The following is a 1,153,433-nucleotide window of genomic DNA, read 5'->3' as shown; positions in this document are numbered from 1 at the left end:
TCTGGGACAATTCGGTTTCATATTTGTGATATGATGCTTATGGTATAGTTTGGCTTTGCTTAGTTGCATAATCAGGGAACAGGATTTTCTGGAAGCCACAGAGTGGAAGATAATGTGTGCTCATCTTTGGCACAGTTCTAGGTGCCAGGTTGATTTTGTTCCACAGCTGCTCTGCTGGGCCTTCTCACTGGAGAACAGTGCAGCTGGCATTAAATATGAAACGCACTCAGAGTGCTTCCCTCCTGACACGCCTCGGGATTGACTTAATGTGCAACGGGGCACAGAGCTGACATTTTTAATGTTGAAGTATAGTCAATTTGCAATGCTGTGTTGATTTCTGAAACACAGCATAGCGATTCATACATATACATATTCTTTTTCATATTCTTTTCCATTATAGGCCATTGCAAGTTTTGAGTACAGTTCTCTGTGCTACACAGTAGGACCTTGTTGTTTATCTGTTTTACATATAATACTGCTTATCTACAAATCCTGAACTCCCAATTTATCCCTCCCCATCCCCTTTCCCTCCTGGAAACCGTAAGTTCGTTTTCTATGTCTGTGAGTCTGTTTCTGTCTTGTAAATAATTTCATTGATATTTCCTCTGTTCAACTGTGCAGAAGAGTAAAGTTGAGTCATTCTGGGGAATATTTACCAGATTAACTAAGAAGATTAACTAGCACCACAAGGCGATTCGAATCCTGTGTCAGCGGAAGGAGGTACTGGCTATTGAGGGATTTTATCCACTGATCAGCTGAGGACCTTTTCCCCCAAGAAGACTTGCCTTGTAGTTATTATTGTTGTCAATTAAACCCTCCAACTCTAGCGAGGTAGCTGTGGTAGGTACATCATGGTGGAGAAATTAGCCCGAGCAGGAGGTTTGGCGACAATTTTCCTCTAACTCTTGGAAGATGTGAAGCCTTTTGAAAAGTATATTCAAATACATATATTCACTAGAGAACGGAATTAATGTGATTCTGGAGAACCGTGTTAAAGATTAATTCTTATGTCTTCCTTAGAATAACTGGTCTGAATTTTTAATATTGTTCATTAATCTATAAGTAGTCTATAATGTTGCTGTGTTATTATACGTTATCATTTTTGCATTGCTGGGCTTAAATATGCCAGATAAGGAAAATCCAGTATAAATTCAAGTAATAGGCAAGAAATGTTGGCATATTGGACTTGCTGGCATGTGGCTCTTCATTTGAATATTGTTATAATGAGCAGAGTTCTTTCTGCCAATTAGGAAATTACACATATTTTAACTATCCTGCTGTAAAGTTCTTGAAAGTTGAGGACTTACCTATCTTTGCATTTTAAGGCAAACATTAGCCCATGACTAATGTTCAAGAAATGTTTCCTAATTGAATGAGTTAATGCGTGAATGGTAAATTGTTGAAGCAGAAATCTTAGCTTTCCATGAAGGCCCTATGAGGTCTGAATGTGCAGTTTTCTTCAGTTATTAATATCAGGGAATTAATCTGGAAGGTCCAGATACTGGCTAAGGACACCGGTTTTATTATCTTCTCCTCCTGAATGGGCTTGGAAATATGCATTCAAGGTTTTTATTTATTTGATAAATCCATTTTCTTTTGCAGAAAAAGTACATATCAAAGTATGTGTAATGTTAGACAATATTCTGTTCTCCAAAAATATTACATTTAAAACCAAAGACATTCTTACCAAGTGAAATGTCTCAAATGAGGCTCCTGCCTCTCCCCACCCTGCAAAGCACGTGACCAGATGAAGGGAGTCTCATGGATACATGCTGTGGATCTTCCCGTTTTATCTATTTTACTTCGAAAGTCAGAAAAATCCACACTGCCCTTCTATATTAAAATTTAAAACAGCTATATAAGAAGTAAAATGTACATTCGAAAAGTTGTTTGCTTGAAACACAGGACTTCAGATAAGTACTAAAATTAGAGTAGGCCAATTTTGGCCCTAAGGCTGAAGGCATCTAGAAAGTGCTTGTTCGTTTTCCCTCTCTTCGGATCTCTTCGCTAGATTGGTGGAAAAGCACTGACATGACACAAAAACTGGGGATCTAAAGGTTTGGTTTCAAATCGAACAAGAAAACCTTATCCATGGGCTTCTTGTAAATATTAAAATAAATACTTGTGAAACCCTTCACCCAGTGGGTGTCACACACTAGGAATCAAAAGAGTTGAAAGTCCAGTTGAAAGTCAAGTCAACTTTCGGACTAGGGTCCACCCTGAGTCTGCACCCTGGTTGACCAGAACACGGGGGCGAAGAGTCTTTCTCATTGTCCTTCGTCCACAGCACACAAATCCAATGCCCTTATGTTTTCCCAGGGAGCAATGAGCATTGCTTAAATACATATATTAATAAAATTGATAACTCTAGGTTCTCTCAACAGCACTGAATTGAGGGGTCTCTGAACTGTTGAAAAGTGATGAAGTTTTGGCTAACTGAGGAGAATATGTAATGGATATTGATGTTGCTTTATTATTCAGAAATTTTCAAAACCGTGCAGCACATACTTGGCAAAGTGGCCATTTCCAGTGCATCTGGGGGACTCTTAAACTTTAGTGGCAAAATAATAAGAGAAATTTAATCTACATGTTGATTTGACCTTCAATTAGAAATCCAATCCACCATTGGTATGCTGCCAACAATGTCATTTGTTGGGCAACTTTGGCATTCTTCTTGGTCATTTTCAATCTCTCAATGCTAAACATGTAGAAGCCTCAAGACAACCTACAGAATGGGAGAAGATTTTTGCAAATGAAACCGACAAAGCCTTGATCTCCAGAATATATGAGCAGCTCATATGACTTAATAAGAAACAACCAAACAACCCAATTCAAAAATGGGCAAAAGACCTAAACAAGAAATTCTCCAAGGAAGACATACAAATGATCAATAGACACATGAAAAAATGTTCAATATCACTAATTATCAGAGAAATGCAATTCAAAACTACAATGAGGTATCATCTCACACCAGTAAGAATGGCCATCATTCAAAAATCCACAAATGACAAATGCTGGAGAGGCTGTGGAGAAAAGGGACCCCTCCTTCACTGCTAGTGGGAATGCAGTTTGTTGCAGCCACTGCAGAAAACAGTATGGAGATTCCTCAAAAGACTAGGAATAGACTTAACATATGACCCAGGAATCCTGCTCCTGAGCATACATCCAGAAGGAGCCCTACTTCAGGATGACACGTGCACCCCAATGTTCATAGCAGCACTATTTACAATAGCCAAGACATGGAGACAGCCGAAATGTCCATCAACAGGTGACTGGATAAGGAAGTAGTGGTATATGTATACAATGGAATACTACTCGGCCATAAAAACCGACAACAGGACACCATTTGCAGCAACATGGATGCTCCTGGAAAATGTCATTCTAAGTGAAGTAAGCCAGAAAGAGAAAGAAAAATACCGTATGAGATCGCTCATATGTGGAATCTAAAAAAAAAAAAAAAAGAAGCATAAATACAAAACAGAAATAGACTCACAGAAATAGAATACAAACTTGTGACTTGTGGTTGCCAAGGGGGTGGGGGTTGGGAAGGGACAGACTGGGATTTCAAAAATGTAGAATAGATAAACAAGAGTATACTGTATAGCACAGGGAAATATATACAAGATCTTATGGTAGCTCACAGTGAAAAAAATGTGACAACGAATATATATATGTTCATGTATAACTGAAAAATTGTGCTCCACACTGGAATTTCATACAACATTGTAAAATGATTATAAATCAATAAAAAAAATGTTAAAAAACAAAAACAAAAACAAGAACAAAAACCGCGTAGAAGCCCTCAGCTCACTGGCTTGCTGCGTTCCTTGACGTAGTTGCCACTCAGTCAGGTCTGTTTCCGTCGTTGCATCCACTTTCCTAACTTTTGTCCTGGTCTTACGCTTCACCTCCTTCCCTTGTGTGCAGTGTGGTTTAACAGCTGTGAACGTGTGCAGGTGGCTGGAGGACACATCACCACGTCCGCATCCTGCCTGGGCGAGGCGTGGCCCCACGGACACGGTCAAGGATTGTTGGGGTTGGTGCACAGACTCCAAGACTTCTCATTGTCCTTCCCCATCCTTCCTGATTCTAGGAGATTCTTTCCTAATTTTTAATTACCTCTTTCTTAATTATTCCTAACTTATGCTCCCCTCCCTGCCTTCTTCCCCTCCCAGTTTCATGTCTTGCTCATTCCAGAGCATAATTTTAATCTTCTCCTTTTATACCGTTTTATTTTTCTTTTACTGATAATCAGCTTTAACTTCATTAACTGGTACATAATCTTTGTACTGACCTTCTTAAGTAGTGAAAAAAAAAAAAACCTGACAGGTACAGAGAGTTATATTTTAAAATTTCACAGAAAAGTTTAAATTCATAAGAAGACCTTTCTGAAACCTTAATTTGAACCTTAAAGTTTTGCTACTACCTACATGAGGAGTGGGCCAAAAACTGCTATTTTTTTAAGGGGAAATGAATTTGGCCTGTTGAGTGTCGTGGTGCGGCCTTCCTGAGAGAACTGAGCACAGCTTTGCGAGCGGGCTCCTTCTTCCAGTTAGTGCTGCAGCGTTAGCAGTGCAAGTGCCAAGAGCTTTAAAAAAGAGCCATGGACAGGAAATATAAATATCATTTTGTTTACATATTAGTCCCAGCTAAATATACGTGTGTGCAAATACATACGTGTAGCTATGTGATCTCCCTAATGGCAGCTGCCCTTAGGAATTAGGAGTGATGTGGCACTTTTAACCAAGCCATTTAAATACTTTATTCATTGATCCTTCACTCAGGCTGTAGAAACAAACAAACAAACACAAAGAAAGTGTCCGGGGGATCCTTATTTCACAGGTTGCCTTGTTCTCCTTTTGCATCCGCGCAGCCAGACGGTCTTGTCTTCAGCAGCATCCCTCAGGGCCCACCACCCTCTCTCCTGAGCTAGGGGCCAGCCGTCCCTGACGCAGCGGCTCTGCTTAGAGTCTGCGCAGACATAACCCTGGCAAGGCTGGATCAGGGGGTGGCGGCCCGAGGGACTTTGGTGCGAACGTGAGGGTCTCCTGCCTCACTCAGCCACATCCTTTATGTTAAGTCCACAGTTACTAGAATTATAAAGAAGACTATGCAGAGAGAGAAGAACTAAGGAAACACATTTAGTTGTCATCAGGCTGCCGCCTTCCACAATCATGAATCCGTGGAGTGCTTCGTAGTCACAGCGGTTTCTTTCTTGTTCCTCAGAAACTGCCCGTTACAGCTACACGTCTGATTTCACGGGAAATGGAGGTGAGCTGTGAGGGACGGAGGGGTCGTCATCTCGGTCTTTCTCTAAAGACCCGGTTTTCATCTAAGTAAAACAGCTCTTTCCTTTCTCAGCGTTCCCAGAGCACATTTCCCCCTTGACAAAGACGCCCTAACGTTCCCCTCAGCTTGAGCCAATCTTAGATGGGTTCCTTCCTGCAGACAACCCCCCAGCCTCCCTCTTCTTAAAGCGTTTCCTTTAGAAAACTTGCAGTTGTAAATTCTTTCTCTGCCGCTTTGAGACGTCAGACACCTCCCCGCATCCTGCCCGTTTTAAACCCTGGGTTGTTTTTCTCAAGGTCCTGGGAATTAGCCCCTTGCAAGAGCATCACTAAGGAGAGAGCCCTGTCTCCCAGTCTCTGTGGGAGGACGGGAGCCCCTTCCAGAAGAGCCACTTTGCAAACGTGGACATTGCCTCACGTTGGCCGCCTTGGTCCAAATGTCCCCAAGCACCTACTTTCCCGCTAGCTGGCCCGGCTGAAACCCTCCTCCTCTTTGTTTCGGTGAAGGTGCCTTTAATCTCACTCCCCTGTTGCAGCAGTCTTGAATAAAGTCTTCCCTGTGTGTTTAACTCTTCCCAGCTCAGTTTTTATAGGGCAGCCTTAGTGTTGAAGGCGGCTATTGGCTCATGTGTCTGTCTGTCCAAGCACAGTCTAAGTCCTGACGTCTGGGAGTCTGGCGTTCAGTGGTCACTGAATGGCTCTCTAGCAGTAAGTAAAGGAGAAACATGCAGCCAGCATCTCAGAGAGATCTAAACAACACAAACACGCGTGTACTACCCCCTAGGCCTGGGATTCCTCCCCTTCCTCTACGCACCAGCAAACTCAGGGCACTCTAGAGGGATCTCCAACTGCTGCATGGACTAGACATCAGAAATGAAACACTGAGAAAAGTTTCAAAAGCCACAGTCTTTTGAGAATGGCATCTTTGGTTCTAAACATGAGTGAGTCTTTGTTCTTTCCCCAATGAGAAAAGGTTAGCTGTCTCCTCAGACTAGTTTTACCACCCTAATCTGGAACCAGAGCCTGTAAGAAACTGAAGGCAGCCTGAAAATTGTGGACCCAGAGCCCCCAGAGGAGAAACTGGAACCCCGAGGTGCGTGTCCTTCCTCAGGGGCACAGACGCCGAGCTCCTGCCCTTGACTTGGAGTCTTTCCACCAAACTGTGCTCATCCACGCACAGCTCAGGGAAGGAAATACCATGAAATTAATTTTAAATATTACTAGTCCCCACCCTGTTGTTGGACATGCACAAAGTTATCATTGCCCAGTTCAAGGGCATTGTGTTTCTCCAAGTTTATCTGAGATCAAGGTAGTTTCATACAATACATTTTAATGCTTTCAGAATTCTACAAAACTTTCTTTCCAATCTGTGTATATAGCAATTCTATTTTTAATTTTATATTATTTTATAGAGTTTGAAATATCAAAATAAAATGATAACGGAATTAGGGGGAAAGCACCAACACAGTGGATCAAAACCTCTTCCGATCCAATGGGGACCGTTTGGAACTTGGGAATTTTACTTCCGTAACTTTTTTTTCTAAAGAAAAGTCGACGACTTCTCATAGCCCCCCAGCAATCATCTCTCGTGCCTGCGCCCTTTTGGAAACGCAGTCACCATCACTGGAGCACAGGGCCACCAGCACCAGAAAGACATTTCCATAGCTTTTAATTAACTCCCAGGATTTCTGTCTCACACCCGGCCTTGTTTTCAGAGCAGAAATTACAGCCTACTTCGGCTCCCCCGTCTGTGGCTGTGTTTCTGACTGCCTCTCGGGGATTTAGGAGAGGGAGCAATTAGGTTTGGAAAAGGGCAATGATAGGGTTCCTGCTTGTCAGCTCCAGCCCAGCCCTGGGCTGAGTCACCAGGGTCCTCGGAACAAAGGGAAGGGAGTGGGAGCGAGATTTCCACTGTGTTCTTTCCCTCACAATTTCAGGACGCTTATCTTTGACCCACGTCTGCCTCTTTCTTAGTTCGAAATGCCATCTTAGAGGCACAGCTGTGAAAAGTTTCTTCTCTAGAGCTGAAGATTTTTGATGGAAAAAAAATCAGAAAACTCTTCAGGGACGGTGACAGCCCAGTGTCCCTCTCCTAGTGAGCACTGAGGTAACACCATGCACTGGACTTTCAGTCAGGCTTTTGTGATGCTTTTCTTTGTTCCTATCGGAATTTTCTTTCTTTCTTCCTTAATTTTCCCCTCTCTCTCTCTCCCTCCAACACCCCCTACAACGCCGCCCAGGGCACTCCATCTATTACTCATATATGCACACACAACTAGAAGATGCTTTATTCTTCAGCTGCTGTTTTATCATGACATCTATAATATCATCATACCACGACTAAGTCATCCATTCGAAGTGTGCAATTCAATGTGTTTTGTGCAACCATCACCTCTACAACTTTTAGAATATCTTCATCACCCCAGAAAAGGAAATTCCGTACCTATTAGCAGTCACTCTCCATTTCCAGCCCGCCCAGCCCTAGGCAGCCACAAATCTACTTTTCTGTCTCCACAGATCTGCTTACCCTGGATAGTCCATAGAAACAGAATCACACGTGTGGTTGTCTATGACTGGCTTACTTCCCTTAACGTAACGTTTTCAAGCTTCATGGAGGTTTTAGCATGTAGCATGATCCATTTTTTCTTGTTGCCTGACGACCTATCCTTGTATAGATAAACCATATTTTATTTATCCATTTATCAATTGATGGACAAAAACATGTGTAAGTGTTGCAGCTTCCCACATCCTGGCCGACAGCTCTCAGTGCCTTTTAGATCGTAGTCACCCTGGTGGGTGTGAAGGGGCATCTCACTGGGTTGGGATTTGCATTTCGCTGGGAGCTGAAGCTGAGCAGCTTTCCATGTGCTTATTGCCCACGTGTCTATCTTTGTGGCATTCTTTTAATCAACTAATTTTGTAATTGTACCAGAAGATAGCTTTATTTTGCTCTTTAAAATGATTTCTTTCCTAAATTTGTCATTCCAGTTAACATACAACATCTTTGAATCCCATTTAAACATTACACCCTGCATTCTTGACAGTAAGATGCGTTCTTCATTTATAGCTAAGATCCCATCTTCAAGACGTTTTCAAATTGAGCTGTTGACAGTTTTTACTAATTCCATAACTTGCAATCCTACATGATCCAAGATTTTGGCTTGAATTTATTAATTATTGTTATTGCACATAAATGAGTCAGTCCAGAGTTTGCGTATTCTAGTCACTTGTCTGAATCACAGACCTGTGTGGTCCTGAGCAAGCAGGTGTGTGATCACAGCTGTGTCCTAGAATCTGCACCTGAAAAGGTCTGCAGGAAGAAGGTAAACTTGTGTGTCAAATTATCCTACAACTATTGATTATTGTCAAGGCTTAAAACTCAATATTTGAAAGTCAGTGGACCCAATCTCTATTTTCAGGCTAGGAGCTGAGTGCCCAGACCATTGCAGCCTGCAGAAAGGCTGCGTTACTAACAGTCTCAGGGACGAGCACCTGTGGAACTCGTGACCGTACTTCCTGTGAGGAGGGTGGATTTATTTCCCACTTTGCCAGGTAAACAAATGGAGAAGAATCATCCAGCTGGTCACAGGTCGTGGCACTGCTCGGGGCTTCGGGAGGATGTGGGGCCAGGGGACCACTGCTGTTTGGAGTCTCCTCTGTATCTCACTGTTTCTTTAGGCTTGAACAGATCACACTGGAAATTAGCCAAGCCAGAGGGTCTTTGAACATAAGCCTTTAAGCCTCAGCTCAAATGTTACATTTATAGAAACATTATAAAAATGTTATATTTATAAAACCTGCCTTCCGTGTAGTCAGAACATAGCACGTCTTTCCTTTGCCTACGAAGTGTTTTATTTGTGTCTCTTTTATATCACGCTCAACTGTCAGATCATGGTGAACGGAGCCACATTTCCCCGAGGGTGGAAACTGTCTTACTGACTTTGCTGTTTAATCTCTGGTGACCTGCCAGGAGCACAGCAGGTGTCCAATACAGGTTTGCTTAACTAAGTCAAACTGCAGATATGCAAATGTTTGTTCATTAAATGAAGGCCCATTTTCAAGAACTACAAGTTCTCATACATTGCAGTTGGAAACACATTTCAGTGTGGCTATTCCAAGAATCATTACTGTATTTAAACTGTTCTTGTATGTTCTTACTGACTGTGATTCTCTTTGCTCTGATGTGAAAAGTTTACAAGTGCTCAAGAGGGCCAGATATTTCAGTTCCATTCAGACTGAACTGAAATCCTAACCTTGATGCTAAGTAACTGTGAGACTCTGGGCAACACGTTACTCTCTTTAGATTTCATTTCTAAAACGAGAGTACAAATACTCATCTCATAGTGTTGCCGGATCTCAGAATGGTTGAAAACTACATAAAAAGATGTCACAACTTTTCTACCACACTTTGTCACTGAGCAGATGCTGTAAGTTAGGATCACCTTCATCATTTCTGTTTTATTAGAGAACTATGAGCAAAAGCTTAAAATTATTTTATATTAGTCAAATTTAGTATAAATATAAAAGCTTCTAGGCTTTATAACTCCAATTCCCAGCTGTCATATGCCCCAAAAGAAGAAAATGACTCAAAAAGTGTTACCCTTTGCCTTTTTTAACAGGAAAGAGCAGCTTCTAATCCTGGATGTAATAACTGTGATTTGGAATCCTCAGAATCCAAGGGCTGCATGGAATGACTCCGTCTCTCCAGGGAAGTAGAGATAAGATTGGGAAAGATGAGCTGTAATTTAATGTTATAGCCAGGAGAAAAGTGAGACTATATAGGGTTGAACATGTCACAGTGGTAAAATGCAGTAAAATTACAGAATGCAGCCAAATGCCGGGAAATACATAGACTGCACGCCCCTCACTCCGGTTAAACTCGCCCCCCTGTGCTACATGGTATTTCACATTTGGTAGCATGTTTTAATATAATTTTTATGGATTAGAGTGTAATTTTCTCTCTTACATTTCCTTTTATCATACCAAAAATGAACGTCCTGTAACATGAAAAACAAGCACCAAGTCTCCAGAGATGCGTCTGTTTCTCCACCACTCATGCAGGAGGCACGTGGGGGCGCGAGGAGAGAGCGCAGGCGGACACGCTGACCACACGCTGTTACTAGCACCCCCGCTCACCATTCCCTCATTAGTCTACGCAGCACTTGGCGTGATTTGAAACAATGCTTAAACTGTACGTCCTCTGTTTTCTTCTCTCAAGGAAGAGGAAAACATAATGATATGTTGGGTGAATCTGGAGGTTAGGAGACAAGCACAACATCTTTGCTTTTGTCCTTCTCATTTTAAACCAAAAAATAGTTTGCACGGTGTCAGCACTGAAAGACACATGGGTCTTCCGATTCTAACACTGTGTTTTTCAGATGAGCAAACCACAGTCCAGAGGAGCTAAGTGGCAGGACAAGTTCTCGCGGAGCGGTGGCAGGGCCAGGGCGGGAGGCACCGCCTCGGCTCTGAGGCAGGCGCTTCCATCACGTCTCCCTGCCTCGCGTTGCTGTTGGTGAGGGCAGGACCGGGAAGCGGTCATCTCCGGGCGGCACAGCGCGTCTGGGAGCCCCTCCAAAGGCCCACTGGAACAAGGTAGGTTTGAATTCGAAGGATGAGCGCTTCTTTGTGGGCACATTCCAAAATGTGAAACAATCATCTATTTATTTTAGTGTGCACACACACACACAGACACACATAAACACACACACAAACACACACTCAGGCACACCCGTACCAATACACAAAGACACACACACACACACACACAAATACACACACACACACACACATAAATACACCCAAATACACAGACACTCAGAAACACACAGACACACATACACACACACAAGACACAGACAACACACACAGACACACAGAGACACACAATACACACACATACTCACACATTCTCCTTGTGTTTGCAGCCACTTCTGTATTTGAATTTCTATTTATGATTTTGTTGTCACTTCCCTATTTAATACTTGAAATTCCAACAATTAAAAGAGAACATTTCATCCCTTAGGAAGACGAAAACTTACTTCTTAATGATGTGGCACAAATGCAGTATAATCCATACCATCGAGACTGCAGGAGGCTAGCTGGCCGGACTTTGGTGGATGTTCTCACTGAAGTTTCACTGGTAAAACCTTTGATCCAGCTGTCAGGCTCAGTCATCTGGGCTCCCCCCGCGTCCTGCTTGTGTATCGGGGGCACCTGTCTGACAGCGTAACAAGACCTGATTTGAAGCGTCTCAGTAGGAACCACGTTTAGAAGAATAACCTGTCTCTAGAAAGAGCTCCATTAAAAACGAAGAAAGGAAATACACCGAGGGCGGGGCACAGCTTGGGGCTGGTTTTACTTCCAGTCCTCCCCGCGCCTCTCAGCACCGGCCTGGGCCCTAGACCTCAGATAACTATTAACTGCAGAAACTGGAGACTCCGACGTCAGCAGCAAGCGGCAAGCATTTCGGCTTAACAGGCGTCGCCGGATGGGCCCTCCTCCTGCGGTGCGCGCTCCCCTGGCGGGCGAGCCCAAGTGGACTTCGGCGTTTCCTCTGCGCCCCTGTCCTCTCTCCAGCACGTGGCGGGGGGTGGGGGGGAGACCCGTCTCACCAGCCGACACAGCCCCTCGCTGACCGCCCGGAGCTGGCGCCCCGTCCCCGCCTCCTTTCTTTGCTGCGGTGCACGCTCCCCGTGCTGGCGGTGGCCTGGGGACTGTGCCTGTCGTCCTAAACTGGGCTTTAAGCTCCTTTGCTGAGAAGCTGCAGTAGTTACCACAGGGCTTTAATCACAGCAGCGGCTCCTTGGCCCCTTGGTACCTGTGCTTTTTATTTTGCATGTGGCCAGGGTCCTAACATTATCAAAGAGAAAAGCAGTGGAGCAGAGGGTTAGATTCCGTTTTTCTCAAAACACTGGCGCTTTGATGCATTGCCATCGCAGTTCAACAGAGTTCTCATTTTTAATTGGAAGTTCGGTATTCTGCATTAAATAACCCAAAATCCTTTTCTTGGGGGAAAGGAGGTTATGAATATACAACCTTGCACTCCTCACTGCAGTCACAGAAGGGTTCGTACAAGAGACGTTTTCTTCTGACTCTTCTTTGAAAAGTGAAGTGTGCTTATCAGTGATGAACCAGATGTACAAAGCAAGGGGGCTGCTAACACCATCGAAGCTGTTTTCCTGAGTTACTGCCCAGATCCGGGCTCGTCTGACTCGCCAAACCACGACACAGACAAGCGGATGGGACCTCATCGCCCCTATTTTGTTGCGTGTAAGAAAGAGACACGGGAAGTTTTCGCTAAGTGCTCTCGGCAATGGGAGTGTTCCAGAAGCCACGTGCATGATCCAGGTTTCTGTGAACCAAATTCCATTTCTGGTCAAATCGGTTAGCTCGCCTTTACAAGGATTTCTATTGGGGTTCCTTTGGTAGGAAAATTATCCTTCGTGAAAGTAAACGGTAATCCTATGACTAAAATGATCAGTAGCAAAGACATAAGTTGTCATGGAGGTTTTGCCTGAAGTGAGCGTGTGCGTTATCAATGCATTGCCTCTCGGCTTCCATGGATGGTCTGTGATCCTTAAAACTCCTGCAGGAATTTCTCCTTCAAAGTGAGCTGGGTGCCCATAGAGGGCGCCGGAGAGACAGTGGGGGCCGGGGCTGGGGGGCTGGTCCCGTGTGCAGCGCGCGCGGCGGGTGCGCGGGATCAGCCGGAGCCCGTCCGGCCGCAGCCCAGGCGCGATCCCCGAGCGACCCCTGAGCGAGCGGGGAAACCGGACCTCACGAGGCCTTCCCGCAGCTGCCCGGGCCCGGGGCTCCACCAACGGCTGTGCACCCCCCCCCCCCCCAACAAGGGCCCGCTTGCAGCCTGCCCGCTACCAAGGGCTCCGAAACCCTGAGAAGGCGACTGCCGCTGCGGGGAGGCGACCCAGGCCGCGGCGCTTCGCTACAACAGCCTGAAAGGCACCTTGTATCTCCCGGGCAGTGCAAATACTCAGACGCACCCGCTGATTCTTGTTCTTTCTGAATAATGTCCTCCAAATCATTTACAATTACCTTTTAATAGGAATCCAGTGCGGTTCCATTTCTCAAACTCGGCATGCTTATGTAACTTGCATGTTGGAAGGAAAATACCCGCCTTGGGTAACATCTGCGTATTCATACTCCAGGTTCTTCTCCTGGGCACAGATATTATTGAGATATTACTTCACTGTAATATCTATATCGGACTAGTACATTATTATGGCTTCAACTACACTCTGTTTTTAAATTTTTTAAAGAATGTTAAGTGTATTCTTTAAGTTTCACAGGGAAAAATCTGATGATAAAGAACAAATCTTGGGAAAAAATGATGTTTGCCTATATTTCAATAATATATTTCAACGTCTTTTAAACAAATATATTTGACATCTGAATTTTTAAATATTAGATGAATTAGTAATATCACTGTGAATGTCAATCTTTGTTATGTAAGGGAGTTTATAAAGTTTTAGAACCTTTATTTCAGATTCAAGGGCATCCGTTCTTAACTGGTAACTAATCTGCAAAATCTTGCAAGTTATCAAGCAGCGATGGCAAGGAAGGTAAGTACAAGTGTACGCAGTTCGGTGGTGGGGGATTCAGCGCTGTGTGTGGACAGCATGCTCGATTCCACGGGGAAGACGAGAAACAATCGTCCTCCCTCCAAAAGCCACCTCTCAAAATGAAGATCTTACAAAGCCGTTAAATCTCCCAGACCAGAACTGGCATGGCCAACTCAGCTCGTGGCCCGCTCCTTGAAGAATATTATCACCTACTGTGGTAGACTCTGTTTCCAAAATAAGGTAATACATCTGGAAAGCCACTATTTCGTCACTTTTGAAGCTACTGAAAGTTTCTCTCATGCTCATACAAATTTTATTTTTTATTTTTTTTGTAAAATGAGGAATGACCTTCAAGTTTCAAAGACCACAGGAAACAGTTAATACTAATATTAAAATTATTTTCACCGACTCTACTTGGAACCTAGAAGGCAGTTAATCTTACTGTTCCTCTTCTTGTATCACGATGGGGGTTCAGTAAAACACAGTTCCTGGTCAACTCTCTTCTCCCATGTTTCATTTTTTCCCATTTCTACTCTTCTCTGGGCTCTTCCTTCATGTTTCACCTTCTCACCTCTTACTTCCTCCAACCCTTTGAACTCCGCCCGTTGGACACCATTTGATATATAAACACACAAACGAAAAGCAAATAAACACACCCAGCCTTCTAAATTGTGAACCATCATTTGACTTTGGTCCCTGATTGTGTGACCATATTCTTGACCATCTCATAACCCAGAATGACAGCCTCTCTGAAGTCTTCGCCTGCAGGAGCTTCAGTGTCTCCCTCTAGGCCTGTGTTGCCCTCTGATGGTCCTCTCACCCCGCTGCCAGGTTCCCACTCTTCTTCCTCATCGTGGCGATTTCCAGTCTCCCCCTTCCGCCATCTTGATTCACCTGGCTTCACCTCCGTTCCTAATTCCTGATCAATTAGACATCAGGGTCAAGCACTTAAACCATATTCAGTATTTTTTTATTTCTGATAACCTCTTATCCTGTGTTATCTATGTCCATCAGCATCCCAGCCTGGTGTCTATCAAAAAAAAAAAAAAAATCCCTCTTTCCTCTCCTGTAACAAGGCTGCGTAACACTGAAAAATCACAGAGTGGAACCACTGTGGACTCATAGTCTTCAGTCTCTGGTGATTTCTTAAACCTGCATTGCTCTTCTTTGATGTGTTCCTAGTTGCTTACTTCTATCTCTCCTAAAACTCTCAGAAAGGATTGTCTCCTACCTCAGACAGAATAAGCCAGAGGTGGAGGAGGTGAAAACATTGCACTCCATTTTTCTCCCCTATCACTTCAAAAACCTGTCTCTATCCAGATCCTATTGAAATCTGTTTTTCTTCCCTTTCCTCTAGTTTCAGTGGAAGGTGCAATTTCTTCTAGTCATGAGATAATCTTTCCATGTGTTTAAAATGAGCCCCTCATGATTCCTCTAGGAGCTCACTAAAACGTTAGCTACTGTGGTAGCTTCTCCCCAGAACCTACAACCCATCTCTGTGGGCCCTTAGCCTGTCCCCCACCTTAAATAAACAGCCATGTCCATCCCGTCATGAAACAGAAAGCTTCTGCGGACTCTCCTCCTCCTTCCTCTAGTTAGTGGCCTTTTCCTCTCTCTCCTCAGGGAAGCTTTATAAATAAGAACCAGCACTTCCTTCCTGCATTTCCTCTGTGTAACCCTGCGACCTGTGTCTGCTTCGGCACTCCATGGCAACCGTCATTATCTGGTTCGTGATTGGTCAGACACCTTAATTCAGTGACCTTTTGTTTTGATTCTTACGCTACTCATTCTGTTTATAGTGTTTGAAATTAATTGCTTCTTACAGTTTTTAAGACTCTCTCTTCTCTCTGTCTTCATTGACAGCGTTCTCTCCAGCCTCATTTTCTCTTCCTCTAAGTTATTTGTGACACAAGTTCAGGATTCTCCCGTTGGCTGCCTTCATGGGGTTTTGCCACACGTTGGCAGGTGAGCATCTGAGCCGTCCTCTGATGTGGCAGGAATTCTTTATTATGTTAGTTTTGTTGGGAGGCAGAGAGTGCCTTTCTCCAAAGAGCCTAAAACCTTCAGAAACTTGCTTTCCAGCCTTCTTTTCAACCAGCACGAGCAAAGCCAGCAGGCGCCACACTAGCCTTCAGAGCCAGTGACTGAAAGGGACGGGAGTGGCGAGGACCCTTCTGGCGATGCTGATGGGGCAGTAGAAACTTCTGCAGAAGGCGGAGTTGGCAGGACTGAAAGTAGCAGTTCCAGCGCTAAGAAGATTGTCAAGATGAGACATAGAGTCCAGTCCTCAGGGCTGGTGACAGCAGATTCTAAACAGCAGTCAAGGAAACCGTGTTCTTTTCCTCATAGAATTGAAACAGTAAAAAATTAAACAAACACATACACAATGTAATTTCATGTAGCAACATTTGCTAAGAAAATACAAAACAAGGCCCTGGGATAGGAGGGGGCAAGTGTGGACATGGGGATGCTTTAACTAAATGATCAGAAATCCTGCGTTGGGGAATCAATTAGGTCAGATTGCTAAAAGAGCAAAGCAGAAACCATGACAATATTTTGGAAAGTGTTTTCCGGGCGGGGAGACGAGCCAATGCCAAAGCCCCTAATGCGTGGACAGCCTTGGCAACTTCCGAGCAAGGCTGCTGCAGCAGGCTGGAGAAACTCGCTCTGACAAGTGTTGTGGGAGACAACATCAGAGTGTGGACGAGGGCCAGGAACCCGGGGAGTCTGCATTTCATTTTATACGTGAGAGAAGTATTTTTTTCATCAGTGAAGAAACGTGGCCTGGTTTAATTTTTAGAAAGATTACTTTGTGTCCTGCATGAAGAAGAGATATTTGGAAAATCAGAATTGGAAACAAAAAGAGAAATTGCTGAGTTGAGAATCAAGGTGACCTGCAGTAAAGTGACAGTAATGAGATTGGCAGGATATGATCAGAGTCAGGGACTGATTTGGAGGAAGAGTTGATGACACGTGATGATTGATAGCAAATGAGGTGTGACTTCTAGGTTTTGGACCTTAGCAGTTAGTTAGATGTTTGGGGCATTTTTGAGATGAGGAAGATGGAGGAAAGGATGGTGCAATGAAGAATTCTTTTGTGGACGAGTTGTCTTGGACCGGGGAGCCTTGGGTAGGATAACTTGAGACGTAGTGGAGGTTGAGCTGGAAATGTAAACTTGGCACTTATTCTAGGCAGTAATTCTGTATACAAAATAGAGAAAGGTCAAGCAACTTCACATCCAGAAGCCAGGAAGAGGGTAATCCAATAAATAAGACTAAGAATAAAGAGAAGGGAAGGAAAACCATGATTGTGGTGACCGGGAAGCATGCCCGTGGATAAAGTGTTTCAGGAAAAAGAGAGTAATGAAGAGACGGCACAAATTGCTGACTGGGTGTGGAAGCTTGCAGGGTATTGGTGCCTTTGGCACAAGCAGGTTCCTAGAGCAGGAGAGCTGGCAGCCTGAGGGGCGGGTGAAGAGAGCTGAGGACGTGGACGCAGGGCTTGGAAGGAACCTTGCTGAGGAGCTGTGCTCCGACGAGGACCAGGAAGAGGAGGTGAAGCACGTGATGAGAGTGAAACGTCCACATGTATGCGTGCATGTGTATTGGTTTCTTTAGGAAGGACATGTTTGTTCACCAAACGTGATCTGGCACAGAGGGACAGAATAATGGCGCAGAAGGAAGAAGGGATATTTGCCAAAACAGAGTGCTAGGGACAGTGAGAAGAGGGGAACCCAGAGCAAACATAGGATCCTTGGAAATGCAGCTGAGTAGTCAGTCCATTTGAACAAGAGAGACAGTGGAGCCCTTCAGTGCCGAGGGAGACGGGCTTTTGACTTTCCTGTGGCTTCTATTTTCTAAGTAAAATGAGATGAGGCGTCATGAGCTAAAGGATGCTGGACAGTTGAGAGGGAAAGAGAAGATGTAAAACAGACGTCTCAGGGAGTAGGAATGTAGTTTATATAACTTTACAGGATTGCCTGGCAATGAGAAAGGCCCACGTGGGAATCGTGGTGATAAATTCAAAGTGAGGTGAAGTAACACTGCTGTGAGTTGTCACCTTCTTCCACAGCAGGGACCTATGTTTTATTTTCTCTTTCTCTCCTCAGCCTCCCACAGTAGGCACTAAATGAGCAATGGCAAATAAATGAGTTCACTGGACAATACTCTAGATTAGAAAATGCTTCTTTGTATGTAAATATGTCTCAGACTGTGTGATAAGTATATGTGTCTTACACAAGCCATCGCTGTCCTCAAGATCACCACCATTCTTTGTAATTCCATAACACTTTTCAGTTTGCAAAGTTCTCTTTGTGAAATTGCATTTTTTTGGAACTTTGCCTGGTAAGCGATTTGCATAGCGTGCTGCTCTGTCTTAGCTTATCATATCGCGGATGTTAACAACAAGCTTGTTTCGGGGTTAGACCGTCACACATTGGAATCCTGGCTCAAAAGCTTATTAGCTCTATGACCTAACGCATGTTAACCAAACTGTTTTTGCCTCAGTTCTTTATCAATAAAATACGAATGCCCGATTTCTATGCCAAGTGCACGAGGAGTACGTGCTCAGGAAATGTTCATTATAATTGCAAAGCCCATAGTAGAAGAAAAGAATCAATGTAGATATCACAAATCTGGACATGTCATGACAGGATAACTGGTATCTGAATGGTCATAAACAGCTAGAAAACTGGACAAAATATACAGAACAACCGCTTCAGATATTGGACCACAGATGGCAAAGGACTCAACCTTGAGAAAAAGGACAGCAGTGAGGCGAGCTTGGTCACCACCCTGGCTTCCTGCTGGGAGTGCTTTAAGACGGTGCTGCAGGGACCAGCCACCAAGACACAGCCTGGAGCTTTCCCTGACTTGGGGAGAATGTTCACGGAAGCTTTGATGGCTAGAATTTGTGGGACAGAGTTCTAGAGAGGAGGATGCGGCACAGAGGAAGCGCCCCGAGGTCTGCACAGCGGCCCTGTAAAGCCTTGGCTGAACACTAAGATGTGCGCTCGCAGGTGGAGCTCGTGAGGCCGGCTAAACAACACTGTCCCAGAGCTAATGGGGAAGCAGGTCGGGAATCACATGGGGACCTGAGATGTCTGAGTTCCCATCAGCCAGGGTGGGGGACCTCACGGACTGCGCCGACACTCTGCAGACACCCAGGTAGGCAGTCCTGTTGTATCAGACGCCACCAGCTCTAATGTAACAGCCAGTCTGGAAATGCCTTATCAAAGCATGAAAAGCACCTTGGAAAGGTTTAAGCTTTGTACTTCTGCTTCCTACTATAAAGAGAATCTGGCCCTGTGTTTGTGGTAACCTTCACACGGGATGAAAGACTGAAATAAGCAGATGCTCTGAACCAGCCGTGGGCAGCAGGCAGCACAGGACCCAGTCACTGAGACCGAGGAGACAAACGAGGGGGCATCCCACTTGCACAAAGACAGAGGAGCTGGGGAGACGAAGCAGCTGGAACGCCTGGTCTGACCCCCTGAGAGGAGGACGTTGCACCGAGAAAGGGCTTCGGAAGTCTGCACAGGCTTCGCCTCAGAACTACGACAGGTTGTTAAACTGTGCACAGCTAGGGCAGAACTCTAAAAACTCCAGGCGAAGAGCGACTGTCAGGACGTTACAGGCTGAGTGAGTCCCAGAGCGTACACAGGGTCTCAGCGATGTTTGAGATCCTGCCAACCAGAGCAGGGGCCTTGCTCCCCAGGCAGAGCATTCAGCAGAGCCTGCCTAGGCGCCCGCTAGTAGTCGGGCTGCACATCCCTAGAAGAAAACCTAATCAAGACTTAATCTAACAAAGTGTAAAAATAAACCTTCTATTAAAGAAAGTAACTTAATTGCCTGCCCACTCAGACTACAGCACAATTTGGAGGAAGACAACAAAAATGCAAACATTCAAAATTATAACACTTAGAATATCCAGAATCTATAAAAATACTTTGATATGCAAAGAAATAGAAAAATGTGACCCATAAACAGAAAATATCAGATAATGGGGGCCCAGAATTTTCAGAGACAATATAATGAGAGACAAGTACTTTAAAGCAGCGATCATAGCCAATTACAGCTACATTCAAGTTCTTAAATGAGAGAAATGAACGATATAAGAAAGAAACAAGTGGAACTTGTAGGGAAGAAAAATATATTTGAAAAGAAATTTTCACTAAATTGACTTAATAGAATATTAGAAGCTGTAGAGAAAAGAAACAGTGGATTTGAAGACATAGTAATCAAAATTATCCAAAATAAAGGACACTAAGAAAAAAGACTGAAATAACCAGATCCTCAGAGACTTGCAGGACAACACGAAGGGGTGCAAGGTGCTCTTTAGAAGAGAAAAGAGAAGAAGGAGCAGAAAAAATATGTGAAAGAACAATGACTGATAAGGTTCCTATTTTGATGAAAACTATAAAACCAGAGATACAAAAAGGCAGACAGATCCAAGCACAGTAAACAAAACTAACACAACACGAGCCGCATCGTAGTCAAGTTGACCCAAAGTGGCTAGAATTTATATAGTTTTAGCCATCTTAAGAAAAAAAAATCTGTGATCCATTTCAAGGTAAATATATGGCATGAGGTAAGGGTTAAGGTCCATTTATTTTCTCCCCATATGAGTATCTAATTGCTGCAACAGCATTTGTTAAGAAAACAAATTAAAAAATGTTAAAAACCCACTATCTTTCCTGATTGGGTTGCCTTAATACTTTTGGCAAAAATGTATTAACCAAAGTTGTGTTATGTATGTGTGGGACTATTTCTGTATTTAAGAAACTATTCTATAAACCAGTATGTGTATCTTTATACCAAGACCACACTTTCTTCATTATTACGGCTTTATATTAGATCTTGAAATGAGGTAGTGTAAGCCTAACAAATTTGTTTTAGTTGAAAATAATTTTGCATGTGCCACAATCAGCCCCTAAGCAGATACCTTTGTGCACCCGAGTAGGCTGCCTTGAGGGTCTACCACACTCTGAAGGAAGCTGAGAAGGTGGGCTTGACTTTTAAGAAGTCTCCCAGGGCAGGAAATCAAATTCTGTTACAAAGTCTAATCGGGTGTTCTGTACAGAGGTTGAGAGGTGCCAAAAGGAATATGCTGATCCACACATCAATAGTAGACCAGAACCACACCTGTGGATCCCCAGTTCATCATGCTCATCATTCAAGGGAAGATCCACCCCGAGCCAAGAAGTGTCATTTCTGCCAGAGCATCTTCCCACAGTGGCCTCGTGTCCCCTGAAGTTCGAGCAGACCCCTCGCTCATGGGAAAGCCAGCTTACTTCAGGAAGGAACAAGAGGTCCACATCCCTGCCCTGATCTCAGAGGCCAAGAATCAGGCCAGCATGGGTGGGGTTATTTTTTTGTGGTCGGGGAGGTTTAAGACACAGCCATCCTCAATCACCAAAGAATGATGAACGAGGAGTGAGCGGGCTCAGGGAAGTGGGCAGGTGTGAGTCTCAAGCAGACCTTCCTCCGCATCACCTCGTCTTCCTTCTTGGTGAGGAAGGGTGAGCAAAGGCGATTGCCCATTTCTCCTCCGAACCATGTGAACACTTCGTAGGGAATCCCCCAAGAGCTGCACCTGCCACCTGCTTGATCTCAGTGTCCAGCTTCTGGTTCACCAGCATTTTGGGTTCCAGGATGGGAAAGTGGCCTGAAGAGGGACGTTGTTTCCTTTTCAATAGGGATATATATTTTTAATGGAGGAAATTTTCAAATATTGAAGCATGAGTTAGTCATTCTGGCTCATACATGATTTGGTTTGAACTTTACGCTCACTAGGAGAGCCTGTCTCATGGCCTGCCAAACATGCATTGCACATCTGCTCTCACCATGAAAGAAAATAATGCATTGAAGAGTGAAAATGGAGTAGTTGTGGCTCAGACACTCAAAATGGAGCCGAGTAGCCACGTGGATGTGGTTTCAGACATGTTCCTGCATCCCTGGGGTCTTGAATTTTCTGAACTGTATCAGACTCAAGGACACCACCAGCCATTTTCAAGATAATATCTACTAGCAGCTGCCAATTGCATCCTGAAGGTCTCCAGGTCTCTCGTTGTAACTATGCAACCATTTCAGACCCCAACCAATCCTTGCTTAACAAACACTATTACTTTTTGCCACCTGCAGTCCTAATTCTTGACAAACAACATGTATAGTTTTGCAGTGTTTGTCTATATAAACTACCCCCATTTTTTTAGTTCAGGGGAGCACAATACAGGTGCTTCTTGAATCTGTGCTTCCCAGGCTATCATCCCCAGTTTGGCTTGAGTAAAACTCTTTTCTATTCCTATGATAGATTATTCATTGATTATTTGTGTCAACATTCTTGTGTGAGTGAAAAAAAATAAAGCTTGAAGCAAAACTGATGGACGCACAACAAAGCTGCTACATTTTGTGGGAGGGAACCTCTTCGAGGCAGGACATGGCTTTTTTCCACCTTGTCTCCTTCCAGAGCCTGGGACCCACCCCAAGCCACGGGGTGTGATGCAGATGGAGGGAGCACTGGGAGAGCAGCCGGCCATTGAGGTGGACCTGATTGTGAAAATACAGTGTGTTGGTATTTCTCCGGGTTCTACTAAGATTTTTTTTTAATTACAAACTTACTTCTGTGTTGAAAGAAAAATAACCAGAGGATCTTTGCCAAAAGATTTTGCACCAGGCTATAGGATCTGAAATGTAAGGTGGGAGGCCCCTCTTCTCAAAGTGGAGGTAGTGAAACATCTCTTTTTGGTGCCCCTTCTATCCTGTTTTTCATTTGAACCAGATCTTCTGTTCTATAGTCCTTCCCTTCTCTGCCCCTCCACAAAGTATCCCACATGTATACACGTTCTGTTCTTGGGGTGATGCCACCGCTCCTAAAGCCTCTGCAAAAATCTGAAGAAAGTAGAAACACTCCACTCTTCATTCCTCACACTCTTAGTTAAGACCATTCCTTGCTGTAGTTCATCCCGAAGACCAATATACTGGTTTGGACGGCACAATTCTAGTCTAATTCTAGGGAAAACAGAAGTAGTGGAAGCCCTTGCATGGGGAGTGAGGATGGAAGTTTATTCAAGTCACCCAGCAGCTTCTGTGTGACTGCAGATGGCTGTGTCAGGTGGCCACATGATTGTCCGACTGAAGGCGGACGAATGTAACTTCATGCTTACTGTTAGGAATCAAACGGTATGAAATCTCAAATTAGTGGCAGAGAAGAAGGGAAACATTTATTCCTGCTTCTTTTTAACTAAAGTTTGAATCTTTCCTAATGATTTTTTACGGCTTTCCTATCATGTAAGCACTTCCTTGCTTTATCTCTCCATTTTTTTCATGATCCTGTAAGCTTACCTAACTCTGGCCATTAGGGTAGAGTGTTTAAAAATCCTCTCCTTAGCACTCAACATCATCTAGCACAGCTTTTTTCCTCTTGATTCAACTATTTTCCGTCCATTTTGAGATTACTAGTATAAACACCAGCTGTTCTTTGCAACTTCATAATTACCTTTTCTTGTTCCTACTTGAAACCATATTAATTTGTATTGCCCTTGGGTTGGATTTTGAATTCAAAATCTACATAAAATAAAGTGCCATTTTTTAATGTGACATTTTCTGTTCTTGATTTTTGTGTGGCTTGTGTAAACTGGTGTCAAAGTTTTATTGTTAGAATTCAGAAAAGCTATACATTTCCTACCATAAAATATATTGCTTTGTACCTACTCAAGTATGTAAAACCTATTTTTGTTTGTTCTCTGGTGTACAAATAAAGCCAACTCTGACAGAGTTAGTCACTGTTAGGAAAGACAAAAAAGAATAAAAGTATATAGACAATAATAGCTTTTAGCTTATGAGTCTGTGTTTTCAATAAACACTGGTGCCAAGCTACTGAAAGCTGTAATTTCTATTTCTGAGTGGTTTAAAAGTAGGTAACAAATATACACACACATTTAACCTTGGATAAAACTGCAGAGTATACCACAAACAGAGAAGATGTATTGGAAGACTCAACATAGTTCACAATGAATGAATAACACATTATAACAAGCATGCAGTGCTATTAGAGCAAGCAACACATTCTTTCACTTGATTTATAGTCATGAATAAAACAATTTGTCACTTGACATTACTTCTGCCCAGATCATAAGGCTGGTATATCACTGAGGCATAGCAAAAAAAAAAAAAGGAAAAGAAAGGGAAAAAAAGAACCCTTAGAATGTTCCTTCCATGATAAAGATCACAGAATACTTCACTCTGAGAAATAAAGTAAGAAATGAACCTCAAGCACTTAAGAATACACTTTATGTTAAGCAGTTTTGTGCAGTAGAATTTGCCCTAGAAAAATTTCTAATTTTAAATTTGAAATAACAAATGATGAGACTAACTATGACATTTTCCTCTTTTTCTAAACACGAAATAAAACCCTCTTAGTTAAAATTTCTAATAACATATGGAAGAATATTTTAGTAAAGGGCTGCCCCAAGATAAAACAGGATTTTGTGAATAATCATAGTCAGTCAGAAGTAAGTCAGGAGAATGTTTCAGAGATGATATAAACAATGGGTATAAATGTTTAAGTAAGTAATACTTAAACCATCACTGATTCAAAATAAAAGCAAATAGGAAATTCCATGTCTGGGAAGATAGAGTAGCTGGACTTTTCTCTATTACGCCTTCTAAGTCTATACATAAGACAAACATCGGTTTCTGAAAGGCAGAAAAATGAAGGTAGACTTGCCAGGGACCTTGGAACACTTGGCACAACGATTAGTTACCTGAATTTTCTTTTTGCCTCAAATATCCCAGACTTGGAGCTGAAGAAGGTCAGAAACAGGATCACCAAGGCACCTAGACAAAAATAAGCTTCCCCCAAACCTGCAGGTCTGAGCGAGGCAGAAACCCAGGCAGTAGCCTTCCTACTCCAGACAAGCACCACAGAAGATAACGCGGCTGCAGCCCCATCCACGGCAGCAAAGGCCAGGCAAGGAGCCTAGACTGTCACTCTTGCCAGGCTGTGCTCAGGAATGAAACGGTGGATACCACTGCTGAACCTGTAGACATCAAAAAGATAATAAGGTGATACCTCTTTGTAGTTTTGATTTGCATTTCTCTGATAATTAGTGATAGTGAGCATTTTTTCATGTGCCTATTGGCCATCCGTATGTCTTCTTTGGAGAATTGCTTGTTTGGGTCTTCTGCCCATTTTTGGATTAGAATGTTCATTTTTCTGCTATTAAGTTGTATGACATGTTTATATATTATGGAAATTAAACCTTTGTCAGTTGCATCATTTGCAAATATTTTCTTCCATTCCATAGGTTGTGTTTTTGTTTTGCATATGGTTTCCTATAATGAAATATCACCTCACATCAGTCAGAATGGCCATCATTAAAAAAAGTCCACAAACTGTAAATACTGGAGAGGGTGTGGAGAAAAAGAAACCCTTCTCCAATGCAGGTGGGAATGTAGTTTGGTAGAGCCATTATAGAAAACAGTATGGAGATTCCTCAAAAAACTGAAAATAGACTTACCATATGATCTAGCAATCCCACTCCTGGGCATATATCTGGAGGGAACTCTTAATCAGAAAACTGACATGCACCTCAGTGTTCATAGCAGCACTCTATACAATGGCCAAGACATGAAGGAATCTAAATGTCCATCAACATATAACTGGATAAAGAAGCTGTGGTATATTTATACAATGGAATACTACTCAGCAATAAAAAAGAATAAAATAATGCCATTTGCAGCAATATGGATGGACATGGAGATCATCATTCTAAGTGAAGTAAGCCAGAAAGATAAAGAAAAATACCACAAGATATCACTCATATGTGGAATCTAAAAAAAAAAGAAAGAAAGAAAAAAGAGGACACTAGTGAACCCATCTACAAAACAGAAACAGACTTGCAGACATAATAAACAATCTTATCATTACCAGGGGAAAGGGGGTAAGAAGGGCTAAATTTGGGAGCTTGAGATTTTCAAATGATAACCACTATATATAAAAATAGATAAAAAACAAAATTCTTCTGTATAGCACAGGAAACTATATTCAATATCTTGTAATAACCTTTAATAAAAAAAGAATATGAAAATGAATGTGTGTATACATATGCACCACTGGAACATTATGCTGTGAACCAGAAATTGACACATTGTAACTGACTATACTTCAATTTTTAAAAAAGATAATAAGGAAATAGTATGAACAACTCTAAACACACAAATTTGACAACATAGACAAAATGGACTAAGTATTTGAAAAAATTAGCACAAATCACTCAATATAAAAAAAGATACTTTTATTATCCCTGTGAATATCAAGGAAATCGAATTTGTAATCTTAAAACTCTCCAAAAAAAAAGAGATCTTCAAGACCAGATGGTATCACTGAAGAATTTTACCAAATGTTTAACAAATTAACACAGTTCTGTACAATTTCTTCAAGAAATTAGAAGGAGAGAGAAAACTTCACAATTCATTTTACAAAGTGCCTATTTTCATCATACCACAACCAGACAAAGAAAGGGAAAACTATCTTAAGAAACCTTATGAATGTAGGTTAACAAAATATTGGCAAACAAAATTCCACAATATTTGAAATAAATTACACACCCTGACCAAGTAGGGTTTAGTTCAGGAATTCAAGGTCAGTTCAGTATTCAAAAATCAATCAATATATTTCACCATATTTACAGGCTACAAAAGAAAAATCAAACAATCATAACAATTCATGCAGAAGAAGCATTTGACAGAATTCAACATTCATTCATGGTAAAAGCACTCAAAAAATAGGAATAAAAGGAAACCTTTTCAACTGAAAAATTATCTACAAAAATCCAACAGTTAAGATTATACTTAAAGGTGAAAAATCTGAATGGTTTTTATCCTAAAATAGTGAACAAGTCAAAGATGTTTGTTTTCACTACTCTTAATTCAACATAGTGTTGGAAGATCAAATCAATGTAATATGGCTAAGAAAGGAAATTTTTTAAAAATCCATGTTGGAAATAAGAAATGTAACTTTCCTACTTGTACATAACATGATTGAGTATGTAAAAAAATTTCAAGGAATCTCTAAAAAACAAGTTATAAAATGATAAAGTAAGTTCAGCAGTTCAGCATGATTTCAAGACACAAGAAAATATTTAATACCACTTAATATCACTCAAAAATATACTACTTAGATGCAAATCTAACAACACATATGCAGATCTTATATGCGGAAAACCACACAATGCTGAGAAAAGAAACAAAAGATCTAAATATAGAGGGAAACATACCATGTTCATGGGTTGAAAGTCTCAACAAAATAAAAATGTAAATTCTACCAAAAATGATATGTAGATGTAACACAATTTGTATCAAAATACTAACAAATCTTTTATAGGTATAGACAATATTTTAGAAATTTATATGGAAAGTCAAATGAGCTAGAACAGTAAGAATCATTTTCAAAAGGAAGGAAAAAAATAGGAGATAACAGCCTACCATATTTCAAAACTTCATATATAGGTATGCTAGTCAAGGCTGTGTGCTACTGGAGGAGGCATAAACACAAAGACCGATGGAACATATCAGAAAACTCAGAAATGGAGCTACACAAAATGCGCAACTGATTCTGACAAAGTTAAAAGAAACTCAATGGAAGGAAAATGGCCTTCTTAAAAAATGGTTGTGTAGCAATTGTACACTTATAGTCAAAATAAATGAAACTTTACCTGAAAAATATCTGAAGTCACACATTATACAAAAACTAAGACAAAATTGATTGACTTAAATAGGAAACATAATATAACATTTTTGAAAACAATTATAGGAAAAAGCTTCCCAATATAGAGATGGGAAGATTTCTTAAACTTTTCACTTAAAGCACAATCCATGGAAGGAAAAAAATGATAAATTTGATTTCATCAAAATTAAAAAAATTTTGGTCTGTGAAATAACCTGTTAAGAGGATACAAATAATTATAGAGTAGAAGAAAATATTTGCAGACCACACATCTAACAAAGGACTAGCATATAGAATATACAAAGAACTCTCAAAACTCGAAAGTGAAAAAAAATAAACAAACAATCCAATAGGCAAAATATATGAAGAGACATTTCACTGCAGACAATATACAGATGACAATAAAAGCAGACTAAAATATGTTCAAAATCATTATTTACTGGGGAAATAAATTAAAATCAAAATTAGTTTCATTACTTAATTATAACAGTAGCTTAAATTAATCAGTTAAACAAAATAGTGACCATGTCAAATAGCAGAGAAAATAAGGAGGACCTGGATCACTGATACATTCCTGGTGGAAATATGACATCCTGCAGGCCCTCTGGAGAACAGAATGGCAATTTCTTCAAAAATTAACATGCAACTACCATACAACACAGCAATTGAATTCCTGGGCATTTATTCCAGAGAAATAAAAATTTAGGATTATTCAAAAACCTACATCTGAACATTTATAGCAACATTATTTGTAATAGTCAAATGCTGGAAATAACCCAGGTATCCTTCAGTGGGTGAAGAGCCATAATGAACTGTGGTACATTCATGCTGTTAAAAATTCTCATCAAAAACCAACAAACAAAACCATTGCTACATACATAATATGGATTAATCTTCTGAGACTTATGCTGATTGGAAAAGCAGATCTCCAAAGCTGATAATGTTGTATGATTCAATTTATTATAACATTTCTTAAAAATGAGAATATTTTGCAAACGGCAACAATTAGTGGTTGCCACGTTGTTAAGGAGGGGATGGAAGTGGAGGGAGGAAAGGATATAGCTACAAAATGGCTACATGAAGGATCCTTGCAGTGATGGAATGTTCTGCACCTTTACCACACCAATGCCTGTATCCTAACTGTGATTTTGCACTATAGTTTTGTAAGATGTTACCAGTGGGGGAAATTGGGTGAAGGGTACTCAGGCTATCGCTGCATTATTTCTTATAATTGTGTGTGAATTTACAATGACCTCAAAATAAAAAAGTTTGATTAAAAATATAGATTACTGACTGGGTGTGGTCAGGTTTTCAGAAGGAAGACTATTAAATCAACTGATTATAGATAGAATTAAACAATGAGTATAAACAGAATATTTGCTAAATTGAGAAGCAGTATTGCATCGTCAATAAAAATATGGGCTTTGGAGACAGAAGAAGATTGAGTCTTTGGATCTGTTAGTTATCAGTGTGTCAACTCGCACTAGACCTCATATTTGCCGACTTACATCTAGCATTCTGTCAGCAATACCACTGTACTGTGAAAGCTCACTGCTTCCATGTATTAACTTACAGTTTGTCCTAACTGATATCTAGGGTATAGGTTCAAAATTAACTTGAGGAAGAATGCCATCTACTGAATCAATTACTATATCAACCTCAAACAGCATTAGGTGGTGAACTAATTTCAAAGGACTAATGCCATGTAGACCATATCTTTTCTCTCAGTTTCAACATCCAGAAAATTCACATATGTTGTGAAACTAAGGAAAACATTTCTAAATAACTCATGAATTCGAGAAATAATTATGAAAATCAGAAATCTTGGGAACAGGACATTACCAAAAATACAACACAGAAGAACTCCCAGCATGTAGTTACAGTGTTATCTATTGACAAAATTATACTCTTAAGCCTTAAATGAGAAAGTGGTCAAATTTAATAAGCTAAGCATCAAATTGGGAAGGTGGTTACAGAAAGGCAAAATAAATGCAAAGAAGGAAGGAAGCAAGCAATAAGGCACTTTTAGAGAAACATTCGGAATGATACCTATTAAAAACATAAAAGAACGTGTTCTTCAAGACGTCATGTAAACAACACTCAGTGCTTGTTCCATCACTTCTGTTTCTCATTAACTTGTGCATTTTAGCAAGTGCAGTACGTCAGGGAGGGAGGAAAATTATAGGAATAGAAAGGACACAACCCCTCCCTTTTAAAGACAATACTGTTGTCTCTAAAAAATCCTGAATAATCTACAAGAAAGTTAATAGTATTAATAAGGGAAATTAGCAAAATTTCTGGATAGAAGCTTGAGATTCAAAAGTATGTATTTCTCTGTATCAATAATAAACAAGAAAATATTTAAGTGAATTATTTTAGTAACCATTTTATTAATATTAATTACTAGAAATAAATCTTCAACAGAAGAGATAGATGGTTAATCAGCATTGGAAAATATGTTCAAATTCATTAAGAAACAGAACAGTGCAAATTAACAATATAATGGACTTCCATTCCACGTGCTCCTGATTGGCAAAACATTTAAGATGTATTCAACATATCAAATGTTAGTGGGACTGTGGAATAAGAACTCACTGGCATTACTAGTTGGCATGTTAATGATACAAGGAAAGAGGAAAATGGTTGGGCATTAACATGCAAATATGAACATGTATCTACCCAACAACTCAGCAGTGAAATAGAGACGCTTTCCCATGTATATCAACAAGGCATACAATGATGTTCATAGCTGCATCTGTAAGAACAAAACTTGGGACATCCTACATCGTCTGTCTAATGAATAAATGATTGCAAAGTATCCATTCAACAGAATTCTATCAGTGAAAATAAAACTAGATTGACTGCTTATAACATGTACTAATCTCAAACATGCAAGGTTGAGTGAAAAGTCAAAAAAAATACAGAGCGTGGTTCCACATGCATGTAGTTCAAAATCAAAACTAAATTACATCTTTAAATCACACACACACACACACACACACACACACACTCAGCCATTAAAGTTGTAGAGAACCACAAAGGGATAATTAACACAAGGACCAGAAGAGCAGTTACTTCTGGGGAGAACTCTGTCAGTTGGGATTTGCAGGGGCAAGCAAGAGCTAGTAAGTTACTAATAATATTCTAATTTTATTATTTTGTTACTCTTCAACCATTCAAACAATTCTTCAGCATTTTTACCCTGTTCTGTTTCAATCATATGGTTCACAGTAAAAATAGAAATAATATTCAGGAAGAATGAAATTTATTAGAAAATACTTTATATAAAAATAAAAACGGGGCTGTGATAATTTAAAATGAACAATCAGTGTGCAATTTTGTGAACTATATTCAAGTGACAAGAAAAATCTAATTTCGAGCTAAGAGAATTCAATCAAGTGGAATATACTTAAGTATATAAAATGGATATAAACATGCTTGTACATATATTCATATCAAATAATTATTAAAATAGTTGAAAAATAAAAACTACTCATATCTAACATTTATTTTAAAACCTTCTATGTAACATGCAATGGATCTGGGCGATTCACATGTAACCTCTTAGTTAATGTAAAATCTCCATTGAGTCAATAGTATTGTGCTGTTATTGTCATAAGTTAGAACGTGTGTATATTCCTATTCTTAGGAGCTTTAATAGACACGTAAGAGTAAGTAATGCTTTTTGTAGTATTTTCTACTCATTTTTCATGAATGTATAATTTAAAGCTTTATTGAGGGATAAATTACACAGTATAAAATTCACCCATTTGATGTGTAGAATTAAATTATTTTAGTAAATTTGTAAGTGTGCAAACATTACAACAGTTTTAGGACATTTCAAAAATTCCTCGAATCTCTTTGCAGTTATCACCTGCTTTCAATCCAAGCCCAAGGCCACCATTGATCTGATTTCTGTCTCTCTATATTTGCATTTTTGATGTATTTTGTATAAATTGATTCATGTATTCCATTTATATATATATATATATATATATATATTTATATTTATTTCTGGTTTCTATTACTTTCACTTATAATAGTTTTGAGGTTGGTCCATGTTGGAGCATGTATTGGTACTTTTTTCCTTTTCGTGGCTGAATAATATGCCATTTTAGGAACATACTATATCTTGTGTGTCTATCTGATGGACATTTAGATTATTCCACTTTGGGGTTATTATGAATAACGTTGCTACATTTCTTTGTGTAGACATACATTTTCATTTCTCTTGGGTAGATTCCTAGGTGTGGGATTGCTTGGTCTTCTGGTAATGTATGTTTAAATTTTTAAGTAACTGCCACACTGTTTCCAAAGCAGCTGTAATATTTTATATTTTTACCTGGAATATGCAAGAGTTCCCGTGTCTCCTCATTCTCTGGAGCAGTAGGGGTCTTCTGTCTTTTTTATTATAGTCCTCCTAGCGGACGGACATGAAGTGGTAACTCTTTGATGTGCACTTCCCTGCAACACATTTGAGCACATTTTCATTCCTTATTAGCCAATACAATATCTTCTCTAGTGAAATATCCATTCACATCTTTTTTTTCCCATTCTAGTTGAATTATTTGTCTTTTTTATTGTTGAGTTGTCCTAAGTGCACTCTATAGTTTGAATATAAGTTATTTATCAGGTAAATGCCTTGTAAATGTTTTCTTCCTGTATGTGACTTATCCTCTCATTTCCTCGATAGTGCCTTTTGAAGTTATTTTATATGCTTTTTGTGTTCATGCTTTGGTGTTATATCTAATTCTTGACCAGTGCACAGTCTTGAAATTTTTCTCAGTGCCTTTGTTTGCTCTAATACTTACTCCTCCAGTAGCTGCTGTTATGATCCTCATTTACCGATGTGACAGCCCCAGGTCACACAGTGAGTAACTGATGGAGTCAGGACTTGAACCTCGCCTGCTGGCACAAGCTGCTACACTTTAAACACTGTGCAACAGGGCTTCACGCTTTTTGTAGATCTGCTGTGTACATGCAAATGACATCTTTGAGATTTAAAAATGACCGTCATCACGAAGAGATGCAGTTTAGAGATCGGCAGAATGAGCAACCGTGCTCTTCATGAGTGTGGAAATAGGGCCAGTTTAATATTTTTAAATTAAATAACCCCGAGCCTGCACTGAAGATTCACTGCTGCTTTTGCGCAGAATGAACGCCCCTTCTCTGATGGCCAGTGGCCTCACCCGTGTGCCCGTAGACTCCTGCCTCCTCCTCCAGCAGCCTTTTCATCCATGCCAGAGCATGAAGGCTGCTCTCAGCTGTGCCCTTCTCTCTTCTTTATCTGGTCTGCTTTTCTCACCTGGACCGTCTTATTCATTAATATTCTGTGATGAAGTGCTTGTTACAGAGGTAGTCGGGAGGACCAGGTTTAATATCTAGCAGCTACATTCTGCTGGGGGAGACAGGTGTTCTCACAAGGCCCCGTGCCTCTAATGAGCTTGTGTCGTTAGGTGTCACTTAATTGTAAGTGACTTCGCAGGCTTAACATTCTCTGATTATAGTCTATGACCTATAATTGAGGCCCAGGATGTAGAAAGGAGCAATCGATTGTAAATAGGAAGATCCCAGAAACCCTCACAGAGGTGACGGTTGAGCTGCGACAGATACTTGCAGCCCCTTCATTGCTTTTCAGGCCCATTTTCTTATAAAGACCTTGAAACATGCTTAAAGTTTATTGCTGAGCAGATCCTCTGAAGCCTCACCATGGTCTGTCCTCCTGATGTGCAGGCCTCTAATGAGATTAATGGCTTGATGGATCACTGCACTTTCATGATAAATAATCATAAAGTCCAGGGATGTGACAAGTACTGCATCACCCTCCACTCATAGAGGCGCTTTTTTATTCTTCCTTTTCCTCCCACTCAAGATAAAGTCCAGATCAGTAAAAGGTCAAGCTGGCTGGGATGGATTATTATAATGTTGTTCTCTACCTGTCCCCAAATCAATAGTGGACGTCATCATCCATTTTCCAGAAACACAGACACTAACTTCATTATCCTCATACATTGAAGAAGGCAGAGCCTGAAGCGATACCAAATCTGTACTTCTATTTTCACAACTAACATTCAAACCTTAAAAAAAAAATCTGAGCATTAAATGCTTTACAGTAATTTTTCACGAAGGCTGCCTTTGGATAGGATCTGATTCGAGCCCTCCCAGTTTACTTTGGTGGATGGGTGAGTTTCAGGTTTTCATCTTTAAGAAAAGCCAAATAGTGATGCCCTTGGCAGAGCCTCTAGAAACAGAGCAGTGACCACACACGTGCCTCCTCTAAGCCTTAGTTATAAACACGGATGCCGGTCATCATAATCCTTGTGACTGAGAAGCACCTGTAAACAGTCCCTTTTCTGATTGCATATCCTACAATTCTCAAGTAATTCTGGCAAGATGAGCAATTTTGGTAAGCATAAAAAAGGAAAATGTTATCTGAAAATATAAAACATTTAGCTCATGTCTGTCTGAAGTCACATCAGAATAGGATCTGGAACTTACTGGCTGTAAAATGACAAAGTCGGTGATTCAACACATCTACGATTTGACTACTTTTTCTGTAATATCGGGACTAATAATATCCACTTTGTAAACTTTTATGGGAAGAATAAATGTAAATCTACCTATCTGCATGTCTGGATACACTGTATCTCCCCAGTACAACTTGGTTTTGTTTGATTGGATTGTAGAAAATAAATTTCAAGGGCTCATTAGGACCAGTGCAAGTATCAGCATTGATAACTTCTCATTAACTGTGAAGTGAACGTACCATACAAAGTAGAATTTAGTATTTTTATACTAAATTTTCTATATTTAGCTTTATATATACTTACAGATTATGATTACAAAAATTTCAATATATAATCCAATATACCTTAAAAGATGTGTTCCCCTTTACAACAAAATGTCCAGCTTTAATAATTTACTACCAAATCAAAGAGAGCTTATTGCTTAAAAATATTTTATTGTATGTATAATATATACATATATAATCATTCAAACATTAAATTGAATAATAATCTTAACATAAGAGAATACAGCTGACTCCCACCTAGAAATAAGCTGTCGATGTCAGAACCCACGACACTCAACCTTAGGGAGTCAAGTTACACGAATTACGTTCTGCAGCAAACTCCCTACTTCCATAATATTCCTTATGTTTCTTAATGACTGTGATTCTTGGCACCAGGACTGATGACTGATTCTTCACTATGTATCTCATAAACCTTGCCTATAACTTTGTTACATTTCTAATGAATGAATAAATTGATGAGTGAATAAACTTATAAAGGAGTGAATGAACAACAATGTTAACATACGCCAAAGAAATGCAACATCTCACTCTGTAAAATCTATTCCTTCTCTCAGTTTTTCTGATTTTTCTACACAGGAAAGCATCTTAGGAGATGAACCACCAATTATCAGATCATTGAGGAGATTTAAAACAGAACTTGTGAATATTTCCTGCTAATTCTGGCATGCACAGTGATTGTTGTCACAGAACACACTTGCAGACGGAGGTAGGAAAATTGGAACATATTTTAAATACCAACACCAGAGTGATGAAGCAACACATTTGTCCTATGAGAAGCTGTTGAAATAAGTTTTGTTGGTAAAAAAGTTCACTTGGGAAGAATAAGAAATATGAAAGTCTGCCGTGCACAAGGGAATTAGCCTTCTGCATTGTCCTAAGAAGTAGGTCTGTTACCCGCAAGTGAGGGGTCACGTACAGGAAGGTGCACTTTGACTGAATTTAAGAACCTTCTTACAGACACAGCCATCCCGTGAGAAAATGTGTTGTTCCTAATACTCCTGGTATTAGATGCAGACGAGACACTCAGGGTAGAAGAAATCCAAGCTTAACAAGTGTAGTTCTAGGATTATTTCCAACCCAGTAATTCTGTGAATCTATGATTCATGGTAAGTTTTATATATATTTATGTTCTAGCACAAACTCCATGGAATTGAGCATTAGCAAAGTACATTTATTAAACAAAAAGTTGGTAAGGAAAAGAGACAAGGAGACCTCTCCCTGTGGCTAAATTCTCTAGGCTAAGTGCTTCTACCACAGTCTGGTTAGTAGACGCTTCTGTGTGTGTGTGTGTGTGTGTGTGTGTGTGTGTGTGTCTGTGTGTGTGTGTATGTGCTGCGTGTCTCTGTGTGTGCATGTTTGTGTGTGCATGTGTGTCTCTGTGTGTGTCTGTGTGTATGTGTGTGTATGTGTGTGTCTCTGTGTGTGTACATGTGTGTGTGTGTGTCTGTGTGTGTGTGTATGTGCTGCGTGTCTCTGTGTGTGCATGTTTGTGTGTGCATGTGTGTCTCTGTGTGTGTCTGTGTGTATGTGTGTGTATGTGTGTGTCTCTGTGTGTGTACATGTGTGTCTGTGTGTGTGCATGTGCGTGTGTGTGTGTGTGTGTGTGTGTGTGTGTGACATCTTCTTGTTTTGTTTTGGAGAGAAGAGTATTATGGGAGAGTGTCCTCATATTTTTTTCTAAGTGGTAAAAACGCATGCAACTCTGAGACATTCACTCAAATGGAAAAATCTGATGATTATGAAGTAGCTTTTATTATTCCATCTGGTGGCTTTTATGTTCCATCTTCTAAAAGTACTTACCCCCTGTTAACAGTGCTCTTAAGAAGATCTCAGAGGAAATGCAGCCATCCGCGGTGCCACCAACCAGCATTCTTGCTGCTTTTCTTTAGAGACCCACACCTTGTGTCACTGATGACACTGACAAGCGCTCAACCTTGTGCTGCGGCTTCCTGCTGAGTGTCGGGGTCTCTCTGGTCTAATCATCCGCCCTGGCTCAGCCCTGGCAGTAGGCACCTGTTATAAAACCCTATTTCACTTCTGCAAGATGCACAAGTTCTCACGTAAGCAGTGTTGCGGCATTTGCAGTCACCAGTTAAGATGTTATCTGAGGGTCAAAGACCCTTTAAGACCGATTTTTTTAATTTTTATGTGATTGTCAGTGATTCATGTAAATAAAACAGATGCAAACACAAACTCAATGAAAATTCAGTAAGCAATTATGCTGTAGGCAGGAAGCAGAGTCAACACACTGCTTCCTCTCCTGCCATGGGCAGCAGACTTGCTCATTTACTGCTCAACAAGAATTAAGTGCCACCCCAATTTCTCCAATAAGATATTCCATAAAATATCCATTAGAGCATCCAAATATGTTAATTAATTGAGCATAGGACAGTTTCAAAGGCACAATTTGAGAATGATAATGATTATTTTTCCCATTAAATGATATAAATCATTGCTTGATATTAATAGATTTTTGTTTTTAAAAAATTTACCAAAAAAGCTGTGGCATGAATGGCAAAGCCTGACATAGTCCGTTTAACTGGCCAAAATCACTAATATTGACACATACTCCCTCCACATACAATGCTGGATTTTAAAACCTTGGTTTATATGTTATATTGTGGGAAGATGATCTGAGAGAAAAAAATGGATACTGGGAAAAATAAACAAATTCTCAGGTAAGATTAAAGAACAAACGAAAATGACTAAGGTAACCACATGTTTGTTTTCTATGGTTACCAAGGGAGTAAGGGTTGCAGGTGGTGGAGGGATAATTTGGGAGTTTGGGATTTGCAGACACGCCCTAGTGTATATAAAACGAATAAACAACAAAGACCTACTGTGCAGCACAGGGAACTATATTCAATACCTTGTAATGGCCTATAGTGAAAAAGAATATAGCTGAATCACTATGCTGTCCACCGGAAATTAGCACAAGGTTGTAAACTGACTACACTTCAATTAAAAAAAAAAGAAAGAAAGAAAGAAAGAAATGACTAAGGTAACGATCAGTGTGTGTTAAGTGCGAATGCCATCAAGATATAAGGGGACTATTTTGGTGGCATTTTGTTTATTTAGATTCTTCATTTCCATCTTTACCATTAATAAAAGGACAAAATAAGGAGTATTTTAAAACATCTTTTATTCGTAAAGTATCACAACCTAGAAAGTAAAATACTTAGGATATGATGCATTCATAACTATCCTTTTAGAAAGAAAATGTCTTTCCAATATTATGCAAACTCTTTGAATATATCCTTACTGGTATCTTTAAAAATTTGGTAACATTAAAAGTATGGTATAAATTATGCCAAGCTATTTACATGCTGTTTCTTTTATGTCGACTTGCAAAGGTATCATCTTACAATCAACTAAATTAAGGAAAATTTAAACTGGAATATGACTTGGCCCTGTAAAAGCTTTGCTCCATTAATGGATAAAAAGAAACATCTCCCTTACTGATTTTCTGTAACCTAATTTAGAAAGAAGCACAAATATAAAAATTTTCCTTGGAGTATTATTATAGATAAAGGGCTGAATCATAATCACTGAACAGCTTAGTGACAATCTTTTCCAATGCCAACTTCAACTCTTCCTAAAAATATCACATAGCCTTCAAAAGTTCAGGTATTAACAAAATAAAACTTGCCTCCATTATATCTTGTAAGGAGAGTAGATTTGTACACAAAATTTCATAAGAATTTTGTGAATGAAATTTTGGAAATTCAGATCCTGTTGACATTGTAAAAGCTTATTAATCAAGATCAGATGACTCAAATTTCCTGGGCCTTTGGCTGAACCCAGAAGTCTTCCCTCACAGACTCTATTTCATTAAAAAGTCTGACCTTAACTAGGACACTTGGAGAAGACTTTCAACCTCCAAAAATGTCAAGGTAATTTCCAAACTATGGGCCACAGTTTATGTCAATTATCTTTAACTGGTTTTAGCTCCGTAAATATGGCCCAGTCTGATTAGCATGAAGGTGTAGCCTGTTCTCCTGCTGCTCAGACTAGTCCGCGGACTAGCATCACAGATACCCCGGAGGAACTTGTCAGAGAAATGAATCAGGCCACACCCCAGACCTACTGTTTCAGTATCTGCTTTTTGATAAGATCCTTGGAGATTTGTCTGCACATTGGAGAAACACTGACCTAGTCTGGGGGGCGGGGGGGGGGTGTATTTACATTACGTTGATTGAGGTACATTTCACATACAATACAATTTACCCTTTTCATGTTAATGGCTCCTGGAGACTTGACAACCATGACACAGACCAATAGCCACCAATATTTTAGATCCTTTACATAGTGAAGTTGTCCCAGGCGCCTCTCTAGTTAATCACCTCCCAGCCCCAGCCCCGGGCAGCAACCAAGTCTTGATTCTGCGCCTTTTGCTTTTCCAAAAAGCCGCACGTAAGTGAGACAACAGCATGCGGAGCCACTGCGGCAGGGCTCCTTCACTGAGCATCGTGCTTTCCAGACCCGCCCCTGCGCTCGGACATGCTGGGAGTCTCCCACGTCGTTGCTGAGCGGTGCTCCACCGCATACATGATCACAGGCCTCTTCCAGCCACTCCTTCCCCGAGAAAATCTGACTTGTTCACGTTTTATGGCAACCACGGACAAAGATTTTACAAACACTTGCACACAGATCCTTTATGCTTCTGTGTATCCTGGATAAATACTTAGGAGTGAGTCATTTGTTAACCACATGCTTAACTTTATTAAAAAAAAAAAAAAAACTGCCAAACTATTTTCTAGAGGGACTGTATCATTTTGCATCCTACACAAAATGTAAATGAGTTCTATTTGCTCCACATTCTCTCCAGTAATTGGTCCGATTTTTTAAATATTATGATAAATGTAATTTAAAATTTCATTTCCTTAATGACTAATGATACACACGAGCTCCTTGTGATACTTCGACTATACATGCCATTTGTTTCTTTTCGTTCAGGAAATGCCTGTCAAATTCTTTGACAATTTTAATGCTTTGCTTTTCTCTTTTTCCCCTTAATATTTAGTTCTGGACGTTCTTTATACATAACTGTTTTTATGGGTATGCCCTTACTCACATGTATTTACGCAGAGAATGTAAAGTGTGCATCCTGATGGTTCAAATTTAGAATGCAAACCCTGTCCCCTCATGTTGTCGCTGGAAACTGAGCTCAGTGACCCCTCCCCTCCGCGAGCGGACCTGCGCACTTCCTAACACCCACCCAAGCTGCTCATATTTCTTCCTGCTTGATTTGTGTTTTAAATGCAATCAATGGACAGAAGCAAACATGCCTAGATACCACAGAACATGCTTCTTCCCTTCGAAGTTACTTTGTGTTAACTTGGTGAGATGTGCTGACTTTCTGGAATCACTGCAGCGACTTGTAAATGATGCATGAAAATGCAACGAGAGATCCCCGCTCGGGGCGCGGGGCGACCGGAGCCGCGCGCCGCTGTGCCGTTGTGTGTACGCGCCGCCCCGAGTGCAAAGTGGCCTCCCGGTGCTTCCGTTGAGTTAAGGAAATCCCCAGCTGTAAACTAGCAAGACTGCTTAGACGTTCGCTCCCTCATCAGCCGCACGCTAGAAGCCATGCCATCCTAAAACGAGGGCAGTAACAGTGCGCCTGAAATGAGTCTTCCAATGCGTTAACTATGTTTCCGCATTTTAAATGGCATTTTTTAATCTGGAAGGAAGGCTTAGTAAAAGCAGTTCAATTATATGATCATCTGGCACTCAAACATTTCTTTAAAAATTGTGATATGGTTCATGATCAAGATGGTCCTGTGTAACCTGCTTCCTGGGGGATATGGGCTGATGCTCTGCTTGGTAACAAAGGGATCATAGTCCAGTTCAGATAAGGAAAGAAATCTGTGTGTTTCCTGAAAATATAAAAATTAAAAGCATAGACCCCATACAGCGATTTTACAGAAAAAGTGTCTCAAGATGACTTTTTGATTTTAAATATTAAGAAAGAAACCATTATTTTTAGGTGATAGAGCATAGAATTTAGGACTAGAAACTTGAATTAAATTATTGAACAAATGTAAATCTTTATATTGTGTTTGAATTATTCAGTGTCTATAATGAAAATAAAAAGAAGTCTTTTATAGATGGAAGTGCTTAAACTTTTTCGAGCTAGTCAATCTCTGTCCCTTACAGAAGAAATGATTATAATTTCTTCCTACTGAAAAACTGAAAAAGCCTCCCTCTGGACAGAGATGGACTGCTCCCTTGGACAATGCTTTTGTTCCTAAAATATAGAAATCTTCAGGTAGAACACATTTTGTTTCTTCACTAGGCTGCCCAGAGGTTTAACTGAATGCAGGACAGCATCACGCAAGCCATGGTACACACCACCCCCCCACCCCCCGCCAAGGCATTTTGCCTTATCATTTTCAGCCTGTTAGCTCTCTATCCACATAATCAGTCACAAAGTCAGGAAATATTTTTGTGACCTTTATACCTGTGATGTTGAGGAAGATCACTGAGCAGGTGACTTAACCAGGACTAATCCAGAAAGTACTTTTGTGCTTCATATTTAAATACACTGGTGAACTGGGGAAGGAGGGGGATCATGGTGATATTTTTACCATTGTGGACAAAAGAGAGGGAGAAAACTCTATTTTCATTAAGTCTCTTCCTTGGAAGACTCAGAGCAAGAGACAGAGTGAGCATTTTAATCTGAGGTCCTGCTCTGTGTCACTGTTGGGTTTTCAGGGCCCTTTACCAGCAGAGATTATTACAGACACTGGAGTCAGAAAATCATGATGTGCAGGATCAGATGAGGACTGAATTAAATGGGGACAAAAAAAAAAAAAAAAAGAACTCAACTGCATTTTCCTTCAAAAATACTAGAGACAGGGACCTTATGCTGCACACCAGAAACTGACACACTGCAACTGACTATACTTCAACAAAAATGAATAAATAAATGAAATACAGAGAAATGTTTTGGATATTAGTTCCTATTTATCATAGACAATCATTTACAGCCTAAAAATTAATCCTTAAAAATGTTTTAAAAACTTTGACTTCTGTATCCTTTCTTGAAATCATTTTGAGAAAAATCTATTTTTTTCCTAAAAGGTAGTTTTCCAATTACCCACTTCATCTCATCAGACATCTTGACTACTGACAGGAAGAACGTGTATAAATTTAGCGTTCTTGTACATCTGCTTTTAACAGTCACATTTAGCTTCTGACAACTTTATCTATTTTACTGCATTATCCATGATATATTCATATCTTGAAAACTACAGCAGACAGAAAGCCTGGATTCTCCTCAAGCCGCTGTGTCATCCTTAGAGACAAAGATATGTCCTGCACCCACACCTCTCTGTAGTTTCTGTCTCACATGGCCCTCAGAGAGAAAATCTGGTTAAATATACTGTTAATTGCAGTACAGCTCCTTAGTTTGGTATCTAGATTCTCCCGAGAAACTCGTTCCCTTTTAGTTATAGAAGTTTTGATGGAAACTTATTTGCCAGTGTCAGGAACATAGTTTCAGAACCTAATGTTACTTCCTTAAGGAACAAATTTTCCACAGAAATATTTTACATAATTAGAAAGCTTCTCTCCAGTGAGGTATTAAGTCTTTCTCTCTTGTTCCCATCTCCACCTCCTGGATTTAATGCATTTCCAGGTCAGTTCCCATATGGTTCCAATTATTTCTACTCCACTTGCTTAGGAAATTTAGCAAACACATCTCGCTCAGCCAACATTTCCTGGATTATAACTCAGTATGTTATCCACATCTGAATGGTATATTTCATGATTAATATATTAGACACATGTTGGTCTGCTAAAAATATGCTGGTCATTCCCTAATACTATTTTTCAGATATTTTCAGAAAGTAAAACTAATGTTTGATATAAATTTCAGTGTTTCTTCTAGCTCTCTTTAAAAATATTCTGTTCCTATTTTCCAAATAAAAAAATATTGCTATCTTTAATGATAATTTTTTAAAGAATGACTTAAAGCAATTTTATATATCAAAAAAACACAATTCAAAATAGATGAAGAAAAGAATAGTTTCAGAAAGATCTTTTGGATTTCCTTAGAAATGTGAGCTTGTATTTCTTTGGGAATTTATGGTACTGTTTTAAAATTCTTAGTTAATTTGCCTGTTTCTTACTCTGTACTGTGTTTTCTTTCAACATCTAGTTAGTAATACTGTTTCAAAATGTCTGCTTAATAGTGGAATGAAAGATGAATGAATAATACTAACATGTATTCTATTTTGAGGACGTATTTTATTATAATAAGAAATTTGGGGAAAACAGCAAAGAATGTACTCAAAGGATGTAAGAAATACTTTTGAGGCTAAATTTTCAACACAGCTTCCTCCTGGTTTTCTGCCAAATTCGCGCTGTATATTCACCCTGATTCTAAGGGACGTCAGGCTCTACACACTTGGATAACACAAAGGCGGACTTGGAATCTGGTGTGCAAACAGCTTGTTCCAGAGAAACATGCAAATCCCCGTGCAGCGTCTATATTGGCACCACCTGAATCTGAGCATCAAACACTGCCCTTAGAAAGCCAAGGAGTGCCCCACCCACTGGCTGGACGTTGCAAGACCAAGAGAGGAAAAGAAGAGGGGAACAAGTGGGACTTTCTCAGGATGCCTCACCAGTTTTGCCGGCCTTCTTGTTTCACCCTTTCAAGCTAGAAGGGTCCTACTCTTTTCCTTTACCACTGGTGAGACTCACTCTGAAAATTAGGTGGTTAGTCCATCAAAAAGATGTGAGCTCCAGTGAGTCGTCAAAGAAAACTAACACATCCAAAAGGATCCAATAACAGCAAGGGGAAAAATCCTGGAACAAACATAACAGGCAGCAGAATATGGCTGCTAGAGGAGCTGCATTAGTCAGGTTCTCCAGAAAAGCAGAACCAACAGCCGGCGCCCTGGGGAGGTCCAATACTGTGGTTCCAGCCCGAAGGCCAGCAGGCTAGCAGAAGTCCCTCTTGCTTGGGGGACATCAGTCTTGTTTTGGAGTCAAGCCTTCAGCTTGTTGGATGAGACCCACACACATATAAAGACCAACCTGCTTTACTCGAAGTCCACCAGTTTAAATGTTAATCTCATCAAAAGTATCTTCACAGAAACATCCACAATAAAGTTTGACTACATAGCCCGGCACCACAGTTTAGCCAAACTGACACAAAAAATTAATGAAAACAGAAACAATGCATTCAGCAGAGGAAAGAAAGGAAAAGGGGAGCAGGAGGATCATAAAAGAGGTATAATGAAGATAAAAACAAACACGATTCATGAACCAAAACTTCAGTAGGAGAAATAAAGACAGAGATGCCCGATTCATTGCACAGAGCAAATATATAAAGTGATGAAAATCATGAGATTGTTAGGAGACGTAAAGGATGGCAAGTAGTTGAAGTTCCAGGAAGATAAAAAGACACACAAGGAAGATAAACAAGAATTATACAAAGAACAGAGGAAACGTCCATGAGTTTAGAAAACATCTATATCTATAAACTTAAATGATCCGCCTAAATCTAAATTAAATTTATGAAAGAAACATAAACTTAGTTTCATCGTGGTTAAAAAAAGCACGCCAATTTTACAGATAAAGAATCATGGTTATTGTAAAGGATAAAATATCAGACTCTGCGTGAGGAATCTACTGACGAATGAACATCAGAAATCAAAACGACTAAAGCATCATCTACATAAGGATTGTGGATATAATTAAATGTAGAGTTACTTACAGAACCACAATTAAATGGAGGGGAAAAGTGGGAGATTATAGTGTGTAAAACTATATGATCTGAAAATATAGAGTACAAATTAAAAATGGGGAGCGTATGAAGATGGAATATAAAAAATAAGCTACTTCAGTTATCTAGATGAGCGATACAATGTTGGTGTTGTTATTCTGAGACATTTCTGTGTGTAATGATGGGACATTCTAGTTGTGTCATCTCCTGTGACACTGACAACTAGGATTCTCAGTAAATGAACTGGGACCCAGAGGTAACACAGAAAGTACAAAATAGAAACTGTATCGTTGTCCTGAGAATTAGAAATACAAGTATAAACTGACAGGAAATGAGGTAAGTATTGAGTAAATACATTTTGTGTGTGTGTATATATAGAAATTAGAGTACGAGATGATCAGACCCTAGAATTTTCCTGACGATTCTCACTTCCTGGAGTTCACATCCTGGTATAATTTCTACTCCTTGAGTTTGTATTGAACCTGTGTTATGCTCTTCACCAATAAAATATGACAAAGGAGATTGGATGTCACATCAAGGATTAAAGTTGCATTAGATAAGATTCCATTTTGATAGTAGATTTGCTTTTAGAACTCTCCTTGATGTCTTGAAGTAAGCAGCCAAGACTCTGGGCACATCTTGTACCTGAGGGCAGCCTGCAGCCCAAAGCCAGCAGGAGGCCAAGGAACTGAATGCTGCTGATGACCTGATGCTCTTGGAAGCAGAGACTCTCCCACCTGAGACTCCAGATGAGAACACAGCCCAGGTGACCTTCCCCCACATGTTGGAAGACCCTAAGTAGAAGACCCAGCTAAGCTTTGCCCCGAAGCTCAGTCCAATGAAGAGACCTAGAATTAATGAAAGCCCAAAGACATAGGCATATCTCATGCCCAGAGATTTTAGGTATGAGTCTTGAAATACCATTTTCTATTTAAAGAAACTAGAGTTTCTTGAAGAAACAGATTAACTTAAATCTTGAGAAAGAAATGTGCAAGAAGAACATGAGACAAGGAAATTATCAAGGATTAGGAAGTTATGTCAAGAGGAGTAAGGGGCCAGCTTGAAATCACTCACTGCCAAAGACAGGGGACTATCCGAAATGTAATCATGATAATATGTGTAAAGGATTTTATCACATTAAATATATTTAAATGATAAATGATATTAAATACAATGAATGTGTTACTTTCTAAAGATGCTAGAGAAACAATTCACTTGCATTAAAACTGGATATTTACCTTGCCTGTTCTATATGAACTGCATCAGTGGGCAGTCAAATAGATGGAGGAGAGAACCTCATTAGAAAATTATTCTAACTGACATATAAAAGGACCACAGTGTTGTCTATTTTTTATCGAGTTATAGTCAGTTTACAATATTGTATCAATTTCCAGTGTAGAGCACAATTTTTCAATTATATATGAACATACATATATTCATTGTCGCATTTTTTTTGCTGTGAGCTACTGCAAGATCTTGTATATATTTCCCCGTGCTATACAGTATAATCTTGTTTATCTATTCTACATATCGAATTCCCAGTCTGTCCCTTCTCACCCCCCTACACCCTGGCAACCACAAGTTTGTTCTATGTCTTTGAGTTTGTTTCTGTTTTGTATGTTATGTTCTTCTTTTTTTTTAGATTCTACATATGAGTGATCTCATATGGTATTTTTCTTTCTATTTCTGGCTTACTTAGAATGACATTCTCCAGGGACACCCATGTTGCTGCAAATGGCATTATGTTGTCAGTTTTTATGGCTGAATAGTATTCCATTGTATAAATATACCACACTTTCTTTATCCACTCATCTGTTGATGGACATTTAGGCTGTTTCCATGTCTTGGCTATTGTAAATAGTGCTGCTATGAGCATTGGAGTGCTGGTGTCTTTTTGAAGAAGAGTTCCTTCTGGATATATGCCCAGGAGCGGAATTCCTGGGTCATATGTTAAGTCTATTCCTAATCTTTTGAGGAATCTCCATGCTGTTTTCCCCAGTGGCTGCACCAAACTGCATTCCCACCAGCAGTGTAGGAAGGTTCCCTTTTCTCCACAGCCTCTCCAGCATTTGTCGTTTGTGGACAAAAAGACCATAATATAATTTTTTAAAAAAATAACTATTTTGTAAACTCCAATAAAGTGGAGATATAAAAATTAAGGAGAGATAGCTAGTAAGATCAAAAAAGCATGAAAACCAGAAATATTGCATCTATAAACTGTAGTCATAATTGTATTCATTTCATAAGGCCATTGTGTGCTTTAGGTAATGTGTAGAAGAGTTCCTGACACAAAGAAAGGCACACATATATGAAGAAATAGTCACTCTTTTATAAATATAAAATGTATTATTTAAAATACACGTACGTAAATCCTTAATTTTTTCCTCCACTCATTAAAAAAAGGCTTAAACCATCATTTAGCATTTGGCATTTGGGTGTCTAGCAAGAATTTAGCGCGGTATGTATGTTTAAGTGTATGTATCTATTCGGGCGTGTGTATGTGTTCATGCATGAACTTTTGAAAAAGAAAGATCTTACTTTAACCTTCAGAAATAGCTGCTGTAATCAAACTTTTACAAACCATATGGAATTCCCTCAAAGGACGCTCCTTTAATGCGGCATTGCTGTTTCGAACACAAGGTAATGTACTCTTTATGTTGGCTTAGTCCAGGGAGTATCAGAAACAAGTCTTTACTTTCAATTATTTTTTCCCAACCATGTCAAAATGGTAATTATAATTTCCAACTTATTGTAAGCAGGCTTTTGCTTAAGGTTAAGACAAGGCAAAGAAAAATAATGGATATTATCAGGGCATCTTTACATGTGCTTAAACTTAAAAGTCCCTCATGTCGGGCTCTGACTAGCCTCCCTGCATGCTCAGGACCGTCTCCTTTCCTTACTCCGCACGAGTGTAGGCTGATGCTTCGGATACGACCTTTGCCTGCCCCTTGGCTAGTTTAGTTGCTGTTTCTGATACCTGAAATGGTCTGGCCTCAACACTGTATTGTCACTGGTGAACTTCAGGAATGAAGAACATATTAGATAAACCAGTAGCTACCAGAGAGAGACAGTCAAGTAATATAAGGGAGCAGGAATTCTTGACTTTTGCAAGATTTTTCTATTGAGGTAAAGAGTACAAATAGTGCAGTGCACTTGTCTTAAGTGTACAATTTAATTAATTTTGACAAATACAGACACTTTAGCATCATACAAACCAGAGAATATGTCCCTCCCCTTAGACGTATTCCTTGTGCTCTTCCATACTTTTCTACTCACTGTTCAAATTTTTATTCTATAAATGCATGTTATTTGTTCTACAAATTCATGTAACGTTTTTACTGAACATTTTTGAGATTCACTCATGTTATTGCTATTGCATAAGCCAGTAGTTTATTTTTTACATTAGTGAATATTATTCCATTGTATGTTTGCTTTTTAAAAAAAAAAAACATTTTCTTGTTGATGAAAAGTTGGGTTGTTTCTAGTTTGGGGTTATTATAAACAGCATTGTTATGAATAACCTTGCATGAGTCCTCAGGCGAGCATATTTTCATTATTCTTGGACAGATACTTGGATACTTTCCCCGAAGTAAAACTCTTGGGTCATAACCTCAGTGGGTACTTAGCATGGTAGGGATGCTGCAGCTTGCTGTACCACTCCGCACTCCCACGGTAACGTATGCAAGTTGTACATGCTCCACACCTTGTCAACGTTTGGTTTAGTCATTAACTTTAACTCTGGCATTCTTTTGGACGTAAAATGGCATCTCATAATAGTTTTACTTGCTCTTTATCAGATGACCATTTATATCGAGCATCTTTTGATATGCTCATTGGGCTTTCCTATGTCATTTTTGTAAAGTTTCTGTTTGTTGCTATTTTCAATTAAATTTTTACTTCCATTACTGAGCAGTGGGGGTCATTTACATATTCCAAATGCAAGTTGTTTCACAGGTATATGTATTGCAAGCATTTTTCCCCAATCTCTGAAGCAAGTTTTGCTTTTAAAAATTCTCTGATAAGCTAAAAACGGAAAATAATTTCTTAAAGTTAGTAATGACCTTTCATTAAATTCATTGAAATAAATATTTTAATTAACTTAAAATATCATCAAATTAAAATTTATATTTTAGGAAACATTTATATTATGTTAAATAAAGATTTCCAAAATACAAGTATGACACTCTAACCTACAGTTCTTACAGTATTTTGAAACATTTAATTACATTAGTTGAGCTAAAAGAAATATTGAATTATTACCCAAAGTATTGTATACTGCTATTTATTATTATTACATTGTCATTCTTACTGTGGTTTTAAATAACTAGAGCAATATTTCTCAACATCATATGCATGTAAAAATTGGGACAGATTGCTTTAAACTATAAATATTTCTCACCATCACATTAGCAGTTCTAGATAGTCAGAAAAAATTTAAAAAGCCCTTAAGTAATCAAGTTAAGCATCTTCTACTGTACTTTTCTACTTCTACTGTATTTTTTAATATTTAGATGAGAGGAAACATCTCTTAATTTTAACCTAATCCAAAAATGTTATCCAAATTTTACTCTATGAAGAATCAAATTAGTCATTATTTTAGCATTAGTATTAATATTGTAATAATTAGTATATTAAGTCTATATTAATAAAAATCATATATTTGACACATAATTTCTTAATTTTCAGATCATTAGTTCTATAAGACATTTCTCAAGGTCTTTGTAAAACTGTCGTTTTGGAAGAATTTAAGTTATGTTCCTGGCATAGCTTAGTCTCTCCCAGCAGATTGAAATGATTGCCGATTAAACATCAAAATATTTTATTTTGTTTTTCGTATGTATTGGTGGTAGCTGTTAAGGGTTACTCACCAGTATTTCCTGTTCTTCTCTTTCCAGGCAAAGGCTGTGGAAGTTCTCCACCATCTCAAGATTAGTCATGGCTACATGACTTCACAGGTCAAGGAAATGTGGGCAAGCCTGACCTGTCACTGAATGCTAGTTCTGGTTTCCCAGGCACGCTCTCACCTTTGCCATGTGGGAGCATGTGTTAGCCCTGGGGTACCATAATATCAAAGCCGTCTGCGATGCTGAGCTTACAAATGGACAGAGAGTAGCCAACCTGCACCGACTTCCACCAACTCAGTGAGATCATACAGGTGTTGTTACACCTGTCCTTACAGGGTCCAAACACACACTTAGGAATCTTATTAATAGTATTTACAGTCCATAATGATGAAATAATTATAAGTGTTTGAAAAGTCATGCTGCAATTATCTATGATAAAATGCAGGTTTTGAAAAGCATAAGGGTCTTACCAGACGTGTTCTTGCGATAGGCTGAGAATGTCCACAATGTCCATAAATGCATCCATTTTTGTCTTTTTTAACTGAGAGAAAATTTACTTTGTGGATTTGTTTTCCTATCTTAAAATAGAAAATTTGAAAAAACTACATAAATATAAAACAATAAGAAGCCATACTGATCCTACTGATGTCTACATATTTTGATATCCTTCCTTATAGAATTTGCTTTTTAGTTTCATTTTTCACATATAAGTTAATTTTTTGATGACTACACAATGAAAACTAACTGCTCTGGAAATAACCACATATTTGTAAAGTACATTTCATTGTTCCCCAAAATATTAAACAATAAATATTATTTTATCTTCTAAGTTGCTATTTTAAGGAACATCTTTAGAACCACAGGTATTGTGCTGTGGTAGTCATGACTCCCACAGAATTGGAAGCGACCGTTCTCTCACACCAAAGGACCTTAAGCTGCTGTACTATTATTGAAGGGACTTTGTTTTGTGTCCAGGATTACAGTCCCTTCTTTACTGTCAGGATCACATAAGCTATTATTAAGTGTCCTTGGACAAGTTATTTCTCATCTAGGCTTCGGTTTTGTGTTTTCAAATATTCCTACTTCATGAACTCCAGGAGAAAATTACATGAGAGTAATGTAAGTAATGAGCTTCATAAGCAATAGGTGCATAATAATCAGTGGTTCTTATTACAAGTCTTGTGATGGGCATTATCCACATTTAAATTATAACTTCAGTTGTGCTCTGAGTTTTCAAACAGATGAGCAGAACCAGTAGAAGTGTATGAAAAAACCTGAAGAAAAATACAAGAAAATACTCTAGGAACTGGAGACTGTGAAATTTATTTTATGGCTCAGTGGTCATGGTTCTCATGAAAACTGTGTTTTGAATAGGCAAGTTTGATGATTGCATCCTGTTAATAGATGCAGGAGCTTTTATGAAATACAAAATTTACCAAAATTTAGACTCCTGGCTAAGTTACCTTTCAGATAATTCATGTCGGAATTTCACCTTTTCTTTTTATCCCTATATTATGTAATGTCAAAACAATATATGCCTTTATTAAGAACAATAATTTAAAAATAGCATTTATATTATATTAACTATAACAGTATTTGACGGCTGGATGAATAGACTGACAGATTCAAATCTAGAGAGTCCCCAAAGGCATCATCATTTATCTCAAAGGAACTTTATCTGAAAGATGGGAGGATAGAGTCTGGATGGCTGGGCCAGAAACTCAGAGCAACATTTCCTACTTCCTACAGATCCTGAGGAGTCAGAGACACACTAAGAAGACTCTTATATTATGGAGAGAACAATTCTCTCTTTTTTAATGAAATCACAAGATTTTGAGCTTGTGTGGTTCAGCAAGCAAAAAGCAAGCTTCAAACACTCTGAAGGAAAGAACTTTCAGGATGAAAAGACAGAGTCCTGCTAGGCTCTTTGCTAAAAACCAGGGCAACCCATGCTTGTGAATAAAGCAGAGCGAGAAAGCAGGTTTAACCCTTTCATCCACTTTGGGTCCTTAGGAGACAAAAGATTTATGTGGAGTGGTTTACCATAAACACACTACAGTTCTTTTCTACAGGACATTTGAGACTAGAGGTAGACTAAGTTTAAGTAAAACCCCACCCTAATTGTAGACAAGATGGATTACTAATTGGCTATAGGATCAGCTCCTCATCCTATCTGCTTAAATCTTAAAAACAGTATACCCTGTCTGGGAAAGAATAATAGCAGTTTCAATTAATAGATACTGTGAGGCAAAGGAAGAACTTTTGAGACAAAGAAGACAGTAAGAAAATAAAACCTATAATCAAGAGGAAAAATACATAATACAAGCAGATGCACAGACAATCTAACTGCTGAAGTTAATAGGTGATATCTTTACCTCAGATACCTAATTTTAATGAGAAGACAAGGAACTTACGACTCTTAAAAACTGGAAAATGCTAACAGATGACTGAAATCTCTTATACAAAAAGTAGATATTAAAAAAAATCAGAAAGTTAATAATCATGAAATTGATTTAATTAATACAACAGAAGACAGAATTAGTGAATTTGAAGACAGGTAAATGGAAATTATCAAAATCGAAGCCTATAGGTAACATTTTAAAAACCTAATCAGAGTACAGAAGTATATAAAAATGTCAAATTATTGATCAAACATATGAGTAATGGACTATAAGAGGGGAGCGAGATTGGGTTAAAATTAGTCTCAAGAGTATAAAGGGAGACACATTTCTAAAACTGATTAAAGAATCCAGTCATATGTTAAAGAAGCTTGGTGAACCCCAAACAAGATTAAGACAAAAGCACACCTAAACTGCTTCTAGTCAAACAGTTGAAATCAAAGAATCAGGAGATATTAAAAGCATCGGGGGATAAAGGCACATTTCCTCCCAAGGAGCAACCACAAAACATAAAGCTGACTGTCAATGACAAAAAAAGTATATGCAGTATATGGATACTGAAGATAATTCAGTGATGTATTTCAATACTTTAGGAGAAAACATACTAGCCAACCTAAACTTTGAGAGCCAATGAAAAGATTTAAAGTGAAAAATTATAGTGAAACTAGGATTTCTCAGGCAGACACTGAGAGAATTGATCAACAAGAGAATTACTCTACAAGAAAAAATAAAGGACAATTTTTCAGGCTGAAGGATGATCCCAGATGGAAACACAGAATTTTAGAAAAGATTAGATGTCACTATAAAGTGTAAATAGTTGCATTTGCCCAAATATGGTCAAGTCCTCCCCACCCCTTCTTGGAGCCAAGATAATTCACTTGTCTTGGAAAAAAGGAGGTCTCTTCAACATATAGTTCTTGGAAAACTGGATATTGATATACAAAAATTAAAAAGAAAATTTGGCTCTTATCACACATAATAAAATAAGCTCAATATTGATCACAGCTATGTAAAACTATAAAGATTTCAAAACAAAAATTTAATGTCTACTTTATGAGTAGAAAAAGAAGAGACAATTTAAAAAAAAAACAGAAGCAGTGGAATAAAACTATAAAAGCAGAAAACAAAATAAATTTTTAAATGAAGCATAAAGTCTCAAGAGCTCTGTAAAAACCAGTAAAATTGACAAATTTCTATTCAAACTGATTAGCAAAATAAGGGTAAAAAAGCCCATATCAGAAATCAAAGATGGGACGTCACTATAGACACTAATTAAAAATAAAATAGAGAATAGCATGAAAAAAATTATTACCACACATCCACTAGCTTAGATACAGTAGACAATTTCCTTGACAAACATAAGCTTTCCAATACCTACTAAAGCCTGACATTTATTAATAAGTAGCTATATTTCTATTAAAATTGTATATAATTTTTCCTACACAATAAACTTCAAGTTAAGATGTCAGTGAATTATACTAAATACCTAAGAGAAGAAAAAAATGTCAATCTATACGATCTTTTTTTAGAAAATAGAAGATGAGGAAACACTTCTCAACCCATTTCATGAGACAAATACAACCCTGTTTCCAAAACCAGATAAAAGTATTGCAAGAAAAATTCAGGCCAAGGTCACTCATTTTATAAAAGCAAAAATCTTTAACTAAATTTTAGAAAATTAAAGTCAATGATATATGAAATGGATATTATGTTTTAACTAAGCAAGCTTATCATTGAAATGCAAGGTTTGTTCAATAGTTTTTAAAAAACTCAATAAAAGTAATTCAACAAATTAAGAGTGTATAGGAGAAAAATATAATGTGTAGAAAGATTAAAAAATCTGACAAAAATTTAAATGAATTTATCATGAAGTTTCTCAATAAGGTGATAATATAAAGAAACACTCTTAACCTGATAAAAATAATCTTCAAAAGTCTGCGGGTAATACCATACTTATAAGCGAAAGACTGGATGTTTTCTTTTATGTTAAGACAAGGCAAGATGTCTCTGTTCACTACTTCTATTCAACATTGAACTTGAGTTCTTAGTGCAGTAAGAGAAGAAAAATACCTAAAGCCTTACAAATAGAAAGAAAGTGGTCAATTCTCTTTATTCACTTTATTCACCAGTACATGGTGATATGTACATATGTGTAGAATATTCTAAAATTTTAAAACAGCTACCAGAACTAAAAATGTGTATCTAGCAGAATCAGATGTTACAAATGCACTCTATAAAAATCTAATGTATTTCAGTATACTAACAATAAACAATAGGAAATTGGATTAAAGATAATTTAGCAAAACATCAAAATTAACATAAAAAGATACACTTAACAAATTATTACGTCTTGTACACTAAAAATTTTAAATATTGCCAAGATAAATTTGAAGAGAACTTTGTACATACAAGATATATCATATTCTCGTACTGGAAGACTCAAAATTGTTATGATGTAATTTATCCCAAATTGATCCCAAGATTCAAAGCGGTTTCAATCAAAATCCCAACAAGCAATTCACAACTGTCAGACACTGGTTACAAAATTCATATGAAACAGGCAAAACTATCCTGGATAAGTGCAACAAATTTGAAGATTTACACTATGAATTTCAAACTTATAATAATAATAATAAAGATAGTGTTATATTGACATAAGAATAGACAAGAAGTCCAATGGAACAAATTAGTGCATCCAGAAATAAACCTCACTGTAAAGAGTCAATTAATTTAGGGAAAATTACCCACATTTTGCCTAAATAAGCATGATCAAATCTTGTTTGGTTTCTTTAACCCAAGGAGATTTAATGGAGAAAGGAGCCAAGGAAATTTAATGGGCAAAAAGTCTTGTCAACCTATGTCTTTGAAAAACTGGATATTGATATATCAAAAATGAGACCTTAACACTTATCATGCCCTATACCATAAAACCAACTTAAAATTGATCACAGTTATGCCAAACTGTAATATGTTTAGAATAAAGCATAGAAGAAATATTTTCATCATTGATGTAGTCCAAGATTCCTTAGATATGTTACTGTAAGTACAACACATAAAGGAATCACTTGTTAAATTGGAATTCTTCAAAATTAAAAGCTTTTGCTCTTTGAAAGATATTATTAAGGAAATGAAAGTGCAAGAGATAAACTGAAAAATATTCACCATGTGTGTATATATATATATATATATATATATATATATATATATATGTCTGTGTGTGTGTATATATATATAGTATGTATACGAAATGTGTAAGAATTAGAATTCAATAATAATATAACAGATAGCACATGAAAAGATGCTCAATTTTACACCACTAGGAAAATGCCAATTAGAAGCAAGTTTTAAGTGAGATAACACTACGCAGGAATTATATAGCGAAGACCAACAACAGCAAATTAGGCTGTAGTAACCAGAAATGTCACACATTGCTGGTCAGAATGTAAAATTTTGCAAACACATTGGCATTGTCTATTGAATGTAATTGTACACTTACATAATGGCCAAGTGCTTTAACTCTAAGGCATTTACCCAAGAGATAGAAAATCACAGGTCCACACAAAGATTTATACATTAATGTTTATAGCTGCTTTGACTACGTGCCACACAGGAAACAAACCAAATACAAACCAACAGATGGGAGGATAATTAATTTTCTAAAATGTACAAAATAGAATTCTATTCAGCTATGCCAGTATACAATGTATCCACATGGAAAAATATGATACAGCTCAAACCAGGATAGTGATTTTTTAAAGTCAGATAAAAACAATTTATGCAGTGTGAATCAATTTATATGGACATTTACATAACATTTAAAATTTATAAATAATTTTAATTTATAATTTTAAATGTATTCTTTTTATTCATTTGAAACTCTAGAAAAGTTAAATTTTATTGTTAGTGATATGAAAGGAACAGCAGTTGCATGGAGCACAGGAATGGGTGGAGATTAACAGGCAAAAAAACTTTTTAGGAAAATGGAAATGTTTTATATCTTGATTATGGTGGCAGGTACATGGGTACAGACATTTCTTAAAAGTCAGTGAGCTATACAGTAATTTTATATACCATATTTGTATACACGGGTTTTATATAGTCAGTTAAAAATGAAAATAAAAAATATGTTTGCTGTTGAATATTCATCATTCTGCTTCCTTATCATAGAAATTTGGAAGTTCAGAGCCCCCATTTTATTACAAAATGACCCTTTTAGTCCAACTAGCTGTGGAGTTTTCTTTCATACAGCCTTCTTAAATCCTTTCTGGGTTTCCTGTGAATATAACTGGGACTTGTACCATGCTCCAAAAGACCCATCAGTGGATCCTTTTACAATGCACCCTTTTACGTGTTTGTCCCTCAGTGAGGCGGTTGTAGCACAACACACTAATGATTCTTAGAGTCAATTCTTTTGTCAGTTCTGGCTAATTCCATAACCCACTGACTTCAATCTTCCTGAGTCTTTGAAAGTGGATCTTACAGCCACAGCTTGATTTCATCTGACTCTGATGTCCTTTACTGCTTACAGAGTTTTCTAAGGACCCGTTTTTTTCATTCTCCAACCGTAAATCCTCTCTCCTGTATTGCCGTTAAATTCTTCTTACAGACCAAACACAACTGAAGAAAGGCATTTTTAAACAAACACAGTTGCGAATTTCAAAGAGGTCACAGGAATCGGAGTATGAATCCCCAAGGAGAAAGTTAACAGAAACGCATTTGTACACCTGCCCTGCTTTTACCATTGTGTCACTGCCTTCGCTGCAACTCTTTGAACGAGAGGGTAGCTCTTAAACTCGTAAATAGAAGGCACAATTCTTCTCCACGGAAAATCTGCTTCCATAAAGGAGAGTGACTTAGGCCATTTCAGAGAAGATTAATAGAACAAATACATACAGAAAGAAATACATTCTAAGCTGTAAATCCATGAACTTCTTGGGGACATTTTTGGTTTCTTAATTCTACCTCCTTTTTAGGCATTTCTCTTTCTCTTCTATCCTGTAACCTCTCATCCACTGAAATGTTTTCATGTAGGAACAGGGGATTATTTCACCAAAGGAAGGGTCTCCAAACAGAATGGAAAGTAACATAACACTGGAGTTTCTTGGTGACAGAGTGTGGACAATATTTTATACCTTCTGCCTACATGCTTTAGACTTGATATCATACCAGAAAAACTGCATTATCTCCGTTCTTTAATTGGTAAATTCTAAAGGATATGACACAAATACCAATTAAGCAATGCCAAACAAACTCACATACTTAGGACAGAGGAGAAATGAAGATACTAGTCGTTATTCTGGTTCTGGTATGAGAAAAGTGTGTGGTGAGGGGAATGGCTTGGTGCAGGGGAGTGACATGATGGTGGAAGTGCTTGGGAGCGGGAGGGATAAGTAAAGAAAGAAATATTTTAATCTTCCTTTTTTCTTTGTACCTCTCTTTTGCTCTTCTTTTTCTTCCTTCCAGGGAGAGGTCACTGTGATGAGATGGATGAGCAGAAATCGATGGCGGCTGGCTCCTTGGCGGTACGAGTCCATCCATCAGACAGACCGATGGCAGCCACTCCGCTGTCACAGTCCCCACCCCCCACGCTGGCACATGTCACATTTGGAATTCATCTGCATAGCTGGGTGGCACTCCCTGCGGAGTTACACTGAGCAATTTTGCAGCTGTGACAGCTTGAAATAGAAAAGCTAAATGCAACTAACCACTGGCTTCCTCAGTGCCTTCTTTTCCTAAACCCTAACTGGGAGTTCTTGACACAGAAAGGGTAAGGGTCACTTAAAATAGCAGGAAAAAATGTGTAAAGCTCTAGGGTATTTTGTGTGTAATTTTATCAGGAATCCTGCATTTCTAAGTTAACATGCCTTAGCCCCAGTTTCTGCGCTCACCCCGACTTTACTTCCCTTGCCCTATTGATTGAAAAGGAGAATTTACCATTGAGTCCATTAATAGTCCCTTTGCCTTGTGGGAAAACTGAGACTTACGTAACTTTCCTGAAGTTTGAAAATATGGAAAATGTTTTCTTACTTCTACCTATTTTTTGTTTCCCTCTATTTGTATCTGCCTCTTTATCTTTATGTCCCTGTCTCCATCTCTGTCTCTCTCATTTCCTCTCTCTCCACATACACAAAAATATGCACATCCACATACATATGGCACACTGCTTGTGAAACAGAGGCCTTTGATTGACTCTCCTGAATTAATTGAATTTTTAATGTATTTTAAGAATATTATGTAAAATAAAATAACTTTTTCATGGAGATCTCTGCATATTTGTATACTAAGTTGAACACTACATTGCAATTAAAGTGATTATTCTTCTAAAATATAAAAAATCATGTACTGAATTATCTCTCATTGGAATTTCTCTTTACATAAACAAAATAATGGATTACATGTTAGACATTTCCTTTTAAAATAAGAACTCAATGGCCATATATCCTTACTAGTTTAGAATATATTTTCATGACATAGGAACCTTGGAGTTGGGAGAAAGTCAAATTTTTTCATTAAAAACGAATTAGGATAAAAAGTATATTGGTTGGGGAAAACTGGGCTGGTGATGAATTAAAAATTTTGTTAAAAGTTTATTATTTTCTTATTTGTATCCGTAAAGATCTTCATTCAAATTTTTCGATTCAACTAATGAGTTTTATATCAGATGCATTGAATTTTCCAAAAGCTAATAGGATGCTTTAATTAACAAAGCAAAATCCAGTAACTCTGTTTCACTTTATGTCAAATGTCAGTTAAAACATCAGTATCTGAGAGGTTTCCATGTATCAGATTTTGCTAAACTTTCTAGGCTGTTCTGGAGGATCTGCTGTTTATTGATAAGTGTGTACCTTCACTGAGGCTGCTGGGGATGTGTGGTGAGTATAGCGGCATAAGCGGTGGTTGAATAAAGTTGTTGCAAAAGAAACCAGGGGTCTCATCCTGTTTTACACGCATGGAGGCAGGGTGCCATGACTGGGAAAGAGAGACCATTCAGGACTCACTTAAAGAGAATATTTCACTCTTTTGATGACTCCTACGAAGCTTCAAAATCCCACCATGGCTACGGTTTTATCACGGTCCAGATAAATTAGATACACACAGAGTTTCTTCTCCAATTACAGCTCCAGGCCAGTCTCTATGAAAGGTGCCATCTGCTTATGCTGGCCAAGAGCAGAGCAGAACATCTGAAGACTGGCCCCAGCAGAAGCACCCCTGACAGGTCATCGGAGATTATGTGGTAAGTCTTTGATGAGTTTTCCAAATTGGGTTTGTGTATCATCAGGTTTGGCTAAAACAAAGACAAGAATTAATTTCTAGGTCAATTAGTGGAGAAATATTTGTATGAAAAGGTAAATGTCAGAAATGTCCTACCAGAAACTCCCACATCATTACAAATACCACTTACGTTTTCCCAAGTGGACATTCTCTTCTTCAGTTATCTAATGACTTATGGATTGACTATCATCCACGCCACTTGTTGACTGCTTATTGTTTCATTTTTATGTATCATGGGTGTATTCATTATGTCAGCCCTGAGAACTAAGGAGTCCTGGGCAGCAAAGGGATATGCCCACCAGTGCTGTTACTCCCCACTACAGACCATGTCCGAGGACCCTGGACTCCTACCCAGTCACAGCTCACTTCCACCACCACTATGGCTCTTTTCTCCTCCCAAGGGTAAGCCATACCATTCAGGATTTTTACCCAGGTCCAAGAGTGGCTGTGCTGTCAGGGGACACAGCTTGGGTGTGCAGGTGGGGGTGTCCAGGCACAAGCATGTCACACTCTTCTTGATGAAGCAGAGATTTTGAAGCAGGCAGAGGGTCAGAAACTTGGAGAGGACTCTCAGGAGTCTCCATTCGGTCCCAGCCTTCCATATTGTTATGGAGACACATTTGTCAACGCAGGAGGAAAGAGCATATTTAACACCCTGGTGGCTTGATTTGCAATCCCTCAATACTTAGATACATTGCTCAGGGGCTCTTGGGGTTTCAGAAATGGTAAGGGTGGGACCTGGTGGAGGAAACAGTCTTCAAACTGCAATCTCTTAAATTCCAAGTTCTAAGCACTTTGCCAGTAAACCAGATCTGTCTCTGTCCTTTCCCTTTGTTTCATAGAAGTCCTATAGATTCCAATCAACACCTTTCTTGTTTTTATTTTTTTTACCTATTTTAAAGACAGGAATCCTTTTGATCCTGCTGTATATGGACTGAATATTTGTGTCCCTTCAAAATTCATATGTTGGAATTCTAACCCTTACTGTGATGGTTTTGGAGGTGGGGCCTTTGGGAGGTGTTAAATCGTGTTGGCAGCACCCTCATGAATGGGATTAGCATCCTTATAAAAGAGACCTCGGAGAGATCCTTCTCCCTCTGCTTTGTGAGGACGCAGCGAGGAGACAGCTGCCTCAGCCAGGAAGCCGGCGCTCAGCCGACGCCGACGCACCCGCACGTCGGGCTAGGACTTCCCAGGCCCAGACCCGTGAGCAGTCAGTCCCTGTTGTTGACAGGCCACCCGGCGTGTGATAGTTTGTTATAATGTCCTGGATGGACAAAGACTACATCTTGTTCTGGTTTCTGGTCATAGAAGAAAAGCTTTTAGAAGTTTTTCATTAATTATCATGTTAGCTGTGGAAAAAACCAGTGTTGTAAATTGACTATAATGCAATAAGAAAAATAACGTTAGCTACGCTTTGTTTTGTTTTGTTTTTTGATAGATCCTTTCATTGAACTGAGGAAATTTGCTTCTACTCCTAGTATTTTTTAGTACAGTTACCATAAGAGCATTTTGTCAAATGCTTCTCCTGTGTCTATTACAATGTGTGTTTATGTTTCCCTCTTATTAATATGGTATATTATATTGACTGATTTGTGCATGTTAAGCCATCCTTAGAGTCCTGTGGTAAACTCCACTTGGTCACGCTGTGTAATCTTTTTGACATGCTACGTTCACTGCTCTAGAAATCTTCTGGGGTATTTCACGTCAATATTCTTGTGATGTTTTGCTGTCAGATGAGACTGGTCTCATAAAATGGGTTAGGAAGTGCTTTATCCTCTTGGATTAGTGTTAAGTCTTTAAATCATAATTTACCAGCAAAGCCATGTGGAATTGGATTTTCCTTTGTGGGAAAATTTTTTTGAAAACTCAACCTGCACCCTTGTTACACATCCATTCAGTTTTTCTGTGTATTCAGAGTCAGTTTTGGTAGTTTATATATTTTTAGGAATTTGTTCATTTCATCTGTGTTACCTAATTTATTGACATACAGTGGTTCAGAGTATTCCTTTATGATCTTTATTTCTGTAAAAGCAGTTGTAGTTTTCCCTTTTTTTATTCTTAATTTAATAATTTGAATATTCTCCTTTTTTCTTTGATCACTCTTGCTAAAGACAGAATTTGGTTGGTTTTTTAAATTTTCTCTATTGTTTTCTTCTATTTTGTAGATGTGGTTTATATCTGCAATCAGTTGGCCTTGAGTAAAGGATATTGCCTTCGATATGGTTGATGGGCCTCATCCAGTCCGGGGGAGGCCCTGAGAGCAATGACTGAGGTTTACCTGAGAAGAAATTCCACCTCAAACCTGCAACACCAACTTCTGTCTAAGTTTCCAGCCTGTGGGCTGCCCTGCAGATTACAGACTTGGTAGCTTTCATAATCACGAGTCAAATTTAAATATTTTGTTTAATTTTTAAAAATTTTTTTAAAATTTAAAATTTGATTCATAATCATGAGTCAAAAAATTTTTTAATATTAAAATTATATATATGTATGTGTGCATATATGTGTGTGTGTGTGTGTGTGTGTGTATATACACACACACACACATACACAGTTATTCTGATGGGGTTTACTGAGTTTCCTAAATATGTCAGTCAGTATATTTAAACAAATCTGGAATGTTGTGAATCACCCTTCCTATTTGTCCCCCTTCCCTGTCCTATTATTTCTGACTGAGTGCTGATGTTACGTGTGCTGGGACTTCTCACACTGTCCTGTACATCTTTTTAACTAATGAGCTCAACTATAAAACAGAAACAGACTTGCAGACATACTAAACAAACTTATGGTTACCAGGGGAAAAGAGGTGGGAAGGGATAAATTTGGGTGTTTGAGATTTGCAAATAGTTAACCACTATACATAAAAATAAATAAAAAACACATTTCTTCTGTAGAGCACAAGGAACTATATTCAGTATCTTGTAATAACCTTTAATGAAAAAGAATATGAAAGCAAATATATGTGTACATGTGTGTGACTGGGACATTATGCTGTACATCATAAATTGATACATTGTACTTTATTTAAAAAAAAATAAACTTGATATAAACATTAATGTGAAGAAAAAATTTCTTTAAAATGTTTCCCCTCTCTCCTACAGAATATTTCTAATATAATTTCTTCAAACCATTTATAGAGGGAGGGTACAGCTCAGTGGTAGAGTGCCTGCTTAGCATGCACAAGGTCCTGGGTTCAATCCCCGGTACTCCCACTAAGAAATAAGTAAATAAAATAAATAAACCTAATTACCTACCCCCTACAAAGTTAAAAAAAAAAACCTATATAATTTTTCAGATCTTTCATTCTCTCTCATGTTTATTTTGGTGCACGGCCACTTAGTTTCCATTATAATTTTCATTCTAGAGTTGCTGTTTATTTCATATTTAAATTTATTGTCACAGATTATATCCTTTTGTCCTTAATTATATTTTTAGTCAATTTTGTTTCTTTCAATATACCAAGTATGTTTATTTTCTCTATTATACATGGCAGTTCTAATATCAATAGTCATTGTGCATCTACATTTGTGATTTCTTTCTGGTAAATCAAAATAATTGTGGCTTCTTTTATTTCATATTTCGAAGACTTGGTTTGAGAGCATTTAGCCTTTTCAGTAAGAAACCTTTGAGTCCTGGGTGTAAAGTGTGTTTCCTCTGAACGTGTGTGTGCCTCATTCCTCCCTGTGTGGCGTGTGCGCACAGTCTCTTTCGCTGTTTTTCTTCCTTAGGGAGCTAGGAGGCGATCCCAATCCAAGACTGACATAAACTAAACATTTGGCTCTCATGCGAGCTCCAGATTTTTCTTCTTTTATCTACTGAATGAGATGCCTATCAGAAGTCCTCAGATGAAACGGGTTTTCTTCAATGCAATTTCCTGCCATACTCAGGGATTCGTATCTGCCTCCTGTCTCTGGTAATGGCTTCTTAAATTTGTATTTTAAGTCCCCAGAAATTGGCATAAACTCCTGGAGAAACATCGGCTGCAGGGCTTTCTTGCCCTGTAAATTCACGACTCATTTTTGCTTCTGGCCAGTATATTATGCAAGGATCTTTCAGTCTTTGCTTTAAATGTTAACTCGTTAGGAATGAATTCAATCTGCCAAGCATTGACATCTAATATGTTCTTGATATTTATGGACTAGAAAGCAGTTTTATTCTCATAGAAGAATATATTTCTTATATTTAACAAAATAATTTTTATATCTTATGTATACACACATGACAATTGCAAGAGAAAGTTATATTAACATGTATTTCATAATGACTTTAAATGTTTAAATAGTGAGATGTGGAATGTGTATTTTAAGTTATGTTACTGTACCCCTGGGCTTAGTGACATAGGGTGCAACTGATAAACTGTATAATATGAATATTTATATACACACATATTTGAATATGGTGCTTCCTCTGATTATTCTAACTCTGGGTGAATTAGAATCCCTTACCATAATAAGAAACTTGATTTTTTTATGGACACTATAGTGAGAACTCATTATATTACTTGTGAAACACTCATGAGAAATTCTTTTTGTCCAGAATTTCACATCTATTCTAGTTACACATTCACCATGTTCAAACTAGAAACATTATTTCTCTGGAACAACATTTGAGAAGATGCCCCTGGGAAGTACAAAAGGCAAGTGATAAAGTTTAGGGAATTGCTTTAAAAAATTATGCAAGAGAAGGCTCAGTTCGACTGCCTAGTGTTTGTTGAAGCTCCATGCGCATTCGGTAGGAGGCACGGGTAGGATTTAGTTATGTTCTGAGTGAAATCTGAGGACAATTCGAAGACAGAACAAAAGATGAAATACAATAACCACAATCCAAATGCAGAATTGGTTTTCAGACCACCTCCCCGGGATTTTAGAATTGGCTTGAGTTGGAGTGCGCGTCTAAGCCACTCACCGGCCGCAAGCAGCCAGCAGTCACCGCACACACGTCTTGGCCGTCACTCGGGACTCTGCACCCCAGTCCCAGTCCAAAAAAAAAAACAAACAGGACTGTAAACATTTGTAACAGGGAGAAAGGAGGAAAAACCACCTTGGTTTTTAGGAAGGTAAGGGCTAGTCTACTGATGAAAAGCTCTTTAGAGGTGTTACATCTGATATCTGATTAAACTCAAGATAGTATGTTTTCAAAATGTAGTTGTCCTTTCTTTGTAATCCCATGAATTCTATGTATTAACACATGCTAAGACAAAAGACTGTTTGCATTTACTTTTGCTGTTCAATTTAGGATTTACCTTTCTATGACTGGGAAATTACATTGTAGGAAACATAACTTTATCTCCGCCCATAAAAAACACACACACTAAAGTCATTTCTAAGGCTCTCCTGCAGTCAAGGCAGGACGCATGACCTAGGGTTCTTCACCTGGACACACTGGCCCCACACCTTCGGTCATAAGCAGCGTGGACTGAGCAGAACCTATTCTTGTGGTAGGTGGTAATGGCAACAGCAGTTACTCCCAGGCACTAGAAGTGACAACCGGGTAGGTCAATTGTGTTGGCCATGGGTGGTGGGATGAATCTGGTAGCACAAGTTATGTCTCCGGCCAGTATTGCACTGACTTGATTTTGAGTATTACCTTTCCATATGTAGCCTCCAAATTTGGTTCATCAGATTTCCTAGAGGATCTGTGAATCACTTAATATCCTTTTAATATATTCTTCTTCAGAAATTATCCATACTTTATTGGTTGCCTTCAATTAAGTACCTAATATAAACAGTGAGAGGCAATACAGCTTACTTCGTTCTTTAGTATTCCATTTGAGAAAATGAGGTCTAACAGTATCAACATTCAGTAGCTCTGAGATCATGATTTTGCAGGATGATTATGATTTGGGCTACCTTTTCTGAAGGCAAGCTATGTTAAGCACTGCATGAAGACTTTCATTTGCAGTGTCTTATACAATATTCAAAATGACCACACAAGGTTCTTACTTTTATTACCTTATTCTTACAGGTGCAAAAATTGAGCCAAAGATAGACTTAATAACAACCAAAGCTACACAATATGACAGCTTTCACGTGTTTTCCGTTGTCGTAACTTCAGAGATTCTATTTAGATCGAGCTAAAGCTCAAATGTACAAACTACGGCAAAGTTGTAGAAAACACTGCCTTATATTCAGTTTGATGTTCTATTACTTGCCTAGTATATATTAGTTACTGTGCTTAGAGCTAGAAATAAAAAGTCAATTATGCAATATTCCTATCCTTGGTTCATCTTTTAGGTAAAAAAATAATGTAAATTAATAACTATTATACATTATGAAGTTTTCTATATTGGTGGGATACATACAGTACACGGAAACTCAAACAGGGGAACAATTGCTTCTCCACACCAGTGTCAGGAAAACTGTGCCCCAGAGAAGACAAGGGCTTCTCCCTTGTCGGTAGGGACTTGCTCTCAGGGACACTTTCATCAATGTTATCTGTAAGCTGAAAGGGTAAGACATGATGGCCCACCCAAACCTAAACCCTGAAGACCACCAGTGATGCCAGAGATGCTACAGGGACATGGCAAGTATCACTCCTGAGAGTTCCCTCCCTCGTGAGTCTGTGTCATCAGGAATTTCCCAAGATTTTGTTTTTGAAGATTGACTTTGGCAGACAAGAAAAAGAAAACAAATAAATATCAACTTTGCAATATTTAAATAACATATGAGAGGCAAGAAAACCTGTGCATTTATACTGGTCCTTGTTGACCTGACTACAAGATATTTTAATGGCATTATAGATAATGTAATTCAAATATTTTGATTTTAATCTAAACATTATAGACAATTAAATATTGTCTTTATATGTAAGCAAAAGCAACATTGTCAATAAGAATAAACTGCACTTTTAATGAAACTGTATTATAAATAAATACGTCCGGAAGAAATAATTTCCAACACCTCAAACACATTTCAGACGTGGAAAATTCAGGAAAGGTAGACCAGATAGATGCTGTCTTAGCTTCCTATTTACTGCAACAAGTTATGCAAATGTAGTGTCTTGAAAGAACACAATTTATTATCTTATGTTTTGGGGATGGCAGAAGTCCAAGGTGGGTCTCAGGAGGCCAAACTCAAGATGGGCGGCGTTTCCTGTAGAGGCTCTGGGGAGATCCCGTTTCCTTGCCTACTCCCCCTCTGCGACTACCGTGTTCCTTGGTTTATTGACTCCTGGCTGCTTTTCATCCTCAAAGCCAGTGGTAACAGCCTCCGACTGAATTCTGCTTCCCTCATCACATCTCCTGTGACGCTGCTTCTCCGGCCACCCTTTTCCTTATAAGGATCTTTATTACATTTTATCTACCTAGATAGTCTGGTATGATTGCAGCATCTCTAGGCCCTTTACCTAATTACCTTTGTCTGTAAGTAGCAGATCCACAGTGCCCAGGGCTGAGGGTGTGCCTGTCTCCGGGCCACTGTTCTGCCACCGCAGAGTCACAGTCCTGCTCCTTTGCTCCTGGTTCCTCTCCTACCTAGTGAAGCTGTTTTTCTTTTCTCATTTCTTTCCCTTGAATATGCAGACGTAGTTTAGAATGTCTCACGGAAGCAAAGAAGCCTCTTTTTTCTACTTTACGTCTCTCTCCGATTACTGTCCTACCAGTTTTTCTTTTTCTTTAACAACCAGACTTTTGAAAGCTTTTTCACTCGCTCGTTCCATTGCTACCTCCCTGAGTCAATCTCCAGTTCACGATGGCCTTGCTCCCTAGGGAGGCTTGCTAGCCGGTCATTCCAGCGATGTCTCTGCACTCGGGCCCAGTGACCGCCGCATCCCCTCAAGGTCTGAAAACTCAGCAGCAAGTGAAATAGCCTCCTTCTTGAACTGATCGCTGCTCTTGGGTTTCATGATACGTTTTCGCAGTTTTCCTCCCATCCTTGCAGGTTGCTCTCTGCCCAGTTCACTCATTAGTTTCTTACTTTCTGTCCAGCCCCGTCCTGAGCTTTTCTCCATTCCTACCAGATTGCTTATCTCTAGGTGATCGCATTCACTTGCTTTAAATACTGCCTGTATGTCTTTATTTTATTTCTTTCTGGAAAAAAATTAAAATGTATATATTCTTATTTACTTAGAGAAAATGAATGATAATTATTCACCTTTGTGCATCACTGAAATTACAGAATGGAAATTTTCTGTATCGGTACATGCTTTTCTATCTCATTTTTATGGCAATACAATATTCTAGATACGGCATCGTTAATATAGTTTAGTCTCCAATTGACTAGCTTCAATTATCTATTTTTTCTATTATAACAGCATTTTGATAAATATGTGTTTTAATAAATATTTTATCAATGAGGAATATCATAGAAGGATATTTAGTTCATTCCAAAAGAAAAATCATAGCTACCTTAATACTAACATTATTTTGATGGTGAGACCATTCTGTAAACAGAGTCCAGTAGCTTAGTACCTATTACTTCCCTATTATTAAAGGACCTGGAGGTCATTCATAAGATAAGGAGAGAGCAGTTACCGAATCGCACTTGGAAAGTAATCTGTTTTTAACTATGTTCTCCTCTTTTGGAGAGGACGTATTTCCCCCTTCTTTGCAAGTTTTCCATAAGAATGCCCCTTCAAAAAAAAGAGGCAATATTCCATAATATACATGTGTATAGTGAGACATTCCTTCTATATGTTTTGTTAGCCTGGTATAGGAGCAATGACAATTTCTTTGGGCCAAAAATCTGAGCTAAAACTCAGAATTTTCAATTGTCACACCTCTGATGATATCTGCACTTCTTACAGAAAACAGCTGCTGCAAGCATAGCAGTGGCTTTGTTAAAGGAAACATCCTCTGCCCCGTGACTTAGGAAAGCTCTAGGGACGCTGCCATGGTTACCTCGGACAGGCTGGAAACAGACCCTCTAAATACCTCACTTTTTGTTATAAATGATTAGCTGAACTGTTTGTCCCCACTGATACATGGGAAGAAAATGCTTGTGAGCTCAGCTTTGGTGAAGATTCCCTTGCACTTTGGCTGACTCAGCCCAGGCCGGCACAGCGCTGCTGCCTCGGTGGCCTCCTGGGAAGCAGGCTGACCTCACGCAAAACAGCCATCTTCCGAGAACACAAAAGTCGAAGGGATTTCTTAGCCTTTTCTCTTTTCCAGGATTACAAGGCTCAGGTAAAGTCCAATATCATCAAGAGTCAGAAATAGTTGAGCACAAATGACTTTTAAACCAAGTGGCAGAAGCTATTTAATGGAGAAATTAGTCTTAAACAAATCATGTTGGAAAAAATGGACATCTGTAGACAAAGCAAACAAACAATAATCCTCACTGAAGCTCACATTTTATTTTTAAAACTTAACCTATGGAATCACTATGCTGTACACCAGAAATTAACACAGCATTGTAAATCGACTGTACTTCAATAAAAAATAACCTATAGATCCAGACGTAAAGTGCATAATTATAATTCTGGAAAACACTGGAGAAAATCATTGTGACCTATGGTTAGGCAGAGTTCTTAGACATGACACCAAGAGCACAATCCATTAAAAGCACAATCAACAAATTGTACTTCGCCAAAATTAAAATCAGTGGCTTTGTGGAAGAACTTGTTAAAAGGAGAAAAGGCAAACCACAGCCTGGGACAGAAATAGCAGCAAATCATGTAACTGACAAAGGACTTGTTTCCATAATTATAAAGTATTTTTGAAATGTTCCAGTAAAAAAACAAACAATTCAGTTAGAACATGAGCAAAAGACTTGAAAGACACTTCAGGGAGGAGACTACACAATAGCAAATATTCACATGAAAGCTGTTAACATCATTGTCCATCAGGGAAAGGCAAATTGAGGCCACGATGAGATCCCACTCATTCTGGAAGAAGGATTAAAATTGTATATACATGTAGTGACAATACAAATTTATGATGGAGATGTGGGGCAACTGGATCTCCATGTACCACTTAGGAGAATGTAAAGTCACTGTGGTTACTATGGGAACAGTTTGGCAATTTCTTACAGGATTAAATATATACTGTGTGACCCAACAATTCCATCCCTGGGTATTTACAATAGAAGAATGAAAACATCTCAACACCCGCAGTGCAAAGCTGAGCAAGGTGTGACCTGTGCACATACACAGAGTTACCATGTGACACCACGGGGGCTAACGTACAGACAAATGTGACAACAGTGCCTCCCAGCAGCAGTATCCATGATAGTCAAAAACTAAACAACCCATTTCCACCAAATGATGAACCAATAAATAAAATATGGTATATCCATATAACAAAATATTATTCAGAAATACAAAGGAATGAAATTCTGCAGCATGCTAAAATATGAATTTTGATACATTATCTTAAGTGAAAGAAACCAGTCCCAGAAGATCACATACTGTATAATTCTGTGTGTATGAAATATCTAAAACCAAAAAGTCTCCAGAGACAGAAAGTAGCAGGTAGATTCTTTTTTTAAATTTTTTAATTTGATTTATTTTATTTTACTTTTTATTGAGGTACTTTCAATTACAATGTGTCAATCTCTGGTGTACAGCACAATGTCCCAGTCATGCATATATATACATATATTTGTTTTCATATTCTTTATCATTAAAGGTTATTACAAGATATTAAACATAGTTCCTTGTGCTATACAGAAGAAGCTTTTTTAAATCTATTTTTATATATATAGGGGCCAACATTTGTAAATCTCTAACTCCCAAATTTATCCCTCCCCACACCCTTTCCCCGGTAACCATAAGATTGTTTACTGTGTCTGCAGGTCTGTCTCTGCCTTGTAGATGACTTCATAGTATCCTTTTTATTTCTTATCTTAGATTCCACATGTGAGCGATACCATGTGGTCAGCAGGTAGACCCTTGACCATCTAATGCTGTGTGAGCTTTGAGGTTGGGGGAATGGGAAGTGAGTATAATGAGGATGGGTTTTTTGTGGGGGAGGTGAAAATGGTTCAAAATTAGATTGTGGGGATGGTTACACAACTCTGTGAAAATACTAAAATGCATTGAACAAATATACTCTTAAGTGAGTGGATTTGATGTGTCAATGTCTCTGTAAAGCTGATAACAGTAGTTACAGTTGATCACTTAATCTTTATAACATTCTTTAAATGACAAAATCACAATGATGGAGACAGTTCCAGAGCCCACAGTGTGCAGAGAGGAGACTATATGTTAGTGTTGTGTCCATGTCAAATTACCGCCTCTGACAATGTACCATGGTCTTGCACAACGTTATCATTGGAGGATGCTTGGTGGAAGGTATATGCGAAAGCTATTTTTTTCTTGCAACTTCTTTTGAATAAACTATTTCAAATTTAAAACTTTCTAAAAAAGCTAACTCTTCAAAAGAGCGAATCTTGTTTTTGAGAAACTTTCTGACATATTCTGCACCAAAATTGTTTTAAGTGAAAATCCAGTCGAACGGTTGTATTCCTGATGCTTCAGTCCGTCAGTTCTCTTCCTTCACAACTGGAGTCTTGTGGTTGGTTCAGCCACGTCCGCACATTGATCTGTTTGAACTTTTAAAGTTTTCAGCTTCAGAGAACGTCGCTTTCAACACTTAGAGAAATAGTGAGAAGTTATTCAGATTTAAGGGAAGAATACAACACATTTAGTCACACAATCTCGAGTTTAAAATTAATAAATAAATGAGGAAAGTTTGTAAGTCCTACCCCGGCCCCCATGACGAAGCAGAGCTCAAGCAGCGTGAGCAGCAACGAGCCGGAAGCGCTGTTTCTCCTGCGCTCTCCCCGCAGGACGCTGTCTACGACGACAAAACGGGCCGGCTCTCGCATGGCTTGCCTTCGTTAGAACTTTATGCTGATTTATTGATTAGTCCTTCACTGCCTCTGTGAGATCATGTGAGTTTGAAGAAGATAGAAGAAAAGAGACTGAAAAATGATCCCTGCTGAGCCTGCCAATACAGAAGCGTTGTTGACAGTTACAAGACCAAACTGCCTCCCTGTCAGAACGGCTCTGACGGAATTAAGTGAGCCCCACTGACAGGGTATCATGGCAGCATCTGGTGGGTCGTTGCAGATGAACGCTCTCACGTCCTTGTCAGTGTGCTTATGTGCGATGCGTTTCCCGGACTGCCTTGGTTTCTCACGGCTCCTTGAAAGCGGGGGATGTTACCTTGAGCAAAGCCACTGCCCTGCTTTATGTCAGCTGCTGGCGGTAGGAAACGTGGTCATTCAGAGATGTGACCATGGAAAATTCTGCGCGTTAGTGCAAATTGCTGGTCAAGAGAAATTTCCATTACTCTTATACCAGTTTAACAAAGCATGTGGAGGATTTTTTTCCCTCTACATAGGTATATTTTTGGAATATTGTCTTTTTTTTTTGAAGGAGCATTGTTATGGAAAGGCTCTTATCTCTGCTCCAAAAAAAGAACATAGTGAAACACCAATTACTTTCCAAGTGTGACTTTGTGACTACTCACCTCACTCCCTGCCTTCTGACTGACTTTCTGGTCCTTCAATACAGAGAGAAGTCAGAGTTTGTGACCCACTGGACGCTGCTTTATGGCATGGTCACAGGGTCAGAATAATATTTGATATTATAATTTTTGGAATAAATTAAATATTCTACAACATTCTTTGTTTCGAGTTTATTTTGTTATGCACTTTCTAGTTTCTTGAAGTGGGAGCTTAGATGATTAATTTGACGCACACCCGTTATTTTTTGAATGAATGTAAAATAAGAAGATAAGCCTTCCTTATTGCCCACATTTAGCATCCTAGTGCCCTCAGTTCCTTTGTAAAGATCCATGTACAATTTTCTTTTGATTGAATGATTTAATATTTCTTTGGTTGCTGGTGATGAATTTTTTCATCCTTTGTAAATCAAAAAATTAATTTTACTGTTATTAAAAAATAACTGGGTATAGAATTTCAATATTTGTCCTCTTATTTCACCAGCAATGTGTTCATCCACAGTCTTCTAACGAGCACTGGTTTTGGCGAGAAGTCTCCTGTGATACTTCCCTTTTTCTTCTGAGAGTGAGTATCTTTCTGGACTGTTTTTTAACAGTTCTTTTCCCATCGGCTTTATGCAGTTTGCTTGTGATCAGCCTTGTATTTTTCTTCATGTTTCTGCTCCTTATGGTTCATTGAACTTTTTGAATCTGTGTATTTATAGCTTTTATTAATTTTGAGAAAAATTGGCTATATTCCTTCACATACCTTTCTGCATCCTCCGTTTTCCAGAATTCCAGTTACAAATTCTGCTCCTTCACCTCCAGGAGGCCCCGAGGCCACGCACGGATGGTTCCCTTGCCCTGTCCTGCTGCCTGGAAGTTCTCCCCACGTAGTGAGCTGGGTCAGCTCTGGGACCGACCGCATTCACTTCCCTTCACTGTGGGGTCACTGACTTACAGTGTCTATTTCCAATCTCTGAAAATAATTTTAATATATACTGTGGTATCCTGCTTGTCCAAGACAGGAGTGTAAACCCAACCCCTGATACTCGCTCATGAACTGAAGGAAGCTGATGGCATCCCACTCTGAATCATTTGCACTGTGTCATTTTTTCTCTAGCTGATAGAGTCGTAGCATTACCCTCTATTAAACTTTATTTTTTTTTTAATTTCTCTATTGCCTACACACCTTTACTGAGGACTCAGAATCATCCTGTCAAGAATCCACTCCTGACCTCAACCCCCTTTTTAAACCAACAAAACAGGCACTTTCCACAGGGAGCTGATCAGCGGTGCAGGCGGCTTTTCCAGTGGTTTCAGGCCTTTCTTAATCATCATAAAAAGATCACTGCACGGCCAATCCCTGTGACCTTAAAGAGTTTTTCTTCTCCATCATGTTTCCAGTGTACTGTGCGAACTCTTACTATGTAAAGCAACCTTACACTCCTGGGCTTCCCCCGTCATATCCTCTTCATCGTATCATCAAGGAAAAGCCTATACATTCTGTTATTCACTGACTTTTAAAAAGAAGAATAAAGAGGAAATCCAAAACAGACTAGAGATTTCAACTGTCACAAATGAAAACCCAGGTGAGAAGGGACAGTGCTGAGCAGGTTTCACAGCTTCTTGATAGAAAAGATCTTCCCGGCTCACTCATGTCTGTGCCACACGAGTAATGTGATTACTCCCAATTTTTGGCAATAAAAACCACATTGCACCCCATGGGATTGCATAGAGTATTTATTTCCTCTCACTGCTTTTTCATAAAAAAAGTCCAACTTTAGTCCCATTTCCAAGGCCGATTCTTTATGTGCCCTTAACAATTACACAACCAAGTACAGTGACTGTGACAGCAAATCAGCATGCAGGTGGGTGTCAGCAGAGGTCAGAATGACACAGAGCAGGAAAAGGGAAGTGGACGAAACAGGTGTATTTTTCTCTCTTAGAGGGACCAGAAAGATCTGAGCACCATTCAGAAAACACACAGGGACAGAGACACAGCTCCGGCTGACTGTGATGGAGTCCGTCTCCCTAGCGTCCCTCCACACTGTGCAGTCATCTGTTGATGCATTTACGCACGCTAACGTGTTGCCCAGACAAAGTGAGAACACTGCGCTGCCACCACATTGTCTTCTGAAAATGGCATTTTAAATCATTTTTATGACCTGAACGTAAGTGTTCAAAAGGTCCTGAGGGAAATGTGTCAAAACAAACAGCTATTCTTTCAAACTTTTAACTGCATAGACCATAAATATACTTGGAAAAAAAATTTTTAGAATAAATTGAAATATATTATTGTGGTAGGAAAGTAAGACTAAAGGAAAACAGATTCCAATTTTTTAATTGAGGTATTGTTGATTTACAATGTTGTGTCAATTTCTGGTGTACAATATAGTGATTCATTTATATACATATATATATACACACACACATATATACACACCCACATACATATACACAGATGTATATTCTTTTTCAGATTCTTTTTAACTATAGGTTATTATAAGATATTGAATGCAGTACCCTGCACTATACAGTAGGTCCCTGTTGTCTATCTATTTTATATACAGTAGTGTGTATCTGTTAATCCCACTCAGAATTTATCCCTCATGCCCCCTTTCCCCTTTGGTAACCATAAGTTTGATTTCCATGTCTATGAGTCTGTTTCTGTTTTGTAAAGAAGTTAATTTGTATCATTTTTTAGATTCTACATGTAAATGGCATTATATATTTGTCCTTCTCTGTCTCACTTACTTTACTTAGTATGATAATCTCTTTTAAAATTTGTACGAAACCACAAAAGCCCCACAAGAGTCAAAGCAATTCTAAGAACTAAGAACAGAGATGGAAGCATCACACTTGCTAATTTCAAGCTATATTGCAAAGCTGTCGTAGTGGAAACCGTATGGTACTGGCATAAAAATAGACCATTAGAACAGAATTGAGAGCTCAGAAATAAAACTATGCCTGTACAATCAACTAATATTTGACACAGAAGCCAAGAATACACAATGTAGGAAAGACAGTATCTTTAATACATGGTACTGAGAAAACTGGATATTCACATGCAAAGGAATGAACCTGGACCCTTATCTTACACCACCCACAAAAATTAACAGAGAAAGGATTAAAGACTTAAACATAAGAATTGAAACTGTAAAATTCTTAGAAGAAAATACAGGGAAAATTTATTTGATATTGGTTCTTAGCAATGATTTTATGGAAATGACACCAAAAGCAAAGCCAACAAAACAAAAATAAACAAGTGTGACTACATCAACAAAAAATCTTCTGAACAGCAAAGAAAATGATCAACAAAACAAAAAGGGAACTTTTCAGGGAAATGCAAATCAAAACCACAATGAGGTCAACTGTTAGAATGATTTATCAAAAAATCAAGGGAAAACAAATGTGGCAAGAATGTAGAGAAAAGGGAACACTCATATTCTGTTTGTAAAAATGTAAATTAGTGCAGCCACTATGGAAAACAGTGTGACGGTTCCTCAAAAAATTAAAAATATAACTACAATGTAATCCACCAACTCCACTTCTGTGTGTATATTGAAAGGAAATGAAATCACCGTTTTGAAGAGATAGCTGCACCCCCCATGTTCACTGCAACATTAGTTACAATCATGAAGACATGGAAACAATCTAAATGTCCATCAACAGATGAGTGGGTGGATAAAGAAGATGTGACATAAAAACACACACAATGGAATATTATTCACCCATCACATGAAGAAAACTCTGCATTTACTACAACATGGATGGACTTTGGAGGCGTTATGCTAAGTGAAATGAATCAGAGAAAGACAAATACTGAATGATCTCACTTACATGTGGAATCTAAAAACCCAAACTCATATAAACAGAGAGTTGATTTTCAAGAGCAGGAGATGGAGGGGTGGGGAAAATGGGTGAAAATGTAACTATGAGAGATGATGGATGTGTTAACTAACCTTAATGGGATAATCAGTTTGCCATCTTTACATGTATCAAATCATCACTTTGTACACCTTCAACTTACACAATGTTATGTGTCAATAACATCAATAAACCTGGGAAAAAATCTGATGACAAAGTTGACAAATATCGGTGTTTTGACTCCATCTATCTACATGTGCCATGTGAGAGTTTATTTAGATTACATTGCAAATAAATGGGCTGTGTTGGTTGTTTTTTGGTTTGTTTTGCTTTGTGAAAAGAAGAATAGCAGGAGATAATGATAAGAAGGTCAAGCCTTGGATATTTGTGTAGGTATTTGATGATCTTAAAGCAAATAGCTGATAAAATATAAGATTTGTATGAAAATTATATTCAAGGTGAATTGAAAAAAATGAGGAGAGTTGCAGAGGAAGGGGTGACCAGTGAGGGTGTTATTCTTGCAGTCCACTCATGACGTGGTGAAGACCTAGGCTGAGGTCCTCAGTGGGTGGAATGCGAGAGAATGTATGCTTTGAGAGACAATATAAGGGTGTAATAATCTTAAACTTATGTTATTCTTTTAAAGAAATACAAAGTTTGCATTAGAAGCAAGGTATAATTTACTTTCTTATTCATCTGTTTATATGTTTATTTATTTGACATTTTCTGAACATCTACTTACATAACAGAAAGTGTGCTTATTTTCAGATATTGTTGTGAATTCTCATGAAAAGTCTTCAAAGTGCATGTTACTATCCTCCATTTATGGGCGAGAAATCGAAGTTTGGGAATGCTAATCAACTTACTTTAGGTCACATAACTAGAAGTGACAAGGAAACATTAAATATAATTGTGTTGGTTTCCAAATCCTATGCTCTTTCTGCTGAAGTGCACTGAGGAGAATGAAATTCAAAGCAATGAACTCAGCGCGCAGCACAGCGCGGGATCCGAAAGGTTCCAAACTGCATTGCTCTTATCTTCTCCACACCCATTGGTCATGACCCGTGAGTGAATTAAAATTAAACATGCCCACTTCTTATTTCCTATACGTTAATGGCAGGTTTCTTAAAGCAGTTCACTATTGTTTTCTCTATTTATACATCATTTTGAAGAAAGCAAACAGTCAGCAAACATTTTTGTCTAATGGCTAGAGAAAGATGGTAAGGGCTTAATCTGTTTCTCTCAATAATGGAGTCAAAGGTAGTACCGGCAAGGACAGTGTTCCAAAATCATGGATCATTATAGCAAAATTCAACTACTAGAAGGTGGAAGAGTAACCTTAGGATACACCTGGCCCCAGCCACCTGCACAGGTAAGAATGGATTTGTCAGTGCAAACAAAGCTGGATAATAAATGCATGCAGGTGAGAAAAGGCCAAATATGCCCTTTTGTGGAAGACTGGAAGAATAATAGTTTCAGATTAATCTAAAGGACCTTCCGAGCCTACGGACTCATGCATCTAGGGCTGGTGCCCACGGCACACTGTGAGCTTTAAAAGGATTCCAAAGTTCAAGCACCGATCTGCTGTATCCTTCAATATCCCAAATTCAAAAAGAAATTATCAACTTTAACATAAAAAAATTTACTTAAATGCAAGCATATATAGCTTCAATTCAATGTCTATGTTTTCTTGTTGAAGAATAAAGAAATGCCAGATCAAGGGAATATTTGCCTTGAATTTTTTCCCCTAATATTAATGATGAATTGTACTGTGTCATCTACATCCCTGAGACATATCACTTTTATAACCCTTAATGTGCAACTACAAGACAGAAGGTGAGAGGTGCAGGTGGTAGCTGTGCACAGGGCTGGTATTTTTTTTTACTGAGAAGCTAGCTGGCCCACACAGGGACTAAAACCAAACCTTGGCCTCAGAGTCACCTCGCTAAGCTCCAGAGCGAACTGACCCGGACAACAAAGACGACAGAAGATCCTTGCTGAGCTCTTAGAATGATGAATGGGAAGTATTTCAGAATATGGCATCTTGTGAAAAATACGACACTAATATAAGTAGTTGTCCATCCCGGTGATACCAATTTATAGCCAAGGCTAACTCAATAGTATCTTCTTACCCAGAGGCCAAGCTCTGCTGAGCTACTTCATCGCCAGAGAGACACAAAATAAACACTGCTAATATATAACATTTCTCTTCAGTAATGCTGTGTATATTCCATTGTATATTCTTGCCTTTCAGTAAGGCTAAAACAAAAGGGTATTTCAGGCAGAATTCCAGAACTAGCCACCGCCACGACCAAAAGTAAAAGAGAAAGAAAAAAGTGTATTGGAATGCTCTCTTAAATTGTCACTTTTATATATTATTCACTGAATCGATATAAATAAATATCTTTAAGGACATGGCATGTTACGTTGTCATAAGAAGAAAATTTTCTAGTGTATGTTAATAATAGAAAATAACATTTTCAACTGCATAGCAACTATCAGCTCACATAAAATATATCCAGTGTTATGCCTGGAGTTGTTGAAAAACAGACTTCCTGAGTAATACACGTATTGGCAATTACACTTGAACAACAATGAAGACCTTCAGTACAAAGTATCTGTTTGTTAAAAAAGCACATAAACTTTTCCATTTGAAAGAAAATTTAATAAAGAATATTATTTGTTAACTTGCTTGGATTTGGTTTTGCTCTGTTGATCTTACATAAGTTGATCAGCTCATAACAGAGAGAGGCTGGAATTTAGCAGGCTACCACCTAGTTAGCTGGAATCGCTGGTCACTAACCAGCTATATTTTCCAGAAAATTATGTAACTGAGAAAGAAGAAAATGAAACAAAATTATTTTTTAACACTTTTTATTGATTTATAATTATTTTACAATGTTATGTCAAATTTCAGTGTAGAGCACAATTTTTCAGTTATACATGAACATATATATATTCATTGTCACATTTTTTTCTCTGTGAGCTACCACAGGATCTTGTATATATTGCCCTGTGCTATACAGTATAATCTTGTTTATCTATTTTACATTTTGAAATCCCAGTCTGTCCCTTCCCACCCCCCACCTTGGCAACCACAAGTTTGTGTTCTATGTCTGTGAGTCTGTTTCTGTTTTGTATTTATGTTTTGTCTTTTTTTTTTTTTTTTTTTTTTTTAGATTCCACATATGAGTGATCTCATATGGTATTTTTCTTTCTCTTTCTGGCTTACTTCACTTAGAATGACATTCTCCATGTTGCTGCAATGGCGTTATGTTGTCGGTTTTTATGGCTGAGTAGTATTCCATTGTAGAAATATATCACTTCTTCTCTATCCAGTCATCTGTTGATGGACATTTGGGCTGTTTCCATGTCTTGGCTATTATAAATAGTGCTGCTATGAACATGGGGGTGCAGGTGTCATCCTGAAGTAGGGTTCATTCTGGTTATATGCCCAGGAGTGGGAATCCTGGGTCATATGGTAAGTCTATTCCTAGTCTTTTGAGGAATCTCCATACTGTTTTTCACAGTGGCAGCATCAAACTGCATTCCCACCAGCAGTGTGGAAGAGTTCCCTTTTCTCTACAGCCTCTCCAGCATTTGTCATTTGTGGACTTTTGAATGATGGCCATTCTGACTGGTGTGAGGTGATACCTCAACATAATTTGATTTGCATTTCTCTGATAATTAGTGATATTGAACATTTTTTCATGTGCCTATTGATCATTTGTATTTCTTCCTTGGAGAATTGCTTGTTTAGGTCTTCTGCCCATTTTGGGATTGGGTTGCTTGTTTTTTTCTTAGTAAGTCATATGAGCTGCTCATATATTCTGGAGATCAAGCCTTCGCCGGTTTCATCTGCAAAAATTTTCTCCCATTCCATAGGTTGTCTTTTTGTTTTACTTACAGTTTCCTTTGCTGTGCAGAAGCTTGTAAGTTTCATTAGGTCCCATTTGTTTATTCTTGATTTTATTTCTATTGCTTGGGTAGACTGTTCTAGGAGAACATTTTTGAGATATATGTCAGATAATGTTTTGCCTATGTTTTCTTCTAGGAGGTTTATCGTATCTTGTCTTATGTTTAAGTCTTTGATCCATTTTGAGTTGATTTTTGTGTATGGTGTAAGGGAGTGTTCTAGCTTCATTGTTTTACATGCTGCTGTCCAGTTTTCCCAACACCATTTGCTGAAGAGACTGTCTTTATTCTATTGTATATTCTTGCCTCCTTTGTCAAAGATGAGTTGACCAAAAGTTTGTGGGTTCATTTCTGGGCTCTCTATTCTGTTCCATTGGTCCATATGTCTGTTTTTGTACCAATACCATGCTGTCTTGATGACTGTAGCTCTGTAGTATTGTCTGAAGTCTGGGAGAGTTATCCCTCCAGCCCCTTTCTTTTTCTTCAGTAATGCTGTGGCATTTCTAGGTCTTTGAAGGTTCCATATGAATTTTATTATGATTTGTTCGAGTTCTGTGAAATATGTCCTGGATAATTTGATAGGGATTGCATTAAATCCATAGATTTCCTTGGGCAGTGTGACCATTTTAACAATATTGATTCTTCCAATCCAAGAGCATGGGACATCTTTCCATTTTTTTAAGTCTTAATTTCCTTCATCAACGGTTTATAGTTTTCTGTGTATAATTCTTTCACCTCCTTGGTTAGATTTATTCCTAGGTATTTTACTACTTTGGGTGCTATTTTAAAGGGGGTTGTTTTCTTCTTTTTCTGTTGATTCATCATTAGTGTAAAAAAATGCAACTGATTTTTGAATGTTGATTTTTTAATAATTCTTTCATTAATATTACCTAAATTACATATACTAAATATATATATAAAGTGTGTTTATATATTGTTTTATGTATTCTGAGTATATATATTGCCTCACAAATGTGCATATACAGAGAGACAAAATATGTTAACAAGATAGTTACATAGTCACAGATCACAAATATTTTCCAGTGAAAAGTTAATATTTTCCCTCCCTCAGATGTTGATAGAAAAGTAGACAAAACAAATAGAAAGGCATAATGTATTATTTGAACAACACTATCAAACACAGGAGCTGTTAATTATAGAACATCATACCCAACAACTGCCGAATATACGTTATTTTCAAATGCATGTGGTATTGTCACCAGGACAGAGCATATCCTTCACGTAAATGATGTCTCCATAAATTTAGTAGATTTCTGTCATATAGGGTATGTTCTGTCACTATAATGTGATTAACTGAGAAGTCAATAAAATAAGATATTTGGAAATTAAATGACACAGTCTTAATAAATGGGTCAAAGAAGAAAGCATAAAAATCTATGAAATATCTCAAATAAAATTAAAATGAAAAGACAAGATAACTAAAGGAGTGATCACAGGGAAATGTAGACTGTTAAATGCATCTATTTGAGAGGAATAAACATCTAAATTCAATGATCTAAATTTCTACTCTTAGAAGCTAGAAAATAGAAGGACAGCAAATAATGTAACTAGAGAGAAAAAATTCATCTAAGTTGAAAGAAGAAAATAATAAAGATGATAATAGAAACCAAAGACACAGAATACAGAGAAACAAGAGGAAAAACTTATCATAGCAAAAGTCATTTGGGGGGATAGATCATCAAAATTGATAAACGCCAAACTATTCTTAACAAGATAAAAAGAGAGGTACCTAAAGTGCAAATATTAGGGATAAAAGATTTACTATGTGCATCAAAAAATAAAAAGAAATTACTATGAATAACTTTCTTTCAGCATATTCAGCAATATAGATAAAAACAGGAAAGTTGCAAGAAAAGCGAAACTTACTAAAACAGACACAAAGAACAAACAGAAAATTTGAATCATTAAACATTTACATTTTCTATTAAAATTTTACTGTGAACTTCTGAGAAAGGAAACTGTATTTATTAATTTTGTACAGTAGCCAGTAGCGGGATTGGCAGGCATTGCAGTGATCATCTGAGAAGTCCTCTTTGCAACTCCATTCACTAAGCACCCAAAGTCAGTTTTTGTAAAAGTGGCTCTTTCATGATTAGAAAAAAATAATGGATTCTTATTTTTAGAATAAAGAAGAACAACCATGGGTTCTTCTCTAAACATGGGTGTTTATAGAAGCTTTTTTCATAATTGCCAAACTTGGAAGCAAAAAGAAGCCAATCCGAAAAGCCTTCATACTCTTGATTCCAATTATATGACATTATAGAAAATGCAAAACAATGGAAACAGGGGAAAAAAAAAAAGATGAGTAGTTGTTAGCGGTTGGGGGTGAGAGATAAATTGATAGAACATAGAAAAATCTTAGAGCAGTGAAAACGCTCTGTATGATAAGATAATGATGGACATATATTAGAATACATTTTTCCAAACCCATGGAAAGTACGACACTAAGAAGGAACCCTAAGGAATCAACAGACTTTTGGTAATTATGTTGCATCACTGTAGGTTCATCAGTTGTAACAAATGTGCCACCCTGCTGGGGGACACTGAAAACAGTGGAGGTTGAGCATGCTGTGGGGAGGGGTGTATGTGAAATTTCTGTACTTTCCTTTAATGTTGCTGTAAACCTAAAACTATTCTAAAAAACAGTCCTTAAAAGAAAAAGAATTCTTAAAATGGACTGAGTGTTTTTGTCCACGCCTCACCATCTAATCTCTGTTCTTGCTACTTTGACATTTTCTCAGTTCTTTAAATGATATTAAAAGATATTTGGAAGAACATCCTGTTTGGTTCCAAATTTTGGCAGTAATGTTATAAGCTGCTGTAACAACTGTATGCAGTTTTGTATGACATAAAATTTCAATTTCTCTGGGTAAATATCAAGGAGTATGATTGCTGGATCACATGAGAAGATTGTTTTGTTTCGTAAGAATCTATCAAACTGTCTCCTAAAGTGGCCGTGCTATCTTGCATTCCCACCAACAATTATTGTTTGATCTCCTCTCCAGCATTTAGAGTTGCCAGTGCTGTGGATTTCAGCTGTTCTGACAGATGTGTGTACGTATTTCATTGTTGTTTCATTTGCATTTGCCTGAAGACATAAGATGTGAAGCATCTTCATATTATAATTTGCCATTTATATATTATTTTGAACAAATTGCTATCTGTCCAATCAATTAAGAATAATTTTTAAAATTTTATCTTTATTCCTTCTTCAGTGCTCTTCTTTCTGCAGGTAAAAGTTCCTGATATACATTATTTTTCTTCTCTCTAAAGAGCATGTTCTAATATTTTTTGCAAAGCAGGTATACTGGTAATAAATTGCTTCAAATATTGTTTGTCTGAGAAAGTTTTTATTTCACCTTCACTTTTGAAGGACAATTTTGCATGGTGCAGAATTCTAGACTGATTTTTTTCTCATTTCAAATATTGTATTCCACTTTCTTCTTACTTCCATGATTTCTGAGAAGACAAATCTAATTCTAATCTTTGTTCCTCAATAAGGTGGTTTTTCTCTCTGATTTCTTTTAATATTCGCTCTTTTTCTTTGATATGATCTAATTTGAAAATAATATGCCTACTGGCATAACTGTGGTTGGATGTCTATCATTAATTTGGAGAAATTTTCAGTTATTATTAATTCAAGTATTTCTTCTATTCCTGTCTCTCTTTCTTCTCCTCCTGATAGTCTCATTACGTGTGTGCTACACTTATTGTTGCTGTCCCAAAGTCCTTGTATATTTTCTTCTTTTCTTAAGTCTTTGTTCTTTTTGCTTTTCAGTCTTTTAGAATTCTATCAATACATCCTCTGGTTTAGAGAATCTTTCCTCAGTTGTGCTCAGTCTACTAATAAGACAATGAAAGGCAGTCTTCATTTTTGTTAAGAGTTTTTTAATTGCTAGCATTTCCCGTTTGTTCTTTCTTAGAAATTTCCATCTTTCTGCTTAGATTGACCACCTGTTATTGAATGCTGTCCACTTTATCCCTTAGCACATTAATCCTAGTTGTATATTTGTTTTAAATTCTCAGTCTGATAATTCTACCATCTCGTCCACATCTGGTTCTGATGCTTGTTCTGTCTTTTCTAATGTTTAGCCTTTTGGTTTGCTTTGTCATGTGTTCTTGACAGCCATGTATGATGAACTGAGTAAAAGAGACACCATATATTCACCTTTAGTAAGATGGTAGCAAGGTGTTGGGTGGGGAAGGAGTCTATTTTCCTAAGATTTTGGCTTAGTCTTTCAGTGAGCCTGTATCTCTTGACGTAACTTCCCAAGTGTTTGTCCGTTTTCTCTCCCTCTGCCCGAGGCAGAGCAGCACGGCTGGAGTACGCTGGAGCTGGGTATTCTCCTCCTCCAGACTGGTTAGGCTCTTCCAGTACCGCAGCTGGTTAAGCTCAGGGAACTACTTTCCCCTGAGAGCACGCCTGGTTAAGAACAGAGAGCTCTGGGATTTTGCAAAATGGTTCCTTTTCTGCTTCTTCTCCTGGAAGGAGATGTTTTTCAGATATTTCTAGGGGAACGTGGTGGAGCCCCTGGAGGTAAATCTCACAGCACTGTAGGAGCTCCCCTGTAACTGGGTCCGCTGCAGCTTTTCACTCTCGCAGTTGTCGACGCTGAACTTCCAGCAAGCCCTCAGTTATGGCTCAGGTTTCCTCTCCTGGCACGGGTTCCCACCGCATTTCCTCTCCTGAGGCTCTGCTCTGGGAAACCTTGACTCCATGTATTCTGTCTGTCCTTCCAGTTTCCCTGTGTGCTCCCCTCTCTTAGGGAGCCTAAAAGAGCTGTAGACTTTTCAATTTGTTCAGCCTTTGACTTGTTTGAAAGGAGTGGCAGCTTCCAAGCTCCTTATGCGAAGTATCAGAAACCCCATTAACGTGTTTTTAAATGTTAAACCAGTATTGCATTTTTTGGGGAAAAAACACTCCATGTAGTCATGATATTGTTGGCGTCTGTTTGTTAAAATTATATTTAGGATATTTTAATAGTATTTTTAAAGACATTGGTCTGTAGTTTCTTTTTTTCTTTCTATCTTACTGGGTCCTTCATTTGCTCTTGCTGTAATACTGGCCTAAAAGATGAACTGAAATGTGTCTATTCATTTTATATTTTCTTAAAAATTTTGTTTATAACTTAAACTATTTTTTTCTTCAGTGTTCTGTATAATTTACCAGGGAGCCACTTGGTCCTTGAGTTTGCCCTGTGGGAAGGCTTCTTAACTACAATATTACATTTTCAGTAGGTATAAGGTATTCTGGTTAGCTTTCTATGTATAATTTTTTGAGTAGACTTTAAAAGTGTGTGTTTCTCAAAAAATTTGTCTCTTTCAAGTATGTATATAATTCACTTACATAAGGTTGTTTATAATTTTCTCATTTCATTCTTTTAATTTCTATACTGTCTGGAATGGTATTCCCTCTTTCCTTCCTAATATTTTTGATAGATTCTGTTTTCACTTCTATTCTAAATATTTAAATGTTTTGTAATTTTTCATTTGACCTCTGAGCTACTTAGAATTGAGTTGTATCATTTTCAAGTATTTAGAGATTATCTAGCTATCTTTTTATTACCGTTTTCTTCATGGAATTTCATTTTGGATAGAAATAGATACTTTATATTTTCTTTAAAAATTAAGTTGGTTGATAACATTCCTGCAGGCAATTAGCCCACTGGAGAGGTGTTTGCTTTTTGTTATAGTGTGAAAAAAAAGGAATAGTGCAACCCTGTCTCCTCAACGTGTCCTACCTGCCACTGTGTATCCAGTCTTCCTTTGTACGGCTACCTCATTAAATTAGTGGTCCTCAGTAGGGTTGTAGGGAAGCCAGAAAGAGAAGTGAGAGGGACTGAGGGAATAACCTCCAGAGCTTTTCCAAATGGGCCAGTTTACCTTGGCCTTGATTCCATGGTCAATAGAGGATGGGAGGTCTCATCTGGAAAACATGCTGCAGATAATTTTTGACTCCACTGCCCTCAGACTTTCATGAACAGCCATGTTGACCTACTTATTTAATTAAAGTAACCTCTCTGACTGGATAAAGAAGATGTGGTATATTTATACAATGGAATACTACTCAGCCATAAAAACCAACAACATAACACCATTTGCAGCAACATGGATGTTCCTGGAGAATGTCATTCTAAGTGAAGTAAGCCAGAAAGAGAAAAAAAATACCATATGAGATCGCTCATATGTGAAATCTGAAAAACAAAAACAAAAACAAAAAACAAACAACAACAACAAAAAAAGCGTAAATACAAAACAGAAATAGACTCACAGACATAGAATACAAACTTGTGGTTCCCAAGGGGGCGGAGGGTGGGAAGGGATAGACGGGATTTCAAAATTGTAGAATAGATAAACAAGATTATACTGTATAACACAGGGAAATATACACAAGATCTTATGGTAGCTCACAGAGAAAAAACATGGCAATGAATATATATATGTTCATGTATAACTGAAAAATTGTGCTGAATACTGGAATTTGACACAACATTGTAAAATGATTATAAATCAATAAAAGTTTTTAAAAAAATTAAAGTAACTTCTCTTCCCCCATTTCTCTTTTATTTACCTCTCCAACTCTTCCATTTCTTTTTGTTTTATCAAGAATGGTCTGCTCTGTACCTTGTAGGATCTACAACACACACTCAAAAAAAATTCTGAGAAGAGTAACTGTCCTCCATGTGAAGGGAACACCCACACACATGCACATACACACACACGCACGCTCCACATACACAAGCATTGACAAGAGAGAATAGAATTAAATGACAAGATAATTGGTACACAAATTAATTGCTGCTAAAACCATATATTTTTATTATATACAAATCAATGTATATAGGTTGATTTGCAAAAGAGATTGTGGATTAAGTTTTGAACATAAATGTCAATAGATAAAATTTGGAATTAGGCATAAATTTTAGGAAAGGGCATGCCAAACAGAAAGTGTTGAATAAATAATAGGGACAAATATATTAATGAGCGTGGTTGGGGGAATTGTAAAAAAAAAAAAAAAAGAAAGAAAGAAAAGGAAAACAACTTTCTGCTTTATATTTATATCAAACTGAATAATGTAAAATCTGCAAAGAATCAAGGAATTATATCAAAATATTTATCCTTTGTCACCAGTAGGGATATTTAGAAGCTCATTTTCTTTTTCTGTATTTACAAAGTATTTTTCTATTGACTTGTATCTGTGTTAGTTTTCACTCTCTTATATGTGTTCTTAATTACATGAAATATACCCAAAGACAACCTCATTGTTAACAAGTTATATAATATAGATGAAGTGAAACTGTTAACTTGCATCTGGACTTCTCAAGGCTAAGTTCACTCGTTTGAGGGATGTCTTATTCCAGACCTTTTCTCCATGCATCTATTTTCAATTTTATATTCAAATAAAAGTGTATGATTTTACATCAAAAAAGAAAGCCTAACAGAATTCCTACTATATTTATGGCCCTAAACTTAAGTTTTACCTCTTCTTAATTTTTTAGGTATGTTCATATGCTCATAGACATAAAATTATGAAACAATTAAAATCATACACATAATTTCTTATATTTGTTAGCTTTTGTTTTATGCACACACATCTTTACTCTCAATTGCTATAAAATCTGGTTTCTGCCCAGGGAGCTCTGCTGTTTCCCACATCTCTACCTAACAGCCGAAGGGCTGTCCCTCCTCCACAGCAGGGCTCTCCTTTTGCTGCCTTTTACTTTTCAGAAATTATTTATAATTGGGGGCCACAAATAGCAATTTATTTTTGCTTGTTACTGTGGATTTATTATACTAAAAATGCCCCTCCACCCCTCTTTAGAGATTATATATAACACTTGCAGATTCATGCACTCAGTCATCCATCTGATCAATCCATTTATTACTTTTTATGGAAAAAATTAACTGCTTTCCACAATTTAAAAAAGTTCCAACCTAGCTGTTATTTTTATAATCTATTTTTCCTCAGGCAGTAAATCCAATCAAATATTGAACACACAAGGAACAAATTTCAGTTTAAGAAATAAACTTAACGGCGGTTAAGAAAAGAAATGAGCCCAACTGCATCCCAGAGAGCAAGACAGGCATACATGAGCTTTATGTACAAGGCGTTCTCACTGCTATGTCGTTATGATTTCCCACTATCAGCTAATCTAATCTAGTCATCGTAATAAAAGACAAGTCAAAGGGAAAAACAGATCAACTACTCTCTTCTGTTTACTTACTTTGGAACAGCATTATCTTTGCCCTAATTCTCTACCGAACTATTTTGTTTTTATTTCATCTATCATTTACCCTAAATTTATTGTCTCTCCTTTAAATCAATATCCGTCATAAGGAAACTTTGTTATTCCCTTTCTCTCTCTATTTTAAGTGTATTATCTCTTTCCCTCTGGTCTCCCTTAAATATATTGTTTGTACATGATAAGAAAAGTTAGATTAGATGTGTACTGAAAAGGGAGAGGGAGGGGCTCTGGATTCATGTGATAGTTTAGATTATTGCCCAGTAGATAGTCACCGCCTTCTCCCTGGCCCATCATGTGACATGTGACCAGCCAGGTGCTTGGTCATGTCACTTGCTTTGGTCAATGAAATGTGAGGGGAAGTGATGTGAGCAGAGGCCCTGGATGCTGTGCAGTATGGCTTTGCTCTTGCACTGGTCCCTTAAATTGGGAAGACATACCCCAGGGAGATGGTGCATCTTCACTCCAGGCCCAGAGGCAAACACCTGGATAAAACACCTGAGCCAGTTACAGCCGAAACGAAGTGGAGGAAACCAGCCACCTGAAGTAGGGCTTAGCCGGAGGAGCACTTCCTAGGTCAGCCGAGCGACCTGCACATTCAGGAACAGGAGAAGAGGCGCTTACACATTACTGAGTTTGGAGCTGCTTCATTCTGAGGTACCTCTGTGGCAATTACGGGCCTTTACATTGTCAAATGCGTCAAATGCACTCAGAACGCAGACAGCTTCACACAGTATAGGTCTCTGGAGGGCAGCAGCCGCTCTCACAGGCCTAGGTGAGGCCTCAGTGATGTTTTTATTCCTTTCCTAACCTCCCACTTGTCACACTTGAAGCAAAAACGAAAAAGAAGGAGCAAGAGCATGCAACTTGCTGTTTGGTTCTTGGCCGGCTGCAATCGACAGGGAAGGCGAGCCCTCTGGATGGCAGGACAGGAGAAAGACATCTGGAGGTTATAGGCAGATAAGAGCAAGACATTTCAGAGAACCTGGGGGGGGCACGACTCCTGGGGGTGATCCACATGACATGGCATCCACAAACTTTGAGTTCAGCCAGCTCTTCTTACCAAGGAACAATGATGTGCAGATGCTGGCCACGCCCTTCACCCAGCATGGACATTGTTATCATCTGTCTGTCTTTTCAGATCCTCTCCCCATCTCCTCCCCTCATAAAAAGCAAGGAGGTTGCCCATTGACCCATTGATACCATTTCTAGGTACCTGATAGACTGGGTGTAAGGGAATGACCCATCCCAAGTGAGAGATAAGCTACCGACCCTACGGCAGGAGACACACAGCCTCAGTCGACCTCTTCACATTAATGTTAATATTAGCATGTTAATGGTTTGGAAAAGTTACTGTGTCGGTGTCGCGATATCATGTGCACATACACACCGTATGCGGAGAGAGCTGATGGCTACTCTGTTTATTGATTCTCATAAAAGGGTTTATATAGGACATGCAGGAAACCTCACATACCATCTAAGTTATAACAATGTTAATAATCTTAAGCCATTTCGGTTCCCAGGTGCCAGGTTCCCAGGCTCCTGCAGTAAGCACAGGATGTTACATGATCAAGGACAGATTGTTTTAAAGTTTGTCACAAAACTTCATTAAGCAGGCCATCTCTTATCCAGCCAGCTACGTGACATTTCTCACAGCTTATTTATCAGTTCAGCCCATGGCTTATTCTCTAGGGCCTTCAGGCGGGGGCCTGCATACTGTGGTAAAGAAATGTGTTAGCATCTCCTAATTCTACACTTATTTTACCATTTTATAATGGAATCCTTTGTTCACAACAATGGAATCCTTTAAACAACCACTAAAAGCCTTTGAAAAGGCTTGAGAGAGACCTGTGTGGGAATCTACACTATAATTAAGACTATATTAAACTTCTATACAGAATGCAATGTAGCTTGCATTTTTTTAATGAAAGTTAAATAATGGGTCTTTAAAATATTTGTCTAAAATACAAAGCATTAAAAAAGGTTTAACGAGGAGGTTTTCAATAGTCTGTGAATAACCAGCAATCCACAGGTTCTAATGGACCTTTCTAGAACACCACTCAGCCACAGCAGAAAATACATTTTTTTCAAACATCCCTGGAACATTCACCAAGATAGATCATATTCTGGTTTATAAAAACAAACCTCAACACATTTAACAGAAATCAAGCCACATAGAGTGTGTTCTCCTACCATAAAGGAATCAAACTGGAAACTGGTAACAGAGAGACAACATGAAAATCTCGGACACTTGGAAATTAAACACACACTTCTAAACAAGCCATTGGATCAAAGGGAAAGCCTCAAAATAAAAATGAAGTGATACGTGCAAATGGACAGAAATGAAAATACAATGATATGTGAATTGGAATTTTTCCTCTTTATTTGCATTAGGAAGATTAAGATCGTCTGCTTGGGGTGTCATAATCAAATTAATGTCATAACAATAATGAGATAGTCACTGCACCAGGATTCTGTGTACCTTTCTCATTTAATTGTCTCAGTTATTTTTAATGCATATCTCAATCCTGTCTTGATTTCAAGCCCTGTTCCCTCTATTTTTATCAGCATACCAGAATACACTCATTATAGCTATTAAAACACGCTAATATTATCTGCTCAAATTTGGAAATCAAATATTGGCAAAGTTGTCATATCTGTGTTTTCAGTAATTACAGGTCTAAATGCAGTTCTCAGAAGTGGTCTCTTTACTTTGTTTATTGAGCCAGACAAGCATCACCAATCTGTCATGTTCCAAGCTACAAAGTGTTTCATTGAAGTGCAATCAGGACCATCCTTTCATCTGTCGTGTAAAACTTGCAAAGATAGTATCTGTTTATTTTAACAGCTAAAAATTAAACAGAAAGAGAAGAAAGCTTAGAACCATTGATTAAGTATTAAAATAGAACTTATAGATAATTTTGTCTAATCACATAGCTAATGTCTGAGTCTGTTCTGAAATGAACCCAGCAAATGATGATAAATTGTATTTGAACATCTCAATTCATGAAAAGAGTGTTAATGCTGAGGAAATATATTACATTTTTAGAAAAGTTTTGATTGTTTCAAAGTCCTTCTTTTAATTAACCTGAAATCTGTTTCAATTTTATTTCTACTACTTGGTGCTTCCTTAGTTTGACTTCTCAGATTTGGGGAAAATCCTAGTAAATCTACATGCATTTTTCCCACTAAATTCTTTAGTAGTCTTATGACTCAATTATAACATTATCTTATTGCCTAAAGCCTCAACCACGGGCACAGTTGTTTAGTCCCCCTCTCCCTTCTCTAGGAAACTGCCTCTGCCTGTTGAGATCCTCATCTCATTCAAAGGAAGTATCCACCTGTCCCTTCATCCATCTTTTTGAATCCGCACAGCTGCTTGCTCCCTTGTGTGTCTCCGGAAGTATTTTCATGATAATCATTTCTGCTTACCTTCTCACATGTAAAAAAGAAGGAAGAAAAGGAGCTGGGATGGAGGACAGAGAAAGAGAGAGAGTACTAAGGAGACAGAGAATTTGTCTATTTTCATTTACAATTGTAGAACTCCTTATTTACTTTTGTCATCATCTCTTCAAGAAAAATGTCAAAAGCGTCCTCTTGTTTTTTCTCAGTCTCAAATCTGCACCAGTTTGTGTGTTACATAGCATGACTTTGATTAGTAATTTAAAATCCTTGACAGGAAGTTTCTTAGAAATGACTTCAAATACAAAATCTACAGGTTAAGAAATCAAAATGTAACAGAATAGAGTGAACTATATTCTAAATTGGTTCCTGGAAGCAGTACCAGCCAAGGACCGCAGCACCCGCAGTGTCCTGACTGCAGAGGAGAAAGCTGTTCCGAGTCACAATGGCTTTTTGCGAACAGCAAAGATATAAATTATTCCACTTATTAATTCTGTACACAGAACTTCATAAAGTCCCTCAAGTCAACAACACAAGTACCTAGGAGGGAAATAGTGAATGTGCGAGAGGTGATGAGCTAATTACATGATTATTGAAATAAATTAAAGTAAACAGCCAGCAAATCTAAAGGGGTTGAACTTTTCATCTGAATGCACCTTCTAGAAGGAAGTTACCGAAACAAAGAGAGCGCGCTGCTGTGTTGGGGAACGGAATATTTTATGCTTCATTGCTGGTCTCATTTAAATACATTCCTCTGAATAATGTTAAATATTTTAGAGTGGAAATACGATATTTCATTGCTATTTGCAAGAATTCTCTTTTTTTTTTTTTTTTTCAGTATAAGCACAAGAAGCATATTTCTCCCTAACCCATCATTTTAGGCTCAAGAAAAAAAAGATAAAAACTAGCACATAATCCGGTCGGTGTGGGAATGAAGAGTGCTTTTAACATTAAGTGCGTTTAGAATGTTAGACTGACCGCGTTTTCATTAATGTGAATGATACGAGCGGGTCGTTAACAACTTAGTATGCAGGGCTCGCACGTTAAAATCTGACTCACGATGTGGTCCGGCTTCCTTGTTTTCGTTAAATTGCTACCTCTCGGCAGGAACCCAGACAAACGGGGTGCCTGCATCACTCTGTGTGACTTTCCGTGGGAAGCTTCCAGAAAGGGTTGCATAATTGTGAATAAGCCTTTTGGCAGAAATGTGAAAGCTTCCATTGTGCTCGGACAAGGACAGAGGCCAGCGTTTGAGGGGAGGTTGCTACAGTTTTGCCAAATTGTGGAAGGGAAAATGCATGGGGCCAGTTGCAAGGCTCAGCTGCATCTTTCTAATCTAAACACATGGAGAAATAGGGGGTCCGTTTTTTTTAGATTTGACCACAGTTACAGCTCTACTAGGGTGAAGATTCAAAATATTTTTTAACTAAAGTTATAAATAGAAACAATGTATCAGGATTGGTGTAAGACACCATAAAATCAACCACGATTTTGCCAAACGTTTAAATGAAATGAGCCTTTCGATAAGTAGAACTAAACCTTTTGGACAGTGCGGCCTCCCTGATTATCCCAGCAACGACTCCCAGTGTCTGCTTATCTGCACTTGCCCCCTGTATTCTTTCCCAATTTTGTATCTACTGCACCCAGAACCCAGACCTCTGCTCCGTGGGGGCTGAGTCCTGAGCTCCTCATGGAGAACGTGGCACCGCCTTGAGTGAAAGCTCAGGTCTGCAGTGTTCTGAATTAGAATATCCTCTCCAACCTCTCTGTTTCTCCCAAGCCTGCGCCCGCACCCTCTTCTGAGTTCAGGTCCAAACTCCTTTTACAAAGTTGTGTTGCTTTGAGTCTCAGGAGACAGTAGTTCCTGCCCGACACGAGCTCAGTCCCACGGCTGGCTCTCTGCACGTGCCGCTTTGGGGGTGCACTGACCCCGCTGCCACGCAAATCCGGGGGCGGGGATGACCATCTACAAGCAACCGAAGCCCCCGCTCAGCCGCTTGCTGGTCTGCGCAGCTCTGAGACTCAGTTTCTCAGTCCCCTGGAGTGGAGGTTGTGGAACTCGCTGTCACTTACCTTCCCGAAGTTTTACGAGGCTCCTATGAGACTGATGTCCTTTGCAAACTATCAACTTCTGTACGATGTGAATTTTCATTATTAAAACTGCTTTATGTGCACATGGCTTGTTTCTTCAGGTAATTAAAATTATTGATGGGGTGTAACCATCCTTTATACTCCACTGAGTTACTGGAAGTTTCACAGAAGCACAAACGTCACAGGTTGTAGGTGCTCAGTAAGTACCGTCCCAGCAGCTGTCAGTTCACCGACTACCAGCGGGGAAGGCCGCCCCCTCCCCTCCCCTCCCCCTCCCCCTCCCCCTTCCCCCCTCCCCGTCCACCAGCCCTTCCCCAGCCACGCACACTGACTGCTGAAAGCGCTAACTGACCCTGCTGCCTGGGTACCAGGGACGTGACTGGAAACTGTCAGGAAGTCCCGGGCCCTTCCACGGCCCCAGCGGCAGATCCTGTCCCCGAGAAACTACCGGCAGAGCCAGGCCCCGCGTGACTCCCTCAGCAGCGCCGTTGCGCGCGAAGCCGGACCCAGGGGGGTGTTCAGCGAGGGCGAACTGCGCGTCAGCGCGTCTGCTCCTGACACGCTGCAGCGAGGGCGCGCACAAGCGGGGCGCGGGAGGCGCAGACGGCCGGTGAGGGAAGGGCCGGACGCCTTCAGCCTCCAGGAGAAAGGGCCAGGGAAGCGGGACTGAAAGGCCACAGCTGCTCTGCGAGGCTGGGTGCAGGAGGCGGCGGGAACAGCGCTTCCGTTTCTTTTAACGTAAACAAACCAGCCTCATGAATAAAACACGACTGCTTGGCTGAATGCCTCGTGATTGCAGAGTCCCTCTGGGGACAGTGGATTGAGAGTCCGCATTTACTAAAACATACAATAACAATAATAACAGTAATGAATCTCAGCGCTTGTTTTTTCACCTTGTCTCTGCTTCAGAGGTGCAGAATGTTCAGATGCTCTAACTGCAAAAAGTAAGTTAGTAAACAGATGGTCTCTTAAAATTACACCTAAGTGCTTAGGGTCCAAACCCCTTTCCTGGTACACCAGCAGGACCCTGGTTTGACCCCCCCCCCCCCCCGCACTGAGTCGTCACTGAACACGGAAAATTTGGCTCCTCCCAAGACACGGGTACTGGGTCAGGTCTCCATATATCTCTCAAGGCAGATGATAAAAATTCAGGTGTGATCACCATTCTATTTTCCTTGACATTTCTCAAATCCCATACTTTTCTTTTATTAATCATGATTTTTATTATTACCTTAATATTTTAAAAAATACTTTGCAGCTTTTTAAAGATTTTTTATAGACATTGCTTTTCAGAGCCTACATCAGTCCTCAAGATGGGCTGGATAAATAAAGCAGGTGAGAAACCTGCCTTACAAAAATTAGGTAACTTTTCTGGCAATTCACCAGTCTTTTGTATTAAATGCATTTTCTGACTTTTAAAGATTACAGATTCTCAACCTTATTCTTTCTGTTCAAACTCTCTTGAACCCTCACTTTATCTGGTGTCCACTCTACCCTCCCATTCCCCATTGATGATCTCCCCTTCCTTTATTGGGAATAGAGTAGTCAGTGGAACCATCTGGTTGGTCACCGACACATCTGTGCACCTGCCTGCTTGCACGGCTCCTCCTCCTCTTCCTGTTAGAGCACCGCCCCCAGCACACACAGCACCTGTGCCCCCCAACGCTTTTGCTTCCGAGGCCACCTCCAGATCCAAAACGCTCGAGGATCAGTGGTTGAGAAACCAAAGAGAAAGCTGCTGCTTAGAAGCTAGAAACCTGAGCAGAGCTTTCGTCCTTCTCGCAGGACTAGAGAGACAAAAAGCGGAGTTCAGAGCCATTGGAAGAGGAGGGGCCTTGTAAACACCCTAAGCTTTCTGTTGAGACCTCTGAGTGGCTTTTCCCTGACAGAAGGAGCCAAGTGAAAATACACTTGTGCTCACAAAGTCTGAAACTCCAATTCAAAACATCCCAATTCCTGGTAGCTGAAAGAAAACTAACCAATATCAGAGAAGATAACAATATGGTAAGGTACAGAAAGGGACAAAATAAACTGTCATTATTCGCACATGAAGTGTTTGTGGACAAAGATATCAAAACACTGCAGGTAAATTACAATAATTCATATGTGAATTTAATCATATCACTGGATACAAGTTCAATATAAAAATTAAGTATAATTCTATATAGTAGCAATGAGCAAATATAATGAAATACACAAATTTAAATAAATAAAAGTGAATAAAATTAATTGAAAAACTAATCAATACCATTAACAGTGTCACAAAAATCTGCAATGTCACAATGAATCTACAAATGATGTATGTAAAACTTCTATGAAATTTAAAAAACAATAACTACTAAGAATAACTGAAGAAGACTTAAATATATGAATGGACATATTTTATGCACTGAAGTTTCAATGTTGGAAAGATGTAATTGTTCCCAAAAGGATCTATAATTTCAAAGCAGCACAGAACAAAATTCCAGGAGGTTTTTTTAGGAAGGGTGTGGAAATTGACCAGCCAATTCCAACATTTTTATGGGAATGCGAAGGTCCAAGATAAGAAGGAGAAACGTAGAGGTCTTACACCACTAGAAATGAAGACTTACACAGCTATAGCCATTAAGAGAGTAACCTAGCACGCGGGTAGACAAATAGGACAGAGGAATGGAAGGACATTCAGACACAGTCATACATTAACATGGCCACCCGATCTGCAGCAATGGGGGGAAGGCCTGAAAGCAGGTGATAAAGCAGCCTTTTCAGTAAGATGTGGTGAGGCCCTTCACAACAGAATGTCTCCAATTGGACAATGAATACATGAAAGGGCATTCAACTTCATAATCCATCAGGAAAATACAGCTTAAAACTGTAACAAGAAACCTCTACACATCGTTTAGAATTGTTAAAATGGAAAAAAAAAAGATATTACCAAGTTGAAATCTTCCTACACTTAGTAGGACTGCAAGATGGTGTGACTTTTTGGAAATAAACTTTGGCAGTATCTATTAAAGCAGCACATATGCAAACTTTTGACCAGCTGCCCTGTACCTGGAAATTTAATTGATGAGAAATGAAAGCATTTTTCTACAAAAAAGATGTTAGAGAATAGTAAGCATCTTATTCTTTATTGAACAAAACCAGAAACAACCTAATGTCTACCAAAATAGAATGCACTAGTAAAACGTGGTCTATTGAAAAATATGTATACGGTATAGCAATGAAAGGGAATGAACTGTTACACTGAGTAACATGAAGAAGTTTCACAAATAAAATAATGTGAGAAAAAAGTCAGACATATATAAACTCATGCTGTACGGTGATTTCTCCTCTATAAAGTTCCAAAATATGCCAGACTAAGTGACGGTGATAGAAACTGGAAAAGCTGTCCTTTTTTGTAAGAGGTGATGACGCAGGAAGAAACTAGAAAGATGTTTCTGGGTTTTTCCGAAATGGTGTCTGCCTTCTTAAGAAGTGCTGTTTCCACAAGAGTTGTTTCTGATGCCTAACTTCATTAGAAATTTTCTACCTAGACCCTTACTATTTGTACATTTCTCTCAATGAACATTAAAATTTAATAAAAATCACTTAAAAACACAATCTATATTATTTCTCAAAAACAAAAATCTTCCGTCATCTCTCATGAACTCTTGGTGCCGTGTGACTTGGCTGTGTCTGTACAGCCAGACTCCCAAACTTCTAAAGAGCCTCGCCAGTGCACTTCTTTTTCACATCCTCACCTCTCATTTTTCTCCAGTTTTCTCATGTACTTTTCTCCTCAAATCCACAAAGAATGTCCTTTATAAAGATACAAAAGAACAGATCATTACTTCAAATCCAGCGGACCCTGTCCTGTTCTGTCCTTGTTCATCTCTCAGCAGAATTCAGCACTTCTGGAATCTCCTTCCTTCTTAAACACTCTCCTTTGTCAGCCACCGTGAGACTGCATTTTCCGACTTTTCTTCCCGGTCTCCCAGGTTCCTCATTCTCATTCTCCTCTGTTGGGCTTCTTCTTTGGATAGCCTCAAAATACTGCATTTCATCAAACTGTCTTAAAGGTTACCACAGTTCTCATTTTAACCAGCAAACTTACAAACTCCTAAATAGGTTTATTAATTAGGAGAATGATGTTTAATTTTCCAATGTGAAGTACATAGTTCATTTTCATTTAATATAATTATTCTTTCCTTTAATTTTTTCAGCTTACTATTGGTTTGACATTTGTCCTATTCAGTCTTTTGTCTTTAGTCCTCCTTTCCTGTGCTTTTTTGGAATAATCAAGAGTGTTTAATCATTTCATTATGTCTTTTCTATTAGTGTTGTTTTTATAACTTTTTTGTATTATTTTCTAATTAAGAGTCTAGGCAATGAAATCTGTACTTTACGTTATTCAGTTATTTCCTAAATAATTATCTTCCCCATATCCAGATTAGTACAATTGTCGTATAACAGTTTAAATATTTTTACCTGGTTTGGGTCTTTGTGTCAATGTTGTTGTGTGACTTATTTATACACCTATTATAAATCCAAATAGATACAGTTATTATTTTTGTTTAAAATCAGCATTCTTTAATGTTTATCCTCAAGTTTGCTTTTTCCACTCTTCATTTCTTCCTGAGTTTTAACTTTGACATTCAGCACTTTGACTATGATGTGCCTAGATAAGTTTTTCTTCATATTTATTCTATGTAGATTTAACATTGATATATTTGATCATTATTGGAAAATTCTCAACCTTTCGGTATTCAGTTTTTGCTTTTGTTTTAGTCTAGTTCTCAGCCTCCAAATGTACGTATGTGAGACCATTTAACCGTGTTTATCCATTTCTTATATGTTGTTCTATCTATAATTTTTATTTTTATTTCTCCTTTTGGTGCTTTGATTTGTATATTTTCTATTTGTCTTTCATTTTACTAATTTTGCTTAAAATTGTGTCCAGCCTGCTGTTAAAACCACCCAATGAAGTCTTAATTTTATATGTTTTATTATTTAGCTGTAGAGCGTTCTTTTGATCCTTTTGTGTAGATTCCAACTCCTCATTAAATTCTCTTTTCTGTATTTGTCTCTGTATTAAGACAAGTTTACATTAGCTACTTTAAAGTCATTGCCTGCTAACTTCTAAGTCAACAGTGGATTGGCTTCTATTACTTGTTTTTTGCTTAGTTACATGTTATGTTTTCCTACATCTTTGCATTTCTTGTAATTACTTAAAGTGAGCCTTATGTTTTAATAAACTGTAGAGAAGAAAATCAATATTATTTCTCCATAGATATGGTTTTTCTCATTTGTTTATTAGACAGATTGGATGAGGGGGCTGATCAACTCAATACAGTAATGACTTTTGTTGCGTTCGGACTGGATTTCAGTTTCAAATGTCTTGAAATTGAGCCTCTTTATTGAGACTTCGTTTTCTAAGCACTGTGAACACTGAAGATGATTTAATCTGTATTTTCAGTCCATTCTCAAGGTTTGCATTTGTCTCAGCTTCCATCAAACATTCCGCAAAGAAAACAAGAGCGTGCATTTGGAGTTCCTCTAATTTCAATCCATTATGTCAGCCCAGGCGTCCTTCAGAACTTCGTTGCTTTCTTCAGTGATCTTCTGCCCACCGCAAGCCTGGTTCTCAGCCTGCTCGCTGAGTCAAGAAATTTTCTGAAAGAAAATGAATTTCCACTGATTCAGTCTACTTAGAAAAAACATTTTTCTACTGGACATTATAGTCTTTCTGATCCTCTTAGTTAACGAGACCTCACATATCTTTTAAAATGTCTCCTTTTTTGACCGTGTTAATGTCACTAGTTGTCACAGGAGAAGGGAAAATGTGCCCCCACCTGCAACATCCTGTAACAGCAGGGAAAGCTCTGATACCAATTTATTTACCTTGACACTAAAATCCTCCTCAGAAACTATCTCTGTTTCCTTGTATCTTTCTGTCTGTGTGTGTGTGTGTGTGTGTGTGTGTGTGTTTGTGTGTTTCAAAGCTTCGTAGTACCAAGTGAGGATTACATTTTTATTTTATGTTAAAATAAAAATAACTTCTCCATCAGTACAAAATATGTAATATTTTCAAAAGTTTTGAGATATTTAATTTTGAAATATTTAAAGATTCTAAGTCATTTTATTTTAAATAGTAAATATAATTTGTTTAAAAGTCTAGTTTTTTGGAATTCAAGGCTGGCAATTTTCTACAAAATTTCAATAATTTCTGGAAAAATTATATTTATAATTTTTTTCCGCAGAGATAAAGTATAAGTTAAAAGCATAATTTTATATAAATAGGTATGTAACAATATTGCAAAAAAAAGGATGTAATACAATTGTAATATTTAATTTAATTTATATATCTGGTATCAAGTTAATGTTCAATCATAGCAAATATTATGTGTAATAATATAATCAAATTCATCTACTAGGTATATGACTTTTATTAGCTGCATCTAAACATTATTTGAAAAATAAACTATTTGTATAACATTTTTTTCATGATTCATTGCGTCCCACAGTTTGAGTGGAAGCGCAGAAGTTTAAAATTTAATAACACATAAAGAGGACCCAAAGAAATAATCCTTTTCCATAAAGTTTTGCTTCTATATTCCAATTCTATTTTTAAAATGCTTTCTTCAGTTTATCATTCACCAAGTAATTACAAGAGCCAGTATTTGAATTCTCACTCTACTTTCTGAAAGCACCATTAGGGGAAAAATAAAGGAAGAATCTGCAAATTCCCTTCATCTCGCCCACTCTCAATTCTTGATCTCTCCCTTTCCCTAAGAGGATCCAGGCTCCCGCTGTCGGAGCCACTGTTACATCATCGCTTTTCTCGTTGTTCTGCCGGGACAGGTGAGTAAATGAGGTCGGACAACTTTTATGGGCACTAGAGGCAGCCAGAGGGTAGAGGCTGCTGGTGACATGCTTTTGCTCAGTGATGACACCTCAGTGACTGGCAGTGATTCCCAGGGCCAGCCTGGAACGTTACGCAGCAGGACTAGTGACCATGTTAAATCACTGGCAGCAATGACAGTGAGAGATGTCACTCCACCGCTTCAGGGCCTGCTTAGGGCAACACCGTTTGGTTTGTCTTTGGTGGGTTCTCCCTTCTGCTCGTCCATCATCCTTACCCATTCCAAATTCCCCTGCCTCTATATTATCTGTGAAGTGCCTGGTTATCAAACACCTCTCTATGAACACTGTGATGTGTGTGCTCAGATTTAATCCATGCCACAGGACCACTGGCCAATGAAACGCTCTAGGCAGAAACCAGCTCCACCAAAATAACAAGCAGTGTTTCTTGTTTCCTTGCATGCCTTCTATTTTTTTTTTTTAACTAAACATTTAAATCTAACAATGTGGTACTTGGAAACCAGATTCTTCTGCTTTCCCAGGGATTGCTGGCTTTTGTTATTGGTTATGTTTATTGCTTTTGCTTTTTCTGCTTGTCTACACAGCAAGGATCAACCTGAGATGTAAACTTAAGGTCTTCTCAGGTGCTTTCTAAGCTAGTGAGTTCATGATTACTTTCTAATTTTCCTCGTATATACATAGCCTTTAATGTCTAGCTTCCAAAAGAGAAAATTTTGTGGGAGAAAATAAAGGTCACTGGCATGCTATTCAGGGGGCGGGGTCTTATTTGCCGACCCTGGGTGGGGGATGGGAATGGGTAGGGTGGCGGATGGGTAGCTGCTATTGTGCTAAGAGATAGAATTAAGCAAATCAACCACAATTTGCTGTCCAAGTCTTCCTCTGGAATTTGCAAGCCTTCAATAGACTTGCGTTCCAAAGTAGTTCCATCAGATTCTGCCAGTGTTAATTGCTGTGTAGATGGGGAGACTGGTTCGGGGTGCTCCTACCGCACCGTCTTCCCTAAGTCCTCCGTGAGGTGTGCTCTTACTGTGGAAAACCGAAGGGGAAGTCTGGTTACCTCAAAATCAAAAGAGAGATTTTACTGAAGATCCCTTCTGCTTCTCATCAATGTTCTTAAAGAAGTTTACCTAAGTGTGGGTTAAATAATCATAATTTTTAAATGCTTTAAAGGTGTTTTTATCTTTTCAAAAATGCTTGAATCTTTAAAGTATTCTTTCTCACCTTTTTGGCAAATTTTGTGATATATGTTAGTAATTATCGTGAGTGTTTCAGAATCATTTATTAACAAAATATGGCATTTCCCTGGCAAGAAAATCCCATTAGTGCTTTGCTATAAAAGCCCTGTAAGTGGAGTTCTAAGTACTTCATCAGCTTCCTGTCCTTTCTTTGAATGACAGCCTGAACCATTAAAAACAGTCAGCACTAAAATGATTTATTTTCATCTAACTAGAGATTACTTAATTTAATTAAATATGCTTTTGCTTTGCAATTGCCACAAAGTGGTTCCTGCAAACTTCCAGCTCATTATTTAATGCACCCACAGCCTCAGTGGAACACTAAGAGGATACAGATTTTAGACCTTTCAGTTCCACTTTGTAAACATCTTTAAAAATTCAAGAACTCTCCGGAAATTCTGTGTTGGCCTGTGAAACTTACATAATTCTTGGTCATTTTTTACTAAAGTTACTATACTTCCTTTTGCACCTTCTGTAATTCTGATTGGCTTCTTGTGCCTGTATTTACATCATAAAGGCTAAGGATTACTCCCACAAACATTAAGAATTGCATTTTTAATTTTTCATGGCTTTATTTAACTCACCCTGATTCCTTTTCATTGCTGTACACAGGAACAATTTTCCCACTTGAAAGCTTCATTTTCCAGGTTTGAAATTTTAAAATGTACCAGTTTCTCAATTTAAAATAAAATTCGCAGTTTTCAATCTATGAGTACCCCTCGTTTCGGAATTTCTTATATCACAAAGATACAACGGCATTCCTGAAAGTCTTTTTCCCTTGAGGATACACATAAGTTCCTCTCATCGTCTTACTGACGTTGAGATTATTGCCGTTTGAGACAAGGCGGGCACAAGCACAGCTGATGGACGCCAAGGAGCTGCTAGTACTGACCGCACTACCAAAGGCTGCAGACTGAGAACCGGTTTCGCCACCTTAGTTGCATAGTTACAGGAAAGTCCATCTTCTCTATGAATTTCTTCTTCTGTAAAATGACAATTGCTATAGCACCTGTGTGAGACGGTAACTGTGAGGAACAAGTAAGTAAGTGTTAATGAGTAACCACAGTAACCACCATGCAGGAAGCACTCAATAAATGATGCCTTTTTTTACATTTTATGTAGCATCACATTTGTCCTGGAATTTTACACTTCATGTACATTGTATCCCACCTTCAAAATATCTCTGCGGAGTGGACACTATGCACCCATTCTACATGAGCAGAACCCGGCAGCTCAATGCCTTGCCCAAGGCCATGGAAGAGATGAAGGTGACACCAGAGTCAACACAGATCTGGGCCGGACAGCCTCGCCCTCTCCTCTCTCACGTCCTCCCTCCAGAGCAGAGAAGTCAGAAAAGCAAATCTAAACGCACACATTAAAATCTTGCTTGGCACACTCCAAATATGTAGAAAAACCTGAAACGTGACATCTTTTCTAGGAGGAAAGGCAGAGCTGATTGAAAACCAAAGGGAAGCTGGAAAAAACTGCATACTCACCTGAGCTGGGAGTTTGAAGAAAGTTACTGATCACCCTCAGCTCAACACCCCTCCGCTACTTCTTACATCTTGCCTGAAAGGAGGATACGGAGCCATGCAGAGGGTCCCAGATTGGACTATAACATTTGCAAAGACAAGATGTAAATAGACTACAGGAGAGTGGAGCCCTGGGATCAAGCAAGCCCTTCCCAACCTGCACGGCTACACCTGCACGCTGGGGGCTGTCCACCCACTGGTGTCGGGAACCGCAGCCTCTGCCTCGAGATTAGAGGATAATGAGCCTGTTGCCTTCCTCAGGGACGAGATCAGATGGCTCGTGCTTGCAGTTCCTACAGCTCTCAATAGACCACCTGGAGTTGTAACTGCTTAGAGAGAGTCTGCTGGACTCTCATCTTTATTACCTTTCCCTCATCCTCGCTCTCAGCTGTTACATGACTTCCTGTTTCTCTGAGGAAACAGAAACAATCAAAAGAGACTTTCCTCAAACTTTATCCACCCACCTGAATAGAATCTCACTCACATACGTGCTTCCCAGACTGTGTCCATAAATAAAACTCCTTGCTTCTTCGTCTAAAGTCAGCCCCTAAGTTGTACACAGATATCGCTTGTCCAAGTTTGGCACATGTGCTCAGTGAACTGATTCACTAGATGCTGCTTCCTTAAATGAGAGGAAGACAGATGCGGAGAGCAAGAGTGAGAGAAGGATTGAGAGAGAGAGAGCAGGAGAGAGAGAGCGCCGGTGAGGATGGAGCTGGACTTCACTCCTACTGCTGTGCAGTCCGAGTCCCAGGGACCCTTAGTGCTACTTTAACCTCTTGAGGCAACTGCGTCTTGGTAAAAGCAAAAGACAAAGTTGCTAGCCTTCAAACTCTCTATCACCAAATCATGAAATAACTTCATGTTTTATTTCCTTACAAATATCTCAGTTGTAAGGGGAAGAAAACCCATACACGTGTAGCTTTACTATCTGGGGGCGCTCTAAGAAGCAGTTTTGTTAAGAAGCTTTCTCTTCTGTTTCATAATTCTCTTAACAAAAATTTTATTTTCTCACTAAAATTTCTCATCACACTTTTTTTCTAGGTATGTCTTAGTCTATCCATCTTCTCAACTGTTTTCTAATCTACTCGAAAGCAATGTAGTATGGCATGTGCACTCATAAATGGTTTATAAATGAATAAATATAGATGGATAGATAGATAGGTTGATAGATAGATAGATAGGCAGGCAGACAGACAGATATAGATGCACATATAGCTCTTCCACCTCTGATAGGAATATGATGTCAGCCGAGTACTGAATCTTTCCTTGTCTTCTCCTAGAAATCTTTGGAGAAATAAATTGCTCAAACTCTAAACTGTAATTGTGTCACGTATATGAGACCAGCACAAACTGTGGGGGGAGCTTTAAAGACATATCGCTGTGATGGGGAAGTTCAGGGGAATACGGTTGTTTAAGTAGCAGGAGCCAGGAGAAGATGTTCACTCCTAGGAGGGGGCTCCACTTAAACAGGAAGTGGTTTGTGAGTGAAATAGAGAAAGATGGCCAGGAAGCACTCAAGAGCAAGCCAAAGGAGACACACCTCAGGAAACAACACCTTCTAAGAAATATTCAAGGACAGACCTCCAGAAGTTTCCCCCTTTTTATTCAAGGTCATCCCAACTTCACTATCTACTGAGCATAGGGCAACTAAGAAAGATGGAAGAAAAATAATCCAAAAAAACTTTTAGTTAAAAAGTAGAACAACAAAATAAATTTTACATCTTCCAGGAGGATGACAAAACTGCATGAAAAGAGATGGAGATACAAAAAATAAAATCTCTTTTCAAAGAAAAATCTATAACCTAAAATAGTTATGTCTGTATGTAAGAAAGAATGAAAATACAATATTTAAATTCCTAACTCAAAACATTAGAAGAAGAAAAGTAAAATATAGAAAAGGATGAATGGCACAACTGAAAAATTTCTAAGGTTTAGGAACAAAAATTTTATAGGGAAGAAGTTCTTGTTATCAATACCACTCATAATAAGAGATAAGTAAATTTAAAATTACATCAAGATGCCATTTCTCTATTGTCATATTAGCAAAAATCCACAAACATTGACAAAATAGTTTTTTAATCAAGTTAACAGAAAATATACACTCTTAAACAATCCTGATAGGAACACAAATTGCTATCCCGTTATGGAGATCAATCAGCAACATACATTCAAACAAACAAAATTGCATTTTATGCTTCTCTCTAGGAATCTGATGTCTTGTCTTACATGTATGTATATCTCCCCTGCAAGAAAAAAAAGCCAGTCATCACACCAACATTCCAGCTACATGTGTTGTTACTGTAGCATTATTTTTCATGGCAAAAGATTAGAAACAAGGTGGTATGATTCATTAAAAAAAAAAAAAAGCTGCTAAATTCAAGTGAATTAAAATAGAAAAACACTTACTTTTCAAAATACACTGTTAAGAATTGAAAACTGCCACAGACTGGCAAAAAAATGTTTTAAAAACATATCTGAAAAAAAGACTTGTATCTATAATAAATAAAGAACAATTTCAACAGTTACAGTGCAACTGAAAGTTAGGCAAGAGATTTAAGCTGCTATTTCACAGAATAAAAGGATCATGTTGGAAATATAAAAATAACCAATAAATGCAAACAAAAACCACCACTACAGATACTGCTACACATCCACTGGAAGGGGTAACATTTAAAAACAAACAAACAAATAAACAAAAAACAATGCCGAGTGCTGGAGAGGATGCGGAGTAAATGGATCTGTAATAGACATGCAAAATGGCTCAGTCCCTTTTTAAAACAGTTCAGATTGGTTACAAAGAATCAGAGGGAATTGCTGATTGATGAAAATGTTCTATATATTGATTATTTTAAACCCTTTTAAAATAATTTTAATTGAGGTATGATTGACAAAAATACATGTTTAATGTATAAATCTTGATGAGTTTGGAGACAAGTATATGCCCATGAAAATGTCACCATATCTATGCTCTAAACTTGACCATCATCTCTAAGAATCTCCTTTCTCCCTCTTTTTTTTGATAAGAACATTTAACATAAATATTAAATCACTATGTCTTACATCTGAAGCTAAGATATTGTTGGGTGTCAATTATACCTTGTTTAAAAAAATTTAAAAACACAACAAAAAATAGCATAGGAATTTGATGCTTGTGAAATAAAATTATTTCCTTTCCTTCAAAAATTTTTAAAAGAGCATTTAACATAAGATACACCCTCTTAGCAAATGTTTCAGTATACAAGTGTACAATATTGTCGACTCTATGCACTGTGCTATTCAGATGTTTAGGACTGAGTCGTCTTGCATAAATGACCGGTAACCACCATTCTACATTCTGCTTATATGAGTTTGACTGTTTCAGATTCCTGATATTAAGGGAGATCATGTAGTATTTGTTCTTCTGTGTCTGGCTTATTTTACTCAGCATAATGTCTTTCAAGTTAAACATGTTGTAGTAAATGGCAGGATTTAATTATTTTTTAAGACTGAGTAATATTCTATTGTATGCATATACCACATTTTCTTTATCCATTCATCTGTTAATTTAGGTATTTCCATGTCTTGGATATTGTAAATAATGCTGCAATGAACATGAGAGTGCAGATATATCTTTGAGATCCTGACTTCAGTTTTGAGGGTATACACCCAAAAGCGGGGTTGCAGGGTCATCTGGTGGTTCTATTTTTAATTTTCTGAGGACTCTTTAAATTATTCTCCATAGTAACTGTACCAACTTCCATTTCCACCAACAGTGCACAGGGGTACCCTTTTCTCCACATCATCACCAACACTTTTTATCTTCTGTCTTTCTGATAATAACCATTTGAGGTATGAGGTGATATCTCATTGTGGTTTTTGATTTACATTTCCCTGATGATTAGTGATGTTGAGGGCTTTTTCATATGCCTTTAGTCTCTTGTATGAGTTTTTAGAAGAAATGTCTGTTCAAGTCCTTTGCCCATTATTTAATCTGATTCTTTTGGACTTCTGATACTGAATCACAGGAGTTCCTCACATATGTTGGATATTCACCCTGTATCAGACATACAACTTACAAAGATTTGTCTCTGTTTCTTAGGCTGCCATTTAACTTTGTTGATTGCTTCCTTTGCTGTGCAGAAGCTTTTTAATCTGATGCAATCCCATTTGTCTGTATTTGCTTTTGTCTTTGCTTTTGGTGTTATATCCAAGAGATCATTGCCAGGTTGTAACAGACCTTCGCATCGCACCCACCTCCTCTTCCTCCCAGGCCTTTTCTAATTGTAATGCTCCAGGCCTTGCTCTTCCTGTAGACAAAGGGGGGAAAGTACACTGTCCTTGTAAGACACATATCAATGAGGGCAGAGCTTCCCTGTGTCTGAACTTTGAAATTCCTGTATGGAACAGAGCTTCTCCTGCCCTTTTCTTTCCCCCAATCTTGGGCTTGGTACCACTCAACAGTGTTAGAAAGCAAGAGATAAGCTCATGTTCGGCCTGGTTATATATTCAGGGACCATTTCTTTAAGGTTAGTGACTATCGCGAATAGCCTGTTTTCTATCCATGGTGCCGTATCCACATCTGGCCTCTTGATAGTAACTCTCAGCGCCCTGTAACTTGCGCCAACGTTTACATACGACCTCCTCAGTTCTGGAAACCCAGATGGCCTCATGTTTCTCTCCATCATAAACAATGCCACAATGCACATTCCCATGTCTGCTTCTAAACCTGTGAGAACTTCCTATGGGGGGGGTGACTTATGCAAAATTGCTTTTGCTGGGCCATATGCCTTTAACTTAAGTATAGCCTGCTCTCTGGAGTGGCTTTAAAAGCCAAAATAATATAAATATAAGCAACAGATAAAATTTCCAAATATAGGATGAGCTTGGTAATAGGCAAAAGCAACTACTTGTCTCTACTTGGAATAGGAATAGACATGAAACAGAATTTTTTAAAAAATAGGTAAAGTTAAGCAAAACAAACTATTATAGGCAGTGAAGGAGGCTGAAAGAGGTGGGAGCCAGGTTTTTACTGTTTCCATAAACACGTCATGTCTTCACCTGCTTTTGCAGACTCTCCTCATTGCCCTATCCTAAACGTTTGAGTACCTCAGGGCTCAGTCTTCAAGCTTGTCTCTCTCTGCTCACCCCCAAGTAGATAGCATTCACTCTCCTGGCTTCAAACACCATCTATGTGCTGAAAAGATACACTCCAAAGATATGCTCCAGTCCAGAACTCTCCCTTGATTTTCTTGTTTCTATTTCCAACTCTCTACTCAATATCTCCTCTTGGTTTATAATAGGAATCTCAGTATGAATTGTCCAAAACCAAATTTTTCTTATGTTTCAGGCTTCGGTTCATTTCTGAATGAGAGAAAAATTAAGACAACATTTACTTAACCAAAATAAAAGGTGTTCTGCCTCATGAAAACCTGGGAGCCCATGGCTGGCATGACTGCTCCACATTAACCTTCCACCTTGCTGTCCTTCAAAACTCAGACACTGGCCATTGCTTCATGGGCCAAAATGACTTAACCAATGCCAGCTCCCAATACACATTCCAGGCTTTGGAATAAGAAAGAAGAGATGAAGAAATATACAAATTCCACTCCTGGAATTAGGGAGGTATGCCAGAGGTTTCTCGGGCTCTGCAGTCTCTGAGAAAATCCTAGTACATCATTCCATACCAAGGATCTGAATATTTTGATAAAATTATTTAAGGAGTTGAAAAGTGAAGCTCAAATATAACTTTAATGGCATAGAAAATTCTGGTTGTGTGTCTGCTGGTCAGGTGGTTATGGACAGCACTGAACCTGCACCCCAGACCAGCGGCAGACCCCCACAGGGGAGCAGCAGTCATTATCCCTGTGAGCATGTTATTCCGAACAGGAAGGATTATGTAATTGAGGCCAGTGTGCATAGCTATTCTACCTAAACTTACTGACCAATTAACCTTTCAAAGAGACAGAGAGAAGCCAGTAGTGTGCGCTGGAAAAATCTCTCCTCATAAAAGCCGGAAAGGTCTAAAGCATTCATTTTTAACACCCAATTCTCTCCTAATCTTATGAGCCATAATTTGGTCACAGAGTCACATTTCACTGCAAGGAATCCTAAGGAACATGATATTTATTCAAGGGGGTCTTGTGACCAGCTAAAACTCACAGCTTCTATTTATAAGGAAGATGAATTCATAGTTACTTATACACCAAGTACAACTTCACTGCAGTCTTTCTTCCTCTTTGGCCACCTAAACATGCTTGTGTGTATCTTTTGGATACAGTGTCTCCCCAAAAGACAGAAACTCAAGGTGCCACCCAATTACTTTGCACTTTATTCAAGTTCCAGGATGTCTGAGAGATGTGCAATCCTCATCATCAGATCTGGGTAGGAGTCCCTGTGATACACTACCTATATGATAAAAATATAGTAAACTGCCATGCATGCCCTATGTAAAGGGGGAGCAGGGAAAGGGTAAGGTCAGCAAAATCTGTACTCAGAAGGGAGGCGACGGGACACTCGTCAATCCTAGGCTACAGCAGTTTCAAGTCCTGCCGGCCGGGAGTATGCAGACCCCTGCCCCTCAGCGGGTTCAGTTCTTTGAGTTTCTGTTGGTCCCCATGCTGCTCTCCCAGAGTAGCCCTTCCTCCTTTCTTTCTCAGCTCCTGGTTGTATTCTTTGGAAAGTTTGTCCTCGCCCATCATTCTCCATGGCCGCATCTGAGATGAGCTTTGTGGAGCCCACTTTTGGGGGGATCTGTGCAGGCTGTATTTTACTGATAAGGTTGTTTCTTTTCTGTGGGGATGGAGGGTCCAGGAAGGCTACACTTTGTCATGTTCAGTGCTGGAACCTCAGGATGGGGAAGAGTGGTGCCTGCCTGGACCATGTGCTGAATGAGCATTGGTGGCACAGCGCCAAGCCTTGCTGGGTCATCGATCCGCTAGAAGGGAGAAAAGAGACCACTGCCTTCTAGTGTTGCAGAAAAGTGTGTTACAGCTCAATGTTACAGCTCAGGGTTACAGCTCAGTTGTGACAGCAACCTGGACCTGGGCGAGAGACCAAGCAGCACTCGGAGGGTTGGAGAACTCAGGTTTATTACACCAGTGGCCCCAGAGGAGTTAACACTCCAAGCTCTGGACCCCGTCTGTAGGTTTACACAAGCTTTTATAGGCTACCAGTCTAGACTTTGCAACATTTTGAAACATCATATACAAATAAGGTACAACAAAGGTGACTAATTAGGAACAAGCTTTGTAGACATGGACCAATCAGGAGTGAGGGAAATGGACCAATCAGGAGTGAGCTCCATGCAAATGAAGCACTACAAATGGGCCAATCAGGAGTTAGCTCAGGGAACCAATAGAATCTTAGGGGTAAGTTCTGTTTTCCTAGAAGTAAGTTGTTTCAGAGTTTAAAAAGTGAGATAACGCTGCTGGGCCAGGGAACCGAATGGTGCTGGCAGGAGGGTCGTGGCCCTGCCTGGGGGTCCTGCCGTCTTTTTCATGGGGCTTCCCACTTCACTAGCCCTGTTATTCTACTAATTTATGGTTTCTTCACACAGTAGTCAGCAGGTTCAGGAACCTGTTTTGTGCTTCTGAAATTCCAGTGTGAAGGAAAAGCCAAGCTGGGCTAACGAGCTAAGTCACAAATCTAAGGGTGGTAAGTGTCGGTTTACTGATCTAAGTTCTGCTGAGCTAACTCATAAATCTGAAGTTTAGTGTCAGTTTACTGGGCTAACAAGCTAACTCGTAAATCCAAGCTCAACAAGTGTCAGTAACGTGATCTGTTCCAAATTGATAAGCTCCAGTGTACTGATTCCTTGCTTTTTGTTGTTTGAACCTTATTGGCTAATAGCCCCATACTTGTAATTAACCCTATAAAACCTCATGTGCACGTCTTGGAGGTGCTCAGAGCTTCGGAGCAGAAGCCCCTCTGAGCCTGCCGGCGTAATACATCTGAGTACTCCAACCCTCCGAGTGGTGCCTGTTTCTTGGCTGGCCTGTCATTTCTGTAACACCAGGACTCCCTTCTTTCAGCAGACACTCCAGGTGTGATGGCCAGTTCACTTGTACTGTCTCTTTGCTGTAAAGGTCTGAATGCATGAAAAAGTATGATACAGTGTTTTTAGTAGCAAACCAGTACATGCTACTTTAAAAATCCTTCCTTCCTTCCTTTTTTGGAAAGTATACACTGAGCTCCTGCCATGTACTAATTACTATTAAGGTCACTGAGAATATGAAGACAGAAAAAAATGATTTTTTTCTTTAGAAGTAGTAGAACTCTGAAAACCTAGCAATGGAAGTAAATGAACTTAGAACAACGTATCATCTGATAGTAGAGGGATGTGCTGAGGAGCAAACTGGAGGGAAGGATGACTCTTCTAGGGAGGGTGAAGATAAGAGTTGGGAATCAGGAGCAAATGTCCAAGGGAAACAGTTATACCACAGACAACGCTACTCTTCCGACCCCAGGGCTCCCAGCTTAGTGCTCAAACCACCCCAGTTTCCTGGGCTGGAGGACACCTCCACTGCAAATGCTCCACCCCTGTTTCATCCAGTCTATCAAAATGCAATAAATTCCCACCCACTTTTCTTAAATTCTCCTCCACACAGATATAGCTGTCATTTCACAAGAAATCTTACAAACTAATTTTATTCCGGATAGTCATCATTAGGTTAGAAGTGGCTTTTCCCAAGGGCAATACGATTTTAGCACAGAAACAAAGGACAATTGAAGTTGGAAAATAATTTGATGCTGGGAATGAGTTGCTAAAGGTAGCAGGGACTTACTGGGGTCAGAGAAAGTTCCTTAGCATTCCTAAATTTATTCCAAGAAGCAGCTGTTTTCTCTGTTGTCAGTCAAGTCTGGGTCCTCAGGGTTTGTGGAATCCTCACCTGATGATGCCAAGTGATGCATCCACTTCAGAAGAATCTGGTAAAGATCTCTAGCGACCCCTTAGTCACACGGCCCCGAAATGTGCTTGGTTTATTTTAGGACAGAGATTTCCACCTGGGGAGTGATAATGATCTGAGCAAAATCAATTTCTCCCCTCTCTCCAATTGACAACACATGGTCTCCATTATCAACACTCATGAGTGTCTTTTCTAAATTCACACATATTTCTGCACAAAAACTAATGGTCCATTGAGTTAGGAGTTCTGCATGTGAGAGTAGTTGGTGCCAGATGTTCCAGAGGAAAAGCTGAAAACCCCCATGATGGAGCAAAACATAAAAAACTAAAGTACAGGGAGAACTCCTTGCTGACCCAAGGTGGAACTCAATCAGCCACAAGTCTTGAGGCAAAAAGATCATCACTGTTGGCAAAATTTCATACTGGCAAGCGCTGTTGCACACACCGCTTTTCCATACAAATGAAGCTAAACGCATTATGAACAGTTGGTAACTATTAACAGTTACTACACTTTTCAACAGTCTCTAACAATTTTCTCCAACTCTTACCATGTTAATAGACGTGTTAATCACCACACTAAACAAGGCATATAACGAGACAAGTTCATTTGCCACCAGACATGGAGAAAGGGGAATATTGAAAATATAACGACAACACACATTTTTAAAAGACGTTTTCTTAGATGTCACAACAATGAGAATTCTTAGAGGTTCAGGGAAAATTTCTAATGACATATTTAGAATATAAAAGAAATATATGCTGAAATGTGTCTATATTCCTTATAGTGTTACTTATAAAGTCAGATTGGGAAAAGGTGATGAATTGGCTGAATAAAACAGATTATATTCACAGGATTAACCTCTCTGTGGCTATTGAAAGTCATTTTACGAAATACGTTTATGAGAAAGTGACCACAAAAATTTGAGTACCATAATTCAGTCTATTATCAGTCTGCCTGCAAATCCACAAAAACAAGTACCCTCGTTCTCATAAGCACACAGTTGCCCTTGGGGGAAACACATATCACAGTACTAACCAGGCTCTTCTAGAGTGGAAGCATTATATATATTACTTTCATCTTATGTTTTGCTTGAGACACAGGTGTATTATACTGTAATATAGAAATACACATTGTTTACAAAAAAAAAAAAAAACACTACAGTTGTTTAAAACTAAAACTCCTCCCCAAATATAGGCAGACGCCATCTTTAACAGCACCCTTTAGAATTGAGACAGGTTAGAATTTTCCAAAAGATGTTTAACTAACTGCAAGGGAGAGAATAAAGGGGAAACAGCAAAGAAAAGGCAGGAAACATAAAAACAGCCACGATTCCAAAGTGCAGGTTTCGGACCCCATAATAACTGCTTTCTGAGCTCGCAGACTGTGTTTCAGTTGTCACCCTGTCTTGTTCCGGCCCGAAAGGTTTCCTACAATTCTGGTAACGCACTGTGATCCCTGCCCTCTCAGCTCTAGACAAAGAGCCTATCTTATTTTCAAACACACACAAAACATGTTCTTCAGGTCGTCCCAAACCCATCCCTGCACCCAGAAAAAAAAAGACCCATTTCAGGTAACGGACTGCTTCTACTTCTGGCTTTTGTTCTGAGGGATGTCAATCATCAAAAGCCCATCGAAAAGCCATGTGTTACTGATACGTGAACCTGTCACTCAAATGTAACTCTGCTTTTCTATTCTTAGCCTCCCCGCTGCAGTTTCTGGAATGATCCATCCACCTCCAAATCATCTCTATGTCTCTACGTGACTCCTTTACAGATTTTTGAGTTGGAGGTCCTAATTTGAAATCTCAAGTTTCCCCTGTCTTATTTCCGTGTTTTTGAACAAATGGATAATCTGTCTAATTTTCTTAACAGATTGTTACTGAAGGCAAGCTTGTGTTCCCACCACAGTCTGAGGCCAAGCAAACTGAAACACGAGTTTGGAGCAGTGAAAGATTTACTGCAGGGCCGAGCAAGGAGGATGGCATGGCTCGTGCCCAAGAAAACCCCGAACTCCTCTAATGGTTTCAGCACAGCAGGTCCATGATCAGCTTGTGTGCAGTCCTCTGATTGGTTGATGTGGAGGGAACAGGGTGTTCAACACAGTCCACCCCTAGGAGCCAGAAGGTCTGGGGCCAGGACATGCTCTCAGTCATCAAGTAGTTCATTCCTTCCCTTTGACAGTGGTTTTAGCATATGAAAAACTCAGGAAATCTACATGAGATACTCTGACCTGGGTGCTTCAGAGAAGAGCTACAGCAGAGGACGTGGGGAGGGGTCTGACCCCGGAAGGCCCCTCAGGGCTCTGCTCAGTTTCAAGATAACAGTCCCGCCTTTAAGGACATTTGCTGAACATCAGACAAGGGAGCCCCTGTCAAACGCTTACACCACGTCTGGCAGAGAGTGAACTCGGAGTGGAAGGGGTCTGTCGTGATGCTTGCCTACAGCAGTGGTTCACATGGACTCGGCTCTGACACTTTTCCAAAGTCTTTCAAATTCATTACTTGTAAGTTATTTATGACCACGTTTAGGAATTGATATAAGGCAGGAAACATGTCATGAGCTACTGCTGAGTGGGGGGAGCGAGATGACCATGCAGTTTTACTTTGAGCAAATAATGTCTAGGACGCAGAAATGCACGGCCTCTGGGGAGACCCTCCCACCACCCACACTGACTCCCCGTGAGGGCAGAAACCCCGGAAAACATGTTCGATCTCGCCTCATGCTGGACACTGTGGTGAAGGGGAGGAAACATTTTGCTCGTTAATAGGGTCAGCCTAAAATGCCTTGTTATCTTTCCCTTCTTCCTTTTCCTTTTGTAGGAGTTTGGAAGGCTTCCCAGATGATAATCTATAGGCCCTTCCAAATAGCACCTCGCGGCTGAAGAAACGGGGACGGGGTGGGAGGAAAAACCAAACTTGTTAATGGGGCGGATTTTTCTCCTTCTGTACGTGGGCAGATTCCTCTGTGTCTATTCAGAGGGTTAAAAAAAAAAAAAAGATCCTGCTTGTTATTCAGCTTCAGCAAACACACAGATCACACCTGTCTCTTGTCAGCAGCCTGAGGGGCAGGTCTGTGACTTTGCCACTGTGGACTCCCCATCTGGGGGAGTCAGGATCCCGGATTCCTTGGCAGCAGAGTTAAAGCAACCATTTTTCTCTTCCCATCACTGTATGCACTTTAGCTCCTCTCCAGATGTTGTCCCTCAACTGTGTTGGGGGAAGGTGATGGATTTAGAGGAGCAAGAAGACGAGAGAAATAAATGAATCGACTGGTCCAGGAGACATCCTCACACGGCACACAGTATGTACGTCCCTGGTCCGTGCGGTTCTATTTGCAGAACACGAGGGGTAGGAGGAGGTCTGATCCGAGAATCGGTGCCAGGACTGGAGACGCAGTGTCTCATCGTGGTGGCGGAGGAGGCGGGGACTGTCACTCACTGCAGAAACTTCTTGGGTTTTTTTCTCAAGTACAAAGGAGTGATTATTGCAGATGGGAAATGCGTTTGACTTCCTAAGTTAAATTTGCAGAGATTTGGAGGCACACAACTGCAGAAGGAGGGAGAGGGAAGGAATCCCAAGAAACTGACTTGTTTACGAGTGAAGGGAAATTGGGAGACGAGGAGCACATCCTACACACGTGCAAAGGGAGGGCGTGCCTTCGTACAGCGTGACGGTGTCCTTACGAGAGGAGGAGAGACACACGGCACTCTGCTCGCAGGCAGAACGTCACGTGGCCACAGCAGCAGGCGTTAGAGTGACACGTGACCGAGCAAACAACACCGAGGACCGGGCCGCCGGCAGGGACTAGGAGGCGGCAAGAGAGGACTCCCCCCGAGCTTCGGGGGGAACTCGGCCCCGCACACACCTGGCCGGGGGCTTCTGGCCCCCAGAGCGGCGATGGAATACACTTCTGTTGTTAAAACCACCCAGAACGTGGAGTGTTGTCACAGCAGGCCTTGGAGACTAATAAACACACTGAAGGAAACAGCACAAGAATGAGACTCGTTTCCCGTCTTAAAGGCTCTACGGCATAACCAGGCGGATGACCTTGGATGCTGCAAACAGCCCGCCACCGCTGCCGAGAGCAGGAGGAGGTCAGTGCTGCCGGGAGCGCTGTCGGTGAAGGGTTTGTGCTAAAATTTCTGATCAAGGCCTCATGCTTTCCTTTTATAATTTCACAACCGTAGTATTTTCAAGATAGAATGGACAAAAGAGAATATCCAAGGTGTTGCCAAATGTGCTGCTGAGTCAGGGTCCCGAAGAGTCAGTTCATCGCTGGCCCAGCCCTGCTGTTTCTTTCTCTGCAGCAGGAGCAGGTTAGCGGTGACCTGCCCCCGAACACAGCATCAGTCACCGCATCATCACAATGCTGTCATTTAACGTGAAGGTTTAAGGGCTCGCCTCCCTCCAGCCAGTAGGACAGGGCTTTCCAAGGCTCGAGTGGAGTCACCAATCCGTGTGCTCGTCTGCTTGGGTCTTGAAACATGTTTTGAAGTCTCTGCCACGGCACCCTGTTCACCACGGTTTTTTTTAAGAAGCGGAACTTGACTTTGATGAATTTAAGTAGAAAATGATTTTTTTGGAAGGATATTGCCTGGCTTATAGGATGCTAAGAAAGACTTGAGACCCGGGATTGTTCAATGAGCAGGACCAGGCAGCAAAAATCCCACCACAGGAGCCATCCAGGGGGGACAGCGGGCCACACCCTGCAGACTCTGGAGTCACCTGGCTGCCTCTCTCCTGCCGCTGGTGTCCTGGTGCCTGGAGACCCTGCGTGCTGCTTCCGTCTGCCGCCCTCACTCCCGGTTCTTAGTCTGTGACACGGCATCTGGGTGTCTGAGCCCGGCCACAGCTTGATCTCATACTGTTAGTTGTACAAGCAGCTTGCAATTGTGTAAATGAATGACAATCTCTTAATGTCTCAAAATTGTATTAGTAACTTTGTAGGACTAAGAAATCTGTCATGAAATAAGAAAATTATTAATAATTACTCCTTTCTAGGTGCAACATTCAATAATCCAGCATCACATGATGCCCTGCTTTGTAAGAGCAAGTTGGGAGTGAAAATAACGTGTAAATTACAAGATTATTTTAATTTTGCTGGTCTTCCAACTCCCAGAGGCAGAGATGGTTTTACGACTTTTCTTTCTCTCTCCATGGACCCCTGAGCCTGTCTGTGCATTTGTGCTATTGATGCTGGCTGTCCTCTGGGAACATCCTAGGACACACAAAGAGTGACAGGACACTGCGAGAGCCGGCAGTCACAGGGGGATGTCGCCCACCGATGGCCCAGCCGCCTGACCATCTCCTGTGAACAACTCCTGCCCAAGTGCTACCGAGTCCAAACTCATTCTGCTCACTGCATGACAGGTCAATAAATCAGGAGACCAAGTGTTGCGGCAAGGAATAATGACTTTATAAGGAAAGCCAGCAGGCAGGGAAGATGGGGGACTAATGGCTTAGCAAAGCATCCTCCCCAAGTCAGACTTCAGGCTCCTGTTATTCTAAAAAACGGGGGGGGTGGGGATGGCTGTGGGTGCTTGTTGCAGACTTCCTGGTGTCAGAATCTTTGTTCTTTCAGCTTTCCATGTTGGTCAGGTCATGGTGCTCTTGTCAACCTCCAACAAGACAAATGGTTTTCTCTGTTTTGCAACTTTTTTATCTTTATATGAATGGGAAAGTGTTATATCCTTGAAGGGCAGAGCCTTGAAAATGGGCTCTCCTGTATATTTCAGGCCCTAGGCAACATTCTTCTACAAAAAAAAAAAATGCAGAACCAGCATGGCTAAGCACAGGAAGAGAGCACAGGGGTAGCGCTAAAGGAACAGATCTGATGTGGATTCAGATTTGTTCTCTATTACACAAAGTATCCATTTGTTTCATTTCTCTTGCAAGAATATGGATACCTAGACAGAAGAAAAGAGTTTTAAATTTAGGTGCACTTCTGACTTGACTGTCTTCCTAGATTTTGAACTTCTTCAAGCATCCAGCCATCTTTTCCACTGCCGAAAGCTCCAAGTGCACCTGCCCACTGCCATTCACAAAAGGGGTGGACAGTTTACATTTAACGGGAAGAACAAAAGTCCATTATAAATAGCTCACAATAGCCACAGGTCTTATAGATACCTTTTAAAACCAGGCTTTCTGTCCGCAAGCATCACATGCCAGGGACCAATTTTAAATGCACTGTGCAGCATTCCTGGGTGGCAAGACTTTACTCAGAAAAATCATCACTGCTTTTGCTGTTATTCAAACCTTCTGAGTGCAGATCAGTTCTGGGTTGAATTCTGTGAAGTGCACTGCAGACGGGGCCGCTCTGATTCCAATGTGCCATCTCACAGAAACATGCCGACAGACGGCGGCAAAAAGCATTGAGAGTGGCTTACAAACTGAAAAACTATTAGCATCCGACGTGATGTTTGTGAGCTGTATCTGAGTGCAGGATGTCATAAGGAAAGGCTGGCATTTAAAGAAGAGCTGGTGCCACTTATGTGCCAGGACCATTTGTAAAGAGCCTCACCCTCGTTTTTTTTTGTCTTATCAAGCGATTATACAAGGCTCTAGGCTCAAACGCCTGGACCTGATCCTCAGAGATGTGCCCTGTCCAGGTGTCAGATGGGGGTCATACAAACATTTATAAAATGGGACATCCAAGGAAATTTAGGAAAACTGTGTCTCTGTAAGGCAAGCTTGTTTTTCTTTAAATTTATATATTTTTTCTTTAATTTTCTTATACAAAACTAACTGTAGAACAATTTAACATAGATAAGCAAATAAAATTCAAAAGTATTTTCAAATGTATTAATCACGGTTGACATTTAGTTCATTTCCTTCCATTATATATTAGTTCTATATTTACATATTTATTTATTGTTAATTAAGATCTTTGCATATGTACTTATATCTAACATTATATATTTATATTATTATATAATACAAATACTATTTTTATTATTTATACAAACAGTTTTATATATCTTTACACATATGTATATGGATATGATTATAATGTCCTTTTTAATGTGTCATAATCAGTGTCATATGCAACTGAAAATCTTAGAAGATATGATTTAGGATACTCATAATATTTCATAATTTGGTAATTCTGCTATGAAATGAACATTTGATAATTTGATAATTTGACTGCCCATGAATATTTCACTTTGCTTCTAAACTTTTAGTATTATATATAATTTTGGATGAACTTCCTTAATCAAAATCTTTGCCTGCATCAAGTTTTGCTAAAGTTACTTCCTAAGAGGTGATGAACATTTAAGAAAGGGAGAGAGGGAAGAGACAGAACGATCCCCAGACTGTCCGTTCCCCCAAAGGCCGACTTCTCAGAAAGTCTGTGAGAGAGCTCATTTTATTACAACCTTTCCAGAAGGTAGATATAATCAGTAAGTAATTTTACCAAACTCTCAAGCAAAAAGTTATATTTTTGTTTTAATTTTACTTTCTTTATTAAGCTGAACAATTTAGATAATTGTATCGATCATCTGTAATTCCTCTTCTCTAATGGTCATGTTTCAATTATCTTTCTACTAAATTTTGGCATTTTTCTCGTCTACTTATAATGGACTCTTTTGACAATGATTTATTGTCTTGTCTCAGTTTTATGTGTTGTAATTATTTTTCTTATTTTCGCTTTCTAAACTAGGTTTGGGACTGTTTTAATGTCCTCAAATTCAAAATCATATTTGCTCTCTATTTTCCTCTTTCACGTTTCCTGTTGATTCAAGTTCGGAACGTGACTTTGATTTCAAGATCAGATATATGTTCTCTTATAATTTTGTATTTATTCTCTGGTTTTTACTTTTTAATATAAATATTGAATGCCTTAGAATCTCAGTATTTCTTATGAGGCAGAGCTCTTAAGATCATTTTTCATTTCTATAATGTTAAAATTAACAGAGGAAGAGAACCCACACCCTCATTTCTGTGTGATTGTACTTCAAATCTTTAAGTGACTTCCCTTAAACACAGCTCTCCTCGTACTATCTTTTAAGTGGGGTGATGTTTTAAATACTGGCTTCACTTTGAACTGTAAGAAAAACAAATGAAAAGTATAAAAATTCCTTTCGAGAAGCAAGATTAAAGGTAGAGTGAGATTTAATACTGCTGGTAACCATTTCCTGTCTGTTAGCTGAGTGATGAGATCAGAGAGTAAATCTGGTTAACTTGATCTGAAAACACTCCCCTATCTGGTGAGGTTGTGATGTTTGTAAAATCTGCAAGATTAGAACAGCGAACCAGCACGAGTGGTGCTCATGCAGAGATGAACGCTGCTGCCACCCCTTCAGCTCGGCTGTCTCAACCACCCACGACATTTACGCGGGACTGGCTGCCGTGATGGATGGTCTGCAGTAACAACAGGTGGACTGAGCGAATCAAAATGGCCACACACATGACGGACATAATCCCCATGGGCTGTTTGACTGTTTGCATTTCTGAATATTCTGATAGACTTTTTTAGCCACCTTAGACATTAACACTCAATGCGAGAAAACCGGACAGAAGCAGAGAACAGGCTAAGAGCCGCATGGGTCTCTGAGAGCAGGACAGCTGTCTCAGTCAACAATGCCACTAACAGAGCCTGAAGCTAAATCACAAAACAGTGAAAGCTTATTGTCTCTTATTTGGTGTCCTATGGCTGGAAATGCACACTGTTTCTGATGGATATATTCAGGAGACGTTCTGGGATAAAGAGAACCGTGTACGTTGGGACTTTCCTGACATAAATATGATCTGGCATTGACTCACTGGGAGCATTTTGTGTCCGCACGTAACTCATGCCCAGGCCCCTGGAGGGCACATACGCTGTGGATCTTTCTGCCGGGCCCTCAGTGTTAGCAAGACAAATGGCTAATTCACTACAGCCGAATGTTGCACACTTCATGATCAAAGGCAAGCCTCCCAAGACTGGGCTTCACTTATTTCTCCTGCAGTGAAATATGTGTGGGTTTACATTTTTTCATTACTACATAAATACAAGCAGTTTATAAAATGCTGGAGGAATCATCAAAGTTAAATCTCCCCTTCCAAGACTATGAAAGGAATTTTCCTGTAATTTCTTCACCACATAATGATTTAATGAAAAAAAATCTATTTAATTTCATCATTTAAAAAGTGAAATGAGTAGAATTCAGCACATCCACTCATTAATTCAGATGGAGTGAAACCCTTGGCTTTTGAAAATTAAAGGATACTTAGAAACATACACCACTAGTTGCCCCGAGTTATTGATTATTAATACAGATGGCACTGGGTCATAATGCCAAGGTCATCGGTTTTGGTATGTATGATTATACTGTAAATTTTCCAGGTGATCAAATGATTAATTTTGTGTTCAGCCATCCCAGGAACACTTCAGCATCTCTGTTGTGCTCGCTGCCATTCAGGGACGGGGAGTTCAGAGTACATAAGACAAAGCCTTAGTCCCCTGGAGCTGACTGTGAGGGCAGCCTCTAACCCTGGCCCCCAGCGATACCTGCTGCTGGCGCTCATGCTCTCATGTACTGTCCCCTTCCTTAGAGTAGAATGGACCTGATGGCTCTTTTCCAGCAAATAGCAGTTGTGAAAGTGATGGGATGTCACTTCCAAGACTAGGTTACCAGGGGACTGTGGCTTCCACCTCTGGTACCGTGTCTCACTCTTTCTCTCACTCGCTTGAGGGAAAGACACCTGCCTTGCTGTGGGACTCTCCCATGGAGAGTCCACATGGGAGGAAGCTGCGGTTTCAGGCAAAGGGTCCTTAAGGACAACAGCCAGTGAGGAGGCAGGGGCGCAGGACTCCCCACGAGTGTGGCGTGGCTGCAGGACTTGGTCTGCGGTGACTTTAGTGCAGACAGACCCCGACCCACAGCAACTGTGAGATAGCAAGGGTTGCCGTCCAAGCTCACAGACTTTGGAGTCGTTTCCTATGTGGTAATAGATCATTTACACATTTACATGCTGGTGGCGGAATCAGATAATGAGCAAATATGTAAATGTACAACCTGACTGTGAGGTTCACTGACGGAATTCCCTTTGTGTTTCTTGCGTGTTGGCTTCCTTAGCCTCTTGGAAGTGTGGGTAAATAGCTTTCCTTAAACTTGGAAAAAAATTCACCCCAAAATTAAATTAAACAATTGAACTTGGAAACTTAAATATGAAAAGATTTCTTCATATTTTTCTTCCTCCCGTACCCTTTTGGGAGCTTTACCCATTTACTTGCTGCTCAGAGTTCTGCCCCACCTTGTACCTGCTTTGTTTATTTTTCAAAATTTATTTTCTGTGTGTTTCGTTTTGGATAGTTTCCAAGTCTTCACACTCCCTGATCTTTCTTTGCAGAGTCTAATCCCCTTTTCATTCCATGCAGGAAATTTTACATCTTGTACATTGTAAATTTCACCACTAAATGTTTGATGGCGGTCTTTTTATATCTTTCCTGTCTCAGCTTTTTGTACACATGGAAATACAGCTGTAATAACTGTTTTATGTAATTTTCTGCTAATTCTTGCATCTGTAGCAGTGGTAGGTCAGATCTGATTGAGTAATGTCCTCATTATGAGTCATTTTCCTATTTTTTGTATGTGTGATAATTTTTTAATTGAAGTATAGTTGATTTACTGTGTTGTGCTAATTTCTGGTGTACAGCATAGTGATTCAGTTATACATGCATATATTCTTTTTCATATTATTTTTCATTATAGGTTATTACAAGATATTAAATATAGTTACCTGTGCTGTGTCGTATGTGCTAATTTTTTTAATGAATACCAGCCTTGGTGAATTTTAACTTGTTATGTGCTTGATATTTCTATTTCTATAAATTCTTAAACTTGATTCTTTGATGCAGTTCAGTTGCTTGGAAAGCACCTGACTCTTCTGGGTGTGTAAGGCGTTCTCCAGCACCACGTCCGCAGTGCTCAGTGGAGAACTGCTTTTCCCAGCACTGTGCCAGCCCGTCTGCGTGCTCCACACGGACGCCCCAGGACACTGAGGTTTTCCAATCTGCTGATGGAAGGAGGCGCTCTTCTCAGTACTGTTGCCTCTAACGCTTCTGGGCGGTTCTTTCTTTGGCCCAGGTAGTTTCCTTTTGTGCAAGTGATGATACAAGACTCAGCTGAAGACTCCATGGGAAACGCTGCAGGTTTGTCTTCTCTGGGACTCCAGCTTGTCAGCTCAAGTGACATCAGTCTCCAGGACTCGCATCTCACTCTCCACAACTCAAAGACTCCGCAGGGCTCCTCCTGGCCACCCCCTTGCCCCCGGGCTTGGAAGCCCCCTCGAGGCAGTGGAACGTCCCCCTTCTCTCAGGGATCGCTCTCCTCTCTTGTGTGGTCCCCCTTGTCTTGCCATCATTGATAAAATTTTCTGCTAGAGATGGGAGGGTAAATCAGGTCCCTGTCACTCCATCCCAGTCAGAAGAGCAAGCATAACATATGTTTATTGATTATATTTTTAATTACAATTTTGTTGAGATGTAATTAGAGATTTACATTTAGTTGTAAGAAACAACGCCCGAGGCCCTGTGCAGCCTCTCCTCGCTTCTCCCCAGGGCAGCTCCTTGTACAGCACTGGCCAGCATCACAATAAGCTTGTGGGTGTTGATAACGTCAAGACGCAGAACATTTCCATCACCTCCGAGATCGTGCTTGCAGCTACATCCTCTTTCACCCACTTTCTTCCCACCCTCCCCATCTCCTCCTTAACCCTTGGCAGCCACAAAGATTCTTTGTATAATCCTGTCATTTAAGGAATGTTATAGAAATGGAATTATAAACTATATCAGCTTTGAAGATTTGCTTTTTCATTCAGCATCATTCTCAGGAGATTCGCACATGTGTATACCAATAATTTTTTTTGTTCTTTTTATTGGTCACTAGTATTGCATGATATGGCTGAATCATAGTTTGTTTAACTGTTCACCCATCAAAGGACATCCCAGTTGTTTTCAGTTTGGAGCTACTCTCAATAAATCTGCTGTGACATTCATGTGCAGGTGTACTAGGAAAGAACAAATCTGACTCCATATGAGCTCTGTTCCTTTGGCTCTAACCCTGTGCTCTGTTTCTGATTCTGCACTTTTTGTAAGAGAATGATGCCTATGGCCTGAAATACGCAGGATAGCACATCCTCCAGGCTCTCCCCTTTAAGGATATAACAGTTTTCCATTCATATAGACATAAAAAGTTGCAGGACGGAGAATAACATTTGCTGGAGGTTTACAGGCACATCATGACCTGACCTGTGTGGACAGCTGCAAGAACAAAAGACTCTGAAACCAAGAAGTTTGCAGCAACGACCAACCACAGCCCATCCCCTTGTTAGTATAAAAGGAGCCCGAATCCTGACTTGAGGAATAAGATTCTCCAGGACATAGTACCCCATCTTCTCAGTCTGCTGGCTTTCCGGATAAAGTCACTATTCCTTGCCCGAACACCTCGTCTCCCAATATATTGCCCTGTCACGTGGCGAGCAGAATGAGAGTGGAGTCTGTGACTCAGGTTTTTGTGTGGACGTGTTTTTTTAGAGTTGATGTCCAGGAGTGTTATTGTGGGAAAGTATTATGAACAGATGTTCACAGAGTGCCTGCATCATTTTACAAGCCCACTGGCAGTGTCTGCGTGATCCACCGCCTCCCATCCATGCCGGTATTTGGCGTGGTCATTATTTTTTATTTCAGTCCTCATACGTGTGAAACAACAACTCCTTGTGGTTTCATTTGCACCCCCTTAATGGCCAGTGATGACATGGTTCACGTGCTTACTTGTTTTCTGTGTGTCCTCCTGGGGGAGGCGTCTGGTTATGTCCTTTCCCCATTGTCTAATTAGACTGTTGCACTGAAGTTCATAATCCAGTTTTGAACTGACATTCTGTGTGAGGTGTGAGATTTGGGCTGAGGTTCTATTTTGACTTTTTTGTGCCCATCCAGCATCATTTACTGGAGGCCTGTCTTTCCTCCATCAAAATGCTTTTGTACCTTTATAAAAAGTCAGCAGGGCATATTTATGTGGTTCTGTTTCCAAACTCTTTATTCCGTTCTGTTGGTCTATGTGTCTGTCCCTTCATCAACGCCACACAATCCTGATTACAGCAGCTCTGCAAGAAGTCTTAAAATTAGGCGGAGTAATTCCTTCTCTTTATTCTTTTTCAATAGTTTTAGCTTAGGTTATTAATTTAACACTTTTTTCTTTCCTAATACATGCATTTAATATTATAAATGTTCCTCTTAGCATTGTTTTAACCATATGCCATGTATATTCTAATTTCCTTGACTTTCTATATAAGTATTAGAATAATCTTGTCTGTAGCTTTAAAATATTTTGCTAATGTATTCAAAGAAATATATTAAACTTGCATTTCAGTTTCAGGAAAATTGGCATCTTCATGACGTGAGTATTCCTATCAATGAACAAATGTGTCCCTCCAGTTATTTAGAAATTTGATCTCTTTAATTAGCGTTGTATAGTTTTTAGTACACAAGTTCTATGCATTTACTAGATTTACCCTTAATGATGCCATTTGATAAATGCTCATCAATGGTATTATGTCTTCAACTTTAATCAACATGGGCACTGCTAGCATGTAACCGTGCAACTGAATTCTGAATGTTTATCTTGTGCCGTACAGCCTTCCTAAAGTCTGTATTACTTCTAGTCATATTTTTTACACTTATTGGACTTATTTGACAAAGATAATCATGCAAACTGAAAATAAGAACGTTCATTTCCTCCTTTCAGCTCTGTATGCCTTTTATTTTCCTCACTGCTTTGTACCGGCTAGCACCTTTGGCTAGAATGGTGGTATTCTGAATGACAGTAGTAACAGCGGACATCTGTGCCTTCTTCCAGAGCTTAAGAGAAAATCATTCAATGTTTTATAATTAAGTATAATATCAATTATCACTATTTTGCAAATATTTTAAGTTGAAGAATTTTCCTTTTATTTTCCTAAGAGTTTTTATCATGAGTGGGTGTTTAATAGTGGATTTATCTTTTTTTTTCACTGTAATCAATTTTTGCTTTACATGTTTTTCAGCTCTCTTGTCTGGTGCATACATGTTCAGGGTTACTGTGTATTCCTTGTTGACTGACCCTTTCATTATTGTATAACATATACCCTTGTATTTTTTGTTTAGTGTGTTCTTTTTCCTTCCTGATGCTCCAATATTTTTAAATCACTTACTTGTATTTAGAAACTTCTTTTAGCTATTTTTTTGTGTCAGGTCTTCTGACCAGAAAAACAAACAAACAAAAACCTCTTTATTTTCTTTCATCTGGAATATCTTCATTTACTCTTCATTCCTTAAAGATATTTTTACTGAATATAAATTTATGGATTGATAGTTCTATTAGCATTTGAAAAACATTGTGCTACTTCCTTTTGGTCCTTATGGTTCCTGTTGAAAAATTCACTGTTATTTGATTTGCTTTCCCTCTAGACAGAGTGTTATTTCTTGCTCACTGACTTCAAGAATTTTTTTTCAGTTTCAGATACTTGACTACAATAAAACTCAGTGTGAATTTCTTTGAGTTTTGTCTGTTTGGGTTTCACTTAGCTTATTCAATCTATACTTTTGTGTCTTTCACTATATTTGAGAATCTTTCTGCCATTATTTTTTAAAGCACTTCTCCAGTCCCTCCTACCTTCTCTTCTATTGCTGTACTGTTGATGCAGGAATGTATGTTTTGTTACAGTCTCATGGGTCCCTAACGTGATGTTCCTCTTTTGGCCCATTTTTCCCCCTGTTGCTCAGATTTGGTAATTTTTAATAGTCTTTCTTCAAGCTCAGCAACTCTTTCCTCTCTCTCTTTGTTACAGTTTGAATGTGTGTGTCCCCTCAAAATTCTCATGTTGAAGCCCTAACCTCTAGGCTTGTATTTGGAGATTACGTCTGTAAGGAAATAATTAAAATTACACAAGGTCATAAGGATGGAGTTCTGATCCAAAGGGATTAGTGTCTTATGAGAAGAGACACCAGAGAGCACTCTCTTCCTCTCTCTCTTCTCCCCATCCTTGTGTTTATGTGCACAGAGGCCAGGCCATGTGAGAAGTCAGCAAGAAGGCAGCTTTCTCCAAGCTGAGGAGAGAGACCTCACCAGAAACAAAATCAGCTGAAATCTTGATCTTGAACTTCCAACCTCCACAACTGTGAGAAGTAAATTTCCGTTTTTTAAGCCACCCCATTTGTGATATTTGGTGTCGGCAGCCTGAGCAGCCTAAGACATCCATCCATTCTGCCACGGAGTGTTATATGTCAGTTTGGGCACTGAACGTGGTTATCGATGAAAGTAACACTCACTGAAGTAGTGAGGCAGACAATTCACAAGCAATGCAGACTCAGGTGAGCGCTGACCATCACGCGGGCTCAGCTAAGGCAGGAGAGTCCTGGGGCCCAAGACCTGAGCTTTGAGGTCTTTGGAAATTACTGAAAATTTTTCAGTTAAAGGCATGATACAGATATGTTTGATCAGCCAGTCATTTGAGGGGCCATCATTGTTATTCAGTATGCTCTCTTAAATACCTGTTATTTTAATAAGTTTCTGAATTATCTGCATGTATTCAGTAAATATTTACTGAAGGTGCCTTACTTCCCTAGGACCATGGTAAGTGTGAAAATTAGAGGAAAAATATAACACACTTAATAGTCTTTTTGACTGTGTTAGCTTTGTAGTCTTATAATACTGATTTCTGAATTATACCCAGAAAAGGAAAAGTCCTTCATATTTCACATGGATACTATGGCTACTGGCCTGGTGCTTAATTTTGTTTATTATCTGTCTTCTCCACTTCTAGGAGGAGCTGTTTCTCATACTTGTTTATCACTGAGAAAGAAATAAAGAGCATTAAATGCATCCAGTGTAAGGCTTCCCTTTGTCTCTATCTTTGCATGGAATTCATCCTGAAAAGTAACAGACTCAGAGGGCTTCCTGATCCCTGTGGGTGTTCGGAGGCCTCGGTGTGGCAGCTGGTAAACCCAGCCCACTGCTGTGGGGCAGCAGGAGAGCCACTAGAAAGAGCCAGTAACAAGGATTTATTTTCTGTTTGTCTTTTACCCTAAATCAACTGGGAAGAAAAAAAAAAAGCTGTATAAGCTTAGCCTGATTAGTAGAAAAAAGAAAATGCAAGATTTAAATTATTGGTTCATAAAATAAGGCACCAGACCATTCAGTTTCATTTTACAGCATGGATTGGTGGCAGTGGGCTGGCAGGTGGAAATGCTATGCACACAGACACTGAGATAACAGGAAAGGGCGACTCATTGGGAAACCAGTTCCTCTGCTCCAGTTATTTTCGTAACAGCGCGCTGTCTGCTGCCTTCCCAGATAATCCATACACAGAGTGAACCACCAACTCCAGCCTTTAGCTGCATTTGGCTTTACGTGTGTGGTAAAGTTTTCAACCATGTTGAGGCCAAAGTTTGAAGGTAAGTGTTATGTTGTCTCTGCATTTATAGGTTTGTCACAATATTGGGTAATTAGGCATGTTGGTAGTCTCATATCCAAGTTAGATACATTATGCTTTGGTAAAGAAATGAACCAAGAAGTGGTAAAGATACTATAAAATTTGTGAATCTGAAAAGCTTTTTAAATTTTGACTCCCTCACTCTCTCACTATATATATATATATATACACACACACACACACATTGTAATGTAAATATAGGGAAAGTAGCCAAAAGAGGCCAGTTCTCAAAATCTAGAGTCTTAATGAGACACAGACTCAGAGTCAGACTTCAGATTTTGAGGGCCTCACCCATCCAAAGATTGAGCTAATACTGTAGGGGCATTTATAGATTCATTCCACAAATATTTATTGACAACTTACAATGGGTCAGGGACTGTCTTGTTGTTAAGGGTCAGTGGATTTGGGGGCTAAATCTACAGGAATAATTTGTCCCCACAGAGCAACTAAAATATGAGAAACTAGTGATCTTGGGGCAACGGCCCTCTTGGCCCTCCCTCTCCTAGACTTTCAAACCTGTTTTGATACCTCAGTATTTATTAACAATGAGATTGCTTTTCCCTAAAGTTTTGGTCCCAGAGCCAGTCTAAGACACGCTTTCCTCATCAGAGATGTGGAGGAGAGGGCGTGAAAATGGCCGTCAGCGGTGGTGTTGCCAGTGGTTCACTAGGGGCTGGAAGCAGAAAGTGTCTCAGAAGCATGAATGAGGAGAAGACTAGCTGCGGACTCAGCGTGCAGCTGTGAGAGCAGACGGCCGCAGCTCGCCTGTCGTCCACAGCTGGACCGAAGACTGCCCCGAACCTGCGGGCTCGGCACGTGGCCCTTCTGCTGGTCCTCCCGGCCTCACTTACACGGCTGGGTCCGCCGGCGCCTGGGCTGTGGTCAGGGTCCTATGACACCCTCACCCCCGTGCTGCGGGGCTGGCTGCTCCCTGGGGCTCTCCTTCTCCCTCTGCCCAGCCGTCTCCACGTGGCGGCAGGAGGGCCCCGAGAGATGAAAGACAGAAGTTGTGAGGGGTCCTCACTGCTAGGCTCTGAAACTTCCAAAGTTTAACTCCTGTCACATTCTGTTCGCAAAAGCAAATCATAAGACCAGGTCAGATCAAATGGGCAGGGAGAGACCCTGCTTCTTAAAGGGAGTTTTGCAAAAAGTTGTGGCCCTATTCGATCTACAATATCTACAAAGAACGTCATGTCCTATTTATATTTTATATATATTTATGTGTGTGTGTGTGTGTATATATATGAATATATATATATATTCAAAATAACTCCTGTTGCATAAGAGATCCCTGAAGATGCATCATTTTAAAATAGATAATGGAAGAAAAAGTATAGGGAAGAAAAGGTTTTTTTTATTGTGTTGTAATAATTTAAAAACTATAGAAAATTTGTGAGAATGGTTCCATGTGCCATTTATCTAGATTTCCCAACTGCAAATATTTTTTCCATATTTGCTTCAACTCTAGGATAGCAATATGTAAACTCAGAAACGAGATCAGTCGTTGCCTAGCCTGGAGGCGGGAGGAAGAGTGTGGGGAGCGACTAGTAATGAGTGCGGGTCACTTGCGGGGCACAAAAATGTGCTAGAACCAAAATATGGTCACAGTTGCACAACTCTGCCAACACACTAGAAAAACACTAAATTCTACACTCAGTGAGTGAATGTTATGATGTGTGAATTATGTCTCAATAAAGTTGTTAAAAAATTCTACCTAAAAGATTTAAGTGAATTTTCCTTTTCAATGATATTGAATCAAAGTTTATGGGCCTTTATTTGTGCTAAGACATTGTTTAAAATTTCTCTAAACGTGTATAATCAGAGATCTAAACGTCAAAATAAGTGGGAGACATCTGTGAGTTCATGGTTTGATCTGGGAATTGATAACTCGGCCCCTGATTACGCCTGTTAAGCCTGAGCGTCAGGCAGAGTCAGTGATTTCACAGGCCCAGCACACACTCAGGACTCAGTGGAGCCGGAGAGGTCGAATGACCACCAGCGTCCACTGGGGGTGCTGGGCAGGAAGGTGTGTGGACCCGACCCTCACCCAGAGTTCGTGTAAGCGGCCCAGAGGCTCGCTAAGGCCACTTTGACTTGACACATTACACAGTATAAAGGTGGCGCAACTGCAGATTTATAAACATATAGAGAAAAGAGAAATCCGAGTATCTCCCAAAGTAGAAGAAAACTGAAACTAGGTCATTTCACATAAGCAGCTGCTCCACACTGGTTCACCCGAGCACTCTTCGTACCAGCAGCTTTCAGAAGGACCTGGTATTCCTTCCTTCAAAAATTTCTCCAATTTTTTTGGTGGGTGTGGTTGGTATTACATTTTATATTTTAATTCATTTTTGTGTGTCACCTTATCCAGAAAATCATTAATAAGAAATAGCCTTAGTGATTAAATAAGTGATGCCTTTTAGAAAGCTTTAAATAATTTTTGAATAACTTCCTGATTGCCACTATGGCCAATACATGTGTTTTGTGAAAAATACACATCGTATTATTGTCATGGTAAGACACTGAGATAACTTATAGTTAATTTCCATTTTTAGGATCCTTTCTATGGTTGTAGAAATGATGATAAATTACTTCAGAACACATTACCATGGTTATTTCAGGTAATTCTAGGTTTTTAATGGTTGTAAGATGAAAGCACATTTTTTTGGTGCTGGTTATTAAATAAAATTGTTCAAGTTGAGTAGAAAGACGTACCCTCCCTTGTCACCACAGAGTGTTTCACTCAGTGCCCCAGATGGGAGGCTGGAGGGAGGCACGGCGGAGCCACGGTTCCCTCTTCATTCCTCTCCCTCCCTCACTGACATCCTGAGAGCTGGGGATCTCGCACATCTACAGAGAAGCTGTCGTGCACAAAGACAGAAGCAGCAACAGATGGAAAATAAGCTCTAAATCCTAACATTCCCTCGGCTTCTGGACATAAAAAGAGTGACAGAACAATTAATGACTGCGAGCTCAGAACGGAAAGGGCTGGCCGGCTGCTTGATCGTTCCGTGTTGCTGCCATTGTTACTGTTTATTTATTTTTCTCACTTTTTCCACTGATGGGCACGCAGGCTGACAGAAGCTTGAGGGGCGGAGTGCTTAGGAGCAGATATCTGAAATAATATTTTAAGAGCTGATTCTGGGTGGGGAAGACGTCCAAGCCCGCTGGGGACAGGAGGAGGCGTGGACACCCAGGCCACGTGCTCGCTGGACTCTGCTTCTCGGCAGGACAGGGCTTCTCCCGACCACACGTGGGCTTTCGGCCAAGGGGCCCGATTTTCAGGCATCTGATCGTCACATCACTTGGCGATAGTCTGTAAAAATCTGAAACCAAACTTCTGGCCCCTCTACCTTGGAAGCCTGGAGCAGTGAGAGCAGTTGTAGGTACTGGAAGCTCAAACTCTCTGTGACTTTTTCTTAGTCTTCTTACTCCCTCACCTCCTCAGTCCTGCTTTCTTGCTCTCCCCAGCCATCAGATTTAAATTTTATAAATAACGGGGTACACGTATTTACATAAGCAGTAGTAAACCCTTTACGAAGCGGGTTGTGGTAGGAATTAATAAAAAATGATAGAAATCAGGACATACTGTAATGACAGCACAAAAGTAGAATAAAAACCACACATACCACACAAAGACACAAATGGGCACAGCTACACAGCACTGCCTCAGCTATCCATCTACATCTGTTTATAGAATGTGTGTCACTTGAAGATTTGTAAATTAAAGCTTAAAACTATCACATCCATAAATATTTATATACATAAACTTTAGTGAACTCATGTAAGGGTCAAGATTTTGCAGGAAAGCGTCACAGTCTAATGCAGCATCTTATTGGAGAACCCTCACACTCATCCTGCCTTTGCCGTCATGCCAACATTGTTGGAGGATGTATTCAAACAGACATAAATAATGCGGCCACGACAATGTAGCACATGCATCTTACTGCAAGTCCAAGCAGGGCTATGGATGGATAGTGGCTTGTTTCCTTTTTTTCAGCTCCCTATGGAGACAGGGAGAAATCTTAACGAGACAGAAAGAAACAGTACTCAGAGAAAAAGGAACCTGCTCAATTACAAGATGCGGACGTATCAGGGAAATTTAGCTGAAGTTTCTGCCTGTTTCCTCAAGTGCAAATAGCTCCTGTCCAAAGACCCCTCACCATCTACTGTGAAATTCAAAGCAAGAACGTAATTTTTCGTAACCTGTAAGTGCTCTATTAGCATAAACCACCAAATTAAAAATAAAAACTGACAATTCAAAGCTCATCACTTTCCTTACCAAATAAACGTAAAACACCCACACAAAACCAATTTCCATTTCATAAAAGGATCTAGTCAGAACATGTTTGAATTGTTCATTGGGATTGCCTTCTTACGCCACATTTTCTCCCTCCCTTCTCTCTCTCTCCCCCTCTTTCTCACTCTCTCTCTTTTTTCCTTTTTCCCCTCTTTGGATACTTTTCTGCTTTAGACCTGTCACTTTTCCAGGATGCTTACTGTACTGGACAAACTCCATCTTTGAACATGCTATTGAGTCAGCCTGTTTCAAAGAATTACACAGAGTATATCAAAGAAAAGACAATTCCAGCTCCATTTTAATGTTTTTATTTTAACTTTAAAATATTGTCAATGGAAGCTTCAGAATTAAATGAAGAATTGTAAAGACATTTTAGCAGCCAATGGATAATTGAAAAGGGAGTGTTGACTGAGTGGATTAGGTTATGAAAGCTAAAACGTCAAAAGAGTTTTGGTGAAAAAAATGTATTTTTATTTCAGAAAACAAAAAAATGTATTTTTATTTCAGGTAACGTAGGGCAGAAGATCATAGATCTGGAAAACTAGGAAGAGTAAAGAATCACCTAGCACAGCCCTCTAATACAGAAGACCTTTTTTAAAGGGGAGCTAATAGTTTCAGATTTTTAGGGACCACCACCAAGTAAAATGAAAATCAGATGCCTGATTAATTTCCAACTTGAACCTGAATAGGGTACTTTTGCATTTAGTCAGAATATCAATGAACAGAGAAACTTTCTCTTCAAATCAAGGTAAAAACATGAGACTCAGTTACAATATTGCTGCTTTTATTGTTCAAGGTATTTAAGTTTATTTGTTATACAGCACTTTGCGTGAGAGCCCTTTTACCCTCCCTAAGAACTGTGACATTCGGACCATGGTGTGGGTGTTAGTGATGTGACAGTGGAGGTTGACTCGAGTCACTTGACCTGTAAATAATAACGGCCAACCTCTCTTGAGCACTTGCTATGTGCCAAGCCCTCTGCCAAAAGCTACACATTTAACATCTCGTTCAAATCATCTCACCGCCCTTGGAAAAGTAGGTTTTATGAGATTTATTCTTTAAAAACAGGAATCAGATTTTGGAGTTTTGGTTAAAGAAGAACTGCACTGGATTTTCATATTACCAACAGAGTAAACCTCCTGAGATTTCCTTCTATGCATACCAAAATGTTTCAGCTAAGGCGATCAATTCAAAATAAAATAAATCAGCATATTCTTAGTGGTCATTTTCAAAGTAAAAGTCAAGCTTAATCTCTCTCTTTCTCTTTCTTTCCTTCCTTCTCTCTCTCTCTTTATATATATATATATTTCCATAATTCTTATTTTAAAAATATTTTTGTACATAAAGCAAAATACATCTTAAATATTTTCTAATTTCAAAACATTGATTATTATCAGAGACACAAAATGAGGGCTTAAAATGTGCCAAGGCCAAATATGTTACTTCATCTCATCATCATAATAAACCAACAAGACAGACTGTGTAAGCAAACAGTCAGAGAAGGTCTTTCCCTGTTCACACACATGGGAGAGACAAGGCCCAGGCAGAGCATAGCTTGTTTGCGTTTTCAGTTTATTTCTTCCGCTGTTGCTGTCTCTGGCATGAGTTCTCAACGGTTCTGATCTCTGGAGCATTGTTGTTGAGATGTAGTGAGTCTACTAAGAACTTCCGTTTATGTAAGAAATATCACTTGATTTTATCATGTCAAAATTTAAAACGGAAAAAAATATGTACTTAGCCTGTTAAAAATAACAATAAGTCCACTGCATATTAATAAAAATAATGTGTCTTCTGATGCCTGATAGTTTCCCCAGAGAAAATATTAGTGCAGAGGGGGCGTCGTTGGACATTTTTGCGAATTTCTTTAATCTCTGTCTTGAAAGAAGAGAGCTGGGTTCTCCCATCTGCCTGCTTCTGCATTCAGTGTACTGTAATGGATTGCTTGGCTTAACACATATATTAAATAAAATCTGGCCTCACACGGATCTGGTTTTAGAAAAAGAAGGTGTATTTTATTTTCCTTTCCAAATAATTGTAATACATATAAATAACCCAAAGTCAATAGTAGCTTCAATAAACATTGTACACTGTACACCAATGGGAAAACAAGAGTGAAAGTGAAACATGTTAATATTGTTATGAAAACAACTTGCCCATCTTTCTGTTGGATTGTTCATCTTACGCTAATTTATTTGTAAGAATTCTTTACATATGTTACTCATGAGGCCCTTGTCACATGTACATATTTAAAATAGTTTTCCCCATATGATGGTTGCCTTTTCAATATCTTAATCTCTTGATAATTTAAAAATATTTCTCAGGTTTTTTTTTTTCTCTTTTATGGTTAGTGTTTCTTATATTTCTTTAAGAAATCTGCTCCAACACCAAGGTCATGATAATGTTTGTTCTTTTATGTTTTCTGCTGAAAGATTTTTTTTATTTTAAATATCACATTTAAATTTGAATTAAATAGTATATTGTCTGAGACAGGATTCCAAATAAGAGAATACAGTTACACAGCAACACCCATTCCCCTGCACTATGCTTTATGATGGGTCTTCATTCTTAGAATGTATATTTCCCAGATTTATTCTTTAAGAACTTCCTTGCTAATATATTGCTTTTCCATCTTCATAATAATTTGAGTATCACTGTGTCCATTTCTAAAAAAAAAAATCTTGCTTGAATTTTGGTTGAGATTAAAATCAATTTATAGTTTAACTTTGAGATATATACCACTTCTGGGTATATATCCAGAAAAAACAAAAACACTAATTCTAAAAGATACATGTACTCCAATATTCATAGAATACTGTTTACTATAGCCAAGGTATGGAAACAACCCAAGTGACCATTAGTAGACAAATGGATAAAAAAATTTGGTGTATATATACAATGGAATACTACTCAGCCATAAAAAAGAATGAAATTCTGCCATTTGCAGCAACAAGGATGGAGCTACAGATTATTATGCTTAGTAAAATAAGTCAGAGATAAAGAAAAAATACTGTATGATACCACTTATATGTGGAATCTGAAAAATAATATGAATGAATATATATAGCAAAACAAACAGACACACAGGTACAAGTGGTTACCAGTGAGGGAAGAGGAGAGGGGCATGTTAGGAGTATGGGATTAAGAGACACAAACTACTATGTGTAAAAGAGTTAAGAAACAAGGATATATTGTATAGCACAGGGAATTATACCCATTATCTTATAATTACTTAAGTGGAGTATAAATTGTAAAAATACTGAATCACTATGCTGTACACTTGAAACTAACATAATATTGTAAATCAACCATACTTCAATTAAAAACATGCTTGAATTTTGATTGAGATTAAAATAAATTTATGGATCAGTTTGTAGATAATTGTCATATTTCCAATATTGAATCTTCTAATACATGAACATGTGATTGAAAAATATTACACATCTTTCATTAGATTTAGTCCCAATATTCGATACTGTTAATGCAATATTAATAGAATCTTTTAGAAATATGTATTTTCCAATTGTATATTGCTAATATATATAGTACAGCTGATTTTTTAGATGACCTTGTGTCCAATAGCCTTGTTAATTCTGCATACTTATTTAAAAGAATTTGTAGATTCTTTTGGATGTTCTAGATAAATAATTATTCTACTTTCAAATAATAACAGGTTTGTTTCCATCTTCAAATTCATATAGATTAAAAAATTTATTTTGCCTTGTAGCAGGGCCCAGGTACTTCAGTAAGTACATTGCAGATTGAGAAGAATAATGAGAATGCGTTGACTCCCTGATCACAGGAGTGGGAAATTTCATCATTGATCCTTTGAGAGTAATAATCTTTTAGTACGTATTCTTTTTCAAATAATAAACTACTCAGACTCCTGGTTAAATAATATTTTTAAATCAAGAAAGCACATTTAATCTCTTAAATACTTTCTCTGAATTTATCTAGCTAAGAATATGACTTTTCCTATTTTTATGTTTAATGTGGTAAAAGAAACATTAATCAATATTATATAATTTTAAAGACTTAGAACAAATCTTATTTAGTTGTGATGAACTATCTTTGATGTATATTATGGACTTTGATTTTAATATTTGTTAATTTTTGAGAGAAAATGGTTTGGAATTTTATTTTCTTAAGTGGTGTTTGTCATGCTTTAGAATAAATGTTATGCAAGAGTCATTAAAAAAGACATGAAAATATCACCACTATTTCTGTAGTAGTTCAGATCCAGTTACTTGATCGTGTTATTTGTTTTTTGCATTCATACTGATTTGTGCAGGTACAAACCAAAAACATAGTCTTTAACACATAGTCTGAGACAATTAAAAAATACCATGGAAGTGATTTTAAAAACCTAGACAACATAATCAGTACAATAGCTCTTATGCTGTATGTTGTACTCTGCGTCCAAATACTACAGAGAAAAACTTGCTCACGTGTCAGGTGATGACGTGACAGAGACTGTAGCTTCGGCCATTAAAAAGAAAACCTCAACAATAAACTAAATAAAATTCTGACTCCAAGGCAATAAAACTAAAAATAATAAATGCAAAAAGCACACTTCTATCTGGACAATTTATAACATAATTTAAACCAATTTTTGTTTTATGGGAAATATGGACAAATATCCAGAATTTATTAAAAATAGAAGATTTTTTAAAAGATAACTAAAGGTTTAGGATACAATTAAACCAGCTATCACAGGGAAGTGTATACTTTTAAATACTCCTGTTAATAAAATCAAATAAAACAAACAAACATCTGGTATAATAAAGGTTAAATAGTCTGTATCCGTGGTTTCTGTTCATAGCTCTTAAAACCAGTAGACTCTCTGGAATGAGAAGAGTGTCTTTCACGTGTTAATGGGAAGACCGGTGTTAGGAGAACGGCCGCCGCGAAGGCTGAGGCATCACTGCGGGGTCTGAGCCCGCAGCCGCACCTCCAGTCTCCGGCAAGGGGAGGGGCTGCGGGTGGAGCTCAATCACTGATGGCAGTTGATTTAATCCATCGCACCTATGTAATTAAACTTCCACAGAAACCCTGAGCGACTGTGTGTAGGAAACGTCCAGGGTGAAGAACACATCAAAGTGCTGGAGGAAGGCTCTGCACCCTGGCCCTACCCTGCCCCGCGCCTCCCTTCCACGTGGCTAGTCCTGGGTTACGTTCTCTATTCTAAACAGGGAACAGAAATAAAATGCTTTCCAGAGTTCTGCAAGTTTTTCTAGCAAATGAGGAAGGGGGTTGTGGGAACCCTTAACTTCATGGCCAAGTTGGTCAGAGTGTGGATAACCCGGGAGCCGACACTTGTCACTGGCCTTAGAAGTGGGGACAGTCTTGTGGCCTGAGCCCTTGACCTGTGTAGCTGGACATTAACTCTGGATAGTTACTGTCAAATGGAATTGACTTGTAGACACCCAGTTGGTAGCCACAGAATTGGAGAACTGGTTGGTGTCAGGAGTGAAGAAAAAAAGCACCTCTCAAAATTTAACCCTGAAATCTACAAAAAACACAAAAGAAATAACAAATACAAATAAAAACTAGTTCGTTAGAAAACAAAAAACACAAAATTCCAAAAGTGATTTATTTTTAACTCAACAAAACATAAACTTTAACTCAACTAATAAGAAGTGTGGAAGCACCACTACTAAATGTAAAAATAACAAAGGACAAATACCAAATGGAGAAAAATTTTAAATATCATGAGACTTCTTTATACAACAATGTGCAAATGCTTAAGAACCTGTGTTCCTGTGTAAATGTAGTTCACCCATATTGGTTCAAATGGAAAGAAAAAGTCTAAACTAAATCATTATTACAAAAGAAACAGAAAAAAGTAATTAAAGAGTGTTACTGAGCTTTAAAACAACAAAGATAATTTTTTTCAGTTCTATCACTTTTTGATCAATTTTTGCTTTATGTATTTTGAAGGCCTGTTATTAGGTGCCTGGACACCTAAGATGACGCTGATTTCTTTGCTCTCTAGTCCTTGTTTGAATGTGGGCTGTAGGGTAAAGGACAAGCTTTAAATAACCAAGAAAGGCTAGACTGATGTACATATTAGAGGCCCTGAATCAGCCCTGAGTCTGGCACTCACAGAGGCCACGTCTGGAAGGCAAAAATGAACGCCTGGGTTTGCCTGAGCTGAGTGGACTGTGGATTTTCTGAGGATGAAACTCAGGAACCGCTTTTGTCAGGACCCTGGGAGATTCAAATGAAGAAAGGTGAGTTTTGGGTCATTTCGTTGTAAGTCACGAGCTGCAGTTTTGTTCAGCCCTTCTTCGTAGAGCAGCATCAGCGTTTAAGTGCTGTTGGAGTCCTGTGTGTGTGGCCACGGTGTGTCCACTGACCGTCTTTTGGGTGCGCTCCCCTTCCGAGGGAGGCTACAAGGCAGCCCAGCTTTACTCAGGTTACAGGAAGTTCCTCCTGGATTCTGAGTCCAGGTTAAGGTTGGTCAAAGTTTAAGGAGTTTTTCTGAGTTCCTGTTGTGTGCTGTGTCCTCCTCCACCTCTTAGTGAGAACTGAAGAGAGGCTGTCTTAGAAAGTGCTGCTTTCCAAACACCATTTTAAAATATATTAGCTTGTTCTCTAACTTAAATTTTTCTTGCCATTTAAAACCATAATCACAAAAATCACAGCTCACAGTCTTTTGGCAAACATTGTTTATGGATTTCTTGGTTACAGGAAAAAATACTAAAGCTATTTTAAACAGAGATTTTGATCACTGTTTTCTCAAAGCAACTAAAATAAATCTCACCGAGATCTGAATGATCGTTTTTTGCAGATACCCCCTTTATAAATCACGGAGACTTGTTAATACTTACTCAAATCTGTCATTTGATCTCTGTGCTATATAGAACATGGCAACAAAGATGATTCTCCAAAGAGTAGAATATTCTCATCAAACGCTGTTTCCTATTATAGTATGTAATTTTTCAAATCAGCAAACTCTCCCTTCAACAAGTGGCTAATCCTTGAAAACAGCAGAAATGCCTTTTTCTGCCCTCCATCAGCCTCCATGCGAAGGGCAAACAAGTGTTTCATCATAAACCAATCCCAGGAGATGCCCGCTGTTAGGAAAACACTAACAGTTAGGCAATAATTCAGCGGTTTTGATTTTCAGTGCTCTGTGTGGAACAGATTAAAAGAATATTGTCTACGTATTCCAGCAGAAAACTAGTCAAGCCAACCATATGATGCGCGGTGGCGTTCTCTCACACCTGCCAGCAAACCCAATCAACTCAATCTGTTGTAGACTGTATGTTGTAGACAGATGCCTTAAAACAACAAATCTTGTGTGCATTACATACACGTGGTGATATATTTGTGAAGCAATAGTTCTCTGGACCAAAGTTCTTTCTAAGTCAAACTATCCATTGCCAGCACTCTAGATCTTGGGCCAAGCAGGAAGAAAGGACATTGCTAATATTCTGCATGCTCTGTTTTCTGGATCTGGAGTCTCATTTTACATTCCCCAAAGTATTTTTCAGTCAATCTGAGCAAATGTTATCACTTTAGAAAATCTAAATAAATTGAGCCTTGTTGATATTCACTGAGTTCTTTATTTTTCAAATGTTAGGTTTTTATTCTGAAAATTAAGATTGAAAGTATCAATGATTTGTCAATGGCTTTTCATGTAACTCAACTTCTTTTAATATTTATGCAATCTTGGGGTTATTTTCACTTAAATATTTGAAATGATTTATGGAAGAAGTTGCCATTTCTGAGTAAATTTTTGCAAATTTGGAGGGAGGTATGAAAACTGTATTAATCACCTAAATTATGATTCACAAAGAAGAGTCATTATTCTATCTTTAGGAACCAAAAATATATAAATCAGGGATATTTATAATTAATGTTTTAGATCCCTAGGGCCAGATGGAAAAATGAAAGATGAAATACACGTCATTCGGCCTTGGAGAGTTTTACCCATTAATGCTTTTGTTCCTTAGGGCTCCCTAGGATCTGAAGCAAATAAGCAGTTTTCCAACAACCCCAATGAGACAAATAAGGGCAAATGAAAATTATCAATCTCTTATTTGCACTTTCAACATATATTTATTGAGTGCCTTCTGTATGCTCAGCATAATTCTAAAATAATAGATAAATGTGCAATGTAATTAATAAGTTTTTAAGAAACTCTTCAACTTGCTGTATGATTTTGGCTCAGTCCGTTAATCTAAGCCTAAGTTTGACCAACAAACTTAATAGAGTTTTCACAAGAAGTGTGTGTGTGTCTGTGTGTGTGTGTGTGTGTGTGTGTGTGTGTAAAAGAGAGTCCAAAACGTAACAAGTATATAATAGATAGTGAATCATGATAAAGGTATATGAGCATCTTGGTCATGACCCTATTACAAACTTTAATTTCTATTTGAACTTTCTAATCACCTGATGTGTTATAGCAAATGGACTTACCAGCATCGTTCCTGTATCTGCCTATTTCACATTCTGACATGATGAAACTATTACTTTAAAAATATTATTCTTACTCCACTATTTGTTATGATTATGTTCTTACTTAAACATATTCATATCAGATTATCTTTTTATACATTCTTTCTCTTAAGATTTGTATCGCATGTCTAATTTCGCCCATCCAAACATTAATTAGCATTTTACTTACTAAAATAGTTATTACGTTTATATTTCAGACTTGTTAACTATATCTGCCCAATCTGTTAATATTCAAAAATACGAAACATTAACACACATGCTCCATTAGAACATTGCTTCTTCCTGCCATAGTAAGTCTATGCAACATAAAAAAGCATCAAATAAATTCAAAAGAATGAAAAGACCATTGTTACGGGATTTTTTTCTGTGAATTGGGGTGTATCAAATAGTTACCAATCAGATAAAAGCTGAGAACATTTGAAGTATGTGATATTTTGAGTAGTTACATTTTTAACTTTGAGAAAAATATCCAACGTTAAATAGTGTTTCATAGTATCCAAGACTTTTCCATAATCTCATTCTTTTGCAAACACTTGCCTAAAATAAATTAACTCTATAAGAAAAAACATTGACCAAATATTTATTTTAAAAATTACCATCACTGTTTTTTTGAGCTGAATTTCATTGCCTAATTGTTATGGGAAGGCACTTTATTGCAATACCTAATTCATTTGGGAAAATGGCATATCGAAGACATACGAGGCTTTGATAGAGTTCTAAAATCAATGGAATATTTAGTAACTTTTTCATTTGATAAATAATAAAAGCCTATTGCAGAGTGCTTGGAAATACTTTTCCCATAGGTGTATACTGCTAGTATGTTTCCATACCATATTCTACTATAACATTTTCAGTAGTCTCCTAATGTTTCGAAAACTATTATAATTGAATGCACAGGTTGTTTTCGTTTCTTTACTATTTCCAGCAGCGCTGCAGTAAGCACCCCCAGCACGGGCGTGTTTGCACGCGTCATCGCGTTTTCCTGAGGACGTATTTTTAAAAGCGTAATTGCAGGGCCAGATGTGCCTGCTGTGTCCGCACACTGCACGTGCTGCCTTGCGCATCCCTGTTTCCAAACTAGCACACCTTCCGCTCTAACATCCTCATAATCTCATTGATCTAGATGGCACGTCCTCGATTATCCCTGGGATGGAGATTCTTTCTACACTCGCTGGCTGTCTATATTTTTACATTATAGTTTTCCTATGAACTGTCTGTTCAAGTTTTCTTGTGGTTTTATTTATTAATTAATTTGCAAGCAACCTTTATAAATGAGTATTACCAATACTTCATCAAACATAGTGCACATATTCTCTAATAAATAATATCGTGTGACCACTCGTTACAGTTTCAAAATAAAAAATGAGCAGTATTTGAAATTATCTTGCCTATTATTGAGGTGTTAGTTAGCTAAAATCTTCCTAAAACATTTTCTAAATTTTGAGAATTAAGAACAATTCTATATTACATGATTGTTAATATTTTTATAGCTATGTTATTGCCTAATTTACATCATTTTCATATGCTATGTGTATATATTTTCAACACTGAAACCTGTTAAAATACTGACATAACTCATATTTTTATAATTTAATAACATAGCATTTTAAGCTGTAAGAAATGTTTGTATATAACAATTGTATGTCATGTTGCATGTTTCATTGTCACTATGTGCTTAGCAACATAACTAATGAATGAAGCTCTATTAACTAATTTTTATGGGCAGGAAAATTGGTTTACAGCAGTGTAAGTTTAATCCTTTTATTCCCATCCTTCATAGCGTGGGGATTGTCTACAGTGTGATACTTGGTAGCTACTTGGCACCAGTGATGGGTAGGATGAAAAGAGAAGGGGGGGTGGCAGACAACATTTCTTCATGAGGAGGAAGGAAGGAAAGGAAAAAGACAAGGAGGAACAGAAGCAGATGGCAGGCAACTAGCCAGAGTCGAGGGTCTAAGGAAGATGAGAGACAAGATGGCAGCCAAGAGGAATGTTCAAAAGTGGCATTTGCTGCAAAGAGGTCAGATGAAGTGGAGATGGAAGAGAATGCTTAGAATTGGCAAGAAAGGGGTTCATAAGCCACATGGGATGGTTCAGTGACAGGAAGAAGCTAAAGACACGTCAGATGCTTCTTGGAGAAGCATCCTAAAGAAAAGGAGGTGATACGGGGCCTAGGGGACATTGGGAGAGGGCAGGTGGTTCCAGACCATGGGCATGGAGAGAGGGGCAGTGGTGGGTGAATGTGTCTTGGGGTATATTTCCTGGGCCCTGAGAAGTGGCAGTGGCTCACAGAGAGCGGCCCTGGCGTTCTTCATCAGCTAGTTCAGCGGCGCCTAGGAGGCTTGAGAAGGATGCTGCCAGTTTGCTGGCCGCTGACCAGGGGGAAGGGGCCCTACGGCCACAGACACGCAGGGACTGGCGGGCACACAGTGGCTGTGAGCAGCGGGCCGATTTCTGTGGTTGTGGGATTTTGTTCAGCAGAACAGAGACCACAGGTGGCGACACGACGCTAAGCTGGAGTCTCGCACGGTAGTTACCGCATAAACTCAAGGAAGTGGAGGCTTAGGACAAATGGTCGTTCAGATGACAGTCATCGCATCTGGGGCTGGCAGGCCAGGAAGAGCCGGAGAGAACTGCTGGTCTGGGAGAAAGTGACGGCAGACACGGGGGCAACGCTGAGGACGCAGAGGACTAGAGGTGGTGGTCAGGAAATCACGGACGGGCGCTGTACAGACAAAATTCAAGCAACAACTCCGATTAAGGAGGATGACCTGGGCTGCAGTTTGCACAAACGCTTCCCAGAGCCCCCAGGGGCCTCCTGTCCGTCAGCTGCTGGCTGGCTTTATCCCACGTGCCCTCATTGTTTCCTCGGCGTTCTCATGCTTATTTCCATGTTCTCAAAGGCCTCTTTGCAGAAAGTATTCAAGAACTTTAAGAGAAGGATCATAACTGAAAAGTTCAAAAATACTAAATCAGTGTCCTGGTCCATTTGGGCCACTGTAACAGAATACAGACACTGTGTGGCTTTTCAGCAACAGGAAGTTATTTTTTCACAGTTCTGGGGGCGAGAAGTCTAAGGGCAAGGCACCTGCAAATCCGCTGTCTGGTGAGGGCCTGCTTCCCGGTTCATAGGCGGTCGTCGTCTGTGGCTTCACGTGGTGGAGGCGTGAGGGGCTGTGTGGGGTCTCTTTTATAAGGGTGCTAATCCCATTCATGAGGACTCCAGCCTTAGAAACTTGCAAAAGCCCCACCTCCAAATATCATCACCCCGAGGGTTATACTTCAACAGATTAATTTGGGGGGAGCACAAACACCTGCTCCACACCATTCAGGGAGGTTGAAAGAAAAACGATTCAAATGAAGTTACAAATCACACAGGTGCAACAGTGGACGCTACACTAAATCTTCACCAATTTCACTCTGAACTTACATTTAAATTTTTTTTCTGTGCAATGGTCAGTCTTCTTAACCAATCTTGATCAAATTATCAAAATATTGGATACATGGGGTCTGGACGCAGAAACCAGGACCCAAGCTCTAAGAATGTCAGCATAAAACAGGCATGAAATGCAGCCGCTGTCACCAGGACCATTTTGGCACACCTGTCCCATTACTGGCAATCAAATGAGAGTTAATGTTTCAGTCCTACTGTTGGGATTCAAAGGAAGCACAGAGAAATTACCCACTGCTACATTCTTAAGCCATTAGCCCATCTTTTAAAAGTACATGAGGCCACATCTTTTCCTTCCAGTTCCTCAGCCACTGATTTGACAGAAACACGGTGTCATTTTCCTGTAATGTGGACTCTGCATGAAAGCTGAAAATGAACTCGAGCCTGGAAAATGCTCTTCTGTCTGCACGCACACATCAGGGAGCACTCAGCAGCGTCTGACGGAACTGGTGGCCCTCCCTCTCGCTGTGGGAAGCAGCAGCCTCTGCAGAAGCCGATGGCCCCCCATCACTCCACTCCATCCAGTCACCTCCGAGGCTTTATTCCATTTGACGGGAAGGCCCGGTGCTCCTTGGTGCTAAAACCCCAAGTTCCGTGGCCAGCATCCTCTCGCGCTCAGGCGCTGAGTATAAACTGTCAGTGCTAGAAATGCAGTGACAGAAAACAGTCGAGACCCTCACACCAGCTGCCTCTGGACTCCTCTCAATATTCTTCTTCTATTTTTTTTTCCTCTACCATTCTCTTCTTTTAACTGGAATTCTCCTTCTAAGCTATTTTCTGTCAGACCTACTTAACTTCCCCTCTGTTTTACTGAAATGCAGACTGGCCAAGAGGGTCTTTTCAATCTGTTCTGTGTGTTTCTTCCTCTTTGCCAACATTAGGATTTGACAGAAATTTGGGAGCTGGCTCGAAGCTGGCAGGACAGAGCACTGCACACCATATTTCTTTGTTATTTGTGCTTAATATATTGTTGGCAGCCTTGCCTGTTTTAGCTTCTTGGCACTATTTGGTCTCTCTTCCCTTAGCTCTATTCCCTCATTTTTGGACACACAGGGAAATTTACGTAGAGAGTTTTTCAATAGTCCATTTTTAGACCAACGGATGTAAAATCACCAGCTGACCCTGTCCTGTCAGGCAGCCAAGAAGCGCAGCTTTTCTTGTAACCAACAGGCACTGAAGTGACTGACTATTCAAACAGATTTTGAATCTGAGAAACCCAATATAGATTTGCAATTTTTGTAACATATTAGTAAAAACCTTCAGAAGATAGTTCTGTGAGTGTGCAGGATCTCACTGGCATGTAGGTGGCCCCGATGAAGCGAACTGCATTTAACAAAATGAAAATGCATTGAAGGGAAGATCTTAGTGACAGGGAGCTGTGACCGGGAACTCTCTTCTTTGTTTCATTCACTCTTAGCTCATGAAAAAGAAACTAGACCAGCCTGCTCCCTTACAATCTAGCCATGACCATAACTGGGTGACCAGCTGCTTTACTGGGAATTCTTCATGCCGATGGCACAATTCAGTTCACACAGAACACAAGCTATGGCATCTTGCACTGAGTGAATTTAATTTAACCAAACTGTTACGCTTCACAAAAAGAGATTTCACCCTGAACACTGGTGTCAATTCATTCATTTGTCTGGCCCACATCTTATTTGATTAACGGAAATTTAGAGAAAAAAAATGAAAACTTGTGAAAAATCCATTAAAATGCACAGTCAATTACTGGTACACTACAGGGCAGGGTTACCGCACTGGATCTAAATTGCAGGGCCTTCTAAGCTGTACGTAGACCGTTCTTCCACAGTTATTACAGACACTGAGACCCTCAGGCGCACAGAGCAGGCACTGTCAAAGCCATCTATGTTAGCATTTAAAAAGTGCACTAGAAAGCTTTGCGAGAACTGTAACACATTGTTAAGAATATTTATCTCTGAATTGTGGATTTGTTTCCCTTTTTATTCTTTTATATGCAATCCTTTATAATTTGAAAAACAGTATGTAATTTTAAGAAAGTAGAGAAATATTTATGTCATTTTTGCAACTATAAGTCGAATGAACAACCATAAAAATTAGAATCAGTTATGTGTGTAAGCATTTTCCTAACACTTGAAAAATTTTTGAATCAGATCCTCAAGTTTCATGACCGAAGACATACTTAACAAGTATCTTGTTAGGGCTTGTCCCCAAAACTGCTACAATGTGTCAAGGGACAATCTCTCCACCAAAAGCTGGAGAGCTTTGACCTGTGGGCCCAATTCGGCTGGCCACCTCTTTCTTTAATGACGCAAGAGAGAAACCTGTCTTTAATGTTTTCACATGATTATAGTCTAAAAGCCCCTGAACAATAGCCTCAGTTTTCTTTTTCCAGCAAAACTGAAAACAGGTATTATCTGGTCCTTTAAGGAAAACATCTGCTGGCCTCTGATCTAAACAAAAAGCGGTCCGGCTTCAAAAGTGTAGAAAAATATAGGTTAAAATTGAAGAGGTTTGTTTCACGCAACCTCAGCACTTTGATGCTCTGTTAGTATTACAACTGTGCGGATGCTGTGACTTTATCCCTCTGCGGACCCTCCACACTATTTGACCATGCTAAAATTGCTTTCTGGTATAACTTTTGATACATCCAGGGTCTTGTTTTCACAGAACACTATTTGCTATAAAGTTGGTGCATTGGTGTCATTCAACTAGAAGTTTTCTCTGTACCTAGTGAGACTCCACAGAGCTTATTTCCCATGGTCAAGGCCTGCATGCAACTCTTGGTAGAAGATGAGTTCATGCAAAGTGTTGCCTCTGCCTGCTATACCGTGAAACCATCTTGAAAAATGTAAGAGAGCTGTTGTTTGGGAAATAGAGAATGGCTTCTTCTCAAAGACCTCACTAGTGGTGGGAGAGGTTGAGAATTAAATGTGGATTTATTATTGTTTCCTAGCATGCAGATTGTGAGGTGGGTGAGAGGTGGAGGAGAAGCCCCGCCCTTCCTTACAGCGAGAGGAAACAGGCATCTTGTTTGTAAGAACCGCTTGACTTCATCCTCGGGAGTAGTAAGCGGACTTTTCAGTGTGTTGATCACGTTGTTAACAGTCATAAAACTCTTTGTATCTTTTGTGTGTCGGGGTTTTCAGAGGGATGGAGGATGCAGAAAATTTGAAAAGGAAGAGGCAGGGAGAGAGAATGCTGAAAGCGGGTACCAAGGATGCTCGGGGTGCTGCGAGTGGCTAGAAGCGGGGCCAAGGGGCCGCAGAGGGGCTCGACCAACCAGGAGAGCACATGAGTGTGCAGGTACTGGTTGGATGAAGCCACAAATCCAGGTCCTGGCTGAGGGAAGATGGGTCCCCATGCCCTGAGGTGTCCTGGGTGCGGGGCAAGGGCTTGGCCTGGTCTTTAGAACTCCTCTGATCAACTGTGTTCACCACAGGAATAGAATGAAGTCTCATGCACGTACCTGAAACTGGAAGGGAACAGAAGACCTCACAGACCCAGGAATATTTTCAAGTTTCAAAGATCTGGACTCTCTGAAGCAGGTTTGATTGCACCCATTTGTCAGAAAGAAAACTGATATTTTAGAAGTCGTATTGCCTTGACCTAGAACATAAGCAAGTCATCTGACTCCAAGTACCCACATTTAGTTCTGTTTGCCCTGTGTGCCTGGAGGAGCAGCTGAGCCCCGGCTGGAGGCAGTCCACAGGTTCCTGGTCTGCCCGTTCAGGAATCCCCAAAACCCTGGTTTTCACCTTTAGGTAGTTCCCGGACAGGGGAATAACCCCATTTCCTAAGCATTAGTAACACAAGTCAGATTACAGAATTGGTTAGACGTTAGGATAACGCAACATGTCAGATGGTCAAATCAGACTCACAGGAACTGGAATTCGCAAGCAGTGTCAGAGTCCCTATGAATCAAAGGATGGGGACAGCCATGAGACCCAGTGGAGTATGAAGTCTCCCAGCAGCTCCCAAGGTGGGCCTTTCCACAGCAGGTGTTCTCTGACTCAAGATGAACCCATGAGATCTCGAAATGATGTTGGATGAGATACCGCCTACACAAAGGGTGCTGTTTGGGGCATAAAACACCCCCATTTTTGTACTCTCATAAATTCATACTGTCATTGATATTTTAGGAGGGTCATGCCCCATAAAGTCATAAAATCCATAATCCATAAATCCGTGATATTGGGTTACTATAGGAAATATAAGTAGGCCTGGAATAACCTGCTAAAAGCATTCTGTAGATGAGGACTCTCTACTGCCTGTCACTGGTAAGTGCTCTCAGGGATTCAGATTAGCCTGTAAACCTGCTAAAGGAGATTTCCTAGTCACTTTTTTCCCCTTTCACCCTGTTTGTTCCCTGATAGAAAGGGCGGGTTACAGACCAGCTTCTTTCCTGCCCTTCATTTGCAAATGCCATTTCATAAGCACTTCATTATGGCAGGTTTTGAAATTTAAAAATGGAGACTGGGAATCGGCACATGGGAGCAAATCCCGATGTGAGACAGTAACTTGGGAAATGAGGTTTAGGATCAGAAAGAGAAGTGAGTCTGGCTCCTGACCACACGCATTCTGTGATATGAAAGTTTCCCTGTCTCTGTAACGGAGTTTGTCTCAGGCCGGGACTCTGGTCTCATAGATTCACTTGAGTTAGTGACGTGATAAATCCGGAGTGGTTAGCACCGTGCCAGGCTCTCAGTAAAACCAGAATAAAAGCTAATTATTATTTGTTATGGTGTTGAAGGCCATGGGGCATGGTTACTGGTGAACTTGAGAGATGGAACAGTTCAGAAGAGAAGCAAAGACAGTAGGCAACTGCTGCTTGCTGTATTGAGTCCCCTCTTCACCTGGGTAGATGGGATGCTCAGGTACACCTGCCTTGCCCTGGCCGACGAGAAGTGTCCCATGTCCCTTCCAGCTGGCTGTTCTTCTAAGCGGCGTTCCCTCTCACAAGGCTCTTCCCAGTGGGCAGGGATCACAAAAGCACTTACTGCTTGGGGGGACCCTCTCAGTAAGTCGTCATCAAGGCAGCCTAGAACATCAAGCTAACACCTGGTGTCAGCTGTCTTGGAGACTTACACAGACCTGGGGCAAGCTGTCTCTGGAAGGGACAACCCTCTTTCTGTGGCTAATTCACGGCCATTGTTGATTGCAGGATGACACAGACCATAAGGCTGCGTTGAACTTGTATCTAGGTAAAGCTCAGCCCCTCGTCGTAACTGAGGTGGACTTGTTTGAACATTTGTGCAGATGCTTTACGGCCATTTACGTTTCATGCTTCCTAAAATACAACAGGGCGTTTAATGTACTGAAGAAGAAGGCTATACGTGCGTCCAGTAAAAAGCAGTTTCTTCTTGCATTCTGAGTTTTCTCTTAAGAAGAGGTGTGAATGCTGCATGGTGCTTAGTGCATCAGGTAGTTGCCTTTGCAGCCTACCTCTCAGCCACAGCATGCCGTCTGCACCCAGCACCCTGCTCAGAATGCGTACTGACAAATGCCTGGTTCTTTCCAGTCCTGATGAATAGAGCAGGTTGTCATAACAAATTGCTATCTTCTAGAACAGACTTTGAGAGAAAAAAAAGCCAGTAGCAAGAATGCCAACGATTCTTGGGCTTTTCAGCGCATGATAAGTGGAGATCAATACCATTCATTTAAATGGCCGTGTGCTACACCTGCTGTAATTCTTTCCACATTCACGTCAGCTTGGCGCTCGCCTAGAAGTGCTTCTACAAGAAAACCAGCAACAATGTAGGCTGCATGTGTGTGTGTGTGTGTGTGCTGCCCACGAATCTACGTACAAGGTGTTTCTATAGAAAGTCTTCAATAGCCTGTGACACAAATAAAAATTTGAATACAGAGAAAGTAATTTCTTGTTAATACATTATATTCTGTTATATTCCGGGTAAGAAACTTGATTAGAATACATATTATAATAGGTAAATTGTCTCAGGTCATTTCAGTATCTCACATGCGATAGTCGTGTTTTTCTTTAGTTCAGTAGAATTGTATAATTAACTGCAGGGAATGTAGAGTTACTTGGAGGAAATGATAGCTGATTTTATGGATTATTTAAATATATTGTAGCAATCCTAAAACCAAAAAGATATATATTACATTTTCTTTCATATCTTTGTTATTTACAGTTCTTATTAAGCTCACAATTTAACGGCTCTGGCTCTGTAAGTGGCACGTCTCAAAGTTTTCCTGGCACTGTTTCTCAAGGGTAAAAATCCGCACCCCCATGTCTGAGCTCAGGCACCTGCCAGCCTCACGTAGCCAGTGCTGGATTTTCCCCACCTTGCATGCTTTTACTCTCATGCTAAGTAATGTTTTGTTGACTCTAAAAAGCTCTTCCATTGCTCTCTCCTTCATTATCTCCTCATTTTTGATCAAGAAAAATAAAAGATTCATCTTCTGCTAAAGGATTCCTATAAGGGCAGGGTATACTCAGTGGTAGAGCGCATGCTTGGCATGCACGAGGTCCTTGGTTGAATCCCTCTTTCTTCCTCTAAAAAATTAAACTAATTACCTCCCCCAGCCAAAAAAAAGAAAACTTAATTTAAAAAAATTTTTTAAGGATTCCCTATAGCATGTGCTGGGGGGTCATGGATGGTTCTGAATTGTTCACCAATCATTCTGGTGGCAGTCTCAAGATGACGTAGTGTCCAGAAGGGCTGGACCACAAGAGGTGTCATCCTGTGGCTGCAGGGCTTGTCACTTGGAGAGGGGCTTTGCTGGGAACAAGAAGACTGGGGAGGGTCTCTCCTGAAAAGGGAGCTGTGGGCATCAGGATGGAAGTGAGTGGGTTAACCCAGGGGCCCTGGCAGACCCCTGGCTCTCATCCCTTTGGGTAAACCCTGGAAAATTACACCATGACTCCCATAAAAGGCTCAGAAGCAACCTAAGGATGTGGCCAACGTCACCACTCCATCATGTGATGAGTATTGTTACATAGACTCCCCAAAAGCCAAGAGAGCTGAGTAGGTGACAGTCGGTCCTCTGTTCCCCAGAGATGGAGGCAAGAGAGCGAATTAGCTCCTTCAAATCCTCAAGAGGCAATTCTCTCAGCTCTGTGTCTTGGTTACAGAGACGGAGGGAGAGGCTACTAACCTTCCAGCTCCTACACAGCAGATAACACGCACACTCATCCAGGGTAGGCTGAATGGCCAACTAGCTAGAGAGAGGGAGATCTGGCCAAAAACAGGATGCAGGTGCACTGAAGGGAAACACGGTCATGACTGAGATTGAGGTCTACAAAAGCCAGTACTGGAGTTTCAAAGTATAATGCGAAATACAAGGAAATGGGCATCTTGGAAATGTAAGAACATTGGAGGGTAGATTAGAATAAATAAAATGTACATAGTAGGAGCTTGATAGGGAGAATATAGACAGACAGAGAACTTATTCTCAATAATACTTAATTGATTCTCAGTAATTAATTGGCTACATAACGATGAGAGGGGTAGGTGTTTTAGGAAGGATGAGCTGACCCTGCAAGTTGGAGGGGGCACCCAGCTCCAGAGGAAACTGAAAAAGTGAGACACAGATAAAACCAAGGTGGGGCAAAACTCCTTAATTTTGAGGATACAGGAAAATTCTCAAAAGTTTTTAACTGAAAGTCCAGTTTCCTACAAGATAAAAATAGCAAACTTTTTCTTTGCAAAGAGAAAAAACAAAAACAGATGCACAAATGATCACATCTACAACTGTCAGAATAGAAAGAAAAAGCATTAACTTAATGGTATGCAAAAATTTAGAGGATATTGCCCATATAAAACTACTTGAAAGAAGACCTTGGCCAACAAACAAAAACAAAAATAAAAACAAAACAGTGAAGCAGAAAAGACAACAGTCTGTGAACGCAGAAGGGGAAACAGCAAGAGGAATGACAGCAGCATTTATACACAGTAAGATGGTTTAACTATGACACCAAAATGTGCATTTTACTGTTGTTGACGGAGCTGTTACAGAAACATCAATGTGGATGAGGTGGCCCTTCAGATCCACCGTATTCTCAATAAGAGTAAGAAAAAAATACATTGAAAAAATAGACCAAAACCCTTTACGGGATTTGGGGACGTATGTGATATAGCAACTGTCTTACTCTGGTTAAAGAAATACAGCTTAAGTGCTTTCTACTAATACAGTAAAAAAGCAATAAAGTGAAATCAATAAAGTGAAAACCTGAGACCTACTAAAAATGGCTTATCAGCCTTGCAGAAGAACCCAACAGAACCCCTATGAATGAAAAACTCCAGGAATGTGCTTCAGGAAACAGACACAGCAGAGAAAGACATTGGTAGGTAGGATAATATATCAAAAGAAATTATCCACAATGCAGCATACAGATAAAGGGTAAAAATAGGAAATAATAAATAAAATATATGGACGAGAAGATGAGAATATCAAACACAGTCTACTTGAATTTCCCAGAGGAACACTGAGGTAGAAAATGCGGTGCGGTCAGTAGGAGAGATAAGGACGGAGGCTTTTTTTAAACTGATGAAAGACACCAATCCGCAGAGTCACAGACACTAATGAAATCAGTCTGGCGCTTTTACCTGAGGGCAAATCTTACCGCTGTCCACACGTCCTCTGCTAACCCTCTGCCTCTCCATCCCCACCAGTCTTGAAGAAACATAGTCCTGTGACTTGCTTTGGATAATAAAATACAAACATGACATTAAGGTCAAATTAGTGTCATTTCTAGTGTCAGAAACACAAGAGAATGCTTAGTCATAGCTCCCTTCTTTTCCCTGTAAAATAGTGGAAGGGAGACTGCTTCACCCTGAATCTTGGAATAACTGCACTGGCCATGCACAATAAAAATAAGTATTTGTTGGTTTAAAACGTTGACATTTGGGGAATGTTTATAGTTCAGCATACATTAACTGATACTGATCATTACTGAAACATGAAATTAGAAAAATAAATCACTAGAACAAAAGTGGATATTAGAACATAGAAATAGTTGTTAGCATAATCCAACAAAAAATGGATTATTTAATAAATGGTATTGCCACAGCTGACTGTCTATATAGAAGACAGAAATAAAAGATTTACACTCACACATATCTTGGACCATGAACTAAATTAAATTTTAGATAGCTGAATGCTAATATATATATATATATATATTATATATATATATATAGATATAGATATAGAGATATATATATATATCTCCCAGAATTGTCAGTCTAAAGTCTGGGAAGCTCGATAATTTCTCCAGCATCTCCTGTCCCCAAGTGTTTGAGGGTCACCTTGCATTACCAGATAAATATCTCCTAAACAGGGAAAAAGAGAACAGAGACGCAGCTTATCCAGATATGATTCGGATCCCTTTTATTATAAAACTTGATTTTTAACTTCTAATAGTTAAGAGATATATGAAATCATAATAGTTATAAAATATTAAAATGATACAAATAAGGAATAGATGAAAATGATTTAAAAGATTTCTACTGTTCAGATTAAATTTTAATTAAAATACTTGTCTTATAAAGAAAGCAGTATTTTTTTTAATTATAGGAAACAAAAAATAAATGTAAAGAATCTGTTGTATATGTGTGAAGTTTTTCTATGTATATAATTATCCATTGCTTTATCCCCAGTACCTAGAAAAGACCCTGACACAAAGCAGATGCTGAATAAATATGAATTATGAAAGAATAGTATGTTTTTTATTCAACCTGATACATGTGGTTTAGTGGGTAAAGGATAAAGCTTTATAAGGAAGTATAAAGTTATTCAACTACTAAGCTAGTGTTTCACATTTAATTTTGTTTTCAAAGTTGTCACTGTTAGAAAAAATGCTGTTTATTCTTGGGGCTAATCTTGGCACAAAGCTCTTGATATTTCCTTGATTTAAATCTCTAGACGAGAGATTGATGGGTCAAAGTATATGCATAATTTAAGTATTTTCCTATACTTTGCCAAATTCAGATGTATAACCTTTTTTTCTCTTCTATCGGCTTCACGTGAGATTATCTTGAATCTCTGCCAACACTTTGCATTACCTACTGCAAGATGGAAAATTGCTTCCCATTTTGTTTATATTTGCATTTTGCAGGTAATTAACAAGTTTGGACTTCATCATAGGAATTTATGACTTACTTGTTCATATCTTTTGCTAGTTTTAATGGAGCCATTGTCTTTTTCTTACCAACTTCTTGGGGGCTTTCAAATCCTAAAAGCATTAATCATTAGCCTGTCATGTTATAAATATACTTCCCAGTTTTTAATTTGCCTCTTGTTCTGGCTGATAATTTTCTAATAATATTCAAACTTAGCTTTCCAATTTCTAGCACCTCAGTCAGCAGTTTATGGCAAGAAATCTCAAAGAATATTTTTGTAAAGTATTCCTTTTATTACCTGAATTTTTAGTGTATTTTTTGCATGTTCTTTTGAACTAAATTTCTTTTAAAAATACACTTAATAGCTGTGGATTTCCACATAGCATTTGAAAAACAATCACTCATGACACAGTCTTTGAACCTCACAAAGAGGTATTGACTGAGGATGATGTAGTTAGGTGGCCCTGCAGTTTAACTCATACGTAGGCTGTGTTGATTTATAGATCAGGCCAACTCAGAAGTGGTATGGATGGACCTACCACGTGGACTTTATCCCTGACCGCACCATTATCTTCCAACCTTTAAAGTGTCAATGACATGGAAGATCTGCATATAGATCTGTGGGTGAAACCAAACTGAGGGGGACAGTCATTTTACTTTGACAGTCAGATTTCAAATAGGTTTCCACAGACCATGTAATAAAATGACAAAATGACACCTTTCTGATTCAGCTCCAGTGAAACTGCATGTCCTCCTTGCTTGACGGCCCCCTCAGCAAGGAGCGCATCCTGCAGAAAAGGATGAAGAGGGATGGCAAGGGAGCCGGCAGAGAGGTGGAGCGGCATCCATCGGGGTCCAACTCCCACCTGAGAAGGGAGGAGGGGCGGAGGTGAGGGTGCCCACATGCTCTGAGAGCAGAGCCCCATGAGTGTGTGGAGTGCTCCTGAAAAAACCAATAAAATGCACCTACGCCATCAAAAAAGCAAAAACCACAAACGCTCATTTGTTAGCACTTCCTGCTTGCGAGATACAAGCCAAGTAGGAGAGAACTTCTTTCCATTCACCTCAGGTCCTGCCTGGGAGAGATGCTCGGAATGAAGGGTGATCCCAGTCAATGAGTGGACTGCAAACGGCTGAAGGAAACAGCAGACACAAACTACCTGAGTGAAGGACACTGAAGTTGAGAGCATGACAGCCAGGACAGGGTGGGTGGCACCTGAAAAGCTCACACACGTCTTAAAAGAATTTGTCTTTCTCTGACTGACTTCTTCCAAGAAAGACAAATATCACATGATATCACTTATATGTGGAATCTAAAATACGACACAAATGAATTTATTTGCAAAACAGAAACAGACAGACATAGAAAGCAAACTATGGTTACCAGCGGGGAATGAAGGGGAGGGATATATTGGGAGTTTGGGATTTGCAGACACAAACTACTATATATAAGATAGATAAACAACAAGGTCCTACTGTACAGCACAAGGAACTATATTCAATAGCTTGTAATAACTTATAATGAAAAAGAATATATATATGTACATATAACTGAATCACTTTGCTGTACACCAGAAACTAACACAACATTGCAAACCAGCTATACCTCAATAACACACACAAGCACACACACACACACGCACGCACGCACGCACGCACACACACGCCAGGAGAATCTGCAGGAGAGTGAAGATACCTTCTCTCTCACCGGGTCTGCTCCTCTGGCTTTTTCTCCTCCCCACCTGGGCAAACCGGCTCTCACTAAGGGAAGCAGCTGCCCGGCCTGCGGGGGCTTGGTGTAAGGCCAGCCAGCAATGCCCCAGGGATACAGAAGGAGCGAGGAAGCAGGGGGAGATGCCTGGGAGGGAGAGGGATGACCTTGGCTCAGTCTGTCTCCCACTGCTTTTGCTGAGCGGCTGACGGCAGGCACCAGGGCGGGACCTAGCGCTGGACCGGAGACCCGGGAGTGAGGGGCGGGGCCTGCGATTGGCTGGAGAGAACACTCCCGGAGTAAAGGGACAACTTCAAACCCCCTTGGCCGGATGCCACCACAAAGCAGTGAGGGTGCAACGTGCCACACGCGGTGAGTTTGCAGAGAGGCCGGAAGTCTGCATTTTCATACTTCTTAATGTTTGAGTATTGCCACCTAATTTAAAGGACTGTGTGGTCTACATTCTGTCCCAGGAAACACGCCCACAGGCCTAATTTGTCTGAGGGTGACCAGTCTATGATGGCAGAATGCTCAGACTTCACTTGATGGATCTAAGCAAGCCTGAACTGAGCTTGTGAAAGGTATTTGTGGTGTCAAAATAGAATATCTGAAAATTTAAGACTATGAACAGCATAGGCTGAAGTCTACCAAACTATTTCTTAAACCAGCGGTTCTCAAACGTCGTCTGTGGGCCCCTGAGAGTCGCTGAGACCCCGTCATGGTGTATTAATTTCTCTTCCTGAATTTTATATTCATGGGGAGCAAATTACCACAAACTTTTAGGCTTAAAACAGCTCACCTTTATTGTCTCACAGGCTCCCTGGGGCTAAACACGTGGCTGGACTCCGCCAGGTCTCCTGAGGGCACCGGCAGCGTGTCAGCAGGTGATGCTCCTTCGTGGGGGTTCAGGAGGTACGTACTTTTGGCCTGTTTAGCTAATGTCTCTGACATCCGCTACCCTCTGCTGCCAGAGGAAATTCTGTGCCTCTAAGGCCTCCTGCGATTAGACTAGCCACGCCCAGATAATCTGCCTTCTGAAGGTCTGCACAGCGCAGTCCTGGGAGTGGCACCTTGTCACCCTCCTTCACACGCCCTTTGGAGCTGGGGAGCCACATGTAGGGGCCCAGGAGTCAAATCAACTTTTATGATAATACTGCGACTAATAATAATACATCTGCAGTTTCATTTTCCTCCTCTTAGTTTTTCACCTGCCCACAGACCATCAGGAGCTTAGATACTGGAAGGGCAGTCTAAAGTCCTTAATAAGCAAATTACTCTTATCAAAGTTGTTGCAGTGACGTTAAGTGTCCCTTGTACAGACGACCACCTAGAAGCTGCCATCTCAAAGAATCCGCCCTTCACTGAGTGCTTGTGAAAAATGTCACTACACACAGCAGCTACTTAATAGAGCAGACACACGCCCTCTGGAGCACAGGGGAGCCTCAGCTCTGAGACCTGTCGTTTTCAGGGTTCTGCCTCTTGGACGGCTACCTTTCTTGCCCAAAATGAATCAGCCCGTCTCACGCTGCTGTTCAGCACACTGTTGGGTGCCTGCTGCTACAACTCTGAGGACTTGATTCTGTATGTCACCATGCCGGCTTTCAAGTTATGCTTCCTGGGGCGACCCTTCTTCATCTGGGATGCCCAGGAGTCGCCCACATGTCCTGCTGTCAGTCATCCTGTAGACATGCCGTGTTAGGATGCTTGGCTCCGCCGCTTCAGGACCTCCTGATTATTGATCTTCTGTTGCCATTTGCTATTAAGCTTCACATAAGTGACGCTGATACAACTTCTAAAGAAACTGAAGGTCACATCCAGACACAGTCAAGTCTTGTAGTCAAAGGGAAAAAAAAAAGGGTAAAAGGAGTCCTTATCTTTAGAGACTTGAGCCTGATGGTCCCTCTCAGCCTGGTCTCTCTTAGGTGTTGGAGATTCCTTGATGTGTGTTTTTCATTTCCTAGGTCATTTGTTAAAAGTCTCAAAGGAATAAAAGAAAAGCATAATTTTATAGTTGTTTTAAAACCAAATATCAAACCAGGTATCAAAAATATAGTTGTTCTAAAACCAACTATTAAAACCAGGTATCAAAAATCTCTAGCACTGGGAGAATTATGTCCTTGGCTCCAATCTCTAGCTTACACTCAGAGAGCGGGGAGGTGGCTGCAGCAGGGGAAGTATGAACAGAATAGCTGTAAGACTCCATGAGACGACTTGATTTCTGATTTGCAGTCTTGTGGGAAAATTTGCAGTTTTTATATTGTTCAAAAAGTGTGGCTCATATATTTCAAAATTTACATGGTACGTTTCATGAGGATATTTATAGTGTTTCTTCCCACAACACATTCATATTTCCTCTCGGATATTCGGACACTATATTAAGATATTCTGGGTTACTTTCCCTTGTTTAATTCCGTCTGTACTGGATGTGTGATTGTATGCACATGTGATAAACAGCATAGCTGAGAATCCGAAGTTTGAATCCATTCTGTTATGTTTAATAGGCTGTTTATCTGTTTAACCAGTCTCACTGTTTTCATATGTAAAATTGAGCTACGAATACCATGATATCTCTCTCCTGAAACTTTAGCATTCCTTTTAAAAAAAATTAACCTATAAATATATATATATATAATTTTTTATTTATAAAAATCACCCATAATAATGTATATAATAAATTTAAGAAGTTAATACTATCTCCAAATCTATGTCATAAGATTTACCACTTGGCTCAAAAGGTCCCTGTACAATGTAGTATAAATACTGGGACTTTATGTTTTAATGTAGCTTCTAGCAAATTCTATTGTGTTATCAACAGAGAGACCCTGATATGTACTCAAGTGTTTATATGGAAATAAACAGTGGGTTATAAAATTGCATTTTTATAATTCGAGGACTGATGACTCTGCAAATTTGTAAATCAGTGACTAATATTATAATTACGAAAGTCCAAGAGGTAAGCAGAGTATGTAGTTCGGATATATGCAAATCTAACAAGTACCGATCTCAAGTTCCTAATAAAATTCACAAACTGCAGAAATTCTTCTCTCTTCCCCAATAAAATACATGCAAAAGTCATATTTTAAGAACCATATATAAATGCTAGACATTAATTAAAATTTCAGAAGTGACCTTGTTAACTGTCTGAAGCGCCTCTTATCATTAGATACCATCATAAAACCTCATTAGTGCCCACAGTTACTACCAAAAATACAATTTAAATAACTGTGGCATGAATATTTTTAAAAAATTCTTCAAATTCCAGCTATCGGCGAGAAAATGGTTCATATGTTCGGTCATGACCTTTTCCAAGAACCAACTGGCTCCAAATGCCTCTTCCCTGAGGAGCCCCGACACAGCAGCTGAGCAACCAGCCCTTCAGCTCTGTGCTCGCCCCAGTGTTGGGTCCTCTCAGCATCTCTTACGTGTTGGGAGGGGTGGAAACAGACAAATAAACAAACCCAAACAAAACAAGCATGCGACATTCTACAGACGTGAAGTCTGGTAGGAAGAAGTAGCGTTCGTGGTCAATCGGTTCTAATGGATTTAGCCTCTCTTGGCTCCAGCCTCTCTTGGCTCCTTAGAAGCAACAAATACTTAAACTTACTTATTTGATTCTGGATCTTGGAATGATTTTTGTTTTAGACAGAATGCATGTGGACAAAGGGAATAATCAGGGAAAGGAGGAAAAGGGAGTGGCCCAAGGGAGAAAGCAGGGTGGCGAAGGGGCAGGCTTTCTGAGTCCAAGGCGAGGCGAGGCATCGTTTTCCATGTTCCACTCCCCAAAGCCTTGACACCAGGGCTCACTTTCTAACTCATTTACATGAACAAGCTCCTGTGACTACGACTACGTGCGGGGAGAAAGAGGTCACCTCCTTGGACACCAGTGCTAGTCTATCGTTCCCCATTTTGACAGCACCTAGATTTAGGTAGCGTTTATATGTAAGAATAGTGCAGTGCTGAGGGATGTCTTTGGAATCTGGATGCCCACAATACAACACTGTTTGTTTCACAGATCGTTTACTTGTACTTCGTCGTCCGTGAGGTCAAATGTCACTTGATTCATGCAGTCATTCGTTCACTCACCCAGCAAGTAAGTAACTTTATTCAGCAACATCAGAATGGCCACTGCCTGAAACAGTTGCTAGGAATTCACACAAGAAAGGACAGCCCTTTTCCTTAAGGACCAGTAAATACCATTTAATGACGCTGGTTGCAAAAACTGGGTGTTCAGGGATGCAATGAGGGTACACAGGGAAGGTGACCACACTGTGAAACACTGCTGATTGTCCCCTCCCAGGCACACTCAGTCCCATCTCCTTGTTTGCCTGCATCCTACTCATACCTCCAGGGAAGCATTTGCCAGGCTGTGTTTTAATCATCCATAAGATTATCTCCTTCACTGGACAATTAACTTCTGGAGAACACAAGCTGAGTTTGGCCATCTTTTTATCATCTCCACACTCAGTACAGCTCCTAAAATGTTCTGTAAATGTATGAATAAGGCAAAGGTTATTAGCTGGCCTCAGCTGCCTTCAGTTAACCTCGTACACCTCTTTAAAGCATTCCTCTTCAAATCTTGTTTCTCAAAATGATTATGCCTTTAACAAATAAGTAGTGCAATGTGTGATACAAAACTCTTCTTCCGATAGCCAAAATTAATTTGCCTGGACATCATTCATAATTTCCTCTCACCAGAGCACTGGAATCATTCCCCAGGAGAATTTGTTTGATTATAGCCCCTATCGCTTCTAAATCAGGAGAGCTGAAATTATGATAGAATTCAACATATGATGCAAACACATGCAGCCATGAAATATCTTTCTCTCTCACCGCTAAGTCACTGCTGCTAAATTTATCAACCTGCTGCTCTGAGTCGGCCACAATGCAAAAAATAAAACCCTACATTAATTTCCTATTGCTGCTGTAAATAATCATCCTTAGTGACTGGCAGGAATGCAATGTTATTATCATACAGTTCTCGAGGTCAGAAGTTTAAAATGGCTCTCACTGGGCTAAACCCAAGGTCTCAGCAGGGCGTGTGCCTTTCTGGAGGCTCTAGGAGTGAGTCCAGCCTTTTCCAGCTTCTAGAGACTGTCAGCATCCCGTGGCTGGTGGACTCTTTCCAGCTTCAAAGCCTCCAATGGCTGCTTGAGTCTCAAAACACATGATTCTGACACACTTCTGCCTCCTTCCTGTGAGATTACATTGGGTCTATCCAATAATCCACGATAATCTCCCCATTCAAAATTAGCTGATTTGCATATAAAATTCTGTCTACAATCTTAACTCACTTTACTTTAGGACATAGCAAATTCATAGGTTCCAAAGGTTCAGATGTGGACATTTTTGAGGAGCCATTGTTTTACCTACCACATCCCCCTAACGTTCCTCACTTGGTGCCCCCTCCTACGGAAGCCTGTCAGGGTACCCCTAGTGTGTGAATTCTCACCTGCTGGGCAATCATGCTGTCAAGAAGCAGAGGACAAGTTAGTTCTTGTCTTATGCCTAAAAGAAGGTAGATGTGTAATGGTATGATCCGATACATAGTCTTTTTATGTCAGAATTGTTTATCCTAAAAGGGAGGGATGAGTTTGCAAATGCTTCCACCTGCTTCCCACGATGGCCGCGCATTCCCTATGCTCTCCTTAGGCGATAGATGGAAAAGGTTGCCTGTACCTTGTGGTTTGGCCGTTATCTCGGTGTCACAACTGGATTGCTTGCATGAGAGTTCTTTGGTCTTTTTCAGTTCCCAGTAGAGCTTTCCATCCTGTTCTTATGGGGCTTGGGGCCGCCAGCTGCCTTCTGTCCTCACCACCCCGCTGCAGCTCTGTTAGACCTCTTCCCAGCACTGCTATCAGAACAAATGTGTCAGCTCTTCAGAACAGATGGCTGCCTTCAACAGTGAACACAGCGTCTTAATATATCACACAGGCTTCAAAAAATGCTGAGTGCACATCTCAGAGACAGGCTGGCTGCACAGTGAGGTGCAGGCTAGGGGGAGCTACCGCTGCTGTGGGACACCCAGGGCAGGAGTCGTGTAAGGCGGCAGCGAGGACCCCCGGCGTGCTGCTGTGTTTTCCCTTGCCCAGTTCTGCCAAGAGAATCCACGTGTCCTAATGTGGTAAAGAGCCACTGCGTATCAGGGGCTTAGATGGTTTAATTCAATAGCTTGTGATAACCTATAATGAAAAAGAATCTGATCAAAGAATACATATATGTGTGCGTATATATATATATATATATATATACATAAAACTGAATCATTATGCTGTACACCAGAAACTAACACAACACTGGCAATTGACTATACTTCAATTTAAAAAAACAAAAGAGAAGAAATGTAAAAAAAAATTTATAAACCCTTACAATTGAATAGACACCCTTACTTCTACGTTCTGGCTGTTTGACTTGGAACAAATCACTAAACCCTTTTAAGTTAAATCCATCTGAAAAGTAGAGATGACTACCTTTTATAGTTTTTGAGGAGAAGAGTTACATAGAATTTACTTTGAAAGTGGAAGAACAAATAAACATAAGGAACTCTTAGTCTATTTTTTAATTAAATATAATAATGCCAGACAATTAAGTTAATCTGAAGCTTGGTGTAAGTTAGATAGTGGTTCTCAACAGGGTCCTTAAAAATTCTTCGGAAATGTCTGAGCTGTTTTGTGTTGTCTCCAAGTGTAGCAATGCACTGCGGTTTTCGTGTGTTGGACCCACGTGAGTCAGATATTCACAGGGCAGTCCTGTACACTAAAAATTTGTGCGAAGTCCTTCCCATGTGACAGTCAAGTGTCCCACTAAGAGCCCTGTAGGAGGGTGAATGTCAAGCAATGCACTGCGGTTTTCGTGTGTTGGACCCACGTGAGTCAGATATTCACAGGGCAGTCCTGTACACTAAAAATTTGTGCGAAGTCCTTCCCATGTGACAGTCAAGTGTCCCACTAAGAGCCCTGTAGGAGGGTGAATGTCTGAACCTAAACCTAATAGTCTTTTGAGACATAAAGTATTTTTTGCTGGGCTTTAATAGCCATGGAATTTTCCAGAAACAATTACCATGTAAGTTGAGGAAGAGTGTACTTTGTTTTGTTCAGACTTTTACCAGAAGTTGTTTACAACTCCAGAAAATCAATATACTAAGAGCCACACTTCTCGTGGTATGTGTCACCCATCCAACATAGGTACCAGTCTGTATTTGTAACCGTAACATGCACAAGCACTTTATTATATGAGTATCCTTATTTATGCCTTATTTCACAACATCAAAACTATAGAAGTGTGAGCACTAGTTAACTGAGTTGTCATCCCTTGAATACAAATGTAAGTGGGTACAAGTATCCAACTGTGTCATGATCTAGTGTATTTGTGCTCCAATCATTTACCTAATAAAATGCATGTAATTTTATTATAAATTGCATTCTTCTCATTTTTTTCAGTTATTTTAAAGATGGAATGTTTGATTTTGTGTGTGTGTGAATGTACATATTATCCATGTATTGTTTTTCAAGATAGTTGGCTGATTATTAACATAACCATTTTAAGGAAGGAACAGATCATAACACTGAAAGCAAGAAATTTGGGATTAGTCAGACCTAAGATTAAATCTGATTTTCGAATCTTAGTAACTATTTGACATCAGCTAGTATTGACTACTGATTTTCTTTTCCTCAAAATTATTTTGGCAACTGTGGCGATGAGATAAAAATTGTGCTGTGCAGGGATTCTTGTTTTAATGTAGATGGAATTATCAGTATATTTACTTATGGTTTGCACTTGTTAAGTCTTATTTAAGAAAGTCCTTCCCACTCAAAAGAGAATAAAGATATATTCTTACATTGTTTTCAAAAAATATTATGTGTTGCTATTCACATTTCAATTCATGATTCATTTGTAACCTAATTTTTATTGACCACGTATTGTTTGTACTACTTTTTTAAAAACTTATTTTGAAAGAATTGTAGATTCATAGAACAGTTACAAAAATTGTACAGAACTCTCTTATTTCCTTCTCCCAACTTCTTCTAACGTTAGTAGCTTACATGTCCATAGTTAGAAGAAGCAGGAGATAGATGTCAATTCAACTCTAATGACTAAAGTAAGCATGGCATTCAAATTTTGCTAGTCATATGGAATGAGTTGTTATTCATTAATTAAAAGATCTGGTTTTTGTTTCTCACACAGATCACTGATTACTTCCCCTGGACTATGTGTTGATGATTTTCCCCAAGCATAGGAAATGACGGCTCTGATGGATTTCAGGTCTTCATATGTACATGGATCTGTTTCTGCAGATCTTTTTTCTTTTCTACTGGTCTATTTATCAATCCCTAAATCTGTACCACCCATAGAATGCAATATAGCTCTATAATCAGTATATATAATATACTTAATATATATAATATACTCAATATATAAGGTAAATCTATTCTTCTTTAAGAGCCTCTTAGCTATTGTTGGTACTTGATTCTTCTGTGTAATTTTGGAATGTGAAATGGTGTATATGGAATGTAAGAAACGTAGAAAGTATTCAATAATTTTCTAATCATTGAATGAGTGAATGAGCTAAGTACAAGAGTATCTTCAATATTTATTTTTCAGTAATTACAATTGTTACAAAATAGATAGTGGGGCTGATGCTTCTCTCCTTAATCTGGGGTTTAGGAAAACTGCCAGTAGTTTTCAGTTTGTAAAGGTTGATGGGTCTATTTACATTAACAGTGACTTTTATTTTCCAGGAAATAACACTACGGTGTTCTTTTTACTATCTAGATGTAGAAAAGGTATCTGCTTTTCATTTTTATAACAAGAATAATCAAAATATACATTTTTCTTTGTCTAGAGGACCAAACTTTCACAACAGAGGACCAAACAATAAGCGTTGCAGGCTTTCAGGGTCAAACGGTGCCTCTCACGACTGCTCGGCTCTGCTGTCGCAGAATAAAAGCATCCACAGATGATATTTAAACCAAAGAAAGCCTGTGTTCCAGTGAAACTTCATTTACAAAAGCAGGCAGTGGGTCAGGTGTGGACTGCAAATTTGCTTTGCAACCCTCGGTCCAGGGCTTGGTGTTTAAGAAGGCTGAGTGGGTGAAGACAGACCTGGCTTCTCAACAGTGCGCGTCTATTTGCATTTACATGGAGGCCAAAGATCCACTTGGGAGGAACAGAAGTGGAATCTTACCGTCCTGTTTGTGCACCTCACCTGCGCTGTGGTGTGGGGCGAACTAGTGACTGAGACCGGAGCCTGTCAGGCTGAGAAAAACGCTATGAAAATGTTATGGCAGATACTAAAGCATCTGAAAATGCAATGGCTGCGGCACGGTGGCTGTGTTTGGGGGAAAATACCTGATAGATGCGAAGTTTTGTTTGTGAAAAGTGGGTGGAATAACCGTGCAATTATTTTTCTTGTGTGTGTGTGTTGAATAGGTCACCCTTGTTTCCTGTGCTCTTTCTTCATTCCTGGATGTTTATCCAAGTTTCCATCAGCGCTAATTCCTCAAAGACTTCCCTTAGCATTTCCTGTAGGACAATCTGCTAGTGACGCTTTGTATGAATTTACCTCCATCTGAAATTTTCTCTTAATTCCTGCTAGACATGAAACACTGGACTGACAAGTCCAGTTTTCGTTTGTTTTTTTCTTTTGTTTGTTTGTTTGGAAGGGAGTTTTTTTGTCCACTGTCTTCCAGTCTCTAAACTTTCCAGTGAGCTATCTGCAGCCATGCAAATCATTGTCCTTCTGTGTGGAAAATATCATTTCTCCGGTCGTTTTCAACATGTTTTTTCATTCTCTTTGCTGTTCAGCAGTTTGATTATGATGTGTCTAGAGGTGGCTTCTTTGAATTTAACCTATTTGGGGCTTACTTAGTTTCCTGTGTCTTTCAGTTTATGTCTTTCGTAAATCTGGTAAATTTTTGGCCATTGAGAATTTTCCTTTTATTTGGCCCACCCACTACCCCTCCTTTCTGGCGCTGTGAATAAACGTATGTTAGAACTTCTGATGAACGTCTCGGATTTTCCTCACTTTATTTCTTCTTACTCTGCTCATTTTGTGTTCTTGCGCTTGGGCAATTCCTACTGAAATACCTCTAATGCTCTGACTCTCTTTTCTCCACCAACTCCATTCTGATGTTGGGCTCATTTTTACAGCTGCCATTTCTCTGCTGGGATTGTCTATAGTCGCACTCATGTTAAGTGTGTTTTCTCTTAACGCATGGAGCGTAACTAAAATAGATACTTGTATGGTCGTGAGTTGACGTAACAGATGACCGTGGACCAGGCAGCTTAAAGACAGAAGTGCATTCCTTACGGTTCTGAGGACCAGAAGTCCTCCAGCAGTTTCTGGTGAGGGCTCTCTTCCTAGCCTGCGGATGGCTGCCTTTTCACCATGTCCTCACGTGGCCTTTCTTGATACATGCTCTCAGGGAGAGAGCTCTCTTTTTCTCCCTCTTCTCATAAGGCCACCAATATTATAAGTTTAAGACCTCTTCCTTATGACCTCATTTAGCCTCAATTACACACTAGGAGTCCTGTCTCTAAGTATAGTTGTACCAGAATTTAAGGCTTCAACATATGAATTTGAAGGGGACACAAATAGCAGTACTTTAAACTCTTGTTTGCTAAATCCAGTATCTTGAGTGCTGGAAACTTGGAAAACAGAATTCACATGTCACTATCTTTGAGCAATTGTTTTTGCTAAATAACACTGAAGAATGACACTGAATTCTGACTCCAATCCTTCCTCAAAAAGTAATGTGATGTTGAAAATAAACTTTTAAAATAATATTGTAATAGGATCCCACTAATAGCGCTTATCAGGATTGGCTAGGGCTAAAGGGTACAGGATGCTATGAAGATAGTCACGTAAAAAGACCTTGTCAGACAAACAGCATTAATAACCAAATGTGTCAGGAAGTCTTCGGGCCCCACAGGGAGTTCTGCGGCGGAGGTGTCCCCCATCCCCCACGTGTGCCTTCCTTGATGCTGATCTAGAGAGGTCATCCCCTGACATGGGGTCGGGGGAATGAGTCCAACCACATCTTTAATGCAGCCTGTGTCCTCATTTCTACTGTGTCCAGACACCGTCGTGCTGAGAACACCAGGCATCGATGCCTTTGCAGCATTAGAGGCTAGGAAGGGCAGTTATGGGTATTTCTGAAACTATGACACAGAAACCTAATTTGCACCGAGTGTGGGGCTTTGGCTAGGGCGCATGTCTCTGAAGTGCTGGACCTGAAACCCAAAGGACGAGAAAACGCCATCTGACAGACTGGGGGAGTGTGACCCAGGCAAACGGACCAGGATACTCTGAGTCTTTGCTGGGAAGGTGTTTGGCATCATTGGAATTAAAGTGAAAGTCTGTCAGATTACTAGAGAGGAAAGACAGAATGTTATTAAGCAATTTTGGGAACAGAGTCAAGGGCTAGCTGAGGGATCATTTGGCCATATTTTGGACTTTGTATTTTAAAGAAAGTACCATATGCACACTTGGCATATTTACAGAAAGACCTACCATCAGTCAATCTAGATATTTAAAAATGACCCAGCTGTTGTGTAGACCAGGGACTGGAGGGGGACAGGATTCAAAGTTGGGATACTAGGTAGAGTGATTCTACAGTCTGTGAAGACCTCACGGTGACTTTAGCTAAGGTTTTTGCAATGAAGAAAGGGAGAAATGGATTTTTTAAAAATATCCTTAAAGTTGCATTGACAGGATTTGTAGTGGAGAAGGGAAGGTCAGAAGTAATTACCAGGTTTGGCCTGAGCAATTGGTTATACGGAGGTGCTATTTTTTTGAGGTGAGAAAGACTAGAGGATAAACAATGGGGCGAGATCAAAGTATGTCAGGAAAGTTAGACCTTGACATGATGGCTTCACCAGACGAAGAGAAAACACGTTCCTCAGATACTTCACCAGGCTCCCTCAACGCGTGTCACTCCTCTCATCCTCCCACGTGAGATCCAAGGGGAAAAGCTAACAGCATCGAGTGAACAGTCAGAGAACATCGTCACCCTCAGCTTGGGAAGGACTGGCCTCAATCACAGGCCTTTCTGCTCAATGATCAGTGAGCATGCAAACCAGCGTGAGGCCTGTGAAATTGCTTTACAATATGAAAAGAACCAAATTATCACTAGATTAAAAAAAGGAAGAAAAATTAAGTTTTTAAAAATTTTAATTGAAATAAATTCAATTTGAGGCAAAGTCTATTTTGAATTCTCTCAAAAATTAAATAAAACAAGATATAAACATTAGAAAAATGTGAATGCCACATGAAAAAAAAAATAAAATGACAAGTCATGCCACGACTATTTGCAATGGCACCAAAATAAGTAAAGGTAGTTTATTAATGCAGAAAAAAAAATCAGAATTGAAATTATAACATACGCCCGGAATTCAAAGGAGAGGGAGGAAGCGTGAACATTTAAAGATGATGGCTATGAAGGACACATAATAGAAAAAAATAAAAATATGTACAAAGACTACAATAGAAAGGAAAATGGTAAGAATGTCCACACAGCGATAGTCTGCTTATAATATTCAGGAGAATCAACTGAAAAACTACAGCTGAAAACAATGGCCTATGTAAGATCAAAATAGGAATGTCTCATACACCAACACACATCATTTACAAAGTGCTGAAGTGGAAATGTAAACTAGAATAAATAAAATACCTAGGAAATAATATTACAAATCAGGAGACATTCATGAAGACAAAAAGGTGGTTTGAATTACCAGAGGGGTTGTGTCCTTGGGCACAGATTCAATACGGCAAAGACATTCATTCGTCAAAATTAATCCACATATACAGTGAGATTACAGGCAAAACTTTAACAGGACTTTTCATAGGACCTGACAAATGCTGCTACAATGTATAAAATGTAATATGTTTACATGAAGATTATTGTGGAAAATAAATGTAGAGCTTTTCCTTCAAGATATCAAAACTGATTTTACATTTCAAGTTATGAAAACCGTGTAGGACTCACATTCAGCAAATAGAATGGAGGAGAACCCAAAGTGTAGAAATGAAGATGCATATTCACTGAAGTTGAAAAAGGGGTTTTATGGTCTGAACGTGACCCCCCAGGACTGACACACAGGAACCCGGATGCCCAGTGCGATGGCGCTAGGAGCTAGTTAGGTCATGAGGGAAGAGCCCTTATGAGTGAGATGCGTGTCTTTGTAAAAGGGAACCCAGAGACCTCCTTGCCCTTCCGCCGCGTGAGAATGAGACGTCTGCAACCCAGAAGAGAGCCTTCATCAGAATCTGACCATGCCGGCGCCATAATCTGGGACCGCCAGCCTCCGGAACTGTGAGAAATAAGTTCCTGTTGTTTCTAAGCCATCCAGGGTTGGTATTCAGTTACAGCTGCTTGAACCGACTAAGGCAAGAGGGAAGGGCTCAGAAGGAAGACCTTGAACCAAAGCCTAACAAACGCTGGTGGATGGTCTTCATCAAAGGTACTTGCATGTGTACTTAACAGGATAAAGACCCGCAGAATATATTTTTTTGCATATATAGCAAAGGAAGAATGTGGTAAAAATAATTTTAAAAAATTTTAAAGTAACAACCCCCAAAATAAGAAAAGGAACATAGTAACAATGAAATAAAATGCTCGGTAATGCAGGCATACCTGGCTTTATCGTGCTTCACTATTCTGCACTTCTCAGATAGTGTGTTGTTTACAAACTGAAGATTTCTGGCAACCCTGACTACAGATGATGGTTAGCATTTTTTAGGAATAAAGTATTTTTGACTAAAGTGTGTGCATTTTTTAGACATGATATTATTGTACACTGAATAGAGTGTTCCATAGTGTGCACATAACTCTTACATGCACTAGGAAACCACAAAGTTTGTGTGACTCCCTTTGTTGTGATAGTCACTTTATTGTGCTGATCTGGAACCCAACCCACAATCTCTCTGAGGTCTGCTGTAAAGAAAAGTTACTGAACTTCAGTAGCATTGCAAAACCACTGGTGATACAGGCAAAATTCACAGTTTTGTACCATTGTTGGCAAGTGTGAGGGGATGCACATCCCTGTGCACTCATGGTTGACTGTCATTTCATGTAGTCCTTGAAAGAAAGAAAAAAGGAAAAAAAACCCTGTCAATCTAGAATTCCACACCCCGAGTCTTCGTTAAGCAGGGGAGGCATACTTAGATTGCGTTACAAAAACCAAGGATAAAAACTGAATAATATTAGAGTGTTAACACAGATTATATTTGCTGCAGTTTATTTGAATTACCTAAATACAAGTTGAAACTATCCAATTCAAGTCAAAGTTAATTCTTTTTGGTCTTAAATGTGATGCAGTTGCCATAGAAACTGTTTTCAAGAACTTCTTTAAAAGAACACCTGTGTCAATAGCATACATCTGAAACATGTAAGCTCTCTCAACTCAGTGTGCTTTAATTTCTTCTCCTTTAATTCCTTCTCCTTTAATTCTCGTATCCCCCCTAAAGAATAACGTTTAGTAATTTATCTCATCACTGTACTGCTATAGGTCAAAATGGCTCCATTTATGCACAGTGACTTTTTTTTCAGTTTCCTGGGAAAGCAAAACAGAAATTCAGTGCAAATACTTTTGAAATGATGGTGATTTTCTTTTTTGTCTGAATACAAGGGAAGGAAAAGGAAAGAGACCAAGGATTTTGAGGAAGAAGGGAGACTGGAATGCAACTTTGATTAGTGGAAGTATTTCAAAGAAATTTGAGGTCCACCTGGCACTCAGACATAAAAGGCAATGAAGACTGAGCTGCGGCGCTGACACTCCCTTCTGGATGCAGAGGATGGGGATGACTCATTCCTCCTCGTTATGCTGGTCTGTCTTTCCAGCACAAGGCACAGTGCTGTTACAATAAATGTAAAAGCAAAATGCAAGGCCAGTGTCAGGGTGGGACTGGCAAGTCTCAGTGACCTGTCATGGTGACATAAACCCCAATGTGCCGGATGGAAGCTCCCAGGGCAAATGTGTCTCATGACAGGTACATCGGGGAAACTCTATATAGAAACGAAATTGAAAGTCATTCTAATGCCACCTGACAGCATGGAGTGCCCTTCACAGACACTAACAGGACATAAAGGATGCCTGGGTACCAAGCTCAGAGAAACATAATTGGCAAAGTAAGGGATCTTCGTAAAATGTATAAAAATACGTGTGGGGACAGACAGGTGCTGTCTCTTCTATGTAATTTTCTAATAATCGTAATTGTGTGTGTGTTAAGTGAAAGCATGGCTGAGTCCAATTCAGCCTTCAGAGAACAGCAGCAATATTAGACATGAGATGATCAGAAAATACTATTTTTGGGTGCTTTAAAGCGAATTTTTCACGATTGAAAGTTATCAGCTTGCAGGTCAAGACTTATCCTGAGGGCTGGAACAGACTCAGACTCACTGGAAATACATTCTAATTCTTCTGTATGGTGATATCCTCTGCAAAGGGGGTGCTACGTGTGTGTGCATGTGTGTGTGGCAGGGGGCGTCTGCATGTGCGTCGAGATGGTAAGAGATGGATGGATGAAGAATGAAAAAACAGAAACATCGTTCCACACTTTCCGTATCGCTCATTTGCAGTGGCTCCTAAATTCCTAAAGGGAACCAGCGAGAGGAAACCTTGTGGGTAGAACTCTCCTTGAAGTCCCACAGTCTGTGCCTTCCTTAGATTGCGTGTTTATTTAGGATGGTTTGAAGAGCTAATTGAGATCTCACATTAGAGAAGCCCTCCAAAGCTCTCCTCCGCATCCTCCTTTCTGTGACATCCGTCACAACTAAATCCTAACATACTGTAAACGACCATGATGTCACGACGACCACGGCAGGACATTTTGATCTTAAATTGTCAAAACTTTACATTTCAGAATCTCTAAACCTTCCGCTTTCCCACTCCAAGCTGAAAACAACGAGCATGACAGTCACACACTCATACTGTGTTATCCAACGTGTGCAAAAAGCATAACTGGAAAGATGACAGTGGCTGTATTATCTAGATTGCAAGCCGTCAGCAGGAGGAAATCCTGTTTTGCTGGGCTTTGCGAGTTTTGATTTTCTCCCAACAGGTACCTTGCGAATGGCCTGGACCGCGTGGAGGGCGGGTTCAGACTGCACGGCGGAGTCTCTGGTTCTGCGGCTGTCTGCTCCCATGGCCCTGGACTAGTTACTTAGCATCTTTGTGCCTCCGTTTCCTCACCTGTAAATCAGGGCTCTAGTAAGACGTCTCTTACAGGATTATTGTAAACATTAATTGAGAGTATAAAGGTGAAGTATGTAAGAGTTCCTGATAAAAAAGTAAGGACTTGATACATGTCAGCTGTTACTATTCATATTACAGAATAATGGCTTTAAAAGTCCACTAGAGCTACACATACACAGCACGACAGACGCTCACGTTAGTTGCTAAGGCATCCCCTTCCCTCAGGAGGCTAGAAGCTGACCCATGAGGTGCTGCTCTGTATTCCAATGAGACACCACTAAAGCACTTTGAATTCCTCATTTTGAACAGCTTTCCAAACCTACCGAGTTTGATGTGAACATTCTGACTCATAGGAAGCATGATTCAATAAGAAGCCTGATTTCTGATTTCACTTTTATTCCTTAAAAAATGACAAATAGATTGTACTAAGTGGCAGACACAGTGGGAGCAAATGGACGAAGAAGGAACTTTTCCAACCTGCCCTCATGGAGATCATAATGTAGATTCCAAGTGGATAAGTAAGAAGGTTAACTAAGTTGCCTCTTTTATGGTAAAAAATCAAATACTTGTATTTTATGGTTCATGTAGAGCCAATGGTGCACTTCTAAGAAAGCATTTCAAAAGTATGTTATTTACAAAAACACAGCCAATTAGAAGAATGCCTTTTATAAGTCCGTGATATGAATAAGAAACATGGGCTCACAGAAAAAGTTATCGGTAAGTGAACTTGGTGGTTAGAATGCCCCCGGTGGGTCTGCTTCTGTTTGCACCGAGGGGAATCCATAGCCTCACAGCAAAGCCTCATGTGTATCTGCTTTCACATCCTCAACCAGGGTAGCTTCAGATGGCCCGACAAGAGCCCTCTTATCACCCGTCGATCAATATCAGCGCACCTTTGTCACCGCTCTTCCCTCGTAAATTGATGTGCCTACTTCATTATCTTGCTTTAGAGCAAGTACTGTGTCCTGCTGGCCATTATACACAAAGGCTTAGCAAGGTGCTTGGCCAAAAAAAAAAAAAAAAAAAAATGGAAGGACAGTAGTCCCCACTCATCCTGAGGGGACATGCCTTCAGACCTCCAGCGGATGCCCAAAAACCTGGATGGTACAGACCCTGTATATACTATGTATTTCTTTCTATACATATCTACCTGTGATAAAGCTTAGCTTATAAATTAGGTACAGTAAGAGGTTAACAACAATAACTGATAACAAAATAATAAAAAGGAATAATTATAACAATATACTCTAATAAATGTTATGCAAAGATGCTCTCCTCCTCCCAAAATATATTGTAGGAATTTAAGGCCTCTTGCATCTTAACTAAGTACCTACACATCGTAGCCATGACTTCTGCAGTGTGAGGTGCGACCGCAAAGCTAGCATGAATTTCTCTTTCCTTCCTCACAATTTCATGGCTAAGAGAGTCATCCTTGCCAGAGATCTTAGCAACCTCAGCATACAATTTTTTTTCTTTCCTTGTGAAGTCTAGAACTTTCACCTTTTCACTTAAAAATAAATCAGGAATGAAGCCAGTCTCACAGGAGAAATATTTTACAGTTCTACTTAGATGTGGTAGAGTGATGGCGGAGGTTGCAAAGGGTCATGGGGAGCTACTGTTTAATGGGTGCAGAGCTTCAGTGCAGCAAGCTGAAAGGCATTTGGGAGACGGATGGTGGTGATGGCCACACAGCAATATAAACGTGCTTCACACCACTGAGCTGTAAATTTAAAATGATCAAAAGTTACCAAACTTACAGTTATGAAATCAATAAATACTAGGGATGCAACGTACAACATGACTAAGACAATTAACATGGCCATATGTTATAATGTTCTACATAAAAATTGTGAAGAGAGTAACTCCTTAGAGTTCTCATCACAAGGAAACTTTTTTTCCTTTTCTTGTATTTTGTATCAATATAAGATGATGGATGTTCACTGAACTTACTATGGTCATCAATTTATGATGTATATTAAGTCAAACATTATGCTGCCCACCTTAAACTTGTACAGTGCTGTAGGTCAACTATATCTCAATAAAACTAGAAGAAAATTTTTTAATTAAAAAATACATTTGCCACCCTACTTCAAAAAGACACCTGCACCCCAATGTTCATAGCAGCACTGTTTACAATAGCCAAGACATGGAAACAGACTAAATGTCCATCAACAGATGACTGGATAAAGAAGTTATGGTATATTTATACAATGGAATATTATTCATCCATAAAAAATGACAACATAATGCCATTTGCATCAACGTGGATGTCCCTGGAGAATGTCATTCTAAGTGAAGTAAACCAGAAAGAGAGAGAAAAATACCATGATATCACTCATATGTGGAATCTAAAAAAAAAAAAAAAAGAAGGCAAATGAACTTAAATATAAAACAGAAACAGACTCACAGACATAGAATATAAACTTGTGGTTGCCAGGGGTGAGGCGGATGGAAAGGGATAGACTGGGAGTTTGAGATTTGTAGATACTGACAGGTATATATAGAATAGATAAACAAGTTTATACTGTATAGCACAGGGAAGTATACACAAGATCTCATAGTAGCTCACAGTGAAAAAGAACATGAAAATGAATATATGTATATTCATGTATGACTGAAAAATTGTGCTGTACATCAAAAGTTGACACAACATTGTAAACTGACTATAACTCAATAAAAAAATACATTTGCAAGTTTTTTCCATGTTTCTTTTGAACTCCACAGAAATTAGAATAATTTATCTTCAATTATATTATGTAAGGGTCAAATTTATTTGAGAATATCATTACTTCTTTGCTAAGTGGCTTTTATAGATTATCAAACTCCTAATATTCCATCTATTTTACAAGCATTTATTATGTAACTTTTCTAAAACAGCCAGAATATTTGCAAAGGAAGATGTATTTTAAATTGTATTTAACACCAAGATCCAGAAACTTTTGTTAAATTGCTATTTGATCTAGAAAATCTGTTAAAATATATTAGCAAAACCTCTTTGTCTGATTTTCCCTCTAGGCACATTTTTGCATAGATTTAAAAATAGTTTTAAAATTATCTTTCTCTAATTAAAAAATTAAATTATATTAAAATTTTAAAAATGGTTAAAATGATAAATTTTATGTTATGTGTATTTAACCACAATTTAAAAACTTAAAGTAAATTAAGAAATTGCCACGTTGTTTCTCAAAATGGATATATTATTCATTCCTGTAAGAAATTTATGAGGTCAATTTTCTACACCTCATTGCTAGTATTCGGTATTATAAGATGTTCAATTTTTTTATTTTATTCGTTCAACTATTTAGAAGTATCTCACTGTAGTTTTAATTTGGATTTTCATGATGCCTAAATTTTAAATATCTTCAATGTGCTTATTTTCCATCCATATCTCTTCTGTGTCTGTGTATATGTTCATATTTTTGCCAATTTCTAAAATTTTTTTTATTATTAAATTGTAAGAATTCTTTATATTTTCTGGAGACCAGGCTTCCATAAAATACATGCTACGCAAATATTTTCTCCAGGTTTCTGGATTATTTTTGAAATTTCTTAACAATATTTCTCAAGGTATAGAAGTGTTAAATTTTGATAATGTACAATTTATCAATCTTTCTTTTATAGTTTGAGCATTTTGTGTCCTACCTAAAAAAAATCTTTACCTAAATTAGTTTTGCAAAGATTTGGTAGTAGTTTTTTTTTCCTTATTCCTTTTCTAAAATTCTGATGCTTTAAGTTTTACATTTAGGTCAATAATGTCCCTTGATTTCATTTTTGTAGATGGGGTAAAGTGGTGGTTATCCTTTTATAAGGATGTCCAATTTCTTCAGCATTAGTTTTTGTGAAATTTGACTGGTACATAATTATCGATGTATCTAAATCTACCATCTTGCAAATTATTTCCCCCTGTTCCATTCTTTTATTTCGTTTCTTCTCTTTTTCTGATTGCTTTTGGATCAGCTGAGTAGTTTTTGTTTCCATTTTATCTCCATAACGTGTTTATAAGTTATGCCTTTTTTTCTAATGCCTTCGTGTTGCCATAAGGTTTTTCAATATATTTTGTTTTATCATTTGTATTCATAAAACATTAACTAATTTATATAGCTTAAGAAACTTAGTGTACTTATATTTTCTCATTTATCCTATTTTTGTCATGCATTTTACCTTTATATATGCTGGTAAAGCCAAAGTTTTTTGTTAATTTTTTTTGCAGTATAATCAATGATTTATTACAGTCACTTGAAATAAGAAAAAAATCTTTATATTTACTTTCATATTTATCATTTCAAGAGTCCTTCATTTACTTTTGTGTATTCCCCCTTCCTGGCTGGGATTATATTTTTTCTGCCAGAAAAACTTCCTTTCACAGTTCTTTTAGTGAATGAGTTTCCTCAGGTTTAGTGTATCTGAAAATGTTTTTCCTTCAAGTTTATTTTTAAAAGAAATTTTGTTTAGTTTTTCTGAAAAGTATTTCAGTTATTTTTGGAAAAAATTGTTCTGTATAGAATTCGGGTCTGTGGCGTGCTTTTGTTTTTGTTCTTTCCCTTTAACTTCTTTAAAGACAGTTGTCATCCATGGTTTTGTAGTTTCTGATGAGACATGGCAAAGCCTTCATCTTTGCACTTTTGTGTGCGGCCTTCCCTTGGGGTTCCCAGGGAGCTGGTTCCAGGACCTCCCAAGGATAACAAAATTCATACACACTCCAGTCCCTTTTATAATAAGACGGTGTGGAGAAATCGGCCCTCATTGTCTGTGGGTTCCACATTTCAACCCACAGTCGGTTGAATCCACAGACGTGCAACCGCCCACACAAGGGGCTTTCTCTAATGTTTTACTCCCCCACTCTGGCTGCCTTCATGATTTCCTTCTTTTTCATCTGTTTTCAGTGGTTTTAATATAATGTGCCCATGTTGGTTCATTGATTGTGCCGAATACGCCACCCTGACAAGGGACGGGGAGGGGAGGGGAGGATATACGTGTGGGTGGGGAGGGCTATGTGTGCTCTATTTTCTGCTCAATTCTGCTGTAAACCTGAAACTGCTCTAAAAAATTAAGTCTATTAAAAATAAATTAAAATATATATAATAGGTTTATTTTTTATTGATATTTATCCTATTTGGAGTTCAGTGAACTTATTATATCTCATTGTTATTTTTTTATCTGTCATTATTTTTGGGAAACGACAGCCATTATCTCCTCAAATATTGCCTTTTACCCCATCTCTCTTTCAATCTCATTTCATTCAGTTTCTCTTACTTTTCTGGGATTCTGACTACTACATGTTAGACCCTTTGATATTGTCATACAGTCCTTGACTATTCTGCATTGTTTTATTTTTACTTTATTCCTTTATTTACTCTGTGTTTCAATTTATATACTGTCTTTTGATCCGTCTTTATATTCACTGAATTTTTACTTCACTGTGTTGAGTGGACTGCTGGGCCCATCTAAGACATTCTTCATCTCTCTAATTGTATTTTTTAATTTCTATTTTTTTAGTTTACCTTTTTCTTGTAGTTTGTTTTTTTTTTCCCTCTACTTAAACCCCCACCTGTTTGTTCATGCTGGCAACCTTTTCACCTAAATCCATTCACAAATCAATTGTAGTTATGTTACAATCCATACCTAGTGGTGGTAGAGATGGTGGTGAGAAATAATCTACTCTCATGCCTTTATCCAGTGTCACTCTTCGTAGGTCCCCTGTACCTGGGTTTTGCAGGTGTGCCTTTCTTAACATTTGCAACCTTCTTCTTCATGGCAGCCAAACTCTGCCTTGTGTCTGCGTGTGTCTCATATATTCATGAGCCACCGTTGGTGATGTTGTCATCTCAGCTGGTGAAGTAAGCAATGAAAACCAAGGATAACCTGACTGGTAAAGCTAATTCAACAAAGCACCTATTGGAAATTCATACGTCACTTTAGACAGAAATTGTACAAAATCGGCTGCACTGTTGATCTCTTTAGGGTAGAAACTTGTCATTTGTTTTTAGAGAGTCCCCAATGCCTTGTGAGGTAGCAAATTAATGTCTGTTTAACTGTGAGTCAAAAAATCCTTGCATCTTTGTAAACCAGGAGGGCAAACGTTTCTGTGTAGAGGCGAGTGAGGACTGATTCAAGAGTTGGTGTTGTCAGGTGTAGTGGAGCCAAGGAGCTTTTGCTGTCTCATTTCCAATGGTGTCCTTTTAACCACAACCACAATATCACTAACAACAGCAACAACAAAACAATGCTTTTTTTTCCCATTAGTTTGAAGGAAGAAATTGTCCCAAAATCTCTGTGAGAAATTCAGAAGAAAGTTTCCAATGTATTGCCCATAACTCCCTATTGTGTACCCTACTGAGGTTCATCTGTAGCGTTTCTAGAAATTGTGGTCCTCAAACTGGGTTAATCAAAGCCAAATAACGTGACAGATGCAATCAAACAGCTTTTCCTTCCTAGCAAGTCCTATTTCCCTCGACAGTCATCTAATAACCTGTGCCCCCTGTGAAAACACAGGCGAATGATGGAGGGTAATGAAGCCCACGATAACACGCCTGTTCACCTGTTATGCTTAATGAGGCTTAGGCTATATTCCTGCAGATTCTGCAGGGTCTAAAGCTAGCTGATGCATTTAATCAGGACCTTGATAATCAGGACACTGCTATTTTCTCCTGGTAACTGCCAGCCACGGATTTACCTTGATGAACTTCAGTGCCTCTAAACAATGAATAAAAGGGACAAAGAACCAGTTAAATGGTACCTTGAGTGTTCTTATAAGCTAGTTCACAGTCATTACAAGGGTTCATCCATAATGTACAGCAACCATTTGCCATCTTACAGTCCTTTGTCTTTCCAGCTGTTCACTCTGCTATAAGGACTGCTATACAAGTTAAGCTTGTTCTTAATTTAGAGCTCAGAATCAAGACAAGCATCTTATTTTGCTAGTTTTTTGTTTGCTGAGACTCAAACAATCAGGAAAATTCCTTACTTCAAACTTGATGCTTGCAACGTGGTTTGTACAAAACTTGTACAATTGTATCACCAGACAGGTAACCATGAATCTGAAAGAGGATGAGTCCTTATTTGTAAACAGCTGGAATTCTCTTTTCAGTAGGAACTGATTACTTCTGTCTTACGCAAACGTGAATTTAGCTCCAAGTTCGTCCCCTCACCCCACCAATAACACTGGTTCTTTTCACATTATTTGTAATCTTGCACTTTATACACCTTGAATTGAATTAAAATTCACCCTCCATATCCTCATACCTTCTTCCAAATATATCCACATTAGTTATACAGAAGATAAATACAGCAAAATAAAACTGAAACCATTTCTGCTTTCTCTTCTATCTCCTCTATCTTTTGGAGGAACACTTTCAGTACTAATGCTTCCCAACTCACCCAGATTGTTAAGGAAAGAACATCTCTTGTAAATCAAACCCATTTGGTGTCTGCTAGTTTAGTACTGATGGAGAGTGATGGTGGGTCTGCAGCCAGGATGTTAACCAGAATGATCTTCGTTTTTTTTTTTTTTCATACACTTATCCCACCAAGACTCTGATTGCCCTAGAGTCTCAAAATAAATTAGACCCCGGAGTTTAATAAGTAAGCAATTTAAAAGAACATGGCACCTTTCCTCAGCATCCTTATTCATGACTTCTTATACTTTAAAACTTTTGGCATCAAAGAAGAGTGTGTAAAAATGTGTGTGTGCGTGCATGTTGTGTGTGTGCGCACTCTTTTGAATATTTGCCACTAAATTAGTGAACATGATTTTCACTTCAGTGAATGATCATTTGGAATACTATTTACTTGTAGATATAAATATTTCAGCTCACCACTTAAATGGTATAAAAATGAAATATATTGCCCTTTATGAGTCAAACTGCCATATGATACATAATATAGTAGGGCTAATCCACAAACATACACACTAACAATCATTATCACTTTCACTCACAAAATGGTTTATCAAAGGATTTTCATAACTGAATTCAGTTGTCCTGCTAAGAGAAATTCTGGTATCAGTTAAAATAATTGAATTTGCACGTCATACATGGACTCAGACATCCTGGCTTAGGTGGCAACCCCTTCTGCCTTCATAGTTATGTTTTACTTTCACTGTGGCTAAGCCCAGACCTCATCTGACCTCTGCCCCCTACTCCTTCTCCCTTCCCCTTGCTTGGTTTGGAATCATCCTTCATCATCACAACCATATTTTCACTTCATCTCCAACTACTCTGCCCCATTATTCTATCATATGATTCACCTGGAAAGATTCATTTCTAGAACAATTGCAGCGAGACCAACCATTCTGGTTTCCCTAGAATGAAGAAAGTGCCAGGCAAATCAAGACGGCTGGCCACCCTAAAATCACCTGTCCAGCCACCCACCTTCTGTGTTCCTCATGCATTTCCTCTGCTGTCCCAGCTTGTTCCTGGGAATTCTTTCTGCTCTTCAGTCTCCATGGCAACCTGATGGGGTACCATTGATTCTGCCCTTCCTTGGTGCTGCAGTGCCCCGCAGTCTCCATGGCAACCTGATGGGCTACCACTGATTCTGCCCTTCCTTGGTGCTGCAGTGCCCCGCAGGTCTTCTCTTGATGCGGTTTGGGGGCCCAAGCATTGTTTTACACTTCTTAACACTATAATTTATTTTAAAATTTAGTAGGTTCCTGAGTTACTTGCCTCCAGTCAGCTCCGTGTACCAGTAATGACATTTTTCCCCCAATGTGACATAACTTTTAAGCCTGGCTTTTTTCCCCTGGATCCCAAAACTTTCTCTCTCAATTTAATGTCAATTATCTTGAAACTATCTGAAAATTAGGTAAAAAGCAGGGGAAGATTCTCAGGGATGAATCTCCATGAATAATTTATAAATTTTAATGAACATTTGTTTTCTCTTTTTTTTTCTTTCAGTTTTATCTCTTCCCACGGAGATGAGGAGGCTGCTGAATTTTCAAACCCTTCAAAGTACCAACGTTTTGGATTAACTTTATTTTACTTATTCTCTCAAGCAATGTTTGCCTAAGAGTGCCTCTTTCTTTTGATGTCTTGTCGAAAGCAGAAAGTGAAAGTTAATTACCCCATATTTTGACGCTTGCCATCTGCCCCCTAGACTATACTGCAGTAGGCATGTGGGTTGCTTTTCTTAATAGTGGATATTTTACCAAATGTCCTGCCACTGGATATTAAAGGTCCTCTTTTTCCGACCCATATCAGTTTCCTCAGAGTCTTCCTTCTGACCACTAAGATCATTTCCGTGATGCAGCATTTCACTTTAAAGTACCTGTTTTTGCACTCTTTGGTATAATTAAAGAGTTAATTAAATTGAGTGAAAGGAGATAATTAAGTTAAGAGTGATTAAGTGGAAGGGAATCTAGCATATAGATCACCTGAACTCCACGGTGGCCCTGGACATTTCACCCATCCAATAACAGAAGGAAAAGTGCAGGGGGCATAATTGCCCTCAAGTCCTTCGCCTGAGAGTAATTCACATCAATTCTGCGTATCCCCCGCTGCCGAGAAGTAGCCGCGTGGACACGCCTGCCTGCCTGGAGGCTGGAAAATGCCTCCCCCCAGTGGGCAGCCACTTGTGCGCAGCGGCTCTAGGCTCTAGAAGCCGAAGCACAGCCAGAAACCACCAAGCGGCTTGGATCAGGAGCGTGTGTCATGTTTCACATTAGCTTTATCATCCCTCAGAGAAGCAGTGCCCAGTCCTACTGAACTTACTTTCCACCCATCTCTGATTCATCATCTTCTCCCTGTTTCTAGTGCCACTACCCATGGTTCAGGCCTCTGAGATTTTGTTTGGGTCACAGCACAGAGGTCTGGCCATAGCCTTCTACTCTTTCCTCCATGCCTTGCACTGAGACTGTGTTTCTAAGCGAAAGCACAAATTGTTCAGTCATTCCCTTGTAAGAATTCTCCAAAAGTTGTCCACGGCCCTCAGTTACCTGCCGACTCCTCAGCCGCTCACACACTCTTCCCTCCAGATTTCCTGAATCACCTTCAGATCCCTGAGCCAAGAAGGCCACGCTCTTTTTCCGCATGTGTCCTCAGCGTGGCTTTCTTCTGCCCGGCACTCCCCTCTCTCTCTTTCCTCCCAAACATTTTGCTTGCATGACATTCACAGTCCATCTCTGATGGGTCTCACTTTAGCTGTCACCTCCTCAGGCCTGCTTTCCCGATCCCAGCCCCCAGTATCCAGTTGAAGATTCGTCTCATTCTGCCTCACAGCAGCTTTCCCTCCCCCAGATTAGCATTCATCCAAGTGCATGATAATTGCCCAATCACGGTTCAGTACGGCTTTCCCTGTGATGCTGGAAATTCGCTTCTTTCCCCTGTAGCTGTACCTGTGGCACCTTGTACCCTTTCACGTATATACTGGATGCTCAATGTTTCCTACCTTGACTTAAATTTAACTTATATGACCTAGAGCCTCAGAACAGTGGCTCAAATTATTTGCCAGTTATGGATAGAATAAAACGGCTAAACAAGGTCATGCTTTGCACATGCTTAAATTGGAGTCAGAGATTGAATTTCATATGAGAAATCTTTCAGTAACACTATCAAAATGAATCAAACACTTTTATAAGCAAATGCAAATTGAGAAAACCACATAAATAGTTTGTGAGGGGAATTTAAAGTTTACCTTGCGGTCAGAAAACTGAATCTGGTATGAAATGCATGGCTAATCACAAAACTGCAGTAAAATATATTTTAGATATAATTGACGCATATGTTTTGAAACCTTATCAATTTAAAAACAAAATTGTTCTTTTTGTTTTGCAATAATTACCATATCTATCCTCAGTAAGCGCAAGTGAATCTAATGTCACTTATTTTTGGAAGACTAAAGAATAAGGTAAATTGTACTAACTAAGATTACATTTTGGCCATGTGTAAAATATTTTATTAGAAAAATTAATAGCTGAGTTTAAAATGTGTTGCATATTTCATTCCCACTTACAAGATGACGAGATAATTCAAGGATAAACAGAGAACTTTTTAGATTGATTTTATTCTACTAGAAGTAAGAGACTTGTAGAGTTATGCACAATGAACAAAGAAAAACAGCCAATTTTTTTAAAAATCCAATTATTTGAAATTAGGAACATATTTTAATTTTAATTAAGTTCTTTTGCTCCTAAGATGTGTTTAAAATGACACTAGGAAATAAATCCTCTGCCTTCATGAAGTTGATTGAAAGGAAAATAAAAATAAAAACCAGTTTGGAGATCATTTACCTGCAACATGGGGAACACAGATGTGGAGCATTTAAGGTCTCTTGCCGGGGGAGCCCTGCCGCCAGGATGCGGTACCACGCAGCTGGGTTCCAGAGTCCCCGCTGGCATCCTTATGTGGGCAGGGCTGGCAAAACCGTCACACTTTCCTAACACGGGCAAGGCAGACTGTGAGCACGATGATTAACCTGAATGTTCATGAATTCTCGCACAACCTTTGACTATTCTCTACTGCGTTCTCTGTCTCATTCTATTTTTTTAAATCAAATTTTGTGTTCATTTGGAGATAGCTTTACGTTTTATTGAACTGTAGTCAGTTTACAATGTCGTGTCAATTTCCGGTGGGCAGCATAATGTGTCAGTCACACATGTACATTCATATCTTCATTTTCATATTCTCTTTCATTATCGGTTACTACAAGGTATTGAACACAGCTCCTTGTGTCCTACAGAAGGCCCTCGTGGTCTGTCCGTTTTATATACGTAGTGTGTCTGCGAATTCCAGGCTCCCAGTTTATCCCTTCCCACCCCTTTCCACCCTGGTAACTGCAAGTCTGTTTTCTGACAATAGCTTTAGAATCATATGCAGTTTAGAGAAAATGAAAAGAGACTCCACCTGCACTTTACCCAGTTTTCTCCGGCCGTGGCACCTTGAACACTGACAGTGAATTATTACAACCAAGACCCTGATGCCAGTTTAGTGAAGAGAGGCCCCCACAGCCTCCAGAATCACCGTGGGCGCTCTCTCATTCTGCTTCGGCTGAGAAGCGCCGGCTTTCCCGGTTGTGTGTGTGCGCGCCCCCGTCATTTCTGGGTGGCTGGCTCCAGATCTCGGGGACATGAGGGGAAAGGAAATTGCACAGAACTCACTACCTCATCATTTTGGGGCTCTGAGGTCTCCGGCCCGTTTTCCTGCTCTCCATCCTTCAAAGTCTCATGTTTGTTTGTTTGTTTTGATTTTTATTTTTTTTAACTGAAGTATAGTCAGTGTACAGTGCTGCATTAAGGTCTCCCTGTGTTTGCTGTATGCGTAGGCCTGCGGTGTTTGTTTGGACTTAGCAGAGAAGCAGGGGAAAGTACGTCCGCCTCATGGTCTCTGACACACTCCTCTCTTTCCCGGGCTCCAGCCCACTGCGCAGGGTGAGGTTGCTCAGCCTGCTGGAAGGAACAGCACAGCCCAGACGGCTCAGACAACGGAGATCCACCATGCCGGAGCTCGGGGGCGGCAAGTCCAGGACCACGGTGTTCCGAGGCTGCGAGGGGAGGGCTCGCTCCAGCCTCTCTCCGAGCTTCTGGGGGCCCTTGTCTAGTGGCAGGACAACCCCAGTTCCCACAGAGTGTACACGTCAGTGCCCAAACTCCCCCTTTTCATAAAAGCATCAACCGTATTGGAGTAGGGCCCCTCTCATCACCTCATTTGAATGTTGTTACCTCTTTAAAGACCCTCTCTCCAAATAAGGTCCCATGCTGAGTTACTGGAGGTTAGGATGTCAACGCAGGAATTCTTAAGGGACACAGTCCACCCCGTAATAAGGCCATGTATCTAAGAGCTTTATGTAATTTTACTGCCCTTAAAAATTGGCCACAAATTCCTCCCTAGATTATAACCCCTCGAGGGCAGGGGACAAGTGTACAGTGTCTCCCTCAGTTTCCTTCTTTGCTGTGAGTCACTACCGAAAAAGAAGCTTTTGGAACACTAAAGATTTAAGTAAAATTCGTTTACATTTCAATAGAAAACTTTCCACAAATTGCTTTGTTCTTCTCTCTTTCTAGCATTTTCAGTCTTGGCTTTTCACTGGCTCCCTTGAGAGGCAACGTTACACAATGACCCAGAGGATGGGATGGTGCCCGATGGCTTGAGGCCAATTCCAGAAGATACTTGTCGGCTGTGGGATGTGGACGAATTCTTTAAAAATCTGCCTCACTACTCGTCTGCAGGATGCAAAAGATGGCGGTGACTATAATGATACAGTTATTACAGGGACCATGGAACCTCTCCCCAGTTCCCAAGCTGTCAGCCCTGGGAAATCACATGCATCTGAAATACAACACAATATAAAAGATACATAATATGCAGGTTTAATAGAATAGTAGTATAAAATAATGGAAAAGTGAATGTGTTGTGTAATTAGACTCATGCATGTTACTTTTAGGCACAGTTATACACCACACCTGGCTTTTTCTTTGTTTTGGTGTCCGTTTGGCTCTCTTTTCCAGAGTGAGTAGAAACGTGTGGTTTGTATCCCACATGTTTTATGCTGTGAGATTCTGGGTCTTTTTCACATTCTGTGGAGAATGTTGCCATTTGGGGGGCTGCAGTTACCATGCCAGCTCTGTTTCCAAAGCCTCCGCAATGCTGCCCTGTTGTGTGCTGTCCAGCGGTCAGTCTGGGGCCTGGCCGCCATCAGCCGGTTCTCGGCATCTTTGGTCTAACTCAGCTGAGCTCCAGAGAGCGGGGCGAGCACAGGGTTCAGACAGCTACACACAGAACCACGTTCCAGAGCCTCTCCCTTCCCATCCTCTCCCAGGTGCGTCCCCTTCCTTGGGCTCTGTCTGCCGGGAACTACGCACTTGCAGGACCGCGCCGTGTCTGGCGCTGAGCAGCGAGACGTGAGAGGTCGTTTGGGGGAGGGATCTACGCCAAGGATCTGGTGCTTCCCTCTCAGAGCCGTAGACCCACCCAGCATGAGGGGTATTCTCACTCCTGCAGCTCTGTTTCTGGAAGCCCTTGCCCTGTTCTTGCCTCTGCCCGTGACAGCCTAGCAGCTGAGGCACAAGACAAGAGAGAAAAGGAAACAATCCTTCTGAGCTTTCGATGTCTCCGTTTCCACTCCATAAACAGCAACTGGAGTCTTCCCTGGCTCTCCCTGCCTGCACCACGTGGGCACGTCTGGGTCTGGAATCTGCTTGCTCAGGCTTGGGGCTCTGCGGAGACAGCAGCCACGTCGGCGGGAAGTGCCACGCGGCTTCCGGCGATCCTCCCCGGTCCGCCCGCCTCACGTGCTGCTCAGAACGCCGGGCAGCTGCGCGCGCGCTCTGCCGAGGCTTTGCCGGGAAGTTCGCTGAGAGTTAAAGGAGGTGTGTGTCTATTCCAGCTGCCCAGAATCACTCCAGATATTTTAATTTGTCATTTATTATTATTGTTGTTTACACAAAATGATACCATTTGCTATGTACATTCTTTTCTTTTGGAGATTGTGTGCCTTTGCATTTGCAACTTTCCCTATTTGGATATTTGCTCTCCCCTTATGGGTTCTTCCTGTTTTGCGTTAGCAATAACTGCACTCGGTCACATGTTGAACCAGAGGATTGTCTTTGCCCTTTTTAAAGACCAAGTCCTCCTAACTTTGCTTTGAGCCCTTTTCACTGTGGCTTTATGCATGAATTTCCATCTATAGTTATTACAATCTCTTCTCTTATCATCGATTTCACGTTCTCTCTCCGATCCTGTCCTTTGGTCTAAACGCACGCTGTAGTCTATTAACCCGCGGAATCTGCTCTTAAGTTCATTTCTCTCAAGAAATCTTCCCCCTCCACATTGCATCCCCTTGACGAACAGAGAGATGAAAAGAACCTGTGATTGTCCACTTCTTACCTTCCATTCACTCTTGTCACACTCAAATCTTCCTCCCGTGCCCGCCACTTCACGGAAACTGCTCTTGCTAAGGTTAAAAATCACCTCCCTGTTGCAAAATTCAGGATCACTTTTCATCTCACTCAACCTCTTTTAACACATCTCTTTGAGATTCCTTAACAACATTTACTTCAGTTGCTGCTCCGGCTATGATGCTTTGTTGCAAATTCTTCTCCATCTCTCACTGTTGGAGTACCTCTCAGCTCCGTCTTGGAAGTGCTCCTCTACCCTTTTTATATTAATGATTAAAATTCTCAGAAAACTGGGGCTAGAAAGGGACTTTCTCACCCTGATAAGAGCTATCTACAAAAATCCTACAGATGACGTCATATGTAATGGCAAAAGACTGAATGCTACATCCCTAAGAGTCAAAAAAAAGCACAATGTCCACTTATAATCCCTATTCAACAAATTATTGGAAGCGCGAGGTGGTGCAATAAGGCAAAAAGAAGAAACAAAAGGCAGGCTGATTGGAAAGAAGGAAACGGAAGTGTCTCAGTCGCAGACATGATTGTTGACATTCACAAGGAATCACAAAGAAGCTACTGGAACTAAGATGTGAGTTTACCATCACGTAAGTCATGAGTTAAATTCTCAAAAATCGTAACTAGCAACAAGCAACTTTAAATTAAAATGTTTAAATTGTCATCTAAGATAGACCAAACATCATGAAATCATCTTGTATAAACCTTTCAAAATGTATGAAAAAATCTGTATACTGAAAGCTACAAAATACTGATGGAATAAATCGAAGAAGATCTAAATAAATGGAGAGATATATCACATTAATTGATTAAAATTAATATATGTTATGATACTAAGTATCATAACAGCATCAATTCTTCAAAAACTTATAGCTTCAACTAAATTTGAGACAAATATTAGACATTTTTATAGAAATTACACAAAAAGATCCTAAAACTTATACAGAAGTAAAAAGAAGCTTGAATAGCCAATTTTGAAAAAGAACAAAGTTTGATAACTTATATCATCTGCTTTAAATATTATAAGGCTAAAATATTTAATACACAGTATATTTGAAGAAAATATTTACATGTGGTTTCAATAGGACACGATAGAGAGTCTAGAAATAGAACCACATAGAGGATCAATTTATTATAGAAAAATGTGCAAAGGCAATTTGACAGAGAAAGGATAGTCTTTTTCAAAAATGTTGCTAGAATTGGATATCTATAAGAAAAAGGAAAAAAACTTGACCCATTTTTGAATTCTATAAAAAAACTAACTCAAAATGAATCATAACTCTAAATGTCAAACTTTTCTATAAGAAAATATAGAAGAAAACATGTATGACTTTTAGTTGGGCAAAGATTTCTTAGGAACAGCACTAAAAATATGACCCATAAAATACGATGTTGGTAGATTAAACCTCATCAAAGTTAAGAACATATGTGTTTGAAAGGCACTTTTAGAAAATAAAAAATAGCCCACAGACTTGCAGAAAATGTTTGCAAAAAACATATTTGAAAAGGGGCTTGTGTCACAAATATATCAAAACATAATAATGAGCAAACAAACAACTCAATTTAAAAATGCCCCAAATATTTGAACAGACACTTTGACCAATATGACAAAGGGATGGAAAATAAATACATTAAAAAGTGTCCTACGTCTTTATCTATTATGAAAATGCAAATTAAAACAATGAGAAACCACTAAACATCAACTAGAATGACAGAAAACTGATGAAACTAAGTACTGATAAGGGCAAATAAAATTCTTAGATATTTCTGCTGGGAATTCAAGATGGTATACTTTGCTGGTGGAAAACAAAAGAATTTATAAGGTCAAGAGAGATGATGTATTTCAAAAAGGAAGAGTGAATCAACCAGTTCAAATGCTGCTAAGAAATCACGTGAGATAGAAGCGAAATGAAACTTGGATTTTTGCAAAATAGTATATTAGTCAGTACTCCCCGGAGAAACAGAATCAATAGGATCTTCCTCTCTCTCTCTCTCCCGTTCTCTCCCCCTCTCACTCTCACTCTCTTTGCTTTCCCTTTATTACTTTATTACAATGAATTGGTCCACGTGACTATGGACGCTGAGATGTGCCATGATCTAACATCAGCAAGCTGGAGACCCAGTCAGGCTGGTGGTGTAACTGCAGTCTGAGTCAAAATACCTGGGAACAAGGGGAGTCAAATGTGATCCCAGTCCAAGAGCAGAAGACAGATATCCCAGTCCAGCAGCAGGCAGGAAGGTAGGATGGCAGGGAGGGAAGACTCCTCCCCTCTTTTGCTTTTTCATTCAATTTAGACTCTCACTAGATTGGATGGTTACCACCCACACTGAGGAGGGCCATCCCTAAGTCCACTGATTCAAATGCTAATCTCATCCAGAAACATTATCACAGACACATTCAGAAATAATACTTAATCTAGACACTCCATGATCCAGTCAAATTGACACATAAATTCACAATAGAAAATATTAAAGACATTGACAATAAAATTTTTTGTAATTAAAATAAAAAGATACTCAACCATAACGGACTGATGAGAACACATAATTATGGGGATGATGATGGTGAGCAGAGATAATGCCTTCACTAAGTTTTATCATCTGGAAAAGAAGGAACAGGACTGTGGCTGGAGGATAAAAGTTTATCAGAAAGGTTTTTTTAAATGGAAGATACTGGATTATATTTGCATTTTCATTTGATTGATATACTAGAGGAAGAATTGATGATTATCTGACAGAAGAAATAACAGCAGTAGCAAAATCATGAATCAGCTGACATCAAGGAGTGGTGTAACAGGCATTAAACGTCTCCAAAATTAATTTTGCCATTGGTCAGTTGTAGAGAAACAATGGAGTCTGGTTGGGATTGGCTTACCTCCTGATTCAAGATGGAGGTTTATGGTGTAAGCTAAGCAGAAGAATCCCATTGACCAATTTCATGGTGATTGTTTCCGGAAGCCCAGGGCTAAACACATGGCGTTTTTCTCACATTGGTTGATTCAAGAGTCACCTAATCATCCCGAAGCTAAGGGGTAGGGTGTGGGTGATTACGGAAGGGGCCCCACGCTTGGAAGTGAACACAGACGTGGGAGCCCATGTTGCTGTAGACAGCCACCTCGCAGCCAGGAGGGAAGCCCTCCTAGGGGGAGGCAGTCAAAGCCAGAGGAGCTTAAGAGAGGAGCGCTGAGTCAAGGGAATCACAGAGGAATGGAGCCAGAGCTCTAGCACACCTTTCATGAAGTTTGCTCTCATCTGAAATATTAGAGATATGAGTCAATAATATATTATCTTTTAAGTTCAAGATGACTTTATTTGGTTGTTCTTTTACTTACTCTTTCCCCTACACACACACACACACACACACACACACACACACACACACACACACACACACGCTAACAGCACACATGGGGTTTGTCCTTTAGAGGATGCATTGTCAATAGGCTCAAAACGACCACCAATAGGTTGAAAAATGATTCTTAGGGGACAAAATATCTCATTCTTTTTATGCCTAAAACATAGATATTGTGCAGATATATGGTGTATCTTTTGTGCTAAAATTAGGAAAACTGGTCTAAAACGTTTTCTTGACTAAACGGCTGGGAAACGCTGCTCCACAGGAGCGTGAAGGTGCTCCTTCCTCCGGGACAAGAGTGCAGGCAGAGGACTGAGCACAGACGCACCATGACTGGTAGATGCGGGTAGGGAGTCCCGTATACTCACCTCTGCTTTCCTTGTGAAGAATGAGCTATGATCACACTCCAGGTGGTGGTGGCTTGGAGAAGACATTGGAGACCCAGGAGGAGATAACATCAGAGTCACCTCATGGCCAGCTAGGGGATGCAGTAACCTGCTGGGCAGTACTGAAGATGTCAAACTGGGACAAGTTTGTAGCTGCCGAGCCCCAGTTCCCACCTACTGACCCGGATCACTGTTCCACTGAGATCCACAGGACACAGGCTATAAGCAACATACACATTTTCCAGAGCCGCCATTTTTATAAAAGTGTTTACTGAGCTTGGCCCCCTACTGGGAAATTTACTGTAGTCTGTAGTTCATTTCCTTGTTAAATTTAAGTACCTAATTCTCATTGATAAGCAGTAATGACTATAATTAAAGGCGTCTCCATTTAGCAGCAGATGCCTTGGTTGACAATGGAGTTGTAAACACAATCCCAGGTAATGAATTCATTTTTAGGAGCTGGTATATAGCCCTATATTTATGTATATGTTAATGTGCAGATGCATAACTGAAAGGAAATGTAGTAAAAAATACCGAGTGATCTTTTCTGTCACAGGTGTACACAACATGCTTAGAAAAGTATAAGATTTTTTGAAGTTCATTGTCTTGGAGTCTGTACATTGTGGAGAACAAATATATCACTGAGAAAAGCCACATGTATTTGAAAAGTTATCTCATGGATGCTCTCTGTTTTCCATGGATAAATGGGATAAAGATCTAATCAGTATCTTTGTTATTCATTTTTATATTTTTCTTCTGGGAGAACAGACATGGTTTTGAGGCATTTTTTTTAATGTTACTCTTAAGAAAAAGCAAAAAATAAGCAAACAAAAATTAAAGTACCTAAGATAAATTAGCAAAGCAAGAGAGATTTGCAGGATTTCTAGTGGACACATTTTTCCTTATTTTAAAACTAAATTTTAAAGCAAAAATCTTAGTAAAATAAGTCCAATGCAATATTTAAATTTTGCAATATCTAGAAGTCCACAGAAAAACAAGCATATCATCATTTCTTTCCTGCAACTAACTAAAGAAAGAACTATTTTTAACCATTCACACAGGGCACTTGCTAACTTACCTTTCCCAAGGATTCATGTGTCAATGTCTACATCTCAGCAGATTCGTCCTTCTGTGCTTGTTCAGTATGTTTCCTTTGGCACAGAACGTAGCCCCCATTCTCATCAGCAAGCAGGTGGCAGGTGTGCAACTAACTTCCCAGGAAGCATATATTTTAGAATCGAATGTACTGTTCCACTTACTCAACAAATACAAGATTATACTAAAACCATAGACTTAGTTTCAGAGTCTTCAACAACATAGCAACTACCCAGTGAATTTCCTTTTTCTTCATTGTACAGCAGAGAAGAAAAGGCCAAGTTACGCCTACAGACAGAAGTGAGGTTCTATTGTCAATTCCCTCTCACGGCATCATTTATTACCTTCTTGTAGTTCATCTGGAAGTCAGATGGACTGGAAGCTAAAGACAAAATTCTTTGAAATTTTTCCTTAGTGGTCTTGGGAAAGAAAAAGTGAGCATTTAATACGCACTTACTGTGTACTGTGATCCTTCCACATATGCCATCTCAACGGACACGTGCAACATTGAGGCAGAGTTAGCATGTTGTTCTCGTCAGTAGAAAAGTGAGGCTCAGGGAGCCTCTGCTTCTCCTAGTAAATATTATAATCGTAAAGACCCTTCCTAAACCAAAAATGCTTATTTTTTTGATTTCCCTAAAAAGAAGCAATTTGAGGACATAGCACATTCAAAATTCTTATTCTGTAATTTCCCTTTAAAAAAGCAATTTGAGACTTTATCACATTATCTACGACAGGCAGGCAAATAAACATTTAATATCACCTCAAGATTTTGTATCAAGTTCTAAAATCTGCATGCTGTTTCCCCTACCCATACCCCAGAACATGTGTTTTCATCCTTGAAAATGATTGCTTCTCTGCTGATTTCCAGAATCAGAACCTCCAATGAAAAAAGAGTTACACTTTTATCATTTGACGTTGACTTTAGAAAAGACGTATATCGACAAACACAGAGTTATACCAAAATAATTATTTTTTTTGTTCTGTTGTCCTGGTAAATGACCAGAGATTTAAAGTAAGCTTTCTATATTATTTCTATGTTTTAATATGATGACATTTATTTCTTACTTACACTATTTAAAATTGAAATAAACTAAATATCCAATGATGGTAGATTGACTAAATGTATCATAGTACAGTTATAGGTAGAATAGGACACACTGGTTCCAAAATCTTGAGTATTTAAAGATTAGTAAATTACATGGGAAATATTCAAAATATTAATTTAAATTATAATTCAAATTTTACAGAAAATAAACTCTATTCAAGTGTGCATATGTGAATGCGTGTACACACACACAGTTATATACATGTATTTAAAGAAATACTGCCGTTTGTTCATGCTCTGAACAGCGGGACATCATCAGATGTTTTCATGCAAGAATAATCAAGATCGGATATATTAGCAAAAAATGTGAAATCGTGGGGAAGCATTATTGCAGGGAACATAGCTGGAGAAAAGAGAGCAATGAGGGCATGATTGAGGTAGACCAACTTTATTTGTTTGAGGGGAGGCATTTGAACTAAGGCACTAGGAGAATGGCAGAAACAGAACAGGAGTCACATGAGAAGGTGGCACATTCTGCATCAACACAGAGGGCGAGATGCTTGGCGTCTGTGTATTCTGTACACCTGCAGGTACGTACTACCTTGAGAGGCACGACTCTGGATAACTGTGTGATAGCTGACAGTTTTGCAGAAACAGCTCCTAGACTCCAGCTCATCAAAAGGAAGTGTCTAACGGCTCCTCCGAGCAAGCGCTTTGTTCCTTCAACCTCTGGTCCATAGTAAATAGTAAACGGTGATCGATGTGGTTGATTTATACTTGACAGAAGGATGCAGGTGAGGTGTTCCGCTCCTGTTCCTGACAAGCAGGTTATTGTTGTGTTTTCCCCAAAGTCAACTTCCTCAGGTGTCTTTTATACAGGTTCCTACACGTGTCACATCTGTGTTTGATTAACTACGGTTCAATATTTATGTTAAGATACATTGAACCAAAATCTAAGGCACCTCACGGCTTAGAGCACTTAAAATTGGGACAAATACACTGTGGAAGCAAGGGGAGCAAGGGATGTCCCCAAGGAACCTATTAGCGGCCAGGAATCCAGTACTGCTCGGAACGTCAGCCAGACGCGCCGCAGCTCCTCGGAGGGCGCGTCCCAGGGAGCGAGGCGTCCCGCGGGGGGAGGCGGTGACGCGGCCTCCCTGCCCGGCCAGCGCCGCTCGGGGAGTCCGCAGCGGTCAGGTCGGACCGAACACTGCACCTTGTCTGCCGTAACAGCTGTTTGATTTGATGTGTGCCCTGAGACACGCTATTTTAAATGCCTTAGTCGCTCTTGCTAAAAATAAAGAAGAAATCAGATGCTGGGATTAAGAAGTTGGAAGCGCGAGCACAGACCAGGCGAGCGGCTGGCCCGGCGGCCGCGGAGGGGAGGGCGGGGCCGCCCGGGTCCAACCGGACTTCCACGAAACCAGGAAGGAGTTCCAGTTTGATCAAATCCAGCGATCATGTCAATCAACGGCTTTATTATGGGCCTAAAGAAACACTTGTATAATGATTCTTTCATTAACTGTGAACAGCAGATATTAAGGGGAAAAAGCCACTTTTTTTGGTTTAATGATGGTCTCATTGCCCAGAAAAGCAATACATAGTCATTGCAGAAAATTTGAAAATATAAAAAAGTAATAGAAGATGCTGATAAAAATGGTCATAATGCCACAGCCTAACGACACATTGGAGTAGGTGTCGAAATAATTTTGCGTCGTGTGTACTTAAGTTTATTTATGCTTCGTGTTTGTATTTTGCTTGTTTTCGCTTGGCATTGTATTGAAAATATTTTTGGCAAAATTTTGAAGATTCATTTATTTTGACTCCATAAAATAAAATAATATGGCTCCTTATTATTTATTTAGTCAATCATTTTTGTATACTTGGATGACTTTTTAACATTCTGTTGTTTTAGAAAGTGAGACCAAACATGCTTAACAATAATTATTGGAAAACACCGATAATTATTTCTATAGTATTGAGATCTAGAAGTTAGAATTAGGGGGTGTCCGATGTTCACTTTAGAGTAGCAGGGTGGTGCCGAGGGTAGGCCCTGGGGTAGGCAGACACGGCTGCGCTGCACCCCTGCTGTGTGAGCGTGGGCAGCTTAAGTCGTATTTCTTCTCATCTGTGCAGCATTGGTGTGAAAATAGTTTTGCTTTATATGATTGTTAGACAAAATACGTAATACAATACATTATTTTTGATAAAAAGCCATAAATGGAATAATCACTCAATAATATATAATACTGTATTCATTATTTAAAAAATGATGTCTTTTGTGAAACGTGTTGTGATCCCCAAATTCCCCATGAGTTCTCAAGCTTTTTATTTCATATGAGATTCCTCTTGAGAGTTTAAAATGCTTAAATGACAGTGTGGGATGCAGCTAAGGATAAATTGATTTAGCTGACTTTAATTTGGTGTGTGTTCTGTTTTCTAAATTGGCTTAAAGACTCGGCTTAGTGGCTGAGAAGGTAAATGCACCGTATCTGCAATAATACTAGTGCTTCGCGTTTACATGAAGGGAATAAAGAATAGTTGTACTGAATTCTGTAAATACTGAGTACTTGATTCCAAACATTCCAAACTAAATGAACTTCTAACATTCACCATAGTGTTGTGTAAAGAGAGAGGAGGGAATCGTGGCGTAACAACCTCAAAGGTGCTTTCCGAGATTTGTCCTGGGAATATCGACAGGAGGAGCACAGGGCTCAGCTGTGCTTATCTCCAGCTGTCACTCAGGACTCCCTGAATCTGTGCTGCGCCACCTCTGTCACTGGGAGTGGCTTAGAGGTGCAGCTGCATGGATCTCTTATAATCAAGTATCAGCCTCATTCCAGAATATAAGAGGCATAGGGCAAGTTTACTCTTTCAAATTTTATAAAACTACTTGCACAAATGACAAATGGAAATAACAAGTTTATCTTCTCTTTTGCATGTGATTAAATCAGGGCTTTATTTGGGCCTCAATTTCCAACAGTAATATTACTAAGGGATTCTATTTATTAAGTGCCAAGCATGTGCCGGACAATTTAAATGTATCATTTTACTCAGTGATTGTTGCCAGTTAGACAATGCTGAGCACATTTAGCATTGTTAAGCTGTACCCAATAATTTGCATTTGAGGTTGAGATTAAGAGTTAAATGAAGAAAAGAAAGGGATGTCAATTTAACATATTTTGTTCTTTGTTAGGAACAATCATACTGGACTTTCCAGCTCAAACTGCAAGCATGCTCCGTGAGACACAAGGCTCAGGAGACCAACAGCCACACCCCTGAGAGGTGTCACTGGAAGCAGCCTGCAAAGTCTGTCTGTCTGGGATGCAGGGAACAGACCTCTGCACCCTTTCTGATGATGCCATCCGTGCCATTAGATTTTCACAGAAATGCTAGGGTTTAAAGAACACCTGCTGAAATTTTCAAGTCAGGAACTGGAAGTTCCTCTACAAGCCTCCACAACTAGACCTTTGCATAAATTGCACAGTATTCCAAGTTGCTAATGTTATAAAATAAAAGTGCATGTGCATAAAATATGCCTTTGCTTCTTCAAATTCTGTCTCTTCTCAGCTCTCCCCAGTAGACATCCATCCACCGGAAACGTGGGTAACGTCTGGGTACTGGGCCAGTACTGGGTGACGTCACCAGGGGCTTCGTGTGGATGAATCCAGTGGACACTTTTCAGTACTTATCTGACTGCCACGACTTCTTTCCTGAAACACTTCCTTCTCTTGACGCTTGCAATGCCCCTTCACAGTTGCTCCTTATTCCTCTGTCGCCACTGTTGTCCAGGCTTTAGTGTTAACTCACATTCAGTCTCTCTTCAACACCCCTTGCCCATTTCCAGACTCTGACGTTAGAGCTCGGTCCTGGTACGTCATCTTTCATCGCACAAGGTCTTGTGCCCTGATGGATCTAAATGTGCATCTCCGCCTCACTTTTCCAAATCCATCGACTTGCTTATGCATTGCCAGCGATCTTACCAGTGTCCCCCAGAGCAACCAAATCCTCACACTGTAACTATCAGTTGCTAATCAGCTACTTTAATAGTGTTTCCAGCAGAAATTATTATGGGTCCTCTGTCTCCCTCTTTCATGACTACCTCTAAAGGGTAACTGGATCTATCCACTCGGATTTATAAAAGCTAACAAGACAGGATCATCTTCTCGGTGGACTAATGAAATAGTCATTTCACTGGCTCCCTATTCCATCCTTCCTCCTGCCTAATCCATTCTCTGCAAAGCAGTCAGAATAATCTCTGTCATGTGCTGAACATAGTAAGTACAATGTCAAATTTCTCCAGCCTAAAACCACTACACTTAGGATAGAATCCGAAGCGCTTCTAACATCTACACACCGTCAAGGCTTTGCACAGTATCAGCCCTCACGCCTGGTCAGTGGTCCTGTCTCGTAGTCTGTCTCCAGCTCTGTCTCTGGTTCCGTCTGTCTCTCTCTCCTAGCTGGCTTCTGCAGTGCCGCCACTTCAGAATTTCATCTCTGATGGGCCTGTCCTTTTAAGAAAACTTCTGAAATATGCCGAACTCTCTGTTCTTCCAGGATGGTCACTCGTGCTATTTCCTCTCCCTAAACTGCAACAATGCAGCTCCTTTCACTGTTCAGTTAACGACATAAAGCAGCCACAGGAGAAGGCCGCCTGTAGCGAAGCCCTGAGACTCGGGAAGCCTCTGTTGCTGAACACAGGCTTTCCACGAGGCATCCTTACCAACCTTTCAGCAGTACAGAGGGGACCCCAAGAGCCCCTCGGCAGGGCTCCACTGAGCAGGGTGTCTGGCCCCAAGGAGGAAAACCGGAAGGAGTCACCACGTCATACTCTCAGCCAGCAAGACCACGAGTAGAGGCCTGCTTCTCAGTTTCCCGTGCGTGGGTGTCCCCCTTGTCATGCAGCTTCTGATGGAGCAGCTTTGGAACGAGCCTGGAGGCCTGGATTTCTGCTCTCCTAACAGCTTCCCAGGTGAAGCTGGCGATGCTAAATCGTGGACCAGACTCTGCGCAGCAGGCTGCGGAGGGCTCAGACGCTGTCCCAGAGCTCAAGTCATTCTCTTGTTAGCAGCTCTAAGGGAAAAATCGCCTTCAAAGAAAAGCCTTCAGATGAATCAGTAAATCCACAGGCAGAGCTGCTAACTGGGGTGGCGTCACCCAACAACCTGTTCTGCGACCATCAACGGCAGCGCTGAGGCCCCTCCATCAAGCTCCTGGCAAGGCTGATTTTCACGGCACCATTGTGAGCATCTTGAAATGCACAGGCACAGATAGATAAGACATCCCAGGATTATAATAGCCAATTTGAATTAAATCCAACTTCCAGTGAAAAGACCATTGGGTGGTGAGAGGGTCATGCATTCAGGAGAAAGCTCTGAGACAATAGAAAGTCCTCTAGAAATGCGAGGGTATAGTGTGTTGGGGAATCCATTGTGTATGCAGCCACTTGTAGAAACAACCACCTTGCAGGTGGTTTTGCAAAGAGTAATGGAGGTGTCGCCCCCACCTGCAGCTCGGACAAGAAAAGGAATGGGTGTGTGATGGGCAACAGCGGTGAAGAGCCACCAGAGAGGATGGAAAGCCAGGTTTTCTCTGTAACGATGCTACGCTTGATTTGAGGTGAGTTAAACTCACAAAGCCATGCTCTTGAGAAGTTTATAATCTAAGATCAGTGAGGGCAGAGATGCTGCCTTTGCTGTCTAAAGAAATAAAGAGGCTAAATTGTCTGTCACAGTGCACATCGATGACACAGCTTAGGGGAATTTACAAGGAAGCAGAGCAAGACGGAATTGCTGAATGAAGAGATCAGTAAATACAATTGTGTTCTTCTCTCCTGTCACTGAGAAACTCATTGCTCTCTTTAATCTCCATCACTGATTCTGACCAGCAAAACTGGAATACCTGGCAGGCAAATACTTTTCACCCACTAAGAGAAACCAGTTGTGCCTTGGGAATCTTGGGTGGGTCCATCAAACATCTGGATCTTATTACATTCAACTGCTTTAAAGATGGACTTGGGCGAAAACGTCAGGCAACCAACACAACTAACCATGACTCGGAAAGGAATAAATCCTTCCATGTGCACCTGAGGCTCTGCTCCAAAGAGCAAAGTGCAGAGGAGGTGGCGGCATCACTGATCCTTCAGCTACAGCACTTCACTGCATCACCTGAGCACAGAAGCTAGCTAGGAGAACAGGCTGAGTCACTTTTTAAACACTGCTATTAGACCATTTTACGGAGGACAAAATTATTTCCAATCTTCAGTCCCTCGAAACCATATTTAATAGGAAACAAATTGACAGCACAGGAGAAAGCACATCTTATTTGGCTGAATATGCAGATTTTACCCAAATACACTTCTTTGAAACAATTTTTACGGGGAGAAACATGTGATGGTCACGTTTCATTATAAACCAGTATCCGTCCCCCTTGAAACTGGCAGCTTTAACAAGTGGGAGAATTATTCATTAGAAAAGTAAAAGAAAATCTCTTAAGGAAAATAAATTGAATGGATCTCATCTGTGTAAGGGTATTTCTCTTACATTTCTCTTATCTCTCCATGCCCAGCTTGGACAGGCATTATCACCCAATTATGTCTCTTAAATTTCTCCCTTGACTCTCATAAAAGACTCCTAGTTTCAATGCAAACATTTTAATTCGAGATGTCTCTCTATATTTATTTCATATATTAAAAGGCTTTAGGCTTATAGCACAAATAATGCTTACGTAAGGTCTCATATCTAAGTGTCTATTACCCTTTCCGCGTCAAGTGAATGTGACATGGGAACCATTAGCGTGAAAACTGGCCTTCCCTCTCCTTAGACTCATGGTGATTAACATCATCACTTTGACTGAACCAGGATGCACAACGCTGTACGCGATTCCCAGCGTAACTTGACATTTTTATCTCTCCTTTAAGAAAACGGCATCCGACTGTGATGAGCTGGGCTACAGCTCTGAGCTGCGGATAATCTTTTAGGCATTAATCTCACAACTCGTCTGACTCCAGTGATGACAGAATTCCTTGCCTGGACATTAGATTTACTGCTTGTGTTGTCCCAGGTGCTTTCAGGCTCCTTGGTCCTCGACTGTCAGCGCACTTCCCGGGGGCTCATTCCACTCTGTCTAAGCCATGAATTTGAGAACTGTGCGTTTCTGGACTTTGGCTCCAGGGCTGGTGCTGGTTTATGGCCTCCTGGTGCCTTGCCTTGTTTTTGAATCATTGCTTTGCTTGACTTTGACTTCCACTGCTTGCACAGCTCAAGGACTCCTAATGGTCCACACCCTGGTTTGGCCATCAGCTTCTTCTGTTTCTGCCCAATCCATCTCCAACTTTGGCCTCATCGCCACATCAAGCCTCTTGTCCCTGTAACCCCCATTTAGCCATGGTGCTGACAAAAGAAGAACCTTGGAATATGCTTCTCAGCAAGGAAATCACATGACACAGAGTTTGTTACTAGAAGCAGCTGAACAGCATGTGCAGATTGTATCGGAGGCATGAAGTCTGGAAGCAGGAAGTCCACTCTTCATTTCATTTCTGCTTCTAAGAAGCCCAGTGTATCTATCTGCTTCTCAAATCTGAACCACCTTTTCTACTAACTCAAGGTGGTGAATGAAGTTTTCCTTCATACTCAAAAGACAATAATGCTAGAAAGATTTGTCTCACGCTAGTTCAGTAATTGTGGTCATATGAAGTCAAACAGTGGATTTCTGAATGTTAAATTAACATCAAGCATTCACAAATGTATTTGGTGGGCGCATTTATACAAAGCCTAACAGAGCTGCCTCCAATGCAGGGTACAGTGGGACTCGATCATGTTCTCTACCGGGAGAGTGTGCTCCCGCCGTGTCAAATTACTCCCCTTTGCAGAGAATGAACTTCTCCAGGAAGCTGGAGAAGCATTTCTAGTTCTGTATTATGCTGAATTTTTATCATAAAAAAGATAAGGAAAAAATTTTTTATCTCCTTTCAGAAAAGTCCATTACAGCACTCAGTGCTATGATTAGAGAGGAGGCGACTTAAATCCCTTGAATATAGGAAGAGAGGAAGACAGCCTCTGGCCATAATCACTGCTTAGCTGCTTTGGTTAAACAGGAAACTCAGACAGATTCCTCTCATTTTATTTCTTGGCATAGGAAAGAAAATCTTTGATCTTATACATACTTCCATCAGACTTCTGGGCGTAGTGTGGACAAGTTCACCTCACTGTATAAACCAGAGGGGAGGTTTTTGGAGACGCAGAAAGATAACAGGGAATATTAGAGGAACTTTGTATTTCACACCCAGGAAGGAGTTTGGCTAATAATGTAATTCTTGTGTTTCCATCAATGTCTCACGCACTTTCTCCCTCCTGCACGTTACCCAGGCGATATGTTGTATCTCCTGAGATCTGTTTATGAATGCTGTGACCACTTCCATTTAAAAATAGTAGCTTCAATTTCATTCCTTTGATGTTGATGTTTTTTATTCCATAATTTTTGAAAACGTACTCTGGTCCCACCATTCATAAATGCAGAAAATATAAAGATCATTCCAAGCAGTACGTAAGAGGCAAGAATTAAGGGTAACGTAAGTGTCCTGCAAAGGTTCCTCTTCATTAAGTGGGAAGATCTATAATAGTTTAATTACACGTATCATGGACACCCATTCATCAATAGTCTTTTAGAAGAGCTACTCTAAAAAAGATGCTAACCAAGGTAAGAAAGAGCACATTGGATGCAAGAACACTGCTAATTATTAGGGCAATTTTGAGGTTAACCCACTAAATGAAATCATAATTTAAAATATATTATTTATGTATTTTATTTGAAGTAATGTCAGTTACAATGTTGTGTTAATTTCTGGTGTATAGCATAGTGATTTAGCTACATATATATATATGTATACACACACACACACACACACACACACACACACACATATATATATACCTTTTCATATTCTTTTTCACTATAGGCCATTACAAGGTATGAATATGGTTCCCTGTGCTGTACCGTAGGACCTTGTTTTTTATTTATTTGTGTATAGTAGTTGGTATCTGCAAATCCAATTTTAATGGGTAGTCCAGACACATGAAAATGACCTGTGAGGATATACGAATGCCAAGTGTTCAGAGGACAGGCATCTTGTTATATTTCTCGTAAGCACCCCAAATGCCTAACACAACAGCAGAAACTCAACGAGCATTAGTCATATGCTGAATGGAAGAGTTAATTAGTAATCATTTATATTCTGATTGAAATAGGCAAATTATTTAACCCAAAACTGGGGAGAAATCATTTAGTTATCTAAGTTAGGCGGCAATAAGTTATCCAAGTGATGGAAAAAGCTTTTATGTTTTTAATGCATATGTTTTCAAAATCACAGCTCCAGATGGCTTTCCTGCTATTCCGGTTGGTGAGGAGACCACTGACAAAGACGATATTGTAACCCCAAGCTCTATTCCGTGCCAGTCTTTGTTTGTTTGTTTTTACTTCTGATTGTTTTCCCGATACAAAATTAATCCATTTACACCATATAAATGAGAACATACAGAAAGACAATAGTAAGAAACTAAAAATCACCCACAACACCATTAACAAGACTTTTCCTCTACAATTTATTATCATATGCCAAGTCCTTTCCCCATTTATTAGCATTTGATTTTTTTTCAAAAAGAGATCCTGCAGTATATAGTGCTTTGCAATGTGCCTTTTAGCTAGTAAAAAAATGCATGTTATAAAATATGACTCTACAACATTTTAACTCACCACATAATATTCATGGGTAACTGTGCTGTTATTTTTTTAAATTCCCCTTAGTAGACATTAAGGTTATCCCAGTTCTCTGATATAATAAATAGAAGTCAAATTCTTAAAATATATCTATTTCTTCAGGCTGTCTTTATATAAGTAGAGTTGCTTGTTAGAAAAATTTAATAAATATTACCAAATTGTTCTCCAGAAAGTTTGCATCAACTTGCCATCTTCTTGGAAGTTTGTAACATTGCATTTCTCACTTCACTGTCATCACTAATGTGTATTATCATTCATTTTTATTATTCTCAACTTGAGTCGTCATCTGTATTGCAGTGAACATCAACCATGTTCACATATGCTCTCCAGTGTTTCCATTTCTCCTACGGATAAACGATCATATCCTCAAGGCATTGCTTCTATAAATGTGTATTTCTTTTTCTTATTGATTTATAAAGCTGTTTTAAATAGTAAGTATATTGATATTTTGCTTGTCATATATACAGAAATAATTTTTAAACCTTAAAACATTTTTTCATTCCCAGTTTGTGTTAGGCACAGACTTTAGGACATTGTCTTGACATTGTCAGCCCCGCATCAATAAAACTTATGCTAATATTTGCAACATAATTTGAGATAACGAAAGGCCCATCACAAAATGCAAAGTGGTCTCTAGGGGCTGTCCACATAGGGACTTTGGCAGTGAGAATGACCAGTAATTCCTATATACGTATTCACGCACTCACTTAAGTAAATGCATTGGACCACTACTCTGTGCCAGGTACCAAATTAAACAGCTCTTACAGGGCTGACATTCTGCCAGGCAAGTCTTTATGATGGACATCTAAATTGCATGTATCAATAAGCTAGCAAGTAAATATGAGTGAAATTTTAAAAATGAATAGAATTCTTAGAATTCTAGAACTTAAGAGAATATTAAAGTAGATGCTAAATAGAGAGCAACAAAGCTACAGATTGCAGGCAACGTCACACAGAAATGGCACAGCACCTCTACAGGCTGGGAGGGAAATCTGTCACCCCGGAAACCTACAGAAAACATTTTTTTCAAAAACAAAGTGAAAATCAAGATATTTTCAGACATATTATAAATGCTATACTGACTAGTAAAATAGTGGAAAAAAATTTAGCTAATACACCAACAAGGAGATAAAGCAGAATCATACAGACACTCAAACCAAAAGAAGAGAGAAAGGAAGAAAATGAAAAAAAAGGGTAATTTAAAAACAGAAAAAAAATGATAGGCTTAACTGTAACTATATCAGTAGTCATGTAAAATATAAATGGTATAAATAATCCAGGAGCAGAGATTGTCAGATTGGATGAAAAAGCAAGATCAACTATAGGCTGTCTACAATAAATGCATTTTAAATACAAATAGAAATTGGTTAAAAGGAAAGGATGGAAGAAGGCCAGCCACAGTCAAAAAGAAATCTAACTGGCTGTATTAATACCAGACAAGGATTTCAGAATAAAGACTATTACCAGGAAGAAGGAAGACCATTTTATAATAATAATGGAGTCAGTTACTCAGGAAGACATAGCAGTCCTCAGTATTTATATGCACCTAGTAAGAGAATATATTCCACCAGATCTATTCCGGAAAATTAAAGAGGAAGAAATCTTCTCAAATCCTTCTGTGAAGCCAAAAACCAATGCCTGGTACCAAAACCAGCAAAAGACATCAAGATAAGAAAATTACAATCAAAGTCAATTATCCCTCAGAACATATATGTAAAATTTTAAAATAATTTTTAGCATATTAGTCCAACAATATGTAAAAAAGGAAATACATTTTAACTAAGCATGGTCCATCACAAGAATTTAGGATTGATTTAACATTCAGAAATCAATTAATGTAATCAGCATATTAAAAAACAACAACAACAACAACAACAAAAAGAAATATACACGATCATGTCAATAGGTACAGTAAAGCTATATGATGAAAATTCAGCATCTTTCCCTGTTAAGTCCTCTCAGCAAAATAAGAATAGAAGGGAACTTCCTCAACCTGCTAAGGGCCATCAAAGAACGCCTGTGCTAGCATCATGCTCAGTGGTGAAAGACTGACAAGCACGTTTCTCTTGCAACTTCTATTCCATGTTGTGCTGAGCTTCTGGCCACTGCAATCAGGCAAGAAAAAGAATAAAAGGCATTCACAAAAAGTAAAAAGAAATAAAGGGCATTAGCACCAGGAAGGAAGAGCAATCTTCGTATACAGATGAGAAGACCATCCACACAGTCAATCTGATGGAATCTACAAAGAAAGTGCTGGATCTAACAAGGGAGTTTACTAAGTTGCAGAGTAGAAAATTAACATAAAGCCTGATGTATGTCTATAGGCTAGCAGTTAACAAATGAGAATTTAAATAAGTAAAATACCACATATGTAGCATGAACATATAACTTACTAAGCCATAATTATGAAAAAAAAATAATGAAAGGTCTGAACACTGGAAACTACAAAACCTATCTGAGAGAAATTTTTAAAAGACCTAAATAGAATACCCTACATCTGTGGTTTGGGAGTCTAAATATTGTTAAGATGTCAGTTCTTCCCAAAATGATAGTAAAATCAATGTAAACTCAATGTAAAGAATCCCATAGGGATTTTTTTTGTCAAAACTGCCAAACAAACAAATGAAAGAACTGTAAAATAGTTTGGAACGCAAATGCTGGATACCTGCAAGCATAAAGAATGGAATCTCAGGGCTAGGTTCATTTTCTCTGTGGAGTCCAGTTGTAAACTGAAGAGAATACTCACATCTTAGTTACAAAAAGTTGAGTGATATGTGTAGTAATAAATGGGGCAATATTATTGAAGAAAATAATTTCCTAATGTAAAACCAGCATTTGAGGGAAGGTAGGAGAGAGAAAAAGCGGTAAGAAGTTAGAAAGCCAAACCATAAAAAAGAACAAACACACGGAATGTCTGTACATGAACAAGGGAACCCATGCATGAGCCCAGTGATTACTCTTAGATTTCAGATTTGGCACAAAGCCATTTCTTCTCCATTCTCACTGTGATCTTACCGTAGAATCAGCTAAACTAAATGCAGGTATTCATGATATCAACCATGTGCCAGTCACAAGTCAAAAGGAACCTAAAATTAGGAAGATAGAAGTAGTTCAAACTGATTCAGGGACAAGGGAGGGCTGTCAAAGGACAGTAAGCTGCTGTCCCCTTCACATGCCTGCCTCCTAGTTTCCCAAACCACTGCTCTTTTCGTCTAACTTTTAAATATTGCATCAAAGATCTCATTCATGTCACTGACTCTTTTTACACACTATATTTATGTCACTTCTTTTTTTTCCATTTTTAGTGTTTGTTTTAATCTGAGATAACATAGGTGCTCAATAAATATTGTCAACCATTCAGCTGAATTTCCCAAATGAGTAACAGGTTTGCCAAGTGATTAGATTCTTCAACTGAAGTTAAATAAGACTATTTGGCAGGAGGTGAATTTGATCAAAATAATTGTCTCCTCATTCTCAAAATCATGATTGGGAAAAGGGTTTGTATGATGAGCATCCTGGAAAACTGAAGGAGAGTTACTGACATGAGAGAGGTCAGCAAAAGTGTTTCAAATAATTCAAGTGACCCAGACTGTGGTATGAAACACAAGAAAATAAGGCCTCCAGAGATTTAAAAGCAAAAGGAACAAGAAGTGGTGGCTACTGTCTTCAGGGATGTACTCCTACATCTGGAGTGTAGACGGGATGTACTTAGGGATGTACCCTTACATCTGGAGTGTAGACGGGATATACATAGGGATGTACTCCTACATCTCGAGTGTAGATGGGATGTACTTAGGGATGTACTCCACGCAATCTTCTGGACGTGCTGTGGAGCCTGTGTTTCTGTCCTTGTCACAAGGGCTGGGTTCTGCAGCCCTCTACCTGCTCACCATGGGGAGGCAACTGCAGAACGACTACCTGGTTCTGAATCATCTCGGACAGGTAGTAGGTACCAAGTCTGCATATGGCTCTCAAGTGAGGACCGTGGAGTGTCCGCAGGGTGAAACCTGTGTCGATAAGTAGATTCAGGGAAAGGAAGCGGCTGTCTTCCTCCTATCCTCCCCTCCCCCAAAAACGTGTTTTCTTTTCTTCTCCAGTTTTGATCATTAAGTTAATCTACTGGAAAATTAATGTGTGTTCTATATTTCAAGTATAGAAAAATGCCCTTTTTTTTAGTTGTTCACAGCTGCAACTGTGAGAAAAATGAAATTAATATTGTTGCTAAATGTGGCTGTGAGCTGGAAAAATGCCCGTGCTTCCATATATGGGTACAAATCTTTCCTGGAGGAGAGCTTGGCAGTTGCTCTATCCATTTCCCAGAAGGACAAGTGAATTTTTTTAATGCCCCGACAAAATCTGAATACCAAAAGTTTTCACGTGGCTCTCAATCATCGTCAATATTTGTTGGTGCACCTTGAGGTAGGCAGTCCCTCCTGTATTCACTGTCCTTCCTGAGAATTGAATTGCCACCCAAGGCTCCACATGACTAGAAAAGAAAAACCATAACACACCTTGGAACATGCCCTTTCCCTCTTGATAAGGGTTTTGTGCCCCCTCTGCAGTGACCACCATGACAGCCTAGCTAAGTGCGGGGATTCACGGAGACTGAGTTCCCTCACTTCATGAAGGAGAAGCAGGTGTAGCCAGAAAAATGCATGACTGACCAAAGGTCTGCATCCATACACTTTTCTAGAATGTAAGGCATAGACCAGGAGTGGAGAAGGCATCAAACATCCCTTCTACCCCCAGAAAGGAACAGAGAAGAACTTGAGTCTCACCGAGCCCGTCATGTTAGGCGGCACAAAGCACGCAGTGCGTAGATATTCTGATTCCCAAGGGTGTTCTGATTTCATACCAGGATTTAAATCATTTGCATCACCATGTCCCTCTGCTGAGTTTAATTCCTTTCTCTTTTCTGCAAACATTCCTTCTCTGTAGACCCCACAACAGCCATGCCCTGACGCTACACACCTGCCGTCCCAGCCCCTTCTCAGTGCTGCACCGGCAAACACACCCCCGGGAGGGAAGAGCTGCCTGCACCCCGGCAGCTCTGCCAGCGTGGAGTCCAAATTATTTTTTAAACTATGTACACGTAAGGTTTATGTGTAAGTGCAAAGACAGACAGAACTGGGAGTCAGCAGGTATGAATTTGTGTGGTTCTAATGATATATAATTGTCATCCTGAGCCCTCACATCTCCTGCCACCCTGGCCTTTCTCCTCCTGAACCCAGACTGTTCCACAATCCAGCAATTGGAAAGGAAACTCCTGGACCAGCGCCGTATCTCTAGACTCTGCTCGAGTCACTGACCACATCTGTTGGGGTTTGTCTGAGTTGGTGCCCTTGTGGCTGCTCAATGTTTGTGTATGACCATCAGCACTGCCTCCTCGGCCACACCACCCACTTCATCCCCACCTCCACCTCCTCACGCCAATGAAACTGCTGTCAGAACCCTTCCACGCCCACCTTGGGGCCAGTTCTTTCCTCTGCATCTTCATTGACCACTGTGCACAATCCAAGGACCTCTTTCCCTTCCTCCTGCACTTTTCTTTCCCTTTGGCTTCTGTGACCTTGTTATGTTCAAGCTATTCAACCTCGGTGGCATTTCTCCTCTCTTGTTAGGGGCAGAGTCTTTTTGCTCCCCTTTAATATCAATGTGCCTCACAATTCTCTTCCTTCTCCACGGCTTCAACTCCATACTGTTAGCTCAGAAATATCAACCTGCACTTCAGAACCCCCTCGAAGCCCCGGTTTCATGAGGCTGGTTACGAACATCAACTTTGGATATCTCCAGGGCTCCTTGTTTTCCACAAATCCCAAATTAAATACCTGGTTTTTCTTTTCAACCTTGCTGTTCTTCCGATGGTCCACTCTTGGCGGTGATGCCATGACCTCAGTGATCCAAACCAGAAACTTGGATTTCATCTTGTCCTTTCACTTGACTTTAATGTCTGAATCCAAATGTCAGCTGTGACCCCTGGATCCTTTCTCTTTAAAGTTTGCCTCAGAAGTTCTCTTGCTGACTTCTTTACTGTTACAGATTCGGTTCCCCGAAGCAGACACTAAGAAAAACATTAAGTGTAGATGCTTTATTCCGGAGATGACCCCAGTCTAGCCAGTAGGGGGGTGGAAAGGGGAGGCAGGGACGAAAGGGGACCACTTAAGCATGAGTTTTCACACACGTCACCGTTGTCAGTAACTGGAGGTTACTCCAAAAAAGCTGAAAAGCCAAGCAAGCCAAACGCCTTTCAGCGGCCCTCTCTCCACCATGAAGGGAAGACCACCTTGCCAGCTGCGTGAAGCACCTCGATCTGCCCGCAGCGCCTCTCCTGCCACGCCCGGCGCCTGGTGCGAGCTCACGCGCTCAGCTCGCCCAGCCGGGAGGCGGCCCCGAGCCCGCGTGTCTTCCCGGACCGTCGCGCCTGCTCTGGCAGCGCACAGACAAGGCTCAGCGCAGCAGACGCTTCACGTGTAACGCCTTCCTCACCCTGCTGTAACGCTGCACAGACCCCAGGGACGCGCTCTGAGAGGCTAGGATGCTCTCCCCTTCCTTGTCAGTCTCTCGCTCTAGGCGGTGATTCTTTCAGTGAAGGACCAGGGGGGATTCACCTTGATCTACAGTCGGGTCCTCTCATGCCTGTGTGTTTGGGAGCATGCGGTGGGGTGGGGCTCAGGGGTGGAGATGAGCACGGTTTGATTTTAGTTGATTTTGAAGCTTCTAGTGATAGGTGTGTGCGTGTGTGTGCGTGTCTGTGTCTGTGTGTCTGTGTGTGTCTGTGTGCATCTGTGTGTCTCTGTGTGTCTGTGTGTCTGTGTGTGTCTGTGTGTGTGCGTCTGTGTGTCTCTGTGTCTGTGTGTGTCTGTGTGTCTCTGTGTGTCTGTGTGTCTGTGTGTGTCTGTGTGTCTGTGTGCATCTGTGTGTCTCTGTGTGTCTGTGTGTGTCTGTCTGTGTGCCTCTGTGTGTCTGTGTGTCTGTGTGTGTCTGTGTGCGTGGGTACAGGTACAGAAGGAGAATAGTTAAATGTCCGATGCAGTTTAGCACCATTCCTTTCCTTCCATTTTTCTCCTTTGCTCTCTGAATTGAAGTCTGCATTTGGCTGAAACCCTGTGTTAAGCATTTCTGATGGTTTTGGCAAGTTTCCTGACGAAGCACCAGATGTGCAGGTACCAGAGTAGGGGCTGCCAGCTTACACCCGTGGAGAAATTAGTGAGCTGATAAAATTCACACCTTTCAAATGATAAAAAATGTTTTTTTGTTTCTTATGAGAGGATGTTCAAGGCATGTGTATACTTTCAAAGGGACAGTGAAGGACCGCGTAAACGCCGGACACGCCGCACACGGTGATTACGCACTGAGATCGAGCGTCTTCGACTTGAAAGTGGATCTGGCTGCGGACTAGGTTTCTAACTGCCGCCGTCACCTCTGCCACTTCCTCCCAACACGTGCACCTTGGTCCCTCCTGACCAGAGCCGGGCCCGCCTCCCCTTGGATGAATCGCCCGTGAATTCTAATTATAGGAGAGGGGTAAGACCAGCAGGAAGGAGATACTTTATTTTTATATCTGCTGCCAGTCGATTGCTCTTCACATAGCTCTAGGAGGAAAAAAAAATGTGTTTACAAATGTATCGTCATACGGCAGGCCTTAAACTGCACAACCATTAGCCGTTACCGGTGACTATTGTCAGAGCCGCGCTGCCGCCGGGAAAGGTCAGGCCTTTTCATTTGTGTTTTTTCATGTGAGGAATGGCAAATAAGGAAGCACAGAGTTTATGGGCCGGTGAGATTTCTTTCTCCTATCTGCAGATTAGTTACCGGTTTTATACTTTCTTTGCTGGCATCAAATCAGTGCATAGTTATTTCATTTTTCTAATCCCAGAAAGGAGAGCTGATTGGGGAAATTACCGCTCAGAAGAGCAACTGCCAGCAAATTACGTGCCTTGGACAAGTCTTCCCATGCTGCTCCGTGCTTTCAGCCAAGACCTGAAGGCACGTCGGCTCTGCTCAGGGAAGTACAGGTGATCAATGGCTCCTGCAGGTGTCAGACCACAGCCTCTTTCTTTTCTTCACACATCAGGGGCTCAGGGTGGTCTGAAGTCTGAAAACAGAAACGTTGCACTTTCTCTGTTTAGCAGTTCGCTGGCTGAAGAACGGTGTTAGCCGTAAGCTGGGGGAGGAGGAAGAGTGGTCCCAGTGCACTGCGACGGCCTCCTCACGTCGCGGGGAGGCATTGCGGCGCCGTGGCACGTCCAGGTAAAAACATCGCCAGCAGGTAGCCCCCTGCTCGCTAGGCAAGTGCATGTGAGCCAGACCGGCACCTTCCGGGAGCCGCACCAGGACACTGAACCCTGCTCTCCGGCTCGCAGACGCGCTGTGATTTTGGGTGTGGGTAATCAGGCTACAAGAAGGTGTTAAGTCTTCATGAGCGTATGCGCTTCCACACAAAACAAAACACTTCAACCTAAGGTTTCAGCAGCAGAGATTTTGGAAGAAGAAAATATAGGTGCGAATAAAAGGATGTTGTTGCAAGGATTAAGTGCACACGCGTCACGTGCTAAGTGCTGACTGAACACTTCTCCACGTTGTTATCACTGGGAAGAGTGAGATCCACGCCGAATAGGATGTTTTGTTCAGTCAAAGCAAATGTTTTATTGTTCGCTCTGCAGCCACGCCTCCCAAGGCACCAGGTTCAGGGTGGAGGAGGTGAATTTTAAATAAGGGCGCCTGGAACTGTATGAGCCAATTTCCAAAATGTATTTTGTTTGGCACTCATAACCATCCAATGCGATAAAGTCACACTCACATTTAGTAGATGAAGAAAGTTGGCCACGGAGAAGCCACACACATTCCTGACACTCACAGGCTCCAAGATCTGGGGTCCACACACGGCCGGCTTCTAAGCGCAGCCTTGTTGGACCGCATCGTGCATCTACAAACTGCCCACATGAGAGGAAAAGAATTGCAGGAAAGGTTAAGAGGGTGAATAGAAAACACAAAATGAAATAGTGGAGTAAGTCTGAATAAGTGACTAATCACAACAAAAAAAGGAACTTAAGTTCTCCAATTCGGAGACAGAGATTATGCAGTTAAATTTTACAGTTCTAAAATGCTAGGCTAATTTTAAGAGATAGCTCTAAAACATTATGGAAATAGACAATATGAAAGTAAAAGGCTGAAACAGCACACATGAGGCAAATACATCACATAAATGTAATGTAAACATTAAGGAATAACATTCACCTCTACAGGAAAGGGTAATTATATAATGACATAAATACTCAATTCATCAGGAAAAACAAAGGAAGTCTAAACTTGAATGTACTCCTTAACATACCTCAAAATATATAATGTGAAAATGAACAGAAATACAAAGAGAAACTGATTAGTTCTCTATTACATGAAAGAATTGAGCATCTTACTCTAAAATAAAGGTGAAAAAATAAGATTAAAACAATAAACAAGCTTGAGCTAAAAACAGCAGGAATCTTATTAAAAAAAAACCACGCTGAGAATTTTAGAAAATTAATCATATAAAGGTCTTTGAGCCAAGTGACAACGGATTTCAAAGGAATAACCTACCATAAATGCAGTCCTCGACCTGAGTGCAGTTAAGATAGATCAAAATCTAAAAAGTTAACTCGAGAAAAAAAAAAAAAACCCTGACAACTGATAAGCAATTCGTATAACTCATAGGTAAGAGAGGTACATTAGGTTAAAATAAATAAATATATACACACTTGTATATTTAAGGCTATAGATTTACTGAAATCACTGTTTTAGCTGCAGGCATGGCTGAAAATTAATCTGCTTAAGAAGTCAGAAGGGGAAGTAACCAGTAAAATTAATTTACAACAAATAGAAAGAAAATAATATGGATAAAAGGAGAAATTAATGAGAGAAAATAAGTATTCTGTAAAAATGATCAACAAGGTTATAAATTATCATTTGAACCACTATGTCTCTAAGATATGAAAGACAGAGAGAGAAACGATTTTGAGGAATAAAAAGAGGTCAATCAAATAGGTGCTGTAGGCATCGGAACGCCAAGGAAAGATGTCATCAGCAATTGTACGTCAATGAATTTGAAAGCTGAGGTGAAAGGAGAAAATTTCTGTGGTAATACAGCTCTCCAAAATGATTCAAGAAGATATAGAAATCCAAATAGTCCTATATCTCTTAATCAAATTCAATTAATTTTTGGCACAAATGAAACAGCAAACCCAGACCGTTAAACAGAATTTAAAATTCAAGACAAAGTCAGTTTCAATGTATGCAAGCCTTTCCAGGGAACAAAAAAATTAGAAAAGCATTTCCAATTTGTGAGTTTAGAAAAACTATAATACTAAATCTAGCACAGACAGAAAGGAATAGGAAATTAAATCATAACCAGAATTATTGTCATAAAAGCAAAACTCAATATAATGCTATAAATCTAATTTAGGGATATCTGAAAATAATATATCATGCTCAAATCAGAAATGCAATTTTTGTTTCTAATTAGAAAATCAATTAATGTAATTCATAAATGAGTAGCATTGGATAAAATTCAACATTTACAGATAATAAATTATCTTAGCAAGCTAGGAGTAAATCCCCATCCTTTAACACTGGGAAAGATAACTACAAAAATGCAAACAAACAAAAAAACCAACCTCCAGCGAAGAAAACGCCCGTGCACCACGTGGCAAAGTCTGAAACGATTCCTCTAAGGCCAGAGAAAGGACAGCAGTGCACGTTAGCACCAAGTTTATTCAACGTGTCACTGAGTTTCTATTTGGCACACAACAGCAAGAAAAAGAAACAAGAGTTATCAAGACCGTCACATTCCCCTGCTTTATAATTTCTACATAGAAGATTAAACGCAGCTACAAACATATTATGGATTTTATCAAGTTGAATCTGAAATTTACACAGAACAAGAAATGTTTCAAGACAATCAAACATATTCTGAAGAAGAAAAATGTAAGAGGTTTGTCCTACCAGATATCAAGATTCTATAAAGTTATAAATGTAAAAAATTCACACGGACAGAAATAGAATCACAGGTTGGTATGCAAATGTGTGTCGATAACAATGCTAAGATAACTGGCTGTTATACAGTGGGAAAGAGTAAGCTGGATTTGCACACAGCACCCTGCACAAAAGGTTACACACTTAGAAAAAAATTTTAAGACATTGGAAGGAACTATAGAAAATGTCTATAATTTTGAGAATTATTGTAAATATTATGCAACAGATAAATTCAGTTTCATGAATACTAAAAAGTAGTTTTGTATCAAAATACACCATAAGAAAGTGAAAAGACAGCACTCACTTTTGGAGAAGATATTTACAGTGCAAATAAATGACAAAACAAACTAGATTCTACATAGTAAACAGCAGTCTAACAGCCCAATAAGAAAAGATAAACAATATAATAAAAAATTGGGTGGAAAAGATAAACAGGCAATGTACAGGAAAGGAAGCCAACCCAAGTATAAAGTCAACCAATGGAAAAAGTCAACATAAAAGTAACTATTTTTTAAATAATATTTTCACATAAACTAAAACGTTAAATTTTATCAAAAGTGGAGAGCAACATACAACTCTGGATAATTACACTGGAAATTAATTTGCTATATTTACTTAAGTTGAAGAGACAAATGCCATAGAGCTCAGGAATTTATTCCTTACTCGTAATCTTCCAGAGAAGTCGTTTTACAGTTTCCCAGACAGACAGGCACAGTGAATGTTCATTGTATTTTTCCCATGGAAATGACAGAAATACAATGAAAAGAGCGAGCCCATATTTTGTGATATTTTCACAAAACGGAATACTACACCACAGTGAAAGTTAAGAACAGCAGATACGTATATCAACACAGATTTACCTCAGTGACTGAATAAAAGTCTGTATCAATTATGTAGAGCTCAAAAATACACAAGACTATGTCGAACACTGGTTGCTTCTACATGCATTTTTAAGTAAAACTATAAAATAAGAGTATAAGCACGATGAACACCAAATTCGAAGTTATTTTTCTCAGGAACAAGAGATTGGAGAATCTGACTGGAAAAGCATATACTTGGGGAAGAGGCCATACTGATAATATTTAATTTCTGAAAGTAAACTTCTATTATTCTGTGCATAATTTTTTGTGTACGTTTTATAATAAAATTTTCCAAAATAATGAAACTTTACCCCAAACACAGATCTCTTGACATGTAAGAGCATAAATTAATGCAAAGCAGTCTGTCAAAATACACTGCCCAGGCTTGGAATCAGCCCTGCTCTATGGAAGAAAGCCAGGTCTCGGGAGAAAAAAAGGCCTTCATGACAAATGGCTCTCTTACCCCACTGTAACTACCGGGTGTTTGCTGTTTGTTTCTCGGATGTCCATCCGTCTGCCCCTAAACACCTTGTGTTTCCATTATTGTTCCATTAATGTTCAATTACATGTTGAAAGAAAAATGATTTTTCTTCATTTGGGAAAATCTTTTATATACGTTCTCTGACATATACAGACATATATATATCCACATGTATGTTGCAACTATATAAAATCTGATGTATGATGGGAATTTTTTGAAGGACAGTTGATTTACAGTGCTGTGATAGTTTCAGGTGTACAGCAAAGTGCTTCAGTTATATATATATATGTGTGTTATTTTTTCAGATTCTCATCCACTATAGGTTATTACAAGATATTGAAATAGTTCCCTGTGCTCTACAGTAGGTCCTTGTTGGTTCTCTATTTCACATACAGTAGTGTATGCCTGTTAATCCCAAACTCCTAAGTCATCCCTCCTCCCGTCTTTCCCCTTTGGTGACCGTACGTTTGTTTTCTGATACGGGACATTCCAAGTACCAAACTCAGTGCTTCGTAACGTTCGAGCCAATAGCAGGGACACATGCAGAGGTGAAGACGTGGGCTTTCAAAGCAGCCAGACTGTACATAACTGCCCCTGACGTTCCTCTATGTGGACAGAGCGTGACAGTCCAGCCAGATGCCCTCAGGGCTTCCTCTGGACACAGGGCTCTGCAAGCATTGCCTTTCATCCTTGCACGATTCCCACAGACAAGTCCCGCTGCCTGCTTCCCAGAGAAGGAAGGAAAGCATGGAAAGCAGCGTCCACCGGCCTGGGTGTGGGACACATGACCTCTGCCCAGAATGTCAGCGGAAGGGGTCCTCTCAGATGTTGCCCGTAAGCCCGTGGGCAGCGTGAACAATGAACCTGCCACGAGGGAGGATAACTGCGACGCACGTGCACGTCTCATCAGTGCAGCTACGAGTGCACCGCTGATTCCTGCTTGAGCATCTTGGCTAAAGGAACGCCCACCAAAGCCTGGTTGCAACACTGGTTTGGGGGAAAATAATGGGCAGGAGGTCACAGGCAGCCACAGCTAAGGTCCTGGATACTGCAAACATGGGTACCAGGATGTGGAAAACACAGGCTGCAAAGTCAGGGGGAGGCACGCGGGCTTTAGCACCCACGCCAGGTCTGCCGGCTGCGCCTTTTCCCCCGAACCCATCTGACTGACCCAGCCGTTCCTGTGAGCACCTCGCCTTCGGACCTGGCCAGCTTTTGGTTTTGGATTTGACCACAGACTCTCCTGTTCTCTGTCTCCCACAGTGAGGGAGTAACTGGTCTCTAAGAAATAAGTTTCCAAGAAATGATGGAGAGAGAAGCCAGACTGCACTCGGCTGAGTCGGGAAACAAAGGGAACAAATCAGAGTAGATTCGTCTTTAAAGAGTGTTCCTAGGGGCGTGAACGGGCCCTCTCTCCATGGACACTGGACACTGGGTATTGTGTCATAAGTCAACGTGACTTCCTCCCCAGGCTGTGGCTCCGGGAGAACCGTGACTGGCGCCAGCAGACACTCGGCAAGACTTTGATAAATGATTTACTGACGTTGATGAGCTGGTGGAAGAGGATGAAGGGCGCAGGATAGTATTCAGTTTGCTGGGTTTACATCGTTCTTTTTCATACGATACACTTAGGCCTCATAACACAGTCGTTACCACACCGGATTTTGAGTCAGACAGTCTGGATGATCATTTCTCTCTCTTCTTTGTCGTTTGGAGCCCTTAGCAAGTGGCTTAGCCTCTCAGAATCTCACCGTCTTCACTGGTAAAGTGGGGGTCATATCTTCTGAGGATTGATGTGTGGATTGAGTTTACGTCACTGCATGCAGAGCTTACAGGACGGGATCCGGTCCACGGTGTGAGCTCAGTGGCAGTCCGGGCACGTGTGTGTGTGTTTTGAAAAGAGGGGTGTTTGTTCTACGATAGTCGGGGGGGGATTAAGTTCTTTAAAAGTGTTGGAAATAATGAAGGTAAAACTTGCCATTGATGGAAGGTGAGTGGAGGGGAGGTGAACTGGAAATAATGGAGTCAAAGGCACGGAAAAGGAGTTTGCACAGCGCATCTCAAACGCCTGCTCCGACGCCGAGAAGAGGGCCACGGCCCGGCTCCCCAGCCAGCAGACGCGGGGCCGGAGGAGGGGGCCCCGCCCCAGGGGCCGCCGCAGGGCCGTCTGTGGGGAGGAACCTCCTTCTCCCTCTGCCTGAGCATCGCTGGAAACAGTCGCTTGCAATTTTCTTTCTAGTTCTGAACCAGCTTTCATTTTCCTCAGCTCACTATACCGCGACAGGAGGAAAGATGTTTTGAACGGCTTTGTTCTCAGGAAAGGCAACAGCACGATTTAGAAACTGCACGGCGTGCCTGAGGAAACCCGGCCCGGGCGTGTGGGCGGGTGTGTGCGCGCCTGCTCGGGCCGCCGGCGTCGCCCCACGCAGAGAGCCGCGCCTGCACGGAGAGGAGCCCGCGGCGCGCGCGGACGGACGCCTGCCCCGCAGCCCCGCAGCCCCGCAGCCCCGCAGCCCCGCAGCCCCGCAGCCCCGCAGCCCCGCACGCAGGGCGCCCGCCGCGCCCCCGCGGAGCGCGCTCCGCTCCCTCGCCCGCAGGCTTCGCGGGAAGCCCGCTCCCGCCCAGCGCAATTCATTACCGCTGCGTCCTCACACCGCTAAGACTTCTAGAACGTTCTGACTCAGCTGAAAATCGTTCTAGATGTGGGGCCTAGAGCTAAACACACGCGTGCACATCTAAACCGTCGTTCTCAGACCCTGCAGATTTCTGGTTGACTTACAGTGTTGTCTTTTTTTCTTTCTATGTGCTCCTTTCAATTTTTTTTCTGAAGTTAGCACCCCAGAGGCCCAAAAAAGTGGGAAAATAGAAGAACTGTAATAAAGGGAAATACCGAAAGCGCAGGGTGATTCTGCAGTACCACCTAGAGTCTTGGGAGACCATGACAATCGTCCACGTAAGCAGACGTGCTGTCACTCTCCCGGAAATTCAGAGAGTTTGAGGGAAAAAAAAACTGTCTTTTTCCCTCCTTACAGCTCATCAGTTTAGTGCTAACTGATTAACTGGCGGTGTCCGGGAGCCTTCCGTTTTATAACGTCTGGTCCCTTCTGAGAAACGCCTCTGCTGTGCTGTCATGGGACCAGGAAGGTCTCACAGGAGGGAGCTGAGCATCACGGGGCCTGTTTTTACCACGTGAAGTTCAGCCCAAGACGCCAGCTTCTCACTGTCTATGCTGGGAAAGGGCATTTTAACATCACTTCAGATGGGGTTTCCTTACACGCAGGGACGTGGTCAACGGGACATCTAAGCAAATGCGTCTTCAACCGAAAACCTACGCTTTGAATGAGTGAAACGAGTTAAAAAGCAAAGGAAGGAGAGAAATGCAAAGCGGATTATGTTCCCGCTTCGCCTTCTCCCTTCAGACCCGCTGCTTTATCTCAGACACGTTGTCTGCCTTCTATGAAGATTTCCTTTTTGCAGAGGGCGGCCAAAGGTATCAGTGGTCCCTGTTTCCTCTGAATTAATGCCATTGATAAGCGGCAAAAGGGAGAAACGTTGGCAATATATGATTATGGGTTAAATGATGTAACTTCAGGGACAGAAAGCACTTAGAAGAACCTGACAAGTGAAGATGAACGCAAGTGAAGGGGGCCGTTTACCACGGAGCCCAGGGCCCGGCGGACCCCGAGGCTCTGCTGCCACCTGCTGGCGGCGCGGAGAAGCGCGTCTGAGCATCCGCACGGGATCGTTTTGGCTGTGGTCTCATTAGAAGGACAGTTCCCCTTGTAGGTCACAGCTTACCTTCCGCCTCACAGACCTGTCAGTTAGCCTTCTCTTGCTATTCTGATTCATCTCCGGAAACAGGCATGCCAGAAGCTGGCAGAAACGCTGGGGAAGATATTCTGAGCCCAAGTGGTATGTGGTATGTTGAGTGTACCTTGGCATTTTATTTAAACTAATTAATAAATTTAAAAGATATACACATGGGAACAAGGCAGAACTAAAAGAGAGAACTGGAGACAAATTTGAGGTAGTGATTTAAATTGTCACTTTGTGATATTCTCTGCCCCCGTGCAGTCAATAAATGAACACTTTGCATTTTGCCAATACCATCATTTAGTTAAAATCCAAGGAATGCATTCAGTAACTCTGCGTGTGAGCGTGTGCGCACCCCCCTAGCCAGCAGGGGAGGGCTACTTCTCCCCTCACTCCCTGTCCAGTCTCAAAGGTGCTGAAAATAAATCTGCTGCAGGAGTTCTATATTTTTTCCCCAAATTGACTGGGTATTTGATTTCTCCCTAGAGTCTGACTGCTACCTCCAAGTCGAGATGAGATTTCTGCCGTGCATTAAGCTAATCTGGATTGTGAAAAAGTATAAGACCAGGAAGTCGATTCCAAGACCAGATATCCTGCGAGGGGCTGCGAGATAAGCAGGGAGAAATTAATTAACGCTGCCTTAAGCAATGTCACTGCTCAGGTGGGATGGCGGGGAGGGATGGCGGGGCGGGGGGGGGCGGGGGGAGGCGGCCAGGCGGGATGCTGAGCACCGGGGGCTGCGGTCCCAGCCTTTGAGGGCGTGTTTCTTGATCTGACTGCATGAAGAATGGAAACAACACATCTGTAAAGGGCACGGAAAACCTCAGGAAGGCTGAATCGCAGTGGACTAATTACATGGGAGGGGGGTGGCGGGGACGAGCTGCGATTCCCACAGCTAGCTGAGCTGCGTTCGCAGCTGTGGGGGGAGGAGAAGAGAACGCATCTGAGGTCTTTCAGTGGAACACACAGATATTTTACTGTGATGATACCACCCGGGGAGGTGAGCTGAGAAAACTAACCCTGAGGGGCTCCCGTATACAACACTGCTTTTCTCCGTGTGAAAGAGAAGCTAGCAGTAAGGCTTCCTCTGGGAAATAATGTTTCAAGAGTTTATAAATACCTGGAGGTACATCTTCCTTCTTTCCATGATTGCTCTGCATCATGCCAGCAATCTACTTAGCAGTCTCCCTTCTTTATTTTGCTTCTCTATCTTGGCTTGTAATTCCCTGGATTATTGGCCAATGAATATTTATTTCAGATCAGAATAAATATATTCTTTCCTGCGATCCTAATAAGATGAATTAAATGAAAGATAGCAAAATAAATTCACATATTTCTAAAATAAATGTCATTAAAAAATGTTACATCGGTGATATGTCTTTTGCATGGAAAAAGGATAAGACCAGATTACTAAACATCTCATCGGGCTGAGCAAGGAGACTCACAGACACCCCTGGATGGGAGACCACGGAGGAGAGCTAGCTGGCCAGAGCAGTCCAGCGAGGCAGTGCTGTGCAGAGTGAGTTACAGACATGAGGGACACCCTGAGCTCTCATCCAGCTGAAGAGTTAAAGAAGAAAATTTCAAAGGTCAAGGGCCAGGACTTAGTCACCATGCTACCCTCGCCTGATAGAATCACTCAGCGATGACATAGCTGCAGTTTGCAGGGGTGCACGCTGTGATGGGGGGACAGGAGCATAGTCCTACGTGCCTTTCAGCTGTTTGCAAAGAGCGGAGAGAGGCTGGGAGTGGCCCTGCTCCCGACTGTCCCCAGACATGGGCCATTTTGGCTGCAGAATTCCACAGTGCCATCTCCACCTTCTGGAAGATAACAGGCTCACTTTTCTTTCTTTATGCCCCCAAAGTTGTTGCCTAACCGTACACCCAGGATAAAACAAACCCATCCCCTCCCTTCTCCTGGGCTACGTGGTTAAAGGTGGCTGAGGGCAGGCAGGGTGGCTGGAGGGCCCCACTCAGGCATAGTTAAGAGTGCAGGCTCAGAAGGACACCTGCACCCAGTGTTCACAGCAGCCAAGACGTGGCAGCGACCTCAGTGCCCATCACAGGTGACTGGAGAGAGAAGTGTGGTGTATTTACACAGTGGAATAGTACTCAGCCATAAAAAAGAATGAAATAATGACATTTGCAGCAACATGGATGGACCTAGAGATCATCATTCTAAGCCAGAAAGAAAAAGAAAAATGCCATATGGTATCACTAGTATGTAGAATCATAAAAAAAAAAAAAAGACAAATGAACTAGTTTGAAGAACAGAAACAGACTCACAAACATAGAAAACAAATTTTTGGTTACTGGGGGGAAAAAGGTGGGAAGGGAAAAATCGGGAGTTCCAGATTTGTAGAGACTGACTATACGCACAAAATGAACCAGTGTCTTCTGTGCAGCCCAGGGGACTGTGTTCAGTGACTCATGGTAACCTGTGGAGAAGACTGTGAGATGGAATGTGTGCATGCACATGCATGACTGAACTATTGTGCGGGACACCAGAAACTGACACAATGTAAACAGACTGTGCTTCAATAAAAAACAAAAATGACAACAGAAGTGCAGCTCCAGCCCAGGCTCCATGTGAGGGAGCGGGCGCCGACCTGGCCGCAGCGCCGTGGGGCCGTGGGGCAGGCCCTCCGTCTCACGGTGCCGCAGCTTCCTCGTGTCCATGGCGGGGGACCTGCCCTCTCATCAGAGAGTTTTAAAGGTGAGACGAGTTAATCCACAGAAGGCACTTAGTAGTGCAGTCGATCAACACTGTAACTGCTACTTAACTCACACCTGTGAGCACCCACCACGTGCCTGGTACAAGGCAGTGTCCCTGTACTCCTAACACCAGTCCAGCAAGTCCCTCATTTTTCGGATGAGGAATCCGAGGCTGAGGGAGGTTGAAGTGCCCCGTGTAGGTTCACGCAGGATGAGGGACAAGGTCAACAAGCGGACTGAGGGCTCAGAAGCCGACTCAAGCCAGAAGGCTCCTGGCATCACAGGGCACGTCCTCCATCCACTCAGCCTCGAGCACCCTGCCTTGCTCCTTCCGGCTCTTAGAGGAAAAGCTCTGGGAGCTACGGAGGGCTGGGGGAGCGGGGCCACCTCAGCGCACACTCTAAACTGCAGGGCCTGGCCCAGCCACGGGAAAAAGTGAAACCATGCCATTTGCAGCAACATGGATGGACCTGGAGATGATCAAATTAAGTGAAGTAAGTCAGAGAGAGAAAGACAAATATCATATGATATCACATATATGGAATATAAAAAATGACACAAATGAACTTATTTTCAAAACAGAAACAGACTCACAGACATAGAAAACAAACTTACAGTTACCAGGGGGCCAAGGGGGTAGGGAGGAATAAATTGGGACTTCGGGATTTGCAGACACTCACTACTATGTATAAAATAGATAAACAACAAGGTCCTACTGTTCATTATCTTCTAGTAACCTATAATGAAAAAGAATATGAATATATATATATATATATATAACTGAATTACTATGATGTACACCAGAAATAACACATTGTACATCAACTATACTTCAACAAAAATAAAATAAAATAAATTTCTTATGTTGAATAAGGAAATAATAAAATAAAATAAAATGTGGTGTAAGAGCCCCAAAGAAGCCACCAGGAAGACTGGGCAGGCCCCCCGAGGAGCTCAGCCTGCACTTCCCTCTCCTCTGTCTCATTTCACTCAGACCATTTTTCACCTTTCTCACTACAAGTGAGAGCAATGATGTGTACCCTTCTACCTGATGTGTGGGAGATGCTAAATAAGCATTAAAATAATAACCCTAAAAATATACCAAAAACAAATCACAGGGTCTACAGCTCAAGTCCCAGCTCTTTAAGTTTCTGTTTCTGTTTTGTGTTTATCTTTTCTTTTTTTTTTTTAAGATTCCACATATGAGCGATCTCATATGGTATTTTTCTTTCTCTTTCTGGCTTACTTCACTTAGAATGATATTCTCCAGGGACATCCATGTTGCTGCAAATGGCATTATGTTGTCATTTTTATGGCTGAATAGTATTCCATTGTAAAAATATACCACTTCTTTATCCAGTCATCTGTTGATGGACATTTTGGCTTTTTCCATGCCTTGGCTATTGTAAATAGTGCTGCTATGAACATTGGGGTGCAGGTGTCATCCTGAAGTAGGGTTCCTTCTGGATATATGTGCAGGAGCAGGAATCCTGGGTCATATGGTAAGTCCATTCCTAGTCTTTTGAGGAATCTCCGTATTGTTTTCCACAGTGGCTGCACCAAACTGCATTCCCACCAGCAGTGTAGGATGGTTCCCTTTTCTCCACAGCCTCTCCAGCATTTGTCATTTGTGGGCTTTTGAATGATGGCCATTCTGACTGGTGTGAGGTGATACCTCATTGTAGTTTTGATTTGCATTTCTCTGATAATTAGTGATATTGAGCATTTTTTCATGTGCCTATTGATCATTTGTATTTCTTCCTTGAAGAATTGCTTGTTTAGGTCTTCTGCCCATTTTTGGATTGGGTTGTTTTTTTTTTCTTTTTATGTCATATGAGCTGCTTATATATTCTGGAGATCAAGCCTTTGTTGGTTTCATCATTTGCAAAAATTTTCTCCCATTCTGTAGATTGTCATTTTGTTTTACTTATGGTTTCCTTTGCTGTGCAGAAGCTTGTAAGTTGCATTAGGTCTCATTTGCTTATTCTTGCTTTTAATTCTATTGCTTGGATAGACTGTTCTAGGAGAACATTTTTGGGATGTATGTGAAATAATGTTTTTCCTATATTTTTTTCTAGGAGGTTTATTCTATCTTGTCTTATGTTTAAGTCTTTGATCCATTTTGAGTTGATTTTTGTGTATGGTGTAAGGGAGTGTTCTAGCTTCATTGCTTTACATGTTGCTGTCTAGTTTTCCCAACACCATTTGCTGAAGAGACTGTCTTTATTCCATTGTATATTCTTGCCTCATTTGTCAAAGATTAGTTGACCAAAAGTTTGTGGGTTCATTTCTGGGCTCTCTATTCTGTTCCATTGGTCCATATGTCTGTTTTTGTACCAATACCATGCTGTTTTGATGACTGTAGCTCTGTAGTATTGTCTGAAGTCTGGGAGAGTTATTCCTCCAGCCTATTTCTTTCTCTTCAGTAATGCTGTGGCAATTCTAGGTCTTTTGTGGTTCCATATATATTCTATTATGATTTGTTCAAGTTCTGTGAAATATGTTCTGGGTAATTTGATAGGGATTGCATTAAATCTGTAGATTGCCTTGGGCAATGTGACCATTTTAACAATATTGATTCTTCCAATCCAGGAGCATGGGATATCTTTCCATTTTTTTAATCTTCTTTAATTTCCTTCATCAGTGGTTTATAGTTTTCCATGTGTAAGCCTTTCACCTCCTTGGTTAGATTTATTCCTAGGTATTTTATTACTTTGGATGCTATTTTAAAGGTGATTGTTTCTTTACTTTCTTTTTCTGTTGATTCATCATTAGTGTAAAGAAATGCAACTGATTTTTGAACATTAATCTTGTAACCTGCTACCTTGCTGAATTCTTTGATTAGTTCTAGTAGTTTTTGTGTGGACCTTTTAGGTTTGTCTATATATAGTATCTTGTCATCTGCATATAGTGACACTTTTACCTCTTCCTTCCCAATTTGAGTCCCTTTTACTTCTTTCTCTTGCCTGATTGCTGTGTCTAGGACTTCCAAGACTACATTGAATAGGAGTGGTGATAGTGGGCATCCTTGTCTTGTCCCAGATTTTAGTGGGAAGATGTTGAGTTTTTCACTGTTGAGTTTAGATTTTTTATATAGATTTTATTATGTTGAGATATGTTCCCTCTAATACACTTTGGTGAGAGTTTTTATCACAAATGGGTGTTGAATTTTATCAAATGCTTTTTCTGCATCTATTGAGATGATCATGTGGTTTTTGTCCTTTCTCTTGTTGATATGATGTATTGCATTGATTGATTTGCATATGTTGAACCACCTTGTGTCCCTGGGATGAACCCCACTTGATCATGATGTATAATCTTTTTTATGTGCTGTTGGATTCTATTTGCTAATATTTTGGTAAGGATCTTTGCATCTATGTTCATCAGTGATATTGGTCTGTAATGGAAAATGATATTCCATGCAAATGGAAAAGCCAAAAAAAATAGGTGTAGCAGTACTGATTTCAGATAAAATAGACTTTAAAACAAAGTCCATAAAGAAAGATAAAGAAGGACATTTTATAATGATTAAAGGAGTGATACAAGATGAGGATATTACATTCGTCAATATATATATACCCAGTGTCAAAGCACCTAAGTACATAAACAATTACTAACAGAGATAAAGGGGGATACTGATGATAATACAATCATTGTTGGAGATTTTACAACCACATTAAAATCACTAGACAGATCTTCCAGGCAGAAAATAAATAAGGCAACAGAAAGATTTAATGATACAATAGAAAAATAAGATTTGGTGGATATTTTCAGAACATTACATCCCCAAAAAATAGGATACACATTCTTTTCAAGTGCACATGGAACATTTTCTAGGATTGATCATGTACTGGGCACAAAAGAAGCCTCAACAATTTTAAGAAAATAGAAATTATCTCAAGCATCTTTACTGACCACAATGCCATGAAACTAGAAGTCAACTACAGAGAAACAAAGGAGAAAAAAAGGAAAGTATGGAGATTAAACAACATGCTACTAAAAAAACAATCAGTCAATAATGAAATCAAAGTTGAAATTAAAAAATACCTTGAGACAAATGAAAATGAAAACACAACCACACAAAATTTATGGGACACAGCAAAGGCGGTGCTAAGAGGGAAGTTTATAGTGATACAGGCCTTCCTCAAAAAGAATAATAATCTCAAATAAACAGTTTAACCCACCAGCTAAAAGAATTAGAAAAAGAAGAGCAAAAAACCCCAAAAGTCAGCAGAAGGAAGGAAATAATAAAGATCAGGGAGAAAATAAGTAAAATAGAGATTAAAAAAACAATAGAAAAAAATCCATCAAACCAAAAGCTGGATTTTTGAAAAAGTAAATAATATTGACAAACTTCTGGCCAAACTTACAAAGAAGAAAAAAGAGAGAGCACAAATGATCAAAATAATAAAGGAAAATGGAGAAATTACAACAAATAACATAGAAATACAGAATAACATATGAGAATATTATGAAAAACTATATGGAACCAAAATGGATAACCTAGAGGAGATGGACAAGTTTCTGGAAACATACAGTCCACCAAGACTGAACCAAGAAGAAACTGACCACTTGAACAAACCGATCACTAGAAATGAAATTGAATTAGCAATAAAAATACCTCCCTACAAATAAAAGTAGGACCGGATGGCTTCACCAGGGAATTCTACCAAACATACAAAGAAGAACTCATACCAGTCCTTCCCAAACTCTTCCAGAAGATTGAAAAGGAGGGAATACTCCCAAACTCATTCTATGGAGCCACCATCGCCCTGATACCAAAACCAGGCAAAGACACTACCAAAAAAGAGAATTACAGACCAATATTTTTCTTATTCTTAATTTATTGAAAAGATAACAGTTTGTTCTAATAATAATAGCAACAATGTATTCAGTGATTATAACTTACAGATAAGTGAAATAAATGACAGCAATATTATAAGGCATGAGAGGGAGGAATTAAGAATGCTCTGTTATAAGGTACTTGCTCTAACCATGAAGCAATGTAGTGTTATTTGAAAGTGACTTGGATCAGTTGTAATTATATACTGCAAACACTAGGGTGACCACTAAACAAGTTAAAAAGAAAGTATAGCTGACATGCTAATAAAATAGAGAAAACTGAATCATATAAAATACTCAGTTAAAATCAGAGGAGGCAGAAAAAGAGTAGAAGTTTAAAAAAGAGACAAAAAAAAAGGTAATGAATAGAAAGCAGCTATAAATATGGAAGATATTCATCCAATTATACTAGTAATCTATTTTAAATCTGAATGGCCTAAATACATCAATTAAAACACAAAGACTTTCAGAAGGAATACAAAAACGAGAACCCCCTATATGTTGTCTATAAGAAACTCAATTTAAATATAAAGACCCAGACAGATTAAGAGTAAAGAGATGGAGAAGCCTTTACCATGCTAACACTAATCAAAAGAAAGATAGAAAAGTTATATTAATTTCTGACAAAGCAAACTTTAGGGCAAGGAAAATTATAAGAGATAAGTAAGAGCATTACTTAATGATGAGCAGATCAGTTCTCCAGGAGGACATAACAATCCTTAACATGTATGCACCTAACAACAGGTCATTAAAATAGGTTGAACAAAATTGCAAAGAGAAATATATGAAGCCACTGTTGTAGCTGGAGATTTCAACACCCCTGTTTCAATAACATGCAGATCCAGTAAGCAGAAAATCTGTAAGGATATAATTGAACTGAACAGCATCATCAATCAACTGGATCTAGTTGACGTTTATAGATTTCTTCATCCAACAACAATAGAATGTACACTCTTCTCAAGCACACAGAGAACATTCACCAACATAGAACACATTTTAGGTAATAAAATGCACCCTGACAGATTTAAAAGAATGGACGTCATGCAAAGCATGTTTTCACACAACAAAGGAATTAAGGTAAAAATCAATAACAGAAAGATGGCTGGAAAATCCAACATATTTAGAGATTAAATGACACACTTCTACAAAATAAGTGAGTCAAAGAAGAAGCCCCAATGATAATTTTAAAATATTTTGAAGTAAGTGAAAATGAAAGCACAACTTACTAAAACCTGAGAGATGCAGCGAAAGCAGTGCTGAGAGGGACATTTATAGCACCGACTGCATAGACGAGAGAAACAGAACAACATCAACTATGCTGTCTAAGCTTCCATCTTAGAAAGATACAAATAATAAATAAGATCTAAATAAATAAGGCTCAAAAATGGAAAGATATTCCATGTTTATCAATAGGAAGATTCAGTATTGTTAAATTGTCAGTTCTGCCCAAGTTGATCAATAGAGTCAGTGAAATCCAAATCAACTCTCAGTAAGTTACACTGTGAATAGCAACAAACTGACTTTGAAGTTCATACATAAAGGCACAAGGCTGGCTTGGCCAGCATAAGATTGAACGAGGAAAACAGAATCAGGGAACTGACATCATCCAACTGCAAGTCTTATCAAACGTCAAGCCTCAGTAATCAGGACAGAGAGGTACTGGTAAAGTGACAGACAGAAACAAAGGAACAGAATGGAGACATGAAATAGTTCCACACAAATATAGTCAACTGGTCTTTGGAAAAGGAGCACTGGAAATTCTCTGTAGAGAAAACAAGTCTTTCAACAAACAGAGCTGCAGCAACCGGGCATCCACACAGGAAAATGAACCTAGACGCCGACTTCACACTTTCCACAAAAGTTAGCTCAAAACGGATCATAGACCTAAACGTAAAACATAAAGCTATGAGACTCCTGGAAGATAATACAGGAAAATATTGATGGCTTTGAGTTTGGCACGAAGTTTTAATTTTTTTAATGTTTTTATTGAAGCGCCATCAGCTACAGCGTATTGATTTCTGGCTCAAAGAGCAATGCCCCCGTCACGCACGCGCACAGTGACTCGTGTCGTGCTCTCTTTCATTGAAGGTTATCACAAGATACTGAACATAGCTCCCTGTGCTGCACAGCAGAAACATTTTTCATCAGTTTTTACATATAGTGGCTAACTTTTACAAATCTCAGTGAGTTTTTAAATACAACAACCAAAGCTTGATCTACAAAAGAAATATTGATGAGTTGGACTTCGTTCAAATGAAAAACTTCTGTTCTGCGAGGATATTACTGAGAGAATGAAAAGACAAGCCACAGATTAGGAGAAAACATTAGCAGAAACATATCTAATGAAGGCTCCTGAACTATGATTCCAACTACATGACATTCTGCACAAGGTAAAGCTGCGGGGACGTTAAAACTATCAATGGTTCCAAGAGTTGGGGGGGAGGGGTGAACAGATGGAGCAGAAAAACTATTCTGTATGATACTGTCTTGGTGGATATGTGACACTGTGCATTTGGTCAAACCCATAGGTCGTACAACACAGAGTCAACCCTAATGCAAAGTGTGGGCTTTTGTTGATAATAATGTATCAACAGTGGTTCATCAGTCATAACAAATGTGCCACATCAATGCAGGGTGTTAATCAGAGTGAACTTGGGGACAGAAGGAGAGGGAGTATATAACTCTCTGTAATTTCTGCTCAATTTTTCTGTAAACCTAAGACTGCTATAAAAAATAAAGTCCATTATTATTTTTTTAATCCAGGCAGGTAAGCTAATAGGAACCCACCCACCCAGCCTTCTGTCCCTCCATCCTTCTCTTTCTTTGTCAAGCAGCAGCGATGTGCCTGTACTCATCTGGACTCAGTGCACACCTCAGTGACTAAGAGAGAGGACCCTATTCTCATAAAATTTGCATTCTAATGGGGCTAAGCAGACAGTAAACAAGAAAACAAAAATAACGATATAAATTCAGATAGGAAGGTACTGTTACAAAGAAATTGAAAAAAAAAATATGATGAAAAAGGGACTCTACCGGGGAAAGAGAATGGCATTTTTAGTGAAGACAAGAAAGACAAGGGAGAATCCTGTCATGCCAAGAAGGAGGAAGTGCATTTTAAGAGGAGGAGTCATAGGGGGGTTGGGGGCATAACTCAGTGGTAAAAGCGCGTGCTTGGCGTGCACAAGGTCCTGGGTTCAATCCCCAGTGCCTCCATTAAGGGAGAATAAATAATAATAAAAAAAAATTTTTTTTTGAAGAGCAGTCACAGGTGCAATGGGCCGTTCCTTGTTCCAAATTGAAAACGACCAAAGAGCTTTTGAGGTCGTTCGATGACGCAGGGAAATAGGTAAGGCAAATGCGTGCGCCCTTCCCTACGTCTCCAACATCAATTGCTATCACATCGAAGGGAAACATGTTTCTCATTTGGAGGCTGTCTTCCCAATCACATGATTTAAGTTTGAAGCTTGTTAAATACATATTGGTAAGCCAATGTCAATCATTAAATTAGCAATATAGAAAAATCCAAAACAATGATACCAAGAACCACACATTTGTGTTTTGATTTGAGATAATTATTCAGTATGATTTTTTTTACTGACTGAGCAAAATTAATGAGCATAGCTGAAGCTATAATTTTTGTAGAACTAGAATTCCTACTAAATATTTCTAAGAACCCAAGATATCATAAATGACACTAATTGAAAATGCAATAATCTCTAGGTTGTACCACTCAGATGTCCTCATGAGACTTCAGGTCATAGGAAAGACAACACATGATTGAGTGTCCATAAATCAATAGAGGATGTTCTGTAATTTCCTAGAGTTAAACCAAGGTTAAAAGGAAATAGAAAATACAATGCAAAAATCAAAAGCGTTGGGAGCGTTTACCCTGTATAGACTGATACCAGAATGAGTGTAAAGAATGCACCTTTGTTTTAAGTGGACAAAACAGGCACTGATTTGGTTACTGAACTATGTCCTTGACTGGACAGGCTTTTCCTTAAGTTCTTTAGGAAATGTTTTTTTTTTTTTTAAAGTTATTCCACCTACCAGAAGGAAAGCAATTTTGAAAGGTGTAATATAATTTTCAGTCACTCGTATCTCTTCATTAATTAATTCTAAAACAATTCTTTCTTGAGACAAAGGTTTGATATAAACAAAAGAATGTCCTAATTCCTTGAGGGTCACTGGTGTTCAAAAGGGAAGAAGGGTGGTAAGTTTATTGACTCTTTCTGCCCAAAGTCTAGCTTTCCTCTGGGAATAAATGAAAAATAAAGTTGCCAAACTCCGGATCACGCCAGCAAGGCCGGTGACTCTCTTGTGTGCGGAAGCGCTCTCCGTTAAACATACGATAATCGCGCCGCAAGTCGCCGTCATTATCCGGCGCCATCTCTCGCTTTGAGCGTGCTCTGTGAGGATATGCAATGATGACAGAGATTATCTTTAAAGGATGAAAGTAAGAAGATCATTTGGAGCTAAAAGATAATGTTCCAGCAATTCCATTTCCTCACGGATGAATTGATTTTCAGTTCCCGAGTTGCAGCGGAAGAGAGGGACTAACAGGGTTGTCAGCTCTGTCCCCGGAGACGTTCTCCCCGACGGCGGCCGGACGCGGTGCTGGTTCAGGCTGGTGTGCGTTCTGGAGACGTTTTTCTTCAATGTGAACACTGAGGAGAGCTCTGTTTCTGTCACCTGCTTCAAAGGGCTTCTCTTTTACATTCTGACTTTAGTAAATAATGAAACTGTGAATCAGCCTCATGGAAAAGAACACTCAGTTCAAAATTTTGTTTTTGGTTAATTCCTTTGTCATAATTATTAAAATCTATATTTTATTGGTTAATTGTAAAATGATCAATGGGTAATAAAATCTTCAATCAAACAATGCTTTACTGATGGGAAAATCACCACTGGCAAAATCACTGTGGGATGCCAAACACAGAAGTGAGCTGATGCCTCAGAGAATACGGACTCACAGCCGCCTTTGGCACAATAGTATGTGTGTCTTCTTTCTAATAGTTGTTTCAACCACCAATGCATATCTTCCGACAGGGCTGCCTTTGGATGCTACTGAGGATGAGAGTAGCAGGTGCGCCACAACAAAAACAGAGAGGAATCGTCACTTATCCCCCATGTAGCCTCAGAGAAACTCTAGGTGTATAAAAATTCAAAGCCAAATTATCCAAGAGAAAATGTTTCGTTGATTCTATATTTTGCCAAGTAATCCCAGGAGAAATAGCCCTCCAGCAGATTAATATTCAACGCCACATGGGGACATCTTTCTGGACCTCTCCTGGCATTGGCTCTGTGATTTCCCTTTCAACAGATGAGCCTCACAGTCCATTGTGATGATCGCCCTGTAGGCAGAGCATCAGACAGGGTATCTCTTAACGTCTCTCCCGTGTCTTCAGGACCCTACAGACATCAGCAAGCGCTGATTCCTTGGGATGGAGTATTAGACATTTAATACCATAATTAATACCAATAAGTTAAATTTACTATTTTTAACTTATTAGAATTGACTCTTGTGGACACATTGATGTTTTTCAGTGAGATATGTCAGAAGACTTTGGGGCAAGTTTCCGGTCCACTTTAAGAGGCTATGAATACAATGTCTCTCCTTGCAGCCTGAGATTGAAGAGAAACAAAGGTTGACTGTAATAGAAAAGTGTGTTCTAGTAGAAAGGATTCAGTTCTAGGATCAACCACTTGCCAATTTTGTGCCCCTGAATAAGTCACCTCATTTTTTTTAAAGCCTCAGTTTTCTCTATTTATTAAACGGAGGCTATTACTTGACTGGGGGCTCCTGGTAAAGTAACACTTACATAAAGTACCAAAGGCAGAACCCGACACGTAATGGAATTTGGTAAATACTGGCTTCCCACTTTTCACCACGACTTACGTTCCTGTTTGAAAACTCCTTCAGCTGATCAGGTAAATGGAGACTCACTCCCTGAGATGTGCAACTGGCAAACCACGTTCAGATGAGAATGCAGAGATATGACCCACATGGGAGAAGAGACGTTTGGTCAAGAATAGTTCACATGGGGGGGACTCTTCTAATGAGGGCAAGTTGTGAAGGAGCGTCTTCCATAAAAATTGCTCATCACCTGCAAGCATGAACTGGTCCGGGCCCTAGAATTCTTTCAGAAATCTGTCAACGCACTCTAATGTCAGATTGCTCTAATGAAAGGAAGACCCTGGACTCCCAGCTGCTCCAAGTAAAGACTAACCAGTCTGTTCCCAAGACATATTTTGCATATCCGCTCTTTGTGATAAATGGAAATGGCCCTGTGAAGTGAGCAGAAACGTTATGTCCAGCCACCCTCCCCTCAGTCCGGGTACTTAGACCAAGCTGGTGGCGCTGCAGCCCTTGCTCTGCGTGCTCTATTTGGTGGCATTGCAATCGTGAAAAGATGTACTCTGAAAGGTAGGTGCATTTTCTGTAGGCATTTTATATTTCTATTTTTAAAAAGTTTATAAAAGGGCCAGTAGCCAAATTGAAGAGGCTCTTATTGGCCAAAAAATGATCAAAATCTGAACAATAAGTATGATAAATCACAGTGGGTTTTATATAATAATGTTTAAATCTCTTCATTCTTAAAAGCACTAAAATAGATGAATAAGTGAACTTTTGGTCCCCTTTTCAGGAAAGTATGAAACAGACTCATTATTTTGCAAACTAATTTGTAAAAACGCTGAACAAAGTCAAACCTTTACTTGCCATTATTATTTGAGTATTATCATAGCATAGCCAAATATGATGAGAATTGAGTAATGATTAGATTCTCAGCATTTTATGACACCTAGTAAAGCTGTGGGCCAGGGCTATAAACATCCTTATGAACACTTCTCTTCACAAAAGAAGAACAGCCATTCATGTTCCCTGATGGAAGGAAGCAGACAACACGCTCTGAGGCGTATTCTCGCCAAAACTTGATTTCAGATTAAGGCTTTAGATCTCACTACTAATTCACAGGAAATTCAGGGAGAGATAAACACGAGAAAGGACACCACAGGGGTGCAATCAGTGATTTCTCCACAAGAGTCTATGAGACAAAGGACCCAGTTTCATCAAGAAATAAAGTCGCAAGGAGAAAAAATGAGTCAGGTGTGCTCGTAAATTAAAAGAGGCGTAAGAGTCACATCCACTAACGTCAGTGTGTGAATGTTATTTGAATACCAATTCCAAAAATAAATTTTTAAATTACGAGACAATTGAACACTGACTAGATGGTTATTAATATTAAAATTTATTTTTATTGTTTTAGGGGAGATAATGGTATTGTTATATCCTTTCAGAGTCCCTTCCTTTCAGAGGTACACACTGAAATATTTGTGGGTGCAACAAACTGATACCTTGCCTTTCTTTCAAAATAATCTTAGAGATGGACAAAATGTGTGTGCGTGCTGTTCTGTGTAGATAAAACAAGATTAACCATGAGCTGATGGTGTTTGAAGCTGTGTGACAAGTACGTAGTAACTTTCTCTCTGCTTTTGTGTGTTTGTAATTTTCTGTCATCATAAACACTATAGGTGGCTGTTAATTCCTTTGAAAAATAAGGAAATGAACCCTCAGTGGTACATATAGTACCCTCTGTAACTTGACTTTGATTGTCCTCTGGCTCATGAAGCTCACATCCAACCGTCCTTCTTCCAGTATCTCTCCCCCAACCCAGAAAGTAGTCATTGTTTGTGCCGTAAATTCACTTGGTGCTATCTTTAGGCACAGCATCTGCCTCATTGCCTCTTACTTTTACAGCCGTGTACCTGCCCTGTTTGACTCTGAGCTCTGCGGGAGCAGGCACTGGGTATCGCTGACTTTGTATTCCAAATTTCAAGTACACACTATAGCCATTCAAAAGTGTGCAGAATTTCTTATCAGCATGCCGTTTCCAGGCTCACTATGTCTCCTTCCCTCACAGCCACCCACGTGCTCTCCTGAAAGTACTAGAATGCCCTGCAGCATCCTTGTCAAGCGCCTTCTGGCTCTGAGGACATCCGGTCTTCATTATTAGCTAAATGACAGTACTCCTCATGTGACAGGTGATGTGTTTCTAAAAGCAGCCCTTGAGCTGAATTCTAAAGGACTTTGAATCCTCCAAGCACCCCTTCTTGGGTCAGAATCTTCTGATGCTTGCTTTATTCGGCTTGTAAGAAGCCCAGGTGAAGCAGTCGGCTTTTTGAGCAAGTGTTGGTGTGTCTGAAATGGGTCCAAAACTATTGTGGGCTGGCGTTCCTGAGTTCCAGTGTGTTTGTGACGAGACTTCTCTGACTGTTCCTTATAACCAAGACGTTTCTTGGTAGCTTCTCCTTTAATTCTCACAGTGCATAGGCATGTGCTCTCAAACGCGGGGGCTTTTTCTTGAGCCTAATATTAAATCTGATTCAGTCAAGGAGCAAAGTTAGAAAGCTTAGGTGTGGAATTCATGTCATCTAACCATACCTGAAACAGGAATCTAGAGACAGATGGCACAAATTCACTTTCAAAGTGTACAGTGTGGGAGAGAGGGGGAAATGGGTTAGCATGCTCTCACAGTTGTGTGACCATCACACTGTCTGAATCAAGAACATCCCACCACTCCCTCAATATGTCTCTACTTATTAGCAGTCACTCCCCTCCTAGTTCCTCCCATTACTAGCAACTGCTAATCTGCGTTCTGCTTCTACGGATACACGTATTATGAACATTCATATAAATGGAATCATACAGTATTTGCTGTTTTGTTTCTGACTTCTTTCACTTAGCAGAATGCTTTCAAGGTTCATCCATGTTGTAGCATGTGTCAGTACTTTGTTCACTTTTGTGGCTGAATAATATTCCATTTTATGGATATACCACACTTTATCTATTCATCAGTTGATGCATGTTTGAGTTGTTTCTCTTTTTTGTCTATTGTCATAATACATTCCCATACATGTATTCTGTGTGAATATATATTTTCAATTTTCTAGTGTGATTACCTAGGTGTAGGTTTGATGGATTGTATGGTAAATGTACATTCAACATTTTAGGGAACTCCCAAACCGTTTTCCAAAATGGCAGCACCATTCTACAATTCCATCAGCAGTTTGGAGGGTTCTAATTTCTCTACATCTTCACCAATTCTTGTCACTGTCTGTCTTTTTCTTATTATAGCCAGCCTAATGGATGTGAAGTGACACTTCATTGTGATTTTTGACTTGAATTTCTTAATAACTAAGTATGCTGAGTATCTTTTCTTGTGCTTATTGGTCATGTGTGTATCTTTTCTGAATATCTATTTAAAACCTTGGTCCATTTTTAAATGGATGATTTACCTTTATTGTTGAGTTGGAAGAGTTTTTTATGTTTTCGATAAATGTCCCTCATGTATCTGATCTGCAAATAGTTTCTGCCTTCATGTGTAGGATTTTCTCTTCATTTTCTTGATGGTGTCCTCTAACATTTTGAATTTTAAAGCAACACAATTTATTTTTATGTTGTTGCTTGTGCTTTTATTATCATAGATAAGAAATCTTGATTAATCCTAGGAATCCTATGTTTTCCCCTAACAGTTGTATAGATTAGCTCTTACATTTAGGTCTATGATCAATTTTGAGTTAATTTTTGTGTAAATTGTGAGGCAGGTGTTCAACTTTTCTCTATTTAGTTTAAGTAGATATCTAGTTGTCCTTCCAGTACCAGATGAAGATCATTATTTTCCCACTGAATTTTCTTGGTACTCTTACCAAAAATCAACTGATCATCAATGTATGGGATTGAGTCTAGAGTTTCAATTTTATTCAACCTATCTACTTGTCTAGCCTTATGCCAATACCATGCAGTCTTGATTACTGTAGGTTTTTAGTAGAGTTTGGAATTAAACAGTATGTTTCAACTTTGCTCTTCTATTCTAAGAAGGTTTTGGTTATTTGAGGTCCTTCATATATTCATATAATTTAAAGTAAGAATTTCTATTTTTATGAAAAGAGCTACTATGCTTTTGATAGAAATTACATTGAATCTCTACATGAGTTTGGGGCATACTACTATTTTAAAAATATGAAGTTCTTCTGATACGTGAACATGGATTGCATTTCCCTTCATTTAGGTCTTTAATTTAAACTTTATAGCTCTCATTACACAATCAGCCACAAGGTAACCATGATCTTAAATTAAGTGGTTAGCATTCATATGCATTTCTTAATATATTTATTTCCCACATTTGTAGATCATACAATTTATGGTGTATCTTTGGTGACTTAGAATATTAATTTATACAATTTTACTTTGTTGAGTATCTTGCTTTCTAATTCATTTTTCCAGTTCATAGCAAGTAGTAGGTATCTGATAAACATTTTTTAAATTGAATTTAGTATGTCATTTGTTGCTTAATTTAGAATTCACAAAGGTACTTAAAATATTTGTGAAAATTTCATCACATTATATCCCTTTCTCTATTATTTTTCTTTCACTTCTGAAGTTGACTTTCAACTTGCTGAAGTGTTGTATGTTTAGATCATAAAAAACAGCACCAATACTGTAAAACACTAGTACCAATAATGCAAAGTTTGATCAGTCAGTCCCCCCAGAAATTTACTTTTGAAAGGCCAAGTTTTCCTCTTTTATCTCTACTGCTCCTGTCTCTCCTCTCAGAGCACTTTCATGAGATAATGCTTAAAATGTAGTGGTAAAACGAGAGATTATAGAGTAAGTGATATCATATTACTTTATAATAGAAAGAGAGAAATATCAAGTAGTCTATTAACCCTCAGATAAAGGATGCTTTGTGAATTAATCTAAATGTAGAGTGAGGAAAAAGGAAATGGACATTAAATTGTCTCTTATATAATGATAAACTCTCCAAGTATTAACTTATACCTTATCAGGTAAAAAGACAAAAACAAGTTGATTTAGAAGAGAAAGTAAAGTCCAAAAGAGTGGAAGCTTTAACAGAAATATATGATAATACACGAATATCCTACAGACTTTAACTAAAGTTACTACTACTACTACTAATAATAAAGAAATTAGACTATTTAATTTGCAAATCGTACTGGGAAAAAATCTCTAAACATTGAGTTGTACCTAAATGTATAAGTGAAGTTTTCCTGAAAAAAAAAATGAGGCCAGCTCCTTATCTATAGTTTTTCTACAGAGTATGATGAATGGAGAGGAAATAATAAAATTCAACATGAGTATGAATTTGAATTAATGTATTTCTTTAATACTTTTAATAAAACTAATTTTAAATAAAACTAACTTTTCCTTGTAGATCTTCATATGTAAATTCTCATATAATTATTTAACTATGCAATACTGGGAAGATATTCTTTGTCAACATAAGCCAAAAAATTCGACATCAAATGCATCACTTGTAGGCTATTTGGTTGATCTGCCCAAGGCAACATTCATTTTCCTTTATGAAGTGAATAGTGGTTTTGCTTTGGGAGAACAAGTAAGTGTCCAGTTCCTCTCTGCAGTCACTGAGTGTGCGCTCCAACACCAGCCCAGGGACGGAGAATGTGGCACAGGTACAGCCAATGATACATTAAACTCCTCTCCCACAATTGAGTTAGTGATAGATACATGACCTAGGATCTGTCAAATAGTGCGATTCCATCCCCCTGGGTCCCATTTGATCTGAAAAGAACGCAGCTTGAGATTTTTCTGAGGCAACCAGGAAGAGACAAACTCTTCTTCGTCCAGCTTGAACTTTCGGCTCTGAGGCTTGAATAGAGTCAGAGAGCAAAGACAATGCAGCTGAAGGGAGGCTAAGACGTAGAAACAAGAGCTGGTAACATTTGAAACCCTGGGTCAAGCCATGCCTGTAGCCAGACCCTTGGGTTATTTGATCTAATGGATTTTGCTTTTACTTAAGCCAACCTGAATCGATGTTCTACCATTTACAACCCCATTTAAACTATTCATCAAAAAGGTTATGCACTTGATACAATGAAGCCGCCATTGTTCCAAGTGGTTTCGTTGTGTATCTGAGGAAATTGACTTCGGGAACAGTTTACAAAACACAGGTGAATAAATCTCATTATTTTATAAGCGCATCTCATTTCCAATCCCAGACAGTATTTACAGGTTGACCTCCAAGCACTTTTTGCTCTGGGTGATAATAGATAGTTAACACACACACACACACACACACACAGGACAAAAGTTTACCGCCACTTAGAATTTTCAGACAACTGTGTTCTAGGCTCCAAGATAATTTTGGAGGTGTTAATAAATATGCCCTGAACGATGGCACAAGGTTAATGGTTGCAGATAGCATCCTTAAAGAACAATATAGCAAGCGTATGTAGGAAACAACAATTATTTAGGAAATAATTTCTCATGTTTATTTAAAAAATCTGTCTTTTTTAAATAAGTCGATGCAACAGGATACGAGTTCATCTGGGAATTCATTACTTCTTTCTAGATTAGAAGATTTAGTATTTTAAAGGAATTTTCAGGTTTTCCGAAATGATTATGAGAAATAGGCTGCCAAGAAAGGTCAGAAGTTAGATTTTTACAAGAAGAAAATTAGATGAAAACCAAAGAAAAATGTCATTATAGCATAGTTCCATAGCAGGCAAATAAAATTATTCTTTGTTATTTTATTTGTTGAATATTTATAAGGAATCACTGATACAGAAAAAGCTACTCACTACCCAGAGGTTTGAAGATTGATGGCTGAATATTAACTCATAGAAGGATGCAACTACTGTTGTCGTAATTTAATAAAAAATACACCAAAATTCCTTGCAAGGGGATCATAAAATAGAAAATAAAAATAATCTCAGGATAAAACACATATGCAAGTTCTGCAGTGATTCACAGGAATGAGTTTTCCAATTGGCCATGGCTGAGAACAGTGATATTATTCAAAAATTTCATTCCAAATGTGAAACATTTTTTCACTTCTAATATTCATGTACAATGATAAAAATAGAAATGTGTGTATATAAATAGGTCAGTTTTGTTACTACATATGTTCAACTTGTGAATTTTTACTGGAATGATTTTTCGTAAGTTGGTCAATGGCGGTTGTTGGATTCCTATTGCCAACGGTGCCACTTCTATTTGATTTTTGAAAGAAGTTTTAAAATACATTTAATGACATTATAGTGTTAACCATCTTTTAGTATTTTTGTAATTCCATATTTATTAGATGTCTAGTGTAAAAGTTGGATGGATCTCTATTTACAAAAATGAAGGACACAGATAACTCACATTGGAGCTGATAAGACCTCTACTCAGATGCTGTTATTTTCAGATGAGGAAACAGATCCAGAGAAAGAGAAGAAACCAGCATGACATGATCTAGTAGTGGAAGGGACAATCCAAGCCCACTGTTTTTTCCCCTTTGTACAGAGTTTTTATTATTTATAAAATATAATACATGTCAATGCTAAATTGTATATTTGCAGTATATAAATATAAATTATCTATCCACCTGTGCAAATCTAACTTAGAGCTAAGGTCCATAAAATTAAAAGCAAATCCTAATGCTTCAAGAATAAAAGTGAAAACCAGGACTGAACACTGCAATAAACCTGAAGTCTTGCCTCATGTACACACTTAACTATTTTCGGATGAAAACAGGCATTCCCACAACTGTACTCGTTTATCTATAAAAATTATGAGCTTCATACATCACAAAAATTTTCCAAAAATAATACTGAAGTGATGTAACCAGACTAACATTAGGAAAATATGCTGCCTTTTCTAGTTGCTACTATACTATGCTTTAGAAGATGCTGCCCATGCAGTGTGTCTGAGAACACAGAGTCCTCCATCCAAGTCATCAATATGATAAAGCAGACACCTGCAGGTGGGGAGACACCACTGGGACTCCGCTCCCACCATGTCGCTTATGGTTTTCCATAAAGAATGCTACAGTTACATCCAGAACTGCAGCCTGAAAAGCTTTAAGCATTCTTTCTTGAAACAAAACATTCACTGGAAAATACACACAAAAAATTAACCGTTCAAATACACTTGCAATGTGAAATTCAAGTCCATGTTATTCAACAGAGCTGCTGTATGTGAAAGCCAGATGTAGCTTTTATTCTAATTGCAAATTGAAAATAACCACTAGCACAACAAAGTCCCACTCTGGTAACCCAACCACACATGAACTGACCCTGTGTACGTTTTAAGCTGAACTCACAGAGGAGGGTGATGCAGTTATAATGGCGTTGCAACTGTTGTCAGTTTTCAAAAAGAAACATTGAAGGAGAGAATGAAGCCACTCTGAAGGGATGAATAAAAGAAACACACACACACACATACAAATAAAACTTCAGAATGACATTTTTAAAAAAGTCTTATTTTAGAGTCAGCAGGATGGTTTGACCATAGGGAACCAAGTAGGGGAGATGAGAAGAAGAATGCGAAGGAAGTTTGGAAAGAATCCTACAGGCAAACGAGACTGCCGTTGTCTTGACAAAGGAGTGACAAAATGATTGTCCAAATGATGGGAGACCATGTTTTTCTGTCCACAGGCATGCAGAGAAGCTGGAGGTAGAGGATCAACGTGAAGACTGCTGCTGTCGCCGAGGGACAAGGGCCAGGTTATCTTAGGAGCTTCTGCGTTTTAACCTCCAGTTAGGGGATGCTGTCATCCACAAGGTGGCTTCGCTCCTCACGGTCAAGGCTGGCGTCTTTACCCTGTCTCAAGTGGGTCTTCTCAGTAAAAGGAGGTCTTCCCCCACATACTTTGTCCCAGTAGTGACGTTTATCTGTAGAACCCATTCTAATTCTCTCAAATGCAATTTCCAAATGTAAATAAGAGAACAAGGGATTAGTCAAAACCGAATACTGAGGGGACTCAGCACGGGGGCGTGGGTCACGGGCTGATACCCCTGCAACGCAGGAGGACGCCCTCGGCAGCTCCTTGACGACAGCTGTTCCCGCGGTCGGTTTCCATGCCCCGAACGTTGTGCGAGTTTCCTCTGCAGGAAGGCAGTTTCCATCCGACCCCGTCACTCATTGCTGCTGCACCCACAAGAGGCCCGGCTTCCCGGGGCTTCAAGAGTCGCAGGCAGGTGCCTGGGATGACGGAGGCACCCAGGGCTTCGGAGACCAATCAGCCACCTCCCAAGTGCAGCCTGCGGTTTTCAGAAATAGATTCCCTGGAAGAGACTCACGCCAAGTCCACTGAAATTCACAGATAAGCCACACAGCGAAACACGAGCTGTTTAAGAAACTTTCATTACTTAACCAAAGTAATAAAGTATTTATGAGAAAAAAGAACAGCCAGCCAGTCCATAAAGTAAACCAGCTGACAAATTAATTACTGTTTAATAACAGGAAATTTCTATCAATTGCCAAAAGCACCACAAATTACTTACAGAACAAACAGACTTGTTTTTTCATTTCTGTTCTAGTCTCAGTAACTACTTTTTGGCCATTATTCATATTTTTTTTCCTTTGGAGTGTACAGCAGGATTACTAGCCTGTAGCATTAATAATCTGGGAAATCAATTTCAGAATGTGATTTTCCACTTGGAATATAGGCCTAGTAACATGCTTTGATATGGAAAGAACAGTCAAGCAACTCAACCGACCTCTTTTGCTTCCCAAATATTAATTTAATAGATACGGACCTAGTACTAAAAATAAATAAATGCAAGCAGTGCTTATTTCACAAAGCCAGGGACTATGATTTAGGGGGTTGAATGATTGCTTCTTGAATTTCCAGGCTGACTAGATGCATAGTGCAGGAAGTACTCTGGGAAGGTACAGAATCGGGTTTTCAAACGCTAGCACTAATGTTTCTAATTCTCCGGGATCGTATGTGGAAAACCAGTGTACATCTGTGGAGTGTGTTGAACCTTATTAAATATACAATCTAATTAAATATAAGGTAATAAAAAAAACCCCAACAATTCAGAATTACAGAATTAAGTCCAAATATCTGTTAGATATCAATAAATGCATTTGGACTAAATCCACTTGTTAAAGTTGACTGAAAGACTGAGTTAAGAAATGAAATTTTATTGTACGTCAAACACAAAAAGTTGAAGCCCTCCCCAAAAATGAGCAGAAAATCTCCAGAAAAAAAAATGTTCACAAAAAGAAAGTGGAGTGAATGTTCCACAGGGAGAATGTGTTAAACGAGCTCAGGGAGGCATTGTTAGCAATGAGGGTCACAATGTTCAACGAGGTTTCAGACATAAATGTTTATGTAGCAGGTAGAAGCAATCTAACACACACACCGTATACTTCAGGAATTGTAGCAAGCAAGTTACAGTTCTTTTTTCCCTGGGAAAGCAAGGAGACAGAAGTAAAAAAAAAAAATGTGTAAGGATTCAAAATAGCATATTTTTAAAGATTGATAGACATTTAATAAAAGATACGCTGCTAAAAATCTATTTTCAAGTTGGATAAAACATTAAGTCAAAATTGTAAATACATGTAATTATAAAGAGAAGTCAAATAAATTCTGAAATGTAAAAAGAATATAAATGTTTTCTGACCATGGGGAATTAAACTGAAAAATGATAATAAAAATAGAAGAAAAATAAGAATAATTACCTGAAAGCTTTAAAACTCTAATAAACAACACTTAGATTAAAGAAGATACCTAAGTTATTATTACTTGATAATAAAAATATTTACAAACCAATGTTTGTTGAGTATGGCTAAAACTATATTTATAGGGAAATTCATAGTCTTAAATTATTACAGAAATAAGTAGCAGAGATTGTTTTTAAATTGTTTTTGTCATCTATCACATAAGTTGTTGTGTTTTTCAGGAGAAACAGTATTAAAACAAGGAAATCAGAATAATTTAGAAAACCAAAATGGGAAGAAAACCAAAACAGACCCCCCCAAAAATGCATGAATGGGATTAACCAGCAGCTGAGAATAATTATTTTTAAAAGGAGAAAGCTCAAATCCAACAACTCAAAACAGTAAAAGGAAATATAATTACAGCTACGAGCGAAATCTTAAAATAGGTGCATGCATTTAAAAGTTAATTTGAAATCTCCATGAAACAGATAATTTATGGGAAAATATTGTATCGAAATTGCTCCTAGGGGTACAAGAAAGCAAAAATAAATGAAATAATGTAAAGAACTGAAAAAGTGTTCAGCTATACATCTCTCTTCAAAGAATGAGATCCAAATGGTTTCATATAAAAATTATTTCAAACTTCCACCACTACATCATTTCATTACTAATTTGACTGTTTCATATCATAGGAAAAAAATTTTTTGATAATTCTTTAAGAAAAGAAGCCAGTTACTACTGATCTCAGAAAACTGCTGATCAACAGAATCCATCTCACTTAGGAGTATTTAGGGAAAAAATATAAATAAAATATGATGAAACAGCATAATTTTAAAATTAATTCACCAGGACTAAATGGGCTAGATTCCTAAAATTCAATGATGCTTTACTTTTGGAAAATTGATTAATATGATACTTTTATTACAAGGTTGAAAAATAAATGCAATGTAACAGCAGATACTGTAAAGGTATTTTAGAAAATTCTTACACAAGTCACACATCGATGACAAGAAAAAAGCAAATGAAATTAAAACAGATTAATAGTTTCATTTTTTTCTCGCTCTCTTCTACGCACACACTCATGTTCAAATACTTTTTATATTTACAAATCTTTAATGTCGTAACAATGGAGGCATTCCCAGTGACGCTTGAACCAGCACACAAATATCCATTATTACTAAATTCTTCAACTTAGTGCTAGCTGCACTAACCAAGGAAGTCAGCAACAGACAGAAATTGTTTTAAATAGAACAAAATCTCATTATATAAACAAACAGTATAACGAAGTACACTAATATATAAAATCGATAATATATTAATAAAATAAATTGACAATATATAAACTATTAATTTTGTGTGCATGTACAAATATGAAAAACTATTAAAGTTAGAGAACCAAGAAAGGTGTCAAATTCTACAATTGTATTGCAATGACCACTTTTCTCTATACCAGCAATAACCAATTAGAAATTTTATTAAAACCCAAAGAAAGATTTTGAAATAAATGTAAAAAACCTCAAGTAAGTAGGTGTAATAATCACAACCCTATTTATTCACCTGTAAACGCAGAGAGTCAATGGCGTCTCAAATAAGTGCCACTAGTTTATTTTCTAACTTGCCTGAACATATCTGAATAGGTATCATTACCGAGTGGACACCCCTACGCGTGGGTGGGTGAGTGAGCAAACTGGGCCAGGCTTCAGAGAGCACAGTTTGGCGATGTCAGCTGCAACACCCATTGCGGGTACTCTTCAATATGAGCATTCTATGGTAAATGGAACCTACTGATAAAATTCTAGATGTGCAGTGTATTCGATGACTATTCACTCATTTAAATCATAGCTGATAATAGTAAGACGGTTAAAAACCATGAAGGGTTCTTCAGAAAGAGATTATTCATTCCATTGTATGTGATGCGGGCCCCTGAAACCGTAGCTGCCCAAGAAAATTAGTGAGGCCTCTGCTCCAGGATGACACACATTTCTGTATTGTTTCACAGTTTGGTGCAACAATTTTTTTCATTTTGTTATTTTTTGCCTATACGTATTCTTACACGTGTGTGTGTGTGCACACAGACACCCATTTGTGGATTCAGATAAAGAAGACTAGGAGGGAGAATCTAAAACACTATTTTAATAAGTTACGTCCCATTGTTTCCCAAAAGGATCGGAGCTGATGTTGAAGACACCAGTGAAGAAGTAAGAGAATCACTCACTTTTCTCAAGTTTCACATGTAAACGGTTACATTGCTTTGGTAATATTTGCCAGGGGATTTTCATAACAAGCATGACTCTCCATGAAAATTCCTAAGATTCTGTTGATCAGAAAAGTATTCAGGGAAGCATTCACAAGCTAAGACGTCCGCATTTCATTTCCATCTGTGAATGGCAGCCCCTCCGCCTTTTCTGATCTGTGAGCACACAGCTGCAGGGATCCAGGCCACCCCCTGACCTTGCCTGACACACATGCACCTCCAGGGAATGAGCAGAAGCGCTGAGCAGCTGCAGTTTTCAACTAAGACAGCACATCAGTCCTGTGTGGGGTCCACATGGCACCACACAACTCATGCCATCTCGTAAAAAGCAGCCATCGAGAAGGATACAATCAAATTGTATGTAGCACCTGTTGAAAAGCGTAATTGAATCTCAGGAGGAAGAGGAAAAGAAAATTCTAGGAAAGAGGATTTTCAGTTGAAAATCAGAGCCTGCTGCTTCCGGGGTTTTGGAGTGGCTCCTCCCCGTTGCTTCCAGAACCAGCTTTAGAAACCGCCTGTGGAGCGCAGCCTCTCTATCCCGTACAACTTACTGTGAGCACATGTGTTACCCACCGCAACGGCCCTCGCCGACAGATACACAAGCCAGCAATGTGGAGAAAGGAGTATGGGATTCCCCCACAGAGAGGAAATTTATCCTTAGATACTTAATATGTACACACATCAAAATCTTCATTTTACGTATTAGGTGCTAAAACTGTGACCAAACACCTTGGTGCCAAGTAATAATGTTAATTGATACACAAGTATTTCATCTGAACAGGAGTCCACTTAGATGTAGAAAATAGAAGGTTTTCCCATTAAAAAAGAAAATTACAGCCAAAGTGTTTAAAGAAATTCCCACAAATCAAGTAAAGCTCAAGGAGGCTACTAATAACTCACGATGCTGAGAAGAAATGGTGCAGAGGCGACTATAATGCCATCAACATCCATTCATTTAACCAACAACCACCAAGTCAGGGCAGATAAAAATGTACCAGGAAAGTCATCCAGATCTATCAATCTGTCCATCTCTTTTAAACTTTCAAATTGACTGATACAATTGCACGTAATATCATCTGAAGATTGTTTTAACGTCTATAGACTCTGTGATGATATTCTCTTCACATTCTTTATGTTGGGATTATGTGTCTTTTCTCTTTTAGTATTGCTGGATATTCCACGTGCTTTTAAAAAAATACATATTCTTAATTTTTCAATAAATGGTAAATTTGTAGTGGGAAGATATAGCTCAGTGGTAGAGTGCATGCTTAGCATGCATGAGGTCCTGGGTTCAATCCCTAGTACCTCTGGTGAAAAAGAAAAAAAAAAGTAAAAATAAATAAATAAATGAGCCTAATTACCTACCCCCCAAAAATCAAAAGGCAAGTTAAATGGTAAATTTGTAAATATATAGGGAATAGATAATTTGATAGTTTGTTAATTTATCTGTTCAAATATTCTTTATTCCAGATTTTCTTAGTCTAGTATTTTATGTCTATTCACATAATTATCCATTTATTCCTTTTGTTTATTTGTTGATTTATCTTAACTTAAGCAATAAGAGAGTCTGTTGAAAAAAATCAGGTATCTACCAAAATTAATGGGAAACCTGACAAACAGGGCTCAGTTAAAAATTATGATGCCACCATAATGTCACTGACTTCTGACCGAGGAACCAGCCTCTAACCAATCATTACCCTTGATGCTTCCATCACTGGCCAGTCGCTGCTGCAAGAACTTGCTACAAGTTGTCTTGAAAGATCAAACTATGACTTATTGAGAGAAAGTGAATAAATAAGCTATTAAGTCTCTAGATTTGTAATTTTGTATGCATTTAAAATTCTTTTGATTAATTCTTTTAATCTAATGATTAACAATTTCATGATATCTGTACTTGGTTGATAATTTATCTTTATCATTATGAGCTGTCTCTCTTTATCCTTGTTCAAGATAGTTTTGCAGTAAGTAATATTTGTAATAATACTCATATTGCTATAATAACTTTCCTTTTCTTACTATTTTCCTATTATACCTTTTTCATCCCTTAATTTTCAACTTCTTAAAATCATTATTTTCCTACAATGAGTTTCTTCTAGACAGCATAGTTTTTTTAATAATGTTTGGAAAGCATCATATTTTGTCAGCTAAATAAAGAAAATGAAGTTTAATTTCCCAATACTTTACTAAAAATGTATTCTGTTATGAGATATTTTATGGCAAAGATGAAATCTCTCAACAGAGATTTACCATAATAACAAAGTTTGCTGTAATAACAAGCTTTAAACAAGTGTAAATTCTTTTGCACTTTCTTTTATTGGAAAAAGCATGCAACATAAAATTTGCCATCGTAACCATTTTTAAGTGTGCAGCGCAGTTATGTTAACTATACGCATGTTGCCAGGCACCGGATCTCAAGAACTTGTTTATCCTGCAAAACTGAAACTCTGTAACCATTGGACAACGCTTCATCTCCTCCTTCCTTGCCCCTGGTACCATCATTCTGCTTCTACTTTCTCAAAGGTTGACTACTCTAGAAACCAGATGTAAATGGAATCATGAAATATTCTTCTTTTTGTGGCTAACATATTTTACTTAATGTCCTCCAGTCTCATCCACTTTGTAGCATAAGACAGGGTTTCCTTCCGTCTAAATAATACTCCATTTGGTGTTTATACTACATTTTCTTTACTCATTCATCCATCAGTGGACATCTGGGTTGCTTCCACCTTTTGGCAATTGCAAATAATGATGCAATAAATATACTTATGCAAATATCTCTTTGTGAGGCTGATTTCAACTATTTTGAATATATACTCAGAAGTGAATTGTTGATTGCTCTATTTTTAATTTTTTGAGGAACCTTCACACTCTTTTCTTAGTGACTGCACAATTTAACACTCCAACCAGTGGTGCACAAGGGAATGGATTCCAATGTCTTCACATCCTCACCAATCTTTGTTACTTTTTTTTTAATAGCCATTGTAATGGGTGTGAGGTGATATCTCATTGTGGTTTTATTTTGCATTTCTCTAATGATTAGTGATATTAAGAATATTTTAATTTGCTTGTTGAGTATTTGTATATCTTTAGAGAACTATCTATTCAAGTCATTTGCCCATTTTTAATCAGGGAATTCTTCTTGTTAAGTTGTAGGAGTTCTTACATATTTTGGATATTAATCTTTCATCAATTATATGGTTTGCAAATATTCTCTCCCATTCTATGGGTTGCCATTTCACTCTGTTGATTGTCCCATTTCCTATACAGAAGTTTCTAAGTTTGATGTAGTCTCATTAGTTTAGTTTTGCTGTTAATTTATTGCCTTTAGTATCATTTCTAAGAAGTCATTGCCAACTCCAATATCATGAAGCTTTTCTACTCTTTTTTCTTCTAGGAATTTTAGTTTCAAGACTTGCATGGAGATCTTTAATTGATTTTGAGTTAATTTTTGTGGATGGTGGAAGATAAGGACCTAACTTCATTCTTTTGCATGCAGATATCCAGTTTTACAAACACTTTTGTTGAGGAGATTGTCCTTTCCCTATCCTGTAGTCTTAGCACTTGTCAAGAAGATCATTTGACCTTATCCACAAGGATTTATTTCTGGGCTCTTTATTCTGTTCCAGTGATCTGTACATCTGTCTTGATGTCAGTCCCATGCTCTTTCGATTACCGTAGCTTTGTAATGTGTTTTGAAATCCACAAGTGTGAGGCCCCTTGCTTGTCTGTAACCTCCTACCTTAGCAGTGAGACCCCTGGCTCCCACTATCTGCTACCAGTTACCTATCATCCAAACTCAGCACACCTGCATAATGGAACTGCTAACCTGTGGGGGTGGGAATACTTTATTAACTGGTATACTGTGCTTGTGTGCAGACGCTCTTGATTTCAGCTTTACAGACTCATTTCTAAGAGTGCCTGGGCGAGCCCTGTTTCACCCACCCCTTCAGAGATGTTCTATGATACATTTGTAATAGATTGTTTTGTCACATTCTGCATTCCATCCGAGAAATCTACTCACTTCATAAGTGGCTCTTTTACAATGTGCACACATTAAGATGCACTCCTCGTGCTGTAGAGCTCCATGTATTTTATAGTTGCGTGTGTCTACCACTGCAGTCTCATGTTTGCTTTGCCTCTAGACTATATTTTTCCTTACCATTTACTGTGCCTTGTAATGTTTCATTGAAATCCAGACACAATGTACCAGATAATAGGATCTGATGCAAGTAGTCACTAGGGTGAAGTTCTATGTTCTGTCTAGGAGTTTGGCTGTTTCACTTTTGCTGCAGTCGTAGGTGCCAATGGCCTCAGCTTCCTCTCATGTCCCTGCTTCTGCCTCCCTGTTAACTTTGGGGTTCCCCAAATACTCCTCCTCAGAGCCAGGCTGTGCCTTGCTGCTCCTGCAGCTGTAGCCCACTGTGGTTTCACTGGAGCTCTGTTGGTGCGGTGATGTGGTGTGGGAGGGGAGGCATTTCATAATATTATGAGTAAATCTCAGCCCTTCCCTGGGTCTGCCGCTCTGGGCTGTGACCTTCAGGTGTGTGTCTCAGCACCCACCTGCCTCAAGCATTCTATCAGTTCATGTCTCCAGAGGTTTCTGCTCCAGACAAATAAGTATATTTCAGCCTAACTCTGGGTTTTCCCGTCTCTCCAGACTTGGGGGTGGCAGTATGCCCTGTGACCTCAGTTCTCCGAGGAATCCAAAAAAAGTACTTGATACTCAGTTTGTTCAGGTTTTTCACATTATGAGGAAAGGAGTGACAATGCTTCAGCTCGTTACATGTCAGAGATGAAACAGAAAGTTCCAGGTGGTCCTGCTTTTTATCTAGAAATTAGCTCTGACGTTACCATGCAGTGAAGTCCTTTCTAAAGTCACTAGGTAATGCTACAGCAAGGGAGGTATGCCATGATATCACATAACTTCAATTCCTGACACTGCCCAAAAGACTTTGCCTTTCCTGCTGATGTAGGAACGCAATGTTCTCTTTATTATATTAGCCTTTATGGGGGGGAATAAAAACTGAAAACTCGATTTAAAATAGACATATTATAATGCAGAATCAGGCATAACAACACTAACTATGGCAGGGCAAGAAAGATGAGGAAGGGGGAAAACAAAGGACTAGAGATATTTACTGATGCACAACACACGTTGAAGAGAAAGGATGTAGGTCATGTTGAGGAAACAGCTCCAACAAAACAGTAATGGTAGCCTGGTCAGTGTTAAAGGCTCCATCATAATTTACTATTTAGTGAATGGCTGTTAGGCAGCACTTGTTTCTACCTGTTGCATCGGAAAGTCCAGCCACAGGGCCCCAGGCTGGCGTAGGTTCTGGCGGGGAATTTAGTCTGAGGTCGGGGGAAGAGGGGTCGTAAGAAGGACAGCATTTATTTAGACGAGGTAGAGCCAGATCACAGAAGTGCTTAGAGACCAGGCAACCGTCTAGGTCAGCTTGGGAAAGCAGACGCAAAATACTCGGAATTGGATAAATAGGAACAGCTCCACTCAAAGTAACTTGTTTGGTTGGACTTGATAGAATAAATGTCTCCCATATATGGTTAAAATTAGTCCTTGAAGTGGAGGTGAGACTCACCCCCTAAATGTAGAATGGGGTGGTCCCGGGGGTGAAAACAACACGGCTCTCTGAGGAGCAGCGCCTGGCGGCAGCCATGAGGGTGAGCTTGCAGCATCCTCCACGGCAGAGACGGAAAGGAAGAGACGCTTTTCCTAACATAATTTTGCCATTTACTGTGCCTTTTGGCTATTTATGCTAATATTCTAACATTACTCCGCAAGCTAATGTAGTAGAAAGACAACTTTTTTCCCCAAAGTCACAAGGCTCGTAAATCCATAGCTTCATATAATAAACAATTTTTTGTCTATGAAATGTGCAATGTCTTGTAAACAAACTCCAATAGCACAAAGCTTAAAAGTTAACAAGTTGAAACATTTTTCAATTTACGATGTTCTTTGACCCATTTTGCAGGAAAATGAAAGCAAAATGTTGAAATGTGTTGAAGAGTTTAAGTTAGAAAGTATTTACCTGAGGAAAACATCATGTTTTCCTTTAAGAACCACCTAATTTAAAATGATATCTAATTAACAACACTAAGTCCAAGTCCAAAAGCAAAATTTAATATTCAATAAAAGTGAGAGTAGGTGCCTTCTCAACTTAACAATAAATGGGTGATATTTTTAAAATGCATTTTGAGCCAATTAGCCAATTAAAAATGTATAAAATTATAGATTTTCCTGTTAGCTTTATTAGCATAATATTTATATGATTCATGATTAAACTGTATACAAAAAACAACATTTTGGAAGAAAATATAGATTAATGTTCATATAATCTTGAGGTTAAAGAAATTTTCCTGCTCTTTTTATTCTATTAACATCTAGAAAAAAATCTATTGTGGAATGTACGCAGCCATATTCTAGGAAACGTCTGAGTTAGCCCACCCCATAAGGGAAGCAGCTGGCCTCTGTGCAAAGTCACAACCACAGTATTTCACACTGATATCTGGGCACGTTCTAATTCTTGACCCCTAAAATTGGTCTAATCTTTGGAACTCACATCAATACTTAACATGGTTGGTTTACATGCATAGCGTTTTTGAAATCTTCTCACAAAAGCAGGTGTTCCCTGGAAATTCTAAATAAAAACAAAGCAAACCAGCAAATCTGAGTACATTCTGATTTCAACTAGAGAATGGAGAAGTGGAGAAATACTTTCCAACTCTGACCCCCAAAGGCAGAAATCTTGGCGAGAAAGACTAATAAATTCAATAACAGAAATAATTTAAAACCCTGTTTTTAAGTAAAGATGAAAAGTAAGTGAAAATCTGAAAAAAAAAATTACAACTTACATTACAAAAAGGGTTACAATTCTTACTACTCACAGAAAGTGTTATCAATAGAAAAACAGGCTGATGCATGAATAAACAAACCACTGAAGAAGAAATACAGATGCTGAGAAAACACACAAGTGCTGTTAAATGTGCGATCTCACTAGTAACCAAGGAAATGGAAGTTAATAATGAGACAACCTTGTACTAAATTTTTAATAAATGAAAATACCTAATATTTTGGAGAATAAGTGAAAATTTACATGTGAGCACACTGTTAGTGTGTAAATTGGTAAAAGCTTTCCGGCGTACAACTTAAGTGTGCATCAAATGATTTTCAAAAGTAAGACTCCTACGTCCAGAGATTTATTCCAAATAGTTAGACACACGCACAATTATACATTGAACTGGTGCATAATGATGACCGTTTACGTGTTTGCTGCATTCCAAGAACAGTGCGAAACACCTCACAAACAGTATTTAAGTTCATTGTCACAAAACCGTTCAAGTATTATCCCCATTTGCACATGAAGAAGCTACAGCTCAGAGGAGTTCTGCAACATGTCCACCTCTGACAGCCATCTACAGAGGGAAGCCGAGGTTTAAACCCAGCCTGCACGCATCGAATGCCTGCACTCGCCATGTCTCACATCGTGATCACCCTTTATGGATGTTTACTGCGCTCATATTGAAACAGCAAAATCACGAGGAAGAGGAAGAGGAGGAGGAGAAGGAAAAAGTAAAGCTGACCGTAACAGGACGTTTATAAAAATCACATGTGAATTCATACAATTTTGTAACGATGCACATTAAGAAGGATGATTAGATTAAATTCATTCATCAGAAATGCTGTTTCTAGTACACAAGGACCAATAAACAAAAATTTTATGTAACAGGAAAATATATACAAAGAAATGTCTGAAATTCTATACAGTAGAGATTAGAGAATTTTGTAGTTTCGTATTATCCTGTATATTTTCCCAAAGACTATGTATTCCTTATATAATAAATAAATTATCAAATTTTCAAAGTGAATCAAATGTTGAACTGTAGTGTGAAAGTTAAGGAGGCAGATCCCGGGGGTCTCAGGCCATCTGACATCTGTCTGAGCTTTCTGGGGACCCACCTGCTTAGGGAGACTGGAAGTCCATGTCACCAGTGAGTTGTAGCCACACTTCCTCTAAATATTCAGTTGGCAAGTTAAGAAGGAAAAGAGCTTCTTAGCTCTTAATTCTTCTTTCAAGCAAAAAATATAATTTTTTTTTGCTTCTAAAGATAAATATCCACCCAGTTATCTTTTATTTAGGAAAATCTAGTTTAAAATATAAGAAACTTGTACCCTTAAGTAGGAAAATATTGACACTAAATCAATGAGCAAAATTTCACTGACCAGCTCGTATGTCCACGTCGTGGAGGAGGAGGATGGCAGCCATGAGAACCCAAACCTAGCGGACCTCCACATCCCTCTGCTCATCTCTTGCCTTTGCCTCTGTGGACTTTTAATATCCACACCAAGGAGGGAAAGAACAGGTCACGGGTATCCTTGGTGTCTGTGTTTGTTCCTTGGAAAAGGATTCCAGGGCAGACAGGTGAAGGTGGTGATTTACTGTCCATTAAAAGGTGCTAATAAGCAGAAAGGAAAAAGCCTCCGTCCAGCGCCCACCCTGGCCCCTCAGCCCTGGCTCTCTGAACTGTGTAGGTGCAGGAAGCTAATGAACGTCTTTATATTGCCAGCCATAAAAAGGGCCAGTGGCTCCCCACGCAGTAATGGACTCCACAGTGGAACCTGCCTGACAGGCTTAGTAAGGAACTATGAAAAATTCAATTGCCTCACTGAGGACAGCCTCACATAGCTTTGCAGCAAAATAATCTAGCAGAGGTCAATCTGCTGCTGTTTCATGAAAATTAAAAAATAGATTTCGAACTGAGTGCTCCCCTCAATTTTAAAAGAAAAATACATTTTCCACTCACTCAGCCGCAGCTGTCTATATCACAAGTCAAAAACAACCAGAAAAAAACGACAACAAAAATGAACGAGGAACTGAATCACTGTTTGGTTCCTAACTGTATAAAAGAATAAGAAGTTATATTTGCACGGCGCTGTCAGGTTCATTGTTTTTTAACAGCCTTGTGAGGTAGGCATCACTACCCCTGATTTATGCATTAAAACTCCAAACCTAGGTTTACACTTGGCTCTGGTTCTCCCATTGCAGTGAGCTGTTTGTGTCTTTCCTCTCTATATTTCCCTCCCACCCATTTCAAGCAGATGGTCAGACAATATGCTTCTTTGTCTCAGGGAATTTTGGGAGTAGGCAGGAAAGACAATGTGCTTAGAGACAAGGCTTTCTCCCTCCCTCCGTCCCTCCCTCCCTTGCTCCCTTTCTCTCTTTTTTCTTTTTCTTTCTTTTCTTTCTTCCTTGTTTCCTCTTTTCTTTCTTTTTCTTTCTTTTCTTTTGGCAAAACTCAGGTCCCTTAAAAAATGATTATGTGCGTCCCAAGGGAAGGGTTCCTGAGAAAGCAGGAGGAGGAGGAAACAAGAGAGTCTCCTGAGGCTGGGAGGGGAGGATGTAGGGGAAACCTAGCACTGGTTGGATGCCAGTGCTTTGAGGTTAAAGCTATGGGTAAAAAGAAAAATGTTAGCAGCAGGTGTTACAGAGGCAGAGGGGAAAAGCAAACAAAAAACAAATAAAGAGGAGAAAACTATTAGAAGCAATGATGTTGAGGCTGAATAACCATCCTCCCAAAGCTGTCTGTGTCCTAGTCCCCAGAATGTGAGAATGTGACCCTGCATGGCAAAAAAAGAAAAAAAAAAAAAAGGCTCACCGATATGATTAAGCTAAGTATCTTGAGATGGGGTCACTGCCCTGGATTGTCAGGGTATACCCGAGCTGTAATCGCATATGTCCTTACAAGAGGGAGGCAGAGGAGGTCTGGTATAGAGGAGAAGATGTGATGACGAGAGCAAGAGGTCGGAGTTCCATGAGGAAGGGGCCACAAGGCAAGGGATGAAGCTGGAAAAGCCCTGACACCTCCGGAGGGAACACAGCCCTTTCAACACCTGGATTTTAGACTCTGACCTGCGGAACTGTCAGAGAACAATCGTGTGTGTGTGTTCTAAGCCACTATGTTCATGGTTATGTGTTACAGCAGCAATAGGAAACTGATACAAATGATAAATGAGAACGTTTATCAAATTCCAGGGAAAGAGAGATCAAAGCCCACAGATTACAGGAGGCCGTGGAGAGCTACATAAGATACACAGATTTTAAAAACCCGCATTAGACCTATTAGAATGAAATTTTAAAACATCAAAGACAACAAGAGAATATCAAGGCTTCCAAGAGAAAACTGAACACCTAAAAAGGAAGCCTTGTTAGGCTTCCCAAGAGAAATAGTAGTTGAAGGAAGACAATTAAATGGTGCTTTCAAAGAGATAAAGGAAACTAGAATTTTATATCCAGTTAAATATCACTTAAATGTTAGCATGAAATAAAAATACCTTCTCTAAAAACACCTATGAACAGAAATGGAAAATGCCAAGATGTTGTGGGATATCTGAGAATTAAGCATGAAAAAATAAAATGTGTAGCTTATAAATTGGTAAAGTTGAAATGACTTCCATAACAGCTTGTAGAAAACAGCAATGTGGTGGTGATGGTGATCGAGACATTGAGGAACAGGCAAAGATGAGAGAATGCTTGAGTATCAAAATGTGTGCTCAAACACTTGCATTCTGTATGAGACAAGTAAAAATACTTGTCTAAATTAACAGGAGATTAATTTGTTTTATAATTTATGGTTTCCTGGACAGCTGACCTCTTCATCATTATGCAGTGTCTGTCTTTACCCCTGCAAATATTCCTTATTCTGTAAACAATTTCATTGGAAATTAATATAGCTACTCTAGCATCTTCATTGTTTAGTTTTTCATTTTTGTTTTGTTTTTACTTTTGTTTTGTTTGTTTGTGGGGTTTTTTTTTTCAGCTTGTGTTCTTGGGTATGTGGTTTGATGTCTGTAAATAATTTCAAAAGTCCAAGTCTGCTATTTCTTCAAATATATAGTTAGGTTTATTTGCTCCTCTGAGATTCCAATTACACATATATTAGACCTCTTGAATATTTCAAATAAATTTAGAATACTCCCCTCCTCTTTTTCATTCTCTTTTTCTCTGTATGTTTTAGTTTGGGTAATTTCTATCAACTTCTGTTAAGATCATTGTTTTTTATTTAGATTTGTAAAGTCTATATTTAGCCTGAAAAAAGGAATTCTTCAACTCTGTTGTTTTTTCTTTTATTTATCACATTTCCATGTGATTATTTCTTACAGTTTCTATTCTCCTGAAATCATCTGTCCTATCTTATATATTACATACCTTTTCCTTTGGGGCTATAATATATTAATAATTGTTATCCTAAATTCCACATTTAATATTTCTACTTATGTCACTTCTGAGATTGGGTCTGACAATCCAATAATTGCTTTGTCTCTTCAGAGTGGGCATTTTCTTTATGACTTTTGTGATGCCTCTTAATATTGTGCTGCAAGATGGACATGTTGTATAGGACAACATCTACTGAAGCCTTTCTTTTTTAGTTCTTGGACATGAGCCTGTCTTTCCTTATGCCCAGCTTTCAGAGTCAGAGGGTGAGGGATCTGTGCAAATATAGTCAAAAGTTGGCTTGGAAGGAAGCCAACTCCTGACCTCCTCATGATTTGGGTCTCCCTGCTCAGCCAGGGTTAATGGTGGCCTGACTTCTCCTATCACCAGCGTGGAACTTCTGTTTCCTCTTCTCCTTCCCCATCAGCAGTGGGATTCCCATCAGTGCCCTTGGTCAAGAGTTTTATGGCTTTTCCCCTGCAGATCAGAGCTTCTGTTCCTCGAGAAGAAAAGGAGCTTTGTCTATGGATGCTGTCATTCCCTCCACAGTCAGCACTGCGGGGAAGCATTCTCAGACTCCCTGTGATGGGCTCTGCGTGTGTTGGGTGAGGTTCTGAGGAAAAGCCTGCAGAAGTGTGAGGCCACCCCCATGTCCGTGATCCACAGGAGCCTCACTCTCTCAGGCTAGTGCACAGTCGGCATGGGCAATGTCTAATAATTACATCCCATAATGCTAAATACTGGTAAAACTAATAGTAATGAATTGTTACCTTATCCTGATCATCGTATAAAGAGGAAATTGTTTCTTTTCTTATATTGAGTTTGGTCCTTCAAGAAATTCATTAAGAATTTCTGACTGACTTATTTCAGTGACACCTGTCCCAGGTAAGCAAAACTCGGGTTTGTTTCTCCCTGCAGGTCCCTGTCTCTCTCCAGGTTTGAAGTTAGTTGTTTTCCCTCTCATTTCAGATCCCTGATAACTTCAAGAAATTTCCTAACTTTCAGTTATCCAGTTATTTTTATTGCTGTATGGGTAAGAACAATGTTTTTAGCAGATAAGGACTTTCCCCCAACAAACATCACCCCCAAACTCCTGGCATGTTCCATGTTTGTAGATACATTTACTTGCCAGTATCACATACAAGCCTCCTAAAATGTCAACAAAATCTTTTAATTATAAATTCTTGTCTAAAGCAAAGGGATATCACATTTCTTAAAAATAATTAATTCAAAAGAGAAGGAAGAGGATTTTTTTTTAATTTGGAGTTTCATATCAAATTATAGCTATCCCACAGATTCAAGAAAGAGCAAAACCCATTTTATGATGTTTGGCACTACACCGTTAACTGCTCATTTGATGACAACTGTCATTAAAACTGCTTATATCTGATAACAATAGACACTTGCTACTTTATTCTGATCCTTGTGTAAAGAGAAAATTGTTTCTTTTTTTAATATTGAGTTTATTCTTTCAAGAAATTTGATGCTTTATGTTAATATAATGCCCCAGTTCACCAAACGGTGCCCTGAAGACTGAGACAAAGGAATTTATCTCCAAATAGAAACTAACAGGAAACAATGGATGTCTGCAAGTATACATAGGACAATGTGGAAAATATCAAATTAGGTTGAAATACATAAAATAAAATTCTCTGTTTAGTAAACATCGGCTTTGAATGCTCAAACAGGAACATTAACCGAAATACAATGGAGTGATGTCCATTCATTGCTGTATTCCCCCAAGGGTTTTAAATAAAATGTATGTATTAGGATAGTTTAAGATTTAAAGAAAATTATGAAAATATGCAAAGATTCTCCATACACCCCACACCCAGTTTCCCTGATTACTGACATCTGACATTAATGCAGTACATTTGTCACAGTTAATGAACTGATATTAACACATTACTGTCAATGACAACCCACACTGTGTTCAGATTCCCTTCATCCCATCTGATGTTCTTTTCCTGTCCCAGGATCCCATCCAGATCCACATCACAGTGAGCCATCATCTCTCCTTAGGCTACTCTTGGTCATGCCAGTTTCTCAGATTTCTTGGTTTTCATATTCTTGACACTTTTGAGGAGCACGGGTCAACTACTTTTAGAAGATCCCTCAACTGGGATTCCGCTGATGTTTCTCTCAACATCAGACCAGGGTTATGGGTTTGGAGGAGGAAGATCACAAGGATCGAAGCCATGCTCATGACATCACATCAGGGGTACACGCCTTCTACATGACTCCACTGCTGGTGTTGACCGTGGTCACCTGGCTGAGCTAGTCGCTGTCAGGTTACTCTGCTGTAAGGTTGCTCTGATCCCCCTTTTCATGCTGTCCTTTTTGGAAGACAATCACTGCATAGCCTGCACTGTTGAGGACTGAAGAGTTATGTTCATCTCCTGAGGTTGGATTCCCAAAGTCTAAATTCTAGGAGCAGTTGCAGTTTTTGGTGAGATGACTCCCACGCTCTCTCCTCTAAAATCAGTGTGATTTTCTACTGCTAATAGTGAACTGTCTCATTTCATCAGTAACATAAGCTTAGTTCTCCTGTTCTATTAACTTTTCAAGGCGCAATATGAAATCTGTGGATGTTTTAAAGGAGAAATAAGAGCCCCATGGTATAGAATTTTTTGCCCTCGTGAGAGGCTTCAGGAGAGAAGAAACCTGGTATCGTACTCCAGCCCTAGGAGGAAAGTACAGGCAGGGTCCATTTCAGTCTCCAGAAGCAAAGGCACCAAAACGATCTCTTCTCTGTCTCCAGAGTTACTTCAGTGGGTTTTCTGACATCAGTAATAGTCTGTTTTCTGAGGAGTAACAACACTATGCATAGTCAGGACAGCTCACTATTAATCTGATCTGGGGCTGGCCGTGCCTGCCAAATAGGACTCCTTGCCTGTGCTTTCAGAATGTGATCCAGATATTTGATAAAAGCTAATAAAAGCAAACTCAGTTTATAGGGCTTTTAATATTGGGGAGAAATGAATCAAAATAAACGTTCTGAGACAAAAAAAAAAAAGCTGCATCACATAGTGAATTGGTCATAAAAGGCCAACCCCAATGCTTACAGCGACAGATTTTTAAGTCGCTCTGCATTTCCAGAGTAATTAATTCAAAGTGCATTTAAAAGAGCCAAGATGCAGCATTTTATTCTTGAATTACTAGCTAGTTTCTTCATTTCTAAAGTGCTATAAATTATAAAAATCCATTGATTTAATAATAGTTTTATGAGGGAAGGAGGGAACTACCGTCTTAAAGGTACATATCTAGCTTTCATTTATTTTAAAGGAAAAATTGCTGGTGAAATTTGAGAAAATAGGAAAAACACTTTAGATTGTCACAATGTTATTACATTTTCTTTTATGCCTGCATGTGTCCTAATAAGAGTATTGGTTGTTTGATGGTGAATGTGTAACTTTCAGGGAATAGTCAATATCGTTATTAGTAAACTGTTTTAAAATTTACACTATGTCCTCATTAACATAGACAAGTCTGGACAAATCTTGAATAAATGATAACCAAGATAAAATAAAATTAATATTTTAATTAATAAAAATACTTTTTAAGATTTTACTATGTTTTGTTTTATAGCTTTTGAAATAACATTTTTTCCTACTAGAGTAGGATTTTTAAATGAGATTTACCATAGTATAATTTATACTTGGTAAAATATTCTCCTGTAAGGTGTTACAGTCTGAAATGCACTGACAAATGTACACAGTTTTGCAACAACCATTATAAATAAGATATAGAACCTCTCCATCACCCTGTGAACATTCACGTACAAGTCTTTGTGTGGACATAAGTTTTCATTTCTCCTAGGTCTGATGGGTCAATTTAATTTAATGTGATCATTAATATGGTTGGAATCAAATGCACCATTTTGCTATTTCTATTTCCTCATCTTTTCTTTGTTACTTTTTCCTCTTATCCAGCTTCTTTTTGGTTAACAAGTATTTTCTATGATTTTATTTTATCTCTAGTGGCTGATACAGGGTTTAAAAGGTACCTCTAAACATATCACATTCTAACTTCAAGTGATACCACAGCACTTCAGGTAGAGTCATAAGAATCTACACCACGTTACTTCCACATTCCCTTTCCATCCTTTATGATGTTGCTTTAATTATTTTACTTCTATGTACATCATAAACTCTACAATACATGGTCACACTTTTCCTTTAAAAAATATTTTTCTGAGGCAATTAAAAATAACACAAACTATCTTTTATGTTTATCCTCATTTTTACTCTTTCCAAGGATCTTCATTTCTGTTTAGGTCCAAATTTCTACCCCCTATCATAATTCTTTGGCTGAAGAATTTTCTTAACATTTCCTGTAGCGCGATCTGCTTGGTTATCCATCGTTTCTGATTAGAAGACTTCTGTAAGCTTCCTTTGCTCCTGTGGAGGCAATGCTCCTCTGTGCTTTGTCTTTTTATCTTTCCTGAAGTTTTCCTATGTTGTAACTAGCTGTGGAGTTTGGGGTTTTTTGGGGGGAGGAGGTGGTTAAGGGGTGTTCCTGGGCTTCTTTGATCTGTAGTTTAGTTTCTTTTATTAATTTTCACTCACTATCCCTTTTTCTTTTTCTTCTCTCTTCCTCTCCTTCTAGAATTCCAATTCCAATTATGTGAGACACTTTGATGTCCCACAGCCACTGAATGGTCTGTTTTTCATATTATTTTTCCCTTATAATTCAGTTTGAAAATTTCTATTACATCAAGTTCACTAATTCCTTTTAAGCGCCCAATCTGCTGATAAGTACAAGGAATGAGTTCTTCTCTGATATTGTGTGTCTTTTTTAATTTCTAGTATTTCTACTTAATTCCTTTTTCAGTTTCCAACTTTGCCCGGTAATTCCCCATCTATTCTTACATGTTGAACTTTCTGCTATCACTGTGTCTTTTCACATGATAAGCATCCTTATTTCAAAGCCTCTCTCTGATGGCTCTAACTTTTAAATCTTCTCTAAATCTTGCTCCTTTGCCTTCTTTAACTCAACACTCTGTCTTTGCTTTAATTGTGTTTCTCATTCTGTAATTGAGCATAGGATATTGTATACGATAAAGTGGTAGCAACCGGGCTAAGTTTCGTTTATGCCCCCCAAACTGGAACGTCCCTTCCCCTCTGAGGCCATCTGTGTGGCCGGTGGACTCAGCCCGGCTGGCTGAGCTGAGCGTGTTTCCGCTGCTAATCTCCTCGCGGGCCGGGCACCACAGGCTTCGGGTTCCTGCGCAGGGGCTGCCGCTGCTTTGTGCTTGGCGTTGGGCCGTGGGTGGCAGAGGGATTTTCTCGGTGTTTCTTCATCATCAGCTTTCAGAAGTCCCCTCTGACCCACTTGACTTGGGCAAGCCCTGTGCGCGCAGAGGGCGGGAACTGCGCTTTCTCAGGTGCATTCTGCTTGTACTCCTCTTCCAGAAGCAGGAGTCCTTGCACGGGCTGGAGGCTGGACGGTTATGTCTTTACCACAGGCATCTACTTCACAGAGAGCAGGGTCTGAGCAACTGGGTGTTTTCTAGCTGTCCCCAACAGTCGCCACTCATCATGGGACGCCTGCCCACCCTGGGAGGATTCTGCCCAGCCGCCTGCCCTGTCTCCCCAGGAGCACCCAGGGGAACCACGAGAAAGAGGGTGAGAGTGTGTCGACCCCTCTCACATCCTGGATCCCAGTTATTCTAAGCTGCTGTCGAGCCAACACCTGGCAATTAAGAATTTGTACCATATGATATCACTCATATGTGGAATCTAAAAAAACAAGAGAAGGAAAAGAAAAAGAAGACACTAATAAACTCATCTACAAAACAGAAACAGACTCCCAGACATAGTAAACAAATTCATGGTTACCAGGGGAAAGGGGGTGGGAAGGGGTGAATTGGGAGTTCGAGATTTGCAGATGCAAACAACTATACATAAAATAGATTAAAAAAACAAATTACTTCTGTACAGCACAGGGAACTATATTCAATATCTTGTAGTAATGAAATACTAATAAAAAATATGAAAATGAATATATATATATGTATGTGTATGGCTGAAACACTGTGCTGTACACAAGAAACTGACACACTGTAACTGACTATACTTTGATTAAAAATAAAAAGAATTTGTTAAAACTTTGGCTGCTTCTTCAAGGACCACCTCTTTCTCCCAGGCTCTGCTAAAGGTAACACAGTTCATATGTTCTTAGTCTCTTTAGGAGGTCTTGGCAGCCTTCTTCATTCAGAACACTTGGCCACTCTTTGATGGGTTCAAGGAAAGTTATCTTTTGCAGATTTTTCTGACATTTTCTCACTGTCAGGATTGAAGTGGGATTCCCTCGAAGCTTTCTGCACGCAAAGTGGAAGCACACCTCCTTATGTTTTGTCCTGATTTTAGCCGTTTTCACTGATGAAACACAGAAGCCTCAGTCTCGACCCAAACATTACTGTTTTAAGGCATCTCTCATTTTAAGGCTCTTAAGCCACAGACGCCTAGAGAAATGATCGTTTTGAGACTTCAAAGGGGAGCTACAGGGAGCATTTACTTCACAGAAGCTAAGGAGAACATAGTCCTCTGATCTATAAAATGATATTTAATCATGTAATTTCTAAGTCACAGAAATAGCAGAGCCAGTCTGACCCAGTTGCCATGAAACAGTCCCATCAAGTTGTAACCAGGTTAAAAAGGTGCATTTAATATAAAAATATGAGCTATGTTTATCTTTTAGTTACTATACGCACTAAACACTCCCTAACAGTTTCCTACCTTCTGCCCTGAAGAAAAGCTGCCAGATCTCTTGGCCTGTCAGGGTCCCTCCTAGTTTTCGTTAAGTTCAATAGCGCACAGTCAGTCCATAACTCCAAGCCCACTCACTGTGAAGTCTGCCTGCTGTCCCCGCCATGGGTCTACTTTGGGCTTAAAAGTCCCGTGTGACGTGTCCCTCCTTCCCACCCCACCTCTTCTCCAGTGTGCTCCTGGGCCCCGTCACGGCCGGGGTGAAGGAGGGACACACCTGAAGCAGCGATGTGCTGGGTTTTACAAAGCCCTGCTCTAGTGGCTGGGCTTGCTTCCTCTGGAGATGTCTAGGGCACTGCACGTGCGCAGACACACACACACGTGTGTGCATGCACAGATGTGCACACACACTCCACACACCCAAACGTGTGGGCACACATGAACCCACACAGTCTCTGTCTCGCTCGCGCACACACACACACACATTCACACTTGGCTGCTGAATCCTTGCGGAAATGAATTTCCTGTCTCTGGACACACTGTGAACTTAGCATTAACTCATCCCCCAACTGGCAGGAGCGCGCGAGCTTCGCTGGTGGCTGGCGCGCCCTGACGACAGACGCTGGGCGCTTGACTGCCAGACGCCAAGCGTTTGAAAGCAGCCTGAGGACTGACCACGAGGAAGAGGGCCCCCTCTCCCCGTGCGCGCCTGGGTGAGCCCTCCCGTAACCCCCGCTGCGGCTCAGGCGCCCACGCGGCTTGAGAGCGCGCGCGGCCCCCGCGCGTGCCGGCAGCCGTCGTCGGGCGCCGGAGCCCCCCCCCCCCCCCGCCTTCCACCGCGGCTTACGGCGTGGGCAGGGCCCGCCCCGGGCCCAGGCTGGCCCGCGCAGGGCTGCAGGCAGATCAGGGCGAGGCTCACTGGGTCAGCGGTTCCCGCCGCGGCCCCCCTGGCGCCCCAGGTCACAGGCGCCCTCGGGGCGGGGGGGGGGGGCGGGGGGGGGGGCGGGTTCTGCAGCGCTGGCCGCTCCTTGCCCGCCGCCGGCAGCGTCCCGGCCTCCGCGCGCTGAGTGCCAGCGGCCTCGCTCCAAGTATAAAAACCCAAAATTGTCTCCAGACATCACTGTTCCACACAGCTTTATTTTTTCTCTTCATGTGAATAATCAAAATAAACACATTTTCAGAAAGACGCAGTGTTGTGACCACAGACAGGACTCTCATATGAATCTAGACTGAACATCAATTACATTCCTTTTTTCTTTTTTTTTTGGCCTCACTCCCAGTACTTTTTCACAATGATTTTATAATTATTTTCTTATTTTCTCTTTACTGCAAACTGTATATCTTTCTTTTTTTAGTTTCAAGGGACTGAATTGGTAAACATGACAATCAAGAGCCGTGCTGTGTCTTTTCTAGATGTAAAATGAAGTCGCATTGTCTACCATGCTAGAGCGATCCTCAATGTCCTACTCAAATGGCATAAAACTTGAAGACTTAATTTGCAAAATGAATCTTATTTTATCAACCAGATCAAATCCTTTCAATAAAATGCATATTTCGACTCGAGGACTTAGTAAACAATCATATGGTAACCGGGGAAGGGGAGTGGGAGAGGATAAATTTGGAAGTTTGAGATTTACAAATGTTAGCCACTATATATAAAAATAGATTCTAAAAAAAAGTTTCTTTTGTACAGCACAGGGAACTACATTCAATATCTTGTAATAACCTTTAATGGAAAAAATATGAAAACGAATATATTTTATGTGTATGCATGACTGGGACACTGTGCTGAACACCAGAGATTGACACATCGTAACTGACTGTACTTCAATAAAAAAAATAAAAATGCATATTTCTAACATTAAATTCTCACATACATTCCAAAGTCAGAGGCTACCACCTACTGCCTCTAAACGTGATTTTATTTTTGCTAGGAACAGACCAGCAAATGATTGTTTCCCAACTCCCTCAGCAGAGCACTGAACTCCCATGATCGGGAGCCTCCGGCTGAAGTTCTGACGTTAGTTCTGTTTGTGGACACCTACGCACACAAACGTGGGTAAGTAAACCATGGCGTAGGCACTAGGGCTGAGCCACTGACAGTGAGGTTTCTGAGTCAAGGACATTGCAAGGCGTAAAAGAAAACCCACAGCATCACTGAGCTATCTCTGTCTCTGCCTCTATCCGTGTCATCTTACCTGTTTATCCTGTCCACATGTTTAGGGAAGCCCTGGATACAAATGAAACCCAGCGCTGCCCTTGCCAAGGCCCTCTGGCACACCGCTTCCTGCTCTCCACGTCACTGGCCACCGGTTCACCATACTCTCTTTGTGGTCTTGAAGAGTAACAGTGGTCAAGTCTGTCTTCATGATCCTTCTCCCCCACCCCTGTCTCCCAGTCCCTTCCCGTCCAGTGCAATCTCAGAAGAACTGAGCTACGTATAGGTCACGGTTACCGAAATGTAAAAATACAAAAACAACATCACAAAGAACATTTTTATATTTGCGATTGTCTCATAACAACAGAGCTGATGCCATCAACTACAATTTTACGTGTATATACGATTCAACCCCGTGTTTCTGAGACATGACATAGAGCATCGGTGCTGGGGATCACACTGTTTAGAGATCCCAGTGAAGACTGTTTGGCCATTGGCTCTGGTTCTATTTAGACACACAGAGGACGTCAGTAAGAGTCTGTGAGAGATTTCTTTTTAATTAATTTTGATTAACTATTCAGGGAAAGCCAGTTCTATTTCCCAGTGTACAACTTTTAATGACTCTGTCTAATGCTCATATGATTTCCTCTGTTAAACTATTTCCCTGTAGCATTTTCTCTTCTCAGTACATTAGGAAGAAAATGTTTTGGAGAAGAAGGTTTATTGTATTTTAAATTTGTGCTCGCTGCTGAGTGGATGCCCAAAGGGCATTTGATAAATGCCTCTTCATAAATCAAAAAATAAACCGGTGGACACAGATTGCCCAATAGCCCATCAGACTCGCGTGGACATAACTGCATCATTGTTCCTCCTCCATAATCTGCACCGCTCTGATGCTGAAGCTGGAACACAAGGACCATGCAGGGCTTACCTAGAGTACCTGTTTCACTGATTTTCCAGCCATGTCAGAGGGTTTTTACTAGGGATATTTGAAGATGAGACCCATGAAAGAACGTTGATATTTGCTTGGGTGGATGTATAGCTGGTTGAATATCATGCATTAGTTGGTATGAAATGAGGGCTTTCTGTTTTCTCAATTTTTGCCGATGATTTAGAAGACAGCAAATATGCACGTTGGGCAGGCAACTTAAAAGATGGCTGTTAGACAAATGACAGGTTCAGTATTCATAATGGTTCTAAAGCAAAATGGCTTCAAAATCAGACAGATCTCCAAATCCTAGTGCAGGCATTTAATATCCCTGTGACCTTGTCCTTTAACTCGGTCTCTCGATTCCAGAGCAATTTCACATGAAAACTGACATACCTGCTCCTACACAGAAGGGCTCGTGGGTGAGGGGGACGAAGTGTCAAGTTTCTCAGAAGGAGGTAGAGGTGGAGCCGCTCTGGCCAAACCTGACGGCATTTCTATTCCCAATACACAAATATACCACTTTTGGATAATCTCATTCATGAATATACAGATTGGAAAGGAAAAAAGTAAAACGGTCTTTATTCACAGATAATGTGTTCGTATAAGTAGGAAATCCAAAGGAATCTACAAAATAAAAATCTAGTCAGTGAATTATTCAAGGTAACAGGATACAAAATCAGTATACAAAAGTCAGTTGTCATTTTATGTGTAAGCAATGGAAAATTGGAAAATAAAATTTAAAAGCAATGTTATTTATGATAATATCAAACACTTAAAATGATTAAGCATAAATTCATCACAAGATATTTAAGATCTCTTCAAAAAGCTTACAAAACTTTGTTGAGAAAAATTAAAGAAATCCTAAATCCAGAGAGATACATACTATGTTTATAGGTTAGAAAATTTGTGTAGGGAGCAATTTACACTGATTTTGAGACATTATAAAGTGACAGATATCAAGACAGTGTGGAATTTGATATAGAAAAATATATTCTGAAACAGAATAAACAGCCCACAACTATACTAGCATTTAAATGGAAAATTGATTCTCAATAAAGACATCAAACAATTAAATAGGGAAATAAAAACTTCTTCAACAAAAGGTACCGAAACAACGTTATGTCCAAATTGGGGGGAGACGCCTCAAATGCTAATTTACACTATATTTCCTTCCGCCAAATAACTAAAGGAAGTACATTTGCAGAAAGAGATACAGTGTTGTGACTACAGGCAAGGCTTTTATGTGATTAAAGATGACATGTCAGCAACTTTCTTGTTTTCAGCACCACATACAGTGTTTTTCACTATGGTTTCATAGACACTTTCTTATCTTGTCTGCAAACCGTACGGTCTTTAATTTTTAGTCTCAGGGACTAATTTGACATGCTTGATGTGGACAGCAGCTGGGCCTCTTTTAAGTATAACTAGGTTGTATTCGCTACAACCGTAGATCAACCTAAATTTCCTATTAAAAGGATATTAAAATATGAAGCCTTAAAATATGACATAAATCTTATTTTATCAACCAAATCCAAGTCTTTTAGGTAAAGGACATATTTCTAACAATGAATTCCCCCATACTTTTCAAAGTCAGAGGCCACAGTCACTGCCTCCAAATGTGATTGTTTTTTGTTGGGTTGGGTTAGGAATTCACCAGTGAATGATCATTTTTGATATGTGAGAAAAATTGAGATTGAGGCTAAAACTACATATGTAAAAGCTGACTAAATTTATCTTTGTTGAACGCAGATTCACCCATACTCCCCCCGAACGTTTACAGAATGTCTTAGCACTACAAATACATACACATGAAGTGTTTTCCTTAGTCTGTTTTTAACTGCTTAAACTTAAGTATTATTAAAATTGTTTAAAACTGCACTAAATACTATCCAGCAATTGAAAGGGAATAAAATGTGGGCACCTGGTTGCTGTGCAGTGTTAGCAACACAGATGGACTCAGTGTGAGTGAAGGAAGCCGGGCACAAAGGACGATCTACCGAATTAGTTTCTGTTGTTCCAACAAGTGAGCACACACTCGGCCTGACACCACACGCCCAGCGGCTCACACTTTGGGGAGGAGCCTGGACACAGCCAGCGGGGTCTCCTACTAAGGAACCGAGTGTCGGCCACACGGAGCGCTTGTCTGGAGGTTCAGGGCAGAATCTGCCCTCAAGCTCTGTCGCGTTGCAGGTGGAACCCAGCTCCCTGCAGCTGCAGACAGACTGGCTGCCCGCCCCGGAGGCTGCTGTCCTGGCCTTGCACCGGGTCTCCTCCATTTCCAAAGCCAGCAAGTTCTCTGAGTGCTTCGAGCCATTTCTCTGGCTTTCCCTCTGCTCCCGACCAGAGAAAACTCGCTGTGTTTAAAGCACTAATGTGACTAGATTGGGCCCACGAGAATAATCTCTCTTCTATCATGGACAATAGCAAAGTCACCATTATAACACCAGGGGATACAGGTCATGAAGGGCACTTTAAATTCTGCCTATCACAGCGCTGGATGGCTCTATTTATATGACTGTCCAAAAAGATAATCTACAGATGCAGGAAGCAGATCATACTCACGTGGGGCTGGAGGTAGGACTGGGACGGACGGCCAGCGGGCACGAGGGATGGCTCTGGGTGGCGGGACTGCTCTGAAACTGGGCTGCGGTGATGGATGCACAACTCTAAAAATAAACAAAAAATCACTAAATCATACATTTAAAATGAGTAAATTTATGGTACATAAATTATACACCAACAGAGTCCTTTAAAACATTTAATGTATTGACTGCTCAGAGTAATATGTACAAACATGTAAATAAACATGTACGTTAGAAAACAGAAAAAGAAACAGCCATGAAATAAAATTGGTAAACTGGACTTCAACAACATTAAAAATGAAGATAAAAACACTTCTGCCCAATAAAAGGCACTGGTAAATAATTAATAAGAAAGCCATACCTACTGAAGGAAAGTATTCTCATTACCTGTACCTGACAAATGACTTACACCTAGAGTATTAAAAACTTCTATAACTCAACAATAAAAAGAAAGAAAGCCCAATTAAAAACTGGCAAATGATTCGAATACAAACTTAACAAAAGAAGAAATATGAGTGACCAGTAAGCATGTAAAAGGATCACATTATTCGTCACCAAAGAAATGCAAACTATGCACGCTGCATAAAAATTATGCCTGTAACACCATGTCATGCCCACTAGAACGGCTAAAATTAAAAAAAAAAAACAAAAACGTGACAATACCTTAGTTGACAAGCGTGTATAGAAGCAGAAACTTGCACACACTGTGTTCGCAGGAATTGAAAACGTCACAGCAACTTTGGAAAATTTAAACATGTACCTACTGTACGATCAGTGATGCCACATAGGTATCAGCACAGCAAATGTTGTTGATACCCTCGAGCATATGTGCAGCATCATTCTTCATAACTTTCTGCATAATAAAGAAACTCTGGAAGCAACCTAAGTGTCCAACAATGGGTAATTGGAAGTACTGTGTGTGCTACATTAGTACAAGGAAATGCAGCAGTGACAATAAATGAATTACCACACCAATCAAAATAAAGCCCATACGTATACTCCTGAGTAAAGAACCAGACACAGAATGGATCCATCTTTGTGAAGTTCTAATACAGGCAAAACTAGTTTGTGATAACAGAGCCCAGCACGGAGTTTACCTGGAGAGTAATGCTCGCAGGGGCATCAGGAGGACCCTGAGGTTACAAGACTGCAGTCACCAAGTGGTAATTTATTTGGGACTTTGGCACCTTTCTTAGTGTTTGTTAACCCTCAAGGAAGAATACTTTTTAAAAAATATAAGCGAAATTAATGAGAAACAATCCAGAGACTAGGAAAATAATGAAAAGGGGAAGTGGTTAGTCAAGGAACTGGAGCCAATAAGTGGATAATGGATAATGCAAAAGTATAATGATAATAAAACCATAAAACCAGTAACCAGTACCTACTGAGGGCCTGAGAGCCACTGAATGGTACCACTGTTTAGCTGTCTTACAGATGCCAGTAAGAGAGACGCTGTTTGTCCGCCAAGTCTTCCTTGTTCGTAGGTGAAGCTCAGGACAGAGTCCAGCACGTTGAGGGAGTGTTTCATCCGGATGTGCCTGGATGATGCCAGGAGCACCTTGTAGATGAACACTTACTTGGTATAATTGTAGAGTTCCTCTGTCTTTTAGTTCAGTTTCTAAAGCTGTGTGGAATTTGATAGAGATAGAAAAATATATTCTGAAACAGAATAAACAGCTTACAACTATACTAACATTTAAATGGTGTCTCTCATACAGGACCTGTCCCAGATTTAGCCGTACCTGGTGACAATCGCACTCTTTCTCTCATGCACAAACACACACGTACACACACACACACGTGCATTAGGCAAATATTTTAACACAAATTTTCAGACGACTTATGAGTTATTGCTGTATAATTAGTGTGTACCACTTAAAATATGAACATTGTCTCACTGAACCACAATGCTTTCATCACACTTAGCAAAAATAACTATAATTACCGGTAATATTTAGTATTCATTTCACAGTCAAGTTTCTCTGATTATCTCAGAAATCGGATTTTACAATTGGTTTATTTGAAGCAGAATTCAGAAAGTTCATGCACTACATGTGTTTGTTCAATCTGTTAGGTCTTTTTAAAATATAATACAACCACCCCATCATTTTTATATTCATGCCACTGACTTGAAGTAACTGGGTCAATTACCTTGTAGAAATTAACACTTTTTTGACTTATTGATAACGTCACGTAGTCATTTCACTTGATCTTCCATCTTCTGGATGGCCTGCAAACCCAAAACAAACTCTAAAGGACTGATTAGATTCAAAGTTAAATTTAACCTGGATAGTGCTGTGTTTTTGACAGCATCACAGCCTGCCTGGTGTCCCTCCCCTGCTGATGCAAAAATCGGCCGTTGGGTTCGGGGTGGCCGTCTAAATCCTCCATTGAAAAGTCTGCCTTCTTTCCTCAAGCGATGATCTTTGCCTGAATTGATTATTTTGTTTAGGTGTCGCAAAATGGTTAGCTCTTTATTCTCTTACTTCTATAGTTATTAGTTGGAATTTTTCTGTAAAAACATCCCTCATGAGCTAGAATTCTTTGTCACCTTGAGGTACATTTCAGACAAGAATGACAGAATATGTTTCATTCTTTTCCTTTATTTGCCGACTTTCAGAGTCAGAAGTTGGTCCTACGGCAGACGTTGACTCCTGCCCAGACGCCCTTAGGTCCAACATTTCAGCACAAGCTTCTCCTCCTCCTGCCGACGGAAACGGCAGCCCTTTGCCTGCCAGCTCTCTCTGACGACCAGGCTGTGCCTGCTCCACGGCGGACCCGAGACCCTCCCTCCCGGGTGGGATAACTGATGCGTTTGTGCTACACCGGCTTCCAGACTCCTCCATGAGAACCAAGCCCCAGGTAGTCACCGTGACAGCTAGTTTACCAGTGTGCACGCGACACATTTTTCTCCAGCTTCCCCCTTTCTCCGTCTCGCCTCCCCACTCTTTTGCTGGTGTTTCCAGGGATTATTTTCCAGATAAACTGTCTGCACACAAATCGCCGTCCCAGCGTCACTTAGAAGGGATTCGCTCCAGTTACCTTCAGACAGCGCTCCTGGTGCGTCCTGTACTGGCTTCCTTTTTCCTTTTGTCTGGTTCTTACTCTCCTTTAAGTATCTTTTTTTTTACACAGAGCCAAGGGATTACCTGATGGAAGACCTCAGATTTAGAAAGACGACCAACTCATAGAACTGGCAGCTATGTGAGTCTGGACGGTGTCACCATTTGTCTATTCCCAGTCACGTGGAGCAGGCTGGATACGTACAAGCCGTTAGGACTGTCCTGTATCCCAGGTAAGAAAGAGGCAGAAACGGTTAGGTACCACCCTCAGCTGAGGAGAAGGATTGCTGATTGATTAAAAACCCCTATGATTCAGTCTCTTGATCTCGTCCCCCTGTATCCACACAACTGACTGGTAATAAACAAGGATCCCCTTCTGATCCAAATAAACAGCTGTCCAGCTCCCTTCTTGTGTCATGTCCCTCGTCTCCTGCTTCGTGGGCCTGGCGGCCTGGAGACTTTATGCAGTTACTTCATTTTCCCAGAGCAGCCAGAGAGCAGCCAGGGCACTGCATCCCTGGCTGGCTTCCGTCTATCATGACCTCGCTCGCTCTCCGTGTAGATACTGCCCCGTCTCTGGACCCGTTAGCCTCCAGTTCTACTGATAAGTGGTATTATGCAGTATGTATGTTAATTAATTTAAAAAGCAGTATGCTAGGGGAGATTTTACTTTAAAAATTATCAAAATAGATTATAAACTTAAAAAGAGAACGAGCCTCAATTAAACGACCAAGTCAGCGTCACCAGTGACGCCACGCTGAGTCACTGTGAAGGACGGGGCTTTACCTCCATGCTCTTCCTCCCACAGGCACGTAGCTCCAGCCTGGTCATTGGGAAAGGGTGGTGTCAGTCCCCACTGAGGGACATGCTACAAGTGTCTGACCAGTGCTATTCAAGACACGGTCATCAGAAATATGGGAGGGCTGAGAAGTAGTCACAGCCAAGAGGATAAGGGGGTATCAGCTCCACAGAGTGTGAGTTTATGTTTAGTGTTGGTATTTTCAGTATAAGGATCCCAAATGCTAAACAAGATATATTTGTACTCAGTAATTGTTGTTTGTCTGAACTTCAGATCTACATAGGTACAGCCTGTACGTTTCTTTGCTAAATACGGCACCTCACGACACCGCTGCTCAACACGTCTCTGTCATCTAGACTCTGATCTCTCTCTGGCTCATACACAACTCCGCACCCAGTCACATTTCAACTATGACCTCTTGATAAATCGAGTGCTCTTAGATTATTAATTACCAGACGTGGGCCTTGGTAATAATTTTTTGGATATGACACCTAAACCACACGTAGCAAAATCAAAAATAAACAAATAGGATGATATCAAACTAAAAAGCTTCTGCACAAAGAAAGAATCCATCAATAAACTGAAAAGATAAAGTGGGAAAAACGTATTCAAACTATATATCTGATAAGAGGTTAATTTCAAAAAATATTTTCAAAACCTCATACAACTCAATAGCAAACAATTAGAAAAACCAAATTAAACTAATTAAATATGGGCAAAAGACTTGAATAGATATTTCTTGAAAGATATAGAAATGGCCAAAAGACACATAAAAGATGCTCAACATCACTAGTCACTAGGGAAATGCAACTCTCCCCGCAGCGAGACACCGCCTCACCCCTGTTAGGTGGGCATTACCAAAAAGACAAGCGATGACAGACTGGCATGGACGTGGAGAAAAGGGAGCCCTCCCGCGCTGCTGGCAGGAACATAAACTGGTGCAGCCACCACGGAGGACAGTATGGAGGTTCCTCGGAAAAATAAAACTAGAACTACCAGAAATTCCACTTTTGGAAAAACATCCGAAGGAAACAAAAACACTAACTTGAAAAGATATCTGCACCCCGTGTTCACAGCAGCGTTGTTTACAGTAGCCAAGACACAGAAACACTCCAAGTGCCCATCAGTGGGTTAATGAATAAAGAAGCTGCGGTGCATATATATGTATACAATGGAATGTTATTCAGCCATAAAAAATGAGGAAATCTTACCATTGTGACAACACCGTTGGACCTCGAAGGCATTACGCTAAGAAATAAGTCAGAGAAAGACAAATACTGTATGGTCTCATTTATAAGTGGAATCTAAAACGAAACAAAAAAATTAACAGAACAAATTCATAGAAAAATAGCTCAGATTTGTGATTACCAGGGACTCACGGGGGGAGGGAGGGAAATTGGAAGGAGGGAGTCAAACTTCCAGGTATAAGATAAATAAGTTCTAGTAATGCCATGGACAGCATGGTAACTGCAGCTCACGTTGCTCTGTGATATTTAGGAAGGTTGTTAAGAGAGTAAATCCTATGAGTTCTCATCATAGGGGTCTTTTTTCTCCCTTTTTTCTTTCTATTGAATCAGTGAGAATATGGAAGTTAGCTGAACCGATTGTGGCCATCATTTCACAGCATGTGTAAATCAAGTCATTGTGCAGAACACTTTAAATTTATCCTGTGACGTATGTCAATTATTTCTTAATACAACTGGAAAAATATTATATACTTTAGGTTAAAATCTGAAGAAAAGACTGAAGATGTAAAGTAACGTAACAGGGAGTCGGGGGGAACGGGAGCGAATGTACAGAGCAAACGGGGGTCGAGGGATCAGGATGTAAGTAAGATCTGCATACGGGATTATATATAGTGCTCTTTGAGTTGTTCCCCATCTTTTTGTTTAATTATAGTTTTTATTGTCCACACAAACTGGTGAAACAACTCAACTGAGAAGAATGACCTTCCTCTAAAAACTTTTAACCAATCCAATATGGTCTGTGTCATCTTAGAAAAAGAACGTGACTGTTGGACTTCACTTTGCACCCTGCATTTCTCTGTGGCAGAATTACGCTTAGACTGAAGGGGAAACTTTGCAAAAATGAACAGGAAGACAAGATGAAATCAGAAAAGAACCATTTTTCTGTGCAACTGCCTCGGGCTACTCACTTACATCTTTAAAATATGCATCAGCCGTTAACGAAAATGTAGGGTCCTCACGAAGGAAAATCAGAATTCAAGTGTGGGAGAAGCTGTCAGTTCCATGGCCCAAGAGCCCTATAATATTAACCTCTATGCAAGTTTAAATTGTACCTCTGGTACTGAGATTACGGAAAAATGTCTCACAGCATAAGCGTCAGAGAGAGGTTGAGAGTTTCTGCATTCAGAACACTTCTCAAATAGGCTAATATATTAGGAACTGAAAAATTCAGTCTTGCAAAAAAATATTAAGTGCCATATGATATTTAGGGTATTCCAAATTCAGAAACAGATGATGTATGTGACCAAATTATCAATAAATTTACTGTAAGAAGTTTGAGAAGTCAGTTGGGTGAAAATAAAGAGAAATGCAAAGAGACATTTGTGCATATTCTGACTTTGCTTTATTGTACCGATCAAACAGCATGTGCTTATTTAAAAAGGGTAAATTAAAAAGACCTCTAGCAAGACACTTTTTATGAGAGATTTCTATTTGTAGAATTCTAAAGACACTGTCCTGGAGGGAAGGGAGAGGAGAAAAACCTCTCACTGAACGTAGACTCAAAACTGTGATCTATAGTCATAGAAAAAAGCTTCCCACTGCCCATTAAAGATTTGAAAACATGAAATTTGATTCACAGAAAACCCTCCCATTCTCAGCGCTCTTAAATTAAACTTCAAATTGTATAAACTTGTAATGAAGCTATATTCAAATATTCAAGAATAAGTTTATGCATGCATATGATCCATGTAAGTACTATGTGGCTTTAAGATCGAAGTCAATTTTACTGAGTCAGGACAAATCAGAATAGCACTGGGGTATTACCTGCACTGGCTCTTTTTCTCAATCTCTTCCCTCGTTGTCTCTCACTTTCACTCTCTTACACACTCACACACACACACACACACACACACATATACGTGGGTCTGCACGCTCATTTATATCACATGTGTGTAACAGTTAACATACGCAAACGCAAGCACTGGATTTGGATGGTAGACTTGCTCCGTAGACCTGCGGCACACTCAGTTATCTGACCTTGCTGCTGCCTTTACTGGCAACGTTTTCATGGCTGCTCTACTAAGCGAAGGCCCTACGCAGAGTTAAAACGACAACATCCGGTCCCTGACATTCACGGAAGGGTCTGGTAGCGTATGTAAGGCAAGCGACCGTCTGGAGCACAGTCGGCGTTTTATGTAAAACGTGTTCCAGTAACGGTGCTGAGGGAGGGGAGGCGGCGAAGGGGGGAAGCCTGAGAATCCCCGGTGGAAATGAGAACCAGGCTTCCAGTTCACAGTAGTGGGTGGAACCCGGGGTCTTGCCCCGCCGCCTTCCACAGCTTTGCAAATATTACAGGAGCAAAGTCAGAGGTGTTAATCCGAACAGCGAAGAAAACTAGAGAGGAAACAGAGTGGTGCTCCATTTGCACACGGCGGCCAGCAGCGAAGGGCTGGAGCCCGGCGGAGACTTCCAGAATGTCTCGGGATGGGGGGGGAGGGGGGTGCTGGCGCCCAGAGGAGGACAGGGGTCTCCCCCCAGAGGTGCCGCGCGCTGGCTCCCTCTTCCACGCTCACCAGCACCACCAACCTCCAACCCACGAGCCAGGACGTTTCTGTCCTGTAAAAACGCAACCTGGGGGGAGTATGGGTTTGAGAAACAAGGTACAGCAGAGGCCTAGGATGACGGGAGAGGCTGAAAACAGGGGGATTCAATTCTGCAATTGGGGGGGGGGGGACTTCGACACCCTTCCCTGAGCAGCTCCCAGAGGCAGCTGCCTGAATGATGCCGCCGCCGACAGGATGCTGCGGGGCTCCTCCCCGGAGAAACCGCGCAGCCACCGCACAGGGCCCCCCGCCCCCGCCAGCCGCAGGGGCGCTTCATCACCCTGGCTCAGACCTCGCCTCCGCGCACAGAGCTTAAATAGGCATCTGAGGGGTCTACCCCTAAACACAGAGAGGGACACCGGAAATGAATGAAAACCACGACACGTGGAGTATTTAAAGCACTGCTGTGTCTCCTCACGGCCTCGGACAGACAGGGGGACAACAGCTCTGAGCCGACGCAGCAGCGTCAGGGGGGCTCTCTGGGCACTCGTGGCGGGACAGAGGCGCCCCGGAACGCCCACGATGCAGAGGGGCCAGGCTGGCGCAGTGCGGGTCTCACTGCGAAAGGAGGAAAGAAAAGGATGAGTGAAGAAGAGACTGGACTTGGGACGTTCTTGAGGCCGCGGGAGGGGAGCCCAGGGAGGTAATTAGCATGGGAGGGGCCCGACATCGGGTGGGGACGTGAGTTCCCGCACCTCACCCGCTCCGTGCTGGGTGGGGATGTCACAGCTCCGGCACCCTCGCCCCCCACCAGGTGGGAATATTGGGGTCCTTGCTCCCTGTCATCCTCGCCAAGTGAGAATGCTGCCCCCTCACCCCACAGTGGGTGGAAATGTTGGGGTGCCAGCCCCCTCGCTGCTCTCTGAGTGGGAATGTTTGAGTTCCAACTCCCTTCCTCACGCTGGGTACAAGACCGTCATCACCCCACACCATGCTAGCTCCCTCGCACCAGGCCAGGTGGGAGCGGTGGGGTTCCAGCCTCTAGACCCTACACCAGTGGGAATGTTGGGGCTATGGTATCATCACCCCAATTTAAGTGGGAATGTTGGGGTTCCAGCTTCCTCGCACCATATCAGGTGGCAGAGCCTCAGAGGTGGACGTGCCTGGCCTCTGAGTAACTCTCACCTCCACAGCGGGTGCAACGTGGGGGTTCCATCACCCTTCTCCCTGCGTTGGGTGGGGAGTCTTCTGGTTTCAGCACTGTTGCCCCACACCAGCTGGAAATGCTGGGGTTCCATCTCCCTGCCCCCATGTTGGGCGGGAAGGCTGTGGGTCCTGCACCCTCACCATGCCCACCCATCTACTGGGGCAGCCCAGGGAGAGTGTGGTCGGGTGTGAATGAGGCACTGATCCCAGAGGGTGGCAGCTGGAGTCTCCCGGCTCACTACCTTTCTCACGCCAGGTCGCCTCCTGCAGGGAGGTCCCAGCAGGCATCTCCCTGTCTCCAGTTCTTTCTCATGCTTTGGCTCTCCAGGCTCTTCTGTGGTTCCATACAAATTTTAGGCTTGTTTGTTCTATTTCTGTGAAAAAAAATCCCATTAAAAATTTTATAGGGATTGCATTGACTATGTTGATTGCTTTGTATGGACATTTTAAAAATATTAATCCTGCCAACCCGTGAGTGCAGAATATCTTTCCACTTATTTGGGTCTTCTTCAGTTTCTTCCATCAGTGTCTCATAGTTTTTAGTATACAAGTCTTCCACCTCCTTGGTTAAATTTATTCCTAGGTATTTTATTCTCTTTGATGTAATTGTAAATGGGATTGTTTTCTTAATTTCTCTTCTGATGGTTCACTGTTGGTGTATAGAAATGCAACAGTGTTTTTCTATATTGATTTTGTATTCGAAACGCTTACCGAATTCATTTATTAGTTCCAACAGCTTTTTGGTAGAACCTTTAGGGCTTCTACATATAATACCATGTCTTCAGCAAATAGCGAGCTTTACTTCTTCCTTTCCCATTTGAATGCCTTTATTTACTTTTATTGCCCAGTTTCTCTGGATGTAACTTCCAGTGCTGTGTGAAATAGATGCCAGAGTGAGAATTTTCCTTCCTGAGGAGGCAAAGCTTGTAGTTTTGAATCACTGGGCACAAGGCTACCTATGAGCTTGTCACATTGGCTTTGACCATGTTGAGGCAGGTCTCTCAGCCCCTCTACACCCACGATGTGGACCATAACCTTACTCTGTTTTACAGATAAGAAAATTGAGGGGTTAAGTAGCTGGTTCACAACTAGTAGGAGCAGAGCCAAGACTTGAATATGAACCGTTTGGCTCCATAACCCATCCTGTTCATCACTATGCGTTCTTTCCTTTTAATAAAGGCAGAAAGCTTTTTATAAGGTGTGACTCCGTTCCTTGTTTAAAAACCACATATACCTTAAGGAAATTAGAAATAAAGAGTCATCTCCCTACTGATGCACATTAAGAATTTCTAGCAAAAAATTTTAAATAGCAAAAGGGAAAATAGTTTCCTTTAATAAAAAGATAAAATAATGCATAACAGTACTAATTCTGTTCAAACCAAGGCCTACATCTGCAGTAAGACCAAAGTTTAAAAAGTGACAATATAGGTAATAAGTAGATAAATGTATAAAAATGGTGAAAAAACTCAAAAATATCTTTATATAACTTTCTCAGAAGAAAAAGCTATCTACAGACAAATTTCAAAATAATGTGAGTTCAGAAATCAATATAAAACCAAAACGTAAAACCTACTGGTTCCACACCCAGGCGTTAGGGAACAATTCTAGCAAGCTCATCCTCCTTTCATGAGCTCCCAAAAAGCTGTGTGAAATAAATGGTGCTTTTATTTGCAGACACTGAACAACATGAGCAGAGGACTGTGAACCCCAAGGAAACAGGGCAAGACCTTTTAGCCTTCAGGTATATTGTAAATCACGGGTGGTGCTCCCAAGCAGAGGACAATGGACTCAGTAAGTGGATGAGACATAAATCCAAATTTAAAAAGGTTGTGAATTTTGAATCTGTGGGGCAGAGTTCTGAAGAAGAAAGAGCTACACACAAATAGAGCTCCAGAAACCTGCATAATGATCCTCTAGCATCCTTCCTGCTAAGCTGCACATGCATAGGGAGAAATTCTGTAAGTCCAGGAAAAGAACTAGCAAGAAACTCAAATCTGAATAATACATACTGTTGGGAAGAAGTTCAAGAAACCAGCCAGAATGTTAAGTCCTAATCGAAAAACTAGGCACTTCTTAGAGACCCCCATTGATCACAACTTAGAATTAAGGGCAAGTTATACCAAAGGTAAAGGACACTCCGGATCCACCCCAACAAAATTTACAAACAATCCTCAAAAGGATAAAGCCAGTCCAACAAAAACTTAACTTCATGAAACTAAAGCTTTTATAAGAAGAAAAACATAATGTAGGCAATTGACCAAAAAAATCAGAATGTCCGAGAGCGAATCAAAAATTTCTAGGCAAAAGTCAAAGCAGGAAAGATGAGCCATAATTATAAAGGTGAAAAAAGTCAACAGTAATGGAAAGAGAAGTGCCAGATGTGTTACAATTTATAAAGGACTTTCAAATAGCTATTGTAAAATGCTTACCATACTAAAGCTTGTAAAGGAAAATATGAATTTAACAGAGAGAGAAAGGAAAGACATGAAAAGGAACCAAATAAAACTCCTAGAAAGAAAAATAGAAAACCTGAAATAACAAACTCACAGCATAGGCTTAAGAGCAGAGCAGACACGGACACAGAAAATACCAGTGCATTTAAAGAATGCAGTAGAAACTGTCCAACATGAAGAGAAAGAAAAAAAGCTTAAAACACTAACAATTATGTGTGAAGCACAATTACGTAGATGAAGAGGAACCCTATAAAGAGAGGAGACAGAAGAGCGGGGCACAGGAAATATTTCAAAGAATAATAGCCAAAAATATTGCTCATTTTATGAAAACTATAGACTTACAGATCTGAAGAGCTCGACAAAGCCTCAAGCAGAGTGAACATAAATCAGTGAAGAAAAAAAATGAAAAGCAGCCAGAGAACGTGATGCGCAGCTTCAGGGGAACAGGGATAAGGATGGATACAGAGTTTTCAGAAACAAGGCAAGTCAGAAACAATGGAATAAAAGCTTTAAAGTGCTGGGAAAAAAAATAACTGTAAACTTAAGTTTCCATACATGGGAAAACTACGTTACTAGAATAAAAATGAAGGCCTTTTCATACAAACAAAAGCTGGAAGAATTCATTGCCCACACACCTACACAACATGAAATATTAAGCAACTTCTGTAGGCAAGACGAAATTACACCAGACGCAAATCTGAACCAGCAGAGTGGAATAAAATATACTAGAAACAACAAACATGTGGGTAAATACAAAATGTACTTTTCTCAATTTTGGTTTATTAAAACATATATTGCTAATAACATACATACTATAAAATATATGACAACAAAGTGGAAGAGAGAAATGGAAATGCACAGTTGAATAGATATTATATTATGTGTGAAACTGTATAACATTATCTAAAGGTAAAACATGATTACTTAAGGATGCATATTCTAAACCTTAAAGCATGTACTACAATCATAAAGCAGTACAAAACAAAGACATATAACTAATAACAGTGGAAATAAAAATGAACTGTCAAGTAAACTCAATCCAAAAATAAAGCAAAAAAAAAGGGGGTGGGGGGGGGACAAAAACCAGGTCAGCTAATCGTGAAAAAAAAAATAGATAAAAATATATTGAGACAACCACGCTAAGCCCAATAATGTCAATAATTTTATTAAATATAAATAGTTTAAACAACACAATTAAAAGGAAATATTTTTAGACCAGATTAAAAAGCCAGACTCAATTCAGACAGTGATATGTTAAAAGCAAAAGTATAGGATAAGATAGCCTCTCACTCACATACAGGAACTTTTTCTGGATTCTCTATTCTTGATACTCATGATAAAAACTCTCGGTAAATGAGGAACTGGGAGCAGGGAGACTTCACCTGCTTACCGGTCCTTTCACCAGCCGCATGGTGTCTTACTATAGATTTTGACCACGTTCAAAATTAGGAATCTAAACACTACAGCGTTCCCACTTTTTACAATATAATTTCGTCTGTTTCAGGTCCATTGCATTTCCAAACACAGTATTAAAATAGGTTTGGTATAGTCTAGAAAGAAATACTGCAAAGATTTTGGTTTGTACTGTAATATATTCATAGATCAATATAGAAATAACGGATGTTGAAACAGTATTGAGTCTTCCAATCCACAAACATGGTGTAACTCTCCATTTATTTTTTTCCCTCAACAAATTTTTAAGTTTTTGGTATGGAGATCTTACATATCACTTGTAAAATTTATTCCTAAGTATTTGATGATTTTTATTCTTTTGTGAAAACTGTCTTATTTCCTTTTTAATTGTTTTTTGCTAGTCTATAGAAATACAGTTGGTTTCTGTATGTTGATGTTGTTTTCTGCCACATTGCTAAGTTAACATGTAGTTGGATGTTGCTTTTTTTTATCCAGTCTCTCACTCTCCAACATTCCACTGTGGTGTTTACTGCATTTACTTCGCCGTTAATTCTATATTTAAGTCTATCATCTTTGCGTTTGATTTCTACTTGGTTCATCTGCTCTTTGACCCTTTGTTTCCCCTTTCCTGATATTTTTTGGGTGATGGAACTATTTTTTGTATTCCAGTTAACTCCAGGATTAATTATTTCATGGTAATTTTGCATTCAGTTTATAGGGGTTGTTATAGAGTTTACAGCATGCATTATCAACTTAGTACAGTATATGTTCAAAAAATATCCTATTACTTCACAAGAAAGTTAAATTTCATGAGAAGCTGAAGAACTTTTTGACAGTATATATCTAGTAATAATGCTTCTGCCCTTGAACTCTTGTCATGTTGTTGCCATTGATGCTACAAATCTAACATTTCTTTGTGATTACTGGTTTTTTTTTTTCTTTTTTTGGCTTGGTAACAGTTTATTTCTCACAGTTCTGGAGACTGGAAGTCTAACATCAGGGTGCAGACCTGGCCGGGCTGTGGTGACAGCTCCCTTTCTGGCTTGTAGATGGCTGCCTTCTTGCTGTGTCTTCACAGGGCAGGGAGAGCTGATTACTGTTAATTTATACAGATAATAACTTTTTGGGATTTAAAACATATATGTAAAATAGAAAAACATGTCCTTTATATTTACTGACTTATTCAACTTTTCTGATGTTTTTCATTTTTTTTTTTTTTGGTGAACTGGGTTTCTTTCCAACAATATTTATATTCAGCCTGTAAAATTTCTTTTAGCATTTTTGTGGAGAATACCTGCTGAAGGTTATTGCTTACAGATTTTTTTTTCTGTATAAAGTGTTTTTATTTTACCTTGAGTTTTAAAGGATTTTTCTGCTGGATATAGGATTCTATGCTGACAGCAGGTTAGCTCTCAGTGATTTAAAGATATCCCATTGTTTACTGGCTTCCGTTGTTCCTGACAGCAAGACCACAGTCATTCTTACTGTTGTCGTTTTGCATGTAATACTTCCTTTTCCTCTGGCAGCTTCCATAATTTTCTCTTTACCTTTGGTTTTCAACAATTCAACTGTGATGTGCCAGACAGTTTTTTTTCTTCCTTCTTCTTTGTATTTAACCTGCTTGTAGTTATCCGAACTCCTTAGACTTGCATGTTATTATCTTTCATTCGTTTTGGAAACGTTTCTAATCACTGGCTCTCAAGTGTTATGCTCATCCCATTCTCTTCTCCTTTTAGGACTCCAATTCCATGTTTTTTTAGACACCCGATCCTGGATGCTCTGTTCTCTTTTTTTTAACTCTTTTTTTCCCTTTTGAACGATTTGATCATTTCTGTTGATCTGTCTAAATGACTTCTCTGCTGAATCTGGTCTGCTGCTAAGGCTATCTAAAACACTCTCATTTCTGATAGTTTTAATTTTTAGCATTCTTATTTGGAATTCTCTGCTGAAATTCCCAATCTGTTCACTTCTAGTATCCATGTTTTCTATGACATCCTTAAAATATTAATCAAAGTCATTTAAGGTCCCTGTCTGATAATTCCAATACATGAGTCATCGCTGCACCTGTACTCACTGACTGAGTTATACCTTAATGAACATCATATTTTCTTGCATTTCTGTTTTTTCACTTTTTGATTGAAAAACAGATACTGTCTAATTTCAGCTGTTTTCTTATTACCTATGTCAGTGTTCTCTTTCTCTTCCAGTCATGCTCTAAAAACATGAGAATCCTGCGCCCACCTCACCTCAGAGGGGCTCGTAACCATTTTTATTTTAGCCCAGTGGGTTATATTGTGATTTCAGCAATTTGATAGACTCAAAAATTATGATTTGATAGATTACAAGGCCTATTCTTTTTGTTAGGGTGGGAGTGACATCCCCTTATAAACTTCTACATCCTATGTGGAAGCTAAGGCCCCCATTCTGCTTTTAAGTGTGGCAGTAGCAAAGTTCACAGTGGCAAGCTGCTAAAGGTAGCTGTGTCACTAACCAACAATCTCAGGAATGGCCGTGGAACTGTGGGCTCCTGGAACCAGTTCAGTGACAGTAGCAGTAGAGACAGAAGAGACACACAGAGAGTCTGCGCCAAACCAATTTCCCTTCTTGTTCCTTCAGCCTGAGGGGAGGTAGTGGCTTTCTGCAGTTCCTTCTCTCTAGATGGAATACTATGTCTCTGACGGGAAACTTACTGCTAAGACATTTGGCCCAGCCAACAGAATTGTTGCCTCAAAGATGAGATCCTCATGGGTTCTGTGATGATACAGTTTGAAAGTGACAATGACCTCCTAGGCAGAATAAAAGGAGATCTTGTATGTCTAGGATCTGCACTGACAAAGCTGTCACTTAGATTATCACCAGTGGTTGTCTGGGCTGAAGGTCTAATGATGGCCTAATGAGAACAGTTGCTATCTTTTACCACGTTGGTGGGAGTAATGACTACAAACCGGCGGGTATAGAGTTTTGTCTTGCAAAATAAAAGGAGTTTTAGAGACTGAATGTACAACAACGTGAATGTACTTAACACTACTGAATTGTCTCCTTAAAAATGATTAAGATAATGAACTTTGTTATGTGTATTTTCCACAATTTAAAAAAAAGAAAAAAACCTGCAGACTGTGCTGCTGTTTCCAACTTAACTGCATGCTAACAGAAGGAGAGTAACAACCTCAGAGCTTTAAACCTTCAGATCAAGGTAGAGTCAGAGAATGAAGGAATTTCCCTGAGAAGCCTAAATAATGTCTTACCACTAGGGCTTCTATACATTCAAATCATGCTCAGCCTTTATTATTGAAAGAATAATAGTATGTGAATTTATACGGTAAACAGGATTCTCATATAAAAATTAGAGTGTTGATTGGGATGGAATGAGTGTCTGAGAACTGGAAAGGGACATTTGGTGTATCTGGCTGAATCTGGAACCTTGGAAGTCCCACATTCCTCTATCACCCTGACCTGCTGAAGGAAAGGGCTCTCTGATTGTAAAGGGGATGATGAGCTCCCGCAAGAGTAGAGGCCAGCTGGCCTCACTTATATGCCAGAAACAAGATAGCATCATTTGTCATATTAGACACCAGGGCTGGTAGAACAGCCAGAAGGCGTTGGTCAGGGGTCCCTGGCAGTGGGAAATTGCTCTTAGTATCCCTAGTGCTGAAATAGATGGTCACCATTTTAAAGCATGCCTTGATCTAGGTAACCAGAAAAACGCTAGGATCACAGGGCCAAAATGTGGCCTGAGAGCAACAGGAAGGATCAGAAGCTCTTGTGCCCCTCACAACCCAACGTCCCCTGAATGAAAAGGATATTAGCTTCCCTCATGGGAAAATCCTGCTTCACCGCAAGTGTACCCCATACCTCTTCCTTCAGGTGACATAAGCTCGTGAAATGGGGAAGAGGAATAACCAAACATTCTGAAGATTCTTAGGTCTAGGCCCCGAGGGACGCTGGGAGTCCACCCCGATTCCTGGTAATCCAGAATGTCACTCTGTTTCATCGTGGGAGTGTAAGGAAACCAGACAAGAACTGGGTTTGGCCAAGTCTTTCTCACAGTAGGCCCAGCGAGTACGTAGATCCACTCTGATTAAATGACCAGTTGTTGAAGCAGAGCTAACACAGACACGTTCGATAGCTGAAGGAGTCCCCACCTGGGCTCCCTGACCTGCGAAATGAAGGCTGTCACGGCAGCAAGAGCAAGCAGCAGCCCCGCAGCTAACTCCCCCGACCACGGCAGTGGAGCAAAGCGGCGCCCCACCCCGGGACACGCGCCCGTGTCGGCGTCACACTAGACGGCTGAAAGGCGCGGGGTCATGACTTCTGTCATATAACCCTGTAATTCACCATTACGTATTTGCAGTAGGAAAAAAAATCCATAAAATAACTGTGGATGGTTGGTACGTAGGAAGTAGCATTGGCGCTATACTGAGCACCTCCGGGAGACCACGGTGCCTCAGGGCACCGCGAAGGAGGCCTCGGAGACATGCAGGAGGAGGCGCCTGAGGAGGTAGCTCACCCTGGGATGGCGCCCTTCTTGCTTCATGCCTGGGTGGTCCATAATGTGAGCTTACTGAATTTGGGCCTCCTTCTGCTCAAGAGATTGGGATTTCTTGTCTTTTTTTAAGAAATAAGTTTCTTCATATTATTCTCATTAGTATAGAAGACTACTGAATTCTACTAAAATGCATAGTTCTCCAAGCCACATTCAGAGTCACATGAAACACCTATCCTACCGTAAATATTCATGCTTTACTGTAAAAGAATATTTTAATTTACTATAATTAAATTTACTAATATTTAAATTTACTGTAAAAGAATCAAAACTGGAATCCAAGAGCATAAAGGAAACAGAATAATGCAACAAGAAGAGATTTGGACACTTAAAAGTAAAATTACCTGGCAAGTTCCTTATATTTCACATCAAATGACAGAATTAATGCTAGATATTTATGTGTATAATCTATAGCTGTCCCTTTGTATTTCTGTATTGTTCTTAATTAAATGACTGGGGGTATCCCTGCACAAATTACACACAGGAAGTTTTTTCCAACACAGTACATAGTCCCAACTGTGCTGAGTGGAGCATGCCTACCTTAGCAGAATCCCTGAACAGTAACCTGGACAGGCCTCCATCGCAGGACTAGCTGTCATGAAGCTTTTATAATCACATACCATGCATTCTATTAAGGGCATTTATTTGTACGAGGAAGAAAGATATTGACAAAGAAACTTCTGCTCAATCTGAAACCAATGGTTCGTGAATCCAAAATTAGTGCAGTTCGTGGGGTCTTAAATATATCGGTTTTTATTTAAATAAAATACTTTTTCCTAAAAAAGTAAAGCTTGGGAATTTATATCATATCACTCTGGGAGTAAACAAAAAATAACTGCCAACTGGTAACAGAGTTAATCCAACAGACTGGCTTCCGTGGCTTTGACTGACTGTCTCACATTCTGTTACAATGTTGTCATCTCAGATGGAGATGACTGCTCTCCCGATCCACTGCAAGGCATACGCTTCTCGAATTCTCTCACAAGAAAAACAAAAACACCAAGGTCAGCAAAAGATTTCCCTTTTCTTGTTCTTCTCTGCCAGGAATGTCATGTCATCATTAAGAAAGTATCACATTTTCAGATCATCTCAAAAACAATGTACTCAGCCTTGACGAGTGAGTTGGAGTGGAAACTAAGCAAATCAAATGATGTAGGTCTTCGTAAATTAGCCCCGGGAATGAGAAAATAGAAGATTTTGATTCTACAACCAGGGCCTTCTAAGCCTCTGCCCTGCAAATTCTATTCACGTACTCTCCCAGGTTTCCTTATATGACATGCCAGCGAAATAGCATTTCCTCTCACACACGTGCTGTCTCCAGAGGTGAGTGCTACCAAAAGATGCCCAAAGGCAACATTTAGAATCAGAAATAAGCCACGGAATCAACCATGAAGCCTGAGTACAGAAACAGCGCCTTCATCTTAAAACAACGATGACTTTCCCAGACTAAATCACAGCCTTGTGAGGCAGATCCATTTTTGCCTTATCTTCTCAAGGGATATTTATTTCAAAGGAAACAACTGTGCTTTCCCTGGAGAGATTCAAATTTCTGATAAAATGCTCAAATCCTTCCGTATACATTTAGGAGTTTCCAAAGTCATTGAAAATGACCAGCACCAGTATAGAACCTCTACTTGACCCCTCTAGACCTAGCTATACACTGAACGAGCTCTGCTGACTGGACTTTTATTCTTAACCAGCTCCTAAAGTGGTCCCTGAAGTCGCTGTGGACCCGCAGACTTATACACTAACCAATCTGAATGTCTGAGTCTGCCAGCTGGACCACTCCCGCCTGCTGGCATGCAGGCAGCGTTACGATGGCTAAACATTCTTCCAGGACTCAGAGGAAGTCAGACCACCAGAGCTCCATAAATTAAAGACTGCTAGCACTCATTCTAGCTGGGCCTTGTCCAGCCCGGCATTTTGGTCTGCCCCTCTGCAGTTGGTTTGACTTGGTACATTTCCTAAAAACAAGGGCCAGGTGTCCAGCAGTGCCAAGCTAGAAATTATTTCCATTTTGAATGGAAATTAGAAAATCCAGTTTAATTCTACTTTAAATCTTTCAGAATCATTTATAAATATAACTTGATTTTCAGCTAGCAATAGTTCCCTGCTTTTTGTAGAAATTCAATATATATTGATTGATTTTTTTTAATTCATCAATTCTTTCTACTAATGGTGATTGGATGATCAATTTTAAATCTAACTGGAGAATATACCAATTTTATTAGGCTGAGTAAGATATTACCAAGGAGTCAATTACTGCAAGGCACAATTTCTCAAGACTCAAATTTTATCAGGCTAGACGGTCTCATATCATAGACTTGATGTCAGAAAAGCTTGTGTACGTGTGTTTAGCAATTCCATACACAGCCTGATCTTCTACCATTATCTTCTAAATTTCACGAAGAGAAAGCTCGGGGGTTTGGTTAGATTACTTAGCCCTTGCCGTCTTCAGTTTGAAAGCAGAACCTTGGGCTCTACTGTCTCTAGGGATTTTTGACTCTAAATGAACTACAGTTCCAAACCAGCATATTGACCATCGTTGTTTCAAGACTTGAAATCAATAAACTTTCTAAATAGAACAGTTTCATTAATAGAACTGTTCAACCATTCACTCACAGAAATAAGGATGCATATCGATACAGTGTGGAGGAGCTTAACAGATAATTAATTCAATACATTTATCTTATTGGCGATTGCCTGAAAAAGATGAAAGAAAGAAATATGAGGTTGAAGACAAACTCCAAACTTACTTCGTGAAACATTCTTTTTGTAGGATTTAACTGCACATTAATAGAACACAATCCACAATGATTCTCCAACACTTTCTCTTCCTTTTTACCCTCACAACACTGCCTGTGGCTTGCGGGAAGATAAAATTAATTGAACACCATTTCAATATATGCACACGTTTTATTTCTCACACAGGCCACAACATACACACAATCTCAGAGGTGCCACACCCTTTGAAGTCTCTTTAAAGGGTACCCCCACTTACATTTTGATACAGAAGTTGAAAAGAAGGAAATCACACTAAAACCAAGCTTCTCTTAGTTCAGTTTATAGCATTGCAAAATTTGCCTGAATTCTCCGAATATTAAGAAAACAAATGGGTCCTCTAAAAATTCTGACCAAATTAAAACATTTCAGTTAAATTCAAGGTAAAACAACAATGGGAGTTTACTCACACTTACCAGTGCCCAGTGGCCAAGACTAACGAGAGAATTTTCAAAATAAAAATAGTGATTCTCAGCTACTGAAAAAATTGCTAACAAATTACAATCCACAGTTCAGGTCTTCTAGGCTGAAGGTAAGATACTTAGGGATAAAATAAGTGTTTACAGACAACTTAAAATGCTCCAATTTGTTATCTTTATTATTTTAAGTAAATTGAATATAGATAACTTTAAAGTAATTACATAAAATTGACGGCAATGATATAAAAAATGAGAGGGAGTAATTGGGATTTTGTTATTATAAGGTAACTTGCACTACCTGTGAGGCAATATTGTGTTATTTGAAAATGAATTTCTTTCAGTTGTAAATGTGTATTGCAAACTCTAAAGCAATCACTAGAAAAAATTACAAAAGAAGCATAACTGATAAGCTAAGAAAGAAAGAGAAAACAGAATCATGTTAAAACATTCAATTAAAACCACAAAAGGCAAAAGAAAAAAAAAGTAGAAGATAAAAATAGTCTATAGATTATTTTATCCAGCAACAGCACAATATACATTCTACTCAAGCTCATATGGAACATTCACTAAGATAGACCACATTCTGGGTCACAAAACTTACCTTAAAAAATTTAAAAGAACAGAAATTACACCATGTCTGCTCTCAGACCACATTGGAATTAAACTAGAAATCAATAAGAGAAAGATAGTTGAGAAAGCCCAAAATATTTGCAGATTAAACAACACACTTCTACATAACATGCAGGTCAAAGGAGAAACCTCAAAAGAGATTAAAATATTTTTTAACTAAATGAAAGTGAAAATACAACTTCTCAAAGTGTGTGGTACACCACACAAGTGGTGCTTGGAGGGAAATTTATACTATTAAATGGATATATTAAAAAAGAAGAAAGATCTAAAATCAAAAGTCTAAGCTTCCACCTTATGCAACTAGATCCATAAAGCTGATTAGCCATGGCCAGGATGTTCTCCTAGGGCGGTCTACCCAGGCAACAGAAATAAAAGCAAAAATAAACAAGTGGGACTTAATTAAACTTACAGGCTTTTGTGCACAGCAAACGAAATCTTAAGCAAAGCAGAAAGACAACCTATAGAAAGGGAGAAAATATTTGCAAGTGATGAGACTGACAAGGGCTTAATTTCCAGAATATATAAATAGCTCACACAACTTAATAACAAAAAAACAACAACAACCCAATCCAAAAATGGGCAGGAGACCTAAACAACCAATTCTCCAACAAAGACATACAAATAGCCAATTGGCACATTTAAAAAATGCTCAATATCACTAGTCATCAGAGAAATGAAAATCAAAACTATAATTATGTATCATCTCACACCAGTCAGAATGTCCATCATTAAAAAATCCACAAACAATAAATGCTGGAGAGGGTGTGGAGAAAGAGGAACCTCCTACACTGTTGGTGGGAATGTAGTCTGGTGCAAACACTGTGGAAAACAGTATGGGGATTCCTCAAAAAGCTGAAAACAGACTTACCATATGATCCAGCAATCCCACTCCTGGGCATGTATCTGGAGGGAACTCTAATTCAAAAAGATACATGCACCCCAATGTTCATAGCAACACTATTTACAATATCTAAGACATGGAAACAACTTAAATGTCCATCAACACATGACTGGATAAAAAAGCTACGGTATATTTATACAATGAAATACTACTCAGCCATAAAAATGAATAAAATAATGCCATTTGTAGCCACATGGAGGGACCTGGAGACTATCATTCTAAGTGAAGGAAGCCAGAAAGAGAAAGAAAAATACCATATGGTATCACTTATATGTGGAATCTTAAAAAAAAAAAGAGACAAGTGAACTTATTTACAAAACAGAACAGATTCACAGACATAAAAAACAAACTTATGGTTACCAGAGGGGAAAGAGTGGAAAGGGATAATTCAGGAGTTTGAGATTTGCAGATACTAACTACTGTATATGAAATAGATAAACTAGAAATTTCTTCTGTATAGCACAGGGAACTATACTCAATATCTATAATGAAAAAGAGCATGAAAACGAATATATGTACATGTATGACTGAAACATTATGCTGCACACCCGAAATTGGCACAACGTTGTAAACTATAGTAATGTTAAAAATAAATTAAAAAGAAATAAAAACTGAAAATATGAAGGAAATAAAAGAAATTAAAGGAGAACAAATTCCAGACATCGGTGAGAAAAGTAAGGAAAAACAAAATAATAGGTCTTTTTGTCAAGAGTATTTGGTTGAGTGTGTTAAACCTGAATCTCTTACTCCTGGTAAAATTATAGTATCTATTGATATAAATACGATATTGATAAAAATAAAGCCTTCTGAGGGACAACCTGAAATAAGCCAGGCTCAGCAGTGTCTCTATTGAAAGAAACTCCCATGGCTCACCGTTACTAAAAACCTTGCAGGTGTATGGAGAGGGTGACCCCACCAGGACCTTGGCAGCAGCGAGTCCAACAGAAGACCTAATGGATTATAATTTTAGCAGAGATTTTTGCTCCCAGAGGCCCTTGCTTTCTGACTCAGTATAGCAGTATTACAACGTTAGAACTATGTTTTTTATCTACTTAGTTAGAGATTATCAAGTTCAGGCAAAACAATTCATTAGGCTCAAACGCCTGAGAGACTGATTTAGAAACCAGAATGCCAGTGTTACCAGCTCATAACGTGAGCTAGACCCGAAGAAATGGTGGGTGTGAGCTGCACTATCTAGAGAATTCTTTCCTAGAAGTCAGGTCATCTGCAATTTTGTTTCAGGCTACATTCTTTATTTCACGTAGGTCACCTGCTGTAATAGGCTCTTAGTTAATTTTCCCATAATTAAAGGCACTAAAATTATCTGGCATGTTTCTGTGATAGGAAGCAACTATTAGCAAGATCAAGGAAACTGTAGGCTAATTTAGACTGCAAAGTAAAAACAAATGAAAGTCAGTTTATAGTTGATATAAGTTCACAACAAATGCTACGGTCAATGGAAATATTCATTCTTTCCCATGAAAAATTATCCCTTTGTCTGATTCATGAATATATTTTTACAATAATTATTTCTTTTTTAAATAAATTATATTCTTCATAAATTATGAATCACATTGTCTTTCAAACCCAACACATGTAATTCTGCTAGCCATGTCCCACGTGTCAAGAAATTACTCAAGAAAATGGCACGCATTTATTTGAAAAGCCGAGTCATTAACTGCAGATGTCATTATCAATTAAAAGTGCAGTGCTGATGGGCATGGATTTCCTGATCTTAGCACTAAATTGATCTACCTTGTGATACAAAACCTGGTTTCGCTTAACACTAAGCATGTAAGTATTGATCTTTCTTCCTGAGTTATGTTTTCACTGAAGTCTAAAGTTGAATTTTTAATGCAGAACAAATTAAGATGTTATAAGCCAAGTAGATCTGATATGTCTGAAAGCAGAGAAGATTACTTTACCGGTGGTTCAGTGAACATCTGTAAATGACATATCTGAGTATTCTTTCCTGCACATCTCATGGAGCCTGCATATTAAGCCAGCTGGAGATTTACCAAAAGACAAAATGTTTGAGTTGTAATAGAATAAAAATGCTTTTAGTAATAAGTATTTATTGCAATTCTTAATGTTAGTTATCATTATATGCCATTGATTGTTTTAAGTGTTTATATGTAATATTTTAGTTTGGTATATAGATGTTATTAGACAATCATGGATATTATGGAGTGCATATATACAATAACAAAAACTATACAACAAAAATTAATAAATTGGACTTAAATATAAAACCTCTGTTACTTAAAATAAAAAATTAAAGCACAGAAGGAAAAGGTTCACAATAAATCTGTCAGATAAAATAATGTGATCTAGTATATACACAGACAGAGGGAAGAGAAGGAGAGAGAATTTTACAACATAATAATAAAACAACAATCCAGTGAAAATTGGCAAAATATTTGAAACCACTTAAGAACATGAAAAAATGCTTAATAAGCATATAAAAAATGCTTGACATATTTATTCATCAAGGAAATACAAATTAAAGCCTCAAAGATACAACACAACATAATACACACTCGAATGACTAAAATTAAGAAACTGACAACACCAAATGCTGATAAGGGTGTAGAGCAGCTGGACGCTTACCTGATGCTGCTGGGGGTAAAAAACGGTACGACCATTGTAGAAAACAGCTTAATAATATCAGTACACCCTGCAATCCAATCAGTACACTCCTCGGTATTTACCCAAGAGAAATGAAAATATATGTTCACACAAAGGCTTTTAAACAAATGTTTATAACAGATTTATTCACACATTGCAACCTGAAAACAAGCCAAAGGTCCATAATCAAGTGAATGGATAAACAATCTGTGGTATATCCACACGTATAGTATTTCTTAGCAATGAAAAAGAATAAACTAGATGCTCAATATCATAAAAATAAACTATACTATTGCCATTTTCACCTACCAGATTGTCAAAATTAGAAAGTATGACAAGACATTTTTTACTAAGGCTTTGGGGAAACAGGGATTTTCATGCACTGCTAGTTGAAATGCAAATTGATTCATGTAATATTTAGCAAACCTACTTAGCACTTATCTTTTGAGTTAGCAATTCTACGTCTAGCGATTTACCCTAAAGATGTGCCTAAACAATACGAACATGCAAATGCACAAGGTTATTCACTGCAACGCTGCTTATAAACACCAACACTTAGAAACAGCCAAACCCCAGATACAGGAGTTGAAAAAACCGATACATCCACACAAGCGTTACTATGCAGCTTCAAGGAAAAATGAGGAACCTCTCCATGAGCTGATAAGGAGTGATTTCCGAGACATACTGCTAGCTGAAAGTAAAGTACAAACACTTATAGGCTGTGATCTTTTATATTAGAAGGAAAACTAAGAAAATCAATATATATCTACTCACAAGTGCACAAAGAAGCACAGGATGTATAAGCCAAAAACAAATGGGAGGTAGTGCCTGAAAGTGTGGAAGGGTGAACAGGACGTCTGTCTGACTACACTCTTGTGCAGAGTCTGTCCATGTAACACACACACACACAAGTATATAAGAAAGTCAACAGCAACCCTAAAATAGAATACAAACGGAAATAAATCTTATTCCAAGTGACAGATGCAACCACACTGGAAAGGGGAATAGGAGCAGACCAAGAAACTTTTAGGCACTTTCTTTTTATTATACGTCCTCAGGCTGAACCAGAAAATCAATTTAAACAAATATTAAACTCTAGTCACTAGGAATTTCTTGTCTTTTTCAGAGGGCGTGCCTTAGCAATTCTAATGCTACTGTCTGAATTTTAGTATTGCACAAATAGGTAAATACGTGGTAGCCAGATGAAGCTAGAATTTTCAATGTGAGGTAGAGAAGGAAGAGGTGAGAATAAACCTGTATTGAACTGGAATTTGAGTTATGAACCCATAATTGGATGGATGGATGTAGATACAGATACATGTATTGACATATACATAAACAAATGGTGTATTGATAGGTAAACATGTGTGTGTGTGTTTCCTGGCTCTGTCTTTAAAAGGAACTAAAAGCAATAGTACCCAGGAGCAATGAGCATATCTAGTGCTCAAATCTTGGTTTCCAAACACCATTCTCCACTGAAAGAAATCAGGGCTTCTTAGAGAAAAGACTGATTCCAGAGCTAGGACTGAGAAACCACAAGATGAGACTAAAGCATATTGTTACACCAAAAATTAAGATAATGTTGGGAAAATGATGGGGACAAACAAAAGGACACAGAAGCCAGTTTGAAGGTGCTCCCACTGACCAAATGCATTTATTAAATTAAGAACGCATAACTCCTCGTGGAAATGAATACATTCATAGTAAAAAAGTAAAAGCTCCTCCCTAAAGGGTTCTAGTCCATTTCTAATACATTCTACTACGATCTTCTAGTACATTTAGAAGGGATGATAAAATCAGAAAAGCACCATTTGAAAATCATCCTGGCAATAATTTATTTAGACAATAATCATTGATGGGTACTAAAAATAGTGAATGAAAGATTTCAAGAGAAAAAGGATATTGATCTAGTCTCAAAGAATCCCCCAAGATACTTATTTATCACAAAGATAATGTAGTAACTTTATAGCAAGTAGACATGGAAGATATAACTTAATAAGAAAATGATTAAAATGAACCTTATTGGCAAAGGAACAAATCAACACCAGCTACCTCTTGATACAATGCCATAAAAACATCCACCCATGTCATTCCAGTTACAAATGCACACCTCAGATCTGTCCATTAGAAAACATCAAGCAATTCCAAATTAAAAGATACTGAACACGATAACCAGCCTGTGCTTGTCACATGTCAATGATGGATGAACTGTTCCAGGTGAAAAGCCAAAAGAGAAGTGAGAACTAAATGCAGTCAGTATTCCTTGGTTGGAGCCTGTATCAAAACTCTTTCTCTTCTACTACAAAAGACATTGCTGGGACAATTGATTAAATTTGAATAATGACTGGTGACTAGCAAACAGTATTATACAACTGATAATTGCACTGTAGACATGTAAGAGAATTTCCTCAAATTAAGGAAACGCACATTAAATCATTTGCCTGTATGGCGGAACACGTCTGCAACTTAACTTTAAAAAGTTCAAAAAAAATTTAAATAATATAATTAGATTAGTATATTAGTATATTATATATAAAATAAATTTGGTACGTATTAACATTTGAGGAATCTAAGTAAAGGGCATACGGAAATTACACTATTCGTTCAAGTTCTCTGTATGTCTGAAATTATTTCAAAATAAAAAGCTTTAAAAATTACTGTAATTAGGCACATCATAGTCAAACAAATGAAAACAAAAGATAAGAAGGCAATATTGAAAAAAGCTTTAAAAAAGGTAACATTAAAAACAGGAAAACAATGTTATAAATAACAGCTAAAAAGGAGGACCAGAGAAAAAGAATGGCCTCTTATGAAATGTGAAAAGAAATAAAAAAGAAGAAATGTCATTCTCCAATTCTATATCTAGTAATAATAATACACTAAAAAATTAGAAGATAAAAAAGGCATTTAAAAAACTAAAACTCAGGGAATTTATCACTAGCAGATATGCATCACAAGGAAAGAAAGTTCAGATTAAGAAGAAAACTTATCCAAGGGGAACTTCGATCTACAGAAATAGATAAAGATCACCAAAATACACACATGCAAGGAAATACAAAAGGAGATTGAACTCCTAATTCCATAATTTACCTTATAATGTATGTGCTTAATGTGGGGCTGGTAATCTACGTAAAAGTAAATTAGCAGATGGTATGTGTGATGAAACACTTCAACAAGAAGGCTGAAATTACTACAGTGCACAGAGGTGTGAAATCCTGCCAGACGCTGTCTACGAGAAATGCCCTTGAGAGACAGTTTGGAAGCAAAATGATAGAAAAAAGGTATACTATGAAAACTGGAGGCATAAAGAAGCTGGAATGCTGCTATTAACATGAGACAAACAACTTCAAGGCCGCACACAGTAAGTGTTAACTAAATAACTGGGACTACAGGTCAGCCAGGTTGACATACAGCACTCACACCACACTACGCACAGAGCTTCAAGACACTCGGAGCAAAATGGGACAGACATTCAGGAAGATACAGACGAACCCGTGACCGCGGCTGGAGATTTTAATAGCTCTCTCTCAGTAACAAAGGACAAGACCAAGAATTAATAAGGATAAGGAATATCTGGACAGCATTAATTATCTTAAGCCACATTTAAAGGTAAAATATACTTTAACGTAGGGCAAACTCTATGCTATGTAACATATTATGACAAATCTAGTGGCTTAAAATAAGACATATTTTATCATCCTGCAGTGTCTGTGGGTCAGGATTCTGGGCATGGTTTAGCTGGGTCCTCAGCTTTGGGGTCCTACCAGGCTGCAATGTGGGTGTTGACGGGGCTGCGGTCTCACCAGGGGCTAGACTGGGGAAGTATCAACCTCAAAGTTCTGCTAAATGCAGCAAGGGAGAGACAGACAGAGACAGAGAGAGACACATAGAGAGAAAGACTGCAGTCTTCAGGCAAGGCAGAGTCTTACACAAGACAGTCACATATTCACAGAAGCATCTGTCTCCTTTGCCACATTCTATTGATTATAAGCAAGTCGCGGGTCCCACCCCACCTCAAGGATAAGAAATTACATAAAAGCATAAACACCTGTAGTCAAAAGCTTGGAAGCCAGCTTCAAGCTTTTCTGTAACAATCCCTAAACCCAACAACTGAAGGGAACATTTTATTTTTCAAATATGCATGAAAGGATCACCAAGGTAGAACAGCTAGGAAAAAAGAATCTCAATAAATTCCATATGACTGAAATCATACACAGTATATTATCCGATTACAAGGAAATTAAATGAGAGATACATTAATGAAAATACCTAGAAAATTGCCAGACATTAGGGAACGGAGCCCCACACTTCCAAATTATCTGTGGGTCAACACAGAAGTCACAATGGAACCAAAAAATGTTTTAAACTAAACAAGAATAAAAATGCAACATGTCGTATTTGTGAAATGCCTCTAGAGCAGTGTTTAGAGGGAAAGTCACAGCTCGAAATAGTTCTATTAGAAAATAAGTTTCAAATCAAGAATTCAAGCTTCCATTTTAATAAGCTAGAAAAAGATGCACATATTAAACCCAAACTAAAGAGTAGAAAGGAAACCATGAAATAAAACCAGAAAAAATGAAATGAAAATAGACAATTGGAAAAATAACAAATCACAGTGCTTGAGAGATTAAATATGAAAAGTTTTTTTAAAAGCATACCAACTACCAAAATCATAATGAAAAATGAGATATCATTACAAACCTTGCAAGCATTAGAAGGTAAATGTGGAACAAAATGAAAATCTTTCTGCCAATAAATTTAATGACATAGACAGTCACATTTTTAAAAACAGAACTTTAAAAATTGACTGAAGATGAAGACAAAATCTGAATAACCTTTTACGTATTAAAGAAATTGAACTCATTTTCAGAATTTTTCCATGATTAAAATTTGAGGCTTTGCTGGCTTCACCAGTAAACTAATTCAAAGACTAAAAAATAAATACTGCTATCATTTCAGAAGTTAGAGGAGGGAAAAAAACAACAATTCATTTTTTATAACCAAAGCAAACCAGATAAGGGCTTTTTAAGAAATAACAACTACAGACAAATATCCCTGATGGACTTCCACAAAAATAAACCTAACAAGTATGAGCAAATCAATCCAGAAGTAAGTAAAAAGGACAATACATCATGACTAAATGTGTTTTGTATCAGAAATGTAAGGCTGATCGAAAAATTATGTATCAGTGCAATCAATAATACTAACAGAATAATGAGATTAGCTATATTTTATTATCAATTAACATGTAGAAAAAGGCTTGACAATATCCAACCCTTATTCTGATAAATTTCTCTGCAAACAAAGGAATAAAAGGAAACTTTTGCAAATAAATAAAAAACATTTATAAAATATAGTTAACATTATACATAATGGCAAAAGTACTGATTTTTCCCTAAAATGGGGAACAGGGAAAGAATATTTTCTCTCATCATTTCTATTGAACCTTGTTCTGGAGGTCCTAACCAATGAAGGAAAGCAAAAACTATAAAAACATATGTCTACAAAAAAATACATATGCATATATGAGTATCCACAGCACCTGTATTCAATACAGAAAAAATCTGGACACAACCCAAATGTCCATCACAGCAGAATGGATTAACAATGGTGCTTAAAGCAGGCAAACTGCGGATACACATGAATAAGTTTCAGAGCACTGTGCAGAGCCAGGCAGCTGGACACCTAGAAATACATATTACAAGTGCCATTTCCATGGAGTTCTTGACGGGAAAAACTAGTCTCTGGTGGTAAAAAGTCAGAGCACTGCCTCCTGGGGAGGAACTGAAGAGATAAGGCCACAGATGAACCTCGTGGAATAATGGAAATACTCTGTGCCTTGGAAAGGGTGTTGGTTACACTAGTGAACACATTTATCAAAAATTATCTAACTGTGCACTTAAGATCCGCACGTTTCATTTTGTGGAAATTTTCCTCAAATTTTTTTAAACTGCAGACAAAAAGTGAAGCCTAATTAATGGTATGAGTTATAAGTATGGGTTCTGAAACCACTTTTTAAGGATATAAGACTTGAACAACAAGTAACTATGTTAAGGATTAAAGAAATGAAACCACAGAATAATCACAATGGCAGCGTGTAAGCCGCGATGTGTCATGTGAATCACTGGATACTTAAGAGGGTATCAGCTGCCCACCCGATGACCTGGCTGTCCAGTTGCCCGTTGTTTCTAGCAATGGAAGAGATAGATTTGTCCAGTCAACACTGTGCCTGGCCTCCATCAGGAATGTTCCATCTCGTGAAACACTCTAAGCCTCTGTCATTCTCGTCCCAGTTCTCGTGATACGTGCACACCCCTCCATTCCTGAACATTCGGTTTCTGGGTGGCCAGCATGACAAGACAGAGCCTAGAAAAGAATAAATGCACGTTTTATGGGTTCAAGTGCCACCCGAAGATGAAGTGGTATAGAAATATTCATAGTGAGAATTTCCCTAAAGCCGTCAGGTCTAGTCAAAGCTGGATTCTGGTGAGACGGCGGTGAGGAGAGTAGAGATGAGGTCAACAAGGTTTGTCAGTAAAATGAAGAGAAGCAGTAAGGAATCTGAGATGACAAGAGTCAGGGTAGACAGTACAACGTCCCTGAGCTGGTTTCGTTCCATGTAACAAATACATCGGGGGAATGGAATGCCCCAATCTGACCAAACTTGGATGGGATGCAGAGGGATGCAAAATTTAAGGGCTTATTTTGGCAAGAAACTGGGACCTATGGGGCCTGAGGTTTTGTTTTGGCTTCATCAATGTACACTTCACTTTCTGTCACTTGACCTTCTTCTCTTCATTTTCCCAGCTGAAAAATGCTGAAGTAATAAATGCTTTTCCCACCTTTTCAATAATATAGATTAAGTTGTGGGGATAAATTTAATCAATACAAAATCACCCATGTTTGGCACTTGGTAAATGACCCTAAATTTGCTCTTCATTACATGAGAAATGAATTGAAGAATGGAGATTCATCTTTAGGGAAAAATATCAAGAATTAGATAGAAACGTGTTTATAATACACACCTCAAACACAGGAGAGTAAAAAAAAAAAAAAAGCCCTCTCATCTCTGGTATTTACTTGAAATACTTACTCACTAAAAATAATGAAGTGGAGCTTAATGTCCTCTGCCTTTATGTCAGCTGAATGCTTTTCTTTAGCAGGCATTCATGCCGTTCCGTTAGGAGCATCTGAAAGTACGAATGATGACAAAACGTGTCCTTTCCTCTGATTCGCTCCTTGTAGCTCATTGGTCCCCATTATCTCCATGGATGGGTTGTTTTAGCCCTGGTTCTTCCTAATTTTTTCCCTTCCCTGCCTCATAAACAAGAGAGAAATTTTTCTGGCTCTGTTCTCGAGAAACGAAGGAGATCTGTACTAGCCAATGAAGCAGACTCAGCAGTTTTCAAAGTGCCGAGTTCTTGGTGCGATCCTGGGCTCAGCGGTCTGAAAACGTTAATATTCTGAGAATTTCTGGTGCCAGTCTTAAAGTACCGTTGTCAAATGCAGATCATTGACTGGAAATCATTGCAGTACATTTTTTTCCAAGTTGCACTTTATAAAATTGTTATATTGGCAACCCCATTGTCTAATTCTCTAGTAGGGAAGTTCCTTCACACAGAGTTGCCTAGGTTATAACATATGCTCTACTATCCACAAAACAGATGAACAGCGAGATCCTACTGTACAGCACGGGGAACTACAGTCAATATCTTGCAATAACCTATAATGAAAGAGATTATGAAAAGGAATATATATGTATGTATATGTGTAACAGAATCACTTTGCTGTGTACCTGAAACCAACACAACATTGTAAATCAACTATACTTCAATAAAAAATAAGGAAAAATCAATTCTACATACTCAGACATCTACCTGAGCTCCCAGATGGCTTGGCAGTGCAGCAGGATGACAAGGCACATGGGTTTGCTTTCACACGTCCCAAGTCCTCAGTAATGCACTGTTCACTTCCTCCTCTTGTGCAGGCAGCACTAATTTACTGGGGTGCTTGAGTCCTGTCATGATCCCCAAGTCGGAGCCCACAGCATCAGTCAGCAACTGCTGGACGCTGAGTTACTAACGCTGCTCACTACGAGCTACAGAGACCCAAATGAAATATATCCAGAATTCTACAAAAATGACGGTACACAGTTCTTCACCAATGAAGACTCTGTTAACTAAATGTCTATGAGCTTTAACACAGGTGAAGCAAATACTGAGTGGTCAGGAGAGTAGCTGCTAACCCAGAGAGACGCAATCAGTGTGCAGAAATAGAGGAGGGTGACAGAGAAGGGACAGAAACTAGAAGAGAGCAGTGACTTTATCTTACAGCCTTTCTGAAGCATGTCCTCCTGAGCTGTGTAGCGAGCCCCTTGAATTATCTTACGCGGAAGGGCCGGGGGCAGGAAAAGGGTCCGTGCGACTCCTTCGTGTAACGGAAGACAGAAAGAAGATAAAGGACTTGAATCAATGATGTCGTAACTCCCTGCCTTTGGTTCCCCTCCTGCCCCTCTCTTGGCTGGGAAAACAGACCATCGGGATGGAAAATGGGCGAGAGTACAGGAGGAGCAGAGGTCGTCCAGGCAGCTGTTACTACATCCTGATGGGTCTGCATTTCGGAGGCACCATTTCACCCACATAATATCTCACATCTTTATTATCACTGCAACATTACATCATCTGAGGTCAAGTGTGCTGAGCAGGGCTAACGCTGCTAATTAAGGAACTATCAGTTGTGCCACGGGCATTACCTGCCCACATGATGTGGCGCCAGGGCCCTGGGGAGGTCCCCCAGCGCACAGATGCCCACCCAAAAGCTGGCTAATACCTCACAGTCAGAATGGTGAGTTAGTGATTTTACTTTACATTCTTGGCCCTTGTTGAAACTGAAACCCCCGGAGCAGACCTGCATACACTTCAGGCATCAGTCCTCGCATGTGAGTGAAGGTCTGGGTCCAGGTTTTGCAGATTCTGTTGGATTCTGCCCAATTATCTACCTGCGCCACCCTCCTTAGCAGAAGGCCAGCATCTCCCAGACTCTTCTACCACATGCCACAGCCTCTGAGATCTAAGTAAAAGTTCTTCTCAAGTTTTGGAAAGAAGGAGACAGCATTTAGTGGAAGGCTGCAAGAAAAACAGAAAGGTCTGGGGTCCTGGTGGTTCTGTTGGTGGGACAAGATCCAGGGGCTCCTCTGCATGGAAGCAGGAGACCAAGGAAGTGGACACGCATACCACAGGCACACACACCCCACACGCACACACGGGCGCACACACGGGTGCACACAGAAACTCAGGAATGCCCCCGCTCTGGGACGGGGCGGTGCCAGCACGGGGCACACACACACAGACGCAGGTGCAGCTCGCCTGGCACAGCTAGGACCCACGTCAGCAGTGAAGTAACTGCCCTAACGGAGACTGACTCCGCTCATGGTTCTACCGCGGAGCCTTTCCATGGTCTGCCTGGGCTAATGTTGGACTCATTTTGAATCTCAGGGTCCTGGGGGTCAACTTTATGTCCTAATAGGACCTCAAGATTCTCAAGAGAAAACATAAAAAGCATTCACAGAAGTACTGAAATATTTTTTCAATCTTGACATAAAATATTTAGATTTCATACACTCTTAGAGCTAAAACAGACATTGGCAATGATCAAATCTAGCCATTTTTATTTTACAGGCGAACAACCTACATCATAAAGTAGCGAAGTAAATTTCTAGCATCACTCCTGCTTAGCAGCCAAATTAGGGCTTTTTCCAGGACTGATCCACTGCCTTCGTGTTACTGCAAAGCCTCTCCCCAGTGTAACCTGCTCCGTAAAGAACGCAGCCTTAGAGCGACGGAATGCGTTGTGTCCACACCCAGCTATGGCCACGGGGGCCTCCTCACAGCTGCGTGTGGTCTGAAGGTTTAGGTCAAAGAAATGCATCCCCGAAAGCCTGGTCTCAGACCTTCTACAACTTCCAGAAACGGGCAGAGACCGTCGATCGTCATGACGGTAAGAGATCATGAGACACATTCTGCTGAATGTGAACTGTCTTCAAAAGCAGGTGGTTCTCACTCTCATTTAATGAATTTCTTTCTACTGAGTAATTTGGATTTTCCCCAAAGTCATTCTAACTCTACAGGTTGTCTGAGGACTTGACTTTTATGCCCTTTCTTAAAACTTGATATTCCATAATAACCATCATTCCTTTAAGTGCTAGAAAATCAAGATGGCATTAGCCTTCTCCCTTGAAAGAACAAAATGATCAAATTACTACCAAGAAAACGTTTTAAAAAAGACACCATCTTGCCCTTGGCTGAGTACCAGTTGAGAGGGTGCACTGTCCATAGACAATAAGAAATGTAAAGGGCCTGCCTCTGATTGTCACCATGCCTCTGCAATTGTAAACAACGTCAGTAATAAGATATCCCTCCCCAGTGTGACAGACCACTCCCCCCCCCCCCACCCGCCTTGGTCCATCTCTGCCTGAACTGTTGATTCTCAGGTCTGTCCATGCAGAGAGTCACCCTGAGGCTAATCTGATAGTCAGTGGTTATTTCAGAGTCCAAGGCTTGGGCACAGGATCCGAGCAGGGTGAATTATGACCCCTTTCTGGCAGGTGGTGTAGATGCTCTGGGCTGAAGTGTCTCGGTCGTGGGTCCCGTGGTGTGGGAACTATGTAAGCCAGGAGCTGTCGGGAACTGTCACACAGTGTGATGAGAAGCTGCTGGAGATGAAGTTACCGTGCAGGTAAGTAGAACCCAGACGCGGAGAGACAGATCCCTGATGCCATATCCGAAGCCAGGGATGTGGCCACTTCGGACACTGAGCTAAAACCTTCTATCAGTTCATCTGAACTTTTGAATTCTGTCATTTGCCACTGAAAGTATCCTAGCTAGTAAACCACCAAATACGTATATTCTGCCTTTCTCATTGCATTGTAAAATGCCAAACTCCTTCACCCCTCTAGCCTTTGACTTCAGTTCAATGTTACGGTCTCCTCAGGGACTTCTGGTAGGCGTGACTGGCCCTTTTCGGAGCATCCTTTGAACTGTGACTGCGCATTTTACTCACAGCATCACAGTCTGGTTTCCACTGTCATCTCTTCCTAATCTTCTCTGGAAGACAGTGGACATTAAGGGCTAAAACATCTATAAAATACATTTACATCTAAGCAGACGGCCACTGGCCACACAACTGCCCGGTTGTGCGCGCAGCAAGCACTTAACCCTTATGTTACACACGAGTGACAGCTGCCTTCCCTTGAGACGCTCCCCCCTCCGCCCCCAGGGCGCCTCTGCACCTTCCACACCGGAAGCGTGGCCAGCCTTTCTCTCTCTGAACGGCGGGCGTGGCGCCCCAGCGCGCCTCCCAGGACAGTGGAGGCCTCCCTCCCAGCGCGGGCCTCGGTGTGTGATCCTGGCTGCCGAGGGCTGTCGCTCTGGCCCCCGCCTTCGGCGCCACAGCTAGAGCGCAAGCAGGCACACAGGGACACAAGCAGGGCCGCGCAGGGTAGTCCCAGCTAACACAGCTAACTGTCTGGGCCGCGCCCAGCTCGGGACGCAGCTCCGACCAGAGCGAGCCTTAAACCTGGGGGCGCGAAGAGGGGGCGCGGGGAAGGAAGGAGCCATCCTCGGTGGAACTGCCGCGCAGTCGCTGCGCAAGCTCGGAAAATAGAGAAAGAAAGGAAAACGGATTTTTATTTTCCTCAGATTCAAAGGAAAACAGGAAGAAACAAATCATTGTTCTCACTTGGTGGCCGCTTTGGAAAAGTAAGACCTTTCTAAAAGGTAAAGCACTGGGAGGGGTAAGGCACGCGTGACAGCTTTTGCTCCTTCTTGTTTACTTCCTGCTGGTCAACAGGACCTTCACAGGGGGACGTGCAAGAGCGACGAGGACAGGCCAGCGGGGGCGCTCCCTGCGCTGACGCGTCTCCTGCAGAATGTCCCATCAGTGCCATCGTGTGCGGCAGAGCAATTGAAAAACTATCTTCTGTCAGCCTGTCATTCTCGAAGGCCACCCGAAAGGAAAGTGGCCGGCCCTTCTTCCCGGCCGTCACCGCGCGGCGCGGGCCAGGGCCGCGCTCACACTCACCGTGCGCGGCCAGCCCGCGCGCCGGGCTCGCAGAACGCGGGCGATGACCTGCTTTCGGCGGGGCGGGGACAGAGTACCGACCCGGCAGGAAGACGGAGAGAGGAGTCATCACAGGGCAGCGGTCATGCCAAAGTGCGTGATGAAGAGACTCCCTCCCGGGGGAGGCGAGTTCCGAGGACAGGACGAGCTGGGTTCGCACAGGCTTGTGGCCGAAATGAAAGGCTGATCAGACAACCAAATCCGCGCGTCGGGCCTGAAACGCCGCCCAGCGCCGCGCGCCGGGGCCGCCTTCGAGCGGGACGGTAACTACGGTTTGACTTACGCACGAGGGGCAGGTCGGCACAAGTCAGAGTCCTTCCTGTGCGCTGCCTGTGTGTGTGTGTGTGTGTGTGTGTGTGTGTGTGTGTGTGTGTGTGCGCATGCGTGTTCTCCTGCACCTGCGTGTGCCCGTAAATATATACTTTACATACATCGTGTACAGTGTAACTAAAATGGGTGGAGATGTTATACCCGGGATAGATTTTTTCCAGCCAGAGTTCAAGGTCACTCATTAGACAGCCTCCTGGCTGGTGGGGAAACAGACACTTAGCAATCACAAAAACAGATGAACAATTACCACAGACGTGAGGGCTAACATCAAAGAGGTGCCATCTACGTGCAGAGTAGACGTGTGTGACCTAATCGGGGATTCAACAAAGGCTTCTTTAAAGAAATTACTCCCCCCGGGGGGGGAGGGGAGGGGGAGGGATAAACTGGGAGTTCGGGATTTGCAGACGCTAAGTGCTGCGTGTAACATAGGTAAACAGCAAGGCCTTACTGTGCAGCACAGGGAACTTACTCAATACTTGGTAATGGCCTATGATGACAAGGAATATATACACATGTAAAACTGAGTCACTGTGCTGTACACCAGAAACTAACACAGCATTGCAAACCACCTACACTTTCATTTAAAAAGTTTTTTAAAAAAAGAAAAAGGAATTACTTGCGAGATAAAATCTGCAGGATGAAAAGAAAGTACCTTGGTGAAACTGAACAGGGGTGGGAGAAGGGGCTGGGGCCGGAGGCGCCTCCAGTGAGGGTCAGGGTGGGACCGTCAAGGTCGTGAAAGGTCACCGCAGCTCAGTACAGAGCACAAAGCCGAGGGCAGGGCAGGGTGAGACCACAGAAGCAGGGAGAGACCAGGCCAGCCAAGGCTGAGTGGGCTCTGTGAAAGATTCCGGAGGGCAGTCAGTGAAAACTTAAAGCAGAAGCCACCTCAGACAGGTTTGCTTTTTGAAAAGAATTCAGGTGCAGTGCAGGGAGCAAAGCCAATGCAGAGAGCAATGAGAGCATGCTGCGGTCGCCCGGGGAGAGGGGAGGGGAAGTTGTCCTGGGAGGAGGGTAAAGGGGTGGAAAGAAGGACACAGATTTGAATTCATTTAGAATTCAGTGTGACGGGGTAAGTTTCTTTCTCGTGGTATTTTGCTTTGAGCCCTGGATCAGTGGACAAGAACATACCCAAACCCCAGGCCCCAGGACGTGCTTTGGATGTTTAAACGTTATTAACAGGATTCATGCTACAGCTTCACTGGTGTGGATTCAGAGGCACTGACTGTTATGGACTAAATGTTTGTGTTCCCCAAAATTCACATGGTACAACCCTCCCCTGCGGCATGATGGTGTTACAAGGTGGAGCCTGGGCAGGTGAACAGAATTAGAAATTACGAGTCACATGGGGTTTACAAGTGCCCTTACAAGAGTCTGGCGAGAGCTGGCTGCCTCTCTCTGCTCCCTGCCAGGTGGGGAAGGAGAAGTCCACCTTCTGCAACCTGAAATAGATGTCTCACCAGGACCAGCCAGGACCCAGCCATGCTGGGACCTCCAGCCTCCAAGCGGGGAGGAAGAACCTTCTGTTGTTTGTAAGCTGCCTAGTCCACGGTGGCTTGCTTTCAGCAGCCTGAACTAAGACACAGACCTAATATCCAGCTCGGCGTCTTATCACCACTTTCCAAACTATGTTCCACCGAACAATCCTGCATCAAAAAGCACACGGTGCACAAACACCACTCAGGTTACGAAACTATCGGGAACCTCTGCCCACTGCGTCTTCTTTGTACAGGAGTGTCTCTGAGTGTCTTCTTTGTATAGAAGTGTCTTCTTTGTATAGGAGTGTCTCGGAAGAGTCTTCGGGAAAAGACATCCATGGAATGGCATTCAACTCAACATCTACAGAATGTATTTCGTCCAAAAACATTTATCACTTTTTGTTTTGGAAACCTATTAGCATTCTTTTGAAGCCCATTAATATACTTCTGAAAATAAGACCAAAATAAATTATTTCAGGTTCTGTGGTTTTGTGATTTAAAGACTTACCTGCCACCCACTCTTTCTTAGAACTTCTCCTATAACACAAAAAGGATTTCCAAATGACTCTCTAAACTGTGATAATTAGGGATTCACAGCTTCCCTTCAGGGTCCACTGGTAATGAACAGCCTTGAGTTTTACACTTTCTTCAGACACAGCAGTGGATTTCCTTTCTCTGAGCAAAATCCACGCCTCACCTTTACAGTAAGTACTTCTGATCGGTGACACTTGCTCTCTTACTGAGCTCAGCCCTCGTTAAGCCAATACTTGTAAACTAACTTACCCCACAGTGAATATCCCGCTAAAATAACGTTAAGAAACCATATTGTTGAATTTCCCCTTAATTTACATCTCCAACTTCTTAAACCATGTAAAAAAGTACTAAGAAGGAATAAGAAAACTTCAAGACAAAGTGAAACAACACAAATTTTTAAAATTTTTTCTCACCTTCTTTAAAAGGAGAAAAATTTTTTATATCATCTATTATTTTTAAGCAGTTTCTTCCAAGCAGCATAAATAGATCCACAGACATTATCTCTTTAATTTTCACAGACTTCTACTGGAAAAAAAAAATCTCCCTCCCACTCAAAGGAGATACATAAATACAGTATTTTTTTTAATATGGTTTAAAAAGATGTTTACAAAAAAATATTTTTTCTCCCAGCAGTATTATCTATTGATTATTTTTCCTTTGCAAGCAGAATTATTTTCTTCTTTGCATTTCAGAAAGAGCCAACGTAAGTGAGGGACTGAGCACATATAGAGCTGCCCTGCTCCTGCCCCTTCCCTGTCCAGCTGCTCGCTCCCCCGTCCTAGTGGTGCGCAGGCTCCCCAGAAACACCAGCGGAGGGGAGCAGTGGAGGGACGGCAGTGACCCCTGTGGACGGAGGGTCTTCTGGGGGGATGTGTTTCACGTACGTTATCTCATTTCATCGTTGCTACTGAGCTTCAGAATAGGCAGCTTTTATTATCTCCATGTGCGAGTCTGTTCGGCTGTTACAGACGGGGGCTCACTCACAACGGAAATGCATGTCTCCCAGGCCTGGAGGCTGGAAGGCCGGGCCAAGGGGCTGGCAGACCCGGTCTGGTGTGGCGCACTCCCTGGTTCACGGACGCCTCTTCTCTCTGTGTCCTCACGTCTGGGGGGGGGCCGGGGGGAGCTCTCTGGGGTCTCTTCCACAAGGGCACTAATCCCATTCATTAGGGCTCCACTCTTATGACCTACTCACCTCCCAAAGGTCCCGACTCCTAGTCTCCACACTGGCAGGTGGGTTTCAACGTGTGAATTTGGGGCTGACATTCCGTTGATGGCACTTCATCCCACAGACGTGGAAACTCAGATTAAGACAACATCAGTGTCATGTCCAGGCCACACATCTCAAAAGCGTCATCAAGATTACAGCCCGGATCTGCCGCCCGCAGGCTCTCCTCAGCCCTGACCGAGTGCTGATAAACCCCCCGAGGTGTGTTCGTATAAATCCATGTCTCTGGGTTTTGTTAGTTCGTGCTCAGTGGCCCTGCAGTCCCATCACCAGGCTTCTTAGCAAGTGATTTTACTACTTTTATCTTGTTTAAACTGGTTTAATTTGCAAGGTATTAATTAGCATGCGTCCTCCTGCCACTCGAGACACTGATCGCAGAGCCATGGAGTGCTTTACACACAATGATAAATGCACCTGCCCGCTCGGGACTGCTCTTCTCCAAAGGAGATACTTAATGAAATATATTTTTAAAAAGTAAAGGCTCATGGGGACTCAAGTAATCATAACACAATGGCAGGAGAGTAAGAATTAATCCAACAAATATTTAATAAATATCCATGCTTTCCAGACAATGTGCTGGACCTGCACGTAGAACAGTAAGCAAGACACACTTTTTGGCCTTTGGAACTTGCAGTATCACAGGAGATACAGACCAAGAAAGAGAATTTGCAGTATGAGAAGCGCTCAGGGGCTAGAGCGCTGAGGAATTAAAGACTCTGCTGTGGAGCTTCCGGACCAGCTTCCTGACATGATGTCTCAGCGAAGAAGAGGAGCAGAGCTGCACCAAAGTTAGAGAACAGTAAGTGTGTTAGACAGACAGACAGACAGACAGACATTCCATACATTGGCTTACAAGCACATGAGAGAAGTGTAGCCTGAATGCAGAGTATAAAGGTGGAAAGCCAATAAGAGTTTAGAGTTCTAGGAAGTTACTTTCTAAGCGAGAGAGTGATGCAAGCAGATTTGTACGGAGCAGTCAGTCTTTGCAGGGTGGAGAATACATGGGAGACAATAAAATCTGAGGCTGGAGTTTTGCAGTGCGAGTTAGAGGCCGTCACTGCAAGAGGTGAAGTGTAGCCGCCAAGTGTCGAAGGCGGTGGCTTCTCTGACCCACTACCTGTGTGTCATCCAAGTGGAGAAGTTCCGGAAACCAGGAACATCCAGGTCTGGGGAATCAGGATGAGAAGAAATAGAGACGTGAGGGAAGTCAGCTGGGAGACGGTCATTTGGGATAATGAAGTGGAGACTGACAAGGGACACGTGTATAGTAAAAGGAAGAGAGCGCAGGACAGGCAGAGACGGCGACTGCTGTAAGGAAGACGTGTGAGGACGGGAAGGAGAAAGGGGAAAGCCAGGACAATATGCCCTGAAAGCCAGGGTAGAAGGCACTTCCCCACGAGAGTGAGGGTTATTGTCAAACTCGGCCAAGGAAGGGAAGGACGAGATTTGGCATTTGGATGTGGTTTGAGAGTTGGAATGGGATGTGGACGCCAGAATTTGCTGGAACAAGGAAAGAGTAAGGGCTTTTGGATAAAACACAAACAAGTCTATAAAGGACTTTGACTAAAAAGGAAGGAGGTGGAGCAGCCAGTAACTGAGGTCCAAAGCTGAGAGGTTTGAAGATGCTGGAGGTGTGTTAATGACTGTGAATAACATGTTTACATTGGTTAATCTCTGGTGAGAGTTATTCAACAGCAAGGAAGAGACCGGGTAACACGGAGAGGAGAGCGGGAAGCCCCGAGTGAGTGATGTCCCTGAAGGAGGGCACAGTGGGCACTCAGAGCCAGAGACAAACAGGGGATGGGCTTCAGACAGGAGAGGGGATGCCTCTGCTGCTGTTCACACAGGAAGGAAAAAAATAGGGGAGGGTAAAAGCAGACTTTTAATTTGACAGCAAGAAATTAAAGGATTTATAGTATTAATAAGCTGTTGGATTTTCTTGGTGCAATGTGAGGCAGGTGGAGAAGGAGTCTGAGGAGATACACAAATTTGAAATAGGTGTAAAAGTTTACTAGGAAAGAAACAACCCTTGCTACAGTCCCCGCCCTGTTGAAAGTGGAGATCTCGTGATCAGGAGATCGGCTGCAGCAAAGCACCCTACCCTGGCACTGGAGAGGGACGGCTTAGTGCTGGGCCCGAGGCCCTACTGAGCAAAGGGAGTGAAGACACATGGGAGATGAACAGATGTGAAGAATGAACGAGGGACAGGGGAATGGAGGTCCTGAAAAGGTATGTGAGCAACTTCACTGGGAAGGACTGTGTGAGAGATCTGAAAACCTAAGTGGAAGCCAATTGAAGACAACACGTGTGAGGGAGTCTAGAAACCCAGACGACAGAACTGACTACGTTGGGTCATTGGTATGAAGATGGAGCCGCTGCCTTCTTTCAACCTGCCATTTAGCTATTGCCTATCACCGCCTTTTAAAAACAAGCAATTTTCATCACAGATTTAAAAACTGGAGGAATTTCAGAGATCATCTAACAGAACTTTACATTTTATTGATGAGAAGACTGACTTCAGGGGAGATTACATAAACTGCCAATGTCACAGCTCAGACACAGTCAAAATTAAAACCCATGTGTGCCAACTTCCAACACAGTGGTCCTTCCAAATGCAGTATCAATCAATACTCCATCAATTAAAAATGTTGAAATTTTTCTGCTGATAATTCAAAAGTCCCATTTAACTATAACTTTTAAAAATAAACATGAAGTCTATTTAATGCAAAGAAAAGCCATCAATTAGTGTTTCCAGAATCTTTGGTCAGTAATCAAGTTTTGAGAAATCATTGTCTATACACAAGGCACTGTTCTATATGTGCGTGCGTGCGTGCACACGCGTGTGTGTTGGGGAGAAGTGGAAGAAGAAATATGATTGGAAAAAGGAAATGTAGGTTATAAATACAAAAAATAGAGGGCAAACGTCCCTAACCTCAAAGAACTTAAAATATTTTCAGGGAAACGTAACATGAAATGACAGAACAATTACACAACGATTTATCAAAATCGCATTAGAGCACGGTGAGTACAGAAGCTTGACAATGATGAAAGGCCAGGAAGTGATTCTAAATAATATTGTTCCAAAAAGCAGTATAAAAACATAGCTGAGAAGCCATGCATCCAGTTAGCGGCAGCCACACATAAATTACTCATAGGAAAACTTCAATGAAATTCACTCAGTCCTGCTCATTCTGGCCTCACATATCACTCTCTCAGGCTTCGGGTCGGATCTGGACAGGAGAGCGATGTAGACCCTTTGCTGTTTTCAGAGTCGCATAGTCTGTCCTTAGATTCCATGGCCTTAGTGTTATTAATATGACTTCACCCGTCATTCTCTGTGGCCTGGCTGTGATTTGTCACGCCCCCAAGTAAAGAGTTTATTCAGTGTGAGTCTCCCCATCAAAACTTTATTTCCTATTTATATGTGTCATCCCTCCTGAATTGTTCTAAAGATTCACCCATTTTTTTCTTACACATATTTGTTTGACTTTCTTACTGAACTCATGGACTTTACAAAGCAGCCCTGTTTCTGCTGCCTACAGTCCCAAATCCGCCCTCACTTCTTTTGTTTACATTCATTAATTCCCTTTTCCCCTCATGCTCTGCTGTTACACCGGCCACAGCCTCCCTCATCAGTGCTCCTGGAATTTCACTCTTCTGACCTCATTTTGCCTCCCCCTTTCTCTTTCCCACAGTCAGACCTCAACTTTTAAGGAATAACATTTCACTTATGAGGATAACTCCCAAAAAGCCTAGAACACACCTCACACAGACATGCACGTGGGGGCAAGGCACACACACACCGTGATGAAGCACAACACAGGGTCACGGGGTCACTGACATGCATACTGGCAAGTCTGAGTTTAGATGAAGGGAAGATTGTTTGAAAACTCAAGGAGTGGGAACTCAGGGACGGAGAACCCTGTGGCTCACACCTTTTAAAGTAACCAGATTAGGCCCAAGATGGAGTCGCTCATGCTAAACCTCACGTCAGCAAACCAAAACCTACCTCGGCTTCTGCACTTGATCTCCGAGGGAAGGAGAAGCAACAACTCGTCGACCCACGAAACCGCAAGCAATCAGCTGAGCCAGCAAGTCGGCCAGCGCGCTCCTGCATGGCCCCCGTCACCCAGCCCGCCGCGGGGCTTCCTCCTGCCCCACGGGAGGAGCGGAATGATCCGGTTTTAAACAGTCAGCAAAGGCCCAGCGCGGCCCCGTCGTTTCCGCTCACCGCGGTCTGTGCGGGTCCCCCTGGTGCGGCGCCGCCACCGTCTCTGCTGGACCGAGTGCTGCCCGCGTCCTGAGTCACTGCGTACAAGCCTACCCGGTCAGCGAACTGGGGACACTTCCCTTTCAACGAGCTGCATCACAGGGGCTTTCAGAGGTGGGGCTGACACCTTCCCAGCTGTAACGTGACTTTTTCCCCTCCATGGGGCAAAAATAATAACAACAACAATAATAATAATGCAAAAGCACAAAATAAAAGACCTACATAACAGCTTGAAAGGCTGGTTACTGGATTACTGGACACTTTCTGAGAGACGCTTCTTGTTTTACTGCCCTTCAGTTGGCCCCACTTTTAAGCTCTCATCGGCTCTCACACCCCACGCACTTTTGAACTGAGACCCGCTGTGTGATCGGCCGCCCAGCTGGCCCCGCCACGGGCAGGGTAGGCCCAGGGCCCCTGACTTCCTAGGCCTTACCTTGTTCACAGAACTACACGAGCTTGTGAGTTCACTAACAGCACGCTGGTGTAAGTTACTTGGGGAAAAAATCGTACAATTATAACATGTCTAATGAGTCACTACAATGTCAACTTTGTTGATTTGGCTTTTCATGCATGACTACTTTTCAACCTCACTCCTTGTCCTACATTATACATCTTTTTCCTCTCAACTCTGACTGCCATATTTAAATATTTAATTTTCAAGATAAATTAATATATGTCTATAGTACATTACTAAAGGAAAGCATAAATATAAAATGAAAGTAACCCCTGCCTGACCCAGGTGACACCTAATTCCATTTCTAGAGGTAGAGCTTTTTAATGCAAACATGAACACACTTTGCACAGCATTTCCCATCATGTGTCTCGGAAATCTTTCAGAGCAGCACATGCACATCCACCTCAGACTCTTCCACATTGGAGAGCATCCTCTTACGCACATTCTCTGTGATATATTTAGCCAATGTCCTATATCAGTGAACACTTTTTTCTACATTTTGTTATAAAAAACGCTGGAGTAAGCATCCTTGAACACGTATCTTTGCACACTTGTATACACTGACCATCTAACAGTGGAAAGTGCACTTATTAATTTTTATTTTAAATTATTTTCGGAGTTTGAGTTACTGTTTAATTGACTGTGTAGACTTTGGTGGTAGAGAATGTATTCATAGTGCAAATGAAATCCCAAAGTACAGCGTGCCTGCAGCTTTACATTGTGAATAGCTCAAGCATGTGATGAAATATTCTCCTACTGTTAAAAAAATGTTACCCCTTCAGAAAAGAAGTCACTGACATCACTGATAAATGACTGAACTTTCAACATTTCTTTCCTGTTTCACTGTTTTCTTCTTAATGAAAATAGAACTACTAACCAACATGCAGTTAAAAACAGTCAAGATACGACTTCACATTTCACCAAAGAAGCGATGTGGGTTACAAATAAATAACGAAAAATTGCTCAGAATCATGGGTATTAAAGAAATACTAGTTAAACCCACAATGAAGTACCAATACATACCTATTAGAATGGAAATAGTTGAAAACAACTAGCATGGAAATTTTGAGTGAGGACATTCAAGAACAGCAACTGTCCCACACCAGTCTTTGAAACATAAAAATGGTACAAATGTTTCCAAACACAGTTTGGCAGTTCTTAAAAAGGCAAACACTCCTGTGTCTCTGACAAGGGCGTTAAGTCAAGAGCAGCAAAAGCACCTGTCCTCACAGAGTCCCGGCATTGGCGGTCACAGCGCGCTTCTCTGTAAAAGCCAAAACTCACATGTCCGTAAACAAAAGTAGATTAACCATGGTGCATTCGTCTTACAGAATACTGCTCAGCAACAGATTGAACGAACTATTCATACACACTGCGAGGGAGAATCTCAGGACAACTACGCTGTATGAAAGAAATCAGACAAAAAAGAGTAAACACTTGATAATTCTAGAAGACGTAAATGATTCAATAATAAAAGAAAAGAAATCAATGGTTCCTGATGTTGTGAAGCTGGAGAAGGAACGAAAGAGGCTGTAAAAGGGCAGGAGGTGACTGGCGGGGAGATGGATGTATTTGCCATCATGAGTCTGATGGTGACTTCTCCCATGAATGCGTATGTCAAAGGTTATGAGATTGTATGCATCGAGCATGTACAGTTTGTTGTGTATCAATTATACCTTAATAAAATATTAAACTATTGCCCACGAAAATCTGGATTTATGCCTTATTTTGGCAAAACAGAAGATCTGATAACCCCGTGTTCACTCGGCCGTCTGTGTCCTCAACCCTGACTACAAAGGCGAGTGCGCGGCGAGAGCGCTTTCCATCTGGGTCATCAGAGGTGCTGGGTCACAGCCACATCGCCAGGCTACGGATCTCCCTTCCCCCAGTCCCTGCGTTCCGGCCTCTGTGGCAGTGACCTTGAGATGATGAGGCCAGGGAGCCTGCAGTAAGCCCCGAAGGCTTTCGATGATTTGCTCTGCCAGTAACATTGAGCAAAGGAGAGACCCTGGGCAAACCCTCATCCTGCAGAGCCACGTTTACAGAAGCGTCTTAGATGTCCCTTGAGACCAGGCACCTTCTTTCTAGTTTGTTTCTCTGGGCATACTCCCCACTAACATCCGCAGTGCTCCTATAAAAATACAGATCCCACCTGAGCTTTGCAGCCAATGAGCTCAGGTACTCAGGATCCTTTCCAGGGACTGGAGAGAGGGGACGAGGTCTGCCTTCTCTCAGAACATTAAGTTGACTGCTGCATACTCGACACCTGCCCGCTGGTAGAGCTAAGATGACTTCAGCCACGGGAACCGACAGTCACAATACAGGTAAACCGCACCGACAGGCCAAAGCTGCAGCCCGGCTCGGGAAGGCCGATGCGGCCAGCGCCGCGGGCCGCTCGCGTGTGGACCGCGGGGTGAGCGGGGCTCGGCGTCGCCGGCAGCTCCGGCAAGGCTGCTCTCAGCGCGGCCCTCCGCTGTAAGCTGCCGGGTGGGAAGGAGAAGAGCCCACCGCCTGTAACACTAACGCCTCTCTCCGGCGTGAGCTTTCTGGTGCTGAAAGAGTTTAGATCTTTGTCTAAAAGTTCTTTCATCTGCTGCCGTAAAAAAGAAAGGAAGGAAGGAAGAAAAGACCTGGCGCGGGGCCATCCCTGCCGCTGCGCTCCGACCCCGTAAGGAGGGGCGATGACGACGCCCACCGGCGGCCCCAAAAAGGCACGCAGGTGACCCCATCTGCCCGCAGGGAGCCCGGCTCCTGGGTTCCCAGCGATGGGGGCGTGACCGGAAGTCCCGCCCCCACGGAGCCCCAAACGCCCCTTTCCGGTAGCACGTTTGCTATAATAAATGTTATTTGCCCGGTTGCTGCCACTGTCTGGTTGCAGGAAAGAGTAGGTATATTTAACAAAGTTCCTGTTTAAGCTAGACCAGCCTCAGCTTTCATAGGTTCTGTCGTAATTTGTGATTTTGATCTGTTTCAGTTTAATCCCTGTCTCTCGTTTATTTAAAGCATTATTCCAAGCATAGCCTACATAATAATCAGAATTAATCTTTTATTCACGTGGGGATTTTTCCAAGCTACTTCAGTGTTTTTATCTTTTCAGTGTTCTTACCCTCCGCCACCTACACATTGCAATTATTTTCTTTTTCCTTTCATAGGGGTTTAAAGAAAGGGAAAGAATCCAACATAGTGTTATTAACCCAACACGAATCAATAGTTGACCAAATTAAGATTTGTTTTATTTCACTGTTTCTGCAGTCAACTAATCTCCATAAAACATAGTTACTTAAGTTGTGGCAGTGGCTTTCACAAAACAGCACTCTTCAGAGAAGCAGTTTCATTCCAAAGTGGTTCAATCAGAGATGCTCAACATTTTTTTCCCTTCACGTCTTATGCTGGGGGAGGACGTCCTTCATCAGCAGCAGCGGTGACTCATGAACAACTCTTCCCCACGGGGCAGGGAGGTGGAGAACAGGACTCTCCACGGAGCATGCCCAACTTGAGCCCCAAACCTGGTTTTGACACAACTCTTCAAGTGATGTCTCTCACCATCCTGAGCTCAGTTTCCTGACCTTGAAATGGGCTAACAGTACCTACTGCATATGGCTGTACAGCCGGTGACATGAAGATGACATGAAGTTTTGCCATTTCTAGTAGAATGCTGTACTGATAAATGACAGCCACTGCTGCAAACAGCACTGCTGACACCCACAGAGCTAACTTCTGCACACTTCGCTTATTGCAGTTACTGAATAATAAGGTGGAGTAGTGTAAACACTGAAACATGAGTCACTTTGCTGCCCTCAAATTTATATAACTAGCAGGTTTTTTTAACTTTCCTATAAAACTAAGCAATCACTACTAAAAGTCAGGGCTTCTAGAAATCCTGTACTTCAGGTTCTCTGAGATAGCATTTTTGTGTTTTAACAGTAAATTATACACTCTAAGGGAAGAAGGACCTCTGTCTTATTATACTTTTACCCTTGCCCTCTGTATATCTTGTGCTTTGTAACTAGTCAAATTTGTATGTGAGTTAACTGAGATAACTAGAGCAAGAGGCCACATACATAGGTGAGAAGTGAAACTTTGTGAGTACTGCCTCCATACGCACCATCTCAAGTACAAGTCTCCACACCCGTTCACAGCCCCGCCCTGCATCTCCCTAACCTCATGCCCTCTCTTCCTCCCATGTGATTGAGTATTGCCAGGAAAAATACTCAGAAGGGCTCAGATTATCCATCACTATTCATCAGGTATAGTCAGGGTTTGCTTTCTCCACACTCCTTGGCATTTTATGAGCCTTTAATACAGCACTTGCCACAATGCATTGAACCTATCCGTGTACTTCTCCACCTCTCTCACTGTAAGTTCTCTGAGACCTGGGACTGGATTTGGTTTAAATTTTTATCCCTGGCAACTAGTACATTACCAACCCATCATAGGTATGAAATAAAAGGCAAACAAATAGATGAGCAAATGTACAAATGGTTGCTTAGTGAAACTTGAAAGTGTGCTCAAAACTTTAGATCCAAGAAACACGGGCCAACAGGTATTCAGATCCTCTGTGGGCAGAGGATCACCATGGCTCCATAAGGTTGGTAGCCTCCCGATACAAACAGCATGATCAGCCTCTTCCAGGTCAGATTTCATGATAAACTTGTGCACTATGGTCTGTTGAGCCCTGAGAAGTTGATTCTGAAATTAACTTTTGACTGACTCAGTTCCATTCAGTGGGAAGACTGAGAAGGACAGCCTCTGGCATCACTTCCTTGAGCACTAATTATCCACCTATTCCAGATTAAATTCAGAATAGAGTGGCCAGGTCAGGCAATCTCCTTAAACCTTAACAGAAGTTAATTATTCATTGATCAAACTCATTTATACCTAATTAAAGTTTTCCTGCAGTGGAAAATACAAGATAGCATGAGTTATATTTCTCTCCTTGGGGAGTGTAACTGATGCAGAAACAAATGGAGAAATTGTGACATTTGTGTCACATGAATACACATGTGACAACTGAATTGTCGACATAGGGCATAATGCTTTTACGTTATTTTACTATGTGAATGTAGTTTTGACTATAGTTCCAAATTTTGGTGGTCTCTGCAGCCAGAAGAATAAAACCTTACTGCAGACCAGCAACGATTTTGTATCAGCAGTGGTTAAACAAAATCAGAGTTTGACTTTTACGCAGGTAACCATTACTATTTTATGAAGCATAATCAGCTGTTCTTCATCATAAATATTTATAACAAAAAAAACTAAAGACTTGAGGCTTAGTATGGAACTGCCATTTTATAATCGATCTTTATGAGAGCCTCTCCAAAAGCCTCTGAAAAGGCAGAATTGTCTACGAAGTGGTAAAGATTCGATGCTGTGCCCTAGAAAAATAACATATGTTTATCCTAAAAAAAATTTTCACTTTTAACAGTCATCAGTTACAACATGCTGCTAGAAATATGTTGCTTTCTTTTATAGAGTGTTTTCTAATACTGAATACGTTTCACAGTTGTAGATTTTTGCTTTGGGGATATAATTTCTTTTCTAAAGGCATATCTTTGAACGTCTTGTTCTCTTATGATGGTGAAATTGACAGTTTTGTTTTCTGACGCCAGACATCTTCAATTAAAACCACTGTCTGGAGATGCCAATTACCATAAACAAACCATTATAAATAGATTTTATACAAAGTCTGAGTTTCTAAGGCTAAGTGTTAAATCTCTTTCTAAACCCATAAAGTGATTTACATCTTTGTTATTATTTTCATTTATGATAATAGCAGCGATCTAAGATTTGAATTAAAACCCTCATGTTGCTTCATGTTTGGGGTCCATAAAATGTCCCCCACCCCTGGATCTATAAGCACAGAAGTGGGTGCGTCCTACACAGACACTTAGATTTTTGGGGGTGGGGGAAAGAGATGATTTCTTTCAGTCATTTTTTGAAAAAGACTAGAGGGAAAGTAGGGTCTTTTCAAGATCACATGTTGCTGATTTGGGTACTGCCCATAATTTTCTAGAATTAAACTACACATTATAATTGTCTGTTTGTACATTTTTCTCCCCACCAAATTATGAGTGAAACATGTGTTTTATTTTTCTTTCCACCCAGAAACTAGCCCCAAAAATGTTCATAGGAAACTCTCACTAGATATTTGTGGAATACATAAAATAAGAAATGTGGATGGATGGATGGATGTAAGGATGAATGGATTGATGGATGGACAGATGGATGAATGCATGGATAGAAGGGTGAGAATGTGGGTGGAAATATGGATGGATGGATAGATGGATGGATGAATGGATGCATAGATGGATGGATGGGTGAGTGGGTGGATGGATGGATGGATGGATGGATGAGTACATGAAATCACCACAATATGCTGCCTAATGCAATTGGCATGTTGATTCTCACAGATATCAGGCCAACCAAACCTACTGCATTTTTGAAGATAAACAACAGCCTAAAATAAATGTCTAAAGGAGGTTGCTATATGTGCTAATTTAAAGATCTTGAGAGATCTTAGAAATCTTCATTGAGTCATACAAAACATTATCACTGAAGGAGGCAAACAGCCATCGTTGTTTCTCCTAATGAACTTTCAGAATCTTGAAAATATTTAAATACCTTGTCTGTGAGCACAAATTTCAATGCCAGAGGGTCATCAGCCCATATGTATTCATTTTAAATCTATTTTTACCAAGAAACTTAGAAAACAACTTAGAACTCAGTCTGAGCTGCTAGCCTGGAGAAGCCAAGCAGAAACAGTGTGTTTGCCTCCTTCTGAAAGACAGTAAACCTTATTTTGAGATAGCTGCAGCCTTATGCATGCAGCATTAGAGAACACATGTCACTTCAGACTGTTTCTAAAAATAATAATAATATGAATTTGTATTGATCTGCTAAAGAAAAGAAAAAGGGGTTTCTTTATTAGGAAAGGATGAGATACTTAGGTTTTAAGGAAAAGACACAAGTTGATAATGGCCTTAAAACGCCATGCTATCTTGAGAACTGGCAATCAGCGCCCCATTTTGGAAGAAGTAAAGGCACAATAATTGGCAGCTACTGCAGACGTTTTTCTCTGCCAGCCATCATCTCATCCATCTTTTGTTAATTGGATTAAAGCCAGCTGCTGTACATCCAAAAACAGAACGCTTTCACACAGGGGGGCGTGACGGTGAGAGTGACGTGTACTCAGTTATAAAGAGGGGCGCACACTGACATTTAAGAAATGGCATTGGCCTGTTATTTAAATTGACTGAGAGTCACCTTTAAGAATTTCCAAATAATTAAAATATAAACCAATACACTCTAATATGAAGTCCCACTTCACAGCTGTGGGAGGTGCCAAGAGTTGCATCAAGTTGTGTGCACAGGGGCGGAGGTGCTGGGTATGAGCCCTGCCTCCCTTTGGTCCACAGGCCACGTCCAAGCAGTGAATGAAGGGCTCCCTTCTCCACGTCTTTGAAGACACCCGCATCTTTCAGGACATCCCAGTTATCCCCAAACCATGACCATCTCCACTTTAGAAGGCATGAGTCTAGATTACGTTTTCACTAACTTCTTCCAAGATTGCTTTTTAAGAAGCTCTCTTACTTTTATTTAGCTTGTTTCCTGGTTTTAAATAAAAGTACTGTGTACATTCTCTATGATTGCCCCACTCCCTCCGTTACCACCCCAACCAGAGTCTTCTCCTCGTGACATTCTCTGCCGAGAACCCCTGGAAACAGGTGGGCACTTCTGAAATCGCTTTTAAGGGGAGGATTTCATGGACCTCATGGATGCTGCGGGCTGAGCTGAGACAAAAATCACTAAGTGTTTTGCTGGCCCAGGTCAGAAAGCCATTGGAACCGCGAGAAACCATCATCACTGCATTTGTCTGCTTTTTCTCTTATTTCAGGTCATGTCATACCAGGGAGGAAAAAAGACCCAAAGAAGGAAATAACCGTCTTATGTCTCAAATATGTCTTTTCAAAAAGCAGTACAATTGGGTAAATACAGCCTGATACTATCTGAAATGCCATCAAGGAAACGTAGGCTCAACTATCACTGTTAATTAGATAAAATAATACTGTTGATTTCTGATAAAGAACAAACCCGTTTTAAATGGTTATTACTTCTCACCTTATCCTCTCACAGCCCTGGTGTTTATGTTTCCTACTCTGAGTAATGATTCCGTTGTGCCGCAGTCTGTCCCAGCCTCGTCTCACCTTGGGCAGTTTTCCTAAACCAGGGATTCTTAACAGAGAATAAGTTTAAATGAACCTCAGGGATGGAGCAAGGCCATGTTTAAGAGGGATGGAGATCACTGAAATCCCCCCAAATCTCTCAGCAAAAATACGTGTGTTTGGGTGCTGATAACATTTCCAAGTTGGCATTTAATCTGATTCTCAAAAGCCTGTGGACTCTAAAAAGGCAACATTTATTATCTTAGATGCTCACTTGTCCTTCAAACTCCATGCCCAATAAATTAAACGTTACTTTAATGTGTATTCAAGTTATCCCTTCTGTTGCTATTACCAGTGTTCTGTATGTACAGAGTTCTAGGGGGAGAATATAGCTCAGTGGTGGAGTGTGTGCTTAGCACGCACAAGGTCCTGGGTTCAATCCCCAGGACCTCCATTAAAAAAAAAGTTTGTTTTAAGTTCTTATACCCTTTGCTTTATAAAAAGATTATCAGTCTCCAATATAACCCAATCTCCACATTACTAAACCACCCATCTTTCTAAATAACAAAACTGGTAACACTCTTTCCTTGCCCCAGACCTTTCAAAGGCCCACCATTACTTTCAGAAAAAGCTTCGGCATGGCAAACTGGGTCTTCGTGATTGCACTCTGCCAGACTCCCAGGTTGTTCCCTGCCTGACCCTTCCTCACGGACCTTCTCTTTACAGTCTCCAAATAACTCCTTTCTCAGCCATCTCCCACCATCCCCAGCATGCTTCCTGGGTCCCTCATGCCAAAGCACCTGCCATGGCTTCTAGTCAGCCAGCACAATGATATCCCAAACCTCCATGAACGATCATATCTAAGTAATTTCCCCAGGTTAAACGTCACTCCTCAGTCCCTGGCAAACTCCTCTCTGTCCCACAAACCCGCTTATAGAATCAGACGCTGTCTGACCATCAGCCTCTGACAACTCACATCTTTGAGGAGGCTCTTCTACGTTTCCTTTTCAGTTCCAGTCACACAGACCAACTCACTTTTTCAATAAGTAATTACTTACTGTATTAGCTTCTCTACGACCTTCTAAATTCCCTAACATCCTTATAGCTCAATATTTTCTGGAGCTTTTATTTTCTCAGAAACATTTGACCTGATAGAAACTGTGTTCACTCATTCATTAAGTAATTGTTTGTGGTGGGGAGGGGACAGCTCAGTGGTGGAGCCTGTGTTTAGTATGTACCAGGTCCTGGGTTCAACCCCCAGCACCTCCATTAAAACAAACAAACAAACTGAATTACACCCCCCCAAAAAACAAACAAAATAAATAATTATTTTTTTTAAAAAAGAAATTGCTGGATCAGCATGAGCAATCTGACAAGCTAGTGTTGAGGGTATGATCATACAGGGGAGAGACAGTTTTGTTCTCAGTTTGTAATCTGATCAGGTAATAAACAGTAGACCAATAAATACATAAATAATGATTTAATTATACTTGTCATACAAAATAGGAAGGGAAACAGCAAGCTACGTTTAGGGTACATCACTGAAGATCTACTTCAGTCAAAAAGTCAGGCATTATTTTTACCTTGTTCAGCTCAGTAAACTTCGTGCAGCCGCTCCCATCCACGTCCTTCCCGAATGGGATAGCAGTTGTGCGGGTGCATACATTAAAGCATCGGAAACAGTCCTCAGTTACCCGTCTGCAAAACTGAGAAGTATGCACTCTTCACCTAACGCCTTCCCCGCACAGATGGGCACAGCTCCTTCCTCACTCATATTTCCCTCTTTACAGCCTCCTAATACCTCTTTTTCCCCTGCCATTATTTTCAACTTTCCTTTTGACTGCTGTATTAATTTACTCACTGCCTTATGTGAAACCTGATCCATTTCATTCCAAAAAAAAGTGCCAAGGAGAGCAGGACCCTGAAAGATTCCTTCTACTTCTTCCCTTGATTGGCTATCTTCCTCGTTAGTGCGGTCCTCGTCAGAATTCGATTTTCCAGAAATCCCAAGTCCAGCCGCTTCTACTCATCGCGGTGCGAGTGGCCTGTGTGTGGCGCATCCCTCCAAGGCACTCGTTCGCTCACGTCGGTTCTCATGAGGTGACCGTGCCTTTCCCTGAGCCCCTGTCGGTGTATGCCGACCAGGTCAACTCTTCTGTTACTGCTCTTCAAACGGTGTTGCTGAGTAGTGACTGTCAATAACCCATCGTTACACAAAGCAAACATTAATGAATGGAAGGCCTTTGGGGCTCAAAACTTCACTAGGCCTCCAGAGCTCACTGCTTTCCACTTACTGTACCTCGTTCATGATGCATGAGGAAGTCAGAGGCTTCCGGCTACCTCTTCCCAGTGGTTTTTCATGCACCTTCTAGTTTGTGGTTCCAGAACCTTGTTTTATTCCAGGAGATTGTTTTTTGTCTTTCCTTGCTTGGCTGGTTGATTTTGTTTCCACGTGAAAGCACTGCAGCATTTTTATCAGCAGCATTTTCCCCTTTTCCTGGTATGAGTAACAATGATGCATCTTACAATAATTGGAGTATCGGATACAATGAAACACCTGAATGTCAGGCTTTTATAATGACTATTCTCTTGCTACCCTGAATTTGTCAGCATGCCTTCTTAAGGATAAGAATATTCTCCCATAATATTAGGGTATAATTACCATATCTTAGAAAATTAAGAACACTCTTTTAACGCCTTCATACCCAGTCCACATTTAAATGTCTCCAATTGTCCCAAGAATGTCTCATATAATTATTTTTATTTCTTCACCAGAATTTAATCAAGGCATACGTGCTGCATTGGGCTGAAGGTGATATCATTACTAACATTATGTACCACCTCTCTAGGAACAATATTTTTAAATAAAACTGTCTCAGACTTTGCTATTTATTTCATTTTCACTTTATTTTTGTATTTTGTGCCTCTTTTTTCTGAACAACTTCACTGAAGAACACTTTACATTATCATAAGGTTCACTCATTACAAAGGTCCGATTCAATGAGTTTTATTTACTTGGCTGGGTGATACCACCATCACCACAAATCAGTTCTAGAACTTTTGCAGCCCCCACTTATGCCCATTTACAGCTACTTTCCACCTCCAGCAGCAGGAAACACTAGTCTACCTTCTCTCTATATAAGTTTGCCTTTTCTGGACACATCATATAAATGGAATCATGCAATACATGGTCACTCTGTTACTTAGCAGAATGCTGTTGAGGACAGCTTTGTCTTAAAACCATACTTCAAGGACTTCTGAGCTCAGGTGGGAGCCCCACCAAGCCTGTCAGCATCTCGGAGGTGAGTCCAAAGCCCTGGTTCCCGTGAACCAGCTATTCCCACACCAATTATTTTATGTCTGGCAAAGCAAACAAGCATTTGGCGTTAAGTGACTTTCTCTCTACCTTGATGTCTTTTTGTCCTCTGCCAGATATTGACTTTTTAACACTTCTCTACAGTTTTCATTGTCATGATTTTGGAAGATTCTTTTTTCAACCCACTATCCACTCCCTCTTCCTCATCCCAACATGAGAGCACATTGTATTCACTGGGACTCTTCATTTTGGAAAGATCAAAATTCAACCTAAGTGGGGTCTAAATTTGCAGGGAGGTCCAGTAGAGCTAGATTCCAGGCAGCAGTCATGTTATCCAAATTTGGTCAATAGCTAGAGAGATAGATAGACAGACAGACAAACATGTATGTCTACAGATATAGTCCATTATAGCTCTGTCTCCATCTTTCCCAATTCATTGCCTGACCAACTTTCTTCTGATCAGCTTCATTCTTAGACAGACTCTCTCAACTTGGCAGTTGAGTTATCTCCTATAAACTCAGCAAACCAGGAAGAAAAAAGCCCTCTTTGTCTAACAAAATACCTTTGTCAAAGGTCCTGAGTTGGCCTGAAGCCCCCATCCCTGAACTAATCACCCTGACTTGGGTCAGCCAAGGTTGGGCCAGTGCCATTCCTGGAGCTGAAGACTTGGACCCTCAAAGAACACAGATTAAGAGTGTAGGAGGTTGGGAGGGAGTGTAGAGCTCAGCGGTGGATCCCATGCTTAACGTGTAAGAGATTCTGAGTTCAGTCTCTGGTACCTCCATTAAAAATAAATAAATAAAAGAATAAAATGAAGATTTTAAAAGAAAGAAAGAATGAAAAAAGAAAGAAACAAACAAACCTAATCCCCCACCCCGCAAAAAAAGAAAAAAAAAAAGAGGAAATGTTAAAGAGTGTGGGAGGTTGGGTGCGCCTAAGCCGTCACCAGAAAAAGGAGAGCTGGGTGCCGGGCAGCGGAAAGCAGCGCCTACTGCCCCACGCGCCCTCCAGCCGGAGCAGGCAAACTCTGTAACGGCCCGAGAGGAAGGGGCTTTGTGCGCCCCGAGGCATCGCTCACAGCTCCTCTATCCCGCCCACCACAGTGCAGAGGCCACCGCAGGCAACATGGTGGGCACGACTGTGTCCCCGAACAACTTCATCTGCGAGAATCGGCCCAGCGCGGTCTGCGGGCTGGAGCCTGCCAGCTGCTGTCCTACATCATCACCAGGAGGCACACCGGGGGCGACAGGCTGTGCTGTCCCTGCTTTCCGGCTACCGTGTGTGTCTCGGCAGCGTGTCATCCACATGCTGTTTTAAAGCCAACTCGAAGTTCTCCTCCAAACATTATCAGCGAACAGGACGCCCGCTGACGGACAATTACTGTGAAAATAATGATGAATCCCAAATTGTGTCCCACGCTCCGCGAGGCGTAAAGAAGCAGGAAGCACAGTCTTTGAAACTGCCAACTCAATTGTACACATAATATGAACAAATGCTGTAAAGCCCGGTAAATGGACGACGCCATGTGCGCCTCAGGACGGTTTTCCAAGCTGGGACCTGCGGCTCACGCATCCCATCACCATTTGTTGAAGCCAGGCCTGTGCTCGGCCCTCACCCCCGGGGCCCTCCCACCACAGATCAGGATGGTAAGAGCTCTGAGAAATCCCCTGGTAGAGAAATCCAATTAACTTCATTTAAATCAGCACCTCCCAAAGGTGTTTGACCATGTAACCTCGTTTTAATGAGGAGAAAAAAAAAAGATCAGAGTCCCAAGGAAGCAGTGGTTTTCAGGCCACGATCAGGAAAGGCTGCCCTAGAGGCTCCCCATAAAGAGAAGGGCTGGGGACACGGGGTCTGCAGGGGTCCTGGAGGCGGCATGACGGGGAGGAGTCAGAGGGGGGGAGAAAGGGCTTTTCAAGTTCGGGATCAGGAGTAGGTGGTGTGCCGTGAGCTCTTGAAAGGTGGAGGCAAGCCACGTAGGTACCCTTAGGCTAAGCACATCCCACTCTGGTGTCTTCGCTAGACCAGCTATTCAACGTCTGGTTACTTAAATTCACAGAATCAGGAAACTGGAACTCATTTTCAGAGGGCAGTGAGTAGACCAAGCACCGCGGAGAAGTGGGAGGTAAGGCTGGGAGGGGAAGGGGGGTGCTGGGGGGCGGCACAGTGGAAGGGCTGTGGAGCGTCCTGCACAGGCTGCCCCATCCCTCCTCTCACGTGACCCTGAAAACCATCCCTTGGGAGGTGAGTGAATGATTTCACTTAAGGAGCAAGGCAGAGAGGAAAGAAACTCTGAGGAACCAAGAGTCAAAGGAACATAAATTGTGAAGCAAGAGGTGGGAAGGGAAAGGGAATCCAACGTGGGTAAAAGGGCACAACTCAATGAGCAAGGGAAGCAGAACAACTCCTGGAAGAATTACCATCAGGCTTTTAAAACTGATGAACATTATTTTCAAATAGCACCACTAGACGCCAGACTCCTGAGCTATTTTATCTTACTATTTCCTATAAAATTAACAAGAATTACACATTTAGGATGATTACCAGAGTTATTCCTTCTCTTTTTAAAAGATGTAGCCTACTTCCTATTCTCTGATCTTCTGACGCCGTCCCAGTTCTCAACTTCTGTGCTCTAAAAATACTCTGCAGCGCTGGAGTGTATTTCGTCGTGAATTCAGCCGCAGCCCTGCATTCAGCGCCATCTGGAACCACTAACTGTATTTTGTTTGAATTATCCAGGTGTGCTCCCACCTGAATTCCAACAACAGCTACCTTTTACAAAGTCTTCATTATTTTCTAATTTTCCAGGACATGTTTCTTCTGTTTCCAGTATTTTAAAGGAAATGATGAAAGACATTAAAAAGAATTGAAGGTCTGCGAAATCTGCTACTTTGAGCTGTCTCATTTTAACAACAGATACCAGTAAGATCTGGTTGAAACAGTAGATTTTCACCTGTTAGTTTCCTATCACATGCTTAATTAAAAGCCTCTTCAAAGACTATTTTTAAAACCTTTATTTTCAAGTCAGCAGGATACTGATTTCATCTGCTTTGAAAGATATATAATAAAACTGAGTCATAAACAATTATTTCAACAACTACTGGAGCTCAGGTGAGCTTTGAAGACCGGACAGGGACATAAATGGTAAAGACATCGGTAAAGGAGTGGGTGCTCTCATGAGATATCTACACTTGTCAACACAGCCTGACGCTCTGCTGTGCTGCCCACTCCCTGCTCTGTCTGACCCCGGGTATTGGACCTGCATAGAAGGATCAACACAGCTCAGTCTCTACACCGTCCCTGACTCAGAGAAACCTGAGGCGCTTAACAGTCCAGCACTCAGCACCAAATCACGCTCGCCTCAGTCCTTCTCAGACCTGGGAGCAGTTTAGCTACCTGAGCGTCTGCCTTTTCCCTTGCGCCTGCATCCTTGTGTAAGCCAGCCTCGCGGTACACTGGCCCTCTGGGACTAGGACTCCCCTTGCTGTGAACATCTCCACCCACAGCGCTCCCTGCATCTAGCTGGTATCCACCTGACCCGGGCCCCTGCCAGAGACAGAGCTCCAGGGCTTGAGGACATACCTTGCAATGCCAACTGTCTACTTACCTTAACTTCTGCTTAACCCTCAACTGTGATCCTCCTCTGCCTTGTGCGCCTGCGGGTAGGACCTTCCCCTACCTCACACGGGACCACCACGCTAGCTTTCTGCCTGAGTTTTCATTCATCGCTGGCCAGAGCCTTTGATCTACGTGCCTTTGTTTTGAAGGGGACATGCATAGTCTCTTTATTCGGCCATGGTACAGATCTAATTTCTCTTGGCATTGATCTTTCTCTGTCTGATTAATTTTAATAACAACCAGATCAGGTCTGATATAATCTAAGCTTAAAAAAAAAATTATATCCGAATAAAAATATAACTGGCAAAAAGCAGCAAATTACAAAAAGTAAGTAATTACTCAAATTGCCATGGTGTTTTAAAAATTAATATAATACATAATAATGTGTGTGAAGAGAAGTTTGCAAAAGGTAGTAAAGAAGACATTCCAGGACCAGATCGTGGCAGATTCAAGGGCCCAGAGGCATAAGGCTCAGAGCAGTCTTGGCAGATGGAGGTGAGGCTGGCCAGCCACAGAAACCCGGCCAAGGGCTTGTCCACCATCACAGGGAGTATAACTTCCTACTGAGAAATGTTCTCCATAAAAATATTGAAGGAAGGAGTAAAAGAATCAGATCTGTAAGTGATGGAGACCCCGCTGGCAGCGATGTGTTGGTGATGGTGCGGAGGAGGTCAGACCCTGACACACTGCTACTGGTATTGTGAAATGGTTCAGCAGTGTGCAAACAGTGTGGTGGTCCCTCCGATGAGTAAAACATAGACTTATCATATGACCCAGAAATTCCACCCCTGGGTAAATATCTCCCAGTGCTGAAAACAGACACTTAAACAAAGAGATGCGTATGCATGTTGATAGCAGTGCTATTACAATAGCGAAAAGAAGGGGAAATCCCAAACGCCCTTCAGTGGTGGATATGTAAACAAACTGTGCCGTCTACGTACATGAAACATGAGCCACAGACAAGGAAGGATGTTCTGATACATGGTGCAACGTGGATGAACCTCAAAAACACTACTTTAAGTGAAAGAAGTTGGACACAATGTCACATGTTGCATGAATACGTCTATTTGTAATATCCAGAACAGGTGAATCCACAGACAGAGCACGGTTTGGTGGTCGGCAGGGCTGGGGAGCGAGGGTGGGGAGCGACTGCTGAACGGGCCCAAGCTTTCCTTCTGGGGTGATGCAAGTCAAGTAGGATTTGATGGGCAGATGCAGTGGTTGTATTTCATCGTGAATGTGCTAAGTACCACTGAACTGTTCGATTTAAAATGGTTAGTTTTAGGTTGTCATTTCATGTCAATAAAAAAAGAAAGAAAATACACAATTTTCTTCATTTCTGCTCCTGATCTGAGTCTCCGTTTCCACTTGACAGTGAAAAGATGAGATACACTCCACAGCCATCTCTGGTTTAAAAGTCAATGTCTTTTGGTAGATAGGCTCTCCAAGGTTTCAAGTCAATCTTCATTTTAACCAGAATCCTTCCCATGAGTGACCTCCTTCCACCTACTTTGGAGTAGTGACAACGGCTTGGAGCAGCCGGGGGCAGGGAGGGGAGTGGGGGTAGGGCTGCTTCCGCCCTGGTATCTCATGATCCTATTTGTTGTTGAGATCATGAGTCATGTGTCCTCCCAGGCTGGGCAGTGTTTGGCAATTCCTCTAGTGGGTGGTGATGGGCCAGTTGGCATTTTCATTCTCCATCTCTGTGAGGTTCCAGAGAACGTGTACCTCCGTTCTTATGCCACAGCTTTGGCTGGAAGGAGCCCCTTGCTTCACAGACCGTGAGGTCCACTTGGGCACAGGGACATTGGGCTATTGTACACGGGACTCTTGATCTGATGGAGAGTCAGAGACATGGCTGTGACCCTCGCAATCCTGGAAGCACCGAGCCGTTACCCCCTGCCCCGCACACGTCCCCAGTGCTACACATCTGCTGCTCTCAATTGTGGATAAGCATCTATGGAACTGGCTCATGCCACCCTGGGGGCTGGCAAGTCCAAAATCTGTGGTGTAAGTTGGCAGTCTGGAGAATCAGGTAAGTGTCTGTGAGGCAGTCTTGAGTCTGAAGGCAGGAAATCCAGGCAGAATTTCTGTGTTGCCGCCTGGATTTAAGATTCCTTCTTCTTTGGCAAACCCCTGTCTTTGCTCCTAAGGCCTTTATCTGATTGGATGAAGCCAACTCACTTTACAGAGGGCGATAATTTATGTAGTTTACTTAAAGTCAACCAGTTGTAAATGTTAATCACATCTAGAAAATACCTTCACAGAAACATCTTGACTAGTGTTTGATCAAACAACGGGTCCCTGCAGCCCAGCCAAGTTGTCAAATAAAGTTAACCTTCACAGTAACATAGAAGGAGCCTGGGTCCTGACCCTGCAAACCCACTGAACCAGCCCCCGGCAGTTTAGCTCCAGACTTTTTATATGAAGGAAAATAAAGTTCTGTTCAATGTAATTCACTTTTTGTCAAAACTAACCCTGACTGATACGTCTGCTCTTTTGTTCTCATTGAGTTAGTGGGTGTTGTGTCTTGCCTCCCTTTCTCTGGGATCTAAGGGTCATGGGTAGGAGGATTGGTTCCTAATTCTCCTTTCTTCTCCCAACTCTGTCTTCCGAAGCTTTTTTCTCCTTTCCACAGCCTGGAGTATATTTAGTTCTCAGGGTGTAAGTGAAAATCCTATTCTCCTCAGTCACAAAGAGCTGCCCCAGTCTCCTCAGTCTCCCACTGTCCAGAACAGACCACTTCTCCTTGGCTGATGTGAGAGCCAGCGGTCGAGGGGAAGGGGGATGGAACCCTGCATCTGACATCGCGGTAGGCCGGCTGCCGGGCCTGAGTGGGCTCCACGCCTTTCAATTCCAGCTGCGCTCACAGACAGCGCGGCCATTCCTGGGTCACAATCCCAAATTCCCGGAAGAGAAAATTTATGAAGCCAGATGGAGTTCTTGTCCACTCCTGGTCCGTGCAGCTGGGACAAGGGAGGAGGGTCGTGGAACGCCCTCCACCCGCAGTCAGGGTGGCGATTCTCGATGACCTACGCGGCGTGCAGACGCCTAAGCAGCGCTTTGCTGACGCATCTCCTTTCTCAAGTTAGACACAGGAGGGGACGTGAGAGGAGAGGGATGTGTATGAGCATGTGCGTAACCACAACTAGACGAGGTCCTGAAACTTTCTGAAGATGAAAAAATGATTTATTGGGAAGAGTTGAAAATGAAATTAGAAACAAGAAATGAAAGCTTGTGCTCATGTAAAATGATAAACTCTACAGGGGTTTCTTACAATCCTCTCCACTAATTCTTGACCAGTTTCTCCAAGAGAATAGACCTGTGATGACCCCTCTTTCCTCCCTCGGGCACTGGCTCTGTGCCCTCTCCTCTGACATGGGCATGGAAGTAACACAGGAAGTGGTTACCGAAACCTGGAGCGAGGCATCGTGGCTCTAAGGGATAGCGGTGTGGACAGACCGTGATGCAGCCACCCCCCCATTACCACCAGGGATGGAGGCAGGGCACTGAGCTCCAGTCCCTCCCAGTGAGCTTCATCAGTCAGAGGGAGGGGGCCGTTGGTTCAGTCCGAGCAGGGCAGCCTCCTTGCCAAACTTGATGCCACCTATTTCTTTTTCCCACCTGATTGCACTGGAGCAGGGATGCCTCACAGGAGCAAAGAGAAATTGCAAGGCACGTGCTCGAACAGCCCTGGCAGGAAAGGTGCTGGGCCTTCTGCCCCGCGCTGCCAAGCTGGAAGGCTCACGGGCTCCCTCGTCACCTCTCACAATCTGCGTGACTTGCGTATCGCGACTGCCGCTCAGATGTCTTCCTCAGACGGAAGAACCAGTGGGGACGAAAGGTCCAGATCAATAGGGTCTCCTGATTCCTTGCTCCCTTAAAGAGTCACTGTGAGCTTGGAGACCGGTTCTTGCTCATGGTTTCATCGTCAACTCCTTTTTCTAGTGTTTGATGACTATCACACAGTATAAAGTGCTTAATCAGTTAATAAACAAGTGAAAGAATGAGCGTGTTTTTTTTCTCCTCAAAATAGGCTTCAGCTCGAGTAACTGTAAGTCCTAGGACTTCTAGAGCATCTTCATTTTAAATATTCTCACCCAATGTTCCCACGTACGAACGCTAACCTTTGACAGACCCAGTGCCCTGATTTTCAGCTCTGAACACCACGGTTGTAGCTACTGAGACCTGGTTTTAACCTGTTAATGTAAGCACTGAGTACGAAGGTGGCAAATGAGAGCCGGCCGAGTGCGTGCACAGTAGTCACCAATATTCCTGCTCACTGGCTTGTTGTAATATGCCAGCCCTGAAACCAATATTGTGCACTCAAAGCACAAAAATCAATGATCAAAGAAGGATTATTTTTGTATCACAACCTCTTGCCTTCCGTGGTAATTCAGAAGTCATTAGAGACCACCCCGTTCACAGCAACACACTCTTCCTCTCTTTCTCAATAGATTTTTTTTCTTGAAAAACAGGAGAAGAGCATGACAACCTGTTTACTCAGAGGTAAGAAATGTCTTTGTTTCACTGTTATTTCCATTGGAATTGGCAGCGTTTCCCTATTTCACTCTTTACAAACTAAGCTGTCACATTTAGTCAGTTTAAAAGATAAGTTAAGAAGCAACTAGGATCCTCACACGGCCTGTTATAAAGCCGTTTTTCTATTTTATTAGTCATATTAGCATTCTGTTGCCCTTTAAATGTCACAAGTTCAAGAACATAGCTGTATGCACCCTGGGAATATTTCTTCTCATGGTAATAAAACATGAGGATGCAATTTCCTAGGATGTAGACAAGATGACAGAGAAACAGCAGAATAAGAATCAGAGCATGCAGGGTACTGGTGCAGATAAGAAGCCGGGCTATTTTTCAGTCAAAGCTTTGCCATTGTTGTAACACGGAGCTGGTCAAGAAGCAGTTTAATATGCTTATTGGTACACGTGATTGCCTTTTCCTTTGTCATCTAAGCCACGGTTAGAAAAATGGAGTTTGCTCCTTCTGAGATGTGCAGGAATATGCGATGCTGCCCGTTTCTAAACAGAAGGAAAGTCGTATCACGATGTGTAGTGTTCTTGCAGAACTGCTTGCAGCCTGCTGGCCGCCTGTGTTATCAAAAGGAAATGGAGACCGCATAATCCAGAGGCTCTATTTTTTTTATTTTAGGCACGTTTATTGCGATACAGCTTATATATTGTAAAATTTACGCATTTAAAATGTAGTTTCGTGAGTTTTCAGTATATTGACAAAGTGGTACACCCATCACCATGTCTTATTTTAAAGGATTTTCATCATCTCATCCCTCAAAAGTCTGCCCCCATTACCAGTCATTCCCCAGCTCTTCCCCACGCCAAGTCCCTGGAAACCACCAGTTTTCCTCCTCTGTATATTTGCCTTTTCTGGACATTTCACAAGTGGAATCATGCAATGTGTTATCTTCTGTGCCTGGCTTCTTTCGTTATACCTCTGAGTGGAATTGCAGGGTCATATGGTAACTCCATGTGTATCCTGAATTTTGCCAACTAGCTTTCCGAAGTGCTGCACCATTTTACATACTCATCGGCAAAGTATGGGGTTTGAATTTCTTCCAATCCTAGCCAACGGTGTTCTTGTTTATCGTTTTTTATTATAGCCATCCTAGCATGTATGAAGTGGTATCACATTGTGATTTTAACCTGCATTCTCCTAGTGACTAACGGTATTGTCTCGTGATCTTTTCATTTGCTTGCTAATAATTTGCATATTTCTTTGAAGAAGTATCTATTGAGATCACTCGCTCATTTTTAATTGCTTGACACATGCTGAACTCGTCAGTTCTTACAGTTTTATCGTGGAATCCTAGAGTTTTCCAGGTACAGGATCATACAGTCAGCAAACAGAGATAATCACACATCTTCCTAGCCAGACTTGATGCCACCCGCTTCTTTTTCCCACCCGCCTGCACTGGCTGGAACCTCCGACGCAGGGCTGACAGACGTGGTGAGAGCGGCATGCTTGGCTTGCTCCTGATCCCTGGAGGAAAGCATTCAGTGTTTTCCCACTGAGTGTATCAGCCATGGGACTTCCCCAGACACCATTTATCAGGTTAAGGACGTTTCTTTTATTCCTAGTTTGTCGAGTGCTTTTATCATAAAAGCACATGGGTTTTTGCCAAATGATTTTCTTGCATCTATTGAGATGTTCGAGTGGCTTTGTCCATTGTTCTATTAATACTTGTGTCACGGAGACTTTCAGATGCTGAGACAACCTTTCTACCCAGTGGCAAGTCCCACTTGGCCATGGTGTGTAAGCGTTTTAAACGTTGCTAGACTTGGTTTGCACTATATTGCTCAGGAATTTGTATATTTTGGGGTGATAGTGACCTCTTGTTTCCTTGTACTGTGGTGTCCGCCTGAATTTGACATCAGGGTAGCACTGGGCTCACAAGGCTTGTTTTCATTGTTGGCTTTATTTCTCCTTCTTGCAGTTACTTGTTTAGCTACTTTTCTGTACTCGTTCTATAGATCCTATACATTGAAATATGTGGCAACTGAGTTCTCTGCCAATTTTTTTAAAATTCTTGTTTTCATTTTTAGAACTGACTTCTATGTGTCACATCTGGGTCATTATAATTTGGTGGCCCATCAATAGTTGTTTGGAAGATTTCCTTTCATGCCTTTCCTGGGGTCTTGTACCCTTTGCTAAGTGGATCTGTGTAAGAACGCATGCTTTCAAGCCTGAGGCAGTTTACAAGACAGGTTTAACTTTTGCTTCTTGCTGTGTGTAGCCTCAAGGTCAATCAGAGGGGAATGACTCGTACTTTCCCTTTCTCAGTGCCTTCCTTAGTCATACACGCAGCCTTGCACATGCATTCAGCCTTTAGACCACAAGGAATGTTTCAGAGTTTTCAAATTCCTTTTAGTTGTGTAGGTTTCCTTTTAAATTCCACACAGGGTCTCGTTTGCCTCAAGTGAAATCACATCCCTGGGCAGGTGGGATGTGGCCAGCAGTTTGCCGTTATTTTAATAGTGAGCAATAAGTTTGAAGATTTAAACAAAGTTAACAAACCCCTAAAAAATAAAACTTTTCAGGACATATTCAAATAAAACTAGAAAATCTGAATAGCACTATTATGAATAAGATGAACTTAAAAACTCCCAGAAAGAAAATTCCAGTCCCAGGGAGCTTTACCAATAAATTCTTCAAATTTTTAAGGAAGAAATCATGATAATCTTATACAAACTTGTCTAGAGAATGGCAAAAGAGGTCAGAGCCTTGATAACAAAACCTAAGAACATCACAGCAAAGGTAAGTCAGACCAATATCTCATGAGCATAGATGCAAATATTCTGAACAACAAGCAAACCAAATCAAGCAGCAAATAAAAAGGCAGGACACTAAGATATATTGAATTGATTTCAAAGTCAAGTTCTTTGTAATCTCAATACTCAATGTAATTCTCAAAATCAATACAATAAATCGGTAAATTGATATAATTAAATTGACAAATACAGAAGACATTTTTATAATACATTTATTAATGATAAAAATCTTTCAGCAAAGTAGGAATAGAAGGGAATGAATTAATCTGAAAAGTATATATATAAAACGTATGGACGAAATACACGCAGCAGTGAGAGGCAGACAGCGTTCACTCTGAGACGGGGCACGTACAGGGACACCTGATACTGCTATTATACACAGACCCTGACCAGCGCAGTAAAGGAAGAAAGAGAAAGTCAAGTCTATGGATGGAAAGGAGGAATTAAATCTGACATTATTTGCAAGAGACATAACTATGTACTAGAAAACTTAAGAGAATCTATAAATATTTTATTGGAATTAATAGGTATATTTAGAAAGAGTGCTTTATCTGAAAATATTGCCACAAATACAAAAGTTATAAAGTAAAATTGCCAAATTTGAACAATTTTTTTAAAAATTGAAGTACATTTAGTTACAGTGTATGACTGGGACATGGTTCTGTTCACCAGAAACTGACACAATGTATTAAACACTATTTTTTAACCAACAACAAACAGGAAACAAAATACAGAGAGGTATATGTCTATATATACATATACATATACATATATGACTGTTTCTTTTTTCCTTTCCTTCTCTTCTTGGATAATTCATTCCTAAAGCCATCATGTAGAAAAGCAGCTCTCTGCTTAGGGGTGAGGGTGGCCCAGTGTGGAGTCTGGGAACCAGGGCAGTAGGACGAAGGCATCCACATGTGGGGAACACTCACCGCAGGGCCTCAGACCCAAGCAGAGGGGTAGGCTCTGTGTGCAGTGTTAGAGTACACACAGGGTGCGTGGGGTATCAGGAACTGGGGGGACACAGAGGGAAGTCAGAGCCTGAGGGGGTGAACCCACTTCGGAAACAGTCAGGCATTGTCTTCTAAATTTAAATGCATACTGGTTACCAGGGGGAAGAGGTGGGAAGGGATAAATTAGGAGTCTGAGATTTACAGATACTAACTAATATATATAAAATAGATAAGCAACAAGTTTCTATTGTATAGCACAGGGAATTATATTCAATATCTTGTAGTAACTTATGGTGAAAAAGAATATGAAAACGAATATATGTATGTTCCTACATGGCTGAAGCATTGTGCTGCACACCAGAAATTGACACAACATTGTAAACTGACTATACTTCAATAAAATATATACAATAAATTAAAAATAAATAAATACACACATACATACAAACCTTAGGAGGAACAATTCCACTCTAAAGGACATGCCCAACATAAACGCAAGCATGGGCACTGAGAGTCTTGGACAAGACATGCAGAACGCTCCTCAGTTTGGGCTTATGTGGTGTTTTCTCATGATAAATAAATTGTGATATGTGGGAAGGATTTGTGGAATACAATGGAGGGTTACAAAGCAATAGAAATGAGTGACCTACCTCTGCACATAACAACCAGAGTGGAACCTACAAGCATCATTATAAGGGAGAGAAGTAAGACACAGAGTACATATATACGATTCCTTTAGTGTTAGATTTAAAATGAGTAGTGCTAATGCATCATGCTAGACGTCAGAGTCGTGGTTACCCACTGGGAGGAGGTGGTGGTGACTGACAGCGTGAAGGGGCTGAGGCACGGATGGCGTTCAGTCTCGAGCCCTGGCTAGTGGGCATGTGGGTTTGTTCCCAAGTCATCACGCATTCTGTATGTTTATGACCTGTCACTATTTGGGGGGTGGCTATGTGGCAATGAAGAAATATAACATTATTACTAAGAATTTATAATCTTAGAAATGTATCAAATTAAGTAATTTCTTCCCACAGGCCAGCAGTTCCAAGCCTGCTTCTCTGACACTGCAACTCCTGCCCATCGTTTCAAGAGCGTGTTTGGGTATTTCAAAGACCCTCAAAATTAAATTAAATTAATCTCTTTGAAATCTAAAAAATAAACAATATTATAGTTTTAAGGAACAATAAGAATATCACACAATTCCACAGACTTTGACCTTTGTCCCCTAAAACAGTGGAACACACTGCTTTAAATTAATGGAATTCTTGTTCTAGCAAATATTGATGGAGTTCAACTTTCCAAGGTGAATTTTATGGCACTAACAACTTTTGTAAATGATTTCTGGGCTAAAGTATTGAATTAGTAGTATTATCCTTCAGTGTGTCATTAGGTGTTTAATGCATGTTTTTCACACAGACAACAATGGACATTGTTACCCTGGTAGACATATAAAAGAAACCATTATTTCACCACTTTAATATCCTTCTTTGCATTAGTTCTCTTAAAATCCTTCCGGAAGAAAAATGCATACACCTCTTTTCATCCTTTACGCCTCTCCAGGGCTTACATTAGTTGCTAATTGCAGTTCCCTGTTTTATCTACTTTGGTCCACAGAGATCAAAGACCTTTCTGTGACGTCCTTTCCGTAATACCAGGCATAAATTGCTATTTATTAGCAATATATATAATGAGCCAGCATTGTCAAGGGGAAATTTCTTTTAGATGAGAAAATTTGCATAAAGATAGATGTGCATTTTAATTGTAGGGTATATGGCCACTCTAATCTATGCCAGAGTTTAAAAGTAAAAACAGCAAAATAATGTGATGGGAAGAGGCTAGTCAATAAGTGAATACACCCTCTACCCTGGTCTAACCCCCTAAAACTACCACAGCATCAGAAATGAGCAGTAAGTTAGACACAAATAATATGTTCTGCTAACCCCGAACTCCTAACCTATCCCCGCCACCTGCCCCCTTTGATAACCATAGGTTTATTCTCTATGTCTGTGCGTCTGTTTCTGTATTGTAAACTTCACTTGTATCACTTTTTAAACCAACACAACATTGTAAATCAAACATACTTCAATAAAAAATAATAGTATTGTTCTACCATTAGGAGGTCAAAGTAGGCTTCACATAGAATCCAAAGACTTCAGTGTTTTCTGAATTGTGATATTCTGGAAAACTTTGCCTTACTGTTCATTTTGTGGTATTTTGAAATAGATTCCAATGAAGACTGTGAAGACCTGTATTTTCCACGCGTCCATCATTCCCAGCCATTCTCACTCTCTCTCACCCTACAACCCCCCTTTCCATTGTAAAATGGAATATTTCCTGAAAAATTGAGGTCTCTCTTCTCTGTCAAGGTATCTGACATAAAAGCTGAGACGGTATTTCCGCTAAACAGAGTATGACAAGCTAGTCTAATGAAGTATGCTGATTTTTGTCACACCTCTGTGACCCTACAAAGAGTTACCCATTCCTCTTACAGAAACAAATTACATTCTGCTTGATACACTTTCTACTTTCTGGAATAATAACAACAAAAACCCACAAATCACTCACTGGCAGAGTTACTCCCACATTGCGCCCTCTGGTACAATCCATTAATGCCATTTGAGAGCTGTCACAACCAGCACTTGTGTGGTGACGTGTGTGTATGCTTGCGTGTCGGTGTGTGCATTCGTGTGTGTTCATCCATGTGTGCGTATGTGTGGGTGCATGTAGTTCACATGTCTCTGCTGTTATGCACACATGTGTTTGTGCTCAGTTACATTTTAAAAGAGGAAGAGAAAAAGAATCTATCCTCTTTTAATCTGGAAAAAGTAAAATATATTTATATATGTAGTTAATATTCTTAATACCTTGTTCTACCACTAGAAACAAAGAGAAAAAAGAAATGTAGGGTATTTCTCTTGGCATTTTTTTTAATTGAAGTATAGTCAGTTACAATGTTTCAACTTCTGGTGTATAGCATAATGTCCCAGTCATGCATAGACATACATATATTTTCATTTTCATATTCTTTCTCATTAAAGGTTATTACAAGATATTGAGCTCATCTACAAAACAGACACAGACTTGCAGACATAGTAAACAATCTCATGGTTACCAGGGAGAAAGGGGGTGGGAAGGGATAAATTTAGGAGTTTGAGATTTGCAAATGTTAACCACTATATATAAAAATAGATCAAAAAACAAATTTCTTCTGTATAGCACAGGGAGCTATATTCAATATCTTGTAATAATCTTGTGACATTTTCAGATGGAGACAACAGCACCATTGTGATTTCTATATCCCACGGCTCCATGACAGTGTGCTCATCAATAGAAAAGCAACTTTTCATGCCTGCTTTTCTTCTCTGCCATGTCTTTACCTGTGTGAACGTTCATACTTGGTAAAGTTATAAAAGGAAAGAAAAACTGCACCTGGAAACAGTCTACCTCTTTGGTGAACTGCTTTAGTTATTATCTCAGGCACATGTGCTTTGAACACCTGTTTCCTACCCATGTGCAATGGCTTCTCCATCTGCTTGATGTTCTGGAGGTAACAGGCGATCGCCCTGCCATAGATTTAACATCAGAACTCGAGTGTGGGCTCCGTGGGACTCACATGTGTCCTAGGCTGGGAAATGATGAGGCCACTTCTGTTTGATTTTGTTTTTGTTGTTGCCGTTTTAGCACAATTGGATCGAAATTTAAAAATGGGGCAAAAAAAAAAAAAAAAAAAAAAAGGAAATACAAGTCAAGTTAATTGGAAGTTTGTTTTATGGGATGGCATATCTTTAAGCCCCTTTCCCAAGCCGGTGTCATTGTTGAGTATTTTGCCTGTCTGTTTAATTAAAAGGTGAAAAAACAGTTGAAATAACAAGAAAAAGGTGGCATTGATTTAAATTCTGGGCCCTTAGGTTGAAACTTCAGCAAGCATCCCAGGACTCTTTATTTACTAGAGATTCTTTACATTCCATTCGGTTGCCTATGGGTACACGTTATTTTACGAATTAATCTTTCTAGAACAGGACAGCTCTTAGCCATGCCAGGTTTTTCAGGCTACCACCAAAGGAATAAAACAAGGGTCAACAGAGAGGAAGCACAGAAACTGTGGAAAGGAGAAAATGTGCGTCACAATGAGGACTGTCTTACAGCCGAAGGGCCTGTTTTCCAGCTGGGACTCAGTTCTGCAATCAGAATTTTATCAACAAACTCAGCAATATTCAGGCTGCCACCAGAGAGATTCTGGAAGCCGAAGAAAACCAAAGTCTTGGGACGGGGCAGGGACCTAAACTCCAAAGTGAATTCTTAAACTGTATCAAGACACTTTAGCCTCCAGTTTGCTCCTTTCTTTTATGTGTGAGAAGGGGTCAGACAAGCAGGACTATGCATTCTCCCCTTAAAAGCATGAGACTTTCCATCGCCCGTCTCGGTGGGCGACTGCTGTCTGCCAAGTTCCTATAGGCAAGGCAGTTTGTCGTCATCCTGTGGATGAGGGGATGGAAAGAACATTTCTCAGTTAAAACCCAGACCGATCTGCCAGCACTTCAGCCACTTGTCACCTGCTTCTGCTCCTTAGCTTCCAGCCCTCTTGCTATGACTAGATTTGAAGGCAGAGAGGGAGAGACAGAGATGGACAGAGACCAAGGCAGAGAGGCAGGGAGAGACAGAGAGGCACCCAAGCATCTCGCTGGCTTTTGGTCTGTAGGAAATTTAAAGCTTTGGATTGTTACCTCCCTTAGAGTCAACTGGGGAAGGTCTTTTTAAAGTGTAGGATTGAAGAGATATTAATTCAGTCTGTAAACGCTGTGTGTGAGCACGCCATGTGGTAGCCATCAATCAGGGTGGAGATCACGACTCTTTGTAATAATAGAGTTTTCCTAATTTATTTTTTATTTTCAATATTATCTATTTATTTTTAATCAGTCTTTTGGGAGAGATTAATTCATTTTTTATTTAATTTGTTTATTTTAATGGAGGTACTGGGGATTGAACCCTGGACCTCCTGCATGCTAAGCACACACTTGACCACTGAGCTCTACCCTCCCTTTAGTAATAGAGTTTTAGAGGATTCAGAAGGGATTTTCATTGTCAGTCACACCATCATTTCTCCTATGCCTATGCAATTTGTATGATAGCTGTGTCTAAATCTACTTCATATCTGTATTGACAAATATGAGATGATATGAGCAATTTAGGAGTCAAAGTCACTCAGAAAAAAAAATCCTGGGGAAAGTATCCAAATTAAGTGGAGAGAAAACAGTATATTCAAAATTGTTTTAATATAGAACATTTAACATGAACTAAAATAAAAATAATAATAATATGAAGCTAACATTCTAATTTGTATGTAAGTTACATATTCACTGAATATTTATTTTATTCAAGACACTGTGAAAAATGTAACAGATAAAAGAGATAAATAAAACTTGCTTCCTGCCATCAGGAACTCACAGTTTAATAGGGAAAGTACAGCAAATATTTAAATAACCCTAACACGTGGTAGATTTAGTAACAGCAAGGAGTGTGGTGAGCATGTGGTGATGTGCACGAGGGGAGCTGAGTTAGAAACAGACTCTGAAGAATATTTTAAATCAGGACTTGAAAGGACATGGGCAGGCCTGTTACAGGGGCCAATAGTGAAAAAAAACAAACCCAAGAGTGTACAATTGCTGCCCCAAAGGAGCATCCTAATGGGATAGTTGGGTGAGTAACCTGTTTGGCTGAGTCACAGGAGGCCTTAGCATACCGACCTAAACATGCAAGGACAGGTTTCCTTCATGGAAAAATTTGAACATGATTTTTAATTTATTTTTAAGTAACATTTTAATGAATATTTTTTAATGCAAAAGACAGAGAAAATGGTATAAGGCGCTCTTAATCACCCAATCTCAAAAATGTCTAAATTTTTACCTTTAGTCTTTCATCAATACACCTTCCACTTCCCTTTTGTGGAGGGAGCACATTGAGGCTATTTTAAAGCAATGAGTATCATTTCATTCATATATCCTCAGTAACTGTTTTTATATGAAAATATTTCTATAAAAATAAAACCCCCATGAGTGCACTTAGCAAAATTAAATATCTTTTTAATACCCAGTCTGAATGTGATTTTTCTCCTGATTCACTCAAAAATGTATTCTTAGTGTTGATTTATTTAATTAGGATCTAGGAAGACCCATATCTTACATTGTGTCGATGTCTTTTCATCTGTAACAGGTTACCTTCCCCCTGCTCCTTTTCTTGGAATATTTGAAGACATTAGGGTATTTCTTCTGTTGAATTTTCCACTGTTTGAACTGAATTATGTTCCCCAAAAATTCATATGTTGAAGCTCTAGTCGCCTATACCTCAGAAGGTCACTGTGTTTGGAAACAGAGCCTTGAAAGAGGCAGATGAGTTAAAATGAGGTCCTAAGGGTAAATCCTAATCCAATCTGATTGATGTCTTTGTGGGGAGAGGAGATTAGGACACAGGTGCAGAGGGATAAGCCCACATGAGGACACAGGAAGAAGACAGAGGTCTACAGCCTAGGAAAGAGGCCCCAGCAGAAAGCAGGCTGGCTGACACCTCCCCTTGAGCTTGGACTTCCAGGCTCCAGAACTGTGAAAAAATGAGGTTCTGTGGTTTAGGTGCCCCATGGTGCCCTTTGGTGTAGCCATAGCAAATTAACCCGTCCACGTTCAAGATTTAACACGTTTCTCTGTGCCTCATACTTCTAGTTACCTGGTTGTGGATGACGCTCTGCTGGCCTGCTCAGGTCCCCTCTGCTGGTCCAGCAACCGCCCCCTACCCCAGGAACTGCAAGAAAAGACTGCTGAAGACTTGAAGCTGTTGCCCTTCTTCAGAGAACTCACAATAGAGCCGCCTTGCCTGGGAAATCCCACCATCTCACACCTGATGATCCACAGCCAATGACTGCATGACATGGGGACCTAGAAGACTGGCCCACTAGCCTTAGGTGGGTGGGCGCAAGTCCCTGGTGAGGGTTTTGCTCCTTCTGTGGGTCAGGCCAGCTCTAGACGTGACCTGAGACCAGCTTGCTCAGCTCTTCCCCTGCCTTCTCTTGCTTCACAACCTACAGCTGTTTCCCGAGGAGCGTTCTCTCCATAAGATGCCTGTACTGAGTATTGGATTGGGAACTGCTTTTAGAGAACTCAGTTTAAGGTGGTTGGTGACAGTCAGGGCCCCAAGAAACAGACTCTTGGGATGGGATTCTGGAATTGGATGCCTGGCAGACTTGAAGGCAACAAAGTTCCTGTGATTGGTGGCGGAGGAAGCATTAACGGCAGCTAGCAAGTAGAAGTGTGACTGCCAAGGCTGCCACCTGTGGTCAGCCGGATCAGGATAAACACAGGAGCAAATACACTCACTCCTGTGATGTCTCTAGCACTTGAAAAAAACGTGGGGGAGGGGGATTTTAAGGTCTGTAGACTTGGTGCCTTGCTAAGTGCCACAGATTCCTTGAAGAAAGAAAACAATAGGCTGAGACCTACTCATCACAACTTAAAGCAAAACATGTGGGTCAGTGAACTTCTTTGAAAACATCTGAATGGAGTCTTACATCCTGCAGCCAGAGGCAAGCCAAGCTGAAGTTCAAGCAGAGAATCAAATTTTGACAATGGAAAAACATCAGAGAAGTCTCCACTAGTGGTCTTTGACGGCTTCCTTGCTTTCTGGAACAACAACATCTCCAGAGTTTATACTGCCCCCCAGACCTGGAACCCACCATTTCTTTAAGCAGTCCTTATCCCTTTCAGTGTGAAATGGTATTTGAGTTCCTCAGCCTGGAGGTAAGGGTGCTCTGAATACGAATGGAAGTGTCAAACCCAATAAAGTCAGACTAAAATTAGTTTTGTTTTTTTTTTATGCATGTTAATGTAGAATTTAAGTTACAGGACATTTGAAGATTTGCAATTTCAATTTTTCACTTTTTCTAAAACACAATTTTCAGAGTCAAATAGTTTAATATGATGTCAAATGACTTCCAGTAACTAGATAAATTTTAAAATGTAATTAAATTGGAAAACCCAAAGAAATCTATCCCTTATTAATTCTTCATAAAATACTCAAGACTCTTATGTATCCATAGAAAATGACTTTCAAGAATGGACTAAAAAAGGTGTGAGACAGCAGTGATGTAAACTAAAGTAACAGAATGAAAACAGACAATCCTATTTATACTTGGTATGTGGTAAAGTAAAGTAGTTAATTCAAGTCTTTCTTCATTAACCAAGTACTACTTCTAGGCTTTTTTCTTTATAAATTTGTGCATAAAAAACATGGTGTTCAATATGTGAGGATCTAACCTCCCTAGGAAAGAGAAAGATTAAACATAAATAATTAAAATCTCTGAGTTAAAAAAAGGAAGCTTAGAATCAACTATCGCCATTAGTGTGCTGTCCATGGTCCTGATTACATATGGGCGATGTGATGGCGGGAACAGAGGGCACAATATTGTCCTCACTCCCCAACTTTCCACCACAGCAATTTAAAATTGCAAATTATCAGCACTTATTAAAAATATCACAGAACAAAAATATGACAGTATATGAAATCGGTTCTGTAAGTTGTAAGATACTCATGTGTATTTTTCCACTGATAGATGCCAGTGAGAGGGATGAAGATGAGGTCTGCTGTTTAAGAAAACTACACCATGAATGAACCACTTTGAGCCATCTACCATCTTTGAGTGGATAGCAGCACAGGAACAGGAAGATTCACATCATTTTTATTACTCTTGGCTTCATCACTCCGTTCTGTAATCATGATGCCTTCTTTACCCGATCTTAAACCTCCTCATCAAAAATTTGATAAAGCTCTGCTACATGGTTTACTGTACTAGGTGCTTCAAGGAAAATTCCTATGGAAAGTAGATCCCTTCCCTCAGGGAGGTTTTCACAAGTTACTATAATGTAAGGCAAAAGTAATGTGTGCTGTGGTGGAAGTACATGCAAAACTCTAAGAGTAAGAATGCAGAGAGAATTATTTCCTAGGCGTTCTGTGAGGGTAATTCAGACAGAGTCACCATGACAAGGGAATTAAGGAAGGTTTCCTGGTTGATTTTACATGTAAGCTAGATCTTCAAGCACAGGTAGAAGGAAGTAAAGGAAATTAAAGATAAAAAGCCAGAGAGCAAAACTGTAGGTCATGTTTTATCGACTCTATAATTTTTGTCATAAAATATCTCACTTTCTGAAAGTGTTCAGGAACTAGGGTCTGTGAATGAGGGTTTTAATAAGGAATGAAACAGCAGATGCCAAATTGGAAAAGGCAATGAAAGAAAACCAGATAAGAGAGCTTTGTTTGATCACATAAGAAGATGTAAGAAGATACCATGGGAGTTTTTAGAAAAGAGACTAAAAGAATCAAGTCTGCTCAGAAGCCGAGAGCAGAGACTGGAGTGGTGGAAGCTGCTCAAACACCATCACAGGAAAGCAACGTTGCTGAAATCCTTCCAACACCTAAACTGGTACTGTTGCCGGAGAATAGGTTCTTGCCTCATGCAGGAAAGAATTCAAGAGTGAGACCCAGTAAAGTGAAAGTAAGTTTATTCAGAGAGATGCACACTCCGCAGACAGGGTGCAGACTGTCTCACTCGAAGGGAGAGCTGCTTAGAACAGGCACATTCCGTAGGCAAAACGCAGGCCATCTCAGAAGCATGAGAGGTAGTGACCGCGAGGTGCAGGGTTGTTCGTTTTTATGGACTCAGTAATTTCATGTGCTAATGAGCAGGAGGATAATTCCAACTACTTTGGGGAAGGAGCAGGGATTTCCAGGAATTAGGCTCTGTCCACTTTTTGACCTTTTCCGTCACCTAGGAACTGCCATGGCGCCTGTGGGTGTGCCACGAGTCTCAGGATCTACTGGAAGTCGAATCTTCTGCCTTCTTAGCTCTAACCAGTTTGTCCTGCCCTCCTTCAGTGGTTGTGCCCTGCCCCCTTCCCTCCTGTCTTAGTACCAGGCCCTGCATTTAGCATAAGCATTTAGTATAATCACCCTTTTGATCCTCACAGCAGTCCTGTGATGTCAGTACGGCTATAATCTTCAACCTGGCTTCCCAGCTGAGAAGACTAAAGTGCCGAGGAGGATGCTGAGATGTAGAGAGAGCAAGTAAGGTGGGCATCCTACAGCTAGTCACATGGCTCACCGTGCTTCTGATGGGAGCACAGTGAATGGGCCAAGCACATCACTGCCGATGTGCTCTGCTCAAGGCTCTGACCCTAGTCCCTCGGATTCCCCTAACTTCCCTTAGAGTGCAGTTCCACCAGCAGCTTCACCAACCTCCAGTTAGTCTGCATTACAATAAAAATGACCTCAGCCCCTGGGTACCATGCTGTCCTCCCTGCAAATTTCCCAGTGGGAGGTGACGCCCATCACACCATGGCTGGAGTCAGATTCTCACCCCCTTGGTCTTTTTTCTTTGCCGCCAGTCAAGTCCACTTCCACTGATCTCTGTGAACATGAGCCTTCCTCTCTCTAAAAATCTGCAACAATCCTTGATGTCCTCCAATTGTCACTCAATCAACAGTTATTTATTTATTTACTCATTACTGACCGAATGCTCAAAATTGTGCTTACACAATAAAAAAAAGGAAAAACAAGTCAGGGACTGACTTGTTAATAGTTTTGATCTAGCTAGAAAGATGATTGCTATGCTTGTAAAATGAACCCAAGATGAGAGGCAAATAAATTTCAGAACGTCTGCCTTCATCCACACCTAAGTTTTAAAGTGCCACGCCCTTTCCCTTCCTTCACAAATGTCTAAACATTAATGGGAAGACTATGACCGGCAGACGGATACCGTGTAGCCTTGAGTAAGACTGTCAAAGGACAAAGTCAATGCCAGACAGTAGATTCTACCTAATCCTAGGGCCAAAACTACTAGGTGTTATGAAATAGTAAATTGAGAATAGGGGATGACGCTAGCTTTGAATTGTCTGAACAAGATATGAAACATATGGAATAATCTAACCTTTAGAGAAGCCAAGAGACAGGTGCTCCATATTGTTTGTGACAACAAAGAAAGAATTAAGAGCTGTCTGAGATATGTGTCCTCTGCAAAAACCATCATAATTTCCTGACTATTTTTAACTAGTTAATTTTAGCCTAAAATTTCATCTCTCCCAAAAGAAGAACTAAATTTTTTCTAAGGTAAAAATGAAATTTAGGATATGAAAAAATCTAAAGATTATTTTTCTAAGCTTTTATGTGGGTTTAAGTGGCTTCAGGATTGCAAACCCACTGCAGAGAGCAGACCCCGGATTTCCTCCGATTCACAGCGGGTATCTGATCTCTTCTGTGCGGTAGAACTTAATAACGGCTCACACAGCAGTCACGCAGCAGGGGAGGAACCACTTGTCTCAGAACAATCCAAAGACTGGCCTGCTGCTGACTAAGCACCTCTAAAAGTGTGCAGGATGGAAAAAAAGCAAATTTCTCTCCTAAAACTAGTTTTATCACCAAGCATCTCTTGTATTGCCAGAGTTATATATTGTCATGTGGGCTTTTCAAAAACCAAAATAAATACTTTTTATTCAGGGCAAAATTTCATAATGAATTTAGATAGCAGGTGTACCTCCTGGTCATCAGTCTTAGTTGCAAACAGTATCATGCATGTAGCTGGCTTAGCATGAGCTTTAGAAGATGCTGAGTAAAGCATGCAGGCTGACAGCACAGAACACGAGAGGCCAGGAACAGGCTCGTAGGTGTACAGTGTTTAACAATGTTTTCACAGTCATTCAGGGCGTAAAAGAAGATCTTTCAACAATCTGTGATGAAACATCTGGGTAAGTATATGCAAAAACAGAAGAAGGAAGGAAGGAAGGAAGGAGAGAAGGAAGGAAAGAAGGAAGGAAGGAAGAAAAGAAGGAAGGAGAAAGGAATAAAAGAAAGTGGAAAGGGGAAAGAAATAAACTCCATTTCTCACTTTACACTGCAAATAGAAGTAAAATTCAAATACAACAAAGAACTAAATACAAGAGCTAAATCTATAATGTTCTGAGAATAAAACAGATGAAAATAATTTGTGATTGTGGGTTAAAAATAGATTTCTAAGATAGAGCACAAAATGCACAAACAATAAAGCAACAATGAAAAATTCAACTTCCTCAAAATTAAACATTTTGCTCTTTAAGGGGCACTTAAAGAACTTTAAAAGCAATCCGCACACCAAAAGCAAATATTTTAAAAAGCATATCCAATTAAAAAACATATTCAGAATATTTAGAGAACCTTAAGACTTAGTGATGAGATGACAAAAAATCCAGCTAAAAAAAATGGGGAAAAAATCAGAGAGACATTTTACCAAAGAAGAAATACCCCTGGCTAATAAGTTCAAGAAAAGATGTTCCACATCAGTACTTACCGGGTACATGCAGAATAAAACCGCGATGAGACACCACCGCAGTGCGCTAGAGTGGTTAAAAGAAGACTGACTGGGCCATGTGTTGGCAAAGGCACGGGACAACTGGAACGCTCACATGTTGCCAATGGGAATGCAAAATGGTACAATCAACCACTTTGGAAAACAGTTTGGCAGTTTCTTATAATAATAAACATGCATTTACAATACAACCCAGCAATCCTCCTCCAATGTACCCAAAATAAATTTTTAAAATTATTTTCATAATATTCAAAAAAAGGTAACAAATCCAAATGTCCATCAACAGGTGAAAGAACAAAAAAAAATGGAGCCAACCCATACAATAGAGTATTACCTAATGATACTCAACAGTAAAACAGAACAAATTACTGATACAAACAACGAATGGATAAATCCCAAACCGTGACAATGAGATGTGTCAGACAACGAAGAACAGCAAAGGTATGAGAGGAAAGATATCGCTGCTGCCAAGGGCCAGGGGTGAGGGACACGGTAACTGCCAAGGTCACAAGAAAACTTTTTGTTGTGCCAGAAACGTCCCATACACGACCGTGGTGGGGATGGCGGTGGTGGTTCACAGCTGTAAACACTTAGCAAAACTCATTGAACTGTAACTAAAATTAGTGTACTTTGTTACATGTAAATTAGAACTCACTAGAGCTTACTTTAAAAAATGAAACATAAAGACACACACACACACACACACACACACACACACACACACACACAATCAACTCGTTGATTTGCAAGCAATTTACCTAGACATTCTTCCTGGAGATATTTGCCTAAGGCTCAAAAAGAAGAATATACTCATACATAAATTAAATAATCCTTTTCCTAGCACACTAAGACTAGTTATTATGATTTGCTCTATACACTGAATTTATCTAGTATCACACTGTCCAGTACGGTAGCCACTAGTACCCTGACTCTGCTTAAATTTATGTTGTTTAATGCTAAAAAGTGAAAGTTCCTCGGTTGCACCAACCACATGCCAAGTGTTCAGTGGTCACCGCAGGAAGTTCTGTTGGACAGCACTCTGTCAAATTACTCCCCAGGAAAACACTTTTCTTTTTCAGATTTAAATGGAAAAAAATGTTAATTCTCCATTCTTTCCAGACTTGTTCTGAATACAGCAGAAGTAGAAGAACTTAAAAGTAGCACAAGTGGAGGCTAGGTGACAGAAACGTCGAGATTTCAACGTTTTATTTTTTCAGTGAGAAAAGTGATTATTTCAGAAGGTTCTGGGTTAGAAGGCAAGGCAGGTTACCACGGGAGATAACCATTTCTGACGTGCAGTCCAACTACAGCTTGTTAATAAAGGTCTTTGAAGTTGTGACCCAGCCAGATATTGAGGGAGACATGTGAAAGCAGATGTAAGCTTCAAAAGAACCTCAAACATCAGCCTTTACTGTCCACATAGGCAAAGGATTCATTCCTCTCATCCGTTTTCTCTTTCTTTTCAAAATACGTATAACTGAGAGAGATGGTACGCTTCTGCCAGAAAAGATGTGTCTTTACTGATTCTCAATTTCAGTAAGTGTATGGATAGGAATATTAATGACATGAAAATAATATTTTATAAGGACCTTCCATGGATTAAACATAAAATCAGGCTCAGTTAATTAACAGCAATCTGTTGGGAGGGCTTCTAATAGCCACTGCCATATATATCATAAGCAAACAATATGCAGTTTTGCACATTAATGTCATTTTTTCATAACATCTGTTTTCCAAAGTTCTCATGATATAAAGACTAGCCATTCCGTGTTTTCTATTTTTATATGTTAGAACTTTTACTAAAAAGTGTGACACAGTTTTAATGCAGTTGTTTTGCTTCAAAGTGGCATATAAGACTATTATTGTGGAGAAATTCTGTGAGACAATAATATGTTATTGGGAAGAATTTAAATGAACTATTTTATGCCTTTTATTTCCCATCAGTTCCCACTTGTGGACTGGCCCTTCTCATCAGGCCTCCCCTCATTTACGAGATGAAGCGGCCCTGGGAAGACTGGCACTTCTCCAGAGGTGTTTATCAAGCTGTGGGATGAGTTTTCCATTTTCATTGCTGGTCATGCTCTAATGTGTTTGCAGAAGAGATAGTGAAATTGAAATTGGACCGGTCCTATCTCTCCAGGCCGGCTGAGAGCTGCAGGCTGGAAAAGTTGTGGTGTGGAGCGCTCACTCTTTTAAAGCGAAGACTGAAGGTCTCTGTAAGAAATGTTTCTTACCTTCTGGGAGAAGGCAGACTCCGTCATGTGTCTGCATATGTTAGAAGGGCCAAGTTTCTTAACATAACATTGAAGGCTCTCTGACTTCTGACATCAATGCAACTTTCTTGATTCAACTCCCACCATGGAACCTGCGATTCCTCACCATCTCCTTTTGTGTCCTGCACTTCTCTGCCTTTACGACCTCCTCCGTGCTGTGCTTTGACACATTCCTCCTCCAGCTCTGCTCTGCCCATTGCATCCCTTCAAGGAACATCTCCAGTAGATTAATCTCTCGTGAATTTAGCCAACAGATGATCATAAACTGTCATGTAGGAAGCGTTTCCTATTGACCCTATACTTGGTCTGTGCAAAGGAGATTATTAATTGACTAATGCTTTTCGAAAATGATTTCTCTGCCATATACTGCATTTGCATTCAGTTGTAAGTAATAGTAACAGCAATAACAAAAATCAAACAATAATTTTAAAAATAAATGATTTTTTTCTCTTCCACAAATGGCATCCCAGTGCCAGACTGATACAATAGTTCAACAGTATGAAAGATTTAGACTCTGTTTTGTTCTTGCTCTGCTGTCCTTCCTGTGGGACCATCGTGTTCACAGTAAGAAGACCCTGTTCTCTTCCAGACATGCCTTCCGTGTTCCTGGTAAGAAGAGAAAGGAGAGGGGGAGGCGACACCCAGAAGAAGAGAGTAAGGCCCCCTCACAGTAGTAAGGACCACTTTATGAAAATTGTGCCTCCATAAAATCCATGAGAACACTAGCAAAAATGGCAAACCAACTTTTTCAGAACTCTGGCTGAACAACAAAGGCTTGCAACAATCCAGGTAGAGTTTATTCAAGGAAAATGACAGGTCTGCAGTAAAAACAGTGAGGGTTTGGGTGTTTTAACTTGCCCTGTCGTCATCTTCCTCGCCCACGTTTGTGCAGCCTTGAGAACCCACAGCCTCTCAACTGCAGGAGCTCAGAACACCAGCACCCAGCCGTCTCAGGGTGGGGAGGGGCTGGGTCGGAGCTCCACCCTCAGTGAACGGTCACTGTCTGACTTGTCCGGAAGCTTCCTGGAAACCCTCACTTTCAGGGCTTCTCTTTATTTGACCTCAGTCTGGAGTCACATGCTCTGAACTCTTTCCCCCCTGACATATTTTGGAAACAATCAGTGGTAACTGTTTAACATGACAGCTGCCTGAGGAGGGGGTAATATCTGGATAAAACAAGAGGTTCACAAAAAAGTTAAAAAGAAAATTGGAGGAACGAGATATCCATAGAAACGACGAAAAACTCAAGCATGTTCCTGGAAATCTAAAAGTCAACACTTGTATGCAAGGCTGTATGCGTTCCCAGCAAAGACCTTAGAAGGTCCTAAACACTCACCTCCGCTGAGCCCTGCGACTTTGTGCAAGCATGAGAGGAAGACTGGGGCAGAGCTGGGAACCACAGAAGCATTGAAGGTGGATCCCCCACACAAGCACAGAGCACAGCAGCAAACACTGGAGGCTAATGGTATTAAAATAAATGGTTTTATTTCATGGTTTTAAAATAAATCTCTGTCCAATCATTACCTGACCACTAAGATAAGCAAGGCAGACACTTTAGTAGCTGCACACAAGAAAGAATACAGACTTTAAAGAATTTGTTCAAGGAAGTAATTAAAGGAAAGAAAGCAACAAAAACAAAAAGAAAATCAGGAATAACAAGCTCTGAAGTGGGCAGGTGAAGAATCCTATTTCCAGAGTTACACAATTTAAAATTCCAGTTTTCAACAAAAAATTACAAGACATTTAAAGAAGCAACAAGGTGTGGCCCATGTGTAGGAGAGAAAAATAAGTCAACAGAAACTATCTTTCAGTTAGCCTACGCGTTGCATTTACCAGGCAAGATGTTGAATCAACTATTATAAATATGTTCAAACATGAAAGAAATCATGTCTAAAGACTTAAAGGACATATGAAAACAAATAGAAAATATCAAAAAAGACATACAAATTAGAAAAAGTTACCAAATAGAATTAGAAGTTGAAAAGTAACGTAACTGAAGATTTCATTAAAGGAGCTGGCAGAAGAAAAAGTCAGAAAACTCTAAGATAAGTCAATTAACGTTGTCTAGTCCAAATCACAGAAATAAGAGAAAGAATAAGGAAACATGAGCAGAACCTCAGATTTATGGGACTGTCAGCGTACCAACATACCTATAATGAGAGTCCCAGAAAGAGAAGAGAGAAAGGGGCAGACAGATGTTTTTAAAAGTCTGAAAATTTCCCAAATTTGATCTTTAAAATATTCATGTACACTTCAAAATAAATCCTGTTGTGGATCTTTTAATTTAAAAGTATTGCAAGGTTTTGAAGTGCTACATTTTAAACATAATCTTTAAAAATATTTACTCAAAACATTTGCTTCTTTTTTTACTATTAAAGAGTAGACAGAAATTTTGTGCAAACTTACATTCTCTGTGATACGTTTGAATTTTTATCTTGTTCAAAATCTTGCATCACAAGCTCAGATTATCAATTCTTTTTCTTTTTAAAGTATGGAAGCCATTTTAAAATTATATTTTTATAAGTTTTATTTTATCAGCAAAATATTTGTTTTCTTCCCAATTAAAAATTCGGGATAATTAGGTGAATTTGAAAACAAACAGGACAGAAGAAAAGGAAGAACACCTCTAGTTCTTTAAAGAGTTAATTACTCCTAGTTTGTTTTGCAGTTTTTTCCAGCATTTTTGCCAGGGATGCTTGTTTAAATATAGTCAGAATAACAGCTTTCCTGCATAATCCCTAACAGATCATAGCTGGAAAAGAAACAAACGACAACTCAGACACAATACCTACTAAGAAGTGGTTTATTCGCATTTCCTAATTTAAAATCATGCAATGTATAGGTCATTCAAAGTGAGGTTTAAAGAAAAATAAAATGATTATTCATAATTTTTTTGTTTGCTTTTCACAACTTTGCTTTGAAACAGAAGGGAAGGTGGCAGGGCACAAACACTGAAGAAATGACACAGCCATTGAGGAAAACCTGGTTAGAACCAAGATGGTGGAGGATTCGACTTCCAGTAGACCTCGAGCCTCGTGGCGCACCCACAGGCGCCATGACAGTTCGCAGGCTGACCATAAAAGGCCACAAAGGGGGTGGGGGGCGTCTCCCAGGAATGCCTGCCCCTCCCCCAACATAGATGGAACACTACTACTGATTAGCATGTGAAATTACTGAGCCCATGAAAACTAACAACCCTGCACCTCCTGGTCACTCTCCCTCTTGCCTTCGGAGACGGACGGCACTCTGTCCATGGAGTGTGTGTTTCTCTGAACACACCTACCTTCACTTTACTGTGTCTTGCTCTTGAGTGCTTTCCTGTGTGAGACAAACCCCATCCTCCAGCAACATCTCCAAGAGGAGTTCAGATTAGGTTTATTTTTTAATAAGTAATTCTTCAATCTCAGAAATATTTTACCAAAATTGGTAAGTACTGGAAGAGAAAAGAGAGTAATTGTTTTCAGTGGACATGAAGTTGAGAGGGAGATTCTGTTTCCATGTGTGGGGGAAGAACATGCTATGAGAAGAGTAGCCAGGTGTGTGACTGAGGAAACTCCAGCGGGGCCCCACCTGCAGCACCTGTCAGAACGCGCAGCTCAACTAGATCGCACAGTCCATGGTGAAGCCCAGGATGGGAAGAGTTGCAAGCGCTTTCAAACCATCAGTGTTTTACTTTTAACATCGTAGCTTCAGTGCGTCTTGGTATGTTTCCAAGGTTTTTTTTAACCATAAGAATAGCAAATTTACAGTACACTTTCCTAGTTCTTGTATATCTAAAACTGTCTTTAATGCCTTTCTGCATAAAAGACAACTTCTCTGGGCTTATGTTTCTTGGGTGACAGGCATTTATCTCATAAATGTTGACTACGACACAATTTTCTTCTGAAACTAGGTGCAGAGGAAAAGGCAGAGGCCAACTTAAGTTTTTGCACCTTTGAATGTAAAATATTCATACTTCTTCAGTACTTCCAGAATCTTTCTAAGTTCTTGTAACTAAAAATAAAAATATCGCAGTGGGAAGACTGTGTATGTGGTGGGGGGGGCGGTATATGGGACCTCCCTGTACTTCCTGTTCAATTTTGCTATGAACCTAAATCTGCTCTAAGAAATAAAAGTCTATTTGTTAAAAAAAGGAAAAGAAAAATACTTAGTGGATTTAGGAATGACCCTCTTCTCACCTTTTACTTCAAAATACAGTCATCGTTTTGTAAATGAACCCTTCATATTGACTTAAATGTACTGTTAACGTTTTAAAAATCTCACTCCAGTCTTTTAACTCATGCATCTCCGTATTTATTCAACTCTGTTGAATCCTCTCTTCTCTTCTCTCTTCTCTTCTAATGTATTACAGCCTATTTCTTAGAGTTCATTCCGTCTTAAAACTTATTAAGAATGCTAAGCAGTTTTCTACATGTTTCTTCCTATTTATGGAATAAAGCAGTTGAAAGCTGTGTTGGATTCCTCCCTGACTCCAGGCATCACTCATTCGCCCGTGCGGTACACCACGGGACACCGTGTTTGGTGTTGGAACAAGGCAGGCTCTCAGCAGAACCACTCTCCGAGAGCTCGTTTGGAGGGTCTAGCAGGGAGCGCAGCTGCATGTACACCCTTGACAGAGAACGGTCCTCCTCTATTCGGGATGGTCGTCCTCTTCCACCGACTGCGCAGCTTCCAGAGGGACGCACATGGAGCGTGATGGAGGAAGGGCACACCCGCCTAGCCAGCCAGATCAGCCGAATCAACCCTGGCAATCAGAGGGGTGACAGATGTTGCAGCCAGATCGCCCTCACACCCAGCAGAACCATTCTTTACCAACAGGCAGGCCACGCGGATTACTTTTGCCCCATTCCGCAGCCACTTGGGTGACAATCAAACTTGCTCCTGGGGTATTCAGGGGCAGAGCAAGTTGGCAGGCATAGTTTCTCGCCCCCAGTCTTAGTGTTCGCTAGACAGTCACCCAGCTGGGCTCTGCGGGACCAGGGTGGGACCTCCCCGTACTCCCAGCCAAGGAAGCACAGGGCCGGTCACAGACCCCAGCGCGCACTGCTCCAGAGCGCTCCCCAACGCCCCCACTCCCTGCGCCGGGACTTGGGCCAGCCTTCTGCCGGCAGTTCCCCCCTTCACCCCACCCTTCTACCTCTCTGTTTTCTATGAGTATGTTTTCAAAATAGATCATAGTGACGAAAACGCAACAGGGAGGGGAGGAAGGGCACTATAATTGTGTCAATCAACACATGGAAATAACGGAACAGTCCTGTTTCCTTGCTGCGGTTCATCTAACCTCGCTGAAACCCGCCACATGCAGTGGGCGAAGGTCAAGGAAAGACAGCTCACGAAAGAAATACAAAAGCCTGGTAACAACGTGGGGGAGATTCCATCGTATCTGCAAGCACAGAAAGACAGCTTGAAACAACGATGCGTCATGGTCACCTCTAATCTTAGCAGAGAGTTAGAGCAAAAACAGTTCACAGCGAACGTGCGTTGTTGGTACGAGTGCAAGCCAGTGCAGAGTTCTTTTTTAAGGATTATTTGCTTTAAATCAGTAATCCTCCTTCCTGGAATGAATTATGAAGAAACTGTAATAATAAATATCACTCATGGCGCTATTTATAACAGAAAACCAAAGCACCAATAACAGGAAAATGATAAAAATGCAAATGTGAACTGTAGTTCTTTTAGGAAATATTTTTTAAAGGTGCTTAATAACTTAAGAATGCTCATTATATCATGTTAAGTCAAAAAAGGATTCATAACCCTATTATACACAATATGTCATGTACAGTTACTCCAGTTGTCCTCTCTGCATATATATTTGTATAAGCAAATTTTTTCACCACAAGCATAAGTTTATATTTGTGGATTTGCATGGGAAAAAAAACTACTAGAAATAAGTATAAAATATGTTAATAACTGTTTTATGTAACAACTTATAAATTTTTCTTTGTTTCTTTCCAATAGAAACAGGTGACATCATAAAAATATTTTTGTTACTGAGAAAGAAACTAATGAATTAACTGGTATTTCTGGCATGTTTTAATTGTTCCTTAGGCATCATAACATTATTGAGTGCATAGCACAGAATTGGACATAACCATGTTACCACGTTAACGTAAGAACAGCCCAGATAGTGACTGGAAAAGGGGGCACAGCAATTGATTTACTCCAATAATGAGTCATATTTAGAAACTGCCCTAAGCAAACTGTACTCAATATGATGTGAATAAACTTACAGAAGACACTCTGGAATCATTTATAGAACTGAAAGAAGTAATTTATCAAGCAGTCTCCAATATATGGGTTAGAAATGATTAATGTTTCCCATCATTTTTTTTTATTGAAGTACAGTCAGTTACAATGTGTCCATTTCTGGTGTACAGCATAATGTCCCAGTCATGCATATATATACATATATTCATTTTCATATTCTTTTTCATTAAAGGTTATTACAAGATAGTGAATATAGTGCCCTGTGTTATATAGAATTTTGTTATTTATCTATTTTTATATATAGTGGCTAACATTTGCAAATCTCAAACTCCCAAATTTATCCCTTTCCATCCCCGTACCACTGTAACCATAAGATTGTTTACTATCTCTGCCAGTCTGTTTCTATTTTGTAGATGAGTTCATTAGTGTCCTCTTTTTCCTTTCTTTCTTTTTTTTAGATTCCACATATAAGTGATATCATATGATATTTTTCTTTCTCTTTCTGACTTACTTCACTTAGAATGCTGATTTCCAGGTCCATCCATGTTGCTGCAAATGGCTTTATTTTTATTCTTTTTCATGGCTGAGTAGTATCCCATTGTATAAATGTTTCCCAACATTTACTAAAATAAAGGATATTTAGGTGATGATGATGATAATAGATAGGATACAGACATTTTTAAATAGCACAGCACAGGAAACAAGGTAGAAGGCTTATTTACTTGTTTTATTTTCTTACTTATCACTATTATTCTCCCTCTTCTGTGAAGAGAACCAGGAATCAGAAATTCTGAAAATTCCTTCTCTGCTAGTCTCCCATTGGCACACATCACAATAGGTTCTCCAGAAAAATTAGCACATTATTGATTACTAGAAATTCAGCCTCAAACCTTTATAAACGCTCGCAGTGTGGTAACATGAGTCCGAGCAGGAAATCTTGATTTTCCCTCCAGTCTGAGTCCCAGACAAAATGTAAGCTTACTTGGGATTAGCAAATACAAACTACTATGTGAATAATAGATAAACAACAGGGTCCTCCTGTACAGCGCAGGGAACCACATTCAACAGCTTGTAGTAACCTGCAATGAAAAAGAATCTACATAACATAAAATATATGTAACTGAATCACCTTACTGTACACCAGGAACTAACACAACATTGTAAATCAACTATACTTTAATTTAAAAGAAAAAAGAAGAAGAAATTATAAAAATTATTTTTTAAAGTTTAAAAAAAAGAGTCATCTCCCAGGCTCATTGTCTCCTGGCTCCCACCAGGTTGCAGCCACCTGGCTTTATAAATCAGAGTTAGAAGACAGAGAGATGAGAGAAGTACTGGGTGGTACATTTCATCACTACCCGCAATGTACAATAAAAGATGAAATCTAAATGGTAAAGAAACCAAAAGGGGCCATGGAAATCTCGGTTCTAACCTCTTGGATTTTCCACCCAAAAGCTCTATTTACTTCACTTACTAGAGTGTAAACGTCCCACGCGTGGCAGGGTTAATTTTTCTACCATATCGCTTCACATGGCTCTTCCTTGCGGGTGAAGGAGGGTGGGAAGCCTGGCAGCCCCGGAGTTCCTGCTCCAGCTACAGCCACCCACTGCTTGGACGCTTTCTTTAAAACTGAACAAAATGGCCATCATTGTATATTTTGCTTTGTCCTAGAAACTACGCTTATTGATCTCCATTTATTATGTTAACCAATCCCATCAAACCCCGTACAAAACAAGCACTAGGGTTGCTGCCCCCGTCTCAAGTGGGGGGAGCCTGAGATGCCGCGAGGGCTCCACGGCTGGGGAGACGCAGAGCCGCGGTTCCCGCCCAAAGCTGGCTGAACCCGAGCCCTTGTTCCCCACGCTCCGCCACACTGCCTGCTGATCTGGTCAGTGGAACTAAGTCAGCTCGCTTTACAGCCAGTGCATGCATAGCTTTAATGTGCTTAGGCTGCATTTCATTCCACAGTTTCAATGCAGTTTTAAGATCGGAGATGCTCTAGGCGTGAGTAACTGTCTACCGCCTGCTCTCTGCTTCACTGCACGAACCCGGTGTTTAAACGTGGCTCATGTCTAGATACACACACTCACAGACACAGACACACATGCACATATGTAACGTGCGTAGTATATTTCTCTGAAGATGTAAGTGGTGACAGGAGGATTTACAGTACCAAAGCGCAAAACCTGACCCTCCATCCTTAGAACTGTCACTTTCCTTGTTTCGTTCGTTGATTTATTTATTTATCACTTAATATGGCTGGTTCACATCCCACTAGAATAGCTTCTTTTCTTTTTTTGTTTTGAATTTATTTATTAATTTATTAATAACTTCTTTTCAATTTCATCTTTTCTTTCTTCTGATACTTATTCCTTAAGTGATAGTATTTCTCAAGATTCAATGTCTGTGGCAGATGGCTAGCTGACCATCAACCCTATTTGCTTGTATTTTAGGCCACCGTCAGGCTACACTTCCCAGCTTCACATACAACCAGTGGGAATGACTTGTGTATGTTCCAAGTCAGACCCATAAAAATACTCTATGCATAATCCCCCGTATTCTGTACTTGCGTGCTGGTGGAACACTGGCCAGCAATGTGAAGACGGCAGTGGTTTGGCAGCCTGAGTTCCTGAATAAAATATAAGGAACAGAACCTCCGACACTGAGCAACTCTAAGGTGGACACATATGGTCTAGTTAGACAAGCAGGAAATAAATGTTCTCTGTTACAGCAGTGGGGTTGGGCCCTTTATTTTCTACAGCAATTAGTCAACAGTAAAGCAATATAGAAATTAGTACTTTGAAGTGGGTGCTGCCCTAATGAAACCCTAAAATATGTGCATTGTTTTAGCAGGCAGCAGCAGGTAGGTGTCCAGGGACCCTAGACAGCCTCACGTGCTGTGCTGAGCTATTTGGCGAAACTGCTTCCTGTGCTGATGTGGTTGGCAGAGTCCCCGGTAAGGCAGACAGGGTCCAATCATCACTCCCTGTGTTTGGTCTGCTTTGGGCCGTCCTTAGCAACACGTGAAATAAGCTTAGGCAAAACTTCAATAGTTCTTAAGTAAAAATTACAGGAAATACAGAACATCCGAAAATAAGAAATTCCCTTGTTAGAGAAGCCAGTGCTTCTGGCCCCGAATAGAAGAGAACAAGACTGAGCAGAGCTTCGAGTGGCGAGAGCTTGTAAGGCTCCTCAGCTGGACAGAGTGGCCTGGAGCCGCGTCAGGTACCAGGCTCCACCCCCACGCCTGTTATTTAAGATGCTTCGATGGTGAAAGAAGCATGGGAGGGGCAAGAGACGGGGAAAAGCAGGTCCAGAAGTGAAGTTGGGATTGGTGAGCCCCCAGGCAACTGACCAGAAATAAACAGGTCAGAACCCTGCTGGCGCTGGAGGGGAGGGTATTGCCCAGGAAACCTTAATTCTTGTCTGAAAAAAATCCCATGATGGCTAGGTGGGCCTTGAAGAATCCTCTGGGAACTGAACTTAGCAAAAGCCAGAAGTAATCTGCAAGCTCAGCCATTAAGGAGACCGTATTCCCCATAACCTGCTTCAGGTACAGCCATAAAAGAGGCCCCAAACCTCCCAAATGAGAATCCATTTTGCTTGAGTGTGTAGCACGTTATCCCCCAAAATTAGCAGCTTAAAAAAGCAAACACTGATGAGCTCACACAGTTTCTGTGGGTCAGGAGTCTGGGGTCAGCAGTACCGGCCGGTCCAGCTTAGGCTCCCTGGGAGGTTGCAGTCCAGATGCCTGCTAGGGCTGCAGACATCTGAAGGCCATACTGGGGCTGGGACACCTGCTTCCTGTGCAGCCTGACCTCAGATCCAGCAAGTCAGTGCTGGTGGCTGGCCGAGGCCGCGGTCCCCCCCCCCCCCCCCGGGACCTCTCTGCTGAGCTGTCTGTGCGTCCTCAGACACAGTGGCCAGCTTTCCCCAGACAGAGCCCTCCAATAGAGAGCGAGGTGGATGCTGTGAGGTACCTTTCCAGCGACATTCACTGGTCAGGCAGGCCAGCACCATCCAATGTGACAGAGAATGGCACCGGACCCTGTGTTAGCTTCCTGGTGCCACTGTAACAAAGTACCACAAATCAGGTGGCCTACAGTAGCATTCTATCACAGCTCAGGGGGCAAGTCCAACATCACGGTGTCATCCAGGTTGCTTCCTTCTGGAAGGGAGAACCTCTTCCTTGCCTCTCTCTTAGCTTCTGGTGGTTGCTGGCGGTCCTTGGCCATTGTCAGCTTGTGGATGTATCACTGCCTCCATCATCCCGTGGTCTCTACACTGGGTCTGTGTCTACAAATCTCCCTCTTCTTAGAGGGACAACAGTCATTGGATTTACAGACACACCCAGCAGAGTGACCTCACCTTACCTTGACTACACCTGCAAAAACCTTATTTCCTCATAGTCTGAGGTTCCAGGGAGGGCGTGATTTTGGGTGGGGGTTAGGGGAGTCTATTCAACCAAGATGGACAGGACGCCAGGAGTTGAGAACCAATCAGGGCCACGTTGGAAGGTCACTGCCACAGACACTGAAGGTTGGGACTTAGTTGCTTTTGTCACTGCCATCACTGTTAGAGCTGCCACCTGCCTTAATATTCACTCTCTCCCCTCCTCACCCCACAGATTCTCCTTCGGCTGTGAGTTCTACCCTGGTGGCTTCAACCAGCACTACTGAGTTGTGAGGTACCAGCCCCTGCCTGGAGTTTGATCTGTCTTATGAGCCCCAAAACCACATTTTGATGTGCCGGATTAACATCTTGATACAAGATTTCCAAACCTTCAAAACAACATTTTCTAAACAGAATTTACCACGTACTCCCCACAGACACACGACAAACCATTCCTACTCAGACATACCATCAGCGCCTCTCTAATTCCACTCTAACAATCGTGAAAGCCACTTCCTTCCATCCACCCTTATCTTAGCGCTGTCACTGCCCAAGTTCATGACTGGAACTGATATCCCCTCTCCTGCCATCTAGCCTCTTCCAAACCTGTGCTATTTACAGCCACCAACATCAGGCTTGCTTCCATAAATACAGAGCAGAGAATGTCGCTCCTTTGTCATAAAATATTCAGTGGCTTTCTGTTTCAAACTTTTCATTCTGGTGTTTAAAAGCCCCCCACACTGGTGAAGTTCTGTTCTTCCTAATGTAATCAGCGCGTTGTCTTTCTTCATGCAGGTTGTTTCTTCTGCATGAATTGTCCTTCTGAATTCTGGCCATCTTGTGACTGATCTCTCCAGTTCTGGATCCATTTCCAAGCTATTTCACAGATTTTTTTTAAGGTATTCGTGGATAAAACTGGCCTCTCCCCTCCTTTACCCTCCGTATCATATTGTGCCTTATTTTATTGTATAACTGCAGCAGAATAAAATCCCTTTCAGATGCGCCTGGCTTCCCTGACCGGATGTTGGGATTCTAGAGAAAAGGGACGGAGTCTTGTGAACCCAAGGGCCTGACAGAGGGCACCTCCCCCATGGTAAGAGCTGGACAAGTGCTGACTGAATACGTATTGAATAAATTATCCCTGAGTGACTTCAGATTCCAAAGTCACATGTGTTGAGAACGAATATTCAATTAGGCACTTTTTTTGCGATCAAAGTCCAGTTAAGCCATGTTTTTCTATTTCTTTCATCATAAGGACCTTGAATGATCACCACTTATGTTTAAAATGTCACCAGCCAAGTCCATGATGTCAGAGAGAGAAAGAGAAAGGGAGGGGGAGAGAGAGTCCTGTAGTCTGAGGACGATGTTTATTCCAGTTGTTTAATTCCTTCCCAAAGAAGCTCAGAACAACTGGGCATGAGTTTGGTCCTTCTGTGATCCAGTTACTCGTCTTCCCAAAACGATGCAGGGGGAAGCCGTTTGGCAGCGGTGGCCAGTGGGAGTATTTCACTGGGTCTCTTGGAGATGTTCGCCCTTTCGGAGAGCACTCCCCGCGTCTCACTGCGTGGAAGTCCAGCCCACAAGGGCACCGCGGACAGCCCAGCTTGAACGGGTGTCAGACACTTGTCCAGAGCAGAATCAGAAAGGCTTGATCCAGTTTCCTTGCTATGTTTTTCCAGAAAATTACATTTTCGCCAGAGCTAGAAACCATCGGACTAAATTTGGACTCTGAATTAGAAAGCTCTCTATTTGTAACCTACAGGGTACCTTATGCTCCGAGATGGTAAGTACACACTTCATATGTGCTGAAGCCTTAAGAAGCAGTATCAGTTCACTGATTCATTCTCCTTTTCAGAGGACAGGACTCACCCAGTACAAACTCACTCTACAGAACAAGCAAAAAGCTCCCGGCATCGGTGGAGGGCTTCCTAAGACCCTGCGAGCCTCCTCTGAGACAGGCTCGTGGTTGCCTCGTCCGCACTTGACCTCTGGCTTCACCCTCCTGGGCGTGATTCTGGTTCTTACTCCTGGTGCACCCGACACCAGCGAGGCCCTGGGCAAGATGGGCGCCAGGCGGGAAGGTGGCGGTGGCTCAGCCCTGGCCGCCCCAGCCCTCCGCCCAGGACGTCACAGGCCCTCGCTCCTTCCCTTCCTTTGATGTCGCTCCCGGATCAGCTGCTCCAGGCTCTGCTCCGCACGGGGGATGTTTGGTCCCACTTTACAATTAAACCCTGTCAGGGCGGGGATCGTCGTCCATTTCCCAGAGGCAACCCTAGTCTTGGCGCGGTTTCGAGGCTACAGCAGGTGCGTGAATAAATCCTGCACGAAGGAAAGCAGGACACGCCAGGGGCCCCAGACCCCAGGGCGCGGCGCCCGCTGCGGGGAGGGGCTCCCGGCGGCGGCGCCCCGTGCAGCAGGGGACAGAGCAGCCCCGCAGAAGGGACGCGGGCGCAGCGCGCAGCCCAGCGTCCCCGCGCCCCCGGCCCCGGTGGCCCCGCGGCCGCCGCAGGTCCCGCCGCGCGGGATCCTCCGCGAGGCTTCGCGGCTGCGGCAGCCTTTGCCGTCCGAGGACGGCACTCAGGCCCCGGGGAAATGCAGAACAGCTTTCTCTCGGTGCTTTTCTAAAACAGAAAGGCTCCATGATCTTATTCTGAAGGAAAAGGAGTCAGTTTTTAAAGGAAGACCAGCTAATTTTTATCAGCAACGAGTCCGGAAGAGTCGCCATCAGTGAGTCCGCCAGCGTCTAGCGCTTCCTCTCGGAGAAGTTTTATACCCTGAAAAGGCGGGCATCCAGCTGGGAAAGAAAAGCTCCAACAGCTTTCTAACCTCTACCTCCCTCCCCTCAGCATTTCAACAGAAGCTGCCTTTGCTCTGGAAGATTTTCCTTCTTCCTTTTAAAAAATGTGGAAAATAATTTTCTTCTTTAAAAAGAAAAGTATTAAGACCCGTATCGTGAGGAAAGAAAAGCCACTGTGGAGTGGTGCCTTAGACCCCAACGCCATGCGAAGGCGCTGGGCGGAATGCACTCAGCCGCGTCTCATCAGCGTGGCCGTGACAGCGACGGCGAGACGGCGGCGCCCCGCGCGGAGGCCCGGCCTCCCGCCCCAGAGCCTGAGCTGCAGGGCGCGGCCCTGATGAAGAGCGGCACAGCCAGAAGTGCCGAAGTTCTCGCCCCCAAGACCTGCAATTCCAGACACGACGGACACCTGGAAAACGAGGTCTAGGAAGCCGGCGAATTCCCCAGCCCGTCTGAGAAGTATCTCCTGAAGATCACCCGACAGAAATCCACACGGGCTGGATAAGCGCAGAGGCGAACGTACTCAGCATGCGTGGCAATTAAGTCCTTTCCCGAGGACCGTGTGGTTCTCGTCTCGGGACACGTCGGCCTGTGAATCAACCATGCGATGTATTTCCTAAAGAGTCGCTGAACCACGTGCGCCTTGAGGGCATCACTTCGGCCTGCCCCCATCCACAGCAATCCCCGTACCCAGGACAACAAACAGGTGGCTTATTTAATTAAATATTTCTTGAATTAATAAATAGATTGCAAGTTGATTGGAAATCTGAACTCTAACCCACTGGGTTGTGAATTAAGTAGATGATTTTACAAAATATCCACTTCAAATAAATGTTGAAATACATTGGCTTAGATTCCACTGGACCCTAACTGTCATCCAACCCCACTTCTAAGCTGAGAAGAACGTCTGCTACAGCCAGATCCAGCCCCCTCTGCAGCAGAAGGTCCAGGAATAAAATAATCTGGACTCGGGGCTGGCAGCTGCCTGCTGCTTAGACGGCAAAGCTTCCTCCTAAATTTAAAAAGCTGCGTTTCAGACCTGGTCAAATATTCCAATAGAGATGTAGGATCAATTTCTATAAACCAGGGCTGAGGGTTTTCTTCTCATTTCTCCTCCTCCTTCCCTCTTCCTTTTTGCTTCCTAATTTCCATCATTGATTGACCTGGAAAAAAAAAAGTGAATTGTAAAAGCCTCACTTGAAAATCTTTTTCCTTTTCCTTTTCTGTCCTAAATGTGAACCTTACACAGTGAACCTGGGATGTCAACCCAAGAAAAAACAAATGCAACTTGCGTGAGAAAATGTACCCCGGCTGCCTCCGTCCGGAAACGCCCGCACGCAGAGCTGTGCGCGTCAGTGGGCCGCGCGGCCCGCCCGCGCTCCGCTGCAGGCACGTTCTTTGCCTGGAATCTCCTGGGCCCTTTTATGTGGCCTTCTTTGCTGAAAACACAAGGAGACCTATCAGGTGACGATATGAGAAAACTCAGGGAGCGGTAATTCCGCCCGTCAGTCCTCGCTGAGCGTCTGCAAGGCGCTGCGCTCCCTGTGATGTGTGATGCAAGGGCAGCATCGCTTGTCCTCAAGAAGAAAATAATCGGTAAAGGGGACAAGAGAAAGACGTTTGAAAGTGTCGTTTACAACACAGGGTATGGAAAAGACAAGGGAAAATTAGGAGAAGGGAATGAAAACAACGAGTCGGTGCCCTGGCCCTGGGCTGTCTTACCCCGCGGCGGGGTCCAGCCGGGACTTGACGGGATTCCCCTTGGCGGCTTCCAAACCCAGCCCAAGCTCAGCTCTGCCGTCAGCTCCGTGGCGACCACCGTCAGGCCTGATTGCCAGGAAGGATAGTTTCGAGTCCTGTGGTTGGCGGGGACTTCAAGGCAGGGTGGCGTTTCCAGAAAATTCCCTGTGATGTGGTGCCTGCTTCCTTGGCCGATCTGGGGAACTTGGAGCGGGAAACCCCAAGGCTGTGCGCTCCCCCGTCCGCCTTACATTCTGGGCCACTGGCACGTCATAGGAACTCAATAAATGTTTGTTGTTATCACCATTTAAATGTTTGAAGGAGAATTATGGTCATAGTTTATAAACTTTTTTTTAAGTTTGATACAAACTTTTCAGAGAGATTGTACAGGTTAAAATTCCAACCAGCAGCGGATGAGGATAAATTTTCATACCTGGACAACGCTGAGTATTAACAACTGCTCAAATGGCTTCCAACCTGATATTTGAGAATGTTGTTTTAATTTTTCATGTTTTTGAACACTAGTGGGGGTGACCTTTACTCTTAAGACGTGTTTACTAGTCGGTTGTAGTTCTGGCTTGAGTTATTTGTGCCTGTCCTCTGGCAGTTCATTCCTTGAGGTTTTTGCTCGGAATCTTTCTATACCTGAGGAAGACAAATTAGAGCGACACGCAAGAAATGACTCAGGGAGTGAAGGGACAGCCCCTTCTTCAGGAGGGAGCGCTGGATTAGGTGGTGTGACACGTGCTGAGGCCGCGGAAGGCTACCGATTACTGAGACCAAGAGCCCTGTGTGTCAGGCACCACGCACCCACACATTCATTCTGCGGATGGTAACTGAGGACTACGTGATGCGAGTCAAGTAACTTAAGGTCACAGCGAATCGGCCAGGTCTCCCCTTCTGCCTTCTGGGCCTGGATACACAAGCTCTGGGCCAGACTATCAGATTCTGATTCGTGGGCCTACCAGTTACCAGCTGTGTGCCTCTTAGCAAGTCACTTAACCACTCTGGGCTCCCAGTTTCCTCCACTGGAGGTAATAATCGCGTCTACCTTGTAGGATTACTGTGAGGACTGAATGAGGCAACACATTCAGGGGGAAATGCTCTGTCTCTGCTACCAGAGTAAATTTGTCAGTGAGTTTTATAATCCATCCCTTTTCTATTGGTTTAAATATTTTGAGGCCATGGGGTTAGGTGACTAAGGGACATGATTTTCATATCTTCTGGAGGGAATATTTGCTTTTATTAGAAATTTCCTTCATTACTCTTCTTAATGCCGTTCCCCATAACTGTGTTCTGCTAGAGCTAATCTGGCTTTCTTCAAGACAATAGCTTCGTGGTTTATCTTTCTCCCTTTTTACATTTTTGGCCCTTCCAAAGCCCTGTGTTTGAAGTACATAGATAGCTCTTGTCAGCAGCATTAGCTAGACTTTCTTTAATCCATTCTGAGAATATAATAGATGAATTTAATCCATTTAAATTATTAAATGTATTCCTAAGTATGTTATCTTCTTTTGTTGCTGTTGTAAATGGGGTTTTCTCCTCCATTATATTCTAATTGGTTATTTTTTTCTGTATATAAAGGTTATTGATTTTTGTGTGCAAAGTTTATATCCTGCTACCCTGAGGAATTCCTTTATGATGTGAGTTGGTCTTATTGTTGCTTCTCTAGGGCTTCGTATCAGCTATTAATAAGGGTTTGACTCTTCTTCTAAGCCTTGTGTCCCTAACTGTTCTTTCTTCATTGCATTGGCTTCCGTAACCTGCTTAATATTCTTGCCTTGTTCCTGACCATGAAGGGACTGCCTCTTGTCTCCCCACTAGTGGTCTGATGCTAAGAATGAGGTATTTTTATATTATGATGTTAAGAAAGGATCCATGCATACCTATATTCTTGAAAGTTTTTAGTAAGACAGGTGTTGAATTTTTCCAAAGCCTTTTTAACCACGTTTGAAGATAATAATGTGATTTTTCTTCCTAGGCTCATGAGTGTGGTATTAATAACATAGTATGAAAAACATTGCTCGATGTCCTAATACTAAATCGATTTGCATTCACGGTGTGCATCACTTTCTCATGGTGTGCTGTGCTTCAGATGTGGTTCTGAATCTGTTTATTGATATTAAAATTAGTATTTTTGCACCAATATTCTTAAGTAATATTGATCTGTATTTTCTTTTGGGTATATTTTGATTTATGAAATGAATTTAGAAGTTTTCATTCACTTTTCTACAAATTTTTTTAACTTTGAGATTATCTGGTCATGTAATGATTTGGTGGAATTCCCCTGCGATAGTGCCCAGGGTGCGGCTGGCTTGCAGTCTTGATAACTTTTTTATTTCTTCTATGGAAACAGATAGAAGCCTTTCATTTCTACTGGGATTAACTTGGATAAATTTTATTTCCCTAAGAAATCATTCATTTTACTGAGATTTTTAAATATATTTCCGTAGAGGTGTAAAAATCCTTTCTGTCGCTTCAAGGTCCTCTGTGTCCACAGATATTCTGTGTATTTGTGCTTCCTCCCATTTTTCTTGATGAATTTGGCCAGTGGATTTTCTTTTTTTTTTTTTTTTTTGATATCATCAAAGAACCAAGATTTTGAGTTATTAGTTTTATCCAGTATTTCTCTGTTCCATACTCCATGTTTTCTTTTATGTAATCATTTTCTTATTGTGTTTTTGTCCTGTTTACTTTGTGTGTTAAATAGCTTTTTACATTGTAAATACATCTATTTTCTCTCTTTTGTTTTCATCACTAGAGCTATTTGAGGCTATACATTTCCCTCTAGTCACCACTTTAAATGTATCCCATTGATTCTGATTTGTAATGTAAGTTCTTGTTTTTTCCAGAAATTCAGAAATTTCAATTCAGGGAAATTTTAGTTTCCCTTCTTCACTGAGTTACCTAATAGAAGGCTTTACATTTACAAATAGAAAGAATTCGAGGAGTTTTTATTTTAATTCCTTTTCAAATTTCTAGAATTGGGGGGGGTGATTAAAAAATGTTGTTTGCAATATAATTACTATGTAGAATTTACAAATGCTTCCTTGATGATCTAATATGTGATCTACGTATAATTTTTGTACCTGGTCTATCTGCAGTTATGAGGAAGATATATTCTCAATTTTCAGGATGTATTTATATACATATATACATATATATATATATATATTTATATAGTGAGCTATAGATACAATGTCTACTCATATTCCAGATGTCTCCTAGGTCCTTTGCATTCTTACTTGTGCACTCGCCCTGCCTTTTATCACATGGTCTGTGAAGTTCTCTCTTAGTCTCTATTATGTCTCTCTCTCCTCGCGTCTCCTGTAGTTCCTGCTTTGTGCAGGTAGTAGCTATTTGATGCATACATATTTATATCTTTGTTATGAATTTTGATTCTTGGCACTTAAAGTATCTTTAATGCTTTTTTTGCCTGAATTCTACTTTATCTGAAATCAGAATTGTAACACCAATCTTCTCATTGTTTCCACGCCTGATATATGGTCCCTCATCCATTTATGCTTAGCCTTTTGAATCAATGTGTCTTGGGTGTGTCTTTGTTTACAGCACAGAGTGGGGTTTTACTCTGTGTGCCATTGGCAAAACAGTTTTACTTTAACAGGTGAGTTCAGCCCATTCACCTTTTATTGATATGACTGGTATGTTTGGTCTCGGATCTGTCATATAATTTTATGTGACAGTAACGGAATGTATTATGTAATATTATTGTTTCTTTATATGGTGAGTCTTCCTTGCTCTTATTTTTTAAATCCCTTTGGTGTTTTTGGAAGGCTTAAGCTTTGTGCTAGTTGTTAAGTGGATGTCTGTACCTTTTATAGAGCAGAACCCTCTTTTGAATTTCTTACATAACCGTAAGCATCACTATTGGGCCTGTGAGGCTTAATGACTCACACTTCTTTTCTACACAATAGTCAAGGATTTAATTTACTTTCCCCTTTTCTCTTCCTCTGCTTGCTGTTATTTACACCTTTCTTCCTAATTTGTCAGGACATAGAGCATCCTTGCTCTGATCTTCGCTCATCAGTTAACAGGACAAAGTTTTCAGCATCAGCTCTGCTAAGGCCTACCACCTGGAAGACGGCCTTCCTCCAGGCAGTGTCCCCTGTGGACCATGCGTGCGTTCTGCTCCCTGAGTTCCTGCACCTTCAGTCCTTTCGTCCTGGGGCCTTATCCTTGGAGGACTGCTTGGTCTCAAGCTGGCCTAACTCACTTAGCAATATAAGTAACTTTTTTTCCAGAAGGTCCAATGAATCCTTTTAATAGGCTATGTCTCAGTTTAATCATTTCAGTTCAACTTTTCCAGGAAAACAATGGCCCCTTTCAATAAACAGATTTAAGTCTTTCCTCAATTTTCTGGAAAATTTAACCTGAATTGTTCTCTTAAATATTGGTTCTTTTCCTTTATTTTGTTTTACTTCTCCAAGGCTTCCAGTTATGTCTATTTGGGGCCATTTTTCCTGCCTTCCATTTCAACCACTTTTCCTCTGAACATTTTGCTTTTATTTATTTCATTTTCATCTTCTTTGCTATTTTTCTGTATTTCTGCAAAGTTTCATATTATATTTCAATTGATTCACTATAAGCCACCTAATTTTTTTTCACTTCTGACACGGTTTTTGTCTTTTCCTTTCATATTTTCCCTGACTTCTATTCAGGTCATTACTACTATTTCCCTAACAGAGTAGCTCCCCCATTCTGTCACTCTATGATGTTCATTTTCCTGAAGAGTAAACTTGACGATGGTCATTTTCTGGGAGACATTCTCTCTTTTCTATTTGGCAGCTGTTTAGATACTTATTTTCATATCTGATGGTCCACAGGCTTCCTATAACATGCCTATGAATACATTTGTTTTTATTTGTTATGACAGACATACTGTGCTTCTGGCATACTGAAGTTTCATGTCCTTTCTTTCAGTTCCAGAAAACCCCCTCCCCCATTCCTCACTGGCGCTTTCTGGAACCCTTATTTGGTATATGTTGGAACTTCAATTTCTATCCCACTGTCTATTCCACTTTCTTGCCTGTAATAAAGTGTCCTTTTTTTTTCCACTTTAAAACCATAGTATTTTTTTTTTTTTTTTGTCCCAAGAATCACTGCATCAGAGACCACTGGATGGGAAGACAGCCCTAGTCTAGCTCCCATTATAAAGCTTCCAATTCCCATTTCTATGGACTTTGCTCATCTCTGATCCTATCTATTCACCACACCGGAACCATGGCCGTGTCAGTAAATACCGACCAATAAGTGAGGAAGTTAGAAAACCATTTTATTTCTGTTATCCATTATACTGAAGCATTGTGGGAAGTTAATAGTGCGGACAAATTTAAATGATACCTGTTTCCAAAATAATCATTCTATAAAAGATAATTTCAAGCATCAGTATCCGAAGTTCCATCAGCATTTCTTCAAATTGTGCCAAATATTGCTTTCTATTTTGTGTGTAAAAATTGGTATAGCATTCATTAATGTCGTCATAATCTAGGTATAAATATTACGCCAAGTCAGAGAGTTGGGGAAGCAGCTTTGTTCCTGGAGACAGTGGATCTTAGGTCACATCTCGACTCTGCCCTTCACAGCTTGCGTGACCTTGACAAACTCAAATTCTCTTTCTCAGTTTCTTCAGTTGTTAAGTGGAGAGTGATTTTCATAGAATAACTAATGAAGTGCCTTGCATGCTTCCCAAAGCACAAGGTGTTTTAATCTGATGGATGACCTGGGACAAAACTAAACAATGTTCTGCGTGATTCCTCTCCCTTTGTTCATCAAGCTTTTAAAACCCCTGCACCTTAGTGACAACGTGCTGACAAGCAAACATCAGGTAGTGTTTGAACCCTGAGCGTTGTGACATCATCAGATTTAAATAGCCCAACACTCTCATTTTACCAATGAGGAAAAAGAGACAGCTGAAAACTGTCAGAAAAAACTACAAAAAGCCCCATCTCCTGACTTCTGTCCCCAGTGTTTTTCCATCACCCCACACGACCTCTGGCCAGGCTGCCTCAGAGCATGAGCTCATCCTAAAATTGCAGTATTCTGAAGCGGCTTCTCCATGGCTGTTGTGTTTTAAGTATCATATGGCTTTCATTCTTCAGTTACCTTGTTTTGCTTTGTGAAATTAATTTAGAAAACATCTATAAATGCTCAACTGATATATATATATATATACACATTAATAATACTTTATATATATATACATAAACAAAAGTAAAGAGTGTCATTCACATTAGCAAGAGGTGCTTATATAATTAGCTTCAAGAAAAGAGGGAAGCCAGCAGGCCTCCACGAGCATGTAAGGCTGAATATCTTCATTCTTTTATTTTCTCACATCAGGTTCAGTGCTGCTGCCAAACTTGTCCTTGACTTTGAAACATCAGCATCCTTTTGTAAATACCCCAGCTGCCGCGGGAGTCTTTAAGACAGACTGTGATGTAGACAAGAAAATGGAGTGGAAATGAAATGAGAGTGGCGTTATTCTTGTTTGGCAGAACATTTTCAGCTTTTATCATCATCCCTCCTCTGATGTTAGACTTTTGTGCAGATCTCCTCTCCTTCCAAAACAGACACATGACAAATGGAAAATCAGTGGGCAACAGACAAGGACTTGGTAATTACGGGCCTGCTAGGAGGTAAGATTAGGAGGCTGCAATTTAAAGCAATCACTGATGAAGCTTTCTAATTTATAAAGAACAGAAAAAGAGAGTGCATTTGTGCTGATGAAATTTTTTTCCAATCCTCGTTTGCCTTTATCCACAGAAAACATTTTTTCTGTTGCAAATGTATCTTGACTATTAATATATATATACAAGTGTATTTGGCTGAGAATTAGTCATGAGAATAAAACTGGAATATACAGAGAGAGAGCAAAACACTACAGTATTATAATGTAATAGTAATATTATAAACAAAGTTGTTGTGGAATCTTTGATTTTTCTGACCAAGGAAGTGAAAAGCTGCTCATTGCAACCTTCAGCTGCTCCACATGTGATTCACTGTGTAGGGTCTTATTTCTGTCCTCTGCTGTGAAATGTTCCTTTTATCTCAGTTCTGGAGGATAAAGGACATTTAACTGAAGCTCTAAGGAACTGATTTAAATGAACCTGGACTTCCAGAGGCCAGGCCAGCAGAATGCAACATGGAATGCTAGTATATCGGTTTATAATAATGAGAAAATAGACAATTTTGTATTAACTAGCATAGCTATGCTCAGTCTCCAAAGAACCTCCTGTCCCCGAAACAGGCTTGGAAGACAGAATGGAGTGAATTACAAGCACAAGTGATAAGTAACAAATGTTCTGAAGATGATAAGTACATTTAAACATATGTCTTTAAAGGACATTTTTACGTATGGCTAGCAAAACACTGCTGTATAAAAAAAAGAAACTGGAAAAGATATGAGTGTTTAAAATTTTATGATTAGACAGTCGTCTGCCTGGTAGTAAAATAGAAAATATCTAAAAATCAAATGAAAGGAAATTCTTTAGTCAATTTCATGGAATTCCAGTAAAACTTAAGATAAAACAAAAAATACGGTGTTTTTCTCACTCTCTTCTTTTTTTTTTTGTTCGTCAAGCTTTTGAAATCCCTACACTGTAGTGACAACGTGGGGGCCTACAAACATCTTCCTCTCCAACATCCATGCCACAGTCGTGTAGTTCTGAAAATTTGACAGAGAACTATAATAACATATTTTCCCTGAAACTTGTGTGTTCTTGGTATCTTCCTGCTGTATGACCATCAGAAGAGTCCCTGGGCCACCAGTAAGCCATGTTAAAAGTCATTTATATCATGAAATACAAATGATTGCTCCAGAGAAACGGCAAATGCCTAGAACACACTGAGATATAATTTGTGGAATAATTTACCTTTTCCTCACTGATTTCATCTGGCGTTGAGATGTATCTGTTAGGGGTTCATACATCCTGTGGAGGTGAGGAAGGACCGGGGGTGGAGGGGACCACGCTGCTTCCTCTGTCTTCACTTGTGTGTCCTGTGCACCCTGCGGGGTCTGTGAGTCCTTTCAGTCACCCCCTCCAGGGTAATCAATGCAGCGTCTCATTTATACGACAAAGGACCTCTTACCAATTTACAAAAACATCTGTATTTTCTTGCTCTTCTTCATTATGACCTTCAAAAACTGTCCTGTCTAGTTCTAAAAGAAAAGACACTGAAATTTTGCTTGGAAATTCACTAAACACGGATCAGCTTATGAGTCAACGTTAACAGCACTTTCAACCTCCTTTCACGCCTTTCGGTACGAGAGGGATGCGCACGCACACAGCAGCAGAGGCCGGACGCACGTGCGGGTGCGACAGTGGAGAGGGGACGCCTGGGGTCACGCTGAGAGGAGCCACGCTCCAGACACAGGCACCGCGCCCCAGGGCTGGAGTCCTCACCCACGACTCCAGACTTCTCAGCAAACAGCCCGCGGTCGGCTGGGACACAGCCAGGCTGGCGTGGAGCTCACCCCGCGTCTGTGGTGGCTGTGCGTCCACGGCGCTCACACTTGCCCTGGTTGGAGGGAGGAGCAAGGTGTCTGCAGGGGAGTATTTAACGTGGTCTCGCAGGCGGTGCCACCGGGCTCCCAGGCAGGGCCCGGTTTTCAGTCCACGTGCCCGTCCACCCCGCAGCCGCAGGTGGCAGAGGACTCAGCGCGGGAGGGCCCCTCGCACACCCCTGCCTGCAGGAGGCATCGTCGGGGCCCGCGCAGCTCGCCTTGCCGGCACATACTGGAAAACACGAGCCAGGACAGACACAGAAACCAGTTACTGAACCTGCATGTCAGAGGACCTCTGTGTCCCTGAGCGAAGACCGAGGACATCCTGCAAGTCTGTGAGGCTGCGACACGCAGCCCTGCAGCTCACTGCGCAAAAGCCCGGGACGGCGGCCGCTCAGCGGAACCCGACGGCGGCTGAACCTGGTGCGATGATTGCCTGATGCCAGGTGACGAGATGACACCAGGTGACACTGGGTGAGCATCACCGTCAAGGCGGGTAGGACCAGGGAAAAAGCAGGACCTCCGCCCCCTGTGGTCGGGAGCCGTGATTAGATCCAGGAGAATCTAGCATCTGGAAAGGAGCATCTCTACACTTCTTAATCCAGAAAGCAGGCTGCATCACGCTTAATGAATGCTTTCCTTTCTCCAGTGTTCTGAGAGGAAGTGGGCCTTCTCGCATTTTTAAAATGCTCTGGACGAGGTGGACCCCGTCTGAACAATTACAGTCTGACAATCCAAGTCCTGGTGCCCCCAGGGAATGAATCCAAATTTTTTGTAGACAGTTGTTCAGTTCAGGCCAGACTGAATATACTCAGCTAAAGCCTTTCTACTTGAGGATTTAAGCAAGCACCAGCCGCACGCAAACGTAAGCTGCTTTGTAACTCAGTAAACTGGTCCAAGGGTTCTCCTCTCTGCTTCCGGAATCCACATCTCTCAGGTTTAGAGAGGTCCTAATTAGCCAAAGTTAATAACATTTGCACAGATCTCCCTGCTGCCTAAGCCTCTTACAGCCCGAGGATGGGCTGTAATCTTACATAATCACTCATCCTAGCCTACAATGGGCCTCCATCTTGTTAGAAGCAATTGTCCTGTGTTGGCGACGTGGCAGAAGCGAGGCCCGGGCCAGGATGCCAGCCAGAGCGGGAATCATTAGAGCGGGTGAAAAGGAGCTTTGGGGAAACAACAGAAAGAACAGTCCCAGACTCACCCACACAAGTCAGAGTCCACTTTCCAAGGAGCGTGATGTGGACCCATTTGCTCCTTGACTCACCTGTAAACCCTCTAGAATTCTCTATCCAAGATTCCTTCTGTCCACACCTGCTTGGACCTCGCCCTTGCTTTGCTGCACCCTCCAGACTGTCCAGACTCAGCCCCACACAGGGAACGTGGTCTAGTCATTCCCAGGGCTCTGATCTCCCGCATCCCCTCTGCACAGGTGTTCTGGTCCCAGCCTCCCACTTCGAGGAACGCCTCTAGTTTCACCAAGCTCCAGCCCTGCGTGTTCAGTAGGTTAGAAGGGCCATAAGCGGAGACCGATATTTACAAAAGCGTGTTCTATTCCATTATGAGTGTTATAAATGGTTTTGGCTTATCACACTTACTACGTCCACCAATTATTACAAAAGAGAAATGTATTGGAACCTTCCTTGCTTCTGTTTAATGGAGCCAAATAGGAAAGCAGATTGCTCTCATTTTCTAAGTAAATTTGTGGATCAAACAGTCGGAGGACGAGAGGGAGTTCAGTCCTGTTCCGTCCACTCCCAGTCGCAGCAGCTCTAGGACGGCTCCAGGGACCCACATTTCCCAGGTACCAGGGCGGGTGCACATGACCGGCAGATGTGGTAGAAGTGATGGGGAGCCGCCTCTGGGACGATGGTATAATGATGTTCTCTTCCTGCCTCGTACGTTCCCTCTCTCTCTCTCTCTTTTTCTCGCTCACCATTTGTTCTGTGAGAAGCCAGTTGTCAGGTCCTGAGCACCCCCTCAGAAAGGCCCACATGGGGAGCAGCTGAGGCCTCCTGCCAGCAGCCATGGGAGTGACCTGCCAGCCCCGGTCAGGCCTTCGGGTGCCTGAAGCCCCAGCCAACAGACCGGCTGCAACCTCACGAGAAACTCTGAGCCCGAAGCACCCAGCTAAACCACTCCCGGAGCCCTGAGCCTCAGCAACTGTGCGAGGTGATGCATGCGTGCTGTCTTCAGCTGCGAGGGCTGGGAGTGATTCGCTGAGCAGCAGCGTGCCTCTGACACGCGCGGCTGCTGGGGGCAGGAACGCCGTCCCTGCACCAGGCGGCGGGATGCTCGTTCTGGTTCTCTGCCACCTGCGTCCCCTTCGCTCACTCTCCTGCCCACATCCAGGAGTTCTGGGGCTGAAAGCATTAAGAGATACTACAAATTCATGTTCTCCGGATGCCTATGGTTACCGCACAGAATGAATTGTTGTATTAAAATGCTCTTATAAAGAAATTATAAATATATATGTTTCTCTGAATAGGTTATCTAGCTTTTCAAAATAACCCAATTGGAAGAGGTTTTAATTAAACATGTCAGAACACAATCAATAATAATGAAAATATGCCATCTAAATTTAAGTCCAGATAATAAGAATCTTAGCTTCACTATGATGTGGACCTACATTAAAGTGAGGACCACTGGATTTCATTCTGGGTTGTTCCTCTTCTGTGGATAAGACTAGCTAAGGGACCCCTCTAGGGATCTGCATCCTGCCCAAACTACCATTTTTAAGCTTAGCCCTGCCTTTGATACACCAAGAGAGCTGAGGTTTGGAGATGCACTAAAACCAGGTTAAGTCTTTAGTCAAGAACTCTCCTTCCCTTTAAAAGAATAACATAAAATAAAATCCTGCCAAAATGCTTAGAGGTGACCCTGTGACATAAGATAAGGCAGCCCAGGAGAGTGGCCAGCACCGCCGTGATGTCACTGACGTTGAATCGTCTCTCCCAGGGTTGGCTTGTCTGTCTGTCTTTTCTTCCTGTTGCTGGTCTGTGCCACACAGACTTTCTAAATATAAAACCTATCTAGGTCAGTGTCCATCAAAACTCTTGCCCTTCTGGTTGACCAGAATTTTCATTCTGTCACAGAAGTGAGATCAGATTAATGTGACAAGACTTATTTTTCACAAAACCTCAAAGATTTTTCAGAGCCTTGTCAATTCAATACTGCTGTATATAGAAACAGAATTTCACCAATTTTAAAATATTACGAATATATGAATCTAAGGCACAGCAGTGACGGTGCTTTTACGGAGCTCACCTAGTGACCACATGCTTGTCAAGAACTTTACAATGTTATGCCAAGACTAGAAGCGAGAATTAATGTGTCATTCAGAGGTAGGGTTTCCTCCTCCAAATGTGATGGCCCACATCAGAATCGCATTCTGGGGCCACGTTCCAGCATAGAAGAGGGTCCTCCTTTGGGAGGGGACATTGGTGTTGGGGGAAATCACCATTTTCACAAGTTCGGGGGCTGTTAAGTTTGAAAATCAGTACCTAAAAGGTGAACTCCATGGTGGGAAGGAAGAAAGTACTTTTTCTGCACATTCTGGCATCATCTAAATATTTAAACACATTGAGTGGAAGAGGTAACGGGAGGTCTACGTTTTGTATTTTCAGACCATCCCTGGCTCTGAGCCTGGGTCTGGAGTCCAGCCTTCCCTTGCTCACTTTGGCCTCCCCAGAGCTCCTGAGGGAGCAACCAGATCTAGAAAATCCAGCGAGACGCAGCACCAACGTCCAATCTGTATTCCATAGAATTACTTACACTAAGTCGTGTTTTCTTTTTATGACATCAGCTTCCATTACCTTTAAAATAAATCACTCTGCGAAAATGACTGCATTTCTAGGGGTTGCACACATAAGTGAGCGAACGTCTCGTCCCCGCGTGAGAGCTGAGCCAACTGAGAAACAGCAAACGAGCAAACAGGTGGGAGAGCAGCACGCTATTTTTTTGACTGAAAAATTAATATTAAAGAACCTTCAGGCAATAGGATTACTTGCAGTGATTCGCAGAACCAGTCACAGACAGCACACACGTCAGGGGCGGGTCACTGAGCCCATTAACGTGGGTGAGGGAGTCCTTCCCTTGGTGAGCCTACTTGTCGTAATACTCACAACCCAACGCATGACTCAGCAGATCGGTGGGAAGCGTCTACAAAGGAAAAAGCACCCTCCTCCGCAAACGTCGCCAAGAGGCCACCACCCTGCTCGTCACCTGGAGACGTAACTGTCCTACGTCCCACCTCTTCTCTGGTCTAACAGCGACGTCTACCTGCTCTGACCCTGTGACACATGAACACCCCCTTTCCCACCAATTTGTGACCAAGAGCTGACACTGAATGTTTGAAGATCACAAGTTTTATTCAAATTCTCTCCCGGACTCTATATCCTATTTCTTCTTCCATGAATGAAAGCACGTGGGATGTGAACGGGAAGGCGGTTAACAGGATCTGCTTCTTGTTTTATTACTGAAGTCTAGTCAGTTTACAGCATTGTGTAAGTTTCTGGTGCACAGCATCGTGGGTCAGTTATACACGTATATATTCCTTTTCATATTCGTTTTCATTACAGGGTAGTGCGAGGCACTGAATATAGCTCCTTGCACTGTACAGGAGGACCCTGTTGTTAATCTATTTTATGATCTGTCTCACTGCAGCCAGCTTGAAACCATTTAACCTCTGTGAGAGAGAGAGGAAAAAAGGCAAGCACCCAGAACGTGTATTTCTGGCCCTTCCAGTCTCTATAATGGCTCCTAATTTGGTCTCCAGAACCTCCGTCTTTAATTAGCAATGTCTGTATAATGTGTTGGGGCCTCAGCATGAATTAATTATTCTGAAACAACTAGGCATCGTGCTGTTCGTGGCACAAAGCACATGCTCCAGACTCCGTCTCCGTCGGTGTTTCACCCAGTCTTTTGTTCCCAATGTTCCCAGTTTAAAAACGGACAACCCCAATCCTTTCCCAAATGCACATCAGAGTGAACTGTGCGATGCTGCTTTCTATTTTGACTTTTCTTATCTTTGAGGCCCTCGAGGTTACACGTCAACCCAGTTTGGTAAAGCTCACGTCACCAATATTTGCTGTGTGTCAGAAACCCACTGAGTCACTGGCATGAGTCTCACTTTTGATAAGTTGGTGGGGAAAGGATTTACAAGAAGGTAATGGGTGTGCTGCATAAATTACGAAACCATCAGAGAATATATACTTACGATACGACAGCTGAGAAATGAAAAAATGGGGCTTTCACGGAGGGAGCTGGAGACGGACAGGGAGAATGTTTCCCGTGACGGCTTCCACAATGTGAATGAGCCTGTATTTTTGGATCTGTTATCAGCTAGCTGTGTTATTTTGGAGAAATCACTTCACATCTCTGAAGGCCATATCCCTCATTTCTGCAGCGAAGCGATGTGAATAGATAAGCCATCCGGTCCGTTTCCTTTCTCAGAGAGCCCCTTGCGAATGAGCCTGGCAGCTGGCAATAGGCCATTAGTAATCTAGCTCTTGTCCTGCTGTGGACAAAAAATAAACAGCAGTGAGTCCCTTTTCTTCTCTCTTTTTGCTGCTCCCCACCCTGTACCCTGCCATTTCCATAAGATCTGCCTCATTGGCTCAGAAAACATCTTGGCCCACCATGATGTTATTAATACCCCGACAGTTCTCTGCAGACCAGCTCTGCGCACCGACAAAGCACATGTGGGGCTGCTCCCATCCAAAATCCTCTTTATGCAAATACGCAAACTGCAGACTGACATGATACTTTGTTTAAACGATTCCTTATTTGTGTCTAGGGCACTAGGCTGACAGGATGCGTTGTCAGAGCTGCACCCAGAGGCCACGGCTCCTAAGCGAGGGCAGCTTTGGTTCTTCCGTGAAGCACCAGGCACAGACGAGTAATGAGTGCTCTGAAGGGAGCCAGGCGGGGCCGTGCTCCCAGCGTCTCAGACCTGTCAGCTAGCCGCCAGAACCGTGGGTTGCATGTCGCTCCCAGCAACAAGCAAAGTGGACCGGTGTCCTGGCCCTGGTTCACCTGGACTCTTCAGTGAAGAACACAGTGCCGCGAGCTGCTGTGTGCAGCCTGCTCCAGGCACAATGCCACTGCTCAGTTTAGAAAATACTTTACAGAGAAACACGCATGTGAAGATGACACTAGGACTGGTGTGACAGGTGGAACACAAAGGGCATGTCATCCATTGGTTGGAAAGTTCAGGGAGTCATGGATCCTCAAGTGGAAAAGTCCTTCACTGCCTGAGCTGCTGATGGAATCCAGATTCAAGTATTGCACACAAGACTTTCTGGCCCAGGATCTTTGGACCACGACACAGGACAAGCTCTCAAGCAAGCATGGTGACTTTCAGGTTTGGGAAGCAGAGCCGTCGAGGAGCAGAAGTGTGAGTTTCCAAGCTGTTATCTGACTTGTCAAAACCATTTATCAGGGAGCAGAGGTAAATGCAGTAAAGGTCCTCTGCTTCCCAAACAAGTAGCTGTTCTGACTGTTTTCCTGCAAAGGAAACAAACTCACGGTCGTGCAGACCACGTCCTCTTTTCTAGGTATTCTAAAATGTATTTCTAGATCTAGAAAACCCAACAAAATACTGTACCAACATCAAATTTGTATACTATAGAATTACTTACACTAAGTTATGTTTTCTTTTTACGACATCAGCTTCCATTACCTTTAAAATAAATCACTCTGTGAAAATGACTGCATTTCTAGGGGTTGCACACGTAAGTGGGCGAACGTCTCGTCCCCGCGTGAGAGCTGAGCCAACTGAGAAACAGCAAACGAGCAAACAGGTGGGAGAGCAGCACGCTATTTTTTTTATAATAGACTTTATTTTTTTAGAGCAGTTTCAGGCTTACAGCAGAATTTTTTGACCAATAAATTAATATTAAAGAATCTTCAGGCAGTAGGTTTACTCGGGTTGATTCGCAGAACCAGGCATAGGCAATCATTTCGCGTTCTTTGGTGGCGGTAGGGATCTCCCTGTAACAGGTAGTGACTCAGAGGAGTAAAGGAAAGCCTGCTCCAGCAGACACCTCGCCCTCCCCCGGGGGGGGGGGGCAGCGGTGCTATTCATGCCAGGCTCTGCTTTGCACCAACTCACAAAGGAAACGAGAGGATGGAGAGAGGCCAGGAGCGCTTCTGTGATTAAGGATCTTCCACATGGAGGGCTGGGGGAAAAGCGTCCCTTGTAATAAAACGCAGAAACTACTGTAAAGACAGTATTGAGGGCTTTGCATGTTGCGTTACATAGACTGTAATTCCTTGTTAGAGTCTCTGATTCTTTACCTGATGTTAACCTCAGAGCTGTTCCCATTCTAAACAAGGGCTACGTTCAAATAGTATTTGTCACATGCACTCCCAGAGTGCCCGAGGACTCGGTCAGAGACTATACACAGGCCTTGAGAGCACACGTGTTTAACATTACCCTTGTCTACAGTTTGTGCCCATCACCCACTCCCCCCCTCCTCCTCCTTCTTCATGTTGTCATCAAGTCACTTAATAGTCACACATATTGTCCACCCTTGAAAGCCACCTGAGATGCTTTTAGTAACAAGGTGAGGTCCCAAATAAATAATTATTAGATTTGCCTCAAAAGGCAGCTCTACCCTGACAAATGTTCATTAAAGAGCATTTTCTACACACCACGGATGCATTTCACCTTAAAAATTCTGGTTTTCTGTCAAAATCAAAACAAAACACTGAACTTGCCTTTCCACATTGGGATCATCATTCCACAGAGCAATCGCTCTCTCTCTCCACTCCCAAGGTGCGTGAGTTTCAAATATAGTTTCTCCCACTCAGATACCTACTGGGGGTACCAAATACCTAAAAGGCGTTTGCACCTGGGCATCTCAAATACAACACATCCTCAACTGAACTGATAGCCTTTCTTACAGACATCTCCCGGTAAAATTCCCTTTTCAGTGGTCATGGAAGCACTCTGTCATGCATCAACCAAAAATTGTGAACATCATTCCAGAATGTTCAAGGTCCTCCACCCTTAAATGCCGTAAATAAGCGTAAGTAGACATGGTTATACCAACCTAACATAACCTGGGACTACAGAAAGCTTCTTCACCTCCAAACCTCAACACCACACTACTAAAGGCTCGCTTACAACAGTTCCTTTTACCCTGCACGTCATATCCAGCTGTGAAGGAAAAGTTGCAAAGCACGCCAAAGGCAGCAAACGCAACTGGAAGGGACAGAGCAAGCATCAGAAGCGGGCGTGGCAAAGGTAACGGACTTGTCAGACGGGGAGTTCGGTACAACTATAATTAACATGCCAAGGGCTCTAATGGAGTATAAACAGAGAGATGGAAATACTACGACAGAACCAAAAAGAAATGCTAGAGGCGAAAACACTGTAACAGAAATAAAAAATGCCGTTCGTGGGCTTATTAGCAGACCGGACACAGCTGAGGGAAGAATCTCTGAGCCTGGTGGTTCATCAAGAGAATCCTTGAAAACTGAAAGCAAAGAGAACAAAGGCTGAAATAAAATAGAATATTCACTGACTGTGGGGCAACTACAAAATGTGTAATGTATGCATAATGGGAATAGCATGAGAAGAAAGAAAGAAACAGAATAAAGACTTGAAACAATAATGACTGAGAATTTCCCCAAAACTCGTGTCACACAGCACACCATGGGGGCAGAATGCCTAGAAAGCAGCAAGCAGAACAAATGCCCCCGAAACTATCCTGAGGTGTGTCACGTTCAAAGTACAGAAAATCAAAGGTAAAGAAAAGGTTCTAAAAGAAGCCAGAGGAAGAAGTCACCTTACCTAGAGGGAAACAAAGAGAAGAATTATATCAGCTTTTCCACAGAAACCATGCAAGCAAGGAGAGAGTGCAGTGAAATATTTAAAGTGTTGAGAGAAAAAAGCACCAACCTGAAATTCTGTACCCTGAAAAATCATCCTTCAAAAGTGAAGGAAAATGAGACTCTCTCAGACAAACGAAAACTAGAGGAATTTGGTGCCGGTAGCCCTGCCGTGCAAAAAACGCTAGAAGTTCTTTAGGGAGAAGGAAACTCCAATCTATGTAAAGAAAGGACGACTATCAATGAAGGAAGGGATGAAGGTAGACGGACATTTGTGTTATTCTTAATTGTTCTAGCCAACAACCATTTTTTCAGCAGTAGATTCAATTTTGCATGCTTGTGTATAAGTCTTGTGTACAGATGTGCGCCTATGTGTTATTGGGATGGATGAGAACAATGAAACAAGGGACAGGACAGAGAAATTAGAATTATTTGGTTACTATCAAGTACTCACATTACACAAGAAGCTGTATAGTTTTATTTGGAAGTGAGCTTGGATTAGTTGTAAACATATTTCACAAACTCTAGAGTCACCACTAAAAAAAGAAATACGTAAGAGTATAACCAATTTGCTAAGAAAGGAGAGAAAATAGAATCATATATAAAATGCTTACTTAAAACCATAAAAGGCATTAAAAAGCGGAAGACAAGAGCAGAAACAAATAGGATAACAGAAAACAGTAACAAATATGGTAGATATTAATTCAACTAGATCAATAATCACTTTGAACATCAACTATCTAAATGTATCAACTGAAAGACAGAGATTGTGAGAATGAATTGAAAAACGAGACCCAAATATATGCTGTCTACAAAAAATATTTTAAATTTTAGACACATGTAGAGTAAAAGTAAATGGGTGGAGAAAAGTCTGCCATGGTAACACTGACCAAAAGAAAGCAGGTGTAACTGTATTAGTTTCAGACCAAGCAGGCTTCAAAGCAAGGAAAGTTACGGGAGCAAAGAAGGGGATTACGTAATGATAAAGGGGTTCTCCAAGAAGACATAACAAGAGACACTTTAAAGAAAATAAAAGGGCAAGCTGCGGGAAGATATTTCCAAAACGCATACCCAATAAAGGACTCATAATCAAAAAACTTTGTCTTCAGTTTTATAATAAAAATTTTAAACCCCAATTTAAAAAATAAACTAAAGATCCGAACAGATAGTTCAAGGAAGAGCTATATAAAGACAGAAAATAAGCACATGGAAAGATGCTCAACATCGCTAGCTGTTACGTAAATCTAACTTAAACTACAATTTGGTGCTACTACAGACCAGCAAGAATGACTGAAAATTTTAAACTCTCGATACCAAGTGCTAACGAGGATGGGGAGCAATAGGAAAATTGATCCATATCTTCCAAGAATGCAATAAGGTGCAGTCGCTTTGGAAAACAGCGCCACTCTTGGACATTTACTGAGGACAAATGGAAACACATGGCTGCAAAAGGAACTGTATAGAGTGTTTACTGTGGCTTTATTCAAATTCACCAAAAATCAGAACATCTCAATTGTTCACCAACTGGTGAATGAATAAGCAAATCGCAGCATGTTGACACAAAGGAACATAGTTTAACAATAAAATGGGGTGAACTCAGTATAAACTATATCATGAAAAGGTTTCGAATGTATAATGATGAGCAAAAGAATCCAGACATAAAAGTGTACATACTGTATAACACCATGTGTTTAAGACTCTAAAAAAGAAAAATCTAAGGGGGAGGGTATAGCTCAAGTGGTAGGGTGCTTGCTTCGCATCCACAAGGTCCTGGGTTCAATTCCCAGTACCTCCTCTAAACAAATAAATAAATAAGTAAACCTAATTACCTCCCCCCACAAAAAAAAGAAAGAAAAATCTGTAGTGACAGAAAGTAGACCAGTGGCTGCTGGGCTCACTGCCAGGGAGTTTCCCGGGGAGGGGCAGAGGGGTTGTGCTGCTGTGACATTGATACATTGATACAATTCAAAGTGACAGAAGCTCCACATCATTTGGGGACATAAGAGAACACAGAGCTTCCTCTCTCCCTACCTCCCAGTGGATGACTACGGAATCTCCCCAGGAGTGGAAAGCCACCAGCATTTTTCACCAAAGCCCTGGGTCCATGTTGTACAGGCTTCTTCCCAGACAGTGGCAGCAGAGGGATGGATCTGGGACTCTCTCTTCCCACTTCTCATGCGTAGAGCAGAAGCCTGGCCTTCAGTGTGGCAGGTGGAGGACATTGGGACCCCAGTTGCTCTCACTCCAGCCCAGTGCCATGCTTGTGAAGCAGGGTGTCCCAGAGACTTAGGGCACCCTGCTTGCCCCAGCTCCAGAGCAGTGGTAGAAAGATTGTGCCCAGAGGAGGAGGAAAGCCATAAAAACAGGTCTCTCTAAAGCTCTTTCCAATTGAACTAACTTTATTTGGAACAAAACATGGGGAAATTCAATCCTAAGGATGGTCTTAAAAACAATGGACAATTTAAAAATAATTAAGTTTTCCATAATACAGATGCTGCAAAAATACCCAAATAAGCTTATAATAAATGTAAACCACCTTATAAAAATATGCAGTATATCAAGAAAAAAGAACTGAAAAGAAAACAATGGAGACTGTGGTGGTAATCAAATAAGAGGAGGCTAGTAATTCCACAAGAACAACCAGCTAAGCCAGGTATCAGCAAGACGTATGCCAAAAAGAACCACAGAAAAAGAAAACAGGTAGGCGTTCTCTGAGGGTCAGAAGAATCCTCAAAGTCTGCTCTCAGAGACTACACCTGCAAAGAGGCCCGTGTTTGACTGGAACAGACTATGGCACAATTTATTTGTTGAAAATAATAGAACAAATTACACGATGATTAGTCCAGACTAACAGCTGGTTGTGATACCAGCAGAGTCAGCTTGACAGAGAGATGATGGAAAGAGAGTCAAGGGAAGTTCTGCTAAAACCACGATCACTCAGTGTGGTGCAAGGCTGTGCCCTGGGGACCAGCATCCAAGGCTGCACACTGCAGGGGAAATGGACTTCACTGAACTGGTCCAGCCGAGTCACTAAACAAGTAAACAAACAGCAAGAACAGCAACCATGGGGACGCAGTGAGGAACAGGGTCCACATGTGCCACAACATATTACATAAAATACCAGTTTTCAACGACAACAACAATTATGAGACTTGCGAAATCAGGAAAATGTGACTCATGCACAGAAAAAAAAAAAAAGGCAACTAAAATTGCTCTGAGAGAGCCCAGAGGTCAGAATTAGCAAAGACTTCAAAGCAGCAATTAAAATTTGTTCCAAAACCGGAAGACATCATGCCTAAAGAAGTAAAGCATGTTTAAAATGTTTTAAGTAAAGAATAGAACAGAATAGAAATAAAGAGCTATAAATTATAAAGATAAATGGAAATTCTAGAGTTGAAAAGTAAGGTAAATTAAATGAAAAATTAAGTAGAGGGGTTAGACAGTAGGTCAGAACTGGCAGAAGGAAGGATCAGCGAACTTGAAGACACGTCAGCAGACATCACACAATCTGATCAAAAGGGAGAATGAAATGGAAAGGAAAGAAGAGCACCTCAGAGAAACGTGGGGCATCATGAAGCTCCAACACACACATAATGGGAGTCCTGGAAGGATGTGAGAGAAAGGAGCAGAAAAATATGTGAAGGAAGAAAAGCTAAAACCAACCAAAAATTGAAGAGAACTTTTCATCTAAACCTCCAAGAAGTTTAATGAAGTCCAAGTAGGATAAACACAAAGAGACTGAGACCCAGACGAATGACAGTTAAAATGTTGAAAGCTGAAGACAAAGAGAAAAAATCTTGAAAGCAGAGAGAGAACTTATCACACACAAGGGACCAGACAAAGACGAGCACGTACACGTCCGTTAGAGACGAGGGGGGCTGGAAGGCAGCGGGGAACGCAGTCAGAGTGCTGCACAGCACCCAGAGGTGAGTGTGACAAGCTGTGCTGGAGTGAAGGGGTGGCATCAGGTGGCAACTCAGATTCGCAGTAGCCAATGAGAGTAACCAGAAATGGTCAATTAAAAAACGAATATAACAAACTGTAAATATATACTTGTTCTCTTTTCTTCTCTCAGCTTCTTTAAAAGGCATAAAAGTATATAAGGTAATGATTACGCTTTTGTTTTATAACATATATAAATGTAATAAAACAGCAATAACAGTGTGAAAAAAGAGCAGGGGGGATGAAGTGATAGAGGAATAACGCTTCTGCATCTCACTGCTGCTGAGTTAGTGCAAAGCTGAAGTGCATCCCAGTGACCAGACACGCACGGTGAGCCCCAGAGCACTAAGAAGACACCAAAAAGCACAGTGAAAGGAAACAGTAAAGGAATTTAAACGTTACACTAGAAAAGAGTCAACTGATGCAAAGAAAGTAGTAAAGGAAGAAAAGAGGGGCAAAAACATATGGGCAAATAGAAAACAAAAAGCAAAGTGTCCGATGTAAATCACACTAAACCAATAATAACACTGTATTTAAATAGAATAAACAATCCCATCAGAACGCTGGTCTCTCGGTGTCACAACATGAAAATCACAAAAACATGAAAATCCACAATGTCGGACGACATGCATTTGCTGAGGAAGAGCCAAATACTGTTAATAAAATGCTCTTTGCTAAGATGTGAATCCTTTCTTGTGAATTAAGTGAAGGATCTCAGAGGGGAGTCGATGGTTGTTATTTATTGTCTTATTTTATGAGCTTTCATTTTATTTTTAAAGCCTCATAGTCCCAACTGATGAAAATGATTTGTTCAAAATAAGCTGGACATTCAAAATGATTTTGCAAAGACTGCAGTGTATAGCGTCTATTAACAATTTATATTTATATAATTGTGATCAGTATCGGTTATGGTCACAGATCTAGACATTAAAAGTGCAGCATAAGAGATAATGAACACATTCTTAGTTCGGTCCAGTCTCCTCTAAATAGGTCACCTGTCTCCTTTAGAATGTGCTGTCCTTACCCAGGATGGTCCACAGCAAAAACTGAGAAACAGAGGTTCCTTGAACGAAGGTAACTAGGGTCTTCCAGCCCCTTCCCCTGGCCCCTCCACTGGAGCATGTGCTCAACACTTCCTCCTCAAATCTGGCCTCCAGAGTCTAAAAATGTCTCTGACTCCACCCTTCTTTTCACAATTTACTAATCTTCTGTTGGCATTTCCTGGGAACTTCTAAGACTATTTGGCTTTCCAAAGTGATGGCTACTTTATTTTTGAGTTAAGACATATATTTGAGAAGGAAAGCCCACTTGTTACAACAGGATCTATGGTTAAAACGTTAAACAGCAGTGTTACTTTCAACCAAAGAAGCGGTGGGAACAGTAGGCTGAAGCGTTGGTGCGTCCTGGTGTTCTTAAATCACATTCATCCTCCTTGCTTTTGGGCTGGTCCAGTGGCAAAAGCAGCAAGACAAGAAATAGAAAAAGACAAGGAGAAATACTCTTACAAGGACTGTCTGATACACTGTCGTGTGAACACGCTGTGACCCATGCAGTGGTGGCATTCTTCCTTCGTGTTTTACTTGCTTCATGTTGGGGGTGGCTGTAAGACGCTTTTTAATGTGTCTCAGACAACAGATATAAAGACAATGAGTCAAAATTATTATCTGAAATAAAGGCAGCTCAGGGCGAGGAGGGCCTTGCAGCTGGTGAGCACTGCAGCGGCTTCAGCAGGCACAGTGGTAGGAAGTTATTTTGGAGATTTCCTAAGACCCCTTCATCAGATACAGAGCATTTGTTCTCGTGACCAGATCCGTTTTTAGTTCAAGTCATTATATTTTGTAGACCTGGTATTCCTGACGCCATTTCAATTTTGGAATTCACCCTTGGCATCTTCACCTTGAGGAAGACTGAACAGACAGCTGTGCTGTACTGTTGACCTCAGCTGGCTTTCCGCCGTCACCGTGACGCGGTGGACCTTCGTGTAACATAGCTGACAAACAGTGACCATTTAGTGAGTCATATCTGCTGCTTTTTTTTTTTTTTTGCAAGTCGTGCACATGGGAAATATTAATAATCACCCCAAAGGAATTCATTTCTGTCTTATTCCTAGACCTAAAACATTTCCTGTGCCGTTATCTTTCAGTGTCCCTGTATTAGTATGCATTTAGTGTTTACCGTGTTCAAGTAGATGAGACAATGATGCGGGAGAAAATAAACTAATTGATAGAGATTTCAGCTTGGCTTCAAGCATCCCCCAAATCTTAACTCATACAGACATTTCATTTTTCTTAACTGGACATTCTGCAGAGATAAATGAAGACAGATGGCATCACCCAGAAGCTGGTTATCCTGATGAAAGATCTCACGGAATCGCAGCTGTAAGCAACTGTGACCCTCTGACACCCTCCGTGTAGACGGGTTTGGGGAGGGGGGAGACGGCGCGTCAGCACAGCTGCTTCTCTGACGTGAGCCTGACAGCACTGCTGTGATTATGCTTTGTTTAAATTCTGCATCCCGTTACTTCGGATATGAAAGGCTGATGCTGCGACTCTAACGTGCTCACCTCTCTCCCTCCAGGAGAAGTCGCAGTCGGGTTCAGCAGGGCTAGAACCCAGCAGCCTCCAGTCAGAACCATCAGAAACCTAAACCTCCAGCACGTCATGCCGTGTGGTTCCAGAGCCCAGGCAAGTCTGTCAAGCCGAGCAATACATGATCAGCAAGCGGTAAAGGCAATGAAAGCGAGGGTGTCTTAAAAACTAAAAGCCACGTGGGCACCTGCGTCTGTCAGGCTATTAAAGCTGAAAATGGATGCCTGGGTTGTTTCCCTGAGACCGGATAAACACTCCAGTGGGCAGTGATAAATTGGAAGGTGAGAAGAAAGTCTCTTATCTCTTACACAGACAAAGGACTTGACGATTATTCTTACATTCTCTGTGTGGGGCCGGATAAAGAGCGCGTGCCCGGTTCCCTTGGAATCTCACAGGGTGTTTTTGCCTCGTGCTGAATATCTGCTCAGAGAGCCTGGCCACCACAGATCAGCACCACAGAAGCAGACACACAGGAAATATGGCAGTGTTGGCAAGGTGGGGTCCTTTTAGAAGAATCTGGGAGAAGACTGGGAAAAACAGAGAGCACATGTGGCTGTTCCTATGAATTCTTAGTTTTAATGGCCCAGACTAGTAAAAATTTTAAATACAGCAGGATGGGAATTAATTCACTAGTGGCCAGTTCTCATCAGTACTGAAAGCCTGTGTCCGTCACCTGACAGATGAGAATTCAATGTGAAATGAAACATGAAAGGTAACGTAAGTGACCTATGGAGCGTTAACGTTAACTACCATTTTACTCAGTGGAGTGCAGATAATGAACGAAGCAGTGTAATTTAAGTTATTTATCAAATTGAACCCAGGAAATAAAATACATATTTACTGGGCGATAGTATTTTCATCAGTTACCAGTCAAAATATTTGTCCTCTCTTTTGCCTAGAAAACAGTAAAAATAATAAAACTCGCGTAAGTTTCTGCTGCTTCGTCTGCAAACAGTATCACAGATCACTGCTGTGAACACCAGGCCAGCCACACTTCTTCCTCTGCGTCGCCCCCACCGGCACGTTCTCCTCCCCACGTTCTGAGAACTTCACGTGGGGACCCTGCCCACCCCAGCCAGCTCAGGCCATCCTGTCAGACGCTCCTGACTCTGGTGTGCTCAGCCATCAGGGCTAAGCTACCTCTTAAGGAACTAAGTTATTAAACGTAAATTAGGCTTTTCCAGTCAGCATTTCTGCTGAGGACTGTAGGTTTCCCGTATCGCCATGTTCTAAAGAGACGCGCCAGCGGGCACAAGCAGGCCACGCCCAGGACTGCGGGAGCTGCGGGCAGCGCCCCCCAGCCGTGCCCGGGAGACCGATCGGTAACTGCCCGTGAGGATTTTCCTGGGAAGTGTTTTTAAGTGTATTGTGTGTCCCCCATCCCCACCCAGGCGAAGACTATATTTCCTCTCATTCAAGCCAGGTAAAGGGGAGCGTAACACTAACCCCATGAAGTTGAAAAGGCATAGAGACTGGGTGACCCCTTTGTTAACCCCCAAAAGGGAAAAGACCCCAGTCTTCGTCTTACTCGAAAGACAAGATTACAGAAGGGGGACGGAGAGCGTTGTGCAGCAAAACGATTTATTCAGGAAAAGAAAAGTGCCCTCCGAGAACGGGAGGCGGGCCGACCCAAGGGGGAGTGGCGCGGCCTTTGCGCGTTCTCGCGTACCCTAGCGCAGAGGGGTCTTGTGACTGCTTGATGGCCCTTGTCCCTGGAATGCTTAGGCGCGTTCGGTCCCTTTGCGCACGTCCCTACCCGCGGTGTACGCACGAAAACCACGGGGGCCTGAGCCGCAGCGCTAATCGTATCACAGTGAGCGCTGGGTCCTGTCCCGTCCAGTCCTTCTCACTACCCGGCGGCGGTGGCTTTTGGGTTTTAACGAGTGTTTTTTGCTGGCGCTCATTTGGAAGAAGTAAAGCCCCTTTGTGCTGGAGGCGGGCTTAACACCGTCTTCCGGACCCTCTTCCCTCTCCTCCATCTGTCTGCCTGGTGCCCCCACCTGTCTAACTACCTAACACCTTTATCTAGAAAAAGCCTAAAAGCCAGAGGTTGGCTGTAGTTCCCTGAGAAGGTGAGTGAGAAATGACAGCTACATGGAGGGTGGTCTTCCAGGAGCTTCCAGCGGCCAGAGTGGCCACATGGAAAGCAGCCGATGAACAGCCATGACGGAGCCCAGAACACGGCTTGTCGGGGACAGGCGGCACCACTGGACAGAGGCTGTGCGAGGCGCAGCCAAGACTGAAGAGCCTGCACTTCACAGCAGACACATGAGCACCAGCCTGCGAGGACCCCGCCCAGCGAGACCGTCCCAGTCCCGCATCCCCTCTCCAGCTCGCCCGGAGACGCGCAAGGAGCCAGAGCCAAGAGGCGGGAAGGGGCAGAGAGGAGGAGGGAGCCAACCACGCCCGCTGACACTTTGTTCAAGTCCGTCTTGGTTGGAAGCCTTTGCACAGCCTCCGGGCACCAGAGCGGTCACGGGTGGTTACCAGGCTCACGCTGCTTGGCTGAATCAGAGCCAAACCGCAAAGCTGCTTGAATCCATTTCAGAGCTGGTTCTCCACCAGTGGGTGCCACCAAACTGATTTTAAACAGACCTTCAGCACATCCCCATCCTCACGCGACTGCAATGATACGCGCTCACTTTTCAGCAGAACGACTGTGTCCACCCAACTCCCCGGAGCCCCCGTGTGTGGGCGGTGCTGGGCTGCGCTGTCTGAACACGCACCTGAGAACCTCTTCCGATGCAAAGCAGCCTGATTCCCTGACTTCCCTCCCTTCATTTCTTGGGTGAGGAGTTTCCAACCCTACTAAGAGATTTAAAGAAAAGGGGAAGATTTTCCCCTCGGAAGGTGGAGCACGAGGACTGAGGACACTGCATTTCATCTGCTGTGTGGCTCCATCACTGTCCCACCACTGAAGCACTTTGCATGTTATTTCGTATTGTTAATATTTGTTTTTTTCAACACAGTGCAAGGAAACCTCAGAGCAAAGTATATGCAGTTTAGGAAAGTCACTTTTATGGGATTTATTTCATCCTGGTGGAAGTTTAAACATAAGTAAGGCTCTTTTAAACATCTTCTTTTTCAAATCTATCAGTCAACTGTTATAGTGCTAAAGAACTCTAGGAAATTGAAAAGATATTAAGCATATATTTTTGTTGCCAAGTTTCACAATCTTGTTAAAAGAATAAAGCTTATTTTCATGAAAACTTACCTTTTTGTAATGCCATTTACAGCTGAACGGATGGCCCTGGAGATCATCATTCTAAGTGAATTAAGTCAGAAAGAGAAAGAAAATACCATATGATGCCACTTACATGTAGAATCTGGGAAAAAAAAGGGACACAAATGAACTTATTTACAAAATATAAAGAATCATAAACATAGAAAACAGACTTATGGTTACGGGCGGGGAGGAGGTGGGAAGGGATAAACTGGAGTTCAAGATTTGCAGATACTAACTACTATATATAAAATAGATAAATAACCATTTTCTACTCTATAGCACAGGGAACTATATTCAATAATCTTGTAGATGAAAATGAATATATGTATGTGTATGTATGACTGAAATGTGATGCTGTACACCAGAAATTGACACATTGTAAACTGACTATTCTTCAATAAAAGTTATCTTTTTTGTAAATAGTACAAGGTAATGTACTGTGACTCAGAGAAGAGGAGCGGTGACCTCAGTTTAAACTGATCAGGACTGGGGTCCTTTGAGCAGATGAGATGTGCTCTGTGCCTTAACAGTCAGCTCTCGCTAACCCAGAGGCAGGAAGAGGTACGAGTGTTCACAGAGTCACAGCAGGGCTCAGAGCGGGTGGCTGGTTGAGGTCATCGGGTTCATTAACTCAGCCGTTCCTTTGGTAATTCACTAGATCAATAAATTGTTTAGTGAGTTTGTTTAATAAACCAGAGACCCTGTTGAGTGGGTGCAGGGAATTCAAGTGTGAACCAAACAGAAATAACTCCTGCCGTCAGTGAGCTTACCTCTTACCGGAAGAGACAGATGCCACACGTTTGCTAATTAGCAAATTACATATTGTGTTAAGCACCAGGACAGAAAGCAGCAGGGTCTTCTAAGATTCGGGATGAGGAAGGGGAGCCCACAAGAAGAGCTGGGGTGACTGCAGGGGGTGAGCAAGAGAAGCAGCACAGAGGGCGGTCGGAGTGCCAGGCACAGCCAGACCTCCCATGGGAAAGCGTCTCTTGTAACATGGTAAGGAGCTTGGCTTTTATTCTAAGAGTAATTGGAACACACTGGAGTATTTTAAGCCAGAAACTGGCATAATGAACTTATGTTTAAAAGAAAACACTCGGGCAGATGTGTAGGGAACAGAATGGAGGGAACATCAGTGGAAATGCAGGAACCAATCATGTGGCTACTGCCAAACCCAGAGGAGGGGTGCTGACTTTTAGAGGGAGTTTCCAGAGAAAAGATCATTATTTTGGTATTAGAGGGGGGTCCTTGACAATGTTCCAGGGGAATGTTTACCCATTCGTATTCTTATGGGAAATATATCTGTGTATGCAGACAGAGAAGGAGCAGTGGGGAGGGAGGATGTTGAGGTCAAAGAAAGACAAAAGGAAAAATCAGAAAGAAACAATCCTGCAGGACACAGAGACGCCGGCTGAAGGGTTAGCCTTGGGAGTGAGGGGCCTTCTTACTCCAAGACGGAGGTAAAGGAAGACCAGCAGCTGGCTGAGGAGAGGCAGAACATCATGGCCACCGTGTTCCAGGACATCCACCCATTTCTCATTTGACATCAGCCTCTGACGAGGAGGAGAGACTGTCTGCTGTCTCTGAAGAATGTGTCTGGATAGGCTAAAGGTCAGTGGACCAGGACCATCAAAGGTTTGAAGAGGGTAATATATTCAGATGGGGAAGATTGAAAAAGGAAGCTATTGTTAAGAAATTGCGGTAGAAAAACTTCCTAGAAGCACAGAGGTGAGCAGAGAGCCTGAACGCTCCTCTCCTCTTCCAGTGTTTCCAGGAATATGGAAGGGACACCCCAGAAGTGAGTCGGGGTGGCCTGGCCAGGTCTGGATCAGGAGGGGAGCCCAGAACTAGCTAATCATAGACCTGAGTCAGAGCTTCTAACTCCGAGTCCAGACTCTTTTCACGAGGAGAACATTAGGGTCAGAGCTTTTGCCTAGAGCAAGAATTGTATGCACTGGGATTGAGTGAACTCCAAAATTTGCAAACAAAGTAGCATTAGCTTGAGGGGCCAAATGAGCAATAAAGAACTGAGCTGCTGGAGTTCGTGAAACTGACCAAGCCTGACTTCCCTTTGGAAATTCGCCATAGGCACTTCCCTGGGACTCTGGCTTGGTTAGTAGTTGGTCACTCTGGCAAGAGAAGAATAAACCGAACAAAACAGGGGCAAGATGGTGCTGCCCGGTGTGGGGCTGCGTACCTCAGCCACACCTGGATTTTCCTGCGTGCTCTCTCTCACTGATTCTTAAGCCCTATCTCGTACGTTTCTGTTACACAACTTTACTGTTGCCTAACAAAATGGAACTAACACATCTCTCTGGAAGGAAGCCAGATCCCCAAGTCCTAGTGGCTGGACCACTGTTTTAGAAAACAGCATACCTCTGGCTTGATGACATGTATTGCCCAGAAACAACAGCGATTTGGGGGGAAAGGGGTTTTACCACAGCTTTAACTGATGATCACTCTCAGTAAGGGGGAAACCAATTGGCTCAATAAAGATTTTTGAGCAAAAAAAAGTCTTGCCGGGGTAGTCCGGGCTCGGCACTGAGGAAACAGCAGCTTCGGAGGACAGCTCACCAGCCAGGGCATTGCCCACATCCCCCTGTGAGGCTCCACAGGGTCAGGGCACCATTTCGGTCCAGTTTATACTGTGTTTAAATCTTCTGCCGTCTCTTGGGAACTTAGTTATTCTTGTAATATTGCTATTTCCTTTCCATTGAATCTAAAAATGTGTCTTTTCTGAAATGTCACCAGATAGGCACAAATCAGAATGCTACACAGGCAGTGGTGGTTTTGGCCGCGTGTGGCTCTATTAAGTAGAGTCAATTTAGTCCTGGATAAAGGGAAGGACTAAATTAGAAGCGTGGTTGGCAGAAATGGTCTCCCATCTGGCACTGTAATTACACACTACCTTGCCCCGCTACAGCCCCTGCTGTCCCAGCACTGAGACCCTGCGGGGTGGGGGGTGGGGTCGGGGGCGCACTTTCAGAAGATATGCATTGTTTGGAACATCTTCTTTATCTTTCTGAGAAATAAGCTGTATTTAAAAGGTTTTAATATGACTCTCTTTTACAATGAAATGAAATGCCCAGTGGCATGTGAACATGATCACGTTACAGCCGGAATAAACAGCTGAGGTCTGTGTGTCTGTTCTCCCCCGTGACACGGACATCGTCTCAGCTGGGACACTCTTCCATGCCCTCTTCAGTGACCTCTCGTGCCTGAGCTTTTCTTCCCTAAAGGGTCAGTCTTAGCTGCTGCTGACTTGCAGCATTTTCAAAGACTCAAAGTGGTCTTTATTACAACCCTTGACTTCACTTTCCATGCCAACAGGAAATTTTATACAACCCTCATCTCCCTGTTAAAGCCACGCAGGGAGGTGATGCTCTGCCTGGTTTGATAATGCCACCTACTGGCAGAATACATTCTGTTCCCCTTCAAATTGGACAGTTTTTCTGTTCTAACACAGCATTTCCTGGAATCCATCTGGAATTAGATTTTAACTTTCTACCCAAAGCCGCAAGTTGGACTTATAACCAAATAAAATCACCATTGGAATCTCTGCTAGTCAACATCTGTAAGATCTTGCTACATGGGGTGAAGTCACCCAGGCAAAGCGTGAGCCCGTTTTTACTGTCCAGTGCAAGAGTGCATCACTGCTTGGTGTTTTCTCAGTCCCTGCCCTCACTGTCACCCACAGCAGCCAACACAGGGCCTTCCTCCTGCCCCAGGTCTCAGCCTCCACGTTGTCCGGCTGCAGCCAGACCCTGAACTAGGACATTGACACCCCCCCAACAGGCTCCTGCATTCACAGGCAACCAAATAAATGGATTGCTTTTAAACAGACAGTGACACTGATTGTCACTAAATCTAACAAGTGCCTTATGTACATTTCATTGGAACCACAAGCTCAAATTAGCCTGTCAGAATTTCACTGTTCCCGATGCCAGCGTGTCGAGTGACACAATTAGCTCACGAGAATAAAGAAAAGGCTTGTCAGAGCCCTCACTGCATCTCCTCTCTGAGTTCCGTCCCTGTGCGTGGTGCCTGATTTAATTCTAATTCTTTTCATGCTTGAAGTGTGTGTGTGTGTGTGTGTGTTACCCTTCAAACTTCAAAATGATTGCACAGGGAAGAGTCAAGAGAAAATCTTGTATTTTTTATAAGGGCCCAAGTGCTTTTCTTTCTCCTTTTACTTCCCTTCTGCAAATGAGAATTTATCAAAGGCTGAATCCTAGCCCTTTGTGAGAAAAACAAAGTAGGCTGAAAAGAAGATGTAAAATTCACATTGAAACGGGAAAGATCAAAGCTTTCGGAACATTGACCCAGCATGACAAATCACCACAGCATCTGAAGGCTTCAGGAAAACCAGGAGTCAGCTCTTCCCAGGCGGTGCGAAAAAAGAAGTAAGTCTGTATTTAATGTGGAATCAGAAGAAGAGTCCCTGTGGGGCCATGTCCTGCCTCCAGCGAAACTGAGTGTGCTATTGGCTCCTTTAGAGAAAAGCTTCAACACGTTCTTCCAACACTAATGGCCTGGAAGAGACCCACCCAACTGCTGGCAGGGAGGTGACTTCCCCAAAAGATGCACGACGTCCACTCCTGCCACGAGCTGGGCTGCTGCAGACCTAACCCCAAGGACTGCGAGGAGAGCTCTTTACATATGGGGGGTGGTGCCCCAGAGACGTGTGGCGGAATCACAGAGCACCTGGGCGGAGCCATGCTCACCAGTCCCGGGGCCGCGGCAGGTGAGCCCATGGCTTCCAGGAAGCCGGTCAATCCCACCCAAGCCGCTCAGGGACTGGCAGGAGGGGCCTCTGCCCCTGGAGTCGCATAAAGGATGTAAGTGCCCCCAGTGCTCAAAAAGTACATTTTCTGTCTGCGTATTATGAAAACTTCCCCTTTTGTCTTTAAAGCTTTTTCTCCCACACTGTATCGGTCAGGCTCTCCAGGGAAGCAGAACCAATAGGAAATGGAGAGGAAGAGACCATTTCAGGAATTGATCTGTGAGATCGTGGGGGCTGGCAAGTCCAAACTCCATGGGGCTGGCAGGCAGGCTGGACACACAGGCACGAAGTGACGTTGTGGCCCTGAGACCGAATTCCTTCCTCTCCCAGAAACCTCGGTTTCACTCCTCAGGCCTTCAACTGATGGGACGAGGCCCACCCACATAATGGAGGGTAAAGGGCCTTTCCTATCGCAGAGTGACTGTGAAATATTCATCACACCCCAGAGTACCCTCTCAGCGACACCTGGACCTGTGTGTGATGTGACAACCAGCACCACAGCCCTGCCATGCTGATGAACATCAGCCACTACACGTCACCCCAGGCCATGCCAGCCCCTGCGCCCTCTAGATACCAAGAGGTCACACACTAACTATGAAGCCAGGCTCCATCCTACCACTTACGATTCTATAATGTTTAGATCCCAGTTTAAAGTGTAACTAGATCCCTTCTGTCATTTTCTCTCCCTTGCCTCTCAACCTTCCTGCTCCGTCTGTCTTGGAAGAGTTGGCGCTCCGTCTGATGTCCGAGAGGTCAGCTGGCCTCCTTGTGAGGCCAAAAGTCTGCCTGTCCCCAGGGTAGCCACCGGGGGCACAGTGCAGGGGTTCCTGCAGGCTCTGTCCTGGGACAGATGTTCGCAGACATGTCCACAAGCCTGGCTCTCCCCCCACACAACCTTGCCAACCCCGTGGCAAATTAAGTAAACTGAATATAGAAAGTGAATAGAAATCAGCGAGTGTAACCTGATCAGCTTGGGTTTTTTGTTTGTTTGTTTTAATTCCTAAGAGAAAATAAATGTATTTATTCCCCCCGGACGTCTCTCACCAGCACTACAGAGAGCTCTATGCGTCTGGGATCGCTGGCTCTGGCAGCAGCATCCTGCCCTCCAGCCTCCTGATTCAACCTGACTCCGTGCGCAGACCACAGAGAGGTGCTCCACTGCAGACTTGCAAGCTCCTGGCCTCTCAGGACTGCCACGCCCCTGCAGGGGAGCAGGAAGTGGCAGAGGATTCATCGCACAAGGATGCAGAGCCCACGGGCAGGGACGAAGATAAGCAGAGGGACAGGCAGTGCAGTCCCCATCGCTCACACCCGAGAGGTGACACGCGGCACAGACTCACTCCCCCATCACTATCAGACTTGCCGCAGGGCATTGTGTCCGGGGGACAGGACGCCCCCCTCCCCAGCCCCCAGTCAGGACAGAGAGCAGTGCAATCACTCCCTCGCTGAAATTCCCACCCACACAGCAAGGACTTTTTAAAGGGTTTATGGGGTGTGGCACCACGAGACCAAAATCTAAGAGGTGTGGTCATGCAGATGGAGGCGAGAAAGACGGCAGGTGAGATGCTGTCATCCTTCCGGCTTAAAGATTGCCGTCTTCGGTCCTCTCTGGACACGGCCTGGCAGACAAAGAGCACTGCCCTGAGTGGCAAGAGCTGCTCAGAGCATTAATAAAATAAATAAACACTGAAATTAGGTATACACAAATGAGCTGTGCACAGCAGATAAAGAAAAAAGCAGAACCACGAGGGTGGCGTTTACACACAGGGAAACAAAGAATTCAGAATGACTGCCTTGGTTCTAGGAACAAAGTAACATAAGACCATGGCATACGCATCGCTGTCCGTGAGCAGTTGCTGGTCAGAACAATACATCACAAACTACAGCCACGCAGGCCGCTTAAGACTGGAGCCTAAGACTGAACAGACAGTGGGTCTAACGCCAAGACAGCAAATCACTCTAAGTTAGCAAAACAGGGCATCATGTCATAAGAGTTCTAAAGTAATTATTTTTTTATTTGGGGGTGGATAGAACATAATCTCTAGTGGATTAATTTTTTTGTATTTGTATTTCTAACAGCTTTGTTGAGGTATGTTTCATATAAGGTACACTGTGCCTATTGAAGTGTACAATTTGAGAATTTTGATGAGTTTCTCTACCAGTTCAATGCTATGAAACAAGAGCCATGTGCAAACTTTCCTTGTGCCCTTTGAAGTCCTTCCTTCCTGCCTTTCATTTCACCGCCAACCTCTAGAACTGCTAATCCACCCCCAGTCATTACAGATGAGTTTGCGTCTTCGGGAATTTTATGTAAGTTGAAATCATGCAACGTATCCTTTCTTTCTTCTGCTTCCTTCACTCAGCATCACGGTTTTGGGAGTCACCCATTTGTGGCCAGCATCAGTCGTGTATTCCTTTTAATTGTTGGATGCTGTTCCATTGTATGGATATATGGCATTTTGTTTATCCATTCATCTGTTGATGGACATCTAGGTTTTTTTTAAGTCTGGGACTATTGCAGATACAGCTGCTGTGAACATGTGTACAAATCTTTGCAGTGACGTGCTTTTGTTTCACTAGAGTAAGTACCTTGGAGTAGGATGCCTGGATCACGTGGAAGGTGTATGTTAAAGTTTTTGAGAAACTGCTGAACGTGTCTGTAAAGGGATGGTACCATCGTACAGTCACACCAGCGGTGCGTGCGAGTTCCAGGGCCTCCGTGTCCCGGGCAGCCCATGCATGGTCATTTCTTTTTAATGTAAGACGTTCTACAAGGTGTGTCTAATGGTGGCTTTAATTTTCATTTCCCTGAAATCCAGCAGTATTAAGCATCTTCTCATGTGCTTATTTCCCATGGTTTCATTGACTTTTCTCATTGATAAATGTTACAGTCAAGCATTAATAACTTTGGCTTTACCATCACAATTTGTCATTTATTTTGCATGCATGCCCAAGGTGCAGTTTTCGTCCAATCTCTGTTATTTCCTTGTGAAACACACAGCATGACATCAATAGTCTATCAAGTGTAAGACAACTCTTCAAGGTAAAAAATGAACTAGAATAAAATTTTAGAGTTTTATAGTCAAATCCATTTGAGAAGTAAACTTCCCATAGCTCAATTTATCAAATTAAAAAAAGTGCTTTCACTTAAGAAATATATTTATTTTCTCATTAAAGTCAATTTAAATGTAATAAGCATTAGTTTTAAATCATTTGGAAGAAGATTTGAACAACTTGTACATTGCTCCTAAATTCACATCTAATTTTCTGAGGTATAATTTCTAAGTTCAAAAGTTACCTATATGCGGGATCTAAAAAAATGCAACCAAGTGAATATAACAAAAAAAAAAAAACAGACTTGCAGATATAGAAAATAAAAAAGTGGTTACCAGTGGGGAGACGGAAAGGGGAGGGGCAGCTATGGGGAGGGGATTGAGAGGTACAAACTATTATGTATAAAATAAGCCACAAGGACACACTGCACAACACGGGAAATGTAGCCGATACTTTATAGTAACTGTAATTGGAGTATAACCTTTAAACATTTGTGAATCACTGTATCATACACCTGTAACATACAATATTGTACATCAATTATACTTTAATAAAATGTTTTCACTAAAAAATATTTTCAAGTTTTTAATACAGAGTTTTAAAATACTTTTTTGCCAACATTTATGCTTTATCTTACCATAGTTGCTACTTTCACAGCATTTAAATGCTTCATTCTTGCTATCCTTAGTAATTTCAGTTTTTCAAGGCTAATTTTAATTAGTAGATTAAATGCTTGAGGTGACACATTCTGAACTGCTTTGTGGGCATTTATGCCTGGTCTAGTTGAAGATATAAAAGACTTCCTTTTTTGTCATTGGGTTAAAAAATGAAAAGATATAATTAAAATATTGATAGAACAACACAAAATTCCTTTTAAAACACTAATAGTCTGTAATGATCATCAAAGATTTAAATCTCTTATGGTCTTTAAGCCATTTTTAAATTGCTGAAAGCAATTTTCTTGGACATATGTAATTTAATTATGTTTTTGTCTTTTAGATTCAGCTCAGACGAAAGCTTAAGTCTTGATTTTTTGACCTTGCAAGCTAAAGAACAAATTTTGTCTAATTCTGGTTGAGACTTTTGCCAAAGCCCTTTTTTAAAAATTGCAGCAACTTAGCAAAATATAGAAAAGTTACAAAGAAAAACTCAAGTGAAAAAAACTCAACTTTCTTCTCTGAAACATGACTTATAATTGCTTCCCAATATTCTATTGTATAAAAAGCAGGATTTATCTGATACATCTCTTTTTAAAAAAACTTTTCAAACATTATTTTTACAATATAAATATCCCCATTACCAATTATTTTCATAAGAGAAATTCCTAGAAGTGAACTTGTGCAGTTTAAGCTTTAGAGTTAAACATGTGCAGTTTAAGCTTTGATACACATAGCAAATTGTTCTCCAGAATATTTGTACTAATTTACATGGTTACTAGCAACACTTGGCCATGCTTTTTTTTAAATTGACATGTGGTTGATTTACAATGTTAGTTTCAGGTGTGCAGCAAAGCAATTCAATTATGTGTATATACACATATATATTTTTTCTTTTTAGATTCTTTTCCATTATTTGTTATTATAAGAAATTGAACATAGTTCCTTCCCTGTGCTCTATAGTAGGTCCTTGTTGTTTATCTATTTTATATATAGTCATGTGTGTCTGTTAATCCCAAACTCCTAGTTTATCCTTCCCCTGCCCTTTCCCTTTTGGTAACCATAGTTTATTTTCTATGTCTGTGAGTCTGTTTTGTGGTTGTAAATAGAATTTGTATCTTTTAAATTCCACACATAAGTGATATCATATATTTGTCTTTCTCTTTCTGACTTATTTTACTTAATATGATCATCTTTAGGTCCATCCCTGTTACTGCAAATGGCATTATTTCATTCTTTCTTAAGACTGAGTAGTATTCCATTGCGTATATATACTACATCTTCTTTATCCAGTCATCTGTGATGAACTTTTAGGTGGCTTCCATGTCTTGGCTGTTGTAAATACTGCTGCTGTGAACAGTAGGGTGCGTATGTGTTTTCAACTCAGAGTTTTCTGCGGATACACGGGCGCTGTCTTTATGCACCTTACTAGTTTGCTTTATATGTATATATATACATATGTGTGTGTGTGTGTGTGTGTGTGTGTGTGTAAAAGGAGCTTTGGGAACTGCAAGCCAATGATCCAAGGATTCCAAGATAGAGTTTCGATTATAATGCAGCTTCTTGACCCAGCTGCTGAAAACCTTGTAGTAACATAAGCTCAGTGTGTATCAAATCAAATTTTTATTGCATGCATCTCAAAACTTCTGACTTTATAAACATGAAGAACTGTCTGCTAAGCGCTGTGCAGCCGTGATGAGGTCTTCCTGGGTCTCCAGGGATGCTTCCTGAGCATCTGAGGTGAGTAAAAATGGAAGAGCACCTGAAGCCCTGTGTGCACAGCTCTTCAAAAGGACCAGGCGTGGCTGGGAGTCCCTGGTGGAAAGGACAGCCCTCTCCCTCAGCCTGCAGCCTCAGAGGGACGTGTGCTGTCCAAAATGCTAACTAATCGTTGTTAGAATCACAATATTCTGAACATTAGTCTGAATTTGGATGGAGAGGTTTAACATGTGTAAAGCAGACTGCCCTGACATCTTGTGGCTGATATGAAGAAAGTCTCCTGTTGGAAACTGACACACACAACTTGATCTTCATCGTTTGAGAGGATGGTGTCCATATTTAAAAATGGAATGTTCTAGAGAGCTGAACTAAGAAGAGGGGGTTGCCGGGGTCTTTAACGGAGCCTAATCTCAGCCATCCCTGTGCGGTTCATTGAACCCTTACTTGGAATCCTCGGTAAAAATTCATGAGCAATATTTTACCAATAAAATGTATTAGTTCACATATTTTGAGTGTTCAATGAGTTTTGACAAATGCAAACAAAAGTGTTCGCAAAACTATCACCCCCATAAATAAAAATTTCCATCACCCCCACAGCTTCCTTCATGCCCTTCTGCCGTATGGCACCTCTGCCCACCGCGGCCAGCCCTAACCACAGACCAGTCTTCCCTCTTGCACCAGGCCTAGAACTTTTGATACACTGAACCCTACAATGCATTCGCTTTGCTTCCTGACTTCCGTCACTCACCGTAATGACTCTGAGAATGACCAGTGCTGCATGTACGAGGAACTTTATCCTTTTTATTGCTGAGGGATTTTCTCTTGTATGGATGTACCCCAGTTTGTTTATTCATTCATCACCTGGTGGATGTCTTGGTTGTTTCAGTTTGGGGCAATTACACACAAGTCAGGCTGAACATCTGTATACAAGTCTTTGTGTGGACGTAAGCTTTTCACTTCTCGTGGAATGCCAAGGAGTAAATTCACATGGTCATAAGTGTATAGTGATGTTATAGGAGCTGCCTGATCTTCTTCGAAGGAAGTTATGTCATTTTATGTTCCCACCAGCCATGTATGGCCCTACCTGTTTCACCTCATCCATGCCAACCATGGGCCCCGTCAATCTACCTCATTTGGGGTGATGGAGCAGGTGTGCTGGAATGTCTTCCTATGGGTTGCACGTGCGTTGTCCAGGTCACTAATGATAAGCATCTCACTGCACATGCGCATGTGCAGAAAAGTACTTCACAAAGATCCAAAGCGTCCCGTAAGCAGACTTCTGGACTTTGTTCCCTGCATAGCAACCAGCATTTCTGTCCTCTGTCCTGCAGATGTCAGCCCCTTAGTCTCTCGCCCTCAGTCCGGTCACCCACCTGTGGCTCCCTCCTGCTCTAAGGCCCACCCACCTCATTTGTTCTCTTCCCTCAGGGAACGCAGTACTGCCCTGCTTGTTGTCCAACGTCTGAAAAAGTTCTTTCATTATTTTGCCCAGTTCTTTGAAGAGTAGGAAGGTAAATCTAATCCCAGATAACCAATCAAGTGATAGCAGTGAAAATTCGCAAGAAGTTATCCTTTGATATTCAGTGAAAACCATGGGGTATTGCTCCTTGTGGCTGCCATAACAAATCACCACCAAGGTGGTGGTTTTCAATGACAGAAAGTTATTTGCTTACAGTTCTGGAAGCTGGCATCTGAAATCAAGGTGTCGGTAGGACTATATTCTCTACAAAGGCGTTGGGAGAAAATCCATTCTTAGCCTCTTCCAGCTCCTGGTGGCTGTCAGCATTCCTTGGCTTGTGCCAGCATCACATAGGGAAAGTCTTGAAAAACAGATCCCAGTCTAATCCCCTGATTTTGAAATATGGAAATTGTGACTCATAAAGAGGAAGCAGACATTTCCACCCAGGAAGTGGATGAAATACACAGGTTCCAGCCCCACCCTCAGGGACTCCAAGTTAGTGCTTTTGTGTAACAGAGAAGAACGAATCTGACTCCATATTGGATCTGTTCCTTTAGTTTCAACCACTGTGCCCTGTTTTCTAGGCTTCGTCTTGCTAGCTCTGCACTCAGGTAAAGATAACAAGTTGCAGAATAGAGAACAACATTTGTTTTGTTGGAGGTTTTGCAGGAGCACCATGACCTGACCTACACGGACGGCTGCAGGAACAAAGAGTTCCTACACCAAGAAGTTTACAACAACCAACCACATCCCCTCCCCTGTTTTTCAATATAAAAGGAGCCTGTATTCTGACTGGAGCAGGATGGTTCTCCAAGACATTAGTCTGCCATCCTCTCGGTCTGCCAGTTTCCGAATAAAGTCACTATTCCTTGCTCCAACACTTCATCTCCCAATTTATTGGCCTGTCATGTGGCGAGCAGAACGAGTTTGGACTCGGTAACATTTGGACTAGGAGCAGGGAGTTTAAATTTTCCGAAATCCAGGAAGATTCTGACACAAGCACCAGTGGGAGACACCGAGAAGCAGCATTCAAAGGGCTCTCACCTGGCCAGGAAATAAGGTACCTGAGAAGGTCCACAGACTGAAGGGACAGGACACAGCATGAGAGCAGACAGCGCATTAGACCCGTAACCTCAGCACCAGTTCTCCTGGATTCTGCTACTTCTAAAACACTCAAGAGCTAGGACTGACAGAACATCCTCCATCATAATTAACACTAGCTTCCCTGTGGCGTTATCACCGGATGTTTCTGCTCAAATCCACGCTGAGATAGAGTCTCCTCCTCCCTGAAGCTCAACCCCCTAGCAAGCAGGTCATAATGGAAAACCACTGGCCACGTTTGAGGGTCTTAGAACCTGCAAATTCACAGGCAGTGACGAAGCCCTAGACTCAAAGTTCTCTTGGACTCTCCTGGTGCAAATTCCCATCTTAGGCTAAAAGATTTTCCCTAAAAATGAACAGGACCCTACGTTTCCCACTGATGAAACTCTAAAGTGCCCCCAAAACATATCCTGACCAGAGGCTTCCCAGCAAGTATTTGCAGATTTTTCTAATGGCTTTAAAGAGAGGACGCAAATGAAATGCACAATATACTTAATTTAGTGACTCGTCCTTGAAACCGTTTCAGTATTCCATGGATCAATAGGAAACAGAGGGAAAAATTAAATGATCTGTAACGACATTGTAAAAGGCTAGAGAATAACATCCACCTGAAAGCTTACGTGACTGACATGTTTAGCTAAAGATCAGAGGGGCAATGATTTTTGTCTGTGTTTTCAGAGCCAACACGACCAGTCAGCTCGATCAATCCAAATGAATTCAAAAGTCAAGCTGGTTAGAAGAAAAAGCCTGGTGACCAGGGAAAATATAAAAACACAAAGACATTTACATTGTAAGAATTAACACCCAGTGTCATAAGAACTCTTCTGTTTATCCATTGAAGGAAATGAAAAATGTATGAAAAAAATCTAGCTTGGACCCTTCTCATTTGCGTCAGACCACAATCCACTGACGGCACAGACTAAGCTTGGTTCACACAGTGTGCTGCACATAAAAGGGGCTTAACAAATGTTCAAACAAGGCCACAGGAGTGGACTTATGTTTTTCTGGAATAGAATGGAAAGATCATGAGCTTTTAACAAAATTGCTTTATTATTATTACAAAATAAATAGTGTAAAGGACCCATGGATTCTGAAATGAGCTGCTGAGTGAAATCTATTATTTCATTCTGCTGAATCCTCTAACTCCTAACCTGACAGAGTTAAATAGCAATAAATACCCCTACTCCTTCACGTGTCTGGGTACGATATTTCATTCGCCCATGAGACTTAAATAAAATAACCTTGCCTTTCAAAAGTAAGCAATTCCTTCAGGGAGAACTTTGATAACACATTTCATGCAGCTCGCAAACATTTCAATAACACCTCTACATACTCCATTAAAAAAACAAAAACCCTCCATTCTATTCCATCCTGCAGTGACTCCTGTTGCCCGCTCAGTCCATTCGCAGGGCTCCATTCAGCAATCACAAACGTATCCCACACAGTACTGAACAGAGGGAGGTTTGAGATGAGTAGTTCTCCCTTTCACTGCAAAGGCTTTTCTATGTCTTCAAGTCAAGTCTCCATAGAAAGGCTTGAGTGAAAAGCGCTAAGTGTAAATGGAATGCAAACTGGAAAGTGCTTTTGACTGTTTTAAATGACTTGATATGAGAAGAAAAACTTTGAACTGGAAGGAGGGGGAGGCAGCCTGGTGGCAGGGGGAGGCGGGGGATAATGATCAGGTTACAGAAGAGTGAGCGCAGGAAAGCCACTGCAGCACGGACTCCAAGCTACGTTCTCAACAGGGAGGATTTTCAGGAGCAGGTCAGCCCAGCCTGTCGCCTGGGACCCTGGCCTGCCTGCTTCCATGGGTAGCACCTGCCCCCCCCCAACTCCTGGGGGCTGTTACACAAACCTGAAAAGTGGGTCTGGAGGCTTGACATTCTTGGAGGTTGTCCTGCAAGTACAACCAAGTTTCAATAAAGCAGGCATCTCTAAGTCAATAGAATTCCAAAGCTGCGCAAGATAATATTTAGCCTCTTAGGAGATTCAAAAGGCCTGTCAAGACGTTCCCAGCACCTGTGGATTGTGTTTGTAAACATGAGTGACTCTGCTGGCACAGGGGGTCAGAAGCTGTCAGCACAGATTGACGACCAGAAATGTGACCGGGGAAGGCGTTTTCCTTGCGCCCAGGATGCGGAGGCTGGAAAGAGCACCCTCCTCCTCCAGCCGCAAGAAAAGCCGGAGAACTTCAACCACAGTAACCGTGCCGTCAGAGCGGAGAAGTCACAGAGCGAGCGAGTCACCGAACGCCCAAGGGAAAGCGTGACCCACCGTCTGAGGAGAGAGGAGAGGGACGCCCGCCCGCTTGCCGCAGAGCAGAGGCGGGACAGATGCCAGAGGCCACACGGCCACGCAGCAAACACAAAGATTTTAGCCAAAAATGTTAAAATTCCCAAGGGCCTGTGTGGGGAAGCCTGAGAGCGTAGAACGTCTGGAAGCCAGAGACGCCAGAGGAGGTCACAGCCCGCGCCGACTCCTTCCGCGCTCCTGCCCGAGGCGGCCTGGGGGGCAGCGTGGCTCACGGCGGCGCAAAGGCGCGGGATGAAAGGTGACAATTGACCCTGAAGCCACTGGTAGGACCCAGCCCCTCCCATTGTCTACAGGATGACCCAGTGCAGCTGGGGAAGGGTAAAAGGCGAAAACAAAACAAAGCAAAACAACCAAAACCTCTGTACTGGGGAAGGTGAAGGCGAGCTCTTGGGCCCAGGATCCTGGACCAGTACAGGGAGGCCTCTCACCAACGCGGGAGGAAGAGGACTCCGTCCCCAGGCGGGCCGGCAGGCAGCGGCCTGTGCCTTCAGATCTATTCTGACATTAAAGTAAGCAGAGGTACTTTCACCGGGGACCGTGATGTGCATTCTCTGTCACTGCTGCCTGGAGCTCTTGTCACAGCAGACGGGCCAAGGTGATGGGACAGCTCTAGACGCGAAAGCGTCCTTTGTCACGCCTTTCCTGTGTTTGCCGACTCAGGCGTTGAATCTCCGATTCTGCACACGCGGCTGACCTGCACGTCTGCACCCACCACATTACCGGTAAGTTCAGTCAAAGTTTAATTAGCTCATTTATATAGATTACAAAGTATTAATATTTCCTGAGAGTAGAGGGGCTTCAGAACGTGCACTGAGTCTGTAAGGTAAAAAAGCCCTTGAACAGGCAGGCTGGGACGGTCACAGACACCGCGCGCGAGGCGGCAGCAGACAGCCCTGGACCCTCGCCCGCACAGCAGCTACCCCGAAGCGGCCGTGTGTGACTCGTGGGGCTGTATCATCAGCCACGCATGTCTGATTTCGTTTCCTGATCTAGGCTTCGTATTCTCAATGACATGTACAGGAATGGGAGCGGCTGCAAAGTTACCAGTAATGTCAGAATTGACAACTCTCTTTGCTGCCTACGTCAGCAATTCACTTAAAAGACAGTCAATGTGCTTTAGGTTAGATAAATGGACAGTGTTTCTTCAAGAGGTAGCCGTGTCTGCAAAAGAGGAAAAAAGTCATCTTTCTTGCAGAAATTTAAGACTGTCTGGGGCTGTGATGGGGGAAAGGATAAAAACTCCCAACGTAGAATAATCCTCTTGGGCAGTTTCAAGGCTGCCCACCAGGATGCAGAAGGGTAACTCTGAGACCAGGAGGAGGGCAGGGCACCAGGAAACCTCCTTGCAGGGTGACAGAGGTGGTGTGGAAAGTCCAGCCCCCTCGCAAGCCGGCGACAAGCTCCGGCGACCCCACCAGATGAAGACAACCTAAACTCCCAGCGTGGTCCTCGCTGCCGAGCAGCAGTGCCTCTGTCCTCCAGGTGTCTCCTGTCTAAGAACCCTAATAAATACGTGAATTCCAAATGCATGTTAAAGTGAATCTTAGCATATTAATATCTCCTAGTTTTATTAGGAATAGTTGGTTTTAACTTAAACAGCTCCCCACAGTGTAAGCTACCCCAGACAACCCCCAGATTTTATTAACATTTGTCTCTGCAGAGCTGGCCGGCACACGGTCAGTTCTCAGTCAAGTTTTACGCATAAATGCTTGAATGCATCGGATCATACAAGTGTTCTGATCAGGGCGCTGGGGGTAAGGGACAGAAATCCACTCGAACTGGCAAAGGGGAGGTTTTATGAGGACACTACAGGCCAGGACACAGACACACTAGGCTGGTGTCCCTGGAGGAGTCAGGAAGACACCCTCAGCCCCCAGGGGCCACACGTCTCACCTCAGCTGCTGCCTGCGGGCTCTCACTGTGCCCTCTCTGTCCTGCTTGCCCTGGGCTTTCTGTCTCCCTGTAGCAGCATGTACTGTCCCCGCCTGCCCATCGTGCCTCTCTCTGCCCGGATGTCACCTGCAGCTTGGCGGCAAGTCCCCACGCACCCCGCCGAGCCCCTGTGCCGCTCTCCTGAGGTCCACCCCTGGCCACAGGGGTCTGCTGGCTCATACAGGGGCACCAGGGTGACGACTCAGCCCCACGAGCAGCCCTCAACTGATGCACCATGGAAGTTGGCGATAACTAGCCTGGCTTCCACACTCCTCGGTGGGAGCGTTCAGGGCTGGGTACAGTCTCCGAGAATCCCAGCTCAGCTGTCCATCCTGTGACCCTCAGGGCTGGTGCCCGGGAACCTGCTGCCCCTTCGAGGGGCGTGTGTGGGACTCCCACAGAAGGGGTGACTTCAATCACTGAATCTCCAAACCATGTTCTTGTGGGACTTGACCTTCACCATGTTGTCACAAGTTATTATTATCATCACCTCCCGTTTGGAAAGAGGGGAACTGGAGGGCATTAAAGCACCAACACAAGAGTGACATTCCACCGGCCTTCGTGACCCCGCCAGGGTGGAGATGGGCGGGCCACCTGCACTGGCCTCTGCTCAGCGGTAGGAAGTTCCCATCAAAGAGTCCGAGGTCTTCTTTGTAACATTCTGGACAACATGCCAATGAAAGTCCACTTAACTCCAAAAGCCGCAGCTCTGCACGAGCCGAGGAGACTGGAATGTGCCTGATTTAGATGGGGGAGCGGTGGAGGGGTGGGGGCAGCAGCCAAACAGGCTCATCACGAGTGTGACGAGTAATGTTCTCAGAAAGAACAAGCTCACAGTTACATTCCTGGAACAGTTAGATGCTGAATGTTCAGCCATTTGACAAGAGCATAAACCAACTGTATTTGTGTGTAAAATCCTTGAGATTTGAAAAAATCACAGGGGTCAGTTTCACGTTACTACCTGAAGAGAGTTTCACCACTATTTCGTCATTTCTGCCGGAACTCTGAGTTCAGTATTTTGAAAGTATAGGAAAGTGTCTAGCCAAGCATTGCCCGGAGAGAGGCAAAACCTGGACTGCTCCCAATGAACCGAGGGGATCTGAAATGGAAAATACACTGAAGCAAACAATTACTTTGAGATAGGTTTTAAAGCCTGACATAAATTCTTAGTAAAGAATAAGAAATCTAGGTAAAACTGAGGTTCAGAGATAGTTTTCTTAACTGAGAGTGAGGGGTCTCAATTCACAAGCAAAAAGTCACGCCCAGTATTTACATCCTCCTGGGCAGGGCGGTCTGGGTTTGAATCCCAGGACACAGCCCTGCACTGAGCTTGCCTCCCGCACCCTCTGTCCCCACCTGCCTGGGGGTCAGAGCTGGTGCCAGCGGCTGAGGCTGGCTTCCCTGCTCCCTGCTCCCTCGGCCGTCCGGCAGGGGTTCCTCACTGCTTCCTACGGCTGCTGTAACAGAACACCGCAGGCTGGGTGGATTCGACAACAGAAATTTATCCTCTCACAGTTCCGAGGCCAGAAGCCCAAATCCAGGTGTCAATAGAGCCACGTTCCCCCTGCCCCAGGCTGCTGGCCCTGCTCCCGACGGCCCGTTGGCTCATGGCATCGCCACTCCCACCTTCACGCGGCGTTCTCCCTGCGTGCCGGCCTCTCTGTCCCCGATCCCCTCCGGTAAGGACGTTGTCACACTGCGTGAGGGCTCACCCTAAGGCCTCATCTTGACAACCTGCCAAGGCTCTATTTTCAAGTAAGTTTGCATTCGGAGGTCCTGGGGCTAGGAATTCGACATCTTCTGCAAGGACACAGTACACCCCTTAACAGTCACAAAAACGCATCACCATCACACATGGTGAAGATACTGAAGACACAGGTGTGACTTGTGCAGCCCTCGCCTGAGCAGCAGCCTCTCGGGGGTGGGGGGACTCTGATCCGTGAACAGAAAACGACCACAGCTGTGACGGTCTGTGCACAGGAGGGACGGCGGGCCACTCTGAGAGAGTGAAGGAGGTTCCTAGACTGGTGACCATCGGAGCTGATTTTAAAGGTGGAACCTTCTTCACATGGCAGGAAGGAAAGGCTGAGAAACCTCCCCCGGGAGGCGAAGCAGCGGTCGTGTGGTGCTGCGCGTGGCCGGGAATGGGCTTGAGACGGAGGCAGCGGAACAGGATGAGCAGGGGACCAAGGAGAAGGACGCCGTTACCCACTTTGGCAAGAACGGTGCCGGGTGTCCCGGGTAGACGCCTGCCGGCAGCCCCTTAATAAACATGAGGAGGTCAGGGGACCGTGGCCCGAAACACCTCGAAGAGGAAAGCAGAGAGTGAAGAAGGCCGCAAGCAGCCCAGCCTGACTCAGCGTGGCTCAAATGAGAAGACACCCTGAGGAGACAGGTGGGTGGCCTTCGGGGGACTGTGGTCAAGGTCAGTTCACAATCCGCACGCCACTCTCCTCCCTGTGCCCACCTCTGTGTCTACACTGCTTTCTCAATGCCCTTCCTCATCGTTACCAGACAGTGGCCAGTAGCACCTGAGCAGCTGGCCTCCTGTTGACCTTCCGAGGACCAGAGGACACACTCCCAGCCGCACAGCGGCACCCTTCCCTTTCATCTGATTGGGCCAACTTGGGTCCTAGACAGTAAGAGTCACTGGGGAACACTGGCCCCCAGCTTCAGCCTGAGTTCCTGACCAAACACTGGGGAGGGATGACGTCGAAACCACCAGCTGCATCCACTAGAAGCACCAGGGGACTTGTGAAAATTTCTGATGCCCAGTCCCACCAGTCTGTCAACTTAATTGGTCCAGGCTGAGGCTCAGGCATCCTTTTTCTTTTTTTTTTTTTTCCTAAGTTCCCCTGAGATAAGTTGCACGTGCAGATTAAATGGAGAACTGCTGACTTGGTGGAATTTGAGATCCACTCTTGAGGCTCGACGGAAGGTCAGGTCTGCCACACTACAAGGGCTATGATGACTGTGAAAATTAAAAAAAAAAATTTTTTTTTAACATAAAGCAATTTAAAAACATGATTCTCTTAGGAAGGCAGAAGTGGGTACAGACGCTGGATAGACAGTCCACACTGTAGAAGAGTAAACTCGAGGGATGTTTGTTACTTTTCCTTGCTGACTGTTTGTCTGTAATGTGGATAACTTGGGCATGTTCACACGTTGAGGGAAAAGACCCAGGAAAGGGGAGATTGAAGAGTAAGGAGAGAGTTGACTGATGGGGCAGGGTTACAGAAGAGTCAGCAATGGGAATCTCCAGACACTGGGAGGGCACACAGTTAATGCTCAGAGAAGCACTGCCAGCGTGCTGCTGAGACTCTGAGGCCCAAAGGAGCCGCTGCTTAGCAACCGGAAGCTGTAAGTGAAGAGGCAGTGACTGGTGGGGAGCATTCTATGAAGACACCTGTAAAATCAACAGTTATCCCCTCCATCTTGGAAGGCAGTCCTCTTTCATTCTCTGTTTCCAGATCAGGACAGTCTTGCATCATTAGGACACGGGAAAACTCTTCGGGGTGCCCTGACTCCTCCTCTTCCGGGCAGGAAAGATACAAGAACAAATGTGCAACACACACGAACAGCAGAATCTGAAAACTCATCTTGGAATTAAAATTCTCCTGTTACACATTTCAAGAAGGAAACATTGCATGTCCATAGACCAAATTAAATAGTTCTTGAGGTCATACATTTTGAATGAATTAGATCCAAAGGATTTTGTATTGATTTGAGCATAAAACATAATATTCATTTAAATATAATAACCAGAAGGCTGAGCTGAGCGCCAAAGCCAAGCAAACTCGGATGATAAAGTAATCTGAGATCCAGTCTCCATGATAAGAATCAATGGAGACTGTGAAAAAGCAGTTTACTCTTGCGAAAAGTGTTCCTCTTTACAATCCATTTTGACATTTATGAATGGATCTAAGCAAATTAGAACATGTTACAACAAATCCAAGTTCAGATATTCAGCATTCTGAACAAAATGCTTTATTCAGCATTCTAAGGATAAAGACGTGTTGTAAATAAGTTTAAATGCGCTTACTAACTGCAAGTCCGAATTAAAATAGTTCACAAAAAAAGACAATGGTGTTTGATTAAAGTTACTGCTATTTCACTCACTCTGCTACTTTGGTCAATGTTTATTCATATTATGAATGGGACATATATTTCCATAAGTATATTTCAAAATTCTTTCATAAAAATACATAGTAATTGGGTATATTTGACCCAGTGGCGAATTATCCTTTGTGATAAAACATTATGAAGTGCGCAGTAATCTCCTCAGATTCCACGCAATTTTGCACATCGTCCAGAAATACTTTGGTGCTAAGACACTTCTGTTCGGGTGCTATGAATGCCTTGTCCTTGAAGATTTTCCCAGTTCCTTCCACTGCTTTTCTGGTCATGTTTTTTCCCACATCACAGAGGCAGGAGAGGAGCCTGCAGGATTCAGATCAAGGCTTCACCATGTTTGTATATGCACAAGTCCCAGTAGATGCTCAAAAAGGAAAATGAGTTATTTTTGGAAAATGCTGCAGGACACCATCTCCGTCTCAGAGACTGACAGTGTGCCGAAGGGGCAGTCTGAAAGAGTAGACGATGTCAGTCTTAGTTCTAATTATCCCCTGGACTTGCTGTGGAATCTTGGACAAATCCCTTCAACTAATTGCTTTTTTGTTCTTAATCTTTAAAATGAAGGCTTTGATTTAGAATCCGCAGTGGCAAAGAATTGAAATAGGAGACTGTCATCTGGTCTGATCAACCATATTTCTACTTTATGTGTGGGTGTGTGTGATGTTACAAATATTTTCATTCCTCTGAAATGAATGGTGCTAATCTGCTGCTTATTATTGAGAAGAAATAACGTAGGAAAACATATTAAACAATAATTTAAGTGAAAGGGCCAGATGATTTATTTTCATAAAGGAATGTGTTAAAAAAAAAAAAAGATTGGCAGGAAGAAGTAAACATGCCAAAACGTGAACACTGATAGCCTGTGGGTGTGCCTGATTATTGACATTCTTCTGCTTTTTAATATTGTTGACTATTTTCCAAAATTTCTAACAGAAGTGTTATTTTTATAACAGTAAAACTACTGAGAGCACATGCTTACAGAAAATAATGTATATATTCTGAAGTTTTACCCTTCTTGCCCCAGAAAAGCTCAAATTCCTAATTTCCAAAGTAAAGGAGCACCAAAGTAGGTGGAATTGTTTTAGTCGCTTAATGCATTTTTCAAAGATTTTCAAGATGCTTTAATTTTATGTTAAAGGTAAATAACTCTCAAGAGAATGAGAAGGCAAACCACGGACTGAGAGAAAATACTTGCAAAAGATGTACCTGGTGAAGGACTGTTATCCAAAATATACAAAGAAGAGCTTTTAAAGCTCAACAGTATGAAAATGAACAATCTAATTTAAAAGTGAGCGGAAAGTCTGAATAGACACTTCACCAAAGAAGATTGTACAGATGGCAAATAGTAAGGGATCAGACGCTGTACATCACTTGTCTTCAGGGAAATGCTAGTTTAAACAGCAGCGAGGCGCCACCACACGCCTGTTCGAGTGGCCAAAATGCAGAAGGCTGACGACACCCAGCGCTGGCAAGGACGTGGGGCAACAGGGCTCTTGCTTCTTGCTGGTGGGATGCAGATGCTGCCGCCACTGTGGAAGGAGTCTTGCATTTTCTTACAAACCTAAATATACTCTTTCCAAATGACCCAAAAGTGCATATGAACGTTTATAACAACTTTATTCATAATTGCCAAAAGTTGGAAGCAACCAAGATGTCCTTCAGCAGGTGATGGATACATGCTTTGTGATACCTCCAGACAAAGGGATAGTATTCAGGGCTAAAAAGCAGTGAGCTATTAAGCCATGAAAGGGCATAGAGGAAACTTAAATGCAATTACTAAGTGAAAAAAAGCCAGTCTGAAAAGTCTACATACTGTATGATTCTAGCTCTATGACATTCTACGGAAGAAGTAAACAGACCAGTGGTTGCCTGGGGTTAGGGAACGCAGGACTAGGGGGAGCACAGAGGCTCCGCAGGGCAGTGGAACTACTCTGTGTGGCACCACAGTGGTGGTGGGTGCCATTATACCCAGGGAGTGATCAACACCAAGAGCGAAACCTCATGTCAGCTATGGACTTGGGGCGATGATGGGTCAACATGGGTCCATCAATTATAATAAATCCACTACTCTGTTGGGGGATGTTGATGATGGAGGACGTTGTGCATGGGGAGGGGGTGTCTATGAGAAATCTCTGTACCTTCTCAATTTTGCTGTGAACCTCAAACTGCTCTAAGAAATAAAGTCTATTTAAAAAGCTGAGTAACTATATTTATAAATATAGATAAAACTTCCCTGCTCTTGGAATTTTACATAATTGGTTTTAATGCAAGGAATACCATGGAGACAGGGGAGAAGCCTGGAGAATAGTCTTGAGGACCTACAGAGAGAATACTGCGGGACCCCCTGAACCCCAAGCAGCCCCAGTGCCCCCACCACCCACCCCTGTCACCAGCCTGAGACCAAACACGCACCTGGACTTACCCACAAAACAGCCAATAAAAGAGTTAATTTTTTATGATACTAATTCAGGTTGCTTGCTATTCCTTGGAAAGATTTTCAGACTTTCAAGAGTCCTAATTGATTGTTCTGACAAACACAAATTCTCCTAAAATCTAAGTAAAGTAGGGTCAAAAGTCGCTGATGGATGCACGTTTACTTACTGCTTCAGCTTAGCGCTTGCTTCAGGTCCGCCCGGAGGGTGAGGGGACGCAGCGCTTCAGCTGTGCGGAAAAGCAGCAGCAGCGTTTCCTGAACTAGGTAAAAATGCTCAGAAAACAGGCCCTTGGAATACTTGCAACATTTATACCCACATTTATAGTTAGGGTTTGCATTTTTATGTAACTGATCTGTAAGCCTTGCTCTAATGTAAATAGAAAATAAATTTATTCCTTAGAAACTCCATTCTCCCCCGTTTTTTCCTTCAGTGCACGCGCGCGCGCGCACACACACACACACACACACACACACACACACACAGTTTTTGCACACAGACTGTCTTTTGCTGTGGGATTTTTTTTCCCACACCAAAACACGAAGCCTTCCGCGGGAGAGAGTGACGTTCCGGCGGGATGGGTGCCGTGCGCCCGGGTAAGAGCGGGTCAGTCTCAGGCTTCTCACGCAGTCGCTGCTACGAGGCTCCCCCAGCCTCTCCATCCGCCGCGCGAGGATGCTGGGATCGCGGTGGGACCAGCCCTCCGCACCGCGCCACCCCCGGATGCTAGCTCGTCGGGGTCGTCTCTCCCGAGCAGCATCAGGGCTGCGCGGGGATTCCTGACCACGTTCAGAGGCGGGTCTCATCACAGCACCGGTCGCCGCGCACCAGGGAACGCGCGCGCCAAAGCGGAGCCAGGTGCTGTCAGAGCACCGCCCCCACCCCACCCCCACCCCCAGCGCCAGTCCTGCCTGATCTGCACGCCAACCCCGGGAGACCCCCCACCCCCCACCCCCGGAGCTGATTAAACACCTCCACGTTTCTAATTCAATAGGTCTCAAGTCAGGCTGAGGATTCGCGTTTCTAACCAGTTCCCAGGGCTGCTGATGCTGCCGGCCAAGGGTCAGACTTGCAAACCGCGTCCGGCCTTACAGGTCGCCGTGGCACATCCTAAGGCAACGGTGATGCAGGCTGAGTGAGGGAAGAGGGAGATCTGGTTAAAGAAGCGACATGATAAAGTCACGCTCATACTGACTCTGAGTATTTACTGTAGTCCAAGCAGTACGCCAGCGCTTCGCCCTTACTTCCCCACTGCACCGCAAGGTAATTATACGAAGGAGTGACTGTCACCATTGCCCTTTCACAGGTAGAGAAGCTCATAAACAGGTGTGGAGCCGCCAGCGCCGCCACGTCGGGGAGTGTGGCAACCACCGCCAAGTGCCTGCAGACCAGGCTGCTTGCCGGCACGCCCCGACCCCCACTGTCCCGGCTGGTAATGCCAGATCTTTCTTTTCCTTGGAGATCGCCCTGCTCCTCTCACCGCACGTCTTCCTCGCAGACGCCCTCCTCTGGGGGTCCAGTGACTGTTCCCTCTGCCCATCCCTTTGGTCCAGGAATGTTCACCCTTCAAAAGTCCCAGCCCGGGGTTACTGCCTCAGCCTAGTGGGTCCCCCACCCCAGCTCCTCTGTAACTGAACTGTTCTCACATTATCTGTTGTGAGTGTGCCTCCTTCCTGTAGGGGCCCGGACTGCTGTCCCAGACCCTCTTGCAGCTGGAAGTCAAGCATCTGCCCAGATCTGTCCTGTCATTTCTGGTGGGAAATCTGCTGATAGCTCCTGGGGAGGGTTTTCCTCCTTGATAAAAGTGAGGAATAACATGGGTGTTCTCTCTCTTTGGCCAGTCTACCAAGAGGGAAGAAATCTAAATACTAAGCCAAAATCCTAGGACAGCAGAACCATGGAGAGGCTCTGGATACCTGAGGACTCCGTGGAAGCACAGGGCTGGCTCTGGAACCGCCTGCCTCTGGGCTTCTTGGCATTTAAACAATGCATTCTCTGGTGCTTATTAACGTTGTACTTTATAATAACTTTAGATTTCCTTGAAAGGTTTTTAAAATGTGCAGAGAGTTCCTAAAGTTCCTTCAGCCAGGTTCCCCTGTGGTTAATGCCTTATGTGACTGTGCTGCACTTGTGGAAACTACAAAATCAACTCTGGTCCGCTACCGACATCTGAACTACCAGCTTGGATGGGGTTTCACCAGCTTTTCCACTACTGCCCTCTTTTTGTTCCAGGATTCGATCCAGAATTCCACACTGCATTTTATTTTTTGTTTGATGCTTTCTGCGCCCTCACTACCCTCACTAAAAAAAAAAGGGGTTTTGCTGCCCAAGGTCGTGAAGGTGTTCTCTCGTGTTGCCTCCGGTGGCTTCACCCTTTGCTGTTTACGCGAAGGGCAGACCCGTCTCTAATGGGTTTTCATGGACGGTGTGAAGCAGGACTGGAGAGATCACTTTCGCTCTCACACGTCTGCAGTTGTTCTGACACCATCTGTTGGAGACACTTTTCCTTCCCCGTGGGGTTGCTTTGCACCCTTTTCAAAAATACTGTCCACGTCTGAGTGAGCCTGTGTCTGGACTTTCTAGTCCTGTCGTTTCACCAACACCACACCCGCTTGATGAACTTTATGGTAAGTTTTGATGTCAGGGAGAAGTCCTTAATTCTTGGTTCGTGGCCTTTCTAAAGACATTTTTAAATTTTACAATTTATAGATTTAAAAAAATTACCTCCAAGATTTTTATACCCACCCACGAAGGGCTGGATCTGAGAGGAACTCTAATCGTTGATAGGAGCTGTCTTTCCACCCGGTGGAGAAAGGATTCAGAGGCAAACAACGTGATTTAGAAATAAAGCAACATGGCCTTCTCTGTGCGCCGTGGGGCAAGCACCGCCCAGTACACGGCAAGCTCACCGGCCACGCGTCACCGGCCACGTGTCACCGGCCATGTGTCACCGGCCACGCGTCACCGGCCACGCAGGCTCAGGCTCCCTGGGCTCTGCCAGGAGCCCTCCGTCTGGCTCCCCGTGCGCCCCACGCATCCCGGACACACAGGGTGGAAAGTCTGCGGACAGACCAGCCGAGGGAAAGCAGACAGTCCTTTAAGGTGCTCGGCTCTGAAATGCAGATTTGCCCCTGTTTGGGGAGGGGGGGTATTGGGTAAAGAAGTTCTGTTACTTTTTATTTTTAACAGGAGAGATTTAGATGTTTTTACCCTGAGACGGAGGAACCGATGGAGACGCACTGCGTACTGAGGATATGCGGGAACGAGGCGCTGCTGAGTGGGGGCTGCAGGGAGGGGAGGGCAGGATGAGGCCTGGCCTCTGAAATTCCGTGCCCTGGCAAGAGCTTCCCCTCCGCTGCCTCGGTGTCCTCGTCTGTGGAGCTGGGGTGACAACAACCCTCCCATGGCGAGCACGGAACTGGCCTCTTCTTGCAATCCTGACACTTGGTAAATGCCACGACGGATACGGACAAGGGTGACTTCGTGGCGGATGAGCTGGAAATATGGGGCTCCAATCGGAAGGCCTCTAGTCTCGGTGGCCCTCTGCAAAGTGGGAACGCAGGTCAGCGGCAGAAAGTGAGGCCGCAAGGTGGGGTGGGGGCTGTGGAGGTGTCCCGTGGCTGAAGGAAAGTGAAAGGTCTTTATGAGTCTCTGGCCCACGCTGAGGTCCACTGTCTGTGAGAGACACAGGGCAGACCTCCACTGTGATATGTGTGACCTGATTCCCACAGCAGGTAAGGACGTGGATTCCCCTAAATGGACCACCTTTAATGCCACCTACAGCAGGGACTCAGTATTCTCATCTGTAAAATGGGAACAAAATGTGACTCTTTTTTTCACCTGAGAGGACTCACCAGATGCTTTCAAGAGGTTCTAATCAGCTCTGACATGTCACCAGCTCCTCTTTCAGAACGCTGCCACCTGCTTACGAGTAGATTGGCCCAAATTTCAGGTGGAACTGGTTGTGCTCCAGCTAAACAGGTGGGACACCCGACTGATCCCTACAGTCAAAACACACACATCCACACACACTTCACAGCCCCGCTCAGCAAGGCACGTGCCTTAAAAAAAATAATTGCAACTTTCTTGCTGTTTTAATTAAAGAAATAAAGTAGCACTAACAGTCTACAACTTGTGGACTGTTGACGGGTGAATAGATTCATTATTACTTAAGAAATTTGAATCCAGGTGTCTGAATTGCTCTTATTCCAAACAGAAATCAATGTCTTGTTCTTGCTGAGTGCTACACAAGGTACCATGCAAGCTCACAGAGCTCAGACAAAAAGCCCAGAAAACAAACAGGCGTGACACGAGTGGGCAGCCAGTGAGTGACTAAAAATAGTCCTCGAGCATCTACTAAATGCCAGACGACACACAGAAGGGGGAAAGGAAACAGCTGACACGCATGTTTTAAGATGCTTAATCTTGTTGATAAGAAGACATTTAAATGGTGAAATAAAATTTATTTTTAAAAGCTCAAGTAAGAATCTTAAATAAACTAAAACTCATCATTCCCTCCCACCCCACTGTCCCCACTGTCCCCGAAACCAGAGCCTCCCACTCTCTTCACTGTCCCTGAAACCAGTGCCTCCCACTGTCCGCACTGTCTGTTGCTCAGACTAAAAGCCTTAAAGTCCCCTTTGGTTCCTTGCCCTCCCCCCAGCCTTCCCCAAACCATCAGCAAATCCTGCCATTTCCACATCATCTCACTCCCCTCTATGCGCTGTCTCCCGTGCATCTGACTGCTTCCGGCCACTCCCAAGGTTTCTGGCTGGTTCAATATCACCTCTTGCTTGTATTCCTGGAAAACTCTCCTCCTGGGGTCCCTGCATAAAAGGTTTCTGCCCTCGGGTCTGTATCAGCCCAGGTTGTCCAGCAAAAAGTACCAATAGGACGTGTATTTCCAAATAAATCTTTAGAAGAATTGGTTCATGCAATGTGGGGGCTGGCAAGTCTGAAATCTATAGAACAGACCAGCAGGCTAGAACTCTGGTGGGAGTAGATGCTGCCATCCTGAGGCAGAATTTGTTTGCAGGGAAACTTCAGTTTTTGCTCTTAAGGCTTTCAACTGATTGGACGAGGCCCACCCCCATCCAGGAAGGTGCTCCCCTTTACTTAAAGTCAACTGATTGTCGATGTTGACCACGTCTACCACATACCGTTACACCAACAGCTTATAAGTATTTGATTAAATCCCTGGGCACTGCAGCCCGCCAGACTGACCCGTAAAACTCACCATCAAAGCCCCTTACACAGGAGACAGACTGGTCCTCTCTCCTCTACTCTAACCAACCCCCAGGGGCTGCCTGTTGCCCTCACAGGAGAAGCCGTGCCCTGACTCTGGGCATCCTTCCCCACTCCTTCCGCCTTGCCCCCTCCTTTCTGCTGCACTGCCATCCCCGCTGCGCCTTGATGTGCCACGTCCCTCTGCTCTTGGGGCCTTTGCACCTGCTCTCCTTCTGCCCGGAATGCTTCCACAGGACACGTGTATGATTCCCCCCTCTTCGGTTTACTGGTTTGTTTGTCTGCCCCAACTATAGTGCAGGCTCCATGATTCCAGGGGCCCCAATTTGGTGTCTCCTGCTTTGTCTCCATTACCCAAAGTAATGCCCAGCACACAGTAGGTCTTCAACAAGTATCTGTGAATGAGTGAGTGAGTGAATCAGAAATAACAACTCCAATAGCTGCTAGTCAGAGAGCAGTGAAATGTGTTCTCATCTACAGTGGGTGAGGGTTTAATCTTGGCCAGCTGAATTACAATTTCCAAATTTGGACATTTTGACAAATCTAGAAAAAAATTAAGGCATTGATCATCTTACACAGAGATCCTTCATTGAACAGTTTGTCTTAAGAAACTATTGCCTCAGATAAAGTTTGTTCATTGCAGATGCAAATGTTCACTGCACTGCAAAAAAGATTTGAGAACAAACTAAAAGTCAATCATCCACAAGAGGGTAGTTAAATAAATCAAGATAGATCCCCACCGTAGAACCCAAGGCAGCCGTTCAGAGATAAAGCAGGCTCTCCTGTTCTCGCTTAAAAAGAAGATGCTAAGATAAAGTCAAATAAGGACAAGTTTCAAAGCTATCAGAATCTGATCCAACTTTATTACTGTGTATGCACCTATTACTTAGTTATTGTTAATTTATAGTTATAATTAATGCATCATGAATGATTAATGTAAGCGCAGGTGGACATGCTGTGCGCCAAACACAAGCACACACAGAAAGACGCCCAGGAAGCCGGGCCTGTGAGCCGCTGTCATGACCGTCGCAGGCAGATGTGTGCGTGGGGTGAGAGCACGTGTAGGATTATTTCTATAAACAAGACAAAGGTTTAAAGCTCCCCGGACCAGATGAAAAGCCAAGATTCCTCTCAGTCCCAACATGCAGGTCAGCCCCGTGAGCAGACTGCGGTCTAGGGTTCTGCCTTTCATGAAAATGTGAACAGTGGCCGGGTTTGGCCTGCAAGGTTTTACCATCTCACGCAGAAGCACGGAAGCGACACCCTGAGGGTGCTTCTCTCACACAGAGCATGGAACGTGCAGGGGACGCCCTCCCCGGCTCCCCTTGGCCACGCATGCAGACTCCTGCTCCCTGAGCGCAGCGGGGTGCCGGCGGCAGGGCAGGGCGCACCCAGTGGAGACCTGGTGCCTGACCAGAGGGAACCCGCTCAGAAGCACACGTGAGACGCCTTCTCCTGCGCCCAGAAACACGTGGGGAGTGTGACAGGCTGCGACGCTCTGGCATCAGGAGCTGCACAGAGTAATTTGAAGGGTGACTGTGAGGTGACCTGTAGGCGACAAGGGATGTGGTTTTCATGTGTGGAAAGGAAAGCGTAACCCTGCTCTGTGTTCACGCACCCCGGGGCACCTGGCTCCTGTGTGGGACACCCCCACCCACTCCCAGGATGCTGGTAGACACATGCATCGCATAAGGCGGCTGGTTTGCCTATTTCCTGGTTCATCTCAGACCTAATGCGCCTCCTGTGTTAAGGCCCCGGCTTCTCTCTGCTGCGATGCTCCCTCCCTTTCAGAGCCAAGCATTCCTGCAACATCACGGGCAGACCTCCCGAACGAGACCTGGCACTTGGGGCGACCCCTGCGCCTCCTGTGGCGTAACAGATGGGACCTAGTAAATCTGTCACCCAACAGACTGTCTCCAAAATGCTATGAGATTTGTGGTAGAACCCAGTCTTCAGGGAGGGATGTCCGCATCACGGCTGAATAAGAAGGCTTCCTTGTGCCCCGCCCTCTCAGCAGAAACAACGCATCAGCCATCCACGGACACACATGCCTCCGTGGGTGCTGTGGGGTCCGGCACCAGACGTCCAGGGCCTCGGGAGGAGTCTCGCCCACCCACGCATCTGGTGGTTGGCTGACAGACCTTGGTCCCAACTGGGCGCCCCGCGGTGGCCCGTGAACCAGCACGAGCCCCTCCCAGCCATGGTCTGGGCGCCCTTGAAAAGCACCGTCTTAGACAATCACCCACAGGTAAGGGGGCCTTTGTGAAGTCCAGGTTCCCAGAGGGGAAGTTCTAGCACAAACTCCCAAGCAAAAAATACAAGTTTGGGAGAGACGGAGTAGATGGCGGAGTAGAAGGACGCTCGCAGGTCACCCTCTCCCACAAATACACCAAGACCCACATCTACAGACCCACTCAGCCAACCAGAGCACCTGTGGAACTCCGACAGAACATCGCCCTCTTCAAAAGATAAAGACGCCAAAAATCTGGTAGGAGAAAAGGAAAAAAGAAAGAACAAAAGGCAAAGCAGCGCGGGATGGGTCCCGCGGGGAGGGAGCGGCAAAGGAGGACTGGCGCTCGCTCGCTGGGTCTCCCCTCTCCAACTGAGAGGCCAGCGGGACGGAGGGGGAGCCTCCGAGGCTCGGATCTGTACAGAGCAGCCCTTGACTAACAGAACTAAGTTAAACGGGCACAGAGCGTCCCCCCGACACCCAGCCTGAGACGCGGCCAGCAGCGGCGGGCAGGGCCAGGCTGCCCAAGCCGGGCGGAGGACGGGGGCGGCTGCACGGAGGCAGCCCCCGGGGAACGCAAGGGGCTGCACGCCGTGGCTGTGGGTGCACAGGGCAGAACAACCTGGGCCCTCCATGAAACAGCACGGTTGATGTGCTCTCGGGGGAAGGGTGCGCACCCCCATCTCTGAAAACCCGCGGAAAGTTTTCGCGGGAAGAGAGGCGGGGCTCAGGCGCAGCCGCCATATCCTCCGCGCTGAGCACCCAGGCGGGGGCGGGGGCGAAACCTGCATCCGCACCGAAGGGCTTAGCAGCCTCAAAGGCCAGACTGAGACTGGCCTGCAGCCCGGGGCAGATAGGATCCTTCCATCCTGGTCCCTCAGAGAACTTGCTCCACAAAGACAAACAAGGAGCTGGGTTCTGGCTCGGAGCAGGGACAGGGCTGTCCCTCGGTCTTCCCCGAGCCCACCCGCGGAACGCCGACCAGGGCGGGGCGCCGACCAGGGCGGAGCGCAGCCGCACAGAGAGCGGAGCTACCGGCGGCGGCGCAGGTAGAGCGAGAGCGGCGCCCCGCCTTTCGGGCAGGAACACAGCCCCTGACCGAGGTGCTGGGAGGGGGCACGACCCGCCCTCCTATCTGGCCAGTCTGCAGCATCTAACTGTGACATCCGGAGGGGCAGTGACCTGCCCGCCCACAGCAGAGAGCTGCACCTGACCCAGTGTTGGGAGGAGGCGCGATCTGCTTGCCAACAGGTGCTGGGAGCAGCACAGAAGAGGTCGCCAACGGAGGGCCTCTGAAAACAGCAAGCTGAGCTTCCAAAACAGGACGAAGACAGAAAGACTTCACATTAAAAGCACACAGACTCCAGGAGAACACCGACCCCCTCCCTTTTTTTTTTTTAAATCTGTTTTTACCTGTTCTATTTTCTATTACTCTCTTAATCTTTACTTCTTAATTCATTTCTATTTCTCTTGGGTTTTGATGTCCTGCTATTGATTAGACACAGGTTTCAAATACATTTATTCATCCCCCCCCCTTTTTTTGTAAAGGTTTTAAAAGGACGTCTCAACCCGATTAATACTCTGCTTCAACTCACTCTTCTATTATTCATTATACACTGTTTTCAAACCCTCTTTCTCCCTTCTTTTAAAATTCTTTCTCTCTCTCTCTTATTTTTTTTTTCTTTTTTTCCTAAGTTCTATTCCTAAATAGGCATCAGATAGATAAAACCCTTAAGGACCAAAATAAACAACTGATACTCCATAAACCACAGTGCCAAAGAGGTATGAGCAAGATGAAGAAGCAGAGAAACCTTTCCCAATTAAAAGAACAAGAGAAATCCCCTGAAAGAAAGATCAACGAAATAGACATCGATAGCCTACTAGATCAAGATTTCAAAAAAGGAGTGATCGGATTGCTGAAGGAATTATGAGATAGTGTTTAGAGATATAAAATATGTCAAAAATGAAATTGAAGCTATAAAGAAGAGCCAAGTAGAATGGGTAAACTCATTGACAGAGATGAGGAATGATCTAATAGCTGTGCAAAGCCGACTAGATAATGCAGAGGAACGAATTAGTGATCTAGAAGACAGGGCAATAGAAAGCACCCATTCAGAAGAACTACAAGAGAAGCAAATAAAAAATAATGAAAATAGCATAAGGGACCTATGGGATAATATAAAGCATCCCAATCTTTGCATAATAGGGGTCCCAGAAGAAGAAGAAAGATCAAAGGGGATTGAAAAGGTTTTTGAAGAAATCATGACTGAAAACTTCCCAAACTTAAAGAAGGAATCAGATATCCAAGTACAGGAAGCTCAGAGGGTCCCAAACAGGAAGAACCCAAATAGACCCACACCAAGACATATCATAATCAAGATGGCCAGAGTCAAGGATAAAGAAAGGATTCTAAAGGCAGCAAGAGAAAAGCAAAGAGTAAGTTACAAGGGAACCCCCATAAGGCTCTCAGCTGATTTCTCTGCACAAACACTACAGGCCAGAAGGGAGTGGCAAGATATATTCAAACCCCTGAATGAAAAAAAGATGCAGCCTAGGATCCTTTATCCAGCAAGGCTATCCTTGAGGATAGAAGGAGAAATAAAGAGTTTCACAGACAAAAAAAAGCTGCAGGAGTTTAGCAACACTAAACCCATGCTAAAAGAAATATTGAAAGGGCTATTCTAAATAGAAAAGCAGCAGGATGCTACAGAAATGAGAAACACACAACTGGAAAGTTGATAACTCATGAATTACAAATAAAGTAAACATGAAATTATAAAAGAAGACATACAAATCACTGAGAGTGGGAGAGGGAGGCAGGGAAATATAGAATATTTTTTTCTTTCTTTTTTAAATTTTTTTAACAGTAGGATGGGTTTGAGATCATGTTACTATCAGTTTAATAAAAACAGTTATAGTAATGGGTTGATAGATTTACAAAAAAAGGGTAACCACAAGCCAAAAATTTACAAAGGAGTCACAAAAATTAAATAAAATCCATGATAATACAAAGGAAAATTACCAAACCACAAAAGGAAGAAGAAAGGAACAAAGAGGATATACTAATTCAACTGCAAAGATAAGTTCAAAATGGCAATAAACACACATCTATCATTAATTACTGTAAATGTTAATGGACTAAATGCTCCAGTCAAAAGACACAGAGTGGCAGACTGGATAATAAAGCAAGAACCTTCAATATGCTGCATACAAGAGACCCACTTTAGGGAGAAGGACACATATAGATTGAGAGTGAAAGGATGGAAAAGGATATTCCATGCAAATGGAAAAGCCAAAAAAGCAGGTGTTGCAGTACTGATCTCAGACAAAATAGACTTTAAAACAAAGGCCATAAAGAAAGATAAAGAAGGACATTTTATAATGATTAAAGGAGTGATACAAGATGAGGATATTACACTCGTTAGTATATATGCACCCAATATAGGAGCACCTAAGTACATACAAGAATTACTAACAGAGATAAAGGGGGATATTGATGGGAATACAATCATAGTTGGAGATTTTAACACTGCATTAACATCACTAGACAGATCTTCCAGACAGAAAATAAACAAGGCAACAGAGAAATTAAATACTACAATAGAAAAACTAGATTTGGTGGATATTTTCAGAGCATTACACCCCCAAAAAATAGGATATACATTCTTTTCAAGTGCACATGGAACATTTTCCAGGATCGATCATGTACTTGGGCACAAAAGAAACCTCAACAATTTTAAGAAGATAGAAATTATCTCAAGCATCTTTACTGACTGCAATGCCATGAAACTGGAAATCAACAACAGAGAAACAAAGGAGAAAAAAAGGAAAGCATGGAGATTAAACAATATGTTATTGAAAAAACAATGGATCAATGAGGAAATCAAAGCTGAAATTAAAAAATACCTTGAGACAAATGATAATGAAAGCACAACCACTCAAAACCTATGGGACACAGCAAAGGCAGTGCTAAGAGGGAAGTTTATAGCGATACAGGCCTTCCTCAAAAAAGAAGAACAATCTCAAATAAACAATTTAACCCACCACCTGAATGAATTAGAAAAAGAAGAACAAAAAGCCCCAAAAAGCAGCAGAAGGAAGGAAATAATAAAGATCAGAGAGGAATTAAATACAATAGAGATTAACAAGACCATAGAAAAAATCAACCAAACCAAAAGCTGGTTTTTTGAAAAAGTAAATAAAATCGACAAACCTCTGGCCAAACTCACAAAGAAGAAAAAAGAGAGAGCACAAATTAGCAAAATAAGAAAGGAAAATGGAGAAATTACAACAAACAAAATAGAAATACAGAATATCATACGAGAATATTATGGAAAACTATATGGAACCAAACTGGATAACCTAGAGGAGATGGACAAGTTTCTGGAAACATACTGTCCACCAAAACTGAATCAAGAAGAATCTGAACACTTGAACAATCCGATCACTAGAAAGGAAATAGAAATGGCAATTAAAAACCTCCCTACAAATAAAAGTCCAGGACCGGACAGCTTCACCGGGGAATTCTACCAAACATACAAAGAAGAACTCATACCAGTCCTTCTCAAACTCTTCCAGACGATTGAAAAGGAGGGAATACTCCCAAACTCATTCTAGGAAGCCACCATCACCCTGATACCAAAACCAGGCAAAGACACTACAAAAAAAGAGAATTATAGGCCAATATCACTGATGAACATAGACGCCAAAATCCTCACCAAAATTTTAGCAAATAGAATCCAACAACACATAAAAAAGATTATACATCATGACCAAGTGGGGTTCATCCCAGGGACACAAGGCTGGTTCAACATACGCAAATCAATCAATGTAATACATCACATCAACAAGAGAAAGGACAAAAACCACGTGATCATCTCAATCGATGCAGAAAAAGCATTTGATAAAATTCAGCACCCATTTATGATAAAAACTCTCGCCAAAGTGGGTATAGAGGGAACATATCTCAACATAATAAAAGCTATATATGACAAACCTACAGCCAGCATAGTACTCAACGGTGAAAAACTCAAAAGCTTCCCACTAAAATCTGGGACAAGACAAGGATGCCCACTATCACCACTCCTATTCAACATAGTCCTGGAAGTCCTAGCCACAGCAGTCAGGCAAGAGAAAGAAATAAAAGGGATCCAAATTGGAAAAGAAGAGGTAGAAGTGTTATTATATGCTGATGACATGTTACCATATATAGAAAACCCTAAAAGGTCCACACAAAAGCTACTAGAGCTGATTGAAGAATTCAGCAAGGTAGCAGGTTACAAAATTAACGTTCAAAAATCAGTTGCATTTCTTTACACTAACGATAAATCAACAGAAGAAGAAAGTAAAGAAACAATCCCCTTTAAAATAGCACCCAAAGTAATAAAATATCTGGGAATAAATCTAACCAAGGAGGTGAAAGAATTATACACAGAAAACTATAAACCATTGATGAAGGAAATTAAAGAAGACTTTAAAAAATGGAAAGATATTCCATGCTCTTGGATTGGAAGAATAAATATTGTTAAAATGGTCACACTTCCCAAGGCAATCTACAGATTTAATGCAATCCCTATCCAATTACCCAGGACATATTTCACAGAACTAGAACAAATCATAATAAAATTCATATGGAACCATCAAAGACCTAGAATTGCCAAAGCATTACTGAAGAGAAAGAAAGAGGCTGGAGGAATAACTCTCCCAGACTTCAGACAATACTATAGAGCTACAGTCATCAAGACAGCATGGTATTGGTACCAAAACAGACATATAGACCAATGGAATAGAATAGAGAGCCCAGAAATGAACCCACAAACTTTTGGTCAACTCATCTTTGACAAAGGAGGCAAGAATATACATTGGAATAAAGACAGTCTCTTCAGCAAATGGTGTTGGGAAAACCGGACAGCAGCATGTAAAACAATGAAGCTAGAACACTCCCTTACACCATATACAAAAATCAACTCAAAATGGATTAAAGACTTAAACATAAGACAAGATACAATAAACCTCCTAGAGGAAAACATAGGCAAAACATTATCTGACATACATTTAAAAAATTTTCTCCTAGAAGAAATAAAAGCAAGAATAAACAAATGGGACCTAATGAAACTTACAAGCTTCTGCACAGCAAAGGAAACCAGAAATAAAACAAGAAGAAAACCTACGGAATGGGAGAAAATTTTTGCAAGTGAAACCGACAAAGGCTTGATCTCCAGAATATATAAGCAGCTCATACGACTTAATAAGAAAAAAACAAACAACCCAATCCAAAAATGGGCAGAAGACCTAAACAAGCAATTCTTCAAGGAAGACATACAAATGATCAAAAAGCACATGAAAAAATGCTCACTATCACTAATTATCAGAGAAATGCACATCAAAACTACAATGAGGTATCACCTCACACCAGTCAGAATGGCCATCATTCAAACATCCACAAATGACAAATGCTGAAGAGGCTGTGGAGAAAGGGGAACCCTCCTACACTGCTGGTGGGAATGCAGTTTGGTGCAGCCACTATGGAAAACAGTGTGGAGATTCCTCAAAAGACTAGGAATAGACTTACCATATGACCCAGGAATCCCACTCCTGGGCTTGTATCCAGAAGGAAATCTACTTCAGGATGACACCTGCACCCCAATGTTCATAGCAGCACTATTTACAATAGCCAAAACATGGAAACAGCCTAAATGTCCATCAACAGGTGACTGGATAAAGAAGAGGTGGTATATTTATACAATGGAATACTACTCAGCCATAAAAACCGACAACATAATGCCATTTGCAGCAACATGGATGCTCCTGGAGAATGTCATTCTAAGTGAAGTAAGCCAGAAAGAGAAAGAAAAATACCATATGAGATCACTCATATGTGGAATCTAAAAAACAAAAACAAAAACAAACAAACAAACAAACAAAAACAAAGCGTAAATAAAGGACAGAAATAGACTCACAGACAGAGAATACAGACTTGTGGTTACCAGGGGGGTGGAGGGTGGGAAGGGATAGACTGGGATTTCAAAATTGTAGAATAGACTACACTGTATAGCACAGGGAAATATACACAAAATGTTATGATAACTCACAGAGAAAAAATGTGACAATGAGTGTGCATATGTCCATGAATAACTGAAAAATTGTGCTGAACACTGGAATTTGACACAACATTGTAAAATGATTATAAATCAATAAAAAATGTTAAAAAAAAAATACAAGTTTAGATGCACTGGAGTGGGCAAGAGGAGCAGTGTGACTGCGCCCACAGCACCCCTCTCCCGGGCAGCACAGCTTAGGGCCAAGACGGGTCGTCTCAGCACAGGGTCTCCCTCAGTGGGGGGGGGGGGCGAGAGCGAGTGAGCGCACGCGGCACACACCAGCTGAGACACGTGCAGGGCGCAGCACTGTGCTGGTGCTGTCACGCTGGTGCTGTCACGCTGGTCCAGCGCTGTGTCATTTACAACCGGCAAAGGTGATTTAATTAAATGGATGTTTACTACTACAGCTGATTAAACGCCCATATATAAACTTGCGTTGGCAAATAAAGAATAAGCTTCATCCGTATGGCAGCAGTGCTGAGTTTTATTCCTACCAAATATTTGCAAGTGTTTTTCCCTGGAAGAAGTTATTGAATGAAAGCAGAAAATACACTAAGAGGTACCATTGTTATGAATAAGCATACAATAGTAAAATTAATCACATACCTCCATGTATTTATTTCAATATCTTGAGCAGGACACATATACCATAGGGATCGTGCTGAAGATCCCAGCTGGCAAAATTAAAGGTGTCTTCGTTCATTTCTCCCTCTGCAACATCCACACTATGTACATGGCGGTTGTGAATTTTCATAGGTCATTTCCGTCATATAAGAGGTACCGTCTGTTTCCTTTAACTTAACAAATTCTTCAATGAATTCCCAAAGGTTCCTTAAAATACAAAACAAAGAATAAAACAGGTTAGAAAAAAGTACATTAAGCGTAAAAGAAAATTTGAAAATAAAATCTGTTTTAGGGCTCATTTATTCAAAAACTGAAAGTAAGATTTTGCAACCCGCCACTTCCATGTTCAGGGATATTTTTACTGGACTTTTGGCCCCAAATGTAGCGAAGATCCCCTCCCCGTATGTATGGGAACGTCCCCACAGCGCCTTCCAGGGGAGTGTGGCGGCAGGGGGAGGCTGACTTTGAGGACAGTGATGTTTAAACGTCAGCTCGGTTCACTCTCATTGCCGAGACCATGCAGGAATCGTCCCACTTGTGTTTGTATTTCTATGTTCTTTCCTTTGAGGACGCCCAGCATGACACAAGGCCTCACAGAACCCGGATCTACGTGTGGGGCCCAGTCAGCCCCTGTTCTAACGTCTTGTCTCCATGCCTTTCTCTACCATGTATGCTGCGCAGTGGAGTGTTCTATTTTCTGGACTCCTTTGCAGCTAAAGGTGGCCTTGGGATGTGGAGGGAGCCCCTGGGATCTCCTTCTTCTGGACATGGTCACACTGAGACCCCAGGCAGGACAGCCAGACCCAAGGGAAGCAGGGAAGGAAGACAGAGGAACCCTGGCTCCTGGTGTTATCAGTGAACCTACGCCACCGTATCTGACCCATCAGTGGTTTTTCTCAACCTTTCCAAATCCTAAGATTTGAACTGTGGTACAACTCAAAGAAAATAAAGTACAAAATTATTTCTGTTCAAAGTCTAAATTTATGTAACATAATATAAATCAGCCATTTTATATTCAAATTAAAATTTTCAGACTGATACATGTGTAGGGTTTTTCTCAAAGACCTAATATAAATAAAGGCCATATAATTTGAGAAAAGAAAGCCATGTTCACAGCTTTCTGATCCCTGCCCACGAGGATCACCCTCAACTCTTCAGCTTTTTCCAAAGAATTTATTTCTATTTTGCTAAATAACATGTACAGATTGAGACTGGAATCTTGGCCCAGGCATTCTTAAGCACAGGAAAGGATGTGGCAGGGAAATGCAAAGTTAACACTCCTGACTGTGAGCACTTCCGAGGCACCGTCTGGCCCAGCCCAGCTCTACGTGGACGGGGTTGAGAGCGGCCCCCGCCTGGGACGGCCCTTGGTCGCGGGTCAGTACTCACTGCTGCTCGCCTGCGCTCAGCCTGCTCTTCCCCATGGTCTGCCGCACGTGGTTTTCAATGATCTGCCAAGAATTAAAGATCACTTAGTCATGTACAAAGCCAATAATGTTGCCAACTACACCCAAATACGTGGCCACTTCCAGAGTCAGGCACAGCAAACTAACTCATTCTATGTATCATACAGAGAGATTACATACGAAACTGAAACAGAACTGTGATTTATTCAGCAGCAAGCTGTTAGCAGGTACTTCAGGGTTTATCCTGAGAGTCCTTAAAGGAGCTGGCTCATCAAGTTCCTTGTCACCAAATAAACTCGTTACAACCAACTGTTACGTGTGGGAGGGCTACAGAAATGGTCAGTTCTCACTGACACACTCAACTATTTAAAAAGAATGTTTTTTCTTTTCATTAACACATTAGCTTACACCCACCCAGTTTTAAGCCAATGTCTGCCTAGCAAGGTTTTCTTGGCATTACTGAACACCACCATTTAGAAAGATGCTGCATTTTCATATTTGGTTTATGACATAGTACAAGAAGGCACTAGAGGAAATACTTCTACTAAAAAACATTGCTTCACAAAGACTTACCTGTATTTTCTTCTTTAAAACTTTATTTGTTGTTTCCAATTTTATAGTTTCAGTCTGAAGAAAGAAATGGTTTTAAAAGAAAGATACTTGGTTAAGAATATTTGTTAAATATGTTCCCCCATTTATGGAACAAAATGTATGATATGAATGCTGTTATTTTAATTTCAACAGTATTCAATAGCACACCATTTAAAAACAACAGATACACAAAGCTTGACTTGAAGGACATGTTGTAAGACAGAAAATTCCTGGCCCTCTGAGTGAAAAACTAGAAGAGGTGGGGGTTGATGTTGCAAAAACTAGAGAATTTTAGGGAGATTCCAGAGTAGAAGAATTCCTCACTTTTCAGAGCTAATCGTTAAATTTTTTAAGATGGCTGAATACAATATAAAAATACAAATATCAACATGTCACATATACATCCGTGATTATAAACTGTAATGTTAAAAAATTTTGAGTTCGCATTCACAATAGTAACAGATGCCATGAAGTTACAAGAATAAACGTAACAAAAATTATTTAAGACCAGTGCATAAAAATAAATTAAATAAAGTGATCTTAGATGGACTGTTAACATTGTAAAGCTGTCACTTCTTCCCAGATGAGTCTGCAAAATTCACTGTAAGCACAATAGAAATACCAAGAGTGTTACTGTTGAAACTGAAAACTGAGTTAATGCCATGGATGAGAATATCCGAGATAACTGCGGAAACATAATGAGGAGGAGGACTGAAAGACTTGCGCTTCGAGGTGCCCAGCATACTGGCAGGGATTCGCGATTTTATCATCAGGCTGGAAAATGTGCAATTAAGAACTCGGGCTGACTTTAAATCCTAATTTTACCACTTGCTCGCTGTGACCTCAGTCAAGTTACTTAGCATATTTGTGGCTTGATTTCCTCACCTGAAAAAGGTTAATTATAGCATCTACCTCCTAGGGGTGTTGGGAATTAAATGACAGGATATTTTTGTATTGTTCATAGCAGAATCTGGAGCACTGCAAATCCTGTATAATATTTAGTTATTTTTTTCTTCTGGTTAGACATAGCATTTCAAATCCAGAACCAGAAATCAATTACTTAATAGGATAGTGTAATTCTATGGTACTCTCCAGTATTGGAATTAAGGAGCCAAATTTGAGTAATAAATAGTTAAAGCAACATAAATTTGGTGACATGAAATCATTACAGGGAATCTTCTGTTTCCTAGATTCAATCCACTTAAAGAGGTTTTCATTATGAAGGAAAAGCTTACATGATTTTGCATTAGATCATGTTCACAATACGTAAAACTGTAACTTGTTTTCATGCTTTAAAAATTCAACTATAAATTAGTGTTTCTTCTCAGGACATTATTTAGTTTTAAAAAAGAGGGGCAGGCTCTAAATAAAAACACAGAAAGAAATCTGAACATACTGTTTTAAAGGGGAGAGAAATTAGAGCAAGTTTGCACCACCACTACCACCTTTCTATACACTATAATGTGGCTTAAAATAAATAATGTTGGGGAAATATATGTAACTCTCTAACCACGAGAAAAAAAGAATGGTCACATATCACTTATAAACTCTCTAAGTAGAAGTTACATTGAGTCAGGTTTTATGCAAATAAAAATTAGGTTATAATATAAAAAGTAGGGCGTCATAGCGTATCAAAGCACAGATTATAATTTACATTTTGTTTATCACAAAAACAGTTAGCAACAATTGCTAAAGCCTAACACAGCAGACTTCGAACGGCAGTGACTAACCCTGCCTCCCGGCCTAATTGTACAGGTAACTGAACATCTAACTACGGAGTCAATGTGGCTCAATAGAAATCATACGGACTTTGGAGCCCAGAAGAATTAACCCTGAATCCCAGCTCTGCCCGCCATCTCTGTACTGTGCCATACTGAGCAGGTTACTCAGCCTCTCTGGGCTTCAGGTCAGACTACTTAGGATGTATTAGTCACTAATTAGAGATAGTAGTCATTATTTTCTATACAAAATTGTTAAATTTTAAGAGACGTCATTTGACCTGAAAGAGATCCAATTTGACCCTTAACAGAGCTCTACAGAATTTTTAATTACTTTCAGTTTTGTTGTTTTAGCTCGATCTATCAATTATTCTAATCATTTGCTACAAATGTTTTGAAATGAAAATATATTTGGACAAAATTTTGTTATTTTTTTACCCTATTGCAAAATCAAATCGCTACTTGTGTTTGCCAAGGTCTTTAAGCAAAAGAGCAAAGTAAACAAACATTCAAATAAACAATTCACATACCTCTAAGCTTTTAATCTTATTCTCGGTGATATGTGAAATTCCAGTATGAACCAAAGTTGCTTTCATTTCTCTTTCAAGAGCTTGAATTTCATCCCATTTATTAAGTATTTCACATCTCCTTTTCTCAACCTTCTCAATAGGAGTAAGGTGCTCCTCACCTGGTACGTTTTTCTCAGATGATTCTGAAATATTTTTATAAGCCAAGTATTACTATGTTTAACATCTTAGCCTTTATTAATAACATTATGTATTATTAACAGTATTATGTATGTTGTAAAGAGTTATAAAATATGATATAACTCAGATTTCAAGCACATCAATAAAAATTATTTGATCCAAACTTATGGTTATGTGGGGAGAGGGATAAATTGGGAGATCTGAATTTGCAGATGCTAACTATTATATGAAAAATAGATAAACAACAAAGTCCCACTGTACAGCACAGGGGACTACATTCAATATCTTATAATAACCTATAATGAAAAAGAATATGGAAAGGAATATACACATATGTATAACTGAATCACTATGCTGCACACCAGAAAGGAACACCACACTGTAAATTGACTACACGTCAATAAATGTGTATTTTTTAAAAACAGAATATAGGGATAGTGGCTGTTATTGAAATAGTGAATTATTTTGAATATCAAATAAAAATGGAATAAATTGCCTTTACTTATAAAAACCAAGTTAAGTATATGCATTTCATTGCCTTGGTCTCTGTACGTTTTCCTACACTGTGAGTCTTCTCCTATTCAAAATAAAAACAGTAAAGGCAAGGATAACAACAGAGATAAAAAAATATCCGATGCAAGAGTAGAGGTGTTCCTCCCTTAATGCATTTGTATAACTGGTAAGAATTTACTGAGTGCCTACCTGAGCACCTAACACAGAACGGGGAAGGTGCAAGGCTGAATTTTCTGGAGACGTGTGACCAAGTTGAGACCAGAGGATGAACAGGAGTCAGACAAGCGGAAGGGGGCAGGAGAGAAGAATCTGGCACACTCAGTACAAAAGAAAGTTACACAGTAGAGGGGGCCACCGAGAGCCCAGCGAGACGCGTGAAGAAATAATGCCAGAAAGGAAGCTGCGGCGGGTCTGAAAAGGTCTTCTAGTCTCTATTAAGAAATCAGGCAAGGCTGTTGAAGGCTTTTACACTGGGAAGAAACACAATCAGACAACGGTCACTCTGTCTACGTATCAAAAGTGAGAAAGGCAGGACTCCCATCAGGAGGACCGCTGAGGAAACTACCGCGATCATTCGAGCAAATCAGATCGCGACAGCGCCTGAGGCACAGAGGGCCGTGGAGACGCACATGAGGACTCAGGAAACAGGAAAGAGCAGGGCTGGTGTCTGGCATGGCCTGGATGTAGAGGAGAGGCAGACCTCACAGCCTGGCTGGAGCCAGGGACAGACCTGGTGGGAGGGGACGCTGGGCTCAGTGCAGCCGGGGAAGAAAGAGCTGGGTTTCAATCCCAGCTCGGCCACTCACTGCAAGTCAGAAGCAGCCAGGGGCAAAGACTAGGAAGTGTTTACTAGATTCCTAGAAAATTGGTAACTTCCTTTTGTTTACTATTTTTATTAGTCTCTGCCACTGTATTCTATTAGTGTTTAGCAATAAAGCCTTAAATTTAAAAGAAAAAAAAAAAAAAAAGGTGGCCAGTTTTGAAAGCCATCAGGAAACAGAAGAGCAGGGAGCTGCAGTCTCATCCCGTGACCTGTCCAGAGCGAGCGAGGCCGCAGGACCAGGAGGGACCCACCAACCTCCGAGCCCCGGAAGGGTCACAGACAAGGCAGCCCGGACAGAGACATGGCCTGGGACTCAGGCCACAAGAAACCCTTGAAAGATGCGCAGCAGGTAAATCACATAGGTGTCGCTCGTGGGAGAGAAAGAAGAGCCAGCAGAAGGAAAACCAAGTGCTCGGGTAAGAGCCTTTGTGGCCAAGTTCGGTTAAGAACTTGAAACAGGTTAGACGCCTGAGATCACCCACAAAGATGCCGAGAGGGAACAGTGGGCCCAGTGTGAGCGAGCGTGCAACACGCCTGGAGGGAAAGCGGCATTTGACTGAATCATTGTGTAAAGATTAATGAGCAAGATACTTAATTAAAATTACTTCGATTATTTAATCAGATTCTAAATTGTGTATCTCACTTTAAGACAATGTTTAATATTCTCCTAGTGCATAAATATTCACAAAATGCAATTATTTCCCATGAACCGTGTATTCCTCCTCACAAGTAAAAATGACACCGGGGGGACCAGCGGCAGGGCCCCCACAGTGTCAGGTCCTGCGTTCCCGCCTCTCGCGGGTTCACGTGTAACCCTCTTAACGACCGGAGAAGGACGAGCTATCACTGGTCCCACCTACCAGGCAAGCAGCTGGGATGAAAGCCGCTGAAATAACCGCCATGTGAGGAGGGTGCTGAAATGGGCAGAGGGAGGACCTGTCTGGCCGAGAGGGCACCCCAGCCGCGGGGCCTCGCTGTCCTGGAAGCTGACTCTCTGACGCAGGAGTAAAGACATGAAGGCCCTGAGAACCAGGCTGGACTGTCCGCACGGCTGTCACCCTGGAAACCCCGGGCCCAGCTCCGCTTCCTCCACGTCCGGCCCACATGGATGCGCGAAGCAGCGCTCGCAGTTCCCCCTACAGCCCATTATTCCAAGAGACTGTCTCTAGGACCAACAGCGTTTGGTCCCTCAGCGCTGCCCCTGCAGAGCTGCTGCCCGTATTTACATTTGGCCAATTTTCTTAGAATCTGTTCCAAGAGTCTGGGTCAAAGCTCGGCCTAATTCTCTCTACATAAGGCCCTGAATTAATTCAATGTTCCCCTGAAAACCACAAAGATCTTGGAGGATGACGAAAGGCACACGAGTTGCCTCTGGTTACAGAGACACGGAATGGCCAAACGCGCCCAAAGCGCGGAAACTGGGCTCAGCACCTTCGCCCTGACCAGCCTCTTAAAGAGTTCACCTGCTCCCTTGTACTTTTGAAGTATTTCATTTAAGCCACTTCAGGTGAAATGAAAACTTACGGTATTTCTAAAGAACTTGATGGGGGGAAAATGAATACAATCTAATAACCTCTCTAAAAAAAAACCCTCTCAAATAATGAACAGCGGCAGGCCACGATTTGAAGATTCTTCACCCAAAGGACACAGCGAAACACGTCAGAAGCCCGACGTCACTGGTAACTCACCTGCTCTGCTCTGAGCAGACTGCAGCAGCCCGTGTTCCTGCTCCAATTCGCTTCTGAGTCTGTGGTTTGATGATAAAACATAGTGATACATTAGAGCCCTGTTTGTACCTTTTTCCTTTGTCTCTTTCATACCAAGAGTCTTGCTTAAAAATTGAGAAACAAAAAACGATCTTCTTAGTTTCTAACGACAAAGGTGATTAGAAGCTGTATATAAAATGACAGCCTCAAATTCAGTGAACAAACAGAACGTCCTTGCCAAGATGGCCTGAGTCACTGGCAAAGCTGCTGGTTAGTGTAAAACGAATTATGTCCCGTAGAGCTCATTGATGCTACTTTGTGACTTGAATATTTAAGAAGCAAGAGGGCAGAGAAACTAGCATTCTACTCTCTGAGGCTGACAGGGGGTCCAGGGCGGTGGGCAGACCCGCTGATCAAGGCTGGAACACGTGTTGTGTTTTCCCTGTGGATCATGGTCGCATCCTGTAGGTACAATGTACAGATTCCAGTATATTTAAACTAAAAATAAACCACAGGAAATTTTAAAAGAAGGAAATAAACCTGAGTTATCACTTTGTTTTGTTCTTCCTGGTTCAAATAAACTACGTCGACTATCTTATTTCAAGTAGATTTAGAGAGAAAAAAGGAATCTGATAGCTGCTGCGTACACTGAGAGAAACCCTGTATTTGGTTAGGAACAGCGCCACCACAGAGGGTCGCTCGCTGCCTGCCTGCCTGCACGGGGCCGGGTATTTTAAGATTTTCATGCACATCAGCCCATTGTATCAGATTAAAACAAATAGAAATATATTATGGCTCCAATTTTAAGAAATTAAGTTTAAGTGGGTTAAGAATAATGGCAAAAGCCTTTTTAATGCATATTTCAGAGGGTTTGGTTTCCACAAACGTTTAATGTGTTAGCGTTTTAAAGGTTACTTAGATTTCTATTCATTCCTTTGTCTTTCTTTTGGGAACTTTAATTACATAAAAATTGGATCCTCTTTGCCTGTCTTCTATTTCAACGACTTTTTTCTCAGACTTTTTTTTTCTTTATCTCATTTTAATTACCTTGATTGTTCCCTGCTTTTTTCTAATGCCCTTGTCACCTTTTCATTCAAAACGCCCCCTCTCTGGGCATGTGCCAATTTCCTCTTGATCTATAACCTGATTCTGACTTTTTCACTCTCTTTCCTCAGTTGTCAGATCTAGTTTCATGTCCTCTTTTTGTTGTTGCTGATTTCCGTGCCTAGGTCTTAAATTTACGGCTCAGGGTTGGTGTGCCCTGAGATGCCCTTCTGAGGGCGTCTGGCTCAGTTTGCAGGGCGGCCACGCGGGTTTCTGCTCCGACTGTTAGTTGTTGTTATTGGCTGTCAGGGGTTTTCATCAGTGAAATTGTTTGGTTTCTTATTTTCTGTTTTCCTGTTTTCTGTCGTCTGTGCGGACAAAGATCTTTTCCATCCCTGCATGTTTGTGGGTGAGGTTCGTGGTCTGGGGCAGCGTGTGAGAGTCCCAATTCAAGAAGACACTTTTCTGTCGGAGAGGCAAGTCATCCTTGTGTTGTTTTTGTTGGGGGTTTGTTTTGTTTCCTTTTCTTTCTTGGAGGGAAGGAAGAACAGCGCTGGGAGAGGCCGTGTGCCTTTGGTTTTCTTCTCCAAAGGGATTCTAAACTTCCCTCCTTTGCTTATTTTTCTCTTCAAAGGATGCTGATCACCCCCTCACAACCCTCCCCTCACCCACAGCATTATCACTTCAGAGCTGTTTCCTCGCTCTCACACTCACTGTCCAGCCTGGTCTGGTGGGGGAACCACCAGTAACGTCCGCAGGATGCGCACTGCGGGTGGGTTCTCTCTCTCTCCAACGGTGGTTTTAGGACAATTTTAGGACTTCTGCTAACTCCGTCCTTCCCTCTGCCCTGAAATGACCTTGCTCTGCCCTGGGCATGCGGAAGGAGAGCGGATAATGGCTCACTGGCCCTGAGTGTTTGTTTTCTGTTTTCAAGTGTCTTGGGTTTGGGTACTTTCTGTTTAGTTATGCTGAAGGCAGAGGTTTGACTTTCTGTATTCATTTCTTGGTATTGTTTTCTTGAGGATATTTTGAATGTGTCAGAGTTGCTTTAATCTCTTTTTTAAAAAGAAGCATACCCTATCCGATTGTGGTTTCATCCTGAAAGACTCATTAGAGAGGTTTAAAGAGTTTTTAAGTTAAAAAAATAACAAAGGCATTCATAAAAGGTGTCTTTTCAGCACTTTGCCGGCAATAACCCTCAGGGGACAACTGAAGATGACCTGAGATTCCCTCAGAAACCTCCCCAGACTCCCCCCACAGAGTCACCAGCTCTAGCAGGACACCCTGGTCACACACGCGATGGCGAAGGCCTGCGGAAGAGGCTCAGGGACCCGCAGGACGGTGACAACGGCAGGATGTCAGGCCCAGCCATGCAGGAAAAACTGTCCACTATGCTTGGCACATGGTTTTAAGATAAAATAGGTGTAACCCCAGCAAAGGTCAGCCCAGACCGTTATCCCTCACGTGTCATTGTGGTCCAGGGCCGCTCTGATGGCTGTCACAAGGGCTCTGAGTTCCTCCCGGGCCTGGTTCACATCTGCTGTCTTCACGGTCCTCCTCTGCAGCCCCTCGAGGTGAGTCAGCAAAGCCTGGGCAGGAGAGGCCCCAGTGGGCGAGACAAACACACAGCCAGGGTGAGGATCCCCTCCCTTTGTTACTACAGTGTATTCCAGCTGAGTCACATTATAAATTCTAGTTAAAGTAACCAGGTAGGTGGGATGGAAGGGGGTGGGGGGAAGAATGTGACTAGTCAGGTGAAGATCTGGGTAAAATAGATCTTTTTAAGTTTTTATTTTCTTAAGAAACTTAAAAAGTAGCAGAGGGTTCACTGTTGGTTTGTGCGGGGAGAGAAAATGCTGAACAAAGTGCTGCAGGGGCACTGTTATCAGCACCGCCGTGACTTCCTCTAAACCAGGAAGCAACAATACTAAGTCAACTGCTGTACACGGATGTACAGCGACACTTCTCAGATGTGAGGGAGCAGTGGCCTCTGCCTCATTCGGTGATGGGCTGCCAAGTTTCCAGAAGCAGAAGAAGGATCTAGTGCCCTGTTGACCTGGGCGTGCGTTTCAGCCCCAGTGTCCGAGACACGGGCGTGCACGTCCCTTTGTGATTCAGCCTCCAGGTAAGGAACAGGGCAGACCCTGCCGGAGGCTTTGCTTATTCCTCTCATACAAAGCTCTTTTCTGTAACAGGAAAAGCTGGAAACAAAGAAAACAATGCCCACGTGTGATTCCGAATGAAGAAGTCACTGAGAACCGACCTCCCTGCGATTTTGCTGTGATTTTGTCCAGAGACAAAGGGAGACACTACACTTCCCAACGTGTAAGACAGGGGCTTTAAACTTCATTGACTCAAAATGTCCAAAGTCGTCCTAGCTACAGTGCCATATGCTCTTAGTTTGTAAGTGGTAACGTTATTCCTTCAGTCTGTTTCCCTTACTAAGGACCACAGGTGTGCCCTGGAGGGAGCACGGGGAAGTTGTCACAATGAGATGAGGTGACCACGGTTTACACGTCCTAAACACTCACCCTCACAGGGCATCCCTCGCACCCTGAGGATGGCAGCTGGACCTGCCCTCCGGTGCTCACTCGGACCTCCCTCTGTATCCCCACACCAGTTCCTCCTAGAGCTGTGTCAGTGGTTCAGGAATATAGTCCCATCTCCGCCCCCACCTTCCGCGCTGTGTCTGCATCCAAACATCTCCCTTCTCATCAGGACCCAGCCACTGAACCAGGACCCACCCTAAGGACCTCATCTGAGCGTGATCACGTCTGCACGGACCCCGTTTCCCAGCAAGGCCACGCCGCTTCCAGGTGGACACAAAGCTTCGGGGGACACTATTTCTCCTCATCAGGAAAATGCAGGAAACCATGTCCGGAAGGCGCTGAGGTGGCAGCAGGAGACCAGGACCACACACACACTATGCAAGCGGATGTTCAGTAAACGGCAGCTTGGAAACAGTGTTGGAAACTGTTTGGAGATGTCTGTGGGACATTTTCTCACTTTTATAATTGCTGTCATAACAAATCACCCCCCACTTAGTGCCTCACCACAAATTTACTATCTCATTTGAGTAGGTCAGACATCTGCGTGGGCTCGGCTGGCCTCTGCAGGGTCTCACGGGGCTGAAACCAAGCTGTGGGCGGGTGCCTTCCTTTCTGGAAGTCCCCGGGCAGAAGGTCCTCTCAGCATCATTCAGGTCATCAACAGGACACAGTTTCTTGCGGCTGTAGGACTGACGTCCCATTCCCTTGCTGGCTGCCCGCTGGGGCCACTCTTAGCTCCCAGACACCTCTCTCTGGTCCCTGCACCTGGGCCCTCCACTCAGAGCCCTCAAGGTTTTGAAATCCTTCGTACACTTGGAGCCAGACATCTCTGACCTCCCCTTCTGCCATCTCTCCTTTCTGACTCCAGTCAGGGAAAGTTCTCTGCTCTTAGGGACTAGCCTGGAGCCACCCAGACAATCCAGGATAATCTGGCTATTTTAAGGTTGGTAACCTGCCTAGTCAGGCACCAAAGTGTCCGCACCTGGTGGACGGCTGGGCACCGTGTAATCCAGAGCTCACAAGAAAGACCAGGGTGACGCTCACAAGGCTGGGGGTCGTCCCCATGCAGATGGAGAGAAGAGAGGGGCCGATTCTGGTCACAACAAACACGCGAGGACCCAGCTGCAGAGATCACGGAGGCCCTGGCCCAGAACCAGCACGTGTGTGCCCCCTCCTGCCCCTCACTGTCACCAAGAGCAGGGTCCTTCACGAGCATAAAAGCCTTTTTCTAATAAAAGTATCAGCTGCTCTAAATTATGGAGACACAAATGGGGTTCTTGGGTTCAGACAAAATGTGAAGAAAGGAAGAAATAGGCTTTATTTAGGACTTGCATGATTGTTACCTTATAGTGCGCTGTGGGCTGGGTCTTCAGAAGTAACACCATGTAGAATTCATATTCATCCTATAGGAAGGAGGGAAGGAAGGAAGGGAAAGGAAGGAAGGAAGGGAGGAAGGAGGAGAAAGTAATCCAGTGGAAATGTGTTATGAGATTACAGCACAATATAAAAGTTTTTTTGCAAAGTAAATAAAATGCAGGTTAAAGATGTCAGTTCAGATCATTTAAAAAGTATACGAATGTTCCTACAATATATTAAATAATATATACACTAAAATGTACAAAATCTCACCATCTTTAAAGCCTATTTGAGTATTAACTATTGATCACTTCAGGACAGAACCGCAGAAAACCTGACCCGCATACAACACATGGCCTCCTGACATTCAGAAGCTCCGTGGCTTTGGGCCCTCCTGACCCCCTGCTCTGCGTGGGGGGCTCTCCGGGGGCGGGGACACCCCTGGAGGACAGGCCGCCAGGCCTGCTGGTGAGCACTGCCCGCCTCTGGGGCTTCAACAGCACAGACTCTGTGCGCAACCTAAGTCCGGGTCCGCTTCCACATGAAGGTCACTTCACCATGAAATCACAACACACTTATTACTCCGTAAAGATTCATATAAAAGCACATAGCATAACCCTAGAAGTTTCTGCATTACCTACGTGCGGTTTATAAGAGTTTATGCATAGTTAGGAAGCTTTAGCAGAAGGACACGGACTTGAGGAGTGCGCGGGCCGGGGGCTGTTTCCCGCGGCCAGTTACGAGGTGCGTGGCTGCGGGCACGTTACCCCGGGTCTCCCCAGGTGCGTAGGACGGACACCAGGGGACTCGGCAGAACTTCCCTGAGGCCTGAGCTCAAGTGTGCAGAACGTCGTGCGTGGCTCTCAGTTGTTACCTGGGAAAAGTAGGTTTCTATTACCTTAATTTCTTTCAGGATATCACCAAATATCAAAGAACTATTGCAAATATCTTCAAAGACTTCTCCAAAGACCTGCAGTCTGTTGAACTCTTGAGGGCCACAGACACATACATTCTGGAGTTTCTGGTGGAAAAACAGAACCAGCCCATGTCAGGATGTCTCAGTTTCCCTTCCTGAATATCCCGCCCGCCAGGCACTCAGCAGCGCTGGGCGGCAGACCACCCGGCGCTGAGAACCAGTGACGGCCTGGGTTTTCTTTCTTTATCCCCTTCCATCCTGTATTCAGGGATCCACTCTCTGGCTCCACAACGCCCTTAAGGTCCTCTTCCCATCAGTCCTCTGGGCCAAAATCTCATCAAGGGCTGGTTATTTCGCGTGTGTTCTTTCCGGTGTCCTCACCCTCCCAACGCCACGACCCCAGGCACTGAGCCCCACTCTCAGCTCAGCACCCACAGAACCGTGACACCGGGCCACCTTGTGCGGGCCGCGTGGCTCCTACGCCGCGTCCTCCTGCGCTGTGCAACTCCCCCAGGCCTCCTCGCCCTCCCTCCACGTCCTTCCGCAGCGAGTCGGACACACGTTCTCTCCACGCTTCTGTGACGCAGGAACACTGTTCACTGTCCCTGCTGTTACTATCCAAAGGCTTCGATTACGAAATCACCTCTGATTTCCCAGTTTCCAAGCCTAACCTTCTTTTACTCCACCCTGGCTGTTGTCACCTACATCACGTGGGCCGGCCTCGGCCACCGGCAGCCCTTCCCTCGTCCACCTGGAAATGTACGCCAGGCGCTGGAGGGCGAGTCTCCGCCCACAAGACCTAGACCCCCACCCCCCGACGAGCGCGTGCGCAGACAGCGCTGCAAATCTGCCCTCCTTACCCGGTCCAGCTTCCTTTCGTGGCACGTGGCTGCCTTGCTCCCAGTGAAATCATTCTTCAGGAGATCTTGCTTTGCAAGAACTTCTTTTTGGAAACTTAAGAACTTCCTGTACTTGTCTGCTTTCGTGATGCCCGCGAAGTGCGCGCTGATGTACTGGTACTGGTCCTCGCCCGGGGGAGAGCGCACGCACTGACGGCTGGACTTCGCCACTCTGTGCTTCAGAACCTCCGTCTCGGGCAGTCTCAGCTCTTCTCTCTTTGGCCGCTCGGGAGAGCCCTCCTTTCCCGAAGCCCTCTTTAGAACCAAATCCTCCTCTGAAGCGTGGGGACCGTGTGTCAGAGGGTTCAGATACTTGAAGAGTGGCGTGTTCTCCGCATCGTTTGGGCCCAGAGCTGTGTTGAGGGTAAATCGAGCCAAAGCATCCTTCATCTGTTCAATCTTCCTGTCAGACGGCTTCCCCGCTCCCGAGACTTTTCCCTCCCTTGGCCTGTTGGCGTTGGGCCAGTGACACAAGATTGTCTCAGGAGGCCTGTAGAGCTTGCTGGGGTTCAGGTGTCCGGAGGTGTACAGAGAGACATGATCTCTGTGCTCTTTCTGGAGTTTGTTCAGAAGTTTCGTTAGATTGCACAAGGTCTTCACACCCGGCGTCTCACAGTGTTTCCACCGGAGGTAAACTGGTCAGAAAAGACAACAAGACTATCAAACACCGCCCTCAGTTCCACAGTTAGGCCACAAGCGGGCTGTGTGCGCCGGCTGGGCTGGCGCATCCCACGCCCGGAGGAGGCGCCCACAGGCACAGGGAGGGCGAGTGCGCGGCCAGCCTGGCTGCGGGCCCGGGCGAACCAACGGCGCGTGACGTGCGATCCCATCAGAAGGCCCGGGACCCTGCGGAGCCGGGAAGAAGCAAGACAGGGATTTGTGACCCAACAGAGAAAGGCTCTGGAAGAAAAGTCTAAAAGTGTAACCATAATTCCTGATGAAGTTGCTTAAAGACATCTCTGCTAGAGAAGAAGTGAGCTTGTTTTTCTTTCTCCCTTAAAAACAAACATCTCGAGAGTCCATGACCAAACCCTTCAATGACCCATGAGTCCTTCACCTGGTCCCCGCCTCCCCCACTCGTAGGAAGATAATAAGCCACAGAGCAAGAGCTGCGGGTATGTTGACAGGGACCCCAACTCCCTCCACAGAGGGTCTCGGAGTAGGAGTCCGTTTGGGCACTTGGGCCAAGACACAAGATAGGGAGAAAACCTGGCCTTCTGAATCAGTGTCCTAACTCTGTGAGCTTAAAGACCTTACACAGTCTCTCTGAGCCAGCTTCCTCTCTGCACAATCAGGACATGCCTCCTATGCAAAAAGGTGGATTGACAACCAGACAGAATAGCTTTTGGCAAAGAAGCACGTGGCATGGAATAGACATCCCATCGATGCTGCCAATTTTGATCAAAGGACCACAGGACAGGGAGCACCCTGCTAATGCTTCTGGGAAAACACCGGTAAGCCCATCTTCAACACGAGAGGGGCTCCTTCCTGGGCTGTGCGCGGTGGTGGGCACGGAGCCCCCCACGGAGCCCTGGGGGGAGAGACAGCAGGGGCTCTTCATGGGACACCTGATTGCTCTCCAAGCTGGGAAGGGCACTGGAAACAGGGTGGCAGACCAGGCCCATCTGAGCCCTCGGGGGCCTGTCCTGCGTTCCACAGGCTGACGGTTTACCCACGTCCACAGCCCATCCCACCCCTCATTCCTCACGACAACCCCCCTATAACCAGGCCCACTTGGTTCAAGGGACGCTGAGGGCAGTCGTGTGACCAACCCAGGTCCTGACACCTGACAAGCGGCAGCGTTGATTTCTGAATACAGCAGTTTTACCCTAAATATTGGATTCTTCCCTCATTCCACAACAGCCTAAGCAAAGGGGACCCGGGCAGGACTTTCTGGGACCCACACCACACCCACCCCTTCGGTCAATCTCTGCGACAGGAGGTCGGGACACAGCATCTTCTCTCTTTTCACCTGAGAGAAGAGGTGAAGGCTCAGAGAACACGGGGAAGGGACCGCATCTCCTGCTGCGGGAGGAACCACCCGCACCTAGCAGCTGCAGCCCCGCGTGCCGGCTCACTGCCCCGGGGCCGGCACTTCTGCCTGCAGGGCTGGGACCTCCGCTCCAGCTATCACGATGCGGAGGTCAGGGTGTGGGCTGGCTGGGCTCCTGGAGGCTTTGGGGGAGGGTGTTCCTGGGCTCAGCCTATTGTGACAGAACCCAGTTCCTTGCAGTTGTAGGACTGAGGTCCCCACTTCCTCCCTGGCTGTTGGCAGGGGTCACTCTTGGCTCTGAGGGGCCACCCACCTTCCTGGCCACACAGCTGCCTCCATCCCTGAGCCAGCAAGTGCACTTCACGTACTCCCTGTGCCCTGGACCTCTGACCCCAACTCTGGGACTTCCCTCGTGTGATTAGGTCAGGCCCACCCAACACTCACCCATAGGTGGGGTCACTGGTGCAACTGAACACGGCAGTGCTCTCTCCTCGTGTTCAGTCCTGGAGACTATGCTGGGCAAGTACGGCAGGGGGCAGGGGAACTTGGGCCACCTCAGAGTTCCGCCCACCCCAGGCCAGCACCAAGCCCAGAGCCCGGTCTCCGCTGACATTGCCCCACGTGGAAACAAACCATCCTTTCCCTCCCATGTGGTCAAATCCCGGAGCAAACGGTCCCAGCAGTGGGATTCTTGGGGATTTCCCCCGCTGACTAGTTTAGTACTTCAAGGAAATCGCTTATGAAATGTTAAAACATTAAGAGAACAAGTTTTCAAGACAGATGATCATCATAGCTCATCAAAGGCAGCGACACACACAGAAAGCTCTAAAAGCAACTAGGAGTTTGGGATTAACACATAGCAATTGCTGTATAAAAACAGATGAACCCCAAGGACCTACTGCAGAGCACAGGGAACTGCATCCAGTTTCTTGCAATACATACTGGAAAATAATCTGAAAAAATATGCATGCGTGTGTATATGTATAACTGATTCACTCTGTTGTACACCTGAAACTAATATTGTAAATCAACTGTCCTTCAATAAAAAAAAAAAATTAAGAAAAGCTCCACCCCGTGAGTTAGGCTTCTCCCAAGAAACAATCGGTGGGAGGAGTATACAGACACAGAGGTTTACTGTCAGGAGCTGGCTCACTCAGTTAATCACGTCACCTGGCCAATCCGGAGTCTACAGGGCGGTAGCCGACTGGGGACAGGGTTCACGTCCAAACCCTCTGCACGAGGAGTCTCTCTTGCCTGGGGGAGGTCAGTCTTTGTTCTGTTAAGGTCTTAAACTGATGAGACGAGGCCCACTCAACACAATGGAGGGGGATCTGCTAGACTCAAAGGCTCCTCATTTAAATGTTAAATCTCATTGAAATCTCGCCCTCCATAGAAACATCGAGAATGGTGTTTGACCAAATACCGGGCCCACCTCCGTGAACATATAAAATTCACTATCACACACACACGCATTACACCAACTCTCTTTGGAAAATAGGAGAAAAAGGTGACTTAACTGTCACATTATCCAACATTTATTCTATTTTCGTAAAGGATTTGGAGCCACCAGCAAATTAATTAGCACAATCACTTTCTGACTTAGAATTCATTTTCCTTAGGTCGCAGGAAGTCTTGCTTTACTAGTATTGAAGAACCCAGATTCCGTTTCTCTCTGCCAAGTTTTTATGATAAGTACCAGAAATCCCATCAAAGCAACGAATATTTTAATTACTTTTCTAAGTGTAAACACTATGATTTGCATATCCTGCCATCTCAACCTGACAGCAGGGGGGAAAAAGTTGAAATAATTCATTGAAAATATGTTTCTTTATAAAATGATCAGGGAATAAATTTGCTTTCAGTAAAACCAAACCAAATTTTAAATTGATACTGATAAGGAAGACACAATAACAGGTTTTTTGGACTAGATTTGTATTAATAAATATGTCAAATGCTGTCAGCAGTTGACATTTTTAAGCAGAGGGTATTTTTTGTTGCTGTTGGGATTTTTTGTTTGTTTGTATGTTTGCTTTTTACTAATTCATCTTTTCCAAGATAGAAACAACAGGTCTTTAAGGCCAAAATTGTTAGAAACCACTGCCCTGTGTCATCTGGTCTCTGGGAACCTTGGAATCCAAGAGAAATTTGTTGGTTCTTTCCAGAACACCCTGTACCACCTGTGTTTTCTGTGCTATGTCTTTCCCACCTCCACCCAGAAGTCAGCTAGTGTCCTGGACTATGTTGGTGGCAAGAATTCAGAGAACAGAGCAGGCAGATCCTGGTCCTTGGATTCATTGCCCTGGGGGAGGGAGGCGCAGGCATGGCCAGGGAGAGCCCCAGGGCCTCGAGGAACAGGCCAGTCGGGCAGGGACCAGGCTTCGGACAACCCTGTCCCTCCCTGTGTTCGATAGTGCCCCACCCACTGCTAACAGAACCTACGTGGGGCATCTTTCCATCCATGGGGGCCCTCTCTCTCCGGTTATTTGACCCATCTTAACCACCTGGAGGACCCTTAAAACTCCTCTCAAGATTGTAATCTCTCTTTCGGAACCCTGCAGGCAACACTGGTCCCGTTCCCTGCATGCACAGGGACACCACCACCGGCTACCACTCCTAAATTTCCTCAAGGGAAGGAACTATGTTGTATTCACACTAGCATCTTCGGAAAAAGATCAAGAGTAATTGTTTCGTTTAATTCATAAGTGTGGAAAAGAAGTAGCATTTTCAGAATTTTAAATATTAATTTGAAATTTTATTTTGTACAACATACTATGCTCTCTCTCTCAGGGAAAAAAGCAAATGCCCCACCAGGATCTTAAAGTCCAACAGGAAATAAGACATGAACACCTGTGGCCTGTGACAAAGGGGCTGTGGGTGCTGTGGGAGGAGTGCACACTACAGGGTTGTGGGTGAGAAAAGGCAGGTCTCATGTCAGTTACCCTCCTTTCGCTGGTTGGGCGTGGAAGACAGAATAATGGTGCCTCAGAGGTGTCCGGATAAATCCTAAATCCATGCTCCCGGCTGCAAAGGGACTTTGCAGATTTAATAGAAGTTATGACCTTAAAATAAAGAGACTTTCCTGGATGATCTGGGTCCAATCTAATCCTATAAATCTCTGGGAGCAGAGAACTTTCCCTGGCTGGAGTCAGAAGGGAGAGGTGGCAGAAGGGGAGGTCAGAGATGTCTGATTCCAAGTGTAAGAAGGATTTCAAAACCTTGGGAGCTCTGAGGGGAGGGCCCAGGTGCAGGGACCAGAGAGAGGCATCTGGGAGCTGAGAGTGGCCCCAGCTGACAGCCAGCAAGGGAATGGGACATCAGTCCTGCAACCACAAGGAACTGTGTCCTGTCAACGACCTGAATGATCCCAGGAGGACTTTCTGCCCCAGAACCTCCAGAAAGGAAGGCACCCAGCCCACACCTTGATTTCAGCCCCGTGAGACCCTGCAGAGGCCAGCCGAGCCCACCCAGAAGTCTGACCTACACAACTGAGATAGTAAATTCGTGTACCACTAATCTGCGGTGATCTGCCACAGCAGCAGCAGAAAACCAAGGCATGGGGACAGTGTGTGGGGCGCAGGTTTAGTTGCATCTGTGACTGGGGGGGAGCAGCAGTGACGGGGTGGGGGAGGCTAGTGGCAGCAGAAGGGGCAGGCACTGCAACGAGAGGGGGCGGGGACCACCCAGAGCACAGCATCAAGCCCCAGGGACCCCAAATGGAAGAAAGCAGTGACACTCCCAGCACGATGGAGCAGACAGGCTTCAGTTTCTCGACCGGTCTGTTAGAGAAAAGATAAGCTTGCGGGCTGGTGACTGTGACACTCCCACCGCTGTGGCGGCGGGGCTGGCATGCCGGCGCCTGCGCCCCGCTGGGACCCGACACGACTCCTGTCTTTTACCCAATTTACGATAGCCTGACAACTAATTTTTCTCCCTACCTTTTATTTACAGACTGTGTACTTATTAAGAAATACCTAAATCACAAAAAACACCAAAATCAGGTGAGAAGCTTTTCTACCTCCAACCACCAAGTTGTACGTCTCACACATGAAATGCAGTCACTTCATGAATTAAACCCTGTAGGGCAGTTCCTGAAAGTCCCTAACACAAATGTCCCGGGCCCAGTGGGGGCCGGTGTTCTATTTGAACCTCGTGGGCGCTAGACTGAGCGCGGGACATTCAGAAACAAGTATTTTGCACAAAGCAGTCTGAGTAATCGGAAGACGGAGCCAACACACCCGGAAGCAGACAGAAACTTGGGAAGTGCTGAAACAGCACAAATAAGTGACAATGTCAGTCCAGGGGGGTTGGGTGGGGGGGTGGAGAGGAGGGGAAGGGTGGGAAGGGGAGGGGAGAGGACAGTCCCCAGGGAGGGGGCTGACATTATTACTCTTAGTCTTTATAAAGAACAGAATTGTGTGTGTGTGTGTGTGTGTGTGTTTAAATACAATTAGTATGCTGAGTAAGTGCATTCGGTAAGGAAGAAAGTCACAGAACTTACAAAATCACTGTCCCAGCAGCAGCATCTCGGGAAGCCTCCCGCCCCCCGCCGGGCCGGCCAGGCCCGCGGCCGCAGCCGCAGCCCGACGCCCACCCCCCCCCCCCCCCCCCGCCCGGCTCAGGCGCGCGTCCGGCCCGGAAGTCGAGGAGGCGCTGGAGGCGGCCCAGGAACACGGCGCAGCCCCCCGGGAAGCACGCTCGCTGTCTTGCTGAAGGACCGGTAATAATGAGAGCAAACGCAATGCGCTATGCGGAGGGGGCAGCGCAGCGGTAGAGCGCGTGCTGAGCGTGCCCGAGGGCCTGGCTCCACCCCCAGGACCTCCTCCAAAAACAAATAAATAAACAAACCCAATCACCTCCCTCCCCCACGAAAATAAATAAATAAATAAATATGAAGAGTACTTGCGCGCAGTATTCGAACCGCTTTGCGGGTACGAACTCGTTTAGTCGTCACCGCGGCCCCGGGAGGTAGGCGCTCTTACCCGCCTCATTTCACAGAAGTGGAAACTGAGGCCCAGACGGTGAGGTCAGGTGCGCCCGGCCTGCTGGAAGGCCGGCCCCAGGCCCCGGCCTGCTCCTGCCCGCCCACCCGTGCGCGGACCACGGTCCAAATGCGCTCGGAGGTAGGAACATCCTGTTAAAATACTTTACAGTTCTGACTGTTTTGCTCAATCGAACAGGCTTTCTCTCTGTCCTAAATTCGTCGGAATCATCAGGCATTTTCAGGCTCGCTGTGGGTGAGAAAGCAACGGCTTCAGAGCCAAAAGCCTGGGGTGAAACCCCCGCCTCCCAGGTGTAAAATCACAGCAGTAACCCCGCCCCCGGAGACGGGACACTAACACGCTGTGGGGAAGCGCGTTGTGCGCGCTGGTGTGGCTGTCCTGTGCTCCTGGGTGTTTGGCGGGGGCTGTAGAAGAGCCATGTGCCCAAGAAAATGTCCCGAAATGCTTTAAAGAAAAAAAAAAAAAGACACATACACACAAACAGCATCTAGAAATCTCCCCCTCATCCCTGCTCCTCCCAGAGGACACACACACACACACACGTGCACACGCACACACACACACACACACACACAAAACCTCTTTATTTCTGTGTTATTACTGGATTTTCTGAGAAGGCTACAGTCCCCAAAGCCAGTCCTCACCCCTGGTGATCGGGAGCTAAGTTGCAGCCACCAGAGAGGTTGTCATTTTTCACACCAGGTTCAGAGGAGCTGGGCTCCTAGGCAATCAGACATCAGACAAACAGCGAACACCGCACACAAGGCGCTCCATGCCTACTCACACTCAGGCTCCCGGGCCTCGGCCATCGCCGCCTGCTCGCCAGCTGCCCGCGGGGCTGGGTTGCTGCGGAGACGGACAAACACTCCCAGCCCCTCCCCCAGGCCGCCTCTGCTGCTGGGCAACCGGGAGCCGCCCCTCTGACCCCGCCCCATGCCTCCCACCTTCCAGAACACGGAGGACGAGTCTGCGTGCCTGCTTTCCTTTTTAAAATAAAACACTTCTGTGACTTGAAAAACATCAAAATACCCTTGCCCTCCCTGATTCCTTTCCAAAGCCCAAGGAGCAAAAGGTAACTGGCCTTTGGTTGGGCATTTTCTAAGGAGATGTGTAGACAATGCAGTGCACATCCCTGCCAGCTATACCTGGAGATCCAGCACACAGCGGGTGTCAGTCTCTGAATTATCACGCAGCCATTTGAGTGTTATGATCAGCAAAGTTCCTAGTAGGGGACTGAGAGCCCGTGAGGCACAGTGATTTTCCCGCGATGGGTCAGCAGGGAGTGGCAGCATGGAAATGCACCTTCAGCTGCAGAGTCTACTTTTCCCTCCGGCTACCCCGTATGTCAGGGGAGGAAAAGCTAAAACCCTCTAAGTGTCCTGTCTTTGAAAACTGCAATTCTACTGAAATTTCTTCCAGCCAGAGAGAACTCAGTGCAGCGGAACCAGGGCTCCACTACCCTCAGGAGTGGTCACTTTGAGCCACGTGCGCTGCTCACAGCTCTAAATGCGAAAGGTGACAATACTCACCTCACAGGGTTGTGAGAGCCAAGTCAGAACCTGTGAAAGATTCAGGGCGTATCATATCTTTCTTTTCTCTCGCTGATGCTGGCGGGACACTTGAAATGTCAATGTTCCAGAAACCATGAAGTTGCCAGGATCCTAGCCTGTCTGGATGGGTTTGTAATTGGGTGTATTTGAAGTTAACCTGGAAAAAGATAACAAAAGTGTTTACTGGGCCTCTCTCTGCCACGTTCACAGTATTTAGGCATCTGAGCATAACTAGAAACGCTGGCAGGGAACTGCCCACAAGGATAGCTAAGCACTGATCCAGGAAAGAAAAGGATCCCTTCCCACCCTTGGTTAATTATTAATCAGGATCCCACATGTGGCCGTCCAGGCTTTTATACGACCAGCTATTGGAGATGGGATGATGAGCCTTCTGCCCATAACTGCTTAGTGATTCAGCTAAACTGCTGCTTATTTTACACAGAACATTCCTTCATTTCTACTCTGCACCAGCGGGCAGGCAGGTGACAGAGGTGCTCCCCTCTCCCTCCACAGGCGGGCTGAGGGGACAGGGCTCCGTGACTATGGTCAAGACAGGACAGCCGGGGAGGTGTGGCCCCGGGCAGGAGGTCTCCCCAGGGTTTAGCCAGTGCCACCCTCACCCTGCTCGTTGGCACAAGAACGGTTTTTGTTCATTATACCTGGAAACGCAGTCTTAGTTCGGATCAGAAAGAAAACAATGCATTTGTTCCCAAGACCCAAGTTCCTCCCAAGTCAATACTTACGGACACGTGTGCAGTAAATTAATCCACCCCTTACACACTAAAATCAGGAAGTCGATGGCCAAATCAATATCAAGAATTAAACGTCCACCTGCGGCTCTCCGATTGCTAAATAGTTCAACAAAGTGTTTGAGGCAGAAACATATTTAAGTGTTACGTTTTGAGCGCAGTGAATTGATCTGCCCAAACTACACGGCTCTTCCTGAAGATCAGACCTCTGCGTGGGACCCACAGAGAACCGCTCCCCCGCGAACTGCGTCTGCAGGTGTTTCCATTAACGCCGTGCTGTTCTGCTGTTCAGCTCTAGGTGGCGCTGGAGCACACCTTAACCCTCTCTCATCCCAGCTCCTCCTTTTGTCCGCGCATCCCTGCATCCTAGCCGCGTCCAGAAAGAAAAGGAAGGATCGCCTGCTCCTGTCACTTTGCCAAGACTGCAGAAAGGCACGATTTATTCCCTGAAGATGCTGAGTGGAGAGGAGACCGACAGTTTAGGGGTAAGATGCCGTGAGGTGAGCCGCCCGGAAACAGGACGACAGCGGCGCAGGGGAGGGGGTGGGTCGGCGGACCCCACGCTGAAGCGCCCCCGCTGCGTGAGCCCACGGTTGGTCAGAATAGCTAGTGGGTTGGAAAGGTCATGGTCAAAAATAAACATTTTCAGTTACCGCTTTTCCAGCTATTAGAATTTGTTGTGCAAAAGTGGACAAAGTTGAAAGACTTTTCAAGTATCTTCGTGCCTTTTCAGCTCTGGAGGCGTGAAACAGAGATGCGTTTAGGGAACTTCAGGTGGATGGAAATTACTTACCAGTCTGGGGGTAAGACCTGGAACTCGGAGATGCCGAGAGCCCGGGTGCGCAGGGTGGGCAGGCGGGAGTCTCGGTTCGGTCCTGCAGACAGCCAGGAGCTGTTGGAAGACGTTACAAGAGAGAGAGACACACATTTCCATCCGAGAAGGATAACTGTGCTCCTGGTATTGGAGACAGTGGACAGGGCAGTGGTGACTGTCAAGAGCGGCGTCTCCGGATCTACCCACCGCAACGACGGCCGTCTGTAACTCCGCTCCAGTTCGCAGCCCCTCCTGACGCAGCGGAAGCAGAGTCCCCGTCCATTAATGGTCAAAGGCCACGGTCGTGTGCTGCCTTGCCCGCTGACGTTTTCGGGGTCCGCGCCCCACTGGGGAGTCGCCCTCCATCCCTCTGTGCCCCCCTGTCCTCCCGCTTTCCCTCCCTCCATCTGATGGAACATTTCCATCAGGAAACAAACCTGCTGTCATTTTCCCAATCGTAGAAAAATATAAAAGCAGCCTTTGCTGTGACCCCACATCTCTCTGAGGCACAGGCACCCGCTCCGCACGTGCCTGACGCGCAGGTTGTCGTCAGGGAGCATCGCAGGGACAGCGCCCGGGCCCGCGGACCGCGCGGGAAGCGGCGGCGGCGGAGCGCGGCCTCAGCGGGGCCCCTGCGACGTGGGTCCGGGCGCAGCTGCCGCCACCACCCTCAGACCGCGCCACGCGGAGCCCTGACTTGGCCCTAACGGCGCTTTTTCCGCAGTGTCCCTTTATGTTTAAACGGTGTTTGAGGGCCAAGTAACTGCAAGACCCAACATGGTTGGAACATGGATGAAGAAAATGGTGCAGAGAGAACCCACCATCCCCAGGAGACACTTCACAGCCGCCCCCACCTCCTCCTCACGTGGCCTCTTCCTCTTCTGGAAAGTAAAATAAACCTTCATTACTTTCCCTTTGTACATAAAATGGCATTTCTTTACTTTCAAACCGTTGTTTACTACTTGTCTAAAATTGTTTCCAATGTTTCATTAAAATGTTTTTTCAACTGTGCAAATTGCTGTCTTGGTTCAGGATGGAGGAAGCTATGATTCCTCAGTAAAAATAATGAAAATAATTTTGATGTAACAGCTTTTAACCCAACACTGGTTTCCCAGAACTGAAGGCGTCAAGTGAGGGACAGTGGGCAGTGAAAACCTGGCACAACGGCCCCGGAGTCTCAAGGTGCTCTCATCAAAGACAAACCACGCCCCGTTTCACACGTCCCTCGGGCGGGTCTGCGCACAGACAGGGAGACACACGCGCGACGTCTCTGTGCTTTCTTTTCTGGGGCTGATAGCACACTGCCCACTTGTTCTCCCACCTGGGTTTCTCCTCATAAACACGCCATCTGGGTTTACTCTGTGATCCAGCAATCCCACTCCTGGGCGTATATCCAGAGGAAACTGTAATTCCAAAAGACACATGCACCACAATGTTCATAGCAGCAGTATTTACAACAGCCAAGACATGGAAACAACCTAAACGTCCATCAACAGATGACTGGAGAAGGAAGCTGCGGTGTATTTATACAATGGAACACTACTCAGCCATAAAAAGAATGAAATAATGCCATTTGCAGCAACGTGAATGGACCTGGAGATTGTCATTCTAAGTGAAGTAAGTCAGAGAAAGACAAATTGTGTATTCACAATTTGGTGGTTTATGGTGTGTTCACAGAGTTGTGCAGGCAGCCCCACTGTCCATTTTGAAGACCGTTTTTTGTTGTTGTTATCACAGAAGCCCCTCCACACTAGCAGTCACTCTCCATCCTCATCTCCCCCAGCCCCTGGCAACCACTAATCTGTTTTTCTGTGTCTATGAATTTGCCTGCTCTGAACATTTTATATAAATGAAGTCATACTATATGTGGTCTTTTATGACTGGCTTCTTTCACTTAACGTAATGTTCTCAAGGTCTCATCCGTGTGGTAGGTAGTCTGTGTTCCTGCCTCATTCCTTTTCACGACTGAGTAATATTCCACTGACGGTATGGACCACCTTTGGGTATCCACTCATCAGTTGAGAGACATGTGGTTTGTCTCCACTTTCTGAATATTATGGGCCATGCTGCTGTGAACACTTGTGTGCAAGGTATTGTGTGAATGTGTTTTTATTTTGAACATGGAACCAGGGGAGGAACAGCTGGGTTATGTGGAAACTCAAAGTTAAACTGTTATCCAAAGTGATGGCACTAATTCACAATCCCAAAAACAACATGTTGTAGCAGCAATTTCTCCACATCTTTGCCAAAAACTTGTTACCTGTCTCTTTTGTTTTAGCCATTGCAGTGATACGACTTGGTGTGCTGTTTGGGGTGTGGTTTGTGTTTCCCTAATGTCGAATGATGTTGAACACCTTTTCACATGCTCATTGGCCATTTGTGTATCTTCTTTGGAGAAATGTCTCTTCCATTCCTCTGTCTGTTTTTACATTGGATGGTCATCTTATTGTTTAGTTGTAAGGGGTTTTATCTATTTTTTTGGTCACTGATAGTTTTTGTGTCACATCTAAGAAATCATTACCTACCCCAAGGTCACTTTGATCTGGGACCTGCTAACATGCTGTCTCATTAGAGATGTCCACCTCTGTCTATCTCTTTGTCCCTTACCTCCTGCCCTGTTTCTCTTCATCCAGGTGTCCCCATCTGACAAGCGATGTACGTACTGGCTTGCTTTTCACCCCCTGTCTTTCCATACTTGACTATGCACTCCTTGAAAGCGGTATTTCTCCTGCTTTCATTTATGGCCGGATGCCTGGGGTCTGGAGCAGAGCCAGACCTGAGGAAACAACTCACCACAGCGAGGAAATGACCGCAAACTGGCCGAGCGCCCTGGCAGCAGCACCACTGGCCAGACCCTCTGGAGCAGGGTTGCCGGCAGCTGGAATTTGCAGAGCATCTTGGAGGAAGGCAGAAGAGCCCAACCAAAGCAGAAGGCAACGCAAATATAGACAGCAGATACCTAAGGGGGACTCGGTGAGCTGGAGAACTTTTTATGGATAACGGTCAGTGCCTGGACAGAAGGCAGCATCGTCCGAGTGTGACGGTGATGTTCTGTGTCAGTGACAGCGCTGCGGGCGCCAGGTGCTTGGCTGAACAGACAGCAGGCTCAGTGCGTGTGGGAGGGGCTGTCTCGATGAGATTCACACCTGTGAATCAGCAGAGTCAAGGGCTTAGCAAATAGGTGTTTTGACGCATGGCTCCTTTAGTTCATGCAAGGTTGAGCAGGTAAACGTTATTCTCTGGGCGTGTTAATGTCATAATGTATGTTAGAGTGTTTGACTCTTTTTCTAATGACAGAGCATTTACCATGCTGTAAGAATCTCACTCTGAGCGAGAGTTCTCCCTAGTTAATAACACAGACATCAAAGAGGCCGACGCTATCCGAATACATCCAATTAGCAAATATACATTTGGAAGTTGATGTTCAAATAAATGCCTGGTCTTAGGTTCCAGTCACTTTTCTTTCTCCCCTCAACACCAATCAAGGGAAACCCTAACCTGTTGTGCGTGGGCAGGGGGCTTCCTTTGTATTCTACGGGGTCAGGTGGGGGTGGCGGGTGTGTGTGTGTGTGTGTGTGTGTGTGTGTGTGTGTGTGTAGGAGAGGCGGAGACCCAGCCGGAACAAGCTTCTGTCGGTTTCTGTTCCATCATCTGGGACCCCTCTCGTGAGAACAGCATCAGCCGTGTACGATTTGGAAGATTTAAACAATGCTCTCGTTCAGCAGGTGTAGTTAAGTGTGTAGTTTCACCTTCATGGCCCCCGGAACTCTACCTCTGAAGACAGTCGTCACAGGAAGGAGCGAGGGCACAGGGAGTCAGGGCAAAGGGGCCGAAGGCGCCCGGGAGAGGAGCCGTCAGACCCCACCTGTGCCGACCCCCGTCCTGCCTGCAGCCCCAGCTGCCCGCCCTCCCCCCTCACGCGCCAGCAGCCCAGGCGCCCTTGCTGGGGAAATGTCTGTTTGCTAAGTGTCGCTTCTTTAGGGCTCCTTTTGCATCAGGAAACAGATGTGACGGGGAAGTGGTCCTCTCCTCACAGCTCTTGCTGACAGTTAAGGCTGATGGAAAACTGAAGATAAGGATTCAAATTTGGACCAGATGCACCCAACTGCCCCCCAGTTACCAAAGAAGTTTCTGGATCTATTAGCTCATGAAATTTATTTTTAACTCAGTGAACATTTTATCCAGTCGCACAGGAAATGAATATTTAATAAAAAATCCTGTCTACAGCAGGTGCTGGGCTGGGAATTCGGAGAGCGTTCATGAGTGAGGGTTTGGGGTGCAAAATTCCATTTTAAGGTCTCTCTACCCGTTCGTCTAGCTAAGAAGGCCACGGACGCCCGTCTTGAACAATCTAACAGATCCGCACTGCAGTAAACATTTATTGACTCCCACGTGCACCTCTGATACCTTTGCGGTCGGGGAGGGTCCCGGGATACAATTCGCCTTCAGCGCTCTGGCCCCCAGGATCTGTCGCTTGCCTGCCCACAGTATCGGCGAGCAGAGACAGCCCAATAATAGTTTCTTTTAGCAGTGCTTTGAAGATGAAGCCCTGGGGATACTCATCACAGTTTATTAAAGATTATGTGAAGGCCGGCCTAGAACGTCTTCTTCACCAGCAGAAAGCATCCCCACACTTACCCGTGAACAGGCCTGCCCGGGGGGCCCTTCCCGCCCTCAGCCGCGGGCACGTGGCCCGTTCCTGGGACCCTGCCGGCAGGGGGGCTGTTTCAGGGTTCTGAGCTGTGTTATCTGAAGCAGACTTTCTAAAAGACCACACTTGCCCCAGGTAGTCTTTCAACCTTTCAAATTATACAATGGCGTGAATAAATCACCTTCTAAAACTTAACATTTTATGTCATCTCATCTTCTCTGCTAGAAAATGGCTGCAGCAAACACATTGCATGGCCCCGATGTGAACTTGGGGTCTCGTGTGCAAACAAGGCCTGGAGCGTCTGTACATGAACTCTTACAAATCCGCTGTCCCTCCTTCCCGCACGAAATCTCTTCCCTTCCCCACAGATGAGAACAAATGATAAGCGTGAAAGGTGGTATTTTAAAAACTCTGTATTCAGTTACTCACACCAAAGGACAGCCTTTAAAATTATGAGCATCTCTAAATAGATTTCATGTATCATACATATATATATACTTTCAACGTATAGTTACATATCGACAAAAGGTTCCTTGCCGCTCTAAGCATGTACATAAAACAAAGACTGTGCAGTGTATCACCCACATGTGTATACAGACTGGCTGGATTCTGAATTTATTTACAACTTGCCTGGGTTATGATAAGTGATTACTGTTGTATTATACAAACGTAACGGTAAAGGTTTCTTTTAAATACAAAGACCACAAAAGAATACATGAAAAAATTACACACATGTACAATATTTATAATTTATAAATGCAAAGTTAAGACCCCTTTAAGTTATTGCACTTGTGCATTTTACAAAGTTTTTATATGTCATACCTGTAAAATATTTTTAAACTGATCGCGCATGAACTGTAATGAAGCTGGGTATCGTTAAACTTGAAATTCTTTCTCCTTCCAAGACAAAACCCATGAAAACTTTGGATACGGATCCAGGGACTCCACAAATCGGCTGCGGGTGAACCTTGTACTTCTGCCAGCTCGCCACCGTCTCTCACTGCGGCAGCTTCTGGGCAGTGAGGAGACGGTCACCAGCAAGCCCCCAGCCGCCTCAGCTAGGAGGGGTGGAGGCTCTCTCTCGTTCACGTGGACTCGTAAAATAAAGTCACCTTTTCTTCTCAGAAAGACTCAAGATGCTGCATTTCTACAAATTTTGGTAACTGTTTCACAGTGTTTGGGGCACACACTTTTTTTTTTTGCAAACCGGTCACTGGCTGGGTCTGGTGAGTGGGTAGGGACTTTGCACAGAAACCTTCTACAGTGCAATCTGCTCTACACTCAGTGTGTGCACGAGATGAACAGGGAGCAGATACACCATGCAGCAGACCGTACGGAAAACAGTCTTCCCATCCGTCACTCCCCGAGGCTGTCTGAGACCCGGCGCAGGACCGGTGACTAAAGGAAGAAAGAAAAGTTGCAGCGCAGGTGACCTGATGATATTCTGGTGGCCGAGAGGACCTGATAACACACTTTTAAAACTTAACTTGCAATAGGAATAAAACTTTCCATTTAAACTTCAGCAAATGTACAGTTCCTGAAAAATATTAGTTGAAACTTGATGGGTGTAAACCGACGTCTCTACTCGGCAAGCTTGATTCGGCTGTGAGCTTCCGCCTGGGTCCTTGGGTGACACAGATCTGCACCCAGCAGACACTCTGGGAGCGTCATGTCTGCAGGGAGGAAGCAGCGCTGGCGCCCACTGCTGGCTGGAGGAAGAAGCAGCTTGGGTTTGGGTGAAGGTAGCAATGCTGCTTTGGATTTCAAACGTGTTTCTTGGAAAACGTTGATCTCCTTCATTTTGTCCCATCTTTTTAATTTAGAACTGGGACCCCTTGGTAATGTTTTTCTTTCTTTTGCTGTTTTCAACATCACATAACTGCATCTAATGCTTGAAACAACCAAAACATCCAGGAAAAAAAAAAAAGACAAAAAACAAAAAGTGTAGGTACTGCATTGGGTATCACTAACTTAAACATGTGTTTAAATAAACTGGCAAAATGTGTATCAGGATAAAAGCTTTTGCGGAGGCAAAAATACTGCAGCCATGTGGTCCAGACGAGCAGGGCAAATGAGCCCTGACAGCACTCGGCTAATTTACATCTACAGTGATTTTAAAATCAGACTAACACTTGCAATAGAAGGGATGTACTAATGTGACTAAATGAATACATCTCTAAAGAATTAAACCCTGAATAAAATCAGCAAGGGTAGAAAGCAAATGCATTTGAAATACATAAAGACAGAAGGGATTTTCAAAATCTACATCATGCATCGGTACCTGAAAAACCCCACAGAATCACACCACAATCAGTGTCACAGTTCTTGGAAGGTCTTGCCAAAAAAAGACTGAGTCTGAACAGTTCCCGGGTTGTGGTCATGAGGGTGTATGTGAATGAGAGAAAATAGAAGGCAGAAACCTGACAAGGAGAGAATGGCCCCAATTCCTCCAACTTGATAAAAGTAACCATGGATGTGTCCCTTTAAATGTTTTTAATTACAGTTAAGCAAGAAAGCAAAACAAGGAAAATATGAAAGAATTAAAATTACAATTATTTAAAATAAAGGCTCAGGCCAAGGCATGGTGAATAATTTAGTCCTAATTATTAAAGCTCAAACCTTACTTTTGAGTTAAAAGACTGGAAACGTAATACTCAAAACTAAATCTACTAAGGAATTCAGGAAGCTAAGGATTTGTGCGTCTCTGTGCATCGCGTACAAGTGTGTGCGTGTGTGCTTGTGTGCTTGGATACACCAGCAAAGCAAAACTCACTGAGATTGAGTGCACCAAGTAAAGAGGACAAAAAATCTAAAAAGCATGCTAAAAGAGGAAACCTACACTGAGCAACTCTAGTTCTGAATGAGTCTGTTTTGTTGCTGTGAGAACAAGTCACTTCGTGCAGCACTGAACTCATCTGCACAGGGGCTTTTCCATCAAGAGGAGAGTCAGGATGGAGGGTAACTGTGTCTTAAATACTTCAAAACTTCACCTCTCTTCCAAGATTGGTTCCTCACGTGCTTCGCAGAAATAACTAAAGCTGGGAAATGGACCACAATTCCTGCCTTAGTAAAAGGGCCATTTTTGAGAATTACTTTCCACATCCATTGCATTTGTGTAAGATTTTCTGTGTAATTAATTCACAATCAACTATTAATTAATCAGATGCTTGCATTTTTTTTTTTTAGAATTTTATTCCACTGCCCAAATTCAATAGTTCATGTTGTTGTTAGCATGCATTTCCAAGAAAATTTCTAGTTAAAAAATATATTCGCTATCTCTGGAAAGATAATGGAAGAATTGCATTTGATGATAAAACTGTATCTATTATAAATCAGCACAACCAATTAAAAAAATACCGTCAATCAGACATTCTACACGTACTCACAGCTGGTTACCGAATTCAGATTGAACAGGGAAACTTTGGCCCAATATAAAATACCACCTTAATGAGAGACTCATCGAAACTTTTGGTGATAAAACCATCTGCCCTTTAAAGAGAAGATCTGGGGAGAAGACGAAACAGAACTCAAAAGTGTATCTGCTAAATAAATCTGCCAAGATACAAAATCCTCCCAACTGTGCGTTTTCCAAATCAGACTGTTGCCACACATCACTGCATGCTGGGCCCATTCATTTTAGCTGAATCTCTGCTTCCTAAGTCAGTCTCACACATGGTAAAAGCAGGATTAACAGTTTACATTAGAACACAGCTCTCTGTTCAAACTCTGCTTCTATTAAGGCAGTATTTCATGAGAAATCAACCGACCAATAAATCCATACACGTTTCTTTGCGAAACGACTGTTCAAAGCACAGGCCGCATAAAACACAGCTGGCTGTGTCAGAATCAGACAACTTTCCCCAAGAATCGTGTCAGAATAACCACCTTAAAATGCAAAAGTAGCCGTAGGATTCCCTCCCCTATGACAGTGTTCCAGATCAAGAAGCAGAATTCATGCATTCTTTTAAAATCCCTTTAATTAAACAACAGTCTTAAATGGTCTCCCCTCCCCCAGCAATTCAGGCTCCAGGTTCAGTTAAATGACTAAAGTAACTTTCGTAATTAGAGTTGAATTCAGTGGGTCCAGCGTCATAAATTTGGGTAGAAAGTTTGGTTGTACGCACTTTTTTAGAATCAATTCCATGAATACACTAACACCAAAAAAGGACATTTTCTGGTCAATTCTCCATTAAACGATATGTATTTGCCAACATGAAAAAATCAGCTTTTGAAGAATGGGGCTGATTTTTATCTTTCAAAGGTGTGTTCGGATCTCTCTCCCTTTCTCTCTCAGACACACATGCGTGTGTCTGTGTACATGTGTGTAGCTGCACGCACAGATAAGTGCACAGCCACAGTGGTATCCTGTCTTTTATTTCATTTTCCTTCATATCGTAAAATTACAATAGCAAACGGAGCTCCACGCAGGGAGAGATGCAGCTTTCAGAAGCCCTTAAGAAAACTGAACACATAGTGTTACTTTTAAAATAAGAACAATGTTTATGTAGAGCTAACTCTGCTATGACACAAATAAACCACATTGTAGAAGTATCTGATTTGATATTTTTAGCAAAAACCAAGCTCATATGAACAACCAGGTGTGCAGGATTGGCTACATAAAAGAATATGTTTAAGATTTTATTTAATTAAAAGCAATATTCCAGTTTCCTGCTACGAGAAAGTGGGGAAGCCTATATTCCTTCTTGAGACTCTAATTCCTCCAGGTTAGGACTGAGCACAGCTTCCGAGGTGAGCACGAGGTGAGCACGTCCTTGTGCTAAAAATCCTTGAAGTGTTAATATGCACCAGGAGCGACTGGCTTACAGCCCTTGCAGGGAGGGGCCCGGCTAGAACTCTGTATGCTCTTCTGAAACAGGTACATTGCGGAGTAGTGTCAGCCTACCGAAAATCACACGGAAGAAACTCTGCAGAAACAGGATTCTGCTCGGATGTCTGCTCTTGAGCAGAGACAAGAGGCGAGTGCGGACGCAATGGCACTGCCCCCCGCCCCGGCCCCGGCCCCGTCGTGGGCAGGGCGCTCTCGGATGATGGTCCCGCAGCACAAAGAAAGGGAACAACGGGAGCGAGCGCAGCCAGTCACGGTCAAAGTACCGACGGCTTCCGTGTTAGGGTTTACTCAGATTTTAAGAGAAACGTATGGACTTTTAATTAAGTAATTTGTAGAATAAACCTTTCATTTTGAATGTGAGCCTAAACTCTTACAAATGACATCAAGGGAACACATAAAGGAATCATTAATAAAACTCACAGTTTTACATCCATCTGACTTGACCATTGGAAAAAAAAAATTTGTATGCCTTGCTTTTATTTTGTTCTTTATGTAAAGGGTTTAGGAAATGCCAAGACGATGATCAAGAAAAAAAAAAATAAAAATCCATTCTGTGACATCTTTTGAACTGACACTCGGAGTTCTGAGAGATGTTATGATGAATGCTGCATCTCTTCTCAAGAGGATAGAAAATCTACTTCTTTTAGTGTTAAATTTATTCAGCTAAGCCCTTTAGGATAAACTTAAAGAATACACTGTAGCCCACCTGCTGTAAATTCACGAGGCTCTGAAACCAGAGTCTCCCTCCGTCACTGACTGCAGAGGGACCCCTCTCACTCTGTAACCTCGACGTCACCCGTCCGAGGCCGTCTGCGACAAGTCACACTAGTTACAAGTAGGTCACGCGTGAACACCCACAATAGCAATGTGTAAAAGTTCCTATTTATGACCAACAACATCAGAGCAACACTGGAGTCACAGCCAAAGTACAACATCATAATAGTACCGATTTACCCTCACGAGAAGGACACAGTGGGCAGCACCCCCCGAAGACCTGTTCGTCGCTTTACGGCCTCAGCACTCAGCCCGGGAGGGCAGGCCGGCGCTCGTGGCAGGCGGGCCGCGGGGACAGCGGGCCGCCGGCGGGCCGGTCCTGCCGATGGCTGCGCTGCGTCACAGGGCGGGCGGGGGCCGCTGCGGGGCACACTGACTCGGCGGTGCCTTCTGGTAGAGGTTTGCATCCCTGTCACCAGGTGTAGGTTCCCCCCTCCAAAAAAAATAAAAGGGCGAAAAGTCAGAGAAGCAGGATGAAGCCTCGAGGCGCAGCAGCTCACCGCGGCTGGGGAGCAGCGCCGTCCTCACAGGCAGCTCTCAGCGGTCCCCTGGGCCTCCTGGGGGTTCGAGATCCACACGGCGCTCTCCTCCCCTCGAATCACCTTCTCCCACTGGCTCAGGTTATTCCTGGGAAGAAAAGAGGCAGCGGCAGGTGCTGTTTACAGGAGGATTTCCGCCTCCACTGCTAGCCACGCCGTCCTGCGGCAAACCAAGCCCCGTGGCCTCTTGGTGTTGTTAGGGCTCTGGTGACAACAACCAGCCCGTCTCCCTGGCTCCGCCCGCACCGTATGAACCAAGAAGAGCCTCAAACCACCAAAGCCCTCATCCCCGCGGCTCCAGCTTCAAGGGCGAAGAGGAGCCCTCGCTCAGGACACGTCACTTCTTTATCGGGCAGGATGCACTTGAGAAGGGGCTGCCACCGAGGAGCCCGAGGTGATGCATGGAAAGGAAGGGAGGCCAGAGCAGCAAGAACGTCCAAAGCCGGTGCCAATAGCCGGGCCTCACCCCTGCGGGGAGACCGTGTGCCCCCCGGTCGGCATTAGTCCGGCCTTATTTTGAACACGGTGTCATCTATTAAAAAGTCACCCTAAGTTACACCTGGTACAAACCTCTGAAATGACCTTGTTACGGGACATTTCACACATGTATGTATTTGTGTTCGGTGACCTCTCGTCTCAAATGCAGCCCCTGCCGCCCCCCAGCCTTTCTCTCCCAGTATCCGCAGCTCAGATGTGGCAGCATCTTTGCCCTCCACGGGCTGGTAGCTCCGCTGCAGGACCACCACCTTGCCCCCTGCGGCAAACCAGGCGGAGTCCCGGTCAGCGTCTCCCACCTGGCCTGGGCTCTCTCACATGCAGAGTCAAGGTCACAAGGAAAACCTGACTTCGGCAAACACAGAATTCGTACGCAGCAGGCATGCTCAGACACCGCTGGGCAAAACCAGCCCCTGAAGTAGAACCTGAAACGTCCAGCACTTCCAGCTTTTGTGCTGTGTCATCCGGGATCATCTTCCCAGAACCTAAAGGGGTTTTTTGATAAGTTGGGAAAAGACACACCCTAACTGCTGTGTTTCCTTGGATACGGGTGATGCACGATGAATTTTCTAAGTGTTAATAAGATCAAAACGGCTGTTCGGGAACGATGCGGTTTAGCGTGGGAGCCGCTGAGACAGCCGAGGGACTATCCCGAGCCCGATCGCCACAGCCAGCGTTCGTTCTGCTCGTTCTAAACGTTCAGTGCGAAACACACAGCAGTTTTGGGCAGAAAAGGACTTTTCACTAATGCCTACAATTTTTTTTTTTTTTTTACAACAAGCTGTTCGGATTTCGATTGACATTCTCGCTTGTCTCTGGTGGAACGTCACTTTTCCAACCTGATTCCCTCCAGCCCGCGTCCTCGCTCACAGTCCACACTGTCCGCATGGCCCTGCCCATGGGGAGCAGAGCAATGTTTTAATAAACTAACCACTGATTAAGCTCAGTGATGGCGCAACAGCATAAGCTGGGCTGCTCCGTTCATCTCCGCAGGAGCAAAGATGGAAAATCAGTGAGATAGGAAAGAGCAGTATTTTTTTTACATCTTCTCACTGGTTAGTTTTATTTGTTTGTTTTCCTGAAAAATCAGTTTATAAGATGAGTTTCAACAGCAGAGGACAGGAGTGCACTAAAGCCTGTGATTTGTTCACAACTGTCCCGTCAAACGTCTGTCCTCCGCCCCTCAAGGATGTGCCCACGCCAGCCCCCAAGTGCGGTTCCAGCTGAGTGGTCAGAAAAATCGCCTTGACACCAATTCACCTGCAGAGAATTAACACACGGCTGTCTGCTCATCGCCCTTGGCCTTCCCCAGGGGGATTTCTTTTCAAAGTAAAATGAAAATCTTAAAAAATGTCCAACTTTCTTAGCTGAGTTTGGCTCTTAGAAAAGATGGTGGAAGGACACACAGAAATCTGAACTAGAACAAATCAACTGAGGTTCACATTTCCCTCGGGAAGAAAGTGACACTTAAGGTCCCACTCAAGATCCCCCTTCTTCCCTTATAACAATAAACTGTGTCATTTAAACTGAGACCCTTTCCACACAAGCAGCCCAGAACAGACCTCACTGTCTTTTTAAAAACAGCACTGGGCAGGGATCTCTAAGTCATTAAAAAAAAAAAACAAAAAAAACTCTTTCCTTTTTGGTGAGTGAATGACTTTGTGAGTAAATACTCTTGACATATGCCTGTTACACAGGCAAACACACAGCACATAAAATTACATTTATTATAAACTGTAGGTAAGACCCATGCACACGTTGATGGAATGAAAACTCCTGCACAGTCTTGGCAATCTTTTCAAACAACACACAGAGGCTGAAGCGCCGACGTACCTGCACGCCGTCAGGAGGGGCTCCGTCGGGGGGAAGATCTGCGTGAGGGTGGTGTAGCAGGGGATGGCCACGGCGTTGTAGAACCCGAGCTGCTCGGAGCCGACCGAGGGCGGGAAACACAAGCACACGTTAGCAGCCCAGTGGCCCCGCGCTCCACGCGCGAGCTTTCTGCCTCCCAAGCCTCCCCCCGAACACATGTCATTCTAAGTGAAGTCAGTCAGAAAGGGAAAGAAAAATACCCTATGTCACTTATATGTGGACTCTAAATAAGAGGACACAAACGAACTTCTCTACAAAACAGAAACAGACTCACAGGCATAGGGAACAAACTCACGGTTACCAGAGGGGAGAGGGGGTGGGAAGGGAGCACTGGGAACTGGAAGTCTGCACCTCCGGGGAGAGACAGAGGTGTCAGTGTCTCGCCTGTGGTGGTGGTTTCCCTGGTGTGCACATCTATCAAGTCATCAAAGTGTACGCCTGAAGGTTGTGGTTTACTGTACAGGGATCATGCAGTAAAGGTGTCAAACAAAACAAGACAATCCTGAAAGTTCTAGCTTTGCTGTGCGACATCTGGGCTCCGTGAACACTGCTGTAGGTCACCACAGATCACTGTAGTTAAAAATGCATTAAGTACATTCACAAAATGAAACACGTAAAATTTAAAAATAAAAAGAAGCTAATCCACAAGCCAAGCACAACACCGAACAGGACTCTGCTCACCCATCAGGTGAGCTGTAATTCAAGTCCTGCTGTCACCCCTGGTCAGAGCCAGCGCTTCCCGCGCTGGGCATCTGCTCTGCCCGGACGTTTTCTCCCCACCGTGATGTTCAGGGACCACCTGGCGGCTGTTTGCTCGCTACCCCCTCGGCTCTTGGTAATTTACTCGGTTTACTGAACTCTCCTCCATCTCCTCCCTCCCTGTTTTTGACCTACAGCAAATCTCACTGACTTTCTCATCATCCTCACAGTGAACGTTCCCTTAGTACGTCAGAATTCAGAGTTTTTTATCTGCGATACTTTAAAAAATATATTGAAGAACATTTTATTAGGAGTTCTGGGCCACTGTGCAAATAAATGATGTTGGATCCGATTGCAGGCCAGATGTCAAAGGCCTGCTGGACTACCAGCGAGAGAAGACAGATTGTCCGGCTATAAATAACCGCCAGGAGGCTGTCAACACGCACAAGATCAAACTGGCTCCATGGATCAAGTGACCGCCAAACCACGGCTTACCAATCTCTTTAAAAAACTGCACTTCAGTGAGACACACCAAAGAATACAGAAGAACCACATCTCCATGGCTCCTCTCTGCGCTTGCCTGCGGTAAAGTGCACCATCACGGCATTCTCACTAGAGTAACGCTCATGCATGTCCACCTCTAACTTTATAGTTCATGCAGACTTCCTTATTTTAATATTTAGCAGATGCCACAGAGCAGAAGATCTCAAGGAAGAGATTAATTATTGGAAGTTAGAGTCTTTTATTATTATCACGAAGAATAATTTCATAGTAATCACAAGTCAGAAGCAATGTATTTGGTCAAATACTAGCTGACCACAGAAATATTTCATTTAAAACTGAATGGATCTGGAATTTTAGGAAAAAACAAACTACTCTCTTGATGAAATAACACGAGAACAGAGCCCATGCCCTGATGAGAGCTCAGGTCTGCTCTGTAACCTGGCGGTGCTGGGGCAACTGCTTAACCGTCTACAAGGAAAAACACTGAGATCCCGGTCTGAAACTGCATAACAGGCTAAACTCCAAATGAATTAACAAATCAAATATAAAGGGATGAAACAAAGTCACTGTAGAAAATACAGGCAAATGTTTGTATACCCTCAGGGTCGGGCAGGACTTTCCCAACATGCCATGAAAAGCAGACACAAGACAAGAAACAACAGCTGCTGTGAACACACACTCGGGCGAGTCCCAGAAACAACAGGAAAATAAAACTAAACCGCGACACGCACGTGCAGCACGCACGACAGCACGTCCGCGTGCGGTCAGCAGGGCAGGGGCAGCGCGCCTCCCGCTGGAAGGACTGGTTAAGGTTAAGTTAACTGGTGAACAATCCCCGGGGCAGCGAAAACGAGAAAATCACGCCGCCCCTTTCTGAGCTGGTGCCCCTGGGAGCTGGGGACACATCTGTACTTCTGTGTTAACAGCCAGTAAATTAAGTCTAAATAAAGTGGGAAAATTTGAGAACTTACCTAAAACCATTATCTCGTGAATTTCCTGAGATGTTTTCTAAACCAAGTGCTATATAATGATTATTTGTCAATAACTAACATCCTTATTATGACGGGAAGAAGACTGACAGTTTACGAAGACTGACAGTTTACACAGACTGCGATCAAAGGAATTCGTCACTCCACACACACACACACACACACACACAACTTACAAAGCACAAGAGCTCTCAAAACATCAAACATTAACATAAATGAGGCAGTAAGACCTGAAAAGAGAGTAACAGATGCCACTTTGTGGTAAGACACAACTCACAATGTCCCAGAATGCTGTGCATTCTTTGTTAGGAAAACGAGACCGAATCCAGATCTACAGTGTCCCTCTCCCCAGAATACCTCTGCACATTCGACGACAAAATAGTTTCTGCTTGTTAGAAACGGTAACAATTCAAATTCACCACCCCCTCTGTTTCACGTCAGAAAAGAAAACCTAAAATTTACTGCAATTACGTCTGTAGAAAAATGCAATGAGAACAATAGTTGTGAAATCTTTAAATAAGCCCAGGATCTCCCAATCTGGCCACATTATCCCCAAACTCCATCTAAACGGAGCAGACCCAAGTGACTCCGGGTTCCCTAGGCGGTGGCCGCTTCCTATTCACACGCACTTGCGCGGCGGCCGTCAGTGACCGGACCTGGCGGCACGTCCATACCTGGCCTTGCGGGACCTCGTCCTTCTTGTCTCTGTCCATCATGGGAATCGGCTGTATCCCCAGCTTCTTCATCTCATCCCCCTGGGGAGACAGGGGGACCAGGCTCTCTCAATTTTGTAAACAGTGTACAACTTTGGTATTAATGAGTTCTTCCCTTCTTATTCATTGGTTTTCTTTGAAATGAAGAACGTTTCTGGTTATGGACCCAAATGAACGTCAGAATCATAAAAAGCATCATGCGCATTGTTGGCTTTCATCCTGATGGGTTTCTCCCCCTGCACGGGGCTACCAGACCTCAGCATCGCTGCTGGTTTCATTTTGTAGAAGTCAGGAAAGGTTAAAATAAGAGGAGACACAGTAAATGCATGAGGAGGAACAACAAGAAGAGAACTGAAATAACCTCCAGGCCTTCATCTGACTTTTCTGATGACTCTCATGTGCCCTGGCTGGTGAGCTGGGCCTTAGAGAGGAAGGCTGACACACCAGGAAACAGCAGTCCGCTAAGACGTGTCAGTAAAGGTACAGCGCAGTGGCTACGGGTCATCGGAAAGGTCACAAGTACAGACACTTATTAAAGGTTCACTGTACTGCAGGCTCTGGGCTGGGCAGCGTGTAAATACTTCATTTACCCTTCAGGAAACACTATGAGTTAGATATCATTATTCTCATTTTATAGATTTAAAAAATTATCTTATTCTTTTTATTTGTTTTTTAAGGTTAAAGACTGTTAACATCTCCTTCCTTAACATTCCCTAATTTTTTCCCTAAAACCCCACTCTCCCCTCACATTTCTTAATTATTTTATTATTTGGGTTACTTTAGTTAGGCTGGCTTTCAGAAATCAGAAGCACGGAACAACTAAAGCCCTCCTGGGTTTGCCGAGACCGCGTCTAGGAACAAGTCGCTGTGACCCTTGTTGAGAGTGTTCACGTGGAGGACAAGGGCGCTTGTCTTGGCAGCATAAAGGCACCTGAAGTCTAGCGTCTGCTCTGGTGTCACCGCTTCCGATGTGAACACCCATAGCTGTCAGACTTTTTTTCCCTTCTGTCCGATGTGAATGGAACTAACTGGGCGCCCTGCGCAAGGATCTTACAAGCCTAAAACATAGAAAGACTTAAAATAAGCAAGGATCTGACTGTGGACCTAGAAATAAGGATCAATGCCGAGGAGGACGGCCGGGCACCCTGCCCGAGCGTGCGGGAGGGCTGGCCGGCTGGGCCGAGGCAGGAGGGGTGCGGGGGCCGAGGGAGGGGCTCCCGGCAGATGGCCCTGGACGGCCGCGAGACGGACTCGAGTAAGAAGCCCAGGGGGGCCGAGACGCGCAACAGCTGGGAGAGGCAGTGAGGGGGCTTTAGGATCCAGTTCACAGCTTCCGTCTGTGTCACGACAGCACGGAGAGATGGACGTTGGAGGCAGGGCACCAATGTGACCAGAATTAAAGTCACCCCAAACTGGCCAGTGTGGCCCCCAGACACAGAGAGAGGCCAGAAAACTGGCCTGAGTTTTCATTCCAAGTACCAAAGCAGGATTTTAATGTCAAGCCACAGGACACTAAAGACCAGACTCTTAACCGTACTGTTCCGCTGACTCTGAGAGGCAAAGGCTGGGAGTCCAGTTAGGACGCTGCAGTGATGACCTGGGCGAGGCCTGAAGTGGGGCGAGACGGGGCATGAGGAGGGGAGTGTGCACTTCACGAACACCTAGACAATCTACTGGCCAGGCGTGGTGACGACATGGACCACCAGGTCCCTGAGGACGGCGTCTGTCGGGAGTTTGACTAACTTCTGAGGACTGTTCAACCGGAGAGGAACAGAGGGGGAGAAAAAACCCACACAACGTGCCTGCCACGCTTCGATTCATACTTCAGGACACAAATACAGGTAAAGCATGAAACATGCCATAGTTAAATAAGTGTCTGCAAAACAAGCGGCTTCAGCCAAGCTTTCTTATGTGATAGTCACAGAGTTTAGGTTACTGCTTTAGCACCACATGCCAGTTAAGCTGTGATAACAGAGTCAAATATCACAGCTCAGACGTGTACATCTGAAAACAATCTTCCTAACTGAGTCTGGTAGTCACTATATTTTGACACACGCACAAAATAAAATAAAGAAAAAAACACCACGCAAGAGCACACACATGCAATGCACGAGGCGTTCTGGAGAAATAACACCACGGGCATAACCAGCTCGAGGCCTCAGGGCCTCACCCAGCAAGAATTCTTTGGCTTTAGTATCAGGAAACAAATGAACATTATAAGACCGTTTCTACTAATCATTACCGGGGCGCTGTACTGTTGTTTTTTTTCCACTTTTTACATTCATTCTTCTGTATGGATGAGGCTTACAGTTTGAAGCATCAACTAAATGCCAAACTCTTTGTCCTCCAAATTTACCTTTACTTCTTCAAACCAAATGAGGTGCACCAGTGCTTTATAATTTTTTTCATGAAGTGCTCTCTGAATATGCCGGGACCTAGGTGTTCGTGATTCATTCGAACACAAGAATTGTCTTCTGCTCATTCATGGACAATTCAGAGGACAAATCGAGGAGTGGAACACATAATTTTGATAATTTAGACCACTCAGGCAGGAACAGGTGTTCAGGAGCGTAATTCACACGGCTGTTTCACGTCATGCACATCATGAACTAATTAATACCCCACGTGTCCTACAGGACTCATGATGTACAGGTGAGCTGACTGGTCATTTACATAATCTCATATTTCTAGGGTAAAAAATAATTGTTCTCTCAAATTTCTAGCTGCAGGGACATACAGCCCATAATAATGTGGGTCCCTCAGTACTTTTCCCAGTGGCTGACAAAGTAGATGACAGTAATGTTTGTTGAATGAATGACAAAAGATTGGCTATTAAATAAGGAAAACTGTTGCACTGTTGTTCAGTGAATCAGTTCCTGAATTACTTCAGTTGAGATCAGAGAATTTACACACATGTTCAAGTCAGATGTAACAGAATGATGGTTCTTACTTTCTATCTGTATAAATGCTAAACAATAGTTTTTTGAAGCAATGAGCTATCATGTGAGCAACTAAGACATTGTTACTAAGTTATCCATATATTTAATTTCTCCTCAAATTTTTTCTCATTTCTTGAAATTATCTGCATTCATATAAAAATCAAGGAACCTACCTCAGCCCAGAATTCTGCATATATATCATTTGCAGTCAGTCGTGTTACTGGCCACAGTTTTGTCACAGAACAAAGATCACAGGCAGTCATCATCAAACCAATGACACGGTCTCTAGAACACAGTAATATAAAACTGGTCACCGCAGCATTTGCACATTTATACTAACAACTAGAAAGGTGTCTGTATTTTCAGGAGTGAGTGGGGCTAACAGTGGGCATTGCTTCATGATGGGGGAAAGATAGCGTTAAGCAACTACAACAAACAGGCAAGAAAGTAAAGAATTGAAAAATAGTTCTGCTTTAATTGTAAGACCACCAGTCACTTCCATCACGAGTTGCATGACCAGTACAGCAAATGCTCCTGCCGCCTCAGTGCTACTGCTCAGGGTCACTGCTGGGATAAACTGCACTGTGGGCGCGGCTGCAAGGCCGCTGGGATCTCCGGGTATACGAGCCAGATTTTCATGTTCATGGAATTTTGGAAATTTAGCGTGGGAAGTAACCTTGAAAAAAAATCTATCCCAATCCTGTCATTTCATATAAGGGAAATCTGAGGTGCAAAGAAACGACATGATTCCTCCCAGGCGTAAGTAGCGCAAGACGAGGCCAGAGTAGGTGTAGATTTCCAGAACTCTCTCCCACCTCCCCATGGGCAGAGAACAGTGTCCCCAAACCCCGTGCAAACTCCAGCTTCTGGGTGAAAGGAGCCTTCTCTCCAGCTGCTCTGCACTCACAATGGTGTGTTGCGTGTCTGACTTTTCTTCCTATGTATGGTTTGGTTTAATCTTTCCTCTTGAGGAAAAATAAAAATCACGTAAAGGAATTCAAACAGACATCTCCCCTCTAATTTTACTGGATTTGGTCTAATGGCACGTGATTACCCCAAATGATTACCCCAAAAAAGTCTACCCTTAAGGGTAGCACTAAGCACTAGTTATTAAGAGATCTTAACATGCTGACTTTAACATTTACAAAGCAAATCACATAATGTTAAAAGGCAAATTATCAAAAAAGATACAAAACTGTGTAGCAAGTGACAAGCTGGTAATATTCCACCTCCTACCTAAATTTTATGAGTCTGAGGAATCCACGGCTGCTAAGGCTGCCTGACTTCCTGCAGGTGCATAAACACCCCCATCGTGGGCACAGTCTGGCTCCGGTCCTGAGCCTGTCCCACCAGGCAGGCAGAGTTTGGCAGAGTCTCTGATTTAGTGGCGTCCCCCAAGCAGAGATTCCTGGATATCTGGGGGCTCCAGCTTTGTCTATTATCCATGTCTTTGAAGCCAGTCACTAATAAGTTTCTTTTATTTTCCATCAGCCAATTTCCTTTAGCCCATTAGCCTAATTAAATATCTTCTATAACCTTCCTTTTCATCAGGACACATATCAAAAGGGCATCATGTCTCTAACAGAGCGGGCTAGGCAACTTCAGAAATGTCGATGAGACGTATGTGACCCATCCTGTGACCCCAAAGCAGACGCCATGGGAAAGGCACAAATCCCTTAAGGCGATCAGGAAACCCCATGTCATCTTGATGAGGTAGCTTCATAAACACTTTGTGGTTTAAAGAAAGAGTACTTATTTCTCGCTTTGGGCTTCTAAAGCAATGAGTGTATTTGTTTGCTCAACAGGTAAATTGATTTAAACAGAAATAGAAGATGAAAAAAACTATTATTCTGTTTGCAAATAATTATCTCATGAACTGAAAACAATTCAATCTCAATCTACGTTCACTAAAAAAAAATCAACATTTATTTCTCTTGGCTGAATATTCTAATAAGCTTTCTCTCAAAAAAGATTTCTTAGCTCATAAATTTCTTAACTCATAAATCTATGAAAAGAAGTTAAGAGGATGGGCACTGGAAGACAAGTGGAGCCAGTTTTCTCCCTGGACGGGATTTCACAGGTAGCGCTGCTTCCACCAGGGCTGAGAAGATCGTCGCCTACTTACCATCTAGATCTCATCGGCAAAATTACTCAGACAAAACCATTTTGCAGTACTTTACTGGTAACCAAACAAATAGAAATAAAACAAGTAAGAAAATGTGCATTAAATGCCTTTAGTAAATAAAAATTACTTGTTTTTAATCTCAGTGAGAAATCAGTTAGGTGGTCATGGTTGTCCGGAAATCCTAACCTGGACTGGAACCGGTTTCTTTCTTTCTGTGGATGGAATACGGACCTACTTCTTATGCATCCTGATAACCAGCTCTGCTAGGGGTGGAGTTCATGCTAAGTCTGCTCTTGGTGCGATCTTGTGTGTCTCGTCACCAACAACACTGCAGTCAGAGCCCAACACGGCGCCCATGCCACAGCGATTCCTGGGCGAGTCGCTTCGGGGGGCTGACTGCATTCATTTACTCCAAGAGTCCTGCACGCCTGTACGCATCAGGCACAGTTACAGTCGTGGACAAAACACACCAACGTTCCGAAGGGGAGAAGCAGAAAATGCAGGAGACGTTTTCACTTAACGAGTCTGTGTTGAAAAATACTTTGAAAGAGGCAAAAATACGAAGACGAGTGAGAGTTCCGGTGGAGATGACAGCACGTGGAGAAGCCCTGACACGTAGGTAGTGTGGTGTGTTCGAGAAACAGCAGGAAAGCCAGTCTGGCAGGAAGGGAGCAATGAGGGGGGGGCGTGGGGTGCTGCGAAGTCTCGAGACAAGAATGGAGTCTAACTCTTGTTCCCAGTCTGACGCTGAGGCTGTAGAAGAGTGACAGGAACCTCGTTTTAAAGCGATCACTCAGGTCTGCTCAGGGGGGAGCTAACTGTAGAACTGTGGCAGGGGCTGTGGAGGGAGCGCTTAAGAGAACACGCAGTGTCCAGCTGTGCGGAGCCAGCAGCCTGAACTGCGGTGACGGCAGTGGAAACAGAGGGTAGGATTCGAGACAGTGGAGGGAGGGCCAGGATGAAACCTGTCAGCCTCCACAGGATCCACGTCTGCATCCGCAGGAGTTACAATGGCAACACATCCCCCTCTCTGTCCTCCTCTCCCCTCTGGCTGCGCCCCACCCCCACGCATCATCCCCGACCAGGCAGCAGCTGGAAAGCACACAGATGGGCAGACTCCCGCCCTGAAGGCGAGCGCCTCTCACCCGTGCAGGCATTTGCCTTCCCAGTGTTGTCTGACTTTAAAGTTCTCTCCCACATCAGAAGATCACAGAATCACAGAACTTTACAAAAGGAAGAGGAACGAAACCACCCACCCCGCAGGATCTCAGGTGACGGTCTGGGGTCAAAATGGAAGTCCCGGGTCTCTCATTCCATCCTCTCCGCCTGCTCCCCCATCCGACACCACCCACTTTGTAAAGTCGATCAGCCAAGGACACGCTGTCCTACTGGAAGCAAAGTAGAAACATGCAGATGAAACTTACAAGTAACTTTATAAAAGGTCGCAGCGAGAAGACGGATAAAGAATGAAGTCTCGCATGGTTGCTATGACAATTGCTCACTTGTGTGAATGGCTGGAATTCGAGAAGACTGGAAGGCCGGCTTGATTTCCACAGAGAGCTGGGAAGATAGGATGCCGCACCTCGAATTCTCTGCCCTCACTCCAGCCTCCCAAATCTCAACTAACGCTGGAAGTGGGAAAAAATGAAGAGCCGCAGCCAGGTGTAAAACACAGTAACGCCACCTACTTCAGTACAAGGTTCTCGCGGCCGGGGTCCCGGCACAGGACCGATGAGCCTCCAGGGAGAACCGGAGGATGGGCGTGGGCAGGTGGCAGGGAAACTGAGGAATGACAGGCAGTGAGGGCCAGTGCCGGCGGGCAGGCCCCCAGCCTGGGCCTGGAGGGGCCAAGACAGGCAGCCAGGGCTGTACGTGTGGGGAGGGCTCCCCCCAGAAGCGCTGTTAAACCAGCGGCCCACGGGAGGAAGCCAAGGACGCAAACACCCCAACCTGTCTCCTCCCACCCTCTGACCTCATCACCGCCACCAGGGCTGAATCCAGCAAAGCCAAGCCGGAGGGAGGGCGGGGAGTGAATGACTTGCCCTAGAGGGCAAGGTGGAAAATGTGGTTGTGGATCTGGGGGCCCACAGATCCAGAGGCCACTGTGTATAGTTTAAATCAAGTGCAGCCATCAGCGATTTCACGTTAGAACTTAGCTTCCCCACACGTCAAGTTCCTCTGCTGAAACATCAAACACACCTAGTAGAGTGAGGCCCTCATGCGTTTAATGCTGCTGAAAAGGCTGATCACTGAGGGCACGCTCACAAAATGCTGCAGGAAACAGCATTATGGTCTAAGAAAAAAATAAGGCCCACAGACACGTGCTGTTCTCCAAAGTAAGAGCAGCAGCCGTGTGAAGGGACACACTCCTTCAGTTCTGATTCTGATTCTTCAAAGAATTGTTCAAAGTTCAGCACTGTACCCTTTCTGGTGTGCACTTAAATTAAGGAAAGATTTCAGAAGAAGTGTAGCATAGGGATGTCTCTGAAGGGCACAAAGATTCCCTGAAATTAAGGGAAGAAACATTTTCATCTGTTTGTTTCCTAACGCTTTTAGGGATAAACTTCTAAAATTAGTTGATTTTTAAAATACATGTTCGAGGAAGGCAATTCCAACATGAAATAAATGGAAATAAAGATTATAAAACATACTAACAACTCATATGCTTGTCATTTTTATATTTAAAATGATACTTTAACTCGACTTCATAACTTAAAAACGCATTGGGTCTTCTGTAATGTTGGCTAAACTGGTCCTTAGGCAAGACTATTTGCTCTTCTCCATTAAGAAAGATGCTGTAATTCAAGAATCATGCTCTGACATATGGCTGTTCTGTTTGGGTTTAGTCAAAAGGAGATGGTGACTGCTAGTTGTTTCAGTGAAACTATAAGCTGCCCTCTGCCTGCCATTGGTGTGAGTCCACAGCTGGTTTCCAACTGTGACATGCATGTTAGTTGTGGTTAACTGCGATTTAATTGTGGTTGGGGACGAGCTTTGAAGGGACTGTTCAGTAAAGAAATAAATCAGTTACAACTTCTGTTTCTCTCGTTGGTTCCCTCCTCATCTTTAGTGTCACCAGCAAGTCCCCCTTTTACAAGGTAGATTTAAACTGGTCTAATAATTCATTTCTGGGGCCCTAAAATCACTTGTCATGCTCTGCTATTTAAGCAGCTTAAAGAATATACTCATTATCAAGTGTGAGAGATCTTTAAAAATGAAACTGTATGTATAATGTGTAATGTCTAGTATAAAAGTGAATTATTCATCTGATTTTGAAAGACACGTGGCAAGGACTTTCATACATAAGTGATCTCTGGTTGTTTCATTTTCAAAATAAAAAACAATACAATTATCTAATATTTTTAAGCAGAGTTGTGGCCAAAATGTTGAGTCCATATGAGGTGAATGGTAAATGCCAAGGGCAGGTGGCAAGGACCAATGGTAAGGACACAAGATAGGAACAAGTGTCAAAGTATTAGGACTCCCAACAACGGTCAAGAGAATCCAGGTGGCCCTCAGCTCCAGCAGGAGGGGAATGAAGGGGAGAGCGAGCCACAGAAGGGCAGAGCGAGCCGCGGAAGGGGAGAACAACCTGGCGAGGTCCAGCTGACCAGGAATAAGACACGAGGAAGAGGCCCGCATGTCGAGGACACTGGAAAGCATCACTGGGCAGCTAAAGTTAAGCCAGCAATTGCCTATCATCAGACTATTTACAATGTGATAAAAAAAAAAACCCTGTATTTTAAGACACTGGTCATTTGGATTTATCTTTCATAAATTAAATGCTTTCCTAACTGATTAAACACTAAAAGCACATGAGGCCATCTGCCTTTATTCAGAATACATTCTCTGCTCTGACAAACCTGCTTACCTGTTACGCTCTTAAGAATGCTTGTGAAGAGAAGAGACTCCTGCGCTCTAGCAGCCAGGTGTCCGACAGGACGCAGCCCATCTCTAGGAAGGACTGGACACCAAGAACAGAGTTTCGGCTTCATCAGCACATGTCAAGTCTTGGCAAATTACCGGGACACAGAATGCCAAGAATCAAGGATATAATAAAGATATAAGATCACGTTATAAAACCTACACTCTTTAGTATTTGCCATTTTGGATTGTTTGTTTACATGACAAATACTGAACACCTGCTATGTGCAAGGCAGTGTCACAATTATCCGTAACTCTGGGCCCCACAAGTGGACAAAAGCCTAGAATGTAATTACTTCCACCACGTGACGTTCTGCCCTGATCACACACGAGGATATTATACCGTATCATTGGGCCAACAGAACTTTGAGAGCGAAAGTGAGCACTGATTTAATTACATCAGACAACAGGGGCTGAGGATGATCCAGACCAGCTAGGGAGGCTGGTCACCCTGATTTTAATACAAAATATCACAAATTAAATAAAGAGAATATCAGTAGTTTGAGAACTGTTATGAAAAATATTTGTATTAAATGTTAATTTTTTAACCAAACAATTGATAGTGAAGAAAAACTATCCATCTAAATATTTTAGGCTTAAAATAAATATTCATATATAATTGAATAAAATGCCTTTGTAAGTACTGCTTTAATCTCTCTACTTATGGTTAGAAGTATAATGATTCTCAATTTAAATAAAGGTTGCACTTCTCTAGATACTAGGTGACGTCATTCTTGGCCAGTCTGCCACTGGTTTCCTCAGACAAATGGTATCATCTTCCATGTTTTGGTATGAACTCCACGTGTAAAGGGAGAGGCCATGCCTGTCATTTACCAGCTATCCAATGGCGCACCTACAATGAGTATCTCCAAAATTATCTTCTAAGAAATAGCGTCATATATTTAACCACAAAAATTCAAGCAATATCAGATAAATTAATTTATTAAAAGCATAAAACAACCTAAATTAAATTGGATATTTACATAAGAGATGAAAAAATTAGTGGGCTGAAGTAAACGCCCGCATTGGAAACAGCAGCTGGAACAGAGCCCCAAAGGAGAAGAAAAATTCACAGTCAAAAGAAAGACACCACACTGATGAGCAAAGATGAACAGCAAAATAACAGGAACAGAGTGGAAGACAAAACCGGGCGCAAAGAGCAAGTGCAAAGAATAGAGAGCAGTGGCAAGCACCACAGATACTGATGCACCACAGGCGCTTTAAAGGTCCGTGGTCTACATACACCAGGCAAAAGACAGATCATCGGAGCGGGTCCAAAAACAAGGCTTAAATGTATGTTGTCTACAGGAAACACACCTTAAATACAAAGACACAGAGAGATTAGGAGTAAATGGGTGGAGAATGACATACTATGCTAACACTATTCACAAGAAGATGGGAGTGGCTACATTAATTTCAGGCAGAAAAGACTTCAGAGCAAAGAAAGATATGAGCAATGAGGAGAAGCACTTCATAATAATAAAGGGGCCGGTTCTCCAGGAAGAGGAACAACCCTTCAGCCCGTCCGCCCCCAGCAACAGAGCACAGACACGTGAGGCCAAACTGACGGAACTGCAAGGACAGCGAACCCAGCACCACAGCTGGAAGCTCCCAGCCCCCGTCAGAAACGGACAGATCCAGCAGGCAGAGATCAGCGAGGACGGATCTGGACTCCACAGCCTCATCAAACAACCGGCTACAGTTGACACCTGCACGTGACTTCACCAGCAGCAGCAGGAAGCACAGTCTCTTCAGACTCAAACGGAGCATTTACCAAGACAGACCAAGTAACAGACCATAAAATACACCTTTTAGCAAATATAAAAGAAGAAAAATCATAGTGATGTGCTCTTAGATAACAATGCAATTAACTAGATATCAAAAACAAAAAAGCAGCTGGAAAATCTTCAGCTACTTGGAGATTAAAAAATACTTGCAGGTGTGCGGAGCCGGCGGCGGCAGCGGGTGGCAGCACCTGGAACCTGGAGGTCAGCCCAGCCCCGCCTCAGAATGCACTGATTCCCCTCCTTCACTCTCCTCCCCTCTTTGCTCCCCTGCAGGAGGAAGGCACCCCCGAGTCTCCCTTTCTGCGAGAGGGGCCCGGCTGGGCTGGGCTGGGCCGGGCTGGAGCAGCGGTGGCCCAGGGAGCTAAACAAACAAACAAACACAACTTCTAAATAACACACAAGTCACAGAAGAAACCAAGAGAAAATTAAAAATATTTATAACTAAAGGAAAATGAGAACACAGCCGAAAATTTGTGGGATGCAGTGAAAGCACTGTTTAGAAGGAAACTTACAGCTTTAAACACATATAAGAGAAAAGAAGGAAGATATGAAATTAAGATCTAAGTTTCCACTTCAGGAAATCAGAAAAAAAGAAGAGTAAATTAAATCCAAAGTAAGCAGAAGAAAAGAAATAAGAATTAGAGCAGAAATCAATGAAATTGAAACCAGTAAATCAATAAACTCAACTAAGTCAAAAGCTGGTTCTTTTAAAGGATCAAGCAGCGCAATACACCTGTAGCTCGTCTAAGAAAAAAGGACACAAATCACTACTATAAGGAATGAAGAAGGGGACACCCCTGCAGATCACATGGACGTTAAAAGGATAATCAAGGAATCTTAAAAACAACCCCATGCCCAAAAATTTGATAATTTAGATGAAATGAACCAATTTCTTAAGGGTACCATCTTCCAAAACTTGCACAAGAAGAGATAGACAATCTAAACCAGCTTTTATCTATTTGAGAAATTAAATCAATAACTAATAACCTTCCAAACAGAAAGCACCAGGCTCAGATGGATTCAGACAGTAAATCCTACCAAATATTTAAGGAAGAAGTTATACCTCTTCCCTACAGTCTCTTCCAAAGGAGAATCAGGGGAGACACTCTTACCTCATTCTGTGAAGCTAGTTAGTGTTACCCTAGTAGCAAAACCAGACAGTGATATTACAAAAGAAGAAAACTACAGACTAGTATCTTTCATGAGTGTCCTCAACAAAACATTAGCAAATCACATCCAACACTGAATAAAAAGATACACACCATGACCAAGTGTGATTTATCCCAGGTATGCAAGGCTAGTTCAACCATCAATGATCAATTAATGTGATCATTCATACCAACAGGCTAAAAAGAAAATCACTTTATCCTATCAATATATACAGTAAAAGCATTTGTCAAAATGCAACACTCATTCATGATAAAAGTGAACTAGGCATAGGAAGAATTCCCTCAACTCGATAGATATTTACACAAAACCTATAGCTAACATCATACTTAATGGTGAGAAACCAGAAGCTTTCCCACTAAGCTCAGGAGTGGGAAGGGCAAGGGTGTCCCCTCTCACCACTCCTTTTCAACATCATACTGGAAGTCCTTATTAATGCAGTAAAAGAAGTAAAGGAAATAAAAGGTACACTTATTGGGAAAAAAAGACATTAAACAGTCTTTGTTCACAGATGACATGATTGTCTATGTAGAAAATTTAAAAGAACTGACAAAATCATTCCTCTCCTGGAACTAATAAGTGATTATAGCAAGGTTGCAGGACTCAAGGTTAACATATGCAAGTCAATCATTTTTAATATACCAACAATGACCAAGTGGAATTTGAAATTAAAAACACATCACCATTTACATTAGTACTTCCAAAAATGAAATACTTATTTATATATAGAGAAAAGATACATAGAATAATCAACACAATATTGAAGGAGAACAAAATGAGAGAACTGACACCCTCTGACTTCGAGACGTACCATAGAGCGATGGTAATCAGCACAGGATGGTGCTGGTGCAAGAACAGAGACGTAGATAAACGGAAAAGAAAGAGAGGCCCAGACAGACCCACATAAATGTAGTCAGATGATCTCCGACAAAGAGCAAAAGCAACACGAACGGAGCAAAGCGCCCTTCAACAGAAAGCGCTGGAACAAGAAAACATGAATCTAGACACAGACCTTAAACCCTTCACCAAAAAGTAACTCAAAATGGATCACAGACCTCAGTGTAAACCACAGACCTACAAAACTTCTAGCCAGCGTCACCAAAGAATCATCTCGTACTACTCTGAAGCTCTCCTCCGCTGGTGGCACTTCACTTTATAAACACTTGGTACTCAATAAATGCTAGCAGGCAGAGGAAAAGCCTGGAGTCAACCCCCTGGCCTGAAAGGTCTGAACGCTCAGCTGCAGAGCATCGGCTGACGGTGAGGTGTTCTCTCAGCATCCGATTCTTGGTGTGTTGCCTAAGCCCCTGGTTAAGCCTCAACCCCGGACTCGGCGTCCGTCGGTCTCCGGTCCTCCAGGATAGAATGTGCTTTTCTCCTTGTCCCTCTCACCCCACTCCCCCTTCTCTGAGATCTCCTCACTGCTGTGTGTCCAAGTCATTTCTGTCAGCAGTTTTCTCGGGCCCAGAATGGAATGGAAAACGATTCAGTTCCAGGCATGGCTGCAAATTCCTCACCTCCCCCACAGCCTGGAGCCTCTCCTTACCAGGTCAATAGTGAGTCGCATCCTCAGAATCTCTGACGTCTGTGCAGCTGAGGGCCCCTGCTCCCCTCTGGCTGGCACAGGCCAGCTCTGATGGCATCCCCGCCTAAGAGGCAGAGGGCCACGTGACGTCAAGGCTCCGAGGAACAGGAATGGTACAGAAGTGTGAGGGCGTCTTCTGGTCAAACTCCCTCCCTGGACACAGGCCCACGTGCTCCCATGTGCCCAGCCTGAGTCAGGACACTGGACTCGCCCTGCCCAGCTGGCCTAGGTGCTATTGCAGAGAAGCTGCGACTGCAAACAGGGTCAAATCATGCAGTTTTGGATTCTGTGTAATGCTGCAGTGGAAACGGCCCAACAGCTCTTCAGCGTGGTCACGACGACCCTCTTAACTTCCCTTCTCCACGAAACCTTGCACCGGTCATGGCTGGAGAATCTCATTTCACCCCATCACTTCGCCCCTTTGCTCCAAGAAGCAGAAACGTGGGACTCCTGGAGTTTCTCTTCCGGGCAGTGAACCCAGGCTTCCCTGCCGGGGCTGTTAGACCTGACCCGAGGTGGGACCATCAGGAGACCATAACCCGGCAGGGGTGAGGGAGGAGTCTCCTCACGCACTCGCTCTGCACCCAGGAGGGAAGACAGCGCCTGGTGCAGGCTTACCAGGGCAGCGGGGCGATGGGAGAGGACGATGAAGCCACGCAGGTACAGAGCGAACGCTGCCCCACATCCAGGAAGCCCCAGTGACGTCTCCAGGCCTGGCCAGGATCTTCGCTTCCCGAACTCCAGCCTGCCCGCTCCCCTGGTCATTCGGGTCCTTTGATTGCAGAAGACAGACCCCCTTAGGCCGCTGCATCAGGTTGCTAGGGTTGCTGCAGCGAAGCACAGCGCGCTAGGCGGCTGACACAATAGAAACTCACTGGCCTGGGTTTTGGAGGCCAGGGGTCCAAAATCAGGTATTGGCTGGGTTGGTTCGTCTGAGGGCCACGAGGGAAGGACACGTTCCAGGCGTCTCTCATTGGCTTGCAGATGCCAGCTTCTCCCCATGTCTTCACAGACATGTCTTCCATCATGCCTCTGTTCAAATTTCTTCCAAGGACATCAGTCACACTGGATTAGGGCTCGGCCATCATTTACTCATTTTACCTTAATTACCTCTCTAAAGGCCCTGTCTCCAAATACTGGGAATCAGGGCTTTAAAATGAATTTGTAGGGGGGCACAATTCACCCCTTAAGAGTTTTCTAGAATAAAGTCTATTTCAATGTGCTGTAAAGTTACTTAGTTGGCACGTCCACCCCCCTATTAGACTGGAAGCACAGCAGGGCCAGTGGCTGTCCTGTTCTTCGCTAAGTTCCCAGCACTCGGCCCAGGCTCGGCCCTTAAAGGTTCTCAACCCGCAGCTGCGGAATCACACGTCTCTCTCGGTGTCTGCACTCCCTGCTCGCCCTCCTTGCCGGCCAGTTCCTCTGGTCCCACAGGCTCACGTTTCAGACAGTCACCTTCAACATACTACTATATTTCACTTCACATCATTTGTACTTACTTCATCTCCTTTAAAGTGTATCACATTTTTTCTTAAATAAATTTAAAAGGAAATTTTTTCATGTAATTTTTACTTTGGTTATTTGTTTTATTATTAAGTTGTAAGAGTTACATAAGATCATTATTGAACATAAGTATTGAGAATATTTTCTCACATTCAGTGGCTTGTCTTTTCATTTCCTTAAAGGCTGTTTTGAAGATCATAAGTTTTTAATGTGATGAAGTCCAATTTATCACCTATTTGTTTCTTTGAAGGTGAGTGCTTTTTTTGGTTTTGTTTTTTCCAGGTTTGAGGTTTGATTGACCAAAGCAAGTTGTATATATTTAGGTTGTCCGTGTGGCTATCTGATATATGTGCACATCGTGAAATGATTACAGCAGTTAATTAACATATCCATAGAGTTACATTTCGTGTGTGTGTGTGTGTGTTAAGAATAATTAAGACCTCTCTTAGCAGATTTCAGGTGTACAGAACAGTGTTACGAACTGTAATCATCATTCTGTACATTAGATGCCCAGAACTTACTCATCTTACAACTGAAAGTTTGTACCCTGTGATGAATGTCTTGGCAGGTTAGTGCTTTTTGCGTGCTAAGGAATCTTTGCCTACTCAAGAGCATAAAGAGTTTCTCCTATGTTTTGTTCTAAAAATTTTATAACTTTAGCTTTTGCATTGAAGTCTATCATCCAACTGAAACCTCAGTAATTAAAAGGCTATTTGTTGAAAGACCATCCTGAATTATCTTGGCGCTTCGGCTGAAAATCAACAGGCTGCGTGGTGTGTGTCTTTTGTTCCACCAATCTGACTAGCCTGACACCAACACACAGACTTGATTACCATTATTTTATGGTGAGTCTTGAAATCAGACAGTGTAAGTCCTCCAATTTCACTTTTGCTTTGTCAAAATTGTTTTGACTATTCTGGATCTTCTGTATTTCTACATGAATTTCAGGTCAGTTTGTCAGTGTCTCCAAAAACTGTGCTAGGATCTCCATGAAGACTGTAATTTTGGAAGAACGCGGAGAATTGACAGCAATATTAAGTGTTACAATTTATAGTCATGATGTATTTCTCCATTCAATAGTCCTTATTTTTCTCAGGAAATGTTTTGTATTTTTAATATAGAAACTTTATATCATCTGTTAAATTTATTCCCAAGCATGTCATTTTTAAAATGACAATGCAGATCAAATTGTTTTGTTCATTTCAATTTCCAAATAATAGCTGTAATATATGAAATAATTTTCTAAAAAATGTTGACTCTCTATCCCGTGAACTTGCTAAGTTCACTTATTAATTCTAGTAGATGTTTTTGGAGATTCCTTAGGAAATTTTTAGTAGATGGCATGTGACTTTAAGACAGGTGTACTTTTTCCTTTCTAATTTTTATTCATTTATTTGTTTGTCTTCAGTATAACGCACTGGCTAGGACCTCCAGCCCAAAGTAGACTACAGGTGGTCACTGCAGGCATCCTGGATTTGTTTCCAGTCTTAGAGGCAAAGTCTTTAATATATCATCTATCTTCGTGGTGGCCACAGTATTTTCAAAGATGCTCTTCATGAAATTAAAGAAGTTCCCTTATATTCTTAGTTTACTGAGATATTTTCCCCTGTGAATGGAGGTTTTTTTCAGATCCTTCTTCTGCATCTACTGAAATGATTATGTTTCTTCTCTGTCCCATCACTAGGAATTAATGAGCAAATGTTAAACTTGTTTTCTATTCCTGAGACAAAGTCCACGTGTTATACTGTCTTTTGTACATGTGACTGAATTTGTTAAACTTTGTTAAGAATTTTGGATCTATGCCCATGAGGAATACAGATCTTTAACTTACTATTTTTGCAACGTCTGTTGGATTTTGGTATCAGGATTATGCAGGCTTCATAAAACAAAGTGGTAAGTGGTTCCCAGTCTCATTTTCAGAAGCATTTTGTGTAAGATTGATATTCTTTCTTCCATAAATGTTTGACAGAACTCACAAGTGAAACCACGAGGTCTTGGAGGGTTTTTTTTGTTTGTTTAAGAAAAACATTTCCTTAATGGGATATTCAGATTTTCTGTCTCATTTTGGCTCTTGTATATAGTAAGTTGTAATTTTCAAGGAATTAGTCCATTTTATGTTTCAAATTAGCATAAAACTATTGATAATAGTCTTTTATTGCCTCTTCAATGCCCACAATCCATAATGACATCCTCTCTTTGACTGTTAACATTGGTGACGCGTGAGGCTCCTCCTTTCTTACTCAGTCTTGCTGGGGTTTTTACATTTTAATTGTCTTTTCAAAGCTCCAGTTATTGGCATCATTAATTTTCTTTCTTGTTCGCTGCTCTCTGTTTTATTGTCTTGCTCCATTCTCAATTACTTAAGTTAGGATTTAATTTACTCTTCTTTTTCTAGATGCTGAAGGTGTTATCTTAAAACACTGACTAATATAGGCATTTAAAGTTACACGTTTCCCTTTCAGCATTGTTTAACTGAGTCCTACAAATTTTGACAGTTCGTTTTCATTATCATTCAGTTTGAAATACTCTCTTATTTTTCTTGTAACTTCTTCCTTGTTACATGAGTTATTTAGAAGTGGGCTCTTTGATGTTCATATCTTGTCTACATAGTTTATTGTTATTTTTATTTCCATCACAGTCAAAAACACTGTATGATTTCAATCTTTTGAAATTTACTGAGACTTACTTTAGTCAGTCTGTAGTCTGCCTTGTGAACGCCCCACGTGCAGCTGCAAAGAGACGGAGTGCTTTGGCATTGTTCAGTATACACAAAATAAGCTGTGTTGATGGTGTTGTTCACAGTTTCCTCAGCCTTAGATCTTTTATGTACTTGTTCTATAAGTTATTTAAAGAAGAATGTAAAACTCTTTAACTATGGTGTTGATTTGTTTATTTTCCTTTTCTGTACTGTGAGCTTTATTCTTTATGTGTTTTGAAGCTCTGTTACTAGGTGTGTGCACATTGTGGATTGTTGTCTTCCTGTGTATTGACCCCGTGGTCATAGTAAATTACCCCTTTTTATGTCTCACAATATTCTGCTTTTAAAACTACTTTGTTTGATATTTATACAGCCACACAGTTTTTAATGCTATTGGCATGGTATATCTCTTTCCAGCATTTTGCTTTCAACCTATTTGAGTCTTTCTAATTAAAGTGTCTATTTCTTACCCAACATATAATTAAGTATTGCTATTTTATCAAGTCTGATAATTTTTGGCTTCAGTTGAGGCCACTGGCATTAGTTTACAATTAATCCACTGACATTTAATTGTTAGTTATATTGGGTTCAAGTCTACCATCTTCAAATTTTTTTCCATCTGCTGCCTCTGTTCTTGTTCCTCTTGCCCTGCCCTCCTCTTTCTGTAAAAAAAGCTACAGTTTAATATTTTATGGTTTCTCTACAGATTAAAATATCCATACTTATAACATATACATAAAATTAATATTGGCCCAACTAACACTTCACTCTTCACCCTTCACAAACAAGAATCTTACAACAATGCAATTCTGTATACCTCTCATCATTTGTTATTGCTTTCATATATTTAATCTCTACATATTATATTAACCTCACTTTACAGTAATACTATTTTTGCTTTAATCACTCATCTACCTTAGAAAAATCAGACAATACATACGACAACTTACATGCCATTCTCCTAACAATGACCCAGAGCAGCGCCCTCAGGAACACGCAAACACTCCAAGTACCTGGGAAACTAACTCCTACATCAGTGAGCGAACAGAGCAGAAATGGCAAACAATCTAAAAACTCAAAAAAAAAAAAAAAAAAAAGATTGCTTCATCAAAAACCTGCAGGGTACAGCTCAATTAGTAGTCAAATAGTAATACACATATCTTATTTATTGTCCAATTGGAGAAATAAGAGAAGGAACAACAAAAGTACAAAGAAGGCATAAAGAAAAAGTTAAAATTAATGAAAGGGCAAACATAAGAAAGAAGTAATACATTTTTAAAAATCAAGTTTGTAAAAAAAAGAACAATTAAAATGAAAGGGTAAATCTGATTAAGAAACAAAGAGAGAAATAAAAATACAAACTATTGAAAATTGACAATTACAAAATAGTAAGATCAAATAAACTTTAAGTGAGAATAATTTGTGTAAATATTTTATACGAATTTGAAAATCTAAAGGAAAAACAATTTTCTAGCAAAATAATTGAACAATAGATGAAATAAAATGGAAAAAACAAAGCAAAACAAAAACCTCAAACTATAAAGAAATTAGAAAGTTTGTTAAGATCTTCCATTAAAAATATGTGCCAGACTAAAATGGTTTTACAAATTATTATTTAAACTTCCCCAAATGGATACCTTTACTTATTTAAGCTCTTCTAGATTAGAGAAAAGCTTAATTTCATAAACTATCATAATCTTAATAGCAAATTATGATAGCATACAAAAAAGTCAACTATATGTCAATTAATGGATTAGATGCAAACTTGCTAAAAATGAGAAAAATTAATCTTCTCAGCATCTCAAACAAGTAATTCCACAGGAAACTAGAATAGAGTACAAAGAACTCAGAGGTAGCACAAAATTAGGAAATTTAAAAATCTATTACTAAAATAAGAAATTAACAACACTAAGAAATTAGGAAAATCATATTATCACTGGAACATGAATAAGGATTTGATAAAATTCCTAATAAAAATATGAACAAGAAGAAAAAAACCCATACATGATGAAAATGATTTATCAAAAATATCAAACATCACATAAAAAATTAAAAATCTAAAATTCCTACAATTAAAATCGAGCACCTATTAGACATACTTGCTTTTTCCAGCATAATCCAACATTGTTTTGTAGGTGCTCGTTACAGTCAAATGAGAAAGCAAAACAGGTATTAATATCAGAAAAGTGGAACAAATGACATTATTTGTAGATGACAGGACTGTACGCCTAGAAAATACAAGAGATTAACCTTATCGACTGATAAGGAGAACATAATGAAATGGATAGATAGGAAACACATCTTTAGAATTCTGGCAATGAGAAAATACATAAATCATGAACAAAGTTTAAGAACAACTCTGAAGGCAATCTGAGTATCTAAAAATAGGCAGACATTGGAAGGGTTGGTTCAACCTTGGGTGTAGTCCACATTTATTAGCTTTTCTACCAAGAGTATGGCTCAGTCAGGGTATGAGATATTTAGAGCCAGGACAGGTCAGCATTTGGGGCTGCCAGAGCACATGGAAGTGGAGAAGAAAAATTATGAAAAGGGAAGGGCCACGAAGGAGGTAGTCCCAAAATCTGCATTCATATTCCTTTCAAATCCTTGGCTGAACCCAAGGACCAAGGCCAAAACAGAAACAGAATCACACACACAAAAATGCTTAAAGGCACATATCCATAAATTTAGGTTAATTCATGAGAAACTTAACTGGCCACTAAAATAAAAGTAAATTACGTTCAGAGAATGATGACAGAATCCAGAAAGATAACAGAGCATATTATCCACAAGGTAGTATATAAATTAAAAAATTACTAGACTCCTAAAGATATAGAAAAATGTATTCCATGACCCAGAGAAAATAGTCAACAAAAAAGACCTAAAGAGTACTCGGTGGAAATGCAGACAGGATTTTTAAGTAACTGATACATACATTAAAGAATCTCCAGGAAAATGCATACTTGGCTGCAATGAGTGAAGAGATAGGAATTTTAGGAGACACAGAAGCTATGAAAATGAATTCAAAATAAATTTCAGAACTGACAAACACAATATATAAAATAAAATAAATCACTGGATGGAATTAGCAACAGATTAGAGAGAACATTAGAAAGGGTTAGTGAAATTAGAAGGATTACACCAAATTACCGCAACTGAGACACAGGGAGGAAAGAAGACTGAAAAAACAATACAGAGCTCTAATAACCTGTGAGACAATATTAAGTGACCCATCACATGTGCAATTAGGGTTGCAGAAGAAAAATGACAGGTTGGCAGAAAAAAATGTTTGAAGAAAAATAATGGTCAAAATTTCACTACATTTCTTTGTAACCAGCAGCCCAGAGAACCGGGAACCTCAGAGGGGCTGAAGCAGGACAAGTATGAAGAAGACACTCAGGTACATTACAAACAAAGTGCTGGAAAAAAACCCAAACACAGAGAAAATCTTTAAAGCAGCCAGAAAAAAGACATGCTACATACAGGAGACTAACAGTAAAAATCAAAAATCATCAGAAAAACAAACCAAATGGAACAAAGCAAACAAACAAAAAAAGATGGAGGCCAGAAGACGAACAACATTTTAGAAATTCTGAAAGCCTGACAACTTAGAATCCTAAGTCCAGCAAGAATACCTTTGACACGTAAAGCCAAATAAAGGCATTTTCAGATAAACTGAGGCCGAGGGACTGTGTGGCCAGCATGCTAGAAATGGTACAGCCGGCTGTGGACCGAGGTAAAATGATGCCAGGAGCAGTGTGGCTCCACCCAAATGGATGCAAACCACTGGAAATGATGCAGATGTGAGAAACCAAGACAGGTTAGCTTTTTCTTTTCAAAAATTCTTTAATAATCAATTAACTTTTTAATGTAAAATACTAGCAACCTGTGTGGTATACACAACACACGCAGTAGCATAATATTCAACAACAACAGAAGAAAAGATAAAAAGGTGTATGAAGGAATTCTGTCTTCTTAAGGATTTTACATCCTACAGAAATGGAATAATATTAAACCAGGTGGACTGATGAAGACGCAGATTCACGTAAACTCAAGATCAACCACTTGAAAATGTAGAGGTAGCACGATAAACGCCAGTAGAAAATACAGAACAGAGCAGTAGAGGAAACAATTAAGTCAAGTGAAGACAGGAAAGGAGGGACAACGAACAAGGGTAAAAGAGAAAACAAACAAGGTAATGAGACAAACACAGGTATAATTACACTGAATGCAAACGAAGGACAGTCCTGAAGGAAGCAGTGATTGAGCCTCACCTACTGCTGACTACAAGCCACACTTTACATATACAGATGCAGATGGGGAGGCTGCAAAGGACTGAAAAGAACAGACATGCCAGCAGGAAGCGTAAGAAAGCTGGTGTGGCTGTTAGACACAGAGCACTTTAAGGCAAGCAGTATTACCAGAAAAAGAGAGAATTAGCTTCGTAGTGACAAGAGGATAAGTCACAAAGATACGACAAATACAAATGCATAAGCACCTAGTAACAAAGTTTCTAAACACATGAAGCAAAACAGAGAAGTAATAAAAATTCATTACTTTGTTTATATTGGAAACTGTATTTCTAGTTAAAAATGGGAAAAAATACATTCGTAAGTGATAAAATCTATACAACAATCAGTATAGTTTTACCAAAAGAGTAACAGAACCTGTGTAAACAAATTATATAAAACGTTATTCAAGGCTAAAAAGTAATGCCAATGTTTTTGGGTAAGAAGAAAATATACTTTGATTTACAAGCGAAGAAATAAATGCAATATAACTGCATCCAAAATCCCAGTGTGGATGTTTTGAATATGAAAACAAGCCTGATAGAACATTCTTTTTCTTTTTAAGTATTCACGATGAAGGAGACAAAGGGTCATGATGTCATAATTTATAAGGAAGCTACACAGTGGGGAAATAAAAGGTAAATAAAATGTATTGAAATGTTAAACATTCTTAAATATGGGTATGAGCAGATGTTTCAGTATAATTTCTACTTTGCCTAAGTTTGAAAATTTTCTTATAAAAATATAAAAAATATATTTACTAAGCAACAATTTCCATGAAATTTTTAGAAAGTAAATGACAGATGAAGGTTATCTAACCAGGTATGTATGATAAATTTCAATATACTTACAGTAATCAAAACAGTATGATCACAGTTGAGGGCCAGATAATTAGCATTTAAATTGCTTAAGGAGTCCAAAGAATTATTTGGGTTTATATGAACACTTCAATTCAGTGGAATAAATGGATTATTAGTTAAATGTTATTGATTCAACTCATAAGGAAGAAATAAAAGTTATGTTCATAAAAATATAACTCCAGAAGCATTAAGTTCTAACTATGAAAATTAAAACTATAGAAATACACACAAAAAATTTTAAGTACTATTTATATTACTTTGAGGATAGGGGAAGCCTTCATAAGCAAGACAGGAAACCAGATTTGATAAAAAAAAACAAGTAACAGATTTGACCTCACGAAATTAAATTTCTTTGTAGTTAAAATAAAATTTTTGGAAAGCACATAAAGAAAATGCTTGTAACATATAACACATAAAAATTTAATATCCTTAACAAAAATACAGAATGCAAACTGTTTTATTAGAAAAGTAAACAATTCAACAAAAAATACACAAAAGTTATGAATAGACGAATAAACAGAAGTAGGAGCAACAGTTAACAAGCATGGAAAGATCCTTAATGCAGTGGCTTATCATAGAACGGCATATTGAAAGAGAAACAGTTTCACTCCTGTGTTAGGAAAAGTGTGACTTTCTGTAGTTGTTTTAGAAAATTTAACATGTGTCTAAGTTTCTAGCACCATGCGTGATATGATATATATTTTTTAAAGGACTAGTAGGTAAGACTTTATGAGAGTTTACTGCAGAATTATTTACAGTGCAAAATTCTAGAAACATCTGATCAAAAAGGGAAAGGTTTAATTAGCCTTTCGCTAGTATCCACGCTACACGATGAGACAGAACTTAACAGAGCCAAGCGTCTGGTGCACAGTCTGCCCTCCTTGTCTGCGGTGCTGCGTCCGCAGACCCACCCAACCTTGGAAGGTGCCCTAGTTTACGATCGCTAGTGCTTGAACCCGCAGGCGCGGAACCCCCGGCACAAGGGCTGGCCGAGCGATCTAGGGACTTGCACCTCTGATTTTGTTACGGCGGTGGTGTCCTGGGAACCATCCCCTGCAGAGACTGAGGAAGGCCTCTAGTCACACTTTTGTTTTAAAAAAGGAAAGAGAAAAACATATATTTGTGCATATATACTATGTACAGACACACAGCTTTGAAAACACAGGAGAATGCATCGATGGTATGGCTCCTGACAGGCTGGGGTTCTGGGGTGTGGGGCCTGCTGGCAGTGTGTAAGTTTCTCACGGGCAGTGTGTGGACAGGAGAGTGGCCGCACCAACTGTCCTAGGCCATTTCGTAAAAGAGACGTCAACACTGCTGGACCCTTGTGTCTGCAGGGGCTGCTGGAATGCATCCTGCCCCCACCCTCATACTAATGGAAGACTGTATCACTATTTTTCTTGTTTATGCCTCTGCACTCTCAGAATTGTTAAAACAAATATGCATTACCTTTAAAATTATTAACTGTCAGATGATTTAGTCATACAGGCTGTACAGTGTGCATCACTAACAGGTCTATGTGCATTAAGCACCAAGTATATTATTTGCAATTAGATTAAACATTTTTCTGTTTTATAATAATTTTATTATTGTAATCATTTTGCTAAAAACATATGCATGAAACTCAATACTACTTACACAACTCATTTATAACCTAAAAAATAAAAAATGTATGCACATGGGTTCCAGCAAGCCACAGAACACTTTCATCCAGGGCATATTTCTCAAGTCTCATAATTGCCCTAAGAAAGAGAACTGGGCACAAACACCTGTCTCTACAGGTCTTAGTAAAAAACCTACACACAAAATGTGCCAGAGGCACAGCCCCACGAGGGCAGTAAGTCCCAGGCCCCCCCGGCAGGCTGGCGGAGCGGGCGTGCTGGGAAGGACATCTGCGGGCACTCACCCTTGCCCCATTCTGGGAGGGCCTGGGGATGTGTCCAGACTGCCCGACATGGAAGTGAGATTTGTTTGTTTTCCTCAAAGAGGGTTCTCCAAATTGTAGATGTTTCAAGCTCTGCCAAGTCTGGATCTGTCCCTGTTTGTAGGTGAACTGGGTCACCAACAATTGCTGTTTAATCACAGACACGGACACCCTTATATTCTGTGGAGATCATATTCCTGAAGATATAAACTTTGTGACACGTCTATGATCATTTGCAAACCTGATGTTTTGCATTTGAGTACCTGAGTGAATTGCCTTTAAGAACCTGAAAGCAGATTCCTCTGGAAAGAAATGTTACGATCCTACCTTAATGGATCACAGAGGAGGTACCCAAAGCACCTGAAGAAAGCGCACAAATTCAAGTTGGGCAGGACTAGAACAGAGCCAATGAGCAAGTGCTAAAGTGGCGTCGCTTAAGGTGGACTTGATCAGACGTGGAGACAGCAAAAGGGAAGTCCTGGAAAGAAAAGCTGGTGGTACCACCTACACACTGGTGAGGGGGACTGAGGTCTCATGGACAGATGGGTGGACAGGTTCACAACAAACACACCTGACACATTTCTGAATCCACCAGGCAAGTCACGCCTTCTCAGAACAAAAGGAATCAAACTAACTTAGCCTGATGCCACTAGAACATTTAAGTAATCTAATTCTCTTTGTTCTGACTCCACGTTCAAACAAACCGTGGATTGCCACCTGGCTTCCTAAATGATTATGACCACACTGAATGCCAATATTCTGATGCTTGTGACTAAAATATGTGTGTGTAGATAAATAAATGGAATTCCAGATTTAGGTATTAGTCACATTGGCTCAGTTAATAAGATGTGGATTCTGATGAATCCATTTTCATTTGCTTTTGAGTCTGTGAGGCCAATAACCAAACTCTGGACTGTGATAAATTCAAGGAGAGAACTCTGAGAAGATGATTTCCCTTTGAAAATACCCACCCCTATGTGACCAATTTAAATTCCAATTCATGTTTGAATTATCCTCACAGCACATAGTCAGCAATCATGTCAAATAATGAAATCTCTAAAGTAAACAGTAAGTGCACATCAAACAAAAACACATACTTTTTTTTTACATTACTTCTTTCAAACATAGAGTTATGCCAAATTACATTTCTGTTCTTAAATATAAATTTACTCCAGATAACACTTCCTGGGCTTCTAGGCTTTTAAAAATTATTTTTACCTATGTGATTGGTTATTAAGGTTTAGCGATCCGGTCTGGTACATCTCTTCCAACTGTTTCCTGTTTCCAAAGTACAAAGCAAGGTCTGTGGCAATGATGGCTTTGCGGATGATCTCAAGCACCTGCTCATATTCACTGGAGCTCAGGGTGGAGAAGATATTGTGCCCTTCCAACTACGGAAAAAATACAAATAAACACCACCAATAACAAGCACAAGCTCCAATCTTACGGCATTTTCAGTTACTTGAAACAATATAGTCAGGCAACGGCAACTGGTCATGACAGTTTTGGGGGGAACAAAGAGCAGTTCGAAACGATGAATGGAAATTACTGTTCTGGTTTCTCTTTAAGGTACAACAGCAAAGCTACCACTTAAATGAACTGTTTCAACCACATAACATTGTTTCCCACCACAAAATCCTCGCGACTTAAGTATCTCCCTGGTTTTTGGATATTTCTAGTAAGTAATTAAAGGACTGGAAAATGTAAATATTTCAGCACAAGATTTTTCCTTTTAAACTAATTAAAAGCGTCAGTAATTTTCACATTATACTGGAAATTAATGGGTTTAAAAAGCCACCTATATCCTTGTCCACTTCTGCAAACCTAATGAATAATAACATATTTTTTCTGTATCCCAGAAGAAAATGTCCCATGACCTGAAGATAAAATGAAGGCATATTAAAACCTCTCCCTACAGGCAAGAATGCTTTCACATAAAACATAAATCACTGAGGTGCAAAACCTGTACGGCTACTTTCTCTTCTTCTGTCCTCATGGGATGTGGACACAGCAGATCATCGCCCTGGACAAGACCAGACACTGGTCATGTGGACTCTACCATCTGAGAAGTTTTCTTCTATATGTGAATCTTTTAAAGACTTTTTACAATAATTTGTTTCTCAGAATTTGGTTTTTATTTGTAATTGAGATTAAAATGGGTCATTTTTGTTCAAACAGAAAAAGTGGAGATTCAATTTGTGGATTCATCAATTATTTTTAATGACTTATTAGTCAACATAGTCATACTAGAAATTGATTTTTAATTGTTTCCACTTTTCTTAGGCTACATTTATTGGCTGATTAAAGACATTAAAAACTTGAAATTATTAAAGTATTTTTCTTTACAAAACTGGACACCTCACTAAGATACTGTCTACTTCGTATTACTCTGACATGTCTGTATGTGCATCATTTATTTTCAATCATCAGAATCTTTGTGTTATCTACTTTTAAGGTATTATGTTTATATTTAAACTGTTCTATCATAAATGCAACAAATGGAGTTGGTTCTTTTCCTGACAATGGCAAGAGTAAGGACTTGAATTTGTAGAATGCTCTAAGGTTATAAATCACTTTCAAACACATGATTGCACTTTCAAATTATAAAATTTAAATAACTCTTTGATATCTAATTGAAACAAAGTATCTGCTCAAACATGGTCAAAAATTTTATTTGACTAAAGAGAAACTGCAGTGTTTATATAAAACTGGCTATTTCAGTAATTTTCAGTAATGCAATCCATTTGAAGCAGTCTTCAGAAATACAATAGAGTCAAAGACGTGGGCATGGTAAGGCCGGACTTCAGCTCAACACAAGGAAGAACCACTGAAACATTCCGAGTTACCAGGTGAACTCTGCGTGGGATGCTGTGGGGGGACATTCAGGCACAGGCTGGTTAGTAACCAGCGGAGACGAGGGAAAGGGATTAAGGCACCGGGAAGGTGGCCGAACTCAATCGACTGTCAAGCCCCTTTCAGCCTCAACTCTACACTCTTATTGTAGAAACTTACAGGAAAGAAATCTTCACACTGGCCCTCGCTACAAAGTGTGCTTCGCTTTGATCGTAACTCAGGCGCAGCAGCTGGCCTCACACCGGACGCCTGTGATCTGTGCGCCCCCACCTCATAAACATGGTTCAGACTGTGTGTTTGGCTGGCACTCAGGCACACGTCCACTACTGGCAGGTCGCCTGAAGCAGGATCACGTGTGACGTGTATTTACATGCTTCATTCTCTCTATCACCAATCAGCTGTTAAATTACAGTGTGAAAAATATTCGAGCATGCAGTTAAAAATTATGTTTTAATCTCCCTAAAATAGGGACTTCTTAGCCTGGGGCCACAGAGGGATGAGCTCAGTGCAACTACACATAATACGCTGAGGGTCTCATCCACAAGCACATGTTTTCATCAGATTCTCAAAAGTGTCCATGATCTAAGACAAATTAAGGCCCATTTTAAAGGATCTGTATATTCTGCTGGCTGTTGAAGTGTCATTATTTCTCTTACTACTTCACTTTTCAACGTTAAAGGAGAACTAAGAGGGAAAGTTCAGGAGTGAACCTTCGTAGTGAACGGCCGTATGAACCGGGACCCTCTCACTGCTTCCTTCAGCATTTCACAAGTGTGAAGGGAATAAACGATAAACAAACAGTAAACGGCTCCTTCCCTCATGAGACTATAGTCTGTATTTATCAGCGTCTGCTCCTACCAAAACGAAAGAAAACCAGGGGGATACAGCAGCCAACCACAGCAGGTAAAGAGCTGCAAATCTTTCGAAAGCTCCAATGTCACACTGGTGAACAACCTAAGAAAACCTTGTAAGATAATAAGATACTTCTATATACCAGCTGATGAGAGTATTATAGCTAATATCCTAGGTTACACTTTGAAGTTCGTATTAATTCAAGGCAGTTGATCCCATTTTGTATCAATCAAGCATAAAATAACAAGCATTTTATACTTAGAAATGTCTCTAAGACCCCAAGATGGGTGAACAGCATGCAACTCTCCTGTCTGAGAGCTGATGGATGGGCTCCGTGTGCAAACGCTCTAAGGAGCCGCGACGTGTGGGCTGTCAGAGAATGTAAACGATGCTGCAGTGGTCCTGATGCTGCGGTGCTCCTCGGGGGCTCGTTGTGAGTGGCTGGTCTTTGAGGCCCCTGCGGGCTCTCAGACACCATGATGCTCAGCACCCTAGTTCACTGCTGGGGCACCCCTTTCTTGCCGGGGCTGTGTCTTCCCCGTCACAAAAGGAAGAACATATGTCTCACCTCGCAGGTACTCAGTCTAGTGCTCCACTCTGTGTCAGGGTGTAAGCGGTTTAATGCCTAGCATACCCGAGACCCTGAACAGCATAAGCTCTTTTTCCTTAAGGAGCTCGCTGTTCAGTGGGAGAGACAAGCTATAAGCACACAAAACCGGAGCGGGATGGTCTGCACGAATGGGCTGAGCGCTAACGGTGCAAGAGTGCGGGAGGCTCTTCCTGGGGGCGCCGTGAGCTCCGACGGACCCGACGGAGAGCAGGCGGAGCAGCAGGAGGCCGCGCGCGTCTGGGTCTGGTGGGGACCACAAACATTCCAGTGTGACTAAGGCGAATTTAACAGAGAAATGGTGAGAACTAAAGTACAAGTTTTAAAAAAAAGGCTGGATGCAGAACTGAAGAACAGCGTGGAAAGTAACATGGAGCCACCGATGATTATGTAAGGTGGTGACGTGCAGAGCCCGTGGGTTACATGAGCCACTCCAGCAGCGGTGGGGACTGCAGGTCAGAACGAGGAAGCAGACAGACGATCAGTCCTCCTCAGCAAGCTCTTAAAATACGATTATTAATCATAAATAATGCTCCCCACAGCCCTATGCTGCTTAGAGATTAACAATGAAATAACTAGTGATAAATAATTAATAATAAATGATAATAAATAATAATAAGAGAGGTTTCTATGGAACGGCTTTGGAGCTCAGATTTCAGACCTGCACACCAACCCATCCAGGCCTCGCCCCCAGCAAGCCTGCCCCCACTGGGCTGTGAATCACTGTCACTGGAAGCAACAGGCAGAGGCTGAATCTTTCTGGGGCTTTGGGATGAAAAACGTCAGTGACGCAACTAACTGCATCAACACTGACGACGACAGTGCCTTGAGAAGATACACAACACTTACGTTGATTTTAATCTCCTACTGCATCAAACCACACACAGGAAACATGAGAGTGTTGTAACTAAGAACACAGGGTTTGGCGTCAACTCTAGTTTTCAGTATCCTTCTGCCACCTACTAGCTGTGTGACAACGAACAAGCTACTTAACCTCTTTCATGCACGTTCTCCTACTTGTAAAATGGAAATGAATAATAATACCTGCCTCACAGGACACCATAAAAATCAGATGCATTAACATGTGCAAAATTCTTACATTTCTGGTTTACGGTAAGTACCTGAGAAATGATGAAATGGTTGCTGTGATGATGGTGGTAAAAATGATGAGAAAATCTACCAGGATAACTTCCGCAGGCAGAGCTGGGGGAGCGGGGAGACACAAGCAAGCAAACAGACACGCCCAGAAATGAACTTACAGCCCAAGACCACTTCCACTCAGAGCACATCTGTAGAAAAGGGTGGATTTCAGCTGGCCTCCATAATCAACTAGAACATTGTAGTTTCTTAGTAGGGACAGTGCTGAGTAGAAGCGTAACGCCTCTGCTACGACTGCAGTACACACAGCCTGCTCTGCCTCCTGCGGCTGGCACTGCGCCGGCTACGTCACAGGAACGCTGCCGCCACAAAAGGCGATGGAAATGCCATGGGGTCCCAAAATGCTGGGTATAAAGATAACATTTAAAAAATCTAAAAACGTATTTCAAAAGCCCTAGATAATTCAGAATTAATGGAATGATGAGAACCTTTTCATAATAATTAAATCATCATTCCTAATTCCTCAAGTTTTGACTTTTGCTCATTGAACATGGGATATTCACAGAAGGCAAAAGACAGAAATAGGGGCACTTCAGTATTCAAAATATCATTAACATCTTACTAGGAAAGTGATTTGAATATTAAAATGAACAAATATGAATAGTAAAGTATTAAATCAGTATTAAAATGGATTTGCTGTTCCAACACTAATGGTTCCATCACCATTACTAAAAACACATGGCTAAGTTTTAGGTAAGAAAGTCCACCTACTTTCTGGCCACTGTCCACGTGCAATAATGTCCTTACCTGTAGCATTCCACTTACACTGCCCTCCTGAGCCACCCAAGCTCTGTCCTAAGGAGACGTATCTGCTCACTTTCCCCTAAATGAGACTTAGCACACGCACACACGCACACACGCACACACACACACACGCACGCACACAAGACTTCGAGGAAGCCTGATGGGGGCTATCTCTAACCATCACATACTAAACTTTGTATCTCCTATCCGGCCATGTTGTCAAAGGATGAACAGTTCCAAGAGCATGACCCTATGGTGGCCGCAGTGAATGAGTCTGTGCAGAGACCTGGGTGGCAGCAGGAAAGCCCGTCACCCCCGGGAGCGCGTGGACGGACAGGGCTGTCAGAGGTGCCCGTGAGGTGCAACAACATATTGTTCTGTCTCATATTTCAGTAACTGGACGTTGAAATTTTTACTGTTACCCAAGGAGACCACCCTCACTGGTCAAGTCCGGAGCTGTCCTGACAAAATATAAAACTGGCAGGTCTTGGCGACTGGGTGTGGGGGCGCTGGGGGTGGGGGGGTACTCTTCTAGGGTCACTGACCTGTGCGGTCGGTCGGGGGAATGAGGCACCACCACAGGAGGTAAAATGATCAGCACAATTCTGGCCACACCAGATGCCCAGTGTGAGCGTCTGGAAAAAGCGTCTTACTGCACCCTCGGCTGACACGCAGGTGTGAGGGCCAGGGCCTGCTAGGGTGAGGAGGAACCCCACCGGCAGGCCGGGAGAGCGGGGAGGGGCCCAGCGGGAGGGCAGAGCTCCGGCCCCGACCCCCTCGCTCCAGACCGGGCGCTGCAGGAGGGCAGGGCCTCGTGCTCTCGCTATGACTAGACCCCGGGCCCAAAGCGTGTGCCGGCCGCTGGGAGGCACTGGACAAGTGTGTTTGCTAGAGAAATGAATTTCAAAAGGCAGTTAGATGGAGCTGAGAAGAAACATTCAGGGGAGTCTCATGAGCATGTAACATCAGCAGAGTGCAGAACTTTCCAGAAAAGGAGGGAGCCCTTCCCGAATAACCCTACTCATGGAGGTGGGGCCACGAGCTTCTGGCCCCCACGGTCTCTCCCTGTCACAGCTCACCCGGGGGGGGCTTGGTCAGTCCAGGATACGGACTCAGGTTTTACCTGGTGGGCTCTTCGCCCGACTCTGTGGCCATGACCAGCCCTCCCATCCAGCCACCCATCCTAGTGATCTCTTGAGAACCGTCTCTTCTCTGAAGACAGAAGAACGACTGTGCCCCTCGTTCTGCCTCGCCAGTGACTGAAATCCCTTCTCTAATGCTTGGAATCTAACTGCGCTCCCACAGCTTTGTGGGTGCCAACAGCTTGCTTGGACTTAATTTACTGCCGTGAGCTCCAGTGACGATGTTCGATCTTTCTGGGAACCCCACACCAGGTGGCATGGCCCATGGCGCTAGGTAACGTGGCCCCCCACGCTGCTGAGGGTTTGCTGAAAATGAGCAGACCACTCAGAACCACCGCTGCTGTCGAGGGCAGCAAGCAGAGCGATCTTCCTGGCTGGAAGTCGGCCTCGGCTGGGTCCGACCGCCCCACTCCCGCCTGCTTTGTAACACTGCTAAGTCACACGGTTTGCTTTATTCCAACTGGCAGCAATGTACTCTGCAATCCTGGTCTTTTAAAAAACTAATTCTACTGTATTTAAAATAGGTTTTCCAAAGAAGCATTATGAAGGTTATTAAAGTTCACTTGCAGATTAAATTGTCAGAAATGTCACAGTCAAACGAACAAATTCATTTGGGGCAGAGGATGAGCATGGGACTCAGTGAGCCCTAATCATCCCTAAATGGAGGCGTCCTGATGTCATTTCTGGAATTTATCCTCCTTCCTGTTCAAATAAACAACCTCACATGATGAATAGGGGCAAAGTGCAGATATAAACTGTCACAAAGTTCTACAATGTTTGTCTGTCTGCCTGTTCTAATGTGAGTGTCATATGTATACAAGCACGCATCTATACTACACACATGTGTACAATCACAGACACACCGACACACATATATTCACCCACACCTTTTATTCTGCTTAACTTTCTAGGTATGTGGTTTGACTTTATCTAACCATCCATCCGTCCACATATCGTTTAAGGGAACATCAGGAATGGTGATTGCCCGTTGCTTCCAGGGACATAACCAGCCCACGAGCAGTGCAACATTCAGCTACCAGCTGGATGTGGCCCAGACTGAGTGAAACAGCTCTCTAGCCTCATCTAACAGTCCCCCCACTCTTAGCCAGCAGGTGACCACAGCACACATGCGCTTCAGTGACCTCATCACTGACCTTCTCGGTCTTGAGGAAGAGGGCCCGAGACAGGTAAATTTTGCTGGGTTTTGCAAAGATCCGAGCATGCAGGACTACCAGTCACTGGGCGGGCAGGACACGGGAGGAGCCACTCACAGCAACTGAGGAGAGGTGGTGGGAGGGAGGCCTGGGCTACACGAGGGAGGAAACTGGCACCAAGTGGCAAAGACCCTTCTGCTCCGCAAGGTGCCCAGAGCCGGCCACTGCCTAAGCTGCTGTGGGGCTCCCCTCCACAGCCTTGAACATCCAGAACCCCTCCTGCAGACACGTAATCAGAAGACCTACTGAGCTTTCCCTTCCTACTCTGAGGTGCTGCCAGTGAGAGGAAGAAACGGGAACCACTGTTCTTCAGTCAAAGACAGATCACATTTTTAAAAATTGCCTGTGAGAGCATTCAGACCATTAGGTAATAGCTACTTTGTTAAGACCAGTTTGAGGACAATGGTTTTAAGTAAAGAAGGAGCATATGCATCTTAGACAGTGAAGGTCTGTCAGCATCTAGATCAGTCACTAACATCATCTTAAAAGGAATACAATAAAATATAAAAACACACAAAAGAAAAAAATAAAGGAACTTCAATGCACTTAAAAGCTTATTAACTTTCAAGATTTGTTGTTCCAAACATTCTTGGTTCAAGAATATGACAATCCACATAAATTAAATTAACTGTACAAAACAAATTTTGCCTTAGGGTATAATGTACTTAAGAATCAAATATGATTGCAAAATACATACATAAATTTTCAAAAATGAGTCTTTATCCAAAGAACTCACAGGTATCTAAGGATGACTCTAAGCATAAGGTTCTACAACGAAACTCAGCTGCTGTTTGTAAGTAAAGCCACAGAGAGACCCCTCGTTTACTTACAGATGGCCAGTGTCTCTCAGAAGGTGACAGACATGGGGGCAGCAGGGCGCGGCTGGGCCGGCTCACCTGGAGGATGGACACGGTCTGGGAGAAGTGGTGCTGCTCCATCGTGGAGGTGGAGTAGAGGGCAGCCAGTGGGTGGTCGAATTTCTGCAAGTAGCTGTTGCTGAAGCCTCTGTGGTCCAGGTCATGACACAGACACGCGATGAGCAGTCCTTTGCGCTTCAAAAAACAATACAGTGCATGGATGTTCAAAACAAAGAAACGGGACATGGGGAAACTTACAGCTTGTCATTCCTATCACGTTGACTTCTGTCACTGATACAGCTGCCATCTTCATGAATCTCTGAAATTCCAGATGGCCTGACTTCTTTTTTAACCAGTTTCTTTGTTTTTGTTTTTGTTTTTTTGGTTATGAACTTGACAGTTGGATTATTCTTGAGTTTTCCCACTCAACTCTGGGAAAAAGTGTAGGTGGTATCAGATTAAAGCAAATGTTCTGAAGAATTACAGATAAGGCAAATCTGCACAAGGAGAGGCCAGTTTCAGTTTTTCATTCAAAATCCTCGTCAGTGTTAAATTCTAGCAATGTGACTGTTATTATAAAGAAGGACCGTAGCAAGTAAATCAGTCATAAGGCCTGTGAAATTGGCAAACTCTCTAGACAAAGAGCAGAGCAGCGAGGGCGCTGGTGGGAGGTGGGTGGGGTAGGAAGCAGGGCGGGAGGACGGTGGGGAGGGCAGGTGGGGCGGGGCTTCTGGGAGGAGAGCCCTGGGCTGGCGGGGAGCAGTGAGCAGCATCCTGGCAGGGGAACCCTACCCCATGGTCAGAGGACCAGGAAAGTGACCACCACTGTGGGGGCTGCAGGGAGACAAGGACACAGAAGAATGACAGACGGGGTTGGGTAAAGATCGTATGTGTGAACCAGGGACTGATTTCAGGGTTTTTAGTAAAGGAGTGACATCCTCCAAGTGACAATTTTAAAAGGTCTCCACGCTGGCCACTGTATTGAGAACTGACTTCAGGAGGGTGAGAGAGACCGGTGGGGCGGTTTCGTGGTGATTCAGGTGAAATATAATAGAGATTCAGACCAAGGTGACAGCGATGGAGGCTTCTGAGACGAGTTCAGTTGGAAGGTTCTGCAGGCAGAGTCAACAGGATTTTCTGATGGCCTGGCTGTGAGAGGAAAGGAGGGCGGGAAGAGGGGTGATGGGGGGAGGTGTCCAGTATGACAGCCAGGTTCTGTCATTGCTGTGATGGGAAGTCACAGAGGGAGCAGGTTGAGGAGAGCTCAGGAGTTTGGTTTTGGATGGAGGCGCGATGTCCAGTTGACAGGGAGAGTTAAACGTTTGGCTGTTTAAGTCTGACCTCAGAGGACCAGGTCTCAGCTGGAGAAGGTAAGTGTCAGTGTACATACGGCGTTTAGGGCCACAGGGCTGCCCACCAAGGTTGAGGGCAAAAGAGGTCAAAAGAGGTCAAAGGTCTGAGCCCTCACTCAAGTATTCCAACTTTAAAAAGTCAGAAGGAAGAGAAAAAGTCAGGGAAAAAAAAAAAAAAAACAGCACAAGGAGGAGCAGTCAGCGTGGTCAGAGGAATCGGAGAGCCCTGGGGTCCTGGGAGCCAGAGGAAGACAGTGGCTCAAAGAGGAAAGCCGAGCACTGACCGCCGGACCCGGCAAGGTGCCTAGACCAGGGCACTGTCTGCAGTGTGGGGGTCAGAGGCCTGATCAGAGCTGCTGTTAGAGAAAGAGGGAGGAGAGGCATGGGAGCCAGCCAGCACAGCCACTCCACCCAGGGTCTGCAGCAAAGAAGAGCCTAGAAGTCAGGAGGGAGCCAAGCGGAGGGGCAGGAGGAGGGGGCGTGCCGAGGTGGACATAACAGCACACGGTCCAGGGGAGCAGGATGAGCTAACGCAGGAGAGGCGGGGAACTGCCAGGGCGCCCTCCTCTGAGACAAGGTCAAGTGGAAGGCCGGCTCTGGAGAGGAGCCTGAGGAATCACTCTGGGTTGTGTCAAGTCAGAGCCCACTCGGGGCAGATGCTGATGGTGGTGGGGCCTGGGGGTCTGCAAAAGTCCCCACAGGTGTCTCTGTACCTGTGTGCCCTGCTCCTGCCCTCCCCCCGCTGAGCAGTACTGGTTTATCCTGCAGCCTAAATGGGCAGAGAGGTCTCCCCGGCCACCATCACCCCTAAACTGACGACCTTTGCAGGTGACCAACTCTACGTGCTCAGAGGTCTTAAGACGACTCAATAAGTTCCATTAGTTCTGCGCTGAGGGTCATTTTGTTCTGGGCTCTTCCCATATTTTATGCTGCTAGGTCAACCATGATGAGTCTAGTAAGAAATTTCAAGGTTTTAAAATCTCGCACAATAGAGAAAAGTTTTCTGATTTTGTAAACCTCTTTTATTTTTATTAATATAATGTTGAATGGTTTTATTAAATGTATGCCAGAATCAAGCATCTGAAAATAATTTATAAAATAATTATTTTGTTAACATTTTCCTTTAACAAGATCAAATAACAATTTCTAAAGCTGTCAGAAATTAAATCTCCTCCTTATAGAATATATTTTAAATATTGATGTATGTTATTTGGGGATGATTTTTAGCCAAAAAGACATGAGCTTTTGGAGAAACATAGTGAACATAATGAACTAGGAACTTAAATGCGAGTCAATGTGTAGTAACGAAATTTTTCTCACTTGTGTTAAAATTTTCCATTTTTGAAAATAAATGTTAATGTCATCTGAAAGTATAATCCACAGTTCTCAAACTTACAGGCTACCTTTTGGCAGAGAAGATAATGAAATCACTTTCTTGAGAAGAACTGAAGGAAGAAAATACTGAAATTCTCGAAATTACAGGATTCAATGGAAGGGAAAATTGTTTGGAAAAATTTATATGAAAAAATAACAAATTTTATCCTTTTTTGTGTATAATAAATAATAAATTATTTATTAGGCTAAGCCCCATCTAAACATTATTACTAAAAAAGGAACATTTTTGGCTTTCTTTAAAATGGTACTTTTTTCTAAAGTGCATCTTCCAAGATTCCTGCCCAAACTGTGAATCTGGTCTGACAGGATGGAGAAAGGACAGGACTGGACCTCAGAAGCCCTGGGTTCTGGTGTGAATGTGACCTTGGGAGAAGCACAGTTTCTTCATCACAGAGATGGTGGCCCCTTCCTCTGCATGGCCGCACGCCCTGGAGCGTGCCATCAGCTCCACCCAGGACGGGGGAGGGTGCCTGGGGTCCGGACTTTCATCAGCTCCATGGGGTGGAGGGATCAGGCGGAGGGAGCACATGCCTGGCCATCTGGGGGGGCCCACCTGGGACCACACGGCTGGGGCGAAGGCCCTCCCACCACCAGGCGGGGCTGGGCACGCAGGGAAGGGTTCGCCGGTGGTACGTGAGCGGATGGACAAGGCGGGCCCCAAGTCTCTGAGTGTGTCACCAGCTCTAAGCACAGAAAGTCTGGTAAATCAGTGAGACACCACAGAGCCGCTGTTTCCTTATGCTAGAGAAGATCAAATACGCTTTTATGTTTTAAATGTATTGGAGGCTCTTGTCCTCAGAGGAGTAAAGCATGACTACGTTATCCAGGGCACAGGGCAAAGAGAACACTTTGTTTACATCCCTTCAGAGGATTGAGCTTTAATAGGGAAGGAAGACTACAAAAACGAGTGTTTCCTTGAGGAATATTTTGGTGAAGTTGGAATTTCTGTATCTACATTTCTTATACAAAATAATAGGGGAAACGCTTGTCTATTGCAATTGGAAAAGCGTGATCTATGAATTTACTGAACCAAAATCTGTCCTGGGGTAACCCGTCACGTAACCGTATCGCACGTGTGCCCCTGACAGAGAGCATCTGTCTGCCACGCAAGAGGTGCGCGCGCGCGGACACGCACCTCCAGGTCGGTGAAGAGCCCGCGGTTGTTCTGCAGGATGGCGTACATGCAGTGTGCCACGGTGACCGCGTGCTTCCAGTTGTGATACGGGACCCGGCGGTAGTTTTTCTTCACAGACATGATAAAACGGCACAGCTTTTCAAGCTCAAAGCTGTGTGGAAAGGAAATGGTCATGACAGAAAGGGGTAAAGAACCAGTACATTCTAGGAGGTAAGCCTGGCTTAGAGACACATGTCTGTGCCCGCACACACTTGCGTCGGTGGAGATTTCTACGGTGACTGCATGCAGGAGCCCTGGGGCCTCGTCGCCACCTCCCTCGGTCTCTCCAGCCAGTTCAGAGAGGAAGACGCTTTCTTGCTTCTGCTCTGCTGCAGGAACTGGCCCACCAGGGAGCAGATCCCGGGTCAGCCGGCGGTCACCCAGCATCAACTCCCACCACCCGCTTATCTTTCAGGCATCTCCTACATCCCACGGTGCTCAGCAGACAACAACATATCACCATCCTGTTCCAGGGTATTTTGAGCTAATTTTTTCCAAGAAACATATTCAGATTCACAGACTGCAAAAATGCATACCATAAGAATTTTCTAGATGAGTGCACTCAAATTACCAAGTGTACCTGATCAAGACCCTGACTCGGCACAGGAAAGAACATGACATATACATTTTATTATACCATGAACTTATGAGTTTTTCTATTTAACATGTATTTAGACTTAGCGAAGGCCCTACCAACTCTCAATGGATTTAAGGCAGCTTAAAACAAAAGCATATCAGTATGAAACAGGGCTCTCTGAAACACCAGAGATAAGAGTTCATAAAACCTCTAACTATATGTAACCTTTATTTTTCCTCACCGAAAACTGTCAAATGTCCCGGAAGGTATGTCATTATTAAGAGTTTCAACTGGTCAAGCTCTCAACTGCTATCGAAGAAGTAAGTGGTGTTAGTTGTCCTGTGTGCATCCTTTGGAAACAGTAATTTATAAAAGTCACTGATAGAAGGGAAAACACAGAATTCCACAGGAAAGGAGCGACAGTTTAGTTCTAGCAATACTGAGAGCCTCTATAAGCCACTTCATGACTTAATTAGTAAAAAAGAGACAAAGAAAATTATTCTTTGCATTTTATGTATGTAAATGCTTACATATTTAAGCTGTAAAAACACAGATGCAAAGCCATGAAAGGCCTCTGGGACAGGCCACAGCGAGAGGAGAGAGATTTGCAATCAAAGGGCAACAGAACCTCATTACTAACAAAGCACTAGGCTTTGAATTAGGAGACCTGTTTCTTTCACACCTGTTTTAACTGATATGCTATGTAGGACGAAAGTTGATGCTAAATATATGTATATATTCCAAACACACCTAAAATAGTGCGTGATTATGTGGAAAAGTAACCTCATCTCTTTCGGTTGAATCTATATTCGTATAATCACCTGGTTCGACATGTGGTGGTTAACCGCGTGGCAGCCTCTGAGGGAGATCAAAAGAAGGCTGTACATTTGCCCAACATCGTAGTCTTTCCTAATTTCATGATTTAGAAGAGACAGTTTACATATGGCATTATTTTAAGGTAATTATCCACCAGGAGAGTGGCAAGGCATTTAGGCAGGGGGAGGAAGCGGTCTCACTACTCAGTATTTTAAAAAGGAAGTTTATAGGTCATTCATACCAGGATGTCCCACAGGACCGATGGATCATGTGGACAAAAATCCCAGGCCACATGTTCTCAAAAGGACCAATGTCAAAGTGGAACCTGAAATAAAAATAAAGAAGTTTACTAGGAAATGTAATTAATTAGGATAAACATAATAACAAGTAAAGAAAGTAGTTCAACTTTTCGTCTATCAAGAAACTCAAACAACACTGGGATCCAGCCGTCTCTCTTCCTGTCTCCTCAGTCACATCTCTGCTGTATCTAAGGGAGGAAATGCCACACATCCCCTTAGGAACTTGGTCCAAGATTCAAGCCATTGCTTAACTGTCTATTAAACAATCTGTAAAAAAGGAAGCTGCGGTTGTTATCAGAGCAATGAAAAGGTAAAAAATAATTATATTATTAATACTACACATACAGTATACAACTTGAGATAAGGGGGAAATCTTATCTGAGATTTTTTTTAGAGTTGAAAATGATTGTTTCCTATTTTAACTCAGAAAAATTTCATAAATAGTAACACCCAAAGTTACTACCTACTTTTTCATATGCTAATTTAGTTACTAACATTTAACCCAAATAAACAGAACAGTAAAGTATTTAAAAAAAAAACAAACTTCCTCTAGTTACAACACTTCTGACACCAAATGTGTGAGTTTTCCAAACCAAGCAATTGTCCAATTCTCAGCAGACATCAACTGATTTCGTTCAATTCAGTTCAATTCTGACGCTACCTGGAGTTCATGCAGACCCCACAGGGTAACAGGGCTCAGTCCCACAAGACAGACCCCCCCCCCACCCCGTGAATGCCAACTGCAAGTCCAGCCACCAACACTTCTCCTCAATGGGCTGTGAACTGGAGGCTCAGGTCAGATAATGCTCGAGAGCAGCTCCAGAACTCAGGGCAGCACTTGAGTTACTCCTCCTGGTTTATTATAGAGACACAACTCGGGAACAGCTGTGAAGGAAAAACCGGGCTGGTCCAACAAGATAACTCACAAGTCTAGGAATGTGAAGGAGAGGCCAAGCTGGGCTAACAAGATAACTCACAAATCTAAGTATTGGAATACTGATCTGAGTTCTGCTAGACTAACTTGCAAATCTAGGTTAATTAGTGTTGGTTTGCTGTTCATGTGTTTTGCTAGCCAGCTGGATTTTCAAAGATACATATCTGGCTTTGGAATGTTGGGTTTGCTGCCTCCCTGCCTCCACTTTTGTGATGATGCTGCTGCTAAAGCTGTTCCATGCCTATTGGCCGAATACCCCAAGCTTGTACTTTACCCTATAAAACCTCATGTGCACATCTTGAAGGTGCTCAGAGCTTCGGAGCAGAAGCCCCTCTGAGCCTGCCGGCGTAATACATCTGAGTACTCCAACCCTCCGAGTGGTGCTTGTTTCTTGACTGGCCTGTTGTTTCCGTAAGACAGCCACATGGAAGGGATACACATGTGGGAGAGGGCGTGGCGCCCCGCGCTCTCCAGGGGCACCCCCTGCCCAGCACCTGATGTGCTCACACCTGGATGTTCTCTGCACTCCTTGGTTAGGGTTTTTTTTTTTAAGAGATTCCATTACCAGTAAACCATTGGTCATCAGAGATTAACTTAATCGAAGCCCCTCTCCTAGGAAAGGAGTCCAAGGGTGGGGCTGAAATTCCAACCCTCTAGTCACAGGTTGGTTTCTCTGGCAAACAGCCCTCACCCTCCCAGAGTCATTCCTCAGACAAAGCTCACTTATGCTTGAATAACAAAAGACACCTCTCTTACGCTCATCACTCAGGAAACTTTAAGGGTAAAGGAGCTCTGTCCTGGGAGCTGGCTCCAAAGACTGCAGTCAGATATTCCCCATTGTGTCACAAATATGCACTGTATATATAAACTGCTAAAAGAGAAACAGAGACAAACTGAAAATCTTCAGAGTTTATTTGAGCAAAAGCCCACTTGAATAGGGCAGCACCAACTTACAGTGGTTGGGAGCACTTTGCTCACAGGAGCCAAGGAAACATCTCTGTAGAGAAGATGCAGAGAAGCTAACTGAGTGGCTACCGCTTAAAGCCTAATTGGCTGTTTGGGACTGGCTGCCTTTAGCATTACCATCTTGTGACCCTGAGGCATTTACAAGTTTAGATTCTGTTTGTTTATAGGACCACTTGGGTGTTAGTCACATCGGTCTAGTGGCCTCCTTGTATAATTAACTTAGCAATACTATATCTGTATTTCCAATTATAAACAAAAATCAGCTCTGGCTCACTTTTGAAGATTTGAAGATTTTTTTATGTCGTTAAACAGTGTTGGCTTGCACTTATAATGGGCAGGTCCCACTGAGACAGGAGGGAAGGGGACAGGGCACAATCATTAAAAGGATGACACAACAATCGAGGATACAGTGTAAACTGGTTAGAACCGAGAAGGCAGAAGATTTGACTTCCAGTAGACCCTGAGCCTCACGGCACACCTGAGGCACCACGACAGCTCCGAGGCGGTGGCCCAGGTCCTGGGAATTCCCAGCCCTTCCTCAGCACAGCTGGAGTCGTCCTTCTGCTCCTGAGCACATGAAGTTACGGAGCCCACAAGCCCTAACAGCCCCACATCTCGCGGCCTCTCTCTTGCCCTCTGAGAAGGCTCGCACCCTGTCTGTGGAGTGTGTGTCTACTTTCACTTTAAACTATTCACCCCCACACCTCACGGCCTCTCATCTTCTGAGATGGCCCACGTCCTGCCTATGGAATTGCACCTCCCAGGCCGCTCTCACTTTACAGGATGGCCCCTTCCCCCGGGCTGCCTCTTCTGCCTTCAGAGTGCGAGAGAACCCGTGCTCTGTTCACGGAGTATCTCCGAGTAAACCTGCTTTTACTCAGCTATGGCTCGCTCTTGAATTCTTTCCTGAGCAAAGCCAAGGACCCTCACTTGGGAGGGGGGCACATCCCAGGGATCCGCGCAAGACCTGGGACACGGCTATCCTCTCGCCCCGTTTTCCTACGACACTATCGCCCGTAGCAAATATGTTAGCATAGGATTAGAAACAAAGTGTGAAAGCTGAACTGTTTGTTACTAAATTCTCAAACTTAATTTGTAAACTTAAAATCAAATGGAAATGAAAACTTTTAGATAACTGATACCAAATGCCATTTTGAATATTAAATATGACATCATGTAAAGTATGCCAAAGACTAATGAGAAAAGCTAACATTCACGTTAACTCATTTCAAAATGGTGCTCAGACTTTTTTTTTTAAAGATGAAGAGATCTGGCCTTTCCTTCCTTAGAAGCGGAAAATGGCAACACGTGAACCCATGCGCGTCACATGGCACTTAACGATTCTAATTCTATAACCCATTCCACTTTAAACGCAACCATATTAAAAATCTGCTCCTGAAGAAACAGACAAAGCACTCACAGTTCAATCTCTTTGCAGAGGCGGCCGGGCAGGCTGAAGTGCATGAGGCCCTGCCACTCCTCGGCCGTGCAGATGCTGTGGTAGGACAGCTTCTCCATGGTGACCCGGTAGATGCACTCCGAGTGCCGGATCCTGTGATACATCTGCAGGGCACACCCAGGGCGCGAAAAGCAAAGAGCGTTTAAAAAGTTCTGCCATTAAAGTCCAGAGGTTGGTATAAAAGAATCAGAACAACACCTGAATTCACCATTACCATCCACTAACTACCCCTACTGTGTAATTCCATGTGCCCTGCGAAGATACCCACATATGTGGCTTTGAAGATACACACAGTGTCTTAAAAATTACATCTCCATTTTAAAAGACATATTGTCAAGCATCCTCTCTAAGTAGTGAGATTACCTGGTGTTTATCTAATGACACCTTATTCTTGGGCTCCAGACCCAGAATCGGAGAAATAAATGTCTGCTGTTTATAAGCCACCCAGTCTGCACTGTTTTATTACAGCAGCCCAAACGGATTAGGAAAGAAACCAAATGAGCCAAGAGTTAAGGTATTTTTCTATGACTCCTTTTAAAAATATTTAGCTTATTTCTTAGTGATCTCAAAGTCCTCTAGTCCAGGGAGTTTGAAAAATGTTTGATTGTAAAACTCTTTATTGGTAAAACAAATCTGGAGACAGATGTATAATAAACGTGGATTCCTTTAGCGACTGTGCGCACGTGGGATGTGCTGATATATTGCTTATATGATAACACATAAACTAAAATAGAAATTAAAAAAGAAGTATTTTTAAAATATTTAATTTTATTTAATGAACAAGACTTTTTGTTCTTACTAAACAATTATGTATTTTGAAATGAAGCACTGTAATTATGTGTTATCAATTTTCAAATTTTTTTCTTTAATACTTTGTGAAATGCTAACATTAAGTTCTGTTTCAGTTTACTTCAATACTTAGAAATAGTTGTACTATTTGAGAAGAATATGCCAAAAAGTATGTGGATCCAAGTGGAATAATTGTTCTTAAACATCACACTTCCAAGTTTTGTTCCCTAATCACTAATATTTTTGACTGAAATTCAGATAAATTTCCATTTTCTCTGATGTCAATCAGTTAACTTTGCAAACTATTCAGCTGCATCTTTATACATTATCAAATAAGTTCAAAAACAGTGAAAATGAAATTCTTCATGGGGAAGATTTTAATAAGTGAAAAGCTGCTTCATAAAATAAAATTTAAAAAAAAATCCCACTTTAAATGAAGACAGAGAACTAAAAGGAAATAAAGAACAGATGGAACAAATAGAAAACACATACCAAGACGGTGGATTTACACCTAAACATAACATATGCCTGGTCTCAATATCCCCACTGAAAGGAAAAAACTGTCTGATTGACTAGAAAAGCAAAACCCAACTTACGCTGTTTACAAGAAGCATCTTTAAACAGACTAAAAGTAAAACGCTGGAAAAGACATACCATTTAACACCAGTCTAGAGAAAGTTGGAATGGCTGTATAAATATCAAATAAGTAGATTTCAGAGCAAAGACTATAACCAGGGATAAAGATCATTTATCATTTCAAATGACAAAGGGTCAGGTCGTCAGGAGAACATCACACTCCTAAGCGTACACGGCTGGCTGGTTTGCAGCAGGGCTGCAGAGGGGAGGCGGAGGAGGGGGAGAGTCCGTGCACCCACAGGTGCTGGGGCAGGACAGCTGGATGCCCGTGTGTGAAATAAACACATGGATGTGGGGCCTTGCCTTGCACCACGTCTCAAAATTTTTTAGTAAATTGAGTCACAGACCTAAATGTAGAACCTGAAACTGTAAAACTTCTAAAAGACAACATAGGAGAAAATCTTTCTGACCTTAGGTTAGGCAAATATTTCTTTGATGCAATGTTGACAGCATGATCATAAACAGAAAAACTCATAAATTAGACTTTAAAATTAAGAACTGCTCTTAGAAAGAAACTGTTAAGAGAATGACAAGACAAGCCAAACACGGGGAGCAAATATTTGCAAATCACCAGTCTGACAGACGACTTGTATCAAGAATATATAAAGAACTATCAAAACTCAGAGATTTAAAAAAAAACATAAAGAAAATTAGGCAAACGATTTGACCTTTCACCCCAGAAGACACAGAGGCAGCAAAGGTGGAGGAGCGGGGACACATGCTGATGCTGGGAGCGAGCAAGGGCACAGTCACTCTGGAAAGCAGTTGGGCAGTTTCTTAAACACCCCCACCATCTGATCCCCAATCCCACATCTCGGTATCTACTCAGGGAAGGAACGCAGATGCCCAAAGGCTTGTGCATAGCTGTTCACCGCAGCTTTACTGTAACAGCCAAAACCTAGAAATAACTCAAATGCCCATCAACAGGTGACTAAATAAACAACTCGTAGTACATCGGTACAATGGAGTACTCAGCAATAAAGAATGAACTATTTACACGCGATGCCATGGACAAATCTCAAAATAATTATGCTAGGTGAAAGAAGCCAGACAAAAAGGAACAGAGATTTTATGATTCGACTTGTAAAAAATAATCCTAGAAAATGCAAAGTACGTATAGAAAGTAGATCGTGGCCACCTGAACCTGGGGGGTGAAGATGGGGTGGGGCAGGTGGGAGGGACCACAGAGGAGCACTCAGCAATCGTGTAGGTGGGTGGCTCCATCTGTCACCCTGTCTGCGGTGATGGTTTCCCTGAGTGGGGTTATACACCCTTGTCAATGATGCACTCTCTAAACATGTGCAGTTTAGTGTATTTACAAACCTCAGTAAAGCTTTGAAAAAAGTTTTGCTCCCAGTCTTCGTAAAGGTTTATGATAGTTTGTATATATGACACATACATTTCAGCAAAGAAGTCACATAACGGTGATGGAAATACCTGCAAACACCCATTTTCGAAATGCTCCGTGTGCAAAGCAGGCATTTATTCAGAAAAGCAATTATCTTTTTATTCAGTGTTAATGCCACCTGAAATCTGAAGGTTCAGATTAAATGCTGTTTATTTCTTTGAATACACCTTCTAAGTATCGAGACATTGTCATCTGCCATCAGAAAAGATCACCAAATCTTTCTGTAAAAGAAACAGGTGTAAATAATCAGTGGATTCCACAGCTATTCCAAGCACTTTGCCCCAAGCAGCAATCCTAGGGGGCTCGATGGAAATGAATGTCCAGAGCAGAGGGGTCCCGCTAACACAGCTGAGGAAGAGCCTGGACCGGGTTTAAAAGTGCAGACTGGACCCCACCATCACCTCTTCCTCCTTTTAGAAGCCCGTCTGTCTCAGGAGACCGCATCCTGGACAAGACACAACCACCGGTGCATGAACTTGATGAAAGCTCCATCCACGTATCAACAATCCGGGAAAAGCAGCTTCTCCAAGGTCATTTACCCAAAAACACATCTACACAGAGGTTCTCACTCCCCCACCCCCAGCGGAATGCAGCTTGCTCCCACTCACGCGGGTGCTGTAGGTTCTGGCAGGACGGGGAACAGTCCACAGGGTGAGAGACAGTTCTAGGAAAAGGAGCTACTCTGGGCAGCAAAGCAACGTTGCTGCTACGGTCATCAACACCGCTAAGCACCTCCTCTGGCAGGCAGTTTTCTAAGTGCCCTTCACACACCGTTTCATGTCATCCTCGCAAAAATACTCTACTTTTTAACATTGTACAAGCGTATGACCTCCAATTAGACTAAATTATACTTTTATTTATAAAATTAAATTTATAATTTTTATAAATGTTTGTAAATATATAAATTATGAAATTTAAATTTTATTTATATTTCATTTTGTCATCAGTGTAGGTAAGTAACAGGAATTTTTACTTTACAGCAAAAAATAATTATTTGGGAAAATTTTACAGATACTTTAGTCCTTGTTTTTAAATGACTTTCAATATGAATAGTAGAAAATCATATAATATTATTAGTAAATGATGTTACCTTGTTCATTGTACTGTGAATTACTAACGAGGGTAGAAAACTATGTTGTCTTTTTAAGTTGATTTGCATCATGATTTGTCTACGGGAACTGAGGAATCAGCCTTGGACTCACTGTCCAGTGGGAAGAGGTGCCGGCGGAGGCAGCTGCCTTTTATTCTGACGGTGTATCTTAGGCACGAACATATGGAAAAGGCACAGGAGACAGAAGAAAGATGACCTGGAATCAGGAATATAACTCGCATGTTTCTCCCACATGGTGAAAACACAACCACTGTAACTGCACAGAAGGGCGTCTCTACTTACTGGCAGACAAGGACATTCCGTTAGTGATGCTTCAGAGTGTCTTTCTTGGCCTATTTCTACAATAATCACCACCGTCTACAAACGGTGGTGTTGCGAGGACCCCCTGACACTGATGTTCACAGTGGGCGCAGTCACTTCAGGGTGAAGCGACGAAGGGCCCGACCCCGGCCCGGCCGCCCGGGCGGCGTCTCCTCTGCAGCACTCACCGCCTGCCCCCCTGGGGGCCGGGCGCTCAGTTCTCCGGGCCCCGGGGCTCCCGGTGCAGACGTGGACGCTGCGGGACCTCACCCCGGGGGGACACCACACGTGAGGGGCCGGAACGCACTCGGGCACGCGCTGGTTACGCTCTCAGTGCTGCCGGCAGTCACCGCGCACTCCTCTCTGCGGGACAGCAGCGCCGCGTCTCAGGGCGGTGAACGGCTCACGCGTGGCGGTGGCGCGCTGTCCTGCCCGGTGAGGGCCGGTCCGGCACTCGGCCTCCCCAGTCTGCGTCCAGGGTGTCACGTGGGGGCCTGAAAGTGTCCGTCGCGGGAGCCTGTGCATGCACCGCAGCAACCGGGCCGCGCAGCAAGTAAGGACTCTCCTCACTGGCAGCACACACGGGGCACAGCTAGTCCGCAAGACACACGCCGCCTCTCTTCCGGGAAGCTTGTCCCCTTCCTGCTCCACTCACCTTTCCGACCTGACTGACAGAATACTGGCTAAAGCGCAAGTTTCCAATATGATGTAGCATTGAATGGTGTTAATAAAATGAATCTGGTCCTGTAAACAAATCCAAAGACACACTGCACACAGGCAGGGAGAGTCCTGCACGAGAAGCCTTGTGCAGCATCGAACAGCGCTGCGGTGGACCACGGCAGATGAGACCCAGCGGAGCTGTGCGCGTGGCCACGGGACCTGCAGGCCCGTGGGGGGCGGGAGCCACGGCTGTGACAGGAGACACTGAGCCGAGAACTCTGCAAAGGGAAAGGGAGGCTGACTGGGCCAGGGGTGTGGAGGGGGTAACAGTCCACATCCACGAGGAAATAAAAACCCAAACTGTATCTTACGCAGCTGTAGTTTCCAATTTTATACTGCTGACAGACTGCCAGAATTTCAAGTTAAAAAAAAAAAAAACAAAAAAACCTAACACAAAAGTGGGCCCAGAACAATGAACACTTGGGTTACGTGGAGAAAGTTCCACAACCCTGGGCATGGGGGCCTCCCACGGGGGAGTGACTCCACATGAGTCTAAGAATGTAAGTGAAAATCAAGTAAATAAGTAAATGGATGGATGGATGAATCCAAGAAGGAAGAGACCAACACGAGGGAAAATCCACAAGTTTATGCCCCTTAAGAACTGAGCTGATAAAAAAACAACTGAATGATTGAAAATACACTGTTGCAAACATACAGCATTCGAGCTGTGACTTCCTTTGCCTGCACAGCTATTCTGGTTTCGGGAAATCACAGGACCAAAATGCAAAGAAATCCTTTTTTTTTCCTTAACCAAAGCCGAGGCCAAGTTCTTCATGATGCTCTTTCCTAAAGACAAGTGAAAGGCAGCAGGTCGAGAGCTCTGGGGTGAGCCCACATGCGTCTGGGCGCTGGCCGTGCGCACCTGCGGTGAGACCGGCCTCAAACCCCTTACACGCTGGGCGTCCATTCCTTCTTGTGTCAGGTGGAGCTAATACTAACCTCACTCGGGATGTGGTGGGACTAGGGGTGAGTGTTTATATGTAGCGCGTCCTGAACAGGGTCTGTCACTTAGTAAGTGCTATGTCAAACAGGGGCCCTTCGGACATTACAGTCATCATAGTTGCCGTCTGGCACAGAAAAGAGGCCCAATACTTGGTTGTTGAATTCAGGAATAAATAAAGGTTGAATCATTTATTAAATTTGTCCCTAGCCAATTGGTTTCATTTTAATAATGATTTTTTCCACCCCCTCTTTAATGTTAAATGTCTCTAACTCAAAATGTGCAAAGCCGATCTACCTTAAAGGACTCCTTTGTTCCAGGCCAAGGATACAGGCATGTATTACTCTGTTAGCTTTTTGTGTCATATCAAATTGTTTCTTTAAAATCACACAATGTACAGGTAAATCAACTGACGGTTTTAAAGAGTCTTTCAGTCTTTTAAAATGGGTATCGTTCTGCTGACAGCACTATCAGTTATCTGCTAAAAATAAAATGGAGATGTTGCCGCTCAGAAACTTGTCGCTTTAGTCCAATAAAAGGGGAATGATGTCGAAGAACTACAGACAAGCTACAGAAGAGCAGACGCAACGAGGGCCTGTGTGGCCCATGTGCCCTGCTTCTTGGACAAACCTTTTAACCAAACAAGACCGCTGAACAGCATCACCCCATTCAGTATCAGAAATATTTTGCATGTGGCAAAACACTCCTATTAAGGATATAAGAATTTGTCCAAGAGCAGAAACACTGCGAATTTCCCAGGACCAGCCCATTTCACCCGACAACAGCTAGCGGTCACCAGGACTGCACACTGCACAGACCTGCTTCAGGCCTGCGACTGCAATAAATATCCACATATATTCTCTAGAAACAAGGAGAACACGGAGGGAAGGCAGGGAGCCACAGACACGATCAATGGCCTGGGACAATATTTACCACAAGGTTTTTGCCTAATCTTCATATGATGCTTGGGGAAAAAGTGCTCAGGACCACGAAGCAAACTGGCTCAAAAAAAAAAAAAAAAAAAAATCACGTAAGTGCCGAGCGAGCGCTGGAACTCGGGTCTGTCTCTGAGGGGGAGGTCGGTGACCCGGCAGGCTTGGCTGGGGAAGTCTCTGGGGCTCCCTTGTGAGGAGACCAACTGCTGTCTCACTGAAGCTGGCACACACGGGGAATCATGGCCTCTTCCTTTTTCATTCAGAAGGACGTTTGCTTCAACGAAGCAAGTCATCACTTTAAAGCAGACATGTAAACTGGTCTTCTTACTGAACTGCAACAGTCCTGAAATAACCCCAGTACCAAGCCTTCCTCACACTGGAAGGCCAGCGAAGGCGGCGGGGAGGAGGAGGGACCCTGAAGCTGCAGGTCAGAAGGCTGTTTCTCTTTGTGAGTTGGAGAAACTATAGAAAATAATATAAATTTTACAAGCTTTTCTAGTGAGAATAAATATTATAGTTAAAAAAAGGTAATGAATTCCACAGAGAGTTGAAGCTGCATTACTTGGGTTTCAACAGGCACCTTCACGGTGACCAGCCCTGGGTCCACTAGCTCTGACTACGTCCAGAACGAGTCACCAGATGATGACTTACGACAACTGGGGCACGTACACTACCTGGCACTGCTGGAGAGCAGACATAGCTTTGTGGGTTTCAAAGTGTTTATAAAAACTACAATAAACTAACTCTACTAACTTTACCCTAAATAATTTACCTGAATGATCACGTAAAGACAGAGTGCCTGTTCACTTAGTCACGACTTTTCAGAAAGAGTGCTATTTTTCTCGGTTTCGTTTGGTATCCGTTTGTTTTAGTTTGGTATTCAGTTGGCATAATCATTTCATCACGATTGGTGCCATGTTTTACGATGCCACAATCAGTGGCTTAGAAGAGCTTTGAACCCACTGGGTGAGCTCCTTGAATAACGCAGTTGAATTAACTCCACAGTATTTAAACTGACATTTATGTATTCTTGGAAGTACACAGTGATTTTTCAAGGGATACATGGAAACATGGATAGATTTTAAGAGGATCAATTTCCACCTTCTTAACTTTACACACTCTTACCTACAAATGACTTTTCCCCACCTCCCATTTCAAATAACCCCTTTCTCAAATTGCTTTAATACCAAAACCTCTTAAAACAAAGAGACAATTTAAAATAGTGGTGCTAATAAAGTCTCACAGCATCTCCAGAACTCCACCAGATGCTGACAGATGCTGAGGGTGGACCTGTATGAGTTTTCAGCTGATAGATCATTAAAAATAACTTGTGATGAGAGAATTATCAGTACTTTTTGCCATCTTAGCTCAGGTGGAGATCAAATTAAGAGCAATTGTTATGGAAGAATTCTTAAGGCTTCCTTAAAAAATAAGAGCGACAAGTAGAAATAAAACTGATGCCGAACTGCGGGAGCCACAGTTCTCAGTGTCAAAGAACAAAGTTTCAAAGACAGAAGTGAAGTGGCTGGAAAGAACTCCGTGGTGTTAGAAGAAGGTATCAATATGCAGAGAGGAAGAGAGAGAGAGAAGATGGATATTGAGGCTTTTGCGTAAATTCTCTTCTAAAATAGTGAGGAAACGGGGGAAAGGATGAGCCAGTGGGAAACCTGGCAGACACCACCCTAACAGAGTGCAGAAGGTAGCATCACTAGTAATCAGGCGTGTGCCCGCCCACAGCGGACTCAGTGAGAACACAGCATTCTGTGCGATTCCTGTCCAAGTGATACCTTAGTATGATCATGAGAAGACACCAGACAAAATCAAATTCAGAAACACTCTACAAAAATAAAGGGCCTATACCCTTCAAAAACGCCCAGGTCATGAAACACAAGGAGCAAGGAATGGTTCCAGGCTACAGGAGACTGAAGAGGTCTGCCGATTAGGCAGCGGTGCAGCAGCTGTTGCGGGCGGAACGGTGGCCCCAAATCCACGTTGAAACCCTGATCCCCAAGACCCTCAGAATGGCACTGTCCTTGGAGATGGGGCCTTTCCAAAGGCAACTACGGTAAAATGAGGCCACTCAAGTGGGCCCTAATCCAACAAGAAGAGGTTAGAGGTTAGAGCACAGACACCCGCAGAGGGAGCCCCATGTGAGGACGTGGGGAGGGGAAGTCTCCTATAAGCCAAGAGACAGGCTTCCTACGAAGCCAAACCTACCGACACCTGACCTTTAACGTCCGACCGCCAGGGCTGCTGCTTGAGCAGCTCTGTAGTTTTGGTATGGCAGCCCTAACAAACGAATACAGTACCAACATGAACTTCCTTATTTTTAATTATGCAGCAGAAAAATAAGATGTCCTTGTTTTTAAAAATTATAGACTTATGAGACATACTGTCTGAAACATACTCTCAAATATATCAAAGAAAAATGGTATCTATGAATGAAAAAGACAGGAGAAAGTAAGAATATGAAAACAAAAATGGTAACAGTCTCACAGCAGAAAAGAATGCGACAATGAATACGTGTGTGTTCATGTGTAACTGAAAAACTGTGCTCCACACTGGAAACTGACACAACACTGTAAACTGACTATAACACAATAAAAGAAAGTTAAAAATAAGGTAACATGTTAACATCTGGGGAGCGTGAGCAAAGGTATAAGGGAATACTGTGTATTATTTTCACAATGTTGCTTTCTGTCTGAAATTATTTCAAAATAAAAGGGTAAAAAATTTATGTCAAGCCTAGTTTTACTCTAATAATAGGTAAATTTTATGAATGGGTATGGTAACTATTTTTAAACCACAGCCATCTCATTAAGAAAAATAGTTTCCAATAATGTGTACTTTAAATTTTTGATAATCGTTTGTCAAAATTTAATAACATGGTTGCTCTGGTCACATATATACTAATAATTACTACTACAGGTCAAAATTAATTTTTAATACTTATTATACATTTTTGTCTTAGAATATGATCTTAGGGTAAATAGCAAAACACTTCATAGCACAAAATATATTAGAATAAACTTCCATGGGATAATAAAAATACATGTTCAAAGAGAGAAAAGAATGATGCTAAAGTTTCCAATCATAAGAGCTTGTCACTATATTTTTTGATGCCAAGTTGTTCTAACACCTAGATTCCGTGGACTACATTATTAAATGATGAAAATCAGTATTTAGCATACACTGGAAATTACACTCTCTAAAACTTTTAAACGAAACAAAACAAAAGTAAGCTGTCAGTATTTTTATCTCTGAGGAGATACACAGGTACAGAAAATGCTTGAAGTAAAAAGCATTTGACAACTGCTCTAGTTTATTTCCCGTGAGCCAAGTAACAGCCACCGTCCCCACGACAGGGCACGTGGCGACGCAGAGAGAGGGCGGGAGCATACTGAACAGCACTGATTGGACTGCAGACGGCTATCCTGAGTCACCAAGGTTTTAGTCTTTTTTTTGTTCCTAGTCCTCTCTCAGCTGTTTCCATTAGTTACTCGGTTGCTCCTGTGGAACTGGGTTCTACTTCCCCAAAGGCAACTTCTCTAAACTACTAAGGTGATAATTCCCATTTATGCTGATTTGGCTTCATCAAAAGGTTAATAAAGTTCTCCCTAACTTCAAAATTCCAGTAATGTCGCTAAAAGATTCGAGTTTACAGAACACTAAATACTTAACTTATTTTAAATGCAAACGTGTAAAAGAAAGATGGGAAGTTCACCTACGGGAGAGGGAGACTTCACAGAGTAAACGGAACCTCAGCATGTCACTCAGTCAGGAGGGCAGGCCTGCGTGAGGATGAAATGAGGTCGCGCCTGGGAGGCATCCGACGGTCGTGCTGAGCGGCTGCCTCGCTTTCCTCACACAGGAAACCTTCCTGGCTGGTGCCAAGGCACTGCTTGCGTCTTTCGCTTGTACGAGAATCTCAGAGGCGGTACGAATGGCAAACGTAAGGGTCTGGATAACCCCCTTTGTGCGTCAGCAGACACCAGGAGGCAGAAACCTTGCGCTTCACCATTTTACCCTTACATCAACCGCGTCTTTCATCTTAACAAGTTCACGCCTTGAAATAAACGCCAAATATTAGGAGATTTTTTTTCTTCTAAGGCACTTTGAGGTGTTTCCTAAAATACGCTCCATCAGAAATCACTGTTGGCTTATGAAAGTGGAAAAAAAAAACTTAAACTACTTCATTTAAAAGTTAATAAAATTTAACTTTGAGTAGTAAAAAAAAAAAGGTATTTAAAAAAGTTATCACTTACATTGGCACAGTGTAAGGCTAAAGCACAAAAGACAGCAAACATTTTGAAGTTGTTTTCGTCCGTTTTCGAGAAGGCACTGCCACTGATTTTGTTCACCATCTGCACCACGCCGATCACGCTGCCCCGGCTGACGATGGGCATGCACAGGATGTTCCGGGTGGTGTAGCCCGTGTACAGGTCCACTTCTCTGCGGGACGTCAAGGAGCAAGACAACACCACCAAAGGAAAAGGCAAAAGGAAATAAAGCACACCTTCCAGCATGAATCTCGGCTCCATCTTGCTATCTACATGCTTCTACTACAGTTAACTGTAACGGAACTGTCAGCTTCTAAATTCAAAGACGGTGTGACATTTGCAAGTGTTTTGCTGAAACTTTTTCAAAAATATTCTAATCGATTTGTTTTGTTTTCAAGACAGATTTTCAGAACGGTCTCTAGGAAGCTTTATGCTCAGTATTTGCTTTTAAGCATTCAGCATTACACACACAGACAAACTGGATTCAGAGGAAAAATTTAAATACATTTGGTAAAATAACACATTCCTTTGAACTTGGTCATATTTATGAGAGGTACAACCTGCTGAACAAACTTAAGCGGGAGTTACCACCTTAGCAATTTCGAGGAGAGATCAGCACACTACAGACCATGGGCAAACCAGCCCTCTCCTGTGCTGTCCGCGGAGAATTCATGGAATACAACCAGCTCACTCCTTAACGCACTGCCACCACCTGACAACAGGGCTGAGGACTTGGGCCAGAGGTGCTACGGCCTATAAAGCCAAAAAGACTTACTATAGCATCCTCAAAAGAAGAGGTTGGCTGACTCCTAATTGAGAGGAAATCTTTTCTGGAAGTAGGACTCAGTTCCATAGAAGCAACCATATAACTAAAGGCAACTAGTTAGATGGTCGTCTTCTGCGTCTGGCTTCTTCTACTTCAAGCAACGTTCTTGAGATGCAGCCCTGCTGGTGCATCACGCCTCAGAGGCTCTGCCCTTTTGATTGCTGAGCGGTCTTCTATGGTATGAGTATATCACGCTTTATTTATCTATTCACCAGTTAATGGACATTATTACTTATTAAACATCAGTTTTTGGCAATTACGAATGCTGCTGCTCTCAAGATCTGTACACAAAGCTTTGTGTGGACAGGTGTTACTCTTCTTGGAGACGCACCTGGGAGTAGAGCTGAACAGTACAGGAAGCTGCGACTCCGTTTTCTGAAGTGGTTGTACCAATAAACACTCCCACCAGCAAAGTGTAAGGGTCCAAATGTCTCTATGTCCTTGCCAACCTTGCTATTACCAATTTTTAAAAGAATTAACCATTCAAGTTGGTATGTAGCAGGATCTCACTTAATTTTACTTCCCTCACGTCAAACATCTTTCGTATGTTTAGTGGCCATTTCACAGATCTCTTGTAAAGTGTCTGCTAAAATCGTGTATCCTATTTATTAAATCAGGTTATCTTGCAGCTGTGTGGGGAGAGTTTTTTATATTTGCTGGATACAAGTATTTTGCCAGATAGATGTTGTGCAACTATTTTCTCACAATCTGTTGCTTAATAGTTGCCCCAAAATTTTCATATAAAGGCTTTATATAAGGATATATAAATATTTTCAATATTTAAGCACTAAAATTACAAGTCTGGTTTTTTGAAGGAAAAAACTGTTATTTCCAGCATACTCCTGATTTACTGATGAAGCGTATTACTCAGACACAGCTGTGCTTACATACGAGGTACGTATATTTGACATTAATCAGACATCTGAAAAAACTTCCTATTGCTTACGTTACTGAATTGTCCCTTAAAGGAAAGCCAACGTTGCAATGAGCAGAACACTGCTGTCAAAATGTCCGGACCATTACCCCCAACAGTCGGAGCCGCAATCTTGAGACTTTCAATTTTGAGAGGTTTACTAAAATCAACTTACATAAACTGGTTTCTAGTTGTCCAAAGCAGCTCAAAACAAAACAAAAAACCTTCATAGGCAACCCTAATAGCCAACTTTAACAATATTCAATGAAGACAGCAACTGACTGAGCTCCTACTTGTGTGAGGTAAAGCTGCCAGACCTTCTATGAATATTTTCTCTAATTTAAAAAAAAACTATAAAATAGGTATTATCATGCCCACTTTAAAGATGAGAAAACTGGGGCTCAGAGAGGGAGACTAAGTAACTTAACTCCAGGTCTTTCTAGAGCTAATAAATGACAGAACCTGGACTCAAAAGTAGGTACTTTTATCTGTGTTACAGCCTTTTAAGGTTACGGTTTGACGGAGAGTGTGCTCAGGACAAAATGACGACATTGTAATGAAAAAAAGCAACTTCATAAATTTAAACGCTTGCTTTTCAGTTGTTTTTATAACATTTTAAACTCCTGTAACTGGAGATGATTAATGGTTCAGAATCCATCAATTATAAATATCTGAAAATCCTGACTACTGACAATAGAGTCGGTTCATACAAAGTGTTCAGCACCAAGGAGGGAAAAATCTAACTGAGCCGGGATGTGGAGAACCGGGCTCTGCTGCAGCCACGCGGGTCACGGAGGAGAAGCCGCTGGAGGAAGCAAACTCTTCCTCACCTGTTGAAGCGTGGGTCTGCGTAGGCATCGGGAATGTTCAGGACTTCCCCCGTTCTCGCTACTTGACCAGCAATTCCTTTCTCAATGGAAAATCTGCACATATAAAAGAGAAGGACATGCTGATTTAAACACAGATGCTGTAAATAACTTGAGACATTTCAGTACCAACAAATATTGAATAAAAAGATTGTTTTATTTTAAATGTTTGAGTTGGTTTTACATTTACATATTCTAAATCACCTTATTCTTATGAAATATGTAAAAGTAAAGCAGAAAAGCACTGCACAGTAATCTCTTGAGAACCTTGTTTTAGGATATAATTCACAATATATTAAATTATACTGGGTCACAAACTGAAAAATTAACTAGCATTCTCCTGCACTGACCAATAATAATCACTTATATTTGCAAAATGCCTTATAATTTACAAGATGCTTCAAAATAATTTTTTAAAGAGATCTGTTTATGTTTATTTATTTGTTTATTTAATGGAGGTGCTGGGGATTGAACCCAGGACCTCATGCATGCTAAGCATGTGCTCTACCACTGAGCTATACCCTCCCCCCTCAACAGAAATTTTCTTAATTAATTCTCATTGTGAACTGAGGCCCATATGGGTTCAGTAACTTGCCAACATTCTTAAAATATTAGTGACACAATAAAAACAAGAATGTTGGTCAACACCAGTGTACTTTGCACCACACGATAACCAAACCCACAGGTTGTATGTGATCTTGAGATACTACAGAGGACTTGATATTTAAGGCCATTTACAAAACAGGTACTATACCAAAATAACGCCAATTTACAACATCTAGTATGTTTACTTCTCTAATTTGTTAAATTTAATAATAGCCAAAATGCAGGAATTATCTGATTACACTTCAGTATGTTTTGATACCTCAAATCAGCATTTTCTTTTACATAAATATATTCTCATATTTATAAATAGCTTTCTCATTACAATATTATAATCATACATGCACTCATCTGAAATTTATTTAAGATGTCTTATAATCACAGTATCTACACATTTCAATAGCTTAAAAATTACTTTCATAATATTACATTTTCAACATTACAGAACATAGTCATTATTGAAGTAAAACTCCACCCTAAGGATTTTCCCTGAGGGAACTTCAAGAGAACTGACACTGAAGAGAACTAATTTTCTTAAAACACCAAAAAGTGAACCCAACACTGTATTGCAGAGTACAAGGCTGTCTTCCTCCTGGTTTTCTTATGCTGTGAACAGCATGAACACAACAAACTAGACTGCCCTCTATCAGAACCACTTCAGGTGTGATTTTCTTGGTCTCAGGGTAGCTCTCCACGGTCTGCCATCCCCGGTCAGTGGAAGGTGTAAGTGAGGGCACGCCTTCCATCAACCGCGGGCATCACCAGTCGGCAGCTGAGAGAGCCGCAGCCAGCCACATCCCCTCACCGTTTACTCACGCTTGTAAATATCCGAGTTAACAGCCTCAAAATGAGGGCAATGCCAGCCCTCAAAGCTAAAGCAAGAGAGAGAACTTTCCCTAACTGACCATATCCAGACTGATTTACTGAGCTCTAAATAAACAAAAATAAAATAATTTTTTTAGAAAACCTAAATAGTGCCTATAGTCAGAGCTATGTGAGTATGGAGTATAGATGGTGTCACCCCAGGACCACTGAATGGGAAGTGCCCAGTGGCCAGCAGCAGGGAGGCCCAGTGCGGGCCACAGTCCCTGTCCCCATCACACCTGCGAGTTCCCTTAGGACAGACAGCCCAAATACACAGCAGTTCTTATTAGTAAGAAACTAGGGTGTTACTAGAACGCTGTGACTACCAAAGCCCTTCAGAGGATGACACGGAAAAGCAGTTAAACAAGACACATGAAGCAAAAGAAATGCAAGTGACTTTAAAAGAAATTCAATTTCTGACTGTTAAGCTTGATTCTTAAAAGCTTTGTGACAGTACTCCTTGCAGGTGTTCAGACTGTGACGTGACAGCCACTACAGCTCCACCAGCCAAACGAACCATTCACTTAAGTGACAACAGCTGAAAGAACGAAGAAGGCTTTCGTTTCAAGATGCAGTGGAAGTGTGTGCTCTCTGACTGATTAAACCAACTGCTCAGTTACAGAATGAGCTGAAGTTCTCAAACCACCTGGGTCAGCTTCCACTGTGGCCTGGACTCAGACAGCCCTATAGGTTGGGGAGGGTGGGGACAGAACTGTTTAGGTACACCTGCTCCTAGACATAGGAGACCCTGCAGACTCCAGGCGGGGTGCACCTTTACCTACCTGGGAGCACTAGTAAGTTTTTCCAACATGATTTCCAAAAGGACCGCCTCCGGAAGACGGCATTTCCAGGAGTGACGCTAACGCTTCCTAGGCGCGGTTTCGCTGGCACTGCCATGTCATTCCCAGAAGCACTACCTTCAGGAGGCGGGTCCTGGTGGGAATGATACCACAGTGTGACAAGTGCTGTCAGCACACCTGTGCACAGCACAGAAGAGTGGGTGACAGGACACCTGCGCAGCTGCAGCCCCAGCACCGACGCGCTCCTCCGGGCTGTACCTGATCTCTTTGGTCTTCTTGAAGACAGGTTTCCCCTCCTTCTCCTCTCCAATATCAAACAGGTCTGAATATAACTCCTTGTTCTTATGGTCGACCTGGAAAAGGGCACAGCGATCGGCATTCACCAGGTTTTTTGCATATATCTAAAGACAAACAAGAAACAAGAGTAAGCCAATGAGCGGTTCAAAGAGTTTACAGGTAAACTTTATCAGAAATGCCCATTTCAGCTATTCTACACTGTAACTGAGTGGGAAATTCGCATTATAAAGAAATAAATGCGGGTATACAAATACAGAAGATGTAAGTCAGTCTCTGTACCGCGCCGTGTGCTGGGGATGGAACACTCAGCACGCCCGGGCGGGCTGGGGCAGCACTGGCCTGCCGCCGGGCTCCTCTCCCAGGGCCTCGCGGGCCTCCCCGGTGCCCTGGCCCGAGCTCCATCGGCTTATCTAAGGCCAGCACCCATTCCAACTGCTTGGTGTTCCCAACATTCCAGTTGTAAAAAATATGAAGCACAACCTCTAATGAGACTCACAGCGTTCCTACTGACATTCGTTGCATTTTATTTGCTGCACTAATAACAACATGTAACAATTCGTGTTTACTACGGCCAGGCACCTTTTATATAGTCCTCTCAGTAACGCCACTATTTCAGGGGAAAATTTTATCTCCATTTTACATATTAGAAAAATTGAGGCACAGAAAGGAAGCTTAACTTGTCCCCTAGCACACGCCTCGTAAATGGCGGTCTGGTGTTTGAACTCATACTAGGCGTTCCCATGGCCTACGCTCTTACAGCAAATAAGCTTTTCCATTTCTGAACGAAAAACTGTGTATTCATTTCATCACTCATTTGTGCAATTCCCTTCAACAAGTATTTCTTTAATGCCCAACATATCCCACTGTTCCCAGTGGGCTGGGATTACAAATATGTTGCAAATATTGTATTTACCTATACCGAGAATTCTGGCAATCTCAACCCTCCAGATGATAAACATGAAATTACTGCTCAGAGAAAAAGAATTCTGAGAAACAGAGCCACCACACAAGTCTATGCAAGAGGTGCATGGGCCACCTTGTGGCCAGAGGAAAACATATTATCTCATGTAAAAATAAGTTATAAATTTAATAAAAAGAAATCAGAGTGGTTTAGTACAGTGTATAATAGCAGTAAAGGCAAGGACGCAATCTGGGGATGAACCTGGGTTCAATCAGCAGCACCTCCTTTAAAAAAAAAACTAATAAATAAATAGACCTAATGACCCCACCCCCCAAAAAAACTCCTCTCTCTTTCCCTGCGTCTCTCTTTCACGTCAGACTTGCTTTGAGCTTATTTGTTAATCAGGACTCGGGTGTAAGTCAGAAAATATTCATTAATTGCATTACAGATGAGGAAGGGAATGCAAGCATAGATCAGAAGAATATTTAAAGCACCTACCACTTATAAAATTGGCTGGAAAGTCTCACTCACGAATTCTCAGCTTGCAGGGTGAACCGCCCCGCCACAGGGCGTTTGAGAGCAGGCGGAGGCGTTTCTGTTTATTCCATGGACTTGTGTAAAGAGGAGTGGTTCTGCCCCAAAAGCCAACATCACCCCAACGAAGAAACACTATTAAGATGAAATGATAACCTACGAATTTAAAGATTACCCCAAATTTGCTCATCTGGAAATAAGAAAATAAGAAACCTCATCTATATGATCAAAAACATTTTCAGAAAAAAATCTAACCTCAGTCTCCTCTTTGCCTCCTCTAATCCAGGGTTGTCTTTTCAAAACACAAATCTGATCTTACACCCTTTAGTTTAAAAGAACTCTCTACAAGGTCCAAGTGACTTGGCCCTTCCAAGGGCATCTGTACACGGAAGCACCCTGTTCCTTCCTCCTCCGAAGTGCACCCATCTCTCCTCTTTGCCTCCTTGGCCCTCCCACACCCCTCAGTCCCGGGAGGTTTCCTCGACTGGGTCAGATCTTATTGGGAGCTTTCACAGCACTGTGTTCTGCTCCTTGCAGTCCTTAATGTGACTGCAGTTTACACTTACGATGGCATTTGATAGAGGTCTGTCTCCGCCACTACACTAGGAGCTCTGTAAGGACAGAGCCTGCGAAGATTTTGCTCATCGTTTGGAACGCCAGCTGTGACTCACGTGCTCTAGGCAGTACAGGCGTTCCCAAGAAACATTACAGCAAAAAGGGACGAGGGAAAACCGGAAGTCAGTATCTCAGAGGAAACTGAAGGGACAATCCGAGATCTGTGCCCCAGCAGGACCAAAACGGTTTTGCAGCTGACGCCTACCAACTCTTGAAGGAACAAATCATTCACTTACTGCTTAGGCCATTTTAGTTTATAGAAAAGGCTGGAACATTTCTCAGGTCATTACATAAGTGTAGCATAGCCCCAGCACCAACACCCTCCAAAGACAGGAAAACAGAAAACCAGTGAGCAGTCTCACTTACGTACATAGATGAAAAAGTCAGAAACAGTGTAACCAATTGAGGAGTAAAGATTCCTCCCAAGGGTTATTCCAGGGATGCGAGAGTGGTTTAGCATTAAGTCACTAACACAATTTCCTGTCCTAGTTGATTAAAGGAAGCAAAACCACATCATTTTAAGAACAAGAAATGTGATAGTGCTTGACACCCGGTCTGATGCAAACTCAAAGCAAATTAAGAACAGAAGGGAAAGTCTTTACATTGATGAATAGTACCTGCTGGGGAAGCTTCGGCAAACACATGCAGCGATGGAACGTGAGAAGCAGGCGCAGTAAGGAAACTGCATCCACTCTCACTGGTTCCATTCAACAGGGTTCTTAAGTCCCAGCAAATGCATTAAGAACAACAACAACAAAAATAATGTAAACACTGGAAACACAGAACCACTGCTCTCCTTATATGGATTATAAATAACTTTCTTTCTTGAAAATCCAAGACTGCAAACTGAAAAAACTTACCAAACACGCAGGACCAAAGCCAATACACTCAAGTGCAAGAGATTTTTTAAAAACTGAAAATTAGACATTTTTGTAAGAGAAGACTCCATATGCTAAAAATATCAACTCTACCTATGATTTTATTAAACTTAAGGTCATTCCAATATAAATCATCACCATGATGAAGGATTCATCACAGGAATGCAAGGTTACTTTAACATCCAAAAAGGCCTCTATATAATATACTACATATCAATAGAATAAAAATCAAGAAACACACGATCATCTCAATAAATGCAGAGAAAATGGATGGTGACCAAAATCCAACATCAAATTATGATTTAAAACACTAAAAAAATACTAGGAATAGAAGGGTACTTCCTCACCCTGATAGAGGCTGCCTATGAAAAACCCACAGCAAATCCACCTACTTAATGCTGAAGGACTGGATGCTTCTCCTCTGAGATCAGGAACAAGACAAGGATGTCCACACTCCCATCCCCTAATTCAACACTGCCCTGGACAATCTAGCCAGGACAGTTATGCAAGGGGGAAAAAAGCATCCAGATGAGAAAGGAGGAAATAAAACCATCACTAATTGTAGATGAGATGATCATGCATATAGGAATCTCTAAAGAACCCACGAAGAAACTATTGGAAATTAGAGCTCATCAAGGTTGGAGGGTACAAGATCAAAATACAAAAACTAATTTTATTTCTATATATTTCTCAATGAAAAATCTGAAAATAAAATTGAGAAAACAGTTCCATTTATAATAGCATTAAAAAATAAAATATCTAGAAATAGCTTTACCAAAATGAGAGCATACTTATACTCTGAAAATTACAGAAAAGAAATTAAAAAGATTTAAATAAATGGAAAACACCCATGTTGACGTACTGGAAGATTTAATATTATTCAGATGGTAATATTCCCCCAAATTATCTACAGAGTCAAAAAAAAATCCCTGCCAGAATCCCCTCTGAATTATTTGTAGAAATTGACAAGCAGATTTCTAAAATTTATATGGAGTTGCAAGGGACCCAAAACAGCCAAAAAATACTGAACATGGAAAACAAATTTGGAAAACTCACACTTTCTGATTTCAAAACTTTCTACAAAGCAACAGTAATCAAAACAGGGTGAGACTGTCATTTAGCTAGACATATAAATCAATTCAGTAGAATTAAGAGCCTAAAAAGAAAACCATGTGTCTATGCTGAAATGGTTTTGACAAGACCATTTAAAGAGGAAAGAACAGTCTTCTCAACAAATGGTGCTGGAACACTAGATAGCCTCATGTGAAAGGATGAGGTGGACCCTTATACCATAAACAAAAATGAACTAATGTAAGTCCAAATACCAAATGTAAAAGCTAAAGCTAAAGAACTCTTAAAAGAAAATACTGGAGTAAATTTTCATGACGTCTGATTTGGCAATGGATTCTTAGATGTGACACAAAAAGCACAAGAAACAAATTAGGCTTCATCAAAATTAAAACCTTCTGTGCTTCAAAGATACTCTCAAGAAAGTGAAAAGACAATATACACAGATGGGAGAAAATACCTGCCGATCATGTATCAGGCAGGGGAGCCGTATCTGTACCTGGAACACATGAAGAACTCCCACAGCTCGACAGTAAAAGACTCAGCTAAAAAGCAGCCAGTGAAGCTGACGCCTTCATCACAGGAAAAGATGCTCAACATCGTCAATCACCAGAGAAATGCTAGTCAAACCGCACAGATAGCACTCCACACCCCCTACGAGGGCAATAACCAAGAAGCAAGATAATGGCCAGTGTTAGCGAGAATGTGGAGAGACTGGAACGTGTGTGCGCTGCTGGTAGGAGTGTGAAGTGGAGAACGGTTTGGCCGTCCCTCAGAAAGTCAGCCACAGAGCAACCATGCGACCCAGCAGCTTCACTCTTACTTAAAAACATCTGAAAACAGGTATTAGAATAAAAAATGTTACGCAAATGTCCTGAGCAGCACTATTCGCATTAGCCAAAACACAGAAACAATTCAAGTGCCTATCAGTCGATAAATGGAGTTTTTAAAGTTGTTGCATGTATATCCATGCAACAGAGTATCACTTGGCTATAAAAAGGAATGAAGTCCTGATACAGGCTACAAACATGGATGAACTTTGAAAACGTTATGCTAAGTGAAGGAAGCCAGACACAAAAGGCCACGTATTACATAATTCCTCTTACGTGAGCCGTCTAGAACAGGTAAACCCATGGAAAAAGAGCGTAAATCAGTAACTGCTTAGGACTGAGGCGTCAGGGGAATGGGCAGAGAGGTGAGAGCTAAAACGGTGTGAAGTTTCTTTCTGAGGTAATGAAAATGTTCTAAAATTGACTGGTGATGGCTGCAAATATCTGTGAATATACTAAAAACCACTGAATCAAACACTTTAAGTGCATTAATTGCATGGTACCTGAATTATATCTCGCTAAAACTTTTTTTAAAATACAATTTTAATAATACAAGAACTGGTTACTCAGAGCTTCTTGTACTCCTTGTACAGGCTCTACATTGGTCCATATTATATCTACGTATTTTGATATTTTTCTTATATTTATTGCTTTACCAATTCCTTAAATGTTGTCATAATCAAAGAGGTTATTCTTTCTGTGCAATCAATTACTCTCTTTTTTTATCCAAATACAGTTGACCCTTAAACAATGGAGAGGTTGGGGGGCTGACCCTATGTGCAGTTGAAAAATCCATGTATAACATATCATTGGCCTTCCACACATGCTGTTCCTCTGTGACCATGGTTCCACATCTGCAAATTCAACCAACTGCAGATTGTGTAGTACCACAGTATTTACTACTGAAAAAACCCATGTATAAGTGGACCCACACATTCAAACCCATGTTGTTCAAAGGTCAACTGTAAAATCATCAATGTCACTAATTACTTAAAGAATGTGCTGAAAGTAATAACCCCTAATATTACCTTCAGTAAACTTTCTATTTCTACAGGACACTGAGCAGATCACACTCCATATCTGCCCTGCCATGGCATCCAAGAGATAAGTTACACCTGAAGAAAAACCCTTACTGCACAGGATTACAGTAGTTTGAGAAAGACCAGGGAAATGAGAACGAGAAAGGACATTTATCAAAATATACAACAGGACATGGATACACCAAGCAGGCCAGCCTGGCCACCCACAGGGTCCCAAACACATCACTCTGACCACTGGGAGCCACTTCCTCAGTGGAGTCTCTCCATGGCACTAAAGCAGCAACACAGGGAAACATGGAAAAAAGACTCTGCTTCATAAGGCTTTCAGGCCCAAGCGCCTGCTAGTCTTCTGCAAGAGAGGAAAAATTAGGACTAAAACTAAGAAGAATGAACCTCAAGATCAGGAAGAATCCACTGGAAATTCCTAATACAGCCGACATGCAAAAGGTATTCTGATGAATCATAAAGAGAAATCAAGTGTTTTTTCAGATTAGCTCGCCACTAGATAATAAAAAACTCTCAGGTACTTTCAAAACATTGTTCAAAACCCCTCCAAGATGAACAGAAGGTGACAAATAAACCAAGGCAGTGCCTCCAGATCACTACGAGCTCCTTTCATCATATTTAAAATACTGGTGTGTCTCATTTACTAAAATGTTCAACCATCTAGCAGGACATGAATCTGAGGGTTAAATAAAATCATTTTCAAAACAGAAGGCAACGTACCATTATGTGTTCAAGTAGAGAATCTATTGCAACTATGTTATCAAAATATGTTCTGGAAAAAAAGGAACATAAAACCTGTAAGTAACATCATTAGCACACAGAACATACTAGACATTTCCCAGTTTTGCCTACATTTAAATAAAAAACATACAGGTATATGTTGTTTGATTTTTGTCCTTTTGTGGAAACAATCAATAATATTATTTTAAAGAGATAAATGAAACTTTATCATTGACTTTAGTATAAGGACTCTAATTCCAGAAGATGCATTAAATAATTATCTTACCAGTCAGTATTCAGCATAGAGAGAAAGTCCGTAGCATTTAACTAAAACTATGAAGGAATAAATTTGGTTTCACCGTATTTAAGATCTCATTAATAACTGTGATCTGAAATTAAAATATTTAAATTTGCTAAATCTCATCAATATGATAAAAATATAAATTATCACTGAAAAGCTCAAGAGTTAAAATGTAGTTTAACTGTACTAAGAAAGCACTGCAATTCATTTGAGAAGAAATATCAGAATACAGGTAGTGATAAGGACCTCACAGCTTCACTCAGGTAAAATACACATTCATCATTATCAACCGCAAGTGAATGTCCTGGAGGTACATGGCATACACACTAACACGTGGACCTGAGCAGCAGACAAGTCAGCCAGCGTGTATCACAGGGAGTATGCAAAGAAGAGTCTTGATACAGACTCCGCCGGCAAGGAGCGGCTTTCAGTTTAGGGGTGTGGAAACGTAGCAGTGTACTCAGCGTTAAGATAATTTACAGTCATACACACTGCCTTTCGTAGAAGACAAATCGTTTAGCTTGATGCCACTGATTCGCTTAGTTACAGCGTCTGCTGAGGAACACATGGCAAGGAACAGGGCGAAGCAAATGGTCTTCCCACTGGGGAAGAGACTTAAGGCGTCCCCGGAGGCACTTCGCTGGACGGCGGGAGACGAGCAAAACACTAAACACGTCGGCGCCCAGAGAAGGCGCACAGCGTGCTCTCCTGTGAGCTTTGCAGTAGGAACGCCCTGCGTCCCAGAGGCACTGTTCAGTTCTGTCTCAAAGAAGACAGCTGGCCCAGGGGACCGAGAGGGAACTCTCCCAGTCCCACGCGTCTCTAATTTCACACTTCAAGACACGAAGCAGCAACTTCAGGATCACTGGTGAGGGGATTACTTCTCGATGAGGGACTCAGGAAGCGCTGCCAAAGTGACGCGAGCGAGAACACGGCCAGGTCGCAGCTGGCGGCCGGGCAGGAGCGGGCACGTGGTCCTTCAGTTAACCTGTCAGAGGACGTGACCTGAAGTCGCCAGGTCCTGGGGCATTTTTTTAGATTTCAACAGTTAAGTAGATGGGTCAGATAGACACAGATCTTCCCCATAGCAAGCAAAACCGAGATGAGCCTGACATTAATAAATTCTTGTAAATGCTTCCGCTGCCAGCCCGAGGGGGTTTTTCTAGGTCAAACTTCAGGGAAATGGAACATTTTCTCAAAAATGATATCTGAGCTACTATACATGGAAAAATTAAAATAATAATATCAATACCATGTTTTAATTTATTGACATTTGTAGAAAATGCCAGAGAGGATTTTTTGGAAAATAATGAACTAGAGCGTTTCCTCCCCGGCTGCTACTGCAATTTCCTCCTGCAGAAGCAGAGACACATCGCGTGCTGCGCTCCAAAGTCTCCAACACGCTCTAGGGAGTCTGTTTAGAAAACACACACCAAACTGCAAAACAAGATCACCACATACGTACATCTGCACTCCTCCACTTGTAAAGTGAACATGGGTGAGAATGCAGTTATGATCCAAAATACGATCAGGCTTATTTACCAGGCTACCTCAGCGCCTCCCTCGTAAAGACCGGTCTTCTGCTGGCTGCTGACTGCAGAGGACGTCAGGCTGCCCCCGTCAGGGCCTGCACCTGGTTTAAACTGTTGACCAGCAAGAGCTACCACAGCCCTAGAAATGAACACTTACTTTGATACGTCGAGTAGAAAGTCATTCAATTCAGTCTGTTTGGCAAGACCTCTGCATACCTGCCATATAAAATAATGGCTATTAATTTTAACGGATTTATGCTTATTTAAGAAAAAATTCCAGAATGCTATTCACCTTATTTATTTAAAAAAAAAAAGCATAACACAATCAACACTTTAATGCTTTAAAAAACTGTACTTGGACACGTATTCCACTGACACTCAGTGATGTCAAATCCAACACGTCCTTGCTCCGCATACCACCGTCCTAAGTACATGTACATGGATCTATTTGTCCCTATCACACCGGTCCCCGTCAACCCGAGTCTGCTGAAATGGACTTAAAGAAACAAACAACAAAAAAGAAGACGTGGAAGATACGTAACAAAGTTCTTCAGAGGAGGAGGGTGTAGCTCAAGTGGTAGAGCATGTGCTTAGCATGCCCGAGGCCCTGGGTTCTATCAAAATAAATAAACCTAATTACCCCCTCCCCTCCCCAACCAAGAAATGCACAAAATTCTGTTGCCATCATGTTCCTGAGGCTTAAAGTCCAATTATCAGGAAAACCCGATGCAGTTTGTGATCTTTTAAATTAGATCATGTTTTCAAAATAACCAGTTGTCTTAAATTTAAAATTAATGTTTTCATATACTACTTAGTCTAATATTTTAATTTAGAGGATGGCATCATAAAAATATCAGTGTTACTGCCAGGAGGAGACTGTTCCTGGGATTTCAGTGGAAAACCAAAACCTAACAAGAGAGGACACATATCATTTACTACATAAATGATTTAAAATTCTATATACATATATATACACACATATATAATTGGAAGATATTTAAGGCAGGGCGTGAGTAAATATAAGTGAATAGATTAAACATTTTAAAAATAACAAAATACCTCATGTCCAAAAATAAAGCATTGGGTTACTCATTAACCTCCACTCCGCCCCCAGGGCTACACTCTAAACAAGCCTCCTCTCTTAGGAAGCCCCAAAGACACACCTGCACCTGATGTATTGCTACTGACGCCCAGGCAAGATTTGCTGTTGCAACCTGGAAAAAAGCATGAGACAAGCCTCCATCAGTCGCACGCAGGCATCCCGACAGAAGACTCGGCGCAAATACATACGGTGACTTTTCTGAGCTCATTGCGTTTTTGAATACTTTGCCAAACACAAATTGCCAAATACGTACAAAGTTTCTCTTTCACATGTCCCACTTCTTTTTAATTGAGTTTAACGCACTCTTATTCCTCTCAGTTTTGGAGAAAAAGGAAGACAAACTGATTAAGAGAGCTATCATCCGATGAGTTTAACATAAAACAATTATTTTTCAGTTCAACAACAGTACTATTAAAAAGCCCTTTAATGACCACTTTAAAATGAGGAAACAGCTCCAAAACTTTGCTGACAGGTTCTCAAGCCCCTAGCTATTTGGTTTCGCTTAATAGTCATTCATTTAACATTTGTTATTGACTGGGTGCCTCCTGGGGACCAGGCACTATTCTTGGTGCTAGAGACACAGCGTCAGCCAAAGAGCAGCATGCAGGGCGCTGTGGGCAGAGAGGAAGGAAGCCAGGGACGTGCGCGCCGCACTGGCTGTGACACGCACGTCACACTGGCTGTGACAGGGGCTCCAGAGAGAAGGGGTAGAGCCGGGGGAGGGGAGGACCCAACAGGGGCCACTCAAGTCTGTACGTGGTTCAGCGAGGGCTGCATGTATAGGATGACCTTGAGGACGTTCCTGAAGACCGAGTGGCTGGGGTTGGGGACGAAGACAAGCACAGTCCAAGCAAAGGGAGGATGGGGGAGCCAGCCAGGAGCCAGACAGACCGCTCAGGAGCCCGGCATGGCTGCAGGGAGGGAAGGGGCCGGCAGCGCAGCAGATGGGTCATCTCGGTAAGTGGACAGAGCACAGGCCGCTGAGGGCCTTGGGTGAACACCACGGGTGACAGACGACGTTATCCTATTTGGCTGCATTAATGAGCCGTTCTGAGTCAGGGAACAGTGAATGGAACATATGCTTCCCAAACGGATTTGGTGCTGAAAGCTTTACCCACGACATTCTCTAGGAAGGGGACATTTTTAAAGGGACAAAAAGACAACTAGATGTGAAATCGCTCCCAAGTCATCCTACTACTTTATGTGATTTACAATATGGAATTTTATTTTTCTTGTTAAAACGGATCCCTACTAAAATAAATTACTATATTTCTGTATCACTCTATTTAATCCGGAGTTTCCTCTCTAAATAACTGCAAAACAAAAAAAAGTTTTTAAAAATCATTAGTATCAAAATATTATTAGGAAAATTATGGTTTTAAATATTCACTTGTTACCTATTCATTCATTTATTAACTGAGCAGTATTAAGGAGGGCCTTCAGCGAAGGAGGTGCCGCTGCAGCCCAGCGAGCAGGGGGCTCACCTCCTGATGGCTCAGGCGGAAGGCCTCCTTGCCCCAGTGCCGGTAAAGCTCCAGGATGCCGATCAAGTCCCCGATCGCAGTGACAATTGGCAGACAAAGAACAGACTGGATACGTGTCCCTGACTCCAGTCCGGTACCTCTTGGAAATCGTTCATCCTGAAGACATAAAAGGGGAAGAAAAGCTATCAATTCAGTGAAAGAAATGGAATCCTTCAGTTAGGACTCCGAGAAATTTCCCAACACCTATAATCAACAGCACACAGTCCTTTTCAAAGGAAAGCCAACAATGATGGTCACTCTACACCTTGTCTAAGATCACGCTCATCTTTAGCAACATGGAACTTACGCCCAAAGACTGCTTTAATGTCTCTTTATCCTTGTACAGTAGAACTTGAGGAATGAATGGATATATATTAACTTCATGCAGTAATTAAAGTACTTCAGACGGCTAACGTTTATTTCCTCCTCACTGGCTGTGTGCCAGAACTCTCTGAGGGGCTTTGCAGGCATAATGTCACAAGTGAAAACTACTCCTAACGTGAATGCCACAGGAAGGAAATTATATAGAAACACTCTTTCTTTTCTAATTTTAAGGTTAGAATAACACAGAAGCATAAGTTAATCACAGTCATTGTAACTGAAACTCAAAGGCCCACATTCAGTATTTAGATAATCCAGTAATTATTGATTCCCTATCATGGCAAATAAAATTAGTTCTTCGACTTAAATACTTTTCTAGCTGAGCAAAATCACTCAAAGGAATACAGAGAAATCGAGTGAAATAATATCAAAACACCAATTCTATTTATCCAGTTCCTGCTGTCTATAGGAAGCTTTTCATGAGTCAAGAACAGTACAAATCTACACTTGCAATTTACAGATCTTTTGAAAGCATGCATATACGTACAATAGAAAATTTCCAAATGACAACTTATACAGCATCCACTTTTAACCGTTACTTTATAAAACTGAAACACACTTGGCATATAACACTGGAAGTTTAAGGTGCACAAACGTTGATTTGATGCGATGACACACTGTGGTGTGACTGTCTTTGTAGCACGTGTTAGTACCCCATCAAGCTGCATAATGATCCTTTCTTTCTTGTGGTGAGAATAATTAAGATCTAGCCTCTTAGCAAATTTGATGATTATAATGCAATGTTGTCATCTATATACACTGTACTGTGAATCATTTATTTTTAAGTACTTTTTCTTTTTAAGTTTTTGATAAAGTAGCTAATAACCTGATTTGTTCAAGGTCATACAGATAATCAGTGGCAAAACCAAAATTAAAAACCAGATTTTGTGACTCCAATGCAGCACTTTTTCAGAGCAAACTCATCACCCCACGTGTCTGTCTGTATGCTCGTCACTTTTGAAGTCTGAGCTTGTGCAGTGACATTGCATCGCCAGGCCACACGTACTCTGGAAGACCGCTCTGAGGGCTCCATTTTGCCACGTTCTCTGTACCCGTGGCCTTGGTCTGAGCCCACTGTGTGAATCTGAAGCAAGCAGACACGAAGACTCATCTGCGTGTGTCCACTTCTTCCCTCCACCCCCTGCCACCATCGTAAGGACATGCCAGGGCAGCCTCACTGGGAGGGGCAGTGAGACCCACGCAGAGCACGAAGGCCGTCTGAGCCTAACCAGCTCCTAAGTGACATCCGGCTCATCTCAGACACATGAACAGGCCCCACCAGAGATGGCCCAGATCAACAGAACGGCCCAGCCCAGAGTCTCAAGAGAGACAGAGAGTGGTTGCTGTGTGATGACACCACTCCAGTCTGGGGGGGTCTGTCACACTACCACACACTACACAGCAGTGGCCGACTCATTCACACGTATCCTGCTAGGACATGAAACCTGAAGCGCTCATCACTTGGTTCACATGAATATAAATACACACTTTACTTTATGTCTAACTATCCTGGCAAACCTTGAAAGAAGAACTACTGAAATCTAGACCCTAGGGGACGTGTAAGATGTAATTTCCGGAGTACAGAATTAGCTTACATACAAACACATTTATTGATCTGTATCTTGCTTTAATGCTGCTACAAAATGGCTTAAATTATAACATCAAGAATATATGCTATCTTTCTTGTCTTTAATTTTTTTTTTTTTTTGATGGAGGTGCTGGGTACTGAACCCAGGACCTTGTGCATGCCAGGCATGCGATCTACCACAGTATAAAAATATGCTATCTTTCTTGATTAAATACTTCAGGTTACAAATGTTGCAAAGACTAAAAGGCCACTCACCCCAAGGATGTCTTCTACCAGCAGCGTCTTTCTGGACTTGGCCACGTAGGCGGAGGTGGTGGTGCCCTGGGCGATGGGCCCGGCGGGGATGAGCCTGGGTTTTCCTTCCTTGATTCCGGGCGGGGTGAACACACAAAGGCTCTACGAAGAGGACAAGAGGGGGTTCACAGGCTGCCCTGCACTCCGGCACAGGACAGGGAGGATCCCGGGTGTGCCCGACAACAGAGGAAGCCGTGAGCCGGGAAAGCACACGACACCGGGAAAGGCGTTTGCAACGACCAAGCTGGAGAGTCTGAGGCGACATTCTCTCTCATATTTCCTGTTTCGTACTTGCACACAACATACAGGGTGGATGCAGGGCATGCATGAATGTACACACAGAAAAACTGTTCAAATCACCCCAGTTTTTACTCATAGAAAGTAATAAAATGAAAAAAATGCAAGCTGTCCCTGGGCTCAAGAAACCAGCACAGCCCCACCCCTGTGCGGGCCTGGCGCGCGGGTCTGGCGCGCGGGTCTGTAACCACAAGTCAGAGTGACTTGGTCACATTTCTTTCATTTTCATTAAAGATGTTTCTTTCTCAGAACATTATTTCTTTAAGTACTCAATCACTCCATTCCTTAAAGTGGCCCGCCCATGAAATTATAGATGCAGAACACTCCTGATAAAATCTTTGCTCTTCTTTGTACACACACACAAAAAAAGGGCCAAACCTGAGTGTATTTTTCCCTCAAAAGACTAGGTGGGAGGGTAACATTCTGAAACTATTTTAAAATACATGCTTTTAAAAATATGATTGGTTATTTTGACTAAACCCAATCATACTTTTAAATAAATTTCTCCTAAACAAGAATTGCTAATCAAAAAATCACCTGGGCAGGGGAGCATTATTTTGACATAACTGTATTCGAATTATCTACTCAATTTGAAAAAAATTAAGGTTCTGGTAAATTCTCCCAACACTATCCATTTTACTTTCATCTTAAAATGGATAGCTATCACTTAAAAGTTGAAGATCTTCTGAAGCAGTAAGTATCAGGCAATCCTCTTCCACTAAACATGGGCCTATTAAGGCTCGCTATTACCATTACTATGTCCAGATGAAGACAGAGAGGAGGATGTATTTATTACCTTACTAGACAATGTGGTTTTCAAGCTTCGTCATGTCAAAGAACCCTTTCTTCAAGTAAAATCTTATAATCCTAAGAGAGTCGGCCCTGTAAAGTTGAGCTACTTCAATCACTGGGAGCAGGGAAGAGGGAAACAGAGCCTGGGCTCACCTCCTTTGCTTTAAATAAGTCACCATTGTCTAAAGACTACAAGTTAAGTTCAGAATATTTTTATTCATTAGTATACCTACATCAGTTGGGACTGCGTTTAAGCAGTATTTGTTAAGTACAATGCCTATGAAAATCATTGTTTAAATGCTTCTTTTGAAAAAGATTAAGCTTAAAATGTTTAAATACAAGCTCTACACTTGAAAATGATTTTTAAAATTGAACTACATATAAGATCGTAAATGACAATTTCACCTTATTTATTTTTAAAGAGGCTAGAAATCAGCCACTGCTTTTCTAGTTACTCTAATTCTATGATGCACCAACATACATACGACACAGACGAAGTAAGACTTTCATTAGAGTTAGTGTTTAGCTTTGTCGCAATAGAATTCAGGCTGTCATCCTTAAGACCGAGACAAGAGCAGCAAAATGACCCAAGGACAGGAAGAGAGATGACTGCAAGAAAAAAAGGTAAAGGATGTGGTATATTTAGCCTGAATAAAAGTCAGAATTGACAACGATTTTTTCAAACTATGAGAAAGTTAAACGTAAGAAGGATGCTGAGTAATGTTTCTTTTCTCAAACTCAGAACTGCAGGAAATGAACTTAAACTGACCTGAGCCGTTCAGATAACTCTTAGAGAAGAACTTCCCCTGACAGCAATAGAAAGTAAACTCTGGAGCAAGATCCCAACAGAAGCTTTGGATTTGTTTTAAACAGTAATTGACTGTATTTGTTTGTTGTTTGAAGATTAACAGCAGATATCTTTTTTGGATGACTTTGCTACACACCCATTAAGGCTGAATTTAGTAATACCTTCAAGTTATACTTAGCTTCATAATTCAATAATGATAAAATTGCTTACACATTCTTATGTTATTAGAAGATCATTTATTTAATATATAAAATATTTACTGCCTCTATACGGGCTTTCTGTATGATGCACGAGAAACAGACAAGCACAGACCACACCTAGGATTTGTGGAAAGCGATTCTCTACATTAAGCTTGTTGAAAATAAATGATTCAGAAATCTTTCAATTATCTGAGTGAATATGGAAAACTCCCTGTGGAAAATAAATGATTATCAAAAAATTAAATAATTCTTTACAGTGGGAACTCTATACTTGTTTTACTAATTAGCTCGTGATTTTTGTTCATTTACCAAACAGAAATGCTTGCAAACGAGAGCTGAGGGCAAGCGCTAGCAAGACACTGAATAAGTCGTTGAACGGTGGCCAAACGCCGAGGTAGGAAGGGAGGACGAGGACCCACCCAAAGCAGACGTGTTTTTGATGTTTTTACAGCTTCAATTTCTCTCCTCTGTGTGAGTGGTTTCCTACTCTTTTTTGGTGGCTTTTTTTTTTTTTTTTTTTACTCCATACAATTCACCTGTGCGACAGCTCCCTTCATAACACCCATTTCCGGTCAGAGATCAGTCAGGGACGGAGCTGTGCGTCTGTACTGGCAGGTTCCGTGTGATCCCTGCCGAATGGGCTGCAGACAGGGCATGTCAACCCCAAACCCCCAAGTCAGACGCTAAATTTTACATGCATCCAGGAATGGAGAACACTGATCAAATCCACCTTTACTTACTCACAGAAATAATTAGACAGACAGTTGTGTACTGAACAGTCGTCTTTTTCCCACCGGCTGAAAGGACACTTGCATCATATACTGAAGCTTCACGTACACTTGGGCCTGAACTCTCAGTTCTGTACTGTTTGGTTCTTCGTCCACCACCCTCTTTTAATTACTGTAAGTTTACAGTACATTCTGTGACCTGGCAAGGCAGGTCCTGCTTTGGTTCGTCATGTTTTAAAACATCTTAACTTACAAGATGTATTTTGCTTTTTCCATTGGTGAAGGGCCTGCGTTAATGACTTAACACACGATGGGTGTAAATGAGTTCTAAAGAAACTTAAGAATGAAATGGGGACTTTATTTTTCAAAATCAACCATTATAAATTTTTTTAAAGATTTACTTTTTTAAAAAAAGTAGTAATTTTTAAGTTACTTTCCATTTACAATTATCACAAACCATTGGCTATATCCCCCATGTTGTACAACATCCTTGAGCCTGTCTTCCACCCAATAGTTTGTACCTCCCACTCCCCCACCCCTATATTGCCAATCATTATGAATTTTGACATAACAATGTTATGGGGATGTTCAGATTAGTAAAATAAAAATATTACACTCATTATTTATTTAGGAGGACGAAAACTTTTCAAACATCACTACATGATATTTTAGAATATTTTAAGACCATTTTGCATCCATTTACAATTTACAATGTCCACTGTTGAACTGAATCTCTAAAGTTAATTTCTGCTCAAATACTGTACAAATCGATAAAAACTTTAATTAGCACAAACATTTTTTAGAGGCTCGAGATGAAGGCTACAACTGAAAACAAGGAAAAGCTCAAAGTTTCAAACATCAACCACTACGCTTCGCAGAGAAGAGCGTCCCTGTGTTCAGGGCGTGCACCGATGACTCGACTGTTAGGCCCCCTCCCCTCTCAGCACCAGCAAGGAGACTGGCCAGAGAGCTGAAGTCAGTCCACGGGCCACGCAGTAACAGGGGGTGAATTAACTTTCTCAGTATTTCAAAGAAATTCATTATGAACTACCCGAAAGTTCTGCGATAACAGCAAACTTTCATACAAATTTCTAAAGTGGGCTCATTTAGAAGATTGGTAACAGTGGTCCTAATGTAAGTTGTCTCAACAAAGGAATAAAAAACCATTCAAATCGTTAGAAAATCAAATTTTGAGAAACAGATTTGGCGGAAAATGAACCATAGGGTAGACTATCACAAATTGTTTTTTAAAAAACAGGATTTTTTGGGTGATTGGGAAACTGATTCATTGACGTCAACTGAAAAGTCTACTTCACTTGGTAGACACTTGTTCTCGTATTTCCTTCCACACATCTTTCAAAGACCACCTTATTCATGAAACTTCATTTTTATGTTAAGGCTCAACTCACAAGCAGTTAAATTTTAGAAACACTGCTTAAGAAGAAAAATTATTCAGGCTTACTATTAAGTTATTTTTCTTAGAGACAGTAGGTGGCACTGCATAGTAAATGAATTTAGGTCTACGGAGAGGACCGCCGGCAGCTAGCCCCACTCTCTCCTGAAGTGGACCACTAACTTAGTTTGCATAATTCTTAAAAATAAACCTAGTAAGTTTCAATGTGCACTGAAAAAAAAAAAAGTCACACAATTACTCTCAATTGCTGGCTCTAATTTGGTTTCTAAAACCAACATATAAAAAGCTACCCATGAACTTTATGAATGATAAAAGTTAACATGTTAGAGTTCACAAGGGTTTCAGCTTTTATGAACTACTTGTATAGAAAACTTATATAAGAAAAACGAGAGTAATGACATTTAAAGTATGTTACTTATTAAGTGGAGAAGGTGAGCAGGTATGAAAGAGAAAAACTGTAGAAACATTAAAAGTTGAATTAAGCAAAGTCTGAATTATGGAAAAATCAGTTTTGTCCAACAAACATTTCAAGAGCAGCCTCCTTTCCTAGCTCCACACTTCTCACAAATTGCTTCTTCCTGTATCTGCCCTTCTTATGCACTAAGGGAGAGGTCCTCCGAGCCCTGCTCAAGCAGAGCTAATCATCCAAGCTCTTCTTAATGTCACTGATCCAGCACTCCCACTAACCCCATCAAATTCAGGATCCCAGAGTACCTGCGTTCCTCCCTGTTCACACATTAAGGTCATGTGCTATAATTAACTGTGAATGTCTTGATTTCCCCTACTGGTTGTACATTCTTTGAGAACAGGAATGATTTCTCATTTACCTTTGTATGCCCAGCAATTTGGCAGAGTTTTTGGTACATAGCAGGTATCTGAAATGGTTTGTTGAATAAATAGCATTCATGACATAACATCTAACCAATGGAGGTTAAATTAAGGTTTAGAAAGTTTCAGATTCTTGTCACAGTCCCAAAGTAGTGAATTGGAACTCACACAATCCAACTCCAGAATCAAAATTCTTTGGACTAAACTACCTACTGGGAAACTTTCCTTCTCTCCCCAAGCTCTGGAACAGCACAACCAGCACAGGAATTCTCTCTCCTGAAGAGGTGTCCCCCCCAGTGTAACATGAACACAAAGGTACAGGAACCAACTCTGGTTCATCACTAAACACCAGGGTTAGCAACTACCTGAATAAAGTTGCTGCTCAAAAAACAGTGTTAAATAAAAGATCTAAAGTTTTTTTTAAAAAACACTATTTCAACACTGCTGTTAATTTCTTCCATTTACTGGTCTATTAGTTTCCTATCATCATTTGCATTAAATGGAGCAATTTGTGTTTTCCTCCAAAACTGTCCATTTTATCTAGGTTTTCGCATTTATTAAGTATCCTCTTATAATTGGTCACTTTCACTGTATCTATTGTTTTATTATCTTTTAAATTATTAAACATATATAATTGTTTTCTCTTTGTTTGTAAACTAGGTTAGCAACTGCTTTATCTGCACAGCTGTCCTGTTGTAAAGATTTTCTTTTTCTACATCCATAGCTTACACTGGTTAAATTCCAAGAGGGCAGAGATTTTAGCTGATGACAGTGTCTCTGGTACCTAGAACACTAACTACCCTTTGGTAGTGTCCAATAAAATGTGCTGGATTAATGAATTAACTTATTTTTGTTCTCTTATTAATACTTCAAAAATGTACATAAAATGATTAATACTTTAAGGATGTGAATTTTCCTCTGTGAATACTTTTTCCAGAGGTTTAGCAGTAAAATAAAGTAATTCATTTTCATAAATATCCTTTCTGTAAATATTCTGTTAACTGAATTTGAGTTTTTTCCCTGCCCAAAGAGTTACTTGGCATATTGTTTATGTTTAACTTCCAAGGTTTAATTTCCTTGTTTTCAGCTGTTATGGGGATCCAAATTATTAAATGGGGGCTAAGTGTATCAAAGTAGGTTCTAACCCAAAGAAGACTTAAAGGGACCCCCAAGTGGGTAAATCCTAAAATAATATACTGAGTTAATAAATCTATATATTTTTGGATAAATCTAATTAATGATACTAAGATCCTCTAAATTATATTTCTGATCTGTCAATAACTAAAAATACTTTTGCATTTTTCTGTTCATCTTTTTTGGTATGATTGTCTTGCTTTATAAATTTCAGTGCACCGATTATTTACTGTATAAACCTCCTAACAGCCCTACCTTCATTGTCAATTAAACCCCTCATAAACCAGGTGACCTGCTTTTCCAATTTAATGCTTTTATTCTCTCAGTTCAACTTGATTATTGATCCTGTGGCCCTCGGTCCCCTTTCCCCGCATGTTCCCAGAATAGATGTTCTCCTCCTAAAGTTCCCTTTTTTATTTTCAATCATTCCTCAGTCACCTTGTTTTATGCACTTGTATGTAATAAAAGAAAGCTGTGGAGTTTCTGAACCCGATTTAAGACTTTTTTCTTCTAACAGCTGGGCCTAACCTACTTGTAATTTTGTTGGGACATATCTTCAAAATGAGCTCAATAATCAGTTTTATTTTTAGTACTCTAATTCCTTTTAGGCTGTGCTCCGTCATCTCCTAAACTTTCTATATTTTCTTTAAACTTTTCCTCTCTGGTAATATGACTATGGGTTTTAAACTCTACTTGTATAACTTTTGAATATAAAGTTATTAATATATTTATATGTAATACAAATATATAAAATATAAAGACTTTAAATATTTAAAGAATTTAAATATATTATTTAAATTATATTTCTCTGTGGATCAATTTCAGAAATTATTTCTACTGATTATCATTTATGAAAAAAGAAACTAATACTTTTATAAGTATGTGAACGTTACAGTTCCTTCCACATCTGTCTTAATCCTTGGTATTTATTGATACCGACAAAAAATTTTATCTCAGTCTATTTCGGTTTCATTGTTATAGTTTTGTCACTAAAGAATATACATTTTGGTTTGAAAGTGACTTATTAAGAAACACTTTCTAACTATGATTCAAAATCCAGAGTCAATTTTAAAAACATTAATACATATCTATCATATGCTAGCTTTCATGTACAAAGGAAGAAATATAAGAAATTATACATGTATGTGCTCATCTGTGCAAAAAATGTTTTACTTTATTTCGTACGATTAGCTTACATTTTAAAAGTATGTCAACATCTGTTGCAAGCAATATGGCAGATAAGATAATTTGACATTCCTGAAAAAAACAATTTTAAAATTATTTAAAGGCTGGATAAAGTATATTTCACAAACATTTATAATGCATTGCTGGGCTGAGAGGAATGGAAGGAGTCCACAGAAATCTAAAAGGAAGTACATAAAGGAAGCTTGTGTGGCAAGCAAATCCCAGACTGGTTTTTTTCTTGAAATTATCAGCTAAAGCCTAGGTATGGAGTTGGCCAAAGCCTAGAGTCACAGCTGACCCTTGAACAGCATGGGTTTCAACCATGTGGGTCCACTTACAGGCACATTTTCTTCAATAAATACCGCAGTAATTACTACACCATCTGCGGCTGATTGAGTCTGCAGATGTGGAACCTTAGATACTGAGGGCCAAATGTAAAGCTGTATGTGGATTTTCAGTTGCACGGAGGGTTAACGCCCCTAACCCTCTGTGTTGCTCAAGGGTCAGCGGTACTGACCCTCCCCCTCAGGAAAGCTGCATGGCTAACCGGGGACAAGAGATAAAATCTGAGCTCTCACTACGTGGGAATCTAACAGGAGACCCCCAGCCTGGGCCAGGACCAGCCAAGGGCTATGCTCTCATCTTAGTTTGAAGGGTGAATCACTTTCAGCTGCAAGGGGATTACAATGAAAGCAGAGTATCCTGACTTTATTGAGGGGGGTAGGAGGGAATAAAAATCTACTCTGAGTAATATTAACTGCACATCATGTGGATCTGAGCTCTGAATCCATACTACTCTGTAGTCTGAAAAAAAAAATCTCAATTAGAGAATGTAATTAAAATAGTCCTGGTTTGACAGTGCCTTGGGTGACCGGCAAAAACAAATACACATCCAGAGCAGGAAAGGAACTTCAGCAGCCTCGAGAACATCCATGTAAAAGGCTCCAGAATAACAGGATTCACAGTTAAATAAAAAGATAAATCAAAGGCATGAGCACTAAGTCACCATCTGTGAAAGGCGGACAAAGCAAATGCCAAGGAACTGTAAATTCAGAAAAAATATAAAACAATATAAAAGAGGTAGTTAATATATTTCAAGAAATAAAAGATAAACTTGAAAATATGTCCAGGGAATAAAAAAAATGGACTGACAAAAATCAAAAAACAACCAAAATGTAACTACATTATGGTCAATATATGGAGAGATAATATTGATAAACCTGAATTCTCTACCCAGCAAAAAATATCTTTCAAAAAAGCAGCAAAATAAAGATATATTCAGACAGACAAAAAAGAGTGTCCCATGAGCAGATCCTCACTAATGGCTAAGTTGTACAAGATCAAAGATAAATGATTCCAAATGTAAGACCTGAGATACAAGAAGAAACAAAGAGCAAGAAAACTGGCAACCGTGCAGACTTATCTCCGGGAGTGTTTCAGTGACTTTAAACTTCACACAATACGTGCTCTTCGGGCCACAGAAATCGCTCGGGTAAGGAAGGAACACGGGCTTTGCTACCTACGTGGAATGCATACAGGGAAAAGTACAGTGAACAAAACAAGTAATTATCCCCTAAAACTATCCTCTTAGGGAGACAAGGTCTCTGCCTTCGTGAAGCTTATATTCCAGTGAGAAAGCCAGATAAGCAAATAATCACACAAACCACAGATAAGTACACAGTTACAGATTCAGCCAAATTCCGTGGAGGAGAAGCATATGACATTAAGACAGCGTAACAGAGTGGAATCTGACTTAGGAAGGTTGGAAAAAGCTACAATTTCGCTGTGTACCCTGCTGCTCGCAGAGATACTCTGTTGAACAAGACAGACTTGGCCTCTGAGTTGGGGCAAGAAAGAGGGAGAAAGGCATGGATGGCCCTGGAGAGAACCGTGTAAAGTAAATCAATTGACCTCAGTTTAGAATAAGGAGCCCGACAGGACGAGATATCACCCCCCCACTTAAGTTACAAAAGCCGATGACAAGTGAAAGTGGAAGAATTAGAAGTGGCGGACACAGAACTACATTTTGGAAACTACAGACACAAGAGCTTGTTCTCAGTCCTAAGCACGCGGACGTCTGCAAGCAGCCAAGTGAAAAGCACGGCCCAGGGGTGAAGAGCAGGGGGCTTTGGGGATTGACATCCAGGCTCGAGAGCCGAGCACGGGCTGAAGCTCCCACGCGGCAGACCCAGGCTGCGGGTGACCTGCCGCTCTTCGACCTCTGCCCCCCATCTCCCCGCCCCTCCTCCATCTCCACACTCCCCTCACACAGAGCAGAAGAGGAGCCCCCACAGTGGCAGCCTCAGTTCCAGGGTTCACGTCATTTCTTTGCAGGTAAACAGCTAGGGTGCTGAGTCCCATGAGCCAGGTTTCAGCAGAGAATCTGACTGGTTCCAGTTTGGGTCACAAATAACTGAGACCGAAGGTCAAGGGTCACATGACATAAACACAGCTGCCATGACCAACCCCTGTGGGTGGTTTGAGATGTAAAGATGAGGAGTAATGAGATGTGGACCATCACAATTACAGGATAAGGTACATAGCAGAGTTCACAAAAATTACTGCAAATTATGTAATTATTTTCTAAAACAAATTCTTAAGGTTTTAAATTAAAATTTCAAAATTTTAGAAATAAATTTTTAGCATGAACAGAAATGAGGGAGATATATTTGTTATTTTAATAGCTTAGCCATTTGAAAATACTACCAGTGTGTAAAATATAAAGTATTTACAAGTAGGAATAATATCTGAATAACTCAGTTTAATAAACCGCCTTGTTGACTCTTTATGTGTTAGGTACCAGGAGAGATGCTGGGTGAATACAAAAATGAGCAAGACCCCGGCCCAAAAGAGCTTTTCATCCTGTAACACAGACGATCACAACACAAGGGGAACAAGGACTGTGCAAATGAAGGGGATTGGTTATGAGTTAAGTAATTCAGACAATAAGTATCTTTTGTGCAACTACTTTCCTGCTTTGCACTACTCTGTTACTCATGAATATTAGCAAAAGCCCAGAATACTGTCTCTATTCTTATTAACATTTTATATAATATAAACAGCACACATTTTTATCACTCACAAAACAAGTACCAGATTGCAAAACCACACCCCAAATTTCAAATTACAGTGGCTAACACACAAGAAATATACCATAGAAGTCTGCAAAATAATTTTATAACTGAGCTTTATATATTTAAGCTCAGAACGTTATTCTAAAATGTCACGTGTGTGTTGATACCATAACAAAAATTAAATGCAGGTGACTGGATGTCTCGAAATACTTTTGAAAGTGCCTCTGCATGCTGCGCTGGACACTGGGCTGTGCTTCAGGTAAGGTAAACCAGAAGCGCAGGGTCCAGACCGCACTGCTGAACTGCGACAGGCCCGCGCAAGCGGCCGCACACGGCGTGTCTGCACCAGGGCCGCCTCAGCCCAGGAGCCTGCACTCAACGACGCTGTCCTAGCACGTCTAGAGTCACCGTGAAAACATCTAAAAAGTCACATAAAACTTCTGCTCTCATTTTATTCTACTGCAGGTTGTGTGTAGAAAAGGGCACAGACTGTCCATGACACCGAGCCCACAGGGACGAAATAACCTCTGTGAAAGCAGTAAATCTGGAAATGCCATTCATAAGCTAGGACATCGCAAACCAAAACCTAAACAATAAAAAAAGCTGTAAGATTTTATGCCTCAATGTTGCTATGCTGGTAAAATTCCCAGTCGGTAATAATTACATATAGAAACAAAACAGAAAATGAGTTTTAAAGTACTTACAATATGTCTATCAAGTTATTTGTAATATAAGAGTCTATCTTTTTTAAAAGGCTTACAACACTCTCTTATCTAGAGACTGAAGTCTGAATCCAGGTACTCACAGTGTTGCACTCTCCGAGGAAGTACAGCGCGAACCCGTCAGCTTTTGTGGCTGCCGAAGGAACAGAAAAGGAGGAACTGGTCTCAGTGGACGAAGGAAACACGCACGCGCTCTCCAGGTGAGCCCTCAGACAAGGGTCTTTTGAGCGGACTCATTAGATAGTTAATGGTCATACAGTAAACAAACAAAATAATGCATGCCTTTACTCAATTACATAATTAGAATACTTTCCTTTTATGTTTCATGAGCTATTGCAAATTTTAAGATACGACATCCTCAAATGCATACAGAAATATATTATGTAAATACAGCTGTTAAAATTTAAACATCAGATTTATTAGAAAATGTTTTTAAAATTTGAGACGTTTAATTTTTAAACTATTTAAAAATAAAAGAAATGATATTCACAGTCCTGAAAAACATAAGCTTCAACCAAAAGGACGATGTACATGCATCTACGCGTCATCAGTGAAGTGGGCATAATTCAACTTTATCTTTGGCTTAATTTTTCTGCTGGGAGGAACATAAACCGTTTCTTACCAACTTTAATGATGCTGCTCAGTTCGTAGAGGAGTAGCTGGTTGTCTCCTCCTGTGTCCAGCCGTTGTTCTATGTAGCTGTTTAGTTCATACACAACTCCCTGCATATTTGTATCTTGATACTTTGAATAAAAAAAGAAAAGGTATAATTAAATATAATACACTAAAAATTCCTTCGTTTGTAAAACATACTATTAATATACATGATTTTATATTATATAATAGCTGTTTATTATGCTTTTATAGTGTGTGACTTAAATATTATGATCTACTATAAAAGTTGATTGAATATTGAAATTGCTACAACTTACAATTATCTATAGACTCCATGTATGTTTATTGATGCTAAAATATCAAATGCTACAAATTACAACTTTGTTTCTGAAGTTTTATATATAACGTACCAGGCAACTAGATCACTAAAAACGATGTGAAAGTTTGCAAACTGAATGAAACATCTTAAGACTCTAGAAAAGTCAACCTTATGCACTATACTGGGGAAACAAAGTTTGCTGATCACTCTCCGCTCGCTCCCCTCCGCGTAGCTACCGCTCTAGTCTGACCTCAACCCGGCCCTAGAACAAGAGCGCGAGGTTCTCCCCACAGCGGCCGCACAGCACGTCCACGGCACCAGGCTCCCTGCGGCACCAGGGGCAACAGCAGGTGGACAGAGGTCTGGGAAGAAGGAGGAGGAAGCTAACCCTTGGTGACCCCCAGCACGAGCTACCACTGTGTCTTCATAAAAGGACCGAAAAACAGTCTTCTAATGCGCTTCCCTGCTACCAGCTTGCCTTCCTAAGCCTCTTCTCCAAACAGCAGCCATGGTGAACTTTATAAATAAAATCAAGTTCTGTCACTCTCTGGCTCAAAATACTCCTGGGGCTTCCCACTGCACTTAGAATAACAGACTCCTCACAGGGTGGCCTCCGCTCTCTGCAAAATGTGGTTACTGTCTGCCTCGGAAACCGTCTCCAGCCACCTGTCTCTCTCCTGGCCCCGCAGCCACCTTTCACTCCGAAGGCCTGTGACGTGCTGTTCCTGCTGAGCCCTGTTCTCAATGAACATGAATAAATAAAAGAATGCATGAACCAGTCAGTCAGTGATTCCACAAATGTGTGCACCAGTCAGTCAATGATTCCACAAATGTGTGCACCAATCCTGACAATCTGCTCCATGTAGGCACTCTTCCAGACACAAGAAATGCTAGAGCACGACCAAAACAAAACTTCAGTCCTCAAGGAGCCGGCAGTCTAGCTGCGAGAGAATGAATCAGTAAAGTGTGCAGTGTGACAGAAGGTAACAGCGCTGTGCAGAGAGGGAGCTGGGAAGTAAGTGCATCTGGGGCGAGAGGGCTGCCTTCTAAACAGGACGGCCCGGAGAGGAAGGACTCAGTGGCGTGAGACACAGGGGGCTCCAGTAAAGCCTGATGCCTGCAAGGCCGGAAGCCTGCCTGGGCCCCCGGCTGCCTTGTAGGAGGTGCTGGTCACCCACCACCCCTCTGCTTCTGGTCTACACACAGACTCAAGTGCAGACAGGCCCCCAGAAAAATGAAGTATAAAGGATGACTTGTCAAGAGATGCAACACATACTAGAAAGAATGGATGAGGTTTAGCTAGTGGATATAAACTGGGAAACAAACGAGAAGGGGTCTCGGGGTGCTGGAAGAGTGCAGAAGAAAGACAATGTTGGTTCAGGCCAATTCTTTATCCAGGCGCACGAAGCAGAAGTGCTGGGTTCAGCGTCTAGTGCTGGGCTGGCTGAAATCTGTTCCCCAAAGTGGCTGACACTAAACGCAGCTGGAACACCAGAACTTCCCTGGCATCTGTTCTCCTCTTGGCAAGAGCGGAATGCTAGAGTGGGCTTACCCTGGGACACCGGCTTGCCCGCCCCCTACCTACATCCCTCGGACGCCCCCTTCATCAAGGCCATGGAGGCACACTCCTGAGGCGGCTCTGGCACAAGTGAAGAGCTCTTGGTTTGAGCCAGGAGTGACCTGAGAACCACTGCCACCCAGCAGGGTTCCCTGAATCCCCCGGGGAGATGGGTCTTGGCGTGGCAGGGGACAAAGGGGACACAGGACATCCAGAGACGAGGCAGCTGCTGTTAGCATAACGGACAGAGCAGAACCTGCGGTCGGAACGACGTGGCCAGCAGAGATCTTTAGCACTGGACCAAGCCCTTGATCACGGTGTCCCTGGAACTGAAATAGGGCAACCTTCTGTTTTTCCCACTTGTCTAAAGAGAAGTGTTCTGGGTTACACGAACAAAAATCTGACTTGATAACCACAACAGGAAAGTCAGAGTACCTCAGTGAATTCCAGACTTGAGCCACTTCACAGAACCTCTTGGATAAAGCCAGGCGGGACCAGGTCCCCTTGAGGAAGGATTTTGATTCACAGTCAAAGCCTTACAGTGCTTCTTCCTCCTCCCCCCAAAGAGGCCTGTGGCCATTTAGCTGCACACTGAGTAAAGGGGAAGTCACCAGTGTGACAGTGAAAACTGAATAAAAATCACAAACACTTGAAATTCTGATGCCTACAAAATGCAACAGCGTTCTATGGCGCTGCAAAGGCTTATGTTATCTCTTTATCATCTGTAAAAAGATCCTAGCTGAGCTACTGCAAGTTTGAAGAACTCCAGAGAAAATATTCTGCCCTAGAATCGCCCTCCTCACCACTGATCAGAACCACCAGCTCCACAGTCCCCACCCCAGTCGAAGTCGTGGGAAAGAGCCGATCTGACACTGACGCCGACAGACACAGACTCAGTCATGCGACCGATTTGGAACCCCTGGACTGAGCCATGCAAAAGCCTTCATGCCTAAATCTGCCTCTGGGCATTTCTTTTTCATGAATCCATCCATTCTTTGAATACATTCTCTTTCTTATTGGGAGGGTACATTAGCTAGTTTTAAGGCGGGTTTTTTAGTTACTCAATTAAGGAGTCTGTATAATAAAGTGATATGCAGACTGACTCTTTTGTCTCCCAGTGTAATTCTGAGGACAGACCCCTTGATAAGACCAGATGCAGCGCTGAGATTAACGCCCAGCTGTTCTCCATCTCTTTTGGACAGGAAATGGGTTGTCACACACAAGTGAGAACAAGAAGACATTTGGGGTTATGGACAGTTTATCATGAAATTTCCTTCCAAGTCTCTGGGCTTTAGTTTTCTCATTTATGCAACAAGAAGGCTGAGATACTGTCTTTAAAATACCTTTCAACAGTAACTTTCTATGTTAATCTATGATCTAGGATTTTTTTGTTCTTGTTCTTGTTCATACAAATCCTAATCTTTAACCTAACAGATGCGTTAGTACACCCTGTGTCCTTTAATTAGCGATGACAATTGCATAAATATCATAAAAACTAAATGTTTTATTATGATTACTAAACTATATTAATATAGTATTAACTCTCAAATATTGAAGACCTACCTTCACAGTAAATGGATCATTCAAATCATAAGATATTGAAAACTTAAAATTACATGTGAATGTGAATAATAGGCATAGTTACTATTTGATTTTTAGCCTACGGCCATTTTGTTACTCACGCCTACTATTAACAAAGGAACGGCAGAGGAAACAAACACTGACGAATATCAAATAATGCGCTTCTGAGATGCTCTCACGGAAACAACACGATGAAGAAAGTTTACTAAGGGATTAACTCAATCGAATGAACTTTCAATTCTATGCCTTGACTAACAGAAAATTACAACAGTATATTAATGAAGTTAAGAACTTGTATTTGCACAGCATTTTTAACTCCACAAAGTCCTTTCACCACTGCCTTTATTTTTAAGAACCCGTATAAAGTATATACTAAGCGTCGCTGAGACGCTCCTCGATCAAGATGGGTTAGAATGAGTTGTGACGTACAACTTCTCGAACCTTAGCATCAGACTGGACACAGCCACCCTCATTTTCTATTCCACACTGATTTTCATGCAGTACTTGCTTTCCATTAGTGCAACTGCTAAACACATGGATTTGCAAAGATATGACTTCACTGAAAGAATGGTAGTGTCTAACGTTAACACTGTGGACTGTGTCAACATTGAAAATGTGAACTCCATCAAGCTCCGTCTGACAGATGGCGTTGTTTCCCATGAAATTTTATCCCTGTGAGTTTGCTGTGGTACCTGTGAGCGTTTGGAACACAATCTGGGAACCAGGGTAACAGTGACTCTATCACCCAGAGGGAAATAATCTTCTATGAGACACAACGGTAATGAGTTGGGGAGTGTAAATCCTCGGTTCAGGAGGAAACCTGAGAGCTGATCTAGACAGAAGAGCAAACGTTCTCAGGTTTGTTAAAGTGACTTAGGTGCTTAAACACAGACTGGAAGATCACTTTGCCAGAAGAGTTCACAGGTGATTCAAGAATGGACTGGGAGCTCGAACGAGATGGGATCTGTGATGCCTCCAAGGGCCCGTGACTCCATGAGGCATCACTGATAGGCCCTGGAGCACCGCAACGGAACACTAGCACACAGGATGGGACGGGGGTAAGGATTTGCCACATAAATACTTAACAGCGTGAAAGACAGCTCTTAGTTTTCAGTGTAAAATACAACATCTGAATAATAACCTCTCATCATCATTCTTTAGATTTTTCCTGTTTCTTTTTTATAACTTTTTGTTTGGACATAATTTCAACCTTACAGAAAACTGCAAGAACAGTACCAGAAACTCCTGTGTGCCGTCAATTATTTACACTTTTGTCCTATTTGCTTTATCATCCTCTTAGTAAATTCTTTCCCCTGCTTCCTTCCTCCTTCCCTTCCTCCCTCCTTTCCTCCCCTTTCCTTCTTTCTCCCCTCCCTCCCTCTCACTCTCTGTTATCTGTCTGTCTATACACACACATACATACACACAATAGCAAAACATTTTTTTCTGAATATTTGAGAACAAGTCCTTTATCCAAAACTTTCAGTACGTATTTCCTAAGAAAAAGAGTATTAAGAGAATACACTGAATTTGTACATTGAATGTGAAACATAGTTACAATAGTTAGCATAATCAGAAAACTTAACATTGCTACAGCAATATTAGCTAATTAAAAACACACAGTCAAATTTCATACCTTATCCCAATAATGTCTTTTGTGATTGTCCCACCCTCATCGGTCCGGGTTCAAACTCCAGATCATATATGTCACTCAACTGCCATGTCTCTTTGGTACACTTTACTGTGGAACAATCCCAGAGCCTTTCTTTGTGTGTCTTGAGCTTGATGTTTGTGACGAGTACGGGCCAGTTTTGATTTGTCTGATATTTTCTTAAGATTAGACCTGGGTTCGGCAATTTTGGCAAGAATACAATGAAGTGAAGGGGCCAGCGCACCAGCGTCCCCCCCGTACCTGTGACCTGGCACCTGCTGGGAGGAAGAGCTTTCTCTTTCCCTTACTCATTCATTCGTATGAGTATGGACTCAGCTTATTTATTCAACAGGTTAATATTAATTAATAGTAATTAATATTATTATACATGCATTTTAATGCTCAAATTGTCCCAGATTTGACTAATGGGAACCCCTTCAAAATAGCTCCTAATTTAGTTTAGGGCAAAAGGCCCACAAGATGAAAGGGCTTTTCATAATAATAATTTAATTTAGGAAAAAGCAGTCCATGAGCTAAAATAGTTTTAAGTAATTGACTGACATTCCTGATAACTTTAAAATTGCTAGTAGAAAAAAATCATCAGGAGCAGATGAACAATGACAAAGTTAAGGAAACAGAAGATGCATCTGAGTGCCTTGCCCAGTGGATGTATTTCTGAATGTCAGTATGTAAATAAGTCTTGTTGAACTAATAGCTCCTCAGCAATGTGTCAAGCACTATAACAGGTTCCAGGTAAGGCTCTAACTCTCACGGAATTTACATTCTAGCTGGGGGAAAGTGATAAACAAGAAAAAAGCAGCTTGCGGCAACACCTATGGCAAAAAGAAAACACATTTATGACTTTGTTGCCGTCCTTAACTGAACAGCCTGCAATCTAGGAGAAACCCAGGAAGGAGCCTGGAGGGCCAAAACTAACATTATTCAAGGATAAATAAACGTTAAAAAAAATCTAAAAAATAACCCCTCAACATACATAGTGACATTAAAAAAGAAAAACTTACCCAAATACCCAAGGTATTAGCATTGTATTATACTAGCAGACCCAGGATAAAGCTATTTTTATATGTCTTAGAAGGAAGGATATATGCAAAGTGACTTTTAGGGCAGCATCTGCTTTGCACTCTCAAGAAAATGAAAGAATTAACAGTGAGAATTATCAGTAAGATCATAAGACAGACTGAAGTGGAGAGAAAGCCCCAAAGTACAGAAGTAACGTTCATGAGACAGAGCCATGAATTTAAGCAGAGTTGGAGACGGTGCAGAACAGCTGTGCTGCACACGCTCACGCCAGGGATGCACAGTTAGGCTGAGTGGTCCTTCCAGAATGCATGGTAAAAAAAAAAAAAAACTGACAGAGGATGAAGGATGTGGATACCTGATGATCTTGAAGAGAATGAAGCAAATGAGAGAGAGCTGACACACCAAGAAACAAATAGACAAAAGTATTTTGAACTAAAAAAAGACGTTAAAAATGGCTGAGAAAGCTCACTACATGCCAGGTTAGTCAGCAAGTTAAAACACTTACGTACACCCTGGGAAAAACAGTAACTCCCAAGGGCAGAAGACAGAGTTTTAGAGATATTCAGAGACGAAAAAAGCAACATTTACCAACAAAATTAAAAATACAACGAAACACATCTTACAGCATTTCGAGGGGCAAAGACGTTACCCAAGAATTCTAGACCTGGTTGAAGTCTGTCTAATTCTAGCACTCAGCCTCCACATAGGCTTCTTACCTGGATGCTTTCTCTCCCTTTCCTTGTCAGAACTCTTTGTGATTCATAAGCTGGACCCACTTTATCACCACCAATAATAGTAAAACAGAAGAAAGGACTACTTGTGCTGAGCAGATGGAAACAAATGACAGACCGACGACTGACGCCACGTCCCCCCAGCACTCGCCCGCCCCGAGCTCTCTGCCCAGGGCTCCTCCTTTCATTCATTCAGTTCATGCCCAGAAGACCTCCTTCTGTGCCTTGAACATTCCTGCCTACACCGTCTGCCTGGAATGCTTTTCCCGCAGTTCTCAGTGTGGCTCCCTCCTTCACCCCGCCTCGGTCTTTCCTCTGCTCCTGATAAACCGTCCCTGGCTGCACACTCGCACCCCAGCACCATATCCTCTGCCCTGCCTTGTCTCTACAGCACTCACTGCCACTGAACCCAGGGTGCGTGTTATTGATTTGCTGCTTATTGGCTCCACACTGATGCTGATGCTGTGAGGGCAGCATTTCTGTCTAGGTTCTTCCCTGATGAGCCTAGAAGAGCGGGGGCTTAACTACCATATGATGACTGAACGATGGTGTCTGACTGGAAAAACAACAGGCTGGCCAAGGTATGCTGATTTTAACAAGGCGTTGACACAGTACCTCGTATTATTCTTATAGGTGAAGTTTCTATGTATAGCATTGTCCTATTTATTTTTTAATAAATCACTGAAAAAAGGGCATAGGAAAACAACTTGGGAAAACTACTCAAATGTGTGGCCTCAAAACAGGGAACTAATGTGTTAGATGAGAGAAGTGAGACTGAGACTTCACTCAAGAGGTTGGGTTGGGTCAAAACAAGATGAAATGAAGCTTAAATAAATGTACAGGGGGAGGACACAGCTCAGTGGCAGAGTGTGTGCTTAGCATGCACGAGGTCCTGGGGTCAATTCCCAGCACCCCCATTAAAAACACATAAATAAACCTAATTACCACCCCCCAAAAAGACAAAAATAAAAAATAAATGAAGTAGCTATATAGTCCTGTAGGTAAAATTATAAATGAAAACCTGCTGACAAAGGAGCTTGCTCGGTTTTCCTCCCACTTCACCGATTTCTCCTCCTGAGTCTCCTCTGCTGCCTTGTCCACGTCCTCCCCACCGCTGGACAGCTGGGGAGCCCAGCGTTCGGTGTCTACATGCCACAGACCCCAGACACATCTGCTATATCTGTATCTCCAGTTCTCCCTTGGACTGTTCCACAGATGCACAGTTTCCAAGGGCTCTCTGGCCCACCTCATCTTATCAGGTTCAAGCCAAAGTTGGTCTATAATATTGTGTCACAGAGGTCACCTTCTAAAAATATATTGATAATGTATACTTTGTTCAGAGAATGTCAACCCAAATCCTAAGGAGGCATACAGGAAGAAATTATTTTGTGAGTATGTTTCACTGGGAAGACAGAACGCGATCTCCCCGTTCAAAGAGCTCTCACACGGAGTAGGTGGGTAGCTTTTTTGAGTTGCTACAAAAGTCAAAACAACGCTAGTAGACAGCAGTTAAAGAAAGGCTGCTTGGCTCTAAGTGAGAAAGTCCCCCACGATAATCAGAACTGCCTGGAGGTGTCACAGTCTGCCTCACTAAGAAGCACGCTTTTTTGACATTGGATGTGCCAGTCACCATCTACCAGAAGGTCACAATGGGTATTTCTAAATCTTAATTTTCACTTAAAACAATGGTATACTGTTTCATGAAGCAAATTCTGAGTGCCAGTTGAATGAGCATTGACCAAGGTATGGGGTATATTCACAAAAAAACAAAACAAAACAAAACTGTAAAAGGTCCTACCAACCGACCCTATTCTAGGCCATCAGCTCACGTACTGAGCATTTCTCAAATGGGGATGCACTTTCTCCAAATTTGGCATAAAATAAGAAAACCTTATAAAATAATAGCAGAGAAAAGTCATTATGTGCAGTTGATTATCCTTTCTCATGGCCTTAGAGACAGTATGTGGCGGTCGGAATCCAAGATGTGTCATGGCAACATTTTGTGTAACTAAAATATATGGAAATGCATCCAATTACAAAGCCTACTCTTTGTATGGTTCTTCTCCCCAAATAGAACTCAGCTTATATTTGAAGGGGTGGACAGCAAAAACAAAACCACTTATGACACTATGATACAAGATCTTTCCACTGGGGGACCCTGGTGGTGAGGAGAGCGTGTTCCACCAAACAGGTGAATAGAGTTAATGCTGATGTAAGCACGGTACCAGGGGTGTGGCTCTAATCTTTGTGGTCAACAGAACAGACTGTCAGGAAAACGCCCGGGTAGGCTGATGTCACCTCCTGGGGGCATCTCTTTCCCCACCTCCTTCAAAAACAACGTCTAAAATCTTTTGAGGGTTGTAAAGGTTAAACTGAGGTTAGGGATTCCCTACAAAGTTAGTCTGGGTTAAAGAAAAAAAAGCAGCGTACTGATGAGTAAGTTGTAGTTTTCCCTTCTTGTCTTTGGTTTACAGACACGTGGGGGAGGCCTGAGACAGCGGCTTTGCCGGTATCAACACCCCAGTGCTTCGGCCTCCACCCAAGTCCACTCGTGACAACCTTCTTGTCATCCTCAAACACTGCTTTGTAGCCACTTCTGCTGCTCCCAGCAGCTGTGAAAATTTCAGGCAGATCCTTCTGTCCCCAGTATACCCTGAAGATCTTAGACTTGGGAACTTTCTGTGAGCTCTGCAAATGCGAAGGTGACAGTGCAGGCACTCAGTAAAACCCTGAGACTTACAGAAACCTGAAGTGTCTGTCAGGCTGCTACGAACAGAGGAAATTCTGCCCAGTCTCCACCAGTGGTCCCGGCCATTCAGACCCTCCTCTCTTCAGGGGCATACATCTGTATACGTGACTTTGTTAACAGCGCTACAGTTTATATCTTATGATACATAAGGTTGCATCAGATACAATTCAGACTTGACTGAATTATTCAATAGATTTTTTTCAACATGTAACCCCTATTTTAAGGCCTTTGTCTGTGAGCAGGGCAGGTAACGCCGAGTCTTTTCCGCGTGTAATCACGTAGTCACAGGCTTGCGGCACTGAGCGCGCTGTGCTGCAACGCCTTCCACACTCGTGCCCCGCTGCCGTAAGCCACTGAACTTTACCACTAAGTGTCTCTCTTGGACGTGAACCCGTGCACTTAATATTTATAAACGTCCTAAAGGCTGTCATGCCCTCAGTTCATGAGTAGCCGCCTTCTGTTCTCCCACAAAGAAGGTGCAAGAAAGGAAAGGCAGGGCCCCAGGCAGCGCGGGTGCATGAAGGAACCAGGAAGCGGCTCCCGCCTGGGGAACCTGGTGTCGGTTTTTCCAGAGAAGCCAGAAATTCAATCTTAATATGCGCTCTCTCAATTTCTAAGTGCTGGCAACAAATTCAGAATACTCCAAAGGCACGTGCAGGCCAAATGGAATGTATCTGGGAGCTGAATTCGGAGTGAGGCCTCCAATTAGCATCCTTTCTCCCTACTGACTTTACTCCAGACTCGTAATGAGCAATCCTCTGGGGAGGGCACGGTTTTCGTCATGTTTTTTCTGACACTTTAACGTTAGAGGGCTGAAAATATACAGGAGAATTTATTTCCTGTGTTGTGGTCACAGAGATGATGTTCGCATTACTCACCCTGCTGACTTCCTTAGGAGCCGATTCATCTGGGGGATGGAGAAAGAAGGGAGAAAAAGAGTCAGAAACTCAGAGTAGTTTGTGAAACACAGAACATGTCATTCACTCTCAATAAACTAGAAATCTGTCTGTAATGATTCCTCTTGTGAAATCTCAGAACTCGGTTTTAAAATGCTGTATAGTAAAGTTAAACACAGTAAATTTCGAGCTAGACACACATTAATTCTGGAGGGACATGAAATTGCACAACAGCTTGCTGGTCATTTTCGAGATGACTTTTTTGGAGATCCTAAAATGGCAGTGCCTGCAAATAGGGATACAGTCTGATTTATCAAATACATGTACCGAGAAGAGGGCTTGTGATATTTGCAATATTCTACATGAGAAAACCCACACGGGTATCTCCAATGGTCACCAACACTTGTGCTGTGCTGTTGCCAGCATTCCCAGTTTGCTGAAATAAGACATGTGCCTGCATGGGACCCCAGGAAACACACCTATTCATAGTGCTGCTTTGTACCAGGGGTCCCAGGAGTTGGCGGGGGGGAGGTGCTGTTTGTACCAGCATGTCAGCATTGTTCACTGGCAAAATGAGATTGATGGACTGGTCAGGTCCAGGTGAGCCCCTCTGAAGTGCTCTCCCTGTGAGGCTGACTACGTGGCAAGAGGGAGCCTGTGTAACCAACAAGGTGTAAGAAACAAACCGGCCAAGACGCCGCTGCAGGTCCACCGGCTGTGACACGGGGAAGACGCGTTGATGCTGCCCCTCGTCTGGAGACCCGTGCAGCCCCTCAGCACGGGGCGGCCTTTCCCGTACTGCCGCTGCTGTCCCGCGTCTTGTTTAGCAATCACGCCCCGCCTCACCACTACCACCAGTGCACCACATGCCCCAAACCTAATGTATTCTGTGTGACGCCAAAGCACAGCCTGATCTTGACAGGGACAAAAACGTCCCACAAGTCCAGACAGGGTTGTGATTCTTCTTCCTCCTTCAATATTCTTAACTCAACCACTGAGATCTGTTGTTTCTTCTTTTTTTCTAATCTTTCCCAGATTTACTGCTTACCACTCATTTCCACAAGTAACACCAAGTCTAATCCCAAACCACACATCAACCAGCAGCCTCTGAGCCTCTAAGCCAGTCCTGGAGTCATGCCCACACACACGTGCATGCACACACATGCTCACTCACCCACTTTATCTTCCAAAAATACTCCACCCATCATGCCCCTTGGATGCTTCAGAACCCAAAGTAAACTAGGTTCCAAACCGCTGCATGCTGATTCTCCCCGGGAGCTTTTCAAAAATCACCAAGCTGGGGACTACCGGACGGCAGGTGATCAACAAACAGTACCTACTTCTTGCATTACTGTAGTATCACACACTTGCTTCAATATTTTTCTTATAATTGTTCCACCATGGTCTGGGTATTGCATCTGATTTCCCTAAGAATGTAAGCATCTTAGAAGAAAAACATTTATTTTATCTTCTACCCTGAAGTCATAACATAGAAACATTTCATTTACTCCTTTACTTCTAAATTCTCAACCTTTCATAAGCCTTTCTGGAAACTGAACTGTTTGATTTGATCATTACAACAAATTTATTAACAGATTATAAAGTTACAGAGGCTTATGTGTTTTTAATTTTTTAAAAAACTTTTATCTAAGGAATTCACTGAGCAGGGTTGAAAAGTAAGGGTGAATTAAAACGCACACAATGGGAAGCGGCAGCTGTGTGGACAAGTTTACAGTGGGACTGAATGGAGTTACCAAGCTGTGACCCTTCGGAACCATCCACTCCCCAAGCGTCACTATGATTTGAAAGTTACGTTTCCTCTTGATTCAGTTTTGGTGGATGTATGTTTCTAAAAACCTTTTTTCTATATAATTGTTCACAGTATCCTGTATGGATTTTTTGTATTTCTGTGGTATTGGCTGTAATTTCTCCTCTTTCATTTCTTATTTTGTGTATTTGAGTCCCCTCTTCTTTTTGGTGAGCTTGGCCAGAGATCTGTCAATTTTGCTCACTCTTTCAAAAAATGAGCTCTTGGTTTTATTAATTTTTTTGTTTTCTTCTTCTCTATTTATTTCCTACCTGATCTTTAAAAGGAATATGCACATATAAGTGTGTGTGTGTGTGGGTGTGTGTCACTATGCTGTACACCAGAAACTAGTTCAGCATTGTAAACTGATGGTGCTTCAATTATAAAAAAATTTTTTAAAGTTAATTCAAAGAAGAACTCAAATGTCCATACATCTGTGCATAAATGTTCCTTCTGCTTTTTCTTTTGTTTTGCCTAGTGCTTCTCAAACTTGAGAAGTTTGCATAAGATACTTTACTGACATTTATTTATTTAAAAAAAAAAAACTCCAGCTTTTTTGCTTTATGGAAAGTTTCTGAAAGAAAAATGTTACCTATAATGTATTTCTGGACTTTTTATCATATGTACAGATTTAGAAATGTAAGCTCTATCTCTTCCTCCAACTTAGAAGTCAAATGATTTCTGTTAAGGGAATGTCAGATGTCAAGCCCACTGCATGCAGGGAACGTGGTATTTTACTGAGGGAATTAATGACCCCAGTGAATTTGCTGGGATAAGGAAAACTTGCTTCCGATTTCCTCTACCTGGAATTTTCATTTAGTGGAACTCTTCTGCCAAGGAAAATTTAAGCATGTTGAGGACAATTCATTAATTTCTCTTCCATGGTGGGTGGCAGTGGAGGCGCCCACGCAAGGAATAGGGCAGCCAGTGGCTCGGAGCGTGGACTGTGGTTACAAGCCCAAACGGACAGTCACTTTGCTAGGTGTCTGACTTCTTTTGCACCTTATAAGTCTGAAGTGAAACAATATCCTAGCAATATAATTTGATATCAAAAAATAGTTCTTTCCAGAATGACATTTTCGAAGTAACAGGTTAAGAGTGCATGACTCAGAATGTCTAAGAACCCACAACTCTGGGACGTCTCTGTGCATTTCCAACACGCACTTGTGACTGAACTATTCAACGGCCTTTCAGGCGGGTCAGCACGAAGCTCACTCAAAACCGAAAGGGTAGGGAATCACGGGCAAGAGGGAAATCGCCGTGGTAGCCAGATTTGGAGTCATTCATGAGCATCGGGCTAGCAACAAAAGCGTTCATGACAGCCGACACTAACTTTTAGGTGGTGCTGGGGTTCTGTAAACATGTGTTTACTCAACGAACATGTCCTGCAGGTTCACCATACGCAAGGTATCTACCCCCGTTCTCAGGGAGCTTAAATTCTACGGGGACTAATAAACAAGAAAATTCAAAAAAAATTTCAGAAAGGGAATATTGATGCTTGTTAAAGAGAAATTAAAAAAAAAAGAAGAAAACCAACTTCAATCTAAACCTCATCTTAATAATTTTATTGAAGCTTTAGTAAAAATAGCTCATTGACAGAAATATCTCCTGGAAGATTCCCTAGTAAGCACACCTTTCACAGGAAGTACTTAATTTTGAGTATTTTATAAATCTTCATAACTGGGCATGTATTTGTACTTTGCTGTTTTGTGATCACTTTTGATATCTCTTTTATATGAAATGGGATTTCAGGAATGATACAAATTTATAAGACCTAAAGAAATTTGTATTCCGATGGCTGCTTTAGTTTTGTGGCTGCTTGTAGCAGACTTCTCTGCTCTGTTGTTCACTTTGAGGAAAGAGCTCCAGAAACAGAGAGCAGACGAGAACTCCACTAAAGCCTGTCTTCTTTAGAATCAAGAAGAAATTATTTTCTTACTACTTGATCCATGAAGACTATAGACAAAAGGGAAGCCCATTTAAGAAAAATGAAACATAGTAAAGAAAAATTGAAATTAGTTTAATAAGTTATTGTAGGAGATCTTAAAAAGATCCATTTAAAATTAAGCATTAAAGAAACAGCTAAAAGGGGTTTTGATTGATTCTTATAATCCTTAAGGATTTTTAGTCCTTGTTGATTTTTTAAAATTTTCCTAGTAAAAAAGAAGAATTTGAGGAGGCTTACAATAAAAAATACAGATGCCACATGGTCCAAAACTGCAGATGCTCAAAATGATGATGAATGTTCATACTTATTGACCTGAAAAATTGTCCATGATTTGGTTAAGTTAAAAAGAGTAAGAGAAAAGCAAAATTATCTATATTAGCTAAAAAGATAAGTGTATGTACATAATACACACTTTATAAATTATATACACACAAATTGGTTTCAATTATAAATTATTTTTTCTGCAGTATATCATATTACCTCACAAGTCTGAAATGAAAAAAAAAATAGGTTCACATATAATTTGCATCTCTGTAAATATGTATTAATATTGTTAAAAAGAAACAAGCAGCCCCAAATGAAGTCACTTCTACTCAGCTTCACCAAGGCTTAACACCTACTAACTGCAGTTCCAGCCGCCACCAGGAAATTTTAAAACAAAGCTGGAATTTCCTGGTGCACACTAGTGAGGCAACCCGTATGCTAGGACCCCCACCCTTCCCACTAAGGGAGGGTGACTTAGTCCGAAACAATCCTTTCTTCTGTTTTGCTAATAACTTCCTTGTCCCCTCCACCTCTGCCTACGAAACCCCTCCATCTTGTACAGCTCCTCAGAGCACCCTTCTATTTGCTAGTTGAGATGCGACCTGATTGTGAATTATTGAATGAAGCCAACGGATCTTCAAATTTGCTTGGCTGAAGTTGTTTTTTGAAAATAGTATCTTCAGATGATGAAATTATGTGATATTCTCTTTCTCCTGAATTTTCACAATCACAATAAACTGCAATAAATTGCAACTTCACCACGGAGGACTGCCCCCGACTTCTTCCAGATGGATACCAGAATACAGCCTTGCATGGGGAAGGGGCTAAATGGACTTTCAGAGCATGTGATGGGGCCGATGTCCTGAAGAAACTCCACCTTTCGGGAAGTCCTGCCGAGTTACTGCGCGCCACTGTGGCTGCACCCGAGGAAGTCCCCTTGCTGCTCCAGGATGCTCCCAAGTGCAGCTGACGGATCCTGTCCCTGCTCACTTGTTCCACTGGCCTCAGTGCTTGCCTGGGGGCGCGGTCCTGAGCTGCAGGCCGAGCATGGCTCCTTCCAGCACTCTGGCCCAGCCGCCTGTCTTCTAACAACAAGGTGTTCCTACAGCTCAGTCTACAAATATTTAATTAGTGTCAGATACTGAATAGATGTCTCAGTTGGCCCAGTCATACTAAAGGGGAGAACTTAAGTTCCATGGTTTTGAGAGAACTGCTTCTTCTCTAGAACATGTACATTTATGTTGGACGTATGTTTATTTATTATTGATTCCACCCAAAGAAATAAAACAAAGACGTCAGGCAAATACTTAGTATTCTTGAGATACTAACAAAAACTACTAAAACTGAAAAAAAGAATTTAATTGTCTGCAATTTTCAGCATGTTGGCTCTTTCCTGTTACCACAATCCTACTTCTTCAAGATTCCTAGTATCACTTAAGAAGTGAGGACTTGTAGATAATTCTGTATTAAGACTTTTTACTTAACTGAAAAGTAACAGCAGCTTATAGCTTATAGCAATGAATCACCGAACCTTCGTTTTCCCTTTGTCTGAAGTTCAATACGGGTGACATTAGTTATAGTATTAAAATAATAGTCCACTTTGCTTATGAAGGATTAACAGCAACTGAAATTGCCTTCCAGGCATAAACAACTAGAAAATCATACAAAATATATGAGGCAAAGGTTTTTAGACCCTGGTCAGCAGGCAGCACAAGACTGTAATCCTAGAGATAAATATTTGGAAAAAAGTCAATGCTGTCTCAGGACAAAAGCTCACAGCATACTAGGAATTTGAGGAGATTTCTTTAAGCTGATAAAGAGCATCTATGAAAAATCTACAGGTACCATCATACCTGGTGGTGAAAGACTGAGGGCTTCCTCTCTAAGGCGGGGAACAAGGCAAGAGTATCTGCCCTCACCTTTCCTATTAAACACGACACTGAAGGTTCTAGCCACAAAATAAAGCAAAAAAGTGGGTGTGCTATATAATTAATATTAAACGTAAGTATTATATATAGTATATAGATCAGACAGGAAAAAATAACAATCTTTATTCACAGATGACATGATAACCTAGGTAGACAGTCCTAAGGAATCTGTGAAACAAAACACCCAAAAAAACCCACTACTAGAATAAATAAATCAATTTAGTAAGGTCACAGGATGCGAGGTCAGAGAAGACTGTATCCTAAATAGAGAAATATACACTGTGACATGATAATGCAAACAACCCAGAGGAGCCAAGTCAGTTTTGAAAAATAAGGAAGTTGTAGAAATCACACTACAGTCCCTGGCGTCCCGCAAAGCTGCTTGATCAGAGCTGTGCGGCGCCGCCCCCCACGTCCTCGCCAGCACGCATCTCCTGCCTTTTTGGTAACAGACGTCTGAACAGGGGTGAGGAGGTTTCTCAGTGTAGTTTCTACTTGCACGTCCCTGACGGGCAGTGAAGGAGATGTTGTGCGCTTGAAATATATACAATTTTATGTGTCAATTACACCTCTGTAAAGCTGGAAACAAAAATCAAATAGTGTGATGGTATCAACCTAGTATCAGATACATAGATAATGAACCAAAAGAGAGTCTAGAAACAAACATATGGATATACGTGATTTTTCAACAAAGGTACCAAGGTTATTCACTGGAGAAAGAATAATCTTTTTCAACAAATGTTGCTGGAATAAATGCATATTCATATGGAAGAACAAAGCAAATACAAAAATCTTGATCCTTATCTCACACCACATAAAAAAAGTAACTTGAAAGGAATCATAGACCTATACATGCATGAAAACTATAAAACATAAAAGAAAATGTTGGGTTAAGCATATTTCTAAGATTAAGAAAAAATTATAAAAGAAACAGTTGATAAAACAGGCTTTATCAAAATTAAACATATTGGCTCTTCAAAACACACTGCAAAGAAAACAAAAAGAAAAGCCACCGACTGGGGGATGTGTAGTGTTACACACCCAGTAAAGGACTTGTATCTAGAACATATAAAGCAATATTACAACTCAATATTAAGATGACAAATAGCCTCAATTTAAACACTGGCAAAATATTTGAATTGATGCTTCACAAAAGCAAAAAGAGAAATGGCAAATAAACTCATGGGAAAAAATGCTCAACATACTTAGTTATTTGGGAGATGCAAACTATAACCGTGATGAGATACCACCATGTACCTGCTGGAAAAGGTAAAGTTAAAAGGAGAGGTTGTGAAGCAACTGGACATTGATGAATTGCTAAAAGTGCTGTGTACCCAAATTATGGGGCATCACTGAGCAACAGAAATGAACAGAGCGCTGATATACACCACAAGGCAGGCGAGCCTGAAAAGCATTAACCCAAGTGGCAGAAACCAGGCACAAATACTGCATTATTCCACTTACATGCAATTCCTAAACAGGAGAAAAGGCAGAGGAGAGACTGCCCCAGACAAGAGAGGGGTGAGGGAAGGAAGACTAGCTCCAAAGAGGCACATGGGAACCTTCTGGGATGACAGAAATGTTAATGTGGTGACAGTTACAAGACAGTATACATTCATCAACACCCATTGACCTATATACTCGAAATTGGTCAGATTAATTTACGTAATTGTACCTTAATAAAGCTCATTGAACAGAAAGTATGTCTTGCCTTTAGGCCTTAGTTCACTGTTAAGCAGGTGCCAGGCTTTCTTTGCTCTACTCTTGGCTTGTGTTTCCATTCAAGATACCATCTCGTCTAGAACTTCCTCCTGGCCCCAATGGCACCAACCTCCAAGTCAATCCTCCACATTTACTGAGAACCCTGCAGCCTGACCCACGTCATTCTTTTCCCTGAAACTGCCTCAAATCATTCTGCAGGGCTCCAGCATCCACACTGAAGAACACCGCGGGCAGAAGGCAAGCAAGCCAAGGGAATCTCACGGAAAGGACAGAGGTGCTCTAGCAATAGGTGGCTGGGAACTCAATGTGGGTTTCAGGCAAGACTTCAGGGACTGACAGCCACAGCAGGAGTCCACGGGGAGGCCTGGTAGGAAGACAGAGCCCCTGACCCCATCCATGGTGAGTGAACAGGCCCTGAGTCACGTTAGCCTTAGAAGCCTGATCAGCAGGCTCGACAGAACCCAGGAGGACAGTGTTACGAGGCCCAAGGTGCTCACCATCACTGCTGTGCTTCCTAAACTTCCACGTGAGCCCAGCTGCTTATGGAAGAAAGGAGTCAGGAAGAAGCTGCCCCAAACGGGAACTCTGACACAGCCGCTTTGGAAAACAGTTCGGCACCGTCTGAAATGCTAGTCCCAGGTATTTAAGTACGCAGAACATCAAGTGTCCAAAAGAGACGAAGCTAACGCAGAAGATGTAAGTTTTAAAGTAGAAGTAACTGAGAGCTTTAATTGCTGAGATTAAATGTTTTCTACCAGTAGGAAATGAAATTCATGATCAGGAAAAACACAGATAAAGAAAATAAAATTATGTCCTCTTGCGTATCCAAATCAATCTTGCTGCTGTACTTCCACAAAGGCTAAAATGTTGTCATGAAATTCATTAGTCTTCAGTATCCTTTAATTATAATCAATTATAAAGGTGAATTAAACATTTATTTGCAGAAAAGACTGCTGAATTAAAAATGCTGTGTCTGTAGTTCTCTGGAAATTGATAAAAGAACTGATAACAGAATAATTCTGGATCCTGTGATGGAGAAGTTGGTGGAACAAGTACAGTCCAGGGAGAAGTAATTTTTCAGAATATTATTTTGGAAAATTTGAGAAGACAACCACTGGAGACAAGAGGTGATATTCCTAAATTAAAATGCATTAAAGGTACAAACTATTAGGTATAAAGTAAGCTACAAGAATATATTTTACAACATGGGGAATAGTCAGTATTTTATAACTATAAATGGAGCATAAATCTAAAAAAATTGTGATTCACTGTATCAGACACATGTAGTTTACATAATATTGTCACACAACTATAATTGAAAAAAACACATGATAAAACACTGCATGAGAGACCAACACTATGGTATCTTTCTATTAACCTGTAAGTAACTAACTTAAGATAGCTATAATATTAAATATCTAGAATGTTAAAATAAATTATAGGATTATTTCTCTGAGATAAGTGACTGAATATTCTTCACCTCTACTATGATCTCAGTAAACCTGAGGTCTCTAAACAAACTGGCGGTGGTTCCACGGCACAGGTGCAGCCAGACGTGTTTCTAGGGGCTTCAAATCAAAGCGCTCACAGACAGGCAGGGCCATTTACTCGCTATCAGATCTGCAGGGTTTGGTACTAAATACTGCAACCTAAACTTTGGTGCATATATCACTCGTTTCCAAACATTTTCTAACAAAGCAGGTTTTAATTTCCGAAATAAAATCATATACGATATGGAATAACTCAATACGTTAAACAGATTTAAAAACTAGGGGCAGAGATCGTAATTCCAGCCTCCTTTGAGACCTCGTTCCTGTTTCGCACAGGCTAGAAGATAAAAAATGCATTTGTCAGATTTCCATGTACCGAATCAGACGTACTGCTAACGTGAGAAAGTGTTCAGAATGGAGCTGCGAGGGAGAAAGAAGGCTGTGAGGCTTTCCTTTCTCTGGGGGGAGGAAAGCAGAGACACCTCGATCTCCAGCCACCAGAGTCCTGCCTCTCTGGGCTTCCTGGAGCCAAGGGAGCAATTTCACAGGTCCAGCTGAGCAAGCGAAAGTCTGAGGCCTGATAGTCTTGGTCACCCCATCTAGAGTTGACCCCTCCAGCCCTTCCAATGATTTTTTAAGTTGTCCAATGCATTCCTTCTGTTTAAGCTAGCTTAGATTGGTTTCTGTGACCTACAGCCAAACCCTAATTGATGTGGTTTATTAGTAAAAATTTCTTGTTAATGTTAAAAATTATTGGATATCTGATTGTAACGTCAACAAATGAGAACAAAGAAGATATTCTGACTCACATAAACTTTTGAAACAGATGTTTACAGAGGACATCTATAGTCTTACATCCATCTGAGGATAGGATTTATTTCTGGATTTTTTTGGAGACCCGTAACGGTCCACTTAGATAACAAAATATAAAAGATAAAATATTGTTTGGGGAGGTTTATGGTTTCCTTGTTTTTTAACAGACTGCCTTACAAATTCACAAGTCTCTTGATTAAAATGACTCAGAGCCTTCAAAGATATATTTACAAATTTTTCTTTCAATGTTGAATCACTAAATATATAACAAATACAAACACAAATTTCTTATAGCAAGGAACACCCAAACACACAATAAGCCAACTCCTGAATATGTTCTTGTGATTAAATGTGCACTGAATTAATTTTCTTGAAAAAGATGAGGGCAGAGCCAAAACTTTACTAACATGACACATTTATAAGAAGTTCAAACAAATACACAGATAGGTCACTATAAGCTTAGGTCACTAAAGTTTTATCTGAGTTCTTCATAAAAACAGATTGAACCAGCAACACAAAGTTACTCCCTTGGTGGTCTCCGAAAGATTAAAACTTGGTACATGTAAATATTCCTATTACTTTATTATAGTATTAAATATTAAAATAAATTTAAGTCAAGCATTTCTGGAGTCTCTGGAGCACATCCCTAGATGTACAGAATTCTAAGGAACACAGCATGAAAACCACTGTTTCTGTGATTCTATTTCCTGTTACTTTCCTTTTTGTTTTATGCCACAATTAAAAAGATAAAAGAAGATTCCCAAACACAGGTCTGAGAACGATCTAGAAAATGAAACACATTCAAATAAAGCAAGCACAGAAAGTCCAGGCCTCAGCCACGTGCCCTAGATAACCATGTCTTATATCTAATTTCAGGCACACAACAAGATTTACATGAGTTCTGAGTGCACAAGCTTCAACTCCCCAAACATTTCCCTTGGGTTGAAATGTTAGCATTTTCTCTCTTTCATTTCTCATTGCATTTATTTAAATGTGTTTCTATTTTAGTTCTAAAATAATGTTCACTAGGGTTTCCCGTTATACAGAAGGACCGTCTGCCTAAGCATTTGTATCTCCGTCAGCAAAGTGAGCTTTATGGCTGTGAATTACAGCCTCTCACCTGTCCCTTACTCTGGCTTTTGTCTTCCTCATGCTACTTACAACCTCAAACATAATGGAAGATGTGTTCATTTGTTATTTAATTGTCTGTCATCCCTCCACCCACACTACAGTGAAAGTTCAATGAGAGCAAAAATATCTCCTGTAGAATTCTGTATCTTCAGAGCCTAGAACTATTTCTGATGCAAAGTAGATAATTCAGTAAGTATCTGTTAAATGAATTATTGGATAGATAATAACTACTTGATCACATTTATCCATGAATATAGAATAAATAATCATGAATAAATATTTATTCAATGCCTATGACATTCTCAGCCAGAACGTATCAGAAGATCCACCATCTTCCATCAACGAACTGAGCAGCTTTCATATCTATCACGTCACTGCAAGTATAGAACAGACAAAAACCTTGTCTAACCGTCCTGAAGCCACCATTCTAGTGAATATCCAATTTAAACCACTGTGTGATACAGGTCAAAGAATTTATGCATATGTGACATCACAATCTCTTCTAATTTACTAGAAAGTACGTTCATAAAATGTTGATAAAAATAATAATTAAAAACAAGTAAACAAATCAAATAAACACTGCAAAATATAAAACCACACAACCATACGTTTCAGAAGGTTCAAGACTCCAATGCCTCCACTTTCTTGATCTGAGAAAGCCTGGTAGTACAGTGGAAAGAGAAAGGATGCTGGAAACCAACAAACTTCCTGACTCTTCCACCTTATGAATGTTGTGAAGATTATGTAACAGAGGGATTGTAAATGAATGTTCATTTTCCACTTAAATGCACATGTCCTTAGACCCCCGCTGTTATGACGCTCCTGGCAGACAGACCCTGAGGGCAGCAGCGGCCATCACACTGTCCCAGCACACTGCCCTTCAACCTGGCCAGCCTGGAGGAGGAATGCGTCCCCATGCCCTTTGTGGGGCCATCTCACTGCTCGGTGGAGTTCTGACTACTAGTTTTCCAATCCCAGAACAGAAGCAAAACATAACAAAAATAGCAAACACTGTTCATGGAACAAAATATCTGTGGGAAACTGTCATCCTTGAGAAAATTTTGGATTAAGATGTAACATCATGGGAAAGAAAAAATGACACAAAGAAGCACAGCTGAACGGTTTCCATTCTCCTTCTCCTTCTCTTCTGTTAAGCACTTAGCCACATACTTCTCGGGAGCCAGCGAGTTCTACTAGTAAGCCCTATTATTTGGGGCTCTTCTAGGGTAAGACAAATATGTAAAATATTTTTGGTCCATTAAAAAAAGCTTTGAAAATTTTACACAAATTCTAAATTGTCTTATTAACAGATTCTGGACTATATCCAAAATGTCATCTTGAAATGTAACAATGTTTTATTTTTAATTTAAATAAACTATCTCAAAACAAATATATATATATATATGTCACAAACCACTTGAATAATCACGTCAAAGACTACAATACATGAAGCCCAGAAATAAGGAAGAGACTTTTTTCAAATTGGAAAATAGTAATAAAAGGTGTCATTACTTATATTTTTGTTATAAGCTCCAGGTCCCCCACATCCGCCCCAGTACTTGGTACGGCCAGTGTGTTTAACTGTGGCCACTCTGACAGGTGCGCAAGTGATGCTGTTTTCTCATTAGCAGCTTTCTTGAAGTCTAATTTACACACCATAAAATTCACTCACAATAAGTACACAATTTGGTGATTTCAGTGAATGTACAGAGGTGTGAAATCCTCACTACAGTCCGGTTTAGAACACTTCCATCGCCCCAGAAAGCTCCCTAATGTCCCTGTACATTCAATCCTTGTTCCCACCCACAGCCCAGCCACACCGCTGGTGTGCTCTGTCTCCACAGACTTGCCTTTTATGGGTATTTCATATAAGGGGAATCACACAATATGCTAGTTCCATCTGGCTTTTTTCATTTAGCACAGTGTTTTGAGGTTCATCTATGTTAGAATACTTATCAGCGCTTCATTTCTTTCTGTTGTCAAACAGTATTCCATTATACGATTACATCACCTTTGCTTTTACCCATCCCCCAGCTGATGGACACGTTCGTGGTTTTCAGTTTGGAGCGACTCCTTACAAAGTTCCTACGAACGCTCGTGCACGCGACTTTTGTAGGGACACCCTTTCCTTTCTCTTGGATGGATGCTCAGGAGTGGCTCTGATGAGCAATAAGGTGAGTTTAACCTTTTAAGAACCTGACAAACGCTTTTCCAGAGAACCATTACCATTTTACTTTCCCAGAAGTAACTCATACAGGCTCCAGTTCACCCAAATCCTCATCACCTTGATGCTGTCTGTTTTACTACACTGAGTTCAGAAGCGCAGAACCGCGTCTCATCGCCGTACTCTAGAGTTAATCATGTTGAACAGCCTTTACTGATCACCTGCATATCTTCTTGGGGATAATGCATATTCAAGTTTGTCATCCATTTTTAAATTGGATTGTTTACTTTCTTACTGAGTTTAAGAATTCTTTATATATTCTAGACATGAGTCTTTAATGTGGTCTAATTTACCAGTTTTTTTTAACTTTATGGATCATGCTTTAGGTATTATATAAAATAATTCTTTGCCCCACCCATGATCATGAATATTTTTTCCTGTTTTAATTTCAAAATTTTAGCTCTTACAGTTAGATATATGATCCATGTTAAATTACTTTTAGTTTACAATGTGAGGAAAGGATATTTTTTATTTTGCATGTGGATATCCATTTGTTCTGTAACTCCTTTCTCCCAATGAGTTGCTTTGGCATATTTGTTGAAAATCATTTGACCACGTAGGAATTTGTTTCTGGACTCTGAGTTTTGTTGCATTGATCTACATGCCTATCTTCACAGCAGTAACACAGAGTCTAAAATATTGTGTTTGTATAGTAAGTTTTAAAATCAAGTAACGTAACTCCTCAATGTTGAACTTCATTTTAAAATTATTATGGCTCTTCTAGGTCCTTTGCATTTTATAGTCAGCTCCTCATTTTCTACAAAAACAGACTTCATGGATTTTGACAGATACTGCACTGAATTTATAGATCAATTTGGAAACAACTTCTTCTTGACAATATTGAATCCTCCAACCTATGAACATGAATCTGCCCCCATTTATTTAGATTTTTCTTTCATTTCTCTGAGCATATTTTATTGATTTCAGTGTATGAATTTTATTTTGCTAAATTTATTCTTAAGCTTTTAAAACTTTTTGATGCTATAATGAATGAAATTTTCTAGATTTCTTTCTGATTGTTCCTTTCCAGTATAAAGAAATGGAATTGATTTTTGTATATTGATTTATGTTGGTGTCCCTGTATCCCGTGACACTGCTTATCATGCATTAGTTTTAGGAGTTTTCTGTGGAGTATCTGAAATTTTCCACATGTAGAACCATGTATCTGTGGACAAAAGATTTAGTTCTTCCATTCAAATCTGGATACTTTTTGTTTTGTATTGCTCAAGTTAACCATTTCCCTTCTCCTACTTTTCTGAGACTTTTTATTATGAATGGATGTAGAATTCCGTAAAATGCTTTTTCTGTATTAACTGCGATGATCATGTGTTTTTTTAACTTTAATAAATTTTAAAAATTGATTGACTGAAATTAAACCAATTGGCGTTCCCACTGGGTCATGCTATATCATCTTTTTTTACATGTTACTGCACTTGGCTTCCTAATTTTATGTTAAGGATTACTGAATCTATGCTCATGAGGGACTTATCTATGCTTTTCTTGTGGTATCTCTGTCTGGTTTCCACAGCAGAGTAGTACCAGGTACACAGAATGAGTTGGAAAGTTTTTTCTTCTCCTCTATTTTCTGCAAGAGTTTGAGAAGGACTGGTATTATTCCATTTTAAACATTTGACAGAATTTATCAGTACAGTCATTTGGGAACAAGCTTTTTGTTGTGGGAATACGTCTAATTACATCAGGCCTGTTCAGATTTTCTCCTTGTTGTTGGCTCAGTTTTGGTGATTTGCATCTTTCCTGGAATCTGTTTCATTCAGGCTGTCTAATCTCTGGCTTGAAGTTCTTCATCCTCCATCAACTGCTGATGGGTCTGTCCTTAAGAAGGGGAGTATATCCAAAATTCAAGCTGTTTTCAGGTCAGCTGGAGTTTTATGCTGTTTGTGCCCTTTACAAGGGTGACCAGCAGAAGCTGTGAAGAGACTGGGGTCCTCTCCAGTCTCTACTCACGTGTGCATGTCCTCGGCCAGGAACAAGTTTGCCTCAATCCTGACTGAAATCTCAGGCTGGTACAGCTGGACTACTGCCAACCTTCCCCAACTCCTGGGCCGCCAGATGCCAGTGAGCTGGGAGAGGAGACTGCCTGCCACCCCAGGTTGAGTGAGCCCTTCAACTGTGTCAAAGAAGCTGTCAGAACCTCTGCACCAACCAAGGGGGCAGAGGGTAAAGGAAGAAGCTCCAGGCCATAACGTGACAAATGCCCGTAGTTCTTAACCTGAATGTCACAGTTTTCAAATCATAAATGCCTCTCGAGTTTAGTATGTCTTTGACTGATATCCAGAGACTAAGATGGCTGTTTTTGCCCATTACTGTCCACTTTACAACTGCTTTTTAGGAGAGAATTTGCTGCTTTCTTCACTCAGCCATAGCTGGAAGCCCAGCTTTGCATCCAATCTCACCATTTTCCCTGAGTAGCAGCAACTCTAAACACGTGGTCCAAGACCTCTGGGCTCCCACAGACCATTCAGTGGGCTCACAGGTAAAAACTATTTTCATAATAATACTAAAATGTTATCTGCCTCGCTCTCCTTTTCTCCTAAGAGTATACTGTATTTTTCAGAGGCTACATAATGCTCTCTTGATTCATGGAACGCATTCTTTGTTTTCTAATATTTTCTAAAATGTTTTAAGGTCATAGCTTTAGCGTATAGGTATGTGAGTTTTCAGAGGCTAATTCATGTTCTCAACACCTGCACACTGCTTTTATTGGCCATCATTGGTTATACCTATTATAGTCTCTGTAATTTCATTAACATCCATTAAATAATTATTTTGAATTCCCAAGTTTTCTTTATACCTACATAGAAACAGAAAAAATACACTTTATCCAAACTATTATTATTTAGAATTTAATATTTTAATTTCATCCTAAAAATTGGTTCATAGTATATTTTCTTATATTTAAGGATAGATCATTGGCTTTAAAACAGGAGCTTAATAAACTCATTTTCTCAACCTACAGCTGCACTGTTTATGTCTAAAGATACTGAAAAAGATGAACTGACCTATCAGAAGGTTCTCTGACTCATGGAAGGGAGGAGTCTACTCCAAAGAAACAGGGTGAAACTGTAAATAAGAAACAAAAATATAATAAAATATCACTTTCTTGGCTTTAATAATTTACCTTATCCTCTCTTATGTGACAGAACATTCTCAAAAAGTATTGTGGTTAAGTTGCAAGGTTATTTTGAGACCAATCATTCAGTATACAAAGAAAATAATGGAATGTTTTAAATGTAGACATGATGCATTCTTTAAAAGCCCAAAATTGTTTGCAATAGCTTTTCAAACTAGGTACGTCAAAGCCACTGACTGCAGGGTAAGTTACTGTTGCTGTATTGACTAGAGAAGCGCACACAGTATCTGAGAAAGCAATCAAACGTACAGTCGACACCGAACGCTGGGAAGTCAGTCAGAGAATTTACCATGTTCTCATGTTTCCAGTGATAAAGTAACTCATCAAAGAGTTAGTTACAGACATAAAGGACTGAATCAGTATCTGCAAAATTGTAATTTTGCCTTGAAATGAACTTACAGATGTGGCTGTTGTCATCATTTTCATTATATTTGTCTAAAATCAACACATAAGAATCAACAAAGACCTTTTCTATGAATATTGGACAACAGATATAAGTGGCGCTTAAATATTCAAAGTGTTGAATAACTTTTTAAAGTGTCATAGCTTATCCTGGAACATCCGTGCTGACATTTGCTTTAGCAAAACTGCCTGTGGCTAGCACCAGTCCAGGCAAGCGCTCCACACTGTGCTAGCAGTCATTATCAATTTTTTCTATTTCATATACTAGCAAAAACTAAATAAAGTATTTTATATAAATATTAGGCAGTGAGCACAAGTGGTAATAAAATATTCTAAGTGTTAAATAGCTTTTTTAAACCTCTCACACAATTGCAGATAAAATATTGCCAGTTTCATTTAAGATGTCCTCGATGAAGCCGGCCCTTGTTGTGGAACTTGCTCACTGACCATCACCAAGAGGTGCCAAGTGGATGACCTCAGCACCAAGCATATCCTCCCCACCCCTCGGTGTAACTCAGTCCTTCTCATCAGATACATCTTACATCACAGGATATGCTGGGTCATATGGCAACAGAGGCAGAGTCTTTTGGATCATGGCCTGGATCTGCTACAGGCAAATAGTGCTTGCTCTGGGCACAATCAAAGCCCAGCCTTTCGTGTTATTCAGTACACAGGACAGAGAATGTTCTCACGTATGAAATACGCTCCTTCCAGAACTGGAGCAGACTCCCAGGAGTATGCTAACTGCTTTGTAGCAGGAGGTGCAAGACGCGGTAATTTTCATGTTACTTTGCAGGCAAGGACCCAGGATCACTGAACATCTAAAAACTGTGCTGATTTTAGGATGATGTCTGAATCACTGGAGGGTTTATCTCCAGTGGTAGGCAGGTGTTTTAACAAAATGACTCCCCGGGGAAAGTCTGCCCTGATTTGTATCATTTCCCAATCTCTGTGGTATAAATATTCCCATGATGGGCTGAAACCAGCTTGCACAGGCTCACAAGAGTCAATTATTAAACTCCCAAGAATTTCACGAGTTGGTTGTTAAAATAGACATTATTACCTAATAATATAAAATTAAAATTAAATAGAATATACTTAAAAGGTAACAAGTATTGAAAACTCATCAGTCCCTAATTATTTTATGAAATTTGACTGTTATCTATACCCTTGAGGTTGTTTACGTCTACTGTAGCTGAATGGCAGAGATCCCATGTAACACTGTGTTCCTGCGTATCTCTTCGGAACTCCCTGTTTGGTAACCTCACATTGGTCGCTTGATGTAGGCCCTGATCGCAGTAATTCAGTGCTCTGTTAGTAAGTGTTTACCAGCTCTACCAAAGGAAAATCAGCATTTTCTGATTTCTGTGGTGTAAATACTTCCACCATGGTTTATTTCAAGCTACCAACTTTGATATCAACTGGATCATAAAATTCCTGAAAATTTATCAACTGGCTGAGCCAAAACAAGCCACTTCAGCATGCTACTGGTTCTTTCTATTTATACTTGTCATTAATTTTGTTGTCATGTAAAATTTTGACTTTTAAACACATTATGTGAAAGTTCATGATTTCTAAATCTGTGTGAATCTAAAGCTATGTATATGAAACACTTTGTAATTATTTAAATTAAAAAAAAATTTGCTTCACAGATGTACTTTGAAGAGGTTTGGGAAATGACGGTGCAGCTCATAAGGGTCCAAACATCAGAACTTTAACTTGAGGGAAGAGCTGACTTATAGGAAAAGTAAGTGCTACTTTTACGTTTTTAAATTAATTTTTATATACTGTATTATAAATACATATGTGTGAATAGAATCAGATCAGGTAGCAAACTATTAACGATCTAGTTTTGTTGTAAGCAGTCTTTCAAAACAATAAAAATTATCAATGTGGACAAAATTTAAAAATTTAGAATATACAATACAACTGATGCTACATCATTTTATTGTGTCAAAGGATGTTTAATAAATGAGGGGTTTTCGTAAAACTTGTATCTTATAAAACAAAGAAATATAAACTAATGGGAGAAAATATACTACATTGCAAGGATGCGTGAGGGAAGGGAGAGAATTCTGAGATGGTGGAGTAGGAAGCACCAGGAACTGTGTCCTCAGCTAGACGATTGAATTAACTGGCAGAATCTGTTGGATGCAATTATTTTGGAACTCTGTGGAGTCTGTTGAAGGCTTGCAGCTTCCAGGAAAAGCTTGGATAGTAAATCGTCATTATTTTTGGCCAATTTCAGCTGGTAGCACAGTTCGGCTACCCACGCCGACCTCCACGTCAGGCAGCTCTACAGCGTTCCTGCAGCTGCCTGCACACAGCTTGTGGGAGTCAGGGTGTGCAAAAAGGGCCTTACTCTCCAAATATCAGGGACCTATGCACCAATCATTGCCTGCTGTTTCTGATGTAGAGGTGCAAACAAAAAGGCAGGCAGCCATTGTGCTTACACTTCCCCCACCTGTTACGAGGCCCTCCCTTCTGACTAAAGAGACTGTCAGGGGACATAAAATGCCAGTCCTTTTTACCCAACCACCATTTTTCTCTTTTTTCCCTCTGGGAACCAGGCATTAAAGACATTCTAAAGCAACTAAATATACCATGCATGCCCATGTAAAGACACAGGCTCAGAAAAGACCTGAGAACATTTTGAGCTTACACCTTAGACTGATCTTCAGCACAGAAACAGCCTACAACAATTGAAAAAACAAAACCAAAAAAACCACAAATTCTGGAGAAGAGAAGGAACCTGGCTTCCAGAGTTATGCATTACATTCAAATATCCAATTTTAAACAAACAAAATAAGGCATACAAAGAAACAGTAAAAGATAGCTCATTCAAAGGAAAAAAATAGATCAATACAAACTCTCCCTAAAGAAGAACTAATGACAGATTGACTGACAAAGACTTTAAAAGACTGTTTAAACATGCTCAAGTGAACAGAGCCTAAGGAGTCTGTGGGACAGCACTAAGTGAACACAGGCATTACGGGAATCCTGAAAGAGGAAAGCAAGGTATAGAGAATATTTAAAGAGATCTATGCAAATCAAAACTACAATGAGGTATCACCTCACACCAGTCAGAATGGCCATCATTCAAACATCCACAAATGACAAATGCTGGAGAGGCTGTGGAGAAAGGGGAACCCTCCTACACTGCTGGTGGGAATGCAGTTTGGTGCAGCCACCATGGAAAACAGTGTGGAGATTCCCCAAAAGACTAGGAATAGACTTACCGTATGACCCAGGAATCCCATTCCTGGGCTTGTATCCAGAAGGAACCCTACTTCAGGATGACACCTGCACCCCAATATTCATAGCAGCACTATTTACAATAGCCAAGACATGGAAACAGCCTAAATGTCCATCAATAGGTGACTGGATAAAGAAGATGTGGTATATTTATATAATGGAATACTACTCAGCCATAAAAACCGACAACATAATGCCATTTGCAGCAACATGGATGCTCCTGGAGAATGTCATTCTAAGTGAAGTAAGCCAGAAAGAGAAAGAAAAATACCATATGAGATCACTCATATGTGGAATCTAAAAAACAAAAACAAACAAACAAACAAAAATAAAGCATAAATACAGGACAGAAATAGACTCACAGACAGAGAATACAGACTTGTGGTTGCCAGGGGGGCAGAGGGTGGGAAGGGATAGACTGGGATTTCAAAATTGTAGAATAGATAAACAAGATTATACTGTATAGCACAGGGAAATATACACAAAATGTTATGGTAGCTCACAGAGAAAAAAATGTGACAATGAGTGTGTATATGTCCATGTATGACTGAAAAATTGTGCTGAACACTGGAATTTGACACCACATTGTAAAATGATTATAAATCAATAAAAAAATAAAAATAAAAATAAAGAGATCTATGAAAACTGCCCAAATTTAATGAAATATGAGTATAAATATCCAAGGTTAACAAATTCCAAGTAAGCTGTACTCAAAGAGACCCATACAAGATGTATTATAATCAAACTTTCAAAAGACAAAAAATCTTGAAAGCAGCAAAAGAGAAGCAATTCATCACATACAAGCGATCCTCAATAAGATTACCCAGACTTCTCATCAGAAAATGTGGCAGCCAACATAGTTAAAGTGCTGAAACAAAAATATTGTCAACCAAGTTCCTATATTCAGTAAAACTATCCTTCACAAGTGATAGAGAAATTAAGACATTCTGAGATTAATGTTGTAAGTTCAAATAAAAAGACATCAGATAGTAACTCAAAGCCATATGAAAAAATGAAGATCTCAGTAAAAGTAAATAGATGCACAATTATAAAAACTAGTATTATTTTAACAACAGTTTGAATTGGAGACCAATACAATTTTTAAAAACTTATTAGTCTATAAATTAGTATTACTGTAACTTTGGTTTGTAACTCCACATTCTGTTTTTTACATAATTTAAGAGACTAATGCATTTAAAAGAATTATTAGTTTATGTTTTGGGGCACACAGTGTATAAAGAAGTAATTTTTGTGACAAACAACTGAAAAGGGTAGAGCTAGAGCTTAAAAGAGTAAACTCTGTATATATTATTGAAGTTAAGCTAGTATAAATTCAAGTGTTGTAACTCTAGGATGTTAAATGTAATCTGAAAAGTAATGAGTACAAAGAAAATAGCTATAGAGTATACATGAAAGGAAATGAGAAGAGAATTTAAATGTGTCACAACAAAAAATTAACAAAACACAAAAGACAATAATGTAGGAAATTAGGGGCAAAATGTATACATGATGTGGAAAAACAAATAGCAAAATAGCAGTAAGTTCCTCTTTATCAGTAATTATTTTAAATGTAAGTGGTTTAAACTCTGTTATCAAAAGAGAGATTTGCAGAATAGTTTTAAAAAAAACCATGACACAAATACATGCTATCTATAAGAAATGGCTTTAGGTCCAAAGACACAAATAGATTAAAAGTGAAAGATCAGAAAAAGATATTCCATGCAAATAATAACCAAAAGAGAGCAGAGGTGGTTTCATTAATATCAGATAAAATAGACTTTAAATCAAAAAAGTTTACAAGAGACAAAGAACATTGTATGTTAATAAAATGTTTAATACAGCAACAAGATGTAACAATTACATTTATACAATCAGAAAAGGCCATCAAAACATATGAAACAAAAATTAATATAAGTGAAGAGAGAAACAGGCAGTTCCACAATAATAGTTGGAAAATTCAATACCACACTTCCAATAATGGACAAACCCATGAGACAGAAGACAAGCAAGGAAACAGGGGATTTGAACAACATACTAAATCAGCTAAATCTAACAGATATACACAGAACACTCTACCCAACAACAACAGCATACATCAAGTGCACATGGGACATTTTATAGGACAGACCAAATGCTAGTACACAAATTAAGTCTCAATATACTTAAAAAAATAGATACAAAGCATTTTCTTCAACCACAATGAGATGAAGTTAGAAATAAACAACAAAAGAAAGACTGAACAATTCACAAATTTGTGGAAATTAAGCAAACATACAATTATACAACCAATGGCCCCCCAAAAGAAATCACAACAGAAATTAGAAAACACTTAAAGAAAAGTGAATAAAAAACACCAAAGCTTATGGGACACAGTGAAAGTAGTGCTAGGGAGAAAATTTGAAACTATAAATGCTTACATTAAAAAATAAGAGATCTCCAAACAACAATGTAACTTTGCAACAAAAGCAATTAGAGGAAGATTAAGCCCAAAACCAGCAGAAGAAATAATATAATAAATATTTCTAGATAGATGGACTGAGGGAAAAAAGAAAAGATTTTAATTACTAAAATAAAAAAATTAAAGTGGGGTATCACTACAGATTCTACAGAAATAAAAAGGATTATACGAGAGTACTATGAACAACTGCACACCAATGGACTGAATTACCTAAATGAAACTGACAAATTCCTAGAAATACAAAATATACCAGTACTAAATCACAGGAGAAAAGAAAATCTGAAGAACCCTGTATCTAGTAGGAGAGTGAACCAATAATCGAAAAACTCCCAGTCAAGAGAAGTCCTGGACCTGATGGCTTCACTGGTGAACTCTATCAAACATATAAAGAAAAGCTAACCTCAATCCTTTTCAGACTTTTCCAAAAAATTGAAGAGAAGAAAACCCTTCCTAACTTTTTGCTTGAGGCCAGCATTACCTTGATACCAAAGCCGGACAAAAAGCTACAAGAAAAGAAAATTGCAGACCAGTATCTCCCATGAATATTGATGCAAAAATCCTCAACAAAATAGCTCAGAAATAAACCTTCACACATATGGTCAAATCAATTTGACAAGGGTGCTAAGATCATCCAAAGGTGAAAGGACAGTCTTTTCAACAAATGGTGTTGGGAAAACTGAATATCCACATGCAAAATAATGGAGTTGGAGCCTTAGGTAACACCATATAGGAAAACTAACTCAAAATGAATCAAAGATCTAAATGTAAGAGCAAATACTATAAAACTCTGAGAAGAAAACAAAGGGCAAAATCTTCATGATATCAGATTTACCAGTGATTTCTTGGATATGACACGGAAGGCATAGACAACAAAAGAAAAAAATTGAAAAACTGGACTTCATAAAACTTCATGCATCAAGAGACACTATCAACAGAGGAAAAATGCAACCCACAGAACTGGAGAAAATATTTGTAAGTAACATCTCTGATAAGGGATTAATATCCAGAATATATACAGAATTCCTAAGACTCAAAAACAAATAAGCAACCCAATTTAAAAATGGGCAAAGGACTTGAATAGACATTTCTCCAAAGAAGACAGAAAAATGGCTGAAAAACACATGAAAAGAAGCTCAGCCTCAGTAGCCATTAGGGAAATGCATCAGAGTTACACGATTCCACCTCATACTCATTACGATGGCTATCATCAAAAAAACAGACAGTAAGTGTTAGTGAGAATGTGGAGAAACTGGAACCTTGTGCACTGTTGGTGAAAATGTAGAATGGCGCTGTTGCTATGAAAAACAGTGTGGTGGCTCCTCAATTAAAAACAGAACTGCTATATGATCCAACAATTCCATTTTTGAGCATAGTCCCAAAAGAATCAAAAGCGGGGACTTGAAGAGCTATCTATATACCCATGTTCTCAGCAGCCTTGTTCACAACAGGTAAAACACAGAAGCAATCCAAGTGTTCATCAACAGACAAATGGATAAGCAAAATATGGTATATATGTACAATGGTATTCCATTATCCAGCTTTAGAAAGGGAGGAAATACTGACATACGGTAAAATATGGGTGAACCTTTAGAAGACTATGCTAAATTAGCCAGTCACAAAAAGATAAATACTGTATGATCCACTTACATGAGGTACTTAGAGGAGTCAGAATGACAGAAACAGAAAGTAGAATGGTGATTGCCAAGAGCAAGAGGAAAGGGGAGGGTGGAAGTTATTGTTTAACGGATACAGAAAACAGCTCTGGAGATGGATGGTGCTGATGGTAGCGTAACATTTTGAATGTATTTAATACCAATGAACTGTACACTTGAAAATGATTAAGATGGTAAATTTTATATGTATTTTGCCACTATCTAAAAAATTGGAAAAAAAGATGACATGAGGCAGGTCACTTAGATGAGCAAGTCTTTTAAATAAACATATTAACTATTTTATAGACTAGAATATTTTCATAAAAAGGCAATATGTAAATATACAGCATTTCCAGTCATATGACTGATACTAACTGCATGGTTTCTGTATAGTGATTTTTTCATGTTTTTATGAAAACAAATGCTAGAGCTTATTTGTTTTTTAAAAGCACAATACTTTTCCCAGATGTTACTTCTCCCTTTATCTACCCATATGCTTTTTAGATTTGCTTCTAATATATCAAATTTAATATGTGAGTGAAGATGGGAGCACTAATGAATCTGAGCAAATAAAAAATGTCACAATGTATTGAATCAGGTTTTATTAACAAAAAAGCCCTACCTATTAGTAAGAGAAACACATCATATTTTATATGCTCAACAATATCAGAAAATATGCTACTCCATTATAGAACTGAAGAAATTAAATAAATGCATGCATTCTGAACAACGTTACTACATAAAGTACTTACAAGGAGTATTTAGAATTCTTTTTTTTAGACTGTAATTTCTGGAAAGATTTTAGTCTTTCATTAAAAGTCAGCCATAGGAGATTGAGGAGACCCTTCTATTGAAGTAGTTCTCAATTTTTTAATCTCATCCTTTACACTCTTAGAAATTAATGAGGACCCCAGAGAGCTTTTAATTTGTGCATTATAAGCACTGATATTTGCTGTAATAGAAATAAAAACTGAGGCATTTAAAATGTGTATTTATTAATTTTAAAATAATAATAATCCCATTACATATAACATGCATATGTATCTTTATGAAAAACAACTATTTTCCAAAACAAAAAATAATTTACTGAGAAGAGGAACATAGTTTTATACTTTTATAAATCTTTTTAAAGTCTGGCTAATTAAAAAAGCTAGATTCTTTTTCAAATAGCTCCTGCATTTAACTTTTTGTGGTATGTTATTATGGTTAAAGTACACAAAGAAAATCTGACCTTATAAAGATACACAGTTAGAGAAGGAAGGAGAGTTTTATAAAGTCTTTTCAGATAACTGTACCTATTCTTCCTTGAAATGAAACAAAAGTTGGCAAGTAACATTTTCTTAAAGACTAGCTGAAATGAGACTTCTGAACCGTTCTGACATTTCTGCACTTGGCTTCTGTGGTGGATGCTGCGATGTACCACCCAGAGCCCCTGGGAACCCTGCTGGCACAGAACCCAGCGCTCCACCAGGACCGCCTCAACGGAATAAAGTCACCTCGCTCCAGGCCACTGCCTCTCCCAGGGGTGGTCTCTCCAGAGCCTCAGGGAGTGGGGATATTAAAGCCCAGACCCCTCGGCCCACCCAGGAAACCCTGAAGGGCCACCCCCGCTTCAGAAACACATGGAGGGCCAGCCAGGCTCATCCACTGCCTAGCCTCTCCCTCTGCCAGCTTCCTTGCTTTCTCACCTTCATTTCCCTCCCCGGTCCTCCCCATCCACAGGTGTGATCACAGGAAAATTCCCGGACAAACCTCCTCCACTAATCTCCATCGCAGAGTCGGCCTCCCAAGAAATCCCACCTGTGGCAAGAGGTCTAGGTGTGTCTCAGAGGGTGAGATGGTAGGGGTGCACTCAGAGGGTGCAGAGCCATCACCCTTTTCCAAAACTGTTTCAATATTTTGATATTAGTATGGCCACTACTGTGTTAATGATCTAACAGCCCTGCCTGTAATCCACAGACCGAGTCACCTCCCTGTCCCCGTCTGTCCTAACGTCCTCTCTAACTTACCCAGGTTGAATTACACAGATGAGCATAACCCCTCCCTTACTGCACTCTCAACAACCTTGACCCTCTGTATTCCACATCCACGTGGCAAAACCACAACCCTAACTGCATTCAGCTTTTCGTCTGCAGCTGAACACGTGCAAGTGAACGGGGCTGGAGAAAGCACGCAACCAAACTGACTGGTGTCAGTTTCAGTTTGTGACACTCTGTCCTCGGAGGGCCGTTAATGCTGCCGAACCATCGCATCATACACAGGGCACGTTCGCGGCCCCGATGGCCGTTCCCCACCTTCGGCTCTTTTCTCAAACTTCCGACACGTCCCCCATCTCGGCATTTTAGGATGGAGCCTTTGAAGGTGTCCAGGAAAACTCCCCCAGTCTTTCACCACCACAGGCGTCTGCCTGTCACCGTCAGTGTCGACACGTTCGACTTTTCTTCCTCCTACAACGAGCGCGCTGCCCTTGCCCCAGTCTGAGGCCAAGCCCTCCGCCTACGTGCTGTGTCCCGTCCTCTCACTGAGTCGAGGCGCGCGCCCCAGCAATCTCGCACACCCCAGCCCCTCTGCTGCGGCGAGAAAGCCTGTGCTCCTGGGGGTTCGCCCTGACGGCAGGCAAAGCCTCATGCTGCCCTCAGTTTTCCCCCCTTACTTCTTCTGAAGGATTGATTTCTCACGGTCCTTATCCTGATTGTTTTCATAGTGTTCAAACCTGTAGTTTTGTATGTAGAGGGAAATAATTTTCTCAAGACCTATCACTGATAAATATTGTATTAAATTGTTGTGAAGTTCTTGTTTAGTGAACGGATATGTAAAAAAACAGTAACTCTCCACTGAAACATTCCTTATCACCACAGAGTCTCTTACTCTACCCATGCACCCATGTTGAAAAAAACAAAAAGGCCCTCACCCTCGCGACACCACGCCCTCTCTCCTCCTTTACAGCAGATCTGTATGCGGGCAGGTATATGTCACCTCCAAGCCTCTGCTCCCATTCTCTCTAAAACCCAATCCAGTCAGCTCCACAGGTCCGCCAGAACTGTGCTCAGCGAAGTCACCGACACTCCCACGTCGCTAAAATTAGGGGGCAGTGCGTTCTTCATGCTCAGCCTGCCGGACTCACCAGCAGCGTCTGACACAGTTGTTCGCTCTGTCCCGCAGGGTTTCTGCCCTGGGCTCCCGGGACACCGTGCTCTCTTGGTTATCCTCCTAGTTCACTGGACATTTCCCTCCTGTTCTGTTGCCATGCTGAAGTTCTACAGGGCCCAGTCCTTGAGCCTCTGTCCACACTTACTTGCACAGCCTCACAGCTCTAAATGCCATCTATGTGCTCATATGCTCTTAATTCCCAAATTTATATCTTTAGTCCAAAGCATACTCTGAACTTCAGACTCAAATATCCAGCTGTCCATTCGACGCCACATTTGCATGTCTAATAAATAAAAGCTTAGCATGTCCACAACCGAACTCTGGATGTCTGCTCCCCTGCCAAAGGAAAGAAAAGCGGCAAGGGACCATACCCATGCTCCTCTCATCTTCAGAATTCTCCCTATTTCTAAAATTAGGATTAAAGAGATGCTTTCAAGTAAAAAATGCTATTTAAAAAATTGCTATTAAAATAAAAAATTGCTCAACATATCTGTTGCTCTAAAATAATTTATATGTCCATTAAGTTTGCTATGAAGTAATTACATGTCCGTTAAGTCATGAATTATTTGTGTGCATACATTCAAACATGGGGACATGGGAGTCCTCAACATAAGCCACCATTCTAAATTTAGGGAAACTATTCTGCTTCCATTTTGTAAATGATCTTGGGCAAAGCTAATTCAGCCTACACTCCCGCTGACATGGGGATATGCCACAGGATTTAAGCTTTATTTGATAACTAAGTTTAATACAACCTCAACTGCATCTGTCAAAAAGAGAAGAAAATATTACAAAACCCATTTCAGCAATATAAGTGAATAGGCTGAACTGAAAAAAGCCTGTCTTTCTCCACACAAATTTAATGTCATTAACAAATGAGCATTTCCAAAATTTGGCTGCAGTAGAACCTCTACCATAATTAGAATGTGAAGAGTCTGCCTGGGTAGTTTTGTTTGCTAAGAAAAGAAAATAAGAAAAGAATAAATGTATTTTTAAATGACAATAAATTAGGAAAGGTAACATACTTCAGCTTTTCATCTAACACTGCTGGGCTGACAGTCAGACCAGACAGCCTAACCGTATATCCAATCATCTGATTTAGTTAAAATCGGTTTGACTAGCAGGAAGTAAACATATGAGTGGAAGAATGAGTAAATGAATAAAAAATACACTAACCATGTGAGTATGTCAATTGATAGCTAACGTAAGCTACACCCCCTGAAGGCGGCGTGACCAGCACTTATTTAAGCCTTTGTGCTGGGGTGGGGCGCCAGGCAGGAAGTAACAGCCTAGTCTTTGTGTGTGGAAGCTGAGTCTACCTATGTGCTACTAAGAAATACGAGTGTAATTGCAGTATGATTACAGTAATATTGAAATTAAATGTAACTCCAGAACTTCTCCTGAAAAACAACCAAATGGTATCCCTATTAAGTTTTCTTTTTTAAATATACTCCCAACAGCACTACAGAAATATAAGTGCAGTCAAAATAACTCTTTGCGACTAAGTTTACCATCTCAAGAAGCATGAAAGCATAGTAAAAATGAAAAGGTGAATCCATGATCATTCTAATGTTACAAACACTCCAGAGAAACAGCAGAATTACAGCAAAGTATCTGAATACTGCTGTTTTAATTACATTTTCTGGCTGTAATTACCTATAATCCCCATCTGCTTCCCTATTCTAACCCTGATATTCAAAAGCATAAAACTCCTAAAAAGAGTCAAGTCAATGATTGCTTCATTTTGAGTTGCATCATTGCCAAAGGCCTACACACATTACAGAGAGGCTCTCCCCTCCCCCACCCCATTTTCACTGGCCCAGCTCCAGACCAAAGAGCCTTCCACGGCCATCACACATAAAGCCTCAGTGATAACACCTTTTCTGATGACAATGTGAAAGCACTTAGCGATGTGAAGCCACTTCACGGGGTAAGAATGCAAGGACAAATCATAAGGAACTTCCACTCTTCATGAATGGATGGACAGGTGATCTAACAAAGAGCTATGAGAGCTCCTGGGGCTTTACAACAGGGCACCGGCTTCTCCTCTACCACTTGTCCAAATGAAGTCATTAGAGGAAAACTTTGGCAACTGAAAAAATATTTTAAATAATCATAAATATCATATTTCACTTTGTACTACATATATATAATTACTCCCTTCACCATGGTCAACAACTACAAAGCCACAGTAGAATAAAGTAACAGCTACCTTTAGACACAGTGTCCTTGGGCACTAACATGGCTCATTTTCTCTGGTGAGCAATACATACATTACTCTGAAGACTCCAGTTTCCAATTAATATAAAGAACTATTTTAACATAATGCACTAAGATTAAAAACCGTATATCACTGTCTTACCATGGATCAAAATTAGTCTCATTTATACATTAGAGTACTTTTGAATTATTCATTCACTCATTCAATCTTTTATTCTTTAAGCGACTACTTAATATAGCCCATTTTGTCAAACATTGCCAAAGAGATTAGAGGCTTAGTCAATGCACGAAGAGCTCTGCCACCAATTGATTCCTTCTTAGAATTTGAAAACTAGTCGATACTGTAAATCTCGGTGAGACTGAAGCTAAGTAGGATCAGTATGAAATAGACGACATTTTCTACACATCTAAATACATCTTATGTCTTAAATACACTCAGAAGACTCAAAGATCCCTGTCAAAGAGATAAGATTCAAATATCACCAAAAAGGCAAAATCCTAAGTCAACACTTAAAAACACTCTAGTAAGAGCATTTCCCATGAAATTGCTCATTCTAGGTATTTAAAATTGCACTTAGTATTATTCATAATCCTTAAAATTGGAAATAACTAAATGTGCTTTAGCCGATAAATGAATAAACAAAGTGTGGTACAGCCATACACCAGAACATTACTCAGCAGTAACAAGAGGTGAAATGAGTAATCCATGCAATGACTTGGATGAGTCTCAAGGAAGTATGTTGAGTGACAGAAGACACTGCATGATTCCATTTACAGACATTCTGGAAGAGACAGAACTAGAATGATGGAGAACAGACCAGTTGTTGCCAGGGACTGAGTCGACAAAGGGTCTGATTATGAGACGATGGCACAAAATGAGGTTTTTTGGGTTGACGGACCTGCTCTGTATCCTGAATATGGTAGTGGTTACATGAACCCATCCATGTTTTAAAACTCACAGAACTGTCCATCAGAGAAATAAAAAGTCGATTTTTCTGAAAAAGAGTTAATTTAAAAGCAATCATCTTGTGAGTGATTAGCAAGTATCAGGTGCTAATCCCTTTTTAGCCCTGTGAAGTAGGTTTTATCCATTTTATTTACTCATTTACCTATTCATTTTTATTGAGGTATAAATGACATACAACATTGTAGCAGTTTCAGATGCACAACATAGTGATTCAATATCTGTTTATATTGTGAAATGATCATCACATAAATCCAGTTAACCTCCATCACCACACATACTTATAGAACTTTTTTTTAACCCCCATTTTAGATATGGGGAAACAGCAGGGTTAACGTATAGGAATTAAATGAGGTCATTCAGCTAAATATGAAGTGATAGACCCCAGATTTAAACTTAGAGTTGTTGTTTTCCAAAGTCTTCATGAAATACTTTTGCTGAAACTATGATGCTGCTAGAATACACTGTCTTGTAAAAATCACAGCTTCATTAAAATCCACAAATTATGAAAGGAGAAAAATTAACAAGAGTGAAAAAAACAAGAGGACACAAATTATAATGCCAAAAATAAGTAGCTGGAGTCAAATGAAGAAAAATATTTTCTTATTGAAATGGGAAGGGTTTCAAAAATAAAAAATGAGACATAATATTTAGTACATTTCTGTAATTTACCATGAAGCTACCATTTGGTTATGTGAAAATTTATAGAGAATGGTATTTTTATATTGGTGTTAGTGTCATTTAAGAACAAACTAGAAGTATTTCTGCATGTGATAGATAAAACTGGATTCTCAACTTCAATGGAGACATCAATGCATAATAATGAAACTTCAAACTTAAGATTTACTACTGATTGATGACCCATGAGGAAGAATAAATAGATTCATCAACTGCACAGCTCTGGATAAATACGAGTTCCCTAGCACTGGTTATGACATCTGCTAGAAATTATGATTATCTTCAGCTCTGTCTCTGATAAGTAGTTGTAACTGTGTAAGTGAAGAAAACATGTTTCCACTCACACTAATTCAAATTATTAAAAAATTAGTTTTTCTAAAGCAAAATCATAATGGAACACACACTTATTATATTTAAGGCTTCAGTAAAACTCCAGCAAATATGAAGAAAACCATTTTAAATGAGTACAATAAAATTAAGACATCACTAAACTAAGATGTGAAAAAGAAATTCGAGCAATTTGAAAATGGAGAGGAGTTACGGAAATCTTTAACTTCTAACACCAATGACATTACAAGTATCAAAACATCTACTTCATGTAAGATAATAACTGAGGAACCCCAGAGGAGACTGGGGAGAGGAGAAAACAAATGTCATTAGAGGAGAAATGAGGAGGCTGAGCAAAGGCTGGGGTCCTCTGTCCCCCTTTCACCTCCTCCAGACTGGGGCTGCCCGTCAGCTACGTGCTGCCGCTCAGTTTATCTTCCTGCTTCACAGAAAACGTGTTTGGCTTCATATTAAAGGTATCCCTGAATATAAGAGGCACTCCTGAAGTGCCTCTGTTGGGGCTGTGACCATTGTTGAAAATGTGCTTTTTTTCTTTAAGTTGAAGATAAAAAGTCATGTGACAATTTTTTCCTTTTTTCTTTTTAATATTCTCATCATTGCCTGGTGATAGTTCTGGCAGGGAAAAACTATCTAAGGACCATCTTAGGGTCACCTTTTTCAAACTGCTCATTTACTTCTTTTATTGGAAGCTCTACAGTGTTAAGTTGTCCTGAAAGTTTGGAAGGTCTATTTCATAAAATCAAAAAGGTGAACAAGAACTCAGGGTTTTTTTGTTTTTTTTTTTTTTCCTTTTCTTTGTTTCCCGAGTCTACACTCAAACCACAGGAGCACTATGCTGCCTTTTCAGTTATAAAAGTCTGTTCGATAAAAAATCCTGGAGTCCCCTGAGCCCATTATCAGTGCTGCATGATGACGTCTGTCAGGTTCTTTCTGAAGAGTAACTAAATACCTCTTTGTTCAAATACAATTCCTTTTGGTTCTCACAGGAAGTGAACAACAGTTTCAGGCATATTCTATTGAAAAATCGGAATAGATGGACTCATTGTCAATGTGATCTGAATTTGTTATAACTTCCAAGAATTAAGTCACACAATCAACTGCAGGTACCCCTACACGTTTAAAAAGACTCCTGATTATCACGAGGAATTTCAGACCACAGAGAAGGCTGCCTGAAGTGAGCGCTCTGCACAGCACCTGAGCAAGAGACGACCTCACGCGGGGCGCTGGCACGGGGTTCTAAGGGTCCCTGCGGACTCGCTGGAGCCCCGAGGGGACTGTGGCTGCAGACCTGTGAGACGCAGCACTGACAGCCCCCATCCCTCCGGCCCAGCGCCAGGCAGAGACCACACAGCGAGGCAGACGTGTGTATCTTTCGAAGTCGTCGCAGGGATTTGTTTTAGGTTAGTAGTCAGTCTGTCATTGGATTCATTAAACAAACGTTCACTGAGTGTCCCGGGCACTGAGAAGGAAGGTCAGCCGGGCACGCTCTGCCCCCAAGGGGCCGCTGCTCCCGAGATAAGAGGCTCAGCAAAGTCACCGTCGGGGGGCGGCCGGGGGCAGACGGCTGACTCCCAAACCTCAGGCTCTGGGCAGAGCTCTCAGCATGTGTTTTTGTGGTTAAATGTTTATGAAACTGGTAAAAGCCATGCATTTTAACCGCAGTTGATAAACACTACTCTCTCTTTTCACTCTGACCTCCTCTCTGACACACTTGTGTCATTTTGAGCAGCAATGGCGTGGCCATGGATTTATAGGATCCAACAGAAGGGAAACTGACTCGGCACATATTTAATTTGGATTTAGTGGGATATATTTATGAGTTTCCCAGTCACTACCTCTAACATACCCTGTGCCAACTCACCTAGGACACTGGGTATCAATGATACACTGGTTAACATGTGCTGTCAATACAAAAAATAAATAAATTAAAAAAAAAAAAAAAAAACAAGAACACTTGAAAAGCTCTTAACTATTATAGCTTATATATGAAGGAAGTTTGAGGCAGATTTTCCCAAATTTGACAACAATCTTAAAATATTTCATAGCATTACCTATAATGAGTTATAAAGCTAAAAGAAAATTTTCTAAATTACCAACATTTAAAAATATTATTTTTCCCAATCATGTTAACAGAAGACTGAATTATCTTTCATCCTCTCTATGGAAAACGATATTACAAAGTCATGATATAGAGATCCAGAAGTATGTATACAAAATACATGCAAAACCAGTACAAGAAGGATGGTCAGAAAGGTAGTTAATGTAGAGTTACGTTAAATTTCTGGATTTGCGTGATGTTTTCAACTTTTAAAGATTCTTAATTTAAGGTCACTTCTTTTCTTGATCCAAAGAAATAGTCACTTTTATACCTACTTTTCTTTACAGTCTCTCTCTCTCGAGCCTCACAAAACATGGACTTAGTCCTATGCAGGCAGGGATGCTGTGACAGAAATGGGCACATCTAAATCAACCCAGGAACGTCCCCTGAAGACTTCCAAAAACATGTAACAACTGAATTGAACTTAAAAAAAAAATCTTTTAATTAAAAAAACTGTGATAAAATTCACATAACATAAAATTTACCATTTTAACCATTTCTAAGCATACAGTTCAGAGGTATTTTGTATCGTGACATTATTGTGCAGTCAATCTCCAGAACGTTTTCATTTTGCTAAACTGAAACTCTGTACACATTAAATACTAATTCCCCATTCCTCCTTCCCCTCAGCCCCTGGCACCAACCATTCTACTTTCTGTCTCTAAGAATTTGTCTACTCTAGGTACCACATATAAGCAGAAACACACAGTACTTGTCCTTTCATGACTGGCTTGTTTCATTTAGCATAATGTCCTCAATGTCCTCAAGGTCCATCCATGTTGCAGCAGGTGTCAGGATTTCCTTCCTTTTTAAGGCTGAATAATACTCCATTGTATGTATGTACCACATTTTGCTTATCCATTCATCTGTCATTGGACACTTGGGTTGCTTCCAATATCTGGCCATTGCAGATGATGTGATGTTATGATGTAACAGATCTATTTCAGTTTCCCCACCTATAAACTGGGGATGATAATAATATCCTTCTCGTAATATTATTGTAAGAATCAGCTGAATTAATAAATGCAGAACACTTAGAATGTCAACACTTCGTTGACAAATAAGTAATACACTAGTATTTGCTATTATTATTTGAAAAATTAACCTTTTACACAAATTTGTAACTCTTTACTTCTTTTTATTATTTGAGTAAATCAACTTTTTTTATCCATAGGAACATCTGCTAAATTATTATTTTTTTCTTAATAGCATAAAAATTAGTTTTTTAAATTTTCTTTTTATAAAGAAGTATATGGTTTTTCTGCAATCTTATGGGCTTCACTATATTCATTCGTTCCTTCTTCCTATAAATGTTTACTAGCCAGGCACTAGTTTTATTTCATAAAACTTTGATCAATTTATATCAGTAATCTTCCGCTTTACTGAAACTTTGCACTGTTCATATTGTATTTTTTCATTCAATGATTAATTAGAGCAAGAATCCTACATAACAAGATACTGTTCTAGGAAATAGAATGCAATTCTTAAAAATAATTTAAATATATGCTATATGTTACATTTTTAAGTGTATATGGGGAATATATGTCTTTTTATGTGAAAAAATATAAGAAAAAATATTTTACATCTAAAATCATTCTTTTTCTAATTTTCTCTTTAGAGTTTCAAACAAACAAAAAAGAACTGAAGTCAAATATCTTAGAAATAGTCAGTAATTTAACTTATTTTAAGTTTCCTTTCTTCGTATGAGAATTTCATACAATTTATGGAGAAAGTTCCAATAGGACTTACCCTAGAACTTAAATTTTGTAGCCTCACAGTAAAAGGTTGTATAGAAAGCTGGATCAGCACTACAGTATGAGGACAATTATAAGCCAGACTGAAATCTGAGTGCCTCCACTGATGTCTAAAAGACATTTCAAGGCTTTGAGAAACATCATTAAGAAGACCATCTCAAATAACTCTCATACAGATAAAATTAGGAAAATAAATATGGCGTTTATAATACATATTTCAGATAAGGAGTTTTGAGTATGATTGATCTAAGGACCCTTGACTTCTAAAACCCTCAGCCTGAGATTAATTTCTAAAACATCCCTGGAATTAATGGTTCCTTTGCTGATTACAAGTTCTTCATGTTTACAGCTACTCCAAGATAAAGCATTCCCTTCCCCATTTTTATCATTTCCTGTTCAACTGTTTTGGAAGTTTGAGAACCATCCTTGTTTTGTTATGTCTCTACTCAATGTTCTGTGCTTTATGAGTCATTCTTGATAATGTTTCATGATTTACACAGATTAAAGAAACGAGCTCTTTCCTTCTTCGTCAATCTTGTTCACTCAATGCTCACTTTTCCCCAAATACATTCAGTGTTTTACCACTAGGTTTTAAATGGTGCCCAAGCCAAAAGGAGCATTTATTTACTCCACTTGAAAATATTAAAGTCATATAGGTTCTATAAAAAGTTTCCAACAAAGCTTTATTTCTTGATATTTCATAAACACTAGAAAGATACACACTTTTCGCCTCAATTTCAAAATACTGAGCTACTGCATTAAGACATCTGCAAGTAAGTTATCAGATACTTGATACTGGCACAACAAACCATCAAATAAATGTGCTGATGAGTTCTGAGAAGATGACAACTGACCAGAGGTCGAAACTTCACTGTACTGATTTTTTTTTCACACCAAAAAAGACATTCTAGATTGTGAAAATACATTCAAAACATGCTGCTCTCAAGATAAAGCCCAAAGCCCTTGACCATGACCAAAAAGGTCTTGCAAGAGCAATTCTCTGCTCACATCCACATCCTCTTCCTCCACAATGCTCTAAAAAACCCCCTTCCACCTCTGGAGTCTTCCAACTCTTTCTCGCTCTCTTCTATCTAGCAAATTCATCCTTCAGACCTCAGCTTACTTTCTACTGTCTCAGAGAACCCTTTCCAAGTCCCAGACAAAATGAGATCCTCTTGTCAAATGCACTAGTCAGACACCAACCTTCCTTTTTAGCACTTTCTAAAAAGAATTTTCTAGTTTTATTGATATAATTGACATACAGCACTGTGTAAGTTTAGGGTGCACAGCGTAATGATTTGACTTACATATACTGTGAAACGATTATCACAGTAAGTTCTGTTAGCATCCATCATCTCATATAGATACAGTTAAAAATTTTTTCCTTGTGATGAGAACTCTTAGGATCTAGTCTCTTAACTTGCATCGATATCACACATCAGTGCTAACTATAGTTATTATGTTGTACATTACATTCCTAGTACTTATTTATCTTATAACTGGAATTTTGTACCTTTTGACTAACTTCATCCAAATTCCCCCTCCCATCAGCTGACCCCTCACCTCCGGAAACCACAAATTTGATCTCTTTTTCAATTCATTTTTTTGATTCCACATCAAACTGAGATCATACAGCATTTGTCCTCTGTCTGACTTAGCAGAATGCCCTCAAAGTCCATGTTGTCGCAAGTGGCAGGATTTCCTCGTTTTTAATAGCTGAATGATATTCCATTGTATATATATACCACAATTTCCCTACTTAATTGTCTATCAATGGACATTTAGGTTGTCGTGATGTAACGTTAGACTATTGTAAATAATGCTACAGTGAACATGGCAGTGCAGACATTTCTTTGGCATAGTGTTTTCATTTCTTTGGATATATTCCCAGCAGTGGAATTACTGGATCACATGATAGCTGTATTTTTATTTTTATGAGGAACCTCCACATTGTTTTCCATTGTGACTGTATCAATTTACATTCCCACCTCCAGTGTACAAGGGTATCCTTTTCTCCACATCCTTGCTAACATTTGTTACCTTGTCTTTTTGACACTAGCCATTCTCACAGGCATAAGTTGGTTTTGATTTGCACTCCCCAAATGATTCTTGATTTTGAGCATCTTTTCATGTACTTGTTGGCTATTCAGGTATCTTTTTTGGAAAAATGTCTATTCATGTCCTTTGCCCATTTGTAAGCTGGATTATTTGCTTTGTTTTTATTTTTGTTTTTTGCTATTGAATTGTGTAGGTTCCACACATATTTTGTGTATCCATCCCTTATCAGATACTGTTTGCAAATACTTTTTCCCATTCCATAGGATGCCTTTGCATTTTGTTCATTGTTTCTTTTGCTGTGCAGAAGCTTTTAGTTTGATGTAGTCCCACTTGTTTATTTTTGTTGTTGCTCGTTCTTGGAGGTGTCATATCCAAAATATCACTGCCAACACCCATGTCAAGGAGGTATTTTTCCTTTGTTTTCTTCTACGAGTTTTATGGTTTCAGGTCTTATTGAGTCTTTAATCCATTTCAAGTTAACTTTTATGAATAGTATAAGATAGAGGTCTAGGTTTTATTCTTTCATGTGTGAAAATCCAATTTTCCCAGTCTCATTTATTGAAAACTGTTTATTCTCCAGTGAGTATTTTGGGTCCATTGTCCAATATTAGTTGACATATGTTTTGGTTTATCTCTAGGCTCTTGATTCTGTTTCCATCTGTCTGTTTTTGTGCCAGTACCATACAGTTTTCATATCTATAGCTTGAAATTAGAAAGTGTGATACCTACCATTTTGTTCTTTCTAAGGATTGCTTTGGCTATTTGGGGTCTTCTGTGGTTCCATATAAATTTTAAGATTGTTTTTTCTACTTCTATTAAAAAAAGCCACTGGAATCTTGACAGGGATTGTGTTGAATCTATAGATATTAATTTTTCTTATCCACTTATTTGTGTCTTCTTTGATTTCTTTCATCAATATCTTGTGGTTTTCAGAGTAGAGATATTTCACCTCCTTGGTTAAATTTATTCCTAAATAATTGTATTGTTTTTGATGCTACTGTAAATGGGATTGTTTTATTTCCTTTTAAAACAATATGCTGTTAGTGTATAGAAACACCACTGATTTTTGTATCCTTCCATTTTCCTGAATTAGCTGATTAGATCTAACAATTTTTTGGTGGTGTCTTTAGTATTTTCTATATATAAAATCATGTCATCTGCAAATAGAGACAATTTTGCATCTTCCTTTCCAATTCTGATACTTTTTATTTCTTTTTCTTGCCTGATTGCTCAGACTAGGACTTCTAGTACTGTGTTGAACAGGAATGGTGAGAATGGGCAGCTTGTCCTGTTTCTGAGAACAGGAGAAAAACTTTCAACCTCAATACTTTTCATAGCTGTTTTAAGATGAGGGGACTGAGCTGAAGGTGGTAGAAAGGTACAAACTTCCAGTTATTAGATAAGCTATTATATAAGTGAGGATTCAACGTACAGCAGGATGACTATAGTTAATACTCTATAGTATATTTGGAAGTTGCTAAGGGGGTAAACCCTAAAAACTATCATCACAAGGAAAAAAATATATAATTGATTTAAATAATTATAGTTAATTACATACTAGCTTTTGCCCCGTTTAGACAGTAAGTTTCATTACAACAAATTCATGTTCAATGCTTATTAGCAAATGCTAAGCACACAGGAGATATCTGGTAAGTTTGAATAAATTTATAAACCTAAAATGATGACTCTGGGACAAAAATTGGGCTGTATGCTTTGCTAGACTCCATTTTAGCCACCAACTGCCTATGTGATAGGAAGCTAACACATTAGGGCAGGGGGAAGGGAGAGGCAGGAAAAGCCAATAATAAAGGATTAGTGAATACAGAATAAATGTTTATTGTCCCTTGCCACAGAAAAGTGGCCAAACAAGCAGAGGTATTTGGTTTAAACTGAATTAGAATTATTGAAAACTGGGGCAAATCCCTCCATACAAGAAAAACTCCAGAAGTTTTCTTTTAATGTTTCTTCTATTTCTTTCTTAGTATAAAAGCAACATGTATAAGAATAATATAAACATACCTATGAATCCCCTAAATCAAAAAACAACCAGAAATATTTTACTAGCTCCCTGTCTATGCATTTACATGTAATTATTATCTTGTGAAAAGGTGATAATATAGTCTGTTTTGCACCTCACCATACTTTAGCAAAGCTGTCAATTAAACATCTATTTTGGATTTTCACATTGTTTCCACTTTTCCTATTACAGTCAACGCATAACGTGAATAAATAGCTAAAATGAAATGAGTAGAAAGACAAAAAATTTAACACCAATTTCTCCCATTCTTAAAATAAGAAAAAAATGTTTTCAAGATGTGAAATCTGTAGCAGCAAAATGACTCCACGGCATATCAAAATTGCCAGCCCTTCAAAAGCAAGCAAAAAAATCCAAAAACTTAAAAAAAAAAAAAAAAAGAGGGACTAAGCGTATCCATTTTAACCAAACATCTATTTGAACTGAACTGTTGTGTTAGCCAGCTTGCTTTCGACCACCCTACTGCTTCCTATCAAATTGCTTCTACCCAGAATTTTCTGTGCCAAATCCTCCCTCTTCAGGCCCTCCCAGGAGCAGGTCAGCAGGGCCTGCAGCCCTGCCTTGTTCCTGCCACTCCCCCAGCCAACAGCAGCTCCACTCGTGCTCTTCCACAGGCCCCCCAAGACCTGGGACAGCGGTTCTCGAAAAACACTAGCTTGCGTTAGAACTACCTGGAGGGCTTGTCAAAACACAGACTGCCGGTTCCTCCACAGGCACTTCTGACTCAGGAAGCCTGGGACGGGACCCGAGCTACGGCATTTCTGAGGGGATCCTAAGTGATGCTGACGTTAAACTAAGGATGACACTTTGAGAAGCAGTAGCCTAGATCGACAACCAAGTCCTGCAAAAGCCTTCTCCATTTCCATACCTCTTAACGACCCGCACTCTCACAAGTGATGTCTTGACAAACTGTACCACACAATTTAACCCTCAACTGTACACCCTCAGTTGCTGTACTCTCATGGTTTCATAGCTTTTTTCCACACCACAAGGTCCTGAGTCCCTCAAGGGCAGTAAACACAAGAAACAGTGCTCCTGTGACTTGCAAAGAGCCCAGAACACAGCAGATAGGCACACATGATTAATATAACACACAGGCCCCATCTGAATGGCTAAAAGCAAACTGTGTGGATTTTGGTGTGGACTCAAGCAAATCTAATTCTACTAAACATTTCTATTTGCTAGACATTATGCTAGGTATTTTCAAATACACACAATCAACAAGTACTGAATTAATCTTATTCTCAGATTATGTGGCCTTGAGGGAAGCAAGTTTACATTCCTTGTTCTCCAGTTACATTCCCATAGTAGGTACTACACAGTTACCTGTCAGCTGGCATACTGAGTAACTAGCTAGAGAAATGAGTAGTACCTGGTCACATTCCAGCTACAGCTCACCACTCAAATCAGTGTTTCTGGAAATGATTATTCAACCTCTGGTCAGATAATCCAGATTAATGTTAAATCTTCAGGAAGCTTTTAAGGGGTAAATTAAAACACATACACATACATGTGCACGTGCATGCACACACACACACTGAGAAATGGTTATACCACTTATCTTTCACAGGCTTTTATTTTATTTTTAAAAATCTGTGTCACATGAAACAAAATTTTAAATGCTGGAAAAAATTCTACTAAATAGATGCAATGACTTTTACTACACATCTTTTTCTATAACATGTTCAATTAACAAATACAATTTTCATAAAAAAAAACCAACAAAAACGAAGTATTTTCAAAATCTATTAGCTCATAACATTTTCATTAGTTAAAATCCCCTGCAAGCAAAATTTTTACTTAAGAAATGTAGTAACAATGTTGAATACACAAATAGTAGCTACCACTGATAGGAACTTTCCAGGCAGTATAAAAACTGCTTCAGAAACCAGTCTACCTGTAACTAATTTTATCTGAATTAGTTTCAATCACTAACAATATTTGTGATGATCTTAATCTTTTAAATGATCAAAGTCCCAGTCAGCTTGATTGAGTGCTAAGGAGCCTAAACACTCTCAAAAAGAATGTATCACAGAAACATCTTTAACAGTAACATGTGCAACTAACAGAAGTAATGAGACACGTCAAGTCAACTCTCTACAAATGAATGAATGTCAACTTTATCCTCCTTCTAGGTACCAGATGGCGAATTCATGTTTATTTATAGTTCCGATCAAGGCACTGAATGTGCAACACATTTTCTGGTTTCCAAAAAAAAAAAAAAAGAAGAAGAAGAAGAAGAAGGATATGAAAGTTCTATATGAAAATGTAGTTTCAATATTTGAGACAAAGTAATTTCAAGGAAAAGAGAGAAAGTGCCCAAAGTGAAGTTCCAAGGAAACCATTCCAATTATGTATTTTTTCTTATTCATGGTACGTGCTAATAGTTAACACATCATTTATTAGTCTCTTACTTACTGAAATCTAACATTGTATGCTTTGGCAACGTGATTCATGCCTTGTTAACTTAATGTCCTGCTACATTATATACACCATCACAGAAACCATATGCTATATACTAAGTAGGACAAATGCTACTTAGGTCCTATTTTAGGCTGTATATAGTTAAGTTTAGGGGCGTAATTTAAATCCCACTAATTCTAAGTATGAAATAACTAACAGTTTTATTTGAATGAAAATTAAATCTCATCTAGAGAATCATGGAGAGGTGAAAAACCTGGTGACTACATTGAGTGAAACAAGAAACCATTCATGTATTTGTTGCAGGCAGTTGACGGCACCAATATTTTCATTATCAAGTATTTGACATTTACAGGTATACTTGATATTCATATGCTCTGCTAATATATTTTAGACATAGAAATATGATAATAATAATTATTACTGGCCATAAAAGATGACACTGCTACTCATAATTCTTAAATTATTTGGGTTCAAACAATCACCCCATTGAATAAATAGCTTCTCCTTAGGAAATAAATATTAGTTAGACTCTGAGGGTTTTAAACAAAATCTACATATTTTAAATGTTATTCTATTACCAGAAGATGTCAGTCAGTTATGGTGACTTCCAGTGTTCTCACTTCTTCATGTACCCTTTCCTAATTCCACCAATATCGCCACCTAGTAATTGTTAATAAGAGGCCATTGCTGAGAGTCAAGGTAATGATTCTTCCTGCACTGAAATACTGGAATGGTGATACGGCTGTGAAATTGTTTTCCATCTTAATATGTTCTTACAAGAAATGCAAATGGTTGGATCTTCATCATATCCTAATGCTTATTTATTAATTTTAAATTCATAGTTTGATATGAATTTAAATAGTTAAATAGTTTAGTAATCTGAGTCTTGAGGAGTACCAGCTGAGACTGTCAAATTTACTCTGCATAAAAATTATCATAAAATATAACATTTAGTAAAACAATTCATGACTTTGATAACTTTCTTCCATTCCTAAGTTTTTCCCAAATGGAAGTATGGTTGTGTGAGTGTAGAGGCTTCAGTGCTTTCTGAGGAAATTTTTAAATATCCTCTAAATGAATACATGAGGTTATAAAAGAAATAAATGCTATCTCTTATTTCCAAACATCACTAAAAATCAATTGTTTGGAATTTAGGATCAGAGGTCAACCTTCAAAAGGTAGTTTGTCTCGGAACTATGACTGAACTTCACGCATTTGAAATGAAAATGGTATGAAAGTGAGAAAATTAAACTGAAAACAGTAACAGTAAAGACTTCTGAAATTTAAAATCTCTGAGGTCATGTGGTGGTGGCCACGTTTCCCAAATCCACTTCTCTTCAACACAGAACAGAAGACTCACTGTGTCCCATCCTTCACAAGACCACTCTGGCTCAGACAGAAAGCAGAAACTTCTGTCTTCTTGTATTTGTTGAACTGTGAATTCCTTAGAAAGTTAATAATCCCAGTACCCAAATGGTGCCTTTAATCCACTGATTAAACGAAAAATGTTTACAGAGCCACCTGTTATGCATCAAGTGTGCTGTGAGGTGAAGGATACAAAAATAACCATGAATCACCTAGTCCATGACCTCAGGTTGCTCAGAGAGTTACTGTCTGGTGATTCTATGAAGCACAAGGCTCTGGACCTTCGGTGATCCTTTAGCGTCCCTTGGCTCAGCTTCAACACCTACAAGTGAACCTGGGCTTACCTGCTCTTCACTAATTCAGCCAGATGTAAAACGGTGAATGTATGTGAAATGCTCTGGAAGTTACAGCTGCTCTATGGTCACACAGTACTGATCCGCAATAAACATCACTGCAGTCCAAGTAAAATATGCCAGGCATTCTCTACTTTTTAAGCATTTTGCCTTCTGAGCACCAAGCAAACAACAGTTGCTGAATAAAATACTAAATGAATGAAGAAAAACTAGCTTTTTTTGATAGCACAAAGTCATCATTAAAAACACTTAAAAATAAATAAATAAACATAAAAACACTTTCAAGCAGTATGAAAACTGGCCATTTTGAAGGCAAATATAATTTTGTAATTTAAATAACCATGCCTTTATTTGTTTATTTAAAACTTAACTTTTCACATACGATCTTTCTCTAAGCAGAATATACATTTACACGATTTTCTGTCTCCTCAGTGTAGATCATTTCCATGTGAGGCTGTTTATCAGTGGTTAAAAAAATAAATAAGATAAATATTTATAATGTACAAAGCTTTGTACAATTCCAGCACAGTTTTCCTTACTTCATTTTCTTTTTACTAAACTGACACAAAATGAAACAATTTGGATAGCCTTGTCTTATTTTTAACAAACTATGCTCCAAGACTTTCTACCATGCTTTCTGTTTCTGGGGCCATGCATGGAAATGGAAACACTCTCAAAAAATCCTCCCAACAAAAATTTTCTTCCTCAGGAAATTTTCAATGAAGCAATTTGGAAGTAGAATAAGGCCTATGTGAGAAGAACACAAAATTTTAAAAAATAATAAGAGGGTGAGGGAAAATAAACAAAATCCTTCAAAGAACCATTACTTTAATCCACACCTATATAAATAAAATAGAGATTTAACTGGCTTTCCATCTTTAAGAAGACTGGAAAAAGAAAAAAAAAAGGACACTATGAACTCTTCTACAAAACAGAATCAGACTCGCAGACGTAGTAAGCAATCTTATGGTTACTGGGGGAAGGGTTTGGAGGGGGTGGGAAGGGGTGGGGAGTTTGAGATTTGCAAATGTTAGCCACTATATGTAAAAATAGATTAAAAAAACAAGTTTCTTCTGTGTCACACAGGGAACTATGTTAAATACCTTGTAATAACCTTTAATGAAAAAAATATATGTGTGTATATGCATGACTGGGACATTGTGCTGAACACCAGAAATTGACACATTGTAACTGACTGTACTTCAGTAAGAAATAATTAATTTTTTAAAAAAGAAGAAGAGGACTGGGCAATGCTTTCATCACACAAGTTTAGTGCTAAACCTCATTTTTAAGCAGTCTGTGAGGGCCATGCTATAGAATCCCACTGAATACAAAGTGGATGTAATGAGATACATTCTTGTGATAAGCTCCCTTGAGGAGGTCCCAGACTGCACAGGCAGAATTAAAGGTTCCTTCTAATACCCTTCCACTGCAAACCGCTCACATCCTTACTACCGCTGGTGCATTCTGCAGTGTGGCTACCTCTGTGCCTGTCCCAACCACTAGCGGATGTGGACGAGCCCAGGTGGGCATCCCATTCAGGCTCTTCACTGTCAGTCTCATCAACAGTCTCCACCCTTCCACAGGGTTGCTGTCAAAATCATCTCCTTATAAGGACAAGTTGCTCCTTCAGCATAATTGAACATTATTTCAGTTACACATTACTATCCTTAATAATCATTTAACTCTTAAGCATATGTATTAAGCAGTTTAAAGTATTATTTGGTTAATTAATATAGAAAACCAATTTGGAAGCTATAGAATGTCATCCAAATATTTACAAAAATCTAAAAGTTATCTACTGCTGCAACACTAAAACAGTATGCAAATTTTTTTCATTTTCTAAGAACTATACTCAATTTCACATCTCACAGATATCATATATTCTTGCACTAAATTGCTGAAATTTGCATCTTTATATAATATTCCTTAAGAACAACTCAGTTAAACTTTTGAAAGTGTCAAACATCTCAAACTGTTTTCCAATGTGTAAGCTTGGTAATGGATGAAATACACCACGTCAGATTTTGTTCTCAGTATTACTGCCATGATTGTCTTGAACAGAATATGCCTCTCTGACTTGTGGGCAGTTCTCTCCCTCTCTCTCTCTAAATCCACATGTACATGCATACACATTTCACGCACACCCACACACAGGCACCTTAAAGACAATTTTGTTTCAATACCAAAAGCTCTCTTTTTAAAAAATTTACCTCTTTTTATTATAAAAATTACATAAGACAATTGCAGAAACTCTCAAATGTAGAGTGAGGAAGATCTGCTTCAAGCAGCACACTGGTGGCACAGCTCCACCAGCGTAACATTTTACTGATGGTCATTTTCCAATTTTAAATGTAGCATTTTTATTATACTGAATAAACTTCCAGAAAAATAGTGTATATATTTGTGTTTTTAATATAAAAGTTCTTCATATAGTTAAAATCACATATAAATTCTAATTTCTACTGTAAAAGCACATTCATAGAACTGAGAAGTCATATTTGGCCAACTATAAATTCATTTAAAGCCAAATCCAATATATTAACATAGATTCAACTTGAGGAGAAATTTATTTGACTTCACATTCATTTTGAGTCCACTTTTCTTTGTTTCATAATTATAACTGTATCTTAAGTTTGAGTGTAAATGAAATGTTTCATGCAAGTCAAGAGTTCTTTTCCTACTGTGAACATGTAAAAATTGTTTGCAAAACTCATTTTGCAAAATGTAATAATATAAACAATATTTGAAATATATAAAGAATATTTTATAATCATTAATAATAATCATAAAATAAAGTCTGATACTGATCTCTGCATTTTTAAACGTGGTCATGAGTAAATAAATTTTCAAGAATTCTTTGCCAAGATTTTTTTAGTTAAGGATCAGTCTTTTGTATTTATTTCTCCTCAATCTAATTTATTTTATCTTTTTAAACAGAATAAAACTCTTACAGAATTAAAGTACAAATATTTGTCTTTATTTTACTTTCTAGCATGTATTAAATATTTGTTTTTTGTTGCTATAAACTAGAAAATCATCCACACTCGATCTGAATGAGATCTTACCTTCTGGTTTGTTGTTTTTCCTCTTCAGCCATTTTTCTACAGTCTCTGCACTAACACTTTCAGATACAAATTCATCTAATACCTGGGGGTGAAGAGAAAGATACGCCTTCACTTTTTCATCTGTCAGACCTGTAAAAGAATTGAAAAGAATAGAATTAACCAATATGACATCTTCATTCACATCAAAGGTATAAAAAAAACTGACACATTATACAGACTGATTTAACATATAATTTTTAAAAAAAGATTTATATACATATAGTGGAATATTACTGATCCATGAGAAGGAATGAAGTTCTAACATACAAGAACCTTAAGAATATGGTCAATAAAATAAGCTAAACATTAAGGGCAAAAGTTATATGATTCTGCTTATATGAAATACCTAGAACAGATAAATTCATAGAGACAAATTAGATTAGGGGCTTCCAGGAGCTGAGGGAGAGGAGAACGAGGAATTATCTGTTTAGTGCATACAGAGTTTCTGTTTCGGGTAAAGGCAAAGTTCTGGAAGTAGGTGAGGTGATGGTTGCACACACTGAGTATAAATAATGACACTGGTTATACACTTGATATGATTAAAATGGCAAATTTTATGTGATTTATATTTTACACTATGAAAAAGTAGTAAAACAAAACAAAGTTGAACTTTAGCAATTTAAACCAAAGCCATTACATCATGTCACAAAGTTGTTTCCAACAACACATTTTAGTGTTATATTTGAACTGATGCTTGATTCTAGCGTTGTGCAATGAAGCCTTACAACGTACTTATATTTTTTGGTAAGTAATTATCATAGATTTAATACGTAAGGTAAGTGAAACTCAGGCAATAGTACCAAACAGGAGAATTAAGCCCTGGTGCATTTTAGGTGCTAATAAAACATGTGTAACAAGTTCTTCTCTTTTACTGTTTACAACACAGATTATCCTTTTTCTCAGGGCCACTAAATCCAATGATATAATTAGTGTTCAGTTCAAAATAATCTGAACATTTTGTACTGATGCTCTATAGACGTAGTCAGTTTCACTGAAATAACTTCCATAGTCAGATAACAACTGTTGAATATACACAGAATTTTCAAACAAAAAATTTTACATATTTTCAAGTAGAAAACATGAAATCATATGTGTTCAAACTGCTTCTTCATGTTGGTATGCGATTCCATCAAGCGCCTCCAAGCCACAATCTGGCTATCAATACTTACTGCTCAGTGGCTGTAATTATTTGGGCTACTATATCCTCTCTGTCAATTATTCAATAAATTACCATCCTTAGGCACCGTTAGATGAAAAAGGCAATGCAAAATTGTACTTTTAGACACAGAAAAGAAAAAAGCAAGCACATGAAACAATCTGGATAGGCTCGTCTCATTTTTAACAAACTGCGCTCCAAGACCTTCTACCACGCTTCTGCCAGAGCAAGTGTATCTTTATGACTTCACGGAACAGGCTGCATGTTTTCACCACCAGACAAGGCACAGATTTTATATGTTAATTTTTATGTTAATTAATTCTGCTGGATATTAAAATCACAGCTGTATGATTCCGCAGCTGGTATTATTGAGAAGGCAAGTGATTCCTTTCAACAAATTCAGTATTTAAATAGTTAATTTAAACTATACAGATACATACGTATCTCATATGTATAATACATAATTACACAGTTGTATCAAATAAAAGAAAAACAAGGCCCTGCCCGTGTTCACCCTGCAGAAGAGCAATGACATAAAATTCAATTTGAGAAATTCTACAAGTTGCTAAAAACAAGGGACTTACTCAAGTTAAGAGAGAGCTCTCTTGACAAAGCAAGTTACCATCCCCAGATACAAAAGGCATAGGATATAGGAATAAGCTGACAGCTAATTTGACCTCAAGAAGACAAAATAAATGTCATACTTTATGTCCTTCATAGTGGTACATACTCAACATCTGATTCCTTAAAACACAATGACACAACGCAGCTCCTATCCTAACTTCCCATTCTCTCTTTACTTCTGCTTTCTCTTCAATAATGTATGATAACAAAATCTGAGTCAGGAATATTAGTATATTTTTTATCTCTAGTCTTTGGAAATTCTTCCATCACCTCAAGCTCCATCTTGACTCAAAATCAAATAAGTCATCTCCTTCCTACTTATTCCCAAAGTGATTTTAACTCTCAACTTTCTTTCTCTGTTACTATTACTTCTCCATTTCCACCAAAATCCAGGCTGAAAACAGTCATAATTGATTCACTGTTACTTCACTTCATCTTAGTGCATATTACACGAGTCCTATTTGCCAAATTACATATTAGCTAAAGGAACTGTATCTAAAATATACAAAGAAAATAATGCCATTTGCAGCAACATGGATGGACCTACAGATCATCATTCTAAGTGAGCCAGAAAGAGGAAAAATACCATATGGTATCATTCATATGTGGAATCTTAAAAAAAAAAAAAGAAAAGAAAAGAAAAAGAAGGACACTATGAACTCATCTACAAAACAAAACAGACCCACAGACATAGTGAACAATCTTATGGTTACTGGGGAAAGAGGATGGGAAGGGATAAATTTGGGAGTTTGAGATTTACAAATGTTAGCCACTATATATAAAAATAAGTTTAAAAAAAGTTTCTTTTGTAGAGCACAGGAAACTATGTTCAATATCTTGTAATAACCTTTAATGAAAAAGAATATGAAAACAAATATATGTACGTATATGTATGACTAGGACGCTGTACTGTACACCAGAAATTGACACATTATAACTGACCGTACTTCAATAAAATAAATAAAATTAAATAAAATATACAAAGAATGATTAAAACTCAACAAGAAAAAAACCCAATTAAAAATGAGTTGACAAGATCAGACAGCAGCCAAGATGGCAGAGCAAAAAGACCCTGAGCTCACCTTCTCTCACAAGCACACCAAAATCACAACTCTCTGCATAACAATCATCAATGAAAAGGACTGGAACCTACCAGAGACATAAAGAAGGAACTACAATGAGACCAGTAAGAGGGCTAACTCGCGATGTAATCAAATCCCACATTCCCCGGCGCCCGGGGCGGGGGTTGACCCACAAAAAATTACGTTGCACAGATTCTCCCACAGAAATGAGTTCTGAGCCCCAGGTAAGGTGAGTCCTGTGTGATCTGCCTGGGAGAGGATTCTTGAAAGTTTGTGCCAGATCTTCATAGTCTTCACCCGGTGCCCCTTCCCACTTTGCTGACTTGACATTGCATCCTCTTTTGTGATAAGAGATCTTAACCATGAGCATGACTACACGCTGTGTCCCGGAGTCCTCCTAGCAAATCACCGAACTTAGAAGTAGTCCTGGGAATCCTCAACACAGCGACCCTCTTTGTTAAGTAAATTAATCACTGAGTCATTATTTGCCCTATGTGATTTTGCAGATGTAGAGATGTAGCGCTGCAAACTGTTCCCGGTCCTTAAAGATCAGAGATGTACCCAAGTCAGAAAGCAAGTGTCCAAGCAAGGGACCCCATCTTTCCATTCCCCATGGCTCCTCCTCAAAGTATCCGCCCTGAGACCAGATGAGATTCATTTCTTTGTTATATTACGTTCATGTCTCTTTTTCCATCTGAAGAGTTTGAATGTCTATATTCAGTTTTCTGAAAAATGACAATTTCTTTACTATTTGAATATGTTTTTCTAATTCTGACATCCTTCAATACACATATAATATAGCTCCAATTCTGGAACTAGATTCCTGTGTATACAATAATATGAAAGTCTTTATGTCAAAGTTCTTCCCCACAATGTGCTGGTGTACAAGAGTTTATAAGTATAAGGATTTATTTAGCAGTTCCTTTTAGCCATTTATCAAATAAGGGAAGCAATTAATGGGCTCTACAGTTAATTTCCTTTTTGGCTTCTATATTTAAAAAGGCAAAGTCCTTTATATGCAATGAATAGAGGTCATCATGTGAGAGAGGTAAATGATTTTCAAAATCATTAAAATGGCTCCAAAGTTACAAAACAAAAATGAATACATGAGATGCTTTTTTGGATTATGTCAAACCCCACAGCCAATGACACCATTCTTTTTAACCAAGGAGGACAAACAGGGAATAAAGTAAAAACAAATGCCATATTGTTTTTTCACAGAAATTTCTAAAAAATCTTAAAATTTGTTCAGCCCCACAAAAGATCCCAACAAGCCAAAGAAATACTGAGAAAGAACAACAAAGCTGAAGACATCACAACTCCCAATGTCAAACTTTATAACAAAGTTACAGTAATCAAGACAGCATGGTACTGGCACAAAAACAGACACACAGAATCAATGGAGCAGAACTGAGAGCCCAGAAATAAACTCTCAAATATACAGTCAACCAACATTTGACAAAGGAGTCTAGAAGACTCAATGGGGATAGATCATCTCTTAAATAAATGGTGTTGGGAAAACCAGATGACCCCATGCAGAAGGACGGAAGTGGACCCCTATCTTAGACCACTCACATAAATCAACCCAAAATGGATCAAAGCCTTAAACATAAAGACTGAAACCATAAAACTTCTAGAAGAACACATATGGAAAAGGCTCCTCGACATTGGTATTGGCAAAGATGTTCTGGCTATGACACCAAAAGCACAAGTAACCAAAAGTAAACAAGTGGGACTACATCTAACTAAAAAGCCTCTGCACAGCAGAAACAATCAGCAAAACAAAAGGCAATCTATAGAACTGGAGAGAATATGTGCAAACTGTCTACCTGCTAAATGGCTAATATCCAAAATATATAACGATTCACACAACTCAATAGCAAAAATAAATAAATAAATCCAATTAAAAATGAGCAAAGGACTTCAAGAGACATTTTTTCAAAGACATACAAACGGGTCAATAAATGAGGGCATAAAGGTACTAAACATCACTAATCATCAGGGAAATACAAGTCAAATGGCAGCGAGGTCACCTCACACCTGTTAGCATGTCGTCAAAAGGACAAGAGATAATAAGCGCTGGCAAGAATATGGAGAAAAGGGAACCCTTGTGCACTGCTGGTGGGAATGTAAACTGGTGCAGCCACTATGGAAAACAGTATGAAAGTTCCTCAAAAAATTAAAAATAGAACATGAGATCCAGCAATTCCATTCTGGATATATATATGAAGGAAATAAAATCACTGTCTTGAGAAGATATATCTATAACCCCATCTTCCTTGCAGCATTAATCATAATAGCCAAGTCATGGAAACAACTTTAGTGTCTATCAACAGCTGAGTGGATAAAGAAGTTGTGGTACACACACACACACACACACACACACACACACATGGAATATTATTCAGCCATAAAAAGGAAGGACGATCCTGCCTTTTGTGACAACATGGATGGACACTGAGGGCATTATGCTAAGTTAAATAAGCAAGACAGAGAAAGACAAATACTGTATGATTTCATTTTTATTTCATTGTATGTGGAATCTTAAAAAGTCAAACACGAAGAGAATAGAATGGTCATTGCCAGGGGCTCAGGGTTGGGGAATATGGGAGATGTTGATCAAAAGATAGAAACTTCCAACTATAAGATAAAGAAGTGAGTAAGTTCAGGGGTCTAACATACAGTGCTGTGACTGTAATTAACAAGACTATATTATACACTTAAAAGTTGTTGAGAGTAGGTCTTAAAAGTTATCACCATACATGCACAAATACACACACACACAGGTAATTATGTGAGAGGTATAGAGGTGTTAACTAACATTATTGTCATAATCATTTCTCAGTATCTACATATATGAACTTATCACGTTATATACCCTACAGATACATGAGTCAATAATACCTCAATAAAGCTAAAAAAACTAATGCCTTGTAGTAATTATCCTTACCTTCTAACTATCTATATAACCTAAATAGTTTCTTCTCACCCAAGTATAACCCTACTGACACGTTTGTCTATGACCTAAAAAGCAGTCATTTAATGAACCTTGGTTGAATATACTGATTATGACCTACATAACTGATTATTCATTCCAAGCGAATTAACAGCCTGAGGAGTGCATTGGCTTCAAGAGAAGACATTGTTTCCATGGTTTGTAATTTGCACTTATCAGAAGGCAAATCCCACACCAATGTACTTATTAACCAAAATGAAATTAATTATGTGTTTTCCCTTGGCAGAGGATATCAATGAAATTTTCCTTAACTGAGAAAACCAAATAAAAACTTAAACTGCTCAAAGCAACAAGAAAAAGATGAAAACAATAATTTTGGAGTAGAACTATAAAGGTAAGCTTAACCACACCAAATCTTACCCTTCCCATGCCTCAGAAAATGACACCACCAAAGTGCAGCCTGAAATGAAGGCAGACATTCAGGTACAGACTGCACAGTTGTAAAGAATTTAAAACTCTCACCTCTTTGACTCCAATTCAGTTGTAAATATAAAGTAAACTGGTGGGAGACAGCATATCTTGGCTCTCCCGGATCTGTGTCACCAGATGCATGCTCAGATATGGGCTTATGTTCCTTTAAAAAGTCACTTAAACTCCTAAACCTTGTTGTCCTCACAAACAAAAGATGAGGTCAACAATAGTACCTACTCCACAGGTACACAATACATGCAAAGATCTGCATGCACAGTAAGTGATTAATAAGTAATTATTTAATAACATCCACCTTCATCGAAACAGTGGGCATCTTTTTTATCAAGAAGTATTATGAGATTTAAGGTTTTTACAGAAATCTAATCATATTACTATTTAAACGTAATTTGACTTTACAAAACCCACATTTACCTATATTTAAGAAACATTTCACCTAGGTGTGTTTCAGAAGAGTAACACGGTTTACATATAACCATGAGCTTAAATTGAGAACTATCAAATCCAGAAATTGTCTAGCTAACCACCATAGTAACTAGAAACTGTATTTGAACACTAACCTCAAAGGAACCGAGGCAGGTCTAATTCGTGAGCTTCCAGGCAGGACCACACAGGGCTAAGTGTCAAAGGCTGGATTAAGTCAACCAATTACTGGGCAGAGCCAGAGGAATACAGAGGCCATGGGTAAGTATATCACACAATGCAGAGGGCAAAGTCAACCAAAGACAAATTTGTAAATGAGCTTGAGAGCTGTCTTGGAGGAAATGATCCCTGAATCAGAAAATGGGTAAAAATAGGAAAGGAGTAAGCAGCTTAGAGGTAAAGACAGAAGTAATCCTAGAAAGTTCAAGGCTTTTGCCTTGAAGACAGCTGGGAGGGAAAAAGCTCCTTTTTTTGGATGATGGTGACATGGTTTAAATGGCTCCAGATTCTGGACAGTTGATCTGGATTAAAGGCACAAAGGTTGAATAGTCACTGCTTTTGGAAAGTAGCAGGTAGAATATGTTATTAACACAACTCACATGGTGACATTAACCAACTGACTAAGACCAAACTCTGTTGCCTGAAAGGGAAAGTGGCTTCTCAAATGTGGGGCACTAGCCACCAAACGCCAATGAACTGAACACTAAATACGTCCTGCTCCTTACTCACGATACCCATGACAACGCTGGACACACACTTCAGCTACCAGAGACCAAGTACAACTACACATTTAAAGCAACAATAATAGGAAAAAATTAAAATCTACCACTATATACTGAGATTTTTCAGTAAACACTTGATAAAATGTTTTTTAAAAAGCAATGATAAATACTCCCACAGAAATAAACCTTGTAGAAGTATACTACGTTTTAAAAAGCTTTAAAATATTTGGAAAGGAAAGAAAACAGGTTTCATGTGATGTAGTTTAATCTCGTGAAATGTAAAGTAGAAAAATAGAGAAAAGAGAAACACGAAAAAAGAGATCATATAATAAATACACAGGCAGACTTTTAATGAATAACCTCAGTGTTCACTGCTTTAAAACTGGGATTTAGATAAGACAAGGAGAAAAACAACTGTAATTTCTTATAGCCACTTCACACCCTGGTGAAAAATTTTTTTAGGTATTCACATTAGCATTTCACTTATTCAAATTTAAATGAATTATATTCTAAAAGTGAAAATATACAAATCTATACGTTAAGGAATTCTATAAACCATTCCTTTTTACTTGCCTAAGGAGATTTTTTAAAATCATTGTATTCATATACAAATATGAAACAAAGAAAATCAAAAATAAAAGTTTTCTCAAAATGACAAAGTCATACTTTTTTTCTTTGCTAGAAAATTTACTAGGGGACTTGAGACCAGATATAGAGAAGCAAGATGGCGGAGTAGAAGGACGCTTGTAGCTCACCCTTTCCCATAAGTACACCAAAACTCACATCTACGGACTCATTCAGCCAACAAGAGCACCTACTGAACTCCGACAGAACATCACCCTCTGCGAAACACAAAGATGCCAAAAACCTGGCAGGAGAAAAGGAAAAAAGAAAGAAGAAAAAGCAAAACAGTGCAGGACTAGTCCTGCAGGGAGGGAGCAGCAAAGGAGGACCGGCGTTCGTTCGCTGGGTCTCCCCCTCTCCAACAGAGAGGCCAGCCGGACGGAGGGAGAGCCTCCAAGGCTCAGATCTGCCCCGAGCACCCCTTGACTGACAGAACTGAGTTAAACGGGCACAAAGGGTCCCTGCGACACCCAGCCCAAGATGCAAGCCGGCAGCTGGGGCCGGGACAAGCCGCCCAAGACGAGCAGAGGACTGGGGCAGCTGCACTGAGGCAGCCCCGGGGGACTGCAGGGTGCTGCACGCGTGGCTGGGAGGGGATACAAAGCAGAACCACCTGGGCCCCCCATAAATTATGGGAAAAAAAAAAAAAGCAAAGCAACATGGCTGGTGTGCGCTGGGGGGAGGGGCGCCATAGCCTTTCTTTCCTCAGACCTGCACCGCCATTACTGGCGCATCTCAAGAGAAGAGAGGCGGGGTGCAGCCACAGCCACCATCTCCTCCTATGCGCAGGCCTGGGCAGGGCGGGGCCGAGACGGGAATCCACACCCCAGAGCTCCGCAACCTCCTAGGCAGGACTGAGACTTTTTTTTTTACAGCCGGAGGCAGATACGGTCTTTCTGTCCTGGCACCTCAGAGAACTCAGGCCGCCAAGACAAACAAGGAGCTGAGATTTGGCACAGAGCAGGGGTGGGGCCATTCCATGGTCTTCCCCAAGCCTGCCTTAGGAGTGCTGACCCGAGGTGGAGTGGGCAGCTGCACAGAGCAGCGGAACAACCAGCGCCGGGAGAGGGCAGGCAGCCACCCACCTTCCTGGCAGGAATGCAAAACCTGACTGCGGTGCTGGGAGGGGGCGTGATCCGCCCACCTGCCTCCCCTAGAGTGCAGCATCTGACTGTGGCACAGGGAGGGGGAGTGACCTGCCCGCCCACCAGATTAAGAGCTCAGCTCCTGACCCAGTGTTAGGAGTGGGTGCGATCTGCCAGCCAACAGCCACTGGGAGCAGCACAGACATGGGCACCAACAAAGGGCCTTTGGAAACAGCAAGCTGAGTACGCGAAACAGGGTGAAGACACAAAGACCTCTCGATAAAATCATTAAGAGCACACCGTCTCCAGGAGAACTAGATAACTGATACTCCTTAAGCCACAGTGCCAGAGAGAGATGAGCAATATGAAGAAGCAGAGGAACCACTCCCAATTAAAACATCAAGAGAAATCCCCTGAAAGCACTATCAAGGAAATAGACATTGATGGCCTACTAGATCAAGAATTCAAAAAAGGAGTGATCAAAGTACTGAAGGAACTAAAAGAAATAGTGTTTAGAGATATAAAATATATCAAAAATGAAATAGAAGCTATAAAGAAGAACCAAGTAGAATCAGTAAACTCATTTGCTGAGATGAGAGCTGACCTAAAGGCTGTACAAAGCAGGCTAGCTAATGCAGAGGAACGAATAAGTGACCTAGAAGACAAGACAACAGAAAGCACCCAATCAGAACAACTGAGAGAAAACACAAATAAAAAAACAATGAAAACAATATAAGGGAACTATGGGATAATATAAAGCGTGCCAATCTACGCATAACAGGGGTTCCAGAAGGGGAAGAAAGAACGAAGGGGACTGAAACGGTATTTGAAGAAATCATGACTGATAACTTCCCAAACCTAAAGGAATCAGATATCCAAGTACAGGAGGCTCAGAGGGTCCCAAACAGGAAGAACCCAAACAGACCCACACCAAGACATAGCATAATCAAGACGGCCAGAGTCAAGGATAAAGAAATGATCCTAAAGGCAGCAAGAGAAAAACAAAGAGTGAGTTACAAGGGAACCCCTATAAGGCTCTCAGCTGATTTCTCTACACAAACACTACAGGCCAGAAGGGAGTGGCAAGATATATTCAAAGTCCTCAATGAAAAACACATGCAGCCTAAGATACTCTATCCAGCAAGGATACCCTTTAGAATAGAAGGAGAGACAAAGAACTTCACAGACAAGCAAAAACTAGAAGAGTTTAGCAACACTAAACCCATGCTAAAAGAAATACTGACAGGTCTACTCTAAACAGAAAAGAAGCAGGATGCTACAAAAATGAGAAACTCGTAACTGGAAAGGAGATAACTGCCATGAATTACAAAAAGAACAAACACAAAATTGTAAAAGAAGACATCTAAATCATTAAGAGTGGGAGAGGGAAGCAAGGAAAGCCACTATGGAAAACAGTACAGAGATTCCTCAAAAGACTAGGAATAGACTTACCATATGACCCAGGAATCCTGCTCCTAGGAATATATCCAGAAGGAACCCTACTTCAAATGACACCTGCACCCCAATGTTCATAGCAGCACTATTTATAATATCCAGGACATGGAGGCAGCCTGGATGTCCATCAGCAGATGACTGAATAAAGAAGAGGTGGTATATATATACGATGGAATACTATTCAGCCACAAAACCCGACAACATGATGCCACTTGCGGCAGCATGGATGTTCCTGGAGAGTGTCATTCTAAATGAAGTAAACCAGAAAGAGAAAGAAAAATAGCATATGAGATCACTTATGTGAGGAATCTAAAAAAAAGAAAGAAAAAACCATAAAACATAAATACAAAACAGAAACAGACTCATAGACACAGAACACAAACTTGTGGTTGCCAAGGGGGCAGGGGTGGGAAGGGACAGACTGGGATTTTAAAATGCAGAATAGATAAACAAGATTGTACTGTATAGCACAGGGAAAAATATACAAGATCTTGTGGTAGCTCATAGTGAAAAAAAAATGTGACAATGAATATATATATGTTCATGTATGACTGAAAAATTGTGCTCTACACTAGAATTTGACACAACATTGTAAAATAACTATTCTCAATAAAAAAAGTAAAAAAAAATTGAGACAAAAAAAAAGAAAATTTACTACCTTAAAATTGTTGTAAGTTGATCCAGAAATGGTATTTTTCTAAACTTCCTTTATAAAAGTATATTACTATTGATACACCTCTATTCAAAGTAAATCACTTAAAAATATTATTGAAGTCTTACTGTATCAGACATTATACTGTGTTGTAGGACGAATCAGCAAACTCAAAGAGGAGTAGTAAGATGACTAGTCAGACAGATAACCATGCTGCAAGGTTGGTAAGCTACACTAACTGAACACAGACTTTGGCTGACATGACTAATTCTACACACTGAGATTCATTTACTCACTCAGTAAATATTTAATGAGTAGACACTGTATGACCAGTGCCTGGTCATAGATACGACCCAAGCTTATCTATGTGGTTGATATACAATAAACAAACAATATCCTTAACCTCTTGGAGTTTTAAAATTCTCCTTAATGCTAGGTGAGGCTAGCCAACAGGAACTAGTGACAAATTTAAAAAGACATCAAACAGCAGGATATGTCAAAGATGACTCTGCCATTTCTAGCTTAGGTAACTGACAGTCCTACGAAATACAGGAGGTAGTGAAAGATACACGGAAAAGAAAATAGTTTTGGCTTGGAATCTGCTGTATTGCAGCTGCCTATAGGATTGTCTACACGGAAGGAAGTAGAAGCTAAGAGCTGTACAACTGGAAGGCATCCATATTGATAACAGATTTACAAATGGACTAGATTTCCCAGAAATACTGCATTGCATCATAGATGGCAAAAGAAAATGCTAATTCCCATCTCTGCCCTGCACTATTACTATTATGGAAGGAAACTGTATTATACACTGTCTCACTAGTAAGATTAGGTCATTCTAGAAAAATGCACAACACGTGTGTATGTTTTTGTCAATTGGATGGTACAGTAATACTTTGATCAATCACTATTTATTCAAATCATCAAGATTCAAAACCACAGAAGTACTCACTTTTATAGAAAAGCCTTTTGTGACAGGCCTAATTCTAAGATGCCCCCAGCGTCCTCCCCTGGTGTACACACCCTGCATAATGTGCAGGACTGTGAGTGTAACGGATTTTTACTCTCATGATTAGATTATGTTATATCATAGATTGGCCTTAAAATAGGAAGCTTACCCAGTGGGATCTGACCTAATCACATGAACCCTTGAAGAGCAAATAATTTTCTCTGCTGGTGGCATAAGAGGAAGTCCAAGATTCAAGTACAAGAAAGATTCAAAGCTCCACTGCTGGTTTGATGATGGAGAGCCGTGCCAAGGAAAGCAGTCAAACTCTTTTGGGGACTCCAAGCTGACAGCAAGGAAATGAGGGGTCTTAGTCCTACAACCACAAGGAACTGAATCCTGCCAATGATGTGGCTGAATTTGTCAGCTGAACTTTCCCCAGAGCCTCTAGATGAGAACTCAGTATGGTGAACACCTTAATTTTAGCCTTGTGATACCCTGAGCAAAAAATAGAAAGAAAGAAAGAAAGAAAGAAAGAAAGAAAGAAAGAAAGAAAGAAAGAAAGAAAGAAAGAAAGAAAGAAAGAAAGAAAGAAAAGAAGGAAGGAAGGAAGGAAGGAAGGAAGGAAGGAAGGAAGGAAGAAAGGAAGGAAGAAAGGAAGGAAGGAAGGAAGAAAGGAAGGAAGAAAGGAAGGAAGAAAGAAAGAAAGAAAGTCGCTCAGTGCCAGACTATTGGTCCACAGAACTGTAGTTAATAAATGGACAGTGCTTTAAATCACTGAATTAGTGGCTATTTGTTATGCAAAAATAGCAAATACACATTCGAAAGTTATATTATTTTTTCATATTAATCCACTGAACTAAAGAGGAGTATAGTACAGTCCCCAGTGTACATGACCTGTAACCAGTTTAACAGAAAGCGTAACTGCCAACTGTTGTTACAGTTGTAACTGTTGTTTGTTTGTTTAATGGAAATAGAATCTCAGAAAAGTAAATCTCTACTTTCTCCAACTCATATTAGCACCAAAAGGCACTGACAGTTCTGAAGGAATATCTGCATGATTCCGAGGGAGCACACCACACCGACTGGGAGTGGAAAATTCCTGAGAGGTTATAGTTTGTGAAAACAAGCATTCATTAAACTACCTCCTGTAACACTCCCCGCAGATGGTAACAAGCATCCAATCCAGGATTCCCTGAAAAGCAGATGCAGAAGGCCCTACTAGGCATTTGGTTACATGACAGCATAATTAGGAAAACACATTCAAAAGCAATGTATTAGCTTGGGCTGTCATAACAAAACGCCATACACTGGACAGCTTAAGTAACAGAAATTTATTTTCTCACAGTTCTGGAGACTGGGAAGTACAGGATTGAGCTCTGTCAGGGTTTGGTTCCTGGAGAGGCCTCTGCTGGCTGTCCTCACACGTGGGAGAGAGAACACTAGTTCTCCGGTACCTCCTCTTGCAAGGACACCGATCCCACAGGATTAGGGGGCCACTCTCATAACCTCATTTAACCTTAATTAGAAGATTTCCCAACTCATACTATGAGGCATTTTACCCTGATACCAAACATCAATATGACTCATGAATGTAGAGCAAAAATCCTTAGTAAAACATCAGCAAATTAAATCCAACAACTTTTTAAAAGGAACATGCACCACAATCAAGAGGGTCTCATCCTAGGAATGTACGGTTTGTGTGACATCGAAAAGTAAGTTAACATAACACACCAAGTTAATAAAGTACAAGAACCATGTGCTCATCTAGTTCAAAAGTTACATGACAAAATCCAACATCCAGCTCACGATACAAACTCTCAACAAAGCAGAAATAGAAGGAGACTTCCTCAACCAGATAAAAGTCATCTGTAAAAAATCTGTAGCAAAAATCATAGCTCATGGTGAAAACCTGAATGCTTCCCTAAGACAGGGAACAAGGCAAAGTTGTCTGCTCTCACCACTTGTATTCAGGATTGTACTAAAGGTTCTAGTCAATATAATAATGCAAGAAAAAAATGCAAGGAAGAAAAAGTTAAAGCATAAAGATTAGAAAGGAAGAAGTAAAACTGTCTTTGTTTACAAACATACGTAACCTTGTAGGTATAAAATCCTTAAGAATCTACAAGAAACTACTAGAACAAATAAGCATATTTAGCAATATCACAGGATAAAATATACAAAAATTATTTTTCTAAACACTAGTAAGAAATCATCAAAAATGAACTAAAACAATAGCATCAAAAAGAATAAAACATGTAGAAACAACTTTAACAAAACAAGTTTAATAAGCATACACTGAAAACTAAAAACATAGCAAATACAGATTAAAGAATGTTTAAATGGAGAGATATACCATGTACATGGATTAGAAAACTCAGTATCATGAAGGTTTCTATCCTCTCCAAACTCATCTACAGCCTTTTATAAGAAGTTGCTAAACTAACCTGAAAATTTATATGAATCTGAAAGACTTAGAATACCAGAACAATTTTGAAAATGAGAAAGAGAAAGACTTATCCCTGAGTTCGACACACTATAAAGTCATAGTAGTATATCTTACCAACTAATAATATACTCCTGTTATGACATTCTACCTAAAATTGCTTAATCCACATATTTCCAAAATAAGACTTCACCAAACCCTTCTCCTTAACAGTCCCCATCATCTCTGTAAATGAAAACTCCATTCTCTTGGCTGCTCAGGCCAAAGCCCCTGTAATCGTCCTTATCTCCCCCTCTCACCAAGTCCAGCTGGTTCTAAATCTAGAATCCAAACGCTCAGTACCTTTACTCCTGCTGACAGGTTCTAGCCACATCCTCACTCACCTGCACATTTCAGTACTTTCCTAAATCCTAAGTGGTTTCCCTGCCACTAATCCAGCCCTCCTTTATCCTATTCTTTATACAGCAAAGGAGAGATGCTATGAAAATACAAGTCAGATCATGTCACCCCTCAGCTCAAATGGCTTCTAAATATCCTCAGAGTAATAGCTCCTCCGCCAAATGACAGCTTTGACCCCCACTTCCTTACTTTCCCTCCTGTTTACCTCACTCCAGCCACTTAGACACACCAAGAATGCTGCCTCCGGGCATTTGCATGTTCATGTACTTGCCTGGGAAGCTCTTAGCCCAGTTGCCCCAGTGTCCCACTGCTTCACCTCCTTCAGGTTTTAACCCACTCAAGTGGTCATCTTCTCAACGAGGTCTCCCTGGCACCTCTTCTGAAACTGCCAATTATGCCACTCAAAACAAACACACAAGAAGTCTCGTCTCTGCTTATTTCTCCCCTTTGGAAACAAGCCTATTCATAATTAATATACCCATTTTCTTTTCTTTACTACTTTATTCCTAGCCTAGAACAGAGCCTGGCATATAGTAAATACCCAACAGATTATCTGTTGAAAGAATGAATGTGTAAATCTTTTGACAACTCCTAATTTAAAAAAAACCAGCAAGTTGGTTTTTATATAAATAAGTATACAGTTCGAAAAATAAGACTTGGTTACAATCACAGAAGACTTTGGAATTTGGACAGAAAGAAAACATCTGAAAAAGGAAATGACAACAAAACAGTATTTGTTGCCATAAAACAGTAGACTACATTTTTTCAGGCATGACAAATTAACGTGTTTCAGGTGTTTTAGAAGTCAATCTCTGAGAAGAATTATGACACATACCTTTAACTGTAAACCGAAATAACTGAGGGGGAAGGTATAGCTCAAGTGGTAGAGTGCATGCTTAGTATGCACAAGGTCCCAGGTTCAAACCCAAACACCTCCTCCAAAAAATAAATAAGTAAACCTAGTTACCTCCCCCAAAAGAACATTTTAAAAAAACTGCAATTGCTGCAATTTGTAAAAATTCATTTAACTTACATGTTTTATTCAAGAAAACTACATCATATTTTTGCATAATTTAAAGAACTATGGAGTCACAGAATTTTAGCATTATTTTTTAATAGTTGCCAAATTATAACCATTATTCACCAAATTCTGCCAAAGAGATTAAAGAAGCATTTTTTAAGTCAGTGAATTTTTAATGCTTCATTTAAGAAATAAATTTGACCTCCAAACAACTAATATTTCTGGGGGTAAAAATGAAATCTAAAAAAGTTGACAGGTTGCTCTTTGACAAATCAGAAATACATTTGGAGGGGAAAAAAAACCCTAAAGATTCACCTTACATTGCTGCACAATATGGTCTTTATAATAGCTCTTAAAATAGGGCGAGAGAGAAGAAGGTTCACATCCCCCATGGAGGGAGAAATTGTGAGCAATCTCTCTTTCAGGAAGTTGAAAGAAAGAAAGAAAAAAAAAAAACTCTATACAAAATCAAAGCTCTCAGTTTTTGTCTTCCAGAAGGATTGTTTAAAAAAAAAAAAAAACCTAAGAGGCATCATACACCAAAGGAGCTCACCTGAGACCACAATTTTTGAAAAGATTGTTTCTTTATCCTGTGTCTCCAAATCTTGCCTTTGTTGCTCAACAAGACTTCAACCAAATAACAAAATTTTGAGCCCCTCTGCATCACATATGACATGACGTTCCTCTGATCTGTAGGATGCTTATGTGTTTCAATACGTTCCATTTGCAAAACCAGAACTGGCACCTCATGAGCTCTAACACCACATCTGCAAAGCCAATAAAAAATCAAAACAAAAACCAATAGGACCACTCAGGGCAATTGAGGTCAAAAAGCCTCTGACTCACAGTGCTGAAAGCGCTTTTATTACTTATGAACAGTAAGGTCTTAAGTATTTTTAAACATTTGCTGACAACTGGTAAGTGAAATTAGGTCAATAATCACCAACATGAACTCAATAAAAGATTAATCATGTTAACTTCAATTCTGTATTTAAATCCAGTAAATCCCTCCCCTAAAATACAAAGTTTTATAACGAATTAAAATTAATTTTTACAAATCATGTATGAAGTCATTTGTTACTTTTTAGTGCCACCTTGTATTATTTCAAAATTTCATTAGAAATCTAAATGATTTTAATATTACAAGGCAATTAAATAATATCAGATAAAAAGATTTCCAAAATGAAAATCTATTTCCTAATGTAATTGCACTAAACACACACACACACACACACACACACACACACACACACACACACACACACACTGACATGATCTTTCTTTGAGGCTGCCAGGAAAACCAACTGTATTTTCTCTCTCAAAGCTCTTTGTCGGCAACAGAAGGACTAAGTTAGCATGGCAATTGTCATTTTACTAAACACACCATAGCTGTGTATTATCTTAACAATAAAAACAATTATAAGGCTAAAAATATTTCAAAAGGTAAAACCAAATGTACACTCACCATCAAACGCAGGGTGCAGAATCATGAAGAAATAGAATACAGTCTGCTATTAAACTTATATTCGTGAAGAAAAGGAGTGAATTTACCTTCTTAAATCAATGAAAGATCTCAATTCTCCAACTACTTTACATTAAAACATAGACACTGGCATTAGCTGCTCTTCCCCATAATTTTCAGATAAATATTTTTTAACCACAATTTAAGACAAAGATGAAAAATACTTAGTGAACATCAAAGAAAATTCTTAACCATTAAAAAGACAGTTAACATTTCTTCAAGATACATGTAAAAAAGCTGCCGAACTTTTAATTTAGTGTCTAGATTCCCTGGTTGTTCCCCTCCCTTCTCACCCTTGCTGCAACCTGAGTTTCCTAGACACACAGTTCCCTGCTGCGCTGCATGGCCTACGTTGTGTAACCAGCATCAGTGACCTGAGTCACTTGAGGACAGGAGTCTGCCACAGTCAAACCCTTGGATTTCCCAGTACCTGGCTGGGCACACAGTGAAGTTTAAATCAGCGCCTCTCCGCAGGAGGCACTCTTGTCCCCAGGAGGACATTTTCTGTTGTCACAGTGGGCAGGGTGGTGGGGAGGGGTGCTGCCCCGAGTGGTATGAGCCAGGGAAACTGCTAAACACCCTGCGATGCCCAGGCCAGCCCCGCCACAGAGAGCCGCCCACACAGCGTCCACAGCGCTGAGGCTGAGAAGTCCTGGTCTCAGCAAGTGTTTCCTGAAAGCACTAACACTGTAAGCTTTCCCACGTGTGCAAGTTTAAGAAGAACGTAAACAAACGAAAGGAGGGGAGGGAGGGAAAAAATTAAGAGAATGGAGAAGACTGAGGTTTTTTTAAAAACACCTGGTTACACTCACGGACGTGCTAACAGGGACGGAGCTGCAGATGTTGTACACTGCTGGCTGAAACGCCCTGACACGAGGACTTCACTTCCAGTAACCATCTCAAACAGAAGGCCTATGAGATGACGGCAATTAAAAATCACTTAGGGGATGTTACAGGTTGAACTGTATCCCCCCAAATTCATCTATTCAAGTCCTAATCCCCAGTAGGACCTCAGGATGTGACCTTATTTGGAAGTAGGGTCAAGGGAGATGTAACTGGTTGAGATGAGGTCCCGCTGGGGCTGAGTGCGTCCTAATGCAGTGTGAGCGGCATCCTTACAAACGTGATGCCATATGAAGAAACGGGCACACGCAGCGGGGAACAGCACGTGGAAAGGGAAGCAGAGGTCAGAGTGATGGTGCCACAAGCCAAGGGAGGCCGAAGATTGTCAGTAAAACCATCAGACGCGAGGAGAAAGGCCTGGAACGGAGCCCCCTCACAGCCTCAGAAGGAACCCACTCTGTCTCAGACTTCCAACAGTCAGGACTCTGAGAGAATAAACGTCCGCTGTTTAAGCCACACAGTTTGTGGTACTTCTTACAGCAGCCCTGGGGAACAGATAGAGAAGACGTTCTCTACGGAAAGGCCTCCAAGGTGGAAGCAACCTTCACGTGGGCTGGTCGGCCCAGGGGTTTATTGAACTTCCCTCTCTAACAAACAGCCTCCGCAGTGGAGGTGCTTCCTTCACACAGCAGTGTACATAAATGCCATGGGAAGTCTAACCCGGACCTATCTGTTGCTAAACTAATTTCTTTAATGCTCTGGTAATGAGCTCAAGATTATTTGTCTAAGACAGAAATATGAAATAGCCTAATTCAAATGATAATTTAAGTTAATTAAGCTTTCCTGAGAATATTTTCCACTTCAGGTAAACAAAGTATTATTTGTAATTTTATATTAAAGAAAACAAAAAAAAATCCCCCCAAAAAACAGAGTCACAGGGAAGTGGTCTAGATTGAGAAACGCTCCCAGAATTCTCCCAAAACCTGGAGCAGTTTCTCAACCCGGGGTCCATCAGCCCTGTGGAGACTCCAGTGTCCCAGAGCCCCCAGAGGTGTCTGTGGAATTCTGCATTCTTGAACAAATGTCCATGTTCCTGGGGAAGGGTCAACGTGCTTTCATCAGATTCTCAGGGAGTTCAATGGTCCCACCAACTAAACTGGAACCTAATCCTTTTGCTTCAATAATGTCCTAAAGTTCATATAGTTGCTTTGCTGAGCTGAGATTTTTGGATTAACTTTTTCAACCAAGGAAACCATTTTCCATGCAATGTGGTCACCAAACCAGAAAAGGTAAATTAAAGCATATTCTCACCGAAGATTGATTTACTTGTCTTTTTTTTTTTTTTAACATTTAAACCTTGTATTAGCTGACAGTTCTCTGAAAGATGTCTGTTTTCTTTCATGGTGTGATTATGGTATCATGCTATCTCCATCTGGCAACATCTGTAAACTACACATCGGGGAAAAAAACTAAATTTAAAATGCCTATTAGAGGAGTGTATAGCTTAGTGGCAGAGTGCATGCACGAGGTTCTGGGTTCAATCCCCAATAACTCCATTAAGCAAACAAAAAAAACCTAATTACCTCCCCCTGCTCACCCCAAAAAAGAATAAAAAAAGATTTTAAAAAATAAAATAAAATGCATGTTAAGGTACATTTCAGAAATTCAGGACTTTACTTTTAATTCATCAAAATACAGTGTTTCTCCTCACATAACTTGGACTTTAAAAGGACAACTGTATAAAATATTCCAGTCAGAGTAATTTCAAAACTTACTGTAGAAGCATGGTACATGGAAATTAAATACTCCAAAACAAAATACAAAGACAGTTTATTCATAAAATATCTGTGTATTCAGTAATGAGATCTAGACGCTAATTTCCGACGGCACTGTAGATAAACATAAGCAATGTGCCTCTAATTCCCAAGTATACTAGGAAACAAGGCACAAAAAAGCATCTGCGTCCAGCGTGAACAAGGGAAACCGAGTACGGACATCCACTTCGATCCCCTGAGCAGCAGACGCCTGCTGTGACCACTGGCAGAATCTGCTAGTCCTCAGGGAAACCCCCACATTCCCTTGGGCATCAACCCAAAAGGCAAAGATCCTGTCACCAGGCCCAGAGTGGGCGCTCACCCCCAGATGAGGCTGGAATGCCCAGCCACCATAGCAGAGGCAAAGAGAGGCGATGTCCCCCCAGCGCCCCAGCTCTAACTCAGAACGTGCTGCTGCACAGAAAAAACACGCTGTACCGAGTTACAGTGTAAATGTGAACTACTGGGATCCCTAGTCGAACAACACTGAACAGAGCTTGTCTAATCCCTGATGAGGTTTTCACAAACAGGGAGGACGAGGGACAGGAAGAAACAAATTAAAAGAAAGATAAGGAGCAGGACACAAATCTAAGAGTAAGAGAGGGTAAGCAAGACAACTCACAGCCGACGCGTTAATTATTTTAGAGTCAACTACAGCGCGTACTGAGATTCTAAGTGCAAACTTCACCCAGCTGTTCCAATGTGACAGGCACGGTGCTCTGCACTCTATGCAGTCATTACAAACATAACTTCCATTCATTTCCATCCTAGAGACAGGAAAACTGAGGCAGAGAGAGGTAAGTCTCATGGCTACCAGGTGGTTTAGCCTGACCCCAGAGTTCAGTTCTCAGCCACCATGCTAGACAACCATAGGCAATCGTGTGTTTCCTAGGAACCTAAAAACTATGGTTTATAAAGGAAAATTTGTATTTTTAGTTCTAAATATCATAATTAAAGGCTCAGTACTTACTTACTGTATGCACAACTATTGGGAGGAAAAAAATTATTAACTAGGATCCCTGTACCAAAGAAGCAATAATATATTCATGTACAAATTCTTATTATCCAGACTGTTTTTAAATTATAACCCTTATTTATGGTCACTACATCCGTCAAACATTTCCTTTCAAATCTGAAGAGGCTAAAAAGTGCGTAGAAAAGTATTTTTATTACATATTTCCTCACTGCAGCGAGCTCACATAAGCTCTGTTAAGCTGGCCGCCCTTCCCAGCCCTCTTCCTGCTCTGTAAGCGCCCAGGCACACCGAGGTGGCTCCCACCCACCGGCCCGGGGGCTTCTGCCCTCTCTTCTGCCGCCCGCCCCCTCTAGGTGGAACAAGGCTCCTTCCTCTCCACTTCTCAGGTTTCAGCTCAAACGCAGCCTCCGCAGAGCAGTCTGCCCTGACTGCCCACGGAAGCAGGTCCCACCAGACTCCAGTCATGCTCGATTCTTTAGCTGGTTTTATGTTCTTTTCAGCCCTTACACCACTGGAAACTGAATTATTTATATGATTATCTGTTCTCTGTCAGCCCCGAATGCAACATACGCTTCACAACAACAGACATTTTGTGGGTCTGACCCACTTCTACACAACACCTGAACGGTATGTCGGGGGTAAGAGGTGCTCAGTATTTGATGAATGAATGGCAGTTAAAATACCTTACAAACTGGTAATACTTCACTTCTCTTAACTAGTAATAAAGAGCAGCCTGAAGACTAAAGAATCCAACCCAATTGTTAACAGGCAGATTGGTTCCATTCCACATTTAGAGACTAGAATAGTGTGTGATTCTCAAAACAACCTCCAGGGGGGCACAAGAAGGTGTTCTGGGCCAAGATGGGGAATTCAGAGTCCCAACATCTACTTGGGGTTGGGCGTCGGGGAAGTAAAGAACTACCCGAACTACAGACACAAAGCCCAAGGAGGCGCGCTTACGCCTCTGATGTCAGGAGGTCTTGGGTAGAAACCCTGGAAGAAACACCATAAACATCTGGGCCATATGACAGATATAATAAAATAATGAGGCTTCTGTTCTTCGTCTTGAGTAAATTATATCTCTATTAAGTAGTTCTCGTGTCTCAGGTGAACTGCTCCACAGCAATACTCAGACCAAAGTCTCTTCCAGTTGGGCCAGTTTGTCTTCAACTTAACCTAAGCTATGGGAGATATTCTAAATTTGCAGGCTGCCTTGAAAATGAATGCTATTATTTACAAATCAGTGCAAGTCCATTATTACAGGAAATATAATCTTAAATATACAGCTTACTGCCAACAAGTCAAACACATCAGTTAAAACATGATACTATTTTTTTACAAAAATATGCCATGACGTGATTTCCTTATTCCAAAAAATTTAAATGATTATGCTAGTAGAGTATACTAATTTTATATCTAGCATACTAATTTTATATCTATATACATTTAAATATACACACATATATACATAAATATTTTCAAAGGTTTATATGTGCCTTTTTGACAGGCAAAACTTATTTCAAAATCTTGGTTCTGTCACCAACAGGCAGAATGACTTGGCAAGTTAGGTAGCCTTTCTGGCCTGCTTTCTGATCAATAAAATGATAATTATATATCTGTCTCATGGCTCTGATGAAAATTAAAATTAACATATGTAAAAGACATAAAACTTGGCTCAAAAAATAGCAACTATAAGATGACACTGATGAAGGCGCATATGCACATACAGACACAAACCCACTCCCGTGCCCTGGCCCTTGCCCTGCACCCCCTCGGCCCCAACCACAGGCTAGCCCTCCCTCTCTCCCGGACATTCAGAGCATTCAAACAGAAGGGGCTGTTCTTTGTGATTCTGCAAAAGAAATTTTAAAATCTCTTAGACGTCAAACCTTTGGTCTGAAATTTTCTCCCACAAAAACCCTTGAACAAAAATCCTCAACTCAAGCCCCTACTCTTCAGAACAAGTATTTACAGCCAAGATTATTAAATAGTGGATTTTCTAGCAAAGATTTCCTGAGAAGTCCAAGATTGTTCTCCAAAGCAGGGCTGTTGAGAGAACCAAGGTGCATGAGGTTCTGAGAAAACAGAGATTACTCAGAAATAAATTCATTTCAAAAATCTTTCTTCAAACAAATTCAGACTTAATCATTGAAAATCTCACCAGTGGCCACCTGTCTTGGCATATTCCGTACCCATATAAGCAAGGTATACCTACTGTAGACAGATTTTCTCCTTGCTTAGTACAAAAAATTATTGAATGTGATAATTCCATTTATAGAAAAAATATATATATTTGGTCTTCATCCACAGTTCCTGGCTCAGAGCTCCCCAAACCCTTAGAATTTCTTGAGTGATAAGAGCGATGGGATATTTGGTCTCTTGTCCTCAGTTCCTGTGAATACTTCAAAGAAGGTGACTTCAGGGTTCCACCCAAGGTAGGGGGCTGGTTGCAAGAGAACCAACCATGTGACCAGAGGGTTGGAACTTTCAGTCCCTGATTTCCAGGGAGGGGAGAGGGGCTGGAGGTTGCATCAACTGCCATTGGCCAATGATTCAGTCATGTACTGATGCCTCCAGAAAAATCCAAAAAGGACTGCTTTTGTCCCTTTTCCGAGAGCTTCCACAATGGTGAACCATACTTCTACTTGCCCTGTGCAAGGCCCGTGTGTGCCTTATCACAAGGAAGGAAGCTCCTTTGTTCGGGCTCTCGCCCTGTGTCTCTCTTCCTCTGGCTGTTGCTGTGATCCTTCTATAAGGAATCAGTAATCTAGTGAGTCAATGGTCTCCTGAGTTCTGCGAGCCCTTCGAGCAAATTAATCAAACCTGAGGAAGGGGTCATGGGAGCCTCTGATTCACAGCCAGTTGGTCAGAGGTACAGGTAACAACCTAGACATGTGACTAGCGTCCTGGGCTGGAGAAGGTCCTCGGAACCTCCAATTTGTGGTCTGCTTCGGTCAGAAGCGGAGGTGACCACCTGGGCTTGCGACTGGTGTCTACAGTGGAGGGTGGGCTTGTGGCACTGAGCCTCTACCTGTGCAATCGGATTCCACCCCTGGGTAGGTGAATGTCAACACTGAGCTGAATTCTCAGACACACGGCTGGCCCCTGGGAACTGCTTGCTGTGCCAGGAAGCCTACACACTTACACACAAGCTGCACTGGGTCCAGGAACTCTTTGCAGTGAGCCGCTCCCTCCAAGAAGTGGTCTACCATTCACCTTCACAGAACATCACATACTTCAATTTGTTAGGTTGTTGTTTCTGATTATTATTTTTTAAATTTCTGTATCTTTTTAAAATTTATTTTTATTTATTTCTGGCAGGGGGAGGGAGGTAATTAGGTCTATTTATTTATTTACTTTTAGAGGAGGTACTAGGGATTGACCCAGGACCCTGTGCATCCTAAGCATGTGCTCTACCACTTGAGCTACACCCTCCCCACTCTATTTATTTAATGAATGTGAGATTAAGTCTCTCTCATTTTCTGATATACACTCACCAATAACTATTAAGTAACTCGCTGACTAGGCGCTCATTTGACACCTAATATGACTTACTTTAATCTAAACACTTCACTCTGCACTTCTCCAATAGAAACTCAACAGATAAATCAGGGCTTCTTCGTGGGAGAGAAAAATGAACTATTCCTTCCCAACAACCTTAATTTAAATAGTGAAGCAAAGGACTGGGGAGAGATAGCTAGAATTAAGCTTGCATTGTAAATTTTCCCAAAATATGTCAAAAAATTATGATATTATCATAGCATTCTGAAACAAGAGGAGAGTTTACACTGTGACATATATTAAGAAGTTAGGAATTTCCTTCAAGAGATGAAATTTATAACAATATGACAATATATTGCATATAAAATATGAAAAAACATTAATAAAGACATACAAGAATATAGATAAAAACCTTTAGTGACAAGAATCATTTTATTGAATCAATCTTACTTCCAAGGTTTAAAAAGCAGTATATATAAAGACTCTGAGAATATTTTATCAGTATAATTTCACTTCTCAACAAGACACAAAAGTGGTATTGGTAAGAATCAATATGGAATATAAAACTGAAGTCTTAGAACTAGAACGCATTTGGGAAATCACCAAATTCCCCATTTCATAAATGAAGCCACGGCCAGGTTAAGTGACCAGGTAGGTGCGCTAGAGGAGTGAAGGCCAGATGTCCCACATCTTACTGTAATACCATTTCTCCTGAAGAATTAAGTCTTTGTTTTTCATTTAAACAAAAAAATCCCCTTGGCCCTTTTTAAATCTTTCAGTGGCTTTCAAATGGCATGCTGAGCTCGGAACTGTTATTGGTGATAAAAACATTTCCTGTCTCTGACACTGTCACACACCGCTAGGTTCTTTCAAACTTTTTAGTTCAAAAGATTGCCGAGAAAATATTTTTAACAGGGTCAAGGGTGTCTTTAAAAATAGCGAATCTTCACATCCTTTTGCTAATCTGAGTGCTTAGGGGAGAACAATTATAGTGATTCTTATTGCAATATATTCAAGTCTTAAGAGAATATAGAAACCCTCAAATCAATTTTTTCAGATAACTTTTTTGAAGAGTTTTAGGTTTCACAGCAATTTCACAGGATTTCCTATGTAACACCTGCCCCCCAGTATGTTCAGCCTCCTCCGTTATCAACATTCCCACCAGAGTGGGACATCTGTTACAATCCATAAACCTACCCCGAGACTTCACAATCACCCCAAGTCCACAGTTGATGTGAGGGTCCACTCGGTGTGCTTTCCATGGGTTGGGACAGATGTGCGATGACATGTGCCCACCGTGATGGTGTCACACACAGTACTCTCACTGCCCTAACATCCTCTGTGCTCTGCCTATTTACCCCTCCTCACACTCCCAACCCCTGGCCACCAATGGTTTTTTTTTACTGTCTCCGTAGTTTTGCTTTTTCCAGAATGTCATGTAGTTAAAATCATACAGTATCTAACCTTTTCAGATTGGCTTCTTTCACTCAGTAATATGCATTTAAAGTTCCTCCATATCTTATGATAGCTTAGTAGCTCATTTCTACTTAGTGATGAATAATAGTCTATTGTGTGGATGTACTAGTTTATTTATTCATTCACCTACTGAAGGACATCTTGGTTGCTACCCATTTGGAAATTAAACATAAACCTGCTATAAACATACATGTGTAGGCTTTTGGGTGGAGATAAGTTTTCAACTCATCTGAGTAACCAGAGTGCAACTGCTGGGTAGTACGGTAACATTATGTTTAGTTTTATAAGAAACCGCCAAACTGTCTTCCAAAGTGGCTATAGCATTTTGCATTCCCACCAGCAATGAATGAGAGTTCCTGTCGCTCCAAATCCTCACCAGCAGTTGGTGTTTTCAGTGTTCTGAATTTTGATCATTCTAATAGGTGTGTAGTGATAACTCTTTGTTGTTTCAGTTTGTATTTTCCTGATGACACATGATTTGGAACACCTTTTCATATGCTTCTTTGCCATCCATGTATCTTCTTTACCAAGGTGTTTGTTAAGATCTTTGGCATTTTTTAAAATCAAGTTATTTTCTTATTGTTGAGGTTGAAGAGCTTTTTGCATGTTATGAATAGTAACAGTCCTCCATCAGGTGAGTCATTAGCAATTATTTTCTACCATTCTGTAGCTTGCCTTCTCTTTCTCCTGATGCTGTCTTCCACAGAGCAAAAGGTTTTAATTTTCATAAAGTCTGCCTTATCAATTTTTTGATACTGAATTGTGCCTTTGAGGTTGTCAACTAGAAAGTCATGGCCCATAGTCATTCAAGGAAGCATGTTTCTGATAACCAAAGGTCATCTAGGTTCTCTCCTGTATCTTCCAGGAGTTTCACAGTTTTGCCTTTTCCACTTATGCCTACTACCCATTTGAAGTTAATTTTTGGTAAAGAGTTTAAAGTCTGTGAATAGATTTTTTTTTCATTTTTTTTGCATGTGGATGTCCAATTGTTCAAGCACCCATTGAAGAGACCATCTTTGCTCCACTGTATTTTCTTTGCTCCTTTGTCAAATGTGAGTTACTTATATATTATGTAAGTCTATTTCTGGACTCTATTCTATTCTATTGATCTGCTTTTTCACCAATACCACACTGTCTTGATTACTGCAGTTTTATAAGACAAGATGTCAGGTTGTGTCAGTCCTTCAACTTTGTTCTTCAAAGACGTGTTGGCTAGTCCAGCTTTTGCCACTCCATATAAACTTCAAAATCAGTTTGTTGATAGCCACAAAATAACTTGCTGGCATTTTTATTACAACTGACTTGAATCTATAGATCAAGTTGGAAAGAAATGCTATGTTGAATTTTCATGAATCTACAGATCAAGTTGGAAAGAAATGATACCTTGACAATATTGAGTCTTCCTATGCATGAACATGGAATGTTTCATTGATTTAGTTCTTTGATTTCATTCAGTTTTGTAGTTTTCCTCAGATACATTTGTATATATCTTCTTAGATTTATATGTAGGTGTTTCATTTTTGGAGGTGCTAATATGGTATTGTGTTTTTAATTTTAAATTCCACTTGTCTATGCCTAGTACATAGGAAAGCAACTGATTTTTATATATTACCTTTATATCCTGCAACCTTACTATAATCTATATCAGTTCCAGGATTCAGATTTTCTACATAGACAATCATGACTTGTGTGAAAAAAGACTATTTTCTTCTTCCCAATCTACATGCCTTTATTTCCTTTTCTTGCCTTACTGTGTCAGCTAGAACTTCCAGTACGATGTTGAAAAGTTACGGTGAGAGGGAACATCCTTGCCTTGTACTTCATCTTAGTTGGACAACATCAACTTTCTCATTATTGAGTATAATATTAGCCACAAGCTTTTTATAGATAGAGTAACCTTATCAAAAATGGCAAAGTAGGGAGCTCAGAGGGCCTGTCCCACCACAGAAATGCCAAAAAGAGCAAAAACTGTCAGAATCAACTTTGTCAGAACTCAGGAAAATAGTCAAATGTTTACAGCAACCAAAACATGCCAAGTCCAGGAAAATGGAGCTTATAAACAGAAGAGCTTTGACATTTTCACTTGCTATGGTCCCATCCTCTCCCTGCTGGGCAGTGGTCTTAAAGATGGCAGCCACGTTCCCAGTGTTGGAACCTGGCCCCTTGTCCCAGAGGATGCAGAACAGATGATGATCTCAAAGAATACTGATTGACTGCCTTTGTTGACCTGTCTGGGGGCTACTACCTGAACGACTTCATTTTGATAAAGAAAATGTTTGAGTAACTCTCATTATATAACGGTGTGTTAACAGAAAGAGAAACAACTATATGATGGATACACTGGCCTCTACGAAGAGATGTGGGTCAGGAATTATTCACTGGAATCTGGACAGGCCTAAAGAGCAATCCTTCCTAACCTTTCACATCTTTCAGTTCTTAACCTCTGCTTACCTAGCACCATCCTGTCACTGGTCTGACACTAGGCAGGGGTACTGCTTTAGTAAATATGAGCACCTGAGTAACTACAAAGCTTTATCTTCAGATGAAAATTAATAAATGAGCATTATCATTAGTGAATCAGAGATGTGTATAATTGGATAAGATTAGGGTGAATCAGAAATGCAATAATACTGCCCAGTCACCACCTATGGCACCTAGCTGATAGCCGGCTGGCCCCCAAAAGCATGAGCTAACTAAATATAAATACGTGACCAGCAAAGGGACAACAAGAGGCAAATAAAAGTAATAAACTAGTCATTTCATAAGAAGAATACACTGCCCTTTACAGAATGTTCTGAAAAGTTGCCTATAAACTGAGTAACTATTAATCGACTCTCTTTCTTAACCATCTCCTCCATAAAAATAGATTCATGTTTTCCTGCAAATATTCTGCAAAGAAAAAAAATCTAAAGCCACGTATTTAAACAGACTATGACTGTGTCATAAAATAATAACTATAATAAAGTCACACTGGAGAAATGCTAAATAAACACTGACATTTTTAATTCAAAAACCTGCATCTTAAAAGAAAAATGGTAGTTTAACTGGTCAGCAAACTGAAAAAAACATCACACACTTGCTATCAAACTTCTTCCCAGATCGTCTTTGGTTGCACAGCTCCTCCTGAAGATATTTTACAGATATTTTACAAACATAAGGGTGCTGATCTGAACTAAAAGGTAGGAAAGAGAAAGGTAAAAGTGATGTTAATTCAAAATGTAGCAGCATTTCTATCTCTGGAAGGCTACACCTACTGAAATAGGAGAAAGAGTGTTAGACCACACGTGCGCAGCCCCCTGCTAGGATCTGCAGGTGAGACTTAAGATACGTCTCTGTTCAACTTACACAGGAAGGAAGGGGACAGGGCACAGCCATTCAAGGAATTATCACAGCAGTTAACACCAAAATGGTGGGAGATTCAATTCCCAGTGGACCTTGAGGCTCAAGATGGCAGGAGGTTTGACTTCCAGTAAACCTTGAGCTTCATTACATGCTCACTGTAATATATTAGCATGATAAATAACATGTTCACAGGCACCCTGACAGTTTCAAGGCTAGCCACAAAAGGTCAAAAAGTGGGTGGTAGCCTGATTCCTGGGATTCCCAGCCCCTTCCCCGAAGTAGTTGGAATAACCTTCCCACTTGTTAGCATATGAAGCTACCAAGCCCATAAAAACTAACAACCCCACACCTCATGGCCACTCTCCCTTCTGAGTAATTCCAACTGCACTCTATGGAGCGTGTATCTACTGAGCACCCAACCCTCATACCTCGTGGCCTGATTCTCTTGCCTTCTGAAACAGCCTACACTCTATGCAATCTGCACCTCTCTACATAAATCTACATTTACCCAACTGTGGCTCGCTCTTGACTTCTTTCCTGTGCAAAGCCAAGGACCTACACTTGGCGAGGTGCATCCCAGGGGCTCAACCCAGACCTGGGACACGGCCATCCTCTCACCCCACATTCATTTTTCCTGTATCATTACCACCTTACAGATTTTTTTTCTTACAGTTCAAAAATACAAAACAGAAAACATTAAGTGCTAAATTCTATACGAGCACTCCTTGTTTTATTGTGCTTTGCAGATCTGTATTTCTTATAAACTGAGGAATCGCAGCAACCCTATGTCAAGCAAGTATATCAATGCCATTTTTCCAACAGTATTTGCTCATATCATGTCTCTCTGTCACATTTTGGTAATACTCAAATATTTCCAACTTTTTCATTACTATCATATTTGCTATAAACACAAAACTTCAATGGATGAGGAGTTGCTTCCTACAGGTGAGCAAAGAAAGTTGTTTCTTGAGATGAAATCTATTCCTGATGAAGATGCTGTGAAGATTGTTGAAATCGCAACACAGAATTTAGAATATTGAATACACTTAACTGCAGGGTTTGAGAGGACTGACTCCAAACAAGTTTTTGAAAGAAGTTCTACTGTGGGTAAAATACTATCAAATATCATTGCATGCTACAGAGAAATCTTTCATGAAAAGAAGAGTTAATCACTGTGGCAAACTTCATCGTTGCCTTAGTTTTTCTAGACATAATGCTACTGCACACTTAGTAGACTGCACTGTAGTGTAAACACAATTTATATGCACTGGGAAACCATGAAATTCACGTGACTCACTTTATTGTTATTTGCTGTGTTGTAATAGTCTGAAACAGAACCCGCAATATCTCCAAGCTCGGCCTGTATTAGCAAGTTTATGTGCAAAAGCACTTCAGTGCTAATAAATTAGAAGTTAACATTTGCAGAGCACTTATGAGGTGCCAGGTTCTAAGTGCTGTTCCATGTGTCAATCTTCACAACATCTAATCCTTGTCCTCCCCTCTGCCCTCCGTCTCTCCCATCTTCCCCACTCTGCCCTCCTTCCTCGTCCTCTCCCCTCTCCTTCATCTTCATTTTATACATTAGGAAGCTGAGGGTCAGACAGATTAAAAGATTTGCACAAGGTCAAACTAGTAAGTAGCAAAGGCAGAATTAAAATCTAGTGAGTTTGGCTTGAAATAAAACAATAATGTAGTCTTCGCTTTTTTTGTTTTTTGGGTTTTTTTTTTTCCCCACTCATGATTTCCAAATCTAGCAAGGGAACCACAAACATCTGTATGAGAAGTTCATTGACAGGGAGATCAGAGGTGGCTTCCAGGAAGAGACGACATCTAAACTAGGTAGTGAGGGATTAATGTGGGTAAGCCAAGAAGAGGAGAGAAGGCCTTCTGGCAAAGGGGACAGCATGGGTCAAAGTCTGGAAATGAGAGCAGGAACACTGCAAGTTAACTCCACTAGGCGGAGAAATACAATGCCAAGAGAAGAGTCTAGAGATAAAGGTGTAGAGCAAACCCAGTGTCAGATAACAAAAGGCCTTGTAAGCCAGAAATTGCTTTGTCCTGAAGTCAAAGACAGCTGCTAAAGGGCTTTTCTAAGGCATGGGAGAGACATGATCAAATCACTCTTTTAAAAAACAAACCTAGCTTTAGTAAGCAAAATCCAGCAAAATGGGCCAAAATTCCGTCCTCAGTCGCGTATACTGCTGGTGGGCGTGTAAACCGGCACAATCACACAGGAAAAGTGTGCAGCAGCGTCTGGTGCGACTGAACTCATATGCCGTGTGTGTGAGCAGCAATCCCACCGACAGCACTGCACACTTCCGGCCATCAGAGTCGCACACAGTACTAGAATATTCAAGGAAGCATGTTTCTGATAACCAAAACCTGGAAAGAACAAACATCCACCAACAGAAAAACAAGCCGGTGTGTTCACACAATGGAATACCGGGTAACAATGAGAACAAGCCAGTTACGGCTACACACAACACCACGGGTGAAGTGCACAGCGGAGCGCTGAATAAAAGACGCCAAAGACGAAGGTGTAAACGCTGCATGACTCCAGTAATACACGGTTTCTCGTTAACTACCAGCTGTAAGAAGTCAGAAAAGCAGTTATTCTAAGGAGTAGGAGCTGGAAGGGGACACAGAAGGGCTTTGGCATTATTTTTCCCATTTTTCAGTCAAAGAAGCCAAGATTCAGAGGTTAAATTACTTACAATTAGTAAGTGGTAGAAATGATTTTTGACCCCAGGTTTATGAAATTGTAAAAAATATACAGCCAGGGGTTAAACGCTGCTCAGAAAAGACGTCACGTTTTTAGGCAACGTTTCTCGTTCTCCTCACGCCCGCGTGCAGACTCCGCTGCTCACAGTGCCCTTCCTCCCCTCTGCAGCCCGTATAATTTATTAGGGGTTAAATGCCAGGCATTTATCAGCCTTTTCTCAATAAGGATGGGGGGGTTCAAGAGATTAATAAAAGGGTCACAAGGCTAAAATGTACTAAAACTAAGATACAAACCCAAGACTTTCTGAATCCAAATCCAGAATTCTACCTGTCACATCAGTTTCCACCTTTCACTTTATCTTGTTAACGATCTACTTATCTGTTTTGACCTCAAGATTCTAATTTCTCTGAACGTCAAGACACTCTGCCTTACTTACCTTTGTATCATCTGCTCTAAGTAGAAGAACTACCAGTAACAGATGCTCAATAAAGCTTTTTAAAAGAACTAAGAAATTAATAGGTATGATTTCCTCCAAGGATTAAAAATAAAGGATCTATTAAAATACATAGTTGCTTATTAGCTCACTCAATAAATATTCACCAAGCACCTCTTATACTCCCAGAAACTTGACATTTTCTGGGGAAAGAACTGACAACTCTTCTGTTAGGAAGGGCACAGGGCCAGGCTTGTCCAACATAGTAGCTGTTGGCCACGTGTGGCTACTGAGCACTTGAAAAGCTGCTACTCCAAAGGGAGACGTGCTGTGTCAAATATACACTGGATTTCAAAGACAACAGTACGAATGTAAGAGAGTAAAATATTAAGTAATTGGATTACCTATTAGGTTAATTAAATGTATTATTAAAATTAATATCAGTTGCTTACTTTTTTCAGGCGGCCACTAGGAAATCTGACTTCTATATATGGTTCAAATTATATTTCTACTGAACGCATTGCTCTGAGGACTTACTTTTTTCCTGTTTAAAGATCTTTTCCCCTTAATTTAGGTTATTAAAATGCACAGCAGAAACTGACAGCCCACTCAATTGCCATCCTTTGTCCAGGGTTCCACATGGAGAAGTAAATGTATTACGCTTGCTTATCTTGCAAGACTATTAGTGTTCAAAAACCATGCTCCGACTTTGCCAATCTACATAAATTTGATTTTGACTTTACTATTTTTAAGTGATAAACATGACATGTAAAACAAGTAACACTTTCGATTTCTATAAAGTAAAGCACATGGACATAACATTTCTGTAAAGCTTTGTAGCTTCCCTACTTCATTATCTCGTGTGATTATAACAGAAGCCTGGAGGTGGCTGGGCTATTATTCTCACCCCCTTTTGTGATGAAAAACGTGAAACAAGGACACGTCATTTGCCCAAGAATATACATCGAATCAACCAGTCGTTGGCAGGTGGACACTCAAGCCAGGTCTTCAGACCCACCTCAAGGGCATTTCAGGGTAAGAGACTGTTCTTTGTATTAGATTCCTGCGGATGCCACCACTAATCACCACAAACCGGGCAACTTCAAACCAGGGGGGTCATTCCCTTGCAGTTCTGGAGGCCAGACCTGGGACCAGGCAGGGCTGCACTCCCTTCAGGGGCCCAGGGGGCAGAATCTGTTCCTTGGCTGTCAGCATCTCTTGACCTGCAGTCCCGCCAGGGAAATCTCTGCCTCCCTGGTCACACTGCCTCCTCCTCTTTGGCTGTGAAATCTCCCTCCACCTCTCTCCTGTAACGACACTTGTCACTGCATTCAGTGTCCATCCAAGTAATCCGGGATGAACCCAACTCAAGATCCTTAATTACATCTGCAAGACTTTCTACATAAGGTAAAATCCACAGGTTCTGTGCTCGGTGGGTGGACGCGTGGGGGTGGTGGAAGGGGGACCGGTCAGCCCACTGCACTCTCCCTTGGCCCCCGAGCCACTGCTCTGTAAAGTAGCTTCGCTCTGTGCTCTGGCTTTTGTTCCTAGGATTGATACAAATAAAGCACTCTGATAACTGATTAAAGAAGTAAGGATTTGGAGTCAGACAGACCAGACCCTAACACTGGTTAACTGTGTGACTTTGGATGAATTATTTAGTCTCCCTGGGTCTCAGTTTTACCCTCTGTTTGACAGAATAACACCTGCCTTATGGGGCTTTATGATCATTACATTAAAAAAAAAAAAAGAAGTAAAGCATCCAGCACTATGCGCTTTGGCTCCCTTGCCTGACCTTCTTTTTTAGATTTATGCCTTCAGTCAAATTATATCTGGGCTTACCTTACAGAGTGAAGGCGCTTTAGAAAACCCAGCACGCACCTGTTTTACACAACCTTAAGAAAACCTCAGGTGTCTAACATCGGAATTCACTAAAAGGATGAGTTACTATGTGCATTACAAGAGGTTCCTCTGCTTTACAAAAGAATTCAACATCTATGTTTACCTTAAATACCAAATCAAATCTGCCAACCTCTGTTCAGGATTGGCTCACTCAACACACAGCCTGTGCCTAATAAATGTTTTATGGAAAAGATCACATCTGCATAAAGAGAGGCAAATTTGCAGTCTCTTATCAAAACCTTGTTTCCTACTGTAACAGGTGCCCCAGGTAAGAAAGAATATAATCCGACTTGCCAACCTGGAATCACCAACTTGCAACAGGCGCGAAGAGTTTCCTTCAAAGAGCTGAACTAAGCCTCGGGCACTTGTGGGCAATCTTTACTGCTAACCTGACAGGTGTACGTTCTCCATAATAAAGAACATCACAGCCTTTTCGTGCCTAAGAAGACTAAACCCCACGTCAGCACTGCTCTTGGAAGCCATTGTAAATGGCCAAGTCACCAATAAAAAGCACCAAAATGAGAAAAAGGACTTTTGCTTGCAGTGTGAGAGCAGAAGCAGTAAGGTAGAGCATGGCGTGGTGTGACCTCAAGCTGGGAACGTGTGTGAGGGATGACTCCTGTGTCCGCTGCTCTGTATAAACACATGTCCACGAAAAACATGAAAGCACTATGGGTACTGATCCTAGAGTTAACAAATAACTTTCAGTGAGTAGATGAATTTGCAAATATAGAATCCACAAATAATGAGATTCGACTCATTTTCACATAGTAGTCAATTTGATAAATGTCTTAGAATAAATGAAGGAAATCACTCTCATATGAGATGTTCCTCTTACTTCCAGTAATTCCACTATTTTGACCCCATCTAAGACACACCCATATGGCACTGAATCCGCCAGGGCAGAAAGCTGTGCACATCACAACCCAGGCCGTTTGTTGACAGTCAAGCTGACAACCTGACTCTGTGGGGATTTGCCCACCTAGCAGGCAGGTAACCTTCTTTGTTATTCCACTAGCTTTTTGCTGATAAACATGAATATACTGAAACAACACATGCCATGAAGCTATGTTGGGAAACCTAAGGAATCAAAACACTGGAACGAGAAATTACACAGCATTTATAATTGGCACTGACAGATGTTAAAAACATTCCTGTGCTTAAGAGTCAATATCACTGCTGCGGACAACATTATCTCTGAGGGGAAGTCAGGCCAGAATGCTGACGGACCAGAAGCGCTTTCCACACTTGGATCTTGGAAGCAATTCTCTAATTCCTGACCTTAGCCATTTTAAAACATTGGGCTGCCCTTTGGGAGCATCATACATCACCTCTTAGGCAAACTGATCTTGCTTTTTAACAAAAGTTCCCACTAAGTGTTCAGTCCCAGCTGATCTGCCCACCGAGTTTACCTTTGCACGATGAGTCCGCAGTCCCACTGTGCTGGCTAAAGATGTGCAGCGAACACAAGAATTTCAGGTCCTTTACACAGCCCCTAACTTGCTACCTTGCATCAAACATTTTGTCTTTCCAACAGAACAGCTGCTAATTCTTAACAATTGGTGACCCAGTTTCTCCCTGGTGACTAAGAAATGCCACAATTAGGAATATAAGCATCTAAACTCTGCACACCAATTTACACTTGCTGCACAGAAGAACTGTGTTCATTTATGACAGAGAAAAATTTAAACACATTTGTTTTCTTGAAAGTCTCAGGAATGTCACCTATTAGCTCTAAATTTAGCTCCAATTCCGTCCTCAATACTTAATCACTTATAATGATAGTAAGTTGGCAATTAAAGAAAAGGTGCATTATTTCTCTGGTTGCTATGTGACACCATTTAATTTACATCATAAAATTCTATTTGTTAAAGAAAGACTCCCAGGGTCCTTCTCAGAGTTCTACCAGTTACTGAGTTACTAGACAAGTTATTTAGCCTTTTTGTGCCTCAATTTCCTCACCTGTAAAATGGGAGACAGAAATAGTATTTATACCGCATAGGACTCTTTTAAGGATTAAATGAGGATATGAGATGAAAATTGCTTGAAACTGTAAATAAAACATACATGACATATAAAATATTAGTTTACATAATAATTAACAAGATACAATACTATGTTAGAAAAGTGGCCTCAGTAAAATATTATAGTTTAAAAGTGGAATTTTAGGAATTCAGTGACGCTTAAACTTCTCAAGCCACTTTTTTTTTTTCATTTTCTGGATGTCAAAAATGTTAGACTGTCATTATGCACAACTTTTCCATTTTCAACACGTTTTACCATTCTTCATTATTCTAGCTGGATGTACATGCTTGCTACTGTAATCTGGAGTTTTCACTGCTAAGTATTCAAAAGTGTGTATTTTGAAATATAAAATCTAGATAATGATGCAAAACTTGAATTTCACTAACCTGAGCTGATCTCTGAATTAATAACTAATAATTTTTTATATATAATGTGCTGTTTAGGTTTTCAGATCTCTCATTTTGCTGTAGGCACCTTGGGCCCCCCTGTTTAACAAGGCAGTCATAAAATCACAGGTTCGAAGTTGTATGAATTGTCAAGGATCTCATAGTGAGCCATTAGCAGAGTTAAACATTTCACCCAATGATAAGATGCTCAGATTTTATTACTGTAATAATTTGGCTCTAGAGTGTGATATCTGCATCTTTTTAATCAGTAGAGAGAATAGGTTTGGCATATTTACCAGTAGATTATCACCAGTTTGAAAATCCTATGAATTAACATTTCTCCATATTTCAGCATAAATGTCAGTATGTGGAAACAAGCGGCTGTCAGATGCTAAGCGCTGCTGAATTGATCCCAGTTTCCCCCCACCTCACAGGTTTATTAAGATGGAATGATACACAGGTATCATCAAATTTGCTACACTTATTTTTTCACAAAAAGAAAAATAAAACCAAAACCAAACGTGAAGCCTTGTAAGCAGTGACCAGTGTATCACAGAATATCATACACAATGAACTAAACATATTTTTGTTGGCCAAAATTTCTGCCAAACGACTCAGGAATAATACTAAACGGTTTAAACAGACAGGCAGCTGGCCAAGAGTCAAGCAAAGCCATAATACGTTGAAAAAAATACTTCCACAGAGCTGCTTGTTCAGACACGGCGCCTTTCCCCGACTCCGGCACGGAACGCGGGAAAGAAGCCAAGCAGCTATTATCAGCTGCCTGACATCAGGGGAGGCCTGCGTGCGTCACCGCCGGGAGGGACCCCGGGCTTATGGCAGTGGACCCTGGGCTTCTTATCTCAGTTCACAGGGCCTGGCGCTTCCACCACCACTGTGTGGACCTGGGAGGAAGGAAGGTGTGTGATCGTGAGGGTGTGGATTAAAGCTGGGAGCTAAGCAGGTTGGAGCCACTTACAAAACAAAAGGTCCAATGTATTACATTCACTATAAGAAAGTCTCTGCCCTCAAACCCCTCCTTAAGAGAAAGTGAGTTTTCTTTAAAAAGGTTCTCTAGCTGTATAGAACTACCACTTCTCTCATATGCAACTCAGTGTCAAAGCTGCAGTTTCAGAAGAACATTTCACTTAGAAGAGTAAAGAAAAAGCAATTTGTGAGAAAATGCACATGTAACTTACAGTAGCTCCATTAAAACAGGTGGTTGGGGGTTGGGAATAAGATTAAAACTGCTTTCAAGTGGTCGTGAGTGTTCACAACTCTGAACACAAGATCTGAATCTGAAAGGCAGAAAGAGGTCTGTTTGCTCAACCACCAGACAGGGCTGCACCATCACGGGAGCCAGGACTGAGAGCCAGGACTGAGAGCCTCCTGAAGAGAAAACTGACTTCTTAAAAACTACTCAAAAATTAATTTTAAAAAACCTGTAATTCATTTTTAAATTACTTTAAAACAAATTTTAAGCATTTGAGAAATAATATATTTGCTAATTAAAAATTAATTCTGCCAATGTAATGAACACTTTTATTTTGAACATCCAGAACAAAAGATTTTTATTTACTAGTTTCAACTCAGCCTGTGCATTAAGTGGTTCTCTGTTAAAAACGGACAGTGCATTTACATCATGATTTGTATCTCAAAATACTGTATTTCACAAACTACACTGTCGTCCTGGTTATACAGCTAATAAAACAATAGACATAAAATAAGTCCACTGCTTATTATTCCTTCAAGCTTGCCCGTTAAATTAGAATAAATATAATTAATTTGCACCCAAATCCCCCTCTATATGAGTTGGAGATCAAAAACCATGGATTGAAAAACTGTTCTCTCTCCCACGACAAAATTTCCCTGTCTGACTATGCTTTCTGTTATGGATAGAAGTGTGTCCCCACAAAATTCCATGTTGAAGCTCAAATTGCCAATATGATGATGTTTGGAGACGGGCCTTTGGGAGGTAAGTAGGTCATGGGAATGGGGCTCTCATGATGAAATTAGCGCCCTTAAAAGAAGAGATGCCAAGTCTGTCTGTCCCATGAGGACACAGCAAGAAGAGGGCCACCTGCAGGCCAGGAAAAGAGCTCCCACCAGCAACTGAGCCAGCCAGCACCCTGATCTTGGACTTCCCAGACTCCAGACAGTGGGAAGCAATGTCTGTGGTCAATTGTCAAAGCAGCCCTGGCAGACTCATACACCGTTTCCTAGCCTTACGCCTTATTCTTTCATCCTCTTGAGTCTGGTCTTTGCCCTCAACTGTACACTTTAGTCCCTGGTCACCTGGCTTCTTTGTCATTTGAATTAATCTTGCCTCACTACTGAGTTTGAAAACCTTTGCCAATTATTGCAATGGTGGCTTAGCTACCACCACAGAATCCCTGGCTTATCCCCAACACCAGGTAGAGCCACCATCCACTTCCCTTCATTGGTATTTCTCGTTGTTTAGAGAAAATGCACAGGTGTGACAATTCTTTGTACTCCCCCTAGATGACTCCCTGTCCCGACTGCACAGCAGCCAAACCAAGGCTGGTCCATTGCTCTTAAGCATCCAGACACATCATTATCTCCCTGACATATGACTTGACTTTTTTTTTTTTTTTTAATGAAAGGATCTCTTCCTCTTCAACATTTTTCTGAATCTTTACCCACTTTCTACTTTCTCTCTTATCTCCGCTAGCTCTCCCTCTTGGTTCTTGACAAATTCTTCGCCCAGTTCATTTAAGTACCTCCCCTCTACATCCCACATCTGTACACTCTTTATTCCCTTCTAGCAGATTTCTAATACACTCAGGCTCCCACTAACCTGGAAACAACAACAAAAACTTCCTTCAAACCTGGTAAATTCAACACACATTCTATTTTTCTTTCTTTCACCATCAAAGTCAAATCCGTAGTCCAGCACTTAACTTTAATGCCCTTAACTTTGATTCACACCTTAATCATCACACTGTGAGATCACCTCCCAGCATTGCACTGAAACCATCTGAAGTATAAGCCAAACTCCCCTGAGTAGTTTACTACGATTATCTCATTTTTCATCTTCCTCACTCTCAGCAATATCACAGATTGTTACCAATCTCTTATTTTCTTGAGAATTTCTCCTATGTAACCCAGCAAAGGTCAGTCAGCCAATACCAACTGGTCTAAAGCAAATACACTATCTTTAAACAGACAAGCCATCCTATGAAAAGTTAAACGAAAAACAATCAATTTCATAGAACTTGTTGAAAACTCTTAAAAACTAACCCATCCTATATAAAATGCTGTAAGCTTTTTAATAAGACCATGCCAACAATGCTGTGGGGGACTGCCTGAAAGTTGACGTCAAAAAAATTCAACATATGAAGGAGAAACAAGCTTTAGTCAATTGATAATTTTAGCAAACTGGCAGATGAAAACTCAGAGCTACAAAGGACGAGTTCACTCTATCTGAAAGGCCCTTCCAAGTTTCTTTGGCTGACTTAGAGACTACTCACCTGTTAAACGCTGTGATCTCCTCTCCTCTATCCTCATTCTACATTCTCTTCCTTCAAACTCTTCTCTACCCCCATGTCTTCAACTGTAACATCTCTGTAGGTGACTTCTATATCTACACCTTTAGCTTCTAAACAAACAAAAAAATTCAAATAACTGTAAGATCATTGATACCTGACCTTCTTGCATCTTTACGCCTCCCTTTTCTGTACCCCATCTCTTTAAGTGACCTCTTCCTCCCAGTCGCCTCAAGTATCCCAGACTCCTCCAATCCGCTCTCTCATTCTCCACCTTCAAACACGTAATTGCTGAGTCCTGTCCATGCTACCTCCACAATATTTCGGCATCCTTTTTTTTAGCCTTCTAGATTCCCACTGTTCCTGCCTTTGTTCAGGATACTGTTGGCCAATATTTTCCTCTCTTTGTCAGGGAAGGTAACTCTTCTCCAGCTCAGAATAAATCCTGATGAGATAAATTAATCGTGGTAATAACTTCACCCGTCCGAAAGCCACTTGCGTAGCGTCACACAGGAAAGGCCGCTCTCCTTCCAATTTTACACCAAGCCTAGAGTTAACGCACCTCCCGCGCCACCAGGAGAACAAAGCCAGTCGGCAGAGTGGAGCCAGGAAAGAAGCGTATCCTTAAGGACCTCGGTGAGGCACTGAACAGACCAACCCGGGAGCTGCCCGACCTCCGGGCTTCTTGTTTTATGACACAAGTTCTCCGGACCGTTTAAGCAATTTGGAGCTGGGTTTCTAGTACTTGCAGCCACAACGTCGCCAACTGACACAATCCTAACAGGCGCGACAGCCTCCTCCTTCGGCTGTTCCTTCTGATTCCAGGTCTCCAGGTTAATCTCTCCTCACACTTCTCTCCGAAATTCTTTTCTGGACGGGGGAAACCCTCGGCCCGCGAAGTCCCTGACCGGGGAGCCATGCAGAGCTCACGGGACAGACACCACGTCCAGCGGACCTTCCACAACGCACACTCGGGTCAGTCAGCGGACTCCTCCAGGGCGTCAGACGGCGGGCGGCCGCGACCACAGACGCGCAAGTCCTGGGGCCACAGCCGCCCCTACCCCGACCGCCCTGCACCTGAAAGGCCAGCAGAGGCCCCACACCTCTGCAGCCCCAGGCCCAGAGCGCCTGGCCATGGAGCCACCGCGCCTGCCTACGGGTTCCTCAAGCATCGCTCGCGGGCCCGCAGGGTTGCTCTCGGGGGGCGGAGCCGCGAGAGGCGCGGCCCGTGACGTCACGCACACGTCGGCGCGCAGCGCAGCTGCCTGCGCAGAGAAGCACTTCCGTTTCCGGCGGCGGGAGAGGGCTGCAGTCGCCCTTCTTCCCCGGGGTCCTGAGATCTCAAGTCCGGGACCAACAGCTGCAGGATAAGTCACACCCCCCAAACCCTGAGCTGTATTTAAACAAGCAACCTCCGCGGCTCTTTGCGCCGAGTCGGCCTCCTCCCAGCCTTCTGGCCGCTCCGCTCACCCTGGCTGAGGAAGAGCCTCCAGGACAGAACCGCGCACCGAATGCGTTTACCCTTCTTGGGCTCCGCTTTTTCTGCTTTCGTTCTTTCTGGCGTAATGTAACGTCACTGTCTCCAGGTGATTTCTGCCCATTTCTGCCGTAAAGCTCTAACTGCCTAAAAGTCAGCTGTGGATGCCTGGGCAGTGCTGGATGACGGTACCGCTCCTGCCCTTAGGGTGTCCAAAGTGTCAGGAGACCACGAACAGCGGGAGTCTTACAAGAGCTATGTGCCCGGCCTGTGGGAAAGCAAGAAAAGCGGCAGGCTCGGTGCAACAGTGAGGGCAAAGAAGGCTTTCGCCGACCGATGGCACCCAAGTGGGTCGTGTCATTCGCTCAGCAGACGAGATGAGAAGGATGTCCCAGACAAGAGGAATAGCACACAGCCTTGCAGGGAGCCATGAAGGCTTCACACCTTACGGCATTCAGAAATCACAGATGACAGGCACGGGAAAAGAGTGGAAGATGAGGCTCTCAAAGTAAGCACAGGGCAGTGTAAGAAGGGCGCAGCATGCCATGCTGAGGACTTCAGACTTTATCAGGAGGTGACTGGCGACACACTGAGTATTTACCCTCGAATGATATAATCAGATTTGCATTTCAGAATAATCGTTACTTTCACAGAGAGAACTGGCTGAAGCCAGAAAAGCCTATTAAGAACCCCCTGCAACAGTGCCGTGAGAAACAACAAGGGGAGGAAAGAGTGATGATGAGGTGGTAGGACTGGCAGGACTAGAGGACCAGTTAGAGGCCTGGAGCAAAGGAGAATGACAGGGAGAATTCCAGTCATTCTTGACTCCTCTTTCTTGCCTTACATACAGACCATTAGGCAGTCCTATTGTCTCAAACTTCCAAACAGATCCAAAATCTGACCACATTTCACCTTCCTAACAGTCGGCACTCTCAGTCAAGCCTTCCTTGTCTTCCATCTTGACAGTAGCCTCCTGACTGGTTAACCTGTGTCTGTCTATCCTCTGCTAATATAGCGGTCTGTCAAAACGTAAGTTAGACCATGTCACTCCTCTGCTCAAAACCCTCCAGTACCTCCCAAGCTCACACAGATTAAAAGCCAAAGTCCTCAAAGTGGTTTACAAGGCTCTCCATGATCTGACCCTCATGGCCCTCTGACCTTGCACAAACCAGACATGCCTCTGGATTGGGACCTTTGCCCTGGCCGTTGCCTCTGCCTGTAATAACATTTATCTCAGGTATCCACATAGTCGGTCCTTCACCTCCTTAAAGTCTGTTGAAAATGTCACCTTCTCAATTGAGGCTACAGTTGACCACTGTGTTTAATATTGCTGTGTCTCAGCCCCCACTGACCCAACTTCTGATCTTCCTCACTCTGCTATATTTATCCATTTTTCCACTGGCACATAGTTTATTTTTTATCTGCATTTTAGGGTGTCTCCTACTGGAATATATATGAGCCACAAACATGGCAATCTTTTGTTTTGTTGACGGTGATATCCCAAACACCTAGAAATGTGCCTGACCCCATAATAGGTGCTCAATAAATATTTAAATCAATGAATGTTTAAACAAATGAACCCATGGGGAGGAATCAGTCAAATATGTCTTCTGGAAATGATGCCTGAACTGAATCTTAATGAGAAGGAATTAAGCAAGCAAGTAGGTGGTTTGAGAATTTCCAGACAAGGATCACGCAGCATGAGAAAATATGGATGCAAGAAGTGCTTGGGGCATGCTGGGAACTACAAACACTTTGATGTTGATGGAGCAGAAATAAAAGGCAGGGAGGCAGAAACGAGGCTGCTGATTGTGTATTTGAGGCCAGATTACAGAATGCCTTATATTCTAACTCAAGGTTACTGTGCATTTTTGAAACATCTACCTTCCTTTAGTGAGGAAAATTAACTTTATGGAAAAGTGATGATGTCCGTGCAGGGCAGCAGGGATGCATCTGAGACACAGCTAAGAGCATCAGCGGCAGGATTCCTTCATTGGCTGCATGTGGTCAGCAGGTCAGTGGTGAGTGAGAATAAAGGTGAGGCCCAGTTTTCAAGCTTCAGAAGCTATGCTTATAGCACAAGTACCTAATGAGAAGATGGTAAGCCCAAATCTGGACATGTTAAATTTAGTATATTAACTTAGAAAAATAGGTGATGAAAATAAATATTAGTTTCCTTTTTAGATCTATTATGGTGACACTAAGGAGAGAAAACAGTAAGAAAACTTGTCAACTATTTCTGTTCTAACCTTCCATTTCTCTTACCACTCATAAAAATAAAAATATTAATTTGTCAACTGAAACCCTGTAACTGAGAAGAATGGTTTGGTCCACTTAATACTAACTGGAGAATCACCACCCTCTGATGGAGGGATAGTGCTATGGACTGAATATTTGTGCTCCCCCCAAATTCATATGTTAAAGCCCCAATTCTCTTCATTTTGGTATTTGGAGGTGGGGCCTTTGAGGAGTAATCAAGTCCTAAGAGTGGAATTAGTGCCCTAGAAGAGGCTGTGTGAGGACATGGCGGCCATCTGCAAACCAGAAAGAGGGTTCTCGCCAGGAACCAAAGTGGCCTGCACCTCCAGGGCTGTGAAAAATAAACATGTATTGTTTAAGCCGCCCAGTCTGTGGTATTTGTTACAGCAGCCCAAACTGGTAGAGACCGGAAGAAGCAAATCATTTGAAACCCATGATAAAACAGCATAAACAAAACTGAATTTCTCATAATGTGCTTCTGAGGCATTCAGGGTTTGGGAATTTCGCTTTAATTCTGATAAGCAAAAGTGCTAGAGATTAATTTACTCTGTTTGGTACAAAGCATTCAAACAGCCCTAAGCTGATCTCATATTTAAAGCAGAAAAAAGGGCTAAGTCAGTGAAGAACATTGACTAGAAGTCTAAGGACAGAGATTTTGTTCTGGTGATTTCCCTGACTTGCCACATAAGCTTAGGAAAATCACTAACAGTAATTTGATCGATTGTCCCTCTCTCTCCATCCAGCTAGCTATACACTTGTACATTTCAACAACCACTTTTGAACACTAACAATATGCTAGATGCTAGAAGTCTAGAGATGACAGAAACACGGTCTGTGTCTCTTACGGAAGCTGAAGAGACAGAAGGTAAACAATATATACCCGAGGATCAGTGACATCAGCTACGCCTGCCCCTCCTGCCTCCCAGGGCTGTTGTAAAGCTTAAGTAAACTAACCAACTAACCAGAAGGTGTTTTCAAAATATAAAGCTCCACACAAAATAAGGCACTAATATTTTGAGGCAGACGTTCACCAAAACAGCACATTTCTCTATGAGGGTTGCTTGAGTTATCATTACTGAGCTTAAGGCATCTAGAAATACACTGTGATGCTATCAAAAGTCCGTGAACTGCAAACAGAAGTGTCACTTTAAAGTTAATGCAAGGTTACAAAACAAAACCAATGGAAAAACAAATACTGTGTGGTGAGAGCTGCTTAAGTATGCAGAAGCATATGTTTTAAATTATACTTAAGTCTCTGTCAATTAAATAAGAAACTGATTAAAGGACTGGATTTCAAATTAAGTACATTTTTTTCCCAAAGGTAAATTTGTTCTTATCAGATGATCTAATTATCAAGTCTTAATAAATCTTTGTATGTTTAACAGCACAATAAAAAACAAACAATGAAATTTAAACAAAAGGCCATTGGGGAAGAATACTGAATATGAAAACTGAACTCAACTCAGAGGAGAAAAATCACCATATACCAAAGAAATAACATGAATTCATAAAACACACACACACAAAAATACACAAAACAAAACCTAAATTTTACTCTTTGGAGATTTTTTTTTTTAGCTATGCAGTCAACACAAGTAAAGATGACCCTCTATGAATTTGCATTTCTTGAATTTCCTTTATTTAGTTGTCCCTTTCAAATTGTTACACATTCAAAAATTAAAATAATACGAAAAAGTGTACACTGAGAAGTTTTATTCCCACCAGACATCCTCTCCCACAAACACAACTACGTTTTTCTGAGAAAAACTGTTTCTTCATGTGGCAAATAATGAACTTTCATAAGTACAAGCCACGCGCATCGAATGTATCCAGCACCAAGTGCCAACATTCACAACTGCTTGATTTATGCAAAGCTTTTCTGAGCCAACTGCTTTTCACAGTTACAGCCAGCATTTGTAGAGTGCCTACTATGTGCGAGTCACTATTCCAGTTTACATTTATTACATCATTTAATCTTCAGAAAAATCCTATGATAAATTTGCTATTATTATCCACATTTTACAGAAGAGAAAAAGAGGGCTAAGAGGTCAATTTGCCAAAGTTTAGACAGCAAGTAAGTAGCTGAGCCAGGATTTAAATAAAATTAGTGCACCTTCCACACTCTCTAAAACCTACTCTCTACTACCTCTCAACCTGCTGTCTCACCAGTTTATAAGTAAAAGAGTCAGATACTGTGGAGGCGAAAAGACATCCTCCCAAAAGACAGCCATGTCCCATCCCCAGAACCTGCAAGTGCAACCTTATACGGCAAAATTGAATTTAAATACTTTGAAAGTAAGAGTTTCGCCTGGATTATCCAGGGGGGCCCTACATGTTGTCCCTGTCATGACAGTTCACACACCATTACTTCTACGCAAGTAATTCACGTCCCAGGGGAAAATGGAAAGAAAGAGCTAGGAAGAGAAAAGCCCAAACCTTTTAAAAGTATGTACAGAAGAGGATGAAAACAAATATATGTATGTATATGTATGACCGAAACATTATGCTGTACACCAGAAATTGATACCTTGTAACTGACCATACTTCAATTTAAATAAGTTAATTAATTAAATAAAGACTACATGGGACATTAAGGAAAAGAAAGTATATACAGAGAGAAAGCAGTTAGAGCAATTTCAGAAGCTGCATACCAAGAACTCAACTCTCAAATCTAAACGTAATAGTTAAATTTCTCATCCTTAGCAGCCGTTAAAGGAAAACAAAATGGGTCATTTCCTTTGGCTCTCAGGTCTTAGATGGGGTAAGTTACCTTTGCTGTAAATTTTTACCATTTATCCCCTAAGAAGATGAAGAAACTTCTCATTTAATTCATTTTATTAACACTAGGAGGATGGATCAAAAAATTAATCAGTGCATGTTTCCTCAAGTGAATATTGGAAGTACACAGCAACTAGCAAATTCCAGGCCCACCCCTACTGACTGAGGGCTGTGTCAGAAGACTCCAGGCTAGTGCCTTAGAAGGGAAAAGACTTAACACGCAGGCTGGGGCAGGAGGGGGACCTCATTTTATTTTCATGGAGCACCTGAAAGCAGAGCTAGAAAAGATTCAAACGCATGCAGATTGCTTTACAATTTATGGGTTTTACAAACAGCACACAATGCTACTACAATGCCCAGTCATTCTTACAAGTAACAAAATTTAGTCAATCTTACAGCTTATAGCTGAATAGAATGCTATTTGTTAGGAATACATTTTGTCCCTAATAATACAAACATGTATTGAAATAAACACCTTCCCTGGAGGCTGGGAGAGTACATGCAGGCAAAACACACCACACAGAGAACACAGACACTGATGCTGATGAGACAGATTCTAGTCTCTGGGTTCGGAAGTTTGTCTCCACATCTACCACATTCTTCATTTTACCGCCAACCCCAGTGGAGTCCTTCCCTAACCGAACAAACTTTGGTTTGGAGGATGAAGCAGTACTACGGGCTGGAATGAGCAGCTGCCGTCCTCTGCAGTGAGGAAGTGCACAGGTCACAGTGATGAGTGTTTCATAAAACTAAGTCCTTTATGAAAGGATTGTCCTTTATGCCAAAACGATATCTTACTACTATTTGGGATATCAAACTCTTTTTGAAATTAAATGATAATTCACTTTCAACATTTTTAGCTGGCAAGTAAAAAGAGGGAAAACTATGTCATTCTCCTATTTTAAGAAAAATAATGTAACCATGAAATCCACAGAAGTGCGAATCAAGAGTTCAGTGGAGAAAACATGGGGTCTAGAATCAAGACAGGTCAAGCCTGAATCTCAACTCTAACACATGATTTCTTCAGGAACAACCTCCCCACCTATGTACAGCACAGACTTTCTAGAAATGTTAAAGGGGAAAGGCAGGTAAAGGTTCTCGCACACCCCTCGTACACAGGCAGCACTCAACAAATATTTAAAAAGAGCATTCATAAAAATGCAGCTACTTAAATTTTTTTTTAAATCCTATTATGCTATTAAATCATTAAGAAAGCATGAATAAATGTATACGAATCCTTTCAAATCAGCCATGGTCACAAAACTAACATACTTAGCACAGATTAATATACTGCCAACGTTTATGAACTCACTTTGTACATCTCTCTACAAATGGAAGTCCAAAAAATAAAAATTTAATCAACTGCAAACAGAGTGTAGCCATTAAAATATTACAGCCTTTATATAGCTTCTAATTCCCTTTACTGGACAAGTCACAGGAAAAGTGTTAATTTGGTAAAATTATTTCAAATGACAGTGAATTTCAGGTCACTCAAGGATCTGTCTGTCTGGCTCTGTGTTCCCTACAGCACCCAGCACACATGTCCTCCACATGCTTGTGGAGTAGGTAATAATACATTTTCCCATTTTCAACTATTGTCTTAGGGGCTTTATTACTTTACATTTAAAAATGTATTGGTTTAAAATTAAGAAAAATGTTTTATCTCCTTATTTTAGGTGTAAGTAAAACAAAGACAGTCAAAAACTTTAAAAATCAATGTTACAACGTTTTAACTTTAAAAATCAAGCTGGAATTTCTTACAATTGTCTGCGATTGCCTTGGTATTCATCTTATTTTCATGTTTTAAACTAATTACAGTTATCTTCAGATATGTAACAGTGCCGAACACAGACAACTGTTGTTACTGGATGGATGGACAGACAATGGATGGATAGACAGACAGAAAGACAAGTGGATGGGGAAAATTGTAAATTTGGAAAATAAAAGTCACAGACTATATGCTCAGGCTAACTTACCTGAAACGTGGTATGAATCGCAAGTTCAACAAACTAGAAATTGAGGGACTTGGTTTTCAGAAAGTCCAACCATACAGGTGTATCAAAAATTTTCAGTTATATTTGAAACTCTGCCTCAAAATATAAATTTAATTTAAAGAAAAATTAGAGTGTTAAGCAAAAGGAAAACACCTCAAAAGGCAAAATGTTAGGTTTAAATATGCATATTATTTCATTTTTATGACAAAGGTAAAAAAGTATAAAAGACAGTAGTTTCTTCTGAAAGTTAACCAAAAAACTTGGACTTTCAATTGTATATATTTGAGGATGAAATAAATTTTTGGATTACTGGTAAATATGTTTCAGAGTAATACGTTAAAGACTAGAAGAGGTTCAGATAGAAGCATATTGACTAAATACCCTAATTGTTGGCTTTTCATTTAAAATAACACCAATATTAATATCAAGAAAATTTTGGATTGGACTTTTTTCCCCCAATTTTACCAATCAAGATAGTACTGATTTACAGGAAAGTAGTCATCATAATAATATTTATTGAGCTAACATTTATTGAGTATTAACCATGGACTGAGCACTGTATTGTTTTAAATGTATTAACTCATTTACTCCTCACAACAGTTTTTTCAGGTAAGAGTTATTATCCCCTCCATCTTACAGATAAGGAAACAGAAGAAAGGTTCAACAGCTAGTCACACAACTAATCTGTGGCAAAACTGGATTAAAATCCAGGTGTCTGCTTCCAGAGTCACTTTTAACCTCAAGAATAGAAATAGTTATTGAATCAAACTGAACCATATGCAAATAGACGGCAACCAGAGAGTTTCATGTGCTTTTCATCTGTACCCTAACACTTCTTGAGCTTATGATGCGCCAGCTGCAGAACTCCAGCCTCCTCTGCCCTTCCTCTAATGCCTCCACTTACATGTGTTTGGGGAGACACCGTAAAACGATGTAAGTTAAAGAACCATCATTTTAAATGGGGTAGACATTTAACCAATTACAACAACAATGATGAAATTATAAATTTTTAGAGTTATTTCCCTTCAATTAACAAACTGTTTAGTTCAAAATAAGTTAGAAAATGAGACAGAGCTGTGTTGCCCAGATATTTTCTCAGTGAGTCTTATTAGTCATCTGGGTTTCAAAAGCAATAAAGCAACAGAAGAGGTATTTTTATTGGGAAGAAAAGGAGGAGCAGAGGGTGGAGTGAAAGGGGAAAATTTTTAAATTGTGCATAATTCATAAATTATCATGGTCAGAAAGGGAATCTTCCTGTCTGTAAGTCTTAATGGCTAGCAAAAAAGGGGGCTTTTCTTTCATAGCCCCCCAAAAACAGCTGAAAATTTTTAAGCATTTTCCATCAAGTCTTTTCAGTCACCCTTTGTTTGTTATTCTTTGAAGGCAGAACCTGAGATGAAGTTTAAGTTTTGCACTTGAAATAAAACTGGTATAACTGTAGCTGGTGTGTCAATATAGAAGTTATTTGTTTATTGTTTTATTTCACTTTGCTCTGCTCTACGATAGTACACTTGTCTCTCATTTAGACCAGGTTTTCCACTACCAAGAACCACAGCTGTACAGAATGGCTTGCCAGAAATCTGAACCACTACAAGCATGACTCATCTGGTCCTGCCCTGCTCTACAATCTTGGCCAAAAGGCAATGTCAAGTTCATTTCATACTTGGGACACGCAAACAAAGAGCTTAAACAGCTCTTCAAAAGATAAAAAATTGTTAAGTTGCAGCTGAATATGTATTAGCCTGACAATAAATTAAGAATATAATCTACCTGAGATTGCCTTCCGTGGATTTTATGCTGTTTGCCAGAAGAAAAGAATTTAATCCATAAAGGTGACCCATTTATTCATCAATGCTTTTTAATTTAAAAGACTGTAATACGTATTCATAACAAAAAAGGGAATCAAATATTTTAAAATATTAGACAAAAATGCTATACTAGCATAAAAAAATTTATTGCAGCATAATCAGTTTTAATTCAAATCCTTACGTAATATGATAAAGTTCAAAATGTTCTAGTTAGGATGCAGCAAAAGTGACACTAAGAGGGAAATTTATAGCAGTACAAGCCTACTTCAAGAAACAAGAAAAATCTCAAATAAACAATCTAACCTTATAGCTAAAAGAACAAGAAAAATAATAAATGAAGCCCAAAGGCAATAGAAAGAAGGAAATAGTAAAGATCAGAATGGAAATAAATTCATTAGAGACTACAAAGATAATAGAGAAGATCAATAAAACTAAGAGCTGGTTCTTTGAAAAGATAAAATTGACAAAGTTTTAGCTAGACTAAGAAAAATAAAAGACTCTGATAAATAAAATCAGAAATGAAAGAAGAAAAATAATAATGGATACCACAGAAATACAAAGGATTATAAGAGAATATTAAAAACAGCTAAATTCCAACAAAATGGACAATCCAGAAGAAATGCACAAATTCTTAGAATCATATGACCTCCCAAGACTGATTTATGAAGTAATAGAAAATCCAAATCTGTAGGACAGAGATTCAAATAGTAAGCAAAAAGCTCCCCCCAAAAAAAGTCCAAGACCGGAAGACTCCACAGATGAATGCTACCCAACATTCAGAGGAAATTTAATACCTGTTCTTGTTAAACTCTTCTAAAAATTCAAAAAGGAGGGAATGCTTCCTAACTCACTTTACAAGGCCAGTATCGTCCCGATACCAAAAATCAAACAAGGACAATATGAAAAAAAGATTACAGGCCAGTATCTCTGATGAACATAGATGCAAAAATTCTCAACACAATGATAGCAAACCAAATACAACAAAATGTTAAAATGATCATACACCATGATCAAGTGGGATTTATTCCAGGGATGCAAAGATGGTTGAACATCCATAAGCCAATCAATGTGACACATCACATAACAAAAACAAGGCTAAAACCCATATGATCATCTCACTAGATGCAGAAAAAGCATTTGACAAGATTCAACACCAATTTATGATAAAAACTCTCAATAAAGTGGGTATGGAAGGAATGTACAAAGGTCATCTATGACAAACCCACAGCTAACATCATACTCAGTGAAGAAAAACTAAAAGCTATTCTTCTAAAATCAGGAACAAAACAAGGATGCCCACTCTCACCAGTCACTTTGTTTATTAAAGTATAGTTGATTTACAATATTGTGTTAGTTTCAAGGGTACAGCAAAATGATTCACTTATCTATTAACTTTTTTTAATTTGAGTTTTTGTCTTTTCCAGATATATACCTAACAGTAGGATTGATGGGTCATACAGTAGCTCTATTTTTAGTTTTTTAAAAACACTCCATACTGTTTTCCATAGTGGCTGCACCAATTTACCTTTCTACCAACACTGTGGGAAGGTTCCCTTTTCTCGGCAACCTCTCAATTATTTATTATTTGCAGACTTTTTGATGATAGCCATTCTGACCAGTGTGAGATGATTGTGGTTTTGATTTGTATTTCTCTAATAATTAGCAATGTTGAGCATCTTTTAATGTGTCTATTTTGCCACTCTTATTAAACATAGTATGGGAAGTCCTAGTCAGAGCAATTAGGCAAGAAAAAGAAATAAAAGGTATTCAGGTAGGAAAGGAAAAAGTAAAACTTTCACTATTTGCAGATGACATGATTTTACATACAACCTAAAAGACAACCCTAAAGATTCCACTAAAAAACTATTAGAAAAAATTAATGAATACAGTAAAGTTTCAAGGAACAAAATCAACATACAAAAATCTGTTGCACTTCCTTATGCTAACAATGAACTAGCAATTAAGGAAAAATCCCACTTACAACAGCAAAAAAAAGAATACTTAGGAAAAATTTAACCAAGGAAGTACAGATCTGTATACTGAAAACTATAAGACATTGTTAAAAGAAACTGAAGAAGTCACAAATAAATGTAAAGATCTGTGCTCATGAACTGAAAGAATTAACATTGTGAAAATGTCCATATTACCTAAAGCAATCTACAGATTCAGTGCAACCCTGATCAAAATCCCAAGGACACTTTTCACAGAAATAGAACAAAAAAATTATATGGAACCACAAAAGGCCCTGAGTTGTCAAAGCAATCTTGAGAAATATGTTTAATAAAGCTGGAGGTAGTCAGGAGTCATTTCCTGACTTCAAACTATAATACAAAGCCAAAGTAATCAAAACTGCATGGTATTAGCAGAAACAGATACATAAATCAATGGAACAGAATTGAAAGTGCAGAAATAAATCCATGCATATTTGGACCATTAATATTCAACAAAGGAGCAATAAACATGTAATGGATAAAGGATAGTTTCTTGGATAGATGGTGTTGGGAACAATGGATAGCTGCATGCCAAAAAACAAACAAACAAACAAATAAAAAACAATGAAGCTAGACTACTATCTCATACTATATATAAAAATCAAAGCTTAAAAAACTCCTAGAAAAAAAACAGAGGCAGTACACTCTTTGACTTTGGTCTTAGCAGTATCTTTCCAAGTATGACTCCTCAGGCAAAGGAAACAAGGAAAAATAAACAAATGGGACTACATCAAACTAAAAAGCTTCTGTACAGCAAAGAAAACTATCAACAAAAATGAAAAGACGACCAAGAATTAGAGAAGGTATTTGTAAATGATATACCTGATATGGGATTCATATCCAAAATATATAAAGAACTCATACAACTCAACAACAAACTAACAAATAATCCGATCTAAAATGGGCAGAGGAGTTGAATAGACATTTCTCCAAGGAAGACATACAGATGGCCAGCAGGACATGAAAAGATGTTCGACGTCACTAATTATTAATGAAATGTAAATCAAAACCATAACGAGATAGTACTACACAACTGCGAGAATGGCTATTATCAAAAAGGCAAGGAATAATGAGTGTTAGTGAGAATGTAGACAAAAGGGAACCCTCAGGGAATGTAAACTGGTAAAGTCGCTATGGAAAACAGCATGGAGATGCCTCAAAAAATTAATAATAGAGCTACTGTATAATCCAGCTATCCCACTTCTGGGTATTTATCCAAAATAAAAACACTAATTTAAAAAGATATATGCACACCTATGTTCATTGCAGCATTACTTACAATAGCCAAGCTATAGAAACAACCTAAGTGCCTATCAGTGGATACAGGGATAACAAAGTTGTGATATATATACAACTGAGTACTAGTTGGTCATACAAAATAGATTAAATCTTGCCATTGGTGACAGTATGGATGGACCTGGAGGGTATTATGCTAAGTGAAACTGTCAGACAGAGAAAGACAAATATTGCATGATTCCATTCATGTAGAATGTACAAAACAAAATAAGTGAACAAATCAAACAAAAATAAACACATTAATTCAGAGAACAGACTAGTGGTTACAGAAGGGAAGAGGCAGCGGGGGAGGGAAAAGTGGATAAAAGAGATCAAGTGTACAAAGATGGATGAAAACTAAACTTGTGGTGGTGAGAATGCTGTAGGGTACATGGCTGTGTAAATATAATGCTACACATGAAACTTTCATAATGTTACGAACCAATGTTACCTCAATTTTTTAAATTAATTTTTAAAAATATTCTAACTAGGAGAGTTGATGATATGATTCCATTTTGTAAAATGAGCAAAAGCAGCACAAAAATTGGGTACTAAAATAAAATTTAAAAGTCAAAAATTCATATGTTGACTATTACATCAACAAAATCTATTGCTAGTATTAAGACATTACATTAGTCACATTTCAGTTTTTTCAAAGCCTTATTAGTAAACATTTATGCTTTAATAAAGATATTTTTATTATAACTTGAGAAATGTAAAAATGGTAAATGTACTCCTAAACTATCCATCTTATAAAGACACTAATATTATGAATCATGCAATCATTCTGAATATGTTAAGGATGCAAAAAGTATCAAGTCAAGATTCCAAAGACAACAAAAACTTTCCTCAGATTTTTCGTTCTATCATAGCCCACAAAATAAATGATTATTATAAGTGAGCTAAATCACCAGTATTAGTATCTGTAACATAAAGTGAGATTCTTATTGAATCATACCTGCCTGTAATGCGTCAGCTTTCTAATAATTGCTTTCTATGCTGATTACTTTATACAAAAAAATTTTAATTGCCTTTACTGTTGAGGAATAACCCTATGACATTGGATTTGAATTGGAGCTAGCATTTAAACATTTTATATACACACACACACACACACTTATACACACACACACTTATATATGCATATATTTCCTAGCTTTATCCAATGAAAGGGCCTAGAAGGAATAACACCCAAGCTTCAGTGAGCACACTTAGTGCTCTGGTCTTGGCTACTAAATACCATTCCCCATTAAACAGGACCAGGGCTCCTTGGAGAAATGGCTGATTCCAGGTCTGAGACAGAAAAGTATAAAGTAAATATAGAAAATTCCATGCTAGAAGGGCAAGTAAGTATCTAAGGCCAATGGAAACATGTGAAATGGACTAAGGAAATGTTTTGAAAGAACTGATACTGGCCCAATCTGGGGCAGTTTGAGGATCAGAAGTAATAAATACAATGGAGCATATCATGTTAAATATAAAAGGAAAAAGGAATAAGTATTGTAACGTGTTATTATAGCATTGAATATAGAAGGAATCCATGAGTCCATAATGCTACCCAAAGAAAAGCAACAAAAAAAAAAAGAGAGAGAGAGAGAGAGAGGGCAGAGCAGTTTGGGAGTAGGGGTGGGCTGATGAGGGGAGCTCTTTACAGGATAATTCAAGATTTAAATATACAACAAATAGTAGAATTTTTCAACTCTTCATTCTGTAAGCCCCTGAGTAATAATTCAGGCAAAAATAATCAATGAATGCTTAAAACCACTGAAGGAAAGGTTAGAAGCACATTCACACTGTCTCAAAGTATCATTTCACAGACTACTCACTACAAAGGAGAGAAGATACCTTTACAGCAGAGACTTCTGGCGGACACCATCTGAACCTAGTGAGCAAATTTAGCATCACCAAAAATAGAACTGACATTATGAGATGCAGTAAGAATCTGCGCTAAGCCAGAGAACCATATACTCTCCTGCACGGCTTGAGAGAGAAGCAGCACAGAAAAGGAAGGGAGGAGATGAAGCTGGTACAGTAAACAAGATCCAGGGCATGGAGCAAGATTATCTCCAATCTATTGATGAAGAAACTGAAATTCGGAGAAGTCAGATAACTTTCTCAAAGTCAAGTACCCAATGATTGGCAAAGCTGAAATTTAAATCAAGTCCACCTGATTCGAAAACCCAAATTCATTTGACTGTTGAGCCAGACACCCTCAACCACACCACTGGGTGCAAAGTCTCGGGCCAGTCAACTGTAGATTTCTCCCTGAAGCAGCGGCCCACTCCTTCAGCGCTAGCCCTGAAGTTCGCCTGCCCTAGTCTCGGTGCTTCCTTTTCCTAACCTACTTGTCTTCACATCAGCCCTTGAGATGCTTGCCTGGGGTCCATTACAGCAGCCTCAGAAGAAAATCAATGCCCATTTTAATCACCTTTAATACCCAGACTTCTATCATAACTTAGCCAAAAGCCTACTGAATAGCTCCAGTTAATGTGTCCAAATCAAACACCTGATTTCCCACCAACCTGATTCTCCATTCTTCCAAACTTTGAAAGATACTTGGCCAAAACTTTGATGCCATCATTCATGTCTTTCTCTCCCACCTCACACCAAATCCATAAGGAAATCCTGCTAGCCGTACCTTTAAAATATATCCACAACCTACCGCCTTCCACCCAGTCTACTGCCTCTGCCGCGGCCCAGCCACTGTCATTCCCTGCCAGATTGGGCACCGGCTTCCTAACCTGTCTACCTGTTTCCACCCTTCTCCTCCCAGTCTGTTCTCACGGCGGCAGCCAGGGCAATTTTAGCAAGTCAGACAGAGCACTCCTCTGCTTAAAGCCCTTCCATGGCTTCCTGTCTCACCTGGAGAACAGACAAAACCCTTAATGGGGGGGGGGGGGGGGTCTGAACACCCTACACAATCTTCGCATTTCTCCCCTACTCACACCAGCCTCCTTGCAGTGCCTTCAATTACACCAGCCAGGCTCTCAGATCAGGTTTTTGCACTTGCTATGTGTTCCCCCCGCTTGAAAATCTTGTCCCCAGCCATCTGCCTAGCTTGAAATCGTTGCTCGTATTTTACCTTCTGGGTGCAGCCTTCCCTGCTTACAACGACTAGAACTACAACTGCACTCTGTGCCGCCTCACGCTGCTGTGCTGCTCTCCGTAGCACTTACCACGGGCCTGACACTGCATATTCTACTTGGTTCTGCCTGCCTCCTCCCTTAATGTAGGTGTCCAGGAAGACAGACTTTTTAAAAAATCTGTCCACTGCTATAATCCCAATCCTTAAAACAGTAGGCACCTAATATCTGTTGTGTAAACGAATATCAAATAAATAAAGAGATGACAAACCCATACATACAGATCATGGACTATGACAATTATCCTTGTGAACTGTTGCTAGTTTTTTTTGTTTTTTTTTTCTTGTTGAGCCACTTTCTTCTAATACAGGGTACTAGATCCAAGCCAGGTTTTAATGTTGAACTAGTCAGAAAGTTATCTCAATTCCTGTATGTGGAAAAGTAAGCCAGTGAGTTTTTGGCTGTATTTGGACTCAAGCATTTTCTTATAAGGAATTCAGGTTTTTATCACAAGAATGTTTCTTCCTTTCAGAAGAAATATACAAAATAATGTTAAGGTAACTTGTGTTATGATCTTAAATGTGACCAATTAATAGGAAGAAAAAGTCCCTCAGTCCAAATGTAGCACATAAACAAAGACTTGGGAAATTTTTGTAGGACAGAAACAGATCTGCTTTAGAAATAGAATGTTTAAATTATGTGTTCCAGTTAATTCTTTTGTAGATAGCTTGACAGCTGTGGGCAAGATCTTAGCAATGTCAAACCGAAGCAGACGAGGGAAAACGTGAACGATACTAGATCTACTTACAGTTCTGGTTGTGTCCTTCGTACGCCTTTAAATCCGTTTTTATATACAATGGAGAGTAATTAGAAGCTAATAGAAGGCTGCAAGGCTAGCATAACGGCAAAGAAGAGAAAGGGCAGCTAAGAGCTGCAGTGTGTGACCACAGGCAAGAGCGGAACATCTGCCCCATAAGAACCGAACACCAGAAGCGACAAGAATGGCACCAGCGAAGTAACATCGGCTTGCTCCCTGGCCTCCGGCCTGCTCAGGGCCGTGAGCCAGGCTGACGAACCACCCGCAGTTTAATTTTAAAGGGCTTTTCCCCCACTTATTTTTGGTTGAGGAAAACCCCAAACCTGTCAATTTGCTAGGTAGATCTTCAAACACCAATACACACTTTAGCAACTATTTAATTGCATCTGAGAGTGGTAACATTATCACTGCAAGAGTCTGAAAGCAAATTTTACTACTCAGATTTAATTTCTGTTCTCCTTATTTCTAGATCTTGGAAAGAGCCTCAAAAGACTAACAATATGAAAGATCTAAAAATATACCTTTGAAGGATTATATGTGAATGCATTGGAAATTCATTGTCAAATTATCTTTTGAAAGAGGAAAAGTAAATGAAAAAATACTTTTTAGCAAAACTGCTTAAAGTTTTCCACACCTAAGTCATTGCTCCAACAGCTGTTCCATATCAGGCAAAAGGGAGTTCGTTCCTTCGTGGACAATCAGGGCACAAAGCGTCTCTACGAGGTGACGCTGGGCAAGAGACTTATGCTAAGGTTCGGATCCAGAAAATAGTGATAATCATATACCAGTCTTATAAGGATTTCTGTGAAGACAAATGAAGATCATGCACAGAAAATTCTCAGAATATTGTCTGGAACATGCTAACTGCTCAATTAATGGTTCCTTGGGTTCTTCTTTTTTTTTTTTTTTTTCTGTTAAGCTCATACAATGGGTAGAATCAAAATCTGTATCCCTATCTTTTTTTAAATAAATTAGGAGAAATTTAAACTACTAACCCTGAATTAGGAGTTAGAAACTTGCTCCTGTGCTCAGCTAGATGCATGGCTTTGCACCTTAATTTATGTAAAATAAAGTGACCAGACTGGTACGTTAAGACCACCTTTGCACAGCTTCCTCCCCTCCCGTCTCTGGACGAGGTCTCCAGCTGCGTCTGATGGAATGTTCTCCTTCCTGTCTTCTACCCTCCCCAACCCTTCCAAAGAGGTGAGGAACAGCCCTACCATAAGGTACTTCCAGGTCAGCCTTAACTCTAATCCAGACATTCTAATTTATTCTAATATCTGTGTCACTCTGGTAATCTTAGAAGAGCCATGTTGTAAGATAATTATGGATGAATTTTAAAGACCACAAGCCATCATAATCAATTTCATACCAATTCCTCCCTGACAGTGACTGCCAGTGTTTCTGGCAAGAAATAAATGCGCTGCCGAAAACAAAAGCAAACTAAAACAAGCAAACAAAAAGAAGCAGTTGCAATGCGTCAGCCCTCCTCTTCGTAAGGCAAACAACAAATCTGTGTGCACCGCCCTTGCTCAGTTTAGCTGCTCCCTTGCAACAGCGACGGATTTTCCTCTGTGCCCCACGTGCTCCGTGCCTTGCTATTTCTCCCATTTTTCCTCTTCTACCTCTTTCCAAGCTTCTCTCTGATCCATTGTCCTACAATCAGGTTTTGTTTTTGTTTCCTCATCAGAGAATAATGAGAAGTCAAGAGGAACCCGCTGAAACCACTACTTCAGTTTTAGATGTGCCCCCAGGACATCATGGTTTCGTCAAATAGCTACTTTGAGGGGGAGGGGGCTGTACTAGCTCAGTGGCAGAGCGCATGCTCAGTACGCACGAGGTCTTGGGGTCAATCCCCAGTGTTTCCATCAAAATAAATAAATAAATAAGTAAACCTATTTACCTCCCCCAGAAAATAAATAAATAAAAATAAACATTTGTAAAAAGCCAGCCACTTAGAGAAGTCAAGGGTCTTCAGCCGGCTTGGCACACTGGTCCACTGGGAAGGGCTTAATAAGCATTTGGGGCAGTATCACCTAAACAAGCCCCCTCCTCACCATAGAATCGTGCCATCCCACAGTTAGCCATTAGCTGCTGGGGTCCCGGGCGGGGGCAGGAACGAGCGCTTCTCTGGCCAACAGCACAGAGCTGCTAAGCCGGCCTCTCTGGCCTCTCCGGCCTCTCAGGCAGCCTGACTCCTGGTGCTGGCATCAGGCTTGCAGGCGGCCCTGGGAACAGGGACTTGGACGGGTCCTTAGATTCCTTCTAGTCCACTTGGAGTCACAGCTGACACACCGGCGGGGCTTCCACTGCCCAGCTCGCTCCAGCCAAGGGCTGACCAACCGCCCTCCAACAGATTCCAACTGCCGTGGGCTGAGTACAAGCTTGTTTCCTCTGGCGCCGGTGACATCACAGGCCGGCCCTGGAATCCTCCCCGCACCACACCTTGCTCAGCCATCCCCAGCAGGAGGCCTTAGTCTCACTGCACCAACTCTTCCCGCCCCAAAGGGGAAGCCGACACCTTCCCATCAATCACCATCACTTCTCCAGGGGTTCCAGGGAGACTCACTGGGTTTCCAGCGCTCCGTGCGGGGGACGAGTTGCCAAGGGGGCCTGTAGCCTTTCCAAGATGCTAACCACTTGGGCGAGAGAGAGTGGCCAGCCAGCGCACGGTTCTAAAGAACGATTGTTAGAAAATGGCAGTGAATGAGTTCTCTGTAAAGTGTGGTTTTAAGATCAAGGTAAAACTTAATCCGATGAGAAAGTGAGTTGCCTTTTGAAGGTCTTTGCTTCTGTTCAAGAAACCAAACTGTGTGTGTGAATGTGTGAGTGTGTACGCACACACACACGGGTCCAGATAACTGCTCTAATGCGCCCTTCAACTGACCATTTGGCAAGCACCTCCTCCTGGGCTCCTCACCGCAAACCCCAAGCCCCTTCCCTCTCACGTGGACCCCGCGTGCACCTCCCCTGGCATTAACTTCCTCACTGCGGCTCTCTGCCTCCCACTCATCTTCCCGCGGGCAGATTTACATCCACGTATTTCCTCATCAAACCTTTCACTCCCACGATGTGCGCTGCATAAAGGACTTGAGACCACTGTGCCCGCAGAGGTCCCCCAGGGCCTGGTTAGCTGCCTTTAACCTCTCTGCCAGGATCATTATCAAGTGCAACCACAAACTGGCATTTTCAAATATTGCTCCCATTCTATTCCCTCCACTCTTGTCTCACAAATAAGGAAATCATTCTTCACATGTCTGATGCTGAGAGCCTTATTCGCCAGATCTCGCACTCAGACATTTATACTAAGTATGATTTCAGTACTTTCTCTCTAGCTGCACACATGTGACGGTTCTTATTACACGTAAGCTATCACACGTCACTTGCTCACGTGTACGCAGTGCCTGCTGTGCACTGCGCGGTGCTTCTCGGGGCTCAGTGGTACTGCAACCTGTGGCATGCAACTGCTGCAGGAGGCAGAGGGGAGGCAGTGAGCACACATCTTCTTCATCCAGTGGAGCACTACTCAGCCATGAAAATGAATGAAATAATGCCATTTGCAGCAACACGGATGAAATTTAGAGATGATCATATCAAGTGAAGTAAGTCAGAGAAAGATAAATATCATATGATATCACTTATATGTGGAATCTAAAAACAAAATTACACCAATGAACTTATTTACAAAATAGAAAAAGACTCAGACATAGAAAACAAAGGGGAGGGGGGGTGATAAATTAGGAGTTTGGAATTAGCAGGTACAAACTACCACACATAAAACAGAAGAACAACAAGGACATACTGTACAGCACAGGGAACTATGTTCAGTACCTTGCCTATAATGAAGAGTATAAAAAGGAATATATGCATATGTGTATAACTGAATCACTATGCTGTGCACCAGAAACTAACCAGCACTGCAAATCAACTCTACTTCAATTTAAAAAAGAGGACAGTCTCCAATCCTTTAGATCCAGCTGCCGCATCCTTCAGATTCGTTCACAAGAGTAACTGCTGGCAAGACTTCCTAGTCTCTAGATGCCCCACCCCCTCCCCCTGGCATTTTCACCCTAAGACCTTGCTAACAGACAGCTTCCTAGTCCTTCTATGATTTTTTCATAGATTAGCCAAACAGGCTGTTTTCTGATATTTTTATTTGTTCTTAGTTGCATTAAATAATCAGCAGGGTCTCTCATGTCGGGCTGATTTTTAATGATAGTTTACGATGATCCTGTCTCTTCTTGAAGTCTCTGAGTGTAGAGAGTCCCACACTGAAAGTGGAACTTTCTACCACAGCATTTAAGCCAGTGCTATCCTGGTTGCATAAACACTGTTATATGACAGATGTCAGAAAACAAAAGGGAAAGCTGCTTTTATGATCAGCATTCTTAAAAACGGGCACTAAGATCAGGATACACTGAGCAGAACAGGCTGATAAGACAAGTGTGTCTCTGGTCTGAGCTTCCACTTTTGATCCAGCCCTTTACTTCCAGGTCTACTGCCCTCCTCCACTGTCCCAGGTGCCAGCATTCTCCACAGGCTTTTACGGGGACAGAGGAAAGTGTATCACAAGTCGATAGAGCAGCTCATGCTAAGCTGTCAGGCAACGGTAACAAATGGCAGAGACACTAACCAAGTCCCTGTGACCCACCACAGGCTCCCTAGCTCCCAGTCCTACGGCCAACTCTCCACCCTGCACTGCCCTAACCTCTCTCACACCCTTTCTCAACAGGACACTCCAGGATCCGGCTACCAACCCATGGAAGTTGGCCCTGGAGAATAAATCTCTGGTCTCTGTGGCTTACCTGTCTCGGTCTTTCTCAGAGATTTCAATTTTACTGGAAGAGTTCCAGAAAAACTGATGTACCACCGGCGTGCTCCTCCCAACACACACTTTCAGTCACGGTGGAAACTGACCAGACACAGTATTTCGGGGCAGGGGGAGATTTACCATAAAGTTCCATCTCAAGGCCTTACACTTGGACAGGCCCTTTCCAGGGTCCTGGGAAAGACCCTAAAGATGAGTTTTTGTGAAATTTTCCAAATTTTACATGATCACATATTTTTGTGAAATTTGCAAAAGTGAGATATTTGTGTTCCTTTTCATAAATAGGCACCCGACATAAACTTTAACCCCACAAAATCCCGTGCTCCTAAATTATGTCTTATCCAGGAGCAGGGCTCGAGGTAAAAGACAGACCCCATAAAGTCTAAACTAATTCATATTATATTTATTCATGTGACATGGGAAGTCATTTTTCCTCCAATATGAAAACAAAATTAACTTTCAAAAGAAGGGAAATGAGGGGAGGGTATCGCTCAGTGGTAGAGTGTGTGCTTATTAGCATGCACAAGTCCTGGGTTCAACCCGCAGTACCTCCACTAAAAATTAAATAAATAAGCCTAGTAACCTCCCCAACAAAATTTTAAAAAATAAAAATAAAGTTTAAAAAACAAAAGAAGGAAAATAAGTAAAAAAACAAATCTCATGTTAAAAAGAAAAAAATTACATGATAGTTACAAATGATGTGCCTCCTTTACAGAGATACCTTGAACCAACTTTGGAAACCCATGGGCATCTTTTTAAAAAATGTGCTGTCTGAAGAGTGTGCGTGAGTAAGCACAGGGCAGGCACCCGATGCTTTCCCCGAGGGTTCTGCTGTGCAGCCACATTGATGGAAAACAAACGTAGCCAAAGCTGTATGGGATTATACCCCATGGCAACTTCTTAAAAACTCAGATATTGATTATATTTTAACTTTGTACTTTAGTGACATATGGGCCAAGGCAACTGTAACCCACATGTTGTAGCAGGAAACAGTCAAAACAAAATCAGAGACGTTAACATCTAGCAGCAAAAAATGACACTTCTCACGCCCCATGTTGCAGCTGAAAGGCATTCCGGCGAAAACAGGATATACCCGTAGCAGGAAGGCTTTCGGGGAAGCGAGAGAGGTCTTCCTGCCAGGTACACTGCTCTCCTCTGATGCAGGAGGACTAGGTAAGCCCCTCCCACACTGTTCGAATCAAAGGCCTTTGCGGAGGGCGCAGGAGGACAGTCTGCTGGTGAGGATGGGCTGGGGTGGGGAGCACTCCTCCAGGCAAGGAGCAGTCGCTCCTGCAGTCACTGGCACCCTGGCACCAGGAAACAGAAACCACTAAACTAATGTAGAGGAAGAGGGCAAGTTCTGAAATAGCTTTTTTTTTTCTTTTTAAAATAATAACAGAGAGTTACACTTAAATGTTTATTCACTGGGGAATGAAAAAACTAAAAGGTGGTATAAGCAACAATGGAATACCATCCCCCAATTAGCTAAAGCAGGCATCCAAACTGCGAGTATTTCTACTGGTTTAAGCTAATTCTTACACAGTGTGCACCTTCTAGGGTACATGGGAGAACACAACGGTCAAGACATGTACATCCAGAAAATGTTACTTAGGATTAACCAAAGAGAAAGCAAAAAGCAAAGAATATGTGATAAACAAGGAGGGTTTCCCCACTGCCGAATTTAAAAATTAGGTTCCCTGTTAACACCCACTTCTTTTCTCTTCCGTAACCTTTATCACAATTTTTAGGTAAATACACAAGAGCATCCTTTATAGCACTGCTCATGAAAGCAACTACAAAGAAACGAACAGGAGCATTACAGTGGCATGGAATATGATTTATCCTTTTACACTAATAAATAAAGTAGACCCATCTCTCCGTACTTGAGTGGAAAGCTGGAAAGCTCCCTGTGCTATGCTATTAAATAACAAAGAAACCCTCAGTAGGTGCTACTTCTGTTTAAGATGACCATTACACACACATAGATCTTAAACAAATGGGGAAAAACTAACAGGGTCATCACATACGGGGAGTGGAATTTCTTTTACTTTGAACATTTTTCACATTGTTTGATTTTCTAAAGTGAATAATCCCTACACACACAAAAAAATTCAATAGCTAAAAATAAAAAAAAAAAACTCTTTCTGCATTTCCCATCTTTATTACAAATATCTCTTGAGTCACCAAATCCAGAACCCCAGGGCTCTGCTGGGCTCCTCTCCTCCCCCGCTCCTGAAATGTCATAAAGGAATCGGTCTTTTAGTGTTAATTCCCTGGCGTTGCTGGTATCTGTTCTCCCAGCCCATCCCTTCCACCTGCATTTAAGCCTCCATCATCTCGCTCTACAGCAGTCGACTGACTGGCTTTCTTTTCCTCATCTGTGCCCCCTCTAATCCATCTTGACATTGCTTCCACACTTCCTGCACCCACACTTAAAAAACAAAAAGCCACAGCATCATTTATCCCTTCCAGTGTTTCCTTACAGCCTGTGCAACGCAGTCACTTAGCTGGCCCAGGACGCCTGCCAGAATGCCACCCCCCCTCAATCTCCCCCACTGTGCTCCGTGTTCTTCTGATGATACATTTCTTGCAGTTCCCTGAATGTATTATAGCTTCATTCACGCTCTTCCACTTAGCCTGGAACTTCCCTTTCCTAACTCATGTAAGTAAAATCGCTTCTGTTTAAGAACTCAAGCCCAGCATCACCTCCTCCACAAAACGCTTCTGCCCCTTCTCTCTCAGACAGAGGGCCCCTTCTGTGGTCTCACTGAATCTTCTACTGAAACAGCAAAAGCAGAGGGGGACCTCCATGGACTGCAGGCTGCCCAGTGCCAGGGACTTGAAACCCTCTGTCTGTTCCACACTAATGCTATTTCAAGGTAGGTAGGCTTCTGCATTTTATAGCTTGTAAAATTTTGAAATGTCTCTCATCTCAAGAATGAGAAAATAGAAGTCTGAAAGGGGTGGGTGGGTGGCTAGCTTGGAGGAATTATCCAAGACCAGACCAGAAGAGACAGGCTTCCATGCCAGATCTTCGGAGAGCTCAGCACGCTCATGACATTCACTAAGACTTCGCTGTACTTCCTTGCTCACATCTCTCGCTCTCCCTGGAGGGGCCTCATCTTCCGGTGGACAGGGACTATTGCTAATGCATGCTTTCACCCCCAGACGCAGTCCAGAGCTGGGCCCACAGCAGGAGCTTGTGGGCACATGGGGGGTAATGCAGCCAAGGGAGGGCGAGAGATTAGAGACCCAAGCGCTAGCACGACCTTAAACAAATTACATCGCCAAGCCCTGTTTCCCTAAAAGTGCTGTAATGATAAAAGAACTTCGTATAGGGCCACTGAGCAGATTCAATGAGGCAACATAATAAAGCACCTTGCACAGAGTTTGGGACACAGCAAATTCTCAAAAATGCTATCAATGGTAACAGTAACAGTGAGGAAAGGAAGGCTCATGATGGGGCATGCATCAGTCAGCAGGAGCTGAAGTAACAAACTATTCCAGGATCTCAGTAATTTAAAACACCAAGGATCTCCTTTTACTTACTATCCCACCGAAGTTCTAGGGATTCACCTCTGCTTTGCTCTCACTCAGGAACTCAAAGTGAAACTCACCTGGAACGGCACCACGTACCCCGGCGGGGGGAAGGGAACACGGTACACTGTGCCCTGGCCATTAAAGATGTCCACTGCTACGTAACACACCTCACTCCCTTCCACATTTTATTTGCCAAAGCAAGTCACATGATTATAAGCTTGAAGGGGAGGGGAACCCAGGAGGAAAACTGGAAATGTCACATCACCAATGATGCAGAGTGTGAACAGAAGAGCGTTTCTTCCAGCAGTAAGTGTCCCAGGTACCGCAGGTGGGAGGCAGGCTCAGGGGAGGCACCAGGGGAAGCACACAGAGGCTGGCAGAAAGCAAACAGTAAGTCAAGCTCAAGGAGAAGCATCTTTGGTGCAGCGTGGCTGGAACTCGGGGTGTGGGGGTGCTTTGCAGGAGCTAAGGCTGAAGGAGGCAGGTTGAGTCAGATTGTTAAGGGATTTATGGTGAATTAGTGATCATGTCAGTGGTGCAAACCCAGGAGATCAGAATGTCAACATGTGTAATTTAACGCGATCACCCAGGGCTCTATATCCCAGTGGGAGGCACATCTGTTCTACTGTCACTCGTCATAAATTATACTCACATTTTACCCATTTTCTTGCTTCACAACTGGGAAATGGCAAAACAATTCTTTTCAAAATATTTTTCCCACGTAGGTGCAGAAAAAAATGTTCACTTTTGGAAATCCATTGACCACAGGATGTGGAAGAGCTAAGGTGCACACCCGTCTCCACAAGGACTGGCCTCTCCTCACTGGAAGGATGAGGCCAAGGCTGGACCGCACGTCCTCGGCTGAGCACGGAGGTCAAAGCTGTAGTGCAGTTATTCAGATGCCGACTCAGAGGACCGAAGATCAAAGCTGGGCGGGTGCAGTGCGAGGAGAGAGCCCCAGAGTCCCCGGTGCCGGCCGAGTTTACGGAGCAGGAGGGGAGGCTCCGTAGCATGACCTGTCAGGAGAGGATGCCAAAACGCCCGTCCCGGCAGAGACTCGCCCTCTGCTCTTCTAGAAAGAGCTCTAATTCAAGTATTGCCTTTGCTGCCATAAATGAGAACTTACAGGAATTTTAAATACCATTCACGACTTGTGGGCAATGGCGTGCTAACCTCATATACTTTTCCTTAGATGCTTTATGAGTCAGCCCTCAAAACTTTCCTACCTTGATTTGTGAGAGAGAGATTGTAACACGTTGAAAATCCCGTGCATGTGGACTGAGAAAACCTTTTTCCAGTTTAAGTCCCTGTCCTTCATTCCTATTTGACATTTAGCAAAGGCCCGAGTCACCTCCCCTCAGCTTTCCCTTCCTGAAGTAAGGAATACTCCTAGTTTAACTTTTGAGTTTTAACTGAAGAATCTTCCACCAGAAGCAGCTGAGAACCCAAAGCAACGTTAGAGTCAGTCCTAAGGCCGCTCCTAGCCCTCGGCTCTGCTTGAGTCTAAGAGGTGTTCCTTTCCACTGAACAAAATCCCAATATGTCTGTTTCTCAAAGGACCCTTTCAACTGCAAGAGACAGAATCCCAATTCATCCCAGCTAAGCAAACAAACAAACAAGCAAAAAGCATGATGCTATCACCCACTCCTGTGGCAAACTGTGCGAGAAAAAGAAATACATTATTGTTTTTTCTCTTTTGTTCTGTTTATAAATTTTGGGGTTTTTTTTTTTATAAATTTTGCTTTTTATTGAAGTGTGTTTGATTTACCATGTTAGTTTTGGGTGTACAGCAAAGCAATTCAGTTATACACATACAGACATTTTTTTCCAGACTCCTTTCCACTACACGTCACTGTTATACTAAGCCCCTGAGTTCTCCGGGGCACTTGTTACCACATGATAACCTCACCTATCCTCACTGTAGCACAGGCCTCTGTGACAGGACTGAGGGCGTATCTGCCACCGCGTACCAACCTCAGTAGGATGAGAGAACTGCTTCCCCAGGGTCCCCACCAGTTCCAAGGAAGGGCTCTGAGGAGCCCTGCTGTGGTCGAATCCCCGTGTGAGATGATGGGACACTTGGAAGTGCCAGCCCCAAGTCACATGTCCTGTAACACGGCAGGAGCACAGGGCCCGGCACCAGAGGCGGACAGATGAGCAAGAACTACCACTGTCCACAGAAGTGTCTCTCTAGAACCGCCTTGGTCCCTGACCAGTTACCAGCTAGCCTGTCAGCGTTGTTAGTGTCGCCGTTGCACATTTTTGTTTCCTTGGAAGCAACATGAAGAAAGTTCCCCATAAATATTAACACAACCTTCTCTAAGAAAGCCTGCCACAATGTTTGGATTAAACAAGTCATGTTTGTTTTGTACAAGCGTAAGTGAAACAAAGATCATGTACTGTTTGGATTATTTTATCTCCTTCATTCAGAATCAACTCTCTTTCCAGCCTATGAAGACCTGCCAAATTCCGTTTGAAAATTAAAATTACACTGTCATCAGTAACTACTGCAGATAACTTCAGCTGTTTGCTGTGATGGGTACAATCTTGCCTTGTGTCTTTTACACACCCCTGTATCCTCCCCTCCCTAGTACTGGAGACATACATGGTTGATACGCAGAAGACAGCTCATGTCACTTACGGTTTCAAAAATCACCATATACTAAACAGTATCATTATGAAAAAATACCTACACAAGAATACCCGCGCTAAATCACCTAGTATAAACAGAAAGGTGAGCCAAGCGACATTTACATTGCTCCGAGAACAGAAAGCAGGTTTTGATGGGAAGCATTTGTTACTCCGGTGTCCCTCCAAATGACGGCAACTTAGGAAAGGGTCTCTTCAATCCTGTCCCCACCCCCCGACACAGGTAAGCAAACACAAGTGTGTCTTCTTATCCGCATACACTTTTGAAACACTTAACATTAGAAAGTGAAGTGAAAAATATGGTTTTATCTGATGCCAAGAAGAATGCAGGTTGAAGTGTACTATGAGAAACTGCTGAAGGAGCCTGCGAGGCGTCTTTTCCAGCAAGAGACCCTCACCTCACCACATTTCCTTCATGAATAACTATACAAATATTTAGATGTCCACACATCAAAAACTAAAGGCTTACTATTTTAACCAACAGGGCACAAATTCAAGCAGAATGACATGAGAACTATCAGCAAAATCCTTTATTACGTTTGCAATCAGAGATGATGCTTAAAGATGAAAATTCATTCAAATCTGGCACCTAATGTATGTAAAAACTTCCACAGAAAAGAATACTTTCATTTAGGAGATAGTTTCCCTTCTGCACTTACTAATTTTCCTTCATTCATACTTTAAATGGAAAAACAAATGTCTCAGTTTGTTTCTGTATCATGTGGGGGAATAAAAGAGTAAGTCAGTTTCCCGACAGAAGCTGTCTTTTTTTGAACAGTGATGTTACACATTATCGTGCGTGTTTGGATGTATCTTTTTAACATATCCCACTCCATAACCCCAGGAGTCAATGAGCCAAACACTTATTTGATTACAGTCAAGAAATCGCTTATTTATGGGTACTGAGGAGGCCCTTATGACTGTAAAGCAGAAGCTGTAAAACTTATGATTAGTCACAACTCAGGGTGAAATTATTTGGCTTGGTATCTTGCACTGAATTCCTCTTCCAATCGCGACATAAAAGTTAAAAGCGCAGCAATGCTGTAATTGACAACCGCACTCCGGTCCCGTCTGTCTCTCTCCAGCCTCAGAGCCCTGCGTCAGCCACTAGTACCAGCCCGCCGTCTCCGCGTGTCCACCCAGCGAGTCCTCTAGGTGCGGCTGGCCCAAGCCGAACCGGTCATCATGCTCCCTCAGCTGACCGCTCCTCCAGGGTCTCGTTGCCCAGGCCTGAAACTGGAGATCCTGCTGGGACCCCGGCCAGCCTCCTCCCCTCTTGGCCACAGGCACCCATGGCCCCAAGGGGTGCTAATCACGCCATGCAGTCACTCAAAAATACTCCCACTTACTTTTACCCCTTTCATCAGTTACTGAGTCCTGAATACTGCTAACTAGTCTCTGCTTTAAACTGTGCCCCCTAAACCACCGTCCATAAATGCCAGAGTAATCCTTGTACATGCTAACTTAGCCATTACTCCCCACACTCCCTCCTTAAAAGCCTTGAGCTGTTCTTCATCACTTGCAGATAAAACCAAAACTGTGCATGTGGCTCATAAAACCTCTCCAAACCACCTCTGTGCTTCCCCCCCGCCACGCAGCTCCCTACCGGGACTCCAGGCACGTGAACTCTGACAGCTTCTCTCCTCATCCAGGACGCCCTCCCTGCCCGCCATCTGCCTCCAGCCCACCTGCCTAACGTCTGCTTACCTGTTAAGCTTGCCTTTGACGGGACTAATTCCAGGAAAGTTCCCCCCAGTACACCCACACTGGATTAGCTGGTTTCCCAGTATCTTTTTTCAAAACGGGAACTATTTTTTACTTTGCTCACTGTTGTATTTCCAGCCCCTAGCAGAGTCCTGGGCACCCTGGAGGCATTCAGTAAATATCTGAATGACTGATTAAGTGAACTGAAGTAGAGAAACATATGTTAAAATCCCTACACAGGCTCAGTGACTCTCCTGATCAAACAGAAATAAGGACTGGATGTGTGAATTGTTCACTGTGAAGAAAATGATAAAATAGGAATCCAAGCAAAGTGGTAAACTCATTGGACCGAACTTACAAAAATATGTATAAAATAGATAGTTTAATTCATTTCATTATGTTAAGACAAAACAAATTTGATAAGGTAGCTAATTAAATCATAACAATTATGTAAAACCTACCATTTTAAACGTGTTTTCAGATACTCTCAACAAACTGTGGAATGTTTCTGATACCAAAGTGATGAAGAAAAGTTTGGATTTCTCCCATGAGTTACAAACAGAAGCCAAAGGCAAAAATTACTAGGCTATGATGAAAGCAAGGAGATATTATCACTTTTTTGCTTTTTTAAAAGAAAATCTTGAAAGAAAACAGCGATAAAGCATTAGGTTTGTGAGTCTGAGGTTCTTTTAAATATGAGAGGTATCAAAATATTTAAAGCAAGTTTTATCTTAAAACTCCGTTTTGCTAAGTAATATTGCATAATAATAAGCTTTATCTGTTCAGCTCAGACTCATTTTATTAGGTTACTACTCAGTTTCTTTTATTAAAAATCAGGTATCTTTTCACACTTCTGCTGCCTTCCCGCAGCACCTCACACTCACACACCACTTCCCCTGTTCGTGGCCACTTTCATTTTCTGGTTCCTATGATCTAACCCCGCATTCCTGCTCCGTCTGCAGCACTGCAGGGGAATGTGTGGATCACACCCTGAGACCAAAATGGAGGGAAACAAAGCAAAATCTCTTTTCATTGATTCACAGTAAATACTTAAAAACCCAGATTTGGACCCACAAGTGAGTTTTCTTCCTTTAGTTTTATGCCTGATTTGCAGTCTGAAAATACTAGCTTTCTAGTAAGTTGCCTGAACTTAATTTCCTGTTACCCTTTCCAACTGAACATAGGGCATTTTGCAGGTCAGATGTGTTTGAGTCCCCATTTGGTCCTACGCACGGGACAAGAGCACAAGTTAGCAGGACTAAATGTGGGCAGTGGCGGCTGTATTTCCTACTCTTCTTGCTCAGAAACCTACCAGGAACCAATTTATAAAATTACTCTGAAAATCAGCGCTCTTTTTAGCACAAAGCCTCGCTTTAAAAAGGGGCAAATTCCCTAACCATATTTAGCAAAGAAAGAGCATAAGGTCCCAGGGAGCGACCTCTAGCAGCCGTCCCATGAGTTCATGAAGTAACTGCTCCTTGGCAGCCATTGTAAACACGTTTTAAAAAATAATTCCAGTTTTTCCCCAAGCAGCTTTCACTCCTTTAGAGAAACATTTCCTTTAGACAGACAGCCTAAGTGGAAGAGATCTTTCGTGGGCTTTGCTAAAGTTTCTTTGTGATAGTATCATAATACACGTGGAAGATATGCAACAAGGCACTGTAACAAGCTGCCACCACACTCAGGCAATGCACACGGACAAGCTACGTGCACTTGGCTTAGAGGCCAAATATATCCTACTAGCAAATTATTACACAGCCACTGAATTTCAAAGACTAGCTTCCTTCTGGCACGAGTTATTTTGTTAATAGACAACTTATTACAATCAGTTTCTCCTGAATCCAACAATTTAAAGTGCACTACTGTTTCCTGTGCAAATAAAAGAAAAAAGAGTTGATTTCTAAGCAAAGGAAAAGGTGCAGACGTTGTACACACCAGCATTTTCACACACAGACAAAAAATAAAACTCTACAAATATGAGAATAGATCATTTTCTCAATGAATCTTATTTAAAATAAATATTTTATCTGAGTTATACTGGCAGGCATCTCTTGAATGCATGCAGAACTAAACAATGCTATTCCTGTATTACATTCCCAGGATCAAAATTAAGAGCACAACTTCAAGAAAATGTATCTTACTACAAGAGATACTTGTAATGACAAAAGATTGACATTTTCCTATGTGCAGGAAGCTTTCTCAAGTGTGGCTCTGTTTCCATCCTTTAACTGAAATGCTGGGAGAAGTTCTGGGACAACAGGCTGAGCAAGTCTAAAAGCCAGTTTCTGAAGAGTTCCTTCCTGTCCCCTGACTCCAATAGGCAAGCTGATCCCTTGCAAAGGCAAAAATACCCACGGAAGCAGTGCCTAGATAGACATCAGGTCAGCTTTAGGAGTTACAGTATCACCTGCAGTGCCACGCCTTTTCAACTCTATGCAAACAACTTAAAATGAGCTGCTATATCCGATCTGCTGCCAACTGTCGGGACGAACACTGGAGGAGGCGGTGGCTAGCAGCCCGTAGCGGTGCGCTTCTTGCAAAGTCTGCTCCGAGGTGAGCAACCCTCTCAGCTTGCCCATGACTGAGGGCTTTCCCAGGATATGAGACATTCTGTGCTAAACTGAGAAAGTCCCAGGCCAGCCAGGACCAGTCAGTAGGTCGACCTACCTGGTACAGGTGTGACTACTGCCTGTGATGCAGCCAAAATAAAGGGCAGCCAAACACAAAATCAGTCTTATGACCGAATAAACCCCACTGGCTTCCTGCTTTAAGAATCCACCTTTAATCGCACAAATTCTCAGTACTGAAGTATAGTATCAACAGTGGAATAATCACACAGCAATGAAGGCTGCTTTTTGGCTGAAATAAATTACACATGTTAATTAAAGAAGAGAAAACTGACCAACGACATAATCAGAGAAGAATATAGTGGCCCTACTTTTCTGACAGCAAAAATAACTGGTGTACGGATGTGGACATGTAAATACAGGGATATAATACGTGTTGTTTAAATGTGCATCTGCTACATGGGTAAAACAGGTGCATGAGAAAATCACCTGGACTAACGTAATTGTCTAGTCTTCTGGGTTTTTTTTAATTCTATGTTCGTATAATAAAAATTTAACTTGCAGGTTACACAGATGGAAAAGAAACGGGCAGAATTCACCGTGACAGCAGTTCTTGGGGCTAAAACCTAGATGCTGCATCACGTGTGAAATCCACGCACCCTGAGAACACAGAAGGCACTGGGGACGGGGGGAGTGGCGCAACAGACGAGCTGTAATCCTGAGAATCAGGCAAGCTGGGCCCCAGCCCAGCCTGGAGTGCCCTGAATAAGGTGCCCGAACTCTCTGAGCACGTGTCAGAGTCTGTAAGCCAGCCCCCAGCAGACAGGCAGCAGCGAAGGTGCCATGCGATGACGTTCGGCAAGTGCCCAGCCAGTCTGAGCTTGCAACAATCGACCCTCAACTACTTTTCACCGTCTCAACCCACATGGAGCTGGAATTCCAAACCCAAGAATCTGCTTCAAAGAAGCTCGGAACACGCTTTAATCTCTCCCTACTCACATCCCTCTACTCTTCTCTATTAACTGTATTCTTTTCCTACCAATTCCTACTCTCCATCTAATTAAACAATTGACATACCACTCAATATTCTGGGCCGTAAGACTGATTTTTATACCAAGGATCAGTCTCTGTGCTGACAGAATAAAGACACCCGATAAAGCATTTTTTTGTTCTTTTTTGTGTTGCCACTCCCACCCTCACCCAACCCCAGCAATGCCTAAGCACTGGGAGGTGATGAAGGGCATGGAAGCAGAGAAACGGAAGAGGAGATGCGTCCTGTAAGAATTCAAATGAGTTATCCTGTGACTCATCAAAGCTGCAGCTTTGCCCTTACTGATGCCACAAAGCACACCTGACGGTCCGTAACCAGGTAACCGTGGAAAACCTGGCTGTTCCCTACGTTGCGAGCAGCCCAGGACCTGGTGAAGTGCGGAGCAGAGCTATTTAAGGCCAAAGGAAGAGGGGAAATGTCTAAATAAAGGATGAGATAAGGTGTGGTGTGGGGGTGGCCAAAGAAGGCAGAGGATGAGTAAGGAAAGACATTACCTCACGTGGTGGTGAGTTTCATGGAAGAACCTAGACCTCTCTGGACTCAATTTTTGGTTCCAAAGCAGATGTTGTGCCAGGACAAGAAGGGGAGAGAAAAGCACAGCTGCTCACACTTTGATTCTTACCTCCAAATTTCACTCCATATATTGTCCTGAGACTATCTGAGAAAAAAAAAATCTTTTAAGGCCCTGATCAAATGTATCTGTTGTGATGAAAAGTACACGTTGACGCAAACTGCCTATTTTAAAGATAATTTCATACAAGATAAAGAACTAAAAAATAAAAAGCTGGAACTGATGTTCAGTAAAGCCTCACACGCCAAATATAAGCTTCAAAAAATGACTAAACTCCTTAACGTATGAATTGCCTACAATGCTTACAATATAAAATTTAGAAAGTCAAAACTGATTCTGGAATTGAAAAAGCCTTTTCCCTTTCAAATTAGGATCCCTAACTGGTTGCGTATGATCCAAACCGTCAGTAACAGAGTACAAGAGACTGACACAGAAGATTAACTCCCTAACACCAAGAAGCTTCTCCCCTCACTTTCCATCATACTTCATGTTCTAACTTACAGATACCATCCTAAATTGTTTCCTTTCCTCCTGGGACGGTTCATTTCATGTGTCAACTTGGTATCCAGTTATCTGGTCAAACAGGAGTCTGGATGTTGCCATGAAGGTATTTTTTAGATGTGATTAACATTTGATCAGTAAAGAAGGTCACCCTCCATAGTATGGTGGGCCTCACCCAATCAGTCAAAGGCCTCAAGAGCAAAGACTGAGGTTCCCCTCAAGAAGAAGGAATTGTTCTCAATGCTGCCTATGTTTCCACTCTGCTGCCCTGCAGAATTCGGACTCAAGACTGCAACACCAACTCTTACCTGAATTTCCAGCCTGCCATACAAATTTCAGATTTGCAGCTTCTATGATTATTGAAGTCAACTTCTTAAAATCAATCCATAAATCAATCTCTGTCTCTGTCTCTCTCTTTCTCTCTACACCCACACAATTGGTTGTGATTGGGATTGGTTCTGTTTTCCTGGAGAACCATGACTAATACACTTCCTCTCCACTCAAAAATACCTAATAAAACCCTTACGGTAAAACATGCACACAGACACAGACACCACCACCCCAACACACACACAGACACACACATACACACACAGACATACACACACACAGACACACACATACACACAGACACACACAGACACACACATACACACACACACAGAGACACACACACAGAGACACACACACACAGAGACACACAGACACACACACAGTGGAGCTATTAGAAAACACTTTCAGTTGAAAAGTTCATGCTAGAAAGAAACCCTGTAAAGAAAGAAATGTCTTTATAATCAACTTAGATGCCAAGGGACTCTACCATGTCATGTGCTTTTTAACCTATGACACAAGAGCTGCAGAGAGGCAAGAGGGAGGGAGGCCGGGGAAGGGGGAGAGGGAGAGAAAAGAAACCAGAGAAACTGAAACACTCTCAAAACGCATCTGCCAAAGTGTCATCAGGGGAAGCACATTTGAAACGTAAAATTTTTTAAATGGTACAAAATAATTAATATATTTTAAACTTCAAGTAAGAAGGAATGGTATGTCAAGAAAATATCGCGGAAGACAAATTATTCAGACTTCATTGGCTCCAATTTACTAATAAGGTGGCCTCTCAATCTTTTACTTGGAAGTGGTTTATTCTTGCTTTTTACGTAATTCAAGACCATTTTATCTGGATTATAAACCAAGGCCAAAGTACATCAGCATAACCAACGAAAATGGCTGTAAATGATAAAATCCTTAGACCATCCGAGTTTGAGACTACTGTGGAGTGGTCATTTCTTTAAGCATCAGAAATGAAGAGAACAGTAGCCCCCTGGGGTCAGTGTGCCTGGGTTTTGAAACTGCTCACAGGCCAAGTTCCCTCACCTCTCTGACGTTCACTTGCCCTTATACATTCAACGAGGATAATCACCACCTCCTGCCAGGGACACGCTGGGGCTAGCACGCAGCAGTCCCGGCAAAAAGCTTCGCACGGTGCCTGACAGAGTGCGGAGGCACTGACTTCTGTTATTTCTGTCAAGAAAAGGTTAAGTGATATTAGTTCATCCTGACTTGGAAGTCAGAATAACACACATAGTTTTTAGGCAAAACTGAAAAGACTTCCATCCAAAATGGTAAGTTTTTCAAGTGTGGTGCTTCAAGAGGCGGTGAGTCACCAGTCACCAAGCCGGTCCAAACCTCCAGAATGACCGATAACCGGGGTTGTTGCATTTTCCTCACAGTAAAAGGCACTGTCACGCCCTGAATGTTCAAAGTGCTAGGTTGAAAAACAAAAAATAGTGAAAAGACCCCTCACTTTACAGAGGGCAGCAGACTTAAGTGTTTAAAAAGCCCAGACCTTTGTTCCCATGGTCAGAATCTCTGATACCACGATTTTCATGGTGTATATCATTTTTTTAATACAGAGATGAGTGACTTAGACTATTTCAGTATTTTTGATGTACAAGTGGGCAGATGGTGTGGGAGGATGTGATGACTAAGCGCTGAAAAGACTTGTGAAGAGTTCCTCAGAGCTGAAGTTAAGCTTGCAGTGAGGGTGAGAGGGGCCGGCTGAGCTGGAGGTCAGCCGGAGCGTGCTCGACGGAGAGGACCCCCAGTCCTCCGGATTCGAGAGGAAGCAGTTCCAGGAAGGATTCTTGGTTCTCCTGCCTGCCCACATGAAAGCTACCAGGGAAAGGAGAACTCCAGCAGGCTGTGTGTTAGAATGAGGTGTGACCCTAACGGCAGGTAGCTCAGGTTCCTTCCATAGGACAGCTTCCCCCAGGCTGGAGTTTCTAAATATCATCAACATTGAATTCAGAACGCCAGAGAACAAGTCATTTGAGTGACATTTTCAAATCCAAACTTTTTATTTTCTTAATTCAATATAACTTAATTTATAAACTTTCCAAGCAAATCATGAAGAAATGTTAGAAAGTACTTTTGATTAGCCTAGTTCGAGTTACGAGAATTTTTGGTAACTTAAAGCACGCTAGAGAATTTGAATCAGCTGAGGAGTAGCAATGGCTTTCAATTTAAAAACTAACAAGAATAAACTGTTATATTAAATCGTTTATACTGCACTAGTAGCATTTTGGTTTCAATTAAACACCTGTCAATATAAAGAACTCAACCACAATCAGGAAAATCAAACATGAGAACACTCATCTGAAGCAACACTTCAAGTTCCTCGAAAACTTCATCACTTCAGTACAAAACCAGAGGATCCAAGCTCGGTCACTTCAACACTGATTCAAACGTACATAAAGACTGTAACTGACTGTAATTACGTGGAAAATGGATTGTAGTTATTCCATACAACTTAATGTATAGTGACCTGAAGGAATTATGCAGACATGTTCTCTTTCTCTTTCTTCCTCCCTCCCTCTTAAATACATTATTAAGGGAGGCATGTTTGAATGGAACTGAAACGTCTCCAGGTTGATCTGCGAGGCCTTTATGTGTCTGCATGAGCATTCAGCAAAAGCGTGCCACCACCTGCGAGGCACAGGAGCAGGGCGGAGGGCAGCTGGATAAAGGCAGGGTCAGCGGGCGGAGCCGTGCACGACAGACCCTCGCACGCGGCAAGTTCTCCTTCATGACCGAGTGTCATCGAGTCCGCTAGGCTCCCTGAAACGTCAGTAGCACTGGGTTTGTTATAACAGCTATATTGAGCTATAATTCACAGCACACACAATTAACCCCTTTAAAATGTACAATTCAATGGCTTGGGTATATAACATTTTTTAAATTGGGGTAAAAAAATATGCAAAATAAAATTTGCGATTTTAACCACTTTTAAGCGTACAATAGCAGAAATTAGATTTGCAATGTTTTGCAACCATCACCATTGCCTAGGTCCAAAACTTTTTCATTCCCCCAAACAGAAACTCTGTAACCATTATGCAATAATCCTCATCCTGTGTGCCCCCAGCCCCCGGCACCTCCATTTCACTTTCTGTCTCAGTAAATTTGCCTGTGCTATGTAGCTCATGTAAGTGGAACCACAGTGTATTTATCCTGTTGTGTCCGACATAATGTCTTCAAGATTCATCCACATGGCAGCATGTGGCAAACTTTCCTTTCTTTTCAAAGCTGACTAATATTCCACTCTGTGTACAGATCAGTTTGTTTATTCATTCATCTGTCCGTGGACATCTGGGATGTTTCCACCTTTTGGCTGTTGTGAATAATGCTGCAATAAACATTATCGTACACGTGTCTGAGTCTCTGATTACATTTCCTTTGGACACACAGCTAAGACTGGACTGGCTAGCTCACATGGTAATTCTATGTGTAGCTTTTTGAGGAACCACCAAACTGTTTTCTCTTCTGACTGCACCATTTACATTCCCATCAGCAGTCCAGGAGGGTCCAAGTTGCTCCACAGCCTCGTAGACACTACCTTCCCATTTTTTACTACAGCTGTTGTGGTGGGTGCGGCTCTGGATTGCATTTCCCTAATGGCCAATAATGCTGAGTCCTTCTCATGCTCTTACTGGCCATTTGTACACCTGCTCTGGAGAAATACCTACTCAGGTCCTCTGACCATCTTTTAATGGAGTTATCTTTTTGTTCTTGACTTGTAGGAGTTCTTTATGTATTCTGGATATTAAACCCTTACCAAATATATGATTTCTAAGTATTTTCCCTCACTCCATAGATTATCTTTTCATTTTGATAGTGTCCCTTAATGCCCCAAAGGTTTTCATTTCGATGAAGTCCAGTTTGCCTGTTTTTTTATTTTGCTGCTCATGCTTTTAGCGTCGTATCTAGAATCCATTCCCCGTATTATCTGTTTTTGAAGTTAATTTTTCCTTTTCATTCTTTGTTCTATTTCTCATTCTGCCTTATACACTTAGAACACTTGGATTCTGACCACCATAACTAACACCGGTAGGACACATTTACAGAGCATATTTGGAAAAGAAAAACATTTCTACTGTAAATTATCAGGGAAAGGTACACCTGACAACCCTGGTGTTCCAGCTACAGATAGAGAAAAGGCAGAGTAAGCTCACAAAAAGCATGATGCTGACAGCCTAGAAAAAGACCTAAGGCCTTTCTACTCGCATTAAGTCTCCTGAATATAAAATGAGAAGAACCAGGGAATCCAGGCGAGACAGAGCACAAGGCACAGCTCTCCCACAGTCAGCTGGGCGGAGCCTCACCGCTCCAAATCCAAAGCACTTTCCAGCTCTCCCGCAAATCAGCCCAGTGCAATGAATTTTGTTTTAACAATAAAATAAACATAAGTATCAAAACAACTGGCATCACTGTTTTGCTGTGCAGTGTGTCTGAGGCCACCTGTTTTCTTTTGATTGCATGAAGGAAGGTTTGATTTCAGCTCAACCATCTGACATATCAGAAATTACACATCACCCTTAGCATCCACCTGGGAGTAGGGCTGGGGCATAAAGTCAGTCCCCTTAGGACAGCCTGAGTGAGACAGATTGGACCAAAGTAAACCTGTCATCCATAGTTTCCTTCCAAAAATGAATTCTGCATTACCTATATCATTACAAACTTATTAGTTACAGTCTGCCATCAATTACACATCTGAATTAAATAACTTTCTACATGTTTCTTATTATAAGATGAAATTTACTGTTACTAAACCATGGATAAACCAAACATTATACACATAAATAAGAACTGTTAGTGAGGGGAAGGGGGTGGGAAGGGATAAACTGAGAGTTCAAGATTTGCAGATACTACCTACTATATATAAGCCAGATAAACAACAAGTTTATACTGTACAGCACAGGGAACTATACTCAGTATCTTGCAGTAACCTATGGTGAAAAAGAAGATGAAAATGACTATATGTATGTTCATGTGTGACTGAAGCGTTATGCTGTGCACCAGAAATTGACACAACATTGTAAACTGACTGCACTGCAATAAAAATAAACACATGTATAAAAAAGAACTGTTGGTGATCGCCAGGAGTCAAGAGGGGGAAAAGAAACACCCCCTCCGAGCAGCGTGCAGCCCACGGAGGTCACAGGCGTCTTACAAACGTGCACCGGGTACTGTGCCCCACACAGAGCCTACGTTCAGCAGAAACACCCTCGCACACTTAGAGACAGACTATAAACAGCCGCCGAAGGGCAGTACCCAATACTCAAGGCAATGGTGATGTGACCAAACAGCTTTTTAGTAAGAAATCTTTTTAAGAGGCTGGTTCCAGGCCTGGGGACGCACAGCATCCTTCACGTAGCGGGGAGCCACGGGGGCCACGCTGCTTCAGAATCAAAGGAAGTGGAATTCAGTTTGTGCTGAAAGCTCGTAAGAAAACTCAGAGAGGAGACTGTGATGGCCAGTGTGAAATCACAGCCGCACAGAATGCCCCAGAGGACAATGAACAGTGGGGTAGCTCGTTCTCTCTCTCTCTACATAGAAATTTCTTCACACTGTAATTTTAACAAACTTCTAACACTTTAGAAAACTACTGTGAAATGCACCGCTTTGAGGAGACTCCTAAGGGAAACTGCACCGTGTTCTGAATCTTGCACGGAGATAAGGACCCCTCATCGTACGAGCTGTGAGTCACAGGCACCGAACCTGATGACTTCACATTAAGAACAAAAACAGACAGACTTACTATGACCGTGACCCTAGGGCCTTGGTGAATCTTGGCGGGAGGATTTCTGCCCAGATTCTCCAGCCCTTTGGGGTGAAGTGTCCTGCACGCGTCAGACACTCCCGAGCGAAACAGGCTGGCTGAACACAACTATGGTCACAAGTATGGGAATGAGGGTTCCTTCAGGCACATAAATGCAACTAGAAAGAGACGCGGGGGCTACGGGACACCAGCTCCAGGACGTCCCCACGCACATGCTGCGGTAACAACCCTTTTGCTCCTTAGGGCTGCACACCCAGGAACCACTCAGCTGTGCCAAGATGGGGTCCCAGTGACCACACAGGGCTCCCTCCCATCTGAGGCCAGAGAACGCGTGATGAAAACATCACAGCACCTTGTGTATGCTCCAGCCAGTCAGTATGCTGGAAGAGATTATTTCACAACTTCTGTAAAGAGCAAACCACACTGGTTTCTGAGAACACAGAAAGTCACTGTTTAGAGAAACACAGCTTTTCCTCTTGGTCTGATTTTCACACTGCGTAATAAAGTAAATGCCTGTGGTTTATAATTTAGGGGATGTAGGCTCACCGTCTCTAAATCAAAACAAAGCCACTATAGAGACGTGACTTTTTTTGAAGCCTCAAAGCACCAGGGAAAAATTAAAGAATTAATAATGACCACAAGTTGGCACCCTGCGTTCAGTCCATGTGCCTGGAATAGAGCTGAGAAGCGGCTCCCCACGCTGAGGACACCGCGGGCTCACAAAGGAGCAGACACTTCAGGAACTCGGGAGCCCCGCATCTTTTGTGCAGAAGACGATCAGTGACGTGGAAGCAGATTAAAGCTGCAGGGCCCCTTGTGGGAGGGGAAGGGGAGCCCCACAGGAGCATGTACTGACGTCAGCGAGCCTTACAACCAAAAGGTCGAGGGCAAAAGAGTCTCCTCATCTTCAGGAGATGCAGTTTACTTAATAAAGATTCTACAAAATCTTTAGTGAAAGGTGGACCTTTTCTTTATAGTGACAGAGATCACAGGCTGGAAAAAACTGAAAAATTCCCCTGGGAAGAGAGAAAGGCTGGAATAATTCAGAAAAGAAACAAATAAATATTTAAAAACCCTGCATTTATTTCTCCAAAGGAAATAGGGAACCATAGTTTGGAGAAGTCCCCATAAACAATCTAGATCATTTTTATTTCTAAAAATTCCTCTTTTTGCACAATAGATACTTCACTGAAGCAATGTATCAAAACCGAATTCTTAAAAATTGAATTCAAATGAAAGCAGACAGGAAGTGTCTGTTATTTAAGAAAATCCTATCCATGAAGCAATTATTTTTTCATAACAGAAAATACTCTGAGCAGTTCTCAAACCACGGAGCACATGAGCTGGCGCTGGGCCCCTCGCTCCGAGTTTCTGACGCAGAAGGTGCGGGGTGGGGTCCCCTGCACCCTGAGAACCCTTGCTGCAGGTCAGCTTTGTCACTCCGGATGTGTCTGTTGGGCTTGTGGTGTGGCGGTGCCCGCAGCCTCCCCAGTGAAGTTCAGTCGTGTTTGCGGGGCATCATGAGCTGTTACGTTTGCAGCTGTCGGTTTTCCTGCGAGAACACCGCCTGGTTGGAAGCCAGAGCTTGGGTTTTCCAGGAAAGGCACCTACAGCTGAAGCTTTGTCCTGCCACTCGCATGGCTAACTGTGTGACCATAAAGCTGCTGATTCCTCTTATGTAAAACAAACATAATATACTCTGCTGTCTCAGGATAGTCCTAAATAATGAATAAATGAAGATTATTTACCTTGCCTTGTCCCAGAGTATGCACTACAAGTATTCACAAAGAACAGTGAAAAAGCAAGATCACATTCATCAAACAAAGAAATAAGAAAAGAGAGAAAGAAAAAGAAGCAAGCAAAAAAATTGGGAAATAAAATAGCCAGGATGTGAATAAGACAAAAGATGTACCACACTGAGTAACACACACTAGAGATAAGTCAAAATTTGCCTGCAGACTCTCAGCAGCTGAGCTGAAGATGCGAAGTGCTCATTTACACAATTCAGTGTTTTTAGAATAAAAGCAGGCCACTTGTTCTGGAAAAAACAGAACAACGTTCCTGGTATTAAAAGAACGAGCACGTCCCCCACCTGCCGGTCTTTCATAACAAACTTCCTGTAGACACAACCTCACTGCAGCGTCCCCATGTTCACACTGGCTGGTCCAAAGTGACAGGGTCCAGGTGAGTCTGCCCCTCTGGCCTGTCTTAACTCCAGCTTTCACGTGGCGGTCAGTCATCTATTATATTTCCTGAAAAGTGGCTAGAGCACAGCTTCTCCAGGTGGTCAGCTCAACAAAGACTCACTTGCCTTAATCAAGAGTTCAGAGAGGGAAAAGGGAATACTCTTCCCATCAGCTAATGGGTAGGGAGACTGGCAGAAGTCCTCAGGTCTACATTTGGAGACAATTAACTAAGGAAGCCTCAGTCCATAGCACGTGTCATGCCAGATTTGGAATTACGCCACACACTAAAACAAGGGGATGCTTCAGAGTACACTTACATTTAAACTTACTTTAAAAGGGATTTGTGACATTTTCCTACCTAAGCATTTTGTAAAATTCTCTCAGAGATTTGGAATTACTTCTTAGAGAGAAGTAATTAAATCACGTTCAAATAAATGAATAGGTCTGTCCAAATAAAAAATGTGGAAAACCGCAGTCTTTGCTGAGATACACAGTTGGGGGCATTCAATAAAGAAGGTATCTTTAATAACCACCTGAGAAGTGACTGTGGACAAAAAACAAAGAGACAGGAATGTTATCCTTTAATTTAGTGAAAACCAAAGATTCTACTTTCTTAACAGAAAAATAGTCCTGTGTAATTACAGCAACCTGCCTGGATGCAATGTTTCAAACAGTAACATTCAAAATGACTGCAAGTACCACAAGCTAAGCATTACCATTACAGTAAGCATCTCAGTGTGATCTGAGTTGTCCCCATGACCTCTGGGAAGTCCTTTAGTGTTTGTTCTTTATTTTTTGTACAGATTTCAAATGTGTAAGTCTACCAGTAGACAGGCATTTACATTCACACAATAAATTAAAATCTCCTGTTCACCTAGGACATACGATGCATATCATGAGAAGAATCCCATATTTCTTTTCCTTGGTCTAAAATAAATCCTGGGAAATAAATCCCATATGCTTGTCCCCATGCATGGCATCATATTAGCAAACACATAAGCCAGTTCACTGGCTGCTTGCAAAGGAAATTTTGACACAGAATACCCACAACACAGAACACACACACAACACCCCTCAAAACAAAGTTCTAACAATTATTCAGAGGAGCCAAATTGAGGGCAAAAATATGGAAATATAATTTGATAAGTCAAATTTATGAAATCTATAGTCTTTCCACTGATAACAGAATTTTGAGGATTAAACCTCAGTCACTGAAAAAAAAAAAAGCACTCTAAGCTGATTACAATTTACAGCTTTTTGGAAAATTTTCACAGGAAGAATGCAGGCAAAAGCCGTCCTGACAGGAAACTTCACATTCCAGGCGTTCCATGGCCAGGCTCGAGTGAGTCCCAGGAACAGCAGCTGTCTGTGCCTGTCCACAGCCCACAGCAAACGCGACACTCACTATTCAAACCGAGAAATTTGCTACACGAGCAATTATTTTGCAAAAACTGGGTAGGCTGTTTATGCACCCACATGAAAATCGATGTGAAAAATTGACTTGAGGCACAGAAACGAGCCTCCTGCTGATGCCACGTGCTCACTTGTTTTAACCGGGCACATTCCATCTGCTGTACACACGCCTGCCCCCCAAACCAGCGCCGGCCCCACACATCCTTCACCTCGGAAGACAGGGCAGTCTATGGGGTGGGCACGGCAGTGCCAGAACTCAGCTGGGGCTGAGCGACCGCCACCAGGTCAAAACCAACTGTGTGATCTGCACAGCAGCAGCCTCTTGAGCAGGATGGCTGCGACCACACCTGACAGTCCTCAAAAAAGGAAAGAACAGATGATGTGGGGGGTGGGGTGTAGAGCTCAGTGGCAGGGCGCGTGCTTAGCATGCATGAGGTCCTGGGTTCAACGCCCAGTACCTCCATTAAAAAAAAAAAGTAAACCTAATTACCTCCTCCTCCTCCTCCCTGCCAAAAAAAAAAAAAAAGAATAGCTGATATGTACTCAGGGTACTGTCCTAACACCTATTATTTAACTCATTTAATCTCCAAACAGGTGCTATTCCTTTCATTCTACTTTCTAGAGGAGGTAAAGACGGCAAAAAGAAGTTACGCGACTAACCGCCACCAGCCGCTCGCAGACGGCGGGGGGCAGGCCAGGAGCGGGGCGTGCCGGTGCGGCCCGGGGCTGGGGCGCTTAACCGCCCAGCCACACACGGGCAGCAAGGCCAGGACCACAGCTGAGGCAGACGGACATCCGGAGAGTGGCCACTGCCTCCCACCAGCTTCCGCTCCTGCAGCCCCGGCCCACAGCTTCTGCCCACCCCACCTGCCCAAGCTTCGCGGTGTGTTGAGGACCAGATAAAACCATCCGTGAGGTGCACCAACTGTCCCCGACTCTCAAAGGCTGGGTGCGACCTGTCCCGTCCCCCTAGCTGAGCTTCACGGTGGACAGTGGTGACACACAGGCTTTGGAAAATCACCCACATCTGGCCGTGAGAAGATAGATGTTATGTCCAGGCGATATTCAGTAAATAATTCTGGAGCACCTGCGAAGTGTCAGGCAGCAGAACAGGAGCACAAAGACAAAGTCCTCATTTTTAACGGTATGTAAAAGGCTTTGCACTAACCAGACTACGAATTTCTTGTTACCCAAGTACAGGGAAAAGAATAGCAAGGGCCGGGCCCCCCCAGACCTGAGCGGGCGTCTCCGGGCACAGGCGGGAGGCCCTCCGGAGTCGCGGCAAAGCCTTTCCAGCGCTCTCGGTGAATCCTCCGGGCCATGCTCCTTACAGCAAAGCCAGGTACTAAAGCAGAAGGCAAAATCTCGCTGGAATTTCCCTAAAGCCAAAAAATAATTTATAAAACCGTGCCCTGTCTACCTCTTGATGTAAGAAAATGCTTTTTAGCAATTATCCTCCCTAATCCTATTTTCCGGTAGGTCTTTCTTCCAGTCCCCACCCCCTCATTTCCTCCACCCGGTACTTGCGGTTAGTAAACACCGTCAATAACATCTTTGCTACAAATGAGTCCGGTTTCTTTCTGCTGGGTGAAAAGGTCCAGCTCCGGCTCAAGGGCCCCCCAGCCCCACATCCCGCGGCCTGTCACAGTTCCTCTGGTCGTGGTAAAAAGCGGCCCCTCCACCAACCTTGGCTTCGGGGCCCAGATTCACTTCTTCAAAGTGCTCCTCACTGCTGGTGCGTTTGTGGGGTCTGGTCAGTGGAGGGGTCAGGGCTCCCAGCCCACCTGTCATGACCCGTGAGCACCTGCGGGGACGTGACAGGTGCTCAGTTTGGAGGAGTGTTAGAGCATGTGTCCTGAGCCCTCTGGAATTTCTATTCACACTTGGTCAGCAGTTTGGCGGGATACAGAATTCTGCGTGAGAGCTGTCTTTCCTCAGGACAGTGGAAGAGCTGCTCCTTTGACCTGTAGGATTCAGGTCTGATGCTCTGAGTCCTGTTCCGTGGCGGGGGGCCGGGGGGGGGACCTTTCCCCTGGAACTTGGGTCCTTCCTTGTACCATGAGGGTCTTGAGATTCAAGGACGTAATTGAATGTGGGTTGGCACGTGCACCCTTGCAGTCTGATGATTCTTCCAACTGGAGAAACACTTGAATAATTTTTTTTTACAAGTCTTGAAGAACGTCGAGAATGACATACAAATACCCATGTGCTTGTTAACCAACTTAAGAAGTAAAATATTAAATTGTGTTTCAAAGCTCCTTCTGTTTTCTTTTTCTGAAACACCTGTTAGTTGGATGTTGCATCTTTTATATTTCCTGTCTTTTTCGACCCTTTGGGAAGATTTTCACAATTTTATCATATCGTCCTACTGAATTTTTAATGTTGCCAGTGACATGGCTGACACTGCTGTGTAAGGAGATGGGTAATAACAAAATAAATAAGTGAATTGTAAGTTCAAAAAAAAGAAAAGGAAAAAGAAAAAAAGAAAAGGTCCAGCTCAAAGGAGATATCTAATCAGATTCTCAGATTATGTCTTTTGTGAAATGCCTCAGAGGAAAACTTCCTACTTCTTTGCCGACAGGAAGGAAGGAAGGAAGGAAGAAAAAACAATTTTAACCTTTTCCATTTGAAAATGATTCTAAAGCAGCACATCCACCCTTTCCTTTTATTTCCACTTTATAGTTCAGATTACTTTAAGCACAGGATGAGTCAAAAGTAAATGCAAATAAATGCAAAGGAATTTTAACAAAGAAAGAAGGAAAGAAGGAAGAGCTCAGTCATTTTTGTATCAAAGAAAATCTATTACTAAAAGACAAAGAATTTAATTTTCTTGTATGAATGACTGTCCCCCTGAGCTGCACGCTCAAAGGATGCATGTGATCCTGTCCCTCCGCTCAAAGTTGCCAATCTGCGCTGGCGTTTGGTACAGGACGCTCACCCTATAATCTATGCTGTTAGTATAACCACACTGAGAAATGCAAAGAAAATAAAATTTTTAAAAAGCACACACTATGAAATCTTAAAACTTGATTATTTAAACATATACTAGACAAACTGGTAAAAGCTAAGTTCATCCTCCCAAGGTGAAGTCACCCACACTGTGTAACAAGGTGTGAACGGAGCGGCCCAGCCAGCCAGCAATCCAAGCAAGCCATGCGGACAACAATGGCAAATTAACCGCTGTGCTGAGGGGCCAGACTCAGAACCAGAGCACAGACTGCAGCTCAACACCACGGAACAATGAGAACTGTGAACTTCCACATGTTCTGTCCCCCAGATTCTGGAACAATGCTCTAATGGTGCATTACATCTGTGCCAAAAGTTAACAGTTTACAAATCACTTTCACATTCATTATTTCATCTTTATCCTGACAAAGAAGGGAGGGAGGAGGCGAGGGGCAGACAGCAAGACTGCCACCATTTTACAGGTTAGGGGAAACACCCACAAATGCAGTGACTGCCGAGGCGTCCGCAACCAGAAGACGGAGGAACCAATGTTTAAACTACTCAACAGTCAGACTCCAGTCGTTTGACTCCAAGGCTTATACTTTTTACATTACACTCGGATACCTATACTGTATCGACTCTTCATTCATTACCTTAGTTTGTACCACTGAAAACACAGAAACAAACTAGTTTCTACAGGAAGTCACACCTACTGTAATTCTCAACTGCAATTAATCTAGATTAAAAATGAAGGGAGACATAAAACACAATTTACGTAACATCAAATGAAGCAAAGTTCTTTAAACTGCATGCATGTTAATCTTTTCCATTAGGATAAAGAAATGCAGACAACGTGAAATTTCTAGATGCTAAAAATGCATCTTCAATTGCCAAGAGATTTTCAAATCGTAAAAGTTATGATGGCTTTCATTTACCGGTTTTCTTTTTAATCCTTTAAAAATCACATGCCTTTCTGTATTATTTTATATGTAATATTAAGATTTTACACCACTTTTAAATCACAAACCATACAATATCATTTACTCAGTAAACACATGTTAAGCAAGTACATCTCTACTCTTCTTGGTCTGGAAAGGCTAAAAAATTGAAATTTCATGTTACTTTATCAATTAATTATATTGTCAAATTTAAACAAGCTTACTCATGTCACACCAGAACGGCAAGAAAAGCAGTTAATTAATTTAGCACAAAGAAAATGGAAAGAATGTGAAAACTAGTAAAAATAAAGGAGAACTTTCATGTACTAACATGTACATTATCATTAATTATCAGTAACTGCTGCGATGTTCCCCCACTTCCTGCTTTCCATACGTTATTGTTCCAAGAGCTGAAACCACACCAGATTCTTATCTGGATGTCAGATATATAAAATAAAATTTTGATAACCTATGCAATGTTGTTTGTTATGAGATGATACAAATTGAGATCAAACATGGATTATGTAAATAACAGACTATACATTTATTTATAAAACATACTTATCTAAAACAATTTTTAAGTATGGCAGAGCATAATATAATTTACCCACTAAGGACAATAACTTTATACTGACTGTTACTCTGCCCACCTGGAAATACTGAAAATGCACACATAAAATCAGCATCACTCATCCGAGGTCACCACGCCAGTGACCACTCTCCGTGCAGTCAAGAGTGATGTCACCTCGCAGCGGTGTAACTCCATCCACAAGCAGGCCCGCAGTTCCCACATTCAGGCTAGGACCTTACACACAAATGTGATCATCTGCTTTTCCTGATCGGAGCTGATGGATGAAGCAAGCTTCCCAGAGGAGGGGGAACAGCAAGCCTTTGTGAGCAGCATGTGGGGACCAGAAAAGAGTGCTGATGGATCCACAGAGGAAAAAAAGGGGGAAAAAAACCCTTAAAGGTTGCAAGGAAGGTAAATAAAAGCGCATGATTGCCTGAGGTTATCAATTACAGCAGCCTAGAACCATAAACCTTAAGAGTTTTTTAAAAGATTTTTCTGCCTTATAAAAGAATAACTTATGCTCATAAAGATAAAAGGGAAAATATTAGATTCACATTATACATCTAATAAGAAAGGCATCACACATTTTGGGGAGATTTCTATGTAACATAAATTATTAAAAGTAGATGCTTTAAAAGTTACACTTCAGTAATCTGGGAAACGTTTCGACCCAGAGAGGCTGGACCACGGAGGCAAAGGTGGTCCACTTCAGGGTGATACTGCAGGAGGAGGTCACCACACCAGCGCATCCCAGCAGAAGCCAGCGTGGACCAAGGTTCTCTGTGTTACAGGGCTACCCAGGCCCACGCTTCTGAGTCTTTGCTTACAATTTGTCCTCTTTGGACTATTTTAAGAACCAAATGAGCAAACTTCCCGATATAAAATGCATGACTCACGGGGATGAAATGTACAGCATAGAAAATATAGTCAATAACACTATAATAACTTTGTGTGGTGAGAGATGGAAACTGGACTTACTGAGCTGATCAGTTCATAATGTATAAAAATATTAAATCACTATGTTATACACCTGAAACTAATATAATATTGTAAGTCAATTATAAGTCAATTCAAAAAAAGAACCATGTGAGGGCATGAACGTAAAACCAGAGAATGGCTGCAGGCCGGGGGCGCGCCGTGACTGACCGGGTCGCGGGATGCCTCCGCGGCCGCAGCACCGGCGGCAGCTGCGCTCCGAGACGTCACTCCCCAGTTTCAGGGCGTGCCCTCCATTAATCTGGTTCCGCCGTCATGCATCATAAACTCGTGTTGTGTTTAACCTGTTCGTTCACTTTGTGGGGAATACAGCCTGTGGCTTTGGCCAGGACGAAGCTGCCCCACGACACTGGATCCAGACACGTGCACCTGGGCGAGAAGCGCCCTCTTCCCAGGTCTCTGCTCCTGCCGCTTCTCCACCCTCCCTCCCATCTCCGCCCCGCTCCCCTCCTTCCCTCCTCAGGAGCATCCACAGCAGTTAATCAGTCTTTTCCTTCTGTCTCTTCCTCAGAGGGGCAAATGCCCAGACTAGCACATGAGCCCAGCATGCTGCATTGTTAGGTCTGCCTGGACTGCTGGACTACGGCTGCCGGGCACGGATGCTGCCAGCTTTATTCCCCTCTGTATAAACAACACGTGGCCGTGGCCCTCAGAAAACACTCACTGGATTGAAGTGCATCCTACCGGGGGAGCCAGCACATCAACGTGGCAGGTAAAATAAACAAACATGACCCCCTGCTAAGGCATCGGAGGTGTCTGAGGGGGTGTGCTCCGCAAAGCACCAGGGGTGTGTGATCCCAGGCACCTGGTCACCGGTCGTGATGCTGGGCCTATGAGCCGGCTGACAGCAGGAAGACAATTCCTGGCGTCCTCTTTGCTCTCGCTGAGAAGACTTGCCAGCCAAACCTCAAGCACAGTCCCCATCTGTAATCTTTACCCTTTGGCTTCCCTCCCCCACCCTTAGAGTTCTGTGTACTCTCGGGTGGGGGGACACCATGGGACCAGGTAATTCACCCACGTGCAGTGGATTAATTCATTAACTCGCATCTCCTCTCTCCTTAGCAGCATATTTTACTTCCAGAAGAAGCTGTATCCTCATACACCTTAGGTTGACATATAGGAATTTTGACCACAGGTTTAAACAGATGTGCATGATGTGTGTTCCCACAGATTTTTTACAGCCAATCTGTCTTCTATGCACTTCCGTCAGAACCGGGAGCTGCGGAACAGTCCGGTCTAGGGAGTCCGTCCATCACACACCGTCACCGGAGAGCCAGCCTCCGGTGCCATCGAGTAACTAAGTCAGACCTCCCTTCCGTCTGAATAGGCCATTTTACAGTTTAGCTGCACATCCTGGCTGGCATCTCGCTTAGGCATTAGAGTTCGAGGGTGGGTGCTGGGTCCTGGGTGGGTGGGGGCACAGAGCTCTGTGGTGAGCAGTGAATATGAGAACCAGTCTCCACATCCACAAAGCTGGCCTGGTCCTGCTCCCCCTGGGCCGCCCTCAGAGCAGGGCCCCCCCAGACGGCACCTGGGCTCAGTGCCCTGCGTGCACACTCTGCGGCAACCGACCACAGTGACATTCTGTGTAGGAACGGGGGCAACCTTTCTTCCTGTGGAAATGGGACAAGCTCAGATCATGAAAGGGAAGCAGAAAACTAGGCGTGTCTTCAGGCAGGCAGACGTTGTCAGGCAAATTAATTTTTCAAAGAGTCTACACAAACAAACATCCAGGACATAGAAACTGATTTCTTTAAATCCTTCTCTTAATTCTTAAAACCTTTACCTCAGGTTCCCTCTTAGGAGTGGGTACCAGTCTGAAGACAGCTGGTAAAATAATTCCCATTTCGACAGCCCACAGACTTGAGGTCCTCCCGTCCTCTATCCGAGCGAGGGTGATCCCAGCATCCCCGCCTGCCCACTTTACCCCACATCACACGTACGAAAACCTGCCCAGGGGTCTCCCAGGGGCCTCACCTTCTGCAGTGTAGCCATTACATTGTTCACTCATTACCATTACACGTGTGTTATCAAAACACATCGTCATACATAATGTGCATATATATATATATATACACATTACTTTACATTATATATGTAACACACATTTAGCATGTAAACTTTTCTAAAACTTTCCTAATGTATCTAAATAATAATAAGGCTGCATTATCCAAATATTCCCTAGGATTAGTAATCAACATTTGAAGAAAGAAAGATTTGAGTATGTCTGTGACACGGGTTTCTTGACAAATTGGCCATTCTGAGTACTAGGTCATTGACCTCTGTGTAAATTTAATTTAGTTATCTACAAAAAGAGATATAGCAATAGCTTCTCTCCAAGATAGTTCAACTATATAAAAAAATGTAAAGCGTTCTGCCAAAAAAATTACACATACGTCATACAGTTCCAGAGATAAGTGCATATTTACACACGTGTCTCCTGATTTCTGTCTCACTCTCTGTGAAGTGATTTAGGACTACAAGATGCTAATAAAAAAAGAAAATTCCAGTGATCCAAATTGTAGGTGGAAAACACCAAAATTCCTGGTTCATGCAACCGTTGCCCTTTCGACTTCCCACAGAAGTTGTATTACTGGGACAGGGCGCCCCGCCTTCCACGAAGTGGGCCCCTGCAGCAAAGAGCCAGCCAGCCTCGCTACTTTGGGGTGGGTGTCCCTGTTCCCAAAGTATGAATGTGATTTCGGACACTCTTTCTGTTGAAGTAGAGTGCTTTCTAAACACCCCAACCGGGGAAATTTGTGTTCATCAAAAACAACGTATTTTCCTAACACGAGGGGTCGGCCAACTGCAGTCCACTGCCAGTTTTCGTAAATCAGCTCATTCACTTACGCACCGTCTGGGTTTTCCTGCTTCAGCGGCAGCGCTGGGGAGGGGCAACAGAGACTGCGTCCCGCAAAGTCTGGGACGGGTTGCTGTGTGGCCCTTCACACAGTTTGTCTCTGTCTAAGAAGGTCGTTTCATATACATGTCTTCATAGAATACGCTAGTTTTAGTGTGTATGTATGTGTGTATCTATTTATTTATTTTTATTGAAGTATCATCAATTTACGATGTTGTGTTGATTTCCGATAACACAGCACAGTGATTCAATTACACACATACATATTCCTTTTCATATTCTTTTTCACCATAGGTCATGACAAGGTTTCAAATATGGTTTCCTGTACTGTAGATACTACTATATATAAAATAGATAAATAAGAAGTATTTATTTTAAAATAGTCTGTCATTAGTCTTACGCAGTTACCATATTAATAATCCTGATTAATACCTGTTACTTTATATCACCTTCCAAATCAGAAACATGCAATAGTGAAGATAATTTTACTAAACTAGATCCCGTCTGTGCCAAAATTATAAGGAGAGCTACAATCCCTGTGCAGTTGTAGTATCTTATCTAGAAGAATCACTTTTAAAAGCTGAGGGGTGGGGGACACCAGAACAGTGGAAACTCGGTAAGTCGAATGCTCTCTGAATAGAATGTTCTGGTTTATTTAACATTCTCTGTAATTGAGGGTTAATCAGAAAACCTTTTTTGTTTTTAATTTCTTTGCTAAAACCCTTTCAAAACATGATATGTCCACATTCCTGCCTGACCATATAGGAGCATTTTTTTGATTAAATGCCTTGTCTCTGGACAAGCATAATTTCACCCTGAAATACACTGTACAAGCAGAATGACCACAGCTGCTTGGATTTACACAGATCTCAAGGAAAACCTTGGAACGTGAAACAGTAACACTTTTTAAAAAGCCACTGCTCAGGTGCGCACCCTGAGCCTCACTGCTTTCTGGAGAGACGGCACCGGTCCTCCGGCAAGTGCGGAAGAGCCTGGAAGCGCAGAGCTAGAGCCCTCAGAACAGCCCCCTCCAGGGGGAGGGGGCAGGGGCGTCAGTGCTGCTGGCCCCCACCCCAGCCTTCTTGGGGATACTCTTCCAGGGGGAGGCCCCTCAGGGACAGAGGAGCTCCAGCAGAGTGGAGCCCTGACTGCCTGCGTCCTCATGAGAATAACTCGCCCTCTATTGGCTCCAACTCCTGACCTGTGACCCTCACTTTGCGCCTTCCCTCCCATCTGCTGGAATCACTGCAAAGTGAACTACCGGTCTTCATTTCAGGCTCTGCTTTGGAGGAAAACCAAACTGAGAAAGTAGGGTTCTTTGAATCTTTCTTCAAGGGAAACTGAGTAATTAAGAGAATCACTGGAGTCAGAAGCGTGACCTCAGGGTAGTTTCACAGAAACGCAACCTCACTCGACTCTGGAAAAGCCCCGGGAGTGGGCAGCTGAGCTCTCCCTAACCTCTTACTGACTTCAGCCAGTCACTCGTCTCCACCCGGAACAGCTACTGAACAAAAGCCACAGTCTCACAGACTCTTACACTGGAGGACAGTATCCTTACAGACGGGAGGCAGGAGAACAAAGGAGGCAACATCATCCAGCAGTCGAAGCAGCAGCTCAAATCCCCAAACAGGAGCCTGTATCAGTCTCTTCAGGAAGACGGGCCAGACTGGCCAGGACCAGCTCTGCAGCCGGTAGGCAGGTGGGCAGGAGGGAGGCCCTGCAGCAGCCCGCCCCCTACACACCAGGGCTGCGGAACTGTCATCACAGACCTTTCCACGAAGTCACAGATTCTTTTAAAAATCAGAAGCAACATTTTAAGGATTTCTGAAAACTGCCCTGCATTTTCTTTTTTCTTTTAATGGTAAAAAAAAAACACCTAAGCTGAGCTTCTCAAACTTAATATAGAATCAAAGAGAAAACATTACCACTCTAAAATTGTTACAACTCAAGAAAATTCCAAAATGTGATGACTTAGAGCTCCTATTTCTTCTGAAGGGAAGCTAACATAGACTGAGCACCCATTTTACAGATAAGCAGAGCTTAGCTCAGAAATTAAGCAGAGCTGAAATGTGAACCCATATTTTTTTCCCCCAAAATACATGTTTCCAGTGCACCCTACTACTTCTTGGGAATTCTTCCTTCAATACATACTTATTGAGTGATTGATTCCTGTTGAAGATTTTGCTGGTCACCTGAGATCGAAGACAGCAAACCTCAGGCTCACAGTGTCAAGAAAAGACAGATGAGCAGGTGATCAGATCAATTTCGGTCTCATGACAGATTAATCACCCAGGTCTCCATACAAAAAGAAGAAGGATGGAGGGACCGCTGCCACCCTGCACAGCTGAATGCCCGTTTGAAATTTCTTTTAATTTTAATGAACTATTACCTACTGAAAAGGAGAAGCCAATTCAGTATTTTTCAAATACACATTTCTACTATACAGTATTAAAGAATTCCAAAAGATCCTGATAAGAGTGTAATTCCTCAAATTGTTTGTACAGTTTTAAATGAAAATAAGATAACCAATTGGTAGATTTGTTTCTGATAAATGCAAACCAGATGTAGAATGTTTTTTAAACAGTTTAAAGTGTAGCCTCAAAATCATAAGGGGATATTGTTCCGGGCATGGTCTCACCTTTCCAAGTTAGAGTGTATTAAATTAGGAAAGGAAAATGTGACATGTATACATAGGACTAAAACCACTCATGTGGCTAAGAATATAGAGCAACAACCTACAAAACTCTACAGAGCCAGTTGTGAAGGAAAAATTACACACACAAACCAAACCTGAGCGAGCGTGTCGTCTGGATAATGCGTACCCCTGCCCTGGGGCTGGCTCTGCGTCCAGGGCTGCCTTTTCCCCTCAACCCAAGCAGCAGGGACGCCTGACGCAAACGGCGCCTCCAGCCAGCCCAGGCGGCCGTGAACAGTTCAGACGCACAGGAGAACAGAGGTCAGACCCGCTGGATGTGCAGAGGCTCCAAAAATGGGGAAAACGACCAGAATAGCGGTTCAGAAAATAGATTCCCCTACATGGAAGAGGGCTAATCACAATCACTATTTTTTTTCTTAGTTCTTTCTCTTTCCAAAAATTCTTCCCTTTTATTTTCAACGCATTTTCCTTTAATTCCCTGCCAAGAAAGTGGAATTGCTCTTAAGACTCCAGCCATTTCCTGGTTTTAGGGTTTCCAGAAGCTGCACTTCCTGTAACCACAGAGAAACCCCTTTTCCAGCCAAGCGGGTGCTCTGGGGCAGCCTTTTTCCTCATTTCCCTTTGCTACCCAACCGCCTCCCTGCCACCGAGTCCCTCTCAGTAAAGACTGTCTCGTAGGGTTCGCTCAAGTCCAAGGACGTGGCAGTGGCGAACATGCCTTGGCACTTACTCTATTCATGGCACTATTGCCAGCACTTGACATGTGTGATCTCATTTCATTTGACCAACAACCTCACAACTGGCGGAGCAAGCACTCTGGCGTGGGCTAGCCTAACTCAACAGGCACCACGTCACACCACGTCCTCGGCATCTGCTTAACAGAGACACAGACCCACTCCTCAGCACTCGGACTATCCGCTGTTTCTCACTGAGAAGTTGGCAGTCCCAAGGCGCCAGGAAATACTGACCAGGGCCAGCAGTGAATCAACAAAGAAAGGAAAAATGAACGAGAGTAAACTTTTGTATCTCTTTCCACAACCCCTCCCCAGCCCTAGGCAGATCGCTGTCTAATCACCACACCTGCCCCACAACCTGGTCCTCAACACCTTCTGCATTAGCAATACGGGGCACTTCTCACCAGACTGTACCCCACATACAGGAAGTCACAGTAATTTTGAAGCTCAAAAATGTGACCAGGATACATCAAAAAATGTACCAACACGAAACAAAAAGAATTCAAAAATCACTTGGGGAAAAAATTGACAGATTTCCTAATGATAACCCATTAGACTAAAAAAAAAAAACAAACAGAACAGTTACAAACACAGAGGATGCCAAAACCCTACAGTGATGGTAGGATCTCATGAGAAATGAAATTCCACTGGAGCACTAGCATTAATAAAGAACAGGCTTTAACATAAAGGCATTCCCAGTGACCCGGCAAGCCTCTGCAAGCACTTGCAGTGCTGGGGGGAGTGACAGGACTGCGATTCCACCCCACCCCGACGCCCACGCCCCCCTCCGGGAAGAGCGAGCATCCACAGTCATCAGGGCTTTCCCTGAACCCTGGCTACTATGAGAAAATCGTGTCTTCAAGAAAGAGGCCTAAGGATGTACAAGCTGACAACTTCCACATCCCAGAGGCTAGAGCGTGTAACTTAAATTGCCTAAAGACCCGAGAAGCATGAATACAGGGTCAAAGAACTTCGTGAGGGTAGTGGAAGGCGGACATTTAAGGTTAGGAACCGGATTTCACAAAATCCAGTAACTAGGAAGGAAGTAGCAGCTAAAATAAAACCAATGGGTGGATTACGAGGAAATAATATTAAGTGATAAGACAAAGGAAGATGTCAACACCAGAAGCAGAACAGGAAAATAAGCAGGGTGACAGGCAAACTGAGGCAGGAGGAAAGAAGCCCCTGAGATACTTAGAGGAACAGTGAATATTAACTTTAAGCCCAAAATAAAATCAGAGAGGAGCTCAAATAAGAGGAGCTGAAGGATTCGGTTCCACTGCAAAGGCGCAGCTGGGGGGCGAGAGGGGGCACTGTCCTTGCTGGACAGCGGGGTCCCTAAGGTCTGGTCTGCCCAGAACGGCCCCCACACCGGCTCGGCAAACGTCTGCGGAGGAATGAATGAATGCAGAAATTCACGCTGTCCCTGCTCGACATGAAAAATCAAATCCCTGTGACAACAGAAGAAACTCTAACGAGCTGCCGTGGCCCCTGTGGCGGGGGATACCAAGTGGCAAGACGACCTGAGGCCACATCTCCACTCCCCGGGGAAGTGCGAGCGTGGAAAGCCCACGCGTTCACAGGGAAGACACTCCGCCTCTTGCCAAAATGCAGTGATTTCCACCAGATGAGGCTGGCTGGGCAGCTCTCCAGGAGTGTACACAACAGTTCAGATCTTCAGTGTGAAACCACAGACTCCATCAGAGTCAGAAATTATATTAAAATAGCACTGAGAGGGTTTTTTTTCCCATTTTCAAATCTATGCATGACGTAGAAAAGGAGTTGTTGGTACGTACGAGGAGTGTGGATGTGATGCCTGTGAGGTTTTTTTTTAATATTCATGGTTTGACATTTTGAGATCTTGTGTAGGAGAAGTAAGTGGGAGGACAGAGGAAGGCAGAAATCAAGTTAACAAACTTCAGGGGCTGAAAAACCAACTACGATCTCAATAGGACAGTGAAAACACAACAGCGAGAAAAGATTACGTCAACCACAAACCAGGGCGGCTGATGACGAAGAAAGGCATTTCAGTGAAATCTTGTTTGTTTTTTAATTGAATTTTTGAATAGGTAATAAGTTGTATTATTCAAAAATAAAAAAAACAAAAAGGTTAGAAAGTCTCTGTACAACCCCTGTCCCACTGTCCCCCAGTCCCCACTCCCCCGTCTCCACTCACACTGCCAAGAAAGTGCTGTCAGTGCTGTTTCTTTGTGCAACACAAACACACACAGGTCACACAGGTATATACTTTTATTGTCCTTCCTAACACAAAAGTGTGTGTATATTTTTTTCAGTATAATGTTTAATGTACTGTGCACCGTTTTACACTTTGCTTTTTCCACAGAGCAGTATATCTGGAAGATCTTTAGTACCTTCGTTTCACTGCTACAAATGTTATTTCACCAAGCCCCCACAGGCTGACCTTCACTTCTACTATTTCTTCCAAGGTTCTCTTTCAACCAACGCTGTAATGTATCAATACCATGTTAAGTCATCTTGCCTATATGTGAGCATATCTGAGTGATAAATTCTCGGAAGTAGGACTGTTGGTTCAGTGGGCACGTGCATGTTTAACACTGACGGACACTGCCAAACTGCCCACTTCCAGGGCTGTACCAACCGACGCTCCCGCCAGGAATGGACGCCAGTGCCTGCTTCCTTATAGGACTGCCAACGGTGTGTTATGAAGTGTATTCATTTTTGCAAATCTGACAGGTAAAAACGGTACTTCGGCATTATCTTAAATTGCATTTATCTTATGAATAAAGCTGAGCACCTTTCTGTTCAGATCCTCTATTTTTTATTGAGTTATCTTTTCTTAACCATTTCTAGGCGTTCTCTTACGTCAGGGACGCTGGACCTACGCTATGATACAAGTTACCAGTATTTTTTCCTAGGGCAGACAGTCAAGAACCACCAGCAGTTTTGTGCTGTGGGAACGCTGGACGCACCGCAGGAAGCAGGGTCTGCGGAGCAGGAAGGCAGAGGGAGTCAGCGCACAGGAGCTTTGCAGGAATGCATGCGGATTTTGCTTATGGTATTCAAAGCCATCTAAAGGGTTTTTTTGCCAATGTAGACTAATTTATCAATCTTTTCTTTGATTACTTCTAGATTTTGAGTCACATTTAAAAGCTCTCTCCATGCCAAGGCTAGAAAGGAATTTCTTCAAGTTCTTCTTTCTATGGTTTCTTTTTTTGATATCTATTTAAACACATGACCCATATGGAATTTATCCTGGAAGTACAGTAAAAGGGATGATCTAATTTTATTTTTTCCTACATGACTACCTAGTTGTCTCCAAATCATTTTCTCAACAGTCTATCTCTACTCCTCCTACATAAGATGACACTTTCAAAGTAGACTGAATTCCTTCACGTGTCTGGCTCTGTTTTAAGACTTTTTTCTTCCACTGTATTGATCAGATTCGTCTTTCCATGTTCCAGTACCACCTTTCTTTCATCATTGCTGTTTTATAACTAGGTCTTCAACCTGCCTTAAAAGAATTAGATGACATATTTAATCATGAGACCAAAAGAGTATTACTCTAAAAGGCACAATGACTCAGGAAACAAGAATGCTTTTTAGAAGTAAACTTCTGGTCCTGGGACAAAAAGACAATTTGAAAATGCATGTAATCCTAATAGCAAAGATCAAATAGATAATTACCGAATCTAGGAAAGCAGAGTAATCAAGCCCTTGTGGGTATCATTTTAGATGTTTATTTTGGAAGCTGCTAAAATAACAATACAGAAGCACAGACTCTCATGCACAAATAGGTACAGCCTGCATTCCACACACGTCTGATGCTTCCTCCCGCAGGGTGACCTCCCCTTCATGCAAAATTGCTTCTGACACAGTACTTACCAACTTTTAAAACTCCAAATATGCTTGTGTCTTATAAATAATTCATCATATGCATACACATGGCATTGTTTCAGCGCTTCGTAAGCAACACTTTCTCTTTCCCAGTGTGCAAAATGTTTTCGTCAAAGTAAAAAGCTTTTTATCACTGCCTCAGGAAATAAAAGAGGTGCCCAAAATGCTCTCAACACTTATCTGCCTCCTTCCATCGACTCCTGGAGCTGCCCGAGCTCACCATCCCTGCGGCTCAGGCAATGAACACACTGTGTTCTCAGTAACTCAGAAGCCCTGGTCACTGGTGCTAAACAGTATACATGGATCACGTGAAAAAACAAACCAAAAAAAGAACCAAATGAAGTTTCAAGATATGCTGGCAAAATTTAAAAACCATGTTATTTATTTCATTATTTCCTTCCTTTGGGAAAACTAATATTTTTAAAAGACCATTTTGATCATTTTCTCCCACTTAAACACCTTCACTTACTTCTTCATTAGACTCCCTGTGCATGGCATTGTGCTAGGCACTGAGGTTGAGAAAAAGGATCAAACCTGCTTCCTGTGCTCAAGGCACACACACAAAGGTGGACAAGTACAAGAGCCAGGCACCAGGGAGACGCAGCCGGGGACAGTGAGGAAGCTGGGAAGGAGGGTGGGATTCCAGGCAACCGCAGCTGGCAACGGGAAGAAGGGCTCCCCACAGGAGGAGAAGCCCTGACCCGGGCCCGAAGGTCAAGATCTACAAGCACCACGAGCAGCGTAGGGGCCGCGAGGCAGGAGGCAGCAGGGGCCACCGCACAGAGAGCCTCGTAGGAGAGCGGAGACGAGCTCAGGCCTCGTCCTGTGGGCGTGGATGCCATCAGGAGTGCTCCGTCCCACCCATGCACTCCTGCACCGTCACTGTGAAAGTGGACCACGACTGTCCTGATCTTGTCTGTTTCCCTGGGAAACTGTGGCTCCAGGAAGGCAAGGAACGGGTCTGGCCACAGTCATTACCAGTGATTCCGACGGCAACTGTTGCACAGCACAGTCCATAAACATCCACACGTTACAGCAGCTAGTCACGCCGTGACCCGCCGTGCCTCCACCCCTGCCCCGACAGAACACTCGAGTGACCTCCACGGGGGGATGTGACACTCTCCTTGCTCCGTCCTACAGCTGCATCTTCCCCTGGTCTTCTGCAGGAAGCCCTCACCACCTTCAAGTTGTTCTACTCCGTTTCCTGAACTGTGCCTGCAGCTCCCTGCCTTCAGGCCTCTGTCCTTCTCCTATGGCGAAGCGTCCCCTCCCTCAGCTCCAAAGCTCTTTCTCCCTGGAGACACCACTCACATTGCATCTTGCTGGGCAGTTTTCACGAAGCTGTGTATTGAGAGCTTGAAAGCGCTCCGCTTTCTGGTTTGGAGGCTCTGTAAATGCAGAGGAGTCTGTATGCCGGCTGGGTGCCAGCCTGCTCTGGTCCAAGTCCCTCTCCACAGCACTCAGGCTCAGCCCTGCCTGGATAAGCTTCCTCAACTATTACCTTTAACCACATAACTTTCCTTCTAAAAAGTGCTCAGTCGTTCCCGTCACTCAGCGAGTCATCTGGTTACCGGTGCCTCCTCTCCAGTCTGGGCGGGCCCTTCCGACCCGCGACAGTGACTCCCGCGTGGCGCTGGGCCGCTCACTCCCGCTGTCCACAGCGCCACTCGAGGCTTCCCCGGGGCTCACCCTCTCAGATGACCGTGGTGCTGCCCGATCAGGGGAACAGACAGACAGGCTCTTATGAAAGTGCTGTTAATTCCAACCCGCCCCCTCTCTCCACCTGCCGCTCCTCAGTCCCCTTGCTGTCCCCAGGCTTCTCTTGACCCCTGCACTCCACCCGCCCATCTCCTCTAAGGTTTTGTTCTGTTCTCTCCTTTCTTATTTCCTCAAACTCCTCTTCCTCAACAAAGAAACACCCTCAAGTCAATCCTACGTGGGGAAACAGCCAGCTCTTCTCGCCCTGCAGCTGTGGGCGACTTCTCACCTCTCCTTCCCGGAGAACTAAAGCTGCCAAATGTATCTGCCTCCACCGACCCTCCTCCCACTGAAAACAGACTTCCCCGCCGGCCACTCCTCTTGGAACCCCGGACAGAGGTGGCTGAGGGCACCCCAGCTGCGCTGACTGACTTGAAGTCTGGGGCATGTGGCTTCCTTGTCTTGAGGTTCTTCCGAATTCCATGCCACATCTGGTTCCATTCCAACTCCTCGCTCCCATATCACCCCTTCTCAGGGTTTCCATGCTTCCTGCATCAGATACGTCTCCTGTCCTCTTCTCACTCTCATTCTCATTTCAGTCTCCCTTCAGGCCTGTGGCTGCCACCACTCCCTGGAGAATCACAAAACTAGGTCCCTAATCAGTTCCCCCTGCAGGTTTCCAGGCCCTCCTCTCACTCATCAGACTTGGGTGGAGGACCTGCCCGACACCACACAACCGTTTATTAGCCGGCTCCACCTGACTCTTCCTCAGAGCCCTGGTGCTGACAGGAAGCATCTGTACACTCTCAAAGGGGGCACACAATCCCATGATTTTGAACACTGTGATTACAGTCTTTATTCTCCAGTCTTGGTGCCAGCCCTCTGATTTCCAGACTTATATATCCAACTGCCTTCTTATCAACTCCACTGAATTGTGCAGCGGGCGTCTCAGGCTTAACACGGCCCAACACAAGGCCCGATTCCTTGTCCCTCCCTTCTCCACCTTCCCCATCACAGCACAATCCACCACGCGCCCACCTGCTCCAGCTGAAAACCTCGGCCCCATTCTTGACCTCCATCTCTCCCTTACTCCAAATACCCAGTCCACATCTCACAGATTCTGTCTCCAAACACCTCCCGAAGCCACATTTCACTTCCATCACCATCACCCTAATCCCAGTCACCACCGGCTCTTGTCTTGACTACTGTGGTGGCCTTCAGGTCCTCCATTTCCATGGCAGCCCCTAGGTTCATTCAGTGAACCCCAGCCAGAATGCACTTCTAAGACCACAAATCACACATCACCCACTTGCTTCAGACCTTCCAGTAGCTTCCTTCCCCTTGCGCAGTTCCCTTACAAAGCCCTCACTGGGCCGGCTGCCTCCTGGGCTTCATTCCACATGATGGTCCTGGGGGCTCCAGGGCCCCAGCACAGCCCCTCCCCCAGTCTGGAGTCTGAGTCTCCTCTGCCCAGGGTGCTCCTCTCCAACACCCAGGGGACTGGCTGCTTTCAGCCCTTTACAGCCCCGTTTAGCTTCCTCCACCCAGAGAGACCTCTGCAGACCGCCCGAGCTGGAGCGGCCCTATGGCCAACACTCAGTCTTCACGCACTGCACACTCGTCGGATGCCTGATACTTCTGACATGTGACGTTGTCGCTTTGTCTGTCTGACTGCTTAGTGTCCGCACCACGGAGTGCAGGCTCCATACAAGCAGACACCCCTGGTCCCAAAGACAGTGCTCACACAGGAGTCATTCGAGGCTGACAGTTCTTTTCTCGGGACACAGAACCATGACACGCCCCCAACCTCCAACCACATGCCCCTCCAACTTCCCAGGCCAGAAACGGAGGAGCCATCTGCCTCTGACCTACAGTCACCCAGTCCTAGGTCCTTTTAACATCACCTGCCACCTATGGCTTCCACCGCCCCCTGCCTTTCACCTGAATGCACCCCGTCTGGCTCAGCCTCCACCTCTTTTCACCTGGCAGAGTGTCTGCCACAGATGTCAGCCCTCTGCCTCCAGCACCAAGAAGTCCAGCTCCACCCTCCAAGGCAGTCTTCTTACCTTTCAATCTCACCACTCTGCACAGCCCCTCAAAGGGTTTCGCAGTGACAGGTTAACTGCGAGGTCCTCAGCGTTAGCCCAGGGCATCCTCTCCCTGGCTCCCCAGCTCCCTCCCACACCTGCCCCAGCTCTGTCCTGGCAGCAGCTCTGGACCCCGCGCCAGCAAGGCGTTCCCAGACTCCTCCTCCTCCCAGCCCAGGGCAGGAAGAATCCCCTTTGCCTCAAGACCCAGACCAGCTCCTCAGGAAGCCCCCCAGGACCCTCCAGTGGGAGGATGCTCCGTTCTAGGCCCCGAGCAACCACACCGCCTCCGCCAGGTAAGCTCGCCTGCTCGGTGTGCAGCTGTGTGCTCCTGCAAGAAGGATCTTTCACACACATGGTTGACTCCTGGCTCCCAGGACACGGGCCAAGGCCAAGGACACTGTCCGCGAGTGGCCTTCAACTTCTGAGTTCCTTGAAGACAGACACCACGTTGTGTTTGTTTCCTTTCACTTCTGGATTTTCAACACAAGTATCTGAGCCCCATTACAGGCTCAGGGACGTGACCAAAAGGACCAGCCCCTGCCCTCAGGCTCTCAACAACCTTGCCTTCTGCCCAGGGAAGACGGGCAGTGAACAAGTAGGCCTGGAAAGGAGCATGAAAATTCCAGGAAGCGGTAAATGCTTCACGTAAAATCAGAGTGTGAGGCATCCTCTGTTCCCTTTATAAGATCTTGAACAATTCTATCACTGTGGAGCGCTCCCTTGGACATATTTAGATCAGCTGGAGGAAACTGATTTACATTTTAAAGAGAAATTAAAATGTTTTGAATAAAACTAAGAGTTTTCCCTTTTAAGAGAGAAATATTCCTCTTCCATGAAAATTATTTTTTCCTTCCTTCTCAGACCTCCTGAGCTGTTTTCAAGCAAACAAAAATTAACACTGCAATAACTGGTAAAACGTTCACATCATGTTTAACCTGCTTTATAGTAAACAAGATCCTAATAATTATCTAGCGCACTGCATTTCTTTTCTTGTGATGAGGATTTTTAAGATCTTCTCCCTTAGCAACGTTCAAATACACAACACAGTATTACTAACTACAGTCACCATGCTGCATATTACATCCCTGTTACTTATTTATTGTACTGCATTTATTTTTCTTAATGGGTAGAAAAAGTTTCATATGCAAAATTACCTGAAGTTACTATATGAGATTTATGTCGCGAAAGACACCATTTTCTACTGTTTCTACTGTTTCTCATTTAAAGTTTTAGGGTTTATCTTGGCTCATGGAAGTTTTTTGAAATTAAAAGGAATTTCATGAAATTAAAATTAATGAACCTAAATAGTTCTACCCAGTTTAAACAGCTTGCCCTTTGGATTTAAGCGCTGATGACTCCAGCCAAAACAGAAACAGACAGCTCCACTCCACCTGGGTGTTTCATGGCCTGCACCCTGGCCTCCCTTCGCTGGCTGTCCTGGTGGTATCCACGTCTGTATTTCAGGTCCTCTGAGGGACTGGTTTTTGTTAGTTGCAATTCCCTGAAACAACTGCACCAAACAGGTACTCGATCATCACCTGTTAGTCTCCTGTTGACTGATTTATGCCCAGTTCTATCACTGTGCTGCTGGATTTGCAATCTCTCTGCAATCCCAGTCTCATTGGGTCCATAAAAACAAGTTAAAAGTGAAGTCTAGCAAAGCTTCTATGTGTTAAACACACTTGCTCTTATAAGGGATCGTATTTATCTCAGCTTGTTCAAGTGTTGGCCACACAGTATCTTAAGTCTTGAGAAATAGAGCAAGAGTGGTTAGTGATGGCTGAAGAGCCTGTTTGAAATCCACGCTTCCTAGACACATACACACTTTGTTTGGAGTATTTGAGAAATACACCACAAACTGCAGTGTGAAGAACTGTCTGCCGCCTGCGCTAACACATCTTTCCCATCTCGTGTTCCTGTGTCTCTGCTCTCTCCCTGACCAACCAACATTTTCCTTTTCCACAGCTCTCTGCATCATTCAGAGCAGTCAACTGGTGAAACACATACATTAGAACAGAGACGTGGGAGCATTTGTGAGAGGGGGTGAAAGAAAATGACTCTCTCGACTTTAGAATGTGCTTAAGGCAGTGTTCTTAACTCAACTCAGCTCCAGAGTCCTTTTCCCGCAGGTGCATCTCCTGGACTTCCCACAGCAGCACCAAGTGTAAACAAGGTAAGTTGTTTTCTCCAGAAGACTAGTGCAGCTCCTACTGGCCCATCAAGGCATGACTTCTTCACTTTCCTTTCCTCTGTGTGTGTGAGCGTGCGCGCACACACACGCACCCCTGCAAAGTGGACTTCTCAATTCGCTCTGGGAGGACGTGGGCTCTCCCTGTGCAGGAGCTGCTTTCTATTCCAGTCAGCAACCACTTGGGGAACAGTGAGGTCCTGAAGCCCAGCGTCTGGGGACATGTTCAGAGGTCAGCAATTCAAGGTAGATGGTAGATGAGGCATGATAGTGATGGAGAGTGACCCCTGACCCTTCTAGCGCTGAGCATCAATGCTGGCCTGCTCTGGAAGGCTCACTTCTCCTGGTCGGTGAACTCCTCTTGGACTACAGCCCAGCTAGGGCAGTGCCTGGCAAGGGGCAGGAGCTTTTAATAAGTGTTTGCTCTCTGCATTACTGAGTGGACCGGTGACTGTGTGAACCAAATGCAGAGCCGGGATGGACAGGAATGGAACTAGGGTAGTATGCTTTCCCAACACAAGTCGCTTTTTGATGATGATAAAACAGGCAGTCCTACGAACAACAACTGGACACAGCAGCCTTTACATGACAACTTGCTTGTTAGACCCAAAGGCAATCAAACTGAAAGGGAAAGGGGGAAGAAACACGCAACAATTATGACACATTTGTATACACCTGGGCATTTTCAGTCTTACAAATTTTTTTTTCAAAAAGAGCCATTTTTAGTGACAAATATTCAAAAAAGTCTGCCAGGCTTCTGGTACCTCAGCAATTCACACAAACGTGGCTTGTCCTGCAGCAACAGACAGAAACGGGGTCTCCCAGAGCGAAGGATACAGTGTCAGAGCGGAAACTGACAACTGTCCTTAAAGCATCCATGGAGCCTCTTCGGACCTTTGCAGTGAGGTGGGTCTAATAATAGATTTTGCTTAAAAGAACCTTAGTCGTATCCCAAGGATTTTTACAACCTCTGGATCCTATTCAAACCCCAAGCAACTCCTCCTCACTGAGTTGGTTAGGGGAGAAGGAAAAACAAAAACCAACCACCAAACTAACAAAAAGCTCCAGACAACTCTTGAGTCTATTACCCCTGGGCTTCTCCCCATGGGAACTTCCTGCAGAGCTGAGGGTGGGAAGGGGGCGGGGCTGAGATGCCCTCTTCTCCTCCAGGTCCTGTCTTTCCAAAAGGAGTGCCTGGGGGGCTCCCCTAGGACACCTCCTTCCCACCTGAGCTGTCACTCTATTCTGCTCCACAACATCCCTCACCACCTGCCCCTCCCTAAACAGGAGGAGTAACAAGGAACAGAAACCTGATCATTTTTGGAAAAGGTGTTCCACCCAAATCCCTACATACCTGGTCTCCTTAGCACAGCTTTCTTCCCCAAAATATTCATATGCAAGGTGTGGCAGCCCCCCACCAACCCCAACCCACCCCGCCCCCACCCCGTCCCCACCTCCCCACCAGCTGCCAACTGTGAAAACTATGTTTATTTTTTAGAGGAGGAAATCATCAGTACACGAAAAAGGGGGCAAAACACCCAGTCCTAGGCCTGAGGCTAACCCAAGTCAGAGCGCGCTGGGAGCTCTGTGCTCTCCCCATCTTCAGTTCACGGCCAACCTGCATCTGTTTCAGCAAGTAAAATGTCCACACCTAACACATCTCAGGGCAGCCGGGGAGCCACCCTTGCCCAGACCACCACGTCCCTCCCCAACCGCATCTATCAATCAGTCAGCACCCTCAGGTGGGGTCCCGGGGAAGGCAGATACCTGGGAGCTCACGTTCCGGTCAGACTAGGGGAGGCCAACAGGATGAGGGGGTCAGCTGGGAGTCCAGTGTCCACGCCCCACCGTCCTATCAGGTCAACCTGCAGGCAGGGGCAGAGCCCGCCGCCATCGGCCGGAGCCCGCCAGAACGTGCGAGAGGCCGCTGGGCCACGCGGCCCGCGTGGACTGACCATGGCCCGGGAGGTGGGATCGCGGGTGGAGCAGCCAAACACAAAAGACACGATCGCACACCCAGGAGCTGTACCCTAAAGGCGCCCAGGCGAGCAGTGAGCCCGGACAAGTTCCGGCCTAGAGGAGGGGTTGGACCCCGGTACCCGGGAGGCGCAGGTTGGCCGGGGCTGGGGAGTGAGTGGCAGATGGGAGCAGGAAGCCGAAACAGCAGGGAAGAGTCTGCCGGGAGAAGGCGCGGCGGAAACGCTGTTCCCCGTCGAGAAGCAGACAAAGGCTCGGGTGCGCACGCGGTATACGGCGGCGCCGGAGACCCGTGCTTTGGGCCGCGGGAAGCCGCGCCCGAGCCGGCCGGCGCCGGAGTTGCTTGGTGCCCCGCGGGCGCGACCTCCCTCCCCGCCCCGCCCCGCCTCGGGTCTCCCGTCCTCACCTCGCTCGCCCTCCATCCAAGACAACGGCGACCCCCTCCTCTGTGCACCCGGCGCCTCTTCCCTTAACGTCTCCCGCCTCCTGCCTTCTAGCAAATCTATGCCTTGACGATTCTGCTCAGTCTAGTCCCCCTCCCCCGTGACACGCCTTCTGCCACCCCTGCTCCAGCGCGGTCTCAGCCCCGCTCCCAGAGCTGGGGAGGCGGAATGGTCGTGGTCCTCCCGGGGGTCCGGACCGGCGGCGCCTTTCTCCTCCGCCCTAAAGCCTCATTGTCCTTTCCTCTACCAACCTGAGTACGAGCTAAGCCCCAGAATCTAGAGAAAGTGGACCCTTCGCGGAGGCGCACCCATTTCCACACGGCTAGTCCACGCACTGGGGTTCGGCGGTGGAGCGGCCGGGCTCAGGCACCGAACCCGGGTAACAGCGAGTGCCTTCACTTTAGGGAGCGCGGGGTTCCGGGGCCCTGGCCTGCCCTCACCCAGCCAGAGGACTCAGCGGGCGGGACCCCCAAGGATGCGCGTTTACTCCAGCCGAGTGTTCCTAGGCTGAAGGGAGAGGAGCCTGGCGTAAGCGGTCACAGAGTTGAGAGTACAAAGACGTGCAGGGCAAGTGTGGCCAGAAACAGCACCGGGGCCCCAAAGCGGGCAGCAGGTCCCGTTCTAAACGCGCGGCTCCCACCGCTCTCCCAGATCACCCTTCCCCCACATGCACGCGAAGCCTGGGAAACCCCGGTGTCCCGGCGCTGGCCCAGGCTCCCGAGCCGCCAATGTGCTTCCAGTCCCCCGCCCTCCAGAGAAGCCCGCTGGCCAGCAAACGCCCCGGGCACACGCACCCTGCCCGCCGTCCACCGCGGGGAATGGGGAGCTAGACACTTACTGGGGCTCAGGAAACACTCCGTCAACCTTCGGAAGCAGCTCGCATTATTAGAAGATCCATCTTCCATGTCGGAGCCGAAGAGCAGCGGGGACGCGGCGGCGAGGGCGGCGCCGGCGTCTCGGGGCCGCAGCGGAGTTCGGCCGCCGCCGCCTGCGCTGGGGCCGGGGCAGCCCCCGCTAGCTCCTGGGAAGCCGTGGGAGCCCACGCGGCAGGCAGCCGGGCCGAGCGGGAGCCGGGGCGGCGGCGGCGGCCGGGGCCCGGCGCGTGCTGGGAGCAGCAATCCCTGGAGCGCAGGAGAGAGGAAGAGCCGCCGCCGCCCGCCGCCGCTGCCACCGCCGCCGCGGTGACTACTGCCGGGGGGAACGCTCAAGGGAGCTGCCTCTTGTCCTCCTCCTCCTCCTCCGCCAGCATCGCCGCCGCCTCCTCGAGCCGGCGCCGCCGCCGCCGCTGCGCCCTCCCTTCCTGGGAGACGCACGGGGAGGTGAAAGGCAGATGAGGAGGGGAGAAGAGAAGGAGGGGCCGGGGGGGGCGGCGGCCAGAAGTAAAAGGAAGATGGATTGGAGGAACGGACCGGGGAGAAGGCGAGCGCGAAGGGAGCGCGGGCTGCGACCCAGCCTTCGCCGCCGCGCGCAGACTGAGAGCCGGGGCCCCCAGCGGAGCTGGCGCGACCTGCGGAGGAGGGGGGCGGGCGTGGGGGTGCGACACTCTCGGCCCGACCACGGCTAGGCTGCTCGTGGGCCGGGCCCGGGCCCGCCCCGCCCCCCCCGCCGGCCGCCCTGCGCCCGGGCTCCGGGCGGAGTTTGCCGGGGCCGAAGCCGGGCTTGTCCCCAGCCGCAGGCAGGGGGGCCTGGGGGCGGGGAGCGAGCGGCTCTTCGGGGCCGGCCATGACCCTCCTCCTCTGGCCGCCGGTGGGGGCCGGCCACCGGCAGGAGGGGCGCGTCACGGGCCGGGACTCGGCGGGCTCCGCCCCCGCAGGACCAGCTCTCCCGGGCCGGTCGACCCGATCGTCAGTCTACTCAGTCCTTCGTTCTGGTCTTCCGCGCCCCTCTCGGCCCAATCTTCATATCGTGTTCCGCACTGGATGCGGGAGGACCTGGGGCCGGGGGCGAGTCCCGCGCGGCGGGGCCTGGCTGCAGGCTGGCGCGCGCAATCGGCGTGCTCCCGGCTGGGGCGAGGGGCTGCAGAAACGCTGCCTGCAAGCGTGGTGTGGTTTGTGTGCGCTCCGGTGGCTGAGCCTCAGCGACTGCTCGAAAGCAGCGGAGAAAAGCGCTGCAGTGCCGCGGCCCGTGGAGGCGGCGGCGGCGGCTGCAGAAGACGCCCACTGGCGGAGCGGGCGCTCCCCACGCCGCTGCCGCCCGCGCCCACGTAGCGCGCCCCGCAGCGACTCGGCCCCACGGCGCCAGGCCCCGCTCCCCGGCGGCCCTCTGCGGACAGTGTGCGCCACGGGCCAGGGCAGGAGGGCCGCGAAACGCCTGCGTTTCTATGAGGCGTCCTCACATCTGGGTCTGTTGTTCCGAATTCGAAACCCGCCGCCCGGCAGCTGCTCCAGCTGTACACTGCTGGGCGAGCCCCGGCGGCCTGTTCCTTGCCCGAGCCAGGCAACTCTCCTGATGGCGGGCCAGCAGTTCCAACTGAGCTGTGCTCAGAGCTTCCCGGAGAGTGCAAACTCAAAGACGTTTGATTGGAGTTTCCGTCAAGGCACAATATTTCCAAATAAACTAAGGCTTAAAAAGACGGTTCATCCCCAAGAATCCCTTTCCGATGCTCATTGTATAAGGAAGTTCGTGTGCACAACCCAGTTTGCCCCGGTGAGGTTAGAGAATGGAAAAGGCAAACTATGGCTAAAAAAATAAAAACTGGGAGATCATGGCCCCAAAGCCCTGAGGACCACCTCCTCACCTGTGGCTTTCTTGTACAACGACCCACTCCCTGTTTCCCCAGCCCTAATCCAGAGGGTTGCTACTGCAGGAAGATTTGCGGCTTCACGGGCGCTCAGAACACCGAGCCGCCAGAAGTTTGGAAAGTTGGGAGCGCGGAGCGCAAGGATGCGCAGGTGTCTGTGTTGGGCAGGCGCGCTGCAGAGCCACCACAGCGCGCAGGGTCCGAGTTGGGGCGGAGGCCTGCTGCACCCTGGGTGGGACGGATTATCCAGACTCCCTAGACTAGGTCACCTTCCCAAGACTGGAGACGCGCGCCGAAGCCCAGCTTCCGCGAAGGTCGAGGGGGTCACCAGAGCGCGAGGCGTGCGCGGCAGTAGAGACGATCCGCTGACGCAGGGCCCGGGGCCCCGGTGTGCGCTTGGCCGCGGGGTCTTTTCTCGCCCTCCGAGTTTTCTTCTCACCGTCCAGTTCTGGAGTGTTTTTCATTTTGAAGCGTACTCCAGATTCTCCCCAAGTCTGCTTTTCCCCACACCCATCCAAACACCCACAGTGGAAGAGAGCTTATTTGCATTTGCACCAAACTGGGCAGGTGGAGCGCCTGGGAGGCAGTGCGACTCCCCTCCCTCAGCGAAGTCCCCAGGCGTTTCCGCGACTGCGAGGCTGATTTGGAGCATCGCGCGTGACGGGCGCTAGTCCTGGCACTCACTGGATCAGACTCCCTAACTTTCCCGAACAAGAAAAAGATTCTGGTAGCTCTCACCTTACTAAGTGGGGTTTTGCCGTTGCCTTTGCAGTTTTTTCCCCCACTGTGAAGAAAAAATTAGCACGACTGAGCTGTGCTTCCTAGTCTGCTGCTGCATCCTCCAGGCTGACTTGTCCGGGCCGCGCAGCCCCGACACCTGTTACTTTCCTGGGAGTCTGGAATCCGCGCGGGCTGCGCACTTGGCCCCGCAGGGAGGGTCTCCGGGGCAGCTCACAGGTTTGGGGAGGACGTGTTTCTCCTTGGAGTGTTTACTCATCACTCATTTACAGGCAAAATGTTTCTACTTGTCGTTTAAGTTTCTTTAGTTGCCTTTTGGAGTCATTAAAGTGACTCCAGTTTCAAGAAAATTTACGTTTAACTTGAATATAAACCTCCATAGGAGCGCGGGGCGCCAGGAGCTGGGCAGAAAACGTCAAGTATGTGTTCCCCGGGTCTTTGTTAAATCAGGAGGCAAACTTTAGAATTCTCAGTAACCCTTTTCTGGAATCAACTTCTTTCTATTTTTCTTCCTTCTTTTCTCCAAATGTTTGCTGGGAGGCACACATTTCCTGGACAAATTAAAAATGACACAGCATGACAACGGAAAAGGACCACATTTAGGAGGAGTTTTACTGGCTATCGGTTATACTTGCTCAGTGTTCTCCTTACTTAATACTGGAGTCCACTTCCGTTAATACAAGCCTGATACGCACCCAGGCAGTGTTTCTTTCTTCATGAAATATTGTTTACTCGAAGATGTAAATTACAAACACATAGATATAAAGGCGCTGTCACTCACCCTGTGTTCAGGTGTCGCAACACCTGTAGAATGTGCTTCTTGCAGATTCTTTTCCTTCGCTTTGAGCTTCCTTACTGATGTATCAGAAGAGGGAGAAAACTGTCACTAAACGTTTGTTATTCCAAACCTTTTAGGAATAAACACATTGCCTCATGATTAAGTCAATTCTGCACTGATAGTCCCCATAAAACTTGCGATTTAGTTATATGTCCAAATGTGCTCAGATTTCAACACAGTTTAAGTACAACTGAAATTACCAGTTGTTAACTCCAGGAGCCTGGGAGGAGCAACAGCGCAAACTCACACCACCACTGTGGGCCCTCTGCGAAATGAACAGTTTTCCTCATTCTCATTGGAAGGACTGCCAGCCCACCCTGCAAAGACTAAAAACTAAAAGAATATGAAGAGGACGGCTCACACCGGGAAAGGTGCCAAAATTATGATGATCATTACTAGTAGTTCAACATTTTCAAAGAATAGAAAGCATTTGTCTCTGGCGTTTACCAAGGAAAATGACCAAGAAAGAATGTACTTTGGGAATGAAATCTTATGTTAGTGGACCTGTGCAACCATAACTATGTCTAAATTCTCCAAGTATTCTTCTACGTATTGTTATTTTAAATTAGCTGAATTCTATATTACTTGTAATATTTTATGCATAATAATTCACATATAGAGGAAACAATATCTGCCTGATTATTATGTAATCTGAAAGATACGTTCTTAAAAACATTTTAAAACATGGGTCAAGGAAGAGCCTAGGAAATTTTAAAATGTTGATCTCATAAAATCATAAAATTTCTTTATGACAATTTAATCATGCACCCCTTTTAATAGTCTAAGAGTTAGGTTTACAATACATACGGTTAATATTTTATGAATTCTTGGGTCAACATGTGGGCCTATGTCTTAATTGATTTTATTTTACAACTTCTAATATTAGTACTTATAGCTGTAAATTTTACATTGCTGGTTCTTGAATAATTCGTTTTCTCTTTTAAAACGCTAGCAACCTTTCTTTATAAAGATCTAAAATAAAGATTGATTAAATATTAAACTCATCTACTTATACAGATAAGGTCTATAAAAAGATGTTCTTTTTACCTTTGTTTTTAATGTTTGTGACTTTAAAATACATAGTTATTTGAGCAAAATAATTCATAAACAAGTGTCTGCTGCTCCCCAGCTCAAAAGAAACATGTGAGTTTTACATACCAGACTTTTCAATTTAATTGCTAGTAAATTAGCAACATATATTATATCACACAAACTCCCTGCATTCTAATAAAATAATTTAATCCTTGTCTAGTGTGTTAAAAATGAAGTTCAGCTGCCAGGCGCTAATTCATAGCCGTGAAGACTACTCGTCCTAGAGCTTCCTTTCCCAAAGCCTCCTTTAATTTTCCTCATCCCCAGTCGCATCACAGCTTTGTCATCTCAACTCCTGGAGCTGATGTATTTTACCTGCATATATGAGTGTGTTGCATTAAGCCTCCTAGAAAATGTAACGCACATGTAATTTGCATTGACAATTCTTTATATCGAGATCACGATCACCAGTCACAGCCTTTCATAAAGGCTAGCACACAAGAGCCAACGTTTCCTCCCCTAGTCACCTGCCTGCTAACTGGTTACAAATTTCTATCAGCATTGATGTTAACAAATCCTAACTAAAGTGAGGGATGCATTCTTACAGCAGTGCTGCACTCAGGCCTAAAAACAGGGGGCCTGATAAGAAGAAGAAAAATATCATAAAGTCAACAAGCTGAGTGGGACAGCCTTGGCAATAGACCAGAGCTGACAAAAACAGCTTCTTCAGCCCTAACATTCCTAAATCTGCAGTTTCAATTAAATTATTTTTATGAATTCAACAAATTCACTAAAACTACAATTTTCTTATTGCTTTATGTTGTTAAACAACTAAAAACCAGTACAGGTTATATTATGTTATTCTTCATTTAAAAAATATCAAAATCGTGTTTAGTGTTTAATGTTTAATGAGAATGTTTTTGATAATAGGCCAATTGTTAAAACACGAATATTCCAGACAAATACTTTTAAGCGTTCATAACTTCTGAAAAGGGGTTTGTGTGTTTCTTGATGAATAAGATCCAAGTAGAAAATTTCATTAATCAAAAGCAAACCAGTTAATTCCTTCATGAACACAAGCTTTGCCGAATGGCTGTTGAGGGTCCGGCCCCAGGATAGCGGTGTTACAAGGCCGGCCAAGGTTACACAGTCAGCACGAAGTCCTGTGACAACCCTGGGAGCATGTCCTCTCTTACAGAACACCACCATGTTATGATACAGAACTAAATTTTGAAGATGTTGCCATTTTTTAAATATTGAATTCACTTTATTTTTTATTTTATTTTATTTATTTGGGGGGAGAGGTAATTAGGTTTACTAATTTTTTTATTTTTGGAGGACGTACTGAGGATTGAACCCAGGACCTTTCTGCATGCTAAGCATGCGCTCTATCACTGAGCTACACCGTCCCCTCTCAGATTCACTTTAGAAGCTCACTGAAATGTGCAAAATGCTGAAGCAATTTTCATTTCTCAAACACACACAAATTAGACTACAGCCCTGAGTTCCAGTTAAACAGCCAACACCTTCGTCAAGCTTTTACAAGTCAGATGTACCCATTTCCTTTGAGGCTATTTTAAGAGTCAAACAGAAGCAGAATGAGAGAAATATTTATATATAATTCTATAAATAAAAGGCCTAAAGGAAAGAAATACTTTAAGAGAATCAAAGTCCATTCAAAGCATTTAAGTAGAAAGTGACCACAGGGGCATTCGGGATAAAAAGGACGAGCTAGGAAGGGCTCCAGACAACTTAGCCCGTGTCCACCTGCCATACAAAGAGGAGAGAGGCTCGTAAAAGATTGTCAAAATCCCCACTGCGTCTGTCCCCCCATGACGAATACCTTTAGTGCCCACACAAATTATTGTGTGATGCTTGAATTGTATGTTGTTAAAGTCATTTGAAACAAGCAGGTCTTCAACTGTAGCTTGGGAATCCTTTTCTTGCATACGTTATTTTAATAGCCATGGTTTTACCATGAGCCTTGACATCTACATGAAGGGGTCTGAAGCATTTACGGGAAAAAGCAGAACTGTTGACTTACAGATTTGTCTCAAACAAGGATTGAAATGGCTCATTTCATCCAGAGAATGCATTCCTTTCTTTCATAAGAAAGAAAGAAAGAAAGAGAGAAAGAGAGAAAGAGAGAAAGAGAGAAAGGGAGAAAGGGAGAAAGGGAGAAAGGGAGGAAGGGAGGAAGGGAGGAAGGGAGGAAGGGAGGAAGGGAGGAAGGGAGGAAGGGAGGAAGGGAGGAAGGGAGGAAGCACGGCCTGGCCTGGAAATGAGAGGCCTGGACCAGGCCTGGATGGACATTTGAGGTCGTGCAGCACAGGCCGTGATCATTCACACCAGTGAGTTGTTCTGACATCAGGTCCTGACTTAGAAAGACAGGTTCCCTGAGTTCCTCTCATGAAAGTGCCCAAAGGAGAACAGAGATGGAGAGAAAGCCCCGGGCTGCTGACGCGCCCCAGGGACAGGAGCCCCCCAGGCCCAGACAGCTCTTCCCAGGACTTGGGGTTCTGACACAAAAGGCCCTTGCCTAGACTGCGCCAGCCTCCTTGCTGGCGCGCACCACCCAGCCTGTCAAAGCAACACGTTGTGAGCCATTGCTAGAGCTTCGTGTATTAAACCTTCCGAAAAGACCCTTATCACAAAAAGTAGCTCACAAAAGTCAAAAGGTAGGCAGCCCTGTTCTTTCAGCCTCACTGGCTGTCTGTGTGCCTTGACAGACAGCCAGAGATGGGTAGTTGAGACAACATATCTTCCACAATCTCTGGACAAATTCATTTTGTTTCCTTGAGATGCTGGGGCTTGATACCTGTGTTTTATCTTCTGCACTAATTCATACTGTAGTCATCAACAAAAGCAAGGTTGAGAAGTGGAGTTTCCTCCCGGGGGCCCATCTGCACCCACATTATGCTCCTGATCTTTGAGCAGGGACATGGTAGGACTTCCTTGTTTCAGACAGGATCTTTTTAGGAGAGTGCTAGCCAAGCACCCGGAGGTCCCCTGAGTTCAAAGCTGCCTCTTCACTGATCCAGGTCTCCGGTTAGCTTTTTGCTCTCTACTGATGTGTGGGAAAATTCCCTTTTCTCCTTTGCTCTCCAGCACTCCATTCTGGTAGATGTTTCCATGGGAAGTTTCCAGTTTCTTCACCCAGGAGTCTTGTGTTCCTGGCAGATTATCCTGTACTATGCTCACTGGGCTTCAAAACAATCCCACATAACAATGCTTGTGCCATTCAAATGACCCACCATCACTGCTCAGTAACAAAAAACACCTATTGAGCATATCAACCCTAGCTGAAAAAACAGACTAAAAAGCCAGCATATCCTCTTGATTGGAAATCTCCACAGTAAATCTCCATTTTACTTTTCTTTCATCTGCTTGTACTGAGATCTTCCAGCTGACGACCATGACTATGACCAACAAGGCGAACGCCATCTTTCCAGAAGAACACACCAAGGCTAAGAGGTGCTAAATAATTTGTTGGTTTTGCTTTCCATGTCACATTGGTTGTTTTTCAAAGGACCCACCTGGCCAGAGCCCAAGTCTGTGGTTGAGCTGGGCAGGAAGGGAGTATCTGGAGGCTGCGTTTGCTCAAGCTGCGCCACCTGGCTGAGGGCCAGGAAAAGAATCCTGCAGCACGTGCATGGTTAGGGAGGCTCCTGGGGAATCAGAGACAGAGTGCTTCAGATGAGCAAGTCACCTGCACGTTCTGTGTAGGGTTTGTCCATCTTCTCCTTCCAAAGGGTCTGAGCGTGGGCCTCTGGTGCTGACCTGGGACTCTTGGTCCAACGACATGTGTAGACCAACATATATGGTGTATAGACTGACGTAAGGCCTATAGACCTACTACACTTCTTAACGTGAGTCACCAAAACATGCATTTGAATGAAATACAGAAAACAAAGGGTGGCTTTAAGGCAATCATATCATAGCTGCCGTTCAGCTGCTATGTTCCTATCCGTAGTGTAAACTCCTGACCACAAGTGCTCTGAGAATTATAATGGAACATCATCGACTCAGACACAACTCATTTGATAACAAACTTTTAGAAATGTTAATGTGCATTCTGAAAGATTCTCCAACTTGATTAAAAAATGGATTTGGACAATTAAAATCAAGTTAAAATGACTGTGACTTTTATCTGATAATCTTATATAATTGAGAAATAAACCATGACACAGTCACCTTAATTTAAATGTTTCCTACATTCCTTCCTTATTCTTTGTTTCTGGAGTGACCCAGAAGTAGTGGCATCATTTCTGGGGAGGCTGCTCAGGTTAGAGGTGGTAGAGAGGGCTTACAACTCCTGGGGTCTTAGACAACCCTAACTGCCAGCATTAAACACACCTTAGGTGAGAAACAAGAATGGGGATAAATGTAAGCAAACAAATTGAGAAGTTACAGTGGTGTGGAGACCTTTAGATGAATTATGGTAGAGCCCCAGTGGAAGAAGGAGACCTCAATCATATATTACCTTACAGCTGGGAGGTGTCTCTGCTGATCACAGCCCACAGCCTTCTTGCAAACTGTTAGAATCTTAACAACTGGACACTATATACCCATGACTCACGTTTATCTGGTCCACCTTTCACATTAGGCTACACTAGTAAAGAGATGGATTTCAGAGGTTTTCAATGTATCAATATTGAATCACCCTTTTTTGGCAAGAAGTTCGCTATTTTTGAGGAATAAAGAGTAAACAATCTTCGTTGTAAATTCCCAAAGTCTACTTGTTTTTTTGAATATCATCCAATGATTGGCTACAGTGAAACCCTCTTCTGTTTTTTAACTACTGTGATTAAGTTTTCCTAACCCATTTTTCCCAAGACTGGGAAAGTTGCAAATTTTATTTTTTAGGGATACAATGAGCATGATACCTCAGGAATGATCACGAAGAACACAGAGCCCCTGAAGAGTGTAAATTCAGCCCAGGTACTTGTGCTCACTCCCCCCAACTTGAGAACTGAGCACGTACCATTCACACAGCACCAGTGAATTATGTCAGCCCAGGGGGAGAGAACAGACTGCTCACTCTGCCGCCTTCATGTTGACTATTTTCTGTGTCTCTCCGTGAATGTGTTCATTATGGCCTCACGCAAAGACTCAGTTAATTTACTCCCATAACTGCTCACAGCTGACCTCAGACCTTTCATGGGCTAGGATTTAAGCCTGACAAAAAGCAGCTCCAGAAGGCAAATTAGGGCTTTTGATTTCCCCCTTAGGTGTGTGCTGTGTGCTTCCTTCTCTAAGGCAGGACGTCGCTCACACTCAGTACTTCCAGATTTTTGTGTTGATGAAGGCGAGGTTATTTTAAAGAGGGCTCAATTAAAATGCTCTTCTGATAGAAAAGCAAGCTTCAACATTAAACAGCCCAAGTTTATAGCTGGATCAGTATGTATACTATGAAACTCTATCTGTTTTCAGTCAAATCTTATTTCTTAAGTAATTATAAAATACAGATGAAATCCAATTTTATGTTCTGAACTCTGACTTAAACAAACCTAATGTAAAGTTTCCAGAAGAGAGATCAATACAAGGATAGATTTGTGACTCACTTAAAACACCCCTTTGAATCTTGCATTTAGTTTGATTTTAGTTATAAAAAAGATTTTCACAAAGCTTATCAGAAACTCATTCATTGCATAAAGCTATGCATTACTCATCTATTTGGGTCAATGTCCAAAGCAATGGCTTTTTCTTGACCAAAGCCTTTTAACATAACTCCAGCAATCCACTGTGGCCACTGGAGTTGCCAGTCTTCACTGGATACGAGAGAGTCTTCCCCCCACATCTCCCTTTACAAAGGATTAAAATAAGGTAACAGCACTGGGCCCACACTGCTCACAGCAGTTAAACCTGGAACTAAACACTTAACACACCCCAGAAGTGTCATTTCTAGGTGAATTCATCCAGAATATAGTCACCAAGCACTGTATAATTCTGAAGAAAGCAGAATTAGTGAAATTTTTAATAAATTTTTTCAAATCTTGTATTTACTTTATCAAATTCACATTTTACCAGAAAACATTACAGAGCAGAAGCACCCTCACGGCTCCTGGGCACCGGGATGGTGGCCCTGCGGCAGCCCTGCTGGCGGGCAGGATGGAGTGTGAAGTATGTGTGGTGGGGCAAATCTTAATGGGAAAGTGAGAGTGTAGATGCACAATCACAAAATACAAATGGAGAGTTTTGCAATAACAGAAAAATCCAAAATTAGCATAAGTGTTTCAAAAGTAGAGCAAATTCTATGACTGTCATAAAAGTTTGCCTCCAAAAAGCCCAAACCAATGGCGATACGTGAGGCTTCAGTGGCGAAGTATCCAAACAGGGTCTACAAATCATGGTCTATTTGTTGACTAAGGAGTCACCAAGCACAGCAAACTCTGAAGACAATGCACCTTTATCAGTACGTAAAGGAGACAGAAGGAAGGGGAAAGGATGTGCACCTTCACAAGTGGAAGTGAAATAGATTCCTGACTAGTTTGCAACCTCTCCCAGCGCATTTACACAGAATTTGATTTACAAAAGTCAGCATCGCAGATCAGGAATCTGGAACCCCATTGTGATGCAAACTATTCCAAAATAAGGAAAGCATAGCAGTTAAATATCTGTAATGGCTTCTCTCAAGCCAAAGCACGACTGGCTTTGTTAGACTACTGTAGCTTCTCTGTCAGTTCTGGAGAGACAAGGGTTAACACTCAGGTCCTCAAAGAGCAGGCGTTACTCTGTTGTGGTGGCAAGAGGGCCCCTCGGAGCGCTCAGACCTCCACCCCCAACTCCAGCCTCTTCAACCACCTCTGGCTCCAAAGAATCAGGCTCCGTGTTTACCTGACTTCCTCTTACTTTACACAGCATTAGTTTCAGCTGTTAGGAACTCTCTCTTCGCACTTCCATTTTTGTTTGTTTTCTTATGTTCTATGACGTGTTCCCAGTGCCTTTGTCTTCAGTCTTTCCTCTTTCATATTGAAGATGTGTCCTTCTACACATTCCCCCTGAATTGAGATTTGGGGGGTCCCACAGACTTCAAAATAAAACATTCCCCCTTTCATGCATTTCTACATTCCTACTTTTAGTTTTAATATCCTCTTTGATGCATCTGAGCAAATTCCAAGTAATGAAGAAGATTTCTAGCCACGTTATTACTACTTTATTGTTTTGGACTGTAGTAAAAGCATATGACCTGTAAAATATCTAATTTTACATTTTAATTCAAGTATTCTTTGTGTCCATGTGTATGCTCGACCTTTACAAAGGCCAGGCAGGGAAGGAGAACCTGAGCTGGGCAGGGTCACACAGAAGCAGACTCATGTCTTTGTTCTGGAGACAAACTGCCAGGTTCAAATCTTGCTTATCCCTCCTTCCAGATTCCAGATGTGTGTACAGACAAAATACAGAGCTTCTCTGAGTGTCGTCTTCCACCCTCTAAGTGGAAAGAATACTAGTACTCACCTCCTAATGCTGCTGTGAGAATCATGGAAGATTATGTGTGTAAAATGCTTAGCACAGTGCCTGGCATGTCGTAAGCACTCAACAGAAAGAAGGGAGGGAAAGCAGGGAGGGAGGAAGGAAAGAAAGAGAGGGAGGGAGGGAGGAAGGAAGGAAGGGAGGGAGGAAGGAAGGAAGGAAGGAAGGAGGGGAAAGAAAGAAGAGAAAGAAATAAAGAAATTGGCCTCTGGAGTCAGAACAGCCTGGTTTTGAGTCCTAGCTGTGCCACAACCTGGCAGGTCTTTCAACTCACATGAGACGTAACTGTGAGGATTCAGAGAGAAAATTCATGGAAACCCCTAGACTGATGGGTGCCTAGCACAGAGCCAACGTCCAGTAACCAGGGCCTGCTGTTTTTATTAGGGCTATAAAAGGAGACATCTTGGACTGCCCTCGTTTTCAGCTAACAAGGTTTCAGCTTAACTGATTATTCTTGAGGGCCTAACCAGGCCGAAGAAAATCAATGACCTTGTCACCAAAGAAGGACAGAAGCCACCAGGACTCAAAGTGCCCAGAGACTCCTCTTCCAAACAAGACCACGGAGCAAGCAGAGTGTAGCCAGCTGTCTATGAACATTGTAACGCTAACTTCCAACACCAGCTTCCAACTGGGGACTTTTCATGTGTTTTGTGGGCGTCTCCCATCCCCAATCTGCAAAGATGGGAGAAGCACGCTTTCTGAGTGCCTTTTCCTTACCCACTCAGACCTCAGCCTCCTCTCTGAGTTTCAGTATTCAACATCCAGATGCCCACAGCACACACCAACCCACCACACCTAGGACCTTTCCTTCTGGGAAAAAGGATCAAAGTTTTCAAGCCTGAGTTTTTAGAATAAGTTATCTTAATGATAAGAAGAGAGGTGAAAACATCAAGATAATTGGATATTAAAAAAAATCAATGGTTTTCTCTATTTCTCTGTCTGCCCTAAACATATGGCTATAGGTTTTAATATGAATTTCCTATTCTGCAAATAGGCAACTCTTTGTATGTGTTTGACGGTCTGAGATTTAAATATCTGCTTTGTTTGCTTGTTTTTGTTTTAGAAGACATGTATTAAGTCAAAGAACCAAACCATAAAACTTCACAGTTCAGCACTGGAAAGTGTAAATAAAATCAGACTGCACTGGCAAGGCGTTAACGGTGCTTATGCACGCCTGGGTCTAAATAAGGGTTTACTTTGATTTCGTAAGAGTAAAGCATATTATTCTCTAAGTATTTTCCATGTATGGAGAAGGGGAAATAAGCCTTTAATATATTTAATTCAAACTTTTCTTGAGTGATTTGCATATTTAGTTAAAACAAGGTAATTTAAAACCAGATGTACGAACACTCTTGGGGTGCCCACGTGTGTGGTCACCCCCAGAGAAGATTTGCAAACTGGAAGGGACTCCCACCTCTTCCCACATCACCTCTATCAGGCCAGTGAGGAAAACCCAGAAGTGCTGGGTGAGGGGTTTCGGGGCTGCTTGCCCGCTCTCACCCCGCAGTACTGGGAAATCACTCGTGTATTCATTCAGCGAGTATGAACTGGGGGTCTGCTACACACCAGGTGTCATTCTAGGCACATGGGATACACAAGTGAACCAAACAGTTAAAAATCCCTGCCCTTGTGAACCTTATACTCCAGCATGGAGAATAGAAAGGAATAAATACCCTAAGTAACTCGACTGCTTAACATGGTGGATGTGGTGAGTGCAGGGAGAGGGGTCGGACTGGGCTCCCTAGGCCCTGTCGGAGGTGAGGGTGAGCCTGCGGGGAGTGGAGGGAAGGATGCTCAGGGACGGCCCGTGTGACGGCCCCACCGGAGCACGTGTGGCTTCTCAGGAAGGAGCCAGAACGTCAGAGTGCCTGGAGAAGATGGGGAGGGGAGGGGAGGCGCCGCAAGGGCCAGGAGGCAGAAAGGGGATGGTGCCCAGCTCATGCCAGCCCTCTTATGCCACTGACCTTGGTTTTCTTTCTTCATGAAATGGGGAAACTTCGGTGGACTCACGTGATCTGACTTCTGTTTTTAAAAAACTCATCTACATTTCACGTGTACACTTTTCTCCTGAGTTGTTCTAGAAGGGAGGGGGTGCAGGGGGACTGGCAGAGCGGCGCTCCACATCGGTGCTTCCCTCCTGTGTGTCGGGACAGGCCTGTGCCCTCGGGGTGAGGGGAGGCAGGCCTTCGGAGAGCCTGGCAGGTGACCAGGGGACCTCCAGGGCCATCTCCTCTGACAGGACGGGGACTAACTTACTGCCAAGAAGTGGAACTGCTCTGATAACAACTTTCAGAGAAAAAGTACAAAATCTTGCTTAAATTATTGACATTCTTCCTTCCTGTGATGGTTCATTTTACATGTCAATTTGCTGAGCCCAAACGTTTGGTCTGGAAGTTGTAGGAACAGCATCTTTTAGATGAGATGAACATTTAAACTGGTAGACTGGGGTCTCCTCTCTCTCTCCCCTGTCCCCAAACGGCATTTTTGGTTCTGTTTCTCTGGAGGTCACTTCCCCACGACTCCTTCCCTGTGGTTAAGCCTCATAGTCAAATCTTGCTCTTCTATATTTTTAGAAAATGTACCTGTATTATCTCTTAAGAAGCAATAACCTTTGGGGATTTCTTTTTAAAATTTAAACTGGAAGGATGAAAGCACAAATCTTCATAACCATTCTATTTAGACTCCAAAATAAAGTTATCAAAAATTGTCTCCCCTTCCTGTTTTCTTTCCAGTTTTCTCTGAAGCACTATGGTCTGTGCCAGCCCCCAGCCCCCGCCAGTGTCGGCTGCACATTTATCTCAAACCCCCTTGCAGTGCTTAGAGCACAACCCTCACCCACCCACACTCAGCTTTTCCCTCTCTCTTTTTCCCTTTGTACTAACAGGTTTTGCATATTAGCTCTCACCAAAAAAGAAAAAAAAAATCCTCTTTGAATGATAAATTAGCAAGCACATTCTTTTTCACATGTGGCAGAAATTCTACCCTAGCAACAGCCACCAAATCAACGGTCATCCACAAGGCTCTGGCCTGTTTTCTTCCAGAAAGAGATTTAGAACAGTCTAGAGATTTAAAACAGTCAGCCAGACTGTTCCAGATTCTTTTATGTTAAGGAGTGCATTAGGAGGTGAAAGAAGATGGGAGGTTGTCTAGGAAAAAAACCCCACTGAAATGATCTGTTTGGAACTTCAAAATGTTCGTAATAACATTACGTATGAAAGACGTTTTAAATAGCAGCATGCGGTCACTTCAGGCAGCCGTGGACCGCGGTGTCCGGGTTAAAGCGGCCTCGCTGGCCTTCATCTCAGCTTAACTCTGGAACAAGCTCACCGCATGGGGGGGGCCTTGAGGAGAAGGGGTGGGAAGAAGGGTGAGGTAATAGCTCTACTGGAAAACGAATTTAGGCAGATAAATCTTGGCTTAAGCTCAGATAACTTGATCCTTACCTTAATGGTCTTTATGCTATAGTAGCCTTAGGCACTAGCCAAAAAAAATAAATAGAGAGAGAGAGAGAGAGAGAGAAAGCACATGTGAGCCCCAGAGTTGATATAGAAAAGTTGAGAAGAACCTTCTCTCAGCCTTCCCACCAATCCCAGAGAAGGATATGGGACCAGAAAGGCTACCTGGAGAGGGAAAGTCTGGATTCTGACACAGCTCTCACCTGTCCCAGCCCTTGAGTGGGCTGCCTCCTCTTTCTGACAAAAACCCTCTAGAGATGCTGTCAACAAGGCAAAGTTGGTCTCCCAAAGCTGCCAAAGCGCATGAACGCCAAGGAAGTGCTTCACAGTCTCCTTAAGTGTAAGGCTATCCTATTTCACAGTTTGGAGAAATATATGTAGTACAGTTGCACCTATGAAATGGCTGATATTCAACTGGTTTTGAACTATAGAAATGGGATTTTACATGGTTTAGCCTTATATGTAGCTCTGTCCTCTTTCACTTTCCTTTAAAGACATGGTGCCACAAGATTTCACGTGTCCAATTTAGGGACACAGAGAGAAAAGTTTGGAAAGCGGCACTTCTGGAATAGTCTCCATCACACGGTCACCGTGGGTGACCCTGGGTACCCCTGATGGCTACTGCTGGTTATCACTACCCACGGTGGGCACTTCTGAGTACTACGGCTTACCCAGCATGGACACTGTGGAGTACTGTGGGTACCAATGGTGAGTACTCGTGGGCTCTGCTGGGGTTGTCAGGTGCACCACCGGGTACTGGGATGGAAACAAAAACGATTATGGATCTTGTTCTTTGGTTCTTCTCTTAAGCAGGGTAACATCTAACTGGAAAAAGTGAAAAAAAAAAAAACTCCACCATAAAATTTCTGCTCTACAGTTTAGGGAACAATACAGTAAAGAGCAAGAGACTTAAGGCCTATTACAGTATTTTGCAAATTCCAAAATTTAAGTGCGTTGCTGCAAGAAAGCAGAAGGATCATAGCTGAGCTGCAGCAACCCCCACTGCACAAACGAGGTGAAAAATGACGTTTTCTCCATTTCACCAGAAGGCAAACTTCCAGCTACAACTTGAGGTGCCTTCCCGGGAGATGGAGACCTCTCGAGGACAAGGGGGAAAAAAAAGAAAATGGAGTCTTGTTTATATAAACTGACCTCGAACTTGAGTCATAATCTGCAGACAATTTTTAGATAAAGGTACCTTGAAAATTTCTACCACTGTGTAACACATACACCCCAAAATGCTTCCTTTTAAAAATACTCATTACCTTCTGCCTAAATACATCAATTTCTTCTTACATATTTTCATGTGACCAGCTTGAAGAAAATGCTATTCTGTGTTAATATCTTTACATTACGTTGGAACCTGTATTCTGAAGACTCTTAAATCACTTTGGAAACTGCGTTTGAAAACTCCTAGAGAGATAGGTATGTGAGTGCGGTGCAGACCAGCTTTTGAATCTCCCTTTGTTATAACAATTCCTGTATTGACAGAGCACAGCAGGATGTTAGTTTACCTCATCCCACCTGCCCATATGATAAACACTGGAGTTTGTAAGATTAAATCCATTTCCAAATGGACAATAGTGACATCTGCTACCCAAAAAAGGAATAAAAAGCTAGTCCTAACACTTCGGTCTGTGTGGCTATAGAAAAGGAGACAATTTTTTAAAATTCAAAATTATATTTTTAAGGCATCAATACTAACATAACTATTTTGGAAATGACTGTGTGTGTGTGTTTGGCGGGGTGGTTCCCTTAAAGCGGTGGTTCAGAATCATCTGGAAGATCTCTGACAAAGAGAACCAGCTTTGCAGTCACACTCGTCTGACAAGGTAGCATTCCTTGTCCTCCCATGAGGAGCCCTCTGGGGTCCCGAGATAGGACGTGTTTAGAGCCTCGACCTGCAACACTCTTGGGTCTTTTGTGCTGGGCACAGTGCCTGGTGAACAGTGACAGTAGACAGTTCCTGATGTGGTTCCCCCTTGAGTCTGACCCTCTGTAAACATCCCCTGCATCCCTTCTTTGCTGCCACGCCTGCTGTGTGAGGCCTCTTTTACCTCCAGGTAAACACCTCGTTTTGTTGGTGCTCGGAGGAGCCTCGGCCACTCCCAGAGTCTGGCTTATTGATTCTGTTTTGAACATTAGGGTGAGGACTGAATTCTTGTCGTGTCAGCATTTACAATGACTTCTGAAACAAAGGTCTGTAATATCATGCATGTGATAGGAAGAAAAATAGCCATTTTTCAGTCCAATCATAAATGATGTTTATATCTGTTCTCTTGTTTCCAACATGCTTTGGTAAGTGCTTTGCAGAGAACCCCCAGAGATGCGGTGGACGCTAGCCACCTGGACCAGAGCACAAACGCGAGCACAAGCACCCTCCACTCGCTTGCTGGCTCTCGCGGGCATTGCCGACGGGCCTCTGCAGCTCATCACGGATATTGCTCTTACTTACGCGCGCTGCAGAACCACCTTCTCCATTAAATGCTATTATGCGTGCTTTAGGAAGGCTTTGGAAAATGTAAAATAGTGTGATGTTAAGGAGAGTGACATGAATAACACTAGAACAAAAACAATAGTTCTTTTAAATGACTTTCAAAATTCTCCTTATTGGAAGTTTCAGCAAAAACAACTCAAAGGATGCTGTCCCCCACCCTCACCCCGCCTCTGCATCTTCCTTTAGTCCCACCCCCTCCTCCTGCCACTTGAAAGCACCTAACCCGCCCTGCCAGCGCCCAGACACTGCCCAGAGGCAGGCTGCTGCCTGCCAGAGGAGGCAGCTTTTTGTAAGGAAGATGTCTTTCAACCTGACTTATGAAGACGTCTTAATTATGGAATCAAAGTTGCCAAACTGAGGGACCCTGAAGTGGTTCTTTAAGATAAAGATGAGCATCGTTCCCCTGTATTTCACTCTGATAAGAATAGAGGAATTGCAAAATTGAGGAGTTCACGAAATAAAAGGTTTTACTTAGTGAGACAGGCTTTAACTATCATCTAAGCAGTTCAACTGTCCCCTAGCGCCGTTAGCAGGACGCGGTTTGCAACACTGACGCCCCCCGGTTCGGCAGCGGTGTCAGGGGCTGGCCTGAAAGTGCCTGTTTCTCCAGGTGGGAGCGCGGGGACCCGCTGACATCTGCATTGCTGCGTGCGCCGGGCACTCATCAGACAGCACGAGGCGATCGTGTCCCTCCCTAGTGAGTGATGCGGCTCACTCTGCCCCCTCTTTTTCAACCAGGTGCTTTTATATGCCTTACGTGATTTTCTCTGCTGGGCGTGTCAACCGTGGAGCTTTGAGTGCCCCCACTTGTGAGAGCCTATTGTCTTTGTTGGTCACACAGCAGAACTGGCAGGAGTCACATTTGAATACAGGCCTGTCTCAGCCAAGCTCAGAACTCTTCCTCCACTTGTCGCCTCCTATTTCATTCCAGTGTTAAAATAGTTTCAGCCCAAGACCCTCCGCTGCTCTGCAGGGATCATTACTCATTTCCAAGCAGCTTTTTGACATGATCCTAAAACCTCCTTTTACAAGGTCCCACCCCAACAGAAAACGAACAGCCTCTGGCTCCAGGCTGCCCAGCCAGTGTCCTTGCATGTTCCTCCACAGCTCTCACGTCAGGCGTTCGCACAGATGGCCGGCGCCCAGCCTGCCTGGTGCCCGGCCTCCCCACCTGCAGCCCTGCCTCCTCGGTTTGTCTCCTTCATCAAGCTGGCGCGAACCCCAGAAATGGCGAGTCTGATTTGGCCACCCCCCCCCCCCGGTTCCTGGGGGCAGGTCCAGACTTGGCGTAGCTGTAGGGCCTTCCCAGTGCCTTCCAGCCTCATCTCCCACCCCCTGCAGGTGCCGGGGGGGGGGGGGCGGCACAGAACTGCTTCCGGCTCCCTGAGTGCTCAACCCACCATGCCTCCCACACATTTGCACAAGCTCTTCCTCAAGTCTCCTTTCCTTCACGCCCATTCTTCCAGCCAACTCCGGCTCACGCCGCAGCCCAGGTGTCCTCAGGGGGCCTCCCCTGAGCCTCCCAGCCTCCATCAGGAGTCCCAGTAGGGGGGTCTTCCTAGCTCAACTCCCCAGGGGATCCCAGCGCTTGGCTCTTCATCCTGCCTCCTATGGGGCTATAAACTCTGAGTTGGTCCTGTTTACCATCTTATCTTGCATTTTCAAAACAAGCACTCATTACTTATTTGTGGAATTAATGGATTTTAATTATAGCCGTCACACGTTTTGAACGCACAGCAAATGAACTGGGAGGCAGGCAGTTTACGTCAGCCCTTGGAGTCCTGACAGTGAGTCATCCCTTGAATAGGTCCCCTTTGCTCAGTAATTTTAAGTTAAAAGATGTGATTTTTGAAAGCACCTAATTAGTGGCAGGACTAATCCTCGAATATAGATCTGGTTCCTAGACCAGTGTAGTGCTCTGGTCACTGGACGCCACTTACGCCAAAGTCAGGAAGGCGATGAGCTGTGAATGTGAGGGGGATTCAGACGCAGGGAGACACAGGTTCATTCCAGCCCCAACCACAGATCTGTGTGCCTTTACAGAGAGATGACATACAGCGCAGCCGCACAGGGTGTTGAGAGGTTGTAAAGGAGCTTGATGCTGGGAGGGTACCAGCTCCGTTCTTATATCCCACCCCTCAGTTCTGCTGAAAGCGGGTGGGACAAAGGGTTTAGCTTGTATTTTGGGGCATAACTTCGTAGCAGACTGTTGTGCTACGAAAAGCTAAAGACATTCCCGCCTCTTCCAGGTAGCCCAGAACGAGGATAAGATCCATGGTTAGGCTCTGGCATGCCCACATCATGATAATCTGGCCATTAAAAAAACTTCTGCTCCCTTGGGTAAGGCTGGGCTCAGGCTTCTGGGTCGCTGGCCCAGGAACCCTGTCTGTCCCCCGACCACAGTCACAGCATCTGCCCTCTGTCTTCTGCGGGTCTTTCTATCTGTTTTATGGCTAAAACACCAGGAGTCAAACATGTGGAGAAGTGCTTCTCTTTAACCCTTAGTCCAGAAAGCACTTTCTTGGAAGTAACACAGATAGTAAACAAACTTACACTGCTAACCTTAAACAGATTCTGCATTTAGGAGAAAATTTGTATTTAGAAATTATCTAGGCATTTTTGATCATCTAGTTTCAATCTTTCTTTCATTTTCTAATAGAATAAAAAGTGTTGTCTCCTACAAGAAGTGGAGCATTGTGTTTTACTTCCAAGTTCCAGCTGAACCCACAGGAGCTGCGCCGCAGAGCCCCGCCTGCAGTGTGTTTCTCTTCTGCAGGAAACCCGTGCCTCTCGTTAACGTCACAGAGGACAGACTTGGTCTAGATAGCATCAACAGCCTAAAAGATGTATCAGTTCTAGGTGTCACATTTTAATTTAAAAAAACCATATGTCCTCTAATTTGTTCTAAGTGTTGAATCTATGAATCAGGGGCTTACGAACACTGGTTTCATGAGTCAAGTTTCACTGTGGATCTCTATCCAGGGGTTAGTTCAGATTCTCATTTGGGAGAATATTGTGTGAAATCATAAGCTGGGGGAAACGTTTAAAACTGCAGTGACTTTTTTAGAATATGAGTAGCAGGCAAGATTATACTCCACATTACTATCATGGTTTCTCTTTTCACTATTATTTAAAAACCTGTAAGTACTGTAAGTCACTCAGTTTTAAGAATCTGATTTGTTTGATCAAGTCTCATCAATCTGAAAGGACAGCCTTGTATTTTCCATATCTTGGCACCAACCAAATTCATCTAAGGGGTTAATTTTTTGGTGGGGCCAATTAACTTCAGTCAAGAGGGTAAATTAATACATTCACAGGGCCTAGCTGAGAAATTTCAAAGAATGCCTGCTGTTTCCATAATGCCCATAAAAGTTCTTTTCCCTGCTAATACAGTTATATGAAATCAACTTGTTATTTTATTTTTCTAAAATGTATTCTGAATTTCATAAGTCTAATTGGAAGTGAACATTTTACTTTTGATGAATACAGGTTGAAACATCTCACAAAATCACACAACATCTGTGTGCAACAATATTAGATAATGTGGGCATAATTCAAGGCATTGTGAAGGTGACAGCAAAAGGAAAGGTGGCTATTATACAACAGACTTTTTGCCTTTGGGGCAAGGCACAGGTGTACCTCATTGTAAGTTAGCTACAGAGATAAACTTACAAAATCAGAGAATTAGGGAATCCTTTAAATTTTTTTTTAACATGACCCTCACCCTTATAATTAATTTTCAGGTCACTCTGCACCATGCTTAACTGTAGTAGCTACAAACAGCGTGAGGACGCCTACCTCCAGTAGCATATTGGGAAAGAAGGGGTCAGAGCAGAAACTGGAAAAAGTCAGGGGTAATTTGCCGTCACATGGATTGGCAGTCGGATGCATAAACAAACTGCTGAGTCACGTACTAGAGGCTGGAATTCACTGCTCTTCATCTCTACCCCCACAGGGTCCTGTAACTGCCACGCGTGGAGCAGAGAGCGGCGGGGCGGGGCTGAGAGATGGAGCTCTGTGCCTGCGGGACTCCGGGCCGCGGGACCAGCCACTTCCCCGCGCCGACGGCATTTCCTCACTTATAAGAAAGGAGACTGCACTCCACCATCTCTAAGTGCCTGCTCAGCTAGAAGCTTCTCTGAGTCAAAATACCACCCAGTAAGGTTTTGTGTCGTTTGGTTTTAACTATCTGGGACAAAGGATGGATGAGAAGGGAATGTTGGTGGTGAAGAGATGAGAAATCAGAACAAAATGAGGCTCTGTAGCAAAACAAAAACCTCACAGAGAATGTTAACTCCCTCAAAACACAATTTTAACAAGTTGGCAGTTTTCCCCTGTACTTGCCACGGCCTTCCATTCAATCAATTATGGGATTTTTTCCTCCCTAGGAGTAAATCTCTCATTGGAAAATGCTTATTTTACAGCCCCATTTCTGCCACACATTCTCCCCTGAGCGAACAACATTTCTATACAGAGACATCAATGAAGGTTTCTTCCCGTGAGACAAACAACGTGCATCATATTAAGAGCGGATCATTTAGAGACTGACTTTCCACATGGCAACGTGAAAAGCGCTGTGGGCTCCTTCCCCAGTGAAACAGTTGAAAAGTGTGGGAAAACCATACCGAAGCCTCGGCAAAGGATCTGAAGAGCACGCAGCAAACGGAGAAGCATCTATTCAAGAAAATCTACAGAAATACGTTAAGAACTGTGAGAGCTTGTGACATCTGAGCTGAGATGACGTCTTCATTCCCCCTCCCAGCTCAGTGAGGTGGAGACCCCACTCTGCACAGCTGCAGCCAGACATGCAGCTCCCTCTCCCCGGCTCCCAGCCAGAGCTTTCTCCCCGGACACCAGAGGGTTGACTTTAGTGCTTCTTATCCTCCCCCAGCTCCCGGGGCGAAGGCAAAGTCCCAGGTGAGTGCAGTGGAGAGGCAGGGCTTCCTCCTTCAGCACAGACTCCACTCATGCAATGGAAGCTCTGCATTGAGAGGGCACGTGGAGACTACTGGACCCCATCACCCTTCCCCAGCTGTGAGGTGCTGGTTGCAGGCCAGGAAAGGCAAGCTAAGAGGACCCCAGACTGCGGTCTGCCCTTCCTCCCCCACAAGCACTCAGCCCCTAGAGCAGAAGGTAGCCACCATCCCCACTCTCAGCGCCAGCCCTAATTCAGAGATTTTGCCTGGAGGGAGAAGCTGGCTGTGAAACAGACTGCTCCTATCTCTTCCCATAGGAATTGACTTCACTTGCAATGGAGCCCAGAGAAGTTTAAGCCTGAGGGCACTCTCAAGAACAGTGGAGGTTATGGTGAAAGGCAACTGGGAAGAGATCTGTGGTTGTAAGGAAGAGACAGCTTAGGCTGTAGACTGGCTAGCTTGCTAGAGAGAACCAGGGAATAAGATAGCTGGTGGGGGGCCTCTTAGGGTTAGAATATCAAACATGACCTTTCTTTCAAAGGAAACAGGACTTGATTGGATAAGTTTGTAAATCAGTTTATCCCCAGGGCATTGTTGAAAGCAACTGAACAATCAAATCAACCAACAAGGCAATTAGTGGAGTTAAACAACTGTGTTTAGTCCAAGAAAGCAGGCAGAGAGCCCCACCAGTACCACTGTCACCCCAGGATAACTGTGGGCACATCTGAAGCTGTGCCTCCCTAAGGAGTGACATCAGAGGTATATGCAGTGTGTGTGTATGTGTGTGTGTATGAATAGGCTTCACTAAAATAACCCAGCAGTAACTAAACAAACAGGCAAGCAAATACAACAAGCCCTGAGCAGAGGGAGGACAACTACCCCGAGTAGCTAGAATATATTATCCAAAATATCCAGTTTCCAACAAAAAATTATGAGGCATGTAGGTATGATCCACACCCTGGGGAAGGGACAGAGAGGGGCAGAGGGAGGGAAAACAAAAAATACACAACTGGTGAAAGCAACCAGATGTCAGATTTAGTAGAAGCTGTCGAAGCAGCCATTATACATATGCTCACAGAACTACAGGAAACTGTGATTAAAGAAGGAAAGAAAGGCATAAAGACAATGTTGCATCAAACAGTATCAGTAAAGAGAATTTATGAAAAAGAACCAGGTGGAAACTGTAGAACTGAAAAGCACAACAAAAATTCAACAAGAGGAGCTTGAGAGTGAATATGAACTGGAGGAAGAAAGAATTAGCAAACTTGAAGAGAGTCTGATGGAGATTACACAAGAAGGAAAAAAAGAATGAGGGAAAATGAACAGAGCCTCACAGGAAAGTGGGGAACCATTAAGCATACCAACATACACATAACGTAGTACCAGAAGGATAGAGAGAAAAGGCAAAAGAAATTCAAATAAATAATGGCTGAAGCCCCTCCAATTTACTGAAAAACTGTAACAAATAACCTATACACCTATGAAGCTCAATGAACTTCAAACTGGATGAACTCAAAAACACCCACAAATAGATATACTGCAGTAAAAGTAAAGAATGTCAAAGACAGGAGAAAACCTAGAAAAAAGCAAGAGGAAAATGATGTACATTCAAGGGAATCCCAACAAATTAAAAGCTGACTTCTCAGAAGAAACAATGGAGGCCAGAGGCAGCCAAACAACATATTCAAAGTGCTCAAAGAGGAAAAAACCTGTCAAGAAAGAATTCTATATCCAGCAAAGGTGTATTTCAAAAATAAAGGGAAAATAAAGAATTTTCCCAAAGCAAAAACTGAAATAATTTATTGCTAGCAGAACTGCTTTATGCGAAATACTGAAAGAATTCCTCAGCCTGAAGACCCTAATTCTAATCCACATGAGTAAAGACCCCAGTAGAAATAATTATAAAAGACACTGTAAATGCTTTTTTCCCTTTTTCTTAACTCACTTAAAAGCAATTGTATAAAATAACTATATAAAATAGTATGTATATTGTATATTTTGAGGCCTATAACATAAAAAATGCAATAGAACTATAATGTATTTACCAATAACAGCATAAAGGAAGTAGGTGGGGGCTAAGCTATAACTACTAAGGAAATGATGACAGATGGTAAAGTAATAATTATAAGAATATATTTGGGGGTTTGTAATATAATAAATGTAATATGTATAACAATAACACCATCAAAAGAGAGAAATGGAATAAGGCTATACAGGAGTAACATTTCTATATATCACTGGAATTAAGCTAGTATAAATTTGAAGCTGTTTTTGGTAAGTTAAGATGTATATGGTAAGCTTTATAGCAACCAGTAAAAACTAACTAAAAAATATAGTGACCAATTCACACTCATTCGGATGACTATTATCAAAAACCAAAATAAAAACCAAATACAAATAGAAAATAAGAAGTGTTGACAAGGATGTGAAGAAATCAGAATCTTTGTTTATTGCTGGTGGAAATGTAAAACAATGCAGCCACTACAGAAAAAGACATGGCAACTTCCCAAAACTTTAAACAGTTCTACCTCTGTGTTTATAGCCAGAAGAAGTGAAAGCAGGACTGAAAATTACTTTTACACCCATACTGCACAGCAGCATAAGGGCTACTACTAAGGAGAAAGCACACAACCTGAACTGGAGCCAGAGAGGGAACGCTATCTATAATCATAAGTGTGAGAAGTGGCCTAATATAGTAGACAGAGTGAGAGTTGTAATCAGAAAGAAAAAAATAATAGAATGAAAAAAATCACTAATGAAATTAAAATGCTATCTTAGAAATACCTTAGAAAATATTATGCAATGTCAATGAAAGAATTCAAGGAAAAACAGAGGGACAAAAGAGACATGAGATATATAGAAAAAAACTATTAAATGGCAGACTTAAGTCCAACTACATTAATAACAACATTAAATGTAAATGGATTAAACAATCCAGTCAAAAGGCAGAGATTGTCAGTCTGGATAAAAAAACCTATTTGTTGTCCACAGAAGACACACTTTAGATTCAAAGATATAAATAGGTTTAAAGTAAAAGGATGAAAATGATATATCAGGCAAATAGTGCTCACAGGAAAGCTGGAGTGACTAGACTAGTATCAGACAAAATAGACCTTAAAACAAAACAAAAAAGTGTAACCAGAAATAAAGAGGGATATTTTATAATGATAAAAAGGAGAATCCATCAGAAAGATATAACAATTACAAATATATATGTACATAACAACAGAGCACTAAAATACATGAAGCAAAATCTGACAGTACTGAAGAAAGAAACAATACTAGAGGCCTTAATATCCCAATTTCAATAATGGACATAACAATGAAACAGAAGATAAACAAAGAAATAGAAGACATGAATAACACTATAAACCACCTAGAGCTATAGAATACTTCACCTAACAGCAGCAGAACATACATTCTTCTCAAGAGCACACAGAACATTCTCCAGGATAGACAATATGGTAAGCCATAAAACAAACTTAATAAATTTAAAAAGATGAAAATAGTAGAAAGTATGTTCTCTGGGCAAGAGAGAGAAATAAAAGGGATCTAAATTGGAAAAAAAGAGGTAAATTGTGACTATATGCAGATGACATGATACTATATATAGAAAACCCTAAAAGGTCCACACAAAAACTACTAGTACTAATCCAAGAATTCAGCAAGGTTACAGGTTACAAGATTAACGTTGCATTTCTTTACACTAACAATGAATCAACAGGAAAAGAAACAATCCCCTTTAAAATAGCACTCAAAGCAATAAAATACCTAGGAATAAATCTAATCAAGGAGGTGAAAGACTTATACACAGAGAACTATAAAACATTGATTAAGGAAATTAAAGACTTAAAAAAATGGAAAGATATCCAATGCTCCTGTATTGGAAGAATCAATATTGTTAAAATGGTCATACTGCCCAAGGCAAACTACAGATTGAATGCAATCCCTATCAAATTACCCAAAACATATTTCACAGAACTATAACAAATCATAATAAAATTTATATAGAATCACAAAAGAGCTAGAATTGCCAAAGCATTACTGAAGAAAAAGAAAGAGGCTGGAGGAATAACTCTCCCAGACTTCAGACAATACTACAGAGCTACAGTCATCAAAACAGCATGGTATTAGTACAAAAACAGACATATGGACCAATGGAACAGAATAGAGGGCCCAGAAATGAACCCACAAACTTTTGGTCAACTAATCTTCGACAAAGGAGGCAAGAACATATAATGGAACAAAGACAGTCTCTTCAGTAAATGGTGTTGGGAAAACTGGACAGAAGCATGTAAATCAATGAAGCAACAACACTCCCTTACACCATGCACAAAAATAAACTCAAAATGGATCAAAGGCTTAAACATAAACAAGATACAATAAACCTCCTAGAAGAAAACATAGGCAAAACATTATCTCACATACATCTCAAAAATGTTCTCCTAGGGCAGTTTACCCAAGCAATAGAAATAAAAGCAACAATAAAGAAATGGGACCTAATTAAACTTACAAGCTTCTGCACAGCAAAGGAAACCATAAGTAAAACAAAATGACAACCTACGGAATGGGAGAAAATTTTTACAAAAGATGAAACTGACAAAGGCTCGGTCTCCAGAATATATAAGCAGCTCATACGACTTAATAAGAAAAAAACAAACAACCCAATACAAAAATGGGCAGAAGAACTAAACAAGCAATTCTCCAGTGAAGACATACGAATGATCAATAGGCACATGAAAAAATGCTCACTATCACTAATTATCAGAGAAATGCACATCAAAACTACAATGAGGTATCACCTCACACCAGTCAGAATGGCCATCATTCAAAAGTCCACAAATGACAAATGCTGGAGAGGCTGTGGAGAAAGGGGAACCCTCCTACACTGCTGGTGGGAATGCAGTTTGGTGCAGCCACTGTGGAAAACAGTGTGGAGATTCCTCAAAAGACTAGGAATAGACTTACCGTATGACCCAGGAATCCCGCTCCTGAGCTTATATCCAGAAGGAACCCTACTTCAGGATGACACCTGCACCCCCATGTTCATAGCAGCACTATTTACAATAGCCAAGACATGGAGACAGCCAAAATGTCCATCGACAGATGACTGGATAAAGAAGATGTGTATGTGTATATACTATTCAGCCATTAAAAATGACAACATAATGTCATTTGCAGCAACATGGATGTCCCTGGAGAATGTCATTCTAAGTGAAGTAAGCCAGAATGAGAAAGAAAAATACCATGAGATCGCTCATATGTGGAATCTAAAAGAAAAGAAAAGAAAAAGACAATAGACATAAATACAGAACAGATACAGACTCACAGACATAGAATACAAACTTGTGGTTGCCAGCGGGGAGAAGGGTGGGAAGGGACAGACTGGGAGTTCAAAATTTGTAGATACTGACAGGTATATATAGAATAGATAAACAAGATTATACTGTATAGCATGGGGAGATATACACACAAGATCCTGTGGTAGCTCACGGTGAAAAAGAATGTTGACAATGAATATACGTATGTTCACGTATAACTGAAAAATTGTGCTCTACACTGGAAATTGACACAACATTGTAAACTAAATATAACTCAATAAAATAAAATAAGAAAAAAAAAAGAAAGTATGTTCTCTGACCACAATTAGAAATAACAACATGGAGAAATTTGGGAAACTCACAAATAGATGAAAATTAAACAACACTCTTAAACAACCAATGGGTCAAAGGAGACTAAAAAGGATATCAGAAAATACTTTGAGATGAATGAAAATGAATACACAACATATCAAAACTTACGGGATACAGCTAAAGCAGTGCTTAGAGGGAAATATATGGCTGTAAATGCCTATATTAATAAAGCAGAAAGATCTCAAATCAACAACCTACCCTTCTACCTTAAGATACTGGAAAGGAGCAAACTAACCCTAAAACAAGCAGAAGGAAACAAACTATAAAGATCAGAGTGGACATTAATGAAAAGGAAAACTGGAAGAAAAAAGAAAATCAACAAAGCACAAACTGGCATACAAATGTTTACAACAGCATTATTTACAATAGCCAAAAGGTAGAAATAACCCAAATGTCCATCAGTTAATAAGTGCAGAGACAAAATGTGGTATATCCATCAAATAGATTATTATTTGTCCATAAAAAGAAGTGAAGCACTGACTTATGCTACAACATGGATAAATCTTGAAAAGATTATGCTGAGTGAAAGAAGACAGTCACAAAAGGCCATATACTATGTGATCCCACTCGTATGAAAGTCCAGAACAGCACGATTGTCAGAGACAGACAGTAGGTTTGTGGCTGCTTAGGGATGTCGGAGGGTGATGGGGCCAGGGTTAGGGAGTGAGAGCTAAAGGGCTGTGGCTTCTTTCTGAAGTGATGAAGATGTTCCAAAATCGACTGTGGTGACATATCTGTGAATAAATCCCAAACCATTTAATTGTATGCTTCAGCTAGGCAAATTATACCTCAATAAAGCTGTTTTTTTAAAAAAATCACCTTTCTTACAGGTTCGCAACATAAGCACATAGCATGTCCTTTTCCTTTACCTTTTGCAGCTAACATCATATGGAATAGTAGAGAATTTAGGGGCAAGAAAACTAAAATGTCATTCATTACCGAATATATTGTGTAGACTGGGGATTAGAAAGAATTAGAAAGTCAGATTTGAATTTAAATTAATTTTCATTGCAGATTACATGGTTCATCCTATGCAATTTTACACCTACTTTTATAAAGATAATCTTTAGAGTTTATTGTGACTGGAATGAAATCCCATCTCCTAAGTGCCAGTGGTGAGAGTGTTTACCAAGCACACCATCACAGGAAGTAGTTCATCATTAGCTTATCTCAGTTTTCAAAACAACATTTACATTATGCAACTTACTAGGTTTCGTGTACTCTTAGGAGGACCTCTGAGGATAAAGGTACAGTTTAATATATACATGATTTTTCTCTCTTAGCTAAAGTAATGCTGATGATTTTATAGGTAGGTACCAATGAGAGAAAGTAAGACATTTGAAGGGTTTATCTAAGCAAGTTCTCTGGCATCACTGGTGGGAAACTGTAGGATATTCAACTTATGTCTGTACCTGCATTCTGCCAGGATTACAAACAGGAGGACAAAGGCAGACATTCTACTTGTAATATCAGATTCTTCCGTGCCTCATAGCTAATAGTATCTCAGTTAAATGCATTGCCTATACAGAATAAACAGATCAGTTACAAAGCATCCCAGGGCTCTGCAGACAGACAGAAGGATGGATATTTTGTTCCAACCAAAGGCCCTGACTTCAGATGCCTGGGCATGAATTCCTGGGAAAACAGGAAAGCTCACAGAAAAGCCAGGTGTCCAGCACTGCTAAGAGAAACCGCGCAGCTCGGTCTCAGGGGCTCCACGCCTTCCGCCCGCGTGTCTCCTTTGTCCTCTTGATCACGGGCAAAACCACAAAACCAACACTATGGGCCACGTTGCTGTTCTTTGAGCTTTTTCAGGAAGGTTCTGTGAAGGCTACCCACTTGGCAGCTCTGAGCCAACCCCAGCTTGAATTATGCCAACTCTGATTCCACAAAAACTGTTCTGTGGAGTTTCTAACATGCTCCTACTCTGTGTTGGGTGCCGGGGATACAGAAGTAAATAGGATGGTTTCTGCTACCAGGGAAGTCACAGTCTGGAGAGGGGGAGATGTAAGTAGTGGCAGGATATCAAGAGATGGAGGAACAAGACACGTTGGTATCTGGAGGGGAGGACAGTCAATGCGTCATGCTGAGCGTGTGTGCGCAGTGGGGGTTAGGGAAGACTTCCAGGCTTGAGATGAGTCTTGAGGAATGACTGCTTGATAAACAAAGGGAGGAAAAATTCTACATATGGAAGGACCCTCTCGTGCCATAAAGAAGATATGCAGGGGAACCTTGGGCAGTCTGGCCCTGGGTGCTACAGCCTGGGGGGCGAGCAGGGAGGGCAGGAGGCAGGCAAGGCCACCCCAGCCATGTTACAGTATATCCATCCTTCCCTCCAGAGGCAAACAATGTTTGAGCCCCTGAAGGACAGAGCCACCTCAAGGTCAGAGTCAGGGTTGGGTTAGTGCAGAACAGGCTCTGAGACAGCGTCTGCTTAAGGATGAGCTCCGTGTGCAATGAAGCGCAAGGCAAAAACCATGCACAGCAGGTTCAGTTTTTAAACACAATTTTCTAAGAACACCCTACCCTTTCTCTATTTCCTTCTGACAGTGACCACTTTTAACTTCTAATGAAGCCAGACCATGTTCCCCGGTTGCTGACGTCAATGGGCTTTTTGCCTGAGTCAGGACCTCACAGCCGACCCTAAGGGCTTGATTCTAATCTCGGGCACACGGGGCCAGCAGTGTCCCTCCTCAGCCTGGAGACCAGTGACCACACGCTGAAATGGGACAGCGCTGCCGCCTGGGGGACGCGTGTACACACAAGCCCTGCAAAGAAATTTTCAGGAACATTTCAGAAACCTATTTGAGGTCAAGAAGTAGACTGCTACGGTCAACTAGCTCGCCGTGGGAGAGGGCAGCACGTGGCGCCCTTATGGACGTGCTAAGCTGACAAGCATTGCACAACCCGGGAGCGAGGAGTGGAACGAGACAAAAGGCGCTGCTGGTTCTGCACTGAGTGACCCGGGCTGGCAGCCGGCCTGCGGCCCTCAAGATAGCTGGACTCTCCACGTCATCTGAGGAGTGAACAGGGCTCATTACAATAACGCGCTCTCATTACCTAATCTGCACTAGAACCAAATGAACACAGGCCTCTGATACTCTCGTTACACAAGATTAAAACTCTCAGAACCAGGACTGTTCTGGGAAAGGTCAAATACTGAAAATAAAAAGACAGATGAGAGCCCATGGCAGCGATCTGTGGTCACCCACTGAGTCTGGAAGCCTGCTGCTCTGCAACTGGCCCACGCAACCTGAAGTACATCTGAATAAAAACTGGATAGCATCTCTTAGAGGTCAAGAGCACGTATTTCACTCAAAACACAACTCGGGCGAAGGGAAGGTTGTGTTGTGTTGCAAAGGTCAGGTCCTCGAGTTGTCTGTAAACCTGCAAATAATGATTTTTCATCAGACAGAACTGTAACCACTCCCTACACCTGACAGAGCAGCTCAGACTTTGCTCATGGTCTTACATCTAGTGTAAGAAAGCCTTTCTACAGAAGAGCTTTTGCGCAGGAGTTCTGTGGTTGGGACGTTGTGCTGATGAAATGATCATATTAGCTTCATCCAGGGAGGCAAGTGGGACAAAAAGCTGGGTGTCATCTTGCCAGGTCTGAGGGCTAGAAGAGGGCCTTGTGGGTAAGGCCACACAAAGCAAAGACACGCCGGGGCTCCTTTTGTGCTCACTTGCTGTTAACTCGCTTTCCCCCTCCATGAGTTCTAAAGACAGACAAGGCAGAGCAGAGACTATCAGCTCAAGGCTTTCAAAAGTAAGTTCAAAAGTTGCTGTAGAGACGAAGTTAAAGGAACATGGAGAGTGGTCTGATGCTCTCTTTTGAGAACACAGATAAGGCACATTACATATTTGAAAGCTCAGAAACTCTATCCAATTTGCTGAATTGCTCCAAAGATCATGCTGTACCTTGCTCTTTGCTCTGTAAATCTTGGTCTTAGGCCAAAAGCAACAAAATGCGCCCTGACCACTACTTGGGACCTCCCATCTCCCTGTCTCCAGCCTGCCTCATCACCACGTCCTAACCATCACCCCTTCCCAGCAGCTGGCCCCCTCCTCCCCGACCCTCACCCACGGTTGTGGGATGGCTGAGGGCCGCCCAGGGGGCCAGCCCATCTCTCCTTGTTTTCAAATCCCTTGAGATTCTCTAGGAAGCTGTGTAAATGGCTAGTCCCTCAGCAGTAAGGATGTGACTTCTCAAGTCACAGAGTCAGATCACCAAGAAGAATGGAGGAAACAATCAGCTACCAGGATAGTCAAGTCACGGAAAACACAGCTTCTAGCTTTTTCTTTTCCCACATGTTTTTCAAGGCTGCCGTGCACACACCCAAACATATGCACACACATTCACCAAGGAGGGAGTAAACTCAGCTGCAGCAGAGTCACACACAACAATATGTTGTCCCTAGCAGAGAAAGTCTGTACACATTTTGGAATGGGCTCAAGTTCTCAGGCTCCAGGCCAGCAAACCCCGTGGGTGTTGCTGGCTGTGGTCCTTGAATAACACCTACCACTAGATGAACAGATGCACCCAGTGCCTAACTGTCCACCCAGCTCTGGGGGGACCTGCCCATGCTCCTTCAAAGAAAGGCAGGGTAGCATGATGAGGAAAGAAAAGGAGAAGAAAGCCAGGAGTATTCACTTCAAATATCAGTCAGCCAGCACCACACTGCCCAGTCCGACGGCAGTGGGTGTGTGTGGCCAAGATAACTTCAAGGAAAGCTGGCAGCAGAAACAACAGGGACACAAACTTCCCAGCGACCTTGGCTTTCTTTGTACAGCACCCATTCTAAGAAGAGTTCACACAGAGTTTACATATGTTATCCTATTTGTCACCACTAATACCCCTCAGAGGCATTTCTGTCCTTTCCATCACATCTGCAAATTCATCAATGTACTGACCATTAAGAGAGGGGGAAAAAATCAATGAGATTTGAGCAACAGCAAAATAAACCTGTTGATAAAGTTTTGTGAACAGGATTCACAGAACAGGAAATATCCCTCTTTGTAGATCTGGAGAAGAGCAAGAGATTCAAATAAACACATGAAAAGATGCAAAGCCAAACAGGCAAACAAAACCATCTTTGACCACCTCATGGTTTTGGTCAAGGGGGAAAAAGGCACAGTATAGGAAAACATTACAAATTCCCTCTATTATCAGCTGATGAAAGTCCAGAGCCAAAGATACAAGCATAGTGTCCATTCCTGGTTTCCCCTCATTCTCATCTCTGGCTCTGCCCTTTAGGTCGTCTCCTGCCCACAGTCACCCCCTTTTCACCGCAGACCCTACCGTCCACACGTGCAACGTGCAGACTTGCTCCTACAGCAGCTGTTTTTCCCCACTGCCAGCGAGCAGCACTCCAGCTCTTAATGCTCCGCCCACCTGTCAGCTACCCAGATCCCAGGGGCCACCTCACAGCTCCTGAGGCAGCACCATGCGCGGGACTCGGGAATTCTTGTAAAGATCTCCAACACAAAACCTTTCACAATCGAGAGATTGTTCTAGGTTTCATTATGTTCCCCACAGCACCTAGCGTGGTGCCAAAGGCAGAGGGGGGGTCTTCCAAAAACACTTCTTGGGGTGGTAAGGCAGATTCCATGAATTTAAGAGCTTGTTCAAATGGTTTGTTGTTATAGAATTGTTACGTCAAATACAATAATAAGTCAAACTTAAGCTGGAAAATTATTCATACACAGCTTTTGGTTGTCAATCTTTTGATATATAAGATGGCTATTATAATTTTGGTACTAGATAGTTTTGATAAAAGGCAAAATATGGAGTCTGTTTTTTAAAAGGTGCCATAACTTTAAAAATATTACAATTGTCTGTGGATTATTAGGACAATAAGTAAAGCAATCATTTGCTAAAAATGAAACCTTCATTTAAATATTGAAATTTTAACTTATTTGCATTTAAAATGTGAATCCCCCTCCCCCCACGCCCAAAGAGTTGAGACTGACTACAATAATAACACAGTCTAGCATGAGAGGGGAGCGTGGGCAGGGCAACGCTCCTCCAGGAACTTGGAGGCAATGGGAATGCCCATCCTCAAGTGGGAGGCATTTCCACTTGTACAGCACACTAATAACACTGGGGAGAGGAACACTTCTAGAAAAATGCAAAGGGAGGGCAAACATGGTGCAGTGGTTTCAGAAAAGCACATTTTAGTAGTGCTTAGCTTTGTAGAGAAGGGAAAAGATAACGTCTGAGAAGTGAAAACATCCCTGCCACCAGAAAACTGGTCTCAACCGGGCAGCAACGGTATCGCAGTGAGCACCCCAGTGCTCACAGCAGCACTGTTTACAACAGCCAAGACATGGAAACAACCTAAATGTCCATCCACAGATGACTGCATAAAGAAGTTGTGGTATATTTATACGATGGAATACTACTAAGCCATAAAAAATGATAAAGTAATTCCATTTGCAGCAACATGGATGGCCCTGGAGATCGTCATTCTAAGTAAAGTAAGCCAGAAAGAGAAAGACAAAAACCATATGATATCATTTATATGCCGAATCGAAAAAAAAGACAAATGAAATTAGTTACAAAACAGAAACAGACTGACAAACATAGAAAACAAACTTATGGTTACCAGGGGGGAAAAGGGTGAGAAGGGATAAACTGGGAGCTCGAGATATACAGATACTGACTAACATATATAAAATAGATAAACAAGTTTATGCTATATATCACAGGGAACTATATTCAATATCTTGTAGTAGCTTATGGTGAAAAAGAATATGAAAACAAATACATGTATATTCATGTATGACTGAAGCATTATGCTGTACACCAGAAATTGACACAACATTGTAAACTGACTATATCTCAATGAAAAAAAAAAAAAGAGTATCGCAGTGATACTACTAAGGTCTGGATGAAACACCCTTCAAGATGTTATTTCCCTTTGCCTTGATTCTATGTTCCCTAAGCAAACTCCTAATTACTGTTGTGGCTACCTAGTATCTCAAAATCAGGAAAAGGGTTTCCACAGATTACAGACAGGAACATGCTGGTTCCTAGAAAGGGATTATTACCATTATAAGTCAACAAATTAGTGTTCTGATAAATACTTAAGATAGCAGTCAATTACCCTACATAAATACTCAACACATAAGTATTACTTATATATTAATACATCTACTTACATAATATGTAAGTATTTATGTAGGGTAATCAATAAAGTCCAGTTTCTAATCCTTCTTAGCTAAGAATAGAGATGGAACCAGAGTCAAACTCCAGAGTCACTGTCCCTTCCCTCTACCCTGCTCTCTCACTATCCCAATAACTCTTTGGCCTCGGTGTTAAACCTTCCTCCCCATTAAAACTTCAAAGAGTATGATTAAACCAATTCATTTTTCTAGGAGCTTCCTGGTAGTGAAGACAAAAAGGGAAAGAAACTTCAGAGGACAATTAATTCTTATTACCTGATAAAAGGATCCTTTGGAAACCAGTTATTAGGAGATATTAAAATCCTATTTTCATTTACCTTTTAGACTTTTGGGAGAAAAAGACTTATGAATAGCAATCTTACACAATTTCACTCAAGGAAAGCTGATTTTTCAAAAGAGTTTTTAAAAGATGAAACACTATCCTTAGTCTTAACCCCAGGGCTATTTCTATCAGAGTAAATAGTTTAGAATTTATTTAAGTCTTTGAAAAATGTTAATCCTGTAATCCTGTCTAGGAATGTTAACATAAGAAAGTTGAGATTCAAAAGTTTGTTTCAAGTCAGTTGTTTAAAACACAAAGTATTTCCCCATGAAAACAGCAGTCTTAAAATTATGGGAATGACTCCGGGGAAGCCCAGGAAATCCTATTTGACTCTGAATACGTATAGCTGAAATGGTGCCAATAGTAACTGTGATCAGATACCATGTTTTGTTCCCCGGACCTGGAGCCAGGTTGCTCCAGGCTATCCAGTGGCTCCCCCAGCTCTGAAACAGGGCTGGCATGGACCCCTCCTCTCTGCTCAGAACCAAGTCTCCGGGTGCCCAGACTCTAGTCAGGGCCCTGCCCATGGAGGCCCCCTGAGAAAGCACTGAGCCAGGACTCAAAGGACCACCTTCCACATTTCCTTCCATCTTTAGGAAACTAGCCTCTCTAAGCCTTAGAAGTCACACCTAAATGTGCTATAAGCCCAGGGTTCAAGGATGCCTGGGGTAGGGGATAGAACGTTCACTGTGAATCCTTAAACAGTCTCAGTTTCAAGAGAACCTTGTTCTGAGTTGCAAAGAATTGAATTATAAATAAAAATTTGAAATATAATTGTTGGAGCTGCCTTTACTGTATTTTTACTGTTTTTTGGTGTTCGTTTTTTTTCTCTTACAGTAAGCTGGTTAGGAGCTGTTGGTTTGGCATTTACCTCTTCGGTTCTCATGGATGACCTATGATTTAGTGCCTCCTAATTTTTCAAATGCATGGTCTCGTTTTTACCATGTTTCTCTCATATTTCATTTAGGATTGCCAAGTCTCTTCTCAGTTTGCTTTGCTCCCTTCTCCAACAAATATTCCTCTTCTACGCTAATTTTTCTTTAAAAATAGCCTATCCCCTCAGATTCACAGCAGCACATCCCATGGAATGTGACGGTGGAAGTAACCCACTTCTATGCTCTTCTGTAAGTAGCCACTCACCATATGTGGCTATTGAACCCCTGAAGTGTGGTGGTGTGATTGAGAAAACTGACTTTTCAACTTCACTGAATCTTAATGAATTTAAAGTTAAATTACAATAGCCACACAGGGCAAGTGGCTACCCAATACTGTAAAGATGCTGTTATTGGTTTCTGAATTGGAATCGAACTTGACATTGAAATTGAATTTGCATGTGAGTATGGTGGGGGTGTGTCTGTCTGTCTGTCTGCAGCTTCCCAGTAGAGTTTTTCCTTTAAGGTCTGTTGAATGGAGGGAAAAGCAGCCTATTTCCTATGATTAAGCTGAAAAAAAAGGTTCTGATTTTGCTCTGGAAGCTTCTACAGATGAGAGAGTCTCCATCTGGAGGTGGGACGATCACCTTTGCTACTAGTAACAGTTCGGTCAGTCAATCTTCCCCGCCTCATATTGTATTTTTTAAAAACTCCGAAATAAACAAACTCGTTTCAGCCCCCACCTCCCCACAGCTCATCAGCCTACTTCTTTGTTCTGTAACACAGAACTCACTGCACGAGTTCCCCACACTTGCTGCCTCCCCCTTCTCCTCCCTACCCTGCACCGAGCGGCTCTCACCGAGGACCCCAATGAACCCTGCCAAGTCCTACCATCCATTCTCCAGGGCCTTTGTCACCAGTGCTCACTTTCTCCTTGAAATACTTCCCCGTCTTGGTCCCTGGGCCACCCTATGCCTGGCCTCCCTCCTTCTCTTGGCCTTTGTTGATGGCTTCTCCACTCCCTGAATTCAAGGGACCGCAGGGCTCACTTCTCAGCTATTCACAGGCACCTCTCTCTCTGGGAGACTCAGCTAGTGCCGGGAGCTCACACACCCTCATCTTCTCAGGACTCCAGCCAGTCCCCTCAGCACTGGAGTCAAACATCTCACTGTCTACTCAGTCAAAATGGTGCCTGATCCAACGTCAAAAAGTAAAAGAGATTAAAAAAAAAAAAAAACAAGCATATTGGTCAAATAAATTCTCAAACATACAAAAAATAAAGAGAATAAAGCCATACAGGTATTCTAGAAAACTCATGTAACATTGCCTCTCTATTCCTGGGAACTCTTCTAACACTGAGAACCCCCATATCTTTCCCAATAATGGACAGGTTTCTGGCCACTGTCCATGAGGCCCCCACACAGATGAAGAGGGAACATCGGGGAAGACAAGGCAGCCTTCAGGGAGGGGGCATGGCGTGGGGGCCCTCGTTGTACCTGTTGCATTGCGTGAGTCCAGGCTGCCTTCTGCTGGGTCATTGCTCATCTGCTCCTGGGTGTCTGTCCTGCTTCTCAATGTCAGCAAAGCGGGCCCTCTGCTCCCACTTTTAAGTGTGAAGGGCAGGCAGCTGGCTGGAGAGAACAAGACACAGAATTAACATCAACTCCGACGGTAACACGTCATCACAATCGGGAGCGTGGTCTCCCTGGGAGCCTCCCGTCACGGACAGACTGTTCATGGAGACAAGCACAGAGCGACCTGGGCTGCAGCCGCCCCTCCGGGTGGGAGCACACACACAAACACAGCTCCAAACTACGGATTCAGAGCTGCAATGGTTGGAAACCTACATCGGCTAGAGCATCCTGCTCCTGGTCTTGTCTGGTGGACTCTGAGAGGGAGCAATTTGGAGGTGGCTTTCAGAGTTAAACATGACTTGGCAGATTTTCTGAAGGGGATTTCAGGTCAATCTGGCACCTCCCACAGGACCTGCAATGTCGGAAATGCGAGTATGTGAACATGTGTCCTGATGGGTCGGGAGGTGAGATGAGGGCGAGAGGGCATGTGCAGACTGAAGGGCTGGACTAACGTGCGTGTTTAATACATCACTGACCAGTGTAGCTGTAAACATCTTAACAACAACCCAGGAATTGTGCTGGTTCCCTCATCTGACCTAGGTCTCAAATGCATTTGTGTGACACAGTGATGTCTGTAATTCGCTTTAACATTCTCTATCCTAAACAGTGTGATGTGGGAGTTGTTAATCAGTTTTAGTCTACAGCTTAGGGGTAAGTAGTTAGCATTTGAGCCCACTGATCAATGACACACTTCAGAAGTGTTCAGTATGTGCAAGAAACATCAAAATCTACTCTGCAATTCTTCAACTGTCTTTGTGGCTGATCACACCGGAGAGTTTATAATGAGAATAACGCGTATAGATACGGTGTTTCTGTGGCGAAACAAGTGGAGTTCAAAAAGGATGGACCAGCTAGAAAACTGGGGGCTCTGCATGGCGACCTGAAGAAGGTAAAAGACTCCAGCGATCCTCTCCAGTCCTGGGAGCAGCACGTGGAGGGACCTAACATCCGGCAGGACTCACAGGTCAGCCGAATGCTGCTGCCAGAGCAGTGCTGACCTTCCTGGAGGGACTGTCTCCTAAGAGGCACTGGCAGAATGCCAACAACAACGCTGAGCAGGGCGTTCACCGCCAGAAGCAAGGTGCTCCCTCGAGTCTCCAGTCACAAGCACATGATTTGTCTTTGTGTGTCTTTTGTGCCCACTCTCTGACCAAAAAGTCTCTGCTGCCAGATCTGGTCTGAGACCGACTTCACCTACAAGGGACTTACAAGATGCCTTGTACCTTTCACCCAGCTCGAACTACTGGGGCCTGCAGGAGTCTTCCGTTAAGAACCGCTGGTAGCTAAAAATACCAGAGTGGCTTGGGTCACTTTGCAACTTCAGCTCTTTTGCATTGAAAATAATTTGTTACAGTAAACATGATTCTAAATAATAAAGGTTTTACCTTTTCTTGAAAATATCTTAGACTGAGTAGATTCCTCTCTTATCTGCAGTCTGAAAAGCTTTCTCGAGAGAGGGAGGGACAGGGCAGAGTCCCAGTCACCCAGCAGAAGCCGCCCACGGCCCTGGGTATTTCCAGGGGAGGGGGCTGGGCCAGTGAGCACCGTCACAGTTGACAAGGCTTGAGACCACTTTTCTAGATCCACATCCACAGGCGCCAGTGAAGGAGCAACTCAAGAGTGCCCTTTGTGCCCAGATTCTGGGAACTATGGCTTCCTAGCAGATCTTCTGCTCCCAAAGCACCGACCGAGATGTGAATTCAGAACCAGCAGTGCTGATCTGTCAGCTGCGGGGGAATGGCTGGGAGCATCTTCCCAGTTACTGACGCGCATCGAGAGCTCACTCGTTCTCACTGGGAGAAACGGCAGTGTGCTGAGGTTTTAGATATAAGTGGGGTTTAATTCAGAAGTGCGTCAGTGGGGTGGGGAGCTCACCCCACCCTCCCTTCCTAGGGCCATGGAAGTTTGCGCTCACTAAGGAGGGTTCTTGGTCTAGGGACCACTGAACACCACTGGCAGAAGAGCTGGGTGCTGTGAGTCCGGGCGAAGGCAAGGACTGAGGAGAGGAACAGAGGGTGGCTGAAGACAAAGATCATCAGAGCAGACAAGACCAGAACTATGACAAACATCAGTCCTTTTAAATGTGTAATCCAGTCCTCTCCACGCCATTAACAGGGTGGGGTGTGGGGGTGGGGACCAGGACTTCTGGGCACATTTGTGTGGATGTAACTATAAAGGTTTTGTGGGTTTCTTTGTTGCTATTCGTACCTTTTGTGTATCAATAACTAACAAGAAAGCCAAGGTCACGGATGACTTTTGATACGTAATAAACATTTTGGATTAAAATGTCCCATAACATTATGAATTAAGACAGCTTAATGAAGGTGTAACTGACATGTAAACTGCCCATATTTAAACACAGCACTTGGATAAATTGTGCTGTGTGTGCCCACCCATGAAAACATCAGCATAACATTTTGAGTAATTAGAGTTGTGTGTAAGCAAAAGCACACATGCTGGAGTCGGGTGACTTGTACCCTAGCCGTCGGTACTCCTCGGGTGGCGCTGAAGCAATCACATCACGTGCTTCACGTCAAAGCCAGGCTGTGGACGCGACAGGGGGCCGCCCCCCCAGCCTGCCGAGAGCCGGCGGGGTGGGAGGGCCAGGAATCACCGCGCAGGGAATGCAGGGCGGGGCATCACGGGCTTGTCTTTCCTGAGCCCTCCAGCCCCCCGCCCTGTGTGCCAATCACACACATTTCTTTAAGACTTCAGGACATTCTAATGACACTTGTGTCTAAAAGACCAGAGCCAGAGCTTCCTTCTAAAACAAGAAAATGCATAGTGGTTGAAATTCAGCCACAAAGACTGCATCTGAAGGACGTTAAAGGGCAGTAGGAAGTGGAGCTCCCCTGAAATGCTGGGGCAGGTGGGCAGGTGATACCTTCCTGCGCGGACAGGACTCTCCCAGCACGGAACCGGAGAGTGTCCAGGACTGGGTCTCAGGCACAAACGAGCCAATTTGCAGATGTAGGGAAACAGGAAATGAATCACAAGGGGGACCTCTGGGACTCCTGAGAGAAATCCATTAATTAACTCAACAACGAAACAGGAGTCCAGCGTGACTAGCTGGATTCAGCCCAGGATGTAGGGCTGGAGGGAGCTACTGTTCTGCAAACAAAGTGATGGGCACAGGACAAGCATCTGTGTGAATCCCGAGGGGAGGGGCGCTCTGGGGCCTCAGCGTCTCCGTGGTCCCACAAGCAGGCCGGCAGAGCCCCTGCGCCCTTGTCCTCCTTCCCTCAGAGCTCTGATGAGCAGAGAGCTGTGTGAACCAGGAGCCCTGGGGCGGGACCAGCAGGATGCCCTGCCCTTGGCAGGAGCCCAGGCCCACCAGAAGCTGGGGCAGCGGAGGGGCTCCGCGCGCCCAAGGCTGGCAGCCCTGAGGACAGTGGAGAGAGAACGAGGTAGAGCAAAATGCCACTTCGGCAAGTGCAGGGGGCTGGGGACTGGTGACTTGTGTGCGTTCATGTTCCATAACCAGTACCGTGCCCTCATTCCCACTCAAAACTGGTGAGGCTTAGGGACTCACAGATGACAAAGGTTTCTGAGACAAGTGACCAGGATTTAAAGATTTTCAATCTTTATAAAGATTTTCAAAATCATGAATCCTAGACCACATGCTGCACACACGAAAACCAGCCAGCAGAAGCTGCATGTGCGTCGATAAACATCACCCAAATCTGAGCCAGTCCTGAATTTAGACCCTCCCCCACCGCCCTACCAAGTCCACCATTCAGCAGATTCCAGGAGGGCTGTGCTTTGGGCCTCAGGGAAGACCACAGCTTCTTGAAGGGAAGGCGACCCATAGGGAAGTAACAGACCCTGAGGGAATGAAGGAGTGAAGGCAGGGGAGGGGTCAAAAGAGGGGGGACACACACACAAGCATACACACACACAAGCATGCACACACGTGCACCCCCCCACACACACATACTAAACCTCTCCCAGAGTCGAGGGGCTGGAGAGGGGCTGGAGGCGTGGAAGACCACCAGTGGACCGAGGCTCAGGAAAGAAGACAGTGCGCAGCTGCCTGACAGAAGGCAGGTGAGACCGGCGAGCTCTGACCGGTGGGGAGCTTCCTCCTCTGGGAGCTGTGCTCCGCAGTTTGAAAAGCATGGGGCTCAGACCCAATTTCCCAGCATCTGTGTCCCCCGCTGCGGACCCACGCAAGTACTGCTGCAAACTGCTTTCTCCCCAGTGGAGCAGCCAGTTTCCCTTTCTTCTACGCCCCATTCCTGGGAGTCAGTGTGACATGAAATGCAGGCTTGTTGACCAGGGAGGGCCTCCCGCCTGGAGCCCAGACCACAGAGTAACATCACACGCTGAGGAGAGGCAGTGCGGAAGGCGGAGTTCTAACAGAAAGACCTCCAGGACGTTCTCTGGTCCAGCCCGAAGCCGAGCCACGGTGCCAGCCCTACGTCCTGCACTTACCAGGAGTCAGGGAGTCCTAACAGCTGGGCACTGAGGCCTGAGTTGCAAGTTTCCACAACTGTAAAATTCACAAATTATTTATAATTGATTTGGTTTGTGAAATTCATAGTGTGGCTGCTTTACAACAGCTCCCTCTTATGTTGTGAGCGCTCTCAGGCACGCTGCGGGCACAGGGGCGGGAGAGCGGGTGCTTCAGGGTGGGGCTCGAGCCCCTGGAGCCTAACCCTTTATGAGGAAGTAGGGCTGCTAGGTGCTGTAAGCAGGTTTATAGGATCAGGCCTGAGAAAAAGACACTGGTTTGGAGATGTTAGTGATCTGTGAAGACTGTTTCAGCAGTGCGCGGGGTGGGGAGGGGGGGTGAGGAGCCATTTTGAGGAGAGGGACATGTGAGCAGAGGGGCCAGGACAGTGGCTGTATGGAGACTGCGCCGGAGGAGGAGAGCTCCCTCAGGCTCAGAGAGCCTGGAGCCCAACTGTAATAAAAGAAGAAGAAGCTGATGGTGACGGGGACTCAAGTTCATGGACAAGACAACCAGAGCTCAGGGCCCAGCCACTGTGGGACGGGATCGGATGAAGGAGTGCATGTTTGCCTCAGGGAAGGAGGAGAGACAGTTCCCTTCCTCTGCATTTAGGAAAAGGAGGAGATGGGTGAAAGCAGAGGATTCTGTCATGAAGACAAGAGAGAGGAGGCCCCCAAGATGGTTTTGAACATTTGAGTGAAGTATCTATGAACACAAATCTTGTCTTTTGGATGACTATCCCTGATTTAAAATTTTTTTAAATCATGTCAAATATACATTAACAAAAAATTTACTATCTTAACCACTTTACAGAGTTTGGTTCTGTGGTATTAAGTACAGTCGCGCTGTGGTGCAGACATCGCCACCATCCATCTCCAAAACTCTTTTCATCCTCCCAAACTGAAGCTCTGTGCCCCTGAAAAACCACTTTGCCATTCTTCCCTCCTCAGGCCCTGGAAACCACCATCCCACTCCCTGTCTCTGTGAATCTGACTGCTCTAGGAACTTTATGTAAGTGGAATCATACAGTATTTGTCTTTTTGCAACTTGCTTATTCACTTCACATAATGCCCAAGTTTCATCCATGTTGTAGTATGTGTCAGAATTCCTTTCCTCTTTCAGGCTGCATAATATTCCGCCATTCCACCATAAGGACGTACCAAATTTGTTTATCCACGCATTCCTGGATGGACACTTTGGTTGATTCCACCTTTTGGCAATTGTGAATAATGCTGCTGTGAAAGTGGGTATACAACTATCTCTTTGAACTCTTAAGTTCATGTCTTTTGGGTGTATTTCCAGAAGTGGCTTTGCTAGATCATATGATAGTCCTACATTTAATTTTTTGAGGACTCACCATACCATTTTCCACAGCTGCTGCATCATTTTTACATTCCCATCAACAATGCACAGGAGACCAATATTTCCACATCCTCACCAGCACCTGTTCTTTTCTTTTCCTTTTATTTTTTATAATAACCATCTTAATGGGTATGAAGTGGTATCTCATTGTGGTTTTGATTTATAGTTCCCTAACGCTTAGTGATAAGCATCCTTTCACGTGCTCATTGAATATTTGTATGTCTTCTTTCGAGAAATGTCTATTCAGCTCTTTTGCCCATTTTTAAAATCAGGCTGTTTTTTGTTGTTTTTGTTGAGTGGTAGAAGTGGATTATCAGCCCATTATCAGATATATGATTTGCAAATATTTTGTCCCATTCTGTGGGTTGCCTTTTCACTCTGCTTTTTGTGCCCAAAATTAAAATTAAAAGCTTTAATTTTGATGAAGTCCAACTTATCCCTTTGTTGTTACTGTTGTCTGTGCCCTTGGTGTCATATTCAGGAAATCATTGCAAATCTAATGTCATAAAGATTTTCCTCTTCATTTTCTCATAAGAGTTTTATAGTTTTAAGCTCATATGTTTAGGTCTTTGCTCAATTTTGAAATAATGTTTTAAAAATGTGAAACCACACAAATTTCCTTGTCCTCCGCTCACAGGGGCCATGCTAATCTTCGGTGTGTAGTCTCAATTTTAGCCCATGTCCAGCCAAACCAAGCACTGGAACAAAACCCTTGAAAGAAATGCATTGGCATAAATATATGAAAATAAAACTGTTCATGATATGCTAGAAATGAGTGCTCTCACTTTGTCACTTGGGGATTCAGTGTATTTATCCAGTGTCCACCAGATGTTTTAACTGTCCCTATTTAAGCCCATCTCTGCCTCCTGCGCTCCCAGCGAAGCTTTTCCTTAGGGTTCTGACCTTGACTCTCACATATTTTATAGTTACTCTCCATGACTGACTATCTTTCCTACTCGCAATGCCAAACCACCAGGGACACAGCAAGATTTCCAGGTCCCCTTGTCAATTTTTCATTACTTACAAATGTCAGCTTTGATAAGGACATATTTCAAAGAATTTAGAGACTGATTTAAACAAGGGAGGTTGGTTTGAAAGATGGTACATTCAGTGTCTAGACCCCCAGGCACTTTCCGAGAAGAAGCAAAGGATTTAGTCTTGCAAGAAACAAAACCAGAGAGACTCTGGACTCACCCACACTGTCTGGATAGAGGATTCAGAAGACTGCATAGGTGAGGGCAGAGCTGAAGCTCTAGACCAACAGGAACACAATGAGAATCAGCACTTCAGGCTGCAAGGTGCCCCAAACACCTCCTCCCATCTGGCTGCTCTAGCGTGTGCTTCTAGGCACGCACTCCTGCCCTATCCCTGCCCTATCCCATCCGGCTGCTCTAGCGTCTGCTTCTAGGGACGCACTCCTGCCCTATCCCTGCCCTAACAAGAGATGGGAAAGCTTTTCCCTGGAGAAGCTGAACTGTATGAAAGAACAGACTTACAGGCACTGACTTTTGCAGGGGTCTCCCCATGCAGTCACTGTACAGCAAGCTCTCCAGGCCACAATCCCTGACTTCTCTCCACTTCACTGGAGCTTCCAATTTGCTTTTAGTGCCTCATTCTTAAATAGGAAAGGATGACGAAGGATAATACAACAGTCAAGGAAAGCTTCCAACATGGAAGACTGAGGCCAAAATAATAAACAGCAAGAACAACTCTGGAAAGAGATCACACAGGAAAAACGTTCTTACCACTATAATATTCTCAGAGATGGAAGAAAATTTATTACAATCATGGTAAAAGGAATGCTATAAGAGGAACAACTGGAGAATAGTAGAGTTTTGGGAAATTAAAAACAGAATATTAAGAACTGTAAAACTCAGTAGAGAATTTCAGGGATAAAATGGAAGAACTCTCCCAGAAAGTAGAGCAAAAATACAAAAACAGCAAAAAAGAAGAGAACAGATAAGAAAATATAAGGATTAACTCAACACAGAAAACAACAACAATAGAGAAGAAATTATCAAAGAAATAATACCGGAAAACAACCCAGGTCTGAAGCATATGTCCATATACTATGTGGCATATCATATGCCTGAGACAATACATTTAAAGAGACCAAGACACATAATTGTGAAATTTACTATCAGTGGAGATCCAGAGCACAGCCCAAGATTGCCCAAAGAAGGAAAGAGATCACAAAGGAAAGGGAAGGAGAATGGTGTTCCCCTGCTCAAGAACATTACTGGACACTAGAATAGAGCGGAGCAAAGTGTCCAGAACTCAGATGAAAAAGGATTTTCAACCTGGAATTCTGTATCTGTTGAAAGTATCAGAGAGAGAAGAATAAAGTATTCTTTAGACACATACAGTCTCAAAGTATTTACTCCTCAGCTACCCTCTGTCAGCAAGTTACCAGATGATGGGCCCTGACAAAGTGAAGGAGCAAACCAAGGAAAAAAGCAGCGTGAGACAGTGGGCGCTTCAAAGGGATGTCCCAGGTTGATGATGTTAGGGGCTCCGGGGACAACAGGTGTGCAACAGATGTAGCCCTTCAGGTGGAGCAGAGCTGAAGGTGGTGGGAAGTGTGCCAAGGGAAAAGACCATGGAGCTGACAGAGTGCTCTAAATGTGTTTGGAATAAATCTGGAAACCGTATGGTTAGCTGTGACAAATCTGTTAGAGCATTTAGGGGAAAAAAAAAAGATATAGCAAAAAAAAAAAAAAAAGGCTATTATTAATTGAAGGGAAAATAAAAGTTATGCAAGAGAAAAAATGGAATCCAGGCACCTATTTGGCTCAGGCATGAGGAATATTTACATGGACCAAATACCGCAAATGCTGTCGCTTTAACTAGAACTGTGATCTCTACACACTGAGCTCACAGGGGTGAGCAAAGTCTGTGTATGGTGGGAGTTAATCCTCAGTTCCATCACAGAAACTCAGTATATGATGCCTGAAAACAAAGAAATCATTAAGAAATAGTGATATATTATTTAGTAAAAAGGAAAGAAATACCTAAAAAGTAGAAATAAGAGGTTGAAAGTTGTTTCTTGAAAGCAAGACAGAGAGGAGACTGGATGATGCTTCTGTATTTTGTTCTGAGCATTTCAGTATAGTTTGATTTTTTTTAAAATGGTCATATATACTTTAGGGTTATTTTTGGACTCATCTATACTTTTCTGAATTTCAGTGTGCCCATAATCAGGGTCTCCACAAGCTTATAAAAACTCTAATGTGAAAATTAGGAGAAGGCGCCCCTTTTTGAGGCAGAGCAGCTCCAGGCCAGCACACCTGAGTTGAGGGCAGAATGGGCTGGGTTTCAGCCCCACCAGCCTCCTTAACCTGAGCAACTTACACAGAGCAACCGGAGACCACACAGCTGCCCTGCTCTAGGAAGTACACACGAACTATTAAAACAGTGGGGGAAAAGAATAAAAATAGGACTAAAAAAAACCTTCCTGAATGTCTCCTAAGATCAAGTCTCATACAATAAAATGTCCCATAAGGCTTTTTAAACTTCTGGTTTGAATGTAAACACCAATAATAAATAATACACAGTGACTGAAATCAATGCCCATCAATCTAACACTCTGAGAGATGCCCTTGGGTAATGTGGGACTTGGCTGACCTGGACTAACAGTTATTCTCATGAAGGGAGGTGTGGTTAGGCATGGTTATCTGTAACTACAGATCTCCCTCAACTTACAACGGGGCTACATGCCAAGAAACCCATCATAAGCTGGCAATACCATAATTCAAAAATGTATTTAATACACCTAACCTACCAAACATCACGGCTTAGCCTAGTCTGCCGTAAACGTGCTCAGTTCAGAACACCTGCATTAGCCTACAGTTGGGCTAAATCATCTAATATAAAGCCTGTTTGATAATGAGTGTTGAACAGGTCACGTAATTCACTGAATACTGAAAGTGAGAAACAGAACGGCTGAGTTGGTACAGAATGGTTTTAAAGAGTATTGGTTTTTCACCCTCGTGATGGTGGGGCTGACAGAGCGGCAGCTCGCTGCCAGCATCCAGCATCACGAGAGAGGATAGTGTCACTAGCCTGGAAAAGATCAAAATTAAAAATCTGGAGTACTGACTCTACTGAAGGCACACTGCTTCGGCAGGATTGTAAAGATAAAAAACTGTAAGTTGAACCATCATAGACCAGGGACCGTCTGTAGTCTTAGAAATTAAGAACATTGTTTTCAGTGAGTGTGAAGCTAGAGAGATCCTGGCCGGATGAGGACGTCAGATCTAATTGTCCTCCCAGCCCTTCGACCCTCCTCAATAAAATGGCTTGACCCCCCACCTCAAAAAAAGAACATCGTACAGAACAGAAATATATTAGACATTTTTAAACACACACTACAGGATTAAAAAGAGTTAAATGGAGAGAGATATTGAATCATTATAAAGGAACTTCCAATTCAAACCGAGTTATTCAAAAACTAAAATGTGTTGCCTTGAACTGTTGGGATTAAAACTGGGCCCCCACTGGGTGGGACGGGGTGGGGGTGGGGAAGACAGAGTTACAACGGCTTTTTTGCTCTGGCTGAGACCAGCCTCTAGTGTGAAGGGTTTATGCTTTAATGCATTTCCTCACTCCCCCTGACCGTTGAGCTAGGAGAGGTTCAAAAAACATTTGATTTAACTGTTTGGTAAAAAGTGATTTCATCCCCAATCCAATTTGTTCCTCTTAACTTGAAAACATTGTATTGCTTTTTATTTGCTTTAAGGTAAGTGAAACTTTGGAGTAAGAATTAAGACCCAAGAGAATTTTCTAGGAAGGATGGTGAATTTGAACTCCTCAACTGCTCCGAGAGGCTTTTTTTTTTTTTATCATTCTTATTTCCTGTCCATACTCTCAGTGCCACTTATGGACTCTGACATCATAAGTGGTTCCAGACTCCATCAGTGGTCCACAATGAATTAAAAAGCAATAGAATCCAGATGCTACTTCTGGTAAACAGTTCCTTTGTAGGAAAAGTAAACAGAACAAGAAGGTATTCACTGACGTCCCCTACCACATTCATTCACATGGGAGAGGTCTTTTCGCCTTTGCACCCAGTAAGCACGTAAGTCCCATTTGTAGATTCACTGGTCCACAAATATCACCCATCTTATACTTTTGTGCTCCTTCTTTTATTAATTCATTGACTGTAATGTTTTAAATAATATCAAGTGAGTGTAGTCTATACAAGGATACTGATATATAAATTAAAAGGCCCGGTGAGTATTATTGCTTCCCATTTTCAACCAGTAAATAGTTGCCATTGATAAATAGACATCCAGCAGTCTGCCAAGAATGCTCAACATATGTGATGTAATACAATATGCCTGCTCACAGGGGGAGAAAAACTAGGAAATAACTTATAATAAAAATAAAAATAAAATTCCTCCAATAAAATTCCTAGAGCTGCTAAAAATCCCCTGAGGACCAGTGCTTACATCCAGCTGCAAACCGCTGGTGCTGAGTAGAGAGCCAGGGCAGCGCGCGCTTCTAAACCTAGGGACGCCAAGGTGACTCCTCACAGGGGTACTAAACCACAGATTTTTGTTTCATCAAATATATCTTCTACCAGCTTTTCAGTGGTACAGAATTACTTACATGCTCATGTCAGATAACTCTACCTTTACTCTCATCTTGAGATCAGATGAATTTTATGGAAATCGATTTCCAAGCTAACGTCCAGTGCTGTGACGTAAAGCAAATGTGACAGGTTTCTGGCTGCATTTACTACTGTCTGTGAAAAACAGAAGGTGGCTCCCTTTAACCTAATCCTGCTCCACTGGTTTACAACTGTGACACCAGAGTTAGAGGACTCACTTTGACTCATATTCACGCCAGAACACCACCAGGTCAGGTAAGACATCTGTGAAATGCGGTCTGCACAGAGCGCAGGGTCTTCACGTCTGCTGAGGGTGCTGCCATCGGAGTTAACATCGTGTCACACCTCTGCAGGTAAAACACCATGGCCACTGATATTATGGATCCTTTGATAACATTTGCTCCAAAATAAGTTTATCTATATTTTGCACCCAAACGCTTCATTTGAACAGCATTTTTGCTTGAATTCAACATAATAATAATTCCTCTCAATTCAGTATAAACAAAATGTGAACACAGCTCTGGGCACTCTCTGCTTCAGAGAATAAGGTGAATGATTAGTCTTTGCCCTCCCATCTCTGGTTACAGACAGTCCGGCTGAGACATGAGATAAATCCACCACTACAACTTCACGGTAAGCGTGGCCACAGCCACAGTCACACGGGCTGTGGAAGTCAGGCGAGGCAAGCGTCCTCAGCGGGCGAGGCCGTGGAACTCTGAGCTGGATGACAACTAGCGTTTGGCGATTCATTCTAGACAATCCCCCGACCTCTTCCTCTCCTCCTTTGCCCGCTTCCCCGGCGCCTGCTCTCTGCTTTGCTTTCTCAGGGGATCGGGGGGAATGCTTGCTAGCTAGGGTACAAAGATCTCAAGTCCTTTAACATGACATATCCTGCAACAACAGTGAGGTCTCATTGTCCTCTTTCACATCAAATTCCACCTGCTTATCCTCGGCAGAGGGACTCACTCTCCAGGGCACAGGCAGGGAGCTGTGAGGCTGGAAACCCAAGTCACGTCTGTCACGCTCCCAAGCCCCTGGTGGGCTGTGTGGATTCTGAGTCTCCTAGTGATCAAAACAGAGCATATTTTGCTGTAGCTGTTAACAATTCTATACTTTAAACTCTACATTTTAGAGACAGCCGGGAAGTGAATAACCCCTAGCCTTTTCCAAAGAAGTAAGGTAGGACCTGAATTTCAACTTATTTTGAGCTCTGTTTACAACTCAGATGCTATTTCTGATTAGCTGCCTCAAATTGATTACATAAACATCTGTAAGCCAATTCTGACGGTGTACGAACAAACAAGGAATACAATAAGGGTTTGATTATTTTTTTACTTTCCCTCGGAGGTCAGTCTGTGAATTTTATTCAGATAATAAAGTTCTTCTGAGAGATGCTAAAAAAAAAAAAGAATTTTGTTTCACTGAGAAATGCATGCCATGAATTATGCAAGCTATTCCAGAATCAGAAGTATTCAGGTTTTTCAGTGTATGCTACAGGCCTAATGTTTGTAGCATGTAGTCGTCAAAATTAAGATAAAAGGGCTGAAGGTTAGTTAGTAAGCCACTACCTATAAAATGATCTTAACTTGTGTACACACACAGGGCCACACTAGGACGATTTAATGCTGGCAGACTCTGCCATACACTAATCACGCAGAATTGGAGACTTTAAGCGGATAGAATCATGACGGTAGGACTGATAAAGACAGCAGAAGTCTCTAAGTCTAATCTCCAGGGGCTCAGATTTTTCACCAATAAAATGAGGTTATACCATCTTTCCTGCTGTCCTCAGGGCCATTTTGAGACCAAGAGTGTCACGGATGTGAAAGGGTGGTGAGAAGAGTTTCACAGACGCCAAATTAAACTACCATTCCTATTATCATCCTGATAGACCAACAGGTGGACAACCCGACTGCCAGACTGGCTAAAACCAGGCCTGTGCTCCTGTCTTGGCAGGGCTTCTTTTTGATACCCCTGTGAGATCCGTCTAGGCATTTAGCCTTTGGATATGCCAAGCGTAATTTCAAAGTTTCCTTTCTCACGCCTACCAGGTCCTTATAATTCCTCTAAGCTACACTTACAAGGGTAATCAGCGGAAGTTTAAGTTTCCACACTCACTGGGAAACGGCTGCAATCAGATGAGGTTTACGTATATCGCCGATATTTTAAGTAAGAGGAACGCAGAGTGAAAATCACACGGTGCAGCCGAGCAGGTCAGGCAGCTGGAAGTCAGGAGACCGCCGACCATCCTGGAGACATCGGATTCCAGGGTCGTCTTTCTCACTAAAGCAGATGCAGGTTCTCTCTTTAGGGACATAGAGGACCGAACCCTGAAGGTTGTTCATTTAAGATCATCTCCTTGTGGTGAGTAATTTTCTGAATCCATAAGACTCAGGCTGTCAGGTGTGAAGAACTGGTGACAGTGAACCTTAAAGCTCCCGGCTGCTTCTTGCTTCTCATTCTTCTTAAAGTTGCCATTGCCTCGTACTTACTGGAAAAAAGCAGCCATTTTAATTTACCCCTCCCTCATAGTGCTTGACTGAAGGCCTCCCGGCCACCACCTTGTTGCCTCCACGCTCTTCCCTCTGCTGCTTCCCATAAAGACGCACGTATTCTGCCACGACTGACCATCAACATGTCTGATTTGTCACCTCCAGCTCCACGCTGTTGTCTGCAAATGATGCGTCTTCTGCAAAACTGAATGTGGCAGTTTCTTTATCCGTCAGAGGAAGGAGCTTACTCTGAGCTCAACGACTTTGAAGGATCCTGCCCACTTGGTACAAGCTACGGAAGCTGGGCTAAATCTGCACAGGCCATCTCCTTCAGAGGCTCACACTCGCTGCTAAGAGAATATAGTCTTAGAAATAACAGCCCTACTTCTACTTCATTTACTACAGAAAGTATATAATACATTCTGTTACTGTATACATGCAAAGTGGAGGAAGAACCAAGGAGTCACACAGTTTATAGAATAAACTTTCAGGGTTTCAAAGAGCAAAGGCAACTCATCCCATCAGAAAGCCCACGTCTTGCAAAGTCCCAGCTCTTGGAAGAAACGAGGGCGGTAGACTACATGGAACCCCAGCTGTCCCCTAGTCTCTGAAGCGATCAAACATACAGATTGGGAAATACTTTACAGAATTGGAAAATATTTTAAAGAATTGGAAAATATTATAATGTGGGGGAAAATATACTGAGGAAGCATCAATTTCTTCCCCCCTGGGGAAAAGAATTATCCTCAATAGTTAGATCAAAATCTTCAAAGTTTTACCTTAGTGATAACCATAGCTGGTCTTGTAAGCAAGCAAAATAAATGACTACTCAGATGATATAATTCAAGCAATGTCAGCAAAAACCCAAAGGGATGAACACGGGGCTGAGCATGAGGCGAAAGAGGGAGGGAGGAGGGCTGCAGATGCTCAGAGCTTCCAAGTTAGAGTCATGTTGGGCCAGTCATCCTTGCTGTGAGCGCGGGGGTGGGGTGTCAGGTGGCTGGGTCCCACACAACCCTGAGAACCAGCTTCCCTGAGGAAACTCGTCCCTCCCGATATCAGGACAAAGGGTTACAGAGGATATCCCTTGCCGAGCCGAACACGCAGTACAGTACTTTAAAGAACAACTGCCTAGTAAAGGAAAACACCTGAGATTTCCCTTTGGGAAAAGTTCTCCACTTCATGACCAACCTGGAGATTACAGAGAAGCCCAAATGAGTTCCAAACCAGCAAAGCAGAGAGCAGCCCCAAGGGCAGATGGGCACGTCTAGCAAGGAGGAAATGTGAACGCGCCATCGGGTTGCTGGACAGTGCAAAGGGAACGGCTCCTCTGCGGGCACTGGAGGGGAGAGCGCGTGGAGGCTCTTCTTCCACCCCCTGCCTCCGGGCCAGAGTTCCCGGACAGGGAACGTCTTTCCAGCTGCGGTGACTACACACTGGGCCCCATCACGGACGAGCTGAGGGCTGACTTCAGACAGAAGCACTGACCGCACGAGCTCAGTGACTAACAGAGAGAGAGGAGTTCTTGAGAACTGGCACTATTCTCCTCCTCAGAATCACATGCTAATGTAGCAGCCAAATTTTACTTAACTGTGTGTCATGATCCTTACCCGGGAGCTTACCTCGAGGTCAGCATACAGAGCTCGTCAGGGAAACCAAACCATCATCAGGGAATCGTGTGGATCTCATGCCTGCTGAAGACAGGGGCCCTCTCCAGGAGCCCAGGGACTTTTTTAAAAAGGTAATTCTAGATGCCTACTCCTCTTCCTACCTCTCCTGAAAAGAGCTCAGGGTCCAGGAAGGAATCACTACCAGAAAACCGGCCCCACATTGACAGATGGCCCTGGGAGTGTCTCATGAACGGGCCAGCTCACTGGTTGTTTTCCTAAGGCTGAAGCCACAGTGTTACACTCAAGAATTCAAAATGTGTATGAAGATTTGGAGAGACAGATAGGGGGAAGAGGGCCAGGAGATAAAAAATTATAAAGGAAATGAATAAATCATTTGCTTTCTTGTCCAATCACTCGATTCACTCAAGGAAAAATCTTAGTCTGTTTATTTACTTAATGAAACATAACCTGAATAATCCACGTTTCCAAAGAAAGATGAAGACATTTTATTTTGTCCAGCTGCTTTTCATCTTATGCTGTTTCAGACCAAAATTCAAAGCTGCTTTATACCTTTGCAAAAATGAGAGAGGGGAAGGAAAAAGCAAAAGGGATTTTAAAATTTTGTCTCAGACAACTAGGCCTTAGTGTTTAGCAGAAAACCAGGCAAAAATCCAACAGTTCAAGGAATGCCCACCCACCCGCAACGCGCACCCACGGTCCTCGGGGCATGTAGCAGTGATGGCACAGGGCAGTTAGCGGAAAGCCTGCCGGTGCATGATTTCTTGTGCTGCCCTGCCCAGAAGTAAAAATTACTCCCTGGCAGAGCCTCTGCAAGCCTGTCGGAGCAGCTGGCACTCCCCCACGGCCCTTTGCATCAGTGTCCACCGTCACTTTCATTTTATTCTGCTACTCTTCTGAGCACCTTTGGAGCAGCCCCTGAGGCACAACAAGAACCCTGGGATCCCCGCCACTGCTGGGAGAGGAGGGCACGAACCCGAGTCCGCTCCCAGTGGGGCCCAACCCTCCCTTCAGCAGGCACACGTGGGTGCGTGGCACTGGCCCAGTGCAAAGATTAGCTTTCCGGCTTCCACTTGGAGCTTGCCAGAAACAACACACATTTTGAGAAATGTGATGGTTTGAAGACAAAGAATCCATCTGCAATTCCAACATGCAACTTTCAAAACACAACTGCCCCTCAAGATGGTAACATGGCCATGAGCGCCCTGGAAGAGCCGAATGGCAAAAAAGAGGGCTGCTGCTGTGTGACGGGTGCAGGCAAAGTGCGTTTTTATGCCATCCAAAGTGTAGGCAGGATACATAAAAAGTGTGAAATGCCTGGAAGAAGAACAGAGAATGGTGGCCTCGGCCCGGAGAGACGATGTACCACATCCACAGGCACGGATATCCCCGAGTGAAACTAAGCCACCTCCTGGGCCAGGCAGAGCAGGCCCGCAGGGCACGAGCTGACCTCTGAGTCCTTCATTTCGAGACGCTGCTTTCTTTCTTGGCTGTTATATTATGTAAGTTATAAACACGTATCATAAAAGGAAGAACTATCATTTGGAATGAAGGTAATTAAAGACAGAGTAGGAAAAGTGGATATATTTAAAGCTTTCCAGGTGGAAATTTAATTTCAATGAAATTGGATACCAACCTTCTTCAGATGGAAAATACCCAAAATGTAACTGATTTTCTTCATTCTGATTTTATTTTCTAACTTACAGACATGAAGAGATAAAAGAAAATATCAGAACATTTGGATAAATTACTTGAAGTAATCTTTTCAAATATGGAGAGTTGGAAATCTATTTTAAAAAAAGGATTGTGTTAGGAGACATTAAAAGATAAAGATAATAATAAAATAATAAATAATCACCACCACTCCTACCACTGGGGGGCAGTAACCCAATACTCACCTAACTGGAGTACTCAATGGGTAAGCTTGGGGCCTGCCCATATGCAACCAAAGTTCCTGAGAGTCACTGCATTAAAGAATCTTAATAAACCTCTGACTTAAGTATTTTAAAACCGTATGCTCAATGAGGCCTACAATAAAGCTTCCTTCAGAGGTGAGCCTTTTGAAAAAATCATAAAGGGTAGAGCAAATATTAAAAGTGTTCATATCTGTCTCAAATAAGCACACCTGCAGTGTATTATTAGGCAGAAAAAAGCCTCAGGTTATTTTGAAGGACAAACCCGACTAGCTTCAGGCTTCCAGGAAACATCACAAACTGGAGACTGTGGGGCAATTTCTGTTCTTGATGCTAGAAGAATGATATATGCAGCCACGCTGTGTTCTGAAGGCAATTGATAGACCTTCATATATATGTTTATGAATACATATATGAAAGTCTTATTATGTGTATATATTTTCAGTAAATATGCCACCTGTATGTTTTTTGAAAAAATTACTAAAAGATGCACTCTGATTAAAAGATGACAAAAAACCCCAAAACCATCCAAAATTAAAGACTTTGTTAAAAAAAAAAAAAGGTAGGGAATCCCAAAACCAAGCAAAGATACAGCTGAATGGAAATCACCCCTTTCCCAGCACTTCCACACCCCTCCTCTATTTCTACCGGAGTATTCCACTAATTCTACAGGGCTAACCCACAGCCACACTGAAAAAAAATCCCTCTGTATTCTCAGATCTCCTTGTCAGATAAGTCACTTCCTCTGATCCCAGTTTTCTGCATTATCCTAACTATAGCATGCATACAAAAATGTAAGTAAATTATTCAGGACTCAGGTACCCCAGTCAGCGACAGAATACCCCAGAAGCTGCTGGAGTCCCCTCCTTATATCCCTGCACCCCCAGAGGGAACCGTCATCCTGTGGGTCCTAGAGACATGATAGAGAACATGACAGGCAAGCTCACTCCCAGGGAAAGATGGACAGTAAAGAAATACAGGAGTCAAGCAGGCAGGATGTGATAACAGCAGTAAGTGCATGGAGGCGAGTCATGTAGAGAAGGGGCTCGCAGTGTCAGGAGAGGGGTCTGGACCCTCCTTTGCCAAGTAAGTATGAGTAGAGACATGAAGGGGTTGAAGGAGGGTGCCTTGTGAGTATCTGGGGAAGAGGGTTCAGGGCAGAAGCATCAAGTACAAGGCCCAGAGGCAGGAGTGTGCCTGGCACGTTGGAGGAGCAGCAAAGACTAGCAGGGCTGGAGAACTAGCAGAGAGAAGAGTGACTCTAGGGTTTTGCATTAGTAGCTGGAGGAGTGGAAAAATGAACTGCTACCATCAATAGTGTTAATTGTATAGAATGAAAACCTAGTAGTTACTTTCAAATGGTAACAGCAAACCCATAAAATGTGTCACATGGGATCGGAATTTGAGTGTGTCTCAGTGATAATTCTCTAAGCTCCATTCAAGCTTGATCGATCCGGGAAATACTGCAGAGCAGTAAAACGCCCACCCTTTAAGCCAAGACTTCGGTTTGAACCCTAACTTTATCATTATTAACAGTGAAGCAATGGGCGAGTTATTCAACCTTCCTGTGCCTCAGTTTCCTTACCCGCAAGGTGGACACAATGTACCAGGTTACTGTGAGGACTGCATGAATTCAGGCATCAAAACACTTACTCTATGCTTAGTACATAGGAAGTGCTCAAAAAGAGTTCGTGATCATCTTTTCAGTTAAGTTAGATTTGCAGTATTTCACCCGGTATCAAGGGTCAAGGTAAGAAGTTGACAATCAACATACCGCTATATTTTTGGTAAAACTGCTACTGAACACATGCCCATGGCTTTCAGATTCCTTTATGTGAAACTCACAAAACTAACTTTTCTGGATTTAGTTTTGGCAGGGAAATTAGTGTTCTTCTATTAGAAAGTCACAGTTGCACCAGCCCTAGTACAGGACGGACCACAGAGTGAGACCCTCTCATTCTGAATGAATTCTCATCCTTTTCTCTTTTTTGCTGCAGCTTTCAGGAAAAACGAAGGTGAAGAGTTTATTCAGCTGAAGCAACTAGACCAGGCTTCTGACGCTTACTGCCTTATCTCTTCTCTTACCCTGTGCTCTCCCCCTTCCTTTGCTTTGTAGGTTTTCCATGGTATTAAGCCAACTCCACATGATATCCTGGCAGTCTTTCATATTTTGACAACTCTCTTACAGGAGTCTGGTGGTATATGAGCTTCCAGGCCCCTAGTTACAATGACAGTTCTCTGGGATGCCAGCTGCCTGTCTGGATGACTAACCACCACCTGCTCCAAATTCCAAAGGTTCTCACTGCCAGTGAGGCTGCACTGTTCCAGAAATGGCACGCCCCTCCATGCCCAACACACTGCCAGCCAGCGCTTTCGATGTGCTGGGCTCCTTCCTGCTCCAGCGATCCCAGCAAGCCCTGCTCTCATCCTGCTGAAAACCTCACCAGCCACGCCCCGTGGAGATGCAAGATACAAAGCAGTGCGAGCAAGGAGCTGTCATACTAAGCTCTTCCCTGGGTAATAATACCCAGGATGCTGACTTATTTTCTTGTATATTTAGGTTAGAAACAGCTTCCTTGAGCTGGGAAAAGGGGGAAAGACTCTTTCCTGGTTTCTGGTTGTACTTGTGTGAACTTCTTCATGGTATAATCTGATACTCTGTTTTCAATGTTGTAGCATTAGGCTACCTGGTCCTAATTTTCCATTAAACAGACTCTTCTACTAACCAACTAGCTTCCGCAGTATGCAAAGGTGTTGTCAGGATAAATGGCAACGTCTATAAAGTGCTTGGAATTCTCTGAATAAAAAGCACAGTAGAAGAATAGAGCGTTAGCACGTTATTATGCTCATAAAGTGTGGGTGGAATTGCAAAGAGAAATCGTGTCAAAGATGTAAGGAAACTTAAAAGTCTGAGACTTTAAAAGGCTGGGATTATTAAAACACCCAGTTGTTTGACAGGAAAAATTAAACTGTTCTCCTGTCTCAAAAGATCTAATGCCAGTTTCTTATTACTTACTGTACCCTACAATATCTTCTTCCTGCACCAAGCTTCCAGGGAAGTTTAAGAAAGCTCCATATGTGAAAAACTGTTGTACGGATGCACCCATAAAATGACAATCTGATCAGGAAGGAAAAAATGATGCCTTTTTGTCCATTATGGCACCAATGGTCATGATTCTATATAGGATCCAAAATGCAATATCCAGATACCCAGGCAATTTTCAGCTCTTGCTCATGGACACGGCATGAGGCTTCAGCCCACGCAAGCTGGGGAGACAAAGCTGAGATATCAGCTTAGACCTGGGACTTTGCAGGGGCTCCGTCCCCATGGAAAAAGGAAACTCGAAGGATCTATTCACTGGAAGGGAGAGACTACAAGGAGCACAAGTCTTCTGGTCCCTTGGTGAAAAGAAAGGTCTCTGAGGAATAAAAACGCTAGTTGCTTGGATTTAGAATCTAAACTTACGCTGTGTCTGCACGGTGTGGGGACCCACCCGCTGGGGTAAGGAAAAAAAAAAAAGCCTAAGGATGGTTCACAAGAGGGCGATACTCCCGGGCCACCTGCCAAAAACAAAAGCAAATCCATCTGGAGGGACATGGCTGCCACCTAAGCCACACATGTTTCCCACAGAAAAAGGTGTCAAAGTGGAAAATGATAAAGTGGGAGGGAAAACACACACGAGAGGCTCTGTACACACAGCAAACACAGAGACTAGCATTCCCGAAATTTCAGTTACAACAAGACAATAACTACAGGTCTACTGGAAATTCTTAGACAGGAAAGGATTGAGAACCACAAAGAAAAAAAAATTATGAAGGCAGGAAGAGGCAGGTTTGAAAAATAATCAAATAATAGCTTCTGGAAATACAAAGATAGTCACTGAAAATAAAGAAAGGAACAAACAGCATATTGGGCGATGCAAATGAGAGACAACCGGTGAACCAGAAGGTGGAACTGAGGATTACAAAGAACACAGCTGGACTAATGAGCTAGGAAATATGAAAGGAACCGCACGAGATGAGGCGCACAGAAGGAAAACATCCAGCACATTCCCAGTTGGAGCATCTGAAGGAGGAAATAAAGACGATGACAGAGAAGATGTTCTCAGAGGTCATGGCAGAGAATTCTCAAGATTGCTGTAAGTCAAGAACCCTCAAACTGGAGAAGCACGAGAGTTCTAGGCAGGAGAAATACCCACACACGTGAATTCAGTATTAACCAGGCTCTCCAGAGAAACAGAACCCCTAATATATATAAAGAGATTTATTATAAGGAGTTGGCTCCTGTGATTACGGCTGTCCCAGTCTGAACACGAGCCTGGAAGCTGCTAAAGAAGCAGAAACTGCTGATGTTCCAGCTCCAAGGCCGCCAGGCAGAGTTCTCTCCTGCTCAGGGCCTTCACCTGACTGGGTGGGGAGCCCCAGGCACATTACAAAGGGCAATCTGATTTACTCAGTCTACCAATTTAAATGCTACTCCCATCGAAAAATACCCTCACGGAAACACTCCGAATAGTCTTCTACCAAATATCTGGGCACTCCATAGCCCAGTCAAGTGGACACACAAAATTAACCAGCACAGATTTCTTACTAGTGAAATTACAGAACACTAAAGACAAAAGAAAAAATTAAAATAACCAGAGAAGAATGATATTTGACCTATGAAGGAATGAAATGGGCCTACAGGAACTTCTTCACAGATCAAAAAATATTTGAATAATATCTTCAAAGTGCTAAGGAAAAGTAAATGTTAACAAGAATTTTTATTCAACAATTATTCAATAGTATGGGCAAAATAAAGGCTATTACAGCAAAGCAAGGACAAGAGAGTTTGCAACAACTAGCTGAGAATGCTTCTCAGGAGATGGGAACTGCACTCAGAAGCAGTGGCCAGAGAAACAGCAGCCAGGAAGATGGCAAAAATACAGGTACATTTGAAAAAGAACCACTGTAACAAAATTATCACTCCAGTTTCATTATTTGTTGTTGGTATTGGTGGTGGTGGTTAAAAGGAAAGCCAGGATAGCTTTTTATATTTACTAGATGGTAACACCTAAAACATCCAACAAATCCAAATGTTGACAAAGATTTAGATCAACCAAAACTGTTGATGGAAGTTTAGTACCAATACAATTAATTTCAAGAGGGATTTGACAGTAAGTAGTGAAGTACAGGTGTATCTTATTACCCCGCAACTTTACTCCATGGAAGATAAATTTTTCTTAAAAATGATGTCATTTTAGGACATTTAAAAGTATGCACAGCAATACTATGTATTACATAGGAATGTACATGCATATATAGTAAAAGTGTTAAAATGTGCATGTGAACAAAAGCTGCTAAACTTAGGTGAATGGATTCTTACGAAGAGGGAGGGAAGGAAATGGGGTTGATCATGGGTACGCAGGAAAGTTTATTTATATCTTTTATGATTTACTTTTTAGAACATCTGAAGAGCACGAATTCTAAATTTACAAGACCACAAACTATAGGCAAAAGAGTTTTCTCTAGAGATTTTATTTCAATTTTCCCGGTATTTCATTTGCAAAGATGACATATTGAGACCATAATGCACTTAAATGTCGGCAGCGAGGTGTGAAAGGGCAGTGGGACTTAATGTAAGCACGTGTGTCCGGTCCAGGCCACGACAACCCTCACAGAGGGGGCACTGACTGATGCCTAGGACCCCTGTGCACTGTCTTATTCACTTACCACGCTGGCCTTGGAAGTGTCATTTCTTTCAGTACTAGAGAAGATTAAACTAAGGCTCAGATAATTAAGTGACAAAACTTAATTTAGATCGGTCTGCACGTCTTCCAAATCCGTGCTGACTTCTGTGTGTTATCACAGAGCTGAAGGCAGTCCTCCTTGCAGCCCTTGTGCTAATGACAGCTGACATCAAATGACTCTCTGTTCCAGTTCTTTCCATCTCTAATGTCTCAATCATTACGATGGCAGTCGCTCAAATGGGGCACTGGTATCTACCCCATTTCACTGATGAAGAATGAAGCACAAAACTAGGTAATGTGCCCCTGAGGGGGGCATCCTGACCCAAACCCTGCCCATCTGATTCTAGAACCTCCCCCACTTAGCCACGTCTGCAGAGCCAAATTGAGGGGTCCTCACACAGCAACAAGCCCCCTGCCCCTTGCCTTTGGCTGCTGACCACATTTTATAGACATACTTAGGAGAATATGGAATCAGTGTGGATCTAACAATGATGAACGCAGACGACTAGGCTTAGATCTCTGACTGCTGACTTGCAATCAGGTCAGCAAGACAGTTCTCTAGGGACAGGGCTCCTGGTGGGGATGGATGCCTGGCTCCCAGCTACTCTGCTTCCAGCATTGCCTGTCCCTCTTCTCTGTGCCGTCCCACCTCTGGACACACACAGCATGCCCCACTGTGGAAGTACGGGCTTACCTTCCTAGTTTACGGACAGAACTGAAACTCAGCTACGGCCTGCTTGGGTTAACTGAGAATAAATTATACAGTTTACCCCAAGTGTCCAACGCTTGCCGGGAGGTGTTAAATTAATGCCTGCTCTGATGTTCCCTTGTCTTTTTAGAGAGGGAGAAGAAAGTTCCTACCAAGCTATTTCAGAGTCTGGTGATGTTCATTATTAACGGAATGAGCAAGTCATTCATTCGTTTAATAGTTACTGTGTACTTATGATGTGCTAATTACTACCCTATGCACTAGGGATAAAGTCCCTCATAGTCAACTTTACAAATGTTCCCAGATATGTCACTTTTTAAAACTTTTATTATTTTGCATAATATTAAATCCATTTAAGCAAAATATTTTTTTCCTTAAGTTTGAACTCAAAATTCACTGGCATTCATTATCTCGCTTGTATGTTCCACAGGAGAGATGTCAATGTGTTTCAGTGCAAGATGTCACCTCAGGCCCCTGGGGTGTTACATGACATAGAGTAGATGCATATCATCTTTAAAAAAAAAAATTCTGAATTTTGAAATACATTCAGCCCAGGGTTTGGATAAGGGATTGTGGATGAGTATTGCCTTCTTAAGAGTGTGAGTTATTTATTTTTGGTAAGTTATAGTAGTGAGATTTCTGGCCTAAAGAGTACAAATGTTTTTATTTAAAAGCATTATTCTGATTTACATTATTATTGGTACTTTTTCAGGATAGCCTGTCCAGCATTCAATTTTATGTTTAGGATTGCTTTTGCTAGTTTTACAGGATTAAAATGATAACTCATTGGTGTTTTAATTCTCTTTTATTTAGATACTAGCTAATTTAATCATTTTCTAAAAGATGAGTTTAATAAAAATAATCTCTTTACATCAGGCACCCAGAGTTGTGGGAAAGTTCTTGTCACAGTTTCTTTACGTAAAGTATCTCAATTTTCTTTACACATTTATACACAATCCTTAATTATTTTTAGCTACTTGTATCATGTGCTGTATATATTGACCCCTGATCATCATATTTATCACAAATACCTTTCCATGATTTTTTTTTCATTTGTAGTTGTACTTTAATTGTATTAGTTTTCATGGAACAAACTTTAGGCCTTTCCACTTTTAATCTGCAATCTCTTAAATTGCTCCCATTATTCAAAAATTATCAGTTTTAAACAGTCAACTAATATCCTTTCAAAACTAATAAAAATTAGTGTCTTTACAAATTTCTTGACTTAAAAGTAAACTCCTCACCCAGATATGACTGGAATACTCAACTCATTCCCAGTAAGCCACTACTTTGCCATAAATGCATCGAATTCATTCAGATTTATCTTCTAAATGTTGTTTTTTAAACATGATTTAAAAACCCCAGCAAAACAGGCCAGGATAAATTAATAGAAAAGAAATTGAGACCTTAGGAAGTAAATTTAAGAACATTAAATTAAAACCAGGGCCCACAACACCAAACTATTTGCTATTCTTTCTAGGAAAGTGGCTACAGGACCACCACACATTTGAGCTTTCATGCAAATGAGGTCATGAAGGAAATGAAAACCAAGCTCACAGTGCGGACATGAGCAAAAAAAGAACATTTTCTAGAAGAAAACAGATAGGCCCAACACTTGTGTTCAAAACCCAAACTTACACTCAGTAACATCCCCAAAATACACAGGATGGCAATCACATGACTTGAGTGCAATCCATAAAAGAAATGTTATGAGGAACGAAGTTACGTAGGGGCCTAAAAGCCAAATTTCTGCTCCATTAGCTTAATTTCAGGACAATACTTAGAATAGTTAATACGTTGAAAATAACTATGCATAAGAACTAAACATGATCACGACTGCCTGAAGTGGTTACAAGTTAGATTTTCTAAGGTTTTTTTTTTAATTAGCAGTGAATAAAATTTACTGAATACTTTCTTGCATCCATTCAGACGCTCACTGGGCTTTTCTCCGTCACTAGACAGGTGTGGTAGATTATGTCAACAGCATGTTAAACTGTCCATGAAGCTTGGTCATAATCTTTTAAAAATTCAGTTAGATTCAATTTGCTATTTTTTAAAGAACTATTGTTTACATATTCACAGGAGGGATTGGCTTATAATTTATTTTTCCCTATGTCCTTATATGGCATTTCATTTAATATCAGAAATGCCCACAGATGTCCACTAGTACTGTCAACACTCAATACAGTACCAGAGACAAGCAAAAGAAGTCATCTGAATTACTGGAAAGGAAGATATAAAATTGTCATATTTACAGATCATTTTACTAACTACAAAGAACCTAAGGAAATATAAAGATAGATTGTTAGGATGAATTCAAGTTTGTTAATGTGCTTTAAATAATACGCTGTTTTGATAGCAACTACAGAGTAACTGTACTAAATCTAATAAAAGGTGTTAATTATCTTTAAGCCAAAAACCATGATCGTATTATTCAAAAACATTCTTAAAAGATCTACAAATGTGGAGCAATAGCATAGTCGTGCGATGGGAAGGCTCGTTATTATAAAGACACTAATTCTCCCCACACTAAGCAGAAAGCTCTATGCAATTCCAACCTGATTCTCAACAGGGTTTTTCTGATAAGATGACCCTGAAATTACTGGGGAAGGGCAAAGGGCCAAAAACAGCCAAGATCATTTTGAGGAAGGAAAAGTTGAGGGCATATCCCATATCAAGGTTTATTTTAATCTCCAGCGAACAAGACAATGACGTAATTGTGCAGAAATGACAAACAGGCTAAGGAATAAGAGACAGAACCTAGAAACAAACTCATACATCAATGAAAATTTAAATATGACAAATGAACATTTTTAAATAAACAGTGTGTAGACAATCATTTTTTCATACTGAGGAAAATTATCTCCCTATCTTGTACCATATACAAAAATCAGTTCAGATGGGAAAAAACCTCTTAATACAAAAAGAAAACTTCAAAACACTTAGAATAAAATTTGGGAGAGTACCTCAAGGTTCTACAAAAACAAACCATAAAAATAATGGTTACAAAAGTGAAAACTTTAAAAACTTCTGTTCACCAAAAGGAACAATAAATAATTAAAACAAAATTAGATATAAACAGCAAGAAGATGCTTTTGAAAATAAAGATAAATAGAAAAGGACAAGTATCCAGAATATTAAAGAACCACAAATCTATTAGGAAAGATATGAAAAACCCAGTGGAAAATGAGCAAAAGAAATGCCAGACACCAGAAAAAATATTCTAGGTCATCGTTTTTAAATACAAATCTTTTCGCTCCAAAAGGGCCCACTAGCATTCAATTGTCAGTTCTGCTTTTATTATTTATACTGGTCAGGTACTTGGAATACAGAAGTGTTGAGATGGCTCTTGCCCTGAAAACGGATACACAAACCATTAGAAAATATTAAGTGCTAAGCTATCATAAGGCTTTAGAGGAAAGGCGGAGTGTGGTTTGGGTTCTGAACTCGTACTTTGTTATGTGGTTTCTAACAGTGAAGCATGAACGCACCCTCTCTCCTTGCTGGAACTGAAAGGGTTGCATTTTTTTCCCTTTCAAATATTTTCCTCCCAATGTACTTGAGAGTCTCTGGTTCCGCTAACACCATCACTGTTATTTCAAAGTCAAGGATATAATAGAAATATTTATGTTTTCTTGTCTGTGCCAAAGGAAGTAGTTAAATATGTGGATTGTAGAAGCAAACTGTTCACAGTAACAACTAGTAATGATTCTACAAAGGCAAAGATGAAGGGAAGGGTAGTTATCTAGAAAGGGTCAAACCTCACAGTGGAAAACAGGCATAGAGAAATGACACCGTGCTCAGAGGTTCAAGAATGCCAGTTTTGAAATCTGAGTGCCCACTTCACTTTCGGGAAGGGTGTGTGTGCGTGCATGAGTGTATTCATGAGTGTGCGTGATGTAACCCCTCAGAGAAGAGGTACCACGATTAGGAAATAGAATTACATTATTCCGAGGGACCAGGTGTAGCAGCAGCAGACTGTGGCTCAACTCATGGTTAGGACTTCTAATATACACCATTGCCATTGTGTGCTTTGGGCAAGTTACTTAGCTTCCTCTGCCTCAGTTTTCTTGTATGTGAAGTGAGGATAATAATGGTACTAATCTTGTAAAGCTGCTATGAGGATTAAGTGAGTTAACGCACATTAGAGTTAATACACATGAGAACTGAATTTGGCACATACAAAGTGCTCAATTAAGACATAACTATCATCATCACCATCACCAAACACCATCACTAACACCACCACTATCTCTACTACCCTCATAATCATCAGCACCATCACCATCGTCATTACCATTGTAATCACGACCATCACCACCTCACCATCGTGATCATCACCACAATCTTTACCCACCGAATCACCATCATCATCATCATCAAAGGATTATTTCTTCAAGTGAAGAAATCACGAAATTCTTAAATTATTTAGAAACAACAAATCCAAAATAGGTAACTAAAAGCTCCTAAAATATTGGTCAGACCTCAAATATTTCCAGTGGGATGCACCTTTTTACCCACTTCCCTACTGGTACACTTACAAACCAACTCTGGCCACCTCTCAGATCTAGTTTCTTTACACTTTTATTGATGTATGAAAAACATTTCCTCTTCTAAATTTCTGCTTTTCAGTATTTACCTTTTCTGATACTAAGTGGGCAAAGAGAAATACCACCTATTGATTCTGAAATGCCTTTCTTTTCCAACTCAAATCCTGACTTACTCTTTCTCTGGCATTTATTAGTCACTCACGTTTCCTGACGTTACCTGGAATAACTCAAGGATGGCGTTTAGGGAGAGAATCTGAGACGCGGGGTTGCGGGGGTGTCGATTCCTGGTCCTCACTGACGGCCTTAGGCTCCTCCGGGTGCCGTCGGAATGGGGAGCAGGCGCTGCCCTGACAGATGAAATGATGAAGGCCCCGGGTAGGCGGGAGGGAGGCTGCATGGGGACGCGTGCAGAGGAGGAAGCGGGCGGGAACAAGCTCTCGTTCCCTGACAGAAAGTCGCTGACAGAGGAGGTGGAGGATGAGAGCCGCAGTTCACGTAGAGGCCGATGAGCTCACTGGAATCATTAGCAGGAATTTTCTGAATTCAAATTGAGAAGTCGAAGTGGTCAAACACTGGCAAGTGAAGAGCAAGAAAGGCTGGGGGTCCTGAGGAATTTTCATGGGCTCTGCGAAGCGGCAGTTCAGGGAGGCGGCGGCTGCGTGGAGGAACGCGTGCAGGGGCTCCGAGGGGGCGGGGGCGGCCTCGCGGGCTCTCACCCGCCGCCTCTGGGCCCGAGGTGGTCGCCAGTAGTTCCCTTTCCGCACATGGGGGCCCAGACGGCTGACTCCTTCCCCGAACCCGCTGTGACGACAGCGTCAGAAACGGGGCAGACGGAGCGGGTGGACCGTGTGCACCGCAGCTCCCACTTCCGGCCGGGCGGGCCCTGCCTTCCGCTTCCGGTGGGGCCCTCGTGCCTGGAGTTACCGCCTGTCTTCCGGCTTCTGTCGGTTCCCTTTCAGGCGTGCCCTTCCATCTCCTTTCTGAGGCTCAGTCTTTCACTTTATTTCACCTCTGCCTCCCTGTACACACACTCCCAGGGAGAACGGCACACAGTTAGCCCGCTGGCTCACAGAGGCGCACCTGGCCGTCCAGCTGCTGCCGGAAGCTGTGGCCCCTGCAGGTGTCCGCAGCAGGCTGAGGGCCCTCTGCTAGCCGCTGGGGGCTAGGAGGAGCAGAGAAGGAGCGTGCAGGAGACAGCGAAGGGCAGTGCCAGCTGCAGTTTCCTCTGGCCAGTGGCAGGAAGATGCAGCTGTGATGGGCGGGCAGGAGCCATCCACTGAGCACTAGGTGCTCACCACCTGCCTCTCTTCCTGGCTGCCTGCCCCTCTGCCCACAGCCCTGTCTTCAGGCCCACAGCCCTGTCTTCAGGCCCAGAGCCCACCAGGGGCCCTAAGTCTTCTTAACACATTCACCTTTTCTGCTTTTACACTTTCCAGAGTGGGTGTGGTGGGTGTTTCCACCATGGTTCCCTGGTGCCCTCCTCCTTGTGGAAACACGGCCTCCACACCCCACTTACACAATTGATAATCGAGGACAGAGTTTGGATGAAGTAGAAAAGGCAGCTTTATTTCTTTGTAGACAAAGGAGGTCACAGTGGGCTAATGCCTCCAAGACCTTGAGCCTGCAGGGGGAGAGAAGGCAGGGGGTTTTATAGTAAAAGTTCAAGAGTTCAAGGGGCGGAACTAGTTTCCATGGAGATCACATACAGGGTAATAAACTGTTGCAAAGTTCTTATTTTTGCAGATGCAGTGGTTCCCTTCCCTCTACTGAGTATGAAGTTTACCTCTGGCTTTGGGACTCTCAATATTCTTGTACCCAGAACAAAGGTGCATAGGGAGGGGCTCTGTGGAAAAGAGCTCTAGAGAGAAATTTGTGAAGTTTAAATCAGATCAGTAAATGTGTTTAGCTTTTTAAGCAGACTGAGGCCGGAGACCTCTTGCTTCAGGCTGAGGGCTGGAGCTCCAACAACAGGACACAAGGAAACCACAAGGGGTCAAGAGGAGGGCACGATGGTCAGGAGAAGGGCACTGGGGTCGGGAGCAGGGCACTGAGCATGACCCCTACACACAGTACCATGAGGGAGTTGGGCAAACCACCCAAGCCTCCCTCCTCTCCAGCCTAACCCTGGTCAGCAAGGGCATGAGAAAACTTTCTAAACTATTATACATTTAAGCAGTTACAAACACCATTGAAGATGTCAGGTGGTCACTGACAACAATAGGGTCCTGCTCAGTTACATCCTGGGGGTCTCACCTGTGCTACCACCCCCCTCAAATGTGGGCTGGACTCAGTGACTGGCTTCTGATGGATGGAATCCAGTAGAAGTGATGGGATGCCACCCCTGGGCTGAGTTCAGCCTCGAGAGCACTCCCTCTCCTCTCTCTCCTTAAACAAGCTGCCACACTGGGCCCTGCCCTGTGGAGAGGCCAGCCTGGCAATGCACCCGGGAGGCACTGGCTTCCTGGGAGGCCTGGAGCCAGAGGACCCAGCTGAGCTGTGCCCCAACTCCTCACTCACAGGAACCCAGAGACAGGAAGTATGTGTGTGCTCTTTTAAACTGCCAGGACTTGGGGTCTTTTGTTACACAGCAATGGATAACCAATATAACTGGTTCTGTCATTGGCACCCAAAAGAGTCAATTAATACACTGACCAGGAGGAGTATTTAAAATTCTCAAAGACTCATGCCTTCAGATTACACTGGAGGGCCTCTGAGCATACCACTTCTAATGTCAGTATCTGTAAAGAAGGAGCCTTTAAAGAGATGCTACTTAAAATATGAGCTACATTACCTAGAGTTATAGGTCCTCTTTTTCTTTCATTCTTGTGGAAAAGTCAACACCAGAATTACACTATATTAAGAAATCCCCATTCATTTGCTATATAGTACATACCCAAATGTATGTATGTATCCATGTATAACTGAAAATTCTCTTAACCTGTAAGTCATATTTTAAAGAAAAAAAAGACCTATTGTTAGCATTTGAGAGAAATTTTCATAGCATTTAAATTGATTATCAATGAAATGTTTTTGTGAACAATATGTGAATGTAGATACCCTTAATTTTAGCTAACCAAAATAAATTGGTCATTAGAAACTTATCCACTAAGTCAATGCCACCTTGTAGTGATTCTTTTAACAAGTCAAATAATGTACTCTAGATATCAGTTCCCAAGGAGTCTGTAGATTAAGTTGAAGGAACAGGCTTCACCATGGTTTAGGGTAGGTAGATGGGCAGAGTCCACCTTTGGATTCTGTTCAGGTACATTTGCCACTAACAAGGTGAGGGGGCCAGATCCTCGATGGGAGGGGCTCCTGATAGGCCTGTCTCACCAGACAACTTCTAAAGGAGCAATTTTATTTCATATACTGTAGCCAAGTGTAGAATTTTGGATTTGTGTGTGTGTGTGTGTGTGTGTGTGTGTGTTTAATGGAGGTACTGAGGATTGAACCCAGGACCTCCTGCATGCTAAGCATGCGCTCTACCACTGAGCTATACCCTTCCCCACTAGGTTTTGTTTTAAGTAAGAATGTAAAAACTCCAAGATTTTACTTCTTAAAGGATAAACATAATTTTAAACTTAGTGTTTAGGGGTTTTTTTTCCTGCCAGAGATGCTAATTTGTTTAAATTTTAACTGAATGAATTTCAATAGTTTATTATAAGCTTATTAAAGTTTTGGGTAACTTCTCAGTGACAAGATCTCACCTAATCCACAGCAGGAAAGAACCCCTCAAAGTTTACAGTGCTGCTGCACTTAGAAATGCAGAAATGCTAATGGTTACGCACAGGTTTTTCCATATGGAGATAAGCATAGTTATAATTGACTAAAAATAAGAAAACATAGACTAATTATTCTACAATCATTTGCTTCATTTTTATAAATTAGCAAAGCCCAAACATGTCCAATTAATGAGACGCATAGTTTAAGGTACATGCCAGGCTGCTGGAGGCATTTGCGCTCGCTGGTATTGTAACCCAGTGCCTGGAACACAGTGATTAATACGTGACTGTGGAATCAAACCTATGTTTTTGAAACACACATTGGAAACATTTTCCAAGAGAACAAACTAGAACAAATCATTTTCCTGGAACCAAGAAAAGAAGACCTAGAACTCCTGATACTAACATTGCTAATACTAATCAGTGTGCTGTTGGAGACACACATTGCTTTAGGAGTAGTTTTTGGAAAAAATATATTTAAACTTTAACATAATAGTTCTTATAGGTATAGACAACCAAAACATAATTTATATCATCTATCTATCTATGTGTACATGTATATATTATTATTATTTTTGGTGGCTAAGCACATGGATTTTGGATTTAGAGAGTTGCAAGTCCACTCCACTTACAACGTGAGCTTGGGGAAGAAACGTAACCTCTTAATGCTTCAGTTTCCTCATCTATGGAATGGCAATAACAATAATACTGTATTCACTATGTTGTTTTAAGAATTAATTAGATAAAATATGTAAAGCACTTAGCTGGTCACTATTTTGCAGTCAAGAATAGAAATATGTCACTCCCATCTGAACATCTGTCTTACATGAAATCATTTAATCAATCTAGAATTAGGATTTCTGGGGCACAATAAATAAGCTTCTGTCAGATGGCCTGTATCTTGAATTTTATGTAGAAATATTACAAAAAGTAGATTTTTACTTCAATAATGAATGTTTATTTTTAAAATTGAGCAAAAGCCCCAAGTAGTAAAATAGAGTTCACATAGACAGACATGCTTAGTAATTTGAATATTTGAACACTATGTGAAGTTCTATAAAGAACCATGTCCTAACAAAAACTATTGGGCAGTTTGTGACAAGTTTAAGCGGCAACTGAAATTCACAGCTGTCTGGAAGGCTTGTTTCCTTAGAGACATTATCAATGGTTATCAGTTTCAGGAGGAGGAAAAAAAGAAGGTCTTGAAAGTGATGTAAATTATACATCCAAGCTGCACTACAGCAGAAAGCCATGACTGTCAGTGTCTTTGGTCTCCAAGAACAGTGGGCATCTGATAAGCAGTGTTGGTTTTTCCATCTCTAAGTCAGTGAGAGATTCAGTAGCTATATTATGTATTTCGATAAAAACAGAATGTATCAATGGTCAATTAGTAAAAAGAAATCCTCTTTATTTTCTTACAAAACATTTTTAATATGAAATCATCATGATGTACACTTTAAATATCTTATAATTTTACTTGTCAACTATATTACAATAAAGCTAAAATTAAGAAAATAGAAATCTCCCCTTTGCAAAAAGAAAAAAAATCTCACTGAAAAGACTTGTATTTTTTCGTCAGTTTTAATGTTAATCCATAAGTTAGGAGTGTTAAAAGAAAAAGTCCAGATCCATGTCTTGGAAATGTCCTGCCTCGATGTTAGATACTAAACAACAAGCAGAAAGACACAGTCATCCCCTGCCCCCTCCACCCTCTACTCTGGGTGTGAGTTTGCCAAAGATATGGCGAAGCAGGAACACATTCCCGGTTTTCCTTCTCTGCTGAACTTCTCTTAAGAGGTACTCGTGTGCTCTGTTCACAGAAACCAGATGGCATTGATGGGATATGGACCTGAGATTGGCAGGAGAGTCAGAGTCCTGAATCCTTCTGTGCTTTGCTGAAAGAGGTTTGCATTCTCATGAAACAGCAGCACTTTAATGAAATCACTTAGTAGCAATTATTCTTTCACGCTAATAGGGTCCTGATTTTCATTATATCGCGAAATAATAAGTGATCAGCTTTAAAGTGTTTAATGAAACTTATGAGAATTGTAAAATAAACAGTTGCCCTGGAGAAATCAGGTCTCTGAAACAGTCACAAATCTGGGCATCTGAAGAAAAAAGCTCTGTATGTTTAAACAAGTCTTGCTCAAAAGACTTCTCTCTATAAATGTCATTCTACTATCACTCAAAAACATTGCTATTAGAATCACTCTTTTCCTTAAAACAGCACAAAAAGCTAGAGTGTCTAGTCTTCATTATCAAATCAGCTTCAAAGCTGTTCTTTACCTAGTAATTTGGAAGAATGGCTGATAAACAGTGATTTAAACCAAGGAATGATAGGGTTTAACATTTCGAGAGACTGTAAACGGAGAGAACTGGGGCGAGGGAGGATTGTGGAGGATGATACAGGAAAGAGGAAAGCACAGTGCCTTAGGAAGAGGGGCAGGACCGCAAACCGCCGTCCCGGCCAGAGGCAGAGAATCCAGTGATTGCCTCGCTCAGTCATGACTTACGATGAGACTGCGTGCTGCCTTTGTCTTTCTGCCACTTAGCTTGCTCCACGCACGCTAAGGCTGATTTTCCACAGTGTGTAAGTTCCTGTCGAGAGGAACATTTGGCATGAGATAGGATTGGTCATGCCAGGATCCGCTCATTTTGGGGGCCAAATCATCCCTCCACGGAGCCCAGGATGCGGAAACTTGTTTTTCTCTCAAGGAGAGAAAGGATGGGATCTCTGAGACCTCAGTTTACCTCCCTCCACTGAAAATGTAGCTCCAAAGATGCAAACCCATGCTCAATGTAAAAAAGAGACTATGAAGGGTCAGTCGGCCACACCAAGAACCTCATTCATAGGTTTCTGAGGACAATTTCCAATGAATGGCACCTTCTCACCTATAGGGTAGATCAGGAAATACCATATGCAAAAGACTTTTTCCTACTGGTGAGCAGGTCCAATCTCCTCATTGAAAACATGTGGAAAAACAGATCCAAAGTAGTTTACAGAGCTGCCCAGATCTTCCAGGTCTCTGGGCCTTGTCAACTGAAATAAAAATGCACAATGTAAAACTTGAGAGTTATGTACTAGTCGGCAGGCTTCTGAGGACTTGAGCCAGGACACAGCCTCTCAGATCATTCTAAGAGGCTGTTCCAAAGTGGAAAGGGGAGAAGCCAGGATATATGAGTTTTTGCAACAAAGACCAGGTATTCGGAACATCAAAAGACCACTGTTAATTAAGGAAAACTAGACATCTCACATTAAGGAATTTAGTGCTTTTCTATGCATGGGAAGATGCAAAGTCCGGGCTCACTGAAATCACTCCTTTGATGTGCACCTGGCTGTCTAGGGCCAGCGCCCTGTACTTCCCCATCCTGAGTCCCCTCAGGGGGCACCGCAGGGGGCGCTGCAGAGCCGGCTGCCTGCTGGTCTGCGGCCTGAGTTCCCTCCACTGGCTGTTGGTGGGGGCAAGTGCAGCTCATGACGCGTCGGCGGCAGCGCCCTTGTTCATTGATGCGGCTGCAGTATTTTTCATCTACAGCCTGTATGTTGGGCTTCGTCTTTCCCCCGCTTTCACGTTTTCTCATATTTATTAACTATACGTGCAGTGGGCTAAACAGGGAGTTCTACTGTTGTCTCCCAAGTGGTATTATTTTTGTTTTTCTTCTACTTCATCCGTGTAAAATTATTTTGTACCTAATTGCATATATTGGTTACACAATGTTGTACTGAACCAATTCTGGTATTAGTTTTATAATTTTGCACATAAAGTGATTCTGATTCTAGGATAGAATATATGGAATTTAATCCCCTGATTCTTCTCCAGAAATTATTTTTTTCAAAAGAGCAAAAACATCTCCTAAGTTATTTCAGTATCTTCTCTTTTTGTGTACAGTTAATACAGCAAGGATGCCCTGTCACAGAGGTTTTCCATCTTTTGTAAAATTTTGAGTGAAACTGTGATTTAATTTATTCTTCCTAGACCATCTCACAGCCTAGAATTAAGAGCAATCTAAAGGCTGGGCCAATCTTCCACCTGGTTCCTGGGCCATTCACTGCAGCCACTGAAAGACTACACTCATGCATTCTACGCATTGGGGATTACCTAAAACTCATTTCCAAGCTAATTTTTCCTAAGCATGGAATAGGCTGCTCAGCTAATGGCAACATTGAAGAAAAAGCATACATGATTATTGCCTCTCCCCCCAGGTGTTTACCACTGTCTTCAGCTTCAGATTACTCCACCAGATCTGCTACTTACTGTACAAAATTTTAACTTATTTCTTTGCTTTTTTGGTAGACATTTTTCATCCAATTCTTTGCTGTCAAATTCTAAGCTTCTTGTAAGTCTTGTTCTCCAAATCAAACTTTATTTCCAGAAGGAGTCTTATTATGTATAAAGAGGCAACTTATAGTGCAATGTATTTTCCACTTCTTTTTGCATATTTATTTAACAGCAGAATGACCGTGTTGGTGTACCCCGGCTGGTAGGCAGCGATGCTAAAGATACTCACAATAGCTGACTTCTAATTATGACTACTATTGTCATACAGCTTGCAGCTTACTCTGTCAGTGGTCACTAGAGCTTTAGACTCAGAAACATTATGAAAAAAAAAAAGATGATGAGAGTGGAGAGGACACAAGGAGGCCAATTTCTAATTTTGGACACCTATTCTATAATTATATTTTACACTCATAATATACCACTGATCATTACAAATTGAGGGAATTAGAACACAAATACATAACACTTGCAAATCAAGTAAGTATAGTTCTATAAAAATTTCGCTACACTTTTTTTTTCTGATGTCACCATAAAGCAGAAACAACTTTGTCACAGTGGTTCTGAGGCAAATACTAGGCACCACTGTCCTCTGGAAATATGTTTAGGTTGCTCTGGCCCAGCTTTGGGAAGCTTTCACTGTGGCTTCCACCAAAACAGCAGGTGCCTGCTTCAGATGTTTTCAGACAGGTCAACTCTCCAAACATAGACACACACACAAGAAAGAGGAGGGAGGAAGGAAGGAAGAAAAGAAATAAGAATAAAAAGGGAGAAAAAAGAAAACGAAAGAAAAAAAAAAACAATTCAACAACAACAAAACTTTCAAAAGATCTAGGATGAGGAAAAGGGAAATTATTGATGCCGAAAATTGGCCCCTGCCTAATACAAGTCTGGGTGGTGCACCTCGCTGATTTGCGTGTGAAGAGGACTTACCAGGCGGTCTGTGCTCAGGGGCAGCTGCAAGTTCTCCATCACTCCTGATGGGCGGACCCCAGACTCTATGACGGCCCTGCACACAAACCTCCCCTCACTGGCATTTTCACCACCTGTTCATCAACCCCCTGCAGTGCCCGCAGTTTATCTAATTTTCTCTTTTCCTTAAAGACATCACCATCCTGTCTTTCTTTCCTGTCAATCCCACCATGATATTCCTTGGATATTTGGAATTCTGTTTAAATACTTTATATCACTTGGCATTTCATATGTTTCTGTCCTATCTGTCTGGCTTTTAAACCGTGGCACGTGGTCATGCTTCATGGCTTTCTTTACTCGCTAACTTGATGGCACAAGGATTTCAGGATCTCTGCATCCGACTTAGTCGGCCTACGAGCTGCAGGCGTTAAAGCCTGCGCTTACTACACCGCCTCTTACTGCGCGCTCACTGCGTTCCGGGTGCTGTTCTCAGCAAGGCACCTGCATTCACTCATTTCATCGTGACAACCTTTATTACGCCCTGGGAAGACACTGAGGTCCAAGACCCCTCGGCCAGCAAATGTGGAGTGAGTAGCATTCTCATCTAGCACACGAAAGGCTGCCTTCACATGACAAAATTCTATTCAGCACAGACAGTGGGCGTAAACCCAGGAGAACCCCAAGGTCTGACTGGACTCAGCAGAGGAGTTAAATGTTTAGGCTCTGCTGTAGAAAGACCCGGATCTGAATCCCTGCTCTGGATACTTCGCTGTTTCCCTTGGGCGTGTCAGCTGTATTTTTGAATCTTAGGTCTACCACCTAGAAAGTAAGGATAATATTAGTACATCCTTCAATATACTCAAGAAAGGAGAGTGAGTGTTAGAAGCCAATTTAGAAGATCGCACTGGTTTTCATATATTCTAGTGTAAAAAAATCTGTTTGCAAAGGAACAAAAGGTAGATGGGGCAACACTACTGATTATCATTCCTTTTGGGATAATCTACCAAAGAGGTGGAGAAACCTGCAAAGTTTAGATACAGAGTTTGTCCTATTCTATAGCAATTAATTTAAACAATGAAGAAATTCATTGAAAACGTGCCATTTTTAAAAAATCGATTGCATTTTCTAATAAAATATTTCCTCTAAAACTGCCAGAAAACATGTGTCAGGACAGAGTCGCTAAAATGTCAGCAGGCAAACAACAACAACGCATCCTTTCCCAGGCCCTCGCTGCCGGCGCCTTCTCTCCACCCAGCTTACTCCACCGACCTCTGGGCTGCTGCCTCCACAAGAGTCCTGCGTGAACTGTAAAGAGACGTGTGCCAGGAAGCAGCGAGGAGCAGCCATGGACACGCTATGATGGCTGGGCCCGTGAGGAAGGGCTTCATTTCTGGCTGCTTCTGTACATTCCTTGAGTGGTGCGACATTCACCGATGTTTACCTGAAGTGAAACCTGTAGCCTAGAAAGAGCTAGCATTTCTTGATTAGGAAAGATTCATTCCTACACGTGATTATCTTATGTAGTTAAACATTGCTTAAGGTATTAGCAAGAATTTTATTTTATTATTTTGTGTATGTGGGGGGCGAAGTAACTAGATTTATTTGTTTATTTATTATTTTTAGAGGAGGTGCTGGGGATTGAACCTCGGACCTTGTTGCATGCTAAGCATGTGCTCTACCACTTGAGCTGTATCTCCCCCAAGAATTTTATTTTGAAGTTCAATTTTTCTAGTCCTCACTCTTAATTTGGTGCTGAGACCACGGGTGAGCGCCCAGTTGAAGAGCTCTGTATAAAGTTCAGACAACAAACTGGAAACCCTAGCAGATTGCCTGCAGGCTTTTGCAAATTAAGGTCAGTTCTCCGTGCAATTGTTTTGTTCTGAAAACTAGCTGGATTTTTTTATTTCTTGCGCCTCTATTTTTATTGTTTGTTTGTTATGTGGAAAACTTTCCCTGCAGGCAGTTTGTCCAGGCTGGGGTTTTATACAACCCAGGAAGCGGTCACCAGGCCTGCAGGCTCTGCAACATTTCTGTCTCCCGTTCCCGAGAGAAGCAGGCACTTCGGAGATTTAAATCCAAATGCAAAGGTAGCGACAAATAAGTGGCAATAAATGTGTTTAATACTCTGCCAGTGCACTCAGAATCATCCCATTTATTTACAACTTTAGAGACGTGCGAAAATCCTATGTGGTTCGGACCTTTTTTATATAGCCGTTGAAAAGATTATGCAACATACAATTTTGACTAAAAAACATGCTAACTATCTGAGTCTTTCAAATTTTTCATTGTTTTACAATTGAATTTTCTGGCTCACAAATAACACACTCCACTTATAATTTATACTTTTAACTCCAGTGAAAGGAGATGCTTTCTTGTGTTTCTACATAAAAATGTGGACTTGACTTTGCCATCACCATTTAACTCTAATACTGGCTCTTGTCGATTCTTTCCCCAGTTTCCCTAAAAGACTGAATCAGATAGCACTGAAAACTCTTACATATTATTAGACTAAGTGTTAAAAAGAGAAACCAAGATTTATTTATTTATTTTAAACGATTTTCTTGAGACATAATACATATACCGTAAAATTCGTCCTTTAAAAGCGCACAATTCAGTGGTGTGTAGAATATTCACAAAGCTGCACAACCCCACCACTGTCTAATTAAAGAACATCTCATAACCCCCAAGGCAAGTTCCATCCCCATTAGAAGTCACCCTCCAACCGTGCCATCCCCCAGCTCCTGGCAACCAGCTGGCTCTTTTCTGTCTCTGTGGATTTGCCTATTCTGGACATTTCGTATAAATGGACCATGTAATAGATAGTTCTCTGTGACTGGCTTCCTTCACCTAGCATAATGTTTTCAAGATTCATCTGTGTTTTAGCATGTGTTAGGACTGCATTCTTTTTATGGCTGAGTAATATTCCATGCTATAGACATACTTTATTTTGTTCATCTGTCCTTCAGTTGATGTACATGTGGATTGTTTCCACTTTGGGGCTATTATGATATTGCTCCTATGAACATTCAAATACAAGTTTTTATGTGAATAGACAATTTCAGTTATCTTAGATATACAGTTAGTAGTAGCATTACTGGGTTGCATGGTATCTCTATGTTTAGCTTTTTGAGGAACAAACTTTTTTCCACAGCAGCTGCACCATTTTAACATTCCCACCAGCAATGTACAGGGTTCTAATTCCCTATGTCCTTGTCAACATTTGAGATGTTTCTGTTTTTTATTTTAGGGTCCTAGTGGGTGTGAAGGGGTGTCTCGTGGCAATTTTAATTTGACCTCCCTAATGACTAATGATGTTGGCCATAGTCCCATGTGTTAATTGACCATTTGTATATCTTCTTTAGAGGCATATCTATTCAAATCCTTTACCCATTTAAAAACTGGATTATTTGTCTTTTTATTACTGAGTTGCAAAAGCCCTCTATATGTCTCGGACATTAGATCCTCACCAGGTACGCGATTTGCAAGCATGCTCTCCTATCTGGTGGGTTGGTCTTTTCATTTTCTTGATAGTATTCTTCGAAGCACAGTTTTCCCTTTTGATGAAGTACAATTTATCCATTTTTTTCTTTGTCTGCTTGTGCTTCAAGTGTCACATGTAAGAAACCACTGCTCACTTCAGATCATAAAGATAAACATTTACATTTTCTTCTAAGAGGTTTATAGTTTGAGCTTTTACATTTAGGCCTTGGATCTATTTTCAGTTGATATGCATATATAGTGTAAGGTAGTAATTTATTTTAAATGTCCTTCACTTAGCTCACCAAACTTTCCCATATCTACAGGGAAACAGAAGATTATCCAACATCATTAATGGCATTAGAACGCCAACAGATAGAATCCTACTGTGTAATATTTCTAAGCACTTAGAAGCTCGACATATCTTGTGTGTGTATATATATATATATATAGAGAGAGAGAGAGAGGGAGAGGGAGAGAGAGAGAGTTGACCCTTGGGTAACGCTGATGTCAGGGGTGCTGACCCTCCACAGAGATGAAAATCTTAGTATAACTTACGGCTGGCCCTCTCAAGATGTGGTTCCTCTGTGTCTGTGGATTCAACCACATGCAGATCACACAGTACTGTAGTATTTACTGTCGAAAAAAATCCACATATAAGTGGAACCACCCAGTTCAAACTTACATGTTCAAGCGAGGGTCAAATATGTATGTGTACATATTTGATATACATACAAAAGTTATGATAATCTAGGGTTAGAAATCCAAAGAATACTAGGAAGAAATGGTAGGAAATCAAGATTGGCCTCTTAAATCATTTTTCCTTCCATGTCAGTTCAGGGCAGTTAATGCCAGAACTCCACCCAAAGCAGCGCTGTGTCTGAGCTTGAATCAGATCTTGCAGTATTAAACCAGAGAAACACTGTGACCACAATCAACCTTGTTATTCTCACCCTTCCCCTCTTTGTCTAAAAAGGCAAAACGTACCAAGCACAGAGCTTCACAAACTCACATATGTTACACTCCACGTGAAAACAGTACAGAGCAAACTGTAAAGTATTTGTGTGTACTTTATGTTCTGTTCTGCAAAGAATTTACATGAAACTGCGTCTTTTCCTTCATTAGCCTTCACAAATTATTACAGAAACATGTCCATTTTGACTCTGTTTATGCAATATGGTTATTCTAGACTAGTGCTTCCCTGAGATGATGGAATATTCTATATCTGTGCTGTCCCATTTAGTGGCCATTAGCCATCTGTGGTGACTGAGTGCTGGAGATGTGGCTAGGCTGTCTGAAGAATTAAATTTTTAATGGTACTTAATTTTAATTGAGTTAAATCTAAATAACCACAAGTAGTTGGTGGCTGCTCTGTTAATACCACACTTTTATCATCCAGTAGCTATAATCTTAAAAAAACAAAAGTTTTAGAGTAGATGAGAGAGTCTACTGAAATTGTAACCTATTTCAAAAAAAAAAAAAAAAAGGAAAAAGTTAAGATATAGCTCCTGTGGAAATTTGTATTGGCTAATTTAAACAGTGATGCATATATCCAGAATCACTTCCTCTCTCTCTGCCAAAGAAGAGAATACATGCAGACTTCTGGCTGAATATATCCTATATGCTGCCAAGCATGTAACTAAAATTAAGCAAAAGTTTAATTGCTAATAGTTTTTTTATGCCTTGTGAGAATCCTGGAAAGCACATAATCATGGAAATCACAGTCAGACAGAAAAGTAAAGCATTAGCAAGTTTGTGAGCAAAGACACAGTACAGTGTCTGAAATCTAAACAAAGGATACTAAGCCTTTGTAACATGGACCAGAGCGGAGAAAAGTGGCCTCAGTGCTCTGTTTTAAAAACCATCTTGCTCACTTAACACTTTAGCCTTCATGAGTTTGTGTATAAAATACAAATATTATAAATTATTTATGTGACATGCTACTTAAGAATTGGAAGGGACTTTATAGACATAAATTCCTATGTCTTAATCTATTCTTAATCAATTATGTGAATTTTTTCTTATAGTATAATTCCAGAAAGTATTGACAGATATACTAGCATCTAAAGAAAATAGTTTCTTTACTCAAAAAGGAGTCCTGGCTATTGAATCATTATGTTGTATACCTGAAACAAATATATGTCAATTATATCTCAATTTTTTTTTTTTAAAAGGAGTCCTGGCAAGATCCTAGTTCCCATCTCCGTTCCTGAGTAACACATAGGGCAGGAAACATTGCAATAGAAGTATTACCAAATGAAAAGAAACAAAAGCCAACCTAAATGCAGAAGTATGGGGGGAAAACGGTAGGTCCTTTGTTCGCAGGACTAGAACAGGGTCCCTGAGGGCTCACCAGTAGTGCTCAGGGACTAGAAGTTGTCAACTAACATGCTCTGTAACGCAGAAAGCAAACATACAGAAAGGTGTCAGATGGGAAAGCAAGCCCCTCTACCAACTCCCAATCTCCATATCCACTGCCAAGATAAAACATTATCCTTGTATCCCTCCAGAATGTGCAGATATTCACATGTAATAGGCAGTCTTCTATCTCAAGAAATGACAAGTTTCAAGAGCCTGAAGACGTGCTCTGTGCTTCCACCCTAGAAACAGCGGGCTCCTGTTCCCGTCCTGTTCACACAACACACAGCCCCTGCTGGGGGCAGGGGTAGGGGTGGGGAAAGACATCGCAGGCTTGGGTTCAGCCTCCCTGCTCTAAAAATGCTTATCAGCCTTCAACCCGGACTCTGTACCATCCTCCACATCCCTGCACAGTGAGGGCTCTAAAACACAGGTGTGCCACTTCATCTCTAACCATGCGATGTCCTGACGTCACCTATAGGAGAAAATGCCAAGTTCAGGAGCAGAGCATTGGGACCCTGGCTGCCATTTCCCCAGACTTATCCATCGCGGCTTCCAACGCGCCATTCCTTGGCTTGGCCTAGACAGTCCTCCTCACCCATCCTGCGGATGGTCCTGCTGGCCTGCAGTCACCGTTCCCGGATAGGCACACCCCCACTCCTTGCCCTACTTGCGTCGTAGGTGACTACTTGCGTTGTGGGATCTGACTGATAGATTGAGGTTTTCAGGGCAAGACTTGTGTTTTGTTAACATTTTAATCTATCGTGCTCGGTACAATCTATGGCTGAATGACCAGGCCTCTGTATTTGTTAAACAGTAGGAGACCCAGAGAGCCGACAAGGGACGGCTCTGGAATAACAGAATAAAATCCCTGGGGAGCCGAGCCGACTCCATGCTGCGGTGTCTGCAGAGCCCCGGGGCCCAGAACCAGCTCTGGCAGGACTGCGTCCCCTCCGGCAGGACACCAACCGCTAGCCCGCACGTGCGGCCTCTCCCAGCCGTCAGTGTTCTCCCAGCTCGTTCTCCTATTGGCCCCACAGACTTGTGAGTTATTCCAGTAGAACCAGCACCTTTTTTGGATGCTTCTGGGCCCAGGAGTATAGCCCTGGTCCAACAACCAGGGTCTGATACGCTGCAGGGACCTGAAAGATTTCCATTTACTCCTACGAAGTCAACAGAAAATAAAACTTACTCTCTCAAAGTGTCTGTGCCTCAACAACTCTAACTAAAACAAATAATGCACTTGTGAAAACGGCAAATGTCCATTCAAGATCCCGATCTCACCTCTGTTAAATCTCCAGCTTCAAAAAAAAAGCAGCAGCGGCAAGCCAATCAAAAGGAAAAACTTCGAAGCCCCGCTTCTGCGTCCCCCCCTCACTGGGCCCCAGGCCCGAAGCCGGCGGCGCTGCTGGGAAGTCGGGCACCGCCTAACCGCTGCTCTAGAACCCCGCGAGGGCCTGACCACAGCCGCGCCCGGTCAGCGCCAGTGGCCGCACGGCTGCCGGGCTGCGGCCTGGAGACTGGCCGCTGGGCTGGGGCTGCAGGCCCCGCCGGGGAGCGTGGCTGCGGGTCCGCCTGACGCCAGGGGCGCATGCAGGGTTTGTCTCCAGAGCCGCCTTGCTCCCCCACCTGAACTGTAATAGTGGCACCACCGTGTACATTTTGTTGTGTTTAAGAATACGTCTTTAAGAGATCCACCTTAACTATTCATTTTTCTGTGCAACTAGAATAATGTTTAACCCTGATAGTATCTTATTTAAACAATACAGACTGCTTTTAGTCCCAAGACTAAGAATGAAGCATTGTGTGGTTTGAAAAAGTCTGACAAGGAAACTACCAAATATTTTCACAGGGATTATTCTTCGTGTTCAGATAGGACGCACTTTGGTTATTAACTGCCTCACAGCTACGCTAAATGTGTCTTTTGTGCTCCTCGACATTTTTTTTTAACATTTTTTATTGATTTATAATCATTTTACAATGTGGTGTCAAATTCCAGTGTAAAGCACTATATTCATTGTCACATTTTTTTCCTCTGTGAGCTACCGTAAGATCTTGTGTATACTTCCCTGTGCTCTACAGCATAATCTTGTTTATCTATTCTACAATTTTGAAATCCCGTCTATCCCTTCCCACCCTCCGCCCCCCTGGCAACCACAAGTCTGCATTCTATGTCCATGAGTCTATTTCTGTTCTGCATTTATGCTTTGTTTTTTTGTTTTTTAGTTTTTCAGATTCCACATATGAGCAATTTCATACGGTATTTTTCTTTCTCTTTCTGGCTTACTTCACTTAGAATGACATTCTCCAGGAGCATCCATGCTGCAAATGGCGTTATGTTGTCGGGTTTCATGGCTGAATAGTATTCCATTGTATAAATATACCACCTCTTCTTTATCCAGTCATCCGTTGATGGACATTTAGGCTGTTTCCATGTCTTGGCTATTGTAAATAGTGCTGCTATGAACATGGGGGTGCAGGTGTCATCCTGAAGTAGGGTTCCTTCTGGATATAAGCCCAGAAGCGGGATTCCTGGGTCATACGGTAAGTCTATTTCTAGTCTTTTGAGGAATCTCCATACTGTTTTCCATGGTGGCTGCACCAAACTGCATTCCCACCAGCAGTGTAGGAGGGTTCCCTTCTCCACAGCCTTTCCAGCATTTGTCATTTGTGGATTTTTGAATGATGGCCATTCTGACTGGTGTGAGGTGATACCTCATTGTAGTTTTGATTTGCATTTCTCTGATAATTAGTGATATTAAGCATTTTTTCATGTGATTATTGATCATTTGTATGTCTTCCTTGGAGAATTGCTTCTTCAGGTCTTTTGCCCATCTTTGGATTGGGTTGTTTGGTTGTTTCTTATTAAGCATATGAGCTACTTATATATTCTGGAGATCAAGCCTTTGTCGTTTCATTTGCAAAGATTTTCTCCCATTCCGTAGGTTGTCTTTTTGTTTTACTTATGGTTTCCTTTGCTGTGCAGAAGCTTGTAAGTTTCATTAGGTCCCATTTGTTTATTCTTGCTTTTATTTCTTCTAGGAGAAAATTTTTGAGATGTATGTCAGATAATGTTTTGCCTATATTTTTCCTCTAGGAGGCTTATTGTATCTTGTCTTATGTTTAAGTCTTTGATCCATTTTGAGTTGATTTTTGTGTATGCTGTAAAGGAGTGTTCCCATCTTTCTCCTATGGTAAAGCCCTAACAAAGAGAAGGAAGACACTCAACCCTTTCAACTTGAACTCCTTTTTTAAAACCCTGCTGCTTCCCGGTGCCTGTTTAACATCACATCTGAAGTTCCAAGCACCCCTCCTCTGCGGGTTTGGTCCACGCAGGTGGTGGGGAAACTGCATTGCCTGGGACCCCGAGCGTATCCTCCCAGGGCTGCTTTCTGACTCTGACTCCAGGGCGCATCACCTCATCTGTAAAAATAGGGGTAAAAAAAGGGACCCTCTAGGGTCTCTTTCTACCTCTATGATCGAATGAGTATGGCCATTTCCTAATGCATATTCTAATTAATACTTTACTTTCTAAATGAATCTTGCTGGGAAAACAAATGGTGGGGCATGGGGGGGGAGGGTTCTGACTCCTTTGTTTTGTGTAGTAAGTGAGGAAAGATTGTGCTTGCTGATTTTGGCGGGGAGCAAAGACATGGGTAGAGTGAAGAGTCTGAAGGACACATTATTTCAGAAGCAGCCGTGTTGGGACATTTGGAGGCGCACATGGGGACAGGCCCCCAGCCCTGCAAAGCACACACATTCCCAGACTTGCCTGTGAACGAACCATCATTTCCTCAGGACTCAGTTAAGTGAGTTCTTCATCCATAGATAAATGCTTCTTTCAACAAACTCATTTTTATCACTTCCTGAGGCCAAATCATTTTTTAATAGGCAGAACGACCGGTGAGAGCACGCAGCCCTCTGAATTTTCACTTTTTTTTATTACTTCAGGTTCACATTAATGAGCTTTTACTCATTTCTACTCAAACAGCAGAAATTATTATTTTAAAATATGCACATGCATAACTGATCTCTTTCATCTTTGGCAGAAAAAATCATCATTTTTCTCTGGAAAATATTTCTTTTTTATTTATTTGAGAAATGCACGTTGACATTATGAGTTCTCTTACAAGTTTCCACATCTGAAATAACGCTCAACAGAAAGTTTGCCTCATCCTGCTATGATAGGCAACATTTGAAAAGTTATTCTTATATTTTGCAATGACAACTTGTTCCTTATTGCTTCATTATTTTTTTCATATTCTCAAATAAAAGTATTAACTTAAAAAGCAAAAAATACTTCTCATTTTCAAATATTTATTTTTCTTCCTATAAATCAAACTTCAGATCTTCAAGTTTAGTTATTTTGACCAGGACATAGTCAAGAACCAAAAATAAGAAAGAAAAGAGGTCCCTGACTCAAAATTTATGCACTAAATGAGTTCCCCACTAGCTTGGGTTAGTTTATAGTTGAAATATCCAAATAATGGCTATTAAGAAGCAGGAAAGAGAAGGAAGGAGAGGGTTTCTAGAATCTTAACCAAGGATAAAAGCAAAAAATGATCTTGTCAGTGTGACAATAAGTAAATGGACAGAAACACCATAAAATCTAGATGTAGGGGAAAACCACATAGGACCATTAGTGAAACAGGAAAGACAGCTTTCAGCCCCGGAAAATCTGAAATCATACGATTCAACAGGCATGTTCAACATGTTTGGGGTTTGTTTGTTTCTTTCTTTCTTTATTTTTAAGGCTGAGATGTGTGTTACACATTATTTCAGAAAGACTTCCATCAAAACTTTTTGATTAAAAAAAGATTTGGCATTTCAGTTCTCTAGGAAATTCACTTACATATAACTAACCTCTTCAAGAACCACCCCCAATCAATTTAAACCTTTCAAATTTAAACACTTTCTCCCTCTGAAAGGCAGATAGAAAAAAATAAAGTAAAAAGTCAGTGTAAAGTGAAAGAACTTCTACAAGTGCGAAGGCAGACGGACGTGACGTGGACATGATTGTCTTTAACTTCCATTCTTTCTTTTCTTCTCAGTTTCACTCTGAAAATAACAATTAAATAGCAAGATCCTTAGGAATAAATTTGCAACAAGATAAATTAGAAATATCTATCTTTTAGACAGTAACTAATCTACATAAAATAGATAAACAACAAGTTCATACTGTACAGCACAGGGAACTATATTCAATATCTTGTAGTAACTTACGGTGGAAAAGAATATGAAAACGAATATATATATGTTTATGTATGACTGAAGCATTATGCTGTACACCAGAAATTGACACAACATTGTAAATTGACTATACTTCAATAAATATATATATAATAAAAAAAAAAAGAGGAAATTTGGGGTGGTAGAATTCATTATCTTGATGTGGTCATAGTTTCAAAGGTGCATACATATGTCAAAAATTCATCAAATTGTGCACAGTAAATAAAAAAAGAAATATCTATCTTTTAAGAGAATGTTGAAGGGAGAAAGAAAAATTGCAGGGACACATAGAAATAAGTATGTATTTTTAAAACACACAAAGAAGGACAACATATTATGTGCTCTTGGAAATGTATGTAAAGGTTTAATACAGTGGCCTGGAAAAGAACACACCAAATTCCTGAGGCACTGGTTCTGGAGAGTTATGAGGGACTGGGCCTCAGAATCGCAATGTTCTGATAATCTTTCCTTTACTTGAAAGAAAATGATCATTATTGGATGTTAAGGTGACAAAATTAGAACCCTCAATTCTGGATGGCTGGAATACACCTCTATATCTTATTATTTTCTTTACTTTTTTTTTCTTAGTTTTTTGTGTCTTTAATAGTTCCAAAAAATAAGAATTCCCAAAGGGCTCACCAGCACAAAAGCACTAGCTTTGGGCATAACATAGGATGGCCATGATTCTGAGGATTGTCAGGGTCTCAGAACTTAACGTTTGGCATCTTTCCATATCACCATTTAGAAAAGAAAAACTCAGACAGACCACAAACAGCCTGTGAAATGCTGTTTGGCGGAGTGACAAGGAAGCTGGTGTGGCTGATTGGGGGTCTTTGGAAACAATTCACATCCTTCCAAGTACAAATGTGAATATTCCCAGCTGGCCAAGTGGAAGTTTTTTCTAGTTTATCTCAGTAATGTTATCAAGAAAGGAGTCAAAGGGGAAAACCAGAGCAAACCATTCAAAACCATTTCAGAGGACTGGCTTGTTGCTACAACCAGCATGGTGATCGTGGCTGTGAGCGGATGCCAGGCAGAACTCCAACCTCTGTGGGGTAACTGACGTCTCCCTAAGGCGTGGAGCCGCCACGACTACCCTCGGAGGCCGGTATCATCCACCGCAACACTTCCTTAGCAACCATTTAACACCCGACTTTGAAATCATCCATTATTTTGGCAACAGGACGAGTATTTGCTGTTTATGAACTTTTAAAAGGTCATCAGCTGAAGACAAGCTGCTTCCTGTGACTCACCCTCCCCTATTCGTGAAACCTCCCCACTACTCTGAAGACGTAAAAGCTAATTTGTTGAGGAAACAGTAGTGTACTTTTTGTACCTTTAATGGGAAGAAAATGAAATCTTATTTGGGAGCTATTAGAAAAAAGTCCTAGTGTTGATGGCCCATGTTTTATTACTCTTCTACTGATTAATAGAAAGGATGAAACTGATCGAAAACAAATCATTCCTTGGGAGCAATTTTAAGCATTTGGTTTATCTTTTAAGGTCAATTATTAAAGTACCCGGGGGAGCGACGGTAGTAGCTCACTGGTAGAGCGCCTGCTTAACATGCCTGATGTCCTGGGTTCAATCCCCAGTACCTCCATCAAAAATAAATAAACCTAATTAACTCCCCCACCCCTAAACAAAACAAAAGTACCTGTAAAGCTCATAGTTAGCAAAAACGCAAAATTAATTGATACTCAATGTTTAACTAGTATTACAGTTTGATTTATACTTAATTTTCAGCAAGAAAAAAAAAAATGGCCAATGATTCTATTACTTCCAGGAAGGGATGGTTTCACAGTCTGACAAAACTCATCTGAATAATAAATATGATCAGTTTCTACATTGCCAATGTGCTCAAATAACTTTACCAGGTTAGTATATTTGAGAAGAATTTGAAGAAATATGCCAATAGTATTGAAGTGCTTTTATTTATTAACTAATTTCAAAACATTTTACAGTTAAAGATTTTTAACTGTAAAATTCACACTAATTAAAATAAACTTATTTTTAGAATGATCCTTATTAATTTTATAAACCAAATAGCTTTTTCTTACTAATTATGCATATGCATATCACACATTTAAATTTTTCTAAAGGCTAAAAAGTAAGAAAATTTGAGAACATCCATGCGAAGTCTCTGCTTCCCTTTCCTCCTGGTGAATTACAGTGGTGTCCAGATAAATTCAACAAGTTCAAAAGTTGATACAGTCATTGGCCATTTTTGCTCATTTCTGTAAACTCAAACCACTGCAGTAAAATATACAAGGCAAATGAACGCTTTATAAACATAAAAGAATTGATTTCACCCAAAGTGTTTACAAAGCAGGGAGTTATTTTTTATATACATATGATAATTACTAGTGGTAACTGACCTTGATACTGGCATTGCTTGCTTTAAGTTAACTTCTGTGGACCCTTGTAAAGTTCACAGAGCCTTTCCATGCACTGTTGCCCTTTGCGGTGCTGCGGCTGCACAGCCCCGCGCCCTGCTCCCCTCCCTCCTTCCCTCTGCCCCAGGAGGGCCTTGTTTTCGCTCTGAAAGCATCCTCCAGGAGGTCCTGGCCCTGATCCTTGAGCAACTCACAGACAAGTCAGCAGAGTGCAGGGGGTGATTAGAAGGGCAGGCGACTTCCCATTTAGAGATGGGGAAACTGAGGCTCTGAGAGGGGGAGCAACCACCTCAGGTTTGATCAGATCAGCCTGGGACCTAAATCTCCTGGCTGTTTTTCCAGTAAGATTTTTCTCTCCATGTACGGAAGCATGTAACAGAATTAACCATATGTGTGTGTGGGCTTTTCCCTCTCATTCTCTTCACTCTAAAAATAAAGAGAAGCGGGTATGAAGGAGGGAGGTGGGTGCTGCTCCCCTGTTATCTTCCAGACGTTGATTACGACCTGGGGATCTCCGCTTTCCCCAAGAACAGCGTTTACGCGGCGTCAGAGTCCAGCTGAATGTCAGCTTTCCCCCGGGGCCTGGGCTTCGGGGCTGGGGGCTGGAGGCGGGCCGGCACTATGGCCGGGGTGGCCGCCTTGCTGGGGAGTGGGATTGAGTAGCAAGAACACTTTTTTCTTAGAATGTATATTGATTTGAGGTAACGTGGAGGGAGAACAAAGATTATGACGTTTCAAGGGATGCAGCGGACTGATGTCTCCCCTGAGGAGTGAGCCAGCGGTTTCCCTCTGCTGTCCTCAGAGTTCTCACGACCAATGGCAGGCTGTGTCTGGGAAGGCCACATTCTATGATTCTGAGCTATTCTAAGCGAGAAGGTAAATCTGGTGAAGTTTCTGTTAAATACCGGTAAGTGCTCTCCTGGTAGTGTCAAACCCCAGTCTAGGGAAAGTGCCGGCCATGCCGACCTACTTGGAAGACAGACAGGATGGAGAGGGTTCCTTCCCCGGGCATTTTCAGTTCTCATTACTTGGTATTTAATGCATACAAAAGAATATGTGCATAAAACATGCAGTAAGTTACGGAACATGAGGGTAAACTGGGCACTGTGCCTCAGGCTCCAAGCGCAGATGGGAGCCAGGTTTCCAACCTCACTGCAGCCGTGGGCCTGTATCTCCCTGCACCATCTCCACCTCCTTCCAGAGGGCCTCCGTTTCTGAAATTTAGGTCAATCACTACCTTATTAAAAATAAAGGAAAAGGTTTTATCACATACGCATGTATGTCTTGAAGGATACGCGTTAAGCTTTGCTTGGTTTGAAGTTCAAACAGGAAATGTCACATATTTATAATATGCCAGTGTTTACTTAGCCAGTGTTTCTAAGATTCATCCACTTTAGGGCGTGTAGAAGATACAGCCATCTTTCGCTTCTGTGCAATGTTCCAGTTTGTGAACAGAATAACTTTTACTCCTCCCTCCTCCTGGTCATGGACTTTTGGGTTTTCTCCAAAGCCACTGTGCACATTCCGGGGCCCCCAGCAGATCTGAATTCACTTTTAACTGCCACCAAGCAGCGTGGGTGCCTGTCCCACAGGGGCCTTTCATCTCCCACCTTCCCGTGGCCACAGCGAGCTTCTTCTCCCCCGTCCTCCTCCTTCTCTGATTTGCTGAGAAAGGGGCGTTTGCTGCTCTCTGATGCACTGCTGCCTCTGCACTCTACCAGTGCACACAGTCACAGAGCACGCGCCCGGCTCTGCTGCTCTCCTAAAGGATGCAGAGCTGAACAAGGCCACTTCCCACCACCCCCTCCGTGTAACCCCCTGTATGCATCCCCATGATTCCTTCTCCCCACACCTCTCCCATTCTCTGCATCATCTGTGACACTCCCACTCCCTACAGTGTCCCTCCATGTCCCCACCTACCTCCAGGATGAGGTTTTCCACTCCACCCTTTTGGCTGACATCTCTCTGGCCCTCAGTACCACTTCACTTACCCACTGATGAATCATCAAATGCTCTAACTTTGAATAAGTGATTTTTTTAAAACTCATATGACCTTCATCCAAATATCCTGCCTTGGAAGACCTTATAAGCACTTGAGGCAGCAGCAATCCCAGCATCCAGAACTCAGCAGATTCAGAATGCAGCCATCTCTCCTGCTACTTCATATAGTTTCACACATACCAAAGCTGCTCTTGTATTTAGTCAACAAACACACACGCAGAGATCTATATTTTAAGTGATGTTGACATACAACTGACCAAGGCACGATCCTTGCCCACAGGGGCTTGCAGGTAAGCAGAGCATCCAGGAACATAGACAGACAAGCATAAACTGCTCCAGTGAGGACAGAGACAGGGAGACACATGTTCTACGAAGGGGCACACCTGGGAGGGACACCCGACCTCTTCAGGGATAACTTCCTGGAAGTGGGTGGGCTCTGGCAGGGAGAAGAGGAAGAGACTATTATACAGAGACGGTAGAACACGAGCAAAGGAAGTAAGAGAAAGATATTGTGGTGAGTGTGGGGAACTTCAAATTATTCCAGAACTTTTCCACCATCTCCTCCGAAACTGCTCCTTCTATGGTCCCCCTCCTGTCAACACCTCTCTTCCTCTGGCTCATTCTTTTCAGTCTAAGAGAGTTTCTAGGTCTGCACTGTTCTAAGCAAGCCTCCCTCTGCCCTGTGGCGGCTGGGAGGACGGTCCTCCGCAGGTGCTCACCACAGCTACCTGTGACGGAGCGCTGATCCAGAGTGGGGCAGGCTTCCGCCACCCTTTTCTCCTTCCATCCTCCTGTTGCTCGGCCCAGGACATGGGGTGCAGCGTGCAGGCCACAATCCAAAATGACTCAGCACACAAAACCCAGGAAAATCCCAGCTTGTGCGGGAAAGGATGGTCACCGACACCAAAGCAGAACAGATGTCGCCATTCAAATCATCAAAGCGGCTCTTCTGCAGACGGGATCTGGGAGACCATGGGGACTTAACATCCGCCTCGTACGAGAGATTCCATGCTGTTTGGAGTAAGTTCCCTTTCTCGGGACAGATGCCTGTTCTTGCCTCAAGTCTGACTGTTTTATTGACTTTTACCTCCTCTCCTTATATTTAATTTTTTCCTTCTCAGATGATTCGCATTTGTATCTTTAAGTGGCACAAGCTTGAATTCAATTGCAACTTGCCTTGAGTTTGTCTGAGGAAACTGAAATTTAACAAATAATAAAAATAATTATGTCCAGTAAGGATTTTTTTGCCTAAATATTTGGTGTGAAAATGCAATAAAATAGAATCGTTTTTAATATTCAGAAGGGCCAGTCATTTTCTTTCAAAATGTAATTGAATATTTTCATGCTTAATGAATCCCAACATGGAAAGTAATTAACAGAGATGCTGGATCCGGTAAAGTGACAAAAACAAGTTTGTAACATTATCTTTGCACCAAAGCAAAATGGTGGATCATAAGAGAACAGTTAGTAACCCCTAATGCGATTAATTTGAAATGCTGTGTTTTCCAGATGATACATTAGAGCTTGTGTTACAGAAAAAAAAAAAAAAAAAAAAAGAACACCTGTAAAAGTTATCAGTGACCATGGCGCAGTAAAGCAGCCAGTCCTGCAGGTGCCCAACGACTGCTGTCCGACCCTAGGTCCGCAGGATGGCGGGGGCAAGCACAGAGCCCAGGACGCGGGGCCCAGGGGTTCAACGAAGCCCACGCTACGAGGGCGCGTCGTCCGTGGGGATCTGTCTGGACCGTCTCTGTGCTCTTTGTAGCCACCAAATCCTCACCATAGATACGTGCTGAGACTGCTGTACACCAGGCACAGCACTGGGCTCCACCTTCCTGCGCTGGTGTCGGCTGTTGACCTTGAACGTGCCCGAGGCCTCTGACTCTCATCTCTTCTGTTGTATTTAACATAACGTCTGACACTAACTGTGTCTCAGCCCAGCGTTTGCGTCACAGTTGTTAAACTTTCTGTGTTTGCTTGGTGTCTGACCGTGGGCTGGTTCAGCTCTGGCTGATGCTCTGCTGTTCTTTATTTGGTGCACTCAGCCCCAAGGCTGGGTATCAGTGTAAATGCACCAAAAGGAATTCAAAGAGATACAAAGGCAATAATAATATTACCCTTTCAGGGGTTATGTGGTAGAGAAAATGAGATGCACAAAAACATTAACCATCACATTTTGGTGAGAGCCTGTGGTCAGCAGAATAACACCGCCCCCCTGCCCCCAAAAGATGTCCACATCCTATTTTCTGGGAACTGTGAATGTTACCTTACGTTGCAAAAGGGCTTGTGAAGATGTGATTAAGTTCCTGATTGTGAGATGGGGACATTATCCTGGGTTTGCAGGTGGGCCCAATGCAATCACAGGGGCTCTTAAAAGTGGAAGTTGGAGCAGAAGGAGAGGCAGAGGGAGACCTGACGATGGAAGGCTGAGATTCCACGGGGAATGTCTCCACCAGATGTTGCTGGCTTTGAAGATGGAGGAAGAGGCCACAAGCCCATGAATGCAGGCAATCTTCTGAAACTGGAAGAGCCAAGGAAACAGATTCTCCCCTAGAGGCCCCAGAAGGAATGCCTCCAGCTAACACCTTGAGTTTTAGCCCAATGGGGACTTTGTAGAACTTGTAACTCACAGAACTGTAAGATAATACATGTATACCATCTGAGGCCACTACATGTTTGGTTATTTGTTACATCAGCCACAGAAAATAATACAGTGTCTCCAAATTAAGGGCAAAAATGTCCACAGAAGGGAGAAATACTTAAGAATACGGGAATCAAGGAAGTTGATTTGCTGTCTAAACTAAGTGCAATCTGAAAGTCCTAATTAAAGTATGTTCACCTTGAATTCCTTAAATCAAAAGTTTCTTAATAATTCAAAATTAAATCACGAAGTCAGCATGCAGCTCAGTGAAAAGACTAAGTCATGAGCACCACTGACAAGTTAATTGTCCTCCGGGATTTTGCCGACATCCTCCTCGTGGATTTGATTTCTTGCTTCGGAGAAAGCATATCACTAATTTAAGGCTGCCTCACAGGCACTGCCAGAGAGACCCCACCTTACTTGAATTTACAGAAGTTTGTTTGGCCATCCTAACTGAAAATCACTCTATAATCTAGTCAGAGGGTCTAAAGCAGGGCCAGGGCGCAGTAAATCTGACTAGGTGTATTACAGACTGCCCCCAAAATAGATCAAGCCCAGCGGCAGGTCTGACACGTACAACCATTGCGCTCAGAGTTAGAGATCAGTGTGGTCCACTGGTTTTCACTTGACCTTCAGAGAGGAACACTGGACTCGATTACCCAACCCTCCCCGGACAGCTCCTGTGGGACTTGGAACTCTGCTAACTCAATTCATCATACATCTCTGGGTCCACCTATGACGTAGCATCCATCATAAACTAATTCTGAAATGAAGACGCCTATTCAGGAAAACATCATGAAACACATCTTACTGTGTGCCCGGTGGCGTGCTTACTGGTTCAGCAGAGGGGCTCCTACAGACGCATCATGACTTAACTGATACCCACTGTTCAGGGCAGGAAATCATACAAATTCCAACAGCCAAGTTCAGTTTTTGTGTGTGAATTACGTACAGTTTTTAAGTGCTGCTGAATACAAAGAGAAGAACAAGATGATCTATATAAATATAGATTTCAGTGTGCTATTTTCATACTGCTGCAGTTTTTTAACACTTACTTTGTAATACTCTCTGATCTTTCACAAACACTTTCTTGCCTTATAAATTAATAGTAAATGACTTACATACACTATGAAATTACGTAGTCCTTGAAGGCAGTAGCCGTCTTATGGCCACCTGGCAACCTGAAATAGTGTACTTCATCAGCCAGGGCTCAGTGAGAAGCTGCTGTGCCTAAATCCTTTACCAGAGATCTGAAAACCCTTATCACGCTGGTCCAGCCGCACAGACCCAGGGCGCCGTTGCAGAACATCATGTAAGTTACTATCAATCATAGCCATAATTCTACTCATGATTTTTTTAACACGTGTCTCACCAGTCCTACTAGGATATACTCTCTTTAAGGTTCAGGACCAGATGGTTTAGATCTCCGTCGCAAGCAAAGAGGCACAGCTGTTCTCACTCACACCGTTTCTGAGAATGAATGAGTAACACCAAGAGACAGCTATCTGCACGTGAAAAAAAGAGGCCATCTCTCCACACTGAGGCTTTTTAGTAGTCTGATGATTCAATTTTAAGCCTGGTTTCAAGAGTGGTGGTAGGCATTGATTACAGAAGAGAGAGAAGGCGATCCTTTTCAAAGAGGAAGATTTCCTTCCCAGAAGCACAGAAGGAAAGCACTGGGGCACGGTGAGGTTACTGGTTTAGAGAAATCTCACACTCGGAACTAAAGTATCTTAGAGCAGGTGCTCTACAAACTCTCAGCTGGCTGTTAGACCAGCGTGAAGGGTCTGAAAAATACACTGTTTGAGAACCAGGCGTGATGGGAGATCCTGTCTAATTCCACCCCATTCATTTTCGAGAAGAGGGAGTTAGAAGAGTTATACAACAGAAAAGGTAAGGGTTCCAAGTGCCAGTTAACTTGAAAGCCAGGAGCAGCCCAGGCTGATGGTATGACAGGAATGAACTGCTGTCGGGACAAAGTGCGAAAAGGCTACGAAAGTGGGAGAGCACGTTTCCCGTCCCCCTGACTAGCTATGCTCTGCTTCAGTTTTGGGTAAAACTCACTTCATTGGCCCTCCGGGCTGTCTATCAAGCAACCCACCTCCCCGCCCGCCTTCCTGGGGCTGCCCTCTCCCTTCAGCTTTTCCACTTTGACTTCCTGCTTCCCTGCTTACTCCACTAGCCTTTCTATTGGACAATTAAATCCTTTCTTCTCTTTTCAGTTTTCACCCATTCTGCAAAGGTTAGGGAATTAGAACAATTGAATAAAATTAAGTAATTCAAGCTTTGAACTTCTAATGTGGTAGAAAATAGAATAAGAGACAAAACAAAAGACATCGTTTCTGTTCTTAATAAGGATTAAATGTAAAAAATGGCAAGTGATGCCAAGCCACATACTTACATGTGCGCTAGAAACTCGCCATCCAGACAGCAGCCTTCTAATGGAGTTCAAATGTCCCCAATAATTTTGTATTTTTTTTTTTCATGCAGGTCAAGTCAGCTGGTCAGAGGGTGGGGAACTGATGGATATTGGGATAGACAAGGTGCACTGGGTTTGAGGGACCATAACTGTAAACAGGATTTAAGTGGGAACTGTGTGCAGGCAAGATGGGGTGAAGTCAAGTAAAGGTGATTGTTGGAGCATGATTGTTTTAGTCAGTTGGGTTCCATTTGGACAAGATCAAACAAGGTTGGGTAGAGCTGGGCCTGGGACCCTTCAGTACCAGGGAGAGTTCCTGGTGGACTGGTTGCTGTGGGAAGACCCGGAGCAAACGCTGACCTTTAACCTCCAATTGTCTCCCAGGTCTTCTACAGGACAAGTCCCAATGCCAAAAGGAGGGCAGGTTACCATCCATTTACAATCCAAGATTTAAAACATAGTGGGAGAATTCAACCTCTTTGTAAACTTCACCCCTACATTGCTTGGCCCTGGTTCAGGATGCTACACTGAGGTGGTTCTCTGCCCATAACATAGTGTTTCCTTCCCAGTCCACAGTCAGAGCTGAGGAAAGTATTCTCTCCTCTCTCCCTTGCAGGGAGACAGTGAGCAGAATCTCTCTGACCAGACTCCAGTGAGAAGTGTTTTCGGGGACTTCCTAGTTTGGGTCTCCATCTAACTCTTACTCTGCCACTTGTGCTGGGGTCTGCAGCCAGTTCTGTGGGCACAGGTCTAAGGCTCCCATCATCTGGTACAAAACCCTCAGTGATTTCCTGCTGTTTAGGATGAAATGGGAGCACCTTGGCCTGACGCCACAGCCCTCACCATGGAGCCCCGCCTGTCTGCGGAAGGTGGGCTCCTCTCTCACCCTCCACTGCCCACATCAGTGCCAAAGAAAAGCCATCTTCATCCATGTGCCCAGACGTGGCATGCAGTGTCTCTCAGGCATGGAATGCTGTCCCCTTCCCACTGGCCCTGATCCACTGAAGACAAATGTGGCCACTTTTAGGAGTCATCAACTCATCAGGGCAGGGTTTCAACCTTTAAGATGAATTCCTCAGTCAAACAGAAAGACATCACTGAAGACCATCCTTTGCGTTCTGCCTTGTGCTAGGGTCAAAAGGAGACAGAGAATCTCCTAAAATTGTGCAGAGAGGGAGCAAACACAAACGGGCACTGCCCTCGCCCCAGCGAAGTGCCCTTGCCCAGGCCAGTGGTGACCCTTGTAGCCACTGCCAGTCATCAGTGCTCCTCCTGCTCCACCAGAGCCCTTGGCTCGGTGGTGTACTCTCTCCTCGAGATGCTTGTTTGCGTCCAGGATGCCACTTCCCCTGGCTCTTCTCAGAAACTGGAGCCTCTCCCTCAGTCTCCACTGCTGGGTTCCTCTCACTGTCCCCAATTCCACAAGGCTCAGTCCTGGGGCCACGGTGCTTCTCTATATGATTCTCCATCTCAGGGACCCCACCTAGTGTCAGGCCTTAATATTGTCTCTCTGCTGACCATGCCCAAGTCTCTATCTCCAGCCCAGACCTCTCCCTGAACTGCAAACTCGAGTATCCAACCGTTCATGCCATTTCCACTTGGCGAAACACCCACAGCAGATTAACAGTCCAAAACGACCTCTTGATAACCCCAGCACGCCTCCTCTTCGCCGCGTCTGCTCCATCTCAGTGGATGGTAACTCCGTCCTTCCAGCAGCTTGACTCCTCCCCTGCTTCGCCCTTCTTCTAATCTAGCAACAGACTTGATTGGCTTTGCCTGCGAAATGGGTTAAAAATGCATCATCTCTCACCTGAATCTTTACAATAACCTCCCTTGAGGTCTCTCTGCTTTTTCCTTGCCTTCCTATAGTCTATTATCTAAACAGTATCTGTAATAATATTTTTAAAATACAGATTATTTCATGTCACTCCTCTGTTCTAACCCTGCAATGGCTTTTCTCCAACACCCAAAGCAAAATCCAAGTCTTCATTCTGGCCAAGGCCCTGCACCATCTGCTTCTCTGCCGCCCCCTCCACGCCCCTCTCGCTCCCTCCCCTGCAGCCCTGCTGCCCCCCATGCTAACTCCCAGGCACGGGCAGCATGCTCCCATCCCTGAGTCCCTACACTCGCCGCTCTTCTGCCTGGAGCACTTGTCCCCAGATGATCATTGGGCTGATCTCCTCATATTTGAGCGTCTCTTCGAAGGTCGCCTCCCCTGGCTACCCTCTGTACAGGGGCATGGCCCTCCCACGGCGACCTTGCTCCCTGATAGTTACTACTTACAGGTGCCTGTTGTTGGTTTTTGGTTTACTGACTGCCAACTCTAACTAGAAAGCTGGGTCCTTAAGTGCAGGGACTTTGTTTGTTCACAGGCACAGACAGAGAAGTAAAATCGATGGAAATGTGTTTTCCTTCAAGACAGTGGAGGCCCACCAATGTGTGAAGGCATCAGAGAGTAGGGGACTTGATGTGACTGGAAAAGGATGCTGGTGCTAAAGCAACTTCCTTCCAGAACTGGAAGAGAAATACTCAGACACTTAGGGGAAGGGGTTGGCTTTGGGCAGGAAGTGGGGTATCTCTCATTAACTAGGTCTTAGATTAAGGCTAAGCCAAATTGACAGAGGTGGAACTAAGAATCCAGGGAGCCCAGAGCCGTGTGAGAGTGGTGAGCCCAACCACTGATACAGTACTGAAGGAGAAGAGAGAAGAACAAGGACTGGCTGACTCCAGGAGCCACTACAAAGCTCCAGGAACCCAGTCAGTGCGGTATTGGCAAAAGAACAAATACAGATCAATGGAGCAGAATAGAGAGCCCAGAAATAGACCCACACAAATGTAGTTGATTGATCTTTGACAAAGGAGTAAAGGTAATTCAGTGGAGAAAAGACAGTGTTTTCCAAAATGGGGCTGGAGTAAGTGGATTTCCACACCCAAAAATATGAAAAATAAGATGTTGACCTTACACCCTTCATAAAAATTAACTCACAATGGATCATAGACCTAAAGGTAAGATGCAAAACTACAAAAATTCTAGAAGATAACATAGGGAAAAAACCTAGGTGACCTTCGGTTTGAGGATAACTTTTAGATACAACACCAAAGACATTTTCCGTGAAAGAAATAACTGATAGGCTGGACTTCATTCAATTACCAACTTCTGCTCTCTGGACGACACTATCGAGAGAACGAGAAGACATGTCACAGACTGGGAGAAAAAATTTAGAGAGCACATGTCTGATAAATGACTTTTCCCCAAATATGCACAACACACTTAAAACTCAGCAATAAGAAAACAAACAACCCAATTTTAAAATAGGCAAAAGAACTGAACAGACACCTCATCAGACAAGGCATACAGACTGAGTTGTAGGTGTTCCCAAGAGGGTGAGCAGGACCATGCTGATCTCACCTCCTCTCATGTGCACACCCAAACTACAACAGTTTTTTTAGGTTTTTTTTGGGGGGGTGGGTAATTAGGTTTATTTTTCTTAAATTCTCATTTTTTTTTAATGAAGGTACTGGTGATTGAACAAAAGTTATATCAGACAGAAAGGACTTTAAAACAAAGACTATTGCAAGAAACACAGAAGGACACTATGTAATGATCAAGGGATCAATCCAAGAAAAAGGTATAACAATTGTAAATATATTTGCACCCAACATAGGAGTACCTCAATATGTAAGGCAAATATTAATAAAATAAAACTCCCAACAAACAAAAGTCCCGGACAAGATAGCTTCACAGGTGAATTCTACCAAATATTTGGAGAAGAGTTAGTACTTGTTCTTCTCAAGCCATTCCAAAAAATTGCAGAAGAAGGAATGCTTCCAAACTCACTCTATGAGGCCAGCATCACCCTGACACCAAAACCAGACAAAGATATCATGAAGAAAAGAAAATTATAGGCCAATATCACTAATGAACATAGATGCAAAAATCCTCAAAAAAATATTAGCAAACCAAATCCAACAATGCATTACAAGGATCATACACCATGATCAGGCGGGATTTGTCCCAGGGATGCAAGGATTGTTCAATATCCACAAATCAATCAATGTGATACAGCACATTAACACACTGAAGTATAAAAACCAGATGACCATCTCAACAGATGCAGAAGAAGCTTTTGATAAAATTCAACATCCATTTACGATAACAACTCTCTAGAAAATGGGCACAAAGGGAACATGCCTCAACATAATAAAGGCCATCTATGACAAACCCACAGCTAACACCACACTCAGTGGTGAAAAGCTGAAAGCTTCCCCTCTAAGATCAAGAACAAAACAAGAAGTCCACTCTCACCGCTTTTATTCAACATAATGTTGTAAGTCTTAGTCACAACAATCAGACAAGAAAAAGAAATAAGAGGCGTCCATATCGGAAAGGAAGAAATAAAACTGTCAATGTTTGTAGATGCATGATACTATATTCAGAAAACCCCAAAGATACCACCAAAAAACTACCAGGGCTCATCAAACCAGTAGTTACTAGAAGGGAGAAGGAAGAGAACACGGGCAAGACAGTAAGAGGCACAAACCACCAGGTATAAAATAAACAAGCTACTGTTAAGTAAGGAGCCGCTGAACAGCACAGGGGATGGAGCTGATACTCCATCATGATGACAAAGGAAGTATAATTATAAAAGATTTGAATCACTAAGTTGTATACCTGAAACTAATATAATACTGTAAATCAAATACACCTCCATAAAAATGTATGCATATTGAAAATAAACATTTGAAATAGGTTCAGTATCATGTCACTAGGGAAATGCAAATTAAAACAATGGGATGCTAAATGTGTCACTACACACCTATTAGAATAACCAAAATGCAGAACACTGGCAACACCTAATGCTGGCAAGGAGGAGAAGCAACAGGATCTCTCGTTCATTGCTGCTGGGAATGCAAAATGGTACAGCTACTTTGGTAAATAGTTTGATGGTTTCTTACAAAACTAAACATAATCTTACTGTAGGATCCAGCAGTCATACTCCTTGGCGTGAACCCAAGTCAGTCGAAAACTCACATTCTCACAAAAACCTGCACACAGACATTTACAGCAGCTTTACTCGTAATTGCCAAAACTTGGAACCAGCCAAATGTAAACTAGTACCTCCAGACAATGGAACACTATTCAGCACTAAAAAGAAGTGAGCTACCAAACTGCAAAATGACAGGGAGAAACCTTAAATACACATTACTAAGTGGAAGAAGCCAATCTGTAAAGATGATGTACTGTATTGTTCCAACCATAAGACATTCTGGAAAAGGCAAAACTATGGCGACAATACAAAGATCGTGGTTGCCAGGGGTTAGAAGAAGAAATGGGTGACTTTTAGGGCAGTAAAACTATTCTGTATGATATTGTAATGGTGGGTACATGACCTTACCTTATGCATTTGCCAAAACCCATAGAATGTATACCAAAAGTGACCCCTGATATAAACTATAGACTTCAACTAGTAATAAAGTATCAATATTTGTTCGCCAATGGTAGGACACGTGCCACCTCAACACAAGATGCTAACAGTAAGGGGAACTGTTGTGGGGAAGGAGTGGAAGGGAAGGCATAGGGAGATACACGGAACGCTCTGACCTTTCTGCTCAACTTTTCTGTAAACCTAAAACTGTTTTGAAAAATAATATCTATCAAAAAAAAAAAATAGGGGCACTTACAGGAATGATCTACCGTAGGGCTTGGCAGCCATGGTTGACAGTTTGAATCAATGTTGTCTTTCTACGGTAATTTGAAGACTAAGAACTATTGCAGTTTGTACCTCTACCCCTTCTCATTCTTTCTTTCGTCTGTATCTTGCTCTTCCTTCTCAGCTACGGACGCTATGGCACAGGAGAAAGACCAGCCACCGCGTTCTGGAGCTCACCCAGCACCGGGCACCCCTCACTGCTAGCGAGGTGGACCCCCAGAATCCTATCTGCTCAGCTTCACCAATGAGAAGACTGAGACTCACAGCAATTTAAGCAACTACGAAACATTGGTACCAAGTAAAAGCTGCTCGAATCCGGCCCTGGGTGGATCTCGAGTGTCCCCATCCACCCCATCCATCCATTTTAAGGGAAGTGGGAAGCTACTTCTGCACTAGCCAACAGCTTCACCAACCTGCAAACAGGGCAAACGATAGGCATTTAGACAGATGGGCCAAAGGCGGGCATTTTGCATTTTAACTTCTGTATATAGCTCCCCAATGCGAAAAGAGAATAAAGGCCTGTTTGAAAGATTTCCACATCAAAATAGACCAAATGAAAAAGAAGTATGCACAAAGTAATAGGACCTTGCATTTATTACAGGTTTATTATGGGCCAGGTACTGGAATTGACATCTTGCCTCATCTCATTTTATTTTCAAAAAATCGTATAAAATAGGTATGATTTTTGTTTTCCAGATCCTGAAACAGTCTCACCAAAACTAAAACCTGCTCAGCGTTTCCCACTAGTAAGAGGCAGAGAGCCAGGATCCAAAACTTGAGATGCCTCCACATCCCAGTGTCTGATGACAATGCAATTCCACTCTGCACACTCACACGTTACACTTGCGCATTTACACACTCACGTACACCCACATTCACACCTCACCCTCGCCTTCACACAGGCACATGCACGCACACTTTCACCCTCAGGCACACTCACACTCACTCACACACATTCAAACAATAACACGAATGAATTTCTCGTTTAACCAAAAGGTACCCTAATACTGAAACAATTAGATCCCCTGAGAGTTGAGGATTGATCTCTCCCAAACATCACTGTCCTTTAAAGGGCAGGTCTAAAGTGAAGTAATGATTGTATCATTGAATTGTATAAATAACTGGGAGTAAGTGGAACCTTCTGGAATAAGGAACTTAGAGTGCTGGTGAAAATGGTCCACAAAATTATTAATGAATAAACATGAATATGCCTGTTTTGTGCTGCACACAATCCTATAATAGGAAAAATGAGAATTATATAGATACTCTATTATAAAAGACAACCTTATGCGACACGAGCTTCTTTCAGAGCTCTGTCAAAACAGACCTGTCACTCTGATGTCAAAAAGGGAGTTAATTTTTGTGCATCGCCGTGCCCAGCCTTTCCCGGTACTGTCACCTGCGCTGCCCTGAACTGACTTTCCCGGAGGTGGTTCTGAAGACACTGGCGAGAGGCACCCCCTCTGGGGGCGGCTGCCCGCCCCCCTTCTCTGCTCGCTCCGCTCTGCTTTTCTCTGGAAACCCTCTAACACTTTCCCTGTCCTTCCCGCAGTTGCTTGGCCATCAAGTTGTCTGGATAAACACACGTCCAGCAGTGACCCTCAGCTGCCACACCCAGGAGGGGCTGTGCAGGCCTCCCGGGGCTTCGTGGGGTATCACCTGGGGCAAGTTTGCTGGGAGTGCAAATGGGCCAGCACCTCAGCTGATCTGCACCCCTGATGTTCATCCTTCCTTGCCCGGGAAATGGCCCTGCTGACAGTACCCTGCGCACACGGAGGAGCTCAAAAGGAAACCTACCATGTTGTCCCCCGCCCCCCACACGCATCGGATTGCCCTTTGGATTAGGCTGCAGCAACAACAGGCATTTGGGTTTTGGGGGGTTTGGTGTTTTTTAGTTTTTATTCTCTCCATGTTCATCGGAAGCCCTGGCTCATATAAAGCTGCTGAATTCAATAGTTAAAACAAGCATCTTAACTGGGAAAATTCTACAACTAGATTGCGTTTACACACCTCTCCCCAGCTCATCCAAAATTTGGAGAAGAGATTTCCTCATGTCTTCTTGGCCATTTGTTTGCCCACTGGGGCCAATGGAGCTTTTTCCCCAAATGGTAGAGCCAAGCAGGAATCTATCCTGCAGTCCTGGCCAGTGTTTGCAATGGCTGAATGGGGGACGGGTCATATGTGACAGTCAACTAGCAAATTACTAGCAGAGCAGTCAACAGTCTCACCCTTTCACATAAAGTTCACAAAATAATAGTAATTATTATTACTCTCTAATATCATCTAGAATCAAATCTCCCCAGCGATTCCCTAATGTCTTCTACTGCAGATTTTATCTGTTCTTAAACCAAGCTCCAATCAAGGTTCACAGTTCATTTTGGTTGTTACGTGTCTTGAGTCCCTTTAATCAATAAAGCCTCACGCCCTGGTTCCCAGCCCCACCTGCACCTCCACAACATTGAAGCTGTGAAGAAACCAGGCCACTCTTCTGCGGAATGTTCTGCTTTCTGGATTTTACTGATTGTTTCCTCATGGTGTCATTTAACTGATTCTCCTGTCCCTTGCATTTCCTGTTCACTCTAAGTAAGATTTAAATAGGGTAACCATATAGTGTATCATCCAGACTGGAATACTTTTGAGAGTAAAAAGGGCCCTTATTAATAACTGCACTGGATAACAAGCAGGAAATAGGTGCAAATAGATGACTCTTTTTTTTTGTATGTATATATATATATATATATATATATTTTTTTTTTTATTGAAGTATAGTCAGTTTACAGTGTTGTGTTAATTTCTGGTGTACAGCAAAACACTTCAGTCACACATGAACATACATGTATTTGTTTTCAGATTCTTCTTCACCATAAGTTACTACAAGATGTTGAATATAGTTCCCTGTGCAAATAGGTGGCTCTTGATTGAGTTTGGGAGAACCGTTCAGGCAAGGACACATCTTAGGTGATGCTGTTCGCTTCACATTACCTCGATGCTCAGTCTGATGACTTGGTTAAGTGGTGGGACCCTTAACCATGGGACCCTCCTTGTATGGGTTCACTTTTACTATCTGCAATTATAAGTAATTTGTGGAGTCATTACTTTGTGGGGAACCCAGAGAATAGCTTCATCTTCACCAGCTATCGTCTGATCGTTTTGAACCCATTGGTGATCCTTGTCAAACCTATGATTTCCTTGGCAGTTGCAAAATGGTTCTTTGCTAAATCCATCATTTCTCCTACATTTATTAGACCTTGCATTTTTCATGATGGAGCACTTTTTCTCATTAGCCAGGGTGAACTACAGTCCCTCCCATAAAGTCATGGTAAATCCTTTGCCTTTATAATGTTTAGAATGAGGACTTGCAATGACTGTCACCTCAAAAGGGGAAGCAATGCGTTTTCTCTCTTTTGAGTATTTCTATTGCTTGAGGATGTTTTATTTATTCAATATTTTATAATTATTTATAATAATATTCTTTTTTACAGTAAATTTTGAATATGATCATGTTTAGGTACATTATAGTCTAAAAATGTAGCAAATGACTAAAGCATTGCAGTCAATTTTAAAATAAAAATAGGTATATTTGGAATATATTCTTAATCTTTAATCTTGAAATAATGAAAGACAAATATAATATTTACACACCAAATGCCTCCTCTTTCTGAGCAGAACACAGCAGTGTGCTCGTTCATTATGGTTTTCTGTGTGTTTTGTTTTCTCTACTTTATGTCGTAGGATATAATCTAGTTATTCCGAAATACAGCAGACTAGGCAGGCAAGGGTGTCAGTAAATTCAGGTCACATTCTATTATTGGGCAAAGCCTGAAGTTAACGGCTCCGAGAGTAAGTCTGTCTTCTGTCTGCACCCAGCTGAAGCAGCCACTGCGGCCCAGCGGCGCGTCAGGCCGCACGCTCTTCCATACGTACCTGAACACGTATAATTTTAAAATGTCCGCGCTTAGTTGGAAAATCCGGTAGCTTTAAAGATTTTGTTAACATTACATTTCTCAAAACTATAATCATCACGACCAATATAGATTCACAGTGAGGTTCCTGACTGTGTTCTGCCTACTTGCTTCAAAGACACGTGAATAAGGTGGGTTTTGTGACATCAGGTCTTCGTAATGGAAAAATCAGGATAAACACCGTAACAGAGATAAGTGTGGGGAAACAAGGTACCAAGTCGGTAGAGCCTTTTGAATGTTTGATGTTTCTGCTGCCCAGATCCAGTGGGTCCCAGAGTTAAGGCATCCTGTCCCGTGTGTGTCAGAACGGCCACTGTGGCCCCTTCCGGACCTCACAAGAAGATAGAATCCACTCATGTTTTTGCAGAACCCACACCATTGTCCAAAGTCTCAAAATAGTAGCCATCTCTCTAAGTGGGGACTAAGGAGAGGTCTGTGGTTGGGAGAAAAGAACCTGGAATCGCCACCAACTGTGAAGCTGCATAATTCATGGGAAGAGTTGAAAATCTTCACATGGAAATATAATATCATTAAAATATTGATAATGATCGTTCAAGTTAAATTTACACCAGTAGCATGTTCAGAGGTGCTTAATGAATTTCAGTGAGGCTATAAATATTAATAATAAAAACTAGTGACAGCAGACTCCATAAGGACATTAACCATTCCAATTTAAATTTTGCCCCCCCCCCAAAAAAAAACCCCAAAGCTAGAATCCTTTGGCAGCCCACAAAGCCTGTCTCCGACTCAGAGTTCAGATCTGGCTTCTGCAGTGGATGCAGATCTGTGAGAGCAAAGCTGCCGGGAACAGAAAACCAGAGAAAGAGGGCAGGTCTGTCACCCCTGCCTCCTGCCGGCTGCCGGGGCCTTTTGGTTCTTTGTTTTGGCGGTGGTTTCAAATCCTACGAAATGAATGACTACCTGGGTAGGATTTCTAATCTGCGTAGAGCAGAGGTTCGAGGTAAACATTCCTTTTTAAAACTTTTAAAATACGTTTTTAAGGGCAAAATTTTTGTCTGCTTCTTGGAGACAGCTTATTTCATTTCATTTCCTCCTTTTCACCAAAAAGGCAAATAACAGTTTTGTTCTTCCACTGGGGAGGAACTTCCCTAGAAGACGTGGGAAAAGCGTTTCCTGCTTTGGATTGTCTGTTACCTGGACGTTATTGCGTCTCAGTCCACAGAGCAGTGTTTCACCCCTCTGTTAATTAGTTCCTCCATCCAGTAAGCACATACAGAGCATCTGTGTGCAGTGTTCACACCAGACTTTACCTTTCCCCCACAGTCTTAACTAGATTTTCCACTTAATCTTTAGCCATCATCAAGAAATTGATGATGATTTTCTTTTTAGACCTGTGTCAGACGAGATTAGCACCCGCCGAAGCCCGACGCCTCCTGCCCTCCTCACAGGTATTACTGTCCTTACTGAACAGTTCCGTGCTCTTGGGAACATTGGCACTGAACCCGACAGGGGTGGGCCTTCCGAAGCATCGCTGTTTGTTCCTGGACTGCAGCCCGTGCTTCACGTCCTTAACCAGGTCACCTGGTTGGCATGACAGCAGCTCCCCGGGCTCTGTCGGGCTCCTCCTGTTCCTTCTCATGAGAGCGTATTAAAGACACACGGCAGAGGGCCTGGAATTCACCTTTCCCCGGAGTAGATTTCAGTCGCTCCTTGTCTGAGAGTGAGATCCCTGGGGCTTTCTTTATGAGCAGCTGTGCTCGGAATCCAGGATTAACAGTTCCGTAAAACTAGGCTAAGGAGCGTTTTTAAAAGCAACTTGCTCACGTGATTCCCCAAGCAGGACAGTGTCATTCTGGGAGCCCTGAACGAGAGCAGGAGGGGAGAGCGCTTCGATTGTCTTTTCTGGTATTTGTCAGGGGCTGAGAGTGGCATGAGCCAGGCTCCATCTTCTCATAATGGGCTGTATTATGTCACACAGGAGACTGGGAACCGCCTGCCTGTAAAGGTGTAAGGAAACTGGGAAATTGCACCCTGTGGGTTGGAAACTGCCATGGGAAGTGGACACAGACAGGCAGGAGGCCAAAGACTGGGCACATCTACAGGAAGCAGCCACGCTGCCCGTGGGATTCTGGAGGAGCAGAAGCCCCTCTGACTGCAAAGGAAGCCCCATGCAGCGTGCCCAGCAAAGCCTCAGAGCCTTTCCCAGAATCCAGTGCAGTGCTGCGTGACCCACGGACTGCAGTCCCCCCTGCCACTTCAAGGTTGGGGTTTATGGTCTACATACCGTGCTGGCAGCTTAATGTGATTCAGGGAAGTGAAAGGACTAGTCCGCAGTCAGTGTCAGTTAGTGGTCCATGCTGGTCTTGACGGTTCTCCACACCTGTAGACTGCATCACTATTTTAAATCCAGTTGTAAAGCAGCATCCAGCCAGAGTGGACACAGAGGAGTCACCCCTGCTCTGATGCTAATAATGAGGCAACTGGCCTCTGAGAAGCGGACATACCATCGGGACAAATCTGGGATTAGTCTCTGTGTCTAGGGTCCTGGTCTAGAACTGCAGCTACCACACCAGGTCGGAGGCTCCTACAAAGGCATTAATTTTTCACAGTTAGCTGCTCTGCTTTGATCTCTGTATCGCCAGGGCCTCCTGGACTGTTCCCTGGAGTCCCTAAACCCGGCAGGTCCTCTGCAGAGACCTTCCTCTCGCAGGGGCTGCAGTGGAGCCCTGTGTGCGTCAGCATCGCTGGCATGACGGCATTTCAGAACCATCCCCCTCCCCTCCTTTTACATTCCTTGTTTCACTACGACTTGGCTAAGGAACTTTAAAGCAGTATTTCGTTTTGATATAAAGAAATCACTAAATTACTAGGACATAGTAATTGTCCTGATATAAAAAGATGCAAGTACAAGTGTAAACTCATTTTCAAGCCAAAGCAACACTATATTTCCACTAGTTAATTCTTGGTGTGTACTTTGTTATAGAACTATGGGGACAAATGTCTCTAGGGCTGAAGGTTTGAGCTTTTCACGGTTTCCCCCGTTAACGATAAAAATGAAAGCTTGTCTAAAAGACAGTTATTTCTGGTTTTGGCATTCCTTAGGGTCTTGAATAAGGTGGCCTCTCCCACAGGTGCCCAATTGTGGTACTCGAGGTGGGTGGTTTATGAGTAAAAACATTGGTTTAAAAAGTTAAATACTAAGAAATCAGGAACTAGGTGTGTTTGGAGGGTAGGCTGATGGGGCAGATTGTTAGGAAAGCTTTAATGGGAAATATTTTATCAAAACAATGACTCATTGTGTATTCAAAGGTCCTCAAATTGTAATATTTTCGTCTAAATCCACGTTAAAATGTTGACAGCTGCTGCAGGAATGTGCTTCAAATTCCATCCTGATATTACAATTTTTCCACTTTCAATTATTCATTTGCTTTCAGCTGTTCTGTTTTGTTTCATTTTTTGGTCCCCGAGCTGACAAAGAAAACAGGAATGTTCATGCCGTTTTATCAAACACTGAGTGGGGTGGCGGTGGGGGGTGATCTGCCCATTAGAAGAGGAATCCAATGAGGGAGCCCAGCACAGAAAGCTTGCCAAGGAAGACGGGGTCGCTGGCAACGTGGTCAAGGTCGATTTCCTCTGAAAAGCCAAGAAGCTGTTGACAGCTTGGGGCGCGCAGATGGGGGCGTGGGGCGGGGGTGCTGGCAGATGGGACGCCTAGTGAGGGGCGGAAGGGTGGGGAGGAGGAAGCCGGGTGCACTGCTGGGCACTCTTTAGAGGGGTGTCGGATGAGAGTTGAGAGGATGCCTTAGGTGGACACTCAGGCTCCACGCAATGCGCGAGGGCGGGGTGTGCAGCCGCTTGCGGGCTCCTGCACTACATGGAGAGCTGAGGGCAAGCCAGATGCAGACACCCCGTCCTGCCTGTTAAAGCGGGAGGGAGCGCTGAAGAGCAGAGCACCTCCAGTGCACCCAGAGCAAAGAAGACCCGGCTGTCCTGAGGGAGAAAGTTCCTAAGGGAAGCGCAGCGGCTGTGAGGGCCTGGGCCACCTTTGCCAGATGCTGGGGTCCAGGGGGTGAGACCCAGCCAGAGCCACCATCCCCGCGGTTCTCTCCTCCAGACCACACTTCGGAGCTTCGGCAGAATCACTGCTGCTCCCCGTGGGCGCCGGAGGGCGGTGGCGAGGTGACAGGGACAAAGGACAAATTAAAGTAAATAAATGTTAGAAAGTGGGAAAGCCCTCAGCAGGGGGTGACAGGGACACTCCCCCACCCCCCAAGGACCACCCCACAGCAGGAGCCCTTTCCTCTGGGTCTCCCTCCCTTCCGAGGTTCACTCCGCTTTTCCAAACCCTGTGCTTCCTCAGCGGTCCTGGCGCCAACCATCCTCCAGCTCTGAATCTCCTTAATTCTATTTACAAGTATATGGAAATGTGTTTTAAGGTGGCAGGAGAGAAGGGGCCTTAAATGGCCTGAAATGGAAACTGCACCAGAGGCATCACTTTCTGGATCTCTCCTCTAGACCTTAGTTCCTTGACGTGAACTCTCAGGGCAAGTGAACAATGCATCTTTATATTCTTCCTATCCAGTTAGGTATTATTTGGCAAAGTTAATTTTGTCCTTTCTGGAATGCGCTTAAACTTAATTGTTTACAGAATCTACTTAAATGGTAGGGTCTGTGAAGTGGCATCCAGGCAGTGAGGAGCTGGGGCCTGGGTCTCCACAGGGACTGTACGGTGGAGGCGCTGGGGCTCCTAGCCAGCACGCTGGGCGGGAACCCTGGCCCCAGGTCCTGAGCCCTGCACATGCTACTCACGCGATTTAATCTCTCTTGGCCTAGTCCCTCATCCAAAGAAAGATAATAGTCTTGTACAGCTTAGGCTTCTTAAAAGAGACCAATGAAAAAGCGTATTTCTAACTACTCAGACACAAAAAAGAATAATATAATGTCATTTGCAGCAGCATGGATGGATCTGGAGATTGTCATACTAAGTGAATAAGTCAGAGAGAGAAAGAAAAATACCATATAATATTAATTATGTGTGGAATCTTAAAAAAAAGCCGACACCAATGAACTTACTTACAAAACAGAGACAGACTCACAGACATAGAAAACAAACTTATGCTTACCAGGGGGAGATGGCGTGGGAATGGCTAGCTCAGGAGTTCAGGATTTGCAGATAGTATTACATATAAAACAGATAAACAACAAGGTCCTACTGTACAGTACAAGGAACCATGTTTGATACCTTGTAATGGTGTATAGTGAAAAAAAATGAAAAGGAATATATATATGTATACTTGAATCACTATGCTGTACACCTAAAACTAACACAACATTGTAAATAACCTATATCTCAATTGAAAAAACAGCATATTTCCAGTGTTCACTATGGAATTTAACACCTCTTATGATCCACAGTGCTAGCTGTGCCTCTGCTCCCTCCAGCCCCAAGGCAGTCTGTGGTTGACAGCCTGACAAAAATGGACCACACTTTCCACACTTTCCAAGAGTCCATTAAACACAGGAAATCTCACATACCCACCCTTGTTGGACTTCTCTGGAATGCATGCAACCATTGGTCCCATATGTTTACCATCTGAGAGATGAATGACACTGCTTCCATCTTAAGAGGTGTCAGCCTACTTCCTGGATGCCGAGAGGTAATGAAAAGAAAACCCGTGGTCCACCTCTGAGAGCCTGGGTTGCTTTCAAATGTTGCTTCTACCTCATTTAGCTTGTTCTGTCTCCAGGGCAAGGCACCCATGGCTTGAGTATGTCCAGCGTGGAAGCCTTGTCCCTTTTTTGGTCATTTCATTTGTTCATCTGTTGGGAACATTGTGCTAACACATCTAAAGATCTGCGAAAGGATGAGCCAGTCGACCCTTCCTGCTGTCCAGGTGCCTCCCGAGGGGGTCTGGGTCCCTTCTTAGGGTCACAGGGCCAGAAAGGGGGCAGTAGTGTGTAAGGACAGCTGTGGTCCTTGTCCCCAGGGATCCTCTCTTCTGGATGCCCACACGGGCTCTCCTGTTGCTGTTTTCAAGCTTAGTCTCCGGGGTCACCCTTCACTACATACTCATGGGTTGGGGGTTAGCATGTGCTGATGTCAGCACGTCCACAGTCATCCAGGGGCCTAGTGACCCCTCTCATCCAGTGCCCCTGGATTTGGGAACCATGTCTATTAAACTTGGAAAATCGGTCAGCATATTTATGTTCATTCTTTTGATCTGGAAATAAATTTTAGGAATTTTTCAGGTCTTCAAATCTCTTCAGTGGTTAGTAAACATCACTAAAATAAACACTTCCCATTTTAGGATATACATGTCATCATGGGCCTAATTAATTAGTTGATTTCCACCAGATGACAGATTTCACGCATCCTCTACAGATGGCCATCCTTCACCCCCCACCCTCCGGGGGGGGGGGTGTGTGGTTACTTCTTGCCATGCTCCACGGTCGGCAAAACCCAGGCCACTAAGCATAGAGGATCACAAAAAATAATGTGTCAGAGAAAAATAATAAAAATAGCACCAAGGGTATTTTTTGAAAAGCAAATTGTATTTCCAGAGGCACCTATTTCCAAAATAAAACAGATTTTTCAGTGGTGAAAACTGACCCCAGGAAGTAAGCTTTCTATGGAGGCTGATCCCCGCCCCCCACATCGCATGCTAGGCTGCATTTGACTCAGCCACTGTTGGACTGAAATTTAACGTCCTTAGCATTTTCCTTCTCCCCTGTTAAAGGGTTAAAGGCTTGTCAAAATGATTGTGTAACTGCTTGGCCTTTTAAAAGAGGATCAAATGGATAAGAACGTCTTTTTCTGGGCTTGCCTTCCATCTGTGTATTCCAGCACCAGAGTATAAACAGGCAAGGTTTAAACCGCCTCACAGACGTACTCACGCGTCTACTGGAGCTGGGAGCAGGGGGTGTTGCGCTCTCTTGTGTAAGGAGTTCCTGGTGCGCAACTGTGACAAACCCACCGGCGACGAGGGACTCCCGCAAAGGACCTGGGTGTCACTTGATAATAATGGAGCGCCCGTGTCCAAGGGCCCGCCCTTCCTGTCCGCGCTGCAGGTGACCGAGGGTCTCAGCACCCAGTACCCACTCATCCTGACCTCTTCCACGCTCTGCCACCCCGACCACTCCAGGTCTTTCTGGAACACGGGTCCAAACTGATCCTATGTTCCTTTCCTGTTTGCAGACTCGCCTCCCTCGGGAGACGGACCCCTCCAGGGGCTTCCCGACACAGCCCAGACTCTGCTCTTGATGCTTCCTCAGCCACTCGATGGGCGTGGCGTGTGGCGCAGTGAGACCACAGGACTCTCCTCAGTGGCGCTTCCTGCCCCCAAGGCCTTCCCTTAAACACCGTGAGCCGCAGCCTGCTAGGACCTCCTACGCTGACGGCGAGGCACCTTCTGAAACAGAATCAGCTGCTTTAGATGCTCGGTTTTATTCAGTAAATTCAAAAGGCATGTTGATTATAAAACGACAGGCATCCTTATCATTGAATTGCTCAGATTGTCTCCTTATAATCTTATTTCTTTGCACTCAGTAAGTATGCCTGCATGGTGCACCATATACCATGGTAAGGCCCATTTTCCAATATACTTTGCAAGTTCCCAGTCTCTTCACCACACAGAGTGGCATGGCTGGCCAAATGTAAGAGAAAACTGGAGGTGAGGAACTGGGAAGACAGTCCTTGGACTGGCTATTCACTTTTTTTAACGTGTGCATTTGATTCTCTCAAAAAGAAAACAACATCCACAGTACGAGTAAGTTGAACACGCAGAGGTGGGTGTCCCCGCCTATGGTCCTTGTTGATATTAGCAGGACGCGTGCCGAGGGCACAGGAGGCTGATTCATTTGTTGGGCTTTTCACTTAGAAAGCAGAGAAAATCACTTGCTGTCTCTCGCCAAGCCTCTCCGTTTGCACAAAGCTAACGTGTCCTGCACACACTCCTGTTCCACACGTCACTCCTTATTTCACTCCATCAGCAGCCTTTCTGCCACACCCACAGCCCAGCAGGCCTGGATTCCAACCTGTTCTCTTGGCAGGAAAGTAGTGACAACAGCAGATCCAAGGGACGGGAGAAAGGGAGGTTTGGAGAGGGGACTCGGGGCCAAGGCTTGAGGAAGGCTGGGGGCCAGGATGGCATGAGGTCAAGTGAGTGCTGTGGTCATGGAAACATTGACCATAAATTGGAAAGAAGAAAAGGGCAAGTTCAACGTCAACCTCCAGTTATTTGGAGCTTTAAAAATTTTGAAAAGAACATGGTTTTACTCCCCAAAGTCCTCTTAGAAATTCAGGTGCAAGTGGAAGAAACAAAAGCGACTGCATCGCTGGATGGGGCGGAGGGTGCACTGCGCAGGAGGTGCCCCCCTCAGGCAGTGGAAGTCGGTGATGCTCACGTTTTCAGTTTGGCCCGATCTGGAATGTTTTTGGAGTTCGGTTTCCATATGCGTCTGGAAAGCTATGTTCCCATTCTTCCCTGGCGCTGACTCCAGTGCCCTGTGTGCCGAGAGCTGAGACTTTCCACAGGACTGAGAGAGCACTAAGGCCACAACGTAAAGAAAATGGTTCATATTTTGAAAGCTGTTTGTGAAGCCTCTCGAGCTGGGCCGGGGGCCACGCCGCGCCTGCCCCGTGCTGCCCGCTTCAGTGTCACGCGGGAAGCATTCGCATCGCTTCCCATAGCTTAACATTGTTCGCAGCGTGTTACTACGTACAAATCTGGATAAATACAGGTACTCAGATTTCCTGGCAAAACACACACCCCTTTCATATTTACTTGCCTGGGGTGATCAAAGCATGAAGCCATCACTTCAGGCAGTTGATTTATACCACGGCCTTTGCATGGGTCAACATGGAAAGTATGCTTTGAATCCAGTTGAGTTGAAAGCACTCGTCTCCATTTAAAATGATGAAGGCTGTGCATTAAATGACAGGCTGCAATTTTCTTTCATGTGAAGTGGAAGACATCACCGCTCGCTAATGTTCTTTGACATAATGCTGGCAACGTGGACATGAAATACAGTTAGAGCATTTGGCATCAAACAGTTTGCCAACACTGGGCGCAGGTAAGGAGGTAAATAACTCCCGTCAGCAAATCACCCTCCGTTTGAGCACACTGCAGACTTTTGAGACAAATGATTCCACCCTAAGCATTGTTGGCTGCAGGACTAAAACGTGAGTGTCACAGCTCACGCAGCAGAAAGCCGTGTGCTCGGAGCCATCAGCCTTCCGTAGGAAAACGAAGCTCTGTCCTTCCCGGGACAGAGGCTGAAACGTCAGTGAGGGTGGGCTCTTCGTGCTCCGCCTGCGGGGCTGACGGGCAGCCACGGCCTCCGCTGTGCCCTTGTCCCGCCTCGTCCAGTCAGCTCCCAGCCTGCTGTTCTCCTGCTTATCCCCCTTTGGTAATTCCCGGACCTTCCACGGTCAGGTACACCTGCCGGGTTTAGGAAGCAAGGCTCCTCCTTCACTGGTCTCTGACCCTCTCCGGCTCCTACACGCCCCACAGCCCAGGCCCTGAGCTCTGAGCTGCTGCAGGGCCCCGCCAAGCCCCGCAGCCCATTGCCTGCACTTCCAGGGCCGGCACGCACCTCCCCGCAGTGCTCCTGCCACTCACGCCGCGAGGACAGTGCCATCACACACTCCCCACTGACCGGCACGCACTCAGGAGTTCCCAGCTGGCACACGCAGACCCATCGCCACATCTGGCTCCTGTTGGTGCTTAATAGACAAACCTAACAAATGAAACATGATGCCCTGGGTCCGCTTTCTAACATCTGAAGGAAACAAGGCTGAACTGCTTGGTTCCTGCAGGGCTCTGCCAGCAGGTGAAAAGCACAAGAGTGTGCATGCCGGGTCAGCCCTGAAACGGGGTGCAGGCGGGAAGCAGGGGACCCCATGTGAAGAGCGAGGGATGCAACTTGTGAAGTGAGTTCTCCAAGTCAGCTAAAAGCACAAAAATACCTCCCCCCAAAAACAGACTTGATTTTTTTCTCCTGGACGATAAATAAATTCACTCTGTGCGACGTGATGGATGTTGTCTGCAGGCCATGTAAATGGCTTGGCAGGCAGACTCCTCCCCTGAGGCTCTTGGAAGGCTCCTCTCTGGACCAGGGTGTGTCTAGCACCCTCCACCCCACCCCTCAAGGATGAAGATTTCTCCCTTCACACTTTCTGGCCTCAGACTCGGCAGGGCAGGTGGTTCAGGGGAAGTGAGCTAGAATTATTCCCTCTGGACCTATCTGCTTTGAAAATGTCAAACTGTGACAGACTAGCAGGGAGAGTGCGGACTTGCTCCGGAACCAGCATCTAACTGTCCCGTAGATTCTGTCCACTGACATTTCTTTTTGCAACTTTGTACAAGCAAAATGTCCCAAGTCTACTTGAATCTGACTAAGTAGCTTGAGGTGAGATAACTCGTTGAGTATTTTACTGGGGGACGTGGGAATGAGGCCCCCCTTCCCTTACAGGCATCTGCTCCTGCTGGTCTTGGTCACACGCATGCCCTGAAGTCTTGTGTTTGCCCCATTTTATTCACTCCAGACTTACTTCCTCGGAATGCTTAACTGTCATTGACCAACTATAATTTCCACATTGATAATTCCTGAAATACACCATCCGTCACTGTCCACGGCCCTGCACAGCTACGTTCTGCCTCTAGGGTTCTGCTGGACGACTGACCACCATCCCTTCAATATCAGTCTCTTTAAAACAAAACTCTTTCCCGTCCTCAAAACACTAACTCCCCCTTCCTCTCATTCGGCAGAAGGATGGCCTGCTGTGTGCCCTCCTCTTGCTGGCTGCCTTGCTCCCACACCCGCCCTCCGCCTTCTCTTTCCTCTGAAACGCCTCTCGCAGGCCACCCCTCCCTCCGCCGGACGGGAGCCGGGCTTTCTGCTCAGGTGCCTTCCTAGCACCACCTTGGAACTGCTACTGGATTAATCTTTTTAAGAAATTTTCTTTATTTAACATTTTTCTGGTTAAAAAAAAAAAAAAAGGCAACACGGAATGACCGAGAAGCTCCAGCCCACGCTGCTTAGACTGGATTCGAAGATCACTGACAACTGCGCTAAACTGTCTTTTCAACCCTGCCTTTCACTCCATCACTAACCTCCATTCAGGACAAGCTGGCTCACCTAGAATCTCAGTAAGAACCCTCGTCTGTCCGCGGCCAGCACCGGGACGAACTGGGGTGCTAGCAGGCCCACTTGAATCCTCCCAACCTCTGGGTTCACCTCCCAGGCCCGTCTCTGTGGCCTCCCTCTCCTTGGCCTCCCGTCACGGCCCCCTGTCTGGGTCTGGTGTGTGCGTCAGGCTGGGGTCTGACTCCCTGAGGACAAGAACCGTGTCCCGCCTTCTCACAGGACAGCCTACTGACAACGGCAGGGTGCTGGCAGCCCACTGACCCCTGCACTTGGCTCTCTGCTCCGGCTGCTGGAGCTCCAGACGGAGTGTGCTCAGCTGCCAAGTCTGTTCTGAATTGAAATGTCTTGACAAACTGCTCCCTTTGCCATGTCTATGTATTTGTTCATTTTTTAGTTTTGTCTTAAGCTGATGATCTTTGATCTTATTGAGTCAATATTTTTATTATAAACAACCTCAAGTTCTTCTGGGAACCAGGAAAGGGATAAATCCATCTTCTGGCACAGACTTGTTTTCTGTCCATCTAGATATTTTATTACCTCTGCAGTAGGTAGCAGACAAGTATTTTTTCAGAAGATAATACATCATGCAGACAAAATTTGTCATTTCTAAGCTCAGGTTCAGTGTTTTAAAGAAAAAATATTTTCAGTAACTTCAGCAAAATTGATTAGTGGTCAAGCAAAGAACACGGAAGGTCCTGAAAGGAAAAAAAAGTGTCCTCTTGTCCTTTCACTAAATGGATGCCCTACAACCATAGGTGAAACAGGAAGACTGACTTTCTTTCCGCACCGTTTCTGGAGTTCAAGATCGTAGTTAATCAGCTGAGCTACTTTTAACACGCGTAGTGGCTTTTTCAAAAGTTTCAGGTTGTTTTAATAAAGTTGAAGGTAACAATATCATAATTAATGATCAGTGAAGTACAAGTTGGAGATTGAAAATTTTAAAAAGAGGAACATTTGAAACCATGTATTTTCTCCAAATATGACTGCCATATGGTGTGATTTACTGATCACTTTGAGATCCTTTGTATTCATTTCTACTCTCCACATAACAACCTGCCAAGAGGGTACAATGATTTTTTGTCTTGCAAAATAAAAATTGAACCTGAGAGAAGTTAAATAAGTTTTTACTAAGATTAATTCTTAGATGCTTTAAAAGAGTCAGCTTGCCATAATGACGGTCTATATAAATGTAATTTTAAAACGACGCCCACATGAAATACTTAGGCGTGTCTGACAAAGTATGTACAAGATTCACATGAGGAAAACTACAAAACTGTGATGAATGAAATCAGAGAAGAGCTAAATCAATGGATAGATATTCTATGTTCATGAATAAGAAGATTCAATACTGTCAATAGACCTATAGATTTCATGCAATCCCAATCAAAATTCCAGCAAGTTATTTTTGTGGATGTCAACAAACTGATTCTAAAATTCATACAGAGAGGCCGAAGACCCAAAATAATATTGAAGAAGAACAAATTTGGAGAACTGACACTTCCTGACTTTAAGACTTACTATAAAACTAAAATAATTAAGACAGTGTGGTACTGGTGAAATAACAGACAAATCGACCAATGGTACAAAATAAAGTGCCCAGAAATAGACCCACATGAAAACAGTCAACTGGTCTCCAACAAAGAAGTAAAGGCAGCACAATAAAGCAAAAACATTCTTTTCAATAGATGGTTAAGACACCTGGAAATTCACGTGCAAAAAATAAAAAATAAACTTAGACAGAGACCTTCCAACCTTCACAAAAATTAACTCAAAATGGATCACAGACCTAAGGGTAAATTATAGAACATAACATGGGAGAAAACCTAGCAGACTTTCACTTTGAGATACAACACCAAAGACACGGTCCATGAAAGAAATAATTGATAAGCTAGACTTCATCAAAATTAAAAACTTCTGCTCTCTGGACGATACTGTCAAGAAAATGAGAAGATAAGCCACAGACTGGGAGGAGATAGTTGCAAAACATATAACTGGTGAAGGACTTTTTCCAAAATATACAAAGAACACTTAACACTCAACAATAAGAAAACAAATAATCCAATTTTTTAAGAGGCAAAAGAATTGAACAGACAACTCACCAGGGAAGATAAACAGATTGAAAATGAGCATATGAAAACATGGTCAATATCACACATCATTAGGAAAATGCAAATTAATGCAATGAGTTGATAAGCGTGTCACTATACACCTATTAGAATGGCCAAAATCAAGAACACTGTCAACAGCAAATGTTGGCGAGGATGTGGAGCAACAGGGACTCATTCACTTCTGGCCGGGATGTAAAATGATACAGCCACTCTGGAAGGCAGTTTGACAGTTTCCCACAAAATGAAAAATAAACTTACTAAACAATGCAGTAGTCACACTCCTTGCTATTTACCCAGATGAGTTGAAAACTTGTGTTCACACAAAAACCTGCTCATGTTTATAGCAGCTTTATTCATAATTGCCAAAACTCAGAAGCAACCAAGATGTCCTGCGGCAGGTGAATGGATAAATAAACTATGATACACCCAGACAAAGGAATATTACTCAGCACTAAAAAGAAATGAGCTCTCTCACCATGAGGAGACATGGAGGAGCCTCAGATGCACATTGCTAAGTGGAAGAAGCCAGTCTGTAAAGACTACATGCTCTCTGATGTGCATGAATGTAGCAGATTGACCTGAATGCATACAAAGGAGCCAAGGGTGTTATGAAAAATATATGGTATATTTATTGCCTTTTAAAAATCTAAAAAGTTCTCAGTTTGGAAGTATGTGGGGCCCTGAGGGGTTTTGGGTATGGGACTGTGGGCCTGTAGCAGTAGGAATCTGATCTGGTTTCAGAAAGAGCACTAGACAGGTGGTCAGGCTACCTGGTTCTCATTGTATTTCCTGCTACGTGGCTTCTCAGGCCACCTAGCAGCTGCAAACGTCCTTCCACTGACCGTGTAATAGGATGAAATGCCCCCAGCCTTGCCTTCCATGCAGGATTATTACAAATGTCAAATGAAAGAATACATAAAAGCCTATAAGATGATTCATACATTTTTGAAAAGAGTTTATCCTAAAGTTAAATTATTGCACCAATGGAGAAAAACAACAAGTCGTATTTATTTTTGATAAATTATTTCAGAGCCATTTCCCCCATGATTTCCATATTCTTTAAATTCTGATTCACTTAATATGATTTTAAGTCCTAACTCATTTATGTAAGGATACAGTACAGGAGAAATCAACACCAGAATTTCCAGAAAACTGTTCATATAGGCACATTCCTCGGTTTGGTGTTCTTTTGCTATAACCAAAAAAAAAAAAAAAAAATCCCCAATAAGCTGGCCCGTGACAAACAGAAAGTATGCAAAGATCTTTAATTCCTCTGTTGTATGTTCAAGGCTAGCTTGCTGTCAGTGCTGTTCCTGCTTGTGCCCCAGTAAATCTAGTATTAACATGGCAACTGACAAATCAAATACTGAGGCTCATCGTGCTACTTCTGCAGAGGATCCTTGGCACCGGAAAGAAGAATGAATCACACAATGAAAATAATATGAAAATGAACCCTCTGTGTGCACCTATGATTCTGAAAGGAGATTCAGAGTTTTAAAAATGCGTATGATTTTATCTCCAGTTGCCTGTTCAAACAAAAGAATAAACGCAGTAGGTCGGGGTCAACGTTTACATGCAGAAACAGATAAAATAAACCAGGAATGAATCTTCCTCGTCATTGCATCCTCCAGTGCCCAGCGCCCAGCGCCTTAAACACTGAATGTGCTTGTAAATATCAGTGGCTGAGGGAATCCATCACTTGACAACAGCAAAAAAAAGTCTCTTCCCTGCTGTTCTGCCCCAAATCATGGGAGTCAGGGTGCCTTCATTCTTAAGGGGGCAGGCATTTTAGCTGGGGTTGGAACTCTTGTTACAAAAATCTAGGTCTCACACTTGGCAGAGGTCAAGGAGAATAATTTAGTAGCCAATGAACTCATCAGTGACATTGCTGTAGGAAAAGTGCCCAGAGAGGAGAGAATACAAGATCAGTTGTGTCTGGTGGGGGCGGGACGGGCGGGAGGGGGACATCAGGAGGCCTGAGTCATCCAGCTTGGGGTCGAGGGCGTCGTGACAGTGTTGAACTCGAGTGGAGAAGCAGACGTGCACGGGTGGGAAAGGGGTGCCAGAAAGAAGGGCAAAGATGAAAAACAGTGCTGAGGTCCGGGCTGTGTGATGTCACCGAAGCCGGGTCTTCTCTGAGGACAGCATTTGGCTTTCCAACTTCAAGTTTTATTTCCTTTGATCACAGAATGCTAGGCGTATGGTACTTAAAATATCTGTCGTCGTTTCTACCAGCCCATTCTGTTCCCTTTCACAGTGGACCTGGGGGGCTGCTCTGGTCCACAGGGTGTGAAGGATGGTTCAGCTGGGGCATCTGACACCCCATCTGTGGCCTGAGCTTATTTAGCCAAGTTGCCTCATTACACACCACAGTCCTCTTCCTGCCTCACCCCTCCGGGTTCCACCCTCCCGATCCCAAAGGAGAGCCAGCCCCTGAGAAAGAAACATGAGGATGCCTTCAGTTTAATATTCCTCAACTGATCATTTATTACATCTTCACTCTTCTGGTTCTCACAGGGGGTTTTATTAAAGGAGCCGATTCAGTCACTGGGCTTCTGAAGCCTTCCAGCTGCTGAGAGAGGAGCAGCGTGTGATCCAGAGTCAGCCTGCTTGGGCTTGAAATTCATCACTTTCACTTTCTGGCCATGGGAACTTGGGCTCTGCTTCTGTTTTCTTCTCTGTACAACAGGAATGTTGTGAGGGTTAAGTGAAATAATGCTTATAAAGTTCTTAGAACACTGCCTGGCAAGCATTAGGCACTATGTAAGGTTTTATTAAGTAACTACATGTAAGACAAATAATTGCAAGCAGCACAGAATCTAGTGACAAGGCTGTGACTATAAGCCAACACCAGACTGTGGTACAGAGCGCTGTGGGCGCTCTGAAAGTAGAGAGAGGGGGACGTACAGCCCAGGGGAAGGATGCATGGAGGAAACGGGACTGTAGCTTTCCTACTGGTGGAGATGTGCTGGGTGTGGGGCGTAGGAAGCAGAGTGCTGATGAGAAGGAAGTCCCTAAGGGGAGTGATGGGTGAAGGAAACTGCAGGGCAGTGTGGGGAGGAGGAGGAGGGATGCTGGGACAGTGAAGATAGTTCTGGATGCAAATGGTAGGAACACAGCCTAAGCTCGTGACACAGAAAAAAAGAAAAGAAAAGAAGACAAGAATCCTAGAAGGAAAGTTCAATGCCCAAGCTACAGGAAGAGCAAATACTTGGAAATCAGAACTCAGAAAATAAATAAATAAATCCATCTCTCAAGATGCTTTCCCTGCCTCTTGCTTCGGCTTTGATCTGCTTGACGGCTGCAACCTTCTCACAGCAGACTAGAGTGTTTCACGTAGAAGAATACAGAGCAACTAGCAGCTGTAAGGTCAGACCTAACTATCCCAGCCACGGAAGAGGTTATCCTGGGGACAAAAACCCCAGGAAGATATTCACTGGCCCCTGGGGTCAAGAGCTCACCCCTGGACTGAGGCACCGGGAATGGGAGGTTCACGCTTCTCAGTGAGGAAGAGGCAGTGGGATGGGGGAGGACATTTCCCAGAAGAGACAACTAGGGGACAGCCAGTCCAGCCCCCTGCCCACCTCTGGATGTGACAAGCTGGAGACGATCCCGGATATGAAGGTTCAGTCAGAGTGAAGATGGGGGAACTGCCAGGTCGAGCAGTGGCCATGCAGTGTGCTGTCTGGGGGCCACGGGTGTCTTTCTCACAGCAGTGTAATTAAGTGTAGGCCGAACCAAGCACTCAGGATCTACTCGTCCTTCAGCTGAGCCCTCCCCAGTCCCTGCCATCCCCCAGGCACTGGGAGAGAGGAGAGCAAGGCATACTGGACTTGGAAATAGGAGAGAGAATTGGGTTCAAGTTTTGACTTTGCCATTGAGTTTAGAAAAATAGCCTCAACTCTGAATGTCAGCTTCCTGATCTGTAAAATAATATCTGCTCTGCTATTTATCTCATGGGAATCTGAGGCAAATGAGACTGTACATGTGAGATTAAAACGTCACCCTAGAATTCTGACATTTGCAGGATGAACAGTAGAACCAGGCCATCTGACCCTAGCTGTCCACATGTGAGGAGAGCGCCTCCCTGCTGTCGACCACGTGCCAGGTCCCACGTTGATGTCATTTAGTTCTCATACCTGCTCTGAGAGGTGGACATCCCCAACCCCATTTCACAGACAGGAAGCTCAGCTGCAAGGAGCCATCACTGGCTGGCGGAGGGACAAGGCTCTGCCTCTGCTGCCCTCTGTCACTCATTTGCAAGCTTTTCAAGGATTTGGCTCACTCACCTGTCACTTCCGCCCCATCCCTACTCTCATTCCATCTCCTCATACAAAACCACCTATCCTTCCAGATTCCTCTCTAAGTAAGAAACAAAAGGGGGAAATAACAAAGAAGGAGAAGGGGTAAAAGAAACTTAAAACAATGTTACTCATTTGGAAGTCTGGCTGCCTACGTTTGTTTCCTTTCTGTCCCTTGGACATCACAGCAATGGAATGAAATGCATCTCTTTGGGGACTTGTAAAGAGAATCAAAGTTAAAGTCTTTGAGTGCAAGCATTTTTCAACCCGTGGGGAAGGCTGGATAAATAAATACTAAAAGCAAAATGTAAGCTAATTTATGAAGAAAAACTGTACAAATCTGTTAGCTGTGCTTTGCCTTTAGATTAGAGGTGTGAAGCGGTCTCATCCAATCAGTTTGCCCGTGGGAAATGTGAGAATGAGATTCAAATATTTAAAAGCAAGAATCATTGTCTTATAAATGATTATTTCAGAAATAGAGCATATTTTATATGAACCTGTTCTTTTAATAATGGGCAGCAAAATCTGAAGGACTTCCAAAGATTGCTGCTAAAAGTTCTCAATCATTTATTTGGAGCAATCTATAGTAAATGTTGGAAACTTCTTTCCAAGTGATAGAAGATGAACTCCTGGTTTCACTTCAGCTCTGCTGAACAGTATTAATTTATGTTTAGCCAATGCTGAGTTTCAAATCAAACTACACACTTGAAAATTTTCATGGTTTCTTTATTCCTAGGTTTAAAAGTGTCATTTAAATATGTATGAAATGGAGAGAAGCAAGATGGCAGAGTAGAAGGATGCTTGTAGCTCACCCTCTCCCACAAATGCACCAAAACTCACATCTACGGACCTACTCAGCCAACCAGAGCACCTGCCGAACTCCGACAGAACATCGCCCTCTTCGAAAGAAAAAGACGCCAAAAATCTGAGAACTCCAAGACAAACAAGGAGCTGAGATTTGGCACAGAGCAGGGGCAGGGCCGTTTCATGGTCTTCCCTGAGCTGAAAGCCTTCAAAGCGCTGACCAGAGGTGGAGCGGGCAGCTGCACAGAGCAGCGGAGCGACCAGCACTGGGAGAGGGCAGGCGGACCCCCACCATCCTGGCAGGAATGCAGCACCTGACCATGTTGCTGCTCGCCCGAGTGCAGCATCTGACTGTGGCATCGGGAGGGGGAGTGACCTGCCCGCCCACTGGGTAAGAGCTCAGCACCTGACCCAGTGTTGGGAGAGGGCATGATCTGCTAGCCAACAGGCACTGGGAGCAGCACAGACAAGGGCACCAACAGAGGGTCTCTGGAAACAGCAAGCTGAGTACGCAAAACAGGGTGAAGACACAAAGACCTCTTCATAAAATCATTAAGAGCACACCGTCTCCAGGAAAACTAGATAAATGATACTCCTTAAGCCACAGTGCCAGAGAGATATGAGCAATATGAAGAAGCAGAGGAACCACTCCCAATTAAAAGATCAAGAGAAATCCCCTGAAAGCACAATCAAGGAAATAGACATTGATGGCCTACTAGATCAAGATTTCAAAAAAGGAGTGATCAAAGTACTGAAGAAACTAAAAGAAATAGTGTTTAGAGATAAAAAAAAAATCAAAAATGAAATAGAAACTATAAAGAAGAACCAAGTAGAATCAGTAAACTCATTGGCTGAGATGAGAGCTGACCTAAAGGCTGTACAAAGCAGGCTAGCTAATGCAGAGGAACGAATAAGTGACCTAGAAGACAGGACAACAGAAAGCACCCAATCAGAACAGCTGAGAGAAAAACAAATAAAAAACAGTAAAAACAATATAAGGGAACTATGGGATAATATAAAGCGTGCCAACCTATGCATAATAGGGTTCCAGAGGGGAAGAAAGAACAAAGGGGATTGAAAAGATATTTGAAGAAATCATGACTGAAAACTTCCCAAACCTAAAGGAATCAGATATCCAAGTACAGAAGGCTCAGAGGGTCCCAAACAGGAAGAACCCAAACAGACCCACACCAAGACATAGCATAATCAAGACGGCCAGAGTCAAGGATAAAGAAATGATCCTAAAGGCAGCAAGAGAAAAACAAAGAGTGAGTTACAAGGGAACCCCTATAAGGCTCTCAGCTGATTTCTCTACACAAACACTACAGGCCAGAAGGGAGTGGCAAGATACATTCAAAGTCCTCAATGAAAAACACATGCAGCCTAGGATACTCTATCCAGCAAGGCTATCCTTTAGAATAGAAGGAGAGATAAAGAACTTCACAGACAACCGAGAACTAAAAGAGTTTAGCAACACTAAACCCGTGCTAAAAGAAATACTGACAGTTCTACTCTAAACAGAAAAGAAGCAGGATGCTACAAAAATGAGAAACTCGTAACTGGAAAGGGGATAACTGCCATGAATTACAAAAAGAACAAACACGAAATTGTAAAAGGAGACATCTAAATCATTAAGAGTGGGAGAGGGAAGCAAGGAAAGCCACTATGGAAAACAGTACGGAGATTCCTCAAAAGACTAGGAATAGACTTACCATATGACCCAGGAATCCCGCTCCTGGGCATATATCCAGAAGGAACCCTACTTCAAATGACACCTGCACCCCAATGTTCATAGCAGCACTATTTATAATATCCAGGACATGGAGGCAGCCTGGATGTCCATCAGCAGATGACTGAATAAAGAAGAGGTGGTATATTTATACGATGGAATACTATTCAGCCGCAAAAACCAACAACATAACACCATTTGCAGCAACATAGATGTTTCTGGAGAATGTCATTCTAAGTGAAGTAAGCCAGAAAGAGGAAGAAAAATACCATATGAGATCACTCATATGAGGAATCTAAAAAAAAGAAAACAAAACAGAAACAGACTCATAGACATAGAATACAAACTTGTGGTTGCCAGGGGGGTGGTGGATGGGAAGGGACAGACTGGGATTTTAAAATGCAGAATAGATAAACAGGATTATACTGCATAGCAAAGGGAAATATATACAAGATCTTGTGGTAGCTCATAGCAAAAAAACCAAAAAGTGACAATGAATATATATATGTTCATGTATAACTGAAAAATTGTGCTCTACACTAGAATTTGACACAACATTGTAAAATGTCTATCACTCAATAAAAAATGTAAAATAAAATAAAATAAAATAAAGGAAGAAAAAGAAATAAAGAAATAAATATGTATGAAATGCAAGAGGCTGTACAAGAAGCTTAATGTGTGGCTGAAAAATATGTGCATTTTCCTAGCATGTCTATGCAGCCTCCGGCTAAGCCTGAGTCCTGCATTCCCACTGGCTGTGTGACGTCCTGCAGGTATCTCGAAGTCAACATTTCCAAAAGCAAGTCCATCTTCTCTAAGCCTGCTCCCCACCTGTGCTCCCTTTCGTCCTGTGTGCGCCCCACCACACCCCCTGCTGTGATTTTGGACTCCTCTTCCCACTGTCCACATTTCATCAGTTGCCAGTCTCAGTTTTTCTACCCCTAAGCTCTCACCAGTGGCCCCATCCGTGCTTCTCCTGCCCCTGGTTTCCATCATCCACATCTGTCCTCCACAATGCCAGCAGCACAGTCCCTCTCGGAGACATTCCTACATCCTGTGCACGTCCCAACTGACTGCAGATGACCGGCAGTCACCTTAGTCCTCCAAAGAGTGGTCCTCCACTCGTGCCCCAAGCCTCATCAGGTGCCACAGCCCCCACCCCAGTTGTCCTGAACCCTTCAGGCAGGTCCAGTTGCTCCTCCTCTGGTTTCCAAAGTATTTGACCCAAACCTTTCCTGATGTTCTCACTATGCTGGCTCTGCCCTTCGGGCTTCTCGCCCTGCCGTGAGCCCATCCAGGCAAAGCTCTCACAGGGCCCCTCCCACCTCCTCAGGGACCACAATAGCGGGGTTCAGGCGAAGCTTCTTTAAGTGAATAGCTGGATGGATAACAGGCTGAAATACTTTCAGAGACATTTACTAGGTTGTCACAATGTTATTCAGAGACTGCTTGACAATGGCTAAAAGCTATTTATTAAGTGCTAATCAACTCAACCAGTTAAAACCAAATACTTAATGCATATGGCAGATAAATCTATTCCTGCTTTTGACAACTGAAAAGTAGCTAAGAGTATCTAATTCCCCCAGGCAGCATTACGCTCAAGTCTTGTGGCTCAAGAAAATATTGTATAAGTGGATTTTGTACAGAATGGAACCTTAGAACCAGTCTTTTCAGAGGGAAAAATACTTTACTGTTGAAGAGAAAATATTTAATTTATAACTACACGTTAGAAATAAACACCCAGAAAATAATCTCCGTCTCACGGTAATTCCTAAAACTTTCACCCAACTTCGGGGGGGTGTGCTTATTAAATTATCAATTTCTACAATAAAGCCAGCTGCCCCCAAGTGATTATAAACATCCTCATGTGAAACACAAGTATCTGACCACATCTAGCAAAACTGCAGGGGGATAAATTGAAAAGGAACTTCTGGTTCCATTGATTCTGCTGAACTTTAGTTAGTAACCTAGATGGTACCAGGGAGGCCCCCTGCAACATTCTTCCCTGGATCAGCGCTGCTTTTCTGCTTGTCCTGCTCCCCCACCCCATCTGCACCCCTAACTGTAAGCCCCCTCAGGAAGGGCTTGGGTGTTACCTGACAGCAGAGAAGAAACAGTTTGCAAAGTGCCAGGCACAGAGTAGATGGTCAATAAATTTTGAATAAATAAACGTAGCACTGGGAATTATTTTTTTAAAGATCTGATGTCCCATGCAGACTTTACCAACTAGTGAATATGTGAACCACCCAGAATAACGTCTTGTTCACCTCAACTTGCCCACCACTCCACTACAAAGAAAGATTTTTTTTTCTTTTTAATGCATTTGCAGTAAGTCTGTTCAGAGAGGCAGACATATACCTGGAATGAAGACAGGCACTTCCTTTCCCTCAGAAACAAAACAGAATTTCAAAACAGAAATTTAAAATTCAAAGCAGAAACCCAATACAAAATTCAAAACCTGAGGAAGGCTACTGCCAGGCTTACTAATCTGTTCTCAAAAAAGATAAATCAGGACCTCAGTTTTACACATCGTAAGTGCAGAACTAAGCATGGTACAAACTGTCACCAGCTCGGTGGAAACACCTAGAAGAGCACGTGGCAGATAGTAGGTGCCCAGCGAACACTTGGTGAAGGAGTGAGTGCTGCTGTGGATGTAGACAGATTGAGGTGTGATCTACCTTCCAACCTCATAACAAATTTCCCCATCCTCTCTCTGCCTTCAAAATGTAAATCGCTGGTGGATAGAAGGAAAGAAACAGTCGGGGATCAGGTGTTTGGGGCAGGTGGTAGCTCACAGCCAATGCTATTCAGCAAATAAAAGATGCAGCAGCTGCTACCTGTTCAATCAGTTCCCAGACTTGAAAGGAGGGACACAGAGCAGCAACAACTAACTTTAGACTCAGAAGCTTTAGGCTCTAACCGCAGACCCTGAGCCGTATTCCTGACCCAGGCTAACGGGGCTTTGATGATGCCAAATTAGCCTCTCACAGGTACACACTCACCTTCAATTTCCCTACCTGCTTCTTCTCAACAAGCCCTTTCCTTCCCTTTGTCCCCTTCAGAACAAAAGTGAAAAATCATTATCCTGACAGCCCAGAGAAAGAATGGAAACCACTTCAGTGATGAAGCATTTAACATTTTAATTACTGATAATTATGATACTGCAGAAGAACATAGAAGATGGCATTATTTAAATGTGGAAGATGAGTTTAAATTATGCTAACGTGTTCTAGCTTGTCTATAAATTTTTTCTGACAGAGTATAAAGGTAGGAGTCAGCTACCTGACTTCAGTGAGTTGCTATTTATGCGTAACTGACACGTTCACATTCCAGGATGTCCTAATTCATGGACAGAGATCCTTTTTCCTGCTGCCTAAAATTTTTTGCTGTTTAAAAGTTCCATGGGTTTTGAATTTAGAAATTTCTGGGTTAAACCCATGCTTCTGCTATTTACGTTCCTTGGATCCTTAGAAAGTTGTTCAATCTCCTATTGCCTCAAATACTTCCTTAGAGGACTGTGGGCAACATCATGAGAGGACAGAGAGAGGGCCTAGCACTAAGAGAGTGTTTGGAAATTGTAGCCGTCTTCGCCTATGACTAATTCTTTTTGGTAAAATTTAATTTTGGATAGCTAGTCAATTTTCCAAAAGGTCTAAGTCTCTCCCTAGGGGGTGACAAGTTTGGTAAAGGTAAAACCAAGAGAAAAAAAATTGCTTGCAAAAGAAAAATATCAAACTCAAAATATCAGCTCTCCTGACCGAATTATCCATAAACTTTTGATTGAGGTTCTATGGATTTGAGGCATTTGCTTTGGGCAAAATTGCCTAGTTGTTCTATCATTCATAGATACAACAATTGACAATGCACTTTCCTTACAACCTACGTTTATCTCAACACAATCTTCTCGTCCAGATCTTCCAAGGGCCTATTCATCTTATTTACCAAAGCCGAGTGATTCTGACGTTGGGCAAGTCACTCTACCTCAATGCTCACCTCTGAACAAAGAATGTACTGTTCTTTGTATCTGCAGATAATCTGGCTCAGAGACTGTTCTCACCATGCCAACATCACAAAGTCCTTGGGCCATCGTGATGTTTCTGGAAGGAGGTTTTCAGCAGCTTTATGTCTTGATTTTTTTTTTCTTCAGGACACTCTAGTCTTCTATTTTGTGCAGAAAAAAAGTTGATTCACTTTACTCTCACCCATTGAATTTTTGAACAGTTGCATTCATTAGTTTTAAACTACTCAGCCTAAATCTACTGAATCACAGATTTGCTTACCGCAGCAGTTAGACACTTCTTTACATTAGCCCCTCTGTGGACACTCCTGGAACAACAAAATATCTGGGCTGGTCTGTCAGGCCCCTGGAAATGAGATCGGTGAACGAGAGGGAAAAACAGAGACCTGGGCAGCTCCGTTTATGCTGCACCTTCGCTTGGTACAAAGAACAAGGAATAGCATCCCGGTGCTGAGCTGGTCGCACAACGCCCGCAGGTGCACGTCGATGGATCGAGAAGGTGTCCATGAGCAACGTGCACATTCCTGTAACAAACTAAACCCACTCTTAGTTTTGCCACAGTGCAGATTAGCATCGGTGGTACACTATGTAGCTCCTTGTTCTGATTTTCACCGCGTGTGCCCTCGCTTGGAGAGCAGGGGCTTGGCCTGGTGTGTCTACAGCTGTCCCCTGGAGTCCCGCATGCTCCCAGAGCAGGCCTCAGAGCCCGCGGGCAGGGGCTGGAGCCAACCAGTCAGCAGCAGACGCACCTCTGCTCCAGTTTCTGACGACGCAGGCAGGGAGGTGGGCCTGATGGAGGAACCCGCCCTCCTGACGGGACGCAGGGGACGGGATCCAAGAGGAGGCCTCCACTGCCTCCTTAACCACTCCCTGCTCTCGTTCCTTCCGGAGAGTTCCAGGCTCTCCCCCAGCGGGAGGCCAGGCCAGTTCGAGGCTGACTTAGGGCAGCTCTGGTTGCCCATCAGCATCTCAGGACCACAAACCTCAGGTAGCTGGGCCGTGTTCCACTGTCCCCAGTAGCCGAGGCTCCTGGGGTGAAGGAGCGGTAGACACACAGCACACGCCTGGGCACTGGCAGGTGTCAAACACCCACTTAGTCACCTGAAACCAGGTGCAGTCTGCTGGAGTCGCGAGCTCCGGTAGACCTGTGACCCCACTCCAGCTGGATGTCCCATCAGGGTGCGAACTGAGTCCCTCACCGCTGCTGAGCTCGGGCGTGGACAGCCAGCCAGGGTACAGAGCCGTGGTGACTAAGAGGCTCGCGTTGCTTCTCAGGGTGGAGTGGTTCTTGGAGACTCAAGAAAGATGAGCGATCTGAGGGCCACACTTGGGGAGGGGGCTGAAAGCTGTGAGGCCGCCACAGCCCGACTTGGGCCAGCTGGGGGCAGCCCGGCCCCACTGTGGCTCCCTGACGTTCGAGGAGGGGAGCCTGGAGCCGGGGCTTTGGCGCCCATCCCCTGCAGGAAGGCTGGAGAAGACCCCAGCTGGGCTCCTCAGGCCGTCTACGGGGCCACAGTCAAGAGCCACAGACAGCGCCAGAGGCCCACAGGGAGTGCAGCAAGGCCAGGGGTCCGCCTCGTCTCCCACCCGCTGACCCCAGGGCCCTCGGTCAGCTCCTCTGGCCTGGCCCCTGGGCTTGGGCAGCCCCAAGCTGGTGTCTGCTCTTCAGGGGACCCTGCAGGAGTCTGAGCGTGGGGGTCCTCTGCACCCACCTCAGTGGGGAGACTCACCCTCCAGACCTGGAGATCCAAGTCAAACCTCAAACCCAAAGTGACAGAACCGTCACAGTGTTCTCATGAGGACCAGGCCTTAAAACTTAACATCAAGAAACTCCTTTTCTCCTCAGAAATTATAAAATACTATAGACCTCATTTTGACCAAAATACAGTTGCAAAAGAAAGAGAATTCTCAGGCTTCTTAGAAATGAGCCTACACATCTAAGTTCCAACTCCCTATTGTCACAAAGTCACAAAAGAACGGTTTTCCTTTGTGTCAGCCTTGGAAATTTCGTTTTCCTCCCCATGTTTTCAAATTGGATTTCTTTATTCATTGAGCTGATAAAATGTCCTCACCCTCTGTTTTCCTCCAAAACAAAACACGCTACTGCAGACCTCCAGGCGCTGGGCACAGAACTGCGCGCAGGCACAGGAGGGCTGGCGTTCCCGGTCCCCACACACCGCCTGTGACGCCCTCCAGGTGTGCCAGCCCCACCGGCCTGCGGGCTCCGGGCGACGCGAGGTCGCAGGGCGCATCTGACATTCAACTCAGAGAAACCCACCCCGGCGCATGCTGAGTGAACCCCGAGCCGCCGTGGGGGAGGCTTGGTCGGGGGGGCACCGAGGGGCCACGCTGAGAGAAGTGACCGGGCGAGGTGGGGGCGGTGCTAAGGATTGGAGACAGAGGCAACACAGGGGTCCGGGAGATGGAGGAAGCCCGGCAGGGAGATAGGGAGGGGGCTGGGAGGGGACGCGGGCTCCTGCTCACAGCCCCGGGGCCTGCGCGTCCGGGCCCGGGGCGGTGCCACCTGCCTCCGGGCCGTCGGTCCGCCCAGGAGGTGGCCCGACCGGCGGGTGAGAGATGCGCGCGAAGCCATGCCCGAGGCCCAGCGGACCGCGCTCGCCTCCGCCCGGTCCCGGTGGTGGCCCAGCCCGGGAGGGCGCAGGGACTGCGTGCGTCCCCGCCCCGACCACGCGTCCCGCAAGCACGGGACAGGCTGGGCGCGCACGTCGCACCGCGGCCACCATCACCGCGTCCACGATCACCCGCGCCAGGCCGATCCCAACGGGAGAAACGCAGGAGTGACAGCGAGAGCCGCGCCTGCGTCTCAGACCCGCGCAGCGCGGTCCAAACCCACAGTGCGGGGCTGGGTCTGCACCCCACGCTCCCCTACAAACGTTTCTCTCTAACCCACAGAAACGCCATCCTGGCTTCCCACGCCGCCTCCCCCAAAACACAACGACCATTAAATCCAACAACCTACAGAAAAATGTAAATTTAGGAATGGCTTTTCAGTCACTAAGTGGATCCAAGGATAAAAGTCTTTCAATGGTTGCTGAAATTTGAGATATTATTAAACACACATTACTTACGTTGATACATGGCTTTAAGTCTATTTTCTTTCTAATGCATTTTAAAGATTAATCAGAAAGAAACTGATTGTCCATTAACTCTCAGCAGTAAGGAATCTGGTCCCGACTAGCACAGAAAGATACAGATACCATTGAAATATGCCAGGATACTTACTCCCTCAGTGAATCCGAGCCTGCTGGGAGCGACGGTTTGTAGAAGAGAAAAGACCAAAATTAGACTTAAGTGGAACCCTAACAAGACAGAAACAATTCTACCTAGAGAAAACGGTTTGTTCTAAGGCACACTCCCTCGTTAGAAATGTAATTAGAAGCAGCATCGTTCCTCAGTGTACGGAGCACCTACTATTATGGGCTGGACTCTGCAGTAGGGGTGGGATATAAACAGGTAAAGAGTAAACTCCTTGCTGGGAAGAATTTCAAAGTCTAGGGCATGACAATCATTCCCTACCAACCTGAGAGCAAGTTAGATCTGAAAAAGAAGTATGTTATCTGAGGATTTTTACGGAAGATTTTTTTTTTAAGTGAAATTCAGGTAAATATATACGTAACATTTTGTAAGTATATGCACACATTTATGATTGCATCTATAATTACAATTATATATATAATTACAACTATATATATATTGATATATTCCCACTTTATAAAGAGATTGAAGTTCTGGGGTAAAATGCACAAGATTGCACAGCCAGAAAAACTGCAGTTTGAGGATCTGAACGCAGTTTTGTCTGTTCCTTAGAGCTGTGCTCTTTTCACCAGACTAGGCAAAGCTGGAACTAAACCTCCAGCAGTTTTAACTAACATCCCGAGAGAAGGGGGCCAGCTTGGGGCAGGGGTGCCTATAACCCTGACACTGGCTCACTTTTCTATTCAGGGCTGGGTAAGGCGTCCAGCTCCCTCCCACAAGCCTTTTGGTACTTGCTAATACCTGACATTTCTTTAACAAAGAAAAGAACTTTCGCAAGGCAAAGAGACAAAGGCTTATTTAAGGTAACGCATCAATGTTAATGAGTTCACGTTAGTCAATCAAGGAGATCTTGTAAAAATAGCAGGTACAGGAGATTCTACCTCTGCTGGATTTTAATTGGGTTAGTGCGGGCCAGGAGGGGGGCGAGGGCTGAGAAGGGAAGGAAGGTGGTGAGGTCCCCACCTGAAGAGAAAAGGTAAGGATGAGAGACAGAGGGCAGGAAAATGTCTTCAGCATCATTCCTAGGCTGCTGGGGCACCTCCACTGTCCTTGTGGCTGGGACAGCCCATGGAAGCTCTATGGTGCTGTCAGGGTCCCGCTCACAGGGCACGCTGGCCCCTGTTGTCACTGCTCTCCCAGTCAAGCCCCTTTTAAGGGGCTAGCGGTTTCGTCAGACAGCTAGTCCCACTGTAAATGCAAGTAGTTGCAGCTTGCAGAGGTCAGAACTGATACTCTGTATTTACTCTCTAAGTGAAATGATAACCTTGTTGGCATTAATTAGTTTCAGCCTTGGCCACCAGGCATGTCCTTCCTGCTCGAAACAGAGGCTCCCCTCCATGATGATTTCCTAAGATGCAGTCCTACTGTCCCAGGGGAGGAGCGCGTTTCAGAAACGCTGAGCGTGAAATTTGATACCTGCGTCAGACACACAACTCACAAAGCAGCCAGGCTTGCTAACTCCCTGAGAGTACAAAATGGCACTTTTTTCCCATCAGGATTGTGATCAAAATCAGAGATAAACTATGGCTTTCACCTTGTGGAGAGATCCTACGCTAAGACTTCTGAACATTTCTTTCCCCCAGATGCTGCCTTTGTTGGTATACCTGGTCCTACTTTATACCAGTAGCTACCACGGAGGGGGTGTTTCCTTGTCAGGTCACCCTTGTCTGACATTTGTGGATGCTCCAACCTCCCAACAGGAATGAGCAGAAGCCCCCGCTCTTCACTCTGGGCCTCAGGGCAACAGTCCCAAGAAAGAGGCCATCCTTGCTACCTTAGCAGGTAAGCACTCTTGTGGAAGAAGTTCTGCACAGGCAATAGGAAACACGAACATTTAAACGTAGGGTCTGCTTCCCTGGCAGTGGTCGTGAGCTGAAACTCCAGACCCCTTCCTTGCAGATATTCTGGAAATCTTATTTAGCAGATGAGTAGATGAGACATGGAGATTCATATCCTGCATGTAGCTAGAAAACTGGTGAGCATTTTGTGGATCTGAAGGAGGATTAATCAGATGGCCGCATTTAGGCTAACAGCTTGCTTATTCTTATGCTCACCCTTAAAACGGTCAACTGACCTGACTGACCAGTTGCTACTCACAGCTCCAGGCCCACTGTTCAAACTTAAGCTGTTGATCTCACTGTTTCTACTTTATTCCAGTGTCAGAAGCTATAATCATGCCTGGTCTCTGGGGCGATCTCCAGGGAGAAGGGCACAGAACTGTAACCTTACAAAGTAGGCTAAATACCAAGAAGACCACAGCCTGAGTGCTTACAAGATAAAGGGACTGAAAAAGTGACAGCCGCTGGCCTCTACAGAACTGGTCGCCTGGAGGCATCCTGACGTCATTCTAAGTCTTCTGATTCAGAAAATGATTCTGTTGCTTGTTATCGATGCTTTATTGATCGAGCTATGGCTACATAACCACCCGCCCCATCCCAAGGGGGTTCACAGTTTTGAAGGCTCTAGCATGCTGTGAGTCCCCTTTGTCCGGCAAAGCAATAAAGCTGCCTCATTTCTTCTAAGCTCCAAGACCTTGTCTCTGGGTTATATGGCTCGTCAGGGACAGGGGCCGATCTTTCAGCAACAGATCAGAAACGCTTTTTAAAACTGGAGGTGATACTGAGCAGGACTCTGTGGGGACCTTCCTGGTACAAATCTTTCCTTGTCCCCTGTTTCTTGTTTGTAGGAAATAGGCTTCAATCAGCCTCCTAGACCTTCCCTGAGCACCAAAGGGCAGATTCAAATATTTGCTAATTAGGGAAGGGAGGGGTACAGAGACAAGGGAGGAAGAGTTGGGAAACAATAGTGCAGCCTTGGGGCAGAGTCCTGGCTCCTCAAGGAATATACATGACAATATCTGTAAGTTGCTCTGCAGGAGCTAAGACCACCCCCCCCAACCCCTTCCTCTTGTTTACGGCCACCGGCGGCGAGGCTTTTAGAGGGGGATAGTGGGCCCACCAGATTGCCAGCATTCTGTTAAAAACAACATTCCTTTTTGTTACCAAGGCTGTTGCCCTCAGGATCATGCCCCTGCCCCTCTCTCAAATAGAAACCAGTTACTCTTATCTAAGTCTCAGGAGGCAACTGCAAAGAGAAGAAACAAGAACTGGTTATAGCCAACTAAGCCCAAGATGGTGGAAGATTTGCCTTCCAATGGAACTTGAGCCTCATTATGTGCTCATTGTAATGTATTAGCTGCTAAATGACACACCCACCAGCACCATGACGGTTGATGGTTGCCATGACAACCAGAAAAGCCCCTACAAGTGTAATACAGGAGAGCCTATTCTCAGGGCTCTGACCTTTAAGGATGTTAGCACTTCTGCACTTATGTGGAGATGGCAAGTTGCAAAATAGAGAACAACTTTTGTTTTGTTGGAAGTTTACAGGGACACCGTGACCTGGCCCACATGGATGGCTGCAAGAACAAACAATGCCTGCAGCAAGAAGTCTGCACCAACCAACCACGCCCCCTCCCTTGTTTCTTGTACAAAAGGAGCCTGTATTCTGACTGGAGCAGGATGGTTCTCCAAGACATTAGTCTGCCATCCTCTTGGTCTGTGGCTTTCTGAATAAAGTCACTGTTTCTTGCCTCAACACCTCGTCTCCTGACTTATTGGCCTGTTGTGCGGCAAGCAGAACGGGTTTGGACTTGGCAACACAAGGACAGGAAAGAAACGCGATTGGCTTCAGCATACCCAGAATGAGGACGGGATGGTGAAAGTGCACGTGGCCCGACCCCGGCCAGAGCTGTCTCCACCGGCCATCCTGGCTGACGGGAGGCTCCCCGCTTCAGCGCCATTTCCTCTTCTGAGCGATAAAGCAGCTGTCCACTTTGTCCCACTGCCTCTGCTGGGAATTCTTTCACAGCCAATGGCAAGGACCTATGCTTTGTGGGGCCTCCTAATTTAGGGGTCCCTCTATCCACTAACAGGGGTGTGAAGTAACGTTTATTGACAAGTTACAATGAAACCAGAATCATCACTTTGTCGCGTTCCTTGTTTTGCTTTTGCTCGGAAATGCTTTGGGAAATCCTCTGCAAGCCTCCTTCCTCCAGCTCTCACTTGGTCTCCAGAGTCTCACCCTGCCACCCACCCCTCTCCCTGGAGTGGGAGCCATGCTACCTAAACATTGGAGAAACAAGCAAAAATAGTTACAGCCCTCCACAGTAAACAATGAGTAATGCTCTCCTCTAGAATACATTCAAAACCCAGCTTTCTGGTCCTTTCCAAAAATAACTCTGACGGACGTCAGTGCAGATGCCTCCACACCGTACAACATGAAGCCACGGTGAGCCGTGTAACCATCACCCCCTTCATACGTTCAGGTGTGAGGGGAGGCCTCCTTCTGTGTACCCCAAGAACTGTCCATGCGACACTAGAACTTGGTGTCTCAGAGAGTAGGACCAGCATCCTGGTTGTCTCTAATGACCCAGCCTTCTGTGTGGGTGATAAAGACAAGGCGTCCAGTCTCCTCTGTGAAGCAGGGTCTGAGCACCTGAGATCATTAAAGCAAATAACGAAGAGCTGATACAACTGCGCTCCTCTGTCCCTCGTGCCAGTAATACACTGATTCCCACAGGGTCAAACCAATATGAACGGATGCCCCTCACGAAATCCAGGAGCTGATTTTAAAGTGTTTATCCTTGGCAGGTTGAAGCTGACAGACGTTAACATCCATTTTTCTATCCAAACCTAAATAACCAGCTTTAAACTTTGAAAGGAGCCACAAAAAAGCACCTTCCCTCTTCTCTGAAAACCTTCAGTCGCTCATCCTACCTGGTAACCAGATGGCATTTTATCCACATAAAATGCTTGCATAATATTTGAAAAACAGGTTCCCATCTCTCAAACACTACAGTAGTCCTTTCTGGTAAGAAACAACTGCCCAGGAGAAGAATTCAAACTTAAATTTACTATTTTACAAGTTTCTGCATATTTAAAAGTTGCAGGAATCTTTTTTTTTCTAAATCTTTTTTTTTTTTTTTTTTTTACTGGTTTCTAGGCTACTTACTGACATTCCATACTATGCACTTCTCTTGTACCTCACAAATTTTTCTCTCTCTCTCACTTGTCAAGACGTCAAACTGATTTGTTCTGGTTTGTACTTTAAGGCAAAAGCTAGCAAACAGTTAAACACTCAGGGACATCCAATGCCGGGCCAACTGGGTGTCAGACGAGACATCACAGAACTATGCTTGTTTTGTCTTAGGATGAAACATTGTGGAACTTTAGGAAAGTGTAGGAAAATGTAAGATTTTGTTTTAAAAGAGTTATATGTGTACATCTAGGGCCGAGTGGGAAATCCCTGGTTCCTGTCGCAGACAACCCCACGGTCTTCCTGATGGACAGAGCACAGGGCAGAGGGGTAGGGAGGTGGAGTGGGGGAATGAGCCCCTCCGTGGTGGCTTCCTACTGAGACCCAAGGGAAACTTTCATGCAAAGGTGTGAGCCCACTTGCCCAGTTTTACTAAGTGACATTTATAGAACTGGATTTAGAATCCTGATTTTTTTTTAAATCTTTGGGTTTATGGCCTCTCTTTCACGTGAGATGATTTCTAGAAGCGCATGGAGCAGGAGTCTCTTGGACAAAACTGCAGAATATATTTGCCAGGAGGAGACCTCCTAACCCACTGCCTTCCCAGCTGCCCGGGACCCCCAGGCACTCAGCCCCAAGCCCCACGTACTTGGCCGTGGTCCCAACAACTGCAGGTGTCAGCCTTCTCACCCTCAATCTGGGTTTCCCTGAGTCTAATCTGCAGAGTGTGTTGGAGATGTTTTCTCATGAGAAAATGGTGTCTGCATCTCTTTCATATTCTGCGTTACCTCCTCCCACACAATTTAAAATCTGAAAGCTGAGGTGACCATGGCTCTTATGGGGGGGGGGGGGGTCGGGCCCTAATAGGCCAGGTCTAACATGTGCAGTGCTACGCATCCATTACCTGTGGGCCCCATCTGGGCTGAAAATGACTCACACCATCAATAATCAGAAACAGTATTAAGCTATCACCTTGTTCTGACTCTCCTCTTCATAGATCATCTTTCTGCTGTTTAGTTACAGGATTTTCAATTTATAAAATGACATAAATGGATCTCCCTATGGATCCTCTTCTTGGGACGTTAAGCAACAAAATTCAAGTTATCTTTGAAAGAGACACAAGAGATTTTTCTCCCCACGTGGGGCTCGGGGGGCCTTGACTCGGGGCACCAGCCCATGTGAGTTGTCGCAGACAAATGCGAAGTTATCCATCTCACCAACTCCCCGACGTTCCAGCCTGAGAAGTGGGGAAGAAGGGAGGACAGATCCCCTCAGGTGTGGGGTGAGACCCCTGGGCCACCCCCCAGACAGAAGGCAAGGCAGGACACAGGCTGCGTGAAGCCTAGGAAACACCGGGCCCTGCAGGTGCTGGGAAAACAGCCCTTCCCGGTGCTGGCGCCGACTCAGCCGGAGGAGCACTGCCCGAGCGCGGGACAAGCAGGGCTGCCCAGCTCCCCTAGCCAGGGCGGGGGCGGGGGGAGGCAGCTCCCCGGCCCCGCGTCCACTGCAGCTGCTCTGCCCCCCACCTGAGCTGACAGAGCCCTGGAGACTTCCTTCAGCTTAGTTCATCACACAGGTGTCAGTCAGCAGCGGATGAAAAGGCCAGACCCGTGAAGGTTCTGATTTCCATTCCAAGTAAGAGCCAGTGAAGGGCGGGGGTCAGGACCCAGTCCGCTATCCCAGGGAAGATGCAGACAAGACAAAGTGGGCCCCTGACCAGGAGCTGAGGAGGGAGGGACACAGGCTGGTGTGCAGGAGCAGAGAGGCTTACACCGGACTCAAGATTCTGAGGTTGTCCTGCCAAGATCAGGTCGCTTAGCGCAACCTACGGGGCAGACAAGCAGTGGAGACGCACGTCACGCGGGCACCGGGTGGTCTGGACAGGGACCAGGGCAGGCAGCTTGGCCCCCGGAGTGGCTGGAGAGAGAGAGCAGGAAACACAGCACCAAGAGAGGAGCCACGCAGGGGGCCCCTCCCCGGGCCCCGGGGCCCCGGGGTCCCGTGAGCCCTCCCCTGCCCCCCGCACAGCGCCCGACTACGCGGCAGCCCGGCCAGGTATGCAGGTGCAGCCCAGGCCCCGTGGCGGGTGCGGGGGCGGGGGCGGTCCTGCCCAGGAACGGGGAGAAGCTCAACAAACGTGCAGCTCTCGGTTCACGGGGTTCACGGCCCGGGGGGAAGCCTGACTCCTAACCCAACCGTCACAGCTCCGCCCCTTGCAAAGTGTCCACCCTCCCAGTAGCCGCAGAGGAGAAAGGTGGGTCCGGGCGCTGCAGAAGGTCCAGCAAAGCCCTGACCGCCCGGTGGGCGAGTCCCTGGGCAGTGCCTTGTCCCTCCATCATGGGGCTGGGGTCAGAGCCCCGCCTGGCCAGGTCAGGTGGCAGCACTGAGAACGGGAGGGAGGGAGCAGCAGGGACACGCCAGCCACACTTCTGAGTCTGGTTCTGTTCTTGCTCACAGACGACACCACTGTGGGCAAGCAGCTTCCCCTCCCTCAGCCTCAAAACTGCTCTTGATGGCACAACACCCCTCACTCCCCGAGTGCTCTGTGGCCTTGCCCTGGGGCTGCAGGGAAGCAAGATGTAGCTGCGCCCCCCTAGGACTCACCTGCAGAGAGGGAGGGTGTGCTGGTGTCCGGGGAGTGCGGAGGGGGACCTGCCAGCTGGGCTCCCTCCTAGCAGGGAAATGTGGCCTGGAGTGGGCTCTGACCTTGATCAGTACGAACGCCTACCCAGCCCCGGGATGCAGGAAGCAGTGAGACGTTGGTCCCTTTGGAGCCCACTTGCAAAGTCAGAAGTTAGGGCTACGAAGGTGGACCCAGGGCTTAGAGCATGCAGTCCGCGAGGGCAGACAGATGCCTGACAAGTCAGCTCCAGAACCAAACGTGGGGGCTGCAGACAGAATTCAGAGGGGGCCTGAGATGGGAGTGAACCCAGAGGTGGGGGGGATGTCCTCAGCCTCAAAGATTCTAGGGTGCAGCCAAGCGGGTCATGTCAGTGTCACGCGCTGGCAGCTGAGTCCCGTACCAGCATCCCCAGAGACCTCAAGCTATCACACTTGAGCAATTATGAGACTGAAACTATTTTTTAACTCTCATTTTTCTTTGCTAATCCTCTTCTGGATGTCCTAGGATGTCCCTTTATAAAAACAGAGCTTTGCGGATGTGACTAGTCTACAAAGCCCTGGTCACCACTCCACTGACCACCATTCAGCAATTTCCCTTTATATCCTGATCTCCTTTCTCTCTAAGACACTGTGCATCAAAGGCACATCTGCTACTGCAGCAAAGGCAAGGACGGGGATAGTTGGAACCAACTCTCTTCATCCTCCACGGGTCTAAGTGCTTGGACACCGCAAAGCCTTGTAGAAGTCTTACTAGGTACGGAATCTGGGGCTGGCTCCCCACGGCCCTTCCAGGGAGGGCTTCCTTGCTCTCAGCTTACTGACCCAGGGTGAGAGGGCTCTGTGAGGCTGCAGAGAGCACCTGGGTGCATCAGCCGTGCTCCTGGAGCAGAGAGCACCTGGGGAGGAGGAGAGCCGCAGCAGGCAGGTGTGTGCAGGAGGGGGAGGAGGGCTGGGGAGCTGGGAGGAGGAAGAGAAGCGGGAGAGTTTCACAGGTAAGGGCAGCATGAACAGGAAGAAGGAAGGGTAGGTCCCAGGTGACTTCCCGAGGACAAAGACCCCTAGACCATCCAAAGAATAAAGACCTTCAACAGCTCCCCTCACAAGAAAGAGAAAACAAGTAAAACCCAACCTTTGGCCTGTTCTACATACTTAGTTGAACTCAATATGAAATTGCAATTTTGTAGGCAAAAAAGAGTCAAATATTAGTGATTCCACCTAGTTCAGCCTAAGGCAGCGCCCAGCCCATGGTCTGGACCAGCAAGTCTCTCACCACCGGAACGTTCCTCTTCTGACATGTCGTCTTGCCCCTATCAGGGAAAATATTAGTTTTGTGACATTGCCCAATCTAAGTGTCTTCTCCCTTTTTGCTGTCTGTCCAAAGCCTCCACATTCTAAGTGGCAGGAGCCGTGTTATGTGGAGAGCTGGGGGTCACAGGATTAAGAGCCATGGGGATTAACCAGGATCCTACCAGACCATACCCCACTCCAGGTCTCATTAGTTTCTGAGGAATTTCAGGGTCCTCTCCTCCAAATGTCAAGAATCTAGCACCCACCACATCCATTTCATAATGCTCTGACCAGGTGGGAAGTCCTGAGTCCGTGCATCACCTCTCCGGGGTCTTTCACAGCTGCTGGAAACTTGCGATAAACCCTTGGATCTCTGGACTGTGTGTGGCTAGATACTCAAGCTACGTCGCAGCTCTTCTTGACAACAGTGCTCCTTCTGCTGCTGGTTATTCCTTGTTAACAGCCACCCATGTATCAGTCTTCCAGATGGGTCACTGAGATAATCAGGCCACTGGACAGTGACTGTGTACTGCCACCCATACCCAAGCCCAAGATTTGAAATGGGATTTTCTGAGTTGCTGGATCCTTTGGAACCACGGCCTTCTGGAAGTTCCTGGGGCGGTGGTGGTGCGGGGGGTGGGGGTGGCAGGAAGGTGGGAGGGCGTGGAAACTCATATTCAGGAGGATCTTAAAATCCTTCCAGAGCCTCAGAGTAATAAAACACCAAATAAGGAAGGCCAGAAGAAATGAAATACTGTAAGGACAGGTGAGGTCTATTGCTTACTAAGAATATAACTAACAAACGACACTGCGGTCCTGAGACGCTCGTACGTGCACAGCCATGAACGGCCACAGAGTTCAAGTGGTATGTTTTCTCACTTTGTGATGTTTTCCCATTTTGTGTATTATTCTTCCTACTCTCTCTGCTTTCAAACATTCCTTCGCTTGCTGCATCATAAACTATGTGGGTTCCATGTTTCATCTTTTGCCCAAGTTTTTCCTTTGAAAATGTAAGGAAACATTTGCTGCCAGAGGTTATTTTAGAAAATCAGACAGATTCAGTTCCCTCACCAGCTGCAAATAATGTTTAAGTCAGGGAGTCCTAGGTTCCGCTAAGAAACCTACTGATTTAGGCCTAACCTATACCTCTTCGTTTTTAAAAGCAGAGCAGAGCCAGTAACTCAGAGAGGAAGCTCAGTACAGAACACCTTCCTCTGCCTGCGGACGACCTCAACCTCCTGTAATCCTGGGGTTCAAATAACACCATGAAACGATGCCTTCCCCTTCCCAGGACTTACAACCTCACTGAAACCCTTTAGGGGAGTAACTTTAACATCATACCAACCCGTTCACCATTTCCTATAGTTACTAAAAAGCCCACATGAATGGAATGCCTTTTGGCAGAAGGGAAACTAAGCCACAATATGATGAATACAAATGAGGGTTTTCCAAGATTTTTTTTGACCTTTGTTATTCTTTACGTAACATAATTTTTGACATAGTATTTTTTCACCTTTTTATTGAGATATAGTTCTCACACCGAGAAATTCAAGGCTGTAAAGAGCACAGTTGTGTGGGTTTAGGATGTTGACGAGGCTGTGCGAGGATCACCCTCCTCACCGCACGTCTGCGTCAGCCCCCAGAGAAACGCCGAGCCCCTCTGCAGTCACTCCCGGCCCCCTCCTCCCTCCGCCCTGGGCAGTTTGCTTTAATTCAGCACGTGTTTCTCAGGAACACGTGGCTGCTTTAGCTCCCACGTGGTACCAGGAGAGGGCACTCGGTGGGTTTAGAAACCCTGGGTCCCGATTTCAGCAGTGTTACTGCTGCCTGAGTGAGGTCAGGTGGGTCTCCGGACTCTGTCCTCTGTCTCCTCATCTGCCCGTCAAGGGTCACAACGCCAGCTACGTGGGCTGTTCTGAGCACCAGATGAGGAAGTTCGTGCCAAAGCCCCCAGCACATCCTTTATAGAGCACAACGTGCCCCTGTTCTCAGGTAGAACACCTCCTGTGAGATGACCCCCCCCCCCGGGGCTGTGCGAACATGTGTTCTGGTGGGGCTGCTCCCCGAGGGGCCCCTTGATTAGAAGGAGGAACTGCCCTAGGCTCTGGACTTGGGCGATGGGCAGGTTCCCTCTTCCTTCAGACTCTGCTCATGGTTCTGAGGGCTGGAGCTTCTGCAGCCATTGGGCAGCAAAGCCAAGGACAGATCTGCTCGGAAAGAACAAACGGAGCGTCAGGGAAGGGGCGTGCCTGCTCTAACAAAGCTACTCAGAAGCGCACACTTGGCGGTCTGCGAGCCAGTGACTGACTGCATGCAGCTTTTCAAGCCAGTTTGGGTTGGTGTCCACGTGGGGAGGCCACCCTGCGGTCCCAGTTAGTCCATCAGACACTAACCCCGGGGTTACTATGAAGGGCTTTCCCACGTGTAACTAAAGCCCCTACCTGTTGACGTGAAGTTGATCAAAACCAAAACGGAGAGGATCCTGAGTGGGCCTGGCCTAATCAGGTGAACCTGTGGGAAGAGGGCTCAGGCCTTCTCTGAGTCAGAGCCTCCAGCTCCCTTGAACAGCGTCCCAGCCTCCCTGACCTCCAGCCTGCGGATGCTGGACCTGCTCATCCAGCCCCTGCAGTCCCACAGCCCAAGTTCCAGAACAAACCCCTGAATGTAGACACGTGCACACATTTATGTAAATACTCTCCTCCTGTTTCCCAGGCTGCCCCTGACTGACACCATGGTTGCCTGTCACTTGCTCCCAGGCACGCTCTGTGTGGTTCCAAGGCACAACACAGGCCCCCTGTGAGAGGGACACACAGGCCGGCCCCAGGGCGCCCCTCCACCTGCACCCCGTGACCTGGCACTTTCTTTCAACCGGGGTCTCAGCCTGTCCGGAGAGAAACAGGGAGCTGTGCCTCACTAAAGGGTGGGGTGGCTTCCACACTGCAGTAAGCCCTGAAGGGCACAGCAGAGAAGGGAGCGCGCGCACTGTGTGCGGCCTGGGCCCCGGCGGGTAACGGAGCTCAGGCTTCCCAGCACTCATGTCAGAGGGCCCCTGGGACGGTGCCAGAATAAACCAGAACTAGGGCCGTGGTCAGGCCCATGTCCCCCCAACCCCGAATCTGGTGATTTATGAAGAGGCCCCACGCCCCTCAAGAAGGGAGCAGTAACACTGGGCTCTGCTGACGTGTCTCAATGAGCAAGGTCACGTCAGTCGCAGGACTGGCCCTGCCCAGCCCCACTTCCGGGCCTGGAGAGCTGACCCCAACCCTCGCCTGCAGTCAGGAGCTGGTCAGCTAAGGCTCTGACCCTGACACCCACGGCCGTGCAGGCTCCTTCCCCCAGGAACCATAGGGGTTCCTCTTTTTTGTTCCGTCCTAATCCACCCACCCTCCCTGTTCCTCACTTTCCTTCTTACTCAGCTTGGAGCCATTGACAGGGCCCTTCAGCTCTGCCCCTCCCCACTTTTGTGACATCAACTGCAAAACCCCTCCTCAAAATAACCCCTCAACAGCTGCTTGCTCCGATGAGCCTGGGGCTGCACAGGGCTGACGGAAAGACACTGGAGACCCTGGCATCAGCCTCTCCTTACAACCGATCACGACCTAAAGCAGGCCGTCCAACCTCTGGTTTGACTGCAGTTTCTCCGTCTGCGAGCTCACTGCCTGCAAATCCAGCTGTCTCCATCCTCCTCACGTCTACCCTCTTTGCTCTAAGATGATGCTACCGCCCACGCCCAGCCCCAGCTTCCCCCTCTATTAAAGCAGAGGACAGAGTATTTTCCTCATGTCAAGCTAACCCTGCAGCTTGAACCTCCTGCTTTTCCTCTACCCCAAAACCCAGTGCCAGCAGTTACTCTGCCCCTCGCTACCCAACAGCTCCTTCTGCAGGGGACGCTTCGGGCTGGGAGCTTTGCTCAAGCTCTTTCATAATCAGCAGCAGCAAGCCTCCCCCAGGGCCCCACACGCCCTCCAGCCCGCCCCCTGCTGCTGGCCTCCCAGCACCCCAGTGAACAGAGATGTGTCCAGCTGCTTTCCCACCTTCCATGCACAGTTTGGCCCACGCTGGCTGGCTCTGCCCCCTGCCTCCACAGCCTCAGCTCTTGCTCCTAAATGTAACTGACATTTCAAGTCCTTCTCTCACCGGGCCTCTCAGGTGATCCCTGCCTCCTGACCACTCCCTTCCGGCTGCTTCCAGGTCACTTGCTCCCCCATCATCTTCCCCCCGGGCTACCTGGTCCCCCACCCAACCCCAGTGCTCAGTCCCAGCCTCTCCCAGCCTCAGTTTCAGCTCTGGTCCAGGCCTCTCCTCTGAATGCCAAACTCATTCCATGTCCCCTGGCATCTCCACTGGGATGTCTCAAAGGCACCTCAGGTTTAAGAAACCAAGCCTGGTGCCTGCCCCCTGCCCTCCAATGTCCCCTCTCTCAGGTGCCATTATCCATTTAGATGAGCTAGACCTGCTCTGCGTCACCCCGCCCCCTACAATAATTTCTGTTGATTCCACTCCCTAAATGTCTCAAGTCTGTCCACTTCTAACCCCCACAGGCACTGGACCAGGGCACTGTGCCCACCACCTGCTGCTGCAAATGGCGCCCCCCACAGTTGCGCAGGTGTCAGCCTTGGGAGGGGATAAGACCACCAAGCACCTTGCAGGAAACGTAATAATCCAAGTGAACTAGGTCCTGGGTTGTAGGTTGCAGAGAGGGAACTGAGCTGAGGAGTGTTTAGAAGGTAAAAATGAATAAAACAACGCTATGAGATACCACTTCACACGCATTAGGAGGGCCATTATTAAAAAAGAAAAGAAAGAAAGAAAGAAAAGAAAAAGTGTTGGTGAGGGTGTGGAGAAATTGGAACTCTGTGCATAGCTGGTGGGAAGGTAAAATGGTGCAGCCGCTGTGGAAAGCAGTGCGGTGGTTCCTTAAGAAATTAAACATAAAACTATCACATGGGCCAGCAATCCTGCTTCTGGTTACATACCCCAAAGGAGTGAAAGCAGGGAGTTCAAGTCACTGCAGGGTTGGAAATTTAGTTCACAAAACACTTGAGATTTAACATTGATATTTTGCTTAGTCAAAGTTCAAGAGAACAGCCTAGGGGGTTCAAAATTCAGTTATCGAGTTGAGTAAGAGGCTGTGAATTTGTTCTTGAAATTTTGGTTCTCCTCTTTTTCTTAAAACTTCATACTGTGGGAATATTCATGCCTTCATTTGAAGAACATTCATTAAGTCTGTGCTGCGAGCTCGGCATCACACCGGGCGGAAGGAAGACGTCGTGCCTTCCCGCAGCGGCTTCCGCACGCACGGCGCGCGGCCCCTCCCCTCCTGGACAGCAGACCCACAGAAGCCAGGCACCGAGAAGGAAGGGTGTCTCAGAAGGAAGGAACAGCGCATGCAAAGGCTCCAGTCCAGCCAGAACGTGGTGAACTTGAAGAGCAGGGGTCGGCCCTCCCCGACACTTCGCCACAGGGTCCTCGGGAGACCTTCAGAAACCCCATCAAACCCTTACTGCAGAACTCCCTCAGCTCCCAGGAGAAGTCTGAGGTCTCCGGCACAGCCGACAGGGTGCTCGCCTCTGCCACCTTCTCCTGTCACCTAGTCTATGGATCACGAATCAGTCACAGAGCAAAGCTCACCTGTTCGCCTTTTTATTTGTGCCGTTGGCCTTGCCATTTCTTCAGTCTGAAGGAATTCCTTCAGCTCCTCCCTCCTCTCCTGCATGGCAAAAAGTCATTTGTCCTTCGAGATCTATGTCAGATCTCTCCTCCTCTGGGAAGCCCACCCGGGCCCCTCCCAACCCAGCATTCTGTCTCTCACTCCTGCTGTGGACACTACAGCCACATGCTCTGTTCTCCTCTCACTCACCTCCTTCCCGTGTGTCTGAACCCCCGGGGAACACAACCTGTAACTTCCTCACTGCGGCACACCAGCTACTCAGCGCCTGGTACATGGGAGACGGGTAACCCTTTCCAAATAATGTCTTTTGTTGTTTTGCTTTTTTGTTATCTGAAACCCAGTAAGCAGCATGTAAACTCAGTCAGTTGGATTTTTCTTCTGGGACTTTGGATGACTGATGCACAAAAGCAGAGTGTCTAGGATTTACTCCACACCATCCAAGGTGTGCAAGGTCCAGACTGGCCCTCGCTGTGGTCCAGACGCCCAGCCGCCTTCTGCCTCTGTCCCTTACCTGGACCTGGTTCCCCAGATGCCTCGTGAAACTGTGAGCAACCCGATGTCCTTCCAAATAAGTTCCTTCTCTGCTTCTCAATAGGTTTGTATTGTTTGCAAATGAGAACCCTGACTGGCTCATGGAATGAATGAAAGTATGTAACATCCGTGGCTGTCCATGGGTTTTCCAGCCTGGTAACACCTTCCTAGTTGACAGGACTAATTCAGTGAAAAGAACACTTCAAAAAGTCTAGAAACTTTTCTTCCACATGACAAACTCCACCGCTGACTTACTAATGTGGCCTTGAGTGAGTCATTTTGCCACCTACTTTCCCCACAAGGGTGTCGTTAGGATTAATGAGTTAATATTCAAAAGTACTTTGTGCTTTAAATAGTGCCTTTCAGCAGAGGAGCTCAAAGAATTATAATCACTACAGCTGTGCAGTAAATTATAAAGAAGTTCTTTAAGAACTATCATATTTATCTCAAACTTTTAATGAGAAATTGACTACAATTGCAAATTTTCCCTTCAAGCAGTGGTCAAGACTCTCTGAGTATGAGAAATTGGGGTGGGGGGGAAACTTACACAAAAATGTAAATTAGATTTGTTGTCTTCCAAGCCTGTTCTCAATAGGTTGACTAACCACACAAGATCTCTATGATTCCAGTATACTTCCAGTCTCTAATTCATGGGGTTGAACGATTCTGCAAAGTTGAGAGGACACTCTCTGCTTAAGTACACAGTGTGAACCCATAAGGGCTCTCAGCCTCTGCTTCTCTAACTCCTCCCTCTTCTTCTTCATCCTCTCCACCCTCACCTTCATCCTCCTCTCCACCCTCTCCGCCCTCACCTTCATCCTCCACTCCAGCCTTGTTCCCATCCTCCTCTCCACCCTCTCCGCCCTCACCTTCATCCTCCTCTCCACCCTCTCTGCCCTCACCTTCATCCTCCTCTCCACCCTCTCCACCCTCACCTTCATCCTCCTCTCCACCCTCTCCACCCTCACCTTCATCCTCCTCTCCAGCCTTGTTCCCATCCTCCTCTCCACCCTCTCCGCCCTCACCTTCATCCTCCTCTCCACCCTCTCCGCCCTCACCTTCATCCTCCTCTCCAGCCTTGTTCCCATCCTCCTCTCCACCCTCTCTGCCCTCACCTTCATCCTCCTCTCCACCCTCTCCACCCTCACCTTCATCCTCCTCTCCACCCTCTCCGCCCTCACCTTCATCCTCCTCTCCAGCCTTGTTCCCATCCTCCTCTCCACCCTCTCCGCCCTCACCTTCATCCTCCTCTCCACCCTCTCCACCCTCACCTTCATCCTCCTCTCCATCTTCTCTATTCTCACCTTCATCTTCCTCCCCATCCTTTCCACCCTCATCTCCCAGCAGCCTCTCATGGATGCCTCCAGTCAGAGTGGGCGCCCTGGAGTTGCTTGTGCTATCTGTAGCCTAAGAGCCACCTTTCACCATTAGCGGAGCATTGGAAGGCACGGACCTTTCATATTGCTTAGTAGGAATTTCCTTTGGCATCTTTCTAGAGCTGACCTTTCTTTCCCTGAGACACCACTTGCTTACCCTTCTCTCAGCAATTACGTCCAGTCATTAACCCAACAGCAAAAGCAGATGTCCACCCAAGCACGCAGCTGAGCCTGACTGAGCCAGGTGAAGGCGCTGGCTCGCCTCATTAATTGCACAATCTCACAAGTCACTGGAGCTGCAGGAGAGGAATGTGGGAAGACACAGGAGGCTCTATGAGTCTTAGGGGAGCACATTTGCATTTCTAGCATATTCTAATACAGAGCACTCTAAATGGCTTTGATTACCATTCCTACCAGTAAAAGAAGTTTAATGCACTCCTGTTTCTGGGCTACTTTTTAACAAATTCTATGCAGAGGAAAGGACCTATACACTAACATATCATGTGCATCATAAAATACACACTAAAATTAAAAATTCAACCGGAGCGCCCAGGCTGCCCTTCTGGAAGTTAATTTGGAGAACCTCTGTCTGTACTTTTCGTACTAGGGGATTCAAAATTCAGTTATGTTCGGCTGTGTTAAAACCACCAGGTTTTGTTCACATGTGTGGATCTGGCACCAGAGCGTAGTACTTTGTGAAACAGTAGGTGTCCATCAGCGAATTTAATTTAAGGACTTTGAATAGCTGTTTCTCCGATTTACTTTTGGGCCTCAGTTTCCCCTCAGATGGCCATCACTGCAAGACCCAGTCTCATCTGGTTTTCTAGCTCACTAGTGAAAATCCGTTTATTGAGTAAGGCCTGAGCAGGGAACAGGGCAGGCCCTGCAAAGAGTCCCTGGTGCCCACCCCTCCTCATCACAGCCTCAGAGGGCTTGGATGATGCTGGCCAGGGCTGGTTATTGTTACTACTGACTTCTGAGTGTCCTTGGTGGGCCTCAGGTCGTCTTGAACACACAGACACCTCCTCAGTGCTTCTGAGCAGAAGGCACTAGAGTGGTCACCGTGCAAGGTGGCCTTGCTGCCTGCTCTCTGAACCACAGAGCAGTGTGGTGGGAAGGCCTGCACCTCCCCCCTGGGCGCCCAGCGGCCTGAGCGGTCCCTGTGGTTGATGGGCACTAGCTGGGGTCCTCCTCCCTCTGGTGCAGAGGAAGAACAGCCCAGAAGGGAGACCTCTGCAGAGTTCCTTCTGTGGGATGGAGCCCCAGTAAACAGCTGTGAATACGCGAGTGACTTTGCTCTCACAGGCTGATAACCAGCTGCTTCATCAGTATTTCAATGGCCCCAGCAGAGCTCGGCTCCAGTTAATGTTTGTTGAGAGAGCTTGCTTATTCTCATGTGAAAGGGACTGGAACAGAAAACAAAAACTATTTTAACTATAAATACGATGTAAATTATACCCATGGTTCTGCGGCTCTGTCGTGAGCCTTACTCAGCCTGAATTGTTAAGTGATACCATCGTGGTTTCACAACTTTTCTCACTTCCATGGAGCTACATTAAACAAACTGATAGGACAGGAAAAAAGAAAGACAAAATATATGAACAATTTGTAAAAGATTTTATAGATGTGCTTAAAAAAGTAAACTTGTGTAATATAAGGATGGTCTTTTTCCTCTTGAAATTATATACGCTTAACTTAATCTAACCAAAATCTTAACGTGCTTGTCTTTGACATATTAAAAACTTGAAAGATAATGTTAGATACTTTTTAAAACGTTAAGATTGTCACAATCCATCAACCAGACAAAAGCCGGGTAATTCAGAGGCAGAGATGACAACCTTGATTTCTCTATTTTCACCCAGCCTGGTGATGTAACTGCATGACTTCCATTAAATGAGCCATTTACTGCCACAAATGTACCCATTAGAATCCCTCAACAGTTCTGTAATTACTATTATGAGGGCTTGGTGGTTAAATCTTTGCATATGCTAAAGAAACGTAGGCATTCGTATTTAAATCCAACTCCCTTGCATGAGCCCAGGAAACATCCACCTACTTTAACTCTCCAAGTGAGTTAAAATGAGTAACGGAGTGTATGCAAGTTTACTTTGGAAATTCATAAAGTCCTTCTCCCAGTAGGCACTGTGGACAGTTGATGATTTTGATTTTAACTTCATTGAGGTTAGCTTAACTATATCCAGCATGTACTGTGGGCCAAGGACTGCGCCAAGCACTTTGCTGAATCATTTCTTTTTATCCTTATCACTATCTCATATGGCACAGAGAGGTGAGGTAAGTGGCCCACAGTCACACAGCAAGCTAGTGGTAGAAGAGGCAAGATTCCAGCCCCTGAGGTCAGGCATGAGAACAGGAAGAACGTCCACCTCTTCTTGTTCTCACTTGGACGCTTATCGGCCCGGGCCAACCTCCCACAGCTCAGCCCACTTCTCCCAGGTCGGGCTGCTTCCTCAGCGGAGCTGGGTCACGTCTGCCCATCTGCCTGAAGGCTGCAGTGCAGACTGGTGAGATCTTTGAAAGCAGAGACCAGGCACCAGCGTAGGTTGTTCCTGCCAATGGATAAGGTGTGGACACGCAGCAAAAAGCAAACGTGTTTGGACACAATAATAAATATAAAAGCAGACCTCGGACACTTGGGCTTTCTCCCCAATCCCTCACCTCCTGGTCCTTACTACTCTTCTATCATAAAATTCCATCAGCGCTGTGACGTCGTCAAACATTTTACGTCCCCGCTGCCCCTGGCCCATGTGGGAGACAAGCTGGGTGAGGGACCACCCCCAGAAGCACACTCGAGTTAGGGTGAAAAGACAGGATCACACACAGGATTTAGAAAAACCCCAGCGCTGAATGAGGGGGAGGGACAGTCTAAGCTAAAGGAATTTGCAGCAGGAAGAGATGCTTGTGGGCTCAAGAGGTGACCCTGAGAAGATGCAGCGGCTCTGAGTCAGAAGGCAAGGCCAGCCTAGGACACTGCAGACCAAGATGCAAAGAGCCAGGACTCACAGCCAGAGATGGCAAATGGACCCCCCAGGAGAATGGGGGGGTTGTCGCAAGGCCAGCGAGGGGGAATGAATAAACTTCACCTGAGCTGTATCCCTGGGGGGCAGGGTGGTCACTGACGGGCTTAGCAAGGGAGTAGACAGTCAAACTGGAGCTTGAGCAGAACTGCCCCAGCGGCACTAGGTCGGTAAAGAGACATCAAAGAGAGAGAGATGAGGACCTGCACCCAGAGGTGCGGCAGGTGTGTGTCAGAGGCAGATCTGAGCGTCTCCACAGGAGAGGGCCCCAGGCCTCCAGGGCGAGCTGCCCAGAAGGTCCTGAAGTGAGGAGTGTCCAGTAAAAAGCAGAGAGGAGGCTTGTGTGGGTCATGGGTCACAGTGCTGGAGGGGACAAGAGCAGAGCTTCATTTCAGTGTGATTTTGATTTCCTCACACTAGCTCATTCCTGTGGAAAAAGCCAACAGGCCACACATCCTGGGGCGTGGCGTGCTGGAGTGGCCGAGACTGAACTGGGGAGCTGAAAGTCATTCATGCCAAGGTCATGGTTAAGGTCTCCAGGCCTCAGGACATGGGGAGCACGGTGAACCAAACAGGACTGAGGGAAGCTGACCAGTTCTGGGTGCAGATTCAAGTTCTGTGAGCACAGGAGGTGCACCTGCCTTACGAAAGCTTGTCCCAAAGACTCCACAAGACACGGGTTGCATAATATGCAAATTGCCAACTGGTGAGGTTTCACCAGGAGCAGCTAAGGTGTTCCAAGTCACATCATTATCCATCTTCAAAAATGAAACTATGATGTCTAACACCCTCTGATTGAGCCTGAGTTTGGAAATGTCTCATGAGTTACCATAAGGTGAGAATTTGAAGTCCTTTATATAAAAGCTAATTTAGAAGTTCAGTATGTTTTAAAACCACAAGGCAAGACATGAGAGAGGTTTTAAACCTTGTTTATCTGACCTAATACATTTCATCCCATTTTTCAGGACTATCCCCAATTCTCGTTTTTACTCTTTAATTAAGATTTAAGGAGACTGAAAGAATTGTATTAGAGAAATAGCAGTGTGGTAAGACCAGCATCACTGAGTTGAGCGAGGAGCCCCAAACCACAGAATAAAAACTGCCTGGGAGTTTGTTAAGACGCTGGCTCAGGGGGCCCCGCTCCTCATGGGTGTGGCTGGGCTGTGGCCAGTGCCTCTCTTTTGTGAAAAAATACGAAAGGCGATTCCCATCAAGCCGCCACAGATGCACATCTTGGCTGAGCTTTCCTGGCTTTACATTTATGGAAGCGTTAGCTGCTGTGTTTATTTACACCAGGACAGCTAACTAAAGAACTACATCAAATAGGAACAGATAACACAGTTCTGACCTTAACAACTTCTGCCGATTTAAAGCATTCTTGTCATCTACTTGCTGGGCTGTGCTGTCTCTTTGAGAGTCACTGTGTTGTGCTCAGTCAAACCTTCTTTCTGTGATAAAGTGTATAATGAGAAATGGTTTGACTCTTACAGGGTCTGAGCTACAAAGTTCCCAGTGAACTGGAGATGCCAAAGTGGGAGGTACAAACTTCAATATACCTGGTGTGATGTGGAGTTGGCAACAGCATTTTTATGTTTAAAATTTATCACAGAAGGCGTTCCAATCTAAACTAAAAGAAAGAAAAGGAAAAAAAACAGCGTTCTGTACGTTTTCCTACAATTTACACCAAAATGACAAAAGTCATGGTTTTTGAGGTTATGACGGTTACAGTGCTGAATTCTAAATGGGGGCACCTCACAGGAGGGACCTGAACAAACCACATTCTCAGAGAAAAAAAAGATAAAATTCGAGTGAATATGAGAAAGGATTGAGAAGAAATAAAATCGGGATAATTAAAAACAAGGGTGATGAAATGGGAGAAGTTTAACACTAAGCACCAAAAAACATCCCACCCACACCCACACCCACGCGGTGAATCAGACCCCAAGAAAGCAGAGACGCACACCAGCCCCGGCACATGTCTTACTGGACTCGTGTGATCCTTGCTGGGGCAAACCACTTAACTCATGTATTTGGAAAAATCATGCTAGAGCTGATCAGGATGGTCAGGGTCCCCTAAACAGGCTCCAGACAGCCACGGTCAGTTCAGCAATGGGTGTAAGCATAAAGGCTGCTGGTGGACATGATTTAGGTGCTGTTAAACCTCATAAGGAAAGTATTAAAGCTCTCTGGAGTCAAACCAACTTACGAAACAAGCACTAAATTGCATCACTTGACGTACAACTTCCTACAGTGCATAAATCCGCCAATATCTGCTAAATACATAAGTGAGGTATGCTATTCTCTTTGGTGTGTTTAGTAAGAGGACAGTAAATCTGACCAGTGACTATGCATGAGAACGCCAAACTTTCATTAATTAGTCACACAGGAATGTCTCAATGCAAAAAAATAAATAAATAAAAATAAAAGAAAGAAAAAAAGAAACGCCCTACCGTGGCTGCCTATGGAATGCTGTGAGTCTTAACAGTGAGTAAAGAAATAAAAGAGGTGTCTGATTTGGGGGATGAAATCTGGGGGAGGGCTGATCCTTCAGGGAAATTTCCAGAATTTCGGGAACCAGTCTTTGCCGTCTTCTGGCAGGGCTTATGGGACCTAACAGATGGCGGGCTCTCTGCGCCTCCCTGGCCGTGAGAGGCGGGGCCCCTGAGCAGACCGGGCTTGCTAGAATGAGTGCTACCTCTGCTCCAAGAGCCTGGGGAGAGCAGAGCCCTGCGGGACCGGGGTCCCGAGCTCCACCCCGTGCTTTGTGGGTTAGTCAGTGTTGCCAGGGTCTGAGGGAAGCCTGGACTGCCACTCCTCCCCTTGCATCAGAAGCACCAAGGCGCCATGTACTTACAGGTAACTAAAGTTGTGTCACCCGAGGAAATTGTCCTTAACAGGGAACTCCTCCCAAGTGGAGAAGTAATTACTCTTTCTGCAAACAGGCAAACACAGCTGGCGTTGACAGCCCGTCACCTGGCGCCAGGGCAGGTGCTAGCCTGTCCGGGGGACACGATGGATGTCGGGGAGGTAAGTGCTTTGTTTCGTCAGGCATCAGAGGTTCATTCTCCCGGGTGCCTCCCTCCCCCGCTCCTCTCGCAACCACTGTCCACGGACGGGGTTTGGCTGACCCCAGTTTCCATTCAAACCTGAGGGACAGACAGTCCCCTGAGGAATTCTCAAACAGAGTTGTTTCTCCTTTAAGTAGTTTGTGGAGGGAGGAAACATGAGCCATCGAGATGCACTATTTGGAAACCAAATAAAAGCAAATCCGGAGAAGCAGTGAATGCCACCAACCCTGTGGGAGTAAAGCAAAACCACGCATTCCTTCCTCCCTTCCTTTCCCTGGGAAGAGAGCCCTGCAGCCTGAAACCTCTGTCCTGTTGTAATAGCACTGGGTTTTGTGAGAGGGGCTGGGCCATCTCCCGCTAACAGTGCCGTAAGTGGTGCTTCTGCCTGAGTGACTTTTCCAGCCAGGCACCTGGTGGGAGACACCTGGCCTTGTCCTGGATGGACTGTTTTGGGTGTAGTCATTTTCAGAGGGTGGCAGAGTGCTTGCTAATGTCAGGACTCCCTGTTTTGACAGCATCTTCCCAAATAAGTAATTGTTTTCTTATTCTACCCTATAAATCTAATCCTTGCAGGTAAAGCCAGATGTGCTAACGTTCACTTCCTGCCCTTGAGGATTTACACAAACACAGCGGGAACTCCTGAGCAGGGGACTCCAGAAAAACGGCCGGTCAAGCGGAAGCACTGGGCACGCTCGGCACTGGGCGGGACCACCCTGTGGAAGCATCGTCCTTCATGCTGACACAGGAGCTGCAATTAAGCCGAAGCAAGTGGCTATAAACTATTAGAGGCTGCTGGCTTCTGATTTATTAGCTACGTCTTTATAATCGTTACGAACATTTCTCTGGCATGGTTATGACACATAATGCAAACAACACTTGGGATAGCACAAAAAGATGGCCAAGTCCCTGCCTTATATAAAAACAACCTGACGGAAGGTCATCAACAAGTTAAAAGGTGCATGAAAAACAGGTTGGAAGACAAATCTGTGATCAAGCAAGGGGGCAGAAATCTTAAGAGCCTAAAAACACCCCAGTGCAAATTAGCTGACTTCTTCAGGAACAGAGCCTGCTTCTGACATCATTTCGATAAGTGTCTTTGTCTGAAGCAAGGCAACTCCCATACAGTAAGCCACTGGGTTTTGAGTTGTTCGGTTTTTTGGTGTTTTTTGGGCAGCAGTTAAGGGGGAAAAAAGATGATTTTTTTTTTTTTAATCTATCAAGAGAAGAGAGTTAACTTAAACCTGAAGCATTAAGATGTGAACGCCATACTTCTTTGAACCTGCACACACTTGCCTGAGTCTCCATCTTGATTTCATTTCACTGGGTCTTTTGATGACAAGTTATTATAGTCAATCTAAATTTTGTTTTCAGCATAGGTCAAGTTTGTTGAAGTCTCGTGGACCTTTGAGAAGAGACGCAGTATCAATTAGAGAAGCATTTCTCTACATTTTTTTATATTCCACCAGCCAACAACACATTGTCTGTTGAGTTTCACCCAGAACTGCTGATGAAATGTCTATATGACGCTTTATTCCTTTTTTCTCAAGTTCAAGCTGGGGGCATAAATGCCCCAGAGAGAGCTCAACCTGGGGGACAGCTCGCCCCCCCCCGTCTTTGCTGCACGCCTCCTACAGGATTTGGGACTGTGACAGAAAACAACGTGGGCCAGGCGCCCTATCCCCGGGCAGCTTCCACGTGGGGTAACGTCGAGGGTGTGTCCCATGGGGTGAGGACATCAGGGCTGTCTGTGTGCCTGGAAGGAGGATGTTAACCTGGGTCATTGGGGAGGGTCTTCCAGAGAAGATAACCTCTGAACAGAGAGCCAAAGGACATGGGGGACGAAGAGCAGGCGGGTGTGCCCAGGGACCGCAAGCAGGCCGGGGACTGGAGGGGCTGGATATGAGCTCAGAGGTATGCAGGGGGAGTGGGGTCTACCTCGGGAGCCTCTGTAGGAACTTGGCCTTTCCTCTGACTGAGATGGGTTTTGAACAGATGACTGATACAGCCTGTCTTATATTCAGAGGCTCACTGAGAATAGACTGCAGGGGTCAAGGTCTTTGGGGCCAGAGGCAGTTACTTAACTTCCCTGAGCCCTGCTTTCCTCTTCTGCACAATGAGAGGTGCGTGACTTCGTGTCTGCTCCACCAGTGCCCCTGTCATCACCATTGTTTGCTGTTACCTACAACATGCCCTCAACAAGCACTCAGTACAATGATTCTGAATACCTTACACACACAGAGTCACCCTCTGCTGTTTCCTGGTAGCACGCTTTGCACCCCTAAAGCAGGAGGAAGCCACAGAAGCTCACAAGGACACTTCCCTGAGATGGAGGAGGATGGGGAGGTCACTAAAAACCCTTGGTGTGGTCGCAAGCATTGTTCCCTTGAGTCCTAAACTAAACACACCAGGCGCAGTGGCGGGTAGAATAATGGCCCTGAAGATGTCTGCATCCTAAGTGCTGGCACTTGTGGACATGCTGCCTCACCTGACAAAAGGAGTTAAGGCAGCGGGCGGAGTGAGAAGCGACTGTGAATCAGCTGACTTCGACACGGAGAATACCCTGCACTGTCCCGAGGGTCCACGTGCATGTAGGGGAGGGAGGCAGGCCGGCCCCTGTGATGGGAGGGGACTGAGCTGGCCCCTGTGCGACACTCACTTTGAAGATGGAGGGAGGAACCTGTGTAGAGGAATGCAGGCACCTCTGGAAGCCGAGAACGGCGAGGAGCCTCCAGGAGGAGCTTGACCCTGCTGCACTTGATTTTAGCCCAGTGAGACCCATGTGGATTTCTGACCTCCAGAAGTGTAAGATAATGATTCTGTTGTGTAAACCTCTACCTTTGTGCTCATTTGTTACAGCTGCAATAGGAAATTAATCCAGGAACTATTGCCTTTATCCACTCCACGCTATCATGAAAACACTACGTTATGATGCACAAAAGAGCTTCCTGACGTTACCTGAGAAGTCACAATCCACGGTCTCCATTTCCATGCTCTCCCGGTATTGCCCTGCCGGGTGATACTGTTACCTGCTAACGGTGCTGCCTGGTGGCACTGGCTGCTCTTGTGGTGGACACACAGGAAGGGAATACGGAGGACACCACCCTCGGGACCAGTCCTCACGCCTGGAGGGCAGCCTGTGGAGGGAACAGCTTGGATCTATGCTGCAGAGGTTTAAAGCTGCCTTTCTCTGTTCACCGTGGTCCCACCTGACCCTCTTTTGAGGTGCTTGGACTCAGGATGGCAATTGAAGTGCCTCCTACGTCCAGACAGGTGTTGAGGACGAGAGGGAGCAGGAGGGGAGCCACGCCAGGAACAATGTCCTTCTACAGGGACCTGTTCTCTCTCTGCTCTTTAACTTGAGCTCCTCCCGGTCCAGCCTTTCCCAGTTTTGACAAAAACATACCCCAATCACCCCCTGCCTGACCAAACCAACCCAATGTCTTTCACATCCCAGTGACAGAGAAGCTGCCTCACAGGACCCCAGTGCCAGGGAACCAAGAGGAAGGGGGACTGTGAGAGTCAGGGTCCCCAGGGGTCCAGGGATCAACCCCTGGATGAGTCAAGCTACTGGTGGCCAGAGCTTCTGATTTTTTTCCCTTTTTTTTTTAAGTTGAAGTATAATCAGTTTATAATGTCATGTCAATTTCTGGTGGATAGCATAATGTTTCAGTCATACATATACATACATGTGTTCCTTTTATACTCTTTTTCATTATAGGTTACTACAAGGTATTGACTATAGCTCCCTGTGCTAGACCAAAGAAACTTACTGTTTATTATTTTATACACAGTAGTTAGTATCTGCAAGTCTGGAGCTCCCAACATGAAACGTCCTGGTTTGTAACTAATGGCAACTAATCTAAAATCCAGTTGAGCCTTAAAGCAGGTTTGAACATCTCCAGTCCACTTGTCTGTATTTTTTCCGTGTAAATGCTACAACACAACATGGGCCTGGGGTTGTTGAATCCGGGGATGCAGAACTGAGAATAAGGAGGAGGGCAGGTACTAGCTACGCGTGGTTTTCAACCGCGAGGAGGATGGCCGCCCCCAATCCTCTCTTGATCAAGGGTCAACTCTGAAAACCGCTCAGCCCATAGTGATTGCCCCAGATGTGCCCAGCTTGGCCAGCAATCTGATGGGAGCGTCTCCCTACGATTTCAGCAGCAGGACTTCTCTCTGATAAGGAAGGAGAATACGCCGCAGCGTCACCCGCCCCGCCGGGCTCTCCCGGTTCCGTGCACGTGCGCCCTCTGCTCAGGCAGGTGGCCCGCAGTTCTCGGTGAAAGTCGTGGACTGTCCAGCGCCTCGTGTGAAGGCAGGAGCATTGGTGAAGGGGCGAGACGGCTCCCCCTCGCGCGGTGCGGAGACATCTGGAGGGGATTCCTTCCTTGATTTTGGTCCAAGTGCGCTTCTCCAGCTGGCCCCTGAACACCCATGCCAATCGAAGCACACGAAACCAAACAACTCGGGCGAGGAAATTCCTTCCGGCCTTGCCTGGGTTGAACTCTGTCGTCAAGTCCATGTACTGAAGTTCTGGCCCCCAGTTCCTAGAACGTGGCCTTATTTGGAAACAGGACCTGACCGATGTAATTAGTTAAGATGAGGTCCAGCTTGAGGTGAGTGGGCCCTAATCCAGTATCACTGTAGTCCTTATTAAAGGCGGAAATTCGGCCGCAGTGTGCGCAGGGAAAGTGCCGGGTGCTGATAAGGCGGAGATGGAGGCGCTGCTCGAGTTCCAAGGAACACCAGGCTTGCCCGCAACCTCCGGAAGCCAGGAGGGGGCCTGGGACGGCTTCTCACGGATGCAGAAGGGAACACCTGTGCCGACACCTGGATCTGGAATGTCCAGCCTCCAGAACTCGGGGGAATACATTTCGGCTGTTTAGGGCCCCGTCTGCCGTGTTTTGTTGTGATCCCAGTACACAACTGCAGGATTTTCCCCTGTGCACTGCTGACCCCCGCGGCCCTACCGGCTCAGCGTCCCAGCCGGGCTGTCTCCTCCTGGCCCCTGTGGGGTTTTGGAGCCTGGGTTTCCATCATTTGTTTCTGTTCTGACTTGGGATTCCCAGCCACTCCGTTTGGTGCCAACACGCTGTAGCAAACTTACGTCATCTCTGGAAAAGTCCCGGCTTTGCTGTGCCCTCAGGTAGAGCCGGCCGACCTCTCCTTCCGCTCCACCCCTTCCTGTGGCCCACCCCGCTGTTTTCACACTTGTTTTGGTCTCAGGACCTGTTTTACACATACTTTAATCCAAGCCACATATCCCAACAGACTGAATGCAGAGGCATTTTTGAAGATCCACTGTCTTCTATAAGCCAGACATTTTAAGAGATTTGCAAAAGGTAAACCAAAGCCACTCTAATTTTTTTGTTTTTGAAAACACATAGTTGTTTTCCATGTTTATATTTACATATAATGTGTTTCTTACTGTTCTTTTAAATGAAATCATGAATGGTTTTAAATTTTTGCAGCGTTAATTTTGAATAGAGTTAATATTAGTATCAAGAAATAAAATCCACACAAGCAAAAGTTCTTTGGAGTCCTCAATAAGCATCACGGTTTAACAAAATTAATTACTTTTTCTGCCTCTTCACGGGCATTCTTAAGCTAATCTTTGAGTTTGTTTTCTTTACAATGACAGCAGAGAGGTGAAGACCCTGATTCACACCAGGGCACCTACATCTCCCTCCACCTATTAGTGCAAATGGCAACCTACTAGAAGATCAGATAATGTCATAGCATTTTTAGGAGAAGACTTTGACCTCCCAAGCCCCTGAAAGTGTGTTGGGATCCCTGGGAGTCCCTGGACCACATCTGCAGGAAATTTTTTCTCCAGGAAGTCTTTTTTCCAGGAATTCTTCAGTTTCTTATTGCTAATAGCTGGAAGTCTGTTATATGCCTCACATACTGTAAAACCATAGTAAAATTAATTAATTTTAGTTATATGCGCCTTCCTATAAATACATGTTCTCAAAAGTTACTGGTGGTGGAATCAGTTCTGCTCTCCCTTGGGCTTGGTGGAAATCGGAGACGCCGGCACCTGGGGGTGGGGGCCCCCTGCTGGTCAGCCTGGGAAATGACTATCTGGTAGTTAAAGGTTAGGCTCCTTTTATAAGATCCCTTTAAGAAGCAGATTCAAGGTATTCAAGTTTTTTCACTACATACTTTATTTATTTTCAATAGTTAAAATGTTTTTTTTAAAAGTCAATATTATTTTGTATGAATCCAACATGATCAAAAATATTTGGTGACTTCCAGGCATCTCTAGGTAACAAAGCGAAAACCAGATGTCTCCTTATTGCTTATTTTCATGAGCCATTGCAGTTTGGATTAAGTGAATATTTTTACACCAGTTTTTTTTTTTTAATGGAGGAACTGGGGATTGAATTCTGTGCCCTACCACTGAGCTATACCCACTCCTCCCCGGATTAAGCAAACATTTTGATCAGTCAGTGCTACTGTGTTTGAGAGGGGTGTGTGTGTGTGTGTGTTCATGTGTGTAAAGGGAGAGAAAGAAGGTGAATAGGTAGATTGAAGTAAGAGAAAAGAGTTTATGGAAAGAAAACTTTCTATTTACACTTAAGAGACAACCTTCTACCTATAAACATAATTATCTTTACCCTAATATACATAATTATCATCATCACACATGCGGGAGGGTTATGATCATGTAAATGCCTTGTTAGTATGAAAATTCTTTTAAGAGTTATTCAGGTTTTGGTTAGATTTACATTGACAATCCCTTAAGAAACAGAGGAAAGCAACCGAACTATTTCATACTCAGTAAGAATCATCTTGGTTCTGTCAGGTATGAGCTAATATTTTGAATGGTTTTGAGTAGCGCCCAGGGGTTCTGCCCACTTGAGAAAGGCCATTCCTGATCTGCTACCCACCACAGACTCTTACACTGGGAGTGTGTCATGTGTTAGCTGAGCACCTGCTGTGTGCTGGGCACTGTGCTAGGCTTTGGGGAAGGTCAAAGGTTAATAAGGTGTATTTCTAGCCCTGCTAGAACTTTACGATCTAGTAATGCCCAGAGTGCCAGTCCAGGTGGGCTATGGAAGGCCCTCTGAGTGGGTTGCTGTGGGGGTCGGGGTGGCGGGAGGAGGCTTCACCCTGCCGGAGGCAGAATTTGAGTTGGTTTCGCAGAACTGCTGTGACTGTATCAGGCACAAACAGGAGGGTGGTGTATTCCAGGTTGACAGAACATGTGAGCAAAAGCCTTAAGTCCAAGATGTTCTGGACGTATTGTGAAAACAAGAATAATGAAACCTCACATTTAAAATCTATGACCCCAACTGAGCAGCGGTGGTTTATGTTGATAAGAGAAGCAATGACATCAGAGCATTTCCCCAGAGCATCTACATGCAGCTGGTGAAGGGCGGCCCCAGCCACAGACGGGTTCTTGCAGTGACCCTTTCCTCTGTGTCTGTTTCTACTGAAATGGAAAGTCCTTCTTCACTAGTCACGTCCTGGCAGCGGCAGCGGTGCTGGGAAGTGCTGCTGGGTGGTTCCAGGTGTCAAGCTTGGACCAGGACCACGTGTCCTCTTGCACTAAAGCAGCCGATCAGAACTGAGAACCGGAAGTTGGGTGACTCAGCTTGGAAACTGGCCAGGTGACTCCTTATCTGACCCTGCAGAGTACACCTAAGCTTATACAGCCTGTGGATACGGTTTAAAAACATACTCAAGATGTCCTCTGTTCTGATGGGGAAGGAAATCATCTCATCTTAAATAGCTCTGATGCCTTGACCCCAACGTGAAAAGTCATGTTGTTCCATCCCTGACAGGTTTAAGACATTCAAGATACTGAATGTGTTACTGAGATAAACCACTTGAAATCATAGAAATGGTCCTTTCCAGCACTATTTGTGTCATGAAAACAATGTTTAAATCTTCTCCTTTAAAATACTCTTAGGGTCGCTTTCCCACTGCTGGCCAGCACACACCAGGGTGGAGAACGTGGGCTCCCTTTCCTCATGGACAGTGCTGAAGAGATGCCCTCTCTGCAGGGTCACCTGACCGTGCCCGACATCTCTCAGCCTGATGAGGTTGGGAATCACCTGGATGCGCTGTAGCTGTTCTCCATCTGCCCTCCTCCTCCCTGGGGGGTAAGCAGGTGCAGCTGCTGATTCCCGTGGCGAACCTCTCTGTGCACCAGAGCTGGTCCTTGGTCACACACTTTTTCCAGGTGACATCATAGCTCACACCCCATTAATCAACTTCAAAACCTCTTTCCCTGAGACACAGGCATGCAATTACAGAAGAACAGGGGTGGTGGTGCACTTGGCCCTCGGGTGTGAGCTGATTTATTCTCTGGCATCAGTGGCATCACCAGATGCATCTCACGTGCCCTAGGACAGCACCCCCTTTTCCACTGTCACTTCCTTGATACTGTACGATATTCACAGAGCCATTAGATAAAGATTTCTCCCAGGAGCTCATTCTGCTTCTTCTCTGAATATAGATTTATCATTAAGGTACAGGCTGCTGTTACAAACTTTCCCACAATACTGCAGCCTGAGGCTCTTGCTGAGTGTGACTTTGAGTGACGTGTCTGTAGTTTTAGTAGCTTCTTTTCCTATAGTGTAAAAGTGATCATTTCACAATGAAAAGCATCATTAGCTGTGTGTCCATTTGCTTTATCTGAAGAGGCACTGTGTTTAGATGAAAATTACATGAAGGGTTTGATGGTGTTACAGCGCTAATAAAATCTCATAATAGAAAAATATTAAGGACTAGGAATTAATGTATTATGAAGAAGAAAGCCTGTGTCAGAAACTTATTATTGTATTTCCTATCCAAACATGTCCGTTTTTAGCTACTTGTCCAAAACCATCCTATTTGCAGAGGCCATTCACTTTTACACTGGAGTCATACTCCCTACATTATTTCCGCTCAGGAAATTATTTGGAGTTGCAGTGTTCACAGAGGTCTTTTTAAGACTGCTTTCATGTTGCAAGAAATCAAGTTGGTGCCAAAATTCATTTTTTTGTGAATTAGCAATACATAAAAAAACAGCAATGCCAATGACATATGCAAATTTAATAAGTGATAGACATAACAAAGAAACGATGTAAAAAATTTCCCTTTGTAGGGAGGGTGTAGCTCAGTGGTAGAGCGTGTGCTAAGCATGCACAAGGTCCTGGGTTCAACCCCTTGTCCCTCTGTTAAATAAATAAATAAACAAAACTAGTTACCTCTCCCACAAAAAATAAATCTAAAAAATTTTTTAAAAATTTCCCTTTGTCAACCATGTTCTATCAAACCAATGACTGTAATTGTTGCTGCCCTCCTGTAATTTGTAGAAATGCAACGATTATTCAGAATGTGATTGGATTCCTGTGACTAAGACCATCCAGTCTTACATTTCAAATTGTGAATTGTCTGTGACCCCAAACACTTCATAACCTGAGTTCTGAAACCACTGATCCACTTGGGAGAAGACCAGGGACCTCAGATGACTCATAGACCACACTCGGGAAACGCTATTTGGAAACACACTGTCAGGACAAGCTGGGGCCTGGCATGCACCTAGGGCTCGAGGCTGAGGAAGCAGAGCCGTGAATGCGGAGACATGGGAGGAGCTGTGCTGGGGGGGGGGGGGGGCGCGTGCAGGCGTCCAGATGCCCTTGTAGCCCTTCCCAGGCCCAAGGACCGAAGCACAGCGCTCCACATGTTGTGGACCCAGATGTCACTGAGTGAAGCCGTGAGTGAACGGCAGAGACGCGGGGAGGGAGGCTGGGCTGAGACGCAGCAGCTGCCTGGAGGTGGAGCTGAAGTCGTGGGGGACCAGGCCCCTGAACATGCAAAAGAGCAGAGGCCATTCTGTCCCAGTGTGGGCTCAGCAGACAGGAGTGCCTGACCCAAGGACTTGGTGCAGGTCATTTACTTGGAAAGTGACCCCAGAGTAAGGGGCAGGGAGCAAGGTAGAGAGAAGGGGAAGCCAAGGAGAGGGTGCAGCCTGGAAGTTACTGCGGGAAGCCCCAGTCGGGTGTCCCTCTGCTGGCCCGGTGCCTCAAGTGCGGGTCGGAGGCTGGTGCCCCCAGGCGGGCACTGCAGGACAGCCCGTCTGCAGGGCGGGGGAGCTGATGGCAGGTGCACAGCGTGGCCACAGCGTCAGGTGTGGCCCTCAGCACTTGGCACCTGTCATGTGTGATCTGCCTACCAGGCTTTCTGGAGCTACGTCGGCATCTCTGGAGCTTCTGCTCCTGCTGCTCTCTTCCCTCAAATGCCTCCTCCAGGTGTGCCATGGGTGGCTGTGTGTCATGGAGGGACAAAGGTAGCCCCTCCAGGGCTCTCCCACTGGCAAGTCAAGTATGAAACAACTGAACTACAAGAAAGTGGGTCCAAAGGAGACACAACGGGGGAGCCGCGCCTCGCTGGACGGTCGGGAGAGGTTTCATGAGGTGGTAGCATGTGGTCTGGGCCTTGAAGGGGAGATAAGACTGTGGTGAGAAAGGGCTTAGGTCGGCAAGTGTCTTTAAGCCCCTGAGACACGCCAGCATTTAATGGGAGCCAAGCCAACAGAGAGACAGGACGAGTTTAGAATCAGCAGGACCATGTGGAGCCGTGCATGCTGGGAGAACCCACCCCCAGCCCAGGACCCATCTGGAACCCGCATTTGACTCCGTGGACAGCCAGCCACAGAAACTCAGGTCTCACCCTGGTGTCACTCTGCTGCCAAGCGCTTTGCTGATCCTCAAAAACTGCTCAAACTGCAGGAAGTTGGGATTTTCAGAGTTCAGTGGCTTGTACTCCATTAGCCATTTTCAAAAACTTTACCACTTTAAAGATACAACTGAAAGAATAAATTTGTACCCTTGGATGAATAAATACTACTTTTAAGTACCTAGTGTGATACTCCTAGGATTGAGTCAAATGATACACAACGCAATCTTGTCTTCCTCATTCACCAGGTGACGCCAGGCCTCTGCAGGACCGGAGACGCTCTGCCCAGGTCCCTTTCACCCCTCAGCTCCAAGCTGGCATCTGTAGTAGTTCCCCGTTGCTAGTGTAACAAACTGCTGGGGGGGTAGAACAACACAAATTTACGATCTTAATAGTTCTGGAGGTGAGATGTCCAAAATGTGTCTTAGGTGGGGGCAGAGGGAGCTAAAATCAAGGTGTTGGCAGGCCTGCATTCCCTCTGGAGTCTCTGGGGGAGAATGTTTCCTTCCCTTTTCCACCTTCTAGAGGTGCCCTCATTCCTTGGCTCATGGCTCCTTCCACATCCTCAGAGCTCATCACTCTAACCTCTGTCTCCATCACCACATCGCCTTCCTGACTCTGACCTCCTGTCTCCCTCTTACAAGGACGCTTATGATCGCATTGGACCTGCAGGATAATCCAGGCCCATGTCTGCAGCGTCCCTGTCGCCATGTGGAGTACCATCTCCACATGTCCTGGGGACTAGGATGCGGATGTCCCTGGGAAGCCACTACTCTGCCTACCACGACTTCTCTTCCAACTAGGAGAAAACAAGTCCCACAGTTTAGTCAAGATTTATGAGTATGTTGCATCTGTGCTCCTTGTTCACACCCTGGAAGCTTCTGCAGTATTTCTGGAAGGTCGTCCAGAGCGATGGGGATGACCAACCAGGTAGCAGGAAGTGGCTGATGCCTCTGAGCTGGTTTACTTGTTTGCAGACCCTATAAATAGTGGCATCCAGAAAAATTCCCTTGACAATAGCTTGTTTCCCCTCTTCCTTTGAGTGCAGCTGAATAAAACTGACGACTATGGGTCACTTCCGAAGTCCAGTGATCCGAAGGGGAAAAGCTCAACCAAGACCCAGACATTAGGCTATGGATTGTTGCTGAACGGGTAACAATGGGGCATCTCTGGTTTGGTTTCTAATTTTGTTCTAAAAAATCTAGCAGACACTGTGCAGTGACCAGGGCGATGGTACCTGGTAGACGCTGCCCAATTACCAGTCAGGTTCCCTCTGTGCAAGATAAAGTGCAGCGGGACCTCATCTATGGGAAGACATCAAATCCTGGCTCTGCCGCCAACTAAGTGTGTGCTTTCAGGCAAGTCATTTGTTTCTCTGAGCTTTTGCTGCGCTTCTCCCATGGCACAGGGCTAATGCCCCTGCCTTCCTCAGAAGGCCGCCGTGTGAAGACAGAACGAGGTAATGCATGGAGGATTTGGCTCAGTGCCTGCAGAAGAGAAAACTCTCAGAGCAGGTGAAGGAGTAGTATATTCAACTTTACTGATATGAATGTGAAGAGGTTGGCTGGGTAGAATTTTCAATCCTTTCACTAAAAGGATTCTAATTTCAAAAGTGATTTTTTAAAACAATCATGTTAGAATATTTAAAGGAGAGAAGAGGACTTCAGGGCCTCTCATGGGCCAAGTACCCCCTGGACCTGCGGTCACTAATCTGCCAAGAGTGACCATGCGGGTAGGATGTGGTACAAAAGACCTGGAGGAGGCAGACTGGGGAAGTATCTGAATAAGAATGAGGATGGAGGAAGGCTGAACAAGTCTAAGAAAAAAACCCTATAATTCACAATGAGGGTCAAGGTAGGTCAGGAAGTAATGCATCATTTCTGAGAGGAGACTGAACAAAGGGGATTGCCAGTGGGCCCTAAGTCTTGAGAGCCCCACATGGGTCAAAAAAGTTATTCAATTAGAAAGCAGATAGTGCCTTAAGAAACAAAAGCAATCGTTTTAAAGTTATTTTCCTTGAACTGAAAACATCAGGCGTGCTTGCTACAGAATCCAGGCCATCCTCGTTCTAAATGCAGGTACTTCAACTATAAACTTCACATCTGCAGGACGAGATGGTCACACACTGACTTTCAGTGTGCACTGGTCAGAGATTGTGCGGATGGTGTTTCTTGGAATTATTTTCTTTCATGGCTGTGTCTACCCCACCCCACCCGCCACCCCCCGTTCCTTGCCCTTTTCCTGGTCTGGGACTGCAGCCGAACCTCAGAGCAAAGCGAGCTCGCACTGATTTCTGAAGGCATGCAGAGAGATTGAAGCTCTGAGTTTAGTCTGCAGACTCTTCCCCGCGGGATGTTACGATCACTCGCAGCCTTTTCTGCTCCATGACGCACAGAGGTTTGGCAGCAGCTCCTGGAGGGAGCCGGATGGCTGATGGGTTTAACCATTGAGGGTCCCAAATAAATAGTATCTCGTGCAGCAGTGGCTTCTAACTTTGGGGAAAGAAATAATCTAATAGGAAATATTTGGGGATGGTATCTTTTTTTACTTTGCTACCCCAAATTCTGTGTTTTTCAGCTTTCAGATAGAGTGAAAAGACATTCCAAAGAATTTTTCCCTGATTTTTGCTTGTTTTCTCAAGTGCCTTCAGTTTAAGCATTTAATTCATTACATTAGGTTTCCTTTGGATAAACAGAGATGAACTAGTCTTCAAGCGAGAATGACACGCTCCTTTATTTTAAACGCCAGCATCTGAATTAAGTAATGTTTTGATTTTCCTCTTTCCTCATTTGACAATATCTATAATGAGTTAGTGGGTTCATCACAGGTTGTTTTTTGCCTTTTTTGTGGCATATACATATTTATTCCTAAGCAGAGCCCCCTCCTTGCCCCTCTGTGTCCTGGCCCTCAGGCTGGCCTCCTGCCCCGGGGGGAGGCCGGCGGTGTTTAATTTGTTCAGAAGCCGCAGCGCCTCTGCCAGCACTCAGCACGTATCAGACACATAATGAACGCTGGTGGTACTAATTCCTTCAAGAGTTCCTCAACAACTTTCAAATACGTGAGAGTCATTTTAAACTCTGATCGTGGCTGCCAGCACCAAGAACCTACCTCACGTTATCCATAAAAGCTTCTCCAAAAAGCCACTTTCTGCAAGTAAGTTGTTGTAGGAAGAATCTTGGGCTACTTATCAGAGACATCCCATTCCAGTTCCTCCTCTGCCCTTTACAGCTTCACCATAAACCAGCCACTTAATATCTCCAAAGTCCAAACTCTACTCTTAAAAACCAATAAAGGAAGCCATCTGAGCAGTTATAATGCATTTGGTAAGACTGAATATCTCTGGATTAAAACAAAAGAAAACAGCAGAACAAAACAGATCAGAAATCAACCGTACTCCCTCTCCCAACTGTAATGAATTACCCTGGTTCCAGTGATGACAGGAGAAAAGAACAAAGCGTGTGCTCTCAGGAAGGACTGGAAGTTAGGGATTGTGCCAATTTCTAGGATTCAAGTGCTTTCCTGAGAAAAAACTTCTAATGTTAACGGCTTCATCTTGTGTCGATCAACAGGCATTTAAACTTAATTCTTTGGAGGCTAGTAAGGTGACTCCCTGTGACTCACTTAAGTCATCCCTCATGGCTGTCAAATATCTCTGCATGAAGCTGAGCAGTAATATAAACTACTGGACACCTGCTGTATACCAGCATTAGTCTACAACCTGACAGAACAGGCCATGACAGATGACAGAGAAACAGAACCAATGCCGTATTTCTGTGAGACTCTGTGGTGCGTTCTAAAGAGATCCCAGTTACTACAGGGATTAAACAACCGGGGCACAGCACTGTAGTCCAGTTGTTTCACCTCTGCCGTGGACTCAGGGAAAAAAGACACAGGGTAACTCCCCACGTAACATGGAGAGCTACTGGCCAGTATTTCAGAAACCAATCATTTGGGAAGAATTAGAGAAGATACTGATTTGTTTACTAAATACAGGGTGAGGGCCGGACCCAACCTCCCCCAACCATCAGTCCCCTAAACATGTCAGGATTGCATCACTCACTTTTTGTATCAGGCTTAAGAACGATGCACATTTCTTTGTTTCAAATAAATTTTTTTCTGCTTCCTGTTCCCCTCTAGGACACCGATTACCATTTTAATAATAACCCATGTCCCTACTGACCCTGACCAGTGTCCTGTATTGGCCTAAATTACTTGTCTACTTCTGAGCTCTGAGGAGATGAGGAAGCAAACCGGGTCATAGTTGCCTTTGGGAATTTGGGGTCTTCCACTGGGAGGAATTCTGAACGTCCCAGTGCAGACTATGTGCGTCATACTGAGTCTCAGATATGCCACTGAGAATTTGATGGAATGTTTTAGTGGATTTGAGGTATGTTTTCAGTTTTTCCTCCACTTCTTAATTTCAACTGCAAATACTGTGGACTGTGCAGACTTTTGCAAAATAATATTGAGAGAACATATAAAAATATATGCTATTTAACTTTCATCACCAGCACCATAATTTACATAAAGTGTATTGATTTTAAATTTTGTAGTCACTGAATGATCATTTCTGATAATATTATTTTGAACAAACCCAGTAATAATATCTTTCTTATCTTGCACAAAAGCAGCAATGAATTCACAGAACAAATTTGCACCACAGAGTGTCTTAGGAACTGAACCTTGGATCTGAGAACCAGGGAGAGGCACCCTGCTCACTCTGTCTGAACTTTTTTTCTAACGCAAAATACGTTCCCTTTTACCATGTGAGTAAGTTTGCAACCGAGGGAAAGACTGCATTTTTCTCAGAAGCAAGTAGGTTCATTAGCAGTAGCTCCCAACTTTGAATCCCAATTTCTACATTCGAAAAATGGGGTTTGATAAAGACAAAATGAGAAAACACGACGCTCTGTAAGTTGTAAAACCTGAAGTCTTACATATGAGGGACAATTATTGCTGCAGTCTTACTGATCTTTTAGTGATCCGTCTCCCTGACCACTCTCCAGTGGGTAGACCTGGCTGTATTTTCTGGCCAGTTTGCTGATACAGTAACACTCTGCTATGCTTCACCTTCTCACAGAACGCTGTTTGCCAGGGCTCCAAGAACAAAGCTTCTGTCTCAGCCCCGTGGGGAAGGCTGATAATAACAGAAACCTATATTTGTGCGATGTTTTCCATTTATGGGAGAAGCAGAATTTTCATCATAATTCTTAACAGAGTCTTAAAACAAGTACACACTTTGAATTCTTAATTGCTCTTGTTTTTTTCAGAAAAATCCAACAGTGAAACAATAGTTTATTTTCAGGTATTTACCCTTTCCCTTCATAGTCTGTGTTTCAGTGGACTGGTGAGCAAAACAAAAAGGAAAAAGCCTACTTTATTTTTATCATCTTAATTAAGGAGAAAAAAATTTTTTGCATCTAAGTTTTAAAACCCTTCCTTCACATGTCCTCTAAAAATGCACATTATCAAGATGATACCTTGGTAGCAAGAATTTTTATGATTAATCCCAAGTGTGTGCATGTGTTTTTTTAAGTTAAAGAAAGTTCTTTCTTTTAAAACCTAAAGTAAATGCTAGCTTTTAAGACAAATCTGTTTTAAAAATGAGACCAGCAAATGTTTGCTCTCTCTTGAGGGGACGGTTGAATTTAAGAAAACTTTACTTTCAACTTCTGAATGTACAATACCAAGTGATAAATTATCCCCATTTTGCAGATGTTAAAAGAACAGGGGGGGGGGTGCACTGGCCCTCCCCGCAGAGCACGGCCCCATGAGAGTCAGAAACCAAGCTAGAGCCAACTCCTCACTGCTGTCAGGGTTTTGTCCTTATTCCCAGAAACACTCCAGGAGTATTATGCTTGTTTGGGGTTGTGCTGAGAACTCACCATTTAAGGAGTTCAAAGAGAGTCGGTGGTTGGAGAGATTTTAAGCAAAGAACATTATTTTGACGTAATCCTTCCTGAGCATGCAGTTCAAACTGAAGATTTATTCTGAAGGCAGAAATCCTGGGCAGGCGTCCCTGGAGGACACCCCCTCCTCTGCGGGCCTCTGCTTCCCCCTCAGGGCAGGCGCGAGGCCAAGGAGCAAGCCTTGCCCAATAATGGTGGAAAAATCTCCATTTTCCAACCTACGGAGGGTTTGACCTCGTCTGCTTCCTCTGCTGGGCGTTTCCTGCAGCAAACACAATCCCTTCTTTGGTGCTGAGACACGGCAGAGGTCTGGCTCCTGAATCATCTCAGGTAAATGCCACAGGGCCAGGTCTAGCTCCAGAGCGGTGTTGCTGGTGGTTACTGGTCCCCTTGGCTGCAAGGTCCCAGGACAGCCTTGGTCCCAGTGGAGGCGGCTACTGAACACGGGTGGAGTTTAAATGCATTCCTCTCCTTCCTAGCAGGACCCCCCCCCACACCCCCTTAAACACCCTGGCTTGTTGTGAAGGAAAACACAGTCCCCTCATTTCTTCCCGTGATGACTCACCTGCCCACCTGAGCCAGTCACTGTGAACGAGGGAGTGAAATGCACTGGTTGGCTTCAGGTAAGTGGGGAGGGGCGCAGCGCCTGGAGCTCCCCTGAGGGCAAGCTCACCCATGCCACGTGGGTGGGAAGGGCGGGGTCCTATCTGAGAAGAAGGGGGATCTCGCTGGAGGAGCAGGTCCCTGGCCCTTACTAACATGCCCAGTGAACCTTGGAGCACTGATGTCACATGTCAGTAGGGTCCAAAACCTTCCAGTGCAGAAAACTGAGGGATCTCCTTGCTGCAAGGTTCATGGAAGCAGGACTTCTCAATAGGTTTTCTAGTTACTAGTTTTAAAAAAAAAGAATAAAATGTTTTTATTTGCTTTCATGTACTTTATTTTTTAAATTTTTTATTGATTGATTGATTTTGCTAACTTTCTTTTGGGATGGGAAAGGTAATTAGGTTTATTATTTTTATAACAGAGGTACTGGGGATGGAATCCAGGACCTCGTGCATGCTAAGCACACACTCTACTGCTGAGCTACACCCTCCCCTTATTTGCTTGCCTTTATTAAACAGAAATGAAAACAGACTATGCAAATGCAGGTGTTCGAGGTGTGATACGATTGACAAATCTAAGGGAATAACAAGTGCAGGAATGTCACTGTACTAAGTGCACACAATGTGAAGTGAGCGCACGTGCACACTAAGTACACACACTCAGTCATTTTGCGAAGGCGCCGTCCAGCCTGCTTTGGGGCTGTCCTCTGCCAGGAGTGCAGGGCACCGAACAGGGCCCCTAGTGAGTATCAGGCAGTCAGTCATTTCTGATATCCAAGCCCTCCGACATCTTGGCCCAGCTGAATTTTCCAGATTTTCTGCTAACAAGAACCTTCGCCCAACTTTGACATTTTGTTGACAACTCCTCGATTTCCACCTTTGACTGTGCCCTACCCTCCTCCCTGGGAGGCGTCCCTTTCTCCCACCCGCACAGGCTCCTGGATCAAATCTCGCTCCAGGCAGCTCTCCCTGGGGGCTGCAGCCCAGGGTCCTCGCCCCCCACGCCTCTGCATTCTCTTCCAGACGTGTACCGCGCCCAGGGGATGCCCTCACACCTGCCTCCACCTGCTGACGTCTCACCAGCGCCCCCAGTTCAGCGTTTCCCACATTGACCATACTCTATGCAGTCCCCCAAAACATCTGCTGAATTTTTTCTGGGTGGTTGTCGGCCGTGTGAGGAACCTGAGTTTCTCCCCCCTTGACCCATCCCCTTCATGTCCCATTGGTCACAGGACCAGGTAATGCCAGGTGGGCTTCCTCAACACCACTGAGGGCTCTCTTCCTTGCACCCCACAGCATCCGTTTACGGTGTTGTTCTAGCTTAGAAAGCAAAGCCCACACACTAAAGAACACTAAGAGTACACCAAGAAATTGTTTAAAAGTAAAATGATGAATCCATGTCACAACTGCTAGGTAATCCCCACTAACAGCTTAACCTGCCCGGGCCATGCTGTGCAGATGGTGCTGCATGCTGCGGTTTTCTTCTTCCACACAATATTCTTTCTTCTATGTTACTGAAATTCCTTCATTTGACATTTTTATGGTCACATAGCATTCTATCATAATTTAACTACTTCCCTACATTTGGACATTTAATTTTTTTGCTATTATAAAATAATATTCCATGTACAACTTTATAATTAACTATTTGTCCACGTCTTTATTTGGGGGGGAGCTAGATTCCTAGAAATAATTAACAGATTGAAATGAGTAAATATCCCTACGGTTCTCAATACTTGCCAAGGAAGGTGGGAGTACTTTTTATTCCCACCACGAGTATGAGTTCATTCATCGCTCACTCTGAATCATTTAAAATTCTCTGTTAATTTGCTAGGTGGGAAAGCTAGTTCTTTCACGTTTCAGTCCCTGACTAAGGAAGTGGAACCTTTATCGGTTGCTTTAGTCAGAATCTCTTCTCCTGGCTCTGTTCCTGCCCTTTGTCCTCTCTGGTGGGGAGGGGGCAGGTAGATCATAGTGTAAGAGCTTTTTCACATCAACCCTTTGTTCTGTTTACAGTAAACACATTTTCCCAGGTAGGTATTCGCCTTTTAGTCTTGTTGATTTTCTGCTGTACAGTAGCAGGTAATTCTGTTGAAGTCTTTCACTTCTCACGACAAACCTGAAGGACAAGAGGAAGGCTCTGAAGCCTTTTAAGCTGAGAGTCCAGATCGCTTCCTTTTGCAGAGGGTCATTCTGGCTGCCATGGAGGGGACGGGGTGGAGAGGTGATGGTGCAGATTGGGGGACACAGCGGGAGGGCCACTTAGTGTAACGGAGCAGGCGCACAGCTGTCCACGTGCCCATAGCACAGCCCCTGCCCGCTCCTAACGCCTTGGTGGTCCCATTTCCTGTCAGACAAGCATCACCATCCATGCCTCAGTGACACTACAGGCTCTCACACAGCCACATGTTCAACCGCTTACGCTCTGGCCGCTTGGCTGGGGATCCTTTGGTCACCGTTCATTCATACTTCAAGTTTATCTTCAGTAACTGCATTCACAAAGCTTCATTTTATTTCTGGATTCTGGAGGAACCGTGCCCTAAGGACATGCATATTTATAGCATGTCTGTATCTGTATTTTGTTTTAGGACCTACTGTAGTATGTATGTGTTCATTTTGTTTATTTATTGATCGGTGGTGAGGTGATGTATGACTAACTCCCATGAGATGAAGTAATTGTGAGATATAAATAAGAATTTTAAAGTCAGCAGCAGAGGAACTATAAATAAGAAAATGCCAAGACAAGGAGAGAAAGGAAATAAATGTGCTAAACTGCCTCATGCTAGGCAGCTGGTATATTTCACCTCAAATCAGGCTCTGAACCTCCTGCTAACGGTAAAAGGCAGAGAGAGGCAGTTATCTGGTTTGTCTTGTCCAAGGGGACCCAACGTCCCTTCTTTGCAGGGACCTAAAGCCTGTTCTCTAGCCGTTTGCTCCGAAAGTCAATTTTCACTCGGGCCTGCTCTCCACCACAGCGAGCAAGCTGAGGGTGAGCTCCTGACCAAAGCTAAAGCACCAAAACCCAAAAGAGAACAAAGGCAGGAGAGACCTCAAGCCTGCAGCCCCTCTGGAGGGGACACAAACCGCTCCCACACTCAGACAACTTCAAGTTTCTGTGATGGGTGCCCTGCATGCGATCCGCGGCATTTCAATCTGCCTGCTGCTCAAGGCGTCTCAGAGCCATTAAGGGTCGTGGAAACGTGTGACTTGTGGACCAAGGCTGAGTGTGCACGATGAGTTTGCTGAGGTTCTGGTTCAGGGCTCATGGAGCCAGTGCTGCGCACACAAGGGGAAGAGACACTTGGCGATTTCGGGCAGGACACTGTCGTCAGCACGTCCCTTGGTGCTGTCCTGAGTTCATGAGGACTTTGGTCACTGTGCTCCTGGCTTCTTCATTATAAATTTCTGTGGCTTAAACTTCATCGTCATCCTTTAGTTTGTCAGGGTGGCTGGGTGGTCATCCATGATCATCTGGAAACCCACGGTTTCCCAACCTGTAAGCCAGTCTTCGGCACAGGCTGCAGCTCCAGCAAGAATCGGCCTTGCCAAGGTTGTTACAGCCTTCCTGTGCTCACCTCAGACGGGCTCACTCAGCGATTCTTCCCTGGCCTGCTGCCGTCTGTGAACTGGCATCGCTTAACCACTTACTACATGTAAAGTAAGTGGAGGGATGTCGTGGGATCATTTCTAAATGCCCTAGGCAATTGTTTTCATAATGTGAAACCATGCAAGCAAGCTCGTAAGAAAAGCGTACTTACTTGGTAATTCTCTCTCTTCTTTAATCACAAATGCCTCTTCCCACGGGAACTCAGGAATGGAAGCAGTAGAGGAATCGCCGTGCCTTTTCCCTTCACTGTAGTGTCTGCCACCAGGAGCCTGCGCCCCACAGACCTAACGACATCACTGCACCACACGTGTCCACACGTGCAAACCGCAGGAGCCTCCGGGATAAGTGGAGGTGTGTCCTTCAGTAAGAAGGGCAGGAATCGCAGGTGGAAGGAAGGCCGCTAGTTTCCCTTTGATCCTTTTATATGTGAGTTCTGCTCTCACCTGTCACTTTGGAAATGTCCTGTTTCTGGAACCTCCGGAACCTCCACCCTCAAAATTGATCCAGTTCTGGAGATGGATGGTGGTGATGGTCCACAACAGTGAGTGTTCTCAGGGGTCAGTTTTATTATACATAATTTACCACCATTTTTAAAGGTCCCCAAGTCTAGTGTTCTTCAGCGCGAGAAGGCTGCGATACGCCTCATTAATTCTGAAGCCACTGCGCTTACAATTAAACAACAGTATTCATGGACAAAAGTGTCGAGCAAGACGCTTAAGACAAAGATGCCTTCCATTCTGTTTTCTTTCTCCATTCCTCTTTCCAAAAACAGTGCAAATATACTTCTGTGTGTGCGTAAGAAATGAGGCTGGAGAAAGCAGTCTCTGTGGACGTGGTGGCGCTGCCGGCCCCCGACCACCGGACAGTCCGCTCCAGTGACACAGCTGACCCCTCTCCAACTTGGCAAGAGATACGCAGAGGTTGTCCTAATCTGGTTTTGTTGCCCTGAAAAACACAATCATTCTTTACACTCACTCACACACACACACACACACACACACACACACACACACACGTAAAGCTGTTGAAACCACATTGCAGAGGCAAGAACCGGGCTGCAAATATGCAATTTCCTCCCAAGGTTCCACGTCCTCAGCAAGTCCTTTGGTCATTTCCCTCCCCTGGCATCTCCTCTGCAGACTTAGGGGGAGGCAACTTTCATGATGGGGACCAGTTACTAGGGACAGACTCACATTTCCCTTCACTTAGCAGGTTCTTGGGGAGAAAACAGTGGAGCAAAATGTTGTACAACCGTGCAGGGCCTCTTCTTCCTCTCCTTGACCTGCTTGGAGAGATGGGTGGGAGGAACGCAAACCTGAAATGAAATGTTGGCTGGCTGGGAAGGTGGCTGAAAGGCCATTGTTTGCTGTAATGAATGCTGGTCCTCTTGGGGTTCAGGTCCTGGTCAAAACTCTGGACAACATGGAGAGCAGGACAGCTGAGACGGAGCCCTAGAGTCAGCGCCAGGGTTTCAGGTGCTGGGTGTCCTCTCAGTGGGCGAGTGTCTGCTTAACACTTGGGAGGCTTGGAGTTAAATGACAGGGTGATTGAAGTTCCATTGTCCCAACACTGAGAGTTAACTTCAGGAACCATCTCTGCGTATCTTTGTTAGATAATTCGGTAAGTTGGACACTGAGGGATGAGCCTTGTGTTTCTTTCCATTGAGCAATTTATTTTAAATTATGAGTGTGATTTTTAGGGGGAAGGTCTAAAAAGTTCCAAGCATTAACAGGACTAGGGATTCCCATATCCATGAGTCACATGTGCTGATTCACCACAGTCATTTCAAGTTCTCCTCGGCTCACAGCATCCACAGCTGCAGGGGGCATGTCACCCCTGACAGCACAAGTCCTCCCCCATGAGGAGGAGGAAGAACATGGCCCCTATTTCCAAATGAGGCCCCATTCACAGGTTCCGGGTGGACGTGAGGTTTGAGGGGACCCGATCCCACCCAGGACAGCTGGGAAATGCATCACAACAAGCTTGTCTCCCTTAAGATCCGTGAAGTCCGTAAACATCAACAGCTGGAGAAAGATATTACTTCCTGGAAAATTGAAAATACAACTACTAGATGATCCAATGGTCCCACCTCTGGGTATTTACCCCAAAGAACTGAAGTCAGGATCTTAACGTGATCCCCACACCCCTGTGTTCACTGCAGCCCTGCCCATAGCAGCAGAGATACGGACAGGACCTTTGGAGGAATCCCTCAGGCAAAGAAAGGGACACTGATAGCTCTATTGTTCTCTACTGCGCTCTGAATTGCATATCAAATCATGGCATGTGTCATGTTGTTTAATCCTCACAATAAGCTTATTAGGTAGAAATTTGTCCCCTGTTCACCGAGGAGAAAATCTCAGGTCAGACAAATTAAGTAATTTGCTCAGGCTTAGAGGTTTGGGAGGTGAAGCCAGAGTTTGAATTAAAGTCTGTCACTTTTCTCTAAGTCACGTGACTGCCCAGTTTCCTTCTTGCTTCTCCAGGGAAAAGGGTGGGAGGAAATCATGTTTGACAATATTCACTGCACACTTCATCCTTGGTTACATTAGTTGATGCAATGTGCTACCCACGCTAGTTTTATTACAAAACCCAAGGATTATGTGTGTGAGGTGAAGACAATTTGGTTCACGAGGATTCCGACATGCAAGTCTGGGGGGAGAGGTGGGGCCAGTGGGGCAGCTCTGCACCACGGAGGGGAGGGGCTGTGCTTGCCTTTCTGGAAGGTGGAAGGTGGTCTGTCTGGAGGTGCACACGTGGGACTGGGTTTCTACAGGAAGCGGCAGGTGACAGCCAAGGGTGTACGCTGCTGCAGCATTTCAAACTGGTTTGTGCAAAGACCCAAGAATGGGGTTTGGAAGCGATCATTGCTGGGGGTTGAGGAACAGGAAGGGGTTGGTCAAGAACTTCACTGGGGTTCTGAACTCCAGAGGCAGAGAAATCTAAGTAATACCTGAGTTACAGATAATGAATCCTAGGTAGACAGGCAGAACTGTTTAAAACCCCAAAAACCCCAGGCAGAGAAATTCCATGTGATCCATGTAAATGCGCCCCAGTTCTTTAGGAAATCTGTCATGATCGGCAATTCCCCAAACCAAGTTCAATGTTCAAACTGAGGCTGCTTCAAGCCGCTGTCCCGGAGACACGTTTTCCATGCCTTTAGCGGGTCAGCTTGGGCCCCACGTTGATTCACTCAGATTCACGCCCACGTGAACAGGCGCTAATGACAAAACCCAGGTCTCTTCCTTTGGTTGGGGATGGGCTTCTTTCCAACTGTCCTTTGAAAATAACAATGGTGCTGAATCTTTGGAATTCTTCACTTTTCCTAATGATATTTGAAGGGAACAAAGTAAAAAGCTGACACACTGTCCCCCGCCACTACTCAGACAGCTGGACAATGTTATCATTGTCTGAGTGACTTTCCCAGAGCCAGTCCTTAACAGAATTGCGAGTCAGTGTCACTACTCACGCGTATCCTCCGTATCTACCTTTATAAGCCTCTTCCTCCACCACCACCCTCCCACACAGATGTCTGAGCCCAGGTTTTGCTTCACAACCGTGGAAGGCTTTCAAATGTAATGATCTACACCAGGGACCACACGTGACAAGTTACTTGAGATGCACGCCCCAGGAAGGTGTTTGCTTCTTATTTTCATTTTGAAGAATAAAATCATTTCTATTTTTTAAACACGTTAGTACTTGCCTCTGAAAAACACAGTGGGAAAGGCAAGATTTAGAGACAAAGACTAAAGTAACTTTAAAAGTGGGCAGGAGAGTGGGGAAACACTTTTAAATCTGTCACCTCAGATTATATGAGGTGGGAAGAAGGGACTCTGCCTGCAAGTAAAGTCAGCCCTGGCGGGTCCAGTTCTCATCAAGGTGGGCTCCTGGTTTAGTCGGGGACATGCTGGAAACTGAGAAAAAGTGGCAGTAGGGACATTTACTAAGCACCTATTGGAACCAGGTACTTTCCTACACACTTCAAATAGGCTGTCACGATAATGCAATAAGGTAGGTATGATCATTTACATCTAGACAGAAGGGAGTAACATCAAAGGGGCTTCTTCTGGTGGCTGGGCTGTGGACTCAGGCACCTAATCACCGTGTCATATGGCATCCTCAGGCCACTTAACCCCCTGGGAGTCCTTCTTTGGAAGTAGGTGTACAGTCAATACTGTGCATTGTCTTCACCATTCCAGCCAACGGTGAACTGAATGAGATCTTAGAAAGTGTTGCTGTGGCCTAAATTTCCCTTGTTCAACTTACTGTGTGGTTTGTCTTGCCTGATTAGACCCTGACTGATACAGAACTGGTACCGGAAGTGAGGTTTGACTCTATGTAGACATACACCCCTGTTCCTGGTGGGAAGTATCTGTTTTCAGAGTTCAAAATGAGATGCTGGGGCGCCTCGCTGGATGCATGGAACTGTCTTCTCAGCTCGTCCTGGACACCTCCACTTTCAGTGAGATTCCTAACGTGAATGCTCCTTTCCTGACCGTGTGTATTTCTACCTGGTGAGTCCTCTGACACTTCTGGAAGTTTGGGGTCCTGCCTATCTTCCTCTCCTTCCACTCCAAAGCTCCCCTGCCCCAGCTGGACCCAGGCTGCTGACGTGTAGTGATGCCCTCTCTCCCTGGCACTGTTTCAGTTTCCAATCATAAAATCATACCACAAGAAGACTTTCCATTGGGAACAGGCTCCATTGGCAGCTGGATAGTTCAGCAAAATACTACTAGTCATTTATTAAACTTTCTGGGCCCAGGAAAATCCTAAGGACCCTTTGCCAAGGATTTTTCCCTCTTAATTTTTTAAATCCATGTGCATTTCAAGGGAAATTTAATCCGTATGTTTCTCATTCATCCACACTTAACTCATCATTTTGTCATTTCATAAGAGCTTTTGATGTTCAGGAGGCCTTCTGTGTAGTTTCATAAGCCTTTGTTTTTTAGATCATGAAAGCCACATTTTTTTTTTTTTTTAGTGGAAAAGAAAAAGAGCAAACAAAAACCAGAATTTTAAAAAAGACTCAAGATTGGTTGTATATTCAGAAAATGTGAGAGCCCAGATGGCTTCTAGGCTGTCAGGGCATTTTTTTTACCTTCTTTACTAAACCAGAACGTTGGGCAGTTCTCTGGCTAATGGCAATGGAAAATCTCAACTAATGTCAAAAAAAGCAATCCTTCAAAACCAGAAATGTTTAAATAAATAATATCTAAACTCCATCCAGCAAGACAGTAAAACACTCTCTAAATACAAGCAAATCACATCCTTTAGAAATAAGTTTCCGAGCGGAGGAAGGAGCAACGGCAGCTTCCGGGTTTGGGGAGATGCAGCTGGTGTGAGGGAAAAACAACGACTTTCGTCCAGGCAGCCGTAAGTGAATCACTTTTTCTCTCTCCCTGCCTATTCAGCTGCCCCCCAACCCCATCATACATCTTCACAGCTTTCCTTGTTGTTGCAAACATACAAGCAGTGGGAAAACACTGCCCGGTGATATGATTTGTACCATATGCAAAATACAGCACAGGGGCAGGAGGGTTTACACGTGGCTGGTGGTAGACCTGAAACACTGCTGACCCATCAGCCCCCCACTCACCCGCTCCATCTCACCACCAGACTCCCGAGACTCATCAAGTAGGAGCCAGCTCTTTGGCCAAAACACCCGCTGATCTTAGTGACACCATTCAAGCATTAAATAAACCAGGACATGTGGTGGATTTCCACTCCTGCTGTCACTGACCGTGTCAGAGAAGTAACCCTTGACCCCGATCTTTCATAGAACCTCTTCAGTTTGATTACACTGGCTTGTTGAGGAGTCTGTCTCAGCCACTAGACTGTGGGGTCGTCGAGAGCATCTCTGCTCCTCACCCCAACACTGGTTCCCCGACGATATTAGTCTTGTATGAACGAATGCATGACATCAGACATGAATCCAGGTGAATTGTAAAACCAAGCATAACGGTAGTTACTACTATGTCTAAGGTAAGAGCATCTAACCTGGGCACGCGTCAAGGGCTCCTGCCTCTGGTCTGGAGGGATAACACGTTTCTCCGCTGAGTCTGCCCATGATTTCCTCCAGGGTCCGGGGAAGCAGGGCCAAAGCGTACCAGGGTGCTGGGTGGGTGCTGGGAGCCGCCACATCCTTTCCCAGAGGCTGATGGGCCTGAGAGGAGGGGAAGGTGGTGTGGGGCCCAGAATCACCCAGCTTTGGTTCTGAGCTATCAGCGTTGCCATCAACCCTCTGGGAGGCCTTGCTGCCTCATTGATGGAACCCCGGTGGGTGGGGGTCCTGGTGTTTACTGTGGTGAGTATGTGGAAAGGGTTAATCCAGTGAAAAGCTAACAGCATGACCTGGGCTTCAACCTCAATCTAAACACAGGTCATGTGACTTGGGTTTAAAAGGCCCAGGCCTGTATATCCAGAGAAAACTGTAATTTGAAAAGATACATGCAACCCAGTGTTCATGGCAGCACTATTTATAATAGCCAAAACATGGGAACAACCTAAATATCCAACAGAAGACTGGATAAAGAAGCTGTGATATATTTAAACAATAGAATACTACTCAGCCATAAAAAAGAATGAAATAGTGCCATTTGCAGCAACATGGATGGACCTAGAGATTATCATATTGAGTGAAGTAAGTCAAAGACAAATATTTCATGACATAACTTATATGTGGAATCTAAAATAAATGATACAAATTTTATTTACAAACCAAAAATAGACTCACAGACACAGACATACTTACCAAAGGGGAAAGGGCAGGGGAGGGATAAATTAGGAGTTTGGGATTAACAGATACACACTACTATATATAAAATAGATAAATGACAAGGATCTATGATACCATAAGGAACTATATTCAATTTCTTGTAATAACCTATAATGGAGAAGAATCTGAAAAAAAAATATGTATGTATATGTATAAGTGAATTGCTTTGCTGTACACCTGAAACTAACATTGAAAATCAACTACACTTAAATTGGGAAAAAAAAAAAAAGGCCCACACCTGAAAAAGAGGCCAGCCCGGCTGTGTCGCTGCACCACTTCCAATCCCAGGTCTCCTGGACCAGTTTGTTAGTCCGGAAGAGGAGGCTGCAGGACACACCCGGAGAGCAGACCAGGCAGGAAAGGCAATGGGAACCCAGAGCAACCCCCAGCACCACTGGTGCCAGCGGGTGTGAACACAGACTCGCTGACCTGGCCACACCACGATGGGGCCCCGGGGGTGGTGGAAGCACCCACTCAGAGATGCCACTTTCCCCAGAAGTGACAGCCATGCTCTGTGTCACTAAGGCATCCTCTGGGAGACATCAAGGGGGTGGGGCAGAAGGACTTGAGGGTGTGCATTTAAAAATTACGTTTCTTCCCCCAAAGTTTCATAAACTTGGATTGAAAAAGCCTCTTTCACCCATTTTTGACTCTCATATCTGACTGCCAACTTAGTCACTGCTTGGAGAACCATAGGAACAGGCGGTCAAGGGTCTGGAGACCATGCAGTTGAAAACCCTGTTTGAGACACAGCACTCTAAGCTTTGCTCAGCACAGGGCTGGCTGCCGCAGGGTCAGAGCCGAGAGCCAGGCATCTGGTATTTCCCACCTTTCCCATGATGTCTCCCCTCTGAAAGTTTCAACTATGCTATTTTTTAAAAAATATACACCACACACCTAATTTCAATTTGACTCTTGGGTTTGTCTGAATCTCACAAAGAAAACTAAAGTTGATATAAACTACTTAACGTTACTGAAATGAATTTTATGTAAAATTTCCTTTCAAACAGTTAAGAGAAACACAGGAATTAACCCGCGTCCAGTGTAACTGGTCTCCTTCCGATAACAACCACAGTAATGAACGGATCGGATTAACTGAACAAGACAACGTGCTAGGTTTTGTTTAAGAAAATTACTACAAACACGTTTGGGAGTGGGGGCTCAGGGGATAATTGGAAAGAACACAGAGGAAGGATACAAACACAGAGGGAGGGAAGATGGTGGCAGAGACGGCATCGTAATTACAAGGTTTATATACACTGCTGCACAGGGTATAATTACAGGATTCTGTGGGGACTGTGGAGCAGGGGCTCTAATCTGCATGTTCATGCAGCTGCTGACCACTAGGTGGAAGTATTCCCCAGATAAAGAGGCCAGACCAGCCCCATGGCTGGAAATTCTAGCGGTGTATGTTGTGATATCCCAGATTTATTAAGATCCCAAAATGCATGTTAATATCTCTAAAAAAAAAAATCCATTGGAAAGACAGGTGAAGTTAAGGTGGGGGCTGCAGCAAAGAAAGGTAGGGATCACCACCTGGCTGTTAAGCACCCACAATGAACAGGTGCATACCTGTGGGTGTGGTGGTTGTGATGCTGGGGTTTTGGGGGAGGGTGGCCTCTCAGAATCATCTGGAAGCCCCTTAGAGGGAATGGAGACTAGCTTCCAGTTACAGAGGTAGACTTCCTGGGTGGAAGGGCCACAGTGACAGTTTACAAAGATCCCTGATTGTCCTAACACACCCTCTCAAGACACATGTGTGTGCTGTATGTGCTGGGGAGGACAGGAGGGCTAAGTGAAACAGCCTGTTATGCCCTTCGGTCTGATGTCTGCTTCTACACCTGCATCTACATGTTGCCAGTTGTCCCTCATTATCCACGGTGGGTACGTTCCAAGACCTCAGTGGGTCCCTGAAACCTGAGCTGGCACAAGACCTCATATATACTATGTTTTTCCCTGTACACACATACCTATTTAATTTATAGATTAGGCACAGTAAGAGATTGGCTACAACTAATAATAAAATAGAACCATTATTACAACATACTGTAATAAAAGTTATGTGAATGTGGTCTCTCCCTCTCAAAATATCTTATTATACAAATTTAATGCCCTTCCATCTTAACCAAGGACATATTAAGGACTAAGGCCATAACTTTTGCAGTTTGAGCAAAACAAGCACAGATTTCTCTTTCCTTCTCCACAATTTCACGGATAGAAGATTCACTCTTACCACAGATCTTAGCAACCTCAGTATGTGTTTTTTTTCTTTCCTTAAGAAGTTGAGAACTTTCACCTTTTCACTAAAGGAAGCACTTTACGGCTTCTCTTTGGCATATCTAAATTGTCAGCTTCCCTCTTCTTGTGCTTTGGGGCCATTACTAAGTAAAAGAAGGGTCACTTGAACGCAAGCACCATGCTGCCTCCACAGTCAGTCTGACCACTGAGGGCTACCAAGTGACTGACCAGTGGGCACGCTGGACAAAGGGCTGAGTTACGTCCCAAGTGGGGTGGAGAGAACAGCGCAAGATGTCATCATGCTGCCCAGAACAGATCATTTAAAACCTATGAATCTACAGGGAACTATATTCAATATCTTGTAGTAACCTATGGTAAAAAGAATATGAAAACGAATATATGTATGTTCATGTATGATTGAAGTACTGTGCTGTACACCAGAAATTGACACATTGCAAATTTACTATACTTCAGTTAAAAAATATACACACACACACAAACACACACACAGACACATACATACATTAAAAAATAAAATAAAACCTATGAATCATTTCTGGAATTTTCCATTTAATATTTCGCACCAAGGTTGACGGTGGGTAACTTTCAAAAAGTGAAAGCACGGAAAAGGGGGCACAACAGTATCGGATCTACGCAGAGGATGGTAGAGGTTACTAAGTTTAACTGTGAGAGTTTGTATATTTCACATAACTTTATGTGTGTGTTTATTCATCTCCTCAAATATTTATTGGATGTTGATAATGAGCTACACACTCTGCCAAGGAAACTGTAAAGATGAGTAAACTGCACTCGTCTCTGTCAATAATTGTAGTGTAGATGGCTTGACAACCCTTTTGCCACAAACAAACTAAAAATATTAGATAAATGTTTTTAATCCTTTTATGTGCACAGCTGGGTTTATAAGCGAAGCCCTGGGTGGGAGCAGGGACCCAGCAGGCCCTGGAGATGCAGCAGCCCCAACGCTGTTTGCTGCCCCTGATGGTTGAATGACCACCCGGGAAGTCCGGAGACAGGCTCTGGGCCCACCTCTGCAAAGTGAGTTGAGGAATAGAGGCCCCCACGGAACCCAGAACCCAGAAGGTGTTCAGTAAGAGTGTGAACAAGAAAGAATCAGACCCACAAAAGGACACAAAGGGAAACACTCCACTGTGCCCTTGGTTCCTTAAGGGGAAACTATGTTTCCAGTAAGAATCTGTAATAATGGGCTGGTCTGCCTTGGGGTTCAAGTTTACACCGTGAGCACAAAGTGAACAAGAAAATTGCTTTAAAGCACTGCCTGATTGGTCTCTTATTGGAGTCTCAGACACACAGGGGAGAAGGCCGCATGAAATGGAGGCAGGAAGTGAAGGGATGCAGCCAAAACCAAAGGAGCACCTGGAGCCGCCAGCAGCAGGAAGAGGCAGAAAGCATCCTCACCTGGAGCCGTGGGAGGGTGTGTGGCCCTAGGACACCTTGATTTTGGACTTCTGGCCTCCAGAGCTCTGGCAGCTTAAGTGTCTGTTGTTTTAAGTCACCAAGTTTGTGGTGCTTTGTTACAGTCACTCCAGGACACTAATGCAACAAGAGAGAGGTAACAGTTCCCGATTTTCGACCCCACCCACCCTCCAAGCCAAGGAAAGAAGGCTGTGTGTCTCTCCTTCGCAGCTGGATGGATTCTCTCCCTAACCATGTCACAATTTCCTCTCTGAGATGTCGTGTCAGGATGAAGGCCCCCTCTGGCTCACTTTTTAAGGCACAAAACAACGCTAGTGACTGAATGATTAGGAAAGCCTATGAGATGGACCAAAGAGAGGAATGGTAATATTTATGAAATCAAAATTTGTAAAAAAACAAAACGAAACAAAAAATCTCTTTTATTTGTCCAAATTAAACAAAGGAGAATCTGGAAGTAGATACACTGGAGGTTCAAATGGTAACAAGTTGTGTTTGTTAATGTCCGTGGTAGGGCGACCCAAGACCCTACAGGACCTCTGAATCCTGCCAAAAGGCAGTTTCAAACTCCAAATATTCATGGTGGGATCTGACTGCAGGAAACCAGAAGGTTTTAATTTGAGAATATGGTATCTCCCCATCATAGTCCTTTTGAGGTGACTGTATGAGACTTCTGTGAATGTCTTTATAATTAGCTTCTATTTGAATTTTAAGAAATTAGTTTGATGGGCTGCTTGATGATCATCATTCTGTGATACAAATTAGACCAGCCTTTAATGTCTGTGGAATGTCGTGTGCTAATAATGGTACATGCAGGTTAGAAGATACAGATTTGGAACACCAGGATTTACTTGAAATTATCATACTGACTGACAGAGTCCTGGACTGACTCAAAAGAGCAAGTTTCATGTGAAGTTGTCTTATTCTCTTTGAAAGTGCCTTGATCTCTGTGCAGGCATCTGTTATTATACTATAGCTAAGGTAATTAAGATGGTTACAGTATGGAAAAAAGTCATGGAGGATAGAATGAAAGTTCTAACATGTCTTTAATTGGAATTTCTGAAGGAGAGGGACGCTATTTAAAGACAAACTAGTTGAGTATTTGAGAGGCATCAATCCTCAGATTCAGGAAATAGAATGAACCTCAGGTAGAATATATAAATACTGGAAACATCCACACTTATAAACGTGGCAGAGATTAAGCAATAAATCCAAAGTCCCCCCTGACAGCCAGGTCTTCCTCTACCGCAGTGATGGAGCCCTGCCCTTGCGTGCCTCTTGTGTGTCTTCCACGAATGCAGTGTAGCGCCACCTGTGTGGTACCCAAGAAAACCCAACCGAGAGAGGAAACCCTGAGGAATGAGATTTTGTGGGGCAGGGTTCCACAAACCATGGTAATATTGTAACAGTTTTTGCCGCTCTTGCCCCTTTGGGGTGGGTATCGCCCCTGCAGAGATGCACGACCTGTGGTGCACATCACGGCACCACGGCCTCCTGAGAAGTGAGGGCTACGGGCAGCACAAGGTGTCCGTCCTGTGCAGCACGTACCTGGGCGGGGGGCTTCCACTTCTTGGTAAAAGACACTGGTGACCATGGGAGAAAAACAAACGGTTCTGGACACCCCAGTTTGTCTCTCCTGTGTATGTGGACCGGGAGGGCCTTCGAGCCTGGAGGGAGGGCCCTGGTTCCTGTGGTAGTTTTGAACTGCGACCCTTCAAGGCACACGTTAGGAGATCTAGATAAAACCAGAACTTCCCTAGACTTTTCCTGCCTTCACCACTGGGAAACTATCTCAGAAGTTCTGTTTTCCTGCCCCATGTCCTCCACGTCAGGACAATGTCAGCTATGGAGAAACTCTAAGGATCCCCTAGACCTACGGACCAGGAACTCTCTCTCACGGGGACCCAAGAAGCAGCCTATTCCTTCCACTCACGCAGTCCCTCCCACCTTCCCTCCCCACAAGCATCTGCTGAGCGCACTCCGTGCAGGTGCTGGGGATTCCGTGGATACCCTGGGAGATGCTGGCACAACGCAGGTGACACTCCTTCCAATGGCAAGCTCAACCAGTCTCCCGTGACTTTAGCTGAATGTAAGCTAAGAAATCATTTACACTTGAGGGGCTCTGTGTTGTTACTATACAAATTAAAATATGCAAAATATACAATTTATGCAAATAAAACACCATCTTCCCACTCAACCCAGCAGAGTACAAAGAGTGCTGTTCTGTTTTTCCACTGGGTGGCAGCAAACACTGGAAAAGGGACCCTTCAGGAGAGGAAGACAGGAGATGGCCTGGTTGTCTGTCAATGGCATTTACTTTTTTGGCAGGAAAATTGTAGACAGACAGATGGGGGAGAGAGGAAGAAATGACCAATACTCTTCAGCTATTTAACTTAAGTTCTAAATCCTCAACTTTTGACTCTACAGGACTATTTGGGCCTCATGAGACGTTGATGAGTTTTATCAGGAACCACTTTCCTTTCTTCTCCTTATACAGGAGCATTAAAATCACCATTAATGATGTGCCACAGGCATCGATTGTAACAAACATACTAGACAGCGGGGGAGTCTGCGTGTGGTGGGGGCCTGGGGTTCCATGGGGACCCTGCTTTCTGCTCAATTTTGTTGCTCTCAAAAATAAAGTTTAATAATTACTTCAAGAACGAACACAGTTACAGGTTATTGGTTTTCCTCTATAATACTCCTGCGTTCTTCAGTGGGTCCCTGGGTGTACCCAGAACCTTCCTGCTGTGCTCTGAGAAACAGCGTGAGAAAGGCAGACAAGGCCCCAAGTGAGGAAGTTAAAAGAACGACTGGGGTGTGAGTCGTGATAGACGTGATGACATTCTATTACTCAGATATAACTCCATCCAAAACTGAAGAGTTGTCATTATTTTCGAATTAAGAAAGAAACAAGGGCTCTAACTGGTGTATTTCTGAGGGAATCCCCACCCTGGTACCAGTCAGGCAGGTCTAAATATTTCAGTTTTGTTCACTCTCCCCTGACCCAGACTGCTGTATCCCCTTTCATACTTTAGAAGGAATCAAGAAACTACACTCCCACCACCATCATTTCCTTTCTATTAAATTGTCTTTTAAAACGATCTTCAATATGTTGTAAGACTAGTGGATTAAGCCATGGATAATTTTTTTAGCCCTTCTAATGTTCTTAAAATGTGCCATCCATTCTGCTCATAAAGGGTTTTGATTTTCTGTCCCTTTTAAGGATGTTTCAAAGGGCTTTTGCAAACAATATGAAAGTAGCTTTACGTTATGGCAATTTGACATTTGAAGCACTTTTGTTTTGTTTTTTATGTTCTGTATTTGTATCTCTTTTGAGATGTACTGGCTCACATCAACCACAGGTTCACGTCAGGGCTTCAGGTGTGGATGGATCTGGGGCTCAAAGGTGTCACAGGATCCAGGTGCTCAGTGTTCCTCAGCCCTTGTCCAAGTGATGGTGTCAGGAGTGAGGCCTCTGAGAGTTGAGCAGGTCATGAGGGTGGAGCCCACAACCTCTTGCATAAAACTTCTCCAGAGCTACTTCCCTATGCTTCTGTGGTGAAAAGGGCCCGGGCAAATAGCGCAGATGCCCATGTGAGCCCTTGGCCGCCCCAGTAAGAGAAGAGAAGAGAAGATGCTGGTGCAGTTGGCCATGGCCTGGCCAGCTCCACCCTGCGGTCCAGCGCTCACGTCATCTCGGACTCTGGCCCCAGCTCCCGTATGCTCCGGGTTTAGTGCTCCTGGCCCCTGGTCCCAGCCTCTTCCATTCCCCATGGGCAGCCATATCTGCACCCCTACCTGACATCTGTAACCGCTCACAGGACACCCTCAAGCACACCCCTTGTCCTCCTATCTTGTGAGTGTCCAGCCTCACCCTTCCCAGGAATGTCCAGGGGAATGGCACTGCTGTCCCCCTCATGTCCAAACTGTCGACCTGTCCCCATGGCAGGGCAATGACTCTGGCCAAGGGAAGGCTGACCATGAACTTGGGGAGACTCTCCAGGCACCTGACACAGGGCTCTAGGTGTGTGAGTTACACTCTGATTGTCTCCAGCCTTTTTTGTGTGCACTGAATCATCTGTAACAAACACGTGTTGTCCTACAGTGGTCTCTTTTTATACTTGTCTTCCCACTCAGGTTGGAAATGCTCAAAAAGTGGGGAAGACACACACACTAAGGACTTGACATTTACACTTCTTTAACTTCTCTTTGAAATAATCACACACACGAGGGTTGCAGAAAGAATACAGAGCATTGCCATGTGCCCGTCAGCCTCTCCAAACATTACACAGGCACAGCGCAATGCTGGAAATCAGAAAATAAACACTAACACAACTACCATGACTCCTCTACAGTCACTATTCAAAACTTTCTAATTCTTCTACTAATGTACTTTTTCTGGTTCAGGATCACATATGACCTTTACTTGTCAATCCTTCATAGAGAAGTCAACGTTTTTGACTACTATGTGCTGGGCACATGCCTCAGTCAGAATCTTTCCACACATCTCATTTCATCTTCACAGTCTTGTTGGTTAGGCTTCCATTATGGTCAACACTTGACTAATGGCCAGAATGAGGCTCAGAGAAGCTAATTAACTCGATGGAGGTCACACAGCAATAAACTGCAGCACTAGTGTTTGAACCAGATCTGTCCTTCTCGGGAGCCTGAACTCTTCACTTGATGCATCCATACAGCTGAGCAGCCAGATCTCCTCTAACCTCCCCCACCCTATCTTCCTTAATGTCTTTCCCTCGTCCCAGGAAGCCACACGTTACTGTACTCCAGGTCACGCGGCACCTTGTCAAATGCACAGCAGGAGTTCAATAAAGGATCTCTGAGTGGAGAGGAACAGTCCATGTATTTTTTAGAACTTAAACAGGGTTTGGAATTGCAGCAACCTTAATACCACACTCTAGCCCCTAGCTTCAAAAATTACGCCATGTGGACTCTGAATTTGCTTCTCAGCATAGAGACACTGGGTGCTTCGTTGACTCACTGACTGCTTTCAGTTCAAAGTTGACAATGAAAAATTATTTGTTTGTGGCTTGAGTTCTCTTAGTGCAGCCCAGCTGATGCATTCACAGCCCTGGCCACCCTTGCCTGCCACCTTTTGGTCTTCTCGTCCTGGACTTCAAGGACTATAAATCTGCAGCAGTTCCTGGATGACTGAAGTGTCAAAGAATTCTCTGAGAATAAAATACAGCCTGACCAGAGTTGGTTCAATACAAGAGCTGATTTAGGAACTATGTCCTGAAAGACTATTTGCCATTGGAGGTCAGTCTCTGGAGAAACAGCATAGGTCTCTCTCTGTAACATGTTCAACTTGTTTTACAGCAAGTTGGGGGGAAGCCAGGAAAGACATGTTTATCAAACCTGCAGATGACAGAGTTACGAGATATAGCTAACATGATAAATGACAGGCTCGAACTACAAAGGCCTCAGCAGGTTGAAACACTTGACGAAAACCACAAGATGAAATTAAACGGAGATACATGTCACGGCCTGCATTTAGGATCCAAAAATCAATTGCACACTACTGGATAGGGAAAACTTGGATTTATAGCCGTTCATGTGGAAAAGATGAGGGAAGTGTTTCAACAGACAAGAAGCTCGATATGGAGCCAGGAGCAGATGAGCCTTCCGTGAAAAGGACCACCTTCAGTACCACCTTCATGGAGGAGGAATGCACAGGACAAAGTAGTGGTCCCACTGTGCTCAGGCTGGCCACACCAATGTCGTGAGGACTAGGTTCCATTTGAAGGACCACGTTTTAGGATGGAAACACTAGAAAACACTTAGGATGGCTGCTAAAGGCTTTGAGGTGCCCTAAAACTGACATCGTAAGAAAGGAAACCTTTCAACAGGTCCTCATCAGTCAGATGAGTGGCTCTAAGCCCGGTTAAGTACAAGAAACGCCTGGGGAGCTTTACCAGTTTCACATCTAGGAAGATTCTGATGTAAGTTTTGTGTGGAATCTGGACATCTGCATTTTTTAAAGATTTCCAGGTGTTTCTGATGAATAACTGGGACTTAGAGCCACTGGCCTGAGGAATAAAGCCTGAATTCCTTGGCCTGGATTTCAGCACACATCCTGCCAGGGCCCTTCCTGCCTTTGCCCCCATGGTCTCTCAGCCTTCCCAGCCCCCATGCGTCAGTTCTAGCCACCCTCCACACTGCTGCGCCAACGCGCTTCCTCCATGAAACCACACAGACAACCACCAACTAGACATCCCTGCACCAGCGCCACATCTGGTTGGAGCCCTTACAACTGGGGTCTCCACCGCAGCACGTTCACCATGTCTTAGCCAATACAGGACAAACCCTGTCAACCCTACCCAACTGTGAGATGCCAGAGGATGGACTCCATGACCACCATTTCAGTAACCAAAGCACCTAGCATCATGATCTGTGCATAACACACATACAGTAAATATTCACTAAATGCCTGGAAATGCGGGAGAATTTGCGAAGAGGAAACAACTAAAAAGACACACAACAGCTATCTTGAGATGTTTTACCATCAGCTGGACAAGAATGTGGACATCTTTGTGGTTCCAGAACTGAAAGGGATTCAGAGAAGCAAGATGAATCTCCTTAACAATTCAGAGAGTCCAAGAATTAAACAAACTGCCTAGAAAAAAGATGAGCCCTCTGTGTCTGGAAGCTTAATGCAGAAATAGTTAATGTTTGGCCAGGGCTCCTGGCAGATGGATTTATAAGCTGAAGTTTGGAGGCAAGTTCCAAAAAGATAACACACATTTAGGAGACATCTGTGTGTGGATGGTATTTTAAAACTTGAGCCTGGGTGAAACCACCTAGAGAGAAAGGTGTGTGTGCAGACAAGGGGAGAGAGAAAGCCTCCATCAGAGGGCACGGCTGGGAGCGGAAGGTGAGGAGCCGGGAGGTGACTCAGGAGGAGGGCGCTGTTGGCGGGCGGTCTACACCCAGCCTCCCTCGCCCCCTAGGTCTCCTGGTCCAGAGGCCTCCCTGGACCACACTGGTACCGCATCCCACTGGTGGGCACCGCTGGCCCTTCACCTGTTCTGCTGTTCTGCACAGACAACCTGGCAGCACCCAGGTGCATTGTTAATGTTCTCTTTTCCACGCGCGCTCCAAGGTCACGTAGCACAATCTCTGCTATGAATCCAAGCACAGTGGCTAATTTGGGGGATAGCACTTGGGTAGTAGTCACCAGAATTTAGGTATCTTATTGTTGAAAAACACTTCTGTTAGCAACTTGATGAAAAACCTTTGAGACCATGAGACTCTTCCACATTTTGACTAGAGCTGACATTCAGTGATGATCAGCTTCAATACACTAGTATCAGTCTGATTTTCACTTGTTCGTTAATTCATTCTACAAAGATGGAGACCCCCCTGTGAACCAGTTAGTGTAATGTGAGCTGGGGTTCAACAGTGTTAACCAGAAGCAGGGCCTGCTCCTATCCTCAGTCAGCTTCTGGTCCAGTGCATAGAGAGATCTCATAAAAACAAATGCCTTTATAATTACAAATTCTGACATGCGCGATGCAGAGAAAGCACAGGGCACTCTGAGGGACATAATTAATGTGGAGTCCTTCCTAAAGAGGTCCCATTTCATCTGAGACCCACCGGAGGGCCCTCTGTGCACATCTGCTGGGCCATGGGGCTCCTTCCGAGACCTTCAGGAGCTCATCCCACTGGTGAGGTCCAGGAGTTTGCTACCAAATCAACTGCAGCCACCTTCTTGGAGTAAAAATAGCATCTCCCTCTGCTTACGGAGTCTGGTTGCTCAGCAACCTGGTTTTTCCCTATTTCTTTTTGAATCTCTTTGTACACTAATTTTTCATTGGCCTTTTGGGTAATTTAGTCCAGGTGGCTGATTGGTCAGAGCAATCTGATGAGTCATGCTGGCAGGGGAAGGGGACTGTGATGCCTGGGGTGGGGAGGGAAGCAGACCATTCTCCCGCCGATGCTGACCACCTGGGCCGACTCTGCGGGCTCCCACCAGCCTCAGCGGGAAAGGCGGAGGCTGAAGGAAACCACAGAGTGGTCTTTAGAGACATGTGGAGGGTCTTTCCAGTTACCACTCAAAAGTAAGGACATCCAGCCAGTGAGCTAAGGTTACCTCTCTCTCCTACACACACACACCTCACTGGAAAGGATGAGAGACTGAAGTTGGAGACCTTCCTTCCAAGCCAGGTGAGCACCGGCTGGTAACAGAAAAAAGCAAACAGGACAAATCAGTGACAAAATTTAGTCCCCCTTCTCAAACTCCATTCTCAAGGCCAAATTCAATCTTTGATCTGTAAAGCTGAACTGCAAACTCTACTTTCTTCATCCTTTTCATACTGGCAGTTGGTTACCAGATAACACGGCTGATATTACATGGAGTAAAACATACGATATTCCCTGGACTAACCAGAATATTGACAACAGGGCCTGATTGAAGTTCTGGAAAGCTAATGGTTAAAACCAGGCGTTGGCCCCTCTCTTACTTGATGGAGCCACCCTGTAGCAGGCCACTGCCCCTGGGTGTGGTGGACAACAGAGTGGGAAGCCCAGGCTGTATGAGATCTAGAGTGTAAGAAGCCCCAGCATGTTTGGCACCTGCACACATGCTGAATTGTGAACCTAATTCTTGATGGGCAGGGCAGGTTCTGGAGATTCCACGAGGGAAGCATTGACCTGGTTGGAAGCGCCTTCTCCATAGGGACAGGGCACCATCTTCTACTGCATCCTCAGCTCCTGCCAGCTTCTCAGCGTGGCCCTGATGCTCCCTAAATACTGGTCAGGTGAACTGATGCATGTACGATGAACAGATCCCCACGCTGAGCAGCAAAGGATGGGGCTTCCTCCTTGTCATTCCTGACTCCATACCAGGTTCCTCATCAAATTCACTTTGCAGAGCAATTCACCGAAAATACAACAAATGACCATGTTCTCCTCCGTTTTAAGACACTCAGTGGCTCCTGTGCAAACAGAGTAAAGCCCAAGGTCCTGAGCGAAGCTACAGACCTGGCCCAGTCTGCCTCCACCTCCCTGCGCCCCTGCCCGCCCACCCTTTGCTGTCTACCCCGCATCCCTACAGAATGGCCCTCTGCTCCCACAGGATTGGTGCAGCTGTGTCTTGACTTGGGCTCTCTTCTCTGCCTGGGACGGCCTTCTCCCTTAGCTGTTCCTTTAAGACTCAATCTAGAACCCCATCTGCCAGGGGTCTGCCCCTTTCTGTCTGTGTGGTTCTGCTCAGGCCTTCCTCCTTAGCCTCAGAACTCACCAGGGACATTAAGATCATCCACTTCTGTTGCTGTCTCTCTGCCACACGGTTTGATTCCCCAGAGCGGACATGTTTTTCTCGTTCTCTTTGTCCACACCACTAAGCACAATCCTCTTACAGGAAACTGTCCAAAGACACTAGCTGATCTGATATTTGTTGTTGAAGTCAGAGCATCTAGAGATATTTGTACGTTCCATTGTCAAAGTTGCTTTCCAAACAGTCTGTCTGTTACTAACAATTGATCACCTTTCTTCTAAAATCATTTGTGTAAGCAGTAGGAGACAGTGATCAATATTTATCTCAAAACTGAATAAAACAAACTAAGTCTCTTTTTTTCCAATATCCACATTGACTGCATATGCAAACTACACTTCAGTCTTGTAAGCTCATGGTCTTCCCAGAATCTTTGTCCAGAGAACTCCACCCCATCTAATCACACGTCCCTCCCTCTGACCGCTGCCCTGGTTTCCCAGAGATCCATAATATTACATCATGATTTGAATCCGTGCTTCAGTGGCTGAATTATGTGATGCTGAAATAGGTAAGAAGTAAAACAGCTTCTGGAAAATGAATATTTTCCTTTGATTTGTGTTCCTGGCTTCAAAGACTCAAATCATTAGTTGACTAGTTTTTATTCAGGTTGATTGGTGGGTTTGGGCATCATATGCATCGACAGTTCACCCTGAAGTATTTTCTTTTCTTTGCAACTTGCTTGATGTCATGTGAACTCATGATGTTTCCTCAGCAAACCAGCTCCCGGCAGTGCTCCGTGTTCCCTATGTTCAAGGCAATTATCTGGAGCAGAGCTGGCTAGATGACTGCTGGAATCTGTGCTCCCCGCCCACAGAAGAGAGTTCGAGAATGTGGCTTCCCCTCAGGGATGATATTCTCCAGGCTTACTTTGCATCCAGAGGGGCCTAGGCTGCAAAGGGCCAGTGAAATGTGAACGGAAGCACCAGGGGTCCTCTCTGGACCAGGCCCCATGAGCAGACATGCCTTGTCCACACTCTTTCTTCTTCCACAGTTGGAGTGCAGATGTTCAAGTACCTGGGGTGGCAGGCTGGCAGGAGAGGAGCCTGGGTCCCTGGATATGAGTGGGGGAAATCTGCCAGGATCAGGAACACACTGTTTTGTACTGTTATGTGAACCAGAAATAAACTGTTGTATTTGAGCTGTTCTGTATTTCTTATAGCAACAAGCTCAGTGTCACTAATACCCTTTTATATTGAGCAAGGCAGAAACCTAGGTCATTCTTGACTTCTTTCTTCAGGTCTTACATTTAATTCATTACCACGTCCTATTGTTTTACTTCTTAAGTAAAATTGAGGTAGGGTGAAAGAGAGTCATAAGGTGTTGATGAATTAGGTGCAGTTCAGTCTTTAAAGAATTTTGTAAGAAGTAGTAAGGTAGAGAGTCTGAATATCCAACCTTGCGCATTGGGGCCCCGTCGGACAACATTAATCAATGGAGTTTCATACGGTTTCAATCTCTAAAAAAATATCTCTGACTGTTCTGACCATGCTGTAGCAGGACAAGAGAAAAAGGACAGAAACCAGAAGGAAGGCTAATTCAGATAGAAGTTGGACAAGGCTAGTAATAGTGGAGATATGGATTTAGGATTGATTTTGGAAGCAAAGACAATAGGATTTCTTTAAGGTTTGAATGTTACAGGTAAAGGAAGGAGAGAGATCGAAGATGGCTGTTAGATTTGGTTGGAGGTTAGTGCCATTTATTGAGATATACAAGACTGGAGGAGAAAAAAGCAGTTGGAGTACAAAGCAAGATTCTCCATTGGATGTGTGAGGTGTGTGACTTCAGTTAGACCTCCATATGGAAAGATCCAGAAAACTTTGCACGTCATAGTCAGGTACTCATTGAGAAGACGAAGGGTGGAGGTAAACTTTCAGAGATTATTTTCATAAAGATAATATTTAAAACCATGATTTTGGATGAGATCACTTGGGGAGAAAGTATAGATACAGAAAAGGGTGGGGTGCCCAACATTTAGCAAAGAGAGAAGACTGAGGACAACCACTAGGAAACAGGAGGAACCAGGAGGGGAGAAGTCCCAGGAGCCACAAGAAGAGCTCCCTTCAAGGAAGAGGAAGTGGTCCCCTCTACTGAAATGCTGTTCAGGTGTTGAGGCGAGGACAGAGAAATGAGCCCTGAACTTGGAAGACAGAGTCACGAGGGAGCTTCATAAGGGAAGTTTTGCTGGAGTGTAGACATGAAGGGCTGATGCAACGGGTCAGGAGACTTTGCAGGCTGAGGAAGTGGGGCAGGAAATGTCTGCTGCTGGGGAGTAGAAAAGGAGGGCCGTAGCTGCAGGTGATTCAGGACGGTTGTTTTATGACAGATGCAAGACAGGAGAGCAATGTTCTATGCTGAAGGCAAGGATCAAGCACGGGGACTAAGTGACGGTAAAGAGGGGAGTGACTGCAAGACAAAGTCCTTGAGAAGAGAAGGGATGGGTCCTGAACGCAAGAGGAGCAGCGAGGGGATGGGAACAGAGACCTCTGTGGTGTGGATGTGCACAAGTTGGGAAAAAAATAAGGAAGTCTCTGTGATCGGTGCTATTTTTGTGATAAACTATGAAGGGAGGTCATTGGTCAAGAGTAAGGAACACTAAGAATTAATTCATCATTGAAATTAATACCCAATGATGTAAGATATAATGATCTGCTTTAATTTTTCAAAATAAAATCCCACTCAGTATTTTCCCGTATTTCTGATGTCATTTTGGTCCCTGATTCAGGGAGAATCTAAGAGAATTCCCCAGGTCCAACGTTTCCTTGGATGGCAAGGACCTCCTATACTCTAGATTATTAAACAAACAAAGGTACATGTATGTTAAAAAGGTATTATTTTTACACTTTATCTTTTCTCAAAGTGAGAACATTTCCATTTCCATTAATTTCACTTTTTTTAAAATTAGTACTTCATTTGTGCATAACCATGGAATCTTACCCCAAAATAATTTAACCCCATTAGTCATGTTCTAGCTTTCTTCCCTTTTCCATCAGCATGAAATTTGTCCCATTCAAAGACTTCCATGGAACAATGACTGCCAAAGAATAATTTATGTCAGCTAATTAATTAGTTGGTTTTTGTTTTTTAGATCTTCCTTCACATATGTAGCTAACTTTTTTAAATCATTTTTAGATACAGATATTTCATATCTTTCATTATTTTATTCACCACCCTCATAAACTTCTGTGTAATAGAATATGTCTATTTACTGTATGAAAGGTAACACAACCACCACCAACCAATTTCCAAACTACCATGAGGCTGATGCTTGTGAAGAACGTTAAGCCTTTTATCCAAAGCCGACACCTTCACTCCATAAAGTAATTTCTTTTACTTTATAAGAGTAATAATAATTTCATAACAAAATCTTACTAATTTCAACCTATAGAGTCATCTGAAATGTTGAAAAGATTAAATTTTAAAATATTTGTTTAAAAATAGTATTTTATTGTACTCGTGTCTACAAAATCTATGCAGAGGCTGTTTTAATTACTACACAGAATTAAATGGTTATTCCTAAGCAACTCAGTCCTTAACAGTTCCAATATTTGATACATATTAATCTTTCTTTAAGAAACATAGGAGTCTTGCCAATACCTACTGATTTTATCAACACATTTTATCAGCTGCCAATGCCATGGCTATACCTGTAAGAAGTCTAAAACACATATGTGTATATCATAATCCAAGTTTGCAACTTTTCCATGCCACTCCCTCCCCCCATCAATAAATCCAATGGTGCCATCAGGTGATCAGTCGTGACACAGGCACTTTCCTTGTGGCCTCCCCCACAGAGGCCTATTCCAGACCCCACACCCACCTCAGCCTCCACTACCCCATCTGCAGTGAGCGTCCCAGGCCCCGCTGGACTGCTGCTGACACACCGTATGTGAATGAAACACTGCAGTAGATTATCTGACGGCGGGTAATCTGGTTGAGTTGTATGAACCAGGAGGCCTCGGACTCTTGGCTGAGCCCAGGCTGCACACACCTGGAATAAGCCCCATTTTCTGCAACCCTTAGATCCAGTCACACACCATCCTGCAATGACTTCCAGATGAGATTTTTACCCAAGCCCCAGAGGACAAGGAGCAGACCAGCCGCACATACATTCTATAAGAAAGGAGTTGTGCTCTTAGAACAAATCCAATCATACAATGCTTTGAATTCATCAACCAATAAATGAATCACTTTTAGACATCCACAGCACAAATACTTTCACCTCAGTCTTTCTGAGATCTCTTAAAATATTTTTGGAATTTATTTAATCACGGGGAGGGTTGGTCACACATTCTTCATCAGATAATGAGGTCCTGGAAGGCAGTGACAATGTCTTGCACCTCCTGCAAACATACCCAGTGCCTAGTGCAGACAGTTTTATGCTCCACAAACATTATATTTCCTCCCTCAGGACCAGGATGCTCCAGAAAACACCCACAGAGCCCCATCCTCTCAGTTTACAATGAAGTAACCATGCTTGGAAGAGGTGAAGTAATTTGACCAGAGTCACACAGTAGCTTAGAGTCCAAGTAAATAAATTTAGTTTATTTGGCAAAGAAGGGTCTGGAAACTACTGCTGTAAGTCCTGACCCACTGGTGGGACTTTATTAATCCTTAGCTGATTATCCAAATATTTGTTCTATTAAAGCTCCACCACACAGCTCCAACTTTAACATTGTCATATGCATTTATCTTCTCTCCCCTAAAGAGTACTGTTCCTGGGACATGAGCCTCACTCCAGATTCTGTGCTAACTGGCCCAGGGTCTGGAGAGCCTGGCTCTGCTGGGCATCTGACTGAGCGGTCCTGGGGCAGAAAGCCAGCTAAGGGGCATCTGGAGCCCGGAGTGGACAGAGGCCACATGTCCGTCAGACCTGAGTTTGGTGTCCAGTGCTGACCGAGGAGCTGAGTGGGGAGGAGGCTGAGCACTGACTGCTCATGTTAAGACCTAGGAGAGTGCATGTCTATTCCTAACTGCTCCCTTCAACCCTGGAAACAAGCTTGAGACCAAGGTGGGCTGCAGAGGTCGGGGTGGAGGCTGCAAGGATGAAGGGGAAAAGGTCCATCTCTCTCATGGAAGGCCCTTGTTGAGTAGATCCGTCCTTTGGGACTGGGGCTGCCTCTTTACAGGACAATCACCCATCTCAGGTCTCGTGTGAAGATGGGTCTTCCACACATCAAATAAGGTTTTAGGCTTAACAGTATGAGGAGTCTTCCTGGCACATACTTAGTGGGACACCTTGGTGATGGGGCCCAAACCTGGTGATCACACACGGTCCCTACTGCCTGAAGTGTCCCCAGGCATGGCAGACTAGTGGCCCAGCGACTGCTGGGGTCTGCTGATCGTGGATGGAAGACTCAGGATCTCAGCCATCACATGTCTGTTTCATGAGAGGTGTCATATGGTCCCAGGTGTGGCAGACCAAGAAGGAGTAGGTGCTGGCAGCTAGGACTGAGGCAGGTCTGCCTGAGAAACTCGGTAGCTAACAGCAGCTGAATTTCCCACGGAACTAGACTTTAGGGCAAATAACTTTAGAGGGATTCTCTTTAGGGTCAGCCCTGCTCTTTCCTAACAGTACCCTGCCCATCCCAGACTCGCGGTGTGAAGACAAAATGGGTATTGCAGGTGGACTCAGTTTCTCAGCTGGGAAACTTGCACAAAAGGAGGTGACGCTCTGACATCTGGACTCATGGACTGTCAGCGAGACTGGGCTCCCTATCTCAGTTTCTTTCCTTCTTCATCCTATTTCTCAATCAGTAACTCGAGTTTGCTGTTAAGACTGGAGAGTAGGCATGGTCATGGGTCCAGCATGGAGGTTCCAGCCCAGAACGGTGGTGCTCACCAGCGAGGTGTGGACGCCCTCATCCATAGCTGATACTCGTCTTCTGGGCAGAGGTGAAGGAAAAGCCCAGTGAAGGGTTCTAGATCAAGAGACTAAGGAACTAAACAGGCTGTGCCTGGAAATCTGACTCTGGAACGGAGCCTGCTCAGAGGCAGAGAGAAAGCCAGTCATCTGGTTGAAGAAAAGCCTTCAGCTCTTGCCCCTTAAACTAACAAACAAACAAAAGTACCTGTCAGGCTTTGGGACAACATGAGGAACCCTCAGAAGAGTAGGGTCAACTTTCCACCAAGTTTTGTTCTAACAAGGGGAGGAATCCGGGAGAGGGGGAACAGGTACCAGGGGAAAGTGAGACGCAAGCTTGCAGCCCCAGGCAATCTTCATGGAAATTACTGGGAGGAAATAATGGGGGTGGGATGAAGATGTTGTTGGGAGGGTCTGTGCCGGTGGGAGGAGATGAGGGGGCCATTATGTGCAGGACTTGAAGGACTAGGTGAAGTGGTAATGTTCTGTCTTTCTCAGGTGGAGCATTCGGCAGGCACCTGCAGGGCTCTCTCTGGACCTCAGAGAAAATAGATAATACATCATCGTCAGCATCAGCTTCACAGCTTGGGTGAAGAAACAGGAGGGAAGAGGTAGATTCTCCATTTGCAGCAGATGAAGAAACCAAGAGGCACTCTTTTCTGAGGAGACATCAAAGGCAACCACATGGCAGACCTCAAATGTCTTGGGCCATTTTGGAGAAACACAGGGTAAAGAGCAATGATTATAAGGAAAGCGGAGTCCTTACTTTCGCTTAGGAATTACTTATTATAAATGTGGATCCCATCGCCAGCTGGGGTGCAGGAACCCTCAAGAACAGGCAAGGGTAATTAGGAGTTTTAACTCACAGCCTACACATGATAAATAAACAGTGAAACCTGGAGGTGCCCCCAGTGCAAGTTACACACTTGTTAGTCGACAGTGGGGGGTTGGATGCCGTTTTTCTAGTGAAAAGCAGTCTGCCTGAAAGGTAGAAAATGTCATCCCCAGACCACGGGAATGCCAGTGTTGCAATCCATTGTTGGGAGACAGCTTTTAATCCAGCAGGGAATTTTCAGAGTAGAGTCTTGCTCAATTGTACATGTTTTACGGCAACTTGGAGGAGCTGAACCAGAACGCTGCTCTTTTCTCTCTTCTGGTTCCTCACCTACCACCTTCCGCTACATACCACACACCATCTGTGACAACAGAGCAGGTTTAAACTGCAGGAGATGCACCAGATTCTGTAAACTCCGTGTTTCCTTAGGAGAATAGCTGTTTGGACTGTAAGCTGATCAAGGGGACGCATTTGGGATCCAGGGTCGTGTTTCCCAGAAGGAAACCAGGGTCTGGAAAAAGCAGCTTCTGTATCTGGATACAAAGCCTTGTCTTGATAATTCACTGGAGTGTTGAGAAAGAGGCTCATAAAAGTCTCAGAGTTGGCTCATCCCGGTTGGGAAGCAGTTGAAGGATCCAATTCCGTCCCAGAGAAAATGAATTTTGCCACAGGTGCTGAAGAAGAGCCTGGCTTTACCCCGAGGCTCTTGCACCAGGACCCTTCGGTCAGGGTCAGCCAGAGTGGGGAGAAGAAGGGAGGGAGAAAAGACGCTTCTCAGTTTCCTGGCATTTTACTTACTCCACGATTGGGCCTTGAGTTCATGATGGGAGGGAGTTGGGTGAGAAGTCTCAGAGTTATAATCAGTTTTTACAGACACTCACCTGGTCGGCTGCTGTCTCCTGGACATTGACACCATACCTTCAGGCAAAGAGGAAATTAACAGAAAATAGCTTCCAAACTGTGTGCATATTACAGCTTTAAGATAAAATTAACTGAAGCAGAGGCCTGATACTTTACAGAGGTGTCTGGGGACAAATTAACAAAGGCATTTGTAACTGGCCACCTCTCTGGTTCCTGGTGGAAGCTGATGGAAGTGTCCCTCTGGACCTGCACGAGGCTCCCAAGGCTAGGGCAGATCCCTGGGGATGGATCCACCCTGAGGCGCTGTGCTAGAGCTCTCCTGATACCCTGAAGACCTCCTTGAGGAGGCCAGCAGAGCCCACGACTGACCACAGTCTGGCCAACAACCCAGGGTTCATGGGAAGAGGCCAAAGGGAACTTAAAGCTTCGCCCCTCCCAGCATTCTGAAAGAGGGGGTCCCACATGCTGCTTCCAAGTGCTGGTAGTGGTGGTGGCGGTGCTGGTGGCGGCGGTGGAGGTGGTGGATGGAGGGGCCCTGCTGCTGGCAGTCCCCGAGTGCCTTCCTCTTCCAAGGCTCCCTGTGCTCCTCCCCCTCCTCCCTGCACCCTGCTGCTGGACGCTGGGATGAAACTCCCCCTTGGGGGCCCCCAGCATCCACCTGGGGTTCCGCCAGCCCGGGGGGAGTCAGGAAGGGGAGCCCAGCCAGCTCCTCTCAGCCCAGGGGCTTTTGCAAGAGTCAGTCCCCCTGTGGCGGCTCTTGGCTTCCCAGGCATGAGCCGTGGGGACCCCCCCTGGGAATACAGGTTAAAGAGTCACAGCATGGACAGGCACCTCAGGGCGGAGTCTAATCAGGGGTTTGGAGACAGAGAGGAGGCGGGTGGGAAGCTGGTCCTGCTCCTCCTCACCCGGTGGGCTGCAGACCCTGGAGCCCCCTGCCCACCACGAGCTGCACCAACTTGGACGGGTTACTTTGTACACTCTTCGGGCCTCAGTTCCCCACCCAGAAAATGGGCAGGAAAACCCTAGACATTGCTGTCCTGAGTGGCTGTGGGGAGGCATTCACGTCCACGACGGAGCCAAGCGGAGCCCAGCACGGCGGTGGAAGGGTGGCGACTGTCACCACAATGTCAGTAAATACAACGGCCCCTCTGCTCCTGTCCTCTCCTGAGCAGCTTCTCAAATCAAGCAGGTCCCAGTCCCTCCGAGTCACCCCATGGAAGCCCCGTCGTTCCCGCAGGGCTTACTCTTTCAAATACGACCCCTGTCCAGATGCCAGATGCCAGTGCTGGGTGGCGACCAGCTCTCACTCCCGGCGCCTCAGTCGGTCCCTCCTCCTCACCCTCCCGCCCGCCATCCCCTGCTCTCGCCACACCGGGGACACCTCCGTCCACCTCGGGCCTCAGGCCCCTCCTGACCAGCTCGACGGTCACCAGCGAAGCCCACTCACAATCACCGGGAAATAACACAGAACGTGGGTAATAAAATAAAGTCCAACCTTTTTTTTCCCTTTGGGCTCAGTCTCGTTTCACTGGCTCACGGGCGACGACGCTGAAGGCCTCCCAGCAGGCCCTTCAGATGAGAGCTCCGGGGCGGGAAGCGGCCGCGCGGAGCCTCAGCTCCGGGCCGTGTGCAGAAGCCCCGCCCCCCGCGCGGGGCTCCAGGCGGAGGCTGGCGCGTGCAGAGGCTGGAGGGAGCACCGCGCCTGCGCGGCCCCGCCCGCGCCTCCTCCGCCCCCCGCTGACCGGCTCCCTGTAAAACAGCCCCGCCCCGGCCGGTCCAGAGAGCCGAGCTGTAGAGGGGAGGCCGCCTCTGCATTCTGCCATCAGAGAACACACTTTCCTTTGCTTCTGAACCAAACTGATTCTTGTTCTGTTGGCTCCAGCAACACTAGGCAGGGCAGCGTCAGTAACGCAGCCTCCATGCGGTCTCTGCCGTCCATGCGGTCACCGCCGGGAGCCCTCATGTCCAGCTCCCTCTCCCCATCCCTGGTCCTGCTCTCCAGTGGTTATCAGGCCCCTGCGTCAGGCTGCTGGATGGGTCTCTCAGTGAGTCCAGGCCACTAGCCCTGGGGGCACCCTGCCACTCACCGTCCCTCCCACTCCTGGCCTCCTCCAGGCCTCTTCCATCCGGTCCTCTTTCTCCCCACGGCCAGCAGTGTCCCCACAGGCTCCCTCACGGGCACCTGGCTCCCTGCACCCTGGGGGCCTCGTCCTCTCAGGCGTTCTCTCTTCCTTCTACTCCCTCCCGTGGCCCCACACGGCCAGATCTGCCCTCCGCACTGTCCCCATCCCCCTAGCAGCCAGCAGTAGTGGGCACAGCTCAGCACACCCCACTGAAGCGTCTCCTCACCTGCGGTGCAGGGTTGCACGCTCTCCTGTCCTGTCTCCTTCACTGTGGTCACCCCTTTCCCCATCTCCTTTGCTGCCTCCCCTTCCAGACCTGTAAACTCAGGGCCCTGACCTCGAGCCACTTACCTTTCCTGTCTACACCACTCCCTGTCCCACGACTTCAAATAGCATTGGTGCCGGTGACCCCACATTTAAGTTCCAGCCTGAGCCTCACTGGGGACCCCAGACCCAGACCTCGCCCAGCAAGCCCAGCCGTGCTCAGACCGCATCCCTGACACCTCTTTGTTCAGGCCTCCCACCCAGTGAAGGGGAGATGCTGTTTCCTAGCTGCCCTGGACTTCAGCCCCACAGTCCTCCTGACGTGTCCTCTCTCTCCCACAGCCAGCCCCCCGCACACCTGGTGCCTGCTGGCTTCGCTGTGTGTTCAGCATCCGACCTTCCCTGCGCCCATTGCCGCTCTGGGGGAGAAACCAGCTCCGCAAAGCCAGGAGCCTGACAACAGCCTTCAAGGCACCGCGAGCTCAGCTCTGACAACTCTTCCCTCACTGTCTTCTCCCCTTTGCAGCGTCCCTCAGCTAGGGGTCCACACAGTTTGTTCTCACCAGACCCAATTTTGAACAATTGTCCCTTGCCCCCATACTCCTGTGAACACATACACTTCTTAGCTCATTTCCCGGCTTTATTTTTTTCTTAGCATACATCAGTGTTTTAAAAATGTTCTTGTCTTATTTATTTTCTCTCTGCTCCACCAGAATGTAAGCCCCCAGCAGGATTTTACCCTGGTTCCCTCTTCGCTGTGTCCCCAGTGCCTCGCTTAGTGTCTGGAATGAACTGGATGCTCCTTAATCGTGTGTTGAGTGAAAGCTGTGATGTGAAGTGAAGTGATGTGATAGGACAATCTCCTCTTGGATTTGGAGATGGAGAGACAAAGGTGACCAACAATAGGCAGTACTCAAGAAAGTGCTGAACCGTTAATGGGTGAGATGTTGGTGAGAAGGTAATCAACTTGGGCAGAAGACACAGGAAGTCAGAGACGGTGCTGGGGAGCTGAACGGCCAGGACAAGATGTTTACATTCAGACTCTCCCTGATGAGCAGATGGAAATGTTTTCATGGCTCATCAGATAATCAAACGGTGTCTAAATAAATTGCTGACGAATTTGCTAAGTACAGTGCTTTCTGTTTGGAAGACTCACAAGGCAACTAACATATATAGTGTCTACCAGCTTAAAAGCAATGCTGCCAGAGTAAAAACTATTTTTGAAAGTTTCTTTTAATAACATTTTGGGTTTTTTTGAAGTCTAATTTGGTTCTGCAAAAGGGATGAAGCTTTAGTTCCTAGTAAAATGAATTTAATTCCTCAATTTCTTTGTCTCCAGATACTAGAAGACCCTATTACCACGCTGGAGCTAAAAACTGCAAAAAATAATTTCCAAATTTTGTGAATAAAATCTAACTTGCACTTAGAGTGTTACACTTTGCAAAGCCAAAGAAAAAGAGTGTAGATTTTGGGACCAAGACACTTGGATTTGAAAGGCTGTTCAGACATTCTAGCTCTTCTGAGCCTTGGTTTCACCACCTGAAGAACGGAAACTGAGCTGTGCACTTGGGAAGCCTACTGCCAGGCTAGAACTGGCCGAGTGCCCTGGGTGCAGTGCGTGCCCCAGGGTGCTGCTCACAGTGTACACTTCCTTGGTGACTAAAACCCCAGACAAAACAGCCTATCTACTCTTGAGGCTATGAAAGGATTTTTAAGAGTCACAATGCTATCGCAACTCAAACATTCTTGTAACTCTAAAAACCCAAAACACCAACAAAAGCCATCCACAAATCCTTCTTCCAAAACAATACTTTTTATTCAAATGAGTCAGCTTTTTAACACACTGATCGCCCACTGTGGCTCGAGTGCCCCTGAGGAAACACAACTGTCACCCAGATTTGGGTGACGTGGCGATCAACGCCTGATGGAGAACACAGACAGGACGGATCGCATTATTCCCTGGACACATTCACAAAGAGCAGGGCTCCTAAAACAACATGCGAGGGCCACGTTACCTAACCCCATCTGGGTTTCTCAGAATTACATGATTAAAACGTTTTTTTTTCTTTCGGAAAGAACTTTCGAGCCATAAAATTTCCATACGCAAGAGGTCTTGTCCTGCAGCTGAGGGTTTGAAGAGCAACTGCTGTCTGGCTGCACAGGCAAGGCCTGCATGGTCTCCGGACCGCGAGTGCCGTCCTCTGCCTTCGTCTCTAGGTCTGGGGCAGCTGGTAAACCAGATGAGACATGGAAAGCAGGACAGACACAGGCTGATAACATCCTTCCAGATGAGGCCCTGCCGACCTCCTGGCCTCCAGCTTGCGTGTTCCTGTACTTCAGCTCACTCACCAGGTGCAGAGAACTGCACTGGACATGGGGCCCCGGGTCCCCTCCACCTCTGCACAGCCTGGACGGGATGACAGCTCACCTACCTGGAGACAGCACCACACCAGACGTGCTTGGAAGCACCACATGAGGAGGGTAAGAGCCAGTGCTTGAAGGGCCCAGGAAGGGGAGCTCGTCTGCAGGGCACTTAGAGGTCACTTTCAAGGGACAGGAAGTGTGCGGCGTTCTCTCAGGGAGGGGTCAGCTATGCCCCACATGGCTCACCCCTGGGTCTCCCAGCGGGCGTGCAGACTTTGTATGTGTAGAGACACAGTCGGTCGGCATCAGTCATGGAATCCGTGTCTGTGAATTTACTACTCGATAAAATTTATATGTAACCCCAAGTCTGCACTCACCTGCGGACACACTTGAAGAGGAGAAAAATTTGAACTCCCTGATGACACCCGAGTTCCCAGCTGAGGTCGAACAAGGCAACATTGGGTCTTGGTTCAGCTCATACTGTAAACAAGGGCCCCTTCTGTGGTCTGTTTAGTGCCGTGTTTCCCACATTTTTGTGTTTGGTGTGTGCACGTGGTTTCACTCTTTAAAATGGCCCCCAAGTCCAGTGCTGACATGCTGTCTAGTGCTTAACAGAGGAAACACACTTATTGGAAAGGCCTCATTCGGGCCTGACTTACAGCGCGGTCGGCGGTGAGTTCAAGTAAGTGAAACCACACTTTGTGTTAAATAAGGCGTCTTTAAACAGAAGCACACATGAAATAAGGCTTTGTGTTTACCCATGGATGAAGTGTGTGACCAGGGTCTGGCAGGAACCTAACCCACTTTTCCCGCAGGAGCTGTGGTTCAGGGCTCGCTGATCCCGCATTTGCCGTGACCCAGGAGAGGGCCGCCGTGACAATGAGTGCGTGTGCGTGAATGCATACACACGCGCACGCAGACACAGGTGCGCCCGTATACAGACGTGTGACGGGACAAACACGTGGGCGAGGATATGGCATGTGGTTCGGGTCACGGTTTAATGAAAGGACTGTTATGATCCAATAACCTGTACCATGAAACCCAGAAATCTCAGAAGATGGGAAGTGAAATCTGAAATAAATACATCAAGTCTGTGCACAAACCAGTCATCCGTGGCCCAAATCCAGGGTAAGATGTGAGTGAGATGTACCATTCAACACGTCTGTGTTTCTTTTAGCTTTGCAAGGAGGTTTTATATCTTCCTTATAACAACTCTGACTTCCTCAGGCCTTTGAGTGTACCAGCAAGAATCTCTTTTAATGTAGCTGAATGGTAACGCTTTCCCCCAAATTTCAATATTCTAAATAGTTTATATTAACCAACTTCAAATGTTACTGTTTTAAACTAAACACCCTTCCCCCTGTACACGCATCCTTATTGGCATGAGCACAGGAAAAAAGAGGCTTTTCCAACTGTCAACGTTTTGAAGCAGTTTTATCAGCTTTGAGGTTCCCATAGCAACATGTTCCATTGCCTAGGTGACAGTGGTCTTATGACATCACCAGTGAGCTAAACTAACTTGGAAAACAAACGGACACTTCCTCCTAGTGTCCCCACACCTCAAAGCTGCCTCCAAGTCTTAGAGCCTCGATGTACCAAGTGCAGCTTTGTGAAGAGTTATGAGAACATTTCATAAACAAGATTCCAGGATTTGGCCTGTTAAAGCATCTTTCATTTTCAAGCGGTTTATAACACTAACCAAGTTGCCGGTCACGTTATCCCACGGAGATTTTTCCCAGCTGCAGAACAGATGCCAAAACGAAGACGCGGCATCTTGGGAGAAGATGCAGCAGCTGCACAGAGACACTGAGGGAGAGGGTGAAACAGGGGATGTCCGGGGACACTGCCACCAGCTCAGCAGGAGCCACCTCAGAAAAAGCCGATGAGATGCATGAACTGCCTGTGGCCAGTTTCTCCTTTCTCAAACCAAGTGATGGCCAAGACGCAGGCAGATACCCCCATCTCAGTTTCATTCTGGTAATATTTCCATGAGTGTGTCATCTCATAAGGAAGGCATCCTATACGCACAAGGGTGTAGAAGAAAAAGTTATATGAATGGGGAATATTTTAAAATACATTTAAGACCAGAAACCTAGACTTCCAAAGGATTCCATGCTGTTTTCCAATTTGTCTCTCAAGTGGTTTGTTCAAATGACAGATGTGGCCAGGATGCTTCTAGAGAAAAAGTGAAATGTAGAGACTGGGATGCCAGCTGATTTTAGGGCACAGAAAGATTGTCTCATTGCATATTTTTCTTCCAAAATAATCAAATATAATTTAGGCACTTTAACCTAAAAAGAGTTTGAACAAACAGCATGGAGCTCTAAGTTGAAAAAGTACAACTGCAGAGTGTGTCCAAGGCCAACTTTCTTCTGCAAAAGGAGGATGTGTCCTCTGACTGCTTCTATTCAACTAGAAGTATGAGCACCAGGCTTAGATGAGGAGGCCTGGCCTCTCAGGTCGTCCCATCATTAGGTTGGACAAGTGTGAGGCTGAGTGCTAAGGGAGAAGGCAGGGTCTCTCCTCTCAAATTAGAGAAATTAGAGGGAAAAGAAAAACCAACCAGTGGCTTTTAAAAAATTATAAAATAAAATGAGAAATAATTGGAGATTAAGACAAGAAAATATAATGAAATCCTAAAACCTGATGCAGACCATGTATTCCATGTGAAGGCTAGAACAGATACCAAACACAGAGGGAGGCAAGGCCTTCCCACAACCTCCTGGAACTGATCCCACTTCAGGCCATGTTTTCTATATGGCAGAGGAGTAGCAACACCACAGGACATTGGAAGGTGTAAGGCACGTCCCCTGCCTGCTACAGAGCACCACTGTCTTTTCCTCATTCTCTGTCCAGGGACCCGGCCAGCCTCCGTGAGCCCCCAGGGCGCTGCATGTGCAATCAGATATGTATGTGTGTATGCACGAGGTTGAATCATGGGACCCCGTGGTCCAACATGCTCTTCATTTACTTTCCTGACAACCAAGGTTATGGCTACAAGCCTAGATCACGGCCATGGCCATACTGCAAGCATCTTGAGCTCCCCTGCTTCTCCAGTACATCACTCAGTATGCTCAGACACTGGGACCAGAGACAGGAGAGCCTCCCACGTGCTGATGGTCATTGGTTTTCATTCCTAGGTTTGGTTGTACTTCTGAAATGAGCCAAAGTCTGAGACGATCTGGATTTAAAATTTATGAGTCCACCAGAAAAAAAAGACATTTTGGTGTGAAGGTAATCCTAAAACTGCTTAGTCCAGCCATGGCATGTGGTTCGGGTCACGGTTTAATGAAAGGACTGTTATGATCCAATAACCTGTACCATGTTATTCAGATCTTGTTGACAAGATCTGAACACTAGTCTTTAAGATGCAAACAATAACAATCGGTGAGTAATTACTTTTGCACAAGGTGGCTGCATTAGCATTGCCATGGGAACGTTAATTTGGCAACGTGTGATGATGCTGCTTTAAATATTCTTTAAAAATGTTGTTGGCGACTGTGGGAACTAATGCCGGTTTCTGATTTGCAATTTGTTGATCCAAACACATTTCTGTGCAATCTGCCAGTACCAAAAAGATAAAGTGTCTGTCAAGCGTCTAAGACTCCGTGACCTGATTCCAAGTTTGATCCCCACGTGTTCTCTCCCACTATAACTGGGTCAGTAAGTACGCAGATTCAAAACTGGAATTTAAGGCCAAGCCTTCTTACTGGCTCCACCCTCTATGAAACACAGTGGCCAAAGCTAACAACAGAGAGAAAACAAGCACTCAGAGCCTTCCTTCTGCTGCCTCTCTCTCCTGCTTTGCACCAGATCCATGCAGGCACTAAACTCTCACCTAGTCTACACTGAGCATGCTGTCGCGGGGCTCTGGGTTAAAAGATTGTCGAAACAATAAAACAAAACAAAAAAATGGATTCCCTTTGATCTTCGGCAGTTACTAACAACTCTGTCTCTTCTACATGGTTGTCAAGCAAATTAGATATTAACTTGCTCTGTGGGATGTGGACCAATCATGCTGTCATAAAAATTAAAACCATGTCCTCTGTTAACTGACACTGGCTCTTCTGTCTTTACCATATGGGGATCTTCAAAGAGTCATCTCTCTTGTCCAAGTTCAGTGTTGATGGGAGATTCGCAGTTACAGGCAGCAGAATAGCCCATGAAAAAGAGTTTAAATAGTTGGAATTTAGTATTTCATATAAGAAGTCTCAGGGTTGGGTGGTACTCCACAGCTCGAATTCAGGGCTTTGCTGAAGTTCCTTTGGATTTCCTTCCACTGCAACAAGATGGCGGCAATAACTCCCAGCTCTGTACTCAGCCCAGGGAAGGAGAGGGTTGTGGCTCCCACCCCGAACTTTGTTCTATTTTTGGAAAAACTTATTTTCCCATCAGCCATCTCCTGCCACAGAGGCTGGGACTGGGTTCCACGGCAGATGTTAAACTACCACTGACAGGGGGACCTGAATTACCATGATTTTCTTAGCTCAACTGTGATTCACCCCTGAACTAGAAGGTGTCCATGGTCCCAGGACACTCAGGTAAAAACAGGGACAAAGTGAGATTCTGCGAAGAGTGTCAGCCAACCACCCTGATTCAATCTTTGCACCTAAGAGATGTTGAAATCTAATGCTGAGTTCTAAGTCAGAACCAGAGCAAATTTGGGAATAAGACTCTGGCCTCTACAATTGTACATCTGTGTGCTACCTATTCACGGAGTAAAATAAAGGGAGGAAACCAGTCAGACGTTTTGTGTATCATTTCAGCGGAGCCCACGAGAAATTGGAATTTGATACAAGGACTGCCCAGCCAGGGCATCCAGACAAGTCCCCTACATCCTCCCCAAGTTTCAGGACCATCAGACTCTCCCCATCTTTCAAGATCAGCTTAGACACCGCTTCTATCTCTGGAGCCTGAGAGCCCGACACACCTGCTTGCTCTGAGGTCTGTGATCTGTGCCTTGATATGGGTTCCTTCTAACTTGCGTTTTCTTACCAAGGCGCCCTACCCTCTGTCCCCAGTGAGGGACCAGGTCTGTGTGCCTCACTGTCCCCACCCCCAATAAATGCTCAGTAAATACAGGAAGCCCACTGAAATTAATTCACTTACTGCTCCAAAAGGGAAAATGACTTTGTACTCCAACAATTCCAGGGTACTGTACAAAAATACAGACTGAACGAAGTAAATTTGAATTCCACGTGTCAGAAGCTATAGAAATTTTTAACCTCAATGGTCTCATCATGTATAGAATTCTCTGGAAGAGGGGCTCAAACGTGGGTGTAGTTTTTCTTTAATAAACTTTACTTTTTAGAGCAGTTTTAGATTCACAAAAAACGAGCACAAAGTACAGACTTTTCACATATGCTCTGCCCTCACCCACAAGCTATATATTCTTAAATTGCCAATAGGGTTTGAAAATATGGGTAATTAAAATATAATACACATTTTCAGGTTTAAAACAAGTGAATAGAATGCATTGGCTTATTCTCATTCAGAACATACCTCAAAGCACCATCAACTTCTGTTGAATTGAGATTTAATGTCATTGATACTTAAATGATTATAAATTCCATTATCTGCCCACAGGAGTACCAGAAATTCTTGCTGCCAGACAATAATTATTTTACTTGCCAATGGGTCAATGGAGATTTACAACTTTTTTTTCATAGAATTGCCTGAATGGCAAACTGATTTTTACACTTAAACTATGTGCGTTTGAAAATAGGTTTAAATATCCCATTTGTATCTATGTACCTAGAGTAAAAACAGGAAGTGTGTTAGTTTACGTCTTTTGAGCCAATTTGGCTGTACTCTCATTCCGCAGATGTGGGCTGAGCCGCCCCCATTCTCCTCCCAGGCTTTGCACGTGAAGGGGTGGCAGTGGGGGCACCTGGGGAGTGACATTACTCATGAGTGACACAGACGCCAGTTCTCTCCACAGATGTGTTTGCAACATTGTGGTAAGTGACAGAGAGCTGTTTTCAATGACAGATGACGGAAAATCTGCTCCTACCAAATGGCAGAAGCACAGATGTAAATCATACTCTTCTGCGAAGCACTTGGTACCCACAGACAGGCCACACTGTCCAGGTTTAAGAACCTGACTCTGTTCTTGAACCAACATGGGAGGATAAGGGACTTCCTTCCCTAAAAGGCCATCTGAATGATTAAACTTTATGCTCTGTCAGGAAGCACAGCAGGTCTGACTTCTGCCTTCTCTGACTGACCAAGTTTGGGTTTTTTTGATTTGCATTTAATTTGATAGCCAAGAGTTTGAAGATACTTCCAAATTTCATCTGTGCTTAGTATTTTTTTGGATTGTATATTCCTATCCTTTGCCCATTTTCCCTTTTTTTTAAAAAATGGAGACACTGGGAATTGAACCCAGGACTTCATGTATGCTAAGCATGTGTTCTATCACTGAGCTATGCCCTACCCCTGACCAGGTTCTTTAGAGAGGAAAACAGAGCCAGAGCCTTGTCCCTTTCCCCGTTTCCACTCCAACAGTGACATCTGCCCACCTGGGATATGGACACGTACCACCCCTCAGGGCAGGGGAGCCGTGCAGCCATGCTGGGGCCTACCCCAGGCGTGGGGAGTGCAGGCAGCTCTCTTCTTATCTCCTCCCCCTCCTCCTCCCCTCCCCCTCCTCTTCGCCCTCCTCCTCTTCCCTCTCCCCCTCCCCGTCCTGGTCCTACTGGTGACCTTCTCCAGTGCAGAAGCCATTCTCCGTTGGTGGGCTGTAAGAAACAGGCCATGGGCTGGACCAGCCTCCGTCTGTGGTCTGCCAACCCAGGCCAACCCTCCAAAGCTACCTCTACAATCCTATTTTTAGAACTATAATCATTCAGTGGCTCTTCAATCTGATCTTTCCAACACTCCCTGAACTTTATCATGCAGATGGAAGCCAGGGTAATGCTCCCATCAAAGTCCAGCCAAGGCAGGAATCCTGCTCTGGATAACTTTCAGAAGCCTCGTGGTAACAGCATGCTTCACCATGACCCATTCTCTACACGCCTGGGGGTCTCGGAGGTCTTCATCCGTCTGGCTTCTAACATCACACATCATTAGATACTCTCAATCACCCCAGAAAACGACCATAATCTAAACACACTTCAGCCTGCACTCTGCCTGTTCGGTGAACAGTTTTTGGGGACACAGCCAGACTCATTGGTCACATGTTGTCTGTGGTGACTTTCATGCTACAATGGCAGAGTTGAGTAGTTTTGATGGAGACCATATGGGCCATAAAACCTAAAATGCTTCCTGCTGGCCCTTTGCAGAGAAAGTTTTCTGACCTAGACTACAGCAGGACCAAGCTCATTCATTTATCTGTTTTCCACTTGGCGATGCGTGCCTTGGTGCCGTCCCGCCCTCCCGCGCCCTTGCACGCATTGCCTCCTTCAGGACTCCTGCTGGTGCTCTCTGCACGCGGCCCTGTGTTGGTCAGGTGTGGGGTGTCTTTTAGTGCCAGGACTCCTCTGTAAGAATGAGGCCGCCGGTCTAACCCTGGTATAGCTGTGCTGAGCCACGATCGAGTATTTACCTTCTGACCTTAGGTTCGCTCTTAGACACACACACATACACACACACGGACACTCGTACGCCTGCTTACTATAAATTCCAGGACAAAAATCAAAGTCAGCAGTGGGCATGACCAGCCTCTGTTATATTTTGAAATTGAATAAAAAATTGTTTTTGATGTTTCCCCCCGTTCTTTCCTCCCTGCCCATACCCCCTCGGGAGCCTCTCACCTCACTATTTCTGCCGTCATCAGAAAGGTCATTATTTGGGTCTGTGACCTCGTTTCACACGGCGTCCCCTTGCCTGTGGGCAGGGGTTTTATCTTACACCACCATACTCCTACCATTTGGGGAGTGCCTGCACCAGCTACTGCTCAACCAATATTAGTTAAATAAATACGTTTTCAAGACATCCTTCGTGCCTTCTCCAGCCTCTCTGTGATCCAAGTCTCCTTGGAGCAAAGGCCCAAACACTCACAGAATAACCTGAAGGCTTGTTCTGTCACTGCCCTCGGCCCTGATCCGATGCCTGCATCTTCCCACACGCGCTGTCAGGCACTGGAAACCAGCCCCTGGGGGCAGCGGGGCCAAGTGTGGGCCTGCCGGCGCCGCGGCGTGCTGCCCACGCAGCCACTGCTCCATGGGACGGCTCTGCACCACGGACTCCCCGCCAGGCCTCCCCGGCTCCTGCTCACACGCCTTGCCGTGACTCCGGAGTATTGCCAACCGCTGAGAGGTAAGAGCCAAGGTCAGGGGGTCTCAGGTGCCAGGAGGCAGAGCTCAAAAATAGACTTAAATTCCGACAGACGTTGATACTTGACGGTCAGTTTAGAGAAAGCAGGGAAAGAACAACCTGCTTTTTATTTCTTTCATGCACATTTTAAATTAAATTCTCCCAATGCCTTAGTAGGTGAGTCAGATGTTGGTGGCTTATTTACTTGACAAGCATTCTTTGAGCAAACAGGAGCTGGGGTTACCAGGCACACGTTACTCTACATATAAAACAGATGAACAACAAGGACCTACAGTATAGCACAGGGAACTGTATTCAATGTCTCGTAATGAGCCAGAACAGAAAAGAAAAACATATATGTACGTATGTATACGGATAATTGCTGTACACCTGAAACTAACATGATAAATCAACTACACATCAATAAAAAATAAGAAAAAAAATTTAAAGGGATATCGTGGGGAACAAAAATGACCCTGTTCCCTGCCCTCAGGGAACTGACATTGCAGAAGCTGAGGGGGAGGTCAGCTGATAAGAGTAACATAATGAGTATGAAAGCCCCTGGGTGTGTGAGAAGGCAATCATGCTGTGGCGGGAGGAGCAGGGTAAGAGGATGAGAAGGCAGGGGTGCAGGGGAAATCTCTGGGAGGGACTCAGGGGCAGACAAGACATCAAAGGAGTCACTGCAGGAAGAGGACAGATGGTCCAGGAGGACCATCTGGGGGACGAGGTCAAGAGAAAGCTGACGACATGAGAAACACCAGTATATCCGTGTGCTAATGTGAAGGACGCAACTCGGAGAGGGACATGTGTGACGCGGGGAAGGTGGAGGGAGCCACACGGAGCCCGGGCCGCGTGCAGGGGGAGCGGGACACGGTCCCCGGTGGTCAGCATCCTCAGAGCGGAGGGAAGCGGGGTTTCCACTGAGTGGGGGTCGTAGAGGGAGGGGGGCTTGCCGTCCAGCGCCAGGAGGTGCACACACCGGCCATCTGGGAATGTGGGAGTCGAGTGGACTTGGGGCTGCTACCCTGAGGCTGTGCTCAAGGGTTTAAAGTGAGGCCATGTGTGTGGGGGGGTGTATGGGTTGTATGGTGTGCGTGTAGTGTGGTTGTGAGTTGTGTGTGTTGTGTGTAGTGTGCATGTGTGGTCTGTGGTGTGTGTAGTGTGGTTGTGTGGGTGGTGGGGATGTGTTATGAGGTGTGATTGGATGGTGTGTGTATTGTGTGTAGTGCGGTTATGTGTTTGTGTATGGTGCACGTGTGTGATTGTGTGTTGTGTGTGTGGTGTGGGTGTATTATGTATGTGGTGTGGTTGGGTGGTGCGTGTATTATATGTTTGCAGTGTGGTTGTATGCTGTGCGTGTAGTGTGGTTGTGAGTTGTGTGTGTAGTGTGCATGTGTGGTCTGTGGTGTGTGTAGTGAGGTTGTCTGGTGTGTGTATAGTGTGGTTGCATGCATAATCGTGTGGTGTGTGTGTTTTCGCCAGCCACCTTCAGCTGTTTGGGTGGAGGTGGAGAGACTTGGATTTCAATATTCTCTGGACCACAATCTGGTTTAGATCTGGTTCTGCTAAAGCGAAGCAAGGTGGGGCAGGGCGGTCAGGCGTGTGAGCAAGGAGTGGCACAGGGGTGGACACTGGGACTTCAGCTGGGGAGGAGCCCGGCAGCCTCAGAGAGGGTGGGGAGCGGCATGGGACCAGCACAAGCCACAGTGCTGCCAGGGACTGGAGGCCGGTGGAGTTGGGGCAGCTGGAAAGAGTGGCCTGGAATGATAACAGTTGTTGTTTCAATTTAAAAAAGAATTTTCTGTCAAAACAGTGGAGAACATTTCTTAACTTTACTAAGAGTTTGATGCCATGAAGTTGGAATAACTATGTTATTTCCCGTTTATCCATTTATGTGTATAGAGAGAATTAAACCTTTGAGTGTTTCTGTATTTTTACCTTCTGTCTGTCTGGAGATGAGTCATATCATCTCATAGAAAAACATCAATGATACTTTACTTTCTGGCCTTGGAATGTATAAACCCATGAAGAAACAAATAACAAAACTAGCATTTTCCAAGTTTCTATGATATCGTAGTTATAACAGTGAAAGGAAATTTTATGTTCTAATCCTACTCTGCTGGGGGCAAAATCTCAATGACCAGGGAAAGCATATTGATGGAAGATGAAATCAGTGTCACTGCAGATACAGACTTGCCACTGTTAGGGACATTCCATCCTGAGTCCAAGACAGCAGTAATGATGTGGTCAAGCCTCCCCATGTCTGATTAGTGGTCAGACCTGCCCTCGTCATCAGTTTCTCTGAGACCATGCGGTGCAAACACACATGAGTGGCCAATAGACCACCCCAGACAGGGCTATTCGGCTGTGTTTGCACGTCTTTTTCTGCCCAGACACCATGAAGAGCCTGCATGTCTTAAAATTAAAATACAAAGCAATAAATGTAAGGTGTCTTCAATATTTGATAGCTAGACATTCCTATTGGAAGTGACCTACTTTTCTCTCTTTTTTTTTTTCAAAAGGACTAGGACAATCTACTTGCTTCCAGCTGGTCAAGCAATGACCCGAATTTTCAAGAAGAACCAAATCCCCTGAGATTATGAACATGTGAGGATGAACCAAAAGCAGCTCAGGCCATTCCCGTGGGCCTCACACCGGCTCAGAGTCAGGAAGGTCAAACACCGGCCCCGAGCTGTCGGGGGGAGTAGATCTGCCCGCAGGGATGTTCTCCTCCCAGAAGCATTGGTGAGTCTCGGGCATGGGCACCGCAAGGTTCAGTCATTGGTTCTGTGCAGAGCCCCGTAGTCCAAATTCTAGGGCTGGTCTGTGTGGACAAGCCCTGGTGTCTACACAGGTGGAGCAGATAACCTGCAGGGAGCGAAATGTGGAAATACCCTCCCCCAGTGAAACAGGGCAAACCAGCCCAAGGAGAGAAAAGAAACCAGCGTGTGACACTAAATCTTGGTGGCGCAGGAGCAGACAGGAGCTACCCCAGGAAAAACTGCTCCTACGCTAATCATGACGTCACAAAGGAGCTGCTGCTTTTTATTTTCCTGGGAGAGAAGCATTTCACAAAATGCTTCTTTTTTGCCTTTATGGAGCTGCTTACCAACTTAGAGCCTTCTCTTGAAAACAGGCCTTTCTAAGGCTGGGCGGTTTCTCAGCATAAACTCTGTGCACGCCTGCCCGAAAGGGAACTACGCTTATCCCAGACGTTCCAGCCCCTGCGCGCGTAACGGCAGGCGGCAGAGCCCTGCGAAGGAGGCCCTCACAGGCCGGGCCCGGCGTGACGCAGGGGTGGCCTGGAGCCAGTGTCCGCCCTTCCCACTGCAGCCGGGAGGGCTTCCGGCTCCGTCTGAGACCGCAGAACAGCGGGAGCACGTACATCCTTGGCACCAAGCGCCCTCGCTGCGGCCTTCTTTCAGCGCGATGGCCAGTTACCGGGTGGAATTCCTTCACATAGTCTTGGCATACTTGGAAAGAGATTCAGGAAATAGTGGCCCAATTTGGGATTTTAATTGTCATCCACTGCTAGTTGAAATGAACCGTTTTGAGAACAAAGATAATTGCATAAATGTAACCAGAAATTTGTGTCAGTTCTCTTTTCGGAGAAAGCAGACAGTGCTCTCTACACTCAAAGGTGATTTTCAGCTCCCGAACTTCGGTTTCAGAGTAAGACCAGAACGTGGAGGGAGTAGGCTACCAGGCAGGGAGCATCCCGGTTTGGAGGAGGGCGCCCTCTGCAGGCATCATGCGTGCTTTACATGCGCTCAGTCCGGGGGTGCACGGGCCCCAGACTCCCACTCGGAGCACCCGGTCACTCTGTTCACCGGGCCTTCCACACGTGGGGACTGAGGACACCTCGCCTCCCAGGGAGACCAAAGAAGCAAAGCATCCTCGAGGCCCCTTTCCTCAAACTGTGCCCGATCTTGTCAGTGAGACGGCTTAAACCTGGGACATAAAGACCTGGAGGAGCACGTAGCATCCCGTGGGCGCAGAGATGCTATGGGTTTTCTGAAGGGAGAAGGATCAGCAGAGGTGAGAGGATCCCAGGGCCTGTGGTGGGGAGGGGGCCCTTGACCTGACCCTAGGAGCTGCGGGAGCCCCAGCAAGGCAGAGAAAGGGGCTGCTGTGCCTGCAGAAAGGGCGGCAGAAGCAGAAGAGAGCACAACCATCCAGTGTTTTGCCTGGTGATCCAGGTGGGTCTAAGATGTGCCTTTGCATTGACTTGTGAAAATATATAAGCATTACGTAGCATTTAATGGGGAGGTCAGGGTGGGGGAAAAACCAAGCCAGTTAATAGAGCAGATGACAGTAAACTATCACACGGAGAAGGAGAGGCTTATGTGAATGAATAAATCATGGCTATTTCATCCAGAATGAAGATGCTGAGGAAAGAATTGTCCCCCACCAGGCCATGGGACACTCCTGCTGTCACAGCCATCAGGACACTGAGACAGGGGTGGTGCCCACAAAAAGCCATCCCAGCCTGGGGGCAGTGCCACGCAGACAGATCCCCTTCCCTCAGCCGAAGGGTATGCCTGCGGTCAAAGGGGACCTGGTCTCCACTCTGCACATTTAGACATGCTCAGAATTCCAGGGTCATCGACTCTGATTCTGTGAATGGGTGTCAGGGCAGCTTGGGACATGAGCTCCCATAGCTTCTCCAACGGCCTGGAAGGAAGATTCTGAAACCCCAAATACAGACCCTCACTGTGTATAATGACTAAGTTACCTGCATCCAGGTAACCAGAGATAGGATGGGACAGTTCCTGACACAGGCAGTGTTTTTTGGCCTTTTCATATCTGCAGCATAATTTGCTCTTTACAGGCTGTCTTTAGGGAGGTTTGGCAGGTATCTGAATTCCTGTTTCACACACAGTGTGTGGGTGGTGGGGACAGGGTGGGCCAGAGCCTAGGAGTGAGGTGGTAAAGATGCCCTAATGTAGAAGTCTTATCTTGAGCTAAAAAAACCAACAACATAACAAACAAACAAAAAACAAACTTAGACCCAAAGATCATACCTTATACCAAAATTAACTCAAAGTGGATCACAAACTGACATGTAAAACACACAACTTTTAGACAAAAACAGGAGAAAATCTTTGGGATGTAGGACCAGGCAAAGAGTTAGTTCTTAGACTTGACACCAAAAGCATTACCTATAAATGGGAAAATGGATAAGACGGGTCTCATCAAGATCAAAAATTTTTGCTGGACAGGAGACCCCGTGAATAGGATGAAATATAAGTCACGGACTGGGAGGGAATATTGGCAAACCACATGTCCGGCAAGGGTCTCATGGCGAGAATATATAGGAATTCTCAAAATTCAACAGTAAAAAAAAAAAGAATTATCAAATCAGAAAACGGACAAAGGACACGAACAGAGATTTCATTCAGCGGGATATACAGATGGCAAATAAGCCATGAAAAGATGGTCAGCATCATTAACCATGAGACAAAGGCAAAGCAAAACCACGATGAGCTATCATTACACACCTGTCAGATGGGTACAGTTTTATAAACTAGTGAAAACATCACATACTGGCGAGGCTGCAGAGAACCCAGATCCTTCTTACATGGCTGTGGGAATGCAAATGGCACAGCCACTCTAGAAAACAGTTTGGCAGCTTCTTTCAAAACCAAACGTTCCTTTACCACGTGACCCAGCACTGGTACTCCTGAGTATTTATCCCAGAGAAACGAAGACTTGATATTCACCCAAAAGCCTGTGCTCAAATGTCCAATAAAAACACTGGAAAGAACTCAGACGTCCTCCAGTGGGTGAAACAGTGGTGGTCCATCCCTACCACGGGACCCTGCTCACCAACAAACACACGTGGATGAGCCACCAGATACTGTACGTGGTGGAAAGAGCCAGCTTCAGAAGACTGCATTCTGTAAGATTCCATTTACAGAATGCTCTCGAAATGACAAGACTGTGGGAAGGGAAAGCAGACCGGCAGTTGTCAGAAGGTGATGAGCTTAGAAAGGGTGGGGCTGTGGCTATAAAAGCGGAGACCCCAGTGGTGGAGTGGCTCTGTACCCGCATGATGATGGTGGTCAAACTGTTCTCCACGTGGGATAGAGGTGCATAAACCTAAACATGCAGACGAGTGAAAGGAAGCCTGTGAAAGCTGCGATGGGCTCATTACACAATGTCAGCCTCCCGCGGAGATGCTGCCCCACAGGCATGCGGGCTGATATGTTGGAGGGACTGGGTGAAGGGTCCAGGAGACCCTTCTGTATTGTTTTTCTCAAGCGCATGAAAATCTACATTTATCTCCGAATAAAAGTTTTTAAAAATTGTATCCCTCGGCCAATGTGCAGAGACTTGCTTCCCTGGGAGGGTCGGCTCCTGGGACACGAGTTTCCCAGATGTGTTCTGCCCGCGGTTGCCACCTGAGGCGCTCCCTGGCAGAGGGCGGTGAGGCAAGGACCAGCAACACGTGCTGATGTGCAGCCCTTGAGCTCCTCTGCGGGCGGGGCTCGAAGCCACGGCAAGGCCGGAGCTTCTGGCTAACAGAGCCCATCCTGCTGAGAAGTCACCAAGCTCTTGCGTGGAGCTAAATCCACCCCTTCTTGTCTGGCCAAAGACCCCCTTGAGCCTCATCCATCTGTAATTAAATGTGCTTGTGTCCTTTAGTATCGAGAAGGCACTGCTGTTTGGACTTCTTCCCTAGTGTTTGTATCAGTGTCTAAATTCTTCTCAAATGCAAATGTTTCATTTTAGATGGAAAAGTCAAACAACAACAACAAAAATTCAACTGACCTTTAAAAAATCCACAGTTTGCAGTTAATTTGGAAATCCTGCCTGTGAGATCGGGCACACCCTGTGTTCACACTCTCCCTGCCTGTGCCTGCACTGGACAACAGGAAAGAGAAAAACAAGCCAGGCTCTTCCAAACATTGACAGTTAGAGCACAGCATCCCGGCCAAGGAGGATCAGACATTCCACGTCATCCCACCCAGAGCCAAACATCGGGAACCCCAGGACTGTCTTGGCTTCGCTTATTCTCAAATGACTTCACGGGCCGTGGCAAAATCTTGAAACCTCAGAGCTACTGCAAATAACTGTTTTCCAATGAAGATATTCAACTTCACATCAAAAAGGATATACTGTGTTAATAGAAATAGGTTGCATTTCTACAGATTTTGCCATTGCAGACAAAGGCTTGCTCGGGGTGGGAGAAACGTGGCTGGATTTTTCTCCAACTACTAACTACGAAACTAACTTATTGAAAGGATACAAACAGCCTTCAAAAGGCTCAAGCCAGCACTTAAACTGCCAGGGATTCAGCCTAAGCAAGTAATTAAGGATGCAACTGAAGATTGGACAGTAAGGATTTTTGCTACGCTGCTGTTAGAAATAGCCTAAAAGCCAACCTCAGAAGGTTGGTTAAATAAATTATTACATTTCTACATTGAAAGGATAGCGTAAAAGTATGTTATTGACATGGAAAGGTAATTGTAGTATAGTAAGTATTTTTAAGGCAGTTTATAAATAGTAACCGCAAGAAAACATTATTTTTGGAAAAAATATGAATATATAAATGACTATATGCAGAAGGTTTAAAGAATATACACTAATGTGTTGGTCTGTGGGTAGAATTCAAGAGGCCTTATATTTTCTCCTAGTTGTGTCTGCATTTTCTCATTTTTCCTTTGTTTATATTATTAAGGAGGAAGATATGTATTTATTAATTATACTTTAATATGTATAAAATATGCATATACCCATAAATTATACATATTTAAATGCATATTATATGGTTAATACTTACATATACTTTATAGAGTTTATATATCATTAAATACGTGCTGTATATACTACATATCAGCAGTAAGAATATTAAGGCTCCACCTTCATCACGCTCAGACCCAGGTAGGAAAGCGGAGCGCTGGGCGTGTGTGGGCATCTCACAGACACGGGTTTAAGGGTCTTCACTGGAGTCAGGACTGAGATCTCAGAGGAACTCTGCGTTCTTATTTACCTCTTGTGCAGATCGATTGAAGAATGAGGCTAAAATAGGGTTCAAGGAACCCTGCAGAATCAGAGAGAGTTATCAGGCCCGCAAGCACTCAGACACCCTCCTTCTGGCTGGTGGAGCCCGGGGCAGCGAACTGCTCAACCCCTCCAAGCCTGCTCTTCTGCTGCAACTAAAGAACAGCGTGTTTCAAGAGTGACAGGGATGGGGCAAAGCGGGACATCTCTCACTGGGCACATGCCCACGGGGAGAAGGAGGTGCGCTGCCTTCATCTGGGGAAGCTAGCGGTGCCAGCGGCCTGGGGTTGGTCCCAAGGTCCTGGCCGTCATGGACTTGCTCATGTTCACTCTAACAGACATTCATTTGTTGGACAACTTCTTCTTTTTCTTTTTAAAAAATTTTTTATTCAAGTGAGGTTGATTTACAATGTTAGTTTCAGGTGTACAGCAAAGTGATGCAGTTACACATATGCATACATGTATATATTTTCTTTTCAAATTCTTCTCCATTATAGGTTATTTCAAGAAATTGAATATAGTTTCCTGTGCTCTACAGTAGGTCCTTGCTGTGTATCTATTTTATCTTCTAAGTGTTAGGAACTCTGGTAGGCGCTGCGACTTCAAGGAGGAATGTAGTCTTTCCTCAAGAGCAGTTACTCAGACGTTGGACGCCGAGCACCCAAAAGCTATACTGGGGATGGAGAAGTGTCAGCTCTGGACCTTCCAATTGAGAAACCACTGTCCAGGCTTGCCAGGACGACAGAAGGAGAATTAAGCAGTGGGGTGAAGGCACCGTGGAGCCATAGGTTCTAATTTCCAGTCCAGAATCTCCCCTGACAGTTACTGTGTCCTTCAACAGGTGAATTTCCTCTTTGAGCTCCTGATTTTTTCTTTTTTAAAAATTTATTAAAAAAATTTTAAACAACTTTATTGTGGTATAATTTCTGTACAGTAAACAGCACCTATTTCAGATGTACAATTTGATGAATTTTGATAGATGTATATACACCCATGAAACCACCACCACAATCAAGATACCTACCTAACATTTCCATCACTCTCCAGGAGGTGCAAATTCCAAACTCCCGATTTATCCTGATTCCTCATCCAGTGTCGTTGGGAGGACGGCCTTAAGTCCTGTGTGCCAAGTCCAGGCACACAACGGTCCTTCACTAAGAAATGGATTCTAGCCGCAGCCTTGCTCATCGCAGGCATTCAACAACTGACTCTTGGACGCAGAAAACAAGCTTATGGTTACCAGGAGGGGATGGGGTGGGAAGGGATAAATTGGGAGTTCGAGATTTGCAGATACTAACTACTATATAAAACATAGATAAACAACAAGTTTATACTGTACAGCACAGGGAACTATATTCAATATCTTGTAGTAACTTATGGTGAAAAAGACTATGAAAACGAACATATGTATGTTCATGTACAACTGAAGCATTATGCTGTGCACTAGAAACTGATACAACATTGCAAACTGACTGTACTTCAATAAAAATATATATAAAATCTCCTCCCACCAAAAAAATTTAAAAAACCTGACTCTCGGTAAAGTGATTGGTGTAGAAAGCAAAACAAAACAAAAAAAAGAAGACGTTTGTCTGTAGCTGAGATTCTGTGCTGATGTGGGAAGTGTGTGGAAACTCGGAAGGATTCAGGATGGCCCCAAGGCCTCCTCCCTCCTCAGGTGTGTGTTTGTTTCTGGGAAGTACAGAGCTGATACTGAGCCAAGCAATACTCTTTCTCTCGCCCAGGTGTTCTGGATAATTTCTGCCTTTTTCACGGAATTATGCTGACACTCCTGTGATGGGCCATCAGAAACACTCCAATCACTCACATTAAGCCAGAAATGGCTCCTGACATGTGGAGTGACCTGGACCCACGCCAGGGCAGCCGCCCTCCCGTCAGAGGGAGGTGGGCCTGCGCCTTGAGTTTGCTTTTAGAAAATCATGAAAAAATACCTGTTCTTGGCAGGATCCCTTCCTGCCAGATTTGGATCAATACGTGTAACCTCACGGTCCCCACACCAGGACCGGGACCTGCTCACGGGAATGGCTGCTCTAACACACCTGGCGCCCTGTCCTGGAGCATGGGCCTGGGGAGAGGGGCCGAGGCACAGGTGGGAGGAAGCAGCGCTCCGAAGTCTGGGAAACCACGTTCACTCTGGGCACGAAGGTGGCCAACGGGGAGGTGCCAGCTCCATGAAACAGCGTTCTCTCCTCCTGCGCCCTCCAGGAAGCCAAGAGACTTCTTGAAGAAGGAGCATCCATGCCCTCTCCACTCAGGGAGCTGCATAGGGATGTCAGCAGGGGGCCTTCCCAGAAAAAGAAGTCAGGGACCATCAGTGAGAGACAAGGGGGGGTGTGTACAGGGCCCCCACATGTTCAGGAAAGAAACATTTCCCAAACTTGTTGCCTTCTGCACAGGTTGTTGGTGGCTATTGGTGGAGCCAACAGGATCAAAGGAGGAAACAGGAGAAATAAGGAGAGGCGATTAATAAGTAGTGTGCTGTCTCCACCCCTCAATGCACGTGTCACAGAGCTGCTTGGGCTTCACAAGTCAGATTTTTTTTTCCTTAATCACTTTTCTTTCTCTCAAAAGAGACTCCAGATTTACTTTTCATCAATATTCAAATAAGCACATGTTTCATCAACAGATAACTGGATAAAGAAGCTGTGGTACACATATACAGTGGAATATTACTCAGCCATAAAAAAGAATAAAATAATGTCATTTGCAGCAATGTGGACAGACCTAGAGATGATCATATTAAGTGAAGTAAGCCAAAGAAAGATATCATATGATGTCACTTATATGTGGAATCTAAAAAAATAATGATAGAAATTTTATTTACAAACCAAAAATAGACTCATGGACATAGAAAACAAACTATGGTTACCAAAGGGTAAAACACAGGGGAGGGATAAATTAGGAGTTTGGGATTAGCAGATACACACTACTATATATAAAATAGATAAACAACAAGGACCTACTGTACAGCACAGGGAACTATATTCAATTTCTTGTAATAATATATAATGGAAAAGAGTCTGAAAAGAAAAAAGTATGTATGTATGTATATGTATGACTGAATCACTTTGCTGTACACCTGAAACTAACATTGTAAGTCAACTACACTTCAATAAAAAATAAAATTAAAAAAAGTAGGTACATGCTGAGCACTTCTTATCCAAATACTGTTGATAAAAATGACTGCAGTCCATGGAAGCAAGTGGCAGAAAGAAACAGATGCCCTAGCTTTCAAAAAGCCTCCTTTCAGAACATTACAGCTGAAAAATGCGGAGCCCTGGGTGACCTGTGGGGCTCTCAGCCTCTGCTCCTCTGGGAGGACCCTGCGGGAGTCGTGGGAGGGCTCACACCGCTCACCTGCTCACCAGGACGGCTCCACAACCCGGAATCGGGAGCCGGTTTCAGCCTGACCCTGCGCGGAGGCTGGCACCAGTCGCAGTGCTGCAGGAGCCGCACGGGGCCACCGCAGCCTCCCTAAAGCCGACGCGGCTGGCACAGCGGGCTCAGTGACGTCATCTGCCGTGACCCACGCTCTGGCACCGTGCCAGCAGTACCGGGGGGCTAGCCCATACGCTGAAGACATGGCTTGCTTTTACAAAATAACTTGCTCATGCCCTCTTCCCCCAGCTTTCTACTGGCCGCCTCCTTCTTTCCTTCAGGCCTTAGCTCAAAGGTCACCCCCTAGGGGTCTTTCTTGACCACGTGAGCTAAGGACCCCGTGCAGCAGCTCTGACCCAGGCCCTGTTTATCACCTTGCGTAGTCCCTTCATCACACTGTTGCCGACTGGATGTTATCTTGTTTATTCATTTGTCTGTGTTCATCGTCCATTCACAAGAGTTCGTACTGCTTCTGTCTGGACTGGTAACTGGCATTCAGTAGGTGTTTCAGGCATATTGATTGAAAGAGAAGAGGGACAGGAGTACAGTGCTGATGAAAATGAGTTGTCCCTGGTGGTTGTGCTTGCTTACCTGCGTACACGACTACGCTTATCCCCAAAGGGGGACCAGGGAGAAAGCATTACATCATCTGTCATGAAGTCTCCGGGCCTGTTACTTGCAGACGTGAACATAAAACAAGCTGGGAAACATGGTGGGGGGCTCATGTGTTTATAGAAGTCTCCCACAACCTTTAAGACTTGCAGCTTATATTTTCATTCCTTGTCCTGAGGCCCCGGGGGGAAAGGAATCTCCCATATGGAAAAGATCATCATAAAAGGCTTTACTGTTTCCAAAAAACAAACAAACAAATCCCACTCGCCGACAGACCGTTTTGCCAACAGCCGTCTCTTCTTTTCAGAAACTGTGGGATCGTGCAGTACAGAGGGCCCTCCTCCCATGTCCAGAAACTCTGAACGGAAGGAATGGGCTCTAGAGGCTGTTGAGAAGCAGAAGTGAGGGAGAAAGGAAAGGGAGGACTGTCCAGGTGAGCCGACGCCAGGAGGCTACAGAGACCCGGGGCTCTGATCAATGGCAGTAGGGTGGAAGACAGAAAGATCCGAGTCTCCTTACGTGGCAGGTGAGCGGAGACACAGGTGAGTACAGTGCAGCCTCGACAAGGGCAGGTGAGCAGTCAAGCTGGTACGGGTCACTGAAAAGGCAGCCCAGCCCAGATAATGACCTCAGAGCTTGTTCAGTGATCAGATCTGGTGAGAGGATGCCTCGTGGCCTGTCTCTTTGCTGGAAATTCCCCAGGTACATCAACCCACTGAAGACAAAGGTTCAGGACAGCTGGAGTAAAGAGGAAGCAGCCCTCGTAATCTGACCGCAGCTAAACCTCCATTAGTCACTCAACGAATGTTTGTGAGCATCTGCTTTGTGCCAGGCACTGAGCTGAGTATTTTGAAGGGCATGATGGGGGATTCTGATAAGTAAACAGCAATTACACAACAATGTGTTAAATGCTTCTTTAGAGAAACTGTGGCTTTTACAGAACACAGAGAAAGGCCAGTTTCATTTCTGCCTCTCGCAGAAACTTCCTCTGTATTCCAGCAGTGCTTAACCTCCGCCTGTCACCAGACAAGCCACTCTTCTTTGATGCCTCCAGCTGTGACTTTGCATGTTATTTCTCCATCTGAAATCCCTTCCTGTTCCCACTCTCCCTTCAAAATTCCCTTGAAATGCCACCTCTTTTATGAAGCCTTCCCTGATTCCATCATGGAAACTTAGTTGCTTCTTCCTCCCTGTTCCTGTATATGCTGACATGTGTGTATTAAAATGTTTCTTATGCCGCAATAATTATACATGTATATGCCTGCTTCATACCAGACGGTGAGTTCCTTTAAGACAGAAACTAAATGCTACTTATCTTTTCGAGCTTAATGTCTAGCACATAGCACGTGTCCATTATATAATGAATTTGGGCATTACCGCAGAATCTTAGTTTTTTGTGTGTCAGCATTCCAGATGTGAGGGCAAAGGAACTGAGAGCAAGCAGACCTTTGATATTAGTTCCTGAAAATATTCAAATTAAAATATCACCACCCATTTATTATGTACATTCATACAAACTCACATGGGAGGCAGGGACCTGGAACTTCATTTTAAAACATAAATCATTAAAGACATGGACCCAAGGAACATCTCCCTGGTTAAAGAATTATCAACAGAGTGCATCTCTGTTTTTACAACCCAAATGTCACAGATCTTTCATTACAAAACTTTTAGGCAAGTGTTTATATAGGAAGAACGTGTACACAACAAAAATTCAACCCGACGTTCTAGACTAGGTCAGCACGCAGGGAGAGATCGCGGGTGACGTTCCCAGTCTGAGCGGTGGACGGTCAGGAGTTCGATAGCGGCTCGTGCACGCAGGACATCACACAGGTACAGCCCAGCACCAGGGAAATTATGGACGTGAATTCTAGGACGTAAGCAAAGCTCCAGTCGGCAGTTTTTCTTGCCTTTCTGAATAATTACTGTCTCCTTCGTGCTCGGGCATCTTGAGCTGCACCAAAACGGTGAAGATTTAACACCCATTTGAGTTTGAATTTCATACTTTTCCTGAAATCATGGCTTCCTCCCCCAACTTGTCTACACCATTAATTTTCACAACAAATGACAAAAACCCACATGACTCTGGATCTGTCTTTCTCAATAATCTTTTCTTCCCCTTTGCCTCACTTTTCTAATTAATTCTGCATGTGTTGTACCTTGCTGTGTTGTATGCATCTCTGACGACCATAAATAAGTGACCACAGAAACAAAGGCTTTCAAAAAACCAAGGAAACATACCCTACACTTAGCCAGATCCTAGGAACACAGGACTTCCGTGCGGGACTTGCACTCCGCCCCAGCCCACCCTTCGCTACAGCAACATGCTTGCCTGGCAACAGTTTTCAGTCCAAAACCAATAAAGTGGTATATTATAATAATAATAATAATAATAATAATAATAATAATAATAATAATAATAATAATAATAATAATAATATCATGCTTTGGGTAAAAACTTCAGTTTGAGCAACATTTTCACACTTTGGGGCCCCATAACCCCATGAGGTGGATGATAGGTAGAGTCTCTCCATCACGTTGAAGAGGAAAGTATGTAACCAGGTGGCTTCCCCAAGGTACAGCATGGAAGAAGGTGGCAAATTTGGGACTCAGAAAGATTCCCATGCATCAGCTACTGCTTCCATGAAGCTACAAAGATGGATAAGATGTTACTCTTTCCTTGAAGAAGCTCATTGTCTAGCGGTGGATGCAGACGGGTAAACTGACAGGTGAAAAGGGCCTGAGATATGGAGAAGGTTGCTCAGGAAATGAGAAGCTGGCCACCAGCACGAGAGGACGGAGGCCACATGTGGGCTGCTTCCTCGAAGAATGAGAAGATGGTAGACAGACAGGGAACAGGGAAAGGATGGGAGGAAGTGATTTCAAAGGAAGAAAAAGTGTGGGCAGACGTCCAGAGACACCAAAGTGCTGAAGGTCTGTGTGCATATGAAGGATGTAGGGGAAAATTTCTGAGAGAGAGGTGGCGCCAGGTGACAAAGGGTGTCATGAGCACTTGGAGGAGTTCGACTTTATCTGACGGCCAGTGGGCAGCTGCTGACAGGTCCAACCGGGAAAAGACAGGCTCACGTTTGACTTTGGAACTATTTTGACAGCAGAGAGGAGATGGACTTCAGAGGAAGGAGATTGTTGGCAAGAAGTCCAGGCAGGAGGTGACTGTGGTATAAGCTAAGGCAGGGACAGTGGAAATTGAGGAGAGGGATCTTTCTAGGGCAGAAACTAGGGGGTCTGGTGATCATTTGGATATGGGTGATGAGTGAGAGAAAGAAATCAGAAAGGATTTGAGGTTTTCAGCTCATAAATATTGGAAGGTGGTAATAAATTTAATGTAAGAGGAAAAAAAATAAAAGCAGATGGACCAGGGAGTGGAGATGAGGAGGAACTGGGAAGCAGAGGGAACACATCTGGTTTTGAACAATTCTTTTGGGCTGAGCCTTTGGCATATTCAGGTGAAACCGGTGGAGTTTGAGCTGAGGATACAGAATCGAGATTAACTAAAGCATATCCAGAAGAACGGATATGACAAATCAGGGAGAAAATGGAGAGTAAGAGATAGCAGATGGTAAAGGGCCCTGGTAGTCACCGTCATTAAAGAGACGGGCAGAAATATGAATGAATTCGGAGAAGGAGGAAGAGAACAGGTGATGTCGAGTAATCCACAAGAGATTTCTGAGAAGGAAGGAGAGATGGTCATGAGGACCAGCACCACTCACACCTGTTAGACAACCAGATGTGGCACCAGAGTCTTTGCTGTGGGCTGTGTCCAGCACCGTGGGGCTGGGAGGGAGCAAATGCAAATAATTGGAGATGAGGAGACTCTTGGCTGTGGAAGAAAGGAGAGAGAAAGATGCGACCCAGGAAAAACGAGCCTCTTAAATGCTCCCGTAGGAGCGAGATTCGACCATGTGGGTGGGCAAACAGGAAAAGCAGCCAATGGCGATGGAGAAGGGGTAGAGCCCGATGAGCAAGGGTCTGACGAGGGACCTCCCTCGTCCCCAGTAGCCTCTCTTTTCAGCCCAACAGTGCTGTGCATCCCTACTCTTCTGAGGTGTGTTCCTTCAGTCCCTTCCCGCGGGGCCTGAGGCGGGAACGGCGGGGGCGCGAGACCCCCGCCATGACCTGAGAGATGGTTTGCTTGGGGCCACAATAGGCTGTGTTGATGGGGGGCCGTTTGCGTACATTTCCGAAGGCCGCTTACTTACACCAGGACGAAGCTCTCCTGTGAGGGGCGACCGACACCGCTTCTTCCGCCCTGTAGGGGGCAGCCCTGCTGGGGACCTGTGAGCACCCCTGAGGTCTCAGAACCCCCCAGGAGGCTCAAGAACAGCCCAGCCCCCAGCCCCCAGCCCCCTGCCCCTTGTCTTCCCTCAGTGTGGAAAGGCCGGGTGGCAGCTACTCCTGCTTTAATAAGACTTTTGTCTTTTTTGTTGTTGTTGCCATTTTACAAGAAGACGTAAGTCAACGTGCAGATTTAAGTGTCTCTATTCATCTTCTGTTTAGCTTCTGTTAATTTACAGGATAATTTTCTTCCCGAGTTACTCAAATGGTGAGATTTTCACATTCTCTTGAAACAACTTTGCACTGGACTTCATTCTCATACCACACCCAAAGTCAACTGACGTATTTTAAAAGAACAGTCTGTCCTTAATAGACCCCTTCTTTTCTATGTCTGTGAATAATATTTTTTACAACTTATGAAAGACATATTTATTGGAAAAGAGGGCACAGTACATGGCCGGACATTGTTACAGTGCCCAGCACATAACTGGACTCAATAAATATTTGTTGAATGGACAGAGAGTCAACAGTGATTATTCAATGAAAGAATAGTGAGCAGTCATTTTTGGCAAGCAGATAAAGACCAGCTGAGAATGAGCTGCTGTCAGTTACACGAATCTTCTTGTCAAGAGCAACAAATCACAATTTTAAGAAGTTACCCAAGTTGTGGAAACAGGATGTAACCAAGGATTTGCTTGCTCTAAGCCAAACTGGCCTCTTACTAAATGCTAATAGATATAGTCTTGACAATTTCAGAGATTCTTACCTGTCAAGTCTTAAATCCAGGACCCTATAAACCAGCTCTCGCTGTATGAAGTCAGATGATAAATGTTTAAAGATTCAGACGTCTGCACAGACCCCATAAGTCAGTCTCTCCCCCTTTTCGTCTCTCCATAAAGATTTCAGAAGTCAAAAATTGCCCTATAAATATCAAAAGTCTAAGTTTAGTACATTCTCCCCTCCCCACCAAGTCAAGAACATTTGCAAACTGAGCAGAGAGCTTTGGCATTCTCGAAGCACAGCTGTGAACGTATCAGTAAGTCAAGGTAAAACACTCAGACGAGGCCAGCCGGAAGTCAGGACAGCCTGATGACACGACCAGAGCAGCTATGTCATCAAAAGGTAACACTGTTTCATAAAGCTCTAGGATAGGATTTATTGGCAGTTTTGGGCGCCCCTGAATAAACTGTTGGAATATTAAGCCCTTGACTCAAAGTGGACATTGGCTCATATCTCTTGCTGTTTTCATTAAAATGGCTAATCTGTATATACTTTACGTATTTAATTGAAATGCAGTATGTCTTTTAATAAAACAATGCCAGAAAGCGGACTTTAGGTTAACATGTTACTAAGCTTGGAAGAGTTTGAGGTGAGGGCACCCCGATCCCTAGTGCTCAACCAGACATTGGAACGCTCATCCCTTGGCTACAATTCCAGGTCCCAGAGAACCGACCTGGGCTCTCTGCAGGGAGGGAGCCTTGATGTTTCACAAAACACTCATCTCTGAATCCTTTGTAAGCCTGTACTCAAGAAACAGATACAAAGACGTCCAGAAATATTCAGGGTGTGACCACCACAACAACACTTACCATGAATAACCAGGTTAACTGAGCTGCCTGTGTGTGGAAGGGCAGACTGGATAAAATGAGAAATAAAATTCTGTTTTGAGATTGGAAATGAAATTTTATTTGGAGAAGTAAAATCTTGGATGTATACACAAGAATATTTATCACAGCTTTGTTTGCAGCCTCAGAAAACTGGAAACAAAGTAAATGCCCATTGATAGAAAAAAGAGTAAAATATAGTACATCTACACCACAGAATATTACGCAGCCAGGATGAAGAATTAGCGCATACTGGCTGACATAGTGAGATTGCTAGCAAGCCCTGTAGCTTGAGCCAAGTTATAAAAAATATGTGTAACATAAAAGCTATGTATACTAAATACAAACATCCCTTTCTCTCCAGATCCTCCTCTTGAGTTCAGATAATGGGATTTCACATAGTGAAGGATACCTGCATACGCGTAAGTATATGTGTCTATATTTATATCTATAAATCAACAAACAGCACCGTGAGATCCCACATTTTTGCATTTATAAAAGTATCTGTGTAAGTACATACAATAAATTTCTATATGCAGTTTTTTAGAAGAAGATGAATTGTTTTATCTTGTATTATTTGTTTTCTTCTGGTATTTTTATTCCTATAAAATAAGCTGTATCTATACTTTGTATAGATAATGTTTGAAATACTACATGTATTGCATTGTCCTCATAATAACCTTCAGAAGGAGGCTAGGTGAGAAATGGTCCTCCTGGAGGTTGTCACTTGCTGAAATTGCCATAACTCAGAACCCACAGGACTGGACTTGTAACCTGAGTCTGCCAGACTCCAAAATCTGCTTTACTACCCACAGGAGCCGTAAGACCTCCATGGAGAATCACACAAAATCGGCTCCAACAATGGAAGCATTCTTAGCCGCTAAATACTTCGATTACTCCAATTACCACCCACTCCAAGTTCTTGGGCCCTGGGATTGAGGCCCCGGGAACAAGAAGGTCATAGAATTCTCAGCTCTCAACAATCCCACGTCTGTGCCATGGAGCCAACTGGTCAACCGCACCATGCCAACAGCCAACCTTTATGTTGGAGAACGCCAAAGCTGAGCATATGGGCTCCAGCTGCTTTATTATTCAAGAGGATTTACCAGGTGTCTCCTTCACACTCAGAATAAAGGCCCTTTCAGCAATATGTTGTAGCGTCTTTAGTATGTTTCCAGTCTGTAGCGCCTAGACTCAAATTTTTATTAGACTGAGTCTTTGCGGACAGGGTTGGCCGGAATCAGTGTGGAAAAAGGAAGATTGTATTGAAACACATGCAGTGGAAACTGATCCAGGGAGCACAGCCGTACTGGCAGTGACTTGCCTACGACCAGGCCAAGGATAAAGTATAATCAGGGAAAATCAACCAAGTCCGTTTCAGAGAGGAAGACGGAGCCAACAGGAAACAACAGCCCCGCCTCTTACACGTCTGCTCTTGGGCAGTTCACGCGAGGCCCTGGTGTGGCTCTCCACGGCGACGCGTCTGCAGGTGCGTGGCCTGGTGCTCGGCTGCTTGCACCCCGGTCCTCACTCATAGCGCTGGCAGGTTTCAGGGAGCAGTGTCAGGACTCACTTCATCACTTTCTGCAGACACACCCCACAGAGCACTCCTCCCCAACCCTGATTCTCTTTCTTGAGGACCCTCTCTAGCCTGTGCCTCCCTGTGGGTTCTCCCTAGAGCTCCGAACCGTTCCGCCCATTAGCCCATTAGCCTCCACTTTTTCAAAGGTCTTGAATGAAGTGAAATGTGATTAGTTATTGGGAATGAACTAATGACATGTACGATTCAGTAACTCTTGTCGTTTATGAAATACAGGAATAAAGGTAATTTTCTCCAAGTTTTGATGCAATAATAGCCCTTCTTTTCTATGAAAAACAGATAGAACTTAAATTGTTTCATCTTCAGAGTGTCTTTTCAAGAAACATCCACCATCAGCTTCGGGGCCAACTGCAGGCACGTTCCAGTATGACCTTGGTGCAGATCATAGCAGGGGAGGCAGCGGAGTGAGAAGGTTAGGAGCCCAGATGGGGATTTGCACCCAGATCTGAAACTCAGAAGCCGTGCGATTGCAGGCAAGTTACTGAGCTCTTCCTGCCTCTGTTTCCTCATATGAAAGAAGGGTAGTAATAGTACCTACATCATAGGGTTGTTGTAAGGATTAAATGAGATGATGATCATTTGGAATGAGAGCTATTAATAATTCACTGATAGTAAACCTGTAATAAGGAAACTGACACAAGTCAGTCTGAAACCAACAGAAATCTCCCCATCTGCACAGCCATTAAGGTCTTGCAGGAGGTGCAGAGATACTGCTTTATGAAATCTCTGCCCAAACCAAACTCATTCCAGTCCTTCGAGAAGCTGCATGCTTTGCTGCTCTTCCACGGGGGGCAGGGGGGTCTGTCTCCCACCTGCAATTTCGCTTCTTCCTCAGGACCAGACTCAAACACCACATCATATGTGATGCCTTCTCGGAGACTCCAGGCAGAGGGGTCTCTTCTGACTCTCATGGCCTTTGCTTTCTTCTGCATCCTTGTGGCCTTTATGTTACCAGGCTGCTTTCACGATGATTATGAGTTAGATTTTACTCCTCATGTGGATGGCAAGCACCTTAAAAACACACCCATGTTGGTTTTCCTCATAAAAAGTTTGCTCAACGATGTCTGCTACTGCCTCCTTTATGAAGTGTCCCATGTAGGCTTGCCAACAAGCATGTGTAGTAAAACCCTATATGCACTGGGAGTTGGTAGAAGAGTTAAAAAGGCCAAATTATGATTTAAAAAAAAGTACCTTCACAAAATGATTAAAGTCTCACTGGAGCTTATTATCATTCCCTGTTTTGTTTCCACCTTGAAAATAATTACAAAAGTTACTAAGAATTTGTGACACATTATCTTCAGTAGCTCTTTGCACCGGCAGGGGATGGTAGAAGTTGGATGTGTTTTGGAAGTTACTGTTCCCCTGTCTGTCTGCAGCGGGGCCCCACACATCTGCTCACCTGTGCTGGCCATGTGGCTCCAGCTCTGGGCATCTGCCTTGCCTTGTCTACTTCTAGTTTTGTGACTTCCACTTGACTACCACCTGGGAAAAGTGCATTAATTCTGACCATTTACTAGGCACTTGGCATATGTCAATCACCACCTTCAGTGTTTTACACTCAGCAGTGTGCTGGTAAGTATTTAACAGGTGCTCTGTGGGGAGGGGAGGTGGGGTCCCTGACTTAAAGGATTTGACAGTTTCAACGGTGTAAATGCAGCCGGTTCTGCTGAAATGACGATGCTTGTTGAGACGATGAGGATTTGTCCCAGCATGACTGATACATTAGGGAACGCTTGAGCATAAGGTGAATTTCAGTCTGCTCACAGTGTTTCATCCCTGAGAACCCAGGTGACTGTGGCAGAAACACGTGAATCGCACGTGCGCTCACTTCACCAGGACGATGAGTCCCACCTGCCCCACTGGTGTTAAACCTCCTGTCAGATTTAGGAGACTCTCCTGCCAGCCCTTCTCTGGAACACGAGCTGCACCCCTTCCACTGTGGAGCTCTGGGCCCCCCGCCTCAGTGTCCCCTTTACTCTCCCCTATTTGGTATTGAGTCATTTCAATTAGGGTTTACACCCACGCTCCACACCCTCCAGCTCATGAGCTGTAGGACCATGTGCAGATCATTGAACCTCTCCTAGCCTCAAGCTTTTTCATCTGTAGAATGGGGATAATTGTATTTTGCTTGAAGTATTGTGTGAAAATAAAATGGGATGATAGGTAGAAACTTGGGGGAGGGTAGCAGTCAGTGTTTCACAAACCCTCCAGGTGATTCTGATGCAGGCGCACGTCTGAGGACCGTGGGCCTGGCCACACGTTAGTTGGACAGGTGATGCCCAAGAGCAGGAAGAAGAGGCGCGCTCTACAGTGTTGCTCCTGCAGGTGTGACGCACAGACCAGGACCTGCCGCACCAGGGGGCGCTAGTTGGAAATCCAGAATCCCAGGCCCACCCGAACCAGCTGAATCAGACCCTGCATTTAACAGTCTCTAGCTGACTCTTGGACACAGCGATGTTTGATATGCCCTGGTCCAGTAGGCATTTCCACAGACAGAAAAGGACTCAGTGCAGAGAGAAAGTATAAAGGAATCAGTACATGGAAAGAGAAATGAAACTCCTGGTCTCAGGCTCAAATGCACTGACCCCAAGCCCCATCCCACCCCAGCCTGTCCTGGGAAAAGGGGGAAAGGACTCCTTAGGGCTCTACGTAGATTTCGGCCCCTTTAAGCCAGGAAAAAGATCTTGGGCTCAACTCTCCCCCAGCATAATGACATTAACTCATTTACTGCTGACGTCACCAAGCTGACATTTATTCCTTTCAAATTCATTTCAGGGGAAATGTTTTGAGAATTCAGTATCTGGTCCCCTAGTTACAAGGTTTAGGGAAACAAAAGTCATTGTAAAGCATTTTCCCTAAGGAATTGAGTCCCCACTCAAACCTCCCCCACTGAACAGGAACGAGTGTCCCAGACCAGCTCATCAGGACCTCTGATCATCAGTCTTTGCTACTTTGGCCAATGAACACATTAAGACAAAATTCAGTATCAAGTGATTGCAAAATGAAAGTGCAACTTTTTCAAGGGCTGGAAGAGTTCAGGAAGCCTATGAGAGTCATGTGAGAGATGTGCCCTGATCATATGTCCCGTGGACAGAGGAAGAGCTGAAGGTCAGACCAGACAAAGGAAGAGAGAACCAAGGGCGAGGATGGGGCGGGGTCCTCACACGCAGTGATCTGAATATCCAAGTATGATGAACAGTCCTTAAGAAAATTGATAAAACGTATTTTTACCAAAATGACCCTATAGGAATGCTTAGAAAGTTAAATGTCATAAAATGTTATTTTTTGTAGTTATCTGTGGAGTTCCAACATGATTCTGGCTGTTTTTGTTGTTGATAGGAAGTTAAAAAAATGACCTAGGGGAAAAAATATATAAAACATTATGTAATTATATTATAATAATAAGGGCTAAAATAGGAGGAAGAACAAGATTGTTGGTGCAAGAGATTTCTTTTTTAAAAAATTATAATTTTCCATGAATCGAATTAGTCTAATCTCATGTTTTTCCTTTATCCTTGTTAAATTGGACTCCTGATTGTTGCTATATTATTGTTCTTAAAAAGTGAAGTTAGGCTGACTTGGAAAATGTGGTCAATTTATTTTATATATTTTAAATTTCCAGAAATTAATATATGCTCTATGATCTGAGTCAGATCCCTACACACACAAAAGTACAATCTTTGCTAAATGTTTTAACAGGCATACGTAGTTTGACAGTAGTCAGTTTTTAAGCCAACGTAATTCACTAACAGCAACGTGGTTTATGGTCTCGTTTACCATTTTCAGTTTGCGCACTGAGCGCTTCTGCAGTCTGTCGTAGCATTTCTGTCGAGAGGATGAGAGTCGGGCGTGCTTGCTTCCAGCTCTGTCTCAGGTGGGAGCACCATCTACCTGCTTTGTGTTTGTCAGCGCCCTGGAAAGAGCAGGAGCTCCGGTTCATAAGAGGCCTTCCCGAAGGGGGGGTTCTTCCTTCCTAGAACCTTCTTCTGTGGCACACAGAGCTCTTTCTGCAGGTGGGCATTCGCAGGAGACTCCCAGCACCTAGGAGGAGCAGGTACATCTGGAGAGCAGGAAGGGGTCCTCTGAGTCAGGAAGAAAGCACCCAACCTGGAACTGGGGACCAGTGGGCCGTGGGAACAAGTTTAAACTCTACCCATCTCCAGCGAAACCTTGGAAGTCCAAAGCACTGGGAAAAGGGAAATCCATATTGAAGGATGATTTCACAGCCTGACCTACTTGAATCCCCTGACGTGAAACAGACTACAATGGTAAATGAAACCGATGGCAGGAATTCAATGAAATAATGTAAAACTGGAGAACAAGTTGGGAGAGCTGGTGTCTTATCCGGATTTAATAAAATATTTGTGTCCTCTTTGGAAAGTTACTGATTACTTTGCACTTTATTCTCTCACTTAGGTTCAAATGATGTAAAATGTGGATTAATCTTGGCTCTAATGTGTCATAACATTGTAGTACTTTCAAGCTCTAAAGGTCAGTTCATGGGATGAGCCAAAGCCCAAGAGGCCTTTCTCAAGATGGACACAAGCAACACTCACTGTCCAGTGGAGTCCCACTGGCTGGGGAAGGATCTGAAGAACCACTTCTGAGCCGACACGAAATCACACTAGACTCACCGGCTCTGTAAAGTAACACATTGGACCAAAAGCAGCAGAACAAATGCAGCTACACTGACTCCATTTCTGAACCGACAGTGTCTTCTAGGAGGGCGTTAAGGCTCCTCCCAACACTCCTCCTCCCCTTTACAGGGTCTGATCGCCACCCGTCAGCATGTCTTCTGCCTGCTGTTCCTTCCGATTTAACCCTCAATTCCCCTCTCTGTACCACTGAATCTTCCAAATCCAGGTCACGGCACGCCTTCTCCATGCAAGTGGTGACTTCACTTTCCTTTAATAAAGGACACTCGGTCCATTTATTCATTCAACAAACTTTCATTGCAGACCTACAAAGGGCCAGGCACTGCTCCAGCTAGCAGTCAAGACTCCTCCGTTGGCGTTTTATAGCACACTTGCTTTGATAATTTATAACAAATAGTTAACATTTGTCAACAAATTGATACTCCAGGCAATGTTTTAAATACCTTGAAATATGTATTTTTCCATTTTCCCAGTTACTTTCTGAAGCAAGGACCGGTAGCCTCAATTTCTCAAGTGAAGCAATGAAGCACAGAGAAATTAAATTTCCCCAGCCAGGATCTGAAGTCGGGGTCCTGGTGCTGGAGCACCCCTCCGAGCCCCTACACCGCGCTGCCTCACCACGTGGCCACCTCTGCCTCCGCTGTGGACTGTTCTCCACCGCTTTCGGTTTTCCCTCTGTGTGTGTCCTGACCCCACAGCTTTGATCTCTGGATCTCTCACTGAGCCTAACTCCACAGCTTCTGGTGAAACTGGGTTCCCCGAGTCATGAGGAGATTTTGCCAGCATGTAATGTTCGAATCATGGTAATAAGCTTATGACACGGACTGGCTCTGTTCTCTAGCACGTGCGGAAAACGCTGGAAAAGCAGCCAGCGCCTCAGTTCTGCGCACACTTGCAGCCTCACCTGAAAACTCTATTGGGGTGCTTCTGCAATACTGCTGTCATAAAAACAAACCGCAGGCATGTTCGCCTTAGGTTTCCATTCTGTCTTCTTACAGAAATAGGGAAAAGTCAGCAGAAGCCTAAGAACCGTGGGAGAGCAGGACCGCGCGCCCCGCCCGCTCGGCCTGGAGCCGCCTCCCCGGGCCGCCCGGCGCGGGCACGTGCGCTTCCCACTTGGCTCCATTCACTTCGCTAAGTAAACCTTTTATGTGTGTTTCCTGGGCCACTTTTTGTTTTTGTAAGAGCAGAAAGTGGCCACAGCGCATTCCTAACCAAGAGTTGTGGCTCTTCCAGCCTCTCCCGACTGCGAGCCGGCCGGGCAGCGTCGCCGCCGTGCGCTCAGCGGTGAACGGCAGCCCCAGCCCCGCGGCGATCGGCAGCTGAGGCGCGGGGGCCCGGAAGCGGAAAGCCTGCTTTTCCAAACGTGTTGCTGAGTTACCCTTTTTGGGTTAATTGAAACTTTCCTTTTTGTTTTGTGTTGTTCTGTTTTTGATTTTTTTGGGGGGCAGGGAGAGGTAATTAGGTTTGTTCATTTTTACTGGAGGCACTGGGGATTGAGAATTGAAACTTCTAATGAAACTCCATGTGTTAGGCTTGGCTCCACGGCTTGCTCTGTGACTTGGGCCTTTATTCTCTCCGTTCTTAGAGAAGGGCTGTTAAACCATTTACTTAATAGCAGTACCTACTTGTCCCTTACAATATTCAATGACTGTATTAATTTCTAAAATCCTTACTCCTTCAAAGGGTAAGAGAAGGAAATTTATTTCCTTGTTAGCTGCTTTTTAAAACTTTTAAAAAATTAAGACACTTTTTTTTTTTAAGCAGTTTTAGGGTTTACAGAAAATTGAGCAGAAAGTACAGAGAGTTCCCAAACATCCCCTCCTGCCCTGCCCTCAGGTCTTCTGTCACTAGCACGGCATTGATGCGAGACATTTGTCACAACTGACGAACCAGCGCTCACACGTGTTAACTGAGCTCCACGGTTCACATCAGCCTTGACTGCGTATATTCCACGGGTTCTGCCAAACACGTCTGTCACGTATCCAGCCCTACAGTATCATACAGAGTAGCTTTACTGCCCTAAAAATCCTGCGTCCTTCTGTCCATCCCTCCCTCGCTCTTAACCCCTGGCCACCTCTGACCTCGGTGCTGACTCCACGGTTTTGCCGCTTCCACAGTGTCGTGTGGCTGATACCAGACAGAACGTGGCCTTTCAGACTGCCTTCTTTCACTTAGTCACACGCATTTAAGTTTCCTCCATGTCTTTTCTGACTTGATGGCTCATTTATTTTTAGTGCTGCTTTGCCTGGATAAACCACAGTTTATTTATACAATCTCCTATTAAAGCATATCCTGGTTGCTTCTGTAACGTTTGGGGCCACCATGAGTAAAACTGCTATAAATATCCTTGTGTGGGTTTTTATATGAAGAGAAGGAAATTAGGAAGTTAAATTTTTAAAAATAAAAGTATGACAGCAGACGCCACTTTGGACATGATGACTATGGTGATGACTGAGGTTATTAAGATCGTGTTACCAAACCTGGAGATGAAGCAGGGGTAATGTGACAACGAAGCACATTTGCTAGGACATCCACTGCCACAGGGATGCTGGATTCGATCCTAGATACTCAGGGCTGAACATCTACCTGTTAGGAAGACCTCGGCTCTGAGGAAGGAGGACAGAAGCCCCAGTGCATCGGGTCGGAACAGAAATCCAGCTCACAGAGCCTGAAAACAGGGCTTTGTTTCTCTCAGGTGACAAATGCAGAGGGGCACCTGCAGCTGTGGCCCCCAGACCCAGGGTCTCCCCACCGTTCCTCCTGCCATCAGCGTTGACTCCATCTCTGCCACCTCTGTCCTCGTCCACTCACAGTTGCCAGGTGGGTGGCAGCATTCAGGCCAGGCGGTATGTATATGCATGACTGGGACGTTGGCTTACACCGGAAATTGGCACCTTGTAACTGACTATACTTCAATTAAAAAAAAAATGCCAGGTAGGCAGGAAGGGGCAGAGCTGGCACCCCCCTTACTAGGAAGCACAAGGTTTCCCCGAAGCCCCTACGTGGGCTTCCTTGGCTTGGGTTTCCCTGGCCAGGCAGTGCCCGCGGCCACCTGAGGACTCAAGAGCAGCTCCAGGCAAGCACTTGGCTCCCCACAGTTCTGTGGGGGAGGCGCTGCGGATGGCCGTCGGATTGGCTAAACTCGCAGGTTTTGCCTTTGCCTGAAATTGACAGCAACAACAGCAGCAGTTGCTCCAGGGGGGCTCGTTCTAAGCACCTGACAACCCCCAAGATCTCCCTGCTGCTCATGGGGAGACCTGGTTGGAAAGAGCTGCTAAGATGTTCCAAAAGTGACATCTCCTGGCTGCCGGCACAGTCCTGGTTTCCATCACTGCTCAGCAGTACATGCACAGCACGAGCCCGGCAGCCTCCTGTTTCCCTAGTCGTGTCGGGGGTACCAGACCCCGGTTTCCCCACCTCCTGGCGATGCAGGTCTGGCTCTGAATATAGGGGTGGAAGCAGAGAGCATGCAGAAGGGGCAAAAAGTCCATTTTCGTGGCATTCCCCACTTCTCTTCCACTTGCATTGCCTTGATTTAGGCTTCTCTGACTTAAGTCTTTGTGATAACCCCAGAATTCTCCCCCTCTGCCAGTCTCCCCATATTCAATTCATTTCTCCCAGTACTTCCAGCTGAGCCTTCTTGAGACGCAGGGCAGATTGGCCCCTTACGTGCTCATACATCTTTGCTGCCTCCCCACTGCCGCTGCATACAGCCCCTGATGCCTTAGCCTGACGTCCAGCATCCTCCACAGTGTGTCCTCCATCTCGCCACTCCCAGCCTGGCCACATGTCCTGCCTCTGAGCCTTGGCCCATGCTGTTCCCTCTGCCTGGAGTCTGTTCTTCTCATAAAATCCCAACATTTCAATGCACAAAGCATAGAGAACTAGACATTAACCCACATTAGAAAGTTCTCACATGAGACACATATTAAAGCATATTAAATGTTAAATGTGAGTACAAATTTCTTAGTATAGATGTGCTTTTAAAAGTACTGACAAGGGAAAAAAAAACTACACAAGACCAGAGAATTTAAAGACTTTATATCCTGGTAAAATAATAATGAGTATAAACAAGGGACTGAAAGAAATAAAAGTGGAAAAGCTGCCAGTCCTGCAGCTGCATGCTGACAGGTGACGACTCACACTCTCACTCACGTGAAAATTTCTGCAGCTACAGAGAAAAGTGCATGATGTTCATTCTCTCTTCTTACAGCTTCTGAACATGTTCCTTAATCTTTTGGTCCTCAACCGTCACATCTATAAAGTGGTCATATTCATAAACTGAACAGAAGATAGGTAGAGAGATTGGAAAAATTGTTGTGGAGTTTTCCAACTTTAAAATGTCTGATACTATTAGATATTTAGAAACAAAATAAAATAATGCTGCAAAATTATTAAATTATTTCATAATAGTAGCCTCTTATTTTCAGCCATCTCTCCCCAGCTCGGGTAAGCACATGACGGATATACAAGCAAACCTGGAGTCTGGCAGGAGAGACACTGCATTACCATAAGAAATATCTCAATTGCTGTTGTTTCTCCACATTTTTTTTCAAGAGTTCAAGAGAAGGACTTGATACCCCTGGCAGTTTCTCTCCATTTCGCTTAGTCCTTTTCTAAAATTCCTGTTTATGTGACTTGACTCTGGTTTCTTGCCATTTAATTATTTGAAGTGGTTCTACCCAGCTCCAAATTTTACTAGTGTTTCTAGAAACTGACAAGACTGATGAAAGTCGCACAAGAAGGGCGGTCCCTGTGGAAATTCAGCACGTTCAGAATTGCAAGTCCTATGATAGTCAGTTGTAGGGTCCTTCTGGCTTCTGTGGGCAAAGACATTGACCCTTCATCCAATGTGAGGAATATTTTAAATCTTTCTATTTAAACTTGGGCCCAGTTCACCAGATTCCACCTCGTCCTGTGGTTGTCACTCGATTTTAAAAACATAACTGTTCTTACAAGGAAGCCATGAATTACAGGATTTTCTCTTTACATCTTTCTATGTTCATTGAGCCCGTGAGAAGGCATGTCTGCCGTGGTTCAGAATTCAAGCATGTCACAGAATCAAAGGGTGGGCGGGGTCTTAAGGTTCTGCCATAGAGAAACGGTGGTGCATTTTCAAATGTATCTTTTCCTAAAGAGAGATGAACTGAATGCGTCATGATTCAACCTCCACCCACCTGGAGCCTTTGATGGAAGGACAACCAGCCGGAGGTTGATGAGTAAGTCACAGCCAGCCACGGAGTGGGGCCAGGAGCAAATGCAACAGCTGCCCAGCCCTGCCTTCCACGGAGGGAGCATTTGCCAGAGCAGCTGGAAGTGCAGAAGGTGTTCAGAGGGCAGGATGCACTCAGCAGGACGTCAGGGGTGTGCTGGGGTTTACCCTTAACACCTTGACCCGAAGAACTGCCTGAAGGACTCACTCAAGGAACATATATTCTTACTAACAATTAAAACTAACATTTTTCAGGTGTTCCCTCTGTCAATCAGTACTTATTTTTTTTTTTTAATTGAAGTACAGTCAGTTACAACATGTCAATTTCTGGTGTGCAGCACAATGTCCCAGTCACGCATATACATACATATATTTGTTTTCATATTCTTTTTCATTAAGGGTTATTACAAGATATCGAATATAGCTCCCTGTGCTATACCAAAAAAATTTGTTTTTTTTATCTATTTTTACATATAGTGGTTAACATTTGCAAATCTCAAGCTCCCAAATTTATCTCTTCCCACCCCTTTTCCCCCAGTAAACATTAGTTTGTTTACTATGTCTGCGAGTCTGTTTCTGTTTTGTAGATGAGTTCGTTAGTGTCCTCTTTTTTCTTTTCTTTTCTTTTCTTTATATTCCACACATGAGTGATATCATATGGTATTTTTCTTTCTCTTTCTGACTTACTTCACTTAGTATGACGATCTCCAGGTCTATTCATGTTGCTACAAATGGCATTATTTTATTCTTTTTTTCAGTCTCCTGAACACAGGACAGTGTTTCAGGCTCCACACCTCTGCCTCTGGCTGGTCTCGGCAAGCATCGCCCGTACATGACAGGGTGAAAGGTTTACGATACGCTCAGTAGAGCGGGAAGCCAAGGTGAGGACATTCTTAAAAAATGTTCCTCCCACCGGTGGTTTCTGTATTGGCCAGCAAGAAACTGTGTTCGCTGGAGCTGGGCGGAGTGGGGTCAGGGGGAGGGAGAGTGGGGTCAGGGGGGAGGGAGGATTGGGGTCGGAGGGGAGAATGGGGTCGTGGGGAGGGAGAATGGGGCCGGGGGGGAGGGAGGATGGGGTGGGGGGTGGGAGGGCATTTCAAAGTTGTGGGCTTTTCCCTGTTTCTAATGGTTTGGTGAAGGTAGAAGAAAAATTCCAGTATTTTGCCATAGGAGTGTAGTGAGCTGCTTTTCCAGTGTCTTCCCTATGAAAAATATCACACACTGTTCTCCGTGGATCAAACCAAAGAAACACGGTAATTTACATCTGGTTTTTGCGTTCACACAGAGAGATCGGCTGTCTTTGGATGATTTGTGGCAATCAGCCTAGAAAATTGACTCCCTGGGTAATATTCCACCCAGACCCTCTATTTTTTGGAGAAAAGACGGTGCAGAGGGAAATGACAGCTGTGGGAGGGAAGGGGAACTGGGCCGGCCCAGGCCGCTCTCTGCACCTGCCTGCCCCTTCTACTCGCGGCTCCTGCAGGTGCCGGCCTCCTAGCTGAGAGGCCAGGCCTGGGGATGGACAACCGAGGGGACCCCCAGAAGCAGTGGCCCTGAGAGTTCAGCCGCCAGGATTTCCTCTGAGGCAGCTCAGTGGTTGAAATCGGTGAGGACACATGCCAGCCAGGTCACTGCGCCGGCCACCCTACCCCGCTCCCCGGAGGGCAGCCTGCACATGCAAAAGCAAGGAGCAATCGAGCAAGGACGCCCAGCCCTTGGGATGGAAGGGAGGCAACCAGCTCAACACGCAGGACGGAGCACAATCCAACATTAAAATGGGGCCGCTCTGTACGTATGAATAGGCTCCTTAGAGAGCAAGCAGCTGTACCTCCAAAACCACTAAAGGGGGTAATAAAACAGGGACAGGTGAAAGAAACAAGGAGCAATGAAGACATAGAAAAGAAAAATAGAATTCTCCAAATGAAAAAATATTATGAAGACCAAACAGCATACAAAGTCCAAATTAAGGAGGTGAAAAGGATTGCAAAGTAATTTACCCAGATCATGGCCCAGAGTTTGCAAAAAGCACACTAGTGAGGGGCGAGGAGGACCACAAGGAGCTCTAGGAGGAGAAAGAAGAGAGACCCAGCATCGAACAAGTAGCAGACACCGCCCGGAGCTGGGAGAGTCCGAGGGTCGTCTTCCACAGAAGCCCACACACCATCAAACGCCGAGCCCACACCAAGACATGGCATCACTCAGTTTCGGAACATGAAGGACAAAGAAGCTGGCTGTCATGAGAGGGGCAGGTGGGGAATGTCTAGAAAGCCAGGGGAGATGTTTAGAAGAAACCAGCAAGGAAGCAGATTTACACCCAGAGGAGAGGGAGTCAGGAGACGGGGAGAAAATGAAGATGTGAGAGAGAAGGACCCACCAGCGGCCCCAGGTTGCTGGGGAGGTGGAGGTGTGTGCAGGGGACAGGTGGAGCCCTGGCAGTGAAGGAAGAAGGGGACACAGCGGTCCTGGAAGACAAGACAGAGCCCACTCCTGTGCCCCCAGGGAGGAAGGCTGTTGTCACTTTATGTAGCTTGATGGCTGCTGCCAAGCCCTGCCTGAGGCACTTCACACGTGTGACTGCAAATCCTGACAACAGCCCTGGGCTCCAGGATCCTCCCCACAGTGGCACTGGAGATATGGACATGTGAAGAAACCAAGGCTCAGAGCTGATGTTGCCCGAGGTTTCGTAGCTGGACGTGATGCACTGGACGTTCGAACCCAGTTCATTTGCCCCCAGAGCCTGTCCACGGGGCAAGGCCACCTCTGCCAACGGCAACCAGCACGAAGAAACTGACCAGGAATTGGTGCATCCTTGGGGCCGGACATTTTACCCATGATAAAAGATATTAGGAGCCACACCATGGGAGAGCAGGTGTCTTCTTGGACCCAGTGACCAGAGTAGGTGGGAAGGCCAGTGCCCTGAGCAGAAGGGCTCCCTGTCATCCGGGCCACATTCCCACCTGGTCACACATCCTCCTGCGGGAACGTGGACGCCCACCACTGAATCAACCCTCATCAGTTGGCTACATTCAGCTTTGCTGAGACCTAGAATTCAGGTGGGAATGAACAGTCTGACACAATCATGGAGAAATGTTTTCCATCGGGCTCTAAGGACAAGGTGGTGAGGGCCAAGTTTGTTTTCCCGACTCTGATCACCTGCTCCAGGATGTCGGCCACACAGGGTGCACCAGGTGTCTGGAAGACAGCAGTCAGAAGTCGGGCTCCCAGAGGGGCCGTGGGTGCTGGCGCATCTGGTCCTACGCCAGCCAGTCGAGGCCAAAGATCAACCGTCTTCATTGTTATTTGTACGACTAACCAGATGCTCTAGTCACTGAGTATCAAGACCATGATCGTGCTCCCTGGTGATTAAAATCCACGTGCTTCTGGCCAAGCCTTTGCCCACTCACCAGAGGCACGTTTCTGACCAGTGAACTCGCTGTCCACCATGCCCCACTGCTTATGCTGTTCTGTATGTTGACCCTGATATTTTGTGAGTCAAAACAGAAAACAAGCACGTGTGCACACGCACGCACGTGCGCGCACACACACAACTAAGCTGTAATTACTATTCTAGCTACTCGATCTAGAAATACAGCAATGTGCCAGGGACAGAAATGTTTCAGGTGTTGGTATGAATACAGCCAACCTTTCCACCCTTTAAAATGGAAGTTCTCGTGTAATTAACCAAGCCTTGTGTTAGTTTCCTCCCTCCGCCTCCCTGTCTCTCGCTTTTACACACACACACTTGTGTACGTGTTAATATATATACACACACACAAGAGCAAAAGCATTCTTAACTCTAACACAGGGCAGCTCAAAACCTCTGGCTGTAAAATAAATCTGTCTCATTACTAACACCTTACATTGGAAAAGTGCGCCGACCTCTCGTCAGCACGTGTGCCGGTCTGGTGTGTAGCACCGTCTTCATTGTCACTGAGGACGAGTCGACTGTACAAAATAGCTGAAACCAAATGGCTCCAGGTTCAAAGCCCAGCTTCCCTTCCTCTTTGCTGTGTGACCTGTCAGAGAGATTTAACATCTCTGGGTCATGATTCCCTCATCTAACACGGGAGGATAAAGCCAATCCCAGGGACTGTGGTGAAAGTTTTATTGAAAGTGTCCAGCATGAAAATGGACAAATGGTTTTACCAAAAAAGAAAGAGGCCCAGGGAGGGTCAATGGTGGGCCCATCGACAAGGCCAGACCCGTGGTCTCAGCCAGCGGGCACCTCCGTCCTGCTTTTCTGCCTCCACACTTCCTTCTCGGCTGAGATGCCCCTTCCCCATTTTCCAAATGTGGTCACTCCCCCTGCCCCTCTTCACCCAGTCCAGACATCCCGTCCTTGAACACCTGGACCACAGAAAACCGCCTCTTCCACCGGCCACCTTCCCTCTGGGCTCTCTCTGCCAGGGCCCTGCAGGTGCCTCACGGCCTGCACTTTAAAGGCAGGTGCTGGTCCTTGAGCTCTGGACCCACAACCCCTGGGTCCCAGCAGGTCATCAGGTTGGAAGGAAGTGGGGCAGGGACAGCCACGGCGTCAGCCACCCTGCAGTCCCTTGGTTTCCCAGCAGCGGAAAACCCCAGCGACCCAAGGCAGTGATCTCTTTGTCTGGAATCTACAGGCAAAGCTATCTCATTATGTGGCTCTGGTATTGCCAAGAAGTTTTTTCATTTTATCTATAAACCCTCCCTACAGATGTAACCCACCTCCTCATGATCAAACCTGCAGCGACAGCGAGCAATCTGTCTGAGTCTTCCCAGAGTAGCTCTAGCCGGCTGCACTGAGAATCAGAGCCCCCCGACCTGGGGGAGGCCTCGGACAGTACACGGCCACCTCCTCCCTTCAGGGAGGAGGGACGTAACATCCAGGGAAACAAGGAACCCATACCTTAGCTCCTTTGTCCTTTTCTCACGGGACCAAGCCTCTCTCGCCCCTCGCCACTTTTTTCTTATTCTCTTGGTATCATTATCAGTGCACCACTTTCCTTTTTCAGAGGTAGAGAGAAAACGTAGGCATAATACATCTGAAATACTCATAATTTTTAAAAATCTCCAGCCAGTTCCACTTGAGTGCCTTTAGTGGAGCTTCCCACCAGTCTAGCTGTGGTCCACACTCCCCCGTCATGATGGAAAACAGACAGAGCCCTGACCGCGTGCAGGCTGCTGCCCGAGCCCGGGACGCACACTCGGTATGACTTGATGAGCCCCTATCACCAAGCAGTGCCCAGGCTTGAAGGGGACCACCCCGTAAACAAGGAATTACCCGGCAGATGTGTGAACAGAATAACAGCTGGAATATTCCATAAACAAAGACTTTGTTTTGCACACAGATCGACTGGTGCAGTCATGAGAGAATGGATCGGGCGCAGCAGTGACTGGCAGCGAGAGGGGTGGAGATCTCTGCCTGAGAAGCTCAGAAAGGAGAGGATGCCACCGCGGTCACTGAAGGAGAGAAGCCAGCAGGCCGGGGAGCAGGGGAGCGTGGCCTGGCGGCCAGGGCCCAGGGACAGGAAGCGCGTGCGTGCTTGGGCCCGAGGGGGTGTGGGTGAGGGAGCAAATGAAGAGCCCTGGAGAGCAGCCACTGGCAGAGAACGGGCGTGTTTTGTTTTAGAAAGCTCTCTAGTAGAACGGCAGAGGTGGTGGTGTGGGGCCTGTGGCCCGAAGCTGGAAGGAAGGAAATCAGCCTTCAGAGTGAAACGATAAGGGACTGAGCCAGGACCCGGCACGGGGAAGATGCTGGTGTTCAGAGGAGAGAGATGACACAGAGGCGTGACTGACACAGCTCTCAAGAGGAGGGCAGGCCCAGGATTTTAGTGGGAGACATGTGAAGGGTGTGGCTGTGCGTTGGGGTAGAGTTCGGCAGGAGAAGCTGACCTGAGCTCACACAAAATAAATCGTGCTTCGCCTGAATCTGGCTTATAAATGCAGGTACAGACGCAGCAGGGTATTGCGCACAGTGATGCGGGGCTGAAGCCCTCTGCAGGCAGAACCCCCAGCTCTGTCCAGAGGGGATGGGGGTGCTTTCTGGTCCAGATGCTAACCTTCCTCTGGGTGTGACACCCTAGGACATGGCACTTCTGCCCAGCACTGCTGGACTTGATGCTGGTGCTCACAGGGGGGTGCTCTCAGCTACACTGTGTGTGTCTCTGCAGAAAAGTGTCTGGGCCCAGGCCAGCCTGAGTTTGACCTTAGACCGTAATCTGGCAATACGTGCTGACTTTGGGATGCTGTCCACAGCCCAGTGTGCGGCTGGGCTCCGTCAGAAGACAGTGGTCAGCAGAAGGCCAAGGCAGCTGGCTAAGCAGATTAGGACGGACCATGGGAGAGGACGTGGCGGTGGTTCCTGAGTCCTGGGGGTTTGGCCCTAACCACACAGAACTTTCAGTGACCTGTGTCGTCTGTTACCCATCACCAGCCCTGCTTCACACCACCTGCTACAAGCACTTAGGGGAGTCACAGTTGTCAAAAACATCGTCAAACACCTGCATGCACATCTGAGTCCCCCAGACCAGAGAATTACAGAGATGGGTCTTTATCTTCCAAGTGATCTGACATCCTATTTTTTACGAAGTGGAGCCAGTTTACAATGTTGCGTCAGTTTCTGGTGTACAGCATAATGCTTCAGTCACACAGGAACATGCATATATTCGTTTTCATATTCTTTTTCACTGTAAGTTACACCATCCACTATTCTGCTGTCAGACAGCAGGAAGTCCACTGCTTCACCCCACGGACTCAGAAACAACTCTTCACAACTTAACAGACATTTATTAAGTCTCTGGCGCGATTTTGCAAGGCATCGTGGCCATGGGAAGGGAGGAAGGTAAAATGCAAGTATGGTCCCGGGCGTGAGCTGCAGGAATTAGACAAAGGGGTGTGCTGTGGACCACATGACAGTGTACTCACCGGTGTCACTGTGACTACTCCTGCTCTCGTGATTTTATGCCCAAAATTTATGCTTACAGAAATGCACACTGCAAAGCAAAAGAAAATAAAATATAAAATAAACGCATGAGAAAGACTAAACGGGAGGAGGAGGAGAGAGAAGAGGGAGACGGGCAGTGTGGGCCGGGCACGGAATGTTCACCATGAGGTCTTCTGCAGCCCTCAGAGAAGAGATGGAGACCGGGCTCCGGAGTTTCCAGAGCTAAATGAGCCCACGGGCCGGGTTGGGGTGATAAAGTGCTCACTGTCCACCGAGGGGCCTGACTGATGCTCAGACATGCTCTGGACTTTGAATCTTGCTCCGATGGCTGTTTTGCAGCTGCAAGATGGGAGGGAAAAGGAATCTGGACGCAGAGAAAGAGGAAGAAATTATTTTGCTGCCATAAATTCTGAAATCCATGACTCTTCTTTCCTAAACAATGAAAAGCATCTTAAAAACAAACATGAGGGAAAGGGTGATTTAAATTAAGAAATGACATCTGCACAGGAGACAAAGGGCAGAAGGAAGAAACATCTGGGGCATTTTCCCAGATGATCTTCCTTTAATTCTGGGACCTGGGCGCCACCTTTGCCTGGGAGATGGCCCAATGACTGCCCAGGTGTGGCTTCCCCCGTCCACAGTCTGTGTGTATGCATTTGTAGCCCACGTTTTATTAAATGGGTGAATAGGCAGGCAGCTGTTTTCCCCACAGACTCACAGAATGTGGATGTGAGCATTAAATGTACACACAGGAATCCTGGTGCAGACACTTCGCCTCTAGAGCATTCAGAGATACCCAAGATGAGGAGACAATGCGGGTGAAACACACTGACAATCATCCAAAAATTACAGGAAAGTGGCCCAGACGGTTGAAGTCAAGTGCGTTGATCTGTGACAGTGTCCTTGCTCCGCTGGAAACGATGGAGAAGGAAGAGTGGGTGACGGCGCTGAGAAACCGTCAGAGAAGCGCGCGATCGAAGATGACTCATCGGGAAGCCCGCTGCCAGTGAGGGGTTTTACAGCATGTAGTGTACCTGCACCCAAATCAGCTAGCTATACACAAAACAAATGCATGGCCATTGTTGTATTTTATAAAGCACCTGGATCCAAACCTACCGGCCTGTGTGGGGTGGGGTCACTCACACTGACGAAGCATGAGCAGAAAGCCTTACTAACACGCCAAAACGGCTCTGTACGGCCCAGCACAACAGGAGTCCCCTACCCAAATGCATTTCTAGAAGATGGGCCAGAGACCCTGGCTATTTTTCAGTCAAGGAGAAGCAGAATCAGGCATGCAACTCTAAGACGTTAACCACGGTGAGCTGTCATGACAGAGAGGGAGGAAGGGAGAGAGAGCGAGGAGGAAACGAGGAGGGAAATGTACTCAGGTCCGTGTCGTTCTTTAGGTCCCCTACCCTGACCAAGTGACACGGGAAAGCTCAGTCGGATCTAACCAAGAGCTTCCTTGTGAACCAGGAACTTTAAAATGTTTTGAAAACAATCAATAGATCAAAAGTGAAAATTGTATGATTATATCTGTAGGAGCCAGAAAGTCATTTGATAAAAAGTTCTACACCCAGTGTCCACTTTTGATGAAGAAGAAAACGATTCACTAGAGACCGGAGGCGAGGCTGGAGACGGGCAGAGGTCGTAGCCCTCGGGGCCTCACAGACCACGTTGGGCGATTTATGATCAAAGGGAATCTGTCTAAAGGTCTGATATAAAGGTGTGATGTGATCAGATTTGCATTTAAGAAAGATCATCTTGGTAAAATGTCCCTGTCTTCACCTGAAAGCCAGTAAGTCCTATGATAAGTGAGAAAGCGGAAGCAGCTTTCCCACAAAGTCTATTTTTTTTTTCTTTTGACTCTTTAGTCCCAGTGGTTTATTTGGACCATTCTGGAAAAACAACAACATCGACAACAGTAATAGTAAACATTAAGTGCTTCTGAAATACCAGGCACTGTTCTCACTGTTTATGTGCGTTGACGCAGTTATTCCTCAGAACAACTCTGTAAGGTAATATCATTCATTCATTATTAACCAGTTAATCACCATTTGAGCTTCTTTTTCTGTATATCAAACATTAAGCTGTAGGATTTAAAATCTCACTTATTCAGGGAAATTCCTATACAATATTCTATCAAAATGACATCTGTAATGGAGATACTGCCTTTTTAGCTATGTGTAGGCAAGACCATAACGTCTTTATCATGGTCAATGCTTAGTGACTTCCTGGAAGTAGCGAGCAGTACAAACAGGGGAGAAGAAAGGAGGTGCAGAATTTGGAAAGGGGATGTGTAATTGACATTATTTGTAACTGACTCCCTGAGGTACTGGGAAAAATGATCTGGAAAATAGATATAAATGACAGAAGTGAGTAAGGTATGTGGGCACGAAATCAGAATCGAATATCCTTTGCCCGCCTCCTCTTTCCCATCCTCTTCCTCGTCCCACTCCTTCCCTGAACACTTCAGTCCCCAAGCTGTTAGCTGAGGACAGACAAGATGAGCAGCTTGGCCAAGGCGAAGAGTCGGGGAAGCTGTGGTGCTGGGACCTGGGTGTCAGAGCCTGGATGGAGGAGGAGAGCGTCCACACAGCAGACGGGGTGGCAGCAGTGTTGGGGCATCAGCCGCACACCGAAAAATTGATCAAACAACGCACAGGTGTAGACAGAGCCAGGTTTCTCACTATCAGAGAAGAGAGTTACAAATATGGAAAAGGAGACGATGTAGAATGAACCTTGTGACACTGGGTTGGAATGAAGGTGTTGGTAGAACTTCCTGATTTTGAGCAGAGATAAATACAGAAAGAAACACAGATGTCAGTGTGTTTATACGTGTGTGGGCATCCTTGGGCCTCTCTATGCAGATGAATAGAGAGACCAAGACTGAGATAGAGATGTATGTGTCAAAAGATGCAGAAGCCACCTTGAAGGGGCTCCCACCAGCCAAATATGGGACAATTTGAGGTTCACAATAAATAGTGTAGTAATGTATTGTAACCCCCTGGAAAACATAGGAAACCAAGAGTCCAAACTCATATAAATCAACAAATAAATAATTGATAGTTTGAAAAGGAAAAGAATATTTACATGGATCAAAGTCCCCTCCCACGAATTTCTGGCTATTCCCAAGGGGGAAAGTGTCGCTTACAATGGGGAAACTGGGAAGACACTCCCTTAATCAACTGGCTGAGTGATCAGAGTGGACCTCTTCACTAAGGGGACAAATTCAGCTCATAGGCCTCCGGTTAAGGTGCGCAGGAACACATCGTTTCTATGACAGTCCTCTGCACTGGCACAGCGGAGTCTACAAACTCAAGCTAAGAGAAACGCTGCAAAATGACTTGCTCGTCATCTTCCAAAACACGAAGGTCACGAACGTCCGTGAAAGGTTGAGAAACTGCTCCAGACTGAAGGAAACCAAAGAGACAAACGCTGTGTGTGGTTCTGGACCCGCTCCTTTGGTTATTAAAGGTGTTGCTAGAACAAGTGGCAAAACACGAATGGAGTGGAAGGTTAGATGGCATCTGGCTGTATCGATGTTCATTTCTGAACTCGGTGGGTTGTACTGTGTTCGTGTAAAGGATGCCCTAGCTCGCAGCACGCTAAAATATTCAGGGTGATGGCCCAAGGGAAAAAGGTCTTTCTAGTGTACTTGCAACTTTTCTGTAGGTTTAAGATTATTTCAATCTTTTAAACTGATTTTTTAAATATCCATAGCATTCACCATATACAAGAAACCACTCCAAAATATTTCGTGGAAAAAATGATTCCATTTATAATGACAATGAAAAAAAAAGGATAAATATACCTAAGAATGAAAGTAGAGGAAATGGGCGATATCTGTAAGAAGAAAACTCTGAAACAGTACTAAACAACTCAGAAGGAGGCATCTTTCATTACACAGCTCTTGTATCTTTTGAATTTTTACTAAAGCATTTGTTTTTTATTCAAGAATAAGTGAATGAAATCACAGCAAAGAATGCATTGGAGAAAAGATGATCAGAACATGAATCAGACAGACCCCTTTTTGAATCTAGTGAAAATTGTTATGAAGAAATCTCTTAAATGAAGAAAGAAAATTGCGCAAAAGTGGACGCTGGTTGTTAGACCCAACGTGCTTAGACACAAGGAATGTGTTCCTCAGTATCCAATGAGCACGTCAAGCGGGAAGTCCAAGGTCCTCCGTGATCCAACGCGCGCAAGGCTGGGGGAAACGGATCTCTCCCTCCAAGAAACCTCGGCAACCCTCTGGATGGCTTCCATGAAGTTGTTCATCTAATGGCTCTTGTAACATACTCCCATCTTCCCATAAAGATTGAAAATTCCTTGAGGGCTAAGAAGATAACTTCTGGCCCATCACCTAACTTCTGCCCATCACCCACTGCAATTCTCTGGTGCTTTGCACAGAGTAAACATGTGATTGTGTGACTGTCAAGTTTTCATTTTCTTTTCTTTCTCCCTTGATCCAAAGTCAGACCCAAATTGTTAATGGTGTCTCACCTATTAAGAACCAAGTTTTACATAAAGGTTTTACTGCCGATGGGAGGCAAGGGAGTAAAACAATAGTAATTTATTGCCTCTAATTTTTAAAAAGAGAAATGGAAAGTTTAAATCATCAGACCTGGGGGTTGAAGCAGTACTGACAACCACAGCTGTTCCAGACACTTGCAGAGATAACTTGGCATTAATTTTCGCAAATTGGCATGTAGGCAGCCACAAAGCTTTTATTTATTTATCTCATTATTTCACCCCTTTACCTCTCAAATATAGAGTGGTAAGATTTCATACTTGAGGAGAAAACTAAAGAACTATATGTACCCATCACATTGGCTCTGATTTAACTTTAAAACATTTTAAAGTACGAAATAGCAAGTGATACCTGGCAAAGTAGCAATCAAGGCATAAATATCAGAAGCTAAGCCCAGCCTCCTGGGGTGTGAGGGGGTGAAGGGAAAAGGTACGCTCTGCAACAAAGGGAGCCTGGAAGAACCTCACTTAAAGAAACACACACAGATAATTACTCCCCGAGCAGAGAAAGACTGCGAATTAGGCGTGAAAAGGTTTTCAAGAACATAAAAATGATTTTAGAAAGGAGAGTGTGTCTTTCATTATATCACAGAAGACAGAGCACATTCCAGTCTACTCACTAGGTGGAGCCCTTGAGAAACAAGGGTCTGCGTTACTGGTGGGGCTGGCCACTGGCAAAGCGAAGGTGAAGGTGGGGAGGGGTTCGCATGGCTGCCTCCAAGCGGCTCTCAGGCTCCCTGCACTGCCTTCTGATCTGCCCCGACAGGAGCACCCAAGTGTGGACCTTCTCTCCTGCCCTCCAGTTCTTTCCTCTCCTGGCCCCTCATCGCTCGGGGACCCATGGCTCAGGTGTGTTCCAGGCTCTCGGTCACTAACATCAAATCACCTGTTGAACACCTACTCTGTGCTCATTATGGGAAGAATAGCTGGAGTAAAGACTTGGTCATGCCCTTACAAGTTTTCCTCCTAGCCAGGGAGCCAAAGCTCCCACAAGCAGTGTTAGGTGGCCGTAAGCGGAGAGGGGACCATGGCTGTCAGAGCAGGGATGTGATAAACTACGTGGGATGGAGGCCCGGCAGGTGCGCCTATGTTAGTGGGTTTTGCCTGCAATTAACAAAGGCAATCTAGAGCCCTCTTACAGACAAACTTCAGTCCACAGAGATTTGCATTCATTCATTCAAATTATGTATTATTTTTCACCAAGGGGTCCTAACAATTCTGGCATTGTGGGCTATCCATTGTCTCCAAAGCATCTGTAAAATATGATCTAGACCAGGGCTTTTATAATTTTTTCAACTCAAAATAAGAAAATTATTTCACAATAGGACCAAACACGCGCGCACACACACAAGTCACTATATAACACCTGCCCCTTGCTGGCCTCTTCCCGACACTCTGTCCCCTGGTCTCCCTTCCTCCCCCTCCCCTCTGCCCCTCCCTCATTCTCAGCTCTCTTTCCCTCCTGCTTCCTCTCCGCTCTCTCCCTCCTCTCCTCCCCTCTTCTGCCTTCCCCCTCATCTTCTCACTCATGATCTCCCCCGTTCTATTCAGTTTTTAGAAATATGGGTTAGATTTAGTAAAAACAGATTTCATGACTCACAGATAGGTTGCTACTCACAGTTTGAAAGATGTTGGTTGAGACCATTCCAAAATGTTATGGAACTGAGGTCTCTAAGGGTCCCCGCGTATGTTTTGTGAGTGAAAGTTACAAAGAAGGCTTATTGAGGTCAGCTGCGTTGTTAAGGAGGGTATTATATTAACGAAAGCTTAAAGTCTGAAAAACAAACATTCTGAATAAATACCCAACAGTGCTTGGCAGTCTAAAGATGTAAGGTGACCCTGAAAGATTAAAGTTGTTCTGACAACAGCATGAGTCCAAGACCACCATCCAAGGATGGGTGAGGACAGAACTTTTACAGAGATAGCCAAGTAAACATAGAATGACTGGGCACTACTAGTCTTAATTTATAAATATAGTAACAGTTTTCCAGGTAAGTTTTTTTCTTTATCACAATTCATCTTCTTGGGTATCTGGGCAATTTCCTTCTTCAATAACATGACAGGATTTCTTAGCAAAACTTAAGCATTTTTGTTTATGAATTAGTCACCTTGTAAACCAGTCAATGAAGCAAAAAATTTTTACCCTTCTACCTTCTACTATCTACAAAACTCCACTTGAATCAGTCTATTGCATTATTAAGTAATTCTTAAGTAATGCTACGAGAATTCAGAATAATTTTAGAATTGCTTTCCCACAGCATCTACAGACTGCCACTAGTAATCAATGCTGAGCTTCTTACTGATGCAAATATGGGTGGTTTTCTTTCCTCCACTTTCATGTACATTTTTGACACGAGCTAACTAATTATTCTAATCAGCGCAGGAACGTGTGTGAAACAGCCCCTCTTCTCTGGAGTCTTTCAGGCCAGAGAGAGAACGAGGGAGCCCAAACCTATAAAAATGATCCTCATGCCACAGGGAATATGGTGAATGCCTAAAACCAAGACCACCCAGAGCTCTAGACTCTGGAGGAAAAGGCAACCCCCCCGCCCCCCCGCCAATGGAGATGGAGGTGGAAATTCAGAAGGACCTCCAAGGAAGTGGAAGGCTTCCACAAAGAAAGACTGACTGAGTGGAGGATAGCGGTTCTGGGAAGAGGAAACTTGATAAGCACGCACCAAAAGTGAGTATCATTTTTGCTGGATGGGAGGGTACCTGTAGGGGGAGGGATGGGAGGAACACACAAGATACCAAGGCTTCAGCCTTGTGTCGCTGTTTTCAGTTGACAATGCACCAGCACATCCATTATCACATGGAAATCTCCTGGGGACCACAGCGTGGCTGAGCTTCGTGCCCAAGGAGAGCGTTTGTACTTGACCAGAGCGTAAAGGAAGCCTTGGTGAAGGGGCCGTGACGGGGCTTCCTGCACTTGGGAGGGAGGGGCAGGGCTGGCTGTGTGTTTGATGCACACAATTCCTTCTTTCTTCTGGAGGTAGAGCCGGCCCCATCTGTCAGAACGAGAAGCCCTGTCTGGGATATCTGGGCCAGGCTGGCAGGGTTAGGGTTTTCTTTCCTCTCTGCTCCGAGGTCCTAAGGCCTGACTTTGAGCTGCCATTCACCTTGTTAACTGGGGGACAGGGAGGCAGGTGAAGCAGCCACGTCCAAGGCCAGAGGCCCCCAGTGCTCTGTGACTCTACCCCAGGTCCCTGCACTGCCCGGGGACTCCAAGAAAACTCCTTCCCACTGAAGATGGTTCTTTTGTATTCTGCCCCTTGTCACTGAGAGAGCCTTCAGCACACAGACGGACTGAAGCAGGAGAGTTGGGGGCACAGAGTCCATTTAGAGGGGCTTCTGAGAGTCTGCCTCAGCCTTTTTCTACAGAACATCCTGTGCATCCTAGGTCTACAGAAAGGTTCCATTAAAAAGGGAGTTCAATCATTCATTCATGTATTTATTCAACAAACATTTACAGAACACTTAATATTTGCCAGGCTTTACTCTACCTGCAAAAGGTACACCAGAAAAAAGGACCGAAGAGGTTCCCGTCTTTATCAAGAACATATTCTTGTGTGGAAAGGCAGACTATGAAAAAGTAAGCACACTAAGAAAATCGCAGGTAGCATTTTGTCCTGCACGGAACATCATGTCTCCACAGCGACCCAAGGCTGTGCTCCAGGACCTTGTGGGGCCAGCACTGAGCACGGACCACAGGCTACTTACTCAGAAGATGCTTGACAAATAGAACAGAATGGGGCAGAATATACCTTAGTGGGAACACAGGATAATCCTCGCTGATTCTCTTTCTTCAGATAAAAGTCTAACTAATTTCTAATGATTTAGCACATAAATGAAGCTATTCCCAGCATCACTCTCACCAACTTCATGAAATTCTGGAATTGCAACATCTCAGCCCCACTTTGCAACTCTTTTGCACTGGAGACCATCAGAAAACAGTGACCTCAAGTCTGACAATCGAAGAGACTGAACAACAAAAACTGAAGGGAATGGATGGGAAAGTAGCTTAATATGAAGCAGAGAGATGGACCGAGGAAATGAACACACTATCAGCTGACCATTGATTTTTCTTGTACATTAAGACAAAGTGTTCTTCCCTGTATACTTTGGACATTCATAATGAGGTGAAAGAAAACTCCTCATGCTCTGTAAGTTAGTGTTATTTTTACATGTTACTTATTGTTTCAATCGTTTAAGATAGGCAGCTAGTTTGGACTCGATCCCAGCAATTTTAGACTGGGTCACTGAGATCCACTGGGTTGGAGTGAAACCAGGGTTCTAACAATGCCTTGTAATCTTTAGCTAAATGTCAAGCCAGAGGTGACACCATATTAAAAACAGGAGACAAGGCTGTGACTACAACCCAAATGTTTCAATTAACTTCAAGTTAAGGGGGAAATATGACTAAATACAGCCCAAAGTCAGGGCTTGAGACTGAGAGATGTGCCATGAACAGCATGATATTACAGCCTGGAGACACCCAGAGCCTTACCAACAGTCCTAAAGACACTCCAGGACCACGAGCTCCGCTGTGTCTGGCTGCCGCTTCCACACACGCTCGCTCAGGTCTACTCCTCTTCATCCCAGACATGAGGCTCAGGTCCTTCGTCGGTTTTCGTTTACAAATGAGATGTTTAAGAATTTGGTAGACTTGCCAAGAATTGAGGACACCCAGAGGTATAGCCTACACCACCCACCAAACTAACACACAGTCACTAACAGTCACTCCTGGGTTCTGAGTCCTTGTCACTGCACCCCTGGTAGGGGTCCTCCTCTGAGCTGGCGCCCGTGCCCTCCTCCTCTCTTGTCTCTCTCACATTCTCTTTTCTTTACACTCAGGACTCTGCCTTTTGCTGGAGCAACCAAAACCCTTGCACCTGACTTCCCAGGGTCTCATCTTCCGCTATCCGTGTGCATCAAAGTATTTTTCCAAACAAAGACAGTTTCCTCCTGAGAGGTATTCTGGAGCCAAACGTTAGGATGACTGAAACATCCTCCGTCTACCAGCAGCAGCACCTGTTAATTAAACATGGGTTTTATCATCGCAGGGCAGGGGTGGGGTCAAGGCACACGTGGCCCTTTTCCCTTCTGCTTCACAGTTAGCCCAGGCAAGCCTCAGAAAAGGCAGGCGAGTGATGCAAAAAAATGGAAAGAGGCAGAAAGGGAAATCATGACGGTGCTCAAGGGTAGCCTGGGAAGGAGAACAAAGAGAACAGAGCCCTCCTGATTACACGTCCCTTCCTGGAATGAAGTTACGGACCTTCACAGGCAGAGACTCCTAAGTTGGGTGAGCTTTCCCCAAACAGAAGTCAAGGGGTCTACCTTATGAGCAACTTCACCTCAGGACTTCATACTTGGTTGAAATTCCATCTTCCTTCTCAACACCTCCTCCTTCAGAGCCAGCAGGGCAAGCCCCATATACTACTTAAATGAATGAGAATCAAATTCAGCATCCATGGTAGAGAGGAATAACTAGATTCATGAATCGAAATTACACACAGACTTTTACTCTTAAGAATAAGACCTAGCTCACTTCTCAGGATCATGTATCTGGACTGTAAGTGTTGCCATGTTAAAGTGCATGGACTGCATCAGGGATTTTCTCAATAACGTAAGGTTTGTAATATCCAGACATATTTATAGAAAACACCTTCATTGATGGGCTCCAATGACTGATAAAGAACATTTTATAAATGCCTACAAAAACTAGTGCGTAGTATATCTATTTAAAATAAACGAGTTTTATGCCCACCAAAAGGCATGTACACAAGTTGTTTCATGGCAGTTTTATCTGTAATGACCCCTAAACTGAAGTAACCCAAATACCCATCATTAGTACAAAGAACAAGTAAATTGTAGAACATTAATGCAGCATTACGCAGCACTCAGAAAGAACAAACCACTGGAACAACATAGGTGAGTCCACAGGCAGGATGTTGAAGAAAAGAATCTAGACGCAACAGCATGTGCTGTTTGAGTCCATAAATGTGAGTCCAAAAGCAGGGAAAATGAATGCATGGCTGTCGGGTTCAGAATAGTGAGTGGCGGTTACATCTGAGAAGGGATTTTATTGGGACAGAGCACAGGGAACTTTCGGGAATGCAGGAAATGTCCTGTATCTTCATCTGGGTGTGTATATGTTAACACTGACGAAGCTGTTCACCTAAGACTTACCTAGGCTGTTCACATAAGAAAGTGAACATTCTAAAAATGTTATAGCACAATTAAAAAGAAAAATTGGTACGTAAGCAAAATCTAAATTTATGTAATTATGAATTGACTTTTCCTCTAGACTTTAGTGTTCAACACTTTGTACTTGTAGGCGGGTATTTTGCTAGGCGTAAGTAGTGAATTATAATCATTTGCTTCTACTTTTCAATATAGAAAGAAGCCTGGCAGGTATAACTTGAACCAAGTGATCAAACTTAACATCATTAATAATAGGACCAACTGACATCTTGTATCTTCTGATGTGACACGTTGAGAGGATACACTGTCTCCGAGATAGTATCCTTGTCCAAAATGTTCAGCCTGAATCTGATCTTTAGGGAACATCAGATGAATCCAAATTGGGAACTTCTAAAAGAGAACTGGCCTAGACTCTCCAAAAATGTCAACGCCATACAGCATTTCTCGATTAAAGAAAATGTGACAACTAAATGTCACATGTGATTCTTGACTGGATCCTAGACTGAAGAAGAAGAAAAAAGCTGTCATTGGGGAAATTTGAACATGTGCTCGCACTAAACAATATTACATCAATGTCCAATGTCCTCCGTGGGGTGGTTGGATTTTGGTCATGGAGGAGAATGTCTGGCTCTTCAGAAAATAAATCTGAAGCCTCTAGATCATCATAATGTCTGCAAATAACTTTCCAGGGGTTCAGCCAAAAATAATAATAGTTATGAGAGAAGAAAGAAGGGGAGGAGGGAGGAGGAGGAGGAAATTTGGCCAGTTTGTCACAGTCACTTAGGAGCAAGGGGGAACTCTCATCCAAAATTTGGTTCAGAAGTCGAGACAGGTGAGCCCACATGTGCTTCAAGAGGGTATGGGAAAGTCCATTGCTCCCATAATGAGGCTTTCCTAGGGGAGCAGGGCAGACCCCCAGGCGTGTCTGAAAATGCCTTAGAGCCAACAGGTGTGAGTTTCCCTGTGGCCCCTGGGGGTGCTGAGTTGGGGGGGGTGGTTCTCATGTAGGGGTCAGGCCTTGTGCGGACTGAGTTCCCACTGGCACCGAGGGAAGGACCACGTGGGCTCTCCGATCACCCTGCCCAGGTTTGGAGCAGACGGGAAGCTGGGGGGTGGGATCTGGAAATCGTCAGCAGCCAAACATCAGAAATGGAGTCAGACTGCGTCACATCGTCATGCTGGTGACTTGGGCGACGAGGACATCAGCACACGCTGTCTGCCTCCTGCAGCTTCGCTATAGATGTGACACTTTCGAGATAAAAAGTGGGAGAAGGGAAGATGTCCCTACTTTCTCTCACATTAGTACCAGGCATTAATACCTTACAATTCATTTAGTCGCAAGGAAAACTATTTTTATAAATACACGACGCTATGTTTTCATCATCCGTGTGGGCTTCATCTCACAGCCAGTGTTCTTTCACAAATGAAAGGGCTTTTTCAGCTCAATGTAAATACCCCCCTTTCTCTCTCGCCATTTATAAGCAGAATTATCCCAGTCATTACTAAATAAAATACTCAATACTTCAAGTTGCCTTAGTTGCAGAAACACTGATCATTTCACTCAAAGAGAAATCACTGAGTGCCTACGATGTACCAGGCACTGTCCTCGGGGCAGGGCTGAAGCAGTGAGCGCGACGGGAACCCTCAGTTCTAGCTGAAGCCCTATGGAAACACACCAGTGAAGACGTTCCTCCTGCGCTTTGTGAGTTCATAGTCTGACTGACAACTTTTAAGAATCTCCAAGTAAATAAAATGTAAAAGAGCCACACAACCCAGACATAGCACTGCAGTTACGTGAGATTTCAGAATTAATACTCGTACCAATTATAGTCTCTGTGGGTCCTCCCAGAAAGTGTCCTCGTATCCTATTTTGTAATAATATGCATTTGAAATAACACAATTCTTTCTATGTTATCACATAAATTACTGCAAAATCACAAATCCGCGCCCATTTATAGTAACTGAGATGGACTGAACACAATGCTGTTCCTCCAAGTCTGCTGTAAGCGGAGATGGAGAAGGAAAACTGTCCCGTAAGTCCTCAAATGCATCATAGCTACGCTCCCCGCAACAGCACCGTTCAGCCTCCATGAGCTCTATTCCATTGTCTTGAGGAGCACGCATATCTTTGCAAAACACTCCAATGTTACGTCCCCGAAGGGTAGAACCCATAGGGATAGCAGGTCAAACTGCTTGAGAAAATTGGGGCAGGTGTGGCAAATAAGCCTTTGGTGGAGTTTAAACCATTGTCACCTCTTTGATTCAACTTCTATATCCAGAAATTTACCGACAGATAAATTTATACATCTGCTCAAAAATGACTGTGTGGTTGCTTATTACAGCTTTATTTAGGAAAATGAAAGACTGATAATTCAATAAGAATTAAACCAATTGTGCTACATTGTGCCGTGGATACTACACAGACAATGAAAGTGAAGCAGAGATCCATACTGGCTGGTAAATTTCCGAACTCTGGGGAAGTCAATAAAGAAAGGGACAGGAGGAAAGCACGCGCAGGATGCTTGTGTTTGTGTCGGAACGGGAGACTGCACGGGCGACTCCGCACAGGTGACCCTTGGGCACCAGGGCTGGCACTGCACGAGTCCCCTCACATCCAGACTTTTCCCAGTGGGAACATACAGAGCTACCCAAGCACAGCTTCTTGACTCTGCATATGCAGAATCAAAGATGGGGAGGGTCAGCCGTGGGACTTGAGCATCCTCGGATTTTAGTATCCACGGTGGGTCTTGGAACCAATTCGTCACGGATACTGAGGGACGACTGTAAACATCCAGAATATTTCTGGTTGGTGTCATAAGAACCTCGTACCACTGGTGACCTTTGGAAAGGTGCACGGGGTAGGAGGACACACTCTGCGTCCTTTCTGTACATCCCCAGGCGATGTGTAGGTTTCACCATGTGCGTGTGAGCACTGCATACGTGTGTATAATATGTGTGTGTGTATAATACAGCGCTGATCACTGCGATCGCTATCTTGTATTCATCAGAGAAGAAAAGAGAAAGTTACAGAGCTCCCAACAAGGATCTCACATCACAGCTGAGCTGCTCTTACACGGAAGATCCTCCATCGGCTAGCAAAGTGAAGGGAGTGCCTGCTTACCTGAGAAGCAAAGGCTGCACTCGCACTGCTGGGCGCAGTCACGGCTGCGCTTGGAGGAAGCATTGCTGCATGCCCCTCACCTCTGTTTGTTCACAATCCTGTTTCTCCACGGGTGGGAGGAGGGGGGGTGCCTGTGGGTAGCAGGGAGAAGGCTGGCAAATCAGAGGATAGACAGAACTGCTTGCAACACAGAGTTGCAGCCAAACTGTAGATCAGAAGGTGCCCCGTGTCAACACCCGGCCGCACTCAGAGCTTCGGGTGGTTCTGGGAAGAAAGCACTGCCCCGGCCACCGGCCTGCTCGAACTCTGCCCTTTCTAAGTGCCTTGAGGTCCCCACCCCTCCAGGTCAGTAAGGACTGCTGCTCTTCCACTTCCTTTGTGAGTCACCATTTAGTTTGGAGTCTGGCTATGGTTTCTCCATTTTTTCCACACAATCCTAATCAAAGTCTTAGAAATTCGGCCGTCCGGGTCATCTGATTCTACCTTCTGATGTTACAGACAAGGAAGCAGACAACACGCCTGTCTTTCATCCTTCAGACACGTGTGACTTTCTTCCTGGTCCAAGTGTGAGGACTCACTCCCGCATGCCTCTCTGAGTTCCTGAACTTCTTTTTCCCCGAACTCTCCTTTTTCCACAACCATCTTTGGGGCACCAGAGGGCAAAATGGCCGTTCTGGCCGGGGCTGGAGAAACTAAGGTGAGAAGTGAAAAATATCTGAACTGTAACTCTCTCTGCCATCAAGTTTCTGTAGAATGTGAGCTTGTGAGGTTTTGTTTACCATCAATTCCTTCTTCCCAGGGCCATGCTCATTCTTTTATACTAGTGATTATAAATAATCCTATAAAAGATTATTTCTTAATAACTTAAAAATCTGGTCAACTATTCTAAGAAACATTAATCTGTTAGGAAACAAAATCGTTCCAACTGGTTTTAGGGGGTCATGTAGATGTGGGTCAGCTAACAGTCCAGATGTTTACCTTCAACTAGTTTTAGAGGCACAGAATCCATGCTACTTCCCCCGCCCCCATTTCCAGATGCCTCAAAAGCCGACGACCTGTTAATAGCACAGGGAAGCCACAAAGTGCAAAAGCCAGTGTGATGTCAAAGAGGAACACGATTGTAAGAAACCATTGTTGACTTGAGTCATTAGCTCGTCAGATGAAGGCATAACCACCCGGACAGTTTCGCTGCAGCTCGAGAAATCTGAGATGCGTGAAGCACGAGAAGGTGGTGGGTTCTGTTCACACCTGCCCTAAACTCCTTCGCTGCAGAGGCTCCCCTCTGGGTGACTTTACAGCCGACAGCGGCAGGAGCCCAGAAAACTGGCCTGGATAGGATCTTAACCAATCTCCTCAAAAATAGAAACTACTTGTTTTTCAAATACTCATGAGATTAACTGAATGTAATAGCACACAGTTGACATCACTTTAGATCTGAAAATCATCTTAAAAGACATGCGAGTAAAAACCAGAAGACAAAAAAATATAGAACAAGGAGGGTGTGAGTTGGGAAGGGAAAGAATGGAGATGGATTTTAGAGAAACTAAAGAATCTTCAGGGGCTAAGAGAATAGGTTTCTAACTAGAGAGTAAGTGATGGAAAATAGGGTTTAATGTGATATCTCAGTGCAGAGTAACTAACAAAATATCCTGTGATTAAGCCTAAGTTTCTAAGTAAATAATAATCCTTGGAAAGGAACCAATGTGAAGGGAAAATGTGAAGAGAGTGAAAAAAAGATGTGTCTACTTATGGGATCAGATCAGCAAGTATAATTACTTAGCGTTTTCATCAGAGGCTCTTCCCATTTGGTCTTCGACACAACCGTCACCTTCACAGCTAGCTGAACACTGTAACACACCCTCAAGGCTGAGTTCAAAGCCATGAAGAACAGGAGAAGCAAAGCAAAACAAAAACTGTGACCAGCATTGTGCACCTGCACAGGAAATTTCTCTGAGTTGTAAAGACAAAGTCTTTGTATGTTTAACCTTTTATGCAAATATCTCCCATCAGTATTGCCTGAGCACATGTTGGACACGGAGCCAGCTGGGGGCCCCAAGAGGATCGTATTCTGATCATGGTTTTACACACACACACACGCACGCACACATGTTGAATAACTTTGACGGACATCCAAAGAAATGTTCAGCCAGACTAGGACAGTGGACTGCATTTCCCCTTGACTCAGCTAAACAAATAGGTCAGGGAGAAAAAGGAAACCATTCATGTGTGTTCATAATGGCCCATTCACCGTCTTACCTCATCCCATAAGAGATCTCCTGAAGAGGACTATTAACAAGATAGAAGCCATCACAGGAAATACCCACACGGGGCCTGAGGGGACACCAGCCCCGTGACTGCGGCCTACATCAGTAACAGGTGAGGCCGTCAAAAGGAGAAGCGGTTTTCTGTTCTGACGTTCAGAGTTCCCACCACACCCCCTCCAGGCCACCTGCACTCCTAACGGCTGTTTAAAACTTTAGACCAAGCCAACCTGCTGACAGACAGTCTTGAAACCAGTGACTCCCGCTGAAACTTAATTTCCAATTGCCTTAATCTAATCCACGCTGTAATGTACTTTCAATGGTTGAAATGAACAAATACGTCGGCCTTCCAAGTTGTTGAGGCTTCAGCCTCTTTTCACATTCAGCGTCAGCAAGCCTGACGTCAACGCTTTTCTCTGTTCTCCAGCACACGCATTGTTAAGTTTGGCTAAGAGACCCGAAGGAGAAACAACAGCCTCGAGTTGGAGACGTGGTGAGATCCAGTTCCTTAACCATGTGGAGGGGTCCTTGTGCATGTCGGCGCAGGTGCATGACCACCAGTCACCCAAACCCCGGTTTCCACTTGGCCTCCCACCTCCAGTGTATGTAGAGACCTTCCCACCATGTTAGGCATGTGCCCTGGCTGTGATTTCCCAATGAAAGGCATTCACAGTCATCTGAGTTGAGTGCTTACACATGCACTGGCTTCTGCAGTTACATATTCACAGGCAATTACCCAGCAGCGTTGTTATTTGCCAAATGCAAAGGATACAGTAAAATCATTAGATATTTTTAAGCTCTAACAAAAGCAATTTGTACAAGTCACTTCAAAATTATGATAATCTCTGAGTGAAGCAGGCACAGCACTTGCCTGTGGTCCAGTCAGGCCCTGTCACACGAGAGAAAGTGGGGATTTTCTTGCTGTCAGGGCAGGACCTCAAGCCTAGCTTTTGAAATTCTCATACCACATGTTTCCAACAAAAGGGAGATAAATGTTTGTTCAAATAGAATTCTTATTTCTTTTTATAACTGGCAGCCATGCATTCCCTAATTATTTTTAAAAATGGCATAAAATGTATCCAGATTGTTGTTTTCCATGGCGTCAGGTCCCATAGACTTCGCTGGCTGCTTAACGGAAAAGAGATGGTGTGCACCTTTGAGAGCAACCCTCAGGTCAAAACCAGACGCAGAGGACGGAGCTGATGACTTTGTCAGACACCCACAGTGATATCGGATTACTCTCCCCAAAGATGGAAAAATACCAACCATTCAGATAGTCGTTTGCAGTATCTGAAATTCTTACCAAATGCCATTTTTTTCCAGTAAAAATGAATTGAAGAAATGCACTGACTTTTGCTCTAAGATCATAACTGAGCAAAGAAAGTCCAAACACGGGCAGTCCCTGAAATCAGCCGCTCTGGAGGTGAGCGAGGCAGCACCACTGCCACCCAGCTCTGTGAGATCCAGAACGCACTGCCCAGGGACAGCCAGATCCAGACTGCGCCCTAACACACACACAGGCCACGCAGAGGGTTCCAAGTGGACACAGACAGTCATGTTGTCTGTGCAGGAAGGACTTTTGTGACTTTGTGTTTCTCATGACGTCAAGGGAGAAGAGCCACGGACTCCATTTTGGAGACACACGCCTGGTCCCCAAGTGCCCTGCCCAGACCTGCGCCTGCCGACACCACCACACGGCTCCACTCAGGAAAGAGAAGCGACCCCAAAACACAATTTCCCCACCCACCTGGGTTCAGATCACTCCCCTTCGTGCTCTCTCACCTCCTCTGCAATAATCAATAACAAAACATTTGCATCTGGTTCATTTTTCCTTTGGATTTTAGCTACAGCCCAGAAGAAGCTTGACTGGCTCCTTTGGGCCTACTGTGGACCCAGTTCAGAATGCTTTAAGTGAAATAAAATGTGTCTGTTTGGGTTTCTTTGATGTGGAAATCAGCTACCCCAGTATCACTTTTGTTTCCATAGGAAATTTTCCATCTTCACTTTTTTCTGGGTACGATTCTAGGCAGAGGAGTCCCCAGCTGCCTTGACCACAACATCCCCCCGAGATGACAGCACATCACCAGATTTGCTTCAGACCTCACCTCCAACTTCAGGGGGAGCCAAGGGCTGCCTGTGCAGGGGATGAGGATTCAACATGACGCAACCCTGAGCATCCTTGGATGGGAGAAGCATGGGGGCAGCAGCCTTCCTCCTGCTGCCCCCACCGGCAACAGACACTAGGGGACAGTCCGGCACCCCACCCTCCAGACACAGGTGTCCTGCACACAGACGTCAATACAGGCCACACATCCACAGGACAGTTTGTCACCCCCACGATGTGACAGCAAGGCCGGCAATCTCCCATCCATAGCCTGGCCTCTTCCGGCCTCCACTCCCATCTCAACCCTCCTCCCCACAGAGTTGCAAGTTCATCCAAATTTGGGTCTCCAACGTCAGCCTAATCAGCTCGTTCCCGCCCCACCCCCAATTTCCTGGAGACACATGTAAAATCCCATTTGTGGGGGGAAGAGTCTACTCAAGTTGCCCTGACACAGGGACCTAGGAGGCTGGCTGGCATTCCTGCAGAGGAGCTCAACTCCAAAACCTCCCCTGCCGGCGGCTCTTCCCTCTCCCTCCTCCCCCGCCCCCTACCTTGCTCCTCGCTGCTGCCCTCAAACCAGGCAGTGGGTTCCTCCTCTGGGAGCGGGGACTCTCCTCCACCTCCTACACCCTCCAGGGCTTTGCGTTTCTTCGACATCTCTGCCGGGGCTGGGGCTCTGGGATGCTCTTTCCCCACCCCCAGCCTCCCCCCTCGGAGAGGAGAGTGAAGGTGGGGTTAGGTGGAGGGGGAAAGGCAGGCGAAAGGGGTGGGGAAGAGAGACCAGGGAGGGAGACTGATGGAGAGGAGCTGCTGCTTAAGGAGGGAAGGCACTTTGGAGAGGCAGGAAAGGCAGGAGGAGGCAGGGGCCGGCAGCTCAGAGATCCTACAGTCAGTTCACCAGTGTGGCCGACGTCTAGGGTGCTGTCTGCTCTCCCTCTCCCTCTCTCTCTCTTTCTCTCTCTCTTCCCTCCTTCCTCCTTTTCTTCCCACTAGAAGGGTGAGCCCAGAGGGAGAGACCCCAAAACCCAGGAAGGAGAGCCTCCTTGGCCGCTGAGATGATTTCCTTCTAGTTTAGGAGGGGGCTAGGCTGGGTGCTGTGCCAGGACCTCTGCATGTCCCTGAAGGATTGGTGGCCTGGGGTGGGGTGGGTGGCAGTAGTTCTGGTGTTTGGGAGGGGGCGTTTTCCATGGATTGCAAGGAAAATGGGTGAAAGGAAGAAAATAAAATGCTGCAGGATGCAATGGGGTGATGCCCTCAGGTGCTAGGGGGACAGGACCCCCTCCTCCTCCTCTGTGACATCACATGAGCTTTGGCAAAGGGGGCTGGGGGAGGTGAGGAGAGGATGGAGGAGAGTGGCAGCAGAGGCCAGAGGTGGGAAGAGTGGGGAGGGGGTCTTGTCCCCATTCAGAACTGAGGAAGGAAGCCCCGGAAGGAGGAAGGAGGGTGGGGGCACAGCTGCAGCGCCTCTTGGCCACCTCCTGAGGCCCCCTTTGGGTCTAGCAAAGCAACCGCATCCGTTTGCAGCTGGAGGGCAGCCTTCGCAAGGAGCTGGGAAACTTGGTCCAAGCAGTGGCCAGAGGCAATCACTCAGGCGCTAGAGTGGGCTGCGGTCCCTCTCAGCTCCTCTGCCCCCCCTTGAATCTTCTTCTAGCTTTATCCATTCAGGTCTCTTTTTTCTCCCCTCCACTCATCACTCCTCCTCCAAAACAGTGTTGTCCCCAAACTACACACATGCATATACACACACACACACATACACACACTTACTGCCAAAAAGGATGAAGGAAAATGATAGTAAGTTTTTTTTTAATGTAGGAAAAAGGTTGGAATTTAGTTTTTCTGGACTCTCAAGGGTTAAATAATAGATAAAAGGAAGGGTCCACTTACCCGCCAAAGTATGCGAAGTGCCTCTTTGCTGTCCCCTTCAAGTTCATACATTTAAAAAAGAGATAAAAAGAAGGAAAAAAAGCAGTCGGGCCAGGAGTGCGGTGGGTCCAGAGCTCCATTGAGAACTGCGCAAAACAAGTTGCCAGTGAGTCCAAGTGGCCCAAGTTCATGACCTCTCCAAGAACACTCTCTTCTGCTCCGCTCAGCAGGCGTTTTCCAAACGCTCCGGGCAGTCTGCCTTTTGCGCTGATCTTCTGGGAAAATGGGGAGACAACTCGAGCCGTGTGTGGCATCCTCTTTCCCTCCTGTCCATCTGGGGGTCTCCGCAAAAGCCCCGCCGAGCGCCCTAGGCGCCAGAGGAGACTGGCCCATTTCGGTTCACCCTCCCTGTGGTCGCAACTTTGGACCCACGCACCTACAGAGAACATGAGTGCGAGTGTGCTTGAGTGTGTGTGTGCGTGTGCGCGCTTGTGCCAGCCTGGGTGCTTGCGCGCAACGGGCTTTGGGGTGCATGTGCTCTCAGGAACGACTCTCCCTGGCTGCCTGGAACTTGGAGAGTTTTCCTTTAAGCCGGAGCTGCTGCTCGGACACCCCCCCCCCCCCCCCGCGCGTCCAACAGGAGGCGATGACGTCTGTAGCCTCGTTGCCAGACAGTCCCCAGGCTGCCGCTGCTGTTCATTGACAGGAGCGGGCGCTCAGACGTCAGCAGCCGGACCTTTGGCGAAGCTGCTCCCGCGGAGACGGCTCCCACCCCCGCACCTGCCAGCCCGCCTGGGGTTGGGGGCGGGGAGGGGGGAGGGGACGGAGGGAGACGGGGCGGGGGGGTTGGGGGGGCTCTGGGGCTGGGGGAGGAGAGGACTCCGATCTGCTCTCTTTGTCCTGGAGCTCCAGAGTTTATAAATAGTGCTGTCTCCAGCCAGACTCGCCCCCGCCCCCGCCCCCCGCACGTCCCGCAGTGCCCCCGCCTCTGCCTTGTCACTTGGTGCTGGGCTGGCCCTCCTGGGAGAGAGGCGGGGAGGGGGCGAGGAAGCAGGGAGTGGAAACGGACGTTGCTTTTCTCGCTCTTCCCATTCATAGACTCGGTTTGTGTCTTGGGGCCGCCGCTGGGCTCCGGGAGTCGCAGTGAATGGATGGATGCCCGCGCGTCGGGAACGCGGGATCCGCGGGGATGTCGCCCTCGTGGGGGGCGCTCTTCCCACGCGGGGACATGCGTCCTCGCCTCGGTGGGTGGGAGGACCCCAAACGACCACCCCGAAGAGACTAAAGATCTGCCCTTCCCCGCCCCTCCAACCCCGGGGTCTTTTCTGCCCCTGCAATGCTAGAACGCAAAGCGCTCAGCGCCAGCACGGTGGAGAGGCGGGGCGCGGGCGCAGCCAGGGCCAGTCTGAGACCCAGACCTAGGAACAGGGAGGGGAGCGGCCAGGTGGCGCTGGGCAGTGCCTGGACCCGAGGGTGTCACCGCCCTCTGCGCGGCCCAAGCAGGCTTGCTCGCCCCTCCAGAACCCCAGGGGTGCGCTGCGGGGGACCGCGGGGCGGGGTCCCCACCCGAGCCCAGCTCTCTGGGAATCCCTGGGCTCGTGCCCCTCGCGCGCTGCGGCCGGGAGCAGCGGGACGGCGAGGCCCACGCGGGCAGGGAGTGGCAAGCGGCGCCAACCACCGGGGGCGCTGCCAGGAATCCCACCGAATGGAGTTCTCAGGCGCCTGCTCCTGCGGGAGCTTGACAAACGCGCCCAGAAGCTTCCACGGGACTCAGGACACTGCAGCTGAGGTGAAGCTGAGCGCCTGTGCTACCCTGGGACCCGTGAGCCGGCCAGATGACACTTGACCTCAGGGAGCCTGGGGACCATCCCTTCAGAGCCGGTTCCGCCCAGTCTGTCAGAGCGGCTGCCTGCCCACGTGGCCTTCTCCCCGAGCTCCTGCCCACAAAGGCGACTGCTCCACTTGGGCCCTGGCCCCCACCCCTCTCACCACTAGAGGAAGTGCCTTCCGGGCTCGCTCCGCATCCCCTCCTAAGTCCTGCTGTGCCTTCCCTCCTGGGACACACTGTCTTTTCTCCCTTGGGGAAAAAACAGTTCTTGACCACATCTTCTCCGTGGCTCTCGTCCAGTTCTCTCCCCTTCACAGCGGCTGCCCTGGGCCTGCCGCGGGTTTCTCCCCTCTCACTAGCTCTTGAATCCAGGCCAACAAGTCCGCCTTGGGAGCCCTGGGCAGCTGCTCAGTGAAATTCACATTCGCCCAGCTCGGCGGTCGCCCCGTCGGCCCAGGGCCAAGGGCAGTTCTCCACTGAGGTCCTCCGCTGCCGAGTCCTTGCAGTGATCTGCGTGCCTCTCTGGCCTGTCCTTCCTGGTCCCCGGCCCCACGGGCCTTCCCCAGAACTCACAACTTTGCATCTGCGGCTCCTCTCTGGACCCTTCTTCTGCTGAAGCCACAGAGTTCTCCTCCTTCTCACCTCGACTCTGGGGCCTCCTCAGAGAAGCCTCCAGCAGCCACCTCGCCTGCCGCTTAGCTCGCTCCCGTCCCCCGGCCTCGCTCTGCTTTCCTCCTGGCGGTTTGCTTTTTCGCTTTGTTTATACCACCTCCCCACTAAAATGCTGGCTCCGTGATGACAGGGATTTTTGCCCTTGCTTATAATCGTGAAAAAACTAGACTTAGCTTCACAGAAGTTCCTCACCTCACCACACATTAAGGAGATGCTTGATTTGTTTGTTGGCAAATAGGAGAAAGTGAGCTTGGAGGCCGGCAGGGGCCTTTTCTCTGCCTCAAGGTCCCCCAAAGAAAACGCCAGCTGAGAGTGTGCGGGCCCCGGCCCAGGACGTCGCGGGGCCCCCGGGCAACTCCGTTCTCTCCCCACTCGCTTTCTTCTTCAGTTGCTTCTCTCTCACCGACTCTTTGCTTTTTTCTCTCCCTGTTGGTCTTTTCTTTCTTAACGAAGCCTTAAGCCTGCCATGGGCACCAAAGGCCGTGCCTCAGCCCTGGGCCACGTGGAGCCAAAGGGGACCCCATGCTGACGTGTGTCCTCAGAGACCACACTTCTTCAGAGAAGTGTTCACACCTCTTCTCATCCTGCAAGGACACATCCAGTTCCTCTGACTTTAGAATGCCCAGTCAATGTGTCACACACGACCTTCATTCAACAGCCACTGAGCTCTGGGGGCCAGAGCTTGGAGTCCCGGATCTCCCTGAGGCTCAGATCAGGGCAGAGGAGCAGGGGCCCGAGAGGGGCCGGGCTGTGTGCTGGGCTGGAGGCGGGAGGGGGCCGCTCACACGGCCGGCCTGGAAGGCTGGTAGGAGCTCCATGGAGGAGACCCGGAGGCATGCGGAGCGGGTAGTTTGGAAGGCCCAGTGCTCCGCTGCCAGGCCCTGCTAAGGAGCGGGCATTGTATCCTGAAGGCCCTGATGGGTTTTCAGAAAGAGATGAATAATATCCAACATGTGTTTCTTGTTTTCACCAAGAAAACTGGGAAGTGGCTGAGAGGAAAGGCAGCAGGAAGAGCGCTGAGAGGTTGCTTTGTGGACCTGGGGATGAAAGACCTGGAGGAGGTGAGGGCGATGGGGCTGGTTCCAGAATGCACAGGCGACCGCCCACCTTCTGAAGTAGGATCCGAAGCGGAAGCTGAACTCTGCCATATATTCCAGGGAGACTGACTGGCATCAAGGAGCAGACAGGCTGGCTCCAGACAGGGTGGTCTGAACAAGTGAGGTTTAAGATCCATCCCCACCTTGCCCATCTGGAAGCCCCATGTTCCCGAGTACCTGCCAGCCCCAGTGAAGAGTCAGAGGGGCCCCGGGGAAGACTCACAAGAGACTGATGTACAAGCCGGGGCTCCTCTTCCGCTCGGGGAGATGAGTCTATGCGGGCTGGGATGCCTTCTTCCTTTATCCCGGCCACCCCCTTCCCATGAACCCATCAGAGTACAGATAGGATATGGGCTTACAGGCCATTTCATGTAAGCTGCAGGGGAGAGGGGGCAGAGAACCAGGGGTGAGCGAGCAAAGATCACGTGGCTTTGAGGATGGTTCCCTGAGCAGCCAGGACATCCCACCTGGGACCTGGCCTCCCCCAGCTCCCTCCACTCTGCTGTTTCCAAAACCACCTCCCGAGACCTTGAGGAGAACCAACAGAATGCAAGGCTCTGGGGGTGCCTGGGGACTTCTTAGCTCAAGTACAGAGCTGGGCACACAGTCAGAGACTTTCCAACCTCCTTGTTCTTGGAAGAACGTTTCCAGGTTCTTCTCATTCCAAGAAGAAGTGAGATCTTTGGATGATGGGGTGTTCATTCTCACCACTTCCCAGACCTGTCAGGGAAAAACTAGCGAAATCAGAGGAGGCTTCCCGACAAAGCGGTCTGCTTGGCAAGGACCCTGCTAGAAGAACCGGGCTGTTCCCGGCACAGGCGGAGGCTCGGCGGTGACCAGCTGAGCCCAAGCATCTGTGCCTGACAGGATTTCTAAGCTGTGGGAAATGCTCTGAAAGCGGGTGTTGCAGATACGCAAGGTCTGAGAATAGCTTCCTTAACACTGTGAATGGGTTAAGCAGAGTCTAATCACTGATTCGCAGAGGTGGAAGGAACATTCAATTATCTAATGAGACTGATCCCCTCGCCCCCAGGTTCTGTGTGAGGAACGAGGGAAATGAGAGCAGATACTGTAGCACAGCCAAATGGTAGTGGGGCTTGGAGCAGGTTTTTTGGTTTTTTTTTTTTTTAAGGAAGGACAGGATAGCTATACATTATGTTCAGATTTCTCAACTGATCATATAGATATGGAAGTTTCAGATACAGCCTATCTGTTCCTCTCCTTCCATCAATAGCATGGCTTAATTATCCTAAATAGGCCATCTATTTAGATTTCATCACTTAAACTTTTTTAGACTTTTATTTGGAAATAATTTCAAATTTATAGAAAACTTGCAAGAATAAAAACAGAACAAGGAACCTCCATTCACCTGTTACCCAGATTCCCCTCTTGGTAATTTTCACCCCCATGTTCATTGTCACGTGCGCGCCCTCTATTTTTCTGATCGGTTAAGAGTGAGTTGTACCTCTCAGTCCTTTACCCCCAAATCACTTCCATGTGTATTTCCTAAGAATAAAGATATTTTCTTATATAAACAGAGCACTGTCGTCAACTTCAGTAAATGCACATTACTGATAAAGTACTTTTATCTAATCTCCGTCCATGTTCCCGTTTTGTCCATCGATCCAACGTCTTTTAGATAACTCCTCCCCTCCAGAGCAGAATGAGTCTAGGGGCAAGGATTTCATTTAATTGCCCTGTTCTTAGCCTCTTTCAATCTGGAACACTTCCAGAACCTTCCTTCGTCTTTCATGACACAGACATTTAGGATGAATATGGACATACCTCTCCCTACTGTTAAATAAACCATTTCTCGGTGTGGGTTTGGTGATGTTGCCTCCTGACTGGATTTGGGTTACATGTCCTCAGCTGGACTATAGAGGCGTGACTGTCTTTTTCCGAATATCACGTCCGGAGGCCCTGACATCCATCGGGTTCTCACTGGTGGTTTGAATCCTGAGCAGGCTCTTGCCTGATTCCCCTCCTGTATAATTACTCTTTTCATTTCACTTGTAACTAATAAGCAGTCTGTAGGGAGACACTTGAAGATCTGGCTTATATTCTGCCCTCATCAAAATCTTCCCGGAATCAGCTTCCGCCTGAGGGTTCCGACTCCGTCCACTCCTGCCATGAGGTGTTTCAAACTCAGCACACCCTCCTCTTTTACCCATCAGCCCTGGGGTGGGCAGGCACCCGCCTTCTCCCTCACTCACTGACTTATGTTTCTCTCTCTGAGTGATGTCATGAGTATTAAAGTATTAAGAACTCATAAATTCCTGTTTCTCATGGTTTATCGTTCATTCCTGTATGCAGTTATTTTGCTCACATTTGAGCAAAATAAAAGAGCCAGTGGGAGTCCCTGTAAGCTGGCTCCCATCCACACGGCACACCCGTCCTTTTCTGAACTCTTCCTTGCTTTCAGCACAGCAAGGTGCTACAGGCTTATGTTGTACCTTCCTAGCCTCAGCCTGGAATCAGCCATTTCTCCAAGGAAAGCTTGTAGTGGGTATTAGAGACGAGGATCTGGGCACCAGGGTAGTTCACTGCTCCTGGGGTGTCCTTTCTGCTTGGCCCCTGCAACAGACAGATCTAGGCAGTTCATGAGCACATACACAAATCCATGCACACACACACACACGTCGACAAACATATGTGTGCACATACACACGCATTCACGTATTTCAGAAGTCAGGAGTCTTCCTTGTCTTTCCCACGGCATCTGTGTGTGTCCCTTCATCGCAGTGGAGCCCCAGCTCCCAACCACGTCCAAGTGTTGAGCCACGTGCTCAGTCCCACAAAGTGTCTGAAAGTTTCCTGCCTGCTTTGCCGTCACCACTGCAACAAGCGAACTGAAGGAAGTCAGCATGAGTTTTCCATTCTCCCTTCCAGCTCTCACCGCATGGTACAAAATCCGGAGTATCTATAGTCAACTCTGTGTTCAGAAGTTGTTGGCTTGTTCTGTCTCATTTATTTCCCTTCCATTGCCCTTCATTTGAAGGGTGACAGGGCTCCTTTGTTTCAATTTCTCTTCAGGGTCAGCAGTTTCCCCTTTCCATTCTTATTGATTTAATTTTTTTGTTTGAGTTTGTATTTTTTAAACAATTGGGCATTTTATTTTATTTTATTTTTTAACGGAGGTACTGGGGTGGAACCCAGGACCTCGTGCGTGCTGAGCGCGCTCTGCCACCGAGCCGTGCCCCCCCCCCCCCAACAGCTTGAGTGTGTGTTGTTGAAGATGCTTCTGAAAGCCAAAGCTCCACTTTAGATGCGGAGAGAGAGGCCCCCCATGTTCCTTCCACTCCGTCCCTCCCCAGGCCCAGTGAGAAGCCAGCTGCCCTGTTTTTTGTTTTATCTCAACTCTACATCCTTTCGTAAAGGTGAGCAGATACGTTCGTTTCTTATTTTCTCTTGTTTCTCCACAAAACTTATACTCTACATACTTTTTTGCAGTTTGCTGTCTTCACTTAGTAGCATCTCCCAGAAATCACTCCCTGTCACTTCTCAGCATCTTCCTCAGTTTTTAACAGCAGCTCGATTGTGCACATGTCCTATGGTTGGACATCTAGGCAATTTCCAATACTTTACAATTACAAATAAGTGAAGTAAATCACTTGGCTCATTTACACTTTCATGCTGTAAGAGGACTGCTGGGTCACGAAGCAAATACAAGCGCAGTCTTGTTAGACATTGTCAAATTCTTTTTCAAAGGGTTTACAATTCACCAATCATTTTCTTTAAAAAAAAAAAAGTAAAATAAAATTTCCCAAGTGTACGGAGATCTGCATTAGTGAAGAAAAAGGTTTAACAAAGCCATCTGGTTCACTGAACTGGAAAGCTTAGGGTCTAAGGGCTGCTTTATCCTCAGGCAACTCGAGGCGTGGCGGGCTTACCAGGACAAGAGCATAAACGTTCGCTTCCTTGACTCTTGCCTAGCCACTGAGCGCGTGCATTCTGAGCCTGGTCTCCGTCTGGGTTACGTAATAAGTATCCTGGAAAGGAGTCAGTCAGAACCAGGCATGAGTTCTGTTCTCAATTCTGTCAAGTTCTTGCTCTGTGCATTTGGGGCAGTCATTCGATGTTACTAAGACTCTGTTTCCTCATCTATAAAATGGGGATGAAAGTGAAACATTCCCTGACTGCCTGATGGTTTGGTTTATGGATCAAACGTGTGTGTCATTTGTAAACATAAATGGCAAAGTGCTATCTATCTATCTATATATCTATCTATCCATCCATCTATCTATGGATCTATCTACCAGTTGCCTCTATAGGCCCACAGTCTTGGAAACATCTCCCTTCTAAGAAAGTGAGGGGAAAGAACATTTCACTGAAATTTAGGAGATCTATATTTTTTGGTTCATCCTCACCCCCACCACGGCTAACACACTGCTTGTCTGATCACCCATCTTTATACAATGAAAGGGGTGAGCTCCTCCGCCTGTCGGGGTCTTTCTGGTCCCAAGGCAGTCTGATTCTTCAAGGAGCAGATGCTAAGGCGGCAGTGAGGGCACTAAGAGGTTTGAGAGGAAGGCCCGCCCCCTCTTTAAAGATCCTCACCAAGAAATGGTTATTTGAAAATGGAGCTTTCAACAAAGTGGCCGATACAGTTCCTAAAAATCTAAGATCATTTTTCCACCTGGGGGGGTGAAGGCCAGGGGCCTCTGATCCAGTGGGAAGTATTTAAGTTTTTGTTTTTCCCCTTGTCTTTCCCTAAGATCTAGGATAATTATTTTGAGCTTAGCTGGCTCACAAAGGAAGACTGTTAAAAATAAATAAACAACCAGAGTGAGAAGGGCTATTCTGTATCTCTACCGCCATCGTCACTTGGGGCGTATGTACCTCAAGAGACCGAGAAATAAAAGAAGGCCTTCGCCCGGAAGGAGGAAGGCAAAGGGACGTCGGAGGGGAGAGAGGCCGCATCTGTGTGGCTGACTCTAATTTTTTAATTCACCTTCATCAAAGACTTCAAAGTGCTGACTCTAAAACAGCGCCCTCTTCTGGAACAGGATGACCTGCCTGGTGCGTCCGTGCAGCCAGGGCCTGTGTTCGTCAGGGAGACAGCCCGCAGACGGCACGCCGTAGACCCCTTGCTGCCTGGGACTCACAGCCCCGAGAATGAGGACCAGGCCACAATCCCAGGCCGTGCATCTCTGTCAGTGTCTCTCTCATCCTCCCAGTGGCTCTTAGGAAAACCCCACTGCTCCTCTCCACCCTTTCCCCAGTCTGGAAGCTGTCAGGGTCGTGGAAAGTCCCCCTTTCTTTCTACCCGCCTCCAACGCCTCCCAGACTGTGGCAGCTCTGTCCCCAAACATCACTCCTCACCGTCCCCTCCAGCCTGGTTGAGTGTTTACAGCTTAGACTATATGGAGGTCACCCACCCGTCCCCTTCCTCAGTCTGGCTCCCCCTAAACCACGCCCAGAGTAGTTTCCTGAAATAATGTCTGAGCAGACCATTCTCCGGCTCAGCGTTGTCCGGCACTCCCTGAAGGACCAAGCTCAATGGGCTTCTGGCCGCAGGGTGGGCTCTCCCTGACCCCAGCCTCACCCTCCTCCGCCTGCCCTGAGCTCCCACCTCTCCAGCCGCACTGAGCACCTGGAGCTCCCACGGCCTCCGCACGTTGACTGAGGCTCCTCCTTCTGAGGCCAGGACGTCCTGCCTGGGTGCCCTCCCAGGGCCAGATCTGGTGGGGGGCCCATTCCTCCTTCAGTGCTCCCCTCAAGGGCCACCTGCCCTGGAGTCTCCCCCCCCCCATCATCCTCACCACCTGAGGTGATGTTCCGTCCTCTGAGCAGCACCCAGATGTAGCAGAGACTCCTTTATCGCTGTGCACCATCACAACCAGGCTGTGTGTACATTAGAACCGTATTTGTTACTGAGTCCAAGCTCAGGCTGCTTTCCACATGACAGGTCAATAAATAGTGAGATGAGTTGTTGGGGCAAGGAATTGTGACTTTACTTGGAAAGCCAGTAGACTGAGAAGATGGTGGACCAGTGTCCCAAAGAACCATCTTGTCACAGTTAGAATTCAGACTTGTTTTATACTGAAAGGGGAGGGAGGAAAGTCAAGCATTTCCTGGCCCCAGTCAGCCTCTGGAGGGGCTGTGTTCATTTCTTCCTTCCCGCAGTCCTTCACAGGTGGCCCTGGTCAGGATGGTTCCTGTGAGTTAAGCAAAGGTATTTTAGCTTAACACTCATTACCTGGGAGGCAGGGTTCCCAGAGATGGGCCATTATGCATCATTTAAGCATATAGACAACATCCCTTTAGTGATTAACTTGTAGCAAAAGCAGTAGATACAAAGGTTAAAGTAAAAGAAACAGACCCAACGTGGAGTCAGAATTGTTCTTCCCTGTGACATATTCTGCCGGAAGCCGTGGAACCCAAACGTCGTGTCCTCACAGAACAGTGAGTCTGGAGGTGGACTGCTGCTCTTGCTGGTCAGGGGCTCAGCAACACCCAGGCCACCCCAGTGCCTCTTCACCTTTTCCTCCCACTGGTCCCTTCACAGGCAGGGTGGCTGCCCAGGTCCAGGTGTCATTTTGTGTCCCAGGAATGAAGACAAGAGAAGACAGAGTGACAGCGACTGATACCTGCTCCTCTTATCAGGAGAAATAGAACCTTCCCCAGAAACCTTCAGCAGACTGAAACACCTGCTGGCCCAGACTGTGTCACAGCACCGCTCGCCGCAGGAACAGAGGGAAGATGATCGCGCCCCCCTGGGGTCAGCAGGCTGCCTGCCAGTCAGCCCAGGTCTGTCAGAGGAGAAGGGAGACACCGCCAGCAGAGCTGCCCCGTCTCTTCTGGAAAACAGCCCTCCTGAGTCCAGAGTCCCATGAGGCTCATGGAGGTGGGACTGGTCAGATGGAGGTCGAGGGGGTTCTAGATTCACTCTTACATTTTCTTTTATCTCAGAGATAAATTCTTTGATGGTTACCAGGGAGGACATATACACAACAGGTGTTGCTCTAGTCCCACCAAACATGTTTAAATTTGATGTAAGGTGGGTGGTTTTTGTTTTTCTGCCACTTCAGTTTCCTTATGAGACTTCCCTCGTCCTCGATGAGCGAGAGCAGATTGTGGCTGATTGGTGACGAGAGAAAGTCCTGTATCAAAACATCTTGATTGTTGAATAATGCCTGATACGCTGTGACAGAAACAGCACTGATCCACTGGAGGCAAAAACTCTTTAAGGAACAGACTTAAGAGTCGTCAAAAAGGAAAAGGACCGCTAAGCCGAGCCAAATGCTGGCAAAAAGACGTTCCTTTCCTGGATAGAACAGAAGATAGGATTCAGCGTAAAGTTCAGCTGGGCTGCTTGGGGTGCACACGCGCGCCCTCTGAGCACAAACACGTCTGTACGTAAGCAGGACACACAAGCGCGCCTGCAGCGAGGTCGGCCCCGTGGGGACACGCAGCGCGCTGCTGGTTTAGTGTCCCCCCCCTCCCCGAGCGCCTCCCCCGCGCCGTCCTCCCCCCCAGCGCCTCCCCCGCGCCGTCCACAGCTCCGAGCCCCTCCCCCGCGCCGTCCACAGCAGCTCGGCGCAAGCGTCTCTGACAGGCCGAGTACATAAACACGTCACTGAAAGGTGTGAAACTGCTTCTCTCAGATTTGAGATCATTCTTAACATACTTACCAAAGTCTGAAACATTAGTGAGTCTCTGGCAAATCTGGAATTTTCCACCGAGAAATGTTAAGATTTTTAACTAACGTAGAAATAAAAAAGCATTCTGCTGCAGCATGAAACCCATTTAAAATTGGATCTTTGGGCAAAAAAAAAAAAAAAAACTTTTTAATTACTTATTTTGGTAACCATGGTGATGTTAAAACACAGAGGTGCACAATGAGTGCTGTCAAAGGATTATTATGGGATGCATATGCACATGTTCAACTTGAACAAAGATCAAAGATGGGAAATTGAACATAACTGCAATTCTGCAGAAATTCTATACAAATTGAGTATGGATGGCAAAAAACATCTTTATTTCAAATGTCTGAAGATTTCTTCAAAAAAAAATTTTTTTATGTCCAACAATCGTCTTTTACATCTTGACACACAGTTATGTTAAATATATGCTGAAAATAGCTAATAAAATACTTCAAGTGCAAGTAATCATAAAAGAAAATGATACCATTATCAGTTCATAGATTACAGAAAATGGGAAACATACTGAGGGTGGGACAAAAAAGGAGAAAGAAGGTGGGAGCTTATAGCTCAGTGAAGGAGTGTGTGCTTAGCATGCATGAGGTCCTGGGTTCAATCTCCAGTACCTCCACTGAAAAACTAAATAAATAAACTTAATTAACTTCCCCTGCAAAAAAAATTTTTTTTAATTAAAAAAAAAGGAGAAAGAAAAAAGAAAATCAGAAATTTCCCTGGAGATTAGACCAGCCCATAGAAACATGGATGTAGGATCAGTCCTTCTCTTAGTCCTCAAGTTCACCACCACTGTCACTGGTAATGAAGAGTCTGAATTTGAACCTCAGCTGCACAAACAAGCACTCTCCTGTGACCTGTGTCTCAGCTCATCCCAGTCACTTACAGTCTGTCATTCTTTCATTTGTCTGGTCGTAGAAGACACACATGTTGGGCATCACCCACGTGCCAGGGCACACACGTGGTGCGGTCTGTGCCTATGGGAGCTGACGGTCTTGGGGCTGGTGAGACACGGCGATGAGAAGGGAGTGATGCTCGTTGATGTGCGACACAAGCTGTAGCCCGGCCTGCGGAGAAGAGAGACACAGAGATCACAACGATGCTCTGTGTTTGGGGTTGGGATGGAAAGCGGTAAGAGAAGATGTTTTTGAAGTGACATTTCTCGTAGGACCTCAAAACAGAGCAGGCATTCACCAGGAAAGAAGAGGAGAGGAAGAGAGAAGCAGGTGGGCGAGCAGCAGTGAGGTTGCTCAAGAGAGAAAGAACCTTCTAGAGACAGAGAGGTGCTGAGCAGTGGGCAGGGGAGGTGTGGTTGGAGCTGAGGAGATGAAAAGGAGCAGGTGGTGTGGAGCCTTGGAATGGTATTCCAATTAGGTTTATCTTAAGGCAACCGTGGTGGGCATCAAAGCTTTTTAAGTGAAGTGACAGATGTGCTTTCTTTTCTGCGAAGGTCCAGCTGTTTCTCCTCCCTCTTACTGATGTCACCAGTCCAAGATTATCTTTGCAAGTTTTCAAAGAGCAAAATGCATTGTAGTCTCCCTGCCTGGCACCAAAATCTAGAAAAGGAAGGAATGTTTTAAAAATCATTATAAATTATGGCTGCACTCAGAGGCAGAGACGGTTAGGATCCTCTGAGAGGCAAAGCCAACAGGCATGAGAATCAGAAACAGAGAAAAGGACTGGCTGGGGGTGACGTTCCGGAGATGCAGGCCCAGAGCAGAAGTCAGGGGCCCACAGGGAGGCAGAGGGCATGGCTCAGACCATCCACAAAATCCACCCTCCCTTCTGCCTCAGGAAGAGAACTCCAGCAACGGGTTTCCCAGACCTTGCCTGCCCTTAGATGTGGCCACAACAGAACGAGTTCTCTTTTTTCTTTTTATTGAAGTATAGTCAGTTTACGATGTTGCGTCAATTTCTGGTGTACAGCATAGTATTTCCGTCATACGTATACATACACATATTCTTTTTCATATTCTTTTTCATTATAAACTATTACAAGATATTGAGTATAGTTCTCTGTGCTGTACAGTGGGACATTGTTGTTTATCTGGTTTATATATAGCAGTGTGTATCTGCAAATTCCAAACTCCCGATTTATCCCTTCCCAACCCCTTTCTCGCCTAGTAGCCATAAGCTTGTTCTCTATGTCTGTGAGTCTGTTTCTGTTTTGTAGGTAAGTTCATTTGTGTCTTTTTTTTTTTTAAATTCCACATATAAATGATATCATAGGGTATTTTTCTTTCTCTTTCTGACTTACTTCACTTAGAATGACAATCTCCAGGTCCATCCATGTTGCTGCAAATGGCATTATTTTATTCTTTTTTATGGCTGAGTGATATTCCGTTGCATAAATATTCCACAACTTCTTTATCCAGTCATCTGTCGATGGACACTTAGGTTGTTTCCGTGTCTTGGCTGTTGTAAATAGTGCTGCTGTGAACACCGGGGGACAGGAATCTTTTCGAATTAGAGTTCCCTCTGGATATATGCCCAGGATTGGGAATGCTGGATCACGGGGTAAGTCTGTTTTCAGTTTTTTTAGGAATCTCCATGCTTTTTCCATAGTGGCTGCACCGAGCTGTGTTCCCACCAGCAGTGCAGAAAGCTCCCTTTCCAGGACGAGTTCTCTCGAGTAGCTTGCATAGAAGTTGACGTGCCGCCTGCCCAAGCTGGGCCCGGGAGAGACAGGCAGTGTGTCTGCTCTGTGCTCTCCTCCCCTCACAGCCTGAATATCTATGCAACCTTGGAGGCCATGAGCTGTCAGAGCCAGGACTGTAATCGGGAGAGAGGCCCGCGTCTTAGCCTTGAGTGGCTTCATTGACAGGTCACCTGCTAGAGCAGCAGAGCCTCGCTCTGACTAATCAGGGCCAAAGGGCAGCAGGCCCGCACCATCCCTGCCACCATGCAGCGCCCACAGCAGCAAACTCGACCAGCTAGTCACATCCATCTCCCGGCACAACGGTGCTGGGAGCGGAAAGGGCAACTCAGCGCTCTGGGTGGTAAGCGGGGCTGGCGGAACAGGACCAGCTGGGAGACCCCCAGCCAGGCAGCACGTCCCATCCACCCACCACAATTTGCTGGGCCCAGTGCAAAAAGAAAATTCGGGTACCCTTGTTCAAAAGTATTAAGAATTTTTAGAAGGTGGCTGCCAAGTAATACCCAAGCGTGAGCCCCACTGAGTGCAGAACCCTGCGTGGCTGCTGGTGCAAGTGTCCCGTGTCCATCTTGCCTCTCCACAGAGTCCAAGCCTGGGCCGCTGTGTCTGCCCCACCCTGCTGCCGTCTGCACACAGGGGCCGTGACTGTCCCCTGGGATCTCAGCTGCAAAGATAAGCTCCCGGTCAACACTTAGCATTCATCCCAGAAGTGCCGACGTTGTGACAGGACTCCCAGGACCCTGAAACAGGAACAAAGCCACTGGGGGAATAATCGTGCAGGAGAACCTTGGTTAGTTCTCTCCTGAATACTTCTTGAATGTTGAGCAGGCTGCTTGGTGCGTCCGAGTTCACCTACAGCAACTTTCCCTGGCAGAGAACCGGGAACCCTGACACGTGCCTGGGTGCAGCGGGCAGAATCACAGCCCCAAAGATGCCCAGGCCCTTGTCCCCAGAGCCTGTGACGGTGGCAGCTGACATGGCAAATGGGACTTTGCAGTGTCACTGGGGTCTGGACCTTGAGACAGGGAGAATACCAAGCTATCAAGATGGGTCCAGCTCAGGTTGACCACGTCCCCCAGCTGTGGTCGGAGGACGTTGGGGCAGACGGAGCGCTGCTGGCTCTGAAGATGCAGGAAGGGGCCAGGGGCTGAGGAATGCAGAGAAAGCAGGGATCAGACTCCATCCTGGAGCCTCCAGGAGGAACACAGTCCTGCCCACACCCTTGGTTTAGCCCAGTGGGACTGTGCTGGATCTCTGACCTCCAGAACTGGAAGAGGACAAATTTGTGTTGTTTTGAGCCACTAAACTTGAGGTCATCTTACAGTAGCAATATGATACTAATACACTTAGGTTAGCAGCAACCAAAAATGTAAAACTTTTTTTCTTCCCCCAAATCTGCTATATTAATGTGTGTCCGTAGCAGTGTTGGGGGTGGGGCACTGGCGGAGGAAAGACCCAGAGAGTGCGAGGATTTGGCCCACTCCGCAGCAGCTCACATAGGTATCGCCGTCTTTGTGATGAAATATAAAAGGGCAAGAAAGCCCTTAGTGCCTTTCAGTATCTTGCCTCATTTTGGTTTTAAGGCGGCAGAAGGTGTATTTAAAGGTAGGGGTTCTCAACAAGGACGCCCCGCCTGAGTGGAGCTGTGCTCGGAACTGGCAGTTTGAGGAGACAACCCGGGGGACGTATCACCTCTAGGAGACACTAATGTTTGTTTGTTTGTTATTGTGCTGAAATACACACATTCCACAGCCATCTCAAGAGCACACAACTCACATTCACAATGCTGTGCGACCATCAACACTATCCCTCCTGACTTTTTCATCATCCCAAACAGAAACTCTGCACTCATTAAACACTAAGTCCCCATTCCCACCCCTCCCAGGCCCTGGCACCTCCCCCCACTCCTACTTGTCTCTGTCAGTTTGACAACTTCATGAACTCCCTAAAAAAGGAACCGTAGAGTGTTTATCGTTTTGTGACTGGCTTATTTCCCATAGCATCTTGTCCTCAGGGTTGATCTACGCCGTAGCACGTGTCAGAACTGCTTTCCCTTCTTCTGTTGAATGATACTCTATTGCATGGATAGACTACATTGTGTTTCTCCATTCATCATTTGAGTTGTTTCCACCTTTTGGCTGTTGTGACTAATGCTGCTTTGAATATTTGTGGACAATTATCAGACATGAGTGTATGTTCAAGTCTAAGGTATCATTAGGATTTACTGGAGATGAGAAGGAAGTTCTAACAAGGGGGCTTCTCAGAATCTCTCTCCACCAGCGAGGCGAGACTGCTGCCTGCTACAGCTAACGTGGAAAGTTCCATGCCGTTTGGACATCCACACCAAGTGAGTATGAAAGTGGAGGTGTCAGGAATTAGGGCTGAGGCTGAACGGCAGCTGCCAGAGCCAACGCTACGTGACCGACTTCCCAGCACGCTGAGAAAGAGCCAGTCTGGCCGGTCACTCTGTTCTGAGAGTCAAAGGAAGCCCACTGACGTGGAGATGCAGGTGATTACGCTCAGTCAGACCTTTGCTTGTTTTGTTTTAAGAGAGAAGCAGCATTTGCATTTAGGCCACCACAGCTGCCTCTGGCGCCCAACTCCCTCTCCCGGCTGTCCCCACAGGGCCCTGGCAGTGCGCAGCCCCACTCCTCCAGCAGAGCCAGGCCCAGGCTTTACAGGAGAAACAGGCGTGGATGCTTGCGGGGCCCTGGATCTTACATGCACACTCGGAGCACACTACTCATCTTTTTTTTTATCCTTAAGATTTTTTTTTTTTTTGACATAAAAATAACCCTGACTCTAGGTTTCAAGCCGTGCACAATAGGCACTTGCTGGGGGCGGAGAGGGGGTGCGATGTCCGAGGCAGTGTGGGTCTGCAGGGATTTCTGGTTATGGCGACTCCTGGGTTTGGGCAACAAGGCATCTCCCCACCTCCAGCCTCAGCCTCTTTCCTCTGGGGGCTGCAGCCCCCAAGCCCGAGTACCCCTCCCTCTCCATCGAGCACCAGCCCCTCCTCTGCTCTCCCAGGCAAGGCCGGTGCTGAGGATGCTGGGGGTCAGCAAGACGGCCCAGGGGTGGCTTGGGGGACAGCAGGGCAAGTGCGGGTGCGGCAGGTCGATCTCAGGGCTCCGTAAAGGGGAGTGCGGGGGCGCGGGGTGGGGAAACAGGGGGTACGTGGGGGACGCGCTGGCATCCACACAGGAGGAGGTGCAGCACTGAGGACAGAGAGTGAGGGGGTGCGCCTGCAGGGGGTGCGGGGGCAGCAGGGGGTTGCAGTGGCGCAGGGGGGCTCGGCAGGGGGGGTCGGCGAGGACCCAGGGCAGCCGAGCCAAGCCGAGGCGCCAGGAAGCCGGCCCTCGCTCGCCCCTCGTGGGTCCCCTGTGCCCCCTCCCCGCATCCCCAACCTGGGGCTGCTGTCGTCAGAGCTGCCTGCGTCAATGCCTCTCGGTGACACACACAGTTTTTTTTTCTCCTGCTCCTTTTTCTCAATGAGAGGAGGCTAATGGGATTTTTATTATCAGACTCATAAATCAAACCGCCGGGGTCGTCACGCCTGGCACGTGAACAGCACCCCTCCCCGCCCCCGCGGGAAGAGGGGCTGCGCTGCCTTCCCTCCTTCCCAGGCAAGACTAAATATTTCATCCGAGCCTGGTGAGAACCGCAGCTCTGCACCCAGCACGGCTGGCTGCGCGGGGGCCGCGGAGGAGCCAGCCCTCGCTTCAGTGGGAGCATCTTTGCAGGGCTGTGGGCACAGACACGAAGACAGAGTACAAAATGGGGTTTGCAGGCAAATGTGGTGGCCAGAGCAACCGGCAGCTAGCCCGAGCGGCTGCAACACAAATCCGCCAAACGCCCTGTCGGGGGGCTGTGACGCGGGGTCTGTAGCTTCTCCCACACCAGGTCTTTTGTGTGGGTGTGTTATTGACACAAAACAGAGCACCAGCTATGAATGCAAATCGAGGAGCAAAGACGTCAGCGGCAGAAGCAGTCTGGAGGGGCAGGAACCCTGCCGGCGTCTGCGTTCTGGTGCCCAGTGCACGCGGATGCCGAATGTGATAGGCTCGGGTACATCTAGTCAAGGCCTGGCCTCTAACAAGGCAGTAGGATGGCGCTGGGAGGTGGGAGGCCAGGGCCACCGCCAGGGGACAGCTCCCCGGAGCCCCTTCCTTATTCCTGTCCTAGGTTCAACCACAGGTGGAAACCCAGCGACTCTGCAGGGCGGCCCAGGGACCAATCTACTGGGGTAGGGACCCTCAAGGAGGGAGGTCCCAGGTTCCAGACGTGGACCAGACACAGAACCAGGCTCCACCTCTGGACACCACCCTTAGGGAGAGCCACATACATCCAGGCCTGCGAGCCACACGGTTCTGCAGGCTGGTGATCTGGGCACTCTGAAGCCAGGTCTCCAAGCTTCCCTGATAGAACCGCCCAGTCTCTCGGGACTTCTGGGTGCAAGTCGACCCGCTCAAAACAAAGAGCAAGCTGCTTTCAGCTGAGCTGGGGGAAGACAACAGCGCTGGAGTAAAGTAGCTACAAAGGGTGTGGCCTAATTTATTTGTAAATTCGTAATAATTATAAATCTCTTTTCCCCAGCCTGTGGCCCCATTCCTCCAAATTCCTTCAATGGCCATAAATAACAGCCAGGAGCGGTGTGGTTGTATCTGTTCTTTTGAATTCCCAGACTTTTCTCTTTTTAAAACTGCAGAGGTCTGGAACTGGAGACCTAGACTGCACACTGGACAAGGGGAGAGCTTGCTTGCCTGCCTGCTGAGTCCAGGTGGATGGCTTCAGTCATGCCTTCTCCTTCTCACTGGGTTTTTACAGCAGGGGAAGCTCTCTGCCTGTGAACTTCGTTCCTAGAAGTTAATAAGTCAGCTATTGCCAGCTAAGGGAGGCAAGTTTTTAAGGAGCCATCACATCAACTCCTGGTTCCCCCACATCCTTTCACTCCAGCAAGGGTGGAGAGATGAAAACACTGAAGAGAGAGCCATCTAGAGAGGTCTCAGGAGCAGCTGAAGGAGGAAGATGCGGAAAAGAAAAATAAATCCTTACAGCTTCCTTTGCATCATTTGGATGTAAACCACAGATAACCAGGATGACATCCTCTACACTGAATGTGGTACCCATCAATTTGGGGTGCACACACACAAAAGCAACTAGCATGAGGACACTGTAGCCCCAGGACACCAATTCAAATACAGCCTTCTCATTTTAGTGTCTAAACTCTTCTACTGATATGAATGGTATCTATGCACAGTGGAAATAGACAAGTTGCAATAAATGTAAAAGCTATCTTAGCATGTAGATTGATAGACTTCAGTGGAAGATCCCAAAGGCAGCCTACATATTGCACAAAATAAGGTAAAATTGGTCCTGCAAAACGATTTTTATCAAAAATTAGAGAGGCAGACATAATGAATGCCACTAGAAATTCATTAGCTCACGTTTTGCATTCAAAGGAGAGAAATGATACATTTTGTAAATATGGGAAGGTATAGATGTCAATGGATGTGGGGGGGGAGGAAAAGGAGTAGGACCTGGTTTGAGCGGGGGGCGGGGTGGGGAGGGGGGTAAGGGCCTGCCGCTGACATTCACCAAGGACGGGAAGGAGTGGGAGGCGCCTGCGGGCGGCCGGCCCCGCCCCTGCGGCTCCCTGGAGCCCCCGGCGGGCTGCGCGGATCCCCGCCCGCGCGACGCGGACACGCCCTGCTCTGAGCCGCCTGGCAGCCGCGTCCTCTCGGTGGAGGGACCCACCGACTTGGCCCCCTGCGGAGCTGCAGCGCCCGCGACGCTGTAGCAGAGACTGGGGGATGGAGGGCGCGCAGGCAGGGTGCAGGGCGTCGGGGACGCGCAGTAAACATGCGTCTTTTGTGGCACTGGCCCCGGGGGAGGGAAACCCAAACTGAGGACTGTGCTCTGCACGGCCCACAGCGAGAAGTTGAATGTGCCATCTCCCATCCTTTGCTTTCTGGAGGACTGTACCGTGTGTGCGCGTGTGCGCGCACTCGTTTGTAAGCACGTCCTTTGTGCACAGACCCTCCCCAAATCGTACAGTAATCCTACAGAAGGACCGGGTCGAGAAAACATGTACTGCCTATAGCTTATTCTTAAACACATATGTACCTTTTAGATGTTTCAGTCCACACTATTACGTCTTCATTTTTATCACACTCCTTACTGTGTGGAGGGAGGGAAGGGAGGAGCCAAAGGTGTAATTTGTGTGTTAGGAAGTCTGTGGCAGCTCCGCTGACGTCTGCACCTCGTGCTTTGTTCCGTTGCCATCAGTCAAACTGACTGCAGCGCCCCTACCTCTGCGGTAACTTTGGTGCGCGCTGGTTAGGAAATCCTCAGCCTCTCATGGCTTTAGCTAGATACTCTTGATGTACTTTAATTTGATTAATTGAAAGGAAGGGCAAGGAGAAGGAAAACAAGAAGAAAAACAAAAGAAACATTAAAGGACTTCAGGATTTTTTTAAAATGTTTTTTCCTATGTGAAAAATGGACACAGTGAGACCAGAGAGAGATTTTACTGCTGAAAATGTTCTTGCTAAATGGCGAGCCCACCTGAGGTCTGTGGAATTGTGCCAGTATTTCTTCCCTGGAAGAAATAAATCTCTTGATGCTCCCTCTTTTCTTTGAATGTTAGTGTTTAAAACTATGAGGGAAAGTTGTGTTAAATGTGTTGTCAATCCTTATCTGTTATCCTTCTCAATTATTACGGGGCTGCATGGCTTAAGTGTGATTGCATTTGCCTTCTCGTGTATTTCAACGTGTAAGGGTGATGGGAGATGCGAATTAAGCTCAGACGGTCACCAATGAACCATAATTAACATTTACGTAGCTCTTACAGGTTGTAAGGTAACTGCGAGGGGAGAAGAGTCCAGGGCAAGCTGCCAAAGATCTCTGTACCGGCACACAAAGGACCTTCTCGGAGAATCAGAGAGACTACTCTGAGAACTGGTCATTGGGCCTGGGTTTCTGGGATTAATGCCCTTAAATAAGTTGGGGCAGCAGACGTCTCCTGGAACCTGGAAGAAATTTCCAGGGGTGGGGACAGGAAGGTGGGGAAATCACTCGGAAAAAGAGAGCCACGGTGTTTAGGATCTGTCTTGGGAACCATTAGTAGATGGCAGTGAGCCAGCATTGGTCAGTTTCCCGGGGCTGCAGTAAGAGGGCGCTACAAACAGGGGGGCTGAAACCACTGAAATGTATTGTCTCCGGGTTCTGGAGGCTGGAAGTCCTAGATCAATGTGTGAGCAGGGCCATGCACCCTCTGAGACTGGTAGATGCTTGCTGGCTTCTTCCAGCTCCTTGAGGTGCTTCTGGTACTTGACTCACAGCTCTCACTCTGGTCTCTGCCTCTGTGCTCATGCGGCCTGCTCTCTGCATGTCTTCTGCTCTTCTCATAAGGACACCAGCATATTGGGTTGGGACTCACCCAAATGACTTCCTCTTAACTTGTATACATCTGCAAAGACCCTATTTCTACATGAGGTCACAGTCACAAGTACCAGGGTTTAGGTCAACATAATTTTCAGAGGACACAATGCAACCCACAACCGATGTTCTGGGGTTGCACCATTTGGTGGCCTCTAACTCAGTCCATGAGAAACTAGTCCTGAGTTTCTCAAAAGATGCAACTAAGAATAACAAAGGAAGTAAGTCTGGAGCTTTCACACTGTCCAGTGTACAGTGTGTCAAGCCTGATGGTGTTAGCAGCCTCAACAAAACCCAGGCTGGCATTAGCAGCTACGGGGCTACCCTGATGCTGGTGCAGGGACTGAAGGGGCAGACCTGCTGGCGGTGAGGCTGGCTTCTCAGACACGCCGGAGAGTGTGGGGACAGCAGAACTCACGTCAGGGGAAGAGAGGAAGAGAGGGTCTTGTGGGTCGTTAGGTCCTAATGACTCCAGATGCGAGCTCAGCGCCATCACTGCCCTGATGTTTCTCCAGTTGGTGAGGTCTGGGGATGCAGGAATGAACATCCATATGTTGAACACAAGTTAACCAGACAGATGATTGGTTTGATCTTCTATTTCATCGTGATACACCAGGTCGGGCAAAGACTCACAGGTGACTGCCATGTGTGTCAGTCCATAAAAATAACTCACAGGTCAAGTACAGCCAGGCTAGTGATTTCCAGCTGTCTTCCACAGAATCTGAGAGTTGGGAATAGGTAGCCCAAGGAACACTTCAAGGATGAAGGGGAGGGGTACTGGACATCCCAATTCAGAGTTCAAAATGGCCACTTCACTGTCATCAGTTCTCTGTACTGACAGAATATATGAGTTTTGCAAATGATTTTATTTGGGAAAAGAGTTGAACAAGTTAAATAAGTAATTAATGATTCTATTTATTGAACCAATATGTAAGGAGCCTGTGTTCCAGGCTCCATTCTAGGTGCATGAGATACACCTGTGAACAAAATGAACACTAACCCCTGCACTGGTGGCATTACTATTCTGTGGGATGGCAGACATACAATTAAGCATAATAAACAAGAAAAACAGATGTGATGATAGAAGGTAGTCTATGCTTTGGGGAAAAACAAACACAGCAGGGTAGCGGGATAATGGGGTGGTAAGGATAGGCTTTACCTGGAGGATGGCATTGAAGCAGAGCTGGAGGCGGGAAGCAATGAGTAACATAGCATCTGTGCAAACAGTGTTCTGGTGAGAAGGAAGGGCCAGAGACGAGGACACACGGTGGTCAGGAAACCCTGCAGGTCACTGCAAGGTTATCAGGTTTTACTGAGTGAACCGTGCTGGGTTGGACAGGGACAGGAGGTGCTCAGATGAATGACAGGGTCCAACCTGCAGCACAGAAGGATCTCTCTGGCTCTAGGCTTGAAAATGGACTGGAGGGCAAGGTGAGGCATCAGGAAGACCAGGGACGAGGCCCTTCAGAAATCCAAGTGAGAGGTGATGCTTGAGCAAAGTGGCTGTGGCAGAATGGTAAGATGCTGTCATATTTGGAATATAGTTTGAAGGTGGAGCTAACAGGATTTCCTGTGGGATTGAATGTGGGATGTCATGAAAGAGTGGCATCAAGGATGACGCTAAAGGAATAAAAGCTAAGCTTGAATATTTCAGGGAACTGAAACATATAAAAAGTAGCACACCAGATTTGAAAAAGAACTAATAGTAAATTATAGGACTGAAAAATGCAACTGTCTCCAGGTCCATCCATGTTGCTGCAAATGGCATTATTTCATTCTTTTTCATGGCTGAGTAGTATTCTATTGCATATATACCACAACTTCTTTACCCAATCATCTGTCAATGGACATTTAAGTTGCTTCCGTGTCTTGGCTATTGTAAATAGTGCAGCTATGAACATTGGGCTGCACATATCTTTTCAAGTTAGAGTTTCCTACATATATAGGTATCATCATATAAGTGAGATAAGCCAGAAAGAGAAAGAAAAATACCACATGATATCACTTATATGTGGAATCTTAAAAAAATGACACAATGAACTTATTTACAAAACAGAGACAGACTCACAGACATAGAAAACAAACTTATAGTTAGCAAAGAGAGAAAGAGGGTAGAGAGGGATAAATTGGGAATTCAGGACTTGCAGATACTACTATACATAAAATAGATAAACAACAAAGTCCTACTGTACAGCACAGGGAACTATATTCAATACCTTGTAATAGCCTATAATGAAAAATATTATGAAAAGGAATATATATATTCATATAATCACTATGTTGCACATCAGAAATTAACACAACACTGTAAATCACCTATACTTCAACTTAAAAATGCAGCTATCAAAAATAAGAAGTTAGTGGATGAGTTTAAAGTTTAAAGCCAGTGGATAGACACAGCTGAAGAGACATTATTAAACAAGAAGATGCATCAGGAGAAACTATCCAGAATATGACACAGAGTGACAAAATACAAGGGGAATCACACAAGGGTAAGGTATACTAAAGAGGGATGGATGGGTCTATTTAAAACCGAGAGAGAGAAATGGTCAAATGGGGTGGAGACAATAATTGAAGAGATAATGGATGGTCATTTCCCAGAACATATGAGAGAAATCAATGCACAGATTCAGGAAGCCCAGTGAATCCCAAACAGGATAAATAAAAGATATCCTCACCTAAACTCAGCATAGAAAGAGAAAACAGCCAAGGAAGGGAAAATGGACTGTCTTCAACAGAGGGAAAGAGTGACAGCCGGAGTCTCAGTAAATGAGAAAGCCTGAAGACAGAGAACTGATGTCCTTGACAAATCTGCTGAGATGCACTAATGGCCAAGCTTCGATAGTGAGGGTAAATAAACACATTTTTATTCAAGCAGTAACTGAAATGTTTTGTCATCACAGACCCAAACTGAAGGAAATTCTAAAGAATGTACTTTAGTCAGAGGAGAATGATCCTAGATGAAAAGGCAGAGATGCCTGAGGGATAAAGAACAAAGAGGGAGATAAACACATGAGTCAATCTAAATTAAACTTGACTTCATGGTACAAAAGTAAGAATGCAATATGGGGCTAAAATATGGAATTAAAATGCATGGAGATGGTATGATGTGCAGTGAGGGCAGGGTAAGTGAAGTTGAAATAGCCTAGGGTGCCCACGACTTTCTGGGGATGGCAAGGGTGTCAGTGTTAAACCTGGTTAGATACAGACGTATGCTGTCCTATCAGAGAGACCACTTCCGGGTGGAAGACTTCAGTGGGAAGTATGGTGAAATGCACATTTGCTCTGTCTGCCTGACACCATCACCCCACACGTCCTAAACTAGTCTCAGACTAGCGTTCCCTAAAGAGTCCACAAATTCCTTCTTCGTTAACCATTACATCTATGTAAGAGTGTGTAGGTTTGGAAGAGAGATTCCAATCTCAAACAGTAAAGTGTAAGTTGGAGGAAGCCTTGGAAGGACAAAAGCCAATTAAAACTCAGCTTTGTGCAATGGTCAAATCAAAGTTATGGTTTCCCTTAAAAATCTCTGAATGGATTAAGGTATGTCAGAGTAGAGGTCCAAACTGATGCTCAATTAATCTCTCCAACTGGACATAATGGTGGAGGAAAATGAGGCTAATGGCTTTCCCACCAAAGTGTGGCACTGTCCAACTACCTATGGATAAGCTGAGAGAGGAGAAAGACATGCGGATGGGAATCGAAGAGCCACAGCACATCAGGGGACGTAAGTCAGCCTTTGCAAGAGCTCTTACCTTTATCTCTTTGGAGAACTGCAGAGCCAGCTGATGGAGTGTGTGGGTCAGGAGTGACATGCTTCGATTCACATTTTTAAAGACTCCCTGGCCACTGTACTGAGAACAGCCCATCGGGAGGCGAGGTTGTGGCGACTGCCACCACTTAAAGCTGACTGGACCCACAGACAGAAGCTGGCTGACTTCGGGAGAGATGTGCCCCTTAATCTCCTAACGGCTCCAGCGTTCTGTGCTGCCATTGCAGCTCTGCCACCCCACGCAACATTTAAACTGCAATCTACGCGGTTGGTGATTTGATCCTTCCTAGTGTTACACTTTTCAGAGCAGGCTATGTTTGCTGGATGGAACACAAAGAGGAGAATTCTTTCACAACCCAAGATGCTCCAATCACAGTGTACTGAAAGTTCGCCATGTTGGCACTGCAAGGGCGGTCGTCCAGGCGCAATAAAAATACCTTTGCCTGGGTTTGTTTTTCCTGTGGTTGGATTCCTGGATCATTAGCAGTTCCTGGATACATGGACTGTGTTATTATTGGAAGGTGGACATGAGCTACCTTGTTTGGCACAGAGTCACCCGGTAACTGCAAGCATCTCTGATGCCATGTTACACTAGCATCTCAGTAGCCATATGCGATTCTTAGTCTCATCAACGTGAAGCACTTCTTTATAAGAACTACCCCCGCCACACACAAAAAGAAGCCCCACAATGCAGCAATGTTTACTTGTAAAATTCTGAAAGTCTGCTTCTGTTGGTTTTTTATTTCAATCATCTTTCCTTCAAGGAATTCTACTGGGGTTTTACAAACGTACTTCTTTATGTCTTGTATGTAAATGCCACTAGAACTTCAATGGCTTCGTTGCTTTTTTAGCCAGTGCACCTCTGCCAATAACATTCTCTGGTTCTAGCCCTTCACTGCTGAATATGGTTGTGAAACCACCAACAGTGTGTGCAGGATCACACTTCTGAAGACAGCTAGTGAGACTCTTGGTCTTAATTTCTTTAGAATAACTTTCATCATGATCACTACTGCATTCAGGAAAGAGTCACTAGACTTGACAAAAAAATCCAGAGATGCCTGTTACAGCATCGATAATTTAGGAATAGAAGTAAGTAACATGAGTTTTACTTCTCTAATGTAGACAACAATGTTAAACCGTAAACTTTCTAATTAGGTTTGATTAAGAATTAAAATGATTATAAAAATCAAAGTTATAAGAGAAAATAAGAGCTTACGTAGTTTCAGATTTCATAAACATTTTTTTGGATGGAATTTTTATTTTAAGTGTTATTTTATTTATTTACTTTTTTATTTTTGTTCTTTGTATTTTTTATTTACAATGTATTAGTTTTTGATGTACAGCCTAATGACTCATACATACATATATATATAGACATATTCTTTTTCATTACAGGTTATTACAAGCCATTGAGTATAGTTCTCTGTGCTGTATAGTAGGACCTTGCTGTTTTTCATCAATTTTCTTGATTACAGTTGACAGATTAACCTTAGCATGTGCAGTTAGTGTTCCTACTGCCAGATTTTACAAGAACCGATCAGAGGTATCAGTACCTGCACAGTGCAGATGTGACAAACGTCAGTTCAATTCCAGGTAAGTTCATTGTCTACAAACAAACAAAAACAAGAACCTTCAGAAGCACAAAATACAATCTGCAGTTGACTGCTAAAATGTAATAGCTAACATCACACTTCTTGGTGAGACACGTGAAGCTTTCCTACTAAGGTAAGAAGCAAGGCAAAGAGAGCCTCCCTCACCGCTGCTTCTCTGCGCTGCCCTAGACCTGCCTTTTGTCTGTTCATGTTTTCCAGTTTCGTTGAGGCATGATTGACGTCCGTCACTGTAACAGTCTGAGGTTTAAGGCCTAATGACTCAACTTACATATAGTGTGAATCGATTTCCAAAGTAAGTTTGGTTAACATCTATCATCTCATATAAATACAAAAAAGAAGGCAAAACATGGTTTTCGCTGTGACGAGAACGCTTCAGATCTGCTCTGTCGACAGCGCCCCTGTATGACGCGCAGCAGTGTTAACTGCAGTCCTCATGCTACACTTTCCGTCCCCAGGACCTACTTATCTGAAAACCAGAGGCTTTCGTTCATTTATCTGGAATCTTAGGGAAGTCCAGCTACAGGGGCAGGTCAGGGCGTGTCTGGAGGTGCAGGCTTGTGGACTGCAGGGAGAACTCTTGGGGGTGACGGAATATTCCTCAACTAGATTATGGTGGCGGTTACACTGTTGTGTACATTCGTCAAGCGGGATGTGTTTCAGTGTGTGCAAATCATACTTTAGCCTAGTTAAAGTTAGCTTAATAAACAGATCTCTAAAAAAGAAAAAAATGTGAAGCTCAACAGCTCAAGAGAAGCCAAGCCAAGTTATAAAAAACATGCCGTGACAAGCGATTGCCCCCAAGGCCATAACGGTCCTTCTCCTCCTGGGTGTGCGGGGTCGGACAGGGCCGGGGGTGCTCTGCAGAAACCGTCCTAAACCCGGATTGCATTAAAACTCCTGATCAGTGGGAAAGAAGGCAGACGCCGGTCAGGGGGCAACCTGCACAAAGCAGCAGGAGCCCCACGCTCAGATGCAGAGAACTCTGGCCTTTATCATCACCCTTAACCTGGCTACGCCTTCCACTGGCGCTCCAGTGAGTGCCAGGGGAGCGGACAGCCCCGGCCTCCACGTTGGGCCTCCCCTGCCTCTCCCTTAGCTCCTGCCTCCACGGCTGCCCCTGCCCCAGCCCAGAGGCACCGGCAGGGCTGGAGGAGTGCTGAGTCAGCCCACTGACCCTCTAAGGAAAACTGCCCGCGGCGCCTCTTTTCAGGCCCATTTTCATTTTTTATAGCTTTGGGCCATTTCGGTGGAGGGGCTCCAAGCCACTCCAGAGCAAGCATATTAAAAATTCACCGCATCCCACATTAAATATATATGGGTTTAGCTAGATTACAGGAAACCAGTTGGTAGAATGTTATATTTTGTGGACATTTAGTTAAACATTTATTTATTTCAAGTTTTCCGTGTTTTTCTCACCCACAAATTGCAGCCATTTTTTTTCCTTTTGTAGTTTTAAAAATCTTAAAAATTCTAGTACAGCAAGGTCTCTGTGTTCACCATGCCTAGCATATAAAATGGTCTTTCCTTTCACACTCATGTTTCTGGCCGCCTGTTTGGATGATTTTTTGCTTTAAAGTTTCCATTTTGTATAAAGAGAGCTCTCCCAGAGAACAGGGTGTGTTTGTTACGGGGGGTGGGGAGACCCCTGAACATGGTCCCGGAGCCCTGCTCCCCCGGCACAGATGGGGCCCTGTCATGTGGGCATCCGTCCTGGTCACGTGCAGAAGGTGATGGGCAGGTCTGGGCTGGCCCAGAGGTTCTGCATCTCTGAGCATCTCCTGGAGATGCCCCTTGTCTTAGGCTGGGTTCCTTCCAAGCAGAGTCTGACCCCTTGGGAGTCTTGTCTACGTAGTTCTCAAGGAAGGGTCCGCAGAGGAACCTGGGAAACAAGAGAGGACCAAGAAGAGTGAGACCAAGATGCGCCATCATGGGAGGCCATCTTTGACCGGACCCCAGGGGACCCTGGAGCAAGCATCCCTCTGCCCTAGGCAGGTGGAAAGCTCCCTGACCTCCCTGGGCAGTTCTCCTGAAGGAGCAGCTTCTGGCCATTCTCAGTGGACGGTCACAGTACCCAGGCCTAGAGAGAGGCTGGACGCCCACAGCCCCTGCTGCCCCGGCTGCAGATCTAGGATCCACGCAGTGCGCCGAGCTCTGGTTCCTAACGCCTCAGCAGCGGGGATCTTCCCACCCCCACGGACTTCCGAGACCCCCACCCCACCCCAAGACAGAGGTCATTTCCAGAAACTTTCCCAGGAATTCCCATTGCAGCCAAGTTTCGGGTGCACTGGAATTTAACTGGAGTTTCACGGACTTTGACTCCTGCCTACTCACGAGCATCCGCAGTCGGCTTCTCGCCGTCCCCTGAGCTCGGGGTCTCGGATACCGCCCCCGCCCCCGCCGGCCTCAGCGCTGTGGCTCAGTGCCGCCCACCCGGGCAGTCACGGCCACGGAGACTGAGCGCCGGGATCTCGGTGAGCCCGAGACCCTCTCTCCCTTCCCTCTGCAAAGCAGAGAGCTTTGTGACACTGCGTCCCACAGGGATTTTAGTGAAACATCTTTTTTGTTTGTTTTTTTCCATCATCCCCAGCCTGTGGGCAGATGACATCCTGGTGGTGGGGGAAACAGGCTGTATTTATCAAGGTGATAATGTTCTCAGAATGTCCCTGTTCCCACACCTCCTATGACTGGTAAGGACTAAGGACCAGGGCCATCTGGCTGGGGACACCCCACAATCTCTCCGGCAAGCAAACTCCTGGTGGGCTCTGAGCCAGTTCCCCAGCCGGAGGCAGCTCCTCGGTCAGCCACCAATGAGACAGTCCACTCACTTGGGAAGCGACATGAGTAAGTCTTCCCCTGTTTCTCCCTCTCCTGTTTCGCAGCGGAAAGAACAAATTCATCTGACACACTCAGTGTTAATTGTGGGTCCTTTGGAACAGGGATGTTGTGCGTGTGTGTGAGTGCACATGGTTTTTTTCAATTCATGCTTTTCTGTGTCCATCGAATTGCCTACGATGCAGACAGCGAGCAGAGGACAGAGACGGCCCCTGGTCACGAGGGTGAGCCAGGGACCAGAGGGCGTGGGCAGCCACTGACATCCATGTCGAGGTGTGTGAGTCAAGTTTCATGAATGACCTCTTTCCACGTGTAAGGGGAAAGTAATGGGATGTCTGGTAAACACATTTTTCTATGTTTATGAGGTCTGTGAACACCTCAGAGCTTCTGACGAGCTGTTAGAATATTTTAATTCACAATCATCACCCTAAAATGAACGGTCCCGTGTAACAGGAATTAGTTGTATGTCAAACTCCCAAAAATTTTGTGGGCTATACGGGACTTCTCCAGACACACTCAGAGAAAGACCCGGAAAGGTAAAGTTGGTACTGACCTCTTGCATTTTCCAAATGCCTGTGAAGCGCTAGGGCTGCGATCGATGCTGGCACTTCACGTGTAACCCGAAGTGCAGGCTGGCTTCCACAGATCAGACAAGCGCGTCGGGGTAACAGATGAAAAGTGAAGACTCAGCTCTTACTGTATTAATCTCATCAGCAGCAAGTTGTCTGTTTAAGGTTAGAACGTGTGCTTTGGCCGTCTTTACTAATCCGCTGTCTGGCGATTACCAGCCCCGTGCCACGCGTGGGTTGCGGTAATGAGCGCAGTGACGGGTGCTGTCAGATAACGACAGGTTACCTTCCGTCGGCACGTGCAGGGCAGGCAGGGCCGTGCCGCGGAGAGAGGGCTGGGCTGACTTCGCTGGCCTGGGATGTCATCTCCCCTCTGTCCCTGGGAGTTGTGTGTCCCCAGGTACCCACAGTATTGTTGAAGTTTAGGCCCAGGCAAACTGAGTCCACTCTCTAAAATCCCATGGCACTCTTGCCTCGAGAATGTGGCTTACTGAAGGCTAATTCAAAATGCATTTCAACTCTAAAGGACAAAGGTTTATAGAAGCAAGCAACTGTAACAAACCTAGAAGGAAGACATAACATCCAACTAGTTGGACGCTTTCCTTAGCCGTCAAACCATAGGAGGGACTTCTACTATCTGTAAACGGATTTACACATAGACAATGGCCCAGAAGCTAGTGAAAAAGTGTTAATGCCTGAGATCCCTTGAATTTTACAAGAGCTGGACATTGGAGCCTCTCTCCATGGCCTTCTGTGTTTCTGGGTGTCTTGTGCAGGAGGCGCTGACCACGTTCGCTCTGGACCTCTTTTCAAGGAATTTTGCATGGGAACAGCCTTCGGACACAGAGCTAGAATCTTCCTCCGCAGCAAAGAGCAGGCGTGCCTAGTGTCCAGGGTAAAGCAGATAGTGCCCCTTCCAGGGCTAACGGCACACCTCCTGTTAGGTACACTGTGCACCGGCTGCTACTAAAGCCAACAGTGACAAACCACCTTTATCCTGACCAGCACTCGCCTGGGCAGACTGACTTGTTAGCTCATAAGTGGGGAAAAGCTCAGACCCCTCACACTTTGTAAGTGAAGCTTGCATTTTCACAGCATACACATAGGAATCACTAAAAATTGACAGTGATAGTGATTAATTCTTCTTCCTGGTGAGTTTTCAAATATCAGTGCCCTCTTGAAACTGATGTTCTAATTTGCTCAACTCTCTGAGCCTTCGTCTCCTCATTTATAAAATATGAAAAATGGTCTGATTCTCATAGGAGGATGGAGTGAGACATCATGTGAAGAAACACCCTGAAAATGACTGATTATTACAGACACTCAATTTTCATCTGTGGATTTTGAATTTGAAATGTCATCAAGATGTGTTAAAGATCACAGTAGGAAAAGAGATGGGGTTTACACTTCAACCTGGAAAACTAAAAAGCTAAAACATAACCCTCATTTTAGAAATGAACTTAAAAGTTATTAATTATTTAAAGTAAATATCATAAAAGTATATTCTAGGGTTTCTAACTCACGAAAAGGTAAAATGTATTAGAACAGAAGCAAAAAGGACAAGGAGTGGGAAAGGAAGGGAACAATCCTACGTTTGCTCCCAAGTGCACAGTGTTATGCGGTGAGTAGTGTGAATGTTACTCGAAGGTAGATTTGAGAATTTTTTTTTATTAATAGACTTTATTTTTTAGAGCGGTTTCAGGTTCACAGCAGAATTGAGCAGAAAATGCATAGTGTTCACACATAGCCCTTCCCACCCACACATACATCCTCCCCTACCCTCAACATCCCTCATCAGTGTGGCATATTTGGTCTAATCAATGAACCAACATGGATACATTATTATCAACCAAAGTCCATAATTTATATTAGGGTTCACTCTTGATGTATGTTCTGTGGGTTTTGACAAATGCATGATGACATGTAGCCACTATAGTATCATACAGAATAATGTCATTGCCCTAAAAATCCCTTGTGCTCCATCTATTCATTCCTCCCTCCCTCCCTGTCCCCAAACTCCTGAAGAGAATTTTAAGATATACAGTAGAATCCAGAATGACCATATATACACAAAAGAAATACAAATAATTAACCAGTTATGGCAATAAAATTGAATTATTAAAAAATAGACAATACAAAAGAAAACAGGAAAAGAGAGGAATAGACAAATAATAGATGGAACAATCCAAAAACAAAAGCAAGATAATAGATTTAAACACAAACATATTGATAATCACAGCAAACATAAATGGTGTAAACCAGAGGTTTCTGCCAAAGGCCAAAGAGTAAGCATTTTATGCTTTTGCATACACCGTGATCTCTGTTGCAAATACGTAACTCTGATGTTGAAGCAAGAACTGAGTCATCGACTTTCTGCAAGTGAATAGGTGTGGCTGTGATCCAACAAAACTTATGTATGAAACCAGTTAATGGGATTTGGCACGGGGGCCCTAGTTTGCTGACATCTGGTCTAAACAGTCCAATTAAAAGGCAAAGATATATATAAAGACATTGAGAAGCTAATAGTAAAATATTGGGAAGACATATTATTATTAGAACATCAAGCCAAAGAATGCTGAAGCGGCCCGATTACAGGCAAAGCGGATTTCAGAGCAAACAGTATTACCGAGGATGAAGAGGGACACTTTATAACGACGAGGGAGTCAGTTCATCACGAGGACACACGATGCTATCCTGGTATGCGCTTAATAAGAGATCTTCAAAATGGTGGAAGCAAAATTGATTAAACTGAGAGGAAAAATGGACAAATCTATAATTGGAGTTTGCAACCTCCCTCTTGCAATAATTGGTAAAACAAAAAAACAGAAGATTAATGAAGGTATAAGAGTCTTAACAATCACTAAAATCAAATTGTCTTAATTGGTATCTGTAGAAAACTGCAAAATGCACATTCATTTCAAGTGCACATGGAACTTTTACCATGATAGACCACATTTTAAGGCCAAAAAATAAATGTCCGTAATTTAAAAGGACTGAAATCATACACAGTATATTTTCTGAACAAAATAAAATTAAATTAGGAGACAATAACAGAAATATATGTGGCAAATCCCCAAATATTTGGAAATTGAGTTTTTATAAATATGCAACATTTCAAAGAATAAATCAAAAGGGAAATTAGAAAATATTTTGATTTGGATAAAAATGAAAATAATCTATCACAATTTGTGGGATGCAGCCAAAGCAGTGCTTAAAGGAAAATTTACAGTATCAAATGCTTATATTAGGAAAGAAGTGTTTCAAATTAATGATCTTACTTCAAGGGTAAGAAAAGAAGTAAAGGGCAGGACTTCTAACATGGCAGAGTGAAGAGCTTGTAAAACCTCCCCCCGAAAGGAAAAAGTAACGCTGGATACAGGCATTCTGAAAAACAACTTCAGGGTTCTAAAAATTGAACCACAGCATGCAACAAATTGAGAAGCGGTTATTCATGAAGATCTAGAGGACTTCAGGGCAGAATGGTGGGAAACTGAAGGGCCCCTACCTGTGGCTGATCCCGTCCCTTTCAGCCGTATCAGTGAGGCAGTTGCACCTGTCTGGGAGAAGCCATGGAAGTCGCCAGCCACGTTGCTGCTAACGGAGATGCCCATGATTTGGAGTCAAGTGTGAAACACAAGCAAACGACCTCCTGCCCGCAGTGGTACTGCCAGTAATGGGGGAGAGCTTGGTAGCAAACGCACTGGGAGAAGCGATGGTCAGCCAGCCTGAGTTTATAGTCCTGACGGCGACAAGCAAAGGACTCACAGACTAGCCAGAAAATTAACTGAGCAACCCAGGAACTGAGCCCCCTCAGAGAGCCTGGGCTGGGTCTCCGTGGGAGAGCCCGGAGAGAGCCCCGGCCGCCTACTGGCCGGCCGTACCCTGCACAGGCACACAGAGAGATGCGGGGGGCCCCACTGAGAGTCAGAGCCAGGGCGCGCCTCATGCCGCACCCCCATCTCCTGGCAGAGAGTGGGACCCTTGCTGTTGGAGCAGTCTGAGCAATCACTGGTGACCGCTGAGATGACCCCTGGGGTGCCATGCTTAAAAATAAAAACAAGAATAAAAAGAAAACCCACAGGGGAAGCTGATTCCCCAGATTTAGACTAGACAGGTCACCAAACAAGCAAAACGCCGCCGCCACCAACACCTTCCAGAAGGAAAAATCAGAACCCACAGTGGGTGTCCAACCATTGCCATGATCCTTTAGTTCCTCACACTTCCTTCGATAATTTAAACTTCCTGTTTAGTATTTGAACATATTTACTTAGAGTGCTGCTTTGAAGGCCTGTCTGCTAAGTTCAACATCTGGTCAAATTTGATCCCGTCAGTGGGCAAGTTCCCAGCTCTGGGTCAAGCCCAGTTCTTTCTCTTGCGCTCGCGTGCGTAGCACAGGCTGACCTGCCTCGAGGCCCCCTCGGCACAGGGCTCGCTGGAAGAGGCACCAGCCACACTGCCATACTGATGAAAGGGGCTCAGAGTTCTCCAACGTCTCTCAAACAATGACACATGCCTGCTAGAGGCATGCTAAAGTTTTACAGGTTGGTTTGAGCAAATGTCAATCCAACCGGGGCAACACCAGATGGAAAGTGGCTAGCAGCCTCGCCCGACAGGAGCCAAGAGCAGATGCAGAAGCAAAGCACGGAAGCCCCTTGACTGGCTCCAGCCCGCGTGGTGGCCGCGTCTGGGGAAGCCTGTTGGCTGCGGGGGAGCCGTTGCTCTCCTTCACTCTCTCCAGTTCAAGTGTGTGGACTTTGCCGTAGGTTTTGGTTTCTTACGAGGCCACGGGGCGTGAGAGCCACCCCAGTGTACTGGCTTCCTTGCCTAGTGACAAGGTCTCATTCATGACGTGTGGGCAAGTTTCTTAAGACACACTTTCCACATTTCCCCATTAATATCTGAGAAATCTATCTTCCTTCTTTTCAATCACCCAAAGCAGCTTTGTCAAGCTTAGATCTTTAAGGTAGTTCCAAAAATATTGAATTTTTGCAAGACTCCCAAAGGACAAAGCCTTACAACACTTCAGAAAGTGATAACGGTAATGATAACAAAATAACAATAATAATACCTTGCAGTAGGAACTTATTTTCTGCAAGTAAAGTGTCACACAGTTTTGAATCTTACTCCAAGTTCGTTAATATCATCATTGTGAATCTTCCACAGGAAATCAGACATCTGAAAGCCCAGAAGGTATGTATTTTCTAAATTATACCAAATGAGTAGAGATCTAAACTTCAGGAAGTTTTGAGTGTGTCTGCCAGATTTATTCCCAGGAGAAAAGGAAACAGGAAATTCCTGAAAACGAGAAAACGTGGGTGGAACTGCGGGGCTATGTGGACTGTTGTCCAAACGCACACCCTCATGAGCAAGACGTAAGGCGCACTGCTGAGCCGCGCATCCGACTGACTGTGGCCATCAAGTGACTATAAAAGGGTCTCCTTCTGTGGCCTCGATTTGCATTTCCCTGATGGCCAGTGACATGGAACATCTCTTCACAGAACTGTCAGTCTTTGTGTGTCTGCTTCTGGAAAAGTCTGTTGATGTATTTTTATCAACCTGTAATAGCTTTTTATGCATCACATGGCTACACATTTTCTCGACTTACTAGGTTTTAATATTATTTATGACATTATCTGATACCCCAAATTCTACATTTTTCTTTCGTTACATCAAGATATGTTTTATTCTGTGATTTCTTCCATTATTTTCTTGCTTAAAAATCTTCTTTATCCCAATATTTATTACTATTCTAGTATTTTTCTAATTTTAATGATTTTTATGTGTAACCCCTTTAATCCAGATCATATTAATTTTGACACATTATGTGAGTTACAGCTCTAAAAAATATTCTAGCCAAAGAATTTTTCCAGTGGTAACTGTTGGCTAATCAACCCTACCCTGCTGGTCTGGTACAATGTCCAGGAGTGCTGGCCGACTTCTCCAGGACAGACCTCACCACACTAATCAGAGTTGTTGTCAAGCCCCAGTCTGATCATCTCATCTCTGGGTCATCTCCAAGCCTGGCTGACATAGAAAGCAAACTTATGGTTACTGAAGGAAAAGAGGCGGGGTGGAGGGATAAGCTGAGAGTTCGCGATTCACAGATACCGACTACTGTATACAAGACAGGTAAACAGCCAGGTCCTACTGTACAGCACAGGGGATTATACTCAGTAGCTTGTAATAACCTATAATTAAAAAGAATATGAAAAAGGATATACATATATGTATGTATAACTGAATCACTACACTGTACACCAGAAACTGACACAACATTGTAAATCAACTACACATCAATAAAAAAAAAAAATTTTAAAGAACTGTAAATTTAGCAAAGGGTTCGAGGCGTCATGATCTTTGTCTAACGTGTGACAGACAATGACATACAGAAGGAACTAGTTAGCTATACAGTGTTGGAAGTGCCGGGAGAGGAAAATGGAGGAGAGGGAGGAAGATCAAAAAGGAAGAAGTGATTGATCCCAACGGCAGGGATGCCAGTGGCCCCACGCTGGCGTCCCCAATCCTGCACTGCAGCTGCATCATTGGTTCTCAGTCGGCCCCTAAGATGCCACCTCTCCAGGGCTGCAACTGTCACCAGCAATGTGGACACAACTGCCCAGGCTGCCTTGGTGGAACTCGACTGAGTTCTGCAGATCAGGTAGTAGCCATGAACTTCGCACACTTCTTGATTTGAGTGGCAATATTGCAGGTGGGCAGGAAAATGTCCTTACAGAGGAAATGCACACTGAAGTATTCGTGCTGATCTTGTTAAATTACCCTCAAAAGATTTAGGTGGAAAAACATTCTTTGTATTTTCTGAATTGCAACTTTTTTGTAAATTTGAGACTACTTGATTCTTTTTTTAATTTAAAGACTGAACATAGGAGCCCTGGTGGCTCATCTGAACCATGAGCATGTTTTCTCCTTCCCCACGTGATGTGGCAGCCTCGCTCTTCCTGAAGACCCGCCTGTTCCCATCTCAGCACGGTTCCCCCTTCCTGGCCAGCTGCTTTTTGGCACAAGGATCCTGAAACACCTGGTTACAGCCACAGTTTGAACTCTAATAGGACTGTCATCCTGTCCCTAGATGGAAGTGTGGACATGTCTGCACTCTGGGACGCAGGGCCTCTAATACTGCAGAGCCTGAAGCGGCAGATGCGCTCCACTGGGAGTCTGGGGTCACTCACTGCATCCTCACTGCATCACTGATGATGGCAGGACCACTATTCCTCCAGCTCTGCTGTCCAGCCTCGCAGAGCGGAGCTGTGGGGACACAGCCTTGCATAATGGTCACCGATTAGAGTAGAGACCCTCACTGGCGTTGGTGTCCCTCTTCCTAGGGCATTCCTTATTGTTGAAGTCGACTCCATTGAGGTGTGACGTACATACAATGAAATTCAACAGTGGCAAGTGTAGAATCATGGAGTTGTATCATGATTAGAATTTATTACCTTAAAATTTCCCCATACCCCTTGGCATTCTACCGACTCCCAAACCTGGGCGTTGGCAACCTCCCGTGTGATCTCTGTCACCAGTTTAGCTTTTCCCAGAATTTCATAGAAATGGATTCAAACAGTAGGTGTTTTTCACATTTGGCTTCCCGGACTTAGCTTCATGCTTCGGGGATTCGGCCACGGTGGGGGTGTGGGAGTGGCTTGCTCCTTTGTTCTGCCTCGTTGAATTCCGTAGAACTCTGTTATATGCATACACCATAACCTGTTTGTAATAACCTTGAAATCAGGTAGTGTGAATCCTCCAAGTTGGTCATCATCTTTAAACATGGTCTTGGATGTTCTAGGTTTTTTGCATCTGCAAGTAAAGTTTTGAATCAGCTTGCCGAGTTCTACAAAAATGCCTGCTGGGTTTTGACTGGGATTGCATTGGAAACAGAGGTCGTTTTTGGGAAAGGAAATGTCCCAACCGTGTTGATTCCTCTGATCCGTGAGTGTGGGCTCTCCCCACGCTTGCTTGGTCTGTAATTCTTTTCATCGGTTTTTTGTTTTTGTTTTTGTTTTTAGTTTACAGTGTAGAGGTTTTGGACACATTTTGTTAAATTTGTCCCTAAATATTTCACCTTTTGATGCTCTTGTAAATGGTCATACTTAGAGTTTAATTTCAAATCAATCATTGCTGGTATATAGAAACATAATTAATTTCTGGATATTGATCATGTAACTTGCAACCTTGCTGAAATAGTTCTAGTAGCTTTTTCATAATTTCTGGGGGATTTTTCCATGTAGACAATTATGTAGTCTGTGAGGAAAGAAGCTTCAGTTTCTCCTTTGCAGTCTACATGCTTCTTCCCTCCTCCTGCCTTATGGCCCTGTGCAGGCCCTCCAACACCATGCTGAATAGAAGTGGCAAGAGGGAGTGGCCCTGCCTTGCTTCAGATCTTTGGGGAAAGTATTCAGCCTTTCACCATCACATACAATATTGGCTTTTTATTGTTGTGCTTTATCATGTTGGTAATTAATTTATATGCCTAGTGTTCCAAGAGTTTTGTTTATTAAAAGTGAATATTAAATTTTGTAAATATATTTTCTGAATCTATTAAGATGATCATATGGTGTTTCCTTTTTAGTCTGTTGATAGGAGAATTATATTAATTGATTTTCAAATATTAAATCAACCTTACTTCATGAGATTATATCCCCTTATTTATGATGTGTTGTGTTTTTAATGTTAGGTAGCTCTCAGTTTGTTAACGTTTTCCGTCTCTGATCTCTGAGCTGTTTCTGGTATCGGGGTCCTATCGGCCTCCTAAAGGGGGTTAGGAAGTGTCTCAACGCCTACTATGTTCCGGAAGGGTTTGTGTGCAGCTGGTACCGTCTCCTCCTGAAGTGTGTGACGGGACTCATCGGGGACGCTGCTGGGCCTGGGGGTTTTCTTGTCTGAGGTGTCTCAGTGGGAATATTTTCAACTAGATGTTGATTACTTTATAGACACAGAGCCATTCAGACTATTGATTTCTTCTTGAGCGACCTTGGTCGTTTGTGTCTTTGAGGGCCCTGTCCTATTCATCTAAGCTGACATACTAGTTCCTATGAGGTAAGGAGGCTGGTACAGCCCCTCATCACCCCCTCAGTGCCTCTGGGCTCTGCAGTGATGGCTTTCTCTCCTGTCTGATTTGGCACATTTTGTCTCCTTCATTTTATTCCAGTCAGTCTGATTATAGTGAAATAATTGTATTGACCTTTTCAAATGACACTGTTCTGTCTTCACCAGTTTTCTTTACTATTTTTCTCTTTTCTACTTCACTAATATTTTCTCTTCTCCTGAACTTTTTTTTCATTCTTCTTGCTTAGCTTTAGTCTGTCTTCTTTCTTAATTTCTTAGGGTTGAAGCTTAGGATTGATTTGAGGTTTTTCTCCTTTGCATATAAGCCTTTAATGCTAAAAATTACTCTCTAAGCACTGATTTATCTGTACACCTCAAATGTCGGTATGCTGTGTTTTCATTTGTATACAATTTAAAATATTTTCAAATTTTCTTTGTGATTTCTTCTTTTACCCATGGTTATTTAGAATGTATTGTTCTCTCTCCAAATATTTGGATATTTTCTGTATACCTTCTGGTGTTAATTTCTGGCCTTTGGCTGTTGTGAAACGAGAATATACTTTTATTCTCTCAGTTCTCTTAAATCTATTCAGAATTGCTTTATGGCCCAAAATAGAATCTGTTGTGATAAATGTTTCATATTTACTTGAAGAAACGTGCATTCTGCTCTTGTTGGATGAAGTGTGCTACAAAAGTCAGTTACGTGGAGCTGGACGGCAGCTGTGGCAGCTGAAAAACGGCCCCCAGCGAAATCCAAGTCCTGGAACCCGTGAATGTCACCTTATATGGTAACAGGAGCTTTGCACGCGGGGTCAAGCTAAGGCTCTTGAGGTGAGGTAGTTATCCTGGGTTACCTCGATGGGTCTCGCATATAATCACAGGAGCCCTTGTATCAGGGAGGCAGAGGTTGATTTGAAGATGATACAGTGCTGGTGTTAAAGATGGAGGAAAGGACCACGAGTCAAGGAACGCAAAGAGTGCGACTTTGGAAGACGGAAAGGCAAGGGAGTCATCCTCTCTGGAGCCTCCTTTGTCCCTTTCCCAGGGCTCTCCTTCCTGCGCTGCCTGCTGCCCAGTGTCTGTGAACCCAGTTTTACAGTTTGTCTTGTTTTGTAGTTTCTCAAGTTGAGAGGCTAAATCCAGTCTCAGTTACTCCATCTGAGCTGGAAGTGGCAGCTCTCAACACATCCTGCATTTACATGGTGAAGAGGTGTCCTCTGGACGTTATACAAAACGCAGTCAGCCTGCGGGTGTTCTGGGCTTTGGCCACGCCTCCACTCGTGACCACTTTTCTAAGATCCCTCCCGCCACCACCTACCATGACAGTTCCAGCATTCCGGCCTCACTTAAGAGAGAAATCCATCACTTTTCCAAAGCCCAGGCCAGCCTTGCTGTGTGTTTGCACAGTCTTCTGGGGTCCTCGCCAGGGTGTTACATTTTATGTTGCTGGAACGATCTCCGGGGAGGGTAGGCTGTTAGCTGGAGATGCTGGCAGGAAGGAAACAGGTAGGTGACTCAGTCTGGTCTCTTTCTGAACATGCTGGTAACTGGACCTCACAACAAACAGCATTTTCTAGAAGCGTCCTGAACCATTGAATGTTTTTAGCTGAATGTAAACCTATGGCAAACAAACCTAAAATCTGCGGGTTTATGGCACATGGTTCCCAGGAAAATGTCACATAGACCATGCAAATATCTGGGCATACAATGGGGATGTTTCATAGTTGACAGTGCGCCCAGCTGTGTGAGGTGACCTGCACTTTGCTGGGAGACCTCGCCTACTATTCTCGCCGGCATCCTGTGACTCCATGGCAACGGAAGCCCCAGAGAGCCACGCTGGAGGTCCCAGGCCCCTCCCTGCTTTGCATGTGCCCCAGGTCCCTGCCAGCAGATGTTTTCTAGATCCTGTTGCCCCCTCCTCACCCACCCACATCCCCTCTATCCTCCTGGCAAGCCCAGTGTATCCTCAGTGGGACTTCACTTGGATTTGAACCTCAATATCTGTCTAGTTTCCAGAATAGGGACGGAGTTCTTCTTCCCCAGGGCCTCAGCCACTGGCTGGATCCTTCCTGCTTACACAACTGAAGTCAAGAGGTCAGACTCTGCATCTCCATCAGCCGAGCACCAGCCACGTGCTCCTCCTCAGGCAAGGTGGTCCCTGTGGTCACAGGCATCGCCCGGAGAGAGTGGCAGCTCTGAGCCAACAGCAGCTGCTGCTCCCAGCACCCCCCGGGTGTGTTGGTGGGGCACCAAGGTACCCACGGCAGCATTCCATCTGATTCTGCTGCTGTTGTCATTGCTGTCTCAGTGGAGGGACTGGGGATTGAACCCAGGATCTTGTGCACGTTAAGCATGTGCTCCACCACTGAGCTGTCACAGCACCCCCGACCCCGATCTGATTTTTTAATTCTAATTGAGAATCGCTGAATTGTAGCAGCCTGGTTGGACATGTCCTAGAGATGGAAAAGTACTGACCTTGCTCACGCTCAAGTTAGCACCTGGCATGGTGCTCACCGCATAGCGGTGACAGCGTCACACCACCGCCCCAGCTCCGCCGATGGAAACGCCTTCTCTCTGGTAGCTGAGGCCAAAAACATCCAGTTGTACCTGACTCATCTTTTTCTGCATCCTACATCCATTCCTCCATCTCATCCAGTTGGCTCCCCCTCAAGACACCAAGTATCCAGAATCTGAACTTCCTCCCCTTCCACTGCTGCTGCCCTGGTGTGAGCCTCCAGATTGCCGCCAAAATGCTCCTTTAAAAATATGAATGGATAACGTCACTCTCACTCCTCTGCCAAAACCCCCCACGGCTCTCCATTTCATTCAGAGTAAAAGGCTACAGCTTGACGACGGCCACGCCCCTGGGCTCCTCCATCCGCTCTGGCGAGCACATCTCCCACCTGCCCCTCCCAGCACCCCAGCCACCGTGTGGTCTGACCTCAGGGCCTTTACCTGGAACGCTCTTCCCCAGACATCTGCGCGGCTCACTCCTTCACCCTCTTCAACTTGCTGCCCCGATAGCTGTCCATCAGTGAAACCCACCCACTGCCTTCCTACTAGGAACTGCAGCCTCCCCCCACCCCCATCACCAGCACCTCTGCCAGACCCCAGCTCTGTTTTCTCAAAGCATTTCCATCTTGTAGCACACGAAGCAATTCACTTATTTATGTCATTTGTTCTGCCTCCTCCACTGGACTTTCAGTCCCACGAGGGCAGGACTTATGTATGTTTTGTTCACGGGGGTACCCCGGGTGCCTACGACACGGCTGGCCCCCAGTCGGTGCTCAGTGCCCGCTCGCGGTGGCTGACGCAGAGGCCCCGGGTGACTGAGCTTTGAATAATTTTCCCTCTAAAGGTGACCCACGCTTTTAAAACATTCCCGTGTGTTATCCCAAACGCCCCAGAGCTGAACTCGAAAACAGACACTTCTGAAGCGATTGGACTTCCAAAGTTTTTAACTCATAGAGCTTCTGACTGAATTCAAATTTGATTTGGAATGAATTGTTTGATTTATGTAACTGACAAAAATGAATTCAGGAGATGATCCTTTCTCGTAAGAATTTCATCTCCAAGGCATCTGCTAAAAACAGCCTGTGATTCTAAGAGACTAGTCACTCTCCACAGCCAAATCCCAGTGTTTTAACACCAGGCCCGCTGCCTGCGCAGTTGGGCGGCCCAGCTGGTCCGCAGCGTCCGGGGGAGGCTCGCGGCGGGCTGACGTCAATTGGCAGGACCCCTTCTGGAAGGAGCTCACAGTGCCTGCCTCCCACACGTTCCTCATCCTGCCCGGTCCGATCAGCTGACTTCTGCTTCTCAGTGTTCCAGATCATCTTCCACAGTTTCTCAACAGGGAAATCTGTGGCCTTTCCAGACCCCTTCGGTCTTATTCTCAGCCTGTGAGTAGGTCAGTGAAAAACACAAGAATTCGGTGTGAATTGTAACGATCCATGACACTCTTTGTTATCCACTTACTTCTCAAGACATTCACGTTAATCCTTTACATACCTGGAACCATTCTTTTAAGGTTTTACACTTCCTGTCTGCGAGGAGGGGGAAGTTTTGCAGAGAAAAACCGTCAAGCAGGGCGAAGCAGAGGCTTAGGACAGCTGGTCTGTCCATTCTCTTCACGTGCTCGCTAAGGTCTACGAATGTATCTTCCGTTTTTCCCTTTGTGTGTGAAGACCAATAGTTTCCTTGGTTAGGCGTGTTAAACAGTACACCTCTTTGTCACTATAGTGTGCAAAGAAAACAAACAGAAAAATCACAGGGCGAAAAGCATGACAGTTTAGTGTATGTATAATTGTGTGAAAAAAACTAGCTCAATTCTTGATATAAATAGGAAACGTTTCCTTAAAGAAGCTCAGTTGTTCCAGCATTTGCTTTCATCTGAAATCCCTCCCCTGCTCTGCTGCCTATTTCGTTTAATTATAGGACATGAGTGCCTACGTGTCCAAAACCAGAAACAGGACCCAGAAGAGTGACAGCAGCCCTGTGGAGGCCACGCTGCCGGCCGGCCGAGTCCAGGGTCCTCGGGTGCTCAGCGTCCCCGCGGCGCAGCAGGGAACCTGGACCCGCCCTCCCTGTGAATTCCCGGGCCCATGTTCTCAGTGACAGTTCAGCAGGGATCCATCTCTCCCTCCATTTCCCTCGCTTCTCCCACTCGCCCTGTTCTGGGAAACTTCCAGGTATGCACTGACCAATTTTAAGAGGGACAGTGGAATTGCCCTCTTCCCTGGCTTTCCTTGCCTCCTTCTCGTCCCTTTTTATTCTGAGCTCATCCATTGAACGATGTTTTTTAGGCTCAACAGGCCCAGAGCAGTAAACCAGCTCCCTTGCACTCCTCTCAGAACTGGCTGAGTCTGCCTCCTGTTCCTAGTTCCTCCTGCTCCCTCCTGGGCTCTGTGAATTTGACTTCTATGTAAATATTTTCATAGAAACAACTCTACAGCATCCAACAGCTCCTCATCCACAGCCCGTCTGTACATCTTTATGGGACTTTTCCAGAAAAAGTGTTTGTCCGTGAAACCTGTACACTGTCACATTTTCTCATTAATTTCCATTACAATTTCAGACATATGCTGCTGTAGAAAAAAATGACTTCAAGGTATTAAAAAAAATCACATTAACAAACTTGAAATTATTGACAAGGGCTTAATTTCCAGAATATATAAACAGCTCATACAACTTAATAACAAAAAAACAAACAACACGTATAGCACAGGGAAGTATACACAAGATCTTATGGTAGCTCACAGAGAAAGGAATGTGACAATGAATATAGACATGTTCATGTATAACTGAAAAATTGTGCTCTACACTGGAATTTGACACAACATTGTAAAATGATTATAAATCAATAAAAATGTTAAAAAAATAAATAAAAAGAAGAAAGAAAGAAAGAAAGAAAGAAAGAAAGAAAGAAAGAAAGAAAGAAAGAAAGAAAGAAAGAAAGAAAAAATTAATAAATAAAAAGAGAAAAAACCCCACACAATCCAAAAAAGGGCAAAAGACCTAAACAAGCAATTCTCCAGTGAAGATACACAAATGGCCAATAGGCACATAAAAAAATGTTCAGTATCACCAGTTATCAGAGAAACGCAAATCAAAATTACTATGAGGTATCACCTCACACCAGTCAGAATGGCCATCATTCAAAAGTCCACAAACAGCAAATGCTGGAGAGGCTGTAGAGAAAAGGAAACCCTCCTACACTATTAATGGGAATGCAGTTTGGTGCCATTATGGAAAACAGGATGGAGATTCCTCAAAAGACTAAAAATAGACTTACCCTACAAGCTAGCAATCTCACTTCTGGGCTTATATCCAGAAGGAACCCTACTTCAAATGACACCTGCACCCCAATGTTCACAGCAGCACCATTTACAATAGCCAAGACATGGAAACAGCCTAAATGTCCATCAACAGATGACTGGATAAAGAAGCTGTGGTATATTTATACAATGGAATACTATTCAGCCATAAGAAAGAATAAAATAATGCCATTTGCAGCAACATGGATGGATCTGGAAATCATCATTCTAAGTGAAGTAAGCCAGAAAGAGAAAGAAAAATGCCATATGATATCACTTATATGTGGAATCTTAAAAAAAAAAAAAAAGACACAAATGAACTTATTTATGAAACAGAAACAGACTCACAGGCATAGAGAACAAACTTATGGTTACCAGGGGGGAAAAGGAGTGAGGAGGGATAAATTGGAAGTTTGATATTTTCAGATACTAACTACTGTATATAAAATAGATAAACAATGTTTCTTCTGTATAGCACAGGGAACTATATTCAATATCTTACAGTAACCTGTAATGAAAAAGAATATGAAAAGGAGCATATGTATGTACATGTATGACTGAAACATTATGCTGTACACCAGAAATTGACTCATTATGAACGGACTATACTTCAATTAAAAAAAAATGAAATTCACCTCTCAGGACATTTGATATTTTTCAATGCATTGTCCTTGTGCATTAATGGAAACCATTTCTCTACAGGCTGGATGACTGCAGAGACTGGTGGGCCCCTAGCAAGTGAGGTGCTGGTTAAATGGAGTGATCTCATGTGGAAGGAGGTTTCTAGTGGAAAGCCGCAAAGCTTCCAGTACCGTCTACAGCCTTAGAACCCAGTCTTGGAGGAAAGTGATCTGTTTGTAGTATTTATCCAAGATAGAAAGCTCTCACGGATAGTGAGAGCTTTGTAGTTTGGATTCAAAACCAAATAAAAACAAAAAGTAAAAACCTCAGCAGTCTGAAATATTGGTCTAAATCCCAAACAATGAAACTTAGTAAGTATCATATCAAGTCTTGTGTTTGAATTCTGCACCAGAATAGCACAACTGAACAGCAGTTTATCATTAAGAAATGTTGGATTTCGAAATTTGAGAATTCCAGGGGAAACTCTGGCATAATCCACTGGCCAAAAACCCAAGTGAGTGTGCTCTTGAACGACATTAAAAGAGGTTCGGGAAGAAAGAGAGATGTTAATCCCACCGTGACTGTTCCACACAGAACTGCGGTGGGTCTGCAGGCGCACTTCTCAAGGGACGTTGGCAAACTTGTCAGCCCAATTACGAGCAGCCTGGGTGAGGGTGGGGGATTAGAAAACCACTGTTTTCTGGGCACAGCTAAACTGGTAATGTTCCCCTTAAAAAGAAATAATGGCTGTCCTCAAATACTTAACGATACCAGTAAAAAAAAAAAAAAAGAGTAGACTTTTATCACCAATGTCAGTGCCATCTGATACAAATGCCCCCAGGTTATCAGTTTCCTAAAAGATGCCTCCAAGTCGGCCCATTCCCCACCAACACGCAAGCCACCTCCCCGCGACTCCTGGGAACATCTGAGTTGCTAAGGAGGTATTCCCGCCTTATCATGTGTTACTCAATGCAATTTACATTTTTAAATGTTATTAAATCACAGATCAACATGGGAAGCCAACAGACTGCATTTGCTTCCCTGCTTCCACATTTCCCGGTGTCTGCCTGCTGGATTTCTAATCTGCCTTTGATGGATTTTGGTGTATACACTGGTGGAGCCACCAACATCAACATTTTCATCACCGTGACGTCACAGTGCCACATGGGCACTGTCACCCGCAAACATGGACGTCCTTCAGATCATCATAGGTTGGGCTGCCCTTTCTATAATTGCATCTAAATGGAATTATTCACGTTCAGTCTCATATCTGGCTTTCAATTGGGGTAATTTTTTTTTTCAGATTCATCCATGTTGCTACATGTCTCAATAAAGCAGCTTTCCCTTGTATGGAAACCACAATTTTTAGTCATTCACTTATTGATAAACATTTCGGGATTTTTTTTCCCTAGGTTTTGGCTATTTTAGGTGAAAGTCCCAAAACACTTCTGTGAAGTCTGTGTGTGACGAGAGGTTGGCATTTCATTTAGCTAATACCTAGGAACCATAGCCGGCGATTTTTAAAAATTTGTTTGCAGCATCAAGTTTAAAGAGTTGAGTTACTTACACTTCTAAATTCTTGGCACAATATCAACACTACTAATGCAAATCCCTTTTCTTGTTTTATTTATTTACTTATTTATAAATTTATTTATTCCCTTTCATCTCTGTTCTCCACATCCCTTCCCTGACATGTGCTTGATGTCTAGCCAGGACTCACAGGGAGTCTCTGAAATATTTCCATACCTGTTGGTAAATAATATGACTATAATCAGTATAAGTAGTACAATTAGTCAATAATGTAAATACGGGTTGCTCAGTACGATGGTTAGTTTTGTATGCCACCGTGGCTGGCTTGACTTCCCAGTTATTCAGTCAAACACAATACAGGTGTTGCTGTGACGGTATTTTGTTGATGTGGTTAACATTTACAGTCAGTTGACTTTAAGCAAAAGAGATTATTCTGGATAACATGGGTGGGCCTCATACAATCAGTTGAAGGCCTTAAGAGTGGAAACTGAGGTTTCCTGGAAGGAAGAATTCTGCTTCAGGATTATAATATGGAAATTTTGTCTTAGTTTTCAGCCTACCAGCTTGCCCATTTGGATTTACCAGCCCCCACAATCATGTGAAATGTTCTTTCCTTACAATAGATGATAGATAGATAGATAGATAGATAGATAGATAGATAGATAGATAGATAGACAGACAGACAGACTGACTGACAGATACATAGATACATAGATAAAATGAATCTGACTGGTTCTGTTTCTCTAGAGAACCCCAACTGATTCACTCAGTAGACAAACGTGCTCTGTGGTTCTGACACATCTTTCTGGGGCGGGGCCTGGAGTGTTGAGCACAGAGGAATTTTATACCTTTCATGTTCTGGGGTACTGCCTCTGGTTTCAAAAGTTCTGAGTGGAAACACTGGGGCCACACAGCTGAGCTGAAGAGGGCTTGTCCCAGAATCTCCTGCAAGACAGATCTAACCCCGTGGGGGAGCGGAGTGCAGCCTTGGGCAGGCAGGAGGCAGCGCAGGACACGAGCTCCCCCTGAGCGGTTATGCTCCCGCAGGTGGATTGGAGGAACCTGGGCAACGTACGTCCTGACAGGGCGTGGCTGTTCCTGTGTATTATGAGACACCTGAGCTGGGAGGATATGCCTTTCGCGTCTGTAGCTTTAATCCAGCTGCCGTCCGCCGTGGCCTCCGATGTCAGGTGGGGGTCTTGCTGCATTTTTCTCACAGAGTCAGCCGATTTCCCCAACCCTATATACCACAGCATCTATTTTTTTCTATGGATTTGTATTTTCACCTTTATTACGTACTCACTGCCCACGTAAATACATGAATCTGTCTCAGTGTAATATACTGTTCCACTGGCTTGTTTATCTGTCTTGGGTAAAATATATATTCTTAATGATTTTTAACACTAAGTATGTTTTCATATCTGGTGAGGAAGGTCTCCCCTGTTTGTGCTTCTTTTTTCAGATTTTCTTACCTTTATGGTCCTTTATTCCTTCATACAAATTTCATGTTAAGATTTTTCATCCCTTGAAAAAATTCAACCAGAAGTTTTGGTGGAATTGTCTTGGAGTTATACTTCAACTTGGAGAAAATTAGAATCTTTATAATATTAATATGTCTTGTCCAAGAGTATTCATCATCTCTCTATTTCTCTATTTTGTTATGTCTTTCATTAACAGTTTTAATTGTTTTCTATAAAGTTTCTGTGCATTAATGATTAATCCCTATATACTGTAGAGTTTTGACTGCCATTTGGAATAGTATTTTTATTGTATTTTCTAGTTAGTATTGTTATTGTAGAAAGATGCTAAGATTTCACAAGTATTGTAACTGGAAATGTTGATGAATTCTTTTGTTAGTTCTAATAGTTGGATTTGGAATAAACAATTATACCATCCTTAAATAACAACAGTTTCATCTCCTCCTTTCAATCTTTATTCTTTTTCTTTCCTTATAGCATTGGTCAGGAACTTAAGCATAAATTTTAGATAATAGCAGTGAGGATGGACATCTTTGCTCACAATTTTAGAGGAAATATTAAAATCACCTTAATAAGTATAAAGTAAGCTGTAACATTCAGGGTATATAACTTTAACAAATCAGAGAAGTTTCTTTCTATTTCTGGTTTATTAACAATTTTCACTATAAATGTGTGTCAAATTTATCAAGAACATTTTCTGCAACAACTCGGATAATCTTGTGTTTTATACTTGAGTCTTAGTTAATGTGGTGAATTTCATTGCTATATTCTCTTATGGTGAACCACCTTGCATTCATGAACAAAATATTTAATTATTGTGTCTTTTTAAAATATACTATTGGATTTTCTTAGCCATATCTTATTTAAGATATTTACAATATGTGTTTAAAATAAACTATGCTTATACTTTTCTTCTCTTGAATTGCTCTCATCCAGCCATAGAATGAAAAGTGCAATTCTTCGTCTTTTTATATTTGGGGGGAAATCACTTATTATGAAGAAGAAATTAATTGTTCATTGGAAGGTAAATAGAACTTGTCAATAAAGCCATCTGGGCCCTAGAGTTTTGGTGAGGAGAAAGATGTTTTTTAAGTGTTATATTTATACATGTGAGTTGGGTGCCAGCTGAAAGTACGATTAAAACAGTTCCAAGACCCCGGTTAAGCGAGTGAGTGAGGCACTTGTCTCTGGGGTAACCCGTGTGCAGGACTCCACCCTGCTTCCTGCTGCGCACCACCCTCTTCTCTGTTCCCCACATGAGCCACACTGCCTGGCGCAGACTTTGAACTCAGCTCATCAAATTTAGGCACCTGTCATTGACTGGCTCTTTTGGGGCCAAAAGCCCTAGTGAAGCCTACCTGTCTTCTCTCGCTCTACACAGTTGCCATATTTTTCAATTCAAAACAAATTGTCCTTTAGCACCCGAAATTTCAGGTGTCAGAAATGACCAATTGAAACAATAGACGTGGGTCCACCATCGTTGGAAAATTCCCAGCAGGTTCTGTTCTGCTCCCCTCCGGCCAGGGGACAGAATTTACCTTCTGGCTCCTATAGCCCCAGTGCCCAGGCTCCGTTCAGGCTTGTGTATGTGTGTCCCCATCTACTGGAGGGCCAGGCGTCCTCTCGGTCCACGGCCGAGCAGACACATCCGTCCTCCAGACAGTGGGGTCCTGCTGGGCCTGGAGTCCCCACAGCCTGACTGCTGGCCCGTGGGCCAGAAACCTGAAGAAGTATGCTGTTAGGAGATTTTTTAAACCTACAAAGACTCACCTGGAAGTAAGAGTGGTATTGATCTGCTGTGGGCCTAATAAAACTACTCTAGCAGACCTCCCTCACCTATTAGATAAGTGAGCATACCTTCCAGGAAGCTGGCTCCATGTTTAGGCAGAGCTCGACCTGGCCTGAGCAGAACTCTTACCAGGACCCTCACATCTACACGTCATCTGTACAAAACAAGAGGCAGGTGAGGGGAGAGTTTTAAATGCCAAGTTTAGAAGGGAGGAGAGATTGGAGAACATGACAAGGAGTTGTGCAAACATGTGGGCTGCCTCTATTCAAGAAATTAGTGAAAATAAATTAGCAAGTTACGGTTTCTCACTGACCTCCTTTAAGGCATTTAGGTGATAAAAAATAATGCACCCCTTCCCCTCCTCCAGAGGGCTCCCAGTCCAGTAGAACAGATGGCCTTCTCCAGAACTTTTCATAGTAAAAGGTAGTGTGTGATCAGCAGAGGCATAAAGAAAATATTTAAATGTAGATAAAGACATGCTAATACGCTTACATGAATCAGTCTTTATTCGGGAAAAATGTCCTTTCCAAAAGCTCTGCATAATTCACCCTTCTCTCTTGCTTTGATGAGAGTTGCTGCTGTTGAAACGTTCTATTTGATTGAGATTTCAGAGTGGCTGTCAATCTTTCCTGTGTCTGTACCACCCATCACGTGTACGCCCATTACAATAAGCAAACTTGGGAAGATTCAAACTAAGTTTTGTTCTTAACACAAAAGACAACATTGAAATGGATGATTTTCAGCAGAAATATTTTCTCTTACCACTGTGCACTAGGTAACTGATATATTCATGAAGAGTGCCTGCCTTAGAGGAATCAGAAGCAAATGACAGAACCAGAGACAGATATTTTAATTTGACCTATCACTTCCTATAATCAACCATGCTATAGGAGCCAATAAACTGCAGTCATTTCTATTTCTATGCTATTTGTCTTCTCATGGCATCAGACTTGCTTTTACTATTTAAAAGAAACAGTTGGAAAGCTTTCTATTACACCTTGGAATAGTATACGATACACAATAATATTCTTCAAAACGTTGAAATTACTTGCATAAAACTACTAAAGCCAGGTGTCGTTTTGTAACAATTTCTTCTCCAGGTCCATAGAAGACGGTTTATAGGTACAATGGCCAAGGAATTTATTTTTCAAAATGGAACACTTTTAAGATTAGAAAGGGGTGCTAACTAGATAGATGCCTAGAAACAGACATCAAACAAGGTACTCAGAGACAAACCAAGGGATGCTGGGGGTCTTGAGAAGTAAAGGGGTAGCTGGCTCTGCACCTGCCAGATCTCCTTGGAAACATGCTGATCAGGCTTCCTTACGATACTTACCAGCAGGAAGTCCTTACCAGTTATGGCAAGTCCTCACCTACAGAATGCCTTTAGGGGGCGGTAACTCGGCTATCTAGGTTGCTAAACAACACAATGCTTACAGGTTTGTAGCACATGGGCCTCTGGAAAATGTCAGTGACAAATATGTAGCTATTAGAATATGAAATAGAGGTATTTCATGATTGAAACGGCCCTCTTTATGAGAGCAATGCCCTGCATGGCCAACTAGAAGCCTCATAATAAATCTCGGCAAGCAAGAGCCTGGGAAGTGGAAAGGCAGTTTTGTCTTCCCTCTGATTTGCCAGAGTCTCTTGATTACCTGTACCTTTTGAATCACTAGTAAAGCTTAATAATGGGTACAGTTTCTGATTCTTGAGAATTGATCATGATATTCTGGCTAAACTTCCCAATCTATGATCATAGAATTACGCAGAATACACATTTATGATGTTCTTGATCTCTTCTCTAGCTATGAGCACACAGCAATCCTCACATCATGCATTTGCATCTTTTCTCTCATTTCCTCGATCGCCCTTGTCTTAGAAGTCTGCCAACACAGTCACAAACACACTGCCACAGACATACTGCCAGTACCTGTAACTGCTCCCGGCTGCATGTCTTAAAAGCAAGTGCTAAATAGAAGATATGAACAGACCAACTACCAGTACTGAAACTGAATCAGTAATTTTAAAACTCCCAACAACCCAAAGTCCAGGACCAGATGGCTTCACAGGTGAATTCCACCAAACAGTTAGAGAAAATATCTATTCTGAAACTATTCCAAAAATTGCAGAGGAAGGAACACTTCCAAACTCATTCTATGAGACTACCATCACCCTGATACCAAAACCAGGCAAAGATATCACAAAAAAAGAAATACTACAGGCCAATATTACTGATGAATATAGATGCAAAAATCCTCAACAAAATACTAGCAAACTGACTCCAACAATACATTAAAAAGATCATACACCATGAGCAGGTGGGATTTATCCCAGTGATGCAAGGATTTTTCAATATCCACAAATCAATCAGTGTGATACACTGCCTTAACCAATAGAAGAATAAAAACCGTATGATTGTCTCAATAGATGCAGAAAAAGCTTTAATAAAATTCAACATCTATTTATGATAAAAACTCTCCAGAAAGTGAGCATAGAGGGAACATACCTCAACAAATTGTCCTTTAGCACCCGGAATTTTAGCTGTCAGAAATGTTGGTGGGAATGTAACTTGGTGCAGCCACTATGGAGAACTGTATGGAAGTTCCTTTGAAAAACCTAAATATAAAGTCATATGATCCAGCAATCCCATTCTTGGGCAAGTATCTGGACAAAACTCTAACACGAAGAGACACATGCACCCCAATGTTCATAGCAGCACTATTTACAATAGCCAAGACATGAAAGCAACTTAAATGTCCATCGAAAGACAAACATCATATGATACCACTTAAACTGTGGAATCTTAAAAAAATGATACAAATGAATTTATTTACAAAACAGAAACAGACTCACAGACATAGAAAACAAACTTACGGTTACCAAAAGGGAAAGGGGTGGGTGAGGGATGAATTGGGGATTAACAGATACACACTACAATATATACAACAGATAAATAATAAGGACCTACTGTGTAGCACAAGGAACCATATTCACTATCTTATAATAACATAATAGACAAGAATATGAAAAGAACACATATTTATATATATGTACGACTGAATCTCTTCGCTGTACACCTGAAACATTGTACATCAATTATACTCCAATAAAAAAATAAACATTTTTAAAAAAGAAAGCAAATGTTTGCTCTTACTTAACCACAGTGCAACGGTTAAAATCAGGCGCTAAACTTGATACAGACTAATGTCTAATCTACAGAACTTTTTCAAATTATTTAAGTGTTCCACTAATGCTTCTCATGGAGAAACAGACAAGCAGACAAAGTTCTGATTCAGGCTTCAGTTCTGAATCACATGCCACGTTTGGTCATCTTGTCTACCTAGCTTCCTGTAATCTGGAACATCTCCTTGGTCTTTCTTTGTCTTTCACAATCTTGATTTTTTTAAAAATAATATGTGGCTTGTGCAAGTTTTCAAAGGACATTTTTCAACAGGATGCTTGACTTGAAGGAGACATACTTAGTATCAGTTTTGCTAGAATAATTGAGCCCTACTGAAAGACAGAGAATGCCCTACAATTGACAGGAATATATTTTAAAAAATTAAATGCAAATCCAATCAAGGAACTGTTGAAAGGTTTTTATTTGTGTTTATCGTTAAACACTGAGATCAAAATAGCTTCCTGACAAAAAATCTGAATAAACATGTCACTACTGAAGAAAAGAGTGTATTTTCTGAGAACTAGTTTTTCTCCTCACCTCATTTATAGTTGACGTTGATCAAAACATACAATTGACAATTTAAAGGAGAAAAAGAGAGAGTTTTCCCTGAGCGCAGACACACCAGCTGTTTTATGGACAGCAGAGTCGCGGGGTAGGTGCTGGGAGCCATCAAAGACTAGGACAAACACTGGCACAGTGAGAATATGGTGCTACCAAATTGTACACATATTACAGTCCATGCTTTTCCAGCTCTGGACAGAATAACTGGGCTTTGTGGCTTTTTGTTAGTTAATTTCCTGGATGCCTTTGTCTGGTGTGAAACCCAGTGATCCTACCTGCATTCTCTGTTTCCACATGTACCCTCTCTTTGCCTGCCCGGTCTGATCTAACTTGGCTGAATCTCCTTCTGGCTGTCATACATGTGTTTCATGGCACACGGCTCTTTATAGTCAATTCCACCATCTGACCTTCTTACCCAGCACCTTCAGGCCAGTGCAATCACTGCTTTCCATCTTACTTCCCTGCTGAGGGTTGGTGTCAGCCCCACTCATCGGGGAATCTGTCCAGGTGCAGCTTCACCAACGCAGTCCCTCCCATGCAGCAGTGCACAGAGAATCAGCTCCAGGGAGACAGAAAACAGGGCAGTGGCTCCTGTGCCAGTCCAGTGTTTCCGTAAATTTACTGAATTTTTCTTTCTTGAAAAACATGCTAAAATTTTCTAATGTTTCTTGAAGTCTGAAATATTTCCATGGGTGTAGTCACTCTGAGGGAACAAATCCTACCTATTATGTGTGCACATGTGTGTGCATGCGTGTTATGTGCATGTGCGTGTGCACGTGCATGTATGTGCATGTGGGGCGTGCACGTGTGTGTGCGCATGTGTGTGCATGTGTGCACATTATCATCCTTATTAACTGCATTATTCAAATCTTTAATTAGCTGTTTTGTCTTTCTTCCAGAGATTGAGAGGACTGTTAAAATGCATCATCATATTGCATTTTGCCTTCTCGTTGCTTTATCTTAGTGAGTCATTTCAATGCACATTCAGTTTTCTTAGGAAACTTTTCTTATAATTACCTGAATTCCTTTGATTTTGTTCCCTTCATCAGCAATGTCAATAAGCTAGGTTACCAGTTGGCTTTTCTCTCTTTAGTCCAACACATGTTAACTAACCTCTCATCTTGTGCGTCTTCTTTTTCTATTTGGTGTAAGTTCCAGGTGAGCTTTTCAAGTCCACGTGTCTGCTCGGTCGTCCCACAGCGTCCGTTCCACTCTTCAGAACGGATTTTAATTCTATTATTGTGAGTTTAGCTGCCATAGTCCCTTCTCGATAGTTTTCTCAGTTTTTAAAACCTGATATTATCTTATTTTTACCTCTTTGTCTTTCTCTTCAGTTTGTTGAAGTGAGATGTTTACTCAGTTTAACTCAAGACTTTCTGATCTTGACTCACGTGACTTCTTGACTCATTTGCCTTCTCCTACGTACAAAAGAACCACTTTTCTTTAGAATCCTGGAGTAGGACATTTTCAGATTTATCTAGGGTTTATTTTTTTATCCACATAAAACAGTGTTTGGCCAGGTTGTCAATCAAATAACATTTCACATCTGTCTGTGGAAAGCAAGTGTTGTGTGAAGCCAACACCCGGTGCCTCCCTGTCTCCACCACCGGGGGCAGCCCTGCTCCTCCTGCTGGACCCGTCCCCGAGGGCGGTCTCCCCTCCATCCACCAGCCCTCCCGGGAGAGGGAGACTCTGCTTGACTCCAGCCAGCGCATGCAGGCTCCCTTCAGGTTTGTTCTCTGGGAGTGGCTGGGCCTGAAGGGACAGACTATGGCAGTGTGGGCAGGCGGGGGTAATACAGCCCTCGGCTGCCTCAGAGAGCTGCTTTGACACAGCAGAAGGCCAACTGCCCGGAGGGGGTCACAGACCCCGGAGTCGGGGGCGGAAGTGAGGAGGGAGCCCGGGGCCTTCAGTCCTTGGCCAGTCCCTTACCCTTTCTTGAGGCAAAGTTCCATCTATGTTACTAAAGCTTTCCCGCTGACACCACCATAGGTTGTCTGTCATTTGGGCTGTTTGCTTTAGAGCTTGTCACAGTGAGGGGCCAGGTTTGCTCAGAGCCCTTCACGTGCGGCAGGGGGACAGCTCTGAGAGAGGGAGAGAGAGAAACACGGAACATTTCGCTCAGCCTTTCACCCTAAGCAAGAGACATGAAACGGGACGCCCCCAGTTTCACATCTCTCCTGCTCTGCCTTCTGCCTTCTATCCGGGTGGGGATGATTCTGGCTACCCAAGGGGCCCAGGGACAGATGGAGAAGCATTTTTCTACAACCCACAGCCAGCCTCCCGAGAGACCATCAGGTAACTGCTTCAGAGGACCAGGCCCTTTGCCCCTGAGCAGAAGCACTGGGGGTGATGTTCAGGTACTGCAGGGAGGCCCCACTGCCCAGCGGAAACAGAGTCACCAAACAGGAGCACTTTCTGGACAAAGGCAGACCTCTCCCCAGAGGCTGCCAATGTTACACATTTCCTTCCCTTGCTGCAATGCATGTGAGTTCTTGTCTCAGAAGAAGACTCAGATCTTGGTCTAACTGCCTTAATGGATATAGTTTTAAAATTCGATTTTATTCCCCAAAGAAAGGGAAATAAAACTATCAATTATGGGATTCATAAATAAGTCCCCAGAAAGGAATTTGACCAAACATCTTCCAATCCGAGTTCTCTGGAGTTTTGTTCTTTTTTCCATGTTTTTATCTAGAATCGAGAAGTCTCTGCTGTTGTCCAGGCGACATTTTAAACCCAGAACAGGTTTCAGCACACACTGTCGCAGTTTCCCTTCATTCAGGGAGCTGGTGGATCAAACTGCATCTGATGGCTACCTCTGAGGGCACAAGGCCACCGGGTCCTGGGAGGTCGCTCTGTGCCCGTGTCTCTGTGATCCGTGACCGAAGGGCCTGAGTGGCCGGGGTCAAAGCTGGTGATGCCCACAGACCCATGGGCTGCCTTCCTCTATTTGCACCTTTGTTACACAAGAACCTTTGGTACTGGCACCCAAAGCTGAGAAAATGTCTACTCCATTTTCTAAATAAAAAATGAACTCTAGGATTTCGGTCTTAACAAACACACATGACTGTATATAAAGGAGGTAAACAGCAAGGACCTGCTGTGGGGCCCAGGGAACGATGTTCAGTTTCTTATAATGAGCTGTAATGGAAAAGAATCTAAAATGTGTGTGTGTGTGTGTGTGTGTGTGTGTGTGTGACTGAGTTACTTTGCAGTACACCTGAAACTAACTTTGTAAATCAAGTACACTTCAATAAATAAGAATTTTTTTAAAAATGAACTCAGGGAGTCACCCTTGCTGATAGACTCAGCAGGTCATCAGAGAAGGAAGAGTATGGAGAGCATTCTGTCCCGTCTCAAATGGTAGTGGTCACAGTCAGGTTGTACCCATGTCCCCAACCGCCCACACCGTTCTCTTCCTACCAAACGATAAAACTCTTCCGTAATTTCCCCACATTACTCATGAGAAGACAGTGGCTCTCTGCACGGCTGCTTTCCTCGCTCTTCTAGTGCTGCTTCCTATGCAAAATCTCAGGATTTTGATACAAACTAAACATGCGAACAATTGCTACTATTCACAAAACAAGCCATTTCTTTGGGTTTTTTTCCCCTTTTCCTAGAAAGTTATCTTAGAAGATATATTCTTAAGCAATTTCTAACAAGCATCCATACGGCACTATGAAGTACTGTGAAACTAAGGCTATTTCCTAAGATCATGAACGCCTAACTTTATGAATGCTAAGTGCTTCAACCGCCATACACTTTCCCCACAGATTTCTCCTGAACAGAACTTCTGCAGTTAAAATAACCAGAATCATAGGTAACTCCAAATTTTGTAAATATTTTGAATTTCCTGGATTTTTTTTCCTCTTGTGTTTGAAAACCAGTTCTCTATGGGAACACAAGGAGATGCTAAATGTGAGAGGTGTGAATGGTCTCAGCTTACAGCTTGCAGCCCAGCTATGATCTATTTCTGTACCGTGTAGACATAACTAGTTTAAAAATATCACACATTCCACAATCTTAGCATTACACATGTGAAGGGACCAGAACTGACTGTTGGAGCTCTCAGGGGGCTCCTGGCTGTCAAATTATTGCTGCACTGAAAGCCTCCACACAGCAGTTTACTGAACCAGGGATCTGGGCATATTTTGCTGACAGTTGTCATTAGTTCCCATTCCACTGGATACTTTTAAAGACTTCTTTTTGGTAATTTGGCTCACAGTTTTAGGGCCGTACAAAGCAAAGAACCCAGAGCCATAAGTGGCTTCTTGAAAGAGTGTTGGGCCTGTTTGCCGTGTGTCAATATCGATGTGGACAGAGGATGGAATTTCTCTGGTGCCATCTTGGTGGGGCCCCTGGAGGGACAGAAGAGGAAGGAAGTCTACAATTGCTGTCACTGAAAAAAGAACCCTTGCACTCTGCAGTTTTATTGTAAGAAGCAGATCGCGTCCGAACTGCGCTCAACAAAATCCACGATCAGCCGTCAGCCACTCGTCAACGCGCGTGGTGCAGCAGCGCGCCGGGCAGGCCTTCAGGCCGGGCGGAGAGGGGCGAAGCCCATGGCGCGCAGTGTCTGCCGTCGCCAGACTGGGACTCGGGGAGCGGCCAGGGCTCTCCAGGCCGCTGGGGGAGCGTATGTCTTACAGCACAGCCAAGAGCGCTGAGGACACTAAACATTCAAGAAGCAGCGAGCATGGACAACAAAGCACTTACCGCATCCAGGAAACAGCAGCAGGAGTTGTGAGAATAAAAAGATAAAGAAAAATATACACACAGCTGGAAATAAACCGTAGGGATTTGGGAACATGAGACGATACAAAAGAAAACCTAAGAGACGTGGAAGCAAAGATAGCTCACAAAAGCCCATCGACAGCTGCTCAGCCCATGAAGACGCGATTCTGCGCTTCCAATCAGCCAACGGAAAGAGGGAAACACTGTCGGCTGCCTAATTGACAGCACAAATAAAATCTTAGAAAATTAGTCGTTCCAGAGAAGCACAGGTTAATTTAACTGAGCCCTGACAGATGTGTCTCCAGAGTATAATGACGATTTTTTGTGATACGGTGAATAGTGTCCTTGACAACATCGGTACATTGAAAGGAAAATAGCTCCCCTTAACGGAGACTTAAGGCACAACAACCAAAGCACATTTGGGTAAAAGAAATTCTACTTGAGGTCAACATCATGCAGCCCAAGCTTACGGCTCTCTGAAGGTCTGGCAGGAGCAACTGATGGACGACACGCCCTCTAGGCTATGGGCTCCGTCCCTGTCCCTCCACCTCACAGGGAGGAGCTTTGAGGCAGTATCTAAAATCAGATCCAAAGTTTTCCTCAGAAAGCAGTTGTGGGTTGATTACAACACAGAAAATGGCCAAGGAGATTTTAGCTTAAGCTAGACCATCCTGCAAAGTCTAGGCTGGGTTCAAAGGCTGGTTGGAAGGAAGACTTGGTTCCAGGTTGCTTACACTGTAGCTTACAACCAGAACAGCAAAGCAGCACCACCGGGGATACAGAGCCGCTGGGAGCACGGGCACGGGACCTAAAGGGCTCCTGACCCTCCTCAGTTGCTCTCTGAGATGTAACTGAGGTCTGACACCATGGGAAGAAGTATGGCTACCCTGCTGGAGAGATGACACAGAAAGAGAGAGAGAGATGCTGGCTGGGCCAGCTGCCAGTTGTTACAGCCGTACCAGCAGAAGCACCAGGTACATGAATGGAGTCTCCCTGCAGCCATGAGAATAAGGCCACGTGGGATGAGCAGAAGAACCGCTGAGCTGAACCCAGTCCCGATGGCAGAGTCAAGCGCACAGCAGTGGTTACCAGCTCCAGCCGGTGAGTGTGCGGCTAGTCGGCCAAATGGCGTCAGATTACTGAAAGGGCCCCACACTTGGAAAGAAGTTAAAAACACATATATCCAAACACCCTCAAAGCCCACCCCTCCCCAAATCCAAAACAGCAGTAATAATGAAGCGCCGACCACCGAGCATTATCACTCCCTGATGGATGAACTTAATCAAAGGGCTGCGCCGGCTGCTGCCTGTGGCCTAGTCAAGTGCTGAAGGAGAACAGGGTTCTATGGTTATGGAACCAGAAAGTCCTTTCAGCAACTGGATAAAACAACCCCCACAGAAGCTACACATCCACCAGAAATGAGGATTTTGATTTTGAAATAGTTGCTTTAAAGCCCTTTAGTTGAATGGACTTAGTGCCAAGCTTCTAAATACACTGAAGAGCTAGAGATGTGGATGGAGGAGAGTGTAGGAAGAGAAACTCCATCCAAATGGAGAAAACATGGTGAACAAGGCCTGGAGGTGGGGGAAGGGGGCCAAGTTGAGGACAAGGTGGCAAAGCGGGGGATGGAGTGAGGCGGCTGCAGCTGGGGCTGGAACCCTGCATGGAAGACCTTTGTATCCACTTCCCAGGGCACCCCAACAAGTGCCACCACGTGGGTGACTTGCGGATATCTGTTCATTCATGGTTCTGGAGGCTGGAAGTCCAAAAACAAGATGTCAGCAAGGCTCTAAGGGAACATTCTTCCCTGCCTCTTCCAGCTTCTTCTGGTGGTTGCCAGCCATCCTTGGCATTCCTTGGTCTGTGAGGGCATAACTCCAATGTCTGCATCCACTGTCACACGCCTTGTCCCTGTGTGTTTCTGTGTCTTCATGTGGTGCTCCCCTCTCCCCGTGTCTGTGTGCAAATTTCCCCTTCCTATAAGGGCGTCATCGGACTGGGGTGCATCCCATTTCAGCATGACCTCACCTTAATCTGACTGTCTCCATCTGTGGAGGCCCTATTTCAAACAGCCTCACGCTCTGAGGTTGCAGGCAAGCATGAGTCTGGGGAGATTCTTTCCAGCCCTGTACAACCTTCAGTTGTAACCAAGACGCTTGGATTTCTTTACCGTGCAGTTGCCCCCTCAGAGGAGGGGTTTAATGAGTTACTGCGAGAGGGATGACCGTGTCAGGACCGCCTGTGAATGGAGGAGTGGTCACACCCTCCTTTTTGTAATCAAAATCACATTTTTTCCATCAACATGTTGTGCAATAATCTGGCACGAAAACTGTTTGAGAGAAAGAATGAAAAGAAACCAGGAACAGAACAACATAGATTGAATCCCCACCCTGTGTCAGGCGTTATTCATAAATTATCTCATTAGGTGTCAGTAGACCCCCTCCAAGATGAGAAAACTGAGAGGTAGAGACATTCAGACCTGCCCAAGGTCACGGACAATAAACGGTTTGAATCTTTCACTTGCCCTTATGGGGCCCAGCACGTGTACCTCAGCAGCATGTAACAAGTATTGGTAATGAAGGAGCACTTGCGGGAGGGGCCGGTGCTGCCACCTCTTTCCATGGGCTTCGAGAAAGACCATGAAAGACTGGGTTTCCTTTCTTTCTTTCTTTCTTGCAGGGGGGGAGGTAACTTATTGGGGTTTATTTATTGAGTTTTTTGATGGAGCTACTGGGGATTGAACCCAGGACCTTGTGCATGCTAAGCGTGTGCTCTACCACTTGAGCTACACCCTCTCGCCTGGATTTCCTTTCAGATTATATTATTGGTTGCTAGACTATGCTTCTGTGGATGCAAGTGGGCCGCGTGGCCAGCAGAATTTAAAAGGTATGTATATAAAACGTATGAACATTAACACTATGCAAGGAAATACTGCTTGGTAGAAACAGATTATTTTTTTCTTACTGAAAAAACTTTTCTGAATCTTTCCCATGAATATCTTTGCTTCTATAATAGAAATAAATATGAATTAGACATTTTTAAAAAACAATTTTGTATTCAGGTCAGGACTTGGCACCGAGCTCCGCGCCTACTAGCTAAGCGATGTGCGGCACTTCAGGGCGGTCTTTGCCCGTATCTGTAAACACGGATGAAAACAACATCGCCCTCCCAAGACCGTTCAGACTCAGATCAGATCTTAAAAGTTCAAGCGCCTGGAGCAGAATAAAAGACAGTATGTGTGGGGCCCACCCAGGCCTTGGCCATGGGGGCTTCTCTCCCGAGAAGCAAGTCAGCTAGCTCCCAGCCGGTGTGACCAGGCACACACCCCCAGCACGGCGCCGCTCACACGCGACAGCAGCTTTATTTCTAAGCCTGTCTTTCCAGCAGAGCATTAGCCCTGTTAAAATAAAATAAAACGGAGAGGAGGCTTGAAACCCGCCCCCAGCAAGCAGACAAAGCCCTGTAAGCCACATAAACAAAACTAAATCTACTAGTTTCATGAACATGAGTGAAACTGAACTTAGGTTATTTCTTGTAACTGCCTCTGATGATCATGAAATGAACCCAGGTCATCTTCCTGCAATAAGGTAACCACTTTGAACTAATCACCTGCCCAGGGTAATAACCGGTCGCTGAACAGCAGACGACTTCCTCCTTCTCGGTTACAAGCGCCCCGTGGCGTCACGAGCTGAGCGCCCCGTCAGCTTCGGGCCTGAAAGCTCCCAGCTGCGAGCTGTTCCTGTGCGCACGGTAAACTCTCACTAAATGCTGCCTGACCATCTGGTGGCTCAGTTTGTACTGTTTCTGGATTTTTGTCACCTTTAAGGGCAAACAGGATATCTGTCTTCATGCCAGTCTCCGCTAGAACAGCTCCTGGCATGTGGTAGGTCTCAAAATATTTCAAATTCATAAATGAATTAATATTATTCGACAATATGGTTTTACAATTTTATAGAAGATTGTGTAACTTTTTTAAAGTAGACTTTTCCTTTATCGTTTTATCATCCGGAACCCTAACAACAAGTTTAAAACGAACCTTGCAAATTGTGGAGGAAGGAGCTTCACAGGGACTAATGCCTGTTACTTAACGGGGTTGGGATGTTTAAATATGGACCCACGCCCAGAACAGTAGGAAAAACTGTAACGACATGAAAAGGAGGAAAGTTAGTTTTGAGCAGCTCTTCTTCCTTTAGAAGGTGCGGTCCTGTGTGTGCGGGACTTGTGTCTGAACTTCACGCACCGATTCTCTTCAAAAACACCAAAAGGCTCCTTCAAGCCACGCGGTCATGAGTGGAGGCCCTGGTGCACACGGCTAGTTTTTACACAGCACATGAGTGGACACCCAGGCTGCAGGAGAAGGTGAAACCTTGGCAAATTCACCAGACCAGGTCCTCACGCTTGGAATTCCTTACGAAGCAGCTCTCTCCCCTGCTGGGAACCACATTTTACATGTTGAGTAAATTAATCTCTGAAATAATAAAGATTAATAGAGGAGTTTCAGATTTTGGCAACTTTGAATGTGAAAATTAGACTTCACACTGCTGACTAGCAACAGGGTAACACACGCACCTGACTCTTCCCCTAAGTATGGGTAGTTTTCATCTACATCAAGCATTCAAATAGCCAAATGCTAGTAAGCATGTGAAGTATTCTGCCACGACATGTTTCGAGCTAGTGGGGATGGTGACAGATCTTTCAAAACCATACACTTTAAAATAACAGATATTTATCCAGATTTTACTGCTTACCAGTTAGGCAGGCAAACTGGCAGGGTTACTGCAATGTGAGAACAATTTCTGCGTTTTTAGGCGATACATACACCCAAAACGCGTTATTTGAAATGCTAGTTTAGGAAAGACGTAACAATGTAAGTGATGTCATGTTTGTAACGGAACTTCTATTACCAAGTCTCCTCTGAAAGGCTCTGGTAAATTTAAGAGCCTCAAATGAAATGTCTTCTCTGATCTTCTCTTTCCCTATTTCTCTCTCTTCTGCATCTGTTTTTCTTTTTAGCAGAAGAGAAACCGCTTAAATACCTTTAAGAGCATTGCTAGGCTGCTCAGCGGGCTCCTCTGGCCAACTCTGTTGATGGCTGAAACAGTTTAGGGGAAAAAATCTGAGTTTTGGAACCAATACTATAAAATTAGACGCCTCTCCAAAATTTTGGAAGCTTGCCCACAACGACTGTGGTTGGTAAAGTGCTGACTCATACCTTTTTTGTGGCAGCAAGAAGGTCATGAGTGTTCAGAGCCATGGCTATTAGGTTTTCCATAAACGTTGGAAAACTAAACACTTGGAAAACTAAACAAGTCAACTTTCTCCAACCAGTCGTGTCACCTGACCGGTCATTTTACAAGCCTCTGAGTCCCTTTTCAGGGCCAGGGTAGACAGAGGTGGACACCTGCTGTCATTCCAGTCACTTGACCACTTTCTCTTTCAAGGGTCGTTGAGGCAGAGGAAAGCCATCTCTGTCCCCAGCTCTGTGGGCAGTGTGGGCACCTGCAGCCGCTGGACTGGGAGCTGTGCACGGCAGAGGCTGTGACAGTGGCCACGTTTCAGGTCATCCGTGTTCAGCTTTGCAGCTTCCAGACTGTTCTGTGCTCTCATGGGGAAAAGCACAAATCACCTCGTCCTGGGCTCCAGGTGGGTCAGAGACATGCTGCAGAGTCAGAGGAGGCGATGTTGAGGCTTGGAATAAAAAACAAAGGCCTCTCCACGAACCTAGAACTCTCGGAGACTGGGAGACCAGCCTCACACAGCATGTCACGCGCGCGCGTCTGAAAGCGTGGTGAGGGTTGGTTGACACCTATGTTGGCCACGCAGTCTAGTAAAGCAGCAGCTGTGTTTTCTTAATTAAAAAACAGCAGCAACTTGGATTCCCTGAGTAAAGTCTTGTTCTTGGGAAGAGATACATTTCCTCAGTGCTTCAATGTCTTGGCTCATAAAATGGGTGACCAGAGACCACCACATTATGAAGCGTTGTGAGACAGGAAAAAAAACTTTAATTGAACGTGCATGCCAATCACCTGAGTGTCCTGTTAAAACGCAGAATCGGGTTCGGCCTGTCTAGGGCAAGAACAGAGATGCTGCGTTTCTCACCAGCTCCCAGGAGACGCTGATTCTGTCCAACTGGGGACCATCCTGGGGGCAGCAGATGGACCAAGGACGCCGTCCCCAGGAGGATGGCTCTGCAGGGCCTGCGCGGGTAACGGACCAGATGAGGAGGAGGAAGGATGGGGAAGACATTTCAGGGTGAAATGTGGTGCAAACGCCAAAATGTCTACGAGAGGCAAACTCCTTGACAAGGTGGGGCAGTGAGGGGGGCTTGTGTGATCTTTTTGCTCTAACTTCGCTGAGTTCCCCGAAGTCCAGCACCCAGCTCCTCCCCATGACACACTCCGCCAGCGAGGGCTGAGGCGAGGCCTGTTACTCGTATCTGTCTACATGCTATGCCCGCACACTACCGTATGTGAGATAAACCCCAGGTGCTGCTGTACAGCACAGGGGACCACGTTCCATGCCCTGTGATAGCCTGTAATGGAAAAGAACCTGACAAAGAATGCGTACACACATATAATGGATAACTGAATCACGAGGCTGGACACCTGAAATTAACACAACGTTGTAAATCCACTTTTCTTCAATAAAAACATTAATTAATTAATTAATTAAAAAAAAATAAACAAACGCATGCTATGTCCCGGATTTCCCAGAACAGTCCTGATCTCAAAGCTCCACCTCACTGGGCCTTTTAGCACTCATTTCTGTGGGACCCTAAGTCCTCAATTGTGAGTCAGAAAACAGGGCAGGCTGAGCGTTCTCCCGCCACCTCCCCGCCCAAGCCCGGCAGTCGAGGGGCTGGGGCTGCCCACCGTCCCCGCAGGGCCCGGGTCTTCCGGCTCACGGCTCCTCCCGCCCCGGAGCCCAGGGCGGCTGGTCCTCCGCGTGCAGGCGGCTCAGGAGCCTGGCAGCATGGAGACCGGCCGGCCCTGCGGATATCACCCTGCTCACGGCTCCCCTCACTCAGCGGCCCTGGTCCAGCCCGGCGACCGGCCGGGGAGGGAACAGCGTTACCTCTGCGATGCCGCCTGATTCTAACTGCCGCTGGTCGGTCTGAAGGATGACGAACTTAGTGGACTTGAAGAGTGAACCCTAAGCGCGCAGGGAAGTGGAACAGAGCCCAGATCTGGCTTCTCTGAGATGCGGCCAGAGCGCACCTCCGCCCGGGAGGCGTAGACCAGTGGAACCCTCAGCTCTCCCCGGGCAAGTCCCGGGCAGTGGGGCACCCGGGAAAGCAGGGAGGTTCAGCGAGGGAGGAAGGGCCTGGTGCCTATGAAACGGCCTTCACAATAGTCTAGAAGGTAAGATCCGAGCCCTAGTTTGCAGTTAAACCCATTAAGAATCGGGACATATCTGTAAGTTGCTAGTAACAGGGGAGCCAGGATTGCAAAGGTCCAATCCGCCCCAGGGCCAAACTCACAGGGCACGGCTGCTCCTGACGCGGAGGGAGTCACCAGACACGCCTAAACAGGCTGCCCGCGGGGTGCGTGTCTGTGTGTGAGTGTCTGCGTGTGTTCGTGTTATACGTTTATGTGTGTGGTGTACGCGTGTGCGTGGCATGTTTCTGTGTGTGTGTGTGTGTGTGTGGATACGTGTCCAGGAAGGACAGAAGAGGTGGTCACAGTTAACGTGTATGTTACTCTCAGAGTGTACTCAGATCACCAAGGTTTCTGCCCAATTATTTTTCAAACTCTGAACATGGAAAACCATGGCCAGATGGAAACACTTGTTGACAACGCTGAAATGTTTCTGCATAGTTTGGCACAGATGTGTCCGACGAATGCCAACTTAGGTGACATGATTTCCAGTTTAAATGCGAGCGCAAATGACTGTCTGTGGCCTCACCTAGAACTCATGCCAGCTCCCCACCTGACATGAGCAGCCTTCATTTGTGACTTAAGTTTTAAATTGAAGCAGATTCTAATCATGTTTCCAGCCTGTGTGATTGTGTGTGGGAAACAAAAGCCCTGCTATTAATAAAAAGTTGCCTGGGCAGGCTACCAGTGATTTTGTTTCTTTTGAGTTTGAAAGAACTGAGCCAATGGCAGGAGAGAAATGTTCCTACTTTGGAAATTTAATTCATAACATGAAGAAAGTCAACTGCCTTTGGAAAATCTCAGGTAATGTCCAAAATTTAGTCAATGATTTGATTACAAACAGACACCCAGTGGAAATACAGCAGACAAGACTTGGTAGCCTTGTTCCTCTGTCACTCACAGAACTACTGCCTCGGGGACCCTCCCACTGTCTGTGAAAACTGAGAGGGGGCACAGAATGCCCTAAGACTCGGCTTTGAATTTGCAAATTTTTATTTGACAAAGATTTAGAATCACCCTTTTTAATATGAAGGTCTTATCATGACAAATATAGGCTCAGAAAAAAGTGACAGGTCAGGAGATGGGGAGAGATGGGAAAAATAGACTCCGGGGTCTGCTTTCCGAGGCCCATTTTCCCAAGTGGCCCTTTAGCTTCCCAGAGAAAGGGAGGGAGGGAGGGAGGTTGGAAGGAGGGGGGAGGGAGGAAGGGAAGGAGAGAGGTGAAAAGGAGGGAGGGGGAGGGAGGGAGGAAGAAATCATGAGACTAGATTTGTTTTCCAAAGGTCACCCCAAAATCACACACACACGAGGCTAATTGTGGATTTACTTAGAATTTACCTTAGGATTAAGTCAGAACAGCTGTGGCCTTGGGAAAGCATTGCAGGGTGATTTTCAATGCATTCACTTTGATCTTTGGCTGTATTTTGAAGCTCTTCCAGTTTAAAACCATCCATGCATTCTGATCTCAGGTAAAGACAACTACTTTCAACCTGCTGGAGGCTCTGGTTCAGGGTCTCCTGGTTCCCATGGGGACCCGCCACAGAACATGCAGGCCTCCTTGGTTCCATGGTCCAGGGGCAGCAGGACCGGGGGCGGCCTGAGTTGGACCTCCTCACCTTCTGGGCAGAGCTGCAAGATGACAGCCACGCCCGCCCACACGCTGCGCCCGTGGCCAGTGGGGAGCAGGGCCTGGGGGCGGCAGAAGGGTTCCTCCTGAGCCGGTTTCCATCACTGCGGAGGCTGGAGGGAAGCTCTGCTCATACACGGACTTGCCACAGCGGGAACCTAGAGGGGACAGACAGGGCTGAGCCACCTGGTCTGAGTTCCGCTTCCATAACTTGGGGCAAAGTACTTCATCTCCTTGAGACCCCGTTTCTTCTTCTGTAAGTGGGATTATCAGGAGCTGACCAGCACGGCTTTGGGACATCCCTTGCTGGCTGTGAGCCGAGACCCAGCAAATCTGGACGGGGCCCTGTCACACCTGGCATTAGCAGTTTCCGTTTCCACTGAATGAGCCCCGTCAGGACAGAGTCACCTCCGGGACTGCTCGTGTTTCAAAGGTGTGCCTTCATGTTACACTTCCATTTCTGCTTTCCATGTGGACGGCCTTTCCATGGGTTTGTCTACACTCTCTGTCTACCTTCTGTCTACACACTCTGTGCCGTGTGCCCCAGCTCTCCCTTCATTCCTACGTGCCCCGACGTGGTTCTTGTGGTGGTCACCGTCAGCCCCGTTTTATCGGCTTTCTGTCCTGGCCTCATCTGGAGCAGCGTCTTCACAGCTGACACCACGTCCTGGAACCCCGTCCTCCCTCGGCATCTCCCCTCTGCCTCTCCTCTGGGTGTCCCCACCTCGACAGCGACCCCAGTGCCTGCTCCTTGGTGGCCTTCTCCCTGCCCTTCCTAGCCCTCAGTGCTGTGTGATCCTGAGCCATCCTCTCATCTCGCCCAGAAATTCAATGACCATCTTCATGCTGGAGACTCCAAAAGTGCATCTCTAGCCAGACTCCCTTCCAAGCTTCAAACGTGCTTATCCAACGGGATTCACAGGCATCTCAAACTCAAGTGTCTGCAATGAAACACTTTGGATTTCTCCCCTCAAATATGCACCCACCACCCAGACCCCCGACCTCGGTAAACAGGGCCATTGTTCATCCAGTTACTCAAGACAGAACTCCGGGGCTCTCCCTCAGTCCCCTCTTCTCTTCACGCTCACACCCAATTCCCAGCAAACCCTGTCCAAGCAACTCCCGAATGAGAGCCAGTCTGACCTCCGGGTCCACCTCCAGGCCCTTCAGCCTGGTCGCTCATCTTTCATGGGGACGGCTGCCAACCCCAGCAGGTCTTTCTGCCTCCGCTACTGTCCCCTTCCCCCACCAGCCGTTCTTTTTCCTAAATTCCTTGTCATGCCCTTGAAGACCCTGCGGGGGCTGGAGGGTGTAGCTCAGTGGTAGAGCGTGTGCTTGGCAGGTGCACGAGGTCCTGGGTTCAATCCTCAGTTCCTCCACTAAGGGGAAGGAAAAACAGACCCTTCCCATCTCTCCAGCCTCATCTTGATTCTCTCTCTCCCTCTCTCACTCACTCACGTGGCATTTCTTTGCTTCTGAGAATACGCCAAACTGTGGTTTTACTCAAAAGCCCATCTGACATGTGTTTCCTCTGTCGGGAATCCTCATAACTAAACTGTTTATAAGAGTAGCCATTCTCATGCTTTGTCTTAACACAATCTCACACCCCCCGAAGTTATTCCACCCCCCACACACTCCTGCTTGGTTGCCCTAGAACAGGCGTGGTGAGGGCTGGGCGCAGACTCTTACTTAACCTGGTGCTCCCAGCACCCAGCACAGTGCCTGGTGTGCAGCCGGCCCACAACAAACACTTGAAGAGGGAGTGAAAATCATTATCTGTACTGTTTTCAAGATATTCCTTTTTGTGGGGGAGAGGTAACGAGGCTTATTTATTTATTTATTTATTTATTTATTTATTTATTTATGTATTTATTTCATGGAGGTACTGGGGATTGAACCCAGGACCTCATGCAGGCTAAGCATGTGCTCTACCACTGAGCTATACCCTCCCCCCACCATTATCTTTAATAATAAAACTTGTGCAGCATACTTTGTGTGGTAGGCAAATCAAAGTAAACAATGTTATTGGAAAACACTTTTTAATTATAAAACAATTTAAGTAAGTATATTAGCACTTTACCTTGGATGCATATGCAGGTAAAATTTTAATATGTAAGACGTCTAATCCCATAGTAGTAAAAGCCATTGAAGTTTTTTAAAGAACACACATGTAGATCTTTAAAAACCCTCTTCAGCAAATTACTTTAACTACCAACGCCGTTTATGCGGGAGGATTGTTTCATTCACCCCGAACTACGTTCAACAGGCTACTGGCGGCAAGCCGGGCTCAACAGTGAGGACGTTTCTGGCTACAAGTCACAACAAAGCGACACCCAAAGCAGCAGCAGCAGCAGCAGCAGCAGCGGTGTGACCGGGAAGGGCCCTGGGGTCACAGAGGAAAGGAGGGGGTTGAGAGAGGAAACGCCGCTCCCTGAGCTTCAGCGAAGCTGCCTCTTTTCACGTGTTTAATTATTAAAAGTAAAGACAGAATCTGGTAACTTACCTGTAAGGAACAATCTAACAAAGATGTATGTGCAAAGATATTAATCTTAGCATCGTTTAAAATCACGACAAAGTATTATAAATTCACGTCCAGCGGCGTGGGACTGGTTCCCTGCCCGTGGACTGTGTCCCTGTGGTGGAGCAGGACGCAGCTGTGCAGTGACGCGCGTCCTCAGCGCCCACCCGGTGTGTGCGCTCCGCGGAGAAGGCTGCCCAGCGAGGAGACGGAGACGCGCTGGTATCAGGCCAGCAGGTACCTGAGAAGGTGCTCAGCCTCACTAACCCCCAGGGAAATGCAAATCACAACCACAATGAGGTATCACCTCCCACCTGTTAGAATGGCATCAAAAAGACAAGAGATGCTAAGTGCTGGGGAGGGTGTGGAGAAAAGGGAACACTTGAGCACTGTTGGTGGGAATGTAAATGGTGCAGCCACTGTGGAGAACAGTGCGGAGGCGCCTCAAAAAATTAAAAATAAGATTATCATATGATCCAGCAATCCCACTTCTGAGCAGAAATCCGAGGGAGATGAAATCAGGATCTCACAGAGACGCCTGTAATCCCACATTCACTGCGGCATTATTACCAACAGACAAGACCGGGAGGCGACCTGAATGTTCTTCAATGGATGGCTGGATAAAGAAAATGCAATATAGTTAACACATACCCAATGGAACGTTATTCAGCCATTAAAAAGAATGAAATGCTGCCATTTGCAATAACACGAATGAATCTGGAGGACATTATACTAAGGGAATTAAGGCAGACAGAGAGGTGAATACTGGATGGTATCAATTATAAGTGAAAATTTTTAAAAAATGAAACTTCATAGAAACAGAATAGGATGGTGATTATCAGAGGCTGGGGAGGAGGGGGAATGAGTCAAAGGACACAAACTTTGTTACCTTATGTTCGGTTATAAGAACAAGTTCTGAGGATCCAAAGTACATAACATGCTAAGCAGGGTTAATAGTTCTGCAGGACATACTTGGAAGCTGCTTAGAGCAGATCTTAAGATTCACACACACACACAGAGCTAAGTGTGGGAGGTGACGGATGTGCGAATTATCTTCATCTTGGTACTCATTCTACACTGTATTTGTTTATCAAATCATCATGTTGCACACTAAACATATAAAATTATATTTGCCAATTAGTTTTCAGTAAAGTTTTTAAAAAAGCATGTCTGTACTTGTACAGACAGATTTGGGAAGTTTGCTGAAATCTTAACAGTGTCTACAAGTTTTTAAATAATTTTTAATGTCTACTTTTTCATTTTCTCTTCTGTTTTCTGTATATATAGAGATACAAGTTATCTATATAATAGGAAATATAGTAGTCTTAATTACTTTAAAATAAAAAGTATGATTTTTATAAACTACTCTTTAAGCATGCGGGACTAGGGGAGGTTCTCTGGGAAACTGGCGGGAAGGTTGGCAATTTTAGGGAAATGCAGGGACCTAGATGAATTCTGTTTTTTACTCCTCCTCCTTCAAGATCGCAAATAGTAATCTCCCCACAAGAGACCAATGGGGAAGAAACTAGGAAAATCAGCCCCAAACTGAGGCTCAGAGCTTCTGAAAGATTCAGCGGAGCTCACCCACCAGATTTCAGCTCACTTGTTGGCTCCCCCAGTGCTGGGGCATCCCCGGTGAGGTCACACCTCACTCCAATAAGCCATCGATGGCCTAGCACTCTGCTCTGTGTCCCTCGTCACCATTACAGTGTGACATGCGGACAGATCGTTGACCAGCACGCCCGCCCGACTGGACCGCTGGACTGGATGAAGACGTGCGCCACTTCATCTGCTCATCATTTCACTCTTGTCACGTGGCGAGGCCACCAACACATGTGATGGGCTCAAAAAATACGTTTGAAAAAGTGCATGGAAGCTCTGTAGACTAACTTTGTTGTCACTAAGCTCTTACCAGATTGTGAAACAACTTAAACGCCCTGCTCATCTTACAGTTGCTCTTTGCACTCTTTGCTTCTGTTGCATATTTTAATGCAATAAATGACTCTGTTATCACCCTCCCACTAAGACACTACAGACACTGGAGGAAACACCAGAACCACACGAGAATGTTTCATGTGAGAACAGGTAACTCTGGATTTCGAAGCTTGAGACCCTGTTTTGCGTGGGCACGTTGCCTGCTTGGGGACCAAGTCCATGTAGCTCCAGCTGGTAAACTGTTAACAAGCAGCAGAATCTTTTCAAGGTCATTTAAAAAAACCCCAAAACAACAGAAAATCCACAGGAGGGTGTTAGAAACCCAGAAACAGCCCCATTTCGGGGCTCCAGGATCTAAGACAACGTGTACGCTGTTCAGAATCGCAGAGGCTTCTAGAAACAAGAGCCAGTGCCCAGGAGGCGGGCCAGGGTGGCGTTTTGCTGGCGCCCAGATGCAGAGGCAAGGTCTCAGGGAGTAGCCGCAGTGGAGAGGCTGCTACGTCGCCGGAAGCTGAACGAACACAGAACAGAGGGTCTTTAGACTCAGAGGAGCGGGAGGCGGCCCTCCTCTCCCCCGCCTGCCAACCGTGCAAGCCGGTCACCGCACCGGGCAGGAGGGGTTTCACTGCCTTTCCTCTTTGAATGCCTTACAATCAACAATGCTGCCCAGAGTTTCCAACTCCATCAAAAGCCCCTAGAGTTTAATTAACCACATGCTGACCTGAAACTCAGTGACTCAGAACGCTGGGCTCTATGAACCAAGCATATCTATGAGGCGGAGGTTGTTCTCCCACCACAGTCCCACAGCTACTTTGAATATGCATTACTTTTTGCCCTTATAACAACAGTCAGGAGCAGACAACCAGGGAGGCCCCGTGTCCCCGTGTTTGGAGGCACAGGCACCATGCGGGCTTTGGGCCCTGGGAAATCGTCCTAAGAGCGACCTGAACTCTGGGAGCGGACGCCTGGGGAGCTCTTCCTTAGCGTGGGGCGGGTCTCAGTCAGGAAGCGCCCTATAAAGCCACAGCCGTCACATCTCATTATCACCGGGCAGCTGGGAACCCAGAACTCCTCCAGGCGCTCGCCACCTTCTTCCCGGTCACGGTGTCCAGCGCCTCTACCTGCATCCTGTGTGAGCCTCAGCCCACGAGGCCCCAGCGCCCACGCCCCTCCCTTTGGCTTCCAGATCCCACATTGCACTTTCTGGCTTTACTCCAACTTTGCCAACTCGTCTGGTTCCTTTTCCTGACTCCTCTTTCTACTTACTCCTGACTTTTTCCAATTTCTCTTAAAAAATCAGAGAATTTCAGGATGATAAGGAATCTCAAAAGTTATCTGGTTGACCCACCATCTACTGGTTGACCCCTCCCACCCCCCCAAATCTCTCTCTGATGCCCACGTGCAGGGAGAGCACCTCCCTCTAGTAAACGCTGTAGAAAGATGTGTCATTTATCCCATCAGAACTGGCTTCCTGCAGCCTTTTCACTCTGCGCTCCAGGTCACCAAGCCGTCCCGCCCTCCTCTCCATCGCTCCAGGTACAGAAGACTCTCACCTTGCCCTGACCTCAGCCCCACACTCTGAGGTTTCTTCTCTCTAGATAACAAATTCAAGTTTCTGCAACAGCAGCTCATGAGCTCTGATTTCTTACTCTCCACACTCCTGCCACCGAGCCTGTCCCAATTTACTGGATTTAAGCTCAGAATTTTGCTTGCCTGAGAGGATTAGTACAGAACACAGAGGGACACTCCCCATGGAGATGCAAGTAGGGGGGTCGATTCCTAGCTGGAATGAGTTCCTGGATGGATGGATGGATGGATGGACAGATGGGACAGACAGCTGGATAGACAGGTAAGTAGGCAGGTAGACAGGGCGGTAGGTAGGTGGATAAACTGGACTTGTCCATCAGAAGGAAAGTCAAACCACAGCGAGGCAAAATAAAAGCTGTTTACTTCAGTGTTGAAAGTCAGCAAGAGCAGTGAAGGTGACCTCGAGCCTAGATGACCAGACGTGTGCAGGCTGCCCGTCCATGTGAACAGTGGACAGTCGGCTCCGAGCGGTCCTGACCGCAGAGCGACTGTCTCTTCCACGGCTCAGGCTTCTGTACCAGCACAACTCGCTCTCCAGAATGCTGAGTTCCGTTGTTCCCAAACCTTTACTACTAGCTGAAATGACCCTTTTTGACTTATTTACTTTTTTTTTTTCGCACTCCAATCCCACACCTGGGGAGAAGACGGTCTCGCTCGCAGTGATGGTGCCAGTCCCTGACACGCGGTAACACCTCCATCAAAATGTGCCAAGCCAGTCGACGACTCAGCAGGCGGATGCGCCGGCGCTCACACAGCAGAAGAGGGCGCGCTCGCACCGCAGTTTACAACCCCGGGCCTGGGAAGCGCTGCCGGTGTTGTTGCGCCACCGTGTGGCCTTTTAGGCTATTGCAGCGGAAGGCTTTGCGCGGTAGGGCGTTTTCACAGCTGTTTTCAAGATGAGGAGGATCCCTGCGTTAGTCCCACGAGCTGGTGGAATTCATTCAGAAGCCAATCGGACCTCGTAGTTCACTGGCTTCTCTCCTACCTCCCTTTCTGTCCGGTCTGTTTACGTCCTTTAGAGTTGGCGTTTCCTGAGGTCCATGTGTGGCCTCTGCTTCTGGGTTGGGAACTCTGCGTTGACCCGCTACCCCTGTGTGCTAATGTCTGCTAATTCCACGTCTCAGCCACGGACCTCTTGCCCACGCTCGGGCTCCTCGTTTAAGCGTTGGCAGCTGCAGCTTCTCTCTAAACGCGGTGTTAGCTGCATCCACACAGGAAGACACATGTGGTATCTTTCGTTGTCCTACAGATCAAAACGGTCTCCAATTTCTCCTTGACATTGTCATTGGCCCATGAATTATTTAGAATGTGTTGTTTAGATGTTTGGGGGGGTTTCCTAGGTATTTTAAGGTTGTTGACGTCTAACTGAATTCCACTGTGTTTAGAAAATACATTTTGCAAGGTTTTGGTCCCTTTAAATTTTTTAAGACTCGCTTTATATGGCAGCACATCACCTATCTCAGTGGCTGTATCCTCCCCTCGTGCACGGGAAAAGAACACGTACCCTGCCCTTGTTCAGCGCGGTATCCTATAGATGTCCGTTACATAAAGACCGTAGATGGCACTGCTCAGTCATCTATGTCTTTACTGATTTTTTTGTCAATCTGTTCTTTGCAGGAAGAGGCATAGTAACTCTTAACCATAACTGCATAATAATAGAGGATTTTACGTCAAGTGAAATAAGTCAGAGACAGACAAACACCACTTCATCTCACTTATATGTGAAATTAAAATAACAAAGCAAGCAAACAAAATGAAAGCAGATTAATAGATACAGAGACAAACAGTTTCTTGCAGGGGAGGGGCGTTTGGGCAAAATCGGTAAAAGGGATCAAGATGTTCAAACCTCCAGTTTTTTTTTAATTATTTTTGGGGGGAAGTAATTAGTTTTTTTTCCTGGCGATTGAACCCAGGACCTTGTGCATGCAAGTGAATGCTAAGCATGCACTGTACCGCTGAGCTAAACCCTCCCCTCCAAAAAACCCTCCAGTTTAAAAATAAATAAGCTACGGGAATGTAATCTGCAGCATAAGGAATATGGTCTATAATACTGCGATAACTTTGTATGGGGGACAGATGGTTACTAGACTCGATAATCATTTCCTAGTGTACGCAAATACCAAATCATTATGTAGTACACCTGAAATAATATTGTACACCAAGTATATTTCAGTTTTTAAAAAAATAAAATTAAATATAGTATGACCGAATGACCCAGCCATTCTACTCTTAGGAGTACACTCATGAGAAATGAAAATGTATGTCTGCACAAGCTCTTCTATGTAAATGTTCAGAGCAGCATTATCCATGATAGCCCAGAAGCAGACACAACCCAAATGCCCACCAGAGAATGAGTGGATAAGCGTGGTGTGACAGACACACACAGTGGAGTATTATCCGTCACTAGAAACAGTGGAACACTGATGCTTGCTGTGGCATAGATGAATCCTGAAAACATGGTGCTGAGTGAAAGAAGTTATAACAAAAGACCACATGTTATATGATTCTAGTTATATGAAACGTCCAGAACTGGCAAATCCACTGAGATAAAAAACAGACTGGTGGTTTCCAGGAGGTGGGGGAGGGAGTAAGGCGAGTGAGTGCTGATAGGCATGAGGGGGTAAAAATACCCTAACGTTAGCTGTGCTAGCTGCAAAAGCTTGAATAAACTAAAACCACTGAGTTGTATTTTAAAGGGGTGAATTTGTGGTATGTGAATTTTATTTTAATCATGCTGTTATTTAAAAAATGAAGCAGCGTTTTCACTTATCAATGGTAATATCTAAAAGTCTGGTCATATGTTGTGCTGAGAAGGATGTGGGTAAGGAGATACTCTGTCTGCTGAGAGTGGTCATGTAAATTGATACAGCCTCTTTTGTGAATAATTTTGCCATTTCTATCAATATTTAATATGCATATGTCCTTTGACTCAGAATGTCCAATCCAAGGAAAATATTCTAGTAGTAAATTCATCTTTGTACACAACAGATTTGGTAAATCGTCAATAAGATACACTGTTGGATGATACAATTTGAAAAAGATCTGAGGCTTAGTTAACAGTATAGTACCAATGTTAATTTCCTGGTTTTGATAGTTATGTAATTGTTACATAAGTTTTCAATATCAGGGTAAACTGGGTAAAGGATATATGGGAACTCTGTATACTATTTTGTGACATTTTTGTAACTCTAAAATTATTACGTGCACCCCAGTGTTCACAGCAGCACAATTTACAAGAGCCAAGGCATGGAAACAACATAAATGTTCATTGACTGATGACTAGATAAAGAAGTTGTGGTGTATACACACATACACACACACACACACACACACACACACACACACACACACACACACACACACACACTGGAATACTAGTCAGCCATAAAAAAGAATAAAATAATGCCATTTGCAGCAACATAGTTGGACCTGGAGATCGTCATTATAAGTGAAGTAAGTCAGACAGAGGGAAAAAAAAACCATATATCACTTATATGTGCAATCTAAAAAAAAAAAGGCACAAACGAACTTATTTACAAAACAGACACAGACTCATAGACATAGAAAACTCATTCATGGGTACCAGGGATGAGAGAGGGTGGGAAGAGACAAAATGGGAGTTCAAGATTTGCAGATACTAACTACTGTAAGTAAAGTAAACAAGTTTATACTGTATACCACAGGTAACTATATTATATATTATTGTATATTAAGATATATAATATAGTGACCTATAATGAAAGAACATGAAAAGGAATATACGTGTATATGTATAACTGAATTATGCTGTACACCAGAAATTGACACAACATTGTAAATCAACTACAATAAAAAGATAAAATTATTGCAAAATAAAAGTTTTTAAATAGCGTATGTAATTTTAGAATAAAAACATACACTGTCAAAATATAGGTGTTTGGAAATGAACACAATTCAGAACAGCTCCCTGCAGACAGGAGTGTGGAGGATACGGTCAGAAGGATGTACAGAGAGCTCACCTAATTTTGCTTTATGAGCTGCAGGATAGATATTAAGGTGTTTATTGCATTTTTCTTTGAAATTTTTGTATGTAGGTTTTTTATAACAAATTATTAAGAGGAAAGAGTGTAGAAAAAAGACAATTCAAAAATGGTTGCAATCACTGTTGTGAGTCATGAATGTCCCGGAACCGCCCCCGCAAGGGGTCCAGGATTCAAGCTCCGGGTTTGAAGAACTTGACGTGTCAGCAAGTCCCCGTGCATCACACGGGTGCTTTTGACCCCACTGCAGGACGCGTCCAGGGAGGAGAGTGCTCGTGCTGGGATGCCCTGTCCTTGCGATGGAAGAAAGGGGATCAGGCGGAGAACCATTCGTTCCGAGACGAGTGCGGTCTCGGTGTTCACAGAGAGATGCCATCCGCCCGTTCAGGAAGGCTGGGCAGCTTCTCTGCCCGGGCTCCGCACGCCGGTGTGAAAGACTTTTGTCGGGATGGGTGAGTCACAGTTTCACCCACAGACAGGAGCAGTGCCTAGCAACCACGCGTCGTTTTCCTCCACGAGGTTCCTACGTCTCTGCATCCCTATGGAGACCATTATTTTCTTCTCGCTTTAATCTTTGGGTGACACAAGACAAGATCCTCCCAGCTTTTCCTTTCTCTAACCCGCAGGGGTGGATGTGGATTAAGCCAAAACAGCAGCAAGGGAACAGTTGTGGACCCGGATCCCTCAAAGAGCCAGCCGGCTTTTGTATTTTCCAGCCTAAGGGACAACCTCCAGGAGTCACGTCCGCTTCCTCTCGGCTCTTACTACTGCCTCTCGGCCTCCAGGGCCGGGATGGATGCTGGGTTCGTAGGGGCTCCTGATTCGGGATGCGGGTGTCAAACATCCAGTAAAATCCTGCAGAGAGCACAGCAAACAGGAGCACCTGGTCGGCAGGTGGATACGAACGAACAGAAGAAACACTGAGCTGTTTCGCTAGCAGTTCCACTTTTAAACCTGGTTTTGCGGTGGATTCGCGCCCACGTTTTGGTCGTCATTGTACTGGGGGGGGGGCTTAGCCCCATGAAGTTCTGCTCCCTCACCCCAGTCCGTCAGCACTGTTGCCGTCCTTCCGTGTGGCCCTCCTGGGGTCGTGGCCAGCTTTCTGATCTACAAACGGCTGTCCCTCCGACGCCCACCTCCAGCCCTCTTCTGCACCTCACCTGACGGTCTGCTAAGCCCCTTCGTCCATTCTTTGACTCCACGACCCATCCAGGCCCAACAACTCCGGACTTGCACACCCAGCTCAGAACCGCTCAGAGGGTGCCCGGCAGGCCCGTGTGGCGTCGCAGCCGCAGCGGGGCGTCTAACGCGTCTGCTTCCCGCCTCGTGCGCCCTCTCTCCATGCGCACTAATCGCGCCGCCACCTACCTGCTTGCTCCTAAGAGACTGGGGGTCATTCTTGACGCTGAGGGTGACCGTCAGTGAGAGCCATTAAACTGTAACGGTCCCCCCTAAATTAACAAAGAAGGCACTGTGGCCTGCCTTTGCTGGTCAAACTCGCTTTGATTGTTTTTACAAAAACCTGCATGTCCTCCAACATCAAGGTGCTTGCTTGAGTTGTTCTGCAGGAACTTGGAGTCCGCTGTGTCCAGTCCAACTCAAGCTGGTGAAGGCTGGTTGGGACCCACTGACCCTCCAACTGAGCATGTGCAAGTGTCTGCTTGGTGGGTGACAACAGAGGGCCCGAAGCTCCACCCTCAGACCAGGCTAACGTGCCATTTTCTGAGCATGCTTCCCATGAAGACACCTGCTGCTTAGTGGGGGCTGCGCAGAACCACCATTCCCTCGCCGTTTTAAAATCTCAAATCACCTTCCCCGGCTCCCCGGGCCTCAGACACCCTGCGTCTTTGTCCCATAAGTACCTTGAGCTTTCGCCTTTAGGGGGTGGATTTGAGCTCCGTTCTCCCACCTCCTTGTGAGGCTGCCTCGTGAATAAACCCTTTTTGTGCTGCACTCAGTGTCTCAGCGCTGGGCTTGTGGTGTGTCGGACAGGCGGACCTGGCTCAGTGCCACTCCTGCCTCCCCTGCCCCTGGCCCTCAGCTCCGTAAAATCTTGTTCACTCTTCCACAGAAACCTCCCCCGCCCCACGGCTGGGGTGCAGGCACCGTGGGGCAGCGGGGAAGGTAGCACCCCTCCTGACACCAGAGTTCTGGGGCGGCTACATTCCCACCAGTATCACCTTCTAGAGGAGGACAGGGAGCTGTGAAGATGGATGGCGGTGATGACTCAGTCCCAGGGCCGCAGGCGGGACCAGGGAGGACGGCCCGGGCCACACGCGTTGGGCAGGGGCCCTCACCACGCGGCTGCGCTGCCGAGACATCCTCCCAGCCCTTACTCAGATAAAAGCATCCACCGGCGGGGAGCCGGGTTCCTGCAGCAGGTGGAGGGCGTCCAAGCTGTCCCCACGCACAGCCCCATCCCCGCGCACAGCCCCGCCCCCGCACACAGCCCTGTCCCTGCCTCTGTCCACCGCGGGGCCGCGCCTGGGGGACCTGGGAAAGCAAGGATGCGTTGTTTCCCCAGTTCCTGGGATCAACCTTCTACCTCCTCCCCGAGGTGAGAAGGATTGCCAGAGTGTGACAGCTGTGTGAAAATTAGCACCTTCCTTACACAGCTGACTTCACATCCAACCACCCCGTGGTCTGGTGGGCACGGAGGAGGGCAGACAGTTGTCCGTCTGTCTGACGTCTCCACCAGTAGCCTGCTTCTCAGAACACAATCTCCTTGTCCCGTCCGTCTGACAGGGAGTGTTGCAGTCAGAGCACATGGGGTAAACTGGCCAGGTTCTACCCCAAAATTCCAAAGGGCACTGTGGGATCTAAAATTGGGCTTACAGAAGCTGAGTCATGGCCTGGAGGATGGCGTACGTGACATGTGACAGGTCCGAAGTGGGGAGGGGCACCAGGGCTGGCTGGAGGTGGGGACTGGACCCGGAGGTGCCGGGAGCAGGGTGAGTGAGAGGCCCCAGCCCCTCCCCGAGTGTCCTTGGAGGGCAGTGAGCCTCTGTCAGCCTTGGGGGCCGAGCCAGGCTGACCGTCCAGGACCAAGGATCTGGTGCGCGGGGCCAGGCTCTCGGGACTGCTGCTCTGAAATGCTTCCCAAGGGGAGCGCTCAGGACTGCATATGTTAATCACTAGTTAATTAATATTGATTATGAATTGCTATTGAGCAAAATTCCCTACTGGCTCTGAAATACGTTTTCCTCATCAGCAAAATGAGGATAAGAACCACTTCACAAAATTGTAATAAAGATTAAAAATGTATGTTGCGGGGAGGGTACAGCTCAGTGGCAGAGCACATGCTTAGCATGCACAAGGTCCTGGGTTCAATCCCCAGTATCTCTGTTAAAAATGAATAAATAAATAAACCTAATTACTCCCCCCCCAAAAAACCCCCAAACAAAAATAATTTTTTTAAAGCTGCTGTAAGCATTGGGTGCCAGTATTTCTGAAGAACAAAATTTCCATTTCTTTCGGGTAAATGTCTACAAATGGAAAGGCTGGGCCACATGGAGATACCTGTTTACATTTTTAAGTAACTACCAAACATTTTCTGAAGTTGATGTACTATTTCGTCTTGCTGCCAGCAGTGTGCGAGTTCCCGCATCCTTGTCAGTACCTGACACGGTCAGACGTTTAAATTTTAGCCTTCGTGGCAGGTGTGCAGTAGTTTCTCACTGTGCTTTCAACTTGCATTTCCATAGTAACCAATCACACTCAGCGTGTCTTCATTTTTATTTTTTATCTGTGCATCTTATTTTGTGAAGCATCCATCCAAGTCTTCTGTCCACTGTAACTGCATTGCTTGTTTGCTTACGGTTCAGTAGTAAGAGGTCTTTACAGGTGTAAGTCCTTTGCTGGGCACGTATTTTCTCCCAGGATGTGACCTGCTTTTTCATTTTCATAACAATGTGTTTTAATGAGAAAACATTTTCATTTTGAGGAAGTCACATTTATTGATTTTTTTGTTTTTGGTCTTTTATAATTAGTGGTGTTGGGGTTCTTTTAAAGAAACTTTTGCCAAACTCAGGGTCACTAAGATTGTCTCCTCTGTTTTCTTCTGAAAGTTTTGTAGTTTTATCCTTTACATTTGGGCTTAGGACCTATTTCAGGTTGATGCTTCAGATGGTGTGAGTTAAGAGTTTGCACGTTTGGTTTTGTCTTTATATGCCTACCAGTTGTCCCAGGGCCACTCGCTGAGACTTGCCTTGAATCATTAATTGATCATAGACACAGGGTCTATTTCTTGCTTCCTGTGTATCTTTTTCTATCCTTGTGCCAACACCACATAGCTTTGATTAATGTATTTCCATCATATGTCTTGAAATCATTTAGGATTTTGTTCTTTTTCAATGCCATTTTTGTCTATATTAGGTCATTTTCATTTCCATTTAAAATTTACAATTAGCTTATCAGCATCTAACCAAAAAAGCTGGGATTTAACTGAAACTGCCTTGAATTTTGTAAGAAAATTTTAAAATATACTCTTTAGATTGAAAAGCTCACAGCAGACATTGAAAAAAGGACAGGAAGATTCACAAGTTACTGAAAAGCAAGGGGAAGAAGGAACCTTTAAGCATCCAGACCAAGAAGACTAAGTGCCCTGTAAGACAGCATCAGGCCGGCCCCGGGATGGCCCCTCCCAGCGCTCCATCCAGCGGCGGGGGAGCACCTGCAGATTGTCAAAGAAGGAATATGACTGATGAATTTTCTACCAAAGTCAAATTGTCATTTAAGTACAAAAGGACAGAACAAGACATAAGAATGGGCAGCAATAAAAGTAACTGCTAGAGCAAAACACCAACATCCGGCTTACGAGACGTCCACACATAAAACAAAACAACCCCAGGTGAGTTTCGTGGAAAATGTGTTTCAAATAAGCAATAAAAATAGTAAATGTAGCATTAAAAAATGACAAAATACTAGAAATATTCTCCATATCAATAAACGCAACTGGCCTAATCTGATTTTTAAAATACAGACCCCAGCTTGGAGCAAAAAGCAAAAACTAACATTCAGCACAAAAACATAAATAAATAAAAACACCTAAAATGAAGCACACGCTCGTGAGAAACCGGTGCCTACGGAACGGGACCCGCATTTGAAGTGAGACAGTGACTTTCACGTGGATTACGTGTGTGTAAAAGGGCCTAATTCAGTGTTTTCAGGACCAGGAAGATTCAGTCCATGAGTTAAACAGGCAGCGCAGAGCCACAAGCACTGACGGGGTATCTCTGGAAAAGACATTTAAATTCGAATTATTTTTAAGACGGTGCGAACAACACAAATATTTTTACAGGTCAGATATACTGGACGAGGGTTTCTGAGCTTAACATTTTTACTTAAAGGAAAAAAGAAGTGTTTACACAGGAGGTAAAGTAAGGAGGCCAGACTACTACTGCAGTATTGGGGCGGGATGGGGGGTCAGGAGTCAGTTCTGAACGAGGCAGTGGGGCCGGGGTCGGGGGGCCCCGGGAGAGTCGAGCAGGGCCACGAAGAGCAGTCAGGCTTAGCAGTGGTGGGCTGTGCAGAGGTCGGGGAGCCAAGGAGCATCGCATCATAGTCATTTAAGTTCAGCTTGTATCCATCTCATCGCACTGCAAGCTTCATAGTATTAATTATCTGTCACCGTGATTTACACTTAGAAGAGAGACAGTCTAAAGTCACAGAAAACCATCAGCCTGGGAGTCAGATGAGCATGGATTCGATCCCAGCCACTTACTGCTACCCTCGTTCGTAACGGCACCGCCACTCACTTGTGCGCGGCTACCTTGGCAAACCACCACACCGGCTCTCTGCCTTGGGAGCCCTGCGGTCAGACCTGTTTACTGTCCTGAGCACCAGGTGTTCAGGCACGTGGGCTCTGCTGCCTCATCTGGAGGGGATGCTCTCATAGGCCTGACTGCAAGGTGGGAGACCAACTCACCCTCCTCCCCTCTCCATTTCTGACCCAGGGACGCCCCACCCACGCCCAGAAGGAAGGCGCTACACCCCCCAGCACAGGAAACCAAAAGTTACAGGACCCAGAAGGTGTTCTGGAAAAAATGAAAAACTCATCTTCAAGGACTCTAACTCAATACGTTTTCTTCCCCAAAATTGCATCAGAAACTCATTTCATGAATTGTCACCAAGACACGAAGGAAAACAGCCACATCAGTGCGCCAGATTCGTCCTGGGGGGAGAATTCTATGCCCGCCTGGCTTTCAATTAGCTGGACAGAAAGCAACGAGTGGGGACCCTGGGCCACCTCGTTATCCACAGAAGGCAACTCAGCCCCGGCTCCGGGACACATGGCCACTCTGCTGTGCTGACCACCTGGCCCGAGAGCTCGTGGATGCCAGTGATCAGAATCCCCATGGCTCCCCCGACACGAAGCTGGAAAACCATCTCAGTAAGTACGGTTCTACCGCAACTTCAGGATATTTGAAATCTTTTCTGTGAAATTTGATGTCATCCCCAGCCAACTGTTCTTCAATGCATTGTCCAGATCATTAATTCACCGCGATGAAGAAAGGATGGAAACCATGGTTTCTTTTCAGAAAAACACTTTCAACTTAGCCATGCAAGAAATTTTGAGCAATTGAGCCAAGGGTCATCCCATTTGGAACATACCCTTTAAAGAGTTATGCTATAAATACAAAACAGAAACAGACTCATAGACATAGAATACAAATTTGTGGTTGCCGGGGGGAGGGAGGGTGGGAAGGGCAGACTGGGAGTTCAAAATTTGTAGATACTGACAGGTATATATGGAATAGATTAAACACGATTATACTGTACAGCACAGGGAAATACATACAAGATCCTGTGGTAGCTCACAGTGAAAAAGACTGCGGCAATGAATACACGTCTTTTCATGTACAACTGAAAAATTGCTCTACGCTGGAAATTGACACAACATTGTAAACTGACTGTAACTCAATAAAATAAAATTTTAACAAACTCTAAAAAACATGAAGAGTTATGCTATTTAACGATAACATAAAAGAGCTTTTTAAATGGCTAATCCAATGATTTAATTTTAATCACACTGGGGAGACAGGCCACGTCGCAGTGTAACTGTCTTGTCCCTGCAAACATGCCGGGCACGAAGTCATGGAAAGCTCGTGGACTTCAGGGACAGACACACACCTAGCTGATTACTCCCAGCATCCCATGAGCTACGGAAGCGTGGACGAACGTCTGAAAACGCCAAGGTATGGTAAGATTGCACAAGTAGCGAAACCGAACCCCTATCCCATCAGGGTCAAGGGGGTGCAGACAGCTCGGGACTACAGCTCGGATGATTACTCCCATCATCCAGCATAAAGCCAGCCTGCTGATTTCCTTTGCCCTCTGGTTTTCTGCAATTCACACCTGGCCTCTGGGGACGTGCTGTGTCCCAGCGGGCCCACCGCTCTGCGGTGTAAACTGCGTCTGGGAGCAGCGCTTGTCCCGGTGGGTCAGCGTGAAGACAAAGCAGGAGTGTGTGAGCAGGTGTGACTCCTGGCGCGGGGGAGCGAGTCTGCAGTGCCAGCTGTGGTGGCCGCGCCCGTCACGGGCCTGCCAGGCTTCCTGCAGGTCGGTGTCTGTGCCGGAGACAGAAAACGAGCACGAGGCAGAGACGCTAAGAAAGGAGCAGGAAGTGAGACGTTAGTGAGGGGGGAAGGCAGGGAAAACTGTCCACATCACGGGAAGAAACTAGTTCTGACCAAAGGAGAAGAAATAGGGGAGCAGCCGCTGGAACCAGAACTTACCTCACTGCACTCAGCGCGCTTCACATTGGTGCTCACGCCGCAGGGAGGCCACGTGCGTGAGACCGCTGATCCAGACCAAGGCCATTATGCTGACACATTCCTTGCAAAACTTACACAGATACAGCGGATGCATTTTCAAAACCAAAAACTAAATAACACAACAAGACATTTTACTCTGGTGGCACAGTAAACTAAAAATTGCAACAAATAAGGCATATGTCATGAGTGCTTGCAATTTTTTAAAGGCAATTCCTTCTCGCTTTTCAATACTCTCAACATAGTAGCGCTCTTTTGAAAATGACAGAACTAGGTTATCCCTAATTCAAAAATAATTTGCATGCTCCTTCTTTAATCTCATCTCAATATAGTGAATAACAATATAAAACCATCTCAGGAACAATCTTAGTTCACAAAAGACTGTTCTTTGGATATGTTCTGGAGGATATGCAAGTTCCTCAAAATGTTTTCTCTAGTATGAAAGTAACCGTTAAACAGGCACATGAGGATGGACCTGGAGATGGTCATTCTAAGTGAAGTCAGCCAGAAAGAGAAAGAAAAATACCATATGATATCACTTATATGTGGAATCTAAAAAAAAGAAAAAAGAAGACACTAATGAACTCCTCTACAAAACAAAAACAGGCTTGCAGACATAGTAAACAATCTTATGGCTACCAGGGGAGAGGAGGTGGGATGGGATAAATTTGGGAGTTCGAGATTTGCAAATATTATCTACTATATAAAAAAATAGATTAAAAAACAAATTTCTTCTGTAGAGCACAGGGAACAATATTCAGTATCTTGTAATAATCTTCAATAAAAAAGAATATGAAAATGAATATATGTATTATAAATATGCATGACTGTACACCAGAAACTGACACATTGTAAGTGACTTTACTTCAACTAAAAAAAGCCAAAAAACAAGTCACATGAACACCAATTGTTTTTATGAGAGACGCTTCATAAAGAAGTCAAGTATAGTCGTGGTTCAACCATAGCTAATTATCCGTGTTAAAAATAAGCCCTTTAGATACTGTTAAGATGTGCCACTTTCTTCAAAAACAGGCACCATTTAATTGGAACACACACCACCTCCTGGTTCTCAGTCCATCGTCCATCAATCACTCGGACCCAAGGAATTTTCCTCAGAGCTGAACTATGTGTTTTCCCTGATGAGAAAATTCTCCTACCTAGGTGAGGAATGGCATTCATTCCCCACACTGGGGCTCTAAGAGCAGAGCACACAAAAAACTTGGGTGGAGACACTGCCTGCAGTCTGAGAGCCAGGCGACACGTCCCAGCCCCGTGTGTGCCTCAGACCAGCCCTCGCACCCTACCCAACAGAGGTCTTAGCTCTGCTTGGGGGAACGCACTCTTGTCTCTGTAATATGAATCAATGGAAACAAGTTTGACACAGTCTTGATCGTTGGTGGGAAGGTGGCGTGCCCAAGCACTGTCACAGAAATGCTACATGCCCGTAGTCAGGGAAGTGACCTATGAGAACACAGTATGGTCAGAAACACTCTGGAAGCCCTGTCTGGGCTGGAGGAAATTATTTCAAGAGTAGGGTCATGAAAGAAATCTGTTCTATACTCCATGTAATTTTTCAAACCATCTTTTGGTCTGTCTTCTATATTATTAAGAACGTTACTAAGTAGAAAAATAAGAAAATTAGGTGTAACCTCAAAACAATGACAAAGGACAAAGATGAAGCTGTAACACATAGCACCACCTGAGGAGGAGCAGGGACAAAAGGCTGCGTTGCCAATGGAGCTGTTCACGAGGGACCCGAAAGATACTTCTTCAGCCACAGCCATCACTGTCCAACACTTCAACATCCAAGTCACAATGGAAATTCCATTACCCAGAGAAACTTCTGCTTTCTGCACATTTGCATAGCTTTCTCAGACCTCCCTTAACTTGCTTGCTGCTACCATCAATGATCTGATCAATAGAATAGAATAGAAAGTCAAGAGTTGACCCACACTGTATGGCCAATTAATTTTCAATCTATGTAGAAAGGAATATTTTTTTACAACTAGATATCCCCATGGGGGGAAAAATGAAATGTAACCCCTTACCTCACTCCATATTCAGGAAAAAAAAGTGTGGTATAGCACAGACCTAAATATAAAACTGAGAACCACTAACATTCTAGAAATCACGAAAAGATGAATACTGTCAGATCCTGCTTACACGAGGCCCTTGGGGGAGTCAAATCTGTAGAGATAGAAAGCTGAAAGCTGGGGGCCAGGGGCTGGGGGAGGAGACAGGGGTTTAGTGTTTCGTGGGGACAGAGTTTTCGTCTGGAATGATGGAAACGTTATGGGGACGGACGGAGGTGATGACTGCACAACAGTGTAATTGTACTTAACACTGCCCTTAAAAATGGTTGAGGTGGTAAATCTTTTTGTGTCTATTTCACAACAATTTTAAAAACATACAAGTGTTCGGGGCTATCAGGGCTACCGGGGCTGTGGGCCCCTCGTGCCCCCCTTCCCTCCCCCTGTCACTGCCCTGTCTGTCCACGCCTCCCTCCCAGTTCCTCAGACACAACCCGGCTTCTGCTCCCAGAGGCTCACAGCCTCACAGCTGCTGTTCTGTCACTGGGAGCTCGGCTTGCCTGGCTTCAGGGCCACCTCCTCTCTCGACAGACTTATTTAAAGGGCCCCACCTGCAGAGAAGGACAAATATCACATGACATTACTTACATGTGGAATGTAAAAAATTTTGACAAACAAACTTATTTACAAAACAGAAAGATTCTCACAGACATAGAAAACAAACTTATGGTTACCGGGGGCAGGGTGGTGGGGGATAAATTAGGAGTTTGGGATTAGCAGATACACACTACTGTATAGAAAATAAACAACAGGGTCCTACTGTACAGCACAGGGAATTATATTCAACATCTTGTAATGTAGAATCTGAAAAGGAAAATGTACAGCTGTGTATGCCGGGCCCACCACACTGCTCACCAGAAACTAACAGAACATTGCACACCAACTAGACTTCAATTTTAAAAAATTAAAAATTAAAAAAAGGGCCCCACTTGGAAGCCTTTCCTAAGACACTGCTTATTTTCTCCTAAATACTTCATTCAAATGTGTCTTCTTTTATGTAAATAGACATCTCTCCAAAGAAGACATCCAGATGGCCAACAAGCACAGGAAAAGATGCTCAATATCACTGATTGTCAGAGAAATGCAAATCACAGCTACACTGAGGTATCACTGACACCAGTCAGAATGGCCGTCGTTCAAAAGTCCACAAATGAGAAATGCTGGAGAGGGTGTGGGGGAAAAGGAACCCTCCTACACTGATGGTGGAAATGCAGTTTGGTGTAGCCACTTTGTAGGACAGTATAGAGGTTCCTTAAAAAAATAAAAATAGACTTACCCTAAGATCCAGCAATCCCACTACTGAGCATATACCTGGAAAAAAATATAATTAAAAAACACACGTGCACCCCAATGTTCACAGCAGCACTATTTACAATAGTCAAGACATGGAAAGAACCTAAATGATCATCGGCAGATGGCTCGATAAAGAAGCTGTGTTGTACATACACCATGCAATACTACTCAGCCATAAAAAAGAACAAAATAATGCCATTTGCAGCAACATGGATGGACGTATAGATCGTCATTCTAAGTGAAGTAAGTCAGACAGAGAAAGAAGAATACCATAGGACGTCACTTACATGTGGAATCTTAAAAAAGAAAGGACACAAATGAACTTATTCACAAAACAGAAACAGATTCACAGACACAGAGAATAAACTTATGGTCACCACTGGGTAAAGGGGATGGGAAGAGATAAATGTTGAATTCAAAAATTGGCCCTCTTGGGGAGGGATGGGACGTTAGCTGTCTTGATTGTGGTGGTGGTTTCATGGGTATATATTTTTTTAATGTGTATTCTTTTAAAATCCTTTTTCTTGTCTTAAATGGGGTGGTAGGGTTTCATCTGTCAAGTTCCCTCACCACCCCAACACCATCCCAAAGCCCGGCACGGAGCATGTTTTCAACACGTGTTTGTGAGGGGTGGAGGTGGCAGGGAGGCGACAGCAGCAGACGGAAGCTTGGGGTGACCGACCAACCTGCAGTGGCCGCTCCTCAGGGCCTGCGTGCATCGCCCGCTCACAGCTCAGCATCTTGGTCACAGAACCGCCTCATCCCGTTCACATCCCACTTCCCACCTCTTCTTCAAGCCCCTCCTCCCACGCCGGCATCCAGCCTCAGGTCCCTGGGAGGCGGGGTTAAGCCATGTTTCCAATGAGCGCAGTTGCCTACTGTACCAGATGCCTCCTGGGAATCTAACAGCTCGTGAGATGGAGCAAGCAGGTCAGGCGCGCTCCTGCATCTCCGCGGGCCCCGTGTGCTCCCACCTGCTTAGACCGGGGACGCACACTGGACTGACTTTGCTGGGCCAAGCGCCCTGGTAGAGAGGGGCGCTCTGCTCTCAGGTTTCCAGGGCGCGTGTCTTGTTCCTCTGCTCACTGAGCTTGGACGAGATAGCCTTCTCCTCTGCACCTCCACTTGCTTTTCCGTAAAAAGAGGAGAAGTTTCTTAGGTGGTTGAAGTGAACGGTGACTGGCACGCCATAAACACCCGAAATGACAGCTGTTCCCACCTCCCAGGAATTTAGGGCTGGGTCAGACGGGCCAGCCTTTCTCGTGGGTGGCTGGGACTGAGCCATGTGCGTCCGGGTGCCGGGAAGGGGCGTCGGCCTCCATGCGGAGGAGGGCCGGGCCGAGCCGGAGACCTTTATGGCGCCTTGGGTTTGGACAATTGCCTTCGTTTGATGTCCGGAGGTTTTACACCTGAGTCAATGGAGAGCCCGGTAAGGCAGCAGTAAACTCTCCTTTTAAGTGGGAAAAGGGCAATCGTGAAAGGGTTGGGGAGGGGGCACCCACCCCCAGACGCCTCTCGGGCAGACCAGTTTTGGGAAAGAGGAGACGTGAGCGTGAGGACCTGGAGAAAGGGGCCCTTTCCGGCTCCCGCCAGAGGCGCTGCCTGCGGGCCTCGCACGGGCTCCGCGCTTTGCAGCCCCGCGAGCAGCCGCCGGAGGGGCGCGCGCCGCCTCGCGCCCGGCGTGTCTAGCTGTACTTGCGCTGGCTTCCGAGGACTTCCGCTACTCACATTAATAAACCCCTTTTGTAATCACAACACTTCCTCTTTCCTGTTTTTAGAGCCAAATTGTATTTTAAGACAAACAATGGTTACTAATGCGGCTCCTCGGTAATCAGCGGTGCCCAGTAATTACAGGTTAAGATGAGGGGAAGGATGGGGGGTGGGGATGTCCCCTGTCTACTGTGTGGCCGTCTTCTGCTGTCTCTGTCGAGGGGTTCAGGTGGAGACCGCTCCCAGCCGTGCAAAGCCCTCTCCGGACGCTCGCGTGCGGATGGCCGCTGCTTCTCCTTCCCTAGTGGCCTCTTTTTTTCCTCCTGTGTGATGGAAGCCTTTGTTCCCCCCATGTACTGTTGATTAAAATTCCTGGTGTCTTTTAATTGAGCTTCCTTCTTGTCCATAGATTTCACACCATTTTTCAATTGGCCGATGGGACAAACTGCAGCACAGAAAAGCTCATGTTCTGGATAAAACAGATCTATGTTTAACACCACCCAGCATCTTCCTTCTCCATCTTTACAGATAAGAGACTTCAGCTTCTGGACTGGTAACTTAACTTTCCTGGGGTCCCCATTGGCAAGGGAGGCAAATGAACACTCAATGCAGGTCTTTGGTACCAAATTGCAGGCTCCTTGGGCCATGCGGCAGCCACAGCCCCCTGTGTAACTGGAAGAACATTGTTTGGTACGTTAAAATAGTCATTCCTTGAACTTGAACTCTGGGTCACCTTTAGAAACCCACGTCAAGGCCCTGTCCCTCCTCTGCATGGGTGATCACTCTCCTCAACCAGAGCTGAAGGCCCCTGGATTTAGGACCCATGACTCAGTGTCCCCACAGCCCCCAGCCTGGGGCAGGGCTACGTTCCCTGCAGTGCTGTCAGGAACAGCCCCTCAGTAACCCGCGGCATCCGCGCGCGTCTCAGTGACCCAGGCCCCTCGCCACCCCACAGTGAGTCCCTGCTTAGGAGCACTCTGGAAGGCTTGAAAAGGGGCAGGCACTGGGCTAGGTAGGTTCTAGGAGCACAAAACCTTGGTCCCAGCCTTTGGGAGCAGTCAGGATGATGGAGGAGACAGCCACGTTTCCTGGGAAATGCCCGCGCTGTGGGGTCTCTGCGCACACCATCCCCACATCTCCTGCCCCCAGGCCCCGACCCTTCTCCTGCAGACCCCGTGCCTGGAGCCAGACTGCTGAGGCCAGTTTACTTCCCGATCCTCTTGGGCATGGTTTATTTTAAAATATTCTTCCAATATGTTTAAGTCAACAAATCTTCTGATCTGGGGTATTTCTACGTGAGCTACAGTAAAACCTAGTAGGAATAAAGCCAAGAAAAACTTTTAGGTGGCCAATAGTTTACAAGAAGCACGTCTCACTTGGAAAGCAGGCACAAAAACACTGAAACTTCAGCTATTTACAGTTAAATTCTAGGCTTACGCTCTTTTAAAAAGTAAGAGTCCAGAACATCAAGCTTGAAGAAGATTAAAGTAAGGCTTTTGCCACTAGATGGAGAAATCACCCCAGTGCAGCACAAGCACGGTCCTGGCTCACTGCTGGGCAGCCTTACCAGCAGGAAAATCATTTACAAACGCCACGTTGTTCAAACGACTGCGGCACCTACACCTTACATTTAGAAACTATAGCTTCTTGTCAATTCACTTTACATGTTTGTGCTTGAATCATGTAGGCATCCCACAGTAATCTCTACAATGTCAGCATTTCTACATTCTGTCATCATCCACATTCATGATTCAGCATTGACTCTTTGACTTTCTTGGAAATCATTTGACATCTTTTGCCTGTTTTGTGGCAGTTAGCACTGAGTAAATAAATATATGCCAATTTCACTTCCAGTTCTGCAACTGATTAAATGTTAAAGTCCATCACCCACTGAAAAGCTTCTCCAAAATGATCTTTATCACCAGCTGTCACAAACCACACGATCTCATTCCCAAAAAGCAGGGGTGTGAGCAATAATTAGACCAACCACATCTTGCACATTGCCTTTATTTTGCAGAAAATGCTTTCTGCTGATTGTCTTTGGCTACTTTGTCAAAAGAAAAATATAAACAGTGGGAGGTTTAACAATACAAGAGATTAGCTACCTATGCTTGAAACAAACGCATCCTAGTTGGCAGAGGCTGCACATTTCCACTTCAGCCGCAATCTGCCGTCCTCAACTGATTTCATTCTGTCTTTCACAGCTCGGCTGCAACTGTGACACTGCCACAAAAGGGACCTGAAAGCTACTCGAAAGCAACAAGAAAAAGAATTAAAAGTGTGCTTTTTGGTGTCACTAGAGTAGGACCAGTGGAGTTTACAAACTCTGATGTCCCAAGATCATCTACGTGCCGCATGAGAAACAAAATTTCTGGACGTGAGCAAGTAATTTTTACTGTGAATCATGGTAAAATAGGCCAACTGCATGGCCTCCATACTCGAATTCATCTGCAGCACATAAAGGACCCGGGACGGCACTGCCACCACCAAAGATGGGCAAAGGTCGGGGGGGGGGGACGCTTGATAAATAGCAAGACTTGAGTTCCTCCTCGTCCTTACAGTGAGGCTAATTTCCTCCCCTTGCCCCAGAGATGGCCCATCAAATCAACACTTGCTGCCACAACAAAGAAGTCATTGTGTCTTTTAAGACCCAGGGCCCTCGTTCACATGGACGGAGGCGACACTGGGGTCCACGAGGCTAGGAGGCGGGCGTGGGCCGAGGCGTCATACTGGCTGTCGGCAATGTCTGCAGCCGTGGCGGCCCCTTCATACAGTGGGGACCCCGCGGAGGAGGAAGCGGGGACTGGGTGCGCGAGGGGCGCAGAGCGGGCAGCAGGGCCTCGGAAGAACTGGGCTCCCAGCCCGCTGGACATCCCTGCTGTCTGGGCGCCGGGGGGGACGGTGCTGCTGCTCACGGACCACAGGCTGGGGTGCTGACTGCGGCGGAGAGAAGGGGAAACAGACAGGTCAGAGGCGTGGGGTCGGGGTGCCCCGGCCAGCTGCAGGCGGGGGAGGACACCACCAGCACCCGTCTCCCGACAGCTGGGCCACTGGGTGTCTTCCTTTCAAATGGGCCTTTTCCTCTGATCTGTGTGGAAGTTACCGTCTTGTCTATTAACAGGAAACAAAATCATGAGGACGCCAGCTATTTACCTAGGCGTAGCCCCGGGCAGAGCGCTGTTAGGTTTTCCTGCAAAAGACGCCAGTTTTGCGCTCTTGCTCGGAATCCAGAATCCTCAGACACACTGCGTCAGATGCTTCTGTGCGAACTAGCACGCCAGCCCCTGCTCCTCCCAGGGACTCCTGGGGTGGAGACAACACCTAAAACACTGAGCCTGGGGAGGGCACGGCTCAGTGGTAGGTCACGTGCTTAGCATGCACGAGGTCCTGGGTTCAATCCTCAGTACCTCCATTTTTTTAAAAGGTGCCTTTAAAGGACAATTTTTTTAATTAAATAAAAATAAAACACTGAGCAATGGAGAGCATTCTGTCCCGGCCAGCAACTCCTGTATGGGCACCGCTCCCAGAAAGACAGGCACCTGGGGATCAGACCTGGAAGTAAGTCCCAGCTCTGCCCTTCACAGCTGTGTCACGATACCCTTGGTCCGCGACCGCTGTTGAGGCTGATCCCCAGTCTACGAAAGGAGTTGGAAACCGGTACTAAATCCTCCAGTCTTAAGAACATGGACCTGAACAGCATTACATTATGCTCAAATTTTGTTTCCAGAAAGTTTCTTTCTCTTACAGTAGAGTCTTTCGATAAATGAGCAGGGAGGCCGTGCACAGCAGTGGGCTATATTCTTTATCAAGCCACGTCCTGCGCTGCAGATGCATTCACACTCACAAACAAGCCTGAGTTCAGTGAGGGGGGCTGCTCTCCCCACTTCACAGAAGAAGAGAAACAAGATGCCCTAAAACGCACAGGGGGGGCCCCACTGTGACCGCAGTCCACCCCGTTTACAGCAGCTCCGAGTGGCTTCGGGGCCCTTGGAAAGCTGGCTGGTTGCACATTGTTTTACTTTCTCAAGAGTAAACAATTAGATTCTTATTTTAAAGGAATTGTTTCCTAGACATAAGGAATTACGATCTTAGACAAATTTTGATGTTCTCTACATAGAAACTACATTGCTTTTAATGTCAAGATGTCTTATCTACAGACTGTGGCCAGCTTGTTCACTCATTTAATATCTTTGAGCCCATTTCCTGATTAGAAAGTGAGGACTGACCTCTAGGTTTGTTATTTTAGTTTTTTATTATAAAAATCCTACGAAGAGATGTAACACACTTACTGACTGACCTGATTTTTTAAACCAACCTTCCTGTACATAATTTTCAGGTTAATAATAAAATAGTCATCATTCTTTGCAGGTTACCCAGCATTCATGCTCAGAACTTCGGTTCTCTTTCCACAGAAATCCAACGTATTTATTTCCTTAATTTAATAGTGCCTGTCAAAAAAGTTCTGGAAACATTTATTCAAAATTCTCTCCTACTGACCTCAACAACCCTGTACGGATGGGCTGAAGCTGGGGTCATCTTGTGCCTTTTTCTTGAAGAAACGAGGCTCAGAGAGTTTAAAAGACTTATCCATCACATGCTAGTAGTTAGCAGAGCCAGGATAGGGTCCCTGCTTTCCTTCTGTTACAGCCCAGCTCCCATCCACCCTGAGGGAGCCACCCATCTTCCCAGAGAACAGACTGGAGCAGGGACTCTTAACAGTCATGTCACCTGGGATCTGCAGACATTTCTGACTAGTGGTCAAATTATAACTAAAAACCCAGGACGTGAGGTGAAGGGCAGAATGGAGGCCAGTGAATGAGATGGCGTGAAGTCACAGGCACTCAGAGATCCCAGGACAGTCTGCATCCATCCCCAGCTGCACATTACCTGGAGCCCGTAGGAGGACCGGCGTTCGGACTCATGGGGAGCATGCTGGTGTGGGCAGGCACTCCAAGGCTGGACCAGTTGTCATGGGACTGGAGCATGGATAGACATGCAGATGAGTTGTCCGAATAGGCTACCGGATGTAATAAAGTGTCATTACTCATGGAGTCTTCCACAAGCGACAAAACCCCCTGAGATACTGCCAAATACTACCAGTAACGGGCTACCCAACATGGACAGCAGCGCTGTGTGTGACAGTAAAGACAGAAAGCAAACCCACCAGCCTGCTTAACCGGTCATCAAAGGCTAATGTTTATCATCAAATGTGTGCATTTGAAGATACATTCCAGTAAACCCGGGCTTTTTCTTTATCATTAGCTCAGTGGCTGCCCTGTAAAAATGGAATCCTACAGTCACATGAGAGGGGATTAATTACCTTTAAAAATAAAATTGAATGTAGCTTTAACCTGCCTTTCCCCTAAGGGGTTATTTCTGAAGAGTTAAAAGGGCTTTAGAAACCATTACTCTGAGCAAAATTTAAAATATGATCTCCTAGCCTCTAGGTGAATGGCTATTTCCTTACCAAATAAACTCCTTTCATCTCAAATCAGCTTTAATTGCTTAATTGTTTTATGGTGTTCATTAGCTTTTTCCTTCCTTCTGGAGCCAGACAAAATGAAGTCCAGGCATAGATGGTGTTAGAGAGAGCACGGTGCAGGGACCATCACGGGCTCGTCCAGTGTTCACGGCGCTCAAGGACGCATCAGGGGCTTCTTAAACCACAAACTGCTGGACCCACCCCTGGTGCTTCCGACTAAGTCGGGGTGGTTTCCAGGTGATGCTGACGCTACTGACCTGGGAACCATACTTAGGAAACATACTGTGTCTAGTCAAGCCATTGATCTCTGCACCTGGCTGACCCAACGTCACTTTAGAGGGGTTCATAAAATACCCAAGTCTGGGCGCCCAGACATGGGTCTCCATTCTGGGAGTAATAACTGAGTCACATTCAGCTCCAAAAGCCCCTGTGGTCTGGATGTCTCTGTGGTCGAGCCAGCAGTGATGAGGACGTGCAATCAAAGTCCCTCTCGAGCCACTAAAGATCCAGCCTCCGGGACCCTGCAGGCTGCCTTTCCCTCCCCAGAAGTGTCCCGGCCACCCCAAAACTCCTTTCCAGTCAGGACTTACTTGGAGAATTGTTCCGATGTGCGTAAGGGCTGGGGTAGGGGGATGGACGGTGGCTTCTCAGGGCCGGGTATGTTTCACAGCCGTGCGTGGAGGGAAGTGAGAGGGGGCCTCCGAACTGAGGGTGGGAGGTGGCAGGTGGACACAGGGTGCTGGTTCCAGGAATCAGCCACCCCCCTGCTGTGAGAAAAGAGTGCTGAGTAACTGGTGTTTGCAGCACCTCCATTACTGAAAGGGCGGGAGCCCTGAGGCCAGGGAGCTGTGGGCCTTCTCCTTAGGATTCGCGGACCACCGAGCACCCAAGCCAAGTCTTCAGGCAGCATGGGAGTCAGCTCCGCACTAGCGGCCCCAGGCTGGCCAAGGTTTCCAAACCCACAGGCCCCTGAGATAACCCGGGAGACCCAGCCTCAGCCAAGCCTGAGGCTTCCTCAGCTGCTCTTATTCAAAAATCCTACTCTCCCCCCGATCCTCCTGGCCTCTCATGGGATGTTCTGCTCCATAATTAGGTCAGTTCTCAGGGCCTGACTGCTGAGCTTGAATAAAACGTAAAAACAGACACGTTCAAGACACACAAGGGGAACCAGGCAGCTGAGTCCCCGTGTCCCCACTTCACCCTAGCCCCAGCCCCACCCCGTCACACACGGGAGTGCTTGTCCCGGCCCGTGGTGCCCCACGTTCTGCTCACTCCTCTTCTGCCTCAGGCTTGCGCTCGCCTGCCTTATCCATCAATCGGAAAATTGTTCCAGCACAGTCCTGTCCTCCTGTAAAAAACCCACTTTCTTCTCCACTCTTTTTTTTTTCTTCAAACTTTCTTTTTTCATTCAGAAAAGCAACCTCTAGGAGGACAAGGACTCCAGCTCCAGCGCCTGAACTCCACACAGTTCTTCAGACACCATGTAAAGGAGGGCGGGCGGGATGGGGCCGCAAAGCCGGGGCCCCTCACGCTCCAGAAAGGTTGTTCATAATCTGCTCTCTGACATGGCAGCCTGCGAGCCACTTAGGAGCACTGTTTGCCAAATTAGTCCATAAAATGGAAGGAAGGAAGGAAGGAAGGAAGGAAGGAAGGAAGGAAGGAAGGAAGGAAGCAAGGGAGGGAGGAAGGGAGGAAGGAAAAGGAAAGGAAGCAATTGTTTGAGCAGGGCACCATGCTGGTTCATCCAGACTTGAAGTGACAGCAAGCACTAACTTTTCCATCCCTACAGTTGTCAATCATTTATCTCTCAGAGTCCCTCCCTGAGTGCGGAGGAGGGCTAGACAAAGCCTTTTCTCCTAAAAGACTCTGCTGTAGACCTCCGTTACTTTGCTCTGGCTCACAGAACTCCTAAGGAAGCTAGACTTTTTTAAGCAAACTTTTCCCATCCTATAGCCACTGTTTCCAGCATGAGCTGACAGGTCATCCTTGGATCAGAAGCAAGCTAAGGGGAAAACCACACGCTGTCAGAAGCATCATTCCAAAGATGATCCTTCTGTTTTCAACCACTAACAAAAAGAGAAGCCATCTCAAAATGGACATAAGGGCTGCTCTCTCTTCTTGCTCAACACAGCAGAGTCTAAACACCCGCCAAGGACTCAGTGATCTGTCCTAGCCATGGTCGGAGCGGCCTCGAAGAAAAGCAAAAGAGCCCAGGAAAATTCTCCCCAGGCTTCTCTGTCAGGAGCTCCATGGGCTCCACGACCCCAGGTGGGGCAGAGGCTGAGAACCAGTAGGTTGAAGACCAGTAGAAACGCAGCCAACAGTCAACACATACGGCTTGCATGGCAAAGGGCAAAGTGCTCCCGCCACACCCAGAAACTGCCTGCTTTGTCCCCAGCTCCAAGCTCCCAGCTCCCAGCAGTCTAGTCCCCAAAACAAGGTGTGTCTGGGTAGACAGAGTGCAACAAACCGTACATTGGGAGTACCCAGATTGCTGGCTGTCTCCGGGTTCTTCCATCATATCTTTGTGATCACTTCTGTCAAAAAAGTGGATTGAATTGTCAAGAAGGAGAGCGGCTAGAAAATAGCACGGCAGTAATATTTCATTTTTCTGCATACTTCTTTGCCCAAAGGGAATATAGTTAGAATTCTCTCACCTTTCCTTTGCATCAAGGAAAGCTTTTGCAAATGGATTGTATTTAATTTTAAGAGCTGTGATCTGAAAAACAAGAAGTTGAGTTTACTAGTACATTTCTATATGGTCAGAGGATTTTATTTGGCACCAAGAAATTGGGAACCACCAGTAACCCCTCTAAATATCCAAATATAATCAGACTTCTTTCCAAGTATGTGTTTCTATTTGGATCTGAAGTAGCCGAGTAATCATAATATTTTCTAAAGAACAGCACATTTATAAAAAGTTTTTAAATGCTAATTTTCCGAGTGTAATTTACAATAAGCTTAACCTACTGCTGACAATGTTCTGTGTGCATACATCAAACAAATATGGCTCAAAACATAACCTAGGGCTGCTTGGCAATAGTGAAGGCGAGTTCTAGTTGGTGATCAACACTGACAACTTAACCAGCTAATCACAGACTGTACTTTGGGGTCCGACTTGGACATAGCTTTACAGGCACGAACCTGTATTCTGCATCTGGTTGATTCTTCACACTGCGTGGATTTGGAGGGGTGCCCCTGGCCCTTTCAGGAAGATTCCCAAAGTGAGGAGAGGCCTTTTCCTGAAGTTTTGTTCTCAAGAAGCCCTCACAGTACTTCACCTCAATGTTTTTACTCATCTTTTCATTTTGAGCGTTTTAGTGGGTGCTTCTAGTTTTAGATACTTTTGTGGAAAATTAAAGGGGGAAACTGCTTTAATAATGACTCATTTTAAAGCTTTTCTCCCTTCAGTCCCAATTTTATAGTTACGATAAATTACTTGAAAAGACACTAATGACCCCACAAAAGACACAATCTGTATTCGCGCCAATCTCTGCGACTCAGCACCCGCGACACAAGAAGGCTACGCGACACAGGAACGCTGCGCGCGCCGCTCACCTCCTCGTTCTGGTAAGCCGTCACAGCTATGAACTGCGTCTCCGGGAAGCAGTGGCTGGTGATCATGCGCTGCGGACCCCCAACTCTCACTATGTGGATTCGGGGCTCATACTTGTGTAAGGAATTCAACATGATCTGACAGAGACACAAACCGGCAATGGTGGTCATCAAAGTCCTTCCGTGAAGACAACCAAACACCCATTTGCCCTGCTGTTGAGGAGAAAAATACATTCAAGGTGCAGAAAATCTCTCAGCTCGCAGGAAAATGTCTTCACTGTTGAAGTTGGCAGGTTTCCCATCAAATGCTGCTCCCACGACTAGTTTGCAAAAAAGGATGTGAGATGCTACACGCCGTTAAAAGCAGCGAATGCTCATGGAGAAATGCTTTGACCAAGGCTTCCAGGGCAGCTAAAGGCACCTTTAAACGCCTGCGCGCGAGCCTGGCTTCCGGGAACACCAGGTCTCCCAGAAATGATCCTCAATCCAAAACTAAAGACCTTTCTGTGGAAAAGGACATATTTACACGTGTGTTCAAACTTCAAGCTGTAGATACTACACGGTGGGCATATCGGGCTCTCAAATGACGCTTGACCGTCAAGGCTGAGGTTTTCTCTGCCGTTAGGAACGCTGAGGACTAGGACGCAAAAGTTACCCCGAAGTTTAAGACCTGCTTGAGTGTTCAAAGGGGAGGCTTGGCGCCCCCTCCCCGCTCTCCAGGCCTTGGTGTTACTGTCGTCAGGTTACTATAAACAACACCAAAGGCTTAATTGAGGAAGGCAGATGTCACCTCCATGCAGGCAGCGCCCTGCCAAGGCTCCACCGCAAGAAGGTGCGGAGTCGTGGTGTCCTCGCGCCGTCCCCCGCCCCCACCCTTCTCCCGCCCCCACCCCATCACACCTACCTGGCCTCCTCCGTTGAGCTTGTTGGTGAGCTTGACTTTGCTGAAGGAGACCGGCGCCTTCATCCAGTGCGCCCCGAAGTTGGGCGAGTCGGGGTGGATGTAGACGCAGCTGGGCGCCTGAGGCTCGGGCTTGCCCCCTGGCACCCACTCGCCGTTCACGTACTTCCAGCGGTGGTTGTCAGCAGCCACAAAGTCCAGCAGGAAGGAGTACATGGCGTTGGGGTCCAGGCCAGACACGTTCACCTTCAGCACGGGGAACATCCTCCTGGAAAGGGAGGCGCTCAGCAGGAGGACCCGGATCTGACCGTTAGCTCCAAGGCGGAGGCGTGTCAGTTGGAGCAATGAGGAGTCCCCTCGGGAACTTACAAAGAGACTCCGGAGTTCCCCGCTTCCCAGGACCCTCCTAGATCCACAAGCGTCCTCTGCGCTATCCCACGGCCTCTGGAGGCCGGCGGGAGAGGACCCGGCAGAGGGTGGCAGCACCCGGGCCAAGTCGGCCGGGAAGGCACGGGTCGGGAGACTCCCCCAGGAGTCCTCCTCCCCAGATGAGTGAAGATTACACCAAGAGGCTCCAGAGGAATAGAGGCCACAAGGGTCTGTTTCCAGCCTGAGCGGAAATGAGCAAAAAAACTTCCACCCGGAGAAAGTGTGGCACAGTGCGGACCTCTGCAGCCGGCGCCCGGCCCGCCCGAGTGCGTGGCGCGTGCCCCAGACCCGGCCGCGCGCCTACCTGCCGTTCTTGGTGACAATCATCTCATTGGTGAGCTCCTTGAAGCGCAGCCACAGCTCGCTCTCCTCCAGGCCCACGCGCAGCTCGCGCTCCGTGGGGTCGCCCTTCTCGCTGCCCGCTTGCAGCTCGCTCTCCACGGCGCTCAGCAGGTGGTCCACTCGGTGCTGCAGGCTCTTCCCCCCGCTCTCGGCGCCGGCGGAGCTCATCCTCCCGCCCCTCCCCGCCGCCCCCGAAGCCCCCACTCGCTATCCAAGAGCCACCTTCACCCCAGGAGGCGGCCGCGCATCCAAGACGAGAGGACCGACGGCGCCCCCAGACCTGGGAGGTGGGTGAAGAAGGCGATCTTGGGGGGAGGGGGCGGGGGAAAGGGGTGGGGGGAAAGGTTATTCCACTTGAACTCCCTCAAGGAGCTGCTAGAGTAGGTCTCTGGGGAGAGAGAATCTGTCCCCTCGGCATAAATAGAGCCGCGGCGGCGGCGGCGGCGGCGGCGGGGGGCGCGGCGGATTGGGCGGAGCGCCCTTTGAAGTGCCCGGGCAGCTGCCCATTGGCCGCGCGCGGCCATATCAGACCCCGCCGGGCGGGCTGCGGAGGCTGGCGGCCAACAATGGGCTCCCGCGCCTGTTTCTTGTAAATCCGCAGCCCGGCATTGCGCGGCCCGGCCCAGCCCCTATACCTCCGCCCTCCCCCAAATGTTTGCACCTCCATCAAAGCGGCCCGGCGGGCCCCGGAGGCCGGGAGGAGGAGGGGAACGCGGTGAGGGTGGAAGAACCGGGCTCCCGAGCTCGCCCGGCCCGCACCTCGCCCAGGGGTTGTCTGGCTGCCCGAGATGCTCCCCTACTCCCGGGAGCCGGGCCCTCCTCGCTCGCCAAGCGCACCCCGGATCCTGCAGGTGTGCCGGCCTAGAGTCGCACCGCGGCTCACACTGGCTCCCGAACCGGTGTCGGTCCCTCGCCAGCAACCATCGCGCACCACAACCACCTCTTAAGGACGCGCCGCGTGCCTTTCCGGGTGGAGCTGGTCTCCGATCCTCCGAAGCTCAGCCCACCACCCAGCCTGGCCGAGTCCCGACGCGTCCCTCGGCCCACGGCGCTTCAGGTGACTCCACTAACACCCGCGACCATGGATCAGCCCACCCGGCGTCCCCTGTTCTCCGGAGCCCTCACTGTCTGGAAAGGGAAGCCTCGCGCTCCGAGTCTCTGCCCCCGATACACCCCGCGCCCTGAGAGGGAAATAGACTGAAATCAACCAAACGACCCTTTGGGAGATGTTTTCTCGCTCCCCTATTATAAAAGCAAGACTTTGTTGGCGAGGTTTAAGCGTACTCTGAGTGTTACCCGAGGGTCTGTTCTACTTTTTTGATTTGGTCTTTGCTGTCGCGGAAGGTGAGAGGGAGGGGGAGAGGGGGCGAGCCAGGGTTTCCAGGCGAGCAGGGTTCGGGGTGCGTCTCCCTGCCGGCCTGGCCTCAGTGCCCCGCGGTGTGGTGCCCAGGTGGTCTATAACCTTTCGGGGAGCATTTTCACGAGGACAGTGAAGGATAGGTGACAATAAGCAGGAAATAGTTCAACAGAGTTTCTTCAGACAGTAACATTCCTCCTGAGACAGGAGCCCGAGAAGGGGGAGAAAGCAGACGCCCGGCTTCAGGGCCCCGCAGCGCGCCTCCGCATCCCACTCCTGTGGCTCGAACAAGGGTGTGTGGCCCCAGCCTTGGTGCCTTATGTCCGTTTTGCACTACCCTCACCTCCACACCCTCTGGAAAAAGCCACGAATCGGGTGAGGCACCCCATTCAGAAAGCCCTGCGCCTTAGCACGGGGGATCTCCTGGAAGGACGTCTAATCTGCGGTCTGCGTGAATGCTTCCCTGCCCAGCGCCTGGCCAGGCTCGTCCTAGGGCCGGAAATTGAGGGGGGAGCCGCAGGAGGGATCCCAGGAGCCAGCCCTGGACAGAGCACCTGCTGCCCGCGGGGGTGGGGCGAGCTCGCCCCCAGGGATGCTTTCCTGCCCCTCTCCAAATGGGGACTGGAGTCGGGAAGCCCAGCGCACCGCCTCACTGTCGCATTTCTCAGTTTCTTTTGTTGTCTAGGATGCAAGGAAATGCCCAGGCGGGTGGCCTGAGGGGGGAAGTTTCCTTCTGGAAAGAGGCAACAAAAGGACCTCATTTGCTCCCATCACCCAGACCCTCCTGAGTCGCCCTCGACTGGGCCCTTCGGCCATGGGCTTTAGGGGACTTGTGCGTGCGTCTTTCCTGAGACATTAATAATGTCCAAAGGTCATCTCTGCGGCCTGAGACCTCCCGAGCCCGGCAGGCCTCTAAAACCTCCAGTCAGGGAGCGAAGCTTAGCAGCTCCTTGACCCCTTAGAGGGGCGCAGACCGGCGGGTTCCCCAAATTCCAGCATTGCGGTTCCGATTTCAATTCGGCTCCACAGTTGGGAAGAAGCAAGGCCAAAAAAGAATAACACTCCAGCAAAAAAAGAATGTTGGCTTTCAAACTTGCGCAGAGACAACTCTCCCCTCCAGAACGAACGTCAGGTGTCCCAGATCACAGCACAGAAAGCTCACCACGCTGCTGGGACAGAGGCTGCAGGTTAGGGACAGTGAGGTGGCTGCCGGGTTCTTCCGACTTCCACCGCCGAGTACTTTCCCTCTCTTTCCTTGGCCTGATTTTCTGGATCTTTGTCCCTTGGTTCTCAGGACAAGCGTCTCCTTTCTCAGGGTCCCTTCAGTGAAGGCCGCCGTGCATGACAGTTTATAGCCAAAAACTTCCCCCCCGCCCAGCTATAAAGAATTCCCAGTTAATAACTAGGTGCGTCCTTGCGGCGGCGGGGACACGGCACCCCCGCATGTTTCTCACGGGGTCTTTCCCCCCTTGGGAAGCCTAACCGTCCCAGACAAGCCAGGAAAGGCCTGATAGCCGGGCCTCAGAGTGCGGCTGGTCCTCTCTCCAAATAATTTAGGAGACTGCACCACACACACACACACACACACACACACACACACACACCCCTCAATTCCCAGAGAGGCAGTTTTCCCCAGACGCAACCCCCTCTCAAGCAACAAAACCATCTGTCTTTCGGGAGCAAGTATCAGTGGTGCTCACGGGCTCCCGGGCAGTCAGAGCGTGGGCGGCACTGTGCAACCCTGGCCAGGCGCTCCAGTTTCCTTATTTCATTTTTTTCCTTCTTCCTTAAAAGAAAAAAAATAAATTTCTCTTCCTATCATATCGTTTGTGCTCACTGTAGAATGCACTATACACATTTACGTAGCATGTGTGTAGATCTGTGTATACATAATGTGTGTGCTTGTGTGCGTGTGTGAACGTGGTACCATCAGCACTATCCCCGTGCATCCTCGGGTGTGTTTTCCTCACCTTTTCCCGTGTTGTCCTTGGGGTGAGCTTTCCTCCTACACTGGTGGTGCAGACTGAACCAACAAACTTTGGAACATTTGTGTCCTAAATAGAAGACAACACGTGCAGGGCACTGAGTAGCGAATCATTTCAGTCCCCAGTGCTTTCTCTGTCCATCGCACTGAAAGAAACCCCATGGATTTTGTTTTGGCTTCTAAAGTTCCACGACATCATTCTTGAGACTCCTCAGCATTGGAAGTTTTCAAAGGCCATTGGGTTGCCAGAGGGCATCTTTGGTTAGCGGAGTGTCTTTTTGTTGAGGGGTGGGATTTGATTGATTGATTATTTAATGGAAGTACTGGGGATGGAACCCAGGACCTTGCGCATGCTAAGCCCTTGCTGTACCACTGAGCTATATACCCTCTCCCCAAGACGAGTCTTAAAGTCTTTCTCAGGACAGTGGCCCAGCCCTGAACATGGCTGACCCACTGTAGGCAGGGGGACTACAACTCAGAGCTTCGTGACGGCTCTCCCCTGAACTGCAGGCCAGGGTTGGCCTTTGCAGGTGTGGAATCAGATTAGACCATGGAAGTGCTTCAAGACCAAATCCATCCTCACTCTGCTTTCTGAACCACAGAACTTTGTCACACATGACAGTGGACAGTCTCCTGACAGGAGGTCACACATTAAAAACAAACAAACCAGCCCGGTGAGGCCCAGAGCTTGGAGTGGTGACCTTTCTCCTTAAAACTCCAGCACAGTCGCTCCAGTCCCTTTGGAATTCGGGGCTGCAGGGGAGAAAGCTGTAGGCGGGGGACCATGGTCCCTTCCGTGGTGGGTAGCTTGTGGTCCTCCTGGATACCGGAATTCTCAGTCCTCAGAGACTGCAGGAATCCCTTTTTCCTGGTTTTGCTGGGGTTGTTGGGGGAGGGGCGATTTCAGCTCTGACCTGGTGCAGGAAGGGTTCAGTCCTTCTGTTTCTACCTCAGGGGCTGGTGTCCGTGCTTCCTAGCAGGGTTTCTCGCTGCTCTCACTGTCTCTGCTCTCTCACCTCTTAGCCGCCTCGGAAGAGCTCTTTCCCACCTCTCTCTGTCACTTTGCCTCGGTGCCACTCCTGGTTTTCACCACCTACAGCGCAGATCTGATTCCCTGCGGTAGCTCCAATTTCTGACAGTCCTGGCACCCCTGTCCCTCACCGCCTCCCACTGCCCTCCATCCTCGGTCCTCCAGGCTCTGCCTGACTGAGAAGGCCCAACAGCTATCTGAATTTGTCTTCTAGTTCCAATCAATTATTGTCTCTGGAGCTGCTCCCCCTCTGAGCTTTAGGAATAACCCCACGGCCCCTTGTCCCTTAACACTAGGCTTTATGCTGTTTTCTTTTCCCACGTTCCCCTCGGAGCTGGGGGCGGTCTCCCCAGCCTATCCGCGGCCCCTCCCTGCTCTCCGAGGACCTGGTGTGGCGGACGCTCTCACAGCCACACCGAGAGCCCACACTGAAGCAGGTGAGGTGCACAGTCTGTTTTACTCACTGAATAGGTTCCTATTGGCCAACTTGGGAGCCCCTGTCCTCAAAATCCACCTGCATCCCTGCCAGGGAGCATCTTAACAAAATGTTAACCCTTAACATCCCCTCAAATGCAGAGCCACAGAGACCGGAGTGGTCTGTCTTTAGTCGCATACCTGCCCATTCTAATGGCCACTTGCCTTGAAGACAGTAGAGGAAGGATTCCCTGTCGGAGTTGTGTGTAAACTGAGACCTAAGAATCAAAACAAATGAGCTCTTCCAAGGGAAGCAAAGGGGGTGAGTGGGTAGGAACATCATGCTAGGCTTCAAATTACTTGAGAATTCATGACTGGGGTCCTTACTCAATCATTTCATCAGTGACTAAACATAACTCCTTTCTCTTTATCTTATACTGGAAAATCCTGTTTTGGCACTGAATTAGTTTCAAGTCTCAAACCAATTCTCTTATAGGAAAGAAGGTTGGAAACACATGCAGGTAGGGGTAACTGATGCCTACTACTTAAGCTGGACCAGCTCTAAGGTTTCCATAGTAACTTATTAATAGGAAAGGCAGGCATTCTGCCCAAAATCAGGACAGATTGTGATTGTTGCTGTGGAAAGGGTTGGTGCAGCAGGCTCAGAGCTCAGAGAGTAGGGAGGCTGACGCCTTCCTAAAGCAGCTGGGAGAGAGCGGGGTCTCGGGCCCGGGAGTGGCAGGGAGACAGCGCTTCCTGTGGGAGAAACTGACCACATGCAGCATGGCCTGACATAGAATCTGAGACCAGGCAAAGACCGTGGAGACCCGAGGCAGGCAGGGGCAGCGGGTTTTCAGTGCCTGACTCTGGAGCAAAGATGGGAACAGCTAAGAGAGAGTGGACTTTTGATGATAGTGGAGACACAATCACCTATTTAATAAGAACGAATGGAACATTAAGACACAAGGGTGAAGCCTGGCGGGAAACTGGACGGCAAGGCAGATGCGCTAGGTGCCTGTGTGGCTGGGAGGACGAAACAGGAGGGCAGAGGTCAGCAGGTAGGTACGGGAGTGCAGCCCTGGCAGACTGTTGAGATGAGTGGAATGCCGGCATCCTCACGGACTGGAGAGAAAGAACTCGAGAAAGGGCACTTTTAGAGGCTTCCTATAGAAATTCCCACCAGTGTTATAGACAGAGACGTAAAGGAACAATGGACAATGAAAGAGATCACACTGTAAGACTGTTTGGGGAGGGCTCACCTGGGAGCAGGGAACAGAAGGAAAGACAGAGGCAGAGCCCTGAGCTGAAATCTCCAAAAGGACTTGGAGGGCAGGCGGCTGCAGCTGGGGTGAGGCCGGAGGGCTGGGGGCCGGGAGGACAGGGGGAGGTGCTAAAATCGGCCCTCCCTACAGATCAAGTACCAGACTGATAGTAAAATCGGGACAAAGGGGAGGGCTTAGCGCCTCTGTGAGAAAAGAGCCCCAGTCAATGGTTCCCACCGCGGAGATTCTGTGAGCTGAAAAGAAGCCGCTGAGGAGGGAAACCCATTTGGAAATTAGGATTAGCACATTCTACAGTCTAAACTCACAAGCTTCCAAGCTGTCCCAGCCTCGGGACACGAGGAGGAGGAAGTAACATTCATGAGGTCCATTATATGCAAGGACTTGTGCATATGTTATTCCAGACATCAGTGCTTTGCTCAGAGGTAATACCCACGTTTATATTCAACTAAGTCTCCAGAGAGAGGAAGAAATAGAGTGAGACTGGATTTCTGATCTGTCTTACTTTATTTTTTTTTATTTTTATAATTTTTTTTTAATTGAAGCACAGTTAGTTACAGTGTGTCAGTTTCTGATGTACAGCACAGGGTCCCAGTCATATATACACACACACATATTTGTTTTCATATTTTTTTATTAAAGGTTATTATAAGATACTGAATATAGTTCCCTGTGCTACACAGCAGAAACTTGGGGTTTTTAAATCTATGTTCATATATAGTGGCTAACATTTGAACTTATCTTGTTTCCACTAATCAGGGTTAAGTATATGGCGAGTGGAAACAGATGTACTTTTCTCTCTCCTACCCACTGCATTTATGCTACTATTTAACTGTTTATAAATGAAATCTGCCGTGTGTGTGTGTGCACGTGCGCGTTTGGGGAGTGGGAACTGGTTGACTTAAATACTTTGAAAATCTGAAAAAAAAAGTTTCATAATACAAAGGATGACAATACAATAGGATTTGGAGGAGGAAAATCTCACCCCTTAAGCAACTTGCAATCCAATCAGAGATACTGGTGATTAGAGAGAAAAGCCGAAGCCAAACGGTGCTATGCCTGAATGCATCATCCTATCAAGTTTCCAAAGCACCCTATGAAAGTATTATTACCTTCCTTTTAAAAATTTTCAGAATAAAATAAAATGTAGATCAGACAGGTAAAGAAGTCTCCCCAAGGTCACACAGTTCGTGCGGGACCATAATTCCATTGTGCTAGTGCACTAGAGATGCCAGAGCAGAAGCAGGAAGACTCAAGTTGTGTTCCTTGGCTTTTGACTAACATTTTTTGTCAGCTTGTTGTATTACTTTCAAACATCACCATGAACCTCAGAGGTCAGCTTTAAAACAAGACTATTCTCCTGTTGCAGCTGCTTCCTTTGGGTGCTAGAGGGATTGTGATGTTAAAGGCACTGGGAGAGACCTCTGGGGATGTTGTAGGAACTTACACAGTATTATCTGCAAAGGTTTGAGTACAAGCTGTAAATGTACGTATCTTGCAATGCCTGTGCGTCGGAGCTCTCCATAGGTGAGTTGTATGCCTAGAAAGGGAATTTCTGGGTAACGTCTACTCTCAGCATTTATAGAATTTGCCAAATTGTTTTCCAAAAGAGACTGCACCAGTTTTATGTGCCACCTGCAGTGACTAAGGCTCCTCGCTCATTGAATCCTGACCAGAACTTGTAAATTGCTGACAATTGACACAAATTGTCAGATTATACAATTTTTCCAGTCTGAAGGGTATAAAAAAGAATGTCATGGTTTCAAATAGCAGTTCTCTGATTACTAAGGATTTTGAGTATCCCATTGAAACTTTTTAAAAAATTCACTTGCAGTTTTTTTTAAATGCTGGTACTAATCATTTGTCAATTTTTTAACCAATAAAACATCCTCCCCCTTAGTGACTAGTCTTTCATGTCCCTGATAGCATCCTTTTGCCAACAGAAATTCTCAATTTTAATATGGTCTCAGTTATCACAGTTTTCCTTTCCATTGTACACTTTTTGTATCTTTGTTTAAGAGAGCCATTCCAACCTCCAAGATAGTCTTTCTTTTTTTAAAGTTGTATAATTCTGCCTTTTTACGATTAGGACTTTAGACCACGTAGAAATGACTTCTGTACATAAGATTAGAGAGAGAGATTCACTTTCAATGTGGAAAACCAATTGTCCAAGTACCATGTATTAAATCATCCATCGTTCCACCAAAGATCAGCAATAAAACTACCATAAATAGTTTCTGTTCTGCATCTGATTTTGAGCCTTCTGGTCCAGGACCAAAATATTACTGGATTCAAATTGCTAGTATTTTGTTCAAAATTTTTGCAACTGCATTCTCGAGACGAGCCTGTTTTTTCTTTCTAGGTAATGCAGGCATCACAAAAAGAAATGGGGAATGTGCCCTCTTTTTCTATTTTCTGGGAGAATTTACGTATAAAAGATGACATTTTCCCCCTAAATATTTCTATGAAATTCACCAGTGGAACCATATGGGTAAAGAATTTTCTTCTTTTCTTTGTGGGAAAGTTTTTAAATTACAGATTCAAACTATTTAATATATAGAACTATTTGGACTTTCCATTTCTTCTTATTAAAATAATTTTCTAAGAACTTGTCCACTGTCACTATTGACATGTGGTCTGTATTCTAATTACTGCTCCTTTGTAGGCAATCTGTCTTTTCTCTTTGGCGTCTTTAAACAATTCCCCTCTACGGTTGGTGTTGCTCTTTTTATTTACCATCTTGTGACTCTTTGGGACCCCTAAATCTCAGGATTGGTGTCTTTCATCAATTCTGGAATTTAATTTTTTTTTCTTCAAATATTGCTCTTTCCCCATTCTCTTGATTAGTTCTGCTGGAACTGGGATAAAGCACATGTCAGGTTTTCTCACTCCAACGCCCTTAACCTCTGTTACGTATTCCATCACTGTGTTTCTCTGTGTTGTATTTTAGACAATGTACATTGATCTATATAGTTCACTAATTCTGTCTTCACATATGACTAATCTACTGTTTAATCCGCTAGTTAAATATTTTTATTTATTATATTTCCCACTCTAAAAATTCTATTTCTGTCTCAATGTTAATTCATTTTAATAGTCTACTGTTTACTCAGAATTTAAAATTTCTTTGTAAAATTCACTTAACCATATTAATCACTCCTATTGTATTTTCCACATCTGATAACTTCCATTATCATGATTTTTTTGTGAGTCGGATCCTGCTCACTCTCATTTCTGCTGGTTCTCATTCATGGTTCTGGGTTTCTACACAAAAATGTCACATTTATAATAAATATATGATTATTTATTTGATGCTGCCACCATTGCTTTTCATAACTTTGAATTAAAGAAAACAATATCTGCTCTTCAGTTATTTATTTGGGATTTTCAACATTTCTTCATTGTTTTCATCCAGGTAGGACACTACAGTCTCATTCTTAACCCACGTAGTTAGTCCAATATCGACTTGCTGTCTTAGACTCCTAGAATGAATAAAAGAATAAAACTATACACATAACTCTGAAGACAAAGTGCCATGGAGATGTGCCACCCACCAACTCTATTATAAGTCTAATTCTTGGGCCTTTGCTCTTAGTCACCAAGGAATTGGGACACAATTCATGCCCCCTCTCCTGCCTCTTGCCATTATCCTGAGAATTTCCATCTCCTCAGGCTGCTGACCCATCAAATTCAGCAGCCCTGAAATCTTAATGACCTTCACCCCCACTCCACCCAGGGCAGGAATTCACGCTCTGAACTTTGGGCATTGCCCAGAGCTGCTCTGACTCAAATCTTAAGCTCAGGGTCCTTCTCTCACCACAACTTCCCATCCTCTGGCATCTCTTGCTTTCACTCTCACCTCTAACTTGTTCTTTGATCTCCTGGAGAACTATATCTTCTAACTCTCTAGGCAGAGAAAAGACAGAAGCCAACCACAGCACAATGCATCTGAATTGCTTGTTCCAGGGTCAGGGGTGCCATGGTCCTGGGTGCTATAGTCATCCCTGGAGAAGTAGGCTCACCCTTTGTGTGTTCTAGAAGGTTAATCCTAAAGAAAAGAGAGACTTCTCTTAAAGATTCTACTTAGCAACAATAAATTACCTGAATACTAAATAAATAAATTGATCCAATTTACAATAGCATCAAAAACTATAAAATACATAGGAATAAATATGTAGGAATAAATTTAAGAAGATGAGGATCTCTACTCTGAGAACAATAAGACTTTGATGAAAGAAAACTAAGAAGACACAAATAAATGGAAAGGTATCCCATGTTCATGGATTGGAAGATTGAATATTGTTAAAATGTCAATATTACCAAAGGTCATATAGATTCAACAAAATTCCTATCAAGATTCCAATGACATTTTTTGCACAAATAGAAAAAAATACTCCTAAAATTTATATGGAACTTCAAAAGACCCTGAATAGCCAAAGAAGTTCCGAGAAAGAATAGCAAAGCAGGAGGCATCCACTTTCTAGTTTCAAGCTACACTACAAAGCTATAGTGACAAAAACAGTGTGGTGCTGGGATTACAAACAGAAAGACCAATGGAACAGAGCCAAGAGCCCAGAAGTGAGTCCAAGCACATCCAGTCAACTAATATTTGACAGTGGAGCCAAGAATACTCAGTGGAGAAATACAGTCTTCAATAAATGGTGTTGGGAAAATTGGATATTTACATGTAAAAGAATGAAACTTGACCCCTATTTTTCACCACTTACAAAAATCAACTCAAAATGGATTAAAGACTTAAATGTAAGATCTGAAACCATGAAACTCCTAGAAAAAAACAGAAAAATATTGACATGGGTCTTGGCAATGGTTTTTTGGATATGACACCTCAAGCACAAGCAACAAAATGAAAAACAAGAGGAACTATGTCAAACTAAAAAGCTGTGCAGTAAAAGAAACTATTAACAAAGTGAAAAGACAACCTACAGGGCAGGAAAAAAATACCTGCAAACAATATGTCTGATAACAGATTAATATCCAAAATATATAAAGAACTCATACAACTTAATAGCAAAAAAAAAAAAAAAAATCCAATTTTAAAATGGGCAAAGGACCTGAATAGACATTTTTCTGAAGATGCATGAATGACCAACAGGTACATGAAAGGTGTTTGACATCAATAATCATTAGGAAAATGCAAATAAAATCACACCCATTAGAATGGCCATTATCAAACAGGCAAGAGATAACAAGTGCTGGTGAGGATGTGAAGAAAAGGGAACCCTCGTGCACTGTTGGTGGGAATGTAAGTTGGTGCAGCCACTATGGAGGACAGTATGGAGGTTCCTCAAAATATTAAAAATAGAATTACCATGTGATCCAGCAATCCCACATCTGGATATTTACCCAATGAAAATGAAAGCACAACTCAAAAAGATGTTCACATCCTCATGTTCACAGGAGGATTATTTACAATAGCCAAGACATGAAAACAGCTTAAGTGTCCAGCGATGGATGAGTGTATGGATAAAGATATTGTCATATATATATATATATATGTGTGTGTGTGTATATATATATATAAATATATATAAACATATATAAATATATAAATATACATATATATATATATAAAATTCAGCCATAAAAAAACCAAGGAAATCCTATCATTGTAACAACACGGATGAACCTGGAAGGCACTATGCTAAGTGAAATAAGTTAGAGAAAGGCTAATACTGTATAATCTCACTTTTACATGGAATCAGAGGCAGGGCCTTGGGGAAGGGGGACTAAGAAGAAGGTGACCGCCAATTATAAGACAAATAAGCCCTAGGAATGTCACGCACAGCACAATGACTACAGTAACACTGCGCTACGATATGAAGGAACGTTAAGAGAGTAGATCCTAGGAGTTCTCATAACCAGAGAATTGTTTTCTTTTCTTTTTATTGTATCTATATGAGCGAAGATGGATATTAACTAAACCTACTGTAATAATTACTTCACAGTAGATGTTAATCAAACCATCATGCTCTACACCTTAAACTTAGACAGTGATGTATGTCAATTATTTCTCCATAAATCTGGAAAACAAATTGTATTTAAATCTATTTTCTATACATTAACTCTTAAAATGGTGTTAATACCAATATTAACATTGGGTAACATACCAGTGTATACTTTTTCTGCAAATGGAAGGTTTTATCCACTTCACTGAATGACTTCACTCTATGACATTAACTTTTTTGGGATCAGAGACCTCCCTAAAAACCAAATTGAAAGCACGCACACACTATGAATCTTGTCTCCAAGAAAATCATATGCACATAATCATATACAACATATTCTAAGGCGTTTCCACCCCCACAAGCTTCTGAACCTTACATTGAACACCTCAGTCTACTGTAAGTCTGCCAGTAGATTCCCCAGTGCAGTGGCTCTTCAAAGGCTGTTTTACCCATGCGTTTCTCATTGTGTATCTATCCACCCTTCTGAATATTGATGCCTCCTTTCCTGATCATATGAATCCACAGGCTACTATGTCTCAAACTCGAAATTCTGACCACTGGGGAAATTGTGGAAACGTTCTTCAAAATTGGGGGTCAAGGGAAGCATATAAAATTTGGATTAGCTTCTCATACACAATAATCCTGCTTTAGAGGATGTTTGAGAACCTCAGATACTGGCTAAATAAATAAAACAGCACCTGTTTCTAGCAAGACAAATCAATCAATCTTCACCAAAATCAATATTAGAGAAGTAAAAACAAATCACTATTAACAAAGGTCTGTGTGTGTGTGTGTGTGTGAAAAAATAATCTCTACTGCAACTTGCATGAAAATCAAACTAATGACTGATGAATTCACAGCTGCTGTTTACCTGTTGGCTTGAAGTTAGTATCTGTAAAACACCTCTGAATTGATGGAATTTGATACCCAGGAAACAGTGACTAGAGAACAACTAGTATCAGGTGATGCTGTCCTGTCTCATAGATGGGTCCGTGCACAGGTGCCCAATGGAACAGCATCTGCGACATCTTCGGAGGAAAGAAAGCGGGATAGGCCTGGACCAGAGAGGGACTTCCCACCCCTCGCCGGCTGCAGCCCGTCTTTCTCCAGGCGCCCCCTCGCCAGAATCCTGGCCTTCTGGACCTCTCCACCAATCACCCGCCTCTGAGCTACGCTGCACCTGTACAGTTAGACAGCTTGATGGTTGCTCTTTAATTAGAATTAAAATTAATTTAATTCATGCACAGTGCATTAATTAAAATATGAACTCTGTTCATGACAAAATCTGGTAAGGATTCCAAAAGACAAGGCAAGTAGACAAGACAGCAAAGTTGTAAGAGACTGAATCCCAGTGTCTCGTCTTGAAGGCTGACCGTTCCTGCTGCATCAAACTGGACTAATGCCAAAACGTCTGTCTCACAGACGTAGTCGGACACAGTCAGCGACCAGGCTGCAACCGGGCTTCTCCCGGTGGAGACCTGCTCACCAGTGCTGCTCCAGCTGGCGGCCAGGAGCCTCCTTGCTCATTCTTTACGAGGTTGTTGGCAACAGATGTACCCAACACGGAGGAGGATGTCACACACTAGACATTCATCACCATGGTGACCTTAATGGATGCAACTCATCTTGTACAAAGTACTGGACGTTTAAAGAGATCGTACCACATGCCAGCCGTTAGGTAAAGCGTCTTAACTACGTTGCTGAGTTAGTCCTCACAACACCCCTAGAGTGGGCACCCTTGTACCCTCTGCACAAAATGAGGACACCAAGGCCGGGCCTGACTAAGGTCACAGAGGTACAAAGGGTCAGGCGGTTCCTACCCACCTGCAACGCCATCCTTTCCACCGCGTGAGAAGGGGAGGGGTGGGCATTACCCAGATTTTATAGACGGAAAACTGAACCCAAAGGAGCACATTCATTCACGCATTTGTTGAGGAAAAATTGACTGCTCTCCTCGGTGTGGTAGTTACTCTTCCAGAAGCAGGAGACCTCGCGGTGACCGTGACAGCCCTTGCCCCGTGGCGGGGGGAGCGCAGGCGGAGGGCGGGGCGTGGAGCAGCCACATCCCTGACCCCTCCGCGGTGATGAGAGGAGGAAAACTCCAGCCCGGAAAAGATGAGCTCAGCGCAGGTCCCCCCACCCCGCCCCGCCCCGCCCCACGGGCGTCCCGGAAGAATTCCTGGGGAAAGTGATTTTGGGGTTGAGATCAGAAGCAGGAGCCACCCCAAATCTGAAATGTCTCTATTCCTTTTCCCCTGCCACTGCCAACTTCTCAAAAACTGCTGGGAGTTTTTGGTTCTTTTTTTTTCCTGAATATTTCTCATTTCTGGCGTTTTTCTAGATTACTCACCTGCCGCACAGGGCCACTTGTTCTCCTGTTTTCTGATTCGAATCTTTTTTTCTACCAGCTGCGCTGTCGCACCTCAGGAAGCGGAGGGCAGGCAGAGCCTTTCGCTGCGGACCTGCTGACCGGAAGTCCTCCGTCCTCTCCCCTGGCCGCACTCCGCCCTGCCCGTGTCCACTTGGGAACACGTGATCCAGTTCTCGGAAGCAAACGTTATTTTTGTGGTTATCATTTTCCTTACCTTCAAAATGTGAAAAATATTTTTTAAAACAGAACTTGGCAAAGTTGGACTAGCAATGATCACTAAAATGTCTATTTATCTATATTTAAATTTTCATTGCACACTATTTGAAATTTTGGGAGATAGTACCTTATTGCTAAGGAATGCCGGTTGAGGCCCTGGGTTCATCTCTGTGATCGCCCACTGAGGGCCGGCTTTGCTGGGCGGAGAGAGTCCACGGAGGGAAGCCGCAGGAAACTCGACCTTGGAAAGGCAAGGGGCTGTTTTGGTTCTCCTTTTGCTGTTAAATTAGACTCAAGGTTAGATGTTTATGTGTCTAAAGCCAGAACTAACTTCCCTGTCCCCTGGTCACCACATCAAGACCAGAATGGAAACAGTTCGGTACATATAAACGTGCCACTGCCTCCACGCAGCCCTCCTGGATGCATCAGGACTTTCAGTGCACAGTCTGCTGACAGGCAGCAGGAAGGGTACTGTGTATTCACAAACGTTCCCCTGGGCTGGCCCCTGCCCCTGCCCACCTTCCCAGATCTGAGACAGAGCCTCACTGTGCGGCTTCCAGACCAAGACAACACTGAGCAGACCAACGGCTCTGCCCTCTAGGTCCACATCAGCAAACCGGCCGTTCCCCTCCAGCAGTCTGCTCGGGGTAGCACCAAACAGAGAAAAGCAAACACAGAAGCAAGCTGTCAGGCTCGGCACGCCTTGAGCACACAGCGCTGCTATCCTAATGCCTCGGGACTTCTCCCTGGAAGTCTCCGGCGCGTGCTCATCTTGGAAGAAGCAGCGGTAAGCCGCCGATGAAGGCAGCAGTTCCCGACCCCGTGCGCTGCAAATCCACGTGCGGATGGATTACACGGATTTTGTGCAACGCATATTGAATCCGCCCATTACTGTAGCCCACGAAACGACGTCTTCCCTTCACTCCTCCACAGTACCTGTAATAAAGCCTGGCATCACCTGGGCCTAAAGCCAGACGGTCCGGCGCTGAAGGAGCGCGCGCGCACGGCTGAAGGGCTGCCTCCCGCCCGGATGGGCGCGAGGACACCGGCTGCGGCCCCCGGCTGCTCGCCGCCGTGGCCCGGAGCATGCCCGCGAGCCTCGGAGCAGCTGTCTGGTCCGCACCACGGGACAGAGCACTGATGACTCAGAGGGCTGCCGGCGGGGTAAGGGACACACACGGGACACGAGCTCACGCAGACGCTTGCCCAGGGCCTGGCACACAGCTGTCTGCACTAGCCGCCACCTGTCTCCCAATGCTAATAATAGATGCAACATTTACAACCCCGCGGTGCCCTCCCTCCCTCGCCTGCATCCTGGGCTGTCTGGGAAGATGGGGACAAATGACAGGGGACTGCGGTCTTGTGGGAAATTCCCTCCAGGAGGCCGGAACCAGAGGGCTGCCCTGGGGACCAATTATGGACCCTGCAGTGATGGTGGCAAGGCAGTGCCCCTCCGCCTCGGCAGCGGCGGGCCCCACACAAGCTCACCTGGTGCTCACACCGCTCTGTGAGAACACGGAGTAATGGCTGTCATCACCAGTTGAGTTTTGGGGACAGACTCTAGGGCCAATGAACGAACTGCCCGGTGTCACCCGGTCCCAACGGTGGTCCTAGGCTGGCCCCTGGGACTTCATCCTCCCTTTCTGCGTTGGTTCTCCCAGTGAGGCCAGAACAGCTGCAGCAAAGTGCAGGGCGACCCCCTGCCTCGCGGTGAGCTCCCGGGGCGGGGGGCCCACAGCGAGGCCCGGGCGCCGTCGGCCCTCCCACACTGCGATGAGACAGGTGCCTCAGAGCCCCGCCTGCCGTTTGTCTCCGCACACACGATACGCAACCAGCGAGGCAGAAACAAACACAGCCTTTTATCAGCTCCTGGGGAATAGCTGTTTGACAAATTGCTTTTCTTGGAAGAGCACTCAGGCCTAGGGGAGAACACCCAATAATTAGAAGACGCGGTACCCGCCCTTGGGGCTCTTACAGGGCTCCAGCAGCTAAAGAATATAACTGGAGGAGGGGCAATTTCAGCCCCAGCTTAGGCAGGAGCTAATGAGCAAAGGAGATAAATCCTGGGGGGCTTCCTGGAAGGGGTGGTGGGTTTGTGACCCAGAATGTGAGGTAGAGGGACTGGGTCAACCAAATCTCAAAGGAGGGAATTCGCCTGTCATCCAAAGGGGAGTGGAGTGGGGAAGGAAGCTAGCAAACATTTTAGCTGGAAGAGTGGACAAAACATGGTTTGCTGAGCGTGGATTTCCTCTGACGGCTCACTGTAATTCCGTGAGCAGTTTCTCATTGCTACTGAGCCTGGTCTTGGGCTGAGCAGGGGGAGAAGCGTCTTCCTGAGGCCGTCTCTGCACAAGCAGAGCAGGGCGGCTGAGGGGCTGGTCCTCTCCCACTGGAGCCAGGGATCCCGGGCCCTTCCCATGGGCTGGGGCTGCGGGGCTCGGGCGACCTCTGTGGTTTTACAGACCCCTTTGACGGATGTTCATCAGGGATGCGGTCAAGCCTGTCACCCGCCACGCAGCCCTGCAGTGCTGCCAGGAGCTTCCCACAGGGTGACGGCTCTGCCCCAGTGTCAGGGCACAAAAGTAAGCAATCCTGGCTCTGAGCCTGGCTGCAAACCCATCAACTTTGCAAAAGACTTTTTTTCCCCAGATGGGTTTTTCCTTGTCGTCTACATTTCTAAGGATCCCAGATCTCCGCGTCTCCACGAACACCATACGGGAAACTGTGAGCGCATGAAAGGAACAGCAAGGCAAATGGAGGATTTTTGAAAACTTGGTCCTCCTGCATCTTTTTAACTTAAAAATTGTTCAGTTTTTATTAGCTACAGAAGCAAACAGGGTGTCTCCTAGGCATACAAATTAAATGTTACAAAGTGCTCCTGGGAGCCTTGACTTCAGGAGAGTGCTGGTGTCACCATTGGACCCTGCAGGGACCTTTCCACCCTCCTCCCTTGTGCATGGGAAATGGACCAGAGGACGCAAGAGGAGACCTTGACCATCCATGCATCAATCACGTCCTGCTGCATTTCCACCATTATCTGGGTTGGTTTAATCCAAACAAAGAGAATATTTTGAAGATATTCAGCCAAATTCCAATGGACAGGACAGCTGGCCAAGGAAGCCCGCTGATCTGGAGCTGAGCTGTCACACGTGGGGCCAGGAACTGACAGGGGGCAGCTTCAGGATGGGGGCTGCGTTTGCATTTCCGAGGCCAGACCACACTTTCCCCGTATATTGCCATTTCCCCATCTATTTGACTTGATTAAAGGAGGGTAGAAAATTACTCACGCCCCTAAATTGCAACAACAAAGCCTGGGTTTCTCTTTTCAATCAAAACAGCAAGGCTGCCTGATTCAAATGCTAATAGCGGGGGCTTGAATTGGCCACTAAAAGAGAGACACTTCTCCCTGCAAATGACCAGAGAGTCACTCCTTGGCCCAAGAATCTGCAGGATTCTTCCAGTTGGACATCCGTTAAATTGCTTCATGGGAAACATCCCAGAGCTGGTCTTGAGCGTGCCAGTTTCTGGAGAAGAGAAGAGAACCTTCAGTGCAGACAAAGCTCTGATCCAAGGAATTGTGGTCTCTTCGGAGATGTGCCTCCTCCCGGGTACAGACCCAGGAAGAGGGGAAAGGATCTGGTACAACTTGGGAATTCCGTGCTGGAAAGGGCTACTGCAGCTGGAGAGCTGGCTGACATCATCTTAATTCGTCCTAACTCTGAGGTGGCCCCCTTGTTTCCATTGGCTTTAAAGAAAAGAAGTATCTCCTAAGCTCCCTACGGACACATCCCCCCGACCCCGTCCTCCCCGCATCCCTGTGCTCTGCTGGTCCTGGGGAGCCGGGACAGCCGGGCTCGGGCCGCTGCTCCAGGCTCAAGTCCTGCCGCTCAGTGCGTGACCTGTGTGCACTGTGTACCTTGGGAGTACAGTCTTAGGGCAGTAGGGAGACTGATGCCCAGCTCTCCACCCAGGTGAGGGGAAGGGCCCCTGCACCCCATGGGGACCTGCAGTCAGACCGATTGAACCTCCTCACTAACCTCGCCTGACCCGGTCGGCTAACATGCCAGCTCGGGCGCCCCTCCGTGTAGCAGCCTGGCCCTGCGGCATCGGACGGAGTGGGCGCCAGCACTGTGCCCGGCGTGCGGACTCGGCATCGGCAGGCGTGGCTCCTGGGTGATGGCATGGAGGTTTGGGAACCGTCTCTCCCTGGTCTCTGCACCTCTCTCTGCCATTATTGCAGGATGTGTCTTTTTCATACTTGCTTTTGTGTTCGCCTTACCCGCTAGTCACGCAGCCTTGCACTCTGCACCCACCCCGTGCCCAGCACGGGGCGCCCTGCTCACTGAGTGATCCGCCCTGGCGCCCCCGCTGCGCTGGCCGACTCAGCCCTGTGCTGCTGGAGTGCACCTGCTCGGTAGGAGCGGTGCAGACTTCAGCCTGCAGGAGTGAGACGCTTCGACAATTTGCAGTCCCAGGGGAGTTGTTACAGCCTCCTGCAAGACAACCGGCCCCTCCCTCTCCTCTGTACTTTCTGCCTCCTACAGGCCCAACGGTCTCAAAGGATGGGGTTACTTTAGTTCACCTTTTCCACGTGCACCATGCTGGTCACTTTCTTATTGATTAGACTTTTTGATGCTTCTTTTACTGGGAAACCGTATTGATGCCATATTGTGGAGTGACAGTTTATTCACTCACCTGTGAAAAGACCGTGAGTGTGATTGTGCAAAACCTATTTAAAATTGGCCTCTGTACCTGGCTGAGGGAGCACGTACCTCCTGGAGAGCTCCGTGTTAGCCAGGGACGTCGAGTACATCTGATGTGAGTGACTGAGACACGCCTCACTTCTGGAATCCTTCTCAGCCGATCTGCAGATACTCTTGTTCTGAAAGAAATGGTTTGTTTTTATTCTTTACATTCATGTCTTACCTCTGCAGCTAGAACTGAAGACTGTCAAGGGTGGATATTTGTCTGCTTTGTGTTTGTAACATACACATGTGTGTATCACACACACTCAGAGTGCCCCGGCGTCGTCTCTTATGATGAGTAAACCCGGCACCTGTTCTCCCTAGCTTATATTTATAATACTCTCGTGTGTGTGTCAAAGTATTCTGGGGAAGCTGTAAACACTTAGACGCCTCTGCCCTGGCCTTCCAGTGTGAATTAGCTGACAAGATAACACTAATGCCCTTGGGCAGCAAAACCATCAGACGGAGACCTGGCTCCTCAGGCTGAGACCAGTAACAAAGGAGATGATTTAGCACCGCGTGATTCAGGGCGGTATCAGGGGCAGTACTGGGGGTGCTACTTTAAAACCCAAAATAGTGATGCAAATCATGTCACCCTAAATGTAGAAAATGAGGGGAAATTTTTTAGTTACAGAAATAGCTGGAAAGTTAAAGTAAAACCCAGTTGAATCCCAAATGATAGAACATCAGGGTGGAGAGAATTCCAAGCAGAAGGAAGTAAAGCAAGAAGCAGGTCGCACAGGAAGGCAGAGCGCGGAGGCCCAGGGAGACAGCGGCACAGAGCTGAGCGCGCCACCCGCTGAGGCCTGGGTGAGGGGGCTTCACGGAGAACTCGCAGCGCTTCTCGTTCCGCGCCCTGAGGGAGGGGCGCTGTGATCTCGAACCACCCTTCCTCAGGTCCGCCGGACCGAACCGGCACCGATGGTGACAGGCAGGTGTGCTGACTCTGGTTCCCCGCGTTTGTCCGACCGTCAGACTCGCGGGAATGATCAGAGGAGCTTGACAGCAGCACAGGTTCCTGGGCCTGCGCGCAGAGCAGCTAAGTCAGAGCCTTCGGGGAAAGCTGCACGTTTACCCAGGCGCCCGGGTGACGTGAGGGAACAGGCACACTGCCGAGCGTGGCCCAGGAAGAGAAGCCGGAAATTAGGAAAGAGAGGGTCGGCCTGTGAGACAGCCCCAGAACGCACGCACACGACTTACCATCACCCTCTTTGCGCAAAGAGTCAGATTTAACGCCGGACTAGAATAGGTACAGGGCCAGATTTGTGCGTGAGAGGCCTTAGTCCACGTGCGTGTTTGCAGTTTTGCTGTCCCGTTGGGGTGGAGATTGTAATCCGGTCCCTAGATTTCTAGATGTGTATATTCATGGGGCTGTATAGTCAGAATGTGTCGCTAAGAAGGTCATCCTGCCAAACTCCCTCATTTGATAGACGAGAGCTATACCTGTGTGTCTTGTGGGTTTTCCCATCTGTGCACAGGGGAGGACGCATGCCAGGTGTGGGGCTTTGACTCTTCTCTAAGTTTGAGAGAATTCTGCAGCCTACGCCCTGAACCGATAACCTGTAAATGAATTAAACAGTCTCATTCTAGCTTCCATAACCCATGACAGTAAGCTCTTGGAGGAATGTTTGTTCATCAAATTCCACAACTTTTAAGACCTCACATGCCCCATAAGAAGCTCAAATATGGGTCAGATTATCCTGATGTCATGTTGACATGCTTTTAGGAAATCGAGCCAAAATATCTGGCTTCAAGGCTGGTGCCCCAGTTCGGTCAAGGTTGAGCCCTGTGGGAGCATCTGTGGGTTAGAAACTGTCTCTGTCCTCAGCCGGCCTCTGTGGCTGTTCTGACAGAGACAAGCCTTTGTCTGTGACCTTTCATTTCTCCTCCACTATCGGTTTTGCTAAATTTTGCTCTGAACCCCCAACGCCTTGGGCCTTCTTTTAGGCTGAAACAGTTCATTCCATGAGGGGCCCAGTGGGGACAGAGGTGGAGAGGAAGGGAAAGGCGCCAAGAGGTTGAGTGAGAGCGAAGAGACACGCACGCAGCTCGCCTGCTCTCCTGCTCACCTGCTTCGCAGCTTTTCCCTCCATCCCAAAGGCTGAAAGAGAAGGCCCTGAGAGGGAAATACGAGATGATTTTTACAAATACCCTTCAATGCCATGGCTTATGGTGCTTCAGCCAAGCTGTGTTCCTCCAGTTTCCACTGCTTACAAACTTACAAAGTGGGAACTCACTGCTGGTTTCACAAGCACTCTGGGCACGAGCTTTCCACGGCCATCTGCCTGGTGTCAGTGTGAAGTCACCGCTGGGCCCAGCAGGTGGCCGGGACTCTCTGGGGGTAGCCCCACTGCTGGCTGCTCACCCAACAGCTGTTACCCATCTTCTTCCTTACTAACAGGACCCCAGTATTGCTTACTAGCAGGGTACCCAGGTGAAGGAAACTTCACGGTATATGAGATGCTCAGTGAAACTCTGGTTAGTTTGACATTCATGTGCTAGGTCACTACCCAGGACTCAGGGCCAAAGTCAGTCTGTCCAGTCCTGCTGAATCCCTTCCCTCTCAAACTAGTCCAAAGTCCTGGAGCCAAATTTATGCTCTGTCTAATCTTGGGCTGAGTGTACTTGCCACAAAGCACCTGGTCCACCCCAGCAGGCCTGTCCTTCCAGTCCTCCAGGCAAAACAAATGGAAAGATTTTTAATTATTTTACTTCCTTGTTTTATCCTAGAATTGTTTGCACCTAGGGTTTACAAACATTCTCAAATACTTCTAGATATTGCAGTCTAGATCTTAGACTTGCCTGCTTTCTCCTTAGTACCTGCATTCATTTTCTCAACCCAGTTTGGAATTTTGGCTGCACCAAAGTGGTCTGTCAAACCAGTCACCTCCATTTCCAAAACCTTTTTCTTGTTTACAAGTGTTTCGTGTGGCTACCCACTTTAATCAGAGTACCCTTCAGTCTTCCATGTCTGTACCTGAGCCCAGGTGGATTTTTTAAGAAAGCTTGCTTGCCCTCAGTTTCTGTCTTGAACTATTCCTAGTTCATAACAAGTTTTTCAGTTGGCTTATGAAGAGGGTGTTTTTCCAAAGTTTCCGCTTATCTTAACAACAGCACTGCATCATCCGAGGGACCCAATAAAATGCCAGATTCTGTTAAACTGTTTTCTGTGCTTGGAAACACACACTGACTATTGATTACAGCTGGAGTTGGCGCTGCAGTTTTATTTTCATTCTACCTTTCCCAGTAATGCTAATATACTGAAGAAAAAATGGAACAAATGCTATTTTTTATCCTGGAATATATGATATCCCCAGGTAAAGTTGGGCGGGAGCTGTCTTTTTAACGCTAAGATTTTTCTAACTATTTATTTTGAAAAGTTTCAAACTTAAACAAACTGATAACAATAGTACAATGAGCTCCTTTATGTCTTTCAGTTAGATGTATCTCTTATAATCATTTTTTCATATTATGTGTCATGTAAAATGCATGTTTTATGTCTCCCTTTCTCCCTAGGTATGTGTTTTTATATATAATCCCACTATTATTATTAGTTCACCCTTTGAGAGAAAGTTCCGGCATCTGATGTAGTGCTCTATGTATGTAGAGGAAATACTCAAGACAATTTTATTTAAAAAAGGAAAAGGGTTAAGGGATCTAAATGGAAGTAAACATTGAATGTTTCGCTCAAAGCGGTAGGATGTTGATATGAGGAGGCTAGAATAAGTTACTTGTATGTTGTAATATCTAGAACAACCACTAAGAAAACTATAAAAAATGATATGATCAAAAATATTATAAATAAATAAAAGCAGCATTCTAAAATTTGCAAGGTAATCCACAGGAAGGCAAGAAAAGAGAAACAGAGGAATGAGAAACAGAAAAGAAACAAAACAAATAATGAAATGGCAGGTGTAAGCCCTAAGTTTCAATAGTTACTCTAAATGTAAAGGGTCTAAATACTCAAATTAGACTTCAGAGGGTGGCAGAATGGACAGAAACATACCACCCAAATAAACACTGTCTTCACAAAATTCATTTCAAACTTAAGTATATAGGTAGTTTGAAAGTAAAAGGATGAAAAAAGATATATCATATAAAACCAATAAAGGAATGGCTGCATTATATCAGATAGACTTCAGAGCAAAGAAAATCACTGAGGACAAAGAGAAACATTTTATAATGAGTGAAGAATCAATTCACCAAAAAGACATAGCAATCCTAAATATGTATGCAGCAAACAACAGAGCTTCGAAACACGCGATGAAAACACTGGAAGAACTTAAAGGAGAAAGATAAATCCACAATTATAGTTAGAGACTTCATCACCCCTCTGTCAGCACTCAGTAGAACCTCTAAACAGAAAACCAGCAAGAATGTAGAAGAACTGAACGACCCCGTTGACCAACATCTAGAGAACACATCACCCAAGAGCAGCAGGATGCACATTCACGTTCAGCACCCACAGAACATTCACCAAGACAGACCACAGCCTAGAGGACTTTTTTTAATTTAATAAATTGAAGAAAACTGAAACCATGGAGAGTTTGTTCTCTGATCATAATGGCATCATACTAGAAGTCAATGACAGATGGAGTCATGCTAGAAATTGATGACAGAAAGACAAAAGGGAAATTTTCAAACATGGAAAGTAGCAACACTCCTAAATAATCTATGGGTCCAAGAGGAAGGCTAAAAGGAAATTTCAGCATAAATTTAACTGAATGAAAATGAAGGCACAATGTATCAAAACCTGTGAGATGCATCTAGAGCAGAACTGAGAGGGAAATTTATAGCACGAAATGCACACGTAGGAAGGAGAAGTCTCAGAACAATTTCCTAAGTTCCTGCCTCACAAAACTAGAAAAAGAAGAGCAAAATAAACCAAAATCAAGCAGAAGGGAGGCAATAATAAAGGTAACAGTGTAACTCAATAAAATGAAAAATAGGGAACAATCGGAGAATATAAATGAAACAAAAGGTAGCTCTTTGAAAAATCTCAGTAAAATCTGTAAGCCTCTAGCAAGACTGATAAAAAGACGTAAGTCACCATATTAGGAATGAAATAGGGAGTATCACTACAGACCCTTCAGCCATCAAATGATAGTAAGTGAGTACTGTTCAATTTATACTCATAAAATTGACAACTTAGAAGAAATGGACCATTTTTCAAAACCAACAAACTACCAAAACTCAGCCAAGATGAGGAAGACAACCTTAAAAGTCTTATAACCGTTAAAGAAATCAAGTTTAGAAATCTCTAGGCCCAGATGGTTTCACAAAATAATTGTATCTGAAATTTAAGTGAGGATTAACACAAAATGTTATACAACCTCTTCTGGAAAATAAACGAGGAGGGTATATAGACTGAGAAGGAGGAAATAAATCTTTGTTGGCAGACATCAACTATGCAGAAAGTTGACCCCCAAAATGCCTTGAACTTGGTGATTATACCGAGGCTATTGGTCACAAGGTTAGTATACAAAAGCCAATCACTTTCCTATACACCAGCACTGAACAAATAGAATTTAAAATTAAAACCACAATATCATTTGCATTAGCACCAAAAAAGTACTCAGGAATAAATCTAACAAAATATGCACAAGATCTATATGAGGGAAACTACAAAACTTTGATGAGAGGTGTCAAAGAAGATTTAAGTAAATAGATATTTCACATCCATGGATAGTAAGACTCAACACAGCTTGGTCTATAGATTCAATACAGTTCCAAAGAAAACCCCACCAAGTTATTTTATGATTATCAACAAACTGATTCTGAGGTTTATATGAAAAGGCCAAAGACCCAACACCATAATGAAGAAGAAAAAGGAAGTCCAAGGACTGACACTACTCGACTTCAAAATTTGCAGTGAAGTTACAAAAAGTGAGACAGCGGGGGCATTGGTGAATGAACAGACAGATAAATCAAAGAACTGGAATAAGGAGCCAGGACGCAGACCCACACTAATACAGACAACTGACCTTTGGCAAAGGAGCAAAGGCTATTCCACAGAGAAAGAACAGTCTTTTCAAGAAATGCTGTTGGAACTGAACGTCTACGTGCCAAAAAAAAAAAAGTGAATACAGACCTCAAACCCTTCACGAAAAATCAGCTCACAACAGATCATCTGCGTAAAAGAGAGGGCAAAGCTGTGAAAGTTCTAGAAGAGAAAGTAGGAGAAAATCTGGTGGCCTTGGTCTGGCGATGAGTGTTGAAGATACTGCACTAAAAGCAGCACAACCCACAAAAGACAAAATTGATAAACTGGATTTGGTTAAAATTAAAAACTACTCTGTGAAAGACACTGTTAAGAGACTGAAGAGACAAGACACAGACTGGGAGGAAATATTTGCAAAAACACATCTGAGGGTTTGTATTAAAAATATACCAAGAACTCTTAAAACTCAACAATAAGGAAGCAACACAATGTTTTTAAATGGGCCAAACATCTTAAAAGACTACTCATCAAAGAAGATACACAGATGGCAAATAAGCTTATGAAAAGATGTTCCACGTCATAAGTCATCAGGGAAATGCAGATTAAAGCAACAGTGAGCTATCACTACACACCTATTAGAATGGCCTGAGTCTGGAGCACTGACAACACTGAACGCTGGCCGGGACTCAGTCACTGTCAGTGGGAATGCATACGGTACAGCCACTTGGAAGACAGGCAGTTTCTTACAAAACAAAACATACTCTCGCCACACAACTCAGCAGTCATCTCCTTGGTATTTACCCAGAAGAGCTGAAAACTCACGTCCACACAAAGACGTGTACGCAGAGTGTTCATAGCAGCTTTACTCATAATTGTCCAAATTTGGAAGCAACCAGAAGGTCCTGCAGTAGATGAATGGATAAATAAACTGTGGTCCATCCAGACAATGAACATGATTCAGCACTGAAGAGAAATGAGCTATCAAGCCTGCAAAAGGCGTGGAGGAAACTTACACGCATATTACTGATCGAAAGAAGGCCATCTGAAAAGGCCACGTACTGTACGATCTCAACCATATGACATTTGGGAAAAGGAGAAGCAGTGAAGACAATGAAACAGTCACTGGCTGCCGAGGGCTGAGGAGCGGGGGGGATGAGCAGGCAGAGCACAGGGGTCTTTAGGGCTGTGAAAACCCTCCGTACGAGGAGTGGCAGATACACGACGTCACGCATTTGTCAAAACCTGCAGAGCGTACACCACCCAGAGTGAACCCTCATTTCAACTACAGACTTCAGCTAATGATAATAAAATGTGAGCATCTGATCTTCACCTTGAAGGATTAGACAGTCATTTGTTATCACAGAAAAGGTCAGCAAACTTGAAACACTTTCTCTGTTTAGAAGAAAGGCGGACAGTTCATCTGTCATTGGAATCTCCCAAGAGGCCCACTTAGAAGGACCCAGTAACCCCTGTGTGGTACACAGTGTCACAGCCACGGCCCACGTCATGATGTGTGCTGTTATGACAATCCTGACACCTTCCGTTTTGTTTTTGTTAAGTTAGCCATATTAATGATATTCTGTGTATCTCTGCCCATTTCTCGATTCCAGTCATTTTGCCTAAGTTTCCCTAGGAATGATGCAATAAATAAATTTCACATTTCATGCGTGTCTGTGACCTTGCCCCAGAATAATTCTCTGTAATTCCTGCCAAAGCTGTCACTACATCAGCAATTGCATTTTCACTGATATTCCATAATTTTTAAATTAAGAATTATTTACTCTTGAGTTTCTGTCTATTGTACACACCAACAGGTGATATTCAAAATGTTTAAGCAAGTGAAATGCCATCAATGGTGATTCATTCTGCTCCCTAAGTGTTTGAAGAACCTGCCATATTTTGAGGAGAGGCAAAAGGAAGACGAGGGTTCTGCCCTGTCAGGATTTGCAAGCAACAAAGAGAAGACAAGGGTGAGGAGGCTGAGGCCCGGTGAGCCCCGGTGAGCCCCGGGGCAGGGCAGCTGGCTGTGGGAGGAAGGGGAAGGTGGGAACCAGTGGCGGGAGTGGGGCTTCGGGAGGTCTTTGAAGGGAACGCTTTGAACAGGTGAGGGAGAAGAAAGAAGGAAGCAGTGGGGAAACCCTTAAATCTTGGAATGCAAATGCCAAAGTCAGAGGGTGGAGGGAGCCTTGTACTGGCAAGGTCAGGCCGGTATCAGGGACAGAAGAAGGAGGCCTGGACATCCCTCCAGAGATCCGACTTTGCCAAACAGGCAGCTCGGCAGGACTTGGAGCAGGATGGCAGGAACCACCCTGCTGGACATGGAAGGGGTTCGGGGTTTGGGGTGTGGGTGGGGGGAGGAGAGGAGAGGGGTGTGGCTCTAGCAACCCCCTGAGAGAGGGCCTGAGCGAGGGCTAAGTGCTTCCAAAAAGAAGAGGGAGACCTGCCCCACCCCCGCCCCACCTTTTCCAGAAAGATCTGCAGATCCTGCAAAATAGAAACTAAAAGTCCCAAATCTGATGCTAAATGTGGTCTCAGATGAACCAGTGAATCACTTACACTTTTTTTCCTTTAAGTATTTCTTTTCCTTCTAATGGATACAGCTGATGTAAATATGACCTAGGGCCTGGGCCCTTTCAAGTTGGTTTCCTTAATCAAGTCAAGTAGATAAAAGGTGCGGCGCTCTGGAGGGGGTGGGGAGGCAATCTGGGCCGGGGCTTCCTGTTGTTCCAGCATTAACATACCTGCCCCCGGATCAAAGGCGCCCTGGCTTTCCCCGCGCTCCCAACAGGGGAGAAAAAAGTCTAATATAATTAAAAATACACTGCAATTTGGTATCATCTGCAACTGTGACAGTTTGTCACCAAGGATTAAGGTTTATGGAGAGCAGTTTCCTCAGGACCGATCTGGGGTCCTTGGGAAAGTTGCCGCCTTTTCTTGGAAAATGGACTTTGTATCTGCTGAGCCGTCTTCTCAGAGGCTCTTATTTCTAATGATCCAGAAGTCATTTCGAAGGTGGATGCCACCTCATCGCCCTTCCAGGCCAAGGCCGTCGGCCCAAAGCTGGAAGAGTTCATTTGATAGGTAACACGTTCCCATCTGATTAGCTAAAAGGACAGGAAAAAGGAGATAAATACGTCAAAGTGCATCTTACAGGTCAGACTTCGTCAGATGGCTTTATTACACTGATCGTCCACTCTGATGAGTATTCCAGAAAGGATTTAATGAGCATTTGCTCAGACCCTGTGCCAGCCATGGGGCGCCCAGCGGGCAGAACTCCTGTCCCCAAGGAACCCAGAGTTCATCAGGGAAGAAAGATGCTATTCACCAGACAGCCACCAAAACAGCCAGCAGCTATGCCTGGGTGAACGCTCCTGAGGCCGGGGACCCCAGCCCTGAGGACCCGGAGGACGGGCAGGCTGGCAGGAGGGAGGGAGGGAGGGCCCCCCAGGAGGGAGGCCCGCCTGTGAAGGGTGAGGCTGTGTTAACTAGGCAGACGGCGGGGGAGCAGGAGGGAAGAGTGCACACGAGGCTCCTTCTGAAGGGTGCTGGGTCTGTTTCAGGAGCCCGAAGGCCAGTGAGACAGGAGCTGAGAACCCAGAGTCTGACAAGATGAGGGCTTTTGTCTTTCTGTCTCCTTGAAGCGGAGGCTGGCCCAGTCCTAGGTGTGTCTGAAATCACTATCCTAGTGGTACTGATGTGACAAAGACAGGAGTGGGCCGGGGCAGGTTAGATGTGGGAGAGGAGGAGAGCGAGGGAGCGACAATTCCCAGGGCTCTGCTTGCGTAGCAGTCCCTTGGCGTGGCCTCACTGGACCCTCACGAGGACCTGGCATTTCCCACTTGTGGGCACAGGACGAGGCAGGAGTGAGGGATATAACTTCCAGTGCTCACGGCCTGGGGGCAGGGGGCTGGATCCCCACATGGGCTCATCTGGCTCTGCCCGCTACACCTGCCTTCTGACCATGTGCGGCCCCCACTTCATAAGCTCCCTGAAACCTCCTGGAAACCTGACTGAACCCACCAACCAGATTAACCCTCGACTCCCTTTGAAATATCCAACGGCACCAGGGGCAGGCTGAGCTGAACGGCGGGACCGCCATGTGTGACCATCACGAGGTAGTGGTCATCGTGAGTCACCTGTGTTTGTTCCCCACTGAAGTAGTCATAATCAGGGGTTTATAATTGAATTAACAATTTACATAACCCAGAACAACATGACTGTGACAGGCAGTTATTTCTAAACAAACAAAGCCAGCAGGCTGACTGCTTTGGGAAGACGTGATTAAGGTAAGTCAACGGAAAGACCACCAACAAACTGGGTCCCGTGAGAAAACTGCGAGCCTAAAAGATGTTGCCCTCGGGCTGGGGGCCAGGGGCGCTTAAGTCGTCACATAACTGGGAGTCCAAAGCCTCAACAGTGCATCCAAGTTGTCGGCGATGCAAGAAGAGTCAGGGAACTAATCAGCAGACCCCACCTCAAAGGAAAACCCTTGGCCCCATCAGAAGGTTGTTGAGTGAATCTACGATTGTATATTTCACTTTAAACATATTTATATGAAGTGAGTCAAAAATAAACCAACTTTCAATACTAACTCATCGTCAACCCAGATGGCTCTGTGGATGTTCTGTTCAAACCAGGATTGGCTAGGCTCCCTCTACTTAATTAACCAAAATGTGTGAGTGCTATTTAAACATGCGTTCCACAACCAGAAAAGTAGCAAGGGCGGACCCCTCCTGTGGGATCCGGTAAAGGGCTGCCTCAGGAACCCACTGAACAGAATACAAACTGCAGGACAGGACCCAAATATCTTTGAAAGCATCGTCTGTGGTAAAGATGCTTTCCAAACAAGCTGGGAGAGAACGGATCATTAGACAAGTGTTTTTAAGACAAATGGTGAACTATTTTGGGAATATAATGTCAGACCCCTCCCTCGTAATCAAATAAATGTAGAAAATAAAATTATAAAAGTGCTACAAAATATAAACCAGGGGTTTTCGAGCTTGGCTGCATGATGGGTCCCTGGGTAGCTGGGGGCGGCGGCAGGGGACCCAGGTATCCGTATTTCTTCATGCTCCCCAGAGGACTCCACCGTGCAGCCAACGTGCAGAACCACAACACAGGTCGATAGCTGATAGTTATGTAATATTTGCTTTGGGAAGATATCCGGCGTAAAGGAAAAGATTGAAACATTTAAATTAGCTCCGAACTAAAACTATCTATTGCTTCCATAAATTTAAAGTTCATAAGCATTAAAAGATTAATGACAAACGTGTTATTTTTGCAACTCGAGGACAGGCACAAGGTTAATATTGCAATGAAGAGATCGTACAAATCAAAAAGAAATTGGACTATCAACACACGCGTGTGTGCACACCCACCCCACCCAGAAATGGGTGATGACGGAAGTGACATGGGAAACCTGTGTCAATGACATAAAGGGTGTTCTAGCTCACTGGCAATAAAAGAAATACAAAACTAGCCATTTTTTCTTTGTAATGTTGGTAAAATATGTTTTTTATTGAAACTCCTGAGTGTTGGCTAACGTGTGAAAATTGGTGCTCCCATATTGCCAGAGAGGAGACAACTGAGGCATCAGAATCTGAAAGATTTGTCATGCTCCTTAACTCGGCAACTCCAGTTCTGAACTTCTGATCTCTGCCGCAGTTCGTGCAGGAAGCGTGGAGCACGCACTGAGGGTTAGCGGTCCCTGGGGGGCCCTGCCTGATGCAGAGCATCTCCCCCCAGAGTCCTTCGCACCCTCTGCACAGCTGCCCAGCCTCTCCTGCCTTGCGGATGACTTGTTTGCTAGTCTTCCTCTGCAGGCAGTAAGCGCTGAGCCCAAAAGCATGACGCTTTTTGTCTTTCTGGTCCAGGAGCATCAATGGTGCACAATTCCTGGCACACAGTAGGTGCTCATTACATGTTTACTGCATCAGTGGCTCTCTGCAGAACTGGTGTAATAGATAACATCATGATGATTCAACGAACTTTCAACCAGAAGGGGAGAGCGAGACCGCTGTGGCTGGAGCCCGGCTGCCTGCCCTGGCCTGCGGGCCGTTTCTCCGGCTGGAGCCTGCCGGGGCCGTCCCACAGAACTTCCGCCCTCTCGCCTCCTTCCAGTGCAGCGGCCACTGGCCCGAGGGACTGTGGAGCACTTGAGATGTGACTGATGCAACTGTGGAACTAAATTTTTAATTTTACTTAATTGTATTAAATTTAAACAGTCACATGGCCACTAGTGGCTACAGTATTAGATAGAAGAGGTCGAGACCAAGTGCCTTATTTCTCCAAGGTGGGGAGAGGAGCCCCAGGAAGTTAAGGGCTTGGTTGGACGTCTTATGACCGCATAGTGAGAGCAGAGCGCGTTCATAATAAAATTACGAGGCTCCATGGGTTGGTCTCTAGGTAAATTTCCACCCTACAAAAAGGACGCAAGTATTTACGGTCCTTTTAGTGGTTCTGAAGGAAAAGTGGGAAGCCTGTGGGAGTCCTCGTTCTCCCTCAGTGTTCCGGCGGCCTGAGGCGCGCCCGTCCTGCAGCAGCCTTTTATAATGCCCTGATTCTTATCTTAGAGTTGAACATCAAAGATTCTAGATTTGATCCATTTTGCCTACATTTTATTAAACAGAAAGTTAAGATCATTGTTAAAATGAACAGAGTTCCATCTGGAAATCACCAAGCTGCCAAATACTTTTCTTCTGTGTGTGGTTCAAACTAGAGACTCAAACCCCACAATCCAGCAAGCTCTCCCTAAGACGACTGTATCAGATCCACACACACACACACACACCCCATCCAGGACATCTCATGCTAAACTGTATAAACGTGACCGAACAACTGAAATCCTGGAACCCTTTCTTAAACAAAATACTGAAGGCAAAGTGGAAGGGGAAAACAGTACGTGGAGATTAAAACTGAGAAATGAAAATAAGAGAAAAACACAGCCCACAGTTACAATTCACTTTCTGAGCATGTTCCTTCAAGGACAAAAGCAAGAAAACCCAATGCAGAGTAGACATATGGGAGGGATGTGGGGAGGCCCGGTGGCTGGTACCCTTCAACCTTAAACTTGAATCCAGAGAGCTCTCTGGATGCTGGTGGGTGTGTGTCCTCAGGGCATGTTCGCATAATCCTTTCAAATCAAAACGCCAGGCTGCTCATATGCCTCTTACCATGTGTTCCCTGAAATGCGGGTCACTGAGCCAGGGTACTACCGTGCTGGGAGCCCCGCAGCCCCTAAGTGTTGGGAGGAAGTGGATCTTTCCTTGTAAAGTTAGCTGATAGTTGTTCTCAGCATACCTGGGACACCAATTTAAAAAGGAAAAAGGAAGTGGTCAAAGTCATGCTTTTTTGTAAACTTCAAAGGTGGCCCCTCCCTCCCCCTCTTTACATTTTACTGTCTGGGGAGCGGACTTGTCTGCAGCTGTTGGCAGACTGTGTTCTTCGGCGTCAAACCTGCCTCCTCACGGCCCATAAAATTACAGCAGGGAACCAGGGCGCAGGTGTGGGAGGGAGCGGCCAGGATGCTGCCCCCTTAATGATGTCCCTGACACCCCATGCTGAGCTGCGGGCTGGGCGCTTCCCTGCCTGTGAGCCCTGCCAGCTCGGCTAAAACCATTCAATTCTAGTTTCTCGAGATTTCCACGTACATGGGCTGGGGCTTGGGGAAGCCACAGCCTCGTAACCCCCACGCATATCCTGCCTGTGCGACTTCCCAGCCGAAAGCTTTAATGCCAAACTCGGGCCACTGAAGGAGGGACTTGGAGAGGGGCCCGACTAAGTCAGACATTGCTAACTCAAGTGTAAAAACGTCTCAAACCGTATGGAGAACTAGAACGAAATGCTTCTAAAACCTGCAAGCAGGTTCTTTTTCTTCCTCAACCTGAAACGTATGCTGGATGAACATCATATGTGTTTTCAAAGGCGTCAGATCTCTGCTGGTATTTAATAGTAAGGGTGTAATATATTTTGCCCTTTTTTTAGGCATGGAAGAAGTGAATGACCACAGACTTCAGGTGAGTCAGTTGTAATCAAACTTTGCAAAGCGCTAGCTCTTTATGCCTTATGACTTAGTGCTAATATTTGAAAAAAGAAGGAGACGGTGGACAGAAAAATAAATATATTTAAAAAGCAATCTTAAATTGTTCATATTGTTTTTATTTGACAGGTTGAAAAACACATACTTTAAAAAAAAGAAATAGAAAAGTGGTTGCAGCATTTTTATATTAAAAAAATAGGAGACTGGGAGGGAGAAGGGACGATTTTGCAGGTGGTCTAGCAGGCAAGTGCAGAGGGTCTGCAACGTTTATTAAGCCCCACTGTGTGCTGCGTAGAGAGCACTTTGCTGCTTTGAGGGGAGGCGGGGAGGGGAGGAATGGAAGCAAAAGAAGCATAAAAGAAATATGGGAAAGACAGAGGCCCAGTTTTGCCCGCAAGGACATCACTTTATAGTCAGGGATACCCAACAATGAAACACTAAAGGGACTCGAACCCTTCTTAAAGCTCGGCAGCTGAGATTTTATCCTGTGCCTTTCAATTGTTTCCACCCTCTAATATTGTATCTGCACTGCACACCACTCCTGCTCACGGAGGCTGTAGTTTCAACAAACTGTTATCTGTTGGGTCCATACTTTAAATTCTACAGACAGCTGGTGGGGTTGGGGTGGGCTGACCCAAGGAAACACTTCTGGTAAGGCTGATCATTAGAAAGCCCATCTCTCAGAATTTGTCACCCTTTCAATACTGCAGGGTTAGATGAAAAAAAAAAAAAGAAATGCTGTTATGAGACCATGCCAGATGTCAGGCGTTGGGTTAATATCTTAGCATATAAGGATAAACATAATAAAACCTGTGGTTTAAATGGAAGAATGCAAGATCTTAAAGAAGGTGGCTCTGGTACTTATAGATTCCAAAAGACGGAAAGAAGGAAGGAGGGAGGGAGGGAGGGAGGAAGGAAGGAAAGAAATGCGGCAGAGACTGAATGTAGCCTGTGAAGTCTGAGATGATTACCATCCAGCCCTTTTCCAGAAAATACTGGCCTCAATTATAAGCACATCAAGGAAAAAACCCTAAGCTTTTCCAGCACATCATCTTCCTGTTCTTAGAGTTCTTGGGGTTTTGTGTATTGGAGGGCCCTATGTTTAACTTAGATTAATTTTACATTTATCTCTGAATTCCTGCTTTCACATTCATTATATCACATTCTTTTCTTAATGAAGGAGTCAGTCCATTAAACGTTTGAACAGCATTCAAACGCTGCTGATTTCTGGAAGGTCTTTCTGGCCATTCCATCACCCTACCTCTTATAACCCAGACCTTGTACGTGCTTAAAATAAGTACATGTAGTGCATCATCTGCATTTTTAAGAACCGCGATTTCTAACTACAGATAAACTACGAAGATTGTTTCATCTGAGGACCAAACTACTTTTCAGATACAATTGTAGACAAGTCTATTTAATCACCAAATTGTCTGTGCTCCCTAATAAAATACATGGTTTCAGCAAACTTTCAGACCATGTCAGTTTCTACAAGGAGCAGTGAGGCCATGCAGATTTCCGTGGAGAAGCTGACGTACCACTCTCTTCATCCCTCGTTGGAGTGGGTAAACTGCTCAAATGATGAAGCTGGAAGTTTTAGAACTTTTACTTTATGTTACTTTTAAGCAGATTTGTGAGTGAATGGGAGTTTATACACTTTGAGAAGTTAAGGCAGACCAAACCAGCCTGGATTTATTTATGCCCACGTAGAAGAAAAAGCCAATCGGATAAGAAGAAAATTTATTTGGGATTTTCCTCATTTTACTGATTACACATTTGCTCAACATAAACATTACAGAACGAGCTCTCCTGGAACCAAGCAACATAGAAGTCTGATCCTTGATCTAAGTGGAGGGGACGGTGAGTTCCTAAAGCCAATGACCCCATTTGGCTTATGCCCATTTGAGGTCGTTAGTGCCATTTGTACTACTCAGGGCTGCAGTCACATTTCACAGCCGCCTGGACCCAGCAGGGTTTACAGATGACAGCTTACCTGCAGGACGAGTAGGATCTGACCACGTGCACGTTGCCTGCCACAGTTAGACAAGGGCGTGTAAAATTCCCGACTGTAGCTGTAAACTAAGCACGACACAGAGCTGTTTCTAAATCTGCATGAATCCAGGCTGAGTTGTTCTGCCTTAATTTCTCAAAATGTGTAAATTCCCATTCACCCCCAGACAGCCTTAAAAGTAACACAAAATGCATAAAGTAAAAATTCTAAATCCATTTCTAAATCTGACAGTCCTGCCAGCTACAACGACACACTTTCCCAGGGTTTATTTTGCAGTCCTTTTGCACAGAACATAATCTGACACATTTTTGTGGCCCTGGGGACCCTGCCAGGTTGAAAAGTGTGGGGGAGGTATGCAACAAAATAGACACACGTGATGATTTAGGGGGGATAGTGGAGTAAATCTGAGGGCAAAGGAGGCTTGCAGACTGCCTACATGTTCCAGGAAATTTGGGGAAATGAACTACTAAGAAACACAAATGCAGAAGCAGATTCCCAGACAGAGTAAACAATTTTATGGTTACCAGGGGAAAGGGGGTGGGAAGGAATAAATTTGGGAGTTTGAGATTTGCAAAGGCTCACCACTATACATAAAAATAGATAAAAAAACGAGTTTCTTCTGTATAGCACAGGGAATTATGTTCCCTATCTTGTAATAACCTTTAATGAAAAAGAACAGGAAAACAAATTTTAAAAAAGAAACACGAATGCAAGTCTCCTTCTTAAACAGAACCACCCGAGTGAGCACGACGCCTGACGCCGTCTGTGTGTGCGGGCAAGCGAAGGACACCGCTCCGCAGGCAGGAGTGCGCGCCCCCAGGGGAGAGCCCGGCGGAGAAGCACGGCACGTTGAACCCTGCATCACTTTGACTCCACAGCACGCATCTCTGGCCCACCGAGCAAACCTTCCCACCCCAGCTCTACGTGCAAAAGAGTAAAACTGCATTGGATCGATGTGACACGGAATAATCTCTTAAATTTTTGAAGCAGTTAGAGAAGCGCCTGTGGCATTACCCAAACACTGAGTTTATTCTGGATAACAATGAGCGTGGAAGCGGAGGCAGAGGGTGATGTTCGTTCTCGCTGTGTTATTTTCAATTTGCTACTTCACAGGCACATCAAGGCTATTATATTTTTTAAACCGAACTCAGCTGGAGAAATAAAAAAAGAAAACACATGTAATGAGTAGTAAGTTTGTGAGTGGAACTTTGTTTAATTTAATTTAACTGAAATCTTTCATAACTGTGTGGGGCAGGAATTACTGCTCCCATTTTAAAGATATGAACACTGAGGTGGAACAAATGTCAGGGACTTAGCCAAGGTCTCCAACAGGGCACTGGAAGAATCAGGCTCCAAGCCCACATCCGGCTGGCGCAGGATAACTCAACAATATTGCCCGTTGCAGTCGAAAACGTTTTTCAACAAAGCTAAAAGTGAAGTGTGTTGAGGCATAATTGAGAATATCCTGTATGGAGGTAGTAAATAAACTTTAAAAGACTGTGTATGATTAGTCTGCATATAAAGAATAAATTTCTGTTGTTTACAGCAAAAAGATAATAATAATGAAAGAGTTTTAACAAGGCTCTATTTCTTGCCTCTCCATTTGCATCCTGATTGAGTAGAACCAGTATTTGGACTGTTCCCGATGGCGGGACTGTGTCTAGCACGTCGCTAAGCTCGCCGTGAGACGCAGCAATGACTCTGCAGGTCCCACGGAAAGCCCGCACCACGTCACCAACGCCAGCGACAGGGTCAGTGCTCGTACGATGCTGCCGCACACGTGGTCGCAGGGCACCCTCGTGGCCCAGGAGGGCGAGCAGGACTTCATTCACTCGGGGCTTCGTGCGTTGCTCGGACTTGAGCATTTACCACGTCCCACTGGCTCTGTGCCTGCCGCTGTCTTGGAGCTTAGATGCATAAAGACAAAAACAAAGATCTACTTTTGGCCTCAAGTCACTCAAAGGCTTGGAAACAGATTAAATGAGAGAATAGGATGAGTGAGAACACCCTCCAAACTGAAGCCACGTCACCTCAGAGTAATTCGGATTCTTAAAAGAAGACACTTTGGAAACAGAGGCCCCCAGCGGAGAGACATGCTTCTACCCACTTATTTTTTCTTTATCATAGAGACATCCTCTGTTCCTTCCATTAAAAAGCCCACGTTTACGCCTCATAGAGGGTCTTGTATTGCTTATAAAAGAGTATAAAGTCGGACCATTTCTCTCAAGTCAAGATGTGTTCTTCACTGTAGAGGAAGAAGACAGTTCCTGAAATGGAATTTGGGACTCCCCAAAAGAAGTTTTTGGAAAGGAAGATAACTTTCACAAATGGTCTTTGGCGTTGAGCGCCATCACAAATGCACCCGTATGTGGTGCCATCTGAGTGTCCCCTTGAGGCTGAGAGGCTGATGGGTGACTCACAGGAAACGTGTGCTGTTTCCAATGCTGTTCACGGTCTGAGAGGGCCGTGCAACTGGCGCCAGGAGCCCAAGTCAGGTGACCGAGCTGGAAGGAAGTGTTCTCCCTCTTGGTGCAGGTGGACCATGCAAGATGGAGCCAGAGGCAATGGCCTCGGCTGTCCCATTTCCAATCAGATGAGCAGGTGCCGCATCATAGAGGTGGGACCCCGCCTAAAGCATCCTCTGTCCCTGAGGAGCTTAAAGCCGGAGGCTGGTGATAAGGCATCCGATGGAAGGTGCGCACATGTGGGTGGACAGAGGGAGAACAAGGCAGGGGATGCGGCAGATAAAACAACGTTGATCAGCCAGATGAGGTGTGCATTAGCAGGCCAGCCATGGCAGCTGGGTGCTCCCTGGCTGAGAAGACCCAGTGGCCAGGCTGAGTCGGCACCAGTGCTGCTCATGGGCCAGCCCTGGGCAGGTGCTGGACAGAAGACCTGCCCATCTCATTGAGGTGCAGGCAACCTCCTCACCCACTAACCTGAGCTGAAGCCGACGAGAGGGGAGCCGGCATCATCGGTGGGATCCGCCTGGGAAGGTTTGCAGGGAGCTTGGCCAAGGGAAAAGTCTGGGCAGATGCATTAGGAAACGGGGTTGGGGCAGGTGGAAGGGGTGGAGGGACAGCACGGCCGAGGCAGGGAAGCCGGGATCTGAGGCCTCGCTGCCCTGCGGGGCCCACAGCCGGTTACAGAGGCCGGACCCCGTCCACGGCTCGGCAGCCTTCCTGCATCCATGCTCATGGTTCAGAAACCGTGTGGAGTAAGATAAAATGAAAAGTATTGCCAAGGAAAGTAACATTTCCTAGGAATTTCCCGAATCTTTTCAGTTATTAAGGATTTCTTGAATGCCAGGCACTTTTTTAAGACCCTGGAGATGATAGAAAACACCATACAGAGTGAGGCAGACATTCTGGAAGAGGGCAGACGGAGAACTAAAGCAAGTAAGTAGGTGAAATACGGATGACGGTGGATGGCGATACGCGCTCAGCAGTGAGAAAGCAGCAGAGGGCGACTTAAGTGGGGGAGGGGCAGGGGACGTCACCGGGTCTCGCCTGCGCCTGCCGTTGCAGCCTTTTGAGTCAAGACCTGAAGGAGGTGAGGGAGCACCGTGGGGACCTCTGGGGGAAGTCACTCCTGGAAAAGGGAACTTTGGTGCAAAGACCCTGGGGTAGGAGGATGCCAGCCGTGTTTGAGGAACAAGGAGAGGGGCGTGGCCCGGCATTGAGCACCAGAAGCAGGCGTCAGCGGGGCGACTCCAAGTAGAACCCAGCCTTCTCTCACAGCTCAGTCTCATCTCGAGACTTACTTCCGCTCACCCCTCCCAATAAAGACATCCACTCACAAATCCTTGTTCCTTCCCAGCCTCCAGAAGGGCTGCAAGTCCTTTCTCAGAAGTCACAAGTGACACACAGCCCTCTTCAGGCCTCCTTGGACACCTGGAAGGCTCTTTTAGGAAAATCCACCAAACAGGGTACCACCTGGTCCCTCCCACTGACAGTGAGGCCTGTGTCTCTGTCCTGATGAACCGCTCACTGCAGGAGAAGGGGGATCGGCCAGGAAGCGGCCATTTAGGGAGCCGGGTTTCTCTAAGAGCAAACCCTGACACAGTGCATTTTCTCAGATGCCCCTGAAATGACGGGTGGGGACACCCCTGTCCTGTCTGGCGCCTGTGCCCGGACTCAGCCCTGATGAGTCGATGAGGAAAACTGGATTTGAGGCTGATTTGAAAACACTAACCTGGGTCCTGTGGGGTCTGAGCGGTCTCCATCTTCACCCTCGTCTTCAGCGGAGAAGTACCAGGTCGCAGGGGGGCCCTGAAGCTCCCTGAAACCAGCACCCTGGCTTTTTACCAAGAAAAGCTGAGTCTGGTTAACAAAAATGAAGTGTTTTTTTTGGAACAGACAGACTAGACTGAAGTGAGTTTGGCAAAATGGCATCAACTTGAAACCGGAAGTGACATAAACTGAAGTGTTTACAAGCCAAGGCGAATGTTCAAAGGGCGACTCAGACACAAAGGGCAGATGGCGCAAGAAAGCCGGTGCGTTCCGCCAACACCCACAAAATGCAGATTTTTTAAGTGCCCTGAGGGCTGTTTACGGCCTGAGCACCCAGAACTCAGCCCCTGGGGCTCAGGACCCGGGAGCCCCTCCCAGCGTCCGCGTCCTGGGAGGGACGAAGTGCAGCCTCTTCCTGGGGGCTTCACGCTTCATGCCGACACCACCTCTCTCCTGTAAAAGCCAGTCAGGTTCCTTTTGCCTTCTATTTTACAACGTGAAAAGGGAGGGAACTATTTGCAGCTAATGGTTCGCCTGCTGAAATTGCGAGAAAGACGAAAAGAACCCTTCTCCCTCCCTCACACCCCCCTGCCTGCTCCTGGGGGTCGTCCAGACCCTGGGGGCCCTGGAGCTGCAGAAATCCTTTACCAGCCCAGTTACAGGAGCTGCAGAAATAGCACTGGGAGTTGTACCTCTTGGGAACGTCTGCAAACATCATTGTACAGTGTTCCTTCCACATGTCATGAAGGCCCCTTAGGGCGAGCACTCAGCACAGACTGAAGTAGGGGGCGGGCACAGCTCAGTGGCAGCATGTGTGCTGGGTGTGCAGGACAAAATAAGGAAGGAACATGTGTTTTCACGGACATTTTCTTATTAGCTGCTACCTCTGATCCCTTTAGACCTTTCTTCTTATTTTTCTAAATTTTATTTTTTATTGAGGTGGAGTTGATTCACAATGTTAGTTTCAGGGGTACAGCAAAGTGATTTAGCTATACAGACATATACATTTTTTTTTCAGATTCTTTTCCGTTATATGTTATTATAAGAAACCGAATATAGTTCCCTATACAGTAGGTCCTTGTTGTTTATCTGTTTTATGTACAGTAATGTGTACCTTTAGATATTTTCTTATATTGGAATTATTTTTAAGGAAAAAAACCAGCAAAATCAAATTGCACATACATTATCACAATTAAAAATTACCTGCCACTACTTTCAAAACCCAAATCAAGTTGCGTACAATACACACTAAAAATTTAGCCAAATGCTAGTCATTCGAGGAGTGGGATCATCTCTTTATCACTCACAGAATCTATTCTGGTGCCTACTCAAATAAGATTTTTTTAATAGATTCTTTTTAAAATAGATGGGCAGACGGATGGACGACTTTGAATAAATTTAGAAATAAGCACTTGAGTGTCAGACATGCACACCCTCACGGTTAGAACAGTTTCCCGTCCTGACCGGCAAGGCAGCAGCAACACACAACAGCTTCATCTTCGCAGGAGAAAGGAGGCCACAGGCACGGTCTCGTATCGCGCCCACAGACGCAGAGGTTCTGCAGAGAGCGTCTCGGGAAGGAAGCATGCCCTTCCCCACGCTCAGTCCTGGCTGGGCTACGGGGCCAGAGACAAGACTAAGGTTCAAGGCCACACTGAGGCATCTTCTGTCACTTGCCCTGGGAGGGGCCACTGAGATGCCTCCACGCTGGGGGCAGACAGGTGGCTGACGCCGAGGAAGACGTCAGGGTCTGCAAAGAACCACGTACGCTCACTTCCGCGAGCTCCGAAGAGGAGACACCTCATTGCACAAACGCATTTCCCTGAAATGAAACACTTATTTGAAGACACGAGCGTGTATTTCAGTATTTCTGAAATTAACAACACATTCTTGCGTGCGTGCTTGGCATTTGGTAATTGGCCTAACTTCCCCCCCTCAAATAAGTCGTCTTTATATCCGTCTACATTCTCCACACGTAACAAGTGCCTACGTATAATAAGATGCCCGAAAAGGAGGCAAAACTTTCGTATCATTTTTAGAGGAAAATTTTCTCTGGTACTTGAGGTTTTCCTTTTATGTGAATATCAGTGATGAACAGTCTTTGTAAAACACGAGCTGAGAGTCAGGGAGCCGGGTGCTTTCTTGCTTCTCAGGATCTAGATATGCTCTCAGCACAGATTCCTGGTCAAAATAAAAATGGACAGACGGGCTGCAAGGAAAAATAACTGACAACTAGAAAAATTGAACTAATACAGTTTGTAATTTCAGGCGCCTTTAAACTGGGTGAAGTCCAATCAGACCGAATTTAATACAGTGGTGATTGTTCTGTCTTTTCAGTTTTGAAGTGAGAAAAGTTTCCTTTTCTAACTATTCCTGATATTACTGTTTCTACTATTCCTGATAAATCAGTCGCAAATGTTGTTTCCATTTACATTTAAGGAAAATGAAGATTTCAACACTATGCACCAGAAACGAGTGTGTACCATAACCGAGTGGGGTGACAAAAACTTCACTGCTAAACTGTGAAAGCTTCAAAGTTGTGAAAGATAAGTAAAAATGAAAAATTTAAAGAAGTGAAAAATAAAAAGTAAAGAACGGCCAGATAATGGTCTTCTGGAGGAATTTTCCCACAGGTTTTGATAAATCTTGGATGTTTCAGAAACATCAAGAATTCCTTGCTACAATTTTCCTAGACGCACTTTTCCATCACTTGCTTTTACCTCCATCCTGCCTGGAAACATTAGTGGATATCTTTCCTGTAGTGTAAAAATTTAGGATCCTCCCCCATTTAAGGGCCCTATTGTTGGACAAAGTGCCATGGACTAAGCTTGTAGAACTAGAGGCCGACATTGGCCATTTATCATACCCTGTAAATTGACTAAACTCAGATTCTCAGCCGGGCGGCTAACCTGTCCCAAAACAAAGGCAATTAAAGGGGAGAATTCAGCTCTGTGGATCCACTGAACTTAAAAAACACCAACAAGAACTTTGTTGCTATATTATTTTAATAGATTTTCATCTTAAGACTGGCACATTTTTGTTTACCAAGTAGAAAAAGAGAGAGTAAAAAGACTCACTTGCTAAGAATTCACAAATTCACAAGGTACCGGGGAAGACCAGAGTCATCACTCTAAGGTCAAACGCTGGTTTAACAGGAGAGAAACTTCTCTGATAAATCCTGAGACGGAGCAGGTCTGAGCAGGCCCCTCGCGGTCCTGCCTTCTGGCCCCTGCGGGCCTGCATCCGGCGCCCTGTCCGCCGTGGTCGCGGTCCCGGGCAGGCTGAGCCCCGGGAGCCGAGTACCTGGTGTGTGTGAGACCCCGGCCCTCGGTCCTGCTGGGCTCTCAGGAGAGTCACATCTTTGCTTCAGAACCTCAGCTCAGAGTAGGGAGGGTATGGCTCAAGGGGCAGAGTGTGCACTTAGCACGCACGAGGTCCTGGGTTCAATCCCCGCTGCCTCCCCCCCGAATAAAGAAACAGATACGATTCCCTCCCCCATCACACAAACAGGCAGAAAGTCTCAGCTCAGACGGGGATGTTTTCCGGGAGGCTGTCTCACACCATGTCCTTCAGGGCAGGCTGATAAAACACGAGCTGGCAGTTAGATAGAAACACATGCGTGTGTTTACCTAAATGTGCACACGTATGTTTTTATCTCTGCTGCTCATTCCACAAACATACTTTGAGTTCTTCCTCCGGGCCGGTCCCTGCTCTGGGCGTTGAGGACCACAGGGAACGAATGGATGGAAATGCCCATCCACAAGGAACCCGCGTCCCAGGGAAGAGAGACAGACAGCAGACCACAGGCAAGCAAACAAATCATCCGGCAGGCCAGCCAGGACCTCGGCCCTCACAACACGCGAAGCCCCTGGAGGGTCACAGCGCGGGCTCACGTCTGTGGGAGCCGGTCCCTGAAGGCAGCCCGACTCCGCCATCTCTGCACAAACCTGCGGCTGCTTCCAGGAAGAGGCGGCCCTGTGCCTCCTTTGACTCATTGAATGAGGCCAAGTAAAATTCTGAGATTTCCAAACCCAGGCCTGCAGAGGACAACTGGTATCTCCGCCTCTTTCTTAGAAGACAGAAGACAGACCCATTTAGGAAACACGGATACCCTGCCCAAGGCGGGTGGGGGAGAGCTGGGGGTAGGCAGAGACAGACAGAGATGAGAGACAGAGGGAGAGAGCGGCAGAGACAGAAACAGAGAGCCAGAGAGAGAAGGAGAAGACAGACACCGGGCATAGGGACGAGGTCGAAAGCCACCTGGGACGTTCTAGAGCCAGCCCAGCTCAGAGCTACGCACAGCCCTGTGACGGAGCCTCGGGGGGACCACAGAAGAGCCCTTCACCTGAGCCCCACCAGCCCTTAGAATTAATCCGGGATCGCTGTTTGAAGCAGCTGGGCGTGGGGCACATGGTCGCACAGCAAAAATCATGGAAGCGCTGCGCTCCATCGCTCGGCTCTGGCCTTGAGACCAGACGTGGGGCGTGTGGGAGCCCAGGGAGCACAAGTGCTGAGCTGACAGGAGGCCAGGCGGCCTGGACGTGGGCGTCATGACTCCCAGGCGAGGTCAGGCGTGGCCAGGCTCTGGGGACAGCGGCCCGGCACAGGACACGCCGAGGTCAAGGACCGGCGGAACAGCCTGGGGCTGCCTCTGGCCCTGCTCTGAGAGAAGGGCCGGCTCGACTGCTGACAGACTGCACGGGACGGGTGACAAACAAGACAGGTCGGGACCAAGCGGACCTGCCCCCGACAGCCCATTCGTCCTCAAGAGCAGCCGCACAGACCAGCAGGTGTCGCAGCCTCAGCGGCAGGACAGGCTGCTCCCGAGCGGCCGTGCGGAGCGTTCTCGCACCCAGATGCCTCAGCGTGGGGGGGAGCAGAGCCGGCAGGAGGCACCTGTCACCCAGGAACGTGCGGGTAACCAGGAGCTCCTCACAGCCCAGGGACAGGTGCTGAGAGCACACGGCGGGCAGCAAGGCAAGCCGGTTATTTAAGATCCCCCCAGAGTCATCGCGGCTTCGTGGAGGTGAACGTGGCTGCGGTTCCACAGGCTGAGTGACGGGTCAGGCGTGGTGGCTGAAGCAGGTGAACTGCGAGGCCCCCTGTGCAGCCCAGGGAGCCGTGCCCAGCGCTCTGCTGTCGGCTGTAATGAGCGGGAACCCGAAGAGGAACATGTGTGTGTGTGGCTGAATCACTGCGCTGTACGCTAGAAATGGCCGCATTGTAGACCAGCTACACTTCAGTTAAAAAAAGAAGCAGGTTCCACGTATTTGCTCACAAAGGGGACACAGCACTGAACGGTGAGGAGCCATCTGGGAGAATCCGTGAGGACAGTGTCCTCGGAGACGCGATCTGTGAACGACCGTCACACCTCAGTTCACTTCTCCCCGATGCTCCTCCTGGGGGAGCCACCTCAGCCCTCAGGCGGCCCGGTCTGCTGATGTCCGGGGGGGAGAGGGCTCAGGGAAGGAGAGACTCGTCCCAAAGGGTCATCGCTGCAGCTCCAGCCCCCTTCCTGCCCTCAGATGAGGCTCTGGCCCAAAACCACGATGTTCGTTTCCAGGGCGTCAGTGGGAGCTGCACCTGCCTCACTGGGGAGCCAGCCTGGTGGTCCCTTGGTTTTCCCTGAGTCATGCCTCCCATCCTCGGGTCTTTCCCAGGCGTCTCCTGTGTGACCAGCAGCACTCTGCATCCCAGACATCTGCGAGGAGCTCTTCTCCATTAAGAGCTGGGAAATCGACGTTCCAGTCTGCCTCTTTGAGGATTAACGGTTTGTGAAATTATCTGACATGCTCTGTCCATCCCAGAGCCTCTGGAGTGGGTGGTCCCGGCGCCCCTCACAGCCTCCCTTTTAAGAAACCCCTTCTCTAAGATGACGTATGAGATGATAAACACATCCTTTACTTCACATCTCAGTCCTTTTTTCCTCTCCTGCCCTCCCCTTGCTTTCTCCCCACAGGATTCTCTTCTCATCTCCCACAATAGCGTTTACTCAGAGCCTGATCGATGTGGGTTCTAAGTCTCATGCTGTGGAGGGAAGAAGACAGATCTCAGTTAACTGAGCAGAGGAACGGCTACAAGCTGACTGTGAACTCTGAAAGGACCCCGGAATCCTGGGTAGCGCGTGCGAGGGCTCTGCGGACGTCGGCCGTTGTCAGTGACAGTAAGTGCACAATTTAAGACCGAAGTCCAAGGCTGCTGAGGGTTCAGGTCATGCGCAGTTCACCTGACCTGGAGGCACACTGGAACCCCTCTGCCAGCCAGCTGTGGTCACGGTCCTGTGCTCGTGGGGCCGGGGGCCTGTGTTGTAGGAGGCGCTGAGCCGAGATTCACACAAACTTTGGTTCCCACCCCAGAGAGAAGTTCCCCCTCCTCTTCCCCCGCCCTCCCGGCCGGAGGGCGGCCCTGCAGCGCCCAGGCCTAGACTCAGGGCTGATGGACCAGGGTGAATGTTAGCACAGGGCGGGACAGCTTAATCCCAAGTGGATTTCTCACAGACAGGTGCCACTGATGGCCAGGTGCCTGGACGGGGCAAGTCCACCCCCACCAGTGAGAAACCACTCAGAGCCCGGCCACCTGTCGGCTGACTGGGCTGTAGGCGTCCTACAGGAGGGCGAGGGGGTGGCGGGAGAGGACGGGGAGGGCCCCCACCGGGAGGGCCCCCACCCCCGGGCGGGTGTGCAAATGAAAAGAACTACCTTCAGAAGTGAGCCCTAGTGCTTGCTCCTTCCGGTCAGGCAGCTGCAGCCTGCTGGCAGGTGGCGAAGGGCAGCTCTGAGCCCGAAGGTCACATCGGACAGTTAACCCCTGAGCCGGGTGCCTGCTGGGCGCCTGGTTCTCACTCTCTCGCCCACATCAGGATCACCTGGGGGCTGGTTAAAAACAGTCTGCTGAGCCCCACCCCAGAGTTTCTGATTCAGCAGGTCTCTTGTGGGCCTGAGAATGTGCATTCCTCAGAAGTCCCCACGGTTGTTCTGGTCAGGACGGCTCCTGGAAACCCCCGATGCAATGCTGAAACGGGAGTGGACGCACTGCTGCTTGATGACAGTGCAGAATCTACCCGAATGCACGTAGGAAAGCCCACGCTTGCTAACACGCCCGCATCCGTGCACACAGGTACCATTCCATCACTCCCTGTCCGGCCAGTCCATGCATGTGGTCCAGAGCTGGGTGTCAAGACACAGAAGCCAAGTAGCTGGCAAAGGGACCCAATTCACAGCAAAATGGCAGGCAAGATCTATGCATATGATTATTGGTGGTGGACAAAAATCAATCAGGTGATGATAAAATAAAGCATTTAGAGATCAGTCACCAGCGCCCTCCCACTGTAATTCACCCAGCAGCGCAAAGCTGGGCTTGGAAGGGAGCATCCCCTGCCCTGGACAGACACTGACTTTTGTGGCCAACCAAACCCACGCTCTCTGCTGAAAGTACCCCCAGGACCGACTGCACCATGTCTGGGTTTCTGGGAGGTGACGTGTGGCCTCTCAACAGGCACCGATGGTCATGTGAGATGAGCTGCTCACCATCCGCCTGACCTGGCTTCAGGATTTCAAGGGCATCCTTTCTAGTACTGCTTAAGTTCAAGTCATTAGGAAGACATAAGACTTACTGGTGACATTTTGCCCAGCCCCTCCCACCAGCGACCGTGGTCACACATCCCCTTGGATCGCACCACCAATAGGAACCGCAATCCAGTGCAACGCGGTTTTAGAAAGAAATCATGAAACTACGCAGGCAAAAGCTGTGCGGCAGCGCGCACTGGGGTCCACAGATCTGTGTGTGCGCCTGCGGCAGGCTGGCCACGCCCCACTCTGACTTTCTGTTTCTTTAATTTCCTCCCTGTCTTTCCCCCTAAGCCTGACTCGTCCACCCTTCTTTGTCCTCTGTTGACAAACTGTTAGAGCAACCACCTTAAACTCATTTTGGAGTTAATTTCAAGTGGCATTTCTCCTTTTCGTGTTAAAATGGGTCTTGCCTCATTTCAGTTTTATCTTTTTCTCGCCTTTCTGTGAACCATCTCCTCTCGAGGTCAGCCCTTGAGTAACAATATTGGGTCAGAGATATGTTTGCCTCAATGCAGGCAAATCAAACAGCAGCTCCGTGGCCCGGAGACCCGCGGGCCAGATGAAAGGCCGGGCGACTCCCTCACAGCCTGGTGCAAGCTGTGCCCACCAAGCTCCAAAGCCGCCTGCAGGGTCGCTGTGCAGAGAGGCTTCTGGTGAAAATACTGACCATGCAGCCGAAAGCAATGATCAGAAAGGGACTTTCAGCCTTGAAAGTCACTTTGTACCTTTTTTTTAATTGGGAAATTTAGTAAGAAGCCATTTCATTTTTGGCACACCAACCAATGTTGGGGTCTACAGTTTATAGTTTTGTTTCTCATAAAGACTTTATTTTTTGGAGCAGTTTTAGATTCACAACAAAACTGAGAGGAAGGTACAGATTTGGCACAAACTCCCCCATTATCAACATCACGTCGGGGATGGGACCCAGGATGAACCCATAGTGGCACAAAGTCTACAGTATATCAGGGTTTGCTCTTGGAGGCTCATGGGTTTGGACAAATGTAAAAGGGCATACATTCAACATTAAAATATCAAACAGGATTTTCACTGCCTCGAAAATCCTTAGTTTTGCCTTTTCCAGAAGGTCACGTAATCGGAATCACACAGCATATACACTTCAGAGCTGCTTTCTTTCACTTAGTATCATATAATTAAGTTTCCTCTATGTCTTTTCATGGCTTGACAGCTCTTTTTTGGGGGGGGGGGTGGTATTGAATGATATTCTATTGTCTGGATGGACCACAGTTTATTTATTCACTCACCTCCTGAAGGGTATGTTTCCAAGTTTTGGCAGATATGAATAAAGCTGCTATAAACATCTAGGTGCAGATTTCTGTGTGGACAGAGTTTTCAACTCCTTTGAGTAAATAACAGGGAGTGTGATTGCTGGGCCATATGTTAAGAATATGTATAGTTTTATAAGAACCTGCGAAACTGTGTTCCAAAGTGGCTGTACCTTGTGCGTTCCCACCAGCAATGAATGAGAGTTCCCGTTGCTGCACATTCTCACCAGCACTGGGTGTCCTCAGCGTTCCAGATTTTGGCCATTCTAATAGGCACGTAGTGGTATCTCATTTTTGTTTTAATTTTCAATTCCTTGATGACATATGACGTGGGGCATCATTTCATGTGCTTATCTGCCATCTGTGTGTCTTCTTTGGTGAGGTGTCTGTGGCAGTTATAGCCCATTTTTAAATGCAGTTATTTGTTTTCCTATTGTTGAGTTTTAAGAGCTCTTTGCATATTGCATAACACTCCTGATTAGATGCTCTTTTGCTAACATATTCTCCTAGTCTCGTGCCTGTCTTCTCAGTCTCTTGACATTGTCTTCCACAGAGCTGAGGTTTTTAATTAGTAAGTGTAGTCAAACTTATCAGTTATTTGTTTCCTGGGTTGTGCCTTTGGTGTTGTACCTAAAAAGTCATCATCGTACCAAGATCACCTAGGCTTTGTCCTGTGTTATCTGCTAGGAGTTTAACAGCTTTGCATTTTACATTTAGGTCTGTGATCCATTTTGGGCTCATTTTGTGAAAAGTGGAATGTCCGTCTCTAGGTTCACTTTTCTGCATGTGGAATTCCAGTTGTCCCAGCACCAGTGTTGGGAAGAACATCTTTGCTCCGTCGTATTGCCTCTACCCCTTTGTCAAAGCGCAGCTAACCATGCTTACGTGTCTGTCTGGGCTCGCTGCTCTGCTCCGTTCCTCTGTCTGTTTTCGCCAGCACCGCACTGCCTTGATTACTGTGGCTTCACAGTAAGTCTTGACACAGGGCAGCATCAGTCCTCCAGTTGCATTCTTCTCCTTCAGTATTGTGCTGACTGTTCCAGCCTTTTGCCTTCTATATAAACTTTAGAACCAATTTGTTGATATTCACAAAATAACTTGCTAGGGTTTTGACTGGGATTGCACTGAGTCCACAGATCCAGCTGGGAAGGGCTGATATCTTGACAATACTGAGTCTTACTACCCATGAACATGAACTCTCTCTCCATTTATTTAATTCTTCTTTGACTTCGTTCATGAGAGCTCTGTACTTTTCCTCATATAGATCTAGTCCATATTTTGCTAGAGTTGTACCTAAGTATTTCATTTTGAGGGTGCTAATGAAATGCTATAATGTTGTTAATTTCAAATTCCACTTGTTCATTGGTCATATATAGTAAGGCAACTGACTTTTGTATATCAACTTTGTGTCTGGCAATCTTGCTATAATTACTGACTAGTTCCAAGCAATTTTTTGTTCATTCTTTCAGACTCTCTAAATAGACAGTTATGTCATCTTCAAACAAAGACAGTTTTATGTCTTCCTTGTCAATCTGTGTACCTTTTATTTCCTTTTCTTGTCTAATTGCATAAATGACGACTTCCAATATGGTGCTGCAGTGCAGCTGCGGGCGAGGACGTCCTCGTCTCATACCTAATCTTAGAGGGAAAGCTTTGTGTTTCTCACCATTAAGTAGGAGCTTAATTGCAGATTTTTGTAGATCGTCTGTATCAAGTTTGGGAAATTCCCTTCTGTTTCTGCTTTACTGAGAGTTTTTTGTTTAGTTATGTTTACCATGAATGGGTGTTTGATTTTGTCAAACGTTTTTTCTGCATCTACTGACATGATCATGTGATTTTTCTTTTTTAGTCTATTGATCTAATGAATTGCATTAATTGATTTTCAAATGTTGAACCAGCCTTACACACTTAGGATAGGTCCCGGCTGGTCACAGTGCACAATTTTTTCATACTTTTTTGGATTTGATTTGCTAATATGTTGTTGAGAATTTTTGCATCTATAGCATGAGAAATACTGGTCTGGAGCTGTCTTTTCTTGTGATGTACTTTTTATCATTTTATTAACTAACATTAATGTTGAAGTTGGTGGACTACCGTTCACTGGTCACGGGACAAACTCCATCTCTGTGCATTCATGAGCGTTGTTGAGTAATGTCATGTTTTATCCTCCATCGGTGGTACAGCAGTATCGCTGGGTCCATGGGCTTTGGAGACAGGCTGGGTTTGGACACAGGGTCCTAGCTGTGCTAACTAGTTACCCTGGGCAAGTGAGTTATCAATTGTCCTGGATTTCCATTTCCTCATCTGCAAAATGGGTTTCCTAAAAAATAGCAGGTAAACCGTTTCACAGGGTTTGTGTGAAGGCTAATTGGGATGATCCATGCACAGTGCTTGGAATAGCTCAGTAAGTAAGTCTGCAGTGTTATGACCCTGGTCATTTGCCTCGCCTGTATCTTACTGCTGCCACATGAGTTAGGGACCATTTTTCTCCTTGTTATAATATTTTATGTAGGATCCTTTTTATTTTCAGTCCATTCTCTAAAGCCTTCCCCATAGCACTGCAAATATCACAGACTGATGCCTGTTAAATAAGTCTTAATTGAATTCAGCTATGCTTTTTTATGTATAAAGTGATGTTAACATCTCCTTAAAAGCTATAAAATGGAAAATCCTCATTGCAGGATCACACGTTCACAAGCACTGACATGTGCCTGGCGGTTTCTGGTTTATGAACTAGTACACACACTCAGACTTCTGAATGGGAAGTCTCTGTATAGTGTGTATGTTTTTCACATTATGTGTTTTTATTCTTCTCTGAAAACTACACTCTGAATTGGAAGAAGCATTAGCACCCCACCCAGAGAAACCTCCGCCTCAAACCCGAAACCCCAGGGCGAGGGGTGGGAGGCCACGGGAAGGACGTCGGCCATGGGGAGGAGGTGGTGGTGGTGGTGTCCAGTCTGGGCTTGCATATTTCCAAGTTACCAAAGGGTGGCCAGGACGCACCTTTTGTCATTAAAAACACTCCCTCTCATGTTGAGCTGGAATCTACCTCTTTGCAAGCACTTCCCATGGGTCCTGGTCTGGCCTCTGAAGCTACTTAGGATAAATATGAAATGCATATGAAATCCGCACGAGAGCCCCAAGTGTCTGAGGCCACTTGCAGTCCCCTCAGACGTACCTTCCCAAGCTCAGGTAAACCTGTTTGAAGCTTTCCTGTGTGGAAGTTTCTAGAGCTTTACCATCCAGCCTAGCTCTTTTTTTTTTTTTTTTTTAAGGACAACCTTTTCATCCTTGTCTTGAAACTTCCACGAAATCTTATAAGTTGTCTGTGGAGACCTTTCCCACTCTTGCCGGCGTGAGTACTCCTGCGTACGTGCGAGCGGACAGAGAGACTGCTTTCAGGTCTTCTCTGAATTCAGAGGGACAGCCAGAAGCCATCAACATCAAAAACACCTTTACTTCCACTTCTGCAGCACGACAGAGCCTTCCTTCCCGGTGGGCGTGATTCTCTTTTTCAGAAGCTCCATGTTTCCAGCATCGTTTGAGAAAACCACCTTTCCTAGTTTACTGTGTGAGCTGTATCTCTGTTGGAAAGGGAACTTCTGAGTCGACAGTCATGAGACCATTCTGCCTTCTCTCCAGAGAAGGAATGTCTGCTACGAATTAAACTCTCAGCCATCTGCAGCCACCTGACGGAGAGGCCCCCCAGATACTGCCTTGTCCAGCAGGCGGACAGCGCTGAGCTCCTGACACCCGGGCGCGAAGGCCGGGCCTCCCCGGCTCATCCGGGAGGCCCGGCCCCGCAGGGGGAAGAGACAAACCGGCCCTCCGCACGGCGCCTGCCACCCCACACGCCCGGACGGTTCAGGACACACCAAGTTGTTCAGGGAAAGAATTTGAGAAAACGCATACACAACTGAATAAAACCTATTTTAAGCAGCGAACACTCTTCGTTTTCGTCTTTAAACGAACCTGTGCCAGACCCTCTCACTAAGGTCCCTCTCGTAAGAACCTCACAAAACAGGCACGATCGTCACCGCCTCCTAGATGGCCTCAGGGGTCTGAGGACCTGCTCACCTGAAAGGAACAAGACGAGGAGTCAGACCAATTGCCTTACTCTGAGACTGGGCTCGTGCCCCTACCCCTGCCACTGGGTCTGAGTGTGCAAATCCAACAGTACGAACCAAGGCAAAACAAATTATCTTCATTTCGAAACCTAACTGGTGAAGTGCAGGTATTAAAATACATTTCATGTTATTTTACATTCTATCCTAGATCCTCTGTATTTGCATTTCCGAGTCATGCCATGCCAGCTTGCTGAAGATCTTTCCTTGGCTGTGGAACAGCAGTTAAAATGCCGCTGGGGAGGGAAGGGCTCCGCCCAGAGCAGCACAGGGAAGGAAGGCAGAAGGAAGCACGAGAATCGGAAGGCGCCCGATCCAGCCGCGGGTCCTGCAGTAGCGAAGCTGGGAGCTTCAAGCCAAAAGTCACCAGGCTGACAGGTCGAGCCCTGTCCTCTCTAGAGAAGCAAGCCCCTTAAGACTGTCCTAAAACCTGCTTTCTATAGGAAACCTCCTTAGTTCGTTTTCACCCTGATTTTACACAATAAAGAGCAGGAATAATTGACTTTCTTTCTCTCCAAACGTGTTTCTGTCTGGTGATTTCAGTACTGTCCTTTGAATCAGGTTCAGTGCATGCTTTTCCTTCCAGACACACTGTACTCTTTGGAGGCAGCGATCATGACTGCCTTCTTTACACCATCCAAGGGAAACTGTTTGGATGATGCAAGACACTATTTTGCATACAAGAAGGATTTTTAAATGTTTATTACACTAACCACTTCACCAAAATGAATGTTTTGATTCTAAGTTGTTAAAAAGCTTGGGCTATAGTAGACATGCAAAAAATACTCCTGAATAGAAATTAAAATGTAGTAGCAGAAAACACATTTTTCATCAGTTTGAGAAATCTCACCTTTTCCCTCTGATCATCGTTGACCAACAGCCTGGTCCCTCTTCTCCCAGGAGGAGACACTGGAAAAAGAACATTGAGTTATCAGGGCCCCATTTGCTCACGCAGCGGTGAAAGGTACCACTTGATATTACACCTTTTCACTATCCTACAAATGGAAAAGGGTATGATTTCACATTGAAATATATAGTTTAATATTTAAGGCCAAAGTTAACACTGGAACAATAAATTCTTCCTTTTGGCATAAAACTGGAAATCTCCAGTCCTTTTGACTATGCAAGATTTCACTCTAGTATTTCAGTATTTAATATTATTATTTATAAATATATGA

The 1,153,433-nt window shown here is 43.5% G+C and overlaps 3 protein-coding genes, 1 long non-coding RNA gene, 1 other non-coding gene and 1 pseudogene across 11 annotated transcripts; 1 reads left to right on the top strand and 5 right to left on the bottom strand.

Moving 5' to 3' along the window:
- Positions 1 to 89,456: 89,456 nt before the first annotated feature.
- LOC116154470 (uncharacterized) lies at positions 89,457 to 92,812 on the bottom strand. Its single transcript, XR_004138417.2, has 2 exons — positions 92,571 to 92,812; positions 89,457 to 89,943 (listed from the first exon to the last, which is right to left on the bottom strand). It is a non-coding gene; the product is annotated as an uncharacterized LOC116154470 (long non-coding RNA).
- A 339,338-nt stretch (positions 92,813 to 432,150) lies between these two features.
- On the bottom strand, positions 432,151 to 454,323 carry C6H6orf118 (chromosome 6 C6orf118 homolog). Its single transcript, XM_031456665.2, has 10 exons — positions 454,281 to 454,323; positions 446,465 to 447,138; positions 445,587 to 445,709; positions 444,676 to 444,735; positions 442,248 to 442,372; positions 439,722 to 439,780; positions 436,521 to 436,702; positions 434,255 to 434,308; positions 433,665 to 433,726; positions 432,151 to 432,482 (listed from the first exon to the last, which is right to left on the bottom strand). Exons 1-10 carry the CDS (start codon positions 454,303 to 454,305, stop codon positions 432,377 to 432,379), a joined length of 1,470 nt encoding a protein of 489 aa, XP_031312525.1. The 5' UTR covers positions 454,306 to 454,323; the 3' UTR covers positions 432,151 to 432,376.
- Positions 454,324 to 467,198: 12,875 nt separating this feature from the next.
- On the bottom strand, positions 467,199 to 998,729 carry PDE10A (phosphodiesterase 10A). Of its 7 annotated transcripts, none has more exons than XM_064486482.1 (23): positions 998,180 to 998,729; positions 762,983 to 763,113; positions 614,579 to 614,707; positions 567,801 to 567,829; positions 557,300 to 557,420; positions 556,761 to 556,810; positions 545,457 to 545,597; positions 543,194 to 543,349; positions 541,771 to 541,821; positions 540,765 to 540,823; positions 538,775 to 538,826; positions 532,144 to 532,286; positions 529,583 to 529,675; positions 526,999 to 527,185; positions 515,856 to 515,998; positions 512,478 to 512,561; positions 510,805 to 510,955; positions 506,962 to 507,117; positions 498,714 to 498,886; positions 475,807 to 475,918; positions 472,656 to 472,736; positions 469,751 to 469,839; positions 467,200 to 467,510 (listed from the first exon to the last, which is right to left on the bottom strand). In XM_064486482.1, the coding sequence occupies exons 1-23, from the start codon at positions 998,605 to 998,607 to the stop codon at positions 467,408 to 467,410; spliced, it is 2,862 nt and encodes a 953-aa protein (XP_064342552.1). In that variant the 5' UTR covers positions 998,608 to 998,729; the 3' UTR covers positions 467,200 to 467,407. The 7 variants fall into 7 exon arrangements, with proteins under 7 accessions (XP_010975037.2, XP_064342552.1, XP_031312526.1 ...); XM_031456666.2 differs by lacking the exon at positions 998,180 to 998,729 and adding an exon at positions 996,844 to 998,173 and having other exon boundaries at positions 762,983 to 763,117; XM_031456668.2 differs by having other exon boundaries at positions 467,201 to 467,510; positions 762,983 to 763,117.
- Positions 769,528 to 769,638, bottom strand: LOC116154534 (U6 spliceosomal RNA). Its single transcript, XR_004138509.1, has one exon. It is a non-coding gene; the product is annotated as a U6 spliceosomal RNA (small nuclear RNA).
- Positions 998,730 to 998,804: 75 nt separating the features above from the next.
- On the top strand, positions 998,805 to 999,580 carry LOC116154263 (putative uncharacterized protein FLJ36797; annotated as a pseudogene).
- A 91,761-nt stretch (positions 999,581 to 1,091,341) lies between these two features.
- TBXT (T-box transcription factor T) lies at positions 1,091,342 to 1,099,912 on the bottom strand. The gene is made up of 8 exons (XM_031455900.2): positions 1,099,655 to 1,099,912; positions 1,098,925 to 1,099,189; positions 1,098,024 to 1,098,158; positions 1,097,123 to 1,097,184; positions 1,096,941 to 1,097,002; positions 1,095,056 to 1,095,232; positions 1,093,871 to 1,094,000; positions 1,091,342 to 1,091,920 (listed from the first exon to the last, which is right to left on the bottom strand). The coding sequence occupies exons 1-8, from the start codon at positions 1,099,858 to 1,099,860 to the stop codon at positions 1,091,647 to 1,091,649; spliced, it is 1,311 nt and encodes a 436-aa protein (XP_031311760.2). The 5' UTR covers positions 1,099,861 to 1,099,912; the 3' UTR covers positions 1,091,342 to 1,091,646.
- Between the last annotated feature and the right edge of the window lie 53,521 nt (positions 1,099,913 to 1,153,433).

The sequence above is a fragment of the Camelus dromedarius genome, chromosome 6, assembly GCF_036321535.1.
Source record: "Camelus dromedarius isolate mCamDro1 chromosome 6, mCamDro1.pat, whole genome shotgun sequence".
NCBI classification, from domain to species: domain Eukaryota; kingdom Metazoa; phylum Chordata; class Mammalia; order Artiodactyla; family Camelidae; genus Camelus; species Camelus dromedarius.
The sequence above is the reverse complement of the archived record's forward strand: the minus strand, read 5'-3'. Positions and strand labels throughout refer to the sequence as shown.

Bases quoted from the DNA above. Each gene is read 5' to 3' on its own strand.
- PDE10A (XM_010976735.3), bottom strand. From the start codon at position 725,446: ATGGCCGGCCCCGAAGAGCCGCTCGCTCCCCGCCCCCAGGCCCCCCTG. The intron at 538,827-540,764 runs GTAAGTGTTCAT...CTTTTTTTCCAG, and splicing joins TTTCTACTCGACGTATCAAA to AACATATTTTGATAACATAG. The intron at 515,999-526,998 runs GTAAGTGATAAC...TGTGCCCTGCAG, and splicing joins TAGCCTTACACTGTGCCAAT to ATGTATCACAGGATCCGGCA.
- C6H6orf118 (XM_031456665.2), bottom strand. From the start codon at position 454,305: ATGGCCGAGGCCCGGGAGCCTGAGT. The intron at 434,309-436,520 runs GTATGTGAATTG...TTCTTTCTTCAG, and splicing joins ATAAGATTAAAAGCTTAGAG to ACTGAAACTATAAAATTGGA. The intron at 432,483-433,664 runs GTGAGTACTGAC...TTGTATTTTAAG, and splicing joins CTGAGCGCAGGCGAGCAGCA to GAACCTTTGGGAATTCATTG.
- TBXT (XM_031455900.2), bottom strand. From the start codon at position 1,099,860: ATGAGCTCCGCCGGCGCCGAGAGCGGGGGGAAGAGCCTGCAGCACCGA. The intron at 1,099,190-1,099,654 runs GTAGGCGCGCGG...CTCCCTTTCCAG, and splicing joins ATTGTCACCAAGAACGGCAG to GAGGATGTTCCCCGTGCTGA. The intron at 1,091,921-1,093,870 runs GTAATGTGCAGC...TCTCCGCCGCAG, and splicing joins GGTCCTCCTACGGGCTCCAG to TCAGCACCCCAGCCTGTGGT.